Below are 1038804 nucleotides of genomic sequence, written 5' to 3' on the forward strand. Positions count from 1 at the left end.
ATGATTAAAAATTTCTCCAACAATAACACCCATATTCATTATCGTATTTTCCCTTCTTAAAGTAAGAATAACATATTAGTTGCAGTCAACACTTTTCTCTTTTCAAAATAGTTTACGTTTATCGAAATAACAATATTTATTTAAATAATTGTTTATTTCTACTAAACCATCAACAAATTATTTCAGTACCTATTATGTGTAATACAAACCTTTAGACTAGAACTGGAAATTAATATTAGATTGATATTAAATTAAAAAATAATTTATGATTAAAAAAATAGTAATAGACTAATAACAACATAATATTTAACAAATTTCATGAAGAAGATATTCTTAAAATTCAGCAAAACTTTTATTTTAAAATGAAACAAATACTTGTAAGTAGGCTACTGCAAACAACGGTAAATTTAATCCTTTTAAAAAATAATTAATCCATTTATACGTATAAAATTTGGTAAAGCGGTATCCTCAAACAAATGCAGTGAGAAGAAAATAAGTGTCGATAAAATCACATAAAATAAATGTATTCCTCAAGATCGTTTACCGAAGTTAAGCGATGCTTAATTGAATTTATTTTCATTTCTGAAGGGCTACTGTGTGAAACGATGAGAGGCCAAGACATTCCAGATACGTATAAAAGATGATACGAGTATTTTAGAAACTGAATAACAAAATTGACAAAAATCAGAAAATCTTGAAAACTATAAGTAAGAAGACGGAAGCTAAATCACCGGATCGTGCTAGAAAGAAAAAGAAATCCGCTAAAAACTTAACATTATTAATTTCTTTAGAAGTAATTTTTTTTCATAGTTAGTCATTCGACTGATCTGATTACATTTTCAATTCCTTTCTGTTTCATGCTCACCTTTTAATCTCAACATATTAATGCATCCTTCATCCTTGATTACCTTACCTAAATTATGTATTTTAATCTTTATCTTTCACTTGAGGTTTTATTTGTTCCTCTATTATAAAATTAACCGAAACAATACACGTCCTATCAATCTAGTTCGTTAGTTCATCTTCTTACAAGACTTTCCAAGAATCTTCCTGATTGGCTAATCATCTAAAAGCGTTTTCGTTTTGTATGTTACCAACCCGTCTAATTTTCAACACTTGGAAAAAATCACTTAATCCATCCTTTGCGGTTTTCTCGCCTATACAGCAAATTTGCTGTTGATATAGTAATTCAACCGAAAGTAAAAAAGAATTAGAAGAAACAATGAATGGGATAGATGAAGTCCTACGCAAAACCTACCGCATGAAAATAAACAAGATCAAAAGGACAGTAATGAAATGTAGTAGAAATAATGTAGATGGACCACTGAATGTAAAAATGGGAAGAGAAAAAATTATGGAGGTAGAAGAATTCTGTTATTTGGGAAGTAGAATTATTGAAGGTGAACGAAGCAGGAGCGATATAAAATGCCGAGTAGCACAAGCGAAACGAGCTTTCAGTTAGAAATACAATTTACCTACATCAAAAGTTAATTTAAACGTTAGGAAAACATTTTTGAAAGTATTTGTTTAGAGCGTAGCTTTATATGGAAGTGAAACTTGGACGATAGGAATACCTGAGAAGTAAAGATTAGAAGCTTTTGAAACGTGGTGCTGTAGGAGAATATTAAAAATCAGATGGCTTTGGTGTTGGAGGGACAGGTAGATGGAAAAAATTTTACAGGTAAGCAACGTTTGGAATATTTAAAACAAATTGTTAGCGACGTGCGATGTAGGGGGTACACTGAAATGAAACGACTGACACTAGATAGGGAATCTTGGAGAGCTGCATCAAACCAGTCAAATGATTGAAGACAAAACAAAATATAGCAAATTACTATTACTACTAGAATACTGTTGTTCTACCTTAAATTTCTCAACATTATCCTTTCTGTCACATTTAATTCCTTATCTCTTAGTCTTAAGTATTTTCAAAATTAATTTCTCTGCTAACAATAAACCCATGCGACTCGGTACGCCTTCTACTCATTTTTATTTCAGACAAAAATATAAAGTATTTTGAAAGAACTTAACAACTTTTATTTTATTTTATCGGATAGGTAAAGAATAATTTTCACGGCTACTAACGGCTTCAGCTATGACAGATTACTGCAAAAGAGGAAAATTAAAATGAACATTAAACTATTTAAGTACAAAAAAAAAATTGAATGATACAAATAAACGAAACTGAGTGAACGAAAAGAATAACTCTACTATCTGAGTAAAATTTTGAAAGAATGTATCAACGGAGACAGAAGCTAACAGCCCTTCAACTATTTGTAACCAGAGTTAAATGGCAAAAATGACCCGTATCTGAAAGTCATCGTACGTAATTCATAGAAATCTATTAATCCAATCTGAATTCAAACACCAAGCAAACCGATAACAACAAAAAAACAAAAAACATTAATTCAACCTTAAGTTAAATTGTAGGAATTCATAACCAAAATGAATTGTAATATAATCATCCATAATTAGTACAATAATGTGATTTTGAGTCTAGAAACGACAAAAAAAAAAAAGAATTTTGCCGTCACCACATTACGGTGGTGGGGGGTTGAAGAAGGGCAACATCTACAGAAAGTATCTCAGTTATCTAAGGGACATTATGCGAAAAAATGTACATATCTTTTGAGTAAAATTCTGAGATAAAGGACATATAAGTTCGTCGTATCTCTTTACATCCTTCACAGACTGAAACCAAAAATAAATGGTATCATCGTCCCGCATTTTAAAATCATCGTGCCCAAATTTATTCATATCGGTACTTCCAGTCTGGAGATATCAGGCAGAAAGTCAACATACATACATTCTTCCCGAATTTTTCATTGTAAAAATTGTTGTTTTCTGGTTAGAGGGGATCATGAAACGTCAAGATCCGATTAGCATGCTTTCCCTTACATATCATACTACGTAACTACACTTGGTACCACAGAAATAAAAAATTAATGAAATTTTCTGTCAGTTAAGCACATATTTGAAGTAAAATTCCGATGAAATAAATATTACAATTTAATAATCTAAACAACAAAACCATCTTTATAATTGTATTCTGTACGAGATCAGTGAATTTTCTGCAGAATTATTTTATTAAATAAATTCTATCTGAATTTAGATTTATTCATATATTTAATTAATTAAGTTTACATTAGAATTCAGCACTAAAATAATAATTTTAAAAATTTACTTTCTTTAAGAAAAAAATGTTCTAAATTACAAAAATGTTCATTATATATTTTGTGTGTTACAATCGCATTTCACGGAACGTTAACGTTTCACCTCAATAAGAGTATAAATAGAAATTTCTTCCTTTATTGATTTGGAAGTTCAGTATCAGAACAACGAAGTACCAAACTAAACAATATTAATTTCACGCATCACTTGTACTCCCCGGTTCATTATTTAATCACAAAACGTACAATAAAAAACTCCATGCATATACAAAATATACAGAGTATAAAAAGCACATATTAAAAATAATAATCAAAACTATTATTTCCGAGTGATTAATTCTTTGTTCAAAAAATCATACTCCCCTCTTAAATACAGTACTTAAAGGAAAACTCTTTTCTTCCACACTTCCAAGTTTCTGGAAGGCTGATAAAATGTAACGGTAGAGGTAGGGCTCTGAAGTCGGGACGCGACATGAAAGTAAAGTATGATAGGCTTGTGATTAATTAATGTAAGGCAAAGCGGCTTGTTGCGAAAGAGCAAGCCGACTCCCTTACTTCCAAACGATATAAAGCACCTCTGAAAGTCAGTCATCAGTCATTCTCGGTTGAACCGTTTGAGTAAAGCGAAATCAGAAATCGCGATTGTTGGAGAGTGTTAGTGAATTCAGTAGTGAAAGTGAACTACTAAAACGCTACATAATAACTATATGCTGTACAAACGTACTCATGACAATGAGTGGGTGAGTGCGCGCGCACGCATTTTAAGTAGAAAAGTCACTTTGTTAAACATTATAATGTACAAGATATGAATTTTCTCCAAATTTCAATATTATTTCAAAAGTAGACATAATTAATTTCGGGATTCTAGCGCAAACTGAAGAAAAAACAACCATTATCACATCGATTAACTCATTATGAATAGAATACTAGGGCTGCAGGCGCTAATTTGTACATAATAAATAAAGACCACGGCGTAAAACTAATTCCTGTTTAATATAATATTAATAGTAACGAATAACTCACACACACACATCCTCTACTAATCGATTTAGTCGAAAGTGGATAACAACGAATTTGCACTGTCTGTTTTTACATTCGTCGCGAATTTATTGCAAAACAACGACTATGAATTACATTCGAGTAATAAATAGCCATTTATTAAAATAATAAAGTAATTAATTTACGTACGTACTCAACAACTGAAAATCGCCTTGCGATTATTTTATTAAAAAAATAAAACACATGGACATTACTACAATGCTGTTCTTTTTTTTGAATAGGCCAGAAGCAGGAGTACCACTTACCCTTTTCCTGTCATTACAAATCAAACAAATAATGATTCATTGATTTTTTTGTGAACCTCATTTTTTATTATTTTCTCGTTTGTATTTGTGAACATAAAGATTTAACAAAACACCACTTTCCAATTTCAGTTCTATTCTGTTATGCAGTCATAAATAATAATTTGTCTAATTCCTGATTTGGACAAAGTGAGAGATTTTCTTCCAGACTCCCGATTCTCTACATGACTATTTCCCAACAAAGTTTAGTGGTACTATAACCGTCAAATAATACCTCACACTTAAAAATTGACCCAAACTGAGAAAGAACGTCTTCTGCCAATAATGCAAGCAGCAGTCAAAAGATATGGAAAAGAAAACAGTTCTTTCGGAAGAGAAAATTTATTTATATGTAACAAACTGAAGACATATTTTCATTATTCATTCTCAATAGGATTTTATTGTAAAGCAAAGAAATTAACTATTTTTCCTACAGAGATTTCGACAAACGAAATTCTGAGAATGCGGGTTCGGATGACACGAGCTCTAATATATATACGTGTGTGTTTGTGTGTGCTTGCGTAATTTAAAACATACGCTTTCAGTATGCAATTAAAAAAATAAATAATGAAGTTATGGCAAAGCGAAACTAATCATGATTTTATCCGAAATATATGACTTTAGTCTAATGTTTTTGTTTTGGCTTTGTTATTTTTTGTATAATTTAATTTTTGTTTTATTTATATGGTCGGTCAACTAAAGAATTAGAATTACACACAATACTGAAAACATTTATCAATATCCACTAAGAAAACGTTAACCGCATATATTTTATATGTTCACATAAACAATTTAAGTTAACATGCTAGTATTAATGGAATAGTGTACTGATGGACTGGTGATAAATAAAAATAAACATGAGCCAGAAATAAATCATCAAGGAATAAAAGTTCGGCTGACTTATGGACCGCCTACCACTATAATTAGTTGAGTTTGTATTTAAATACAGAAATAATTTCACAGGAATTATAGCGAGAATATATATATATATATATATATATATATATATATATATATATATATATATATAATCATTCTTAGAGTATTATAAACGTAATATAAAAGTAATATAAACGGCTCCATTACTAATTTAAAATTTAGAATAAATTAAGATTAACTGATCTGTAACATTATTTACACTGAATGACTGAAAAAAAAGTTAATTTAAAGGAGATATTTTACACTTTTAATAAGATAAATCCGTTCAGCCAGATCTTACGGTAATACATTTATTTAAGAATATTAAAATTCTGAACGAGGAATAAATAATTCTAACCATTTTTCAGGAAGTATTGTTAATCAATAAAATAAAGCGTTATACATTTTTTTAAAATAATTTACGTTTTTGTATGACGGTCAAGATTAAGAAATAATAAATTTCTTTAAACTATAAATCAAACTTAGCAACTAAGTCCATAACCGTTTTCAATTGCTGATATATCCATATTCTCTGGCTGATACTATCGCTTGTGGCGGATTTTTTTGGTTTATCTATTCACGTTTTAAATAAATAAATTTAATTATTTATATAATTCATAAACAGAAACACGCCACAAAGAGGTATCATATGAACAAACAGTTCAAATTTAACACATTTCTACTACGTTCAAACACACGTATATCTATACAAAACAACATCAAAGATATCAGCTGACGTCATTATGAGAACAACAGCACAGTCCACTGAATGTGGCCGAAACTGCGACAAAATAGTATTTTTTAGGTGTTATAATCTTCTTTTAAAGAAGTCAGTTTATACATTAAATCTACCAATAATTAAGAAACAATTACGAAATTGGAGAATACTAATATGTTTTTTCTCTAACTGTACTTAACAGTTTTTTTTTAAACAAAACTAACAGTAAAAACTAAACAAAAAGATTTTGTTGATATTTCACTGAAATAGATCAATAAATAACTGGGAATAAGTTCAGTTAATTTACACAACTATTAAGTTTATATATGAAAAAATTATCTGTCAACAAAAGTTTCTTAGCTTTCCCGTCGTTTGCATGTAGGTTAAAATTTAACCCTTCCCCAATGGAAAAAGTAGAAGATTAATACCCCTATAACTTTATTTATTTATTTTTAATTTTACTACTTAACAAAATCTGCTTTTTATAATCGACTAATTAAACAAGTAATATAAATTACCATTTTCATTAATTCATTTCAATGGTATTGTACAGAAACTTGTTTCATAAAAATAGTAAAAATAAAGAACTTCAATTAACAAAAATAAATAATCAAAATTATTTCTTTGTTTACTTTAAATTTCTGTAATAACATCTGAAACTATTTACCAGTAACGCCTCATTTAGAAAAATAAATGAAAACATAAAAATAATTACAATTTTAGAGGATGTAACATAACAGTTGATTTTGGTTTTTAAGGGTAGAAAGGTATATAAAGAATTAAACCTCTAAAAGGTATTAAATTAAAAAAAAATTAAAAACTTATTCCTAATCAAAAATTTAATAAAAATCTATAATTTTTTTTAGGATAGGGAAGTTAATGTAATTCAAAAATGTATCAACGTTAATATTTATGGTATTACACATTATACAATTATTTTATAGGCTAAACATCTGATAAAAAACTGACTTGGACACCACATGACTTCCTTGTCATAGTAGGCACCACATGCCTACTATTAAATTACACATACACATTTAAAAAAATGAAAAGTAAATAAAATTTTACTTCATTAATAACTTCTGATATTTTTTCATATATTTTTTTTTGGTTATTACTGAATTATTATTTATTGTAATAAATAATAATTGTATTGTTATAATTATAAATAAATCAATATATTTAAATTAAAAAAAAAAAATTAAAAAAGGAGATGAAGTCGGATTCGAAACTACGTGCCTTCCCTTTTTAAGAACCAAATATTTCATTAATTAAATTTTCATTTGGCTATAACTCTCGAACCAATGAAAATAAGTACCACTTATAACACATCATTGAAAATCTCTCAATGTGGGTTTATTACTACAGTTAAGAAAAAGTTCAAAATCCAAAACATTTGGGTTTTTTTGCTTTTTTGGAACCTTTTGGTCCAGTCGATTACAACTAAAAGGAAAGGTGTACAACTAGATGTTACAACAGTCCTAATTTCAACATCCTACGACTAATAGTTTTTGGGTTATGCGTAATACATACGTACAGACGTCACGCCGAAACCAGTCAAAATGGATTCAGGGATGGTAAAAATGGATATTTCCGTAGAAACCTGAAAACCGAAATTTTTCGCGATCACAATACTTCCTTTTTATTTCGTACAGGGAAGTAACAAAATTGTCTTGAAAGTCAGAATATGACACTCCCTCAATATGTACCTATAGCGTTTTAACGAGTCGATTAAAAAAAAAAAAAAATATGATTAAGAATTTTCCGGAAAACTGAGATAGTTATAAAACTCTGGCTATAGAATGCTTCGTCCTCGACAGGCTACTAAAGTGGAAAATTAAATTACATACTTTAATACGTAAAGAATTATGTAACAAATCATTCCACTAGTAACATTTCAAGATACGGGAACTATGGTAATTTGCAACCAAAATTAAATTTACCATTTATTTTAATGGCCATTTATAATTAACGATTTAACCAAAATTAAAAGACAAGAATGACCCGTATTCAAATTCATCGTACAAAATTCCATAGAAATCCGTTACTTCAGTCTGAACATATCATATAAAGTAAAATGATAACTGACAAAAGCATACATAATTAGACTTATTATGAATGAAATTTTCTGTACAATAACCGATGTAAATTACTCATCTACCAGAATCATCTATAATTAGTACAAAAATATGATTTTTAGTACAAAACGAGAAAAAAAAAACGTTTATGAACTCACCACTTTATAGGGATTTTTGAATAAGGCCAAATAACAACAGAATGCAATTTAGCTATCTAGGGGCATTAAACTATGAAAAAATTTATCTCCACTTCGTAAAATTTTGGATTTTGGGATACAGGACCAATATCAAAAAAAAAATCCCTCTCAAAAAAAAAAAAAAAACGAAAACAGGCCGATATACAAACGTACATAGAAACAACTTCCGTTCTTTTTCAACGCTATTTTTTTTTTTTTTTTTTTTTTTTTTTTGGAGAGGATTAGGAAATGTCATACAGTGTAACCATTAGCTGAGGAAGTAAAAGCATAACTGTTCGTAAAAACTATTGTTCGTAAATAATGTAATTAAAAAATTTTAAATTATGAATGGAATTCAATAACAAGTTAATGAGACGATGACATCAGATTGTGTAAGAAGTAACATTTTTTTAACTCGATGTTATAAAATAACTACAAGGCGCGTAATATCGTATTAATATAACTGCCACGAATTTCACTGTTGCTATTCACTAATAATATATTACATAGGTATAGACGTCACAGTAGAGACTGTGCGATGTGAAATGTGTTGAATAAAGGAAGCAGATAAGGACGGTGCAAGTTCTGATACGAATTATTATTGTTGCATTCTCATTGTTATGTTCCAGCAAAACGGATATAGTGGTAATCATGACATTCACCTTCTCTTCAGAAACGTAGAATTTACAAACGGTTTCTAACTAAATTATAGAAATTGAACTTGAAAACTATCGATATCAGTCTATTCAACTCCACTGCCAATTTTATAATTAGTTGCTCTATTTCTATACAACAAAGAACATATTTCGACATTTGATAGCTGGTTCAGAATCTAAAGCTGAGGCTTTGTTAAATGTGGATATTTTAAAGCAAACATAACAAATTGTAGAAGAAAAAAGCCAAGGCCACGTGGATAGGATTTTCCCAAAGGTCAAACAGGTAGTTTTATTCAAGACATAAAAAACTTCTCCTTTACAACTACAAGTTTTATATTATACTTTTATAGGTTAAAAAATAAAATTATGGAAGTTTTTTTTTAAGTTTTTTAATGGATGACAATTTTTCTGAGGGAAACTTTTGTTTTAGAAGAGTGATCTGTTTAGAGAAATATCTCAATGAATTTATTTTAAATTCAGCTTATTATTTGGACTTAACGAGATCATCTAAATTTAAGGAAAATATTAGGTTATTAAATATAAATAATAAATGACTAGTTAAATTAAGCGATTCAAAAGTGATCAGGTTATTTTCGGTCTACCTTAACCGTAGCAACTTGGACTCAGGTTTTATAAATTTGTATGATTTGTTTTTATTGAAAAATTCAGATATTGATGTAAAGGGAGACAAAAATGTGGGAATCGGAAGGGAGCAGGGAATTTCGGATAAATTTGGATTAGTCATTATTAATAATCAATCGATTATAAACTATAAGGTCAAAAGAGTCACGGAAAAATGATCTTCGGTACTTGAACTCTTGTGAAGATTTGGATTACATTATTGTCAATGATAGGACTCCTAAGGAATGTAGAATTCCATCACACCTACAAACGTAGCTCGTCTGTAAATGCCACTGTAACAAAAACTTTTAGTTGTCTGGCATATATATTTATAATTTCAAGGTTTCCGAAATCATTCTCTGGCCACATGCGAGTTGAATTAACATTTCATATGGAAAAAGTAAATAGAGTTTGAATGCTTGCCGTTGTTGCCTAAGTTATTTTGGAATACCGATAAAGAAGTTTTGTATAAAGATAAGTTTGCTAATGTGGTTCGGAATATAAATACGGATGATAATATACAGAGATGATAAATTATAAAAGGAATTGTATATATGAATCGACACGTAGCCGCTCGCAGGCCAAGGTCAAATAAATATATCCTTTAAACACCTTTGGTTTGATTGGCGTGGAATTTAAGAGATAAAGTGTTATCGTTTCTTAATCTGTACAGACGTAACAATTCGTATTACGTCAGAAAAATATATTTAAAAGAAAACAAATCAATATATGCAATTATTTGAGATTAAGCGCAAAAATTATAAATTGAAAATACAGAGGGCGGCGTATTGCAGTGCACATATGCTGACGGCTGCGCTATTAACTATCCTGAACAACTCACATAATGTGCTGCATACTATGTAACTATAAGAAGCTATACGAGATGTTTTCGTAAAGGAATGACTATTTAACTGTTCCACCCGTCCAACAGGTCTATCTCTCTCGCAAGCAAACTGCACAACTATACGTCGCCCGCTATACTTGATATTGTGGCCAACGCGCGTGATACTAAAACGTTTTTGGCAAGCATTAAACAAATTTAAGAATAAAAGTAACAGGTAATTCAATTCATGCTAGGGAATGGATTGATTTTTAATTTTCTACTATTTTCTTTAATTTTCCCACTACTTGCACCTCCAATCCAGTATGTTGTGCCGTTTAAAGAGAATGATTCGATGGGTACAGATTTTCTGGTAGAGAAATTAAAGAAGACATAAAATAATAAGGCCCCTGATGTAGATCGCATCTCGTATGAATTTTACAAGAATGCCCCGATATTGTTGTGGAAAAAGATATTGACTTTTTAATAATGTATACAGACTAAGCAAAGTTCCAGAAATTTTTAAATTTTGCATTGTTTTCACTTCATAAGAACGGGGGAGGACAATTTAGAACAAAATTACAGAGGTATATCCTTTATGGATACAACTGTTAAGTTTTTATAGGTTTGTTGTTAAAAAGGATTAATAAGTGGGTTCAAGAAAACAGTATTTCAAATGAGTTCCAAATGGAACTCAAATGTTTTCCGGAAGGAAAACTACCAGTGACAATATTAATATTAAATAAAAGCTCAAAAAAGAAAGTAACGTTTTTTGTAGATTTTTCCGCCGCATTCGATTCAATCGATAGGAAGGCTTTTTTTATTAATTACCGTGTTTAGGTTCGTCAACTAATCAATATTTTACAAAGTTTAAATGAGGGACAACTAGTGTTTGAAACTTTATTTTGATTACGTACTTAAAATGAAAGAGAATAGGTTATCAAAATTTATTATTACAAATAATAAAAAAGCTGATGTAGACACCACATAACTTCCTTTTACGCCTATTAAATTACATATACACATTTTTTTTTAAATGAAAAGAACATGAAATGTTATTTCATTAATAACTTCTGATATTTTTTCATAATTTTTTTTTTGTTATTGTTATTATTGAATTATTATTTATCGTAATTTTTTTACAATCAGAGGTTAATAATTATTAATAATTCAATATATTTAAGTTAAAAAAAAGTTTAAAAAGGGAGATGAAATCTTATTCGAATCGATGTGCCTTCTCTTTATAAAATTCACGCATTTCATTATTTAAAATTTCATTTGGCTATAACTATGGAACCAATGAAAATAAGTACCACTTACGGTATCGTTGAAAAGCTCTCAATGAAGGCATATTAGTCCACTTAAGGAAAAGTCCAAAATCCAAAAATATTTGGATTTTGGGCTTTTTTGGACGTTTTGGTTGTCGATTGCAATCAAAGGGAGGTGCACAACTAAATGATACAACAGTCCTAAATCCAGAATTTCAACGTCCTACAGCTAATCGTTCTTGAGTTATGCGAGATATATACGCGTGTACAGACGTCACGCCGAAACTAGTCAAAATAGATTCAGGAATGGTCAAAATGGATATTTCCGTTGAAATCTGAAAACCAAAATTTTTGCGATCACAGTACTTCCTTTACTTCGTACAAGGAAGTAACAATCAATATAATTCTGGTTTAAAGAATGGCCGGTGTCAGCTTTCAAGTTTGATATCATGTAAATTTATCTATTACATTAAATAACGTAGACAATTGGAGAAGCGAGATGGAGAGATTGTTGCGAAGAATGAGAGATAACCGCAGAGGAGATCTAATTTTGAAAGCTGGGGCTTCATGTAACATATTCATTATAAATTGCTAAATTTGAATCTGGGGGGAAATAGTTATCCTACGCAGATAAATAAATTCTAATCGATTAAAAGAATTATGAAAGCAAGATTTGGGCTAATCAATTTTAACTGTAAGCCATGGGTCAGGAATATAAATGTGCGCTGTTCCTTATGTAATTCAGAAGAGCAAGAGGATTTTGTTGCTCGATGCCCTGTCCTCACCGAGTGGAGGAGTAGCTGGCTAGAGTCAATCGAGCTGTCACGTGACTTATTTATAGACTTTTTGAACGGAAAGGACTGGGATAAGCTGGCAGTCTACTGCAGAGATGCGTGGGATTATAGATGGGAACTAGTACGAGAGTTCAATTACTAACTGCTTAGGACTTCCAACTGAAAATGATTATAATGTTATGTACGGTAGCGTAGCAATATTTCACCTTTTTAGTTTCAATTATCGATATCGATATTTCACATTACTTTCTGCTGGAGTTCCAGTTGTTTTAAGTTAGGTGGATGAAGTTAAATTTATTGAAAGTATTATCTTTGAATGATTAAAAAAAGGTAAATAGATTAATTAATTTTTTACGAACTCAGTTCCAAGTAAAATTATGTTAATGAATACATGTTAAATAAATTTACCTTTACAACACAATACGCTACTTTTTGAAATTTATTCTAATTTAGTTTGTTTCGTTTTTTAAATTGCACTGTCTTATTTATAATAAATTTGATCTTTTTGTATTAAAGGGAATTTTTCTCCTTACAAAGATAATTATAGCATGATAGTATTAGCAGTAACAATGGTATTAAATTTGTATTTAGTAATATTTTACCTCACTGTTATCCTATTCTACTAAGATTTTTAAGTATGATTCTTGTTTTCATTGATAGTATTATTTTATCTAATCTTAATACTCTAACTTTCCAGATGATGATTTTTAAATTAAGCTGTAGAATGTGGTTATCGTATGTAGTGAGTTATAAAATGTAATTATTTTTTTATAAATAATGTACTTTAAAACAAAATATTAAAAACAAATCAATATTATTATTATTGTATTATTAAATGAATGAAAATTAAAACTGAAAAAATCAGCTATAACGATACACATGAAGTTTCGTTTTTATGAAATTTTAAATTAAAAATAAACCATATCAACAATATAAACAAATAACATATTATTCATCTGGTAGAATTAATTTTTAAAAAATCAGTAATTCCTGAGGAATATGAAAAATATGAAAGCGATGTAGAAAAAGTAATTTTTCGATTAACAATTATAACGTCAATGATCCAGTTATTTCAACAAACTACGCAGCAGCTACAAAAAACGCAATCACCGGGGTGTGTCAGTCGAATTATTATACAACTGAAATATTAAAACATCAATAAATGTTCAACTAAGTATGATAAAATTGATACCACAGCCAACAAATCCGAACAGAATATATAGCCACGATAAATGACAATGAAAGCAGTAAACAAACAAAATATTACTAACAACAGAACGGCTCTCGATGGAACTAACAACAAATTTACAAAACGATCCTCGGTCATCTGATCACGAAATTTATTCAGTTCGTCTGTATTCCAGTTTTTTCGTCAAATTTAATACGCTGTAAATTTAATATGATTTTCAAAATACGATATCAAACGTAACACAGTATTTCAACGGTATCGCATGATCTCCAAAACTAGACTAAATATTAAATTTAACATAAAAAAAATACTGAAAACGGTTGAAAGTAGTTATGAATGAATTAGAAATCCAAAGAAAAGTTTACGTAATGCGAGGCCGATTTTTAATTACAAAGATTAAAAATATGGAAAATATGGGTCAAGGTGACAAAATAAGACGATAATCTTGGTAATTAATTAACTTACAATCAAGTAAAAAACACCTTACAGTTTGATCTTCAGGTACGAAAAGAAGCTTTCCCGAAAAAAAACAAATGAATCGGTATTTCACATAACTGTTTAATTAAAACATCTCAGGATGGTTGGCATCAGTCTGTAAGAGACAATTCCTCATTTACAAGTCATATATATCATCCTCATCTCGTTGGGCCGTGAGGAGTTGCTTATTATTCACTAGTTGAAAAAATAAATTGTAACGTGCACATTAGGAAAAAAAATTAATAAAATTAGATCCCGATAAAATAAATACAAACATTTAATCGGATTTGTCTGTTTACGAGACCGGAATCCTTTAGTTAATAATTACGATTTAACTAATAATTTTGTGCGACTGTATCTTTCTTCAAAAATAAATTATCTACCTCGTTTCTCACAACTTTTACGGAAGGTAGCGCTCGTGAAATTCTACTTCAAAAAGGGATGTTTATGAAAAATATTGAACCGAATCAATAAATAAACATAAATGATACCTACAAATATATTACCCAAATAACGTGATATACCTCGCACTTTTTCAACCAGATATTCAAAAGTGCTACCTTTACTTAATTTATTCATTATTTACTATTTAAAGACACCATCATCCAGTAGATGTAATGGGCAGTGCTGTTTAAATATACAGTACAATCTGTAAAATTAACATTCAGGGAACAGTTGTCCGTTACCTGCAAAGGAACCCGGGATCAAAATTCTGAAAAACACTAAAATTTTAATATCCTAAACCACTATTCTAAAATGATCGATCACCTGCAAATAAATTACAAAAAGATGTTCTATCAGAAGGAGACAACTGCAGTCATAAATTTAAAAAAATATTAACATATGAAAAGTACTTAAAAATTCCTTTAATTATTATATCATAATGAAATATCAGATTTGAAATGTTTAAACTGAAACGTTTCATAAAACATCTTACAAAAATCAGACAGTGTTTTTACGGAAAGGGATTTCCTTTACCAAGAGTAGTGAAATTTCTATTTAAAATTAAAAAAAAAAAAAACTTCTGTTTTGTCTTCACAAATTTCTGTTTCATTTATTTTTATAAAAAAGAGGTGGGATTTGCAACTACATATGTTAAATGCATATTGATATACCTCTTCAATCGGAGAAATAATAAATAAATTCTGAATGCTAAATTAGTTTGGTAGTTCAAGAGTGGTAGGACTAACTGGCAAAGATAAAAATCAATGTTTTTAAGGGGGACGGAGGATTAGTTATATATCGCAAGAGAAATAAATATAAGTAACAAAGTCCCGTACTGTAAGAAAACTATGAAAATAACTAATCTCTCAACAAAAAAAAAAAAACCAATACTCGAAGGAGATAACAGCCTCATTTTCTCCAGTTCTGTAGGAAATGAATCAAGAAAAAATATATCCTTTGCATTTTATAGATAAAGTTTCTTTTTTTTCTTAAGTTCACTACATACCGGATTACAGTACGTGACTAAATTACACATAGTACAGAAAATGTTTAAACAGATACTTACAGTATCTAAATTCAGATTTTTCATAAAATATAACCAGAACTTTAGTAATATAAAAAGTAACATTAGCCTGTTGTTTCATAATTCGTCAACAAGTACAATTTAATCCAAGAATTCAATGAAAATAATCAGGAATTTGATGTTTGGAAAATAAAAAGAATTACCGCAAGATTGGTTCCTAACTAGATTTCTATTGACTTTTGAAGCGTGAACTAGAGTGATTTAAGATTGAATAAATATCAAACGCAGAAATCGTAACTACGAAAGCAAAAAAAAAGAAGAAAAAACAGTAGTAATGCTTTTTTCTCGCTCATTTGTATAAATAATTTATTGTATTACTACAATATTCAAATAAATATTCTTAAGATTTAAAATACAAATAGCCAACAAAACTATATGAGAATTGCTAAAAATTTACACACACAACCAGATTTTAGTTTTCAAGTTATGTAGTCTTTATTCCTTTTCTACAGGTTAAATTAATATTTTTTTTATTTTCTGAGGAAAATAACTGTAATATATATTATATACGAATATATCTTACTATTAATACTTATCAGCTTAAAATAGAATGAAGATAGGTCATAAGAAAAATACAAAAAAAAGTTTAAGTCAATTGGCTTCAATAATTAAATCAATTTTTGTCTAGCTTATAAATAAATACCTTTAAAAATATTACGAGCTCCAAATGACCATTTAATCAATAAACTATAATTAATTATTTTTTTAAAAATATTTTATGACAATAAAAACATATGTTAAGCAAACTAAAATAGAAATAATTAAAGTTTGTCAACTTGGTTCATTGTTTTACATTATGTAGTAAGTAACTCTGTAAATAGAAAACCTTGTTTAGACGAAAGTGAATTAATAAAGTGAAAAATTGAATTGACGATTGTAATTAATTATATGGAAGACCAAAACTGATCTCACTATCAGTCAGCAACGTCTTAAGCACTTTTTTCGGATATTTTTTTCTTTATGTAATAACGTACGCGAGGAGAAAGGAGAAAACGATGGCAAATAAATTGAGCGAAAACTTTATAATGTTAAGCATTTAATATTGTATGATAAAATGAGAACGTTCTACAATAGAAGAACAGTCTGTCTCAAGGTAATCGTGTTAAAAAGAGTGAAATATATTTAAGCGTATTTGTTGAGAAAGGGCTGGAAATAAATGAGTAGGTAAAAGAGGAATGGAGGGAAGACAATGTGTTCGAACTGCGGCAGTGGTGGGCTGGCAACGGAAATTTTCCTTCTACTTACATTCTCGATATGCCTCTGAAAGATAGCAGCCACTATCGTTCGACCTAATAAATAGAGATCTTAAAACAACATTTCATAAAAAAACTGAAGAAATCTTTTGGCGATAACTGCATCATCATCCAACGTACAAATAGACAGAAGTGAAAGAAAACCAAGTGAAAACGCCAACTCGCTTCGCTCGGTCAATTAATTGCAATTAAAAAAAAAAAATTACTCTTTCAGAATAATTCGATTTGAATTTGAATGTTGATAAATTCTTAATAGAAAGTATTATTATAGGAAGCATGCTTGTATTTTTCAAGTTGTAAAATATCAACAACGTTCTCCGAACGATAAAATCTACTTCGTGCTTTCTATGACTTTAAAACATGTCTCCAAAGGAGGGTTGCTGATAAGTGCAATGTAAAATGATGTCAGCTTACAAGTAGTTTGCTTGTGAGTGCGAGTGGGTGCAAAAATAAAGTATATTGTATACTGCGTGGAGAATGAACGACGATTTACTTGCCTCGACAACGGTGGTACACCGTTTGTTAGTATCGATTTAACGATTATTCGACTTTAATTTTTCTTTTTATTCCTCAGATAATATGATTTATTCAATATCCTAATTATTTCACATTCACTTTCATAACCGGCTAAATATTATGATTATACTATGTTTGTTTGTGCGTATATATTTTACAAGCATACATATCGATTGTATTATGTTTAATAATTATAATTTTTTTATTTTCCATTTGTTTTTTATCCCCACTTATTTATTAACTATTCTGTTAATTTTTTCTACGTACGTTTTTGCTGAATAAGTAATAGAATAAACGGGAAGTAGAAGGTTTACTTACTAGATGAAGACCGATTTTGTTTCAGGAAAATATGGAACATGAGAATCGTTTTAGCGCTCAGATAACTTTTGGAAGGCAGAATGACGAGTGAAGCTACTTATATGAGATTTTTCGGTATGGAAAAAAAAGCATTTCGTTGTCAAGGATAAAATGTAATGTGAAAAATAACATGAAAGGCACGATTCCTAAATATAGAGAAAGAAAAAAGACTGGTATGTCTGGCAGAAAGTCTATATATAATAATATATTATCAGATAGACTTTAATAAGAGTAAATAATCATTATTGCGAATATGACCGAACTGAAAAGTTAATTTTGTAAACTACAATCTCCGCCAGCGAATTTGTTTCAAACCGAAAGCTGCTGCGGACGGTGGATTTCATGAACGTCATCTACAGTACAACGGAACAAATACAAAATTCTGTTGCGAAAATGATATGTAGAATGTATACTAGCTCTTAGACTCTTCCCTTTACTTTTTAATTTTTATATCGGAAAAATGTTGGAACTAAAATAAAGTATTAAAATTCGCTGATGATATCATATCCCTCGTACGCAGAAATGAATCTCTATGCTTACATCGCAAGGAAGAAATTGAATTCGAAAAAATGAGTAAAACAAAGGAAACTGAATGGGACAGGAACAACCCATTAAATATTAAGACAAACTTAATAAATAAAAAGTATCTTGTTATTTAGAGAATAAAATTAAAAAAGGATGGACGAGATACAAATGACAAAAAAACGGAGACTGGCACAAGCTAGGATTGTTTTATGCGGGATAAAATCTGCTGGTATCAAAGCACAGATGATATGAAAGGAAGAGAGTGACAAATAGAGGTTAGGTTACTGGAATGCGTTGTTTCAGGAAATTAAAATTAGGTCGGTCGATAGAGAACGAAATAAAGTGTTTTTAAGAAGAATAGCAATATCTGAAACAACAGCAAGTTCGGTATATCACATTTTCATGCTAAGGATCCGAGGTTAGTAAATTTTGTTTAGAAAAAAGTTTAAAACGTAATAATAAGGAATATTAAAATACATGAAACAGATAATATTCGGGAGGTAGCAATTAGGAGGTAAGATGAGACTGAATTCGAACTGAACAGAAATCAGAGTAAAAGTGCATTAGACTAGCTAACTTCTGATGAATAAAAAAATACATTTAAAATAACTCTTTTAATTAGAAAATCTATTAAATTCTAAGACTATTATACTTCAAGAATTTTTATCATATTTCTATCAAGGTAGACGTAAAACATACGGTATTTAAATTATTCTTGGTGCGCCCTTAAAGTTTATAAAAACGCATAATTATTGACAAGTAACTAACCAATCATACCATTCAGTTGCTTTTATCTCAGTAGAATAATTTATTTATTTATTTGCAATCGGTTATGTGTTCGCACGTGAGCATCATACGATATACTGAATAAAAGAAAAGTATTAATAGGAAACAGAAAACAATAATTATGTACGATTTTTATTTATTATAGCAATCTTTTTTATTTCAACTCACGCTGAAGAGCGCATCGTCCTGCAACGTTTCAATTATAACAATAAAACAATTCCCGCTGAGCATTAACAAGACACCGAGCACAAGTACGTTGCTATAGAAACCGGGTCAGATCTGATGTAGTGGAGAGCGAGCAGAATACCGCCTGTGTGTCCATTCTACAAAATACAGTATATGATGGTGTCATTATTTAAGTGGCTGTATGTTCATTTTATGTCGAGTAATAAAACGACAATCAATATGTGAAAGTTATCCCGCTACCTCTACAGAAAGAAATGAAAGGGTTGAAAAGCTTAATTCGATGAAAAGAATTTTCTTCATACACACATAACACATCCACTATAATGAACGATGTCGATCACAAATAAAACAGCTTTCATTCGCCATTCCGACACACTTCACACAATCACACGGCTCAACGCTTCTTTTTGGTAAATTGGTAATACGACCACGAAAAAAATATACGTCCATTACTTATAAAAAATAAAACCATGACGACTCAAAAACATAGATTTAAAAAAAATTCAAAAAGTAAAGTAAAATAACATAAAAAATAAACACAAACAATAACAATAAACACAATACACTATACACAATAATACTGATACTACACCCGATTAAATATAATACGCTAATATAAGAGTATATTTACTGTTAACTTGAAAATTTAAATAAAAAACGATAAATGATTATGCTAATTGGAAAATAGATAACACTTAAATAATTATTGTTACAAATAAAGATAAATTTTAACTAATCGATAACTTAACACGCTATTTGACGCCTGAAGAAACAACTCAGAAACAGATTTTCCTAACATATTTATTTGAAAAGATAATTCTGCAATGACTTTTAAAAACAAATCTTTTTATTAAGTAGAGTACAATCTGACAGCGTATAGATAACAAATAAAGGGTAAAAATCACTTTTCATACAAGTACAGCTACACTACATTCTATTCACCGTATGAAGCGTTTTCAGAAATTAGGAGAACTTCATTCTAGAACCTAAGAAATTTTTTAGCACGATTAAATTCCTGAGAAAGTCGAAGTATTTAGACTGAAATACTGGGTTATAATTACTGACGTCAGGTTTATATTTTAATAATTTTTAATATCAGCCATGATGTTTTTTGACGTAAAGAAATGCATTACCTGTATATACACACAGTACCATCAATAAATATGAAATAAATATATTTGTAAAGAAAAATCTTCAATATACTATTAATTGAAAGATGAAGAATATCGAGACCGATATTTCTGGATATATTTAAGACGATACACACAGAGATAGTAATAGAAAACGAAATATCTTATTAAATTTCGATAAATATAAATTGAGATTAGTTTTTCAAGAGATACTAATGAAGATACAAATCTTTATAAAACGAAAGGCTTTGATGATTATTTAACACGTGTGTAACGTTTAGAACGTCTTATCTGTCATTTTTACAAGGTTTAGATCAATTTTTTCAGTGAAAGTTGATCGTCAAAATTCTTAAATAACTGACAAATTTAACTGCTATCAATCAATGCATATCAGAAACGAGCGGGAATCTCATGGTGAACGTTTTAGTGCTCATATCTTATAGAATGATAAAATACTAAAGGCTAATTAAAAATCATAAAAACTTGCTAAAAAATGGTTGTCTACAAAAGAACTTCATTACTAAAAACGAGAAAAAAGTTTAAAAAGTTAATTTCGAAAACTAACGTAAAATTACATTTTAGAAGTACATTGAGAAAAGCACGATGTTATATAATTGCAATAAGACAGTCTAAAACAAATGTTCGGCTTAAAGACAGAGAAAAACGTAAAGAGATAAGTCTTCGAATGTCACCTCTACAAAAGATGATGAGAAATAGTGGTGAACGGAAAGAACAGATCGCGTCAGCAGTGTGGAGGTAGGTAAGACCACGTGTTCATAGTAAAAAAATCATACAATATTACGCAGAACACAAACAAAATTCAGTATCGATAAAATAAACCAGAAAAAAAATTTAATATTTTAATTGTACAAATTATAAGAATAGAAAACAAGTTTTTTTTTTACAATGATAATTTTTATTTCAAATAACTTCGGAAAAATAAAAGAAGCCAGAAACATTTTACAGAAAAATATAAAAAAGAATACTAGGAAAGACGTATGAATATTTTACAGTGTAAAACACCGGTAAACAATGGAAACATGTGACATTGTAGCGATTAAAAGAAATTAAAAATATTCTTTGATGAGGAAAAAAAGGCTGAAATGAGAAAAAAATAAAAAAAGGAAAAGAAATTAAAAAAAAAAAATCAAGAAAGGATATCATTTGCATAAAGTGCTTATACAATTTAAAGTAGAACATAGCTGAATATTGTAAGAGAATCTGAAAATTAAAGCACGATACAAGTTCTACGGTTTTAATTAATTCATCCAACCAAGATAAGACTTTACATTCAAAAATTATTATTATTATTATCATCGTCATTGCTAAGTTTCAAAACAAGTATTAGAGAAATAACATGAAGGATAATTTTACATTTACGAATGAGACCAAAACTAAAACATATATTTACAAAATCTGCACTTCTACATACAATTCGTTTATGCTTTTAAATGAAATATATTTCATTAGTGCAGTATTATAATCACGACCATAACAGTTCGGTATAAAATTTCTTTGTAGTAAAAGTAATATTACCGAAATTTTATCTCGAAGCCACAAACGTGAATACAAATTGAAAAACTTCAATTCTAGGTATAAAGCAACCGCTTTAAAGATCCAAATATATAAACTTTAAAGATGTATTAATATTATTTTCAATGTTACGAGAAATTACAGCATCAAACATATACGTATACTTCAAGTACGATGATTAATCATATTGTTCGATACACGATTAACAAACTTATTTACTTAAGCTTTCGGCAACAAACAGTTACTTAGTTATAAATGAAGATTTTTCATTAGGTTTTTATGAATTAACAATGTGAATAAGTCGGGGCTAAAGCGGAAATGATGCCAAGGATAACTTAAGTTTAAATAAATAAAAACCAATCTGAATTTAAAAATGATAGTAAATTATCATAATGTAATATTTTAGCAGTGTTTATATATTACTTTCTTGTCTAGATAGTACTGTAGCAGAGCTATAGGTCCAGAAGGAAAAGTATTGTAATCCGTCCAATTTGGACAGATGCGGTTTTCATCGGATCTTAACGTTTTGACACCTAAGGAAACCAAAAAACAAAAATACCGGATGGAAATTTTCTGAATGTTAATGTCCGTATGTGTGTTCGGTATTGGCCTCTAAATCACCTTAGAACTACTAGATCGATTTTGACCGAAATTGTTCAGATTATTTCTATATATGGGGCATTGATGCCATTAAATTTTCGACTTAAAAGGTGAAGGTGGTGAAGCTGTAGAGCAAGGTCACCATCAGTATTTCGAGGTTTTGCCTAATTAAGATCATAATTTTCTTAGTCACATTTGTTAACAATTAAAAAATAAACAATATATGAAAAAAAACTTTTTCAAAATTGCACCTCAAAAAATGTTCTTAACTACTGTTATGTTGTGACGTCACAAGTAGGCGGCAGAAATAAAAATATGAATGAATTTAGAGTGTAAAAAAGCAACTCGATCGCCCGGTCGACTCGGTACCTTTTGCGTTACGCCACGTGGCTACACCAGTCTGCCGACGGTACAAGCAAAATTTGTTCTAATTAAGGTGTGAAATTACATTAGTATTATTAAGTTACTTCCTACCGTCGCCGCTAGCACTGCCACAAACACGCGAAATAAATTCTGTATGCAAACGAGCTTTAGCTAGAATCAATAAATTAAATAAACGAAAAAATATTATTTTAAATGAAATGATAAATATTTTTAATTAAGTCGTGTGAGTAGGAGTGCAAAAGCAGAAACCATTGTGTTGTCTGATGCAATCGAACCTCTATATTACGAAAACCTGGAACTTAAAAAATGTTTACTGCACCGTGGCATTTTAATAACAACTACGTATAAGTTTACCTCTATATAACGAAATGGTGACATACAACACATTAACATGATACAGTTTGTAGTAACATGCAGTAATTTTCGCGAAATTTAAAAAAAAAATAATGACATTAAATTTATTATTTTAGACACCTTTGTGAGTTTAAGGTAGTTATTATCTAAATTGTACCTGTATACGAGCACAAAGTATTCTTGATAACAGTCAAGAATGACAGGTTATTTTTATTGAACTCATTAAGCGAAAATTACCAAGTTTCTGTTATAAACCATAACAATGAAATTCTAACAAAAGATTTAAACACGTGTTCTGCAGTTACCGCCTATACATTACAGTAGCGGAGTTTTCCGAAATCCATTATCTAATGCAGGGCACTAAAATTACTATGCAAACTTTTATTCATTTATCTAATCGCGATATTTATCTACAGTATGTAGACATTAAAATAGAATTCTTAGAAAACATTTAACACATACTCCCTCTATATTTCAGTGCATACATTTAGTACAGCAATAATTTTTCCTGGGATTAATTTAATTGGTCTCTGTTTTTGGCTTACATTACTCGCGTAAAACAGTACTGTACTGTACCGTTTCTTTAGTGTGCCGTATACAACATCGAAACAGAAGTGCCTTAGTGTTTCGGAAAATATTAGCGTTATACACGAAGTTGACAAACGTGTTAAAAAGAAATATATCGCGCAAACATCTGGAATCCCACCAAGTTTATTTTCAATAATTTTAAAAAACAAGGACGTGATACTACAAGAACTACACCAGCGAAAAGAAAATCTAGTGAGAAAAAAATTAAAAGACAACTCATATGATGATACTGACGAAGCCAATTTAAAATGGATGACAGTAATTTGCGAAAAAAGCTTTCGTTATCCGGGACATTAATCAAAGAAAAAGCCCTGGAATTTGGACTCCCATTAGGACACAAAGATTTCCAGACCAGCAATGGGTAATGAGTAATGGATAATTAGAGAAGTTTAAAAAAAAACATTGTTATTCATAAAGTGAAATGTGGAAAAAGTGCAAATGCCAGCGTAAGTGACTGTGAAACTTGGAAACAGACTGTGCTGAAACCGATTTTAGAAGAATATTTGCGAAAAGACCTTTTCTACGCGAACGAGACGGGTCTATTTTTCAAATGTTTACTCAACAAAACGTTAACTTTTTAAAACGATCCGTGCTTTGGTGGTAAACAAAGTAAACTAAAAATTACGGTGTTAGTGACTTAATATGTTGGTAATCGGCAAAAGTAAAACTCCGAGTTCTTTTCCAGGAGTTACATCTCTAGAGATAGACTACACATTTAACAAAAAAGGCGTTAATGACTACCTACAGTATTACAGACTGGGTAAAAAAGTTGGACAAACAAATTACCAGACAAGAATGAAAAATTGAACGTTTTATTGATAATTGTACGACATATCCTCATGACGTAATTGTAATTAGTTCTGTATTAAATAACGTAAAAGTCGTATTTTTCTAAGCAAACATAACGTCAATTATACAACCGATTGATCACGAGGAAATTAAAAATCTTAAATCGCACTGCCGAAAATGAATCCTGAAAAAAATTGTAACTATTTTAGAGAACGAGACTGTTCCTGTTAATATTGTTGACCTCCGGGAGTGCATTTCTGAATTATCAAAAGTATGAATTAATGATGTTAGCGATCAAACAATATTTTTCTTCTTTTTTTTTTTGTAAAGCTGGTTTCAGTACAAACACGAAAGAATACAATGAATAAGATTATGACACTAGTAGAGTTAAACGTCACTGAAATTTCCTCCAAACAACTGGAAATGTCAGTAACGAAGTTACACTGAAAGATTTCATCCCTGCTCATGAACAGATTACAGTTTTTGATTTTCCGGACGATGACAACATTCTTCATAGAGTTAGTAAGTCCTCTGATCCAGTAGAAGAAAAAGAAGATGACGAAAATTATGAAGACCAGCAGGAGGAGTGAAAATCTAGCGAAGAAGAGGTTTTACAGTCATTTAAAACAATAAGGCTTGGGTTACAGTTCAATGATGAAGTATCTGACAGTATTCTTGAGTATTTAAATAAATATGAAACCTTTTTTGAACGTAGCACTTTATTCAAACACAGAAAAAAACAGAAAATTACTCACTTTTTCAAGTAATGAATTAATACTATTAAAAAATCCCTTTCAGCACGCCGGAAAGCGGAAGTAGATTTCACCGGTGCTAAGTAGGGAATAAAAAACATTTCCACCTTAGAGTTAAGAAAAACTTCAAATTTACTCAATACAACAATGGTTGCTTGTGAAAAAAGTTTTCACATGTTCAGCATACGACAAGCCTCATCTTCTTACAATTCCACCAACATTTTGGTCGTCCCTTGTCGTAAGGGTTGGTCATACCAAAAGTTGTTTCAGACCAAAGTTTTAGATAATGTTTAGAGGACTAACGAACACTTTCAACTGATTCGATAGTGTGCCTATTAAGGGAGGTATGTTTTTTTTTTCTTCGAAACCCCATTTTTCCACCCCCTGAGCCAATGGTTGGTGATATCAAAAAACTTTTACTTAATGAGAAAGTTACAGCGATAATTTGTTTTTTCTAAATTGACCCCATTTCCACCCCCACGGTTTTGCCCATTAACGAACTCGACCGAGAATTTGGGTCATTATATTTTATGTATGAATTTGAAAGTGATTGGCGCAAAATTACGGCAGTTATCGTGTCCACAAGAAATTGAAATATATATATATATAAACTTTTGAACTGATGGTGGTTTCGGGGTCTGGGGGGCATGAAACGCGAAGATATGTTGAAATTGTCGGAAGTCCAATCATGGTACCCATTACAATAGGTAGCTTTCTTAAGAAATTTACCTATTACATACTGTAAAGATTACCTATCAATATCTATCAAAAACTAATGAACGCATTCGGATTAGTGGTTTTTTAATCAATTTAAAAAAAAAGATAGTATATCCATTTTTGTGTTATCGTTGTGAAAAATATTATTTGCTAGAAATGAAAATACATAGTGTTAACCTACAATTCAGTACAACAAACTTTTAAGTATAGCCTACATCAATTCTAAGTACGAGGTAACGTATAATATATTACAATACAGTACGTATAATGTATTAGATTAATACATAACGCATGACATAAAAAAATACATTTTTTTTTTTCTATAGCGCTGTAACAAAAATAACTGTACTTAATTTATTTCAACATAAAATGGGATAAAATATAACGGAAAGAGATTTTAACTGAATGAGATTCAGGGGTTTAACGTTTTTTGATCATAATAGATAAATACTAAACAAAAAATCAACTTCTTAAGGGATTCGTTTGGTGATCTAAAATAAATGAATCACTCTAAACCCTTTAAACTGAACAATTTGTGTAATACGCTTTAATAATGCCAACTAAATCATTAACTCCTGCAGTTGAAATGTTTAACGTAATCTTTGACAATCAAAAATATTTTATGATATTAACAGTTCCTGTATCTACGCGATCAAATAACGTCGTGAAATCTTAAACGTCTACAGAATTATTTTTACAGAAATAGAAAAAAAAGAACAAAAAAAGAATTATACAAACTTTTCAAAGGGACCAAATAATTTACTTTTCCATAACTGAATAATTAAAAATCAAATCTATTTAATACTCCAACAGATTAGAAGTATGCATTTGGGCGCTGTTTAACTGAAGTTAAATCTCTGTACCGAAGAAGTTAAAAATATTTCTTTCCAATGAAACAGCAGATTTTGCATGATTTTAAAACATTGGCTGTCCAACAAAGAAGCCATTTTTGAGTAAATAATTTCAAGCTAACTGAAGATTTTTATAGACTGCGTATAAAAACAGGGATTCTTCTTTTTTTTTTTTTTTTTTTTGTTAAAAATCATCTTTGTAATAATGTTGAATGTTACCATTTCTTTGCGAATAAATTAACCTCAAATCATGTGCAATTCGATGCCCTAATGTAAAATTGATGTTGATGGAAATTTATAGATCTCCTTTTGAAACATTTCTACGTGCCATCGTAGAACTAAAAGGAGTAGAAGACTCATTTTAAGATTCAATGTCATAGTCAGTGACAATTTTAATGCTAACTTTCTAACGAAGTACTCTTGCGATGAATGAACTAATTACCCAGTTTTAATCAGTAGGTCTAAATATGTCTGTCTCCCAGCCAACTAGAATTACAAGGACCACGGCCACATGTATAGACAATATTTTTTTATATTTACCCAAAGATAATTTTCGATCCTTTTGTGCAGAATAGGTCTTTCAGATCACAATTGTGAATTTCAATAGCTCCTTATTTAAAAGATCCGACGAGACAACGGTTACTATTATTATTTTAAAAGACTAATCGATAAAGATTCAATTATAAATTTGAGAACCTTGTTGTCAGAAACAAATTACGAAAGTAATAACAAAATTAAATTTGATAAAAAATTTAACAGTTTTCTTAATGTGTTTTAAAAGGCTTTCTTTCAAGCTTATCCTTTATTAAAATCTAAATTGTTTAAAGATAAAGAAAAAACACATGTATTACTAAACGAACTGTAAAATCTAGCACTACACTAAGAAATCTCCTTGAATGTCTAAATATAAGTTATCCATAATTATTCCAAAAACAATTATTTGAAAAATTACAAACGAATATACCCAAAAGTTATTCGTACTGCAAAAATATTATGTAATAATTGATTAACTAATTCAGCAATTAATCTAAAACTTTGTGGGCAGTCATCAAAGAGAAAGAGGATTAGGAAATAAAACAGACTAGAGAACGTCACCAAAAATTCACTGGACTTAACTTCCGTCATAACTCATCTCCTTATTACATAGTGCAAGAATTTAAAATCTCTTTTCCAGTATTTCAAACGATAATATTATTGGCAATTATCAAACGAAGCTTTAACGGTTTCGTTGATGAATTAGTATTTTTATTTCCTACTGATACACTGGAAGTTAAAACTTGTATTTTAAGTACAAAGCGTAAATAAATATTCACCGGGAATTGAAGACATTCCTGATAGTATTTTAAAATAATTTAAAAACAGTACTGTTACCCCTTTTCTCAATTTAATTAATATATTTTTTAACAATGAAGTAATTCCAGCAGCCTAAACACTTCCGTTGTTATTCTCCTCCATAAGAAAAAGATATTTTCATCTTTTGACACGAAAATACAGATGTAAAATTTAGGTCTTCACTTAATGATGTAGAACGCGGAGTACCTCAAACTGTTCTCGGTTCCTTGCTTTTTCTATTATTTATAAATGACCATCTTCAAACTTTTGAGCCATTCGTTGCAACCATTCCCAGACGACTCAACTGTATCTATATTTGAAGTTACTACTTAAAAACAACTGAAAATTGTACGATGTCAGTTCAAAAAATTATTTACAGGGTGGATTGTAACAGTCTAATTTTATATATAGAAAAAACAGTTGTGTTTTATTATGCTTCACAATTAGACGTAATATTGCTGATAGAATTCCCATTAACGACAGGATAATATTTCTGTTGCCCATAAAGCAAAATTTCTAGGTGTTTTATTAGATGACAAGATCTCTTAAGGTGCTCACATTGATTTCATTTGAACTAAAATCAAACCGTACTGTTTTGTGTCGAAGAACCTTAATATAACAGAATGCTTGTAATCATTACAAAATTTATATACGCTTACGTATTTTTCCAGTCTAAATAAAATGTCATCTTCCTGGCCTACCTCAAAAAAAGTCGAACGAGGTTTTAAGGTAATATTATTTGGCTCTTACTAGTATTAATCGTGTACAATATTTACACTTTTCGTGTACCTCAACACACTTCGGCTTACGAGAAGGTTTTTTAATTAATTTAGGTTTTGTTGCCATTTTTAATAAATTAACGAACCTTTTGAAAAGTCTTCGCACTAATTTATTTAAAATACAATAAAAGGTTTTCTTTTACGGAATCAATATTTCTTTGTTAATAAACATTTAAATAATGTAATTTTTTAACAATAGAACAAACGTTGTATAGTATTGGGTATGTATGACGAATAATGTTATTAGATAAACAGCAGGTAATTAAAAAGACATTTCACGATAGAAACACTAAGTCGCAACTGATCTAAGAAGTGAAATCTTAAACTGATCAATTTTGTTTACTTACCACACTAACATTCTGGTTCAATAGCATCCAATTAAAATTTAAAACTTAATAAGACAAGATTTATTTTTTAACCGTCTGGAAATTTATTTTAGTTACGAGTCCTGTTTAATGTTTTCACTTAAATTACAACCGAATAATCTAGTTTGTGTACTTAATTTATCTTTACGTACTTTTACTGTCTGATTTTTCAACGAGTAAACGCTCTTAAAATATAATTACCGGTAAAAATACTGAAAATGGCAAAACAAACGGAAAAAAATATTATAATAGCCTAAAAATCGGTAGGAGTGAGACGGAAGTATCGTGTAACACACATACTATATATACGTACAGAATTAGCGTGCTACAGGCGACCATTTATTGAGTGTCAAAACAAAATAAAAAAGATTGCTTTTAGTCAGTTTGCAAATAATGGATACCATAACAAATTTATCGCCATATCGTGATACAGTTCCATCAATTTATGGAGTTAGTAAGTTTCGAGACAAACTTTTCGCTATAAGGAATAGTAAATCATTCTAGTGATACAATATATGTACACGCACACTCGAATAAAAAAAAAAATTGGTTGTGTAATTTACAAAAATAAAGATTTAATTCGTATAATGTATGGGCCGAGATAATTAAATTACATCTCTTAGTCTTATTGAAAAATAAAGGAAAAAATGAAACGGAATTAATATTTCAAGTAATTAATTCTTTCTAGGAGTATTATATTCAATCAGAAGAACCGCTTTATTAAAAATTAATAATTTAATCTATTTCTTATAATTTACTGCAATTATTTTTTTTTTTTTAATACTACTGTTCAGATAAATCGATAGGAGAATGGAAAATCTCTATTTGCTTGAAATATTGCACGTGACATGAATACAGGGCGGAATGCCAAGTGCCCTGAGCTAAAGGGGCGAGGGCAGAAACTGCGGTGACAATACTTACTTGGAAGCATAGTACGCGAGTACAACCACCACTATTAAACTCGCTTCAATTTCTGCGCTTTGATGATTACGACAACGCAATCAAATGTTAACACCACATCGTCATTATTTGATCGACGCAATAAACGGATATAATAAAAAAATATTCCGACTTTCAACTACATTTAATTTTCCATTTTTATCAGGTGAAATTATATTAAAAAATAAATAAAATAATAGTCATTTACATTAATTAAAATAATTCTACATTATTAATCTACCGCAATAAAAAAGTTGCGTAACACAGCCAACATTGTTTAAAAATCAGATCCACATGGTCATGCTGAAAGAATGCATTAGGGATACGGAAGAAATAGATTACATTTTCTCACAATTGACACAGACATGGCAGAAATACTAGATATGTTAGACAATTTTAAAATAAAACAAGTAATTCCTAAAGTATTGCTCTTTTAGACTTACGACAAACAACTTTCATTAAACAAAAACATATTATATTACGTTCATAAAAGTTAATTTTACTAAAAAACAGCGACTAAAAAATCGTTTATCGACTACCATCCGATCGGCAATTTCAATTTGCTAACGCATTAATAATAAAAAGGATTGCGTTGTTAAATTATATACAAGCGTCAATTTAAATTTACACAAAGTAAAAAATACTTAAATATGTTAACAAAATTTCTCCCACCAGAGTTTACTGTTCACTGGCTGAAAATACTGATGGTTCATCTTCATAAAATTGATATTCTCAAATCGTGATAAAGCTACAGTATTAACGTAATCACAGCCTTTGTCATTTTAATACAAATGACAAAGACTGTGCCATCAGTCCACTGTTACTTTACAGTATCATCAGTCAAAAAAATTTACCACAAACACAATGTCATGCGCACGTACACATTTATCATTTCATAATTACTTTACAAACGATAACAAAATAATTAAATATATGGATTTGTAAAAAAATTAGGTTTGTAATAAATACAGTAAAGAAAAAACAGCGAGAAATAAAAAATTCTTCCGGTTAAAAAATGTTAAATATTTTGTTACAGAGCTGATACGAAACGGGAAGAACAATAGTGTAAGAGCTACTACGACATATTGCATGTAAGAGGACTAATGTGGAGAAGAGAAGCACCAAGAAATAAACACACACTCGCTGAAGTTCATACCGGTTGACTTATGTATAGTGCAGAGTGTCGGATAAAAATACAACAGGAGGAAAATAAACTGGAAGCTATAAAAATGTAATTTCTTAGAAGCATAATAGAAGAGATGAAGCAAAATCCGTTCTAACGGAAAACGAATAGCAAGACTAAGATGGTTTCAACATTTTAATAGAGTAAGGGAGGAAATAATGGTTGAAAATGTTGAATTGTGGGGAGGGAGAAAATGGGAAAGACTGCAGAAAAGAAGGTTAAATAAAGTAAAGAATAATATTAGATGTAGATGTAGAAAGGATTATTGAAGAGGATTAGTGGCGGAAGGATAAAATAAGATAGCGGTCTGTGGCCATCGCTTGACCGATGGTCGCTTTATTAATATAAAGCGAAAAACAAAGATGAAGATAAAGAATAGATTTGTTTACTAGGTACAGAACTGAACACGAAGAAAATCAAGCCAAAAATACGTAGAAAAATCCTCTTTTTTTTAATACGTACTATTAAAAAAAGAGGGGCGAAGAATCACGTACGTTATCCCGCGAAAAGATGAACAAAGTACTGCACTACAGCGAACTGTAGAAAATCTTTAATTTTTACGACACTTCTTTTAGAAAAATCTACACGACATAAAAGGAAACAAAATTTTCAGATACGGCATACAACAAATAAAAATAAAAAGTAGCGGACTGTAAACTGGCCCCCATAAAAAAAATAAAAAAATTAATCAAGATGACAGTATAAACCCCATCAGTCGGAAATAAAAACTAAATATAACGAATAAAATAAAAAGCAATAAATATGTACACAGCAATTAATTACGATAAATTTCCAGTAAAAAAATAAATATAGTTTCATTTTTATTATTATTATATTTATTGAAGAATACACTCGGCAACAACGTATAAAAATAATTTATCTAACCGATAAAATAAATAAATACAATATTGGAAGAAAATATGTAAGAAATAGATCGATTACAGTATACGAATACGGACTACGTACCTGCGGCTACGAAGGTAAATTAAAATAAAACGAAAAGTGCAAACGAAGCAAAAAGGAAATAGAAATACAGATGCCCTCCGGAGTAAAAGTTCAAATAGAAAATAACTTTTGCAGTAGAAACAAAATAACTCGGAGATGAGACAAATTTAAAAGATATCAGAATTTTATGTAATAAATATATATATATTGAAAGTGAAAGTTATTGAAGTTAGAAAAAATGGTTTGTCAGAAAATAATCGTTGAAAAAAATAACAAAAATTGGAACTTTAAAAGAAGAGAGAGTATAAAAGGAAATAAAAATAAAATGGATTTTAAAATTTCAATGTAAAACAAAAACTGAACCGTTTTATATACTTCAATATAAATAGATAAAATTACATTTAAATTAATAAATAATCATCATTACGTAACAGAAATGTAAGAGTACCACATACTACTCGTCTATGAACGAATGCACAATGAAATCGACGAAGTTAAAAATCTAAATAGATAAAAAATTTTAAGCTTTATGTAGAGTGAACTTAAAAAAATAAATATATATTTTTTGTTTTATATAAAAATACAACAAGATAGATTTATTTAGTTTAAATTTTTTTCAAACTGATCTTTAAGTATGATATTTCGGAGGTCTCCGTTTGATATCCGGCTATCTCGTATCGGAACCGGTTAGCAACTGAGTTTCTTGTTTCGTATAATAAGTGTATTCGTTGCAGTTTTTCCGTTTGCACAAAAATGAAAACTACTATTAGGGAGGCTGAAAAACTTGTTTATATACATGGTAATTATGGTGCATAACCAAAATAATAAGCACCAATAACTGGTGTGACGGATCAGTCTTCTTATTCTGGATTTGGAACGACCTAAGTAACATTTCTTTTATTAATCCACTTACAAATTATATTAATAATATAGGGTTCTTAGTAGAAACAGTCGAATCTTTAAACGCTACATACGTTAGTGAATAAACAGAATTAATTTTTGAAGTTCAATCTGAGCCGGAGTTTCATAAATTAGCATATGTTAAGTGAACAGAAGAATAGGAACAACTGGCAAAGGGATCACTGCTAAAGAAGATTTTATTTTTAGTAAAGAAAGATTTATTAAAATTAATAAATTTTTTAACTTGCTTATTTGTTTCAGATAAAATAAATCTTATTTTGTTATAGAAGTATATATAAATAACTTTATTACGCAGTAAACTGCAATATAATTTTGCTTGGACCAACTGCTTTCCTCATCTATTAACGGATAGAAATGTAAATATGATTATGACTGAAAAAAAAAGTAAAAATGTAGATAAGATTTCCATGCATCTTCAAGTAAATTGCGGAAAGAATTTCAAGATATCGTCTACAAAAAAAAAGAGACAAAAACTTTTATTACAAGGCTCCAGAAACACTTCGTTTTCGAGTTATTGGTTGTTAAAGATTTCGCCCTGATTTCTCTTCCGAGCATAAAATAAAACCATACGGAAAGTCTTGGAACTTAAATTACCCGGTAAATTTCACGTTTTGTACGGAGATTTTAAGTCTAGTTATTTTTAGGGAACAATTTTAAAGTGATTGGCGCAAAATTAGGGCAATTATGGTGTCCATAAAAAAGTGAAATTTTCACTTATTTATATATTTCACTTTTTATATATAATATATACTATATATATATATATATATATATATATATATATTCACTCTAGTCAATACACAAATGTAAGTATAGACTTTTGAGCTGACGGTGGTTTTGGGGTCTGGGGGGGTGGAAAACGCGAAGATATGTCAAATTTTTCGGAAGTCAGATCATGATACCCATTACAATAGGTAGCTTTTTTATGAAATCTACCTAAAAAATTAAAATTTAAATAAAATCGTAGCATTATTGATACTATTTTCGTTATTTTATGAAATAAAGGATTTAGTGATCTAATCATAGGTATATATAATAATGGCTTAAAAAAGGAAAGAATAGCTTAAAATATACAAACAAATTAAATCGGAGAATAATATATTAGCTACGTATATAATAAATTAGAATTTACACTTCTTTTATCATAAAAGAATTTATTTTATTCGGAACTGTAAACATAAAGAAACGGATAACAAATGAAATTATGCATACTGCTTAAATTGTGAAAACGAGTTAAAAAATGATATTTACAGAATAAAATTTGCACAAACCAAGTGTTCCACTCAAATGTTATTTCATTTAAACTTCAAAAAATATCATCATGAAAAAAAATCATTTAAAACCTTAAATAATGATACGATCGTATAAAATATACTTTAAGTTTATTTTATACGATTCAATTTATTTTTCTAAAAGAGGTATTTTATAATACAGAGAAAATTTAACACATCAAATTTCCATAAAGATGACGTAGATTGAAAGATGAAAAAAACGTGAGAAATTCAGGTACTTTGTGTTGTACAAAAAAATGGATAAAATATACCGGTTAATATTGAGAAATACCTTTTATTTCCATTACGATTGAATAATCATTTTATAGAAAGGAAATGACAGGTTTGTACATGTTTTATAGAATATTAGGTAACTCTTACTTACGTTATTATTTTTAACGAAGAAACTGTCCTAATTAAGTTATATCATAAGCCTACTTTGAATAAATTAAACTTTTTTACATAGATATCGCATAAAAATGTAATGTTGAAAACCAAGAACGATTAAATTTTCCTTTAAATATGTTTAGAACGTCTATATTATAACGAAAAAAGTATCATACAAGCACATATAAAGTTTTCATTTAAATAAACTCAGTGAAAATAATCAGTGATCAGTTAAACGGTTAAATATTTTTACCGGTTAAATACCGTACAACACTAATTAACCGCATCTTCATTCACAAGAACCGTAAATTATGGTACAATAACGCAATCTGATTACTGATAAGAAACGTGATAAAGCGAAAATTTTTGTAGCAAGAGATAAATATTAAAAAACATGACTGCCAAAAAAACATTTCTGACAAACATTGCTCTTTAATTAAAGAGTTATAATAATTGAAGAGCGTTCGGTGACAATTTTATATATAGCATAATGTTTTTTTCAATTATTTAAAATTAATTGTAACATATACATATTCATATAGTCTACAACACTCCCGGTAACGTAAGGATTCCAACCTGGGGTCACATATCTAAATCGGTACAGCCGTTGAGCTGCTAAGGTGGAACAAACATACATTAAATCATATATAGTAAAATATATGAAAAACTCCTTTTTGGACAGTCGTGTAAAAATAAATAATAAATAATTTTTTTTCCTGAACAGATTAATTCTTATGTTTTTAGTGTAACGGCACAATACTCGTACTTCGGTTTACGAGAAAAAACCTTTCATAGTATCGTAGCCATATTTAAAAAAATTACCAAACCAATTTATTTAAAATATTATATATATATATTGTTTCATACAAAAACAATATTACTTTGCCGATGAATTTTTAAATGATATTAGTGATTTAAAAACACTGATTTTTCTCAATCTCTTTCAACATACAGAAATATGTGTTGAAAAATTCTCATAAACGCCTTCTGAATTGTGAAATATTTTGTAATTATACTTTTAGTATCTTCAAATATTTACGAGTATTTAAATAAAATTATTGTGAATTAATTCCCATTAACATCACTAATGGGAATTCTATTCAGAAATTCATCAGCAATATTACATCTACCTGAGAAACACAATGAAACCGATTTATCCTTTTTTAAAGTTAGATGGTTACACAACCCCCATCCAGTGAATAATTTTTTTAACTGATACCGTACAATTTTTAATTCCTTCTAAACAATTATCTACTAATATAGATATTATACACAATATAGTATCATAAGGATATTATACTAATATAGTGCAAAAATACACAATATAGTATCATAAGGATATTATACTAATATAGTGCAAATAAGGTTACAGTGAATGGCTCAAGAATTTGTGGATGGTTATTAACAAACAATAAGAAAGCAAAGGACTTGCGGTACACTTGTGGAAAATACTTCTTTCGGTTCTCCACGTTCTACATGTTAATTAAGACAAAAATTAACATTTGTATTTTTATCAAAAGATGAAATTTCAATTACTAGTCGTTAAAGTATGACTTCAACCGATTTTAAGCAGCTCCTCTGATACAATAACTACACGTTTTTCATCTCGGTTAAAATTGTGGAATTAAATCTAACGCTTTACAGAGATCGTAAAAATTTGAATATGGCTGTGTCAGCAGGCAAACTTTTCTGAAAAACGTGCTGAAAGTCGATTTTTCGAATACTTTAAGAAATACAGACAATATTGAAATTGGCTTGTATTTTTTTAAAATTATACGCCGAACCTTTCTTAAAGAAAATAATAACAGAAGCTTTAAGGATGTATAATACTCCGTTATTAAAAGATTTATTAATCAAGTTTGTAAGAAGGATACAAAAATACCAGCAAGAATATCATCAATACCCGCTGAATATTTACTTTTTATATTTAAAAAAAAAGTTTTATTTTCCTGGGTATCAACGAGAAATAAAAACACTGAATCATCAACAATACCTCTCAAGGTGAATGGATTTGTTTGAAATGGATCAATGTTATTGTTTGAAATACAGGAAAAAAATTATTAAACTCTTCTCCTTCTAGAATAGGAGATGAAGTAATGGAAGCTGAATCCTAATGTTGTACGCTTACTTTTAATAAACAACTAAAAATCATTTAAGCAAATAATCTGATATAATCTGATGTGATAATTCTATCACACTTATTTAGTAAAATCGAAACTGTAATCGTATTGTTGCACTTAAAATTGTTATTTCAGCGATTTTAGCCTGAAAAAATAGTTGACGGAATGTTTTTCCAGGAAACTGTCCATTCGGTGCTTAATGCCGTCAACCACCTCGACCGTTAGTATTGCAGGGAGACATAATCTTCTACTCTACCACTTTTACGAAAACCGCGAAACACAAAAAAAAAAAAGTTTTCTATCACTAAGTAATCATTAACTTCAGAAAATGTTCGAAAATAAAATCTCGTTGTAAAATGAAAAAAAAAATATCTTAACCTCTCTACAAAAAAAATTTCAGGAAACAAATACGAGTGGCTGTAATAAAAAAAATTCAGTGTTACCAACGGCATGCAAATTGTTAAAAAAATAATAATAAATAAACTAAATTAAAAATTAAATTGTATAAAATATATTTTTAAAATATCATTGAGTAATCTTCAAAAAGTAAGTAATCCTACTTTAGTAATCATTAAGTAATCTTTTTCAAAATTACAAAATATTTGCTAAAATATTCTTGAAAAAGGTAACATATTGTGATTCGTAACTTATTTCTATTTTTTGATGAAAATTTTATTTTTTTGTATCTTTATACGAAAATAAATGTAGAACATCATGCCGATTTTCTATTTAAATCACAGATTACATTACTCCGACTAAAACAGTATAATTATAATAACTTCAGATAAATATACGAAAAGAAAAAAAGGTAAAATTTAATTTTCTTTTACCAACTAGCAATAAAAAATGAACTTATGAAACCTATTGATTTTATTTTTAAACGTAATTTGTTCTATCGTCTTAGAAAGCGTTACTTGAAAAATTAACTGGTAAAATCACTAGTCTTAATATTAATTTATAACAGACAAAATAATTTTGCAATACAGAGATCGCTTAGTTTTAACATATAAATAAAAATAATGTATGAAATTAAACAGTAAAATTAATAATATAAAACAAAAATTAATAATATTAAAAAAAAATAAAAATAATAATATTATTTGTAAAATTAATAGTATTAAACAGTTTCAAGAACATTAAACTTCAAGAGTAAAAATTATTTTTTATTTCAATCTAATAAAAGAAACAGCGAAAAAACAGAATCTAACAATGTAAAAAAAGAAAAAAAATTAATCAGTATTATTAGCTATAAATGGTGTAAAAAGTTGTACGGCTGCATTGACGTACTCTGAAAATACACAGTGCCTGGTAGGGGGAATGATAAAAAGTTATTACAGAAAAAAACACGAGCAAAAGTAGACTTACACAGTCCACTGCCCGATGCCCGAGTATCGAGCAAACGTTCAACGGGTAAAACATTCTATGTTCAGCTTTTACAGTTATTTTCATACCGCTATTAAATTTTAAAGATATCAACAAAAATATTTTAAATCAATCACATATTACTAACGGTCAAAACACAATTACAAATACTATATTAATTATTACGTAAAAATGATAAAGTTATTTTTTGTTGTAATTCATTATTTTTTATTCCCACAATATTTTTTATTTATTTACTTGTTCTGACACGGAATGTCACTGAACCTTTTTTATTTCACAGTAACCCTACGTTTTCTAATTGCTTTATCGACCCTAGAGATGGATTGCCTTGTTTTTTTTTTGTAATTTATTGTTTCCCCGCCCCCAGAGCCAGATCCGCGACTAAGCATAAACTCAATTCCGAGGGGTGCCATCACCTCAAACTACCTCAGAAGGACGCAAGGCTCCGCCCAGGTAGCCGAAACTCGGTCTTTTAGCTTGCCACGCCTCAAGTGAAGAGTTCTCAAAAGGAAACTCCACACCGGGACTCCGATCTTGATGCCTTGCTTCTAGTGGAAAACCCCCAGAAGGACTCCCCACTGGGATTACGGTCTTATTTCCCCCCCAATGGCATCTCAAGGGGACTCCCCACCCGATCATCGTAGGTGGAAGACCGAAGCTGAATTACAAGTCCTGTTCTTCTGCGAATATTGTTCAGGTTCCCAAAACAAATTTCAATATAACAAATCACAAAGACAAACAAAATAGAAAATACATAACTGAGTTATTCTATTAAGTGCGCATGATCATGAATAGGTCATTCAGTTGGAGGGAATTTTTTTATCATATCGTCAAGATTACTCTTGATTTACTTGGAACTTGGCTTACTCCCCTTCATAGATTATCCACTGTTTAAGTTTTCTTTTTTCATATCGTTTTCTGATTCAGCTACGAATCTTTAACTAATATACTTTCTTACCGATTTACCCTTTGGCTTCTCGTATTTCCATTAGTTAATCGCATTCGATAAGATCGAACACTTTTTTGTTATCTATAACAGTTTTCTCTACTTCTTTTTTGTCAGGTTGATCACATCAGTCGTCCTCTTCCTTTCCTAAATCAGTATCCTTTTGCAATCAAACAGTTAGCCTGTATTTTATACGGGACATAATCAAAATGTAATTCTTAATAACGATTGCCCTATTCTAAAGTTCATTTGTGCACAAGAATATGTAATTAGATAATTATCTACAATTACTTATTAAAAAAAATACCGATGAATAAATATTGCGGAACATTATGTGTTTTTGTTGAAATTTCCTTTATCCGTTAATCAATTTATCTAATAGGCTACTGTCCTACCACCATCAGAAACAGTTTCCCCCGGACCGGACCGGTCTTCAGGAAGCCCCACCCCGTGCCATAGCCCTTTTTTATGTTTGTGTGATCTAACGTCACAGTACAGGTCAGATCACACGCTTCGTCATGTACAGTAAAAAAGGGAATAGAACTGATATCACTTTTTCCTTAGAAGTAGTAAACAGTCAAACTATTTCGTGCCGCAAATACGACGCCTGTTTAAAGAAGAAGTTTTTTGAAGTTTAATTTTAATTTATTTGCCAAAAGGATGAAACCAAAGATTAAATAAATAATCTGCCACTTCGTCGATCTCCGTTAAGAGGTAGAGCATCTTGGTTTTTTATCCGGAAGTCTCGGGTTCGAATCCAAGTAGATTCGTAGCATTTTTTATACTCTACTAAATCTTTATTTAATATTTCCACGATACTAGTCTTGAACGTAAGGTTCGAATTATCATCAATACAAAACTAATTTTTTTATGAACAAAATAAGGATTAAATATTTAACATTAAGAAATAACTTTATTATATATGATAAAAGGGGTGAGAGAAAGAGAGAGGGAGAAAAAACACTTATTAGTTTATTATTACTATATTATATTTTCTACTATTCCTTTAATAACCACAATTTTGTTTTACTCCTACTAGCAAAAATAGATGTTAATAACCTTCCTTTCTCTCTCGTTTAACACATTTAATATTAAAGCTATTAAATCAAAGCGTTTTTTTTTTGTAAAAACTAAAATATTGTAATTATAAAAAAACCGAAAATTACAACTGAAGATGTTGGTTGCCACGAAAGCTCTATTGTAAAGGTTATGAAAAAATAAGGTAAGCGTCATCTTATTTACTTTTTAATCTCTGTTTTTAGGTGGATAAAATTGGATTGTATATACAATATATATTAGTACAGAGGGATATGAGTCTTGAAAAAATTTACTTTAGAAAAAAAAAAATATATATATATATATAGATTACAGGTTGTATCTGTAATAGGGGAAAACTCGTTGCAACAACTTAACACCTGAATACATCAATTTCAAGATTTTTATAAAACTAATTACACAGAAAATTCCGACAACATTTTTATCTAATAATACTATGAATATACATATTAAAATAATCATATGAATTTTTTTTTTTTCAAAGATTCGATTCAGTTTTTATTTCAGTAAGGCAATTTTGTAACTGATAAAATGTAACAGAATAAAAAATACTAAATCAAAGAGATTTTAGATCAGTTTCTTTTTCATCAAAAAACAAAGTTAGGTTCAATACTAAGAGACAAACTCTAGTTTATTAAACAAATAAAACCCATAAAATTACATTTCAAACTCCGTAACGTTAGAAACCACTTTCTTTAGCTTTTCATTATTTTATGGTTTCGTATGGTTTTATGGTTTACTATCGTGTTAAAAAAACAACTATAATATAATTAAAAGCAACACATATCCTAATTGCTGTAACATTTTGAAACGCAAACTGAAACTTATGTAATATCCCTAATTTTATAAAAATATAAAACGTTTTCAATTATAAAGTATTTTAAAATTTAGTTTTGCGTCTGGTGGTGATGATTTTTTTTTTAATTACGCAGATAAATTGGAATTTATTTTTGAGGAGAAATTGGAAAGTTTTCGAAGAGAGGGAACAAATTTTTGTCTGCTGATTTAGTATTTCTAACGTGCGTACAATTTTATATTTATGAAAAAATCAACATATGAAAACAATTTAATTTGAGAGCGAAGAAAAAATAATAGAATAGAATAAAGGATGTTTAACATACATTGAAGATACTGTTCTTTTGGAAGAAATCATAAAGATAGAAGAAATACTGAAGTAGACTAGGAAAGAGATTTAATTGAAATTAAGGATGATACAAACGAAACAGAAATGGAAATCAGGGAATAACAGAGTAGTAAAATATAGTACAATACACATCTCAGTATTTTTTTAAGGTAGTAAAATTACTTAAGAGCAGTCTGGGATAATCATGAGAGATTTATTAAAACCCTACCTTTATTAAATAAGAATTAAAGAATACTTTATAAAATAAATAGATATGAATATATATCTGTACCTATAAAGCAACTTGTCCTTTTTTTGTAGCGTGTGAAAATGCCAAGCCTGACCGGGATTCGAATTCAGGACTTCCGGATGAAAGGCCGAGACGCTACCACTCGTGCCACGGAGGCCGGCAACTTGTCCTTACTGATTTATCAGCGCCCAACAAAAACTACTGAAGATAGATTGATGAAAATTTGTATGTATGTTCTTCTTACGCTGTAAATGCACACTAAGAAAGGATTTTTTGAAATCCCGAGTTTAAAGGGTTAAAATGGAGTAACAGTGAAATTAACTATTTTTTTAATTTCTCTGTAATAAATGAAGACACAAACTTGATTTTTGGTGTGTGTAATCTTAAAAACAAATTTCTAGATCTTTTTAAACTCCGTTTTTAAAGGGTTAAAATAAAAAGACTTTGAAGTTATTTGAAACCCAGATTTTTTTTTTTTTTAATTTCACGGTAAAAAGTGATAATATCAACTTGATTTTTGGTGTGTGTAATTTTCTCTCTCTCTCTCTCTATATATATATATATATATATATATATATATATATATATATCTAATTTTTACAAAACCATTACGTAATTTTCACACACACATACATATAAATATATATATTTTTTTTTTTTCACAAATTACATGGATTAGTGATAAGAGAAGCAAAAAATAAAAAGAGAGGTTTTGAAATGCGGTGTTGTGACATGATGAAAATTATATAGGTCCATAAAGAAACGAAGCGGTCGTCATAAGTTGAAAAGGAAAGGAGAAAAATTTATGGAATAATCTAGTAAACTATAGAAACTAGATGATTGGACAAGTATTAAAATACCAAGGTTTCAATAATTTAATCATAAAACGATACGAATGAATAAATGGCAAAAACTGTAGAGGAAGCTGAACATTTATATATTAAACAGATAACGAAGGACATAGAACACAATAATAATTATAAGATTAAAAGGTTAGCACAGAACAGAATGGAATAAGGAAAGAGTAAGTAGCGCAAATCATTCAAATAAACGAAAACTAAAAAAAAATTCCATGTGTTCCACCAAACTTAACTTTTTTAAAACCCGGCCTGTTAATCTGCCGGTCTATGTTAACCTACTTCCTTTTTCATTTATAAAATATTTCCTTCTCTATTACTGACCACTTCGATATTTCAAGCGATAAAAAAATAAATAATACATCCTATTTATGAAAAATATCTGTGACTACCGTTGAAGGCAGTAACACGTGAGTACGCCTTTGTATAATAAGTGTGCGCCTACAGGAAAACCAGCCGACATTAAAGCACACGGGTAAAACCATGTGAACAGCCGGCCACTAACACAAATGTTTGGAAAGAGTTTTAGAATGCCATGAACTTAATCACAGATTTAAAAGGCGATGTTCTAAGTACTTTGCCACTCACAAACGTAAAAACAGACATTCCAAACTCAACATACTTGGAAAAGGCGTTCGTGTGTGGACGAAAAATTCATATTTACATTTTCCAAGTACGCACGCTAAGAATTTCGCTCGATTTAAAATTAAAATACCAAATGTTTGCCCTGCAGTATTTTTATTAGCACTTTCTTTTTTAAACTTCATGCAGTAGATTCGAATACGTAATAAGAATAAAGTGAAGTGATACCACGAGCTTATTAAGCAGTAAAAAGAAAACAGCATTTGCTGTGGCATTTTTAAAGTCGTATGATTAACATCAAAAACGTGTAAATCAAAAGAAACGGTTGAATAAACGAGAAGTTAACACATTAACGTATTAAAAGAATTATGAGAAGATGATCTTGAAGATTTTAAAAATACTTGAAAATGAAAAGTGAAGTTTTTGATGATTTATTATTATTTAGTATAACCGTTTAAAAAAAAATCAATGTCAACTATCATTTTACATATTGACTGTTCTAGTTTCTTAAAATCCTTTCGAATACTTTTGTCTGAATTTTTTCACAATTCACAAATCATTTTTATCTCCTATACTTATAAATTAACTGTAATAAAAATTATGAATTATAAATATATAGTACATATAAGCACTGTTATAAATTACTACTTTATCCAATTTATGAATAATTATAATATGGTACTGGTATATTATATAACAATGATAATATAATTAAATATTCAAATGCTGATTTGATATTACTGTACATTCAATTACTATCATTTGACATTATCGTTGATTATGTCTTTAATAAAGACATATGCCTGTCACCTACAAACAGATATTCCTAAACACAAACAAAGACCTTATATTACTACTAAATATAAAACTATACTGTTATTTCGATTTTTAAATGATCATCTGCACTAGATACTAAAAAATTAGTATACATAAATAGAAAAAACTAAAAAGTGATACTATAGAAACAAGAAAATTAATAATAATAAATCAACAAATAAAAAACATAATTACGAAAGATTACAAAACTAGTATTTACAGCAGCGATAAAATAAAAATAATAATGTTGGCCAAAGTGAGAATTGGCATGTTAATTCGATCGGAATTGCCAAAAAAAAGACAACACATACTTTCTTGGTTAACACTTCCTTTTTTATATTTTTATTCTAAAAACAGTCGTATAAAAGTATTTTAGTAAAAGCGTTTCCTAATTTTTTTTCTTTTAACCAAATTGACACCTAGATTTATGTTTAACGGTTTATTTTATTTTTGTAAATATTAAGTTTTCAAGGATATCTTGTTTTATAATTTAATATACTTCGATTAAATGAACATTTTAAAAGACGACTTTAAAAATTCGAAAACGTAAATTTCAATAAAACTAAATAAAGTTTACAAAAGTAAAAATAATTTTTTTTTTATATTTATATCCGTTAAAAAAATTACGTAAGATAATGTCTTAACACTCAATTTTATTTCAAAAATATTTGCGATAATATTTAACTTTATTGTAATCGAGTGCCGAGATAATAAACTATCTTGAAGAGTTCTTTAATATAAGCGTTATAAAAGCGAGCTAGTTGACTTTTGAATGGAAAGGGCAAGGGGGGCATCAATGTTCCATTATACTCGACACGGGTAGTAGTACCTAAAGATCGATACCGCCCGAATTCTGGCCAACCGATATGAGAATGGGTGTAGGAGGTGGGAAGCATTATCTTCACAGTAGTACTACTATTCAGTAAAGGCTGTCGATGTTCAACAACTTACATACGGTGACGAAAAGTAAAAGGATTGTCACGGTGAGCGATAGCAGTCTTCTTTTTACATGTACTTCTTTGTAATCTGTGTATTATGAACTCGGGTAGTATTTCTCAAATCATTAACAGTTGTGTTTAACTTGATAAATATGATCAGAGATCGCATGAAGATATAAGTTAATAACACTACTTTTACGCCATACGATAAATTAAAAATTGCGTACCAGTGAATAATTAATGCGATACTTAAAAAATATTTTTATTTTTAAAAGTTAAAGAAATTCCACAAATCACTAAAGTTAACAGAAGACCTCGCTCAAAAAAGGCGAGGTTAAATTAAATGAAGGAACGGTCCTTCATTTAATAAATTAAGTTTTACAACGGAATTGATTTAATAAAGAGAAAATAAAAATAAAGTACAAAACGGGATTCCTAAATGAGTATGAAAGGTTTAACCCGTGCAAAAATGATCTTAATACATTATCAATAACCTAAGCGTTGTTTCTAAGTTAGTGATGACGACATTGACCTAACGATTGTCGGGGAGGAACGTTGAACAGTGCCCATACTGCCCACGAAGGGTATATTATATAGCACAGGCAAGGATTGAAGGGACGAATACACATTCGGCCTCGCAGCTGCAGTGGCGACGTACCCTTCAACAATTATTCTCTTTCCATAATAAAAATGGTAAGGTAGCCATTTAGAAACGATTTTTTTTAAAAAACGCTGCACAAACTTCGTTTCGCATAATAGTAACCTTACCGTAAAACCTTTTAAAAATTAGAAAACTCGTTTAGGTTTAACTGCACCACAAATACACAAACCAAAGACAAAATGACCAAAGTCGAGTTAAAAAGAACCATGTTTCACATGTGGGTTAGTACTACAAGACCGTCTCAAAACTAATACTAGACGAAGCAAGTAGTGTTTTAATATAGATTAAAGAGTTTACTTTCCTGTTTTATGACAAGCGCAAAAACTAGTAATCAGTAAATCAATTAGCATTAAAAAAAAATTACTTTAAGTAAAACTAGTTTTGTAAGCAGGAAACTCTAGCACCGGTTCTATTACCGTACAATTAAATACGGTACTAAAAAAATTCGTACGATTTGGATTTCAATTCTCGTCTATCAATATTATTCATTTATTCCATACTTTTAGAAAATTAATGTAATAAAAATAAAAATAAAATGACTTGACAAACGTTATGTAACTTTCAGAATGAATAATCCGATTTATTAACGTTAAATTACATACGAAACATTCCGCTGATAAATTAAATTTATATTTAAAAAATAAAATTCGTAAAATTATTTGTAAAGAATAAATATGAGCAAGATAAAATTTCAAAACGTTTTCACATAGTCAATTTTTTCCATTGAAAAATTCAATAAATTATGGAAACTGCATATAAGATTCGCTTATATTTTATTAAACGCACTACAAATTTTTCAAACTTAAAACGTATTCTGATCCTTAAAACTATTCTATCGATTCAAAAGTTCACGATAACAAATATAACTTTCCTCTCTTTCTATTTTTGACCCGGTTGATATTTACAAATAATTCAAAACTTCGGCAAATGACGAGAACTTCTTCGACTATATCATAATCAGAATTTTTTTTAAATGTTCTCTTTCTTACCGAATTTTCTTAGAAAAGTACAGTATTACTTTCGGCCGCGTGGTAAGAGTAAGAATACGTTTTCTTTACATTTTGAGGTATGAGGAGTTCGAAAATACCATTCACTTAAATTGAGTTTCCTTATATATTTATAAGCCTATGTATAAAACCTAATGCCTCAAAATGTCCAAAACTACAAGATAAATTTCATCGAATTAAGATATGCTGTATCCGAAGTTGTGCATGCGAAAATTTGATGAGTATTAATCGAGTCGTTCTTGAGTTATGTTCATCTTAAGGCCGCAAATATTTGAGTGGGGTAGTGAGAAGCGTGATTCGTTATGATGTTGCGCAAGTTGGTACACTGAAGTATCTTTATCTGTGGTACCTATTGTTAGCAACACTTTTCGGCGTAGTCGGGTAGCGTTACCCACTTTGAGGGTTATGATGACTGGGAATGTGTTTTTTATGAAAGAGTTATGTTGACTGTGTAGAGAAGTATTTTTCATACGCGCTTATGCAGTGAATCACAGTGGTGTGCGAGTTGAAACTTGATGTTTGTTTGTAGGGTCTACTGGTTAATCGAAAGTATATAGTGCGTTGTACTCTGAAAATCAGTGGGCTTCTGACTGCAAAATAACGAGGCGTCGGAATTAATAACTTATTACTGATTTTCTTGTTACAGTACATTAAAATTATTTTTTTAAATTTATTTATATATGTTTATAATTTTACTTTATTTTAATCTGCTTATTGACTGTTAACTTATTTCTGTTTACTTATTTTTCAATTCGGTTTCTTTGAAAAATTTAGATTACAGTGACCAAAAGATTCTGATTACTTCTTCAAAAGAAACCGAATTATATAAACAGAAAGTCTTATTGCGCAGAACTGTGCAAATATTTTTCTTCTTATTTTTTATTATTATCATTAACCGTAATAATCGCCGTCAAAAAAATAGATGCCGATTAGTTACACCTACTGTTAATGTTATTCAGTGTGCAAACAAGATCAATAAAATATTTCAACAAACTAAAAAAGCACACCGACACACAAAGTAAAATACAAATTAAACTGCAATAATCGCATCAATAATACATCGGACAGACCGGACGAATATTTATCCTGACACGTTACACAATAAAATCAGCTATCTTATAAAAACAATTAGTCGTACGTGGATCAAACGTGAAAATTTATAGGTATCTTAGATAAAGGAAGATATCAACACATCTGAGCGATATGAAATCTCCGAACCGCTAGATTTTAGAACACAATAAATTACAGGAAGAAACTCAACAAAATCATTCGACTACACATTAGACGGTTTTTTAACCTTTTTACGACGCCATTAAGAGTATCGTCGGATTCTCCGCTAAAAGACTAGCAAAAATAAATTTGAAATAAAAAGTTAATTGTAAGCGTTACTCGATTACTCCTAGTGTTCCAGGAACACAGATTTTTTAGCTACATGTCATTCAACTAAGGACTTAAAAATTTTTATTTTTCAGTTTTTAAAATCATAAAAAAGTTTTTTGTATAATGATTTCAGTTATTAATCATTATTACGAGTAAAGGCTATATAAAAGTGGCGCAAAAGATAGCCTTTTTTGCTTCATGTGGATAGACAGCTAGATATAGCCGACTGGGTAGTTATATTTTAATGCTAAGCCTTAAAAGTACCAGCTAGATAGTACCGATTCCTAGGTACTATCTTCTAACCAACGTTTTGCAATCGCTCGTCAACAACCGCAAGTCCTAGCGTGAGGTATAAAAAGTTTAATGAAAATTCACTAAAAGAAAAACCGAATGAAGTTACACCTATAGAACCCGACATAGAAAAATGATGCAGGAATTTCAAGAATTCCGAAATTTATATAGTATGTAGTATCAATTATTAGACTGCTGATGGAAGCCAAACCAAATAAGAATGGAAGACAGCTTTCGGAAAAGTCTCACTATAAAATCTAATCGATTAAAAAAAATACAGTTTCAAAGTACGTTGTTGTGAAACTTGAATCGACGGTATTTTTTAAACATTATTTTCATATTATTTATTCAAATTATACAACAAGTCTATGAGAACAAGGTACGACAAACAGATCGACACTCAGCCCAAATAATGTAAATGTCCGATGTATTATTGATGCGATTATTGCAGTTTAATTTGTATTTTACTTTGTGTGTCGGTGTGCTTTTTTAGTTTGTTGACATATTTTATTGATCTTGTTTGCACACTGAATAACATTAACAGTAGGTGTTACTATACGACAAACAGATCGACACAGCCCAAATAATCTATGAAATTAATTGTAAGGACGAAACAATAACAAAAAGTACAAGGAGGATATATATTTAAATTTCACAACCGATAATCGAAAAGAAAACGGTTTAACGGACTACCATTAAATAAATTCAACCAACACACAGTATTCGAATAGCCCTTTGTATTTGACTGTAGACAAAACCAGCCAACATAACCGAGATATCCTTAAATAAAGCAGTCTAGGACGGTAAGGGAATTAACATTCACGATTCTAAACGGCGGATTTAAATCGCCACTATTTCAACTCTATACAATGTTTGTTCTTCAAACAAATACAGAAAAAACTAAATACCAAGAAATAAAACCGAAAGTATTCTGTTTATCATTTTAATAGCTCTTCGATTTCCGCTTTATTCTCAAGTGTTGTGTATACAAATAAAATATAACTAAACTATTTGCTAAACAAGATTATTTCTTCGATGAGTTTGTAAATTAAAATACTGTAAATACTAATGAAAATAAAGCTAAAAGAAAAACTATCAAACCAACGACAGGCAATAAGTGAATTCTGAAAGTGAAATTAAATCACTCTCATAAAACGTTTCGTTTCTTCAAATGAAAATATAAGTAAACGTAAACCTGAATTTACCTTCGTATCATATGAATTCGGTCGACCTACTTATTCGGAGTACTACTAAAGAAGAGAAGGCATTAAACTAGGTCAGTGTAAATTCCTTCCGGAATAAAAGGTAACATTATTGTAACTTATTAAAATAATAATAACAATAAAAATAAATACGTAAAAAAACGTACCTATGTAAAAGGATTGGCGCTATCTTTGAATTTATATCATAATAAATAAAACTTGCACAATATTCTACTAAGAGAAGATTTCTCGAGATGAAACGTCAATTGTTATTATCCCTATTATTAAATGACGATAAAATTTTATTTTATTGTTCTGCATAATTTAATATAGATAATAAAAATAGCTAAAAATAATAGAACTTTCACAACTTTGTTTTTTATATACAAGTATATTTATTGGCGTAATAATTATTCGTTATATAACATTGTTTTTATAATATAATGTAGCTAAACGTTACTGAAAACTTTACATAAATTTTACCGTACGTTTACAGTTCTTTAGAGAAAAAAGAACACTACAGTAAAATACAAAATGAATTATTATAATGCTTTAGAAAAAATGTTATGTTCCAAACGTGATATAGTAACACTGTTAGCCCCCCAACTATACGCCTATATTAAAGAGATATTATAATACGGTTATTATCCCTGAAGCAGGTTCCCATTCAGTGGCGGCTTGTAGCTAAACTTAGTCGAGGTGCTGCTCCAGAAAATTTTTTCTGGGCCTTTTCAAGGCCATAATTAATGTTTTCTGTAAAATAAACGTACCGACCAAAAAAATGAATCAATTAGAATAGCCAGAAGCAAGATAATAATCTAATTCTACATTCTATTACATTCAAGAATACGGTACACGGTTTTTAATCGCATTGTGCTTTAAAACCGCATTCGGTTTAACCGAATAAATAATAAAATATCGATACAGATAATATTTTTTTAGTATTATTAGATAATAACTTAATAAAATGTCCGCTTAAAAACATTACAGTCCAATGGTAATTAATATAAATTTCTATGAACATTTTTACTAATTACCTTCTCTTTCGCCCTTCCAGCGTGTTTTTGGTCAGATTTGGCAATCAAAGAGCTCTTGCTTTCCGTCATCTTTTGATTCCTTCCACCGACCAAAATAGAAAAGGGAACGAACAAAGAACGTTCCATTCACACGCGGAGTAAAAAAAAAACTACCTTTCACCGGCACGCCAGAGTCGGCACTGCGGGAGCGACAGTGTTCTCTCTCCAGCTTAGTCTTGCGTGCAGTTTCCTATGTGCGTATACGCCCAACACCAGGCCGCTGAAACTGTGAAGCGCACAGTTCCATACAAGGATTTCTCTATCTTTCTCATAAACTGGGGGATGGCTACTGACATTAAGCTTAAGGATTATACATTATTCAAGTATAAAGAAAAGATTAAAGAAAAAAGGACTCATTATATTAAATATTAACGATAATATCAAGTGGAAATAGGGGGTGCTGCAGTTCCACAGTGCCTATACGCCAGCCGCCACTGACCCAATTCTCTTTTATATTGTCTAAAATGTTTACTCTTTCTTTTTATCCTTTACACCTTAGGCACAAAAGTCAATGATCGTTAATTAACTAGTGTTTATTCAAATTTAGTAAATGGAATAGATTTTACTGTTATTATTATTATTATTATTAAAAAAGGAGACCTTATTTCATAATAAAATAAACGTTTATTAATACAAGTATTTTTTCTATACTATTTATACAATATAATAAATCTAAAATACAAATGCCGTAAAACGAGGTAGTATAGTTCCAAAGAAATTTTCACTTAGGAATGAATTCTACAATTTTCTTGTAATTTCAATATTATTTTGACAATTTATTGCACTGATATGTAATCTTCATAATGAACCGGTCTTCTCCGGGATAATTCTTCACACGCAAGTAAACTCTTAATAATAGGAAACAAATAATAAATATAATAGCTGATCTTACGTGCAGCAATTCTTGCGGCCACAAATAAATAAAAACTTACTTGCAATGCCAATCCCCTTAAAAATACTAACAGAAATAACGCTATGCCTCGTGACCGTCGTAAGTGAAGGCACTATTACTAATAATATTTTCAAGTTTGAATACAATTTGTTAAGATTTTAACCTGTTTAACAGTAAAGTCAATAAGTTTATTGCGATCGTTCTTTTTAATATATTCAAGAATATTAGAAGTATCGGACAGAATGAAGAAGATTAATAAAAATTTAGAAATCGATAATTATTTTATTAAATTATAGTTTTAAAATACATGTTCCCTATTTATAAATTTGAGAAAACACCCAAAAAAAGGTTTGCGTAATCAATAAATCAAAATTTTCCATTAAGTGGTTCATAAGATATATAAAAATAAAGTTTTAATTTCTTACCACATAGGGCTTTTTAGTCATGCAATTATAAAAACTGTTTTATCTCGGATCACCTGAAGGTCTTCATTTTGAACGTACGTAAAAATCTTTCTTCCAACAGAAGCGGAGAATGCTAAGCATGATATTTAAAATTCATCTGACTACTTCATTAATTATATCATATATAGGTCAAATTAAAAGAAAATATAAATAACGCTTACAATAATACGCGATCATCATTTATTATTGTAATCACCGCTGTAGTCTCTAAATAAATTATACTACAATAACAACCTTTTAACATAAATAAATGTATTATCCATTACCGTAACATTAAAATTATAGTAAATAAATACGGGAATAATAGTTGGTTAAATAAAATACTAAAGGGAATAAATTAATAACATGTTTTAATAAAAGCCACATTATAATATTATACGGTTTGTAACGGAAATATATTAATAATAATACAAAAAAGTCTCCCTTGTTGTTTATTTACAAAATATTACCAAAAAATGAAACAACAAAGAAAGAGAATAAACTTAAAATTATGGCTAAATAATTATTAAAAAATTGAAATTTTTTAATTGAATAATTAAAAGTAAAGTGACGAAAGATTTTCCCTTAATATATAACCTCCAATTTGTAGACGGTTTTAACAAAATAATTATTTTGTTTACAGTACTATTCAATAAATAAATATTTTATTCTGATCAGTACATAAATTATGCATTATACATTTCACGTCAGGAATGGCTAATTAAACTGCTTAAGGAGGAGAAGAACTGCGTCAGCGTTTGGCTACCTGGATCAAGAGAAATGATCCGATCAAGAGAAAATTTTGTTCGAGCAGCATCACAAAATGCACAATTAATTAATTATAAGATAAAAAATAGATGTGATTTTAGTTCATATTATTTAAAACAAATATACATGAAGTAAAGTAATAATAAGGTAAATTTATGTATATTTTTATATAAAAATCGACTATAAAAGAATTCACAATTCAAAAGGAGTTAATGAAAACTATTTGAGGAAATAATTATGCACAAATTGAACGTAGTTTAAGTTTATTCGTAATGTACATTATCTTTCTCACTCACTCACTCTCTCTCTCTCTCTCTGTATATATATATATATTACAATGTTGTAATTAAACAAGCATTGATTAAATTAATAGAAGACAATCAAAATAAATTTCAAAGAAGTTTTTTAACGAAAGAAAAAAAATAATTCATAGTTCTTTTCATTTGATCTTTCTTAAGTAAAAATAGATTACGGTAAAATAAGTAATTCCAAATTTATTTGTACCCTGCTGAGTCACCTAAAGGAAGGTTATACGTTTAGCTCTTTATATATGTACTTTTGTATCCCCTGTTAACTCTGTAGAATGATGCACCGATTTTTATACAGAAGGTTTTAAACAATTTATCAGTTACACCAGTTAAAACTACTTATACGCGTCAATTCTAAGAAAACAAAGAGACAGACTGTAGACGTATCTTTTCTATGCTAAAAAACTAAACTTTTTTTCACTTCAAAAAAGTGATGTGTTAATTGAAACTTCTTCAAAACAAGAATGTATAGAATAAATATCATGTGCGGTTTCCGAATAATATTATGCGTGAAAAATGTTAATAAAAGTTTAAAATATATGCCATTTATTTTAAATATATATAAAAATGTTAATAACTAGAAACAACAAACAAAAATCAGAAACCATGACAAAAGAGTTACAGGTAACCGATAAGAAGTTGAAGTTACCCCCAAAAACGAAATAATTTATTTAAAAAAATAACAAATCATCCCGTGATAAGCAGAAAAGAGTACGGAAGACATGAATGAGGCAAGGATGTTGACAGAGATGATAAGTAAAAAGCAAATAATTAATGTATCCTTTATGATGAGAAGCAATAAATAAGGGTATGTACATTTCCTATACTCAAAAAAGGATTAATGTTTAATAAAAATATAAGAATGAAAATTAAATTTGTGAATAGATAATTAAATTGAATCGAAGGAATTCTTTAGAGAATGCTAAAACTGATAGTGAAAAAATAAACAACATTAAATAAATAATTATGAATTGAATATAAAATATATAATATAAAAAGTTTTTGAATTAGATAAACTCTCTCTACTACGCATACATAAATTAAAAAAAAAAACTTATTAATACTTATCAAGCTCCAAAGGTCACTTTCAGGTTAAAAATTCTTAATGTTTCCTTCCATAATAATTCATTAAAAGATTGTAATGCGAATTTCATAATAAAGTCTAACAGTATTTGTTGAAATATTAGTTGAAGATGGTCTGCATACATCAGGTACAAACGCGAAGAGAATCTTCGTGGAAAAAGTAACGCCAATTTAAATATCAGATAAAAAAACGGCCATTAAAATCGAACGCGATAGTTTAGGAGGAAATAGTTTAGAGGAAAGAATTTGGTACATGTGTAAAGATATTTATTCTTACAATCGTTGGTATTTATATTCGATTTGCATTTTCGATCTGTATTTATATTCGATGTTACGATTTTCGTTGCGGTCGATCCGCAGAACACTGCATTCGTTGCAAATCCTTGCAGTCGGATCTGAAAAATCTACTACAAGGCTCATCTTGCTTTGCTTTTTACATACAAGAATGAATACTACCTTGAAGAACTGCAGAACACAAGTCCAAAAAATAATACATTCCGAACCCTCAGATAAAAGATGCTGTTCGATAACTGAAATAAGTAAACGAACACATCCGATCTACTCGTTATGATATCAAGAAAAATCACGCTCGTTAAAATTTTAAGTTGAAATATCTTAAAACATATTATATAATATTTTTACGTTAATAATTTGTTCCAAATTACAAATGGACTTAAAACTGACTTCAGTTTGCAACTTAAAACGGATTAATAATAATAAATGATTCTTGGAGACACGAAAACGGTACTCGAAACCGAGTTATCAATGTTATTACAAAATATCGCAGTAAATATCGTGTATGTTATTACACCCTTCGTAGGAAAATTGTGTAAACTCCAGACAAAGAATTTCTGAATTAACGCTGAATAAGATTTAGAAAATTTAAAAACCCGTGCGTATATATTTTTGATAAGTTAAATCGAGATTATATCCATTTTCAATACAAAGAGAAATTCAAAAATTAGCACGAATATCTGACAAAAACAAAGTTGTAAGACTTTTCTGGAATTGGTTACTTATTTTTATTCAGTAGAAAAATAATCATAAATGGAAAAGTTACCTAAAAGTTAAAAAACTTTAAACCAAAATAAGTTTAAAAAATCCAAAAAATTATATTTTTTTAACTTTTATCGGCACCTTCACCCCTAATATTGCCCCTAAAGTATTTTTTGTGGGTAAGTTGCACTTCTGCTACGTCTAGAAATACATAAAAAATCGGTTAAAAAAAATATGCAATAAATAAAACGACACCCTTTTGCCGTTTCTGGGGAAGGGGAGAAAATTTTGAGGCAAATTTAAAAAAAAAAACATATTGTAATATAAGCATGTACTGAACTTAAGTAAGATTACATATGCAAAAGTATGAGAAAATTGACCCCAGAAAACTGTCTACCCCACTCCCTGGAGATGTTGACGCCAAAATGTTACTAACAAATCGCCCCATACACGCAAGTCTCTTCCAAATTTCATAAGCTTCAAGCACACTAACATACGTACTTACATTCGTACGTATGAGCATAACCCACCACTTTTTTATCTCCTGGGTCATAAAACGTCGGAGAAATGAAAAAACCCGTACCCCATTTTTTGATAGATTACCATACATAAAGATCTTTTTTTACATAAAAAAACCTTATATGTTTATATAAACTACAAGTAACAAATATTTACTAATATATTTTAAAGGGCATTTTCCAAAAGGTAAATCAAGCATGAATCAATGGCTTTACTGTCAGCCATTTTAAAGCAGAGTATTTATAAAAAATCATTACACACACGTCGCACAGCCTGCCGATAGAAAACTTTATCCAAAATCCCATAAAAATATGAAAATGCCTATGATCGTCACAAACAAAATATATCAAAATATTGAGTTAAAAAAGGACCTCGCTCGGTTAGTAATACATTTACAAATATTTAAATGTTGATATGAATATTAATATCTACAAAGAAAGGCATTGTGTGATAAGCTCTCCCAGAACAAATTAGGACAAAATACTCTTCATAGGCGATTGAAAATCATTTTAATTAACCTTTATTTGTTACCTATCTTGTCGAGGTTTAAAAAAAATAACGTTTTTATCTAATTTGTTTTGTTACATGATCTCCACAATTTTTTTTTTTTTTGATTTTGTGAAATATTCGATGTAATTTTTCAAATCGTTACTTACACGCAACATGCAAAATACAATTTTTTTTCCTGTAAATAGTTCGAGTGACATTCTGCTGTAACGAACATAGATAGATCGGACAACGTGGTTATCCATCAGTAAGATTCCGCCGGTCGATAGCTATGTAAACTAAACAAAATACCTTAAGGTAACATTTATTACTGCTATTTTTGCATAAAGTTTTACATCTACAAAACATATCACAAAAACTTCAGTTTTGCAAATGTACAGTTAAAAGAGACTGTAAATACAAACTGTAGTTTGAATAGATTATAATAAATGTTAAGCAATTATAATAAATATTATTTTTTGATTTTAATTAATTATTTACTTAAAATTAAAAAAAAAAAACAGCATTTCTTATGAATATAAAAACCTCACATAAATTATAGGCGTAGGTTATTGCAAAATATTATAGTGTAGATTATTCATCGGAAATGCAAAAATAAAACGAGGGAATAAACAAATATAAAAGTTACAAAATACAGATGATTTATTTGCAATAACAAAAATTATTTTATTACGATATCTATTTTAAAGCAACAACTGGCTCTTTTTATTGACGAATTATTTTATTTTAAACAATTCGGTAATAAAAAAATCTGTAAACTTTACATTTAAAGCATTTCTTAAAAGTCTGTTTACAAAAAGAAAATATAACAGTAACAGATATTTTTCAGGCAGAAGACAAAAATTTTATTTTACGTTTAAAATTTATCTTTAAGTACAGGTTTAACAAACAAAATCTAGAATACCGTACCGATATAAATGTAATTATAATTTTAGAAAACGATTATTTTAGATGTACAAAAGTGTATTTTCATCAATCTAACCCTGAGAAAATGAACAAGCAAATGATTTAATAGAAAGTTTGAAACTTATTATAGTTTCAGAAGAAAATATTTAAGAATCAATCTAAAAGTAAAAATCTTTGTATAATTAATAAACAGGCCATCTTGATGGAAAAGCAGTATTTTTCTACTAAACTGAAGGGTCCAGGGTTCTATTCTTGTCTAGAGTCAAGAAAACTAACCCCAATGTCACCGATTACATCAATAGTGATGCGATTTAAAAATAAGATACATAAAAAAATAATCAACTAAAATTTACATGAAAATGATTATTCAAATTCAGTTATTATTTTTTAGATTATTTATTTAAATGGGGGGGGGGGGATTTGAAAAAATCTTCAAATTGTCTAAGCAAAATGTTTTACGATTTAAATATCTAAAGTCATCTGAAAAACTTTACAACGGAGTTGCAATAGGAATTATAATAAAAGAAAAAATAGTCATTGAACTATTCGATTACTGAAGAGCAACTCTTAGAACTTGCGAAAAAATTTAATACGGATCGAATTGAGAAACTCCCTCCTTTAATGAAGTATGTTACAAAAAAGAAAAAGCACTCTACCCCTGTATTTTTTTATTTATCAGTACCAGAAGCGAAACATCCGCGTATCAATTTCATTAAAAAAGTTTAGGAGAATTCAAGATTATTCGCAGTAATGTATCATTTCATACATTTCATAATCGTCAAGTTTTATGTTAATCGGTGTTTAAAGAAAACGTAATTTAATGCACATATATTAGTTTTATTGTCTTTGTTTTAATAATAGATGAAAATGAAGTTCTGAAAATGAAAAAATAAGCTCTGAAAATGAAGGTAATATATCTTTCATTAATGCAAAATATATATTTAATTCAAAACAATGAGAAATAAGAACTTTGATTAAATGAAAAACGCAGTAAAATAATATTATTTCATCATAAAATTGTATTTTTATTGCCGAAATAAAACCAAGTTATAAACATTAAAGGAATTCGTCACCGAGAATGGGAAAAAAAATAAAATTCAATTCAAATAATTTTCATTCAAACAGGTTAAGAAGAAAAAGAGTTAAGTATGAGAACACGGTTTATTATTTAAAAATAACTCTAAATTCAGTTCAAGATTCCATTCGTCAAGCCAAATGCGTCAAAAGTCTTGTCAAAAAAATCATTAAAACGAAACGCATCGACACACGAAGCGAACTCGAAAAACATTTCCCATTACTATATTTTTAACGCAAACATCAGGAAAGAAAATGTCAGATACACAAAATAAAATAAAAAAATAATTAAAGAAACACATCTCTGAGCAAGATATTAATAAAATATTACAAGCAAACAAAATCTAAAATAAATAATCTTTTCATTTTTTATCTATACTTTTACATTTACGGGAGAAATATTTTTCAGAAAAAAAAATCATTTTTTTTTCGTACAAAAGAAGTGTAAAAAGTCAAAGCGATCAGTGTAGGATGATTTCCATTTGCTACTACGTATTCGAATTTTTTTCGGTATGCGAGTCTAAATTCAATTCAAAAGTCATCTCTGATTTTTAGGTAGGTATGGATTTTCAAAATAAAATGACCATCTTAATTAATGCCTTATAAACTATATAAACTATCCAAAACGATATTTTTTAATCCTCATTAACTTCAATAAAGGTAATGTTATATAAAAACTTATTCAGTTACTTACGTTAAGATACAGTAAATGAAACAGATGTTTTAAAAGATAAAGTTGAACACCGCACAGTTTTTAATTCAGTATGTAAAATTTTAATTGTGTTCCGTTACACACGTTAAGTTTCGGTTCCAGTAGCGATAATATCGGGAGATTCAAAATGCATTACTGATGTGATCGATTGTTTTTACAAAATTAATATTGATTACTGTTATTCAACAGCTAGTCTGATAAAAAGAACCCTTGTACTCAAATATCAGAAAGTTTAATCAATAATAATCAGTATGTTATCGGCACAGCTTAACAAATTTTATTTACCTAATTTAATTTAATTTATTTATCATAAAGTATATACAAAAATGAAAAAAGTTAATTAATAAATAATACTAACTACTATGTAGGCCGTCGCTGAAATAAAAAATCGATTTAAAAAAATACGCTTAATATTGCATTTTAGGGTAAATTTAAAAAAAAGTACGAGTATATTTTAAGGATTTAATTTTGTGGAAAAAAATTGAGCGAGAAACTCAATGATAAAACCTAAAAAATAATCGTGACTTTTTTACACTGTTGTAACTTTGAAACTGTCAATTAGTCGAAAAATAATTCAAAACATTTCTTTTGTGCGTTTAAAAAAAAAAAAAAACAAAAACAGGTTGTGTTATCTAAGATATCTACTAATGGATATATTATGAATAAAAAGTTTACTTAATTACAAAAAAATTTCAAAAATTGACTCATTTTTTTGTATTTTCCTTCGTCAACCTACCATCTCTCGGAACGAAAATGCATAGGGTATTCTTTAAATTGCACAATATGGTGAAAAAAGTTAGCCTTGTAGAACAAACTGCAATCAATAAGACAGGAGATACGAAGGAAAATCAGGAAAAAAGAGTACTGAATCGCTATTAATAGAAAACCGATGAAAAAAAAGTATCTTACGAGGTAAAAAATGAATATTTATAAAAAAAAGTACTATAATTTTCGCGACAGAAAAAAGAAGAAATTTTGCTACATTTTCAAAGTGTCTTAGAAAATCGTATAGCAAGTAAAGTGGGAAAAAAATAAATCACGTCGTTTTCAGGTTTTATTACTATGTTCCCCGATGAATTTATACATAAAATGAACAACATACAATATTCTTCTGCTTCTTCTTCTTCTTATGTCACTTTTGAATTCTTAGGCAAATCATCTTAAATGTCAATTCCAAAATATGAACTTATAATTGACCGCTAAGTTGCTTCAGACCCTAAAATAAATTATTTAAACAACATCTCTTTAATTACCTACCATATTACAATAACTTTTGTTGCAAACAAAACGTAAAATAAATAGAAACACGTCTTTTAATCGCATGATTATTGATGTATTCATCAAGCAAGAGTATGAGGTGCATTAAATGTTGTAACCTTACAAAGGTAAATTATGTGATATAGGCTAACCTAACGATCTATTTTAAAGGAAAGGATTCACCGTCACTTTCATTGAACTCAAACCCCTTTCGCACCGTGAAGTAGATTGTGAACAGATTTCTGTCTCTCTCACACTCTCCTTCCTTTCAGTTTCTCTAAATTAACTACGTTATGGGATGAGTTCATGTTAGACCGTCATAATTGATTATTTTACCGTGCTCTTTCTCACTTATTATGACACTGATTTGAGTAAACACTTAAAATACCGATTCGGTATCGTCAAAATAAGTCAAGAAATGTGTTTCATGATACGCGGTGACGTACTGATTGACGTACAAAGTTATCTTTTTTTTTTCTTCAGACACGAATTAAAATATAACCTTATATTGCGGCACAAAGGAAATAAAATATGCATCTAAAATTACGCTTACAAAAATGTAACTTTAAACTGAAATAATTACTATCGATTCATTCGACGGTTCATACGCAAAATATAATCCGCAAAAAATCGATTATAGTTAACTATCAAGTATAAATAAAAAGTGAAAAAATAATACCTAAATTTTGAAATTCCTCGAAACAAGAAAACACTCTGATTAGTTTCAGGTATTATTTAATCTCCGAGTAAAATTTTTAATTATGAATCAAATTCAAACGGGGTCCTACACTGAAAAATAGCATCTGTAGGATTAAATTATTCTTAAATCATTTTACTAAACAACTGAACACAACACCGGTTGTTACTCGACGTAAATGAGGTTAAATTTAAGTACAAGATACAGAGTAATCAATTTTATTCGATTTTCACAGAAGAGGAATTAAATTGATTGGAAATATAAAATACAATTCCATTTAAGATTGGCAAGATTTGTCCATTATTGTTTACTTATGATCAATTAAACAACTTGATGTACAAAGAAGCAAAAATAAAATAATCCCTTTCGGCACGCGGGAAGGGGGAGGTAGATTTCACCGGTGCTAAGTAGGGGATAAAAAAAATGTCCACCTTAAAGTTAAGAAAAACTTCCAAATTTACTCAACACAATGGTTGCATGTGAAAAAGGTTTCACAAAGAGCCCCAATCTTCTTACAATTCCAGCAACATTTTGGTCACCCTTGTCGTAAGGGTTGGTCATACCAAAAATTGTTTAAGACAAAAGTTTTAGGTAATGTTTAGAGGACTAACGACCACTTTAAAGCTATTCGATACTGTGTCTATTAAGAGAAGTATGTTTTTTGTCTTCGTAATCCCATTTTTTCAATCCCCTGGACCAATGGTTGGTGATATCAAAAAGCTTTACTTAGATATGTTTTAGGCCCTCATTCAAAGAATAGTAGGAACGAATTCGATATTTTACCTAGGTAGCTGGGTTTGAACTGAAAGTTAAAACCCAGCTTCCACAGTGACAGAGGCTCACAGTTAGCAGTTCACTAATTCAATTCATTAAAGTTTGTGTTTCAACCGGCAAATCTCCACTATTTTGTTTTATAAATATATATAGAGCCTATGACACTCCCGGAAACGTAAGGATTCCAACGTGGGGTCATACATCTAAATCGGTTCAGCCGTTGAGATACCACGGTAGAACAAACATACTTACATACACCCTAAAAACATTACACTCCTTTTTGGACAGTCGTGTAAAAACAAACAATAAAGATATTCTATTGAATCTACAGTCAATTGTATCTACAAGTATACTCCCGAAAAAGTGTAGTAAGAAATGTGATAAGGAGTATTTTTCTACGGGTTTTCCTGAAAAGGAAGAGCAGAAGTTAAACGCTTGTATTTAGTAAAGTAGGTCCATAAATCGAGCACTAATCGAGCACCATAATTCAATGTTATTTGTATCGATTTTATACTTCGGTCACGATCCGTTATTATTTGAATTATCACAACGTAAGATATGATGATATAACAGAGATAGAAGCGGCATATAATGTCACTTTTTGAACAAGGGACCCGGCATTTAAGTGTCCGACTAAACAAGATTGCACCAGATATTCCAGAGACTTTCATATTTAATGTCTCTTAACTTTTATGAGCTTCAACTCGGTTTTAATTCTCAACAATACTCCTACATATATTTTAAATCCATCGCTTAATGTCGTGATAGGCTACGAGTTGATGAACCGGTTACTTGTCCCTCTTGCAAGCTTTAAGATTTTGTAATATCAGATAACGGTTCATAAACTTATCGTGCAGAAGCATCAAATAAAAAATTCTATTACTATCAGTCGTATATAAGGAAAGTTTACTATATAGGAATCTTTGCTACCGATACAGACTGTCTAGTTGTAGTTAAAATAATGAAAAAAAGAAAATTATTTACAGAATATCAAAGAAAAGATACAAAAATTATCGAAATTAGAAAGTGATATTACAAACTAACGCACAAGATTTTATATTTTAAACACAAACGAATCGGTGATGTTATAGAGAATTGAATAAAGCTACGGATGAAAACGCTGTGTTCGGAAGTTGATACGCTGATTTAGATAGTTTAAGAATTAACAGTTTAACCGAATTTTAGACAGTTTAAGAAAAAAAAAAAAAAAAAAAAAAAAATCACATATTCTGTTTCAATAAACATTTTTGAAAATTACTAATATAATCAATCAAGGAAAAATCGTTCACGTCATAAAAAAAATGGAGTGGCACACTACTAAATATAAATAAACCTTATTGGTCCACAAAACTAAATCCGTTAGTAAGAGTTCCTTATATGTTGGAAAGGTAAATACATATATAAGGTACATATATATATATAAATTTTACAATTCTACTCGGTTAGTAGAGACTGGATTCTCACCAACTGTTAATTTATTAGTTGCACAGCACTACAAAAGGGAGAGTAATGGATTAGGAAAAATGTTATTCATGTATGTGCCCGTGGTTTCTATTATTGATTTCGTATCAACTACAATTCAGAAAGAAAAGCTTGGATTAAATATAAATAACTCAGCGTTTATTCATATTCTAATAATAAATAAATAAAATTTACATACTTTTTATCTCCGTCGTCCCATCATCCCCAACACATTTTATTTTTTTACAGGCCGTCTTGGTGGCTCGTTGAATAAGTCTAAAGATATCGTCTAATTTATTCAGGTTTTCCCAGTTGGAGATTCTACATCGACTCAATATTAATCATCTGGCATTACATTATAGCTCGTCATATTTCTCATAGTTTTTTTAATAAAAGTAATTCTAAGGTGAAAATGAAAATACAATAATTTTATTAAAATAATAAACTATTTTATTTTATTTTTAGAAAATACACTATTTCCAAAAGTTTATTATAATTAAAATAGAGAAATTAACAATTTACAGAATAATATTATTAACAACGTTATGGTGCAAAAATTAATAATTATTATTTTGCCAAAATCTGAAACGCAAATAATCAAATATAGAAAAAATTTACTATGACATAACAGTCCTTACTGGCAACTACAAGAATAAAAAATTATTCTTTCTCAGATCTGATGCCAGGTCTATGTCGTAACTACAGCCTTAAGAGCGTTCGACATCTACATATACCTAGAAATATAAACACTCTCGCAAAAAAATAATAAAGATTTACTTTCTCTCATTACGATAAATTTATTTAAAAATCAACACGTAAAAAATTATTTTTAAATTATGTAAACCGTACAGAAATTAATTTACTCCCATTATAATAAACGAGGCGTTTAATTTTTCATTAGAAGCTATAATATCTTCATAGTAGTTCGTTAATATCACCGATAAAGCACTACACACAAGAATTCTTTATTCTCAATTACGAGAATTTCAAATATTATATATAAAAAATAACAGTCGGTACATCAAAAGCAATACAATAATAATGAAACCACCAAAACATAAAATATCTATCTTAGGTTATTAAATTTTTACCTTCCAAATATTACCTTAATATTTTTCGCTGTATACATCATCATTTTACAATTATCAAAAACTAATACGTGACATTTTATTTATGTTATTATATTTTATTACAATTGTAATTTTATGTAACAGTTGTAACAAAAAACTATTCTATATCTAACAAGTAGAATAGATAGACGAATATATTTATTAAAGTAATTCCAACTGCGTTATCGTTACTTTAATAAAGCATTACTCTCATAATTAATTTACTCGTTCATTAGTTTATGTCTATATTTTCAAATGTAACATTTTTCTAGATGCCCTAATCCATAATTGTTATTAATTTCTTAGATTATTATGTACGTTAATGGTAATATGTTTTTAAAGTTACGCCACTTCTGATACTTAAAAGTTAGATTTTTAAATTAGCGAGTAATGAATCGCTGTTAAAACACTGGCGATAATTTATTTTTAAATTTATTAATTTCAGGCGATTTAATAAATGTATAAAACTTAGTTGACTGGATAAAATTACTGTGAATTCACAATAGAATATGAACTTCAAAAATTACTTTTAAAAATACTCGCAAAAATTCTTTAAAGCATTTCATAAAAATCTTTCTGAAATATATTTGATTGCGAAGAACAGGTAAACAGAAGGGTGTCGTACTAAAACCTTAAATTATATTCATAATGAAACAAAAATTTAATGGGTAAAGACAGATCTAAATATCAGCCATTATATTATTAGAAATAAAAAAATAAGCAGTGTAAAATAAATTACAGATCTTTACCGCAGACATACAATCATAAAAGGATTTTTATGTATGATTTAAACAATTATTTATCACTAAACACAGACGCGAAACGATTAAAACCTTTTTTTTCTGTGGATGCTTAACTGATTAAACATGATTTATACGAGCCGAAGATGTATTTTCATCTGACGCTTATCTAACGTACGGAACCCTTTGCCTCTGAACATAAAACTGTGACTTGCCAGAAATCATAACATTTTTCAAATTTTTTCCACCAATCTTCTTTGGTCCAGTTAGCATGTGCTTTGGTCCACAAGAGATTTTTTGCACAATCCTCAATTTAAGTCCAATAATAACAATAATTAGATAAGTTTACTTTTTCTCACTAATAACCGATTCTGTGTAAGAGTATTTTTTCTTTAATGGCCACACTTGCCTTTCCTTTGAAGTAAAAAGCAACCAGTTCCTTTTACCTGTTTTAAAAAACATTAACTGTCCCTAGTCCATTTTTTTTTCAGAAAGAAAATCATTCTTTGAACGCTTTATTGTTGTTATATCCATAATTATATACTCAAGACCCATAAAAAAAATATGATTTTGTAATAAAAATTGAAATAAACTTTTACAAAACATTATTTATAAGAACATGAAAACTGCTAAATAAAAGAAGAACAAAAAAACCTTACTTTACACAGACAACTTAAAGAGTGAGTGTGGTTACTCACTCTTTAAGTTACGCTATTATTATCGTACGGTCTCGTAGGATGCGCTGTGTGTGGTGGCCGGGGTAATCCCTATAGATCTAACGGTGAGAAAACATGTAGAAAAAGCGAGCGGAAAGGACGAGCAAGAGATTAGAAATGAAGTCATGAACAGCTGGCAAAATAGGTGGATGGAGGCGGGAGTAGCGAGATGGACGAGGGGACTCATCCCGGACATTAAGACCTGGATTGAGAGAAAACACGGTGAGGTGGACTTTTTTGTCACTCAGTTCCTCACAGGACATGGTAATTTTAACCACTACCTGCACAAAGTAGGAAGACGCGTAGATTCGACGTGTATGTACTGTGAGGGACTCGATGACGTCGAACGGTGTGTTCGAAGAAGGTGTTTCTTTGCGTGTAATAAATGGGCCACCCATAGAGCAATAGCAAATATTCAAGGGAAGAGTCCCCTCGACATAGTAAAAGAAATTTTGGAAAATGAAAATAAATGGAAGGATATCTCCGATTTTATTAGAAAGGTATTAACAGAAAAGAACGAGGATGAGCGACTTCTGGGTTTTTAGCGTTAGGGAAGGATGGACAGGCTCAACGGGGAGAGTCGGCATGCCGAGGTGTGCCAATCTCGATGAACCGTTGGGGACTCCAAAGGGCTGGATAGTTGTAGGGGATACAAAAGACCCGGCACCACACCACGACGATCAAGGTAGGGTGTGGTGTCAGAAAAAGGGCAACACGATAGTCTCAAATATCTGAACCGGTAAGCCGACCTGCCATGCCGACCGGGGAGGCTTATTAGAGTCTATAGACACTCCCCTGGGCGGCGCAATACCAAAAAGTCGGACCGGCCCAGGGGAGTAGAGGAGAAAAAAAATGAAAAAAAAGTTACGCTATGCCGCGCGCGCAAGTCGATACCTCAGAAAGAGTAAATATCAATAAAAGGGGCAACGTTATATATAAATACACTTTTCATCCCTAAAATAATGAAAAGTAGACATACACATAAACATCTATATAGCGTAAAAATGTGTTATTTCAACGAAAATAAATATATATATATATATATTTTTTTTTGTGAGAGTATGCGCGCTTGCGTATGTTTTACAACAATGTGTGTGTTCACTTTACTACAATTTCAATATAAAAAGAAAGTAACAAAAATAAAATAAAACAACTGTTATCTTTGCCACTCAAAACGTCTTTCTCCTTATTCGACCGCATGACGGAAATCCTGGTCGACGAAACCGAAACAATGTTCTTTTACCGAAATTCATTATGGGTCATGTCTAAGTGACATTTTTATCTACTTTATAAGATAAGAAATATAATTTACTATTCCTTTATATATTGCTTTTGTTTATCACAAAACATTAATTTGCATCTGTTACAAACTTCGATTCAGCTGGTACAACTTTCAGATACTCGACATTATAATAAATTACAAATAAATACTTCACTGTAACTTCTATTTACAACAATTTAATATCTAACTATACAAAGTAACACGTTTAAAATACAATAAAAACAAGTCTGCACCCGAAACAGTCTTCTCACTGTATCATTCAGTTTATTGGAAAAACAGAATGTTCCCATTTTATTTAATGCAAATTAAATTGTTATTTGACAGTTTTTTTTTTAAGTACGAAACAATTTTCAAAACAGGAACATTTACATTAAAATCCGGTTATACGGATTAAACCGGTGTACCTATTCGGATTAATGATACATATAAAATTACGTGTCATTTGATATAAAATACACAAATAATTTATACTACAATAACGGATAAACGTGCTTATTCTTAATGCTGTTTTGTAAGTAAATATTGGAACACTAATTATTTATTTTTGTCATTATTAATCTAATAATGAGTAAAAATTAATAAAGTGGAAAAACGACCGGTGTAATGAAATCGAAAACTAATATAGCCGATAAAAATCGGTACACAGAGACAAATTTATTTATAGAGTGAACACGTGATTATTTAAAAAAAAAGCTTGTCTATTAGTTTTTCTACTCTACAAAGAATGTTCAATAAAGTGTGGGAATCCTTAAATAACTTCTCGACACCTAAACAATGAAAAAAGAAAATTAGAAAATGTTCCATCCAAGAAACGTTTTTCGATGTGAAGTACGGCAGGAAAACTTGAAAATTTTGTATAAGAAGTAGAATTGTGACACATCATTTTAAAGGGTATTGAAAAACAAAACTTTTTATGTAAAAAACCATCGCAATATAATAACTCAACGAAAATGGAGGATTTTAATTTTTTTCAGCTAGTTTTAAAAAGGTTCGTACAATATACCACAAACATTGGTCTCATATTATAAAATACACGTTTTGAGGTAGGAGAATTTGCTAAGTTTCATTTTTTTTATGTTTCACTATTGAATAGTTATTTTAAGACCTTCAGACTAATTTTTGAATATAGCTGTGAAAATATTAAATGCTCGCTACTTCGGTTTGCCGTAACCCTACGTTTTTTTGTCAAAAGTTCTGTTTTTCGATACGCTTTAAAATGTGTTATCCTTCCAATTAAAAATGTTCAAGTTGCCATCCATGAAGACCTGGGGATTTCGTAGTCTCATATCGAAAAAAAAGATCGTTTCGTGGTAGGAAAGATGGTTTTATTTTATTTTTCTATGTTTAACGATCGATAAATTATTTAAGGATAAAACGATAAAACTGAAGGACAATAGCACGAAACGAGTCAAATACAAAGTACTAATATATATATATATATATATATATATATACACACACCGTTATTGTTAAAAAGATTCTTGAGCTTCAAAAGGTGACAGAAATTTATCGGTTAATGAGACACAGGTGCAAAAGGAGTTTGACACAGCCTTTTAATTTTGTAACATAACAAACTCCCTGCAACAAATACAACCATGCAGTAAGTAAATTTCTTTTTTAATTTTGCGATTATTTTATAACGCATACAAAAATTAGAACGAATATCAATGTAGTGCAAATTTTTTCATCCTTTCTATGTTTGCAAGTAATATTTGAAAGTATAGTATATACTACATACAGCTTACAAATGTATGAATGAAAAATGCTGTACATTAGAGTAAACTATAATGCAAAAAACAAACGGTAATATTATATAAGGAAAGTGTAATGGAAGTTATGGCATCAATGTAAAAAAACTAACTATTACATGTAAAACCACTTATAAAAATAAAATTTTTTTCAAAAGAAAACTGTAAGTGGTTTTGATAAAAAAAATTATATATTATAGTCGACAAATTTTCAATTAAAACCATAATGTTTCAGTCTCGGAAAAAAGTAGTAAACACGAGGAAAAAAAAGATTTTTATTTTTTTAAACTCTGAATGAAACACACGAGTAGAAGCTAGAATAATTTTCATACCGTAGTTTCTTACAAAACATCAACCCTACTATAGTTATACTGTTAATGCAGCGCCCTCTGGCGATGAGGAATAATAATTAATGTTTCTTAAAGCTAAAGTCGACGTACTTAAACACATTTTCTACACATCAAAGATACTCTGGAATAAATTAAATAAAAAAAGAGATACGAATGCTACGTTCCTTTTTAGTCATATTTAAATATCTATTAACATTATTTGTATGCCTCGACCAAAGCCGAATAACTGGGTAAACCGATCAAATAATATTGACATTTTTTATTTTAAATGCTACATTTTTTTGTGTATAATACTACAAACGATTTTCTAGACGCTTAAACAAGCGTTTAATTTACCTTGTTATTCTATTTATTTAAAAAATTATTAAAAATGTTTAAAAAAAAATCGTTAGAATAATATTTATGATTGCAAATATATATATATTTTCGAACATTATATACTACTGTATTAGTTAATTATTAATAAATAATACTTAATTCACCAGATACAGTTGAATAAAAAGTAAGAACACTCACCTATATGTCTGTAACGCTTTCAGAGTTTTAACTCCATCATCAGCAGGCCGAATTTTATAAAATACACATAAATTACAAATAAAAAATATAGTTAAAAATATAGTTTTTTTTTTATAAAACATGAGTTAAAATATTTAATATGTATACACTACTATCATATTTAGTCTAGTGTACTATTTCAAAATGAAATTTTAATATTTTAAAAATTTCTTTGTTTATTCATTTTATCTGCTACCAATTTGTTCAAAATTAAATTCTCTACAAGTTTTGTTTAAATGTTTTATGCATTTATTACCCATTAACAAAGTTGTATGTCAAACATAAAAACAGGGTTTTTACCTCAATTTATTCATTTTTACCGACGATTTCTTAAAACCTACTGCTGATACGGTTCTGGGACTATTTTATTCGATTTTTCAGACCAAAAACCATAACAAATCATTAAATCTGCGCCTTAATTAACGTTATAAAAAGTTCAGTACGACCTCATTTGACTGGGAAAGCTGAAAAACGAGCGAAATTTTTCACTAGCCATAACGCGCAAACGAAGCATTTTAGGATATATGTTCGTACGTTCTTTTTCCATTATTCTCAGGAGTATAATAGGTTGTAAAAGTCCCGAGAAAACTTCGTGATACACTGTGTATGTGTGAATATATGTATAAATATATATACATAACACAGTATATACATACATACTGTTATATATGTACATAGTATATATAATATACTTTACGTATATTTTATTAATCATGGCCAATTGGTATTAACAAATAAATCTATATATATATATATATATATATATATATATATATATATAAAAATGTTAAGTTCGTTTGTGTACGCTTCAAAAACTCAAAATGTTCAGCACCGATTGAGCTCAAATTTTAGTACGATATATAACCCGCATCAAAGATTGTTTTCATCTATTTTTAATAAATCTATCTATCTATTTTTAATTTGGAAATGTAAACAAAGGAAAACCAATCAGATCAATGCAAGATGGCCGCTGTGAAACACAACGACCAATCACAAAGAGCCCGTATGGCCGTTGCCAATGTAAACAAAATCACTACTGATTAAGTAACAAATTTCTTTGAATTATATTTAACAGCTAAAACATCTGTATTTTATTAAAAAAAAAAACAAAAAAACACCAAAACAAAAAGAAAAGCCACCAAGGATGAATTACAGTAAATAAATTAAAACACCCAACTTTCTTATAGCCCAGATAGACTTAAGACTATGCAAACGAAAAAAGCCGAAATAACCAAATACACAGAAAATAATATCCCTACATAATGACCAAAAAATCCTTTGTTAGGTTAAATATTCACTTTTGTCAGAATTTACAGAAGGCATTTACAACGAAGCATTGATAAATATTGAAGACAAGTCCTTAGCTAATGCAAATAAGTTCTTAGTCAATTGGGAATGCCAGCACCCACCCGAGCTGCGATTGCTTTATTTGATGTGGATTTACGCCGTGAACAGAGTTACAACATTGGTGATCTTCAGTCATATGTTCAATCAAACATTCTCAAATTAACGCGTGAACAGAAAGGCATTTATGATCGCATAATGCAAATGATAAATGACGGAGTTGGGGGGACCTTCTTCTTGGATGCGCCAGGAGGAACTGGGAAAACATTCCTCATTAGATTGATTCTAGCAACGGTTCGATCGAAAAAAGGGATAGCCTTAGCTCTTTCTTCGTATGGAATAGCTGCGACATTGTTACCAGGTGGAAGGACTGCGCATTCAGCTCTGAAGTTGCCATTAAACATGCAAATCATCGAGACTCCCACGTGCAATATTTCCAAAGCATCCTGTATGTGAAAAGTATTACAAAAATGTAAACTCATTGTTTGGGATGAATGCACGATGGCACATAAAAAATCGCTTAAAGCTCTTGATCGATCGTTACGAGATTTGCGTGGAAACGTTCCAACTATTCGGGAATGCTTTGATATTGCTCGCAGGAGATTTTAGGCAAACATTGCTTGCAATTTCTCGATCGACACCAGCAGACGAAATAAATGCTTGCCTGAAATATTCAACACTGTGGCGACACGTACATTGCAGTTGACTACGAATATGCGTGTCCAGTTGCAGAATGATCCATCAGCTGAGGCATTCTCACGACAGTTACTGGACATTGGAAACTGACAGCTGCCAGTCGATGAGACGTCTAGACGAATATCATTTCCTGATAATTTTTATAATTTAGTAACATCGAAAGAACTGATTGAAAAAGTATTTCCTGATATTCAAATTAATCATAGAAATCACGATTAGCTCAGTGAACGAGCTATCCTTGCCGCAAAGAATAAAGATGTCTATCAACTTAATAATGCTATTCAGTGAGGAAATTACATATAAGTCGATAGACACCGTTGTGGAAGCAGATGAAGTAGTTAATTATCCAACGGAATTTTTAAACTCACCTGATCTGCCAGGGATGCCACCACATATATTAAAATTGAAAAAAGGTGTGCCAATTATCCTGTTGCGGAATATTAATTAGCCAAAACTCTGCAACGGCACGCGACTTGCAGTTAAGAAATTGATAAATAACGTAGTGGAAGCAACGATTTTAACGGGGCTTTTCAAAGGTGAAGATGTCCTCATTCCTCGAATACCCATGATCCCGACAGATACACCATTTCAATTTAAAAAATTGCAATTCCCAATTCAATTGGCATTTGCAATCACAATCTATAAAGCTCAAGGTCAATCTTTAGAATTGTGTGGTTTAGATTTAGATGCGGATTGCTTCTCACATGGACAACTGTATGTGCGTGTTCCCGAGTCGGCAAACCAGATAGCCTTTATATCTACGCAGACAGTGGAAAAACAAAAAAATATTGTATATCCACAAGTATTGCAAAATTAAATTTCTATGAAACGTATGCTTTGTTTTGTTTCTCATTTCTCATCCATGCAACCACAATGTGCTACAGCGAAGCGTGGCGGGTACAGCTAGTTATTTACATAATAGTTTCCACTTAAGAACAATCTTTAATAGTAATATTCGAGCGCTTTCGAATTATTAATCCATCTTCAGGAACAATAAAGTGTTATACAGTATAATTATTTACCTCACATATCATTAATTATACTAAACTGAATTTTATATATTTATATTTGAATAAATATATAATATAAATATTTAAATAAAATCATCATTGTTCCTGAGGATGGATTAATAATCCGAAAGCGCTCGAACATTACTATTAAAAATTGTTAAGTGGAAACTACTATACAAATAATCTATATATATGTATAAAAAGAAAAAACCCAAGTCAATCATAAAAAGGTTTTCAGAGTACTATAATAATTCCAAAAATGCAATATTAAATTTTCTAATGTTAGATATAAGTAATAATAATAATAACGAAAATGATATATTACAGAAACAATAAATTAATAAATATAAAAATAGATATAGGTTTATTATTAATTTATTAACTAATTGAATTTTATAGCAAATTTACTAAATCGGTGGACCTGACATAACGACTGAATACTTTGATAGATACTCGTACTATTCTTTATCTTACCATGGTGGATACAGTAAGTTTTTAAATATTATAATTATATGTAAATACTAACGATTTTAAAATTTTAACAGCAAATCTTTTCAAAAAATAATTATATTTTTAACTACATATTTTGTGCAATTTTATAACAATTGGTCTGCAGATGGTGGAGTTAAAGCTTTGAAAGCGCTACAGAGAGATAAATCCTTTCAGTGAACTACATCTGGTGGATTTAAATATTTATTTGTTAATGATATATACATATTTGTTAAAAATAAAATATATCGATAACAGTTCAGTTCATCACTATTTATAAGTAATTTTAGTAAGTAATAAAAAATATTAAATAAAAATTGCAATAATTTTAAAAATAACCAATAGTTAGCAGGAGACTTAAATAAATCGTATACAGGTAAATAGTTAAATAAATACCACATTAACTTCAAATTAACCATAATGTATTAAATAATATTTACGGAACCAATAAATTTAAAAACTTGACTAATAATTATTCATATCCAATGTTTGGCAAACATAAAAATTATAGCCTGTCATTACGTCCTTGTAAATATAAATTTTAGTTATCTGATAAAAACATGTTAAACGTCTTTTTATAATATAAATTATTATTTCAAAAACCTCCTTTTAGGTAAGGCGGAATATTTAAAAATAAAAGCGTAATTTATAAAAAAAAAATAACGCTTTGTTATAACTGAAGTACAGTTTTTACACATTAACAAATATGAAAAAAAACTTGTTAATTTTCATATTTGATCATATCTCATATTTAAAAAATGACAATATGACATGGAATATCTAAGATCGCGCGCGCACGCTATCACACACACACACACACACACACACACACATATATATATATATATATATATATATATATATATATATATATATATAAAATAATTAAGGATAAAATATATCGATGTAATAGTTCAGTTATCATTGCTAACAAGTAATTTTAGTAATCGTTGTAATTTTACTAAGAAAAAAAATAATAAATAAAAATTACAGTAATTTAAAAATAAGTAACCATTTTAAAAACCGTAAATCGTATTATTTGAAAATATATATATATATATATTATGCTACAGAGTACGTGATATTTACAATAATAATACAAAAAAAAAATCCTTAATTATTAGCGATAACACTTTCATTAAGAAAAAAATTCATTCAAATAACCACATAATCGACAATCATTACAGGAATGAGTAAAGTAGTATTATAGAATCTTCACGAAAAAAAAATTGTATTGACCAGTTACATCTTTACAAATCTCTTTTAATCTCTATACAAAAAACTGAGTTTCATATCATACTAAAGCCTTGCTCTTATATTTAAAAATTTCAATTTATATTTTAGTTTTATTTTTAAATTTCAATTTATTTAATGAAAAGTTACAATAATAACCACGTATTAAATAAATAAATTTCTCCGTTTTTTACCTGCTTTCGAGGTAATATAATTTCAACGTAGCAAAACTTCATTATACTAAGCGGCATATAACTTAGCAGGTGACTACGTGTTAATGTGACAGAAAAAAAAATCATGGAAACAATTAAATTAGATAATTAAAATCATCAATATTTTTCCCATAAATGTATAAAACAATACTTGCTTTCATTCCTCTAGCATGAAAAAAAAAAAGTTTTTCGGGATATTTTCAGAAAAGTAAAATCTAGACAACTATAACAAAATAAACGATGTGTATAAAAATTTTATTATTATCGTACTCGGTCGAGTACGATTCGGTTAACTATTTCTAAATCTTCTATGTTTTGTTTTGCAAATGAAGTGCATTGCGGGATTTGACAAGCTTTTTTCGTTAAATCTGATATCGTCAGTGTAACACTGATTCGACTACAATCTGAAATCGAAATAAAATGATGGACGTAGATTGATAAAATGACTGGAGCTATGTTATAAAAATGTGCGCGTGGTACGAGAACTCTGTCGTTCAAGTACACATATTTTCAAATGAAAGTACGTCCTCTTGCAAGTAGTAAAACACGATTTTTTTTTCTTACTGCACAAGCTTATAAAAAAAAATACTAGCTTCCCGTGGCAGCTTCGTCCGCGTTTCCCGTCAATCTTTCTATTTTATGTTTTTTTACTGAAATGACCGGAGGCAGGTGCAACCAGTCACACATACAGTAACGGTGGAAGTGGGTATGTTGGTTGAGCCACAGCGCCGTATACCTTTGCACCCCTTAAAAAAATCGGAATTAAAAAAATCCCCGAAAATAGTTTTTAAATATTTATGTGAAGAGTATTCTCAACCCCAAATCTACTGAATATCTCGTTTACTATAGTCGGAATTGGGAAAATTTACAATCATTGTTCAAATTTTTTTCCTTTCTTCATCTTCTTTCAAGGTCGAATTTTAAAGATTGTAGAAATTGGTTTATTCACATGAAGATTCCAAACCAAAAATCAGATTGATTTCTTCATTGGTTACCGAGAAACTAAAAAAATAACAGGGTTTCAACCAAAACATTAAAAAATCAATGTTAACCCTTGAAACTCAATTTCAAAAAATCTAAAAATTGGTTATTAGATATTCATAATCATTCATCTCAAATTCATAATCAAACTGAAAGATACTCACAGTTCACAATTCATTAAATCAATTAATTAAAGTTTGTGCTTTAACCGACAAGTCTCCACTACTAGGTATTATGCGCACATTACATTACATTACATTGCGCTTAATGTAAAGAAGAAGAGGGGGGATAAACGACAAAACTACCCGATCTATTGCTACTAAATTTTTGTCCATGTTTCTTGCCATAACTGAGAACGTTTATGGATGACATGAAGATTATACTCACCAAAAATCAAACAGATTTCTTCATTTGTTATCGAGAAATTAAAAAAAAACAGGGTTTCAAAAAAAATTCAAAAATCAGTTTTAACCCTTGAAACTCAAAAAATCTAGAAATTGATTTTAGATGTTCATAATCAATAATTTCAAACCCAGCTCACACAAAGCTCACAGTTAATTAAATTCAATTCATTTTGTGCTTCAACCGGCAAATCTACTCTACTACATCTACGATGTAGTAGTGTCATCTCGAAAATGTATTTTCCGAGATGAAATATATTCAAAGACCTTCTCAATTATGTCAAAAAAATGGGTAAAAATTCAGTTACGAAAAATCGGGTATTTTTTTGTTTATCCGGAACAAAGAAAAACCCTCTTCCTCGTTATATAACAGTATAGATGTAACAATCCGATAAAATATTTTTTTAAATTAATAAATTTAAATTCAATACGTATAACAATGTAAATATATACGTAAATCTTTATCACTTAATAATGAATTTAAAAAATTGTAAACAGATTTATAAACAAATTAATAACAAATAGCTGCTACACAATGCACAGCAAGCAGACTACTTGAATGAGGGAGTTGAGATTTGCACCCGCTATAATAGAAGTACAAATACGATCCCTGACAAAGAATAATAACAAAGAGGAAAACAGACATCGCGATCTCCTAGTTAGCTCAGTCCACTGAATGACCGACAGATAAAGCAAGAATATCGGATTCGATTCTCGGTTTGGGTCGGGGTATTTTATGATCATTCACAATTCGTAACATACGCGTGCACAAATATCCTAATACAGATCAAAATTATGATTAATTATTATTAATGAAGTACTGCCCTATCGATAGAAACAAATTAAATTTATGGAATAAATAAACCAATAAAACTTTTATATTAGAAAGATTATAAAATAAATAACAATGCTATTATATATTATTAGAATATCTTATTATTTTTTTATAAGTTTGTAAAAATATTTAAATGTAAAATACTAGTACAAAACGTTTTTACGAATTATTGTTAAGTTTTTTTTTTACTATATTTTTTAAACAAATTATTTTAATTTCCGTTAAAAAGAATACGTCTGTCATTTTTAATTTAGTGGTTTTAAAAAGTAAATTATCTTTTAAAAGCGATGTTTGTAGTAATAAATAATGGTACACAATATGAAATGACACTTTCTTCAATAAAGTAAAGTAAGTAAAAAATAAGTCTGTTTTCTTTTTTAGGCTTACGTCCAAATTTATTCTGTGATCGTTTTTAACATTTACATGACAAGTTTTATACATCCCGTACCTTTAAGACAGTCCTTCACCGTTATAAACTTGCCTTTCACGCTTGTCTTCTCAAAACATTCAACCGCTCTTCAGGACCATTTTTGGCATCCATCCGATATGCTACTTTTATGCTTATTATTTTAGAATAGCAAAAAAAAAATAAAAAACTTTTAGTTTTTTCAGCTAAGTAAGTGGCTTTCCGAGAATGAAAGAATATAAATAATTCAAGATCTCAAAATCTACAGTAGTTGTGATTTTGTTACGACATTAGGAATTTTTATAACAAGAAATTCAAAAGTATTTTTCACAATTTGTATTAAATAAATTATTAACAAATTAAAGTATTTCACTAAAATATGATTTGTGATCCGCTTACAAAACCTGATAACATATCGTTCGGTTAATAAAAATAAAATAAAGTAAAACGAAAATTTTATAAAATATAGAGGTACTATACATTTTTAAATTATGACTTAAAATCTATTTTCAGATCTTACAAGTAACAGATCTATCTAAAAATGAATGATAGAATGTCAAGCTATAAATCTATTTCTTGTTTAAATTACTATCTAGTGATTTACAAAAAGAACATAAAAGTCAAAACTTATAATTACAAATCTTACAAGAATTACATGCTAAAAATAGAAAGGTGTTGTGAAATTAAATTACGTTTACAAAATGTTAAAAATTTCTCTCCAAATTACTTATAGAAACAAAAGAAAATCATTCGACGCAACAAACTCATATTTCATTAAAAGTACGTCTAAATTATCTTCAGAAAAAAGGCTGTGCAAGTCTATAAAACAGAGATTAAAACAAAAGACAGGTAACAGTAGCGATGAGAAAATTAAAATGTCCTCCTTGAAGGTGTTTGAATACTTCAATAATAAAAAGAAAAGAGAGATAACCTTTTTCTACAAAATTTCTACCACAAACCTTTCTCTTATCCTACTTGTCATAAAATCTCTATATTTTAGTCTATCAACCTCCTAATTTTCATTGTTCTACCTTTATTACAGACTTCAAAAGCATCGTCTTTTCATTGTCTTTCTATTGTCCGTACATTCGCTCTTTTAAACACAACACTCCATATATACTTTTAAGAATTACTTAATGTCTCATAATGTAAAACAACGAAGCTTTATATGTAGAAACCTACAATTGAAATCAAACATAATTCCTCTTGAAAATGATGAAAACCATATATAACATTAAATAATGTATTTCTGAGAAGGCAACATTTTTTTTATAGATTAAATGCAACTTTTACACGCAATAGAGTTTAAGCAAAAACAAGAAAAAAAAGCAAATCTGACAAATCTCACGTTAAACTGAAATATAACGATCAACACAAAATTAAGTCATATATATATATATATATATATATATATATATATATATATATATATATATATATTTAATTAGTTTCTGATGTACGTAAAAGATATTACGCGTTTTAAATAATATGTACGTTCTTGTTTATAATATCTCGTGTGTGATTCCGAAATTTGGAATTATAAAACAATATATTTTTTTAATAAATAAAATAGACAAGATAATTAAAAAAAAAAACAAATTTAAAATAAATTTCCCCTTCTAATAAAAACATTTCGACTAATTTAAAATAAATATTAATGTAATTTTTATAAATAAATTTATATAACTTATTTCATAATCTATAAATGATACGTTAAAATCCTTTACAAGTAACTGTTCTGTATATAACTCTCCTCAAAGGTTCAAACTTCTATGTAATGCAAACGAAGTTTAAAATCCACCATGAAAGTAAGTAGAAAGTAAATCGTTAAATGGTGAATCCGTGATCAAAGCCCAGAGCATCAAATACTAAAAAAAAGAAAAGGAATTACAATTTTAGTCGAGTATCTTGTCTAAATAGATCACAACTGGAAGTCAAAACTAAAAGCATAGTAAGCGATATGTGATGTCAGAGGTCTTCATGAGGTTTTAGGTTACAAAAGGGTCAATACAAAAAACGATAAACGTTTCAAGTAATGCAGGCATTAAATGACGCCGATCGAATTGAATTGAATCGTACGATTTTTCGCAGCCGAGTTATGAATTTTATAAACGTTAATGATGGTGTTATTCACAATACGCAAATGAACGAATCACACTTTCACTTACGTGGTGTGCAGTTAAACAAAACTTCCGTTACGTGTGACGAAAAATCCTAGTAAAATGCATCGAAAACCACTATACGTACTAAAATATCGTATAGTAAAAGATATCATCTGGAACAATCGGTCCATATTTCTTTCAGAAATTGATGGGATACTAATATTGTTACGTTACGGGGATATATCCGAAAGATTCAATAATTTTTCTCTTCTCAAATGCAAGAGAGACCTAAAATAAATTTAGAGACGTGGTTTCAAACGTGTATAGAGCGACCGGTCCACAGGTAGGCGACCGATGAATCCAGTTAAAACGATTGTTTCCGGACGACATTATTTCTAGCTCCGCGAAATCACCGGATTTTACAGCATGCAATTTTTCTAGAGAGAGTTCATAAAGAGTAATGTATTCAATGGAAAAAAACATTTAAAGAAAAACAAATTCTTCAAATACCGCAATTCTTCTAAATATGTTAAATCGGATGACAGGTAACAAAAACGTTCGACTTGAAGAATCGAAATGGATTACACTTTCAGTATGTAGTGTTCAGATTATTAATGTTCAAAAATTCTTTTATAAATTTTTAAATAAAAAACAAACTTACTGGATTTTTATTTGTTGACTAACAATACGAAACGTAATAGCATTTTAAAATACATGAAAATTGTTAACGACCTAAATTAATGAACATAACCTCCTGAATGAGTAATACTTTCTATGTTGTGATTGTTCGTTTACACATTGTTTCTGTCAAATTCTTAATGTATAAATTTAGTATTGTTCAGATGTGTTATGTGAAATAATTTTATGTAGTTAATATCAGTGCATGACTGTCTTGTTTCTACAGGTGATCTGAAAAATTTGATACTATTTTTTCGTTCGTTTAAAAGTGTGGCTATATATATATATAGTGTGTGCGCGCGCGAAATTAATATTTATCCAAAGTACGAGTTTATTAATGATTAATGATGAATTTTTGTAGAATAATACTCCAAATTTACAAGTTTGTATTAATAATTTATGTCACCAGTCCACTTAACTTTTTATGAGCTCAACAAAAGCAGTTGTGTCAGTTTTGAAGTTTCCTACCTTTGGAGATACTATTACTTGAGATAAATAAACGATAGAACGTCAACACAAAAAAATTACAAAAATTTGGCTTTAATTCAAATCTCATATTTCAAATAACTGTGTAAATAAGCTCTTGAAATCAGGAGTTGCTCAGTTTTACGCGTCTAAATCGTAACTGAAGCAGACAGTCTTTACTATAATAGCGTGAAAAAAGGAATAATAATAGCGGGGTGACCAAAGGAGTTTAAGGAAAGGAAAGAACTGTGATCCATGTTTTGCTTTATCAATGAGACGCCATGTTGCCACTGAGCTCCAGCCCAAACTATTCCTCCAGTAATTTCTGTCTTGTAATCAGACAACGAGTAGCGACAATTGTCTCTACCGAGTGTGTAAAGCACGAGTTACATGTACTCTTGAAAACTCTTCTCGCGTTAAAAATACTTTAGTGAAAAAGGCTATGGTCCGAGTGTAAATAGATGGTTAACCGCTGATCACAAATTGGAACCCTGAGAGATAGCAGTAAATACAATAAGAATTCCAAACGTAAGAACAGATTACGTAATAGATACTCTCTCAAAAAAAAAAAAAAAATATATATATATAAATATTTACGATGAAAAATGTGAGTTTTAGAATGTCAAAAATTAACGTTACAATGAAATGAAAATATGGCTTCAGAACGTTTGTTCAAAATGCTTTAGCGTAGAAGTTTATACAAAAATTAACTGAATTCTCTTTTGGATTCTGTTATCATTTTTACTAATTTTTTTTTCAAAACCTTTTTTTTGAAACTACCTTCGGTTGCTATATTATCTCTAAAATATTTCATTATATCCTAGAACATATTAAGAATTCAATAACTGCGTATGATTAATTTGATTTTATAATAATCAAATCAAATTAAATATCGTTTATACGTCAGCCGTTAACAATCAATGACAATGAAAAGCCTATATCATGCAGTTGCTTTCTCGTTAACCACCGTGCTATTCGTATAACTTTAGTCTACAATAGAATGTTATTCTCCCTGTACTCAAGTACTTTATTGTTTGCTGACGAGTTTGCAGTTTAATTACTCGGATCAGAATTACGATTAATCGAGCGTTATCTTATTTTATTCCCCAATCAAATGTCGTTAATATAGATCTGTGTGATTTAATTTATATAACAAGAGGTTTTCTTCAACAAAAAAAAACTTAAGAAAACTAAACAAAAATACCCTTTTTCTAGCTATTTTTAAACCTGCCGAAACAATTTCCAAATGTAGCTTATTAACTAATCATTTCTCAATCTTCTCATCCATTTGGGGATTTTTGAAATGTAAAAAAATTACTAAATGGAAATATTTATAAGCAATAGAAAGAGTTAGTATATTAATTCTTTTTATTTTTTTGCTAGTTCTAGAAGTTATCGTTGTAATAATTTGTTATCGCACCAAATTAGTAATACATTATACATTACAATATAGTATTCAGTATCATATTATTCATTAAATCGTATTATTTGTGCAGTTTTGCTTTTTATATAAATTTTTCTTACCAACACATCACATTATTTTTAAAGTGCAATACTCACGTTCGTCTGATGTATTTTATCTATCTACTTTCATTCGCACTTTCCATTCCAATCTTCTCTAATTTGAATTCGACGCAATTATTCTGACACCCAATTATTTCACATCATATAACGTCAAATGTTCCTTTAATTGCGTTGTCGGATCTACATACATCGCGTATGATGGGAGTAGTAGGCAAAATTACTATATCCGAGACAACAGATGCATCAAGATGATTATTTCTGCTCCACCAAAATATCCAATAACACAGCCGGAATAAACCTCTAATAGCAGCGATACCATAACCTAATACGAAGCTCTATTACGAACATGATAATTATTAGAAATAACATTTAACAAGAGAAACCAATTAATTGAATTAAATTTGGTGTACAAAATATACTCTCTTCCTGCCTCTGTTTACTAACACTAAGTAAAACTGATTGCTGTAACTACGAAAAAAGTTAATTAAATTTTAGTCTTTTCAATTAAAATTATCATTAATAACAATTATTATTACATAAACACAGGTTGCGCTTAAATAATATTTATCTACTACATGAAACTATTATAACAATTACGGATGAAAACGGACATTTGATATCAGATCAGAAGAAAAGAAACGGGGAGAAAATCCTTGAGAAGATTAAATACTGGCTTAAATTGAGAGTCAATTAGGAAAAAGAGTAAAAGTAACAAGCGATATTTTTACGAGAAATACATTACGCATACTTTTTCAATACATGTAATAATATTTGTTGAAATAAATCATTTGCAAATAACGGAAAAATATACTAACTAGGATGCAGGATGTCAGGATGGTTGAGCGTACACTCCGATCGCGAAGGTCGTTAGTCAATAAACCGTCTAATCCGAATTAAACCAGAGTTACTAATTATTATATTTATATACATTACAATGAATTATGAATCAATAAACAGAAATTCCTCGCTTAAAAATTTGAAAATTAAGATTATATTGGTCTATCGTTTACTATTAATGAATTATTTAAAATTAATAAAGTATAAAAAACCTAACCGAAATATTTTTTTATTTAATAAATTATAGAGGCTTCATTAAATAGTTAATTCAAAAGTCCGAAGAAAAAATGAATTTTATGATATGATACAAAAACTATAATAAAATAAGAATCAGGTTAAAAAAAGATCTTTACGAGAAAATGTTAACATAAATGTATACCGAATCGTATTAAAATTTTATTTTATCTCGATGAAAAACACAAGTGTTTTTATGATACAATAAATTGTCTCATAACAAGTCATAAGCTTAAAGCTTTAAAATACGTTTATGAGAGTTTATTTCGCATGCATTAAGGAAATGTACTTGAAAGGTGAAAATTATTTCATAAAAAAAAAATTGAATTAATAAATAAAAAGTAATACTGACATTAATAACTCACTAAAATCACTGGAAATTGTAATTTTTAACCAATATCTATCAATTAATAAAAAATAATAATTATACTTATTAAATAATGAAACAAATCATAAAAACATAATTAATAAGAAAAAATAAAACAAAAAATCTGTTGCATAATTCATAAATATATATGTTCATAACAAAAAAAAAAATGAATATCCAACATTTAAATTCACACGCATACATTAATTATAACGTGAATGATGTAAAGCACATGCCAACTCATCATAAATAATAAACTTTTTTTCTGTCAATTAATTAATTTTATAAAATATATAGCGTAAAACCATTTGTTGGTTAAGTATTTCAATTAATTGAAAAAACTGCACACCTACTCAAAGCAATCTTTCTAGATAAAGAAAAGTCGTAACTTAAAAAAATAATAAATAATTAATTGTAAATCACACTGACCTGAATCGAAAATTAATTCTATCTTTGAAATTAAAAAAAAAATCGTAAAAGCTATTTCGAAGATGTAAGATATAAAAAAAGAGAATTTTCTAAAATAAAAAATATTCTTATATCAATTATCTCATAAAGACATTTAAGAAGTGGAAGGGGAAATAACTGAATCATAATAATGATAATTGTTTTCTGAAAACAAGGGAAAATTTTTGACATAACCATATTAAACAAAACTTTATAAAATCTTTTATGCATATATTTTACTGCATGATTTAGTATTTATACTAAACTAAACATCTGTGTCTATTATACTTGTGACTTTACATTTCTATCAATAGGTTTTGCAATATAGTTAATAAATCAAACAGATCTAAAATCAAACAAACAGCGATTAACCGATTTGAAATTTATTCAAAAATTGTTTCATCATATCAGCCGATATCTATACACTGCAGGATGAAGGCCTTTTCAGTACGTTTCCAATTAATACGGTTTGTGTGATCTGCCAATTCGGTCCAATATACTTTATAATATCATCAATCCAACAAGCCTTCGGTCTTTTTCGTGGGCGTTTAACATCTAACGGTATCCATTCAAGTGCTAATTTAATCCATCGGCCATCATTATTCTTGATACACGGCCTGCCCACCGTCATTTTAGTTTTTTAACATTCATGATGACATCATGTACTTCGTTTGTTCCCTAATCCATTTACAAATTTTTCTATCCGATCTGGTGACTCTAAGGATACATCGTTTCATGTTTCTTTGTGCTACCTGCAGCTTCTGTAATAATTGAAGGCCTATTCAAGTTTCGCTACCATAGGTAAGGATTGACATGCTGCATTGATAGAAAAGTTTCTTTTTAAGACACAAGGGGAATTTGTTCTTCAAAACGATGTTAAATCTCCCGAATGCCTGCTACTCAAGCTTAACTCGTCGTTCAACGTCTGTGATTGCATCACCATCAGCAACAACGGTTGACATCCGTTGGCCAAGATATATGTAATGATCTACCCGAGTGGGTTCCCGCAGAGACAAAAATCTTTCTTTCCTCAGCAAACTTGTTGAACATGATTTGGTTCTTTTTAAGGAAAGGAATTTTATTGGACTAAAAATACAAATTTTTGTGTTTCATAAAAAATGTAACAGTTTTTGAGAAATAGGTTTAGAAAATTAATTTCTTAGGGATTGTGTTATTATTTTATAAAAATATACAAGGTAATGTAAAACGAATATTTTTTACTATACGAATTCGTAATTTTTTGTTTCCTTTCACTTGCTAACATTTACGAAGGTACGAGTGAAAAAATCTGGGCACAACTTTATGCCTATTTAAGGAAAAACAGAAATGCCACAAAGATCCAGCTGAAAAAGTAATAATAACCGAATTTCAATTAGAAATTAGAATTACTTATAGTAAAAACATTATTTTAATTACTCGACATCTTAAATCTTTTCGAACTTAGAAAAAACAAACAAATTCCATGATTCACATTTTACGAGACAATTTAGAAGAGGCCTGTCAAAGAATCAAATGGGATGGGCAAACACAGTAAGTTAGTAGACAGAATTTCTAATTTTCTGCTGCTAACCATATCTGCTGTTAACAGACAGGTTAAAGGCAGAAATTGACATTACTTCTTATGATAGCTTTTGAATGTCTGTCTTATTAATGTTTAGGAAAATATCCAAATCCAAATCCAAATGAGAAAATAAACATGTGTACTTAGAATCTAAATTTTACAATACATATACGAGTATTTACAAGCTACCGTGTTCAAAGGCATTAAATCTTAGCAAATAGTATATTAATATCATTTAAAAATAATCTTTAAAAAACATATTCCCCGAATTTTATTAATTCAATAATTAATTTTTAGAGGCATTGTAGTAAAACTTACTACAGTATGTTTATAAAAGAGGTTTTTAAAATCCTATTTAGTAATTAAAGTTTATTAATAACGTAATAATAAAATAATAATAAAAAGAGATTTTTTGTCGTCGGCCAAAATTCTTGGGACAAGCTTCGCGCACACTTTTCTCATGTGCAAATCCTTGGTCACAATCTCGTGGACGATATTTTTATGAATATTTAACATATCAGCCATTAAACGAACACTCATTTGACGGTCTGTTTGCAAATGTTCTTTCAAACGAGTCACATTTTCGTCGTTTGAGGAGGGTGATGGCGTCCAGCGCGGGCTTCGTCGTCGACCACTTCATGGCCTTCCAAAAACGCCTAGTGTCATCTGTAGACTTGCCTTCTTGATAAACACTCATCCCCGAAACCCTGTTGAACCACTGGAAAAGTTTCCGCTGGTGACTTGCCGAATTTCACACAAAACTTTATATATTTGTTCCAGTGAGCGCTCCATCGCGACTTGTACAAGACGAGGTACAACAGAGGTTTACGAAAACGCCCGTCCTTCACCTCCAAGAGCTCGAAGACAAGCTGAGCAACCACTCGTTCGATGGTCGACACACCACTATCGATCCCAGAGGATGATTGAGTGTACTGCAACGTACAGTCGCTTCACAATAAAATGTATGACTTAACTTTCCGGACAGACCTTGTATTTTAAATAACGTAGACTTCAAAACAATCCTTCTTTCGATTTTTTGCTATCTCAACAAACTATCAGACTTAGCTTCGCACTTACTTACCGACGAAAAACATAGTGACGACATCAGAAGAGATGCTTACAATCGATTAAAGTCATATCTCAGTAACCGTAAAGAACAGCTGAAATTTCATCTTTCAGAATACACAAGGGAGATGTAGGTCTTCACTTCATAATGTAGAACGTGGAATGCAATATTAAGGATTGTAACCAACAGAATATGTCGGCTTAGGTTTCCGAAAATGGCTTCCATTGCCATTTTCAATAAATAACCCAACCATATAAAAGATTTCCCAACAATTCATGTAAAATGAAATTACTTTTAGAGAAACAATATTACCACGTTTATGAATTTTTAAATCCTAATTAAAATATTATTTTAAAACCCTGAATTTTTTACCTCCATTCAACATGTACATAAATATGTGCTTATAACTATTTAAACATAATACTTTCTGAATCATGATTTATTTTGCAAGTATTTCGCATTTTCAGTATCTTCACGTACTTGTTTTGATATTATTTCATGCGTTTATGTAAATAATTAATATGGATTTTAAACACCTTGTACATTTTATTTTATAGTAACTGTACATTTTGTTATTCTGCTTTGATCAAGATTTACCACTGTTTCCCATGATCTATCCACAAAAATGTTGCAGCCGATCCTTTATTGAACCGTGGGAATAGCATACCTACAACCTTTTGACGTCATCTATATATAACGAATTTTTATCAACCGAACAGAATTAAAAATTTATTTATTTATTATTTGATAAGAATGAAGATTTCTTGAGGAAAAAACTCATTGTATACAATGAGCTTTTTTATAATGATCTTTATTATTTAATCAAATATTTCTATCACACTGTTTTCATAATCGAAGACCAAATATTAAATTCCCATTCTGAAACATTATAATCAGTTGTATTTTAAAACATAAAATAACAATATTCAACGTCTAATTTAATAATACCTGAATTTTTACTAAGAAATAAGAAAAAACTCGTTTTATTAAAAGTAAAAAATCATTTTGTTTTGTTTAAAATGACCTATCATTTGTGATACGAAAAATTTCATTAATTCTTTAACGAACTTAATTCGAAAGACCGTAATTCTTTAGCAATTGGTAAAAAAAAATATATATAATAGAAGGTTTATCTGAATAAGCTATAAATAAATCAATTGACTAACGACGTGTCCAAATAAATTAATTATATTCTCCTCCCCCGGAAAAAAAAGAAAAAAGTAAACATTAAATAAATTTTAAGTAACTTCGTGCCAGTGTGATTATAACATTGGAATATATTATACGAGAAAAAAGTAACGAAAAAAGTGTGAGAAAACTGTTAAAAAATGGTCGTACATTTTTAAGAACTTCAACTTAAAACAATAATTAGCATAACAAATGAGGTTAAATACCGGAAAAGTGTTTCATTTTAGTTAATCACCTCGTTGAAAATAATGGATCTACATTTCAAACTTATACAAATATTATATATAATTCTTATATATCCCACAACAATTTTTATATTAAGAATATATAAATAAGTTTTAACATCATTTTCATACATAATTTTCATTCATACAAATTTTTAATTTACTCTCCCATTAATCTTAGCAACTCAATAACTCATTAATAGCAATAACCTTTCATTAAATGTTACACCTTACGTACACTTACAAATCATCATTTTTACTATAAATTTTTTTTAATGTTTAGAAATTTATCACCACCATTAAGAATTACATACATAAATAACCCATAAATTTGCAAGTCTTGGAAGGTAATTTTAGAATTCACTACTATTCCTAATTTTATTTGAAAACAAAATTTCTTCTAAGGGGATCAGAGACCTAATGAATATTATAACAACCTACTGTCTACAACAGTGGTTTCTAATGTTGACGCTTATAAACACCATGGGGGAGGGCGCAAAAGAAAAATGACTTCACTATATCAGCAATACAACTATTTTAAAATCAAATGCGTTGAAACTAAATTGATCGATTGCATTTGGCAAATAATTAAATACATTATTGCATGTTACATGTAATACAAAAAATTACATGTTGACGGTGATGAAATAATGCCGCTAAAATGAGCAAATATTTTATCAACATCAATCGGAAAAGTTTTTGTAATCGCTGATCAGTAAGAAAGAGTAATTTCAGGACATACAATATTTTTATTTCATATTTCAGGTCTAATAGTAATAATAATAATAATAATAATTAATTCAATAACAGTAATCATTTTTATATTCAAAATCTTTCGGAATATAGATAATATTGCTACCGATTCGCTGGTTAATTTTAATCAGAGCAGTTCTATTTTTATAAAGAAATCATCTGTTACAGACGACTGTTGTTAATGCATATATATTGTTAATTTAATACTGTGCTACGAATGAATACGCAATGTTCCAATTTTTTCAGGTAAAGTACCAAGTAATTTAGGAGGCATTTATGCTACATTTTATCTTTAAAAATCTTTTCATATTATTATTATTATTATTATTATTAACCGAGCACTGTAAGAAATATTATGAGAAACATTTCGCCTTTTAATTACTACTGAGATCTGACAACGCTGTTTCCCAAATATAGTTGCACAACTCAGTAAAATGAAACGGCGTACGATCAGACTTATAACATAAGTACAGACAGGTCTTGAAGAAGCAATTAAGTAATAAGCGCAATACGAGTTTTCAAATAAAACTGCTGACCATTCATGCATATTTTTTCATTTAAAATGAAAAATAAATATCGACATCCATAAATAATGAACGTAAAGGATAAATGAATTTATACTGAACAAGACAGAACCAACAAAATAACATTTCATTTAAACATTATATAGAATACACAAAATTTTTAAGAAATAATAATATAAAAAGCAAATCTTGGCACAGTTCATGGCAACGGAGTCAGCTGGTGTGGTATGTGTATATATGGAACTGTACCGTGCAACAAGTGTCCGTATAAGCAACAAGGTGAGGTGAGGACAGGCCACACCAGCTGTATCTGTTACTACTACTACTACTATTATTATTATTATTGTAATGGTAAAACGCCATTACGAACCTGTTTCTGCTTCTGCAATATCATACAGCCTATCGAACAAGAATTATATTAACCGCCTTGGAAAATAAATGTAGTCTAACGGTATTTAAATTTTTACAGCTCATCGTAACTTTTTAACCTTTCACTTTTAATTTATTAAAACGAAGTAAAAGTGAAATTTCAAACAGAATAATACCATAATAATTACCTGAATTTATAAAATATTACATTAATTTATTATTATTCTACATTATAAAACAACGGCTTTGTGTAAACAAAAAGCTGCAATTTTTTATGTACAACTTGTAAGGTTTTAATGATAAACTACTAATAGTAAAAAAGTTGTTCAACTGGTTATTGGATTGCAAAATATTTCATATGTAGGTAAAATTGTAAATAAGTCTACAACTCCCCCAGTTATGAAATTTTTACAGTTTTCATCATAATTAGTCTATTTAATAATAGAATTTGCTAATAATATTAGCAAATTTAACAGATGGATTAAAGTTATGTAAATAACAGCAAAACTACATTACACTACAGAACGCTATACACATTTATCAATGTAGAGAATAAATGTGTACAGTAGAGTAACAAAAGAGTTTTAAATATGAAAATTATGGTACATCGACGCGTCTCGCGAAATAAAGAAAATAATGCCAGATAAGTTCTACTTATGAAAATAAGGAAAAAATGTTCATAAAAAAAAAACGTCGGAGAAAGCTTTGGTTTCCAATTACGGCTAGGAAAAGTTTTATATGATGAAACGGTTATTTACTACCGGTTTCAGATTTCATAATTCATTTATAAGAGGAGGTTTTCCTTGTATATCGTCCCGTTTTGGGACGTACAGGGTCATCTACATCTCTATATCTTTGTCTCGGTCATTTAAGTTGCGGACGATGTTCTGCATACTATCTTTTCTTTCTTCAGATAAAGAAATATAGATTTTATGAGATAGAAGTTTAACAAAACCTATATAAGAGCCTTGCATTAAAGTCGAGGTTCAGATTTTAACAAGACATTTCTGTAAGTAGTTTTTGAACATATCTTGTTTTTTGATTCAAAAATTATGGGTCAAAATTTACGGTAATGTATGCACTTGGATCTGAAAAAACTTTAAATAATAGGTTCTAAAACTTAATTTCCAATACTTTTCGAAAAATCTGCTGTTAAGCCCAGAAATACGAATAAAAACTACTTTTTTTTTGTTTGATATAAATTTAATTTTATTAAACCCGCCGAGTAAGTCTAGTGATAAACTCGTAGTCGTAAATCAGCTGATTTCGAAGTCGAAGTTTTCAGGTTTAAATCCTAACAAAGGTATTTGCTTTTATTCGGATTTGAATATTAAATCGTCGATACCAGTATTATTTGGTGGTTAGGTTCAATTAACCAACCATACGTCTCAAGAATAGTAGACCTGAGTTTCTTCAAGACTACAACCGGTACATTTACATTACACTAATAAGTCGCTAATGACTAATTGTTGATGCGATTAAAAAAAAAACGATTAATTTGGCAATAAAGTTTGTAACATAATTTTTAAAGAGATTAATTCAAAGAAGACTGATGTTAAATAAAATCAACTGAAAATAAATAAAAGCTTCACCAATTAACACTTTTATTTATAATCATATTAAAAATAATCATAAAAAATAAAAGAAAAAACTACGTTAAATAATGGAAAATATAAATCAAAATTAGAATAAATTGTTCTGATTAAATAAATATGTAAAAAAAATTACAAATGTTAACAATATTCGTTACTCAAATATTATAACAGATGGATTAAGTTAAACGAATATTATAGTACTATGCAAAGTAAAATAACTGAAAATTAGTATTACATCGTGTTTTCTAGTAATCAACACATCTCTTAATAAAATTCAAGTACGTTGATGACATAAATGAATGTTAATGTTGCTCTAATCAAGTTTTATTTTTTTTAATAGATCATTACTATCTCATTACATCTTTACAACTAAATCGTGTAAAAAAATTAATAACTGTTTTCATTATGAACAAAATACAATTTAATCTTTTTAATGAAGTGCGATCGGTCTTATTGATGCAACAAAAAGCTACCACCATGAATATGTCGCTTTCAAGTCATAGTAAATTCTAAAATCAATTGTTTTAACTGTCACCTTCAAGGTCTTTTCAACAGTAAGTTTTTATGTGACAATAATCATATAATTCTGAAACATTTCTGTTACTTTTTACGGAACACAAAATTTTATAAATATAATTAATCATCATTCATTTATTAATAATTACACTTAACTGCTTATAACTTATTTAACGATTTGTTATCTATCAGTATATTTTACAGCTTAAGAATAAACGGCAAGTTCTTTAAAATCAAAACATCCCCCCACCAACACATACTTCGGTTATAAACACTTAAATAAGTCTGTTGCCTTTTATTTTTCAGAATAACTTCTCTACCTGTCTTCATTTATAGGTATTTATTTACTTTTCAAAAAAAAAGTTTTTTTATTTTTTAAATAAATCCGCTTTTGATAACATTGTTAAATAAATAAATACAGAAATATTGTCGCATTTAAATCAGATATCCTAAAAAGATTTAAGAAACAATTTTATTTGGGAAATTTAAAGATATATCATCTGTTTTTAATTTAAGTTGAAAATATATTTACCTAAGGTAAAATAAAAATTAATTACGTATGAAAAAGAGTCTATAATAAAAAGTATAATGAAATATGAAGCTCGCTAAGCCGAACCTAAGGAGTCCTAACAGCTAAGGCACTTGGGAGGTGGTAAATATTTTGTTCTAACCAGACCCTTTAAATTCAATGGAGTAATAACGTCTAAACACGCGATTAAGATCTGCACATAAATTTTTAAACTGTATATATAGAACTACCAATCGTACATTTTAAAAATTTAATTCAATATTCTTATGAGTAGTTTTTTTAATGTCTTTTGAAATCTGAATGTAATTCGGGTGATTGTAATATGTATTTGAAATGACGACGAACACTATTACGGACGTAGAATTAAAAATGAGAAAATGTAATATATACTGAAATTTAGCAACTATTTTGTAATTATCAAAATAATATGAAACTGAAAGTGCTACATTTAACTGCACTTACGACGTAATTTAATTTTGATACCCGTTGTAGCAGTAGGTGGAGTTTATTTAAAAATGACAGCGAAATTGTTTAGATGAAGCCCCAACGTAAAGCACGGATTTCCTGAAGTAACGTATACGAGAGGACTTGAATTTTTAACTGCCACTAATATTAACCTACGAAATAAAAACAGTAATCTCATAAAATTAAAATTACAGTTAACTTATTGAATGGATGCGGTTTTTTTACTTAAAAGTATTCTTGTTTAAAAATTTTAAACATCGTCTATATTATAAAATTATCCAAAAAGAGCTTTTTTAACTTTTTAAAGTAAACTATTTACAATGACACGAAGAAAATAGTTCGAAGATAACATAGTAACTATAGTATTTTTTTTAACTATATTTCGTACTTGAAAATTTATGAATACAGCATTCGGCAACTTACGTGTCACATTAGGTAAAGAATTTCCGTACATATGAAAAGATGACTTTATGAACAGTATTTCAATAGTTGATTTTCTGCGGTTTTACGACAAACCGTAAGGCTAATACCCCTACAAATAATATCAATAAAAAGCAGAATATTTACAAAAGAAACATCTTACCACGAAAAACAATAAATAAATAAATGTCAACGGCTCATATTAACTCTACTCCTAATGCACACCATTATTGAAAAGTTAAAACTAAATTCCGTTCTTTCATTACTAAAAAACAGTTACATCATCCTGGATTCGACAAAAAGTTTTAACTATATGGATGAATAATGCTGTAACTGACAATAACTTCTTTAAAGATGAGTGACTTTAAAACGGTACTGTGTTTCCAGTATGCAAATTTTATGCCGATTTAAAAATAGAGTAAATAATTCAATTTAATTAATTTTATTTTTGGGACTTAATGAAATCTATTTAAAATAATTATTAAGAAAAAAATCGGTTCAAGGAACGTAACATGAACGACGCGGTCCACGCTGATTTTCATTCATTCTGTGCTTTTCTGTAACCACATCGTATTTTTATCTCCTCAATTATATCTTTCTTCGTTTAATCCGATCCTTACTTCTCCCTTTACATTAACTTTGTACATGTCCTTAGCCCACAGTTAACAGAATCTAGATCTGCATGTCCATCTTTTGATTCTGCTACAAATTTCTCTTCTTTAATATTCGTCTTAGACTTGTTCATTTCGAAGTTTATTGACCCGTTTATTAATTTTGAACACTCTCCTCTAACACCACGTTTTAAAGGTTTCTATTATTTTCTTCCCTGTTTTTACCTGTTTTTTCCACGTTTTACTACTGTAAAGCACTACACTCTACACAAATCGTTTCAAGAATGTCATTCTAATTGTTAGATCGGTATCCGGTAACCAGAAACATTTTTCTTGGAGTTTAGCCCTCTTCACTTCGCCAATTTTCTTTTGTTGTCTCCGTTACTTCGTCCATCCGTTGTAATTTTATTAACTAGGTTTAAGATGATTTGCAGCTCATTATATAGTATGTTCTTAGACAGGGTGTTCGCAAATACGTTTTATTTATTTTATAACTGAACTTCTCTTTCAACAATAAACCCGTGTCGTTCGTTACCGTTGATAATCCGATATCATTATTTTATCCCATAGAACAGTTACTTTACTCTTAAATTATTTCTTTAACGTCTTTATAGAATTCTATGTACTTGAAAAGTAACATGGAAAAGACTATACTCCTGCCTCATTTCTTTTAATTCCACTTTTCTTCATCCTTCGTTCTTATAAACCTTACTTGTTTTCCGATATTATGGTCCGATTTATCGTAAAATTTTTATCATATTATCTGATTGTACTTTATTAAATCTTTCGGTTCCACTCGCCGAGTTTAAAATAGAAAATAATTACGTCATTAAAATCCAAAAAATTAACATCTTAATATTATCGTACGAGTAACACTTTCTAGATAAAACAACTAAGTTTATCTTTAAATGACCAGTAAAGCGACTGATAAAATTTTATTAGAGATTAATATTAGCCAAATTAATCAGTAAAATATTGGCTGAAATTATCATATTAATAATGTAAAATCTACCGACCGCAGCAGTAAAGGTGCACCACAATATACAGCAGTATAACCTAACGGTTACTACATAAATAGGAGAGGAAACGTGTAATGACATCGACTATTGCAGAGATGATAGTTATGACGATGACGTTAGCAAGTGATACGGTATATAGTTCCTACAGGGTGATAATAGTTGCATTATTAAACTTCCTCTCCTATCGGTCACTACTGTGCAACGCACGAGGTACCGATATAGCAGTAATTAGCCTTTCTCCAGTAACGTTGTAGAATCTACTAATAAAATTAAATTTGCAATACGAAACTTGCACGTTTCGATTAACAATACATATACGATTCTGGAATCTTAAAGCGATTTTAACGATTCAAAAAAAAATTAGATTAATACTGTCAAAACGTTACTCTACTACCAGAGGAACTCTTTCATAAAATAAAAAATTATCGAAATCATTTAACGAAAAGCAACAAAGATATACAGCAGCTGAAATTTTTACACGGTTTTGGCTTTTTTCGTAGAACAAAATACAAACGAAATGGAACTGATATTAAAAGCATTTCTCTGAACGCTCCTGAAATAAATACTCTCTTTTAAACAAAACGTCGAACGAAACGAGATGAAAAGTAAATATACATGGGGCAAGGGAAACGATACTTCCCCGTTTGACCGTTCTGTAACTTCCCTGTTCACGTGGTTTGTGAACTATCCTCAGAATAATATTCTGTTTATTTATAATGAGATTTCGTTATAATAACGAATGTTTTTTTCGATTAACTATCATAACTAATGGCAACAAAACAAATGAAAAATAAAGAAGCTGCATTGCCGCTGACCGAACAAAGCGACAATGGCGCGAAAGTCTTATGTTAGTTAAGCCTTGGACAGAGTTTATAAATGTTTTATTACTTTGTACGATTGGCAACGGAAACTGTTTCATATTGCTTATGAACTAATCAAACTTAATACGCACCTTCCACTTATACGCATCTTAAACTTAGTACGTTAATTAGGATAGCATTAAATAAAGGAAAATACAGATATATAAGAAAATTATGAAATTACTAAATGATTAGAAGGTACTCGTTAAAAATAAATATAAAATTAAAGTTTTGTTTCCAAAATTTATATAGTAAAAAACATGAAACTTTTCTGACTTTCTAACTATAGAATTTAAAATAATAAACGTGATAATATTTTATATGAATAAACAAAGATTATTGTTATTAAGATATTACAAAATAAATAGTAGAAATGATAAGGTTTTAAAACACTTAATCTACTTATTTAGAAAACAATATATAAACTGTTCGTTCCACGAAAGAGATTATGGATATTTTAAGTTTATTAATAACGTACTTAACCCAAAACACATTTAACAGCGCTTCTATGCAAGTTTATGATCTTTCAAAAAAAGCGAAAAGCGAAATATTATAATTACCCTATACATTCTTGTTAATAATTTCATTATTTCTGAGTATTTATTATAAAACGTATTTCTACATTATATAACGAACACGTCGATTTATTTAACTTATGTACAAAGCACGTTAAAATAGAAGCATGCAAATGTAGTAAATACGTTAGACAATGAAGTACCACTTAAATTTAATAGCGTGCTTTGTAAAAGCAGCAGCCTAAGCATTCTGAAGGGGGCTTCAGTTGAGCGTGTACCATGAAGCCCGACTGCCTCCTGCCTGCACCGTGTGCAGTGCTTAGCTCAGGATTAGCACAGTAGGTGGGCAACATAGTCTGGTGGCTGGCAAATATCTTAACGCCATTATAAGGCACTTGACTAGATATACGACGATATATTGTAAGAAGAATTACACTCTTAGTAGTCTTTTTCTTTACTGGAACATTAAAATAGCTAAAACAATTTTTTTAATACATATTTAGTCTCTTAAACTGATAAAATTCTATAAGTATGAAAAAAGTTACAAACAAATATAGTGAAAAGTCTTCACATTAACCGGTGCAATAAACAACGCTTCATTATAAGAATACGAACACATGAACCGCACGAAAAGAGAAAGGAGTGAATGAACGAATGTATTTACTCAGACGTGAAGGTAGGAGCACTATCAACATCTCTCTGCCTTTAACATCACCATTAAAATAAACAATCGATTTTTAAAAATAAAAATAGATAAAAAAATGAATGAAAATAATTAAAAATAAGATTTTTACAGCTGCCTATATTAAAAAAAAATTTAGTATAAAAAATGTTTACAAATTATTTTTTATGTTAAGTAATTTAATAATGATTTAAGATTATGGTCATAAATGATTTTTCCCTAAAAATTACAATTTATATTACTGTGATAGTTTACTTAAAAACTAAAAAAAAAGAGATAAAGTAATTTTGTTGACTAATTTCACTATCAGAGAAGTTAAAAAGTTAACCTAGGGTGACTAGCGTAAGAAGTCATGGGTAAAGCATGAAGAGAGAAGCCCCCTTTCAAAAGGAGAGGGGGATGAAAAACCTGAAAATGCCGAATTTCGATAATTCTTTTATCGTAAATCTTAAAACAAACCAAATTTAAGGTAAATAGCAGCAGTGGGGCTAGTGGGCTATTACCGCCAAACAAACGTTTTTTCAAATAATATTAAAGTATAACAGCAATGGTCTCTCACCGCTTCATCTGCGCTCAAGAAATAGTAATGAGGGAATGGCTCAAAAAATGCCCCCAAAAGTAAAAATACGCCAAAAAATCAAAACAAATTGTCTTGGATTCGCCAACGACTTGGCACTGGTAGCAAACGACATCGACGAAGCTAAATCAAAAATATTAGAACTTCAAAATATCGCAAATAAAATTGGCCGCAAAATATCATTCAAAAAGACAAAAATTATGCTCCAAAAACCAACACGATTAAAAGAACTAAACATAAACGGTAATAAAATCAAAATAGTAACCCAATTTAATACCTCCGAAAAATAATAACAAACTACCTAAACGAAAAAACCTGGATCCAAATAATAAAAAAATTAGCTAAAGCTCAAAAATTAACCCGGTATAATTACAGTAAAAAATGCCTATCAATAAACGAAAAAATAAGACACTACAACATATTTATAAAACCAGAAGCCAATTATTCAGCAGAAACACTCTTCCACCAGAACGAACAATCAAAGACAGACAGACTCCAGAAAATCGAAAGAAGAATTGAAAGAACCTCCACCAATAAAAAGTACCAGAAAGATGGGCCGTGGTGGATTGTGCCCAACAAAATCGTGTACAAAGAGTTAGAACCCATCATCGATACCATGAGTAACAGGAGACTAGGATTCTTTGGACATATCAGGAGGATGCAAGATTCAAGACTTCTGAAACACCTAGTACACTACAATCTCTACTCGAAAAATACAAACACAGGATGTAGATGGATCAGAGAAATAAGAGAGGGTCTGAAGGAAATTGGCCTTAGACTGAAGGAAATTGGCCTCAGAGGACACCACAGATAAGAAAATTAAACAAGAAGATCAAGAAAAAACTCTTGCTTCACACTCACAAAAAAAAAACTCACATTACGAACATTTTCAACAATAGAAAGGACACAAAAATCGGAAGATACGAAAAAGTAAAAAGTACTGGGAGGACTGCAAGGCTCAAACACTCCATTGAAAAAACTTTGATAAAGGACTGACCAAAGTAATCCTATGTGGTCATGCAAAATAATAATAAAAAAAAAAACGAGAAACATTATTTGTCAACATATTGCTTCAGGAACAGTAATAATATCCGACAAACGGCAGAAATACAATATTACCATTTATTTGATGGTAAAGCTCTCTAAAAATTTCATTAACCACGATTACGGGGTACACATCCGAACTATCGAGTGGTTGTAAGGGACCGAAAAAACAATAGAAGATTGTGGAACGGCGACCGCGATGTTAGACAAATAAATAGAATATCCATGTGAACTTCTCTAGCGCTTTCTGTCTTTAAGTAGGTAAATTACTTCATTACAATTTAAAATAGAAAAATGACTTGAAGCGTCGTAATCTTCTTTGAATATATCTGAGGTAGCAAAAAAAAAAATTGGTTACTTTCGAAATAAACAAAAGTTTAAAAAATATAATCTGAATAAAAATTTACCTCTTTTTTAAGTTTATTATTTTTTTTTTTTTTATAAAAACGATTCTTCTTTAGATCGAAAATGAAAATAAAGTAAATAAACTTAAATTTCTAAACCACTACTATTGAGCACAAACAAAAAAAAAAAACAAAATTAAATTTTTTTATAACAGTTCATTCCTGATAAAACTTGTTCATAAAAAAAAAAATCTATATTTAATATATTAAATAAGCTATAAAACAATGATACATAATTCAACAAAATGCACTGATATAAAATATTCCAAGGAAACAACATTACAAGCAATAAAATGTTAGTGATGATTAAAGAAAAGGTGCCAATAAAATTAACATAGGCTAGCAAAAAGACATTAAACCATTGATAAAGGGTAGAAATTATTAACATAAAACATAAATAAATGTAGTTTATAAAATAGGAGACGGATGAAAGAAATTTGTTTAAATATCATAAAGCATACGTAAAATGTAACGTTCGCTCTTGTGTAAATCACGATTAATAAGGAATATCTACACGCCTCGCATTATATTTTTAAAGAGTAATTGAAAGGGAAAGTAAACCTGAAACTGTAGACTAGTTAAAGACCAGTCTTGTCTGTTATAGACGACGCACATTTCTTTTGCTTGGAAACAAGACTGTCCTTTAACCATACGTATAATAAGAGCAAGTACTAGTTAAACCTGTTTTAACTGTTAACGTCAGTCAAATAAACGACTACCTCTTTTTTCCTTAAAAACAAGAAAACAGCCTTAGAAAACGAGCAAATAAATCACGGTAGACGGTAAATAACGTTAAAAACATAAAATCGAACTAAACATTTTAAGTACATACAGCAATCTTTAACTTCTTCATTAATTTATAATAGACTTCAAAAATACCAGATAAAATAATGGTAAAATACTGTACAGATGATTAGAAATGAAATATAAACTTTAGAAGACTTATAAAAAATTAAACTGGTGTACAATAAATGATATGATTTTACAGTGAATTTTTTATGTTTCTATTGGGATATCTGATATCCTGCAATGTCACCGATTGATATGTCACGTTACCAGTCTAGCAAGATAGCCGCTACTGCAGTAAAGAAAGCTTTTGTATGCTCGAATGAGCCAAAACAAACTCTGTTACTGTCGTACAACGACGATTCAGCAAAGATACGGTAAATCACCTACGTCAAGAAAATCAATCTATAACTGGAATAAACAGTTTCAAAACACAGAGTGTCAGTGTAAAAAGAAATGAGCTGGAAGACCTCCTGTTTCAGAAGAACAAATTGATAGTGTTCGTGATGTGTATCAACGTAGCCCAGGCAAATCGACTAGATCAGCAAGTTTAAGATTGCAAATTCCTGAATCGACATTGTAGAAAATTCTGCGGAAACGTTTGAAAATGACGCCTTATAAATTACAATTAGTACAAAGTTTAAATATCGACGGTAAACTTTTCTGTGTGGAATTGCAAGAATGTGTTGAAAATGACGATGGTTTTCTGATCGCCTAATTTTCGGTGGAGAATGTATGTCTCACATTAGTGGAAAAGTTAATACAAATAATGTTAAGAATACGAGGTACAGAAAACCCAAGAGAAAGTTTACAATATATACGCGATTCCCCTAAAGTGAACGTGTTTTTCGCTGTATCTCGTGAAAGGGTGTATGGGCTATTCTTTTTTCAAGAAGACAGTAATTGGAGTAAATTATCTGACATGTTAAGTCAATGGCTAATGCCTCAACTCGAGGAAGATAGTGACAATTTTGTTTCTATAAAGATGGAGCTCCACCTCACTAGCACTTAAAGGTCAGAAATTATCTGGATGAACGCCCCCACGCGATGGATTGGCTGTGCAAGTGAGGAAAACATGATGTTAAAGCGTTGCCACCACTAGTCCAGACTTAACGCCTTGCGACTGCATTTTATGGGGTTACGTAAAAGACAAAGTTTTTGTATAGCCCCTTCCTGTTGATATCTCTGACTGAAAACAACGCATCACAAATACTGTTGCTACCGTTTCCCGGCATATGGTTGCACGTGTTTGGGACGAATTCAACTATAGTGTTGGTATCTGTCATGTTAAAAACGGTGCACACACTCGAAATATATAAATAAAAACTTAAGGAATTCTTCTATTAACCATGTAGGTAATCATCTCAACTCTTTAAAAATACACTTTTAATAAGCTATCGAAAGTGTATAATTCATTTGTAATCACCTGTATTACAAAATATTATATAAATATATATATATATATATATATATAAAATACAACAATGGCTGATGACTGTGACAATATTAACCGCTAAGCGAGCCGATTTTTTAATTGTCCATTAATTATTATTTTATACGTACACAGCGCGCGGGTGAACTTTAGATGTTATAATCAGAAAGACTGAAGATTACACAGGACACCATCTCAGATTTACTTATCAGCAGAGACGCGATGAACGTTTGCCATCATACGGCTAGGATGTCAGCATACCTAGCCAAGCGAACTGCAGTAATGATCGACCGAGCCCTTTCATTCCCATGCATTCCTTACCTGGGTCCGGTAACCCTTCTCACAGAACGACATCTGTTTAGGTGTGTCAGTGGGCAGTATTACAAAAGACGATTGTTAAACGTACCTGTTAACTTCACTAAAAGGATTCTTTTAACCCCTTTCTGGATTCCTGCCATTATTATATTCTCTACCACTTTCTTTTTAACTGGTAGAAATCCAGTCCGTTATACCGGTCTTGTTACAATATTTACGTATGTTAATATGTACCGATGTTGCTTAAAAATCAAAAACAGGGCCGATCTAAATTATTCACCTTTTTATTGATTTTTGAGGTCGGTTTTAGGCGTAAATTTATGTGTGCAATTCCTCTATCGAGCGGACAGGAAAGCTTAAACAAAGAGCGTACTATCATTTAGTTGTATCATTCGTGTAATAATATTTCGAGCGAATGGCTAAACCCGTTTTACGTAGAGGTAGCCAGTTGCAGTTTCGAACGGTTCTCAGAGGTGAAGTTTCGAAAAAAATAATAAGTTTCATTTTCGCATTTTTTAAATTAAATAAGTAAATTGTTCTCGTGAATATCAGATATTTTATACGAAATTTTACTGGTCAATGATTTCTATACGAAGGCGAGTGAATGTGCACTGTATCCACGGTATTCGTGAACACGCAGTTCAGAATAGACTACATGCAGTAGTCTATACGTAAAATTACGTTTGTAAATAACTGCTAAAATTCTTTTTAGTTTCATGTTATCTTTGTGTTTGATCGAACTAAGCTACAGGACTTTTGCCCTACAACTTTATTTCAATCTTTGCCCGTTATCATGATTTATGTCTGTTTTACTGTTTGCACTGGATTAAGCAAGAACAAAGTAACATGTTTCAACGAAATTGAAGAATTAAATTTTTATTTTAACGAGTCGTAGAAATTTATACGATTAAAATCTAAATTATGTGTGCTTTTTCTTCGCTTGAACAAATAAGATAGTAGGAAAAAATTAAACTCGGTTCCCTTGTGATAAAAATCTTTAATTTCCGCGCTGTAAGACCAGCTGCAGCACAACGACGATAATTTGCAGATTTAATATGGACTCAGGCCGATTTAGTTGTGACGCAATTGTTATTTGAACCCGGAAGATCAAAATAAGTATACCGATAATATGTATATGGAAACAGGATTAAATATACTCATGTCGTGTCTCGCGGTAGCATCTCAAAACAAATAACCGGCGACAACATTAACCGCTAAATTTGTTAATCGCCCATTAGCGAAAGGATGACTAATGAAAACATAAAAAATCAAAAAACCATGGACATTATAAATGAAGTTTTTAAATGCTTTGAAGAACACAAATTCTTCTTTAATGCTTTTAATAAAAGCATTATTAAAAGCATTAGAACGTTTATTTAAAAGACTTTCTTTACAAAAAATTTAAAGAATTTCATAAATGAAACAATAATCAAAAATTGTTTAATAGTTAAGCTCAAAATAAAAAAATTTCTTTAATGAAATATAAGAATTCATAACATTAAAAGTTTTCAATATCATATTACAACAAACTTAGAGTCGTATTTCTTGTCTAAATTTCATAGCTCATGTTGTAGAAACACAATTATTTTACTGCATAACTATTGTTTATACCTCGGTTGACAAATGAAATAAACCCCCGTTTAATACTAAAACTATCGATAAAGTACGTAAAAAAAAAAATATATATCAGTATAACTACCTAAAAAAAAAAATCATGCATGAACGACTTACTCAATTTTTAATAAGATTCCTTTAGCAATAATAAACACGGCTCACCTGCAACAAACAAAAGTATAAATGAGTTTAAAATTTTGTTTTCAGACCGCGCGCGCGCGCGCACACACACACACACAGCCAGAGAGAGAGAAGCAGAAATATATATATTATTTACAGCACAAATAAATTTGTACATATTTTATTAATTAATTACAAATCGATAGCGCAAAAGTGGTTTTTATATTAACTCTACTTCATTTTTGGAAACAAGGAAGCCTAACTTAAAAACATAAATTGATAAATCATAGACATTAACTTACTAACAAGATTAAAACAAATTATACATAGATTATTAAACCAACTATGACTTAACACGTTTATTAAAACTCTTAGGTGTGTTGTAATAAGTTTTGACTCTAATATGTCATCCCTAAACAAGGAAAATATTCATCCAATATGTTGACCCTACAATTGGATCCTAACCACGTCTACCAGCAGCTGTATAAAGAGGAATGATTGTGAAAAGCAGTCTTCTTTTCTCCTTGTTTAATAAATAATAAATTTACTTATTTTAAACAGTAAAGAAACTTAATTCACACAAAAACTGAGACAAAAACCACTTAATTGATACGTAAACTTAAGTAACATTAAATAAAATCTCATTCTTAAATTTCTATTATAATTATAATAATATAATTGTAAAAATAAAAAACAAACTTTATACAAATATACCACTTATTATAATATATATTTTCTAACGTATGAATCGAATATGAATATTCTGAACAGTAATTTTTGGAAGTTATGTGGTACCAACTTTCGGCAATACCACCTATTACAGTTTAAAAAAAATTAATAATTACATGAAAAAAAGGATATTACTTTTACTTTTCTTGGATTTTAAAAGAAACAAATAAAAAATTTTAAAGCTGGTATTTTCGATGACTATGTCCATTTAAACGTGTGAATCGAATTTATTACAATATCTTAATTTGTCTTACAAAAACACAAAATGGCCGACAAACAGAAAAATAAGCGTTTCGGGACGTATGTCTGTCGGAAAGTTTTTCATTTTGATATGAGGATCCTATTCCCGACTTTTACACCGAACGTTTTACAGGAACTGTGTTATAACGGCAGTTATTATTTATGTTTTATTCATATATATCATAAACTGTAAAATTCCTCTAGGGCGGTCATTCTGCCGCATTAGAGATTTCGCTACATTCAGTGGTCTGCCTAGAACTGTCATACTAGTCACAGTTGCAGCAGTTGATGCCCGTAAAACTTTTAAAAAACCAAACATACCGGAAAACACATTACGAGGATTCGTTTATTTCGTTTCTCGGATAATATTACCATTAGATCATGAAAACGTTATTACGAATTGCTAAGGCCACGACTTAAATTCAAAATGACGGTGTTTTTAAGGCAATGAATTAAACAAAGATGAAAAAGTTTACGAAGTATACCACAAAGTAAATACCGTATTTATTCGAGTACCCCCCGTACTTTTTTTCTTGAAATTGGAGAGAAACAAAAAGGCCCCGGTACTTACTTGAAACATAGCCTTTAGCCAGGATAATTTATGTAGAGTAAACGTTTTCTTAGAAGTACCTAAATTCGATCACATAAATATAGTTAGTTACATTAGGCTTTCGTTTATCAATACCGCATGCCGCTTATACAGAATACATCCTTAATTATTAACATCCTGTTCATATTATCGACAGGAACGAAGTTACGGTATTTTTATAAAACTGATTCATTCTGTATAGGCTGTATCCGGTTCTAATGACACTACAGTTACCCATCGTCGTCTTGTCTATTCGCCATAGTCACTGTACTGTTTGTATATGTGGACGGTTATGTGCATTTTATCTGTTTAGTTTATCTTGTAAAGTTTAATACGGTGATTTATTTTAGTTATGGCATTAAAATGAGTACAAAAGGACAGCGTCTACGATCTTTTACAGTAAATGAAAAACTGCGCATTATAGAAGAGGCTGAAAAACTTGGAAATCGGGCGACAGGAAGAAAATTTGAAGAAGATGAAAGCTGCAATCGAGACTGGCGTAAAGAAACAACTTCTGGTGAAAGGCACTAATAATAAAAGGGCTTTTCGTGGCTTAAAACCAAAATACACAGACATAAAAAAAAATTGTATGACTTTGTTATGGAAAAAAGGAAATGCGGCTATTCTGTCACAACAGAAATGTGCCAATCATATGCTTGTGAAATCGCTAAATCATTGAATAAAGTTGATTTTAAAGCAAGCCGTGGATGGACAACACGATTTTTTGCACGAAATGATTTGTCAATAAGACGAAAGACGACCACTTCCCGACGACTTCCAGACGCTTATGAACAAAAAATATTACATTTTCACAAATACATAATAAATTTCAGAAAAGATAAAGTTTATTTGCCTTCTCAAATAGGAAACGCTGATCAAACCCCCGTATATTTTGAAATGCCATTTGACAAAACCGTAAACAAAAAAGGTAAAAGAGAGTAAAAAAGAGTGTTACGATTCGCATTGGTGGTAATGAAAAACAAAGGTGTAGTGTTATGCTTTGCATTACTTCTGACAGATCAAAATTACCTCCGTACATTGTTTTTAAAAGAAAAACTCTTCCTATCGTACAGGTAAGTGGAGTTATTATCAGAGCACAGGAATCAGGTTGGATGGACGAAACCTTAATTTTACATCGGATCAGGTGTTTATGGCAAAAGCGATCAGGAGATTTACATAATAAAAAATTTCCGGTATAATGGATAGTTATCCATTAACTAATAATGGATAGTTTTCGGGGACATACGACTGATAAAGTGAAAGACATTTTAAAAAAGGGTATGACGACGGACCAAGTAATAATTCCAGGCGGATTGACATCTATATTGCAACCACTAAATGTCTGGTTTAATAAACCGTTCAAATCTGCATTAAAACAACTGTACAGTAAATGGATGGCTGATAAAAATTTCTTTCTCACGCGTACAGGAAGAATCAAACGCCCAGATTTTAACCAGATTTGCGTTTGGATAAAAGATGCTTGGGAAGGTATTTCCACGGAATTAGTAAGGAAAAGTTTAAAAAAATGCGAAATATCTAATGAAATTGATGGTAGTGAAGACGATCACCTTTGGCGACGTGGAGACTGCCGGTAACTCTTTTACAGTCATTGACAATGACAGTGATTAATTAAAAATAAAATCCCATATTAAAAGGTGTACTGAATCCTTTTCAACATGATACTTTCTTTTCGTTTTACTGGCCTACTGATTCTGAACTAAACTAGTATTTACGGTAATTAATTATTCATGTAATATTAATATTGTAATTTAAATGAACGAATTAAATGTCTTACTTTCTGAATATTTTCGTATTTACGTGTTTTTTTATCATTCTGTTGCAGTTTAAAATACCGGTATATACTCGATTTTGATTTTTATTTTCGGACCGGAAAATCGAGGTGCGGGGCTTATTCGCTGGTTTACTCGAATAAATACGGTAACTATCAAGACGAAGTTTATGAAATTTTATCGAAGACTTCACCAAAGCAATAGCTGTCAGGTAAACCAACGTTTAATGAAAAAGAAATACGCTCCTAACTCGGAGGACAAGACATAACGTAATTTGCAATAAGAGTTACACATTTTAAAATAAAACGCAGTAAAATTTAAAAACCTTTGAACGTCTTTACTACAAATACATTTTAATGAAATTTTTAATAACGAATAATCATTGTGCTTCAATAGGTAAACATATTCAAAAAGAATTCTCAGTAGATTTGACCAATTTCGATACGAAATAGTGATTATAAAGATAAACCTGCTAGTTAGTGTACATAAGAGCAATCACAAATATAAGAATATATCGCGCTTCTAAGAAATACTGATGGATGAATACATATTTGTAAAAAATTTTAAACCTTTTTGAACGATTTATATAAAACAGTTTAAAAAAGATCTATTGAATACAGTTCGTTGAGAGAACGAAAAAGAACGATACTTCGTCGAGATATTTAGGTAAAATTTATTGATGAGATCAGTACATATTGCCCAAATATTGGCATAGAAAAAAAATAATTCGCAAATGTAGTGCTTCTATGCAGATCGATATCATCATCGCTTTCTCTCGTATACTGTTTTGTTACGTAAGTTATGCAATATTAGATTATATGTTAGTCTATATAATTTTATTTTTATTTGGTTTTCACTGTTAACTGGCATCTAAAAAATTTATTTCTGTTTTTATCAAGTTTATCACAGCATCAACGCTACGGAAAGCAATGTATCGTGGATATAAAAAAATTTGAAAAACAACAGATAGAAAAAATTAATTGACTATAAATTGTATTATTTTGAAGACTGTGACAAAACTTCTGTTTAGAAGAAAATTCAAAATTTATGAATAAACTTAGTTTTAGATACTAAACTAACTGAAACCGAGCGATAAAACTCTCAAATCTTTTGCAAATATGAATCCTTGCAATCCTTGCAAAAAAATTATTCAAATCATTCTAAAAAACGACAGATAAATCGTTCTAAACAGTGCCTGTACCGAATAAATTGATGGAGTAATTCGCCTGTTAAGATTTATCTTTCCATCAGTATGTTATGAACAATTTATCGCGCAGTTTTATTTTTATCAATAATTTGGTACGATTAATTGATCCAAACAAATTTCTCTGTGTAAGCATCTAAAATACTTAAAGAAAAATCGGTCAGATCGTTTATCGAGATTTATCTTTCCTTTTGTTAAAAAATATAAAGATTTACAATAATTTGGTACGATTTATCTTTTCAATTGTAACCGTGTGTAACGAGCTTATATCAGGAATTAGAGCTCCTTCTTGTTTTTGAACTTAGGAATAATTTGTGGATCGGTGGCAGAAAACAACTTCAACACCATGAACAAAAAAATCGGATAAAAAAGAAAACAGTACGTTTTAACGACTAACAATTCTATTGAGATTCATCATTTAAACGAAATAAATGACACGACTAAAGAATGATGGTAAAAGGAAATATTATGAACAATAATAAGATTTAAATGCTAACATAAAAATGATGTAATTCCTAATGATGAAATTTATTTTCTGGAATACCGTCAGATTACACATAACAAAGAATAGAACAGACTTACGAACCTAGATGGATAACGTGTGACGAGAATATACACGAGTACATCGATAACATCCTCAAAACTAGCTTTAATACTAGGGTTGGATATCAAGCAGTTAATTTCTGAAACGGAGTCAGCCGAAGGAAAGAATCACTGATCGTGCGATTAGCCGCTCTATATTTATAATAAAGGGGAATAAACACAAGATACACTATCGTTGTTACGTGACGCGGTGACATAACTTGTAAACGGGGGCGTCAGAGCGGGCATGCACCTTCACTGAAGGCCGCTGTCTCACCTTGGCCCGACGAACGCTCTAGGTAGCACGGTGTACATAAGCATCCCAAGGGCCAGAAGATCAAGGAAACAAATTAATTACTTTCTTATCCGTCAGCACTGACGAACGCGAAATAACCCGTATGATCTCACCGAAAACGTGAAATAACATTCACCTAATCACCTAGTAATAGTTTCTTGACAGATTACACGCACAAACCGAAATTATTACGATACTAAATTTCAAATCAATATCAAAATTATTACATAATCGTTTTCCCACACACATTTTTTCTCATCATCTGTCCTGAGGCAAGTCCTTTGCACCATATCCTTTTCCATCTATCTCTAGCATAGTTTAATTTTTGGGTTCTTCATGCAAAAAAAAAAGAAAATCTCCCTTTCATTTTGGTTTCCAATTTTCTATTAGATCATATGTAATTTTTATTCTTCATATTTTCAATGTTTTAATCAACCCTTCTCCTTTACTTATATGTACCGGACAAGATATCCCTTAGCTATTCTGAATTGTTCCGATTAAGCTTCTATTTTTAATTATTCATCATATTCCATTCTTCGGGTCCATCCTTCATGGTCAAAATGTTTCTTTAAATGCCTTTAGCTTTGCCATTTTCTTTCCTAGCGATAATTTTTTAAATCCATAACGAAGTACACTCCAATCGTGACACTTTACAAGATACTTCACAAATCTAACACAATATTATTACATAATAACTATTCCTTTCTGTTAAACGCTACTTTGGGGATTACTATTTTTTTTGTTTTTTCGTTTTTACTTTTGCAATCTTTTGCTAATAAAGTACCTAAATACTGATTAAGAACTTTCTACTTGACTAGTTTTCCTTCGTTTGTGTAGGCCGTTCATCGACTTGTTTTCAAATTACTTCAATTTCTTAAATTAATCTTAATAAATATTTTCGTATCGTGTAATATACTTCTAATTTTGAAAAAATCTGCAGAATATTCTCTGATTTATTTCCTAAGAACATAATTTAATCGGTGAACACAGTTCAATTTATTTTTTCCTTCAATGTTAATCCCTCCAGCGTCTTGAAGAAAAGTTTTGGTCGTATATTCCACAATTATAATTAACACTGTCCATTAGTAGCGGATTCCTGTCTTCTTTTCTTCCTAGATAAAATCCCTCAATTTACGTGTAATTAATTTTCATCCGTGTTGTGGATTAAGCAGAGTTATTAATAATAATTAATTAATCTTCTATCCTTCAAAGCTATTCTTTGTTTTTTTTAATATTTTCATCCGTTTATTTATTTGAAACTGTCGAATAATTTTTTCCATATTTATAAAACATACACCTAATTATTCATAAAAACTATTTTCATTTATCGTTTTAATTTTTTCCCTACATTTGGCGCTTTTTTCTTACCAATGAGTTAGAATGTACACGAATCTCTCTATTTTTAATTTTTTTTAACGATAGTTTTTATCATAATTTCCACATATATATTCTAATGAAACAAAAATCTGTGCGAAAGCATTAAACGTAGAAGAAATTATAAAAAAAACCAGTAGACGGAAAAACTTATTTATCAATAATTATATTTTTCTGCAAGACAATTTGTAAACATAAACTTATTTCTTTACCTATTTCTATACATCATTCCTAACAATTTTTATCAGTTGATTCGCATTAAGGCATGGGAGTGACTGGTAAGAAAAATCCTATTTTTAACAAAAAAACTTTGTTCTAGGCCGAAATTATAACAATTTTTTTTTTTAATAAAAGACTTGATGTTCAACTATATTACGTAGACATTAAATATTATTTAATAGTTAGTGATGACAAGTTATCATCACTGACTATTAGTGACTAAGTTTTTACTTATGTAAAAATTAGCAGCGAATTCTAGCTCATTTAATAATCTACGATGGTGTTAATAATAGAGTAATTCTGTATCAGTTGAATATATCAGTAGCTATCACATTACAAATGATTTTTTGATTTAGTCATTTCTGCAGAACGCACGTAAAAAATGCAGTTTGGTTATTGAAATAAGAAAATTACGAGTATTACATACTGCAAATACAGATACATACGGAAACTGTGATTGCTGTTCGTTACAAATGAATAGTGACACGTTCAACAGTGTTAAAACTCTAGAACACTTCAATAATTACCACAACTTTAGCCATTTTAACATATAATTAGTTATTTTATATCTATATGAAAACAGTCCAGCTGATAAGACCGTGCTTATCGTCTATTTTATGAAATGAATTTCTTTACGTTTACTAAATTTATGATATAACCGTGCCTTTATGTAAGCTATACAGAGATAACACGCGCTGGTGTAATTATAGCGGTTGATTGCATAAAATGAAGAATTCGGTTGTTAGGAAGGCCTTTATTCATAACACATTCAGGTGCAACACCCTAGGGCGCGTTGTTAAATTCGGCTGCAGTCATTCTCTTTTCCCTTATATTAACGGAATAGGCGATGCGAATAATGATAACGATAGAACAAGGTTGTTTTTTATTATAGATTTTATCTGTGATATATTCTGTTTTTAATAAAAAAAAAAGAAATTGGAAATGAAGGTTGATAGTAATCAACAGAAAATTAAGTATGTTTAATAATGTAAGTAATTTCAGATTGACCACAAAGAAATAACAGACGTTCATTTTCAGTAAGAATCTAAGTAATAAAACGCTAGCGCATTCTGAAGTGATAAGTCAATCAAGTCGGTAGCACAGCTATGCTTTTACTCTCTCAACGTCGCTTAATTTAATTACCCGGTCAGACCCGGTCGAGAAAATTATACAGAAACTTGAAACTTAATTTTATACCTGACAATATTTACTTAATTTTTGGTATATTTTCTGATAATTTGCACGACTCGAGGCTGAATAATTTAGATTTTAGTAATAATGTACCAGATATTAAATCTATACGTTAAATAAATGATTAGCCTATTTTAACAACCGTTTGCTTTTACACAAGGACTTTTCTTCATTTTCTTGCTTTCAGAAACTTCATGAATTAGTATCAGTGAATTTAACACCTTATTCATATTTAATAACACCAATCCACTTTAACCGATTTCACAAAAGTATATATATATATATAATATATATTGTGTGTCGGTGTGCGCGCGCGCACACACACATATATATTTCTCAAGGACAGTTGTAGAACGACGTAAAAACGAAATGACATTTTTAAAGTAAATTTTCTCAATAAAACATGAAATAAATAATGCTACTTTCCGAAAAGTTACATATCTATAGGTGCCAATAACACATAGAAATTATAGAATTACTAACAAATTAAAGCATCAAACATTTTAATAATAATTAGACCGTGTTCATATTTCTACTACAAATACTAGCGATCAACAGAAAATTAGAAGTTCTAATAAGTTTTTTGTTGATTATACATTTCTATTTTGCCGGCTAGTAATACTGTGTAGCCATAAAGTATGCTATAACAGCATAACAAGAAAAATTTAGGATTGAAAGATTCCAGAAGGATGTATGCACAAGTATGTTGTATTATGTTGACCTAGTATTTCTTAATGCGACTGGGTGGACCGATTTATATGAAATCTGACAAGATAATTTCTGCATATGGGGCACTGGCAATGGGACGTTTAATTTTGGTCGAAATCGTTCAAGGGAGCTCAAAATTTACTCAGAGGGTAGGTAATTTTTTTTATACAAAATTAATGCTCCTTTGCTAACTAAGACAGTTTCAGAGAGGTTCCGTATTACTAAACCCCTCAAAAGAAGTAGGGGTAAAATTTTTTGTTGTTTCTGGATTCAAAGTCAATTTCTCGTACCAATAAAATGATTCATGTTAGTATGCCATATAATTAGTATGATATCTTCAGAATGGATTAACCGAATTTGATAAAAAACTTCCTATGATGATTTCTGAATGCGGTTCACAGATTACATTTAATTCTGGTTACAAACGGTGACTGGGAGATACGATCATCATTTTATACCCGTTTTCAGGAATTTTAATTATGTAGAGTATAAATAAATTCAAAGAAATCGATAACCGTTCAAATATATTCTTAAGTGCCACGGCAGACAATTCAATCAGTGTATTTGCATAACTTACTATCGTCTTCGTACGGCCTCTTTCAACCACGACCACCTATCATAATTTACAACCCTCAACTATCAAATTAACCGATTCGCGGAAGCACGAACCTGCGCCTCCATCTAACACCGAAGGTTTCACACGAAGTCTTCCTAAATCTTAATTCTAATTAGACTATACACTCAGATCATTACTTAATTCAGTCTTTAAACACCAAAAATACTATTCTCATACCAATAATCAAACGTTGAAATTGTAGCAACAACTACAATTGTTTCCTACAATTTACTCAAACTCCTCTTGATTTACTTGAAAATCATTTCACCTAAGAGATATAATGTAACATTCAACACTACGTTAAGCCACGGCCGTAGCCATAGGAAACATTATCCTAAAAAATAAGCTAAAAAGATTAATAAACACAAATCACAAGTAACCGTTAAAAATGGGATCAATTATTTTTCTTTTTTTAAGAAAAAACAATCACAGTAAATAAAACGAAGGACAAGTACTTAGACGATACTAAGTAATCAGTAATTAATAAAACCGGACTGTTTTTTTATTTAATAAATTAAAATCAATTGATTTTAAAATTCTTGAAATGTTAAAAAACAAAATCAAGCAAATCATGAGGTCCAATTTTATAAACCACAGTAAAAATAACATTTTTCTAAATGCGGATCCGATCGCGCTGAAAACATTGAAATATTAGTTATTAATACGTTGAAATATTAGAGCTAAAAACGGGAAAAACTCACATTATTGTGACTAAAATTTACAAAAATTGTTTTAATAAATGAATAAAACTGAGCAAAATATAAGTTGCTCAGATTATCATCAAATTAAATATAAAATTCTACAAGATGCAATTATGCAATATAATACAAGGATGAAAAGTATGAAACAATATTACATAAACTTTCACCCTCTAGTTATACAAACGTGAAGCAAATTAAACTTGTTTAACTGAATTATTTATAGTTAGTTGAAAACAAAAAAAATAGATATTGGAAAATACTTCTCTTCTTAACAGAAAATTTTGACCTTAAAAATGAAATTATAGCATTCAGAAAATCAGTGTCCACTGAATTTAAAATCATAACAAGTATCAATAATTTTGTAGGTATTTCATACGGCCAACACATCAGGACGGCGGTAATACGGAAAGGTCTTTGGGACATTTAGTTCGTTGTTCGTTGAAAAAAATATTTTAAATTGCGATAAAATTATTTCAATAAAACTATCTACGTTATAATGTAAAAAAACGACAAAAACCAAACGCTAAAGAAAGTATTTTCAGAGAAGAAAAATCATTTTACGAATGGAACTTCCTTAACAAATTTATAAAAATACTATCTTCAAAAACTACGAAAGAAAATGGAAGGTACAAGATAACAGATTACTACTGATGACACAGTACGATTAAAAAGATCGCGGACAATAAAAAAAAAGTCAGAGGGGTAGAATCATTCAATGCGCGAGTGATTACACAGATAAACATAATCTTTGTTTCTTAACATGCGATACATGATATTAATCTGTTTTTTTTTTATGCTGAAAACGAATAAAAACTCAGAATCTTTCTGTCACCCACCATTTTTGAAAAAGTTTTAAATTTTAATTAAAGGATTTTTTTCGTTTTTCAACGTATAGTTAGCATTTTAAGCTCCTATATCGTATTTTGTTAGCTCATTTTTTATTAACTTTGTTAACATAATTTGTAAGCTATAAATAAACCATACTAGACAAACAATTAAATCATATCGTAGTCACATATTATAACATCATATCTAATACTGAGGAGTGAGCCTTCATGAATAAGATTAATCATATCTGTGCAGGTCAAAACATGTAGCTGAAAACACAGCTGTGTTGTTTGTATTAAGCACTGGATTTAGGAATGAATTTTGTTCACTCTTATTGCTTAAGTTGCTTATTGTCTTAAGTTTGTTTAAGAGGGCCGTGTCATAATGCCTCGAAATTGTGTAAATGATGTGGATGTCTTTTGTCATGTATGTGGTGAGTTTACAATAAAATTAAATAAAAAAAAAACATTACACCTTTAATTAAAAAAAGTATATCATTTGTACCTCCAGAGTAAAATTGGTGATCAGGATAAGACGTGGGCTCCTCATATAGGATGCAATAATTTTTTCTGTATATTTAAGAGGATGATTGAAAGGTACATGGAAGCCTTTGCCATTTGTGTACCCATGGCTTGGCGTGAACCAAAGGATCATGTAACCGATTGTTACTTTTGCTTAACAAGTGTGACTGGAATTTCTATAAAATCTAAACATACTGTAAACTATCCTTCATTGCAATCTGCAATCAGGTTTGTATCTAACAGTAAAATTATTCCAGTTCCTGAGCCACCTGTGAATGTATGTTTTGAAAGCAGCGATGAAGAATCAGGCAGTACTGAAGAAGACAACAATGATTTTGATTTTGAATTATCTTGTACTAATAAGCCACATCTTATACCACAAGGTAAATTAAATGATTTTGTTAGGGATTTACATTTATCAAAAACTCAAGGTGAACTGTTAGGATCAAGACTGCAATGTTGGAATTTACTTCAAAAAAATACAAAAATTTCGGGCTTTCGAAGCCGATAAAAAAAATTTTCTCAGTACTTTATTGATGAAAATAATTTGTTTTAGTGCACAAATATTGACGTGCTTAAATTGCATTTAGGATAAATTCATAAACCTGAGGACTGGCGCCTTTTCCAATATTTTCCAATAGCTTATGGTATTAATTTGAAGAGACATACGATGTGATGAAAGACGTGCTTCAAAAACTAAATTATAATAAACATAACTGGAATATATTTGGTGATTTGAAAGTTATAGCTCTATTTTGTTAAGCATGCAGTTAGGCTATACTAAGTACATGTGTTTTCTTTGTGAATGGGACAGTCGAGCTAGGGATAAACATTATGTAACCAAGAGTGGAAGAAACGAGACAACTTAACTGCAAATGGGAAAAATATTATTCACGAACCCTTAGTTGAACCCAAAAAATATTTTTACCCCTAATGAAAATTTTGTAAAAGCAAAGGACAGTTCCGGGTTTTTGTATATCAGGCAGTAAATGTAAGTGAAGGAAAAATTAAAGAAGGAATATTTGTTGGTTCTCAAATAAGAGTTGGTCAAAGATGATGTATTTAACTCGATGTTAAATAATGTAGAAAGTGCAGCTTGGGCTTTATTTAAAGACGTTCGCAAAAATTCTCTCGGTAAACAAAAATCCGACGATTACCACGAAATTTTTAATCAAATTCTTACTTCATACAGAGCTATGGGATGTAATTCTTTGGAATTACATTTCCTCCACTTACATCTGGATTTTTTTTGGACTATCATGGAGACGTAAGTGACAAACAAGGTGAACGTTTCCACCAATATATTTCGGTGATGGAAAGCCGCTATAAAGCGAAATGGAATAATAATATGATAGCCGATTACTGTTGGACATTAATTCGGGATGTGCCTAAGACTATTTATAAAAGAAAAGCATCAGAGAAATCATTCTAACACATAGGCCATGCAAAATTATAAATTTTACAGATTTTACTATATTTTCACTTAATTGTTTTTGAAGCGTAATTTATTTAAAACTAAGGGTGATCGAAAAATTGTATTTACAGATTTGTAGTGTACGCAAAAAAGCAATTCAAGAAATGGTATCGCGTTTAGAGAAACATTACAAAAATGTTTTTTGTCTATCATTGTTACTAGCAGTTGGCGTCGGATAGACAACAGTCGGCTCAACCGAGTAAATTCCGTTTACATATTTGGCACTAAGTAACAAATTCAGAGGTTAATATAGAATGAGAATGCAAGCTGACTGCTCATTTAATGAAAAACTGTATTAAATTTACATAATGAAATTATATAAAAAATTTTAAAAAAGTAACAGAATTTTTACAATAAATTTACAGAAATACATAGCTAAACTATTTAAAAATTGCAATACATAACCAACTTAACGTATAATCAATAGAATAATAGAAAAAATGGTATCGGAAAAACTCTGAATTCGAGGAAATAAAATAAAAAAAGGGGGAAATGGAGTGAATTGCTTTAAAGCAACTCTGACAATTTGTTCTAACTAAAGAAAGACCAGTAAGTAAAAGAATCCGCCAACTAGTACAACTCTTTTGTTGGATAAGGAAGAATAAAGAAAAAACACCTCATTCATTTAAACTTAAAAACTAAGTTACAAACAGTAAAGTAGACACAAAATTCGATAAATATATGAGACCCACACTGATCTTAAAATATCTAACTACACTTAGTTAGATATTTTGACAAAAATTATTTTAAATATTTTATATATATATATTTATTTACATGGAATTGTACAGTACGCAAAAGCTATTTTTTATGGCTTAAAAAAATATAATTAAGCTATTCTAATTAAGTTAAATAACTAAACCTAATCAATTAAGAGGAAATTTCACGACTACAGAAAACAATACACGCAAAACGCAATTACACAGTTTATTCATATTTGATTTTTTCCAATTATCTAAATAATGTGAAAAAATAAAACGTACAATAAACAATGCATTACAACAAACCACGAGGAATTTTCCTAAATCTTAATTCAAACATTAATATATTATGAAAACCATTCAGCAGATTTAAATATTATAATTTTTCATCACCTAAAAAGTTAAATAAGCGGTAAAAAACACGCTATAAAATCTCAAAATTAGATTAGGAACAAAACATTTTTTTAACAAAAGTAAATAAAGCAAGTAGGTAAAAATTAAAAACAAGGTTATTAAATAGAAAAATTAAGAACCATATTTTCACAAGATAAACATGTTATTTCTATTCTAGAAATTAATTAAACAAATAAAAAGGTATACCATAAGTTCTGATGTTTAAAAAAATCTGATATGGACATCACATGATTTCCTTGTACGCCAATAAAATTATATATACACATTTTTAAAAGTACATAAAATTTAATTTCATTAATAACTTCTGATAATTTTCATTTTCTTTATTGTTATTACTGAATTATTTTTGTAAACATTTTTTTTTACTATCAGAGATTAAAAATTATTAATTAATTAATATATTTAAATAAAACAAAAGATTTTAAAAAATAAATGAGATGAACTCGGATTCGAATCGATGTGCCTTCAAAGATCCAAATATTTCACTAATTAAAGTTTTATTTGGTTATAATTCTGAAATCAATGAGAATAAGTACCGCTTACGACAATAAATCGTTGAAAAGCTCTCAATGAGGGCTTATTAATAGAGTTAAAAAAAAGTCCAAAATCCAATTTTTCGGGATTTTTTGGACACTTTTGGTCCAGCCGATTGCAATCAAAAGGGGAGGTGCACAATTAGATGTTACAATAGTCCTAAATTCATAATGTCAACAACTTACGGCCAATCGTTTTTGAGTTATGCGAGATACTTACGTACGTACGTTGTACACGTCACGTCGAAACTAGTCAAAATAGATTCAGGGACGGTCAAAATGGATGTCTGGGTTGAAATATGAGAACTGAAATTTTTCGCAATCACAATACTTCCTTTACTTCGTACAAGGAAGTAAAAACACTTCGGAAACTGGTAATCGTTCATCGAAATTTTTTGGTAATTAAAATGGTCATAGTATGTACGTCAATAAAGATATTATTAATGTAAATATAACAATCATCACAGAAAGAAATCCACTTACTACATAAAATCAAAAATAACAAATAATGTAACATTCTACGGCAAAGTATTTCACATGCACCATGTTATATAATACACGTAGTATCGTTCAGATTTAATACGCTTTTTTATGACTTTGACTCTCTTTTTCAAGGATTCTTGGCATGGTTTTTTTCAGATAACACCATTTCAAACCTGTCAAAAGATGATAATACCTTGAATATAAGTTAAACCACTGTGTTCTAAAAAAACATCATCACTATACTGTACTCTCATACGTTTTTGAAAGCTGTTTATCATTTAAAAAGTATATTTTATTTCTACAATTTTTTCTACATCAAAAACATTTCTGGTTTAATTTTTATTATAATAATTTTATTCCTTTTTTTGTTTTAAATAAGTTCAATTGTTAGATTTATTTTCATTTTATTTTAGTTAAGATAAGCTTTCCTGAGATATAAATTCTCTAGAAATTTTATTACGAAATCTTATTTATTTATTTATTGATAAGTAATAAAGTTTAATCTACGTTAAAAAAAAAAAAACGTTTAATTTCTTTTTTAGGTCAACAAACAGACAAAAACCATCAATTTTGTCTAATAATCTGTGTTTAAAGAATTTTAATTTTCTCCTAGTCGATAACTACAAAATGAAGTGCTTTAGGAATAATGTTTCCTCATTATTTTAGTTAGTATAAAATATCCTAGAATTACAGCTGTTTCTTCTTGAGTTATTCTCTGTAAATTAACGTGGTTAAACGAATTTCAGAATATTTTTATAATAATAGGGTACTTACAGGCAAAAATATTTTTATACAGCTAGGTAAAATGTACAAAACTTACTTTATGAAGAATATATAAAAAAATAAAAATAAAAATTTGAAATTATACAAACTTAGAAAAGTAACGTTAAAAATGAGGAATAGGATTAAGATACTGCTTATATAAACATCCATTAATTGCTGTATTCGTCCGTCTTCTGCTCGAAAAAGTAACGATAAATAAAATTTCCAAATGAAAGAATCGCAAGCTTTTTTTTAAATCGGAAAGCATTTAAAAAATACTCCTCTGATTCCAATGAGGTACATCCGTCGAACCGGTTTCAATAATACAATTTTACAATAACGGTAATAATTTTATTAAAGATGTAAAAAATTCAAAAAAATTAAGTACAGTTTAGGAGAATTAAAATCGTTTATTTCCTCTTTATTAAAAGAAAAGAGCTATATTAAGATATAAGAATTTAGCAGGTTCATTTTTAATTCAAGCAGAAGACACTAGCGCGAAATAGACTGAAGGTTAAAACGAACGCACCGAGTTGCGAGATCTCCGCGTCACACTTTCTCCGTCTTCGTCTGGCGCTCTTCGTTGTTACTACTCGCTCCCGCTCCAATTTCCTTTTACGACTCACGTAAGCTCCACATTTCACTTTCTACTGGAACAGTCCGAACTTCAAATCTACTGTTCGTAGTATTACTATTAGTACAACTAGAGGCACGACCTTCCTTTACTCCGTTCTTATCGAATCAAACTGCGCTTCCCTTTCTCGACTAGACTCCCTTCAACAACCCCACGCGAACGCCACTAAATTCCTTTCCCATTATCAGGGAAATTAACATTGTTCTTTAAGATGTGTTGAAACGGCATATGTCGGAAATCGATTTGGCTTTTAGCCCAAAACATCAACCGCACATTGACACGTGCACACAAACATACATACATATATACATACACAAAAGCGAGCTACAGTCTTGAAATCGAGCCGTAAAACAGACACATTAAGAAAGTTAAAATCAAATTAGTACGGTACATTAAAACGTACCGGCGATTGCAAAAAGAAACGATGTGTGTTTTATAGTCTATACTGTATAGTATGCACTACGCTTATACATTTTGATCTAATACATTCTATGTAATCTTAAGTAATTCAAAAAGATAAAAGGTAACGTGTAAAGTTAAGTAATCTATTAGCCATAATTCTTCTTATTAATAACTTTTACGTAAAATTAGCTCATTACCATTACACATTTATATTGCATTATATAACGTACAGCATTACATACCTCGTATATCAGCAAATTTCATTCATTCAGAATATAATTATTTATAAAATTAATTATTTTCCCCAATCACTGATTTTGTTTTAACCCAACGTTTAATAATTTCTGCTTCATTAAAACTTTTTTTGTTTATTTAATTACAGGTAATATATTAACTTTTTCAGCTATTGACTATGAAATATTCTGGAATTATAATTTGTCGGTCGATAATGAAGTATAGGTTGAAACATCAGTTGATAATGAAGCATAACGTTTATGGGTACCAGAATTTGAATAAATAATTTTTTTTAAAATTGTTAATTCGAATAATTTAAATTAAATGTATTACTTTCATTAACCAATCAATAAGTTATATTTTAACTTTTTAATTAAAAGGTTAATCTTAGTTGTTTTTTCTTGTATGTATCTTCTCGAAAATATAAAATTTAAATATATTGTTATTTATTTATATAATCTGCGTTTTACAATTATTATCTCTATTGAGCTCAGTCAAATTAGATATTTTTTTTGTACTTAAAGGCTTCGAAAGTGTGATTGTAAATCTTAATGAAAACTCTTTTTTTTCATTTCTGTTTGTCTTTATTTTGCAGAATTTTTACGCAATTTTTCTTTTTGAATTCTAATTTATATAGATCTGATTACTTAAAAATGGGAACTGATTATTTCTTTGTTATAAACATTATAATTAAATTCTTTTGCAATTATTTCACCGAATTTGTTATTTAAAGTTTAAAGCAATGTTATTATTAGAAATAAAAGGCATTGTAATTACATATTTATTACAATAAATAATTTGATAATAATAATGTAATATACTAATGTTACATTACAATTTCTTTATCTACCAACAAATTGTCATACAAGCAGAATAGATAATTTAATATCAGTAATTAAGATCGTTACCTTCCCTCACATTAATTATAATACTTTTAATTAATGTTTTTTTTATTAAAAGAAATTTCTTAAAGCGTGTTTTCTGCGAACGTACTGATCTGGTCAAAATCGGATCGGTTTTGTAAGCCAGAAGTAAAAATGTAACTGTACTTGAAACTGTTCGGGAAGACCAAAGAAATTTGTAAAAAATTCGATCAAAACATTGTCAGGAAACAAAATTAATAGATGAAAAAGAAATGAGAATAATTTATTTATACTTAATAAATCATTAATTATATTTATTTATTTATAGTACCGATTACTGTATATGAAACATTAACGATTCAAATATATGAAGATAAAATAAATTTATTAAAAAAAATCTGTGTAGAAAAATGAAAATAATTTTGAAGTCATCCGTCTTAAAATAATTGAATACGTATTTACGTTCACGTTAACGAGGACGCAGGAAATTAAATTATGTACAATAATATTATTATTCAAAAGCTATTGCTTTTGTTAAAGGAAACCTTTAATTTCATTAATATAAAACTAAAAATTCGGAAGAAGTTTAAGATCGTAGCCCGAAATGTTATGTTTTGTTTCGCAAAAATATTATTTCTATCTGATACGGGAATACTGGATTTAACATGTTTTAGAATAAATCACAATTATTATTATTATTTTTTATTTTAATATCGATCAAGGCGATTCTTATTTAAAGGTATCAGAGACGATGACGTAATACCCGATTTTTGTATCTTGGAAACCTGTTCTCCATTTGTTCAAGAAAACGATTTCTTTCACTTGAACATACATCTCCTTATTTTTAAGGACAAGCCAGATTTAATAAGTACATAAATAAAAACCGGCGTTAAGAATATGCTAAATAAGAAATATTACATTAATAATTAATATTTCTGTTCAACAATCCGCATAATATTATTTAAAAACACGAAGAATAAATATATTTAATAATACAAAACGTTTTATACAATATGATAAAATATGAAACTATGAGAAGACTACAATTTTTTTAGTAGAAGAATATTTACGTAAACGCTAAAAGTAGATTAACAGCTTATGTATGTTAATTATTAAGAAAGAGTCATCGAGGAAGTATATTAACATATTATAGTAGAATTCCTGACGGATTGGACTGAAAATTATTATAATTAGCCTATTGGAAAAATTTTAGAATGTGAATCCCCAATAACTTTCCTTACAAAAATAAAAAATCTGCTGCTTATGAGAAAACATAGACACACCAACACTGTCTACGATACAAGCAAAGAGAAAATCACTGCTTCGGTAGTAATCTGTATAGAACTTACAGGCAATAAAATAGGAGCCGATGTTTATCACGTATAAAAAATCTGAGTAAGTATTAATTTTCAATATAGATAGGACGACGCATATTAAATTAATCTTTTGATGCAGCCCTTTCAAGAGGGATTCGAATATTATTAGTTACTTCTTTAAACTAAGATTCGCAGGAAATATTTTCATTTTGCGAAAAACAACCCCAGAAATCAGACCTTGAATTTACAACATATCGCTCTGCCGATTAAAACTTAATTCAGAAATTATTTAATGCTCAATCTTTATGACTACATTTTTATTTTTAACCTCCGGGACCACCATTAGGTATTACTTCAGAAGTTAAGATGAATGACAATTTTTGTAGCGTGTGAAAATGTCATGTCTGACCGGAATTCGAACCCGGGACGTCCGGATGAAAGGCCGAGACGCTACCACTCGCGCCACGGAGGCCTCGTATGACTACATACGAGCAGTATAAATTACGATATAAAGCAATAATAATGACACATTATTAACACATATTATCAGCAAATAATAACATGTTTAATTAAATACGAGTAATTTTCATAACTACTGAAAGATCGACCGAGTAAACACCGAAATATTTAAATTTACTATTAATAAAAAAATAAATAAATAACACAAAAATGGTGCTGGAATTGACCTTCAGGAAAGGTCAGTTCTTACGAACGGGAATAGGATGCGGTACGATAGGACCGTCTACCATCTACATTACATAACAACTTATAAGGAACCCTTTTCATAGCCTTTTTTACTCTACATTATTTTTGACCCAATTCCAACACGGTACTCCGACGCAAAGCGCCTACTGTGCCAAGCAACCCGGTGTAATTTTTGTGTAACCGATTCCGGCGGAACTTGATCGTGTTAAAGAACCTGTGTTTGGGAACTTGGGATTAAATCTCAATTGTAACCTCACAATTTAAAGTTCAAACGGTAACTCTGACGTCTCGTTAATTTTCTCTTTTATAAATCAGATGAGCTAATAAATGCTTCATCTATTATAAAATAGATGAATATTTATTAATCTATTTTAAATAGATGAATAAATCTATTTAAAATAGATTTTAAATAGATCCAACCACATTTGGGGGAGCCCAACCACATTAGCAAGCCTAGGGTTGTGCCGATCACCCACCTGATTCATTCAGATAAATAATAATTTGTGCCAAGCAGGACGAGTTAAAGAAAAGTATGTACGAAAATTTTAATGAGAACTGAACAATGGAATTGAGGAAATGGAGATCGGGGAAATTAGTAGAATTGAGAAAATAGGCAAGGAGTAGAGAGAAGTGGAAGGACTGGCCAAATGGTACGACACTGAAAAAAAAAATGGATAAGATAAAAAAATTAATGTTATCAAAATCCACTTGAAGTGTTCAACATAGCATAATTGTTATTATAAAGAATCGGAATTAGTTTTGGTATTATGCAAAGCGCCATAACTTGTCGGGTGATTATTCTGTCGTCAAAAAAGAATTTTAGTAACATTTCAGGTAAACAGTTTCTACTCAATAACGCTATAATGTCGTGAAAAAATGTGAACACTTCAATAACAATTGCAGCTACATAACGGGTTGCAACCAGTCAGTATTTGAACGAGACAATAATAAATAAATTGTTCCATACGCGTCTTGGTAGTTCATAAAATACAGTGATTAAACCAACATACATGGCATTTATAGATTTAGAAAAGGCATTTGATAACGTAGACTGGAATAAAATATTCAAAATTAAAAAAAATTAGGGTTCAAGTATAGAGATAGGCCAACAATTGCTAATACTTACAGGAACAAAACTACAACAGTAATAATCGAAGAACATAAGAAAAAAGCCGTAATAAAAAAAAACAGTCTGATAAGGATATTTCCTACTCCCATTACTTTTTAATCTTTACGTAGAACTAGCAGTTAATGATGTTAAAGAACAATTTAGATTCGCAGTAACAGTAGAAGGTAAAAATATAAAGATGTTACGATTTGCTGATAAAGTAGTAATTCTTGCCAATAGTAAGACTTAGAAGAAACAGTGAATGGCATGGATGAAGTCCTACGCAAGAACTACCGCATGAAAATAAACAAGAACAAAACGAATGTAATGAAGTGCAGTAAAATAATGTAGATGGACCACTGAATATAAAAATAGGAAGAGAAAAAATTATGGAGGTAGAAAAATTCTGTTATTTGGAAAGTAGAATTACTAAAGATGATGAAGCAGGAGCGACATAAAATGCCGAATACCATAAGCGAAACGAGCTTTCAGTAAGAAATATAATTTATGATCTATGATCTATGATCTAACATCAAAAATTAATTTAAACTCAGGAAAACAATTTTGAAAGTACATTTTTGGAGTGTTTATATGGAAGTGAAACTTGGACGATCGGAGTAGCTGAATAGTGGTGCTATAGGAGAATGTTAAAAATCAGATGGGTGGATAAAGTAACAAATGAAGAGGTGTTGCAGCAAACTGATAAAGAACGAAGCATTTCTATAAATGTAGTTAAAAGAAGAGACAGACTTATAGGCCACATCTTAAGGCATCCTGGAATAGTCGTTTTGAGATTGGAGGGAAAGGTAGAAGGGAAAAATTGTGCAGGCAGGCAACGTTTGGAATACGTAAAGCAAATTGTTAGGGATATAGGGTGTAAGATATAAGGGGTATACAGACACGAAACGACCGGCACTAGATAGGGAATCTTGGAGAGCTGTATCAAACCAGAAAAATGATGAAGACAAAAACAAAAAAAAAGAGTAATATCAAATTTATGCCTATCGCGCGATTACATAATTTTGGAGTTTTGTACAGTTTACGCACAATTAATGTTTCTAAGATTAATCTAAACTATGTTTTGATTAAAAATATAGTTTAAGTTTTTTTACAATCTTTTTTTGACAACACGTAAATAATCCGTCAAGTATACGGCATCTAGTGTAGTTAATCAACCAAAGCAAAGCAAACAATTCTTTAATTAATGTCGGAAAATAAAACGTTCCTTTTTTCATAATTAAAATAAGAGTCAACATTCATCTTAAGACCATGATTTTGAGAGCGTGATGAACCCACGAAAAGAATTAAATAGTTAACAACAATAAGTGTACACATAAGATTCTTTCGGTATGATTATAAATACATTTAAAGAAATATATATTAAAATATAAGAGAGGTAATATTTCCTAATGAATAAAAGATAAAATATTTTTAAAAAATATAGAAAAAAATTTATTATTGTACAAAATATTATATGTATTTCTGCACAGATATTATTACAAATAGAAAAATTTAAAAGAATAACTTATTTTAATTTTAGAATTGTATATAAGTTTGCTGCAGCCAATTAGTTGATAACAAGAGATTTTTTTTATAACACAGGGCTTTTCATAATGTTCTTAGTAGTTACAAAAATTCAGTACAAAAAAAGTATTTCACTTACCTAAATGAAAGTTGTACGAGGTGATGCAGGGACTCAAACAGTTTTGTTAAAATCTATAAATGTTCAATATGTGCTCCTCTTGTGACACGGCACATATCAACACGAAGTCTAGCTCTTGCCAAACTCGTACTAACATGTCATTTTCGATTGCATTGATTATGCGATCCTTTAGATCAGCGATATTGTGCGGAATTGGTGGGATAAACACCTTATCTTTCACGCAACCCCAGAGAAAGAAATCACATGGCGTGAGGTCTGGTGATCTTGGTGGCCACAGCATAATGTGTTGGTCTTCTTCAGACGCACGTCCTATCCAGCGCCGAGGTAATGTTGGGTTAAGGTACTGTCAAACCTCGTTATGAAAACGGGCAGGACAACCATCATGCTAGAAAATGATGTCGTTGAGTAGCTGAGGCATAAGCCATGATTGTAACATATCCAGGTATATCATGCCGGTTACTGTCGTTTCCATAAAAAAAGAACGGCCTCACGAGAGATTGCACAAAAAACGTTTACTTTCGGAGAATCCCGAATGTGTTCCACAAAGCGTGTGGGTTTTCAGTTCCCCAAACTCGCACGTTATGATGGTTTACTTTGCCGCTAATATGGAAAGTAGCTTCATCGCTGAAAATTATCTTAATTAGAAAATCTTCATCTAACAACATCTTTTCCTGTAACTGTAAACAAAAATCGAGCCTACGTGTTTTATCTCCATCAGAAAGACCCTGGATTAATTGCAGATGGTACGGTTTGCATAATAAACGTTTACGGAGAACTCTCCACACTGTTGTTTTCGGAATTCCTAATTCTCTGCCTGCAGCCGCAGTCGATTTTGACGGGCTGCGAATCAAACTTGCACGCACACGTTCGACATTGACTTCTGAGTTTGATGGACCAGTTTATTTTCGCTTGCACAAGCAACCGGTTTCACTGAATTGTTTATACCATGCGCGAATTGAACTGTCACTTGGTGTCTCCTTATGAAATTTCAACCGAAAAAACGCACGTTGCAAAGAAATTAGTGACTTTGACAAGTGAAATTCTAACATACAAAACGACTTCTCGCTTCCCATGGCAGCCATTTTCTATACTGTCGACGCCTAGCGAGCAAATGGTTTACTAACTGCCTAGTATACGTAAAAAACACTATTTGAAGTACTCTTTCGTACAGTACTTATTTTATTTTTATGAGTGAAATAGTTTTTTGTCAATGAATTTTCGAAACTCCGAAGAACATTATGAAACGTCCTGTATATCTTTAAAAAGTGAATAATACTCGTTTCTCGCTGTAACCGATCAAGAAGCAATTTAATCAATTCTGAGTTTTGATCGGTGAACTTGTATATTTTATATTTTAAATTATCAATATCTACTAACAACTTATTATTTTGTTTAATTTGTAATTAGTTTTGCATTTTGTGATGCTGCTCTGATCAAGGTTTTATTACGTTTTTCCTTGATCCATCCAGGCAAATACTCGAGCTGTTCCTTTTTTTATCCGTGTAGTAGCATAATTACCCATTCCTGCGCGATGTATACAATGTACTATTATGTAGTGATCAAAATAAAATATTTATTTTTTAAACATTAACTTGTAAACATTTTTGAATGTTATTAATCTTTTTTAATGGATTTTTTTAAGCATTAAGATGTAAATAATGCGTTGTATAATAAAAATCATTGGATTTACATAACTAGAGAACGAACAAATAAATTATCGTGAAGTAATTTCCAAATTTAAAATAAAAATTTTCGTAATTTTCACAGTTTCTGATTCTGCTTAGGAATGCAAACAAACCTCGGCGAAAATCGACGACCGTATGGAGTAATAGGATTTTACGGAAAATTCTGGATTCTGTATTTAACAACGAACTTACATGCTCAGATCTGCGCTCTTACAGGCGCTCTGTAAAAAGTCAAGGGAAGTGGAATTAAGCGATAAACAAAAATTTTACAAAATTAAACAAACCGATCAAACAAATACTCAATTATATAAATTAATTTATTATGATTTTTGTTATAGAGTACCTATCTTACCGCTACTTAACAATGGTTCATTCATTCATAATATATATTTACTACTTTTAAAAGGTACTGTATATAAGAACTACAAAGTAATTTCTTATTAGCTAATTAAAAATAATATTTCAAGTAAAGAATTACCAACTAAAATAACAGTTTTATAATTCGAATCAAAAAACAATTAACAGCTTAAACTTTAGTGAAAAGATTACCGCAAAACATAAGTTACAATATACTATGTTCGATTACATACGTGGCAAACCTTAAATTATCAGACTTACGCGACATTCACCATTCCTATAAATGAACGTTTCCTTTAAATACAGAAACCGTAATGTATGTTTTATACTATTAATAAGAGTATATTAATTAATTACACAGATAATTTCTTAAATTTAACACGCGGCTAAATGTTATATATCGTATATCAAGACTTATATTTTACGTCAGTACAAACATATTACGAAATAGCCTACCACAAGTCATTACTTGCTTGCGCAGTGAAAGTTAATTAAACTGCAATAAGTAGTACGAACAGGACGTGAATGCAACAATGAACTTTAAAGTAGGAAAGTAGGAACACTGATCTTTTTATTTATAGATCGTTCGCTATTTATCTGGTAGGTAATATTTCAGCTATTATTTCCTTAATGTAACATGATGTAGAAATTTCTATATCATCCGTCCACCGTACACGCAGTAAAGGTATATACTAAAGTCTTAAAAAATTTTTAATTTTTAAATTATCAATGACACATTTTATGTAAGAAAGATGAACAATAAACCGCGATCAAAAATGTTGTACTACAGATGAATCATAAATAGAAGCTAATTCCTGGAGAAATAAAAATTAAATTAAAGAAAAGAAAAAATTATAGGTTTTTTACGATCAATTTAAGACAAACTGGAACAATTAAGGGTTGCAAATCGGGTCCCCAAAAATTAAATGATAACACAAGAAACTGATTTAACTAGAATACATACTAGGGCCTACATCATACTCGCTCAACGATACACGAAATATTACGGTAAAGATAAATAAAAAACATAATTCTTATATAACTGTTCAAGATTGACACACTTCTTCTTCTTTTTTCCTGTTTAGCCTCCGGTAACTACCGTTTAGATAATTCTTCAGAGGATGAATGAGGATGATATGTATGAGTGTAAATGAAGTGTTAGTCTTGTACATTCTCAGTTCGACCATTCCTGAGATGTGTGGTTAATTGAAACCCAACCACCAAAGAACACCGGTATCCACGATCTAGCATTCAAATCCATGTAAAAATATCTGGCTTTACTAGGACAAGATTGACACACTAAAAAAAATTAAATTTAGGAAATTCTGCTATCTCGCAAAAATCGATTTTTTATATCAGACTACTACTACTTTACGGTATGTAGACCACTTTTGAAAGCAGTTTAAAAAAAAGATTAAATGGCCACTGTTTTAATTAGGTTTTCGTAGCCCGAAGTTTTTTACATCAAAATATCTAGTAGTGGTTATATCTATCTAGTACTGGTCTGATATAAAAAATCGATCTTTTCGAGATAGGAGAATTTCCTAAATTTAATTTTTTTTAGTGTCAATCTTAAACATTAATATTAGGAATTATATTTTTTATTTATCTTTACCATAATCTTTCGTGTATCGTTGATGTATGATCCTAAGCACATCTACCATGCTGTATTAAAGCGTGAAAAAAATTGAAGTTTATCAAGTAATTTTACTCAGAATTACCAAGTTTTGTTTTTTTAATTCTCTTTCAAATAATAATGTGTCACAGCCATACCTCACCACTCTAATTTATGAGTTTCCTCCCTTCTCGGATAGTTGGAATAAGGTATTAAAATAAATAAAATAGATCGTTTCGAGCTAACTGGATCTACTAACTTTCATTATTTTTTGGTAAGCTATTTTTACATTTAAGGGTTACCATATTTTAAATACTTTAACACTGTATAAAATTTAATAATACAATATTCGAATAGACTCCGGTTGAGCGAACAGTAACTTTATAAAACCGACTGACAGTAACGACATATTGTGCGGATTCAAAACTAGTGAAATTTCCAACTTATTCTATAATTTACACAGTAAATAATTGGATGGATGATGCGTGTAATATCTTCCCTCAGGTTTCCTACTGCACGAAATACAGGACTACGAATTAGAAATGAAAAAAATTAGTTTTTTTAACTGAATGCTTTATAAAAATAATAAAATCAATAAAAATATAAATAGAGCATGAATAACCGGTATTTCCATAATCCGATTAAAATAATAACCTAACTATTGCGATTAAAATAATACGCGATTCTTTAATTAGAAATGACGATAAGACACGAATCACACGAAAAAAAACCTACTTGTTAAATACATAAACCGGAAAATTTACGTTTAAGAATAAAACGAAATAAATTACTAATAAATATTTATTTTCTTAAGGTTCTTAAGATTACATTCTTTAAAAACAATAAAAAGTACGTACGTGGTAATATAAAATAAAATGTACTGAAAGTAACAACTCGCTCAATAATAAATTTATCAACAGTGTATAACTATACACTAAAGCAATAAATTACTTTAAAAAACCCGCCGCATTTCCTCCTACACATCCTCCTTATTTTATTATTTCCTTTTTATTCCAGTTTTATATAAAAATCGTTGCATTGTAAGAAAACAGTTCTATAATTCTCCACTAATAGAATTAGATACAAGAAAAACATACCGATCAATATATATTATTATTTTTGAAAAAAATAAAAAAGTAAATTTTAACAGTAACATTTAACTTAATAATTTAATTTAAAAAAAACAAATGCAAAATTAAAAGAATCTGATAAACAGAGAAAAAAGGAAGAAAACTATACGAATGAAATAAAATAGAATCCAGTTTACCATTTTAAGAACCCAAATGGGTCAACATAAATAAATAAATTAAAACAAATTAATAAAAATCGTATTTTCAGAATTTTAAATTGCAACAAAAAAGAATGAAAAACATAAAGAAGAAAACAATACACTTATTACAACTATTTATTCTACGTTTCTTTACTTCTAAAATAGCTTCTAAACTGATGTAGACCACCCTCAATGAATGATTTTATACATAAACATACAGACGAAATACAAATAGCCACCAACCAAGAGTAATATTAAATCTTCTTCATATCTACACACTAATTATGGACGGTAAAAAAAAATACAAAGGGAAAAAATAATCAATATAATTATTAAAAAATAGATTAATTATTATTTATGAAAATACAACATTACAATGGCGTTAGGCTACATTATAAGAAGAAAAAAAATGATATATTTAAAAAAAAAGTGCAACCTACATCAAAATGCGCTAAAAAGTAAGAGAATGTTTGGATCGGCGCCTGCTTCTACAAAACTAATTTCTAGATGTAATATAAATTTGTTCTGTAATACTGTTTACGTACACTTCATAAAAACCAACAGCGATATTGGGGTATATAAATCCTGGAGGGGTGTATATAAAAGTACAGAAAAAAATAATACTGATATTACATCAGCAGAATTCATATTTATCCGCTTTGATTGCTTTTCCGTTTGCGATTATTACGTATTTTTATATACGCCATCTATAAGTACAACCTAAGAATGATCATGTATTTCGGTGCCGATGCAAAAAAGTGTCTAAGGAATTAAGTATTTGGACGAAATTATATCCTACTTTTTACCGCCATTTTGATATCTTTTTTAAAAATAATTATTTCATAAGATTCTACGTCTGATTAATAACGGTAAGTTATTCAGCGGAGTTAATGAGCTTTTTGGTGATATAATGCAGTCTAAAGGACAATGGTGTTTTGTTCGATCTCCTTGGTGTGAAGAAGAAACAAATTTGTGCCATCAGTTTTCATTTTGTGAGCTAATAATAAACACGAGACAAAGAAATCACGTGATGTTCATTGGTTTATTAAATAACTTGCGTGTTGACGAAGTTACAATTAGCCAATCGGAAATGTTTTGCGAAAGAACAGAAGAATTTTCAGATGTAAATGCTGTAACCATATTCCCAACTGTTAAATTAGTTGATAAATATAATCGCAGTACGATTGATATGATATCAAAAACAGAGTTTATGTTATTAACGCTACTGATGAATCACGAGAAGCTGCAAAACATATGGGAAAACTCCCCCCGGGAATGTTATTCCGGTGGTCTGTACCATAATGTACATTTGACAGACGGTTCAAGAGTATGTTAAGGCGTAATATATGGATTTCTGATGGTTTAGTTAATGGTGCTACGGAAATTGTAAAGAAATTCAAATGATCTGCCCTACGAAGGAACCAACTGGAAAGGGATAACTTACCAAAAGCTGTATTAATAAAATTCGATGACAAAACAGTAGGTACATAAGTGAAAGATGAAGGTAATTGGTACATACCAATTACAGGACTAAGTACGACGTTTCTATCTACCAAAGGATATGAAGATACACAAAGACGTATGTTACCTTTAATTATAAGTCGGGCTGTAACAGCGCACAAATTGCAAGGTACAACATTAAATAGGGCTATAGTAGATGTGGGGAAAAAAGTATTTGCAAAAGGACAAGTTTATGTTCCTCTAAGTCAGGTCAGAAGTTTAGATGGTTCAGCTTAGTCGTCCGATCTTGCAAAAGAACGTGCAATGTAATGCACATATAGAACAATACAATTCACACTGACCCTACTGATGCTGTATATTATATGTAATTTTTATATTGGTTCTGAAAGGCTTAAGACGAAATATCTCGATTTCTGATGATTTTATTAACGGTGATATTTATCTAGTGCAGAAACTCACATTACCAGCCCTACAAAATCATCTAACATGACGCATACAAATAGAATATCAGGATTCCCACTATCCCTACACACCAGCCGGACGGCGAAAAAAAATTTTTTTGTCAAATTTTCAGACCGACTTTTTATCCAAAAATAGTTTTCAACATCTGGTACCACCGCGAAAAGTAGGCTTGTCGATTGCAACAAAATTCATTTTAATCGGATTGATAGGAAAACTTTTATGCGCAAAAAAACAGGAAAATATAAGGGTCGAGTACATAACCTCCTTTTTTGAAGTCGGTTAAAAAAAAAACTGGCAACAGTGTCGTTAAACTTACCCGACAAATGTATTTTACTATTAATAAAAACATGTTTCAACTACTATTTCATACATTTTCATCAATATTTTAAGCTAATATTTAAATATTTTCAAAATCAGCTTAAAATGTTCTGCACATGTCACATGTTTTTACTACAGAATAGCATTTTAACAATAAATAGTCCGCGGATATCGAGAAAAGAAAGGAGTACGGATATAACCTTTAATATACATACGCGTATATATAAAAGAATTATTACATTAATTAACGGTAATAATAGAAATGTCTTACCTGATAATAAAATATTCCAAAATTCATTTCATGTCTCTACAGCTATTAAAAAAAATTATTACGCGATTAATAAAAATATTAATACCATTTGCTTTAGCATTTACTCAAGTTACAATGTAATTTGATTCAGAACAACGCACTAACTGAACGCTTTATATCTGTTGAAACAGGTCCGTAAACGCAGCAGACGGTGCGCAACATAGTATTAAATCTGTCGCTTGCATTAGTTCTCTTTTATCGGTAAAATAAACCGAAATACGCTACATAGGAAAAATTTTTCTTCGATAAATAAATGTTCGTTTAAATATGTTATTAGTTTAAACATCTTTTTAAATTCACAAATATATAAAATAATTATTATTATATGTAAAATTATTTAAAATATTTAAAGGGAAAATATAATGTTAATTACATTAAGCATAAATAAAATAATAAAAGGTTAGAAAGATTTATAATCTCCTATTAAACAGTTAAACGGTTAGGTGGGTGGACCAATTCCAATGATAAGGGTTGAAAAAGTTTCGTCGTAATAATATTTCAATTATAGAAACATTATTATTATTATTTTGTAAATAGGTTAAAAAAATAAAAGAATAACAAAATTACATTTTTATAGGCAGTGGTCGTTTATGATTTTTTCTCAAAGCATTTTCCCCTCCAAGATAGAAAACCCCCTTTAATATAGTCTTCCTTAGTGTTATTTTTTTACACCAATCCAATCCACCCGAAAAAGAAATTAAAATATATCATTCTACATACATAAATGAATGCATAAAATTACATAAGCCTGATTTTAATATATTTAGACTCAAGAACCTAAAAAAGCGAGATAAAAAACCCTGCAGATAAAATTTTTTACAATTAAAAGTACACCTCCGAATGAAGAAATGGAAATTTCTTTCTAGAGGCAGAGATGACTAAATGTAGGAAAAGGCATGCTCGGTTGATTCTTAGGAGAAGAAAATTAAAAAAAATTTGATATTTATTAATCGAGGGACGCGAGGTTAAAATACTTCGAGAACTGGAAGTTCTGTCACTTCGTCAGTGTTTGTAATGACCCAGTTATAAACAAACGCTTTTCAGATTTTTATAAAATTTTGTAGTATCATTCCTTGCTATAAAATTTTTAATAAAACTTTCCATTTCAGAATGGCGGCTGTTAACTCTTTTAGAAAGAGAGTGAAGGAGAAACGTAATGGTGGAGAAATTTCCTACCGCCAAATCATCCCTTCCAAAGAAGAACGTGCAGTGCAATTTTCCCTCCACTTCGGCGCGATTTATTCTAATGTACGCACAAATTTCCAGTTTCTCAGCAGTTACGCGTTAGATACTTTACTACTATTTCATGATGTATTCCACGTTTTAAGACTAACTTTGTCTGTGAAGTTGTTCTACCACTGTAAAGCATCGTCCTTTCGCAGTGCCCTATTTATATTTCGTTGGTTAATCTTTAATATTTCAATGGTTTTCGATAAAGATTTATCATTTTCCTTTCTGATACCTTATTCACAAAAAAAAAAAAAATACCAGTAAAAACAAAAAGCAACGGAATATAGTGGAAGTACTTCCTCCACAGTCATCGATCAACGATATCGGGTGTTCCTGGAAATAATACTTACGATATTGCTAATATAGAAAAATAATTTACTGTATATTGTAGACGTTTTAATGGAAAAAATCTTACAATCATTTACAATCAAAGACCATTTTGTAATTTTCTTTAATTTTCACTATCTTAATGTAGTTTCGTTGTAGAACTTACTCACTGCTAAAACGAAAAAGAACTAGCGAAGTCTACTACTTCACCTTACTACTCGTATCAGTTAAATATTTTACATGAATTTTTTTTTTTAAAGATTCTACTTAAAAATTGTATGTATGGTAATATTTAAAGAGGCATAATTAATAAAGCTAAAAATCTGAAAAGATCAAATAAATTTTATCTGTTTCAGAACAATAAAATAATACGCCACTATATAAATATAACTCTAGAACGGAATAAGAAAAGTAATTGACATAATACACTTAAAATAGGAGATAAAGCCAGTGTGAAAGTAATGTTTGTTATATGTGAATAGAACTGCACACAGTTAATTTCAGTAGGTAGTAGGACAGCATCAATTCTTCTCAACAAGGGGAAAGTGGATTTAAGGTATTATAGCATAAACATCAACGAGAAACCAAATAGTTAGTCATCTTACAGAAATAACAACTTTTATAAAAGAAACTATAAACGCGATGTTTAAAAAAAAAATTAAAATCTGAATACAAAAAATGTAGACTTTAATAACTTATAAAAAAAGAAATAAAAAAATAGATAACACTCGACCGCAATATAAGTAATTACCTGTTTCAACTCCAATACTGCTGGGTCAAAGAGTTCTGATCTTCTATTTTTTCTTACTAGTAATCAGAAAATAGACCCCTTTAGATCATCTATACTCGCACAATATTTACTTTTTTTAAAAAAAAGGATAAAGAAAATTTATATCATGAAAATCTATAAGTAATTAAATTTCTAATTTTTTGTTATTTTATGTTTCACAAAAAAAAGAATAACAAAATTAATTAAACAATCTTACATGTAACATTACTCGGATCTAAAATTGTATTACAATGGCATTTTGTCAAAACACAGCACAAAAGGTCAAAATTGGTAATCGAAAAACATACGAAGAAACTGAAGAAACAAGAGGGTTACAGTTCCCAAAATATTATAATTACTGAAAAACAAAAATAACAAAAATGTATATAATACATTGATAAAATAAAAAAATAAAATAAATAATACTCATCGCTAACTAAAACTTTAGAAGGAATTGCATTTTAATAAATAACACCGATTAGGCTGCAACGAAAATATTGTTTACAATCTCTATATATGCTGCTAAGGTTAATAAACTTATTAATAATGAACATTTTTAACTTAGGTATTAATTTTAACTTTGATAATAACAGATGTATAAATAAACTACAACAATAAGGAAAAAATTAATAATAATAAGCAGAAAAAGAAGAAGAAGAAAGAAGTCTTATTTATTTTAAGATATAAATGCATACACAAGAACAAGTTAGCGACTTAACAATAATAACTATGATAATTAACACAAGTAAATGATACCCTTTTTGTGGGATGACCGAACTATTTGCAGGCAGATGAAACATACTGTTTCGAACTGAAACGTCTTGATCAATTTTTAAGGTCGGCATCATATTAAATATTCATTACTTCTAAATATACAATTATAATAAATATTTTATATTTTGGACCTGCTTCAATAAGTTAGAAAAAAATGTTCAAACTTAAATAAAAGTTCTGACGTTTCCCTGAAAAAAAAATGTATTTACTCCGAAAAACTAACAATATTCACTTCTCTAACTAACAGCATAAGTCTTCGACGTACGAGGAAATATGTTATGAATAATAATAGAAATTAATGTCTATTTCCAATGAAATATGTGATGATCAAAAAATCTTCTGACCAATTTATTGACAATTAAATTAAAATAATTTCTTTCGAGAAACCTTATAACGCGATCCAGTGGTTTTAAAATAATACTACTAATTAAAATATCAGAACATATGCATAATAATTTAAGTATACTGAAAAATCTAATGTGACACTACATGACTTCCTTATACTCCTATTAAATTACATACACATTTTTTTTTTTTTTTTAAATAAAAAGTACATAAAATTTAATCTCAATAACTTCTGATATTTTTTCATTTTTTTATACTGTTGTTATTGAGTTATTATTTATTGTGAACATTTTTTTTTTAAATCAGAGATTAATAATTAATTAATTAATATATTAAAATAAAAAAATAAAAATTTTAAATTAATGAGATGAAATCGGATTCGAATCGGTATGCCTTCGAAGATCCAAATATTTCACTAATTAAAGTTTTATTTGGTTATAACTCTGGAATCAATGAAAATAAATACCACTTATGATAAATCGTTGAAAGTTCTTAATGAGGGCTTATTAATGAAGTTAAGAAAAAGTCCAAAATTCAATTTTTTTGGATTTTGGGCTTTTTTGGAAACTTTTGGTCCAGCCGATTGTAATCAAAAGGGGCGTGCACGACTAGATGTTACAACAGTCTTAAATCCAAAATTTCAACAACCTACGGCTTTTTTAGTTATACGAGGTACATACGTACGTACGTTGCGCGTCACGCCGAAACTAGTCAAAATTGATTTAGGGACATTCAAAATTGATGTTTGTGTTGAAATCTGAGAACCGAAATTTTTCGCGAACACAATCCTTCCTTTACTTCGTACAAGGAAGTAAAAATATTTAAGAATTAACAATACTGCCGAGCATACGCGCAGCATTGTTCTTTTAAATATAAGTGCGATTCTTTAATTCTATAAAACACTAATGTTAGAGGCTGACAACTTACCATAAATTAAAGGTATTATGAAACGATTACAGTATCAAACGTTATGTACGTTTATTACATGATTTAAATATTTTTAACATAAATGCCGCAGGATTCAACTGTAGGCGGAGGTAAAAGGTGGAATAAGCGATCCAACTTCTTAGATTAAAGATAATACGAGTATATAAAATTCACGGATCTTCTTTTAGATATTAAGGTCGTTCGCATAAGAAAACTGGGCATCTACAGAAGGGAGGAGAGTCTAACTATGTGAGCATCTGCACGCGAGCAAGTCTGGAATCGCCTTTAATACGGTGTCGAAATCCGAGTTCCCGATATCAGGGGTAATAATAATTCTATTATCGCGAAATATTAATACTGCTATTAGTAATGATATGAATCCAAATGCGATGATTAGGCTTAACACGGAGTGAAATATTGATAAATTAGTAAAATTCCCCTCGTTACAAAATAATGGTAAAAGTTTCGTTAATTAGTACAATTACCTATATATTCTTATAAGGTAGTATTGATTTTTTTATACGTAAATAGTTACTTCAGTTCGAATTACTACAGCGTTTCAATTACTTACATCGATATGTTACCTCTATCCGTATCGCTTAACTATTTAACTATATAATCAGCGGCATTACACAGTGTATAATTAGGATAATTGTTCTTACAAATCGCCTTTATCTTCGACCGACCAAGGAACCGGATGAAAATAACTTCAAGAACCTTAGAATACTCTTCGCAGTCAAAAGCTTATCGTTAAAATCATCGGATTATCTCGAAAACACAATCGAAAAGACACTATATCGAGAACCGTTCTCCGAAAGGACAGTACGTGTCTGTCGTTACTTTATTATACTGGTAAGCTACCTAGATTTTAAACATTATTTTTTTTTAATTGCATTTACTACAAACCCTTACAAAATAAATTGTTCTCGACTACATTGAACAGATTAAGAATGACATAAAACATATTATAACAAATTAAATAAGTTAAACTCATTATTTTAGTTCGTTATAATTTTATACAAATTCTTCCGGTTAATTTTAAGTTCTACGTACTAATTTACCCAACAAGTATTGAGATTTTATATTAATATCCGGTCTTTTTGGGGGTGTCTAATTTATTTCCCAAAATGTATTGTCACAAACATAAAAATATTTTACACGACATGAATAACAAACAATCGGGGTAAACTTTTATCGAAGGAGACCGGCCGTTCTTCGATAAGGTATCTTTTAACTTCTCGACCATCATTAAGTATTAATCTTACTTTGACTGTTTAATTACATATTTTACATTAAATGTTCTTCATTTTCCGCAGCCACGTTATCCGTTATATAAGTTACTTCTTTTTCTTCGTCGACTACTCCCGATCTAAACCGATGAATGAATTGGCAGTTTACATTCGTCTTACAAGAATTTGGAATGATACCCGTTTTATATGTTAAGACAAACGTTACGGTTAGCCGGATCATTTAATCTGTTCAAACGGTAACAAGAGCTATAAGAAATTACATCTTTTCTACTTTTCTGGCATCATAGCTCTAGAGAGATATGCTGCAATAAGGAAATCAGTCAAAAAATAGTAAACGGCTTTTTTCAGCATTACTCGACGTTCATGATCCATGGACCCCAAAAAAGGGGGGGTACTGTTCGTACGTACGTATGTAGGCTTGTTTGAAGCTTAACTTTTCACCGGAAAACTGATGATCGTGACTCGTGTATGGAGATTATTGTTGGTAAAAGTAGGATTGATAAATTTGTGCTACCTTTGCCAAAATCGGAACTGTGTAGACATTTTTATTAATCTGTGGCTTCAAAGGTGTACAATTTGTTACCTAATAGTATAAAGGAATCAAGAACTTTAGAGAATACAATGCTCTGTTATTTGTATGGTTACTAAAAATCGATGAAATTGAAAAGTTATTATTTATCCTAATTACAAGAGATTGTTAAAAGATATTACTATTTTTGGATTACAACTAGCTGCAGAGTCGGACCGCAGACACGTCCTCCGCAGCTAGGCGCTGTTGAGGGGCGTCTCGGAATGAGATTATTAGGTATCCAAATTTGATTACCTCTAAGCGTTTTGGTAATAAAGTTTTACAATTAACAAAAAATCAGGACTTAAATACCTTCGCAAATTACAAGATGGCGGCCATGTTTATTTTTCAATCCGTTATATCTCCATAAATATTAGTTTTATTAAAATTTATGTTATTTACTAAAACATTAAACGTTTTGTTTTAAACGAAATGACAGTTTATTTTGGAAAATAGGTTAACGAATAGTCGAGTTATGGCGGAAAATTTATGTAATTATGTGTTTGTTTATGTCCTTCACTTTACGTTCAATTCGATGAAACTGTAATTGTTTTTATTTATTGTTAATTCTAGTATTGCAAATTAGTATCAAATTAAGTAATTTTCTCATAATATCAGACCTAATAATTATGACACAAAATTACAACATCAATTTTCTCCCATAACTCGACTTAACAGATTTAAAAACATAAAATGTCACTTTGTTCAAAATAAAAGGCTTATTATTTTAGTAAGTAACATAAATATTGATAAAACTAATATTTATGGATATAACGGATTGAAAAATAAACATCGCCACCATTTTTTAATTTTCGAAGGTATTTAAGTCCTGATTTTTTGCTAATTTTAAAACTTTACTACAAACACGCTTACCAAATATTAATGTGATTGGTCTATCCGAACTTGAGATATAAATTATTGTATAAAAATAACAAAATGTCGGACAGGGGGAAAATGAAGGAGAAATTGCCATTTTTCTTAAGGATTTTTTTTTTTAAGTTTTACAAGCAGAATCCGAAAAAGTATAGCCAGCCCACAATTTTAGAAACACTCTGCATTTAAAAAAAAAAAAAAGTTAAAAAAAAAGGGAAATGAAGTCGAATTCGAACAGATGTGCTTTCCTCCTTGTAAGATCCAAATACTTCATTAATTAAAATTTTATTTGCCTATAACTCTGGAACCAACGAAAATAAATACCATTTATGATATATAGTTGAAACGCTCTCAATAAGGGGTTATTACTGCAGTTAAGAAAAAGTAAAATCCAAATTTTTTTGATCTAGATGTTATAACAGTCCTAAATCCAAAATGTCAACATCCTACGGCTAAGCGTTTTTGAATTACGCAAAATACATACGTACGTACAGATGTCTCAGAAAAACTAGTTAAAATGGATTCAGGGACGGTAAAAATGGATATTTCCGTTGAAATCTAAAAACCGAAATTTTTCGCGGTCACAAAACTTCCTCTACGTCGTACAGGGAAGAAGAAGTAAATTAATATATATTTCGCATAAATATCGATATACAATAATATAACCAGTATACACCTGACCTCTTAGAGACATGTACTAACGAATCGTGATTTTCCGCTAGTGATCGGTACATTCCGGAGCTAAGATAAGGGGAAAGGACACACACACATACAAATACCCTTTAGTAGGGTAGGATATGTATAAATCGTTATTGTTCTTTTACATGCTGGCGGTGTATTTCAACATTTCTGTTTCACTTTATAAAACGTTATGGTATTGGTAACCCTCGACACGGATTCGTATACATAGGGTACCCTAAATTTTCAAACAAATTTCAAGTTTACACTGCATAAATTGTTTTATTGAATTTTCTTTTTTTATTATTATTATTTTTATTAAAAATAAAATTCTAATTGTGTTATTGTTTGTGAAAATAATAAATAAATAAAATAAATTTTATGGTCAATATCTACTGGGGATGGGGAAGATATCTTTTTTGTGTCATTTTTTTAAATTTTGAGAGAGAATAACTCCACCTTCAGACGTTAATTAAGCTCAGTATACTCGTATGTCTGCATGCGTAACTTATCACTTTAAACAAAATTTTTCCACATAATTCCTCCTTCCCCAAAAATCGAAAAAGCTATCTTTTTAAATATAGCATATTTTTTAACCATATTTTTTGTTTTCCTAGGCATAGTAGTAGTGCAAGTGATCCACCCCCCCCACCCGCCGGGAAAAAATATAGAAACTTTCAAGGCAATATTGGAAGCGAGGAAAATTTAAAAAATCGAATTTTTAAAAACTTTTTTTGGTTTAAGTTTTTATTTTAATATTATTAAAAGTTATAATAAACTTTCAATAATAATATTACAATAAAATTTCATCTTAATTCACCCTCACCCACAAAAAATAAATCTAAGGTAACTTTTATTGGTTGTACATTTTTGAATGGTTTTTTTTCAGTTTCTTCCATTTAACTTAGTAAACGTAGAAAAATCGAAAGATTTTCCTGGATGGTGATCTTGGAGTTGGGAGAGCTGAAAATAATAAATATCGATTTTTTGATTTTTTAAAACTTTTTTGGTTTATTTAAACATATAATTATAATTTTACGATAAAACTTCATCATAAAATACCCCACCCCAAAAAAGAAATCTTACATAACTTTTTTCATGTATCGTTATTTTTCCACTATAAATAACCAATCTCAAAAAATGCTACATATCTGCTGTCGGCTTTTTTTTAATCTATCATTTGACCGGTTTGATGTCATTCTTAATTGCTTTACCTGTAACCGTAACATAATTTATGCATCCTAGATCTCGCTATTCGTTTTACATATTTCAATTATTTTCTTTACAGTTTTTACAAGCAGACATATTCTAATTACAAAATCAACTTAATCTTATTTTAATACAATCAATCTAGTAAATCTCTTAACAAGATTCTACTACAAATTTATTTTCTTAGTTATTCGTCTTAATACCTCTTTATTTCGTATCTAATCGGCCCATCTAATTTTCAACATAATCCAGTACGTAAGAGCAAATTTCAGAAATCTTTATGCTTACTTTTCTGTTTTTCTATTGTCCAGGTTTCGTTACCGTAAAGAGCTACTCGAATAATTTTAAGAAAATTATTCTAATTCTTAGATTTATACTAAATACTAGTATAACTTTTTCTGCATATAATTTGTCCTTGCTCGTGCCAGTACGCATTGTTCTTAATTTCTCAAATTTTAGTTTTTGCAGAAAAGAACTGTGATTAACCCGTCAATTGTAAATTTTCTTTAAATTACTCAATTAACAAGTTAAGCAAGGGGACAGACACGTCCTTGTGTGATTCTTTCCTGAATCAGAGCTTGTCTTTCGTCATCTTCTACTACTATAACAGCTACGCGATTTCTTCTACAGATTGTACGAAAATATATTTTTTCATACAACTCTCCTTAATATTAATAAACGCCTACAATGACGTACATATTAGAAATAAAGAATTCTTCAATAGTATTATGTTCTTAAGTCGTTTAATCTTTCCGTACTGTTTTATTTTCCTGTAGGTTGCTTGTCGACAATTTCAATCGTTAAAATTGCAACTCCCCGAAATATTGATACCCACTGCTTTTGAGTCAGATCTTCTGTTCGTAGAATTTTTATTTCTCCTATTGTAATATGTAATATACCAATAAATTTCAGTTACTGGTAGTAATGTGTAAAGTCATCTCTCAGAGTTCTATCGAGAAAGGTTTTTTTTATTCATTTCCACAAAATTTTTCTCAATTCTAGTTATTAAGTTTGATAGAATATATTTTTATTATGTCTTAAAAATTATACTTACACGTTTGGAAAAACGATTTTATATTTCTTTTTACCGATTAATTTGATCGCCCGAGATTAATAAAAGTGTGTTTTCGGTTATATAGATATTAAATTGTAAAGTACGTTAGATTACTGTAGTAAATTTAATTTAATTCACGATTAAAAATACGTTACTAAGTAAATATGATTCTAAACGGATCCGGAAGTGTTTCAACAATAGTCGGTAAAAACAAATTTATCCTACAACTTGAAAGGGTAAAAGAGCATAAAAAAAGTAGGATAAAGAAATTCTAAAACTTTCTCTTGTAATTTTATGAAATATTTCACAACCGTTTTAACGATACATAATAATGTCATTAATTTAATTGCTTCTACAACTATGGCAACTACACTCGTACAATGAAAATATTTAAAAATATTTTGTAGAATTATTAACGGGGTATATTAAAGTAATTATAACAATAATAAATACAAAAAAATATGAACGTAAATATCATAGTAAGAAAAAATATTTGCATCGGAAACCATAATCTTGTACATTCTAACAAGATTAAATGTAAAAATGATTTTTTGTTAATAACAACAGATCAAAATTATATTTTCATTTAAAAAAATGTATTATTAAATGTAGAACTCCTTAAAAATTAATTGTAACCGGATGAATACAAGAAGCGATTTCAAGAGAGTATAAGCCTTGTAACCAACCAAACCAGCAACGATCAGCAGTAGTAGTAGTAATACATTACGTCATAAGAACTCCAATGTCGTGTATCGTGCTCTGCTGGCCTGAATACAACTTTAAACTGAACTGCCTCCGTTCACCATCGAAAGTGGTACTTATATTTAGTATAATTCGATGCCGCAACAAACATAAATTGTTGTATAAAATACACACGATAGAATTTTATTATTTACATTCAAAACTACAATATTAATTATTTACATTTATATCTAATAGTAAAAATAAAACATCAGCTCATTAAAAATTATTAATTTCAATGTAAGTATTTTACGGAGAATATTTCTAAAGTAAAGGCCGCTGGGAAATTTCTCTCCTTAAGGTTGACGAACCTGTGTCGTTCATGGCCACACTAGTAATTACACACTGCATTGTTGTTTGTAAGTTGTCGCGTTGTAGTATCTTTAATTACGTGTGAGTTATTATATTATAAAATGAATAGGAAAATCGATGTTACCGCCGACTGTGAAATACGTGGAGTCATACGTTTTTAAACCATTAAAACGTTAAGCGGCTGAAATCCATAGGCAGTCGGTTGCTGTGCCTGGTGATAATGTAGTGAATGAATGAAACGTCCGAAAATGGCTTGAAAGGTCTAAAAATAAAAGAATTAATGTGCATGATAAAGAAAGTTCGGGAGGCCCTCGATAAACATCTTGTTGAAAGGCGTCGAAGATGAAATCAGAAAAGATCGTCGCTCAACGATTTCCGATCTGGCCCTTTTTTTTCCTAATGTTTCAAGAACTGTTATGGGTCGCATTGTTCATAACCATTTAGGCTTCAGAAAGGTTTGTGCATGTTGGGTGCCGCACGTCTTAACGGAACGTCACAAAAAAATCCGAATGGGATCTGCTTTGGAATTTTTGATGCGCTACACAGAAAAAGGTGATGAGTTCCTTAATTCAATTGTTACCGACGATGAAACGTGGATATCGTATTACACGCCAGAGAAAAAACGGCAGTCAAGTGAATGACGTCATCCTCAATCACCAAGCAGACCAACAAAGGTCCAGCCACGGCCATTTGGACGCAAACTGATGGCCAAAGTCTTTTGGGATCGGTTTGGCATACTGATCGGCGATGTGGTCCGTTGACCGACGGCGTCGTCCTGCTGCATGGTAATGCACGTCCACATGATGCGGGTCCGACACAGGATTTACTGAGAACATTTGGATGGGAAATTTACGATCACCCACCATATAGTCCGGACTTAGCTCCTGCTGATTACCATTTGTTTGGGAAATTGAAAGAATTTTTGAGTGGTAAGCAATTTGCGGATGACGATGAACTTAAAAATGCTGTTATTCAGTGGCTAAATGGACTGGCAGCAAAAGAATGCGACGATACGTCTTAATTCTTGTGGCGATTATATAGAGAAGTAGTATAAGGTGTGTAGTTTAAGGGAAATAAAAAATATTTATAAAGTTTGCACAATAAATTTTTTATAATGAAACGATCTTTACTTTAGATATAACCTCTAGTATATACACTAATCAATAAATTGAGGACGTATTTTCACTCAGTTTTTTAACTGGGATCTACCAGTATCACGTGGCGCTGAAATTTAAAACAGGGGCATCAACCACCCACTATCTTTCATATATCTTCAGAGATCACCGGCAACATTTGAGCGGTTGTTTATTTCAATATAACCCATATAGCCTCTTACTTAAATATTTTATACATGTCGTATCGATAAATGAAAAAATATGTATGTAGATGCATAAAAGTAAAAAGCAAATATTAAAATAATTAGAAATATGAAATAAAATTAAAATTATATTTCATATTAAAGTACGCAATTAGCGAAAGAATAAAATTAAATGTGAATGCGGTTTTTTAGACGACCAGAGTAACCCTGAAGGCCACCTGTATTCGTGAAAATTTAATTTATGAGACGAGTCCCGTTAATTGCTATATTATAATGTATTTAATCTATTTAAATTATTAATTCTTTTGTGAATTTAGTATACTGATTTACCACGTTTTGAATGTTGAAGTTACAATTTCTGTTGAGATTATATTTAATTATAAGTACTTCGCCTTAACAAACCACAAACCACAAAACCAAAAAAAAGAAAAAAACAGAAACAATAATAAATTTTATTATTTACGTTCAAAACTAAAATATTAGTTATTCACATTTATATCTAATAGTAAAAACAAAATATCTTTGCCATTAAAAATTATTAATTTAAACGTTTATATTTTATATACACTAATCACTAAATTAAGGAATTAATTAATTGGCTCAATTACTTAACTGTTTTTTGGTTATATTTTTTTTATACGCTTGTTCAAGGCAGGTTTTGGTAATGTAAAAGACCTTATTAAATAATTAAATATTAAAGAAAACAATGATAAATTATGAAATATCAGTAACAAAAAAAAAGAAACAACCTGGAAAACAATATTTATACTATCTCTTTTGAGGTTTGGCCTTATAAACACTAACAGAAGTAAACAAATTAATATGAGTTAGATACAGACGCGCGTGCACACACACAAATAACCATATCAGGAGAAGTAGAATATATAATATGCAAAAAAAATATCAGTAAACTATCAGATATGGAAGGTAGAAGTATCCCGTTTGAAGCCTAAATCAATGATGGCGGTCTCAAGAATTGAGCTAAATTGCCGACTCAATCTAACGAGTACAGAAAGCAACATCGTAACCGACGTTGCTTTTTCTCATTTACTCGATGTTGATCTTTCCCTGTATGTTTACAGGGAAATTTTTTCGAAGGAAAATATTTACATTTTAAAATACGAGCAAAAATTCCCTAGAAGTGTTCTCTGAATCGTTTTCTACATTACGACACAAACACAGAAAAATTCAGGTTGGCTCTTGCAAAGGAGTCGTATGAAAATGTAATTCTTTAACCGTATGGACTTCCGTATTTTCCAAACAGAAATTTTTTATGAACACCAAGAATAACAGACAAAACTAAGAAAATAATATTACCATTATTTGCTCGAAGTTTTGTTTGAGAAAAAATGTTAACACATTTAAAACACCATCCCGTGTCAACCACAGCGACAATTAATTCCCTGCTTTTGAAGAACTATCAACACACTAATCGATATATCCGACTTAAAGACGGCAAAAAATTCCTCACTACGCTCGAAAAACTCAACACTATATTTCTATCAACAAATAGATAATTTATCAACAGTTGAAAAACGCAATGAAATAAAAATATGAAAAGTTACGGATTTTTACCCCTTCACCGGAACACGGGGAAATTCTGAAAAAATGCATCGTGCCCTTTTTTTAAAAACAAAAGGTCCGTTGAAACTGATGTCTTAAAAGATCATTGTAATTCCATTAATTTTCACATAATTTTTAAAACGTTACTCCGAAAAGTCGGTCGCAGTAGATGATTATTCGACTGAGAAATTATACTGATTCCGACAACATGTAATTCACCAAAAAATATGTTACATAACAACCGTTTCAATGTTATAAGTTAGAAAAATACGTAACCCCCCTTACTTACTCGATGTTAAATATAAATTACTCTATCTCAAAAATATAAATGCTTTTAGACGGTTTCCTTAAAAATGTAATCGCAGCCAAATAGTTTATAGAATTAACTGATAATGATTTATTAAATTTTAAAGAGCTGTCGGTAAGGTACTTAACAATTACTTAAAGCATTATTAAGACATTGAAGTAAAACCTTTCTTTTTTTCAAATCGTTTAGAATGTTATTAGAATGGTATTTTCAATAAAAGTATTATCATTAAAATCGACTTGTCTCCCCGCTACCGATAATGTGCAGCCGGACACATTATCTTTGCATCGGCTTAAAACGATTTTATCAAATCATTCGAATGTTCTATCTAAACTCGACTGAAAAGGAAATTACTCATCTTTCAACCCCGCATTAGAGACACGAAGTACTGAATAACCATTTGAAAGGACTGAACCGTTGAAAAATTTTCATTCTTAATCTTTCAAACATTTAATAATTTCTCAACTCTGGTTTTGGTCATCTTAAGAAAATCCGGTATGATTTCATCTTATATCTGACCTGTTTCATTCTCAACAAATTCCTAATGAGAATTAAAAATTTAAAGAAACTACGAGAGGTTCGTTTAAACCGTACCGTAAGTGGTTTTGCAGCGGAGAAAATTGTTTAGGTAAGACACAACATCTAACCAAAAACATTCAACGAAAAACTATGAAAACAATACACATTTTTTAAAGGTTACCGACTAAAGTTTGTTATAATTTCATTAACGGTTTTTTAATCGAGTTTTTGCACCTTTCTTGTAGTAAAAAAGCACAAAACATGGAAAGTGACCTTCTGTATGAAAAGTGTTTAACGATACTTTCTTCGTTTAATTATGTTCCAGTATTTTATAAATTACTAAATTTTAAGCTAAGTTTTAAACTTAAATCATCATCAAAGGAAAAATACAAAATGGATTTAGACATAAAGATGCGATGACGATCATGTAACAATTCTAATTAATGTTCTTACGCATGAATAAATATTACTGTAACTAATAGAAAAGAACACTCGGATTAAACATGGAATTGAGCAGAACAGGTTTATTCTGTAGTAATATAAGTACGACATTTTTTAATATCAAAAATGAGAAAAAAAAATTACCGAACTTACTGGAAGGGAAATCAATTAACTTCTGAAAAGTTGGAACGTACATGATTAATAGAAACGAATAAAGTGTATCTGCGATTAACAATTTACGTTAACAAGATGTAAGGCGATTAATTGTTATAAACAACTTTAAGGGAACACTGACGTAAAGAAAATTTATGATGGACAAAAGAAAAAGTCAATTATTGTAACAATTAATCATACGACTAATCAATAATAAATTGACTCTCTCTCTTAAATATTTATTACTTTAGATGATTTGAAATCGGTTTGAGGTGATTTTCTTTTAACGGAATATTTTGTTTTTGTATTCAATCACTTGTGTTATATAGTCATCAAATATATCGTAATTCAGATACCTTAAGACAAAATCTAAAATTTAAGTGTTGTTCATAAAAAAAATTATTCGCCGAAATTGTGCTAGTCAGAGGTTAAATCAAGACGATTGTCTTAGAGAAAAATGTTTACTAGCCTTGGCGTTTAAAATTGTGGGTAATTTTAATAGAAATAAATTTAAACGGTTATCGAAATAAATTAAAAATTATTAAGCTCAAAATCAAATAATTACATTTTTTTATATAAAATTTGAACTTCGATGGCCATTTCAACTATTAAAGAATCATAAACATTAGATATATGGAAAAAATAAATAAATTAAAAATGAATTAATAGTAATGAAAACATTAATTGACTATAAACAACATTCTTGAAACACTACAAAATGAAGATTTTTAAAATAAAGAAAAGTATAAAAAGTGGAAGAAATCGTTATCGTTTTAGGCAACAACAAAGAACCTAAATTTTGTAAATGCAATCGAGCACTGCTGTTCATACGACAAAGCGCCGGTTAATAATTTTCTTATAATAATGTCGTATCGACTGCACTGGAATGAAACGACGAATACGATACTCGCATCTTTATTAATAAATTTATTCCATCCAAGCTGAAACTGCTCGCATATCACCCAATAAAACACGAGTGGTTCTAAACGTATGACCACTTGAAGTTAACGACTGCTGAGGTATGGGTAATAAAGTTTTACAATTTTTTACTTCCTTGTAAAGGAAGTATTGTATCGCGAAAAATTTCGGTTTTCAGTTTACTACGGAAATATCCATTTTGACCATCCCTGAATCCATTTTGACCATCCCTGAATCCATTTTGACTAGTTTCGGGGAGAAGTCCCCGAAACTCCCCGAATCCAGTTTGACTAATTTCGGGGAGTACGTATGTAACTCGCATAACTCAAAAATGATTAGCCGTAGAATGTTGAAATTTTCGATTTAGGACTGCTGTAACATCTGGTTGTAGACGTCACCTTTTGATTGCAATCGATTTGACCAAAAATGTCCAAAATCCAAAAAAAAAAAAATAGATTTTAGCGTTTCTTTAACTGCAGTAATAAGCCCTCATTGAGAGCTTTCCAACGATATAACATAAGTGGTATTTAATTTCATTGGTTCCAGAGTTACAGTCAAATATAATTTTAATTAATGAAATATATGGATGTTACAAGGGGAAGGCACATCGGTTCGAATCCAACTTCATTTCCTTTTTTTTAATTTAAATATTAAAAAAAAAAATATGAAAAAAAATCAGAAGTTATTAGTGAAATAAAACTTGTACTTTATGTACTTTTCATTTAAAAAAATGTGTATATGTAATTCAATAAGCGTACAAAGAAGTCATGCGGTGTTCACAACAGATTTTTTTTTTCTTATAGGAAGTTAGTAAATAAAATATAGAATAATTTTAACAATGTTAAGACGTCTTAAAATGGTACAAGTAGGTTACTGAATGTGAGCGAAATGTGAAAAGAAATTAAAAAAATTCCACACTTCATTTTCCATCGATTCATTTTTTTCACAACTTTGGTCTTGATATTTCAAAAGTAGAGGTTAACGCGTAATACCAAAAACGGAAGTAAATCAGTAAAATAAGTTGCACCATTGTTTTTCTCGTAAATTTTAAATAGACATCTTATACTACACGACTATTTTACTACTTAAAAATTTAGTCGGATTCAAAACAGAAAATTCAAACTTCATAAAACAGCATTTTTGTTACTGCACATTTTATCTAGATCGGTTCTATTGTCCAGTCGCATTTTAAAGTTACCTAAAACTCTGAAATACACGTAAAGTCCAAGAATATTTACCTTAAAATATTCGTGTTAAAATAAACTAGTCCTATTCATGATATTCATTCACATATTTTGATGAACTATATATTATTTCGAGAAATTCTTTCGTGGAACGAAAAATGAACCACCAATAAGGTTTCGAAAGACTAAAATGGAAAGATATATAAATAATTATAAAAAAATAAATAAAATATTAACACAAGTTTGTAAGATAAATAAAATCAAAGAAGGAAAACTTGGATAAAAAAATAATCCTGTGTTTTCATTTCTGATGATCACAAAAAAATAGCAAAAAAAAAGTGAATAAAGCCAAATAAAAAATAATATTTGAAAATATTGAAAAATGCAAGAAATAAGGATACATGAGTAACTAAATGTATAATAATGCAGTGCTGTCGCAAACGGCAATATCATGAAAAAGGTGCTTACAGTAAACCCATTAGATTTTACAAGTTAATTGAAAATCGTAGATATTCAGTACACGTAGAATACGTTTAACAGTAGCAGTAAGTTATTTCCTGTTGTCGATTCTAATACCGCTAACATAAATTCAGTAACACTGTATGTAGAAGAGTAAATTTAACTTACAGAAAACATTTTACAATAATGTAAAAATCTAAATCTCTTCGGTTTCTTGTAAATAATCATTTGAAAAAAGAAAACACACACAAATACAATACACATTATAATACGATAAAACGAAACGTAGATTCACATATATACAAAAGTAAATACGAATAATTTTCAACCGCCTTTTTATCTATTTATTACTACTGCAATTTTTACGAGGTGATTAACAGCCAACCGATTACAGACCCGTATAGAATGCATCATCTGATGTAATTTATTAACAAGCGAAATGAAGCGACCGCTGACTTCCATCGTGGGGTAAGTTTTATGTTTTGTATGATAGTGAATTTTTTATAATTAACATTTTTCGTATTTTCATACGTAAAATTTCATACATTTTTCGTATTTTCCTGCATAATGAAGTCGGTTAAACTTTTTAACTCTTGACTATTTCATTATAAAATTTTAGCGGTTGAATTTTCACTGGATATACTATGAATGAAAATGAATTATGAATGCTTTACCAACCTAACCTAAATGAACTAGTTCTATATGACACGAACCGCTACGATTCTAAAAACGATCGATTTAATTTCGAATAAAAAATTATTAAGTCTCTCTATTAAAATAATCACATTTTGGGAGAAATTTTTATTTCTTGTAATCAATTTCATAACGATTTACTCGCGTATAATATACGTTGGTATTTTTTTAATAAAATTTCATAAATAATCCAAGTTACTTTAAGTTATACGGATAATTTATAGTTATTAGTTTTACACAAGTTCTCTATAAAAATTAATAACAAAATAGACATTATCTGAAAGTTTTATTTTCAAAAGCATTTGTGCGATTATAATATTTTGATATCACCGGCACGAATAAATATTTAAAATTAAAACCGTTGATAGCGTATAAAAGATTATTTTTTATAATAACTTCGATTCATTCCACATCAAGAAAGGTAAATCCTATAAAATAAACTGAAATTTTAAATTACTTTTATTTCATAACCTCTTGTTTTTATATGTATAATCCTCGGTCGTCTCATGATTTTGAGATGCGATCCTTTTCCAGGGCTTTTGTATATCGCTGTTAGTTAAACAACGGCTAGTTAGTCAGTTTCAATTTTGTATAAATTACAAGATTTACTTATTTTATCGAATTTAAAAATTATATAAAATTTACAGGAAAAAAATTTCCTCCGAACTGAAATCTTAAGAAAAGAGATAATTATCATCTTAGCGAAAACTTATTTCTTTTCATTAATCCTGCAATCCATCTTCCACCTTCTTTAAAGTCTATTAAATAAATATATAACAATTAACAATTATAACAATGGAAAAACAATTATTTCGTGTATTTGAATGTTCTTTAAAAGTACATTTTTCTAATTTTGAGTATTTCTCTTACATTTCTATACTAGTAAAGAAGCCCATTTATCAACACTATTGACGGTAAAAAAAGCACCCTTTTGTTTTGGCCCGTAACGAACACTTTCCTCAATTACTACGTTCCGTCAGCACGGATTACTAATTTCTTACGCGATCTGTACTACATAAAATATTACGCCGCTAAAATTATTGCATTTAGATTAACTTGAATTCAGATTTACTTAATTACTAACTGAGTATTCGGCTCCGCCCGAATTTATTATATCTATCCCAAATATTGAAGCGAATTCATAAAATTTTCTCTTTAACCAGGCTAAGTTATCAGAAAAACCTCATTTAGGACGACAAATTTAATAAGGGAAGTATTTTATCTGAATGTATTTTATGCTGATAAATAAATCGATCGGTCCATAGTGTTTAAATTTTAAAACACCAACTTCCTAATTTTATACAGAATCAACAATTTAGGTCGAACGACAGACCCATCTTACGTTACGTGCTTCATCGAATTTTTTCGGATGGTTCATACATTATGCTCTCTAACAGACAGAGACAGACACACTTTTATTCTTATTAATAATCCTTGACACAGCCACTGGTAAGGGTAGTAATAGTATGTCTTTAGCTTTAAAAATTTCATACCCCTACATAATTTTTTTTACAATGGAGTAAGACAACCGAGTAAGAAGCAGGCATACATATTTATAAACGGGAAGAAACCCAACCGATGTAGTTTTTTTTACTAGCAAGATATTTTATCCAAACCGTTTAAACTTAAAAGTTTAAAACATTAGAGTAGTGTTTCTTCTATAATCGGTCAAAAACTTAGGGTTCATGGATATTATGATTAAGAACGGTGTTCATTTGAAAATAATTATTTATTTAAATTTCTTAAAAATTTAATATTTTAAAATATATTTTTTTCAAAAATGGTGCCTTTGATTTTGAAATTAAATACGTTTATTTTTGTATAGAATTGTACATTTTTCTAAGTATTTGTCGGCAATTATCACTACGTTATTACAAAACGAAAAATAATTTTTTACACATTTTAATTCCCTTTAAACTAACGGTCACTATTTTAGAAATATTTTTCAGCAAAATTAATGTTATTGAGTTTTTATAACAAAAAATTCTATATATGAATTGATCAAGATGAAAGTAAATATGATTGTAATAAAAAAATTCATGATTTCTAAAATATAGACACAAAATATTCCGTTTTTTTTTTATAGCAATACAAACTAAGATTACCATGCTGAAATACAGTATATAATTTTAATATTTCATGTTTTAAGAAAAAAATATCGTGTTAAATTACATTAAATAAAAATAAAAATATATTTAACCGTATTTACTAAATATTATATATTCTTCAGATACTAATAAAAAGCATTAATGAATACGAAATACCATTTAACTGATAATAATTTTTTTTTTGCAAATCGGACTAGACCGACTACTGAAATAAGAAAATATTTTTAGAAAAGAAAACAATTTTTTACAAATTTTTCCTAACATGTATATTTTTTTTTTCCTATTTAGCTTCCGGGAATTACCGTCAAGTATTACTTCAGAGAATATGTGTGAGTGTTAAGTGAAGTGTAGTCTTGTACAGTCTCAGGTCGACCAATTATGAGACGTCTGGTTAATTGAACCCAACCACCAAAAAACACCGGTATCCACGATCTAGTATTCAAACCCGTATAAAAGTAACTGCCTTTATTAGGATTTGAACGTTGGAACTGTGGACTTCAAAATCAGCTGATTTGCGAAGACGCGTTCACCACTAGACCAACCCGGTGGGTTGGTCTAGTGTATATTTAATATATTTTAACGTATATTTAAATAAATCTAACCTGCTACGATAATTTTGAGAATATTTAAAAATCTCACACCAAATGAATGTTTTAACTGAACTCAGTAAAGATCTTTTTTCAAAGTAACAAACACAATTTATACATTATTATCATTCAAAAATCCGGACTAAGAAAAAATACCGAACTACGAACCATCAACAAAAAATTTACATAATTTTTTAGAATACTGGAAAACAAATGAACAAAAAAAGGGAAAAAATCAAATTTTTCAAATTCCGCAAAAAGCTAAAGCAAAAAATAATTGGGGATTGTAAAAGGACTCTGAAAATGAAACAATTAAAACCGAGATGCGTGTAAAAATCTAAAATTCAGAAAAATAAACAAACTAAAAACAAACAACTAGAAGAAAGGCTCCCGCCAAAAAACGAAGCAACTGAAAAATTTATTGTAGAGTAGAGGAATGTGAGAAACATTAAAGCTGAACAAACTGCTGTTAGCAGGTAGACTAACTTATCTTAATCCCCACTGCTTCATTGTCCTTCCTCATTCCAACTCATCGGGTACACGCACACATAAATACTACACTACATGATTAAACACTTCATGGGATCGTAGAGTAAAAAGAAAAATAAGTTAAATTAATAAAAATAAATTTTTGGTGAACCCATTGCTAAGTTTAACAGAAATTTCGCTCAGTTTGTATTATGTATATTTCATAAAGCTCGACTGATAACCACTTTTTAATTAAAAATAAATACGCTAAAAAAGTATTTAAATCAAATATAAAGCAATTAATTATTAATTAAAGAGTTATACTACAAAGACCGATAGAAAATGAATAAACAATATTTAAGCATACATGATCAGGCAAGAGATACTGTTGAGCTTCGATTCGTTGTATAAATAAGGTAACCACGTAACTGCATCGATAGAGCGAGGATCAGACAGGAATCTGAAAATATTCTACATTCTAGAATAACTACAAAACGTAACGTAAAAAAATGTTACTCATATAGTGTCTTTACAGAGAAATAGTTTAGGATTAATCATGTAAACGGACGAACAAATTCTCTCCTTTTTGAGTAAAATTAAAGGGCTATACGCTAACAAATGTTTCTCCTGTAATATTTACACAAGAAAACGCCGACGTCAGTTTTAAATTAAAAAGACCTTTCTATTAAGGATCGCTTTAGTGCAAAAAATTCCTTGTAATTGCAGTTAAAGCATACTGAAAGATGGCAGAAGTTTGATTTATTTATCAACCTAACACGTTTAAATGAGGTCTTATCTTAAAAATAATATAATTAATTATATTCTATTAAACTTTTTTTTCACACAGCACAAACAGATAAACATTTTTTAACCAATACTAAATATGTTAAAAAATTTAACAATTAATTAAAAATTATCAATTAACTCGTCAAATTATCCAGTAATTAAAAATTAAAATGTAGAAAATAAATAATATTTTACGAGATTAGCAATCAGGCCTGATAAGAAGTCGAAGTTCAAAGATGGGAGGTAATGAAAGTACAGTTTCTAGAATGTATAAATTAAATTCATTTTAAACTCTTCTTAACAGGAGCATACAATGTTAAAATAAATTCCTGGTAATTAGTAAATTTTCCTCGCATCTTAAAGTACTGTTATTATAAAGTTTTAATATTTAATATTCTTCGGAAGAAATTTTGAAAGACTATACACGTAAATAATATTAATATAAATAAAAATATTAATATTAAATATTACTTGTACATTCATTGTAAATATTTTATGTGTATTTGATTTGATTAACACTTTTTTTTATCTAAAAGATATAACATACATAAATAATAACATTTTGTTATTGTGGACACTATCCAACATTTGTTAACTTTACTGTATAGTTAATGCAAGTTTAAAAAGCAGCCGAAGTAGGCATATAACCTGTGACTGTTTTTTTAATTGCTTTACAATTAACCTGCCAAAGAATATAAACCTGACAAAAATAAATGACCTGACCTGACAATGAACTGACAAAATAAATCAAGTGCGAACATTTTCTGATTCCGGTTAACAAATAAACACTAACAAATAAGTCCGATACAGAACGCTGTACATACAGAATATTCCCGTTACTTTATGAGCGAATCTTTCCAAATTTATTTAACTCAGAATTAAAGAAGTGAATAAAAACTAAAGAAGAGAGGTTTGAAATAATGAAATTCGGCTTAGTAATTTGACAAAGCAAACATCTTTTAATTCTCATTAGAACATTACTATATATGAAACAACAATAACAATAATTAAAACTACATTGTATATATTATAAATTTCCTTCGTAACATAAACATTATATTTTAATGTTCCATAATAAAAATATAAAAGTAAAATGATGGATTAAGGTTCTTTAATAATAAATAAAATCAAATAAATCATTGGATGGACCACAAAACAATCATTCATTTTCATACATTACTATTATGTAGGTCAAAGGATACATCTTAATAAATCTATACAAAAGATTATTATCGATTTATTTCTAGATTTACTTTCTATGGAACCAACTGTCCTTTTCTTATTCAATATTCATACGACCTCATTCCGGATTATTGCATTAAAATAGCAACGATTACAAACAATTTAACAAATTAAAATATTTTACGGGTAAGCTGTGAAATGGACGATTATAAATATATTTTTTTTTTCAGGAACATTAGTCAAATAGATCTGTGAATATTAAATTACGATAAAGCGTAAGACTGGAGAACAAAATGTGTTTACGATTCAAAGCATTCAATAAAAATGCCGATAGTTTTCGGCTGCATGACTGTTGTTTCGATACGGATTTAATATCAATGGAACGGTATCGGGCTGCCAGCTCATACCAATAAAATCTGTATGCACAATTCAGAAGAAATTGGCTCAGTGTTGAACAGGATGCCTACAGGAAAACTACGAAATTTCGTGATTGAAAATACTAATACGATACACTAATGAGTGATAACATTTCCACTTATGTAGACAGATAAATAGAAAAGCCTTTCCGTATTAGACGAAAAACCCCAACGAAATACATCAAGAATCACTGCACAGAACTAATCACCGTACGGTGGGCAACGGCATCTTTGGGATATCATCCATAGTGTTCGTATGAAGACGATGATGGAAATACCGCTAATGTCACTTCACAGCGAAAGAATTTTATCTCCTCAAATCAACTCGGTTACAAGGATTTAACAAGTCAGGGCGACCGATCACAGCTAGACGATCGATGAATGGAGTTACACGACCGTTTAAAGACACGGCAACATTCCTTAGACTCAACTCAAGACTCATTCTCAAGACTCATTAGAGATCCCTCTAATTAAAAGTATGCGATTTTTTTTTCTTTTGGAACTGTGTGAAGTAACAAGTATTCTGTGATCCACCTCCAAGAATGTTGAAGTACTCCAGGAAACATTCGTCACGAAGTTACGGCAAATTCCAGCAGATATATCACGTCGTGTGTTGGGAAATATAAAATCTCTACTCATACAAATGAGTTAATCAAAGAACCAGCCACCTTCAGGATGAATATTCCGAAAATTCTGGTTATTACATAAGCTGCACCTTAAATGCTATTAAATAAATTGCAATTTGTAGTAAAATTTATTTTTAAATATAAAAATAAAATATACAATTTTTTAAATCGCCTGTTTTATTGGCTCACTGCTATCTATCAGATTCACACAAATGCAAACAGCTATGGGATCTGCTGAATGTAATCCTTTAATGTTATGCTATAATATTGTACATAAACAGTGCAGAACTAAAACAACCCGTCTTATGAAGAAACGTCTGCTGCTATCAAACACAGATTCAGTAAGTAGTGCTAATCTTTTAACATTAACTAACGATAAAATAAGATAGATGAGAATTTTTAAGAGATGGATCGGCAAACGTTCACAGAGACCTTAGTTTCATATAGTTACACATTTATAGTTACAATATACAAGTCTGGTTTTCGAATCTAGACGCTCGGTGTTTGGGAAGGGAAATTTTTTTAAATCGGTGGCTATAATTAGTTAAGAGACAAAAATTTCAGGAATGAGGTTTAAAGACTGAATTGCATGGCTCACAAGTGTCAAAACATTATTAGCACATAATTAATCCATGTCATCACCCCATCACCCCATCACCCATGATCACGGTGATTATAACAGAAAAATCATAAATTCAGAATTTAACCGGTTATTTTATTACTTTTTTTTATAGTAATTAATTAAACTTGGGCCGTATGATTTGCTAGTGTCGTATAAATAAAATAAGAGGAAATTTAGTCAGAGATTACAATTGTTTAAAATACCATTAAAATATGTTTGTGAGGGACACCGGTTCAGTTTTCCGGCAAAGTGTTGTTTACACTCGAAAAACCAGGAGTTTTAGGCGAAACGTTAAGTTAAACCCAGTTTTTGTTGGATTATTTTTTTATAAAATTAAAATTTATTTAAGTATGTAATAGTTAATTAGTACTATTTATCACTCCTTCTGTTCTAAATTTCTAATATAAGTTGTTCAGAATGACGTATGAGCTGTGGATGTCGATAATTATTCGTACTATAAGAGATTAATGGACCAATTACCACAACCAGGACCTTTTTTAATAATACAACAAATAAACTCTACTAAAAGGCAAATAAAAACTTTACTGAAAGGTACAGACTGTATAAGATAAAGCAGATTAATAACGGAAGACGCAGAAAATATAAATTAGAAATATGAGCGCAGAAAATAAAGGATGCAAAATAAAGCGATGCATCGAGAATCAAACCTATTGAAAGGTTGTAATTTTGATCTAAAACCACATTTGGTCTACCACAAATAAAGTTTCTAAAACATTTTACACATTTTTCTCTGTTTTTCATTTTCATTAACGTAAAGGAAGATAATACAAAATTAATATTTATAGTAGTTTTCTAATACGCCAACTTCATCCACAGCTCAATTTCTTTACCGACATACTTATATTGTTTTAAATAAAAAACAAAAATGAAATTTTGTTGAAATTCGTTCAGCAGTCATTCAGGTATTATGGTTAGACAAACAATCTGGCACTAAAACAAATATACGCGCGCGCACATACAACACACTTCTAATTAATCGTTATATCGAGCTGTATTTTATATACATAAACATTTATTTTCAGATTTATCTACAAATTTTCAAAACCATTTGTAATCTGATAACATGTTTCTTATCCAATAAAATTATCGAATTAGCTAGATATTATTAACTCGATGAAAATAATTAAAATGCTACGTTTAAAATTAAAAAGTAAGTTACTAAAGGAAATGCATAATTTTTTTCTACATAATGATAACAATCTTATAAAATACAGAATAAATACTCTGTTGATATCATAATAGAGGCAGAGAAGAAAACGCTTATAAATCTGTTATAAAATTTTATATACTCTAAAAGAAACATTACACAAAACGTTACTTAGAAAACCTTGTTAAAAAAAGAAATTTTAGAGTTTGTTGAAAATAAAAAAGAACCTTTTGTTTTAAAACTAAGTTTAAAAATAACCGATTAAAAGTTTCATTCTACATTCCTTCTTTCAATCAAAACTTTTTTTAAGCAAACAATAGAGGCCCGTTTATCCTTATTTAATTAAATAAAAGCATAAAAAAAGAGTAGACCAACCAATTCAAGCCGATACGATGCAATTCGGTTTTAAGGCGCGTCTTTACTCGTACTATCTTTACCACATACACTACATTCGTATATACTTACTGAATCCATTTTGAACGAATTTCTAACATTCTTTCACTCAATAAAATTTTATTAAGTTTTATAGCCTGACTTATGAAATGTAATTCAATTTGGAGCGGCTATTTTTAAATTTGCCTTGTAACTAAAAAATAAAATAATAAATTTTTTCTTTTAAATATTCCTAGAATATGTGTCATCGTTTTCGCGCATCGCTTTCTTCCTAGAAACAATCCACACCTGATAATTTAAAAAAAATATAAATGAATCGAATTATAAAAGCGTATCAGATTAGTATTTATAAATACTATAGCATATAAATCTTTTCGCCAACAACAAATGCAACGAAGTTTGTAAAAAATACTGATACCTTTAATTAACAGAAAAAAAATTAATAATTTATTATTGCAAAAATAGAAAAAATTACAACTACCTTAAAACAATAGGTAATTATCAGAGTTAAAAGCTACATAATTTTATTTTGAAGTCCTTAAACAATAATTTTTCAATTTATACCGCCCTGTAATATTGCTTTTCTTATTTTCCCTCTACAAGTAGCGAATTCAGCAATATATTTTACAATATATATTTTAGCAATATATTTTCCTGTAAAATATACAAAAATATACAAAGCCAAAGTAAAAATCCGAAATAAAAATTTGGAATATAAATTATTATATCAAAGTAAAGAATAAGTGGCAAATAGTTGCATAACTATTTATCCAAGCTATTTTATTCCAGGCTAAACCTGGAAAGCGACACTACGTGGCACATTAAGTTATGAAACTACACAAATAAAGAATTGCGTAAAAAAAATCATTCTACTCGGTGAGTAAATTTTTGAGATACGAGATCCATGATGATCGTATCTCCCGACTCCCTTCACAAATTTTAATCAAAATGCATGACATAGTTTGAGAAAAACGTGTTAATCCAGTCTGAAGAATCAAGTAAAACATTAACTAAAAAAAAACAATAGTTCTATTTTCCAACCCTGAATAGAATTTTCCAAATATATATTCAAAATAACAAATAACAAGATAATGTAATGCAATCACCTAATCAGTCCACAAACGACGTAAAACAAGAAGGGTTTGTTGCTTCCATCCCTTTTTGGGAGGCTGAATAAGACAGAACACAATCAGAAAGTATCTCAGATACCTAAGAGGATTTAGATTATATCATATATGAAATAAAAAAACAAGCCTACATACATTTATCCTTCCCGAAACTTTCAACTGCAAAGAAGAAGAAGATCTGCAAAAACGCCGACACGTAAACTTTTACGCGATTTTCCTTACACAGCGCAACTTATGATATAGCTATACAGTATAACAACGTAGGCGGGAACGTAATAGTTTGTTAGCTGCAAAAATTTCATACACATTTTTTTTTGCGAAGTTTGAAGAACTACAACAACAAGAAGAATATGTATTTGTTATTCTGACGCTAGAATTTCATGTTTTCGTGAGTATGAACTTAAAGAAATAATGTACATACATTCACATACACAGGTTTATATATATATTTTTTCGAATTACTGGAAATGAACCCTACAAACTCATTAAAGAAAACAGAAGGGCGAGTAGAATAATTTTTCAATCTTGCAATCTTATCTAAATTATATTATCAATTAATTTAATTAAACAATTATCGATTAGTAAATTAATTAAAATCTTAAGCATCTACAACTTAATGAAACAGGATTAATTATTTCAGTTCCTATGTTACTTAATATTAAAACAGGTTAAAGAGAAAATTTTTTTTGAGATATAATTTAAAAATCACATTTATGTAGAAAAAGCGCTTCTGCATAAAATAATTTAAATATTATTTTAAAAGTTAAAAAATAACTAACTTACGTATTATGAGCATGGACGAAGAGAGAAGAACATAGCATATATACACTACTCACCTGGAAAAATAAAAAAAAAGATGTAAGATTTTTCTAGTGCAAAACATACAATGAATTAAATACACAAACCAACACATGTACTCGGATTTCTAGTTTGACAGTTTCGCAATCATATAATTAAATCTACAGTACACTACACAGAAAACCTATTTGATCACTCTTATCTTTAATTTAATTTTTTTTTATATATATTTTTTATATTTGAAACGTTCCGCAATGGTAATGAAAGGTGATAAACAGGAAATAAAGGAAAAACAAAAGTATCTACTAAAAGTTAGACTACGAAAATGTTAAAAATATGGATTAATAACATTAAATCGAGTTCAAAATGAAATTTCAAGACGAATTCTGGAAAGAAAGCTTTTAATAAACTTTTGCCTGAACGAACTATAACGAAAATAAATATATATTACGGCAATATAGGATAGCTGAGTTCGTTAATAATAAAAAAAGGTTTAAAAACTGTACAGTAAATTTCAAAATTAAACAAAAATATGTTTAAATCAAAGAACAAATTTTATAAGTTTTTTTTTTTTTTGGTACATTAATTCTGCGGTGAATTTCATCCATTTTTGGGCACCGCTCACATGTTTTCTTAAAATAAAGCACTAAAAATGTAACGTCGTAACCACCTAATTCACAATTTTACTATTAACCTACATATTTCATACAATTTATGAATAACGCATCGAAATTCAATTTCTATGTTCCTGAATAACTGAAACCAAAATTCAACCAACAATTTTCAAGTTCGACAAAAGTGATTTGTTATAACCTTTTTTAGACCAACCCGTTTAACTCGTTATCGCAATCAGCTAATATCGAAGTCGAAAGTTCTACCTCAATAAAGGTAGTTGCTTTTATTCAGATTTGAATACTAGATTTTGGATACCGGTCTTCACTATGGTGGTAGGGTCTCAAATAAACAAATGTATCGGGTACGGTTGACTTGAGTCTGCACAAGACTACATGTCACTCACACGTCACAAGAGACGCGGCTGCCAACGAATCCAGATAGCTGCATGGGATAACTGGAGACTTCCGGAATATTCATAATATATATACACTACTATTTTTATAGCACATTTTAGCACAACAATTTTTTTTAGCTAAACAGACCACTAATATTCGTAATAAATCACTAGTTTAAGAATCCAGATTTCTGGCTCACCGATAATTTCAAAGTACTAATCGATTTTAAATAAAAACAAAAATGATGTATTAATTTTCAAATATTGTTTATTTTCACATCACTTCAGTAAATTGCATGAAATCTCTGATGTCACACCACCCTAACCTATGTTGTTTTTTTTTTTTTTTTACTTGCCTCCCGAAACCAGAACCCCCCCCCCAGGTTAAGAATGAACACAGTTCTGGTAGGTGCCTTTGCCTCTAGCCGCCAGATGAGGGAAATGCCAAGCCCGGCTATTCCGTTCCCGGCCTCCGTCTCCCAGCAACTTGGACTCGGTCCTTTGTGCTTCCCCTCTAACGGGGATACCCCCGAACAGACGGCCCGGCCAGGACTCAAGGGCTCGAGAGTCCCCGCATTTCATCAGCACTGGACAAATTCCAGTTGCACCGTTTGCCCCTGCTTGCACTGGCGAACGGTGGCAGCTCCATATGGAGCTATCCCACACCCCCCTCGCTTCTCGATATTTCATTTGAAGTATTCCCGACACAGAAACTGTCACAGTGTCAAAGTCCACCGGACTGCGTAACATCGTTCCAATGATGGTCCCTACCTCGAGATACCCAGTTACGGTAGCATATTTGCGGCGTTCCTCGTCTCACCACGGGCACTGGAATATCACGCGCTCCGGCTTGTCTAAGTCCCGACAGAAGGAGTCTTCAGCTCTTCTTCGTCCATACAGGTATGAACGAAAGACCCCATGGCCGGTCAGGAATTGCGTCAACCCTAACCTACGTTAATAACAGGTTTCACCACAAAAAACATAGAATCATATTCTTCAGGATATTAACACAAATTCGCTTAATTTAAAAATACAAAACGATTAAAAAACTTTTACAAAATTTACCAAGATCTAAAACCAGGTAGTTGTTTCGATATTTAAACAGTAATTATCAATAGATGTGAGAAATCATTATTTAAAAAAAATAAACTACAATAACATAAGACAAGAACATGGATGTTGGCGAAAGCAAAGTTAACGATAAAAGAAAACAGAAAAGAACCAATGAATGCTTGCATAAACTTAGTTAAAACTAAACAACTAAAATCGTACAACTATTTACTTACAATGTTAAAAAAATATTATAAAAGTGCAAACAAAATAAAAACCAGAACAGCCACGGATAATAAACAACACTAATTATGTGCTAAAACGGAGTTAGAATCGGGGAAGCGTCTTGTAAAATATTGTATTCTGAGTGTACGTCTGCATAGATGTGAAATATGAACACTAAGAAAAGAAATGCTTGAAGCGTTAGAAATGCTGACATGGGGAAGGTAGTAGAAAATTAGATGGGTAATGTAAGATTATATAAAATGACCAGAATTGAAACTTAATCGGAAAGATCTAGAATAAGAAAACTATCGGTCGGGATAGTTAATGACAAGAGTTAATTAAAATAGAGTTAGGAGTATCGGCCAAAGGTATAAAGAAGTTTCTTAGTCCGAAAAGACTTAATTATACACGATATAAAAATAGGAGCTATTAGGAAATGAGAGGTTTAGCTGAGAATGGAGAATGGAGCCAGAAGTAGTAAAAGGACCTGCCTAAGGTTAGATAAACATAAAATAAGGTAAAAAAATAATAATAATAATAAACAACTAAACAAACAATACATATAAAAGACCTAAATAAAAACTCTTTATATCGTTTTTGAACAATCTCAACCAAAAGCGGAGATGAGCTTCAAACAGTTTAAATATAAACTGCACATAACTGCAGAGTGTCAGGTTCGTATAATTAATTAATTGATACTATAATATCTTGGCAAGTAGGAGAAAAATCTCGGAAAATAGCGCAGAAAAACGTTACGACATGTTGTTATTGATATAAATAGAATGAAAGGTGGATACCATACATCATAAAATTACCTGACAGCAGCAAAAGGAGTAATAAGAAAACAGAATATTTAAAATGCAAACAAATTAAAATTTCTTTAAAAAGTAAAATGTTTATGTCAAATTGAGACATTAGAGCATCCAAAAATTATCAGTTCGTTACCTAAGTAAGCGATTAACCACAATTGATAAAATGAAAAATGTTTTATTAATTACCGGTATTAAAAAAGATACGATGTCAGCTTTGTGTTTCAAGAAAGTATTACAGTAAGAACGTTTCATTCACAGGCTAATAAATGACACAATTTTAGTCTATATATTCTAAAAAAAAAAAAAAAATGGGTCAAGAAAAGTACCTTACTAGTACTATTTCAATAAAAAAAGAGAAAATCATGCGCTATGAATACAGAATATATTATGTGTTTTACTCGTACAACAAACTTCCGGAATTACTCATAAAAATAGAAAATAACATCATAAAAATAGTCCGCCCTCAGCGTGTTTCGAACGATTAATTCCCTAAGAAATTGCAGGTAAAACTACTGCAGTCACTTAACTGCAAAGAAATGTAAGCAGTGAAATATCATGACCAAAAATGCAGACACGGGATTGCAAATCAGTATAATGACTTTTAAACTAGGAACTTTGTTTTAGTTTGAATTTCTTAGCTATGCATCTTTTAGTCAAAAACATCACATTCATTTTTATATACAATTTGTTTCACACACACACACGCGCGCGCGCGCGCGCGCGATTTCTACTTGGATAAAAATTAATAAAAATATATTAAGCAATTAGGCTTCTATGTTCCTTTTAAATATTTTCTTTTCTGAGCGAATAAATAATGATAGAAATGTCATTTCTTCATCAATTTAAAAAATAGAAAATATTAGGAATTCCTAATATTCAGATCACATAAATAGTTATTACTACTTATAATCGTTTAAAGCGATTCTTATTTGAAGTTAAAATATATGGCGTGTCTCCGATTTGTTTATTTACAAAAGTTAGATCACATTTATTACCGTACTAGAGGTAATAGTTCAAGGATTAATTATTCGACCTTATCATTCAGGGGTTAAAGCTAGTAAGTTGGTTTCAAAAAATCCATATTTAGCATTTTACATTTGCTTAATGTACAACATCTCAAAAGCATTTTCACAAATTTTGAGATAAATCTATACATAATCAAGCATCTCCCTAGTCATTAATCCCCTCCTACGTACATAACCTGCCGTTACTCGACCCTGCAAGAGTAACGCCGTTACCCGACGTGTGAGCGCCGCGCTCACTCTGACGCAATACTAATAAAAATAATTGATTACTGGGAATTTCCCGCAAGCCAGAAATGCAATACTTGCTTATCGCATTTCAAACACATGTATAGGCAGATAGACGGCGTTCCAAGAATCTTTAAAACGTTTTCAAGTTCTTTTGCCAGGTTCAGCTAGGCCTGGAAAAGTGGATGAACTAAAAATCTTAGCGAAGTATTATGATAATAAATTTTTTGAATCTGTCATACAAGCGGAGTATCTTACTTGGTGCGAGGAGATAAAATCATTAAATTTAAAATGGGATCTAGAATTAATTAAGTATTGGATCCTGCAATAAAGAATATTAGCCGAATATCCATTATCTCTTGCAAATTTTAGCGACTCTTCCGATAACATGTACTAATGAACGCTCGTTCTCCACAATGAAGAGAGTCTAAACGATTTCGTGTAACAAGTTGGGGGATGGAAGATTAAGTTCGTTAGTTTCTTTGTCAGTGCACAGAGATATTACTGTTAATCCTGATGAATTTTTTTAGATATTATGGCGAGAAAGAAAAATCGACGACAAGCTTTATAAAATAATTCATAATTTTTATTGGAATGTAAATGTGCGAGTGTGAAATATAAATGTGGAATGTGAAAAAATTATATACTAACATTACGATTCTTATTTGCGTAGTAAATGATGTATTAAATCTAAGCATATGTTTTGTACTTTTCAAATGTAATGAAGTATAAAAAACCGTTTCAATATAAAATGATTTTCATTATTATTTTTTTATCATCATCATCACACCTTTAGCCCCTCTCCGAAAATCTTATCCACGTGTCTGTATCATATTTGTAAAAATCAAATTTTAGGAATAAAAAACGATCCCTTAATTTTTTAAGTTTTTTTTATTGTTTGTTAGTGTTTTATTATTTTTTTTAAATTCGCTTAAAGATTTCTTTTGCCACAAGTCTTGCAAAATCGGCGTAGACTTGAAAAGGATAAATGTATTAAAATACCAGATTATTATTGATCGGTGAGTGTAATTTCCTTATGACAATCAACGAACGAGTTTTGTAGCAAGGTTAAATTAAACAAGGAGGGAAAGTAAATGTAATGTACACTTTATTATATTATGATATTTTTAACGTGGAAAAATCCATCGACTGGCGGTTACAAACACACCGACCTTTTTTTAAAACACATTCGGGCATGTTCAGTAAGGATAATATTTCCTTGTAATAAGATTTAGTTACAATGAAGAATTAGAAGGAGTGATTGATTGATTCAATTGTTGAATCGATCAACAATTTCCTCAATTTCCTTGAGGGAATAATGGAATGCTGCTACAGTCAAATCAAAGCGATGTCTGAACGATTGAATAATTTTTGTCTCCTCAAACAACGGAGAAATTCAAAATCATAGGAAAAAGTGGTTTCAACAAGCTGGGTAATCGATCACAAAGCTACGCGATCGACGAGTGCAATTAAAAAATCAACTTTATCTCTAAACGATATGCCTTTAGCCCGCCGATATAGGCTGAAGTGTGCATGCAATGTAAAATCGCGTTTTACAGCATGCGATTATTTTTTGTGGAACTATTTGCTTGTTGATTATTTAATTGTGGAAGAGTAAAGTTTCAATTATCCAACCCGTCGAAGAGGTTGACGAACACAAAGAAAAATTTGCCAGAAGGTTACCCCAATTCTTGAGGTAAAACTCATCTGTAAAAATGTGTGCATATATGTGGTGGCCGTCTTCAGAGGATTTGAACACTACTTGTCCAAGAACTCGTTTCAATATGCAGCAGCTAAATGTTATAAAGTAAATTAAAATTCAGGGCAAAAATTACTATTTAAATGAAAAAAAAAATATCATGAAAAATTTTAATATCAGCTGTTTTATTGGATTACCATTACACTATATTATATAAGTATAAAAATCGTTACTTTAATATAAAATCAATTAACAATTTTTTTTTTATAAGTGTTCGGAGCCTATCATCATGTGAAAAAATCATGTACATGAACTTCACAATTCATGTACATGATTTTTTCTATGTCATCCGAAACTTTTAATTGGATACTTTATGACGATACCGGACTGAATTGAGTTTATGTACAGTGGCACAATTAGTTTAGTCATAAAAAGTCTTAAACCTTAAAACCGTACAATTAAATTCAGCTGAACGACTACGGTAAAATATCACATGTTCAATAAGATTACGATATTGGTTTCTAGTTCCTGTATTTTAAAAACAGTATTAAAAAGCCATATAATCTTTCCCTAAGTACGAAGCCATAGTGAACAACAACAGAAAAATTACATTGTTTTTTAAGCCAGCATCGTACACATTTTTATTATAATCCAATCCTCGACTGGTTTCACGGCTGAATTGATTTAATACATAAATCGAATCTTCATTTTAAAAATAAGGTATCATTTTGTTTAAAATTAAAGGCTACGACAGAGATGTGGTAGGAGAACATAAGTGCACAAACAAAAATAGAATGAAATTAATAGAATATTGCAAAAACCAAGGAATGATTTATAAATCTACATACTTGTAACGAAAAACCTGTAAACTCAAAACCTGGAAACACCCTAACTGGAAAAAAAAGAGAATGACAACTAGACCACGTTTACATGGACAAGGGCTTCCATAAACAGATACAGAACGTCAGAGTGCTAAAAGGCGAAGACACAGGATCAGATCACTACGTGGTCAAAATAAAAATGATTTTTTCCCCACAAAAGAACGTACCAAAAACAACCAAGAACAAAAAGGAACACAATTCAGACAAACTAATAAATAACCAAAAACCACCAGGAAGCAACCAAAAATATTAACGAAAAAGAACTAAATAAACTCACAACAAAAACTAACAGATTCAGCAAAACACACTGCTCCAATCCAACCAAGAGCCAAGCACCAATGGTGGAATAAAGATTGTGACATCGTAGTAGAGAAAAGGCACCAAAGTTGGATGAAACACCAATGTGACCAAAGAGGAGTCTAACTTGCATCTAACAAAACAAAGAAACGAAACCCACAAAATAATAAGATACGCCAAAAGACAATTCCAAAAAGACCTACTAAAACAAATCGAAACTGAAAGCGATAAAAATAACAAAAGGGAATACTATAGAATATTTAAAAAACAAATACGAAAATATGAACCACCAAATCTAATCCTAAAAGATGAAGATGGTAAACCCTCACACAATAATAAAAAAAACGCAGAAATATTATCTAAATCGTTCAAAAATACTACTAAATTGTGAAGAACCCATAGAACTCTTCCAAATTGACACAAACGCTTATCAAATCAAACCAAGACCAAATAAACTCACCTACACTAAAAGAACTAATCCAAGCATTAAAAGAAATGAAAATGAAATGATTAGAAAGCAAGCGGGGAAGACCAGACAGTGGTAGAACTTTGGAAATACTCCACCAAGGAGAGAAAACAGTCACTTCTAGAAAATTTCCAAAAAATCTGGAAAGAAGAAAAATTACTTAAACACTGGATTACTATAGTCATACACCCACTACACAAGAAAGGGAACAAAACCAACCCCGAAAACTACAGAGGAATTTCACTATTAAGCTGTACACATAAAATACTCTCAAGAAAAATACTGAATAAAATAAAAGATCAACTCGAAAATGAACCGGGAGAATATCAGGGGGGTTTAGACTGTGGAGAAACTGTCCTTAGCAAATAATCAATCTCAAATTAATAATGGATGTACACAAAATAAAATTCAGAAGAGAAATATCAGAACCATTCCTAATCAAAACAGGTTTAAGACAAGGAGATGGACTATGCCACTGCTCTTAAACTGCGCCCTACAATATGTAATGAGGGAATGGTAAAAAAGACCCACTACACGTAACAATTGAAGCAAGGAAACATGTAAACCATATCAAAATAAACTGTCTAGGATTTGCAGATGACCAAGAGTTTCTAGCCAATAACTTCGCAGAAGCTAGAATCCAAGTAACTTCATTGGAAGAACTAACAGGAAAGATAGGCCTAAGAATGTCATATGAAAAGACTAGAATAATGGCTATATATCCTCTGGTATTGAACCACGTAATCATAAACGGACATAAAGTCGAGCTACTTGAACGGTTTAAATATTTAGGAGAAAATATCAAAAATGACCTTAAAGAAAAAATAAGCTTGAAAGAAAGATCTCAAAAGCTCAATTATGCACAAAATACCACCAAAACAACATATATTAAAAGATACATCTCAATAAATACCAAACTCAGACATTACAAAACTGTAATTAGATCTATAATATCATATGGAAGCAAAACACTCTTCAAACTAAAATCCAAGATTTCCTACTCAGCAGAGATGCAAAGAATAGAAAGAATTTTAAGAATATGCATGAATAAAAATCGACTTACTAATGGAGGAGAATGGAGACTCATATCAAACCAAGAGGTACATAAAGACGTAGAACCAGCTCTAAACTTCTTTAGAAAGAAAAGAATCTCCTACTTTGAGCACATAATAAGAACAGAACCGAACAGGCTCGTCAGGAAACTGGTCGAGAAATACTGGAAAATGTCCAAAACACCGACCTGAATAACCGAAATTAAACAACATATCCAAGAACTAGAAATCACAAAAGAAGATTTACGAAACAAAACTGACAACATAAAAATACTAAAAGAAGTAAACTCCAGATTTAAAATTAAATAAAAGAAAACAACAATAAGGGTTTGTTCAGAACAACTCAAAAATGCAAGATCTAACAGAATGAAGAAGTATTGGGAAGCAGTCAAGAAAAAAAAGAAAAAGAAAAGACGAACCGAACCAGAGTCGACTAAGTGTTCCACTGTGACCTCAAAAAAAAAACCTAATAACATTTTAGCTAATAAAACTATTTTCGAAAGCTACCGATTATCAAAATATAGAAGATTAAAAAAAGTACGTGGCTGCCATTTTTAAATTTGTTTTCAAATTTAACTTTTTATTTATTAAAGAAAATTGGTGAAAAACCGAGAACTAAATATTATAATTAATTCTTAATCCGATCTTAAGAAACAAATGTTTATCTAAAAAAAACTTGACGTTACAGACGAAGAATAACGAAAAGCAAATCGCCATTTCTCATAGACATTTTTTGTTCATTTTTATATCCAGGATCTAAAAATGAATAGCGAGATACATATTTTTGCTACACCTGTATATAATGTAGCCTTCATCAATGATTCCTAAGCGGAATATAAATTGCGCAAATCTCCAAATTCTAGGAGAATATGCAGTGTGTCGGACCAGGTCGGACGGAGTAGGTTTCCTAATGAACAAGAAGATAGGGAAGAGAGTAGAGTATTTCAAAAAGCACAGCGATAAAATCTCTGTAATCAGGATAAAATTAAAACTTAAGCCCACAACGATTGTTAAGGTCGATTTGCCTACAATAGTGATGAGGTAGACTGTTTATACGAAGAAACTGACGAAGCAATTAAACACATAAAAGAGGATGAAAGTTGAATAATAGTTGGAGATTGGAATCCAAGCATCGGAAAAGGAAGGAAGGAAATATTGTACGTGAATAAAGGCTGGGCAAAAGAAATGACAAAGGAAACCGACTTACTGAGTTTTGCATGAAGTATAATTTAGTAATTTTCAACACCCAGTTTAAAAATCATAATAGGAGAATTTATGCATGGAAAAAGCCGGGATATACTGCAAGTAATCAGATAGATTTAATCTTGGTTAAACAAAGATTTAGAAATCAACTCGTCGACTGCAAAGCTTACCCTGGAGCAGACACTGTTAGCGACCATAATTTAATAATAATGAAATGTAGATTGGGGTTTAAAATCCTGAAGAAAAATTGTCAGATGAATTGGTGGAATTTAAGAAGCTTGAGGAAGAGTTGGTAAAGATCTTTGAGGAGGACATCGTAATAGGTCTGAGTAAAAAATATAAGCTAGATAATGTAGAAGAAGAATGGCAAAATGGTAAAGAGGAAATTCTTAAATCAGCAGAAGCGAACTTAGGCGAAACAAAGAGAACTGGTAGATAACCTTGGATTTCAGAGGATATATTGCAGCTGATGGATAAAGTAGAAAATATAAGAATGCTAGTGATGAAGAAAGTTGAAGAAGGAACTATCGACAATTAAAAAATACTACAAACAAGAAGTGCAAATTACCGAAAGAAGAGAGGATTAAATAAAAGTGTTCAGAAGTAGAAAGGGAAATGAACGTTGGTAAAATAGACGGATCATACAGGAAAGTTAAGGAAAATTTTGGGGTACATAAATTAAAATCGTATAATGTGTTAACAAAGATGATTTATAGTACGAAGGGAAAAGTCGATAGGTGGGTGGAATATATTGAAGAGTTATACGAAGGAAATGAATTAGAAAATGGTGTTATAGAGAAAGAAGAGGAAGTCGAAGAGGATGAAAGAGGAGAAACAATACTGAGATCTGAATTTAAGAGAGCATTAAACGATTTGAATGGCAGAAAGGCTCCTGGAATAGACGGAATACATGCAGAATTACTGTACGTGCAAATAAGGAAGCGATTGATAGATTATACAAACTGGTGTGCAATATTTACGAAAAAGGGGAAGTTCCGTCAGATTTCAAAAAGTGTTATAGTCATGATACCAAACAAACCAGTAGCAGATAAATGTGAAGAATACAGAACAATTAACTTAACTAGTCATGCATAAAAAATCTTAACTAGAATTCTGTACAGAAGAATTGAGAGGAGAGTGGAAGAAGTGTTAGGAGAAGACCAATTTGGTTTCAGGAAAGGTATAGGGACAAGGGAAGCAATTTTAGCGTTGATTAATAGTAGAAGGAAGATTAAGGTACAACAAACAACATACTTAGTATTTATAAACCTGGAAAAGGCGTTCGTTAACATAGACTGGAATAAAATGTTCAGCATTTTAAAAAAATTCGGGTTCAAATACAGAGATACAAGAATAATTGCTAACATTTACAGGAACCAAACAGCAACAATAATAATTGAAGAACATAAGAAAGAAGCCGTAATAAAAAAGGGAGTCCGACAAAGATGTTCCCTATCACCGATACTTTTTAATCTTAACAGAACTAGTAGTTAATGATGTTAAAGAACAATTTAGATCCGGAGTAACAGTATAAGGTGAAAAGATGAAGAAGCTACGATTTGCAGATGATATAATAATTCCAACTGAGAGTAAAAAAGATTTAGAAGAAACAATGAACGATATGGATGAAGTCCTACGCAAGAACTACCGCATGGAAATAAACAATAACAAAACGAAAGTAATGAAATGTAGTAGAAATAACGAAGATGGATCACTGAATGTAAAAATAGGAAGAGACGAGATTATGGAGGTAGAAGAATTTTTTATTTGGAAGTATAATTACTAAAGATGGACGAAGCAGGAGCGATATAAAATTCCGAATAACACAGGAAAAACGAGCCTTCAGTCAGAAATATAATTTGTTTACATCAAAAATTAATTTAAACGCCAGGAAAAGATTTTGGAAAGTATATGTTTGGAGCGTAGCTTTATGTGGAAGTGAAACTTGGACGATCGGAGTACCTAAGAAAAGATTAGAAGCTTTTGAAATGTGGTGCTTCAGGAGAACGTTAAAAATCAAGGGGGTGGATAAAGTGACATGTGAAGAGGTGTTGCGGCAAATTATTGAAGAAAGAAGCATTTGGAAAAATATAGTTAAAAGAAGAGACAGACTTATACGCCACATATTAAGATTACATTACGATTATAATTAAGATTATATTACGCCACAATCCTAGAATAGTCGCTTTAATATTGGAGGGAAAGGTAGAAGGAAATAACTGTGCAGGCAGGCAACGTTTGGAATATGTAACACAAATTGTTAGGGATATAGGATGTAGGGGGTATAATGAAATGAAACGACTAGCATTAGATAGGGAAACTTGGAGAGCTGCACCAAACCAGTCAAATGACAAAAAAAAAATTTAATACTTTAAATAGATCTTTATTTCCGAAACCCGTTGCATCTCGTTTCCCAAAGGGTATTTCCTAATAATTTATCTAATTATGGGAAGAACAGTCGAAAAAACACTGTGATTATAAACGTAAAGAACTATCTTATTTTCAAACACTACTGAAATCTCAAACATATTTTACGATGTAAATTTGTGATTTATATAAATAAGTTTATATATATAAAATATTGATTTACCAATAACACGCTGAATGCGGAAAATTAATTTCCTCACCGCGAGGTCATTCTTCGCATCAATAATTTTATACTAAGGTATACTGAGAATCATTAACTTTTACTATTTACATGCCATTTTAATATTTCTACATTGATTATGTAGCGTATAATTATGTATTTTATGTTAAAATGTAAATGTTATAAGAAAGATTCATTACTACTTTTATTTGGATCTAATAAAATAATTCTGTACTGTCTATTTTTGATATAATATGTGTTGGTAAGGCAGTATTTTAAATGCATTTTTTAATCATTTTAATAATATTTCAATATAATATTTTAAGGTGTTCTTTTAAAAATTAATTTTTAATCGATGAATTATTACAGATTTTATCATTTTGTTCACAAAATTTTTAGGCAATCATCGCTTTAACTTAAAAAAATAAATACTTGCAATTTTCCAATACTTTATAGTTGACTGCATATTTTGTTTTAGAACACGAGTTTACAAGTTGTTAGATAAAAAAATAAATATGCATTGTCTTACGACTTTGTAAGTAGTTATATAAATAAAACATTACATTAGCTATTCAATGATAATAAAAAGAAAACTAAGTATATTAAATAAATATAAAATTAATGTTTTCTATAACAATAAGAAATATTTTCCGCATTTTAAAGATCAAGGAATTGCATGTGTAATAAAATAAGATCAATTACTTTTATTTAATAATATATAAAATAAATAAAGGCTCAATTAGTATTTTATCACTTTTTTTCTTTTAGTAGAGAGGAGATGCAATTTATTAAATTAAGTTAAAGGGGGTAAAAATTTGATAATTTTTGCTCTAGACGATCCTTCATCCTAAAGATTGTATTTACAGGATTGTATTTACAAGATTGATTACAATCATAAAGATTGTAATCCTAAAGAAATTAGTAAAAAGAAAACATCAGAAACGTGTAGTTTTGTCAAGTTTATTTAACTTTACAAGCAATACTATTTAACAATTTAAAGTAACTTAATCTCTCCAAAAATATTTTCTGCAATTTGTTTTAGAATACTTAAACCTTTTTTTTCCTGTTTAGCCTCCGGGAATCACCGTCAAGTATTACTTCAGAGGATGAATGAGGATAATATGAGTGTAATTGAAGTGTAGAGTGTAAATGAAGTGTAGAGTGTAAATGTAGTGTACAGTCTCAGGTCGACCATTTCTGAGATATGTGGTTAATTGAAACCCAACCACCAAAGTACACCGGTATCCACGATCTAGCATTCAAATCCGTATAAAGGTCTTATAAAGGTCCGTATAAAGGCCTTTACTAGAACTTGAACGTTAGAACTCTCGACTTTGAAATCAGCTGATTTGCGAAGACGCATTCACAGACCAATCCGGTGGATTACAATATTTTTTTCTGGCCATTCTTAAACACCCTCACGGCAACCGGTCCTCGCAATTAAACAAAACTCAATCACCTCGGAGTGTCGTGGCAGCAGTCTGCCCTCTGGTCTAACTTCGTCTGGAGGCTGTCCCATCGGGGTTCCCCTAGTTTCATTGAAGCATGCTGACTTCCTCTTCCGGATAGCCGGCACACCCCTCCACCAGGAAGCTACCCTCTTCCAGTCCCTACTCTATCAGCTCCAGCCATGTATTTCCCATGCCCTTCGCTAGACGCGACCCTCTCACACCTCAACGATCCTCCATGCCATCATCGGAGAATCCTGACACCCCCCTCACGCTTGAATGTGAGCGAATCAAAACACCCAATTCTACAGGCTACCTCCCTGGCCCTATACGTCGCCACGCTTCCGGTTAGAAAAACCTAGCAAATATTACGTTTACTGGTAATTTTTTTATCGAGTTAAATTTTTCAATAAATTAACAAGGTTTTAATTAACGCTTATCAGCGTTTCAGTATTAAATCAGAACACAACAAAGAAAATTTGCTCTACGGAAAAAGGTCAAACGACTAGAAAATTTTTATAATTTTTAGTTAACTTGAATAATTTCTCTTGAAACTTTATCGGCTGTTGTTCATTAAAATTTTACGTCAAATCTATTATGTGTTTTAAAATACAACGATTTTCAAAACTTAGTTATTAAATTGTGAATACCTTTTTTGCGCAAACAGAAAAAGATGATAATTAATATTCACCTTTTATCATCAGATAAAAAACAATTTACAGTACCAGTGCTCTGCTATTAAAACAAGCATCAAACGTACAGATTCAATTTACTACACAATTATCGGTTCCGTTATACCTTGTACATCGTCCTTTAGTTCGGTGCATCGAGGTGAATTAAGTTACTTGCTGGTATTAAAGTATTCAATAGGCACCCGGTCGATCACTAATACCTTCCGATGTTATCCTGTTTAATAAAGGACCAAAAGATTTCCTGAATTCAACTATTCATTATTTCCTTTCGTCCAGTGATCCTTTATTTTTAATGTTTTCATTAAATTAATTGTATACCGTAAAAAACGGTTATAAAAGAATTTACGAATATAATAACACAAAGTAAATGTTTATATTTATTAATTTCAGGTCTACCGATATATTTTTTTATCATAAGTAAAACATTAATAAAAGTTATTTCTGTTTCAGTTAGATACAAATGTATATAATAAAAAGTTTTAATTTAATTTCAAATTTAATGTAGGTCGTAAGAGCGGATTTTTTTTTCCATTTCATTAGATTTTTCTTCTGCGATAGTAAACATTTATACATTGAAAAAATACGGCTTGATAACTCTTTTATATAATAACTTTCTTTTTTCCATTACAATGCATAAACTAGGTTTTCAGTAATATTCGCCGAGAAAATTAAGTTTTTACTTTCACAATTTCGAATAATGTTTCAACTTTTTGAATATTTTTGAGCACATGTATTACGGGCCTTCTTTTAATGATTAGAATATCTATTTAAATTGATTTTAAATAAATTAAAACCGAGATTAAAAAAAACTTCAAATTTAAAAAAAAAATTGGGATATGCCCCATCAGGGGAGGGGTATTAAGTTATATTGGTGACTTTATTGTTTAAAAAAATACGTTTTGAGCATTAAAAATTTGAAACTGTGAAATTTTTTTTCATGTTATGGTCTTCCATAATGAAGGGGAAGCATTCGAGGATCGGGTAAAATTAATTATTAAGAAAATAATTCCTAAGTAGTGATAATACATTTTTTTTTTAATTTCTAAATTGTAAAAAAATACAGCCGTATCTAAATAAAAGTAGTAATTTTCTAAGAAGAGGATGGACATTTTTTAAGAAATACATAAGTATAAGAGCTATCAAGAAATTAAGATTTTTACATTTTAAATGCAAAGTTTTATTTACAGTATTTATGATGTACCACTAAATTCTATGCTTCATGCTTATAAACGAGTGTTAAGATTTTAAGATCGAAGACAAAATATATTGTTCAAAATTAGAAGCCATAAAAAAAAAACTGAAGTTTAGATAAGCATTATTTCTATTAGTATAATAGGTAAACATTTTGACTGTCTGTGATTTAACCAGAGAACATATCAGTACAGCATATTATTGGCTTTTACTTAAACGTATTATGTCATTCAATTAGAAACTCTTGCAACCTGAAGTCATTCTCCTTCGCTCGCGCGCTCTCTCTTACACCTACTGTTTCTACATATTTATGATAACAGGACAGAATATAAGAAAGTAAATTAAACGAGCGCAGTGCAGACAAATTGAGAGGCCTATTCTCTTATCCTATTTGTTTGATATTACCAGATTAGGCCGTTCTTTAAGACGTTATTCATTTTTAAATTAATGCTTAATTAAACAGGTTACACGCGCTTGAGGTAAAGATACAGAGGAGCCAGAGATTTGTTACGTGTATGAATATGAAATTACTATTAATGAAATCGGACTCGTGTTCGGATTCAGTCTAACGTTTTCATTGTAACAATTATTTTGCAGCTTTGTAGTTCTTGTCTTCACGTTAGCGATTAGTGTTATCACAAGGGTTGAAGTGTAATTAGAAATATTAATTTCTTTATTATGTACAAAACTTAATTAAAATTGATGTGACGTACATAACGATGTATGGGTTATATTTATATGTGAATAACAATTATAATTAAATTCTGCAGTATACGATTTCCAAAAACCCCGATGTCTGTGGAAATAGAACAAATATTGATAATTATACTAACTGCAACGTACCTAGTGCTGTTACAATAGCTTTTTTTCTTCGGATAAAACTTCGACAAACAATTACAATCGACATTATAAGATTTCAATGTAGAGCACAATTTATTAAATTCAGTACGAAGTAAGTCTCTATTGATCATAGAATTACTACTTATTAAAGAAAACAGCTTTATTTCAATTAGACATAAAATCTTAATATGTTATTATTTTAATAAAGTAAGCACCTTATGTCGTTTTATTAAAAATCTATCGATAAGATTTATTTACCGAAAATAATATTTCTCTAGGGGAATACGTGACTTGAGGTACTAGATAGGATTTTATCAATAGGTTACGGTAACGATACCAATGTTGTCGAACCCTAAACATCCCTATATGAAGCGATTATAGTAATAGTAGAAGAATTAGTAGTAGTAATAGTATCAGCAGCTGTGTTGTAATCTGTCAACAATATAATTAACTATAATACGAGGCAGTAGACTAACTTTGTCTAGTGCAGTGCAGTAGCGTGATACCGTGACGTGTTTGCTGTCATAGTAACAAGACTTGTACGACCCTTCCGGTGTTCAAAGGCTGGAGTTAACAGCTAAATAAATTAATAATCTACACGTTAATAGACGATTTATAAGTTTTATCATTTATATTAATCTTCATTCGATAGACGGCTTCAAAATAATACTTCGAATTTATAAACTAAAATACGTTTCTAGTTAAAAATTTCAAATAATTTACTACGAAAACTTTTTACCTTTGTGCAGGTAAAATAAAAACACAAACCTTTAGGTTTAAATTCAAAACGTTTCCTTTTCCGGTTATGGAAGCTGAAATATTTTTTCAAATTGCTAACATAGATGTAAATTAATACCACGCTGCATTTCAGTGTACGCTAATTAGGAGGAAAATTTTGGAGCTCGAAATAGTTTAATATACTGATGTTTTTCAACCCAATTTTTTCATTTTTGTTCACTACCAAAAAGACTGGGGATATAGTTATGGTGAAATTATTTTCAGAGGAAGTTCTTCTAGCATCTCATGTGTTCAACATATTTCAAAGATAATACAGTATAGACTATTTCAAAGATAATATAAACCAACACATAAATGTACTTACTTCGTAGAAAAATAACCTGTTGTATACACTGCCTTTAATACAAAAAAATGCTAAAAAAAAAACAAAACAAAAGCAAGTATGAATCGGAAAAAGTAATAATTGTAATTATTAAAGAGATGATATGAGACCGCTGCACTACTCAGCTGATTGAAATAGATCCTATATTCTAGAAAGTCACAAAAATAATCCCTCAGATATTAAATAAAAATCAAATTACTCAGAAGATATTGGATATCACAATTATAAAGCATTATAACAAAACAGACATTACGTCTTTCATCTGCCTGCGGCTCGAGTGAAGGGATCGGTCGAGTTACGCGGTTTTATAAAAATCTTTCGAAAGACATTTTTTAACCTACCGTTAATTCAACTAAAAGAAAACGTCAATCACAAATATATTTAAATACAACACTTTTACGATTTGTATAATTTACTAATACGAATGTATACATGTGCAGCAAGTAGATATCTAAAAATATTCTACATTTTGTCTACAAACTAAGATTAGAATATGAGGGAGAACTTTATTTACATTTAATAAAAACATAAAAATATTCCCTTGCCAAGATTCACAACTTGAAAAAAAAAAGATTTTTTTTAAGTATACAGTTCAAAAATTAAACTATCATTGTTAATCATGGTATTACAAAGTTACTAAAATTCATTAAATAATTTTCTTCACGGTGATAGAAAATCATACATATTAATCATTGAAAAAAATTGATAATTCAAGTATAAATAATGTTTGACTTCCTTTATTATATAAAGATATGACGGTAAAAAGTAGTTGCTTTTTACTTTCACCACCCCACCAAGGAGGAGAAAAGGTAAACCGTAAAATATATCGTGTCGCAAAGCTAGAATGGGTCATCTCTGAAAATAAATGTAATTAGATAATGTTTATGTAGAAGAAGCGAGAGAACAATTTCGATCGAACAAAAACGTCGGGTGAATCCGAATGCGTTCGATTTTCGCCCATATCAAGGCTCTGATTGCGTCGAACGTATCGGAAGGGCAAGATCTTGACTACTCAAGCGAAGTAAAATTATAAATAACGAAAAAAATCTACCTGCATTTAAGTTCACCAGCATCTATTGACTATAATTTCGACTTAATCAAAACGTTAAAAACTGAATGATCCTAAGGAAGTAAAGAGGCAGCGATTATGCCTTAAAAAAATATCTTGACTCTGATGATGACATATCCCTATCATCACCAGCAAAAGGGAGAAGACAACGTAGTATTTTTTTTTTCTAAACCTCTGGGATCACCGTTATTACTTCGGAAGATGAAATGAATAACAAGTAGCGTGTGAAAATATCATGCCTGACCGGGATTCGAACCCGGGACCTCCGGATGAAAGGCCGAGACGCTACCACTTGCGCCACGAAGGCCGGCTTAACATTAGGTTAGGCCGCCCTTAACCGGCTTAGGTAACATTAGGTAGTTTTGTTTATCACACGTTAGCCGAAGCAAAATGGTACTGTCAAGGTTGCATAGATGCAGAAACAAAGAAACACTTCATATTCGGATGATGTATTGAAGAATTTAACGTAATTTATAGTTATTTTTTAAATTTATTGAATATTTTTATTTTGAGTATAAGAAATGATGTTAAATCTCAATTTACAAAGTCATAGGATTACGTCTTTATTTATTGGTCAGATTTCAGATATATATATATTTTTTTTTAATTTTTCACGATTACACAGATTATGTTGTAAATAATAATGATTTTTCATTTTATGTGTACTTTATTGTAAAATGTCTCTTTTCATTAAAAAATATTTTATCTATAAGAGTATCTTCCTATCTATCTATCTACAAAATTTCAACTTTTTAGTCATCGGATTCGCCTACCATCGGCGCAGGCGTAGGAGTGTATGTTAACGGTTGAAATAACCCGTCAACGGTGAGCGACTCAGAGGAAGAATAAATTTCACGCTATCATTGGATACAAGTCACCCATTGAGCGAATAAAATAATGGTCGTACATATCTAAATATTTTAATTTCAGAAATAGTTTAATTATTGGAGAAGACAGGAAAAATGCAATCTTTCACCCTTTTTAATTATACCCAAAAACGTTTTTGAGTATTGCTTTTTTCAGCTGTTTAGCAAAAATTGATCGTACTGAACTTATTAACTCCTTTAAAAAATTGCCACTATATTTCTCCTTCTACGCCTCTTTATCGGATGAAACACTAACTATTTACCGTTAAAAATGCTAAAGGTAAAAGAGTTCCGTTTTCATGTAACAAATAAACCAAAAAATCCTCCTTAGACGAATGTTAGTAAAGATAATAATAGTTTTGTTAATATTTAAAATAAAATAAATGTTACTTGGCAAGGGAAAGGTGCAAAAAGCAATTCCTACAAAAACAAAACGTCCTACTCCATTATACGTTTCAGACACAAATTACCTAACCGTAGTTTTGCTACAATGTTCTAATGTAAACCGATTTCATTGTTAAGATTTGAATTTGAATTTAAAAAAATTAAAATTATAATGTTTCATAAGTGTAGTGCTCTCTACAAACAATACGGTAATTCATCAATACAGTGAATAGCAACGCATATACAATTAATTAAATATTATTAAAATGACAGAATTAAATTTAATGGAATAAGTTTTGAGGTTCGTAACAGAAATTGACTGTATAATAGTGATCATTATTCACATACAAAGGAACACTGATCGGAGATTTTGTAACACAGTTGCATCGTAGGACTAAAAAAAAAAAAAACCAACCCGAGTGGTCTAGTGGTGAACTCGTCGTCGCAAATCAGCTGATTTCAAAGTCGAGAGTTCTATGGTTCAAATCCTAGTTAAAGGCAGTTACTTTTATACGGATTTGAATACTAAATCGTGAATACCGGCGTTCTTTGGTGGTCTAGTTTCAATTAACCATACATCTCAAGAATGGATTACCTGAGACTGTACAAGACTACATTTCATTTACATTAATACATATCATCCTTATTCATCCTTTTAAGTAATTCCTTACAGTGATTCCGGAGGCTAAATAGAAAAATAAAGTAAAAAACACAACTGGGATGGATAGTACCATACATAATATATAATACACAAAACAGGCAGGCGAATTAAAATAATAAAATCCAGAACCGGCGGCCCGACCTGCCGTGCCGGACCTACTGCCGGCAGGCGGGGAGGCCCGTTAGAGTCGCAAGGACACGCCTCTGGACCGAGTCACGCTTGACTGCAGATCCGGTCCTGGGGTATAGGGAAAAAAATACAAAAAACAAAAATAAATATAATACAAAATCAGGGAATTGATATCTATACAACATATTAATTATGAACAAATTTTAACATGAAAATCTCTAGAATTAAAAATCAATGAAATTGTGTAGACTAAATTTTTTAGAACCTAGAATTAGCGCATCAGATAACGCAAGCTCTGGATGCCACCCAAAACCATACTAAAAAAGAATAAAATTATTACTATTATTATTATTATTATTAAAACATTTAATTAGGTAAGTTATTCACACATCCACGCATTAATTTCCCTCCACGAGAGCTTGTGCAAAAAAGGTTTAATTTTTCTCTAAAAACGGTCAATGTAAATTGCGTATGAGCAAAATGTAATCACATTTATTTAAGTGTAAAATATCACTTTTACATAGCATTGTATTGTTGAATATACGAGTACCATACAATTATCCTACAACATATTTCTTTAAATTTAATTACTTAAGCGCAACTGAGAGTTTTTAAATGCAACTAAAAAGACTATTCCATAACAAATAAATATTTTCCCGGTTGATATTTAACGGAATATAAATTTTATTGTTTCGTCTTACAAATAACGAAAAGAAAATCATTACCTACCCTATATTGCTAAATTGAAAAGATAATCCTGTATCATCCACGAATTTTGAAAACGTTTTTAAACAGCGGTGAAAATATTTTAATTTTACCAGTGTTAAAATTAGGATTACTGTTACCAGTTACCAGTTAGAATTACTGTTTATATTAACAGTAATAAGAGTACTGAGATTTGTGTTGCAATAATAAATACAAACAAATTAATTCTGAAATATATTAGACAATTAAGTAATGCAAATAAAAAAAAAATTTTTAAAAAACAAGAATAAATAAAGGGTTGTGGATATAACAAAAATTTTGTTTCAATTCAGAACAACAATAATTTAATAATTTTTTTTTTTTTTATTCTGACAAGGAGTACTTTTTATCTTTAAATTAAAGTTATATTACACTTAATTTTATTATGTAATAAATATTACTGATTTTTACTCTCTGTACAGTATTCATATAGAAACGAAAAAGAATGAAACGTTATCGTACAGAAATTACAGATTACAATGAGATTTTTAGCTGCAGAAGTTATTCAAAAGTTACTTTATTCTCCAGGCAGAAATAAATTCTAACGTTGGTTCTACCGAACAAACACATGTTCCTATGTCTGTACTGTTTTATTACGAGTTAACATAAAATTATTAAGATAATTTATAATTAAAGAAATTATTAATATATTTTTTTTTAATTTCTAAAATAAGAGTCTACAAGAGTTCTTTTTAATCCGGTGTATATATAATAAAATAAAGATTTTGTTTTTCGGACGAACGTAATAAAAATCTGACGATTTTTAAAGTTTTCATTCTGTTCAAAATCTTTTGGGCAATCATTCGTTAACAAGTTTTAAATTTAAAATTTCAAACACGTTAATCATTTTACAGTAAATAACTAAACAAGTTAAAAGAATTAAAAATTTTCACGTTTTACATATTTTGTAAAAAATATGGATTAACAATATTAACAAACAAATATTTATTAACAAATAAATAATTTATAACTTTATCTTAACAAATGAAACATGATATTCTAGTCAACCAAAGTATGTTAACATTATTCTTTTTAAATTAATACATAATTCTATGTTAATAATTGGTTAGCTTTTATTTAACCCATAACAATCTGTTATCTCAGATGTACATATATATACATCTTTACTTACCTGAAGTATAAGATTGTCAATCAATGCCGATCAAATCAATGCAAATTAGTAAATTATTGCAATCAATATGTAATAAGGAGTTACATTTTTTATTCCACATTTCCTTCCGACTTTCCAATATAAAAATGTTACCTCTAATTGCAGGTTGTATATGTTAAGGGCGACATACAATATATATGGACTAATACATCTACGGAATGTTATAATATAAATATTTTTAAGCATTTTTATTAAAATATAAAATTAAGTAAATAAAGTTTAAAAATAAAATCGAATTAAGTTAATAGTTTTTATCAGGAGATGCAAATGGAAATTTCTATCTAGATATGCTTTCTTAGATGAAAAGGAATCGTTTAATAAAAATTTATTCAAATTAATGAATCTTGTGCTTAAAGTTATAAAAAAGGATATATTGCGAAACTTTTATGGAAGGCTTTCTTTCCGGATATTTATCTTATTAATTGAAGGAATAACATCAAAACATCAAGAAAAAAGTACGAATTTAAGGTCTACATAACGAGATAATTTAGTAAGAAATATTTGTACTCTTAGTTTTTTTAGCACGTTATAACTGGGGTTGAAAATGAAAAATTCAGCGGAGGTCTGCTGCTAATAACATAGTTTTTTTGTTTTTAACGATTGAAAACAAAAGTGATAAACTACATGGAAAAGCTTGAAAAAAGAATTCCCATTTATGAACTACGATCTTTAAAACTTCTATTAGGTAAGAAATAACTGTCTCATTGTATTTTCGAACGTCCATCTAGTAATTTAGTGATAAATAACGGAATAACGAGCGAGTGCAAAATTCTGCCAAGCTTTTAGAACAGCTTTTAATCAAACGGTTTTGAACTCTAGCTGCCAAAGCCGAAAGTAAAAATACATCTGCAATAGACCTCGTACTACGCTCACTCGTTCTGCTGGCAAATCTTTTTTTCCAACTGTTTTCTCTCTGTTTATTTCCGCTAGTCGATTCAACAGCTAAACAATATAGTACTTCGCTAAATATTTAACGATACCATACATCAACAAAAATCTTACTGAAATGCAAAAATTCTAAAACCTACAAAGTCATTAATTTGATACTTTTAACGTTAATCTTAATTGCGATTAAGTAATTTTAATTCTAAATAGAATTAAGAAATAAAAATATATTATTAATTTTGTTTCATAATTATTTTATAATTTTATTTAATGCAGTAGGAACATGAATATCCAACAAAATTAGATGCAATATATAATTTAACACAACAATACAAAACACCCGTTACATATTTTTATCTTACATAATAATATAAAACTAAAGAACAAAACCAAGCTCAAATATAAAATGTTTGAAACGTTAGAAAATAAAAACATAAATCCTTACAGTATACTATACGCTGCTTTACTATACAGAGAACGTATGGCCAAAATTGAAATAAACTAAGACGATGTTGAAATATAACTAATCTAATTTGAACTTAAGTAACAATATGGAACATTTAGAAAGCAAAGACACGAATAATCTGTAAGAAAAAATCACAGGAAAGGAAACCTGCGTGCAATTATAGCAGACTACGGCCGAAGAGGGAAAGGGCTTCTTCCCTCTTCGGTCTTAGTTCCATCTACGGCCGACCGGTTTTTTCACCGCTAGAAGTGGATAGGACAGTCGTAACCTTCTAGACAGCCTAAGAATAAAACTATATCGACACAGGGCAACGAACGTTCAGAAATAGACGACGAACAAATTAAGTTTAATATATCGAAACGAGAACGGGTAACCTGTCAGGAGGGGCTTAAATTATTAAACTGTTAAGACAATAAACGAAAATGATCAGTAATTTAAAAAAAAGTTGCGAGTTATTTTATTAAAGTAGAAATATTTTAATTAATAATAATAAATAAATATTTATTAGGGAACAATTAGTAATGCCAATTACTTTTAACGTCAGCAAATATAATTGAAAAAAGTAACTGTTAGAGTTACGTAATATTTAAACAAAATTTTATCCTGTATATTCATGAAATATAGCAATGAATTTCAGATTTTGTCCAATATATATATAATCACGTATAAAATAAATAATCCAAATTAAAATAAAATATAAACAATTAATATAGTACTCAAAGAAAAACATACGTCGTAACGTTTACAGAACTTGGTAAAACAAAGTTGAATTATTGAAATAGTGTAAATGAATTCACTTCTTATGAGCCCTCCCCAAAAAAATACAAAAAAAGAATACAACTTAAAAAAAACAAGACAAAGGCCTATATAAACACGTTCACCATCCTTTTCAATCGACAACCATGTGATCTACCTTGTGAAACCCCTAATAATCCTCACCAAACACGAAATGCAAAGATCGATAACGATCCGATTCGGGTAAGGTGAACAAGAGAAAAGATTATTACATCAAAACAATTTACTAATCGTTAAAAAAATGTTATTGTTAATCTGAATCAAACTACATTTTTTTTATCGGTAAGGGGTTTTCAAAAGTTATAACACAATAATTAATATCCTGAAAACGCCAGAGGGCATCAACATCGAATGTCACGCCCGCTCCTTTTCTTTCACTATTAGGTCAATAAAACCGTTCTCAAAATTACACCTTAAATACATTGAAAAAAAAAGTTCACAACAAAGAGTAAATGTGATATCAAGAGAGATATCATAATGGGAGAAGATACGGAATGGACTTAAAAATCGTCATTCAAGAGAGATCGACTTTTAGTCGAACGTGTACTGTTGCACGACGAATGTAATACAGAAATAGTACAATTTTAACTTATTACCCAAGGATATAGTTGGCTGTAGTGGAAAACATCAATTTATTTCACCGCACACAACGTTACGCCAGGGTAAATATTAAGAATATAGTCTACCTAAGCAATTAGATATAATAAACTTGCTTCTATACTATAATTATCTAAAATTTGGTTGTTCAGTTGATCATCTCCAAGTTTACCATACAGCTTAAACTTAACTAAAAATATATAACAAGCAGTAAAACTAAAAATCCTTGTTTATAATCGTATAAGTGCGAGCGAGAATATTCAAAAGAATCTGATTAACAAACTTAAGTTCACTCGACCAATTAATCCCGATACAGAAACTATATTCTATCTAAAAAGATGACAAAACAACAGCATTTAATTCTGCTTTATTAGTGATGTGTAGTCGATCAAAACAAAAAATTTTGTGAATTTATCATAAAAAACGATTCTATATGTTAGCTGGCTATGAAATAAAATATCATCTTTTAACTCTGAACATTATAACAAGGGAAATTCCGAACTCATAGAATTTTTTTTCTATAACAATCCTAGTAACGCTGATGGCTTTCATCTTTTGTTACTAAATCAGTACAATAGTATTATCCTCGTTCATTTACGCGCGTTAATTGTGACTGACTCAAAATTACATATTAACTCAAAATACCAAAGAATAAAAACTGTTACTGATATTAATCGATTTTTAAATCGTTTTAATATTTCCTAGTCAAAAGTGTTTGCTTTTTTAAACAACTAAGGTGTATGATTTAGGAAAAACAAAATTTCATTTCCACCCCATTCTAACATAAACATTTCAACAAAAAAAAATCTTAAATCTCGAACTAAAATGGTTTTTTGTTTTGTTTTAACGTCACAAAAATGAAGCCCAAAGTAAAAAAAGTTTTTTTAAAAATAATTACACCATAAAAAAAAATAAATAAATAGTGCAAATTAGCTTAATGCATTCCTTCTGTGTAGGACTTAAGTATTACAGAAAACAGTTCTAAAATAAAAACAAATAATAATAATAATAACAGTACATAATAATAATAATAATAATTTTATTAAGTTATCATTTTTAATTGCAACATTATGTAATTAAACGAGTAAAACTCCGCCATAGCGTAATTGCAGCATCACAGTACTTCATCCGTAAGGTACTGGGTTCGAATCTTGGTGAGGAGAGTACCCCACAATATTTTCATTCCACTATTCACACGCACAAGCTTACAGTTTATTCGGGGTGAACTATTACATAAAATACTACTCTCTAGAAACGTTATTTTGATTCAAATACTTTTTTAAGTTTACGGTTTTAGATTCGGAAGAATAAAACATTTTAATCATAATACAGAAAAAGTGCAACAATTTTTTTTTTTTGCGGAAATATTAAAACAAGAACGATTAAATTAACAGTATGTATATACGACACGTCAATTCACATAATTTATAGTGTAAACTACAGACTTTTTCTTGAATAAAATCTTTGTTTTATATATGTAGATCTGAGGTTCCACGGTATAAACACGCACAAGAAAAAAAAGTCACGCTAAGAATGATTACGTAACATTGCATGACGATAATTTTCTTAAATAATTAACATTAAAAAAAATTAGAGCTCTTAAAATAACTAGTTTAGTTGTCTGTTAAATAAAGAATAAATTAAATAAAAACAGGAAATTTACGCACAATTCATAAAGTAATTCATATTACAAAGCAATTTATATATGAAAATAAAATACACATACAATACATACAAAAATTAAGGCAACTAAATTAAATTTCAGTTTAAAGTTACTATACCGTAACTTTACAATTATCGAGAACGTTACAGTTATGTAAAAAAATAATGGTAATAAGAACAATTAAATAAATATAAAATAAACAAATATAAAAAACAATATGAAATTATGGAATGCCGAAATATATATATATATATTTTTTTATTCCTACTCCCCCTGGGCCGGACTAGTTGGATCTCCTTCCAACTCGCCCACGCCCCGCAACAAATAGCCAACCGTAGTATCCAACGTGATCCACCCCAAGTGAGACCCTTCCTTCAACTCCGTCCAATTAGAGCAGCAGTAAAATGTACACTCGAGAGTAATGCAAAAATAGGGATACTGCGAAAGTAGTACCGTTGGCTATGTACCCTTGGAAATGGAAATCAAAAAAAGAAAACTAGAGTATTTGATGAAATCTATATAAGAGTACAAATGCTGTTGAAGAAAGAACGGGTGATTGCAGATTCGAAAGCCAGGCTTACAAAGTACTCTAAACAGAATCCATGGAAAAATTTGGGGAATATAAAATAACTGCATTTACTGTTAACAATAATGGACAGTATCCATATGTAGGAGTACTCTACAAAACGAAAGATGAAAAGATGTTTGTAATTTAAGAGGATATTCAAAAACTATATTTATAAACATACACACCCAATTAGATCTGTTAAAAAAGAATGACTTTATTTTAACTACGTGTGTCGGCCTAGAAATTGTACACCTAGCAACCGTAGAACAAGTTGAAGAGTTTAAACCAACAAAATAACTGCATTTAGTGGCACTCATTTTCTAAAAATCGAGTTTAAAGTTTTATAAAGAGAATCAACTAGGAAAGGAGTTGACAACGTACACGCAAGAGGACATGGAAAATGTAAATAGCATTTCTATGCAGGAAATAAAAGCCAAAGTTAACCTCCCAGAATGCTCTCGGCTAGAACTGGAAGAAGGAATGAAATTATTAAGAGGATAAAAGAAGTAGTTTATAAAATAAAAATTAGAATTATTAGAATTCGAGAACTTGGACTTCTTGTATTTATCAAATTACAGGCTGAAAATGAAATAAATTATTTAGATAAAGAATTAAAATATCAGCTAAAAATTAAGTTGGATACTATAAAAATTACTCCGAATAAAAATAGATCAATAAATCAAAGATCAAAATCAAATAGATCCGAATCAAAGATCAATAAATATTTTGTACGAGAATGTTTGTTTTCATAATCACTACCCACCTAACATGTAAAAATAATCGGCTGTATTCGATTATCTCCGTCTATCTTCAGGATAGTGATCTTGATATGTAGTTGAAACTAGGTAGCTGAAAGCATCACAAACTTGCTTTCTTCTGTCTGTTCTTTCTATGTCGGGGAGCAGCTGTAGGCGATCGGTTTAAGGCGTCAGTCAACCGCCTGATCGACCAAATGTTACCGGTTCGAAACCTAGTCGGACCAGTTTTATTTTTCGCTGTAAATATTTATTTAATTCTACCGCGCGAAACGTGAGACGTCATAGCAGCCGACAACGACAGCTGTACACTGGTGCTACCAACCTTTGAAATAAATAAATAATTACTATTTACATCCAACAAAAATAACTGCGTTGTCTACCTTGTAGAATTTCAACTCTCCCGGTCCAACACGACAATGGCAAAGGTAAATTCCCACAGGGAAAAAGGTAAACTCCAACATAGTGGACTGTGACACTAGCGCTCCTGGCGGTAGCCAAAGGTACTGTTGACGCAGAACCCCTATTTCAGCACTATTTCATTATCCTCGGCCGCAGTAGATACAATTTGGGAACGCACGCCTCCCAAACCTGTGATACGTCCCAAATTCTCTGTGGCCATAAAGAAGGTGGGAGACGTAGTAACCGACGTCCACATGACTCCTCCCGAGCCACGATTCCAGACAAGCAATGCAATTAGTCGCAGAGTCCAAACGCCACTATATGACGCATCCCAGTTCTCTTGCCACTCCTGGAGGAAAAGGGATACAGAATCAGCCTTCTGCATCCCCACATATATCCTCTTTTAACTGTGGAGCCGGATCGAAGGGATACCCGCCAACATCCCCGCCGCCTCACCGGGCACAGTCCTATAATCAATCGCAATCCTACATGGACCCAAGTAATATATATTACCGGGCTCCATATTAACGCAATCGTAAAGAACAACATAACAGAGAAAAAATAATCGTTACTTAATGCATTTACGTCTTTAACTACCGTATAATAGCTGAATCAATGCGAGGAAAATCCACACTGTCAACTATAGAGCAGTAACTTTGCCACATTTTCTTTTTTTACAGAAAAATAATAAAGGCAAGTACCTTCCCTAATCTTATAATGTTTCAAAATAGTGAAACGTATATATCTTTTTAATATATTTAAATAGAAAGGGTCAGAATGGTATATGATTGAGTAGTACAAAAATTACACGACAAAATAAAACGAAGTTCAAACTTATATCTGTCGACCTATCGGCTGGTTTTATGTAACAAATCACGAAGCTAATATGTGCGCTTCGATCCCGCTTTTATATCATTTTTTTTGGTCATTGATATTTATGTCTAATCCTTCGGTGATCGAAAATGCAATCTTTTTTAAATATAATATTTATTCTTTTAGGCTTGTTATAAGGTATCTTTCATCTACAATTTCAATAATTTAAGTAAATATATCTATACTCTCTTATTATCAATTCTGTTTTTCTTGTTTTTAATTTTTAATTTTTTTTCCTTTGGTATTTTATAATTTACTAAAAATTCGAACAGCATTGTAGTTTCTCTGTAGTACGGTTTGCGAGTTATTTGTTGTAAGATTTAAGAAAGACTTTTTCGACGTTTCACTAGAAAAAAATAAAATGCAAATGGGTAAAAGAAAATCCTATGAAAGAAACACTAAACACAATGACTTTAAAATAATAAGATATGGACACAAAAAAAATTAATCACTAATGATTAAGAAGAATATATAGCAGGTGAGTTAGGATAGAAAAGTCATCGAAACATGGAAAGGAATGAAAGTAAATCAAGTCTAAGAAAAGGTGAATAGTGAGAAAGATACTTCATAAATGGAAATAGTGTTTCTAACGTAATATTACAAACATTAAAAAAAAATACCAATAATTTGAAAAAAGGATTATTTCACCGACTTTTTAAAACTTTGCATTAACATACTAATCTGAAACATCAAAATAAACGAAAAATTATACGACATGAATCTTCATTGTTAATTTTAAATAGTTTACGGTGTAATTTTAATCATTTTTCCTTGTCGTTTTATTATCATATTATACAAATAATTCATGTGAATTAATCGTAAAGCATGGCATCATTATATCATTAAATATTTATTACTTGCATGTATATTCCCGTCTAAACTGCAATGAAAATAATAAAAATAAAATCAAAATAACAAATAATAATTCTATTATTATTTTCATTATAAATTTATTATATATATATATATATATATATATTTTTTTAAGAAGATAAAATTTGGGTCACTTGAAAACGTCAGAAAATGGTTTCAAGATACAAAAATTCGCAGTCAGATTTTTGGATGGTAAAAAACTTTGTTTTCTTCAAAAAAAATATACAGTATTAAACGATAGTTTTAAAAGAACACGATAATACTGTTATTGACTTCTAATATTTATAAAATCAAAATTTTCTATGTAATTGTTTAAAGTATGTAAAATATTTAGCAATTAATGCCTTCAAAGATATTTTATTCTGTAATGATTTTTATTTATTTATCTCCACATAATTGCATAATTTTTATTTAAAATTTCTACAATCTAATTCTCTATTAATTTCATATTTTACAACAGTGCTCTGACCGATCTTTATTCCTGGAAAACAAAAGTTAATGAAAACCAATGATAACAAGATATGTTTTTTTTTTAATATTAAGAAAAGATGTCCAGAATGGTCGTTTATATTTTAAATAATAAAACAATGAATAAAATAACACCCGTTCACAAGTATCGTGTGTATAATACTAAAAGAAGAAATATTAAAATGTATAACTATATGCAATTAAATTAAAAATCGTAAAAAAAAACTTTTAAAAAATGTTAATACATTCAATTTAATTTACGACCCATTATACGTACATTTAATTTACAACCGTATTATACGTTAATAAATAAACAGAACATATTTTCTGTACAATATAAGAATGCAAATTAAATCAGTAGTGCATATCACATGCAATGATTTTCTATTTGGTAAATGCACAAGCAGACGAGTACAGAGTTTGTGTGTTCGTTATATGTAGATACAAGCTACGTATAAAACTTTCAGAGTAATGTATTCATGGAAAACTCATTTAGGAAAATCCATTTTTCCTCTGATATAGTGACTATATTCATGTAATATCATCTTATGTAGTAGATGGTACACTTACCGCACTTTTTCTAATACGTTTTCATAACGATAAAAATAAAAAAAATAACGAAAACGCGCATGTACACAAACACATACACGCTAATGTTTCCACGTTTAAGAAAAGACCCTCAACTAAATTAATATCATTAAAAATAAAGACTTAAAATGGTGAAAGAAATAGACTCCGCCCAACATTTTTTGTTTAAAACCAATGAATAAATAAGTTCTTTAAGTTAGCTAATAAATAATTTTTGAATAAATGTGAATACATGAAGAATTACCCGCTGACCACAACGTTAGTAGTGGTTATAAAAATACTAATTGGCTTCGTTCACATCGTGTTAAAACTAGCCTCATATTCTATTAAATAAACAAATATTTTACTTGATCCACAGATAAAAAGACTCCTCGATTTTTTTGGGATAGATCGATGGAAACTGTGGTAAAATCTTGATCTGACCAGCGTCAAGAAATATACGATTAAATTTAGAGCTCATATTAGCGATAAAACAATAAATGAATGAAATAATCTAAAGGAAACACCTGAAGATATTTTATAAACAAATTAAGTATGAAAAAGGGCGTTAATAAAAATTAAATGAGTACATGCTGTTTGTAAGCGTAAACTAAGTTGAACAAAATTCCACACGAATAATGCTATTTGTAATAAATTCAACCGCGTTTCACCTAAGAACATCTAGAATATGGAAAATTATTATTATTACTTCAAGTTTTCGGTTAATATCTGAGAGTTTTGTTTTAAAATACACTGAACGCCATCACTTTAACATGAACATAGTATTTATTTTACGCTGCAATGATCAAATAATAAGACGAAAAATCGTCTCCTTAAAAAATGATTAAACAAATCTTCACTTAAATTACATCTATATTGAAAAAGTTTATAATGGGATACCAGAGGAACTGATCAACAAAATAAAACAAACCGAAATCGGTGTAAAAATTTAAAAACTTTTACTTTTATTAAGGACTGTAAAAAATGATTAATGTATACTTTAGCGATCACAAAGAAATAAAAAAAATAGACCGCTAAAATCAAAATACGTGCAGTCATTGACAACACTTTTCAGAGGACTGTATATCGATACTCAAATTACTAAAGAATTAAGTTTATTATAAAGTACAACTGGGCCGTCTAATGATTTAAATTTCAGGTAGAACAAATTCTTTGAACAAGAATACAGACATATGTCTCGAGACGAAATCTACTAATCCATTTTTAATTAAATAACTTTTCCAATTCACTCACGTAACTTTTAATTAATTTTCAAATAGTATAACTTTAAATCTAAACGCAATGATTCACACTGCAACATGTAACTGACATATCATTTAAACATGTAAGCTGAAAATAAAAAAAAAAGCATTCAATTGGTTGAACCTATAAACACGAAATTAAATTGATTAGACAGAATTAATAAAATGAAAGGTAAAGAGAAAATGATGCGCCCATTAAAAAATCCGATTATTTTAATGAAACGAGAATGATTACAATATATATATATATATATATATATATATATATATTGTAATCATAGGAATGATTACAATATATATATATATATATATATATATATATATATATTGTAATCATTCTCGTAAATATAATATATTCTATATATTCATTCTCATAAATATATATATATATTTTTTTTTCCTTTTCATAATAATAAAATATTACATTAACGATAATAAATTGACTCCTGATGAACCAATATACTTAAAAGTTAAAGAAACAAACATCTCTCAAAACTAAATTCTACACTGTCTGAACTCGAAGAAGCGCATCTGTAAGAACATATGTAAACTGGGATACCGGTCTAAAATCTAGAGACAAAACAGAAGGGGCTAACTGACGATCAACTTTGTTTCTAGAGTTCAATCCTGCACGTTTACGATCAGCACCGACTCACACTCTCGCCACTTATTTTATTTTTTTTTGTCTCTTTTTCTGCTTTATAATCGTCATCTACTTATATCTTCGAGCGTTACGCAATCTTATTATGCCCTGCTTTTCTTTATTCAGTCCATCTTACGTTTCAATTCTTTTCATTGTACTAGAAATATTTCATTAATTTCTATTAAAAAATAATAATAATAATGATAAAATGACGGTAATGGCTCTTTAGAGCTCACTTAAAGAGGTAATATCAAAGTAACTTCATTTAATAAGTCTTTGTTCATATGTCATAATATTCCCTTTCAAGGTTATATTTCTTATAATTATACGTTTAGTAATAAAATATTATATTTAAAAAGAAATTTTTTTATTTATAAAATTAATAAATAATTTTTACATCACTGTTTTATAAGATAATAGAAAAGATTCTACAAAACAAATTTTAATAAGAAAATTAATAGAGGTTATAAATTGTTACATGTAATCAATTTTAATCAATAAATTATAATAGATCTTGACGCATTAAATTGAATTTAAAGAGCAAATATATATTTTTTTTAATTAAAAAAAGTTAATAATTAAATCTGTTTTTAAAGACTAGTGAAATCGACTAAAAATCATTACAAAAAGATTAGTAATTAATTAATTGTAGACTAAAAAACTATTTAGTATTTTTTAAAAATAACATGTATTTCTAAAAAAAAAAAAAATTAGCGAATAAATTTCTCGGAAATTCCTTGGTTACCCAAATCCAGTGTGGTAATAAACATTATGCAAAGAACGCTGAATAAAAAAAATTCTAAGAACGGCGATAAAAATTAAGGACCTTTACAAATAACAACGAATGTAAAAAGATGGAATGAAAAAAATGAAATGTAAGTGTATTAAGACGGAGTTTAAAAAAAACAACAAATTATTTTATTATAATTTATATTATGTACAATGGATTTATTTAAATAATCGATTGGCTTATAAATCTCGGAAAATTAAAGGAAAAGTTATGAATACTTCAATTTTTAAATTAAATAAAAAACATTACATATTCCAATTTGATGATAGATTATTCATTTCTATATCCCCTATTACGATTAAATCATGAAGAGGGTACAACAGCGGTAGAGTTGCTATTCTTTCATGTAGCCTCTAAAAAAAAAAATAAGTCCACACCTTACCACTACACAGGTTGAGGATTCAATTTTCGATTTACATGACGTAAGCTAAACTAACCGGTTCCTCCGGGTAATAAAACTCATTTTTATTACCAGGGAGGGATCGAGCAGTCACATAAAATATATTCGCAAAAAACATACAAATAGCACAATTAAGACGAAAGCAAATAAAACAGTTTGGAAATAAAATTATTTGCTTTATTCTCGTCTTCAGAAATCTCCTGCAGCGAGCAAATCACAAAAAACCTCTCCTCACAAAATGCGAGAAGTAAAACCTAGTTAAAAATTTCACAAATATTTTTCGGAAAGTCGTTTATAATTCTGTTTGTTTTATTTAAAACCTTTTTCTTCCTTTAATTTATCTCTACAAGATTTTTGTACATAATAATAGAGTAAAAAGACCAACAGGGAGAAAGATTTATTATTCTCTGCAGATGATTATATATTTTTTTTAAATGCATATTGATCGATAAATCAAAAAATGGTAATTTTTATTTAAGAGAAATAATATAAACGTATATAAAACGATATAAAAAAGGTAGTATATAATTAAAAATTCTAAGGCAATATTAAATAATAAATAAGAACAACAAATAAATAGTAGGGAAAAATTCCCTAATTAAAAAAAATAAATTTTATGACATAATCTAATTTGATAATGAGTATCCGAATACGTATTTAAATAACAGTTTAATAATTCCGTTACGTAACATAATTTTAATATCAGAACCATCGTATAAACTAGTTTTTCAAAAACTAAGCATTTATTTATTACTTACATTTTATTAATAAAGGAGTAAACGTAAGATTTCTCAACATTAAATTTTAAAAAATTAGTAAGAATTAAAAAATTAAATTTTAGAAAAAGTTTTTAATATTAAAAAATGTTCGTTTTTGCTACCATGTTATAAGAAATAATTAAAAATATTATACAAACACACAAAGAGACGATTACAGAAAATAAACGTATAGAGAAATTGATTTGGTTTAGACGAGTTCAGAAAAATAATGAGTATCATTAATTCGTAATAAAATTGTTTACAGAAAACATATTAATTAAGTACATAATACAAATCGAAAAAACGTTCAGTAATTATTATCATGAAATAAACGGTAACAAACATTTAGAATAAAACATTATAAACAAAACGAAAAAGCAGTACAAGGAAAATTAAAATAATATCAATGAAAATAAATAAACGAAAAATAATATCAATGAATAGAAATATACTTATTTACATTTTTTTTTTATTTTGTCAAACAAATGTAATTATATCGTTTGTTTTTTCCTTTGCAAGGAAAAATATCAGTAAATCATTGTACATACATAATTTATATTAATAAACAACATAATTTATGAATTAAAAAAAAACAAGTTTTAACAAAAATACAATAATTAAAAAGTACCGATGACGAGAAATTGATAAAAAATTTTTTATAATTATTAAAATATAGAAATATAAGTCAAGTAGCATATCGATAAATTAACAGTTATCCACATGCAACAATCTATGATGTATATCAGCAATATTTGTTTTATAAAGCCGATTCATAAGTTTTATTAGGTAAGAAGTTTTTATATTTACAAAACTAAAACTTATATTACATAATTAAAAAAGATTTAAGCAATTTAAGTACATATTTCGTGAGAAACCGTTTTTATTACAACTAATATTTTAATGAAAAAAAAAAAACAAATTACTAGAAAATCAATATGTAATAGCAGAAATTATATTGAAAAATAATCTATATTTTTAAAAGATTTTTTTTTAAAAATAATACTTTAATAATCAAAACAGAAATTCATAAATTTAAACAATCACAAAAAAGTTTTTTCAGTTATTCTTAATCCTGAACAATCGTTTACTTTTTGTAAATTTTCCCATATATTATTTTCGAAACATTGTCGTAATAAAATCTTTTAAAAAATAATAAAACTAAATTGCCTAATCCACTTTAAAAAAAAAAAACCATAAATTCAAAAGTAACTGAATTATTACAGTGTCTCCCAATTTTTTACCCCGTTTTTAACTGATGAAATCTAGGATTAAACTTTTTCCAAAAGCAATCACAAAATTGAAGTAAAATTATTAGCATTAACAAAAATTATATTAATATTCTGAATTATATAAAAAATTGACTACAGATTAAGCTCTATATTTAAATCTTTTATTACAAATTACGTTCCTTTACTTATACACAAGATATACAATTTTTATATTAACAAAAACTTGCATCATTGGTGACAAAAAAGAGAAAAGAAAAACACAAAATTACAGCGATATCAAGGCAATAATAATTCACATATTTAAGGACGTATCATTAAAAAAAACAACACAATACTTCTTTATCTCAGTTTGTTAATTGTCGAATTTCAGATTATTCCTTATTGAATGCTACAAAATACCACTGAAAGCAGGGTAATTCAAACTGTAAGAAATATTAAAAGGAATTATTAAATTTCTATATTTATTTATTCAAGCTCGAAACAATACGCGGAATTTATTTTTTATTATAATTATTTTTTGACTTCGACTAGTACCTGTCTAGGTCTCGGATGCGGTGCAGCAGCGACGAAAGTTCGTAAAGTCGCCAAGGGTGGCGGTGGCGGAGGAGCCAGTACAGGATGCAAATGCAAAGGATGAGGCGGTGCCAAAGGCAGGGCGACCATCTTGTGGAGGGTCACCCCCCAAGGCAACAGCCACGGGGCTCCGGGATGTTGCATCAGTCACACGAACCCATCAGATAGATAACAACAGACTGAACACTGACACTACCAACAGGTCTTCTCATGCACGTGTTCCCCCCTCCACGCCACGGCGCAGGTCACGTGAGAACCCCCACCGAATCGACTCACTATCTACTACCCTCCGAAGTACCGGCTTGATACCCTACCGTCGGTGATACACTGATAACCGCGCTCGATTGATATAAGGAAATATAACACCGGATCACCGTAAAAAAAGACGATAACGCGCGAACATCACCCGGATCGATTTCGGAATACACGACGGTGACGCTCACAGAGTAGAACGAATGAGGGCGGCTTCACTCAACACCGGCCGCACCAGAAGCTCGCTATCAACTGCCAGACGCGCCGCCGCGTCTGCCCCACCGCCGACCGAAAGCAGTAAGCCCTCTCCAACTTTCCCCCTTCCATTTCTCTCCTAACCTATTTCCACAACCTTTCCCCTTACAGAGACCTACCGTACAAAAATACCGACATCAATCCCGGTTCGACGACGGGTACCGAGTGACAGGACACGTTACACGCGGTAATGGAGGGGCCGGGGGATAAAATTCTAATGTACCGAACATGATACATGCGGTACTCACTAGGACTTTCCTCCGATCATTTGGATACGAACGGCCCAACAGGTGACTCGGTTTGATTTATATGCTGGCGCGAATACGCTCATCGTTTTATATCTTTATTTCTAAAAAATATTTTTGGATATTACTAGTCTAGAATATTATTCACCTACACGATACCGGTCAGGTACACATTAATAAAGTACTGTAAGTACGATTTACGAGTCTTATTTTTTACCGTGTTAGATTAGCGTATGCGTACACATCCCGACAGGTCAAAAAACAATTCAGTAGATCGCAAAAACACTCTATACGGAATTTCCGGGTGTTACTCACATGCTCAATATACATCTAAACATGTATCTAAAATATCTTAGTCCACGCTGTTGATAACCCGCGCTCAAATCCACGATTTATAATTTACAGTAGTGTTTAATATATTTCTATTTTGAACATTATTCGTATTCTTCCATAATAAAATTGCTGCCGAAAAAAATATTTTTTTCGGCGGTTGGAGTATTTTATAATGCTATTTTCTTTCACGATCTTTAGTCACTGAAAATCTGATTTTAACTTTAATATTTGTAAAGTACACATCAAAAACCTTCAAATAAATATGAATACAAAAATCCTGACGTGAAACACTGCACATAAATCAGTGTTTTATTACAGAAAAGAGTAAATTAATTTTTTGCTTTATCCAGTTTGTTACATTCTTTATTAAGGCACATGTAAAGCACCACAGTTAAGAGAGGCGCATCCTGAATGTAGCCGCTTTCTTTGAAATCAATAATAACCACTTTATTGATAGTCTTTGTAGCGATCAGAATAAATGTAATGTCATTTTTAGATCCGATAACAACCGTAAATCGGAACAACTACCGTGCCGGTGAGCGAACGTATACTCGGATTACCATAAGTCCATAGAATACCACTTTATTCTCACTTTACTTAGATAGTTTGTCATTAGGTGCTTGATATTTTTGAGAACGACTGTCATTTTTAGTGGCTTGTGACTCAGTCGTATGTAAAAAAAAAATTTACAGATAATAATTGAAATGTACGGTCATCGAATAAAACTTCCTACATCGAGTAGCGACTACTTAAAATATAAAAATATTAACAGCTAGGTAAAAATTTCAAAAATGTGTTGTTGATAATTCTAAAACTAAGTCTTAAACAAAATTGAAGTATATAAGATGAAAACAAATTGCAGCCGCCAAACCCAAATAATATATGAAATCAGTTTGAAAACTTTATGAAAAGTTGCAAATAAAAATGAGGAATTATGTTTATGAAGTTTAATAAATTCATAAACATAATTAATTAATATTTAAGGAAAAAAACTTAAATTATTACTGTGACGTTACCGTAGATCTTATGAAATATTTCGACAAAATTAAAAGGAAAATCTATAAATTCTTTTTAAAAAGTTTGAACCGGAAAATTCATTTAATCCTGGTAAAGATCAAATAGAAACCGTAAAAAAGACAGAACGACAACCTTATATAAAAACAGAATGATACACGGACACGATCGATTTAACAATTTATTTTATATGTCAAGGACATGATGATAAAAAATAAAAATAACAACAGTAATAACTTAAAGATGAAAAAACGAAAAAGTTAATTTAAAAATTACAACCGACTTTTTTAACACGTAAAAATAATCTTAAAAATAGTTGATTTGAAAATAAACATTAACAATTACGTAACTAAACTACAAACAGAATGAAGAATAAAAAAAGGGAAGAAACACAGCAGTGAGGTAATCTTATAAAGTAACATCGGTGGATCAAGTTTGAAAGGTCAACTAATTAATTCGGTAAGAGAAGTTACGAAGAGTGAAACCTGTTAGGAATATCGAGTAAATTACATAACCAAGAGACGTATAATTTACAGTGTAGTCTTTTACTATTAAAATAAATATTAATGATTATAATGACATTACAAATGTAAACATTGCATGAAAACAAGAAAACGGTTTACTACTTTTTGAAATTACTTGTATAAATATAAAAATTATTTACGCGCTACCTCTTCGATAAGTATGAAGTAGTTAATCACAACTATTTGATTTGAATCCTCAACTCTACGACATTGGAACAATTTTGATTTTATATAATGATCAACAAATTTTAAAACCGGATTCAGTCATGGAAACCCAGTTTCGGATAAAATAAAAAAATACGTAATAATATCAAATAACTCACCGATGTATGACATCATAGTCAGATGTAACAAATTTAAAAGAAACTTTTACTCTTCCCTCGAGATGGTTAGTTCTTGAAAGGCACCGGTTACTTGAGGGTTATTTGTACGTTTATTTATTTATTTTGGAAAAGTCTACTTTCGTTTCAGTATAATCTTTGGAAAGCGTTTCACGTAAGTCCGCCGATAAGTCTATATACAGACGGGTGACTGAAATAAAATAAACATTCTAAGTATCGACAGTAGATTTCAGGACAGTTTGCTGATCTAGAAGCGTTCGAAATACAGCAGTTTACTCGAGTTATCCGAATGGATTTATTATATTTTCCTAAATTATTTTTTATTAATAATCGAGTAAATTAGTTTAATAAACTAATAATTATTAACACAAGCCAACGAAACGAGATACAACATTGTGACTCCAACCCCGGTTGCCGATTAAAAATTATAGGCAAAAAAAACTCAGTCGAAGTACCGGTAGGTGGAAATCCGCAAATTTTTCGAAGGTTATCTGTATATATAACTGAATTAGTATTTGTGTTCATGTCTTTATGCGACCAAAAATTAAAATAATAATTGGTATTAAATTATGAAAGAGAAAGTTTCAGTAAAAAAAAAAAAAAAAATGACTATGATTTCATAATAATATAATACATATAATGGAATTAAGAATCAATGAATAAGTAATGAGAAGATGTAAAGCAATGTCGCAACTTCAAATTGAAAATATGACAAAGGCCTTTTAAGGGCATTTTAAACAACATGCAAATGAGGAATAAAAACCTTCAAAAAAATTGTTTTAAATCAAATTATAAAAACACTGATAAAAAGAACCATTTTATTAAAAATATTAATAACAAGGTTCAATAAAAATGTGCTCAAACATTTTATTGTTAGCGAGTTACAAAAACTAGTCGTAAGAATTCACTGATATAAATTTCGTTATTTAAATAAATGTAGAATATTAAAAGCACCATAGTAAAAAGCATAATCTACATAAAATTAAAAATACCAACTAAAAAAACTGTTCTAAACAAAACTAAAAAAGAATTAATACTTTTACGATTTTTAAATGAGTCAGAAGTTTATATTTGAACGTTTTTAACTTTGGGACGATTTCAAAAAGGCAAAATTTAATGACACATTTGAAAAATATATATTTTTACTACATTTTTTAAGGAATGTTTGAAGTCCTGTTATTTTTATTTTTAATGAGTGTTTTATACTCTAGTTTTATTTTAATATCAAACAACAAAAGGTACTTGCTATACGGGTAGCAATTTTCGGATAAAAAAAAAATGGCGCAACCAAATATTAAACTTATTTTTCCTACAAGATTACGTATATAGTATACATACAGAACCAAATTTTTTTAAATGGGAGATCATTATTTGTTTAAATTACGCTGAACTTATTATTATTTTTTTGTGTACAGAACCCATGAATAATAAACTAAAAATAATTAGAATAATTACTCTAAAAATAAATCTTTATTTATTTATTTTTAATATGATCCTACTTTTAAATGATAATTTAATACATAATGTTGAAATTTCAATTTAACTTTTAAACACCATTTAATTTATTCTTCAAAATGAATAAAAATGAGAATTTGTCTCAAAAAAGCGTGCAACAAACCAGTAAAACAACAGTATAATGAATTTAGTTTAGCGCAATCCATCCGAGAAAATGCACCGCTCTTTACTTTTAATATAAAAACGAAGTAAAAATAACTTTTAATAAAAAAAATTAGAAAATGTGATAAAATGATATATTTACCTTAAAAATAACGTTTTAAGAAAATACGTTACAGCTACATAAAACGTTTATTAAGTAACAGAAAATAGTTTTTATTACCTCAAAGTATTTCTTCAATATCCGATTATCTACTCTCTGTTGAACTATTGTCATCGTTTCCTAAATTTATCACTAAATCTTCAATATTTTCACAAAACTATCTGCTCGCTTTCCGTGTTTTTTTTCTCTTCTTTAATTACATGTTGAATTTAATTTTTCCAAGCATTTGCATCTACTCTGTTAACACATTCTAACAATAGATATTTTACATCATTTAACTTATTTTGCATTATTACTCCAAATGTAGCCTGACTTGTGCCCGTATCAGGTTAGAAGTGCAATGGAATGAAAGAAGAAGCAACACGACAAAATTATTTAATTTTTCTATTTAATCTATTTGATAATCAACATATTTTTGTTTAACTGATTTTTACTAATTTTAAAAGTTCTACTTTTAACATGTCTTCGGTGTTCGCAATTTTAATCATTCGGCAATTTCCGATTTTCGGGTCGAAGTGTTTGGAATTTTTTTAGTTTTCAGGCAATGGTACGACGCATTATCCATTATTACGGATGACGGATCCTTCAGCAACAATTTCAACATTTTTTTTAAACCACTGCATAAAGTGTCACCATTCATTTCATCGCGATACTCTTGGAAAGATCTGGAATACACATAAACCACCGTTCAAAAATCCATTTTCATTTCTTATGTACGTCACTATTAATCGTTTACCTTTTCCCGCCGGTTGATGTTAACAAACCTTTCACAAAAGCGTCTTTTGCGCTCTTTATTTCTTTATCCACTCGTACAAATGACCTTTTTTCTAATAGCGGTTTTAGTAAAACTGTCCAACATTTAAATCGTTTTCATACGCTTTCGAGTCTTTTTAGGGCTAACATGTTTACCATAAATTTTGTTTATTATTTTTTATTTTAAAAATTACTCTGTATTATTTAAAAATTGTTCTTTCGTTAAAGACTATTGTACTACTTGCTTTCCAAGCAATGTTTCTGACTGCAGTTTCAGGGTTAATACATTACTGATTTTTTTTCGGAGCTACTTAAGGGTTTTGCCTATTTATGTTTCATGACAGAATCACTCATCGTTAAAACCCCATTAAAGACAGGGGGGGGAAAAATTAATGAAAATAACACTGAATAAAACTGTTATAAAAAAGAAGTAAAAAACTGTATCATACCGTACAGAATAACACGATAACATAGATTGAAATATTTTCTTTCACTCAACTGAATAATTTTGTGAAACTCTAAAAATAATGTTATCATTATTAAAGATCAACAAAATTTTTAATTGCTTATCATCGGCATGTCAAGGCGCCAGACAAGTGGTAGTTTACTACACACTATACGCATAAAGTAATAATTGCACTTGCACGTGGGAGTGACAAAATGATTCAGCATAAAATACTGAGATATTACTTAAAACATGCTGAATTCATATTTATATCTGATGCACTGTTTCATGAGACAAACTATAATTTTATTACTTGTGTTAGCAATTGTACACAAAACACTGTATCAGCACATTGTGTAATATTAATTTATACAGACCAATATACACATATCATCATCATCATCATCGTACTAGTTAACAAAGCGAAGTGCATATTCGAAGAGTTTACGAACTACTACTGTGTACAGTCACGTTCCAGTGGTACTGGTAGTAATTGTGACTTCTGCCATGAGATTAGATTGCTAATTTAAACACTATTGTCTGTTTGAAACTCGTATCATGATAGAGTTACATAATATTATTTATTAGGCTTTACGTTAATTTCATATTAATGAATTAATTGAGGTAATTTTAATTTCAATGTTTAATAATAAAACCTCAGTTTTTCTTCTAGTTAATTACGGCTATTTTGCACAAATACAGTAATAAATTTTATCTTTTGCTCTGTTTGTAATAAGAGAAATTGTTTTCTTAGTCAATGTAAAACCACGATGAAAACATATCATATTAAAAAAGTATATAAAATTAAGTAAATTATAAATTTCTTACATCAATTGATTGGTGTAAGTAATGATATTATGACGAACAGACGCATGAGTCATACAATTATGGATTAAAAATTTTAAATGGGCGTGTAGTTATAAGCACTACGTAATTTTTAGACGTCTTATGACTAAAAGAATCAAACATTTGTTCTTTGGACTGGAAATTGCAACAGTTGTTGCTTAAAAGTAGTCGTTTTTAATGTAAGATTCCAAGAGTAAAATACAATTTTATCATGGAGATGTACAATGAAACTTTTTTGAAGTATATTGAAATGCAAGTTATCTCAGAAGTACCGACCAATTGTACTTTAGTCATAGATAACGCACCTTATCATAGTAAACAAAAAAACTTCCGTCATCCAATTCATTGAAAAAAGATATTCAAGAATGGCTCCAAAAAAATAAAACTAACTACGACCCAGAACTAACAAAAAAGAACTTTTAGAAATTGTCAAACTGCACTGTCCAGAACTACAATATGAATTAAGGCGAAATCATTACTAACAAAGGAATTACAGTGCTTAAATTACCACCTTACCACCCAGATTTTAACCCAATTGAATTTATTTGGAATCTAGTCAAAAAAAATTCGAGACCACAATATATCCCACATGTCATTAACAGAACTGAAACCGTTACATTACATGCAATTTCGTCAATCACTGTAGAAGATTGGAAATGATCAGTGTCCAAAGTTCAGAAGATAATGGATTCTTACTGGAAAACGGATACACTAAGGGAAGATGACACTGAAGTAATAAATTATAAATATAGGAATGGACGACGATGAGACTTCAGGTAGTAAAGACGAATTCGAAATTAATTCCGGTGGAAGTGAAACTGAGTCAAGTTCAGAGATCGAGGGTAGTTGGCCTATCAGATAAGATAGATCTACAGAAACTACAGACTGGTTAAGGGCTGTATTACGTAGTACTGATCATTTAATTATTTAGTAAATTAACATAAAAATATTATTTTATTCCGCGGCTATATACAACTTGTTGCGATTCCGTAGGCCTATGCGACCAAATTACTATCATCTTTGAATATAGTGCTGTGAACTATGATGTCGTTTTAGTGAAAACGTTTACTTTATTATATTAATGTAATTAACTGCAGGTTAAATTTATTTCAATTACGAATACAATAATGTAAATTAATATTTATAATTGTGTTATTACCGTAATCAGAAAGAAATTACAGGTTCCAAAAAATATAGTAACCTATTTTAAACGGACAACATTTCTTGTTTAGAACGGATTGACAAGCACGTCACTTTGTTCATTAGGACTAAGCCCAGATCGTACTATTGTGTTATTTCTCCATCTCTGTCTTAGTCAAACAATAGTGCTGCTCTCCTCCACGAATATGAACTTCGCTTTGTCGTATAGTAAGTTAATATCATTTTTTAACTTTGGCAATGAACTATGATTAATAATAATAAGTATTATTATAGATATGACATAATATTTAATATAACATCGACCTTCTAAGGATAAAAAGAATATCAACTCAATTTCTCTTTTCTTCCATATTTCCTTCATCACTTACTACAGTTTTCTCTCTTTCTCTTCAAAAGCAACATCGATGTTTGTAGCCTTTCTCTTCTACCGCAAGAACCTTTGTATCATGTACTATTTCTCCAATTTCTTTTTACCCAGGCGGTCTTTTTTTTATATTTCCATTATCTTCAGTTCTTTTATCTATTGAATATATATATATATGAATAGTTCATATATATATATATATATAACTTTTGCGAGGCTAAAGTTTATTTAAACTACCTACTTATAAATATATAATATTTATTTATGGAATATTAATTTAATTTATTTTAGGAATTATATAAGAGATTGCACATATTTAACATTTTTTTCGTCAAATTTAGAGTACGAAATTTAACGTTTACTTTTAAGTTGTTCTAATATATGCAAATTTGATTGTAAAACGGTAGACAATTAAAACACTAATTTTGAAAATGATAACACTGATTCGAATTATATTATTTACTTCGGATTACATTTTCAATTAACAACTTTATGAAGTTAGATGTACACTACTAATTTTAAGTGCACGTTTAAAGAGCAAAACAATTATGTATCAAAATATATATTCAATTGTTAAAGTATTTAAAAAAGTGTTTCAAAACATTACAAAGCATGAACCATTTGACTACCTATAATGAGTTTTTTTTATAAGGACGATTGTGCATAAATTAATCCCAAAAGAAACTTATTATTAATTTTGTTGGTATGAACATGAGATCTCTTCTGTAAAGTTTAAATTTGTTCAAAATGTTTTAAAAATGCTAGTATTAAACGGACGTAAATTGTAAGTTGACTGATGTAGATCAAAAAAAGATTTTTTTTTTGCTTGATATGATTTCGCCACAAAGCTTGAAAACTTGTGTGTGGGAATTAAAAATGGAATTCTGTAGCGTATGAAAAATATCATGCCCGTCCCGGATTCGAACCCGGGACACCTCCAGATGAAAGTTCGAGATGTTACTACTCCGACAAGGAGATCGATAAATATTACTATAACTTAATAGTAACTTATAACTTACAGTAAGTTTTTAATATATTGTAATTTCCTTTCCTATAATACATTAAATCAGTCTGCGCAAAACTGCTCTTATTAATGGTTTTAGAGCCAAACATTTTTTAAAAGTACATTTACAAGCCCGTTAGATGGTATTTTTTAATTGTTAAAATTTTTAGAGGTTTAGAATACATGTTTAAGTCTCCGAATTAAATGTTTAAGTTATGTGCATATTCCATCTTAAGTATGGATCAATTATAACTCCTAAACTCGAGTTGCATTTTATAATTTTGGACTAATTAAAGTAAATTATTCATTGATACCTGACAAATGTCTTGTATGCGAGTCAGTGTTAAAAAATCCAGCAAAATTTAGAAAGATTGCGAGGGTTTTTACCTTACAATTAAAATAGGTAGATATAATAGTAATTAAATGTGTTATCATTTTTGAATACTTTTGATCACCTGAAAATCGTATCTGTTCATATGAATTATACTATTTATTTATTTGTTTAACTGATCGAGATTTATCTTTTTCATAATGTGAAGAGATTTCTGGGTCACACCGGATTTACATAATGGCACAATATTGGCTATTCTATAAAATTATATTTTGAAAATATCCTTCTACAAAGCATTTATTTATTAACATTAAATTGTTTATTAATAATTAACATTTATTTATTTATAGGCAATAAATTTTAATAGAAGTTTATATGGAGTAGTAAAAAATAACTGCCGGCATTCAAAACGAACTCAACTTCCAATATATTATAATGATTATATAGAATTATAATGAGCTCGTTGTTCCTTTCACTTCGAATTCATATATTATCGGCGTAACTGTTGTTATTTCTTTAATTAAAGAATTATTTATATTTATATAAATATACATAATATTTACATAAATATGCCAAATAATAAACAAAAGAAACAAGATAAATATGTTATTATTCTTAGAATAATATCAGTAAATTAATATAGTATATAAAGGAAATAATATAAACAAAAATTACATTAGCATAAAAATAATACAGAAAACTCACAAAAATTAAGACGAAAAAACCATTTAAATTATTGTATTAAAGCATACTGTAAAAAAAAGTTAAAAATAAACGTATATAAAAAAACAATATACATTTGCTTTACTTCTTGCCTCCAGAAAATAATTTACAGCGAGCGGATGGATAACAAAAAATCCTCTCCCCGTAAGCCGTGAGAAGTGCAACAATGTGAAATTTCAAAAATGTTTTTCTGAATGTTATTTACAATTCTATTTATTTATTTCAATTTTTATCCCTTCAAGATCTTCAAAAAAGTAGCATAACATTTTTTCAATAAAGTTTTTAAAAACTCACAATCTGGTGATAGGAGGGTGAAACCGTCTTTCCTAAACAAAATGAAAAAAAAACTTTCCAGGAGTTATTTCAGTCCCCAAAAATGTTTTATTAAAATCCATGCGCAGCCGGGTAAATTAAAAAAAAAAAAAAAACATATCAAAGAAGGAAACCGCTTAACTGTTTTCCCATTTAAAAAATTTTTTTTTAAGACCGTCTTGAGTTAGTTGATGAAAATATGTTGGTTTTTTGTCAAGAGAGAGTAACACAGATAAATATATCGAGAGAAGGTGTAGAAGATATTGTAAAGCTTGCAAAATGATTTCATCCGATTGAATTAAATTCACACTGCCAAGTTTGTTAATACTGGTCATGGCGTTCATGCCTAATTCCGTAGTTTCTGTGAAACTGTACTCGTTCAGTTTCTATGAAACTCAAACAAATAGCAGTAAGAATCAAACGCATTTTTTGTAATTTACAGAACAAACGTCTTGCGTACAGAGTGTTAATAAGGTATAGGAACCCTTACATGACTTTTCAGGTGGAACTTGAAAAGTCATCTAAGCATTTAAGTCATGCAGGTAATCATGGAAAAATTATATTATATTAAAGAATTTCTCAACTGCAACCAAAATGGAGCTATTTAATATTTTTGATAGGTAATTTCAAAAGTGACTTGCTGTATACCTCAAGTATATCTGTATACCTCACGGAAAACAGATTGTTTTAAGGTAAGAATATTTGTTAAATTAACAACAATATTTTCGTACATACAACCAGTATATACGAAAATCATGGTACAGTAAAATTTTCTATTACATAGTGAATTCTTGGCAACAGTTAACAAGATTTCAATAAATAAAAAATAAAATTCAGCCTTTTTTTTTAAATTTCACTCGGCGAATCATACAGCTATCTCTCACAGAACTTGATTTAGTCAGCGACTCAAAATAAAACTGTATCAAAAATCTAAAAAAAAACACATCTTTGTTTTAAACGATATTGCTCGTGCAATATTGGAGATATCTAGATGTAATACATAATTAAAAACTATTCTAAAAGTTCAATAAATACTGTTGTCTAAATAATCATTCAGATAGTTCCAGCGGTGCTTGCGTTTAAATCGAACGTGATGGAAACATCACACATGGAAACATATATGAACGCACTGATTTTTGTACAAAGATAAACTCGCTTAAAAACATGAACTGGAACAAAAATAAAATAAGAGCATACTTTGTATGTAAAAAAAAAAATGTTCAAAATGCAGGAAAACAATCAACAGAATACCCTTGTTATTTTATCATTCAATAGGAAACAAATTACTGTCAAGCCACCAAGTTGGTCTAGTGGTAAACTCGTCGTTGAAAATCAGGTGATTTCCAAGTCGAATTTCTCAGGTTCAAATCTTAATAAAGGTTGAATACTAGATTGTGGATACCAATGTTCTTTGGTGGTTGGGTCTCAATTAACCACAGGTCTCAGAAGTAGTCGACCTAGGTTTGTTCAAGACTACAAATTTACCGGTACAGTTACACTATACTGATAACTCTAATGACTAATTATTAATGCGACTATAAATAAAAATATTTAAAAAAAATTATTGTCCTTACTCTTGTGAACAGCAATACATAATAGTTAATTTATATAAAATCTGTACATCAAATTTTGTTTAAAATTAAACCCTAAAAAAAAACCTTTTTTTAATTTTAGCCAATGAAACATATTTATATAAAATTAATGATTACCGGGAAGTAAAACATTAAAAAATTATGTGGTATTCAAAAATTTGAAATTTGTAAACATGTTTACATCGTAATTTTTTATTTATTAGAGGAAGTTGATGTAAACCATGTACAAAATATTATAACGGTTCCTCATTCCGCTCTAGAGCTATACAATTTTCTGTAAAAAACACATAATGGTGGTCAGTAGGAAAAATTATGGGGAAGTCGCCATTTTTCATGCAACATTTTTTATTTCTTTTAAAACGTAGAATCCGAAAATGAATTCCCAGATAGAGTTTTGTTGTTGCACTATGCATAATTTAGCAATAAAAAAATTGGTAAAACTTAAAATAAGAAAAAAGTTAACAACTAAACGTGTTACAAAAAAAAAACAAATTTGCTTTTCTGTAATTAATATATAATCATTTTGAAATCACAGCCATTAACATTTCTTTTATGACCCTACAAATATATACAATTATATGTGCATATACGAATACAATTTTTACAAAGAACAGTGGTACTTTTTTAAACATTTACCTCACGTCGACCGATAACTATACAGAATAACTGAAATAACCTAATACATATGAAACATTACGACGTTAATTTGTAGTGAAAATTAGAAAGTAATTATGATCGCTAATTTCAATTAATTGCAACATTAATAACATCAATACAGTAAGTAGCATTAAGGCGAATTTATTTTTATAGATAATCAAAGCAACGATGACCTAATGAGATAAAAACAAACACGTTCGACTACAACAGTAAAACAAAATTCAAAAACGAATTAGAAAACAAAACGAACTAAGAATTATAATATAAAACGTACTTGGATAGTATAAAATGGTGGTACATTTTAATTAGCTTACAAAAAACAGAAAATATATTGCAATAAATTACATCATCTTCCAACAAAAAAATAGTAAATAATTATTCTGTAATAATATAAATAAAACAAATAAGAGCATTATGTTATACAAAATTTGTATTCTTGACATAATTAAAGTTTTTTCAAAGAATGGACAATGTTAAATGGACAAAATACAAAATTGAGCTATCAGAATATTAGCGCCAAAAAATAAGATCTTATAGACGAGACATTTGGTAATAAAAATTCTAACTTACATTTAATAAATAAGCTATTAAACAATTACATAAAAATTGTTTTCGTCTAAACTTAAAAAATATACTTCGGCGTAAGAAAAAAGGCTCTGAAAATGATTCCAAAGCCACTTTTATTAATAAATATACCGATCCATTTCACAGATTTCCGTATAAATTTACTAGAAATAAAACTGAAGTTTCTTTTATAGACCAAAATTAATTTATCAACGGATTTTTAAATACAAAAAAATATTTTTAAATCGTTTAACATGTACAAATAATATACAAAAACGTAATAATACGTTTTTAGACGTAACGTCTAAAGTTATGTCTACACAAAAAAATTTAAAAAAATGATCACCAATGCTTTCTAAATTATTATTTTCTCTTCTAATTAATTTACCAGTATTTATACAAAAAGTAGAAAACACAACAAAAAAATAGCAAAAAAAAAAAATAATAATAATAAAAGAAGCAATATACATAAATTTTTATCAATATATTTATAAAATGCACAGTAAATACGTAAATAAATAATTAAATACACAGTAATACATAATTAAAAATATGTGTAATCATAAAAATATATCATGGTTAAGATGACATGTAGTTTACTTTCAAAAAATAAAAACATAAAATAACAAAAATAATAATAATAATAAATTTAAAAAAATAATAAAAATTACTAATGTACAGAATGTCATAACAAATCTTCTTTCATGGTACTATTTTAAAAGTGTCTATTTTTAACTCTAAGCTACTTTGTCCCGGGCGTCTTTTGTTGAGCTGCTAAGCAATTTTGACCTCACATGTTGTTACAAATAGTTTAACTTTTTTCTTTCATATTTATATTTAAAAAATAAAAAAATTCATATAACATTAAAAACTATATAAAATTATTACATATTAATAAACAAATTAAACCAAAAATAAAAATGTTATCATATTAAAACTGTAGGCAGTAAAATTTACTAGTAAAACGATTTGTTTATGAAAAATACATCATAAAGAATTCAAATAATTTTAGATCGGTAACCTAATTATTAAATCAATGATAAAAACTACTTATAATTATTTAGTATGACATCGCATCATTTAAAAATATATACAATATACTCAATTTCAGGAAATAATCATTGAAGCATTAATAGCATAATTATAAAGCTCACGGGCAATAATAAAAAAATATATATATATATATATATTCAAATTTTATTTATAACTTAATGATATGCATTAAGGCATTCAATTGTTATGCATTAATAATGATCAGTTTTCAGTAGTATTAGTTGGAAAAGGTTTGTAGTTAATGTTACTAAAACCAAAAATACGATTTATAATACTAATGTATTTTTAATATTTATAAAACCAAAACACGTAATGAATACCAATGAATAGCAGTTATAAGTGCTGTTTTTTTTTGTACTGATCGGCCGTTTTTAATGTGGTACCCTGGGATGAGGGAGGTTTTTCCTGTTATAGACAATTTAGTAAATGATATCTTTTGTATAAAGACGGGAATCTTGCTGCTGAACCTGAAAATTACTGGCTAAGTGTTCAAAATATAAACTTTCATCTAAATGCTGTAGTTGAACGATACGGTTTTATTAAACATACACGTAAATGAAAGAGTACGCGGCAAGTAAATCAGCAGTACGACTGTTGATTTTAGTAACACTATCTTTCATGAATATAAGTTTTAGATAATCACTGTTCGTATTCTTCTTATATATTAACGTACGAGGGTAAATCAATCATTATCCGCAATTTAGTTATATTTTTGTTTATGTTGGTAGTACTGTCGTGTTGCGAAGACGACCCATGCGTGGTTTAATTGTCGTTATGTCTGTGCAGGTTTGATGCTGCTAGGTTAGTTCAATTATCGCTGCCCTGCCGTTAATCATGGCTGCTCCGCTTTCTGTTTGCACCAAAGAAGAGCAACGTTCAGTGATTTTTTTTTTGTGGTCGGAACGTGTATCAGGGGCCAAAACTCATCGAAGACTTTCGGTACAGTACGGGAACAGTGTGTTGCCGCAACGGAGTGTCTACGAATGAATTCAAAAATAGTCGCACAAGTGTTACGGACGACGAAGGAGCCGGACGACCATTTACCGCCACAAATGAGGAAAACATTGAGCGTGCACGTGACATGGTTTTCTTAGAGAGACGAGTAACTATTGATGAAGTGGCACATCGTCTGCAAATTAGTCGCGGCTCTGCCTACGAAATCATCCACAACAGACTTGGTTTTCATAAAGTCTGTGCAAGATGGGTCCGAAAACAACTCACACAGCTCCATAAACAAACGCGCTTGGACATCCGCCCGAAACATTTGGACCGCTACGGTAACGAACGGGACATCTTCTTAGACAGAATCATCACTGGTGACGAAACGTGGATCCATCATTATCAGCCGGAGAGTAAACGGCAGAGTATGGAATGGAACATCCAAATTCGCCCTGCAAAAAAAAGTTCAAAACCCAACCGCCCGCAGGGAAACTGATGCTTACGGTTTTTTGGGACTCACAAAGCCCAGTACTGGAACATTATGAGGAAAGGGGCACGACAATAAACAGTCCGCGTTACAGTGAGATACTTACTGCCAAGTTGAAGCCTGCAATTCGAAGCAAACGCCGAGGACTGCTTTCGAAAGGTGTTGTGTTGTTGCACGACAATGCCCGTCCACATACTGCTGCCCACACTGCTGAAACACTCCAGAAACTCAACTCTGAAGTACTGGCTCATCTTTCGTATAGTTCTGATCTTGCCCCTTCTGACTACCACTTGTTTGGTCCACTCAAAGAGGCATTACGGGGCCGTCGATTTACCTCGGACGAAACAGTGAAAGAAGCGGTGGATTCCTGGCTCGCAGCTCAACCGAAAACCGTCTTTTATGAGGGCATTAGGAAACTTATGCAACGATGGACCAAGTGCGTTGAAATGCAAGGGAACTATGTTGAAAATTATGAACATATAAATTTCCTATTTGTATTGCAATACAATTTATAACTACATTGCGGATAATAATTGACTTAACCTCGTACAAACACAATCAGCGAACTAACTCATCTAACTCGTAGACGCACTTTATCAGAACTACATATTGACAACTAACCCACTTACTGAACGATGGGACGACCCCGCTAGAGCTATGCAATCCAGATTTACCTCTCAACCAACAATAATTCTTACAAAATTGATTCGCGCGTGGCTACTTACTTTTTATATTTTAAACCGGCTTAATTTTATGAAAGCATAACAATCCAATCAATGTATTTATTAGTTATTTTCAATCAATAAACATTGGCATCATTGCTAAACTCCGCCCACATCTGAGTTTAGCGTAATTGCTTGTTAAAACTGGCAATCTAACAGAACAGTACATAATTTAAATGATTTTTTACTTCATACAAGAACAACACCTTTTGGCGCATTACTTTTTTTTAATACGTCACAGAACACATTCAAAAACTTTTAAATAATTCGCAGGTTAAATTTCTATCATTTATTGAAAATTATACTGAAAATTATTATTATTATTAATTATATATAATTCAATAACAATAATTATATTATTAAATAATTATTGAAAATTATAATGAAGGTAGTATGAATCTCTCTCGATTAATGGTAATGAATGGTAATTACAAATTAATGATACGATTGATTAATTTCAATATATTCTGAATTATGTGAAACTGTAAAATATTAAAATAAATTTCAGTCCTAGTCCTTAATTCGTAAGAGTGGCGATTTTTTTTCTTGATGAATTAATTCATAAAATTAACAGAACCTTTGAACTTAGTTCGCGGGAATATGGTAATGGAATTATGTAGCGTATAAAAAATGCCATGAATTACAAAATTTGTAACAATGAATTACGTTTTTGAAAACTTAGCCGTTTTACTTATTGATTACTGAATAAACCTTATTAACGACGACTATCATTCAGATAACACAATACTTTGATAAAAAAAAGAAGATTTTTTACTATATTTCAAATTAATTTTTACTTTTCTAACAAATGAATCGGATTCTAGCTTCAGCTTCGGAGTAGAATTTACAGCTTAAAACTTACCACTTACCCCCTCCCACCGTCACAATCTTCCTTTCGGTCAAGGATGAGTTTCTGATAAAGCCACTCACTACCTTGGTCCGTTTCTTTAGCGTTAAGATGTACACACTTAAGAAAAACACACTAAGTAAATACACAGTTACTGTTGAACCTACTATCTCACAGAAATCACAATAAAACTAATACCGTATTAAATAAAAGAGACGCGAATTAAGTAAAATACAGATATTATTTTTTTAATATAGATAGATATATTGCTTTATTTCATATTCTATTTAAAAGTACTGGAAAATCAACGAAATGTTTTTAAAGTCCGAGATTCGGTGGGAAAAAACCTGATATTCACCTCGGTAGAGAGGGGACAGCGCAGCGATTGTATATATTAGCAATTGCTAGTATATACTATCCGCTTACGAATGAAGGAATCGAGTTACTCCCGATGAAAGGAGTTCCCCCATCACAAGTCCAACGGCTTCGGTCAAATGAGGGTGAGGGATTCAAGGCAATCTTTGCTGAAAGTGAGGAACTGCCCAAAAGCGGAGGAACCTTTTCAGGAAGTCAACGGTATTAAAATACAGTTGGCAACAGAAAACTACTATATTTATAGTGGTTGAGAATGCCTTTGAATATTAAACTTTTATGCTGGTTTCTTCTATTAAATATTCAAGATTTAAAATAGCTTCTCATTCGGATCTCCGGGAGAAGCAACAAAAAAAGTTAAAGGATCGATTGCGTACAGGAACTTGGAATGTCAAGACTTGTTACAGAGTAGAAAGTTAGAGAATCTCAACAAGCAAAACGAAGATAAATGGAACTAAACACCAAAGAGAATATAATGATATGGACAAGTGACGGAAGAATAGAAGTGTGGAAGTGTTTTATGGTCGATGAAAGTGAGGGAGAGGGACTGGATTAAGATGCAGATATGGAGAAAGATGAAGAAAATAAGATGGGCCGGTTAAGTGAGGAATGAGGAAGTAATGATTGGGATTAAAGAAGGAAGAGCACTTATGCGGAAAGTAGACAAGAGAAAAGGAAACTGGTTATGACATGTGATTAGAAGTAGTGAAATCTCGACAATTGTGTAAGAAGGGTAAGTAGAATGAAAAAGGAAGCGAGGAAGAAGGATAATGAAGCTAATAAAAAAGGTGACAATTGAAAACTACAAATAAACGAAGGAGAAAGCTTGGACAGAAGTGGCGGGAGACGCAGTAAAAGCTGGCGATAGGTCATAAGGGACCTGTCACCAGGCAGAACATCCGTGATGATGATGAAAATTTACCAGTCCAGTATGAGCCTCATAAGTTACACAGAAAACGATTACAGAAAAACTGAAAAACCGATTCCCCTTCGGATGTATGTTAGTATTCTAGATATATAGATTCTATTCTGGATTTTATTTTGGTTAGACTAGAATTTTTATCCATGATGTCGTTTTAATTCTATTTCCTAAGATTTTCATTAACACGACTTCCCCGCCACCAGTTTTTCAATAAGAAATTACAGTGACAATGGGTCGAATCAATAACAAACTGAGAATAATACATTTTAATAAATCTTTATTATAATTAAAAAATGATACAATTATAAAACAGGTTCACATTCATTACAATATAATAGTTAAATTCTGAAGTATAATTTAATATTTAAAAACTCCATTCACATTTTACATGACGGTAAGGATAGATGATAATGAAACTTATTCGGTTGGAAAATTAACAAATATAAAGTATTAGAGCTCATAAATCAATGAATCTAAATTCACCTCCTATTTCCTCCTTTATATCTCATCTCTCCGTGCTTTGGTATATAAGTAAGCACGTAGAACGGTTAGAATCGAACAATAACAAAAATTAACAATCGATTTCAGCCAGAGTTTATCACGTACAAAACATAATAAGTTTCTGTTTTAGTATTTGCTGTAGCAGAATCTACAGTATCGTGTAATAATACCATACACGTGTTCTACAACCAAGTACATAGCAAACAATGTAATTTATATTTATTATCACTATTAATTTATCTTGATTATTAAATACGTTTTCACATATAACACTTTTAATGGATTTATAAAAAATATCACATAAATATAACAACACTACATTATACATATAATAAAATTTGAAATAATAATACAATTTTTCCTTTAATAATGAAACATTTCTCATATCGTTTAAAATGCTATACAACATAAAAACTACAAGTTAATGGATTTGTTCTTCGGTTCGGCATACATCCGATACTTATTTAAAAAAATAAAAGCATGGTGTAAATAATCTCTTTTTTGAGTCATCAGTCAGCCGAGTGATTTGATGCTTTTCTCTTCTCCTTGGTTGATGCTGATTATTTTAACCTCTCCATAATTACTACATTCTCACTAATCTGTTTTATGTATATCAATTTTTAACTTCCTCTACGGTTTTTACCTTCTACATAAATCAAATTATTCTATAAGCAAATAAATTATAACCGTGTATACTTAAACAAATATGTCCAAATCCTGCTACTTCGTCTCTTTTAATGATTCTTAACAAAAATTTCTCCCTTCACCTACTCCTTTTAAGATGTTTTTGTTACGTATCTGATAAACCAACCTAATTTTTTATATTCTCGTGTATCCCCCTTTACAAGTCTTCTACTATCTTCCATTCTTCTTTCTCTATTGTTCACGTTTTGTCACCGTAGAACGCTATATTCCAGTCAAATGAAATAAAATAAAGAATGAGAAAAATTATTTTCTTAGAAAATATAGCTGTATCATTCCACCCGTTTCAGTTAAACAAAATTAAAAGATTAAAATACGTTAGATTCAAGTTTGCTGTTAAGGCCGTATTCACACCACCGATTGGTTGGCTCCCTTAACAACACCTTTCTTTTTCCTGTTTAGTCTCCGGTAACTACCGTTTAGATAATTCTTCAGAGGATGAATGAGGATGATATGTATGAGTGTAAATGAAGTGTAGTCTTGTACATTCTCAGTTCGACCATTCCTGAGATGTGTGGTTAATTGAAACTCAACCACCAAAGAACACCGGTATCCACGATCTAGTATTGAAATCCATGTAAAAATAACTGCCTTTACTAGGACTTGAACGCTGTAACTCTCGACTTCCAAATCAGCTGATTTGGGAAGACGCGTTAACCACTAGACCAACCCGGTGGGTTCCTAAACAACACCTAAACGGGCTGCTGTCCCATTTCAGAAACAATTCCTTTATCTGGCCTCTACAAATACCAACCCGTTATCATAATACCTACTGTATCGATATCTGCTTCTGGGATAAATTTAATGGAACTTCTTAAATCAATTAAATGGAACTAACTTAATTATTCTTCCTGGTGTTCGTCTGCTCTTTTAATTCATCTGGTCTCTTTTTCCGTTTGCCTCGATCAAGATCGTAATTATCAAAAAATTATAAAATTGTTATTTTATCATTTACCTGAGCGCAATACTTTTCTTCTTTTCAGGTCGCCTTGTGTTTTTTATTTTTTAGTTTAGTTATCGATAACGTAGATCTGCATATTTTAAACTGCCATGAGTAAAAGAATTTCGATTGCTCCGAAAATCTAATTTTTTTATGCAAGAATTTAATGACAGCAGAATCATTAAGAACTGTACCACTGCGGATAAAAAAATATCAATTCTACCAGCAACAGATCATCTTACCATTCATACCATTTTAAAAAATCAGAACCAATAGATTCAAATCAAATTTAAATACTATGCACACATTAAAGAAATTATTTTTTTATACTACGTCCATATCAATCCACAGATTCATCAGAAAAACAATATTTTTATCGCTAATACAAAACAACGTTTAAGTAAAAAAAAATAATTATTCAATTAAGAAGTTAACCAGTTCCTTGCGTTATAAATAACAAATTACGGGATGAAGAATTCCATTAACGGTGTAATAAATATATAAATAAAATTATTATGCTTTCAATAAATACTGCATAATAATTAATTATGATTACTTAGGTGATAATCTTAAGAAGTATTATTAAATTAAATGAATTATGTAATAGCGTTTAATTATAGCCCAAGACAATAAAATCCTCTTTGTAATGGCACCGCAACCATGTAAAAAGAATTAAATAGCAGCACATCAATAATTAATTAATTTATAAAATATTGTTGAAAAGACACAAAGGGAATTCACTAAGAACATAAAAAACTTTCAGGACATATTCTCCTGATGAAAATAAAGAAGAAAATTCATATAAACACAGATTCGGAAATGCTTCGTCAGCAATTGTCGGCTGGTAAAATATTTCCCACTGATTGCTGCACTTTACGTAAAATTAAACCAGACCGTTTAAATTAAGGAGTAAATTTAATGATTTTATATGAAACTGGACCGGAAAATTGAAGTGAATAGGTCCTAGAATTATTTTTTTTAGTCATTTTCGAGAAACCTAGGGTAAAAGACAAAAAAATTCGGTCGAAAAACAGACTCACTATTTTGTGTTTGGCATAAAATAACTTTGTTAAATGTGTAATAAGCACATAAATCTTTTAAACAAAACTTGTAGTCTGGCAAATTTGACTTGATATTGAACGAAAAATAATTTCCAGTATTAAAAAACAAAACAATTATTTTAGAATAAAAAATCGAAATTAAAAAAAAAATCAAATAAAACAATTTATGAGACGTCTTTAAGCAGCCAATTAGAAATTAATTTTATCTAAATTGAAATATTTTATTTCATAAAATTCAAGATTCAAGATTTCATACAATAAAACTACAAAGTTTAACTCTTAGTTCTGGGTTCTAAGAATTATAGTCTGGTTAATCTTTCCGAAGGCGTAGAAATCAGAGCGAAATGTTTCGCCACCGACGCTCACAAACATAACGTTTCGGAATGTCTGTTTATATGAACTTTCTTCTTTATTTTCGCTAACAGAACATCTGAAGGTTTGTTATATTCTTCGTGAATCTCTTTGTACAAATGATTTCACCTGTTACAGAAAAAATAACGAATTTTTACAAACATTGAGTGTGGAATCGTAAAATTTAATGATTAATCATCATGTCAGATCTCTGTGTAGTCCCTCTCCACGTCAATAAATATGAGCCATGTAGAGCGATAATTAAAATAACGTACAATAATAATAGTAATAATAACGTAAAATAAAATAACGATAATAAAAATTGTAAGTGTTAACTTATCTTTGCGTTTGTAATCATGAGAGTACAATAGTTGCTAAAACGATTTATTAGGTACTTAATCTTACAAAAAACAATATCCCCATCAATTAAACCAAACAACAGAACTGTTTTCGTGTAACACAATACTTCGGCTATCGAAAAAAGGCCTTATTATGTACCGCGCTGTTATTTTTTGATAAATAACCGAACCATTTAAAAAGTTCTTCCTACCAATTTATTTAAAATAAAATAAATTATTTTACAGAACAAGATTATTTTTTATGAAAGTTTACCGTTATTAGATTTTTTAAATCTTGAATTTTCTAACATTCAATTCAACATGTTCATATAGGTGAATCACGAAGTTTACCCAGGACTTTCAAAACCTATTCTACTCGTGAAAATAATGGAAAACGTTCATATAAACATGTCCTAAAATGCTTCGTTTGCGAGTTACGGCTAGTGAAAGATTTCGCTCGGATTAAACTACCCCGGTGAAACAAGGTCTTACTGAAATTTTTAGAGCATTAATTAAGGGCAGAATTTATTTAGAAACATACATTACAACATTTGACAGAAAAGTACTTATTAAATGTAAACAATAACCAATCTCTTTTTTGGTGGTATGAAAAATTTGTATAGGCAAAATTTATGTTAAAAAATTAAAAAGCTGACGATTACACAACTGTAAAATAAAAATTACTAAGATAATAATTTTTTTATTACTGACAGTAATACAATAATTATTATTTCAAAGTCGGCAACAAAAGAACAACAGCTGATCAACAATGCACAACACTGTCTTAGTGTTTAAATCATTCTGTAAGATACATTAGTTATATCAGTTATTGTGGACTGTACTGTGGTTGGCGAAGGTTTTCTGTGAATTTTAGTTTGAATGTGATCAGTTTGCCATTGAAGTAATGCCGTACTTATTTACAATAGAGGAATCCGTTGATATGGTATTCATTTTGGATGTGTGTAACGATAAGGCTACAGCTGCTGCAGAATATGAAACTGCGTTTTTCGAATCGTAGGATTTTAGACCCCAAAACAATTAGGGCGACTTTTCGCAATCTCCGGGAAACAAGTTCACTACCTAGCGATTGTACCAGCTACGAACGATCTGTCCAACACGACGCTGTTATTGATGAAATTATTATCGATGTAGTTCAACGTAGTCCAGGCGTCAGTACATGAAGTCTTTCTATGCAGATCGGAGTTTCAATGGTTTTGAGGGAACTTAAAACAAAACAAATTTTATCCTTACTTTAAAATAGCCAGTTTAATATCTGCACCAAGGAGACGGTCAGCTTCGCTTGGAGTTCTGCAACTAATAGAATAAAAATTGACAATTCTACGCAAATTTAGGCAAATTTCACTCGAGATGGCGTTAACAACTTATACGTGGGCAGAAGTAAATCTTCATGAAACGGTGGAAGACAATATTCAACAGCGATTTAGGGTCAATATATGTTGTGGCCTTCTTCATAATCAGTTGTTTGGACCGTTCATATAACTGGCCGCTTAAATACAGAGGTTTACTCGCAGTTTCCTCAAAAAGAACTAAGGCAGCTGCTTGAAAATGTCCCTCTATCGCTGAGACGCAACGTATACATCCAGCACAATGGTACACCTCTCCGCTTCTCTTCTACAGTTTCCACTCACTTCAATAATTTCCCTGAAAAATGAATCGGCCTTGGAGGTCCACATTCTTCGCCACCAAGATCGTCTGATTTAACACCTTTAGATTTTTGCGTCTGGGGATGGATGAAAAATATTGTATAAAATACAAAAATACATTCTCGTGACGAAATAACTGCCCGCATTATGGATGCGACTGAGCAACTTAAGGAGAGACTTGAAGAACTAAAAATAGCAATAAAAGCAGTATAGAAGCGTGCCAAAAAATGTGTTAAAAATGGCGGCTCATTTTTGAACATTTATTATAAAATGGTGCGTATAATGTACTTTGGTCTAGTGCAGTTTCTAAACAAAAGTACAGTTTCTAAACAAAATTCGAATTTTTATAACCTCTTTGTTTTATTTAACTTTTCTTACTTCATTTAGTTCAGAATTAAATTCTCCACAAGTTTTGTTGAAGTTTTATGTGTTTATTGCCCATTTAACAACTGTATTGTAGGTCAAACAAAAAAAACCGAGTTTTTTACCGCATCTTATTGGTTTTCGCCATAAATTTCTCAAAAATTATTGCAGATAAGGTATGGAACCAGTTTTATTCAATTTTTCAGATAGAAAAGTATAAGAAATCACTAATTCTGCCTCTTAACGTACTGAAAAAAATTTCAGTAGAGCAGAGAAGCTGAAATTCGAGTAAAATTTTTCACTAGCCGTAAGTTCGTAAACGAAGCATTTTGGACATATATTTATATTAACTTTTACCATTACTTTCACGAGTAGAATAGGTTATGTAAATCCCGGGAGAACTTCGTGATACATTCTGTATAAATGTGCTCATGTTTTCTCATTAACGCCTTCTGAATTGTGAATTAATTTTTTTATATTTTCTATCTTCATGGTATTTAGCTTAATATTATTTCTTAGTTCACTTCTTATATTACGGCAACTTTAATCGCATCTATTTTTTTTTTTATTTTAATAATTTATGATAATTAATTATGTATTTTGTGATGTTTCTTTCGGTTTCCCTTAATCCATGCTGGGGCAGTTCAGTTTCTTTATCCGTGGAATAACATATCCGTCCGTTTCTGACGTGATATATATATAACTACTAATATGAACTGATCAGGAAAAAATTGTTTATTTATTAATACAGAATCCTGTCTTTTCATTGTTATTTTAATGTAAACGACCGTTTACTTTACAGTTCTGCACCAACATCAATTTTGCTTTCTTACTTCATACTGTTTTAGAGTTTTTTTAAATATTTAATTATATATTTTTTCTTTTTTTTAAATATAACAATTCTCAGCACTGTAAACGGGTGAAAAGCCACTTGCAAGACTTCAATGAAACTATAAAGTTTTAGTTTCAAGTCCAAAGTTGAGGTTTCTAGCTATTAAATTAAACCGCAGTACATTTAAAGAGTCCATCCTCGAATCTCAATCTATTTGTCATTCGATGAATTCTATGGTCCTTAAAACAAAATCTGAAGATTACAGCTAAAAAATTAACAAATTTGTTGAAAAATACAGTTTTAAAATATATATTTACTTTTAATAGGGTTTGCCTTTTGTTTTTAAGTGTAATGATTTAATCAGAAGAGTTTTTATAATAATTTCTGACAATTTTGATCCACTGTTTTCAATAAAAATGTAATTCAACGTAAGTAAATGTAGGCAAACGTTAATGTGATACTGATACTCATTTATGTAATCATAAATGAAAATCCGTTAAGTATAAAACAAACCGGCAATGAATTGTATAACTTAGTCGACAACGCCGATCAAGTTATACAATTCAGTTTAAAAAAAAAAATGTTTCAATTCAATGAATTACATTTATAAATATTTTAAAATATACATTTAAATCTAATTTGGTTGTATATAAACTTTTTAATTTTTGAATCGAAGATGATCAACAAAATAAAGCAATAACAAACATTTTTAATGGTAATATATACAATACAATTTTGAAAAATATGTTTTCGACTTTTTGAAAATTTGGGCTCATGCATGAGGAGGATTTTTTTAATGATTAAAAACTGATTTTAAATAAATTAAAACCGAAAATTAAAGAAAAAAATTAATGACTATTGTTTAACAAAATGCGTTTTGAACATTAAAAATTTGAAATTGCAAAAAATATTCTTTTTTTAATCTTTGGGGGTTTTCGTTTATAGAAAATTACTCAGATAAAATTAATTTTTAATAAAATAATCGGCAAGTGCTGATAATAAATTTTAAAAAAAGAACTTTTCAAATTTGTTTAATAAAATTCAAAGATATAACCATAATTCTAAATAAAGTTATTATTTTTGGCTATTTTTTTTTTTTTTTTTTTTTTTTTTCAGGAAATACTAACGAGTAAGAGCTATTTTACATTTTAAATTGAACGAGTAACTCGCTATATAATTTAAATTGAAAATAAAATATAAAAATTTATTTTTAAAAAATAAAAAAAATATTTTTTTTTTGTTTCCATAGACCACTGGAGTGGGATGGGTACCCAAATGTTTTATAGTGGTTTGAAGGCCTCTTGATGTAGACAATGTAGATGCTACAAAATTCCCAATAACTCTTTTTCTGAAGCAAGATTTAGGTAAACAAAATAAATAAATAAAAATATAAAGTCATTTTTTGGGAAGGATGAATATTTAATAAAAATGTTTGGTAATTTGTGATCTTGATAAAAAAAAACTTCCAACTTTTGGAAGAAAGATTTTTCCTAGTGTCCAATAAAGACCTGAATTTTTATTTCAGCCAAAACACCTCCCATCCTTTTTTGAAATTTTTTGCAAAGTAAATCTTTACAATACATTCTTTCTCCTTTGCCGAAGCTTAGGTTAGTAGCTTGGTAATTGTCTACCAAGTTTGAAGAAAATCGATCGACGGAGTCCAGAGTTATAAGACCAAATACAGGCCAACACGCATACGTATGTACATACATACAAACGTCCGTGTGATAAATATACATTTTTTGGACTTGGAGTATCTTGGAGTTTTGGGATCGCAAATTTTGGGGCATTGAAATAAAAATAATTTCCGCAATTATTTAAAATTTATTTATTTTTTTGTTAAAATGTACATTTTTTAATTTCTCTAAGCAGAAAACTTAAAAAAAGGCCATTTTTTTAAGCGATTTATATACTTTCCTATTAATGCATATAATGGGAATATATAATAATGCACCATAGATGCATTAATAAATGAAGCTGGGAGAGTAAAAATTACTCAATTCTATTAAAGTTGTTTTACTTTACGCCTTAAGACACAAAACTTAAAACGACTAATTTTTTTAAACTTTTTTTACCGATCTATATACTTTCCCGTTATAGCTACAGCTGCCATTTCAGCATATATCGCTAAAGCCTGAAAAGAAAAACGAAAAATTTGGAAGTATTTTTTTTGAAAGAAGAAATCAGGATTTTTTCTTTTAACAAAAATTTGTCTGGGCCATTCTCTAAACATAATACTACTTATTGAATTATTATTTAATAAAATTAAAACTAAAACAAACTGTTAGGACAGTAATCGATATACAATTACTTAAGTAAAGTATGAAACAAAAAAATTCTAAATCTAAATCCTTATTATTCAATTCATATCAAACAACACTTGACTTTATTAGATCTTCACCCAGAAAAATTGTCCTCGCTAAGAAATGTCAGTTTCACCGTTATTTTTGTGCTCATATTTTAAGTAAAATAGCGTTACCGTAAAATAAATGATGAAATTATAGAAGAACTAGGGAGAAAATGGATTAAGGGTGAAGGATGTCAAAAAAAGAGTTGGGATATCAGTGTTTATTTAGGTTGACTATCAAAGTGCACAACTTTTATTAGAGTCGCTACAAGCACATAAACCCTAAATATTACCGGCCGAAGAGTAGTAATATGAGTTTCGTATAACCTATAACGTTTTTTTGATACGTTTTAATACTTCAGTGTTCGTGGTTACGAGTTATTTACTGTTGTGAGGTGGTCAGCAAAGTTACTATATATTTGTTTTATATAACAATTTTGATACATGTTTTACACATTTTTATTTACTATTTAAACGTGTAATACAAACACTTGACCTTTATACTAATCTCTCAACTCATAACCTACATTTGCCCTTCCACCTAACTTTCATAACTTTATTACACGCACCATAAAATCCGCCAAAGATCATGCGGCGAAGGTATGCAACAACCGAATAAAAACGGCTATCTTCACTCAAAATTCAGTCAATTCGGTATAACCAATTTCTACTTAATAACTGACTTTATTAAACGTGATTATTGAAATGGAAACCGTTTAAATTAATTCATAATACTGTACAATACAAAAAAAAAAAATATTCTTCATATTTAATGAAATTATTTAATAACGGTAAGGGAGGGGGATATATCTAACTGAAGCACTAGATTAATCAGATTAATATACGGTCTACATAGTAATAAAGAAAACTGAACAGATTATATACGTGCACATGCTACTAAAAGAAAGGAATATTTTGAAAAAGTGAAAGAAATAGAGAAATCTGATAAGTCAGGTGGTTTACAGGATCGGTAGGAGTATTCATAGAACAAACATTTCGAGATGTACAATGATCGATCCGTACGATATAAGGGATATCTCCCTAACCTATCTGATACAACTTTACTGAATCGGAGTTAGTAAGCACCAGTATCCCTTGTTTGTGCAGTAAGTGTATCTGTACCTTGTAAAAAAACACTATATCGCTAGGCAAGAATTAATGTTCGTTATCATTACAATATACATTAGTATCGAGAAGCCGTTAATATTAAAAAAATATTACTTATCCATCCAAATACCCTTTGTTAATTTCCTGAAAACGATAATTGGTGGACTCGGTTACACAAGTAAGATTTCATTACTGCAATAATTATCAGCAGAATCCGATACCACATTGATGTTTATGTGGAATAAATACTTTAAGAAAAAAACTTTATTTTTTTGGATGGTCGGATCCCACAATCCAAATCTTTAATGATAAGAAATTAAACTCAAAAAATACGCAATCATTGTTTACAAACAGCATGATAAAAGATGTTATATATACTTTAAGAGAGGTAACTATACCTTTTCTGAATGCGAATGTCAGGGTCAATGAAATCCCTGACGTAAATATACCTTTTCTGAATGCGAATGTACTATAAGGGTCAATGAAATCCCTTCCTTAAATAATTTAAATTAATCTTTACACAAACGCTGTCAAATATTCGAAGCTATTAAAGAAAAAAAAGTTCCAAGTATCCTCAGTCGCTGACTAAAATTGACCACGTTAATTAAGCCTCTAAATAAAAAAATTCTCATAATTATTCAGCATCTATTAGTAAGTACAAATTGTCTAAACTATAATTTTATGCCATTAATTCAAACCCTAACTGTGCAAGAGAAAGAGAGGAAGAAGTTAAGAGGCAGGGCTGTGCTTCATTTGTTTGACAGGAAAACATAAGTGAGTAATGCACCTCAAGTTCTTGTAAACAAAAACAAAATACCTTGCTACAAGACTTACAGTGAAGAGACTACTGAAGGAAGTCAGAAGAACTCGGTGTCCATTTAAGCACAAACAAATTAGTCATGCTGGGCTAACAGCAGTGGTCTCAGTAGTACTCCCACGATTTTCCTCATTTATTAAGAGTTATTTTGGATCCTGACACGCAATCAAACACACAAATGGTTCAAAAAGTGGGTTTAATGATTCGACGTACCGATTTTGAACTGAATTGTATTGGTAAATCCAGCATGTAGACATGCGTTCAGTATACAGTTAAATATAGAATCAGCTAATTTTCAAAACACTTGAACTATATTGGTCTGATTCAAACAATTACCCAGCAGATTCCTGCAGTTACATTGTGAAAGGATTCGGTGCAACGAACGGCCCAGAATCTTCAGTTAGCCGATCAAGAATTCTATAAATCCTGGAGATCTCTACTCATTGGGGGTGAGTACTTTTCCGACCTATTATGAGAAGAAAGGATTAATCTGATACTTTTGTAGTCTTTCAGAATTCTGCCTTTGGACTGGCAGAACAGTCCCGGAGGCTAAACAGAAAAAAAGGAAGAGAGAAGGAATAAGTGTTTTATAACAACTGTCTGCAATGAGACGGCGTTAGAAAACAGAAGAGAAGTTTATAATTATTGTGGTTGCTGATCTTTGGACAAGGTATTTATCTTTATCTAAGATTTATCAGAAATTGTAAGATTATTAAATAAAAAAGAAGCACTGGGAGATTAACAATGAGCGAATTAAATAAAGAGTAATCTAAGTGTTGGTCAAAAAACCACAAAGAGAAAATTTTGAAAGGGAACTAAATAACTGCAGAAAGGGTTGCCGGTTCAAAACTAAAGCAGTTTGAAAAATTTACACCCAGTTTTAGACAATAAAAAGATAATTAGACTGGTGGATGACTGGGTAACTCAAAGGTGAGGTACATGCAAAACATCCAATGCTATTTATTACCTCCAAAACATCAACTATCCGATCTAATCATTTAATAGGAACATATTGGGCAATTACAAGCAGAACCATAGCAATTACTGTCATCATTAAACACAAACCTGTGTCCATTAAATGCAAAAAAAAAAAAATCCATCAACTTGATTACTTGTTTCAAAATTAAACCCAAACCATCTGGTCAAATAACGACAGACTTACCACTGAAACGATCTCAATTAACACGACCTTTTCTCAACTACGGTGTACGTTTTTGTGGCCCAGTAGTCATACGTCCAAGCTGTAGAAGAGGATTTATTTCAGACAAGGCATACATCTTAATCATGTTGCATGTTGGGAAGGTGCTTGTGTGTTGAACCTCTGTTTGTTGTTGCTGTATCATATGGTGAACTTCTACAATTGTGTTCAATTTAGTTTTATATATTTCGTTTCATTTTTTATAATGTTATGGATTTATTATTTTATGTGTTTCAGTATAAATAAAGTAACGTTTGTACATTATTCCATTTTTATTAACCATAATACAGCCCGCTAAAATTCACATCATCCACAGAACACAAAAGCACGACGACAGAAATCGACTTAAATGTTGAAATAATTATTTTAAAAAGGTTACTAATTATGACACACAACATAATAATTTGTGTCGTTAACGTATTATGAGACATAATATGAATAACTACTCATATTAAAGAATAATATAATTAGGGGTAAAAATAAAGTGTTAAAATTTAATGAATAATGTAAAGTTTAACGTAAAAAAAAAATATCCAGTAGAAAGAAATGAGGAAGTATTGGATCAAGAAAAAAGAGGTATTAAAAAATATTTTTACTTTCTTTTTTTGAAGCAATCACTTACTTCAATTAAGTTAATTAAGTCGAAACTTTAGTTGTTCGTTATAGTGCGGGGTTTAGGGCAAATTTAATATTAGGAAATTGTTTCATACAATGAAAAATAAATCATATACGTTTCTAAAAATATATGTACCTTATACGTATCTATTACTAATAACAACACCTTACAGCAAATTTACCAAAAGAAGATAAAGAAATGGCATTACCTTTATAAATAATGTTTAGCCTTGAAAGACCTCCAAATTTCAATAAATATTTTGGAATCTAATCAGAAGGGAGTAATTTTTAGTATATGTAATAATGACGTAGTGTCTTGAGTAACACCAAGAAAGGCCACGGGTTGGTATGAAGTGCTACCACTCAATAGATTTTCATCTGTGTGTTAGAAAGCTCACCATAACGATATAATGGGTTCTCAGAAAGATGCCTCAGTAGTTAAATTGGAAACCTAACTACATTTTGGTAAACGATTTTAAACATTATATAACCGACCAGATCTAAAATAATTCAAATTCATCCGACGAAAAAAAAATGTAATACTAGTTAGGAGATCAAATTAAAAGTAAAAATACTTTTAATATGGACCTGAAGGGCTTCCCTAATGTATAACTAAACAGTTGCTAAACATGCGTTAATAAAAACGCACATTCTCTATCACGACTAACAGAATATACTTTTCATAAATTGAGAATTTATTAGTTTTACCACTTCGTAACAAAACTCCGTCGAGATCACTGATGTGAAAGTGAAAGGAGCATACGTTGTAAATAATGATGTAAAAAGGTAAGATATTATATGGATATTCTTAAAAGCTGTAGGATTAAATATTTAATAGCATTTTAGAATATAGTCACGTTTACTTGATACATTTATTTATTTGAATTTTTTTACGAGGAAATTTTTGACGATTACAATATTATTTACACTTTTACTGAACTTCACACAGAATAATTAATGGTATGAATCTACAGTGTATTACTCTTACTTTACCATGTCAGTATGTAACGAGGGGCTGGCAAGAAAGAAAAACTCAGTAACTTACAGAAATCATGAATCACAGCACGAACATCTCCCCGAATAGTAACTTGACGTTCAGCAATGCGCAACGTTTCACATTTATAACACGGAATAATCGTAAAAATATTACCGAATAACACTTCACGGTTCACACCGGTTCATCATCATATAACATGCCGTACTCTGCAGTACCCTGTCACATCAATATTATCATGATGTGATCGCTGAACTTCGTGTTCTAACTACAACTGATTTGACTCGAGTAATAACTGACAAATACTTAGACTATAAAATAAAACTTACAAAAGGCAATTTTTCACAATGGGGGAAAAATACGACAAGACCATTAAAGTTACAATGTATTTAAAAATAAAATACTGATATCACATCATTTTTAACGATGCAGAAGTGTAAAAAAAATATGTTTTTAGAATTTACTTTTTCACTTCTTCTACTTATAGAGAAAAAACAATCGAAGGTCTTTAACTGTTGTTATTTTAATAAACTGGTAAATCAAACAACACGAACACTTAAGCGTCGAAAACAATCACAATAAAGAATCACATAACATTACGTTACCTTTCAATTTATGCTAACAAAACTTTGTTTACACTTATTGTTAATTCAGTTTATTAATTAAAACTACAGGAATTGTATTAACATTTGTAATTAAATGATTATTTTAAGTGGATGTGTTTTTAAATAAACGCAAAAGACAAAATCGGTATCGCCTATATAAAAGAGAAAAGTAAGATTAATAAATTCAATATAATTACATAAAGAAAACTACTAAATAACCAGAACTAAAAAAAAAAAAATCATATTAAATTTCAGATATAGAAGAAATTTAAAAAGAGAGAAGTTCGTCACGGACAAGCAACTAAATTTGGAGAGTGCATGCAGCTCGACTGCATAGGAAAACTAGCCGAAGTTTCCGGTTTACTTAGTGGCTATAATACAAAAAACACAGTAAAGGGGTAATAACGTCGAAACGTTAACGTTCAGCCGTTTGAAGTTTGGAGCCGTGTAGGAAAAGGCAATCCTTATCGGCCAGATTAGGGAGAAAGGCTGCAATTTCAAACTCGGAAAGCTCTTTGCGCTGTCCACCTTACCTAGTGTTTCAGGATTTTACAGATAGCTGGCCTTTGAAGTCCTGATCCGGGTACTGCTGTAACGAGTGAACTCAGGAAGTGTCAGATCGCTGTGATCGGTTGTCCATTGGCGGAATGTCTCCTTTTTACCCCATGAATCGGCTGAATTAAGGTGATCGTACCAAGCTTGGGTTTGGCCGCGCCCGAAGCCATTGACAAACCCCAAATCGGAACCGTTCCCATCAAAAATCCGTTTCTTTCGCCTTCAAGTCCATCTGATACGGAAGGGTCGACTTGCGCATCTAGTGGGTTGATGTACTGGAATTCGATCACCACTTAGAAATGCTGGTGGATGAATCTAACTAAATCTTTTTCGGCGACACAAGGCAAAACGCAAGTAGTATAACAAGTGGATAGCCTGCAGTCTACTCAAGTTACAACTGACACTACATACGTCGGATTTGGTAAAGCCGAAGAACACGAGTGATCTTCAAACTCAGACTGGTAATTAAGAAAATAATAAATTATTAAGCACGAGGACCCGACCACCTTCCCTATCTTCTTCACCAGCATTATTGTCTACGAACCTGTGCGCATAATACCTGAAAGGTAACAAAATCGTTCTTTAATTCATATACTAATGAATCTCTTGGAAGCTGCTACTACTAAAAAGTTTCCATAGCGAAACTTAAAAATTCCAAAACGCTATAGTATACGAAACTTAAATACAAATTTGAAGAAAAAAAACGTATATATTATGGCCGTAAATGCAACGGACTGTAGATAAAATGGCACAAGAAATAAGTCACACTCGGAATTTCATTTCCGTGGTCAAGAAAAAGGTTATGGCTAGCCTATGGTAAATGAAAAAGAGAGGTTTCACGTTGTCTAATTAACTGAGCTTAATATACCTGAATATATTGCGGTATATCGAGTTGAATATACTGTATGAATGATGGTGAGGAATGATTTATAAATGTGATAAATCCGTTGAGAATCAGATAGAACAGACGGATTCCCTCCGTTTCTTTAGAACAGGATATAGCTTTAAAATTAAAAACCAGAGTGATTAAAATTTTTTTTATCAAAAAAGTAGACTAGTTTATACAAAGAAAAAAAACCCAGCATACCTATTTATACAAATATGCTATTAAAACTAAATTTCATCATGTTACAGCATTAAACCTTTTGTAAAAACCTTAAAAGGTAATTTAATTTAAAATAATTATTTTTCTTTCTTATTTCAATAACACTGAGAAAAACTACATATACTAAGAGTATAGAGATGATTTTTCTGAATAGTTTTCCGTTAGATCTCAAGCATAGCTTAAAATATACAAGTAGATATGAAAAGTTATTAAAACCAATACAAAAATACACTTACCAAGAAATAAAGTTTACTGATGTGGGAACTGATGCGGGGAGATATATAGATAGATAGGGGAGAGAGAGAGAGAGAGCGAGAGAGATAATATTATACTACAAATAAAACGTGTGTGAAAAGGTTACACCAATCTATAATTCCGTAACAGCTAACATAGCAAACATCAGTTCACTGAGCAGTAAATGCATCAAAGAAATTTGCCAAACGATCTAAAGGCGTTCACTTGATAATAAAACCGTCAGAAAAAGGCATTTAATCTCTCAGCGACGAATTATGAACGCAAATGAACTTTGAAATCCTTTAAATAAGGGAAAACATTATCGGAACTGTACATTAATACTAAACAAAAAAATATCTAATCAACAAAGGAACGAACTGCTTTTTAAAGAGTAATTTCCAAAACTCAGACATAATTCCAGCTCAGCTCTTGCAAAATTAATTAAGATTTTTCCGATAAAATTAGTTATAAATTTACACGCAATGTTAATGAGCATGAATTAAAGAATTACTACTAATTCATTCATTTGTTATTATATAAATACATTGTAACGGAATTCTGACTCACACAAAGAGCCACAAAAGGATTTATTTTATTAATTTTATTAGTTCCTTGTACGAAGTAAAGAAGTATTGTGATCGCAAAAAATATCGGTTTTCAGACTTCAAAATATCCATTTCCAGATGGAAATATCCTTTTTGAGCATCCCTGAATCCATTTTGACTAATTTCGGCGTGACGTTTGTACATACGTATCTCGCATAACTCAAAAACGATTAGCCGTAGGATGTTAAAATTTTGGATTTAGGACTGTTACCCAAAACTTTTAGGACTGTAACATTTAGTTGCCCATCTCCCCTTTTGATTGCAATCAATTGGCCCAAAAGTGTCCAAAGAAACGCCAAAAATGTGAATTTTGAACTTTTTCTTAAATGCAGTAACAAGTCCTCATTGAGACCTTTACAACAATATATCCTAAGTGGTACTTATTTTCATTGGTTCCAGAGTTACAACCATATAAAACCTTTATTAATGAAATATTTGAATTTTACAAGGGGAAAGCACATCGGTTAGAATCCGACTTCAGCTCCTTTTTATTCTTCAACTCTTTTTCTTTAATTTAGATACATTGATTTATTAATAATTATTAACCTCTGATTTTAAAAAAAATTGTATAATAAATAATAATTCAATAACGATAAAAAAAAGAAACTATGAAAAAATATCAGAAGTTATTACTGAAATAAAATTTTATACTTGTCATCATAAAAAAATGTGTATATGTAATTTAATAGGCGTAAAAGGCAGTCATATGGTGTCTACATCAGATTTTTTTTTTAACTTCTTTTATTTTAATTTAAATATGATCATATCTTTCATAAATTAAAAATAATCTTATTTTTCTGTTTACTAGTACACAAAAAAAACATATTATATTATTTTTTGGTATGATTCTAAGAAAGGTGATTCATTTCCTGAGTTATAATACTTTTCTTGTCCGCGTATATTTTTATGATAAATAAAATCACGATAGCAAAATCACCATAACAAACTATAATTATGTACGTCACACAACTATAATGTTAGTTAATTTATCATTTAGCGTTTGTATGCTAATACAATACTTGTTGAGATAAGTCTACATTTTTATAAAATTTATAAATATACCATAACATATCTTTTTATGGCAAAATATTTAATTATTTATTAAGCATAGTAAACAGCATAGTAAGAAAATATTTAAAAGTAATCCATGATACCATCCAGTAAGATAAAATAATAAGTTGTATTTACAGGATAGCAATTTGCTTCTGCGCGTGAAAACTAAACCAGGTACCGCATAAGAATAGCACAGGAAAATTTTGAAAGTGTAGTGGCAGCCCTGAGGAGCTGTTAGAAAGGTGGGAGTGGCATCCTTCTGTGCACAACTACCTGCCATTTAGTAATCATGGACCAATGGGTCGGTACGAAGCAGGCATTTGCCGTGAAGGCATTTTACAAGAACGGTGACAGTGTGACTGCTGTTCAACGGGAATTCCGACGTCATTACAATTTAGAACGTTGTGGTCGCGTTTCATGTTGCCACGCCATCATGACATGGGTTGAGAATTTCGAGGAGACGGGTTCAGCTCTAAAAAAGAAACCAGCAGGAGGTGATCGAACTCCAGAAAACATTGAAGCAGTTCGGGTGTCAATTGGAAGAAGCCCACGACGATCGGCAAGGAAACGCAGTAGCATTGAACCTAAACCGAACAACCGTCCTCCGAATACTCCGGTGATTTAAGTTTCACCCTTAAGAAATTCAAGTTGTACAAGAACTGAAACCATCAGACTACGTGGTTCCATGAATTCCCAAGGAAGTGTTTCAAAGTGCCATCAAAATCTCACCATTCGCTTTCAGGAATGCATACGTTCGAATGGCCATCATCTTATGGACATTGTTTTTAGAAATTGAAATTTTTGGCGTTAGGAAACTTAATGGCATGCAATTTACTTTTTGTTTTCCACAATAAAACTTTAAAAACCTTTTTTTTTATTTTTGTGACAGTTACTTCAAAATAGTACGTTTCCTTGTGCCACACTGAACTAGCCGTCGTAGTCCAAGCTTCAAGAATCTTTGTGGAAGCTAGTACTATATATATATATACTGAACAATCTATTCCAATAAACACAATTTTCCAGAGCGAGAATTTAATCTGTGCACTTACCGATATACTGCACTACTCGTATTTGAAGTCCATTGTTAACTTAATCCCCCATATGCGAATAGCATTTAAATAACGTAAATTCATAATTATTAATATAGTTGGTAACTGTTAATAATTAATTAACTGTTCGATAATGAACTACCTTCGCGATATCTTTAAATAATACAACTATAACGTTCTTCGAATTTTATTTTTAACATACAGTACTTTATAACTGAACAATATAATACAAGGTATTCTAGAGATATTTGTATCTGTTCAAACCGTCTTAAAGATCCTCATTGCTAACAACATAATTATTAGTTTTAATATTCTTTTATTTTTTACTTCCTTGTACGAAGTAAAGAAAGTATAACGAAAAATTTCGGTTTTCAGATTTCAACGGAAATATCCATTTTGACCATCTCTGAATCCATTTTCACTAGTTTCGGCGTGACGTCTGTACGTACGTACGTATACATCTCGCATAATAACTCAAAAACGATTAGCCGTACGATGTTGAAATTTTGTATTTAGGACTGTTGTAACACCTAGCTGTGCATCTCCCCTTTCGATAGCAATCGACTGAACCAAAAGTGTCCAAAAAAGCCCAATCCAAAAAAAAAATTGATTTTGGACTTTCTCTTAAATGCAGTAATAAGCCCTCATTGAGATCTTTTCATTGGTACCTGAGTTATAGCCAAATAAAGTTTTAATTAATGAAATATAATAGGGCACATCGGTTCAAATCCGACTTCAACTCCTCTTTTTTAACTGTTTTTTTTTTTTTTTTTTTTTTTTAAATATATTGATTTATTAATAATTATTATTCTCTGATTGTAAAAAAAGTTTTACGATAAATAATACTTTAATAACAGCAAGAAATATGAAAAAATATCAGATATTATTAATGAAATAAAATTTTATGTACTTTTCATTTAAAAAAAATGTGTATATGTAATTTAATAGACGTACAAAGAAGCCATGTGCTGCCCACATCAGATTTTTTTTAAAGTTAGGATTAAAAGTATTTTAATTTATTTCAAAGAGGCTTTTAAAATATTTTTTTAGTATTTAAATTCTGCTGTTAAATTAATGAAACGTTTTTACAGACTTTTCGAAGAAAAGTACGGTATTACTTTGGTCGCGCGGTAGGATTGGAGGATGAAATTGAATCTTCTTTACTTTTTCAGGTATGAGGAGTACAAAAATATCATGCACTTAAAATATAATTTCCTTATATATTTTATATATATATGTAAGCCTATGTATAAAATCTGTGACATTGTGGAATTAAGAGGGTAAAAAAGAATTTTCTTTACGTTTTAGGACATGAGGATTACGAAAATACCATTCATAAGTAAACTTTTGTGGCTCAAAAATCTCCAAAACTAAAAGATCAATTTCATTGAAACTTAAATATGCTGTGGTAGTATATCTGAAATTAAGCATGTGAAAATTTGATGAGTTCCATATAAAGTCGACAATAGATAACATAATATGTTGACTGTGTAGTGGTGTATTTTTTATATGAGCTTATGCAGAAGTCACAAAGGTCAGCGAGTTGAAACTTCTTGCTTGTGTATAGGATGCATCTGTTAACCGAACATGTTAGTGCGTTGTACTCTGAAAATCAGAACGTTTCTGATTGCGAAATAGTGAGGGCGTCGGAAACAAAGTCTTCTTACACGGTGTTATTTTTAACAAACGTTCATATAAAAAAATGCTAACTTTTTCTGTTCTTTATAGGACAGCTTTTAGTTGCCTAAAATAATACATTTAAAAATAGATTACTTTATTTATTTCTTAGCGCTTAATCTGGTTATATGTCAAGGTAATATAAATTTAAAAAACTAATTACCATATATCACACGGTTTACAAACAGTAAAATAAAAATCTTAATAATCCTAAAAGTAAACGATATACGACAGAAATTAATTAAAAATAATAAAGTGCTAGCTGTCGATTATAATAAAAGAGAAAAATAATAAAAACGCAAATAATTTTCCTATACAAATACACGACTAAATTATTTAATCTTTAGAATTAATTGATTATGTAATAATAACCATTGTCACATAATCTCTAATAAAATATTCAGTATTAATAATGAGTGAATGAATATATATATATATATACAAACGCAAAACATTCATGCAGAGAAATTCTCCGCGCACAGGAGAGTCATTAACAAAACTAATTTTAAATATTTTACAAACATGAATATGTACCGACATAATTGTCAAATTACCATAACATAAATTAATAAAAAAGCTACCAATGTTTAAAAAGAAACTAAAGAATTCTCGTGGCTCTAACATAATGAAAGCGTTAAAACAGGAAAATCAAAACCGTAATACCAAAATGACAATCACTCTAGAATTACAAACAAACGTATGAAAGCTATTTAGAAATTAAGCAATCGTCTTTAAAAATAAGAAAAACTTTCAAGTAGAGAGAGGAAATACGTAATTAAACGGTTAACATAAATATTACAACTAACACTAGGTCTTTAAGATAAGATCAAGTATTACAAATAAACATAATAATCCAGAGTAATACAAACATTAAAAAACAATGAAGTTTGTTTCCCCTAACAAACTATGGTTATTTGATATATTACGTGCATAGAATTAAATTTATTTAAAGATTACAGACGTCGTTAAGAAGTAGTCGATTTAATACTACGGTAGATCCATTTGTATGAGAAGTAAGTTTCGATCGGTAGAAACAATAAAAACCGATTGAAGAGATTTTATTTAACACTTTCATAGACGAATCACCGCTTTGTTTTATCTAATTAACGGGTCTGAACACCCCGAGATACAAATATAAATTAAACAGATTTTTATAGTCCCCACGAGATTTCTTTATTTTCTACAACGGAGGAGTTTTATTCCATACAGGCGGGTTATAAAGTCTACAAAGAAGTTAGAAAAAAAGAGATAAAGAATTTTAGAAAGAAATGGCATCGGGATTTTCTTCGGGAATTGTCATAAAAATATGCCAAAAAGGAAAAGAATGTAGAGAGAAAGACCGTATCTTTTGTACCTCTCTTCCCATGAGATTAGGAGTACAGAGATACTGTACAGTAGCTTCTATTTTCAGCAGAAATTATTCGTGAGGCGGTACTACGTCTTACAAACTTTCTTATTATGACATATTTGTTTATATAAATAAAGCGATCTTTAAATTGACAATTACCGTAAATTAAAACTACATTAAAAGGAAATTCGAAGAGAATTCAGGCAACTTAATTAACAGTTAAAAGTCTATTAAATAATTCTCTTACAGAATAGATTTCACAATAATTACCTTAATTTCTCCAGTTATAAATAAAATATCACGCATGGTATCGATACAATCATCAAAATGCACCACCAGATACGGTCAAATAATTCAGACCGTATACTAACTTTAAACAACTGTTATTGCAATAGGGCGTAAAAATAATACCGACGTAAACTAAAACATCAGTTTTAGTGTACGTCCTGAAATCAAAAATGTTTAGTGTTCCTGAAATCAAAAATTTTTAGTTTGTGGAATTAAATAATTTATTTAACAGAAACCGTTAGAAGGATTCGATTGCAGAAAAAACAATACACTTTACTAAAGTTTATTAAAAATTCATTATTTCGAAAGATATATTGCAAAAAGAAGACGTTTTACATTATGTTAATTAATTAGATATTTCATGTAAGTGTAGGATTTACTACCAACCTCATTGTTTTCCATACTGATTTAAATATTATTTATTTAAATATTTTACTATTTATTACTACTTTAATATCTACATATTTAAATATTTTATTCAATTATAGTTTGTGTGAGTTATAAGCTTTTCAATGATTCATCAAAAGCGAAAGTTCAAACCGATTTAATACATTTTATTTTTAATAGCGCTTTCTTTAATTTTCTTTATCTAATTAATTTTAAAATTAATTACAATAAATACAAATTTCCTAAATAAATAAAAAAAATAATGGCTTTTAGAATATCCCAAGATAGAAAGCAACACAAATATACTACGTGACAAAAAAAAAGTGGTATAATCTGTGAATTTTTTAAAGGAATAAGGGACAAAGCAAATGAATTATTACTAATAATGATAAAGTCAACCGCGCCTGAGAGAAGTTTATAAGGTGCGAGCGGAAAAGATTCCACACTTCAGGTTCAATTATTCAAGTTAAGCTTTAAACGTACCGAAAATCTTGGAAAAATCGCATCGAATTGTTAGCTGGAATGGTTTAAAAGAGGATATAATTTCGAATGGAACTTAACTTGTGATGAAGACGCTGACATCGACGCAATGACAGTATTGTCAATAAATCGGTTAATTTTTTTACATTACCGCCATCAAATGCGGTGACAAATTTTCTCATTAATTTAATAATCTATTTTTTTGAATCGAAAAATTTATTTTATGTTTTAATCTCATTACAATTTTTTTAAATGAATAAATTTAATTTAATAAGAGTTTTTTACCAATAAACTGATTACAGTGTAGAAATTTTAATTTACATTTTTAACAATTCCATCTACACGAATCGGTGTTATTAAAAGTGGTAACTTGAAATTTACTAATAAGGACATTTTTTCATATTTTCATTTGAACGGTTTTAGTACATTTTTCTCTGTCACATTACAGTAAAACTAGATATAAATTATTATCCAATGAAATATAAAATAACTATAAAACATTTTCCAATAATAAATCGATTTCGAGGTCGAACAGAGTTTAACTCATTTTTTTAATTCCGTTAACATTATTTGAACGATGGTAAAATAACGGATAATATTTTAAATACGTTGCTTTTAATTAATAATCATAATTAGCCGCTGTACAATGCCTCCAGGTATTTACTAAGGTAGAGATGAATGTGATGCGCCTGAAGTGAAAGTAGCACTACTCAAAGTTGAGAGTAATGTTATTCACAATACAGCCTGTAGTGAACGGAATGAAAATGTCGTACATTGTTGGATTAACTACATTTCGGTGGGCTGGGGGAGTGACAATACATTCGGCTCGAAGAATGCAAGGGGGAAACCCCCTCCGTTCATCACGTTCCCAAGTAAACATTGCTGACTATGGAGATATTATTTTCGGGAATGACTGATGTCTAATTTCACGTGGTCTACAACGCTTACACGTATTAAAAAAAAATCCATTTCGGCACGCCGGAAGGAAGAGGTAGATTTCACCGGTACTAAGTAGGGGAAAAAAAATTTTCACCTTAAAGTTAAGAAAAACTTCAAATTTACTCAATACGACCATGGTTGCATGTGAAAAAAAGTTTCACATTTTTAGCATATAAGTCTCATCTTCTTACAATTCCAGCAAATTTTTGGTCAACTCTTACGGCCCTTGCCGTAAGAGTTGGTTATATCAAAAATTGCCGTACCTTTTATTATGTTTTTTGTTGCAAAATATAAATACAGAACTTTTTTATACCCACAAAGTAATGTGTAAAACTATGGCAATAAATATAATTCTTTAATTGTAGCTCATTACTTGATAACAGTACAACAGAAGTATAAAAAGAAAAAAGTACATAATAATCATTTTTAGCCCCCCCCCCAAAAAAAAGTGATATTTAAAATAGAAAAAAATATAAACATTTTGATCCATATTAACAAGTGTGAGAAAAACCATACATGTAAGGAAAAAACAATGAAAATCAAAAATTTTACAGACGAAACATAAGGCAAAGACGAATAACAAATAAAGTTATGACTAGCGTTTCCGTTTCGGTTCTGCCAATTCCAACTAATCCCGTATTACTTTTTGATATCTTGGATGATTTAATTCTAAACTATGTTAACGTCAAGATCTAATCGGAATAATTCTCTTTTTAACATTTTTATTTAGTATTTTCTTTCTTTAATATACTCGCTCTGGAAAGTTTATACAAAAAATAAATAAAAAAAAGAAAATTCGTAAAAATTTGCTTAACATTTTTTACTAAACAATTTTTTTACAGGAGTGAAAATCCTTTTATGATTTACATCCTGAAACTGCTTTCTCTAAAAAAAATTAAGGAGAAGAAAATCTAAGGGAATAAATATAGAAAATTTGATTCGAAACAGCACAAAAAAAATAGTTGAACTAAGGTTACTCTCCAATCTTAAAAATGTTTTGTACCACAAACTTTAAAAACAAGAATTAATAAATTCAAAACTTGAAAGATTTTGAAGCAAATAACTTTCAAAATTTTATTTATTAATCGGAGGAGGATTTAGAATATTTTTGCTGGTTGGCGGGCAAGTCTGGATTTGTCTATACCTAATAAAAATTAATTTCTTCGCAATCCAAGCTGTTATTAATCAATCTACAAAAAAAAAAAAAATGGAAAAATAAAGAATAAATTAAATAAAAATACTTCCATATTTAGATAAGTAAAATTGAATAAGTTTTCAATCGCGGGGGGGATTAGTTTATCATATTTTTAATATAATTAATATCAGTTCTGATAATGAGATTCGACCTCTCAATCCAGTAAAAAAAAGTGTTAAAAGGATTTAGTAAACTACATAGAGAAGTTAATATTAATTCGAAAGAATTTAAAACGACAGAGGGTTTCACATTAATAATTTATATGCCGTTAAATGAACAACGAAATTTCAAACTAAGAAATTCATAGAGTTATTAAAATACATTAGTATATGAAAAACTTCTTTATTTAAAATTGTTTCAAAATAACATAAAGGTAATTTTTTTTAATTGCATATTTTTATTCAACAAAATTACTTTTGAAAACGAAGAAAATAATTTAAGAATTTTTTTTTAGTTTATTTACGTAGTCTGACGTCGAGTATAAATAAGCTAATGGATATTTTAGTTTCTGTTAGGTTAATCACTATGGAAAATCAAAACAAAGTTACGCATTATTCGTTCATTAAAGTAACCGTATTTTGAACAAAACTAATAATTAATCATCATTAACCTAATCAGCTGACACCTTATATTAGTTACTTTCATCAGCGTTAGACTGACAAAACAAGTAACGATTTCATTGCAACAATTAACCTTCTATCCCATTAGAACAATTTCGCCCCATTCGGTAGCCAAATTATCTGTTACTGCTGAAGATTAATTATTTTACTTTAACAATGTTTAAAAATATTAACTATATTAGGTAATATTGATTTATTAGAACATTTAATAAGATAAGAGAACATTTTAAAAATTCTTACCCGTTGACTTTAAAAAACTTAGACGAGAAATACTAATTATACATCAAACACGTAAAATAAGCATTGAAACAAAACTTTCAGGTTTATCACTTTTGTCGGTTAGTTTCCAAAGGAAAAGAAAAATTTCAAATTAGAAAATTAAAGAAAAATGCATAAAAATTATAATAATACTGCTTTTTCAGTGGTCATTAAATTTTTATAATATCTCATTTTCATGCCAACACAAATAATAAAGGACGCTAATACAAGATCGGAGAAATGGCCGGTCAATATCCATTACAGGTAGGCTGGAATCATGAATACTACCACAAAATGATTAAATTAAACAAATTTTCGGTCGATGATATTTTATATTAGTAATTTTTTATTGAATCAATCATAGCATATGAGTTCGATTGAAAAACGATTAACTACTATACTAAGCGCCATGTAAATTGACGGATGACTTTGCCGTATTACTATAATATAAATTAATCTAATAACGGCATTAAAATCATCATTCTTTTTTGCATAAAATGTATCGGTCAGTTACAGGCACCGATACAATACAACATAGACAAACCGTATTCTTAAGTAACAAAGATTTACATATTTATTTGCGTTATTTTAATTATTGATATTTTTTTAATTTTAATTTACTGATTAGATAAAATTATTGTTATAGATAATTAAATTATTGAAAAGCTTATACAGTAAGAAAAAAAAATCGTTTTCATTACTTGCTGCAGGTTCAATTGAAACTAACTATACTTAACTGAGAGAATAATCGCTCTTTTTTAATTTATTAATAACTGTACGTGTTTAAAGGTGATCGACAAAGACGCCACTATGATCTCCTCTTATAGGCCTTTAACGCTCCTGCCAGTTATTGGAAAGTTTTCTGAAATGGTTTTATATCTTCGTATTACAATGAATTCTAGCAAGTTGTTGATGGGTGATCAGTATGGTTTTCGTCCAGGCAGGGGCACGAAAGATGCTATTCTTAAGGTTATGAGAATTGTTTTATCTAGTGAATCCGAGTATGTCTTAGACATCTTTCTGAACATATCAGGGGCTTTTAATAATTTTTGGTCGCCCTTTGCCCTACTTCAGCTACAGAAGCGTGATTGTACGCAGAATGGGCTGAATGTTATATAGTTATTTCAGCAATCGAGACGTTGTTCTTCGAGACGGCGTCTCAGATATAGGAAAAACTCTATCTAAAGGTTGTCCGCAGAGTAGTGTTTTAGGAGCCCTGCTGGCTGAATGTTATATAGTTATTTCAGCAATCGAGACGTTGTTCTTCGAGACGGCGTCTCAGATATAGGAAAAACTCTATCTAAAGGTTGTCCGCAGGGTAGTGTTTTAGGAGCCCTGCTCTAGGTTGCTAAATTCGATTCTTTGATGCGATTGAGGTTACTCAGTGGATGCCGCGTAAGCACGTACGCGGATGATGGGCTTTTGCTGGTTAAAGGAGATTCGAGGAAGAGAACTAATTCAGGGCAGTTCAGGGTTGCAAGATATTCCAGATGTGGAGTTTGTAACAAGATGACGTTTAGCCCAGAAATAAAAACGATGATGTTGCTCAAGGGCAGACTAGCTGTTACATAACGACCTACAATGGCAGGTCATCGAATTAGGTATCCTGTCAATGAGAATTTTCGGTTCAAGGAGCATTTTTAATATTGTGCAAAAAAGGCTTTGTTAAAAGACTTTAAAGACTTTAAAAGAACATTAAAGACTTTCTTTAATGTTCGGAGAGCAGTTACCTCGATTAGGGGCTAAATTTCAGAACCATGCGTGTTCTATGTAAGGGTGAATCCGAAGCTATAATGCTGTATGTTGCACCTGTCAGGGCTCATCGAATGAGGTACAAAAGTGGGAATATTTTGTTGAGTCCAACATCTCCTACTATTATCTGCGATTAGTGCCTTTAGGACTGTGTCTCGATAGGTGGTCCTTGTTTTTTCTGGTAGTAAGCCGATGAATATCCTTACGAATGAGCGCCAATTAGGCGTTATGATACCAAGAAGATAGGACAACTTTCCTCTGGGCGCATAAAAGAAATAGACGACCAAGGACTTCATTTATGGCAAGTCAGGTGGACTGAATCGTCCGGTGGCCGTACACACATGGAATTTTTGCTGATATGAGAAGTAAGTAAGTTGTTAGGTTAGATTTACCACAATCGGAATATTACAACACAATTTTCAACACAGGATGGCCAGATTTGATTTGATTAATGCAGGCTTGTGTTCGGAGAGGAGGACCATTGATGATGCGCGCCATGTATGTGTCTGCTCCAGGTACAAAACTGAACGTACCAAAGAAGCTTGAGAGGTGCAATTTTGGTTTTGATCTGTAAATTAATTGGAAAACCGAAAGAGAATGTAATATAGTTGCCGGCCTATTTAGATTCTTAGTCCTGCGGATGGTTTTAAGAGATCTGATGATGTTATATATGTACAAACGGAATAACAATTCGCGTGTTTAGGGGCCCGCCTGGGTGCTTACTTCGCCAAGACAGGTGTTTTGGCATCGATCCCCGGTTAGCTACGATATTCGCTGTTAAAATGAGAATGGATGTATGGAGAAATCTGTGATGGAGCTGCGGTGTTGGGAAGGGGTGCAGGCATTGACCTCGCTCCCGAAAGCGGACCAGAGTAGTGATAAGGTATATTTTCATTAATGGCTTATTAAATTTCTGGATTTGTTTCTTGATTTTTAAGTAAATCAAGAGTACTTTACTCCATTAATTATCCTATACCATTCATCCGATTGCGATGAAACTTTTGTGAGTTGTGCGCACGCCCGCGAAAGTTTCTGAATTTGTTTGGATACGCTAGGTCGAGATATTTCGAAAAATTTTATTTATTGAATGATTTGGATCATATTCAGAATATAAATTAGTCTCGTGAAAAGAAATGTTTTTGCAAAAAATGGACCCGCTAGATGGCGCCGGTGTCGAGATATTTACGAAACAAACAAATATACTTACAGATTTTTTTTCATCTATATATATAAAACGCAGTGTTTATATGTGTGTCCACTGTAGATTAAATAACTACTGGGCCTATTTACGCGCGGGAAAATGGGAAAAAGGGGAAGAGAGAAAGAGGAAATAGTAAAGGTGGTCATGGAAATGGGGATAAAGAAATAAGGAACAGGGAAATATGAAAATAGTGAAATTGGGTAAAAGTAAAAGATTAAATTTTGTGAAATCCCGTAATGTTAGGTTTTTAATGTTTTATCAAACTTTCAATTATATTAATTTAGTCTATACACATACTCAAATCCAGCAATAGCGAAGCATTACCGGGTCAGCTAGTTATTCATAAAAAGTTACTTTACTTGGTAATAAGTTATCATCTACAATAAATTCATAAATCGCTGGCACCGTTAATCCAGAAATTTCTGAAACAAAACCTTCACAACCCACAGTGTTCTCAACCCAATGGAGTCAAGTCTTCGTGGAAAAGATATTCATTCCAAGACACCACATAAAAAACGTCGATTTTACCGGAAAGGGTCTCCAAACGTTATTGAAATTTTCTTTGTCGTAAATTGATTTTTTTTTTAAATTAAAGCTACCCCTTACTTTTTCAAATAGTATATCTACTAGTATATTGAATCCAACTCATTAAAATAATAAATAAATTAAGTAATAAATAATTTAATTCTTATTAGACGGAATATTAACGCTTCTGAGTATTACTTTCTGTTTTTCAAGTTTTCTTTCCGTTAATATTCCACTTATTTAGATACGTGCAATGTTTTATTTTATTTATTATTTTTTTTTACTCTGAAAGTTTAAATTAATTCTTTATTTGTTTCAAAACAATACCAGTGTACGTTCAACTATGAATATCCAGTCTTTGAAAGATACGAAGTACATTGTGAAAAATTTGGCAAAGATTGCTGCTGTAAAAATTATTACTATCCTATTATTACTAATAGGAGAAAAAAAACGCTTGAGTTTTAATGTAAAAAAAAAAAAGAAAGTTGGCTCTGTCCGTGATGATTTGTGGTCTGTGGACGAATGTAGCCGAACCAAATAACATTATTGAAGACATGAAAAAGTGGTATTAAAAAGGTTGTTCTTACTTGAGCTTGTAACATGACAGGCATCTTGGTTACGCCTTTTTTCATTAATTTCGTTTTTATGTAGATCAATTGTATCTTTATTGCGTACACGTCGTCACATCATCCTATCGTTGTTATCTTAAAAACATATTTAATATTATTACTCGTTTTCCTTCTGCCGTTATTGAAACTACATTTTTTTTTGTTACCCACAAAATTTTCTTTTCTTTGTCGAACTATAAAAATAAATCGTACGTTTTATTTGAAATATTATTTGATTAAAGATAATTTATTATTAAACCAGCGTATAATCAAATGAGTAATGATGTGTTTAATTTTGAAAGAGTTACTGATGTGAACTTTTATAAGTAAAGTATCAACTCTGAAAATGGTTTTATGCATGGATCTACCGATGCTGCTATTAATTGTTGTAAATGGTTACGCAACGCCGATTTGGTGTACTAAATGAAGAGTTATAAAGTAGACGACGGCATCCTTTCTCTCTTAGATGTATACTTTGCCCGTAATGATTAAGGGGGCAAACACTACAGTTTTTTGCCATCACTCACTCGATTAGTTACATGTTACTTCGATCCTTTCTATTATGTCCAAGTATTCGAAAAAAAAGAATTGTTTTCACTTTAACCAGTATTTTTACTTCCTTGTACGAAGTAAAGGTAGTGTTTTGATCGCGAAAAATTTCTGTTTTCGGATTTCAACGGAAATATTCATTTTGACCATCCCTAAATCCATTTTAACTGGTTTCGGCATGACGTCTGTACGTACGTACGTATATATCTCACGTAACTCAAAAATGATTAGCCGTAGGATGTTAAAATTTTGGATTTAGAACTCTTGTAACAACCAGTTGTGCACCTCCTCTTTTGATTGCAATCGACTGGACCAAAAGTGTCCAAAAAAAGCCCATAATCCAAAAAATTTGGATTTTGTCCTTTTTCTTAACTGCAGTAATAAGCTGTCATTGAGAGCTTTTCGACAATATATCGTGCGTGGTACTTATTTTCATTGGTTCCAGAGTTATAGCCAAATAAAATTGTAATTAATGAAATATTTGGATCTAACAAGGTGAAGGCACATCGGTTCGAATTCGACTTCATCTCCTTTTTTTAATTTAAATATATTGATTTATTAATAATTATTAACTTGTGATTGTAAAAAAAAATTTACAATAAATAATTCAATCAATCATAACAATAAAAAAAAATAATCTATGAAAAAATATCAGAAGTTATTACTAAAGTAAAATTTTATGTACTTTTCATTTAAAAAAAATGTGTTTATGTAATTTAATAAGCGTACAAGGAAGTCATGTGCTGTATACATCAGATTTTTTTTTTTATTTTCACCCCTTTTTACTTACGACCATAAGCATCAATTTCTATGATTTTTTCTTTATTTTTTAGAGGAAGTTCCTCTGGTGGTCCGTTGGGTAACATTTTCCAAGTATTTTAAAAAAAATTACATTTTACACTTACACCATTTCTCAGACATTCTTCAATTTTCCGTCATCATTCCTTACTACTGAATGGATTATTGTAGCTAATGATATACAACTGGATATCATTCTGATATTCTAACTAATTTCTCGGAAAATTCAAGAGACTTATTTGGTAATCTTAGAAAAAGGATTATGCGTATTTCCACTTCCAAAAACCCTTAACTCATGCTTGCTGGAAGGCCCGATATTTGTGATTATTCCTTTACTTATTACTGCCATAATGCAAGATTTTTACTTAGTGAGCTTTTCAGCGAAATTTTTATTAAGAGAGTAATGGTGTTTATTCCTTCAAGTAAAAACATTATTCGTATTTGTGTAAAATTAAATAAATAAGACCGATTTAAATTAAAAAAACGCGCCAAAAAATAAAAATACGTTTTGTAATTTTATTATATTCATTTTACATTTTCATCTTTACAATTTTGAATTGAATTTGGCGCAAATGAAAGGTGATTTGTTAATAGTCAAGTCTAATTTGGTGCCGTATTTTTAACTTCAAAAAGTCGAAATTTAACAAAGAATTAAAGAAATTTTTAGAGTTAATTTTTGAAATTTAGCTTTTCAAAATGTTATTTTCTGTACAATCGTTTTTTTATTAAATTTAGAAATCTGGTTCCATGGTATACGAATAACTAACGTAACTACTATTTTTGGAACAATTAGAGTAAACCTCATTCCAAATTTTATTGACCGTTTTAATTTTCAAATTCGTTTATAAAAACTAAAGTATCTTGGTTCTTGCGTTCGTTTAGATTTCTTATGTCGAAACATGTATCGCTATAATTCAAAGAAATTTATTCTTTTTAAAAATTCCTCCTAATCTTGAATCTATTTTTACCCTAACATATTTATTTCTTGTATTATTCCGTAATTGCCTATTTACATTGTAGATCGATGAAGAACATTCTCTAATTAAGAACATTGATAAACTTCTAGTATAATATTATGTTTTACTATTTTAATATATTTATTTATCTTACCGTTTCTTTCTGTTGCCTTTATTCAATTTTTTAAACATTTATTTACATAGCGACGTGAAGCTGAAGCCCTGAAACAGTTACTGATGGATGATAATGAATTTAGTAGCGTGTGAAGTATACCATCTCTGAATCGAAGCCGGAACCTCCAACTGAAAGGCAGAGACGCAACCACTCCACCATTTGGATCAGCCTATACTCGTTACGAGTGTAAAAAATGAAGTTAATGCAAGAATTAGTTGTTACTTTTTAAAAATTTATTAAATTAAGGTTGCTACAGGTAATTAACCCCGATTACAGTCACATATCACTAAGATAAACATTTTCAGTTCGTAAAAATCATCAAGCTTTTCCGGACCTTGAACCAAGAAATTCCCGGATGAAAACCACTGTACCATGAGGTTGATACTATGGCGGAGTCAGCAAATGAAATTTATGGAAAGAAAAAATATTTTGGTTTTTAATTTATCAAAATAGACTTATGGTTCTTAAACTAAGAACCCGGTGATTTCATTGTTTATCATTATTTTAAGATGTTAAAAATTTTTTAATCGCCTTTATCATCCCTTGGTATTTATTCGTAGTTTTTTGTAGGATGTTGATGTAGCTTAATAGCTTAATATTATTCTAATATTCAAAACATTGCCCCCCAAAAAATTTAGAAAATTTAATTGGAAAACTTGGAGTAAAAATTATCCTATTGATAAAAACGTAAATCTTTATATATATATATATATATATATATATATATATATATATATATATATATATATATTATACAAGATAATAAATTAACATGTTTTTCACGAATATATATTTAAGTTTTACTTTTATACTTCGTATCTATCCTAATTACGAGTTTTTACATACACGTATAATAACACACGAAATAACTTATTTGACCTCTACATGTTAGATAACTAACTCAATTGTAAATACTTACAAGCAAATAAGATTCTATTAACTTTATCGTAAAGAGTTATACATCAATCTCGACTAAAATCTTGTCTCGCTGTTACGTTACACCAAAAATACTAACTATCAATAATAGAGTTCAGAAACTTTATAAATTGGAAAATTCCACATAAATGAAAACATACACTACTCTAGAATATGATTTTTCACACTTTGTAAGCAATTATCGGTAAGAAGAATCGTGTAAAGGGTTGAAATCCAATAAGTTGAAATCCAATAATAATAATAAATAAATCCAATAATAATCTTTAAATTCGGAACTAGTGTACGTAGTGCACACGGTTGCTAAATTATTAATGCATTGTAAAAAAAAAATCAGAGTAACATATCACAGAGGCAACCGACAAAATGATATCATTCATCTTATCTCGTTACTTGATAGTCAATGAGTTTAAACCTATATACCCCGCTTTATAATATCAAAAAATATACAAGAGGTTATCTCCAAAGTAAAGACCGTTTTGTTTTTAAAAAAATTTATTCTGGAAACTTTATAAATATTTTTTATTTCTCTTAAACTACATACCTTATACACTACTTCTCTAGATAATCCCCACAAAAATTAAATAAATCATTTATCGTAGCGATACATCAGCTTCAACATACCCTCGTATTCTTTTGCCGCTAGTCCATTTAGCCACTGATTAACAGCATTTTTAAGTTTATTGTCATCCGCGAATCGCTTACCCGTACAAAATTCTTTCAACTTCCCAAACAAATGGTAATCTGCAGGAGCTAAGTTCGTACTGTATGCTGGGTGATCGTAAATTTCCCATCCAAATGTTCTCAGTAAATCACGTGTCGGACCCAAAACAAGTAGACGTGCATTATCGTGCAGTAGTATGACGCCATCGGTTAATCCCCCACGTCGCCGATTTTAAATAACGCGCCGTAACTTACGTAGCGTTTCGCAGTAGGCTTCTGCATTTATAGTCGCTCCACGTGGCATGAAATCAATCAGCAGTATGCCAAACCGATCCCAAAAGACTTTGGCCATCAGTTTGCGTCCAAATGGCTGTGGCTTGACCTTTGTCGGTCTGGTTGGTGATTAAGGATGACGCCATTCACTTGACTGCCAATTTCTCTCTGGCGCGTAATACGAAATCCACGTTTCATCGCCGGTAAATTAAGGAACTCATCTCCTATTTCTCCGTAGCGCATCAAAAATTCCAAAGCAGATGCCGTTCGGATATTTCTGCGACATTCCGTTAAGATGTACGGCACCCAAGTCCACAAATCTTTCTGAAGGCTAAATGGTCATGAACAATGCCACCGATAACAGCCCTTGAAACATCAGAAAAAAGAAAGGCCAATCGGAAATCGTTGAGCGACGATCTTTTTTGATTTCATCATCGACGCGTTTCAACAAGTCCTCTGATTATCGAGGAGCTTCCCGAACGTACTTCATTATACACATTAATTCTCTTATTTGTAATCCCCTCACATCATTTTCGGACGCTTCATTCATTCATTACATTATCACAGTACACAGCAACCGACTGTCCCTGACATTTCAGCCGGCTTAACGTTTTGATATTTTTAAAAAACGTATGACTCCATGTATCTCACAGTCGGCGGCAACATCGATTTTCCTGTTCATTTTATAACGTAATAACTCACACGTAATCAAAGATACTACAACGCGACAACTTACAGACAACAATGCAGCGTATAATTACTAGCGTGGGGCCATGAACGACACAGGTTTGCCAATCTTAAGAAGAAAAATTTCCCAGCGGTCTTTACCTTAAGTATATCACTCGTATATGGTGATCTTATTTCACTCCATTTTTCTCTTTAATTTATGCATGCCATTTCATGAAATTTGAACGATAGGGATAACAGAAAGGAAAATACTATGGACGGTGAAAATTAGATAGGTCTATACAATTTGAAACGAAGAGATCTTAATTGGTTGGAAGATTTATTACAAATAGAAACGGCCGTTTCTCGTAAGCCGAAGTACTGTGTTGAATTATACGAAAAGTGTTCCATGTCTGATTCAGGAGAGATGAATATTGTTGTTTTCTAAGAGATCATCCTTTTTAGGAAAGATTCATTCACTTCAAATATTCAACATACATTCATAAATAAAAACACAAGTTAACGTATTTAATTTTCTAAATGTAGGTCTACTCCATACTTATGGATACCAAATAATTATCTGACAGCCCATGGTTTTACCTTAAAAAGTCGTTTTAACTTTTGAGGGGGCCCCAAGAGATGACATAAAAATATATGTAGTTATAACAAATACTCAGACAACCGTAGATTTTATTAAGGCGCTTCATGACAAAAATATTACAGCTTTAGTTTGTTACAAAGGAAATTAGATTGATCATCCTATATGTACTTATCATCAAATAAAATCCCCATAAAGTTGTCTTTGCGATGTACACAAAATCCTATCGTTATCATTAATTGGAATTCTTGGCACGCAATCAGCAGTTACGTCATCTGAAAAGCACAATGCAACGGTTTTATTCATATTTAAAGTTAGATAGTTACAATCCAACCCGTGAACCATTTTTTTTTTTGGAACTGCCATCGTAAAATTTTTAATTTCTTTTAAATAATTATCTTCAGGTATGGGCGCAAGATTTTGAGGCAAATTATAAACAATAATAAAAGTAACAGACCAAGAACACCACCTCTCTGAGGTACTCCGCATTCTACATCTTTAAGTGATGACTTAAAATTTACATGTGAATTTTTTCAAAACACAATATTTCAATTACTTTTTTACGGTCGGAAAGGTATACCGTTAACCAATTATAAGCAGCTTCTCAGATATTATAGCTACTATGTTTTATCATCAGTAAAAAATGATGAACTAAATCGAATACTTTACTGAAATCGCAAAAAAATTGAAAATGACATTTTTTTATTATCTATGAAATTAAAAAATATTTACAAAAATTGGGAAATGGGTTTTAGTAAATACAAATTAAAATAACATAAAACAGAAAGGGGGAACTTGAGAATATCATCAACCGACTGACTGATGTCCCCCATAAAAAAATGGCAAATATGGAATTTCATTTCATTTATAAATTTTTTTTTTTTCAAAAATATGAAGATAAACTAAAGAAAACTACCCTTCTTTAACCACTCTTATTGACATTATCCAGTTTTACAAACTAATTATCACTTACACTACTGCGGAATGATGAAAATATCCTGAAAATATTTTAACAAGTCGATAAATAAAAATATGTCCAATAAATTATTTTCAATTATTTTCGCCAAAATTGGGCATTTTCAGATGAATAGATTTCTAGTTATTAGCCACTTTCTAAGTGCTAGTCATTTCGTAATAAATTATAACTGAAAACATCTTTTTAAATAAATCACTAATCGTCCGCTTCAAGAAGGAAATGTAGCGGTTACACTGCAATTATCCTTATATAAATAACCTAAAATAACACGCTCGACTGCTAATCTAAATCAACCGTTAATTATTATCCTGCCGGTAGCTGTTCATCGCCCCCATAGATGTGAAACATTTAATTGTATTCTTTACTAAATATCAATTCATATTTGACGCAATGATTTTTTATGTTTTTTTTTTTTTTAGTAATTTTTCCTGAGTAATATGCAGTACTCAGGAAGTAGCCGATAACCGAAAACTAAGGATTAAAAAACATCAAAATTAAGCGAGCACAATGAAAAAAGTCGATATAAGAACTTTCCGTCCTGGATTTTTTCGACAACTTTAACAAAATTACTGATACTATATTAATTCTGTGATCAGATGGCAGAACTTAATATCACATTATTTTTTCGAAATCTAGTTGACTGTATTTCTATGTTCCCTTTACAGACAAGGTAGCAAATTCTTAAATGTCTACCAACTGTGGTTAGCGAGAAATAAGCTTAGATCGTTCCTCTGATGTTTATTTTTACTTCCTTGTACGAAGTAAAGGAAGTATTGTCGTCGCGAAAATTTTTGATTTTCAGATTTCAACGTAGATATCCATTTTGACTAGTTTCGGCGTGACGTCTGTACGTTCGCATGTATCTCGCATAACTCAAAAACGATTAGCCGTTGAAATTTTGGATTTAGAGCTGGTGTAACATTTAGTTGTGCACCTTTCCTTTTGATTGCAATCGATTGGACCAAAAGTGTCCAGAAAAGCCCAAAATCCAAAAATAATTAGGTTTTAGACTATATTTTTCTTATTTTGAAAGGTAGTATCACTTTAAAAGTCTTAAATATATTTTTATCACCTCCTACTTTCCTTGCATTCCTGACAATATAGAGGTGACATGATATGTTTACATGTGCAGTTTTGACATCTGATATAATTACTATAACTGTTTCTTCCAAAGTGGGTTAAGCAAATAATCAAAATATCTAGAGCTTTGCCATCTTTTTATCTTACACTGTTGTATTACAGAAAATTTCAGACATTTATACTATGTCGATTATCTTATTTTGTCATTTTATAAAATATAATTTTAGCACTTTATTTTTAAGGTGGCAGAATATTTTGTCAGCATATCTTGTTTTTTCATTTGCATAAAATAATAAAATAGTAATTAAGAGTATACTGAAAGTTACACAATATTGTGTAATCGGTATAATATTATTATTATTTTATATAGAGATGGTATAAACATTTTGTGTTACATTAAACAGCGCGTTTTTACGTTTTGTAGGCGTCACGCTAACTCGTCATTACACTCGGCATTTATTATGCTGTGTGATTGAAAATAAACAAGTATATTTTGTTTTTAATAACTCATTACAGAACGTGAAATTAACGTCCAGTAACGAGTCAATATGGAGAAAAAACCTTTTTATCGTTACAAAATTATATTCTTATAGTAATAAAATAAAGAAAATCGTCTGAAAAAGTAATTTTATAACTCTTTTTTTTTCTGTTTAGCCTCCGGAACCACAGTAAGGTTTTCAGAGAATGAATGAGGATGATATGTATGAATGTAAATGAAGTAGGGTCTTGTACAGTCTCAGGTCGACCATTCCTGAGATGTGTGATTAATTGAAACCCAACCACCAAGGAATACCGGTATCCACGATCAATTCAAGTCCCTAGTAATTTAAGTCCATAAATCTAGTAGTAAGTCCCAATAGTATTAAAGTCCTAGTATAAAAGTCCCATAAAAAGGTATTCTTCCTTTACTAGGATTTGAACCTTAGAACTTTCTACTTTGAAATCGGCTGATTTAAGATGACAAGTTCACCACTAGATTAACCCTTTAGGGGTTATTAATATTATAACACTAAAGGTATTTACAATCAAAGACAGTAAACACTATTGCAAACTAAATAAACCCGTAAAATGTTAATAGCTGCAATGTGGATTTTTTAGGTTTTACAAATAATTTGTCATTGAAATAAAATATGTGCTTATTACAAATTTAATATGTGTTGTGACATTATTTTAACAAAATAATGTCACATGCAAAAATATATTTAATATAAATTATACTAACCACAGTATTATTTCCACATCTGTAGAAAAAATTAGATTTAAGTTAAACAAAATGTTAAAAATAAATAATAAGTGGCTTACATTTACCTATTATTATTATTATTATTATTATTAAAATATTATAACACAAGCATTTTTAAATATAAACATTTACCGGCGTGTATTTTAGTATTAGAATTATATTATACATAAAAATCCTCAATAGTCATAATGTTATTCTAAAATATTACAAAATTAATGATTCTAAACAAAACTTTTTATTAATATGCACATTTATTTTATTCAATACATATAGCAATTAAATAAACCTGTACCAAATATATATTTTTTTTTTACCTCCGGGATCATCGTTTGGGATTGCTTCAGAGGATGAGATGAATGATTTGTAGCGTGTGTGAAAATGTCATTCCTGACCGGGATTCGAACTGGGGACCTCCGGATGAAAGGCCGAGACACTACCACTCGCTCACGGAGGCCGGCTACCCAGTATTACTTAATTAGCAGTTTCGTTGCTATTTTTATTTGTACTTATTTTTTTTAAACTATTCTTTCTTATTTTTTTATTATTAAATATTTTATAATAAAAATTTCTTTTTCAGATGATTTTGTGTATTTTATTACTATAAGAATATCACTTTGTAACTAAAAAAATGGATTTTTTTCTTCATACTGAAGTTTGCTGTATAAAGAAAATGTTGAAAAGTAAACATTTTCCAGAAAACAAAACAAAATATGTCGGAAAATCAACATTATCTTTTTTGACGTAATTTTTTATTCAATGAGCGTTTATTCGTTTACCCATTTTTTTCTGACAAATAAGTTAACTTTCATATTCCTACTGTACTAACTTGGAGTGATAGGAATCGTCAAAATTTATAAAACTTCCATACTCTTCTCCTGCAAAATTGCCAAAAACGCATATATCAGTTTCTGCCCTCTGATCACATAATTATTCGTTAGGTTTTAAAATAAGACGTACTACAGACCGCTACGCACAACAGGCATTCCAGTTAACATCGGTATAATTTTAACAATACAATAGTAACAGTAATTGGGAAGAGAAAGATGAATGTAAATTAGAATTATTATTATCATGATACATCAAATGAATGGGCTGTCAATTAGGACTAGTAAAATACTGTCGAGCCCAAAACAACAAATGACTTTTTGTAACAAAAAAAAATCCCCTTTCATGATGGGATAACGGTACAAGGTAAGTTAAACCTGCTTTATTACCTCGTATAATACTTACTACCTTACGTTAAGACCGGGAAGTTATACCGTTACTCCGCCTAAAACTTTCCTGATCGTATGAGGCAAAGTTAAAATTATTAAACAGATAATTATTATTACCCATCAAGGCCAGAATAAGCTGTCTTAATCCATGCTCTTCCTCATCCTTTCAGCAGTTGTTAACCGCCTCGAGGATACTCTCTTGCATCGGTTAAATATCCATCATAAACATGCAGCAAAATATCAACTAAGACAAACTCTCGCCTGGTTTTCCATTTACGGTTCGAGTCGTTTTCTTAACGAGTAAATCGTTCTTACATTGTTCTGTACGAGCTTAACGACCCCTTCTTCCTCTGAATTTCGAGTCTTATTACGAAGAGAGGAACTCTCAATCAAAATTTAAAAACAAATATTTTGTGTGTAAATCGTTTTTAGATTTTATTTGCTGAAATTTAATTCTTAATCGCTGAAATCTTTTAGTAAAAGATCTCCCTTTTTTAAAAGGGTAAGAATAAAAAAAAATTGACCGCGAAAACGGATAAAGGAACCCGCGTTTGAAAATGTTAAAGTTTGCGTGAAAGTTATACAGCAATCAACTCGCTTTAATTTTCATGACCTCAAATTTTCTCCTAAAATGCATCCTACGTTTAACTAAAGAAAAAAAAAATAGAATACATATGTACTAAAACAGGAGTAGGTTTCATTTTTATCATGTCATTATTTAATTTATTTTGTAAAATACACCTAGAGAGTAAATTTTGTTAACTTAATTTTCATCAGTATGAGACTGGCTGCTTGCCGGTAAATATTTTAAGTGAAGAAACAGCAGGCGTATGAAGATTTCAATCGCTATAATAAACCAATATGTCTTATTAGAATAAATCTATTCTCTGAGTTTCCTTAAAACGGATTGTGACAGTCGAGCTTATCCCGTGCAAATAAAATTGACGGTCGGCTAATATAATTGGTATTATCAATACCTCCTCTTTGAATTATCTAATGGTAAAAACATGAAGATTAATTCTAGGAGTTCTTATCGTTTATACTAGTTAGCTATTATTTTATTATTAAAGTTACATCTCGTAATACGTTAAATTATAAAACTTTAGAGAATGGATGCGGGCTACTAGATCCTAGTCAAATAGAAATCCTCAACCTCCCACCGATGTAACGACTAAAATCTATCTTGTAGTTAGTAAAATACGATAACTTTAACCGACCGGCTGATATTTGCCGACTACATTCGGATCCCTTTCATTTTAACAGCAAGGCAATCACGGCAGTCTTCCGGCTTTACTCGAGCATTCCGAGTACAGTCAACCGAGCAGATTCCTAAAATTATATCATTCCAGAACATTTCTCAATCCTATTTCTTAGCCTCAGATATAGTAGTGAAAATCACTTTATCCGTAAAAGTACATATACACACTTTATACATATGACGATAATTATGTCGTTCTAGTGTAAAGAATCGTCTGAATATTTAAAAATATTTTTTATATACAATTAAATTAAATGACGTTTAACTGAAAGCTAATTTACGACCAACTCCTTCTAAAACAGAGCTGAAAAGTACATTCAACCTAATACAAAAACATGGTAATAAATAAATTGGAAAGCAAACCGTTTACAAAAATGGTACTTAAAATCTAAAAACTGTTGGTAAATGGCGATCTAGTATCTTTGTAGAAAAATATAATAAAAACATTATATTTCTAATAAGCTATGAAGTAACAGTTAAGTTACGGATGGTATTTTTAAAACATCTAATGATTTCTTTTTAACATTTCAAAATAAAATTCGACAATAAAAGAACAACTAGTACGGAAACATGAGACTGTTTTAAGCAGAGTAGAATACGTCGGAACGGTGCAGCGATTACGTTTCAGAAAGAATGCCAGCAGCGGATCAGACAGACACTAATGGTTGTGACAATGACGGCAATCATCCCTGACACTTTGAAAAGCTCTGCAGCGTCTTAACCGCCCCTTTTGTCTTTGCACAATAAAAGAACGCCAAGAAATCACCGACTATACGACATTTTTACAGTACATGCTCGTTTAATGTAAGCCGGCTTAAGAACAAAGTCATGAATCCTTCGATTAAAGGAAAAGATTACTTATAATTATACACAGCTCGTTCAAAGAGTTTGCCAGATTTATCCGCCGTTAAATATAATAAATTCCCAACAATTTTGACGATGTGCTTTATGAAATGCTGCTTATTAATAATTGGAAATGCTGGTATATAAATTTTAAACTAAAATTATAGGCCAACTCGATACGCCTAAACGAATTCATTTTAGTTTTTGCCTTAGATAAATGACTCTGGTGATATATAGTCTTAAATAGAGGCAGAATGATAAAACATTTAGAAGAAAAAGAAAGAATTACACAGCATTTAATGCCAATAAAAATGTAAAAAAAACGCAAAAGCTGGATTTATTTATAATTTTAGTAATGTTACTTCAAACTATTCTCGTTTTTAAATGTAACAAACGGTTCACACAAAACGTATTTATTCGATTAAAACGGAAGTAAAGTGAAGTGCCTTTAAGTATAAAAAAAACCTAACAAAAAGTGATAAAATTAGTCACTACGGTACAACCAAATTACATCGGAATGCCACTGAAACTTTTATATAGTGAAATAAATTTCTGTAATGACAAATCGGTAACCATTAATTTATTATAGCGATCATTTTTTATCACCAATGAATTGCGGTAATAAATTATGAAAAAAATTGTACTGCCTCTTTATTCTTATGTAAGAAAGATAAAACCAACCTTAAAATAAAGTAAATCATCAGGGACAATATACAAACAATATAACACACAACTCGTACGCGCACACTACTTATAACACGCGCGTACAATATAACACAAACCTTTTACACTGACGACAGTTCAAATACAACACTGAAATATTACAAACAATACGATAATCCATAAATTCTTCCATAAATCCATAAAGTACTTTAAAATGAGATCAAAAGAAACACTGAAAACAATAAATTAAAACACGTAAACAAGTAAAAATGGAAATCATTACGATTAAAAGACAAACTGAACTGTTTTCGGTAAGAGGAAGCAATAAGTAGTTTATTTAAAATCTTTTGAAAAAATTAGGCTACGGATTACAGCCACCTAATTGACAATTTTTTTAAGCTTTCACTTTCTAGATGAAAAACCCATGTTATTAAAAAAAAAGTTAGAGACTGAATTTGTTTTAAATTCGAAAAACAATTCAAAAACGGTTTATAAAAAGTTTTAATAAAAATCTAAAATTAGATAGCCTTTTCGATTCTTAAACAATGAACAAAACCAAACTCATAATATACAAAAGAAAACGATAAAATAATAATAATAATTACAACTAAACAAACATATTTACGAAAATACAAAATTACTATTTCAACATATTTGTTAAAATAACTGAATATTTTATGGTAGAAATTAACTACGGGACAAGCAGAAAGGTCTTTATAAAAAATGGTACGTAGGTCGCGATACAAAAACGGTGGTCCCGGAAGTTGAAAAAAATTTAAAAAAAGTTTTCATAACACATCAAGGGTGAAGACGCAAATTTAAAATATTCTCCTTTTTGGATGTCTTCTCAAGGTAAATAAATTTAAGTCGATTGAACATTTTATAACAAGTAAAAAAAAGAAAATTTTAGTGCATTTCATATAATTAATTTTTAAAGGAAAAATGAAAGGATTTGATACATCTGCCTCGACTATTGACATAGGTTTTTGTTTAATATTACAAAAAGACGTTACATAAATTATGCTAAATAAAATGAAAGCTACGAATTCATGCTAAAAGAAACTTTTTTCAACATTTTGTAATTTACGTATATTATGACGTTAAAAAACAACTATTATATCCATAAAAGAACTCTAATCGAAACAGATCACAAAAATGTCGACTTCATACAATAAACAACAAAAGTAGTATGGGGAATTATAAAGTTAAATTTGTTTTCCCACATTAATTATAGATGTGTTATAATATAACAATTGCATTTCCCATTAATTCTAACAACAAAATAAAACATAATTGGATTAACTAGATTTAATAGCGTGAAAGAACTTTACAACATGGATATTTTATGTCCTGTGCTAATAAACATACGGAATAAAAATTTAAATATAAGTGTACGACAAATAATTTTTCATTATCGAACGGTATTAAGATTTACTACAAAGAAGAAACTTCACAGTTACGATTTTGATTTCACTGGAGTACAATCTTTATCGAGTGCAGTAATTTTTCATCGAGAATTTTCAAAGGACTAACAATAAGGTTTAAAAGGAAAAGAGTAGTACGGATCGAATACAAAAGCTGACTTACTGCGTTCATTTTCACCTCAAATAACTTTATACCGATATAGCGAACTACATCGAATCCTCCGGCACACAAATATACTTTATATTTTTAAATTACACGACGACCGGGAATCGATTGTAGTTTACAGAACATGAAAATATATAAAATAATTTCTAAATTACATAATTTCTTCCTAAATTAAAAAATAAACCGACATATAATACACCTAAAAATATTTTTAAATTAAAGAAAAAACGTACCGTTTAAGCCTTTTACGAATAAATATTTTAAATCTGCTTACTTAAATTTCTCGATATCTATCACAAAACGTATCCAAAAACAATTTTTAAAGAATTCACTAATAAAATTAAGAAAATAATAAAACGTAACTAACTTAAAACAAAGCAGTCGCAATAAAGTAAAGAAACCGCCTTAGTTAATTAGCCTGCTAGCAATTACTGTTACGAACAAATATAATCTTGCCATTAACCTCTTAAATTTATTATAAAGTACAACTATCACTCGTAGAAATCAACTATTACAATTACACTACGCTAAACGCGTGCGCGCAAAGTCCGTCATAAACACTGATACACTTATTAGTGTATATAGTTTATATAGATAAAACTGATATTTAAATTGTTGGAAAAGAAAGCCCAAATGTGCAGTTATTGCCAACTTCATCAGGCTAGTGAGATGGGCCGATGGAATATAAACCATGTCGGGTAACATATTTTTTTTTTTTTTAATAATTAATCAATTACTAAAACAATTTAGATCTACCAGAAGAATGTCATTCGTGTGCAAGAAATCAATTCACTGGTGCCCTAGATACTAAGTTAAAATAAACAGTTTAGGCTGTCGGATCACACGGCCCTATTGTTAGGTATATTCTAAACGCTTGGAAATTGCACCTTTAAAAATCAGCAACCGCGCAACAATTGTATGACAATGACCGCCTACATTGTTGTAGAAGTTTTTTGAGCAAAGAAATGAACCTGAAATCTCTAAAAAAAATCTTTTCACAGTGATGAAGGTAATTAATTTTTTAACAGGATTTAAACAAAGAAAATCATCGATTTTGAGCTGTTAATAATCCACGACCGATCTATCAAATACGCGGGTAAATTTTCTATTCACCAAAATAATGGCATGGCAGGTGAGCTCAGTATACCAAATCGCAGGCCAGTACTTCTTTTAAAACGATAATCGTCCAACATACACTGTTACAGCGAACGTTTCAATGTTGAGAAATTTAAGAAAACTGAAGAAATTGAGAACTTTGTACAGCTGCTTCCAACAAAATAGAACTTAGTGCTTAACTGCTAAACGGAGCACGGTCATTTTACCTCCATAAAACTAGGTCGTCTTATTTCCCGTTTTGGGGATATTCCCTGTCGGTTTGCTCCGCAGGTTTGTAATACAATGATGTTTTTCTATAAGGATGCCTAAGGTCGAATTTTTTCCCCACACCTTACATCCCAGATGATTGCAGAAGAGAATCGGTCAAGAATTTATCATTCCTGATGTCCTTTACAGAGTTATGGACTATTTTGTTAACCATTGGTACGTCGATCGAGAGACGACATTTGTTGCAGAAAACGTTCTTATCATAAGTAAAAAAAAAATTATTTTTATCAACTCTATGTAGAAAGGGAGTAGAAAATTTATTTTTAATTCAAAGGACTTTGAAATATTTATTTTACGAATATATATTCTACATTCTTATAAATACATATATTTTATTATAAATTAATAAATAATTTATTTCATATCGAAATGAAACTGATATGAAAACATTTCGTTTAACGTTCAAAATCACGTGTCACGTAAAGGAGGAGGGGTGACGATCTTCACACAAAATACACAAATTCAACAGGTGACTGTTGAATGCCGGCCAAATATTACACTAAGGACCGCCATAATCAGTTTATCCACTAACAGATTGTTTACCGTGTACATATACTTAACTTTCATGAACGTTATTAATGGCACGAATTTATCAAAAATTTCTTACATACCACGCAAAAAATATTTTAATTTTTTTTTCATTCTAGTCTTTAAAAAGAAATTACGCCGTATGTACATATATTGATGGTTTATGTAATCATACGCTTATACTTCAGATATTAAAAAAAATCTAGATCAATGACCTAGACCGTGCAATGAATCATCTTTATACGTATGTTTCAGATTATTCTTGGTTTTTTCTTTCGTAACTATACAATATGCATTAAATACAGGCAATGTAAGCGTATCGTTTTGTAGAAGATACTGATGCATATGGAATATAATTCAGATCTTCCTACTGCTTTTGGATGGAAAGCAGATTAGCTGGTTATAGTTTTCTAATACTTTTAGGAAGAAAGCCATTTTGTCGACTTATACGACTTCTTAATCCACCTACAGGAAATTAAAAGTTCATGTCTGACCCAATGCAGGAAACTGCATTTAGCAGCAGCATTTTATTAAATTATTTTACCGCATTCGTTTGTTATTCACATTTATTACAATCACATGATCTCTACTTAATTAGGAATTTGTTTTATAATACATAAATCTAGTCTGAATGAATTTTTAAAAGGTTTTTAATAAAACAAATATCGCCTTACATTATGCTTTTTGGGACATACACAATGGTCAACTATCAATATTGACCCTTATAATCGTCAATAAAATAATAAATGGCACGTTAAAAATCGTGGTATAGGCCTTTAATGTCAAAGGAGCAAGGCAGGAAGAACCTTCTCCGTAAATGGCAGGATAGGTAGAACCATGCAGTAACGGGTCGTTAGACTTACCGATGATACAGTCCTCAGAAGGCACGGGGAGATTGATCACTGGTTGCCCCAGTAGCTCATTGGACACGGGTCGTTCGGTGTGTGCTTCCATGACATGGGTAGACGCCCAACGCCGGTCTGCAAGTATTGCGAGGCAGATGATGACCCTTAAAGGAAGATGCTGGTAGCGAACAACAGTAGAAGATCTGCTCTAAGCATTTCAGCAATGTTCTCATTGGAAAAGTTAGAAAGGAATGAACCACTGAGAATAAGCTCTTGAGCCATAAGGGTGAGAGTTGAGGAGGGACATCCTGTACGGAGAGGTGGTCGGTAGCCATTTGGATACTCGGGCCGCTCTGCTGATGAACCATTCCGGACTCCCTCTAGATTCTTGAAGGCCGTGGTGAATACAACGTGCTCCGAGTAATGCCGGTAAGGCGGGTATCGAGGCATAGGAATGAGGTGTTTTAGTGAGTCACCGCAGTAGGCGGGAAATCCCACACGCACAGCGGTGCGGGCTGCTAGGTGTCTGGTTGCAGATTTTAACGGAGAAAAAAAAAAGCAAAACAAAAGGCCTTTCCTGTAAGTCAGTCGTCAACTTTAAGCTTTATGACACCCCATTCTACGAAGATGTTCGAAAATCATGAATGGAAACAAAGGAAATAAATGAACTAATTCTTCGTACTTACAGATTCACACAAACTTTTGAAACAAAAAAAAATATTGAAATTTAAGGTAATTATCTATTCACAAGTTAGAAGGAAACTTTTAAATAAAATATCTCTATAAAAAAATGTAGAAATACATTTATAAAGTAACGTTTTGTTATTCTTTTAAAGGCGATATACTTAATTTTTTAGTAAAAATATTTTAGCGATTGAACAACCAAATGAATATTATGGCCTAAAAACGAAAATGGAGAATAAAAATTCATAAAACGATTAATTTTCGCAACAGAAAATAAATTCTAAATTTAATCTATATTTCAAAGTCATCTTTTAAATAATTTCAGATAAAAAATTATTGCATACGTAAATTAAAAATTCAGATGATCGTCAAACAGCATTTAAAAATTTGAATAAAATATACCTTATGATTGGTTAAAAAAGAAAGAATACGATTGGGTGGAATTTCGTGCCTGATAATGATAAGAATATTCTCACCTTATGATTGGTTAAAAAAGAAAGAATACGATTGGTTGGAATTTCGTGCCTGATAATGATAAGAATTACTCTCACCTTATGATTGGTAAAAAAAGAAAGAATACGATTGGTTGAAATTTTACGCCCGATAATGATAAGAATTATTCTCACCTTATGACTGGTTAAAAAAGAACGAATACGATTGGGTGGAATTTCGTGCCTGATAATGATAAGAATTAATCTCACCTTATGATTGGTTAAAAAAGAAAGAATACGATTGGGTGGAATTTTACGTCCGTTAATGATAAGAATTATTCTCACCTTATGATTGGTTAAAAAAGAACGAATACGATTGGTTGGAATTTCGTGCCTGATAATGATAAGAATTATTCTCACCTTATGATTGGTTAAAAAAGAACTAATACAATTGGGTGGAATTTCGTGCCTGATAATGATAAGAATTACTCTCACCTTATGATTTGTTAAAAAAGAACGAATACGATTGGTTGGAATTTCGTGCCTGATAATGATAAGAATTACTCTCACCTTATGATTGGTTAAAAAAGAACGAATACGATTGGTTGGAACTTCGTGCCTGATAATGATAAGAATTACTCTCGCCTTATGATTGGTAAAAAAAGAACGAATACGATTGGTTGAAATTTTACGCCCGATAATGATAAGAATTATTCTCACCTTATGATTGGTTAAAAAAGAACGAATACGATTGTTGGAATTTCGTGCCTGATAATGATAAGAATTACTCTCACCTTATGATTGGTTAAAAAAGAAAGAATACGATTGGGTGGAATTTCGTGCCTGATAATGATAAGAATTATTCTCACCTTATGATTGGTTAAAAAAGAACTAATACAATTGGGTGGAATTTCGTGCCTGATAATGATAAGAATTACTCTCACCTTATGATTTGTTAAAAAAGAACGAATACAATTGGTTGGAATTTCGTGCCTGATAATGATAAGAATTAATCTCACCTTATGATTGGGTAAAAAAGAAAGAATACGATTGGGTGGAATTTTACGTCCGTTAATGATAAGAATTATTCTCACCTTATGATTGGTTAAAAAAGAAAGAATACGATTGGGTGGAATTTCGTGCCTGATAATGATAAGAATTATTCTCACCTTATGATTGGTTAAAAAAGAACTAATACAATTGGGTGGAATTTCGTGCCTGATAATGATAAGAATTACTCTCACCTTATGATTTGTTAAAAAAGAACGAATACGATTGGTTAGAATTTCGTGCCTGATAATGATAAGAATTACTCTCACCTTATGATTGGTAAAAAAAGAACGAATACGATTGGTTGAAATTTTACGCCCGATAATGATAAGAATTATTCTCACCTTATGATTGGTTAAAAAAGAACGAATACGATTGGTTGGAATTTCGTGCCTGATAATGATAAGAATTACTCTCACCTTATGATTGGTTAAAAAAGAAAGAATACGATTGGGTGGAATTTCGTGCCTGATAATGATAAGAATTATTCTCACCTTATGAATGGTTAAAAAAGAACTAATACAATTGGGTGGAATTTCGTGTCTGATAATGATAAGAATTACTCTCACCTTATGATTTGTTAAAAAAGAACGAATACAATTGGTTGGAATTTCGTGCCTGATAATGATAAGAATTAATCTCACCTTATGATTGGTTAAAAAAGAAAGAATACGATTGGGTGGAATTTTACGTCCGTTAATGATAAGAATCCACCATTACCTTGTTCTCTCATTGAACACAAAAAGCCATGGATTCATCAATAATACTACATTTCTTCCACGACTGTACACACAAATAAGTGTTTACAGTAAGGTTTTAACAGTCGTTATATTAAAGGACGTAATGATAAAGAAATAACATGATATTTAAAGTTTGTTATACAGACTGTAAATTATAAATACGATTTGTCCCATCTTTCAGTTAAAGATGTATGTTGATACTCATCAATTTATCAAAACTCGATTTATGAGGGAAGAGGAATAAAGTTAAAAATCCTTATAGGTGTATTTTTTACACGAATAAAATAACACCATTTCGAGAACACTTATGCAAGAAATTATATTATTTGACTTTTTTGACCTCTAGCCACACGCTTCATTTCATTAAAGTATAAACGACGTATTTCAAACATCAAGACTAGTACGCTTGCGAATATTATTATTGGATTAATAATATTAATCTGAATAATATTAGCGGAACTTGGATGGTTGAAGAACACTGAACCATAATCTTTACCGTACAATTCATAGAAATACAGTGACAATTATTCAACTTCATCGATAACAATGTATTTAATTTACATTTATGTAACAGCAACGTGAATTTAAAATAAAAATAAAAATATTTTTAACAATTTAGAAATATGACCTACGCTGACGGCTGAAATGAGATCAATTTACAGATGGAATATTCTACGGGCGAAAAAGCTTTTGAGGAAACGTTTGACTACACCGCAATGCGGAACGTTTAGATTGGCGAAATTCCATTTGGAAGACCACAGTGCGAGCGAGCGTTGTGCGATAGCACACAATAACCGTGTCTGGTGTTCGCTGTTTAAATTCTAGAAGTTGAATACTTTTGACATCGCACAGTGGCTGCCACGTTATTTCCTACCCTCAAAGAAGAAATGACAGCTTCTTTTTATAAAAAAATGTATCGTTAGAAAACTCATTTTTTTTAAAAAGTGCTCGGAAAATAAAGTATCATATCTCTCTCTCTCCACACACACACACACACACGCACGCACACACATACACACAAAACCACGTTACTCAAAACGAAATAAAATAAAAAAACCTTACTTTTCTTCAATACAAAAAAAAACGTTTTGTTGTATAATAAAAAATGAGTGAATAATAGTTACACACTCAATATAACAATGAAAACAATACTTTTTTTCGAATCCTGTATTTTAAGTTTAACCGGAATAAAATGCTATTTGGAAACCATTTAACAAATGTTTCATATTAGTATTTAACAAAGCGTTTCAGCAAGGATAAGAAAACCAATCGATACTATTGTTTTTGAAGTTCAAACAAGTAATTTTTTTTATAATAGGAACCGAATTACGAGATATAATAGAAACTGGAGGCCCAGGTAAAACCACGAAATAAACGAATTTAATGTCGGCATGTTTACATGCAACAATGAATATTTGCAACTATTTATCGTAAAACAAATGAATGATTTATTAATTTAACCAGCAACAGCAATAATATCAAATTTGTGGGTATCTTATATCGCTATTCTTAAATAACTTTAAATTTACGTCAAGTATCATACCGTGAATCATTTTAAAAATTTAGTAGATCCCTATCAAGTACACACACACAATTTGTGGAATTCGTATGGTATTCATGTGCAGACGAAGAAATACAGACAAGGATCTTTTTCAAAAGATGACACAATATTGTACTGGCATCCAAAAAACGAATTGCTCTTCTGCTTTATATTGCGCTAATATAAATTAAATAAGGATTAGACTCATTTTTTTCAAAAACTTGGGATATTCATAATAATGAAAGCAATTCATCCAAATTCGATATGCGAGTCATTTCCTAATACATTTACTACTAGAACTAAAGTGGTAATGAAAATGTAACTGCGCGGCGTTCTAGTAAAGGCGCTCAGAAACCGATTTATAGAAAACCATATATGTTTTCTATAAATATATTTATTAATTTATATATATATATATATATATATATATATATATATATATATAAATTTGAGCGCGCGTGTGGGTACTATGCTCAAATTTTTGTATTAAGGAAGAGTTTTAATAAAAAGTCAACAGAAAAATCTTCATTTTTTTATTTCTTGAGCGGAACGAAAATGATAGAAAGAAATATCAAACAGGAAAATTACCCGATTTAGAGTAAATTAAAAAGGTATGAGAATTTACATTAATCTTATTAATGAATTTTTAGACTGACATCGAATAACTCGTCTTTTGAATAAGCGAAGAGCGTGATGAAATCTACGGCCAGAACTACGATTGGTCAACTTGATCTACGATCGCATCATTTATAATCAAATGAAAGGGGATGATAGACTGATAAAGGTTTACACCGATGTCGATAAAGAAATACAAACATGTTATGAAAAATATCCGAATCCATAGTCGGGTTCATCTACCAGGACGGATATTCTGTTCGCTGTAACGAATGCAAGCTTGAACTGGGATCGTGGAAGAAGGCGACAAACCGTTGAAGAAATACTGATAAGATTCACCGACTGTTATAACTTCACAGTTTTCGAAAAACTCACCGTACTATAAATACGAGTATTAAATAAAAACGTCAAAGAAGAAAAGATGACTATTTGTCTACATGTTTTCCACTGCTCACAATCTACGGAGAATGAGAAAACATTTTCCGTTTGGATTTTTTTATTACGGTCGATGAAAAAGTGAAATTTTCGTCGGTAACCAACTATTCGTAGACTATAGTGTCCATAAGCCAAAGTGACGATGTTCTCCGGTATATATCTCTTGGCTTTGAGAATTGATTTTCTCTGTCACATCGAATAAATAGAATAATGTGTGCTACGTTTGTGTTGCTACAGATGAAATTTATCTTCTTATTCAGCAGACAAGACATATTGGTTTGACGAAGATTCTTGCTTAATGAATACGCTTGATAACCCTTTAGCAACACGCTTGTTGGTGTTATTGTGGTGCAAAATGAAATACAGTTTGACCGAAGAATTCACGAATCGGTCACCATTTTATCGTTTGTGCCTAGTTTCTTCTTGTAAGTGATACTATAGCACGGATGAGAAGATGGGTATTCACATGTGTCGAACAAGTGAGGATCATTCACCTTTTTAAAATTAAATTTTACAGTTTCTACTACGAACTCGAGTGGAAGATTTTATATACAGAAGAATTTGGTTTTTAACAGTTTTTAATTCCTGACAATCAAAATATTAAAAAAGTCTTATTTATTAAATAAATAATATTTAGAAGTTATCAAACTTACACTAGCCCTCGATTAAATGAATTTAATAAAGTTAAACAAATTCTATGCTAAAGAGATAAAGCTAGATTTTAATTTTAAGAAAATGTTAAGTAATCCACGGTAGTCGTTTAACAGTACGTACATAGTTACTTAACGATGTACAGACGTACATGGTAGATCTAGCTTTAATACAATCTGCTTACATAGGAGATCATTAATGAAACTTTTTGTGTAAGTAGTCTGGTTACAGAGTCGAAAACTAATTTTGAAAACCGCTTAACAACCTAACTTATCTTTACTCCTAAACTTATTACTGTTCCACGATTTAAAAATATTACAAAAATATGCACTTATTTCAAAAGTAATACAAATTTCATTGTCTACACTAATTATATATAAAATGTAACCGAAAAAATATACCACTACTTAAATAGGAAGCTGTAAAAACATCAATTTCCTTTGAATGTAACACACCGATACTTTTTTTTTGCTATTATCAGTCATTTGATTGGATTGATGTTATTCTGCAATTCTTTCTGTTCCTTGCTAATCTTATAAAACCTTAATATAATTACTACGTCCTATTATCTATTTCAGTTATCTATTTTATAAATTTCACTTTGTCCTCTATAGTTTTTACTATAGATTTCTAAATTAATTGAATCTGGATGTCTGACTCCTCGTATGACATAACGACCCAGTTCCTTTTTGCACAAGATTCTGACACGTTTTTTTCTCTTTCAGAAAACGTTATAAAGTAAATGTTTGTCGGTCGACCCTCCTGTTATCAGGTTAGACATCAAGGCAATTCGTAATAGAGGTATATGTGGAAGAAAAAACTGATTTATGAAGCAGAAAGATAAGGAAAAATAAAAAGATTAGGAAAGAATATAAAGATGCAGAATAGCATCAAACCAGTCAAATGAGACATTGAAAAATCCAAAACATTCTAAAATAAAGTAAAAACTGTGTATTTATAAGTACACAATAATGTTCCAGAATTTATGTATCGATTATGAATGATTTTAGGTATTTTATATTATAACAAACGATTAAAATTGATTCATATTAACTACTTAACTTTAATTAAAGCGTGGAAGGTACAAACGAGTAAACAACCATTTTTTCTAATTTCATTTTCCCATTTTAAATGGTACTAAATACGATCCCCAATGTAGTATCTAACTGGCTATGGTTCTTCTGCTTACAGTAGTTTTCAATTTTTATATGGTGGAATGTCCATATTATTTGCTCTAAAAAAGGAGATAAGTGTCTCTATTTCATTCTAAGTTGTGTCATATTATCGTCTCGTTTATTAGTTGACTGTTTTAGTGTGATTATTTTGTCTTTTACTTTTTCAGTTACTAATATTTAACGGTTTTTTTTTTGTTATATTACTCCATATTGTCTTTTTAATATTAACCATAGTTTTATGTAATATGGAGAAAGAACGTGGTAGACAGCGTGAGAAAAATAATTCTTTAAGAAATGCAGGGAGATTTTATCAATAAAGCAACAAAAACCCGAAAACATGTAAAACACCCCCGAGTGATGAAGTAGGTCTCTTATTTTAGAATAAACCTAATACAAAATATTTATTAAAATGTACAAAATCTAATATTTCCATTAGAATAAAAAAATGGTGAAATGGTCTTTTAGTTTAGTTTATCGTGTTTTTAGAGTTCTACGCAGCTTCGGATAACTTCTGAGTACTTCAAAAAATAATATACGATATCTGTATATTGATAACGGTTTTATTTTATTGAAAATAACATACAAGTGTAAATCCAGTTGTGGAGAAACTGAAAATAATCACAAGTAAAACCTATTCCTTCCAGAGATATTATCAGTTAGATAAACAAATCAAGTGGGCAAATTTTATGGGACTTATATCTATAGGAAACATTCAAAGTTGCAGTCGTGGAAATTTGTAGACCAAGTATACGTCACTGCACACCAGTGGTATACCGACCGTACCTGATAGGAAAGGTAACAAAAAAGATGTCTACATTTATATTCATTTTTACAGCAAGTAAAAAACAAACAGAGGTTCTGGTATGCAAATTAAAACTTGGTGAAGCAACAATAAAAAATAATAGAAAATGCAGTAAGAAACCAAAGTACTCTGAAGCAGACCGAGAGAATAATAGTCATGCAAAATTGTTTCTTAGGAGCCATTATGCAAATGCACGAGCCATTATGCACGTAATAAATCGGAGAAAGAATTTTTAAGTTCTAATCTAAATGCGAGCCGTTTATGTTTATGTTGGGCATATAATATCCAGAAAATCAGGTTAGCAAAAAATACTATAAAAAATAATTTGCATATTCTTTCCAAATTCATCTTTCCGTCCTCCCAGAAAATAAACTTGTAAAACCGGTGATAAATTAAATTATACGATAAAATGTGGAGGAACTAAAAGTAATGCCGATAAAATAAAACTGCAGTTTCATCATCGTAAAGCTGGAGTTGCTGTAAATGCAATGAAGAGAGATGCTTTAGCCTCTCAAAAGCCTGGTTCCGAATTATGCCGCATATCAATGGATTTGCAACGCATTCTGAGATGTTTTACAAAAGAAAGCTCAGTCGCTACAATTCTGTGTTCAGATAAGTGAAAAACGTAATTTAAAATTAAATGTCACGGGATGGTGTCATGTTTCTTACTTCTCCTAACGGAAGAATCACCGAAAAAAAGGAATTCAACAATATGGAGCTAACTGTTGCCTCCGAAACAGGAATCGTGTAATAACATTTGTTTACATGTCTTTAGTCGTAGTAGTGCTGTTTAAACTAATTAAATATACATTTTTATTCATTGGGCATAATTACATGAAATTTGACCGCGATTTCACCATTATCAAGAAACGTAAACGGTTAATATCAGCGTACAATTAAGTTAATAAAATGTAACAGAACTGATTCGAACAAACTGTCCCATTAAAGTAATCGAAATTGAAAAAAATTATTATTCTGACATTTAGAGTGTTGAAAATACCTTAATTAATACAAATAAACTTAAAATTACTAAAGGTTCATGACTTCGAATAGACCGTGACTTTCTTGAAATAGTGCTAATAAAAAAATACATTTAATCCTGTCGAAGAATGGAATATTGTTAAAATAAATAAAGAAAGGAAAGTCTGTACAAGATATTCGTAGTGCAAAAATAACTGAACTTAGCAAACCTCTTAATATTACTGCTGGAAGAAACGCGACCTTAACGCTATGATTCACTATTTACCTCCAGAATGATAATCTTTTCTGAAAATGTTACTTCTGGAGCAGATAATCAAAAATAAACAAAAATAAAGGTTTTCTTACTGAGTGTTTTTACTTCTTATTTTTTTATAAATTGTAAATGAAGGTTCTACAATAATATTATATGTTTTATCGGATCCGTCGTGTGAAAGTGGAACTCACGAAATTCTGGCTTCAAAAAGTAATTTCAAGTCCAATTTTTTCTATACAGCAGAGAGTAACTCTGCTGTAGTCGTCGAAACTTTACATCTAGCAGTTTCTTTATGATCTGTCGAACATCTGAAACGGCAGTTATAGGTAGTTTCATAAGAAAACTACCTATTGCAATGGGTACCATGATTCGACTTCCGGAAAATTTCGACATATCTTCTCGTTTCTCATTCCCCAGACCCCAAAATCACAGTCAGTTCAAAAGTTTATATATATATATATATTTCATTTTCTTGTGGACAAGATAACTGTCGTCATTTTGCACAATCACATTCAAATTCATACATAAAATATATAGATCCAAAATGTCGATCGATTAATGGGCAAAATTGGACCATAGGAGTGGAAATGAGCGGGGCTTTTTCGAAAAAACAACATATCGCTATAACTAAAGTAAAACATCCAATTCGTTTAAAGTTCCTACTATTCTTTGGATAAGGGCCTAAACTTATCTAAGTAAAGTTTTTTGATATTACCAACCAATGGGCCAGGGGATGGAAAAAAAGGGTTTCGAAGACAAAAAAAAAATCATACCTACCTTAATAGCCACAGTATCGAATAGGTTTATAGTGGTCGTTGGTCCTCTAAACATTACCTAAAATTTTTGTTTGAAACAATTTTTGATATGACCAACCCTTACGGCAAGGGATGACCAAAATATTTCTGGGATTATAGTTTATTGAAGTTTGAAGTAAATAAAAAAGATTGATTGAAGATAAAAAAAATTTTATCCCCTACTTAGCACTGGTGAAATCTACCTCCGTCTTCCAGCGTGCCGAAAGGGATTTTTCTATTTTCTTATCGCTCCACGACGTGCACGGATCTTTTCACTTAATTTTCAGGGTAGAGTAGCTATTTAAGAAGAAAAAAATAAAGCTGTTAAAAGATTTTCTGACTAACATCGTTTTTTTGCAGAAACTGAAGATGAGTTTGAATAAATACAGGATGATAAGGATTTATTGACAGCAGGGAACTTATATCCGAAAATAAGTAAAGTAAAACAAAGGAAATGAAATGTGGTGTACAAAAGGAGGTTATGTAATTAAGAAAAGGCAAATTAATATATCCGAAATGGGAGAGTTTTATTATTTAGGTAGCAAAATAACAAAGAATGAAATGTAGACAACAAATGCAGATTAGAGCAAGCAATGAGATTTTTCACGCCGAAAATAAATCTGCTGGTATCAAATAGATAAAATAATTAGAACTAAATTTGTGATGATATTTCTATGGCGCGAAGAACTTTATGGTAGTGAAATATACATAATAAAAAAAAAAAACACAGAAAGGAAAATAACAGGGCCTTTGAAAGTAATGTATTAAATGAGGGTATTGAAAATTACGTGTATATATAAAACGTGAAATTATAACTTAGATGAATAAGAGAAATGAGACGTTAAAGGCAACATGTGAAGAGACTAACTAGGTAGGGGGGCAATGTTTCAAGGCATTTTATTTTAGTAATTTTAATACAAAGGGATACGTGTTTAAGGTAAAACCTGTACAGGAAGTCAAAGATTGGAACTGCCAGTTTCATACAAAAAATAATCGATGATGTACGTTGTAGCAAAAACGTTGAGGTTATACTTTCATTTTTATGGTTGGTGGTTCATTATAACAACCTCTATTTTCAATTTTGTTTAAGTCGACGTATAATTTAATGTTCTGTACATATATAATTCTTTGTTTATATTACTTTAATTTTTAGTTCTGTTTTACCCTATAAACAGATAACTTTATTCTATTTCTTTAGGGTGCAATCGTAACTCAAAAATATTTTATAAGGATTTTCAAATTAAGAAATAAAATTTAAAAACTCCATAATTAAATAAGAATCATTAGAGATAATTTTTTAATATGCAAAATATAACCAAACCTGCAATTACGTAAGAAGTTAAAAACAATACGAGAATGTAAAAAAAGAATTTTTGATAGCTGCAATCAGTCTCAGACGTTGAAATTACCAAAAAGAATAGAAAATGAAACAAATTAGTAATTTATTTTATTATAACAAAAATAGTTTAATTTATTCATTACAAAATTTTTATTAAAAAAAGAAAGAAATAGTTAAAAAACATTCAACTTATCCAAAATAAAATTAAACTTTTTTTTAACAAAATGTTAAAATTTTGGTTTCCAAAGATATATTTCACATTTAGGTTTAAGAAGGGGAAATATGTAAAACCCGTTGTATTTAGCAAGGCTCAAAACTACGATAACTTACTTCGATGTAGACGGGCGGGAGGGATAAGACATGTTTAGCGAGGGAAGACTGTGGCTTTTCTAAATAAGGGGCACAAGAGTAGCGGGTAGAAACTGTGCGAGCCACCCCTCCGATGCGGTCGACAACTGTAAGGTATATCGTGCACTAAGGAAAGTCTGCTTTACATCAGATAACTTCAACTTAGTGATTAATATAAACTCTTGGAAAGAAAGAGTTTTCTCCCATAAAGTTTTCTTTCTTTATTTTTTCTTTCAATAACCAAACACATACACACACACACACACCCACAGAAACAGACTAAAAAAAAAGCAAATGATACTTAAACAGAGGAAAACAATTAAATAGGTTCCTGGCAAAGGTTTAACAATTTTTAATCTAAAAAAATATGTCTGTAATAAATAAAAACTTATTTTATTATTATGTTTTTATTACACTTTAAAAGTTATCAAATCTTTTTTTATTATTATTAAATGAAAATTCTGTATATATACTGAAATTAAAACTTTGGAAACCTACCAATAATGCAAATTTATGTATGTTAGAAATTCATATTTCATTCATCGTAAATTTCACAGGATTACTGTAAATCACGTTAAATTTTATTCCAAAATCAAATTACTTACTTTAAAATTCCACGAAACACGAAACGCAGTAAAAATTATAGTTTTATTGTCTTTTAAATTCAAGAGTGAACCCCCAAAAACATTTTTCCTTTCTCTTATTCCATTCTGTCCGTTACAATGTTGGGAATATGTTTATTAATATGTCTCTAATCGTTTATCTCCTGTGCGAGAAATTAGTCAATGAAACCGGTGTTACGTACATTGACTGTCTCGAGCGGAATTCACAAGTAACTAACCAGATTTGGAACAATCTAACGTGATGTACAGTAATTATGTGAATTTTGAAGGTTTTTTGTTGTTAAGATTAGGTTATATAGAAAAATGCTAAGGAGTGTGCATACTTCAGGAGATAATACAGGTAAAGAACTGTCTTTTCAATCGTTTTATCTGCAAACTGTTTGAGCGGTTCATACCTCAGTCCCAAAATTCAAACCCTAAACTAGTTATCTACGAAAAGTCTAGTAGGACTTTCCCGAACGAACATTATTATTATTATTACTGTTCTATAAATTATTAATTCATTTCTGACAATGTTATTATGTATAATTTTTACTTAATTCAGATTATTACACACTATATTTAATTTAGACCATTATAATAAAATTAGTTAAATAATGTCAATAATGTAATTATTGTATTAAGGTTAAAAAGTCTGTAAGGGATTATTTTTTATGTTTTAAAGTACTCTCAGTTCACGTGACCATTATTTGGTGGCCAATCACCAACAGTACTCGCATATTATGTTAATCATCACTTATAGTCCTAGATGACGTTGGTTCCTTTTCAGTATCTGTTACAATTAAAAGGTTTTAAACCTAAATTAAAAATTTTTTTTTTTTAAATCTGCAGGTGGCGCAAATGGTTTTAATAAACGTAGGACCCCAATAGGGGTCCTACATTAGTTAATATATATAATTTATTTATTTCGTGTTTTGGCGGTTTTACGGCATAATTTTTTCAATTATTAAAAAGTTAGTTCTTCCGCAATTTCGGTGCCTAAAACTTGATTTACAAAATTGATATTTATATATCTTATGCAATTTAGTAAGCCTTTAATTAGTGCGTTTGAGCCAACCAGATACTTACACTGTTATTGCGTAACGATTACAAAATTTTAATTCTTACGGCCATTTTTAAGACGGCTGATCGCGGCCATTCGTGTATTTTTGTAATCCTCTAACGACGCTTAATTCGAATCTGAAATTATAATTAAAATCCGAGGCAAAAAGTGTTCCCACGCATATTGAATTCCATAACGAACTGTTCGTTCGTTGAAAATTATTCTCAATAATTTTCATGTTTAAGCCGATAACAATATCTTTATGATATTGTTATAAAATGTATAAGGTACAAACAGAATTATGCATCGGTTATTCTCATACACCACAAATACTAAATTATTAGTAGAAGACTTATATATAAAAAGAAGATTTATATTTTGGTATTCGATATTTTCTTCGAATTCATATTTAATAGATACATTTTTTTACTTTTAGTGGATAAACCTACAATAAAACAGTATGAAAAAACCCTTGGCTGTTTTGCGCAAGAAGACCGATTTTTCGTCAATTTAATTTAGTTTTAATATTTTATTATTTTTTGAGTATTGCTGAATTTAGACACCGGAGATAAAAACATTAACAATCCATCTTGCAGCATCATAACGAATAATGCTTCTAATTTACTCCGCTCAAATTTATTCGACCTTAAATTTAACGTAACTAAAGAACTACACAACCAATCTACATTGAACTTTCACATGCACAACTTAGGATACACCAGTAGAGCACATCTAATTTTCAATGAAGGTGACCAATCATTTTGAAGATTTTCGAGTATCAAAATTTCATACATATGCCTATAAAGATAAGGAAAAGCCAATTTAAGTGAATGGTATTTTCGCACTCCTCGTTTCTCAAAAGTAAAGAAAATTCATTTTCATTCCCCCCACACCCACCATGCAACCGACCGGAGTAATACAGAACTTTTCTTTGAAAAATCGGTGAAAACCTTTCAAAAGTTACACAGCAGATAAGATACAAGATTATTTTTTTTTTTATAAAGAAAAAAAAGGGAATGTAGATAAACTACGTAAAAAGACTGCTAACGAGTTTGAAGCAATGCTCTAGAACATAGGGTTAAGTATTATTTTTACCCTACGATTACCAAATAATTTTCTTGATCTTTTTTGTTTTAAAATACTTACATGGAATCATACAAATAGTTATTTAAGAGGGTAATTCGATAAGTTAAATAACTGACTCGTAGACAGCAACAATTAAGAACATTCATTTTACAGCTATGGTCAAATCCAAAACATTAGTTTAGCAAATTAGTTTGTGTCTGATGATTGGCTAAGAAAAATATTTTGTGGTTTTATTAAAACTTCCATTCAAATAAGAAACAAGCTATACCGCAGTTTGTGGTGAGTGTGCATCGTCATTTAAAATCGCACACACACGTGCTGCCGAATTGAAAAGTGATAAAATGCTACAGTGGACGCCCGAATGCGATGAAAATTGAAAAAAATCTGATCTGGACACCACATCGACTTCCTTGTACGCCTATTAAATTACATATACATAAAATTTTATTTCATTAATAACTTCTGATAATTTTTCACATTTTTTTTATTGTTTTCAATGAATTATTATTCATTGTAAAACTTTTTTTTACAATCAGAGGTTAATAATTATTAATAAATCAATATATTTAAATTAAAAAAAGGGAGATGAAGTCTGATTCGAACCGATGTGCAAATATTTTATTAATTAAAATTTCATTTGGCTATAAATCAGAAACCAATCAAAATAAGTACCACTTTTGATATATCGTTGAAAAGGACTCAATGAGGGCTTATTACTGTAGTTAAGAAAGAGTCCAAAATCCAAAAAAATGTGGATTTTTGGCTTTTTTTGGGGGAGTTTTAGTTCCGTCGAGCAATTAAACGGGGAGGTGCACAACTAAATATACAACAGTCGTAAATCCAAAATTTCAACATCCTACGGCTAATCGTTTTTGAGTTATGCGAGATATATACGTACGTACGTACAGACGTCCCGCCGAAACTAGTGAAAATGGATTCAGGGATGGTAAAAATGGATACTTCCGTTGAAATCTGAAAACCGAAAATTTTCGTGATCTACTTCCTTTACTTTGTATAAGGAAGTAAAAATTATAAAAAAAACTTGGTAAAATTGTTCTGGCAGACGTAGATTGAGTCAGGGAAACAGATGAGACGATAAGCATCTTACAATCGTTTTCGTGTAGGGTGTTCTAAATTCTACACAACAATAACCTTTTTTCCGCTCTTAACTGCTGCCTTACTGTAAAAAATACTATGATTAGTTAATGGTGCAAAAATAAACAAACAAAAAATCGTAACGTTTATCTGGCGGTATCGTTCGAATAAAATTATTTTCTTGATTTCATATAAATATTAAAAAAAAAGTTCAGTAGTTAAAATGGAATTTATAATAAAAAAGTTAAAAAAAAAAAAGAAAAAATACATTAATTGAAGGAAAGAGAATAAGAGTAAATTAGTCATAGAAAAAAAAGAGTTTTGTCACGCACCTCAATAGTGACAGATCAACAAATTACCCGTGAAGTTGAAAAGTTTCAGATATAAGCTATTTTACTCGTAAGCCAGTTTGCATAAACGACAATAAAATCAAGTAATACCAAGTTTCATCAACTTTATAACACTACAAAAGCAACGACAGATATCCTATTCTTGAACCGTACAATTCCGTTCCGATGTGCGGTGTCAGACACAAATACACAAAAAGCTACAACTAATTCATCGGCGCTTCAACCGCTCGCTTTTGCCTTACATTTATCACAAGGGCTGCAGAGGTCTCGGATTAAATATGTATGCCATATTGTTTTCTACCCTCCCCATTAACATTACCGAGCTTCCCTCAACCGACCTTCCTCCTCCCGTGACCGACACCGGTACGATGAATCTGCTCTCAGCTTTAGCGTTTCAAATCCGGCTGAATTTATCGCCGCAAACGTCCACCCATTATACTGACAAACTCATTGGACCGACTATTTTTCCCGCTACTATACTCACAATACACATATTCACCCACCTACACTACTACCTACATAGGTATGTGTTGCCTTACACACACACACACACACAACACGACAAAAGCAGTACATAGGTGGAGGTAGATATTATATAGGTTTCATTATAATCTCTAATATATGATTTATTTCATAAATATTAATTTACTAAAACGTACGAATAACATGAAAAATACCATTATTATTTAAACGAGATTATATGTATATTTAAACTGGAAACACAAGAGCGCGCGCACAACACACACACACACACACACACACACACACACACACACACACACACACAAATAAAATAAATATTGGAATCTGAATCAGTTCTAATAATTTTGATTTAAAAAAATTTTTGAAACTAAACTATTGCAAATTTGTTAAGTGAAAGATGTTTATTAATTAACGTAACATTTTTTTTTTTTATTATGGTATCTAAGCAGATAACATAATAGATAGGCTGCCATTGCAATGCCATTTTAATACTATTAAATATGAAATGTTTAATTCCCGGAACAGCCGCGTAGCATCTTCGTGTCATGGTTCGTTTTAAAACTGGTAAATAATTTTCTTTATATAATTTAATTATATTTAGTCATTTATCCGTAATTTCTTTATACTAATTAGTATAAAAATCTCAAACAATATGAACCGTGTGATAGTCAGCTGTTGTGAAAACAATAAAAACCTCCGTGTCAACGTCGACTTAAAAATGAGCGATCGAAATTATTTAACAAGCGAGTTAATATCAAATTTTGTATTAAAACAAGTAAAACTGCAACCGAAACACGTCACGGCTGATGAATGCAGCATGCTATATGGATGCTCTGAAAAGATATTTCAATGGGATAGTGATTTAAACATCGTAGAGATGCGAACGACGGCCTCGACTTTAAGAAGGAAAAAATAACCAATGTAAATGTGTATAAATTGCGAGATTCGATTTGATTTAACAAACGATGAATTCTGTTAAAGGCTCAATCGTCTGTCAAATCTTAATGTTAATGAAAGAATTACGAGACTGTTCGGAAGAAAAGACCTGAATTTTATCTTGACAAGTAAATCGCCTACCACGAGGATGCATCAGAACACGGATCATTCATGATAAGAAAATTCTCGCCAAAAAATCAATTATTTAATTCAGGTCATCCGCATATTGGCTTCTTTGATTTGTGATTGTCCTGAAATTAAAATCTGCGCTAATTAAAATATCATAAGGCAAAGTAACTCAAAGAGAATTCCGGAAAAGAGTTCCATCCTGTTTCCAAAAATTGTAAGATCATTAAATCGATGTATATATGCACAAGGAGAATAAATACTTCCAAGACGACAGCATTCCGGGAATTACATTGACACACCATTAAAAAAAAAACAACTGACATTGCAACGAAACTAAATAATAGCACAAATAACGAGTAAATGATTACAATTTTCTATATTTATATATAAAAACGAATATTATTTTTAAATAAATGATAAATTACATAATTGTATATATTTTTTACGGAATGGATCGAGCGATCGACTGATTGAAATGCTGCAAGTCATCTATACACACCAATCGAGTACAATTATGAAGCTAGAGTAGGTTTCTCTGTCATAATATTAACGGTTTCTGATTTCAAACATTAACGTGATGATCTGTGACAGGTAAGCTACCGTTATTTCAGATTAAATAACTCATCCAAGAATTCGCTTTTACTTTCATTCTGAGTCGCACAAACAATAATGATGAAATACAAGAAAAAAAGGAAATAAAAACTGATGGACAGATTTCCAAATATATTTTGTAAAATGTTTATTTGAATTTAAAAAAGAAAATTACCATATTTATTAGAATAATAATATAATAATCTGTATAGGATAGTGTAGCGGTGTTGAATAGAAAAAATTCTGATGTGGATACCACATGATCTTCTTGTACGCCTATTAAATTACATCTACACATTTTTTTTTAAATGAAAAGTACATAAAATTTTATTTCACAAATAACTTCTGATTTCTTTTCATTATTTTTACAATAGAGGTTAATAATTATTAACAATATATTTAAATAAAAAAAAAAAGGTAAAAAAAGGAAATAAAGTTGGATTTGAACCGATGTGCCTTCCCCTTGTAAAAACCAAACATTTCATTAATGAAAATTTTATTTGGTTATAACTCTAGTACCAATGAAAATATGAACCACTTATAAAATATGGTTGAAATGTTATCAAATGGTGGCTTATAACTGCAGTTAAAAGGAAGTCCAAAATCGAATTATCTTTTTGGATTTTGGGCTTTTTTGGACACTATTGGTTCAGTCGATCGCAATGAAAAAGGGGAGGTGCACAACTAGTTGTTATAACTGTCTTAAATACAAAATTTCAACACTCTACGGCTAATCGTTTTTTGAGTTATGCACGTACAGACATCACGCCGAAAATGGCAAAAATGGATTCAGGGATGGTCAAAATGGATATTTCCGGTGAAATCTGAAAACCGAAATTTTTCGCGATTACAATGCTTCCTTTTTTCGTACAAGAAAGTAAAAATAGTTACCAAATCGAAACATCTCACTTAATAGGATTTCCCGATTAGAGTATATTTCTAGGAAGAAACAATATGTAATAAATGTTACATACATCTCTTGATATAAACATTTGTAACAATCAATTTTTGCTACTCAGACGCAAATTCTAATTAATATTTACACAACTATAAGTATTATGAGATACAACTATTAAGAAAAATTATTGTATTATACAATATTATAAAATAACTTAACTATTAAGATAAATTACTGTCTGGTCAGCTTTTATAAATTAATCACTACATGAATAAAGTCTGTTTCAGAATCACGGATTCAATAAAAGTCAATATTATTTATTAACTAAATATCCACACTCGTCTCTACGCCCCCCCCCCCTCATCGGTCATACGTAAACACGCACTGATATTGATTTCTTTATGTAAATGTTTACGTCATATTTACTACATTATACCGTACGACTTAACTCTAGAACGGAAAAATTGAGACGATTGACACATAAATAAATAAAATCTCTGAACAAAAACTCATTTTGGTTTAGTGGAATTTAAATCAATAATCCATCATAAAGAAATTTTAATTCTATCAATCTCAATCTTTCTATTTATTTAGTTTTTATATTAGCGATCTATAAATAACATCCAAACAAATTTCATCTTAACAATTATTTACAAAAGTAAGGTTTTTTAATACTTATATTAAAAAAAAATATATAATACTTATATACTAAGTAGTTAACCCTACCGACCTCCGTGGCACGAGTGGTAGCGTCTCGGCCTTTCATCCGGAGGCTCGGGTTCGAATCAGTGAGGGTCACTACGATATTATATCGCCTCGGTAGTGTGTCAGAAAGTCTGGGGAACAGTTGACCAAGAAGAGGATTGAGAGATTAACTGTTGGCATGTCACGATGCGTATGAAGGCGATTTCTGCTCGAGATTAAAGATACCTGTAATAAAGCCCTCTGTTGTGGTGAAGAAAAGAACTGCAGAAGGAGGGGATAAAGGACAGCCTCCTGCGGAACCGTCGTTCGTTCGTGCTTGCGCGGATGGACGGCAGTAATGATGCACGGGGACTCCGGATCCCACGAGTTCGTAAGCAACCTGCGGGCTTGAGTAATGCTTAATTGCGGATCCGGCCAACGGTGAAGGGGGTGGGGAGTTGGTAAGGTGGTTAGGTGTAGTTGCTAGGGCGCAGGTATACATATGCATATTATTAACATCTTGCGGAAGCTGTAGCAAGTCCCACACGTTGTCCGTAACTGGGATTCCCCCCTCATCATTAACAAAAAAAAAAATATATATATACATTACAACATTCAGGATCGAGTTTAATTATAGAATTTATATTTAAAATGATTAGCAGTATTCTGGCTTACGTGGTAAACACATCAGGAATACAATTAGTTTGATGTAAACAGTAAAATGTGCAAGTGATGTTAAGTATTAAGACGGGCTTTCAGTACAATAGGCGAATTGTATTTCTTGAAGAGCTTTTTTTGTAGTTTTAATTTTTATTAAGACTATCATGATTACGTACAAGAAATTTAATCGATCAGATTCACTCTTTCTTAAATCTTCGAAGAAATGATTTTTTATTGAACGCTACTTAATTTTTCAGAATTTTTTACAAATTCACATACACTGGAAAACGTAAATTATATACATGCAAATTCATAATAATTTATTTATGTAGCCTAAAATTTATATTGACTACGCGTAAAAAATATTTATAATAAAAAATTAAAATACCAATATCACTGTTTCCATATCACGCAGATTTGATTTAAAATAACGCTATGCCGAACTTCATTCCTGAATAACGAACGGGATCAATATTTTAATGGCGGGTTAGAAATTTAAATATGTATTACAATTTTTTTTAAATCTTTTTACGAGTATTTTATTAATTCACCATATAAGCTCGTAGCTTTGCTTGGGAGTACGAAATGGACATTTTGTAACGTATAAAAAATGCCATGCCTCAACGGAATTCAAACCCGGGACCTCCGGATTAAAGGCCGAGATGCTACCACCCGTCACGGAGATCGGGCTTACTTACATATTTATATATAAAAAAGAACACGTACTGACTGACTGACTGACTGACTGATTCATCAACGCCCAGCAAAAACTAGTGAAGATAAATTGGTGAAAATTTGTATAAGTTTTTCTTTCAGCGTAAGTGCAAACTACGAAAAGAATTTTTGAAATTCCTAGTTTAAAGGGTTAAAATGGAGTATCAATGAAACTTATTATTTTTTTAATTTCACGGTAAGAAATGAAGATATCAACTTGATTTCTGGTTTGTGTAATTTTTATGTAAATTTTTAAAAACCAATTTTTAAATTTTTCGAACATTCGATTTTGAAAGGGGTGAAAAAAGGTAAAAATCTATATTTCGCTAAATTTGAGTTAGAGATTTTCGTAATTCATTTTTAAGGAGAAAGGGCTTAGTTCCTTTACCGTTTTACCGATATAGTTTTACATTTTACGAGTATTAATATTTTTTTTCGAAAAATAAGAAAACGTTTTATTTTTTTCTGCGTAAGAATGGGATCGATTAAAAGTCTGTACTTTCATGACTACAAGACAAGAGCATATTTTCGACAAGTCAGTACCTACAAGGGGCTACACCTAAACAATCCAAAATATACATATATGAAATAAAAGACCAAGAAATTACCAAAATCAAAAAGTATACTTTATTCCATACCATATGCTCAGGATTACACGACAACATCCCATTAACTGCATGGTCAATGTCTTTTTATTCGGTTTAGGATACCTGATAGAAGAAAAAATAATTTCTGCCTGCTACAAAGAAAAAAAAATGAAAACCTCCATAGTAAGCACAATCGTTAATTAACGCAATACAAATACAATTAACACAGAAAGCAACAAACAGTACACTATTCGACTTCTTGCGGCTGAAGAAAATAAATTTTCAATTAATTCAGATCCACTCGTAAGTAGTTATACTAATTAATTGGAAGTTAACAAAAGCACATTCAAAAAAATGACACAGGTAAGATGGGACGATTTCATCGAAATAAGTAAACAGAAGTTAAGGTCACCGCTAAGAAATGTTAGCAAAAACAGTACTACAGTACTTATGGTAATTAATAAATTAAAAGCTGATTACTCGACTGTACATAAGAAATGTAAATATAATATTTTTGGTAAATCAGAAATTTACTAAAACGAAAAAATAAATTAAATTTAGAGAAAAATAAATAAATAATCATATAAAATGACACAATTGTTTTAATAAATTTAAACCTCCCGGGTTCGAATGCCGGTCAGAAATGGAATCTTTTCATATGCTACCAATTTTCACCGGTCTAATGACCATAGCTGACCATAGCAGTCTTTCATAACAAATAAATGAATAAATAAATATATACATACATATATATATATGTGTGTGTGTGTGTGTGTGTCTATAAAAATTAAAAAATTATATTAAGATAATTAATGTTTGAATTTTATGTACATATATATATATATATATATATATATATATATATATATGTACATAAAATTCAACTTTCTCAACTCAACTCAATCTCAATTCAACTCAACTCTCTCTCTCTCTCTCTCTCTCTCTCTCTCCTCGATCGTTTTTCACTACTATTGATTTACCTATTCCGTTGGCATAAATTCATAACAGTAATTTATCAGGAATAGTACCGATAAGACGTTCAACGTAAAAAAAAAATATTTTCTGCTACGTGACTGCAATTCAACGGATTCTACTGTTTATTATAGAATTGACAATATATTTTAGCAAGGGTAATATTAACAATTTTAGGTCTATTGAACAGACCCACCGGGTTGGAATAGTGATGAACGCGTCTTCCCGAATCAGCTGATTTGGAAGTCGAGAATTCCAGCGTTCAAGTACTAATTCCTAGTAAAGGGAGTTACTTTTATACGGATTTGAATACTAGATGGTGGATATCAGTATTCTTTGGTGGTTGGGTTTCAATTAATCACACATCTCAGGAACGGTCGACCTGAAACTGTACAAGACCACACTTCATTTATATTCATATACATCATCCTCTGAAGTAATACGTTACGGTGGTTCCGGAGGCTAAACAGAGAAAGAAAAGTCTATTGAGTACTCACAAAGAAGCGTAGGCTGTGCTTCGTACGGCAAGCATATGTAATCTCTCGTTTGATCAAAATGTAATCTCTCTAATTTTTATCTTATCTCTTACCATCGAAAATACAGTTAGTTTCACACACACACACACACACACACACACACACACACACACACACACACACGCACACACACACACACACACACACACACACACATTCACATTCACATTCACATTCACACACTGAATACTGCAGAGTGTAGTTCTGAACCAAATACCAAACCTAGATTTGTTAGCATTACTTTCAGAAATACTATACGCAAAATAGCAATAATTATAAAATTAATAGCATTTTAATATAAAATAAAATGTAACCGTAACTCATAAATTACATGTAATTACTTGTTAATACGATAATCTTTTTCTGTATTGATAGTCGTAATCTAGTTTGTAGGGAGTAATTCATCTTGGCTTAGTGTCATGACTTGAATTTATTTGTTTCTACTGACGACTCAAGTGGATTACAGTCTATTCAAAAATAATGATTTATTGTTATCCGGAGTGAAAAAAAAGAATAATTTATGCGAGGCTCGAAACAGTAGCACGGTGTCGTGATAACAAGTCTGCTTTAAAACAGGTATTAACAGGCTGTTAGTATTAATTATATGGTAGTACGATGCAGCGTTGTCGTATCCCGATAATTAAAAAAAAAGGCCTAACATTGATCAACCGTATGTGTAAGCCTTAACAAACGGCACTACAATAACTACTATAAAGACACGGTTGCCGAACTTAATTTACTGCCTTGTTCAGTTCCACAATAACCCCTCCGCGATACTGCTTCAGGCAGTAAAGGAATAACGCATCGCATCGCGTATAAGAAACATGTAACTGCTGCCGTTAGGTTTAATAATGCACGTGTGCTTGCATACGTGCGTATTTTATTTATTTTATTTTATTTTTTTTTTTCAAGAAACGCAACAACATTCTAAAATATACAACTAAGAAACGATTTATCATGTCATTTGTTACGTACACGGATACGTATCGGGTAATAGGCAACGTAATACCTTTTTTCTAAGTTATGCAAATACGTTTGTAGTTTAAGTATCAAGGTAAGATAAGGTAAAATATTTTATTTTATGATTAAAAAATTGCCGTAAATAACAAAAATGTGTGAAGACAAACAAAACCTTTCTGATTTTTAACTTTTCTGTGACGATTAAAATTCTAAGACGATTAAAATCATGCAGGTTTTATTTGTAGATACAATAAAATTTCTACACGGAGAAATAATTCTTGACACGGTCATTTATATTCTATTCTATTTAAGAAGCTTTTTGATTTCCGGTAGCCACAACCATCTGAATTGGGGATTGTGGTATAAAATTCAAAGTGTGATAAATCGTTATTCATTTTTTCCAGAACGATTATTGACTTTCCGAGCAAGTTGAACAATCGGATACCTAAACCACGTAAGCCCTTTATTTAAGTTCTAAAAACGATCCATTATTTGGGGAAATGTGTTTAACAATTTTTTGACTGAAAATATCTCTAAAAAAACGTAGATCTTTAACTTTTTCAAGTAAAAAACGAAATTTTGTCATTTTTATGGGCTTTGAAAATGCGACATTAAGTTATCCGTAACGACATGAAAACCATACTTGACTTACAAGTAAATGTAATATTCAAAGACAAGATCAATAATTAATAAATTCAATTAATACCTTTATATCATTATTAAATCGTTCCTTAATAGTCATAACAGTTTGCTATCATTTACTCAAATTTTTGGACCGCATTGACATATAACCAGACAAACTAAATTACGTACACACACATAATTCTATAATTCATACGCTTATGCAGGTACTAACTGTGCAGTATACCGAGGTGGTTGATACATCTTTATACAAACTGGTTGACAATGAATAAATAAATTCGATATCATCGAATAATGTACGCAAAGTAAGTATAGAAATGTTCATTTGTACTAGTAATAACAGATTAATCGGGATAAAGGGAATGAAAAATTCCCTTCTGCGGTAAGTGATTCAAATATTAGTAAACCAAAACCGATAAATTTTAACAGATCACAAAACGGATTCATTTTACCGTACCAAGGATTACATTAAAGTTTTTCCACTACCGATTCAGAGCTGTTCAGCCATCTTGAATTGTTTAGACAAATAAGAGAAGACTTTCAACCCGTGTTAAAAATAAATGCATTATTAATCGGAAAAAAACAGTTTGACCGATCAAATGAAAATAAAAAAAAAGAAAATGTTTAAATTTAGACAAACAATATTTTACCTGAAACTTTAGATGTTGTCTACAGTAGACACACACACACACACACACACACACACACACACACACACACACACACACACACACATTTGGATTTTTTCTTAACTGTAGTAATAAGCCCTCATTGAGAGCTTTTAAACGATATATCATAATTGGTATTTTTTTCATTGGTTCCAGATTTACAGCCAAATGAAATTTTAATTAATGAAATATTTGGATTTTATATGAGGAAGGCTCATCGATTCGAATCAGACTTCATCTCACTTTTTTTTTACCTTTTTTTATTTAAATATATTGATTTATTAATAATTATTAACCTCTGATTGTAAAAAAAGCTTTACAATAAATAATAATTCAATAATAACAATAACAAAAAAAAAGAAAAAATGTCAGAAGTTATTAATGAAATAAAATTTTGTGTACTTTTCATTTAAAAAAAAAGAAGTGTATATGTAATTTATGGACGTACAAGTTATTCATGTGGGGTACACATCATAACTTTAAAAAAAACACTATTAAATAGATGTAAGACTTACATTTATTTAATCAGTAATAAAGAGAATTTTATATCCTAATATTTCACGTAAGACTGTTGAATTATTAACTGTATAAATATTTGATGTTAATAAAAACTAATATTTTTAGCAATGTGTTAGTGTCCACTTTACTAAAGAATTGGAGGATCGTATCTCAAGTCATGTGGTGACCACATCAGATTTTTTTTAGAAAGTTTCAATTTTTTTCGTGTATTTATTGTATTGCAATTTGGATTATTGATATCATAAAGAATAAATTAAATATACAAAAGTGAAAATGTATGTTCTGATGTTCATACACAATATTCAACGAAAAGAAATTTTAATTAAAATTATTTATGTGATATAAAACCACAGAACGATTATTTTATTACTCACATACTTTTTTTTTAAGTACCTGGAAGTAATAATTTAATTTGCTCTATTAAAATATTAAAAAAATTCAAAGAAAGACTTAACGATTTAATATGTAAAAAAAATAGACAAATATAAATAGATTGTTAAAAAATACCTAAGATTACATCACATCTCCAGTAAAAGTAACATCTCGTAATGAAATAAATAGATCCAGTTCAGCAATCATAACATTAACCTAAGCCAAACTAAAATTAATTGATTCTTGTAAGGATAGAAACGATAACAAAAACTATCTTCCTAACAATTTTAATAGAAAACCGCATAACGATGCGTAACTATAAATATTAGACCATAAAATTATTTAAATCTTTCAGAACACAGCTTTTGTAGTAAAAACATTTTCTAAATGCCACTTCGGTGGCAAAGGAATACGTTTTATGTTAGCAAGTTAACTTACACTAACTTATTTTTTTTTAACACGCCACCGCTCACTATAGTATACAAATAAACAGTATTTTAATTTGTAAAATCGATTAAACTTTAGAGATTACTGGACAACAAATACTACTCTATCTAAAAATATGTACACGATAAGAAAAAATAACTTGAAGGAAGATAAAATTGTATGAAAAGTTAAATTTTTCCACATTAAAACACATTAATTATTATTAATTGTATTCTGAAACGTACAATACGTATAAATAATACTAATATAGGTGTTTTACCTCCCGATATATTTCAAATTCAATAACTCGCTTCTTACAGTGAGTATAAAACGTCGACGGTGGGTTTACTTTATTTTCCGATTGTCTTTTTTTTTTTTTTAATTAATATTTATTTTACTACTTTTTAACCTAACATCCTTTATTCCCGGGTGAAAAACTAGAAAAAAATTCTGGGCTCTCCATGGATTACTCAATGAAGGTTCCGGATCACAAAGCAATTTTTTTCTCAATTTACTTATTTTAAGATAATTGATTTTCCGGTAATCACAGTTAGATTTACTTCATATAATCTGAATTTCGCAAAAAATCGCCAATAAAAAAAATTTCTCAAAACAACCGATAACAAAAATAGAAAAAACTACATTTTTTCGCACTCAAAGTCGACAATGAAATGCGACATAAATCTACATATAATATTTTATTACAAATTATAGTAAACGTCCTGAGTTTGTCGTCAGAGTTGAAATCTCTGAAATGTAATCAATTTTTGGGGTTGATTTTTTTTGTAGTAATTAGGTATGCGGTTAACATTCTGGGCAAAGTTGTTTTCGGCCACGAGGATATATTTTAATGTCGAGAAAAAAGTTATTACGTTTGGCTTTATTTAGATCAAAGTTGTAAGTAGGCGCGAGCATGTTAACTGTTGGTGGTGTTTTGAATAGTTGCGTTAGTTTTTTGTTGGGAGTGTTTTATGAGCAAACGCTTAAATGAATTCGGGCAAAGTTGGTCCGAGCCTGGAAGGGACGAGGGCAGCCGAGAGACGTCTTACAAAGACGTCAAAGGCTAATACAATGTAACATGTGAAACACTTTACCTGCCCTAAGTCGCCTTATTTTACGTCCGATATTTCAACAAATTTTATCTCAATAAGGAAAAAGCAATTATATTAATAACTAACTGTTTTGATATATTTTTATCTCTGCACTTATTTTTACTTTTAAGATGTGAATAATAATTCAACAAATTATTAAAAACCACCCACTTAATTTAAATGAAAAAAATAAAAATAACCCCTTAATAGATTAGAAAAAACAATTTACGATGGCATAAATGAATAAACATAACTGGACTAATTTTACTACAAGAGGACTAACCTGTATAAAGGAACACTTTCAAAGAGACTACGTATAATTGAACGTACAGTCATAAAACTCAATTTTCACAAAGTACACTCCGAGTTCGTAAATAAATAAATTATACCGACAGATTGCAATATTAAATTTCATATTACAAAAATATAAAATGTAAGTTGATGTGAACAATATAAATTTTATTTAGAGCGAACACGCAAGTCAATTTAAAGCGTGAGAGAATAACTTGATAGTCTTGATATCGTCACAAAGCAATTTTTTTTTTCAATTTACTTATTTTAAGATAATTGATTTTCCGGTAATCACAGTTAGATTTACTTCATATAATCTGAATTTCGCAAAAAAATAGCCAATAAAAAAAATTTCTCAAAACAACCGATAACAAAAATCTCCGCAATGTAACGCATTATACTCTCCGCTTTTCAGTGGCTTCGAGGGCATGCCTTCTAAATCTCAATCGTGCGTCACATCAAATCCCGAAATATTTAATGGCAGGTATCGACAATATTTACCTTTCTTTAATCTCGACCGCCAAAATCGATCTTCTTTTTGCAGAAGAAATCATTACGATTTCACTCTTCCAACACCATCCAGGCCTCATACCTCCATCTAGGAGCTCACTGAGGAATAGTAGATATCTTCTCAGATATCTCCCTCCGAATATCTGCCTCCACAACCAACGCAATGGCGTCGGCGTAACCAAAGACCGTCACCTTAGAAGGAGGGGAAACGTGGAATACCCTATTATACGTTATGTTCCAGAGAGTCGGCCCGAGAACCGACCGCTGGGGAACTCCTCTACTCACTTCCTGTTCCAGCACACCACCCTGAAGCTCACATATCATCCTCACTTCTTTTAAATAAGCACAAATGATCCTCACAAGATATTGAGGGACAACAAGAGTCCTCAGTGCAAACACGATCGCAGTGTGTGTAACGCAATTAAATGCGTTTCTTACATCCAAAGTCACAAGCGTAACATCTTGCCCCTGCATTGTCTCTGGCGACCTGCTATAATCCTTTCTGACATTCCAAGCACCGAAAAACTACGCAGATCTGCCGCTTCTAAAACCGACTGTCGGTCACGGATTCCGCCAGCTTCTTCGACCGCGCAGATCAGCCGCTGCAGTATCAACCTTTCCAAAATCTTGGCAGTCGTGTCAATCATTGACAATGGACGAAAAGAGGCAGGGAGGACCAGCCCCTGCCCGGTTTCGGGATTAGTACTAAGCGTTGATGTTTTTCTAAATTTAAAAATATACAAATAAGAGCCATTCTTTTGGCTTTATCACAAAAGGACATTGTAAAACACTATTTCTACAACTTACGATACTTTCATTACATTCTTGTAGTAGTAATATTTGTTACGAATTTTGTGCGTTTATGGATGGATATAAATACTTCTAAATGAGAACGGTTGCAATGCTAACAGAAATAACTGTTCGGAAGAGTAGCGTAGCGGCAAGTATTTCGCTCACTGCCGATACGCAGTACTCCCGCAAACATCGAGGTGTACTTCTTTACTATGAAATTATTTTCTCTACTTCAAAAACAACTGGGTAAATGCGCCTGTCACGCGTATAACATCAAATTTCACATAGATGAGTGTTTTTCTGTGGACTAATTTAATTGTTCCGGTTTAGATAAATATTTATCAAAATTGTTTTACCTAATAAACTGACAGTTTATCAGTTATTTATTTATATTTTGCATATAAGAGATTGCGTTAAAGATGTTGTGGTTAAAAGATGATTTATATTGATGTATTTGTGTGCTTGAATAGTTTAATTAATAATAATTCATAAAAATAAAATGTGTTGTCAAAAAACGTAAAAATGAGACCAATAAAAATGTTATATTATTTTAATAGTAAAATTGCCACTAAAAATTAAAGAAATGAAGAGATGATTTCGCAAAAATGCGTTTGTTGCCTCTTTTGTTTAGGATTAACTAGACAGAAAATTACTTTTTAAAGTGTGCACCATATTTTTGGCAGGAAGAGAGATCATTGAACAATAAAAATTCTTCTTTCTTAAAATAACTTCAAATCTTCGAATTTTTTTAGGAAAAACGTATTTAGTTTTCAGTGGCATAAGTAAGCTATGAAAAAATTCGGTCACCGCACACTCTCCCCTTTATACTCCCGTTAACATCTTAATGATAGTAGTACTCGACCATTAATGATTCTACATACGTAAAAATAAAATTAAAATCCGATAACCGTTTGTTATATGTCCACCGAATTCTGGCATCTGATTATTTGGGTAGTCGGCAGTTACAGAATATTTCATGGTTTGTAAATTAAGAATTTTCTATAAATGTAAAGGCTTTTTCACAACGCTGTCAACTTTCAGAGGCTAGTTAAAATCTTACATATGTCAAAAATACTCAAGTCTCTTCGACCACCAGACGAAATAATAACGCTACAGTATAAAAAAAAGATAAAAATTTTGTGATATTCATATTTCTTTAAAACAATTACTCTCCCTTTGGTGGCCTTGTAAGACTTAATCGTGTTTGGAATACCGACCGCCGCTTAAAAAAAAAAGTAAAATAGGAAATATCGTCACATTTGAACCGTTCTTTTACAAATCGTGTTCTACAGGCATAGAGAGATAATTTTTTTATATATACAAAACTGGATGTCTAAAAATACGGAAACTTTTTCCACCTCAAGATCTTTTGGAACTAATAAGCGACTCATTTCTCAATGGAGTACCGGTAGTGATACGTCAGTAGGACCCGTATGAAAACTTATTTATTATATAATCGAATAATATATCCTATCTATCTTTATTGGAAACCCTATTGCTTTACAAATTATTTTTGTCAATATTTCGTGTCTGTAAATTTCATATTGTTGAAGTACGATGACAGATCTTGGTTGTTATTAATTAACTAGTTTCGGTATGTTTAATGTTTTGGATATTATAGATAACATCTTCGTTGGATCGTTGGATTACGTATTAAATTTTTCATACAAAATTTGCCGAATAATTTTCTTGAATTTCTCCCTGAAGAATTTGTAAATATTAAAATCATATCAGGTTATATATTATTACGCTATTATAACCCGACAATTAGCGATGATGGCGATAAAAAATTAAAAAGATATTTTCAAATTGTACATTTTTTTTTTTTTTTAATGGTTTTAATGGATTTTGAAAATCCTTATGCCGGGACCGGCAGATAAATCGGCTCTACAAACATTAAAAATTAGTAAATAAATTCGATTCGTTTGGTGAAAAGTAAGGATTAAACGTACAGAAAAAAGTTGATTCATACGGGCCGATTTTCATACATTTTTGGATGGTAGAAGGGTTTTAAGAATGACACCCAAATTATGTATTTTGTGAAATTTCTTCCTTTATATATCGTTTGATTTTTGTGATTGCTAAACCTTTTTAGGAGAAATCCCCCGTGGAAGAGCGAGGATCGCCCGCGTCTTCCTCTAACACCGAAGGTTTCACACAAAAAACTTTCCTATGTCTAACTTCAATTAGAGTAGAATGTATTCGGTACAATGCAATACTATATTTTAATATTATTTATAAATACATATGTATGCATAAAATAGTTAAAATGTACAAAAGATAATAAAGCCAAACCTAATGAACTAAAATTACAGAAAAAATTATATATATATATATATATTTTTTTAAATTTATTATTTTCTAGAGATGAAAAATGGCAGTGACTCATTGAGAATAAAATACAGGATCATTCGAATTTCTGTTTGATGACCACGATAAGAATAATTTAAAAAAAATATGATTTAGCTCATCCCTAAATACTTTCAATTTTAATTCCCCATCATAGCGTTATTATGAAACTAAAACACCTTTTTAAGACTTAACTATAATAATGCATAACCGATAACACCAATAATCGATTAAGGATTAAGAAAAATATTGATTAATAACACCAACTGTAGTAATGTCGTAATAGGATGATCCGAGTGATATGATCGAACGATCATATTACTGAACTTATAATAAAAACAACGAAAAATATCCGCACAGTTGGTAATCTCTTAAATCTGTTTCAACTAATTGAAGTGCTAAAAACTAAAAATCAATTAAATAAAAGTAAAAGAAAAAAAAACAAATTGATTTTATTAAAGATAATAAGGCAACGGTGTTGATTTGGCCATTTTGAATTTAATGAAATTGCATTCGGTCAGTATTTAATTAAAATCGAACTGACGGGCCAGGATCTTTGATCGGGTTGAAACGTTATGTGGTAGCGAGTCAATACTCAAAGGGGTCCGAGCGGAATTAATTGTTATTAAACCCACTTAAGTGGAAGTAGACGACTTTTGATCACATCGACGCTAATCGTTATTCATATAATTTCATTAAAACGCAAAATGTTACAAATTATAATTGTTTTTTTTTACGGAATAACGCAAATAATATACGTACAAAATATAAGACCAGGGTAAAAATTTTATACCCCATTTTACGAAAAAATTATGTTAGAACGAAAAGAACTTTCATAAATAGTAAAACGTACTGATAACTGGTAATTGCAAAAACTGTCTGGAAACATACAGAAAAATGAAATATACAATTGTAAATGTACATACAACAGCAAAAAAAAAAAAAACTGTACACAAATAAAACTATAATCAAATTTATTTTTGGTACTAACAACATAACTGAGGATTTTATAAAATTAGACATTCACGTCACGGTTTGCCGGCGTTAATATATATGAATTGTAAAGACAAACACTAATTAAAAAATCGTACATTTCATGATAATTTAGTTATCGGTTAAAAAATGAACACAAAGGCGAACACAGACAAACAAAGGCGTCAAAATATAATCCAAAAAGAAACAATAACCGTTCTTATCAAACCACATAAGATAATTATTATAACATTACATAGTATAATAATAAAGCGATACACGAGAAAGGATCATTTTATATAAATTTTCTACCAAGCTTTTATTTTCAATTATATACACATCACTCGAAAGAGTTTCTAAATCATATTAACTGAATAAACACATTCTTTTTTCATGTAATTTAAACGCGTACTTAAATATCTTTCACTACTTTATTAAACTATTATTTAATTTCTTTTATTATTTGTATGTGTAAATTTGAAATACAGTTTCTTTTATTTTCTGACCATTCTTATAATTTATTCTATTAATTCTATGTTTTTCTTATACCAAGATTTTTCTTGATTCTACAAGACAAAAGCACTTCTTAACAAGATATTAAGAAAATATGATTACATAGCCTACTAATCTAAAACAAAATATCACTACGTGGTATTTTTTTCAAATTATTTCAGCAACTATCTATAAACATGGAGATTGCTGAAAAAGAATTTTACCGCAAAATTTTACGATAATACCTTGTTTTCCTTTGTAAAAAGACGAGTTGTCTGATTATTCTGTATATGTGTTTAAGAAAAAATCAATACAGAATCCAGAGCATCAACACATTAAAAGTAATGAAACAATCTATACATCAACAAGGAAGACTTATTTTGAAGTAATTTCAATCTTTAATTTCAATTTCTACTAACAATAAACGAATTTTCTATCATATTGAACAAAGAAATGCAGCGTAAAAGTGTGAAAAATAGAATAGTCGTGTTTAGCTAAAAATATAATATACACCTACCTGTAATCACAATAGACGACATAATATTAAGTGATTTTAAATTAGGTTCTCTATGTTACATGCAGTATCATTTTCTGCTAAATTCATTACACGGTATAAATCGAATACCAAGGACGTAGACGTGAACGTGACCAGAAGAAGAGGAATAAAAGAGAAACACAGACTAGCTTAAGTACTAGTACACATATACATTAGCATTTATATACATGCTTTGTGCGTATGCGCGCGCTCACCACTGTTACGTGTTTGTATGTGCGGATGATAAAGAGAAGTTGAATAAGTTTAGAAATTGCATGAACACTGTTAAATTAGGCGTGAACCTCTTCCATAAGAAGCAGTAATAATACGTACTACTTTAAAAAGGAAAAAAAGGGTTAAAAAATCCGCCTATAATTAAATCTAAATACCTGCAAAGCATATACACGTACATATACCAAGGTCTTGTCGTTAATCCACGAAATCGATTTATTTTAAAATAAAATAAATTCAAGATACGATTTAGTAATGTTACAAAAACAACTACAGCTTATACGGCTCAATAATACTGGATTCTGACATCGATACGAATACAACTATAAGGATCTATAACAGAAGAGGCGAAACGGATAGAACGGGCTAATAACTATAAATGAGATGTCAATAGATAAAGGTAAAGTAAAAAGTGCGTGTTTTATAGATACGGAAAAAGCATCCTACTGGATCAAATGTGATAAAATGTTACCGAGTCGAAAAGAAGATCGGAAACATAGAAAATTAATGGAAGAGTTGTGCCCGGATGAAAACAGTTATGAAAATAGGGGATGCATGACCCGAACTGTTCGATGTAGAAAGAACTTTAAGGTAAGCAACCTGCTTAACCTCGACCTCATCAAGTATGTAAGTTGAAGAGATGTATATTTAAAGATGCTCTAGAAACGGTTGAAGGGATTAAGAGCTGGTGAACGGAGAATACATTCTACAGCGTTCGCATATTACATGGTGTTTTTAGAAAATGAAGTTCAGGATAATCGACTGGTCATTTAGAAATTAGAAGACGTTTTGACAGAATACGGGATGAAAATGGGTATTAATAAATAAAAATAATGAAGGTAGGAGATAGACAGAAAATTTTAAACTGAATGTTAACGAATAAGTAACCACATAAAAGAAAGAAACAATTGAAGACTCTTGTGAAGTGTTAAGTTTGAAGCGTACTTCAAAAAGTTGATATGGATTTGAAACATGAAAAGTAAGAAAGAGGGGCGTAAATAGGAAATATAAATGTTTGAGGCATTTGAAATATGAACAAGCAGATAAGAAAAGGGAAAGACAGAGAGATAATAAACTAATAAGAGTGAACGAGAATATAAGTTTAATCAAAACTCAGAACAGAAAAGCTAACCGGTTACGATGTACCGAGAGAGAAGGATTAATTACCTGCTGGAAGGATTAGTAGAAGGCACAATGAAGAAAGGCCTTACGTAAGATTTAGAAGATCTAAAAGGACATACGAATTATTAAGAATTCAAAAGTTCGGCTAAAAATTGAAAGGAACGGAGACGGACATATCGAAACATCTGCCTCAGGTTAGTCGAAGAGCCTTTTTTGACGCTAACGTAATAGAGTACGTGGTAGTGAAAGTTAAAGTGTGGAAAATTCCACGCTGTACCTCACTATACTTCAAATCCGGGACTTCCAGATGTAATACGAAGCCACTGCCACTTCCCTACAGATGTTGGGGAAAAATATATTAATAATTTCTAAATGAGATCGTACTGGAATTTTTAGGACGTTAATTAGGGGTAGAATTAATTACAGTGATTTATGATTTTTTTACCTGAAAAATCGAATAAAATATGTCCCAGAACCGTCCCTGCAGTAGGTTTTGAGAAATTTGAGTAGCAATGAGTATACATGGGTGAAAGTAAATCCTCATGAAACGGTGGAAGGAAATTTTCAACACCGATTTAGCGTCACTGTATGGTACGGCCTTATGTTCTACTAGTGCTGAAATGCAAAGTATACGTCCAGCACATGGCGAGCTCCCCACTTATCTTGTACAGTTTTCATTCACTAAAATTAACATTTCCCTGAAAAATGGCGGTCGTGGAGGTCTATATTCAGGACCACCAACATCGCCTGATCTAATACCTTTAGATTTTTGTGTTTGGGAATGGATGAAAAATATTGTATACAAAACAAAAATACATTTTCGTCAGGAATTAATTGTCCGCATTATGGATGCGGCTGAGCAACAAAAGCAGCACAGAAGCGTACCAAGAAATGTGTTGAAAATGGGGGTGAGTTTTGAACATTTATTATAAACTCGTACGTATAATGCACTTTGGTCTTGCGTACTGTTTATTTCTGTACTGGTCTGTCTTTCTTTTGTAGTGGTCTACCGAGCGAAATCTTTCACTTGTAACTCGAACGAAGCATTTTATGACATATGAACTTTTTCCATTTTTTTCAGAGTATGAAAGTTCAGGGAGAATTTCGTGAGACATCATGTGTGTGTGTGTATGTGTGTGTGTGCCCGCGCACGCGCGCGTAAACAATATAATACAATTAAACACCGAATCGAGTTACACGTCTACAAGAACTTACCGGTTAGAAGAGGTGAGACAAAGTTTCAAGGTCAAAAGGATAGGTATTCAATAAAAATTACGTAAATATTTGGGGTCATCAACATAGTATCAAGCGCACAATAGAGTACATAAAACTTATTAATATATTTACCCGTAAAAAATATATTACAAAAAAATATTTAAAAAATACATCAGACCAATACTTCAAATATACAGATGGAAAATAGACCGAATTGCCTTGAAGAGATCATTTATTATCATTTATTATTGGAACAGATTTTAAAATAAAAACATTAAAATTAATACAAAATAAGAGAAAAATCGTAATTAATAAAAGGAAACCAAATATCATAACTGCAATGTTAAACGAGTATCAAAAATCGTGCTTACTTATATACTACATTCAGTTACCTTATACAGTTCAAGTAAATAGACCGCGAACGAGTGTTCAGATGCCGATTCACCAGCATCTCCTGAAAATCCTGATTCACATAAGATCACTACGCGAAGTTATTATTCAGTAACGATGCGCTATTATATTTTACAAAAATTACACATATATTTTAAATTTAAATAAAGTAAAACATGTAAAATGTTCAATAAATATTTCTTGCCCTGTTCGGCACATCTGATAACCCACGAGTATTTTATTCGTTAAAATTGTTTATTGTAAGGTAGTTTCCTTGAGTTTTTTAAGTGTCATGCAATTCAAGGCGGATGTCTTACCCCATGGGAGTCAGAATGTCCAAAAACAGTAAAAGTTCACTAATACTTTGGATTATATTTCTATGATAATAAACAAATAATAAATTTAATTAGTTTTCGTTATACGATTGCGAAAAATCAATAGTGCTGTAAGAATTAAGAGATATAACGAGAGGCTCGATTTTGTTTTCTATTATTTACATAAGCCAATAATATGGTTCAACAGTATCCATTGCACGTTTATACAGTTTTTCTATTCCTGCAGTATCGTTGGCTTTCAAGCATAAATTTTTAACATCAGAGTTTTTAAAAGTAGAGTTTTCCGGCGGTACTTAACTTTTGATTTGTTCCTAAATTAACTGAATTAGGCTGTTCATATTGATACGGAGGTAACAGAAACACAGTTTTAACACTCTTTCTTTTTTCCTGTTTAGCCTCCGGGAATTACCGTTCAGGTATTACTTCAGAGGATGAATGAGGATAATATGTATGAGTGTAGTCTTGTACTGTCTCAGTTCGACCATTCCTGAGATGTGTGGTTAATTGAAACCCAACCGCCAAAGAAGAGCGGTATCCACTATCTAGTATTCAAATCCGTACAAAAGCCTTTACTAGGACTTGAACGCTGGAACTATCGACTTCCAAATCAACTGATTTGCGTTCACCACTAGACCAAACCGACGGGTTACGGTTTTACCACTGGAGTTTGCTAACTCATCAATTTTAATAAGCGAAACCCTTTGGAACCTAAGTTCATCCTCATAAAAAATCACTTCTTTTGAAATAAGCCACATTTTGATATCATTCTTTTTCCAAGACACGACTGGAATCTTTTCCTTTTTACATGAATGATAAGGGGCGTTGTCTAATACAATAACCGAATTACCTTCCAGAAGAGGTAATACATCGCTAAACCATTTCTCGAAAGAAGTGCCGTTTACCTCGTTATAATAGTCTCCTGTAGATTTAGATTAAAGAATCCAGAGACCACGACTGACAAACCCGGTATTACTGCAGATATGGTAATTATGAGACGCTTCCTGTACCCGATATAGCGGTATTACCGGTTGTTAAGCCACACAGAAAGCTTCTTTTGACGTATTCACAGCTGTATCTTATCAAACAAAACTTTTCGTGTAGCCTCCGCTGATCCAAGTTTCATCCGAATAATATATTCTACGGTCTTCTTGCCTCATTTTCATTATTTCAATGAGGTAATGTCTAAGCCAATAATGGTATCATTCCTGTCAACTAAACCACTTTCCTGGCCCCGTTTATCGAATTAAAATTCATACTTTTTAACAATTTATAAAATTTTGTTCTTAGGAAATCTGGAAGATCGTTATCGTCATTTACACCTCGTAACATTTTGTCTATTGTAGGTAGTTCTTCAAAAGTCTGAAGAAAAGTTAAAAAAAAAATTTTTGAGTACTTTCTAAACTAACTCGATTTTACAGCAAACTGGACGATATGAAACAAGGGAAAAATTTCTGAAGAGTATGCCTAAAATCAGAGCACAAGCTAATCTTTTTCATTGCTTTCACCAATTTGAGCTAACGGTTTTCCAATTACAATATTTTACAAATAATAGAAACGACGACACTGCCAAAAACGTACAAAGTATCCAATAATTAAAATGTAAAATTTTAGGAAATACCTCAAACAAAAACGTTTATGAGAGCAAATAACCTAACCACCTCGTTTTCCGTTTTTTTTTTAATTATTTTTTTTTTTTTAATAAAAATTCATACTTTGAGAATTATTTAAATATTTCAAACAAATATGGTACACAAGTTAAAGCACATATTATTTAGAAAAAATAATTTTCAAAGTGGTGGAAATTTAAATACTTTAATCCCCAAGATCTAAGTGAAATGATTTTTAAAATTTTGGTTAATTATTAATACTTCAAAGTTTGGCATCTAACTTACTAGACGAAATATAATGGTTGAAAAAATACCATTTTCGTTAGTCATTAACAATTACATTTGATCGGACTCTGTAGACTTTCTTATTCGGCTTATCCAAGCGGACATACCGGATTTATTACTTTTTTAAAAACTATCTACAGTTCCTCAGGGAAATACCTCTTTCATGAAAATATAGTCGATAACTAAAAGAATGACGATTCAAAAATGTCAAAACTGTGATGGGGACATTGAGAAAATATATTTATTAAAAATATTTTGTAATTAGTAATATTTTTAAAACTTTATTTGTGTGGTTCACATGTATGTATGTAGTTTGAGTTAGGCTAAAAAGCAGTTAAAAAAAGATACTTTTATTAGAAGAATAATCTTTGTAACGAAATAAATTATAAATGTTCCGTAGGTAATTGGGAAGTAAAATAAAATCACTGTAAATTTGTTATCTTTGTTATGAAAAAATAATACTAAGCTTCAAAATCTTAAGAAATATTACAGTCGGCTCACAATAATAATGCACTAAAAAAAATTTATTTGTAATTCTTTGAATTTATCTCTGGGTACTCGATTTGAAAATCAGAGAAATACACAAGGGACATAAAAATAATGTTGGTTCCATAAAAATTAGAATTCAAGCAAAATAATTTTAAAAATATATGAACAATCGCACTTTTTTAAAAAAACTAATATTTTTCATTAATTTTGTTTTTTTTTCTTTAAGTTTAATATTTAGATATAAGTATTAATTCGTATTCCGGAATTTTATTGTAAATATAAAAAACAACCGTTCTTTTTCTAGTAATCTCCCAATTTTCAAATAATCATTATATAATTTTTTCGGGTAGGTACTTTCTAAGATAAATTACATTTCGGCAGTAACATTTCAATCTTATCTGAACACGAAATTAGTTAGATTTTAAGAAATTTATTAGCAAACTACACAAAAGTCTTGAACAGTTATGAAAAAGTCACTAATTTACTTAAGAAATGGACACCATTTAAATTCAATAATAAAAATGAACCGTCTTTATTGGACTATTACAGATCATAACAACCTGCTACTATTGAAAAAAACTGTGTAGTATGGAAAGAAATTACATCGCAGTCGATTAGACTAAACGGCACTTGCACCCCCTTTAAAATACGCAATATTTCAAAACCACAGTTCAGTTTTTTTTTTAAACAACTTTCTTTAACTTGATATGCTTAGTCGGTACATTTTTTAATTATCTGTTAAATAATAACCACACATAACTTAAAATTTTGTAATTAACCATGCTAAGCCGATTTAATGTTTTATAAAATAACATAAATTATAACCATATATATGTATATATAGTATCCCTATCTGGGCTTCGCCGGTGCAGTATGGTTACTTTTGTTTCCCGTCATGGTCATCGTCATGTTTAGGCGGTCAGGGCTCATCCTTCCCGCCTAGCCACGGGGCTCGGCCCCCTGTGTTCATTAAACTCATGCTTGTGAGAATAATAATGATGAATAAAAATTAAAGCCTGTTCAGTTTACAAAACCTATCAGTGTATTGTAATTTCTTCTAATTTCAAATATATTTATTATTATATATATATATATATATATAATTTATAATTTCAAACATATAAAAATTATTTTTCCCCCCTAAAATTTTACAATTCAAAAAACCCGAACACGGGTTTTAGATTTATTTTAAGGGTATTTGCAAGCCCAAATCGAAATAATATCTATATAGTTTAGTATAGTTACATATATAGTTTAGTGTCGGAAATGAGAAACATTTTCAATCGTTTTTTTTTTCTTACCTTTCTTTACTCCTTCCAAGGTCGAATTTCGAGAAATCTAGAATTGGTTTTTAAATATTCACATGAAAATCTCACTCCCACCAAAGAATCAAGTTGATATCATTATTTCTTACCGAGAAATTCGAAAAAAGTAAAGTGAGTTTCAAAAAAATTCAAAATCCATTTTTAGCCCTTTAAACTCGGAATTCCAAAAAAATGTAGAAATAGGTTTTTAGACATTCACTTGAAGATTAGACACATCAAAAATCAAGTTTAAATCTTCACTTGTTACCGAGATATTAGAAAAATGTAAATTTCATTGTTATTTTATTTTAACCCTTTACATTCAGATTTTCAAAAAATACCTTCTTAGTATGCACTTACACCGCAAGAATGTGCGTACAAATTTTCATCAATTTATCTTCAGTATTTTTTTCTGGTTGTTAATTACGGATCGGTCACAACATGTTTTTTATGTATATGTGTATATATTATATATATATACATATATACACATACATATTTTATCTTTCAAAAAATAAAATAATGTGTTTCTATCAGCCTAACAATATTAGCCGATTATAAAAACATATCGACGACTAAACGAAAGAGAGCATTTAAAAAGCTATGCAATTCAATTAACTAAAATAAAACGGACAGTTTTTTGTACGTACTTTCCAACTCTTCGGACACAAAAAAAAACCCGCACAGTGTTCTCATTTCCCTTCGAAACAAGTGTTAAGAAATAAAAGTAAAAAATTAAAAATAAACCCTTTATAGGTTACTTCATAAACGTGGAAATACTGTTTTAGTTAATACCGCAATTAATAATAATTATGACACTATTATTTTCCTATAGTGATCATTTTTGTAACCGGATGAAGTTTTAAGCGGAAAAAATTAAAAATATAAAACATACATAAGTACAGAATATTAAAACGTAACACCAATTCGTTAAATCGTGTGCTACGACAATACTCCAGTCGGTTGGTCTTACAAGCGTGCTTTTTTTCTTTTATTCTCCCTTCTACACCATCGTCGACAAATTCATACACGCCTACCTTTTCCCTTTCCAATCGCAACTACTTCAGATCTAAGATTGATCCAATTTTTATAAATCTTGTGCATCCGAATTCTTGGCTGTATTTTGCCATCAAACATATTGCCACTTCGACCAGTAGAAATAAATACCTTTCAGGGAATATTAATCGACATAATATTTGCTAGCAAATTAATCTTGTCTGTAACAGAATTACACACACACATCTGTATTATTTTAATTTCAGAATGAAAATAGAATTTTTTTATAGCAGAGGTTATTTCTAAAGTAAAGACGGTTTCTTGTAAAAAAAAAGATTATTCTGAAAACTTGATAAATATGTTTTATTTCTCTTAAACTACATACCTTATACTAGTTCTCTATATAATCGCCACATGAATTAAGTCATTTATCGTAGCGATACACCAGCTTCGATATACCTTCGTCGTATTGTTCTGCCACCAGTCCATTTAGCCACTGATTAACAGCATTTTTAAGTTCGTCACCCGCGAATCCCTTACCACTCAAAAATTCTTTCAATTTCCCCGTATCTTAAATCGTGATGAATGCGAACACTTATTATACATACATTCATTTGAACTAATTTACATTTATAAATTCTCTTACCTTATATTGTATACGGGGTTCATGTTGTGTAAATAAAAAAAAGTAAAAATTAACATACATTCCGCGTTCTACAGAACATAGATAAACCGGAAACCTCACTCTGTTAATAAAATAACAATATATCATGACTAATACGTGACTACGTTCGAGACTGGGTACTCGGGCAACAAAAAAAAAACTTTTACCACAAAGATAATATTAATGTGAAAAAAAAAAATATATATATACACAAATAAAAACAAGTGACAAACAGCCGTACCTTCAAATTACATGTTTTATATAAGAACGTACCATCGTTTTAGCTATTTTGTAACATAATACATCAAGTAAGTATTGAATGACGAATAACAATTACAAGAATGCGTAAAAAATTAAGTAGCTTCAACTATCATTTGCTGAAAAACGTCTCTCTTTTTAACAATGAAAAAGCAAGGCGATGTCCGCTTTTATAAAGTAATAAATAATGAAAAGATGCTGCTAAGTGTTTTACTGTGTATATGCGTGTTAATACACATTCGCAAGGCAGAAAGAGGAATGAGAAAGTGACAAAGGGCATTCTATTCAAGAATGCTCATTAACTGAAATCGCTACATGGAATCTCCTTTTTGAGTTCTTTAAAAAAAATATATATAAATATAATTTTTTTAATGAAACAATACAAATTCCTTAATGCTAAAGAACATTAATTTGTAAAAAAAATTATTACACTAGCTTAATAAAAATTAATTGTAAACTATCTGCAGAAAAACAAATAATAGAATAATGGCTCAATAACAATATTACACATTTAACCTACGTTCCACACATTTTGCAATATATATATATATATATATATATAAAAATAAAATTATTCATCAAGGCAGAAGGATTTTGGACAGTTCATTGGGTTTTGAACACATTAATTTAGTTTGATACTGGTTTAACCTTGCATTTGGTGTTAATTTATCTTAAGTACACGGCAATAGTAATAAAATTAATTTACGAAAAAATAAAAATAAATCATTTATTTACATAAAAAATATGCTTTTAAAAATTCAACAGCGGTGTAAATTTATATGCAAAATCCTCTTCCCTAACTTAAAGACGCCATGCTAATACAAAAACCGTAACAAGGCTAGTACACCTCATATACGAAATAAATAAAACTAGGAACTAAGATAAAAAACAATACGCACATTATCATATATAAATAAAGATACAGGGAAAATACCTTACACGTTTAAAAAACTTTCTTTTTTTTTCCTCTTTAGCCTCTTTAGGCTAAACAGGATTTAGATAATACTTCAGAGGATGAATGAGGATGATATGTATGAGTGTAAATGAAGTGTAGTCTTGTACATTATCAGTTCGACCAATCCTGAGATGTGTGGTTAATTGAAACCCAACCACCAAAGAACACCAGTATCCACGATCTAGCATTCAAATCCATGTAAAAATAACTGGCTTTACTAGGACTTGAACGCTGGAACTCTCGGCTTCCAAATCAGCTGATTTGGGAAGACGCGTTCACTACTAGACCAACCCGATGGGTACGTTTAAAAAACTGGATAAGGTATCCAGTTGTAGTCTTCTGTACAACAAACACAAGAAAACAGAAAATCATTACGTACAGAAAAAATTGCATTGCATAAACTGCACTGCTCCAACAGCTTAATGTCTACATCGGTCATACGGAAGATTTCAATAAAATGCTAAAAGAGTCTTAAATTCATTAATGCATACCCTAAGCCTATATTTTATAATTCATAAATTATCCTGAGGCTGTCCGAAAACAGACCGTTTGGTTGAGCCGTTCTTTTCAGTTCGTGCATTTTGACGCCGGTCTGCCTTTACCTATTCATCATGAAAACTAAATATACAATTTATCGTCGCAGTACGCACAGTTACTTATGACTTCTATAAATTTAATACAATAATTTTTGACTCCATTAAATCTAACGTGAGAGGTCCGATTGAATTTAATTTTTCAGTAATTTACAGAACCATAGGCTTCGTCTTAGGCACGGATAAATTAAAATTTAGTACGTCAAACCGACCCTCCATGACAATCAAAGCTTCCGCGTTAAGTTCTCTATATTGTGTGCGTTAATTATTACAAGCCAATCCGGTTCAGTTGAGACAGTGACGCTTTCTAAAAACGAGCTTTATGAAGTCATTGCACACTTCCTTCAGAAAAAAAGTCTGCTACTTAATCCTGTAGACGTCCTCTAATAACGGACGTCTGCATAATTAAAAGTTATGCGCGGTTTTAAACCGGCGAGAAAGGAAAAGTCCTAAAAGATAACTTATTTATAACAAATCGCATTCGCTAGGTTTAAAGCTTCCAGCCCTTCTGGTCCTAGAACTCAGAGGTTGTTAAAATTTTACTTAAATTTCCTGAAGATGATCGTGGAAATAACTGTAGATTACCGGGATGGTATGACTATTAAAACGCCGCATTATAGGGCTACCCACAATAATTACATTCGAATGGACGGCTACGTCAGAATTAGAAATAATATTAAAAAAATGTTTCAAAATTTTTAAAAAACTTGCTTTATACATTTTAGTCATACTTTAATCAAACTATTATCACACATTGCTTGAGTTTAATTAGTAGGTCAATTTGGATTTAAAAAGATATATTCAAATTTCTAATATAATGTATTTATAAAATATCAAACAAATTTTCAATCAAACATTTACTACAAAAAGTAACGAATAGTGAAGTTTTTATTTCATTTACTTAATGTTGTCAAATTCGAAACCACAAAAAAAATCCCGTACCAAGTTTTTGTCATGTTTTTATGTCAAACGGCTATCGGATTTGTTATCTGCGACCCCAAAAACCCGCATAGCTGTTTTGCAATTTTTTACGCCCGTACCCTTAACTTACCCCCCGTACCGAGAGATGTACCGAGAGACCGTACCAAGACCGTACTGAGAGACCTTAGCAACTGTGCAAAATTTCATCAGTAGGCAAAGTCAGGAAGTATGTTAAATTAAGGATGCAAGATTTGAGGACAAACATGAAAAAAACCATTGTGAATTAAAGAAAAGCAAGAAAAAAGAGGGAGCTCTAACAACGATCCGTGAGAAATACCTGAAAGATTTCAAATACTGCAATTCAGTTACACTGTTATGCCGTTTTACAGTCCAATGCTGCACCTTCAAGTAGGACGAAAACCATTTTACTAAAGATCAAGAAACTCTACAACAAAATTCAAAGTTATGAAATAAAATGTAAGAAGGCAAACGATACAGTTTTGAGCGTAATTGTTTATATTTTAACAGATGGATAATGTAAGATGGTACAAAAACTTCCAATTTCACTTAAAATGGACAACAATAAACATTTTTTAAGTTAAAAAAAAAACACATTAAGCATGTATTTTAAAATTATTTCCTTCAAAAAAGTTAAGTCCACTATTACAGTTTTAAGTCCAGTGTAAATTGAAATGTTTTGTGCAAAACAAAGTCAAAGATTAGTTATTATCCGTAGTTTTAAAAAAAACTTAAAAAATTTTAATATTAATCCAACTTTCATTGAATTAATAAATAATAACAGGAAACTATAAAAAATATACGGCCTAGAAATGTATATGCATTTAAAAAATATGTACATTTAAAAATCTAATAAAAAAAAAATTATAAAATTCTGATTAAATAGTGACATAAATTAAATCGTTACAACATTAATTACGATTATGGGTCGAACATAAGAAATTTCATTGTTTAAAAAAATGGCAAAGGAAAACTAGTGAAAAGGCCACAAGAAGAAAAGATGGTAAGCAGACAGAAGAAGAGGGAAAATCATTGCATACCTGTATACATATGTGCAAGAAAAACAAACAAATTCTTCCTTATCTGCGAACACCCAGCATCGCAGATATAAGGTATCATACAAACAGACCGACTTTACACAAATATAAACGGCTAAAATACGAGGGTAAACATTGCTATTTTAAAGAATTTCCTATGAATATATAAATTCTTATTACATTAACAATGAATATTAATGTAACTATAGAAACAGGATTACTTATTGCGTAGTATAGCGTCGTACAAAAGAAAAATACTACAAAATATGCATACGTAATAAATAAATATATTCTAACTGTATTTTGGCTCCCGTTGAGAGCCCCAAAGAATTTTAATTTTATTTATTTATTTATTTTTTTAATTACTTCTCTAATATTATTATATCTTTCATCTTCAAATTAATATAATTTTTCCATTTACTAATACTAGCACACAAATGAAACGTCTGATATGATAATTTTATTGTTTAATTAAACAGATCAATAAATAAACATCTGCTCTTATTAAGTTATTTTTTTACTTTTAAATTAGATAACTGGAATGATAGTTTATTCTCGTTCAGTTATATAACGAGTATACAAATTTATATTTGTATACTCAGAGATGATACGTAAGTGCATCACCCTTCATAACTGAAAATTGTCATTTATTTTAAACCAGAAATGCATCTTAAAAAAAGGATTTATAGAACCTTTATAATTTTAAAAATAATCTAAGCGTATAACCCCGAACATAAACCAATTTATCCCACCAAATTAACCTACGCATTCATGCAGGCCTAATTAATAAATTTTACTAATTAAAAAACTTAAGCAGCAGGTAGTAGTTATAATCTAAAATACTACAAAATATACTTTATTCATACTTTATGCTTAAGCTTAGCATAAAATTTCATGTTTAATTTTTAATTTTTATTTATTATAATTTTTTTGTATTAAGTTATCATGGAATTTAATTTTTAAACCCAGGGGATGCCTTTTAATATTTCTTTATGGAACACCTCCATTAAACTTAAAACGCGCTAAGCAAAGGGACTTGTTATACAGAATTATCATAAAAGAATGGTGCGGTTTCAGTAATTCATAGGAAGATTGTAGGGAAATTTCTAGATGTTATATTGGTATCCCTGAAAGCCTCCAACCCAAAAGTTTGTTTATCAGCAGTTGTAACCACAACGTCAGTTCTTGTATTGTTGCGGTGAGTTTAGTGAGTTACTAAGTTCTCGGATAAGACAAAGCAAAGTGTGTTTTATTGATGGCTGAATTAAAATCCGTAATTTTAGTTCAATGTGCGTTTCGACGTGAATTCGGAAGAGATCCGCCACACAAAAATAACATAACTTTGTGAACACGTTGGTTCAAACAATTCGAAGAAACTGGATCAGTAAAGAAACAAATATCAACCGGCAGACCAAGTGTACCAGACGAAACGGTTGAACTAATTAGACAATCGGCAATCGGCAAGTCCTGGGAAGTCCATCCACCGTCGAAGCGTCGAATTGGTGTTCCAAAATCAACAGTTCACAAAGTTTTACATAAAAAAATGAAATTACACGCTTATAAAATCCAGATACTGCAGGAATTGAAACCCGATGATGGTGTAAAACGTTACAATTTCGCTGTTGAAATGTTGGACAGAATAAGTGAAAACGAATCATTTTTAGATGATATAATTTTACAGACGAAGCTAAATTACATGTGAATGGATGTGTTAACAGACACAATTCACGAATATGGAGCTCTGAAAACCCACACGCAATTATTGAGAAACAACCTGATTCGCCTAAAGTTAATGTTTGGTGTGGTGTGATGAAAAATCATGTAATAGGGCCTTTCTTCTTTGCTGAAAAAACAATTAATGGAGTTGTGTATCTTGACATGTTAACCGATTATTGCTTTCCTCAGCTGGTTGAACTCGAAAACATTCATCGACTTCATTTCCAACAAGATGGTGCTCACCCGCACTTCAATGCATTGGTCACGGACGCTTTGAACGAAAAATTTGGAGATCGATGGATAGGCCGGCAAGGACCCGTACTTTAGCCTCCAAGGAGTCCAGACCTGACACCTTGCGATTTTTTCTTGTGGGGATACATCAAAAGCGTTGTTTATACACAAAAAATTCGCGACCTAAACCACTTAAAAAACAGGATTAATGAAGCAATAACAACCATTAACGAAGAAATGTTAACTAATGTTTGGAGAGAAGTTGAGTATCGTTTGGACATTTGTCGAGCGACTAAGGGCGCACATATTGAAATTTATTAATTATGTAAAAAAATTTTGAGACGACAAATTTGAAAAATAAAAAACATAAACTGTAAGTAATTCTGTTTTAATTTAAACCATGTTCAAAACCGCACCATTCTTTTATCATAACCCTGTATTTTCTATTATTTTTCTCACTTTTTATTTATTATGTATATTTTTTAACTCGATTTATTAAATTAAATTTTAATCGTTCTTCGCACATAAGACTCAACTACCTTCTGTATTTTCATATTTTTTATTCATTATCACAAAAAAATCATCTTTAGTTATCCGTGTTAAGGCAGTACACTCGTACGCCGCACTAATTAATCTTAAAAGAAGTAAAATCAAAGACATCGCTGTTTTTTCCCTAATAATTATTATTAATCCTGACACGATTTTAATTTTAATTAATAAAGAAATTTAATGTACAAATATGGGGAATACAATTATTAGGAAATATTCACGTTTAAATTTGTTTCAGAAGATTCGACGTTGTAAATGTATCATTAAATTATTTGCTTTGAGAACATTTATATCACGTCAGGAATCCGAATATATATAAACCCGACGGTTTCCTGGAACAAACACTCTCACAACTCTCCGAGTCTCTCTCAGACTTTCACTTCACTCTCGAATCAAAACAGCCATGGTCAACAGGGACGGAAGCAGCAAGGATATCAGACGCCATTCAAGGGTCATCCACCTGCACGTCATCGTTGCTGACGGATTTTTCCCGGCGGCTATCAGACGATTACGACTCCAGCCGATAAGACTTCGGCTGATACAATAATTCTATTTATTTTATTATTATCTAAAAGTTCATTTCACAAACATAATTTCATCGCTACTACTACCACAACTCTGGGAGCAGGGCTAACGTCTTAATTTTTTTATTCATCTATCTTTTCTTAAAATATCAAACTTCAGGATTTTTAAAATATTTTTTTTTTCTCAATATTAAGATTGTAATTTAATTTCTTTTTCTTTTCAAAACATAATTTCTTCCATTTACGATTTATTATTATTTATTTTTTTTAATTCAATACACTTGTAATATTTAATATTTCACATCATCAGAATAACAATTTCTTTTTTGGATTAAAATTTGTTTATCTCCAATCCTATCATATTACGTGTGAAATTATATTAATGTGTGAAATTTAATCTTAATAATTTCAAAGAAATCATTATTAAATGAAACATATTACTGTAAAAGTATAAAAATGATATCAATTTTTCGTGAAAAATCACAAAACACAATTTTTTTTAGGTTTGACGCACAATAACTTTGTTAAATTGTCATTAAACAAATAAAATGACAACAAAATTTATAGAAAATTTACGTAAGTCAACCTAAAGTGATGAAATTTTTAAAATTTGACTTGTTAAAAAAGTTATAGAAAAATATTATAGAAATATATAAATAAATATAAATATATATTTTAATAAATATAATAGAAATATATGGTCCGTCCGTTGACGTTACGTGTCTTAATTAAACTACCTCATCAGATCCGGTTTGTAAATTTTATTTTATGTATACCTAACTTCTCGGCAGAAATGAGGAGCCTGTCATGTTGAAAAAATTACTTCTCTTCTCATTAGCGGTGAAACGTCTTCTAAAAGAGGTAAAAATTAGTTTCTAAGAAATTACACATTTCCAGTAAGGCGATCTTCAAAAGTATATGGCGCAATATCACATTGGCTCGTCAATAATACCACACCAAAAATTAACATAAAACTTTTCTTGAAACTACTTTTTAGTAAGTCATGTGGATTTTAGAAAGTCTACTGATGATTATTTCTTGAACTATTAATTCGGTTACTTGAAAAAATTGTTTCATATTAAAATATAGCTTCCTTTATGACAGTTGTATTGAAGCTGTGATAGAAATTTAGATGCAGCGGAAAGTTTCCAGGTAGTAAATTTTAAACCGCCTGCTAGTGGTACGGGTAGACTTTCTTTACAAAATATTCGCCATTCTGTATTGAGATAAACCGATGGGATTTGAAATTCGTCTAGTACTGTGCCCCAGGCTACATTGAATTTGCCGAATTACATTCTGCTCTTCATCGACATGACGTTATGATCTTCATTAGAATATGAACATCATGGAAAAGGAGCGGTTAGTGCGTAAACGCTGAAATGTTAAAGAAAAGGTTTTCGGATTTGGAATCCTTCCATTAGGGAATCTTTCTTGATATTCACGATGTACAGCTGTTGTATTTCCGTTACAATACTCGTGAACAAAAATTATGTCTGCGTATTATTAATTTGATAAGTGAAAAGCATTAGAAATTAATTCTCAGCGCTATTATTTTCTCAAATTTTGAAATCATTCAAAAGAATTCAAATTCAAAACAGGAATTCGGATTGTTGATCAGCTGTTTTATGATTCCTAGCTTAAAAAATAAAAAATGTTAATTTTTTTTCAAAAACATTCTAAATTATGAAATAATATATTTCATATATCGTTTTTTAATATTTTAACGTAACGCAGTGAAATTAAAATAACCCTATTAAACTACAGCGTTATTTAATTTAAACTAAAGATTATAAAATTTCAACTAAAGATTTCTTTTTAATTTTCTGCCATGTTTTGATTTTTTCTTTCGGAAATTCAAATTTCCTAATATGACGTAAATAAATTATCTGAAAATATTGTAGCACAATTTTATTGTAAATTTAATGAAGTTACTATAAGTCAAACCTAAAGAAGTGTGTTACGCGAAACCAACTTTTTTTTTTGTCAACAAGGTGGTATAAATCATTTTCTCAAAATTACTTGATGCAATTGTGAACCTATTTTGTTTTATTTTTCAGGTCAAAATCCATATGATATTCTCAAAGTTAACTCTTAGTTTAAGTTCGCAGAATTTTAGTATGGCTTCATTTTACCCTTGGAGCAGAAAACAAACAATGTACATACATATATATATATATATATATATATATATATATATATATAATAAATAAAACTTCATAAAGCAGAAATATCTGTCGTGATTATATCCACAATACAAAACAAAATTTTCCATTACGAAATATCATGGTTTCTGGCCCAAATTTCTTATCAGTCGCTGATTTTATGTAAATATTTGTTTATTCCTTACGTTCTTCGAAATGGTTGTTACATCACACATACTCAATTACTTATTAATTATAATGTACGTTCAAGTTAAGGTTTTATAATTTCATCTACAATATATATCGGTATGAAACGATAATTTACGCAGAAGGTCGGAGTGCTTAGTTAATTTGACTTCATGGATTTTCTTGGGAAATCTAGATTTCCTAGGTAATAAACGTTTATTACTTAATGGTTAAACAGTTTATTACTTGATGTAATAAACGAGAAACCTATAATCAGATTTAAGGATGGTTTAAGTAGTCAATTAAAACTTTAAGCAAATTTTTTAAGCTAACTTATAAAATAAGAACAAAAGAAATATTTAATTTATATAAATTTAAGTTATATCCTTTGTTAACGCATGACTTATTTTAACATTTGACAATCAACTGTTATGAAGATAACAATTTTAATTTTTATCTTTGTTTTAATTCTTATTTATAAAAATTTATATGCACAACTATAAAATTCATAATTCATAAGTCGATACTCATCAATACACTTTAACTATCATCACACTAATTTCTTAAAATACCGAGGTTGGCCTACATTCAATACATTACAATTCAGTACGTAAATGTTATTTAAAAAACGGGTGATTTTATTAATCACTGTTACAGATCTTACTAACAGATGTGCACATGCACATCTTTCGACGTTACAGGTCTTCTATACAAAATATTTCCAAATATCTTCAAATTAAACTCCTAGTTTGCAAACAGCGGACCTACACTTTATACGTGTCTAAATATCGACAACTCGTACGTCGATAAAAATTAAAATTATTATGTTCATAACAATTGATTGTCAAATATTAAAATAAGTCATGCGCTAAAAGAAAACGCCTTGTTAGTAAATTGAATCAGTTAGCCGATCTAATAATTATTAATTATTGTATAATTTGCTTGAATAAAATACCGTTATCAAATCTGATTTGTTCATTTACAATTGCTGGTTAGTGGATATTCTATTTTTTATATAAACTCTACGTTCTTCGATGAATTATAACGGTAAAAGTGTAATCTGTTTATTGAAGATCGGTAACTTATTTATTAGTACTTTTGGATTTGAATACCGCATTAAATGAAAGATTAACGAAGTTTGTGTATCATGATACAAAATTATTACTTTATTCAATAACGGTTTTCTTGAACTACTAATTCACGATTTCCATGCTGATATATTTAAAATAATAATTCCACGAAAAGATAATAAAAATAAACAATTGTAAACATCAATGTATGAAAATAATTTTAAATGCATTTTAACCTATCCAAATTCTACTTGAAATGAAAAAAATCTCAAAAAGTACCCAAAAAATAAAAACTGTTAAACAATAGAAAGATTTAATTCTAATCAGCATCAATTTATATGATGATGGAAAAATAATTGTTGCGAAGCGAAAATCATTTAGAAAAATAATTACAAATTCTGAGTTTACAGAAAAATTTTGAAACTTACGATAAGCCCCCACAAAAATGTACAAAATTCCCACCATAAACGACAGCATTATTACAAACTGAACGTTTTTATAACGTAAATGCATCCATATTTTTTTTTCAAAAACAGTAGTGGGAATCGAGTGACTAATAGCATCAAAAAAGAATTTAATTTTTTTGAAATTCTCATTTATCCATCACTACTTTGTAACTTTCTGGATAAGATCAATAGTTTAAAAGCAAAACCCAAAAGCAGGTTTGATTTTTATGTGTTTCGGCAAATTTAGTTTTTTCCGTAACATTAGGGTATGTCGGTAACAATAAACTTCTACGCAATTTATTTACGATAGAATGTTGGATGAGATGACTGACGTGCGTATACGATTATGTGATTCTACAAAAATGCAACAGTTTTACGGCTGTTTGACGATTTATTTAAGCGCCAATACAATGTATGTTTCGGAATAATGCGATGCGTCAGCCAGTGTAATTAAAGACAAAGCGCAGAATACTGAAGAAACTGGTTCAGCGTTGATCACGAAGCCTTCTGGTACAAAGGAATACAACTGAAACACGAACACCGTAACAGCTCAGCGATGCTACGAGCCTCAAACGATTTGCCCGTCGTCATTTAGTTTTACTCTGCTATTCGAACATCAGTAAGCTAACTATTCTTCATAATCATACAGATGCGCCCGTACAAAATTCAAGTTTAGCAAGAATTGCTGACGCCATCCGAATGAAACGTACGATTTTTTACAGCCGACTTCTGAATCTATTAAAAGTTAACGAAGATGAGGTGGATATTAGTATCCACTTTGATACCACTATCCTCCGGATATCTAGAATATCCTTCGATCAACATTTGGAAGGATAATGATGATAATACTGTTATTTCACATCACAGCGGTTCGAACGATTAAAGAATTTTGTCTTTTGAAATAGAAATCTGAAATCGACTAAGATATGCGGTTTCAACATGACGGGGATTGTTGAATGTTTTAGGTACACGAGATAAAAGGTACTTAATAAAACTGCCACTACTAATAATAACAGTAAAAGGTTTTTCGTAATGTACGGCTAAAATATTATTAAATTTTCAAAATCGTCTTTCTTTCTGACTCGCTTATAACTACGTGAGGGGAGCTACACTAAAAAATAGAACATTGTTTTATATAGTTTAATTATATTGGAAAGTGAAATCCTACAAGATTTATGAATAACATATAATTTACATATTAAAATATTCTAGATATGATTTAACATACATACACGCGCGCGCGCGCTAAACTTGAAGGGCATCATACAAATAGACGAAATATTAGCGGCAGGGTTAAATTTATACTTCCGTCTGCTTGATCAATAAATGAAAATCAGATTTATGAAGTAAACTAATCTGATCTTACACGTTAAGTTTTGGGACATAAGCGGTAAGTCATCAATTTTAAGTAGTACTGTAAAACGTAGTTAAAAAATAATAATAAACTTTTGTTTAATAATAATCTAAAATCACTTTGCACTAATTTCAGTGAAACGAACAAATTACTGACTAGTCTTATTTCAAATCCGACTGCATAGCGTCACAGACTATTTTCTGTTTCACTTCGATATAAGAATAAGAAAACATTAAATGGAAATGGAAGAAATGAATTTTTTTACACCTCTTGGTATTAAGCTTCATGCGCCATGCGAATAATACGATGCTTCCAACATTAAATTTATACGGGTGTGACAGAGAAAAATTAACTATCAAAAGGAACTAAATTATGTCATTCGTATTTCACAATAAATAAAATTGAATTAAAAAATTAAACTATTAAAAAAACTAATTATTATTCTAGAATCTGTACCTGCAGCTTAAGAAAATAAGTAAAAATTAATTATTTTTGAAACTCGTACAATCAAAAATGTTGTTCACTTGAATAAGGATCGATTACTATTCTCAGGACACAAAAATACGGGTCTTTTCTGTTAAATATGCCACACCGCGCTTTCACCCCAATTTAACGATTATAAATTGTTTTATAGAATCGCGAGTTTCGAAGATACTTTTATTTGTTACATTTTACATGTAAAATAAATTAATAAAATAGAAAGAAACAAGAATTCATCAAAATAAATAAATGAAAACGTACAACTTTTACTCATTTTAATAACGTAAGGCTATCCGAACGCTGATTTGTTTGTCGGCGCGGGAAAACCTAACCTAACCATAACCCGGATAAAAGGTTCATTCGGTTGGAGGTCAGAATTACAATATCCTACATAATTTGTTCGAGTATGTCGTTCTCACAGTAACATGTCAGCCTCAAAAACTAAGACACGTACGAGTCTAATAGCTGTCACGTAGTACTGCATTCCTTTCGAATTTTCCCTTTGTTCGAGGTCCACAAAAACTTGATAGTTTGAGTCCGGTCACCCGTCATCGAAACGATGAAATGCTGTGCACGCACGAACGGTCCGATGAAGTAAATTCATATCCCAATATCTTCTATTCCAGCAGATTCTCTTCACAAATCCGAAACGATAGCGGTGCGAGGTTCTATATGTTCACGATTCGCGTTCGAGGGCGTATTACTATGTGTTCCGGGACCGCACACAGAAAACAGTCCTTATACTCCCGGAAAATACCAACGAATATCCACTGTTGTGGATAGATCAGGCCGACCTCTGAAGCAGCATTTGTAATCTTGCTTCACAGTTTTTTTTTTTTGTTGGCGCTTCCAATTCCCTGATTTATTGACAGTGAGTCGGCTCGTATTTCACATAAACAATATTTCCGAAAGGTGGTACTTCTGGAATTCATTCTAAATTCGTCTACCCAAAATTTAACCGATGTGTATTCTATCGACCGGGAATACAAGAATTCGATAAAAGTCGACTACCCTTCAGCCACGTCCCCTTTCACACACCAACTTCGAAATTACAATGCCTGCTACGGAATCTCGTTTATCCATCTACCGTGCAACTCAGAAAGAGACACCTGCATTTGGTGCCCGTTCTCACATAACTGAATCTTATACAAAATTACTTCCTTCCTTACAAAATCGACCGGTTTCTTTTCAGTATCAATAGCACAAACTAAGCCTACGATCAAGACCCCACAGCATGATTCGAGTACATAACTGATGATGGACATGCCAGAAATCGTTATCTTATCGATAAACAAATACCGATGAGAAAGCGAATAGCAATATAACACAATAAACAAGAGCCGGCGTCATTTCATCTGTAACGGTACTCACTAAATAATAAAAATAACAGAGGCCGAATACACTTTATATTTTATCAAATTACTTATTTATTGAATTAATGAATATTTTTCAAAGCCTGAAAAATTAAAAAAAATTGAAATTAGGGAAAAACAAGGTGCCAGGAAGTTAAATAAAGACACCGAAAATTCTTTTAATGTTTTTATTATATTTGTTGCTGCGACTTAATTTTTTACTTAATAAACTGTCTTTTTATCACGAAAATATAGTAACTTTGTAAACGCTGCAATAGTAAAATACTGTACGTAATCACACACCGAAACGCTACATGAACCAGCCAGGGTATACGCGCCCGATGTATTGTAATTATATGGAAAACAGAAATACCTTCAAAAAATTATTGTCAATGTATAAACATTTTGAAGAAATTCTATTTATTATATTCCTCGTGAATAAGCCATTGTAAGAAAGGGATGAAGCACGTACACTAAGAAAGGAGGCAAATAACGGAGTTGTTTTAAGTGTAGTCGTGGAGGATGATATACATACTAGTCTTTTCTTTAATCGTCATGAAATTCCGAGCTTTGCAAAAATCCCTAAGCCTAAAATTTTGACCGTTCACCAAATTTTCCTTTATACCTAAATATATATCTGTTACAGCAACTACATATCTATTGACGGTAGTATTACAGTATTAGATGTAATAAAATTTACCAAAAATGCTAATATTTAAAATAAGATAATAAAACATTGTTCGATTAATAAATATTAATCGAACAATGAACGAATGATGACTTGATGTATCAAAAAGTACTATTTAAATATGCAATGATTTTATAGAAATAGAGGAACAATTTAATAGTATGAAGTACTAAAGAAAAACATAGTACTAAATAAAACCACAGAAAAACAGTACAGATTTAACGCTATCATACGAAACAAACAACATATGTAAGAAATATATTCACTAACTTCAAGGATGATAAATGCCGACAAAAACAGTACAATTTGTAATTCTTTTCGTTAAGATATTTCATAATATTAAAAGAATTGGTTTTAATATAATGATTTTGTTTTTTGAATATTTGGGCTGTACGACAAAAAAATAGATGTAGAGAAGAGATAAAATGAGGATAGATAAATAAGGATGAGAAAAAAGAGAGAACAAGAACACCTGGCTCACACATTTCACTTGTACGAATAGTGGTGAAACTAGTGGGCGAAATATCAAATATTTATATACAACAAACTAACAGAATTCGTATCATCAAAAATAACTTCTCACCGTTCTGCGCATTTTATTAAACAAATGATTTACCCTTTGACTTTTTTATTGTTAGTATATAAAGAAGAAAACCCACTACAAATGTTTGGTAATGAAATACTGAAAGCTTTTATCTGCAGGACAACGAATCATGTAAGAAAAGTCGTAACACAGAAGTATATCATATGTAATTCGTTGCAAATCACTAAGATAATTTTGTTTTACAACAATACCTTTGAAACGTTTCCAAAAATCTAAAACTATATTAGATACAGATGTCTACCATAGTTAATACCAAACATGAAGCCTCCTCTTCTAGAAAATCAAGATGAAATAACACATTTATATTAAATTAGAAGTGGATAAATTATTATTAAAACGCCTTACATTAAGGTATCGGTGATAATAAATAAATGTCAAAAAGAAAAATTTTAATCGAACGTAACATTTACTCCAAAAAATCAATTCATTAAAAAGTATTCAGAATACACACAAATAAAAAATCTTATACCTATGAAAATAAAAGATAAATTAATACTGCAAAATCAAGAAAGAATACGTACAATAGACAACGAATATTATTAATACATCAATTGAAAAATAAGAAAACGTAAAAAAAAAATTTGTTTGAAATCTAAAACTAGATGACCGTTTAAACTATTAAATAATCAACATTAGAGGAAAGAGTATAAACAATCATAATAATAATAATAATAATAATTTAATCAAGAAATAAACAATATGTACGAAATACTATAATGAGAGTATTCCTAACAGTGCTTACAGAATAAACGTAAAAAAATACTAACATTTTTCGATTAATATCTAATATCAGAAATTAATAAGCCGACACAGTAGAGTATAATTAAAACACCCATAAAAATTCGTGATTTATCATAGTTAAAACAAAAATCTATAAAGATAATTTTTAAAAAGCAGTTTTTTAATATCACAACTTTAACGTTATCGTTGTTACTTCTGCGAAACATCAACTTCTAGGATGCCAGTCATCAATAACCACCCCAAAAAGAACATCTTAAAGTGGTGTCTAGTTTCAAATATTTACGGGAAAGAATAAAATATAAAAGTACAGACAAAGCAGCAACAGAAGAGGGAACAAACAAATTGGATAAATTACCTTTACTGATCGATAAAAACGAACCTCTACAATAAAAAGAACTCTAAAAAAAACCAAACGCAGACATTACGCCACAGTGGTGAGACCAATGATATTACACGAAAGTAAAAGGTTACCTTACTGATCTGGAACCTTTAAAGAAAATAGAGAGAACACAGAGGACAATCTAGGCTCCAAGAAATCAACAGAAGGGTATAAACTGAAATCCAGTCGAGAACTGTATGAAGAAGTAGAGGATATCGAAAAAGCGATCTAAAGAAAGAGAGATTCCTGGGCCGTAAGTACACAATGGACTAACAGACTAAACAAGTATTTCTTAAACTGAGAACAAGAGCAACTATGCGTACCTACAACAAATGAAGAAAACGTTACAGAACCTAGAGATCCAAGAACAGGAAATGAAAAATAGAAAGCTATTCAAACATAAAAATACACGAAGTTGAATTTGAAACGGTGAGGAAGGAAAAGAATTACACCAAAGTGAAACGGTAGGAAGACAGAAAGACCAAACGCGCGGAAAGAACGAAAGTATATTGGGAGAAAATATAGAGAAACCAGAAAAAGTAATATTTGCGTGGTCTATAGTTGCCAAATCGCAACAAAAAAAAAACAACACTGAACATGTGTTTCATCAAATGTATATTGATTAAGAAACTAGTATAAGAATAAACCAGAGTACAGAGAGATGAAAATAGAAACGAACCAACCCAATCAAATGGCCGATAAAAAGAAAAACCCGACATTAACATAAATAATTGAATAAAACCAATATTTTCATATCGTTCAGAGATACTGAAAAGTCATTATTTAAATATTATAAGCCAGTGAACAAAGGATTCTAGCCTAGAGTAAATTATGAATTTTATTATTTTTCTAATTTTTATACACACCGTTATTAAAATACAATTTTACACAATATTAATAAAATGTATCGCCAAAATAATTAACAATAACAAAACAAACGTTTTAGCAGGATTTTCTTCATCCTAAAAATCTTATGAAAAAACTTATAATGCATTATGAATAACAAGGTATTACGTAACAATGAACTTATATAATAAATGAAATAATTACTATAATAAAGACTTCCTGATATTGGTATTAATACAGAATATAAATCCACCAATAAAATGTACATTAAATATCCAAATAATGTATAGAATGAGTATTATCACAAATTAATAATAAAATAAGACACATATTTGTCGTGACAAATCAAAATTAACCCTGAAATCAGAACAGTCATAAAAAATAATTCAAGCACAGGCGAATCCAACTAAAATGATTTTTCATGATAAAAGTACATTTACAGTTATAATTTTTTTATGAATATATATATATATAAAAACATAAAAAATTTTCTTATACAAAATAAAATGTATAAATATGGAAATGTGAAACCGTACATTTCACTCAATTTTATTGTTGTAATTCGCTTGTAAAATTATAAACGAAGGAACTATAAGCTAATATTATTCAAACATTTTTTAACGTCCTTAAAAAATTTTTGTAGCGTAAAAAAATTAGCATATATGTTTTATTAGATTTTCTATTCTATTAAATCCAGATTAGATTAAATGTGTTAATTTGATAATAGAATATTATAATTTAAAAAGTAAGAAAACATTTAATCTATTTATTTCAATAACATTGCAAAATCCTCTGTAATGATGGTGTTTTCACACCAGAGTAAGAGACATATAATTTGCAGAACGACTTGTGTTAGGGTTTAATAAAAAATAAATTCTCTCAGCTTATTTCACATCAGCTCCAACACTTTACCTGCAAGGATGCTCCTTCTAAGCTAAGTAAAAGGATGCTCCTTCTAAGCTAAGTAACTCAGAAGAAGGTTAGATAACAATTCCAGCGGGATACTGATTCGGTGAACAGATTTGTATTGCGGGACTGGGGATTATATCCGTACATAAAAGCACTGTGCTCGAATGAGTCAGAATGTAGGACTGTTTAAAGGAGTAGGGGGAATAGAAGAAACAAGCTGACCTGAAATTCAGGGTGCTCTTAAATGTTAGCAAAGAGACCGTATAAGGAGGTGACAGCCCCTCCATTTTGATAGAATACTGTGGGCTGATCCCCTACAAACCTGAGTTCTAAAAAGATTAAAAAATTCGCTACTTTACGTTGGAGAAGGACAGGGAACTCTGTACTTAAGGGACAGATAGCGGACTAAAAATGTGGATGCAGAACACAAAAATTTCTACGTGAAATGTGAGTACTTTGGGAAAGCCAGGAGCTATGATTACTTTTAAGAAAGGAAATACAGAGATATACTATACAGGAAATCAATTGGAAGGAATCAGGAATGTTGGCTTCAGGAGATTTTATAGTGATGTAGTAAGTATGACTGTGGGAAATATTGTACTGAAGCTTTAGTGTATAGAAACCTAAAAGAAAGCATAATAAATTCTGACCCAATAAGTAACAGAATTTATTCCCTAAGAGTTAGAATGAATTTACTTAAGTCAACTTTGCTTGTTAGTGTTTTGTGTGTGTGTGTGTGTGTGTGTGTGTGTGTGTACGCGCGCGTCCGCGAAGAAAGAAAAAAGTATTAGATAGTTTTACAATAAAATGAATGAAATATAAGATAACTACCAGAAATATGATATGAAGGTGATTTTGAGAGGGTAGCGAATTGAATATAGAGGTAACGAAAAGATTGAGAATATGAAGTGTATGAATAACAGAAAAGAGGCATACTGAGTCATTCAGAGAGGTGACCTTACTCTACAGCCACACCCCCTTCACCTAAGTTGAAAATGTAATGACATCAATGCCCCATATACGTCAAAGTCAAAGTCAAGATTTGGTAACAACCGCTTATGCCCAACTTCGACCGATTACTATACTTTTTCCCTTCCAAAGCTATAGCTCTGCTATAGCGCTAGACGGGAAAGTAAAATTGATGAAATTCTGGTTCATATGGCTAAGAATTTTTCGTGACATTAATTCAAAAGATACAATTTTTTTTTTGGTATGAAAAACCAAATAAAAAATACAATTTTCATAATATCCAATTTCGAGATATAACATTCCCGAATTCAGTTTATTTTTGTTTTTTAATTTAATAGAACTTATCTCTGTAATTCCTAAAGCATCATAGTTAATTTTAAGATTTTAGATAAAACCAACCTGTCCAGCATTCTGTAATAAATACAGAAAAGTGATGATCCTTAAAAAACAATAAAATAATTAGATTAGGGGATTTCAGTCCGAAAAATTACGTATATTTTTTTTATTCTTGAAGCTCAATTTATACGAGTTGATATCATTTAATATTTAAAGAAACATATATTTCTGTCTAAAGGATAAACGGATCAGCTTGATGGCCATTCAACAGCGAACATATCCCAAATACCTGCCTGCTCTTTATTAAAGGGAATACTTGAAACCTGAATTTCATAAAATCTAAAGAAGAATGAAAAAAGGAAAGTAAAAGAAATGAAAGGACAATTAAATGAAAAACCAAGGGCGACGTTGATAATTTAAAAATGAATACCACTATATCACAATACTAGTGGAATGCAATAACGTATAATGAAAAAAAATCTTTATAAAAAAATTTCAATTACCTTAAAAAAAGTTTACTATTATTATACACAATTTAACAAAAATATTAAATTGAAATAATCAAGGAATGAATAAATGAATGTTCTATTATTTAAAGTGTTTACTACGTTACTCGTATTACTTAGAAAAAAATTAATAAACAAGAAAATCTTCTGTCACTGTATTAATTACAGGCCCAAAAACGTACAGCTTCTTGAATAACTGATCGATTTTGAGCCATCCCGAAAGCACTTCAACCTATTTTATAAAACAAATTTACGTGTGCAGATGTTATCGTTTGTACACGATACGAAAACAGACTACGCAACCCGATTTCAAGGAAATTCACAATAGAAAATAATATTTGCCAAAATCTTACAAAATTCATAAGATTATTTATTATACTTATTCTGTAATATAAAGACAAAAATATATATTTAAAACTAAGATAATTAAAACAAAATACAGTAATAAGTAATAAAACATACGAGACTCCTTCAACAACAAAAAATATCTGTCAGTCCAAACAAATCAATTAACTAGTAAGCTTTAATTACGATATAATTATTAAACGACACTCAATCTTTTAAAAAAATAATACTTCTTGTACAATAGTTAAGTGAAAATCTTACTCGCAAAGATAATGTAAGAAACTAGTATTTTTAAGCAACAATTATAAAATTAAATTTTAATATTTTATAAACGTTCGTCATGTACATAAAAATAACAATATACGAGGTCTGTTCAGAAAATGACCAAATTTTTTTTTAATCTTTATTATTAATTTTACAGATTATTGATCCTTATCCCCTTCCTTATTCACACACTTTTCCAAGCGATGTTTCCACTTCGCGAAGCAGTCCTGGATAGATTCATTTGAAATGGCCTTTAAGGTCCGTGACAAATTTGGTTTAATCTCATCAATAGTCTCAAAACGGCGTCCTTTCATTACCGATTTTAATTTTGGAAATACGAAAAAATTGCAAGGAGCCAGGTTTAGCGAGTAGGAAGGCTGAAGGAAGGCAGTCATCTGATTTTAGGCACAAAATTGACGAATTGACAAAGCTAAGTATACGGGGCATTATCGTGGTATAAGAACCACGAGTTATCTCGCAACTTTAAAATCCTGAAAACCATTCGTAACATTGCTTACGACCCAGATCATCATCTCCGTAAGCTTGTTTCAGAAGTTGAAACGTTTCTGTAAAAGTTTTCCCCAGTTTCACGCAAAATCTTACGTTGTATCGTTGCTCCCGGAAATCGCACATTACAAAAATCGCTACTAACACTTAAAAAAGTTGCACTCCAAAAACAATAACACAAAAACTAAACAAGATATCAACAATCCAAGAACATATGGTTACAGAGGAGGTTATGCGGAACAAAATGCTGTCAACCGCACGTCACTAAATATCTTTGCTGGCGCGTAATTAAAAATGTTCGGTTACTTTCTGAACAGACCTCGTAGAATAACATTGATAAGCATCGATTGGATTGTATTATTTCATCCGTGAAATATTAGTCTAGGAATATGGAAATTTAAATAATCATATGTCTCCGAGACCAATCACGAATTTATGCATTATCATCTGATGCAAATCTAATGTCGATTCGTTTTCATCATTTTTAATTTCCCTTCTTTAAGAAAATTATTTAAGAAATAAATTCAACAAGATAAGTACTTTGGTAATAGAAAAATGTATTTACTTAAAATATTTAACTCTGACGATAAAGACTCTGAAAATCGGTCGACAAACAACAGAACTTTGCAGAAAATGTATGTCAATTTTCAGCCGGAATTCACCTCCACCAATAATAAACAATTTAATTTAAACAAGCTTAAGATTTTTTTTTTTGTATCGTTGATGTTAAATAATGTCCAAACACACTAACCTGCAAATTATTTACATTAAAAAATAGCGGCCTTTTTATTCACTTAAAAATAATTAAATACATCAAATCACTAACTGTTATTAATACACAGTTTTCCGTAATTTTACAAGATGTTAACAATGACAGAGTGAAGATTGATTATCATTATAGGAGAACAAGATGAATTTAATAAATACAACACAAATACAAAACAGCTGATCAATTTAAACATGAACATAATTTAAGAAAATCTGACGTGGACACTACATGACTTCCTTGTACGCCTACTAAATTACATAATCGTATATGCATTTTTTAAAAATAAAAAGTACATAAAATTTTATTTCATTAATAATTTCTGATATTTTTTCATTTTTTATTTTATATTTTAATTATTGAATTATTATTTATCGTAAAACGTTTTACAATCAGAGATTAATAATTAATAAATCAATAAATTTAAATTAAAAAAAAAAAAAGGAGATGAAGTCTGATTTGAACTAATGTCCCTTCCCGTTATAAGATCTAAATATTTCATTAATTAAAATTTTATTTGACTATACCTCGAGATCTAATGAAAATAAGTACCACTTATGATTTATCGTTGAAAAGCTCTCAATGAGGGATTATTACTGCAGTTAAGAAAAAGTCCAAAATCCAACTTGTTTTGGATATTGGATTTTTTGGACATTTTTGGTCCAGTCGATTTGCAATCAAAAGGGAAAGTGCACAACTAGATGTTTCAACAGTCCTAAATCCAAAATGTCAACATTCTACGGCTAATCGTTTTTGAGTTATGCGAGATAAAAACGTACGTACAGACGTCATGCCGAAACTAGTCAAAATGGATTCAGGGATAGTCAAAATTGATATTTCCGTTGAAATCTGAAAACCGAAAATTTTCGCGATTACAATTCTTGCTTTACTTCGTACAAGGAAGTATAAATGGTATTTTTGGCAATGTAGGGGAAGTTATGTATCTTACTATTAACACCCTTTACAGGTAAAGTTTTAAAATAAAAATAGTCACAAAACTACAATCGAAGTATTTATTAATAAGTCATTCGCGCTCTATTATTTTAAACTGTTTGGATAAGAGCAGTGGAAGGAATGTGAGAAATCGGCAAATAATTCTACATCTCTTTGCGAATACTACTACTAAATAAACATATCGTATAAACTTAAAATAGCTACAAGTTAATACAGTTGAAGATTTTTTAATAAAAATAATAATAGGTAAATAAATGATAAATAGCAATTACTACGTAACAAGGTCATACCTTAGTTTCTCAATATCAAAAAAATTTAAGCCGCGACGATTTGGTCGGACCTGACCTTGAGTTTAAATTATTTACCGACGTAAATCTAGCATGTAATTGCATATTTCCAGTTAAACTTCATTAAATTCCTTACGGTTCAAACGGCTACAATAAAAAAAATATTAATAAAATAAAATTAAAAAAATATATATCCTTCTTAGTAACCTTCAAAAGCGATTATTTTCAAAAACATTTTTTTTAAATAACTGTGACTTGATTTGTTTTTAATTAGAAGAGCTTGTCACCATAATCTTTCAATGTTTTTAGATGAACGGATATACAGATACATTTTATATAGATTTACCTGGATTTCTTTTTACATTTAGATTTATTTAATTTCAATTTAGCGTAAGGACAAGCAGTTCAAATAAAATCATCGTCACTTGGCACTTAATTTAGTAGACTAATCATAAAGTTCATCGGTAAAAATGTTATAGAATTTCGTACTATTTTACTTTAAATCCAAATCGAGTAATATTTTTTTCAACCGTTTTATTTATTTTCACTTGTAGAAAACGTGTCCTGCAATTCTTTCCGTTCCTTCGTGAGTCACCTGTATGTATTTTACAAACTATGTAATACGGAGGTTCAGCTGTACCTTCAATCCTAAACAAACAGAAAAAAAACAGTAACGAAAAGCATTTCATTCCGTAAAAAGGCCAATAGCCTCTGATGTTTCTATTCGTAATTTTGTGGAATTCAATATCTAGACTAAAATAAAAGAATACTGACAAGAGTTGGAAAAGATTCAGGCATAGCAGGAAAAAATAACTCAATAAAAAATAACTAATACTGGCTTATAACTAAGCCAGTAAAAAATTGAGAAAAATGTTATTTTTCCAAAGTAAAATTTGAAATTCGTGATCTAAGTGACCTTATATCCCCGCTTTTTTTTAATAAAATCAAAATTAAATGGCATCAATGATTCGCATTCAGAAGTTACCGTGCCATATTTCATATGAATCGGTCCAGCCAGTTTGAAGCTTCCAAGCAAAACTGTAACTAACGAAACAAAGTAAAGAAAAAACATTAGGCTTTTTATTTCCCATCCCAGAATTCAATTTCGCAAATAGATAACCGAAGTGATATAGTAATGTAATGGAATCAACTTAGCACAAGAATGTGAATTTGAGTCCAGAAAATATAAGAATAAGAAACGAGTTTTTTGCCCTGACCCCTTTATTGAGGTTTAAATATTATTAAAAACAGCATCAGAAAGTATACGAAAAATGAAAATCGGATTCCTAAGGTCCGTATCTCGCGGACCTTACGCCATTTAGTTATACGAATAAAAGTGTAATGTAATATTGTTAATAACTGGCTTCAATGTTCAAATACAGAAATCATCGCGCTAATTTCGCCCGAATTGGTTCATCCTGTCTAGAAGTAACAAGTAAAAACAGGCCAATACGTATCCTTCCTTAATTTTTCCACTCTAAAATTGTGTTTTTTAGTTTGACATATAAAATCTGACCCGTCAGCATACTTTCCTCCTATTGTATATCTGTGTAGTATAACGCCGGAAAAGAAAAGTTATAAGCTTCTTTTATATTAATGTTAACATTTATAAAGACACAAAAGAATATTATTAGACATTTTCTTCGAATTTAATTTTATGCACATCTAACTATAAGGTTAAAGCCGCCATTGTTCTACCTTTGGAAAAAAAATTAATTTTAAAACGCAAGGGATAAATTTTTAATTCACCATTTCAGAGTCGATTTAATGTAAATCCAATGAACTACTATTAATTTGGCGTGATACGAAACCATCATTTAACTTATAAATCATCTAACTTATAAGTTTTGATTCAAGAAAAGTTAACTTTTTTGCACACGTTATCATTAAAATAGAAAACCCTCTTTGTAGAAATTCTAAGGATGTAAGCGAAGATGTCATACATAAAATGCTGTTTCATCGACAAAAGAATGCAACTGAAGTGTCTTACTTAGCTTTAAAACCCAATATTTTTTTTTACAAGATTACAATTATTATAACTGCAATATAATAATCATTAACAAATTAATTATTTTGTTGAGAAAATATCTTCTAAAATAATACTGATAATTTGAAGCTATTTGAAATTAATTTTAAAAGTCAGCATAAGAAATAGTAAAATTTGAAAATTAATTTCTGTTATTCTACTTTTTTCTCTCAATTTACCTGCATTACACGTAATTCGAATTGAATTTTCCAAAACGTAAAAATCAAAAGTCGCAAAATATCCTCACTGATTGTAATTCCTATTATTTGATTAATTTTTGAAAAATACAAATAAACCATGTTGATCAAATGTGAATATTTTCTTGATGGCAGCCATTAAATTCTGTTGTAAATTGTTATGTATAGTAACAAAACTTTCTTCTGAAAAAAGATGGGGAAAAAAACGGGTGGGGCTGAGCCGAGGCGCACGGCCGTTGGTTTAACGTGAAAAGTTACAGACCTTGGATGAAGTTCCTCCGAGCTACAGACCGACCAACTTATCTGTAGTTAAATGGGAGAACCACCATCGTATTTTTTGAACGAAACTGAAAGTCTCCGATGGAAAATTACAGTTCTTTCATTTCTCAATTACATATAAATTGGTCGGTCTGTATGTCAGCGAGCCACTTTTAGTGTATTGGATTGAAATAAAAACGAGACATTGACTGCGTACAAAATTTAATTTTAACATAAAAAAACACTAAATGGTACATGATAGTTATTTCGACTAATATTCGACAACAATTTTGTTCAACATTGGTCTGTGTTATGAGAAGTAAGAGATATAAAGCATAATAAGCAACGGCAGAGGTGCTCGCGCCGTCGGTGTCGTTCACTAAGCCCGCCGTGCCAGCTTTGCGACGCTCCCAAAAGTCTCGCTCGATCGGCACCAGATATTGAGGTACATGTGTGTGCGCTATAACCTCCCCTTCACTCCCATATGCGTAATGTATATTTCCGACTGGCTTTCACGCAGGCTGAGACTGCGTGAAAGCCAATCATATGCCGATGAATTTTTGAATATATTGAATTTTTATACTTTTTTACAGTTTTACTTTAATTTTTTACCCATAAATATTGTTCAAAATACATTTATTATTACTTAAATCGATCTATCTCGACAAACTCTAAATACAAACGAATCACCACGCTATCACGTCTAAGCCGTGAGCTATACTGAATGGAAATGAGAGAGAGCGCCAGTTTTGGTCGATTTGCGCTGTCTCTTCTCCCTGCCATCCCGCTTGACAGTGACGCAAACTCAAAATCGTATCGGAGCTGACAATGTAATTTATAAAATGACACCGCATTTACGTTTCTGATAATAATAGTTAGGGAGTTATTAAGGGAAGACGATATAGACCTTTTCGTTACGCTACAATTTTCTGTTCTGTTATCCGTATGTTTCCGATGTGATTATCACGTCAAAAATTAAAAATTAAATTAATCATTTTCGTAACGCGTGAAAAGTTAAGCCAATCCGTTTAAGTTAACGCATTAATTTTTAAAAAACCATAAACAATTAATTTTAAAATAATTAAAAAATTCTTCCAGTTCTTTAGAAAGTAATTATAGATAACTTTTCTCGGTAGAGTTATCGATACCGGTGTATTATTTTTGGAACGGAAATGTATCGACAAAAAGTATACACAAATCACAGAAAATAAATTCTATTAAAACTGATATAAGCTTATTTCGCAATATTAACAGTAGAACCTTACTTTGATAAGTGTATATACAGAAAATTATTGTATTAAGTGAGACGAAAAGGGGCAGAAATTAAAATTAAGGAAGGCCGATCGCTCGACATTCGTTTAAACGGTGACCGCTAACTTACGGTACAGATATGGCAGATACACTGCACTGTGTAGGGACCTAAAAGATCGAGGCGAATAGCTTTTCTGTGTCTTAAGATGTAGTCCGTTCTGCATATTGATAATGCTAATTAGTTCCATTTTAAACTGTTGAAAATTGATTATAGAATGAATTGGATGTAATGTCCCTCTGCATCGGCATTCGACTAAAGTGAAAAGCTGAACAATTCCCCTTCGCTATTCTTTTTTTCTTGTTTTGTTTCACGCACAAGAAACGTACGATATTTAATATTTTACAATATTCCATAAAAAAAAGATAGAGATAGAGAAAGAGAAAGCGGGAAATAAAACCATTATTTCCTTTTTTTGTCTTCAGTCATTTGACTGGTTTGATGCAGCTCTCCAAGATTCCCTATCTAGTGCTAGTCGTTTCATTTCAGTATACCCTCTACATCCTACATCCCTAACAATTTGTTTTACATATTCCAAACGTGGCCTGCCTACACAATTTTTTCCTTCTACCTGTCCTTCCAATATTAAAGCGACTATTCCAGGATGCCTTAGTATGTGGCCTATAAGTCTGTCTCTTCTTTTAACTATATTTTTCCAAACGCTTCTTTATTCATCTATTTGCCGCAATACTTCTTCATTTGGATTCCATCCTTGGCTCTTGTAGTGAAAGGTTGTGTCTTATTGTGCTCTGTGATTGTGAGTTGTAACCAGTCCTGCCAGGTGTTCAACAGTTCTTCTACCTGCGTCGCCAGACAATGTGAGAGGGGTCTGCTAGGACATCAGCCGGGCGGCCAGCTACCTGGATTACAGGCCAGTCACATTAAGAAAAGGATAATCCTTTTCTTAATTTTACTTTTATCTATTCAATATTTCTAATAATGTAAAGTGAACTCTTGTAGTCATTGTGAATACATTAAGTAAATAGCCTATTATTATAGGACTATTGTGCTACTTTTAAAATAATTTTATTTTTTAATTGATTTTCTTGTCAGTGATTTTATTTTACAGCAAGTGTAAATTAAGTTTAATTTTAATTTTAAAATTTTTCTTCCTTATTTTCCTCAGTGGAAGGAAAAATAAGGCCTCCTCCACCCCGTTCTCCCACCACGGAACTGTCCGTCGGTGGAGAGGAAAGCGGGTCTGGCGCTAGGAAGCGCCAGAAACGCCGGGACTCCGCGCCTCCTATGGAGGCGGAGCCCGTAGCGGGCTGCAGCAGCCGCCAACTCGCAGGCTGATGATGGGGCCCCATCACAGCCTGCTACCATCAGGCGGGAGAAAATCCCGCCGATAATGCTGGACTGCCCGAAAGAGTGGCCAGCATTGGCGAGGGACATAAAGTCGAGGATTGGGGGGCGCCTGGTGGCTAAAAGCACCGGGCTCTCGATAAGGCTGCAGCTGGGCAGCGAGGCGGATTACCGGGCGGTGCAGAGTTTTCTGCACTCGAAGGGAATCGCCTTTCACTCCTTTCAGCTCCCGAAGGACAGGGAGCTGAAGGTGGTTATACGGGGGATCCCCTATGGGGCTGCCCCGGAGGAAGTAAGGGAGGAACTGACCTCCCTTGGCTATGAGGTGGTTTCGGTTAAGAAGCTCCTCACAAGGGACGGTCGGGAAACCCCGACCTGCCTAGTGGCCCTTAAGAGGACCCCTTTGGCTCGGGCCATTTATGACCTTGGCAGTATTTTTTACTGCAAGGTCGCAGTGACTGCATTTGTGTCACGAGGAAGGCCACCCCAGTGCCATAGATGCCAGAAATTTGGACACTCGTCCAATTACTGCCAGAGGGCCCAGCAATGCGTAAAGTGTGGTGGAAACCACGACACTTCTGCCTGCGTCAAGCCGCGTGAGGAACCAGCCTCATGCGTCAACTGTAAGGGGCCACATCCGGCCAATTACAGGGGCTGCCCCTATTATAAGGAGCAGACAAACAAAGTCAAGGGACTTAAAAAGCCCGCGACTTTGGACGGCCGCAGCTGGGCCCGTGTTGCCGGTGCGGGAAAAACAGTCCCCAAACCGGAGGTGCCGGCACCCGTGGCCAAAGCGGTCGTGAAAAAAGGGGAGGTACCCTCCCCAACACCCGCCAAGCCAAAACCGGCGGCAACCACCAAGAAGGTGGTGAAACAAAAGGCGGCGACAAAGCCGGCCCCGGCGAAGAAGGCCAAGCCTTCCTCGACGGGAAAGGCAAAGCCTGCTCCGGCTGGGAAGGCCAAGCAGGCTGTTAAAAACACCGCGGCCCCTGTGGCCCCGCGCCCCGCCAAAAGGCACCCCCAGCGGCAATCCGAAACCGGCTACCCCGTTGGAGACCACTGGCATGGACTTCCTGTCGCAGATGACAGTGAAGGATATCCTGCCAGATATCATGATGGTTTTGCCACGCCTGCTCCAGGCAAAATCTCTCAAGGACTGTATTCAGTCCTTAATAGAGTGCCTCATGGCTGTACTGTCCAGGTATGGTTAGGCCCACCCTCAGACTCTTGCAGTGGAACGCCAACTCAGTAGTAGGCCGGACGGAGGAACTATGCCGTCTGGCCGAGGATCTACTGATAGACGTGATACTGTTGTCTGAGACGTGCTTGAACCCAAACAAGCAACTGACCCTTCGGAACTATTTTACATATAGGACGGATAGGCCAGTTCGACCCGGATCTCGCACCTCTGGTGGAACTGCGGTTTTAGTCCACAGACGCCACATGCATACGCGCGTTGTTCTTCATACAAACGTGTGTGCATGTGGAGCATCTGGGCACGGTGTATCGGCTGGTTTCGGCTTATAGCAAGCCGAACGACGCGGTAACCGGCGCAGATCTGGATGCCGTGCTGGAAAATTGGGATGGGCCCGTGATACTCATGGGCGACCTCAATGCCAAACACGTGTCATGGAACAGCATTCTGACAAATCCGAATGGCAGATTGCTGTACGAAAGGGCGAGAGCCCGCCGCTTGGTCGTCGTAGGCCCTGAGGTGCCCACGTTCGTGCATCGCTCAGGCAGATCTAGGCCTGACGTGCTGGATATCACAGTCATGAAGGGGGGTACTCTCCCATTCATGATTGAAACGATAGAAGACCTCAGCTCGGACCATTCCCCTGTCCTGTTGGAACTAGGTCAGGCAGGGGGTGGCCGAGATCCCCCGCCTATATCCCGAAGGTCAGTCAACTGGAAAAGGTTCTACGAGACCCTCCAGCGGGAGTACAGGCTGGTAAATCCTGAGCTCCTGAACACCCCGGAGGAAATCGACGACACTGTCGGGCGCGTCACGTCGTCAATGACCGAGGCCCTGGCAGGCAGCTCATCGGCCAAAACTCGAGCAGTTGTTCGAAACGACCTCCCTCCTCATATCTCCGAAGCCATAACGGAGAAACGACGACTGAGGAGGAGATATCGAATCACCCTGTCCCCCGCTGATAAGCGGGCCTTTTATAATCAAACGGACAGGGTAAAACAACTGCTGACAAGCCATCGAGAGGATTCGTGGAACGAATACCTCGCCTCGGTCTCTGACGACATCTCCTCGGTGTTCAGGTTGAACAGGAGACTGCGAGAAGGGAAGAAGCCTCGCCATCCGGTTGTGGGGCAGCGAGGTTTTCTTGCATACTCGGAGGCGGAGAGGGCCGAGGTATTCGCCGATACCTTGGAGGAGCAGTTCACTCCAAACCCCCCTCCCTCCCCGAACGACGAGCACACAACCGAGGTGGAATCCTTTCTTGTAGATTATTTCTCACAGGTGGAGGACGCCCCTCTAGAGATTGACCAAGTCACTGAAGCGGAAGTTTCCGCAGCCATTAAGGCCACAAGCCCCGACAAGGCCCCGGGTGTCGACGGGATCAGCGCCCGTGCATTCCGGAACATACCGGCCTCCGTGATTACAGCAATTTCGGTGATATTCACGTCCATTTTGTACGTTGGATATTTCCCGAATTTTTGGAAAACGGCCAAAGTCGTATGTTTACCCAAACCGGGGAAAAGTTTACTTTTCCCACGGAATTATAGGCCAATCTCCCTGTTACCGGTATTGTCTAAGTTGTTCGAGAGGATTTTTCTCGAAAAACTGAGGCGATACATGGAGGGAGAAGTGCGGCCCGAGCAATTTGGGTTCAGGGAGGGTCACTCAACCACCCTCCAACTGGTAAAAAATAATAGACGACCTTGTCGGAGGCCTGAACAGGAAACGGGTGACTGCAGCCGTTTTTCTGGATGTGGCCAAGGCCTTTGACAAAGTTTGGCATAGCGGGCTGCTTTATAAGCTAGCGCGATCGGCGATCCCCTACCGCTATGTCAGACTGATGCGGTCATATCTGCTAGACCGACATTTTGTCGTGCGCGTAGGGGAAACGATTTCCTCCACCAGAGAAATAGCCGCTGGGGTTCCCCAAGGAGCAGTACTTTCCCCGTTCTTGTACACTTTGTACGTGAACGATATGCCGCTGTCGGAAGGGGTCAAAACGGCCCTTTATGCAGACGACACGGCATATTTCTACGAATCCGCAAATGTGGATTACGCGGTCCGGAGGCTCCAAAGGCAGCTGGACTTAGTGGAACCGTGGCTCGACATGTGGAGAATCAGGGTCAACGGTGAAAAATCGGTGGCCGTGATGTTCACATGCAAGACACGAAAACCGACCAGAGAGCTGGATATCTCAGGGGAGAAAATCCCTTTTGAGAAAACAGTTAAGTACCTGGGGGTGGTGTTGGACAGGCGGCTTACCTTCGGCGAACATGTAAATTATGCGACCCGGAGGGCTAAGGCCGCCAGAGCCTCGCTATACCCAGTGCTGAACAGTGCCAGCCCGTACCCACTGGCAACTAAGCTCCTCATTTTTCGGCTGTACGTACTGCCGATTCTAACATATGCTTACCCGGCATGGGGGGCAGTGTTGAGCTCCTCGCTTCAAAAGAAGATCGAGGCCGTCCAAAACATCGCGTTGCGGACGATCTTTGGAGCTCCGTGGTTCGTCAGGAACGCCACTCTCCGATCTGATGCGAGATTTCAATCCGTGTCCGAGGTGGGGGTGGCGCAGGCGCGCAGACTGTTCGGGAGAGCGGCTGTGTCCGAACACAGTCATCTTCGGGACATCTGCCGAGAGGACCCAACTCCGACAGTTGTAAGGAAGCGGCCTCACGCCGTACTGAACGAACCACCGTGATGGTGCGGTGCGGTAGCCGAAAATCGACAAACCAGGCTTAGGGGCCTCCATATCGCATGAGCCATAAACGGAATAGTGCGTCAGACGCGTTTCCGGGGTCGCGAGTGAAAAGTTTTCGCGAGTTATATAGTTTGAAGACGTCAAACACGGTAAGTCGCGCATAAAACAAAAACGCGGTCTAAATTTAAAAAAAAAAAAACTTACAGTAAGACAAAATATCCCAGCAATTGCGACTCCTCCGGAAAAGGGGACGCATTGCTCCCTCCTTATAGCTAGTGCCCCGTTGTGGCGTATTCCTGCTAGCCTATTAAAGAGTTAGCACCGAAAGGACTTCAGTGGACGGTCTGAAGGGGAATTACGTCGGGAGGACAGGCTTTATAAGCCTAGCCTTCCGCGGTCGGCCCATGAAATGGGTTCGATAACGCTGGTTTAACAACGGATTGGAATGCAATTAAATCCGTCTTAAATTCACTAAAATAATAATAGACAAAACTTGAAAAATTAGATCCGAGATTAAAAAATAACCCTTTTAAAAACAAGCCCGATTAGAATGATCCAGCAGCAAGGGATTCTGTCCAGGTTCTGCGATAAAGTAGGGAGTAATAGACTCCTGCCAACTTTGCATTCCATTCTTCATTTGTCACTTTATCCACCCATCTGATTTTTAACATTCTCCTATAGCACCACATTTCAAAAGTTTCTAATCTTTTCTTCTCAGATACTCCGATTGTCCAAGTTTCACATCCATATAAAGCGACACTCCAAACATCCACTTACAAAAATCTTTTCCTGACATTTAAATTAATTCCTAGTATGGTATTATTGTGTTAACATTTTACGTTCGTTTATTTTTTTAACAATGTGCAAAGCACACACTTATGAGATTTATCAGTTATTTCACTAAAATTAAATGCATTATATTATGACAGTCGGTAAATGAATCTTACAAGTGGAAATTTATTCATTATCAAAAACTATAATACAACAAAGAGATATTATTTTTATCTTGTTATCCTTTGCAAATACAAATTTCTTAACAAATATCAGTTTTAATACAACGAAGATTTCATATTTTCAGACAAATTTATTTAAGAAACAATTACTACAGGAATCATTTTTTAATCGTGAAACCATTTTCAAATTTACGCTATCTTCACACGGTCCATAAACTTCACTTCACTAAGTACACAATTAAACAACGCGCAGAAACTGTAAAAAATTAAAATGAGCTGATAACGAATTTTTGAGAAAAAAAATTAGCGATGAGGCACATATTCTTCTTACTGTCTTTGTCAGTAAACAAATTTGTCGAATTTGGGGATCGAAAAATCCAAAAAAGACTGAAGAACTTCCTATGCATCTTTGACGGCTTACGGTTTGGTGCGGATCTTGGGCTGGGGGACTGACTGGACCTCACTTCTTCGAAAATGAAAATGGAGATGCCGTTATCGTCAATGAAGTTCGATGTCGTGAAATGATTTCAAATATTTTATAAACTAAAATTAATGATATGTATCTCGAAGACATGTGGTTTCAACAAGATGGTGCAACATGCCGTACTGCTAATGAAACCGTGTAGTTATTGAAAGAAAAACTTATTGGTCGAGTTATCTTGCAGCAACGTGATGTGACTTGACACCGTTGGACTTTTTCCTTCGGGTTATCTTAAGGATAAAGTGTATATCGATAAATCACAAAAAATTGAGGACCTCATGAAGAAATTTGACACAAAATTACCGACACTTCCCAGCAATCATGCCAACATGTTTTGAAAAATGTTGTCAAAAGCGCGAACATATGTAGCCAAGGCCAAGGCGCTCATTTGCCAGATGTTTTGTATCACAAATAACCTCCATGTCACTACTATAAACCACAGCAGTGACATGGAGTTTAGCGACATAAACTATAATAAAGAAAAAATATTATAAAGTTATCAAACAAAAAAGGTGTTTTGTTAAAAAATTAAAATGACAGCTTACACACACCTTTAGTACATTTAAAAACCCATAAAATTTCTTTCAAAATCGCATCCGTTTTTACTCTGTACAGTATATTTCAAGCCTTGAATAGTCAATCAATTCAGGTATTCTTTGTTGTAGCGGAGTGCGCTAATATCAATAACCTTCTACTAGAGGTGTTATTGAAATGGTACCTACTACTCACTGGATTAAATAAATCATAGCTCCACCGTGGAAAAAATATTCCAGTGCGCATGCGTTGGCTGGAGAAGAAGCTTACTCCTTTGCGTTATTCAAGAAACCATCAAAACCGACGAGCGGAGCTATCTTATAATAAAGATTTATTCGCGAACAAGTTTTTCGTCACTTAAACTACAGAAAGCGTTTGTTTTTTTTTTTAGATACGTCCCTATCGATGAGAATTCCTTTTATTTAAAAACTCGGTCAAAATACGATACCTTTAGTTGAGTAGTTTTCAGAAACGGAAGGATCACAAGTGGGTTACCCCTGATATAGGCTGAACTAGAACCTTGGTTCTTGCTACCGGATCGTTCTTATCAAATGGCGATTACACATTTTTCCTGACGCAAATTCATAAAAGGGTTAGATTGCGTTCCGATCCTTCTACAACATCCTTCTATACGGATTGAGGAGGTTGGCGTGCACTGGAAGCGTTGCTTGTTTTCGTCACTCTTTCGGAGCAATTTTCTTTCGATTGATTCTCTGAAAGCCTTTTGGTGCTAGGACCGAGTGTATTTTAGCATGATCGCGCCTGATGCAGTCTCTTATTCTATAAGTTTATACGTTGTCTGTAAGGCGAGAGATTTCGTTAAGGCAGACAGCTGCAAATCGGTCCGTTAAGTCTTAGTCAGGTCGGTTAGCAAAAATAGAAACCTACTCGACGTGAAGTTATTTGTACGGTCTTCAAAATATCATCGGTGCAGGTGAATTGGAATTTTGTAACTCCGTGTAAGTTTGTCGGTAGCTCTTCAATAGTAACTATTTGGGTAAACAAATTAGAAATATTCCTTAAATTAATTCTTTCATAAAATTCAGTTTGTTCTAATAAATATGCGAATAACGAAACATCACATCTTAAAACTGTAATGTTTATTTTTTATTTTTTTACCCGATCTATGACTTTGTCTATTTAATCATTACCATTTACTTTTATAACATCTTGGAAAAAAATATTACAGACTTGTTTTACTATTTCTCTAAATATCTTGTATAAGTATTTACAAAAAACACATTTACAAAAAATATTTAAAAAAAGTAATTTCTTAAAAACAAACGAGCTAAAGTGGTGTAGAATCTAATGAATCAAGACTAAATCTCATCGTCACAATATCAAATATAATGACGAGCAACGTATAAATGGGAAGCTGTCGTCTCAGTAGCCTTTCTACAATTATCGGTCGGAATGCACTGCGCGGATGCTGCACTACCACTTTCATTGGCGTGTCATTGCCGCTTTTTGTAAGCGTAACGTAATTAAAAATTAACAAAAATGAAATCAACCGTTTATCAAACGTATCTATAACATTAATTTAATTGTTTAACAAACTTAATAGCGAGCAGTAATAAAAATATTTATGACACCATGGGGAAAGTTAAGAATTATTTTTAAACATTACAGTATATAAAGAGAGAAAAATCTAACTGCATTAGATTTTAGTACATTCTATTTACTTCAATGATTGAATAAAAGTTAACTTTAAATTCTTTAAAACACTATACTGAAAATGTTACGTACTGAAAATACTTTATTAATGTGGAGCACAGTTAGTTTTGGTGTTGTTAAAATTACAGGATTGGTAATTATTCAGTGCCACGGCCAACACTTTTGAATCTTCGCATGATCAGGCCCCAACTAGAATGAATATGGAACAAAATAATAATTAAAAAAAACACAGTAAAATAAAAAAAGGGTTTCACTAAAAGAAAAAAAAAAGAATAAGAAATAAATAACGAAAGAACTCTACGACTCAGAAAAGAAATTTACGAATAAGTATTAATTTAATAACTTTCACTTAAAAATACAATTCAAGCAGAAAAACCGACCGACTCTTTAACTAAATGTGAACACACGTATAAGTAGTACCATAAACGTAACAATCATCACCGTCACAGATAAATGTTCATGTAAATTTATTATTTTACTGTTATAATGGGTTTCAGATACATAATCCAAAAGGAATATTATAAACATTGTTTTGTTCCGCTAACAATTGGGTACGTTCTGAAGAAATACTTTTATTTCTATTGTATTTGTTTATGATGAAGCTTCGGACGGATGCTTCAAAAACGCGAGCTGCGCTTTTACCAATATGGCATTCAAAAAAAATATTGCAACTGTTTCACTGTTAGAAAACGGTCGTTTCGAGCCGCTACAATATAATGATGTTTATGGAGCTATTTAAAGCGTAAGGTACTTTAGCCGGTTATTCCTCCTCCAAAAAACGCTGAAAAACAACTCGTCACGAAGTTAAAGCGATTTCTGTGGATATGTTATATCGAGTGATGGAAAACATTAAATTCAACTAAAGTGTATGTACCGAGGCGATGGCCATTTCAGAATATATTGTTCAGAACTTGGATTATTTTAAGGTACCGTTAAACGCTATTAATTAATCGGCAATTTATAATAATAAATGTATAAATAAAAAGAGTGTTATAATTTTAAATCGGACGTTTAGTAGGTTTTACTGTTATTGATATGTTTTTTTTTTTTAATCGTCAAAAGTAGACAAATCAAGTAAGGAATAAGCTCGATTATTTTATAAGCGATGTGCTGCTATACATTATTCAAGGAATACAGGAAAAAATACGTCATTTTTAGATGATTTTTATTACATTAACGCATCAACTGTTAAAAGACGTACACTATCAGAATACATATATGCTTTGGATAAATGAGACCAAAACTGCCACTGTGGTAATGAAGGGAATAATGTTTTTCTGCTTTTGGGGCAACTTTGGTGACAATTCCCTCTACACAGACTTTCTTGTTTTTTTGTACGCGGTACCCCTAGATCTCGGTAACCTACTGAAATGCGTTATCGATAATCAAAAGTAGACTACCGTTTTTAATATAAGAATTTTTACTGAAGGCAGTACAACAAACACGCGTGTATGTCGACCGTCCTCTTTAAACTGGAATTACACACATCGAGTTTAAGCAGCATACACCAGTACCGGTATGCTTCTCGTAATGTTTTGTAGTTTTCTTTTACACGAACAAAAGAATAATATATTTTAAACAAAATCACTATTTTTGGATAAAAGTATCGTTATCAACCGCTGTAGTATTTTATTTTTAGAAAAAATGTTTTATACTATTTAATACTTAAACAGTATTTACTAGAAGGATTCGGCAACAGAACAAAAAATAACGCGTTCTCTTAAGAGTATTTAGAACGTAATATTTTAATTGAAATTTGTATAAGCGCAAAAACCTTAAAATATTACATTAGGCTGTAAATATAAACGAGTTCTTAAGGCTTTCTTTTCAAGTAGTCGACTACTTTACGTAATAAGCACAACCCGCGATTAGTTTTTGAACGACCCCGCGATGAGAAATAATTGAATCTATTTCTCACAGAACATATATTGCAGAAATGCCAAAGGTAGACAGACAGAGTAAAGGTTGTAAAATGGGATGTAAATCTTATATTGTTGTAAAAATTTTCGCACAAATATTCTTGATTTTTTTGTCACATCCGGGTTTTAATTTAACATCACGTCAGTTTTCGTTTTCTAAATGTTTTCTCAGCACGGCAAAGAAACTTTTAACTACGCTCGTCCTGTATTTAATTTTATGATATTTTTTGCACTTTACACTAAAAATGTTTAAAAAACAATTTTTCCACGGTCTCCTGCGTTCCGTACATATAATTTAATTATATTTATTTGTATAATTTACATTAAGCCATCCATAAACAAAGATAAAATATGTTTTTTAAATGAAAAATCTAACAGTCAATCTTTCGATGAAACGAGTACACATTTTTTAACAAACCATTTTGAATTGTATCGTCTTTGCGCTTAGCTTTTTTTCCTTTTCTTTTATTCGGGTGAAATGCAGTTCGACGTGAAAAATCAGCCGTTCTGGAAAGCCCTCCTATGTAGCTATGGAGATTCTTTTATATGTTACTATAGGATATGTTTATGTGAAATCAAAAACTAATTTCTTTCGATTAGTTTTATAGCCTGAAATTATTCATAAATAATTTTAAAACATAAAAAACTAGAGCAATTTCATACTTTGCAAAAAAAAAACTAAATGCTTACAAAGCTTAATTTTCTTTAAGCTAATAGTAATTCGATTTCAAATTTAAGTTACTTTATTTAATTCTAAAAATAATTCGTAAAATTAAATGTTATAAGTGTCGGATGTAACAAATTCCCCCGTCATGCTGAACCGTACGTATTTCAATCTGATATTTCCACAGATTCCAAGATTGCACAAGAGTGTTCCTTCAGTAAACCTAAACCTGTTCAAAATTCGTCTTTTCAATTTTGGAAAAGACGAACGTGAGGAAAACTTATTCCTTTAAAGAATAAAATATTCTTTAAGCAAAATATTAAATTTTGAGCTGATCGATATAAATGTGTTACTTTCTTTCAATTAAGACTGATGAAAGTGTATCCGTGCGCAACTTTACATTAGTCTTGTTCATCCTGTAAGCCGATATAAAAAAAACAAAAATGGAAACGTATGAGTTCTTATTACAAAGGTATACACGAAAACCTCAGGAAGAAGCTGAACAGCTTTTTATCTTGTTTTCTTGAATATAAGATAAAAAGGAGAAACTAAATTTAAGACTTAAATACTTTCAACACAGTTTTTGATTTCAAATCGTTGCAGTTTTCTAAATGTCAATGCAAGGGGTGTCAAAAAAAGCAATTTTCTGGAAAAAATGACTATAATAATGCATACATATATGCAAAAAAATAACGTGGCGTCGATGAGAAAATAATATAAAAGTAAAATAACACTGTCCTTCTTTTAGAAAATTACCCAACAACATACTGTTCAGATATGAAACGGCGTAGGTATGCAACTCGTTTCACACTACAATACACGGGTTACATATTTAACTCCTTCTCAAAAAATAAATATTCTTTAGAATTAATTAAGCTTAACTAGGATTTACAGGAAAGAGGTTTTAATATTTATAATGTAATTTTCATAAATTAAATATTCTGATAAATAATGATTAATAGCTTTAATTTTAAATAACTTGCACACTTAGTTTTTTTCATTATTATTCTCTAATATTAATTTTAAAAACCATTATGTTCAATCACGTTAAAATATATATATATATATATATATATATATATATATATATATTCATAAATAAAAATATTTATTCCATCGTCGTTCCGCTTTTTTGAGAAAATTACCAAACTATAGTCTGACTCTTGAAAACTGAGAGATAATTATATTCTAAGATCCAGTACATCAAATTTACAAATCCGGTATACAAATTTTAAAACGATATATTATTTTCCCATTCATAAAATAAAAATATTTAGGTGGTGGTTATAAAGATAGTAGATTCTTCGGTAATTTATCAAGGAATTGTAGATAAGAAAGAGACATCTATGTTCACACACACACACACACACACACACACACACACACACACACACACACACACACACACACACACACACACACACACACACACACACACACACACACACACACACACACACACACACACACACACACACACACACATATATATATATATATATATATATATATATATATATATATATATATAGAAACACTTCCTTCCATAATTTTTCAGTTAAGGAAAAATGAAATTAATCAAATTCCACTACCTTAAAAGGTATTTTCTTTAGGTATATTACCGCTGCTTGGAGTATACTGTAAATCTGCTTTTGAAACAATCTGTAAAAAATATTAAATGGCTGGTAATTATGCTCTGGATTGTCGTAGACCTAATTTTTACGTTAAAATCTTTGTTTTTTATTAAATTAAAATAATGTATCACAATCCGACCCATTCCATTTAAAATTTTTGAGTTGTCCTCCACGAGGCCTCTCTGTGAGCTTCATGATGGTGCTCATCAGCTGGGGTAGTCGAAGATTAGGTTCAACAATAAGGAATGAGTTTACGTAGATATTTCAGAGAGATAACAATAAACCTAAAACGACCTATAGCTTTAAAATAAAAACATTTTTTGTTTTCAAAACTGAGTTCGCTGTTCAATAAGTCATAAAAAAAGATAACTATACCAATAAAAATTTCTGCGGGAATCAATACCGAGCGATTATTAGAATGTAATATTTCAAAACTGTTTTTGTTAAATTTAAATGCAATATTCTTCGGAATGAAATACTTCGGAATGAAATCCACCTATAAGAAGTGAGAAGCGCGTAGCGGCTAGGTTCACACAGACATTACAAAGGTACAGACGCAGTTTGGCAACCGTCAAACAAATCCACAATCGGCTGAGATGTATTATGACCAACTAACACAACGGTAAGGACTTAATTGTTCGTACATACTATATCGGATATAATTTCGAACACTAAAGACAAAACGCTTTCTTCCTATGCCATCCCATTTATTGTAATTATTAGGAACGCTTAATGTTTTTAAGTTCGCCTACAGAAAGATAATATTCGATGGGCGAGACATTAAAGTAGTCGGTCATCTCTTACTTTAATTTACTACAGCTACATACTTACCTGCTGCTGTTGAAATCAAATACTTACTTCTAGTAGGTGAAGTTAAAAATTCCAAAAATTGACCTGGAAACAGGGGTACCGAAGAGTCAAAAGCGTAAAAATTATAATATAACTGGTTCGACACGGTCTTGAAATGCCAGCCTCGTGCTAACCCTCTGGACGCCATTTCGACCATTTTACTCATTCCCATTTAAAATATATATATATATATATATATGTATTAAAATATTAAGGCCAACTAAATAGAACGTGGAAGTTAAATAATATTATGCAGTTTTTGATGTAGCGTTTCACTTTGGCTGACTTTTCCTTTTTATTAAATAAACTCAAAATGGAAGTGAACTTATTTCTTCAATAATTTAACATCCAATGAAAAAAATAAACGTCAATGTATTCGTCAACTGAATTTATAATAAATAGATCGTTGATAAGATTTTTAAATGCTTGTAACTTTTGAATCCGTGCATCGATTTTCAAAATTAACGTTTGAATTTTGATCCTCTTTCTTACAAGATTGTATACTTACTACATACAATTTTTTTTTTTACATTTGAGAGAGAAAGAATTATAATTTCTTAACTGATTGCGTGTGGACCTAAGTAGTTTATTTAAATATCTTATCTCCATACACAGCTAAGATTACCTTATGATTTTATTTTAATTTTTAGTATTTTTTAACTTCACTACCAAAGTAAATCCGGAGCCACTTTTAACAATTAATGGTTAATATTACGTTTACACCTTGTGTGCTTTATTATTTTGAGTTATTTTGACCTTTTAATAATAACTACCGGGCGATGATAACGCCCAGGCGTTTTTCGCCCACAAAAAAAAAAAAGACTTTTAACAATCAAATTTTTAATGGTTTATTGAAATTTACGGTAGATTAACAGTAAGAGTAGGAAAGAAAAGCCAAAGAATTGACTGTGGAGAGAATAAGACAAAGGAGTTGCTTTACACAATCATATAAGGAGGTATGTAAGTCAAGAGCAACCTGGACCTTAAACCAAAGAATTTGTACATAATAGCCTGTTTTTTGCTTTATATATATATATCAAGCAAAAAAAATATATATTTACATATATATTGACTGGATGGACCGAATCGGATAAAATTTGAAACGATAATTACGGTAGTTGGAGCATAAACAGTTCAAATTATTAGGGATAACTTCAATTTTAGCCGAAACCGGAAAAGGCGGCAGGGAGATACGCATCTTATGGAACTCTACCTCAAAATTTTACTGAAAGGGTAAGTAAATTCTGAGTTACGGGACCCATAAGGTTCGTAACTCCCTGCCCTCTTGAATAAAATTAAATGACATCAATACCATATCCAGAAATCATCGTAGGACAATTTATCCAAATCGGTCCTCCGGTCTAAATATATCAAGCCAAAATCGGGTCAACATACGTATATCATCGTGGAAGTTTCAAATTCTAAAGTTGTGTTCTTTGTGTCGTTGGGAGGAATAATGAAATATGAAGAGTCCGAAATCCCGATGTGGAAAATTTGCCCCGATCAGCACACTTTTCCTTATACAGTAAGTAAACTGTACAGCTACAAAATAATTATGCAGCCGGGAAAGTAAAAATAAAGTTGTGGAAAGATTACTTACGATCAATCAATATGAAAAGGATATAACATAATAATTGTTTTGGTTTTATGGTGCGTTACAGTTTTTTAGCTTTTTTTTTTTTTTAATAAAAATATCTAAATGTGTGTGTGTGTGTGTGTGTGTGTGTGTGTGTATGTATGTATGTATATATATATATATATATATATATATATATATATATATATATACACGTGTAATATTAATTAAATATCTTGCTTTTATCTGCGTTTTCTTGAATCCCTTTCTTAATAAAATAACTCACTGGTACACTGAACTTAATTTAATAATAAAATAATTTTTTTATATTAAAGAACTAGTAACGTTCCTTAGCGTTATGTAATGTAATGTTCAATTTAAGTATACAATATATAGTTGGATAAACGTAATATATAATTACTAGACATATGCTTTTAAATGAACCTGGAAAAACTAAGAAACAATGGAGGAAAATTATTAGGGCGCAGTATTTTTAGTAATAATATAATATTAAATACGATTACACGTAGATGAGTTTTATGAAACTAATTTAATCTATTTAATAAATATTTTACAAACCTTCCTGTTTATCTTAATCATTCACTGCGGATTCTTTGTAATTTACTTTTTAACTCATTTTTTAAAAACAGATCTCTATTTGTCCCTGTTATTTCTATTAGGAGATAAGACTAATAGAGGTAATGATTTATACTTCAAAAATGTATGAAGTTAATTGTAATTATGAAAATTGTTAATACGGTGGACTAGGCAGAACAAATTTTATCGATTACATTAGGCCAGTGATAGTAGAAAATTTACCTAGGAATGTAGAGATTATAATACAAATACATTTGCGTCAACTATGATTATATTTTTTAATTTGAAGTCTGTATTGCGGACACAAAAATATTTTAAATTGTTGATGAAAACAGAATAATAACGAATACACAACTTTATTTGTGTACGCTTATTATGTTCCTGTTGATTTTTTATAAGTAAAGTGGTAATGAGGATCGATTGGGAAGCGGAATTCGGACAGCACTAAAACTGGCAAATGCTGTATCTTGTATTTAAGTCAAGTCCCGTGAATTTCTTCTTTCAAAAAATTCAAAATGTACCAAGATTTTTTTAATGTACTTTTGGTTGCGGTAGAGAACATTAATATATCTGTTCAGTATTTTAAAAGGAAATTTTGAGACCGGACATTCGTCTTAATTCTGAAGAGAGTAAAATTTACAGATAAGAATAACAACATAAAGCATTATTATATCGGTTGAGGTATTATTTCTCATATTGTATGAGCGCGTCACACGGCTATAATAAAATTGATAAATATACAACATTAAATAAAAAAAGTATTGTTTTTAAAACGTATATTACGCAGTTGAATCAATCGATTAGTAACAATAATTATAATTCTAATATTTATAACACAGCAAGAATCTATAAAATAGAATGCTTACAGAAAAATTGTAGAAATACCTTATACAGTTAAAGTTCCTTTTAAGGAATATTTACAAGCACATTATAATAAACGAAAATCTTATTTCGCTGATCACAATAAGGTAAATAAGCACCTATTTTCAAGTGCAGAAAACATGTCAATTATAGAAATTAACGGTAAAAAATTTAAAACAATTGCGGTTAAAAAAAATACTTAAATTTAAGAAAAATCGGTTAAAAATAGCTTAGTTATGGCAGAAAACTGGTGTAATTATTTGTTTTCATGTCCTCCACTTTATGTTCAATTCGATGAAATATTAATTGTTTTTATTTATTGTTAATTCTAGTATTGTAAACCAGTATCAAATTAAGTAATAATTTTCTAACAACAATAGACCAAATAATTATGACAAAATTACGTCAATTTTCTCCCATAACTCAACTATTTGTTAACCGATTTAAAAAAATAAAAGTTTTTGTTCCAAATAAAATGCTTAATATTTTATTACATAACAAATTTTGATAAAACTAATATTTATGGAGATATAACGGATTGAAAAATAAACATGGATTCTATCTTGTAATTTGCGAAGGTATTTATGTCCTGATTTTTAGCTAATTTTAAAACTTTATTACCAAGACGCTTATCGAATATTAATGGGATTCGTCTATCCGAACTTGAGATACAAACTTTTATATAAAAATAACAAAACTGCGGACAGGAGGAGAACAAAGGAGAAATTGCCATTTTTCTCAGGGATATTTATCGTTTAGTTTTACAAGTAGAATCCGAAAAAAGTATAGCCAGCCCACAATTTTAGAAACACCTGTACATACACACACACACACACACAATAAACAGTTCAACTAACAGTGGTTTCGAGGTCTGGGGTTATGAAACGCGAAAATAGGTCGAAATTTTCCGGAAGTCGAATCATGGTACCCATTACAATAGGTAAGCTTTCTTATGAAGTCTACCTAAAATACGCATAACAATAAACAATGAATAAGATGAAATAGCTTAGGTGAATAACAAACTTAATTTAAGCTATTCAAATAATGTCTTAATTTATATATTTTTTTAAACACACACACACACACACACACACACACAGAGCTACTCATACTTTGAATAACACTATACAATTTAAAAATCATAGACTAAAAAAATTATAATAAAAAGTACATTAAAAAATCAGTACAATTCTTCAAATTAGGATTTTTGAGTCAAATTAGCATTATTTATTTAGTGTATATTAATTCGTTTAATTTTTTTGTGTAAGTTTGTTTATCAGATTAAGTGGGAGCGACACTTACCTCAATATTGCTGCTAAAAACCTCATTCGTACCTATACTTTTAATTTTAAACAAATCATCAAACAAATGTATTTTTGTAATTTTTGCAATAAAATTCCCCCAAAAATTACCTCTTGAATCACTGTATATTTTTAAGAAAACTTAAATACTAAAACTTATTGTGGAATGTAAGTAATTTTCTATGTCGATATGTTTCTCAATTAAACATTTATGTAGACAATAGTATAAGTAATTGGGTCCATTTTACGCAGTCACATATTTAACAACAACATCCAACATTTAACAATACGGTTCAAATAATCTTTGATTTTATCATACAGTAGCAATCTTGCAAAAAAATATTATTAAGGAAAACAACAATTCAGTGTGCTTTACCGCATAAACCGATAACTTCAAAAATTACCTTATAAAATGTACAGTAACATACCGTTGGTAGAATAAATTGAAAAATCATACGTGGACTAACAGCCAATATACATAATGAACATACATTACAAACAGCCACATGCAATTAGAACAAAAAACACCAGAGTATTCAGCGCAAATACATTTTCTGCTACAAACATTTAATGAAATAAGGACATAAATATAAGACAAGTAGACGAAAAATAAATTCTGATATTATCATTTATTAATAGTTAAACAAACATTATATAATCGTTTACATAAAAGTAATGCGTTCTGATATCAAATAATAAAACAACAATTATTCGAAATTATGTTTCATTTTCTTGTACATTTAGAGCCGGACGAAAAAGATACTTATTAATTACGTCGTAAGCCCACTCGGGTTGATCGACAAATGTCATGTGACCGGCGTTACGTATAACAGCTACATTTAAATTTTTAAATGTTTTGACGTAAGCGGTAGTAGTAAGACTGTCTTTATCTTTAAGGATCACTTTCTTACTTTTTTTAAAATCTTCCGCTCCGCTCCAATTTAAATGAGCGATAAAATTTTTTGTCAACGGAGATCCCACGATTAGATCTAATTGACCGTTAAAAATTAAGATATTATAATGTTCCACTAATTCTTCGATCCACGGTTTAACAGATTTGGAGAAATCATTAAATAAATGCCGAAAAGCGTCTATACCATCACTTACCGTTATGTTTCCGGTATGTATCATGCACGCTATCGTGGAATTTTTCAGATAAGCTTCGTATGCACGCTCTATTACAGTAAACTCCCGCATTTTCATATAATTAAACTTGTTGATATTACCCGTAAATTTGTATATTTCATCATGTACAACGGAAAGAATGAAATCGCTTGCATTTCTCCACTGCTCGTTTTGAATTAGTTCGATCGCTTCATTTTCCATTTCACTAAAAGAAACCTTTTCTTTCTCATCTAAAAATCCTAACTGATATAAATATTTACTATACACCATCATGTTAACGGGATCCAAAAACCCGCTCCCGATTCCTAAACCTTTCAAATTCAGTTTTACTTTCGAAGTCGGATTATTTTCATGTATACTGTAAGCCAATGCCGGTATATATTTACCGGCAAACGATTCACCGCACAAAAACAAATCATTTTTCTGTAGGTCAGGAAATAGTTGAAAAAACTGGATTACGGCCGAATATAAATCTTTCCTGGCATCGTTTTGATCTTTTGAATAACATTCGTCTTTATTATCTGTGAAACTGAATCCGGTACCGACAGGATTGTCGATATACAGTAGAGAATTCGTATTGGTCCAAGAAAAATTTCGAAATCCTAGTTCTAATCTATCGTTCACGTATATCGGACCGTTCTGTTCAAAAAGACCGAACAATGAGGAATGACCCGGTCCGCCTTGCAACCATAATACGACAGGAGCGGTAGTAAAATTTATTCTCGCCGGAATAAACCAAAAAAATAAATTCGAATTACATGTTTTATTGACCGTAAGAAATCCAGTATAACTTTGTAATTTGCATGTACCTGGTAGCTTACCAACTTTCGAAAGATTCCGAGCGTGCTCTATGTCACCCGATTCAATATACGGTGTAAGTATAAGAGGCTGTTCATCGCACGTATCTGAACATTTTACGAAAATGTTTTCATTGCCACACAAAGAAAAAATTAAGTAATGAGTTAAACAGATACAGAATACTAAACGCACTGACTTAAACATAGTTTACAGTCGATTGTGAAAAACTTACATTAGTTATAGCACTCGACTTGTAAATAAAATCGTACAAATAAATTCGCACTCACGATGTCAACTCTGCACCGTTCACAATGCGTGTAAATCAAATCTGGGAATTAATTAGTTTTTAATACATCGAACGACGAATTATATCACTACAAATTTAACATGATAACCTAAAGAAGAAACTATGTTAATTTCAAGGCCTTTCTATTCTGATAACAGAAGTCATACATTGTATGTTATGTACTCTTTGGTGTTTGTGAACAAAGTTCAAGAATTTAATCACTCAAATATTTGGAAACTCTATTCCCATAAATCAATTTTAATGATAAACATTAACGTGTAAGTGATATAAAAAACATCATATTAAAATATAAACAACAATATAACCCTCTATCGAAACTAATATACGGTATTACTACATAAAATATGACCTTTTTTTAGAACAAGAGGTTAAATATTTTGATGAAAGTTTTTTAGTAACTTACTTCACAACTATTTTTGAAGTATTTGCGATCATCAGAAAGGATTTTTTTTCTTTACAAATGCTTATTCTTTTAAATATTTTTCACCCCTAACCGTCCAGGTTAAATTATTGTTATGTTAATTACGAGACCTTGTTCGGTGTGTACTACATGCTGGTAAATAAAATAAATAAACTTTACTCTTTGTATTTGGTAGACAATTATCGATGCAACAAAAACCGAATAAGTACACTCAAGAGAAAAATATACAAAAGCACATCAAAAAAACAAGCTATTAACAGTCCGTTCTCACGGATATATAATTTTTTGATAACCAAATCGTAACACTTGCAACAAATCGTTGCTGAACTGCAGCAGCAATTTTCTGCTTTCAAAAAATACTCATCCACAACTGCAAAGCCAGAAGTGTAGCGGTCAGTGTGCAATCTTCAGTATAATTAAAAATAAATATCCCACGATTCTTAAAATAGCCGCGACTGTCACAAAAGAAATCCCTCCCTTCTACTCCTTTGTATCTGAAATAGTTGAAAAGATAACAAAGAAGTATGTAATAAAATAAAATGATATGTGAAGTATGATAATGTGTGCGATTATGGTTTCATAAATTTTATTCACGCCCCTAAATAATGAACAGAACGTTAAAAAGGAAGCTGTTTATAAACGATTGGATTTTTTCTTGAATACCACAGCCAATTTTTTCGCTTAAATCATAGCAATTATTATCCACGAAATATTGGACAGGAGTGTCCATTGTTATTCTATTAACGAATATGTTAGATATTAGAATAAATGCAAGCTTGAAATTTTCATAAAAAGTATTATACTCAGTGAAATAATCAAAAAGTCTGATGTGGACAACAAATGACTTCCTTGTACGCTTATTTAATCACATTTATACGTTTTGTTTTTGTTTTTTTTTTTAATGAAAAGTACATAAAATTTTATTTCATTAAAAACTTCTGATACTTTTCAAATTTTTTTGTTGTTATTGAATTAATACTCATCGTAATACTTTTTTTACAATGAGAGATTAATAATTATTAATAAATCAATATATTTAAATTTAAAAAAAAGTTTAAAAGTCAGATTCGAACCGATGTGCCTTCCCCAATACTTCATTACTTAAACTTTTATTCGGCTATAACTCTGGAACCAATGAAACTAAGTACCACATGATATATCGTTGAAAAGCTCTCAATGAGGGCTTATTACTGCGGTTAAGAAAAAAATCCAAATCCAAATTATTTTGGATTTTTGGCTTTTTCGGACACTTTTGGTTCAGTCGATTGCAATCAAAAGGGGAGATGCACAACTAGATATTAAAACAGTCCTAAATCCAAAATTTCAACATCCTACATACAGCTAATCGTTTTTCAGTTATGCGAGATACATACGTACGTACAGACGTCACGCCGAAACTAGCCAGAATGGATTCAGGGATGATCAAAATGGATATTTCGGTTGAAATCTGGAAACCGAAATTTTTCGCGATCACAATACTTCCTTTACTTCGAACAAGGACGTAATAACGATGCAGTTAATACATTTCAACAAAAGTTTCAAGCTTATATGGTGAATTAGCCGACTGAAGAAAATAAGAGAAAACTTATTAAAACTGCCTATTTACTCGAAACCAATCTACAGTAATAACAAAGTATCGATATACAAAAAAGTAACCTACTACACGATAAATAGAACACTGAACAACTAACATTATAATGTTGTAACAAATAAAGAAATAAATTTAATAAAATACATTGCAACCGAAAATGTCTTTACTATAAATAAATTATCTTAAAAAATGTCAATTTAAAATAAAAATCAATAAAAAACAACATTAAATGAAACAAAAAATGTCTATATAACTTTTTAATATAACGCCAAAACGTAACCAAATAGAGGATTGCTTCTAAAACTTATATTAAACAATTAATTAAATCCGTCGATAAATAATAACAATTATAATCGATTAATAATAACAATAAATATAATTCTAACATTTATATTATATCAAGAATCTATAACAGAATGCTGACAGAAAAATTGTAGAAATACTCTACATAATAGTGATCAATAAAAATTTCCAAAAAAGTTCCAAAATCATTTTAAGGAACATTTACAAGCGTACTAATATAATAAACGAAAATGAATTACGTTAATCACATTAAGCACATATTCACAAGTCTAGAAAACATGCCAATATACAAATTAATATTAACATATATAATCAATTACATTCGTAAAAATACACGTAATAAAAGAATAACGAATACGATGAATAGTTTAAGTAGCAGCAAATCTAACTTAAAAGGAAGCTATTCAACAACTCTCAATTTCAATAAAAAAAATATATATTTCTTTTTTTATAGTAATCTACTTTATAATTTTAAGTCTCAATAAATAAATTATAACTCATTTTTTATTTTATGAGTACATATTTTAAATAAACCTAAACAATTTCAAAGAATTACTATTAAAAGTTTATAGTTTTAATTACTATTAAAAGTTTAAAATAACTACTTTTAAAAAACGGAAAAACCTTACAATTCTTCAAACTGGATTTCTGAGTCGGTGCCAAATTAAAGATTAGAAAATACATGTTAATTGTTTATTTTCAGATTAGTGCCGTCTTGAAAAAAAATATATTTAAAAAATTAAACATCAATATTTGTTAAGTATATTTTTTGAATTCGATTTCTAATTTTTTTTTTGTATGCCAAGTTTATTCAGATTAAGCAGTTTATTCAGTTTTATCAGATTAAGTACGAGAGAGTCTTACTCCAAAATTAATGCTAAAAACTTCATTTAAACTTTTATTTATCATTTTAAAACGATTTTTGTAATGAGATTACATAAAAAATGTGCGTTTTGAATAAATTCATATTTGTAACAAATTTAAATAATAAAATATATCATACAAGTTGTTTCTTGCACATCTATCTTTCTGAATTACCATTTTACGAATAGAATATTAGAAGTAAAGGAATCTGTTTTACGCACTTATTTAATTTTGACATTCGACAACATTTGATTATATGGTTTGTACAGTAATGTTGCTGAAATGTCGGCTGAGAACTATAATTCATTTCTTGGAACGATAACTGTGACAGCGCATGAACCTAAAATTACACAAATTACATTATAAACTGTAAGATAAAATACCGTTGGTTGAACCGGTTAAAAAATCACAATCGAAGAAACCTTACAAACACCCAAACACAGTAAAAAAAAAAAAAACAGCCTGAATATTCGGAGCAAATGAAGTTATTGTTTTCAGGAAATAAATATAAGAAAATAAATAGGAGAAAAATTATTGCGAAATTATCATAATTTAATAGTTAATAGAAGTTAATTTAATAGTTAATAGAATAAACATTATGAGATCGTTTACATAAAAGTAATATAATCGTTCTGATATGAAATAACAAAAAAACTTATTCGAAATTAAATTTCGTTTTCTTGTACGTTAAGAACCGGACGAAAAAGATAATTATTAATTACGTCGTAAGTCCACTCAGGTTGATCGACAAATGCCATGTGACCGGCGTTACGTATAACAGCTACATTTAAATTTTTGAATGTTTTGACGTAAGCGGTAGTAGTAAGATTGTCTTTAGCTTTAAGAATCACTTTTTTACTTTTTTTAAAATCTTCCGCTCCGCTCCAATTTAAATGAGCGATAAAATTTTTTTCCAACGGAGATCCCACTATTACATCGAATTGTCCGTTGTAAAATAATATTTGATAATGTTCCACTAATTTTTCGATCCACGGTTTAACAGATTTGGATAAATCATCAAATATATGCTCCATAATGTCTTGACCATCACTTAGCGTTATGTTTCCGGTATGAATCATGCACGCTATCGTAGCATTTCTCAGATAAGGTTCGTATGCACGCTCGTTTATATTAAAATCCCGCATTTTCATATAATTAAAGTTGGAGATATCACCTGTCAAACTATATAGTTGTGCATTTATACCCGACACAATCAACTCGCTTGCATTTTTCCAGTGCTCGTTTTTAATTAATTTGATCACTTCATTTTCCATTTCACTCAAAGCAATCATTTCGTTCTCATCTAAAAATCCTAACTGATATAAATATTTACTATACACCATCATGTTAACGGGATCACAAAACCCGCTTCCGATACCTAAACCTTTCAAATTCAGTTTTATTTCCGAATTCGGATTATTTTCATGAATACTGTAAGCCAATGCCGGTATATATTTACCGGCGTACGATTCACCGCACAAAAACAAATCATTTTTCTGTAGGTCAGGAAACAGTTGAAAAAACTGTATTAAGGCGGAATATAAATTTTTTCTAATATCGTTTTGATCTTTTGAATAACATTCGTCTTTATCGTCGGTGAAACTGAATCCGGTACCGACAGGATTGTCGATATACAGTAGAGAATTCGTATTGGTCCAAGAAAAATTTCGAAATCCTAGTTCTAATTTATCGTTTACGTATATCGGACCGTTCTGTTCAAAAAGACCAAACAATGACGATGCGCCTGGTCCGCCTTGCAACCATAATACAACAGGGGCGGTAGTAAAATTTGATTTCGACGGAATAAACCAAAAAAATAAATTCGAATTACATGTTTTATTGACCGTTAGAAACCCAGTATAACTTTGTAATTTACATGTACCTGGAAGCTTATGAACTTTTGAAAGATTCCGAGCGCGCTCTATGTCACCCGATTCAATATACGCTGTAAGTATAAGAGGCGGTTCATCGCACGTATCCGAACATTTTACGAAAACGTTTTCATTTCCACACAAAGAGAAGATTAAATACGGCATTAAACAGATACAGAATACTAAACGTACTGACTTCAACATCGTTCACAATCGATTATGAAAAACGTACACTAATTACACGCACTGTATTCGAGTAAATACTTTACAACTGAATACGCACTAACAATGCCACTACTTCTTACTGTTCACAATATTTGTAAGGAAAAGGTTTACAATTAAGTAGTTTAAAAACATAATTAGAAAACTTCCTATTAAATTTAACACGATAACATAATGAATTAACTATCATGAGTTCACGGCCCTTCCATTCTGATAACACGAATTGACAGACTGTATGTTATCTACTCTTTGTATATGTGAGCAAAATGTGAAGAATTAAACGAGTCGCATATTTTATAAACGGTTTAAAAACTCTTTACGTACTGTTTTTAATAAATTTACGAGTAAGTGAATTTAAAAACTATAATTTCAAATATTTCACTTTACCTTACTCACGTCACACCTTTGTCAAAACGAAAAAAAGAATATCCGTTTTATTACGTGGATTACGAAAATACCACACATGAATAAAATTTTGTGGCTCGAAAATTTCCTAAACTACCTATATCAATTTCATTGAAATTTAGATTTGTTGTAGTAGTATATCTGAAGTTGTGCATGTGAGAAATTGATGAAGACTGGTCGAGTCGTTTTTCAGTTTCACTCAATTTGAGGTTATGTTGATGTTGTTTTGTTACATTTTTAATAAGCGCGTATGCAGCGACTCACAATGATGAGTTAAAAAAAAAATTATACAAAGTAAAATAAGAAAAAGTCGGTTTTCACGATTAAGAATTTTTTATAATTAATTACTTCACGTATTTATCTTAGTATTATTCCATGTATTTACATTTTCAATAACTACATTTTTTTTTGTATCTTATAACCGACTGTGTATTTGTTGATGCTTCTATTAAGGTTCTATCACGGCTTTCAGGTTCTTTCACGGCTTTCCTGGCTCCATCCAGGGAAGTACTGGACCTTTTCCTTTTTTATCCCCCTGAATAGCTAGTTCCTGACGTTTTTTTATATAATGTATTATGTATGCAATGATCAAAGTAAAATATTCATTTTTTATTTTTTTTTACACGGATATTTCCATTTCTAGTGTTAGGCAACAAAAACTGTAAGCCGTACTCCTTTCTGTTATCGACAGTAGTATGAGCGGCTGCAAATGATCTATCGAATTCTTTCGATCTAAGTTTAAGTTCATAAAGACATAAGGCTACGAAATTGAGCATAAAAAAATGAATACGGAATGTAAATAGTAAATATAAGTAGTTAATATAAATAGTAGGCGTTTCTATGATAACGTACTGCAATTCTGTTCTAAGTTCAGTGCAATTCAGTATATTCTTATCAAAAATTATAATCTCGATCTAGAAAGTTATAATCTTCTTACTTTTTTCTTAATACCATGAGGAATAAAGTGGATGCTGTTATTCTCGTAGAAAATTCCTTCTATCGTCGCTGATAGAAATACGATTGAGAGAGATGAGCCAACAGTTTTACTAGGATACAAACTCATAGACGTAACGGTATACCAATTCGATCAATCTTATAGATTGTACAAAAAGAATTTTACTCAGAAACATTTGTCGGTAAGGATTCAATTCTGAATGCGCAGTACATAAATACACAACTCCAATTAACGGCCATTTAACTGTGGTTTTTATTTCCATATTTTTAAATATATTCCAGACGTTATCGTAAACAATTAACGTCGTTAGTCACAAAGTAATGTGCAGAAATTTTAATTTTTTAAATCGAGATAGATACATTCGGTCTCAACTTATTTTATAAAAATTCGCCCTGTCAAGCATGATCTCACGATCATGTTTTCGAAATTCAGTAATATGATTCGCTTCAAAGAAGTCGATGTTGTGTGCGAGCTCTTCATTAATTCTTTCACGCACATTTGACGAGTACAAACAAATACGAAAATTACGGAACTGTTACATGTAATAATAGTAATTTCAGTTCAATACAGCATTCTTTTCTCTGAACCATTTAACATAATTATTGTTCTTTTTTATTTCATTTTGAATAATTTTCTTTTTAAATCAGTTTTTACATCTTTAAAAACCATTCAGAAATTATCAGTTAAGTAGACCTTTATCCTTCACTGATAGTTGTAATATATTACAAATCGCATCAGACTTATTTTCAAAAGGGGGAAAATACATTTAATTTGTTAAGATATCGGTGCCCTGGACTGAAATTTTCATCCGTCTCTGGAAATTTCAGTGGGTTCCCTTAAGACCTTCATTCCCGTAGAAGTTGATAGCTGCGTAATAAATCGTAAAGGTGTATTCAGACTACTGAACCTAACTCATACATTAAAAATAGAAAACGAGTGGTGGCTCTAAATTTTAATGGTTTAATGACTGATTATGTTTTAAGGAACTGAATTCGTATTACACATTTTCCGGTCTGAGCTATCTTTTTTAAACAAGAACGATCCATCAACTTTCTCTGAAAATTTTAGATTCGCGAGTAAAACCTCATGAATCTAGAATTAAGATGTTTTTTGTCGAAACCAGAGTATCGATAAGAGTAGCTTAAAGTCCACAATTCTCTTATTAAAGGTAAATTTGTGTGATCAATTTTGTGAGAAATACCTACCAAGCAACAATAAAAAAATGTCTTATCTCATTAAGAACAAAAGAACGGCTAAATCCTGAGTATCTTTTTCCAATTTCCTTTGAGTCGTTTCGATCGATAGATCCTTTCGTCGATAAACTATGTGAAATGCATTTATAAGAATAATTAAACGAGGTTAAAAATGGACTAGATTGTTTACGAGCATGTTTTATAGAATTACGTTAACTATTAAATTAGAACTGTCGATAAAGTCGTTAATAGTTGAAAAATATTTTGAAGATTTATTGTACTAATTTTTAAAATTACATTATATCCTCTCACTTATTAAACGATACGATTAACACTTCATCCAAACAAATCAAGAAAAATTTCTACGGATAAAAAAAAGAAAGGGCGTTTGCATTAAATTCAATCTGTTAAAGCAGTAGAAAATTCATTACACTATTTCTGAAAAAGGGTGACAGAACAAATGCAACAAACTGTCAGGTCATGATTAACTGAATTCATTCATGTTCAACACGAACTACTCCTAATACTTTTTTACCGCATTATGTAAAAATGTTCAGTAGCAGCCACGTAAAAGACTGCTCTGCAGATCGAAACGGAAAAAACTAGGACGGTGGTTCAGGGTTAATTGTAACGTAACTGCAGTCGTTTATTTATGTTATACAAGCTCATGAGTAAAACTAATTTTGTACATTTTATTATACAAAAAATGACGTTAAAGGTAAAGAAAGTAAACAAACAAAAGACAAATTAAAAACGGAGGAAAACAAGAGATATGAAAGAAATAGTAATAAATACAGACATGGATAGCACAGGTAGTAAAATAACATTTTCATTTTTTTTTACATCTTCGTTGAATTATTAACAACTTTTTCATGATGACATAAAAACGGTTTGTGCGAGCAGATCATAAAATATATCATAATTATAAAAGTATATTATTATTACAAATATTTTAATAATTATAAGAAATTGATCTGTCTGATAACTCCGAGGTCACGTATTGATAACAAGTTCACAGAATCTAACAAAATGTAAATGAAATAATAATAAATAATTAAAGAACACATATCGAACACGTTTTATAAACGTTGTTTTTACCTATATAAAGAACGATACTAAATTGTACTAGAAAATTGTAAACCGCCCTGTAAAGATTTAAGAAATAGATAATCAACTTGTAAACTCCAGTAAAGAAGTATCGACCAGCCGTCCCACTTTCACGGACTTTATATTAAAAATTACTCTTAAACCGTATAAAAAAATAATATATATGTTACATTTTGAATAACAGCAGTCGGTACTTTTCTTTCATCCGAATGCATAGTGCAAGAAAGACTCCTCGATAGATTCTGTATCTAATTCAGAAATTGATCCTAAATTTTGCATTTCCTCCCACCAAGTGTCGATTAAATGAAACGTAAATAAAACGATGTTAATATCGGCACACATAGATATTAAACGTGACAATAGGGAGTACATGAATTTCATACGCTTAAGAAATTTTATTATTACTTTATGACACATTAGAAAACGTTTGCCGACTACGCTAAGCAATTTTGTTACAATCTAAAACAAAAATGTTCCACAACGTCGATTACAACAGTGCGGTTCACATATCACATTACTGAGCCAATTAGTGATATTTAGAAACGCCCGATAAAACAAAATTTAATAAAAAAAATAGTATTAGATGACGTGAACCAACAATATTAATTACCATCGAAGTGCAAGAGATAATAAAAATTATAATTTCACAATAGATACGAAAAAACAGATATAAGAAATATTGAAGTCCGGAGGGAAATAAAAGTAATTCGATCTATGGAATAACAACTTCATGCCACTACATTATGTTAAACACGAAACACTCCTAGTAAATTAAAAAATCCATTATTTACCTCAACAAAACATCACAGAAATAATAGAATAAAGTTACTAACAAAAAGGTATGACACATTAAATATATGCCGGCAGGGCACTTATAAATCATCATTGTATTGCACTATATAATTTCCCTTTAACCCCCCTCCAAAATAAAGAAGATAATATCATTTTGATATTACAACCTTTTTCTCTGGATCACTGAGCACATATCGGTTTAATTCTACCAAGAAGGATATTGCTTATTAATTGTTTATTTATTTTCTATGCCTAGAATCGGATAGAGTTGCATCGGGTGCCAGGATTCTAGTGCATAAAATGAAATTACAGAGAGAATCCATGTGCAAAGAGAGCGCCTCTTCCGTTCATAGGCTCCGTATCTGAAATAAAAGTACAGACTGTAGTCCTCAAGTTGGCTTATAACAAGCACACTAATAATTAGCATAAATAAGCCAGAAAAAAATCTGGTGGAGGCGAATTTATAAACACAGTAGATCCCTCTCAAACTCTTTGATCCGGTTGCCTAAAGGTATCATGAAGGTCGTATTCTCCATTATTGAACATGAACCGTTCCAGAAATTCCTGTTAACTAAGGATTTACTCTTGACGACTTTACACATAGAGTTTGTCATTAGTTTCCAGACAATGCAAAACACATCCTTCTTGAATATGAGACCCTTTGAGCTTGTAACTTTTTCAACTTCCTTTAAGTTTATTAACTCATAAAAAAAAAATTAAAAAGTAATATAAGAATGTCCAGTTACAACATGAACAAAGATTTTAATAAATGTTACCTATTTATCTGTATTCTACTCGAAATTATTTTGCTTTTTCGTTAAACTGGAAAAAAAATCCCAGCGCATAGTTTTCGTTTATATTTTCAAGAACAATATTTTTTATCAGTAAAACTAAAATATTTATGATATATACAAAATAATTTACAATAGAGAAGTTAATAAATTAATTAACTAAAAATAATAACTTTAAAGAATTAACAGTACCTGCAATATAACTGCGCTAGCATCATTTGAACCGCACACTTGTTCCGTGAAAAAAAACCACATACCTGAAAAAAAAGAAAAAATGTTTTAGTTCACGGTATTAATTCACACAATGTATCAGGCATACTTCTGAAAACAAATTTCTAATTTCAGACTAATCAACGTCTATTTCCACAGCTACAACACTTTACAGTTGCGTATATTATATTCTTGGAAACACGCACAGAATAAATAACACTGATAAAGATAATTTTTGTTTCCTAACATGCGATGCGTGATTTTAATCTGTCTTTTGATGCTGAAAACGAATATGAACTCTAGAATATTTCTATCAGCCACTATTTTTGAAAAATTTTTTAATTTTATTTAAAGGATTTTTTCCATTTTTCAACGTACAGTTAGCATTTTAAGCTCCTATATTGTATTTTGTTAGCTCATTTTTTATTAACTTTGTTAACATAATTTGTAAGCTATAAACAAACAACAATAGACAAAGAATTAAATCATATCACAGTCACATACGACATCATATCTAATACTGAAGAGTGAGCCTCCATGGACAAAATTAATCACATCTGTGTAGGTCAAAACCTATAGCTGAAAACACAGCTCTGTTGTTTGTATTAAGCAATGGCTTTAGGAATGAATTAATTTTGTTCAGTCTTAAGTTTTTTTAACAGTGCAGTGTAATAATGCCTCAAAATTTTGTAAATGATGTGGATGCGTTTTGTTATGTATGTAGAGAGTTTACCGTAAAATCAAAGAAATAACATTACATCTTTAATTAAAAAAGCCTATCACTTGTACTTTCACTGTAAAACTGGTGATCAGGATAAGACGTGGGCTCCTCATGTAGTATGCACTAACTGTATATTTAAGAGGATGGTTGAAAGGTACACGGGAGGCTTTGCCGTTTGGTGTATCTATGGTTTGGCGTGAACCAAAGGATCGTGTAACCGATTATTACTTTTGTGTGTCTGGAATTTTAAAAAATTCTAAACATACTGTAAAATATCCTTCATTCCAATCTGCAATCAGGCCTGTACCTCAAGTGAAATTATTCCAGTCCTTGAGCCACCTGTGAATGTATGTTTCGAAAGCAGCGATGAAGAATCAGGCAGTACTGAAGAAGACAACAATGATTTTGATTTTGAATTATCTTCCAATAAGCCAAATCTTACATCAGGTGAATTAACTGACTTGATTAGGGATTTAAATTTATCAAAAAATCAAGCTGAACTGTTAGAATCAAGATTGAAAGGCTGGAATTTACTTTTAAAAAAAATATAAACATTCGGGCTTTCGAAGCCGACTAAAAGAACTTTCCCAGTACGTTATTGATGAAAATAATTTGGTTTATTGCATAAATATTGATGAGCTTAGGACAAGTTCATAAACCTGAGGACTGGGGCCTTTTCATAGATTCGTTGAAGTATAGTTTAAAAATGGTTCTACTACACAATAGTAACAAATAACCTTCGATATAGTATCGAAGGTATCGCTTATGGTATTAATTTGAAAGAGACATACGATGTGATGAAAGAAGTCCTTGAAAAAATAAATTATAAAAAACATAACCGGAACATATGTGGTGATTTGAAAGTTATACCTATTTTGTTAGGCATGCAGATAGGTTATAAGTAAATGTGTTTTCTTTGCGAATGGAACAGCTGAGCTGGGGGTAATTATATTATCAAAGAGTGGAAGAAACGAGACAACTTAACTGCAAATGGGAAAAACATTATTCACGAGCCCTTAGTTGAATCAAAAAAAAATATTTTTACTCCGTCACAACATCAAGCTAAAGACTAAAACAATTTTGTAAAAGCAATGAAGAAGGATAGTCCCGGATTTTTGTACATCAGGGAGAAATTTCCAAATATAAGTAAGGGAAAAATTAAAGGAATATTTGTTGGTCCTTAAATAAGAGAGTTGGTCAAAGATGACGTATTTATCTCAACGTTGAATAATGTAGAAAGTGTAGCTTAGGCTTTATTTAAAAACGTTTGCAAATTTTTTCTCGACAAACGAAAATCCGACAATTACCATGATATTGTTAATCAACTTCTTACTTCATACAGAGCTATGGGATGTAATATGTCTGAAAATACATTTCCTTCACTTACATCTGGATTTTATCCGAACTACCATGGAGACGTAACACAGTAAACGTTTCCACCAAGATATTTCGGTGGTGGAAAGCCGCTATAAAGGGAAATGGAATAGTAACATGCTAGCCGATTACTGTTTGATATTAATTCGGGATCTGCCTGAGGATATTTATAAAAGAAATGCATCAGCGAACTCATTCTAACACAGGTATGACCATGCAAAATTATACATTTTAAAGATTTTTAACTATATTTTCCCTTAATTTTTTGAAGCGTAATTTATTTAAAACTAAGGGTGATAGAAACATTGTATTTACAGATCTGTAATGTACGCAAAAAAGGCAATTCAAGAAATGGTATCACACTTAGAGAAACATTAAAAAAAATTTTTTTTTGTCTAACAGTGTAATAAAGGCCCAAAAATGGTCTGAGGAACACCAGAATTTAAATCTTATTGGTTGCTGTTTATTCCGTTAATTTTAACATACTTCTTCTATTCAGCAAATAAACCTGAAATTGTTCAAGCTATTCAATTAAAATTTTATGGTCTACAGTATCGAAGGCTTTAGCCAGATCAAAAAGTATAGCAGGCATAGATCAAATCTACTTTTGTCTACAATTTGGTAAATGATGTCAGATAAGTCAGCCATTGCATCTTTACTCCCAATATCCTTTCTAGAATCACATTGCCGATTAGAAAGAATATTACATTTATTGAGAAAATTCAAAATTCTATTACGTCATAGTTTTTCATATATCTTGGCAAAATTAACCGTCAAGATTAACAGATCTATAATTTCAGGATTAGTTTTATCAACAGGTTTAAAAAATTGGTATAACCTCAGCCATTTTCAATTTTTTGGAATAAACCAGTATAGTAGCTTAAATTGTATAAATACGTTAAAGTATCAATAAATTTAATATTATTGCTTAATACTTTTATCACAGAAGTATGTATCCCATCGACCCCACCTGATTTATTTTTCAATTTATTATTTTCTTTATTTCATCATTTTTTACAGGTCTAAGATACATAGACATAGCAATATCTTTACTTTTACTCATATATTTCTATCAAGTTTTTAACAATCATGACATGTTGTTAACAATCGCAATGTTTATTGCAATCATACTACTTACATTACTAAAAAAGTAGTTGAAATAATCAGCTAAATTTTTATCAGTCTCCATCAGCTCAATACTTATAAGATATTTTAATATCAATTTGTATATTTTTAGATTTTAAAATTTTTTTCTAATTTCTGATTTACATAATTGCATTTTTTTTTAATTTTTCAGTACCTTAGTAACTTTATTTCATTCAGATTTATTTTTTTCAATAGATTTTTCAGTATTTAAGTATGGATTTGGTATTTGGTTTTCCGAGAAATATCATTTTTATTTTTCTATATTTTTATGTAATCATATTTAGTAAATATTGTATAACCAATGGTTTTTTAAAACCTTTAATATGTAATTTTTTAACTTTCCTATTGTTCACTATTAATTCATGTACTAATTCAATTAATAATTACATCGCTTCATTTACAATAACTAAAAAAATACATATTTCCTAGCTAACATTTTAGTTAATAATTTTGTAAGTCAATATACGCGAAAAAGTCATTAAAAGATTCAGATATTATTCATTATTAATATTCAAAAATAAAGGATAATGATCATCTGATCATTAAAATCAAATTTCGGTTAGTGGGGTCTTAGATTTTTAATTACAAGAGCTTTTAATAAAAGCGTTGTCTACGCACGATTCATTAAAATTTCTTTCCATTTTTTAAAATTAAAATTACGGTTAAATTCATAAAAGTTAACACACTTTCAAAATCATTATTGTTTACATAAATATTGAAATCACCTAATATACGATTCTTTATATGTTTATTATCAATCAAATAGTTATATATATCCGTAATAAAGATTTCCGGTTTATAATCACGCCTTCTGTACAAAGCACTTACGGTTAATATAACTTTATTTTTTAAAGGTATAGGTTAAGTAAGTATATCAGTTAATCCTGAATTATCATTGGTTACTTTATGTTCAATGCTGCAATCAATAAAAATCACAACCCTATCTGCTTTCTTTAATTTGTTTCTGTTCATAAGTAATTTATAATCATTGATATCAATAGAATTACATTTATCGCTTAATCAAGCTTCAGTACAAATAATAATCTTTGGCTTTAAGGTAAGTTGATCTAAAACTTCTTCATTGGCAGCATACTCTTTGGTTGAAATCAATTCATCTTTTCTTCAATGCTTATATACAGTCTTCTAGATTGTTGAACATAGACTACGTTAAATCGGGCAAAATGGATAATTAGTTTTTTGTAACCTTCTATGCACAGACCGATTATAAATCTCGCAATTGACTTTATTATCAGCTGGTGATCAATTATCTGTTCTGAATTGCGGTTAGATATTTTAATAATTAATCGCAATCTCGCAAAACTTAAATCGATTCACTTTTAAATATTAAAACAAACGCGTAGAAAAAGAAAGTTACAAAATTAAATAGTACACGGTAAAGCACAGCGTAACCAAAACTGTAACGGACCCTTTGAACTGTGGGTCCTCACAGCCACAGCTGCAGAGGCACAAAATATATCTCTTTTCGTGTTCTTTCATAAAAACCTTTGTAAACATTTAATTTCGTACAGCTTTTCACTATTTCCTTATTCGTTTAAGCAAAACACTGTATGAACCATTTTGCTACATGTCTCGGAACAAATACGTCTGTTCCAAAGGGAAATCTATTTGCTCTTGAGATAAGCGGTCACAACGTAGACTTGGGCAAAAATTATATCATAAAGCTGGAATAATTTTTTTATTAATAACTGGAAAGCGGTTTTTTTTATTACAATACTGACGAATAAATATGAAAGAAACGAGATCCAAAGAGAGTCATGAATCAGATTTTTAAGAGTTCTCACTAACAACATACATGGCTTTCATCATTAATTTTATATTGTGTATAACAAAACTTTTTTGTGAAAACTTCATTTTTTTGTTGATTCTGTGGAGTAGTCACTATCAAGCAATAAAGTATAATTTCTATAGAAACTTTTTTTAGAATTAAGGACTATAATTTCGTCAGGATCGACTACTACAGTAATTAATAACAATACTATTTATCAGGAGTAAATATGGGCAGCTATTTTTAATAGTTTTCAATAATCTTGTTCATCTTCACTAACATAGGTAAGTGACGACGTTAAATGAATCAACAGCGAGAGTAACTAATCTCCTCAAAAATAATAAAACATCAAAATACCATCTAGAGCTTTGAAATTAAACTACTGTCGTCGCTTCTAAAAACATGAAAAAAAGTCGATAATGTGCTTGTTTCGCTGGATTTTTTTCTCTTATAACTCAGAACAAAACAAATTCAATTTTCCATGGTTATTATGTTTTACATAAATGGGCGTCAGTTCAGTTATGGTTGTTTTAGCATGACATAGTTTTCGTTAAAATTTTTGTTTATAAATGTCTTTAAATATGTTCAAATGTTTAAAATATTTCAATGTCAAAACCCTAAACTTTTGTATTTAAAATGTCTGAGGTAGCCTCATAGAGTCCCCTAGTTGCTTGTGATGTAGTCTCATCTCATACCTCAAAACAGATCATTTTATTAACACACACACGCACACATACACGCACACACACACACACACACACACACACACGCTCTCGCTCTCTCTCTCTCCGTACATAATTGCAAAAAAATTAAAATTTCATTTCACTTATTTTCTAAGGTTTTTACTTATTCATCTTCAAAAATGCTGTAAACCAATAAATTGGTGTTTTTAGTTTCATTACGTCTGGCCCAGCTGACGAGTTACATCTAGCTGATGTTACATTTTAAATTTAAAAAAAATCCCTTTAGGCACGCCGAAAGACGGAGGTAGATTTTACCGGTGCTAAGTAGAGAATAAAAAAGATTTCCATCTTAAAGTTAAGAAAAACTTCAAATTTACTCAATATGACAATGGTTGCATGTGAATAAAAGTTTCACATCAGCATACGACAAGCACCATCTTCTTACAATTCCGATTCCAATGAAACCACATCGTATGTGGTTTCATCATGATGGTTGTCCTGTACAATATTCAATTATCACTAGAGTAATTTTAGACCGCGAATACAATGATCGTTGGATTGGTCGATCTGGTCCAGTTCATTGGCCTGCTCGTTCCCCCGACATTACTCCAGTAGACTTTTTTTAATGGGGTTATTTTAAAGTAAAGGCTTACCTAGAAGTACCAACTACCCATGAAAACATGAAAGCCTATAACAAACGTCTGTAGAGATATCAGGAGAGAAATTCTATTATTCTATTCTATTAAACTATGGCTAGTTCTTGAATCGTATAAAAAATGCATATAAGTAGAAAGCCACCACATCGAATATTTGTTGCTGTAATTTATTTAGAATAAGTTTTTGTAATTATTTTAAATAAAGACCATTAAAAAAAAATTAAGTATCAGTATTTCATTAAATAAAATATTTTCGTAGAGTCGACATAACTTAACTGACCAAAGCGTGCAGCAACAGATGTAGGCTATGTACCAAACCGTTATATACAAACTATTTAATTTAAAGCATTAAAACGTAAATAGATTTTATTTAGATTAATCCTTTAATTGACTGTTTTTTATTTCAAATTTAATTTTCTTTTATTTAAAATTTAACATCAGCTGGATGTAACTAGTCAGCTGCGCCAAACCTAATGAAAACTAAAAACACCATTTTATAGGCTTACAGCATTTTTGAAGATGAATAAAATGAATAAAATTTGGTGCACATTTATAAAAAATTCACAAAAAAAAAATACTTTTGAAAATTCAAAAATGGCAGTCATTTAAATATGTTTATCATTAACAGCTCCGTAAATACTAGTTTTATCCTATTTTTTTTATTTTGTTTGGAAAAATGTAATTCTTTGTGAAAAAAGACACCTCATTTACACAAATCGGTTGATTAACATCTGAAGTTGTTAAAATGTATCACAAAAATTTGCAGTCTGACAATTTTGTGCCTCTCTTATCACTTTCTCTTCTAATTGAATCAAAAATAATTATAATAACTAGTGGCCACATACTGTTCCGCAGCGTTATTATTACAAAGCAATGTTATATATTTTTTAAAAAATCTGTTAAAAACCTAGTAGACCCGTGCTGCTCTACAACGTTACTATTATTAAGTATTTTATGTTACATATTTCTAAAAATCTGCTAAAAACCTATTCCATTTATAACTTGACTCACCCCTCACTCCCATTTTTTTTCTTTGCTCTCCTACCACTGTAAAATGCACGCTCAAAAACTATTTCCAGTTCATCCAGACGTTCTACTGGACGAGTAGGCTGATTTTTTTATTCTGTTTGGAATGGCCCACAGATACGTCATCAAGCATCGACGGACCTTCAAAATGAGTAAGAACCTCGGAAACTTCTTCATTTAAGTAATAAATGAGGATTTTTTTAAGAATTCTCAGAGGAGAATCAAGTTTGGGGTCCGATGACCCTTGATGATATATGTGTAGGCCATTCCGAGCAGGATAAAAAACATATCGGCCCGATCCGTCCAGTAAAACGCCCACACGGACAGAAAATATGTAATCAGCCCAATTTTTTTAATATATAAAATAAATTCATTGTAATAAAACAGACACAAAATTGTCAGACTATATATCCGTCAGACAACTTCAAAAATTGTAAAAGCAGAAATATTTTATCATATTTTTTTTATTTGTAACCTATACAAATAATGTAAAATTTGTACAAATAATGTGTATGCCAATTGCATTAATTTTCAAATTTCTTATTCGTTGACGTAATCAATATCCTAAAATAAAATTAATCAGGAGACCAAAATACAAATAATTACAATGAAGTATTATAGACATATACATTACAAAAAAGAATATCTATTATACTTTATAACAGCTACGATACAGTATATCCATGTAGTTTTTGGAAGGGCAAACATTGGTAAAAAAAAGTAGGAAATAAAATTATTGAACAGATCTCCGTGGCAGAGTGGTAGCGTTTCGGCCTCTCATCCGGAGTTCCCGGGTTTGAATTCCGGTCAGGCATGGCTACGAATTTCCATCGGGCTAATGACCATAGATAGCATTTGATACGTAAACCTAAAAAAAGAAGAAAATTAATTGAAATCAAAATAAGGGAAAATAATATTTAGCGAGATGTATATCACAGAAAAACACATCCAAACAGAAATAACCTTTGCTAGGAGTTTTCGAATACTTTTTTAGTGAAGGTCCAAAGCTGAGAGAGAGCGGACGCTTAGTATATCCCTGCAAACCAACGTAAAACGTAGCATTTTCATGACGTCCTGCATTAAGTATAATTCATCTCCATTCCGCGTATTGAATCCAAGAAACTAAGAATCTGCATTGAATTTTAATATATATTAGTTACAATTTAAAAAAAAGTTAAAATTTGTAAAGATGAAAGGCAAAATTTAAAGTTTTAAATTTTAAATATATTAGTTATAACAATTTTAAACAAAAAATAGCTGTAAATATTAATACCTTGTGTTCTGAGGTAAGGGTTACGCGACTCTATATACTTCAGATTGTTTATCACCATCAATATTTTCTTTTGAATATCGAAACTTTTATAAACTCTCTACTAAATTTTCAAAAATAATATTGCACAGGTAATTAGGAAGTATATTGTTATGAATGTTTATATACGTACAATTTTGCACACTCCCAGAAATACAAAGTATTCTTCGCGAGCAAATATTGTTCGTGAAGAGAAATTTTATTTTTATTAACGGAATTACAATATATAACAATTTTAACAAATCACGTGATATAGAAGTTCGATTGTATCTTTAATAGAAAACTACCGGAACGACTTTACAGTTTAAACGTTAAAAAAAAAATAATAACTTTAACCCACGTTGATACAGCACAAGACTAGTGAGATATTATTTAATTATTCATGTAATTAAATTCAAATATTTAATATCATTCCGGCTAACTCCGTGACAAGAGTGATAGCGTTTTTGCCTTTCGTCCGGAAGTCCCGGGTTCGAATCCGGTCAGGTATGGCATTTTTCATACGCTGCAAAATTCCATTTCCATATTCCACGCACAAGCTTCAACAAGCTTATGTGGCGAAATCAAGCAAAAAAAAAAAAAAACAAGAAATAATCACAATTAAACTAAATCTGCAAGAAAAATGTTTGAAACTACAACAGAAGTCTTCACTGAAACACCGATCATTATATGACAATAAAATTTATCATCATTATGACAATAATCGTTAACTTAAAAGAATTTTAATACAGATTTTATAAAAAAAAGAGCAGTAAAAACATTAATTTAAAATGAGAATTTATAAATAACAGCAGATAATCAAAATCGATTAATGCATATTGATTACGATTATAAAAATTAAAATGGTTATTTATTTGATTTTTTCGTCACTGCGACTGAAAATCTAAGCATGTCAAAAAAGGAATACATGCAATTTTTTTTCGGATTCCAAAACATTATTTAAAAGAAGTAAGGAAAATTAATAGAAGAAGCGAAGCAAAGTTCCTGCAGCAAACAGGTTCTAAGCATTTTACGTTTGTGTGTGTGTGTGTGTGTGTGTTTTGTTTTATAATTTTTCTTTTAGTAATTATCGAAATGCAATACGGATTTCAACAGAGATTTTAAAAAGTGAGGATTCTTTTCCATATCTTGAAAGAGTAAGTTCATTGAAAAACTAACCGAGCATAATTGACCACGGTGTGGCAAATGGTGATCGTGTTCAATTTCAAGGGTATCAGTTTCTTCTCGTCCGTATTATTAAAAAAATGTGTTTTATCACAGTGAAGGATAGAATTCATCACGTGTAAAATTTTGTTTGAAAAAAGCTACGTAGAAGACAAATAAATAAAATTATTTTATGTGTAAACAATTCTCCCATAAATATTAGTCTTGTTAATTTCACTACTGACTCTTAACACACAGGATATAAACATATATATGCTGTCGTAAAAACTATCTTCTGTTTTAACGATTAGGAAAATCAATACCGTAATGTTTTTTTTCCCGGTAAGGCATATTAAAGGTCGGCCTTCGTGGCGCGAGTGGTAGCGTCTCGGCCTTTCATCTGGAGTTCCCGGGTTCGAATCCCGGTCAGGCACGGCATTTTTCACACACGCTAAAAATCATTCATCTCACCCTCTGAAGCAATATCTAACTATTAAAGAGAAACAACGAACAAAGTACGATACGCTTTAATTAATACTTTCAAAATGAATTACAAAAAAAAAAAAAATTTTAAATAAAAGCAATGCTTTTTCCATAGTAGAACTTTAAACAGAGTTTGTTGTTAAAAATAGAAAGAACCATAACCGGAGTAAAAGATAAAAAAAATATAACACATTAATAACAGGAATCACCGTAAAGGAAACAAACGTAACACGTGCAACCTTTTTAAACATACACGCAAGAACTTCAAGAGGTGCAAGCGAAGTTATATTTGCATGTGAAGGCGCCATGCATTAGTGGATTATCGCGACTAGATATAAATACCAGACCGGAACTCAAGAGTAATAGGACGGCCACTCGCTCCGATGTTTAATAAGTCGGTACATGAAAACTTCGACTACACAGCCGACTGTGTAAATCAAACCTAACGGGTGATCAAAAACCAAATACTACGATAAATACCCATTTAGATGAACATCATTTTCCATTTTATCAGTTAAAAAGAGGACGTTGCATTAATTTTGACAAGTAGGAGAAATCCGACAAATCATATAATTTCTATCGATCGAATTTTTATAAAATGACTAACGCATGTTACTTAACGACTAGTGCGATAATTAACTAAAATGAGATAATCTTTTATAACATAAATAAAAACATCTGTTTACTCAAAAATAAATCGATGTAGCTAACAAATTATTTTGTCTGTAATATCGAATTATCTTATAAATTAAAAAGCACTTGCCCATCAACACGACTCGCTTTTAGGCAGAAAAATAATTAGGAGATAAAATTTTGTGAACCATAATGTATTAATAAATGTAGAGGTCATTACTTGAAATTGATAGCGATAGGAAATCTATATTTACTATAGAAGTCTAAAATATAACAAGATAAATGAAAAATTTAACCTTTCCAAACTAAAGTACACATCGATTCACCACAGTCCATCGTACGATTAAAAAAAAACCTAAAATGGTAAGAATAAACAAGTTAATTATAAAGAATAATAATAATAATCTTTATTCCAAAAAAATACAGATAAATGAAAATAAGATAATTAACAGTTAAAAATTATTAATACATAAGCTTGACTCGACTAGTCTGCTTTCAAAATACTTCTGTCTCTTTCTTTCTGTTTTTCCTTTTACGTGTTTTGCTACACTGTACGCAAATAATTTGAAAAATATCTTTTTAATTTTTAGATTCTTTATTTGAGATATGAAGATTTATGTTTTGCATAAACTATAAAGATCTTGCTAGTAACGATCTAAACTTCCGTATTTACATTATTTCTTTCTGAATCCGAGTTTAACTTTCTTCATCTTAATATTCTAATCATTGGATTCGATTCCAGGTAAAGATGTTGACTCTTTTTTTCTACATTTCAGCCAAATTTCTGAGGACCAGAACGGCCTTTCTTCTATCGTGAACTATGTGAAACTGAATTTTTCACGATCGAATACATTTCCATCTTACAATCTGTTCACTTGATAAATAAACTACGCAAATATAAAAAAAAATCACCTAAGTTACTTTATAAATAAAAAAAAAAAACGGTTATTAAAATGAGCTTTCATTTCTACAAAATGGAAAGGTAGTTTTATGATAAAAATTGACATGACAGTTCAAGAATATAGAAATGCACATCCTAGAAAGGCTAACGGGTAAAATCAATTTCTTTAATGTACAACCAAACATTCTAAAAAGTGTAAAAAAAAAACTGACAACACAGTCGTAGGTCTTTCCCGTGCGATTTTTTCTAATGCACGGCTTACGTACACACAACTTAATTTAAAATATCTATCGTTTTATTTAAATATAATTTTTTTGTTTGTTATTTAATTCAATAATTCTAACTGAAGTGCGCGCAAATACCGTATTTCATTCGCGTGAGTGTGGCGGTACTAGCGGAAACTTTACTTCTTTACACGTAAAATATTAATTATTTATATTTATTTAATTCTACCGCTCACCTGTGAATACTACTGCACAACATAACTGACGACTACAGCAGCTGTACGTCAGTGCTAAACTAGCGCTCCTTGTAGTGAGAGGAGGTACTATTGACATATCCATTTAGCCATTAGTTTACTTAGAGCATTTTAAGATAGGGGAGCGATTTTCTAAAACTTTTTTTGCAAATATTATTTTTTAATTGATAACAAATCTGCCTAAGAAAATAATACCCTTATTAGACGAAATCTCTAGATAGGGTAATCTTGCTTTACACCCTCACCCCCTTGACCTTTTAAGTTGAAAATTTAATAGCATTCAATGCTCCATATATAAAAAAAATCTGACAAAGTTTGGTAAAAATCGGTGCAGTAGTTCTGGAGTTATAAGGTGATTTAGAAGGCGATACCGAACATACACATATACATACGAATATCCGGAAAATTTCAATCCGGTTTTTGGTTTTTTGGGTTCCTTAGGTGTCAAAGCGGTGCAAATATGCCCAAATTGAACCGATTACAATACTTTCCCTTCTAAAGCTATAGCCTGCTATAGCGCTAGACGGGAAAGTAAAAATTCAGAAACAAAAAATAAACAACCTAGAAACCACTGGAAAAATAATGGCTGTTGAGCGTATGAAAGTGCAGAAAACGTTTTAACTACATTGTATAAATAAAGATATTATCACGCTAAAAAAATGTAATTTTCTTTATGAGCTCTTCAATAAAGTTAAACATTTTACAGGGGTAAACAAATAAATGCATATTTAAACTAATGCAGTTGAAGAAACTAAATAAATTAAACATCGGAGTTACGAAGTCGGAAAAGTACAATGAATTTGTTCCTCAAACGATGTTATATCGTTAAAACTGTTCTATTCGCAGAATTAAATCTACTTCTATCAATGATACCACAATAAACTTAAAGAGTTTTCTCGAGGGAAAAACTAACACGAATCGATTAGATCTCAGACTAGTGAAGTAGAAGACTTGAACTATCGTGGGACTAATTAAAACTAGGTTAAACTTTTTTTCTGCCGTACAATATTTAAACGATGTAATCAATTCGGATAAATCAAAGTACTTAAGTCAAATGAAAAATGCATTTCTTTTGATTGTTTTACAGTAACGCAGTAATTGTATAAACGGTTACACTGAAACAAGAGATTAAAACATAGATATTTACGATGATACTCGAATATGTCGTTTAAAAATAGATTCTTTTTTCTATAACGATCCGGTTATGATGAAGTATTGGATGGGAGAATGACGTACGTTTGCGATTGAAAAAAATTCTACAAAAATTGCCATAATTTTATTACCAAGTGGTGACCCAATTTCGATACCCATCAGAATAATATAATGCCGTTAAGTCTATCTGTGCAAATACTGTAATATACAAAAACTGCTAAAAAAAGAAAAATCAGTGTAACTAAACTGCAGCATTTGAAATTTTTCACGAAAGAATAAATGTTAAAAGACGCCAACTATTAAAATTACCAACTCTTAGACACGAAATAAATAAAAAGAAGAATCATACATCATCACAATCTATGTTTGAAATTCAGAAACTACTGCAAAAGAAAGACAGTATAAAAGCGAATGCATATACGAACATCAGACTTAACACTACGCAATTGCAAACAGACATTCCTAACGTTTTATTTCAAACACAAACGTACAAATACAACATGAAAAAATTCATATAAAAAGATGGGTTTAATTTATAGCAGTCTAGGCGAAAAACCTGCCAAACACCCAATCGGAAGTACAGGTTTAAAAGGTTGCGCAGAATCTCTTCATTTAAATTCAAACATTCACTCGCCATCAAACGCATCAACACATCTTATACAATTATTTTAAAGATAACATTTTTGTTTTAAGAAAGAGACGTTGTTTAATAAATTAATCGATTCACAATAACCTCTAATATTTAAAACTGTAACAGTGATGTAATATTAAACATTTCTTTATACACGAGATCGATTTCGGTTTAATAGTATAAAAAAATTTCAATAATCTTATTTCGGATATATTCAATTTAACTGTTAAAAGTCATATACGAATTACATATAAAAGCTTGTAATCACATAAGAAAACGTAACTTTGTCGCTTCTTATAATATAATTAGCGTATTAACCGAGTTTTGCTTAATTAATAATATAAAATAATAAAATTTATATTTAAAATAAAAAATAGTAAATCACAAAACCTTAATTTTCAAGATTCTAAGACACTTAAGAGATTATAGATCTAGTTAGGCGCTCGTCTTTCAAACGTAGTATCAAAAGTATCACCAACTTCTTAACCACGTACGTGGAAGATCATCCTCCTTGTGGCGATTCCGGTCGCCACACCGTTCCCTCCATTAATAACCCTGATAGGCTTTATCGGAGGTCGTCTTATTGATCCTTTGGCACTAATTACAGTTTACAGTCAACAGGTAGGTCTTTGTCAAGATGCCACTGACGCAAATGTCTGAGGCATTTCCATTGGCGATTTATTCACAATATTTGCCTTGGTTTAGGCTTCTTCGGACATCTTCACTTTTCTGTTCAACTTCGTAAACCTCACAACTATTAACCGCTCTGCGGAAGCGCGAACCGCGCGGCTTACTCTAGTTAACCGAAGAATACTGATTTAATCTTTCTTAATTGCTTGTTTTGTTTAATAATATTTATGCGGTAAAAGATTGAGGCCTTTGATTTTTTTCGTCTAAATTAGGTCTCAAGAATCAATTGAAATTGTTATCGAAGTCAACGACTTCACCCCTCACATCGCAGATCCATCACAAAGTTTGCTAACACTAAATTAAAAAAAAACTTACATTCGGTCTGGTCTGCCCTTGGAAGCGAAGTTAATCCCCTCACCCTTCCATACACAGCTCCAGCGCAGAGTAAAATGTAAAAAGAGTAATTTCATCTATCCCATCAGGGCTCCATGCCAAAACGCCCAAGTGGATCCCTACCTACTCAGGCTGCTAGTCTAATAGACCATCGAATCTCCTCTGCACGGCTAGAAACTTAAGAAAGCCGGAATCATGCGAGCCTTCCAAATAACTAGCAGATCAAAAAATGAATTAATTCTCTACTTTTTAATAAGTTTCCTATCTTATTACGTTCAGCTTCGTATCTCGGACAAATATTCAAGGTCACGGTCCAGTGTCATCGACTCTCAGTTCAGGTAATCCCGATTCAACCAAACCAAACAAGCTAATTTGTTTTTAAATGCACTCAAAAATTGAGTGCACTAACGACTGGAGGAAACCCATCTAGCAATTCGCAAGCCTATAACATCTGGGAAAATACTATGCGACCGTCAGTAAATTCATTCGACTTTGTCGGCTAAGTTTCAAAACCTTGGTCTTCAATTTCTTTCCCGCATCCAGGAGCACGTTGACCTTCTTTTTGGCCACATAACGCGAATTGTGCTCAGAGGCAAGGATATTTATATGTTTCAACAGGAGATAACAAAGACTCCCTCTCGTGAAACAGTTCTGCAACCACCGATGAGTGACAACAAAAAAAGACGTTGCGCTCGTAACAAAATCTCCCTATAACCTAAATATTGCATACGATGAGCCCAGACGGGTGTAACGTATAGCATCACAAACATCTTTGTAGAGACCGTACCTAGTTCTAAAATTCTACTACTATTCGGGATGTATGACCCTATGAATACCGAAAAAAGCACGACACGCCTTCGCAAAACATACTAAATAGCTCCTTGAACTGAAGATTCTCATTAAGGAGTATACTTCTGAATTGATAAAATAAAAATTAGTCAACACTTTAAACGATTAAAAATAACATAAAAGTTAGTTAATAATATCTTTAAAGTAAAATAAGAAACAATGAAATCAACTTCAAACATGCACTAAAACGTACTTCTTAAGAACGTAAACGTAAAAAGTATTTCTAAAAAAGCATTTCTTAACTCGGCTCACCAAAATAAAAACTTACAAATAACAAAAACTAACTACGTTTACTTTCGTGCCGACTTCTGTCGGCTCAAAAAAAGTTGAAATTTAAATAAGAATTGAATACCTTAAGTTTTTTGCATTTTTTTACGGATGAGTTTTTGTGCGAAGTTTAACTACTTTTTCTGATTTTTTAATTAAGAATATGGGTAGAACAACAAAAAACTCATCCGTATTAAAAAGAAGCTGTTCGCAAGAAATGTAAAGGATGAAAAACTTTTACCTAGATAAAAATACTAAAAAGAACACAGAGAAACCATACTACGCAACAACTGCTGAGCGCTAGTTAAGGCAGCAAAGAGATTCGGGGATATTCACTGATTTTTAATTCCAACTTTACAACTAATTTCCTTAAATTTTCTAGTGAAATAGTTAATATCAGGATGAAAACAGACTCTATATTATTACAAAAACTGAAAACTAAGTAAATATAACGACAAAGAGATAAAACATATCTTCTAATTATCCGAATGACGGTATAATTTTTTATTTAAAAAATCTTCCACTGATGCTATTTATTTTCATTAACGAATTATTCTAACCGATCTTAAAATTTTAAAGCAGTTTTCTTAATTTATTCGCAAGTTTCATCTAAAACGCACACTACTTTTAAAAATATGAGCGAGGGTACGGAATGTGCACACTATTCGCTGTAGTAGGTAGAAATTTAACGGCATCACCAGAAAAACTTCTACAAAAAAAAGAATAATCATCGAAATAGGTCAAATTTAATGAGGAATAAAAATTATAGTAAACACTTATAGGAGAGGGAGTTAAATTGAGAACTACTTTCTTTTATTTAAAATAGACTATGTACTGAAAAACAACATTAAATGGTATATTGGAGAAAATGGAGAACGGCTAAAAAAATAATGCGTTATAAATTATAATCCGAACGTAATACATTTAAAAATGACAAAAAAAAAGAATAATATTGAACATGTATCGATAGCAAAATACTTAGGATAGCACTGTAAATATGATATTGCGGAAGTTTAAATGGTCGTCGTAATTTATAAAATGTATATACGAGGGGGAAAGAGATTACAAATTATATAATGCGATGAAACAAAATTATATTCAGTTTATTTTCTAGCATCGAATCCATCCACGATCGTTCGATGGCTACTCGTAAAATAAATATACTCGCAACGAAAAATCTATCGAAATTTCTGCAACTATATTTCTAATTATACGAAGCTGAATGCTGAAAATACAGTTTTATTAAAGATTACTATTTAACCTAAATCGATATTAAAGCGCAAAAAAATCTAAATTTACAGATCAGATGTTAACTATAACATTGATCTTCCCACAGGAACGTTTACGGACGTTACAACTACTACGGCATTAAACAACTACTGTATGGTTGTCTAAACGTTTCCAATAAATAATGACACCATTTTACCGTGTTAAGAAAACATTAAAAAGTACATCGTAAAAGTTCCTTCTACTAAAATAACTAAAGCAAATCTAATGAGAAATAGAAAATTAATGTGTAATACATTTTCTTCAAAACTGATCTTATAATAAACAACGTTTGAATTTATTATTAATAGGAATGTAATACATCCAAAAACGATTTCCAATAATTCCTTATTTTACACTTCATACTAACTTTGGTTTTGTTAATTATAAAGGGCATTATACGGCATTGTAGTTCTTTTCACCGAAAAAAAAATCACAATTAACTGTGTACATAAAACAGACTACAGTTTAATTTATATTAATTTTCTTTTTTTCCATTAGTTAATTTCAAGCACGCGAAAAAGTCTGATAAATAAAAGAGGACATATTTAATAGGCTTCTTTTCTGGATATTGTAGAACTCAGAAAAAACGTAAAAATCATGTTTCCACAGGTTTTTCTTTAAATGTCAATGACGGATTTCTTGCCGTTTAAACGAGTTCTTAATACATCACAAAAAAAAGTTAATTCGATGTATATTTTTCTCTTAATATCTTTCTTTTTATGGGGGTTACAGAATTAAAACGATTCAAATTCAGGAAGACTTCTTTGTTAACATGCCTATAAACTATCGTCAGAAAATTACGAATATAACCAGGCCTAACTCCAAAGTGGAATAAAAAAAGTCCTTTAAGAAATTAAAAAAAAAAAAAAAAATGATATACCTCATTAGACAAATTATAAGGGTAATCGGATGTGAATTCATATCCCGAGAAAGTCTGTTCAACAAACCTCTCTCAAAACAGCTATCGAAGTATAAATACAATACACAAGTTATCAAACGAATAATAAATAAAACCACGCCATGTACTCGTGTAGTAATTTAGATAAAAGAGAGGAATCACATAATTATGCGGAATTTGGGTTTTCAGTACCTCAGCCGTCGTTGGTAAAAACGTTTTTTTTATCGTTTACAACAGTAGTTTATTTTCAGCCAACCTATCTATTAAAAGCCAATGTAAAAGTCTTCAAAATTCTAAAAATATGAACATATAATATACTAATCTGTTCTGACTGTTTTCATCTAATTAGAATGTTGTTCAACAAACTTATTTTCGGTAATCTGTTTTTTTTTTTTAAGTAATAACGACTTAAATCATAAATTGCCGTTTTACTCCTTACATTACACAATACAGTGTTTAAATGTCGGTTTTTTACTTCCTTGTATGAAGTAAAGGAAGTATTGTGATGGCGAAAAATTTCGGTTTTCAGATTTCAATGGGAATATCCATTTTGACCATCCCTGAATTCATTCCGACTAGTTTCGGCGTGACGTGTGTACGTACGTACGTTATGTATGTCGCATAACTCAAAAACGATTAGCCGTAGGATATTGAAATTTTGGATTTAGGACTGCTGTAACATCTAGTTGTGCACCTCCACTTTTGATTGCAATCAACTGGATCAAAAGTGTCCAAAAAAGCCCAAAACCCAAAAAATTTGGAATTTGGACTTTTTTTAACTGCAGTAATAAAAAGCCCTCACTGAGAGCTTTTCAACAATAGAGATGAGGATTAGAGACGAATAAAATTTTAATTAATGAAATATTTGTTTTTTAAAAAGGGAAGGCACATCGGTTCGAATCCTACTTCAACTCCTTTTTTTAATTTATATTGATTTATTAATAATTATTAACCTCTGATTGTAAAAAAAATTACATTAATAATAATTCAAAAATAACAATATCAGAAATTATTAATGAAATAAAATTTTATATACTTTTCATTTAAAAAAAAAAAAATTGTATGTGTAATTTAATAGGCGTACAAGGAAGTCATGTGGTGTCCACATCAATTTTTTTTTAAATTTTAAACTAGATACGGCGTACGTGTTAATTTCGTTAAATAGTTCATCACTCGTCTTTTTACAACATATTCAGTAACGTGACTAATGTTCGCTTATATTGAATGTTTACGTACTCTATTCGTAGTACAAAACATTTTCCTGGGTACAAGGTGAATTGGCGCAATTCATTTCTCTACATTAACTGATCACAGAACTAGTTTATCGAGTTTCCTTTATCAAACTTTGTGAATGTATAACGAAGGATTTTCCTAGTACCGATTGGAGTAGTAAATAATTAGAGAAATGGCATCACGAATCACTAAAATTTACTGATTCAGTATGCAGTATTTTGACACAGGGCTCCTACCCCCATTCGCATCTCGATTTCCGTTTGTCCTATGGAAAATTCTATTTTTTCTCGCAGTATTGCCAACCTACGTTTTTTGTTAATAATTATATTATAATTTTATGAATACTTCATAGATTGGAAGGACTGGACCAGCCATTGTACTTATATGTGCCATGTTAAGAAGTCAAAGGTTGAAGCAAGTATTCATTTAAATAATATTTAATGTGTAAAAAAGTAACTTGTTTGGATCGGTCTCAAACGTCTTCGCTTTGTACTCTAAATACCTCGAAGGGGGTAGTTGTGTGCAGAACTTTATTGAACTTCACGGGGGAGGAAATCGTCGAGGAACTGAATGAACAGGGAAATGTAGTGTGTTGATGATTGAACACAACACAACGGAGAAGTTGTACACCCCCTTGCATGTTTTGAAGTTCAACAAACCGCAGTGTCCAGAAAAATAAAGGACCAGCTTTCACAGATTGAAGTCTTTCCGTTCTCCCCGACTCCATTGCAGTGCTTCAGATATGATATTTGGACATACGGCGGCACTTTGTACAAGAGAGATCTGTGTTTGTAGCGAGCCACTGCATCCTGATGACCCCTGCAGAGATCCAGCTGTCTGTGTAAACTATCATGGATATCATTCTGCACGATCGAGAAACTGTCCAATGTACAAGGAAGCAGTAGCAATCCAAGAGGTTAAGACTATTCAAAAGGTGAGCTACTTCGAGTCGAGAAAAGTTGTCTAGAGTAGATCGCCGAAGGTAATGTCCTGTATAAAGGTTGCTGCGACTCTTGCAAATTCTTTCAAACCGAAAGATGTAATTAAACAGCTAGCAACAGCTTTGGCTAGTATGGTTGATCGTACTGTTAAGAGGAAATTGGTAATCGTCCAACCAGAGAAGACAGCCTAAAACCAGTAAAGAAAACAGCAGATATCATTAAACAAAAACGTTCTTCTCCACCGAGGAATGAGCTATCGACCAGTTCCAAGGTGAACTGGTTTCACTTTCCACGGAAAGTGAAACCAGTTCACCTTGGAAAAGATACAAAATGCAGAGGAAGCCTGAAGTCTAACTACAGGTTGAAAAAATCCCCACTAAAGGAACCGCGAAGGAAGAAATAATGATATTACAAAAAGACAGTATTTATTACACAATCAAACAATGGAGGCTTTAAGTGAGAGGGCTAGCACTTTAACTGCCCCAAACATTTTAGCGGGGAGTGCATCAAGCGTAGACTGATGCAATGCTCACCGCACCACCTGAGTCGATATCAACCTATACCGGCAGCAGAACATTCTCTATGAATTATTGCGGAAATGGATCGGAAGATTTCATCTCAGAAGCCTCAGACACCCTGGAATCAGAAGTGGAGGCTGTCAGGACGATGGGTAAAAGAAGCAAAAATGTATGACCTAAGGATAATCCTAGGCGAGGCGATAGATAATGTGCATGTTTTATAAGTTTTGAGGAATTTAATTGTGTTTTTTTTTTTATAATTACAGGACTTTAAAGCCGTTTTGATAGATTTGACATTTAAACAAATAAAATTTGGCAAATTTTATTTGACAAATAAAATGTGTTTTTAAGTGGGCAGGGCACACATGTTTGTCATCTTGTGTTCTGGGGTTTTGATGTTCTATGACAAATATTTATGGATGATCTGCTGACAAGATTAGTCTTCTGACTAGTTCGCTAGTTATTTTTCCAGGGAAGGAAAACATTTTTTTTTTCTTTGTTTGGGAAAAGGACTAATGACCACAGCAGTCTGTGTCCGTAACCCTGAAGAAAAAAATAATAAATAAATAGAATTAGTTCAGAAGTCATGTTGGATCTTAAACCAATACTAGAAAGGAATAAAATAATTAATTTTACCACAGATTTAGGAAGAATTTTACAGTAAACCGTACAAAAATTGCTAATGGAATACGGTAAAAATCATTATTCTACTCGCTTTGTAAAAGAAAGAGTCGATTTTTGAGCGTTAAATCGTACACTGAAAACAAAAATTTGGCGCAAATTTACAGAAGGCACGTACAGGTAAAGTGCCAGATATACTAAGCCGGTTAATTGATGAGTATACTAACACTGTACACCGCGTAATCAGTATAAAGCCTAGAAGAGTAATGAAAATCCTGTCTTGTGCAGGACTTGGCCTATATGGAAAACCCACTAAGAAAACTTTAAGTCTGAGATAACGTGCGAATAAGCAAATTTACCAAGTTCATCTCTAAAGGATATTTACCTAACTAGAAATATACACAATGCATTAAGTCTATGATACAAGTTCTATCACACAGCACTTGAAAGATAGAAACTGTAAAGTGATGAAAGGAAAAATTTACGAAGAGCTGAACAAAACAAAGTATAGCAACGTCTACCTCATTGGGAAAATTCTACTCGTATTAGTTCAGAAAATACATTTATTTTAGCATTACCATTCACACTCATACGCAAGACCTTCAGTAAGTACTTGAAGCATATAAGGACTGGTTACTTTGCAATCATGATCTGACAAGTCTTTTAATTAAAAATTTAAAAAAGCTCGGGATCAGAATAGAAGCGAAAGAAACATTGCGCCATTATCGATAATATATGATTTTAAACAGAGAGTTTACAAAATTGTAACTCTCTCTAAAGTATAGACAAATACCATTAATTAATATTGAAGTTACCATGAAAAGTGTAGCTTCGTATCTGTTACGATTCTTTCATCACTCTGCAGGATAAGGAGTTTACATCTCATGTTCCAGAATGTCGTTCGTTTGATTTATGCGGTAATAACATTCACGTATGAATTCTGTAGATATGTGTGTGAATTCTTTAGATTATGTCGAAATACAGATCCGAGTACGAAAGAATGGTTTCACTCATGTGGGAAGAACCAAAAAAAACTGTCAAGTTATTGACGCTTCCCTGATGCAAAGGCCTCGACGAGCACCTCATCCATCTCCCAATGCATTAGTCAAAATGAACAGAATCAATCTCAAATAAGTCTATTTTATTCACACACACACACACACACACACACACACACACACACACACACACACACACACCCACCCACACACACACACACACACACACACACACACACACACACACACACACACACACACACACACACACACACACACACACACACACACACACACACACACACACACACACACACACACATTTATATTCTAATAACAAAGAACGCAAAGATCAAGCTGATGCAACAGTATGGAAAATCTACCGTTATACACGAACTCCTACATAACTTCAGCACACGCGCCTCGACCACCCATGTACCTCCTGATGCAACAGCCGTAAGGATCAGAATAATCATCAAGTATTATTCACACATACAAAACATATCAGAAATATAATTCATAAAAATATTATTCATAGCACTCTTATTTTTCCAGCAACACGTACAAACAAGTGCTAACATACGCGTGACATGTTTATTTTTTAAAAAATATCTATACTGTTATACAGAGGAATAGGGTTTTTGTTTGTTCGGAATAAACAAAAAAATTTCCGATCAATCGCAACCAAAAGTTTTACCCATGTTTCTTGGCATAACTGAGAAGATTTTTAGATATATTTCACCTCGAAAAAAATTCCTATATATATATGTGGTAGTGGAGATTTGCCGATTGAAGTACAAACTTTAATGAACTGAATTAATGAATTGTGAACTGTGAGTTTCTATCACTGTGTGAGCTGGGCTTGAAATGAATAATTCGAATCAATCGAATGAATAATATTAAAAGAATAATAGAATTAAATTTACGTTAAATAAAATAATATAATTTTTTTTAAATTCTGTTTAACAATAATGGGCTGCCCGTGAGGACTGCATGTGAGGCTAGAGTGGTGAGGTCTGCGTGCACCTCGTGGAAGGCTAGACACATCATCACCATCAACTGGTAGCAAACGACGTGACCCTGGGACGCTGTTTCGGTTGGTGCAATGGGCCGCTCTTGTAATATCACTGCAAAAAATTGCCCGATTTTCAAAATTCAAACGGGATATTTGTTAGCGGATTGAAGGCTAACTTTTGCATGCATCAGATACTCTCGCAATCTAACAGATCACTGTTATTCGGAAATGTTATGTAAAAATGAGAAATTATTTATTAAAACATGTAAATAATAAATACCACGTTACGGTGCTGCAATTCTCGTTCGAAAATCTTAATTCTCATTCTCCTTTCTTACAGCGAACAGCTCTTAAGATATTTTTAAGGAGAAATATTTTCAGTAGAAGACTTATTGAAACTGAAATCGTGTGTTATTCTTAATCAACACCAAGCAAAAACTACTGAAGATAAATTGATGAAAATTTGTATACATGTTCTTCTTACGGTGTAACTGAACACTAAGAAAGGTTTATTGAAATTCCCAGTTTAGAGAGGTAAAATGGAGTAACAATTAAATTTACCGTTTTTTTAATGTTTCGATAACAAATGGAGATATCAGTTTGATTTTTTTAGTGTATGTATCTTGTTGTATTCATATGAACATCTGAAAACCAATTTTTAGCTATTTTAAAATTCCGGATTTTAGAATTTTTTTGAAATCCTGCTATTTTTAGATTTCTCGTTAACAAATGAAGAAATCAACTTGATTTTTGGTGGGTAAAAATCTTCATGTGAAGATTACCATTTTCTAGATTTTTGAAATTCGACCTTGAAAGGGAGGGTGAAGAAAGGTACAAAAAAATTTAACAATCATTGTAAATTTTTCCAATCCCGAATATACTAAACTAGATATTCAGTAGATTTGGGCTTGAGAATACTCTTCAGATAAATTTTTAAAAACTATTTTCCAGTTTTTTAAATTCAGATTTTTTTAAGGGGTGCGAAGGTATATTTGGCTCAACCAACACAGCCACTGCCATCGATACTGTATATGCGACTGGTTGCCTCCGGCTACTTAACTAAAAATATTTTTTAAAAATTCACTCTTAACGGGAAACGCAAGTAACCATTATAACGCGGGCGAACCTGCAACGGGTAGCTAGTATATTTATATATTTCATATTTTTTATTTAATATTATTTGAATTTTTATCTTATTTTTAAATCTAATTTAAATCTGTTTAAATTCTTTTAAAAACATTTTACTTATTTTTTTTGTACTATTTATTTAATTACTATTTCGGTTACAATAAGTTTTCTTGCATAACAGATTGATTTACGCATAACAAATTCAAACGTACGGAAGAAGCAGGCTCCAGGCGTACTAACCCACCAGTCTCCCTACTTATCAGGCGACCAGGTTTTTGACCGATGCAGACCAGTTACTTTATTACACATTAAATATTTAAATAAATACTTGCTTCAAGCTGTAACTTCACAATATAGCGGCTTCAAGCAAACGAATACACAGCTTGTCTAGTTCTTCTAACCTTTGAAGTATTCATGAAATTAAAATATACAATTATTAACCAAAATGTATACTGGCAACATATGCAACACATTTGTGCGAAGAAAAGGGAATTTTCCTCAGGATAAGGGAAATACAAGATGGCGGTGGAGGCGAGACTTGTCACATAATAAAAATACTGGAATCTATTGGTTCGAGACGGTGTACTATTATTACTGTGCTACTGATGTGAAAATAAAATTAATAATAACTGTTATGCGACAAGCTTTAGTCTTCCTAAAATATATCTTTTCTTTTTCTGTTTAGCCTCCGGAATCACCGCAAGGTATTAACTTCAAAGGATGATATCTATGAATGTAAATGAAGTCTAGTCTTGTACAGTCTCACGTCGAACATTCCTGAGATGTGCGATTAGTTAATCACACCACTAAAGAACACCAGTATCTACGATCTAGTAATCAAATCCGTATAAAAGTAATTACCTTTACCAGGATTTGAAGCTTAGAACTCTCGACTTTGAAATCAGCTGATTTGCGATGATGAAAGACCACTAGACTAACTCGGTGGGTTTCCTATAATATATCGACAACGTATAAAGCTCACAATATCATAAATCCAAACCAAAGATTTTCTTACAATGATATTATTTACTTTAATAGGCGAGAAGTCACTTCTTTTCCTAGTCATTCTCCTCAATCACTTTTAATGCGGTTAACTGCAAGAACACTTGTTTTTTTTCTAACTAATCCAAATAAAATTAACTTCGTAATTTTACATGCATAGAAACACAATTTAAGTTTTATTCTGATTAATGCAAGCAATTCAATTTATATAGATTTTTTTTTTTTTAATGACTAAAACCGCGATCCGTCGTTTAGTTATATTATTTATTTTAGTAATATACAATCTTTAGTTTTTGAAGAACAGTAATAGCCTCTTCTCAGATGCAAGAAAATACAGACGAATATATTAAACCAGACAATATATTTTTATTTAAAAACTATTTTCGTTGGCAGAAATGTAAACGTAACATCTATATAATCGAATTTCAAATAAATCGGTGTACTTATAAATAAACAAAGGAATATCAGTTAGATTAAGCAAAAAAATCGTTGTTCATAAAATATAAAACAGTCTGCTTGGGGCTTAAACACACGAAAAAAAAATTCAAAAAGTACTTTACACGCATACAATTTTAATACGTATTTTATCTACATAGCTTGGATAAAAGATCAGAAAAATCGTTAAAATATTATTTAGGAACTGTGTAGCCTCTTTAGCCATCTCTGGTATAGAGAGAATCCTGTCAAGAAACTGGGCGCTCTTCTTCCACAATATATATTTTATTATCTAACTGTCAACAATCGATGACTAACTTCGGATGTTTTGCCAATTCTACCGTTCTACCTTTTTTACGATACTAATATATTAATCCTTAAAACCAGGATAAATTAAAAAAAAAAAGAATTAATTACGCTTTAATAATTAAAATCGTCCAAAAAATTAAAACACCCCTATTTAACTTTCATCACTCCTTTCTTTTAATTTTAAAGGAATAAGAATTGAAATAGAAAAAACTTTTGGATAGTCGACTGGCAACACAGAATAAATAAAGAACAGTTAAATCTAATAACAATAAACAGATAATTAATTATACAGTTATATCAACTGTTCATGCTTAACAATTAAATCGTTTCGAACAATCTACTTGAAAATTAAAAATCTAACACTTTCATGGTGGCAACGTTTGAAGGGAAACGACAGAGGAATTAATTATTTTTATTTCTAACTTACTACAGATTAACGTCACTGGAAAAAAGCAAATAAAATTAAATATGAATTCGTAATTAAACGATTTTCGCTTAATTTTCTTGGCCGTTAATAGTCGCACAATAATATATATGATGCACCAATGTACGAAGATATAAGTAATTTATTATCTCATTTGAATAAAAACATAATAAATTGAACTGAAAAAATAATCCAAATAACCTTACTTACTTTTTCATATAAAAAACTAGAATTACAATTAAATAGAGATTACTTCGAATTATTCGCATATTAAAATATTCAACATGCATTATGTCGCGAAAAATGACAAAGAGAAAAAATGTTGATGAGATTAATAAAATACCCATAGTATATGGATTTTTATAAAGGAGGCAGTTGTTTTTTTATATAGATACGAAAATTTATTTCTAAAGTGATGATTTACGAATAAACAATACAATTAAGCAGTTTTCAGATCACTTACACCTGTAGTCGACATGACAATTCGATTGAACATATAACCGAGTGAAATATAGATTATCGTAATAAAAAATGAAGTAAACGATTTTTATAATTAATCAACTTTCTTATTATTACTTTTTTTTTTAATTTAATTGCCATCTAAAAAGGTAGATTTTATCCGGTAGTCGGCAAAATCCCACGAGAGATCACGACACATTAAAAACAATAAAAAAATAAATTTTTTGTTTTGATAGGTACATAAAAGTACATCCCACTGATCGTGTTAATAATGAATAGATTACGAAGTAGGTGCCCTACAATCTATCTGGACGGATCAAGAGAAACCGAGGTAAAACCTTGATCAGAGCAGCTTCATAAAAATACACATACAATTAATTGTAAATTTAAAAAAAAAAGATTGAGAACCGTATCAATTATTTTAAGTATAAAACCATTATATAGGGTTAAGGTAAATATATCAAGATACTAAATATTTTAAAAAATAACTAAAAGATAAAACACAATTAAGAAATTTAATTTATTTAAGAAATTTAATTTATGCAGACATTGAACAGGGTGGACAAAAATTAAGGATATTATTGAATTAATGTTATTTAAATGTTCTCCAACACAATAAAATATGGTTTAGAAACATATATATACATACGGATTTAACAGTTTGGCTTATATATACCTAAAATAAAAAAAGAATAAAACTAGAAACATTATCTGAAAATAAAAAAGAAATAAATACAAAGAGTACATTAAAATGTGTATCTAACTTTTTCAGAAAATAAAAAGATGAGGACAAAATTAGTATGTAAAAATGTAAATACGCAATAGTATGTAAAGGTATAAAGAAATCAGTATGAGGACTTGTAAAGAGAAGTCTACTTCTCTCATCAATTATTAATCCTTCGGGGAATTCCCATTTTTATTAAATGCCACTGAATAAATAAATAAAAAATATGAAATTAAATTTAAAAAATCATAGTATAGTTTACACCAAGTATTAGGAGTGTGCAGAGTAACATATACAAGCCTACATAGATGAAATGTGCACTCTCAATAAGCAGACTTTTTTTGTATCAGCAATTCTGATGATTTGATGGGATCTGGATCATCAAAAATCTAGATTATTGATAAGTTACCTTTAATGTTACAGTTGCAAAATTCTAACATTTATTCAATTTTTTTTTTTAGACTTAACAAAATTTAACATAAAACTCGATCTGCTTATTACACAACTGCCAAGAAAAAGAGTGTAATGTATTTAGGGTGAATGTAATGTACGTTTGTTCTACTATATCAGCTCGGTTTAGATGTATGACCCTGCACTGGAATACTTACATCATTACTGGGAATGTCATAGGCTGTATATATATTAATGTTTAAATAAATTTAAAAAAATTTGAAACAAAATTATACTGTATATTAAATTGTCACCTGCATGCTCTTTAATTATCCTGTATTAAAGGGTAATGATTTTTTTTGGCAGTGGTGTTTTTATTTTTAAATAATTATCTCTTGTTTTCATTTGATATTCTTCAGGACCAAATATATAAGGGGCACATTAATGATACGTAAATAAGCAATTTTCAGAAAAATTCATCATCAGTCTTAAGATAACTGTTATGGAATGCCATGGAAATACAACAGTGAGAAATGAGACCACTTTTTTCTAAAACTGTTAGAAATTTTATATTATTCCTCAGACCGACCCTGACTACTGAAATCTACATTAATATTTATTATATAATTTATACCTTATAATACACGCATAACAACCCTCATAAATATTTTAAACTAATTTTCTAAAATCATTACAAAAAGAAATATGCCATACATTACATAACATAGAGTACGTTAATTAAAAAAAGAAGTTTTTTGAGAATTGTCAAAAAGAATGAATCTTGAAAATACTAAAAATCAAAAATTAAACTACCTTTTCATACTGTTAGGAAATTATTTTAAGAAAATTTCATAAGTCAAATGAAAACAATTTACCACTCTACATTTGTACTGTGCCCAATGAGTATTAGTAAAGTACTAATACTAGTAATCAAACAAAATGTTCTGTTTGATTATTATAATAAAATTATTAATCATCAATTCTGACAATTGTGTTTTTATTTTACATCTTGCCCAGTATAACCATTTACATTACGTTTTGTCTATAAAGTTCATAATATCTAACACGTTTCTATTACTGTAGGTGGTACGGTATGAATAAAACTAATGAAAAAAGATAACACAGTAATTATTTTGTTTGCTTCTTATCAAGTTCTACATAATAACCCATAAGATAAAAATTTATATCTAAATATAAACGTGCTTATATTTTGATAAAGAATATAACTTATTTCGATGCGATAAATATTTCATTATTTACAAATAGTAGCAGACTGTATGGTGGAAGAAGGGATGATATTTAGTCAGAAGACAAGGTAGGTCTGTATTCCATGGCAGGCGACGTCACTCTTTAATCCACCAGGTTAGTCTAGTGGTGAACTTGTCATTGCAAATCAGCTGATTTTGAAGTCGAGAGTTGTAAGGTTCAAATCCTAGTAAAGGCAGCAACTTTTATACGTTTTTGAACACTAGAACACGGATACCGGTGTTTCTTTGGTGGTTGGGTTTCAATTAACCCCACATATAAGGAGTGGTCATCCTGAGACTGTACAAGACTAAACTTTATTTAAATTCATACATATCATCCTCATTCATCTTCTGAAGTAATACCTTTGGTGGTTCTGGAAGCTAAAAAGGGAAAAGGGGGCAACTTGCGACATCACTCACTGTGGCGTCTTAAATCGGTTTCCAGCCAAAAAAGCATTACTAAAAAAAAAAAAATAAATTGGCATTGATAATAGTCATAAGGATATGAATTTTTTTTAAATCAGCTACACTGGTTACATTTTTGATATCCCACTAGCATTAAATGTATTAAAAAAGGCTTTGGTAATACTAAATGTGATTCCACTCCAACTTCTTTAAACGTCTTGGAAAGTGTTGTGGCAGTACTAACCTAACACAATGATGTTCTGCTACTTCTGTTGTTATATCAGGCAAACTTGCTGACCGATTTAGGTTTCATACGTTTATGAGAGCTCTGTCTTGTCTCATTTGTTTTTCTTGACCGACCAGATCGAGGAAGATCTGGTATTTTTTAACAACTTGCTGCTATACACATGTTTTTGATATTTTTAATTGTTCTGCAATGTCTCTGTATGTTTTATTTGCTTTCCAGAGACCGATCATTTGCCATTTAATTTCTACACTAACACTTTTCTTTCCCATTGTTAATGAAATAACTTATCACTACACTAAACTCAAAGAAAATGATGCTATTTCATTACAGTTTTGGTGAGAATCAGCTGATAATAGTGCCACCAAATTAACATTTTTAATAACAATTGGTATGCCTGACACTTTAAAAATGATTGGTGTGTTTTTTAAAAAATATCCTGCTTGAGAAATTTGTCAACTAAAATTGAGAAAAAACTAAAAATCACTTAAGCCCTTACAACTCAAAAAATAATTTTTTAGACTTTTTTTAATTACTCATTAAAAACTACATAAAAACAGCTGTAAAACGATATTGCACTTATTAAGTTAAATATTTTTCAAGAAATAATTGTCTATTCATATAAAAACAGTCTAATTTTGACTTATTTATAAAACAGAAATTACCCCATAGAATTTGAATTATCTAAGTTAGAAGCTTTCAGGAATCACCAAAAGGTGTATTTTTTATACATATTTTACATATGTAAAATATGTATAAAAACATACTCTTTCTTACATATGTGTAAAATTTGTATATGGTCCACAAGTTAAAACAAAAAATTAAAAAATAGATTTCCTAGGGTGTCCTTAAACTTATGAAAGGTACTGTAATAAACTGAACGCTTTTTTCACTGTCATAAAAAAAGTGAATAAGAAATGTTGCTAAGATATATTAAATTGATAGTTTAAAATTCAATATAAACGTTTTTTTAAAAATGATAACGTTCATAGTCCTGATAACTGCTATTTTTTTGATCAGTAGCTTATTTATAAAACTAAATTCAAGAAACAAAATAAATAAGACGAGAAATGCGTGCAACCAAGAAAATTAACAAAAAAGTAAAAATGTTTATAAGCAGTACAAAATTATTTAAGCAATTTTAAAATGGAGATGAAAAATTCTTAGTAATGTATTCTTAATGCAAGAAAAACATAGAACCCTTCAAGTTAACATCTTTCAATAATTATACTTGAAATAAAAATTCATATTATACAAGGTACTGCCATTCATGTCACAAGAATGAAAAATCATTTTAATTTTTAAAAGTAAATAAACTAATAATTTTTTTCACAAATATTCTGTCACTTTATTTTAAATTAATATTATTTTTTAATGAATTAGTCCATATAAAAAAAATAAATAAAGTATATTTAATCGATGGATCCTATAATAAAAATAGTAAATGCTTACACATTATATCCAAGGTTTATGAAAAAAAGTAACAGATATTTAAAAGAATTGTTAATTAATAAAAGTTACGCATAATAAATATTTTTATGAATCAATCTTCAGCACTGATGAAGTTTTACATTATAACTGATGACAATACTACTAACTAAGTCTAAAGGAATTAAGATTCTTGAAATCATATTAGTGTTGTAACACATCATTCATTTGATTTTAATGTAGTGATGCAGAGAAGTGTTTATCATAGGAAGTTTACTTGAGATGAATGATTATTCAGCTTATTCTACAGACAGATTTTATACAAGTCTCCAGCACAGTACAATGGCATAAAAAGCTAATGGGTCAATCAAGGATCATTGCAGCAGTCTTTGATTCTTACAATCATTCTATTTATTATTCATAACGGTTTTCTAAAGCACATAAAAATATACCTTACACAGATAAATTAATATTTTTTTATTAAACTGCATTGTTTAATAAGATTTAATTAATCACCATTAATTATTTTTAAAATTAGTTTACCAAACAGTAGAATAGATAGGTTTATTAAATTTTATGTTCTAAATTTTAAGCTTAAATCTTGTAATTTTCAAAGCATTATCAAAGTAAACAAATCCAATCCATTACATTATCGGGTAGCATGTTAAGTCTATTAAAGAGTGTAAAATACTCTCCTTTTCTGGATTTAAATAAACAGCTCACAAATAAATTACCTGTTCCTATTGCAGTCTTTCTTTTGTAATCACACACAATTCATGGACAACAACAATGAATTTTTCCTATTAATTCAGCTTTGCTTAAAAGCTAGCATAAGACAAGTGTATTCCTAAGATTGAAAACTAAAATTTAAAGTTCATATATTGTTCTGATAAAGTAAACACAGTATCTCTTTCTCTTTTTCTGTTTAGCTTATGGAACCACCAAAGGTATCACCAAAGGATGAATGAGGATATGCATGAATGTAAATGAATGTCAATGTAAATGAACAGTCCAGGTCAACCATTACTGAGATGTGTGATTAATTGAAACCCAACCATCAAAGAACACCAGTATTCACGATCTAGTATTCAAATCTGTATAAAAGCCTTTACTAGGATTTGAACCTTAGAACTCTCAATTTTGAAATCAGCTGATTTGCGGTGATGAGTTCACCACTAGACCAAGCCGGTATGGGATAATTATCATCAATGCTTGTTAGAATTGGTTAACTGACTGAATTGCACATAAAATTTACAAGTATCCTATCTTTAAGAATAAAATAGTGTATAAGAATTTTTACTCTCTAAGATGAACTATAAAGCTATAGTATCTTCTAACTCTCTACAACCAAAATTGTATTATTTACCAAAATTAAATTAAATCTTACAACATATAACCACCACTATAGATAAAGATAACACTCAGGTTACGTATACAAGGCTTGTCTATAATAACAGTAAACATGTAGAATTTGTTCCACCCATTTATATATATATATATATATATATATATATATATATATATATACTTTTTTTTTATGGGGTGAAAAATCTTTTCACGTTATCATCACCGCAAAACAAAAATACATAATACAAAAATCTAATAAAACAACAAAAATTAAAACAAAATAAAAACATACACTAGAAATTTAAAAACAAAATTAAAATATGAAATACAAAAGCAAAATAAAAACCATCAACTAAAACATTAAACACAAAACATACAACTACTATTACAGCTAACATAATAAAAATGTAATAATAACCTATCTTATAACTATCACAGATAAAAACTTTTCTACTCTAACAGATAACAACTTTACACATATATAAAACTAAAATAGAAATAAAATAAATTTAACAAACTCTGAGAGGAGTGTAAAAGGCTCCTCGGATAACAGAAAAAATTTTTTTTTAATGAAATCCATAATAGTAAAAAATAAAATAAAAATAAAACACTGCTAAAAAGTATGTAAAATATCAACACAAAGAAAAAAAAGCACACGGCCAAAACTTCTTTGTTATTGCCCAGGATTCAATGAATGTTCCTACAATCAGTAGGATAAAGATAATGTTTTGGAATTTGTACGGTAAAGATAAAAGAAAAGAAAAAGGTTCATAAACATTAAATAGCTGCAAATTAAAATATGTAAAAATTCAAATAATCAGAAAAATAACAAGTCAATGTTAAAGTAAAAAACCAAAAAAGTTGAATAAATAATATACACAAAGCTATTATTTTGAATTTCCACTAAATGAGGAACTTCAGACAAGAGGCAACTCAGCAGCCTGAGTCAAAATAGGCAGTAAGATATGAGAAATTTAGAAATAGGCTTCTCAACTTAAATAAGCTTTTCTGTTTATACCTGTTGTCCTGATACAAATCTTATGGTCGTATATCTCAAAACTTACTCAATGTGCAGCTACATTTTTTCACATTATTTAGCCCACCGAACTGGTCTAGTGGTTGGTTAACTTGTCATAGCAAAATCAGTTGTTCAACAGCTGATTTTCAAGTCGAAGGTTCTGAGGTTATATTCTAGTAAGAGTTAGTTGCTTTTACGCGGATTTCAATATTAGATAGTGGATACTGACATACTTTGGTATTTGGGATTCAATTAACCACACATATAAGGAATAGTTGGCCTGAGTCAACAAGATTACACCTCATTTACATGTCATATATATCATCATCTCACTGGGCCATAGAAAGAGTACTGTTCATTAGTTGACCACATTGCAACATACACGTTAGGAAATTACACAATTAAATGCTACATAGGTAGCTAAGATTCTTGATAATACTGACACTTGATTCTGATGGTGTTTGGTCTTATTCAAATTATTATAAAGAGTATTGTCAAAAGACATTCTTTTCTTTTTTGTTGTTTCTGAACTCAAAGTCACATCTTTCTGTAGTCAAATTCTTGTGCTAATTAGGTGAGTCCTTTACATAAATTTGTCACTTTGTTATGAATTTGGATGATTTCATACAGAAGGGTAATAAAATTAATTTCTTTTAAATCTTTTTTTGTCGGTTATCATTTTGCACGAAATCTTCAGAAGGGAATAAACTGAATTTTATGAAATTTTGTTTGATGATTTCTGAATTAAGGTCATTTCATGCAGATTATAACTGGTTAAAGGGACAAGAGATACGGTCACCATAGAACCCATATTCCAAAATTTTATTTTAAGAGTAAAATTACTTTTTTTGGCTAATTTTTTACATTTTATTTTTCTCGTAAGAAGTAATCTGTTGAGAACAAAGTCTTCTATAACCGGAACTACTTTCCCGGCTTTGCAAATAAAGTTATAATTAAATATTATAAATAAAATAAAATAATAGATGTTATTATAATAATGCTGGCTTTTTTATAATTTAAGATAACATTCTAATAAACAAATCCGATATTAACTGATGATCTCAATTAAATATAATTACTGTTTCAAAGCAAACAATTTTTATCTTACTATTAATTATAATGTTTATTTTTTATGGAACTAATCGATGATATAAGCATTAAATTTTTAAAAAGCCTTGCATTATATATATTACTATGATGTTTATTTGACAGTATTTCCTGTCTTTTTTTGGTGAGGTTTTGTTAAATCAATAATATTATATTACATATTTTAATTTAGTTTGTTGTGATTTTAATTGTAATTATTCGTTTATGAGGTTTCGTTGTGTTTTATGTGATATAATTAGCAATTTAAAATTATTGGTATCAGGAAACAATGCAGAATATGAAACAATACAACATAAAACTGAAGATTTAAATAAACTTAATAAAAATAGAAATTCCTCACATTTTTATTACTTAATATTAATTTAAGTATTTTACAAGCTACAATAAAATAAAAACTAATTTTTATAAAATCCAAGGAACAACTGTGTGAAAAGAAATCTGTATTAGCAAGGTAGCAATACTTTAGAACAGTGCGAAATGAATGTGTGACAAGTATCCTCTAAAGAAATCAGTTATAATGGTGGCAGGAGATTTAGAAATACATGCCTCTACTTACCAGGGATCGACGAATCCTAAGGGATAAAGTACGAAGTATGTGAGGAATACATAACACATCCAGTAAACACACTTATTTCAGCTATATTTCACATCATTACAGAAAACCAATCCACATACATGTTTCTGTACATCTCACAGGTATTGTCACTACAATTAAATACTGCTGTTTTCTCTTCTTATAACTAAACTCTCTGATATCAGTAAAAGATATTGTTTAAGGAATAAATAAACAATAATTAATTTTTTTCAACTTTCTTCAACCTCTGCTAAAATAATAGGGGCATTTAAAATATTGGTATTTATTTAGAAAGATGATGCGCATTTAAAAGTCAATAACTTTGGCATATGTTGCTTTCACTACAGTGATTGTAAATATACAAAAAAAGTCACTTTATTGTAGGTTTGGACTTATAAATATTTTAAAATCAAAAATCAAAAAATTACATATTCCGTAGCAGCTAAAGTAATGTTTTGAAATTGGACTCTTGTGTCTGATCATAAAACGTGAATATACCCCTTTTCTTAATCAAAACTTGAATAAAAAGAAATGTAAAAACTTGAATAAAAAGAAATGTAATTTGCACAAATGCTCAAATAGTTAATGGGAGTTTACTCAAGCATTCAATAACATCCTTATTGGTAATTATTTATTTTTACACAGCATGACTGTATTTGGAAACTATAAGCATATAGACAATAGAGCAATATTGTTTCTTGATATGATTCTAAGAAAGGTGACTCAATTCCTTAATTATAATAATTGGCTTGTTCGTGTAAAGTTTTCCCTGTTTGCTTTTACAAATTCGTACAACTGTGGTTTCAGCATTGAGGAAGAATGAGGAACAGAGTTCTTCTGCAACCACCTTGTCATATCTATTTTACTTGAATTGGAAATTGGTGATTTTCTCTAAAATGGCACTGTGATAGGGTGTGTTGTCCGAAATTACCACAAAATTATTGGTAAAATTTGGAATTAATATCTCTTCTAATAATATTAAACACTGAATCACTACACCATTTGTCGTGCGAAAAGGTAATATAGAGATGTAACAAAAAGTTCTCCCAGGACTTTCACAACCTATTCTACTTGTAAAAATAATGGAAAAAATTCATAAAAACTTGTTCTGAAATACTTAGTTTGCAAGCTATGGCTAAAGAAAACATTTGCTTGGATTAAGCTATTCTGGTTAAAGGACATCGTACTGAAATTTTTAGGGTGTTAATTAAGGCGCAGAATTAGTGTTTCTTATGGTTTTTGACCTGAATAATCTAATAAAATAGGTCCCAGAACTGTATCTGCAGAAGCTTTTGATAAAACCTATGGAGACATCCAATAAATTTGGGTAAAAAACCTTTTTCTTTGTTTAACACAAAATAACTTTGTTAAATGGGTAATATGCATATAACACTTTCCAACAAAACTTGTAGAGAATTTAATTCAGAATAAAATTGTGTTTTTCCCTCTGGCAATGGGAAAAAGACTGCAGTTTTTAAGTGATGTTCCTGCAATTTAGACTACCAGGTCTAAGTGGAGGACGGTCGCTGATTATATAAAGATTGTACTAAAACAGAAGAATGAAGATGAAAGAAGTATGGGTTTCTAGTATGTTAGGTTGGGTGGACAGCCTCAGCGGTGAGAGCCAGCATGCTTAGGTGCGCTGGTTTCAATGATCCGCTGAGGACCCCTTGGGGTGTGCTGTAGGGACAAGAGAGTATTATAAAAGATCCGGGGGTCACATCACGATTTGCAGGTATGTTGTGGTTCCATAGAGGACATAATAGAAAATAAAAAATCTCAAAAGAGCCACCGGTAGGCCTGACCTGACATGCCGGTATATAGCCGGTAGGCGGGGAGGGCCTATTAGAGAAACGGACACTCCCCTGGGTGGCGTAATACCATCAAGTCGGTCCGGCCCAGGGAAGTAGAGAAAAAAAAAAAAGAAAAAAAAAGACTACTAGGTAATATATTTAAAAACAGCAGGGGATACAAAAATAAATTTATTGAAGATAATAAAGTCATTTATATTAGATCATCATGAAATGTTGAAATGATACTTCCCCTTACAAAATCTGTGGGTGATTTAAAAGACAATTAAGTTACTTGCCTTTTCCTAATTTCTTGATTTTTCATCCTCTAATATATATTTTATTAAATATTTTATTTTTAAAACCTGTATCATACAAGATTTATTTAAATTTAAATAGTCATATTATTTATAATTTGATAAAGTTCTTAAAATGATAAATGTCTTTTTGATAGAATGATAACAATTGGTAAAAAAAAGACATCTTGTTTAACTTTTATGTTTGTTGGTAAAAAGTAGATATTAATTATGCCCAAATGCAACATTTGTCTCAAGTACAAAGCAGTCTTTAGAGGTACATATTCATGTTGACGTTACAGACCATTTAGTCAACTTTATTTTCATCAGGATTCCTTTTAAAAATTTGAGTGAATAAAGAAAACATCATTATTCTAGTCCAAACAAGCTAAAAACTGATTAATTTGTTGTGAAGATAAATATTTAAATATCATTATTAAAGCACATTAACCTGATGAGTTTCAATATTTTTGTGATAAACTTTGCTTCTAGAAATTTGTGCGTCATATATAAAATTTTAAAAAAATTAAAAAATAGAGTAAGATTATACCTTTAACATAGCAAAATTTAAATAAACATCTAGAAAATCTAATATCAAAATTAGTTTTAATCACATACAAAATCGGTTCACAATCTAACCAATGTTTAGTTCACTAATGATGAAATGAATTTTACTATCTGAGTGTCGAAAGATTGGCAAGTAATAAGGCAGACTTCAAAAACCCAAAGCAGATTATGAAACCAGTAAATGCACACAGACGAAACAGAAAAGAATGAAATTAGAAGGTTTATTAAATTTAAATTGGTGAAATTAATTTGTATCCTAGACCAAACTGCTAATGGAAGGAAAACAAAAATAAAGACGTTAATCAACTTAAAGAAGTTTTTTTATTTAAAATCTGATAAAAATATTGCTGTTTCGATTTAAAAAAAAAAGAAAATATAATATTAAGATTTAAAAATAATACAGATGAGATCACATTAACATTAATGAGAAAACTTTTTCTGGTTTGATTTTAGAAACTAATCAAGTTTCTCATTGGATAAATAAAAAAAATATTGGCTGATTTCTGATTCAGTCATATCTAAACTAAACTGTTTCCCAAAAATACATAAACCAGGAAAAGCAAAATGTGTTTAAAATACATCCTCCACCTTATTACTTAACAAAAAGGATATAAAAATTAATTTAATAAATTACAATGGCCACTATCTTCTCCATTTAAAATAACATTGATGTAATTAATTATTAAATAATGAGGTTTTCAAAATTGTAAAAATATTTATCTATGAAAATTTTGAAGGATTGGTTGATTGCTCAATACTTCACATCTCTTATTATCTGAGGAGTATTCCATTATAATCAACAAATTTTCAAAAATTTTATTGCATCACTATTTTTTATTTTGATGATATTTGGTATGTGACCCACCTTGCAATGGCCTAAAAGTATTTTTTTATATTTAAAATTTTTTTTTTCTTGAGTAATAAACTATTTTCTAACTTGCCAACAGGTAAAAATAGCCATTTTCGTCACTTTTTCCATGAGCACATCATACAGAGGGTTAAAAAGGAATTTTTGGAAAGAGTAAAGATGATATATATATCATCTTAGTGTATTCAACATTCATTTTGTTACAAAACAAATCTTGTAATGTTTATAAGTTATGTATACAAATTGTTGTTTTTTCAAATTTTGGGCCCAAAATAAATAATGAAGGGCTTAAGGTAACAAACCTGTTTTTTAACTTTTAACTCTTAGATACTAGTAGTACTTACAAAAAGAATTGATCTGTTAATGAGTGTCCTTCATTAAAAAAAATGGCCACCAAATCGTAAGATTTTGACAATGTCTCAATTTTGGGGTCCAAAAACCACATACGAGACAGGTGGCAAAAATCTGACATTTTTAAAGCAGTGAGTACTTCTTATGTACTTTAAAACCATATAAAATTTATTTTGTTACCAAAGGACTTGACGAATGATGAAGCCATCAAAATCGCTAAAAACACTGTTCCTTCTAATCTTGAACAATGCATCCAAAAAATTCACAGCATGTATTTTTTTCAGATAATAATGTAGACCTACTATATAAAATATTTTGATATTTCTACAATGAGATAGCTAATATTCTAGATAGTTTGTTACTTAAAGTATAACTCATACACACAAACTTATGTTTAAACACGGAAGTGAATAGACATGCATGGACATGAATGTTTGTGTAATCCTGAATGTAAACACTGTAGAAGGCTCAATTACCGTTTTGATTTCAATGTGACATGTTGCATTGTTGCTAGTGTTAATACTGTGGTTAGGTAATGTACACTTGTCTATAAAGTAATTTTATTAGTAGTGAACTTCTCTTTTATGCGATATCTTTTATTTTTAATTTTATTAATTAGAGAAATTTTTATTTTAGCTGCAGAGAAACTGGGATAAGACAAAGTGAAGTGCAATTGGTAGTTTTATAATTTATTCTAACTATTGTTATTGTAAGAACCCTTGAATTTTATAAAAACGGATTATGGAGTATTCAATTGGCATTCATACTGAAACGGTTATGTCAGAAATTGACTTACAACAATCTTCAGTATTGCATGATATTTTAGAGTTTATTTTAGAGCAAATAACATTGATATCTTTAAGAAGTGGATGTACTGAAACAAAAAATATCTGCACTTTTCATAGAACCGAATATTTAGATAAATATTTTCATATTAATTGGAAAAATTTCTCTGACCCATTTAGCTGTCACATTAAACCAGCTAAGAAATCTCTCAAGAAATATCTTTGACACTTTCAACAAACAATCCAAATTTAATTCAACTATTGGAAGAGGGCACAATATTATACCAAAGATGAATGAGGACTTTTATCAGTTCTACTCAATAAAAAAAAAAAATGGCAGAAGCACTAAGATATTATTAGTTTGTAATCAAAAAGAGCAAAATTTATTCATCACTTCCATTAGCAGGAGTAAAATAAGGAATGAATTTATTCAAAAAAATGAATTTTGAATACACTAAAATGAAGTTCCATCTTTACTCTCTCCAGAAAGACATTTTTTACCCTCTGCACGATGTAAAATAAGTATGCTACAGCTCATGGAAAAACTGACAAAAATGGCTGTTAGTGAGTTACAAATTAGTCTATAACTCAAGAAAAATTTTTTTTAAATGTAAAAAAATATTTTTTGGCCGCAAAATGGTGGGTAGTTATCATATACCAAATATCAAAACCAAAAATAGTGATGCACTGATTATTTGTTGAATTAAAATGGAATTCCCTCTGATGATAATCAATGTATTGCGAGAAAAAACAAAGAGAAAATTATAAGCAGGAAATACTCTATGTTTCCAGTATAAAATGTGTGAAATTTATAACAAATCAAACTGTTTTTGTTTATCTCGTACAATTTTCATATTCTTTTACACTTAAATGGCAAGATTTTTTCAGTTATTAGAGATACATCATATTTATTTCTTTGAAATAACCATTACCTACCCAGATACAGTTTTCTTCAAAATAAAATCAGTTAATATGCATGATACTACACAAACATGTAACAAACGTTAAACTCTTTTCAATTAGGATTTTGTGATTTCTATTGATAACTTTCACAGAGATCTCTGTTTTTTCAGAACGGATTCTTTTTTTATAATATATTGATTAATAAAAATCATAACTAAAATTTTTAAACTGTAGTTGTTTTTACTATTTCAGTCACTGAAATAAAATTAATTATTCTGATGCTATATTAAAAATTAGGAAACTATTATTTTGATAACACATTTAAACAATTTTTAAAATTGCAGCAATTTTTTTATAGCTTTGTATTTTATTATTTACAGTAATTAAATTTGTTGTTTTCATAGTTAAGGACTCCATTAATCATATTATAGTAGGTTACTTTTAGTGATATTGTATTGATTTCTTAATTATGAGTAATATTTATTTTCAATAAATTTTCAATTTTATTTTACTTTTATATTGTTTTATGCTGATATCTAAAATGTGAAATACATTATTGTTGTCTGTTTTCAAAATGTGTTAAGTAGTAATAATTTTATCAAACCTATTTAATTTTTTTATTTATGTAATATTCATGTAGTAAATTGATTTTTTTACTGTAAATTACTTTTCTAGGCATTTAAAATTCAATTCTGATGCTTTCACAAACATATTTACAAACAAATAAATGCAATAAACAAAAATCTAATTTTTCTGATCCCATTAGGAAAGAAAATAAACACATATTTATATAAAACATGCAAGTGCGTGCTAATACACACATCAATACATATATATATATATATATATATATATATATATATATATATATATGTTACTTTTCAAATAACCCCACAAAAAATTTTTGCAAAATTATACAACCTTGGTGGTCTGTTGATCTCCAAAATGAGATTTCACTATGTGGAAATAATTCACAATCTGCAATAATTAGTTAGTTAGTTTCACAAGTTGTGTGACAGGTCACTCTGTCCTATCTTCCAATTTTGACAAAAAATGCTTGACCATCACAAGATAATCAACGGCATTCATAATAACACTAACACCAGCATCGAAGAAGTAGAACCCAATCCCACCCCCAGCCCAAATTGTGCACCAGACTGTCACTTTTAGTGTATGCATGGAATGTGTGTGAACTATCCTCTGGTTTTCACTGCCATAAAATCACAATTTTGTTTATTCAAAAAGCCATTAAGGTGGAAATGAGCCTTGTCACTTAAGATAATTCTCTGTTGAAATTTATCACCCACTTCCTTATGTTCCAACACCCAATTGACAAAGTCTCTTCATTGTTGATGATCTCTAGGAAGCAGATCTTACATCATTGAATTTTGTACACAAGTAGAAGAAAATATTTTGCCAAAATTCATTGTACTGTAGCTCATGAAATATTTCATTGTTATGCTAGATGGTGTATTGATGTTTTAGAATTAACTGTTACACTCTCAATCACTGCAGTGGTGTTTTGTGTAAACTGACCAGAACACTGATGCAGACGTGGAATATCATCTTCAAGGGAATTTCTACATTCAAATTTTTTAATCAACTCTTCAACAGTTAACCAAGATGGAGCATTGTATCTACCGAAATGAGTATGTGATTTCCTCACAGTTTCTGCCAAACACTTCTCATTTTTGTTATGAGTTTTTACCACAAATAAATGTTGCTGTAACATGGCATTTCTAATAACCTCTCTCTTATTAAGACAGATCAAATATGGCAGCTTAGAATTTGGTGAGTTCAAAAATGGTGTGTATTTTAAAACACTAATTTTTACTGAGACAACTTTTACATATAAAGTATATTATAAAATAACTAGTTCTGAAGAAGCTGAAATCTCTGCAAAGGTACACAACAGTGATCACTGAAAATGCAATATGTGAAAAAAAATTAATTCTCTGTAATAATTTTTGTTTTGTCAATAATTTAATGCATGTATTAAAACTTGGGTAAATATATATGATACACGATTTAGATCCCAAACATTACTTTATCCGTAAGCTTGCTTAAAATACAGTATAAATGTGTAGAATTAACTTAGCTAACAATCTCTATGAGATTGTTACAAATGCATCATAACAATCATACAATCTCATAATATACTCTAGCACTTAAATGTTCAACAACCACTTAAGAGAATACAAACAGATGACAATCAAGAAAAACACTGTTCACAAGTGTAATAAAAAAATACATATTTTTGTATTCTTGAAACACAAGATCACTGTAAAACTGTGGAAACAAAAGTGAACTAATTTTTCAGAAATTAGATTAATACAGCAAGTACAATGAGAAATTCTAACAATGATTACAAAGGTTACAAGGTAGACTGTAAAATAATATATAAACTTAGTTCATGGATGAAGAAGACAAAAAAATTATCTGCATAGTGGCAGCCCTGTTACTGATTTATAAAAATAGTAACAAAACTCGTGGCAGTTATTCTTATCCTGCGATTTAATTATTGAGATAAAACAAATAACATAAGGTGAAAAATTACCTTGCTTTGTGAAGACTCTCCTTCAGATTCTGAACCGCTTTCTTCAACATCAGAATATGATGTTTTCAATACAAACATAGAATCTTCTCTAGATGCAAAACACTGAACACTCACACATCGTACATTATTCTCCATGAGAGTACAGTCAAAAAAGTCACGAATTTTTTTTTGCCTTAATTTTTTGGTACTTACATTTGTTACTTTACAAGTTTCTTCAAGTTCAAGGGTAGAATTTAAAACACTTTCACTTTTTCTTAACATTTCATTTTCCTCACTCATTCTGTTGTTAAAGTTATATATCGGTTTACTAACAAATAACTTCAGAAGTAAAAATGTTAAATTACAGGATAATTCCTTTTTATAAAAGTAATTTAACCATACATTAAAATTAATGTAACGACTATTAAAACAGAGATTTCTTTTAAAATTTCTTGAAGACCACTTGAAGAATGTCAAATCCTGAAAAAAAAAAGACATTAATTGCAATGTACTCTTAAAAAATGTCTTTTGTACTCCCTCCACACCTCCCTTTATAGCTGCCCACAACCCTCCACTGAAAATTAATTTCTGGGAAGCTGGAACGACCTAAGCAGGGAGAAAGTGCAATAAAACAGTGAAAATTTTAATATGTTTTGCAAAATAAAATATAAAAATGAAAGACTTTCACTCAGCAGCCATGCAAATTAGAACATTAACAAAATATATATACAAATAAGGCCCTACTCAATAATCAAAACACAATCTACAATATTATAAAATTATGTTGTGGACTTATGGTTTTACTTACTACTGAAATACTTATCAATAACATCTTCAGATTTAGAATCTGAAAGACAAAGATTAATTTTATGAAAGCATCTTTTACCTTACTAACAAATATAACATCCAGAAACAACCACTGATCACTCGGGGAATCAAAACATCAGAAACTACAGATTTATAAACAGAAGAAGCATGAGCAAAATCACTATAAATCAAATAAATAAAAAAAGATGTTTTTGAACAGTTGCTGACTACAAGTGTACTGTTGATTGCAATTACAAGTGTACTCCCTACTGTAATTCTATTTTCAGCCACAGTATTATGTAATAACCTAACCATTACCTTAATAACAACATAAAATAGCAAAAAGCTTCAAAATGACTTCTACAGTTATGTCAAGGATAACAAAAAATAAAAAACATAATAAAGATAAGGATTTCATTTTAAGTAAATTATAATATAATTTTATACCACTTGCATTTGGAAAAATTTTTTAAATACACAAACAACTCCATAATTAATTGAAACATACTACTATTTACTTTACAATTTTTATGTTTCTGAGTAATATATGAAAGACAAACAGAAAATGACTATAAAAAAAATTACTTAATATTACAAGCTAGAATTATAAAGCTGGTTGTTACATCTATAAGATCTTTAAAACAACTAGCAGATATATGAATGTATGGTTTGGACTATGTAATGTTTTAGATGTAGACAATCTATACAGCCCACAATAAAAAAAAATCTGTAATAAAAATAATAAAATTATGTTCAGTCTCTAAATAAATTTCAAAAATCAAAATTTTCTCTAGACAACACTTTTCAAACTTTTTGTCCATTTGTATTAATTATATGGGTACTTTTCAGGAAAATGCCTGTAGTTAGTTAATTGTTAGATGATGCCACAGAAAGGAGAAAATAAATAAATAAAAATTATAATCTAACTTTATATAATAAATAAATATATATATATAGGATCTCATGGTTATACAACCGTCACTATTAATATATAAACCTTCGCTCGCTAGTCAAGGTTAGCGAGTGTAAGTTAAATTTCGTTAGATTATAATATTTATAATTTCTTTATATATTTATAGTGGTAGTCGTATAACCCATGATACCCTATATATATAAAAATACATAATATAAATTTATATAATAGATAAATCTAAAAGTATAAATATAATCTAACCAAACTTAACCTATGCTCGCTAGTCGGGGTTAGCGAGCGAAGCGAGCATAGGTTAGATTATATTTATTTATTATATAATGTTAGATTATAATTTTAATTTATTTTCTCCTTTCAGTGGTGTCATCAAATAACTAACTAAACAGTGACTAACTGATTAACTAAACTACAGATCGCCTTTCTTCTGCAGGTATCTTCTTGAAAAGTACCATTGACTAAAAGCACGTTTCTACTAATCTAAATTCAAAAGTAGGATTTATCAGCCTGCAACCAATGTAAATTTTTTTTTAAATGTTTCAATTCCTCGTCAAACTTGGTATTTTTCATAGCCTATTTTTTTTTAAAAAAACCAGTTAATTACCAGAGTGAATAAACAAAACTTGTGAATATTTATGTCACTTGCATGAATTTAATCAATATAACCAAATTTACTTAAAACAACAACTGAATCGCACTCAGAATTATTGTGCTGTTGTTCCTACCATTCTGGGATGTCAACTACAGCATCCCATTCAAATAAATCTCCTCCACCATCTCCTCATATACTGGAGGATATGGTTGAAGAACCACCCGACCCTAGGGCATCGGAGTTCTTTAAAATAAAAAATTCAAAAAAGAAAAACCGAATCACGTACAACTAATTTTTATATAGTTTCCGAAATTTATTTTTTTACTTGCTTTTTACACTTATGAACATTATTCAGTGGAATGTTAGAGGTATTCGGTCCCGCATTGAAGATATTAGAGTACTGGCGCACACACATGATCCACTAATCATGTGTTTCCAGGAAACTCACCTCCTACAACATGACCGAATTACATTTAGAGGATACTTCTGCGAGAGATACGACTGCCTAGTAGACAGTAGGGAGAGTGGTGGAGTAGCGATTTTCATGAAGAATGGGGTGTCAGCTACAAGAATTCAACTAACCACTGTCATTCCTGCTATTGCAGTAAAGGTCACTATTCCCTTCAAATTGCATATCTGCAATCTGTATCTCTCACCGAACACTGTGTTCAGTGCTTTAGATGTCTCAAATCTCCTTACACAAATACCATCTCCATCGTTAATAGTAGGAGACTTCAATGCCCATCATATTTCCTGGGGCTCAACCTTCTGCTCCACTCGAGGAAATATGATAAACAGATTGAGACAAGATTTTGACCTTTGCCTACTGAATAATGGATCACACACATTTATGTCCTTATCAACTGGTGCTGTATCTAACCTTGATCTTTCCATATGCTCACCGAATGTACTCCCTCATTTTAATTGGTCGATTTGTGATGACTATCACGGCAGTGATCATAGACCAATTATTATTAGTTTCGGTGTAGACTGCGAAATTAAAAGAATGCCACGGAGATGGATTGTTGAAAAGGCAGATTGGAACGGATACTGTAAAGCATTCCAATCTCAGTATGACGATGGAGCGAACATCCTCGACCAATATTCTTCTTTTACGTCCATGATACTTAAGAATGCCAACAGATATATCCCACAAACATCGGGTAATCCTAGACGTCCTTTCGTTCCATGGTGGAACGATGAATGCAAAATTGCTATTAGGAATCGACGGCAGGCACTACGTAAATTTAATCGTAGGCCCACAACAGAACATCTAAATTTATACCGCAGGGCTAGAGCGGTGTGCCGTCGAGTATTCTTGGACGCTAAGAGGAATTCATGGACGAAATACGTGAGCACTATTTCACGCACTACTTCCACGTCTACTGTATGGAAGAAAATTCGTGCAATCTTCGGATCACCGAAACAATCTATTCTTGGTCTTATTGATGAAGGAGAACTCCTTTCATCATCCTCGGAAGTGGCAAATAGTCTAGCAAAATCTTTCCGCTCGGTGTCTCTCACCTCATCATATAATAACGATTTTCAACGGTACAAGATACAAATGGAGGTGTTGTCGTTAAACATTGGTGATTCGGTTGGTGAATTAAACACTCCATTCGTATTTAAAGAATTGTTACATGCACTTAAAAATTCACGGGACACTTCCCCTGGACCGGACAACATTCGCCTTTCCATGCTTTCACACCTTCCTAATTCGGCACTACAACAACTTTTGAATATTTTTAACGGTATATTCTCCGAACAAGTCTTCCCACCTGGCTGGTCAGAAGCATTTATTATACCAGTACTAAAACCTGGTAAAGACCAAACGAACCCCTCAAGCTATCGCCCTATTTCATTAACAAGCGTGTTGTGTAAAATAATGGAGAGAATGGTAAACCGCAGACTTACATGGTACTTGGAGAAACATGGCTTTCTATCTCCAGAACAGTGTGGTTTTCGACAAGGACGATCTTCCATTGACCATTTAGTGTCACTAGAAACAGCCATACAAAACGCTTTCCTCAATCGGCAACACCTCGTCGCTATCTTCTTTGATATAAAAAAGGCGTATGATACAGCCTGGCGACGTGGTATTCTTAACACTCTCCAAAAATGGGGAATCAAGGGCAATATGCTTGCTTTTATCCGGGGATTCATAAATCACCGAACGGCTCGTGTTCGTGTAGATGATTCGCTCTCAGATAGTGTCATCTTGGAGAATGGAGTGCCCCAAGGTAGTGTATTAAGTGCCACCTTATTTTCTGTAGCCATAAATGATATTACCAAATGTGTTCAGGCTCCTGTCTCATGCTCTCTATTCGCTGACGACTTTGCTATCTACATTGCAAGCCGTTCGGCACCTACAGCAGAGAGACTACTGCAGAACACTATATATCACCTTGAAGCTTGGTCCAGGATTACTGGTTTCACATTTTCATCCGAAAAAACAAAATGTGTAGTTTTTTCTCGGCTACGAACCCCTTCTATTCCGCAAATTTTTCTGAACGGTGAGACTATTACTATCTCTAATTACGTTAAGTTTTTAGGTTTAATTTTTGATAGTCGTCTTACTTGGGTCAAACATTTAAAAGAATTGAAAACAAAATGTTCCAAAATTTTAGATATGATGCGAGTCCTTACTAACACCAAGTGGGGAGCCGATAGATCATGTATGATACATTTTTACTATTCCTTTGTTCGCTCCCGTTTAGATTACGGTTGTGTGGCCTACTCATCAGCTCGTCAAACCGTGCTTAAAATGCTGGATAGTGTACATCATGCTTTCCTTCGGCTTGCTACAGGCGCGTTTAGATCAAGTCCTGTCGCAAGCTTACTTGTAGACTGTGGTGAACCATCACTTTGGGATAGACGAGACCAGCTCTTATTATCTTATTTTGCTCGTCTCAGAGGACAGCCAAATCACCCGGTTCTTGAGTCAGTCCTTAAAAATCCTAATCTAGGAAAGTATGAGGATCATCCACGTCGTACTGCACCTGTAGGTATCCGTACCTGGCGTCTGCTGCAGCATATAAATGTTGACACACCGTCATTCTTTCCTATGTACCCTTGCTCATATCCTCCATGGGGAATAAACCTCATAAATTTTAATTTTGACCTGACTACATGTAATAAACAATCAACACCATCTATCGTCTTTCAGCAGATGTTTCAGTGTGTTCTCTCCAAGGCGAAACCAGACGCGGTTGTATACACTGATGGATCGAAACAAAACGATACGGTTGGGTGTGCTTTTGTTGTCAATGAGAGAACTTATATGTTTGGTCTCCCCAGTATTACGAGTGTGTTTACCGCTGAACTATATGCTATAAATAAGGCTCTAAACATCATTAACCCTAAATATAGAAAAATTCTTATTTGCAGTGACTCGTGTAGTGCTCTCCAAGCCTTAAAGAACTTTTATTCCAAACATCCTATCATCATTGAAATTTACAACGCAATCGCTGAGTTGAATAATCGCAACACAGAATTAAGTTTTTGCTGGGTCCCTAGCCACGTAGGGATTCCAGGTAATGAACATGCAGATTCCGCTGCCAAAGAAGCATGTAACCAGCCTCCTTTCACCACCCGAGTTGCTACTTCTGATTTCATTAACTATGTAAAACAATTATTAAGAACAAGGTGGCAAGGTGATTGGACAGCTACTGTTGATAATAAACTCCGTCAGATTAAAGATTCTGTATTACCATGGAACTCCTCATACAGAAAACCCCGGCGTGAGGAAGTAGTACTCTGTCGATTGCGGATAGGACACACGAGAGTCACACACGAGTACCTGTTTACAAGAGGACAACCACCTCTATGCGCAAGATGCAACTGCCGCGTGACTGTGCGCCACATACTCGTGGACTGCATATGTTATGCGGCATTGCGTCGTAAATTTAAAATTCCTAGTAACATCCGTGGTATCTTGCGTGACGATAAGGAGGTTTTAAACCGCATGTTCATATTTTTACGTAGTATAGGGTTAATGCAAAAAATTTAATAAGTATGTATTCTTTAGTAATTGTATGTATTGTCCTATGTATTGTTTTGTTATCCGAGTAGGGAGCCTTTTACACTCCCTATCGGATTTTTTTGTTTTTTTTTGTATGTTTTTTAAATTCATCTGTGATATTGGTTATAAGATTTTTGTGATATTAGTTTTAAGTTTTATCTCCTTTTTTAGTTTTAAGTTTTATTTATTTTTAATGATAGTTTTTAACATAGTTTTAAGTTTTATTTATTTTTAATGTGATAGTTTTTAACATAGCTTTAAGTTTTATTTATTTTTAATGTGATAGTTTTTAACAGAGTTTTAAGTTACATATTAGTGTTTTTGTTATCCGAGAATGGGCCTTTTACACCCATTCCGGATTTTGTTTCTGTGATAGTAGTTTTAAGTTTTAATTTTATCTAAAAAACTAAAATTATTTTTATTTATTTATTTATGTATTTATTTATATTTTTATTTATTTTCCGGGCGATGATAACGTTCAACCGTTTTTCGCCCTTAAAAAAAAAAAAAAAAAAAAAAAAAATTAAGAAATGCTATAAACAGGAAGTGCAAACTGGCGAAAGAAGAGTGGATTAAAGAAAAGTGTTCAGAAGTGGAAATAGAAATGAACATTGGTAAAATAGAGCATACAGGAAAGTTAAGGAAAATTTTGGGGTACATAAATTAAAATCTAATAATGTGTTAAACAAAGATGGTACACCAATATATAATACGAAAGGTAAAGTCGATAATGGGTGGAATATATTGAAGAGTTATACGGAGGAAATGAATTAGAAAATGGTGTAATAGAGGAAGAAGAGGAAGTTGAGGAGGATGAAATGGGAGAAACAATACTGAGATCTGAATTTAAGAGAGCATTAAAAGATTTAAATGGCAGAAAGGCTCCTGGAATAGACGGAATACCTGTAGAATTACTGCGCAGTGCAGGTGAGGAAGCTATTGATAGATTATACAAACTGGTGTGTAATATTTATGAAAAAGGGGAATTTTCGTCAGACTTCAAAAAAAGTGTTATAGTCATGATACCAAAGAAAGCAGGGGCAGAAAAATGTGAAGAATACAGAACAATTAGTTTAACTAGTCATGCATCAAAAATCTTAACTAGAATTCTATACAGAAGAATTGAGAGGAAAGTGGAAGAAGTGTTAGGAAAAGACCAATTTGGTTTCAGGAAAAGTATAGGGACAAGGGAAGCAATTTTAGGCCTCAGATTAATAGTAGAAGGAAGATTAAAGAAAAACAAACCAACATACTTGGCGTTTATAGACCTAGAAAAGGCATTCAATAACGTAGACTGGAATAAAATGTTCAGCATTTTAAAAAAATTAGGGTTCAAATACAGAGATAGAAGAACAATTGCTAACATGTACAGGAACCAAACAGCAACAGTAACAATTGAAGAACATAAGAAAGAAGCCGTAATAAGAAAGGGAGTTAGACAAGGATGTTCCCTATCTCCGTTACTTTTTAATCTTTACATGGAACTAGCAGTTAATGATGTTAAAGAACAATTTAGATTTGGAGTAACAGTACAAGGTGAAAAGATAAAGATGCTACGATTTGCTGATTATATAGTAATACTAGCCGAGAGTAAAAAGGATTTAGAAGTACAATGAACGGCATAGATGAAGTCCTACGCAAGAACTATCGCATGCAAATAAACAAGAACAAAACAAAAGTAATGAAATGTAGTAGAAATAACAAAGATGGACCACTGAATGTGAAAATAGGAGGAGAAAATATTATGGAGGTAGAAGAATTTTGTTATTTGGGAAGTAGAATTACTAAAGATGGACGAAGCAAGAGCGATATAAAATGCCGAATAGCACAAGCGTAACGAGCCTTCAGTAAGAAATATTATTTGTTTACATCAAAAATTAATTTAAATGTCAGGAAAAGATTTTGAAAGTATATGTTTGGTGTGTCGCTTTATATGGAGGTGAAACTTGGACAATCGGAGTATCTGAGAAGAAAAGATAAGAAGCTTTTGAAATGTGGTGCTATAGGAGATCATTAAAAATCAGATGGGTGGATAAAGTGACAAATGAAATGACAAATGAAAATTGCGGTAAATAGATGAAGAAAGAAGCATTTGGAAAAATATAGTTAAAAGAAGAGACAGACTTATAGGCCACATACTAAGGCATCCTGGAATAGTCGCTTTAATATTGGAAGGACAGGTAGAAGGAAAAAATTGTGTAGGCAGGCCACGTTTGGAATATGTAAAACAAATTGTTAGGGATGTAAGATGTAAAGGGTATACTGAAATGAAACGACTAGCACTAGATAGGGAATCTTGGAGAGCTGCATCAAACCAGTCAAATGACTGAAGACAACAAAAAAAATTAAAAGAACTACATATACTGTGACCTTTAACATAAAAAACAAAACAAACTATTATACATAAATGAACTCTGGTCTACCTTTTAATGTCAATGAACACTTATAAGCCCTTTATAATGGTAAGAATCAACAATTACCAATCATCTCATAGGCAGGAATTTCCACACCAATAACACACTTAATATTCTAATAAATATAAACAGAGATCATACCTTAACAAATACAAACACTGTTTATTATATAAAAACACAAAACAATAAACACTAAATGAATAAACACGTTTCAAATCCATTATGCTTTTCAACCCTATTCTAAATATCTATCTTCCTAACTGAAATAAACTACTGGCAATAACATGAGGTAGTGTCAGTGTGAAAACAGCTTTGGTCAATTAGTAAAACAATTAAACATGAAAACTATCAATTTTTACACGCAATGATGGTAAAGCATTAGTAATACAGAATACTTGTAACTGGTGATGAATCCATGGCTTTGTAGGATTTTTAAACTAACTGGCAACCCTACATTACACTTGCTGTCTTGGTTTGTTCATAGATAATTTTTGTTAATAAACATTAATTGCAACACATTAGACAACAAGATTAATAACATGTAAATTAATCTTAAGTGTGAACTTTATATATGAAATTTTGAATTTAGATGCAGCATTAACATAAAAAATATATCAGATTGTTTTAACTACTAAAACCCATAATTTTAGAATTGTAACTAACTTTATTCAGTTATAAAGTTCAAAATACAAAAGTAGTATTTCTTTTGAAGGACAAATGTGTCCATGATCTTCACTGGTAAATTATTAAAAAGAGTTATACAAATCTAAAGTTGAGATAACTTCAAAAACTTGTTTAGCAGATTCTGTTGAATAATTTTTTAACAATATTCATCACAATACTATCAAATTTATAACCACACAGTGCAAAAATATCAATTTTCTAATCAGTTTTTGATATAGCATCAACTTATTTCTTAAAGGTTGGAGCAAACTAAATTTTGAGTTTTCAGAAGGCAAGAAGAATAACAGAACAACATACATTACACTACAGATGGGTATATTTCATTAATAGATTCCAAACATAATCTATTTCCATTTGAAAAAAGTCAAACGAACATTTCTTTGAATCAGACAATCGTTAACTATGCTAACGTGCAGAATAGGCCTAGGATCGAATTTTTTTACCGAAGAAAAAGGTGAAATTATTAATTTTAACACAAATTGAGGCCATTAATTTGGACTTGTAACTTTTAAGCCCAAACTCAATCCAGAAAGCAACTAGCCGACTGGACAAATAATGACTGAAAATTATTAGGCATAACTTAAGTAACTGTGCACAGCAATCACAGACCTGAAGGGAGAGATGTCTATATTTTAATAACGTTATTTAATGCAGTAAGGGGAAAAGCAAATTCATAGGGACAAAATAATGCCGCTTCTCTCCCGTCATGTTAACTGCTTCGTAAAATACTTGAAATCCATTAGTACTTACAGATACAAACGTACACTTCACAATACTAAATGAACGCATTAAAGACCACAAGATACACAAATTATAATAACAACCGGCATGGAGGTTAAACGCGTATGTTTAATAACTGAAGCACAGCAACATAAACTATTGTAACTGACAATATCGATATTTAAAATGTTCGATATTAAAAGCATTCGTTTTAAGGTATATATATTTTACGTTATTGTGCTGCATAAAGAGTGATTCTGTGCTTTTTTAGTTACAAAATCTAATTATTTGTGTCATATTGTGGAATATAGAACAATTTTACGTAACCACGATGTGGCTTTACAATATGTATATCAACTATCGTTCATGTCGATTACGTTGAAGTTATACATCGATTAAAGTTATCGGATGCTCCTATTTAAAAGTTAAGAGGTTATGATTTTCGATTTGCACATGGTTTTACATTCTAATCAGAGGTTATGTAATTATATCGGAACTCGTACATTTAAACAACAAGAGCTTGAAGAATTGTGTTATTTATTACAACATATTCTTCTTAGTGATATACGACGTTTTTCTTTTGTTTTTAATCGATTTTTTATCATGAATGAAACTTTAGGCTCTGAAAATAAATATTTGTGTCACTTAATCAAGTTATCCGAACTAAGTAGAACATTCACTACAAGTTTTCAAAAAGTAATTGAAAATCATTTAATGTAAGTATATTTTTTAAGATGAAAAGCTAGTCTATAATTTTGGGTACTATACAAGAACATTGTATTTACATTTATATTGAAATAGTTATTTTTAGAGAAAGGTACATCTGATTTGATTAATTTGCCTTAATCTGTTTTGCTGATCATAGCTTTAGTTTATAATTAAATAGATTGGGCTTAGTATTTTATTAGTAATTTGTATTTGTAGATACAGCAATAGCTGTATCTACAATCAAGTTCAACTTTTTTCATACTTTAAATACCATAATAGATATGCTTAGGTTTGGAAAAACACAAGATCTAAATGTGGTAAACTAGGTTTGGACAGCAGGTGACCCATGCAAGGTCAAAGTTTGTGCTGTGTTATCAGTAACTAGTCAATTAGCTATCAGTTTTGTGAGTTATTGAGAGCTGTTAAGATGGTAATACTTATATGGAGAGAGGTTTGGGTTATGGTTAGACTTTTGGAAAGAAGTTAGGGATAAATTACAAAGATATGGCAATATGTAACACCATCTTGTAGGACACTTGACTGAATTTATATTTAAACGGAAATATATTTACTACAGAGAGAGAGAGACTATATCTCAATTTCAATGCTATTAGTCATGTTATGATGGGGAATCACCTTTCAAAGATCACTGTCAGTCATCTTCAATGCTGAATTTGACTGACTAGGATGACTGTTAAGGTTAGTTTATGGTTTATTCCTCCCTCCACAAAACCAATTCCAACTTTACCCATAACTTCTCTCCACAGAATGGATTAGCATCTTAGCTGGTCACCATAACAAACAAAACTTATTACTAATTGACTAGAGTACTGATGATGCAGCACTTTTTTTAACTTTGCATGGGTCCTCCCCTGTTCAAATCTACTTTCTGATATTTAGATCTTGTGTTTTCTTGATCCTAAGCATACCTAATATGGTATATGAAAAAAATGTTAATTGATCCATTATTGCTCAGTATTACCATTTTATCTATTTACTTAATATATTCTTATTATTTACTTAATATATAACACTCATTTTTTATTATTTGTATGAAAGATAATCAGCAGTTTTTAGCTTATTTGGTAGTACTACATTCTAAAGCTATTAGTGGCTGTACCCTTGGTTCATAAAGTGTAGGTGTATTTAATATATGTATGTTACATCCTATGTTCAACGGGTCAGATTTTTTGTTGGAACACAACCTCCATTGAAAATGAAACAAAACTTTACAATTTAACTCATAAGTTTGGGACTTGATCTATTGACCTACAACACAGTAAGGGTAGCTTTTCTTTTTTTGTATGCTGCAAAAGAACCTGAAGTGATAAGGTAAGAATTACTTTACAAAGAAATTGTCATACAGACATTTCCTGGTTTAGACAATGACAATAGAAAACATAATTTATTAATAACTAGTGGTATATATATTTTATAAAAAAGTTATACTTTTTTAAATAACATTCATAAAAATACATAAGAAATGTTTTAATTATTTCTTGGAACTTGATCAACTAATTTAGAAATATAAAATTTCCTTCTTCCTTTTTTTTCTAATAAAATAATAATGACAGCGATGATGTTTACAAAATTATTTTCATAATATTTTCAGTTGCTGTTTTAGCCATCTTCCACTGATGACAGCAGCACGAGTCATTACCGGTGTTACTTAGTAAGAGGATTAACATAATTTTGTTACGTAAATAATGTTATGTTATGTTTGTCTCTTTAATAATTCTTTGAAAATTTAGTTTAGATTGCTGCCTGGTGTATAGTTTCAATTTGCATTTTTTCATTTTGTTAAAGTATTGCTTATTTTAATAACTTATTTTTTATTAAGTTGAATTTTTAAAATTTTTATGTAAGATGTTTGTGGGTTAATTTCACACTATATTGTGTAATTTTATTGTTTTTTATTTATAATTTTGAAATATTCTTTTTTAATTTTATTAATTCTGTGATTTTGGCTTCTTCTAGGAATGAATATTTAGTAAGGACAGGTAAGAAATTAACTGATTTAGAAATACTGAATAAAACTACAATATTAAAGTCTTGCCGTTGGTGTTTAATTACATGGCAGAGTGATATGTTCAAGGTTATTATTGAACCACAGAAAAATAGAGGAAAATCTTTGTGTTCGTGGCTTAATAAGAAATCAAATGGGCTTAATAAATATCAAAGGAAGTTTGTCAAAAGATGCAAAAAAAACCAAAATGAGAATTACTTGGTAAGTTTTTTCTTCGGTGATGTGTGCTTATAAATAAGTATTAGGCTAATAGTATCAGACCAACTACTACAGGAAATTAATTCCATTTTGTTTTGCTGGTCAATGAGGGCTATCTATAAAGTAACATAACATTTATTTATATAAATACAAAGAAGATACTATTACAATTGCTGTATGTTTATTTTCTACAACCTAAAACTACAATTTTACCCATATTTCTAATATAGTTTCAAATCAAAATGAGGCACATTCATAGTTTCACTGTAATTATACAAAATTTTTGTAAAATACTAAATCCTACCTCTGTACTGTCATCCCTCCTTTTAGCTTCCCTCCATACTGAGTTCTAACTTGTACATCACCTTCAAAGTGATAGAATGGAACCCACCTCTTCATGTTTATGAAGATTGTAATTACTAGGTGTTAAATTTAGGTTTCAAGGAGAATCATCTAGCCCTCTCACTTGAATTACTACAACAAAGTACGCTCAGCAGTACGTGGGCATTATGCAAACTCAGAGCTCAAACCACTGCAATGTTTGTATTGAACCTTCATCATCTTGGTGACATAATGAAATCAACTGATAAGATTCTTTAGTAATCCTAAAGATAGCTCCAAGCTTTCCCTAGCAGAAGACGTTTCCTACAGCTTTTTTTTTGTTTGTGAATATGGTCCTTTTGCATTGATTGATTTTTTGCCTCACTGTTTACATATGATCCAGGTGACCTTTAATAATTTTACCTAAAAAACATCCTGTAATGTTATAATGTTCAAGAGAGGTTAATGCCACCTCCATCTGTAGTTTTTGTGTTTGAATGAAGTTTAGGAATCTGGGCACAAAACCTATGGTAGTCCTGACCACTTTATGAAGAAATGAATGAGAGATCTAAAGAAACAAATCAAAAACCTCTGAAATGATGAATCATTATTTATCTTCAACTGTATTTCCAGTCATTTTAATCAATCACTCATTCATAACATGCCCCACTTCTCTCTTCCTAACATGGAGTACATCGATCTGCCCATTTAAAAAATACCACACCATTGCTTCACACCACCCTCATTCATTAGTTTATACAAATTTTTCAGCATTGGCAATGGATCTTGACTGTTTTACAGTTTCTGGTGAACAGGGATTTTTAGGTAGTTATTAAATACAGTATCAAGTATGCGTACCAGCACATACTCATACCCACTACACTGCTTCGGTAACATGGTGTTGTGTTATATTACTCCTTGTTTAAAATGTAAGTTTTACTTTCTAGATAGTCCTGACATACATAAAAATTTTTATTTTGATTTAATCATGTTTACCCAGAAGTTATTTATTTCGTCTCACTTTTCAATGAATAGTAACACCTGATAAATTAATATAATTTTAGTACAGAATATTTTTACTTTTCAGACATAACTATGAATTCATAAGAGATGCACTTAACATCTTGGGATCACAAAAATGGAACCTTCCTGAAAGTAAATCGTTAGAATTTAAAAAAAATAGTTTTGGGAAATTTATTTTTTTTTTGGGTTCTCTATTAAGTGTCCTTATGTGTGTATTATATGTATTCATATGCATATAAAAACAAATTTTGTCAATTTTCTTTTTATAAATTGAAAAATAAAGTGAAAACTTGAAAATCATTAATATATTTTATATATATTACTCATTAACATATATATTATATATATTTTTTATAAAAAAAAAAATTATTTTTGTTGTAAAATTTTACCAGAAGCTGCTTACAATTTGAAAATTATAATTTTCTCTAAAAATAACTTATTATAACAGTGTTGTTTTTAAAAATTAAATTTTGATATTAAGAATAATGAAAAAAATATATAATGAAAACATTATTTTCAATAATTTTGTAAATATCATGCAAGTGTTGAGTATATAAAAGAATAAATCATTATAAAATATATTGTTTTACATCAAATTAACTTTAATGTAATGAAAACCTATGTGTATTTCTTATTATATTAAATGTTCAGTTTTAATAAATTATTTTATAATACAGTTAATGAATTAATGTATATTATGGTTTTGTTTAATTTTAAATTCTAGGTTGTACAGTGCAATGTTTGTCATAAAAAGACAAAGTTACCATTGCATAAACCAGAAAGAATAAATAATATTGATGAAATAGTTGCTGACAAAATCAAAAGGAAAAAGAAGAAGAAGAAAAAGGACTTATATGCTGGTTTAAATCCTAAAATTATGGTGAAGACAATGATTAATGATAAATCTATGAACGTAAATAATGTTAAATTGACAGAAACTGATTACCTGAGTGAAAATAAAACTGTGCCAATAGTTCCTGATATCAATACTGATAGTATTAATAAAACCAGAAAAACAGAAAAAAGGAATAATATTAATGAAGTAGTTACAAGAAAGAAGAAAAATAAAAAGAACTTATATGCTGATTTAAATCCTAAAATTATGGTAAAGACACTGATTAATGATAAAACTCAAGAAGCAAATAATGTTAAATTGACAGATCAAAACATGAGAGAAAATAAAACTGTACCAAGAGCTTTAGAAATCTGCACAGACAGTATTACAAAAAAACATAAAGTTAATTCTGAGAGAAATAATTATTTAACAATTGTGAAAAGTGATAAAAGTAGTCGTAAAAATAAATTAAAAATTAAGAGATTACTGAATGAAAATAAGAATAATAATTTTAAACAAAAACCTAAAAAGAGGTCTCTTTTAGCCTCATTTCTTGAGTCATTATAGTTTGTATAATGTAAAATGTTTATCCATTTTATTGTACTGTGTTGTATTAAATTAATTTAACCATTCAATGTAGTTATAATTAATTTTTCCATCAGAAATTTTTCCAACGAAACTAGGTTGCGTAAAACATATATTAACAATTAAATAAATTTAAAGTGAGGAAACCCATAAATAATTTTAAAAATGGAAGAGATTTAATGAATTCTCCTTACCTCAAAATATCAAATATTTTTTTTGTATGATATCATTGTACATTAAGCACTCAGGAATCTCTGGTGTGAGCGGTAACTAAAAAACTTTAAATAGAAGAGTTAAGATTGTGACATATTTTTAAAGGGCATTAAAAAACAAAAGATTTTACGTAAACAGTATCAGGTAACAATAATCATAACAGAAATGGTGGTTATTTAATGTTTTCATGCCTGGTTTCAGAAGTGGTCTGCAATGTATCTTAACTGGTAAAACAGTTGTAATACAGTAATCCCCCTACGGAGTTGGGATGTCCTAAAAGAACACATTAAAATAAAATTTATGATATTTATTATCAGCAACATTAGTCATTTAGTTCTTTAATAGTATACGATCTATTCAGCATAATATGAAATTTGATAAATTAAAAATTAAAGTTTTGTAATGACACACCAAACCAGATGTACTTTAACATTTTTTCAGCATCCTGTGGCTATCTTTGTGATTGGTTCTACATTTCCACTGATTTCAGCTGATTTTACTGCTGACAGTTATTATTTTAATTAGATGTATTAACAATGTGGTTAAAAGCATATGTGATTTGAATAGCATCTATTCATTTAGTATTTTGCTATTGTTTTTTTTGTTTTGATTTTTCTGGGTGAAATATGCTTTCATATTATCATTGCCTGAGCATGATATATTTGTCATAGATAAATAGATGTTTAATTGACAAATAAAAATTAAAACTTAGCGTAAAAATATTTTAAAACAAAAAGCTTGTATATTAAAAGTGAAATAAAAACCACAATGGATACAACATTAAAAATGTAACTTGAAAAGAGTAAAAAATTACAATCTGGCATATGCCAAACGGTATACACAGTCGACAAGGACCACATAAATAATTACATTCTTGAATCAAGATGCACAGTCTTTATAAATTGCAAGACAGTCAATAACGTCATTTCATTGTTCCCAAACATATTTCACATGTCAGCCACTAGTTTAAACATGCGATGCAATGCCACATAAGATATAATCCACAAGGATATGGTACACTGTTAGTTGGCAGTCACACTGAGCGCAGGGGGTGCATCTGTTTGTGTCATCAGATATCCATGAGTGAGGCTAGTGTACCCTATTCGCAAATGACAAATAATAACTTCCTTTCAACAGTTATTGCTATATGAGGAGCTCCACGGTGACACAGTCTTCTTAATTGGATGAAGTTTGAAGTCTATTGTTACTAGAGCATCCCATTCACTTTGCCACTCACCTTCTTCAGGAAACCGACAAATCTCACAACAGGATGTTTGGAGTGCACGTCATTAATCGCCTGTAAGGCACTCGTGGAATCCGAGTAAACAAGTGCATGTCGAAATGTTGGGCTAATTATACTCAAGGTGTTATTAATAGCAAACAATTCCACAATGAAAATGCTGGGGAGGCAAACAAGTATTGTTTTCTGTCAACCACAAAATCACACACAACAGAATTAACATTTTTAGAACCATCTGTATAAACTGTAGCATCAGGATTCAAGCTATTTTTAATAATATAAAACTTATGCAAAAAAACAAGATTTGTGTCCTTTTTATTATACTGGCAAAGATCAAGGCAGTAATTAATGAGAGAAGGCCACCAAGGGGGTTAATAACATGGAGGAACAGTAAGGATCGGAGGTAATTGTATATTTGTAGCTGAGAAAATGCGCTGAGCTCTGATGCCCAGTGAAGAAGTAGATCTAGACTGTTCCTGGTAACAATTAACATGCTGGTTGGATGATTTTGTTGCACTTTAATGCAAGCCATATAAGAGCATATCATTTGCTTCTGTCTATTACAAAGAGATGGCTCACTACTGTTCACTAGCAGACTTACCATGGGGCTAAAACGAAAAGCACCTGTGGCAAGACAGATGAATGAATAGTGGACTGCATCGAGCATCTTTAGAGCAGTGGCCCATGCCAATAATAGACACGCAGCTGTAGTCTAATTGGGAACAGACTAGAGCTCAGTAGAAGAGCAACATGCGCACACGATTTGCTCTCTAATAGGTATTAGATAGAACTCTCAACGTGTCTTAACATTTTTTTGCTATTGTGTATTGCTGTATGTTTATATATGAGGTGTGGCTATTAAATATTGAGACTAATGCTTTAAAATATTTTGTTTTAAATTTATACATATTTAACTATTATCCCTTCAATATACACCCCTCCTCTATCCCTACAACACTCCATATGAATTTTCCATTGTTAGAAACAGTGCTGGAAGTCTTCTTGTGTGAGCTCTTTCATGACACGTGCGCTTTTTCTTTCACAGCTTCAAGGTCTGAAATCTTGTTCATTTTAATGCAGATTTGACCTTGGGGAACAGATAAAAGTCACATGGTGCCAGGTCAGATGAATAAGAGTGATGATCTAACACTGGGATATTATGCTTTGATAGAAACATCTTGACATACAATGCAGTGTGAGCTGGTATATTGTTGTCCTGATGAAGAACCCATTACTTCTTCCACAATTTGGTCGTTTTTTCTTATTTTTTCATGGAGTTGAGCAAGGACCTCAAGGTAGTGATGTTGATTAATAGTTTGACCTTCAGGAACCATTTATTCAATATTTTTATCCGTTTTTCACATGAAAGGACAACCCGGGCGAACATCATCTTCAATGTCTTCTTGGTCATCTTAGAAACACTTAAACCATTCAGAAACCCGGGTATGTTATAAACAATCATTGCCATATACCTTTTTTTAATAAAAGATAAGTTTCAGTAGCACTTTTCCAATTTTCGTATGAAATTTAACAATTCTTTGCTAAAATAAAAAACTTATCATTTTTTCGGCAAAACAAAAAAAAAGAAGATGTTATCCAAATGAAGGCCATGGCCAGACTAATAATATATCTACAGAAACTGGAGTGGCAACAATTGAAAGAGAAGGCTTCACGCTACATGTTGTCGGTTGTATGAATTTGGCGCATGTGCCGTTCTTCTGTAGCAGCATTAGTCTTCTTATTTAATAGCCACACCTTGTATTTCATAACATCCAATATGTTAAGATGTAGTCCTTTTTTGTGTATGTTAGAATATAAAGTTATTGTCAGTGTTGACAGATTTGTGGTTTGTGTCTACAAGGTATTACCAAATACTGATTTTATGGTGCTATATACTGCTTTTATATGTTTATCTTCGTCTAAAGCTGTGCCCAATTTTTTTAATGCTTATCAGTGTTAAATTGAAACAGTTAAATTTGTATCTTCTAAGGGTATTTTTTGTTCAGTGAATGTTCGTGTGTAACAATTCATTTGCAGTACTGAGGGTTACATCATATTAAAATTGTTTAGATTTGTGGTTCATCTTCTGTGAGTCTTTGTTTATGCTATTAATATTATGTATTTTTTGTTTTGTTTATCTTTAATTTTATCTATTTTGAGTAGGAATGAATCACAAAGTGTGCTCTTGTATCCCTTTGAAAACACTAGACATTTTTATAGTCCGAGTTATCTTATATGTGGTTTTCAAATGGTACAGATGTAGCGAGTAACCTATGGATCATTTTTCTTAGAGCAATTCCTTTAGGCGAGGTCAGGTGGTTTGAGGTATTGTGAATAAGAGTGTCTGTCACTGTACTTGTTAATTTGGCTGTTACTTGTCAATGTTTCAACCTTACTATTACTATTTTTGCATGAAGGAAATATATGTACATGAAAAAAATCTATTTTATAATTCGTATTTCTTGCTTGTGTACAGGAAGTATTAACTTATGCAAGTAATTGACCTTTTATCCAAGTAATTCACTTTTGATTGACATATGAAAGCAATTTAGGTGTTCAAGCAATTTTTACACTATGAGTTGGTATTAAACAGGAAATTTTAATTCTACATAATCTTTTGTTATGTTTTATAGTGTACATTATAAGATAGAAAAAATACAAAAAAAATGTAGCAAAAGAGTAAAGAAAATGTCTAAAAGGTTGACACAATTTGTTTTAGAGCTTGTTAATTTTTAAATGTGTTCATGTACAATATACTTCATAAATACCTTTTATGGAAAATTTACATCTCTTTAAAGGAAAAAGTAGCTAATTTTTAGTCCATTTTTTAGGTAAGTAACCTTTTAAACAACACACATGAAGTGTGAATGTGTGTGAGTGTGAATAAAGATAAAGGAAGAAGATTATACATGTTTAAAAACTGGTTTAGAAAACTGTCATTATTTATCCAGCAATTCTGACTATTCTTATCCATATTTAAAAAATTATTTTTCTGCACTGTGAATCACCTCAAAATACAATTCCATAATTCAGATATGAATAAACACTAAGAATAGCTATAAATGGGCTTATTTTATAGAATCAAAATAACATATTACACATCCTTTAATTTTTTTATCAAACCCTAAATTAGAGATTTGCAAAAGAGACTTTCATGTTACCTATTCCTCAAAAAGCTTTATTAGCTTATTAAATTTAATAATGGCTAATTGTTTCAAAAATTACTTGATGGATTTAGTTTCCTTTTATGTTGTGTTCTAAATCAAGACCAAAATACCAGATAATTCAGAAAGGACTTCACATATTTAGAAGCATATAGAAATTTATACAGATAAACTTACAGATTCAATTGAGGTCTCATTTCATAATAAAACACACAAGTTTTGACTCATGTAGTTCTCTAGTTAGTACCCAATTTTGCTTCCAGCGCTGTCACCAGCGTTGTTAAAAATGGATACATTTACTAATGCGGAATGTGCTCACTGTGTGTTTTGGTTTCCCAATTTGCAGTCGCCAACTGCAGCTCAACACAATTTTCGTAGAGAGCATGGTGGGAGCCTCCTAGTAGGCATACAATTTATTCTTGGCACTAAACCTTTGTTGAGACAGATTGTTCTGTTAAACATACAAAATCACCAAGATACTAACGCCTCCCCCTGAAGCTGTTGTGAAATAACTCAGAGAAAGCTTTGCACATAGTCCAAAGAAATCAACTCAATGTGCTTTTCATGAGACTGGCATTCCACAAATGATTGTTTGGAGTGTATTATGTAAATGATTACACTTGAAGCCATACAGACTAACCAGGTTCAACAAATTACAGTTGATGAAAAAGTTGCTCAGATACAGTATTGTGTAGAAATGATGGATAGAATTGCAGAGAGAACAATACATTTTTAGTGGCGAGTCAATGTTTGATGGGGCAAGGTGAACACACGTAACTGCTGAATATGGAGTAGCAAAAACCCTCATGAAACTTTGCAGCTTTTAGCCCTAAGGTCAATGTGTTTTGTGTCCTAAACAAACAGACTGTACAGCTCGTTCTTATTCTGGAAGGCAACCGTAAGTGGTATCGTTTATCTGGACATGCATCAAAATTTTCCAATTCCTCAGTTAGATGATGATCAAGATGGATGCCATTACTATCAGGAAGACAGGGCCTCACTACTGCCTAGAAGTTCGAGATTTTCTTGATACTCAATTCCCAGGTCGTTGAATTGGTCATGAAGGTCTAATTGCAGATGACATATGGCTAAGTACACTGGCATATCTTTCAGATGCATTTTCAAAACTAAATGAATTAAATCTCTCTATAAGGTAATTCTCATGAGCGATGAGAAAATAAAGAGGGTTTGAGAGGAAACCTGGTTTGTAGGTCAGTTGTATAAAACGGGAATTTTTCTCCAATTCTAATCTTTTTTAGTTGAAAGTGAACTCATTATTAAAAAAGAGTTGCGCAGTGACACGTTTAGATCTCGAAACTCTGAGGTCAGAATTTGAAACTTATTTTCCGTGCAGATGTATGTATAAATATGATCTAATACATATTTTAAAAATAAATTTAGAGATAATTTGATATTTTTATTTGGTATTTTACAAATCTTTACTGTTTTGTTGCGTACAGTTTTTTATTGTTTTGATTTTTATTATTTCCATGAAATTATACCGTAGTTAACAATAATGTAATAAATTCCATACGTAATAATAATTAAATTTCGAACAGTAAGAATTTTATTAAATCTAGATAATAAAAAAACGGTATATTTTATGTTAAATTTCACATTCCCAACTGAAATGTTGATCAATGATAATACCTTAATAGTTTGTGTTACATTTTCTTTGAACAAATTCATTGCCTATAACAACATTAAAATCAATAGGTATGCAATCATAATGATAACCAAAAATTAAAAAGACAATCTTACATTTACAACTAACTTATTAGAATATAACCGTACTTTTAAATCAGAAAATTGCTTTTCCAATTTATTATAAACTTCAAACCAAGAATTTCCATAACATATTGTAACTGTGTCATTAACATAAGAAAAAAATTTACTATCAGGATTTTGTCGTTCAAATATATTACTAACATAAATAATAAAGGCCCAAGATTGATACTCTGAGGAACACCACAATTCAAATCTTTCAAGTTGTTTTTTATTACATTAATTTTAACATATTATTCTATGAATATTAAAGTAAAACAGCAGTAGAATTATCGCATTTTCTGTAGAATGATTTAATCTTAAACGCACGTCCTTCGTCTATCCAGCGCCTCTCCATTAGAAATGTTTAAGAAAGAATATATTAATGGATGTACCCAAACATTACCGGAAAAATCGATGTTTATAATCAACAGCCCATTTCAATAACTTATTGCATTAATAAAAAAATTAACTCGATTTATTGACCGATTATTTGAGTATTTATACTCAGAACATTCGCATTGCAGATTACTGCTGTATAAAGTAAGGAACGATGAATTATATTTTGAATTTACTTTTGTTTGTAATGATTTAATATCCACATTGTAGTATATAATGATATTAAAAGAGCAAATATTGTTCGTGGAGAGAAATTTGATTTTTATTAACAGAATTTTAATATAAACCAGTTTTTACAAATCATGTGATATGGAAGTTCGATTGCATTTTTAATCGAAAACTACCGGAACGACTCTACAGTTTAAACAATATAAAAAACATAACTTTAACCCAAGCACAAAACCATAAAGATATTTAATTATACATATAATTAAACCAGATATTTAATACCGTTCCTCTTGATTCCGTGACAAGAGTGGCAGCGTCTTTGCCTTTCATCCAGAGGTCCCAGGTTCGAATCCGGTCAGGCATAGCATTTTTAATAGCTACAAAATTCCATTTCCATATCCCGTGCACAAGCTTCAAGCTTATGTGGCGATATCAAGAAAAAAAGTAATAATCACAATTAAACTAAATCTGCAACAAAAAAATTTTAAACTAACAGTCTTCATTAAAACACCGTTCATTACATGACAAAAAAATTTATCATCATTATGACAATAATCATTAACATTAAATAATTTCAATACAGATCTTTATAAAAATAAAACAGCGAAAGCATTAATCTAAAATAAGAATTTATGAATAACAGCAAATAATCGAAATCGATTCTTGCATATTGAGTACGATTATAAAATTTAAAATGGTTATTTGTTTGTTTTTTTTTTGTCACTGACTCGGAAAATCTGACCATGTCAAAGAAGGAATACTTGAAATTGTTTTCGTATTCCAAAAACGTTATTATTTAAAAGGAATGGAATGGAATGCAAAGTTGGCGGGAGTTTTGCAAATTCTCCCTACAGATCGCAGAACCTGGACAGTGTCCCTTGCTGCTGGATGATTCTATCGGGCGTGTTTTTAAAGGTTTATTTTTTAATGACGGGTCTAATTTTTCAATTTTTGTGTTATTTTATATTTTTAATTTTAAGGACGGATTTAATTGCATTCCAATCCGTTGTTAAACCAGCGTTATCAAACCCATTTTATGGGCCGACCGCGGAAGTCTAGGCTTTTGAAACCTGTCCTCCCGACGTATTTCCCCTTCAGACCGTCCACTGATATCCTTTCGGTGCTAACGCTTCATAAGCTAGCAGGAATACGCCACAAAAGAGCACTAACTGTATGGAGGGAGCAATGCGCCCCCTTTCTCCGGAGGGAGTCGCAATTGCTGATTGATTTAAGTTAATTGTAAGTGTTGATAGTTAGGAGAAGCTCTTCATCCACTTCTTTGATGGCTGCCCTTCACGGTGCATCTCCGCTGGGCTCTCTTCCGGACTCCTGTCCGTGACGTCGGGTCGAGTAGAGGGTCTTCTTTCTTCTTCGTCTTACAGATGATCTCTTCTTTCTTCTTTGGCCTGCACTTTCAGAGAATTGGCAGTAATCGGAATTACATGCCGTTAACCTTGGTATTCCCGTATTTAAAAGAAGTTTAGTAAAATTGATAGAAGAAGCGAAGCGAAGTTCATGCAACAAACAGAGTTTCTTAGCATTTTATGTTTGTGTATCTGTGTGTTTTGTTTTATAATTTTTCCTATAGTAATTATTGAAATGCAATACGGATTTCAACAGAGATTTTAAAAGGTGTGTTTTCCATATCTTAAAAGAGTAAGTTCATTGAAAAAACTGACCGAGCATAACTGACCACGGTGTTGGCAAATGGTGATATTATTAAATTTCAAGGGTATCAGTTTCTTTTCATCCGTATTCGAATAAAAATGCTTTTTATCATAGTAAAGGATAGAATTCATCACGTGTAAAATTTTGTTTGAAAAAAGCTACGTAGAAGACAAATAAATAAAATTAAGAGTCTTGTTACTTTCACGTATTGACTCCTAGGATATAAACATATATATTTTGTTGTAACAATTATCTTCTGCTTTAACTATTCGGAAAATCAATACCGTAATATTTTTTACTTCCTTGTACGATGTAAAGGAAGTAAAAAATCTCGGGAAAAATTTCGGTTTTCAGATTGCAACAGAAATATCCATTTTGACTAGTCTTATTATTATTATAAATCAGTATATTTAAATTTAAAAGAAAGGAGATGAAGTCGAATTCGTACCGATGTGCCCTCCCCTTGTAAAACCCAAATATTTCATTAATTAAATTTTATTTGGCTATAACTCTGGAACCGATGAAAATAAGTACACTTATGATTATCGCTGAAAAACTCTCTCAATCAGGGCTTATTACTGCAGTTAAGAAAACGTCCAAAATCCAAATTTTTTGTATTTTGTGCTTTTTTTGGACACTTTCGGTCCAGTATATTGCAATAAAAAGGAGAGGTGTACAACTAGATGTTACAGCAGTCCCTAATCCAAAATTTCGACATCCTACGACTAACCGTTTTTGAGTTATGCGGGATACACACTACATGCGTATAGACGTCTCACCGAAACTAGTCAAAGTGGATTCGGGGATGGTCAAAATGGATATTTCCATTGAAATCTGAAAACCTAAATTTTTCGCGATCACAATACTTCCTTTACTTCCTACAAGGAAGTAAAAATTCTCAAAAAATGGTCATGTAAAAAGCATGTTGTAAGGGAACTCTTATAAAATCTATTCAAGCAGAAATAAAACTTAAAATAATGATTTTGATCGAAAACTGAAAAATTGTCTTCATAAAAAAAATTAATGTTACTTATTATTTATATTAAATCAATTTCCCAAGTATTGTAACAAAAAATGTTAATATCAAATTAGAAGCTTATAATTTATATATATTAATACTTATTACGGTTCATAGCTTAATAATTATTCGACTATAGATGCATATTAATATTTAATTTAGTGTTCGCTTCGCTCAGATACGGGAGAGACGACTAAGTGCTCCTGTCTCGGACCTTAACTGTGTTTTAGAAAGGAGAAAAATGTGTTCGTTTTTTACAATTTTCGGAAAACGTAAACTGATGTCGTTCTGATATTCAAAGTATGTCCGCGGCAAAATTCAATGAAATTAAATGAAAAATTTTGGTAAAACAAATAATATAACCTGCATTCCAGACAGTATTAGGTCAAAGTGGCAATCGTTTTTTATGTCGTTTCTCCATAATTCTCTTCCTATTTTAATCAAGATGAAATAATAAAATAATTCATATAAACGGATACCATAGAACCTTATGCTTATAGCAGTTTCTAACCATCGTTTCTATGCCCTCATTTTTATATTTAAATCGAGTTCATCATACTTACACGATTTCGTGTATGTATTACCTGTAGCAAGTCGATAAATGCCAGTAAATTCCGGACGCTGTCGCGCTCAAACGGATTTCGATATTCCCCGAAGCCGGACCCACCGCTTGACCCGATCAGTGTTCGGTTGATTTCACCGCGCTTACCCTTTATGCAAATTCGTCGTCTAAGCTACGAAGGTAATTGTGGTAAACACAAAAAAGAACCTCATCCACAAATCTAATTATCTGAGCGGTTTCGTACGCAAGTCGGTAATCAAGGCGTGGCTGCGCTACTTAGTAAACCAGCCGCTGTACAAGCACTACAGCATACAGATAGACTGGAGTCCGTTCGATAACGACGAGGATGACAATATCGGGCTCGAGTATCAAATTGAGTCTATTGATCCTGACTCTTTCGTGAATCAGAGATCCTGCTTGCCAGACAACATACGATGCTATGGAATGAGGAGCAATGTTTGGACAGTGTCCCGGGGCAGAACTGGTTTCCGATTAACATAATCTACGATAATTACGGTGAGGAACTATCCTTCCCTCAAATATACTACGGTGTGGCCCGCCAGTTCAACCTCGACGTACCAGTCACTTAATACATGATGTTAACCAGCGAGATTCAACGTACCGATCGGCGTGGTGCAACTCCAGACCATGTGGAGCGCTCTTGTGCTGCGGGTTGCACTAAAACTTCAGCCGAACCTCTGTCACGAGTTGTGCTGGGAAGACTGCGTTCGGATCCGTACAAGGAGAGCGCGGCAATGCGGGGAAAACCAAGCCCGAAGGGGGGTTTCCCGCGAAGTCTGGGAAGACGCAAAACAGCGGTGCGGTGATTTGTCCTGAACGGGAGATTGCTGGAGGGAAGCCTGCTGTGCGGTAGGTGAACTCTGGGTCCGACCGGTGAATGGTGAAGCTCTTGGCGAGCTCCACAGGTCTATTAAACGGCTGAAGGAGAAGGTGAAAAAGCCTGTTCCCTTCGCCGCAGCACCTCCTTCGTCCACCGCTGCCAGCCCAGCCTAAATTTGCATCATTCCCGGGCGGCCATCAGTGAAGACATTAGGTTCCTTGAGGAGTGCAACCTCGAGGTTCTCTTTGTCCAGGAGCCGTACGCGGTCACGCTTCCACGGGCGGGTGGATGTTATTCATTCTCGTGGGGGACGGCCGCTCTCGCGCGATTGTGGTTGGCTCAGATTTGTTGGGTGTCTTCTGGATGTCCCATTGGTCCAATGAGCAATTCACTGTCATGCGAATCACAAGGGGTACTCTCAATGTCGTACTAGTGATGGGATACTTCCAGCTTGGATGGAGTATTGATGACTTGCTGGCGAAGCTGGATAGGATTCTGGACGGTCTCCCGGGCACCAGAGTGCTGGCTGCTCTGAATGCTAATGTCAAGTCTCCCGACTGGGGTTCACCATTCACTGACCCCAGAGGTGCTGGTCTCAAACCAGTTGAAGCCAGCAACCTCTACTTGATTAATGATGCAGAACAACCGCTGACTTTCTCTTTCAAACTGAGAGAAAGTTACATCGACGTCACTTTGGTGATGGACGACTTGCTGCGAAGTACAAATAATTGGACTATCTGGCCCGAGGCCAGTGTGAGCGATCATAGGCTTATAGAGATTTCATTATGTGTAGGTGTTGTACTGGGTTGGCATGAAGATTGGTCACAATTGTTTGGAAACATTCTCTGGATGACAGCTGTTTATCATATTGGTGATCTTATAAATTTATATAATTGCTACTATTGGGCAGCAAACCATCCTGTGATAGTGAAGATAATGTAAAAATCATCAAAAAGTGATCATGTGATGGGAAATGACAGCCACTAGTGTTGTCTGTTCATATTTTCTTAATGACAGATGAATGATTGCCAGTCAGTCTACCTTAAGATGGTGGAAGACATTTGATCCATTGATTCTGGTTAGGAAATCATCAATGAACCTGTTTTCATGCAGTATCTCACTTTACACTTACCATGTACATACTTGATTAGATAAAAAATTTTCAGGATGATGACTTGAAAAAAGAGGACCTCATAAATAGCTTAAAAGAAGTTTAAATTTATTGTCCTGTAACTTTTTCCTGTCTTGCTGGGCAAAGGAGAGGTGAACTATTTAAAACATTGCACCTTGGAAGCACAGCGTTAGAGCATTATTCCAGATGTCACAAAACTGATGAGCATAGATGTGCTGAAGGCTCTATCCTTGGTTATTTGAAAAAGCTGATGGATGCATAGATGCCTACACTTAATCTGAAGTTAAGCATATTCCCATTTATAAAAGTATAAATAAAAGTTGTTTGTTATCTTTCATTGTTATTCATTTTCATTGAAAATGTACAAGTTATATAGTTAAGGCTTACTTTTCACTCAACCTGTATAATGGAGGTCATTACAGGAATGGAAGTACCTGATACCAGTTATACTGATATATTATTCACACTAGCTTATGAATTATTCATAAATACAGTATTTAAATACATCAATTGTGCAGTCTTCAGACATTTACTCTTGAATACGACACTTAAACCAGAGCTTGTTACAACCATTTAAATTTTCAATTTATACATAAATAAATTGTGGTCGTTGTTTTTATTCTAAAGGAGTTCATAAAATAAAACATGATGGTAATATAAAAAGTTTTTCTTTTATTGAATTGTAGTACTTTAATGTAGTCATTATAAATCTCATTTAACAAAACATGATAGTGGTATACAATAAAGAATAAATTAAAAATAACTTTTTATTACTTGTAATAAAAAGAACCACAATATTGAATAACAAGTAATGCCTTAACAGGAAGGAAAACTCCATCAAAGAACAGTCTGTTATATTCACTCTTATTATGGAAAAAAATAGTCTTAATCCAGCGGTATTTCTTCTTTCACAATCTGGAAATATCAACAAAATAGAAAAGATAATAAACATATTTTATTATTACTTAAATTAATATTAAATTATTAAGTTTCTAAGAAAAAACAAAATTTATACATAAGCTATCAGCCTGAAGAATGGTTTAAACTTAGCTGATATTACATCGGCCAAATGCACAAACTAGAGCTGAGGCTTATGGGGAATTAGATTTGCCATTAAACAGTTGAAACCACTCCTTGTCCTCTCACAGAATAATGATCAATGTAAACCTAGACAGTAGTGTATAAGGCAAATGTATGTAGCTTAAACATTTCTAGAGATTATTATCAGTCTGTGAGAAAATGAACACTATAATTTATTTGTACTTTATGACGGTTAATACGGGCTACAATGTTAGGATGAATTATCATCTTTTAGTTGAAATAAAAGAAGAGGATAAGAGGAAAATATTTTTAATGCTGTAATTTATTTTGTTAAAAATGTGTTGTTATATAGTCAACTTTTCCACTAATTAAATTTCTTGGACCATACAACAAATCACCTAGAATTCACGGATGATAATAGTAATAATCCTGCTGCAGTTGTAAGTGCATTATGTACTAAAAAATGCCATAGAAACCACTTTCAGACAACGGACACTGATAAATTTCAAACCTGAAATACACATAATATAATACATTAGTATCTTGAAGGAGATGGTTAAATAATATATAACACATTATTTACAAAGAAATTCTACTTCATTTACTCAAATGATAACCCTCAGAGTATGCATAAGTAATAATATGATTGTCATTTTTTTTTGTTAATATTCAAGTAAAGAATGTAATGAGAAAACTGACAATGGTTTAGTCTCTCTTCCAATTTGATAAATTTGGGTGTAATCCTCTAATTAACATGTAGTGATATTTAATATTATAGAATAGATTGTTGTTATATAAATTACCAATAAACTTTTTTATTCTTGTATAGCAGCTGAAAGTGTGAAAAAAATGTTATGATATGAATCACAAATGAAGAAACTTCTGAAAAAATGTCATACAAACAATTGATGGAAAAAAATTTGAATTTAGTACCATATTAAACATTGTTTATTTTTTATATATTCTTGAAGTTTGTAGGAATTGTGGGAAATTATTCATAAAAAAACTCTGTTTTTATCTCTTTCCAGCTGTAGGAAATTCAGCATTCCTTTAATTCATTATAAAATGTTATAAAAAGTTTTAGTGTTCTAACAATAGATTTTACCTGTTACAAAAATTTGTCTGATTGTCAGTTTCAATACGGCAGCTATTTTTAAAAAAAAATGCGATAGCATGACTACTTTGGCCAATGATAGAGAAAAAATATTTTTTACACTGATTTGTATAATTTTTTCAGCACTGAGTTTAGTATGTACATAATTTCAATTAACCACATTCTGGAAAAATGATTGCAAAGAAAGAATATCCAAATATCCATTAAAACTCCTAGTAATCTTGACTTTATGTTTGAAAAGAATGCAATATCTTCACCTGGCGAAACCACCTTATAGAAGAATAAGTGAGCATGTAATAACTTTATATGCTCAGATTGCATTTCATACTTTTAAGTAAAAGAGAGAGTCCAGGAAATTGCAGTAAAATAAAATTATTATTGTATAGAGTATCCATACAATGTGTGTTTACACAAGCAAGCACTATCAAAAACCTAGAATTAATAATAAATATTTTTCTTTGAATTAACATTAATGACATTTCAGCTCAGGGTATAATGCACATACATTTTTGTGATTTCTTAAGAACAATTAGTATTACATGGTATATTGTACTTCTGAGTGGCATGTCATAATAACACAAGCACAGAAATTCAGCTGGATAGTCAGTGCAAAGTAAAGACCAAGCAAATATTATTGCTCGTAACATGAAGAAAAATTTACTTAAAAAAATTATTTTTTAAACTAGTCTTTAAATACTAAAAATTATTCTTTAATCTGAAGTTGTAATTCAATTCAATTGTCCAATTTCTTTACACTAGAACATTTGTTATTTTTATTAAAGAATTATTTCATCATTTTATTAAATTTATATTTTACTAAATAAATTTTAAATAATTTATCTCTTTTTTTATTGATATAAGTATATTTTACATTAACAGTAGTATCTCTTACACAGCATTCAGGATATAGGCAACATTATTTATGTGACAAACAATCTAATTTAAGGTAATAACTATTTCAAGTTAATAATTAAAAACATACTTTAAATATTTTACTTGTTTTTAAAAACCATGAATGAAAGAACATTTAAAATTATTTTCAGTTAATAAAATTAAAAATATTTTTTTCCTGTAAAATACTGTTTTTAGTACATAGAAAATTTAGCCATTAAATGATTATATATCTTCCTTTCTTTCTTTTTCTGTTTAGCCTTCACAACCACCATAAGGTATTACTTCAAAGGATGAATGAGGATGGTATGTATGAATGTAAATGAAGTGTAATCTTCTTCAGGTCGACCAAGTGATTATGTATGTACCAAAATGGGTCATTTTAACTATTTATTTTGTCTATTTTTGAATTAGAAGAATTAATTCAAAGCTTAATTAGAATGCTATAAAATAGGAAAGTTAACTAACTGGCTGGGATATAATTATCATGAAGGGCTTGATTTAAACAATATTGGAAGGATTAAAAGTAGGTGTAAAAAAAGAGCCAGAAAAAAATAAAGCTTATAGACAATTTTAGAGGAAATGAAGTCTAACAAGACCTTAAAAGTTTGATTGGGAACAGAGGGATAGCAGAGATGGAGTTGTGGAAGGGCATGGTTCATGGCAGACAATCATATGATGATTTTTTTGAAGGAGTTCTCTATAGATTTCAATTAGTATTAAGTAAAAATTATGCTTAAGTATTTAAGCATAATTTTAACACAAGTATATGTTATATACTTGTGTTATTTACTGTTAAAAACATGAAAAAACATTTACATGAAAAAAAACTATGACAAGCATCTTCAAATGGGTGATGTTACACCGGAAATTAACATATACATCAATCACTATTCAACTAGTGAAGAAGCTTTATGTTTATATGATTCTAGTCATTTGCAAAGTAAAAATTGAAAAATATTTTACAGCATGGGTATTGTAAAAATAAAAATACTTTACAGAAGATGGGATAACAACATTTGACAACAATGCTACTTACAAGAAAAATTATGAAAACAGTTAGGAAAAAAATATCATTCAAAATGACAAGGAAATTCAGGAAAATGTCGGAAGAAACAAAACAAAACAAATTGTCTGAGAAATTTACTTAAAGAAGAAGGAAGGTAGTATATGCAAAGGTTATGAAACCACCTTAAACCTGCCAAATGAAATGTTAAGAAAAAATGACTGATAGTGACAGAAAAAAGATTTATAAATTATTGCGATAATGAGAAAGATTATGAGATAAAACAACAGTTCATTTGATCATGTACACAAACAAAATCTAAAGTAAGGAACAGAAATTAGGATAATGAGAATATTTAATTATGCGATTTTAGCATTTAAGATGATGAAGTCACTAAGTATAAAACAGTTTCTAAATACCCTCAGTATACTTAGTACAGCAATTACTAAATTTAAGATAGAAGCAGGTGTAAAAGCAGGACCAACAAGGAAGGAAAACATTGAATATCAAAAACCTAGAAGTAATAAAGTTATTCAGCATAAGGTTTCAGTAACTGCACATGAAAGTTATTACTCACAGAAAAAGAATGTAGAGAATATTTTTACTTTCTTGTACAATGTAATTGCGAAAAATTTTGGTTTTCAGATTTCAATGGAAATATCCATTTTGACCATCCCTGAACTCATTTTAACCAATTTCGGTGTGATGTCTGTATTTACAAACAATTGGCTGTAGAATGTTGAAATATTTTATTTAGGGCTATTGTAACATCTAGTTGAGCACCTTCCCTTTTGATTACAATTAACTGGGGCAAAAATTCAAAATATTTGGATTTTGGCCTTCTGTAGTAATAAGCCCTTGTTGAGAGCTTTTCAACGATACATCATAAGTGGTACTTACTTTCACTGGTTCCAGAGTTATAGCCAAATGAAATATTTGGATCTTATAAGAGGAAGGCACATTTGGTTCGATCAACTTCATATGCATATATTTTTTAACTTTTTTTTTTTAATTTAAATATATTAATTTATTAATAATTATTAACCTCAGATTGTAAAAAAAATTAACAATAAGTAATAATTCAATAAAAATACAAAAAAGAAGGAAAAAATCATAAGTTACTTATTGAAATAAAATTTTATGTACTTTTCCTCCCTCTGCGAATCACGAGACCTTGCCAATGTTGAGAGGACTTGAGTGCTCAGTGATACAGAGTAGCTGGACAGAAGGTGCAACCATGTCGGAGAGGTATTTGTTGAGAGCCAGACTAAGGAATGACTCCTGAAAGATGGAAGCAGCTCTTTCAGTAGTTGTTAAGGCATAGGTCAGGAGGATTTAAATGGCCATATCAACATCACTCAAGTCTTCTCAGTACTGTGCAGCTGAAAGCAATGGAAAACTACAGCTGTTTTTTCCAAGAAAATGTAACTCTCTGCATTTTCATATAACAAAGATGGAGCCACCTTCCTTGGTAAAATATTCCGGAGGTAAACTAGTCCCCCATTCGAATCTTCGGGCGGAGACTGCTAAGGAAGGGGTTACCAGAAAATTAAAATGTAACATTCTACAAGTCAGATTGTGGAATGTTAGAAGTCTAAAAAAGGTTAGTAGGTTAGAAAATTTTAAGAGAGAAATTGGTAGGTAAAACGTAGATGTAGTAGGAATTAGCAAGGTTTGGTGGGAAAAGGAAAATGACTTTTGGGCATGTAGGAGTAGGTTTCATAATGAACAAGAAGATAAGGAAGAGAGTAGAATATTTTAAAATGCATATTGACAGAATCATTGTAATAAGGAAAAAATCAAAACCTAAGCCGACAACAATTGTTAAAGTCTATATGTCTACATGTGCCCATGATGATCATGAGGTGGAGTGTGTATACAAAGAAATTGACGAAGCAATTAAATGTTAAAGAACGATTTAGATCCAGAGTAACAGTACAAGGTGAAAGGATAAAGATGCTACGATTTGTTGATGAGACAGTAATTCTAGCTGAGAGTAAAAAGGATTTAGAAGAAACAATGAATGGCATTGATGAAGTCCTACACAAGAATTACCGCACGAAAATAAACAAGAACAAAATTAGAAGAGAATAAACAAGAAGAGAAAAGATTATGGAGGTAGAAGAATTTTGCTACTTAGGAAGTAGAATTAAAAGATGGATGAAGCAGGAGTGATATAAAATGCTTAATAGCACAGGTGAAACAAGCTTTCACTCAGAAATATAATTTGTTTACATCAAAAATTAATTTAAACGTCAGGAAAACATTTTGAAATTATATGTTTGGAGCATAGCTTTATATGGAAGTGAAACTTGGGAAATTGGAGTGCCTAAGAAGAAAAGATTAGAAGCTTTTGAAATGTGGTGCTGTAAGAGAATGTTAAAAATCAGATGGGTGGATAAAGTAACAAATGAAGATGTGTTGCAGAAAATTGATGAAGAATGAAGAAAGAAGTATTTGGAAAAATATAGTTAAAAGAAGAGACAGACTTATAGGCTAACATATTAAGGCATCCTGGAATACTTGCTTTAATATTGAAGGGACAGGCAGAAGGGAAAAATTGTAGGCAACATTTGGAATATGTAAAACAAATTGTTAGGGATGTAGGATGTAGGGGGAAATGACATGATCTAAATGAAATGACAGGCACTAAATAGGGAATCTTGGAGAGCTGCATCAAACCAGTCAAATGACTGAAGACAAAAAAAATATAAAAATGCACTTTTCATTTTAATTCAAAAATTTTTACAATCAGAGGTTTATAATTATTAATAAATCAATATATTTAAATTAAAAAAAAAAAAAATATATATATATATGAAGTCGGATTAGAATCTATGTATGCATGGTTACGGATCCGATACTTTCTCACTTATACCATATATCTACTTGAGCGAAGTGAAAAACAAAATTAATATATAAAGTAATATAAAATGCTAAAGAATTTTTTAGGGCCATTTTTCTTGAGTATAACTGAATATTGCGTGATAGTATCTTGTGATGTCACATTTAAAAGTGTACTATTCATACACATAATCTGGTTCAGATTGGTGTCTCGAAGCCAGTGCTTTCCCATATTAGCTACAGTAATATGGATCTTAGGTGTCTTATACTGATTTAACTTTTCATACAAAAAGGTCACTATAGTTATTTTATTTTTAGAATTAGAAATAATTTGCTTACAAAAAACAATTTTTTTTAAACATTAAGTTTAAAAGACTAGGTGATTGCTGTCTTATATTAGTATATTAGAATAATTTTGTTTCCAAAACCTATCTTGTTTTATCTTTTACACATTCTCAAAAAAAGATTAGCTGTAGAATATTGAAATTTTGTATTTAGGACTGCTTCTAGGACTGCATCTAGTTGTGCACCTCCCTTTTTGATTGCAATCAATTGAGCAATTGATATTTCAAATTATTGAATGTTATGTTGGTAATAACCATTTATATTATATCTGATTATTTAATATTAATTGAAAATTATAATTTAGAATTATATTATTTTTGGATTTTCTTAGCAAAATCTTCTAAAAAATTGTATATTTATTGACAACAAATCATTTTATTTAATTATTTGACAAAACAATAAAATGCAATGTTATGTTGGAACTAACTGTACATTTCTGAATTGTATTCAGTTTAAAATGATTGTAGAAAATTATTTTATTAATTACCATTCACATTAGAATTCAAATAATACTTATTTTTAATCATTTGTATTTACTAGAAAAATTCTTTTCATTTATAATAAGAATGATTTTTAAATTATTAATTTCAAAATAGTTGCTCTATTCTTCAAATTTATATTTCTATTTAATAAAAATGTAAGTATCTTTCAAATGACATCTCTTTCTTTTTGTTATGGGGAAATGATTCTGGTCATAGAAAATGTATAGTATATAACTCAACTTGTAATACATATTATGCACTTGTGAAAATACGTAACTTTTTCACTTGTGCATAATTTACTTCTTACAACTTTTGTTACATACTATACTATTCTAGATCAGCATTATTCGTATCTTTGTGAGTTGCTGATTAACAAAAGTTTCAGATTTCTGGCGTGTCATATAAATAAAAGTTAATAATTAAACTATTCCATTTAGTGAACTCCTGTACACTGGTTAAATAAAGTACATCAAAAAATTTGAGTATGTAATTTAATAGGCATACAAGGAAGTCATGTAGTGTCCACATCAGATTTTTTTAGTACAGACATGACTTTTGAGAAAATGAATTCCTTATATTTGGGAATTTTGAAAGAAAATAAGGATAAGATAGCATTATAGCAAAATAATAGTTTTAGAATGACCTTTTAAATGAAAAATATAATTTCATTTAAATCAACAGTTTCTGGCTTTGGTAATACATGTGATTTTTATTGAAAAATTTAAAAGTGAATCTAACCTACTAAAAAGAAGCACCTCCAAAAAAATATGATTTACAGTGCAGATTCTAAACACAATAAAACAAAGCGTTGATCTAAAAGCATGTCTAAAAGCGGTCTAGTTCACAATGTACTGATAGTTGATCTCTAAAAAACATTTGGCAAGGAAAATTTTTTATGAGAGATTATTTCAATTTATGATGGTTTAAATAGGTTAGTTTAATGCATGATATGGGTAAAATTGAAATGAAAATATAATATGGTCAGATAAGTAGGATGGCAAAATAAAAACAAGGTAGTTGCTAAATACTTCTTACTGTACCTCATAATTATCTAGTAACAAATATTAAAATTTTTACTAAAAGATTGCACATATGACCAATAATATGCAAGTACTATAGAGAAGAAAATACAACAGATTATTTTTTCTTTGCAATATTATCACCAATTTTATTTGCCTAGGTTTGAAAAAGTATGTAATACGGAATGCTTGATGTTACAGACTTTAAATCTTAATCAACATGCCTTTTTTATCACCTTTTATATTCCAGAAAGTTAATGCGAATAAACAGTCCCTTTCCCTGTTCCAAAGAGTTTATATAATCTTATTTAAGTATAGAAATTTAATGATGATCATTTTACAACTTTTTCAGCCACAAAAAATGCATTCAGTCCTACAGCGAGACATTGAAAAAAATTTTTTAATTAACAGGATCAACAATAAAATTTTAATTTTAACTGAGTTATTATTTTTATAAAATTAAACAAATAAAATAAAATAATTGTTTTCTAAATTATAAACTTTTGACAAAAAAACTTTAATTTGCAATGTCAGATATTTTGCTATTAATCTTTTTACTTTTAAATGATATTGATTTATCAATGTAATTAAAAATGATTAAAAAATAAAAATTTAATTAATTAATTAAAAGTGATAAAAGTGAATAAAAATTTTTAATTAATAATAAAAATACAAATTTAAGATTAAAATAATCCTATTTGTTTTACATAATATTTTTCTCATTTTATGACATTTATTTCAGTAGTACTTGATCAACATCAAAATGCATATAACATTGTAAAAAAAATAAATAAATAGAAATTGATGTTATATTCAGACATATAAACATCATATTCACTTTCTCATTTGAAAATAATATTTTCAACCTTAATTAATATCAGTGTGTTAGTAAGCATCTAAATGACCAATTATCAGCTAAAACATCTGAAATTATAAAATGTGGGATGGCAAAATTACAAAAATATCAGGTTTAGAAACTTTAAATCACTTTCTAAAAAATACAATGGTGTATGAGTGAGTGAGAGAGAGAGAGAGAGAGAGAGAGAGAGTGTGTGTGTGTGTGTGTGTGTGTGTGTGTGTGCATACCTTCATGGCAGAATTATGTATATAAAATGTTACAAGATACAATTAAAAATTTTATAATTACAAAATACTACTACTACAGGCTACCATAGACTATAGATTATGTTATGCAGACATTTAATAACAATATTAATAATTTATTTATTTGGAAATCAATTGATTTTCAAAAATGATACATTACACTAAATAAAATATTACGATTAATATAAGAATATTATTAATATAAGGATATTAGAATATTAGGATTAATATTTTATCAACTTTAGTAATGATAATAGTGTGTTATTAATTGTACTACAAAACATGTCTAAAAGCTGTTGCACATTACACTGCACTATTTTTGTGACATTTAATTAGATTTATTTACAGATTCATTTAAGTGAGACCTGAAAAAAAATAAAATAAAGTAATTATTATGCAAGAATGATTGTGCATTTAAATAATTAGTGTCATCAGTTGGTACTTAATTATTGAATAACATATTACATGTTGCCATATATTTGGTGTTAAAGTACATTTAAACACGCAACTTCATTATACATAAGTATCTGAAGCATAATGTGAGGCGAGGCAAGCCTCTGGTGAGTTGCAAATAATAACATATTAAGATCAAGCAATAATAAAAAGACAAATGGTTTTTAAATATCATTACACATTAATAATATAACATTTTAAAATTCAAACATAAAAGTAAACAAACTAATGAATTATTTAAACCATAAAGTTTAAGGATCATTTTAGAGAAAATACTGCTGACGGTTGTAAAGGAGTTTTTATCACAAATTATGTTTCATAAGAAAATTTGATTTTCAACATCACTAAACTTGTTTAAGGATTTCAAGGTATTTTTCAGTTTATTGAAATTTACCTTTCATTTAGGCTATGATAAAGTTTAAAGTCTTTGATTTTTAACAGATAAACATATTTGTTTATAGTTAATTCATTTTTTAATGAAATCTGAACTTTAAACAAGTAAATAAAAACTTAACAAATGAAAGTATGAAAGATTTCTTATTATGATGAAACATTCAGGACATAAATTTTCTTTACTAAATTACATGTTTTTGGAGGAAAAAATCAGTAATCAATATTATTTGGTGTAATTTGTCATAAACGAAGAATATCTATTTACATTGTCTTTTCCATGTTACTCTATGGTTAGCTTGAAAGAATTTTATAATTTTTTAATGGGTTTTTATTCTTGACAGTCTGGATGCTTTGTATGATATATGTTCAGCATAAATTTAATAGTAATCACAGTTAATATTTTTTTCCTATATAATGTAAAGAATTGTTTATTTATTTCATGTATGATGTATTTTTTACACAATCGATACATTTGGATGAAGTTACTGAGAGAAACCAAAGATGTTGAATAAACAGAAATACAAAGAGAAAAAACTATAAGAAAATATTCCCTGACATGGTCTATATTTATTATTATTACTATTAAATGGTCTATAAGTACATATTATTATTACATAATAATAAGAATAAAAGATTATTTATTTATTAGAATAAGAAATTAAATTTGATTAAATACAGATCCTAAGGAACTGAACAATTAAGAAGTCTCTTTGTATAGTGGGTAAAATATAAGTAAAGGTATTTCACTTGATAGTGAAAAAAAAAACTGTGAATTAATAAACTTCATTCACAAAAAATAAAATCCAACACTACAAGTGCATACCATTTTTACTTTCCTGGTAAAATATAGTTCTAAAGCTATGCTGCTAGAAGGAAAGTATGGTAATCAGTCAAGAAATGGGATATGGGTTTTTTGTATTTCTCAACATTTCTTCAGCCAGGAACCCCAATAAACAAAAAAAGAGGGAGTAATGTTCATATGTATGTGAGATACTGTGTTTGAAGCTTAATAACTTTTGACTGGATAAACTGATTTGATGAATATCATATTGTGCGTATGGGGCAATTTGTTGTTGGTAAAAGTTTGGGGTCAATATCTCCAGGGGGTGGGGTAGACAGTTTCTTTGGGGTCAATTTTCTTAAAATTTAATAATGATGATGGCTGTTCAATAATACAAGCTGACAACAAAGTTGATATACTTTCATGGCACTGGTTATTTATTTTTCCCAATTTAATTAAAATTTTTTTATTAGGATTGTTCAAAGTAAATATGGATTATTTTTTTAGCAACATTTACCTTTAATTAAAAAAACAGAAATAATTTTTGATAATTTTTTAAACTATTTTATTATTTAAGTTATATATTTATATTCATTTCTACTAATTTCTCTATACTTATTTAACAATGATTATTGTTTAACATTCAAATGCAAATTTAATTTAAAATTTTTATAAAATATTATGTACATCTTATTTGTCAGTTAACTTTAATAAATATTTAGGAAACTCATTTTTTTCTACATATAAAGAGTGATGAATTAAATTGAAAACAGCTAAAAAGACTATTTAGTGTTAGTAATATTTATTAATTTGGGGAGAAACAATCCTGAAAGTCTGATATTACAAAGTACATAAGAGAAATAATAAATAAAAAGAAAAAAGATACTTATAGTACAAGAGATTTGAATTCAGAACTATAAAAAAGGAATGAGATAACTGAAAATAATGTCAAGTGTATATCAAGAATCAAACTGGTGTCCCTTTGTACAACAGCAACATATTTACACATTTTATCTACAGAAGCTAACCATACAAAAAATTTGTGACCTCATCATTTGACCCTGATCTTAAAGAAATAAATTTTTAATTATTTAATGTTATAAAAAACAACTTTCAAATTACTTGAACATTATTACAAGATCTGTTCAAGAAATATTGTTTGAATTGCTCGGGTCCAGTTGGTTCCAGTCAAATCCGCTTGGCGTCACCATGTTCGTACAGATCAGCTGATTACAATCCAGTTATTTGATTGCAAATATTATTATTGGTTGCTTAGCTATGCGGTTGTTTGTGAAGTGTGTTTTTTCGTTTGGCAGATTTCAGAATGAGTGACTTGAACGAGCAAAGAATTGCTGTGAAATTTTGAGTTAAACTTGGAAAATCTGCAAGTGAAACTTTTGATATGCTCAAGATGGCTTACGGCGACGTTGCTATAAAGCGTGCGACATGTTTTAAGTGGCATGGATGTTTAAAGATGGTCGTCAGTTGATTGAAGATGATGAGCGTCCTGGACATCCTTCCATGCCAACTGACGACTCACACGTAGACAAAATCAACACCCTGGTTCAGGCAAATCGACGTCTGACCATCAGAGAGCTTGTTGAAGAGTGTGAGATATCAGTTGGATCATGTTATGAGATTTTGACTGAAAAATTGAAGCTGCACCACTGGTTTTTTCATCACGACAACGCTCCAGCCCATTCAACCCTCAGAACTCGTGAGTTTTTGGCCAAACAGTCGATCACTGTTCTCACTCCACCCACCCTACTCACCTGACCTCCCTCCTTGTGACTTCTTGTTGTTCCTCAAACTCAAAAGACCTTTGAAAGGAAGAAGATTTGAGACGATTCCCAAGACTGAGGCAACAGCGACGAAGGAACTGAAGAACATCACAAAACAAGCATTCCAGGACTGTTTCCAAAAGTGGAAACACCATTGGGGTAAGTGTGTGCGTCGGGGAGGAGTGTACTTTGAAGGGGACCCAGATAAGTAACTTCTAAATAAAGTACATTTTGTTTTATGACGTTAGTCTACGTATTTTTTTAAGAGAACTCGTATTATGAAAGACTGTTTGGAGCAATGGGCTCTATAGAAAAAGATGACAAATTTTCTCAAAAAGGCTCTTTGGAAGAAAAATTTCCATATAATTTGAAAGCAAGTATTCTTTTAATCATTAATTTTTAAAAACATTACATGTCATTATCTTCTGAGATGCTGTTTGACAAAATAAATTTACATATAATACTGAAAAAATAATTCATAATTTATACATATAATGAAAAAAAATTATACTGGAAGTTGAAAATCATGGCTCCAATTTTAAGTATACAAATTATTCATTTTAAAATAAAACATGCTCATATTTGTCTATAACATTACTGAGGTTGGTGTTCAAATGCAGTTGGTTCAATGACTGAATTTTTTTGATAATTCTTAAACTTCTTACACTTCAGAGTAGACATATGTTAAATTCTTCTAAAATTTCATCTCATAAAATATTTTTTAGTTATGTCATTATTAAATTTTACTTCATAATGGAAACTTTTCTGAAACCTATCTCAAGTATTCTGTGCTCCTAAGATACTTCAATTTCAAAAAATGTCACAGTAATTAATTATATAAACAGAATTATAATATATTTATACATAACCAAGGAACAAAGTTACATTAAAAATTATTAATAGCAGCTTATTTTATATGGAAAAAAAAAACATGAAGAAACTGCAATGAAGTACAATTAGTTTAGAAACAAAACCTTATCCTAATCTTGTGTTATTTATTGAACTCCAGCTTTCAAAGTTCAAAGATAAAATAGCTATTTAAAATAATTACATAGGGACTAGGACCAATTCTATAGGGAACTGACTTCTAGATTAATTTTCTTGGGTTTAAAGCTTGTCAAGGGTCTGGTTTTTTTATCATCTATTATTTTATCCAGGTTACACTCTTCAAATTAAAATATAACTTTATTAATTTATGCACATCGGTTAAAAAAAGACAGATGTCCAATTAAGTTTTTTTACAAGACATAAGATTGGAGTGAATGAAGAATTACTTAAGAGTCCAATAACTTAGAGTCCAGAATCTTCCAGATGAAAGGCAGAGATAATGCCACTTGGTACATTTATGGTTATATTAGTTACATTTATATGGTTTAGAAACTGGGACTCAAATCATCGCAGAACAACAAACTAATTAAAACCAGCATAATAGATTTGTTATTATAATAAAAAAATAATTTAAATGAAGATCACGTGTAATTGTAAATGTAACTTAAAAAGATCATGTGTAATTTGAGATCATGTAAATTGTAAATGTGTAAGGATGCTATATCTGGTAAATTAGTGCTGGTATGTCATGTAGATGGTAAAATTTAAATAAAAAGGATTATCATTCTGTACAAGAAGTAAAGAATGCAGTTAAATTAAATTGTTTAGTTTGTTTTACTGAAAGTTTGGGTGCAACTTTGTATTGAATAAACCATAATCAAAATATAGTAATAAGATAAATAAATTGATATTATCAGACCACAATATTCATCAATGTAACAATAAGTACAACATACTTTTCTAACTTCAAGGTAGACTGATTGACATGGACGTTAAATCCGTAAGATAAACTATAAAGAAATGAACAATCAGACTTAATTAGTGTAAAGACTTTAAGAAAGCATAAAATAGCCTACAGGATATTTAAACATTTCTAAAGGTGAGTAGTGGCATGTCACTAAAGAAAATCTGCAACTACTGTTTAAAATTAGCTGTTAGGAAGCATATATACATATGGACATAGTAGTTTTAAAGATAATTGAGGTAATAAAAATTGATATTGATATCTTAGATTCATAAGCAAAGAAGGTAATTAAAGAAGAGAAAAAAGTAAGAAATTATAATATGAAAAATAAAATCAAATTAGGAATTTTAAATAAGATGATTATTAAGTCACTTTGGTTTTCTGTAAGGCATTTTTTATGTTAAGAGAATAAGTCAACCTAATTATTAATTTTACATCTGAAACACATATAAAAAGTAATAAGATATTAATGTAAGTTATCTACAACTTTATTTGTAAATCTAATTTCAGTTCTTCCTGGTTATGTTGGAGACAAATTATGTCCCTAATTTTTGTGGAAATTTTTCTCATTAAAAAATTTTTGCAAAGTTCCATGACTAAAATGAAGAATTATCAACTTCTGGTTGGTTAGCACAAATTAAATATTTTATCAATGAAAAGACCCGATTGGAGAATCACACCTAACTCGTGATGCACATTGAGTGAATATCAGCAATAACAAATTGGTATGACAAATAACAAATTAACAAAGAAATAGTAAAAGATATGATGCAAGAAAATAATGACAGGTATAAATGAATTACCATCAGTCAGGTTATCTGAAGTGTATGAACAATCCCCAAATTAGATACTTTTTTTGTCTTCAGTCACTTGACTGGTTTGATGCAGCTCTCCAAGATTCCCTATCTAGTGCTAGTCGTTTCATTTCAGTATACCCTTTACATCTTACATCCCTAACAATTTGTTTTACATATTCCAAACGTGGCCTGCCTACACAATTTTTTCCTTCTACCTGTCCTTCCAATATTAAAGTGACTATTCCAGGATGCCTTAATATGTGGCCTATAAGTCTGTCTCTTCTTTTAACTATATTTTTCCAAATGCTTCTTCCTTCATTCTTCATCAATTTGCTGCAGCACCTCTTCATTTGTCAATTTATCTACCCATCTACTTTTTAACATTCTCCTACAGCACCACATTTCAAAACCTTCTAATCTTTTCTTCTCCAGTACTCCGATCATCCAAGTTTCAATTCTATGTACAGCTACACTCCAAACATATACTTTCAAAAATGCTTTCCTGATGTTTAAATTAATTTTTGATGTAAGCAAATTATATTTCTGACTGAAAGCTCATTTCGCCTCTACTTTTATATCACTACTGCTTCGTCCATCTTTAGTAATTCCCCAAATAACAAAATCCTTCTACCTCCATAGTCTTTTCTCGTCCTATTTTTATATACAGTGGTCCATTCTTCTTTATTTCTACTACATATCATTACTTTCATTTTGTTATTGTTTATTTTCATGTGGTAATTCTTGTGTAGGATTTCATCCATGCCATTCACCATTTCTTCTAAATCTTTTTTATTCTCAGCTAGAATTTTTATATCATCAGCAAATCATAGCATCTTTATATTTTCTTTATATTGTTCTACTATTTCTATACTTGAACCCTAAATTTTCTAATATGCTGAACAATTTATTCCAGTCTATGTTATCAAATGCCTTTTGTAAGTCTATAAATACCATGTATGCTGGTTTGTTTTACTTTAATCTTCCTCCTACTATTAATGTGAGTGTTAAAATTTCTTCCCTTGTCCCTTTACTCTTCCTGAAACCAAATTGGTCTTATCCTAACACTTCTTCCACTCTCCTCTCAATTCTTCTGTACAGAATTCTAGTAAAAATTTTTGATGTATGAATAGTTAAGCTAATTGTTCTGTATTCTTCACATTTATCTGCTCCTGCTTTCTTTGGTATCATGACAATAACAATCTTTTTGAAGTCTGATGGATCTTCCCCTTTTTTGTAAATATTACACACCAATTTGTATAATCTATGTATTGCTCCCTCATCTGAACTATGTAGTAATTATGGAGGTATCCTGTCTATCCCAGGAGCCATTCTCCCATTCAAATCCTTTAATGCTTTATTAAATTCAGATCTCAATATTGTATCTCCCTTTTCATCCTCTGATTTTCTCTATAACACCAGTTTCTAATTAATTTCCTCTGTGTAACTCTTCAATATATTCTACCCACCTTTCAACCTTTTCTTTCATATTATAAATTGGTGTACTATCTTTATTTAACGTATTATTAGATTTTATCTTATGTACCACAAGATTCTTCTTAACTTTCTTGTATGCTCAGTCTATTTTACCAATGATCATTTCTCTTTTCACTTTCGAACACTATTCTTTAATCCACTCTTCTTTCACTAATTTGCACTTTCTGTTTATAGTATTTCTTAGTTGTCAATAGGTCCTTTTACCTTCTTCATCATTAGCATTCTTATACTTTCTACGATCATCCATCAGCTGCAATATATCCTCTGATAGGTTTGTCCTGCAAGGTTTTCTACCAGTTTTTGTTGTTCCACCTAAGTTCACTTATGTTGATTTAAGAATTTCATTTTTAACACTGTCCCATTCTTCTTCTATATATCCTTCTACCTTATCTTCTTTACTCAGACCTCTTGCGATATCCTCAAAAATCTTGTTTATATCCTCTTCCTCAAGCTTCTCTAAATTTCACCGATTCAACTGGCACCTTTTCTTCAGGTTTTCAAACCCAATCTATATTTCATAATCACTAAATTATGGTCACTATCGATGTCTGCTCCTGGATATGTTTTGGAATCGACAAATTAATTTCAAAATTTTGCTTAATCATGATATAATCTATCTGATACCTTGCAGTATCACCCGACTTTTTCCATGTGTGTATTCTTCTTTTATTATTTTTTAAACTGGGTGTTGGCAGTTACTAAGTTATACTTCATGCAAAACTTGATAAGTTGGGGTCCCCTCTTTAATTTTTTTTGCTCAGCTTGTACTCACAATATTTCCTTCCTTGCCTTTTCCGATGCTTGCATTCCAATCTCCAACTATTATTAAATTTTCATCCCCTTTTATGTGTTTAATTGTCTCGTCAATTTCTTCATATACACACTCTACCTCATCATCATCACGGACACTTGTAGGCATATAGATAACAATTGTTGTCAGCTTTATCCTGATTACAATGATTCTATTGCAATGCTTTTTGAAATACTCTACTCTCTTCCTTATCTTCTAGTTCATTATGAAACCTACTCCTGCATGCCCTTTATTTGACACTGAGTTAATTTTTCTACAATCTCTTGACCAAAAGTCATTTTCCTTTTCCCACCAAACCTTGCTAATTCCTACTACATCTACGTTTTACCTACCAATTTCCCTCTTTAAATTTTCTAACCTACTAACCTTTTTTAAACTTCTAACATTCCACAATCTGACTTGTAGAATGTTACGTTTTAATTTTCTGGTAACCCCTTCCTCAGCAGTCTCCGCCTGGAGATTCGAATGGGTAACTAGTTTACCTCCGGAATATTTTACCAAGGAAGGTGGCTCCATCTTTGTTATATGAAAATGCAGAGAGTTACATTTTCTTGGAAAAAACAGCTGTAGTTTTCCATTGCTTTCAGCTGCACAGTACTGAGAAGACTGAGTGATGTTGATATGGCCATTTAAGTCTTCCTAGCCTATGCCCTTAGTAGCTACTGAAGGAGCTGTTGCCCTCTTTTCAGGAATCATTCCTTAGTCTGGCTCTCAACAGATACCACTCCGATATGGTTGCACCTTCTGTCCAGCTACTCTATATCACTGAGCACTCAAGGCCCCTCACCATCGGCAAGGTCTCATGATTCATAGAAAGGTAATGACATACTATTCTCATTTTTGTCAATTTCATTATTTTTTTTATTCTGATTTAGTTTCAAACAAATTTTAGGCCAAATAATTAATTAAAACCATTCATAATTTCATTTAACTCATTCTTGGCTTTTGCCCAAAGAACAGTGTCAGCAAATTTTAACATCCTTATTTCTTCTCCTGGATAATTATTTCACTCTCAAATTATCTTTCAATTCCTGTTCTACTTCCTCTATATACAATTTGAAAAACAACTGGCATATACTACATCCTTTTCTTACTTCTTTTGAATCGCATACTAACTTTCTTCATCTTCAACTATTATAACTGTGATCTCGTTCTTATGTAGATCATAATTTTTTTTTTCTTTGATGATATCGCCACTTAGTTTTTGCATGGGATAAGAAAATGGAATTTTGTAGCATATGAAAAATGCCGTCAGACTGGGATTTGAACCCGGGATCTCTGGATGAAAGGCTGAGATGCTACCACTTGTGCCATGGAGACTGGCATTTTTTCAACATCTAAATCAAATTTTTCTTAAACTTTTTTACTGTTCCAATTATCAAACCTCTTTTTCAGATGAGAAAATGCCATGCAGTCAACTTTATTCCTCCTAATTTTTACCTCTAAAAAGCAATTTTGGTTTTTTATCTCTTTATTTTTAACCAATTTTTCAGTAAAAAATTGCTCATGTTGTACATTAATTCAAATTTTAATTTTACATCATTCTCTTTTAGTCTGCCTACATTCCATCTCTTTATTCTTAATTTTTCAACTGCTCTTCATCATTATTAAATTGAAGTCAGAATTAACATCTGCTTCTGGGTATGTTTTGCAGTCCGTAACTTGGTTATGAAATCTCTGCCTAAGCAATATATGATACATCTGATATCTTACCATATGTTCTAGTCCATTCATGTGTTTATTTTATTTTTATGATTTTTAAAATGGTGTTTACAATCAGTAACTAATACTTCAGCAAAATTCTAAAATCCTATATCTCATCAGTCTACTATTATGGCATTAGAGTTTTATATTACTACCAAATTATCATTTCCTTTTACATATTTGATACCTTTATGTATCTTTTCTACCTCTTTGTTTTTTACTAAGGAGGATGGACTGTAAATTTACACGAGTATTGTATACTAATCTATCCTGACTACAATAATAGTAATAACATATGTTTGGTCTGAAATTTTTATTCATTTTCATTTCTAAATATATTTTTCCACTTTTGATTTTGTATTAATTATCCTGTAACTACGAGACCAAAAATCTTGTTCAACTCTCCATTTTACTCCCTTAATAGTAATATCTTACTTCAACCCATACATTTGTTGTTTTACATTGCCAATCCTACCACTTTTATTTAAACTTCAAACATTCCTCCCTACCATCATGTTGTAGAATTTATATTTATATTTTATATTTTCTGGACACCTCTTAAGTAATCCCCACAAAGAGATCTGACTGAGGAATTATTTTATCTTGTGAATAGTTCTCCCATGAAGAATCCATATACTGTTTTAAAAGAAAAGAATGAAGAAACACATACACTGTAATTTTCCACTGATGGAAAATTACTGTGGTCACACAGTACTCAAAGTCTGAAATAGGTAAACTTCAAATTGTCCTCAAGCAGTATATGTTAGTTGACATTCTACAATTATTAATTGGTTGTTGTCACCTTTCAAGAATCACTTCTTTGTCTGGCCTCTCTGCAGATACCCATACATTATGGCAGCATTTTTTTTAAATTGTCATTGTTTTCTAAGAACCTTTTGTCTCACGGAACAAGTTTTATATAATATTCATAAAATTCTACCACTTAGGAGTTCAGCAGTGTATTTCAACTTCTCATTCTCAAACCACTTCTAGATGTGAAGGAAGATGATATGGAAAGGCAGTTTGGTAAGGGGGATTGAAAATGTTCACATATGAAGTACAGTTTTGAAGAGTGTATATCATAGCGGTCTGGATGCTGTTTAAATGTAGGTGGTGTTTAAATGAGAACATTTCCTAAGATCATGAACTGAAATCAATTGTTCTAAATAATATCTCACAATTCTAAAAGTATTTCACAACATAATAACCTGTGATTGTTGTTTACAATATATAAATTCATTGAAAATATATCTCTTTGTTCCCAGTATCTGAACAATTTGCATTTGGTTTAATTTCTTACCTTCAATAAAATTAATGAATTTAAAAAAAATTAGATGATCTTACTGATATTAATGTAAGAAATCAATGTTTCATCATCATTCATGGTATGGGAAAAAAATTTCCCTTCTTCTTGCTGCATTCTAATAAAGCATATATGGTTGTCATCTTTTGATTTTTTGTGCACATCAGACAATATATTAAACCCACCTTGCACACAGTTTATGACTTTTTAGTAAAATTATGTTCCTCATGCTCTATGGAACATTAGGAAATTCCAGCAAAAATGTTAATTGAAAAGCATCTTTTTTCTGAAACTTTTGCAATCAGTTGTTCAACAGTCAGTCATCCAAACACTAATCTTCTACTCTTCTCTTCAACAAGAAGCTTTCAGCGGTTTTTGTTAATCTCAAGTCACCACTCATTCAGATTTCCTACTCTGATTACAGAGTAATACTGACTACTGACTGTTGGTGATTACAAAATCATTATCATTATCCCAGATGTAACATTTCATTGAAGTACTATGACATTTTATTCCCTACTCTACGTTTACAAAAAACATGACATAAATAGATCTTTAGCATTCTAATATACTCGTATAGTTTAATTCAGAAAATTATATGATAAACAAAACAAAAATAAAATTTCCTTATTTATATCATGAAATTAGCCCAAACAATTTTGAAAGAATTTGTAAGCTTTTAACAATTACCACTGATTCCTTTGTAGATACAATCGAATAAAAATGAGCAAATTACTTGATAAGAGGGACAAAAAGGAGATAAAAGGCAATGCAATGGGGTTAGTGAATTTCGGCTCAACAAGTGATGTATAGAATAATGAATAATTGATAAGAGTAAGAAAAAAAGAGTTTCAGTGTAATGACAGCGCATGCATTTTGATTAATACATAAGTTTTACACTCAAGAATGCATTTAAAAATCTTTTATCTAGTCTTAAATTATTAGTAAGCATTCTTCAGTCAGAAAAAATTTTTAGTTTACAAAATTCTTTGGATTAGGATTTTTGACACTACTAAGACTTTTTTTGTACTATAATTATCCTGACAAAATTGTAATGGCTTATATATCAAAAGACTTTTAATATTCTTAAAATCCATTTATTTACTGAATTTTATATGGTAAAGAAAATAATTATAACTAATTAATCTAACCATTTGTCTCTTTTAATTATTGATCAATCCCTACAGTATTAGACAAGCAGACATACCTTGGCACAGAGCTTGAGGTATTCCTCATCCGTATGATTGCTTGCTCTGACTGGAAGAGGCTTGCCTCGCCTGCGAAGCTCCTGTTGAGCCTCAGTCAGATCAAGAATCTCAACTGGATCCAATTTGTGTTCACCAATCAACTTCACCAAAAACTCTATGTAATGAGTCCTATGCAAACAAACCATCAGTTTCTAATATAATTCTATGACTATAAGTAAAATAACGTTAAAAATAATTAAAACTAATGACTCCACTCATTTCTTCTGTAATTTTGTCTCTGTAAGGAATTTTTCATAAAAATATAAGAAAATATTTCATTCTTTCTAATATGTATGGTCTCAAAAAAACTTTTTTTTTGTGTACACAATAGAACCTTCATAGGTATGAATATTCATTTATAATTAAGAATGTATCATATAAATAAAGTGTGAAAGAAAATTTAAGGGTATGATTTTGGAAATGAAGATAGCAAAACAGGTAAATGGAATTAAACTTCAATAAGAAGAACCAGTAAAAAATGAACTTTAACATTGATTGATCATGCAATATTTGTAGATTTTCAATATCTAGTGCAGCTTATTTGTTTCAGGGCCTGCACATAACTCCATCCCTAGTTGTGCAGTAATTAGATTTCAGTGGATCAGACGCTGATTTGTGTAGTTAAAAACCAATGAAAAATAGAATAATGATGGTGACAGTACTGAGAAGCCATGGGCTTATTATAACCAGAACAGTTTATCATAAACTTGTTAATTTAAGGTACCTTACTCCTGCAAGTAAAGGTAGCATTTTAACCATCTGCAATATTCTGACAAAGATCAATTTAAAAAAAAAAAGATGGATTTCATGAAACGACTTTATAAACAAAGTAAAGAAATAATGGTACACACACTAATTAGAAAATTGATAATATTACGTTTATGACTTCAATATTAATATGTAAATTAAAAAATAAACTATATATTCCTATTTGTGCTTATTTACTCATAAAATTTCAAATGATTTTATGTATCTTTTAATATCAGAGAAAGGTATTTCTCTATTTTCTATGTATTTTAGCTTGAGTACATATTTATCAATACTGATTATCTTTGTGTTTTTTTATCCACGATTGAAATAATTAGGGTAAAACTGTTAAAAGAATAAATAACAAAGATATTCTTTAATCTAAATAATCCCTTTAGAGAGACAGTTTAACAGAGATGAGTGAAAACCATTATTCAATCAAATACCTCAGCTAATTGATTCTGATAATGAAGAAGAGGAGTTCCATAAGGGTTAGGTGGAAGAGGTTTTCCTGCACGTCTGACCACTGTTTCGAGGTCATCTGCAGTTAAAAATCCAATCGTTTCAATATTGTTCCTTCGTATTTCTCGACATAAGTACTCAATGTAGTGTCGTCTGTAATTTTTAAAAATTACACAAAAGCAAACATACCTTAATCATTTTCTACAGATTTTATTACTCTTGTCAAGAACAGATGAAAAGTAAATACATATAGAATTAAAAGACTGGTAACTTTAAACATCTTTTATTAACTACCTTTGTAAAAATCTAACTACTTAGTAAATGTCATAACTACATTATAAGAAATGATTTTTTCATTAATTTATTAAACAATTAAATAATTTTGTTATTAAAAACATTCATTTTATAAACATACAAAATTAATCAATTAAATATTAGAGCTAAATTATTTCTGCTTTCCACAAACACATCAGTATGTGTTTTAACTAAGTATTATTTTAAAACTAGACAAAAAATACACAAATTCATTATTCTAATTTGTTTAAATTTATCATAAGCTAACAAAATACCATTGCTTAAACTAATTATTTTAACATTATCCTCTGAAAAAGGCTGTGGTATCAAATATATGTAAAAAGGAACTTTTTGTAAGAATAAACTGTCAGGGATCTGGGAATGGAAAAAGACATATTGATCATTCAGTCATGTAAATGCCAGTTTGGTACACACATAAAAGTTCAATCAAAGTTTTCTGAGAATGATTTTTATTATCCATGATTCAAAGTGCTTGTAGAAATGGCATGATATTATCTGCTGTGGATAGTAACTCTTATTATATGAGTAGTATTAGAAAAGTTTCCTCTCTTAATGAAACTGTTTCTTAAAAATACTGTATTATAAAATATATTTTACAATGAAAAAGTTTTTCAGAATTAAGAAATTAAACCTACATAAATCAGGATTTCCAGCAATAATTAAATAAACAGTTTAATTACCTATATATTATTTCTATTAGTTTTAACTTCAATATTTAATTAAGTTTATTATCTAACAACTCTTTAACAATAATTGAAAAATAATCAAATTTACTAATTTTTTAAACTTAAAAATCTAGATTACTATGAACTCAAAGTTACGCATAATTTATCAGCCGCAAAATATTTGAAGGATTTTTATGGCTGATTATAATCTATTTTGTAATTAACTGTACTTTTAAAATCTCTTTAGCTTTTAAAAAATAAACTAAAATAAATTGTACTCACAGCTTCAGAGCTTAGAATGCTAATTTTATGTGTGGAAAGGTTACCATTGAAAAAAGGAGACAGGGTTAATTAATAATATTTCTGGGTTTTTTAGTTTGCAAATTTAAGGTCAAAGACCAAAAGCCTTCTTATAATTTACATAATAGCAGCAGTATAAGTTTCTTAAGCATTATAGTGTGTGATAAGTTTCAGAAACAGTGAACCTCCCTTTTTAAGTATCTACAGGAATTTTCAATGATAACAACCGAAGTATAATTTTTCTGAATGAACACTGCTTATCTGAGAATAAAAAAGTCTAGGTTTTTAAAATTATGCTGTGGCTAGTGCTAAGGAAAATATTTAAGTGGAGGTTGGGGCATTTAAAGAAGAAAAAAACGATTGAAATTAATATGGTATAAATATATTTTTGTTATGATGAATTTGTATGTAATTAAAAAAGTTTTGCTTTTGATAAATCTTAAATTAATTGTTATACTCTATAGATCTTCAGGTAAATTTAGTTTTTTCTTCCTTTAAAAGAATTTGTAGTCTTTTTACAACAAGAAATTAAATTTTCTATCTGCATTGATGTTAATACACATTTTAGCAAAAGTGGTGAAAATGAAGAAACAGCATTTTAGAGATGTACAACCTGTATTATTTTATTGTTTAAAATTGACAGCGTTTAAAACATCAAACCAAACCAAATTAAATGAAATTAATATTTTCAAAACTCATGCCATAATGTTTTCTTCAAATAGACAGATAGTTTACATGAGGTTGGTTGTTTAATGTGTTATGGATTGATAGTGACTGTCATTGTTGGTTTTCTGTACATTTTGAGGGGTTAGTTGGTTTTGACTGTGAGATCAATAGAATTCATTTGTTTATTGAATTCATATTCAGTCAAAGAATTTATTTATATTTTTTATTTGATGAAATTATTCACCACAGAAGCTTAGAAGCTTGTATGTGGGAGTATGGAAATTGACTTTTGTAGTGTATGAAAAATGCCATACCTGACCAGAATTCGAACCTGGGCCCCCAGATGAAAGGCCAAAATGCTACCACTCTGCCACAGAGATCAGCTAAATGTAATGTATCTTGCTAATGTATGTTAGCAGTTGTTCATATCACCTTTTGTTTTGGTATAGTAACATGGTGTCACCAGCAAACTATGCCAGTATATTATTTGTTAGCATGTTGTACATATTATAGAAATATTTCTTGTAAGATATTGAAAATAGAGGGCCCAAAAAGGCGATCATGTTATGAGTAATATTTTTTTGGGATTAATTTTGTTTTCTAATAATTTTTTTTTATGTTTCTTTATTTCTAAGATGTGCTATTTTAGTAATTTTTTGTGTAAGAGTTCGATTTTAGAAATGGAGTATGTTTCTGTAACTGAGATGTTATTGCTTAGGCTTAGGATGTTTATTGCTTAGGCATGAAACACAGTTTCATGCATGCAGGGCCATCTATCGGCTATTTATGAAGCCACTGCAGTTGTTATGATTCAGTAGCTGTTTACCTGTTGGTGAATGCAGATTGTAATGTCCGCGACAATCACTTCTCCAGCCAGTTGTGAAGTACGTGCTGTGATTTGATTTTTGTGTACAAAAGGATCTTCAACTGCTAAAATTCATCGGGTATTGTGCCTAGTGTGTGGAGGACCTACAGTAATGAGTGAAGGAAAGGTTAGACAATGGTATAAAGACTTTAAAAATGGCTACACAAATGTGCATGATGAAGAGCGGAGTAGCAGGCACAGTATTAAGACTGAAAAAAATCATTGAACAAGTGAATCAAAAACTGTGATGTAATTGGCGATTGATGATTGTGCTCTGGCTGATGAATTTCCGCATGTTAGATGCACCTCTATCTACATGACTGTCACAGAAAAGCTTGGATATCACAAATTGTGTGCAAGGTGGGTACCAAAAATGCTCACCAACCAACACAAAGGGCAAAGAATGTGCAGTGGATGAACGTTTTTGGACTGCTATTAACAAGATGGAGATGATTTGTTTTCCCCCATTGCTATGGGTGACAAAACGTGGATATTCAACACCAACACAGAATCGAAACGACAGTCAGTGCAGTGGCACCATTCAAGTTCACCAAAACCAAAAAAGTTTAAGCAATCTCCGTACTTGATTTGAAAAATGTTGGCTACTGTTTTTTTGGGACAAAAAGGGCGTCATTTTGGTTGATTTCATGGAACGTGGATTAACAATTACAGCTGATGTATACTGTGAAACACTCACCAAACTGAGATGTACAATCTAAAATCAATGATGAAGGAAACTCTCGTCCAGTGTAATCCTCCTTCACAACTATATGCGTCCTCACACTGCTGCTTTAATTAAGAAGATTCAAGGTTTTTATTGGGAACTTTCTGATACCCTCCATATAGTCCCAACATTATACCTAGTGACTACTTCCTCTTCTTGCATTTGAAAAAGTGGCTTGGTGGACAACGGTTTGAAAATGACAAGGAATTCAAGACTGCCATTGTCAACTGGTTCAATTTCCAGGTGGCGAACTTCTATGCAGAATGGTTAAAGAAACTGGTGCAGCATTACAAAATGTGCTTAGAACTGAATGGCAATTATGTGGAAAAGTGAAGTAGATATGTAGTAAGCTAAAACTCAAGTAAAAACCTTTTCTCACGAGTTAATTTTTTTTAATGACCAAACGCCCTTACTTTATGAATATGCCTTGTAGAAATGTTGGGCTGTTGTGTTTTCTGTCTTGTATACCATTTCAAACTCTATCTGGCTTGCTCTTCAAAATGCTTCTTCCATGTTTTCAAATAGGAATAATTTAAGTTAAAACAAACAAATGTTTAAGAAATATCCAAGTATCCTCCCATAATGCTATTTTTATACTGGGATGGAATGCCAATACTTTAATCAATTAATTAAAAACTGACTAAAAAAACAATGATGAATGAAAATGCAAAACAGGGTTTAAGATTACCGTTTTTAAATTTTCTGATAGAAGATTAGAGGTACGTTAGTATAATGATGAACTTGAGTAAATGATTTTGATAATATTATCACATATTTTTTTTTAAATGAACTTGTCTCCCTCATATAGAAACAATAATCTATAATTTAAAAAAAATTATAATGTGTTAAAGGTAGAAAAAGATGTCTACACGAACCAATTTAACTGTATTGCAAACAAATCGAAAGGGAAATATGATATAATTAATAATTAAAAACCCACTTATTTTAAAAAACCGAACAGTTAAACAACCCAACTATAATTAAAAAACCCAACAATTCTTTTATATATACGTTCAAGCACTTTCAGAATAAAATTCCATCAGGAACTTAAAAAATGTATGTTATAATTATAACTAAAATTTCTTTATGTAATGTAATATAATATAACAGTGGTCGTCAAATGTTTAAAATTATTTCAACTTATCATCTTGTCATGAATGTCTCCACTGTTATGGTAAAATGTAATGAAAGTGGTATGGTCAACTCACTCTATAGTTATTATTTAGTACTTACTTATACAATATATATTATCAAATCTTGTTTGTTTGCTTATTAATTTATGATTGTTAAAATATATATGGTACTTTTCTAAATTATTGGTACTGTGTATATTTTTTGAAAAATTGAGTAGTCAATAAAATTTTCTGGGTTTAATAACAACCATAAAATTTTTATGGTTGTTATTTATAATATGTTTGGCAAAATTAGATTTTTCTATTTGATCTTTGTTTATACAATTCATTTGTTCTTGTATTGTAACAGAGAATGGACCGACTGGCCTTGCCAATGTATTTTAATTCGGAGTCTGCGCATTCTAAACTAAACAAGATTATGGGCCCTGCCCATAATAAAATTAATTTTATTACTGTTTTTTATTTTTTTAGATGGATGTATATTATTTATATTATTTATATGTTTTATTATTTGTTACATATGCAGTTTTTATACCAAATAATTTAAATATTTTGTTGAAATTGCTATAATTTATATTATTTCGATTTTAGTTTATTATTTCATTATTTTTATTAGTTAATTTTATGTTATCCTTTATGTAAATTTTGTATTTTATTCTATTAGGTAATTTATTTATTAAATTTTTATTATATCCGTTATTTACGACGATGTATTTGATATTATTTATTTCATTTTTTAATTTCATATCATCATATTTTAAGGCTCTATATATCAAGGTGTTAAAAGCAGCCATTTTTTGGTTATAAGGATGAAAAAAATTTGTAAAGCATTATTGTATTTTACTTGGTAGGCTTCCTTAAAATGTCAGTATTTAATTTGTTATTTTTATAATTTTTATATCTAAAAAATCTATACTATTATTATTTAATGAATTTATTTAATTTAATATTTTATTTAGGATTGTTAGTTATAAATAATTAAAATTTCATCAACGTATCTTGAATACAGTAAAATTTGATATTTTTTAATAATGTTGTGTAAATTATTGTTTTCTAAGTCATTTATAAATATATTGGCCAATATTGCTGGAAGTGGAGAACCCATGGTGAGACCTTTTTGTTTTATATAATACTTATTATTAAATTCGAAATAATTACATTTGATGCATAAATTTAATAAGTTTATGTTTCATGTATTATATTATCTATTTTTAAATCTGTTGATGCATTTTTAATTATATGTATGGTTTTTTCAGTATTGATGTTAGTATACATATCCTCTATGTCCAAAGTTAATAGTTTTGTTATATTGTTTATATCTATTTTATTAATTATATCTATTAATTCATACCCATTCTTTAAAATATATTTTATCGAATTTAAAATGTTCTTCAAGATTTTTTTACTTAATAAATAAGTGGGGGAATTAATGTAGTTTATTAAATAAGGTTTCATTGGCATATCTATTTTATGTATTTTAGATAAAGCTCTTAAAGTAGGGGCTTTTGCATTGGTTAATTTAAAATTTTGTTTGATATAATCATCCTTTAAAATGTGTTTACTATTTTTAATGTTGTGAATGATATCTTTTTTAAATTTACATGTAGGTTCTTTGATTTCTTTAAATTTATTGGTTTTTTCAATCATTACATCGTTATCAATAACCAGTGTGTTCATTTTATCGGATTTGGCTATAAAGGCATTATTTTCTTTTAATTTCTTATTTATTTTATTATATATGTGATAATTATATATATCTGATAAAATTATTGGGAATATGCTACCCTACCAGAAATGAAAGCAACATGCAGTACAATATGACAGTATGCCAAATAGAAAGTAAACTAAATGAATTTTATACAAATTCATCATTAACATTACATATTCTTCTGTAAACTTGGAGTCCATCTAGGCATATTAACATTTAAAAAATACAAGATGTCTATGATAAGTTTCTGCAAAATAAATATACAATTTTTCAGGGAAAATAGTTTTTATTTCTCAATGTTCCTTTAAGGTCTATACACTTAGTTCAACAATGCTCAAGTTTCGATCCCATACTTACAGTATGATTTAACAAAGTCTTCAAAATAGCCAGGTGTTTGGCAATAACTTCATTTTATATAAATCTATTTACAGCAAACCACTTATTCATATTTAGAAACTAATAATATTCTATGTGCTAAGTGAGGTGAGTAGGAGGGATGCAGAAGTATTTTGTGATAAAATTTGATCAATTTATCTGTTATCGAAAAGTGAGTTGTGCAAGGTTCTTGTAAGTTGTGTAAGAACTTTCTTTTTCACCAAGACTATGCAGAAAAAGAACCTTTTTTTTCATTAAATGCCATTTTTTCTTTATTTCCTTATTTAGACAATCCAACAAAGATGTATAGTACTGCCCAGTTATCGTTTTACCCTGTCCCAGAAAGAAGACTAAGCCACCAAAAGACAGTCATTTTCATCTTTCCTGCAGATGAAATATTTTTCGCCTTCCTTGGAGTTCCCTGACTGCAACACTAACTTGACTGTTGCTTGGTTTCAGCTCGGTAATGATATATTCAGGTTTTACCAAATATTACGAAACGGTACAAAAATGTCTTTTGATTATGTTGAAACAGCATCAAACTATGTGTAGAATGTTTACCATTCAAGCTTTTGATTGATTGTGAGCAAATGCAGTACCCATCTTGTGGACAATTTTCGCATTGTAAATATTCATGTAAAATACGATTCACTTATTCACTGGAGATACCTTTGTCTTAGTAATCTTAGACATTTCAACCTTCTACCTTTATCACCATGTATTTTTTCAAATTCTCTGCAGTTGTAATCTCAATAGATCGTCTGAAACTTCCAACATTTCTTGGGCTCATATAAACACTCTGAAGATAATCAAACCATTTGTAATCTGTTCTAATTGATTCTGTTGTAGGTGCTTCATCAGTGTTTGATCATCACATGAAATTCTGCCTTTTGTTCACTTTTCATAAATCACAATACTTGATCGACTCTACTGCCAAGAACATAATTATGAATGTATTTGCCTGTAACTTAAGGTGTTAAAAATAAATAAACTTGGAGGTCTTAAAAATTTTAAGAAAACTAGTTTCAGTTTCAGTAAGTCTGATGGAGGCACTAAAGTACTGGAAATTAATATAACAGATGTAAATTAAAATGAAAACTGGAATACATTCAGTTTTGGTATCATATGCTTTTAATTTTGGCGATGATGTAACTGTTATTAGCAAAACAAGCAAAAAATACATCTTGATGAGCTTCAGCTCAGAAAAAAGGAAGAAATGGAAATTGACGAAAGAGAAGAAGGTGATGATGATTATGACATATTTCTATACCTGACAGTGAAAGCATTGAAAGTAATATTTTTACCAGTATTTAAGCTCAAGGAGATGTTGATGGATAAATTGCATTACAGGCTTAAGAAATCATACAAGTATGAATTGTTGAGTCTACCTTGGATTTAGAGTTAGTAAGAAGATTTCACTGTAAAAATATAACAGAGATAATTTTGTAATTAAAGAATGCAATTCCTTTTAATTTAGTTCCCATTATCAAATAAATTATTAAGTAGAAATGAACTATTGACCAATGTTTGCAAAGAGTATTCTAACTTTTAATTAAGACTACAATTGTATGTTACTGAGAGCATGCCAATAAAGCAAGAATACGTAAACAAACAAAATGTAAATCATTGAAATAAAGTAAATTTGAAAATAAACAAAAACTGTTGCAAGGTGTTTGAAATACAGGCTGGTAACTGAAAGAATCAAGAAGGAGGTTGGAATGACAGACCTCAATGAGCAAAAGTAGATATAAAAAAATTAAGATGATGGGGGCTGGCTGTATACTGATAATGAGTAATGATAAAAAGGAAAACAATTTCTGAATAAGGTGGTAAGCAGAAGAGTTAGTGACAAGCCAGAGTTCTTATGAAGAACATGTAGTTGTGGAGATTCAGAGAAGTGGAATTGGATATAATAAGGAAACTGGCTGTGAAAGAAGATGGATAGAGGAAATAAACTAGTGACTCCATGCTCCGATGGGCATTATTGGAAGAAAATAGAAGGAAATTCTTTGTAATTATGGATTACTTAAGATACTGAATTCTTAATGGAATAATTTAATAATACCCAGTTTGAATAACTTAAATCATGTAGAATGATAAATCTGTACTCACTATATTATTCATCATTCATTAATAAAATGGTATTATAATTTCCAATAAAAAGAGGATAAGTCTACAATCTTGTAAGTGTTGTTTTTAAAACCAAATAATAAAGCAATTATATATGATAAAAAAACAAGTCAAGATAAGTGATGAAAAATTAAATGGCTTAGTGTTCTTGTTGTAACTCTAGTGGCTATAGATAAATTGCAAGTAAATTACAACTTCCTATCTTTTTCATAAAAATTACTTCTTTTACATAAAAAAATTAATTTTGCAGAATTCCATGGGGATAGTGCAAAAATGAGAGAATTCAAAACTGTTACTGAGAGGAAAATATAAAACAGAATAAATTATATAATTCTGGTTTTTAATGTCAATTAAAGACTAACTTACAGAATTAGTTTTAATACAATTGTTTAGGTACAGTGGACCAATACTGGCAATAAACTAGTACGTCAAATGACTGATGAAGCAATAGAGGAAAAAATTGAAGAAAGTAGGCATGGAATCGCTGATAATGAAGTTAAATAAGATATTGAAACAACTTCTTTAGTCTAAGGAATGCTTTATAGAACAGAAACAGTTAAATGGTTTGAAGAACACATTAGAAAAATGTCAACCTTAATTAGTGTTACAACTTAATTCATTCAAAACTCCTACTTTACAAAGCAAACTGACAACAAAAATATAGTTTCTACTTGCACAACTAAAGTTTAAAAACAAGGAAACTGATAAATTTTTTTAACAAATTAATTAAAATATCTTATGTTAACTAGATTATGTGTAAAATGTTATATACAAGATTAAGATATAATAGATTATTATAACTGAATTGTAAAATATTATTTATATATTTCAAGTTATTTGCACTATTTGTCATAATAAAAAAAAGACAATATTCCTTACAAAATGATGAAAAGTAATTTATATGTTTATAATGCAAGTCTCATCATGTCTCCCATTACGCAAGGTGCAACTAAGGAACATTATACACAAAATCACTCAGACTTACAAAGTGAATCTGGGTTCTTTTCTACTATGGGTGATCCAATCTTAATTCTGAAAAAAATAATTCCTACAAAATCTATTGCAAATTTTCATTGCTTTTATTTTTACAATTCCATTTCAATTTTATAGCACCAGTTTAAAATTTCAAAACTATGATTTCTATAACAGTTATTGAACATCTTTTAGGTATTATCATTTGCTTTATTAATCATAAACTGCTCCTGAAATCTGTTTTGAGATAATCTGCTTAAATTTTGTATAAAACACTACAATTGCATGATAAAAGGGGTTCTAAGTAATAAAAACAGTATTACAGTTTCATATATATATATATATATATATATATATATAGTAGAAAACATGAATAAATAATTAAGTACTTATTCAGATAACATAGTTCTACATTGTCATACAAATCAAATCAGGAAAGGTAGGTAAGCTCAAAATCTGTAAAAAAAAGAACTAGTTCTAGCATTTTTCTGGAAGGACCAAGGGAAATTGTGAAGAAATCTTGATCAGAGCTACATTTCAAAGTACAAAATCAATGAATATAAAACAGAAGAGGCCAAAATTCATTTTAAAATACAAATGTAATAAATAATTAAATGAAATAATATGATGGGTAGTTGAAGAGTAATGATTGCAACTCACAATTAATTTGCAGGTAGAAAGAAATATTTGAATGAAACAAAAAAGTCATGAAACTATTATTGGCTACAACAGCTTGTCTTTATTTTTCAATGTAGTCATCATTTACAGCTATGCATTTCTCCTAATAATGTACCAGTTTTACATCCTGTCAATGAAGAATTCTGATTATCTTTTCTTGATTTACAACCTCATCCATCCTTCACATCACATACACAGTGAAGTATGTGTCTCTTAATATCCATATCTAAATTCAGTAAGAAGTGAAAATCTTAGAATGTCAAATGTTATGAGATTGGAGAGTTTAGAATAAGTTTAAACTTCGCAGTAGCAGGCAATGTGTGGCTAAGATTATTATGTTGGAGGGTTATTGGCTAAGTAAATTTTCAAACATGACACACCTATATTTACAAGAGTTTTAACATCTCTGGGTACCACAGAATTCACAGTCGTCCTAGCTTCTCATCAGTCACAGGAACTGGTCAACCACTTCATTTTGAAGATGTAGTGAACTTACAATGTCAAGTGGTCAACTACTTTCATCTAAGCTAAGGAGCTTTACCAGCTCCTTATGCGCAAGATTATTCACCTACCTAATTAAAATATCAATTTTATCACCATAAACAGCTTGTAAAAACTATCAATATCTTTAAAAGTTCAAATTTTCACATGTTAAAAATTCAGTCATGGCTGGTTGTTTCAAATGTAGTGAATAGCAGGCACATCTACTCATAGCAACAACTTCACTGTACACAAAACAAGTGCACAATATCTATCAAAACTTGACATGTTTGTAATGAGGGAATGTAGCAATGAAACAGCAGTATAAGCCACTATTCAATGTTTTCTCCTGTTAAATGTGCATTATCTATCGGCTACCCCTAGCGGTGATGTAATTAAGTGTAAAAAATAAATAAAATAAAAATTCAAAGATGTTAATTGCTAAATATTAAGAACTGGTTAAACAAGTACATAAAATATTAAAGTTTACATAATTAGTAACTGTTGAAAAAGTCATCATACAATAATATCATCTCTATAAAAGTAAATCTTTTAATTAAACTTTAAATAAATTGGTTTGAAAATATTTTACATTATTAGGTAATTTATGAAGGTGAGTATTGTTATTTTTTAAGATTAAGTAACTTTTTTCAGCAAATGTTGTATGTTCATAAATATAAATCCATGGATGTCAATTTTTTAATTTGCTAAAAATTGATTTGTACGGTTCATATTTACTGGCACCAAATTTATATCTGATAACTGATTTTTGTGCACTACAAACTCATACTGAAGTTTTGAAGCAGTGCAATGGTATTTTAGATGGTAGGTTAAGAAAATATAATAAATATTTAATCATGTTTCCAAGTTTAGTGATTAATTCATCAGAGTGAAATAATATGGTTTCAGTATTATTGTATAAAGTTAATTCAGGCATTCCCTAAAAATTTATCATCCAACAAAATGTTCAAAACTTTTACACTATTGCTAAGAGTAATAATACCATCTTCAATAGCAATATTATTCATCCATTAGCAAAGTTAGATCTACATGAGAAGAACATTGTAATTTTTTTATACAAATTCATAATAAAATAGTTATTTTTTTAACCAATAGTTATTTTCAATTTATCACTCTCCATTGAATCACAAGTACACATTTTTTTTTTATTATGCAAAACAAAACATGATTATTTTCTTTTGAAAGAAGAACTATCCTTATTTACCAACCATAAAAATTAAATGGCATTATTATAAATATATACCTGCAGAGCTCAGCAAAAATTACTGGATGTGAGCAGATTGCATCTTGTATGCCCTCTGGTGTCTCTTTTTGTAACTGCATTGAACAACGAGCTCCCTCTTTGGCAGGAGATTCTTTATTATACTCCACATTATTGTCCTAAAATTTAAAGAATACATTAGTATAAAAGTAAAATAAATAATATTTATTATAAGCAGCATTAGTCATTTAGTAATGTGAAACGTGATAATTAGAAATTAGTTTTGTAATGACAAACTGAACCAAATTGTATAAGACATTTTTGAAAAAATGTACTTAACATTTTTCAATAGAGTTTTGGCTTATTGTCTGGTACTAATTGTTTCACACTGATTTTACTACTGACAGTTTTTATTTTAATTTATGAGACAGACATGCTAACAATGAGGTTAAAAGAATGTGTGATTTGAATTGCACCTGTTCATTTAGTATTTTGTTATTGTGTACTTCTGTATGTTTATACATTTTATAATTTCCAAGTATAAGGGTTATTTTTTTTCAAGGTCTGATCGGTAGCGAAATAAAAACCAGTGCAAAAATTGGATGAACCTTTGCGCATATGTGTTGCGCAGCGTCTCTAGTATGGCCTTCAGTCCCACCGCGTCACTTCGTTTAGTTCTGAACACGCAGCTAGCATGTAAACATATCTACAACAATAGCATCTCCCGCTAAGTGTGAAGTGCATGCAGTAATTCGATTTCTTCAGGCTGAGGGGTGTAATGCAGCTGAAATTCATCAACGAATAAGTAATGTGTACGGTGAAACTTCAATGAGTGACAGCAAAGTGCGACAATGGTGCAGGAACTTTAAAGCAGGATGTACAGATGTTCATGATGCAGGTGGTCAGGGAAGGAAGTGAGAGTCAACCAATGATCTCATTGAGCGAGTGGATGAGGCAATTCGAGAAAATCGTCGGTTCACAATTTCTGTATTGAGTGATTCGTTTCCTGAAATTTCAAGGTCAGCTCTCTACACCATTGTGAGCGAGAGACTTCAGTACCGCAAACTGTGTGCAAGATGGGTTCCCAAGATGCTGTCTGACCATCACAAAACAATGAGAATGGACGCCTCCCTAACGTTTCTCCAGCGCTAACACAACGAAGGAGAAGATTTTTTGAACAAAATTGTCACAGGGGACGAGACATGGGTCCATTTTGAAACTGAAGAAACAAAAGAACAATCAAAACAGTAGATGCATTCTCATTCTCCCAGTACCAAAGAAGTTCAAGTGAACCTTTTCCAACAGAAAGTGTATGGCACTGTGTTCTGGGACCGGAATTGAGTTCTCTGGGTGGAATTCATGGAACATGGTACGACCATCACTGCAGCCTCATACTGCGTGACTCTTCAACGTCTACGAAGGGCAATTCATATTAAGCGGAGAGGAATGTTGTCATCAGGCATTGTCTTTCTCCATGACAATGCTCGGCCGCACACTGCAGCTGTAACAAAGAAGCTCCTGCAGCATTTTCGTTGGGAAGTAACCATACAGTCTAGACTTGGCTCCATCGATTTTCACCTCTTTGCTCTAATGAAACGCTGGCTAGGAGAACAACATTTTGGCACACACATCGAGCTGCAGACCAGCGTAGAAACATGACTGAAAACACAGGCAGCTCCGTTCTATGACGAGAGTATTGGAAAATTGGTACCACGCTACGACAAATGTTTAAATTGGAGTGGCAACTATGTAGAGAAATAGCGTAACTATGTAAGTACTTGTTACAAATAAAAAATTTTTTATTTTCACTGTGGTTTTAATTTTGTGACCGATCGGACCTTGAAAAAAAAATAACCCTCGTATGTTAAGATGTAGCCCTTTTTGGATGCTAAAATATAAAGTTATAGTCAATGTTAATAGAGATGTGTCTAGGACGTAATTACCAAATTCTTATTTTATGTTGGTATGCATGGGTTTTATATGTTTATTCTGTCTTTGTTTAAAGCTGTGCCCCATTTGTTAATGTTGATCAGTGTGAAATCGAAACAGTTGAATATTCCGAGGGCATTGTTTGTTCAGTGAATATTTTGTGTGTAACAATTCATTTTTTTTTATTTGTAAAACATTGTACTGAAATTGGACTACATTGTATTCAAATTATTTAGATTTGATGGTCATCTTCTTTGAGTCTTCGTTTATGATATTAATGTACTATATATATTTTTTCTTTATTTTTGTTTTTATTTATTTTGAGTAGGAGTGAATCAAGAAGTGTGCTGTTATATCCATTTGTAAACACCAGATATTTAAAACTATTTTGTAGGAAATAAATCCTAATTTATAGGAAGTTTTAATTCTACATAATCTTATGTTACATTTTATAGTGTACATCATAAGATAGAAAGAATATACAAAAAAAGTAGTGAAACAGTAAAGAAAATTTATAAAAGACTGACACAACTTGTTTTAGAGCTTGTTAATTTTTTAATTTATTCTTGTATAATATGCTTCATAAAATACTTTCAGGGAAACTTTACATCTCTTTAAAGGAAAAATGTACCAACTTTTAGTCCTTTTTTGAGATAACTTTTTAAACATATTCAATCCATAATCTGAACATTAAAAAAAAAGTTATGGCCTCTATAATTTTTTTTGTCTTCAGTCACTTGACTAGTTTGATGCAGCTCTCCAAGATTTCTTATCTAGTGCCAGTTGCTTCATTTCGGTATACCCCCAACAGCCTACATCCCTAACAATCTGTTTTACATATTCCAAATGTTGCCTACCTGCACAATTTTTCTCATCTACATGTCCCTCAAATATTAAAGTGACTATTCCAGGATGCCTTAATATGTGGCCTATAAGTTTGTCTCTTCTTTTAACTATATTTTTCCAAATGCTTCTTTCTTCATTCTTCATCAATTTGCTGCAGCACCTCTTCATTTGTCAATTTATCTACCCATCTACTTTTTAACATTCTCCTATAGCACCACATTTCAAACGCTTTTAATCTTTTCTTCTCAGGTACTCCAATCGTCCAAGTTTCACTTCCATATAAAGCTACACTCCAAGCATACATATAAAAATTTTTTCTTGACATTTATTAGTTTTTGATGTAAGCAAATTATATTTTTGATTGAAAGCTCATTTTGCCTGTGCTATTTAGCATTTTATATCGTTCCTGCTTCATCATCTTTAGTAATTCTACTATCCAAATAACAGAATTCTTCTACCTCCATAATTTTTTCTCTTCCTATTTTTATTTTCAGTGGTCCATCTACATTATTTCTACTACATTTCATTACTTTTGTTTTGTTATTGTTTATTTTCATGCGGTAGTTCTTGCGTAGGATTTCATCCATGCCATTCTCTGTTTCTTCTAAGTCTTTTTTACTATTGGCAAGAATTACTACATCAGCAAATTGTAACATCTTTATATTTTCACCTTGTACTTTTACTGTGAATCTAAATTGTTCTTTAACATCATTAACTGCTAGTTCTATGTAAAGATAAAAAAGTAAATGGTGTTAGGGAACATCTTTGTCAGACTCCCTTTTTTATTACTGCTTCTTTCATATGTTCTTCGATTATTACTGTTGGAGTTTGGTTCCCGTAAATGTTAGCAATTGTTCTTCAATCTCTAAACTTGAACTCTATATTTTTTAAAATGCTGAACATTTTATTCCAGTCTACATTATCAAATGCCTTTTCTAAGTTTATAAATGCCAAGTATGTTGGTTTGTTTTTCTTTAATCTTCCTTCTACTATTAATCTGAGCACTAAAATTGCTTCTCTTGTCCTTATACTTTTTCCTGAAACCAAATTGGTCTTATCCTAATTCCTAATACTTCTTCCACTCTCCTCTCAATTCTTCTGTACAAAATTCTTGTTAAGATTTATGATGCACGAGTTGTTAAGCTAATTGTTCCGTAATCTTCATGTTTATCTGCTTCTGCTTTCTTTGGTATCATGACAATAACACTCTTTTTAAAGTCTGATGGAACTTCCCTTTTTTCATAAATATTACAAACCAGTTTGTATAATCTATTTATCGCTTTTTCACCTGCACTGTGCACTAATTCTGTAGGTATCCTGTCTATCCCAGGAGCCTTTCTGCCATTAAAATCTCTTAATGCTCTTAAATTCAGATCTCAGTATTGTATCTCCCCTTTCATCCTCTTCAACCTCCTATTCATCCTCTATAATACCAGTTTCTAATTCATTTCCTCCGTGTAACTCTTCAGTATATTCCACACACCTATTGACCTTTTCTTTAATATTATAAATCAGTGTACCATATTTGTTTAACACAATGTTAGATTTTAATTTATGTACCACAAAATTCTCCTTAACTTTCCAGTATGCTCCGTCTATTTTACCAATGATCGTTTCTCTTTCCAGTTCTGAACACGTTTCTTTAATCCACTCTTCTTTTGCTAATTTGCACTTCTTATTCTACTTTGTTCTGCCTAAGTTCGCTCCTGCTGATTTAAGAATTTCCTTTTAACATTCTCTTGCGATGTCCTCAAAAATCTTCTTTACCTCCTCTTCCTCAAGCTTCTCTAAATTCCACTTATTCATCTGACACCTTTTCTCCAGGTTTTTAAACCCCAATCTACATTTCATTATCACTAAATTATGGTGACTATCAACGTCTGCTCCAAGATTAGCTTTGCAGTCGACAAGTTCATTTCTAAATCTTTGTTTAACCATGATATAATCTATCTGATACCTTGCACTATCACCTGGCTTTTTCCATGCATATGTTCTTTTATTATGATTTTTAAACTGGGTATTGGCAATTACTAAATTATACTTCGTCCAAAACTCAATGAGTCGGTCCACTCTTTCATTCCTTTTGCCCAGCTATATTCATCCACAATATTTCCTTCCTTGCCTTTTCCAATGCTTGCATTCCAGTCTCCAACTATTATTAAATTTTCATCCCCTTTTATGTGTTAAATTGTTTCATCAATTTCTTTGTATACAACTCTACCTCATCATCATCATCATGGGCACTTGTAGGCATAAAGATGTAACAATCGTTGTTTGCTTAGGTGTTGGTGTTATCCTTATTACAATGATTCTATCGCTATGCATTTTGAAATACTCTATTCTCTTCCCTATCTTCTTGTTTATTACAAAACCTACTCCTGCCTGTTCTATATTTGAAGCTGAGTTATTCTAAAATCATCTGACCAAAAGTAATTTTCTTCTTCCCACCGAACCTTGTTCCCACTGAACCCCTAATTTCTACTATATCTACATTTAACCTATCCATTTTGCTCTTTAAGTTTTCTAACCTACCAACCTTTTTTAGACTAATATTTCACTCTCAGTCTCGTAGAATGATATTTTTTAATTTTTCTGGTGACTCATTCCTTAGTAGTCTCCACCCAGAGATCTGAATGGGGGACTAGTTTACCTCTGAAATATTTTACCAAGGAAGGTGCCTCCATCTTTGTTACATGAAAATGCAGAGAGCTACATTTTCTTGGAAAAAAAAACAGCTGTAGTTTTCCATTGCTTTTAGTTGTTATTTATTTACATATTTACTTCAGAAGTTATTAATGAAATAAAATTTTATGCACTTTTTATTTTACAAATATGTGTATGTTTAATTTAATAGACGTACAAGAAATTCATGTGGTATCAACATCAGTGTATCTCATGTTATATTTTCTTCATCAAATATATTTAAAATAACAATGTTTTCTTCTTTTTTTTAATTTCTTAATTTTCTAAAAAAATTCAAAAAAGCAAAAAAAATGACATACATTAGCACTATTTTTAACTAGTCTCACCTAATCTGAATTTTTTGGGTAAAATTTCATTCAAAATCAGCAAATTTTTTATCAAAATTTATGTTAATATAAATTGAGCATCACATATGTTATGTTAAAGTTACAAACTACAAAAAGTCCATGATTAACATTAACTTAAAAACAAAGAATTTCCTGTTCTGTTTTATATATACTCTTCTCATTGTAATGACAGAGCAATGGATCTATGAAGTACTGTAAGAACCTTCTGAAACATTCAGTATAATTAGTCTTAAATACATTTTATAATTTTATTTTGCTGTATAGTTAAAATAAAAGTATACAGCAAAAAAATAATAAAGAATAATGGTAATGGTATAATTATTTAAAAAAAAAAAAAAAATGGAACCGACATCAAGACCATGTAATGTGATGCACATATATAGAATTATAAGATTCCCACTGTCCGTGCTATATATCCCACCCATGCTATGTATTATGTATACTGTATATTGGGTCTGAAAGGTTTAAAACAAGTTATCTCAATCTTTGATGATTTTACTTATGGTACTACATATCTTGTGCAGAAACTCACATTACATGCCCTACAGAAGACCACATAACATCATCTAATGTGATGCATACATATAGAATATCATGATTACAACTGTCCCTACCTACTCGCCATGTGGTGGAAAGATATTTTTTTGTCAATTTTCAGACAGATTTCACTGATAGCTAAAAAAAAATTTTTTGTGTTTCTCTAAGTGTGATACCATTTCTTTTCTTGAATTGATTTTTTGCATACATTGCAGATCTGTTAATGCAATTTTTTTATCACCCTTAGTTTTAAATAAATTACGCTTCAAAAAAAAATTAAGGGAAAATATAGTTAAAATCTGTAAAATTTATAATTTTGTTTGGCCATATCTGTGTTAGAATGATTTCGCTGATGCTTTTCTTTTGTAAATAGCCTCAGGCACATTACGAATTAATGTCCAACAGTAATCGCCTAAAATGTTAGTATTTCATTTTCCTTTACAGTGGCTTTCCATCACTGAAATGTCTTGGTGGAAATATTCACCGTGTTCATCACTTATATCTCGAAGGTTATCCGGGAAAAATCCAGATGTGAGTGGAGGAAATGTATTTTCAAAGACATATTACATCCCATAGCTCTGTATGAAGTAAGAAGTTGATTAACAATATTGCAGTAATTGCTGGATTTTTGTTTGCCGAGAAACTTTTTGCAAACGTCTTAAGATGAAGTCCAAGCTGCACTTTCTACATTATTTAACATTGAGTTAAATACATCATCTTTGACCAACTCTCTTATTTGAGGACCAACAAATATTCCTTCTTTAATTTTTCCTTCACTTACATTTGGAAATTTCTGCCTGATGTACAAAAATCCGGGACTATACTTCTTCATTGCTTTTACAAAATTTTTCATTAGTTCTAGCTTGATATGGAGAGGGCGTAAAAATAATTTTTTTTGGGTTTAACTAAGGGCTCATGAATAACATTTTTCCTATTTGGAGTTAAGTTGTTTCGTTTTTTCCACTCTTTGGTAACATAATGATGTTTATCCCTAGCTTGGCTGTCCCATTCGCAAAGAAAAAACATATAATTAGTATAGCTTAACTGCATGCCTAACAAAACAGGTATAACTTTCAAATCATCACATATGTTCCAGCTATGTTTTTTATTATTTTTTTTTTTTTTTTAAGAATGTATTTCATCACATCGTACATCTCTTCAAATTAATACCATAAGTGATTGATATCGAAGGATATTTGTTACCTTTGTGTACTAGAACCACTTTTTAACTATTCTTGGATGAATCTATGAAATTGTACCAGTCCTCAGGTTTATGAACTTTTCCTAAGTGTAACAAAAGCTCATCAATATTTATGCAATAAACCAAATTAATTTCTTCAATAAACTACTGAGAAGCTCTTTTTGTCAACTTCGAAAGCCCAAAATTTTTGTATTTTTTTTGAAGTGAAGTCCAACCTTCCAGTCTTGATCATAACATTCAGCTTGATTTTTTTATAAATTTAAATCCCTAACCAAATCATTTAATTCACCTTGTGATGTAAGACATGGCTTATTGGAAGATAAATTTGTTAAATCACAGTTTGGACATTGGCAGTTTTATAAAAATCAGTTGCTACCTAATTTAACACATATACAGTAGTTATAATTCAAGATATCAAAATTAGTTTTCTGAATTTATTCTGCAAAGTTAATTTAAAATAAACTGTCAAATAATGCAATACAAACAGATACAAGTATTTATATTCAAAAAGTTACTTACATCAAGAAGTTTTTGTAACAATTCTGGCTCTTTATCTCTAAGATAAAAGAGACAATTTCGAGGATGATGAGCATGAAGACCCAACTTAGCACAGAATTCTGAAATTTGACACTTTGCACCCATTGAAAATGGTTTAGCACAACCAGAGCAGAATTCATATTTGCAATGAGGACACGTCATATGCATACATCCACCTCTAGACAATGAGTATCTGTTGACAAACAACAGCTAATAAACAACTTAAATAATGTAGTTAAAGGTGACATTAAGTACTGATCATTACATGTAATATTGCAAAACAAAGAAAAAAATTGTTTCTACTTTGATCAGCACTTTTAGAAATTAAGAAGCCTAGCAGAAAATTATGTCAAAACAATGTATCCAAATTACCACTATGGGGTAGGGTTTATCTAGTAGTCTATTTTCATTCAAAACACCAACATGGGCATCCCCATTTTATATAAAATGGAGTCTGATTCCATTTTTAATGAGATCAGATCTTCTTTTTCCTGTTTTAGCCTTTGGTAACTACCATTCAGATAATATTTCAGAAGATAAATAAGGATGATATATATGAGTGTTAATGAAGTGTAGTCTTGTACTGTCTCAGTTCGACCATTCCTGAGATGAGTGTTTAATTGAAACCCAATCATCAAGAACACCAGTATCCATGATCTAGTATTCAAATCGACTTTACTAGGACTTGAACGCTGGAACTCTTGACTTCCAAATCAGCTGATCTGGGAAGACGCGTTCACCACTAGACCAACCCAGTGGATTAATGAGATCAGATTTGAAGATAGCTATAATTTCAATTAATTGAAGTAAAAAATATTACTAATTTGATAAACTTTACCTTATTACCACGTGCCTTTGGTGATTAGATTGTGGGTAGTTCTTATATTGCATTTCACATGAGAAAGAGATTCTACCTACGGATTTTCCTTCTGAGTCATGTTGTCATTATTGTTGGTATGAATGCCATCATACCAACAATAAACTATAGCTGTCGGCCTGACAACAACAACAAGGAAAGATGGCTATAGCATAGTCTTTTGGAGTTGTGGCATAGATTGGGAAGTCCTAATAATATTAATGTGAATATTGATAGCAGCAGTAATGTTGATCCTAATTTTCTTAAAACATCAAACTCTGATTCCTCCCAGAAAACATAAAGATTTCCCATGTAAATATTCATTGCCTAAGAAATAAAACTGAAGTTGAAATATTTTTTCCAATAAGTCACCAAATTTTGCATATTGTTCAGAACATTAACTGACCAACACAGTCCTAGCACTTCTGAGCCAGATAATATTTTAAGCTTGCTGAAGCTTTTTATAAAACTTCTCATAAAAAAGAAGAGTATCAATTTGTATGAACTATTTTTTAACAATGAAACTATTTCTTAAAATTACATCTTTCACAGAAGAAATTAATTTTGAATGAAATTCAATGCCCTAGTATAAAATTAATATTGATCATAGTTTACAGATCTCCTGAATCTGTAAAAACTTCTTACATAAGCTAGCGGAAACTTTTTAAAATTTTAATATTCTATGATATAGTATGTGACAAATTCAATGTTAATTTTCTAGAAATTTTAATTTTGTGATAAATCAACTATTAACTAAGTTTTAATTAGCAGGACTAAATATTTAGATCTCCCAACTAGAATTACAATTATCTGCCAGCTGCATTGGCAACATTTTTTACAAACTTTTCTATTGATGATTCTCAAGCCATTTGTGTGGAACACAACAATCAAACTGCAAGAGCATCAATTATTAATGAAAATATTAAATGAGACAATGACTGCTTTTATTATTATAAAAGGCTGATCAATAAAGATTTAGTTAAAAATTTGTGAACCATATTGTCAGAAACAAATTGAGAAAAGAGTAACATAAATAGCTTGTCTTATTGCTTTTATTTTATTAATAAATGATGCTAGTCTGTTCTGTTTACTGATTAATCTGTAGTCTGTTTCTGATTAATAAATTGTGATCTAAAGATTGTAATCTGGATGAAATGATTGAAAATTATTTTTGTGTAAGTATTTAAAATGGCAAATAGTACTATAATATAAATATGTGCTCATGTAATAACATAATCTGAATTATGTTTTTTTTTTTTTTTTTAGTATCTTCATTTGTTTACCTTAATATTATTTCATGTGTTTGTGTTTTAAATAATATGCTTAAATCAAACCTTTTATAAATAATTTATTTTATAAATAAACATTATTTTATATATAAACAAATGAAATACAACCTTACCAATAATTCGTCTACAGTCTCTTTTCTAGTAATTTCGGTCATTCGACCATCCTCAGGAAAAGTTATTGTTCAATTTATATCATTAAAATTAATAACAACTGCGACCTTCTTATATAACAGTCATGACTAACTTTATACTATGATGACCAGTTATTGTGATTTTAAATTGACTTTTTACATAATTTAATTTTAATGATATAAATAGAAGAATAACTTTTCCTGAGGATGGTCGAATGAACGAAATTACTAGAAAAGAGATTGTAGACGAATTGTTGGTAAGATTGTATTTCTTTATTTATATATAATATTACATACCAACTGTGCCTTGTTTAAAAACTTAAATCAACATTTATTTATATTATAATTAATGGTAAATTTTGTGATGGTACTCTGATCAAGGTTTAATCACAGTCCCTTGATCTATTCAGACAAATGTTAGAGCAGTTCCTTTTTTATGCTTGGTGTAGCATATCTACATAATCCTGACATGATCAGTATAATGCAATTATGTATCAATCAAAATAAAATATTTATTTATTTAGTGATAAATGTAAAACAACAATGATGATAATAATAGTAATTTTTTTTGTTAGATGACTTTCATGATACCCCTTTCAGCCATTCCAACCACCAGAAAGATACCTTATAAATACCTAACATGGAAGCTGTATGATCTACTCAAAGTATGTGAAGAAATGTACAGAATAATGTAATACCTTAATATGTGTATTTTACCTATTTGGAGTCGCAAAAAAGCAGGATCATCTATAATAAAAAAAAATTGATAATTCTTATAATTTTCTATAATATAATTAATTTTATTGAAGAAAGTAATGTTCTTCAAAAGGTCACCAATGTACACTAGGTAAATATTGTAAAGGTCATACTAACCTACACAAACATTCAACTAAAAAATCAAATTAAAGATTATGAATAAAAACTGACTTAATTTCCTTTGGCTTATTTTGAAAAATGGCAATTAAATTATTATAATGTTTGAGTCTATCAATACATCAGTGAATTCAAAGTGAATTAAGAAGTAAGTCAATGACAGGTATTTATCACTAATAATACACCCAAGTATTCGTGCTAATAAGAGAGAACGGTAATTTCTTACTAATGACAGCTGTCTTGGTGGCCCTGTCAAAGAAATAAAAAAGACATTTAGTAGTCTGCTCATCAAAACAATAAATGATGGCCAAACACAGAAACTTTCGGTGTTAAAGGAGAATGGTGAGTTACCCCTGTTTGTTCAGTCACACCCTTAATTTATCAAAAGGGGTTGTTCAATCTCTTAATTGTACTAAAAAGAAATAGTTGAAGAACTGTCAAGTCAAAGTGTGATTGATTAAGGCTGAGCATAAGAAGAAATGTGATGTTCTGCTTTTGCTTTTCATGTGCTTAAATTAAGAAGACCTTCCAATGTTTGCTGACATACATTGTTAAGACATAAGAGCAACCTAGGCGATGTTTTAAATGTCAATGATTTGGATACACCGCAGTCAGATATATCAGATAACAAATCTGTACATATGATGAGGTAAGTCATGAACACGAACCATGCAGAGATCCTCCTGTTTACATCAACAGTAAAGGGTAACAAAACTGCCATTCTAGAAACTGTCCAGTTTACGAAATGGAAATTGGGATTCAGGAGGTGAAAACAGTATTTCAAAACTGGAGCTATCCTGACGCAAGAAAAATAATCTGTAGCTGAACATCTTGATCTATTATGAATGCAGAAGCAATCACTACTCCTTTCTTACTAAGACTAAAGAGGTAAACTACTTTCAAACCTTGTGCCAAGCCTGACAATTATGACTGAGAGAATCAAAGACAACAAAATGAAGGCTCTCCTCAAAAGGAAGCTTTAAGACCAATGAAGTTACAGCTACCATTAAATATTTTGCATAAAAATAATAAAAACTGATCTGATCAGACTAAAAACCTAAATAAGACTGAGGTACATGCACAGGCACATAATTCACCAGATGAACCTTTAAGATGATACAGAACTCCTAAAGAGCCTTCAAAGCCAATCATCTTCTCAGATGGTCTCACCTCCCAAACCACAGAGAACATCCAAAAAAATACAAGAGGTAACTGTTTTTCCTCTTTCTGAGGTGTGTGTTGGGACAATCTGTACATGGATATAGCTCCATAAGCGCCAATCCATATCTACCTTTGTCTGACACTCCCATAATATTTAACTTGGGAGGCTGGAAGTTACATCGGTGACAACATTAAAATAGACAATAATGTAGTACACCAAATATGAAAAATAAGAAAAACAGGGGTGGCCAAAATGCAAACTTGGACAAAAGACAAGTTGATTATCAGTGGATGTTTATCAAACATTCTTCAGCTCCAATGATTGGTACATGATGTGGACCCTATTTATATATGTCTGCAAGAAACAATTTTCACATGATGTAAAATTTAAATTTACAAAGGTAATTTTAAATTTACAAGGTAAGATCAATCACCAAATATAAGAAGTAGAAGTTGTATAGCAATATTATCTTCCACTAGAGCTACTTCCAAAGCAATTAAAATACATGCAGAACTGTAAGTGGTTGCAATTGGAAACATTCAGTATAGATTACTATCAGCAGCATATTGCTTGCTAAGCTTCGATTGGAAGGAGGATAACATAATGTGATTAATTGTCCAGCTTTTGCATCAGTACTACTAATGGTGACCATAATGCACACAATTCTATTTGGGGGTCGGATTGAACAGATCTCAGGGGAAGAGTTGGAAAAGTTCCTTTTAAATTCTTACTTAGTTATATTAAATAATAGCTCAGGAATTTATTTTAATGCCAGAGACAGATCAATATTCTATATAAATTTAACATTTAAAAGTGCACTGACTGCACTGAACTAATCTTTCAAAAGTTTGCTGGATCTTTACAGAAGTGACCATTTTCCATTGTGAATTTCAGCTGATGCTCTCATGAAAGTAAATCTGGTCCCTAAAATATGGCTGTTAGATAAAGCAGATTAGACAACCTTCACTGCTGACACACAATTCCCTGAAACTATTGAGTTATTGAAAACAATGTTGACACAATAATTGATGTTATGTTTGTCTTGGCATCAAAATATATTCCTAGACCATCCAGGAAACTCAGGAAACCACCTGTTCCATGGTGAAATAATGAAATTAGATTAGCTATAAACAAGGAAGAAAAAAGTCCAGTATGATAAAAGTCTGATTATTTATAAAAAATACAGGACATATGCAAAAAGATTCCAAAAGACTCAAAAAAAAAAAATCCTCACAACAATACATGTTATCAATTAGTAAAAATATGACTGTAGCAGACATTTGGAAGAAAGTGAAGGCCATTGTGGGTGTACAAATTTTACCCCCATATCTTTCCTTCAATTTGAAGACAATCTAATAGATTCACCCAATGAGATTGCTCAATTATTATCCAATCAATTTGAAGAAATCAGTCAAACATCACAATCACATGATAACAATCATCACAGTTAATTGTGATGATTGTTACAAGAATTGAAAAACAGAACTTGAGGGTCATTTCAATTTTAGAACAGAAATGAATTTTTTGTCCAATGTACTTTCTCATAAAATAGACAAACTTGAGAAAGCTCTGAAAAAAACACGCAATACTGCACCAGTTCTACATGAAAGACATTATGTCATGGTTAGGCAACTAAACATCGCTGCAAAACCTAGATTACTAGAATTGTACAATCAGACCTGGTGGGTCAGACCTTATCCCCAAACAGAGCAAAAAAGTATATATGTTCCAATTCCAAAAAAGGATAAAGATCCTTTATCCCAATTATTGGGATGAAGATCCCAAACAGTTAACATCCTATTTCTTTGACATATGATAATGGTAAAATCTTTGAGAAAATTAATTGACTTGTTTCGGTTTCAGAAAGAAAACGTCTTTTTTTTTATCCTTGCATTCAGCAGACTTCGAAAATACAATTTGACTACTGATGAAATGATCAATTTAGAAAATATCATATATTATAATTTCAAAACAAAGAAACACTATGTTGTAATCTTCTAGATCTGCAAAAGGCTTTTGATATGTCTTGGCATAATGAAATAATGCTTCAACTATGTGAATGGGACATTTGTGCTAATTTACTAGTATTGCTTAGCAAATACATGAATGACTGTACTTTCAAATACAGGTTTAAATTCAGTTAAAAATTTCTATTTACCCTTCAAATGTTAAGCCTTCTAACAATAAGATTTGCAAATAAAAATGACAAATAAACATAGCCTGTGCTCCAATTAATGAAGATAATAAAAGAAACTCAAAGAAAATAGAAGAATTTTGGGAACTATTAGAAGAAGAAATCTATAAAATACCAAAAGATGATATAAAAATTTTACTAGAAGATTTTCATGCACAAATTGGGAAAGAAAAAGTATACCAGAAACATATAGGAAACTTCCCAGTTCATAAAAAATCTATCAAAAACACAATAAGAATAACCGAGTTACATAAAGCACTCACCTGAAATTAATCTCCACTTGTTTAAAAGCTTACAGAAGACAAAAGAACATGGTGACACCCTAATATGAATTAGGAGAATTCCACATCAACCATGTAACCACTTTCTTAAAAAATCAAAGAGATCCAAAATGTCAAAGTCAAAAAGGAAGCAAGCATCAAAACTGATCACTACCTCATAACAACCAAGATGAAACTCATCCCACAAAAAAAAGTTAACAAGAGGTCAACTAAAAGAATTAGATTTGACATTACAAATTTAAGAAATAATCTAGAAGGTAATACAAAATTCAAAAGAAAAACTAACTAACAATAAAACCAAAAATTGGGAGAAAATTAAAGTTAACCTAACAAAAGCAATCAAAGATATCTGCCCTCTAAAATGAAACAGAAAATACAGATGGTGAAATGACATATCTGAAGCTATAAATATCAGATGAAAACGTGGAGAAAATGGTAATCCTGAAAGGCATATGAAAACTATGTAAGATTTAGACCAATTCCTAAACAAAACATCTAATATCAGAACAACAAAGAAAATATGAGAAGGATCAACTTAACAAATCTAAGAGGACTTAATGAAAAACACAAGGGATTTCTACAAAACATTCAAGGAAACTTACCAAAACCATTCAACCTTTGCTTCAAGGATGAAAATGCATAATTAGGTCATAAGAATGCAGACAATTGCAGAATTTTAGCAAGGTACTTCAAAATTCAATTAAATTTTTTAATACCAAAGAAAAATTGCAGTTCCAAAATCCAGCATCAGAAACTGAAAATTCCCAACCACCTAACGAAATAGAAATAGATAAAATCATCCAGAAATTAAAGAACCACGAAAACAAACAAGAGAAGAAATGAAGAACATTCGGAAAGAGATATGGAAAACTGAAAAAATCCCTCAAGATTGGAAAAATGCACTAATACATCCACTAACAAAAAAAGGAGATAAAATAGATATAAATAACTATAGAAATAGGGATTTCTCTCTTACCTGTGGCAACAAAATCCTCTCAAAAGCACTTTGAATAGAGTTAAACCAATCACAGACAAACAACTCGGAAAAGGAAGACAATTCAGAAAGGAAGATCATATGCAAAACAAATCTGGAACCTTAAAACAATAGTAAAGGAAAGAATGACAAGGCACAAAAATTATGTAAAAGTCTGTAGATTTTGAAAAGGCATACAAACCAATTCATAAAACTTCCTTATTTAACATCCTACAAGAATTTAGTGTGGATCCTAAAACAATTAATTAAAAAGACCTTTCAAACACAAGATCCAAAGTAAAATTCACAGGATATCTTTTAAAATTAAAAGGAGTAAGGCAAAGGGATGGTTTATTACCAGTTGTGTTCTAGAGAAAATGGGAAAAATGAGATTAAATAATTGAAACACGCCACCAAATAGAATTTGGTCCAAAATTGAAAGGAATTGTAATTATAAATCACAGAGAAAGTAGGATAAAAATTTCCTGCAATAAGGCAGAATTCATGACCAACTCAAAGATTTCCCCAAGTCGCTAAATGTGAAAAATGGAAAAATCAACAAAGTCAATAAATTTAAATATCTGGGAGAAATAACCCAAATCAATAGTTTAAATAAAGAAATCAATCAAACAAAAATGCCAAAAATGGAATTGGCCTACCAATTAAAAAAAAAGATATTTACAAGAAGAATACCTCAGTAAAGACCAAAATCAGGATGAACCTTCATTTTGAAACCAGATGAAATAAATGCAATAAAAAAAAAAAAACAAAGGAAAATCTTGAGAAAAATCCTAGGACCAATAAAAATATATTAAAAAAGAATATAAATTCAGAAATAATAATGATCTTTAAATGTACAATATAAATGAGAAAATGTCAGATTTCATCAGAGAAAGAAGGATTTCCAGTTCTTCAGGCCCCCTTATGAGAATGAATTACAACAGGCTCTAAAAAGAATTTTCAGACACATTTAGAGAAAACCTCAATGGTTAAAAACTACCTAAAAAATGAACATATTTAAAGAAATAGTGCACTATAGAATAATATTCACAAAACTGGTACAAGATTTGTCAAACTGGTACAAAGGTCTTCCAAGAGAAGGAGAAAAAAGAAACAAACAATGTCTAGTCAGAAGAGTGAAGATAAAAACAAAGTGAAAGAATGAAGAACAATTGGAATATCAGGAAAGAAAATGTCCAAAAGAAAAAGAAATGAGTGCAAAATTTTGCAGTACATGATATTTCTTAGTTAAAAAAAGAAGATAATAATAGTAATGTAAGATAGGGAAAATATAAGGTAAAATTTGTAAATTAAGATAAAGAAAGTATGGATGACACTGATTAAATATGCTACTGGCTAATGCTTTTAGCAGTCAATGCTACCAACAAAGAAATATAGCCTAGACATTATATACAGGTAAATTTTCTACACTGAGATGAAAGAGGTTTGGATGTTTATTAAAAAAAATTAGCTAAGTTTTGACACATATCTTCATAATGCATGCATCCATTTAATAAATGAACCTCCCTTTCCATTTTTAAGAATTCCTCTTCTTTCAAGCTTAAAAACAACAGAATTTCAACACAACTATCTGAAATTTTGAAAAATAACTTTCAGTTTAAATTGTAAAATTGTGTAAATAAAAAAAAAAACCTAAAGTATATATTGGTTATCATACATTTTTCATAAAAAGTACACTTCATAAAACTGTATCCAAGAGACATTACTTCACCGAGTGACATAATTTGGAATTTCTTTTTGTTTATTCATTGACAATTCAACATCATTTGTTTGGAAACAAACATTTAACATGTTTTGTTTTCTGGTTACATGCTTTAATGAAGATAGTAAATAGATTTATAAGTACGTATAAATATGATAAAAACTTTTGACACGTCAGTAAAAAAAATTATCTTGAAGTATAGGTAATCGAACAAAATAAACACATAAAAATAACACACAGTAAAAACGGTTAAGTTTTAAAGTAGAACAATTATTTTAAAAAATACTGAAATTGTATTCACCTTGCTTTGCATTGTGGACAAGTAATACCATTTTCAGCCAAGTGTTTAGCCAGCTGATTATCTGGATCATTCATTTCTAACCATGCAGCATAATCAGCACAAGTAACACCTTCATGCTGTTTCTCCCACTATAAAAATAAAAAAGATGGTAAATCAGTCCATTCTACACAGTAGGCAGTATGTTTAAATTTATGATAGCTTTAGAAACTAAGGAAATAGTGTATAAAAGTATTTTCATGCACTCTAAATACATGTCAGAATAACAAATTTTCATTAGTGCTGTATTTTTAAAAAACTGGGTAGTTATCTATCAATTTATACAATAAGCTTTTCAATCCATGAATGAATCATCAGTTATAAAATATTACATCAGTTAATGAGTTACCATATTTATATATAACATCTGGTGTTTTCATGGTCAAATGAATTATATAGTATTTATAGGTAGTTTATGGTAGTTACTAGCTATTAAAAATGTTGTGTTAATTGAAGTAGTTAATATTGTTCAAAATTACTATTGTTACATTCACTCAAAAATACCTACTCATTTACTCATAGATATTTTTCTGAATTTTCAAATTTTTAATATTTCTAGATTTTTCTCAATATTTGTATGCACATACTAAGTAATACGGTTATCAGTAAAATTTGAAAAATTATTTTTTTAAATTTTTTATGTTCTTAAATATTCCAAAAATATCGTGTTTAAAAAACCTATTAATTTTATCAACATACATTTGTTTACAATTAGCACAATTAATTTGATAAATGCCACTACTAATAAATTTATAGTAAATATTATGCAACGCCAATATTGATAGTTATAATAGAATTGTGTGTGTTGTGTGCAACATATATATATATACAGTTATGCAATTCATTGATGGCTTTTTTAATTACTTTAACAATTAAATTTATTTTTAACTGTAGAACAAAATTTTTCTGTTAACGTAATTTAAAAAGCCGTCAATGAATTGCATAACTTTCCCAGCTATGCCAGTCAAATTGTAGCTACAGGAGCATTTACTACTATAGCCGAGGAAGGGGATGTAAATGTTCAGCTAATTTAAAAAAAAAAAATATTGAAGAATAAGGTTATCAAAAAATTAAGATTATTAATTTTAAATGCAATGGATAACTTGCGAGATGGATTTAAATTTAAAATACATTTTTTTAAATTAAAAAAATGTTTTTTGCTACTACAAATTATTGGAGTAAGATGAGCAAAAACCTTTATACTGGTTAAAAGGCCAATTACTGTAGAAAATACAGATGTAAAAAACTCCCATCAACTCCTTTTCTGAAGAAAAATATAATAAAAAAAATAAATAAATATACATAAAGTAATCTTTTAGGGAGGGGTAAATATAAATAAAAGTTTTTAGTAATTTGTGATCTTGATGAAAAAACCTTCAACTATTGTAAGAAATATTTTTTTAAGTAGTAAAGTGGCTCAGAAAAGATTTGAATTTTTATTTTGGCCAAAACATCCTTTTTTCCAAGTTTTGCATAAATTAAACACATTCTCTCCCCCTGAAGGTAGTACCTGTCTATCAAGTTTGAATAAAATTGGCCAACAGGATTATAAAACCAAATATACATACATTTTTTTTCGTAATGGCCAATATACATACATTTTTTTTTTCTTGTTTAGCCTTTGGCAATCACAGTCAGGTATTACTTCAGAGGATGAATGAGGATGATATGTATGAGTGTAAGTGAAATGTAGTTCTGTACAATCTCAGGTCAACCATTTTTGAGATGTGTGGTTAATAGAAACACAACCACCAAACAACACCGGTAATAACCACGATCTAGTATTCAAATCAGTATAAAAGTAACTGCCTTTATTAGGATTTGAATGTTGGAACTCTTGACTTCGAAATCAGCTGATCTGTGAAGATGCATTCACCACTAGACCAACTCTGTGGGTTCGACATACATACCTACCTATATACATATGCACAAACAACAAACAGTCGTTTAAAAAAATAAATAAATATAAAATAAATATTAAATAGTAAAAATAAATATTTTGGACTTGGAAGCATTGGAATAAAAAACTTTTTTCCGCAGATTATTTACAATTTATTTAAATCTATCTTTTTGTTAAAATTTTTTTTAAATGTCTCCTTAAGGAACAAAATTCTACGTACTTTTCCATTATAGCTATAGCCGCATATAAGTAAAAACTTTTCAGTTTTGATTAAGTTGTTTTACATTATTTAGAACTGAAAATTTGAGAATATTGTATTTAGTCTAATGACAAATAGAATGATAAAAACAGTATAAAAAAACAACTGAAGAGCAGTAAAATAATTCAAACAAGTCTGATTGCTTGTAATTTGGATATACTAATTGGAAGTAACCTCATTCCTTATTATGCAAGGTAGACCCTTAACCACATGCTTTTTTTTTATTGACAGTGAAAATATAAACTGTAGACATTTCAGAAAGCAGTATGAGCTAAGAAAATATAAAAAACAAATTCTCTTTGAAAAATTTCATGATTAAGGAATTTAAAGAAGTAATTTTCTCCGTCAGCAAGCTCTTTATTTTGCATTAGCTAAAGACAAATTTTTAATTTCCCAGATGGTTGCCAGAATTCAATAATGACAGAATATTTAAATAATAAGACATTAAAAGGCAAAACCATTCACAGAAATACTAAGTATTCAATGGAGATTTCTATGAAAATTAATAGTGAAATAGTTTCCTATCGTGCCTTCTTCTCTGAGCAAAATGTTACATATATCTGCCAATCGAACACTATGAAAAACAAGCAAGATTCCTCCCTACAATTGGTACTTTTATTTTATTCACCACAGGTCTAACTCTATAGTGAAAAAAATTACCTGTAAAGAAAACAATTGTAACTGGTATCTCAGATACTTTGTATACATCACAACAGTAAGGGCTGTCAAAAAAAGTAATAAAAAGATTAAAAGCTTTTTCTGTCATTAAACAAATAAATATGTTCACTGCTTTCATTCAGCAGGGAAAGGGAACAAGTATAATTTACTAGTACTACACTTGAGATGGGAGAATGCAAAAAATGCTTTCTAAATTTTTATAAAAATAAGTCATGTAAAAGAATTTAATTCACAGTAATATTAATAGTTTATTTTTCTTTATACAATTATAGTTTTGATTTACAATCTAAGAAATAATTATGTATTTCTGAGTTTATCAGAAATAGATTTTAAAAAATAATCAATGTAAAATAAAATAGGGAACGAGAGCCTCTCTTTATATTCTATAGTCCACATATGTAAGAGCATGTAGCTGCTGGTGTAATTTTCTTTTCTTATTTTTTTTATTAATAAAAATTAATAATGGATCAATATGAAGCTTCTTAAAACAAAATATCTAAAATGGGGGCATGTTATAACAAGAAAAGTTAAATAGAAAAATAATCTTTTCCTTAAATTAATTTTTCAGGCTGCCTGCAGATGCTTAAATATAAAATATAAATACAACCATTTTATCAAAATGATATGAACGATCTACGAGAAATCAAATTTTGGAAATAGTATTTTTACAAAATGAAGAACTTTTTATTTAAAGAAAAAAATAATTAAATAATTGACTAGCTAAATATGTGGGAATTGTATTTCTAGCACTTGTTTTCATAACTATTTCGTATCGGTGATCACCATTAATGAAGATTAATAATAACAATGAAAAAAAAGTTTAACATTTTTCAAAGATCTCAAAACATTAACTTTTACTGCTTTCAATAACTCTGACAAGATTAAAACTAATTTTAAAATATTTAATTTGGTTAAAAAAAGTTTATTATTGTCGTACTGGTTAATAAAAGTAAGTTTTAAATAATTTTTTGAAAATTGTTTATACAAGCTAAGTAGTGTGATTGCATCATGTTTTTTCTTTGCCTTTGATTGTTTTACTCCATTAAATAGGCATAATATGCAGTTACTTTTAGTTTCTGGTCATATTGAAAGTGATTATACTTACACAAAAATTTACCAAGTTTCATAAAAATGATATAATTTCCTACTTACACATACCAGTTCAACATTTTTATTTTTTGTATTATGTACATATAATTCTATGGGAATTATATATACAGTTATATATATCTAATACGTTTTAACATTTAAAAATATGAATTTCCTTTTAACATCCATCGATATTACAAATTTTACAATTTAACTTTTGAGTTGGAGTTGGATGAATCGACTAATATAACTGGCTAATAAATGGAAACATACCTATTTATTAGAAATGGTGTGTATAAAGCATTGTTTCCCACAGACAGGAACCATTAATTTGTTGTTTGGGGGCACTGTCACAGCCATTATTATGACTGATGCATGTAAAACATCTGAGGTAGAAATATCTCTAATCAAGAGTTGCTTTCTTGAGGATAAATAGTGTTTGCTCTATTTTTATTTATTTATTCTCTTATAACATGAAAATACTTGTACATTGAGCAAGCTTAACATAATGTCCATATAAACTAAGTTTGTGCATAGACATAAAAGATGAATAAAACTAAATTTTATAAACAGAAATTTTATAAGCATTAAAGATAAGGCTAGAATAATATAATGACTAAAATACAATTGAAAAATGATTGACTTTAAAAAAAAACCAAGGTACATGCAACAATACTGTCATTTATATGATTAATGCTGTTTATACATTGTAATACTATTATACGAGGTGTGTCTATTTGAAATCAGTATCAAATATATTATAGATTCAGTTAATATTCCTGTATCAAACAAAAAACAAAATTTTGTTGCGTAATATATAATAATAAAACAGCACATCAATATCTAAAATTATCAAAAAAACACTATCAAACTATAATAAAAAAAAATTATACAAAATAATAATATATTTATATATATTATGTATTTAATTTCTCTGCTTGGAGCGGTCATGAACTGTTTAATGTAAAATTTCATTCATGTGCATAATAGTTTTATTTTGTAGTCTAAAGTCTAATGGGGCTTATAGTGTTTATTGATAATGCTCAATTGTATAATTTTGACTAATGTGTCATTTATTCATCAGTCTAATGTGACTTGTATTTTTGATATTCAAAAAATGTCTAATATGACAAAATTTAACAACTCAAGAAGAATATGTTTTAGTTCATTTCATCATCTCAACCAGCATTTCAAAATACAGTCCATACTCGCTCTACAACTTAACAGAATCAATAGGTCTATCAATATTTGTTATTAATGATAATTAAAATAACTGAGGTTAGTTAGATCTTAGAATTTTGAAAATCAAAATGATCAAGTAAAAAATATTATTATTAGCTACACTCAGTATAATTAATCAAGAGGGCTATCCAGAAAGTAATCTACTTTTGCTGTTATTTATGAACGTGTGGGGAGTAACAACACCATTCATTTTGATCATGGCTAGCCTGATTCAGTATGCATTGTGCTGGACTAAGTGAAGAAATGTGACGTGTCTTGTTGATTTTTTACAAGCACATGTGTGCTGTTATAGAAAATCCCGCCAGCTGTGAAGCGAGATTAGTTATTACAGCATTTCTCACACTATGATCCATGGACCACAAGTGGTCTTTGAGGTCTGCCCTTGTGGTCCTTCAAAAAAGACAGAAGAAAAATAAAATTCAAATGAATTTGTAAATGAATCACACTACACCTGAAAACCTCAGAGACTGGAAATTACACATGGCAAACATCTTTAACTTTTTCTGCCAATACTGACATTTTATGAATTTTATTTTTCTACCTGCCTACTGACTACCTACTCTACTCTCAGTAACAAAAGAGGGATTTAAAGCACTATGATCATGGTGCTTTTCACCATCCTTTTCCTGTACTTGCCGTGCCTATAACCCGGCCAGGGACCACCTGGATCCATAACAGTGGACCAAAGAACTGAATCTTCTTTTCATGTACTTATGATTTTCTTAATAGTTTTACAGTACCCAGTCTAAGTAAGCTATCTGAACACTGAAATGGTTACGAATGTCACATACCAATAATAGAACATGCCAAATTGCACTTTTATTGTTGTCAATTGAGCACATTTCTGCCTTAAATTTTTTTAATTTCTGTTTTTCCAGATGATGGCATGAGAAATTCTAGACTCTGCCTGTTTTAAAATCCGTGTGAATCAGATCCAGAAGTTCAAATTACAATACTTTTCTAATTCTATCTTTTGTAATCAGTCCAAGTAACTTATAACAAATTCTGCGCACTGTTGATTTGATGCTTGTCTGTTAGCAGTTAGTTATTTGAGATCTTTCTTATGTGGTATACAGTAGTAGGGTCTATTATACATAATGGAAAACTGGCTTCGATCCAGATCTTTGAAAAGGAAGAAACATGATGATATACTTCATTTATGCAATGGTAATAGTTCAGAAGCTGTGTGTGAAGATATTAATATCAGTGATTCTAGTGCCATTAAGGAAATATCTATTGTAGGTGTTTAAAGAAAAAAAAATTATAAAAATGACAAGAGTATTTAGAACTTGCATTTAATTGATATGGCAGCATAATGAAACAAAACATTGTTTTGGTTTGAAGTGGGTTACAGACTACTTTCAAATGAGTGCATGAAACCCGCAAAATTAAAACGGCACTTATACATGAAACATGCATGTGTAAAAGTAAACCTGTCAAATTTTTTCAACAGGAAATGAATAAAGAAATGACAGTTGTTTGTAATATAGGTTCGGCAACTAAAAAGTCCTTAGAAACTTCCTATATTACAAGTCTTCATATTGTAAGGGCGGCTCACCTTATTCTATAAGTGAGATCTTAATACTTAAAGTGGCAAAAGATATAGTTAAAACAATGTTTAGTGAAAGATTATCCAAGGACATTGATTTAATATCACTCTCAAACAATATAGTTATACATCAAATCAATGACATGGTTAACAATGTAGAATCTAAACTTATCAGTACAAGAAAAGAAAGTCTATTTTATTCACTTCAGATAGATGAGATAACAGATGTTTCAAATGATGCACACATGATTTGTTATGTGAGATGCAAGTTTAACAATGCTATTCATGACGATATGTTATTTTTAATGACTTTACTAAATTGTATTACTGGAGAACAAATTTTTAAAGTTCTTAATGAATACATGCAACAGTATGAAATTGATTGGAAAAAAGGGTAGGTATTTGTTCAGATGGGGCTTGTGTGCTATAGTGGCGTTGTAGCTAACATCAGAGAGTGGCTCCTGATTTTAGCAAGACCCATTGCTTCATTCACAGGGAGGCCTTGGCGGCAAAAGGTATATCATCTAAATTTAAAAGTGTAAGACCAACTTTATTAAGGCAAGACCTCTGAATAACAGAATATTTTCATTACTTTGCAATGACATGTGTAGCGAGCACAAACAGCTTTTTCTTCATTCTGCACATCACTGAATTTCACGGGATAAGGTACTCGCAAGGCTCTTTGAATTAAGACAGGAAGTACTGTTATTTGTACACAAAATTTATGAAAATTTTATGTCATTTTTTGCTGATGACATTTGCCTAAGTACACTGGCAAATTTTTCAGATGTACTTTCATATTTTCATTGCACAGAACAGTGATCATGAAAAAATAAAGTGGTTTGAGAGGAAACCTGGTTAGTGGATCAGTTGTGTAAAACAGAGGGATTTTTCCCTTTTTCCAATCCTAGTTTTTTTTAGTTGAATATGATCTTGTTATTAAAAAAGAGTTGTACAGTGACATATGTTTACATCTCGAAACTCTGTGGTCAGAATTTGAAACTTATTTTCCAAGTAAATATGGCGAATTTTCACATGTTCATGATCCTTTTTATTGTGATAATGAAAATAACAAACTTTTATTGAATGAAAGAGAACAGTTAATTGAACTCTCTAATGAAACCAGACTTAAATTGAAATACCAGCAGAAGGTATGGTTAATTTTTGGACCTCATCACCAATGAAAGGATAATATAGTGAACTGAACAATGGTGTTTTACCAGTTTACAATTCAGTTTCATTCTACCATCTGTGTGAGAAAGGGTTTCCATTACTAACTCAAATAAAAACAAAGTTCTGAAATCGAATTGATATATGTGATGATCTCCGACTTAAGCTTACCAGCATACAATCAGGTATAAAACTATATTGCAAGAATCAGTAAGCTTATCAATCTAATTAATGTGAGTACCAACATTTATTATTTATTGAGTTAATAGGTTAAAGATTATCCAAACTGTATTAGGTTTGAATTATTAAAAAACGAATATGAATTATCTTCTATTAACTTAATTACTTTATACTTGTCGGAGAATAAAGTACAGTGGAGTATCTTCCGACAAAACGATGAGAATATTCTTTAGAATATCGGTATTTTTAGTAGTTTTAAGAAATGTACTATTACTTGTAATATTTTGTAAAATAAGGTTTAAATTGTTTTATTGCGGTAGACTTAGGCCTAGGTAGGCACATGGTTGTCAACGTAGTCGGGATCCCAGGACGATAGGGGTATCATAAAATTAATAAGGAAAAGGAAATATGCAGTAGGTATATTATTTGAGAATATGGAGAAAGGGTAGTCTTGCTTTGGAACCCAGATCGAACAGACGTCCTGGTGATCGCGAATTCGTTATTTCCCTGAGCCTCGGTCTATCGCAAGTTGTTTTAGTATTGTTTGAGTTCTAAATTAAATTAATCTTATATTATGATTCGTGTACTGCTGAGTTATTGATGGGTGATAGTTATCATTTGTAATTGTTTCATTGTACGAGTTGTCTACTCATTTTTATTGGTTGAGCTTTATTATAGTCTTATATATTCTCCACTTGTAATAATAAAAGTGAGTGAAACACAAAACGTTGAATCCCTGACAAATCTCCTCGCCTCTCCGATATACTAATATAAAATAAATTGAATTAAGTGAATTTTAATTAATTAATTTTGTTTTAAAATATAGCAAGTATAATAGTATTAAAATATGCTGAAAAAATCTGATGAGGACACCACATGACTTCCTTGTACACCTATAAGTTACATACACACATTTAAAAAAAATAAAAAGTACCTAAAATTTTATTTCATTAATAACTTCTGATATTTTTTCATTGTTATTATTAAATTATTATTTATTGTAGAACTTTTTTTACAATCAGAGATTAACAATTATTAATAAAGTAATATATTTAAATTAAAAAAAAAAGAAAAAAAAGTTAAATGAAAAAAGGAGATGATGTCTGATTCGACCCGATGTGCCTTTATTTGGCTATAACTCTGGAATCAATGAAAATAAGTACCACTTATGATATATTGTTGAAAAGCTCTCAATGATGGTTTATTACTGCAGTTAAAGTCCAAAATCCAATTTTTTTTGGATTTCAGGCTTTTTTGGACACTTTTGGTTCAGTCAATTGCAATCAAAAGGGGAGGTGCACAACTAGGTGTTACAACAGTCCTAAATTCAAAATTTCAACATCCTACAGTTAATTGCTTTTGAGTTATATGAGATACATATGTAGATACAGACATCATGCTGACATCTGAAATCCAACATATTTCATGATCACAATACTTCCTTTACTTCATACAAGGATGTAAAAATGATAGATTTGCTTTTTAAGGGAACAAGAATAAGGCGGTTTGCAGAACTGTTCTGACTTATAAGTGGTTTCCACTTCAAAAATGTTTGAGAAACAATGATTAAGATTTCTTTTGGCAGAAAACTACAAATCCACTGAGATTTATTAAGAACTTTTTTTTTTTTTTTGTCTTCAGTCATTTGACTGGTTTGATGCAGCTCTCCAAGATTCCCTATCTAGTGCTAGTCGTTTCATTTCAGTATACCCTCTACATCCTACATCCCCAACAATTTGTTTTACATACTCCAAACGTGGCCTGCCTACACAATTTTTCCCTTCTACCTGTCCTTCCAATATTAAAGCGACTATTCCAGGATGCCTTAGTATGTGGCCTATAAGTCTGTCTCTTCTTTTAGCTATATTTTTCCAAATGCTACTTTCTTCACCTATTTGCCGCAATACCTCTTCATTTGTCACTTTATCCACCCATCTGATTTTTAACATTCTCCTATAGCACCACATTTCAAAAGCTTCTAATCTTTTTTTCTCAGATACTCCGATTGTCCAAGTTTCACTTCCATATAAAGCGACACTCCAAACATACACTTTCAAAAATCTTTTCCTGACATTTAAATTCATTTTTGATGTAAACAAATTATATTTCTTACTGAAGGCTCGTTTAGCTTGTGCTATTCGGCATTTTATATCGCTCCTGCTTCGTCCATCTTTAGTAATTTTACTTCCCAAATAACAAAATTCTTCTACCTCCATAATCTTTTCTCCTCCTATTTTCACATTCAGTGGTCCATCTTTGTTATTTCTACTACATTTCATTACTTTTACTTTGTTCTTGTTTATTTTCATGAGATAGTTTTTGCGTAGGACTTCATCTATACCATTCATTGTTTCTTCTAAATCCTTTTTACTCTCGGCTAGAATTACTATATCATCAGCAAATCGTAGCATCTTTATCTTTTCACCTTGTACTGTTACTCCGAATCTAAATTGTTCTTTAACATCATTAACTGCTAGTTCCATGTAAAGATTAAAAAGTAACGGCGATAGGGAACATCCTTGTCGGACTCCCTTTCTTATTAGGGCTTCTTTCTTATGTTCTTCAATTGTTATTGTTGCTGTTTGGTTCCTGTACATGTTAGCAATTGTTCTTCTATCTCTGTATTTGAACCCTAATTTTTTTAAAATGCTGAACATTTTATTCCAGTCTACGTTATCGAAAGCCTTTTCTAGGTCTATAAACGCCAAGTATGTTGGTTTGTTTTTCTTTAATCTTCCTTCTACTATTAATCTGAGGCCTAAAATTGCTTCCCTTGTCCCTATACTTTTCCTGAAACCAAATTGGTCTTCTCCTAACACTTCTTCCACTCTCCTCTCAATTCTTCTGTATAAAATTCTAGTTAAGATTTTTGATGCATGACTAGTTAAACTAATTGTTCTGTATTCTTCACATTTATCTGCCCCTGCTTTCTTTGGTATCATAACTATAACACTTTTTTTGAAGTCTGATGGAAATTCCCCATTTTCATAAATATTACACACCAGTTTGTATAATCTATCAATCGCTTCCTCACCTGCACTGCGCAGTAATTCTACAGGTATTCCGTCTATTCCAGGAGCTTTTCTGCCATTTAAATCTTTTAATGCTCTCTTAAATTCAGATCTCAGTATTGTTTCTCCCATTTCATCCTCCTCAACTTCCTCTTCTTCCTCTATAACACCATTTTCTAATTCATTTCCTCCGTATAACTCTTCAATATATTCCACCCATCTATCGACTTTACCTTTCGTATTATATATTGGTGTACCATCTTTGTTTAACACATTATTAGATTTTAATTTATGTACCCCAAAATTTTCCTTAACTTTCCTGTATGCTCCGTCTATTTTACCAATGTTCATTTCTCTTTCCACTTCTGAACACTTTTCTTTAATCCACTCTTCTTTCGCCAGTTTGCACTTCCTGTTTATAGCATTTCTTAATTGCCGATAGTTCCTTTTACTTTCTTCATCACTAGCATTCTTATATTTTCTACGTTCATCCATCAGCTGCAATATATCGTCTGAAACCCAAGGTTTTCTACCAGTTCTCTTTATTCTGCCTAAGTTTTCTTCTGCTGATTTAAGAATTTCCTTTTTAACATTCTCCCATTCTTCTTCTACATTTTCTACCTTATCTTTTTTACTCAGACCTCTTGCGATGTCCTCCTCAAAAATCTTCTTTACCTCCTCTTCCTCAAGCTTCTCTAAATTCCACCGATTCATCTGACATCTTTTCTTCAGGTTTTTAAACCCCAATCTACATTTCATTATCACCAAATTATGGTCGCTATCAATGTCTGCTCCAGGGTAAGTTTTGCAGTCAACGAGTTGATTTCTAAATCTTTGCTTAACCATGATATAATCTATCTGATACCTTGCAGTATCGCCTGGCTTTTTCCAAGTGTATATTCTTCTATTATGATTTTTAAATTGGGTGTTGGCAATTACTAAATTATACTTCGTGCAAAACTCTATAAGTCGGTCCCCTCTTTCATTCCTTTTGCCCAGCCCGTATTCACCCACTATATTTCCTTCCTTGCCTTCTCCAATGCTTGCATTCCAATCTCCAACTATTATTAAATTTTCATCTCCTTTTACGTGTTTAATTGCTTCATCAATCTCTTCGTATACACACTCTACCTCATCATCATCATGGGCGCTTGTAGGCATATAGACGTTAACAATCGTTGTCGGTTTAGGTTTTGATTTTATCCTTATTACAATGATTCTATCGCTATGCGTTTTGAAATACTCCACTCTCCTCCCTATCTTCTTGTTCATCACGAAACCTACTCCTGCCTGCCCATTATTTGACGCTGAGTTAATTACTCTAAAATCACCTGACCAAAAGTCGCCTTCCTCTTCCCACCGAACCTCACTAATTCCTACTATATCCACATTTGTCCTACCCATTTCCTTTTTTAAATTTTCTAGCCTACCAACCTTTTTTAAGCTTCTAACATTCCACGCTCCGACTCGTATAATGTTATTTTTTAATTTTCTGGTGACCCCTTCCTTAGTAGTCCCCACCCGGAGATCCGAACGGGGGACTAGTTTACCTCCGGAATATTTTACCAAGGAAGGCGCCTCCATCTTTCTATATGAAAATGCAGAGCCCCATTTTCTTGGAAAAAAAGCAGCTGTAGTTTTCCATTGCTTTCAGCTGCGCAGTACTCAGAGGACTGAGTGATGTTGATACGGCCGTTTAAGTCGTCCTGATTCACGCCCCTAACAACTACTGAAAGAGCTGCTGCCCTCTTTCAGGAATCATTCCTTAGTCTGGCTCTCAACAGATACCTCTCCGATATGGTTGCACCTTCGGTCCAGCTACTCTGTATCCCTGAGCACTCAAGCCCCCTCACCAACGGCAAGGTTTCATGATTCATAGAGGAGGAGATTAAGAACTATATGATGTTTATGGCAATGTGGACTACTGTTCTGTCAGATGAACTGGTAACGAAAGTTGATGAAAAAATTTACACTAATAACTGCTTTACAATTACAGAACTTTCATTTCAGTTTCCAGAAATTTCATACAGTTTTTTTACATGAAGTTGTGATGAAGAAGGTGGGCTACCATAAGTTTGTGATGGGTGGGTTCTGAAACTTCTTTCAAAAGAATAGTTTGCTGGGACAGACAAGGGGTAATTTTTGTTGAATTCAAGAAAAGTGTGCTACAATAAATACAAAAGTGTATTGCGAGATCCTAAAAAGCTACAGAGAGCACTCCAAAACAAGCAATGCAGCATGTTGACTTCTGAGATTTTCCTTATCCATAACAATACACATCAGCACACAGATCACTGTATTTAAAAACTTTTGAGAAAGTTTGGATGGCTAATTTTCAATCATTTAATGTACAGCCCAGATCTGGTACCTAGCCATTTGTTCACAGCATGAATAACTGGCTAGCAACTAAGCACTTTGATGACAGCTAAGCTTTGCTGATAACTAGGCATTTTAATGACGGCTCAGAAAGGTATCATTGAGTGGCTAAAAAAAACAGGCAGCAGAACATTTTGTTGAAGGGATACAAAAACTCATCCACACATATGACAAATTTATTTGACAACTATATACAAAAGTAGTTATAAAAGATGCATTTTCAAATTGTATATAACAAATTTTTCCCAACAGCTGATATTTTTTATACTAAAACATAGGTTACTTTCTGGATAGTCCTCATATATTAAACAAGACTTTCTCAAATATTTTTGAAAATGATGGTAACATGGCAAAAGGTCAATAATTTTCTTCAGAGATCCTGTACCTTTTTCCAATAAAAATTTAATAGTGGGATATTTGGAAATTCCAATAATTTTTTTATTTATTTACATACAATTACAGGCTGTCACTGAATTGAAACAACTGGAATGTTTTTTTTTTTGGATGATACACGAAATCATATAAAAAAATAAAAATAAAAATAAAGTCTTACTGAGATTTGAACTCTTTTTCCTAATTGGAGTAGGTGATTCATTGATAATGGATTCGAATATTTCAGTTCAAATATTGCAGTATCATCTGAGAATAATGAATTCTTATGTTTTAAACCACAAATTATTTTACATAGTTTTCAGTTATTTTCAGAACAAGAAACATTTAAATACCAGGTGTGTAAATATGAAACGGGAATTTGCCCATAGATGGCCCTAGCTGTCAATGTAGTTACCATCAAACCCTGGCGGCATTTTCTTTCTTTAACAGCTGATAAAGATTTTCAACTCTCAATACAATTTTTATACAACATCATAGTTTTAATTAGTGTTGAACATGTCGAGTTTTGTACCTATAAACTACAATTTGCGAAAAGCATTGATCTTCTGTTACCATTCAAAGAAAACTGCTGCAGAATCGCATTGAATGCTTGTCGAAGCTTATGGTGAGCATGCTCATTTTGAATTACAGTGCTCTGAATGGTTTAAAAAAAAAATAAATTCAAAAGTGGTGATTTTAATGTGAGAAACAAAGAACGTGGAAGACCACCGAAAATGTTTGAAGACAGCGAATTGCAAGCATTGATGGATGAGGATGATGCTCAAACATAACAACAACTTGCAAATCAATTAAATATAACACGAGAAGCCGTCTCTATATGTTTGAAAGCCATGGGAAAGATCCAGAAGATGGGAAAATGGGTTTCACATGAACTAAATGAAAAACAGCAAGAAAACTGAAAAACCACTTCCGAAGTGCTGCTCGCCAGGTACAAAGGAAAGTCATTTCTCCATCTAATTGTAAAAGGTAATGAAAAGTGGATATATTTCAAGAATCCTAAGCATAAAAGATCATGGCTTACTCCAGGCGAACCACTGACATTGATTTCAAGGCCAAATCACTATGGAAAGAACACAATGCTCTGTGTTTGGTGGATCAGAAGAGTGTGATCTATCATGAGCTGTTAAAACCTGGCGAAACCATTAATACTGAATGCTACAGACAACAAATGAACGATTTGAATCAAGCATTGTGTGAAAAATACCAGAATATCAAAAAAAGGGAAGACAAAGTGATTCTGCTTCATGACAATGCACCATCACATATAGCAAAACCGGTCAAGAAAACGATTTAAGCGTTCAGTTGGGAAATACTTTTGCATGCGGCTTACTCACCAGACTTGGCTCTGTCCAACTACTATTTATTTGCATTGATGGGACACGCACTTGCTGAGCAGTATTTTACTTCTTATAAAAATATACAAAAATTGCTTGATAACTGGTTTGCTTCGGAAGAACAACATTTTTTTGGTATGACATTCATAAATTTTCAGAAGGATGGGAAAATGTATAGCTAGCGATGGACAATATTTTGAATAAAATATTTTTTATCATTTTCATACAATAAACATGAATTTTCTATACACAAATTCAGGTTTCACATTTACACACCTGGTAAATATCTTTTTCATTTAATACAAAATAGAAAAGGATATAGAAGAATGAATAATAATATCAGGTTTTTATTAATTTCTATATAATATTAATTATAATGTTAGACAACTTGTTCAAGAATTATTGCATTATCATAGACAGTAACTTCATTGACTGTGTCTGAAATTCAACACGAGTTAATTATTGTTGTTTCATTCAATCTGCTCAGAACCACAGGCTTACTTCATACTTTCAAGATTGTTTGAGGGTCTGAAATTAATATACATGATACTTTACACACAGAATTCCAAAAAAAGTACTGAATCACCATATTATCATCAAATTATTATTAAATTCGTCAGAAAAGCATATTTTTCTTCTTTTACCCATTAATATATACTTTATTTGTGAGAATTGGATAATCATCATTTAAAATTGAAATCAAAGCTTGAATTTATAATCATTCTTTTAATGTCTATTAATAGCTTCTAACAAAGTTCTGAAATGTACTGAAAACAGCTGGCAGTGGAAGAAAGTTTTTTTATTAAATGGTTGGCATCAGTGTTAACAACTTTATCAGCATACAAATATAAGTCAATTGATCATTATACTTACTGGACGTCTGCAGCTGGCACAAGTTACAGACCGACAGTCTGGACACACTAACCTCTTCTGTCGAGGATTTGCAATGAAGCCTGATGAACACTAGAAAGTATAAAGAAACATTTATAAATTAATAATATTGTTTAGTTTTAAAGTAAAAGTTAAATTTCATTCTACTTTAATAATTTGTAAAATAATACATAATACAATTATTTGTATTAATGAGTAATAAGTATTCAGAGAATTCAGTCATTAACTTGTTTAATGGTTAATTCAATATTATTTAAAATGAGTAGTCATAACATATTAGCAGACTGTTATGAGCGTTTAAAATGGACTCTAGGACTTTAATTCTATCAGCATGTGTAAAACTATTCCTATGTAGATTTGAGTCGGAGGATTATGATTTAACTAATTTATGTTGATAGTAATTATTTATTTTTTTTATCTGCATCATTAATGCTAAGTTTTTTGTTTGTATTATTGACATTATCTTATTCAAAATTTTTGTGTTACTAAAAGTTTAATGCTTAACTTTATGATACTTCTGATCTCTGCATAATATTATAAGATATTTTTTATTTGGAGAGCAGATCTGTAATACATTTAGAGTAAATGCAAATTAATTCACAGAGAATTTTTTGTTTATTTCTATGTTGTGACTACACTGTTTGACCACACCCATTCTTTAAGTTGTCTGTGTAATGTGAGATTACTGTTCTTTCATTGTTTAGCAATTTTCATGATATAAAAAATGTTTTCTGAAAGTTTCAGTTTTTATTGAAAAATCATATTTTCTTTTTTTTTGTTCTGTGTCTTAAAATATATAATAATGGACGTAACTCCAAGAAAGCATTTGAAAATTGTTTCTCTTTCTGGGCTTACACACAACATATGACATGACAAACAACTTCTGAGTGTGGTGTTGGATTAGAAACAATGAATGAATGCTATTTTACAACAATTTAAAGAAGATGGTTCCTTTTCATCTTGAAAGAAAGGTGAATGTGGCTGTAAAAGAAAATAAACTCCAACACAGGATCGGTTATTAGTGAGAAAAAGTAAACTTGATCCAAAATTATCAGCTGTGGGCTTAGATCGAGAATTGGTAGCCAGTGGAACAGATTTACATAAGATAACATGTACACGCAGACTTTTGCTGCTGGAAGGGAAAGCTCATCGGCCAATTAAAAAATGGCTCTTAACACCAGCAATGTGAAAAAAAGCTCTTGTGTAACATGCTAACTGGAACAAAGAAGACTGAAAAAATGTTACGTTTTTTGGCAAATCACATTTTTATGTTTAGGAGAAAAAGGTTGCATATGTTAGAAAAGCATCAGATGAAAATACATCAGTGGCTCATATCCAACAATCAGTTAATATTCCCAAAAAACACTGAAAACGTTGAGGCTGTTTCACACTTGAAGACAAGACTTGAAGTTCATTACTTACAGTAAATTTTTTTAACACATCTATCAAAGTGATAGATATATGAAGAAGGAAAGGGTTGACACAACTTCAAAACAAATTCCCTTAAGGCAATTGAGTGTTCCAACAAGACTTGGCACCATATCATACTGCCAAAAAGGTGGAAAAAAATTTTCAAAGAATTAAACATTAAAGTGCTCCTGCGGCCAGGCAACTCCTAGACTTAAACACAATTGAAGATCTTTGGGCAATAGTCAAAAAATGACTTTCAAAATGAATTCTAAATAAAAATTGACTTAAAACAAATAATAATAATAATAATAATAATAATAAATAATAATAATATTATTATTAAAACAATAATATTGCTGTGGTTTCATGAGGAAGAAATTAAAGAAATTTGTATAGTACAATTGTTGAATTGATGCTAAGTCGTGTATGTTAAGAAGTTAACAATAAAGGAAGACAGTAATTACTAGATATTCACAAATTGTCAAGTATGATTTTTCCTAAATAAAGTTACTTTTTATTAAATAACATTTGTGTTCGGATTAATTTGCATGTTACTGTATGTACTATGTAATTTAAATTTGTATATCAAATTTTGTAAACAAATGAAAAGTGAATAATAACATAAATGTGTGCAGCCAAACAAAGATCTTTGTTACACACACTTTGTTTTAAGAAAACAGGTTATGTAACACACAGGTTGATTGTTATGACTATTAATTATGTATATTGTTTATGAGTATTTTATTATAATACTTTTTTTTAATTAAAATTCTTTAAAAAAAAACCTTAGGTCATATTTTCCAGCTTGTGACTAAAATATAAATTTGTTGATATTCTAACTTTAAATATTTCAACATACAAAAAAAGTGCCCAAACACTTTAAATACTGAAGCAATAAAAATGTTTACTATGCAAAAAGAACATCAGTATCATCTGACCAAATAATTAGTGTCTTACATTCATTAGGCTGGAAATTGTCACATACAAGTTTCAACATACTGAATGCTATTTCTTTCTGTGGACCCCTTTTCCAGTAGTTTCATTCCATAATAAAAATTTTACTTTTACTGATTTCATTTATAGAAAAGTTATAATAAGATATCAATCTTCGGTATACATAGAGGAATGGGTGAGAGTTGGACAAAATAGCATTTGTTACACCAACTCAAAGCATAATGTAATTAGGATTGGCTTTAGCTATTTCTTCTTCCCCTTTTAATGCTTTATAAATGCACCTAGTTTTGAAATACTATTTACTTTGATATTCAATATTCTTCATTTTCTGTAACATTCAACCTATTAAACAGTAAATCAAAATGTTTACAGATGTCACATCTGAAACATCAGTTTTTAATTGTAATAAAATGTTTTCCTCATTTCAACATTCACCATATGAATTGTTTCTCTACAAACAATCAAGATATTTCAGACAAAGATGATTGATTTTTCTCTTTAGTAATGACAGCTGCTGAGAAAATTAATTATTAATATGATTAAGAACTAGATTTTCAATGCCAATATTGATTTCAAGGCCAGTTGAGATAATTAACATATTCATCTTGAGAAGCAGAAATGGCATTCTTCATCTGCTTTTATAATGCCTCAATTCAGCTGCAAGAGATTTGAAATATTTCATATATTTTACAAATATCTTCATTTTCAATTTATTTTAATTTATTTGTTAAAGTTGAATCTGTGATCCCCTTTCTTCTTTGAACAGACTCTTTTAAATTCAAACATTTGGATAAAAATAGAGCCTACTCATCATATGATAAAATTTAATTTTACACAATTTTATTAGTTATCATAACTTTAATTCTTACAGACAGTTTTTTTTACAACTACACTTAAATTATTTTATGAAGGTTTTCTGTACTCTATACAGGAAATCTATATAGGAACTCTGCTCTATATAGGAACTCTATATAGGAAATTGCTCTGGATTAAACCCATCATGGTTGCTTCCAGAATGAACCATGCCAATAATGAAAAATACGACCTTCCTCAAATTGAAGGTTTTCTTACCTCTTTTATTTATATACTCCTTGCCAGCATTTGCCAATTGTTTTTGTTTTATGTCTTTTAACTCACTAAGATCTATTTTTTATTCATTTTGACTTGTTCATACAATTTGCGTTGACCAAAAAAATGATTAATCACTGACCGCCATAGATAAATAGAGATAAACATCTAACTCATTTAAAAATTAAATACTTATAATTTGTCAACAGTAAAGTTTATTAGGAAAACTACTGAAATTATATAAAACTAACATAACTGTAAAGAATTAAACATGATGAATGAAAAGCAGACAGACTTCTTCATCCAATGCTGACAGCACTCACCATACTGCAGAACACAATGAAATGTACACAGATCTTTGTTCTGCAATTTATAACTGTATTTTTTTTTTTTTTAAATCAAATCTTGCTATATCTTATATAACTGAATTAACTAATAAATAGAGAAAAATAAATCCCTATTCCATCAAAATATCAACCTTGATGATTTAATATAAATTATATATGTTTGGCTATATTTTTCAAAGGTAGAAAATGCTTTTAGAGAAGATTTCCATTATCTTTCGAAAGTAAAAAAAAATTAACATTTATTAATTCTTCTTTCACTTTAAAAGATTTCATTGCAGCTTCAGCAAGATGGGAAACTAATCCTCTTATAGCTGGCAGTTAGTACTATATATCTGGAACATCTCAAGACTAGCATCTTCATAACAGAAGACTGAATGTCAATGGCTGGCCACATTAAATTAGGGCTCTTTCCTCTAGTGAAGGATGTTACTGAGGTCAGTAACATTAGTTACTGACAGTAACTTAGCTGTCAGTTCAATTTATATTAACAACATAAAAAAAGTATAAAAATTTCTTAATCTAATTCTAAAGGACAGCTTGAAAATATTGTGATGAGCAGGTGGTGGTGACAGATGATGAGGAACTGCCAGATCCTTGGAAATCCATCCTAAGACTAGTGAATGACAAAATGGAAAATCGATAGCTTATGGCTTCAAAAAAAGAAATATGATATATAAGAAAAACAAAAAGAAACCTGTAGGCAATCTTCTTTTAATCTACAGTTAATGATGATGGTTCCTTCACTAATTATTTATGAAAGAATAATCAATTTAGGTAGTAAAAGAAAGTTAGAAACTTCAAAATTACAACATAAGAAATAGAACAAGAAATCTTATGAAAATCCATAACACAACATTATTTGAATGTAAGGCCTGTGTTTTGCAGGGCCAAAATTCATGGAGATTATCATAACATTATTGTAGTCATGGCAGAAAAGGGATTGTCTTTTATAAAAAGGCAAATGCTGTTTTTAGTGAAAAATGTTTTTACTTCATTGAAGAATTGCTTTCCCACTCCAGTTATACAAGGTAAGTTACATATTTGTAGGTTTAGGATTAGACTTGCTTTTAACTTTTGATTCTCCTATATTTAGTACCAAGTCAACAGAGGATGGAAAACATATGCCTTAACTTCTTTTAAAGCTGGTACTCCCAGTGGAAGACGACCATGCAGCTGAATAATATATTAAATTTATGCTGCCTTTATTCATTTAATAGATTATCTTTATCAAACTTAGTGAATCTGTAAATTTAATTTGTTCAGTTTTACTCATGTGGATATTTATGAACAAAGTTTAAAATTTGGATGTTGTGATATACGAGGTGTGACAATATAGTAATGAGACTGATTTTTCTTTGCAAGATGTGGCAACCCTGCAGCTTGCGTAGGCACACAATCTTTGACCTTGGTCTATAAGCTACTTCTAGTCCAAGTAGCACATTGATGCAACTGCTCAGTCGTGAGTTGTGCTGTAATAAGTGAACACATGTTTGTGTCTCGTCACAGAAATGAAACCGCAAAATATTGCGCAATGGTATGCCATTTCTTTTTGCGTTAAATTGGGTGAAAACGCGACGACAACTTATGGTAAGCTTCAGAAGGCTTTTGGAGAGGAGGTTATGTCAAGAGCTCAAGTTTTTCGGTGGCATAAAATTTTTAGTGAAGGCAGAACGAATGTTGAAGATGAAGACCGCAGTGGACGACCATCAACCTCACAGACAGATGTCAACTTGACCAGGGTGCGTGAAATAGTACGATCTGATCGAAGATTATCCGTGATAATGATTGCAGAAGAACTCAACATCAATCGAGAAACGGTTCGTCTAATATTAACTGAAGATCTTGGTATGAGAAAGATTTGTGCAAAAATGGTCCCCAAAAATCTCACACAACAACAGCAAGAAACATGGAAAAATGTGGCAGCCGATCTGCTAGAGCAAATGGAATTCAATCCAGATTTGTTGAGCAGTGTTATCACTGGTGATGAAGGTTGGTTTTTTCAATACGATCCAGAGACAAAACACCAAAGTTCGCAATGGTGCTCAAAGGGATCACCCAGACCAAAAAAAGCTCGCATGTCAAAGTCAAAAGTGAAATGCATGCTTGTGTGCTTCTTTGATTCCAAGGGAATTGTTCATAAAGAGTGGGTGCCTCCTGGACAAACAGTTAACCAATATTTCTTCAAAGAAATTTTAGAAAGACTTCGTAAACGAGTTCTTCGTGTCCGTGCCAACAGTGCTAATAATTGGATTCTGCATCACGATAATGCGCCATCGCATACTGTTCTGTCAGTACAGCAATTTTTAACCTCAAAACAAATTTCAGTACTACCACAGCCACCTTATTCACCAGATATCGCTCCATGCGACTTTTTTCTATTTCCAAGAGTCAAAATGGCGGTCAAGGGACACCATTTTGAAACAACACAAGATGTCCAAAAAGCTGACGAGGGTCTTGGACGATATTACAGAAGATGAGTTCCAGAAATGTTACCATCAATGGCAGAAGCGCTGGAATAAGTGTGTGCAATCAGAGGGGAACTACTTTGAAGGAGACAACACTAAACATGACTAAAACGGTAAGCAACATTTTTTTTCACATCAGTCTCATTACTTTATTCCATTACTCATTACTTTACTTCATACTTTTATTTGTCGCACCTCGTATGTATGCTCTGTTTTATTAAGAGATTTGGAAAAGTTGATGCTACTGTGTATAGTGCCTGTATATGCTCTTTGTACTTGTATATGAATCTGTGTCCAGTCTGACTGATGTAATGTTACAATCGCTGTAGTTTAATTTTTATACTTTTAGATTGATGTATTTTATTAGTTTCCTGCTTGATCTTATGTTCAAGACACAAGGTCACATGGCAAGTTTCAAATATTTCTGAAAAGGAAGTAATTTTATTTTTGATGATATTTCAAATCATTTTTTTTAAAGATAAAACTACAATAAAATGTACAATTTTCACAATAAATACAGTAACATTTTACATCAGAAAATCTACCAAAAATTATGAATTCAACCCATAATCATAATGTAAATGAATACAGGTACTTTTTAAGGAGACCTCAAACTAATCATAAAGATACCTTATAAAAAATAATTCATAATGAAGTACGGATATTGTTTAATCATTTAGCAATTTTATTCCCTAATAAGTTGGCATCTAAAATATCAAGCCACCATACAGAAATATGTCCAACTTATCCCAGTCCTTATAATTTATATAAGAACAAAAAAGTCTTATAAGAATTCACCAAAGCCCAAACATAGCTGATGGTATCTTTTTAACAAATGACACCCTGTAATAAAATGAAAAATATTATGCTCTTCCTTATTACATAGAGAACAGTTTATATTATTATATCTGATTCATAGGTTGCAGTTTAGACTGATTAGCACAAACATCTCTTTCATAATCCATGTAATATCAGAAAATTTATCTAATGTATGAAATTGTTTTTATCTTCTAAACCATTTAGGTCTATAACATTTTACAATCTGAATGGTGCTTCAACCTGCACTATAAATTTTCTTTAAATCAATCTCTCATTACTTCCAACAATCTATCTGTCTCATCTTACCAGTTTAAAGTATTGTGGATTCACTGCATATCTGAATGCCAAGGCATACAATTCTCTATATCAAAAGAAATTATATTTTCATTGTATCAAATGTCATAATCGCACCAGTTTGATAATCTTTAGCACTTCAGAAATATAATTAAAATGTAATTTCAAAATGTATTCATGCAATGAGGCCTCATTATTTAGTTTGTTAAGAAGTATATAATTTGGATGTTATTTGGGAGTGAATAATTTCTTAATGAAAAAAATAATTAATCTTAATTTCTTAATGTTTTTTTTTTTAAATTGTATTATTTAAAAACCAAAACCTGTATGTTATATAAAAAATATATGCTCTAGCACAGATCTTAAATATGTATTTAGCTGACAAATTAATATTTTTATTTTTTATTATGTAATTCCAACCTATATTCAATCATGATCATGGGATTTAACAGTTTCTCTGGTAAGTGCCAGTCTACATTCAAAATAACAGTAAAACTTACCTCTGATATTTATTATTACTAACATGATCATCACTTTTCCATAATATGTCACTTTTCATTTTTTTCTTATCTTACCCCATTTTGATTTTCATTATTTTTTATTTATACAAATTGACTATAATTCCATAGCCCATACTACTTCTGCAAGTTATTATTAATCCTATACTGAAGCTTTGGAGGAATGGTCAGCCTATAAAATTATGTTAATGCATGTACAAATCCCTTATCCTTTTCTCTCCAGACCATCAAGGAAAAACACAAATATTGAACTGAGCACGCAGCCTTGTTTAAGACCCACTGCAGTATTACATTTTTTAGATGGATTATCTTTACACCATTTTCAATGACGCTTTTAATTTGCTCTGAAGGTCTAGATTCAAAAAATCATTTCCGTAAATGGTGCAGCATACTAAACTGGCTCAGTAAATAAAGAGTGACTGAATAACAAAAATAATTATAACTCAATATTCAGACTCAATTAAGTTACTGTTAGGTTTACTTTAATTTTTTAATTTATTAATGTTCCAGAAGCTTTTCATATCATATGTAGCATTAAGAGAATTTCAAAATTGACAAATCGTTGTCTTTAAAAAATATGTACATCTACTCAAGTCAGTAAATATATGGCCTAAAAACTAATATATAATTTATCTTAAACTATTAAGTATGTCATGTCTAATAAATAAACATGTAGTTACTGACTAATAGAAATATTGTGCTGAAGTAACAAATATAGTCTTAAGAAAAGATAAATATTAGTTTAAAAATTAATAAAAGGGTAGTCTAAAGTAAGTAGATGTGTAGTTTCATAGAGACATATCAGAACAGAAAATCTGTTCCTCGTATGTCTGAATTTTCCTTAAAAAACCTATTTTCCTTGCAAAGGAAAATACTACCTCACTACCACCAACAGAGACCTACTTTATTACTTTGTAGTATTTTTACTTTCGAGGCTATAGTGATATATACTGCTATAGCAGATATAGACATAACTGAAAAGTATATACATCAGTAAAAAATCTTAAAAAATTGTTTTTTTTTTTTGTTTTAGTTTTGTGCCTTAAACAAACATTAAAAAAAATTATGTTTAACAAAAAAAAATTTAAATAGATTGTTAGTAATCTAAAAGTGTTTTATTTCAATGTATTCTCAAGACCAAAAAATCTATTTTTTTTTCAAATGGATGTTTATGTGTATGTACATATTTATGTTGGGCTGTATTTGGCCTTATAACTCTGGACCCCGTTGACTGATTTTCTTCAAACTTGGTAGACAAGTACTACCTTCATGGTGAAAAAATGTAATGCATTTTTGCAAAAATTGGAAAAAGAAGGGGGGGATTGTTTTGGTTGAAATAAAATGAGTTAATGGCAGTTTTTTGCATCTGTATTTTCTAACTCAATAGGCCTTCAACAGTATAAACATTTTTCGCCTATCGCACTCCAATGGTCTGTGATAAAAAAAATATTTGTTTAATTTTTTTTTTTAATTTTTAATTGCTTTTAACTTTAAATCCATCTAGCATGTTTCTATTGCATTTAAAATTTAAAAATGTTAATCTTTTGTAAGCTCTTACTCTTTAGTATTTCTTGAAAAAAAAAATTAGCCAAAAATTTTCACTTCCTTTCTACAAAATGATAACTTGCTTATTCAGAGTTATGGATGTCTTTGTATTTTTTTAATGTTAAAATTTATTTTTTAATTTATTATCACCACTTAAAGATTATCTTCTTAAAAATTAATTTTACCTGAATATGTTTCCTTTTGAGTCAGGGAATCCCCCAAAATGAGAAATTCTTTTTTATAATTTCAAATTTTTAATCTTCAAAATGTATTTTGTTAAATGATATAGTTACTAAAATAATTTAATACCCCTCCCCTAATGGAGGAGCTCCCAAATTTAAAATAAAATTTAAAAAAATCTTTTTTTAAATTTTCAGAAAGTTTTTTTTAAAAATCGCATAACTTGACCGGTAACTGAGAAAGTTATGCAATTCATTGCTTGCCAGATTTTTTTTTATAGCTGTGCACTCCCAACATTATGGTAAAGATAGAAATGGCTCTGATTGTCACTTGTAGACTGATCACAGCCATGACAAATGATGTAGACAACTGTTCTTGTCCATTACAAAATGTTGTAGTCTGTTGGGCATAGGTGAATATATTATGATTTTACAGATAAATTAAACTTTACATGATGAGGAAAATTTTCAAGTAAAATATTGAAAAGAAATGTCACATAAATGTTTACTAAAAAAAACTCTCCCTTTCTGATATAATGCACATTACAGTAAGCCATAGTGGTAAATGGGTTAAATGAGTAATGCAATTGGAATAAATTAAAATTCTAATAGTATAATAGGTTTTAATAGTTAAAATTAATAGTTTTTAATTATTAGTTACATCATTTTTAACTTATAATAGTTTTTAAATAGGTTGAGAACAGAAATATTCTGAAAGCATAAAAATATTTTTAGATATGAATTATGTAAATTAAGTGAAGTAGTTAATGAATCAAATAATACATTTACTCAACACTTCAATTACCAAAACAATAATGTTAAAAAATTATTTTAAAATAATTACGATATGTTACCTTAGCACACCATTTAAAGTTAGGATCTTGCATCAATGTACGATCCCTTAATTTTCTTTGGAATAATTCATGAACATTTGGTTGAAGAAAACCTTTCAACTGAATATCAAGGTTGCTGAAATAATTAAGAGCTCGATCAGCATCAAGAGTTGTTAGATCAGGCTGTTTACAGAATGGACAAACACAGTCATTAATGCTCCGTTCAGTTATCTGAAGTGTGAAATAATGGAGCGCACAGTCATGGCAACAAAAATGTTCACACTCCAACATCGAGACCATCTGAAAAAAAATTATTTTCACATTTATAAAATTAATATTCATAATTTCAATTGATTACAGAGAATATTTAAGAACTATTTGGAAAAACCAATCGATTAGTCATTTGGCAAATAATAAATTACATATTTAGTTAATTTTTAAATTATGATTTCTTTACTTACTTGTTTCATAGGACATTTTTCTGCACAAAGTTGACATTCCTGTTGTAGAAGAGCTAATGCAGCCGGTAAATTGCTGCATTCCTTTGCTGTAGTAATACTTAATTCCTTATCAAATTCTAGTTCAATCAACTGAACCGCTAGTTCTGCCTGATCATATGTCTCAACTAATCCTTCAGCTAAATATCTTCGAGCTTGTCTCTGATAATAAAAACGTGTATAAAATAAGAAACTACATAAAGTAACTAAATATATTTATAAAAATAATACATTTGTCAAAAAAAAATAAAAAAAAAACAAAATGAAAGGGAAAAATTCAAAAGAAACCAATTTTTTTTTTAATTATAGAAAATTAGGCTTAATTAAGACCTAATAAATCATTTTTAATGCCATAATTATAAAATTCTATCTTCATTTATGATGTGATAAAGTTCAGATTTAATAATGAAAATTCTTTTGTTTAAATACAAACAAAAATTGGAAAAAAACCTTATTTGTTACTCTTAACATACTGCAGCACATTTAGATGCTGCTCTTAATTATATCATTTTTCATATTTTTAGTTGCTTATATCAATACTTAAAATTAAAATTATTCAAAAAATCTTTTGTTTATTAAAGGATCGGTTAACAAACTGACATTCGTATATGATAAGTCAAATTGCCTTTGTAATTCTGTTTGTAAAGCAAAAAATTGAAATACTGACACATACATTAATCAACTAAATAAAAAACTAAAACATGTCAGTAAGGTATATCGAAAGCCTGTGCAAGATGGCAAACTACCCTGATCTACCCTGACTATCCTTGCTATCAACCATCCCTTCTACTTATCCTTGAACCCCGTCATCAGTGATGAAAATTCTTTCATGTTATCAGTTCTAGAGATGATCTGACCATGTTATATGCTATAAGCTGAAGATGCCAGACCTAAAGTGCCAGTACATTTTTAGTATCAAATAGGGGAAGCTGCCTATGGACTAACTTGAAGACTGTTTCCTGTTTGATAGCTGCACAATACACTAGTAGCTGATGTACATATTGATTAAACCTGGGCCTACTAGTAAAACTTTTTTTTATTATTTCATGGATTTTACATGAAATAAAAATCTTACTTATAACAACAATTATGGTGTCTGTATGTTGAAAACAACAATTAAGTTTAATCCTAATTGTATACATCTAATAAAACTGCTTTTACTGCACTCTTTAAAAGTATGAGTAGGATGAGTAAGTACAAGTAAAATTTACTTGTACTTTCTATTTACATAAACGGAATTTTATATTGTTTTACTATCCATAGCAATTATCAATTTATCATAGAATTATTCAAAAATAACTTTGAGATGAATAAACCAAATCTTAAATTGCACCAAAATTATAGAATTTAGCAACAAATAGATCCTAATTATTGAAAAATCAGGGTCATCTATATTACTATTTTCACATGATGCAATCTAAAGGAAGTATAAAATCCAGTTTTTACAATGTTTTGGAGTTGCAGATACATAATGAATATAAAAAGACAAAATATTCTCTTTTAATAAAAAAAAAATTATTTTAATCGCTTAGAATATAAAATAGATTTATTTCTCTGCCAGAACAAAAGTACAATTCAAGATTCATTAAATTGGTTTAGCTGAAAAGAGAAATAAATAAATATAAGCAATTAATAATTGTTTTAATGTACTTTGTTGTTTTGCACCATAACTTATGTACTTTGTTATACAATCATTGAATTTATTTTTCCGTATGACAAATTGCAGACAAATTAGTCATGATATAGATTTTTTAAATTTTTATGAAAATAATTGAGAATATGGCTAATTGGTTGATGTTATTTCATAGACATTCAGACATTTTTTACAGCTTTGTTAATTTGGGGCCCATAGGTAACTGGACCCCTGATCACAAATAGTATACATGCAACTTGTTACATTTTTGGATTCTCAAGGGAAGATTTATTGTTAATTAAACTCAACAACAAAATGGTGGCTAGAAGACAGTATTAAACTATTAAAATTAAGGTATAACACATTAAAATATAACTGGACCTTAAGTGTCTACTTCCTGTACAGGAAGAATAGAATAGTAGGCTAATCTTCTACTCATACCCAATATACTGTGTATTTTGCCAGATATTTACAAAACTGCTTATGAGCCACTTTGAAAATCACTGAACTATAGTTCCAAACATCTTAATAGGAATAATTATTAAGTTCTTCAGGTGAGTTTCCAGTATCAATTGAATTCTTATTGTTAATGTGTATTTGTATATACGGTATATATATAATGTATATATGTTTACTATACTGTTTCTGACAAATTCAAAGAGTCTGTAAATTTCATATTGTGCACATGAACTGAAGTGTTCATTTTTATGTGCCACACGTAAAATTAACATTTAAGGTTAATGTGTTCTACCTATAAGGTGATTGGTATAAGTTGATTTTGTTGTGTGCAGAGCATATTTGTATTCCTTGAGTCTGTAAGTGAATATCAGTCCAATCCATCTAATGTCTTATTTAGTTCATTCATGGTCAGTAATGATATTTAAAAATATAAACTTTTTCAACAAGTTGAATCAACTTTTGGTTACCCATCTTCAGTGATTGGCACAGCTGTTCCCACATTGGTATCAGCTGATGTGGTTGTTTTTTTAATTATTTCATTTTCTCAAGTTGAAAACTACATGTAACCGTAAAATTTATCCATTAATTTAAGCTCCATGAATTTCAGTATGACTAAAATTAGGATGAGGTTTTATGTAAGGTGTAACTCAAAAACGAGATATTTATGGAAATATGTGTAAGAACTTTTTACTTTATTTTTTTCTTGTAGAACATGTTCTGAAATTCTTTCCTTGTATTCATGAAACATGAAGACTAAAACTGGAATTAAATAAAATTACTACACCAACAAGTATACATATAATCACATACACAGATGCAGTAACCTTCAGAATACTCAAGGGAAATTTTATACCACCCAAAACACATTTTTTTTTCATTCTTATATTCAGTGGTCACGGTTACAAGTTAAATATATCAGACAGCCAGTTTTGTTTCATAAAAGTAAGTGAGGCATGTATCCATCCCTCTATTAGCAACTGGAATTGTATTTATAGCTTAATAATTAATACATTTTGAATGCTAATTTCCTCTAATAATTTTTTTTAATCTTTTATAATTAAAAGGGAAAATTTGTAGGTAATATTTGTATCATATATATTAAATAGACACATTCTTATTTTGAACTGAACACAATCTGAGAGTGTTAATATTTATTGGAATATCTATACACACACAGATATATATATATATATATATATACATATATATATATATATATATATATATATATATATATATATATATATATATATATATATATATATATATATATATATGTATAAAATATCTACATTTAATTTGTAGATTAAATGTATATCCATTCTACTACATATCACTACTCACCTCACGATCAACCTCTTGTACTGATTTTTTAGTCTGTAATTCATTATATTCCTCTGGATCTGTAATCTTATCTTCATTTTCTTCATTGTTATTCTTATGGTCTAATGGGTCTGCTTTTTCCTCTTCTTCTTCTTCTTCTTCTTCTTCTTCTTCTTCTTCTTCTTCCTCCTCCTCCTCCTCAACTTCTTCCTCTAGTTCTACCATCTCCTTCTCTTCCTTTTCTACCTCCTCACTTTCTTCCTCTTCATCATCATTCTCCTCCTCTTCTTCAAATTCTCCAATTTGTTTGTCAGGTACTGCAGATATCATATGCTTACTATTATAATTTTTTTTTTCATTATCTTCTTTATTAGAATTTTCAACATAATTGTCCACTATATCCTTATCCAACACTTTCTTGTCATCTGACTGAGTTTTAATATTCTTATTAAGAACACTAATATCACCACTTTCTACTTCTTCTTCAGCCTCAAAAAATTCACTATCAGCATTAATTTCAGATTCTGATGAAATACTAAGTCTTTTAAACTGTTCTTTTTTTTTTTGTAAAATTACTGTTTCATCGCTTGAAGGCGATGAAATATCCACTAACATTTTTTTTGATTCATCTGGCAGATTATTATTCCCAACAATATTTTCAAATAAACTGAACACAATTCTATCAAGCACCTGATCATTTGAAAGACTAGCTTTAAGAAGTTCCAATATTTCTGTACGACTTTCTGCCATTGATAAACTACGAGATGATTTTTCTGAATTAGTGCTATCACTTCTTACAGAATTCTCTGTTTGACTACCTGAAAATGAAATGGATTCAACTGAGTTTGGATTACTTATACTTTCATTAATTAGTACTTGGAGTTCTGAATCTTCTTTTTTATGCTCATTATTTTCAGTTTCAATCTGAGAAATTTCTTTTTCAGCTACATTATTCATATGTTTTTCATCATTTATTTCCTTCCTGACAACTATATTTCCAACATTAATGGGCAAAATTTTACTTTTCTCATTTTCATTTTCTAGAGATTCACCTCCTGTCTTAGAATCATCTTCTAAAGAATTTATCGTCTTAACAAATATTTCCTCAAAATATGTGCCTTTATCTGTAATGGAAGTTGGTTTAACATCAGGAGATGTACTAGCAGCTGAATCTACATTTTCAACATCAAAAAACTCATCATTACTGTTACTATGTTCAAGATGTTTATCTGACTTAATCTGAACATTTTTAGTTTGGTCTGTAAGTAATTCACTGAATACAGATGGTCTCTCAGTAGAACTATTCATATGATGACTAAAATTATCAGAGTTGTTAACATTTTGTATTCTAACAGAAGAATTATTTCTATTGCTTGGAAAATTATGTTCATCAAAAGTGATTTCATCTTGTTTAAAACTATCCATAAGACTTTCTAAAGATGATGACGATTTAATATTTTTTTTGGAAATTTTATTAAGCATGTTTTTGTCAATAGTAACTAATAATTTAGAGGATGTTATAATATCTGGATTATCATGTAAATCTAATGTAGATGATACCTTACCACTGTTTTGAATAGAATTACTTTTCTCTACATCAGAAAAACATAAGCTTTCACATGAAGTACTACTTAACTGTGGGGAATGTGGTTTTATTGCAGACAAATTTGAATTACTTTTATTATTCACATTTTCAAATGATTTTTCATATTTTTCCACTGAATCACCTCTGTCACTTAAACATATGCTCTCGTTTGAACTAATTAACTCTTTTAAATTTTTTGGACTCGACCTAGGATCAGGAATACCACTATCTAATATGTTGGTACCTACTGATGTTTTATTTACAATTATTGTAGGCACCTCTAAATCAACGTTTTTGCTTACTAAAAGTAAATTTTCATGACTGAAATGATCCAAATTTTTTGCATCTTTTACAACATATCTACTTTTTTCACTCTTCCCATCACTTTTCTTAGTATTAGAATTAATTACACTATTGTTAACTACACTGCCTAACAAATTATCAACTGAATTGAAATCTATATCCTTATTTTCTAAATATTTAGTAACTTGATGTATATTTCCATCTAAAATTAATCTTTCTATAATATTTTTATCTACAGAATTACTTTTTTTATCACCATAAGCTTGTGATTTAACTACAGAAGTTTTATTTTGAAAACTACTAAAAGGTTTAATATGATGCTCATCATCAGAATTAGAATTTTGTAAATTTGTTTCAGAGTACCATTTTCTTTGCTGTTTCACTAAATCTATTAATTCTGCATTTGTAGGTCTGTATGAAGAGCTTTGTAAAAGCATACTACCAATAAAACTATCACCACTTTTGGAACCCTTTTCCAGTTTTTGTTCAAGTACACTCAATTCAATACTTTTAGAATTGTTTTTTTGCACTTCACCATCACGAGTATCTAACCACGATTTTGAATTTGACTGTCTAGTATCCTCATTATAATTAATCACATCACTCACCTCATCTGTAGTGTTAAAGTCTTCATGAGCATCAACAAACTCCGAGTCATCTGTAAGGAAAATTAAAGTTTTTTACAATGAACAATATTTTTACATTGGTGATACCTATTCAGAGTATAAAAAATGCTCATAAAGGTAGAATTCACAGAGTGTGTGTAAGTCAAAGGATGATAAAGAGAAAGTAAAGGAGGTGATAAAAGAAAGAATATGAGAAGATTGTGGAGAAAATGACATAGTCATGAAGGATCTAATAATAAAAATTTGGGATGGTGAAAATTATAATGAAAGTGAAAATTTGTTATTGGAGAATTTAAAAAGATAAAATGATTTTTAGAAGAAGCTAAAATGAAACTTTTATATGTTAAGAAGAGAGAAAATAAAAGTACAAAAATAATGAATTTTGATACCAGTATAAAGATTGATGGTAAAAGCTTTTCAAGACTTACAAATAAGAACCACAAATATATAAACTTAGAATGGAGACATTATAAATTCAACTCTCAAAGTGGTGAATACATCAATTCTAAAATTCCAAGTAATTTTGCATAATATATAGCCTTTTTCCTAAACTTCTGACATTTTAATGATATTTACCCTAATCAGGCCTATTGTATACCAAATTAAACAGAAAATCTCAAAGAATATTGCTAAGTTAATACTTTTAATCATTAATGTAAAGTAATAATTTAATAAAATAAAAAATGAGGAATATAATCTGCAAGAGGAAAATCTGTTTCTTTACTGCACACATTTCTCAAACAAGTGAATAATTACACTTATTCTGAGATATAGATATAATTGAACATTTCATTCTAAGAAAAACTGTTTTTGTTTCATTATTTTACACGCATTAGAAATGAAAATATAAAAAAAAAGATTAATGTAAGTACATTCAAAGAGTAAATAATTTTTAATAATATTTATAACTTTCTTTAAATTTAGAGTTCATAAAATCTAAGAAGTATTTTACTTTTTGAAAAGGATCATAAGTTGGATCAGTACTTCGTGTATTTGCTTTAGAATTAATATGCATGAAACAGCTAATCAATTCCCACCTCATCAGGGACATTGCTTTACTAAAGTATATATTGAGATGGACAAGTATTGCAGTAGGATTTGTGGTTTTTCCTCACAGTCAGTCCCATGTTTATACACAAACTAATAAAAGCGTTCATTGTTGCTGTGTTTACATCAACCCACTTGTGTAACCTGCTGAATTTATGCCTTTGAAGTCGCTCTTGTTTTTCAGCAGCTACATTCCTGGCAAACTCATTAGTTTCATGAACTAATCGCAGCTAAAGGTTTTCAGGGAAAAACAAACAGAAATATTCTATTGGCTGAGCATTCCTAGGAGGAGGATTAGTAGGGCCTACATTTCCAACAGAAAAAACATTGCTAGGATCTAAAGTCTCTTCATCTGAATGTATCTCAGTCCATATGTACTAATACTAATTACTGAAGGCCCTGCTGAGAGTTATTTGGAGGCCCTGGTTGAGAGTTATTTGAAAATCCAGATAGGGAAGCGGTATCTTCTGGATCTGAGCCAGAAGAATTACTGTCAGACTCTGATACATAGTCAGGGTCTTCAATATCAATGTCAGATTCATTTTCACTATTTTAAGTATAATCCTCTACTTCACTATCATGTAACCCTTTACCTGCCATGTTTTTATAATATAAACAGTGTTGTTATACAACTAAACAAGGCAAAAAAAATTATTAACACTAAAAACGATAAAGCACAACTAAAGTAGATGAAGATCAGATAATACAATATTACAGGTTATGAATGACCGCTGCAGAGTTTATGTATGTTTTGTTCAAAACATAGGTTTTGTTTATAAAACTTGGATCACATAATATAGTTTTACGAGACTTTTCTATCAAAAATTCTTACCTATAACTAGCAATAAACAAGACATTTTAAACATAAACACAAGAACAAACAATAAACACAGCACGGCAATGTAAACAATGATAGCTAATACACAAATGCTACCTCGATTTTCATTGCTGTAGAAAATAGCCAAAGCCCTTCCAGTGAATATAAAGTATACTATGAGAAAGAAGGGAATTTTGTATTTAAAATGATAATACAGTTAAGAAGATTGGCTAACCTGCTAATTCAAAACATGAGTGAGATCTGTCAGCAAAATCGACAGTTGCAATTTATGGGGCCATATACCTGTTGATTTAATTGACACTTACCGCTTCAAGGGTTAAAAACATTGGATCATATTGATTTATTATTTGTTGGAGATTTTATCATAAAGCGAATAAATCTTAAAAGCGACACACTCTTATGTGAAAGTGACACATTCTATCATAAAGCAACTCATTCTTATGTGTGTGGAAAATGTTTAGGACATGGACATAAGGCATTAGAAGGTAATAAGAACATAGAAGAATGTATTACGAGTAAAAGAGCTAACAATAATTTGAAACTAAAATTAGAATATAATCATACTGTATGGAATAAGAACTATCCAGTTATTTGAGCAAAATAGATGAAATTCAAAAGAACATACAGTACCAATGGCAATTAAAGTCAGTGAAAAATAACAAAATTATTTATTTAAATGTGCAAGGATTATTAAATAATTTAGAAAGTGTAGAAGTATTCGTAGAAGAAAGTCAAACAATGATAATATTAAGTGAAACACATCTAACAGTTGACGTAAATGATAAAGAAATAAATATTGATGGTTATAAGATTTGTTGCACTGGTTCATTGTTGTCTCATACTGGTGGAGTGGTTACGTACATTAGGAATGGCATGTTATAAAATTAACAGTTGGATTAATGAGCTCAGTAATTAGATGTTGTGTGAAATAAAGAATATGAATGTGAATAAAGAATATATCTTGGATCACTGGTGTAGTGTATCATTTGGCTAGTGTTCATGACACGATATTTTTTCATGAACTTAGTAATTGGTATGACTAAGAAATTGGCATGACTATTGGTATCCCTTATAAAAGGGACTAATAAGTACGAAGAAATAATATCAGTCGTTCATATAAATAGTAAAAGTGTAATTGAAAAAGTTATTGAAATTTGTGTGAAAAAACAATTTGATAAATATGTAAAAATAGCAACATACTTGCTGATGAACAATCAGGTTATAGGGAAAATCTTTCATGTGAGGTCGCATTGACTTTTTTCTGAATCAATGGAAGCGCTCTTTAGATAAGAACAAAGTCATCATAGCTATACTTTAGACTTTAAAAGAGCTTTTGAAACAACAATAGAAGGTGACGCATATGCAGTAGAAGGTAACGCATATTGTTGGTTTAAATTGTATTTAAATAATTATAGAAGGGAAAGATAATGTGATCTCTAGTGAGAAAGCTGTTAATTTAGGGGTACCACAAGGAACTGTGTTAGGAGCTCTGCTATTTACAATATACATAAATGACATTGAATTTCACAAAGTAATATAAAACTGTTTACTGACGATACTTTGGTGTATATGGAAGGTGAGGACATAGGTAGTGCTGTAGAGATTTGTATAGTTCTCCAAGCTATAGATTTGACTTACAAGGTAGTCAATTTTATCAAATTTTGAGCTTTAAACTCTCATTTATTTTTGAAACTGGATTCTGAAATGACAGAGACCATATTACTGCTAAACAAAGAGATGAGATGGCTTTCTAAAGGAAAAATGCTAAGTAGGTTTTTTGAGTTACATTCAGAGGTTTCTAATGGAAATAGAATTCCTATTGGATTTTGAACAGCATTTTCGACTGACAGATGAGCTGAAGATCACAACTGCCTACTTGTCAAATATTTTCAATTGTATCAATGCATTAAATTTACGATTACAAGTTGAAGCAACAAACTGATTTTCAGTTGATGACAAAATAAAGGCATTTATAAAAAAAAAGTCAAGTAATTAATAATAGTGTTTCAAATGAAAACCTATTGTCTTTTTTAAATTTGGATAATTTTGTGACAGTTCACAAAATTGAAATTAAAAACAATTTCATTTCAATATTATAAAATGCCATTGCTTAATGCTTACTATAACTTTTGAAGAATATTTTAAATAGAATATTCTGAATTAAATGGATATGAAACCCTTTCATATGGGTATTACTGCTGAAACTCTAATAACAAAATAGAACCTTTGATAGAACTATCTTGCGATTAGAGGTTTCAAGATGCAATTTACTCAATTAGAATTATGTGAATTTTGATTAAAGGTTAAACCTTTATGAAATTGGATTTTCTGCTATAATAAAATGTAAACTTTGTAATAAATTGAACCTTGACTCAAATTTTTGTTTAATATTATATTCAACTGAACCAGATACCTCTTAACTTGTTTCAAGTGTGCAATCCTTCTCACTCAATTCAAGAATACTTTAATCAATAATGTAAGTAAATGAATAATGTAACATCTCATTATAAAATACGTAAATGTTTTTGTAAAAAGTAACACAGGTCAACAAAAGAAAAAAAAAAAAATTTGTAACTGAGATAAAAGTCGGTGAATTTTTTTAATATATCTGTAGTTTCCCCACTCATCCCTGATCTGGATATGCAGTTAAGCATGAAGTCAGCTCTGGGGGAAGCCTTTGCATCAAACTACCTCGGATGGATGCAAGGCCCCGCCCAGGCAGCCAGGACCCTGTATTTTTGCATGCTATGCCACAAATGAGGAATTCCCTTTCAGGAACTCCCCACCATGACTTCATTCTTGACATTTCGCCTCTAGTGGGAAACCCCCCAAAGGTATCCCCCACCGGGACTATGGTCTTACATTCCCCCCAATGGCATAAGAGTAGGTGACTTAGAATGTATTTTTTATGCTGAATCTTAAAATGAAATCAGTTTTTCTTCATCACCCTCAGATTATTAGTTACGACTCTTTAAAACATTGAGAAACTTCTTAAATAATAGAATACAATAATAATAATAATTACAATTAAAATTCCTACCTTTATTTTGTAGACATTTATATTTATCTTAATTTCTTTTTTCTTATTTTAGTTTTGTGTTCAGTGAAGTCTTCTTTTTTTATTATCCAGCAGTAGTCATTCATCAGAGATTCATACCATCTGTAATATATCTTAATGGAACCTTTCTCCTTGTTTGTCACTGATGTCACCAAGTTTAGAGGGAAAAAGTCCAAATGAGAAAATAAAAAAATGAATTTTCAGTAACATTCTGCAGCCTAAATTTTTATAGTTCACTAAGAGTTCATTTATGATCATGGTTTTCAGGGGTTTTTTCCAAGAAAACCAGCAATGACATCTTTGAATCACTTCCATGCTGTTAATTCTTTAGGATTCAGTTTGCTGTCAAATATATTTTCATGAATTTATTTTCTTATTTGTGGCCCAATGAATATTCCCTCCTTTAATTTGACTTCACTTAATAAAAAATCCTCACCTAATTATTTAAAGCCGTCTCAATCTTTATCTAATGCTTTCACAAAATTCTTCATCAGGCCTAGTTTTAGTTGTAGTGTTGGTATAATAATACGATCTGCTTCGACAAGGGAGAATATTGACAACATTTTCCTTTCCTGGGGTAAATTGATTTCTTTTTGGCCAGTCTTTAACTGCATAGTGTTTATCTGTAGACTATCCCACAAACATGAATATCCATCTGTTAAAGGATTTAACAGTCTTGGACTGACAAACACAGGAAACATATATATTTTGTAAAGTCACTATGAAGACTGAGAAGAAGCTCTATTGCTTTCAGGTCAGCGATGATTCACCATGAGTGTTCATCATACTTAATAGTTTTTAGAATTTTGACATAATTTCATACGTATCTTTCATTCCTACAGCATGTGCTAGTGACATAGAAGAAAAATTATTCGAGTTATGCAACAACACCGCCTTTAAGCTTCTGTTTGATAAGTCTATAAATAAATGCCAATCATGAATAACATATTCAATGTTCAGTTCAGACATTAGCCCCCCCCCCCAACATCATGGCAGGAACAAATTAAACCATCTCTTCTAAAGTATTTCAGTAAATTTTCATTTCGATTTCTATGTACTGAAATTTTAGTATCCTTGTTTAATAAATTCCATTCTTTAAGACATGAACCAAGAAGTTCTGCATGTTGTTTCGACAAATACAAGTCACGAATTAGATCACTCAGTTCTGCATGTGTGATGAGGTGAGGTTCAATATTTGATTCTTCTGGAATGTAATTAATATCTATTGAAGTTGAGGATTTATCAGTTGAGCCATCTGGGGAATCATACATTTGGGTATGCAGTACTGCTTTTATTGTTTGAAGTGAAACCAGTAACATTTGCTAAACAAAAATAGCAGTCATTATAATGGTTAGTAGGCTCTCACCAAATCATAGGTACGCCAAAATGAAAATGCTCTTTTTTTCCTTTTAACTACAGGGTTAGTTTAACATAGTCAAAATAATCTTTGTAAGCAGTTTTCAGCAGATTCAATACTGATTTTTTTTAATTATTGTAGTGAATTCTTCGCAAACATAACAACAAATATTCTGAGAATTTTTACAAGCCTGAATTTTATTTATTGTAAAATTCAAAATGTTTTAATGAATGAAAGTAAACTGAAATATTACAGAAATATTTACTTAATCATAAAAATAATTTAGTTTTAATTTATAAATACTTAATTACTTAAAATATTGCATAAAATTGTTTCATCGTAAAGTGTAAAACACAAGTGAAACACATACACGCTTGCATGCACACACACAATTTAACAAATCTAGATGTTCAATTAGATAACACCAAAAGTTGTTATGTCATCAAAATGTTTCACTAAATTTATGGCAACACCTATGAAACAATCTTTATAAGATTGTGTATGATAAAACCACTACCACACAGCAAGTCATACCAAGAGCTGAATTCATACTGAAGAAAAGTTCATCACGTTGAATTACTCATTCCTTGACTCACTGACACATCTATACATGTTTGGCTTGACATGAAATGACATCATTCGACTGTTATGTATCAAATATAGGTCTACAGCATGTATCACAATATACACATCTCATAAATCAGATGTGAATAAGAAAATTTATAGATGTACTAACTTATTAATATGGTTTGTTCCACGAATGATGGAACAAGTAAATTTATGGGGTTGTAAGTTGAGAACGTTACATGATGGATTGTTTCAGAAAACATATTCAGATTCAGCATATAAAAAATACTACATAGAACAACTACTCCTTTTTAGTTCCAAATTTTATGTTGACTAGTGTAATTAAAAAATTTGTAATATATAAAAAAATTTGCATTACATCATATTTTAAAACAATAAATATAGATTTTTAAAAGAGATTGTAATTCTTTATTTTTTTTCCATTCTGAGATTGACTCTCTTGCTATCCTACTGATATATTAAATATTTAATAGTTAAGTGGTGTGCTATTGATCTGTAAGATACAAATCTGTATCTCTCAAGTATTCACATGAGTGGTAAGTGAAAAAAAAGTTTAAGAACCACTGGGCTAAAACATTTGTATAGTAGAGGTAGCCTAATAAATAGATCTAGTTTGTGAATCAATAACCAAACTGCAACATAAAAGTATTAGCTAATATCCATTATTCTACTAAAAACAAAGTCTAATTTCTGAAAACTACTTTAACATAATGAAATAGACAAAATTTCAAGAATACTAAAAATTACAAAAAAAAAAACAACTAATTTGATGATTACCATGGCCTTGGAGCTGAGCAAGGTTCCCGCTATCATTATCAGTGCCCTGTGGTGGCCCCCATATTCTCATTAGAAATGGCTTTAACTGATTCTTGTTCAGTTCCATAAATGCTGCTTCCAAATCTCCATGATTTGCAGTCAATACTGTTACTATATCTTCACGTGAAAAGTTACCACGTGACAGAAGTTCAGCATACTATTACAAAAAATAAATTAACATCAAACTTTATATCATTAATTGGAATAAAACATAAAAGGATTATGTAAATATTGTTCTGATAGTATTGAAAAATCAAAGACAAAAAAAAAATTGTATATATTGGTATAAAAGCATATGTTTTCCACTACAGATTCTTCTTTTCATAATGACGACCCAATTTTTATAAATGCTGCTTAAATGATCCTCAGTAATTGTGCTCGTACATTAATTTCAAATGAGCATTTGCAGAAGTCCATTTGGTCATTTTAACAAGATATGTAAAATATTTTGTTATGTGTAAATGTTGTATTTTATTGTAAAGTTTATTCTCTCTCATCATGCACTGAAATGTGAAGAAAGCGGCAACAGAATTAAAGTATGCTGACAGAGTTTCCCTTTTTCAAAAAAGCAGTTAGGATTATTTATTTAAATTATAGAACAATGAGTCATGCATGAAAATTTTTAAAAGTAAAAGGTTAGGAGCATCGTATATTCACAAAAGATACAGTTAATAATCAGACATCCATCTTTTAATAAGCACAGCAATGAGATTCATTGCTTTAATGGCACAACACAGATTGGTTTAATGTAGAATTATTTATTTTTTTATTTACAACCTCAGATATGCAATCAAGTATATTTTAATGAGGAAGATAAGATAAATGGATCATTTGAATCTACAAAAGTAGAAAATAAAAGGATGAATAATAAGATTAACATATTAAACTAAATTTCTCTAGAGTAACAGCAAATAAAATAAAACACTTAAAACAGTTTTAATTAATGTTTTTACAGAAAAAATGTTACCCTGTCAATGAAATTTTAAATAATAGTAATTAAAAAATTTTAAAACATTTGAATTTTCTTAATCCCATTTAATATGTACATAAGTGTGCGGTAAAATAATTTGCATTAGCAGCTTATGAATTGTTATTATTTTGTAGATATTTTTTGTATTTAATATTTCATGTAACTGATTAACATGAACTTAAATCATATTTTTATTTTATACTTTACAATTTATATTTTACATTCCTTACATGAGCCATACAATGTACAGGGTGTCCCGTATAAAACGCATCCCATCAATCACTCATCCATGAAATTTCAAAAGTCAAGCTTACTACCCTACTCGTTACTGAAATGGACTCGTACAACATCTGAACATCGCGGCGACGCGGTAGAACACTACCGATAGTAACAACAATGCAATCATAACGCTCAGTGTATTGCTAGAGACAAGATGGTGTTTTCGCTAGATGAACATGTTTTCATTGTTGAGTCGTACTTCAGTACGAAATCAGTGGTTGCAGTGCAAGATTTGTTTCGCCATAAGTACAAAGATAAACCAGCTCCTAACAAAACATCAGTATTAAGGTTAGTTGCAAAATTTAGAGAGACTGATTGTGTTAATAACAAGGAACACAAAAGATCTGTGTCAGTGTTGAATACAGATACAGTCACTGAAATCAAAGACCGATTACTCGCCTAGCAAATAAATCGATCAGACGTTTGTCTGCTGAAATTAATTTGTCTAAATCAACTGTTTATCGGGCGACAAAACAATTACAATTACGACCTTATCGCATTCAAACGGTTCATCAACTTCTTGAGCCCGATAAAGAAAAACGACTACAATATTGTCAATGGTTTCATCGATTTCTACGTGAGGGAATTAATTTACGTTTATAACGAAAAACAATTACACCCGCAGAAGTTGGGCGTGTGGTGCATGATGTCGCTGAAGAAAATAATCGGTCCTATTTTTTTCGAGTACACCATTAATGCAGAACGATATCAGGATATTTTATTTCAGTTCATTGCACTCTTGGAAGAGGAAGACAGACACTGCTGGCTACAACATGACGGTGCGACATCGCACTACGCAGGTTCAACTTCTGATTTCGTTGAGGAATCCTTTGGTAATCGTGTTATCGGTCGAGGCTTGTGGCCACCAAGATCTCCAGATTTGACTACGGCGGATTTTTTTCTACGGGGTTACCTCAAAGAAAAAGCCTACAGCAACAAACCACGAACACTTGAACAATTGAAAGTCAGTATTGAACAAGCTGTGTTAAATATCCAGCAACAAACTTTGAAAAAAGTTGCAAGAAACGCTGTAAAAAGAATTGAAGCTTGTATTCAAGAAGATGGCGGCCACTTCCAACATTTACTCTAAATGTAAGGTAATGGATGGTAATAATAAAAATTAAATTTACATTTACACATGCCTTTTTATTATTTCAATACCTACCAATATAAGGTTGGGTTGCGTTTTATACGGGACATCCTGTATTATTGGTAACAGTCAGAATAAAAGATTTATTTATTTAAACCGTACTGATGGAAATACCAGCATTATCATAGCTAACCATGACTCAAAATGAACAATATACTTAAATTTACTTCAACCCTAAACAACTCAAGTGTAAGTAGCTTGAATTTATAAAATTTGAAGTTAAAAAATGAATATATTGTACACAAGTCATGATACCAAAGAAAACAGGGGCAGATAAATGCGAAGATACAGAACAATTAGTTTAACTAGTCATGCATCAAAAATCTTAACTAGAATTCTATACAGAAGAATTGAGAGGAGAGTGGAAGAAGTGTTAGGAGAAGACCAATTTGGTTTCAGGAAAAGTATAGGGACAAGGGAAGCAATTTTAGGCCTCAGATTAATAGTAGAAGGAAGATTAAAGAAAAACAAACCAACATACTTGGCGTTTATAGACCTAGAAAAGGCATTCAATAACGTAGACTGGAATAAAATGTTCAGCATTTAAAAAAAATTACGGTTCAAATACAGAGATAGAAGAACAATTGCTAACATGTACAGGAACCAAACAGCAACAGTAACAATTGAAGAACACAAGAAAGAAGCTGTAATAAGAAAGGGAGTCCGACAAGGATGTTCCCTATCTCCGTTACTTTTTAATCTTTACATGGAACTAGCAGTTAATGATGTTAAAGAACAATTTAGATTCGGAGTAACAGTACAAGGTGAAAAGATAAAGATGCTACGATTTGCTGATGATATAGTAATTCTAGCCGAGAGTAAAAAGGATTTAGAACAAACAATGAACGGCATAAATGAAGTCCTACACAAGAACTATCGCATAAAAATAAACAAGAACAAAACAAAAGTAATGAAATGTAGTAGAAATAACAAAGATGGACCACTGAATGTGAAAATAGGAGGAGAAAAGATTATAGAGGTAGAAGAATTTTGTTATTTGGGAAGTAGAATTACTAAAGATGGACGAAGCAGGAGCGATATAAAATGCCGAATAGCACAAGCTAAACGAGCCTTCAGTAAGAAATATAATTTGTTTACATAAAAAATGAATTTAAATGTCAGGAAAAGATTTTTGAAAGTGTATGTTTGGAGTGTCGCTTTATATGGTAGTGAAACTTGGACAATCGGAGTATCTGAGAAGAAAAGATTAGAAGCTTTTGAAATGTGGTGCTATAGGAGAATGTTAAAAATCAGATGGGTGGATAAAGTGACAAATGAAGAGGTATTGCGGCAAATAGATGAAGAAAGAAGCATTTGGAAAAATATAATTAAAAGAAGAGACAGACTTATAGGCCACATACTAAGGCATCCTGAAATAGTCACTTTAATATTGGAAGGACAGGTAGAAGGAAAAAATTGTGTAGGCAGGCCACGTTTGGAATATGTAAAACAAATTGTTAGGGATGTAGGATGTAGAGGGTATACTGAAATGAAACGACTAGCACTAGATAGGTAATCTTGGAGAGCTGCATCAAACCAGTCAAATGACTGAAGACAAAAAAAAAAAAGTACACAAGAATTAAAGAATTATCATATCATATCTTGATAACACTGAAATATTGATAAAAATAACATAGGAAAAGAAAAAAATTATGCATATCAATGATTAATAGTTACAGACAAGAAATTCCCTTAGTATAATAAATAACTCTGAAGCAGGAAGATCTTATTTAACCTACGTTGAAATCTTTAACTATCTGTTTCTTCCTTAAACAAAGTTGGTGAGTGATTATTAATTTTGGTGTCAGCTAATTGTACTTCAGTTTCTGGCAAAGCAAGACAGTTTTGTAAGGAATACAGTTTAAAATGGGAACATGTATTTTGATTACATCAAGCTTTATAGCATTTATAATTAACACAGGTTACATTTGATATAAACCATTGCATAAATGCAAGTAGAAGATACAAGGGTCAATAAATTCTTAGAAAATCCAAGAGATGAGGCTCATAGTATCGAAAATGGTTTGCTTTTAGTAAGTCTCATTTGTTGCTAGAAAGCAGTTAAAGTTTTAATTGAATCAATCATATGGTTTCATTTTCATAGTCAATTGAAGTAACAAGCAATTGTTTTAGAAAAATGGAAAAAAGTGAGTTTCAAGTGATGATTAAACACTTATATTTAAAAATAGTGAAAGAGATCAAAGCTGAGTTGGATGAAATTCATGGCACATCTGCTCCTGTGTTTGCAACTGTTTACAATTGGGTAAATGAGTTTAAATGTGGCTGTACATCCATGAAAGATGAACATCGTTTGGGACATCCAGTGGAAGTGACCACCCCTGAAATGACTGACAAAATTCACAATATGGTTTTGAGTGATCGACAAATCAAAGTGTGTGAAATTGTTGAGGCCACAGGCATATTGCAAGGTATAGTGTTTTCAATTTTGCATGAAAAATTGGGTGTGAAAAAAATTTCAGCAAGATGGGTGCTGCGTTTGCTCTCAGTGGAGAATAAATGCAATTGTGTGGTCAACTCTGAGGTTGTTTTGGCGCTTTTTCATCACAATCCTGACAAGTTTCTGTGTTGATACATAACTGTGGACGAAATGTGGATACACTACTACACTCCAGAGATAAGAAACAGTCAAAACAATGGGTTTTTAAAGGCGAACAGGCTCCAAAGAAGGTGAAGACAGTGAAATCAGCCTGCAAAGCGATGGCCATGGTTTTTTGGGATGTAGATAGTATCATCTACACTGATTATTTGGAAAACAATAACTGGAGAGTGTTATGCATTGTTATTGCACCAATTGAGTGAAGAAATCAAGAAAAAATCCTCGTTTGAAAAAGAAAAAATCCTCTTCTATCAAGGCAATGCACGGGTGCACACCTTTGCAGTTTCAGTGGCCTAAATTTTTTTTTTTTGTCTTCAGTCAATTGACTGGTTTGATGCAGCTCTCCGAGATTCCCTATCTAGTGCTAGTCATTTCATTTCAGTATACCCTCTACATCCTACATCCCTAACAATTTTTTTTACATATTCCAAACGTGGCCTGACTACACAATTTTTTCCTTAATTCCTACTACATCCACATTTATCCTATCCATTTCCCTTTTTAAATTTTCTAGCCTACCAACCTTTTTTAAACTTCTAACATTCCACGCTCCGACTCGTAGAATGTTATTTTTAATTTTCTGGTGACCCCTTCCTTAGTAGTCCCCACCCGGAGATCCGAACGGGGGACTAGTTTACCTCCGGAATATTTTACCAAGGAAGGCGCCTCCATCTTTCTATATGAAAATGCAGAGCCCCATTTTCTTGGAAAAAAAGCAGCTGTAGTTTTCCATTGCTTTCAGCTGCGCAGTACTCAGAGGACTGAGTGATGTTGATATGGCCGTTTAAGTCATTCTGACTCACGCCCCTAACAACTACTGAAAGAGCTGCTGCCCTCTTTCAGGAATCATTCCTTAGTCTGGCTCTCAACAGATACCTCTCCGATATGGTTGCACCTTCTGTCCAGCTACTCTGTATCCCTGAGCACTCAAACCCCCTCACCAACGGCAAGGTCTCATGATTCATAGAGGAGGCCTAAATTATGGAATTAAAATTTGAATTATTACAACATCCACCGTGATGTTGTCATCACGGTGGCCCTCAGTGATTTTTTTATTTCCAAACTTGAAAAAATGAGCCCGTCGAATGAGGGTCATCACCTAACAGATGCTTATTTTGAGGATCTTCTGAAATTCTTCTTTTTGGACAGCTTAAAAAAGTTGGAGAAACGTTTAGAAAAATGTACAGAGTTAAAAGGAGATTATGTTGAAAAATAAAAAAATCTACACAAAATAATTTGTTTTTCTATCTTTTTCTAAGGACTTATTGAACAACCCTCATAGTACAAGTATTTCAAAATACTAAAGAGCATTTGACACCTATACCAACTCCTCCCATTATAGTTAAACATTTTTTTTGTAGTATGGATATTTTTACCTTCTCTACAGAATCTCCCTCCCAATGAATAACATAAAAAGAAAGCAAGGAATGAATAGTAGTAGAATAATATAAATGAATTTGAGAGAAATGAATCTTACATCAGCTCTATTAGTAAATAACATTCAGAATCTCAAATCATTTCTCATCCTTGTTAATCGATTAATTAACAATCCATTAACAAGTTACTGTTACTTGTAATATTTTTTTTTGAATTACATAAAATTAATTTATCGACTGAAAACCACACTTTTATTCAATTGAACAGATTAAAAATATCAGAGCAAAAACTTTGAATATATTTGATTTGATATCGGTAACATAAAATGTTGGATGTAGGAATTAAGGAGGATTATCATTCATAAAGATTATGAAAAATAAAGGCTCTAACATTGAGCTCTTAGCTTGTAATGTTTTCTGAATTGGAGGAGTCAATACTGAATATTCATTATGTGCATATATATGAACACTTTGCTTATTGATCCCTTAGGTAAGACTTAACAAATTTAGAAAAGTTCTCTAACATCATAGTGATCCAAATTAGAAATTAATATAGAATTAATATAGAATGATCAAGATCAAAAATTTTAGTCAAATTTAAAAAAATTGCAGTGGTCTTTAATTTAGCTCCTAGGCAATTTAAAATGCTATTTGCAAATTGTCATGTATTGAGGCAACTGGAATTTTCACTGAATCAATGTCTTCACTGAATTTTAAAAAATTCTTGAAATTGAAGGACAAATTGATGAAGGCTGATAATTTTATAAATGTGTTTTTGACTTTTTTTAAAACAAATTATTTACAAAAATTTTAAACAATTAGAAAAAATTTCTTTCTGAAAGCTGTTATTAATAACAAATGCTAAACTAACAGATATACACATATTGTAGAATTCTTTAAAACTTATCATTTCTTCCAAACGCATCTAACAAAGTTTATTTTTACAATACATGACCATAGGAAAGATCTGTTCCCTAGAAACTTATTTCAAATAAATACTTTCATTGGCTGAAGGAATAAACAAAGAGGATATCCATCAAATCCAACAAAGTTGGGAATCAGACTTGGGAAAGAGATGTAATAAACAATAGAAGAAATATTAAAAAGAGAAATTAATAAAATAATTGGCAGCACTTTTGCCAGAAATAAGCTTATTAATAATAACTAGAATTTCTATTGGATTATTGTTTTATTTAGAAGATGGATGCTCTTCCTTCTCACCGTGGTTCATGCAGTTTGACTTTATCATCAATAGAAGAGATCTTATTTTTGAAATTCTATTTCTTAACAGCAACTAAAATTTACTAAAAGGTATTTCAGTGCTTTTGAAAATAAGCTAAAATTTACAATTTTGGGTCTTTTCAAGGTCAACCAGTTGCATGAAATTGTAAGACCTGGTGTAAAACAGTTCTCATGTTTATGTAGTTTATATCTATCTTCTTTGAGTAAGGTTATATCATTTAGAATATTACGGAAGGTGTTCAAAAGAGTATGTCTCACTTGGGTAATTCAGTTTATCCAAACACAATACTCTACAAAGAAGCAAATTCAAATCTATTTCATGTTTTGTAAAATTTTCTAATTTCATGCTTTATATTATTTGATTAAAAGAAACAAGTAAATAGTTACAATGCAAATACATTGTGAGTGTTTTATGATCAGAGAGACCTGTATTGTAAAAGGGAACCTACAAAGGAGTTGGCAAATTTGAAAGAATATAATTTGAGTCTTGCAGAATTTCTTTATTCATTTTTTCTCGGGCAAACTACAAAATGTTATCAGCATCCGGACATAATGTAACTGTAATAAACAATACCAAACTTAAAAATTAAATAACAGCTTTTTTTTTTGTCTTCAGTCATTTGACTGGTTTGATGCAGCTCTCTAAGATTCCCTATATGTGCCAATCATTTCATTTTGGTAAACCCCCTTCATCCTACATCCCTGAATTTGTTTTACATATTCCAAACATTGCCTATCTGCACAATTTTTCCCATCTATCTGTTCTTCCAGTATCAAAGTGACTATTCCAGGATGCCTTAATATGTGGCCTATAAGTCTGTCTCTTCTTTTAACTATATTTTTCCAAATGGTTCTTTCTTCATCAATTTGCCACTACAACTCTTTATTTGTCATTTTATCAACCCATCTGATTTTTAACATTCTCCTACAACATCGCATTTCAAAAGCTTCTAATCTTTTCTTCTCAGGTACTCTGATCGTCGAAGTTTCACTTCCACATAAAGATACGCTCCAAAACATATAATTTCAAAAATGTTTTCCTGATGTTTAAATTAATTTTTGATGCAAGCAAATTATATTTCTGACTGAAAGCTCATTTTGCTAGTGCTGTTCAGCATTTTATATCGCTCCTGCTTCATCCATCGTTAGTAATTCTATTTCCCAAATAACAAAATTCTTCTACCTCCATAATTTTTTCTCTTCTTATTTTTATATTCAGTGGTCCATCTACATTATTTCTACTACATTTCACTGCTTTCGTTTTGTTCGTTTTTATTTTCATACGGCAGTTTTTGCATGGGACTTCATCCATGCCTTTCTTCTAATCTTTTTTACTCTTAGAACTACTATATCACCAGCAAATCATAGCATCTTTATCTTTTCACCTTGCACTGTTACTCCAGATATAAATTGTTCTCTTTAACTGCTAGTTAAGAACTGTTAGTTCTTTAACATCATTAACTGCTAGTTCTACATAAAGATTAAAAAAGTAACAGGGATAGGGAACATTCTTGTTGGATTCCCTTTTTTATTACGGCTTCTTTCTTATGTTCTTTGATTATCCCTGTTGCAGTTTGATTCTTGTAAATGTTAGCAATTGTTCTTCTATCTCTATACTTGAAAACTAAATTTTTTAAAATGCTGAACATTTTATTCCAGTCCATGTTACCGAATGCCTTTTCTAAGTCTATAAATGGTATGTATAACAGTAAACATATATGATTAACAATTAAAAATGCACAATGTCACAATAAAAGATATTTCTCATACACTACAGCATAGGTGTAAATGCCTATGCCATATACTAAGGCAAAATAAAATCTCAATGAAATAAAAATAGCAAAAATCTAAATTAAAACAAAAAATTTACCATTTAGCATATGCCATATGTCAAATATACAAACACATAAAATTAACCTTAAAAATGTACAATATGCTGGTAAAATAGTAATCTTTTGAACACATTATAAAACACTACAAAACAAATTACAATAATTATTAAATATTCAAATACAGAAGCATGGCCTTAAAAATAACAAGACACTTACATTGTCATATTGTTTCCTAAAATATTTTGGATATTAGCCCCTAATTTAAATTTCTGATGTAATGCAGCATAACAGTCTACAAGGATGTGGTGTAGCTTTAGTTGGGAGTTGCAGCGAACACAAACAGGTCTGGGAGGAGGAATAATTAGAAGGACCATTTGTTACCAGAAACATATTGAATGATTAACACAGTAAATTCAGAGTCTCCCCGACATTAAAGTTTAATGTGTAAATAGGTCATCAGTGTAGATGAGAAACTTTCTTTCTCTGCGATTAATACCTATTTTTTAACCCAATTTATCCATCTGTTTACAATAACATCATGTGGAATGTAAGATGCACATGATGAACCCTTGAGATGCATTGACCAAAATAAGAATACTGTAGATCACTCAATGTCGTCAACTTTCTGGTCAGATGAAACACTACCCTGCAAAATGGGTATACCTCAATTAAATAAAGTGTACAATGAGGAATGAGCATGTTAGCACAAATTTCAATAACCTCAACGCAATCTGAGTTAAAACACCCTTGAACAGATGCTTCCAAAATTATAGTTCTGCTCCAAATCCCAAAAATCACTTGATCAGGTAATTCAGCAATACTATAGAATCTCAAACAAACCAACAAATTTAACAAATAGTTAAATTCAAATTAACAGATTGTAACTTGATAGAACTAACATTTTCATAGGTCTTACTACTAAAGAGTAGACAGTATCAACCCATTCATCTCCAACTGTACAGTGTAACCAACTTCTCACATACTACTAAAACAGTGATAAAAAATTAATCTCAAAAAGTTCTAAAATCCCATTTCTCTGATACTTATGCCATTAATACGTTTATTAAATAACGTACATGGTACAATATAACTTATATAATATGATATGGTATAATATAAATTATAATATGAATACTAATTTAAATTTAGGTTTCTGAATAAATTTCATAGTTTGAATTAGTTATAAGAGTATAACATTGATATCTATCTACAAGGATAACAGTATGCATATAGGTTTCTGTCTATGACATCTCAAATGTAATTTTGTTAAATTGTGTGATTTATAGTAGAGTAGTTCTAATTAGTGTTTGTAATGATAAGATATTAAATAATTTAACGTATTAGGGACCTGTTTTTACTATTTAATATAGCTAAGTTTTATTATTATTGTTTGTTGTGGATGTTCATTGCTAAAAGTTTACTATAAAAACTATGAATTATATATTAATATACAAATTTTAACTCTACATTGTTTTTGTTTCTTGTGTTTTTATCTGCATTACATGATAATTTCTGATATTTTTCCTACAATTCATAAATTAAAGAAAATCTAAATCATCATACTGAAGCAAAAGAAAAATTTTAATATTACAATTAAATTTTGGTGAATCTATATCTTTTAAACATGTAAGTAACAATATTCTAGTTCTACATTTTTCATGTTTAGCCAAATAGTACCTTGCACTTTAAATTTTGATTAGAGCTGAACATTTTAGTGCTAAAATTTTAATTATTATTTTTGTTTCTGCAGCATCTAAAAACAAAGTTAATATTACAAAAAAACAAAGTTTCCAAATCATTTCAGTGAAAAGAGAGAGATTACAAAACTCGAAATATGCCCTGCAGGAAAGTACATTAAGCACAGGAGACTCAAAAAAATATAAGCTAATCTGTATGCTCAGTTTCTCCCAATCTGTTTGTCATTTATTTGGTCATGTTTATTCCAGAAGATAAACATTCAAATAAATAATGAAGAATACCACTAGTAATCAGTAGTGTACAACTACATGAGATTAATTAAAAAATCATAATTCCAATAAACAAATCATCTTATACTATTTGAGAATACCTTTTTCTGTCGCTGTTCAATGCACTCTGTGACTGCAGCCCAAACATTTCCATTATGTTTTCTCAGTGCATCTCTAGCTTCAGAATCAGAAATGGTTCCCACTGTATTCTCTTTTCGTTCATGGCCATAATTTGTTGCAAGTGTTACTACTGTATCGATCATATTGCGCCAGTTGTCAATCAACCAAGATACTGGATTGCCTTCACCACATTGATTTAAAGCAACACCCAAATCATCTGCTGTAAAATTATGTTCTTCTGCATCCTATAAAAATGATTTAAATTACCAGTGATAGAATAAAAATTTAATAGTATTACTGTAAAGAATGATACAAACAAATGTAATTATCAAGAGACATTTACCTATTGGATAAAATAACCTGCATAATACACAGTATAAAAAATGAATATTTTTATGCCTTTTATTTATAAAATTACAATGATAAATTGCATTCCTTACATCCTGACCCCAGTAGGGAAAGACTTGTGAAAATCCCGGTTGCCATACTACCCCCTCTATTCACAGCGCTGATGGGCTTTACTGGAGGTTATCTTTTAGACCTTCAAATCTGATTATATATCACATCAATCTGACCTCTATAGGGCTGCCACGATGCAAATCCCTCAGCAGATATTTCCATCAGTGGGATTACTCAAATTTACTTTGTCTTCGTATTAAACGTCTTCCAGTTTCACTCATCTACTATAATTTGTATCTCTCTCAACTAATCAATAAACTGTTTCACGGTAGTGCGATCCCCGCACCTGTCTCTTATACTGAAGGATATAAAATTTGCCATTTCCCATAACTAAATTTCAAACTAGACTATATTATTTTACCTGAAACATCTAATTTGGTTCTCTATTTCTCCCCATGCACCTGTAGATAAGTTGGCCTATCTTTTTGGTATAATAATATAACTGGTGCTCAGTGGCAAGTATATCAATAGGCTTACAGATGCAATAACTGTAATGACAGCTGCGATAACAAGGTCTGTCTTGCGAGAGACAGTTCTATACCCAACAATCACTGACAGTAATAGGAGATACTGGGGTTTAAAAATATATTCCTATAACATTTATACATATTTGGTGAGCCCAGACAGGTGCAGCATACAACATTACAGCTTCACAAACACCTTTTTAAAGCATACACATAGTTCTAAAATTTAATTCTCAATCAAAATGGACTACTTTATGAACAAAAGATAGCATCACACGCCTTCTTGGCGACATATTAAAAGTGCTCCTTGAATAAAAGATTCTCAACAAGGATAACAGCTAGATACTTCTGAAACAGGACATATCTAATTCGATGACCTGCTATTGGTACATGAGCTCAATGTGTAGTAGCTAGTCGACCCTTGAGCAACAACATGCAGTTTCCTCTGGGCTGACCACCACCTTACTTATTCTGTTAACTCCACAACTGTAATATCAAATAAAACTGGGCTGCTCTGAACTTGATCTGACTCCACGAATTTCCTTCCTTTAACCAGCAGAAGCCCATCTTCCACAAGCGATGACACAATACCCACTGAGTAATCTCAACTATATCAAAGAGTATAATTTAACAACCCAGAGTAAAGAACCTTGTAGACAACCTTTGGATAGTGTTTTTCCTACCAATGAGCCGCAGTCTTAAAGAATGATGTCTCAATTGCTAATGAACAATCAACTAACTGAATAATACATTAAACTCATTTTCTGTGCAATCATGCTTCTGAAGCTGAAATGGGGAATAGGACCATCACAAATTATTAAAAACCCCAGATATATCCAAAAAGTCACCTAAAACATATTGAGATTCATTAGAAGAAACAATGTATGTTAGTTTAAAAATAGCATCCTCTGTGCTTCTGCCTGGGTGAAAACCATATTGATCATCTATCCACAATTTCCTTGAATTCAACCTATCATTAATACAAAGATACAGAACATTTTCAAAGATCTTTCCTATTATTAGTGGAAGCATCAGAGGTCTGTAAAAAGAGCTCATGGTGAGGTCCTTTCCATCTTTAAATAGAAGTTTAAGTTTACCTTTTTTCCAACAAACAGGGAAATAACTAGCAAACATCATTCTATTAAAGATCCTGGCCTTTAATAGTTAAACACAAATTGTGACAGAATGGACAAGGAGCTCCACAATGACTCCATCAAAACCTGGGGCTTTATTACCAGAATTAAAAACCTAACAAACAAGAATAAAGAAATCAACTGTCGTACCTCAGCCTCTGTAATCTCTAAAGATAAAATAATCAGAGTAGAAGTTAGCAACTTTTTTTTGAACTTGCATTTTATACGAGGTTTCATTGGTTTTGACATCAACTGACAGATCATTTAATAGAATATTAAAAATTTCAGCTTTATTAGAAACAACACCTTCCTGGGTCGAAAGAGTTGACAAATGTCTTTCTTATGATTATGTCCTACGTCTACGTACACTATACCCCATGAGACTTTTTCCCTACTCCCTAACAAAGTAACGCCAAGAATCGTTATTAGATGTTCTCACTTTATGCAGCTATTAGTTTTTAACATTTGAATCTCTCAGGGAGTTGTATCTTTGAAATCAAAGGTGTGAATTAATGATAAAATGGCAGAGCCATATTAGGTAAGTTGATTCCTATTGACAAGTAAAGTTAAACAGTGCTAGGTGCAGCTTTACTATATTGTGGATACAGGTGTTCTTTGGTTGTTAGGTTTCAATTAACCACACATCTCAGGAATGGTTGACCTGAGACTGTACAAAAGACTACAGTTCATTTACATTCATACATATCATCCTCTGAAGAGGTGGTTCCAGAAAGGCTAAACAGAAAAAGAAAGAAGTGCAACTTTAGTGCATTTCATAGATATACAAATGCACAGGTGCTTTAAAAATAGACAACTGAATTACCTGGAAATAGTCTAAGCTTATGTTGTATAAGTTAAAGTTCCATTTACCAACAATTTTCAAACTATATATCCGAGCACTTTTGGAGTTGTCACTCATCATCAGGGATTTCCCATAAGATGCTAATTCAAATTTAAATGTATAATCATATTTAAATTAAAAATTGTTATGTTTATAATAGTTGTAAACATCTTATGGACATGACGTTATAGTCTTACTGACGTAAAAATTAATTTTATTTCTTGACGACCGACTGTTATAAGCGTAACAATTTTTAATTTAAATATGATTATACATTTGAATTAGAATTAACATCTTATGGTAAATCCCTGATGAAGGAGTAATGGCTCCGAAAGTATTCAGATATTTATTTATAAAATTGTTAGTAAATAAAACTTTAATTTATATAACTGTATTAATACTAACAGTGCCAAATGCTTAGTAAATTAAATCTAAGCTTATATTGTCTACAGTCTCAAGTTGCAGAACGTTTTAAATAGGTATTAGAGAGTTAAAAGACAACTTTTACAAATTATACATACCCTAAGAAGTTTCACCATCTCAAGTCCTTGTTTTACTTGTTTTTGAACAAGTGTATTGAAATATTCAGGAGGTTGGGAACCAGCACGACGACCAATTTGCTGAAAACATTAAAAGATGAAATTAATTTTAAAAATTGAAAAGCCAAGGATGTAGTTTCTACATTCCATCATTACTAAATTAATTGCATTTCATAGGATTATTGTACAATAAAAACTGAAAATCACACCTCATTCATTTAAGGTAAGAGGAAGAAGGATAAAAAAGGTAATTAAAAAAATTTTGGGGATAAAAATTCAAAAAAATATACATGTACACCATTTCTAGTTTTTTTTTTTATGATAAGAGATTAAAAAGAGATTTAATTTGACATTAAATTTCATGTCAACATAGTTATCAAACCCACTAATATAATTAAATATATATGCTACATGTTAATCCCACGTATGATCTACAATTAATAAAAAAAGTTTTAAAAAAATTATTTTATTCACACACACTTATTCAAATCATTTTTTCAAACAAATTAATTGGCAATTAGTATGCAAGTGATAAAATGTGTTGATTGTTAATCTACTACTTTTCATATTTTTTTCTTACCACTTTAGAAGATAAATTAATGAAACATGTCTTATAATTTTTAATACAATTTTTTACTGTATAAATTCAAATTTTTATCAAACAATGAGAATAAAATTAAGTAAACTAATGGAAACTGGTTAACACTTACATAAACATTATGGAGAGTGCAAAACTTTACTGGAATGATATAGTTTTTATGCAAAATCAAAAAATAAAAAAAAAGTTTTACAAAAAAATTAATCTCTTACTGAGCTTGCTTGCTCTTGTTTAATGGCTGCCAGAATAAACAGAACATTATAATACCAGTAAATAAACTGGTGATGGTTCAATGATATTTGTAATATATAAAGTGCTCTGTACACAATACATCATAAAATCTTAATACGTAACTTAACCAATATTATTAAAATGTTAACTACTTTAACAATAATACTGTGGGTTTATTTTGAAGAATGTTTTAATAACAAAATTATTATTATTGTAAAGGTTTTATAATTTAAAAGTAAAGTTTTAGTCATCCACCCTGGAATCATTAGTTGCAGGTTCAGAAGGACGTCGACTCATCTGAGATTGGCTTCGACTTCCATTCTCTCTTTTAATTTCTCTTATGTCTTTGATCTCTCCCCAAACAGAACTTCCATTATCTTTTTTGATGCTAATATCTCTAATGTCACTCCAAGGTAGGCTTTCTGCACCTGGACTCTGACTTCGAGGAGGTGTTAATGGTAAACTCTGAAAAAAAAAACAATGATTCACTCTTCTCATAATTATATTAAGAATAAAAATAATTGTATTTAGCAGTGAACTTACCTGACTATCACTAGTTAGAGATTGTCTACTAAGAGATCTTTGAGGAGGTGACCAAAATTCATGATCAGCTAAAGACGTTGCACGTCTTAATTTTGGTCGTATAACTTCATAAGTCTATACAGAAAAAACATACAAATCAACTAATAGCAAAAACAATTATAAACAACAGTTATATACAGATTAAACTGATGATTAAACCTAATAACAAACTAATTAAGGTAATCAATATAAAGTCAAAATATACAAGTTGGTTTCAAAGTGGAATTTGCTGTATAAGTTGTATCGATTCAGTGATAATGAGGAGTCTTGTAGTGCCAGAAGTCTAGGCTTTGACAATCAGCCAAATGATATTGAGCAGTTTGCTCAAGAACCTGCATTCTAAGCTTTTCTGACAACTGAAGTGAAAATTTGCATTACACTAGGAAAATCAGCTTCTAAAGCATGACACTAAAGTTATGATGAGCTGACCCAGAATTTGGGAGGCATTTCAGACTAAAGGATGACAGAAACGTTTTGGCAAACAACAAGAAAAGAATTAGACAATTTGTTTATAAATAGTGGTTTAGTTATTCACCATCTAGAAAATTGTTGACATCACCTGGGCATTATTCTTCATATTGTTAAATATTTTTGACATTCTCATTGTTGTGTTTGTTTTATTTGTTCTCATTGCCTTCTAGCATAGTTGTGAAGGAGTCTTATCACAAGTGCTACTAAAATCTCTAGATACAGCCTTTGTTGGCACATGCATCACCATAAAGGGTAATTTCAAGAGTTTGATAATAATTTTCCCAGTTCTAGTAAACTTCTATATAGGCTTTGTTCTAACTCTAATCTTCAGTCGATGGTGAAATCATACCCATCATGTATGATTCCTTCAGGTAGTGATGTGTATGGCTCAGTGCAGTTGAGTGGTTTAACTTACACAGGCCAAAGCCACAGACTGTCATTTATGCGAGACTAATTTGTGTACAGGTGCTAAGCACAAAGTACAGTTCAGTTTCTTTTAAACCAATAAATGTCTTTTTTCCAGATTCTTTAACTTAAAGCAATAATTAACAGATGAATGGAAAGGGATTTTTTAATTCAATCACAGCACAAAGTGCTTTACTTCCGTGATCTTTTAATCAAACTCAGTAAGAAAAACAATGTTTGTTCTTAAAATATTCCATGAAAAATTAACGTCATTTATTTATCTACGCATATGAACTTTGTCAAAACATAACAACAAATTGAAAAAAAAACCCATCATAATATATGCATTGTTCCTTGAGAGGGGATATGGGAGCTGTTAAGCTGGGATGAAAGCTGTGCCAGACTTTACCATAGAAAGCTGTTGGAGGAAGCCAGCTTCATAAAAGAGAAAAAGCCAGGCAGGACCTGATGATATCATTTTACAATATTCAATACTTAATAAATATATTCTACTACATTCAAACATCAGTCAGTGAAAGAAAAATAAAAAAAATTATTCTTTTTCCAAAAAATTAGAATGAAATATTTAACAAAACTTACTTGTGTTGATATTGTCTGTGGAGGAGGTGATGTCCCAGTTGAAGCTACAGTTTTGGTTTTGATATCAGGGACACTTGGAGCCCTTCCTTAAAAGAAAATAATATAAACATGAAAATTCAAAAAAAATTTCAGAAATTAATAAAGTAAAAATCTTGAATTATATATGCCTTTTTTACATAATGAAACATTTTATGAAATTCATATAAATCTCATAAATCATACTGCTTTCATAATAATTCATTATATAAAATTTTATGTATTGAATTTTTTTACAATATTTTCATAATTAAGTTGAAAATTTTGACATTATCAATCATTTCTACCTTTATTGCAAAGAATACTTTTTCAGATTTATTACTAAAATTTTTACTAATTAACATTTTGTTTATTTAATAATTTTGCTTTAAAATTTATGTTAAATTTTTCATAAAAATGAGAAAAAAACTATAATTATCAGTGACAAAAGTTAAGTTCAAATCATATTATGGTATTAACAAAGAATAAATTAAGCACAGAAATGTTATACATAGACTTGTAAGATTCCATTTTTTTTTTTTTTTTTGAAGAAATGAGAAAAAGAATTAAGTTATGTAGAAAAGTATTTGTTTAATTACCATAATAATAATTCACATGCCAATATTAAAGGTTATTGAAATATTTTTTGTTTATTTATACATCAGCAATAACAAGCTGAACTTGACAATAGTTACTGGAGAATGATACTGAATTTTTCTGAAGTGTAAAAAATGTCATATCTGATCAGGACTTGAACCTGAAACCTCCAGCTAAAAGAGTAAAGTTTTCTATATGATAGTTTTGAAGAATATGAAAGTAGTCATTATTAAAATATAAATAATGAACGTAAAAAATTGAAGTATGGTAAGAATACAATTCATCCTTCACCTGAAGAAATTAAAAACAATCATGCTAATAAATTTCAATCATTTTGAAAATTATAACCATTAACCGAAAAGTTCAAGAGACCATTAATTAATGACTGAATTATTCATCTTTGTATATTTTCTAAATACAAATACAGAGAAGCATTCTACAATATTTTATAATGGTTACTTCAGTTAATTGAGGGCAGGTAAAGTAAACTTGGTTACTGGCCATACACTGATTTTCTTTTTTTCCCCCCATAATTATACACACTTGGTTCATTCTGTGGAAAAAACTAGAGCATTAATACGTAATGTTCCTTAAAAATTTATAAACTTGGGCCAAAATTTAGCCCAAAAATTTATCATTAATGAGATCCAAATATTACACAACATCTAGAAATTTATTGAAAAGATTATTTTATATTTTATTACAGAAAAAAAGAGAAATGATAAAAGAATAGAAAAACCACCCTTGTCGTAATGAAACAAAAAGGCTAGCTAAAAAAAAGACATCTTACACAGGCTAGTCTGCAGAATCACTTGATGGGAAGGATGGACTTGAGAAAACTCACAGCAGCATGTAGGAATGTAGGTGAGGAAGTCCTTCCAGTCCTACAAACTGTTAGGAGCAGAGGTGAGGTTGAGGCAACAGTTGATTAGTTCTTGAAGCTGATGCAATAGGCCTTCAAAGAGGCAATGCCATGAAAAAGGGAGAGAAGTGGCAAACTCCCAAGTCTACTGGTGGATAGATCACAATGGAGGCCAGTATAAAGAATGTCTTAAGCTTAAGAAAAAGGTGCAATGCACGCATAGCAGACTGGAAACTGCGGACAGCTCTGCAGCATATAAGACTTAAAAAAAAACATTGGTGAGTGCCAGCCAAGATAGTAAGGTGTGTAGCTGGAGGCTATGTGCCAGGAAATCAATCAGGAACCTGGAGAAAGTTGATGAGCTGGAAGCCTGATTTATGAAACACGAACTTGATGATGGAACTCATCCTTTTGGGAAAGTTAGTGAATGCTTTGTTCCTCATGCTTCTTGGGAGGAGATATGAAGGCTTTAAGGCTGGGATGAAAGATGTGCCAAACTTTACCATAGAAAGCCAGCTTCATAAAAAAAAGCCAGGGAGGACCTGATGGTGTCCTGAGCTAGTTGCGACTGTGCTTCCTGGTTTTGCTGCTTATATCTAGGGTGGAAGGTAAGACTGTAGTCTGTTTTATGTTGATGTTGAATGGAGTACGGATGGGGAGTGCTTATCCCCCTTCTGGTAGTGGTGGGCTTGCCCTGCTGAAGCTTTGCGCCATTCTATTCTACCAGAGTCAATATTTTTGATCCTCACAGGGAATGTCCCTTGAGTAAGAGTGTCTACACCCTTACTGCTATGTGCGTACCCTGGGATGTCAGTATAGCGGGGTTAGGCAGTACTTGACCCTCAGCCCAGTTTAAATCTGTGGGAGGTAACTGAATGGGGGAACTAAGACAGTATCACTGATCTGGGGTATACCCAATTGCCTCTCCTGTACCTTTTGACATCTTGACCGACAGTAATTTATTTAAGGAAATATTTTTTCCACAATTTCTGGATCAGAGGATTCACATAAAACCCTTGTCCTGGAGAGCTTTTGGATTCACAGGCAAAAAAATGGAAGAATGTTTTGTTCAGTGGTACTGAAAAATGAGTCAAACTAAGTTTTGGCCAAAGGGTGGTGAAGTGATGCCAACAAATTTGGTAATAAATTGGGAAGAATTGGGAAGGGATTTTACTAAGATCAGTCCTTTTGTGATTGTTCGGGGAATCAAGCTGCAGGAGAACTTGTAAAGGAGACAAGAAAGACTCTACGGGAGTGTTTGTTGAAACTATCAGTAACCTACGAATGTCACGGGCACTCAAAGGAAAGAAGATGGTGGAGTCACAGATATTGAAGTAGCACCACTTGGTATGCTAAATACCTCAAAGAGAATAGTTGTGTGCAGGGATTTGCTGAACTGCACAGAAGAGGAAACTGTCGAGGAACTTCATGAAAAACAGTTGTGTGTTGATGATTGATGGAGACACACGATGCAATGGAGAAACTGTATCATCTGCTTCGCATGTCCTGATCTTTAACAAATTTAAGTGTCCTGAAAAAATGCTGGCTTTCATAGGCTAGATGTTTATCCATCATTCTGACTCCATTGCGGTGATTTGGAGTTAGAAATTCTGACATACAGCAACGCGATGCACCAGCAGATTTGTGCTTGCGGAGATCCATTAAAACTGGATGACCAGTGCAGAGATCTACTGATTAGCTTCAATTGCCATGGACAAGACTCTATCACTCTGTCAGAACTCAAAACTGTCTGATTTATAAGGTATATATAAAATCAGAAGGTAAAGACTATTCAAAAGTTCAGCTACTTCGAAGCTATAAAAATCGTGCTCAACAGATCGCCAAGATTTACGTCTTATGCACAGGTTGCTGCTGCATTTTTTACTCCACCCACCAACTTACAAGAAGGTGAATTGGAAAAATATTGAATTTTTAAAAAATAAGAGATTCTGAATAGGTTTCAAAAATGCAGGCAGGATTTTGTGTAGATTCATGAAAAAGACTTTGCTTATACTGTTTCTCAAAAACAAAATTTTACCTCATTCAAAATGATTACTATGCTTTCAAAGATCAAAAGAAGAGATAACCTTTTTAGATGACAATCAGTAATTATAATAATACATTATTCACAGCATGACACAACTAACTGTAAATGTTAAGTTACTAATATGACATATGTAATGTAAATGTACTTTTATTCATCATCTCCAACTTATGGCTTCACATTATTTTTTAAAATTACTTTTTTTATGCATTTGTATTAATACTTTTAACATAATAATCTTTTTACTTTACAAATACGCTGAATTTCTATATGTACTTGATAATTCTAATGATTTTATTTGAAACAAAAATCAATAATGAAATTTCACAGTCCATAAATCAAATGTATTTTTTCTAGTCTGAAATAGTATTTCATATCTGGGCTCCTTTTTCCTGAACATGTGTATCACTGAAAGTTACTCAGAAAATACTAAAAGTAGTTGAATATAATAATAATTATTATTAAACATATACAGTTATATAAAACATATATAGCAATAGAAAGACATAACTATTTTCATACATACATAGTACAGTATGTATATAAACCTTTCTGCAGTAATTACAAGGCCTTGCATAATTAGAGCTCTCTAAGTTCTTTTTTATGATGAGAATTGAAATTATTTATACAGTAAGAGTGTAAATTTATTCGAATACAGGGAATTTTTTGTTTATTTCTATGTTGGCTACACTGCTTGACAACACCCAAGTTGTCTGAGTAATGCAGATTATTGTTTTTTGGTTAATTAACAATTTTCATGTTATAAATAGTGTTTTGTGAAAGTTTATTTGATTTTTTATTACAAATTCATATTTTTTGTTCTGTCTCTTGAATGTATAATAATGGACATAATTCCAAGAAAACATTGAAAACTGTTTCCTTTCTGAGCATACCAGTATTATAACAAATAGCTTCCGAGTGTAGGGTTGGAGTAGGGACAGAGAATGCTATTTTAGAACAATTTAAAGAAACTAGGTTTTTTTCACCTCAAAGGAAAGTCAAATGTGGCTGTAAAAGAAAAACTACTCCAATACAGGATTGGTAAAAAGAAATTTAATCGAAAATTATCTGCGTACGCTTAAATAAAAAATTGCAGCCAGTGAACAGATTTACACATGTTACCTGACAGACGCCAACTTTTTGGAGCTGTACGGAAAGTTTGTCTGTCGTCCAGCTAAAAACAACTTTTAACACCAGCAATGTGCAAAAAAAGATCTTATGGCCAAAACAAATTCTAACTGGACTAAAGAACACTGGAAAAATGTTATGTTTCCCAATATCACATTTTTATTTTCAGGAGCAAAGAAAGGGTTGTTTATGTTAGAAAAGCTCAGATGAAAATACATCTCTGCCTCATGTACAACCAGTTAAAAATCCCCAGAAAAAAAATTGGTGTTGTTTCACATTTGAAAGTCCTTGTTCATTCATTCCAATAGATAGTATGTAGAAAAGTGATGGTTATATCAAGATTCTAAGGAAAGGATTGTGACACAACTTCAAAACTAATTCCCACAAGACAATAGAGTGTTCCAAAATGATTGGTGCCACGCCATACTGCCAAATATGTGGAAAGACTTTTCTGAGAATAAAACATTAAAGCTACTTTATATACATTATATATATAAAGTTAGCAAAAACAATTCTTTTGTTATTGTATTTGTCCACATCCCTTCCTCTGTACTAATATCTCAAAGGGTATAAAACTGTTTATATCACAAAGTATAAAAACCATTTACCACCAAGAGTACAGATTTTAATAATGTTTCTTACCTTATGTTTTTTATTTTTTAATAGCGCTTTTAAGCACTATTAAAATTTTTAATATTTTAACTTTATATTTTTAATAATATTTTGACTACATATTTTTATATGTTATAATTTTAATGTTTGAATTTAATGTGCGATTTGAAAAAAAAGAAAAGTTTAACTGATGATGAGGGAAAACCTGGGAAGCGCTATTAAAAAATAAAAAGCATAAGGTAAGAATCATTATTAAATTCTGTACTATTGGTGGTTAATGGTTTTTATACTTTTGTCTTTGATATATATATATATATATATATAGTTGCATTACATAGGCAAAATGATGAAAAATAAATAAGAATGTGGGTTTTAAAACAGATGGAAAAATTACATAAGGCCAAAGTGAAAATGAAGGTGAACACCATTATACATAAAACAAAAATCAAACTATTAACAAAGAGGTGGGTAGTGCAGTTTAAGCTGTTCAACTAGTGCAAAAAGGTTTTTGGGAACATTTTCACCTCTTACCATTCAGCCCAAATTGTATGCTAAGTGACTATTATTCATTAAGAAATCTAAAAAAAAATTGCTATTGCAGCAATTTGAAAACAACTGAAGAAAAACAATAATTACTAATTCAAGGATGGTTATGCTCAATCTAAGACTAGAATAAGGAAACTGATATCATAGTATGAAAAATATATGTAGAGTAAACTCAAAGATGTTACATAAAAATCAAAGAAATTGATAATCTCTTCTTGATATACTAAATGCGTTTCATCTATAATTCAAAATACTGAAATAAAAAGAAAGATTGAAAGTTATCCAACATTACCTTGTAATCTACTCCAATGTACCTTATTAATCTACATTTAATTATCTACCACAATGAGAGGCAGTCCTATGGCTGGATCATCCTCTGCCTCTATTCTTCCTTTTTCTTATCCTTCATCCCTTCTTCTTCGGATGTATACCATAAGAATTGTCTCGGTCATCATCATATTGTCTTCATGCTGGTAATAGGTGTCTAATACCCAATAAGGTTTCTTTATGGATGTACCAGACACCATTTCTTAACTCAGGGTTGCACAAAAGGCCAAACTACCAGTTGAAGTGCTTGTCAGGCACGTGCCTTGTCTCTTAAAGTTTAACCTTGCATTAAATGAAAAAAATCACTTCTTAAACTCAAAACTAATATAAATTTTAAGGGGACCTATACCACCAATAAGCAGATTCATAAATTAAAACAGAAGTTATCTATCCAAGAGCCTGTTTTAATGTAGAAAAAGAAGTATATATAGCACTATAAATAATGTTAAGCATGTTTTTAATAGATTGGCTCATGCAAAGAAAAAAAAAAATAATTAATATAAAACAAAACTCATCATTTAGTATCAATACATACAGATAATAATAAATAATTTTATCCACAAAAGAATTACAGAATAAAGATTCATCTTGTTAGAAAATTAAAAATATAAATTATATAATTTTTTACAGAAAAAATCTAATAAATTAAAATGTTATTTTTGTTTATCAAATAAAGAAAAAAAACAGCAGTCAATTTATTTACTGAAATATTATATATTAAAATAAAATAATATATTTTAAATATAACACATGTTATAATAACAAATATTATATTACTTATTAACTGAAGTAACCAATACAGCAAAATTCACTTAGTGATGTATCACTCATCAAAGTTTAGAAATGTCAATTGATGTGTAGGATGGGATGGATATTGGATCAATGACTGGCTTCTTGTTACCTACAATGTCTGTCTTGGCACATGGTACACTTCAGGCACCCCAGGTAAAATTACTGAGCAAGTGTGTGGGTACAGTTTCTAAACTTTGATGAGTAATACTTTATTTTTTTTTAATAATAATGCTTAATTACTAAACTTAAATTTTAGTGGAACAAAATGCATTCTAATGAAAACTGCAAACATGTAATAAAATTTAATTAGTAATTAACAAACCATTTATTTAACCATTTCAAACAAAAAATGTTTTTATCTACACATTTAACAACACATAGAAAAGATTTTTTTATAATTTTTAATTGAAATAAAGCATTATTTTGCACGTTTATTGCTAAATAAAATATACTGACAATAAAACAAAATGGTGTACATATACATATATATATATATATATATCAAGAGTATTTTGCAAACTTGGCACTTTATAAGATAATATTAAATTTTATGTTCATATGATTAACATTATTCACAAGAAATTAAAGCAAACAAAACCTTTTCCAAACAAATAAATCCACAATATAATAATCTTTACGCACTAGTTAAAGAATTTTTTGTGTAGTTAACTTTGTTTAATGTTGAAGATCCTTCAAAATAACAATAAATTGATGTTTGTGCAGCACCATCATTCTGATTCAATGATTTTATATTTTATACAAAAAAGATATCTTATTACAATTTGGATATAAGACAGTTTTTCTGCTATCAGCCAAAAATAACTTAAATTTTAACAGAGCTACCTGAAAAGTAAATATATTAACTCCTTTTAGTCATTTAAATTAGTTAAAAACGCCACCTTTTAACCTGCTGCATAACTAAATGTGTATTTATAAACAGAACATGTTCTACGAAGAAATTATCAAACATTTTTCTCATTCAAATCAAGTTATGAATTTCTTTTTCATTAAATATTATTTACTTAAGATCCAATATTTCTGTCTTAACCATGGCTGTTATGTCATATTTACTTTTCAAAAGTTTTCTGATGGTGTGTGATAGATTCAACTTTTTTATTATTATTTGTATGTTTATTGCGATTATTATTATTATCATTTATATCATAAAATAATCAGAATGCTTACAAATTATATGAACAATAATTATTTTTAGTGATTTTGCTTACTAAATGCAGTTTTCATTAAATGCACTTTGTACATTTTATTAATAATATTAAATCAGATTATAACAACCAAATAACAATAATAAATAAAATTTTTTGGCACCTATTCTATTTATCACTTCATAATCATATTTATACTTCAAGTATTAGCTTTTCTGTAGTCTCATAATAAAATATAGTCATGTTTCTTTTGTAATTACCTATTTAGAGAAAAAGATCTACCAAATGAAACTATCGAACAAACTGATATTCAAGAATATAATTTAGTGCCAATCCAAAATGATATTGTTCTGCGGCGGCGCCTACCTTTTAATCTTTTTTCCTTCTCCTCTTCTGGTGTTGGTGCTGCACTAACATTCAATTGTTTGGCTAGTTTTTTTGTGAGTTCTGCATCATCATAATCCTTTTTCTTCTTAGTTTCTTGTACCTGACTAGTATTTTTCTTTACATTTTCTATGTACTTAGGATTTGATGTAGTTTTACAGCAGACAGAACAAACCCTTGATCCAGCTTTATTGACAAAGGTACAATGCTCACATTCCCATTGTGATGTTGGTAGAGGTCCTAATGATTTCTCTGCATCATTTGAACTTAAATGACTATCAGATTCTTCTTCCTTATTGACTTTACCATTCTTAATATTTCCTTTCTCATTAAAATCCATTTCTTTCTTTCTAGCTCTAGAAACTTCAAGAGAGGGCGATGCACCATCTGACATCTCATCTCCAGAATCTTCACTGGATGGGGATCTTACATTTTTTCTTACAGGAGATATATTTCTTACAGGGCTTCGCTTCTTTCTAGTGGCCTCAGAAGCCCTTCTTACTCCCCTACTTGAAAGAGTATCATCCAATATATTACTGCTTCTTCTTCCTCCTCGTTGTGATGTCATCTCATCATCATATCTTCTACCTCCCCTATTTGACACAGTCTCATCGTCAAAACGTCTTCCTCCACGATTTGATGTCACTTCGTCATCTAATCGCCTTCCACTCCTAATCGAAATCATCTCATCTTCATCACGACGATGTCCTCCTCTTATAGACATAGCATCTTCTTCTTGATTTTTTTTCACTCTACGATTAATCATTTCTTCAACAGATATTTTTCTCCCAGAGCTTCTTCTTGAAAGTGCTGGTGAAACATTTCTTTGTGGAGGAGATGTTCTACGTCTTGATCGTCTTCCCCCACGATGTGAAACAACATCTTCATCTGAGTCAAATTCACTTATTTGTCCTCTACGAGAATGTGTAGGAGATGGATTTCTTCTGCGAAAGAAAGTTTCCTCTTCATCTCCAGAAATGTCACTGGCTAAATCGCGTCTGCTTCTATGACTTGGAGCTCTAAGACTATTTCTCCTGAGATTTTCATCAATAGAATTATCTCTGCGATATTGAGGAAGAACTGCATGTGAACCATGCCATGTCCCGCTAGGTAAACCATTCCATGGTCCAAAACCTCCTTGAGCCATGTGTGCCTGGTTCCAATCCCAAACCATACCATGATGATGACAACTTGGACAGTTTAGCTGTGCCATAGATTGGGCCTGTTTAAAAGAATAAAACAAACAAAATTAAAAAAAAAAAAAAAACTGTAAAATACATTAAATAAATAGTAGTCATTATTACACCAATTAAATTTCCTTAAATTACTTTTGCAACTTCAGTTTACACTTGGATAAATTTAAGCACGTAATTAAATGTACATTTAAGTATCAAGTAAAACAGATACAAAATAGAAAAAAATTTCTGTAACATTCTGTAAAATATTCTGCATGCCTCTTCAAAATATAAATAATAATTTCTGTGGGCAGTTCTTTGGGAGAAATAGTACATTTCAAAGCAACATCTTAGATTAAGTTAAATGGAAATATTTTACTACATAATTCAAAACCCCCTTAAAGGGTTTCTGTTGATTAAAGGTGACTCTGTAAAGGGTCACCTTTACTCCTAAAGGGTCTTTACTCTGTAAAGGGTCAGTTACTCCTAACCTATAAAGGGTCACCTTTGATTAATATCATAACTGACATCAAATTACATCTCAAATAATATTCAGATGTGTTTCCATTTTAAGAGCAGGATTTTTAATGTTACAACTAATTTTTAATGAATGATCAGTTTTCTAATTTTACTTATAATTATGATAATAAAATCAATAACTGTCAATTTGTATATGCATATTTCTGAAACCAAATAGAAATAAAAGCTTTATTAGTAGTGATAATGTGGCAATTGATAAAAACGTGAAACAAATATATTCAAAATTTTTCGACATCAAGGATTCAAGTGAATGATTACTTAAATATAAATTTAGTCATGAAGGTAAAGTCTAAATGTTGTGTAGTACTCCATCATTTAAGCCATCTGTGACCAACCTTTTTCAAAAAGTTGCCACTTTTTGAATACTGAATCTACCTTTCCTTTATCTTTAAGCTTATGACTTAGATCTTACATGATACTTTTCTTAACAGACTTATTTTTTAAATATTAACTTAAATATCAAATCAAACAGCAACAAAAATTAAAAAAAAAATAAACAAAAACCTTTCTGTTCAAAATAACTGTTATTCAGATGGTTATGGATACGCAGATAACATATTTCATAAAAGATATTTTTTAATTTAATTAGGTATTGTACAAATTTATGAAGCTAATGCACTATTAATAAAAAAATATATATAGATATGTTGATTTAACTATAATGAGTCAAAATATCTAATTTTACAATTAATTATTGACAGCTGAATATTAACACTGTTACTGTATTACAAATATAAATATAAATTGTAAAAAATTAATTCAAACATACACAATTATTATAGATGTACATTACAACAAAACTAATAAGAATTAGTCAGAAATAATAATATTCCAAAAAAATTAATTTTTCTACAAAATATTTTTCAGGGGACAGACTAATACAACAGAAAGGAAAGTATCTCTAATGAGGTTTTTGAATTTGCAAGGTTATTCCAATTTCATCTACATCTGGATTGATTTTTGAAGAAGACAACAATAACAATCTTTTTAAATGAGAATCAGTTAGCTTTGATCGGAATTTATTTTTTATCATATTCATAATTGTGAATAACTGTTCACACCTACAACAAAATTTCAGAGCAAACTCGTACAAATTTGGGAAATCTGTAGTTGAAAGAAGTTTCCAAAACTCAACATAATTTTCACTACTGGGATTGAAATTACTTCTTTAAATTTATTTTTACGAAAATTATGGTGCTGAAGATCAATTATTTCTGTTTAAATTTCAGAAGGGTAACAGGACAAGTCTTCAATAGGGTTTGTGAAAAGTTCAACATTTTTATTGTCCTTCTGGAAATCATTAATCTTATTTCAAACGAGACTTGTAATTTAGAAATTAAGTTTTCATACCTAACATAATTAGGAAGGTTGGCAAGTTTGATAATAGCTAGCGCTATAATTTGTTTGAAATGTATGTTTTTTTTTTATTAAAATCGTTTAAAAAGAGAGAAAGTTTAACTGTAAAAGAAGATAGTTCTTCAACAACATCAAAATTTTCATTAATACAACACACAAAAATACTTAACTGAACAGTGTCAGTATTATCAGTGCTGTCATCAACAGCTAAAGAAAAATATTTACACAAGTCTAATGTAGACAAATTTTCATACTAACATTCACAGCCAGGTCATCTATGCAACGCATCACCACATTTTGCAAAAGTGCAATTTGTTCTACCATTTTTTTCATTTTTGCGTCAGAAGCATAATTAGCAAAGATCTGCAAACTAGTTTTGGTAATTTCTTCCCCATCAGAGTAAGGTTTCTTTTTTCGCGCTAGAAGTAAAGAAATTTTCTTAAGAAGCTTTGACCCAATGACGTTAATTCTTTTTTTTGTTTTTGAAAAACCATCTGTTGGCTTAAGGATTGTTTTTTGTAACGAATTCATCCTCAAAGAAGAAACGAGAGAATACATTTCATTAAAATTGTAATTACTTTTGCTTGAAATGTCGCTCCAAGTTACATTTTTTGGGCACTGTTACACTAGCACCATAAATCAAACAAACTGGTTTTGATTTATTTTGATTAGTAAACAAAAAGAGTTCCTCCCACGCATTATTGAATTCACAAAGAGCAATATCATTTTTATATTTTCGTTTTCAAGTGCTCTCAGTTAAAGAGTATTTTATTTTTCTCTTACTTTAAAGAGAAAAATTTAAATGACACATGAAAATAGAAGTAAAATTCACATAAATCTGATCTGAGATTGACTTTGTATGACTATGGTGCAGGTTACTCCAGACAACGGCGAGTAGTCAAAGCTATCGGGCACCTGTACTATTGGTGCCATCTACCAGACATACCTGGTGCCACTGCAATCAGTGCAAATATAACAATTCAAAAGAAATAAAAATTATAGATACCAACAACTCATAAATGTTGTTACAGTCGGTCGCAACTAAAGAATCGTTTTTATTAAATGTATATTGAATACTTGTATATTCTATTGAAAACAAAGTAATTATTATAGAGTAGATGTAAAATATTAATTAATAGCTGTTTCAGTTATGTTTTCAAACTATGGTACATATTTTTGTCCAAAATTGACATTCCAAAATGTTTTTATTTCTATATTCTCTACATGCCACTCACTGTGGTCCTGCGTGCCATGTGTGCTGTGGGTTTACCACTAGAAGGTCTAAGCTATCAGAAGTTAACACCCTTACTTTACCTACTACTAACCAAACATTAATGCTATTTCACATCATTTTATTAAAAATAATACATCAATCTAATGAAGAAATTTTTACAAAGTTTTTTCATAAAAAGTAAAGAGGAACATTTTAAATTGTTAGTCCTCAACATAAATTATGTTTGTAAACAAAAGAATCTTTTATATCTATCTGTCATGCTTCTCAATATACATTCTCCACTATGATTTTGTCCTATAACTATTTATTTATTTGCATATTCATATTTACAACTATAAGCTGATACCCAGTTGGTTATCCTGCTTTTTTATCTATATCCTAATGTGGGCTGCTAAATGGCAGGTCCCTTACACCACAACTTCCAATTTTTCCTGTTACAAATCTTCTATTTGGTCTTCTTATACCTTCAGTTCTTGATTTCAGCTAACAGCTTTAATTTCTTCCTTTCTTTTCTCTCCTCTCTTTGAAGAGCTGTTGTTAACAATCTTTTCCCTAATATATCTAATCCAATTTCCTTTCCTCCTCTGAAGTGTAAGAGTACTCTATCAACAGCAAACTCAGCAAGTACTTTCTCTTTTAACACTCAGTCCACCAATTATAATAAACTGACTTCCATATTTACACCTCAAAAGCTTCAACCTCATCCTTCATTCTCTCTTCCCTGTAATAGATTACGATCCGTATTATAATTTTGGTTTTATGTTTTGCAACCATATTTAATGAAACCCTACATATGTATCACTGTTAATGAAAAAATTGATAATATCCAGTTAAAAGAATAAAAAGAAAAGGAGCCGCTAACTCATTTCCTTTTATTGTTCATCCTCATAGTTTATTTTCTTTACATCTATCTTCATACCATTTTTTTCCATTCATTGTTCTAATACTGTTATTAATATTTGAAGAGCAGTATTATTGGTTCAGCAAGGTTGATGTAGACCTTTTTCTTCAAGTATACCTAACATTGCCAACTTCTTTTTCTGGTCAACTAAACACATGTCATAATTCAAGATCTGTCTCAATTGCTTTTATTTAAACTACTAAAAAATGAATAAGGATAAAGCAATCAGCAATAATTTTCAGCGAATATATTTCCTATTGTTTCTTTTCTTTCTAACTGGTGGTATTATTAAAAATAAGTTATAATATAATTTACATTAATATATTATACAATTACATTAACAAAAATAAGAAATATTTATTTTCAATGTAATTGTCACATTCCTTTCCAGTTTTGAGTAGTTTATCTGTGAATTTCATACAGTTAGGAATTAGGTCTGTTATTTCAAAGAATTGTTGAATAACAAATTATGGGATTAATATTTAATTTTGTACATCAATTGACCCTTAAGCTACTAAATAAATACATTTCCTTTGTGTACTGCTACAACACAACTTAAAAGATTTAAATACTTACAATGCAATAAGAAATTAAAATAAGTAATAATAAGTTTATTGTTCAAGTTTTATATTTCAATTTTGCTTAACTAAAAGGGAAAAATTATACTTCATTTTGACATTTTGTAACAAAATTTATTATTATTTTTGAAAATTAAACTCTTCATATAACAGCTTTTGTTACTTCTGCCTGTTTAGATTCAAATTATTTCTTGGAAACCAATTTACATTTCTTTTCTGATTTTGCACAGTCAAGAAGCTGCTTGATTCTTTTATCTTTCTTAAGATAATCTAAAAATTCAATATGTGACATACACTAAAATTTTGACATTAATTGTTGCTGTTTACAGTCTATTTCTCTAATGACTCCATACATGTTTCATCCTGCTGAAAATCCTTTTTACTTCAGGGAATAGCTCTTTTAGAGTGAGGGCTGTAATCCGTAACTGTGTGTTTATCTTTGATTTCATGCATTTTATCCAGTAGCAGCAAAGAGTGATAGGAGAATGAAGAAGCTATGGGTAGTCATCACACTTGTGGGCTTGTGCCCAATACTTTTTGGACAGAAGAAATACAGTGAGCATTTTTGTTCATATACTGTTTTGTCAGGGAACCTCTGACCATGACTGAATTTAGAGAGGTAGGCAAAAGGCCTGGCTGGAGGAGGGGAATGGATCTTTTTCCTTCGACCTCCTCAAATATTGATTCAGACAATGATGGTTCGGAAATAGATATAGGGGTGACCACCCGGGAAGGTGTAGAAGAGTTTTCAGAAGCCAGGGACAGACCTGGCAGCTCAGCCCCATTGGCCCATGATGTTTTGGCAGAACTAGATTGCTTGTTTTCCTATTTAACAAACTCCAAGAGTACCAGTACAGCTTCTAAGGGGAGATTATTGCCTAGTCTGGAATTCTTCTGAGCAGCTTTCACATCTCTCATGGAGGGTTTTGAAAATTTAACCTCAAGATCTAAAGAAAAAACTTTAGTTCAGATACTGGCCCTGGTCCTGCTGCAACCATATAGGTATGCTGAGGTGATCAGAGCCAGACTTGAAACCAGCCAGTCCTCAAAGAAACCTGAGAATGCATTTGTTAAGAGGGTGGAGTGCTTGACTGTGTCCAGCAGTCAGCTGAAGAAGGACCTTCAAGTTGCCCTTTGGAGTGACCGGAAAGGTCTTAAAATCCGAAATATTAAAGATACAAATAAGGGGGTAATTGTAGTAACAGACGATAAAGAGAACAATCAGGCAATTAGAGATTCCACTGCGGTTAAGCAATTGAATGTAGAGGTAGACCCAAAGAGAATGTGTAGGCCCCGCATTATAGTCTATGGCATAGACCGCATCCTTACCGATGAGGATGTCTTGTCTCTCATTAGGAAGCAGAACACTGATTTGGATGAAGCCACCTTCTGGCGGGACTGTAGTCTGATCATTAAAACAGGCAGGAATGATACCCAGAAATATCACAGATTTTGAGATGGGTTCTGGTCTCTTTAAAACATTTATGTCCGCAAGCAGACTGTTTCTTGATTTTGGGTCCTGCCAAGTAAAAGATTACATGGATGTCCAAAGATGTTTTAAGTGCTGCAGATACAGTCACAGGGCCAAATTTTGTAAGTTTGCCTTGTATGTGCGCATTGTGGTGAGGAAGGCGCCACAAGCGTAATGCTTGTTCACATAGGTCTGAAGCTCCGGCCTGTGCTAACTGTAAAAGATTGCATAGGAATCATCACCCAGTTGTTAGTAAGGAATATGGCTGCTGCATAAGACCCGTTGAGCTGTACTTTAATTCCTTAGAAGGTTAGGTTCGGTCCCCAAACCCAGGATGCTTATGTAGTCCATGTTGAGTTAGGTGAGGTTGTAGAGAGACGGAGCCTCGATGTTGTCCTTCTGCAGCACCCATATGTAATTAGGAGGATCTGCTAGGCTTTCATAGCTGGAAAACGTTTTATGTAGGGCATACCTATATGTCTGCTATTCTGTGCAGGAAGTCGCTTGATAGTGTCTTTATATGTGAGGTTTCTGATGCGCATCATGTTGTGGTTAGGCTTGCCGTTCATGAAAAGAACCTTATAGTTGTTAAATTCATATTTCCAATACAGGGAAGAACATGTAGCAAGGTGGGATAGGATCTTTTGAATTGTGGGTAATGGTCCAATCCTTACTGGTGCTGATGTTAATGTGAAGTCACTTTTCTGGCACAGTGGAATCCCTGACCATGGCGGTGACTTAATTGAAAGTTTCATTCTTCAGCATAATTTTGAGGTTTTTAATGTTGCAGACCAGTTGGTTACTTATGTCAGTATGGTTGACGGATGAAGGACCTTCTTAGGTATAGATTACCATTGGTAGGAACATCCCTGACAGGATCCTTAACTGGTCTGAGGTCGACAACTGCTCTAGTGACCATTGGTCGATACTTTTTGAGATAGCGAATGAGCTGCGCGATGCCCATGAGGGACACTTTCCTGTTCACTAGGGGCACTTCTTGCATAGGAAGGTGGATGGCTATAATACTCCTCTTTGTTGGAGTCTGGACGAGGAGGTTTTTTCGCAAGACCTTGATGGCCTGCCATTAGATTTCCTGGTAAAAAATTCACTTCTGTGGTGGTGGTGGCGGCTGAAGCTGCCATTCCTAGAGGCACTGGCTGGGAACGTATAACTGGTTGGTGGTCTCGGAATGTGACAGCAATGAAGTAGTCTGTGAATCAACTCAAAAAGGCTGCGCAATGAGAGGGTGACCCCCATCAGCGTGTGGCCCTGACTGCAGATTTCCGCAGAAGGAGGGCTAGGTAATTTTCATAGCATTAGGTCCTCCAAGCGTAATTCCTGGCGTCCCTTCATTCAGGAACAAGGAAATAGAGATCCTTGGGGTGTTGTGTATAGGGTTCTTGAGCATAAGCGCAGGAAAGATGTCCTCTTGTCAGCCTTATCGATCCACGAAGGTGAGGTAATTGACAAGGACTGTGTCCTTGATATTTTATTGAATTTTTTATTCCTGGATGACACAATGTTGGGTGAGATTTCATACCTCCGGCTTGTCAAATTAGTAGTCACAGCTTTTGAGATCGACTTACAATCTTCGGAGATCACTGAGGTGGAGGTGAGTCAGGTGATCTGCAGTACGGCATGGCACAAGGCCCCTGGATATGATTGTATCACGTAGAGCTCCCCCTCCAAGCACTTCCAGTACTTCTTGGTTCTCTAACTAGATTTTACAATAGGCTGCTCTTTACTGGTCATTTTCCAACGTGTCGGAAGCGTGGAGGCTTGTAATTGTTGTTTAAAGGTGGCGACAAAGATCCTACTGTCAGTTATTACCATCCACTAATGCTCTTCCCTGTGATTGATGCGGGTTTTGAGAAGGTCCTATATTTGCATATTAATGTTAGACTGATCACTTTTCATTTGCTAATGGACAATCAGTATAGTTTCTGACTGGGCAAGAGCAATGATGATCCCATACTAAAGGTGATGGATATAGTTCATGCAAATATGTATTAGATATTTTTCTGGACATATCTGGGGCATTTAATAACTTATGATGGCCCTCTGCCCTATTTCAGATGCAGAAGCGTAAATGTACATGAAATGAATTAGAAGTGCTTTCAAGTTACCTCAGCCATCAGACTGTTTCCCTGTGTGATGGCGACTCAGAGGTTCTTAAGATCCTAACTAAAGAATGCCCTCAGGGCAGTGATTTGAGTACTCTTCTTTGGATTATGGAATTCGATTCCATGTTGCGTTTGAGGTTGCCGTGTGGTTGTTCTGTTATCGCTTATGCTGACGATGCACTGCTGCTGATTGAAGAGGATTCCCATAATGAAATAGAGTTCTGAGTTGCTCATGCTTGTAAGACATTTTGGCTGTGAACTCTCCAACATAAAATGATTTTCAGCCCAGAGGAAACTACAATGATGTTGCTTAAGGGATGATTGGCTGCTTCCCGATGAATCTGGGTACGAATGGCTGGTCTCTCCATTCAGTACGTTATAACTCAAAAGTACCTGGGTGTTATCCTTGATGAGAATTTTCAGTTCAAGGAACATCTACAGTATGTAGCAAAAAAGACCGCTAATGCTTTTTATGGAATCTGTAGTCATTCATCCCGATTGGGGGTTAAATTACCGTACCATGTGTATCCTTTACAGAGGTGACAGCGAGGCTATTATGCCTTATGCTGCACCTGTCTGGGCTCACCACTTGGCTTTTAGGTATTATGCGGATATTTTGCTGTGGGCCGAGCAACTCCTCTTGCTGGTTGTTATAGGCGGTTATAACAGCCTCACGGGAGGCAGTTTGTGTTATAGCCAGAGTTCAACCATTAGATACCTTGCCTAATGAGTATAAGGAACTCTACATTTCAAAGGTAAATAACCTATAGATGTCAGAATGAAAGCAGGAGATTGAAGAGTGGGGCCCTGCGTCTTGGCAGATCAGGTGGGACAAATTTCCCACAGGTCACTACACACATGGTATATTTTGCCTTGTAGTGTCTGATTTAGATGCGATTAGATGGGTTTCCCCCAATTGGTATATCACACAGTTTCTCTCTGGGCATGGTGCCTTTTGGGGGAGTTTGGCTAGGTTTTGTTTGGTGGATTCGAGTCAATGCTCGGATTGTGGGACTAATACAATGGACCACGTGCTCCCTCCCCCCCCCTCATATGTCTGCCCCCGATTTGAGGTCAAACATTCATGAGCTGTTGAGGGTACTTGAGAGAATATATTCCTTTCTGGATCTACGTATTAACTAGATGATCCATGAGGAATGGTATGTAGTGGCTGGTTTTCTTTGTACCCTTGCAGTGTGTAAGTCTGCAGAGGGAGTTTAATCGAGGTACTTGATCATGGTAGGATCCAAGTGGCTAGGGTTCTGGTCTAGGCATTGGATTGGTGGAGGTAAGCGCATTGGCATCATACCACGTTTATATTGGTATCGTTTGTGATTTAATTTGGGGTTACCACTCGCAGGGGTGGCCGCACTGCCAGGATATGGTAGTAGCTATGGTCACGTCTGATTCCACGATATGTCAAAACCAGTTCCACCAAGGTCGTGTTCAAATCAGATGAGTGATTTTCCTGTTTGAAAATTTTTGAAATAAGAGGATTGTGTCTTACTTCTAGCCAGTTCAATATGTTTCTCTAACTCAGCTTGTTTTCTTACAGCTTTAACACCATCGAATTTTAATCAAAATATATTACAAAGCATACACAAACTGTTGTCTCTTCTTACATGACCACTATCATTCTTGAAATTCTGTTTGACTTAACCATTCATCTTTAAATTTGCAAAAACATCTAGGTGGTTTAGTAATATTATCTGTCTCTTGTAATCACCTATCCCTCTCTAGAACTATTCACTTCACACATCGTCAAACCATAAAATCATAATATCAAATTAAAAGCAAAGTAGAACGTTACAACTGAATCTATGCCCTGGTGTCTAGAATGCTAAACCAAATTGCAATATTAAAAAACGCTAAATCAGTACTTTCTAGATATTGTAAGTAGTTGAACTACCTGTACTTGTACTTTATTGTAGAATTCACTACAATAAATCAACAAAAACCAGTATTGAATCTGCTGAAAACTGCTTACAAAGATTATTTTGACTGTCCCTTGGGAGACAAAGATAAATCCTGGGCTCCAAATGTAGCATGCAGCAAGTGCTACATTAAACTAACCATGTAGTTAAGAGGAAAAAAAGAGCATTTGCATTTTGGCATACCTATGGTTTGGTAAGAGCATACTAACTATTAGACTTCATGGTGTTAATTTGCAGATTCTGATTGCTCCAACTTCTTGGAAAGAGATTTCTGATTCCCCAGAAGGCTCAACTGATGAATCCTCAACTTCAATAAATATTAATTATATTCCAGAAGAAACAGAAGAAGAAACTGAACCTCACCTCATCACACAAGCAGAACTGAGTGATCTAATTCGTGACTTGTATTTGTCGAAACAACATGCAGAACTCCTTTGTTCATGTCTTAAAGAATGGAATTTATTAAACAAGGATACTAAAATTTCAGTACATAGGAATCAAATGAAAATAACTTTACTGAAATACTTTAGAAGAGATGGTTTAATTTGTTCCTGCCACGATGTTGGAGGACTAATATCTGAACTGGACATTGAATATGTTATTCATGATTGGCGTTTATTTATAGACTCATCAAAAAGAAGCTTAAAGGCGGTGTTCTTGCATAATTTGAATAAGTTTTCTTCTATGCCCCTAGCACATGCTGTAGGAATGAAAGAAACATATGAAAGTATGTCAAAAATTTTAAAAGCTATTAAGAATGTTGAACACTCATAGCGAATCATTGCTGAACTGAGAGCGATAAGGCTTCTTCTTGATCTTTTTTTCTGTTTAGCCTCCAGAACCATTGTAAGGTATTACTTCAGAAGATGATATGAATGAATGTAAATGAAATGTAGTCTTGTACAATTTCAGGTCGACCATTCCTGAGATGTATGGTTAACCGAACCCCAACTATCAAAGAACACCGGTATCCACGATCTAGTATTCAAATCCATATAAAAGTAACTGCCTTTACTAGGATTTTAACCTTAAAACTCTTGACTTCAAAATCAGCTGATTTGCAATGATGAGCTCACCAATAGAGTGAACTCGTCTCCAGAGTAGCTTTACAAAATATACGCTTTTCTTGTGTTTGTGGGATAGTTGGGCTACAGTTAAACACTATGCAGTTAAAGACTGGTGGAAAAGAAATCAGTTTGCCCCATGAAAAGAAAATGTCAATATTCCTCTTGTAGAAGCAGATCGTATAATTTTATCATCTCTACACATAAAACTAGACCTAATCAAGAATTTTGTAAAAGCATTAAAGATGAAGACGGCTTTAAATATTTTGCTGAGGTTTTTTCACAATTAAATACATTTTTACATTCTGATTTGGACTTTTTCCCTTTAAACTTGAGAACCACCAGCGATGAACAAGGAAAAAGGTTCCACCAAGATATATTGCAGATGGAACAACATTATCAAGGCAGATGGTATGAATCTATGATGAATGACTACTGCTGGATGATATAAAAAAAAAAAAACTTCACTAAACACAAAAGGAAAATAAAAAAAAAAAAGAAATTTAAATAAATGTAAATGTCTACAAAATAAAGGCAGGAATTTTAATTGTAATTATTATTATTATTACTTTTGTATTCTATTATTTAAGAAGTTTCTCAATATTTTAAAGGCTCTTAACTAAAATCTGAGGGTGATGAAGAAAAACTGATTTCATTTTATGTTTCAGCATAAAAAATACATTCTAATTCACCTACTTTTATTTCAGTTTCAAGTTACTGTTATTTTTTTTGCACCTGTGTTAGACAATGAAGAAAATAGAAGTATGGATTTTCAAAAGTTTTTAGGGAACTAATCAGGGAAAATGATGAGCTATTAAAAACAGATGATGTGGATAACCGGGTGGACAATTAGTAAATGAGATTATGACTAAGATTATTGAAGTTCTCATAAATTCAAATCATCTCATTGAGAAAGAAAAGTATGAAAGAGTTTGTGAAGGTAAGCAGAAGTTAAAACTAAAGTAAAGCAGAAGATCAAAAAAGTAGCTGATGTGCAGCGTGTTGTACGGTACAGCAGCTTAATCGAATATATTATCATATCCAAAAACGTAAAAAAAGAGAGACTTTGTAGCAAAACAAAAAAAATTCACACATTATTTTAGGCAAATATAAATGTAAATTTACGGAAATCAATAGGAATAATTTATTATTATAATATTTATTTTCATTATTATTTTAGTAATTATTTACTTTAATGATGTCTACTATGAGACTGCACCTCAAAGGCTAATAACAATAATAAAATAAAGAATGGGAACAAACAGAATGAAAAAAAATAATATAAAGAAAACAAAAGTTAATTACAGAAATGATGTAACTGTTTTGTAAATGCAAAGGTCTCAAAAACAGACATAACTGTAAGTAAAATATATTCCACCATAATTATTAATTGGCTAACATAAAAAGTAAAATTTTATTTGATATATATTAAATCTAATAATTGTTGTGCAATCTTAAACAGTTGTCATTATAATAATTCACAGAAATCTATTTATTTTAATATTTTTTATTATGACAATCACTCTCTGACTTAGCAACATCTATCAGTATCAAGTCAATTACCAAGAATCTAATGCATACATTCATCATGTCTTCAACATAGAGATTAAATAATGTTGGTGACAGACAATAAGCCTTATTTAAATATTTACTTTTTTCAAAGTTTCATTGAGATAAGAATCTTTATAGTTATTAAAATTCTGTTTTAAAATCTACTTTCATTGTGAGAAACTCTTTAAATGACAAAAAAAAATTTGTTATTAGAAATTAAAAGTTCATGAAATAATACTGCAGCTGGAGAACCAGGTGGTATTTGCTGATGACATTCTTTCCATCTATTCTTTGACAACTAAGCAGCAACATTCTTGGTGATATGTTCATAATCTATTTATGTTTTATTCGCCTTCTGCATTTTTATATTGTTGAACATTGTTAAAGATAATGTTACTTCTATTGGTGAAGATAAAAGTAATATTATCCACTCTGGCAACCGTGCTTGATCATAGCTATCCTCTCTTTTTTATGATGAAAAATGAGTGAAAAATCATAAAATGACTGAACAAGAATGGTAATCATTTTTTTGATATGGCTTAGACAATATACAATTGCAAGATACCACTGGTTTAAAAATGGTCACATTGATGATAAATTTTCAGTCAAATTTCAACCAATTCAATGCATTAAAATGATACATTTGAGGCAATCCTTGAGGTCTGTGCTTGTTCCTCAAGGTTAGAAACTAATTATAAACTTCTATATCAAAGTTGCTAGCCTCCAAAACTGCAGTTGTCCCTTAACCCTGGTATTCAACCTATTACTTCTTCCTGTTGCTTATGATAATGAAGTTCAAGAGAAAATATTTGAAACAACTGAAAAAATCCAAATGTACACATGCTGTATGAATATTGTTTCTATTAAGGTTCTTTTTGTTTATTGTCTAAATATTATTTTTACTGAGGAACAGAAAACTAACAGAAAGATAATTGAAAAAAATATCTACTTCCCAGCATAGACTGAATGAACATACGCTGCATGGTAAACATCCTGGCTAAATATTGTTTATATATTTTTTTAATAATTCACTTACTATTGTATTACATGCATACGTACTAAAATTATATTTGCTTTGTTACAACTTTCAGAATGTCGGTTAGATTAGTACTAATATATTTTTATCTAAAGAAAAACTAGCAGACAGTTGAAAAATATAGACCTGGAAACTTGAATATTTAATAGTGTACATCAACAAAATTAATAAAGTTTAAACAACTCTATTAATATAACTTTAAGAATATTAAACATATTCTTTATTTGGCATGTTTCTCTATTTTTCACAGTTTATAAATTTGATGTTTTTATTTGACTTGAACATTTATTTTAAAAGCAATGTTAAAAAAATACTGATAACAAAGGCACTTTTTGAAGGCTGGCTCATGAGCCTTTTTCCATTAATAAGTTTATACAAGGGCTATTTATAAATTAATCTCAAAGTAACAAAAAAAAGTAATACATTGAAAAAAAAATTATATTAAAAAAAAGTTAAATACATAGTTATATTAGATCTTGACATAGACTCGACCCAAATTCAAGTACTTGTGGTATTGTGATGTTAGTCCATCTTCAAAGAATGGTGCCACCAAATTACTCATCCATTTATTGACTATGAATGAGTTCATCATCGCTTATGAAATGTTGAGTAGCCAGTTAGTTCTTCAATTTTTATTAACAGATGCTAATCGGAGCTGCAAGGGGAGATACAAGACTTAAACTTGTTTAGTACATCCTCAGTTCTAGCAGCGGTTTGAGACTGTTAGTTTGAGATCCACTTCTCATTTCCAGTAACAATTATGTCAAGAAACTCGCTTTCTTTATTCTGGTTTTGCTGAATAAATGTCAATGCAGCTTCCAATTTTCTTCTACAAGCATCTACCTTGTTTCGGTACCTATTATGCATACTATTATGCATAACTATTATGCGTACTATTATGCATACTATTATGTGGTATACTATTATGCATAGTATTAGTGAAAACCCAATTTTTCTATAATAATTCTGTAAAGAGTGCACCTTGAAATTTGAAGACTCTTTCTAAGTTCAGTAATTGAGAAATGGTATTCATCACAAGTCAAATTTTTTCAACAAGTATATCACTTACAATAGAATGTCACCCTTTTCCTTCCACAATGTGCACACCCGTTTGGCATAACTTGAATTTCCCGCCCATTCTCTCACAGAATTATCACTCATTATATTATTATGGTAAATTAAGCACAGCCAACAGTGGATCTAAGTTATAGATATTCCTTCTACTTGAAAAATGAATGATACTATTTACCTCACAACTGATAGGACCACGACAATCTCCTCCATACGTCATCACACATTACTTAAGCGGTATAGAATGGAATGGCAACTGACTGTATGTGTGATGATATTTAAGATTAGTTGATGTCTACTAGCATATTCTATTTTACTATGTAAACTGTTCTATTTGTAATGCCCAATTGGAGGTTAATTTATAAATACCCTACGTACTTTAGCCCTCAAAATAATCTTAGTTTAAAAGTTTTGTTGCTTTTAAATATTGTTCATAACCTTTTTTCTATCATAAGTAACATGCAAAAATGTTAAAACTGTGTTTTTGTTTCCTGAGAGAACTTTAATTTTACAACTGTTAAGGTCAACTATCTAAAAATTACTTTTGAAGAAGCAGAATAAAATGGAATGAATGATAGTCCAGTTTTAGTAGCTGAGTTCTGGAAGAAATTCATCATAAAAATGCAGTAGAAAAAATACTGCTTGTTGACTAAGTGGCAACAAGCAGTATGAAAACTGCATGGAAAGAACTTCTGTCTTCTAGTACAGATGATTCTGTTGAATTTAATCAGTGATTAGTTCCATTTATTGATGACTGCCACTACTGGTCATGAATTAGGTTTTAATAAAATAGAATCTTAGAATGTGCAGAAATAATTGAACACAACATGAGGGGTTGAGCAATAGTGAAAGATCTTACTTTTCTTCTTTTTTTTTTTTGTTTGCTTAACCTCTGGGTCTGCAGTCAAGCAATTCTTTTCGCAGAGGATGAGATGAGTGTTTTGTAGTATGTGTGTGTGTGTGTGTGTGTGAAAAATGCCATGCCTGACTGGGATTCAAACCCAGGACCTCTGGGTGAAAGGCCGAGACGCTACCACTCATGCCACGGAGGCCAGTAATAGTGATCTTACTAACATCAATCAGCAGCAAGCCTATGAATTCAGTAATAACTGACACATTAAAATAAAAAGCTAAGGTAAAAATAAAAACTTGTGGTCTTCAATCCAGATCTTAAAAATATATAGTCAATTGAGTGACTGATAATGCATTGAAGTATTATGAAGAAAATAAACGAATCGAAATTTCTTGAGCTAATTTTCTGTTAAAAAATTAGATTAATCTTGATTATGCAATATTCAAAATATTTAATGTTTTATTTTTCCTTTTAATTTTCATAAGAACTTAACACAGACACATGTAAAATCAATAAAGTATACATAGTAAGTAATAAATTAAAATTATCTAGCTATTTTTCAAAATTTAATTTTTGCACACACGCGCACACTTATTTAAAGGAATAGATATTTAAATGCTATTGGCAAAGATAACTTCATGTACCTAATAATTTGACAGAAGGGTGAAATTTTGTGAGAAATTTGTTATTGATTATGAATCAGGTCCTCATTTCTCTTGCTCAGTGATAGTCTGATGAAGCATGCTTTACGTTGAATTACAGACAAATAGTCATAATTATTGTGTTTATTGGTCTGATGAAAATCATAATTATTAAGAAACTTAATGTATCAAAAGTTCCTGTGTGGTGTCGAGTCACAAAAAAGGATTGTTGAGAGTTTGTTTCTCTGATGAAAGTGTAATGGGAGACATATATTTTGAGATATTACAAGGTGTTATTCCCGAAATATAAAACATCCCTGTTTTGAAATTAGCTATCCCAACTGCCACCAAGATGGTGCACCTCCTCACTGTGCTCTACAAATTAAAGACTAACTCAATCTAACTTTCCTGACTGATGATACACCAAGAATGAATTTAATGGCTTCTACTTTCATGTTATTTTACGCCTTGGAATATTTTGTTCCAGGCAATCGTCACATACATGATGTCTTCTTCGAATTCAAATGATCTAATATGCCTCAAATTGTTGGTTTAAAACTCAGTTGAGTTAATAAGTTAGGGCCAACTTTATTGAAAAAAAAAAGAAATTTAATGGTTAAATATCACTAAGAATGCATAAGGGCAAGAAGATGATACTTTGAACCTTTTTCTGATATGTATTACACAGTTAACAATAAAAAATACTTTTTTTGTTTAACTTTTTAATACCTACTGTAATCCATCTAAATATATATGAACTATTAATGGAGTTTTAGATTGGATTAACATCATTCATCTAACACAGCATTTTACAGCTATTAATTTAACCACACTATATGAGGAATTACTGTAAAAGTAGTAAATTAGATTAATTTAATAAAAAAGATTAAAAAAAAGAGTTCAGTATTTTAAAAGAGATTAACTGACATGCATGAGAGGAGAAAAATTAGGTGCATTTAGAGCTGTAAGACTGCCAGACCTCTGCCGACTCTGACTGTCTAACTCCCAATCAAGATATCCACTATCTCTGCTAGGTGGCTGTAAACAAATAGAAATAATTAGTTATAAAATAAAATACCTCTGAAAAATACTTTTGTCAGATTAAAAGAAACCTTATTACAAAATATAAAAAATAAGACGTTTAATTTTATGTATGAAACCAGGGTATACCACGACCACAAAATACTGCAGGATTCTTGATAGCCGATTTAAAAGTGACAATAATTAAAATGATATCAAAAAATAGTGATTTAAAATATAGTACAGCTCCAACAAAGATAATAATCTCAGTTACTGAATGTAAAATAAACAATCATAGTTATAGAATATTCATAGGTAACTATTCTACTGATAAAACTACACCCTACATTAATAACTTAATTATAGACTCATTCAGTTTTTATTATCCATTTGAATAGTAACTGAATATATGGATGTTTTTCAGAAGTAACTCCATAAGTATTTAAAGATAACTTGAAAAATCCTATCAACAGACACTTAATGTATTCTAGTTGTTAGTTCAGATTACTTATTCAATTTGCATGATTCACAATGGAACAATAATAATTAACCATAATATTATTTACATTTAATTGTTTACGTAGTTAATATTATTTATTTGATTATAATACAAAGGAATAAAATTAATTAATTAATTAATAAATGTCAATTTAAATATGATAAATAAATTTGCAACATTACAAGAAACAAAAAAATTATAATATCAACACATGTATAAATATCTCAAAAAACATAGCTATAAAATTGGTTTCTTAACTATCAATAAAAAATAGAATAATTAATAAGAAGTCTAATTTTAATATTTAGAATAAAGACTTATTAAGAATATTTAGAATAAATCAAAATGTGAAAAGCAAGACTGTAAAAAAATTCTACATAAGAAAGACAAACATAGGTATAAAAAATTGTTTCAAGAACATTTATTTAAAAAATATAAGCACAACAAACATAACTTAATTATATAATCTCTTCAAAATAACACACATTTTCAAGTACAGAAAATCCTAGAAAGTGCTAGAATTGTACAGTAAGTGCTTGAAAGTACAGAAAGTGCTAGAATTAATGGAGAAGTAAAATTTGAACACTGTGACTGAATAAATGATGACAATGATAAATGGCAGGCAATTTAATTCAACTAATTTAAATTATTCAACTTTTATTTAAAAATATAAATTCAAATTATTATGTCACAAATAATATTTTATTACTTTCTAACAGATTGTAATATCAACAGCAGAGGCAGATTTAACAGCAGGGACAACAGGCCCTGACTTCTGGGGGCCCACAAAACTCCAACTTTATACATTTTTCTAATGAAATAATAATTACATACAAGTTTTCAAACAATAGTAAAACCTGATAGTATGTTAATAAAACCTGATAGTAGTAAATAAAATTGTATTTACTACTTTGTACTTAAAAAAGTTTCTCCTGCAGACTTTCGATATACGCCGTAGTTTTTTTCTATTCTGTGAGTTTAATTAAATATTCACGTAAGTTTCAATTACGTTAAAATAATTTTTTTTTGTCTTCAGTCATTTGACTGGTTTGATGCAGCTCTCCAAGATTCCCTATCTAGTGCTAGTCGTTTCATTTCAGTATACCCTCTACATCCTACATCCCTAACAATTTGTTTTACATATTCCAAACGTGGCCTGCCTACACAATTTTTTCCTTCTACCTGTCCTTCCAATATTAAAGCGACTATTCCAGGATGCCTTAATATGTGGCCTATAAGTTTGTCTCTTCTTTTAGCTATATTTTTCAAAATGCTTCTTTCTTCATCTATTTTCCGCAACACCTCTTCATTTATCACTTTATCCACTCATCTGATTTTTAACATTCTCCTATAGCACCACATTTCAAAAGCTTCTAATCTTTTCTTCTCAGGTTCTCCAATCGTCCAAGTTTCACTTCCATATATATGGAAGTAGCGACAATCCAAACATATGCTTTCAAAAATCTTTTCCTGACATTTAAATTAATTGTTAATAATGTTTAAAATAACATTTGCATCAACATTCCCTGACCTTAAGATAAAATTAATTACTGTTGTTACATCAGTTCATAGATCTTTGCACTTTATAAACAATTTTGATTTTAATTAATTATTAATTTATTGCGCCTCAATTATTAAATAATTTTCTTTTCCCATTTGTTGCTACGAAAATGAAATGACATTAATCACGGGCTGAATAAATTAATATTAAAAAAGATGTGAGCAATTTCCCAACAAACAGAAAGGATCACTGGACACGTATATAACTTGCTATCACAATTTGAGCAACAATGAAGATGAAGAACAAGGTATCTGTATCTGTCAAAGAAAGAGTGACTTGAAGTTAAAAATCAAAGTATAGAAAAAACAACGACGAACAACATGAAGACTTGATCAATAATCAACCCAAAGAAACACCAGTGTCACCAGTAGAAAAAAATACAGAAGAAAATTTTCTAGAAATTACTGAAACGCAAACGGAAAATATTCCATTCGAAGTTACACTGAAAGATATTCCTTTAAATCGTTGGCTTTAAATGATCAAACGGTTGAATTTCTAATTTCAAATAATCAAAAAAATATAGGCAATATAACTAACTATATTTAAATCTTTATAAACATGGTGATTGCAGTTACTTCAGAGGCTTGTGTAAAGACCATTTTTACAGAAAAATATCCAACAGTGAAAAAGAAGAAAGGACTTTGCTCATTTTTTCTGAAACTACCAAATTAATTTAGTGTTACCCATGCAAAATGCTTTCGGCCTCAAAGTCTAAGTTGATTACAGGGTTCCAAAATTGGAAACATATTGGAATAATTTTGTCCGAGCATGAAACATCAAAGGAACACGTCGCTTCAATGTCTACATTATATAAGCATTTACCACGTTAAATTTCATCGATATTCAAAATCTGCAAATTACATAATAAAAAGAAAAATATTGGAGAGAGGTTCTGTGAAGAATTGTATTCACAATAAAATTTTTCATGATTCTGGGCATTGTGTTTCATAATGAGAATGCATCATCTTTATTTGACTGAATACAATGATTTTGAGAGAATACAATGATTTTTTCAAGTTATACTTACAAAAGTATGGAAATTAAGGTAGTAAATGTGTAAATTAATTATCACATCAGACATGTGATGAACTTTTGCAAATAATTGCTGATTCCCTTATGGCACCAACTATGGAGGAAATAAAATACGCAAAATATTATAATATAATTTTAGATGCAACACCTGACATGCATGAGGATCAACTTGCTTTTGTAGTATGCTACTTGGCAAATAAAAAATAAAGATTTTTAAAGTTCTTCCATGATGCAGAGTATCTGGAAGAGACAGTTTTATCTACCTAAGAAAATTTGCCAATAGATATAAAATATTGCTGTGGACAATTGTTCAACAATGCAGCAAATATGTTGGGCAAGTACAATGGTTTTCAAAGAAGAATAAGACAGCATACTTTATCAGCAACATTTATTACGTGCTTTATTCACTTAATTCCGTTGGTAATGTTGCTGCAGAGAGTTGTAGAATGCTTCCAGACATTTTTTATTCGTGCAAAATTTGTTTTTTTTCTGTATCAACATTTTGATAACACGTGTTATGCAACAGATTGGGTAAAGGTTCTTATACATTAAAGAAATTGTCAGATACAAGGTGGTCTGCCAGGGGTAATGTAATTTTAGTATTAAAATTTAACTATAAAAATATAAAAGAGCCATTAAATGAGATATGCAATTCCAAAAATTAAAAAAAATTCTATTATTGAAGCAAATCATTATTTAAAAACATAAATGATTATGAAACTTCTGCAATGACAGTTCTATGGAATAAAATTTTGCAAAGAATCAAACATCTACTATGCACCTAGTAAATCTTTACAATCTATTGACTGCATAGTTGTTTAAGGTGCATTATTATTACAACGTCTAGAAATTTTTATAAATGAAAACATCAAGCATAATTTCAACAAAATCAAAGCAGAAGTTAAAGAGCTAACAGATAAAACATTTGAAGATGATTGCAAGGCAAGTGAACATGTTTGTAAAAGCCAAAGATTTTTTTTTACGCATTACGTGATCATTTAATACCAGAACTGAACAGATGCAGAAAAATCTATGAAAATGTTATGTAATTTATATGTAAGTAATTTTCAAGTTTTTTTTTTTATTTACAATCTGAGCAGAAGAAATGAAAAAAATGTGTCAATAACTTAACAGAAATAAAGATGTAAATGTAAAACAAGACATTGATTCAAATAGTTTTATAAATGAGTTGAAACAATTTTTAAACTTTTTAGATGAAGAAAACAAGCAGTTGACTAATAATATGAACAAAAAAGTATTAGATATAGAACCAGCTTTTCCAAATGGGGAAATTATTTTGAAAATTTTGTTAATCATGCCAATTTCAAACACATCAGGGAACACTATTTGCTTGTATGAAAAGAGTAAAAATTACTAAAAAATTCAATGTCAAAGGAAAGATTAAATATAACATGGCTATTTTATATACAGAGAGCGATTTACTTAAAATCGCTCTCTTTACTTAAATTTGTGAAGAGATAACTGGTAAGTTTGCAAAACTAAACACTGGAATAAAATTTATTTAAATATTTTCATATTTTAATTTCAAGTAAAATTTTATACATTTACATTAAATTAAAATTTTGTTGGAATAAAATATAAATAGTACATAATATGTTTTATTTATTTAAAAATATGGTCATTATGTATTTTTATTCGCTTGATTCTCTCTTTTTTTAAGAGGTCACATTTTTTCTTATGTGTCTGGGGGCCAAAGCCAGTCTTAATTCACCTCTGAGCAGCAGAATAGTTAATTTTATATCAATAACTGACATGGTAAACATGCATCTCTATAGTTTTAATATTTCAAGTTATGTTTCTCATTAAATGTTATAAAACAATTTCTCATAAAACAAATATTTATGCGTAAATTCTAAACAAGAATAATTAAAAAACAGAATGTAAAAAAGATAAATTAAATCTAATTAGAAATTATATTCTGCTTCTAGGATGCAGTTTTCTAGACTTGTTTATTGATGTTTGATAGTAGTATTTCATGCTAACTATTAGTCTTTTTTTATCTTTCTATGTTTCTTTGGAGCTTCTTGAAAAGCTTCAAAGAAAAAAATAGCTTTAATTTACATATAAACACAAATGCATCATAAGTTTTAGTCTGCCAAAAGTTTGCTTAAGTAACTACTGTCACAAACTTGGTTTACTTTATCCAAATACATTAAGACAGTGAGACAATGGACATCTTGGAAGTAACAGACTATAAATTCTGAGGCTATGAAGTAGAATAGAATGGTTGGTTGGATTCCATGGAGTTAGCACTGTCACCAGTATGATGTTAACATTAAGTACCACGTATACTTTATGACAGTAAAACTGTATCATCACCGGCAAATACTTTAAGGATAGAATGAGAGTGAGTGTTTGGACCTGAAAATAGGATCTCATTAGCTAAAGGAAGTAAATCTCTTAACAAAAACTCTGATCCTGCAAGTTGGGGGTTTCGAGGGGCAAAAACCCAGCACTTAAAATGCTATGAAACCTTTAGCAAAACCTTGGAAAGAATGTTATAATGGAAAACAGATCAGAATATCTGAAAGAGCATAAATTTTGGAACGTGAAATAAGAACTATGATGATATTTGGAGATTTGAATTAAATAGCTGAGACAAAGAGAGAGGTTATTCATTAGGATAAGGAAAAGTCAACAACATAGCAAATAATGGTTGAGTGAGAAGGGAGATTTGGTAGATTGGGAAAGGTGAGGCGAGGGAACAGTTTACAACTGAATAGTGAGGAGAGCTATCATGGAGGCCTCTGTTAAAGCATTATTACAGTATTGTACAGACCATAAATAGGAGAAGGATCCACAACTCACTATATCTACTGAACATGTTTGAAAACATAAATGTAGCAAAAATATTGTTTAAATATTAGAAATAACATTCTGAGATCAATCATTAAATAAAAGCTAAAATAAAATTCCCTGTACGACATTTAGTTATTGTTTGTCATACTGTAAACCTCATAATTCATGTTTATTTTAGGAATTTTTTAAAAGTATACATTTCAAATTGAAAGCAAGAAATATTTACTTACTGACTGAAAATGCTTCTCAATTAGCCACCTTTTTTTAAATGATTGTGATAATAGGACAAAATTGTAAAAAGTAACCTAACCTGGGAATCAAGTCAGATAGATGGGAATTAGGCAAGAGATTTGAAGAATTTGTCTTCTTCATTGAAGCTTGGGTAATATAATGCTACAATAATAAATACCTCTAATAAATAATAAGTAGATTGGTTTCACCAATGTTGCACTAATAAGTGCAACTAAGCAACTTTGTTATAATTTTATTAGTCCATTCACCAGTCGACATGTTTTGTTGATACTTATTAGCATCAGAGTAATGAAAAGTAATTTGTTACTTTTTTAAAGAGTTTATTTTAATGTGTGAATGATCAGATAAGTTATTACTGTCCAAATACCACATAAAGGAAGTGCCACAGCACAATTCAACCAAACCAATTAATTATGCAGAAATGTTAGAAAAAAAACTATTAATGTTTTATAAATCTTTCTAAAGTAAGGGTATATAAAAGCAACTGCATTTATAAAAGTATATTTATAAAAGCAAGGGTTGTGAAGAGACCTTCACAAAAAAAAAATATCAAGATCTTACATAATATAAAATACATCTCAGAACGAATTTAATTAAGACAAGTTCAAAAATTAAAAAATATGACTGCCAAAAAAAAAAAACTAAAAAATAAATGGGATGTCGGGCCAGTGTAATCATAAAAAAAGTGTAATGTAGAAGTGTGGAGGCCCTAAATTTCAGACCACTGCCATTAAATCCATGAAGGTTTTATGGCAATGTGACTTGGTGTAAATATTTAACTTGGTTAAAATGCCCACATACTGTAAAACTTCTTCTTGCCTTCATAGGGTATATCTCAGAAATTACTTATTGAACTTTTCTTCTGTGTTATTTGTATATAGTATAATTTTACAAAAAATTAATATATAAATTATATATATATATATATATATATATATATATATATATATATATATATACTTATTTATGTAAGTTATGACACTCCCAATAACATAAGCATTCCAACACAGGGTCATACATCTAAATCGGTTCAGCCATTGAACTGCCATGGAACAAACATATATACATACATTAATTAAAACATACATATAGTGCACGCTAAATATATTACACTTCTTTTTGGGCAGTTGTGTAAAATTATGAGTGATACAGTAAACAAAACAAATGTAAAGCAAGGCAAAATCTCCAGTTGAGGGATGGGCTGGCTGTCCAGAAGAGGAAGTCGGCAAGTCCTGATGACACTAGGGAGACCCTGGTGGGATGCCTCTACAGGGAGCTAGACAGGGAGAGCAGGCTGCTGCTACGACACCCTGAGGTGACCGAGTGATGCTTAATTGCCGGACTGGTTGCCTTAAGGATGTTTAAATCAGAAATAAAAAAAAAGTGAAAGTTTAAATCTTTACCTGTGTATGAGATAGATTTCTGTGTTAAATTTCTTCAGATATTGTTACTGAGTTTTATTATTTTGCTGAATGTGGGGTACTGGCATTTGAATTGGGTTTTAAGATCTTTGTTGTTCATAATATATGATCAAAGTGTGTAATCTAAATTGTTTTTGATCATTTAGAATGTTATTTTTATGTATTGGTAAATTTTAAGTCACTCAAGTATATTAGTTATTATCCTTTATAATTTCGAAGTAAGATTTTCAAGTTGTTGACTGTGTATGTACAGGTTCTATAAAGTCATTGTTTAAGTAAATTCAGTGGTGGAGTTAGGTACTTTTAACTGTTCCTTGAATTAGTGTGAAGATCTGAGTCCTGTTTGTAGAACTTATTACAGTTTAAACAGTCAGCTTACATCAGGTAAGGTATTCGAGTGTTTACTTGAGTTTTTGTGTGATAATTTTTTTTGTTTCATTGGTGTTTTTGTACGCAATGTGAGGTTGATTTTTTTGAAATCACCACTAGAAACAAAACATAGATGCACAAGCAACAACAACATAAAAGTTTTGCACACAAACAAGGATATAAACTTGACTAACTTGAAATAAAAAATTCTGAATGAACACAATATTTACATTTCTCACTCACTCTTGAACACATTTTAATGACAAAATTCTTTCAAAACCCAATTCAAATGCTAACATCAGATCAAAGTTCACCACCCACAAGACTAGTGCTTCCCAGAAGAAGAAGAAGAATTTTATACAAAGTGAAAGATAGCTGAAACATAATTTTTATCACTTTTACTTAAAATAAATTGTACTAAGGTTGATTTTTAAAACACACTTTCAAGTTTTAAAACTCTGAGGCCATGTTATTTTAAAGTTTTGTCATATTTAGAAGTCAACAATTTGTCTTTTCTAGACATTGGAAATTGTCTTCTCTAGAAATGATAAAAACTATGTCTCAGAGACATAGTAAAAATTTCTTCAGACTGCCTCTGGGAGCTAGACTGTCTTGTGATGCTAGTGTTTGAATTGGGTTTTGAAAGAATTTTGTCATATTGAGAATATTGTTAAGAATAAGGGTTTAAAAAATGAGTGAGAATCTAACGAGAAAGAAAAACAGGAATTTCTAAATTCTGAACAACAGTTAAATAAAATGTACCTGATCTTGTATATCCATAAATTTCTGTTGTCTCATATGACTATCTCTAGGAAACACTGAAAAAGAAAATATAAAATGTAAATTATTTCAAGACTGAAACATACAGACATTAATAAAAGTCAACAATTACATACAACAAAACTACTGAATAAATGAATGATAATAAATAGCTTACTCGGTGGCGGGGCAGGAAGTGGACGATTGCCCATCATCCTTTTCAAGCTTCCCATTAGACTTCCATCCTTTTTGTTTACCTGAAATCACATCTTTATATTACTTTTAAACAAAAAATAGAAAAACTACCCTAATTTCAATTACTTTTTAATTATAGAGTTGAAGTTATTTGATAAGTTCACTTATTGATCTGTAATAGTAATTGCTTAATTTCCTTTACTGTAATAATTATATGAATAACATAATTTTTCAAAATATGAAAAATAAAACTATTTAAAAACCATTTTGGGAGAAGTTTACTATTTATGTGTAGCATAAAATTAAAATTTCACTGGTTTGATGTTATTTTCCATTCCTTTATATTCTGTATTAATCATCTCAACTAAATATGTTCACTACATCCTATATCCACAAAATTTATTTAATAGATTCCAATCTGTCTAATTATGCAATTTTTATCCTCTACACATTCTGTTGTGAAATTAACTGAACCTGGATGTCTTAAATGCACGATACATCATCTTACTTCATCTCTACAAGGTTGTATTATAAATGTCTGTCCTCTTCTATTCATCTTATTACTTCATTTTGAATCATAACAACCCACTTACTTTTCACCATGTTCATGTGACATCACATTTCAAAAGCTTTTATCTTTGTTCTGATATTCATATTGTCCAAATTTCACTGCCACAAAGTAACACATTTACACAGATACTTACAAGAATTTCTATTGATCTATGTTTGATACCAGCAGATTCTCTTTTTTTAACATAAAGCATTCTTTGCTTGTGCAAGTCTGCTTTTAATGTCTGCATTATTTTGTCTATTTTTGTGATTTTACTACCTAAATAACAAAAAATATAACAACTACAGAGTTTTATAAAATTATATATTCAAATATCATAAATATTAAATGTATACAAACACGTACAACTTGTGTATATTCATTTATGTTTTCATATGTATAATTTTGAAACAAATTTATAAATTGTTTCTTAATGTACTCGTATCTATTTTAGGCATACTTTGGAAAATTAACAATCTTTTTTACTTTCCTATAATAATGGGAAATGGTATTACAATGATGAAAACATTGGATAGTCTTCTTAAGCATTAAACGACCTTAACTAAAAGAACCCTTCAGTATTCTGGTCTTTGAATCCATTTCAATGAATTTAAGAATATGCATCAATACATTTTTCTGATTTTGGATCCATAATAGCTCAAGAATCATAAAATCATTAAAGGAAAATCTGAAATCCAACTTCTACTAAAGGTGAAAAACTAACTTATTTTATTCTGCACAAAACTGTTTAAAAATAAATTTTCAGTACAAGAAAATTAAATTCTAATTCCAACATGGTTTAGGTGTATTCCAGGGATACTTTATCCCATCCAGTTTGGGACCAATACGTTGTTATAGTTCCTATATCACTTTAAATTCTTAAAACATATCATAAAGATTACTAAAGGTTTATGTGGACTCACAGCTTATAAATTATAAATACAGCTTTATCAACTTATAAATTAGAAAAAAAATTCAGCATTTTAAACAATAATTTTTATCTTTAATTATTCAACTAAGTTTCATTAAAAATAAAAGAAAAATATGTAGGATTACAATTCTGACTAAAGTATAACTTCTTCAATTACTCTTAAAATTACTAAAAATAAGATGGTGGATGGTTTTAACTCTTAGTTATCTAGACATATTGCAACAAATACATCAAGTAACATTAAAATGTTACATCATTCTATAGTGAACTGAAAGTGTTGGTGCCTTTCATTTAGAAGATTCTAGTTTTGTGGTTGATAGTAATATTGATGACAATCAAATTAACATTTCAAGCTATGTACATTAAATTAATCGAAAATTATAAATTTAATGGTTGAAAAATTAAACAATAGTTAGCCATAGGTTAGATGAAAACCATAGCTTTTCAAGTTACAGACATAAGTTTCTTATCTGCTCATTATTTCACTAAAAACTGAGCTTGGATAAGAAAAGTTCAATTTTTTTCAAGAGAAAACTTGTTTCAGTGCATTAACACTTAATATCAAAGACTTACAAAGTAAAACAGTTAATGTTATTTAATAAAATCCAACCTTAACATTTGAAACAAATTTAATGTCATGATGGTGGATTAAAATTAAAAATTTACATGATAAAGAAAAATACTGAGCTATAAAAAACTATTTTTTTGTACTACTTATTATGTGTCAAGGAGAATATATTCCATGAACTTTACTGTCAACAAACAGTAATTCCTTTGGTTTTAAAACCAAAGGTACATTACACTGGTTTCAAAATACTACTGATATCACTTACATTCATCAGTCTAGTATTTATTTTTAACATGAATAAAAAATGTTAATTAGTCATAATTCATGGCCAGACTCAGAAGCATTAGTGGTATTTTCTTACTGTGCATTATAAATTTTCAATTAAAACAGACATTTTTACTTCCTTGTATGAAATAAAATAAGTATTGTAATTGCAAAACCAGTTGGTTTTCAGATTTCAACGGAAATTTCCATTTTGACCAGTTTCAGCGTGATGTCTGTACATACATACATATGCATCTCATATAACTCAAAAACTATTAGCTGTAGAATGTTGAAATTTTGGATTTAGGCTGTTGTAAAATGTAGTTGTGCACCTCCCCTTTTGATTGCATTCGATTGAGCCAAAAATGTGTATACAGTCAGACCTCTAAATAAAGCGGGTTTCAATTTTGAAATATTTGGATTTTTTCTTAACTGCATTAATAAGCCCTTGTTGAGAGCTTTTCAATGATATATCACAAATGGTACTTATTTTCATTGGATTCAGAGTTATAGCCAAACAAAATTTTAATAAATGAAAAATTTGGATCTTACAAATTGGGGGAATTGAATCAGTTCAATTCCAACTTCATATAGATATAATTTTTAAACTTTTTTTTAATTTAAGTATATTGATTGATTTATTAATAATTATTAACCATATATAATAAATCAATAATAACAATACAAAAAAAAAAAAAAAATCAGCTAGAGAAATAAAACTTTATGTACTTTTCATTTAATTCAAAATTTTATACAATCAACAATTATTAATCAATTAATAATTTATTAATAAATCAATATATTTAAATTAAAAAAAACACAAGTTAAAAAATATATATGTTTATGAAGTCAGATTAGAACTGATGTATGCATGGTTATGTATCTGACAAGTTCTCACTTGACCACATATCTACTTGAGCGACGTGAAACAAAATTAATATATATAATGCTAAGGAAATTTTTTGGGCCATTTTTCTTGATTATAATTGAATATTGCGTTAGTATTTTGTGATGAAAACACATAAACAGTCTACTATTCACACACAATATGGTTCAAATTGTTGTTCTGAAGCCTGTGCCTTCCCTTTGTTGGCTACAGTAATATGGATCTTAGGTGCCTTATACGAATTTAACTTTTTATAGAAAAAAGTCACAATAGGTATTTTCTTTCAGAGTTAGAAATAATTTGCTTATGAAAAACAATTTTTTTTTAAACATTACAAATAATCTTAGTATATTAGAATAATTTTATTTCCAAAGCATATCTTGTTTAACCTTTTACATATTCTCAAAAAAAATTAGCCGTAGAATATTGAAATTTTGTATTTAGGACTGTTGTATCATAGGCATACAGAGAAGTCATGTGGTGTTCACATCAGTTTTTTTATGTTCTACTGGTAAAAATGTGTTAAAACACAAATGACTGATGTTCTACCTTGTTAATATTACAAAAAAACTTCTCCCTAAATGTTTTTTATTCTACAAAAACAAGAAATATAGTCAATAAAATTAAACACACAAATTATTCATAATCTTAGAGTAATTAAAGTGTACTTACCTTTAAATGGTTATATAAATATAACCACGATTTCTATTAGTGAAAAATATTAAAGTTTGTAACAGTTGGTGTAATTAAATAAAAAACCTTCTTGGTATGTTTCATTAATATAAAACATTGTTATGACACGATCAAATGAAAAGAAATATAAGGAAATTTTATTTCTCAATTTCTATCTTGCTTTCTTTTTCTCTCATTCTCTTTTATTTCATTTTCTCACAGATACTTTTCTTACATACATTCAAAGGCATTTATGGATAAATAAACGCATAAAAATCAAAATCGATTTGATGTAGTCTAATTGTAAACTAATACAAAAAAATGTTGCATATATGTGTGGGGGGCAAAATAGAGTAGATCCAGCCAAAATTCGTTTGATATAGATTTTAAAAATTTCAATCTTTCAGTAACATTCCATTAAATAAAGTAATAGTTACAAGCATATGCAAGTAAAGCACAACACGTATATCCTAATACATTTTAGAGAAATGAAAGTATATAAATAAAAAATTACACCATTCTCCTTTATACTGTAATTTTATTAAAATTTTTTAAAGCAATATGATCAAAGATTTTTAGATTTGCGTAAAAATACATACTAAGCACATATTAAACCAGCAAATAATGTTAATAAGAATCTTTATCATAAATGTTAAACTAAATAAATTGATGATAAAACATAAACAACTTAACCACCAAAAACGGTGAACAAAAAACCTGACAAACTAAAACAAATAGTCGACTTTCGCGGTATCCCGCATCATCAGTCAGTACATAATTCTACAACTACGTCAACAAATAACAAAAAATAAACAAGAATTTAAAAAATATAAACCCTAACAACCACAAAATTTACTACACAACTTCACAGCTTTACTGTAATAAAGGAAGATTTAAAACGTCACAAACTACGTTCGTAAACACTGGTGCCAACGGCTTCAGTTGTGACATTGTGGGTTTAAATTTATATTTTTTTTTTTTTTTGTTAACTTAATTGAAGAATTATGTACTGACTAATGATGATGTGGAAGACCGCGAAAGTCGACTATTGGTATTTTTTTTCAGGTTTTTTCTTACTGTGTTTAGTGGTTAAGTTGTTGTTTGCACAGTGGTGATCAGTATGTTGAATTATTTGAATTTTCAGAAAGTTTTATTTATATATATAATAACCATATAAGTTAAACTTAACATTAATTTCCAATAACCAGTTATCACGGTACCCTGCATCTTCAATAACTGTCAATTTTTTCCGAAATTATGTTTTCTGTTGTGAAATTTTGAATGATATTATAAGCATTCTTAATTTTACTATCCAGTACTGGAATAATTTATTCTAATTAAAAAAAAAAATTACATAAAAGTAAAGAATACGTTGTAATATAATAAATATAGAATTTAATACCAACTGAAGATGCATAATACTGCGAAAAATTGATATTGGAAATTTATATGGTAAGTCTAATTTATCTAATTACTATGTTTAGGTGGTTTATATTTCATATTATATAAATATATATTATATATTCTTAATAATGCATTAAAATACAAGAAAAACATTTAAGGGTTATTAAGACTTATTTAACAAAAAAAACTAACCTTGAAAGAGAGATGTGATTTTCAGTTTTAAAAATAAATAATTGTTACAGAATTTTAATTAGTTTCAAATTCATTAGTTAATATGCTAAGTTAAATGTACTATAACAGTCTCAGTAATCATACTTTCCATGACCTCAATTCCTTAAAAAACCTTACATTATGACAACAAAGAAAAACACAAAAAATTAAACCATCTTTTAAAAATTTTTTTGTTTGAATTATACAATACTTTTTCAATTCTTAAAAAATGTGGACATTTATTAATCAGTACCCCTTTTACTCCTGTTAATCCCAAGATTACTTTAAGTTTTTCAACTAATTTTCCTGAATTCCTGAACAAGAATAATTTAAATAAACAGTGACATCAGTTATACATCATTACAATATAGCAAACAAGTACTAAGGAATGATCGCTAATAAAAAAAGAACAAGAATATCTTCAAGCTGTCAAAGTAAACAAAATGATTTTGTTGAAAAATTTACCATTTAAATTATGTGAAAAAGCTTACAATGCGGCCACCAGAGCAATTTCATCTACATAATGAAGATAGAACCATCATAATTAGTCCATTTACCAAAGATTAACATTTTAACAAAATGTAAATAAAAGGTGAATTTAGAACCTCATCATTTTTTAAAAACATTGTTAAAATCTACACATTATCAGCAGATTATGCTTTGTAATGATTTATCTCAAAAAAAGGGAAAAATGTGAATGTAATCCCAGTTATAATCACTTTTTTCTAATTAAACTAATAAAATATTATAAAAAACCAGCCTCTTAAAACTAGTGATACAATTTCATCTATGATGCTGACTTCAAAGTGGCTGTATGGATATTGTTATACATCGTAAGCGAAAAGAAGTCTATTTCTTAGGAAAAAATTATTAGATATTACTTCACTTCAGCTGATGTCTGCGATGGATGATAGTCTTTGATTTTCACCTAAGAGATACCAAGTTTGAATGTCGGTCAGGCTTAGCATTTTTCAACCTTTACACATTTCAAACATCATAGTCTCAAATGCAAGCCTTCAGAATCCACGGGGATAGCCAATCATTTAAAATTAAAAACTTTTAAAATGATAATATGTCTGAATTTAATAAGTACAATGTTCTTAAAAACTTATGCCATAGTGTTTTCAGTCACCTTTACAGCCATCTTCAGTGATGTCACTTTTTAGTTTTAATAAGTTTTTGAAGTTGTACAGTAATCAGTAAAAATTAAATTAAAATTATTGTAAAAAATTTTACATATGTAAAAATTTGATGTCAAGGCATAAAATCAAATTAAAATTAAAATCAAATAAAAATAATTTTAAGTATATAAATTATGCATGTTGCCCATTTAACTGAACTTTCGAGTGAGTATAGTAAAGTCAGTTAAATGGACAACATGCATAATTGCTTTACTTAAAATTATTTTTATTTGATTTTAATTTTGATTTGATCTTATGTCTTGATGGCATATTTTTACATATGTAAAAACTTTTACAATTTAATTTTTAATACTAATTTTAATTAATTTTTCATATTTTTAAATTTTGTTTTAATTTTAATTTAACCGAATAAAAGTTTGAAATAAAAAGATTAAAGGTTTTAAATTTTAAATAAAATAAATAAATGCATGATATTTTTTTATATTTTATGGAGTTTGTAATGTAATTTTTTGATGAATATATAATACAACTGATGATGCGAGTAAATCGCAAAAACGCTCCTGCATATATAGTGGAATAAGGTAAGTCATCCCACTTTATTTACTCTGTACTTTGGTTGGTCTAATAAAATAAATAAAATATATATATATATACATGACAGTCTCTATACATAAACTTTAATAAAATACAAAAAAAAAATACTACTTTCATGGCATATTACAATTATAGATTTTTAATCCAAGATTTCAACAATATAAGTCTTTTAGTAATATAAAAAAAAGAAGATCTATTTAAGATCCAAAAGGTGAGGTTTGGATTGCTGAGACTGGACTGTACAGTAAGTCAATTTAATCTAAAGAAAAATGATATCAGTATGTTAATCTATTATAAATAGTATGAAAAGTTAATAGTAAACAAGGCAATTATGAAGACAGTAACTTCCTGGAGACATATTATTGTATGTTAATTAAAAATTAAAGTACATTACATTAAATCTAAGATTTAAAATACTATTATTACTGCTACTTTAAATTAGAAAATTATTGTAAACATAAACATTACAATATATATAATATCTGTATTCATCAATTGATAACTATCCTTCACAATCAATGGAAGCACATATGACCATAATACTTTACATTAAGTAATACACATGTTTTATCCACACATGATCTAATCCATATTGCCTTACTTTATTTGCAAGCAGATAAAACAGAATTCATACCTCATATTTTAAAATTTAAAATATGTATACCATTGAACTCAAAAATATTAGACTTATGTGAATTATTTAATACATAATTCTTATTTTTAGGATTTACAGATAAAATGTTACATATAGTTTATGTAAAAATACATTGAGGTACTCAGTTAAAAAATTGTAACAATATTATTTAAAAATAAAAAGGAAGTTAATTAATAAAAGAATTACTACTTTTATTTAAATCAGAGAATTACTGAGTAATTTTTAGGAAACATGTTATGAGACAGTAGTAACAAAAATTTGGTGTACAGGTAAATCAACCTTCTGTCACGCTTCTCTAAGCTGTCAAGCTAAAGAGAAAAATTATTTGGCAACAACTATTATTCAGTGTATAGTTGAAAATATAGTCTAAAATTAGATTACAGGATTTTGTACAAAAAGAGAATATACTAGATAAGAAACTAATAGTGAATGCAAATAAACAGCTATGCTAAATACTCATTGAAATAAATTGAAAATTAAGATTATATTCCAAAAATCATTAACAAAAGATTTTACTTAATGTCTAAATTTACATGGCCATTTAAATTGTTAATCTATCAATGGACTGTTAAATCATACTATTTATTAAAAGAATATGTAAAAAGGTGAACAGAATAAAAAATAAAAACAAATAAAAAACGTTACTAACAAACAAAGGTACTTAATTTTTTATTCTTATTCTAAAATCTTATTCTAAAACAAAAAAAAACGTTTTTTTTTTGTATTTCATAAGTACTGTTTATTTGTTAATTATTTCTTTGTTTTTATTTTTATCTTGTTTATTTTTTACACATTTTTTTATATGTACCTTTCCATAGTGCCTATTGATGATAAATAGTTAAATAGTTGAAATGACCATTTAGGTTTTTCATGCATAATATTTTTTCCAATTAATATTGAGAAGTGTTTTAGAAATATTTTATTATCTTTTCCTAACTGTTTCTACCTGAAAAATTTAGAAACCAGAAGTAAAACAATTCAAGAAGACTTTCTCAATAAAAGTAAATGCAGTAAGTTACTGCATTTTTTCTCCAGTAAATGCAGTGAAAAAACTTTCATTTAAAAGATTTTTACATTGAATTTACAAGATTTTTAAAATAATTATATTAGCTGCATAATCACCAAGTTACCATTCTTTAAGCACATTATCATCTAAATGTAAAACTTGAGTATTCACTTTGCTATGTGTGCATGTATGTGGGGGTTGAGCATGTGTGGTGTGTTATAACAAATAAAACTAGTTTTAAAATATTTAATAATTGATTTTTCTGGAATGGAGCTATTCCAAAGGTACCTGTTCCATGGGCCCTGGAGTAGACAAGCGACTACTTCGCTGTTTGCGTCTAGGGGGTGGCACAGGGGCAGCTGAATTTTCCCCTTTAGGGGGTAGCGGGGGACGAACACTTCCTTTTGAGACTTCCAAAGGCTGCAGAACAATCAATTTAGTAAATCAGTACAGTAATAAAAGATTGCCAATAATAATTAACATAATATTTTTTGTGTAGTTTTTATAAAAAAAAATTATTCAGTTAAAAATAATGAAATTTCTTAAATAACTTAAAAAATTCACTTTAAAATTTTCCATTATTTATAATTGTATATTCTAAATAGTTAATAATTTATTAAAGATGTTTGTAACATACATTCTTGTGAGTAATTGTACTCACAATGGATTATTGAATTCACTGAAATTATATGTCATTGCTGTAGTAAAATTTAAATCAAAATTAGTTACTATATACAGAGAGCTAATAAAGTATAAAAAAACTACAAATAACTTTTCAACTGTTAAAAATACTCCTACTTCGAAACAATATGTTTTTTGGTAAGAGACCAACACATCCCCAAGCCTCCATGGGAGGGAACAACTACAGATTTAATAGTGGAAAAGGGTAGGGTTGTAACACATCAATTTAAAGGACATAAAACAACAAAGATTTTTAACATAAAAATTTGAGCAGTGACAGCCTTAACTAAAATGACAACCATTTAATGTTTTTCACAGCTAGTTTCAAAAGTGATCTACAGCAGTGTTTTTCAACCTTTTTTTTATGGTGGACTGGTAAAATTATAGAAACATACAAAGGCTGGCAGACCCTCAGCTTAGATTTTTTGACATGTAAAAATAAAGAATACTTCTAATCATATTTTTATTTTATTAATAATTAAGTTTACATACACATAATATTAATTAATATCTTTTCTGTCTATAAACAACAAAACAACATCTAAATGAAAATCAGGAAATAAATAACAAAAAATAAATGTAGGTTGTTTTATTTAAAAATAGGTACTATCAACAAATCATATTACAAACTATTTGTAAATAATGAAAGTTAGTGAGAAATTTGTTGTTGCTCATTTTGCACAATTGTTTTAATGTCAGGTTGTAAATTACTTATGCTTAATAGAAGAGATGAATCTATTGATAAACGATTTCTTGTTTTGGTTTTAATAAGTGTTATAGCTGAGAATCCAGCTTCACACAAATATATGGTTGCAAAGGGAAGTAGCATTTTCATGGCTTTGTTATGTAAATTTGGATGTTTAATTTTTATTGCAGTTCAGAATTTAACTAAATTCAAAGTCAAAAATTTGTTTTTTAAAGTTATGTCAGAACACAGTTTCAAGAAACATTTTTGGTCTTCATTATTGAAATTTATATTATTGCAATTATTCTCAATAAAAGGATTAGTTATCCATAAATTCATCTCCTGCAAATCTATGTAGGCAAATATTTTTCAAATCCATCATATAATGACTGTAAATGTCATATATGATATACCACCAAAGCCATACTCTTTAGTGTGGCGTTGTTTTGATATCTTCCGTTACTACACCATGCGTCACCATCATGCTTCACGGGATTGTTTATTGTTGACAATTGTGCAAAGAATACAATGTATTCAATAAATTAAAGATTCACCAGTGTTTGCCAATGTATGAACATTATTAAATAAGTATAATATATTACTGTTATATGAATTTTTTTGTTAATTTTTTTCTCATTTTTTAAAGTTTAATTTTTTTTTGTGGACAATTTGTTCAGGGATATTAGCATTATCTTGCGGGCCAACACCAGTCCTACCGACCAATGGTTGAGAAACACTGGTCTGTAATACCTCTTAAATAACTGCTTAACAGCCAAATATTAAAGAAAAAACAAAAATAATCAAATGCTCCTACCTCAAAACAATCAGTTTTTCAGTATGAGACCACCCACTTTGGGTATTTTGTAGGCCACTTTTAAAACTACTGTGAAAAGTATTAGATGGCCACCATTTTTGTTAGTTGTAATTCAAAGTATTTTACATCAAAACTTTTGATTTTCAATGTCCTTTAAAATTATTTTTCACAACCCTACCATTCCTACTTTAATTCTTTTACTTACCTCATGGAAGCATAGAGGGTGGATGGTCTCATACAGGAAAAGATCACTTCAAGCTATAACCATTTGCAAAATTTAATTTTTTTTAATCTTAATGTATTTATACAAAAAGTTATTTAAGGATTTTCATATTTTATTAAAATATAAACATTATTCTATACTTAAAAATGTATTAGAATTTAATTATAGATAACAGTGTAATATTAAATTTGTAAGAAAATTAATATAGAAAGCTTTTTGAAAGCACTCATAATTGCAAGGGATAAAATTATTTTTTTTTTTACATTATTTTCATTTACGTCCTGACTACATTTATTTCTGAAAGAAAAAATTGAACCAAAAAGGTTCAATTTAACAATTTCTATAAAATTTCTCTGTATACAAAATATCAAAAAGCTTTATTAATGGATTTTAAAAAAATTTGTGCTGTGAATTGCTGCAATAAAGTAATAATAACTACAGCAAGTGGTCAACATTTTTAATTATTTCTTTTTATTTAATTGTCATATACTGGATGAGCAACTTAAAACTGAACCGCTAAAAACATAGTCGTGACATGTAACATTTTATGAATGAAATGAAAATGTAAGTTAAATTAAATTCTGTACTTACATTAGCAAAACTATAAAATTTATTATTTTTAAGAAATATGTTCAAAGTGAACACCATCTGCAGTGATGCACTTTTTTACTCAATCAAATCAGATTTCAAATCGCATGAGATGAAACATTGTTGTCAATGCTGTTAATTTCTTGTTGAATGTTTACCTTCAGTTCATAAGTAATGTGGGAATTTGATTCATAAACTGTATCTTCCACATAGCTACAAAGGAAAAATTGTAACTAGATAAATCTGGAGAATAGGGAGGCCACCATCGTCTGCTGACAGTTTTTTCTTTTGTAAAAGCTACATGAATACTTGGTACTGAATGCGTGTACATTTAAAGTGTGACACATTGTTCTGTATTGTTGGAAGAAGCTGTATTCTTTTTTAAGATCTGTTAACTGAATATAGAATTCTTTGAAAATTATATGGAACACTTCTGTATTGAGTGTTCGGTCAAAAGTGGGACCAATATCAAATCCTGTTTGTGCTGTGCTGTTTAAAATTACACCATATACTGATTTTCTCATTGTGAAGTGGATGCTTAAACATCTAGTGAGGATTTTCAGTCATCCAATACCTGGTGTTGCATAAATTAATATGCCGAGAAAAATGAAACCAATTCTTGTTTGAAATGAAATAAAGGATTGAATCTATCTGTCCACTGAAAAAGTTATTGAGAAATTAGTCACAGTATTTAAGACATTTTGGTTTCACTTAAGTTGTTGCACAGCGATGCATGATATAGTTTTAAATTTAAATCATTAAACATCTTATGGCAAGTTGTTATTTTACATATTTTTATTGTGGTAACTTATGTATAAGTTAGACTCAGTTTGGACAGTAGAAATTAGACTAGTTCGGATTAGTAAAAATTATTTTTTGAATATCGGCCTCTGGAGTCCTAACGAAGGTAGCTTATTTCATTCTGCATTTGAAATCGAACCCATTGAATGCTATTTTTTAGCTGATTGTGCTACTCTTTTTGGGTTACTGGCATTTGTAAAATTTTCTGCAAATATTTGACGTGTTATTTGAAAGTTTCCAGAACTCACATAAACTTCTATTATAACAACCCTTTCCTCATTTGAATTAGGCATTTTAGAAAAATACAACTGTAAAGAACAAGCAGTGATAGTAGTAGTGTTAAAGATGGCATTCAAAAGTGGGGTCAATATTGCCCCAATTCGAGCTGGCTCAGTTCAGTTTTAAGTTTCACACTCTCTAGAAAGAATATATTTTTTCTACTGTAATGTCCTCCTCTATGAATCATGAGACCTTGCCGTTGGTGAGGGGGCTTGAGTGCTCAGGGATACAGAGTAGCTGGACCGAAGGTGCAACCATATCGGAGAGGTATCTGTTGAGAGCCAGACTAAGGAATGATTCCTGAAAGAGGGCAGCAGCTCTTTCAGTAGTTGTTAGGGGCGTGAGTCAGGACGACTTAAACGGCCGTATCAACATCACTCAGTCCTCTGAGTACTGCGCAGCTGAAAGCAATGGAAAACTACAGCTGCTTTTTTTCCAAGAAAATGTGGCTCTCTGCATTTTCACATAGCAATAATGGAGGCGCCTTCCTTGGTAAAATATTCCGGAGGTAAAATAGTCCCCCGTTCGGATCTCCGGGTGGGGACTACTAAGGAAGGGGTCACCAGAAAATTAAAAAATAACATTCTACGAGTCGGAGCGTGGAATGTTAGAAGCTTGAAAAAGGTTGGTAGGCTAGAAAATTTAAAAAGGGAAATGGGTAGGACAAATGTGGATATAGTAGGAATTAGTGAGGTTCGGTGGGAAGAAGAAGGCGACTTTTGGTCAGGTGATTTTAGAGTAATTAACTCAGCGTCAAATAATGGGCAGGCAGGAGTAGGTTTCGTGATGAACAAGAAGATAGGGAGGAGAGTGGAGTATTTCAAAACGCATAGTGATAGAATCATTGTAATAAGGATAAAATCAAAACCTAAACCGACAACGATTGTTAACGTCTATATGCCTACAAGCACCCATGATGATGATGAGGTAGAGTGTGTATACGAAGAGATTGATGAAGCAATTAAACACGTAAAAGGAGATGAAAATTTAATAATAGTTGGAGATTGGAATGCAAGCATTGGAAAAGGCAAGGAAGGAAATATAGTGGGTGAATACGGGCTGGGCAAAAGGAATGAAAGAGGGGACCGACTTATAGAATTTTGCACGAAGTATAATTTAGTAATTGCCAACACCCAATTTAAAAATCATAATAGAAGAATATACACTTGGAAAAAGCCAGGCGATACTGGAAGGTATCAGATAGATTATATCATGGTTAAGCAAAGATTTAGAAATCAACTCGTTGACTGCAAAACTTACCCTGGAGCAGACATTGATAGCGACCATAATTTGGTGATAATGAAATGTAGATTGGGGTTTAAAAACCTGAAGAAAAGGTGTCCGATGAATCGGTGGAATTTAGAGAAGCTTGAGGAAGAGGAGGTAAAGAAGATTTTTGAGGAGGACATCGCAAGAGGTCTGAGTAAAAAAGATAAGGTAGAAAATGTAGAAGAAGAATGGGAAAATGTTAAAAAGGAAATTCTTAAATCAGCAGAAGCAAACTTAGGCGGAATAAAGAGAACCGGTAGAAAACCTTGGGTTTCAGAGGATATATTGCAGCTGATGGATGAACGTAGAAAATATAAGAATGCTAGTGATGAAGAAAGTAAAAGGAACTATCGGAAATTAAGAAATGCTATAAACAGGAAGTGCAAACTGGTGAAAGAAGAGTGGATTAAAGAAAAGTGTTCAGAAGTGGAAAGAGAAATGAACATTGGTAAAATAGATGGAGCATACAGGAAAGTTAAGGAAAATTTTGGGGTACATAAATTAAAATCTAATAATGTGTTAAACAAAGATGGTACACCAATATATAATACGAAAGGTAAAGTCGATAGATGGGTGGAATATATTGAAGAGTTATATGGAGGAAATGAATTAGAAAATGGTGTTATAGAGGAAGAAGAGGAAGTTGAAGAGGATGAAATGGGAGAAGCAATACTGAGATCTGAATTTAAGAGAGCATTAAAAGATTTAAATGGCAGAAAGGCTCCTGGAATAGACGGAATACCTGTAGAATTACTGCGCAGTGCAGGTGAGGAAGCGATTGATAGATTATACAAACTGGTGTGTAATATTTATGAAAATGGGGAATTTCCATCAGACTTCAAAAAAAGTGTTATAGTTATGATACCAAAGAAAGCAGGGGCAGATAAATGTGAAGAATACAGAACAATTAGTTTAATTAGTCATGCATCAAAAATCTTAACTAGAATTTTATACAGAAGAATTGAGAGGAGAGTGGAAGAAGTGTTAGGAGAAGACCAATTTGGTTTCAGGAAAAGTATAGGGACAAGGGAAGCAATTTTAGGCCTCAGATTAATAGTAGAAGGAAGATTAAAGAAAAACAAACCAACATACTTGGCGTTTATAGACCTAGAAAAGGCTTTTGATAACGTAGACTGGAATAAAATGTTCAGTATTTTAAAAAAATTAGGGTTCAAATACAGAGATAGAAGAACAATTGCTAACATGTACAGGAACCAAACAGCAACAATAACAATTGAAGAACATAAGAAAGAAGCCCTAATAAGAAAGGGAGTCCGACAAGGATGTTCCCTATCTCCGTTACTTTTTAATCTTTACATGGAACTAGCAGTTAATGATGTTAAAGAACAATTTAGATTCGGAGTAACAGTACAAGGTGAAAAGATAAAGATGCTACGATTTGCTGATGATATAGTAATTCTAGCCGAGAGTAAAAAGGATTTAGAAGAAACAATGAACGGCATAGATGAAGTCCTACGCAAGAACTATCGCATGAAAATAAACAAGAACAAAACAAAAGTAATGAAATGTAGTAGAAATAACAAAGATGGACCGCTGAATGTGAAAATAGGAGGAGAAAAGATTATGGAGGTAGAAGAATTTTGTTATTTGGGAAGTAAAATTACTAAAGATGGACGAAGCAGGAGCGATATAAAATGCCGAATAGCACAAGCTAAACGAGCCTTCAGTAAGAAATATAATTTGTTTACATCAAAAATTAATTTAAATGTCAGGAAAAGATTTTTGAAAGTGTATGTTTGGAGTGTCGCTTTATATGGAAGTGAAACTTGGACAATCGGAGTATCTGAGAAGAAAAGATTAGAAGCTTTTGAAATGTGGTGCTATAGGAGAATGTTAAAAATCAGATGGGTGGATAAAGTGACAAATGAAGAGGTATTGCGGCAAATAGATGAAGAAAGAAGCATTTGGAAAAATATAGTTAAAAGAAGAGACAGACTTATAGGCCACATACTAAGGCATCCTGGAATAGTCACTTTAATATTGGAAGGACAGGTAGAAGGAAAAAATTGTGTAGGCAGGCCACATTTGGAGTATGTAAAACAAATTGTTGGGGATGTAGGATGTAGAGGGTATACTGAAATGAAACGACTAGCACTAGATAGGGAATCTTGGAGAGCTGCATCAAACCAGTCAAATGACTGAAGACAAAAAAAAAAAAAAACTGTAATGTATTTCACAATAAAATCATCTTTTAAATGTGATAACAGGTTTCCCATTAAAGCCCATCAGGGCTAGGAATGGGAGGGGTGATGTCGTGACCGGAAGCATCACAAGGCGTGTGTTTTCCACTACGGAGTTGGGATGTGATGACAGGTTGCTCGTAAATATATGTACAATGAAATTAATATTATTGTTGTTAAACAGTAATATATATATATATATATTTCTGTTCAGTAACATACCTTGAGTTTATCCAATTAATTATGTTCTGTTAAATGAATATGTTAATATGTTCTAGCTATATTAATAATATAGATAGAATATTAATGGTAAAGTATAGTGTCATATCAAAAATGGGGTGTCGGGTTTTTTTTCAAATCTTTATGTTGTAGGGTCCAACTAGTTCATCTAGACAAAAAAAGATATGTATGTATGCTTGTGCTCACACTACTTCTGGCCTTATATCTCAGGGTTGACTGCACAAATTTTCTTCAAATTTGGCTCAAATATTTCTATATGTGGGGCATTGATCATATTAATTTTTTCTCCAAATTCATTTAGGGAGTGGGGAATATCATGAAAAAACCAGTTTTGATTTTCTTCAAAGTTATTTTAGAAAAAACTTTATTAAAGTGAGTTTGTTACCTACAACACAATATAATCCAAAAAAAACTTTTTACCAAGAAATCAACCTCCACCTCTTAAAATTGAGATATGTTTTTTGTTCTTTTTCTCTACCTCCCTTTGATTTTAATACCTTTCAACATTTTTTGAAAGTTTTTACTTTCAAGAATTATCAAGAAATGTCTACAATTTTTTTTTTTATGTTATAGATCATGAACCTGAAATGCAGAAACATTTTTTTTTTAATTTTCTTTTTCTTATTTTAGATTTTATTGAAGGGAGTAGATTTAGAGAAAACTTTACTTAAGCAAATTTGTTAAGCTTAACCTGTATATGAATATTTTTAGAAAAACCTTTCTTAAAATTTATTTCCCTCTAAAAAATATTCATTATTTTGGCTCTCTTTTAATTTTTATTATTAATAGCCAGGAAGTAAGTATTTGTTATAATGACATGCAGTACTTTTTATTAATTAGTTCTGTGGTGATATAAACTGAAAAATATTTTATTTTGATTTTTTTTTTTTATTACTATGATAAGGTTTGTTTGATATATACAATAAGGTTCATTACGCTTAATATTTTAGTAGAGGAAAAATGTTTAGTAAAAACAATGTTTATATAAATAAATAAATGGATTATATATATAAAACAGTAATGTTAATTAGTTTAGTTATTTAGGGATGGAACTCTTGTGTTGTAGAGAGATCTATCAAATCACTTGTATGGAATAAGAGTAAAATGGATTTTTTACACATCAGAAATCTAATTACAAAAAAAAGGACTTGTGAGTGAAACTTCTTTAGAGAAAAATTGATCTATGTGGAAAAAATTGCTTTAATTAAATGTAATTTTTGTTTTTAGTGCCACCAATTGCTGTAGTTATTTACGCCTAGTAAATGGCAGCAGCAAGTAGAAAAATACCTAGCATTGTTCAACCTAGGTGATCTATCATAACTGGAAAAATAAGCATGGGTTTGGTATTCTAGCTTTACTTTATTCACTTCAAAGTTCAGAATATTCTACTCTGAGGTATTACATGTGTTACTGAACCATCAAGTTATTAGTGATGCAGTTGTCATAGCTGGTACTCAAATAAGTAAATATTAATTTAATAAAAAATTAATTTAAAAACAGAATTTCTAAATAATTGAAAATATATTTCCATACGTTGTTTCAGATTCAGTCTTTTGGAATCATATTTCCAAATGATTGGAGTGATTGAAAAGTGGCTATTTAAAATTTATTTTTTTTATAAAACATTAACACAAATTTTATGATGCTGATCTACAATTGCCTTCTTAAATGAATTAAGGTGCCATTCTGTCTTGAAATGTATATATGATCTTTATTAAGATAACCAATTATTTTTTTAAATTATTTTTGTCACATAGTAGTTTTCATAAACCAAACTGTGCAAATGTTACTGGGTTTAAAAATTCACCTAAAGGTTAATAGATTAAGATTCTAATTAATGACATCAGTTCATGACTCAGAAATATAACAATAATTTATTTCTCAAATTGTTTTAAATAGTACCTTAGAAATAAACTACAAATTTAAACTACTTATACGTTACATGTAAAAAAAATACTTAGTATGAGAGATTAGATGTTCCCTACAGAATAGTCTATGTTGGGGAATACTGTCAAAATTAAAAATAGAAAACCTATAAATTAAAATAATTAATTAATTTGTGCTGTCAGCATACTTTAGACCACTCAATACAATCCTGTTTTCTTATTTTACTGTAATCTCCTTCGAACATCGCATTCTATTAATTGAACACCAATTTCTCTATATTATCTACTTCAAATAAGAAGGAGAATAATTAGACACTAAATTTAGTTTTGTTCCTACATTTCTTGATTTCTTTGGGAAGTAAGTTATACTATACATTTTTAATACTAAAAAGTTATAGAAATATTTATATAATTTAAGTCTTGTTTTAGGCAGTAGAAAGATTTTTTTCTGCATGATTTTCTTATATCTTCTATGCTGTTAACTTTATTATTTATACTTCTGTTAAAGAAGATCCTTAAAATTTTATGAACGTATGAAACATAGAGGCAAACGTTTCTTAGGGAAAAGATTTTCCAGTCTATTTATATTTGAAATTAATCTAATTGTATGTTTCTGAGTAATAAATACTGGTTTTATATTTGCACAATATGCTCCTCCTCAACATAGCAGGCCATACATTAATCTTGACTCGATTAGTGAATGATATAGTATTTTTAATACATTTGGAGGACAAAAATTCTTTAAAAAATGAAATTTGTAAGTACACCTAATTCTTTTTATAATTTTTTAAAATGCTCAATCCATGTGATATTTACATGTAGAATCATTCCTAAATATTTTATCATGTTAATTTGTGGTTAGTTGGACATAAGCAAGGTCTTTTTAACATACAATTTAAATTATGATATTTAATATTTTATAAATAGTTTGGTGAACCTTTTAACTGAAAAATTGAATAATTAGTTTTTGCTACATTTAATGTTATTTCATTCTTTGTTAACCACAGTCTAAGATTCTAATTAGGGCTTCTTTGATGTTCTTTTTTATTATTTCTATATTCTTTTCTTCATAATTAGGTGCTGTATCATCAGCAAACATTGTTATTCTACCCTTGAAAATTCTATTACATAAATCATTTATGTAAATAACGAACAATATAAATGTAGTGTCAAGTATGGAACTCTGTGGTATTCCATGTTTTACAACCCCTTGAGCATTTACTTTGTTGTACATTCTCACTTCTTCAGAATCATGTACATTCTTACCTTCTAAATCCCAAAATTACCTTCCAAGTAAGATAAAAATCAATTATTACAAAGTCTTCTAACTCTAACTTTCCATTAATTTATTTAACAGTATTTCATGATCAACTAGATCATCAACTTTCCTTTAATCCAGAAACAATTCAGCTCTTTGATATTTTTTTATTTATACTATTTATTATACTTGATATAAAATTCAATAATGCAAGTACAATACTCCTACCTGTTCAAAAATCATACTGATTTGTTTTATCAAGGAAATCAAGCAATCTAGTTTTGACTATTTTTTCTAATATTTTTGACAGTACTGGTAGCAATGATATTGATCTATAATTACTAATGTTCTTTTTATCCCCTCCTTTGAAAATTAGTACAACTGATGTTTTCAGAATTTGTGGAAATTTTTTGACAAGCTCATACTGAATAGATGCACCAATACCGTAATAATACAATCGCTTATGCCTTTCATTATTTTTGTTTCTATATTATCCATTCATGCAGATTTCCTGTCTTTCATTCTTTTTTACATTCAATACTTTTTTATTTGTGGGTCTCATAAACATTGAGTTCTTGGCTCTAAATCATTATTTAAGTATTTACTAAATTTATTATCTATGTTTTCATTATTAAACTTCAGGTCCGTTTTTATTTGCTATTTCCAAAAAAATAAATATTAATTTTTTTATTATTAAACCTTTATCTGTTATATTATTCCCATTATCCAGTTTATGCAATTTATTTCTCCATCAGTACTTTTATTGGCCCCTAATATAATGTTTACATTCGACCATAGTTCAGCATTATTTCTACTACTAATAATCAATTCCTTATAAATTGCATCATTCTTTGATTTTAAATCTCCATTAATCTGAATTTAAAAAACTTGTAATAATTATTAAGTTTTATATTGTTTGTTTGGATTTTCACTTTATTATTCAGCATATCTCTTTTCCTAGTAATATGAAATAAATCCATGCTCACTCATGGTTTTATAGGGAAGTGTTTTCACTTATCACTAATGGATATTTTTAGCAGATGCATGTTTTCTATCAAAACATTATTCAGTTAATATTATTATTTTTGACACTTTATCTTTTAATTTAATTTCTTCTAGAAATAAAATTTTCTCTCACATTTCTTATGTTTTGCAGTATTGTACTAAATTTGTATCCTAACATTATATTCACTACATCAAATTATACATTGTTTTTACTTCAGTTCTTAATCTAATTTACATAAATCAGTCTGTTCAAGTGTGATAACTGAACAACCTTCAAATTTTCTGATTAAAACTTTACCATTCCTTATCCATAAGTATTCATAACATTTTTCTTTCTCCATTCTCTTCACTAATGCCAGAATCCAACTTTTCTGTGATAAGGTTTCATTTATGTAAATCGGTATGTCGGTATGTCTGAAGAGAAGAAATGTGATGTTTTGAAAAATTTCACTTTATTCTTCTTTTTTCAACAATTCATCCTTGTCTATATTCCTTGTAAATTTTATTACTATGCCTGGAGGAATTTTATCTTTTTGTTCTGGTAAATGATGACACCAGTCAATTAGCTGTTCAGTCATGGGATGTTATAATGCATCTGCAAATATTTTCATATTATCAATAACATTCTAATTCTTTCCAATTATGAATTTCAATGCAGTTTGCTCTGGTATATTGCTGCAAATCTGAAGCAGCTTTATGCAAAGCTTCAGTTTCCTTTTTAAGCAATGATATTTCAACTGTTTGCGCTTCAATTTTCTCCATACATATACCCATCTGTTTTTTTTGTACTTTAAATTTATTTAATACAACTTCTATATCAGCATGACGTTGTTCTATTGAGTTTCCTAACTGCTGTTCCAACTCGCTATTTTCATCTATCATTTCATTCAACATTTTAAATATATTAGCTAAGGATATTTCTTCACTAAGTGGAGTTTTCTCCGAAGTTAGACTGTTTTTCTTTCTCTTGCACATTCCACAGATCTCCATTTCTTTTAATTCTCATTTATAAGTTTTGGTTCTTCTACTTTCAGATTTACACAAGCACTACGGAATTTTGTATTACAATAGGAACATGATACTTCCACATTATCTCTGTTTCTTAACCATTTATTGCATTTCTTACATGATATACAGTTTTCAAGTTACACTTAACAAAATTATTATTTATATTAAAAGGAGAGAAAATTTATTTATTTAGTAATAGTAACAATGAAGTAAAAAATTACTATAATTGTGATAAAGCTTTTTATTATTTAAAATGACACCACATTTGACAAACTTGCTTGAGTCAATGCTTATTTAAAATATGTTACATTGAGGGAATAACCTTTATTATAAAAGTGGTATGAAAATAAAATGGAACTGAATTTGATTACAAAACTAACTTTATGTATGAATAGATTTTTTACGCTTATCTTCATAAAAAAATACCTGTTATCTAAAATTAAGACAATTTTTTTAGTTTTTGTATTACTTTAATAAATATATTTTCAATGAAATTTTGTTGTCTAAATTTTGTATTGAAATAGGTAGAAAAATTAAAAATGTGAGTTGCCTTGTGATTTGGTGGGAAATTTGCTGAAATAAAAAAAAATGTTTAAAAGGTATACTAAACATTTTTAGTGCCCTGCAATTTGAATACAATTGTAATTTTTAGTATAAATTTTAAATAAAACAAATCCTTGCATTATTGTTGCTGACAAAATAATGTAATACAAAGTATTTCAACAACAAATATAAAAAAATAAGTTAGTGTGTAAGGTAATATTTAAATTAGATTATTAACTTATTCTTCTACTAGAATATAATTTAATTTCATAAATATTTTTTAAATTGTATTCAATACATAATCTATAATTAAAAATATAAAATGTGATAGTATACCTTCCGAACATGATTCTGACGTTTTGGATGTCGGTGATACATATCATCACAGGAAAGGCAGAAATTTTGTTGAGCACACTTTTCACAACGAACACTAGGGGCTGATGCTCCACAGAGGTCACATCTACGGCCATCTCCTTTGCTCTTACCTAAGAAAATATAACAAGACATCTCTTATTTCACGGATATAACAAATTTAGAGAATAATCTGGAAATCTCAAAGATAAATTAAAATAACTAAGAAATAAACTTTTCAAAAAATATTATGTTATAAACCCATTAAATTATTATTTGAATTATATTAAGATGGTTATCATTATAAAATATCTTCTCAACAATTTTAAATGGAAAGGGTGTAGTTGTAAAACATCATTTAAGAGGCATTGAAAAACAGAAACTTTGATGTAAAAAAATTCAGGCCATGACAATCTTAACCAAAAATGGCGGCCAATGACATTTTTCACAGCTATTCTCAAAGTGGCTTACAGTACACCCCAAATTAAAAACTTGAACTGAAAAACAGATAGTTTTTCAGGGGTATAAGCAAAATTTTATTTTTTTACTCTTTCACTTTTGAGCAATTATTTAAGAAGCTTATAACAAATGTGTAACATAGTAGCAAAATGTGGTAGTTTCACAATACAAAAGAGGGTATACTGAACATAATCTACAATATATTTATTGGAAAACATACTACAGTACTTAAATTAATATTCATCTTCAACTTAATCCTTGAGGTACTATGAATTTGGGCGTCTAAGTTATACCAGGGTGGAAATAGAATGTACCCACTTTATTTTTTTGTTATTATATGAGTATAATACTCATATTTGCTACTAAAATAATAATTTCTGTGATCAAAATCAACACTTTATTTTCTTTCTTTTTAGCTGTAAATAATAAAAACAAATAAATTATTATAGGAAATGTTTTTTGTAAAATGTAAAAAATTTAGTCACTTTTTTGTTTTAGTGAACCATATATGAGCTAGTTAAACACTATGTTTGGTAATTTTGAGCAATTACTTGATTAACTTCAATTTTGCTCATACTTTAATTTACCATGGTAGAAATGCTTAGGATCAGGAAAACACAAGTTTTAAATGTCAGAAACAGGTAGCCCATGCATGGTCAAAGTCTGTGCTGCATTATCAGTAGGTTAGTCAGTTAGCAATCAGTTTTGTGAGTTATGGCAACCTATTCAGATGTTAATCCGTTCTGTGGAGAGAAGTTAGAGTTAAGATTAGGGATATACTGTATTACCAAGGTAGACAATATTTAACACCATTGTAGGGCACTTGGCCAAATTTATGTTTAAACAGAAATATAGTCACAATAGAGACAGACCACATCATATGTTCCATACTATTAGTCATGGTGTGTGACAGATAATCACCAAACGAAGAGAGTGCCATCAGTCACTGTCAACGACTCACTCTGAGTTAGACTTCGACTACTATTAAGGCTAGCTTATTCCTTTCTCTACAAAACTCTAACCTTAACGTATTTCCACAGGACAGATTAGCATCTGAACAGGTCGCCATAACTAACACAAAACTGATTGCTAAATAGAGTATCAATAACACAGTGTGATCTTTGATCTTGCACCTGTGTCTAAACCTGCTTTCTGACATTTAGATCCTGTGTTTTCCTGATCCTAAGCTTATTTACTATGGTATATTAAATTATGTACAAAATTGAAGTTGATCACGTAAATACTCAGAATTACCCATTTTTGATAATGTTCTTTGAAAATTCTTTTTGTACAATCAATACACGCCAGTCTATGTGTTCTTTTTAGCAGAGCAAATGTAACCTCATTTTTTCCTTCCAAAATACCTTGAACCTCCTGAAAATTATTTACTGATGGTCAAATATCAATATATTCAAGGGAAATTTTCACATGGTTTAGAAATCATACATTTTTAGTTCTGCATTTCAAATGTTCATGAAATATTAGTTCTCCTACAGCAAGCAAGAATAATCTTTTGTGGTTTATTTTATTTGAATTCAAATCAGGAAAAGAATGTTCCCAACAACTAAATGAACTAGATTGTAGAAAAGTTTTAATGGCCATGATCTTGTTCTTCAACAGAAACTTCTCTCATAACTTTCTCTAAGCTGTGCACACACCATTCTTTGTAGCATTATAATTAGTGATAATTTGTGGTTTAAAATTACATTCTTCACCTGCTCATCTATCTGAATGATGTTAGGCTGATAAGAAAACAACAGTTCAGTTTTTTCAGAACATAAGATTTTAAAATAAAATTGTCATGAAGTGCGAAAACTGAAGAAAATTCTTTTCTTTGAAGTGTTTTACCAACTCAGACGGTACAATTTTTTATTTTTTTGTAATTGTCCCAAGAATGTCAGTCATATTTTTCTCAACAGGAATTCAGCTTACTCACAGCTGTAAAAAAAAATAATCATTTGTTATTTCTTGATCTGGACCATGAAGTGGTGGAACCAAATCTATGACTACACATGCACTTTAATTTTTCTCACACATTCAATCAAGCTGTTTTGCAGTATACATTTGCATATTGTAAATATCAATTTTTTTGCATTAGCTGGAATCCATATCTTTGTCATTTTCCTTGACTTTTTTATATACTGCTGAAATGGGTATTGTCTTCTAAATACTAATAATTGTTCATCAACAGTTAATTGTGGTCCAAGGATGAAAGCCAAGTTAATGCTTTGTACAATTTTGAAACGGTGCCATCTTATCGGTTTTTGTCATTTATCTCATGTAGAGTTATCATAAAGAATACGATTCTTAAAATTTGAATAATCGATTCCTTGACATAATTGCAGGAAATACAGGTTTGAAATATTCTTTATTACTTGTCCACAGTTCTTTTACAGACTTATTTTTTCAACTGGAGGACACCAGCAATAATGCCAAGTCTCATGAATGGTAATTGCTCCTTATTATCTAAGTTTATACGTTTGCCTGGTAATACTAAATTACATTCATTTGAATGATAACAAATTTTATCTGTAAAAAACAATTTTATTGAATCTAATAACCTTTTTATGTCTGCAACTGTAAAATGTAAGATTGGAATACTTTTATTATATTGTGTTGAAGTTGCCGCTTTATGGTTTAAATTTCCTTTTTTCCATTTAAGCCCAGTTTTTAAGATATAAACATCATTCTTGGATTCATGGATTACTTCATCAGTAGAGGATGTACTGGTATCACTATTGTACAAGTCACTTTCAGAAACGTTATCTGCTTCAGATTTTTCTTAGGCTGAGAATTATCTTTACTGTCTCCATCACAATCAGAATCACTATTTTCTAATAAATAATTCTGATTATCAGTTTATCTCACTTTTTTCGTAGTGGACATTAATAATCTAATGTATTACTTTCTGTATATGTACAACTAAACATAACACCAACAAATCCTAACAGTAATTCATTATGAAGAAAACAACTCAAATGACAGGAATCTCAATGCCAGCTGAGAGCACATTGCAACTCAAAATTACTGAAATTTAAATACTTGTAGGGTGTTGTAAGGTATTAATATTTCAATATAATATATAACCTTTATTTAAAAAAATAGATTAATTTTTTTTTAGTTTATTTTTCTAATGTATATGTTATAATCTGATCAACTAATGAACAATAAGCAATTCCCTCATCTCCAAATGAGAAGAGGATAATATGTAAGATATGTAAATGAGGTTAGTCTTGTGCAGATTCAGGAATACCATTCCTGAGATGTGTGGTTAATTGAACCCCACACCCAAAGTACTGGTATCCACTGTCTAGTATTCAAATCCATATAAAAACAACTACCTTTTACTAGGATTTGAACCTCAGAACCTTTGACTTTGAAAAAGAGCTGTTAAACAACTTATTTGTGATGATGAATTAACCACTAGACCAGCCCGCTGGGCAAAATTAAATAAAAGGAATAATATTAATAAAAATACACTTTCGTTTCACTGTGTACCAAACTTATAGTTTTTGTCCCCATATAAAAGAAATTTAAACATCAATTATTTTTTACTTTTCAAGTGCCAGTATAAATAAATAAATTAAAAATAAAGCATACACACCTAATTAAGTAATTTCTACCATTGTTTTATTATATGAAAAGAGTTCCACATTAGGTCGATTTTGTAAAATTAAAAAAATTCTATATATATGATAAAAAATAAGTATTAGTAAAAATTTAAGGGTTAAACAGTACCATTTTCTGCTTAAAATATAACAATAAAAAATATTTTATTATAAACATAAAACATGAAATTGTGAATTATTAGCTGGCAAATCTACATCAAAAACTGAGAATCAATCATTTTCCATAATCACCATAATCATTATTAAATAAAATTCAGACATGAATAATTATAAAGTTGGTAGAGAAAGTTGGTAAAGAAGAAATAGTAACAACAGATTAATAACACTAATATAAAAAATAAAACCCTTTTAATGTTTCTTTCCTGTTTTTAATATAATATCTTTCTCTCTGTGTTAAAAGTGTCATACCTTTCCCTATAAAAGTTAATATAAATAATGTTACATTAAAACTTCTTAGCAGATGTTGTTGTTTTGTAAGGATCCTTAGGTACATTTTAAATTAATGACCAACAGTAATCATCCATGATATAAACAACACAAATTAAATAAAAATGACCAGAAGAAACAAATCCATGAACACTATAAAAAAATAGAACCAACCAAACCTAAATTAGTTATAGCACAAAGACTGAGTACAAAGAATTAAATGAATTTCCAAATGTATTTATTACTTCAATTGGTGCGGTGATGAGGATGTTGCTTTCCAATCCATTCAGCTATGGTGACTGTCCTGATCCACACATGGCCCACCAAACTTCCATCCACACAACCGATGATGGAATTGTCCAAGAAATGGTATTGACATAATTCATATCTGTGATATATCACAAATATGAATTGTGAAAAATGTAAAATTTGTAAAAGATAATAGCAAAAATGTAAAATCAGAAAAAATTAAATAACACATTTGTTATTTATATATATATATATTATGTAAACTAATAAAGAAGTACTTATAGTTATATAAAATGTAATACCAGCAATAGGAGCATTAATGTAGGCTTGATTAGGGAATTCAATCACTTCATAGTCTGGTTCCGGATGAGTCGGCTCATCGGGTGGTGGTGGAGGTGGTGGAGGAAGTACACTACCCCTTGCTTGCTGAAACAGCAAAAGAAAATCATAAAAAACAAAATTTAGAACATAAGAAATAAAAATTAATAATAAAAATAAAAACAGGATACATTTTTACCTTTACATCGGCAAATGTGTAAGAAAACTTAAATATAAGTAACAATGATTGGTGCAATATCCAATGAAAAATGAAGATAACATTCTATAGACTTTAGTATTTTAAAAAATCCTCTGTAAATATTTCCAGTTTATAGTTTTCTGTTAATCTTTATGTAGCATTTAGTCAACGGTTCTCCCTGTGTTTGGCATCATGCCTTATCTGGCCTTCTTGTTTATTTACTATTAATGGTTATACTTAACTTTTCATTTTATTTATCTGTTTCCTGTTTTAAATAAATTGAGGTTCTTGAAGAGGACATCCATTTGATTGTTAATCTGTTCATTTATAATTTTATTTTTACAGTTTTTATTTTTTTATTGTTACTTATTAATTTGAAATTTCTAGATTTTTCTAAAGTGTTCATTCTTCTTTCTTTAACACATTTGTGAATTAATTTCATTGATTCTTCTATTTTCATTGTGATAATAAAAACAGGACATACCCCAACTCCTGCAATTTCTTTCAAACCGAAAGATGTAATTTCTGAACTAGGACCAGTTTTAGCCCATTATGGTTGAGTGTATTATTAACGAGAAATTAGAGAACGACTAACCAGAGAAGACAGCCCAAAACTGCTAAAGAAGACAGCAGATATGACAAACAAAATAGTTCTTTTCCATTGAGAAATAAGGTGGAGGAAAGTGAAGCCAAAATAGTCAAACTGGTCAGATTGAAAAAATTCCCATTCAGGCTATCGTGAAGGAAGAAATAACGATGCTAAAAAAAGAGAATATTGGTTAAGCAAAAATGGAGTCCTTGAAAGATGGAACCCTCTAAAAAAGAGAGTGAGCACTTTAGCCACCCAAACATTTTAGTGGGGAGTCTGATGCAATGCTCACCGCACCACCTAGGTCAACACCATCTGATGCTGGCAGCAAAACATCCTCCAAGATTTATTGTGAGGTCTCAGACACCCTAGAATCAGAGGTGGAGGCCGCCAGAAGAATGGAGAAAAGAAGAAAAAAAGGATGGCCTAAGAGTAAACCTAGGTGATGATCATGTACATCTAGTCAATTTTATAAGTTTTTTTTGATGAATTTATTGTAAGGATGACTTTTTTATTAATTGCAGGACTTTAAAGCCGTTTTGACAGATTTGATAAGATTTCTTTAGAAATGGAATGTATGTTTTTAAGTAAGATGCACTATACACTACACACCCTTGTCATCTTGTGCTCTTCTGGGGTTTTATGTACTATGTCAAGTTTATTTCTGGAAGATCTGTCTGACGAGATTAGTCTTCCAACTAGGTCACTAGTTATTTTATCGGGAAGGAAAATAATTTTTTTTTTTCGTTTGGGAAAAGGGCTAACGACCTAGCAGTTGATATCCTGAAGAAAAAAAACAATGATGGCCTGGATAAAAATCTAACCCCAAATCCACACAGTTACATCTACCTAAACATCTGAGCAGGCAACAACATAATGTTTCAGTATTTTCACTTATGTCGGCTGACAGTACTTCCCATATTGAGCTGTCTGAGTAGATCGCAGTTTTGCTGCTTGCAACAGAATGGGAGGCATTACTGTGATCTGTTTTTTGGCGACTTTAAGTATAGTGTGGATGGGGAGTGCTTATCCCATCTCAGTAGTGGAAACTGGGTTGGGGCTAGGCTGATGTAAACTTGCTCTATCTAAGTCCTGTGCCATTCAATGTGAGTCAGTCACTTTGGTCCTTGGCAGGAAGTGTCCCATGGTAAGGGTATCGAAGCCCCTACTGTTACGTGCAAGCCCAGTATAGTGGGTCAAGCAGCATCTGACTTCCCAGTCCGGATTAAATCTGTGAGAGGTGACTGACTGAGGGAACCCAGGCAGTACTAGTGATTCGATTTCTCCGCCTGCACCTTGTGTTATATTGACTAGCGTATCTTTATGTATGGATGTTTTAACTTACACACATTCTCTGGCTTGAGGGTCCACACAAAAACTCTTGTCCTGGATTTCTGCCAGAATACCCTACAAAGTCAAACTAACAAAGACTATCTAAATGTCGTATCTACTACTATTAAATATGGGCAAGCCCACAAACATGACAACTGCCTGCAGCGATCTACGAATGCCGGAGGCCTATTAATCCCCTTATTACTCAGCACCTCTTGGCCACTATTGGATTGATCTCGTAAATACCTGTTCCAGCAAGCAATCACAAGATGACAGATTTTGGCCTGAACCCAAAGGGTGTAGCAGGACTAGGGTTTAGACTAGAGTTAACTGGGCCAAATATTTGCTTATAACCGGTACTAACAACCAGCAGTCGTTGCCACTACTTCGCCACGTACCCTTCAGACCAGAACAGATAAGTTTTGAAGGGCCCTCACCCTTCAAAGCTGGTACAGAAACAGCCAGATGTCATAAAGCAAAAGAGTTCCTTTCAACTTAGGAATGAGCCTCTGATTAGTTATAAGGTGAAGGAAAATGAAGCCAAAATACAAGAAGCCTGATTCTAACGTACCGCAGGTCAAAATTCAGATAGAGAAAATCCCAATTCAAGGAGTCCAGAAAGATGATGACATAATGAGTGTAGATAAAGAGACTGTTAACCGAATAGCTATTGAGCCTCTGAAAGCACAGAGATCTCCGTGGGGCGTGCATCTGGTCTAAACTTGGATGCCATACTCCCCACTGCACTTGAACCGCTATCGGATGCTACTGACCACAAAACATCCTCCATGGTATTAGAAGTGGATGAAGATTCCATCTTTAAGGCCTCAGACTCTTTAGAGTGGAGGCTGTCAAAAGGATGGAGCGAAATAATAAAAAAAGATTGGTCTAAGGGTAAACCTAGATGATAATTGTTATGAAGTAGGTTATTTAAACTACTGATGAATTTATTTTAAGGCTGTTTTTAGTTGCAGAATTTTTACAACCGTTTTGGCATTTTTTTTAAAAACTGTGTTGCATGTTTTTAAGTGGCAAGGGTCCTATACACCCTTGTCATGTTGTGTTTTATGTCATTTTAATATTCTATGACAAATCTGTTTTTAGGATGCTCTGTCTGACAAGACTGTTTTTTTGACTTGGTCACTGAGGGAAGAAAATTAAACAGTTTCTTCATGAATTATAAATTTAAAAAATATGATATATTCTATTTTAAACTATTAGTGAACTTAAGAGAATGTATACAAATAATTTTTTTGAGCAAACGAAACAAGATACCTAAGAAAAAATGTACACATTTATAAAAAAAAAATAGGCAAAGCCTACCTAACACATGAGCTGGAGTTAGCAAATTACAGTAATACATACAGTAATTATTCTCAACCTCATGCCTGATTGCAAATTACATACATAAACACCCTTATATCAGATTCATGCATACTTATCATATAATCACACTGCTAGCACAACATCAAGTACAATCTCATTATGCTACTATTACATACAGAAATTCAATGTCTTCAGAATTAATCCCTAAGTTTGTTTTTAAAATATTGAATGGATGATTTATCATTCTTCACTCCAACTGAAAGTGTATTAAAAATGTTATACAGACTATTGGGAAACTAACAATTAAAAATGTTTATATAAACACAATTTATTCGTCTAAGAACATAGAAAATAAGACAATTCAATAATAATAATTGATAATAGTTGTAATAACAACAATAATAATATCTATAACAATAAATAAATATAATACTATATTAATTATAACTGAATAAATAAATTATATACAAAATAGTATTTCAAGTAAGGACAGTATTTATTTAAAGGTAGTTATAAAATTCAGAATACAGTCCAATTGACTAAAGACATTATAATAACTGCTAATATTAACACCTTAACAACTAGTATTGTGTTAACAACCAGATAAGATTAGACCAGTCTAAGGTTCATACAATTCCATTCACTGCAAATATCTTTCCTGTTTACAATAGAACTGCCCTAACAATTTACAAATGGACTTAATATTGTTACTTTCATAATTTTCTAACAATAACTCACCGAACAAATTCTGGATTTACCCACTGACTACACTGGAATGATTGTGACGTCAGTGTACTTGTTCTACATGCTGACTTATAATCGCGTCGAGCATACTTTGCAGCACCTGCTTATACTCACTTCCTACTGACTGGGACAGTCAGTAAGTCACTGAGCAGGACAGTGGGATACTGGCCTGCTCAGTGTTTATATACCCTATTGAAGCGGGAGAATTCTCATCGTCCCTTACATTTTTCCATTAATTCCTATTACGGTCTGATAACCCTTCTCGTTGAACAACAGCTGTTAGAGGAGTGCCATTGACAGTTTTACAAAGAACGATTGTTAAACAGACATGTTAGCCTGAAAAAAGAATCCCTTCTAGTATCCTTCTGGATTCCCTCATAAATATTTTCTTATTCTTTCTTCTTAATTGGAATGAATACATTATACTGGTCTTGTTAGAATATATTAGCTCAGAAATATATTTTCTTTTCAGAGGGAGAAATCTGGCTTAGGTGTATGTAACAGTGCATATAACTGTCTTCTGTTATATTAAAATGCTTCCGATTCCAGTTGACCTTTGTAAAAAATGTTAGATTATGAACACAAAAATTCCTTAAATCGCTATTCTTCTTTTTTCCAAAAAAAAAATAAAATAAAAAAGAGTGAATGACATTTGATCTCTCTCAATTGAATTAGTCTTTTATAAATCTTTTAATAGAAGATGAAGGTTATTTATTTGACTGATAAGCACTGCTTTATTTATTACTATTATTAATACCATATATCAACTTGAGGTGAATTACTAAAAATAGATTAATCTTAGAACAGAGTAGTGACACACAGACTTTGAATAAATAAATAATCTTAAGATTTTATGTACTGTTATAATATTTATGCACTTTTTCAAAATAAATTTTTAATTACCATTAGTCGAACATACAAGTGCTGCTTATTTCACCACATGAATGATTTTCTTAATTACAATTAACTTCATGAATTTATTTAAGTTATGTCAACATTTTAAGACTGTGAAAGAGAGTAAAATTATACAACATTTAGAAATATTTGAGCTTAGTATATTACAGTAAAACCAAAATGAGATTTTAAAGGTCATCTCACATCTTTCTATGTAGTCATTTCTTGGTAAAAACGCTATAAGATAGAGCTTTATCATAAGCTCGTCACCTAAAGTGGTGATTCGACTAGAAGAATTATAGAAAACCATTAATAAAATCTGAGAATACAATCAGACTGAAGATGTAGCTGTGTCAAACAAAAAATAATTCTAAAATAGAATTCTTGTTTTTAACATTACTAACTTTAACTACTTGTCTACAGTCTCATATAAGATTTAAGCCGTTTCAAAGATAATTCCTGGAATCCAACTAAGAAGCTTTTGAGTTTATTTAGTAGCAAGTTGTGCTGATGAGTTGAATGCCTTGTTGTTGTCCAAATAATAGACCCAACATTTTATTACTCAGTCGTATTAAACTATGATAAATAAATTTTAGAACAAAGTTTTGTAATGCTGATTCAGTGTGCTATTGCTCCTAAAATCAAACCCCTTCCTTATAATATCACTTAAGAAGATTCAAGAAAATTGATAAAGAATACTAATCAAGAGTTACTTAAAAGATGTTATCAGTTAATGGAAAACAGTGATATTTTTCACCACACAGTAAAAATACATTACTTAAACTTTTATTAAATTTTAACTTTAACTTCTATAAAATTTTAGGCAATAGTACTCCACTATTTTTATCCAACATAAAGTAGAATTTGCAATTTTGGTGCCGTTATAGAAGCAATAAGAAAAATAAATCTGTTATTAAAATATGGTTTAAAAAGTACATTGTATATATGTAATTCAATTATTGAAGAGATCTTGAGTGACTGAGGAGGATCAACAGGAATGTTTGCAAATTATTATAACTAGATTGAATACATCAAATCTAAAAAGTGTTTTTTTTATTATTTCATGATTTTTAGAACTACTGCCCTTAATGATTTCATATCCATTGTTTTGTTGGATTTTTCAGGTTCATCTTAAATGTAGAAGAGCATTAATTTAATTTTGCTACTTTAATCCAATTAAGACATTTCCATTAAATTTCTCTTGTCTTTTATTTTTGGTATTAGGGTTTCTTTTATGAAGTTTGTATAACCTTATTCAGAAAATCATATGAAGATCATTGTCCATCTAACATTTCACATTTTTACTTTATTCAGTAATGATCTGTCCAAAAACCCATTATTTCAAACAACAGAAATATTGATCCATTCAAACGAAATTGTTCATCTTGAATGGTTTTGTTGAAGATACAATCTTATTTTCTGTTAATATCCAAGAAGTTAAAACTTGTGCTGTAAATATAAACAGAAAACAATCAGTAAGTTTGATGAAATCCCTGCCACTATTTTAAAAGTGGTCATAGATAAATTTTGTTCTGATTACAAATTTAATTAACAAAGCTTTCTACAGTTTAGTATATCCCAACTGACTTAGGATTTTGTTATCATTTCTCTCATAAGAAACATTCTGCACTTGATTAAAAAAATTGTAGGTCAATTTTACTGTTCATATTTCTAAAAAGTATTTGAAAAAATATGAAAAATAAGATTTAAGGATTTCCTGAAAAAATATAACTTAGCAACAAAAATCATTTAACATGATCTTAGGGAAAAATTGCCTTACTTACTCAGACATTACCCAGCTTTTAGAAAATATTTAAAATGACAGAAAACAAATAAGATTCCCTTATGATTTAAAAAAAATTAAATCCACATTTCTTACAGATGAAAAAAATAAGTAACTGTAATATAAAAGGAGCTGCTTAAAAATGTTTAGAGTTATATCTAACCAACCCCAGAGAGGTGAATTATTATGTTATCTTATGATAAGATTACATTATAAAATGTGTGTTGGCAGCCTTTAGAACAAATAAAACAGAACAAATCATTACACATAAAACGCAGAACAAAACAAACCCTGGAATATGCAAAGCTGAACTGTTCCAAATGACAATGTTTTATATCACTAAGTTCTAAATCAGTTTTAAACAAAGAATATAATGAACATATCTTAAAGGTGGATTTACGCATGTAGTACTGTGCGTGTACTGTCCGCTACCGTTTCGTAACAGTCTTCGACCGTCTCAATTTACACATATCGTACTGTGCTCGTACCGAACTACGATTACTGTTGTTGAAACACTTTGCGCATATTCCTACTCTCTTGATTTTCTTTTAGCACATTAGTACTCTCGATCGTAGACGGAAACGTAGTGTCATGGATCGAGACGAAGAGGACGTAATTATTGCTTGCTGCTTATATGAGCAGCAGGCAATATAAGCCTGCTGCTTATTCACAGTATTTTAATCACAAAGGTTCATTTTCAATAGTGTTATTGGATATAGTTGATGCGAGTTACAATTTTGGATCTAGGAGGGTACGGGAAATCTAGTGATGGTGGTATTCTGAGAACCTCGAATCTAGTTCAGTATCTGGAACAAAGGACGCTGCATATACCTCCACCAAAACTACTGCTAGGAACTTCAGATCCATTGCCGTTTGTACTAGTGGGATACGAAGGTTTCCCTCTTAAGAAATATTTACTGCAGTCCTACCCAAAAATCTTCTTCGCAGAGTAATGAAAATCAAAGAATATTTAATAATCGTCTTTCAAGAGCCTGGCGTACCTAAGAAGTGCTTTTGGTCAACTGGTGCAAAGATTCCGAGTATTCTACGGGCGTTTTCATATGAACCCTGAAAACGCGGAAAAAGTTACACTCGCTGCTTGTGCTCTGAATAATTTCCTTCACGAATACAATTTTGAATTTTCGTTTGACGATTCCGAATCTGACCTACTTCCATTCCAAATGTCGGAGGCCGTGGTATCACAGAAGCAATGGAAGTTCGTAGAAAATTTAGTGATTATTTAGAAGGACCAGAAAATGTTCCATGGCAAATTAATGCGACAAGAAAAGGCCCTAGTGCATAAAGATTAACGAAAATGTTACAAATCTGTCATGAAAAATGATTAATTGTCGGACTGTTGTCTGTTATGACCTTGATGAATCCTCTTCGAAGCAGTCGAAGAGCGTACGGTCTGGGCACGGTATGCATACAGTCCTACATGTGTGAATTGAAAACAGCCTATCTAAAGGATTTCATATGGGTTAGACCATTTTTCATCTGAAACAGTCACGAGACGGTAGCGGTACAGTTCGTGCACAGTACTACATGTGAAAATCCAGCTTAAAAGTCCTACACAGCAACATAGTCAACATTTGCTAACTCAGACACAAACCACAAATCCATAAATATTAACAACAATTTTGATATATCATACATTCACAAAAAAGAACAATACATTATCACAAAATAAAGATACAACAATGATTCATTAAATTTGAATCCAACACATTCTTTAACCACATTTGAAACACATATCTACAAAAAAAAAACGATCAGCAATAACATATTAAGACTGGCAGCAGTCACTAAGGTGATCAAAAGAGTGACTGATAATGTTATGAAATAAGTTATTAAAAATGTATTTAATTTAATTTGTTGCTATAAAAGTTTACAGTTTTAAATAGTGGTTAAATATCAGTTAATGATAATAATAACTAGTATATAAAATTATATTATCTGTATTGAACAAGAAATGTTTTAGGCTTATATAAATTTTTAAGAAAAAAAAAAACATTTGTAATTTTGTATAACAAAATTCGTGTATCGTACCATAATATAATCAATCTTGTTATACCCATTACATTAATAGACAAATTACATTAAGGAAATAAACAATGGTTTAATTTAGTTATTACCAGTAGGCAATCATACGAGAAATCACTGATAAGCACTAAAGTCAAATCAAAATCAGTTTCATGAACTATTAAACAATTAATTCTATATGCAGGTAGTTATGTTAAATCATTCATATCAAAACAGTACACCAGAATCATTGCCCTTTAAAATATGAAAGTACTTAAAATGTAGGTCATCCATACATAAGAATACTATTTTAATTTGTAATGTTGCCAAGTTTTTATAACAAGGTAGTCTATTTTTATATAGAGTATAAAATACAGCTAATTTAAGAAAATATGCATTATTTTGCAACATTAAGAAATGGAAGTAACTGAAACTAAATCAGTGTTGATTAATTTTTGTTAATTTTTTCAATCGATTTTATCATGGGCTCATTTTTTTATCATATTTCCTTAATAAAAGACTATGCTATAAAAAATACCAATATTTTTTCTTTGTTCTATGATGATTTAATTTTTAAAATTCAGAATTTACATAATACGTATAAAAAAGTGGTTCATTACCTACCAAGAAATTGCATTAGCAGCAGAATGGTTCATTTTATTTCAGTGATTGTTTATAACAAAGATTTATCTCTATAATTTAAAAAATTTAATTAACTTTTCATTAAAAAAAAAATTTATTTTGAAAAAATATATATTTCTGTAGAGTGCTCAGCACAGTTCGTTAATAGGAAAAACGATAAATAAAGTTGAAAATTAATTTTAACAAAATACTTATTTTTCTGCTGCTAGGATGCAATTTGTTAAACTATATAAATGAAATTATGGTGTTCACATTCAGTAGATTGTATATCTGAAGTTTATATGTTAAATATTTATATTTATTTTGTATTTGGTTTCATATATGATTAAAATAAGGAAAATGTCATAGAAGACAAAGATAACCAAAATATCTTTGTAAGCTTCAGTAGAAAAGCTTTTGAATTTCTACTGTAACAAATCATTGCCTTAAGAAATAAAAATACATTTTATTTTAGTTTTTAGAAGAAAAAGACTTACAGAAATGTTATGTCAGTTATATGAGTTCTGACACAAGGTAAAAATATTTTTCACAAATGACAGAATTAAGAAATCTTCTCAGGTAGTAACTGGTGAATGATATTTTTTAATAACTGTTAAGTTCTTGAAACTAGAAAATTTGTCTAGTGTATTTTTAGAGTGATATATTTGTTAGAATACTATCTCTTTTATTTTTATATACTATCTCTGTATATTTTGACAATATACAGATCTATAAAAATATGTGAAGTGAATAAGCAGTTTGTGTCATGGATCACTATGAAACTGACTGTGATGTGATGAGGTAGTGATATTGGTAACACCACTTGGTAATGAAATGTAGTGAGGTAGGATAATAACAGTGATTTGATGGGGGCAAAGACAAAATTCACTGAATTTAACTTCAACAATTACACAATTATTTTATTTAGGAAGAAGATGCTAATTCTTGAATATTAGTTATTTGGAACTACGATCATGCATCTACTGAGGATTGGAGTAATTTATGTTGATTGGTTTAGAGAAGATATGTTAACTCTCATAGAAGATAAAATTTAAGATATCTGATTGGAAGTTTTAATGGGTGTTTGTGTTGTAATTTGAGTTGTGTATTTCCTTTAACTTCCCATTTATATTACAATTTTTTTTATAAGTATTATAAATATAGGTTTTTTTTTATATAAAAAAATGACAGCTTATTCTGGGAGATTTTAATATTCAAAAATTAAAGGGGCTCAATTCAATTAACTGAATGTGCTATCAATGAATTAAGCAGTTTTTTGGTTTAGGATCTTGAATCTTCAACATAGAGTTCTTGAACTTATTATTACTAACAGAAAGAAGGGTTTGGGGGAAAAGAGATTACAAAGAGAAGGTCTGAAAATTATATAAATTTAGCTGTAAATTATTTGTATAATTACTTTCATAATGTCTTAGGTAGATGTTGTCTGAGAGAAGAAAGCATTTAGCTCAAAATATCTTCTTTTCTTGTTTAATAAAGCTTTAATTGGTAACCTGAAAAAGAAATGTCATAGAAACAAAAAACCTGGTTCATTGATTTATTATAAAAAATTTAAAGAACTTAAATATTTCAAGAGCCTTAGCAGTGAAATAATTATTAAAACTAAATTTCATCTTTCTCTTCAATATTAGTATAAAAAATTTTCCTAAAAGTTTTGGTGTTTTATGAAAAGTTAAAGGAAATGGATGATTTGATAGAATTAGATTGTAACTAATTTAGATAATTTCACTGATGTTTTGTACAATGTTGTTAGAGGTATTTAGATTGATGTAATTTATTTCATTTCAACATAGAGAAAACATTTGATAAGATGTTTTTTTGGGAGTTAAATGGATTATTGTGATTTACTGATGGTTTGGTAAAATTCTGTTCATTATATTAACCAGCTAGGTAGTTGTATTTTTGTTATAATAATTTTCATACACATGAATTTATCATTCAGCAGGCATACCTCTGTTCAGATATATGGTGCTCTGTTTGATGCAATGCTTGATGATGTGGAAAAATGTATCTTTTATTCACTAACTCTGATGTATGCAGATGATCAAAATTTTTAATAAATTAATAATTATAATGGTTGTGCAGCAGTGCACTCAGATCTTGACTTTCTTATGTCCTCATTTCTTAATTTTGGAAATTTACTTGAAATGGTATAAAAAAATTCTTCATCGTTTATTTTTTGTAAATACATAATTTACTTATTTTTTATATTTAAACTTATGAAATACATCATGGTATTTATTACCTTTAATTGAATCTTTGAATCTTTTTATACAGAGAACATTTTTTCTATCTTATCTCTGAGTGTTCAGAGATGAAGTTACTGATGATTGTGATCTAGTTAGGCTGAATTGTCTAAAGGTTACAATTAGATCAGTTGAAGTGTTTAGATCTCCTTTTGTGCACAAATTGGCTTATAAAAACAACCTATAAATATTTTGCTTTACTTGTATAATTAATTACCTTAAGAGAGAACCCTCTCTCAACCATCATTGATCAGTACTTTTATTGTATCTTAATCAATTTTTTTATGGGTTTCCTGTTTTAAGACATGTTAAATGCATTTAAAACAGTGAATACCCTTGAGTACTTATCACATTTTGCCTAATATTCTTAATGATTTGACAGCCCTAACATCAATTCATCTCAACATTTTTTATGTATACATATATTATATATATTTATTTAATATGTGCATTTTCATTATTATTCCTGTATTCTTTTTATTAAGTCTATTTGATATAATATTTTATAACTGAATTACTGTTATTACTAGTTTTTCTTTCTTAATCTTTATCTATATCTTTGTAAAAGATAAAATACTGTACTGCTCCAAGTTTTCAGCTTTATTTATTTGTGTAGCACAAAAAACCTAAGATTAAGTAGTTCAGGAAATCTTTATCTGTGATTTATGATAGATAAGCACCTCAAACTTAATACATTTAATAAAGAGTTGTATACATTTGTAAAGAGTTAATAAGGGGTTGCTCTTTATAACTGCAAACCTTTGCATGACTGTTTTAATAGATTGTTTCATTTGTGAGTTTAAGGGATTGTTGAAATATTCATTATGTATTCAGTTTTATTACGTAGGAGATTACTATCACATCAAAAGCAAGAAGTATAAATGACTTTTATGAAATTGCTGGTATCATTGATGTTTTCACATCTTGATAACATCATACACATTGTGTTAAATGGGCTCATACGTATATTAAATGTTCTTCTGCTGGGTTTAAGTGCATAAGTAATTTTTATAAATGTTATTTGTTTCCTTACTGTCACAGATACAGGTATATATGATGCTATGGTAATTGAATCTGTTTGTAAATAAAAAAAATTTGAAACTGATATTATAAATCATACAGAGAACCAAAGTTTTACAATTTTTTTCTTTTCATACTAGTCCCTGTAGCATCTGATTATGATCCACATATGGTAGGAAATGACAGGATGTAGGAGAGAGTGAAAACGCTAAAAAAAAAATAAATAACTATTAGGTGGTTGTTTTACTATTGTAATGTTACTTGACAAGAAGTGAAATGATTTTTGTTTTCAAGAAAACAATTTTAATCTACAGAGTAAATCATTGTGAGAAATGCAAGTTTAACTTAGGGAAGTATTAGTTACAGGATGCACAGTAATATTACATGTAAGATTCACCTACGTAAACCCTGGAATAGCTTGAATGCCAAGTCTACATAGTTTTTTTGGATTAAAGCCAAATTTCTTGATATTTTTAGTAGATATGGATTCAATCACAAGTATTGATGTTTTGAAAAAATTTGGGATTTAGAAAAAAATATCAACTAATATAATATATTAATATTTATTTTGTGGTAAACTGGGGTATTTTAAGTTATTACTATAACAGCTCAAATTAAAAACAATTTTATTAAAAAAAGAATTATTTTTATATTGAATGAAAGCCATAAATTACTTTTATTTGAAAAAAAAAATTAAAAAACCCAGATCATTCTCTAAATACACGGAATGGGGTGCTACCACAAGATTTTTTAATATTATTTGACAACTCTTACATCAATAAACTGTTTACTGCACCATAGCTTCCTTGTAAGAATTCAACTTTCTTACATTAATAGCAGCAATTGCTCAGTACTTTCCAAAAGGTCAAAATAATCATAGTTTCATATGTGAAAAGAGGGTGTCATTTTTAATTTGGTTTAAAAAAAATATTACTTTCATTTCGCTATAATTGCTCAAAATTATTTTTGATAAATAAACAATAATTTTATTAAGGTGGTGTAGATGTTCACCATTTTAAGTAGCTTAACATCTTTAGTAGCTTATTCTGTCTCCTGTGGGTGTGAGTGTGTTTATATTTAGATGTATTTTGTATTTAGATATGTAGCCACTCAGTGTTATTTTTTATTGAAAATAATACAAGATGGTAAAATAATTTATAACTTATAATTAATATATGTTTTTTCCTTCTGTCAACTAAACATTGACATTGTTCACTGAATCACTTTGAACATTTTTATTGCCAATAATGTTATGACTTATAACCAAGACAAACATGCCTGTGAATTTGTTATAATTAACAATTGTTATCAATTTGTTATAATTTTGCTTCAGGGATTATTTTGTGTTGTACCTATACAATTTCATTGAAATATAATTTTTGTTTTTACTGATTTTCTATCAAAATCCAAGCTATTTTGCTAAATCTTTAGAGATATTTTTACCTTATCATATATTATTTTTTTCCTTTTATGAGTATGTAAAACTGTTGTATTGACAAGAGCTTCTGGAATATACTACCTTTATTGAATATATTTAAATGACAAAAGAAGCAATAACCTATTACAATAGTTTACATTTAATAATTATTAGAAAAAATAAAAATGTTCACTTTCAACAACTAGTATTATTATTAAAACAAGTAATCTATGTTCTCAGGATTGTGGCCTGAGAAAACAAAATGGCTTAGAGAATCATTCAGAATGGCTTTTATTGAACCATATTACTGCTCAGAAAAACATGACTATATGCTATATAAAATGTATGATAGTACAGTGGTTCCCAAATTTTTTCAATTCTTGGCAGCATTACTGAATCCAGATTTTTGTCAAATTCTAACAAGTACACTTTGCATTATAATTTTTTACAATGGTTAAAAAAAATAAATAAAATGCATATTAAATCACTAAAGATTATAATTGAACAAATTCAACTAATTTTAATAATTAGTGGGATGGATGGCTTGTTGATCTCTGTACATTTTCTCAAATTGTGGAATTAAAGTGCACACAGCCACCTTCATTTCCTTCTCCATATTGATTTTCGCGTGATACTTCCTTAGATTTATTCACAAAAACTGCCAAATACAAAGTTTCACACAAATAAGTTGCAAATGAAATTAAAATTCTTTGACTTTTACCACTACTAGTGGATAGTCATCTTTTACTGTTACCAAAATTGAGTTAATTTCTTGCTGCTAAATTTTGTTTTCAATGTATTTTCACAAGAGAATTCAATGAGAATCACTTCTTCAGCAGTAAATTCAAATGGAGTGGCATTAAACGGAATTTGAATCCAAGAAAATTTATTAAAACATTTTGAAAATATTTCTTAAAGTAGGGGATAAGTCTTCTTTAAAAATGGATTTCATTCCTTGAAAGAAATCAACTCCATTGGAGTCAAAAACTGTTGCAACATTCCTTGCCTCTGTTCTCATTCATTTTTCTTTTCCTTAGCTTTAGTTTTTTATAAAAGCTGAAGTTTTTCCAGTCAACTTTAAAAGATGCATTTTGCTTCACTATAGGGAGATTCAGAGCATTCAGCTTTTCAAAAATTCACATAAATATACTAGTTTTAACAAAAAATTTTCATTCACAAAATTTTTAGTATACTTATATTTCTCTTCATTAAGAAAAATATAAATTTTAGACCTGATTCAATGTAGGACTCCAGGAATCAGTTAATGTGATTGCTTTCCTGTGAATAATACAATGGATCCTCATTGCTTCAGGGGGTCTGCTTAAAAAAAAGCCTGCAATCATCCACAACAGCTGGGCATAAATGAGCACGATCAGTAGGGACTCCAGTGGATTTAGTTCACTCCAAACAGTTTTTGGAAATAAAATTATCAAGGGTCTTGGACAAGTCTTGTTGAGCCTTTGCACTAGCAGATACTTTTACAGAAGCAAAGGCCATTGGCTATCTATTTGCTATACATAACAAATCAAGAGATCCATTATCTCTGGCCTCATCCAGCTGCAAGTCAAATCTTTCCCCTTCTAATTTTTCAATTAATTGATCATTAAAATCCTCTCCTTTGAGCTGCATTCTGTAACTGATTGTATTATTGGGCAAAGGCATTTTTTAAAGTAGCTTTCCAAGCTCACTCATTGATTATAATGTTCATCATATCTACAGAACTGGTAGTTGTGAGCTGTTCTACAATTGTATAGGCTTCTTACGTATTGTAATTCTAAGTACTAACTTGTAAGATGCTAGCAAAGCATTGCTTGGTATTGATTGATGTCTTATTATAAAAACTACTCTTTTGCCAAACTACTCAGATGCACTGTTGCCAAAACTTTCATACACAGAACACATTGTGGCTTCTCTTTGCCATTGACGTCTATCGATGTAAAACCAGAATCCTAATAGCTACCATCATATTTCTGATTTTTATGCTTCTTCACACTTTTGCCACTGGTTGAAGATGTGTACTTTCCATTTCCACTCTCATTACATTTATCGCTGTTTAGTAAAAACAAGTCCATTTTTAAAAATGAATGAAAGAAAAAATATTTCAACAACTACATTTTACTTGACCACAACAATATTCAACTGATACAATTTCTGAAAACTACTTTTAGCTCTAAAACTGTGTGTAACCAATATTTATTTATAATCAGATTACCACATATTTTTAATCCAAGTACCAGAAAATTTGAGAAACTACAAAAACAATTGAGAGATTAATGTTGAATCATCATTAATGCTGCAACCATTTACCAAGGCTTCTGCAAACAGTAACTAAGTAGTTTGCACCAGCTCTGCTGGCATTTAATTGAAGTTGTAAGTAATATTAGGAAAACTGTGTAATATTTGTGATGCCCCAGTTAGGAAGTCCCAGGTACCGAAACATACAATTTGGAAACCACTAAGATAGTATATAACATGATATGTGTAATTGATTTTGCAATTGAATCTGTTTCATACACTTTCAACAACACTTTTTCTGGATTAGAAGAGATGGATTTGGTGCTACTTTGCAGTTTGTTATTAATTAGATTTCTGATTAGATTACCAGATGTTAAAATTGCTAATTTCTAAAAAAAGGTGATAATGGAAACATTAAAAAAAAAATTGTTACAGAATAATCTCATGCATGAACAAAGAAACAGTCATAAACACCAGATTACTTAATACCTAATTCAAACAACAAAAGCCATCCAAAAGCATCACCTTATTCAATCCTCCAACTGGCGATATCTGAAGAAGCTTAGCACAGAAAACAGGCTATCTCAAATACAGGTAAAGGTTTTATAACTTCTACCTTAAATTAGAGTTACTGTAGCTGATTTTAAGATGTTTCCTACCAATAAACATTAGATTCATTATAAATGAATTGGATGAAATTCTCTGCTTTGAGAAAAAAATTAGAGATTAAATTCAAGAACTAATTATTTTGTCTATGGTGCTGTTTGTGTAACATTAAAACGCACACTGATAAATGATTTAATTCTTTAAAGGTTATTGTAAAAAATAAAACAAGAAAAACATTCATTCTTGAAATTAATCTTTTATATATATATATATATATATATATAATAAAAGATATACTGTGTATATTAATCAATATATATTAATAATGTTGTGCGATAGTGGAATTGTTGTAACAGATAAGATTGTATTGAAAAAATTAATTAATTAAATAATTAAACTGAATTAATATTTTTTTTACTTACAATCCACTGTGGCATGGATCGAGCTGCCCTAAGTCGAGCTGAGGGGGAAATTGCTTGGGTTGGCCGCCACCTCTCACTATTCATATTCTGCAAGAAAAATGTGACATCATGTACACAAAATCCTTAAAAACTTACAACAGTCATGACAAAAATAAATGGATCTATTAAGCACATTACTCTGTATAGATTATCAACAGTATATACTTTTAACTAACTGTATATACTTTTCCTTGGTAAGTCCTTAATTATTCTTCCATTGCAGTTTGAGTATTACTCTCTATTTCATTTAAGCAAATATATTTAATTATTCCAATTCCTAGCACAGCTTAAAATCTTTCAACATAAAAATATATTTTTACTGAATAATTATTTTTAATTTTATTTTTTGATGTATGTAGAAATTACAAATGCATGCACAGATTACAATCTAGAAGCAGATGTAATTATTTACATAAAAATGAATTTTCTAGTTACCTACTTACTGCTTTATTATATATATATATATATATATATATATATATATATATATATATATATATATATAGTTTTCTCTATGTTTAACACTTAAAAGAAAATTTTCAAAAATTCCTGAACATAAAATTCCTTTATTTTATAATTTTATTTGATGCTCTGAGAAAGTTTTTTTCTTTTTTGTATTATTATATTTTTTATTATTATTATTTTTTTTGTTTCAATTTATTGGCTACTATGATCATTATCCAGTTGCTTGGATATTACTTTAAATATAATTTTTCTCACACACAAATACACAAGATGCACACTCCTTCATTTCATATACACTTAACATTCACTCATGATGAACGTACTTGATAGGATGGTTCAGAGAGTTCTGGGTGCATTAACAGCAGGGTGACCCCCAGGGACCTTGAACTACCTCCCCACCCAGGTTGTCTCATCCCTATCCACCTGGCAGCCATTAACATTGACAACCTTCTTCTGCCATCTTAGTCTGAAGAACGCTCATGGCTTATATCGCATTCCAGCAGGTTTCACTTTCTAAGTTTGCTCATAAGGTTGGCAGCACAAAGTCCTGTGATATCAATACATCATTGTCTCCCTTCAGCCCACCTGGTGCAGTAAAAAAAGGTGTCATCCAAACCACAGTAATCAGACCCTGCATCTTCTCTTCTTTTTCTTTTCACTAGGGAAGCATTGAAGTCTCCGTGGTCAGTCAGAAACTGGGTAAGCCAGAAGTTGAACTCCCAATGTCCCTGACAAATCCACCTTTTCACACTCAGTATGTGTCCAACGACAGTAACGGCATTATGCCATCTCTCCATTAATAAGAACCAGGCCTGCTCCTTTGTTTTGCCTTTCCACCTCTCCACAGACTCTCTTATTTGGAGGTCCAAAGGTGGAGTTCCAACAATCACAAAAACCGTCTCGCTTGAAACGCTTCTGTAGGCGGAGGTGATCCATAGCCCCGTCCTCCTCTGTTGTGCAGTAAACACCTTCTTGTATCTCTTGAAATCAAGAGCATTGTGCCAGACAGGACTCGCATAACGAGCAATGACCCACAATTGACCAACAACTTCCTTTTGGAAGCACAAGGGCCTCCTATATTCTTCATAAGTCTGGAGAGTGCCGTAGCTGCCTTTTCCTCTTTCTCTGCCGTCTTGAGAACATGAACTGTGAATTTCATTCTCCTGTCTAGCAATTCACCCAGATATTTGACTGCTGCCACCGGGCAAATGGCGGACTCTCTTGGACAGTAATTTGGGATAGTCTTCCCTAACGGCTGAGATGAGAACCTTTGTTTTGCCTACGGCCAGCTTCAACTCCTTGACCTGTAGCCACGTTCATGCGATATCGACAGCTTGGATGGCCTTGGTCATATGGCCACCAGGCAATTTGTCTATAACAACCAAGACCTCGTCATCAACGAAACCGAGTGGTTCAACGTCCTCCAGTCACTTCAATCTGAAGAGACACCATCAAAGGCTACGTTCCATCGGAGGTATCTCAGCAGTGAGCTTTGTGGCACACACCTGGCCATGGTAAACTCCAGAAGTCCTTCTTCCACTGATGCAGTGTTTTCCTCTTTTCAGAAAGATAGGCCCGCACCAATCTCCTTAAGTATACGCAATATTCCTTCCATCCAGTTGCTCCAGGATCGCTGACCATTTTACATTGTTGAAGGCGTTCCTGACATCCAGGAATACGACCATACGAAACTTCCTGGTACGTCTGGTGCTACGGACCGTTTCCTCAATCAGCATGGAGACCCTATTCATCGCATCATCTTTCCTCAATCAGCATGGAGATCCTATTCATCGCATCATCTATGGGTCTTCCCTTCCTGAAGCCATATTGGTGTTCTGACAGCCCTCCTCGAAAATCAATTTCCTCCTGTAATTTCCCCACTAGTATTTTTTCAAATAATCTGCCTAGGGGTTAAGTATGCAGAAGCCTGTATCCCGTGGCATCGTCGTTCTCGCGTTCAGGATTCTTAAGCCATACGAGCCTCACGGTCTTCCATTCCTGGGGTACCCACTCACTTTATAGAGCATGGTTTTGAGTACACCAAGCACCCAAGCACCCCAAGCGGCGCGACGTCGATTGCCACCGTGACGACCTCGGCGGGGATCCCATCCGGTACCGGACTCGTTCCTCACCTCAGTCTGTCATGCTAAAAGCAACACATAAATGTTGAAGAGCAGGATCTCTTCCGATGCAATCTCCTCTTTGCGTAAGGGCTCGCCGCCGGTGAACAAGGCTTGGATGACCGTCAGTAGTCGGCAGCGACTCATTACAGATGGTGCGCGATTTTACACCCGATGCCCCACCGATCTTTGTCTATCTGGGGATACAAATTTGCCCATCTGACTCTATCAACATCTATCCGCTTCTTGAGGGGATTCTTCAGGCTTAAATAGCGGCTTCTGGCAAGATCAGCGTTAGTACTTCTCCGCCTCCTCTGACTCATCCGTCTGGCTCGTTGACATTCCCGTTTGATATTGAAAATTACGGAAGACTCCACTAATCCACTTGTTTCCTGTACGGAAAAACTAGGAACAGCGCCCTCGACCCCAAGACATGCTTCCAACGTAACTTCGGCCAGGCCGTCCGCCAGAAGGGTTCCTTCTGTCAAGATGTCCGTTGATTTTGACACATACTCGTATGTTGTACATTAATATCTTATATATCGTAGGATCGTAGGGTGATTGGCGATAGGGTGGAATTTGGCAAGGTTTTCTGCTGCTGGAACCGTCTTCGGAATCAGAAATATTAGTTTTTCTGGGAAAAATGTATAATTAGATCTGCATCCCTTAGAATCTCAAGTAAGCTGATTTGTTGTTTGCAGCTGTATGTAGAATGAACAGATGGTCTTGTTCGCGCCGTAAATTACTCAATTTATACCGGCGTATCCTATTCGATAATACTATCAGCTGCTGTTTCAGAATATCTATGATCTCAAAAGCCGAGTTTTTCTTATGAGTTTGGATTATGGACTCTGGCACTGATCGGTCTTTCCGGTTGGGGCTAGCTTACCTCAAAAATATGGAGAGACAGCTAATATCGTTCCTCAGGCTGTCAACCCCCCTGCTTGGCCGAGATTCCCAGACTGGAAACGTTGGATTGCTCCGCCCGGCAGTCACGTTGACAAGCTGTCCATTCATCACTACCACAGCGAGGGCACCAATATTCACCAAGTTGTGAAGGTCTTAAATTGTGTTTATCTGTCTTATTCTATTTAATAGCAGCTAATTGATATCCTTTATGATCTTCTTTATGACTCTCCTTAATAATAATAATAATAATAATAAATGACGATCTCCGTGACGGAGTAGTAGCGCCTCGGTGTTTCATCTGGAGGTTCCAGGTTCAAATTAAGCCTGTTGTAACCATGTAAATAAATAAATAATTATTATTATTATTGCCCGGTTATATGGAGTTACGACAGGGTATACACTATCGACTTAGACTGAAGCTGTTCAAAATAAATTCTTCATATTCTTGCCTATAGAGTTTATATTGCCCCTGTTCCTTATATGGAACTGTACCATGAATTAAGATTAGAATCTTTACATGGACGCTGCAAAAAACCCACTCTACTCTTCTTATACAAGTCTTTGCACTCGTAGAAGTTTTTGTTTCCTTTAATGGGTTGGAAGTATCTTTTGGGAATCCCCAAAACTTCAAGCAGTCCTATAGATAATTCAATGATAGCTTATGTAGCAAGATGCGTTATGAATTCGAATGAGGTTGCAGAATGCATTGCCTTTTTTGTTACTAACATAAAAAAAATTAAATACTATTACGGTAATGTTATTGTCAGCGGTGCAAATTTGGATAATTTATGTCTTTGTTGTACGCATTATGTGTTATGTCATGTTTCTACTCGAACATTTTTCATGTTTCTTCGTTATATCTTTTACGTTTTATGTTAGATGTTTCACGTTTATCTATTATAACTACACATATACTACGCTTTGTGAACATTGGCTTTGTGCTGCATACAAATGTTTACGACTGTTCTGCTTGCACTGGTTTCTCCCGTTATATGTTCTAACTTGTTAGTTTTGGGAAAAATTATAAGAGGAAACGCCAGGGTGTAGAGAAGAGTGGGAGTCCTGAAAAACAACAGCTGAACATTATCGCTTATTGGCCTCTGGTCCCGTGCTTCCACAGTGTGTCATTGTGTAGATGATTTTATTTTCTTTCTATTTCATGTGCAAATACTGTAGCCACTTAACTTCTCTGCATGAAAGTGCCTTCTAGTTTTGAAAACTATATCTTCATAGATGTCTAGACCGCTTTTGCGGGAGACGTAGTTTGCCAGTCGAAGCTGGAGAACGTGTCTGGGCTAGATTTTCTCGGTATGGTATATTCTCAGGTACGCCCAAAAGGACCTACGGTTCATAAGGTTGGCCTGTCTTCGCTCTCTTTCTCAGTGGTGGTTTACTACCTTGCTTCCAGTTTTTCCATCTAGTAGGTTTTTTAACACCTTTTCCGGTCGAGGAAGGTCGGGGAGATAAACCAATGCTTTCGATCCTCTGGCAGGTCTGGGAAGTGATCACCTTTTCTACTCCTCTTGGCCATGGGTTAAGGTTTTTATTTTTATTTATTTAAATAAATACTCTTGCATGATTTTTATTTTTAATGGACAACCACTTGATGTATGAGTTTTTAATTTAGACTATTTTAGGTCTAGTGTTTGTTGATGTGATGGCTTTCACAAAAGATTTGATTTGCTTTGCATGTGATAAAGGTTTGCTGAGAAGTAAAAACGTCTGCCCTGTAAAGGTCCATGCAGTACGACCTTTTATATATCTTGTAAAGTTGAGTTGACTGAATTTGATTTTTATATGGAGGGTGGTATATCTAAATATCTCTGAATTGACTTCTAAGTTATCTAAGGGTAATAATACTCCAGTGGGTTGTCAAGTTGATAGGGGTCCTTTGACTAACAGAGTAACTCCACCTGTTTTCTAAAATATGCATTCTGATTTTTTTCAAAGTATCTCAGGTAAGTCTTGTCCCGCACCGGGAAAACTCATACAAAGGATTTGAATGTTGATTCTTGGTCAGAAAAATTTATCAATAAATTGTACGAATTAGCGACTGATATGAAAAATGTCATATCTCTACTTGTTACGTTTCACTTGTGCCATCGGGAGCTGCTACCTAGCGAGGGCTAGGGCTCTCTGGCAAGCTATAGTCATACGATGTCCTACCTCATAATACCGCAAGGAGTGGTCATTATGATGTGTAGCGACCTGTATTCATTCAGCGCCAGAATCTGACCCAGAGCGGTCGTGTTTTACATTCATTCCGGATGGACACGCATACAAATGTTCGGATGAACGCTTATTCTCTTTGTATACTTATATCTTATTAAGTGCAATTATATGTGTTATGTTATATGTTAGATGTTCAATTATATGTTATCGAAATGTCAAGACGACAAGAAATTAAATAACAATTCAGTAAGCAATAAGGCGTTGTTTCAATTCATCACCTGTGCATCCACCGTTCATACTCGCTCTAAAATCTACCACAAAGGTTTTATGGTCCTCCACATCGCAACGGATCTAACACTACTTATTGACAAGGTCTCTCTAGTTTGACTACTAACAGACTATCAACTGACCAGCTAATTAATGCTTTAGGAACAAAAAATAATGATGACAATTTTGCAAGCTACAGTCAAATGACTTATAGGAAGTTACAAAAAAAAACTTTTAAAAGTAAGGTAAAGGCTAAAAAAATAACAAGTTTGTTGCTGACCCACTTGACTGAGTATACAGCGGGGTCTCGGCATTTCATGTCTGGAGATCCTGAGTTTGAATCCTGTACAGGCATGACACCTTTCATATGTCACCAATTTCCACTGGGTTAATGATCTCATTTTGGTTTTGAAACCTTTTTTCTGCCTCCTGGGAAGGATCCGCATTCAAGAAACTAATACTCAATCCCAGGGGGTGTCCCTTCGACTGTAACGGGCCTCCCCGCCTACCGGCTGTAAGTCCGGCATGACAGGTTGGCCCGCCGGTTCCGGATCTTTTTTCTTTCAACCTATGCCTCAAACCCCCGGTGATGGAACTGAGCCTAGCTATGCTGTTACCAGGAACAATCATCAGGCGCCGGGACTATCTTTTGGGTTTTTTCATATTTCTTTTTTGTGGTATTTATCTTCCGCCGTTGTAATAGCTCCTCTTATCTAGCCCTTGGTAGGGGGAGCCCGGCCCGGCTATGCCGTTCCGCGACCCCTACCTCGGACCAGAGCGATTGTCGCTTCCTATTCCAGATTGTAGGTACATATATAGTTGGTCGTCGTGTCTTTCCCTTCGAATCGACGCTCCTCACGTTCTCAGTCAGGTATTCCCTAACGCCTCTGCGGATCAGAGCCTATAATCCTCCCCCTTTGTCGCAATGAAATGGATAACTAATGAGACCTTCAACTTGTTTCCACTGTTGGGGGTGAACTACCCCAAATAGGCGACTATATTCTCTGGCGTCAGTGTTAGGAGACGTCGATTCCTTCGCACATCCGACCACTTAGGATATCCAAAAAACGTGTGTTCCGGAGAATCCCATTCCCCTCAATATATACATTTACCAACCGGGCGTCTATTAAAGCGGTGGAGATACCGGCCAAATTCTCTGGGTCCTGATAGCATTTGGGTCACGTGGTAGTTAGTCTCCCCATGTCTACGCTTGAACCATATGTTCAAATCTGGTATTAATGCGTGTGTTCACATATCTTTCGTAGTAACAGACCAGCTTTTTTGCCGTTCCTGACGTAGGAGTTGACTGGCTGTGTTCTTGGCTATCCCTTCGTACACTCGCTTCCTGAAGAGTGCCTGGAGGTATATTGGCGTCATACCAGCGATTACATTTGCCGCCTCCATGGAGATGGTTCGATACCCTGAGATCACCTTCAAGGCCGCTTGGCGTTATGGTGCCACCAGCTTCTTCACGTTCCGTTTTATATTCAACACCGCAAACCACTGCACTGCATATAGCACTGCATATAGTATAATGTCCCTGGCTGCTGAAATTAGTAGTTGACGCTTGGATGGGCATGGGCCTCGTGTATTCTCCATCAGTAGATCCAAATTGTGTGTGATCCGTTCTGCCTTATCGCAGACCTCTCGCAGGTGTTTTCCGAGTAGCCCTGATTTCTCGAACCACACACCTAAGTATTTTGCACGACGATTCTCTCTTTTACACACCATCGACATCAATCGTGATGGTTCGTAACCTCCTTCACCCGGCTATCACTACCACCCTCATCTTGGTCGGGGCCAGCGCCAAGCCTTTCCCTTGTAGCAAACCATTCATTCGCCGTATAATCGAGGTAGCGAGGGTTTCTACCTCCTCTTCTGAGCTGCCCGCCACCATAACGGTCTCGTCGTCAGTAAACGCTAGCACAGGTACCTCCGGCGGGAAGGCAAGTCATAACACGCCATTGAAGACGATATCCTATAGTAGAGGGCTCAAAACCGAACCTTGAGGCACACCGGTCTTCATGAAGCAGGCCACCTCTCCCTCTTCCGAGTGGGGCAATAGTTCTCTATCCCTTAAAAAGCTGTGAAGAAGGGTCCCTCACTAATTCCACGACGGCGTAGTTCATCCCCCACCCCAGGGGATGTTTTCAAATGCATGTATGATGTCCATTAGTATCAGAAGAGATATGGTTCTCCTGGTGCTGGAACATCTGTCTCCTGTCCACTTTACCACCATGCAGAGAGCGTCCATAGTTGAACGTCCCCTGACAAACCCGATTTGTGCCGGGGAGAGACCACCCGCCGCAATCAATTTAGTCCACAGCCTATCAAATACCATTCTCTTGACCAGTTTATTAAGCGTCGGGAGGAGGCAGATAGGTCGGTATGATGGTTTCCGGCCTGGTGCCTGTAGCTTTGGGATAAGTAGTAAAGTGCCTATCTTCCACACCACCGGCATCTGGCATACCCTCAACGAGATAGTCCAACAAAAGTCGTGGATGGGCTGCTCCGAGTCGCTTTATCAACGTTCCAGGGACCCCATCTGGTCCCGGGCTCTTTTTGCCGTTAAACCGTCGCAGGGCTGGCCTTAGTTCTTCCATCGTGGAACGTGGGAGTCGAGTTCCACAGAGCTGATAGCCGGCTCTTCCGTATTGTCATCACCCTCAAAACGTGAGTCGACAGCCGATTGCACCTGTGCCTGGGAAAGGAGAGGAAGGGGCGTACCACAGCGCTTCATCAGGATGCGGTACGTCCTCCCCCATGGATCCTCATTCAAATCTTCGACGAATCTCCTCCAGGCAGCCTTTTTCGCACTCTTAATTGTACCGCACAACAGTTTTGCGAGGCGGTATTTGTTCTCTATAGATTCCTCTCTATCGGGGTGGTTACGTCTGGGCCTCTGCATCCTCCATCTGGCAGCCCTGGCCGCGATACAGAGGTTACTAATCTCATCTGATCACCAGTACGCCTTCTGTGGCTAATGATGATGCGGCCGCAGCCTATCACTCTCTTCCATTAAGGCCGTGAATAAGTCCTCCCGGGGATCTCCAGCCGGCCCCTCCATCCTGTGTGCCACCGAATCCAAGAAGGACGCAGTCTGCCGTTCCGTCGTGTTCCTCCGATGACGTGGCGTTGTACGTCGGCCCCTCAAAGATATAGTGAAGCATATGGCAGAATGGTCACTTATAAATTCCAATTCTAACACATCCCAGGAATGATCTTGATGTAATAGTTGTTCAGAAACCGCCGTCATATCCAATATGGAGCCAGTTACACGTCCTACAAAGGTGCGGGTCCTGGGGGAGTTTAAGACGGTAAGCCCGCGAGAGCTCATCAGTGTAGCCAGAAGATATCCCCTTCGAGTTGAGCGAGTGCCCCCTTAGTTCCAGGCTCTTTCCATTGAAATCTCCCATCAAGATAGTTGGTCTGTCTGCCGCCCGTAGAACTAGGTTCAGGTCTTCTAAAAAATCATAGAATCCCTCGTCAGAGCTGTTATGGGAGATGCAGCACGAGATTAGCACGCAAGATTGTAGCGTTACCGCCACTGTGCTCTTTCTTGATCTTACCGACGTCAGCGCGTAACGATTGGAGAAACTCCTGACTGCTATATACCCTTCCCCGTCAGTAACCCATCCGGCCGCCTCTATCACTTTCCTGTTGGGCTCGAACAAAAGAAGAAAGTCGACATCACATCGCAGGGCTTCTCGCCGTATCAAGTCAGTCGTGCGAGGCCCGTCTTCTTCCACCATTAAGTTTAAGGCATTTCATGGTGGGATCGAGGAGCAGTTCCGGCCTCCGGTCCGGTTTCCATCAGTTTTGCATATTAGGCTCTCGTCTTCTCCAAACACCTGTTGGCTCGGTGGCCATCCGCACAGCAATTGAAGCACAGGTGTCGTCGATCCGGATCCACACAATGGTCTGCTACGTGTCCCACGTTCCAACATCGGCAACATCTCGCAGTCCGGTCCTGCCTCGCCACCCGACAGGAGTGCCAACCGACCATCATTCTCTCATGCTCAGCCAGCTTACCTGCCCTTCCTGGTGGTAGAAAAACCGTAGCTCGTTGCGTCTCCCCAAGCGACGGGCGCTGAGACACCAGGACGTCGTCCTCTAGCGACGTGTGAAGTGCTATTTCTATCTCAGAAGAGGTGACGTCCATATCTAGGTCCCTTACGACACACTGTACCAACTTCCCTGCGTACGGTCGTTCACTGATACTGGCATCCCTCAGGTCCTTTCCTCGTTTCTTTTTCTCAGATCCCTGATGTTACTGGTATATCTGTCGCTGGGTACTCTCTTCTTTGTTGTTCGGGGTGGCGGTTTTTTTTAGGTAGACCGCCAACCACCACAGAGTTTGTGTTTATTTGTTCGTGATCAATGTGCAACCCACGATAACCGGCGAAATATGCTCCAAAGCGGCAGAGTTCTAGCGTACCGCTGTGGAGGCTGTATACAACCGGGGGTTCCCAGGTACCCGGAGGGCATCGTTCACGGCTCACTGCGCAGAGTCATTCATCTCTTGGCACGATGGCTGACACCGTAGGTTTCGTCCGTAAGGTGTAAAATGTTACGGCCGCACTAATTGTGTAATATATCGTAGAGTTGAAGAAAAATGTTATGTTAATGTGATTCGTAGTGTCGGTGTCTGTATGCGTGTCGTGTTGTTTTATTGGTGAAGTTAAGTCTAGATGTAGAGTTCTTGACCAGGTCTGTATGGTGAGGGATATTCATGTCTGGTCTAGAAAGTGACCTGCAGCCTGATGTAAGGTTGAAGAGGGCTGCAGGGCTCAGAACCATGAGGACGCCACTGCCCAAGGCCTTCAAAGTTGAGACCCTCCTGCAGGGTGTTGATACTTGCTCTTTCATAAAAAAATTGACCAAATTGTCAATGCTTAAAAGTTTTCTGAAGAGGTTTCCTGCACAATTCTATTTTTTTCATAATGAAATAAAATAATTATATAGAAAAATATTTTATAGTTGAAATTAAAGCAACACAACAAAAACATTAAGTAACAGCATCTTTGTAGTCCACTGTAAACGTCTTTATAATTGTTTTGTTATTAGTATTCTTTTTTGCTTCAAAAGAATGAAATACACTTATTCTACTCAAGTAAATGCAGAGCTACAAAATTATTTCACTAAAGTCATGTAGATAGATCTGTCATCATTTAAAGATGTACAAAGTGCAGCTCAACATTTCTTTGAAATGGAATATTAGAAGAAAGAAAATGCTTTGGCAGATGAAAATATGGAATTATAAAAAAACAGATGTTGCATTAAGTATGCAAATCCATTAAGTAATATTACTGACAGTATGCTATTCAAAAAGGAATCTGAAAAATCACATCATGTGATATTACATAAGCAGCAAGATTGTGAGAGGAAAAACGTACCTGAAATATGTACAGATGGCTCACTCACAAAATCCAAAATGCATGTTAGTACAGGAGGTAATCCCTGAAACAGTTAGTAAAAGATTAAAATTTTCTGATGAGTCTACTGTTACCAAACAACCCATCAAGTTGAAATCAGACAATTCACATGCCTCATCATAATCATTTGCTTGTGTAAAGCTTTATGTTTGATGCACTATCTGGATTGTTGTCATAAATTAATTTATTATTGAAAAGAATGCGTTCTGATAGATAAATTAAATTTTTTTTAGTTATTTGCAGTAGCAGAACAGAAACAAAATTTAATAGTAAATTAGTTCTAATTAATTTTTAATTTTTTTCTCTTACAATATAAAAATCATTTGAATGTTTTTGCCTTTATCATATTAAATGATTATTGCACTTAAATTAAATCTTGAAAGTTTTTTTTTAATATTGGATAAATTTATCAATACTTTAAAGTATTTTTAAAGTTTTAATTGCGCTTTACAATGAAATTTCAAGTTATTTAGTTTAGATTTGCCTATTTATCCTTCTGAAAACACTAAAATAAAATAATTTAATATTTTTATAAGATTATTAAGATTAATAAAATCTGAAGGTATGTTTACAAATGTTAGATTTTAAAGGGCTGTTATTTTAGTTAAAAATCAATGTTTTTTATATTTGTCTCATAAAGGAAATTGAAATGATATATAAGTCTGGTCTAGTTAAATGTATTTAAACAATATAAATTATCTCCATTCCTCTAAGAGGACGTGTGCCCCCTATATTAGTACGGTACTACAGAACACAAGTCTGTATGTAGAAATGCCAAAACAGTAACAGCTGTAGGCAATGTGACATGATCACCAGGTAAAAATAAATAATAAATATCTCATGCTACCATCCTAAGGAAAGTGAAAGTGAATTGCATTCGCCTCCTTGCCTTCTTTACAGAACCAAACATTCTTCACAGCATGCCAAGCTCACTAAAATTCAGTGATATTCACCTGAATAAGTGCCAATTTCATTTTGTTCACCATAGGGACTGGCTGTACAGTGAATATAATTTGTTTAAAAGAAACCAATTTAGACTAGTGTTCCTTGTACCTCAGGCGCTTTACGTGCATCACAGTTATAAGGAATTCTGGGACAGACAGTGTAAAGCAACAAATTAATGTCCTCCATTCTGTTGTGGAAATGCTTTATACATGTACATGTAGTACTTCACTAAAATGCATTGTATGTATATACACACACACACACGCGCGCACACACACACACACACACACACACACACACACCCACACACACACACACACACATATATATATATATACACATATACACACACACAGACCGACACACACACACACACAAACACACACTATACATATATATATATATATATATATATAAATATAAAATTTGAAATTCATTCATCATTCCCTCTGAAGTATTCTTAATTGAACCAGAAATTACCCTTACAGAAGAGACACCTAAGAATCTAAGAAAGTTAGATATAGATAAAAAAAAGAAGCTTGAAACGATGTTCCTAATTTTTAAATACATACTTTCCGAAATGTTTTAAACTGTTACTTGTAATAGTTATTTTATTTAAACTCATTCTTTTTATTGAGTATGTCTAGTTTACTATTATTAAGTAACACATTGTACTTCTTTTTTCTTTCTGTTTACTTCTTTTAATTATGAATTTGAAATATTTCTTTCATTTTTTAAATAAATGTGTGACTTATTGATTTACCATTAAGCAGCTTCATTTAATAAAAATCACATTAATTGCATGTGATGTAATTTGTCTGCATAATAAATACTTATTAATTTTGAAATATGCAAAGGTTATCTCAGTATTACCTTTTACTTAAAAAATTAATATGAAAGTGAAATAGTTGATTAGGTCAATTAGGTCATTCTGAGTTCAGTAGCTTGTAAAATTTCCAGCTAGATTTTAAACTGGAGCAGAAAAGAATGTAAATCACAAGTATAATCTGTCGCTTTGTTGGCATCGTCATGAACAGTCCAAATTCCAGGTTCTATTTTTGAATTGGTCAGACGATGTAGTATGGCACTTTGTGTAGAAGCTAGTACATAGTTTGATATTCCAGTGACTCTTAAGACTTTTTTTTCTTTATAGAAGCTTTCTTTGTATGTTCCTTCTTCATTCTAGTCTTACTTAACCCAAAAATTTTTTATTTGTAAGTTTACTTTAGATTATACTGTTTATTAGAATTAAATTAATTTCTATTTAAAGTTCATTTATTGGAATCATAACAGAAATGTGCTCAATTATAAGAATTTTGTGCAGCAAAAGTAACAGTTATTATTTAAATATTGCAAATGAAAATTATAATTTAATAAAATTACTTGTAGATTATTGTGATGAAGTAAGGTTTCATTGTTATAAAATAAGGTACAAATCACATTTGAAAGACCTGGAAAAATGCCTTCAAAAGATTTTTCCATAACTATAACATTTCTTCCTCAGTTATACTGCAGATGATACCACCATTAATATTGCTCAACCTAACATGCTTAGAATACTTGCTTAATATTTGATCAAATGGTACTTTAGATATGTTCTCTTTGTTCATTGATAGTGTGATGATTTTCCACTTAAATTTAGTGCTTGTAAAATTCATATTGTTCAATTTGTGTTTAAATTCAAGGCTTTCATATGATATGTGTAAAATTTCCATGTTCCAGTTTCAATGATATGATCTGCAAAGATTGGTTCTTACATTGTGTTTGATGCTTGTAAGCGTTCTTCATATTTGTGAATACATATATATTTTACTGTCTATAACTAGTCCATAACATGTGCTAGATATTTTATTGTATTGATTTCTTCAATATAGTTGTCAATTGACATGGATGTGTGGAAATAAATCACACATCAAAAACTACAGGTTTGTATTATGTGGGGTAGTTAGATGTTTACAGATAACTTTGTCACTTTTGGGTGGATTTGTTTCTGTTTTGTAAATGATGAAGTTGAGGAAATTGAGTGGTCTGTCACCTTCATGTTCGGCAGTGAACTATAATCTGGGGATAGTTTATCTAATAAATGTACATTATTTCCTTGTGTTGCTTTTGTACAGTAGTTTGATTTATGAACATATTAGTGTCATTATGTTAGCTGCATATTTTTAATTTTATATTATACGTGTAACTTCAAACAGCCAACAAATACAGCAACCTAAGATTATTTAAATCAAATTCCAGTTATTAAATTAAATACTAATGTAAATGTATGTTATATATTGATTCATATATACGTGTTACCCACAACAGCAGAATCAATTTTGTATACATATAACATGTGAATGTGAGTTTTATACAGAGCAAATAAAAACTAAGTTCACCCTTGAACAATATAAAATTTATAAACATGCTAATTTGACAAAAACATATTGTGATAAAATAAATATGTGTGTGTGTGTGTGTGTGTGTTTTTATTATTTATGTGTTTTAAATGTATTATTTGATAACATACAAAAGAGTTTCCCAACCCTTTTAACTCTGTTAAGAGAGCATCATTAACAATAACATAATCTCTAACTCCATTTAAGAAGACTCTGTCACTTACCTGGAAAATTTTGAAGTCCTTGGGAAGAATAATTCCATTAATTTGAAAACAAATTATTAATCATTTTTAAACAATTTTTAAATTAGGACATATCCCTGCATAACATTATTGTACAGCTGCATTCTTTAATGTGACCAGATTCTACATTAACATTCAAATTCTATTTTAAAAAAATGCATATTATTGGAGTATTCTATACTTCTGAAAAACAGAATTTCAGTAGGTTTAATGAGTTGTCACATAGCATTTGTAAAATGGTAATGAATTAAGTTCTCTTTCAATAGAACTGAACACCAAGTACAACATTTATGGCAAGCTTAGAGTTTATTACTCTTCATCACCTGCTTGTGTCTGTGTGTCTTCAACTCCGTCTACTGTTTGTCAGTGATAAGACTTGTAAACTGCACTTAGCAGTTGCCGTTTATGCAAATATGACTGATTACAATAGCATTTAGTATAATCATAAATCTAGTTAATTATAACTATATTAATAAAAAAGTAGTTCTGGTAAGAGGTCTGTGGGCTATATTATAAGAAAATCATAATTAAAGAGTATTTAGCGTGTGCTAGCAAACTGTGATATTTAGCAATATTTTTAGCTTTGTTTGTGTTTGAAGATAACTGAATGTTACTGCTGTCATTATCAAACTGCATTGTTTCTTCTAAAGTTACATATGCTTGTATTTTAATAATGATAAATTAATAAGTATATTAATTAACAATAAAGATAACAAAGTTTCTGTAATAAAATGTTTTACTATAATCTACCTGTACTAAATTGTATCAGCATATTAATTTTTACTTATTAACAATGTAAATTAATTAACTGCTAATAAAATAATTAATTGAAATTAGTGTTTTCAAGAAACTTTTTACATTTATGATTATAACTAAAAAATAAAAATACTTCAGATAAAATGTATCAAAAAGAGAAAGAATTTTCAGGTCTTTTTTACAGTATTACTTCTTTGAAAAATTTTAGTGTAGGTCTTTAGTGTTCATTTATACAAGGGTCATTGAGAAAGTTCTCAGTTGAAGCAATTACAATATTTTTCGGAAGTCTTGTTTGGTAGATTTTATAAGAAAACTACCTATTGTAATGGGTACCATGATTCGACTTCTGGGAAATTTCGACATATCTTCGCGTTTTACATCCCCCAAACCCCAAAACCACTGTCAGTTCAGAAGTTTATATATACATATATATTTATATATTTCACTTTCTTGTGGATACGATAAGTGCCATAATTTTGCGTCAGTCACTTTCAAATTGGTACATACAATATAATGACCAAAAATCTCAGTCGAGTTTGTTAATGGCCAAAATCAGACCGTAGGGGGCATTTTCGTAAAAACAAAATATCGCTATAACTTTCTTATTAAGTAAAGATATTGAATTTGTTTAAAGTTCCTACTATTCTTTGGATAAGGGCCTAAAACTTATTTAAGTAAAGTTTTTTAATATCACCAACCATTGGCCCATGGGGTGGAAAAAATTGTGTTTTGAAGATAAAAAATTCATACCTCCCTTAATAGGTATAGTATCAAATCAGTTTAAAGTGGTCGTTAGTCCTCTAAACATTACCAAAAGTTTTGTCTGAAACAAATTTTGATATGTCCAACCCTTATGGCAAGGGATGACCAAAATATTGCTGCAATTGTAAGAAGATGGGGCTTGCCTTATGCTAAACATGTGAAACTCTTTTCATATTCAACCATTGTCGTATTGAGTCAATTTGAAATTTTTCTTAACTTTAATCTTTTTTATCCCCTACTTAGCACTGGTGAAATAAATCTACCTCCGCCTTCGGGCGTACCGAAAGGGATTTTTTTTTGTTGACAGTCTTCTTGCAATTTAATTCACTTAGATCAACTTTTTAATATTCACAGTAATGTATTATCTCCATTCTGTAAAATAAGCGGTTGTCTTAGCTCTGAACTCTTCACTTTAATTGAATCTTCAAACAGTGAGCCACTTCTCATTGGGAAGAGGAAGTAATTGCTGAAAGCTAAATCTGGCACATGTGAAAACACTTATAAGCAAAAGTCTCTGACTTTGTGCATGTTGATGTTTGTGCAGGTGCATTATCGTGGTGAAAGAGCACTTTCTTTTTGACCAGATGTGGATATTTAGCCTGAAGAGCACTCTTCAATCGGTCCAGCAGTGAAGCTTACACTCCTCACCTTTATCTACTGTTATAAATCGTCGAAGAAACTAGCGGAATCGAGTTTAAAAAATTCTAAAAACCTTGAAAACTGTTGAGTTGAATGCGATTGTGTTTTTGGTCTACTGTTGACAAATGCAGTACCCACTGAGTGGAAAGCTTTTCATATCTGAAACATTCATGTAAAATGTAGTGGACAAGCCTATCGAGATTTCTGAAATGTTAGCAATCTCGCATAATTTCAGACGGTAATCATTTAATACGATGCTGTGGAGGTTTTTGTGACAAAAATTCGTAGGGGTTTCGGACACGACCGTTCATCATCTTGAATGGATTTATCTTGAATGTTTAAATTCAGCAGCCAACGTTTTTACCGTGAAATACGAAGGGGAAGAATCCTTTAAATAGGAATCCTTTTGTATGTCCGTCAGAGTTAAACCTTTTAATACAAAGTACTTCGAACAGTTCGAATTTCAATTTTATCCATTTTTTAGAAAATATCAAAACTTGTTTACTTTACTCGATCGCCCCACACACTAAGCAACTAAACGCACGGGTCTGAAACTCAGCAGCACGTCATCTAAAGGATCATACTTGACATAGATTATAATCATTTGGTCATACTTGCGCCATCTCTGTGTCAGGTCAGGCTGAAAAATTTCCGATTGGACCTTTTTTTTGTTTAGCCTACGGTCCCACTATAATGTATTACTTCAGAGAATGAATGAGGATATGTATCAACGTAAAGTAAAGTAATGTAATGTAATGTAAAGTAAATAAATGTATGAATGAAGTGTAGTCTTGTACAGTCTCAGGTCGACCATTTCTGAGATGTGTGGTTAATTGAAACCTAATCCCCAAAGAACACCGGTATCCGCGATTTAATATTCAAATCCGTATAAAAGTAACTGCCTTTTCTAGGACTTGACGTTGGAACTGTCGACTTAGAAATCAGCTGATTTGCGAAGACGCGTTCAACACTAGACCAACCGGGTGGGCTTACATCACCATCCTTTACTTTTTTCCTGGTTAGCCTCCGGGAATTACCGTTCAGATATTACTTCATAGGATGAATGAGGATAGTATAGTTAATTTTTTTGAATTCGGTCACGGACTAAAAAAGTTATTAGAGTTTTTTCAGCTTTATTAGTGACCTGTGGATATTGTGTATTTTACCTTCTAAAACTGAAGATTTATAACAGGTGAATGCGTTTTTACGTTTCTAGTGCATCATAGTTTTATTGGACGTTACTTTAAGTACGATGAAGTGAGTTAAAACTACTTTTTTAATAAGTTATATAGTGAATTTGAGGTTAGAATTATTCAATTCTTAGCGAAATTTTTCTAAGTTAATGCACAGGCTCATACAGGCGTGTTTATTGTAGTAAACAAGGACTTGTAGTAAACAAGGATTCTCTCGTATTACCGTCGTACGAGTAGAGATTTTTTCTAAGTCCTCAGAGCTGTTTTATTAGGGGATTGCATTTCTACTAATATCTCGAGAACTACCCACTCGATTTCCTTCCTACCTGGACATAAATTCGTCCCAAAACCTTCCCTAACCCCCTACCCCCACGACCCCCCAAATTTTTGACCCCATTTTCGGTCACATACATTTTTCTTACCCCCTCAACCCCCCCCCCCCCAATTTTTTTTGCGGCCCCTCCCCCGAGTAGGTATTCATAGAACTTGGGACGGCCCCCTGAGTACTATATCATGCGAAGACGTGGTTCACTTCCTATGGATGGGACATCCGCCCAAAGTAGCAGCAGCATGACAAAATCGGCGACGGTCAAGAAAACCGATCTAAAAGGGAAGAAGAGGCTCCGTTAAGGATCTTCCGAGGAGGAAGAAGAGGCACCCGATACAGTAAGCAGTCTAGCATACCAATTGGGTCTGATACTGATATCGTTGAAAGAGCATTTAGGCCCAGGTTTGAATAAGTACATTGCGAGCCATGAACAAGATCTAAGGCGAGTATACGAGGGACTGAATGCGCTTTCCGAGCTGTCCTCTCCAGACACAAAGACTTCCCAAGCTACCCAAATGGACCCTATTGCGGGTGACGATTACATAGAGTATATTTTGACCAGCGATTTGAGTGATGAAGAACTCATTGAGCTCCTCCCTAAAAGGTGGCCTAACTCACTTAGGGGCAAGCTAAAGTTGGTTACTGACCTTCCACCTGAAGTCAAAGACACTTGTACTCTTAGAGATTTAAGTAGAGTAGGTGAGCAGGATATGGGTAACAAACTTGCAGCTGGTGACATCATAAAAGACGAAATAACTCTAATATGAGACCAAACCATTGAAGAAAAGAAGAAGAAATTTAAGATACATTATGACTCGGGAGCCCCGGAAAAGGAAGCCCTTTCTTGTTTATTGAAGGCGTTCAAAAAGATAGCTATACAGTAACCAAATGCAGAGTACATACTGCCTTCGGGCAGTATGGGAAATTTTGCCAAGAAGATCATATCCTATATCTTCAGAGCAAGGGAAACACCTGTATATGTGTTAACTTTCCAAGGGGATGGTGGGACCAGGCACATCGGTAATAATCAAATCCCGATAAAGAAGGCTACTCCACCGGTGGAGCAAAGCCGAACAGTGATTGTTAAGGCAGAAGGAAAAACGTACGCGGAGCTCCTCCGGTCCATGAAGGATGCTGTCACCAGCGAGGAGGCAAATAACGTCATCTCATTGCGAAAGGGCCGTAACGAGGAGCTCCATGTTAGGATACAGGGTGCAGAGAAAGCGGAACAATTGACATCTATCCTGAGGGACAAGGCTGCCGACCTTCACGTTGATATAAAAAGCAGAGCTGGAAGGAGAACTGTTGTGCACATCCGAGATGTCGAGCATGACACAACAGAGCAAGAGGTTATGGCCGCCATTATAAATCGCGTGGGTTCTAGCGAGAAAGTCAAGATAACATCCATGAGGAAAGGTTTTGGCGAGACACAAAATATTACGTTTGCATGCCGCTCTGTAGGAGCGGCATGCAAACTGGTCGAGGAAAGAATAAGAATCGGATGGATTAGTTACCGGGCGTACATCCGGGAAGATGAAGACAGGTGCTACCGTTGTTTGGGCACGGTCCATAGAAGGCACGAATGTAAGGGCCCAGATAGGCTCGATTTGTGCTTCAACTGCGGTAGCAGAGGTCACAAGATAGCGGATTGCCTTGAACCTAAGCAATGCCTCGATTGTAAGAGCGGTGAACACAGGACTGGAGCATGGCAATGTAAGAAAAAATTGCATGATTAGGACCATGTTAGCGAATGCCAATAGGAGTATTCTCGCTCACGACTTAATTAGTCGTGTTGTTGCAGACAAGAACGTAGACCTCCTTGTGGTCACCGAACCCAATAAATATGAAGCTGCCAAACTTGGATGGACTGTTGATATGTCGGGAGATGTTGCCATTATGGACGTAAGTCATAGTATACAATGGAGTTTCAAGTTTAGAGGTAGTGGCGTGGTGTCTGTTGAGACCGAAACAACTCTATTCGTGGGTGTGTACATTTCGCCCAACATTGCGATCGCGGACTTTACTAACTTCTTCGACCAATTCAACCAAGAGGATCGTAATGTTGGGTGATTTTAACAGCAAAATGGTGGCGGCTGGCAGTCGACACACCAACAGGAGGGGACAGATCCTCGCCGATCTCTGCCGGCTGCATCTGCATTAATGACGACACGCCCACGTACGTAGCGAGAGGTCATCGGTCGGTGCTTGACCTCACCATCCTGGACTGTAGGTGGAGGAGGAATCAGTACCAGTGGATGGTTCTCTCAGAAGATATAGCGAGCGACCACCGCGCCTCTATCTTGGATCTGAAAGACGTAGATTTCAGGCGAGAAGTGCACTCCCCCCCCTCCACCGAGATTCTCATCAGTACAAATAGAGCAAATCGTCAACAGGACTGCAAGTAGACTGTCTGATAGACATCAACAATCACCTGAGGCTTTATCTAATATAATAAAGCAGGAAATGGGCAGAATGGCAGCTAACAATACAAGGAGGCGCTCCGTATATTGGTGGACTGCTGAAATTGAAGCAATGAAACAAGAGCTCCAGTCCCTTAGGAGAAGGAAACAACGTATTCTTAGAAATAACAGAGAAGGGTACCAGGAAATAGCCAATAGATACCTCGAGGCAAGAAGAACGCTCAATAAGGCTATTAAGAGACGTAAAAAGGATTGCTGGATCAGGCTCTGCGAAGAGCTTGACAGCAATCCCTGCAGCCAGGTATATCGTATTGTGACCAAAAAGTTCGGGAGACGTATGCCTATTCTCAATAAGACCAGTGTTGCAAGGGAGGTAGCCAGGTTGTTCCCCCATACAGTGCCTGATATCGTGAGATCCACTCCTTGCGACAATAGAAGATTCACCATGGAAGAGCTACAACTTGCGGCGAGGAGTTTGGCAACCAAAAAGAGCCCTGGCCCGGACAAGATTCCCGCGGCAGTGATCAAGGGGCTGGTTCAGAAGGCTCCCTGGGAGATGCTCGAGATTGCCAGCCACGGCATGGAGAACGGAGACTTCCGCGACTGCTGCAAGGAGGCCAGAATGGTATTCCTACCTAAAGGCATCTCTTCGGAGGAAGATATAACCTATAGACCCCTGAGCCTCCTTAACATGATGGGGAAGCTAGTAGAAAAGATGCTGGCTGGCCGCATCATCAAAGAACTAGAAGAGGGAGCCGGAATCAGTCCTAACCAGTACGGGTTTATGCGGGGGCGATCCACCGTGCAGGCTATCTGCCGAATTTCGGGATGGGCCGACGAGGTGAAGAGAGGCACTTGGCGAACCAGGAGAATTCAACTGATGCTGTCACTAGACATAAAAAACGCATTTGGCGCTATCGGATGGGGTCACATTAATGACGCAATTGCGGCTAGGGGCCTCAGCCCGTACCTGCGTAGGCAAATTGAAAGTTACTTGTCCAACAGAGGATGTCTGGTAGAAGCACAGGAAGAAACAGTACATTTTCAAATGCACGGTGGAGTTCCGCAGGACTCTGTTCTGGGGCCGTTGTTGTGGCTAGTGATTATAGATGAACTCCTTCAGAAGGAGTTTCCTGTCGGCGTCCAGGTCCTGGCTTATGCAGATGACCTTGCAGTCCTCGTAGAGGGAAGGACGGTCTTGGAGGTGCGGGAGAGGGTGTATGCGGCCATCGAGACTATACAGGAGTGGTTGAGGTCCAGGGGTCTGCAACTGTCTACGAAAAAATGCCGGTGTATTGCCTTTACGGGTAGAAGAGTGCTAGAACCGTTCAATATTTCCATCAACGGTCATGCTATAGAAGAAGCGAATAACATCAAGTACTTAGAAGTTATCCTCCAGAAAAACGGTAGATACACCGAGCACATAGTCAATGTATGCAACAAGGCAGAAAGGATGATAAAAAGTCTAAACATCATTATGTCATCTCAGAATGCCCCTCGGGCCTCAAAGCGCCGTTTACTGGCGACCACCGTCGTGTCTTCGCTTATGTATGCCATTCCGGCCTGGTGGCGCTCTATCGCCATCAGGCGCAACAAGGAGAGACTGGCGAAGACGCACAGGTGTGTGCTCCTAGGTGTTGTGTTCGCATACAGGACAGTGTCCTATGCCGCCCTGTGCGTGTTATCAGGTACACCTCCTATTGACCTAATCGCAAAAAAGAGGGTGGAGAGGGCACAAGGCAAGCCAGAACAAGAGGTCAGAGATGCTGTTTATAATATCTGGCAGGAAAGATGGTCGCAGGAAGCTGTGGGTCGATGGACGAGAACCCTCATCCCCAACATCAAGCCATGGTTGTCGAGAAGATTTGGTGAGGTTGATCATCACCTATCGCAGTTTTTTACAGGACATGGTTCCTTCAATAACTACCTGCACAAAGTAGGCAAGAGAGAAGAGCCAATTTGCAACTACTGCAACGAGATAGATGATGCTGAGCACACCTTTTTTGAGTGCAATAGGTGGGACACACTTAGACATAGTAAGGCACTCACAGGTATAACTCCAGAGACAACAATAGAATAGATGCTAAGAAGCGAGTCAAACTGGAATAATTTTGCTAGTTTTGTTAGACAAGTCGTTCTACAGAAATACTCCGATGAGAGAAGACAAGGTGTTGGCTAGAATAGGACTGGGTGGACAGCCTTGCTGGTGAGGTCCAGCATGCTGCGGTGTGTTGGCACTGATGAGCCACCAAGGACTCCACGGGTAACAGTCAGGTAACAGCACACTGAATACTGAAGGGACCCGGCGCCGTGTCGCAGCGAACTGGGTCTGGTGTGGTGTCCAAAAGGGCAATATTAATAAAGAACTCTCAAAAAGAGCTAACCAGTAGGCCGACCTGCCATGCCGGTATATAGCCGGTAGGTGGGGAGGCCTATTTGAGTTTAAAGACACTCCCCTGGGCGGCGTAATACCAACAAGTCGGTCCGGCTCAGGGGAGCTGAGAGAAAAAAAAAAAAGGATGAATGAGGATGATATGTATATGTAAATGAAGAGCAGTCTTGTGCAGTCTCAGTTTGACCATTCCTGAGATGTATGATTAATTGAAATCCAACCACCAAAGAACACCGGTATTCACGATCTAGTACTCAATCCCGTATAAAAGTAACTGTCTTTAATAGACATCAAACATTCTACTTTTTAATTAGTTCATTCAGCAAAAGTACCACGTGCAAAGAAAGCTATTTCTTTCTTAAGTCCTATGATTTGATATTTAGTTGTTCTACATATACATGATTATATTTGTATATAACAATATTAATATTGTATTTTGTTAATATTATTAACAATATCTTCTTATTGTTTTGCAACTTTTAAAACCTCCTTATAAATTGAAATAATATTTTGTAACATAACAGGATTTATTTTCAGAATTTTGTTTCAGAGTTTACAGTTTAGGTTTGACATTTTTATCTGGTAAAAATTTATTTTAAATAAATACTGCATGCTTTCTTTGGTAGATAATTTCATGAAAAAAACTTAAATTATTCTGGTGAGTTACTATATCATCTGGTTAAGCTAGTCCAGGTTATTGATTACAATTTAATAAATTAAACTCAAATAACAACACACATTCCCCCCGATGCATGAGTAACTGACTGCAAAATGCTCATAAACTAATAATATTTTCTTTTCTTATTTTAAATTGAACAGAATAAATTTGAAGTTCAATAATTAATAAACACAATTATTATATGAATTGATCAAAATTATATTTGAATTATGTGTAATATTCAGATAAGAAAAATAATTTATATTATGTAAAACATTTTTTATTATATTACATTGGTCTTGATTAATTAAATCATTTTGTTTATGCTTACAATCTTTGTCATGAAATTAATATTGTTATCAAGTTGTTTGTAAGTCATTTTAAACTGAATTTGAATTGAGCAGTGAATTCATTAAAAGGAATCAGTGCTATTATTATGTTTTAATCTGTTATAAGTAACAAAACAATCAGAGATGTTTTATAAATTACAGTACAAATTTTTATTTTATAAAATAAGTACATAACTTTAAACAATTAGTCACCTCTTCACAAAAATAACAACACAAAATAAATAAAAACTTCAAATAATAGTTTCAATGATCTCATGCTCTGAATTAATCTTAACAAATCTGATTCGGTAAACACAACTTTCAACCTAAAATAAGGAAGGAAGTAAGAGAATAAAAAATTATGGAGACTTTGTTTTGATTCTAGAATAAATTATAGGTAAATATTTGTGGAAAAACTGTTAACTGTAAACTAAGGAAACTCAAAGCAGTGTATAATTTATGCAATTTTAGAATTGGGTTGATCTAATCACTCAATCCCTTTAGCCTTAGGTACTGATAAAAAAAACTTTTCTGAATAAATAATTTTTTAGTCTGCAAAAATTTTCAAATTTCTGTACAGTACCTATAATCTATTGAAATTACAAGGTTATCATTTAAAATAATGATAAACTTTCATTTCTAAAACTGGCAAGGATATTTATCTAAGAATAAAAAGAATGAAATACACCAAGCTGTATGCTAATTTTTTTTTTTTTAGCAAAAGTTTTTCCATCCCTTCAGTAGCATGTTAAAAAATATGAGGCAATGAAGACACGTCACAAAAACATCTTTTTGTTGGCTATTACATTTTTTTTTATTAACCTTATGAAACACTACAGGAGCATCCCAACCCCGTAGATGAAGACAGCCGCCTTGACGAATCCGGTCACCACACCACACTCCCGTCCCGTTCCTAGCCCTGATGGGCTTTAACGGGAGTCGTCTTTCGTCTTGTAACTTTTTACATCTGATAGTAATAAGCCAGGCCTCGTTGGGATGCCACCGATGTAAATACTTCGGCAGACATTTACATCAGAGATTTATAACACACCTACACATTTATAACACCACATAGTTGCCCTTTGAAAAAGCTAACCGAGCTCACGGAAGCACGAACCCCGCGCCTACACCCCAAAAGCAACCGGTATCCGCCTTTCGGCATTACTTCCATTGCTCCCGTGTGTCGTGGCAGCAGATTGCCCACCCTGTCTCAACTCCATTAGAGCCACCCATCGGGGTCTCCCGTGGATCATCAGAAAATTCCGACTCCCTCTTCTGGGTGACCGAAATGCCCCTCATCAGGGTTACATTACTTTTATATTATATTGTACTAAATATTAAATATTTCGATTTTATATATCGATTCTAATTACATATCAGGAAGCTAGAAGACTGGCTTTCTACATGTATTATAAAAGGTTCACACTAAGAATTTGACTTGTTTCAATTCCTACCGTTTTGTGAAATTCTATAATTATATCAACATATATAAACCAACATGAGAGTAAAAAATTAATTTAGGTAAAAATATTCGGTCTAAAACAAGGAAGATAAATAAATGACAAAGCAGTTTTTTTTTTATCCGAAAGTTTGAATTTCCACAGTCGAACAATTTGCTCATAGAGTTTGATATAAAGTAGCACTAATTCAATTTTGGAAGTTAATTCACAGATACCAAAGAAAAGAATATTATTTAAAAAAAGTAGCTTCATTAATTTATTCCTTTAAAATGTTTTGATTATTATTCTGTTAATAATTGGAAATTATATAAAAAATAAGTGATTTAAATCAATTGATTTTAAATAATTAACTACAATTTTAATTTTAAGTGTCTAAATTTTTCCATAGTATCAGGAGGATAGGCTTAATTGGAAATTTAATGAGTAATGGAAATTCATATTTATTGCTATTAAAAATTATCTGATTTTCTAGTTATTATAATTTATATTTTCATAAGCTATAATTACTTTTTACTTCAAAATAATTAGGCAGATGTTTGATTTTTGAAAAAAAAAATATATATATATATATATATATTTAAAGACTGCATCCACCCTTTGTTAAGGCACTATTTAAATCTTCTCGTATTTAATTACCCGCGACAAAACACTAGACAAACAGTAAAAAAAAATATATATATTTTTTTTTTGTTGAGATAACCGACTGCATAATGCTTATAAACCAATAATATTTTAACCATTCCATTCAGTAGAAAATAAGAATATACATATTGTTAAATATAAAAATATAAATATAGTTATTTTAGAATGTTGTTTCTGATCAAGGATGATATTATTAGTCATGAATTCAAGTGTAAGTAAAATTTTAATTTTGTTACTGAACGCTATATGCTGCTTCCGCAATGTGTAGACTAATTGTATGAAACAGTACAGTTAACACTTGCCAAAAAGATAACAATATTCAATTACGATATAAATAAAACTTGGTATGGAATTTAATACCATTCATGCACAAACAAATATGGCTTAGCAGTTTATTTTTTGTAAGAGTATTTATCTACTTTATTATTATTATTTTATAATACGTTGAGCTGTGTAAGCTACTGTTAATAAAGCTTACTTTATTACTGTTAATTTTTTTTTACTTCATTGGTTTAATTATATATAAATTAATTAAACTGGCTGGCTTTAGTAAATGATAAAGAATAAACAACTCTTCGAAGCATCGATATAAAAAATTACGATGTTTAAAAATAAACTGATGCCAGAGTATCGGAGTTCTTTTTCTGAATTATTATTTGTACAATTTTAATTTATAATGCAAGCTGTTACAACTTTTACATGTTACTAATAACAACTTAATTTGGTAATTTTCGTTTAACCGATCATAAAAACACGAATCGGCGTAAGTTTACAGCAAAGGCAAAAATTCTAAATTCATTTAGAAACAATTCATTTTCATAAACTTATTTCCATTTGATGGATACATTTTTTAACAGAATATATTCTCTTCTACGTCGATCGAACCCAGTTTTATTAACTTACCACACGAACACTGTTGTATAGTTATAGTTCCAGTAACCAGTATTATATTATTACATTTTATATGACAGACGTTAAAAAAAATTGCAAGTTAGTATCGATTTAACTTACAAGTAAAAATTATTTACTGAAAATAAAGAAAATATTTTATTCTTTTAGAAAATCTATCTTACTTGCATGTTGGCATTCCGGTTAACCAGACAGACGGTAGGTTAGACCCGATGGCCAATCCTCCAGTCGACGACTAACTAAAATTTGTTCTAAAATTAGATAGCTCTGAATTGACAAAACGCCAGAAGTAAAGCCGGGATGTTTTTAAACACGTCGTCATCAGTCTATTGCCAGTTCAAAGACTTCCTTGAGACTTATAATGACGTCATTTTGCACTATGTTGCTTTTAGTTTTAAAAAACTTACCCGAAGAAATTTTTATAAAATTATAACAGCGTGCCTTATTTTTTAAGTTTGCTACGACTTTGGTCAGAGTATAAAAAGTACGTGTAGATTAACCTTGTTAAGTTAGTGAATAACTTATTTCTATACAATATCCAAATGTTGCGTAAAATTGTATATATTTTCCAATGATTTCTCTATTCTAAGACTGGCAAAACCTCCAGAAACCTAGTTAGTTTTTCTTTCTCATTTTTAAGTGACATCAATTGTTGCATTCAATAAATACAATAAATGCTAGCTGCAAGAAAGAAACAGCACCGACTAAAGGAGTTAGAAGTTCAATTTCCATAGATTACTCAAATTAAATAATTTAACTTATAAGTTGTAATAGGTAAACTGGGTATATTAGAGCTATAATGTTTTTCAATTTAATTTTCTACTTTGAAAAAGGAGATGTTAAGTTTCTACTACCTTCTTATAGCTTAAAAGTAGAAATAACCTTCCTCTCTGTGAAATTTAGTTATTCATCTGTCATCCCATTCAGTGTGATAATGCTAATAGTTACACTTCAATTACTTTCTTTCTCTGCTTTATACTATTTTTTCTTATCCCTGGTGACTATTATGGTACTTATTTCCCTACCGCCTTGGTGCTCAATTTACTTAGTCTCCAAATGCAAGGAACTGCATGTTACCTCCAAGAAATACCCTAGTTTTGAGGTTAATTCACTGATAACTTACATACTTAGATTGTTGTGATAATATACTATTTAAATTTAAAGGTATTTTACATCTATTATGTAGATCTGCCACGTGCAGCAGCTATTCATGTTAGTGGTACCTTCATTACCTCTAATAAGACTTTGAGAGCTTGTTTAGAAGTAACCCTTAATTTGCTCTATCATGGTACCTTATCACTTGGTGATTGGTATAGCTAAACTACATTTCAATAGATTTGCTGCTGCCCATCTTTGTTGGTTTATTAAAGTTTTACTCATTTGCAACTAAATATTCTAATGATAATATTTGTACTTGTGGCTTGAAGACAAGCTCTTTGCAAGCAGAAAATCCAAACAATTTCAATTTCCAAACAATTTTAGGTATCCAAAAATTGAGTTGAGTCTTCCACCGATGTTTACTTTATCAAAAACTATGTTAACTTATGTGTACTTTAATTTAACTTAATTGTATGTTTACTTTACTGATGTTAATTCAAACTTTATCAGAAAAACATTCTATATAAATCAATATATAGTGAGATTAGGATATTATAACATCTTAGATTCTCTATTTTAAAGTATAAAATAGGTTACACAAAGGTAGTATATTGTATGCTCATATTAAATTAGACCAAAAAGTATAATAATTTTAAACCCTCTGAACTAGGATTTTTTGACCTCTACTAAAAATTATATTAGCTAAACTATAGAAGAATCAACCATAAAAAAACTTAATGGTCTATTTTCCATTCTATTCATTTTCTGCATGAATGAAGTTTATTTAAAACTATTTTTATTTCTATTCCATTTTATTACTAACTTGACCCTTGCCTCTGGTGTTTAATGTGTGCTAACTGTTAAAATAATTCTATTAAAATCATTTTTTTTTTTGGTATTGTTTCAAAAATTATATTAAAGAGTAAAATTGTTACTGGAGGATATTTTTGGTGATATGTTGCTTTATATACCAAAAGTAGAGTTGTTTCAACATTTTTAGAGATTGATCCTTAAATGGGTTTTTATTCATTAATGTTAAAATGACATGGTAAATATCACTAAAATTGATAGAAAAATTTCTGGTTAGCATTATTCTAATCTTAAAAAAGTAACCCTTTAAATAAAAAATCTGTTTTTTAATTATATGAATAGTTTTTACGTTCATTTATTATATTTTTGTTACTTTTATTTAGAAAATAAAAAAAGAATGGCTTTTATCATGTTTGAATAATATTTATCCAATATTTACTACATTATAATTGATATTAACATATTTAAGAGGGAAAGAAAAATATATAAAATAATTTTGTTTTTGTTTGGTTAAATCACACAATTTACATTGAGCTTTTTTATTTTTCTGTTTAACTTAATAAATATTAGAATGGATAAATCTTTTGTTTTAATGAGTATATTAACACATTGTGTGAATCACATCAGGAATGAGTAGATATGCTACTAGATATAATAAGATACTGCCTCAGTTTTTCCCTGGATAGGTCAAGGGAATCTATAGTAAAACATTGATCAGATCAACTTTCAGAATGCACAATTATATAACATAAAATAGATGCGATTAAAATCCATATAAATAATTAAAATATGAATAATCATGGTAAACACATGAAGAGTTAATAAATATAAAAAATAATTCAGAATTTAGAAGGCATTAATGAAAATTATTTGAGCACATTTGTAAATAAACACTGAACAAGATGCTGCAAATTCAGGATTAAAAAAAATCAATTAGATTATTTAAAAATTCATTGATTATTAATTAGATGTTGATTGATATTATTTAAAAAGTCATCATTAATCGTAAAGTTTCTTTTAAATTATCATGATATAATTAATATTATATCGTCGACTTAAAAAAGAATGATATATTCAGTGTAAAAAAAGAGAGACAAAATCAATTAATGAAAGAAAAAATAAATGAATCACAAATAACTTTGAGAAAAACATTAAAAATAATATTCATTTTATGCTCATATCCATTACATTACACGACCAAAAAAACTATCAATTCCTATCTCAATCTGCATATTAATGATTCAGATTTTTTATTGTTAAAAGCTGGCTGTTTGAATTCCGATTGAGCTATTCAGCTTAACAGAAGCATCTTGAGAAAATGTTCTTGGACCTGGAGTGAAGAAGGTATGAATATTCTTATTTACCCCCTTGGTGATTTCATTATGTTATAAAATTACATACAGATATATTTAATATTTTTTTAATTAGGCATGCAAACACACAAACAGACATCCAAAATCAGCTTCAGGTTTTTACAATACTCATATAAGGTAAATAATGTTTTTAAAAATGACATTTATTGATTACATCATAAATAGGAAAACATAATTATATTATACGTCTACATAATTCAAAGGTTTTCTCATTTTCTTCCAGCATCATTGAGTACTTTAGGAAGTCCAAGAAGTGAGTTGATAATTTCCGAATTGCGTTTATGTTGATTTTCATTTCTCAGAGTTATTTCATACAACCAATTGAATAGTTCACGTGCAGGAAGCTGAAAAAATTCCTTTTTTTAAAAAATAATCACAGTAATATTTCAAATATTTGCTATATAGATTATTCATTTCTTTATTAATATTGAACGGCAGGCCAGTACTGCACATGATCATGTACACTACATAGTGAATGTAGTTGCGTGTACCCAAGTACAGCACAGCACTAGTTCAGTACTAACAGGGAAACTGCAACTACTCTACTTTTTTTTATAATAATGAGATAAATTTTGTAGGATAAGAAAAATGTCAAGTCTGTTTGGAATATGAACCCAAACTTCCTGCATGAAGACATAGACGAGCCATTTCACCTCCATACATCAGTAGTAATCAACAGATGACTACTTAAAAGTTTTATTTAAAATTTTAATTGTTGAATAACTGGGCACATTATTACTTCTGAAGGAAAAAAGAGCAACAAAATTCCCATTTTTCTATTGTAACATGGAAACCATTTTCATGATTAGCTAGGAAAGAAATAAAAGATAAAAAAACAAATTTTCAACTATGGTAAACAGTCACCCAAAAACACAAGGAGTAGTAAAGAGCCTCATAAAACAGAAGAACAAATTAATCAATATGCATACAAAAATTCAATACTATCTATAAAAAAAGTGTAGCAAAACATCAATTACAAAAAAAAATTTTTTTAAATAAATAACAAATAATGTACGTAAATGTATGTACACAACCAGCAATTGAGGTAGGAAGTAGAGTATTTTTTCCACCAAAAAAGAACAACCAAAAAAATTATTATAATTAAGATAGAAGCGTATAAAATTTTAGAAAATAATTTGGAAATTTGGTTAATTTCACATTTTCACCCAAAATATGATTAATTCTATGTACGAGTTAAGTTTTTGATGCACTGCCGCATAACTTACTCAGTCAAGGAGAATGTGATTAACCATTAAATAGCAGTCATCCAAGGGATATATTAGTTTCTCACCAGATGATGATGGTGTGCCTCAAATGCAGATAAAAAAGAGATTATGTTTTCGTGATATCTATCTTGCATTGATGATTTCTGTGGCAATACAGTTTCTCTAATGTGCGAAAGTTTATTCTTGACTACAGCCAGCCACTCATACTGTCACACTACTCTCACTGGTATCTCATGAAGCATGAATTATCAATAAAGATTACACACTCCATGAAAGTTAACTGAATTTAAGGATGCTTGACAGTTACATCGACTGATTAGCTGAGCATGGCAGTATCTACCAGTGACATGATTTAAGGATTGAATAATGCAAAAGGTTTAGTAGTTAAAATGTGTAGAGGTTTGGTTAAGACAGAGAAAATATATATAAGCTTCATGATCAAGAATAAAAGCATCCCAACAGAAAAACCATGTTTAAATTTATAAGTCCAAATTTTATAATATCAGCATATCTGAATATAACAAAGTGGTGCTGCATCATCACAACATAATCAGTGTATTATATTTAGCAGTTTTCTTCAGAGTATGTTCTTGGTGGATGCTATTATTCACTTTATGGTGAAGGTTCTAGCATTGATGAACCACAAGGAAAAAGGGTTAAATTAAGATTATATAAAACATGTAATTAGACCATTAAAATAATCAATCTATTCTGCATAAATTGTATAAAACTCATCTGCATGTTATCATTTTTTTTATTTTTTCTTGGTATATAGAAGAAATGTTGCAGTTTTTGAGCTGATTTTAGGAAAATTCAAGTTTAAATTACTGTGTAATGATAACTGGCTGATATAAATAATTGTCAGTACACAGTTTGTCTAATCTTCTTCTACAATCCTACTGTTCTGAATTGGTTGAATGATTTTTTAAACCACTTAGGCCAATGTGTGATGAGGTAATGCAATTTAGGATTTCATCGGAGTCATTGTTTGATTTGTGTTTCCTATATCTGTAATTCAGGGAATAAAAAATTATTCGTTTGCATGCTAGTTATGTTATTTTATATCTATATTCTTTTCAATGGTTATCTTAAATAACATTGAAATAAATCTTTTATTGTTCATGGTTGTAGTAATATATTTTCATCACATAAGAAAATACCCTAAACAATAATTTATATCTATTTATTCTGCTATCCTTTGTATGATTAGAATGTACATAAGAAATCTCACTAATTTTTTTTATGGCTGATTCAAGAGTAATGATAGTTAAAATAAAAAAATTGTTGACTTTTAATAAAATTGGATTTTTTATAAATTTCCAAGTAATTTTTTAATCGTGTACTTACTTCACTTCACAATTTAATGAACAAAAAAGGATTCAATGCTATTTTTCTACATGGGCAATGCATTTTAAATATAATTAAGAAAAATGTATGTTAGTAAATGATAAAAAAGGCTTGATTTTTAATTTCTCCACAAATGTTTCTCTTTCCATGGACGAATGACATACTTGACCTTCTTAATGAAAAAAAAAAAAAACATATTTTCAATCTGGAATTGAACATTCTCAACATAGTAACTACACTATTGTTCTCAGTGTGACAGAACTTTGTTTTAGAGTAGAACATCGAGAATAGAAGATACTGCACCAAACACATATTTTCACGCAGGACAAGTTAACCACATGATCAAATTTAATCACATTCAGCAAGTGTTCAATAATTTAATTTCTAGTTTGTGTGGATTTAAATACTACAGTAATTTATTTAGTTTATCAAAGTTTTAAATAGAATTGTAGAAAAGCCTTATTTTTCTTCCTTCAGAAGGGTTTGTTTCTTATTTACATATATTACATTGTATGTATCTTTTAAACTGATAAATTAATAGCTTTATACTGTTAACATTGATAAATTACATTACCTTAAATTAGTACAGATTTTAACATTAACCCTAGAGATAATTTAAATACTAAACTGTTTACCATAGAAAGGAATATATTAACTGTTTCTTTATATTGTCTGTTACAGTCTTTTTTTATGATGTGTTATGTGTGCAAAGCATCTGAGGCATAAGTGGTTCTTACCAGAGTTGTTTTCTCTGCTAATAATGATATTCATTACATATGTAAACAAAGTAAAATCCCAGTTGCAGGGTTAAATATCAACTGCATTTCAGTGATGTGCTACATACAGTAATATATTTGACCTAGTGAAAAAGAAAACCAATTCATTAATTACTCTTCTTAGTAAGCCTGGCATGAGATAGATGTTTGTTATTCTTGGCAATGGGTATGCCATTTGCAGGGGTCAGGTCACTTACAATTATTTTGGTTGTGGTATTAACATAACTAACACATTTTTAAGCAACTGAAATATCTGAAGAATTTGTCAAAATTAAAATAAAAATAAAAAATAAATAAAAAATTAACTACCATATTAAATATTTTTCAGTAAAAATAATTACAGATAATTTTTATAATGAAGTAATAACTAAATTTCAATAATATTTTTACTTACAGGTGAATCAGCAAGTACTCTATCATCTGGGTAGTGTGCTGACAAAGAACACTGTAAGCAAAGGGCGACGCTTAAGATCAATACTCCAAAAATCATTGTAGTTCTCATAGCTAAAAAAAAAAAGATTTTAGTCAGATGTCTTTCAGAGTGTTTTAACTAGGCTTACCATACGTCAGGATTAGCCCGGACGGACTGTCTGGGGTTGCAAAAATGTCCAGGATTTGAGAATAAGAGGACTGGCGAGGATTTTTTTTTATTTTAGACCTATAAGTTCGACATCGCGTTTTTAAACATTCTCTTACGGCCGTGCGTCTCTCGCCGACCTTGGAGCAAACGCTGACGTCGATTTATACAGAGGCGTGGCTACCGGTTTCGCTACAACTTTTTACTTAGTCATTTGGTAGCACAATAGGGGTAATGTGTTTATGTTGTTTTCGTGTGAGAAGTAACTCGTCTACACGTTTTTGTTCATTTTATCGCAATTCGTTTTTTTGTTTCATCGTTTAGCAATAGACGAAAGAAAATGTGTGATTAATGTTAATCTGTAAAAGAAATACAAATTTTTGAAATTGTGTAATGACAGTAACAATGAACGTGTGTGTTGCAAACTATGTACTGGAGAATTTTCTGTTGCACTCAAAGAAAAGGGTGAAATTGAAGACCTCGTGAAAAAAGCTAAACGTAGGAGTGCTACTAATTCTACTGCTTCAGTAAACATAAGAGATTTTTTGAAAGTCAAAGATTTGAATAACAGTAACAGTGATCTGGAGTGTGCTGCTAAAGAAGCTACATTTCCATACCACACCACTAGACACGAACTTAGTTTCAAAACATCGACTGAACATATAAACTGGCTTAAAAGTTATGTGACCCAAAATTTTCATCTGGTAGAACCAAAACCGAGGCAATTATTGTTAACGTTACTTCGCCATTTATATTTGATAATGTGTTGCGTTCTTTGGTAAAACATTAATTATGTATCAGTAATGATGGATAGCTCAAACAGAAGTGAAGTAAAACTTGTTTCGATTGTTGTAAGATATTTCAGTTTGGAGGAGGGAATTAAAGTTAAACTTTTAAATTTCGATGAAGTGTCAGGTGAAACTGATCAAATTTTGACTCTGTATCTTTTGTAGTGGGTGAAAAAATACAAATTTGAAGAAAAGTTGGTTTGCTATACTGCTGATAACACTAACAGTAATTTTGGTGGTGTGATGGTTAAGGGGAATGAAAATGTGTTAAAAGTTCAAAGTGATTTAGATAGACCTATCTTAGGAATTGGTTGTTCAGCCCACATTGTACACAATTCAGTACAAACAGCATGTGATTCTATACTACTGGACGTAGAAGTTATTATAAAAAAATTATAAATATTTCCACATATATGCAGTAAGAGTAACGAGTTCTGTGAATTTTTGGAAACAGATTACGAAAAGTATTATCTCATAGCAGCACAAGGTTCCTTAGTTTGTTACCTGCAATAGAAGGAATTCTTTCCATTTTTGATGGCCTAAAATCATACTTATCTTGTGACAAATGCCCAAAATTATTATTTGATTTTTTTTTAAATCTAGAAATTGAACTGTTTTTGAAATTTTTATATGGTACTCTACAGTTATTTAATAATGTAGTACTGAAATGGGAAGCTAATTCTATCACAGCAACAGAAGCATTTCAGACATATTCTAATGATTAATTTATCAACTTCAGGAAAGAAAAACCTACAAGTTTATACTACCTTCTGCCAAAGAATTGCTATGCATTGTAAAAGAAAATAATGATGTCAGGAACAAAAATTCAGAAGCGTAGACAATTTTTATAATTCTATTATCCAATACTTAAGAGTTGTAGAAAACCAGTTTTGATAAAGTTAGTAAGTTTCAGTGGATGAATTTACAAATTGAAATTGTCTGGTCTGATTTAGAAGAGAGTGCACAAGTTGTTAATGAAATTATAAAAGATTCCATAAATATTGATGAATGAACATTGTTGAACCAGGTAATTCAAAACCAAAGGGTAGGTTGTGGTTCAAGTTCTGAAAAAGTCATCAGATACTATTGAAGAGAAGTGAAAAGCAGTTTTTAAGGTGTTTCAAAAGACTGATATTTCATGTTGCAATATTTCTAAAATGGTTGAGTTTGCGATGTCTTTTCTTCGGATATCTGCTCCAGTTGAGAGTTTTTTCAATTACAGGGAACATTTGGTTTGCAGAAAGGGGTAGACTTTTAGTATCTACTGCTAAGCAACTGCTAAATGTTTTTAATTCAGAACTTTGTTGTGAATTTTATGATGTAATTAAAACAAACCATTTCTGAAAAAGTCATGTCTAGTGAAAAATACAACTGAATAAATAAAGTTTAATGTTTCAGTAAACTGTTAAGACTTAAGTAATTTCAAAAATATGTCTTGGGTTGGACCCAAAAACATATGGTAAGACTAGTTTTAATGTAAATGTATATTTTTAATTATTGCAATTAAATGTAATATGTTGAAGTTGCAGTAGAAGTTTAAAGACTGAAAACAAAAATAACATTTAGTTTTCTACCTTCTTCATAAATATGATTTCATGTAACTATTTTAAACAGTTTACTAAAATTAAATATGATTGAATTCTGAAACATACGTTGAAATATTATGTAATAAAACTAAATTATTGAAAATTTGTTCTCAATATTATGACCAAACATCGTTTTAACTCTTATAAAATCATTTGAATATGAGATGAAGTAGATGCTTACAAGATGAGCCCAAAAAACTATTTCTAATAATCATTGAAGCTAAATTGTAATATCAGGGTTCTGTATTCTTTTCAAAATATAAAGATTAAAAAACACCAATTGTTGCAAAATATTTTAAAAAAACTGAATTTTTGCACAAAAAATGTAATCACATGTATTACTGTTTAAAAAAAAAAAATGATGTAGTTTTTAAAAATATATAAATAACCAGGTACCATTTATTTACTTCTTTTTTAACATTATCTTTTATTTATAGTTTATTTTATTGACTTTCAGAGATGTAACTCTCTAAAGACACCTAATAATAAAAAATATTAACAAATCAATATAAAATAAATAATTGTTTCATTTTTATGAGAAAATTAATTATTAATAAAAAAATGTTTTTTAATACACTTTTATTTAATAATATAAAGAATGAACTTAAGTAAAAAGTAGAATTGTAAATAATTATTATACTTAAAAAAATATAAATAATACGAATAAAATGTACACTAAAAGGAAGAAATTCAGTTTTTCTTCATTTATTCATATTTATTTGAAGTAGGTTATAAAACACTGATAAATTATAATGTAAAGAATCCTACACAGATATAAAACATGTATTGACTATGTTAATTTGCAACTCTAATTATAACTTCAGTTTCATTTACAATTTATATTACAAATAATAAAAGTATGGGGCGCCCTGGTAACAAAATCTAATAACTAAGTTTGAGTAATGTTTTGAGGATGCCCCACACTTTTTTATTATTTACGGCATAGAATTATAAATGTAATTGAAGTTATAATTTGAGTTAACTTAGTTGATACATGTTTTACATCTATGTGAATTTTTTGTTATAATTTATCAATATTGTATAAACCCACTTCAAATAAATATGAAAAAATAGGTAACAAACACTCAATAGTTCATATTCTGTTTCTGTTAAAGAAGAAAAAGATTATTTTCTTCTTTTAGTACATATTTTGTTTGTATCATTTATATTTTTGTTAAGTATAATAATTATTTGTAATTCTATTTTTTTCCTTATAAGTTCATTCTTTATATTATTAAATAAAAGCATATTTAAAATTATTTTATTTTATACGTTTTAGTTAAGAGTTAAATGTAAAATGAAAATAACTTTGTTTAAAAATTACTTTTTAACAAAATTATTTATTTTGTAGTTATTTTTTATAGAACTTGAGTACAATGTTCTCATGAAAAAATTCTACACATTTTAAATTATTTCTCTAAAATTAAACAATTCACTACTACAAAATCAATAATATGAACTTCAAATTATACCTCTAATAAACACTTTCCTTTTCATATTTTAAACTATTCATTTACATTCTACAACATTAGACAGGTATTATTTATTTTTTAGCACTAATGTTATTAAGTTTGATTACATGATGAAGTTTTAATATTTTGAACTTTGTAACAAGTTATATTCTGTTATACGAGAGTATTCACATGATTTTTTTATGTTAACTGACATTATTCACTTTTGAACAAAATCAAACAGAAGTATACTGTAATTATAAAAATGCTTCAATAGTTGTCTTTCAGTGCATATAAGTACATAGAAATATCATTTTTCTTATTTACTGTGCATACTCTGGACTGTTACATTGTCAGTAGAAGACTAATCAGTATAGTCAGTAAAAGGTTGAGGTTGCTGTGAATTCACTATGGGTTGATTCATTATGGAGGCACAATACAAAATGAATAACAATACCCAAATAATAAAAATACTAATTTAGGTACTGTCAGTTGGTATATGTGAAATATCAGCAAACTAGATAGAAATAAACTAAAAATTATGATTTAATATAATTAAAAGTAAATGCTAAGTGGTAGTGAAATACATTTGATTTTTGGAAAAGAATATATGTCATCCCTTATTTTTTCACAAACCTCAGCAGTTTTAAAGCACGACTTTTATGTTATGACTACATTTGTCCCTAGGTGTTTTGTTTTTAATAACAATGAAGAAAGATGGTCTAATGTCCTTTTCAGAAACACCAAATAAACCCAGAAAAACATTTTTTATAAATACTTGGCTTTTTAAATTTACATTTATAGAATACAGTAAATTACTGACCTCGATTTCGGATTTTCATTTTGTGGTCGCTTCTGTTTTATGAATGAAATTTCTAAGAAACCTTGCAAGTAAATTGTCCATCTTTTTTTGAAATAAACTAAAGTGTGTCAAAAAATATACTCTACTTTTCATTTTGCAATAAGGTTTCCATATACTGCTGGGAAAATATACAATTTTCTCTTAATTCATCGCCAGAAATATGTTTTGTTATCTGTGACAATTTGTATATGGAGTTACTTGTAATTGTGCATATTTTATTCTTTAAATATATATTTTGTTCATTTCTCACACCTTTCTTTCCTTTTAAACAGGGCTGTTGTTGACTTCCATGTCATAGATTATAACAAAGAAAGTTAAATATTCACTTCTTATGTTATGAATATTTTTATTGAATGTTTTGGACGTACTAAACTGAACATTGAGTAATATTAATAAAGAGTTGACATTAATTAAAGATTGATTAGCTGATACAATGATAACTTAATGGAGAATAGAAAGGGCATGAATCACATGCCTGATACCTTTTCAGAAACAAATAATTTAGCAAATTTTATATAAAAAATAATTTTTCCATGAAATTTTTTTGCACCACATTGCATTGTCATCAAGAACAACTGTACATGCAACATTTGAGTTTGGTGGCACGTCAGTAAGTAGGTTTAAAATCACAAGATTTTGAACATAGAAACAGACATGCACAGAAGCAAGTTAAATAAAAGCGTATAATAAAAATAGAAAGTATTTTTTTTTTTTATGCAAACCAAGACTGTTAATTCAGATGTGCTGAAACTGCAATTAAACTTCTTTTATTTTCATTAGAGGTTCAGTAGCACAGGTTCACACAATAAAAACATTTCATACAGTTAGGAATAAAATTAGTTATTGTATCTGTGACTAGCCTCTACTTAATAAAAGAATAAATTAAAAAAACACTAGGCTTTCTGACAGACTGAATTATTAGCATTTAAACAATAAGAAATTAAAAAAAAATGTAGAAAGATTAATGAAAAATGCTTAAGAAAAATTTTTTTTATGTTTCTCTGAATAAATTTAAAAAAAAATTTCAAAAGTTTTCTGAATAAAAAAAATACTTATTAGTACAAATAGTCACAAAAATTTTCTTTAGTTATTGTTTTGCTTTCTCTATTCATGCTAGTGGTAATGGTAATACTGTTTTTGTATATAATCTTAGTTCTAAGTTTTCTGTTTATTCAATTTAAGATCAGTTGGAATCATTTTACTTTTAATAGTCTTATCATAAGTGTTTAAATAGGACATGGAAAAAAAAATTAAAGTCCTAATTGCTATATATCAATTAAAAAGGTAGCAAAAGAATACCGTTGTAATGCCTCCTGCATTATGGTATATAATACAAAAGAAAAAATGTGTTTTTTTAAATAAACGTTCATACAGTGTAGCTCCAGAAATTATGACTGATTTATCAGAAGATGCATATTTATTTATTAAAATATCATGAAAGAATAGCACAATGATTAAATAAAGATAATAATAATAGTAATTCATTAATTATACGGTATTAAAATAATGTAATGACCATTTAATTTGTTTAATTTACATAACTGCAATTACATTTCAATTAACAAACGAGTTAAATGAATAATTATCAAACAAGAATGGAGAATTATTTCAAATATAATGACTCATTTACAATAGATTAGTTATGAATAAGAATAATTAATTTTAAAATAACTGAAACTACGATCTAGTTTAAGCAGTAGATACCTGGTTGGTTAGTAGGTAGAAGTTGTAGCTAGAACAGTTGCACGAGAATGCTCTTCAGCAGTTCAGTTTATCTTTTATATTATAATGCTTCTATAATGCTGTCTGGAAGTGGGGATCTGTCACACACAGAAAGTTTCAATGACGCCATCAGGGAGTTTTTTCTCAATATTTTTTATGTAACAAAATAAGCCAATCTAGTCTATAATTGCCATTATGACAGTAAAGCATAAATAATTAAAATAATATACATAACCTACACCTTCATCTAAATTAGAAATTAACAAAATTATAGTCCTGTTTTGCTACTATAAAATAATTCAGTCTTTTGCATGAGTAATATTTTTAGCCCAGACAAAAACTAAAATAGTAAATAAAGACTTGACATTACTCAAATAAAAAGATATACTTAAAAAAATTAAAAATCAGAATTTGAGACTTCTTGATTTGTTTTGCAGCTGTATAAACTATTCAGATACCTATTTTATTTTTTATTGTCTTTTTTTATTGAGTATGAACTGAAATTATTTTATATTTTTAAGCAATAATGAATGATTTGAATAGCTTATTATGGTAATAATGTATTATACCTATTTTACACAAAGCTTTATACAGGTGAGGGAAACCTATTGTAATCTTTACACAACCCTGAATCTATTCTAGATAGAGATGTAAAGTGTAGAATATATTTTATGGGTCACTCACTCAACTTTTTTACAATAGTGATAGAATTGATCCCTTGAGAAGTCAAATCAAAAATGTTAAAAAGAAGTATGCACTTCTTTACATTATTTTTCTTGACTTGATAAGACTTTTAAGATAAGATATAGCAAAATGGGTGTTGCTTTTAATATGTAAGACTTTTAAGTCATTACATAGGTGCCACAATATAAAGTGGTGGAAGAAATATTTGAAATTCATTCAATTTCAAAAGAATTAAAATTTCAATTTAAATATTTATTCATTTGGAGAAATTGATAATACATGTTAAATTTCTTCAGATTGGATACAAAAAAAAAGCTACCGGATTGGTCTAGTGGTGAACGCATCTTCCCAAATCAGCTGATTTGGAAGTCAAGAGTTCCAGTGTTCAAGTCTTGGTAAAGTCAATTGTTTTTACACGGATTTGAATACTAGATCATGGATACTGGTGTTCTTTGGTGGTTGGGTTTCAATTAACCCCACATCTTAGAAATGGTTGAACTGAGACTGTACAAGACTACACTTCATTTACACTCATACGTATCATCCTCATTCATCCTTGAAGTATTATCTGAACATTAATTATTGGAGGTTAAACAGAAAAAAGAAAGAAAGATACAAAAAAAAAAAAAAAAAAATTAATTGCAAGGCTTTTCGTCTGTTACAGAGGGACATAAATATTATGCAAAATAGGTTAAACCTATTAACCAGTGAAATCATTTTGCTTGTTATTAGATCTACATCATATATTAAACTAAACGTAAGTTTAAACATTATGGCAAAAATACAGTTAAGGATTTAAAAATGAAACAATAATTCAAACTATTTTCAGAATATGATTGAATTTACAATTAAAGCAATGAATACTATCTTATAATTCTATTAGTAGTTTTTCAAAAGCATTTGTTATGAGTGATACTGGTATCAGCATCTTGCGAAAGGAAAACAGGTAACATCTTAAAAACAGAAAGCGTCAAGGAGTAACAAAAATCAGCGAGATCTAAATCCACAATCACGATAAATGGTTACATTTAATTCAAAGATTTATTGAAGATTGTTACTGCTGAACTCAAACATTAGCAGAAAAAATTATGTAACGCAAAGTTCAGTGTTTTTATCATTGAAAAATAACAAATTTAAACCGTTAAAAGTACATTTAGTCAAAAAATTTGAGGATATTTTGACCGTAAAGTTGAGTTTTGATTATGGGTTGGCAAAATTCTTCAGTGATTTAATTCCAGATTCATAGTGTTACTTTCTGGTTCAGTTAAAAATTCTGTATGACTATTGACAGTGCTTATCATGAATTCTTTAATCGCCATTCAATGTTTATCGTAATATTTTGATGAATGTGAGCTAGCTGTACAGAACTCATTCAAAGACATTGTTGGTGGTTTGTTACATCAGAAAAGATGAAAACTATGTTTTTTTTTTTTTGTTAATAAGCTGTTAGAAGACTGTAAACATTTAAGATGTAAGGATATCATTAAAAATTCATTTCCTACACTCCCAACTAGATTTTTCCCTGAAAATTTGGGTTCCGTCAGCAATCAGCAAGGAGAGTGTTTCTATCATGATATTCTTACTATGGAGCATTGGTACCAAGAAAGATGGGATTGTGGAATAATGGATGACTATTGTTAGTTTTTGTTTAGAGCAACTGATCAAATATATAAGCGAAATGTCAACATATTTTTTTTAGAAACAGTTATTATAAAATTCGACTAATCTATTCCAATATATCTGTCTTTAAATGAATAAAAATTTACTTGATTAAACAAATTTTAAATGAATATATATAAATAATTTTAAAAAAAATACTGATTTCATTGTGATTATACATTTATTGGTAAATAAATTGTATGGCTAAATCATATGCATCTACAAAACGTGATGTATTACACAAATTCTGATAACAGTTTTGAATTCAGCATCCCAAAATTATTTAAAATCACCATGTTTAATTCCAGATACATGAAAAAGAATCTTTTTGCTGACTATTGTTTTTATTGAGTATATGGAAATTCTGCTGTCCAGTACTGGATAGCATATTGGAATTAATGTGGTAAATATAACACATCTAATTATTGTGTTTTAGCGGTTTATGTTTCATATAATATTAAATATCTCTTTCTCTCTCTCTGTATGTGAATGTTTTTGTATGTGTATGTGCACGCGCATGTGTTTATATATATATGTTCATAAAGAATTACAAATACTTCCGTATTATAAACCTACCACTTTGTTTAAAGTACGTACTGCAAATGATTCAGCCCAAAAATTACTTTTTCAGTTACCTTAGTAGAACAATGAAAACACTGTTTGCACAGTCCTGTAGTTACTAACAGTTACACGTTCATCTTACTGCAGCAAGGCAGTAATTAATTAAATATGAGTAATTTAACTTCAGCATTGAGAATAGTTTAAAAAAGCAAGAATTAACTCAAAGAGAAAATTTTATAAAGTTGTATGGGTTTTTAATATTCTAGGTTCATTTGTTCTGAATGTTGACATAGTAAATAAAGTGTAACCTTGTTAACCATGCTTTGTCTGTGAAAAACATATCTCAAATGACATTGTTTTTCTTCTTGAATAAAATTTTTAAATTACTGACAGTAATCTTATACAATTGTTTTAACTAGTTAGCAGGCGTTTGTTTACAGATAACTACATTTAATATGAATAGAATTTCAGCATTTTTCGCATAGCAGTAATGACTAATCTAAAAAATTATTTTTTGTTTGGCTTAATTTTTGCAGAGGCTTATGACATTTTACTCAAATCTGTATAACTGCTACTTGAATCTTATGCACTACTTTTTTTTTGTTGTTAAAAACTGACTTATCAGTCATACTTTCCTCATCACTATTGACTTATCTTCTTTTTAAAATTTTTCAGAAATTATTTGTCAACAGTGAACATAAGAATCTTCTCAGAACAATTTTTCACTATGAATAAACATTCTTTAACAGTTAAATGCAATATGATCATACAAGTGCACAAGAGGTGTAATCCTTACCATTGACCACTCTTCACCACCAAATTACAAACCTCACAAGTTCAGGTAAGATCCTGTTTCCTTACCATTTTATTACTGAAGTCTTGCACATTATAGACCATTGTAAATAGAAACAGGGCATCGAGTAGGGACAGATGAAATAACACTCCACCTTTAAGTTGTTCACTATTTATACCAACAAACAAACACATGAAACTACTTTCAGTTAAATATGAACTGTATTTAAGTAAGCAGTTTTTTTTTTTCATAATAAAGTTGTGTCTAATCCGATATACAAATTTTAAAATAACTTTAAATAATTCATTTAACTAAAAAGAAGAAACTAAAAATTTAGCAAAATAATTTTAGTATAACTTAGCTATAAGTGATATAGTTAAAAAATGGCGTACAAAGATCTTTGAATCACAATGTATTGACTCTTTATTATTACATATATTTTTTTTTAATACAAATTAATTATTTTACAAATAAATTTTGTAAAGCTGGGTTCAATAGACAGAAAGGTGGAAGAATGTGGAATAAGTGGTTTGAACATATGAAATGAAGAGCATTATTAAAAACAGGTTCAGAAGTCTGAAGTTGTGGGGAAAGGAAAGAGAGCAAAATCTAAAACAAAATGAAGAGATAAGGTAACAAGGACATTAGTGAGAGGGGTTGCTGAAATGTAAACCTCAGAATGAAGAGGAATGGTGAAGAAGGATTAAAAATGAAAACTGACCTTTTATGAAATGGGATAAGGAAAGATAAAGAAGTAGAGGAAGAAGTAATGAGAGATATTCTCTTTTGAAATTAACATTATCAATGATTTTTAAATAAGCAACACTTTTTTACTTTTTTATCTCTGTAAGAAATTTTAAAAGGGTCATATGTATTTGTTAACAATTATATGTTTGCTGAAAAGTATAGCAATTATTCCCCATGGTAGAAGTTGTTCAGTCCATTCTATTCTATGGTAACCTAAAGTTTTAATATTAGCAATAACTAATTAAATATGACGTGAACAAAATAAAGGTAATTATGTTTTGATATTTGAGTACATATTGAATATATCAGTATAGTTGCAGTTAATGAATTACCAGCAAGTTAGTGTCAGAATGATAACTTATCATCTGAATAGTTCTGAGCTTTTTCCTTTAAAAATCCTGCAAAGGAGTTTTAAAGGAAAAAAAGTTTGAGTTTTTTCCTTTAAAAACTCCTTTTTCGAAATTCATCAACACAATCATTCAAAAAAAAAATTTACAATTGGATGTTTAACTCTTGCAATAATTAAAGCCAAAGTACTTTAAGGGTTAAATTATTCATTTAATATTAAATAAATAAAAAAAAAATAATAATTGAAAGTTATTACTATAGTTGATTATAATTACAATTTGTACAAAAAAAAAAAACACATAAAAAATCATTTGTACATAAATTGCTTAATACTGAAAAGGATTATGACAGCTGTCAGGAATGGTATAGCTTATAAAATCTTTGTACTATTTGGAGTATTAAATTTTATGCTTCCTTGGGTTATTAAATCTTGTTTACTTATTTACTATGATTAGAATCAATTGATCTGGATTAGACAAGTCTCAATACTAACTTACTGATCAGTGGGTGGTTTCGTTGTGCATCTGTTTGTGGATGACAGAAAATCAATTGCAACTCTTTATTTATTAACAGTAAGAATATTATTTTGTTATTTAATAAAAAAAAAAAATTATTAAAATAAAAAAAAAATTTATTATATATTTTGGAAAAACAGGCATTTTTTTAAAAACCTGATGCATGTATAAATACATTTTTAATTTTTTAGGAAATAATTCTGTTATACAACTTAATGAAAACATTTTATTCTTTTTTTTGTGAATTCTTTAGCAGAGATCTTTTTTCACTTTCAAATACATAATCATATTAGAAAAATCATATTATGTCATTTATATCGTATAATAAAATTTAATAATTATTATTATATATAAATTGGAAAAAAGAAATTGCTCCAAAAACTGTTTACTAAAAAATACTTAATAACATTTTTTATTAAAATCGAAACTAGGTGATTGTTTTGATTCTAAAATTCGTAATACATATTCTACAAAAGATGTATACTGTTCACTTGAAGTTTGTCATCATCAGGAGGCATCTTGTAAAGCAGAAAAGCTATAAAGAACTCTAAGTAAGGAACTTTTCTTTGATATTTGAGTGCATTAAAATAGTCTATTAGCATGTTTGAAATTTCTGCAATTATTCCAAATCGGGGCTAACTTCATTCTTCTAAATGAAAATTCCAAACGTTTTTTTTAACATTTTCAAATTCATCTCATAATTCTAAAACATTTTCCCCTAAAAGCAAGTGTTAAATTTACATTTGATCTCCAGATCTTACTGAATGCAGAAGTAGGTTGGGCTTTACAGACAAGACAGCTGTTTTTAGGTTATTTCAACAGCAAGGATTGATTGTGAAATGTACGTCAATGTACATAAGAGTTCATTCAATATTTTATTATTGAGGAATCCTTGTTGATCCAGCGTCATTTTTTTAAGTTGATTTAAGATATAGTTCATATGTGTGGTGTTGATTGTAGAAAAAGTTTATTTTCAATTTTATCTTAAAAAGTGTCTGTAAAAAAGTTTTTTGTGAAAGATTTTTCCTGAATTTGGATTTCTTTCTTAAAATATATTTTTTCATAAAAAATTAAAAATATTAACTGATCAATAAACAGAAATTTATTTTTATAAAGGTTTAGACACATTATAATAATAATGGTACTATCTTTTTTTGTTGATTCATTTGACTCATTAAATGATTTCATATATTGTCATTATTTTTATCAAAGTAGATTTTAAGATAGTACTCGTATATTAATCTGATAAATATTAAAAATTGGGAATTAGAAAAGTTTATAAATTGATGTTTGTTTGCTCATTGTGGTGGGTGATTGTATTATTCAAAATATACAATATTAAGATTATTTTGTTTTTGCATTAAATTGAGAAACCTGTTATTTTATTTTGTAATGTATAATGTTGAGATACTCATCAAATATATTCTTAGGTGAACTTATTTCATTGCATTGATAAAATTGTATTTTTTTAAGTATGCCTTTTTTTATAAAGTGCACTCCAATTTCAGCTGATAATTTATAGTAAGTAATCCATTAAGGGTGTAATTCAATGGTCCCCAGACTTTTTCTATTCTTGGTGCTCTTGCTAAATCCAGATTTTCACTAGACTCACTATGTCAAATTCTAACAAGTACACTGTGAAATAGCCAATAATTTTTTATAAGGGTTTGGTAAAAATAAATAAAACAGATTTTAGATCACAAAAAATGTAATTGAACAAATTCAACTAATTTTAGTAATTAGTGGGGTGGATAAGCCTGTTGATCACCACTCATCTTCTCAAATCATCAAATTAAACTGCACACAGCCACCCTCACTTCCTTCTCTGCATTGATTTTTGTGTGATACTTCAATTTTATCATAGCAACTGCCAGATAAAGATGTCACAAATAACATAACAATCAATCAACATAACAGTTGCAAATAACAAAGAAGCCAAGAACATAAGAAGTTGCAAATGAAACCAAAGTTCTCTGACTTTTACTAGTTACTAGTGGATAGTCATCTTTTTTTACTGATATCCAAAATTGAGTTACTTCCATGCTACTAAATTTTGTTTTCAATGCATTGTCACAAGAGAACTCAAACAGAATCTCTTCTGCAGCAGTAAATTCAGATGGAATGGCATTAAATGGATCTTGAATCCAAGAAAGTTTATCCGTATCATTTTGAAAATACTTCTCAAAGTAGGTGATAAGTGTTCTTTAAAAATGGATTTCATTCCTTGAAAGAAATCAACTCCAATGGGGATCAAAAATTGTTGTAACATTCCTTGCTTCTATTCCTATTCATTTTTCTTTTCCTTAGCTTTAGTTTTCTTATAAAAGCTAAAGTTTTCTCTATAAAATTTAAAAAATCCATGTTGTTTTCTGTGCTTCCTGAGAGATTCAGAGCATTCAGCTTCTCAAAAATGTCACCTAAATATTTAAGTTTTACCAAAAATCTTCATTTACAAAATTTTTAGTTTACTTGTATTTCTCCTTTTTAAGAAAAATATAAAACCTGTACCTGATTCAGGTAGGACTTCGATATTATAAAAGAACATAACAAAATAACAGACACGATTTATACATATGATAACAAATTATAATGGTAGCATTCCATAAAAGATTAAAACAATTGAAAAAGAAAAATTAAAATTTAGTAGATGATGTCTTTTTTTTTTGTCTTCAGTCATTTGACTGGTTTGATGCAGCTCTCCAAGATTCCCTATCTAATGCTAGTCGTTTCATTTCAGTATACCCTCTACATCCTACATCCCTAACAATTTGTTTTACATATTCCAAACGTTGGAATATGGACTTTTGGTCAAGTGATTTTAGAATAATTAATTCAGCATCAAATAAAGGGCAGGTAGGAGTAGGTTTCATAATGAACAAGAAGATAAGGAAGAGAGTAGAGTATTTCAAAAAGTTTAGAGATAGAATCATTGTAATAAGGATAAAATCAAAACCTAAACCAACAACGATTGTTAACATCTATATGCCTACAAGTGCCCATGATGATGAGGTATAGTGTATATACGAAGAGGTTGACAAAGCAATTAAACACATAAAAGGAATGAAAATTTAATAGTTGGATATTGGAATGCAAGCATTGGAAAAAGCAAGGAAGGAAATATTGTGGGTGAATAAGGACTGGGCAAGAGGAAACAGACTTATTACAAATCACTAATATTGACAATCTTGTTAGGACGAGTTTTGCCCAAAGTATAATTTAGTAATTGTCAATACCCAGTTTAAAAATCATAATAGAATATATACATGGAAAAAGCCAGGTGATACTGCAAGGTATCAGATAGATTACATCAAGGTTAAACAAAAATTTAGAAATCATCTCGCTGACTGTAAAGCATTTCCAGGAACAGCCATTAATAGTGACCATAATTTAGTGATAATGAAATGTAGTTTGGGGTTTAAAAACCGGAAGAGAAGGTGTCAAATGAATTGGTGGAATTTAGAAAAGCTTGAGGAAGAGGAGGTAAAGAAGATTTTTGAGGAGGGCATTGCAAGAGGTCTGAGTAAAAACGATAAGGTACAAAATATAGAAGAATGGGAAAATTTAAAAAGGAAATTCTTAAATCAGCAGAAGCAAACTTAGGGGGAACAAAGAGAACTGGTAGAAAACTTGAGTATTCTGATACCCAACTTTTCTACCAGTTCTCTTAGTCCAGTTGCAATATGTCCTCTGGGATATATTGCAACTGATGGATGAACATAGAAAGTATAAGAATACTAGTGATGAAGAAGGTAACAGGAACTATCAACAATTAAGAAATACTATAAATAGGACGTGCAAATTAGTGAAAGAAGAGTGGGTTAAAGAAAAGTGTTCAGAAGTAAAAAGAATAAAGATCAGTGGTGAAATATACAGAAAAGTTAAGAAAAATTTTGTGGTACATAAGTTAAAATCTAGTAATATATTAAATAAAGATTGGACATCAATTTATAATATGAAAGAAAAAGTCGATAGGTGGGTGGAATATATTGAAGAGTTATATGAAGGAAATGAATTAGAAACTGGTGTTATAGAGGAAGAAGAAGAATTCAAAGAGGTTGAAAAGTGAGATTCAATACTGAGATCTGAATTTAATAGAGCATTAAAAAATTTGAATGGCAGAAAGGCTCCTGGGATAGACAGAATACCTGTAGAATTACAGAATTACTTAATTAGAAGAATTGAAAGAAAAGTGGAAGAAGTGTTAGGAGAAGACCACTTTGGTTTCAAGAAAAGTATAGAGACAAGGGGAGAAATTTTAGCGTGCAGATTAATAGAGAAGGAGGATTAAAGAAAAGCAAACCAACATTTGTAGACTCAGAAAAGTCATTCAATAATGTAGACTGGAATAAAATGTTCAGCATTTAACAAAATTTATGGTTTAAGTATAGAGATAGAAGAACAATTGCTAACATTTACAGGAACCAAACTGCAACAGTAATAATCAAAGAGCATAAGAAAGAAGCCGTTAATACAAAAGGGAGTCCGACAAGGATTTTCTTTATTCCTGTTACTTATTAATCTTTACATAGAACTAGCAGTTAATGATGTTAAAGAACAATTTAAATTTGGAATAACTGCGCAATGTGAAAGGATAAAGATGCTATGATTTGCTGATGATATAGTAATTCTAGCTTGGAGTAAGAAAGATTTAGAAGAAACAGTGAATGGCATGGATGAAGTCCTAGCAAGAACTACCGCACGGAAATAAACAAGAACAAAACGAAAGTAGTGAAATGTAGTAAAGGTAATGTAGATGGACAACAGAATATAAAAATAGGAGGAGAAAAGATTATGGAGGTAGAAGAATTTTGTTATTCAGGAAGTACAACTATTAAAGATGAATGAAGCAGGAGCAATATAAAATGCCAAATTGCCAATTAGCAAGTATATGTTTGAAGCATAGTTTTATATGAAAGTGAAACTTGGACAATTGGAGTACCTGAGAAGAAAAGATTAAAAACTTTTGAAATGTGGTGCTTAAGGAGAATGTTAAAAATCAGAATGGGTGGATAAAGTGACAAATGAAGAGGTTTTGCGGCAAATGGGTGAAGAAAGAAGCATTTGAAAAAATATAGTTAAAAGAAGAGACAGACTTATAGGCCATATCTTAAGGCATCCTGGAACAGTTGCTGTCATATGGAGGGACAGTTAGAAGGGAATAAATATGCAGGCAGGCAACATTTGGAATATGTAAAACAAATTGTTAGTGATGTAGGATAAAGGGGGTATACCAAAATGAAACGACTGGCACTATATAGGGAATCTTGGAGAGCTGCATCAAACCAGTCAAATGACTGAAGACAAAAAAAATACCAATTTTATGAAATAAATTATGACATATTTCAAAATAAAATGATTTATTAAATTTTTTCAGGAGCAATAATTGTACATTACCTTTAATTAAAAACATGTATAACATATAAATTAAGAAAGTATAAAACTATCATATATTCACATTATATACACAAAATAACAAGTACAATAAAATAAAAAATAAATAATGTAAATAAAACAAGCAATTTACTTATTTAAAATCACATTATTAATCACAATCTAATGTATATATATATATAATATGTGTGTGTATATATATGTTATATTAAAATAAATTAATCCAAATTATTATTATTAATTTTTTTATGTTAAAAACTACTACAACTATACTTTAATATATTCAGCAATATATATATATTATGAATGTGCTGTAACAATGTTTTGATTTATTTAATGTTAAACATACTATGAGGTGACTGATAATTAATGGGAGGTAGATCTGTATTTATGAGACAAAATCTTATAAATGTTGTCTGATCAGGTGCAGTTAGACTAATTGGAATGAGATGAACAGGAAATGGTGGTGTATATCTAATAGAAGAGTTATGTCCATTCCCCAAAAAATATTGAAGTCTTTGTTTTACTTGCACTCGTATATCTTCATTGTCTAAATAATCCTTGGATGTACAACCTGTTAAAACAAAATTAAGAATTAGTTTATTTGCAATAATAAGCACATACATAAATCTTCATACAATATACAAACTGTTGTGAGGGTGAAGATCATACAATGTTTATAGCATAATATAGTTCAATATACAATAAGAGTTTCATATCCACATAAGAGTTTGAGGAAGCTAATATAATGTTAAGATTTCCAAAATTAAACAAAATATAAAAGTTAAGATTATCAAAATTTTATAGCACATACACTACTGTCGTGCGTTATCTGTACTCTATATTTAAATCAGGTACCATAAATCATTAAATCAGATACCATACTTTCCTTCTTGCAACACAGCTCTAGAGCTACAATGCCAGAAAAGTAATAAATTATATTTTAACCATAAAATAAACACTGGTAGTGGAATTAAATGAATACACATCTGAATAAATTATCATGTATAGGTTACTCCTTTTTATAAGACACACATGATTCATTTACTTTATTCTCAACATTATAACTGAAAAATAATAAAAAAATCAAACAACCTAAACGTATGCATTAATAAGTATAGTAATATAATTCATATCTTACATGTTTTAGAAAATAAGAAAACAAAAGAAATATTCTGTACATATATATTACACTAAAATAAGTAAGCCAGTTAATAAACAAATCAAAATCATTTTTTCTGTATCATACACACATACAAACAATTTTCACACACACACACACACACAAAACATCTATAACATGGCATGGTTCAAAAGGGCTGATTGGTAACAAAATAACAATTGAAAAAATGAAAAATTTATTAATGGTCTCCAATTCTTACATATTTACTTTATTTTTTACATTACCACCATTTTGTTCCAAACACTCTTGATATCATGAAACAAACTTCAAACCCACTACATAAAATTACACTGCCTGGGATGGTAGCCATTTTTGCATCAAGATTTTCAACTTTTCACTTTCCTTGAATCATTGAGATGCAAGCCAGTTTTTGAGGTGAAGGAAGAGATGGTATCCAATGGGCCAAGATCAAAACTATAAGGAGATGAATAAAAATCTCCCACCTGAATTTTTCAATTGTTTCTGTTGTACATGCACCTATGTGTGGACATGCGTTATCATAAAAAAGAACAATTCCTGATCTCAGCATTCCCTGTCGTAAGTTTTAAATGGCATGATGTAGTTTAGAAAGTGTTTTACAATAGACTTGTTGTGATGTGATGGATGTTCCAGGTTCCATGAAATCAATCAAAAGCACATCTTTTTGATCCCAGAATACAGTTGCCATGACTTTCCTTTGAGACTGAGCTTGTTAGAATTTTTTTTGGTTTAGGTGACTTGGAATGATGCCAATTCGTGGATTGTTGTTTAATCGCAGCATTGATGTATGAAATCTATGTTTTGACACCAGTGATATGGGGAAAAAATTCATTTCCCTCATGGTTAAAGTGGTGGAGAAAAACATGTAAAGATGTTATTCTGTGATATTTGTGCACACCTGTCAACATTTTCGGCATCCACGATGCACACATTTTATAATAGGTTAGTGTCAGTGATGATTCTCAACAATGTTGTCTTTGAGACTTCTTGAAATTTTAGAGAAAGATTGCTAATCGTAATGTGATGATTTTCTGATACCTTTGCATTTACATGATCAATGAAATTATCAGTCTGGACACTAAGCCAGCCACTTCTTTGTTTGTCATGAACATTTGAATGGCCTTCCTTAAATTCATGACACCATTGCCTTATTTTTCTTTACTCACTGCAGAAGGCAGTGACATTCCACACAAATGATGGTTAATTTCAGTAGCATTTGCTGATTGAACTTCACAACTGACAGGATTTATTACCAAACTCATTTTAACACGCTGCTTTACAAAGGCAAATAACAATGAAGTGACAGCAACATGGCCAACAGACCACTTAAAGCTAGTGTGCATGTATCAACCAATTCATGTCACCAATTGCTATTTACAACTCATCAGTCCTTAGTTTTGAACCGCGCTTTGTGTAGTTCATATATATATATGAACTTGCTACGTATTATTTTTCTGAATAAAATTTCCTCCATACTCCCATTTCATTCTAACAAATGCAATAAATCACTTCCATTCCCTGCCATTCAATAATTCAATAACCTGCTGGACTTCCAACATGTAGCTCCTACTTTAGCCACTCATCTCACAGAATACTGGGCACTTCCTATAAAATACATAATGTCTTCTTTCCTTAAATTACATAGTATGCATAAGAGTTGCATACCCTTCCTACTAACACTAAAATCTAAATACCACAAAGCACCCCACAATTTAATTGACATTTCACTTTTATTTTAATTACCATTTAAATAATTCTTATCTCCCAAACAGATATGCTCTCCTGGCACATTAACAGACAGATATATCTCCAAATTTCCCTTTCATGGAGTCTAATAGTAAGTTGTTCATTCCACAGTAGTGATCCATTCACACCTACACTTTTCACTCAAAGATATTCCTTATATCAATCTAATCTATTTTCAATTATCTTAATGGCTAAAATACATGGCAAATAGTTACTGGCTAATTCTAATATCTTAGTATATATGTATAATGCAATTTAAATATATTATAAAAAACAAAAGCTTCTTAGCAGTTTCCAAATATATTACATAATTCAAGATGCCTAAGGCAACAAAAATATTTTCTTAATGAAAAATTTCTGCAAAGCCTCTAATTTGTCATACAAGTTATAACCCCGCAGCTGCACATCATAACTAACTAGCCATTGTTTCTGCATTAAATACCTCACACTTAGTCTTAACCAAAATTTTATTTTTGATCACAACATTATTCCACACACTATTCAAGCCGAATTCAGTGACTGACACTGTTTCATTTATATGCATACTAAAAGACAAAAGTGGAGTGAATATAATGCCCAAATACTTGCATTTATTAACTACCTGAATTTTTTCACAACCAAAACAATTTCTTCCTTGCCATTAATCAACCAGCCCTTCTAATTTTTTTGTTTTATCCTTGTTCCCCCATTTTTTTGCAGTAATTTCTAAAATTGTTTACCAATTTCTGCAATGCTTTCAGAGTTGTCACAAGAACCACGATCATTCGCATAAAATACCTTCTGATATTCAAATCATCAATCCATACATACCTTCCTCTAAACAATCAATTATATCATTAGAAATAAGGTGAGGAGTAAAGATGACAATAGAGAACCTAGTTTCAGCTTAAAGAAACCTTTTGTTAAGCTATGAGCATACCATACAAACTCCTGAGTATGTTAATATATTTCATGAAGTATGTTTACAAATTTAAAGGATAAACCTATCTCACAGAATTTTTTAATTAAATAATTTCAGTCAACTGCATCAAAGGTCACCTTAAAATCTACAAATAAACAATACACGGTTTTATATACTCCTTTTCCACTTTTAATTTTATGATACACGAATTAAAAATGTTACTGACCGTAGAGTACCCTCTCCTAAATCCATCCTGACACTTACTAATTATGTTACTTTTATTCACCCATTCCTGTAACCTACCCAATAACATACTAAAATATATTTTGTCTTAATACTCATATTTAGAACTACTTTTTTGATAGTATTTAACTTTCAAGAAACTCCTTACATATTTCCTTTAACCTACTAGTTTTCAAAGTATGCATCTTGGCACACAGGGGAATTACAACTTCCTCATAGGAATGTAATATTATTTCCATTTTCAATTCAATGTCAAAGGATCATAGGATACAACATCTAGTGGAGCTGGTGCACACCACTTAGTTACTGCTTGCAGAAACCTCTGAAAATGGTTATTAAATGATGTGAAACTAGTCCCTTGATTGTTTTAGTAGTTTCTCAAATTTTCTGGTACTTTGTGTTTGTATATAAATAAATGCTGGTTTTGCATGGTTTTAGTAGAGAATTAGTTTTTGGAGATATGACTAATCCATTTGAATTTACTGGTGCAGAAGAAGAGAATGTGATTGAGCTGTTATATGACAATATGTTGAAAACAAAATTTAGCAGCATGGAATTAACTCAATTTTGGATGTCAGTAAAAGATAAATATCCACTCCTAAGCGATAAAGCTTAGAAAATTTATTTCTATTTAAGATTTCTTATTTGTTTGAAGTTGAGGTTTTCAGTGGTTGCTGTGATAAAATCTAAGTATAATGCAAAATAAAATTGGAAAAAGAAACAGCAGCGATTAATTCTATGATTTGAGAAAACGTGTACGTGTACGTGTACGTGTACGTGTGTGTGTGTGTGTGTGTATGTGTGTGTATGTGTGTGTGTGTGTGTATGTGTGTATGTGTATGTGTATGTGTATGTGTATGTGTATGTGTATGTGTATGTGTATGTGTATGTGTATGTGCATGTGTATGTGTATGTGTATGTGTATGTGTATGTGTATGTGTGTGTGTATGTGTGTATGTGTGTGTGTGTGTGTGTGCGTGTACGTGTACGTGTGTGTATGTGTATGTGTATGTGTGTGTGTGTGTGTGTGTGTGTTTGTGTGTGTGTTTGTGTGTGTGTGTGTGTGTGTGTTTGTGTGTGTGTGTGTGTGTGTGTGTATGTGTGTGTGTGTATGTGTGTGTGTGTGTGTGTGTGTGTGTGTGTGTGTGTGTGTGTGTGTATTTGTCAACTTTTTACCATAAAAATGAAGGTACCAGTATTTTTAACTAATCATAACATAAACTTTAAGCAATAGAAGCATTTTTTTAGTTTGTTATTGGAAAAACAATAAAAGACTGAATGAAAACTTTGTTATAAAAATGAATAGTTAAAATTTAGAGCAGTATGCTGAAATAAAAATGTTTTATTGAAATTAGCAAAAGTGCAATTAAAATAGTGGAACTATTGAAAATGGCATATTGAAAGGACACTAGAAAAAAGACAAGTATCTTTGACTAAGAGATTCAAAGAAGATATGAAGAATAAATGACAATCCTGAGATATGGGTGACCTAAATATAAAATGAACATAAATGTAAAGAGAATGTGAGATCAGGCATGGTCTGAGAAATGATTAAAAAAGACCTATATGTAGCCCCAAAAAGTGGATCATCCATCATAACAATTGTGAATTTGATGGCTTCCAAATTAAATACTGCATTAAAAGGGTAAAAGTTACTAAGATTGCTGATTTAGTTAGCACTATAATTGATAAAGAAGCTCAATAATATTATGGTAAAAATTTCAGCTCCACTTACCCATTTCCACATAGGGAACACTATCTAAACAAATGGGTAAATGGATTCTTGAACAATGCTTCAAAATTGATATTGGTCACTGACATATAGTGCCAAATGTATGGTCTTTTAAAATACATTCCTCATTTATTTAAACATATAAAAACAGATTCCTGGGTTCGAATCCTGGTCAGTCATGGCAGTTTTTCATACACTACAAATTTTATTAGGGTTAGTGACCATAGCAGTTTATGACCATTATCTCAACATTTAAAACAAATAAAAATATAGGTTTTCAGTATAAGTATACACAGAAAATTCAATTTAGTTATTTAGTTTTGTAGAATAAAAACATTACACAATTTGCTTAAAAATGAAGTACATACCCACAAATTTATTTGCATGATCTCCATAAACTAATGCTGTAATGCTGTGCCCTGTCTGTAGTATAAGCAGTAACTCAAACAGGAATTCAAGTTTTACTAAGACTTCTTTACCTGAAATTTAACAACTTTCATGTTAACATTAACACACAATTTAATAAACAGCTTAACTAATTCTCTCCCTCTATTTTACTTTACTGTACAATCTCCTTTCTTAGATTTCTTTTTTTTTGTAACACCTTTTTTATTGTGTCACTCATCTTCTCTTTCTGAAAAGTATAACTACTATACACTATATGTTTGTATTCTTTTATTTTTTTTTTAAGTATCAGATGATATACACTCATTGCAATTTTAACCTTTTGGCTTATATATGTTGGCTTTTAATATATGTTACTGATAAAACTATCAGCTAAAAAAGGTTTTCTGGTAAATATAATAAATAAAAGTACGCTTGAAAGCTATAAAATCAACATTAATAATAAAAAGATCAGAGTCAAATTAAAAAAAAATAATCCACATTATCAATACAATGATGAAGCTGAGTCTGAATACCATAATTAATCTTCAGTTACAAAAAGGAAAAAATACACGAATTAAATGTTAAGTCAGAAGAACAGTAACTCCAAATATTGAAAAATGTTGTTATCTAGGCAGTAAAATACACAAGATGAAAAATGCAATAAATACATAACATTTTAGTGACAGAAGGAGAGCCTGTACACAAAAAAAAAGTATCAGATACAAATGTATAAAAATAAAAAATGAAGCAATCTTTTTCTACATAAACATTAAATTGAGAGCCAAAACGTTTTTTGGCAAAAATTGTTGTTACTACATTTACAGCATTAGCTATTACTTATATGCTAATTTAAATATTCATGAATTTATGGCGAAACTTTGAAAATGAATAAAAGCACACAGATATACTTTAATTCAAGTTAATTTTGACAAATTAACCTTAACAGAATATTTGTAAAAATAGGTAACAGTAATGAATACCATTACCAATAAAAGAAGTTAGTCATAGCCACCAGCTGCTTTTACCATGTGAATACCAGTAAAAATTAGTTGATTGTTCTAAATTAAATTTATTAAATAATATTTAAAACATGCAAGAGTTATCAAGAAAACAAAGAGCATTTAGCTTTAATGAATTTGAAGTGTGATAATTAAAAATATTTATCTTTACAACAAAACTTTTATTAATTTTCTATACAATCATCATTTATACTTAATACTTGATCACATCACTTTACTAGTTTTTCTATTCCATCATTATAAAAAAATCACAATTGTTTCATCAACTACTCAGTAACTTTTCTTTGACGTTGTCACTTTCAACATGGCTGCTGCTGAAAAATTATTTAGTTTAAGAGATATGTGGAAATTAACAAGTCAGGGGGTTAGTAGATATTTGAATACTTCTGAGTGAATTAACTTCAATACGATTAAGGTGGCACCACAAGTAATTCCAGTAAATGCGTAATATTATCAGTGAGCTACTGTAAAACTAAAAGTGAAAGAAACAATCTACTAAATTTCATTCATAAACTGTTAGGGTAGTTTTCTTTGTGAACGGTATTTGCACTGAACTTTCTTTATATACTTGTCTTCATCTAGCATACTATTGTTTGTTAATACAAGACTAGCAGTTAAAAAGGGTTAAGACTAGCAGTTTATTTTTTTTATGGGTCGGATTCTGGTTTTCTATTCATCTACCAGGAATAAATCCTGACGATTATTTTACACTCTGTCTTGTGTGTAATCTCTGATTATTATTACTATTCACATTTATGACTATTTGATGTGTAATATGATGATTGTTTACTGTTTTGATTATGTTATGTTTATGACATGTATTAATTGTTTAATTTGTTTGTTATTGACATGTAATATTAATATTGTTTACTATTATTATTACTATTATTGTTATTATTATTATTATCATTATCACCACTGTCATTAATATTGATTAATCTTGTTGTAATTATGAACATGTTAAACCAATAAACTGTAATTATATAAACATTCTAAATTGTCAATCTCTCAATATCCTGATTGAGCCGCGAACATGTGACACTGATGTCAGAAGTGGGGTATTGAGTGTTATAAGGTTTTAACAGTAGTTTATAATTGCTTATGGTTTCTTTTAGTTTAAAGTTTATATGGTTTAAATTTTATTGTTTTTTTTTTTTTGTTGGTACTAATGGCTTATTATTTAATTATATTTTGTATTTTCATATTTGATGTATTGTTAAATTGTTAATAGCAGTAGTAGCTAGCATTGTTATGTTATTGACAAAGTTTGTCTATCATCTTGGTTTTGTGCTTATAATACTAATTTATTAATGCTAAGATGAATGTAACTGAGGAGGTCATTATGGCCTTGTTAACTCAGATAAGGGAAGATATGAATAAGAATAATGAAAATGCTAGTAAACTAAATGACAATATTAATAAAATGAATGAAAATATGAATAGTATAATGGGAAAGATTATGATAGAAAATATGAAAAAGCAGTTTAGCAACACAAACGAAAATATGAATAAACTAACAGAGGAAATGTGTAATTATATGTCTAATATTCAACATAAATACAGTAGTTTTAGTACAGAATTTAGAAAAGATTAAGGAAGTGCTAAGTCTAATATAGTTGTAATTAAGACAGACTTTAATAAGTTAGAGAATAGGGTAGATAAAGTTGAAGAATTAGTTAATAATAACTTAGAGACTAATGTAAATAACAGTGTAAATTTTAGCCATAAGGACATCGCATGGATAATGGAAGTAGCTCACAGCACCAAGGAATCTTGTGTTAACAGTTCACAAGACCAAGGACCAGGTGCATCGGTGAGATGTCCTGCTGTGAGGAAGCCACCCAAGTTCGATAGTAGTATATCTTGGCTTGTCTTCAAGTGGCAGTTTGAAGCGGCATTAATAGGGAATGGTTGGACGGCATTGGAGAAGAATGCGTTCCTGATCACCATACTTCAGGGCCAGGCAGCAGAAGTTCATTAGGGTATACCATCCACGGCTGGCTATGACAAAGTCATCGCGGTATTTACAGGGTCACTTCGAACAGCACAACTTGGTGGCTAGCTACAGGTGGCAGCTATGGTAACTAGTCCAGAAGGCTAACATTCGTCTCCATTATCAAACAGCCAGGTCAACAGGCATTAGTTGGGCTGCCACCTGAATACATCCACGAGGAGGCAGCACACACTTCCATCGATGGGATGCTGAGATCAAGAAGCACCTTCTTCTGGGGTCGGTCCTTCTTGTTCTGAGGTTAGTCAATGACACCCTTACTCAGGTTCTGCGACTAGATGCAGCTGGTGTGCTGTCTCGTCCTACCACTCATCTTCAAAGAATGGGAGTCGACTGCGATGAAGAGTCAGTGGACAGCTTTGAGACTTCCATGATAGTGCCAGTTACCAGAATGGCTACAATGAGAGACCGAAGATTGCCTGCTGTAACATCAAACAGCAAGGGTCATCCAGTGTGCTGGAATTGTGGCAAACCAGGCCACCAAAAAGTATACTGCAAGAAGAAGTCTACTGTTTCTGTTCAACTTCGAACTTTCCTTAGCAGGAAGAGCCAATCGGGAAGGTGTAAGCCTTCAGTTTGGGCAGCTCCTGGATGTTCAGAAGGGAAGGCACCAAAAAGGAAGAAACCAACAGCTCACTGCTTAGAACACTGTCAAGAAGATAAAGTCCAAGCAGGTGCAAGGCACGACCTCCAGTCAAAAAGGAGACCTGGTCATGAAGACAAGGGGAAGATTTCCAAATTCCAAAAAAAAAGAAAAACTAAAAGTGAAAGAAACAATCTACTAAATTTCATTCATAAACTGTTAGGGGAGTTTTATTTGTCAACAGCAAAGGTATTTGCACTGAACTTTATACACTTGTCTTTATCTAGCATACTATTGTGTGCTAATACAAGACTAGTGGTTTCCTTTGTTAATGGGTCAATAATTCTGGTTTTCTTTACATCTACCTGGAATATATCCTCACGATTATTTTAAACTGTCATGTGTAATCTCCGATTATTATTACTACAGACATTTACGACTATTTTATTACTACTGAAAGATCCATTACCGTAAACTAGTCCATCTAAAGTGATGTTTCCTTTAGAATGGCAAGTTCACTGCTGTGTGCGTGACAGCGGTATTTGGTAGGAGTAATGTCTCTCTGTCTCTTGATATTAGTTGTATTCTCTTTATATTAGTTATCTGAGAATTTCTATAATAATACTATCGATTTCACATTCTCATACACACATACAACCTCTGTTTGTTTATGTTTTTTACACTGTATAAAAAATAGCTTATCACCTTATTAAGCACATGGTTTGGAAAATAGGAAAACACAGGTAGGAAGTGATGACAATTAAAAAACAAGTTTGTTTAATTATCAGGTGGTATATTATCGAACTCTTAAAAGCAAATCTAAATATAGTAATAAGTTAAATATGATTTTGGGGATAGGTCCCCAAATACTGTGACAAATTCATGACAGTTGCAAAAAAACCCAAAATATATAATTTATAATTCACTAGTAGTAATAATTAAAAAAATACTTACAGTTTCAAAAAATAATTTATAGTACAGTATTTAATCAACACATTAAGGACTGGAAAAACATATTTGAATACACATGACAGTGCCCAACAGGCACTTTTGTCATCCCATAGGCCCTTAGATGCCTGTTCCCCCCACTAAATAAAATAGAAGTATTGTGATGCAGGAAGCATTGCTTTTTTTAGAGTTCAATCTTACAAAAAAAAATGTTTGTAGTGGTCAAGAATTTCAGGGTTCCTGATCCCAAAAGGCCCAGGACTTCTAGCCTCCAGCTCCCTAAATTAAAATCTTATGAATAGCGAAATCTTCTTTTTAAAATGTATTCACCTTCAGAAAAAATAAACATGTTTCATGTTTTCTATCCTTCTCAATTAAAATACTCTGATATTTGAACTGTTATTTTTCAACATGATCCATCTTTAGTAAATATTAAAGAAAGAAATGTTATTCAAGAGTTCCACCTGCTTGTCTGTGAAAGGCCTCTAGCCTCTGGCCCTTTCAATTAACAGCAATCTAAATATTATGATATTTGAGTTAATCTTTTCAAAATATGGTTTATCTTAGAAATAAAACAAAACAATATGTCTACAGGACTCTCCATCTCCCTGTAATCAAAATTTAATGCATTTTTTCCTCTAAGTGTCCTGTTTCTTACACCAGTTAAAAACTTTATGGTACAGCAATTTGAGTCCTGTACTCAAATTGATCCTCATGTACTCTGGGTTTCTAAGCATCTTTATTAAAAAAAAATTTTAATTTATAGAATTCAAAGTTTTTTTTTACACTAAACCCCTCATTATGTCAAAGATAAAGGACTACCAATACCTTAATAATTAAAATTTGAATATATTATTTCCAGCCTAAAGGTAAATAAAAATAAACATTTTTCTAACCATTATATATTGCATTACGCTATTATTTTATGTACTAAGCTTTAGTTGTAAGAAACACTTAGCATGCAATATTTTTATTGTAATGTAATATGTGGATAAATAAAGGTTTTATATAAATAAAGCATATATGCATGCACACACACTTAATACACAAAAACATAAATACACCAAAATAGATAAATTATAACATTAATAAACTTAGCAATACCTTTTTTGTAACAACCAGGACAAATTGGTTTTAAATCTTCATTGAACTTTAATGCAGAATGTATGAAAAAATTTTCACAGGATTCTTTACAAAATCCACTAATGATATCTAAAGAATTATCTAAAAAATGAAAAAAAAATAAATTATCAGATTTTCTTAAAATAAAAAAAGAAAAAAAGAAGAAAACTAAAAGTAGTAAGAACAATACTTATACATGATAATATCAAACATTTTGATATAAAATAGTTTGATAATTATATAAAATTTCTGAATTTGGTGTATATAGTATGTGATGGGAAAGATTTTTACACATTTCTGACTTATAAAATTAATAAGACTACAAAAAATATAAGTATTCTCCTAAACTGGTATTGATAAGTATTCTTCAGTTTTGTGATGTAGCATTTTGGTAACTTGCAATACTTTGATGTCAAAATCGCAACTACTTTGTTAGTTAGGTATGTCATTATATATCTCTGTCATTTAATTGAATTATTCTTATTTTCATTTTTTAAAATTAAAATTTCAATTTTCACACTATAACAGTGTTTTAGATTTTTTCAACTCTTTTACAAATTGTATAATTGTTAACTAAACTGCAATTCCTCATTCAGAAAAATCTTGAGTCTCTAATTATACCAGTTTTTTAATATATTTTTGCATAATGGTGGAAGAGATACAAAGTGGTGCAGATAAATAAAAAAGTTAAGTAATTAGAAAAAATGAAGTAAAGTTACTAACCTTTACTTGATGTTGAAAATATGTCCTACAAGAGAAGAAATTTCAATATACATTACTTTTTAAAAATGACTTCACTTAAGTACTGTACATTTTATACACAATTCAGTAAGTCAATTAAAAATTTTGAATTTTGAAAAGAAAATTTTGCATAGTGCGGTGTAATGTGTTATCTGGGATGTTGTCATTTCCTCTTGAATCTGTGTTTTGAGCCAGGTTTCTTGGTCTAGTCTGGTACACAATGCTCTTCAGATGTGTTTATAAAAAGAAGTCACAGACTGAAAGGTCTGGAGACTGGGGAGGCCAAGCAGTGTCAGTAGTCTTTGAAATTGTGTGATCCCCTAAATAATCATCTCACTGATTCCATAGACTGTCAGACAATGGGTGAGGTGGCTCCGTCCTATTGAAATCAGGTTTGCCAAAGGCCAAGATTTGGAAGGGAATGGAGTCTAGGAGCAAAAAAATGTCACTAGCATGTCGACATTACATTGAGATGTTACAATGACAGCAGAGCCCCCTTCATCTATAAACAAGTAAAGGCCTATCACCCCACGACAAGCAACTACACTCCATACCGCAAGTTCAGCACTGTGTAATGGATGCTGTTTTTTTCAAAGCCGAACCAATCTTTTCAAAGTTGCAAACCCAAATTTTGATTGCGTGTGAAGAAGGAACTAGACCGCGGGGCAGGATCTCGTAGAATCACCAAAACTCTCTTTGTGCAGCTGTCACAGTCACATGTTGGTAAAACACCCTTATTACAGCGGCATGCTCTACACCATTCCATAGCTTCATGACAGCTAAATGTCCATTACTGCTCTACAGTTTAACGTCTTTCTCCCAGTTATGGTATACCTACAGGATAGCCAACATCAAATTCAAAATTTTCAGTTTCTCTGCGCCATCCTGTACTTCAATTAACCAGTGTTTAAGAAGATGGTACAAATACACACAATCTGAAACTGTGATCCAATAGGTTCACAGTTGATTACAAGTGAGTTATATAAAAAATAAATAAGCTTTTTCATTTTTGTCTTTTATTTTTAATAACACACTACAAACCAGTCTTAAAGATATGTTGTTTCATAACTGAACAATAAAGACAGAGGAGATAAGTACATCACACTTTTTCCACATTTTCTATAAATGTTAAAAAAATTTCTTATTTGCAATTTTAACAAGAAGAATAGAGATTATATAATGTTCTAAAGAGATAAAATCTGGTGGATATATCCAATCAACTGTGAATCTGGGAATAACTTAATAGAGTATTTAAAACTTTTAGTAAGGATGTTAAATGTAAATACATGTACAGGTTATATTTATTGTTTTTTTAAACTATTTATACCATAAAAAATGTGAGGTAAAAATCAGAAACTAATAAATTAATAGTTCTACCTGTAACACTTGGTCTCAGGTCCCAGATTACAGCTGTAAAAGACATCTCTGATTTCACAATTACAGCAGACATCTGTGTCTTAGGTACACATTTACTTTTACTCTCAGCTTTGACAAACTCTGTAAAAAACCAGAAACAATTAACACTTTTTAAAAATGACCAATATTTAATTTTTAAAAATTCAACTGCTATATATATTATTATACCAATTCCTCCTGAATTTGTCTAAAATAAAATAAAGTCCTTCTCCCAAAAGCCATACAGTACTGCCTGCAGCTTTGATAAAATCCAATCATGGATGTCATTTATAATTTTATTTCATCAATTTTAATCTGGGGAAGACCATCTTAGAGAGAGGAATGATGGAGAGTACAGAGGGTGGGGAATAACTACCATGTTGTTTTCTGTCAAAAACTGCTTTTTGTTTTAGTTATGAGAAAGTATAATAATCAATTTCAGTTTTTTATAGTTCTGATCTGTACCATCACGATCCTCTTGAATAAAAAAAAGCACAAGAAGCTCTTCTGACCTTGCTGTTTGGGTGATCATCAAAGAATGAATTGTCCTGTGTTTAACCTAAAAAAAGTGATAAAAACTTTTGATGCAAAAGTATTAATTATTTTGATAAAAAAATTGATGAAAATGTGTAGTTAGAATTTATTAACAATAACAGACTGGTGTTAACACAGTTAGGGATCTGGATATGATTGTAAAACAACAGCCATGAGTCACACTTACTTCTTTCCTTACCCTTAGTCCCATTATTGTTTCTCCAGGTGAAGATCTGACCCTTCTAGAGTCTCTATTCTGAGAATTATTTCCTAAGTATTATTCATAATATCTTATCTGATGGTAGGAACTCTCTGTGGTGTGACTCAGAAGTCAGTTTCCTTTCAGTTTGTTGTACAATAACCAAACATCAGTGTCAAATTTTGCAAATAAATTAAAATTTTTGTTGCAATAAAATAACAGAGCTCAAAAATTGTATAAAAAATAAAAGTAACTAGATTTGCATTTTGATTCCTAAACAATCATCATTGACAGATATATTGAAGAAAGAAAAAAATAAATATAAAAATAAACAAAACAATTAATGAAGTAGTGTAATGAATTATATTTATGATTTTCAATTTTTATTTTATTTTATAAATACGGTAATTTTTTTTTTATTGCTTTATTAAAAGTTCTTGATTAACTCTCTTTGCTATTTAATTAAAATGATTTAGCTAGTTGATTTAGCTAAATGTGATCCAAAAAAATTACAATGAAATTGTAAACCGTACGGAAAGGGTTGCAGATAACAAAATGAAACTGATATCAAAAAAAGTGATAAACTACATTTCTATTATCAAAATCTGTTACTAATTTAGAATTTTGTTTAAAAAAAAATCATGTTAAATATATAAACATGATAATAGATAAACAATAATAGATAATAAAAAATGTTTAAGCGTTCAATGTAATAAGGAAAAAATAGAAAAATTTGAACAAACTCTTATAATTAGCAGGGGTAGTATAAAGTCATTACCACAATTTTGGTTAAATTTGACAATTTTAAATTTTCTGTCACAAATGTACCATTTATTAACGTTTATACTGCAGGTTGACTTATTAGTGAACAACATTAGTGATTCAACATCTTTTCTTCAATTACATATTTGATTTGAAAGTAATTTTCATCTTATATTTCACTATGACTTGTATTGTTTTTATTTTAAGTATTCTACATTATTTCAAGTTTTTAACTTTTCAATGTGATAGAAATTAGGTTTTTTCATTGAATGTATGATTTTTTTTTTAGCAACATTTGTATTGGTATTTTATTTACCTAGTCTTACATTGTTATTAACTTCCATGTTTTTTATATATATAAAAATACAATTTAGCATAGTTTCTTTGACTTCTGAATGGGTTATGATAAAAAAATGTGATATGTAATGCATATCACATTTACAGAAATAGTACAATTCTAATGATTATTCATTGTTTAATAAATGAAATCGGGCTGGTAAGAGTTTTGTAACACATTTTTCTATTTTTTGCTATTATATGGAACGCTTAAACATTTTTTATGTTATGTGCGAGACTTACCGTACGGTTTACAATTTCATTGTAATTTTTTTGGATATCACTGCATTTTGTTAGATTATTCTTTTATTTTATTTTAAGAATTACTGACTGTTATCTTATGGATTTATTATTAAAATTTATTGCCTTTCTAGAAGAAACAAATATACATTTTTTGAATTTCTCTGCCATTTTTTTATTATAGTTATATCATTCACTTCATAATATATTTTTCCTTTTTTAATAAAACTACTAACAACCTTCACAAATTGAAGACCATGATAAAGTAATATTGCACTTATTACTTTGTAAATGTAATCCTCGATTTTTATTGTATCTGTGGACACACTTTTTATATTATTACTAGCTGACCCAGCAATGCTTTGCCATTGCTATATTTGAGTATATATTTAGATTAAATGAACACAAATGAAAGTTTGTTAAAACATTAAAAGACTGAACATTACAGAACTTCACAAAATTTAACCTTTTCTCATCTTGCCTTTTCCCCTTCTTCTCTTTTTCCATTTTTCGCAAAAATATTTGTTTTCATTAATATATATTCTGAATATGAGCCAAATCGGTCCATAAATACAAATTTCTGAAATATCTTGACCCCAGTACCACCCAGTAGGTCCAAAATAATTCAGAAATCTTCACTGGTGTATGCACAACAACTCACCAAAGTTTCATCACAATCGGATGTGGTATAGGAATAAATATGAACAAACAAACATTCATTTTCATATATATATACTTCCAGACCCGACAATGCTTCACTATTGCTAGATTTGAGTATATACAGATTAAATTAACATAATTGAAAATTTGATAAAATATTACAAAAGTAAACATTACAGAATTCACAAAATTTAACTTTTCACTTTATTATATTATAAATTGAAATTAACCTTTCACTTAATTTATATTATTATTATAAATCCAAAATAAATTGGATTTTGGACTTTTTCTTAACTGCAGTAATAAGCCTTCATTGAGAGCTTTTCAATGATACATCAGAAGTGGCACATATTTTCATTGGTTCCAGTTATAGCCAAATGAAATTTTAATTATTGAAATATTTGAATTTTAGAAAGGGAAGGAAGGTACATCGATTCAAATCAGATTTCCTTTTTTAACTTTTTTTTTTTTTTAATTTAAATATTTATTATTAATAAATCAATAAATTTATTAATAATAATAATAATTATTATTAACCTCTGATTGTAAAAAATCGTTTATGATAATACGTATATAATACTTCAATAATAAAAATAAAAAAAATAAATATGATCAAATATAATAAGTTATTAGCGAAATAAAAATTTTATGTACTTTTCATTTAAAAAAAATGTGTATGTGTAACTTAATAGGCGTACAATGAAGTCATGTGGTGTCCAGAACAGATTTTTATATATATAAAAGATTAAATGAACTTTTTTTTATTTCTCCATCAATTAGTTCAAATAGCTCTAATTGTTCAAACTCAGTTTCATTGCATGTTATAAAAAATTTATTTAAGAAGGACTTTAAAATTGAAAGGTATTTTGGTCAGTTCACACAGCTCCTTTCAGATGCACCTGGCTCCTATCAGTACAATGCTCTGGGTGCTCACACAGCGTCTGGATGGTAAACTTGGCTCCAAACACACTATATAAGCCAGCTCCGCACTTCATTCATTCTGTCTTCTTCCAATAGCCTTCACGGATTCAACGAAACATTACATAAACGGTTCAATCATATTGCACATAAACTTACTAAAAATAATACTAATTGTAAAACAAAAACTTTACCAATCGACCTATGTAACAAATATTTGTTACATTTGCAACACTTTCCTACTGTTCGTGTTTTACTAGCAGCTATAATCTCTTGTAAACTAATACTTTTATATGTTTTTAATGAAGTGGTGGAAAGTAAAAAATTGTTTCAACTTCAGTACTTTCATTTGCATAAGGGCATTTACTATTAAAACAAGCTGCAGTATATTTTCTTTTAAATTTTATTATTTCAAGTACATTAACAACTTTTTATATGCTACCAAGGACGATCAAGTACTGCTACCTAGCAGCGCGATTTGTTAACCTACCTTTTTGAGGAAAAGAGACATATTTGAGTCCCATGGTACATCAAGTGGAAGAAAAAAAAATTGTCTATCAAAATTCAAGGTATTTTTTGCAAATATTCTTTATTAAAAATCTAACTGAACTGAAATATAATGTTTTCATGCTTATTTTTTAATTCTTTTTCACATTTCAATTTCACTTTTAGGTTAGGTCATGTTCAGAACTGTAAACATACTTCATTGACTTTACCACGCCATCCGTTCAGTTCTACGCTAGATGAACGCTAGTGTTTTCGCTAGATGAACGTGTTTTCATTGTTGAGTCGTACTTCAGTACGAAATCAGTGGTTGCAGTGCAAGATTTGTTTCGCCATAAGTACCCATATAAACCAGCTCCTAACAAAACATCAGTATTAAGGTTAGTCGCAAAATTTAGAGAGACCGGTTATGTTAATAACAAGGAACACAAAAGATCTGCGTCAGTGTTGAATACAGATACAGTCACTGAAATCAAAGACCGATTACTCGCCTCGCCAAATAAATCGATCAGACGTTTGTCTGCTGAAATTAATTTGTCTAAATCAACTGTTCATGGGCGACCAAACAATTACAATTACGACCTTATCGCATTCAAACGGTTCATCAACTTCTTGAGCCCGACAAAGAAAAACGGCTACAATATTGTCAATGGTTCCGTCGATTTCTGCGTGAGGGAATTAATGTTATGGATTCGTTATTTTACACAGATGAAGCATGGTTTCATTTGGATGTCTACGTAAACAGCCAAAACAGAATTTGGAGTGCTGAAAATACCCACGTTTATCACGAAAAACAATTACACCCGCAGAAGTTGGGGATATCACGGAAGAAAATAATCGGTCCTATTTTTTTTCGAGTACACCATTAATGCAGAACGATATCAGGATATTTTATTTCAGTTCATTACACTCTTGGAAGAGGTATACAGACACTGCTAGCTACAACATGACTGTGCGACATCGCACTACGCAGGGTCAACTTCTGATTTCGTTGATAAATTCTTTGGTAATCGTGTTATCGGTCGAGGCTTGTGGCCACCAACATCTCCAGATTTGACTGCGGCGGATTTTTTTCAATGGGGTTACCTCAAAGAAAAAACCTACAGCAACAAACCACGAACACTTGAACAATTGAAAGTCAATATTGAACAAGCTGTATTAAATATCCAGCCACAAATATTGAAAAAAGTTGCAAGAAACGCTGTAAAAAGAATTGAAGCTTGTATTCAAGAAGATGGCGGCCACTTCCAAAATTTACTCTAAATGTAAGGTAATGGATGGTAATAATAAAATTTACATTTACACATGCCTTTTTATTTCAATACCTACCAATATAAGGTTGGGTTGCGTTTTATATGGGACACTCTGTATTAAATCATAAAAATGTAGTAATAAAATAACAAAAATTGAAAAACTACTAACACAGCTAAGTAAAAGACTTAGTGAATATGGACCAAGATACCTGAAAAGGCAAAGGAATATCAGATTATTACATTGTCCAATAACTCAATGGAGAAGAGATGTAGAAATATACTATCAGACTTAGTTCTGATCATGGTGGTGAAACCTGGCTCACTTAAATGTAGTTACATGTACAAATTCTACAAGGTGCTGTAGAATCCCTGTTATGAATAAACTAGTATTCAGATGATATAAACTTCACTGAATTAACTATATTTCTACATTCCTTGAATATTTACACAAAATATAAACAGTCTATTAAATACAGCTAAAGTTCTATGTAGACATTTATTAAAATGATTGTTTATTTATGTAGCCTATTTATGGGCATTTTAAGGGTGATTATTATTACCAAGGCACAGACACTATAATAATGTATATATGTTTATGAATTAGATAACTCTAGCCATTATATTTAAATTTTCCATAACAGTTCTGATTTTTCATGATGGAATGGGCTAGAAATTCCTTTCAAACTTTACAAATAAAGCTTTGTTGACTTTTTTCATGAACCCCTGTTTTTCTTGTTTATATTCTGGAAGACTTTATAAAACACTGCATCGCTACTTTAGTTCTTTTTCCAGTACAAAACAGTAACTCTGTTCTGTTCCAAATTCTTAAATAATTTTTCTAGGTACTACATTATTCATATGTTTTAATAGTTTTGTCATTTCTTCTCTGTAATTACAATTTATCTCAACTTTTTAATGTGCGGTACTTTTTCAATGAAAATTTAAAGATGACAATTTTTTTTCTGTCTTCAGTCGTTTGATGCAGCTCTCCAAGATTCCCTATCTAGTGCTAGTCGTTTCATTTCAGTATACTCTCTACATCCTACATCCCTAACAATTTGTTTTACATATTCCAAACGTGGCCTGCCTACACAATTTTTCCCTTCTACCTGTCCTTCCAATATTAAAGCGACTATTCCAGGATGCCTTAGTGTGTGGCCTATAAGTCTGTCTCTTCTTTTAACTATATTTTTCCAAATGCTTCTTTCTTCATCTATTTGCCGCAATACCTCTTCATTTGTCACTTTATCCACCCATCTGATTTTTAACATTCTCCTATAGCACCACATTTCAAACGCTTCTAACCTTTTCTTCTCAGATACTCCGATTGCCCAAGTTTCACTTCCATATAAAGCGACACTCCAAACATACACTTTCAAAAATCTTTTCCTGACATTTAAATTAATTTTTGATGTAAACAAATTATATTTCTTACTGAAGGCTCGTTTAGCTTGTGCTATTCGGCATTTTATATTGCTCCTGCTTCGCCCATCTTTAGTAATTCTACTTCCCAAATAACAAAATTCTTCTATCTCCATAATAAAGCAGGTTCAAATAACAGGGAGTTTTATTTATAATTTAATCTATGGTAAAAAATTGCCTATTTTTAGCTTCACAACACATGATTCACTTCATGATATGACATACAAATAAAATCATAATGAAACAACAATACATCATTATAATTTACATGAAAGTGATGTATAAATGTACTGTTCTTTAAAAATCTTACATCATAAAAAACATTAACATCTGCCTTAAACATTTAAATATATGATACTAACCTGATATACTTTGCGACTGTGATTCCATCTGAGAATCTGTTTGCACTTTGTGTTTATTCTTATTCTCAAGATAAATATTCTCCTCTTCATCAGCTTCATTATTTCTAACTTCTTCTTTTCCTTGTTGTAATTTTTCTTCAACTGCTGCTACTTGCTCTTCTTGTTCATATACTTCATCGACTTTGTCCATCTCTTTATCACTATCAATGCAATCAACATTTGACTCAGATAAACTGACAGGATTATCTGTTTGTACTGTTTGTAGCCAATCTTCCTGAAAATTTTGAGTTGATTCTTAAATAAGTAATAATGAGAGTGTAGTTTTGAATGATGAAACTGGAGATATAAAAACAACCCCACATTACTGAAAAGTTAGTACCTACCACCCATTGTATTGGAGAAATCACAAATTCAGAAAAATTAATATCAATCTAAATAAGTAAAAAAACACAAATAAAGTCGTCCCAAGCCTTAACATTACTGAAAATTATACAAGTACAACAGTAGAAAAAAACAAAACATAAACGTATTTTAAATTAATAAACAAAGCTTTAAAACATTTTCCTGACTCTGCACTAAAATGTTACTGTTGAGTATTTATGTTTTCCTGAATAAAAAATACAATTAGAAATATATCTTCACCTGAAACAGCAGTGTGTCACTGACGAGAAATAAAAACATACTTGATGTTTTGACATGTATATAACTTTACAGATTTTAACTTGGCTTGGTTTGGGTGAACGAATTTATACAATTTTAAAGTTGATTTTCATAGATAATAAAGTTATGTTAAATTTATGTTAATCATTTTGAAAAATAAATACAGATTACCTAATTATATACAGGTTATAATTAAAAAAAGTTAATATTTCAAAGTAACTCTTTCTATAAAGACTAATCTTAAGGTAATATAAATAAATTTCTCTTATATGTAAATAACATTTTTATTATTAATAATGTTATTATGATTTCAGATAGTAGTAAAAGTACAGCAAACTGTAATTTAATATAAATTTAATGAAAATTGATGGAAGTGAGAATGAAAATGACAGAAATAATTATTTACAGTCATAATCAATAATTTGTTTAAAAAATAATAGCTGAAAAACACTAAGCAATCTGTAAAAAATTCCTGAAATTCTGTTCATTTGTTCAAATGAGTATCACAAAACCAACCACTGATTTTTTTTATAATATGGCTATTCTTAATAAAATATCTTAGAAGAAAGGTTACAGTAGAGATCCCAAAGTTTAATTCCTATTACATTTGATTTAATGCCTAAATTGATTTTTATAAAAATGAATATGCTTATGTATGACTAAAGTCATTCCACACAATATCTAGTAGTGAAATGTATACAAAGCAAGTGCACATTAAGAAAGTATTTAGAATGATAATTAATTATTTACATGAATAATAGAAAGTATCTTAATTTGTCAATGCTTAATGCCTAAAAATACATTTAGAAATATGTTTCGAGCTCTAAAAAAACTTTCTAGAATTCACCTAGTTTCTAAAGTGATAATATCTTCATATAATTTAGGAAAGATTCAGGGGAAATTTGGAATAAACACACCCACACACATGCTTGATTATTCATGATCTTCCACATAGCAGACCTTATTTATAACCCAGAAGCAAACCCTCAGTCAAAATTATATTTCATATGAAAATTATTTCAAACTTAATTTAAAAAAAATTCTTCTTATCCACTTGAAATTCTTTAAAAAAAATTCAACTGCAATAAGTAAATCACAGAAACCAATATCTGTAAGGGAGGAGAAGGAACTCAATTTGATATTACAAACTTTCAGTCACAACACGTGCAATCCTGTTTTCTTTCATTTTCACTGCTTTTAATTTTTTTTCTAAAATATACCTTGAAAGTGTAAATTAAAAAGAAAAATTTATCAAAAGGGTAACGGGTGTAATTTTTACTTTTGTTTTGCAAAGTGCATCTTAAACAAGTAAATGCTAATAATATATTTTTTGTCAAGACAGGATGGCCCACTGGTAAATATTTAAATTGAAGAGATATTTGCTCTAAGCAAATATACCTTTATTGAAATTATTACTGCACAGGCAATGAGTCTTTATAAATAAAAATGGGTGCTGTCTGGGCACTTTGCATTACAACCGACCTATAAGTGTTTCTAGAATATACAGTTATCAAAGACAGAATGAGGAATTTATGTGGTACACTAGAAAGTAAAGGGAAATAATCTTACATATGATACTGTAGTTACTAGCCTAAGAAATTACAGAAATTCAAATAAACTTTGTCAGGAGGACAGTCAGCACTTCCTAATTTTTTGGAGGTTATAAAGGTAAAATACTCAGAAATGGTAAATAAAGAAGCCAATGGTAATTCTGACGCAACTGTGACATACTGGTAAAGTTAGAATGAAGTACAAAATCATTACTGAGGGTTGCTCTCCACTGAAGTTGTTCTGTTTCAAAACAATGCTTGTACACATGCCACTGTTCAGTCAGAACTGGCTCAATAACCTTCTGAAGAGAGATCTCTGTTCATCTCTTCACCAGATAACTTAGAAACTTAATAAAAACCCACTCATTCATAAGTAAAACCATAAACCAATAAACTAAATGTACACAAACAGAACAATATGGATCAACTTACTATTCTACTTATGCTTTTATTATCTGAAGATGAATAATTGTTCCTATTTTTAACATTAAAACAGTATGGTTGATGGCGGCACAGTTTTCTATAATTTCTGAATGGAAATTGGACTGTTTTAATCGATTCTGTTGGAGAAGGAGGAGAGTTATTGGCACTGTTGTCTGAAATATTAATTTTTTCTACAGTATTATGATGTGACAAAATCCTATTTTTCCATGAAGATTTAATGGTATTTATTGTAGGTAAACTATTCTTGAATGTTTCATTTTTTGGTGATAATTCTGTCAACGACAATGATTTTCTCTGAAATTCAATGGGAGAATATACTAAGCGATCTTTTTCACCATAATAATCAGAATTATAATTATCTTTTATTAATTTTTCACTTAATTCATTTGCCAAAACTTTGGAGTGTTTTACGTAAGAATTAATATCGATTTTATCTGAAAATCCTGATTTCATAGAATCACTATCTTCATCAATCAGAAGGTCTGTATTTGAAAGCTCACTTTTATTATCAGAGATATGTACAGGAGAATGACATTCATTTGAGGATAAATACATTTCTGATGGAGAAACAACAGGAGATGTTTTTCTTTTTTCATCAGATATCTCATTTTTATACAGTTTTATATTTTTTTTTAGTCTAGGTCTACCACGTTTTCTCTTAGTAAATGTAGCATTACTAATGGTTATATTATCATTTGTTTGACAATTGATTTTTTCAGAAGGTAAATTCAAATTCTTTACAGTATTAATCAGGGAATTATTTACTATAGATTTATCACTGCTTTCATGGCTTTTTGAAATGATATTGCCATCCATGATTAGAGCTTCATCACAATCCATACTATCTTCTAACAGGGACGTTATTTTCTTTGATTGTATTTCTAAATCTATTTTTTCATTTGATACAAAGTTTTCTTCACTTTCTGACAAATTATTATGATCAATACTATCATAATCTTCATGAATCTGTTTTTTATGTTGTCCTTTATGACAAAACATCACCTTACTATTACAATTACTAACAAAATTATCATCATTACTATAAATACTGGTATTACTGCTGCTAACTAAATTATCATAAATTTTATTCATGCATGATGCTTTCTGTATAGTTTTTTCTACTTTTTCATTATTAAAACTGACAGTTTTATTTTGATTATTGTTAGTACTAAATGTCACAACATTTTCTGAAGGATTTTTTATCTTTTTATAATTATTTTGACAATAGTTTTGAATAAAATCATTACTATCATCAGAGTCTGAACTATTAAATGAATCTTTCATTGTTAATCTGCTTTTTCTTTTTATTAGAGGGTTTTCATTTGGGTTATTCTGGGGAGATAGTTTGATAATATTTATTTCATCGTACAGCCTTTTACTATGTTCTTTTAAATGTAGATTATCTTGTATCTGTTCTCCTGACAATGTTACAAGACGATGTGTATCAAAATCAAATGACTTACTTTCTTCTTCATTACTCTTTTTGTCTTTTTCTTTAGTATCGCAAGTACTATCATATAATTTGCTGATCTTAACAACTGGAAGTAAATTAGTGCTTTTTAAATCAGATGATATTTTAACATTTTCTTTTAACAAAATAGTTTCAAAACTGCTGCCATTTTTTTTCAAAACAATCTGAAATTAACATGAAAAGATTAATAAAATAAAATTCAAGAGAGTTAAATATTTTTTTTGAATTTTAGGCAAATTTCTTTTGGTCAATTTTTTACTTTAAATTTTATTATCACTGGGCATTGTTATTAGTACTTCACCAATTTGCAAGCTATTTTCTGATAACACACTACAAATATCTCAAAATTCTTAATTATTTTTCTGAAATGTTCATTGTTCTAAGAGCATTGTTTTAAAGAGCTAACCAGGCAAATCAACAGAAATTTAATTTTTCAGTAGCAAATAGCAAGTTTTTGTGAAAGCTATTTTTGACACAATATATATACTTAATATATATTACACATATTGTGTAAAAAATGGTCACAAAAAATATAAATATATTTGACACTGACTAGTTTCATCCTAGCTCTTACGGTATTTTCCTTTAGATTACTTTTGCAGAAACTGAATCTTTAGTCTACTTACTACTTATTGATTTGGTGAAGTACTAAAATAACTGGTTTGTTTGGTTTGTGTTCTGGATAGTATGCAAGTATCCGTTGTATTAATATAAGAAGGATGTACTGACTGAATAATTATTTTTTAAAATGCCATCCCTAAATGTGTACAATTCTTTTTATTAGATTATTTTTTACAATATTGCTTTCTGAATGTCATGTTTTAATTGTCTTTAACATGAATTATTAATTTTAATTGACTGATTTTTAGTTTAACGTTCACTCTAGAATACATGTATTACTACATTTGATTTATAGCTAAGAATAATATATTTTATATTGCTGTTAAATGTTGTTTAATTCTAATATTAATAGGCTTTATTGTTCTGTCATAATATTTTTTATTTCATTTGTTACAGTTAATTTCATATAAACCATTCAGTTCATGCTAATTTTGTTTTGTTTATTTTTTAATAGGTTATAACTTAGTTTGTAAGTCAATATTATATTAAATATATACAGAGTTTCCCACAAAGAAACTGGAAAACTTTCAGGACATATTCTACAGGTGTAAATAATGAAAAATGTTCATATAAATATAGGTCTGTAAATGCTTTGTTTTCAAGTTATGGTTACTGAAAGATTTTGCCTGGATTTCAGCTCTTATAATAAAAAGAAGCCCAGCTGTGATTTTTGAGACCCAAATTAAGGTGTACAGTTGGTGGTTTCTTATGTAATTTGAGCTGAGAAATAAGATAAAATAGGTCCCAGGACTGTAATACCAGTAAGTTTTAAGATATCTGACATACAACACAAAATTCAATGTCGAAAATCAAGTTTTTTCTAAGTTTGTAGTATAATAGCTTTGTTATGACTAAAAGCTCTAATGACTATAAATGTGGAAAATTTAGTGACAAAACTTGTAGAGAATTTAATTATGAGAAAATTAATATAAATACAGCCAATAAGAAGTAAATAAAAACATTTGAAAATTGGTTTTTTATTGAAGCAAACACATGAAAAATAGACAGAAAACTGTATTATTGTCTTCACTCAATAAATGATTATTTTTAGAATTGAAGCCTTTGTTTCTTTTAAACGTGGCTTCAACAATAAATAGAGGTGAATTTACCTTAGCAGCACTGTCTAGAGGCCAATGACACAAGTTTAACCGCTGGGGTTAATTTGTGGGCCAAAAATGTTGAACATTCTGCAGGTGGAAAGGACAAAGATTTTCTTTCCATAGGATGTGCCACACTTTGTTTTTTGACAAGCCAGTGCAACATGAAATTCACCTTGTACTAGTGCTTGGGCTATGCCAAATCCCATAATGATTTATTTGGCATTCAACAAAAAACAAACATGTTGGAAATTACTCTTTTGTTTATAAATACTGATAAACTGAAGAAAAAAGCTTTTGTATTTGGAATCCACCTTCCAGGAAATCTCTCTTAACATTCACGTCGAGCAGCTTCAGAATTTCCGTTACAAAATCCATAAACAAAAATTACAACAGTATATTCCTTGTTAGAAAATTGAAACGGCATTTTTATCTTACAATACGATAACACTACACTTCCTTTATCTGTATGATAATTGATGACAACAGATTCAAACAGATTTTTAATTTATCCCACAATTTTCATGGTCCAACAGTTGCTAGTATTGCCAACCTATTCAATAAAACCTTTTAAGATATTCCTAAATTAACATACATTTCAATTTAGTTTTTTAATTAATTATTTTATTTTAGCTTTATAAATTATTGAATTTACACAGCTAAAGTATTTCTTTTAAAATTATTTTCAGTAATTGGTGTTTTTGTTTTTAAAAAGAATGTTTATTAGGTACACACAGAATAATACAATTTTCTGTCTACTTTTAGTCTGTTTTGCTTCAATAAAAAAACCGACTTTTAAAAGTTTTTATTTACTTTTTATTGGCTGCATTTACATTAATTTTCTCATAATTTATTATACTACAAACCTAAACAAAATTTATTTTTCAACACTGAATTTTGTGTTTTACATTGGATATCTTAAAAAAACGATTGGAATTACAGTTCTGGGACTTGTTTTAACTTATTTCCCATCTCAAATTACACAAGAAACCACCAACTTTACTCCTTGATTTGGGTCCCGAAAATTACAGCAAGCTTCTTTCTATTAGAAGAGCTGAAATCTGGGAAAAATCTTTTGCTTGCTGTAACTCGAAAATGAGTCTATAAGAACTTTTTTCATTATTTTCACTAGTAGAACATGTCCTGAAAGTTTCTCCATTTCTTCGTGGGACACTCTGTATATATTTTTTTAAATGTTTATTTTATAGTGATATAATAACATGAAGAATTTATACATTGTTTATTATTTTATTTATAAATAACTTAGGATGACAAGAATGCTGTGTGGTTTGTACAGTATAATTACAACTCGATTATTAAATTTCCTTTTGGTGGAAAAATTATGGTTTTTGGATTTTGCTTTTGTGTTAAATATAAGTATAAAGTATGCTGATTAATGTCGTAAGATCTAAAATATCTTTTTATTGTAGAAATTGGTAAAAAAAGGGTATTTTTATCGTAATTGGGAATTCAGATATAAAACTGAACTAAAGCAAATAAAGTTAATTGTGGTTTGAACTCTTTAGAGATAAAAATTTATAAAATTGTTTTTCCTAATGAAATTTGCTATTTCTGGATAATTATCTGTGCCCCTATCTCTGTAAATAGAATGAAGCGTTCACTATTCATTAAGTTATTTATGAATAAATTTTACATCATATATATATATAAAAGGCAATCGTACGTGTGTCTACTACAGACTAAAAAAACTACTGGCCGATTTATGCGCAGTTTTTTGCAAAATGGTCCTCGTTGTCTGGAGAAGGTTTAAAGCCATTGAAATCCTCGATCTGACCAGAAGAAAGAAAGTTAGGGGTATTTTGAACCAACTACTGTGATTAGAGTGGAATTTGAATTAAATCCAATAGGTAATACTGTTGTTTTGAAAATTGGGTTTATTTACATTTTCAGGCTTTTATAAAGTGAAAGGTTAAATTTTGTGAAGTTCCGTAATGTTTTGTAAGTTTCTTAATGTTCAGTATTAATTGTGATGATTTTGCAGCCATATCTCTTTCTGTTAAAAAGTTATTTTCCACAGACTACTATGTTTAGAGAGTGGTTTGAATTAAATCCAATAGGTAGTGCTGTTGTTTTGACAACTGGATTAATTTACATTCTGAATTTTATAAAGTGAAAGGTTACATTTTGTGAAGTTCTGTAATCTTCAGTATTTTAATATTTTATCAAACTTTCAATTGTGTTTATTTAATCTATAAATATTCTCAAATCTAGCAATAGTGAAGCATTGTCGGGTCAGCAAGTAATCTATAAAATACAAGTAGATCAAGAAGATAAAATAATTTAAAAGTAAAGAAAGATAAATTTTAAATGACAAATATTAATGAATGTAAAAATAAACTGATAAATATTCAGTAAATGTCTAATATAAAGGTTATAAAAATGGGAAAATAAAAATGCAATTGTGAGCAAATTAAAAATATAAAGTTTAAGGATAATCCCTTCATTTATGTTGTTCATAGTGCTCTTTATCCTTTGATTAATCAGGAGCTTTCTTATTTTACCTGCTATCACAACTATCTTGGCAATTTTATTCCTGTCTATCCTTCCACATTTAGTGTGTAAAAAAAGAAAAAAATATAGTGGATAAATAAATTAGACTGGTATCAACACATGATTACTGATTCAAAAAAGTTGATAATTTTTATATGAGAGAGAAATCTTCTAGACATGCGTGCAAGATCTCTTAGCTCACTGAACTGTTGGGCAGGTAGTAAAAAGGGGTGCAGAGGATTAAAAAGTATGGAACAGGAAATGGAGAAGGTTTTTGAAAAACTGAAAAATAGTCTTGCTAGGCAAGACTGAAGCTAAATTAGATAGTTGGGTAAAGATAAGATGTCAAGGCACTGACAAATTCAACTGACTGCTTTGATAGCAGAAATAAATAAATAAAAGTAAGTAGATAACTAAGAGTGAAGTAATACAGCACTAAAAAGATAAATTGTGATCTTGAGGGTAGGAGTCATTACAGCAATATCATATTTACAGGATTTTACCACTCTATAAATGAAAATCCTGAAGAAGTAGTTTCTGTATAAGCCAATCAGGTGCCCAAGAAGAATTATGGGTAAATCGTCTGCATATATTGGGAGAAAGGAAGGATAACAGACAAGTAATCATTCACAATCCAGATGATGAAGGTATTCAGTTTACATTTAAAAATTTACATAAACTCAAAGGTACAAATTATATCATTAAAATAGATTTTTATTTAAAAACAAGAAAAAAGCAGTCTATTTTATTTACCATTGGAAATAAAATATTATGCACACAACCAAAAGGAAATCTATTTGTTATTTCATGATCAACATATACATAATATTAAGTTTAATTGGATGAAGAACTGGGATTATGTTTACGAAAGCAAGATGGCTCAGAAAAACTGAGCAAATATTGAGAAATGTGTTGACAGTATAAAGGATAAAATATAAGGGATTAGACAGGACGATTTAAATGTAAATATAAACAGAAAAGGTGATAATTTAAACTGACCTGATGCTGTCAGCCAGTATGATGAGGAAAGGAAATTGAAGAAGTTACCGATTTAAAAGGTAGATCAATGTATTTCTTAATGTTCTTGAAAGGCTGTGCCATTTTTACAATATTAGAAATGTGGATGAGAATGGGATGGAGGAAAGTTTTAATTAATTTTTTGGCAATTATTTCTTGTTTGAGATTTCTGAAGAAAAGACAACTGATATGATAGGGCTAAATGTTATCAGTTATTAGGTGATAAATGTAAATTTCAAAATTTAGTAAAATTTAGCACTGGTCGAGATGAAAGGTATGTTATTTAGTACAAAAAAGGAAGCAATCTTTCTGCCTTATATCAGTTTATCTTGATGGGAGTTCAGATTCAAATGGGAGGCTGACTCCAATCCATTGTAGATACTTTTGGATAACAAGCAGATAAATAAAAATTTGATGGTGGGTAATTGGAATACACTTGTTGAAGTGAAATAATATATATTAGACAAGAAAGGTGTTATTGTGTTAGTAATCTTAATAGTAAGCAGAATTTGAAAGATAATATATTAAATGAAGAAAAATAATCTAGTTATAGGAAACATTCAAACTACCTACTTTAAATGGTAGAGTTAGAGGAAATCAGGAAGGGCAATTTATATCTGTTAATGATAGGGGAGTATGTGTTATTGATCTTTATTGTATGGGGCAGAAATTGCTGAGTTTGTGAAAAAATTTAGTATTAAGAAAAAAACCAAATTCTGCTGATATGACTTTGAAGTTAATTTTTAGGTGTCTGGGAAGAAGGAAGGGTGTATTAGCTGCTGCTTTTACTTAAGTTAAGCTGGGGGACAAAAGATGAATTGGAATATGGTCTAAATTTAGCTAATAACTGTGATAATGAAGAATCTCTCCACTGTTAATGAGGCATTATGCACTTTGCCACTGTTGGCAAGAATAAAATAATCTCATAAGGTTAAAGTTTAAGCATCAGGTTGTATAGAGAATGTGAGGTTAGGAAATGGATATTTGAATTATTAAAACTGTTCAAAAATAGTAATAATCAGGAAGTTAAAAGTGATTACTGTGATACTAAGAGGGAATACATATAGAGAAAGTTATGTAGACATAAGAAGTTAACAAATTTAATGAAGTTAAAAACAAACTAAAAAAAGGGATTAAAGAGTTTCCAGGAAATAACACATTATTTTAATAAAAGACACCATGTGGCTGCAGGAGATACTGAAGTGATTGAATGGTGGTCATCTATTTTAAGCAGCTGTATACTGAAAGATATCGTAGGTCAATGCACTATGCATGTTTTATCACTCTTGTAATAAAACAAGAGTTACATATAATACTAATCTAACATAGGTAGGTTGGTATTAAACAGAAAACCATTATTATTGTTGGTTAATATTGTCAATACTAGACAAATTTTTAAGTGAGCCCAATCATATAGGAGCAATTGTTAAAATTAAAAAAAAAATTAACAAATAAGATGAGGGAACAGAATTAATAAGGGAATTAGTAAGGGAACAGAATTCCTGGGAGTTATATAAGCAAATACCTTTGCAGTATAGGAAGTTGCTAAAACAATTTTTTTTAAATATTTTAGAGAGAGAATTCTTTATTTAACATTTATTTTGCCATTCTTTTGGAGAGATTGACAAAATGGGCGCCAGACAAGGAAATTATAAAGGAAAATTAAACAAGTTTTAGGGGAAAATATTCAGCAATATATTGTTGCAAAATATTCAGATAGCTTTTTTGTTTAAGATAGTATACAACTTTTATCAAAGGAAGGAAACATATACTTTTTTTTTTATTATAGATTTTTGATAGTAAATTGGATAGGGATGCACTTTCCAGATTGCATAGATTAGAAATTTCAAATACATTTATAATTACACTTAAAGGGTTATTGGCACACGTGTGTCAATTGGGACATGAGTTCTGCCAGACTGATGGTGTGGCATGAACCATAAGAGCATTTGTGGGACTGTTATTTCGTACTACACAGACAAAAGGAAAAAATAGTAAATCCAAGCACTCAGTGTAGTATTCAAACTTACTATCTGCTGTAAAACCAGTACCTCATGGTGAGGACTTACCAATACCACATCCTCCAACACATCTATAATCTAGTCAAGAAATTTTTAAACATGTCAAGTTTTAGTCAAGAAGTTTTATATGTTTTTGGACTTTTGGGCTGTGTTCAGAGAAGTTTGGAGATGAATATACCAAAGCTGGGATCTGCGAGGGGAACTAACTCCAGGGCACAGGAAAATGTGTCACTTTTTTTGGTTTTTCACTTATGTTTTGATAAGTATTGGTCCTAGCATTTTCGCTAGGACCAATACTTTAGATTGTTAATAATATTTTTTGTACAATTTCTCAAAACTGACCTTTCCTTTTGGAATGCTGCTGATGTCATTTCGCACCCTATGAAAGCACGCAGGTATAGGATGTGCCAGAGGCCAAGTTGTTAGAACTCCTTTGATGAATATATGCTTGTGTTTGTTTTCTCTTGAGTCTCTATTCAATTGATTTGTAATTTAGCTGACGATACTGCATTGAGTTGGGATTTGTTGTGGTACTTGGAGAGGAAATGCTCTTGCTTGATGGTTATTTCAGTATCTTCATTGAAGTTTAGGTCAACTGACTCCATGACTATACTGTCGCCTCTGTTCAGCTGATTAAGTGGTTTTGGCAGAGGAGTAGCCATCAAACACAACTTTTTCCTTGATGATATAAGATGTGATATAAGATGATCTTCCTTGTCTGAAGATGTTGATGATATAAGCTTTACAAATGGCTGAAATTGTAGAACCTCCTGGCCAAATAATTCTAGGAATATTTCATTAATGACAACATCAAAATCTTGATGGTTGAGTCTGTGGTGGGGTTTAAATATAAAGTTCTGCCTTCCTGGCTTTCTTCATTCCTGCTTCATGAAAGACAGCTAATGGAAACGGAGCCAACTCGTACTGTAAATACTGTTTCAGGTCTTTGTCAGTTTGTTTGCTAATAGAGATCCTTTGAAAAATTAACAAAGTATTAATACTGGTTCATCTTATATTTTGACAGGTGCTATCACATTGGAGAGAGGGAGCATGTGATCTTTATGTATGAACTTGACTTCTGAAAACAGAGTACCCACGATGTTCTCTATTGCTGCCTTGCCCACTGCAACAGCTTTGTATTATGTGATAATATCATCCCCACAACTCCAGCTGCTATTAAAATGATGTCTTCAGTTACATGGAATGGTCCATGCCATGAGTCCAAACCATTGTGAATGTCACTTTTCATCCTCTACAACTTGGTTCTGAGCACATTTTCTCTAAATATAACAGTTTAGAAGGTACAAGACATATGTCCAAAAACAAGATCTGAAAATTATTTTTGAAAAATGATTTTTAACGACCTACAATTCAAAAACTAGGAATAAGAAAAAAATAATTAAGAACTACTTAGAGCCAAATTTTGTCAACTTTAATTTTGTATATAATGACATTTTTGCTGCAACCAATCATTATTGAAATACAAGTGAGATCAAAAATAGGGACACATTTTGCTATGCTCTGGAGTTAGCCACTCTTGCAGACATGAGGACTTTTGTGATATATTCAGCTAAAAATACCTCTGAACACAGCCCAAAAGTCAGAAAAAGTATGCACAAAACTCTGTCTACAAGCCATTTTTGAAAATCTATTGACTGGACTACTAAATTTAAAAAATGAATTGGAATATGAGGTAGCCGCTGAAGTTTGACATGAGGAGCAAAATGATCCTAACTTTGAAGCAGAATTTTTTTCTGTGAACTTCATCTGATAATTTAAGGTGAATTACATAATCTTGTTCAAGATTTGAACTTGTCAAAGAAACAAGCTGAGCTTTTGGAATCTATGCTGGAAACTTCTCTATATTGACACTTATGTTCATTTCTTTCATAACTGTCAGGAACAGTTTCAAGATTTATATTCTGAAGAAAATAGTTTAGTGTAATGTAACAATATTTGTGCTATAAAGAACACACTTTATCATGCACTCCACAGAATGCAGACTGTTCAATGGTTCTTTGAAAACTACTTTAAAGAATGTTCTTTTGCACAACGGCAACAAATTTCCTTCTACACTGGCTACACTAGCCTATGCAAATAACATAAAACAAACATATGGCAATAAGAAAATACTGTTAGAAAAAATTCAGTACAAGTATCATTGGATTAAATGCTGCGATTTAAAAGTTATTTCATTATTAATGGGTTTGCACCTCGGTTACTCTAAATTTTGATGTTTTTTGTGCGAATAGGACAGGAGGGACAATATAAATCATTATATCAGAAAGGAATGGTCAAAGTTTGAATCATTTACATCTGGACAGAAAACTGTTGTACATCCTCCATTAGTTAACTCAGAAATGATTTTTCTATTTCAACTCTATATAAAATTAGGGGTTTTCAAAGACTTTGTTAAGGCGATGAATAAAAATGGTGCTGGTTTTTGTTATTTGAAAGTGAAATTTCTCGTTTCAGAGATGCTAAAAATCAAGTAAGGAATTTCAGTTCCTCACATAACAACTTTGATTAGAGAGGGGCAATTTAAGGAACTGTTAAGTCAAGTCAAAAAATGAGGTTATTTAAAAGGAGGTCATTTCAAAGTAATATATAAAGCGTTTTAGAAAATCATAAATCCTCCAATTATTGTGATATTTTGGGTAAGTTATTACAGTCATATAATCATAATGAAGTGTAATATGTCCCTAAAAAATTGTTTCTTGAATTCACACCTGGATTTATTTTCGGACAATCTTGGCATTGTCATTAACGAGCACAGGGAATGCTTCTACCTACAAATCTCAGTCACAGAAAACAGACATCAGTGATAGTGGAGAGCAAGAATGTTCACAAATTATTGTTAGATTCTAAAATGGGATCTTCCAGATGCCAAACACAAAAGGAAAACAAGTATCACATTTCTGGTAAGTTGAATAGTGTCCTGCATGCATGGAATTCTTATATTTTTTAAAGTTTGCCTACATATAAAAAAAAAATGATGGGTGATAGAGAATCAATTTACATATTTGAATTCAAGGTAAAAAGTTCTATAAAGATTATATATTTTTCCTTGTACCAAAAAAAAGTTTAATTTTTTTCCACAAATAATCTAAAACTATATTGTGAATGTTGGAAACTTACTCCTAATAAGACGAAATCTAAGATTATAATATTTAGAAAGGGGGTTTACTTAGTATAGAATGAGAATTGGTATTACAATGAAATAAAATTGAATAGATAAATAAATAATTTAAAATTGAATAGAAACTGTGAATAGCTACAGGCATCTGGATAAAATGTTTACATCAATATTGATTTTATGAGAGAGCATTTTAGGAACTGAGTAGTAGCAGCAAAGTATGGGGTGAATAGTGTTTGAGATAAATTAATTATTGAAGATGTGGCGAGGTATTTAGAGCAGTAAACAGTTGTGTCCTATGTGGCCCAAGTCTTGGGATTTAGGCAAAGTGATGGATTGGAAGGGTTTCTAAGATTTTTTTATCAAATGGTGTTATAAAGAACACTCCAAATTATGTACTATACAAAGAAAGCGATGTAGATGTTATGTGGATGTACCCACTGAAAGTGCATTTTGACTCTATCATAAAATTCTCCAATTAGAAGAATATAGGTTTCCTATATGCTTGCATGTTATTTTGTTTGTAGGAGTTCAGATGTTATAAGAAATGAGTAAATCAGAGTAATATCTATGGAGTGGAAGGAATAATAAACTGAGAGAAAGTAGGAATCTGTAAAGACTACTTGATAGCCTAATAAATAAAATAACAAAGATCTTAATAAGTGCATGGATAGAAAGGGAAGGAAGAGAGCAATTTTACAACTTATACCTTGAGTTCAGAGGGAGTGGTTACATGATTATAAAAATAGAATAGGCAATATAGATGTTATCTGTAAAGTAAGAGGGTCATTATACTTTCTCCATCAATCTATCTTGTAGGAAAGATGGAAGGTACTCACTAAATAAGGATCATGTAAATGAAGATGTGTACCACCTTTTAAAGAGATATTCTGTCTTGAAGGAACTACATAACATGTGGATTAAGAAGAAATGCTTTAAGGAACAAAAATTGATTACTATTTGAATGGGAAAGATTGGGGTAATCTGAATGGTTATTGTAGAGGCATTTATTCAAAGGCAAAGTTCAAAAAAGCATTGGTAGGTGAGTATAATATTTATTTTTTGTTTGGTTTTTCTTTTTTTTTAGTTGTTAGTTCAAAATTTTGATCTATTTAACTTAAACCGAGGGTGAGGGAAAGTTAAATGGCTTGTTAACCTGGCCAACTGTTTACGACCAAGTTTGGTGAACTATTTTTATTCTGTGTTTAAAGAAATATTGTATTTTCTACTTTATTTTTCATTGTGCACTTGTAATTGTGAATCAAATAAATTCACATCGTTATTATTATTTAAAAAATGTATATAATTTTAGTTATAATTTATAAATAATAGCTACTTATTTAGTTATCGATAAGCAATAGAAAAACACTGATTCACTCTGCCAGAGAATAACAGTAATTCAAAAGATGTCCTAAAAGGTAGGATGTAACTAATTACTGATAAACAAAACTATTACATAAGTATTACTTTAATAAAATCTGAGAGTTGTACAAACACTATATTTATATATATTCTTTAAGTCTTTTAATCTCAATTTTTCTATAAAATAATTGTTTAACATAAAAAGTTTTTTTTTTAATTTTTGTCTTATCTTGGTAAAATTCTAGCATACAAATATTTTATCCAAATATTGTTTTTTCTTCATGGGTTTTTTAAGAATAATATATTCTATTATCTTTTTATTATTATTATTATTATTTCTGTTGTAAATATACAATAATATTTGTAGTTACCAAACGAGCTTTTTTTCTATATATGACTCTACAATTAAATTTGATATCACTTCAGAGATATTGAAATTATCTTTTCACTCTTTAAAAATGTAAAAAAAATAATGGAAATTTTTTACCAATAATAAAAACCTTCTATTATTGTTAGCCATATATTATATATATATATATATATATATATATATATATATATATATATATATATATATATTCTCTTCCATAGAGAAACTTGCAGCATTAAGCTTTTGGTGAATATATAATAAGATCCTGTGAAAATCGATTCTTGGAATTAATATAAGTTTAACTTATCTATTTACTGTGTTTTGGTGGTTTAAATTTCATTTGATATTAAATAAATATATATATGTACATACACATACAAATATATCCTAGTTTCAGTCTGATTTCAACTCTATGAAACAAGGGTACATCACAGCACTCATATATTTTCCCCATCAGGGTGCCTCAGGTGTTGGCTGAACTTCTGAACTTAAGGGACTGATTCAGGACATCAAAATAAAATACAAAAATTCTTGTGGAGAAATCCCCATCTCACTTCATTTTCCCTCTGTTAGCCATTTTATGTTTTTTAAATAATAATTTATATCTTAAGAATAGATATGAGATATTTTAATTAAATTTATTATACATGTACCCAACAACATTTACAAAATAAACAAGCTTGAAAATTTTACTTTTGGAAATTCCATAATGGTGTTCATTTAAATTTTTTAATCATTAAAGGTCTGTAAATATTGTTTTATAGAATAATTTTCTATTAGATAAATTGTTAAGCTTTTTATTACAAAATAATTATATCTCATTTGAAATTGGTTGATAAACAACTGCAATATGACTGAAACTTTTAAATGAAACACAAAGATTGTCTACAAAAACAGGCACATAAAATTGTCAGATTGAACAATTTCCAGTGGTACCTGATTTTACGTTCGTTAATTTTTTTCTAATATCATTAAACAAATTTTATATTAACTTATGAAATTTAATTAAAATGCTTCTTTATAAGAGAATTTTTATTTGAAGTAACATTGCTACATTCGCTTCCAGCTAGTGAAATATCATCAGACCCTCTAGGAATAATCTCTAGAAACTAATTTCCAAAATTGTTTCCTATTAGTATTTCACAATTTATTTGATCATTTTTAAGTAAACATAATAATAAGATCATCAATAGTTATAAACCTATTTGAGATAAAGATCAGTCAATGGCAAAGTTAGGAAAGTTATGCAATCATTTGCCGGCTTTTATTAGCTGTACAACAGAACACATATGATTTTTAAAAATATATTACTGTGAGCATTTACCTCATACAAAAAATTACAACCCACTACTGAAATATTGGATGGCCTTTTGTATACTCATACCGCTGAATATTAAATCATTTTAAATAAATATGAAGTAATGATCATAAAAGAAAGGAACTGTTAAAATGCTGATAAGCTTAATCTTGTAAATGGGGTAAGCTTCTTCCTGACATGTTGGATGCACAGAGTTTATTTTAATATGAAATGAAAATGTACAGCTGAAAATCTCCTGCATTTCTATCTTGGCATATCAAAGCATGAAAATATGGTTGCTTTGGTAAAGAAGACAACAGGAAACTACTTCATTCCTTACATTCCTTAGTAAATTTGACATTGTATGCTTGTTAATTTAAGTTTGGGTATGGTAATTTCAGGATTACTCCTGAAATTACCATCTCAGATGCAAGTGAGATCTCACTTGCATCTCACATTACTTATAACCTTTTAGATTGGGCCACTTACAACCATGTTAGTTACTAGACCTAATATATACACAATGCATTACAACATTTTAATATTACTATAATTTTTTCCCAAAGGAATAAAGATAGTAATATTTGATAAAATAAAATATATAGGTTTACCTTATTTTGACACAAAGAGTCATTATTTTTCTTAAACGACACACGTTTCTTGGACCCAGATGGTTCATTTTGAATAAGTTCATTTGAAACATTTTTACTTGGTTCTTCACTTTCATTTCTATTTATGTTACTTTTATTAAGTGATGTATTTATTGCATTGTGTCTAGAATTACTTCTTAATACTTCATCATTGACTTTATTTAAAATAACACTGCAATTTTTTACTTTTTTCAGTTTTGAGGATTCATAAAAATCACAAGTACTTTCTGATGAACTACCTAATGAATCAAGATTTGGATTATCTTGATAAAATAGTTTTTTCCTTTTCAGAGCTTGTTTAGTAAAAGGAAATTTTTTAATATCTTCAATAACTTCACTATCAATATCCAGTACACCACATCCTAAGTCCTTGGGAAGGTCAGCTAACCCTTCAATAACTTCTCTTGCTTTAGATTTATAATTTTTTTCTAATTCAAAACTTTCTTCATTATCAATTCTGCTTTCATCATCATCATCATCTTCTTCAACAATATTCAGGCTGAAAAAACCAGAAATAAGAAATTTTATATATATGTAAAACAGATGTTTAAAAACATTAATAGAGTTTTTCAAACCTTTAATATATTTATACTAAATTATCTTGATAAAATAATACTTACATTCAAAAATTTGTTTAATTTTATTACATTTATAATTTTATCTTTTTTTTTAAACTGTCAATGAATCATTATAAAGATTACTTTTTTAAATAAAACAAATTTGCAGAATTACGTAAAAAATAATTTCTCTGCTAAGGGATTAATACCTAGCATAACAGAATAGTTAAATCATACATATTTTTATACAAAGAATATAAATGTAAAATTTACAATCGCTAAACTTGGTCATACAAATGAAATATAATTTTTATAATATATTTTTGTATCTTTTTTGAGTTTTGTTTTTAATCCATATCTTACTTAAAATATAATTTTGTACCATTAAATACATTGACAATTAATAAATAAATATTTACAGGCTCTGAAAAGTATTGTTCGTGCATTTGATAAATAACCTTGAAAAGGGCTGTTGAGTCTGGTTGCTGGTCTCTGGTGATGGGCTCAGCTCAATGGGTGTAGTTGGAAAGTTGCGGCTCATCCATTGGAATTGAACTGAGATTTCCCTCAGTGGCAGTTGGATTCCCACTACAGTGTGGCAGTGATGGCCCCCTAGACTCACAATGTTGGGTCAGCGTCTCGTTGTCTTCTGTCAGTGCAGCCAAAATGGTTCTCCCTGAGCAGTGCTCATCCAGTTCTGTCTTCCCCACTCTTCCTCTTGGCGCTAGCTTTATGTCAGGCCAAGGTCTGCTGCACCAGTAGGGATGTTGGCATTTCCAAGAAATTCCACGTTGAGCCACTCAAAGACTTCTTCCTTCTTCTTCTTCTGGCTTCACTCTTAAAGTTTACTTTTAAAACTTATATTTAAGAATAATAAAAAATCTGACCTTTAATAATACAGGTTAATAAAAAAATTAATGTCTTTTCTGTTACATCCATTCAAAAAGAAGTCAATAATCCCTTAGCATTCAATAATAGTATTTTTTGTGCTGATTTCAAATCTGCAAATCAAAATTTAAGTGAGGGTAGAGGTTTTTAGTAACAACCTGATTTAAAGAAAACCTGATTTTTTAAGGAGTTATATAGCCTACATCATATTATCATGACTCTTCTCAGTCCCCAGCAGTACTCACAGGCATATTCAAGTTCAATCTTTCCTGGTATCATGGTTCCATCATTGATATATCTTGGTAAAAGCATTCACCGTGCTTATCACTTACATCGACAAGGTTAGGAGGAAAAAAGTTCAAATGTGAATGGAACAGGGGTACTTTTACAGACATGTTGCAACCTAATTTTTTTATGATTTTCCAGAAGTTCATTCACAAATTCTACATAGTTATCAGTCTTCTGATTGCCCAGGAATGATTTTAAAATATTCTGAAAGGATATTCGTGCTGCTTTCTCAGATTCATTCAAACTCTTGCTTAAGATCTGAATCCTTCATTAGCTTACATGTCTGTGGTTTACAAATATTCCTTCTTTGACTTTTGTCTAACTGATCCTAGGAAACTTGGTCTAAGGAATAAGAATTTTGGCCATTGTGATTCATTACTTTGACAAAATGTTTTATAAAATCAAACTTTATGTGCTCTGGAAGAAAGTACACATTCTTCGGATTCACAAGAGCTTGACAAACAACATTTTTCTGCTCAGTTATGAGTAATTCTTTGTTCAGTTAGTCTTTTTTAATGCAGTGGTTGTTTTATACTACCTCATGTTCATAAGAAAAACAGAACTTAATAAAACCAAGCAGCAGGGCTTGTGGAAAATCTTTAGTTTCCATAAATGTGTAAAATAATACTTTTTATACTGTATCATTATTATAAGCAAAAATTCCTGTCATACATTTTCATTTGTGCCGCATAAGCAAGAAGAATTAATGATTTGTCATTTCCAAGGTGAACTAAGATGGCTTTCAAATTCATTTTAGAGGAATTTATAAACAACCTCTATTCCATAAGATAGCGTTACTGTCCAATAAAGAAATTACATCATTACATCACACTAAATTATCTTGTTAGGAGAGCAGGTACTGAAATTCTTGTTACCTAACATGGAAAAAACACATTTTAGTACCACTTTTGAGGAGGTTCCAGTGTTTTAACCTTAAAGTCAGTAACTATGACATCATTTCAGACAAATTCAGATCATGAAACAGATCATTAAGTTCTGGTTGAGTAATTTTGTGATTCAGTGCACTGGAAATGTGAGTCATCTTCTTCTTCTTCTTCATTATTTTCTAAATCCCCATAGCCTTCTTCATTCTTAAAATTTTGTTCTAAAACTCAATGTTTCTGACAGTACTGGAAGAGGTAACTCATCATTATGTGGTATAGGTCTTATGGGTAAAGGAAGACTAGGATAAGCAACAGATTTCTTGAATTTACTTGTAATACTTTTTGTGATACAAAAATAATTAGTTAAGTGGTCCGTACACTCTCCCATACCATAGGAATAGCAAAAGGTATATGTCATAGCATCACAATTAGCCAGCTGTGAAGTAAAGTTACATAAGAATTACAGCAGATATGAGAGGCCTAAGACTTGTCCTAGTCCATTTAATATCCAAAGAGAATTTATACAGTTTTTTTAACTGAAGGAGTATATTTCTTCTTTGAGACTTAAAAGTTAATTTACCATGCACACACTGTGAAAATTGTAAGGATGATTTATACTACTACTAAGCATTTTCATATAAATTATTTACAATACACAAAAACAATATATATGAAGTACAAGAAATCAATATTGACTGTAACAGAAAAAGTAGAAATAAAACAAAAGACCTAACTAACTCACAATGGTATTCCCATGAAAGTCAAAATCAAACAGATTTTCTGGTCTGTTATTCCACCACAAAAATAGCGAGTGATTAAAACAACTATACCAATTATCATGTCACTGACTATTAATTAAATCATGTTTCTATGATAAATTTATTTTTCTAAGAATGAATAAGTTGTATTAGTTAGTATTGATGTCATTCAATAATATAATACCATACTAGTCACACTGGCCACTCCTCAAAATTATTCCACTCTCATTTCATTTATAAATATGGTTCATTTATAAATATCTTTGGACATTCATATTTCATTAATTAATATAAACATTGACTCACAACAAATATTTAGTTTTAATAAGGAATAATTATAATAATTTTAAAAAATTACATTTTTTACACGTGATAATTATAAACAAATGAAGCCCTTAAAACAAATTTTGACATCGTATTTGGATTAATTAAAAAAATGCATATAAATAAGCCACATCTGTTTAAAGAAACTTTTGTAGACAGTGCAATTATTATATTAATGCAGTAATAATACTTAATTTTAAAAGATAACTTTTTACTGTTGCGTGTATAATAATAACAGAAATCCTCATTTATTTTTAATATATCAACATGATCATCACAAAACATAAAATCCCCCAAATGATGATTGATTGTACTGATAAAACTTTTAGTCTAAAATATGTTTAACAGCTTTCTCTTTATTTCAAATTCATAATAATTCTTACTGATTTCTTTTGAAATTAAAAAAAATCTCAGTATCTTTAGAAAATTCCAAGTACATGATGCCATTAAATGTACATGATGCAAAGTACATGTAATTAATTTTAAAAGAGAAAAATTCACCTTAAAAACAGTGCACAAATTTGCACAATATGTTATAGTAAAAAGCAGCAAAACATTTTTTGCTCATACAGCTATACACAAGATCTCTAGTTCAAATTTATATCATAATTTATACTTAAAGATTTAGTTTCATTTGCTACAGATATATCACAATAAGCAAGGATTTTCTTAAGAGGCTCAATACAGTATCAGAATGTCTTATATATAGAAGTTAATATCTGATTTGTTTAAACAAATTAAATTATGAAAACAGAAAGAAAATGAAAAATTAACAATTAGATGGTACAATTGATAAAAAAAACCATCAAATAAGTAAATAAATAAAGTCTATGTACATAAAATTATTTAAATATTTGCTGTTAAAAAAAATAAAAGAAATTCTAACCTGTTATGTTGGCTATATTTTTTGCATTTTCTAAACCTAGATATGGATACATAAATTTGATTAAACTCATCAGCCTATGATTGAATGCAAAAAAAAGAAATAAATAAGTACAAAATGTCTTCAATTTTTGCATACATCTGTATTTAGGTGATGATTAGCAACAAATATATGCTTCAATTACAAAAAATAAAAAAATAGAATTGTAGATATAATTTTACTGAAAATGTCTAATGATGTAAATAATAACACTGATAAACAGTTTTGGGACGTGAAAGGTATATTATATTTTTAATATAATTTTTTTTTGCTATCAAAAATGCTATCAGAATTCTTCTATCATGTAGAGTACAATAACATTTTTTATAACCTGATTCTGAATATGAGGTAATATTTTATTGATAATATAACAATATATAGATAATATACAAGTAAAACAATATTTTAAATGATTTCAAACAGAGGGTGGAGTGGGCAAATTTGTCATTACAAAGGCAGTAGCAGTGAACGCAGGATGACTAATAAGGGTGATTCACTAATAAGTTATGACATTTCACCAGATAGTCTGCTACATGGGGACTGAGATGAATATTAAAAAAAATATGGCAGTTGGAGATATAGGCCAGAATATTGTTACAAATAAATGAAAAATAAAATTAGTTGGAGAGTTTAAATGTCTGGGTTCTAACTCAGATGGATGGGCACATATTGATATTTTTGAAAAAGTTGGTAAAGATAGAATGATCAACCTTTTAAACCCTATTTTGTGGAATATTTGGATACCAAGTAATACAAAGAAGGTGACCTTCAGCTCTTTTATTGAAATTGTTCCATGTACGGGTACAAAGTATAGACACACCCTTCAAAACTTAAAAATAGAATGATCACTATGGAGATGAGTTTTGGGAGAAGTTGTCAACTGACTTACAATGAATAAAAAGTGATGATATCAGATAAATTGAGACAAAAATCACTTTTGGTGGATAAAGTTGAAGAAAGACAAGAGATGTGGTTTGGTCATCTGAGATGTATGGGCGACAGTAGGATATCTCAGAAAATTTGGTCCTGGATTCCTGCTATAAGGAGAAAAAAGATTCAGTACCAAGGAGAAACATGGACTGCAAGATGAAGACTCTTATAATAATGGCATTGAAGTATAATGAGTTGAAGTAAATGGCTTTCAGCTGTCTTTCAAACAGCTAGAGAATATGGATTTTTTTAAATATAACTTTTATTAAATGTGATAAAAATTTCTTTTAATTAAAGTTTTACTGACATTCATGTAATTTTAAAAAGATATGCAGTGTATTTTATAAAGAACTAATGATGGAGATTCCTTCCAAAACATGTCATTCAATGAAAATGTAGAATTAATCAATGGTAAGGGTACGTTTTCTTAAATGGATTCACTGATTTGAATTATATATATATATATATATATATATATATATATATGTGTGTGTGTGTGCGCGAGCGCGCGTGCGTGCATGCATGTGTGTAAACAAAATATAATAATGCTATACCACTAAATGGAAAAAATGTAATTCTGCTCTACAAAATAAAATTCATAAATTTATCATCAGCTGTATTACATTTTTATCTTAAAATATCAACTATTACACTATCATCACTAATAAAGTAATTCTTTGTTATTTTCTGGCATTGCAATATCTGAAAATTTCACGAGTATGTAAACTATTATAGTGACTAAACATGTAGCAAAAAAGGCAATAAGTTTAAAGCTTAAAATGGAACCTATATGTAGATTTTAGTCACAAAAAAATAAATTTTCAATTTAGTGTTGTTTCTAACATGTTATTTTGTATCCCACACTACTTACTGTTCACATTAAAAATGCAAATTCACATAAAATAGCATGAACACATTCAAACATTTCTTCTCCTCTCCCCTAGATCGGATCCACGATTAAGCATAACACAGCCCAAGGGAGTGTTCATGTACTCAACAGGACTTTGCGCCTACCGACTATATCCAGCATGACAAGTTGGCCCGCTGGATCTTTTCTGCATGCCGGCCTCTAACTTCCAGAGTAGGGTAACCAGGCTCGGCTATGTCGTTCCTGGGCCACCCCAGAAGCCAGGACTTGGTCTTTATGTTAGTGCTTCTAACGGGGACACCCCGGAAGGGGCAGCCCCGCCAGAACTCAGTCTTTTCAGTGCAAGGGTTGTAGAGTCCCTGTGCTTCATCATCACCACCAACCCGCGCAAGCACAGACAAACAGTGGCTCTGCAGAAGGCTGTCCATCACCCCCTGGCTCCCAACTACTTCCTCGTGACAACTCACAGAGATCCTCGAACAACACATCCTTGGACTCACCTGCGAGCAGCACACTGATCTGTCCAATGATTCACTTTCCAACAAATAGCGCATACCCACGGGTTCCCACAACAGGCCCACTGATGACCAGGTTGTTCACAGTTGTAATACAACACCAAGCGATCAATCCTGCGACAAACCGAGGACATATGGCCCTGGCCCCAATAGCAATAACACCTATCATCAGGATTCCTCACAGAAACCTGACAATTCACCCAGCTGACCCTAACCTGGTGTTCAATCAGCTTTCTTGCAACACCATACGTAGTCACAATAGTGGCGTTCTGTGTCGCCCCATAAGCCAGATGAACCAAAGACACTCGAAAACCAGCTGCCTCACCAACCACCCGACGTTTGGCCTCAGTAATCTCCACCTCAGTTGTGGTACAATCAATATCCCACAGGTGAACCACCAAACTGTGACCACTCCTTGTCTTCATGTCGACATGTAAGTCCTTAGCCTTGTCCTGAAGAACTGCCTTATCAGCGCCGTCAACTTGAATATGCAAATCTCCAGCAGGCCCCTGTTTCACCGATAGCACATTACCCACTTCCTCCGTTGCTACTGTTTCTTTAACAGTCTTGAGCAACTTGGCGTAAGATCACCCAACCGTCTTAACCACAACAGTACTGCTGGGATGGAATGTCGTGAAGCTTGCACCACTTTTCCATGTTTAACACCAAAGACCTGGAGGAACACTACCTGAATTGGGGATCCCATTTGTCCAAAAACAAACAACACCATATGTTCCAGGCAGAAGTCAACCCAGCCTCCCGATTGGAAAAACAGCGAATGTGGAGTCTCACTGCATATCTGTCGCAGAGACGTCAAAATCACCTCCAAAGTGGTGCGAACATTTATCGGTCACAAAACTGCTGATCAATAAATGGATCAGAGACCCTCCCAAAAATGCAGGAGGTATCTTCCAACACATCCACGGGCTGAAGCCCAGGCCACTATGACAAATGGTCTGAGGATGAGCCTCCAATAAGTCTACAAAACGACAAGTAAGAACCTTCACACCTGAAGGATCTTCTACACGGACAAGTTTCCTCATGATTCCATTTGGCCAGGGCCTAGTTACTACCTCAATCAGTTCCTCATCAGCGAAATTCCACTTCAACACACGGCGCTGATCATCATGTTCCACCATCGTACAGACGATGGTGGAACATCCACACAGGTGGATGCCACCTGCAACACCACCTCTGTAAATGTACCCGCATTCACCGCATCAGGCACAGTATCTTCCCAAACATCTCTATATCTCTTAATTAAAGACACTGTGTTCTGCAAATTGATCGAATGATGCTAAAGCTCTGGTTCTGCATTAGGATGCTGACAAACAAGATGCCTCACTGCCCTGACTTAGCAAATAAGTTTGTCTATGACACTCCAGAAGAGTTTCCGATGAGTAAAGGGTACCTTGTCCAGCGCTAATCCATCTGGACCAGCCTCCCCTTCGCCAATCCGAACAGACATCCCTTCCACAGCACCCATAGCAGGTGATTCAGAATCCCTGGATCCAGCCCGCAGCTTCTTCGAGTCTTCCCCCTCCTTGGGAGAGACACTCAACTGTCTCTTCACAGAAAACTCCTCCTGTGATCTGTCCTAACAATCATTTCAAAACCCATCCATAAGTCCCAAGACAGGGACGCAAAGTCCTCCTCCAAAGCATCCATCCAACCTTCAACTTCCGAGGAATCCTGCGGTTGCCCATCAACAGCTGGCTCCACCTGAGGCTGAGCAGTGCGAGCTCCTCCTGCTTCACCAGTTGACACAGATTTACTTTTGCATGAAGATCCACTCTTGGACTTCCCCCGAGTAGATTTCCCACCCCCGTCAGGGCCGAGTACAATCACTGCCAAAACAACTTCGCCCAGAACCAGACATCTCAAAATAAAATAAACAAACAGAAGTCCATAAAGCAAACAATAAACGCAGTTACTGTGAAAAAGGTTCCTAAAATCACAGAAAAACATAAAAATATAGTAATAATCAGTAATACAGAACAAACTGTGTCCAAAGCACACCAGAAAAATCAGAGAATTTGCCAAATCGAAAAATTTTCTAAGGCCAAACATAAACAAACAGCAAACAACTGATGTAAACAAATCCTTTCCACTAATTTTCAAAGGAAATCAAGTGAAAAGTACCAAAATACGGTAAGAATAATTATAAAAGTAATAAAATAGCCGAAAATACTGTCCACAGCCACACAAATGCACTTCTTTGGTGTAAATTGCTAAAAACCGTAGTTAGCCAACGGTTGCTAGGCACGAATTTTGGGCTAAAGAAATCGTTAAAAACGAGTCCAAAGCCTCTAAAATGATACAAAACATGTCGGAATATGACCGAACGGCCGTAATATTACTCACAGGCACCAATTTTGCTAAAAACAGTTCAATACTAAAAAATAAACGCCTGAGCTCACCCATTGCTAAGGCAATAGCCTAAGCTCCCAAGGCTAAACAACATGGAAAACGTAAAAACATAAACAGAATAACAAGGAGAAAAGGCTAAATAGCACAGAAAACAAAAAAATAAAACGAATAACCCCAAAAAAAAAACACAAGCAAACGAACATAAAACAATAAAACGCAACTAACAAAACAGAAAATAGTAAAAACTGAAAGCGAGTTGTTGCAGATACATTTAGATTCCATGAGACATCAGCTGACACATACATTCAAACACTTGCAAAAATAACTTTAAACCAATCAAATTCTTTCTTTGTTTAGTTTTTATTATTCCAAACCATTTACATTAAAAAAAAATAATAATAAATTAAATATATGACTTTTCAAAAAAATTTACTTGAAATAGCTAGTACTTTTATTGTAATTATATTTTTTATGCTTTTTTATAAATGATACAAGTGCAATAAGGGCTGGAATCCTGAAATTCCTGTCCACAGAGTGATAAATGAATTAACTGTTGTTTAACAGATGTCAGCTGTGCAATCTTCAATAAATCAACTTAATTCTCAATCGATTAATGGATAAATCTTGTTCATTTCCTTTTATATAAAAAAACACTTTTTAAAGTTACTTTAAAAGCAGCTATAATGAACATATCTCTGTTACGTTGACTAAATCAAGAGATTATTCATGAGTATAACAGTGATGTGTTTGGTGAAAGAAATGTAATGTGCATATAAAGATTAGAAAACTTTTTTTAAATTTTTTATGCAATGACAAACAAGCAAAACCAGAGATAAAAAAAATTCTGGAAACATCAAGTAGTTATGTATATAACATTAAAACATAAAATTATGAAATGATACATATTTACTTACAAAGTAGGCTTTTTTTGTGTTTTGCACATATGATTTGGCAAAATTTCAATCTTTGATGTTTTATAACTTGCATCAACAGCAAATATTAATGCTTCACCATTTTTAGTTTCATTTCTTAGTATCTGGATGTTATTTATTGATACCACAGAATCTGACTGCAAATAATTTAAAAATAAAAATTAGAGTATAACAATATTTAAAAGAATTGTTTGGTTGGCCTCCTCTCATCCCTTCTAGTCATCCCCATCCTTCATGAAGATACTTAATCTACATAGGGAAGCAGAAAAAACCTAGTTAATGTAGAAAAGATAGGTAGCAAGAGCTACCTATCTTTTAGGCTGCATGAACCTACCAGGATACCCGTTCTGAAAAAAATGTTAAATACTACTATATAAAGTAAGTTTATTACCAAGGTGGTTTTCGGCCTTGGTTGTCCAGATCAAATTATTACTTTGAAATTACTTATAGATATTTATAATAGAAAGCAAAAACAGATGATTATTTCTTTAATTGATTTCAAAAAAGCGTACGATTGCATACATAGGCCTTCGATGTTAAAAATTCTGAGAAATTTCGGATTGGATCCTAAATTGGTAAATATGATCGGTTTAACATTGACAAATACAAAATCTAAAGTGAAGTTTCATGGCAAATTTTCCGAACCTTTTTACATAAAATCCGGACTGAGACAAGGCGATGGACTTTCGCCTTTATTATTTAATTGTGCACTAGAATTTCTGATGCGCAAATGGTTTAAAATTAATCCAAAAAATATTCACATAGGATACAAAAGAGATAACTTAAATTTAAATTGCCTAGGATTTGCCGACGACTTAGCTTTATTAGCTAATAGTATGCAGAAGCCAGAATACAAATAATATGCATAGAAGAACTTGCGGATAAAATTGGACTTAAAACTTCTTATGAAACGAATAAAATGATGGCTATAGATCCTTTAGTTATTAATTCTGTGAATATTAATGGAAACAAAGTAGAACTTGTAGAAAAATTTAAATATCTTGGAGAGATCATTACTTGTAATTGTAACGAAAAACAAAATTGGACTGAAAGACTTAAAAAATTATTTAAAGTACTACAAGTAACCAAAAATACAATAAAAAATCGCTCTCGATTAACAGTAAAATTAAACATTACAAAACTGTGGTTAAACCAGTAATTACTTACGCGAGCGAGACTTTATTTAGATTAAATCAGAAAAATAGGACTGACCCTTTGCTTAAAGTTGAACGCAGGATTCTTAGAAACTACATAAACAAAAAATATAAACACGAAAATCAGTACAGATTATTGCCTAATAAATTTCTGTACGAAAACTTGGAATCCGTAATTGATACTATGAAAAAGAAGCGAATTTCTTTCTGTGCACACTTGTTAAGATTACTGCAGGATAGGATTACTAAGAGAATTATCGATCAATTTTGGTCTTTAAAAAATCCGCCATTATGGATCTAAGACAGGGCTTCTTAAACTTTTTTATATAGCGACTCCCTTCAAGCTTAGGAAATTTTAAACGACCCCCTCCTCCATATAATGAAATATATATTAACCGTAGATGTAGATGTAATATCGCACTATTTTACAATGTAAATAAAATAAGGATTAAAGAATACGTACCCATTCATTTCACATATATATAATTGGAAACGTTGACGGGATATCGGTCGTAATAAAACACAATAAATAGAATGACATAAAACTATATATATATATTTATTCAATAGAAAAAATAAACTTTTGTAACAATTTTTTTATAAGAAAACATAAAACTATATCTATATATTCAATAGAAAAAATAAACTTTTGTAACAATTTTTTTAATAAAAACATATTATTAACATCAAACAATATTAATGTGACGGATGTGATTGTTTATTTTTACACAAATAATTAAATCTAGGCTCAATTTGAGTTAGTGCAGATCGTAATAAATTTTCAACGTTTATTAAAGTTGAACGGTATTTTGATTTTATGTAAGTTAATGTGGAAAAGGCTGATTCACATAAATATGTTGTACAAAATGGCAGTAATTTGTTCATTGCCATTTCCGATAGTAGGGGATATTCTGATTTGATTTCTATCCAAAATTCATGCACAGGCACTTGAGAAAATCTAAGTCGCATGGTAGTATCACTTGTTAATTCGGCAAATTCTTCTTGTGCTTTTAAGTTTAAAAAATTAATTTCTTCCATTTCAATTGAAAATGGATTGCAAATCCATTGTTGTGTATCGATATCATTGGGAAAATACCTATGCATGTAAACTTCCATATCCTTCAAATGATTAACTATAATTTTTGTTATAGGAGTATCTTTTTTTGAAATATTGTTACTAATTATATACTCGTCAGTAAATGGAAACATTTCGAGCGATCCACTTTCCACTCTGTTCTTCCATATAAGAATTTTTTTAACAAAGGCCTCAAGTTTATTTTTTAACATAAACATATTAACGCAGACTCCCTGCATTGATAAATTCATATCACTGATTTTATCAAAAATATCTGCCAAATAGCATAGCTTGAGAAGCCATAAATTATCTTGAAAATAATCGGCCAAATTAGAATTTTGCTCTGTTAGAAATATAAGAACTTCATCTTTTAAAGTTAATAGTCGTTTCAAACTTCGACCTTTTGATAGCCACCTAACTTCAGCATGTAACAATAAACTTGTATAATCCGAATCCATATCAATGCACAAATTTTTAAACAATCGACTATAAGTGCTCGACTTTTAATAAAGTTAATGATTTTGACTGCATCAAAAAACACAGTGTTTAATTCTGGTGCAATTTTTTTAACAACAAGTGCCTCTCGGTGAATTATACAATGTGTAAATGTAATATGATCATTTCCAGCTTTAACAAATGCTGTAAAACCAAGATCTTGTCCGGTCATTGCTGCAGCACCGTCCGTGCACACACCAACACAATTTTTCCAATTTAATCCTTCTTTTTCAAAAAACTCATTTACTTTTTTATATATATCTTTTCCACGAGTATGACCTTCCAGAGGACGACAAAACAGTATATCTTCATGAATGCTTCCCTCATAAATATATCTTACAAAAAGTAACAACTGTGCCATTTTTGAAATGTCTGTCGACTCGTCCAGTTGTATTGCAAACTTTGAGCTGTCTTTAAGCCTCATAAGAAGCTGTTGAAATTGATCATTGCTAATGTCTGAAATTCTTTTGGACACAGTGTCATTTGATAATGGAATTTTACTAATTTCAGCAGCATACTGTTTTCCATGAACAATTTCAGACATTCTTATAGCTGCAGGTAGTAAAAGTTGCTCTCCAATAGTAAAAGGCTTTTTCGTTTTTGCTATCAAATACGAAACTTCATACGATGCCAATAGATATTTATCATTCAAAGTAACATACTTCTCCAAAGTGTTCTTTTCTTTATTTGATGTTTGCAAAAGACGCTCAAAATATTCTATTGGCTTTTTTGATAACGTTGCATGTTTAGTATACAAATGTCGTTGCAGTTTTGACGGTTTCATGCTTTCTGCAGCCAAAACTTCTTTGCAAATTAAGCACACTGGTTGTTCTTCATTGTTGTGAGAAGAGCATGTGAAGCCATACTGCAAATATGATTCGTCATATTTTCTTTTTTTTGTTTTGCTAGAAGTCGGATTTGAAGCACTGCAACTTGGTTGTGACGGCGTGGCAGACTTATTAGTTGGAATTTTAATTAGCCATTTATCCATGATGGTTAAATAATAATAAATAATTAAACAAAATGTAGTTGAACTTTAACGTAATAATTAAAAACACCAACTGAAAATTACACAGTAAATACACACATGTCACTACGAAGACAAAGCTGAGTCCAAACTGAAGTACAAACAGAAAAATAACTACACTCGAATCTTTACCAGTGCAATGACAACAAATTACGATCAGATCAACCCCGACGCATGGCGTGTTCAAAGTGTGCAGCGCACAAAGGCACCGTATCACAAAGACGCCGAAAAAGAAGCTTTCATTTAATTTTTTTTATTATTCTTTTATAAAAATAATATGCCGATTCGCCTAGCCTAGCTTGATTATGCTTCCGTATTGTATGTGTAAGCTGTAAGGCGACGCGGCGTCTGGGTACTTATAATCACTAAGTTATCTTGCAAACACTGACGCCGGCGGCCAGACATCAATGTCGAACGTTCAGTTGAAAATCGAGGAGCGCGTTGTATTTATTATTTTAAATGCTACTTCCATATTTTCATTTATAGGCCCTACATAACAGTTTTGCATTGCCACTTTTTTCAAAAAACAGTTATAATAAAACTACAATAGTATTTTGTATGATTTTTATTTGTATTTATATTTGTACGTAGTGTGTATACTAATTTTAAAATTTTATTTATAATGATTGAAAAGTATCAGATCTTTGCGACCCGCTTTCAGTAGTCTCGCGACCCCCCTGGGGGTCGCGACCCACAGTTTAAGAAGCCCTGATCTAAGAAATTAAAGAAGACATGCAAGAATTAAATTTGACTTACAAAGATATACATAATAAATTGGAAAAATTAAAATTTGTTATTAAAGGTCCGAATACCAACTTTAGAGTAAGAACTTTTGATTATACAAAAAGGGTTTATTCAGAAGAGGATCGTAAAGCAAGATCATTAAGAATGACTAAATATTGGGAGAAAGAAAAAGCTAAGAACTTAAGGCCAAAAGATCGGCAAAAAGGACTTGAATTATTCTGACTAAAGTGGTCCTTTGCGGCCTTAGTAAAAAAAAAAAAAGAAGAAAAGTATACTGTACAACATACAATGTATGAACTCACAACTCAGTAGCACATGAATGTGTACTTGGTCAGAAAATTAACATCTAATACTAAAAATACCTCAAATTAGACTTCTATGTCAAGTGGAATAAATAATACTAGTAGGGCATACTCATAATCTATTACCATATAATTATAAACACATTATTCTCAACAGAAGCATTAAGGTGATTGTTTATTATAGTAAATTAAAAAAAACATAAAATGAAAATATCTCCAATTATCTGTTTAAAATAATTACGCTTCTTTTTAAAAATATCCACTCTGTTCCATTACTAAACCTAAGGGCATTGGCAGTAATGTTAAACGCTAAAAATATTTAAAAATAACTTACATCTAGTATTCATGTAAGGGCTTATGAACTAGAGATTTTAACATCGATGTGTTCATGTGTTGCCTTATATAAAAACATTACATTTTTGTATTTTTCTTCTTATCTCAAAGGACACAATGCCCAAAATATTACATTCTGCTACACAGAATTTTTGATGTACAATCAACCCTCTTTGTTGAAAATTCCAAAGGAACTTCATCTGCTAGTACCAAATTACGGAACAATACTCCAATATTAATCTGACCAATATTTGGTTGAGGTAATGAATAGTGCTATTTAGCAGAAAGTGCCTATTTATCCATAAAATCAATTCTTTGTGCATTTACATGAGAATATTTATGTATATTCTTTGTGCGACACACATGTGAAAAAAAAGCTTGGCACTGAAGCTAAATCCTAAATCACAAATTGATTCTACTTGTATTTTTCAGCATCTATTGTACATTAATATTTAATTAGTAGCTTTGTCTTCCCAGCGTAGGTTATAACTACATTTTTATCATGATTTAAAGGCTTATTATTATAATCAACCACTCATGAATCCTACCAATATCATCTGAAAAAATATCTACAAGAAATAATTTTTCCATACATTTTGACATCACCTGTAAATCTAAAATATTACATATTTAATTTTGTACTAAATCTGATGAGTTATTTTGCATCAGCTCTGGGGGTTAAACATAATTTAGCAGTAACTGAAACATATTTTAATGAAATCAGTTTAACAGTTGAATATTTAAAAAAAAAAAAAAAATTATAGGGCTAACAGGAACTATAATGTAGTTGATAAAACTAATGGATGAGGTCCCTTTACAGTTACAAACAGAAGAGTACAATATTTCAGAAGGATGGATTTGGAAATATCTTTGGAATGTACTTGGATTTTGACATGATTGAAGGATGGTAACTTGTTAATTCGGAACCATTATTTCAGCTCAGAGCTCATCTAAAAATGCTGAAAAGATATTTTAATCAATTAAGCAGTATATTAAATATGAGGTGATATAGGATTATAATGTTAGGAGATTTCAAACCTGTAGATATTGACTGGAATGATCACTCCTTAGAGCCTAACATTCAGTATTATGTGCAGAAGACAAGTAATTTTTGAGTTTCTAGATAGCAAATGCTTGGATAAGTGTAATTTTTATCTACTGAGAAATCATACCTTAATATTTGACCTTGTATATCTAATTTTGATGTAAGAATGGACATGGAAATTGATCATCTGGTTTTCCCAGAAGCCCCTCATGACGCCTTTACAGTGCATCAGTGACGGTCATAACAACTAGCCCCAGTAAACAGGTTTATAACTATCGACAGATAGTTGTAAAAACTATCAGTATAATGCTGTAAAAAAGGCAGATGGAGCGGTGTGTATATTTTCTCAAATATTTATAAAGCTGCTGATACCTTTTCTAATAATATATCAACAAGTGTATGTATATATATATATATATATATACACATATATTTCTAAAGAGGAATAGGTCAGATACTTTCCTGAGAGCTCATAAAATGCTTTAAATATAAAAAAGTAAAACATGTAAATTTTAAGAGAACTAGGTGATTACATATTTGCTTGCTGTATATGATTTGTTTGCCTTATTAGGAAGAATAGTCAAAGATCTACTGAAGAGAGATGCTATGGTGAGAACCAGAAGGATTAAAGATGAGATTAAGATAAAACCTGCAAATTTATTTAAGTATGTCAATGTTTTTTTAAGAATGCTGTAGATATTACCCATGTAAAATGCGTGAAAGAATATTGGGTTGATTTTGTGGGTACATAGGCACTTTCTGCAGAATAGTACTATTCATTACCGCAACCAAATATTGGTCAGATTAATACAGGACTATTGTTCTGTAATCTGGTACTAGCGAAGAGGTTTCTTCGAATTTACAACAAAGAGAGCTGTTAGTCCATCAAAACTTTTGTGTAGTAGAATGTAATATTTTGGGCATTGTATCCTTTAAAATAAGAAGAAAAATACAAAATGTAGGCAACATTGAAATTTTGTTTGCATTTATATACGCAACATTTTTCTAATATATTTAATTTCATATCATCTTCATTATTGTGCACTCACATAATAAATTAATACACAATTTGCAACATTTCAGTATTTTTACTTCCTTGCATGAATAAAGTAAGTATTGCGATCTCTAAAAATGTCGGTTTTCAGATTTCAATGGAAATATCTATTTTGACCATCCTTGAATCCATTTTGACTAGTTTCAGTGTGATGTACATGTATCAATGTAACAATGCAATCACATACATATGTATATTAGAACTATTATAACATATTACATGTCACAAAAAAAAATTTCGTTTGAAATGGGGATCATATAATGAAGTCAAACTGGACTATCAATAATAAAAATACTCTAGATGAATGTTGGCTGAATGGAGAGGAGTTATCAACAGGGTAGTGGAACTAGGCCGGCGTAGAAAATTCATAGCTAAAAAGATGATGATTAGATACTCCATACATGATAAAGGCATTATTTGAGTTAAACAGTCTAAATTTAGAAGAATATTTGTTACCATGTACAAAAGTATCTTAGATACAAAACCAGGGCAGGAGACTGCTGAGAAACAACTGTTATAAGTAATAATTATCTTGAACCTAATTTCACAAAAACATCAGCAGTAAAAACTAATAAAATACCAAAGATTTTTCATCAGTTTAACATTTGACATCCTACTGCCATTATAGTCTAATATTTTGCTAAAAGTCACACCATTTTGACTTATTAACTAATTTATTCAATTAGCTTAATGATTTAGGAAAATTTGAAGCTTATAATAGCCATAATGCGTTGAATTCGATTCTTTCATTTTACAGTCACCATAATGATTTAAGGATGAAATGACCAAATGGTAATAATTATATAATTTTACTGATCTTAGTGGAAGTAGTGTAATGAGTATGGAAAACTTACAATTTCAAGGATAATTTTGGACAGGGTATAATTATAATCAGCAAATCAGAGGTTTTTTTTTCCAAAAAGTAATTTATCTCAAGGGTATAATATTAAGATTTCAAGAACAGAAATTAGAAAAAAAAAACTGGCTCATCATACCTTAAAATTTGAGCTATCAAACATGGGATCAATATTTTTAATGATTATGTCAACCTCATTCAATCCAAACACATATTTTTCTCTTGAACTAAGAACCTCAGACCAAAGTTTACAATCTTTAGGTACATGATAACTGTAGTGCTGTAATGCAGTACCATCCTTAACAGTTAATACAATTATATTAAAATCAAAGAACATTCGAAAGTGAACAATCTGAAACAACAAAAACATCAAAATTACAAAAATGTAACAGGAATTAATAATAACTTTATTCTTTTATTTGTTTGCATAAATTGTATAATATTGAGTCCTACTAAGACACACTTTATCAGCAGGTTCCTGTATTAACATAAATTGCATACAAGTTAGTCACACAATATAGCATAAAAAATATACTTATATCCTTACCTAATACTTAAAATATTATCAGATACTTAAAAAAAAAGGTGGCGTAAAAAAGTAAACCAAAAAATTAAATAAATTTCAGTAAAGAATAAGAATAATTTAAAAAAAGATATTGATAAATGCATATATATAAAATAGGTTATACTTACAGGTTTCAGATTATATTTTATAACATATAAAATATTCTTCTTCATAATTTAAAAAATATTTGAAGGCAAATCATTAAAAATGGTTGGAATTTGAGTTTTTTAATTCTTTTTACCATATAAATTAGAATAATTCAGTAATATGTGCATTCTCTTATGTCGCAAATAGAGGGTTAAATTGAATTTTACCAAGTAATCATTATTTAAAAAGAAAAATAATTTATAAGGTGAGAGATAATGGAAACCTACAAGGGAAAATGCTTATAATATCTATCTACTTTACGTTGAGGCCTGAAGTAAACAAAACAGATGCAGAGCAGCGAGACACTATGAAACGGGGGTACAGAAAATTCCACGACAGCTACTGCACCTCTGATTTAGTTTCTATTTTAATAATAATACAGAAATAGGTGCCTACTGCTTTGTATATCCTTAAAAATTTAATGATTATGAAATTAAGATAAGGTTATAAACTGTTAAATATGCTAAAGTTATCTTCGATGGTAATTTTGTTTTACTGTTACAGCAGTAACTGTCATACACAGTTAGTAGCTATACAAAATAATAGTGGTTTAATGAAATGATAAACATAAATAGGTTTGTAAATAATTTGTTGTGCTTTAAAAACAAACCCTGAAATACTATTTACATGCATAAAATAAATTAAAAAATATTTAATGATTTATTACCATTTTTTGTTTTTTTTCACATTTTCTTATGGTGAATCAATCAATAAATAATCATATCCATTCAATACCTCATCTTCATCTTCACTAACATTAAATTCAAAGGAGTCATGTTTGAAATTAATCCACCTCAATATTAACAAACTAATCCACCTTCCGTTACCTCAGCAATACAGTTTTCAAGTAAAACCTTTACATCCACTAATTTATAAATTTTGTTATTCCAAGCTACAAATCCTTTTATCTGACTCTACACTAGTACTATTAGATTCAGATTGCAGTGGTATGGTGGAAGCCATAATACTGTATATGTCCATTTGCTTCAGCCATATCATCGATTACAGATTTGTTAAATTGTTGCTTGTCTTTTTAACTTTTTCTAGGATTTCAACCTTTAAAAATGTAGAATCAAATAGAATTTGTTTTTCTCTTAGACACAATACTATATCCGCTTTTAGCCATGATTCGGATTTTTTTAATCATCATTCAAGAATTTTTCTAATTTTACACTATGGTATGGTGCGTTGTTCATAACAATAATACTATTCGGTGGAATTAATTTCATAATTGTATTAAATCAGTTATTAAAAATAATTACCATTCGTATCTTTGTGGTAATCACCCTTTTTGTTAGATTTGAAAACTAATAATGCACCATTAACAAATTTGCCTTCATTCCCTATGACCTACAATCATCCATATTTCTTTGTTACTTGTCAATTTTATACCGGTACTTAAACCAGACAGAAAAGCCTGTTTAGATATCTTAACAAAGTGCCATACCAAACTGTATTGACTGAATGACCTTCATTCACCCAAGTTTAATTCAGAAAAAATTTTTTCCCATTTTTCTAAACTCCTTAAATTATTTTAAATATTTCCTTTATTAAATCTTTATGTCATCTCTATCAATGATAAAAATATTTCTACTTTTTCCTGCAAATTTGAAACCCATCAATAAAAGAAATTTATGTAAACTGGCCCGGTTATAATTTCTGGTACATACAGATCACTTCTGATAGCTGAAAGTACCTTATTGAGTGCGGACAATTCATTTTTAAAAAAGAAACCATGAACCTTGGATCTGAAAGTTTTTTTATTGGTCTAAAGTGGGTTTAGAACGTTTTATTTTTTGGTATATGAACTACCCCATATTTCTTCTTTTCAACTCGTGATCTCTCAATACTTGAAATGGATACATTTGTGAATTCAGATATAGTGCTTCTACTAGTTGATTTCTAAAGTAGAACTACTGTATTTTTCTATTTCCTAATATTTTATTTTTTCTATGTTTAACTATATAACAAGAAGGACTCTCAGCCATAGTCATTAAATTTCATGACACTTAAAAATACTTATAAACAATAAATTAATTTCTAGCGCTATAATAAAGCAAATAAGTCAATTTTCAGTATGACACTATTTAAACCAAATTAACGACAAAAACAACCTCAATCAAAGTATCATGAGCAGTTAACAATGCCACTGGTAAAATAACAACAAAGTTTTACAAGACCAAGTAATTGTTTTTTAAAATAGTGTCAGAAATTTAATTTAATGGTGTCTTAAAACTATAAATAACTATGAAGTATTGCTATTTTTTATATAACATTGTACACATATACTGAATTGCAATTCAAATACTTGCACTAACACACAGAACATTTGTTTACTCTAGGCCTCAAGTAGCAAACAATATAAATATTATAAAATTAGGAAACTGAAATTAGTATGAATTTTTCAATAATAATAGTACACTATTTACATTGCTGTTGACCTAACATATTTATGATTACATAACAACTAATAATGTGATAATCTGAGATTAATAACAGGCGCAAGTATTGATGTTAAGTAATGTTCTTATCATGTGGTAGCTATTTTTAAAAGTGATGTGTCATTTTTGTCCACCCAGTGGATTTCAAGTGATTGAAGGTTGTCATATGTATGTGTGTTGTGTATTTATTTGCATACACCACCACATGCACATTGTTTACTTCAGGCCTCAATATAAACTAGACAGAAAATAGAGATTTAAATTTGGGTCATTAGACAAAGTGTCTGAAACCATTTCAATTAAGTGCTTTTTTTGAAGTTTAGTTATAATTTTTAAATACAAGGAAGATAGCTGCTAAACCCTGTATTTTACCACCAAAGCCATCAAGCTCCGTTAGGGATTTATACATTGTTTTACATGGGAAGACATTCTTCAGATTATAAATCTATTCAGACAAGCTCTAATTTTACAAGAGAGGTTTTTTTGTGTGACAATCCCATTCCAATCTATAGTTAACTATCACATCCAGTATGTAATCTTGTAAGTTACTATCAGTCTGTTACATGTATACGGTACATTATTGTTGATACTGAGTCTGAAGAACAATTGGAGCTGTGTGTAATTAATAATAACAAAGAATCAGGGTTCATATGACCAGTTTTGAAATATAAGAGCATTTTTGTTTAAAAGAATTGGTTATTATGAGGCATTAAAAATTAGTTAAAAATCAACTTGCCACACACATTCTGCCACACAGAATTCTTTGTGTGCAACTGATAGTATAGTATCATCAACATATGTGAGGGATAACCCTAAAGACTGCTGGGAAATTTTTCTCCTTAAGGTTGGTGAACATGTGTCGTTCATGGCCACACTAGTAATGTATACACTGCATTGTTATGTGTAAATTCTTGTGTTGTAGTATTTTTGATTATGTGTGAGTTATTATGTTATAAAATGAATAGGAAAATTAATGTTGCCACTGACTGAGAAATATGTGATCATATGTTTTTTAAACCATCAAAATGTTAAGTTGACTGAAATTCATAGGCAGTTAGTTGTTGTATATAGTGATAATGTAATGATATCCTTTTGGAATTGGTTTGGCATACTGCTGATTGATTTCATGCCACATGGAATGCCTATAAATGCAGAAGCCTACTGCAAAACTCTACATAAGTTACAGTGCAGCATTCAAAATCAGTGACATGGGCGGCTGACCGATGGTGTTGTCCTGCTACGCAATAATGGACATTCACATGTTGTGAGTCTGATGACATGTGATTTACTGAGAACATTTGGATGGGAAATTTATGATCAACCACTATATAGTCTGACTTAGTTCCTTCTAATTACCATTTGTTTGGGAAATTGAGTGGTAAGCAATTTACGGGTGACGATGAACTTAAAAATGCTGTTGTTAATCAGTGGCTAAATGTACTGATGGCAGAATATGATGAGGGTATATTAAAGCTGATGTATCGCTATGATAAATGTCTTAATTCATGTGGCGATTATAAAGAGAAGTAGTATAAGGTATGTAGTTTAAAAGAAATAAAAAATATTTATGAAGTTTTCAGAATAAATTTTTTTACAATGAAATGGTCTTTACTTTAGATAACCTCTCGTATAAAAGCCAAACTATGGGATAGACTTTAAAATTTTGTTAACAGAAATAAGATATAAAATCGAGCCTAGCTGACTCCTTGTAGCACATCAAAATTACAATTCATTGGATGGATAAGCTACTTCCTATCCTAACAACAAATTTTCTATCATTTAACTAACTACAAATCCAGTCAAGAAGACCTACAATTTCTGTATTTTCTGAGGGAATCAAGCTTTATTAAAGTCTATAAAAGCTCCAAGATATGTGACATTAGCATTTAATTCACTATTTATGAAATACACGAATTCATCCATTAAATCTCTAACACTGTTTCCTCTCTGAAAACCAAACTGTTTTTTTACATATTTTTTTCTAGTTCGTAATTATTTAAATAATTTACAATGTATTTTTCAATTACTGAGAAATTATCAATAGGCCCATAAATGGCGACTAAGTTAAGATCATCTTGTTTAAAAACAAGCCTTATTATGGAAACCTTCATTATACCAGGAAAAAATCTGATTTTTTGTTAAAATTCGTTAAATCAGCAATTGACAAACTGAATGTTTTATTTAGTAATTACAGGTCTCTAACTCCATCCTTATTAAAACCTGGAGGTCTGGATGAATTCAGTTAAGTAATCTTCTTCATAATAGAATACCTCTTGTTGTTAACCTCTACATCCCAATAGTTATTAAAGGGATATGAAAATTTATATTAATTTCATTTCAGCACAACGCTGCTTAACTTTAGCACTACACTTTAGAACTGTATTTTTGATTCAAAGGTAAAAAATTTAGCATATCTACTACCAACATCTTTCTAAGTTCTGACATTACTCATGTATTTTATAATGCTATCGTCTAGATTATTCTTCGATTTCCCACTTAAAAGTTTATGAACTGCCACAATTTTTGGGCAGAGGTGGGACTGTCACATGGTTTAAGTTTTGAGTGATTATGCAAGAATTCTGAAATAAAAAAACAAATTTTTATAAAATTCGTTAATATCTCCTTTATATGAGATATCAATCCGACCATAATTAAGTAATTCACTTGCTATAAATTTTTTACAAAATCTTATCATCTGCACAGTAATCACTGAAAACCTTTGTTAATAATAGACTTACCATATAATGATCAGATATTTTATAATTAATGAGAATACTTTTCAATTAAAAATGAATGTTACAATTTTTAATAAATATATATCTATAGTTGATTACACCAAAATGCAATCTCTAGTTTCTTGTGTAGTACAAAAAATACATTTTATGAATCCATTTACAGTAAGTTTTCATAATCAACATAAATATTTTTTTAAATATTATCACTGGTGTCATCACCCATGAAAATGACAACTGTTATCAGAAAAACTACTCAAAAGTAATTCCAATTTATTTATAAATAATTTTCAGTTAAGATCTGTCTGTGTATTAATAAAATGTTGAAAAATTGCTATCTACAGTAAGGGTTCCCAAAAGATTCACAAGAATTTATTTCTTTGGTGTAAATTGAAATTAAGTTTTTTAAAATATAATTAGACCCTTACCCAATTTGTTATCCCTTCATTTATAATATTTTTAATATTACACATTTTTAATATTTGTAAAATAAACCTATCATGCTTACTTTTCTAGATATTTCAGCTAAAATCATAACATCAAGGTCAGTTTTATTTAATAATAATCCCAACTCAGCCCAATTTTTTTAAGAGAGTTAATGTTAAGATAAACAAGAGATAAGAGATTAGTATATTTACTGTCAACATATATAACGTTTTCCTAGTGAATTAGATCATTACATATTTTGAAATTAACTTCTTTAAAAATTATTAATTATAATTTTATATGTATGAATTACATATTATGAATTACAATTCACTCAAGACATTAAAGTTATGTATATGCAAAAATATTTCATTTGGACGATCAATTTTTTTACAAAACAATATTCTATTAGAAAACAATGCAAATTTCTATGATTTTTCTTTAGCTTTCAATCTTATTTCGTTAAAAACTCATAGAAAAAATGGTGTCATGTCTCCAGTAAGATATAATGTTAAGGTTTCCATTTACATAGGTTCCATCTTCAAAAATGAGATTGTCTTTCAATGAGGAGTTGATTTTCCTGAAGTTCCTTGCAGAATTAAGCCATTCATTTCTTTTAATCTTCGAATGAGACTGAACCAAAACATTGGAGGTCTCTTTTCATCATTTGAAGGAAAATGATGAGCAACATTAATAATATCCAGTTTGTAATCTAGTCCAATAGATTTTGCCATAAGACCTAGTGCTTGATTAATATTTTCATTATCAACAGGTTGTAAACCTTGAATTCCAACTTCACTTGTTGACACATTTTGTTAAGTTATTTATCTGATCAGATAAAAGAGATATTTTTTAATCATACTTAGAGATTTCATCATACTTTAATGACAGAGATTTAAAACTTTTTTCAAAATTAACTATACTGTCCTTCATATTAACAAGTCTGTCTATTAAACTTGACTAAAATTTGCTTAAGATTTATTTACATCAGTATTTAGTAAGACAGTACCATATTATCTGTGGGTTAACACTTTTTACATTTCCATTGTTGTTTTTTATTTTGTTTTTTTTTTGGGTGAAAAACATTTTCGTATTATCATTGTTCAGAAAAAAAATGAAATATAAAAATAAAATATAAAATCTAATAAGACAACAACAAAATTAAAACAAAATAAAAATTCAAACTAAATACTAAAAACAAAGACAAAATAAAAAACTTAAACTAAAATGTTAAATATAAAAATATACAACTACCATAAAAAAAAGAAAATTTTAAGAACACTATTAAAAAGTATATAAAATTTAATACTTCAGAGAAATAAAAATACCCGATCCAAAACTTCTTTATTATTGCCCAGGATTTGAAGAAAATTCTTGGGCAATTTAAATTTACGGCGGAAGGCCACAATGTATGTAATCCACAAGGATGTGACGCACAGTCAAGCGGCACTTTCATTGTATGCACATATCGGTGCATTTTCTGCTGACATCAGGTACCTGTGAGTAGCTCTCATATGTCCTATCCGCAATCGGCAAAGGACCACTTCCTCTCTGAAAAATTTCCTCGATACTGTGAGGAACACAGTATCTTTGATATAGCAAAGTTTGTTGTCTACTACGGCAATCCAGTTTCTTGCCACTTTGTGCGAAGTGCCTGTTTGACATGGTTAATAAAGTCGGATGTAGTAACATATGAAGGATGGCTGACTACATGCGTCTTCAGTAGCGGAATCTGCACGTTCATTACCTGGAATCCCCAGGTGTCTATGATCCAGCTGAAATTCACTTGTGTGTTGCAATGGTTCAACTTGGTGATTCCATTATAGATTTTGATGATGATAGGATGTTGGAATAAAAATTTTCTAAGGCTTGAAGAGCACTACATGAGCACTACATTGTTAGAAATTGAGAGGTCACATTTAGAACATAACTCATTTTGAGGTTAGACTACAACCGAACTGGAATAAAACACAAAAACATTCTCAATAGATAGACATGTCCAGTATAATAATACTAAAAAAAATTATTTAATTACAATAAAGGTATAAAAGGGTGTACTATTTAGGATTGGACTTTTTAACTTTTCTCCAAAACAACAACTTTAACAAATTCAAGACTGAATTTAGATATATAAAGATGAGATTGAAATGAATCCCTGGAGAGACTGTACCACCTGCTAGTCAGGAATGATCTCAAACTCAGGACACCACTTATTCAAGCACCCTGGAGAGGTCGCTGATATCATTAAGGAGCTATTTTCCTGTAAGAAAAGGTAATTTGCTTGAGCTGGAGGTAATTGAAGGACCTGTGGCATTGCTTGGTATGGAGGAACTTGTGGCAGTGGAGCATATGTCCGTGGATAAGGTACCAAGCCGTTATCTTGCTGCCTAAGGTGGTGGCCCAGCCATATCTCAAGACTTTTCTGAGTGTATTTAATACATGTTTACAAAAGGGTGTGTTTCCTAAGAGGTGGAGATAGCAGCGCCTTATCCTGATTCCCAAGCCGGGCAGGGACTTGGCATTTCCAGCCTCATACAGGCCATTATCAACTATAGATGCCATTGGTAAGCTATTGGAGAGGTTACTCCAACAGAGGTTGCTTCCACCAAAGGTGGGAGGGCTGCATGACATGCAATTTGGTTTCTGCAGATCTAGGTCTGCGCTGGATGCCGTAATGAAAGTGCGTTCCCTAGCAGAAGGGATAAAGGCAAGCCGATGGGGGAACTGCAGGGGTAGAATGTGCATCCTGGTGGCACTTGATGAGAGGAATGTACTTAATTGCATTCCAAAGAACATAGCATGTTTTCTTTGAGTGCCCCCGCTTCGCTATGGAGAAGGAAAATTCTTGCACTCCTGGGTATGATGGTTCTATTCCCACCTAAGGGACTTATGGACTTCATGCTGGTGAAAGAAGAGCATTGGCTTGCTGTGGCCAGGTATTTCAGAGCAATCATGGCGGAAAAAGCAAGGCAAGCAGACAGACACCTGAGAGCTGCAGAGGACAGAGCCGTGAGCAAGTCTCTAGGGGGCCTCCCAACCATGTAGGGGGTCGCCTAGATGCAGTGAACCGACAGTCACTCTGATACCTGGAGCAGGAAGGTAAGCTTTACTTTCTGGAGCTAATTAGAAAAAAAGTCTTGAAGTACTCCTGGGTACGAAGGTTATGTTCCCGCCTGAGGGTCTTATGGATTCCAAGCTAACCAAAGAAGAGAACTGGCTTGCTGGGGTTAGGTATTCAAGAGTAGTTATGGAGACGCTCCAGACAGAGGAAGCAAGACACCTGAGAGCTCTGAAGTGAAGGACAGGTCTGCAGGTGAGTGTCCAGGGGTTCTTCCAAACCTGTGGGGGTTGCCTAGATGTGACAAGCCTGTGGTCACTCAGATGTCAGGTGCAGGACAGTAAATTCCCCCTTTCTGAAGTAATGCCTTACAGCAGTTTCCAGAAAGGGGAAAGACTATTAGAGAAGGAGGTTTAGTCAGTAGGGTGCGAGGACACATATGCACTCAATAACATCTTGTGGAACCTGTTAGCAAGCCCGACACTTTGTATGTAAATGGTATTCGATCCTCTATTAAAAAAAAATTATAAGACCTAATTCTGATCTCCAGGTTCACAGTAAAAAAATGATAATAAAGCTAACCTAAGATATAAGAATGAGGTAATATCAGTGAAAATAAATGAAACTGTTACTACTAAAAACTGTAACCTGGTTTATGTTGCAAATGGCCAGTCTCAGTAAGTCAGCCAAATTATGAACAGATAAAGATGAAAGAAGATGATTGCTGTGATTTAACCAGCAACCACACTTGCAAGATATGATAATAACAGATAAATTCAATGTCATATTGTGTGGTTGTTTTAATGTTAACATTCAAAACAATTCTAGTCTTGTTAAAAATTAACGATTAGCTCGGTTTGAATTAGTAGGTGTAAATATTTCGATCTCACATTCAACTAGAGTTATAAGGATCTCAGCCGCTTGGATAGACAATATTTTTATAAATTTACCCAAAGATAATTTTAGAAAGATAATTTTATTACCTGCTCAACTGTAGAAGCTGGTAAGTTGAGCAGGAACCCTGATAAGTTGATTATTTGAGAAAGTACTCGTCATCTACTGACTCAATTTAGAAAATCAGAACTGTAATAGAATCAAGATTATAAGAGTCCACAGAATACCATAAGCACTGAATTCTGGAACTATAAAACAGTAACTTTAGTACTAATAGTGGTAGGGTATATAGATACAGAATGACTTGCGACATTAACAAGACTGCCTCTTCAGTAACAATCAGAAAGTACATTACAAATGGGTACAAGTATCAAATTCGATGCAATTCTGAGCAATTGCTAATAATAAAGAGGATTTCTTGAATTAAAGGAGGCAATCTGGAAGGCTACTTCATGTCACCAGGTAGAGCACAATGGATCTGTGAGAAGAGGGAAAGAGATCACATTCTGATCATATAGACCAAGAAGTGGTGTGAACTCAGAATTGGAGAGCTCCTGGTTGTATGTTAATTTCTATGGTTAAAATACAATATATGTCCTGAAGAATATTTATTTAATAATCTCCTGTTTTTTACATTGCCTTTGTTACAAATAATGGTAAAGTAATTTAGTGAATGACAAATGTATAATGATAAATAATTAGAAAATTTTATGTAATAATGTATTATTAATAAGTAGATGAATACGTTAACTGAAGTAAGAGTATGTTACATTAAAATGTAAAACACTGTTGGGGTGCTATTTATAAGTAAGTTCTAAAAAATAATACCTAAATGAACTGGCTATAAAGTTATTTATAACATACAAGGTTTTAACTTTAATCTCTAAAAACTTTTGATAATAAGTCAGTGTTAGTCTATTAATTATGAACAGTACTACTATTATTATGTTCACTCCTTTATTCAATGAACAAATATAAAAAAAAAATTCTTATATAATACTGCTACTTCGTGTAATCACTAATGTATTAGTTATTGTGTGTACAGAAATAAAATAGAAAATTTAAGCGTATAATATTAGAATTCACCATACTGTATTCAACACAATAATTTAAGACATAACAATTTAACATTACTTATAACTCACTGTCACTGTTTTATATAACTGTGTTTTTATAAATAATTATATTTATTTAACTACGTTTATAAATTTATTTAACTATGTTGTTTTTGTTTATTATTATTATTTGTTTATTTAACTATGTAATTATACTATTTATTTAACTATGTTTATACATATGTAACTTTTATATAAAACTGTGTGTCACCTGTTTTTTATAACTTGCTGGTTTTTTTTCTTTGGTTTTATATACACCCCTCCGGAGGCGGACCTGCGATTAAGCATAAATCAGCTCCAGGAGGTGTTATCACCAACACCCCAACCAACTTAACTCAACCTAACTAGCCCCACCAGGGGCTTGTGACATAGAGTCCTTGTGTCTCATCATCATTGCCCATCCTGGTAAGCCCAGACGAATGACAACTTCACAGGAGACTGTCCATCACCCCCTCACTACCTAATTGTCTCTGCCTTTGTGCTGTAGTATTGTTGTTGTATATTTTGACACAGCCCTGAATTTGTCAATTCAGATAGCATGTTCGGTACAATAGTTGTCTACATCGACAGGTCCAGTTATTTGTTTGCAGATGACTCTTTCAACCATCCACCGTCGACAACTAACCACAACATGTTCAAAGGAGTCAGTCATAGTCTCTGCAACATAGGCAGTCGAAATTGAGAACCCTCCTCCTCTCAAAAAGATATGACCGGAAGATTCTGTGTCCCGTTAAAAACTGGGTTAGCCAGAAACTGAGTTGGCCAAATTCGCAGTCATCTATGTTGCAACCTGTTGCATGGTAGGTCCAACGTGGACCTACGTCCACGTGGATCAATCATGAACGTAGGTTCATGATTGATCCCACCTCCTCTGCCACCCTCATATGTCCACTCGAGTAGTTACTTTGTCTCCTCCCCTAACAATGTTACACCACATCATCAACAACTGGCATAGAGGAGGAACTCCAGCAACTACTAGGGCAGCCTCTGTTGAGACTGAGGAGTAGGCAGTAGTGATCTTGAGAGCTATTCTCCTTTGGACCCCTTCTAGGATGCACCTGTTTGAGTCCGCAGTTTCTCAGAGTGTGATTCCATAGAGGAGTACTGAGTTTATGATATGAGCATATCCTCCTACGATGAGATGATCTTGAACCAGAAAAGTTACTGAGCAGTCTGTGCAATGCCTTTACCAGTCATTCGGCTTTGGCTGCAGCTTCCTTGGTGTCAACTGAGAATGTTCTTCGTTTGTCCAGCCACACTCCTAGATATTTGATGGAGTCTATGCAAATTATGGGACAGCCATCAAGTCTGATTGAAACGGGGGCCAGCGGCTTCCTGCCGACCATGGTGATGAACTTTTCTTTTTATGAGATAGGTGGAAACCTTTCCCCTGTATCCAGCTCTGGACCCTCCAAATTGCTATGTTGGCTGTAGTTGCCACATTTTCCCCAACCCCGCCCACACTACCAGGGCGAGGTCATTCGTGAAGGTAACTGGGAAAACACCCTCAGGGTAATTCAGTCGAAGAATACTGTCATATACTATGTTCCACAATGTAGGCCCCAATACCGAACCTTATGACACCCCACATGTGACTTGGAAACAAATGGATGAATCTGTAGAATAATAGATTAGAAATCTGTCTTGAAGGTATCACTGCACCAATTTCTGCAGGTTGTTGTCAATCTCTTGATCTTTGGGAGCCCCAAAAATGGCATCCCAGCACGAGTTGAAGGCATTTTGCACGTCCAAGAAAACGACAACAGAAACCTTCCTCGTGTGCCAGGTACCGCATGCTGCCTTGTTAACCATGCAAACCAATTTACCAACCACTTCAGGGGCTGACCTTCCACGTCTAAAGCCGTATTGCTTAAATGACAGCCCACCTCTGTCCTGGATGTTTTGACGAAGTCTGTTATCTAGGATCTTCTCGAACAACTTGCACAGGCCGCTGGTAAGTTAAATGGGTCAGTAGGTGGTTGGTAAAGTGCCCTGTCCCAACTTCTTCAACAAGACTAGTCGGGATTCCTTCCATTCAACAGGAATATAGTCATTTGCTACCACGTCGTTTAGAACCCGCAAGATCTCAATGAGGGCCCTGTCCACTAGTATTTTAACTATTCCATAGGGTTCTCATCCGGTCCTGGACTAGTTTGGGATCTCAAGCTCCATCCAGCCGAAAGCAGTTCTGTAAGTTCAATACGAGTGACCTCCTCTATAACTATTTTCTCACAAGGTGGAATTATACGCTGCAGAAAAAAGGCCATGAAAGAGGGGTTACTACCTGGTAACTTAAAAGTAATTAATTCAACTGGTATAAATGGTTTTTTATTCAGACTTAAACTTGAGAATCTATGAAACAGTAATGTTTAATATGGATAGTTTATTTATTTGTTTATCAACTACACATTAATATCCAATAAAAGCTGCTTACAGAGATGAATTTTGATTAAGTGTGAAATATGTCAAACCTGAATGGGATTGGAACATAGAACCTTCTCAATGAAAGGCAGAGATCAATTTTCATGGACACAAACATAAACCAGAAAAAAATTTGCAACATATTTGACGTAGATGTTTGTTCTCACCATTATAACTAGCTACCGGCTACCTGAAATTAATTTAAAGTAAGTTTTACCTTTATGAAAAAAAAAACAAATGAAACAAATAATTAAAAAAAGAAGTAACTAATCGAGGAAGGATTCATGACATTCATGTTGATAAAAATAGCTAATTATTTTAAATAAGTGCCAATTTTTCTGTGAAATATAAAATTATTTAAACAGATTTTTGAACCAATTCTTAAATAATTAAAAATTAATTCAATAACAATTAAATATAAGAAACTTTACAATCATATTAACCAAAGTATTCTTTTAATAAAGATATAAAAAACTTACTTCACACTTTAACGAGAAGTAATTTTCATCAGAAATACTTTCCAAGTTGTTTTGTTTAGTAACAGAAGGAAGATTAGGAAAAAAACCTCCCATCATTACTAGGAGATTCCAGTTTTTCCCGATCAAGAATTTTCTCAAATTAATAACAAAACTCATATCATATTCTGGAAAGAAAAACTGAGTTAATACCAATAAAAAACAAAAAATATTCTTAAATTAAAATAAAAATACAAAATAATGAAAAAAATAAAATTAACTTTTTTGAAACAGTATTTCATTTAAAGTATATCACATCAAAAACTTATACAGATATAGTGAATGAAACAATCAGTTTTGAAAAAAATATCTTTTGAAGTTTTATTCTAAATCACCAATGAAGTATTCTTTCAATAAATCTCACAGCAATTTCTGAAAAAGTATATTACAGTTTTCTCACAGTAAATTTCCTTTACTAGATGTCTGTAAAGTAAAGACTTAAATCACTAACTTGACCACTTACGCTGGGTTAACAGTAAAAAAAAAATACAAGAAAATTATACAAAGAAATGATGTGAAGGTTTAAAGGAAAAGATAAAAAACTAAAAATACTAACCATTACAGTCATATGGTGCTTTGCGTAATGTTATAGGTTTTTCCGGTTCAAAATCTGAATTAATAGGAGGGAAAGAAACAACTGAACCTGCACTAAAGACTCGCCCATCAAATACACCATTGTATGATTCAATCTGTAACAAAATGAATATCATAATTATCTGGCTGGTTGGGTTTGAATTAAACACCATTGTTTATAAATTCTTATGACAATTGTTTTGTGAGATAGAGGTACCAGGTTCACACATAAGCATGTGTAAATATTTTTAACTTATTCCTAAAGGGACATGTTGATAATATATGCATGTAATAGTTGGAATTCCACTATAAACAGCACTATCTCAGGAGTAGAAAAATACTAACTCGAGAACCTCATTCTGGACAAAACCAAACATTAGAATATAACTGGGTTTCCAATAAACAGCAAAACTATCAAACCCATACAAAAGTAAGTAATACTTATGATTATTTATCTGTTTAAGATAATTTTTAAAATTACGATAATATTCATAAAACAATTTACTAAAATAGGATAGAATAAGAAAGAGAATCTTAAAAAATCAAATTGTAAAGCAATCCCTAACAAAGAATGGATGGTTTCATTGAATTTGATAAAGATCAATCTCATTTTATGTCTTTACTAAAATGGTGGTAAATGTTCAGTAAAATTCATTATAGGCTTGTTTAATTTCTTGTTTTATTCAAAGTTTTTGCATACGAAATGTAAAGATTTAACATCTATATTTATAAACTGATATTTAATTATGACAAAAAATTAAATTACCATTGAAGACTATATCCCTATATACCATCAGTTCCAAAACTCACTGCTTTACCAAAATTACATAAAATAAATAGTACTATAAGACCTTTAATATATCTTAAAACAGCAATAGAATAAAAATGAATCTTGCCCATAAGCATAATGCAAAAAATTGTTATGAAGTAATAAGCAAATTAAATTCTATTAAAGTTAATTGTAACACACAAGAGATATATTAAAAAAAACACAACTGCCAAAATAAACATTGCTGACAAACAGTCCTCTTTAATATAGGATAATTACAAATCTATACTCTTATAAAGAGAATGGGGTTTTTTTTTTGTTTGGGATAAACAAAAAATTACTCAATCTATCGCTACTACATTTTTACCCATGCTTCTTGGTATATCTGAGAAGGTCTCTGGATATATTTCAATTCTAAAAAAAAAAAATATATATATACATATACATATATATATACATATAGTAGTGGAGATTTACCGGATGAAACACAAACTTTAATGGATGGAATTACTGAATTGTGAACTGTGAGTGTCCATTACTGTGTTAGCTGGGTTTGAATTGACTGATTATGAACATCTAGAAATCAATTTCTAGATTTTTGAGTTTCATTCATAGTTTCAAGAGTTAAAATTTATTTTTGAATTTTTTTAAACCCTGTTATTTTTTTAATTTCCCTGTAATAAATGAAGAAATCAAACTGATTTTTGGTGAGTGTAATCTTCATGTCAATAAACCAATTTCTAGATTTTTGAAATTCGACCTTGAAATGGGGTGAAGAAAGGTAAAAATATTTTTGAGCAATGATTGTAAATTTTTCAAATCCTGACTATAGTAAATGAGATATTCAGTAAATTTGGGCTAGCAAATACTCTTCAGATAAATATTTAAAAACCATTTTCGGTTTTTTTAAATTCTGATTGTGAAGGTATATGTTGCTGTGGCCAACCAACACAGCCATTGCCATCGTTTCTATATATGTGTGACTGGCCATACCTGCCTCCAGTTACTTAACTAAAAAAACAAAATAAAAAGACTGACCGCTATGAGAAACGCAAGTAACTATATAGTGTGGGTGAAGCTGCAACAGGGAGCTCAAAGAGCGTGCAGGTGACAATTTTGTACATAGTATTTGTATATAGTATCATTTTTTTAATTTATTTAAAATATATATATATATATATATATATATTTATACAGCCTATGACACTTCCAATAATGTAAGGATTCCAACATGGGTCATACATCTAAATTGGTTCAGCCATTGAGCTGCTATGGTGGAACAAACATTCATACATACACCCTAAATAAATTACTCTTCTTTTTGGGCAAAAAAAATATTTCAATAGAACTATACAACAAATTTTAAATTAATTGTTTACTTAGTTAAAAACATTAGTGAAAACATAGATTTCTACTTTTATTAAAGAATAAATTTTAACGTGAATATGTGTATTGACACTACTAGATGGGAAATGAACAGTTTAGCTTAAACCATGTTAATAAGTGAACTGGATAGGCTGGAAAGGATGGTCAATCTTATTTAAATGAACATTTATGGATGAGTTCTTGCTGTACTGTATAAACATCATTTACTTTAGCAGTTATGAAAACAACAAATGTCTTTCAGTTAGAGTTATCTTTTGGTAATTTTATTGTTACTGAATTAACATCAGAACCGGAGGGAGATGACATTTTAGTCATACATAACCTACTTATAAATAATGAGCATTCGATCATTTTAAATAAACTTAACAATTACAATAAAAATTAAAATTCATACACGAAGTAGAAAATAACAAAAAAAAAACATTTTTTAGATACTGAAATCAAAATAAACATATAATAATAGACAATACACAAAATAAACAATATAACAGAAACTTAAGTTTATAAAAAAATCACAACAAATAAAACATTTAAATTCTAACTAACTATCGTCACAAAAAATTAATACATATTAAAACATAATATTTAGAGCAATTCATTACACAAAAACAATAAAGATAAACTCAAAAGAAATTTATGAAATAAAACAAATAGCAACATTTAATGGTTTTGATGATGAAATTATACAAAATTAATAAAAAGCAGAATAAAAAATACCAAGGCAATTAAAATACAACAGCAAAAAAATAACACAAACATTAATAATAGTTTATACCTAAAATACAATTACACAAATAAAATAATAGAAAAAAATATTAATGTATATGATAAAAATAAATTTAAAGAAGCATATAACCCAAATAAACATATTATAAAATATTTAAAAAAATAATAATAAAATAATAGAGAGGAATTAAGAGTAATATACAAAATTAAGTGCAACAAATGTAATAACAATTTGTAATAACAAATTTTTTTTAAATTTACAGAACATTACATGACATACAAAAATAAAAAAAGAGGTATATCTAATGTAGCTGACCATTGTTATAAAGCAGCAAACATAGTATTACTGATTGAAAAAATAATTTAAAGATTTTGGAAGTTTCTAATAATGATAAAAAAATGAATACACTTGAGAAATTTTATTACATATAAATATAAACAAAAATATAAAATGATGTATCACCAGATTACATTCGAAGATAATTTAATTAAAAACATAATAAAATTACAATAACAGTTGGCAATAATGACAATACAACAATGGAAAATACTACATTTTAAAGATTTAATCATTTTAGTACTGGTCAGCAAAATTTAAATATATGCTCACACCACAATTCAAAATTTCAAAACAGAAAACAATTTCAAATAAAATGACAAATTATTAATTTATTTTAATATATTTGTAGAATTTAGTAACTGAAGATGTGGGATACCATGCAAAATTGATTATTGGAAATTAATATGATAAGTTTAACTTATCTAATTACTGTGTTCTAATGGTTTATATTTCATATTATGAGGGATGTTCACATCAATCTTGGACTTTTGTTAGTTGACTATAAATAGAGATTCCTGTGCATTCTGTTGGTCCTTATGTCTAAACATAAGGTACAAGTGTCAGCTATTACTGCACGGTGCGCTGGCGTGAAGCAACATTAAACAATAACAACAGTCAGTTGTAAAGAACATGACGTCCAATATGAATGAATATGTGGAACAGTGTGTTGTAATAAAATTTCTCATGAATGAAAGCGCAAAACCCAGTAACATTTATTTGTGATTCCTTGCACAGTGTGGTGACGAGACTCATAGTCGCAGTAAAACATTTTAAAGAAGGCTGTATATCAGTGACAATCCCAGTCAAGGAGGTTTCGAGCCACTGAAGTTAGGGCCTCAGTTTTCTTGGATAAAGATGGCATCATTCACATTGATTTTCTACACCGTGGAGTCAATATCAACAGTGAGTACTACTGCAAAGTTCTTCACAATTGTGTGCACAGTGGTCTCAAGAAAAAACAGCTTGGTGCAATCACTAAAGGCGTTCTGTTTCTGCAGGACAATGCACGACCTCATTCAGCCCACAGCACAATATGCGTCCTACAAGATCTTGGCTGGGAGTTAACCTCCTTGCCACACACTGTACAGTTCAGACCATGCTCCTAGTTATTTTCACCGGGCCCTTGAAATTTTTCTTGGGAGGCCAGCATTTCATCAGCAATGATGAGGTGAAGCAGTCAGCCCTATCTTGGTTTCAACGTAATGACAAATCTTTCTACATTGTGGGTATCCAGACACTAATGAAACACTGGGATAAATGTATAAATGTAGCAGGGGATTACATCGAGAAATAAAAGTACTTTGTGTGTTCTACATTAATTAAAAATTAATAGTCCCAGATTCACCTGAACGCCCCTCATAATATTAAATACATAAATAAATATATATATTTATAATTTATCTGATGAACAACATGTCAAAAAAAGATGATAATGCTTTAAAACTGTAAAAAAAGTTACTTTCAAATTTTCTGGAGCTAAAACTATTCATCTATTTCATTGTAGTTTCCATTAAATTTGTCGTTAATGATGCTTGACTTAAAATATCTTTAGCAATAAAATAATAACCTATTATAATCAAGCATATATTCAAAGTAAGTTAAGTTAGTTCATTCAATCAGTTTTTTTTTGTTAAATTTACTATGTTTGTAAATTTTTGTAATATTTAAGTGCAATGAGATCTTGATTTTTATGCAGAATGTGTAAATAACTTGTATGTTGTTTACACATTCTGCACACACATATTTAGACATTAGTATTTATATATGTGTGTCTGGTTTCCAAAGGCAACTTACAAAATTTTTTCTGTAATTGTGTGTAGTGTCTCTACATAATCTTTGTACCATGTTGGTGAATGAGCTAATATACACAATAAATATTTTTTCAAACGTATACACTCAATACTGTACAACCAATACCACTCAATATACCACTCAATACTGTATGTACAACCCTGTATGAAAACAAAAACGAAACTGAATCTTATTAAAAGTTTAGAATATAAATAATTTTTGGCAAAGAATGAAAAGTAATAGTAATATTATTATTTATAAAGTAATACATTAATGCACTTTATATCCAAACAATATAATTTTCTTCACTCTAATAAAGTTAATGTTCTTGAAATTGTACAAAAAAACATGAATGTGAAAAAAAATTATTAGAACCTCACTTTTACATGTCTAAGACGAAGGATCCATTTTTGTTCCACTTTAGGTTTTTTATCTTCATAATAAACATAGACAGTAAATGGTTTGAACTTGATGCAACTATCATCAATTACTCTAGTAATCAAACATTTCTTTCTTCCTGCATTCTAGAAAAAATGTGAAAATAAAAAACCAAATGAAAAATTGAAAGATCAAATAGTATTATAACATAAAAATTAATAACAGAACTCATTAATCAAAACAGATGTATTATAGAACTCACAACCTCAAAATGTAAACATATTCCACTTAAATAAATTTCAAGATAAATTTTAATATATATTTTATTCATAATCAAAATTTTAAATAAGTATTAATAAATGTAATACATATATTAATAAATATCTGTAATATGTATTAATGAAACAGTAACTGAACATGATTCAATTGATTTGATCCATAATTGGATACATGACTTATTATGATAATTGTTATTATTATTTCTATTGTGGTTATTATTATTATTGATATAAGTAAATTATAATAGTCAAAATTGAAAATAGTCCAAAAAGTTCAAAGGAATTTCTCAATTGGAGAAATCTGTCTATTACTTTTTATTTTTTAATAATAATAACAATCAATAAAGTAGAATGAACATTATTGTATTGTTGAATGACTTAATATATTTGACACACACACACACACACACACACAGCTCTCACACACATATGCGCGCACGCAAGGGCAGTCCAAAAAGTAGAGACATCAGTTCGAATAAAACTTTATTCTGAAACTAAATTTATAGGTTCCCTTTAAAAACAGTCTCTTTTAACACACTACTTCTAGCTCGATCCACTCTTCAAACATGAAATCCAGACCATCTTCTGAAAGCACTTTTCATTTCACCTCTATGGCTTTTACAACCTCTAATTTGTTTCAAATTTTTGCCCTTTCAAGTTCTTTTTCACCTCTGGGAACAGCTAGAAGTTGCATGGAGCTAGTTTTGGGCTGAATGAATGGTGAGGAACCGTTTTAATTTTTTTCTATTCAAAGTTTGTAGATGACCTGAGTGACATGGGTATGCGCATAATCGTGATGCAACAGAAGCTCTTCTATATCAGAGTGTTTTTTTCTGAATTGAGTCAGCATTATCTTCAGCACATTTTTGTGTCAGAGAGCATTTATAGTTGTCCCTGTAAGTACCTGATGTTAGTAAATGAATCAGTCATGATAAAAAAAAAAACACGATCATCATGATTTAACCCGTGCTGTGATCAGCTTTCACTTTTTTCAGAGTTGATGAAGACGTTGAATTCCATTGGAAGCTTTGTTGTTTCATTTCAGGGTCATAATGGAACATCCAAGATTCATCAATGGTTACTACATCATATAAAAAGTGTATTCCTTCCTTCTTGTGACGAGCCAAAAATTCTTTGCAGATGAATATGTGATTCCCTATTTGGTCAGGTGTTAAGAGCAATGGCACAACCCAATGGCACGCAACATATTTCATATGCATTTGTTTGCTCAGAATGTTAACGTGCACTGCTTTTGAAGATGTGTAACAGTTCCTCCAATTGCCGCACAGCAAGTGATGATGATGTTCTCAAATGATAATGATCACTGTGTTCACTATAATGTCAAAACAAAAAGAAAATTAAAACAAGTGTTTTTTTTTTATTTTTGCAAAATTTATTTAGAAAATGACAGCTGTTTCAGTAAAGAGTACCTTCCTCTGATGTTATGTCAAAATAAAAAAGCTTAAAAATATGCTACAAAGAAAAAGATAAATATGCAAAACCAAAAGGGATAAAATACACAGAGTAACAATAGGGAATGCATGCTTCTATAATTAATATATAAATTTAAGAATAAATACTATTGGACAATTCAGAAAAAGAGGGTGGTACTCACAATATGATTCGTAGCCCATCTCACATTTATTAGTTTAAGAATGGTGAACTATTTAAGTCCAACTAATTATTTAAAATTAAATTAGAAATAATTTAAATTTATTAATTTAACTCTGAAAGGTTCAATTTGAGGGGAAACCTTTACTCTCAAAATGAAATACTTGAAATTACCATTAAAAACATGATTTTCATCAGTTAAATGACAGGCATAATTAGAAACCATTGACTTCATATATTTTCTGTATACATGATTGTAATTTTAATAGTTTTAATTTAAAAAAAAAAAAATTATGTTTTATATGTAATTTTATATAAATATATTATATACAACTGATGATGCAGGATCATGCAAAAGTGCTTTTGGAATAAAAAAATAAAAAATAAAAATAAAAATAAGGTTGTGAATTTCATTTACTTTGTAATTCTATACTTCGTAATTCAAGTTGGTTTTTGATTATAAAAATACAATATATATATATATATATATATATATATAATACAATACAACATATGTATATATATTATTTTACTGAAATTAATCTTTTTAAGAGTCATACTATCCCTATGCACTATTAAATAATATTTAATTTCTATTAAATACACCACCTACTCTTATAAAAACTGCAACAGATAGCAGCACTCATATGAGGCAAATGAAGCAAGCCCTAACCGGCTAGTTATTAATGTAAAATCAAGACTAGTATTATTTAAGGATAAAACAAGTACAGCAAGCTATAAAACAATAACAATAATGTCCACTTTGACACATTGTATACAAATCTGCAGCAGTGATAACAGTGCATGGTAGCATGTTGCAAGCGTCCTTGCAGTGTTAGATGGGAACATGATATCCATAAAGGTAAAAATTAAAATTTAGATAATTGTTAAAAAATTTAAGAGTATCATAATATGATTTAGAGAAACTGTATTTAAAAAAATGTATAATTATCAACATGCAATTAAAACTCAAACTGAAAGTTCTATTTCATTTTCACCTTACCTCTTTTTGTGTAACATCAAGCACAATGACAAACATATTGACCTTCTTATTTAAATGTTTATCATTTAAATCTTTTACTTTCACATAATCATGTTTGTTGAATTCACTCTCTTTATTATTTTTGCCCAAGTTATCAGATTTTATAAAAGAATTATTAGAAGTTTCTTCAAAATTCAAACTGTTTTTTACAATATAATTATGCTGTTTGGTATTTAGTTTAAGAGGTGAATGGTTTGTTTTTTGTATCATTCTCTTAGGGCTGTTCTGCTTTGTGTGTTCTTGTAAGATATTTATCTTTCCGTCGAGTCTGTTAAACAGTAATTTATTATTTATTGTATTTCCCTTATTTTCAATGCTCTCTGATTCACTGACTTCACATTCCGATTTTTTATCACTTACTGGTGTTGAACATCGGAAACAGTCTAATAATTTATTGGGCATTGAGGAACTAATCTGAAATTTAAATATCATTGTTTTTATTTAACAAAAATGATTAATTTATATAACATATAAAATTCTATTATTAATAATGAGAAAAAAAGAAATAATGAAAATTACAATCTATCAATGACCCCTCTCTGTTTCATATGTGTGATTCTGATGTATTAAAATGTACTATCATGTAGCAATTAATTGGTTCAATTACGAACAATAATTACATCTTCTTGCTATAGATAGCAAGTGTTGGATGATGCTCCAGTCTGCACCCACCAACTATGTTCAGTTATTTCTTTCTATTCATCCCCTTCTTTAACCATTTCACAACTCCCGTCACCTAAAGGTCATTTTCCAATCACCTATCCAGATGATCTGGGCCTCCTTTTTTCTATCCAAAACGTTTCTGACTATTCTACTTGCATTGCAGGTAGACAATAACCAGTCTATTTTCCATTTGTTAATTCAGTTCAAACAGTTTGTTTTTAAAGCTGTTTCTTTTAATGGCTTCGACGGCACGTAATTCATAACCTTGTGGTGGCCCTGAAAATGACAGTTCTTTGCGTTAGCTCTGAGAAGAGATATTGGGTCCAAAAGCTGGTCTCCGGTGAAGTTGGGGAGTTGCACCTCATCCATTGAAGTCAGATCGGGCTTTCCTTCAGCTGTAGTTGGGTTCACACTACAGCATGGCAGTGGTGGCCCCCAGAGCCCCGCAGCGTCAGTCATCCTTCACTGGCACAGCCAAGGCAGTTCTCCCTGAGCAATCCCATGCTGGGCCAGCTCCTGCTTCTGAGTCTGCCAGCCAGGGCGATTGAAGTCTGGCAAGCTGGAGCTGGAGCAGGAAGGTAGCGTCTGAATCCAGCGGCTCCCTTGGCAAGCCGGCCAGGCCTGCTGCTCTGGCGAGGAAGCTGGCATCTGCCAGGAGGTCCCACGTTTAACCAACCAGGGAACTTCTTTTGACTACTTCTTCTTCTTCTTCTTCTTCTTGGTCTTCTTCAGGTGGTAGTCAACGATGAATTGAAAATTCACTCTCTTTTGAATTCGATGAATTCAAAATCCAGGCTCTTTTATTGAAGCCTGAGTGGTGGGGCCGCAGCGCCACTACGGTGGGAGAACTGCGCAGTCATCTGTGCAGTGGTAGTGATGTTTGTATCAGCGCATCCGTATACTGTGCGCATTGAGTTGCTCTATAGTATTAGTCTGCCGATATTAAATTAAGCAAATATGTGGTAACAATATATTTACACATATTTACAATACCCAATAAAACTGTACAAAGATAAAGAACAAAAATATAAAGTTTGTGTTTCCTAGTATTTGTAATGTATCACACATTTCCTCTGAATCTTTCTCACTGATCTATAATATTTGATTTTAACAAGCTTAGACCAAGACATCTATGAATTTGTTTAGAGCTATGCTGCTGTAAATTAGTCCTTAATCACTTTATTTGCAAATAAATAATAAATAAATCTTGGATCAGTACGTAATAATACATTATGAAGATCATGTCAAGAATGGGTGATGTACTATTCCAGAGATGAAAAAAAACTGCCTCAGCATTTAAATTGAAAACCATGATAGAGTAATATCACAAAATAAAGAAGTATAAAATAAAAACAGATGTTGTTAAGTCCATATTACTTATATACACACACTAAGTAACATTAAAGTAAATACATGGGTATTAAATATATAAAATATCTGCAAAATAAATAAAAATAAATTCTGAAAGCTTTAATGAAAACTCTTTGGGGGCATACTTATATACAAGCTGAATGGAGATGAAAAAAATTTAAGGTTTTTTTAATTAATATTATTTCAATATTAATTGGCAAAGTAACACTGTTTCATTAAAAAAAATAATAATAATAATAGTTTTAATTATACTTTAAATAGCTTGATGGGGAGATATTATTATTTTAATAATTATATTATTATTATTATTACAAGTGGTCTAGTAAATCTTATTAAAAATGGAAACGGAAGCATAACAATGCTTGTTGTAAACAAGTTTTTTTTTTAGCCTCCGGGACCACCATTAGGTATTGCTTCAGAGGATGAGATGAAATGGCAATTTTGTAGCATGTGAAAATTCCATGGCTGACTAGGATTTGAACCTGGGACCTCTGGATGAAAAGCTGAGACACTTTTACTCGCACCATGAAGGTCAGCTTCTTGTTGTAAGCTGAGGTAAGTTAAGTAATATAAAACCAGGTCTGTTGTCTAGAAGGAGGCCAGACTTGTCCTGCTCCATAAAGGTGGAAGAGACGAGGCGGATCTGGCTGGTTACCATCCTCTTTGCATGTTGAGTTGTGTTGGCAAGTTATTTGAAAGACTTTTGGTAGCATGCCTTGCAGAAGAAGTGGTGCGGAGTGGAGGCCTCAGTCGGAATTAGTTCGGCTTTAGGAAAGGAGTCTCCACTGCTAGTGCAATCGCACGGTTAATGGAGCTGGTGGAACGTGGTGCATGTAAAAGATTCCGGCAATGGTGATGTTGGATGTGTAAAATGCATTCAATTCACTGCCATTTTCGTGTGTAATGGTGGCCCTTGAGAGGAGAGGAGTGAGGCCGTACTTGTTAAGAGTGGTGCAAGATTATTTCACCAACAGGATGTTGGTAGCTGGAGAAGGTGCTGGTAGAGTGACTGTACCAGTCACGTGTGGAGTACCGCACGGGTCAGTGATCAGCCCCCTATTATGGAATGTAATGTATAGTGAGTTGCTAAATTTGGAGTATCTGGAGAGGGTGTCAGTCACCGGCTTTGCTGATGATCTGTCATTAGTGGTGGCCGCTAAGACGAAGGAGGAGGTTGTTGAGAAAGGTGATGTGGCAATTGGACTTGTCAATGGATGGTTGGCCGCAAGGGGTCTCTCTTTGGCTACAGAGAAAACCAAGGTCGTAGTTATGGCTAGTAGATGGAAGTTTGGTTTACAGTGAGAGGGGTGCTTATCAAGCCGGTTAGTCAAGCCAAGTATTCAGGTGTTTTACTTGACAGATGGCACTCTTTTAGGCCGTACCTAGAGGAGGTGCTTGTCAAGGACGAGCGAACAGTGGCTGCAGTCCTTCTGCTTACGAATTGGGTGGGTTGGCCGCGTACATCTAAAAGGAGAGTGCTTGTTTCGCTGGCATGGTCTGTGGTGTTATATGCTGTTCCCGTATGGTTTAGAGTTTTGAGGCAGAGTATGGCGGTGCAAAATTTGAATCATCTGCAGCATAGACTAGCTATAGGTGTGGCTAGTGCTTATTGGATTGTGGCTAGAGAGGCGATTTTGGTGGTGGCGTCTGTTCCTCCGATACAGTTGTTGGCAGAGCAGGTCATGGAGAGAGCCGCAGGGAATGCCAAGGGTCCTGCCCGCAAGGATTTGCTGAACAAGTGGCAGCAGAGGTGGGATAGTGTCAGGTCGGACAGCTGGACTAAAAGGTTGATCCCTCAGGTGGAGTTGTGGGTCGGTAGGAAATATGGTGAGCTGAGCTTTGAGCTCACACAGTTTCTTACCAGCCATGGCAGTTATAATGAGTATCTGCACTGGATGCGTAGGCATGCTTCTGACCAGTGCATTTATTGTAAAAAGGTAGATTCTGTGGAGCATAAAATATTTAGGTGTGTGAGGTGGAATTATGCTATGTTGGAGGTGGAACGGCTCATTGGATGATTGATGCCGGATAATTGCGTGGGCGTTATGTTATTTAGCCCTCGGAATTGAGACGTAATAAGGACAATGTTGAGCAGAATAATGTGTCGTAAATTCACGGAGAAGGAGGATGATAGTGATTTGGGGTAGATTAGTGATGATCAGGCAGCCCCAATCAGGAGGGGTGGTGATGCTCTGGCGTCCCACTTCAATGAGTGAATGAATGAACAGGGACTCCTGTGGTCCATAAGATGGATGGAAAAGACTGATGTCCTGGGTGAGTGGGCCTAGGGAGCCTGCCACTTAGAGGCAAGGCAATGAATTGATGACCCAGTTCCGGCTGACCGGGCGGTACCCCAAAACGACATAGCTGGCCCAGCAAGATCACCCGGGAGGTTTGAGGCTATAGCACCCCTAGGACTGAGTAATGCTACCGGAGCAGGGTGCCGGTCCTAGGGGTAAGGGTGAAAAAAAAAGATCTGTTGTCTAGTGATGAGTTAGTTTTCGGTCAAGGAAGACGCTAGTCGTTTGTACTCCGGCGATTGGCCTGCGTTTTACGGTGTTAGCTGTTTGTTTTTTAGGGTGTTTTTTCGAGAAAAAAAAAAGGTACCATATAGGTGGAAAATTTGTGTAGTGATTTTTTGGTATTTTGTTTTATAGTAAAAATTATGAAGCTTGAATAAAAATAATATTTGGATTTTAAAACCTACCTTTAATAGCAAAGCAATTATTTTGTTATCAATAAGTGATTAATAATAATTTTATTTATAAACAATTATTATTGCTAGTGGACAAATAACATTGTTATCTACTGATAACATTGTTTTTAATTTCTGGTAGTAAACAATATTTACTCATATTGTTATCTTATCTGGTAAGATAAAAATTTTATTTTTATTTGCAAAAGACTGATTAATTTAATTTACTGGTGTGTTATAAGCTCAAGCGATAACTGAGCAAGTAGTTTGTGCATAAAAGCTACTTATAATATAATATTTGAGGTAACAATAGAATTCTTTTCTATTGATAATTATTTCTTTTTTTTATATTTGTTTTGTTAATTATTATATTTTATTTTTTATTATTTTTTATATTATTCCTGTTGCTCTCGTGCAATGGATAAGAAAAAACCTTCGAGAGGAATGGAGTCGAAGGAGCCTGGGACTTTGCGTCCCTGTTTAAAGGAATCTGTTGAACCAAAGGAACAGCGAATCCATTCTCAACCCAGAGGGGTTAAACCTGATTCAAAATCTTTAAAGAGAATAAGATCTCTCTGTCTTCTGAAGAACAGGGATCACCAGAAATACTAGTCGATCTGACAAGTAAATTGAAGTTATGTTTATTGCATTTAAAACAGAATTTGGGTGCTGTGTTGCCTGGGCACATAATAAAACAAGAGATGGAGCCTAGCTAAGCTCTATGCAGGATTTAAGGGACTTACTGAAATGTTGCTGCCTTTATTAGTTATAACTCAGGCGACACAGACAAACGAAACTGGAAATCGAGATTTGATGGATACATTACAAACTCAGATGACTGATGAAAAACAGCTGAGGGTAGCGTTTAGGAGATGGCCTGCTGTGGCCACTAAGAATGTAATGGAGATTAATGAATTACCAGCAGATGAGAAAGATGTTGCTTATTATGTTGATCTTGCTGGTAAACAGGGACGAATGAGAGCATCCTCACGACATACGGAAGTCGAGCCCGGTAATATTGTGAGGGAGGAATCAACAATTATGGGTAAAGATGGATCTACTTTTAGGAAAGTAGATTTATGGCTTTCTACGCATCTATGGAGGGAGAAGAGAAGACATTAGCTGATATACTGGTGTAAATAAGAAAAATCTGTATGGAGTTGCCGTCTCCAGTATTTGTGTTGCCTGGTGGCAGAACGGGACCACTGATCAAGAATTTGTTGGCATATATCCACAGAGACAGAGAGGAACCAGTTCGTGTTCTCATTTCACAGACGAGAGCTAGAAGTACTGATGAAAGGCAACCAGGAGTTTTAAAGTCCATTCCTGCAGTTCAAGAAAGCGGTACAGTTACAGTACAGGCAATAGGAAAACATTATGCAGATCTCCTTAAAACTGTTAAGAGGAAAGTATCATAAGATGAAGTAGGCGAGGTTTTGTACCTAAGAAAAAGGGCACAAAACGAACTTTGCATTCACGTAAGAGGTGCCCAAAAAGCAGATTTGAAACTTGCATTACAAAATAAAAATGCAGAACAAGTTGATTTAAAAATGAAAAATACAAGGTGTATATTTGTACCCATCAACGATATAGGCATTGATACAACAGAGGATGAAGTTAAAGAAGCAGTTGCAAAAATAATAGGAGAATTCTTTTTGAACTGCTTTTAGGGAGACAATGCATGCTATGATTATTACCACACAGTGTGCAGCACAATGACCAACAGATGCAAGAGTGAAGATCGGATGGGTCCACTGCCGGGCAGTCATCCGTGAGCCAGAGTTTAAATGCTTTCGATGCTGGGCAGTGGGCCATTTCTCTGCAAACTACAGGGGAACGGACAGAAGGCAACATTGCTTCAACATAAGAGAGCCAATGTAATCAGCCAATGAGATGTGCGATTTGTGGTAAGGAGGGCCACAGAACTGATAAATGTGTGTCCTCAACATGAAATTTTTGCAAATAAATGCAGTTCATAACAGACGTGCTACTAACCTGCTGTGGGAAACGACCATAAAAAAGGGCGTTGATGTTATAGTAATGACTAAACCTTACACTTCACCTCAACAGTAGGGTCGCAATGGCTAGTTGATAACAGTTTGGTGGCGGCTATCGGATTTCCAGTTTCAGGAGTTCCTATATTGAGTAGTGGTCTGGCAAAGGTTTTGTTTGGGCTGATCTGGGCGCGGACTGGTGGTATTTCATGCTATCACTCTCCTAATACTGATATAGAGACTTTTGTTTCTTTTTTTCAACAACCTAGAAGATACGTTTTTTCATCACAGAGGAACAGACATGCTAACTGTCGGGGACTCTGCATTAAAGTCCCCAACTTTTCTGGAGAAATTAGCAGCATAAGGGGTGGGGGGCAATGTTTGAGTGAAAGTATTAATGCCCTACTATTGACCTGCATTAACGGGAATGGAGCAACGTTTGAAAGAGGAGAATCTAGATCGGCCATAGTCTTGACCTTTGTCAAAGCAGAGCATGCAAAGAGAAGCATAAACTGGAGAATATTAGGTGCTGAGACACTCTCTGATCATCTCAACATGTTTTTGAAATGTTGATTAATATGTGCAGTTTATGCTAAACTGTAATGATGACAACACGATCCGGATGTATGGGTTTTGCTCAAAATATATTATCCAAGCTGCTTGATATAAACACGCTGACTGAATTGAGTGAAACAGTAATAGACGAATGTGAAATGTCTGGGGTATCAGTACAGAAACCAACAAGAGCTCACGTTTATTGGTGGAATAATGATTTGCAACAACAACGTGCAAAGGGTTTGGTCATTAACGAGAATGTACCAGCAGGCAAATAAAAGAACAAATCTGAATAAAAGGATTCAAGCTAAAAATGAATATAACAGGGTCAGGGAAGAATACAAGTGGGCCATTAAGAAGGCCAAAGATAGATCCTGAAAAAATTTACGCAAAAATATTGATGATGACCCTTGGGAAAAGAGTTACAAAATTGCATCAGGACGGTTGGGGAAAAGACTCCCAGTGTTTATAGCAGATCAGATTCAGGAACATCTGGAAGAACCCTTTCCAGTCTGGGAGAATCCTAGGTGAGAGGAAATCATAGCAGAAATAATTGAGCTATTTTATCCCAGTGATGTGTTTGAAGCCGGGAAGAAAATTAGGCCATATAAAAGCCCTGGGCCTGACATGATTCCCGTCGAGATAGTGAAAATTATGTTACATATTGCTCCTGAGAGTTACGAATTACATACTAACGAATAAACTGATACCGAAAACTTGGAAAGAAGTTAAGTTAGTATTAATCCAGAAACCTGGTAATGTAGGTGAGATTAAGTCATATAGACCTATCAGTCTTACAAATAACTTCTACAAGTTATTTAAATGCATGCCTGAAGCCAGAATTTGTGTCAATATTGAGGATTTGGGAGGCTTTGATTACAAGCAATACAGTTTTAAACCAGGACATTTTGCGTGTGATGCAGTAACAGAGTTCTGGATAGTAGAAGAGGCTCCTTCTGGCACATGGAGGACCAGAAAAATTCCTGCAGTAATTAATTCTATTAGATGTTAAAAATGACTTCGGCTCCTGCAATGGGAGTCGATTTTTGAGGCACTTAGAGAACGAGGTGTAGCTGACTATTTACGTAGGATAATACAAACATATCTACGGATAGATATTTAGTCTGTTGTCAAAGTGGTGTTGAAATAAAACACTGAGTTACATGTGGGGTGTCCCAGGACTCTGCTCTGGGCCCCCTTTTATGGGTGTTAGTTTATGATGGAATATTGAAACTAGATTATCCTGAGGTGTTATGCCCATCACCTTTGCAGATGATCTTGCGTTGGTGGTGAGAACAAAAACAGAGGAAGATGTGGCTGCAGCTATAAATGCTGTTATTAAAATGATTGATAATTGGAAGATGGATAAAGGGCTACAACTTTCCGGCGAAAAAACCAGAATGATACTAATGACGGGCAGACAACACATAAGACCAGTGGATACATGAGCAAGAGGACATCCAGTCAAATTGGTATTGGAAACTAAGTATTTCAGTATATGTATAAGCAGAAGATGAACCTTTACATATTATGTAATGGAAACCTGTAAAAAGGCCGATAAACTTGTTTAAAGCCTAAGTATTTTGCTGTCAAACGTAACAAGTGTGGTCATCTAAACATCGACTTTATGAACATGTCATAAAGAGAGATTGGTACATGGGTTGGGAGGGAAATTGGGGAGCTTAATTTTTGGCTTACCCAGTTCCTGACTGGCCATGGAGTATTTAAAACATACTTGCTCAGCAAAAGGAGAGTTGAGAAAGATGTTTGTCATTGTGAAGATTTAACACGTCATCTTTGTATGTACCAGATGGGAGCTGAAAAGCAACAATGTGAAAGGATGGTGGGTTCTACAGATTCTGAGAATATAATCCAACTCACGATTGAAGGAAGGCGGAATTATGATATGATAGCAGCCTGTATAACAAAAACACTAAAAACGAAGCATATAGTGGCAAGGTGGTAATGAATAGCTCTCTTGCGAAGCTGCTATTCGTCCTTGCTTGCATGGATGAGCAGTGAAAATGAGGCACAGGGGACTCCAGACCCCTTTTGGCCATACTAAGATTGTAGAAGACCAAAGAAGACGGTGATATATGAATTCAGCCTACCAAATAGACCAAAATGTGAGACGTGAAATGAGATGATCAAGACAGAATTATAAAGGACTAAACAACTAACTGAGAAGACTGTGTAAAAAGACCTGAAGGTAAAGCTAAAGAAAAAAACTGAACCAGCAGGGGTTGTCAGAAATGGCAATCCCTGTTAGCGTGGACAGATATAAAACAAAAGATCCAAACTGGCAGCCTGACCTGTCATGCTGGATGTACTGCCGGTAGGCAGGAAGGGCCATTTGAGTTGGACACTCCCCCACATTGAGCTAAGCTTAATTGTTGATTCAATGCAAGGGAGCAAATGTTAAAAAAAGGTCTGTTGTCTTGCACACCGGGCTGATCTACTGGTTAAATAGTCATCGCAAATCAGCTGATTTCAAAGTCGAGAGTTCTAAGGTTCAAATCCTAGTAAAGGTAGTTACTTTTATATGGAATTGAATACTAGATTGTGGATATCAGTGTTCTTTGGTGGTTGGGTTTCAATTAACCACACTTCTCAGGAATGGTCGATCTGAGATTGTACAAGACTACACTTCATTTACATTCATACAATCATCCTCTGAAGTAATACTATACAGTGGTTCCGGAGGCTAAACAGAAAAAGAAAAAAGGTCAATTGTCTAGATTGATACATATGAAAATTATTTTTTAAGAATAAGTGCCTATTCTTTTTACTCAAAATTGCTGAACATTGATAAATATAAATGCATGGATAAGTTAATTGGTTTAATTTTCTAAACATTGGTCGAATATAGGACAATTTATGGGCACCAAACAATAATCTGATAGCCCATTTTTGTGGAAACTCTTCTAACTTTCTGATGAAAACCCAACAGATTATACTATAATTCAGATGGGAATATGCACAAGGTAATAAATATTCAATAATGATTTTATGGGCACTCTGCAGCGCAGTGTAATGGGCCAGATCGCAGTGGGAACTACTTTAATGGCAGCGGCCTAATGCGTGGCATGATGACGCTGCAATCAAGGGAATTTTTATTTATTCATTTATTTATTTATTATTTTTTTTATTACTTTGTTTGAAGTTGGGTGAGGTGCACTCATGTATGTGTGATGGAATGTTATAATTTAAAAAAAATAGAATCAAAGCATGGTGACGTGCAGGGTCAGTCAGGGAGGTAGTCTTTTTGCCTAGGGTGTTCGGGTCTGACCACATTCAAAAGTAGAGGGGTCGGGACTCCCCTATGATGGCATAAAGAACCCTCAAGGTATGAGTGGGTTGTGAAGTGAAGGATGTGTGAAACGTACATCTGGAACCGTTAGATTAGGGATAGGATGGGTAGCTCCTTAGCAGAAGGGCATAGCAGCTATCCGGAAGAGGAATATCGGTGTGTCCTAGTGAAGCTGGGGAAACCCCGGTGGGATAGCTCCAGAAGGCGGGTAGCTAGGGGGACAGAGACTGCTGCCATGACACTCCGAGGTGGCTGTGTTTTGCTTAACGGCGAGGACTGGTTGCCTTGGGGGTGTTTAAAAAAAAGTAAAACAGTTTGATTTAATTTTGTTGCATATGAAACCAATTTGATCATCCCAAGAGAATTTGTCATCTAATAAAACACCAGAAATTTTGTAATATTATGAGAAAAAGAAATAATACTATTCCAATGGTAATACCTTTGGTAATACCAAAAGAAATTCTATCCATATGATTAAAAATATTACACCTACCTAAGAAGAACAATGAAACAATTTTATTCACATTTACAGTTAAATGGTTACAATCCACTCAGCGAATAACTTTTGATATATTAATGTAGAATTTCCAAGTCCTTTTAGATAATTATTTTCAGTTTGGAAACAGTTGTGTTATCTGCAAGGAGGGTAACAATGAACTGTTGAAGATTTTGAAGAACCATTAATAAAAAATAAGAAAAGCAAGAGACCAAGTGCACTTCATTTTCTACATCTTTAAGCATAGGCCTTCATTTTTTCTAAGCTATTTAAAATATTTTTGAAAAACTGGGAAATTACTGTCAATAGACATTTTTTTGTTCTAAACTTGCTGAAAGTTAGTCCATGTGTTATGGTTTTCAAGAAATAAAAAAATTCATTTTTCATAATTTTTAAAAATATGGATAATAATGAAATTGCATCATGACATGCCTTTCTGAATGAACTGACTGATACATAGAAACAATAAAATTTCTTACTAAATGAAAAATTAAAATTTTTTTTTAATGAGAGTAAATATTTAAAACGTAAATTAAAAAAAATTAACCAATTAGTTCTAATTATTTCATTTTTAATGAAAATGTAAATTATGATAATTAAATTATTAGTAACTTAAAATGTTAAAGCTTCAAGGAAGTTAAGTCCCTCAGATCCTAATCCTCCAAAATAATGACTGTGGTGAAATTTTAAAGTTCTGGTAAATGATGGTTGGCAATGACGTTGATCATAATTATAGTCATGATTATAATTCTATGGTTACAATTGTAATTGTAGTTATTAAAATCTAATCTGTACTAAATTTTATATAAAATAATTCTTATTCTTCATAAATACTGATTAATAACAAAAACCTAAGCTAGATAACCATGCAACTACATGCAATAAAAGTTCAATAATCTGGCAAGGTCAGTCAGAATTTTGGAAATGCTAGTTTTAAAGCTTTGGAATCCAATAATCTGTACCATATAATAAAGTTAAGATGAGAAAAATAGTCATGGCTAATTATTCACAATATACTTAATTTTAATATATTTTGGCCTTCATAACAATTTTACCACTGTTGTCAATTGTAGATAAATATTCAATAGAACAAATTGAGGAGATTATACAAGTACATACTGCTTCAAGTGCTTTTAAATAGTGTTTCAATGTTCACTACTTTCTAAATTCAGCTCTTTTTTTAAAATAGTCATTAAGAAGAAAGATAAAAATTTGTTACAACTGTTTCTGAATGTTTTCAGCAAATTTTACAAACTTAAAGTATCAACAGCCTGACGCCAACTGATGTTAGTTTTAGTACTTTTCCCCTTCACATTCCCTGCTTCTTTTGTTACCTACAGGTCTAACATGCTTTAAATGAAAACTCAGTACACTCTTCTATGGTAAGATCATTCTGTCAACTTAAATTCAGTCAATAATTTTATTTTTGAGAGTCTGATTAGTGATTCTTTCGAGGGAATAGAATGTTTTGAATTTAGATGTTTAGAGTAGTTGACTAAGATCTATCTACATACAAGGACTGTAAATAAAGTAATGAGACTGGTTCAGAAAAACATTCTATTTACAATCCAATTATACATGGACTCTTATCACCTTCAAAATAGTTCCCTTGGGAAGCCATTCAATGCTTCAAATGGTTTTCCCACTTTTCATAGCAATGTTGGAACTCAGAAACCAGAATATCCTTCAGATGGTTGGTTACATTTTTTAAAAATGTTTTCTACTGTTCCATTTTGGAACAGTTAAAACATTTTAAAAGAAAATATTCTTTTAAAATAAAACATTTAAAAAAAAACACCTTTGAGGTGTTTTTTTAAAGTTGGTAACAGGAAAAAGTCGCAGGGACTCAAGTCAGGTGAATAAGGTGGTTGAGGAACTACAGGAATGTTTTTCTTTGCCAAAAACTCATTAATTGAGAGTGCAGTGTGATAAGGTGCAGTTTCATGATGCAGCATTCAGTTTTCTTTGATGACACGGGCAACTCTTTTCCACAGTCTTTCAGGAATTTTTCGGTAAACATATTGATCTACAGTCTGTCCTGTAGGCAAAAACTCCTTATAGACAATGCCATTATTATTGAAGAAACAAATTACCATGGTTTTGGTTTTTTATTCGCTAATTTTGCTTTTTTGGGACGTGGTAAGTTTGAAGTGTGCCACTTCTTGTTCTGACATTTTGTTTCTGGGTCCTACTCAAATATCCAAGATTCATTACCAGTAATAACATTTTTAGAGTATCAGGATCAGTTAAAATTCACCTTAGAAGATTGTAGCACACTTTCACCCTGTTGTTTTTCTGTTCAACAGTGAGGTTTTTTGGGACCAATTTTGCATAAACCTTTTTCATGTCTAATTCATCTGTCAAAATTTGATGGACTGTGGTAAGGTTCAAATTCCATTGTTCTGCAATCATTCTGACAGATAATTACTGGTCGTACCATATCAAGTCTCTGATTCCCTCAACATTGTCGTCACTTTTTGATGTTAACGGTCTTCCAGAGCATGGATCATCTGCAACTGATTTCCAGCCATCTGAAAATGCTTTAAACCACCTAAAAACTTGGGCTCGTATCAGACAGTCATCTCCATACTCCCTTTTCAATGTTGAAAAGGTTTCAATAGTATTCTCACCAGGTTTAACACAAAGCTTGATTGCACAGTATTGCTCGTAATTAGTATTACTCATCTTCGTAATGCACAACAAAAACTTGTTTCATGAAAAGTTTGTTTACATCTCACATGTCAACAATAGACTAAAAATATTAATACCTAATATAAATCAGCTGTTCATTGAACCATATATTTACTAGTAACTTTACAGTGTTGCCTCTTTGGCTGGCAAAAAAAAAAAACTAGTCTTATTACTTTATTACAGACCTCATATTTATCGTCTAAACAACTTTCTTTCATAACATTTGGCCAAAATCACCAAGCTTTCAGTAAGGTAGTCTTACATTCATTTAAGAAATACAAACGGCAAAACTAGTAAGTACTTCTGAATGCCACTGCGTAAAGGTGACAAAGGTGAATGCCAATGAATAAAACTCATACAATTGGGTTGTGATGAAGGTTACTAGTGCTAAATTGTTGGATGTCTGGCTATCAAACTTTTAGTTACAGCCTAATCAGTTCATACATGAATATTATCAATAATAGAGAGTAATGTAAACCTATTGCATATAAAATATAAATAATGTAATAATTTACTTTTTTCATTTATACATAACAAAGACTGAAAAAAGGTTTACAGATTATTGATAGAACATAAAAGAAACTTCCCCCATATTTTCATAAAATGTTTTGGTATTTAAATTAGATGATTAATCTAATGATTAGATAATTAATCCACAACATAATTTTGGAATTGTACAAGGGACTATAGTGTGAAGATTTTAAATCATATGAAAAATGTCAAAATTGACCAGGATTCAAACGCAGGACCTTCTGGAAGAAATCTGGCTGTATAATTTACAGTTTGTTTTTTAATGCTATAAATAAGTTAAAAAGTGAGACTGTGAAACAGCAAGTAAAATAGTTCTTGTCTTAAACTCAATGAAAATTTTACCCATTTTATGATTATTTATCATTATCAAATGCTATGACATGCTCCATTAGAATCATATTGTTACAAATATAACTAAAAGTAAAGCAATAAATTTATATTTTTATATAATTTAAGTATCAGACTACACTTCATTTACATTCATACATATCATCCTCATTTATCCTCTGAAGTAAAACCTTATGGTTGTTCTGGAGGTTAAACAGAAAAAAAGTATCATACATGGGGCTAAATTCAGATTCATATCCATGGATTATCAATAATAACAATCACCCTATTTTGTAAGAATATCTCAACTATCTTACATATCCATGAAATTCAGTTTTGTTTACAAATTAATAAAAAGAAAGAGGAAAATATAATGATGTTGAAAGTTACTTACAACCTGTTGGTTTTGTTAATACTTAAACAAGTACAAGATACCATTTATCAAGGCCATATACTCCCATAAGTCAGTTATATTTAACAATACTAGGAATAGCTGTCCTTTAAAGTGGCAGTACGATAGCACATGCTGATGATATTTTGTAGTTAATGATCAGAAAGGTCAATGATACTCCTTATAAAACAATGAATTGAGATAAGAATGGCGTCTGGGTATTCCAGAGTGAATTCCTTTTAACAGTAATATTCTCAATTACATCTGTTGTAGCAAATTATAAAGGATTTTATTTATCAGTTTTGATAAATAAAATGAATAAGAAATAACATAATTATTTGTCTTTATACCAAGCAAATTAAAAAGCCTTTTATGCAATCTTTGCCAAAAATGTAATTAAAAAAAATTGTTTGCAGTTTTTGCAACTGATTCCCAAAACAAGATATTTTGAGAATAACTAAAATTCCACATATTTTTTTATCCAATCTTGTACAGTAAAATAATAAGCATACTATAACCAACAATTGTTGCTGTTTCCTAAATTAAAATAAAAAATCCATTAAATTATTTTTTTTGTTAAACTCTGATTTACATTTGACGTTAAGTAATGCTGGTTAGCTAATTTTTAATTAATACTTTAAACATTTAAAAAAAAAATTAATACTAGTTAAACAAATTACTTAAAAAAGTGCCACAGTAAAGCTGTTATTACTTCAGTAGTAATGAAAAACAATAAATAAATAGATCTCTTAATTATCCACACAGGCTTCTGTACAAAACATTGTCCAACACGTAAAGATATAAATTATTTAAAGTAATTATTTTAAAATGTAAATTAATTGGAGTTATCCATCATTATAAAAAAAAATCTTGTTTAAAATCTTCTTTTTATCTTTAATAAAATATAAATGAATAAAAAGGGTCAAACAGTAGTAATAAATTAATTCATACGCTGTAATAAACCAAACTGTAGTATAAATTCCTAAACTTAATGAGTAAGAAAGGTGTATTAAAAACATAGGCCAATTACTTTATTCATTTATGCGTTAAGTGTAAGAAGGATATACTCTGATGTAGTGGGTGACAAATGAAAAGTTGCAGTCATCATAGTGGACTATTCACCCTTTTGGCTAGGACTGTGCTGTGGTTGAAAACTGCTAATACCATTAAAAAAGCCCATCATGAGCAATCTATGTCTCTTACAGATAGCAACTGTAACCATATCTTATTTATTAATCAAATTATTTGATGGTTGGCATAGCTGTAAACAATAAGATGAAAACTCTTAACTTCTCTTTTAGCACATTATATTTGCAAGCAAAGCTTTCTTCTTTCTTTCTTTGTTTAAATGGCATCACTTAAGAAAATATGTAGTCAGTATTTTTTACAAACACTGGAACTTTTTTGTAATAAACCAGTAACTTTGACACTGTCTAGATCTTTCGGTTCTTAAACCATTGTAAGGAGAATACAATATTATAAAGTTACACAGTCAAATGAATAAACAGACCTGTGCTTGTCAACAATGACTGTGAGTCAGCAATGACTGTGCGCTTGTCAACAGTTAACAATTAAAATAAACATATTCATTTCAATGTTTTGACTTTATTTTATAATAGTTTATTCTCCTGACAATGGTTTAAGAACGAAAGATCCAGAGAGTGTCTATTTTAACTGCTGGTAAGGTGGATTTATCACTTTTTAACCAATAATTCATTACTCAATCTTTCTGTTTTTGCTGTGGATACTGGTCAATGAATTTATAAATGGTGATGCTAAATATAACTTTTATGTGGTCCTTGCTAGTGGGCATTGAATTCTTCACTGTCATTAACATAAGTGTAATATTAAATAAATTCAAGTCTTTGCGATTTATCACTTAGGAAAGTGCTAAAAATTCAAAAGTGTAAAAAAAGCATATTGAAGAAGATGCAAGCCCATAACTTTGATTAATAATTAAACTTATTTAAATTGAATTGCTGTCATTCAGAGCAACTGGCCATTTGGAGGAATATCATGCAATGAATTATTAGATTAGTATTATGTAAACCTTGTAATTTAGCTATTTTTAATGTCACTGGTAGTTAATTACATATCTTCTACTTGCTTACCTGCTCTTTAACTAAATCTACTTTTTGCTCCATAATGTGATTAGATATATGATATTCTACAATTTTTTTTTGCACTGATAAAACTAGAAACACCATTAAACAAAACATGATCTATTGAAGTGGATGACATTGTTGTCATTCTAGTTGTATCAGTATTATAATCAGTAATAATTAAACTATTTATAATATTTTTTTACCCTGTTGTAGTTGGTTCCCTGACTATGGCTATCATTTTTATAATCTCCTGCATCCATTATAAGGACAAGTCAAAAATTGTCTACACTTTTATTATAACACACCCTCAAGGTTGTCTTACTGCCTTCTATGCATTTGTGCTGCTTAGAGTTGATACGATTGCAGTGGTGTGTGTGTGTGAATCATGATATTTGTCTTCTGGCTATTACAGTGTAAACTTTCCTGCACCAATAGCAGATTGCAGCACTAAGGAGGAACAATCAGCAATAATCCAATTTCTCTGGTCATGGGGTGTGAAAGGTACTGAAATTGGATCATAGGCTTTTATTACAGTATGGGGGATGAACAGTGCCTTATCAAATAAAAATGTTTTTGCATGGATTGAGAAGTTTAAAAGTGGCCAGATGAGTGTGATACAAGAAGAGGGAGCAAGATGCACTTCAACCTCCACCAAGGGCAAGATTCAGCAAACTCGAGAGATGGTTTTGGCAAATAGGTGAATTATCATTGATGAGACAGTTTCTTTGAACATCAGTGATGGTTCTGCCCATTAAATCATCAATGATGAGCTTGGTTTTCATAAAGTCTGTGATTATTGGGTACTAAGACAGTGTTGTTATTGTTGTATGACAATGCCTGCCTACACCATTCAAACCAACAGCAAATTGAATTTTGAGATACTGGAACATTCTCCCTAAAGCCCAGATCTTGCTCATTCCGACTTTCATTTGTTTGGGTTATTCAAGGATACATTGTGAGACCGTCAATTTTCCACAGACTTAGATGGACAGGAAGCTGTGCAAAGGTGGCTTTGCAACCAATTGAAATTCTTCTTCTTGGAAGGAATACAAAGCTTGTGAACCACTGGATCATGTGCATCGACAAGGAAGGTGACTATGTAGAAAAATTAAGTACACTGAACCACTACTATGTATAAATAAATTGTAGAACTAAAAGTGTAGATAATTTTTTACTTGCCCTTGTAGTTTGTTAAATGTGACTGCTATTATTTGAAATTATCCTAAATTTTGCACAAGCTACTTTTAAAAAAAAAATATTCTAAGTCTATTGGAATCAACCAGTCATAAAGGATGAATTTTAAACCATATTTGGAAACCAGTGCTTTTTTTATTATCTTATATGTAAGAGACTTTCTTTAGTTTCATACCTTAGAACAAAATAAAACTGAAGATGAAGTGCTGTCAAATAATACTGCTGAAAGAGAATTCACATCTGGATGCTGAATTAGATCAGTATTTTCTGTAATTACAGGATTAATCAGAACAACCCGGTCACCGATGTGAATGTCAGCAGTCTCAATTTCATTGGCAATATCACCAAGAAACTTAACCTTAAAAACCTTCCCAAATTCAATACTGTCCACGCTGACAAAAACTGAAAAAAATTTTAATATAATACTATAAAGAAATAACTTTAAAATTTACAATGAATAATAAAAGGCATTTAAATAGTCTAGTTTGTTAGCACTTAGATAAGTGGTAAACTCGTCATCGCAAATCAACTGATTTTCAAGTCAAGAGTTCTAAGGTAATCCTAATAAAGGTTTGGTTAGGCTTTAATTAACTCAGGAATGGTTGACCTGAGTCTGTTTAAAACTATATGTTTACTGGTATATACACACAGATCTTGATGAGTCACTAATGACTTTAATCGTTGATACAACTATTAATTTAAAAAAATTACATATATATATATATATATATATACATACAAGCATTTAGATAATAATAATAATAATAGCACAATAGGACTGAGATAAAGAAAGTAAATAATGATAGCAAATTGTTCCATCATTAGGAGACAGATTAAAATTGTTCAGTAATCACTATTTTGATTAGTTCTATATGAAATCAAACATTAGTTTGATTTCAACTGCCCAAGGTAATTGCCAGGAAGGAAAAAAGAGAAATAATGTAGCATTTATTTACTAAATATTCCAATCTTAAAAGAAATAAGAAAATTATTTATAAAAATAATAAGGATGATCATTAAGAATGCAAACTAAAATTTTCAAATATCGTGTGTACATTTCCACATATTATATTATGCTTATGTAGAATATTAAGAATTTCTTATGCCTTTTATTAAAAAATGAGATACTTTAAAAGTATTCTAAAAACTAAAAAAAATAATAATAGTCCTATAATTCTCTTTAAATTTTGTTTTTTTTGAAGTCTGTGTTTTTGAGTTAAAGAAAAATTGAATAAAGTTAAAGTTAATAAGTTTTTAGAGAATTAAAAAAAAAAAATTAATTTTAGTGCACTTCTAGTAAATTATAAAAAAATGTATTTTATATTTATAGTTTTACTAAATAAATTTATGAAAAAGAAAAAATCTCCATGTATTAAAAAAAATCAATTTGCAAGAAACAAAAAAAACGAGAAAACTGCATGTTGATAAAAAATAAGGTAAGGAATACAGATAAACAATAGACAGAGATACAGAATTCATTTTTTCTTGAGTAAATTAGCTTGAAGGAGGTTGAAAGCAAAATCTTTAAACAACTCTAGACCTAGAATTTATGGTTTCACTAACATCACACAATTTCCCAAATTATTGCTTTCCCTCTTTTTTTTTTTATTGTTAATAAATCTTTTAAAAAGGGAGAATTTCTGTATCATTTCAAAATTGCTAGAATAAAACCAATTTACAAATCAAGTGATCTGTTAGACCTGATAATTACAGACTAATTAGTTTGTTAAACAACTTTACGAAGTTAGCAAAAAAATTAATCAAATTGAGAACAGTTAATTCTTGGATAAGTTCAATATCTGTTAGGCAAGCAGATACAGATTTCAGAGCAGCAAATTTATAAAGGCTTTAGTTAAATTTGCAAAAAATAACACAAGTCAACAAAATTATGAAATTTGAAAGTTTGTAATCTGGTAACTGATTTTTATGTTATTTTGTGTGCTGATATCAAATATGACCACCGTTTTTTTTCTATCACATAAGAATTTTTCACAGTACTAAAAAAAGAAAATGGAAAATGGGCATATTGTATATGTATTCCTCGTTGAAAACCTTTATTTATAAAGAAATAGGAATTAAAGAAAGGATTTTTTTACATTTTCTTACCTCCACGAAGACATGTACTGTCTTTTTCATTTCTTTTCAATGCTTCTCAGGCTACATTTTCTGATGTAGTCAGCTTGCGGATTGTCTCTGTGAATGCACTAACAGTAGTCTGCTATCATGTTCACATTCCACCTTCCCTGATATCTGCATTCCATTTCCTTAATATCTTAGTGAAATCTTTTACCCTGTTCTTCACTTACAGCACCAAGATTCTCGGGGGGAAGTAATCAATATGAGAATGCAAAAAATGCACCTTCAAGCTAATTGAAATTTGATTACCATGTTTTCCAATGTACACTTAAAATTTAGGTCCTTATTGTTTCCAAGAAATTTCTTTACAACTTCTTTAAAAGTTTTCCATGCTTCTTTTTCAATGTCCTCCATTTTGGTTTAAAAGACTTCATCTTTAAAAAGTTTACGAATATCTAGACCAGTGAAAACGCCTTCTTTCTCATTGGCTTCTGACAGTTGTGGAAACTTATGGCATATGTATTTAAAACACTCTTATTCTTTAGATAGAGTCTTTATAAATTGTTTCATCAAACCCAGTTTGATGTCAAGTGGAGGTAGGAGGACTTTCTGTGGATCAAGCAAACTTTTCCATACTATATTTTTGCTCAGAAAAAAATGTGACCATTCTTTCCTGGTTCAATGTTCTTTCTTATCTCAGCTGTCCCATTCACATAAGAAGTATAGAAATCTGCTGCCCAAGAAGTATAGAAATTACTTTTAGGTCAATACATATTATCCATTCATAATCACAATATTTCAGTTTGATGAGAACTGATTCTAAATTCTCGTAGCATTCTTTAATATGCACAGAGTGTCCTACTGACACTGAAGCTTATTTGTTGCCATTGTGAAGAATAACAGCTTTGAGGCTTTTTTCGGACGAGTCAATAAACTGCCTCCATTCATACACATCATACATTATGTTCAATTCTTCCATTGCACCAGGAACATTGTTACAATAAATTAATCTTCCATCTTCAGAAAAGTATGGGGTAAAAAAAAGTTTTTGTCTGTTTCTTACCATGAGAAAGAACTGCCTGAGGCCAGTAATCTTTTTTCTTTTACTCTAGATCCTAAATGTTCTGCTGAAATTTTAAGAAGACTGAAAATATGATATTATTACTGACTGTTCATTATTTTTTCATTAAAAATTAAGTATTTTTCGCTGTTTGCTTCTAATTTTTTGTTTGTTTTCGTGTTTTCTTTTATTTCTGAAATGTTATACTTTAAATTAAAAATTTTGTGAATTTTTAAGGAAAGCAGCTGTGAATGCAATTACATTTGGGGGGAGGGTTTTCTCTTTTTTCTGGCATTCTAATAATTATAATTTATAGTTATTGCAAGATTTATTTTCTAAATATATAATATACAATTTTTAATTCTTATTGTAACTTAATTTAATTTTCTTGTAACATATGTATTTCTACAATAAGTTTCAATCCAATAATAACTTAAATAATAAAAATTTAAATTTAAAGAAACCAAATTTTGTTATGTAAAGCAATTTCAAATTACTAAAATAAATAAGTCTATCAACTAAATACATTTAGTTTCAATGAAGAATATGAATTAAAAAAATAATGAAAACAACAAACATAAATTCAAAGAAAAATACGTAAGCCTAATTACAATATTCTACCAGAACAAGATTTAGATTATGAAAATAAAATGGGGAAAAAACATAAAGAAAATATTATTACACACAGCAAATGATTTTGGAATTTTTAATGTTTACTTAATATAATTTTATTTTCTGTGACAACACACTGAAATTTTCCACATCTGTGGAATCATCAGCTTTTGTCTATACTAAATTAAACCTATTACCATTTACCAAATAACTTTATTTTCACTCTCCCCACTATATCTAATTCGAGTATTTAACAATTTCAAAATGGAAAGTATCAAAAAAATTAACACAAAACATCGAAAAGAGGAACAATAATTTGAATAGAATTAATGCAACCTGGAACAATAATTAAAAATGATCAAATCTACAATTGCATTGTAGACATCACACGCGTTTATTATAATTTTCTTTATAGTAATATCAATTACTTACTAATACCAATTAGTTTGTTTTATTCCTGATTTAAATTTAATTTGCTTTTATTTTTTTAATTTATTTTAACTATGTTTTTCTTGTTTTAATACCTGATTTTCTTTGTTTATTATTAGATTGAGATGGGCTTGGATTCAACACGACATGGATGAAGTCCTACACAAGAACTACCACATGAAAATAAACAAGAACAAAACGAAAGTAATGTAATATAGTAGAAATAACAAAGATGGACCACTGAATGTAAAAATAGGAAGAGAAAAGATTATGGAGATAGAAGAATTGCTATTCGGGAAGTAGAATTACTAAAGATAAACGAAGCAAGAGTGATATAAAATGCTGAACAGCACAGGCAAAACGAGCCTTCAGTCAGAAATATAATTTGTTTACATAAAAAATTAATTTAAACATCAGGAAAAGATTTTTGAAGGTACATGTTTGAAGCATAGCTTTATATGGAAGTGAAACTTGGACAATCGGAGTACCTGAGAAGAAAAGACTAGAAGCTTTTGAAATGTGGTGCTATAGGAGAATGTTAAAATTCAGATGGGTGGATAAAGTGACAAATGAAGAGGTGTTGTGGCAAATTGATGAAGAAAGAAGCATTTAGAAAAATATAGTTAAAAGAAGAGACAGACTTATAGGCCACATATTAAGGCATCCTAGAATAGTCGCTTTATTATTGGAGGGACAAGTAGAAGGAAAAAATTGTGGAGGCAGGCAACGTTTAAAATATGTAAAACAATTTGTTAGGGATGTAGGATGTAGAAGGTATACCAAAATGAAATGACTAGCACTATATAGGGAATCTTGGAGAGCTGCATCAAACCAGTCAAATGACTGAAGACAAAAAAACTATTTTAATTACAGAATAATCATAACTTGAAAGCTATGAAAATTATGAACTCACTAACATCTTCAATGTCTTCAATTTTCTTCATTTAATACCTTGTACCGAAAAAGAAAATAAACTTTCGTTACACTCAACGACAGAGATATACAAGAAAAAAAAGGTACAAAAAATCGTGGAATATCATTTAAATTACAGGTAAGTTAATTTAAACAATTATTTAAAATAAACAAAAGTCTATTATACGTAGGCATCATAACAATAACAAGTGATATACAATGAAAAATCATATATTTCTTACCTTCTTTAATGAGTAGTGTTGATGCTGGGGCAGTTTTCTTACAAATTGCTCTTCGAATATCTGGGAGCCTAGGAGTAAGCCTTATTATTTTACCCTGGAAAAAAATATTTTTAAGTTATTCGACAAACCATAATTTTAATACAATGTTAAACCAATTTTTGATACTGAAATAATATTCATGCATAATACATGATGTTATGTAAAAAATAAAAATACAAAGTTAAGTTTTCGCTGATAATTATAAATTTTATACTTTTTAATCATAAAAAATGCAAAAATAGAATTGTAGTTCATTATTTTAAGAAGATAAAACTATAACAGTGTAACAGCAGGAAATAAAATGTAAAACGGCTAAACAGGAAAAAATGCTTACATAACAAGTATCAACAGCTCTGAATCATGAAATGAAATGAGGCACATGAAAGGAAACAGAAGTAACAAGTGATTCAACAAATATTGTAATAACATCATTCAGATGATGTAACAATATTCAAGCTAGAAATCAGAGCAGTATGTGATTTATTAAAAATAAATGGGATATACCAGTACTAAGTTTATATATACATTTAGCACTACTACTGTTACTACTGACAAGTGAGTCAAAAAAAATCAATAGAAGAACCAGTGATATATATATATATATATATATATATATATATATATTACCATATACATTTACCAATTTCTTCTTTTTTTTACTTAATATTCATTATAATAAAAAATTCAAAAAAATCACAGTTCTAAAAGTAATATATTGTAAGCCTATTCAGATTTAAAATTTAAAAGTATAAAAGTTAAAAAACATTTTTACAGAGAAAAAAATTATTTTTTATACTGCATTAAAAACAATCTGAAACTTACCCTTAAATATTTCTTAATATTTTTTCATTAAACATATACCATGATTTTTGTTAGTTTTATTACTACCATTAACAAATCATAAGTATTAACAACCATATCATAATTTTAGTGATCACACTAATAAAATTTTTATTTTATTAGTCAGGATATTACTTTCAGATATTGATTAAATGTGGTTGATTTAATTATGTCAAAATAACTTCTGAAAGAATAAAAGAATTAATCTTTAGAATGAAAGAGGATGGCAGCAAATCTATATAATTTTTGACAGTAGGATTCTAGAATAATCTAAAAAAATTAAATTTAAAGTTTTCCTTTTTCTGACGTAGCTATTACTTCAAGAAATAATCATAAAGATACAGAGCTAAAGAGAAGCTTCATGAACTCAGAATAATGTTTTCAGTGTTTTCAGATATAAAGAATTTGATCCTGATTCATGAATATCAGAATTGTTTTTAATGTGAAAATCAATATTCAAAACATTTTTATTAATTTAATTAAAACCATTCAATATTTTTTGACTCTCTACTTTCATAAGTAATTTAAAAATTTCTCTTAAATTTTTCTGAACACTAAATTTAAACAACCTTTAAATTTATTTTTATTATTTCTCACAACTTCAATTTAAACTATTTTGAAAAGTAACATTTTTTATGAAATCCTAAAAGTGTTTATTTTCAAATCTTTTTCAAGTCAATGAGTTACAAGCAATTTTCATATTTCATTATGGAAACAATGATGAACACCAGCTGCCACTGTTTTTCAAATCATTATATACATACAAACAGGTTTACTGGAGTAACTGAAATGAATTGATACTAATAATTGATTTACGAAAATCATTAGTCATTCTGAAGTTAAAGAAGCCAACTACAAAATATGTCACTTTCCTCCTGGCAGGTGTATACTCTGTTAAGATAAAGATATCATAATGTAGATAAAATAAAACCAAGTTATAAAAAGTAAATTACTGTTTGGAGATAAAACTTGCTTTTATGAAATTTGAGAAAAAATTAAGCGCTTTATTAATTAAATAAAAATTTAATTTATTTCATAGGATCACATTCAGGTTTATCTTCAGTAGTCAATTAAATGTTTAAATAAACTTTCATCACAACTGATACTTCCCAATTATTTTCCAATTTTGATTAAAAAAATAATAAATAAATAAATACCGATATGGTAAAATAGAAATTTTACTAGGTTCAGTAAAACCTGTTAACTGTTCAGAAAGCACAACTGTTGTAGAGAGATGCACAGCACAACAGCTTGAGCAAAAATAAATTACGGAGCTAGTTAATAATGTTTTTTAAATTTTGTAAAAATAAAATGTTTGAATGGGCTTGCCAATTTTGGTGTAAGAATTCATTCAAACTAATTTTGCATTCTATCCAAACTTATTTTAAGTGATGCTATTATTATTACGCTAGTTAACCTACAATTTCTTTAAAATTTTTTGTTGTGATAAAAACAAATTAAGTGATTAAATGATCATTAAAAAGTGACTAATTATAAGATAAATAAGATCTCAATAATTATATTCTAATTCAAGATAATCCCTTACTGCAGAGTCGTAATCTCTCCATCCAGCAGATATCAACAGTTTTTTCAGAAAATTCTATTATTTAATACTTGTGAGTACTTCTCTTGAAGAAAAAATACTTATAACTTTTTTTGTTCATGATTTATTTTAAACACACTTTCAAGATTATTGTATATAATATAAAGTACTTACCAACATATTATTTGTTTCCCTGAAGTGCTTTTGGCTATTCTATCATCTTCAGGAGGGGTAATAATTTATGATTGAAATATATAAAAGTATAAAACTCACATATTTAAATTATATACATAACAACTGATCGTCATTTTATAAAACTTAAAAGTTTTAAGTCAAAGTAACTATGTAATTGTTAATAGTACTACAATTGTTATCAATTTGATACCACACTTTCAAGAGCCAAAATCTGAAAACAATTTTTTTTACTATGTTATTTTTACTTGAGTCTTTGCCCACTTTAAGAAATTTTTGTTATTCATTTACTCACAGTAAAAACTTGTTTTCAAATCACACACATTTATAATAAATGTTTAAAAATTTATGGGAATTTTCACTGCTTAAATACATTATAAGACGTATTAGTATGTCAATTTATATTCATTCACCTTGCAACATAATTGAGGATTTATATTACAGATTATACTGTAGGATTATAGAAATGAGGTTTTAAAATTTGGCGAATTTAAAAAAAAGCAGGTCAATTATTGTATATGAAAAATAAATAAATAGAATTCTGACAGAACTAGGGAAAATAAAAATATCAATGATGATGTAACTTTAGAATAGTATTATATACCTATTCCAGTAAAGTTCAAAAATAGCTGAATTATAAAATAAAAATCAATATAATACAGCATGCAGGTCTATTTCTACACAGAATTCCACTAGCTACAATTTACAGTGATTACCTTTTCTTTAAAAATAATACTAATAACACATGAGAAGTGTATTTTTATTATTTGCACATTATTTCAACTGTATAATGCAAAACAACTCCAATGAAAGTCAATTCTCTATTTATTTCCCCTATAATAAACATTTAAAGAACAAAAATGAATTTTTACTCCATTGAAGTTATCAATAGTCAACTCAAATAAAAGATAAACCTAAATTTAAAAAAATTGCACTAAAAACCCAACCATTTCTTAATTTTCTTTAAAATAAACTTTTTTTAATTTTTAGAAGTCAGGACCAAATTAACAAATTCCAAAACCTTACTAACCCTTATTCTAGAGCCTACTTTGAAATGTCTTTTAAAATTGAAAAAGGTTTTTTTATATTCTTTTAAACTGCAGTTATCAATTGGTGTATTTTTAAAAAAATATTTTATTTTACATTTAAATTTTAATAGGGATAAATAATATTACCCAAATGAAAAAAACTCCTCGAGAAAATGGAAAGTATCATGAAGAAAGTATTAAAAGTAATAAGACTGCAAATAACCATGGTCTGTCTTACTCTCTCTGAAATAAAGTAACATTTTTACTTCAAATTATACAACCAATTTTATTAAAATTTTTGCACAAAAATTGTTTAATTATGACATCAAGCTTTATGTCGTTATGCTATAATAAAGTAATATGAAGCAATGATGACTGCAAGAAAAAACTACTAATTATCTATGTAGGTAATGCATTTTTCATTAAAAAATATTCTCAGTTTAAATCATATGGACAAAGTTATAAAAGAGCCACCAGGTGAACAAGTTCAACAAAATAAAAAGGGAATCATCAAAACAGCTCCTTTTGGTAAAAAATAAAGCTTGAAGATCATAAAAAAAAATCGCACACAAGTTGAACCGAGAACATTCTTTAGGTGAAATACGAGGCATATTCATAAAGTAAGGGCCGTCGGCTTATATTTAAATATTAGCGGGTCTGAACACAGTTTCACGCATCCAGGGCTATCTATCGGCTATTTATGAAGCCACTGCAGTTGTTTTGATCAAATAATCGTTTGCCTGTCGGTGAATGCAGATCGCAATGTCTGCGACAATAGTTTCCCTCGCCTGTTGTGAAGTGCGCGCTGTGATTCGATTTTTGAGTGCAAAAGGATCTTCAGCTGCTGAAATTCATTGGAGTTGAGCCTAGTGTATAGACCTACAGTAATAGTGAAGGAAAGGTTACACAATGGTATTGAGACTTTAAAAATGGCTACACAAATTTGAAAGACGAAGAGCGGAGTGGCAGGCCCAGTATTCATACCGACGAAATCGTTGAACAAGTGAACCAAAAACTGCGATGTGATCGGGTATTGATGATTAGTACTCTGACTAATGAATTTCCGCATGTTGGATACACTTCTATCTATACGATTACCACAGAAAAGATCGGATATCACAAATTGTCTGCAAGGTGTGCATACCAAAAATGCTCACCGATCAACACAAAGAGCAAAGAATGTGTAGTGGACGAGCGTTTTTGGACCGCTATCGACAAGATGGAGATGATTTGTTTTCCACATTGTAAGGGTGACAATTCGTGGATATCCCCCTACACCAACGCAGAATCGAAACAACAGTCACTGCAGTGGTGCCATTCAAGTTCCCCAAAACCGAAAAAGTTTAAGCAATCTTACTTGAATCGAAAAATGTTGATTACCGTTTATTGGGGTCGAAAAGGGGGGCAACATTTTGGTTGATTTCATGGAACGCGGATCAACAATTATGGCTGATGTGTACTGTGAATGGCTCACGAAACTGAGATGTCCGATTCAAAATCAACGACGCCGTAAACGTCCGGCGTTATCCTCCTTCACAACAACGCGCGTCCTCACACAGCTGCCTAAACCAAGAATATTCAAGATTTTCGTTGGGAACTTATTTATCACCTTTCATATAGTCCTGACCTTGCACCAACCGAATACTTCCTCTTCTTGCATTTGAAAAAGTATCTTGGTGGAAAACGGTTTGAAAGTTTTAGGAACTCAACACTGCCGTTGTCAACCGGTTCAATTCCCATGGGGCGAACTTCTATGCAGAGGGGTTAAAGAAACTGGTGCAGCATTACGAAAAGTACTGAGAACTGAATGGCGATTATGTGGGAAAGTAAGGAGATATGTAGTAAACTAATACTGTAAGTAAAAACCTTTTCTCACAAGTTAATTTTTTTTAATCACCAAACGGTCTTTACTGAAATTACAAAATACTAAAAAAAATATTGTAAGATGAGAATTCCCTTGATGTTTATAATGCAATTATGTTAGAGCAGTTATAAGAATAAGTATCATGTTTTAATATTTTATTTATTGTTACCGATTTTTTGTTAAGTTCCCATTTAAAAACAATAAAAGTTCCCATTTTGATATATTGACAAATCAATATTAATAAATTTTAAATAAAATGAATTCTTGCAGCAGAATATCCTAGTAATTCAAAATGTTTGCTAGATGCTGTTAATTTTTCTCCTATTTTACTTACTATTAAAACATCTTGATATACAACAGCTCCTTACAAGCTTGATATACATCATGATAAATGAATGGTGGGGTTTCAGTATACAAAGATGTGAGGAACATTTTGAGAAATTATGTTGCAAGCAGTCCAACCAAGAATTTTCAACCAAGTATTTCAATCATTGTATTAGTGTTTGAGTAGATGACTGAAATAGATGCTATGTTTAGCAACAAAAATATTATTACCAAAAGTTTAATTAAAATTTTTGTCCATCATGAATAATCACATGATTATATGACTGATATATGATCTTCATATAAAATTTGAGAGAAATATAACTCCATTATTTAATATAATCCACTATATTATTCTCTTAATTCAGCAAATGTCAAAAGAAATAAACTACTAATCAATAGTTTTGTTGATTTAAAGCTGTTAATACCATTCTCTTGCTTTCTTTTTTTCTATATAAGTAGAATTAGAATTTTTTTTAATTTTATACAGTCACAGATTGATGTTCAGTGTAAACATTTCTCAGATACGACATTCCTAAATTAAAATTTCATCTTTTCAATTTGTGTAGTGGATATTTTTTGTAGCGTTTGTATAGCATGAGATTTTGCAAAATGCCTAGAAACTGAAATTCCCCAGACAGCATTTGCTACATTTGTGGTAAGGTAATATTTAAATTTCAGAAATGTAGTTTTACTACTTTCATCCAAAAATGTTATGAGTTCTACTTTGGCTGCAAAGTTGGTGAGCAAGACAAACACTGGATTCCTCACATTTGTTGTGCTACTTGTGTCAAGACTCCTTACAAGCTGGTAAAAGGGTTTTCAGCACATGAACTTTGATGTACCAATGATTTGATGGGAACCAAAAGATCATGCCACCAATTGTTACTTTTGTCAGACTAGTATTGCGAGCATTAGTTAAAAATCAAAGCACACTATTTCATACCCTAATTTACCATTTACCATGAGGCTTGTGGCTCACAGTGAAGAACTGCCTGTGCCTACAGCACCAGAAAATATCATAATTATGTGATGATCAACAACACAAAGATTTGGCAGAGGATAATGATGATGTAAGGGTTGATCCAAACTATGAAGCTGGTGAATCACATTTACTAACACATTGGCCTTGTAGAAGTTCTGACTTTATCAAAAAAGGAGGTGGAACTTTTAGGCTTACGATTAAAAGGTTGGAACCTCCTCCACCATGAAATGGAAACAAAAGTATGTGTTTTTAGAAATAGGAATAATGATTTCAAGAATCTCTTTGTATTTGAAGATGAGCTTGTTTTTTGTAATAAAATTTTGTCTACAATGGAATCATTTAGTCATGAGTATAAAACACAGGAGTGACATTTGTTTACTGATTTATCTAAAGCTAGTCTGAAAGCCACATTGGGAATGAGTTTCCATCAGTGCCACTAGCTATGGATCTGAAAGAAACTTAGATGAACATGAAACTTCTATTAGATAAAATAAAGTATGAAGAATTTCAGTGAAATATATGCAGTGACTTGAAAGTAATTGCTCTGCTGCTAGGTCTTCAACTTAGTTTCACCAAATACTGTTGTTTTCTTTGTGAGTGGGACAGCAGAAATTGTAAAAAATCATTACATACAGAAAGAGTGGCCAAACCAAACAGCATTAATTTCAGGAAAGAATAATGTTGCTAATGTACCACTTGTTGATTCAAAAAAGTTTATTTACCTCCACTCCATACAAAGCTGGGGCTTATGAAAAACTTTGTGAAAGCAAAAGATCGAAGTGGGTTTGGATTCAGTTACTTAGAGATATGTTTTTGAAAATACATTTCCTCCACTCATATCTGAATTTTTTCCTGGAGAACCTCAGAGACGTAAGTGACAAATACAGTGAACGTTTCCACCATGAATGATGGAAAGCCACTAAAAAGGGAAATGGAATACCAACATGCTAGCCAATTACTGTTGGACATTAATTCAGGATGTGCCTCAGGCTATTTATAAAAGAAAAGCATCAGCAAAATCATTGTAACACAGCTATGGCAATGCAAAATTATAAATTTCACAGATTTTAATTATATTTTTTCTCAATTTTTTTAAAGCGTAATTTATTTAAAACCGAGGATGATAGAAAAATTGTATTTACAGATTTGTAGTGTACGCAAAAAAGCAATTCAAGGAATGGTATATTAATCAGTGCTATAGGAATAGTTACAGGGAAAATCACTGTAGAGAGGAGAATGGAACAAGAATTACAGAAGAAGAAAAATTTACACTAGACTAAAGAAAAGCTGATTTCAGTTACTCCTCTATCAGCTGCCAAGCATAACAGTGGATCCCAATATTATCCCAAAGTAAGAAGAGGGGCATGAAAAAAAATAAAGAGGGGAGAAAAAATAAAGGGTAAAACAAAAAGGAGGAAAGCAGATGTATTTAAATATTATTAGTAAAATTATAACACTCTGGTTTATCCTACACAACTATTGGCTGAAATACAAAAGAAATAATCAAAACCAAGCTTTATATATAAGCTAGCAGCTCAGTTATATTTGTTGTAAATACAGAGAGAAATATATTTGTTAATTAGGAGAGTTTGAGGGTGGTGAGGGAGAGGGATATATATATATATATATATATATAGAGAGAGAGAGAGAGAGAGAGGGAGGGAGAAAGCCATGTTCAAATGTAGATTTGAAGTCTAAAGCAATCATTACAGAATTAGCACTAGATATTTCCTGGACATTACATATTACTGAAGGTATTATTACGTCTATACAGCTGTGAAATATTTCTAAGAAAAAAATCATATTAAAATAGCGTGGCTGAATGGAATCAGCACATGATGATAATGTTTTTCATGACAGAGAATGATCTGTATTTATGTCCTCTGGAACAGAGACATGAAGATGAACTTATTCAAATACAAAGAAGTTACCAGAATTAATAACCGAAAGAACTGGATACAACAGTATTGCAAAATGTCAGACTGTCTGTAAAGATCAATAACCAAACAATCAGAAGGTATCAAAATGGTGACCCCATTTCCACTTTCTAGAACCTTTTTTAATCGAAAATTCATGTTATTAATATATCATACACAAAAATTTCCATGAAAATATTCGAGGGGAACCTATTTATTAATAACAATTTTTAAAACAATAAACAAAATTATGTTTTTTCGATTCCAAACTACTTTTTTCATATAATTTTGGTAATTTAAAGGCAAAGTACTTTTTACATTTTTGTGAAAAATGCATTGTTTTGCTAATTTAAACATTTAAAAATTACAAAAAAATGACATTATTGCCCTTTAAAATTTACATGCAAAATTTTGAAATTCTGCAAGTGGCATTTGAAAACTCAGAACTTCAATTTTGAAAAACTAAATTTGTCTTACCAAATTACGTAACAATATTTCTGAGTAAAATGACTGAATATGTCCATTTGCTGTATTTGCACTTACCTGGACAAAAGAGCTATAGGATTTACAACCAAAAGGTATATTATACTGTTCTACATAGTATAGAATCTTTTTTACTTGAAAGTTTATTATCAATAAATCGTAAAGGAAAGTTTTCATGAACATATGCAAAAAAACCTATTTGTTTATAACAATCTAAAAACAATAAACAAAGCATTGATTTTTTATTCCAAACCACAGTCTTTGTAAAATTTGAATAATTTAAAGATGAAATTATAACACGACCTCACACTGATACTAACTGTCAGCAGAGAATGAAGTGCTGGGTCAAAATTTACACTCTTAGAGTGATCATAAATCCTGTCATAGAAAAAAATATGTCCAGAGGCATAATTGTTACACAGCATTATTAATTATGTAAGGTTCATTTTCTATAATTTTAATACCCAACTCTAACGTCATGATTCATACGGTAACAACAAAACAACACCCTAGGCTTTCATAAGGTTTCAGAGTTCTATTTGTACTAATTTGCCACCTTACTCAAAAACTCCTTAGTTGGGTAAAGATAAATGCAGTTTTTTACAGTTACAGTTATGAGCTTTCAAATGGCACTTGCAGAATCTCAAAATGTTATCTCCATAAATATTTGAAATGTTTATATAGATTTTATGTCTATATATATAAATGTTTATATATATTTTTTCATTGTTTATGGCAAAACAATGAATTTTTCGCAAAAAATGTCAAAAATACTTGTGTCTTTAAATTATCCAAATTATGTAAAAAAAGTGGTTTTAATTGAAAAAATAGTTTCGAAAAAATAGACTAGTGGTTAAAAAGGGTTAAAACTAGCGTTTCTTTTGTTAAATTCTAGTTTTCTATATTTCTACCTGGAATAAATTCTCAATGATTATTTATTTTGAACTCTGTCTTCTGTGTATCTGTATTGATTGTTAACTATTTGATGTGAAATATTTTGATTGTTATTCTTTGTTGATTATGTTATGCATTATGCACTCTTTTTATATCATAATTATTGTTTTTATGTCATGTATTATATTAGGAATTAATTGTTTGGATTGTTATTAATGACATGTAACATTATTATTGTTTACTGCTGTTATCCTGATTATTATTTTGGTTGTAATTACTATATTAATATTTGTGTTCATTAATTGTTTTATTATTGTCATTTATTATTACTACCATTATTCTATTTATTACCATTGTTATTATTATTAATTTGTCTGGTTGTAATTAAGAACATTTTAAACCAATAAACTGTAATTATATAAACATTATAAATTGTCAACCTCTCAATATCTTGGTCAAACTGTGAACCACATGCGACAATATTAATAACAAACGAGTAAAAATGATTCAAAAAGCGGGTCTGAGTTCATCATTTTGACCCATTACCAGCCTGACTAAATGGGCTAACAATTGGTGTTGATATCATATGCCTGATTTGAAGCAAAGGTTTCTACTACATTAGACCTCAAGCTAGAATAATGGAAGATGAAAGTACAAAAAATCAAACTGCCTTTATCAAAATTTCATGGATAGTATCAGTTTAAATTGCATTTGGCTTTTTGAAAACAAAAATTTATCTATTATCTTATGCAATTAATGATGCAAAGTGTAAAGTTTATATTGGAGCAAAGTTTATCTAAATGACACAACACAACAACACAGCATATTAATATATAGTTGGAATTTTCAATCATATCTAGTTCACCTGAATAAGGTAATGGAAAGATTAAAAAATATAAAAACTGATTACAATTAATGAAATATCATTCTGTAATATGAAGGTCAGAATATCTCAACAATGTATAGTCCTGAAATATCCTGATAGTCAGAGACTTAATTAAAGAACTTGAAGCTTTTATCATCTAGGACAGAGGTTCCCAAACTTATTTTTCTCATAGACCACTTTCAAAATTTTGCTGGTTCCGGTGGACCCCCTGCAGCTACATTTCTACCATATTTCCAGTCGACGGAAAATGTGAAGATTAGATCTAACTATGAAAATTTGCATTACGGCTGAGTTCCACGAACTACCAGCTTCCAAAAAAAAAGTGAGAATTGATTGGTTAATTTTTGATTGACTGTGCAGTGAGTGGATGTCAAAAAAGTAAAGTTGGCCAATCAAAAAAAAATGCTTCCATCCAACTTTACATTTTTGACATCTACTCACAGCACAAGAAAGCAATCAATTCTCACTTATTTTATTTAGAAAACTTCCCATTCAGAGTGGTAAAAAGCAAAAGAAATATAGTATATTTTTTTGTGTTGCATTTATTCAAATATGTAATCATTACACTATTAATTATTATTGTAATCATATTGCATTGTAATATAATAAAATTGTCGTAATATAATTAAAACATTATCTGCCTAGATTGATACGCAAAGTCAAGCCAACATTTTAGTTCTTCACTATCGAAACCAGATGAATTTCCGTGGACCCCCGCTTACGAATTGTGAACACCCATTTTTTTGTCACGTTAACGTAGACCCCTGTTGAGTCTCCCGTGGACCTCTGGGGGTCCACCTGGACTACTTTGGGAATCAATGATCTAGGAGCTCTGTAGAGTCAGGTACTTAATCTTGTAACCAATGAATTGTTTAGCTGATGAGTACCACAGCATCTGTAAGACAGTAGATGCCAGTACTCTTTTACAAAGCAGAAATAGACCACAGCTTTCAGGAAAATCAACAGGACTGAATCAAATGGTAATCACTGAACAACAGCCATTTAGTATTTATGAAATCAAGAATTGAAAAGATGCTAAAGGTTCACCTTGTAGACAAGGAATGTTAAAAGTGGAACTAACATTTGCTCTTATCACTCTAACTCCTAAGACATTGAGTTAACCAAATTACTGGGTGAATTTTCCATGTGATAGCTTTGTCAAACTGGAGGGTAGAATATTCCAATGTCAACAAATTAACACCATAACATTTAAAGTTGTGCAGTACAAGTTAAATAAACCAATATCAACAGAGTTCAAGATGAAGCATCAAAATGTTAATTTGTAACATGTAAAGAGCAAATATGTCAAAGGAGCAGTAAAATTCATTCCTAACCAGTTTGTCATGCAGGAATAATATAACTGGCAGCAAACTACAAGGAAACAAAGCCATATCTGAGTGATTGAGTTCTTTCAAAGTAAACTACGGCATGAAGTCTCCTTTCGAAGATATCTCTGCCAACCAAGATCAAGGTGGACAGCTTAATTTATTGTCACATATATGTGGGAAAGTTCAGAAGATGATATAAATATAGGAGAGCTCATGATGAGCCGTCAGGCTACAATATTTGACTTGGCCAAAATACATAGAAATGGTCGAAATCAGCTGTATATGATAAGATTGGATGGTAGTTACTAGTAATGTTGTTAGTAACACTTTTCCTCTACTTAGACAGTAAGACAATAATCAGTCTAAGATAATAAGATTGATTAATTAATATGATAACACAATAACAGTTTATTACAATAAGTAATATTTTATATTTTATTTTTTAAACATCATTTTTTTACATATAATATTAACTGACACAATAGATTTTTTTTTTTACCAATCACATTATTTATCTCAATTAAACTAAGGAAATTACCAGCTGCTTTAAGGCAAATAGCATGAATAGATGATACACACTACAGTAATTCAAATACTTGAATATGGACAGACGGCCCTAAGAAATTGTAAAACATAAGATAACATTTTTATCCCTTTGAATAGTTCACATGTTAGCCCCTACATTAAAATTGCAACAAAGTGCCGCATAACAGATACAATCCACAAGGATGTGGTACATGGTTACTTGGCAGTAGTAGCGTACACAGATGTGTGCATCTGATCAAGGTGAGTGACCCTAGTGTGCCCTATTCGCAAAAGAGTAATAACCTCCTCTCAACGGTTATTTCTGCATGAGAAGCTCCACAGTGCTCTTGATTGGATGAAGTTTATTGCTAATATTAGCATCCCACTCACCTTAGAACATGTCAAAATTTGAGGCTAATTTATTAATGGCATACCTCTGCAACGAAAATACTGGTGATGCTGGAAAGGCCAAACATGTATGTTCTGTTGCCAACCACAAAAGCACAACCAATAGAATTATCGTTTCTAGAGCTGTCCATACAAACTATACCATCAAGATTCATGCTATATATAATATTATAAAATTCGTTTTGTAAGATAGCTAGATTTGTGTTCTTTTTATGATACTGACAAAGATCAAAGCAGTAATTAACAAGATAATGCTGCCAAGAGGGATAATAACATGAAGCTGCAGTAAGGACTGGAAGTAATTGTATATTTAGAGCAGAGAAAAGGTGGTGAGCTCTGATGCTAGTGAAGAGGTAAATCTCGGCTGTTCCAGGCATTGAATCAGATGTTGGTTAGAGAGCATTACATCAAATGTTGGATGATTTCGTTGTGCTTAAATATGAGCTACATAAGTGCAAATTGTTTGATTTCATCTATTTCAAAGAGATGGCTCACCACTTTCCACAATTACAATTACCACAGAGTTTGAACAAAATGCATCTGCAGTAAGATGGATGAATGAATGATGGATTGCATCTAGAATTCTAAGAACGGTGGACTGAACAGACGAATAAGCCACACAGCTGTAATCCAAGCGGGAACGGACTAGAGCTCAGTAGAAGCTCAACATGCATACTCAACCAGCCCCCAACGAGTATTAGATAAAACTCTCAGCACGTCTAACATTTTTAAACATTTTACCTTCAGCTCCTTTAAATGTGATACTCAATTAGTTGTTGATCAACCACATTCCTAAAAATCTAACCAGTGTGCATGCTCCAACTGGTTACCATGTAAAAAAGTTGAGGGTCAGTAACTTCCCTTAAGCGTGAAAAACAGATGCATGTTTAGCAATGTAGGGTGATGCGTTGTGAGGTCATCAAAACTCTTTACTACACTACTGATACAATAGAGATGAGATGATTTAATGATCACATTGTAATGAATGGAAATGCAATAGTTGCAATTAATTTTATATTCCATGTTAAATGTTAATGAAGGTATGTTGTTAAGTTTTTATTTTGTTACTGTTTACTTTTTTTAACAAGTCTTCTTTTTGAAATAGTTATGTTATGAATAACTTTCTATGCCATTTTGGCATGAATCACTGCTTTTGACAAAATGTAGTTCATGTATTAGCAATAAAGAAACTTATTTATTAGAAGGCCAAAACAATCACCAAACACAATCAATATTAATACTAATAGAATAGTTTGTAGTATCTACTCAAGCCTATTTTTTGTTCAATACATTACCTCATCAAAGCAAAGTCCATACATAACTGTTGTCAATATATACAGAATAAAGGGTTAAATATAAAGAAAAGGGACAGCAAAATGAATGAAAAAAGTGGGGCATGCAGTGAGGGAAAAGAAACTTCATTTCCTTCTTAGTATGCACCTTACTACTCTCTCTTCCATTTCCAAAATTTTTAATACAATATATCTTCCAATAAGGGTTCATAGATTAGTTGGCTAAAAGTTCAACACAAGTAAACTCAACATGTGTTGGATCATAACTGGTTTTTTATTCAGAAGGCTCATCTTTACCGATGGGAATTTAAGTTATCAGTATTACCATGCAGACAAAAGATCAGAAATGAAATCATCAGAGAATTAACCAGCAAACTGCTCAGCATTATATAACAGCTAAGTGAAAAGTAGTAGCCTGACCAAGATCTGCATAACCCAACTCAGTGAAGAAGAAACAATTACAATAACTGTGAATGTAAGAAAACATGCTTTAATCATACAGAAATCACAGTAGAAGACAAACAACCTTAACTAGATTCTATTTTTCTCACCAGTACTAGATGGACCCTGTTAGAACTTTTCAGGGAATTTTCACCCTTGATGGAAGCAGCATTTTAATGATTAATTTCTCATTGTTTCAATTTAAAGTATGGTACAACAGATCCCTTTTCTAAAAATAAAACTTAACTAAATTACAATTTTGGAACAGGCTAATCTAAGGGATTACTGTGCTATAAACCATTCAAACAGATCATACTGTAAGTTATGTTGTGTTGTAAATAATGGAAATGGAGGGAAGACAAAAACAGGCAGGGGCGGAAAAGGATATGTAAGAGGCAGTCCCTCTTCTATTTGAAAGAAATGGGGAAAAAATAAAAAGGAAAATTTATGAAGAAAGATTTCACAACAGAAAAAGTTTAGGACATGAGAATAAGAAAGGAATCCCAACCTACATAAATAATGGAGAATATCTAGAAAAAAATCAGTAAAATTCAACTTAACTCTCTTTATCCCCCATTTTTACAGAAAAAAAATTGTGAAGAGAGAAACCATAACTAATTCTAGTGAAGGTACAAATATATATTATAAAAACCATAAATATGTACAAGTTTATACCCCCATTCGTAAGACTAATCAGTCATGGTTTTGAATATATATATTATGGTATAATGTTGGTTAAAAGAAGAAAGGAGAGGAAAAACCAGAATTAAAGAGAAAGAAGAAAGGAGAGGAAAACCCAGAATTAAAGAGAAAGAAGAAGGATTGTAAAAAGAAAAAGAAGAGTAAAACAACAAAAATAATAATAACAATACTTACCAAAACAACAAATGGTTTCGACTGCGATGTTAAATGAGCATAATTTAAGGTGACAATTTGTCCATAATTCTGATTTTTTACATAATTGTAGAATCCCATTAATGAAGAGAATGAATTCATAATCCATTTAACATATATTTTTTTCTCTGTATTATGTTTAGCTTTAGATGCCATTTTATAAAATTCAGTATTTTACAGATGTAAATAAAAAACAGTTTTAAATATGCAATTCATTAACTTTTGCAAGCTATTCAGCAGATTATAAAATGCAACATTCACTCAAACTGTGAAAAAGTGACTCATCAAAATTGATCCACACATGAAGAATTTTATCTAAATTAATTTACCTTTATTTAGTTAAAGAAAATTAACAGTAAAAATGTTTGAAATAACTTTCTTCCTGAAACAAAATAATATAAAAAAATTAATGAACTACATTTTTTTAGACACAACAGAGAATTTATCTTCTAAAATGTTTTCACTACAATTGTTTTTTTTAAGAAAATGATATATGTTATATATAAATATTTTTAACAGCAATGATATAACAAAATTATAATCTATATGTACACAAATACCCAGAATTTATACACCAGGACAAATCTAAGGAACTATTGAATCAATCAGAAAAATCTTTTTAACTGTTTAAAAGCTTATTTCTTTCCAAGTGTCATGAATAATTACTTCATCCAACCTGTGCCACCTTATTAGCTCTCCTTTGGAATTTCTTCACAATTTATTAATATAAATAAATAAATTAGTGTGATTATGAAAAAAACCACTTATCACATGAACATGAAACTTGAGGAAACATGAGGTCTGATTTTTAGGATCCTGCAGCAGATCATCAGTAGATTTCATAATGGTCAAAATCTTCTAACCCCCAGGAAACCACCTCTAACAGTAACACAGAAACAAATTTAAATACTGCTTTTAACTACTAATTTACAAATATTTATTTATTAATTATAATTAATAATTTATTTATTAATATACAAATATTTTAACTACTTTTTTTAAACAAGTTTAGCTCTGGGGGAAGAGGTTCCCAATCTCTTGTTCTTTGATGTTGTATTAATGAGGCCTTAATGTTGTCCAAATGGTTCAGAGTTCCTTGCTTCCCAGATCCATTATTTCCCTTAGTTCCCATTAATTAAAAAAAAAAGCAGCGAAGAAATATTTAGACATCTATTCAAGAAAACATTGTCCTGGTCAAGGGATAAAAAAAATTAATAGTATCATTAAGTCTGGCTGCTTTTACCAGACACCCTAAACTTCCTTGACCAACTTAAATTTACAAAGATTAAAATATTGTGATATTCAAATAATTCTATTACAAAATGCATTCTATCTTCAGGAACAAGGATGAAAATTATGTCAAAGAAACTGGTCTTCTTGCTCCAACCTCTATACCCCCTTAATACACAAAAATTAAATAAGAAGATATCCAAAATATTCTTAAGTAAAACAGTTTCTATCGTTACAGAAAGCAAGAAACTTGTTGTGGAGTGCTTTAAATAAATACACACATTGACGACCAGATGTTTGTTTCTTAAATGCAATTTTAATAACTCAAACAAAAACAACTCTCATACTGTATTCTTTTCCAATGTTGCTTTTTTTTACACCACTGTTACTATTGATGGTCGTTCACTATTGATCGATGCAAACCAATCTCGATTGTATTACAACACCCTTCCTCAATTGAAATGTTTACAACAAAAATAATACATTCAAATATAACAATATTACATTAGATATATATCATAACATGACATGTCAAGAACAAAACACAATGAACTTTAAAAACATCAACAAAAATAAAAAGAAACATCATTTCTTACTTCTCATTTAACATTAACTTTTTCAATCTTTCAAATGACACATAACAGAGAACTTAGTGCGTATGTAAGCCACTTGAATATTCAATGGTACATAAGATACTTTTATTATACCTTGCTTAATTTTCTCTTGAATAAAATTATAGTTAAAGTCAATGTGCTTTTTTAACTCTTTTGGCTACTAGCAAGATTTACTAATTCGAATAGCAAACAAAATTGTCCTCAAATAAAAGTACATCTAAATCACTTGCATTTCTGTTACATATAATAAAAGTATTTTGAAACCAACAAGCCTCACAGACACATTGACTGGGAGTACATAATCTGCCTCAATGGAAGGCAGACAATACAAAAATGTTTCTTTGAACACCAAGACACAGTACAATTAAAAGTTTTATTATAATGTCCACTGCTGACATCCCAGTCAGAATCTAAAAAACCTATGATAATATCAGCAGTAGAATTTTTACTATATCTCAGAATTTTCTGGTTTATCTAAAATGATTATAATAAAAATTATCATCCATTGGAGTAGGGACAGTTTTACAATCTAACATATTGAAACATTTTAGTACATTTTCTAGATAATTATTGTGATTCAAAAATATTGTACCATATTTTTAAATGTTATTCCACAGTAATACCTAAATAATATGAAATTTGACCCAAATTGTTCTTTTTACACTTACACATCATTTCATTCTTAAAAACATTAATTTTTTGCTATTTGAGCCTGTGATAATTAAATCATCAACATAAATAACTACATAGATTTTTAAATTTTGAATAATCCTGAGATACAAACCCCATAATCATTATTTGATTTCACAAAATTCTAAGATACATGAATTCATGAAATTTATCATACCAGCATTTGGGAGAATTTTTTATATCATTAATTGCACACTTTATCATTTGGTAAACTACAATCTCCAGATAAATGCATAAATACATTTTCGATCAGTTCGCCATGCAAAAAGGCGCAACAGACATCCATTTGCATAACAGGCCAATCAAAATTTACACTAACAGCTAATATTAATCTAACTATACCTAATTTGGCAACAGAAGAATAAACATCATATATTGATCCTTTCTGCATGAACCCTCTGGCAACTAACCTTGATGTAAATTGAATTATTTTGCTTTGATAATTCTATAAATCCATTTGCTGTCAATAATGTCACATTTCTGGCTTATCAATAACATCCCATGTATTATTTTCAGCTAATGACTAACTCAACCTCCATAGTATTCTGCCATTGCTTAGCAAAAACTGACTGTTTAGCTTCTTTTTATGATGTTTGTTCTTCAATGTCAGTCATACTAACAATCTCATAATCATTATATTTAACTGGAGGCTGCAGTTAATCCCTAGGGTGAAACTGTCTTCTATTCGTAGGACTATGTATGTTCATGGTCAGGGCACTTCTTTCTAAACTTCCATCTGTAATTACAACCTTAATTATGCTTTCAATGTGTTCAACTTCAGATATAGATTCTTCTTTCTTCATGTTGACATTACAATCAAAAAAGGAGCAAAAATAACAGCTCTTTCTAACATTACTTCTTTTGTACTTTCACCATAACCTACAAAGATTCCCTTTCTTCTTTTAAGATCAAGTTTCTTTCTCTCCCCTTTTGGTATATGCACCCACACTTTTGTATCAAACAGTGGTTTTATTTTTTTTTAATCAAAATTTTACTTGTTATTCCATAATTCATAAGGTATTTTACCTTTAACTGTACTTGTCCCAGTTTTATTAATCAGATATGCAGCTGTATTTGCTACTTCAGCCCAACATGACTTGCTGAGATGTTTTATTGCCATCATTCTTCTAACTGCCTCAATAATCACATACATTTCTCGTTCTGATGACCATTCTGTTTGGCATTATAAGAAACAGTAGTCAGACGTTCTATTCCTTGCTGGGTCAAAAGTTTTCTCACACTACAATTAACAAACTCCTTTGCATTACCTGTTCTTAAGATTTTGATTTTCTGACCCATTTCATTTTCACAGTTTCACAAAATATCAAGCTTATCATAAACATCATGCTTATGTTTTAAAAAATACACCTGTTTATAATGTGAATAGTCATCGTTCAATAAAAACACGTAACAAGAACCACTACCTATTGAGTTAACGTCCATAGGACCACAGATATCAGGATGGATTATGGTTTCCAACTTCAGTTGACTGTGAATTACTTCATTTGAATGAGTCACGATGTTGTTTTTCCAGCATGCAGGCTTTACAGAACAAGGTTTCATTTTTATCATCACATATAATAATACCATTTTGGTTAAAAACAAAATTTTAAAAGTGTTTTAATGTGCCAAACTTTTTTGCCACCAGATTAAATATTTTATATTTGAGTTCAGTATGGCCATCATTAGTCATACAACAATCATCTTGGTCTACAAAATTCTAGTTATCCAAGCTAAACATCATGCGAAGAATTTGATTTGAGTTTAGCCAATGCACAAACTTGATTTGTTTTCTTGTAGATTAATTGTGCTTCATACGCATCCGACTTCAAATAAAAACAATCATCCAAAGCCTTATCTTGTGAGAAATGATTTATCCTTAAATCAGATATATATAGCATATTTTTCATCTTCATACTTATGAATTTTAAAACTGTCTTTTATTCATAAGACTATGTATGTTCATGGTCAGGGCACTTCTTTCTAAACTTCCATCTGTAGTTACAACCTTCTTTCTAAACTTCCATCTGTAGTTGCAACCTTAATTATGATTTCAATGTGTTCAACTTCAGATATAGCATTTTATTTTTGTATATATTCATTGGTAATGTCAAAAAGATCTTTAGCTATAAAAACTACTCTCATCTGGAATTTACAAACATTCCAGTTATTTTCATTTAACTTCACAAATTGCTGTTATTCCATATTGTTATCCAAGTGGTCACAACTAAACAAAATTTCCACTACCTCCATATATCCATTCGCGGTTATATGTCTGTTCGCAGTCATAACCTGTTACAGAGTTCTTTAAATAAATATACACATTAACAACCAGCAATTTACTTCTTAAATGAAATTTTAATAACTGAAACAAGAACTCATAACTATAACAAGGATTCTCATATATTTCATTGCTGTTATCTTTCTTTTATCTTCACATTACTGTTACTATCAATATTGCTTACCATCGATCGATATAAACCAACATCTCAAATGTATCACAACAAAACTAAATAATATTAAATAGCTTCAAACCTATTTTTCACTAGATTCTTTAGCTTTCCAAGTTTCCCTTAATTAATGAAAAGTGAAATAAATTGGGCAATCAAACTGTTCTTTTTCAAAATGCATCCTACTTTAGAGGATAAGAAAGAAATTGAATATACACAAGACGATCATGCCTCCTTAATACACAATAATTCTTTTTAAAAAATGACATTTTAGCCTCAGGGAAAAAGAAAAAGTTTGAAAATGTTCAGGGCTCCTTGTTCAGACTCATTATCCTCCTCCTGAGCACCCTAAATGAATGAAAATGAAATACTGCCTATTTAAACCATACATTTTAAAACCCATTTACCAACAGGATCTAGGAAGTTAAATGGTTTTAAGTGGTTTGAACGTCTTGGCTCTAGCAGATTTGATTTCCATTGGCTCGTCTTATAAAAAATTAAATACTGCAAATTCAAATCATTCTTTTTTTAAATCCTGCTCTATATTCACGGAGGAGCAAAAAAAAATACTAACTGTTAATAGTTATGAGACCTCCTTGCCCTTCAACAGTTAAGTCATATAAAGGAAGCTGAAATATTGGAATATTCCAACCATTCCTTTGCAAAACATGTTCTATGTTAAGGTACAAGTTAAAACTTTAATGATATCAAAGAAGTCCATATGGCTCCCAAGCTCTCTATCTCCCTAGCTCTTCTCAATTATCAAAAATTAAAACATTGCAAAATGTCAAATGTAAAAAAAAATGTAGTGATTTAGTTAAGATTTTCTGTAGTCATCTGTTTAAACTGCTGTCCAATTTCTCTTATTACAACCTTGGTTTATCCCTTCCATATATGCCTTCTGATTGAACCTCCAAAGCCTTTTGTTATCTACCTTCTCTCATTCTCATGGCATGAACATTCTATCCAAATGCTATCCTCTCTGCTGTCTCCATCAGAGGTCTTTGATGCAGCGGAGGAGGTCACAAATGAAACACATTTCTTATTTGAACTCTTCATGTTTTTCCCATTGCTCTTCTAACATATTTCATTCTAGCTGCAAAAAAAAATGGCTCTTGCATTTATCCAGTACAAGGAAGCTGTCAACCCATAAAGCAATGTCTGGCACAAAAATGTTATTAAACATTAACTTTATTTCTGTAATGACCTTTTGTTTGTACCTACATTACTAAACTGACTATAAATTTAAAAATGTAACTTTTAAAAAGTGCATAATTCTGGGGGAGTAATATGAAGCATCTAATATCAGAGTTTGCACAACCAGGAATCTTATATGCTCTGGTTTTGCTAAATTAACAAATATTACAATATCTGAATCTTACTTTTTCAAATTCACTCTACTGAGAATGCAACTTAATGTAAGAAGGATGCTTTTCAAAAAATAACTTATGATGTGATACTCGAATTTCTCTTTCAAACTGTGTTCACTTTTAAATTAAAAAGAAAACTTTGTAAAAAACAAAGAATAGGCAAAAAAATCGACAAAATATCCAATAAGAATTAGGCAGGAATATACATGTTTAAAAATAAAAAATAAAAATTTAATGTAAACAAAATACACTGAAAGAAAAATTTGTAACAGAGGAATTCAATATTCAAACATCATCATTCAAATAATAATAATATTAACAACTGAACAAAAAGACAATACATATTTCAAACAGATAATAAAAAAAAATTGAAAATATTATCATTCACACAAAATTAAACAAAATAGAAAATATTATCATTCAAACATGTAATCAAACAAAATTTCATTATTCACATCATAGCAAAAATCAATAAATATTAGTCGATTACTTTAATCATTTCACTGGAAAAAATTCACCAATATGCTTTAAAATTATTTCAGACTGGTCTTCTTTTTTATACCTTTGATGGCATAAAAAATCGAACAAATAAGAACCCAGAAGCTGCCGATGCGTGACACATTCTCTTCTATTACGGTGCTTTGCATAAGCCCCATATACTTTCGATCTTTTGGGTATGCGCTCCTGTCGTGGGGTCAACAAAATTTTCAGTATGATATTGACAATCATAACCCTCCAGTTTAGAAATGATATCATATAATTTCCACACATCTGAAATAATTGTAGTTCCTTTTTCTATACAATATTTTATACTGGCAATCAACGACTTGCGGGTACGATTTGGAAGTGGGTACATGAAACATTCGCAGCTTTCCCGACAAATCCCACTAAAAACCCACTGTGTTGGCGGCATCCTTCCTCTACGATATATTCGTCGTGAAAAACATGACTGATGTAACGATCTCCACTGTCATACCAAGACCCCGGATTTTTTAAGAGATGATCAGCGCAAATTTCTCGTAAATTCAGTTGCAGTTTGTTATCGCTTCGGTTTTCACAATTTTCCGAAGAATAAAATCACCTTTCCATATGTTAAATTAGTGTTATCAAGCCACATATTTTTCTTCATTGGTATTTCACTGCGACAATTTCGTCTATTCCAGATCCATCGATCATTTTTACTATGGAATTTTAAATTCATTTGGTGCTTTTTTTTACATACTCTAGTGTAATGTAGAATTTTTTTATTCTGCGGAAATACAATGGCCATTTTCTTTATTATTAATTTTCCGAACGAGAGATAGTAACGTATACAATTCCAAGATTAAATAGTAACAGAAATAAAGGAAATTAATATTCGGAAAATCCATAACTAATAGTGTTTATCATTTCACGTATATTTATTAACAACATACAATTCTTAAGCCACATTGGTCTGCTTATTGATTATTATCTTGTGCTCAACAATTGATATCATGAATTAGTAATCACTTAATTCTACGACGGCAATAATAAAATGAATTTTGCGATATTAATTTCATATATATTCTAATAACTTTTCTACATATTATTTTCGTTTGATTAGGTGGGAATATGCATGTTTCAAAACAAAAATAAAAATTGGTAGTTCTTCGTTATTCACCCACGAAACGTTTACAATTTTTTCACCTGGAGATAACTGAAAGTAGCAAGAAATATTGACATTAATAATAACCAGGTTGGAGAAATAACCCAATAACCAGATATTACCATTCTTACCAAAATTCTTCAATAAATATAAATTGTTACCATTCTTAGAATGATATATATTTATTTATTTTATAAATATATTCTAACCAAACTTAACCTACGCTCGCTAACCTTACTAATTAACAATAATGTTTTGAATATTTAAATAATAAATGCAGTAATTATTGCAATTGTTTATTATTTAAGTAATCAAAACATTACTGTTAAATAATCGAGGTTAGCGACCGTAGGTTAAGTTTAGTCGATTATAATTTATATCCGTAATTACAAGCAATAATGCTTATATTTTTAATATGCAAAATATGTTAATAATGAGAATGTTTAAAATGACGGGTATAAAAGAGCATGTTAGTGGGTTATTTCTCCAACCGGTTATTGTTAATATAAATATTTACTGATATTTTGAAACATGCATATTCCCACCTAATTCTTATTGGATATTAAAAATAAATCGATTTTTGCTGCATTGGTTAAAAAATTAAGTGTTTTTTTTTTTTTTTTGGAGGGGGGAATTCCGAAAATGATCAAAGCATTTTTAAAGGGCAGGGCATATAAAAAAAATGTAGAAATTTGAGCCCTCACCTAATCAGGAAAAATTTTGATAAAAAATAATAAATAAAAATCTGACAACATAATATTGGTATAAAATAATTACTGAAATCTACAGCATGGCCGAAGCTTCTTTCCATATAAAGAACTACATAAAATGTTTGTCATTTATTTAATATATTTTACCCATAAAACTTACTTTAAATTAAACCTTTATGTGCTCTTCCTTTGTCTGCACAGTTTTATCAGTTGTCAAGTACATTTAGACATTCTCATCCATATTGAAGGATCTGAGATCGTTTAGCTCATCAACAACCCTTAATTACAAATGGGAGATTTTTCTTTGATTATGCCCCAAAGGGCAAAGGACAAGTTGTCACAACTTGTTAAGTCTGGACTTCCAAATGGATACTGAATTTTGGAGTTCCTAATGGTTCTCCAATCAAAATGTTCATTTGAAAAGTCCCTTTCCAACTGAATATGAGCTAGAGCTCCATCTTTCTGTGAAATGGCAGCTAATTTCACAACAATTGATTGAAGCAGAGGAAAAAAATAATTTTCAAGTGGATTAAGGTATTAAATGAAGTGGTGAGGTGGTATTTTCTGAAGTGGTGAGGTGGTATTTTCTGAAGTGGTGACTTCAGAAAAGTACAATCCTATCAGATACATTTCCTCAGGCAAAGCTTCAACACTGAACAAATCTTTCTTTGGTTTTCATAGTTTTCATTTGTAAATGTACATTAATACAATCATAGTAATAAGCCTTTCTTCAACTGAATTCTCTCTTGTATCAGGCACTTAACACTGATATGGACCAAAATTTTCAATGACTTGTGAAAATAATATAATCTTCTAACAAATCTGGCACTTTGTTGAGTAAATGAAAGCAGCTAATTAACTTTTATAACCAACTAACAACATACAGTGTTACCAACCTGTATTAATGTTATGTTAAGGGAGTTTGAGGCCACTCTGTACAAATAGATTTGTGTACATATTTTACACATTATCTACTGATGTCTTCTTATTGAAGAATTACATCTAATGTGACCAAGCTAATTCATTTTCATACCAATTAATTCAATTTTTATCAGTTAATTAATTATTTCTCTGGTATCAATAAAACACATGGAAGTCTCTCTAATCCACAACAGAAATATGATCTATTTTTAAGGTTAAAGTATTTATGGAAGGATAATCCCCATCAAATCATTTTTTTAACATAAAATTTAACTAGTCATGATGCATTTAAAGATATTAAAAACCAAAATGTGTAATAACATTTGTATAAGCGTTTTTTTCTTAAATGGGTAAAGAAAGGTATACGCTGAATATTTGCAGCTACTCATAAACCTCTTTGATAATAGTAGGGCAATTAATGGACAATTATAAACCACATTATTTGTAAACATTAAGAATAGTAAATAGAATGTCTAATTCTTTATGAAAAAAATGTATGTTAACAACAAATACTTAACATATTTAATTACTTTTTTACAGAAAGCCCAGATAATTATTGCTATTGGCGTTCCAGACGGTTTAAAAAAATAAAAAGATACTAACAAACAGAAAAATGTTTACTTACTGCCATTAAAAGAAACGATAATATAACCTTTCTATCCGGTACAGCTAACAGTTCTAATACTGTTGAATCACTTGTATACGTTAAAACTACCTTACTGAAATACACATGTACTGTAAAAATAGAATTTTTTTAAATCTTAAAATTAATTTCTTAAAAACACAGAATAACCTTATTCCCAAATGAAAAATCAACAAAGTTAAATACGAACAGCGACTTCACTGTGTCGATAATTCATAAATCGTTTGACCGACCACATATGACATGAAATCGATGAGTCGAATTGGCTTAGATTTGTGGATATTCATGAGGTAGACTAACCTTTGCGTATTGTTAATTTATGTAGTTCTAAAACAAATCATATGAATTGATTAATTATATATAGGATTATAAGGCCTGGATGGCCTAATGGTTTTTACCCGAGGTAAGTGCTTTGTAATTTATTATTTATTTATTAGGCTCGGTTTTTTTTCTTACGAAGCGTAACGTTTGAAGCACTTAGTAATATTGGCATTTTGAATAATTTATCTTAATTCTCAAGCAGCTCTTTTTCCTGTATAATATTTTCCTTGCCAAACTTAAATATTTTACAAACCTTTTGGTTTTTGTTTTTCTTTGTTGTTTTTGTACTTATTCTTTGCAATACCCAGGATGTTTTCTACCCCTCTATTGTAAAAGAAAACATCCAATTCTTGATTTTATGTATTTTATTTCAGTTAAACATAAGGTACGTTTGGGATTTTGCTATTTGATTTCTGTTACACCTTTATTGAAGATTTACAATTAGTAAATATTTATGATTCTTTCTTGTGGGCCATTAGAAATTTTAAGAATACAGGACAGTTATTTAAAATAATCCAAACCACATTATATCAGGATAAACACATAGAAATAGTAAACAATTAAAAATAACACATATATCTTTTTGCAGTACATATATTTACTTACCCCCTAAAATGACTTTCTGAAACATAAAATTTTATCATTTTTTTCCAATTTTACTTTGTAAAAAAAAGTTTTAATTTTTTTTTAAATACTCATGTGATGAAGTAACAATATCTATGAAATTAACTGTTCATGAGCATGTGTAAAAAATAAATCTGAAAAGCTCTAAGGTGAACTTTTGTCAAAATATTAGTTTTGATTTATTTGTGTATACCTATTCCCACTTTTTGTCTTAATGTGCGAAACAAGCTGGTAGATATTTATTAAACCATCTTCTGGATTATAGACTCAGCTCCCATCAATAAATGGTAATTTTGATCAATTATTTATCAACTTCAATTTTGTTCATACTTAGTACGTGCTTAGAATCAATGGAACACAAGATCTAAATGTTGGACAGCAGCTAACCATCCAAGGTCCATGTCACATTATCAATATTCTAGTCAATTAGCCTTCACTTTTGTGAGGTTTTGAGACCTCCGTTAAGATGCTAATCCATTCTGTAGAGAAAAATTAGAGATAAATAATCAAGGTATGGCATTACTTAACATGTCATTGGACACTTGCCTGAATTTATATTTAAACAGAAATATATTTACTGCAGAGAAACTATACCACATTTTCCGTGCTCTTATTCATGTGAACGACAGATAACCACTTTACAAAGAGCACTGTCGGTCATCTTCAACGACTTGCTATGAGTCAGACTCTACGATTATTAAGGTTAGTTTATGGTTATTCTCCTCTATCCACAAAATTTTAAACTTTAACTGTAACCTTAATTCTTACCTCTCTCCACAGAGGTCACCATAACTTGCAAAATTGATTGCTAATTGACTAGAGTGTACTTGATAACAGGTGTGGACTTTGACCTTCATGTGTCACCTTTTTTCCAATATTTAGATCATGCATTTTCCTAATCCTAAGCATATCTATTATGTTACATTAAAGTATAAAAAAGATTTAAGTTGATCAATTAATTGCTCAGAATTACCCAACAAATCTTATATTTATCATCACTATTATTTCTTTTCCACTTCAATCATTGTTAATTATAGCAGAGGTATCTCTTTTAATTATTTTATTTTGATTTTATGCTCTCCTTAATTAGGCAGTTTGATTACCTTAATGTTCTGTTTCTTTAATTTACATTTTTTTTTTTTGTTTTCTATTGGTCAAACATCGAAGAATTTTTTATACATTCCCTAACCTTATCTTGAAATGTTAAATTTTCATATGTTATCCAGCTATCAGAAGTTCATTGCAAAATAGTAATAAAAATCTAAAACCAAGTAGTAATTAAAAATAGCTGTTTAAAGTTTTTTTTTGGTGGAATGAGAGAGCAGGAAAATCTTCGTGCAAAATAGCTGTAAATTACTGTAGGTAAGTCAATAATCACTTAATCTAATGAGTTAAATTTTATACAGTTAATGAATTTTATATAAATATGGATATAATTTTGTTTAAATTTTCAATATTAGGTAAATTATTAATAAAAGGTAAAATTAAAAAAAAGAAGATTATTACACATGTAAAGATGTGAAAAGAGCTAAATTGTTCATTTCTTATACTTTTATTTGTAAGTTGAAAAACAAATTTTGAACTAGTGCCACATAATGAATAAATAAATTCAAATTTTATATTTTTATATTGCTGTCAGTAATATAAAAAGTATTTTTGTATTGCTGTCAGCCCACAAGTGTGTTAGCCCTTATTTTAGTATAAACATAAATTTCTTTAGAATCTTAAAAATCTGAATGTCAGGTGTTACAAGCCGTTTTTCATTTAAAATAATTTCTTTCCTTATGCTCCTGATGCTGATAAATAATCTCAACATCCATGTATCTTTCCGACTGGACATCTTTATATATAGTATTATGTAACTTATATACAGTATTCTATATACGATACTTTATATTCAAACCAGCACCATACTTTTATGTAAGTAAATGTATATGTAATTAAAATATTCTAAATTTTTTGGCCAATGTTCTCAGAAAGCATGATTATACAATCTACTGATGTAGCTATAATTAGTTTTCTTTAAGATATATTACACAATTATTTTTTATTCTTGTTTCTTTATTTTCTGATACTACCATTCCTTCCTTGTGAGGTTTGGTCATTGTAATACATGGGCCAGAATTGATAAAACTAAGATATCCTATGTCTGAAATTATCAACAGCTGGTACAGTATACTTCTGCAGAAAACTGTTCGTAGAAGTATTGGCCCTTCATAATTGTTAGAACTAAAGGTGAAAATTTCCTTTGAGTTGTCTAGTTTTGAAATCAGATTAGCTCTTCAATTTGCAAATTTTGCAACTAAATAATTACAATAAAAATTGATTTTTTTCTTAAATGTTCAGATTATTTACAACTTCTCATGACTAAAACTGAAAAGTTTCATTAAATGTACCATTTTTAAATTTACGATATTATATTATTTTAAATTAAGTTTTACTTGAACATTCTTTATTTTGTAATTATGAGTTACAGTTCCCTTTTGTTTAGTGTTTTATGAATAATCCTACAGATTCTTTTCTTTACAAGATCAGTTAAAAAAGAATTTGATCTTATTTATTTTTGTTTTAAAAAGTAGGCATTAGCACAGTACTGCAGACATTTGTATATTTATCTTAAACGTTTTGTCATACAGTGAAACTTCCCACTTCCCAATAACAGACTCCTCTCAATATTGGGCCACCTTTAGATTTCCCAGGAGTTTTATGTGATGTTAATGGATAAAATACATCTCAGTTATGTACCTTCTAAATAGCAGACGCAGACAATGAATTTACCTACATAAACTGTACAGTCAATTCTGAAAAACAGACAGCACGAATAAAAATTGCATTTTCTTTATTTTATTTTATACTCAGTGTGACTAATTTGTTTATTTGTTGTGAATTGTATCACTTCCCACCTAGATGTTGATGTTATGATTTCAATAAATTCATCATCCATCATGTTTCGTCATCAGTAGCTGTGTAAGTGCATACTTGGATACTTTGATTGAACATGTTTAATATTTTTGTTACAGAATAGTACTGTATTTTTTCTTGTAGTATGTTTTATATATATGTACATTTAGTGTACATTCAATTTTGTGTATTTTATAAAAATCATTACAATCATCGTTAAGAACATAAAATACCTCAAAATCATAAATTCTTGACATTAAGAGAAAATGTAGCAGTTATAAATGTCTACGAAAAAGGAAAACCCAGTATGTGTGATATGACAAAAGAGTTTTTATGTCAGGAAAACTCAGGAAGTGATATCTTAAAAAGCAAACTTGATATCGTAAAGTCATGGACTGAAAGTGATAATAGGTTAAGCAAACTTACATTTCCTAAAACGCCAGGCCTAGTGGTTGACAATTTGACTTATGAGTGGTTTTGCAGGGCTCATACTAATAACCTTCTCGTCTCCGAAACCTTGATACATGAGAAAGCCCTAAAAATTGCTAAAGAACTTGATTATAAAGAGTTTAAAGCATCAGAGGATTGGTTAGGTATTCTGAATTAGACATAACATTTCATATAAAAATGTTTTGGTGAAGCTGGTGCTGAAGATGAGAATTTGGTGTCTGGTGAAAAGAAAAGTTAAATGAAATATGCGTGAGTTATAATGAAAGAAAGAAACATTTTTAATCATGATGAGATTGGTCATTTTTTTGGGCTTTGCCCATGTGTTAGAAAGAGGAAAAATGTACAAGGAGAAGATATAAAAAAAAAGACTGACTGTTGTGTTGGTTCTCAATTTGTCAAGTGAAGCTGCAAAGCCAAGTTGTTTTAATGGTGTGAATGTAAATTATTAGAAATTGAATGGTATTCAAATAAAAACCTCTTTATGTCTGAGGGACATAATGATGGACTGATTGTTAAGTTTTGATCATAGAATGGGAAGGCAAAATTGGAAAGTCATACTATACTTGGACCCTAACTTTATCTTAGGAGATGTAAAATTGATATTTCTTTCCCAAATGCTACTGCAGTATATCAACAGCTTGATCAGGGTGTCATTCAGAACTTCAAAATTCAGTACAGAAAAAAGATGTTACAGTAGTTACTGTCAATAATGAAAGTTACGGATGCTGATGAGCTTTTTTTAAAGCATACTAATGCTTTAAAAGAAGCTTTTATTATTTTTATTTCATTTTATTATAGTACAGTAATTTTATTCTCTTTATTGATTGATTACAGTATTTATTTATTTTTATTCAACTATGAACAGAGGACAGTTTTATTTTCAGAAAAACAATAAAATAAAACTTGAATTTTAAATCGTTTTAATTAGCAACTAATTTTTTTTTTTAATTTTAATTTTTAATCTACATGAAATAAATACAGAATACTCTTATTCTATTCAAAGTGTTTTTCTTATGTACAGTAGTTGAACGTAATACTGTATTCACATTTTTCTGAATAGCAGATGCCTCTAAATAATGGATAAGTTTTTGTTCCCATATGATGGATATTGGGAGTTTTTACTGTATTATCATATAACTGATGACTAATGTATGCGTTGAACAGTGTTACTTTATGTTTACTACTTTTACGTTTTACCTGTATGTACACTCTTAGAACACTCAAACTGAAATAATATGTAAGCTAAGCCTCAGCGACATCACTTAAATAACAAATGTAGTAATACAACAAATGGATGATTTAATAATTTGAAAATAGCCAAACTTTGTAAAGCGATCAACATGACTCCATTTAGAGTTGAAGTGAAGGTGATTAATTTTTTTAATACCTTGTGGTTGGATATCAAAAATATATTTCAGAAGGTAAATGGTAATCTTTAATATTAAAATACTGTTTTGTTATCTTTAGAATGCTGTTTTTTCCTCCAAAATTAGATCTGGAAATTCCATAATTTTAAACTTCTCATATCTAGTCCAAAATTTTGTAATAAAAAAAGAATCATCCAGTTCCCAGAGATAACTGAGCAGTTTACTCTCCATATATAGTTACTATAATTGTATTTTTCCCCTAGGTAAAGTTAGTACTTAAAGGATCATGATTTGAAAGGTAAGAAGACATTATGAAAGACACAGTGATACGAACACTATTCTGAAATGTGACTTCCAGAAATGTTATGAATGAACTAAGATAAAATTTAAAAATGAATACATGAGATAATTTTGTTTTAATACATTGAGATTGAATAAAATTTTTTTAATGGTCTGGTTTTAGTGGTGTGGGAGTTTGAAGTTTGTTTCAAGATTTTAAAAATGATATGGAAAAGAATTGAAAAAAGTTTAGCGAATACAGAAAAACAACACTGATAGACAAAAAAAATTTTTTTAATGTTTTCTCTAAAGTGTGATACCATTTTTTGAATTGTTTTTTTGTGTACATTACAGATTTGTAAATACAATTTTTCTATCATGCTTAGTTTTAAATAAATTATGCTTCAAAAAAAATTAAGGGAAAATATAGTTAAAATATGTAAAATTTATAATTTTGCATGGCTATATCGGTACTAGAATGATTTCGCTGATGCTTTTATTTTATAAATAGCCTCCGGCACATCCTGAATTAATGTCCAACAGTAATCGGCTAGCATGTTAGTATTCCATTTTCCTTTTAGCAGCTTTCCATCACCGAAATATCTTGGTGGAACACGTTCACAGTGTTCATCACTTACATCTCCGAGATTGTCTGGGAAAAAATCCAGATGTGAGTGAAGGAAATGTATTTTCAAAGACATATTACATCTCATAGCTCTGTATGAAGTAAGAAATTGATTAACAATATCATGGTAATTGTTGTATTTTTGTTTGCCAAGAAAACTTTTGCAAACATCTTTAAATGAAGCTCAAGCTACACTTTCTACATTATTTAACATTGAGTTAAATACATCATCATTGACCAACTCTCTTATTTGAGAACGAACAAATATTCCTTCTTTAATTTTTCCCACTTACATTCGGAAATTTCTGCCTGATATATAAAAATTGGGGACTATACTTCTTCATTGCTTTTACAAAATTTTTCATTAGTCCTAGCTTGATATGGAGAAGGGGTAAAAAGATTTTTTTTGGATTCAACTAAGGGCTCTTGAATGATATTTTTCTCATTTGGAGTTAAGTTGTCTCGTTTCTTCCACCCTTTGGTCACATAAAGTTTATCCCCAGCTCAGCTGTCTCATTCACAAAGAAAACACTTGCACTTAGTATAGCCTAACAGCATGCCTAACAAAATAGCTGTAACTTTCAAATCACCACATATGTTCCAGCTTTGTTTTTATAATTTATTTTTTCAAGAACGTCTTTCATCACATCGTATGTCTCTTTCAAATTAATACCATTAGCGATTGGTATCAAAGGATATTTGTTACCATTGTGTAGTAGAACCAGTTTTAAACCATACTTGGATGAATCTATAAAAAGGCGCCAGTCCTCAGGTTTATGAACTTGTCCTAAGTGCAACATAAGCTCTTCAATAATAGTGCAATAAACCAAATTATTTTCATCAATAAAGTACTGAGAAATTTCTTTTTGTATTTTTTTAAGTGAATTCCAACCTTGCAGTCTTAATCCTAACAGTGATGCACTTTTTTAACTAAAAGTGTGATGTTTTTCTCTTTGATTTTACTGTAAATTCACCACATACATAACAAAAGGCATCCACATCATTTACACAATTTCGAGGCATTATGACACCACTATTAACAAACTTAAGACAGCAATAAGACTGAACAAAATTCATTCCTAAATCCAGTGCTTAATACAAACAATACAGCTGTGTTTTCAGCTTGATGTTTTGACCTGCACGGACATGATTAATCTTGTCCATGAAGGTTCACCTTCAGTATTAGATATGATGTCGTAATATGTGACTATGATATGATTTAATTCTTTGTCTAGTATTCTTTGATTATAGCTTACAAATTTTGTTAACAAAGTTAAACCATATAAAAAATACATTACAGGAGCTTAAAATGCTAACTATATGTTGAAAAATTAAAAAATCCTTTAATTTAAGTTTAAACATTTTTCAAAAAGTGGATGATAGAAAGATTCTGAGTTCATATTCATTTTCAGCAGCAAAAAACAGATTAAAATCATGTATTTCATGTTAGGAAACAAAAATTATGTTTATCAGTGCAATCATACTTCCTATATTTAACATTTTTTTGTCTTCAGTCATTTGACTGATTTGACGCAGCTCCAAGATTCCCTATCTAGTGCTAGTCATTTCATTTCGGTATACCTCTTACATCCTATATCGCTAACAATTTGTTTTACACATCCTTTCTATCTGTCCCTCTAATATTAAAGCAACTATTCCAGGATGCCCTAATATGTGGCCTATAAGTCTATTTCTTCTTTTAACTATATTTTTCCAAATGCTTCTTTTTTCATCTATTTGCCACAATACCTCTTCATTTGTCACTTTATCCATCCACTAAATTTTTAACTTTCTCCTATAGCACCACATTTCAAAAGCTTCTAATCCTTTCTTCTCAGGTACTCCAATTGTCCAAGTTTCACTTCCATTTAAAGCTATGCTCCAAACATATACTTTCAAAAATCTTTTCATGACGTTTAAATTAATTTTTTATGTAAACACTTTACATTTCTGACTGAAGGCTTGTTTCGCCTGGCTAGTTGGCATTTTATATCACTCCTGCTTCATCCATCTTTAGTAATTCTACTTCCCAAATCACAAAATTCTTCTACCGTCCTAAAATCTTTTCTCTTCCTATTTTTACATTCAGTGGTGCATCTTAGTTATTTCTACTACAGTTCATTACTTTCATATTGTTCTTGTTTATTTTCATGTGGTAGTTCTTGCATAGAACTTCATCCATGCCATTCATTGTTCCTTCTAAAGCCTTTTTACTCTCAGCTAGAATTACTATCATCAGCAAATCGTAGCATATTTATCTTTTCACCTTGTACTGTTACATCAGATCTAAATTGTTCTTTAACATCATTAACTGCTACTTCTATGTAAAGATTAAAAAGTAACTGGGATAGGGAACATCCTTGTTGGATTACCTTTCTTATTACGGCTTCTTTTTTATGTTCTTCAATTATTACTGGTGCTGTTTGGTTCCTGTAAATGTTAGCAATCGTTCTTCTATCTCTGTATTTGAACCCTAATTTTTTTAAAATGCTGAACATTTTATTCCAATCTACATTATGGAATGCCTTTTCTAGGTCTGTAAATGCCAAGTATGTTGGTTTGTTTTTCTTTAATCTTCCTTCTACTATTAACCTGAGCCCTAAAATTTCTTCCCTTGTCCCTATAGTTTTCCTGAGTCCAAATTGGTCTTCTCCTAACACTTCTTCCAGTCTCCTCTCAATTCTTCTGCACAGAATTCTAGTTAAGATTTTTGATGCATGGCTAGTTAAGGTAATTGTTCTGTATTCTTCACATTTATCTGCTCCTGCTTTCTTTGGTATCATGAGTATAACACTTTTTGAAGTCTGCCAGAACTTTCCCTTTTTCATAAATATTACACACCAGTTTGTATAATCTATCAATCACTTCCTCACCTGCACTGCACAGTAATTCTACAGGTATTTTATCTATTCCAGGAGCCTTTCTGCCATGCAAATCTTTGAATACTCTCTTAAATTCAGATCTCAGTATTGTTTCTCCCCTCTCATCCTCTTCAACTTCCTCTTCTTCCTCTATAACACCATTTTCTAAATCCTTTCCTACATATAACTCTACAATATATTCCACCCACCTATCGACTTTGCCTTTCGTACTATAACCATCTTTGTTTAACACATTATTAGATTTTAATTTATGTACTCCAAAATTTTCCTTAACTTTCCTGTATGCTCCATCTATTTTACCAATGTTTATTTCTCTTGGACACTTTTCTTTAAACACTCTTCTTTCGCTAGTTTGCATTTCCTATTTATAAATTTCTTAATTGTCGATACTTCGTTTTACTTTCATCACTAGCATTCTTATATTTTCTACTTTCATCTATCTATCAGCTGCAATATATCATCTGAAATCCAAGGTTTTCTACCAGTTCTCTTTGTTCCACCTAAGTTTGCTTCTGCTGATTTAATAATTTCCTTTTTAACATTCTCCCATTCTTCTTCTACATTTTCTACCTTATCTTTTTTACTTAGGACCTTGCGATTCCTCCTCATAAATCTTTTTTACCTCCTTTTCCTCAAGCTTCTCTAAATTCCATCGATTCATCTGACACCTTTTCTTCAGGTTTTTAACCCCAATCTACATTTCATTATCACTAAATTATGGTCACTGTCAATGTCTGCTCCAGGGTAAGTTTTGCAGTCAACGAGTTGATTTCTAAATCTTTGCTTAACCATGATATAATCTATCTGATACCTTGCAGTATCACCTGGCTTTTTCCATATGTATATTCTTCTGTTATGATTTTTAAACTGGGTGTTGGCAATTACTATATTATACGTTGTGCAAAATTCTTTAAGTCGGTCCCCTCTCTTATTTCTTTTGTCCAGCCCATATTCACCCACAATATTTCCTTCCTTGCTTTTTCCAATGCTTGCATTCCTATCTCCAACTATTATTAAATTTTCATCCCCTTTTATGTGTTTAATTGCTTCATCAATCTCTTTGTATACACACTGGACCTCATCATCATCATCACCATCATGGGCATTTGTAGGCATATAGACATATTAACAATCGTTTTTATCTTAGGTTTTGATTTTATCCTTATTACAGTGATTCTATCGCTATGCATTTTGAAATACTCTACTCTTTTCCCTATCTTCTTGTACATTACAAAACCTACTCCTGCCTGCCCATTATTTGAAGCTGAGTTAATTATTCTAAAATCACCTGACCAAAAATCGTTTTCCTCTTTCCATTGAACCTCGATAATTCCTACTACATGTACATTTATCCTACCCATTTCCCTCTTTAAATTTTCTAACCTACCAGTCTTTTTTAGGCTTCTAACATTCCATGCTTCGACTTATAGAATGTTATTTTTTTATTTTCTGGTGATTCCTTCCTTAGTAGTCCCCACCCGGAGATCTGAATGGGGGACTAGTTTATCTCCAGAATATTTTACCAAGGAAGGTGCCTCCATCATTATTATATGAAAATACATTTTCTTGGAAAAAAAGCAGCTGTAGTTTTCCATTGTTTTCAGCTGTGCAGTACTCAGAGAATTGAGTGATGTGGATATGGCTGTTTAACTCGTCCTGACCTACGCCCTTAACAACTGCTGAAAGATTTGCTGCCCTCTTTCAGGAGTCATTCCTTAGTCTGGCTCTCAACAGTTACCTTTCCAATATGGTTGCACCTTTGGTCCAACTAATCTGTATCACTAAGCACTCAAGCCCCCTCGCCATCGGCAAGGTCTCATGATTCATAGAGGGAGACGTCAATTATAAGACATTAAAAAGTGTTACGCTCTCCCTTAATTCTGTTCAAAAGAAGGAATATATCTTTGATTGATATATTTATTTTTCCTGGTAATTTTTAGTCTGTCCATTCTTTATAAGAAGTGTGCGTTAAGTCAGTGGTCAATCTGAGTTTGAAGTTTTAATAATTCAGATGTTTTTAAGGTAAATTTACTCTTTTAATTAGATTGCTCAAAATGAGAACAGTTGTTTGTTTTTAATCTTATTAAAAAAAAAAGCTTTTAAAAAGATTTGTTTCAGTGTTTTGTAAGTATCGTTTGTCACTTAATACTTATTAGTTCTTTTTTAATTTAGTTTTTCTTTTGCATATTTTTGTCCTCAAGTACAATTTTCAAAATGCTTTTAAGTATAATCTTGTTTCCCAATTTATTTAGTGTAGCACTTTATCTGTGTTTATGAAGTATGATAAACTGAAATCTGTAATTATAATTCTTAACTGCAGTTGATAAACTTGTAGGATAATCAGAAAGTAAGACAATAGTACTGTTAGTGGCAGCACTTACCGTTGCTAAAGGAGTTGAGAATACTTTCTTACTATTTGAATCTCCTTGTACTTGTATTTCTAGTCTCAGAAGCTATTATCTTATTCTTTCTTAATCTTGCTCATACTTCTTTCCAGTAGTTTATAATTGAAAGCTGGTCTACATATGTCTTGACTGTTGATCGCAATGATATTTTCAGTTCTTGTTAGCTAATCTTAGTAATTCTTTTTTACAGTAGAATGTAGCTTTCATTATTATGCTTATTGATTCTGATGCTGTTTAATTTCATTGGATTGCATAAATCTGATTTTACCACCTTCATGTTCTTTGAAAATTTCTTGCTGTAGGGTATAAATCTTATGTACAGTATTTATGTTGGCATAAATGTAATTCAAAAACCAGTATATAACATTTCTGATTATATTTTGTAATTGACATTTTATTCTGTATCATTAATGTTCTTTATCGGCATATTGTATAAAATACATCAGAAATATTGTATTAAATTATTTGATTTTTTGTTTTGGTTACAATTTTTAATTTGTATATTTATTATATTAAAAATTTTATAATATGCATGTTAAAACATAGTAAACAAGAAATGAAGTGCTGTTTAAGTCATAACGTAGGGATGCTCATCAAGCAGCCATATATATTATACTGATTTTTATGACATGTGCAATACTATGAATTATATTATAAGGTTCAGCACTAAGTTCCTTAAATTTAATGCTATCAGCATTTTGATATGATAAATTAGTCTAATAGTGGTATGTAATTAACCAGTGGCTCCTCCCAGTTCATGGCACACCATAATGTAGTTTCTTTGCCTCACAATACTCTAGTCCCACTGTTTCCTAGATTGCGAGAAATCCATTGGGTGATAATACATATGTCTACAATTTCTTTGTATTGGTGTCGGTGTTATAAAAAAATTCATTTTTGATGTAATTCTGATTTCTGAAAAAAATTGATCATAGAGACCCAAAACAGTGACTAAGGAACAACATAATTTTTCACAGACAAAAGCTGGTGGATACTGAACTCACTCTGTGCCTGGACATTGTCATATTAAAGTAGCTGGTTGACATGATACTTTAAGGTTGTGATGTATTTTCTTATCTTCATGAGGTTGCAAATGTGTACCATTACACCCATTATCAGCCTAACACCATACTACATTTTTTAAATACTAAAAAGTGTGTTTTTTAAACGTTAATTAGGCGAATTATGACAATACTCACTTGAATAATAAATTTAAAACTATTTCATAAGACCCAAATTAAATATATTTCAGAGGGCAAAGTTTGTAATACAAAAACTTTTAAATCTAAACTTCTAAAAGATATGTTATTAATAATACATTTGAAAAATAAGTTTAGCATGATGGTGTATTTTATTCAAGTAATGAATTCCTTACAGTATTGAGTAGTATTATCCTTAATAAAGTGTAATATGATTATGTGTACATGCATGATTTTATGTCAGTTTTATATATGTATTTAACATTAAAACATAAATAAATAATCATATTTTCAGGATTAATTAGCCATGGTGTTTTTAGATAAAATATTTACCCTTAAAGAGATATTCTGTTTTTATAATTTTTTTTTTATTGCAATTCTAAAATATATCAATGATTTGTATGAAGTGTATGTATTTAGATTATGAATGGACTTTGCAGGTTTTATATAATATAATGCAGATGTCTGGCATTTTTTTTTATTGCAAATTTTGGTAACTTAGTTTTATTTTTGCTAGTGGGCTGTGGATGGACAAAATGTCAAAAGTGACTAAACGCAAGATAACAGTTGATAGTAGCAATAGCAGTTCTACTAACGGTAATTCAAGTAATTCCAGTTGTAATAATAGTAATAATAATAACAATAATAATAGTAATACTAATAATAATAAAGATTCACAAAAGCGTCAGAGTGTATTTGAACGATTAGGAACTAAAACTTCTACGCCAATTGCTGTCAACACATCTTCACAATCAGGTTCTTCAGGAGAAACATTTTGTCGTCATTGGGCTCAAAATGGAAGTTGTGCTTATGGGAAATCGTGCAAGTAAGTATTAATTATATTTTTGTTTATTTGTTTTATTATAATTAGTTAATTTTGAAAATGATCTGTTTATTCTGACTTGAGTATTTTAGAACTTAAATTTTTGCCTGAAAAGTTTTATTTTCTCTAATGTGAAGTATAAATGATAAAAATTAATGTGATTATACAAAATTAATTTCTAGATTTCAGAAGACAATAATATTTTTTCTTTTGAAAAATGTTATTCTGGTTTTGTTTTAAACCTCAGCGACTCCTGTAATCTAAACCGTAAAGTTAATTTCATTCAATTTTGAGTGCATGTTATTAAGAAGACAATATTAAGGAGATTCAATTCATTGTCCTGAATTAAATTTTACTAAGCCCAAAATCTCAGTTCTTGAAGGAAAGTAAAAAAAAATGTATACATTTTTAATGACTGTTTTTTTATTAAAATATTTTTAAAAAACTATGTTAATAAATTGTCCATCTCAGAAGCAGAATTTTTGTATAAAATTATTTTTTTAAAATTATTTCTTTTGTTCTTTTCCATTTATAGTACTTTCTTTTCTCATACCACTAAGGATGGTCCCCAGCAGTTATGCATTGCACATCCTTAATGGTTGCCTGGCCTTTTACCTCCCAGAACTCCACAGGATCTGGCGATGCTGTGCTCTATGGGGGTCGCTCACCCAGTAGGCCAGGACTTGGTCTTTTCTTTGTTCTGTGCTTCACACCAGTTCCACTCCAAGAAGGGGATCTATCTGGGTCTGCAGTCTTTTCATATTTCCCCTGAACTCAAGGGGTCCCTCCCTGGTCACTCATCAAGAGTGGTCTACCTCAGCGAACTCCCTAGCTTCTCTCTCCTTCATTTGTATTATTCTGGTTACTATAGAGGCTACATATCCCATTCATATTTTCCTTTCATCATGTACTGCAGCATGTTTTCCGGATGCAATTGACTTATCCCAAATGAGTGCCTAATCTTATTACATCTGTATATCGAGTGCTCTACCAAGTCAATTTCATTACATTATCGGCAGTCTGGAGTCATCTGCCTACCAAAATGATGGAGATAGGCCCCAAACTCACAGTGTTCAGTTAACAGTTGTGCGTGGTGGAAGCCCACTTCTCTGTACATCCTGTTTATCCATATGCTGACTTGGGCAATTATCCTTCTGGTCCAGCCTTCAGTGTCTGATGTTTCCCACTATGCCTGCCATTCTTCAAGCATCTGACCTTTAGTTAAGAGCATTTTTTTGTCAGAGCATCAGATCCCTAAGCCTGACAAGGGATATTCCCATTATGACTTCTACTGTGTTTTTTGATACCGTCTTATATGCAGACACAATTCGTATCGCAGCTCTTCTCTGCAGGGCAGGTACCTTATTTAGGGGGCTGCAATGAGGCCGTAGGCACTCTGCTCCCATGTCCAATGGTGACCCAAGAGGTAAGTTTGCTATAGTGTTCAATTGCCTGTGAGGTGTTTGTTTATGTGATTGATGTGATGTGTGGAGTGTGCAGTATGAGGTATATACATACCTCATACTGCACACTCCACCATTGTATTTTGGAGTGATGATTGGATGTTGTGGTGTGATTTTAGTCTGATGTGAGGTACCTTGTGGGTGTGTGTGATCGGTTTCTGTTGACTGTGATGTCTGAATGTGTGTGAGGGTCTCAAAACTGTATCTAGTAGTTTCTGAGAAAATTATCGTAAAACACAAGAAATCGGTGTTGCAAATCACAATTCTTTAGATGTAATATACAATAACTTTGTTAAATTGTCATTAAACAAATAACATTTTAGAACAAAATTGTAGAGAATTTAATTTTGAGAAAATCTAAGATAATATCAACTAAACAATACTGTGTAAACCATGAATGAGAACACTGAACAGTTATTGTAAATAGTAAGTTTTTAATTAATTTTTGTTTATTTATAATAATTGATATTTTTCCATATTGGAATAATCCTTGGTTAGATTTAAAATTATAATACAGTGTCTTTGCTTGCCATGTTTCAGTCTGTTATGTTTTTATTAAAAATTAAATTTCATAAACCTCTCTTCTTACTCCCAGTATAATAAAAGAGCAGAAACTGGTACTCAGAACATAAAATTTGAACAAACTTTTATCACAAACAGTGCGCACAGACCTTTCCTTGTGACTGGTTACATTGTGGTTATTTTTTTCATATTGAATCAAAAATGCTTCAGTATTGTAACCTAACTTTAATACTTTTCATAATTGTATGTTTATTCTTCTTAAGTAATCTTTGTTGTTTTATTTCAGATTTGCCAACACACACATTTTGATTAGCCCATCTAAAAGAGCTTCAAAGAAAGAATCAGATTCTAAGGTATTTCATTATAACATTTGTAGTCATTTTTCACAAATGTATTATTAGAGTAAGCCATTGAGAAATTTTCCTAGCTTTAAGTTTAAGCTGAAATTGAAGTGTGTGTAATTTACAAATTAATCTTTATATCATGGTTATTGTAAGTTTGACAACTATATCGTCATTGCTTATAATATTATTTGTAGTTCTATAAAGTACTAACACAGTTATTATTAATGAAATGATGAGCTTTGTCATTTTAAACTGTTTATAAAAAAAAAATTATAATAAATATAACACTGTTTTTCTAAATATATTGTTTTTTATTTGTTACTACTTTATTCAAAATAAAATATTTACTTTACTTATCCAGTATTTACTGACCGTTTGGGTGTTTGACTAATGCAATGATTCTTAATTTCTGGGAGATGGGTTGGCCGCATGCTTCAATTGATCCCATCTATTTTGTAATCCCTTTACTAATCTCTTATGCTTTTTTTTTATTCTGCACTTTCCATTCCTTTTGTTACTTCCATGTACATTTAACCTCTTTATATTTGAGCCTTGTTTTACTTCCATGCACTAGATCTCATTTCTGTTAACTATTTTAATAATCTTTTATTGAATAATTTTACCAATTTTCTTTCAAAATACTTTATTATTAAATATTCTATAATTCTTCTCTTGTTCCTTGTTAATATTCCATGCCACTCACCCATATTAAACTACAGGGAGTGTAACAGTGGGTATAATCTTATTTTAGATTCCCTCTTTACAGACTTTGTCTTAATATTCTGTGCATAGATAACATTCACTGCTTTGCATTATTTTATCCTTTATTTCCTTATTTAATTATTTGTAACAATTAAAGCAGGCTAATGATACTCACTTATCATTTTCTTCTTTTATTTTAATGATTGTAAGAAATAGATGTCGTAGCATATGAAAAATTATTATCAAGCCTGACTCAAAATAATTATCGTTTTGCATGATCATTACTTTAAGTGCTTTGTCTCATAAGTATTTTTACCCAATACACCTCACACAAGCACTCTTTTTTCCTATTACTTCTTAAGGCTTTTTATATTTTCAGTAATAAGCACAGTATCATGCTGTAAGTAAAAACAGACATTCAGTTAAAAATAAAAGATTTATTTAATTGCATTGATGTCAAAAATGAGTTAAGGTAATAAATAATTTACAATCATTTATTGTTTTATGAAGTAATAGCAAGAGAGTAGTTTATATACTTTAATTAAGAAATTTGTAATAGATTAAGTAGATTATTTTGATAAAATATAATGATAGATGACAGATCATCCTTCAGTAGTAGATGTAAAGAACCATATAATAAAAGTATAAGGTAAAGGCAAGGTAAAAACAAACAGTATTGATAATGACAGAAATATGTTATAAATCAAATCTAACACCAGCTGAGCTAGGACCTAACCACTGTAATAACTGCCCAGCTAGTAATTGCTGCAAAAGGAAAAATTGCTATTACAAACAGCAATTGTCTTTGTCAACCTTTGTAGCAGAATGGTAATGTCTCTGCCTTTAATCCAGAAAATCTTGGTTTAGAATAGCAGTCAGGCTTGGGAATTTTTTCATATGCTGCAAAATTTCATTCACATTCTCACACCCAAGCTTCAAACTTTAATCATTAAAAAAAAAATGTTTTACATGTACACAAAAGATTTTTCTTTTGGTTGCACTAATCGCATTGTTTCAGGCGATCCTGTCTGTTTTCTGAAGAGGGTGGTTCTTGATTGTTAAGAGTAAATGGAATGCTACCATCAACAGTAATCTTTGTATCGTTAAGAACATTGTGTCACTCTGAATCTCTTCAAACAGGAATAACCGCTGAGAGGAGGTTATTATTTGTCATTTGCAAATAGGGCACACTAAACTTCCTCATAGACATTTCATGACTCAGACCAATGTAAATGTTTGTGTTTGCTGTGACTGCCAACTAACAGTACACCACATTCTTGTGAACAGTGTCTGTTAATCAGGATTGTGTTGGAAAATTTAAATTAGGGGCTAACATCCAAAATATTTTAGTGAACAATATGACAATGTTGTCGAATGTCTGGTTACTTCTACAGGCCGTGCATCTGTATTGAAGTATTTGATTATTGCTATAGTGTGTTTGATCTATTTATGCCATTTGACATATGTCAGATGGTAATTTTGTTGTTTTAAGTTAGATTTTAATATTATATTTCATTGTGGTTTTATTTTGCCTTTAGCACGTGGCATAGACACTACATTTATGCTGTTGTATGAGGAATATTTTCCATTATGTTTTTGCCTGCATTAATTGTTGATTTCATTTGTTTTATAATGCTGTTATGTTATTTAATTTTTAAGTCTGGTTTTGGTGTTAGCTTAAATTGTTTACTATAGTAATAAGTATATTTGGTCTTCATCTGAAATTTAGCTAAATCAGACCAGTTCTTAAACTCTGTGAGGAATGTGTGACATCATGTATTTCACACTAGAGAAGAACACAACACTCTATTTATACTATCCATTTTAAAAACATTTAGACTTCTATATATCATTATTATTACTATTATCACATGTCTTGGGCCCGGCCAGGACTACATGAGACAATTTCACTTAGTGTGACTTTATTTTTCTTTCATTATCTTCTTCTTACTTGGTTGTCTAGCGGAGTTTCATTTTTGACTATGCTCCTGCTTTCTTTCTTTTGTCTACTTTGTAGCAGTCTTCTTTTTCTCTTTCTCCTAGTTTACCTCCCACTTGTATATTTTATGTTTGTAGATGTTTTGTCATTTATATAGTTTGGTGTGATTCCAGCTTTTTATAGGTTTCTTTGGATTTCTGTGTTCCATAGAATGTTCTTGATTGATTCTGTGTATTCTAGGATTCTTCTGGTTTGGCATGTTGGTGGAAGTCTCTTTCTGTCTGTAAAATTTCAGTTTTCTCTTCCTCATGTCCTTTATTATATTAGAAAGTTCTCTGGTTTATTTTTTGAATTTAGTCTGAAACCTTCCTCTGTCACTTTCGGACCAAGGATTTTCCTTATTATTTTCCATTCTTGTTTTTAGAGGTTCTCCAGATCTCCTATCTTGTTCATACCAGTGTTTCACAAGCATATAAGAATTTGGGTTTAATCACTGTATTATAGTGTCTGATCTTTATTTGTTTGGACATGCATTTTTTGTTATAAATGTTTCCAGTTGTTCAGAATGCTCTCTTTAGTTTCTATAGTCTGTACTCGTGAGCTTCTTTCTCTGTTCCTGTTGCCTGCATGATTTCTCCTAAGTATTTAAACTTGTGCACTGTATTTATTTGTCTATATTTCATAGACATCTTTAACAGGGTTTGTTTTCTGTTTGATATAAATTCTGTTTTCTCAAAGGAAATTTGGAGTCCTACATTTTCTGCTATTTCTTTCAGTACTTTGATCTGTTTTGTGGCCGTTATAAAGTTATCTGTAAGTATTGCAAGATCGTCTGCAAATGCTAAGCAGGCAGTGTTTAATTGTCTTTCTGCACGCCCCATCTTCACTGGTCTCCACAGGTTTTGTTTTATAAGTTCTTTTTCCCATTCTTGTTTAAGTTTATCCATGATTATGTTAAACAGTAACAGGGATAATCTGTCCCCTTGACGGATGTCAGTTTTTATCAGAAAAGGTCTGGAAATTTCTCCCAAGAATTTCACTTTGGACTTTGTGTTTGTTAATGACTTTTTTATAAGGTGTGTGGTTTTCCTGTCAAACCCTCATTCTAAGGTATTTAATCAGGATTTCCGGTCTATTGAATCATATGCTTTTTTAAAATCAACAAAAATGCAAATGGTATCTCTGTTCCTTTTAGTTTGTTGGGTTAATATGATTTTTAGATTGAAGATTTGCTCAACACAGGATCTGTTAGGGCAAAAACCTGCTTGGTATACACCTATTTTGTGTTCCAATTGATTTTGTTCTTTCCAAGAGACTCATGGAGAGGATTTTATAGGTAACTTGCAGCAGAGAAATTCCTCTGCAATTGTTCACTTCAGTTTGTTTTTCCCTTTTTGTGCAACAAGTAGATCAAAGCACATGTCTATTCTTCTGGTAATTCCTCTGTTTCCCAGATGTTCCCAAGAATTTGAGTTAATTCTGACAGTGTGTTCAGTCCAATTTATTTTAACAGTTCTCCAATAATAACGTCTTCTCCAGATGTCCTGTTGTTTTTCAGTTTGTTGATTTGTCTTGATTTCCTCCTCTATGGTAGGTGGTGAGGAATCATTTTCTTTTCTGAGGAATTTTTGCTGGAAATTTTTCAGTTTCTTTAGGGCAATTTAATAATTCTTCAAAGTACCTTGCCAGTTCTTCAGAGTTTTCTTTGTTGTTGAGTGCTAGTCCTCTTTCCCCTCTTTCTTACGGAAACATAGATTTTGTGGTTATCCTGTTAATCTTGTTCAGAATTGCCTGTAAAAATCAAAATAGTAGCAAAAAGTGACATTTACATGGCAGTTGTAAATGTCAGAGACTTTTACAGGACATTCTTAACAATAATAATATGATATACATCATTATATTATTTCTGCCTAAAAGTAGTTGTGTCCTGTCTTAATGCATTTCATTCATTTCTTAGTTTTTTAAATTACTGTGTAGCAAGAATAAAACATTCTCTAAAGTTTAGGTAGTAGTTTAAATTTGTAGACTGTTTATTACTCTCGATACATGCAAACTTAATCCCTTTTCCTGGAGTATTTAAACGTTGGTCAGAGTAAGTCTGTAAATGGTTTTTATTTTCTCTCTGGATCATCTTAAATGTAAATACGGAAGCACTATACATATATATATATATATATATATATATTTTGCCAAAGTAACTGGACTATAAGTAAATTATTTTGAGACTCATACTTCAACTAAAAAGAAATAATATTAATTAACACACTAATACTCTTAAATTTAGATATTCATTTAAAATGAATTATGTAATGAAATAAAGTAATAATGAAAAGAGAATCAACACTAATAGTACATTCTTCAAGTAATAAATACTGCTGTTCTGCTGATTACATGTTCTAAGGATTGAGATATGCTAGACCATTTCCAATTGTATGAAGTAATATACATATATTCCCTCCCCACACTTCATTGGATGGCAAGGTACAAGAACTACTTAGATATACATAAATACATATATGCTGGGAAAAAGGTCACAGCATATATGCTGTGACCTTTTTCCTGGTCATTTTTCAAATATTGAAAATATTATATTTTATGATTCTGTTACATGAACTGAATTTCTTGTTTTTATTTTTTATAATTAAATACTTGTAATTGCTGTAAATCTTTTATGATAAATTATTGCTTAAATGTTGTTTGATCAGCTTTTAAAATCTGAAGATTGGTTTCTATTTTTAAAATACCAATAGAAGACAAAATCAGAGTGATGTGGCATACACTCACATTTGATTATACTTATTCCTTAATTTGATTATAATATACCTTTAATATCATATGCTTAATTTCAATTTTTATAAAAAAAATATTCGTTTTAAAATTAGATTACTTCAAGAAGTGGAGAAGAATCAAAGCGACTTCATTCAACTGTTGTTAAACGTTCTAGCCCAGAGGTGAATTGGGATAGTTGGGATCAAACTGATCTTGAGTACGAGGACGAAAAAAGTCTTGAAAAGCGACGACAATTATTGCAGAGGGAGTTAGAACTTCAAATGAAACAAGAAGAGAAAGAACGTTCTTCTGGCCATCGTTCTTCACGTTCCAAACATACTGTGAATAAGGGAAAAAAGGTTTGTTGCATTTACATTTGAACTTATATGTATGTGTTAATGTGGTGTAAATTTATGTGACATAAATATTAGAAAAGTTTTTTTTCTCTGAAAATTAACTAATTAATGTTAAGTTTATAGTTAAATTACTTTTGTTCATGAATCTTATACAAGCTGTCAGAAATGTTGTGTGAGACTCATATTTCAACTAAAAAAGTATAAAATAGTTAGGAAAATTTATTTGGAACAAAAGAAAAAACCAGAAGTCGTTTCCCACCATAGATGGGTCCCAGCTAGCACCCCTGGTATCATGTTTCCATTGTCCTGATGAATAATCTCTCTCCTTGTTTGTCACTTACTGCACCCAAATTTTTCAGAAAAAATCCAAATGATTGTGCAAAAATTGAGAGAAAGCATTTTTAAGGACATGCAACACCCCAGCAATTCATAGTTTTAAGAGTCCATCTATGAGTTTTTTTTTTTAGTTCTCATCTTTCTTATTACCCAGAAATTTCTTCCTTACAAAGCAGTTTCAAGCTGCCAATTCTTTATCATTTTATTTTTCTTTAGAAAGGGGATCACTTAAAAGTTTCCTTATTTGAAGTCAAGTATACCTTCTTTTAGTTTTCCATCAGTTAATGAGAAAGTATTTTTTTTAAGTTCTTGAAACCATACCTTCTTTGTCCATAGCTTTAACAAAGTTTTTCATTAGTTTAAGCTTAATATGGAGAGGCAGGAGAAGCACATTTTTTGGATAATGAGGGGAGCATACTTTATATTTGAAGTGCCTTGTTCAGAAGAATTTCTATGAGGCCAATCTCTTAATGAAATGTTCTTGTGTTGCCCACTGTCCTATAGGCTTAAAAAACAATAATACTTTGTAAAAACCCTTTGAAGCCATAGCAGTACATCTTATCAGTTTTAAATCTCCATAAACATCCCATTAATACTGTTCTTATTTAACTTCATTTAGTATGGTGGACAAGTTATCATAGTTTTCTTTCATTGTCACTGAATAGATGGAATAAAGATGAATAAAGGAATAGATGGTTTTTTGTTTCCATTATAAATCAAGGCTGCTTTTAGGCTGTAGTTAGATGAATCTATGAAAATACGCCACTCAGAAGGTATATATTCCATATTAAGTTTATTCATTAAACCATCAGTATCATAATAGATGCATAGTGATCCTTCCATTATATTCAGTTTTTGGTGATGCATTTGTGTTTTTTAATCTAACAGGTTCCACTGTTGAAGTCTGGAACCAAGAAGTTCAGCTTTCATTTTGATAAACCCACATCATGTACCAAATCATTTAATTTGTTTTCAGTCATTAAATGAGATTCACTAGTGGTAGGGTCACTACTAGGGGTCTCAGAGAGTGTGAGTCAGATCATGATTAAGAATAAGGATCATCAGGAAACATAACGTTATCCAAGTTTAAAGGTGCAATCGGCATCAGTATTTCCTAGCTGTAAGGAATGGGCCTTAGTGCTGAAGGCAAATTTGGATACTCAGTTTTGGCCTTTTGCTTTTTTGAATACCTATCTGTTTTAGTAATGCAGAAGTAAGCAATAATTTACATGGTCAGAAGGTTCTCTCCATACCATAGGAACAGCAAACGCCATAGAATCTTTCTTCCCGTGTATCCACCGTGCTAGATTTACATTACAACTCACAGCAAAACTGAGGAGCCCAACATTTATCTTGATCTTCAGTTTCGTAATTGAAATATAAAAAGTAGGTTTTTCAACTTCCTGATATTTAGATTTAGTTTCTGACTATAAAATAAATCTAAAGTAATCTAAACCAGAAAAAATAGGTAAATAATCTAAAGTAAAACAAAATTTATCCATTGGATTTTTGAAAAATTGATGATTAGAACTTGCCATTCTATATAAAATATAACAAAATCATAAAAGACATTGGGTGTACACAAGACAGAATCAAACTAAACTTTAAAGATCATAACAGTCTTTAAATGCTCTTTGAATGCAGAGGGAATACCCAATAAAGCTAGGTGTAAACAATTCCACGTAATTCAAAACAGTGTAGCTGGTAGAAAGATTAACTGGTACTCAGAAACAGGAAGTGGTGTAGGACATTTCTATGAATAGATATTTTAATAACTAATAAAGTGAAACATAAAGAGAGCATTTTCATTAATGTTAATTAATCATGTCAGCCAGTATAATCAGCATGTATGGTCACTTCCCTAGTGTATGCCCATTTAATTAACTAATATTATAAATTGATGTATCCAACTGTCTCACATTTTGCAACAGTTAAAGATCAAAGATCTTACTTACTGAAAACAATTTCTCAGAAATTCTCTAAACAAATTTGTTTACATCTAACTGTTTCAGAAATCGAACTATTTCCTTTTTGATAGTATTGATATATGAGTTAATGAAAATGGACTTGATCTTCAGTAGATTTATTATATTCCATGATGTGGTATTTTCTCTTATAGTTTGTAAACACATTAAAAAATATATAGTGGATTAAGTAAAGTGGTAGTAAAGGGAGTACAGTTCTTGCAGTCAAAAAAAAAGAAACTAAGGAAATTAAGTAAAATTATTTAAAAATAATTTTTAACAGTATAGTAAAAAGTATAAATCTATTATTTGTAACTCTGTATAAGCTCAGAGGATGAATATTTGTACATAAATTGTGGCAGAGAATAAGGTTTTAAGGGCACTGTAAGGAGATTGTATAAAATGAAACACAAGTACCTCTCATTCCTTCAGATTTAATGTATGACATTACTATTAATGAGTATGTTATGAGATGCATCTCAAACAACTTCTCTCTTACAAATGTCAACCTTATCTTCACATGTCGTAGCATGGGTGGCTGCATGGTGTAGTACTCTCTTTTCACAGATGAGGCTATGGCGACCGAGGGATCACCGGTGTAAGTGATCGCATTTCTAACAAATGCCAACAGCCTCTCAGGAGGTGGATGAATAAGTAGAAGGCAGATCACTATTGTCCTGGGAGTGAGAAATTACCCTCAAAGACTGTGAAACCATATGGTCTACTATATTAGGATGCAGAAGGCAACAGGAAACCACTGCATTAAAGTTCCAGGGGGAATATATTAGTAGTTCATGACATGGTATGGACCTTATTGTAAAAGTATCCAAAGGTATCCTTCTTAATCGGATCTCCTGGAAGGGGGTACAGTAGGGTTTCATACATATGAGGAAGTTCTAGGGAATAATGAATAGACAAAGAAAATTTATACAGGAAAGATAAAACCCATTAAGGATCGGAACATGGAATGTTGTAACACTACTACAAAGTGGAAAACTTGAGAATGCAAATAATGAGTTGCTCAGAAATAAGTTAGACATATTAAGTGAATTGGAAAGGAAATAGAGGGATACAAGTTGATATTTCCAGTTTTTACTTTTCAGAGGCAGAGAGGTGTGATAGTAAACGAGTAGGTATACTGATAAATAAGAAATTGGTAGGAAAAGTATTAAAGACTGAGTATGTTGATGAAAGGGTAATAACGAGGGTAAAGGGAGAAAATGAAGATATTGTAATAATTCAAATGTACATGCCAACCTCTCAGCACACAGAGGAAGTAGAACAGTGTTATGAAAGGATAGAAGAGTTAATTGGGAGAGAAAAGAAGGGGGCGTGTGCAATGATACTAGTTGGTTGAGTGCTGTGGTTGAAGAGGGAAGGGAAAACAAAGCAGTGGAAAAATATGATCTAGGAATTAGAAATGAAAGAGGAGAAAGACTGGTTAGATTCTGTGTGGAGAAGGAATTAGTACTGGGAAACACCCTGTTTGAAAATCATAAAAAAGTTATACATGGATAGCATGAATGAACAGAGAAGAGTATCAAATTGATTGTAACATGATACAACAAAGATTTAGAAATTACATAAATAATGCTAAGGCTTATTCAAGTGCAGATATAAATTCAGATCACTATCTAGTTGTGGCAGAAGTAAACATTAGGCTCAAGAAAATTGGGAGTGGTAGGAGTAGAGATTACTATGATTTGGATAAGCTAAGGGAACAGGAAATAGAAAAAAGTGATTCTGGAAAAAATGAGAATGGGTGATAAGTAATGTAGATGATTAAGGGATGAAAATTTTGAGTTTAAAGGAAACAGCAAAAGAAATGGTAGGGTTTAAAAACAGGTACAGAATACAAAAAGAGTGGGTTATAAGTGAAACATTAGTCAAGGTGAATGAAAGGAGACATTGGTAAAATGTACAAACAGAAGAAGGTAGAAGGAAATATAGAAAGTTGAGTAATAAACTAAGAAGGGATCTGAGAAGCTAAGGAAAAGTGGCTCAAGAAAAAATGTACAGCAATAGAAAGTTTGGAAAAAGAAGGGAGATTTGAGCTAATGTATAAAGATGCACCAGAAATAGTTTTTAATGAGAAAAGGGGGTAGGAAAATGTACCAGATAGAGGCAAAGGATGGGAAAGCTTTCTGAGAAGGAGGAAATAAAAAGGTGATGGAAGAATACATTGCAGATTTATATGCATTAAGAAAAAGCCAAGAGAAGTAAATATGGAAGTGGAAGAAAAGTTCATGAAAGAAAAGTGGGACAACGTTCTTGAAGATCAAAAAAGATATGGTATACATAAAGTAAAATAAAAGAGGCAGTTAAAATGATGAGAAAAGGAAGAACTGAGGGATATGATGAAATACCAATTGGTTTAAAGCATTAGGAGAGACAGAAGTATAGTTATTAATAGATCTATGCAATTGAATACTTGAAGAAGGAAAGTGGCTAGAGGAATTCTGGGAGGAACTGTACTAAGAAAAGAAAAGAAATATAAACAGGTGTGAAGAACATAGAACAATTAGCCTAATATCATATGCAGCTAAATTACTATTAAGTGTTCTAAATAAGCAGATATACAATAAATTGGATACCATTATTGGAGAAGAACAGTATAGATTTAGAAGAGGTGTTGGAACAAGGTACGCTATTGGGCTGCTAATGGGTGAGAGATACATGGAAAGTAGCTGGAGAGTGTATGTTGGATTTGTCGACCTAGAAAACATGTTTGACAGAGTTGCTATTTTTTTAAAAGAAGAGAGGCGCCTAATAAAAGAATTGTCTGAGTGGGAAAAGAAGAATAGAATGTATACATTTTTCTGATGACATGGCGGTACTGGCAGAGAACCCAAGTAAGCTAAATGAAATGCTTGATGACTTAAATAAAGCTTGCAAAAGTCAGGGTATGAAGATCAACAAAAAGAAGACAAAATGTATGATATTAAGTGGAAAAGAGGAGAAGATTGAAATTAAGATATGAAGTTTTAGAGTTGTGAAGAAATTTCAGTACTTGGAAGCTTTACAACTGATGACCTGACTTCCACAGTAGAAATTAAAACAATAATATAAAGTAACAGGCATTTAATAAAAAGGGAAGACTGTTTGTGGAAAGTTAAACGTAGTATTAATGAAGAGATAAACGAAATGTTTTATTTGGAGTGTGATGTTCTATGGAGCTGAAACATGGATGATGAGAAAGGCAAACAGAAAAAGGCTTTTGAGATGTGGGTGTGGCGCAGAAAGATAAATGTCAGATTGCAAGACCACGTAACAATTGAAGAAGCATTAAGGAGGATCAGAGTGAATAGGAAAATGGTTAATGTGATTGAATGTAGGAGAAGGAACTGGCTAGAACATTGTATGAGAAGAATGTGTTTTTTATTAGTGAATGTGATAGAAGGCTTGGTGAATGGAAGGAAAGGAAGAGGAAGTAAGAGATTTCAAATGATGAATGGAATTATGGAAAAGATAAAATATGCTGAAACAAAGAGGTGGTTAGCAAAGGATAGAACAAGTGAAAAGCAGCAGCTGTGACAGGATGTGGCCTAATGGCAGAACACTATTAATGAATGAATGAATAAATTAATGAACTATTGATCTTATTATATTAATCCTAAAGAAATTATCCAACATTTTAATTAGTATTAAAGAGAAATTTCTAAAAATATTATTATTAATTTGTTAACTCTCTTCTAGGCCTTCGGAAAGTATATTTTAATAAGTATTTTTTTAAGTAAAATATTATGATATAAGTGAAATTATTATAGCTTGAAATGATACTTCAACATCTATAATACTGTATTTTAAATATAAGGAGTAAATATTGTTTGGGTATGTAGGAGTAATATTCCTGGTACTTTAATAAAAGAAGTTTTAGATGCTATTATTATGTCCCTTACAAATTTAATTAATGAAATCATTTAACAAAAGAATTTTCTCTAGCTTCCTTAAAACTTTCGTTATTCTTTTCCTTAAGGAAGGTTTGGCATTTAATTTACAAAATTATTGGCCAATTTCATTTATGTCAATTTTTCTAAAGTATTTGAAAAAATTGAACTTTCAGCATGGTCTTTTAAAAAATATTATCTATGACAAAGTCATTTTCTAGTTTTTTTAAATATTTAATTTCCCTTGATAAAAGATTCCTTTTTTTTTAGTATTTGATGTAGTTTCACATCTTTTACTAATGAAAAACTTAGCAACTGCGGTATCAGAGGAGGTACTTATGGTTGGTAGGATCTGTCGGAGATAGATCCCGAGTAATTATCCGGCCATCTTTGTATTTAGGCTCTGAGGCTGGTAGGTTATGTATTACATTTGTTGTTAAGCTGTGAGACTGCAATAATTTAAACAATTATAATTATTCGATGTATATTATTGTTTATTAGAAAAAATACATGTTATCACCATCAGTTGGACTAATTGATCCAGTTGGTGTGTATATATAGTGGGTAGCTGGCCGTCATCTCTCATAACCAGTTATTGTTACATATGTCAAACAATTATGTTTTTCTGTACATCCTGTTACAAAACGTATAATCTTAACTGACATCGAATAATATTGAACAACTATTATGTATAGAAAATAAAAAGGCAGAGCGAAGTGGTAAATGAGTTTCATTTCACAATGATCATCCACTATCTGGTGGAGTGTCGCTGGCCTTCGATCCCGACCAGTTCGATGTGAGTTCAGCATTAGAGATGTACAACCAGTTGGTGCCACAATCCATCAGAGTGTCCAGCGATGAGGAAAACACCCAATTACTAGACTAGCAACTGATTATAGACTCATAACCCGTGCTGGAATGTATCAGTCCAAGCAATGAAGAAGAGAACAACAGCCAGACAGTGTCGGGCCTTGCCAAGATCAAGCCGTTGCAGAAGACAATGATTGACTTCAAGCAGAAGATGGACAATATAGTGCTTCAGACGAAGCCAACAATGCCGAAATGATCGTCAGTGACAAAGAAGTTTCCCACCAGTACCAGAAAGCGTTTGGCTACAGTATCGAAGATCGTCGAAGACGTCATGAAGAAGCAGAAAACCAGCATCGAGAACATTCTATTGTCAATATTACACATTTTAACATTCCTGCCAGTTGATCAGACTTTTTTGAGCTCTTTGAGACTTTAAATAGAAGTAAGTCAGTAGGCATAAATATAAACTATTATGTGGTGTTTATGAAGCTGGTGAGGTACCTGTAGAGTTTATAAAAGTAATCATTTCTATACTAAAGAAAGTGGTAAAAGAGTTGATAGATGTGAGAACCACAGCACTGTCAGTGTCACATCTCATGCTTTGAAAATACTCTCTGGATAGTTTACATGCACTTACATCACAATTTATGATGGAGTATGTTGGAGAAGTGTGTAGGAGAATACAATTAAGTTTGTGAAGAAAAGGTAAAAATATTGAGATTTGTTGATGACATTCTTATAGCAGATATGAAAAACTAAATTCTAAATCACAGAAGTTATTGCTTGGAGAAAAACTCAGTTTAGAAAAATAAGTGTAAAATAAAGTTTATGAAATGTGAACTATTAAACATTAAGTTAGGGGTTGGTTCAAAACATATTAAAGTTCTGCAAACGATACTAATGTATCGCTTGCAGAATGATACATCCAGCCTTCTTAAGCTGACCTCCACAGCCTGTTCAGTTCCTCTTGAAAACTAAGATAAAATAAGGTTGAATTTTTTTGAATATGAAATTGTATTAAATTCACTAAATATAGAGTAATCAAACACAAATACAAATTAAATCGACCAGTATACAAATTAATCTGGCTGGTGATTAAAGACACTGTTGGGCAAACTGAACAAATTTTTACTATCAAAGAATGTAAACAAATATTACACACAACAGATTCAACCTTAGATAGCAGACCATAGCAGAAACAGGAGTTATCAGTTATAAAAATTTTATCACCTACAGCTTGTAATTTTTTTTCTATTAAGCTTTTTTATAGTGATCACTACTTCATCAGATATCTCAAACTTTTTATGTTAAAACATTAAAGTAGTAAAGAAGGATGTTAGGTCAATAAATAAATGGTTTCAATGACCATTTATTTATTGACCTAACATCCTTGTTGAAGGATGAAACATGCTTGTTTTCCATGTTAATATTTTAGCATAAAAAGTTTGAAATATCTGATATGGTGATCATTATGAAAGCACTTATATAGAGAAAAAAATTACAAGAAGTAAGTGTTAGAATTTTTATTATTGATAGTTTAGATTCATAAAAAGGAATTACGTATAAAAATATTAATAGCAACACACAAATTTTATACATAGTATAAAATCCATGATGTCAACTTGATTAAACAATATGAAATTTACAAACGCACAAAATTTTTCAAAACTGATATATTAAATGATCAGATACTCTTTAAGCACAACTTAAGAGAACTTTTTAGTCATAAGGGAGATGATATTAATAAAAATAATACAGCCGATAATGAAGACACATAATAGATGTAAAAGATTAGGCTGAAAAGGGTAATTTTTAAAACCTCAATTCCAAATGTGTCTAAATATTTTCTTAAGCGACATTAATTAATACTGGTGATTCAAGGAAATGGGAAATTTTGAAATCTGTGTTCATAGCCCTAGTCAAGTGTTGGCCCTTAATTTATAGAAGCAACTAGCTAGCCGGCTGCCTTTTGCCTTACAGTTATCATTAGGAGTGATGCATAATATGCTTTTTTCATCCAAGCTTTTTGTAAAAATAATGACAGTGTGGAGACTACACATAAAGAATTTTTCCACCAATTGAATCTAGAACGCCATGATTGTGTACTATCAACACATGCAAGTAACACATGGTTATGTAATTTTGAAGAAAAAGGTTCAACAATAAAAAGAAACTTCCAAGTGGTGTTTGTATGCCAGATATAATATCAAGTCTGTTGCTGCTTTTATAAGAATTTTTTTTATCGATGGCTCACCAATTGCTTGGTAACCATATAATTTCGAGAAACAGTGATATTTCATGGCCTTCCAGGTCTCCGGATTTTTTTATGTGCTATTTCTTCTTGTGGGGTCACCTTAAAAGCAAAGTCTCTACTAGTTGACCTGCTACAGAAGAACTAAAAGCTAAGATCTGAACAGCAGTAGTTGAAATTACTACTGAAATGTTGTGTTGAACCATGCAGAGTTTCACTATGAGACTGCAGGATTGATTATCACATCTTGCAAGCAGGAGGATCACATTTTTCAAGTAGCTGCAGCTACTTGCAAGATGTGATCTTCAAAAAATAAATTTTGTGTATATATTCATAAACGGCATGTTTTTTTCTATTGAAATGTTAATAAAATTTTTTCAAAAGAACAATATTTAATTATCAGAATTTTCCGTTTTTCTTAACTGCACCTTATATTTGCATGTTATTTATGTGTAATCTAAAACATCCTGATAATTTTTGATGGGAAAATTCTGTAGTTTATACATTTTAAATTGAAAATGATTATAAATATTTTGAAAAATGAAGATTTTCATTATTATTGTGAAAAATTTCTGGCTTGATTAGGGTGCTAGTAGTTCATCATCAACTTCAGTAAGCTCAACTAGTTCTACAGAATCTAGTTCAAGTAGTGATGAATCCAGTTCAGGTACAAGCTCAACAAGTGGTGTTGGTACTGATTCTAAACGCAGAAAAATAAAAGCGAAAAAGTTAAAACGTGGTTCAACTTCATCAACATCTGATGTGGAGCGAATTTCAAGAAAAAAATCAAGGTAGTCTTTTTTATTAAATAAATTAAAAAATAAGTTAGCTTTTATAACAGCAGTCGTATATTATCTGTTTATACAACAAGCAGGATTTAATTTCAATAAATAAACTACAAGACATATTCATAAAGTAAGGGCCGTTTGGTCATTAAAAATATTAACTTGTGAGAAAGGTTATTACTTACAGTTTGAGTTTACTACATATCTACTTCACATTTTCACATAATTGGCATTCAGTTCTAAGCACTTCTTGTAACACTGCACCAGTTTCTTTAACCCCTCTGAATAGAAGTTCGCCACCTGGGAATTGAACCAGTTGACAACAGCAGTCTTGAGTTCCTCGTTTTCAAACCACTGTCCACCAAGCCACTTTTTCAAATGAAAGAAGAGGATGTAGTCACTAGGTGCAAGGTCGGGACTATATGGAGGTTGGTTAAAAAGTTCCCAATGAAAATCTTGAATCTTCTTTGTTAAGGCAGCGATGTGAGGATGCGCGTTGTCATGAAGGAAGATTATGCCAGACGACAGTTTCCTGTGTCGCTGATTTTGGATCGCACTGTCAGTTTGGTGAGTATTTCGCAGTACATGTAAACTGTAATTTTTGATCCTTGTTCCATGAAATTGACCAAAATGACAATACCCTTTTCATCCCAAAAAATGGTAGCTAACATTTTTCGACTCTGGTATGGAGATTGCTTAAACTTTTTCAGTTTTGGGGAACTTGAATGGCGCCACTGCATTGACTGTTATTTCGATTCAGTGTTGGTGTAGGATATCCATGTCTTGTCGCCTGTAACAATGTGGGAAAACAAATCATTTCATATCTTGTCAATAGTGATCCAAAAATGTTCGTCCACTGTACATTCTTTACTCTTTTTGTTGGTTGGTGAGCACTTTCGGTACGCACCTTGCACACAATTTGTGATATCCGAGCTTTTCTGTGGGAATCATGTAGATAGAGGTGCATGCAGGATGCAGAAATTCATCAGCCAGAGTACTAATCGTCAATAGCTGATCACATCGCAGTTTTTGGTTCACTTGTTCAACGATTTCGTCAGTCTGAATACTGGGCCTGCTACTCCGCTCTTCATCTTGCACATTTGTACAGCCATTTTTAAAGTCTCAACACCATTGTCTAACCTTTCCTTCACTCATTACTTTAGGTTCATACACTAGGCACAACTCCCAATAAATTTCAGCAGCTGAAGATCCTTTTGCACAAAAAATTCAAATTACAGCGCTCATTTTAAAACTGGCAGGAGAAACGATTGTCGCAGATATTGTGATCTGCTTTCACTGGCAGGCAAATGACTACTGAATCAAAACAACAACTGCAGTGGTTTTGTAAATAGCTGATAGATGGCCCTGCATGCATGTAACTGTATTCAGACCCGTTAATATTTAAATATAAGCCAATGACCCTTACTTTATTAATATGCCTTGTATTTACCTTCAAGAAATTAGGTTGTGTGAATTTCATTTGAATATGATTTTAAAATTATATTTTTAAAAAGCAGCTTCATTACAATTGGGTGTTTTGTAATTGGTAAGGCATGTATTCAGAATAACAAATTTGAGATTAAAATGTTAGAGTTAATGCTTTTTGATTACATTTCGTTTATAACTATCCCATCTCTCCCTTGCTGTTATGTTTTCGTAATTTTTAATGACTGCATGTTTACAGTTAGGCTAAGGAATAAAGGTAGAACAAATATGTTTTCAATTTTATTGAATTTTCAGTTTTATTTGATTTTGTTTGAATGGTTGTGAATATTTTGACTCAAAATATTAACTTATGTGGGTATTCTTTATGATTTACTATTCACCACACAATTGTCTTGTCAAAATTAAATCAGCTTGAATAATTTCGTCTGTTTACTAAAGCTTGTTTTTTAAATTTTATTTTACTATAACCTCAGACATCCTATTTTATCATATATTTATGTTTTGTGGGGATTACAAGATCCAGTTTTACCCATAATCATTTCAGCTCTTGTACTTGTATATAGCCACTGGACAGAAACAGATTCCCTGAGTTGTTCCACAGGCAACCCTCCTGCCAGATACTGAGCACAGTCTCTCCAGGTTCTGGCAGTCAGCATGAAGAACTGTGTAGGATTCTGTACCCACAGAACAGGTATTAGGAAAGAAGGGATCAAAGATGAGGAAAAGGGATGGAAGGTGAAAAGAAATGACATGGTGTTTACAACTATAGTTGGGTAAAATAAAATTACAAACAAGGGATTTAGTAGAGCAGGAACTACCCCCAAAATGATATGGTACTGATCAGCATCGTTTAAATTACTAATTTCCACATTATTTTATGTTTTCAAGGCTGCTGAATATTTTCAAAATTTTCTATTAGCCAAAATGAGAAAAATATTTTTTCATGATTTTTTGTGTTTAACTACCTGTATCTCAGCCGGATATTAATATTTCTTAATGAAATTTTTAATGGTTTGATTTTCAAACGATTCTTCAAAAAACAAGACCAGAGTGAAATTTCCAAAACATTTTCCAGCCTAGTTATGATTTTTTGAAAATTTTAGGTGCATTTTCACAAAGCACATTCAGTTACAAAAGTTGAGCGACGAAGATTTGAATTTTCACTTTTAACCCACACACTGTTAAAATGTAAGCCATTATAAAGTTTTTCTCAAAGTTTCAGCTCTTAATATGCCATAGAAAAAAGGTTATGGAAATTTAAAGTACACTGTACATAGCATGTGTGTGAACTGCCTCTTGCACCAGCTGTTTGCTTGCGCGTGTAATAAGTAGGCACTACTTATTACAAAAAATATATAATATTGAATACTTTATTTTCAATAATCTCAATAATTTTTAATAATCTTTTATCTTCATTTAGCCTTGTGACACATTATGCTATCAAATTTGTGACCTACTTTGCCACAATTGGCACATTTCATCACCTCAACACACTGCCCCTTATGATGTTCCACCTCACCACAGTTGAAACATAGTTTTGATCAGGACCCTTACTATTCGCTGCAGGGTCCCTCACCATCCAGCACCTGAAGCAGCACTTTTCTGATCTCATAGCCACCTGGCAGGCAACTCAACCTATTTGCACTCATCCTTTTTTAAGTATGGGGGCTGCATTTCATGCAATTACCACCACCCTGGTGCTACCAAAAGCTGACATTGTGATTGTTTAACAGTTTCATCATTTCCAGTTTCCTTAGAGCTTCCTCGATGTCATTTTGAGTTGGTAGCTCATCCAGATCCTTTATCACTTCTCAGGCCTTCTTCCCAGCATTACATTTACTCCTTGTAACTGCTGCTGATTGGTGCTTGTTAGGGTCTCCACTGCATTATCTCTGGCCTTAATTTTTATCTGGAGGTCCATGCCCTGGCCTTTCCATGCCAAGAGGACCTTAACAACACATCCCACCTCAGTCTTGAAATGCTGGAGGAGGTTGGCATAAGACCTCCGAACAAACCACTTCTGCCTTCTGCCCAACCACTGTGACTGAGGGCTCATCTGGCAGTTGCTTGATTAGGTTTGCCCTTTTGATAGTGTTCTGTCCATCTAATTCAGGGTAGACCTCAAAATCTCTTGAAGCTCTCCATCTGTAATATTCAGATTGCCTTGGAAGACTGAACCCAAGTTTATTAGTTTTAAATCTAACATTTAGTTCTAACATTTAGTAGTCAGTAGAAGGACCTCCTGCTTTATGATCCCTAGCCATTGTGGGCCCACATTTCTTCTCCGCCGGCCTAGACACTTACGAGCCTGATGGGGCTTTCCTCTACTCCTAGATGTTTATCCTCAAGTGTGTTGGGATTAAATGTCTCCTAATATGGGAAAAACATAATCTCGATTACTTTGAAGTTGGTTCACCAAAAGTGGTTTGGGATAATTTAATGGTGATAAGATTTCCCCGCTTGAACTAATCTCAAACCAACAATTCTGTTACAATCCCACCAGATCTGGCTGATAAGACTAGCTTCAAAACTACTAACCCTAAAATCCTCACCAAGAAACATGTTAAAAAAGTTAAAATATCTTAACACAATCTCTACACTATTACACAAACCACATGCACATTAATGTAGTTCATTCACCCTCACAAAATAATCTCAAATATGTGACATAAAAATAAAAAATCACACTAAATTACCAAAATAATAGGAGGGAAAAGACATGTGTGAACTTCGTTTAACCTTCACTCGTACCAGTCAGTGAAAATTGTTTATGAAAAAGTATGTCACTTGTTTGGAATTAAATATATTTCTTCTCTATCCTTTTTTTTATTTACATTGTCTTCTGTATGTACTTCATACGTGTGACAAATGAGTTAGCACCTTATCTATTTATTAAAGTAGTTATAAGTTTTAATTTATTGATAACCTTTATATTATAAATTAGATTAATTTCATCAAAAGTTATTCTTATTACTGAATGTTTTGACTTTTCATTTATTCAAGGGATAGCAAAAAGGATAGAAGTCCTTCTTTATTGAAAAAATCCAGTTCAAGGATTACTGGGGATTCATTGAAGAAGGGTTGTACTCCACCCCCTCCAAAGACTTCTAGGAAATCATCTGCAAGTTTATCAAATCGAAATCGAAAAAAGTCTTCTTCACCGTCTGTACAGCGATCAAGCAGTACTCACAGGAGACATGCTCCAAGTACTCCTCCACCTCCTGCTGTTGGTCTTTCTTCTAAAAATAAATCTTCATCTAAACTCATATCAGGTAGTAGTTCTTATATTTTCTGTTTTTGCTAATTAATTTTTTTATTTGAAAAATAAAACTACAAATGAAATCCTGTTAAAACGCATCAAGGAGAATTCAAGCATCATCTATCCACCCTAAATTTGCTTCAAGTGATTTTCATTTATTTCCTAAATTAAGCAGATTTTTATGCAGTAGTCATTTTGGAAGTGTTGATAAGAGTCAACAAATTTGTTGCTAGTGACTTGACAAAATTGGGTGGTAGATTAATAATGTTAGTATAGAAAAACATATGCCAGAATATAATAAATGTTTAAATTAAATTAAATGACTGCTGAAATATAGAAAATTTTGTTTAACTATCAAATATATTTTTAAAAATTACTTTATTTCAAATTTTGTTGCATGTTCTCATAATATACCCGGTAGAATCAAGTTCTCAATCTTTCAATTTTCTCTTTCAAACTCTCTCAGTTCAGATCTCATGATGATGATGATATTCTCCACATTTATCTCAATGTTTTCACTTATACTGCTTTAAGAAACTCACATTTTCTTTACTTTAATTTTGGTTAGTTCCTTCTGATATGTTGTCATGCTACTTGAAATACAGCTAATTTTCTGCATAAAATATAATTTGAAGGTTGAAACTCAACTTGAAGATAATATTTTGTTTTTGCTATCCGGCAGTTTTTGATAATTACAAAGAAATTTAACATTTTCAGCCTAATAATTTTGCATTGAATGTAATCTTTGCATTGGTACTAATTAAATTAACTGTTTTTGTCTATTAACAAGCTATTTTTATATATATTTTTTTTTTAAAAAACGGATTTTAAAAATAATATATTTTTCAGTTTGGAGAATGAACATTTTTGCCTGATTTTGTTTGTTTTTTATGTCTTTTTCATCAGTGAAGTGTACTTTGTATTGAAGATATGAACATTATCATCAGGTAATAATAATAAAAGTTGTTTCATTTTAGAAAGTTGTCTCTTTTACAGTATGTTAATATACATTGCTAATAATTATTTTATGATTTGTTAAGGATAACAATACAAAAAAGTGATATTAAAAATAATGGTATGTTTGTTGTGATAATATAACAGAAATGTTTATCAATAAAAGCCCAGAATTATCTTATATATTGTGTTTATAATGTCAATAACTGTTTAGTATTTTTTATAAAGTGTATTATTAAGCCTAATGTACTGTGAATTAATCTTTCTCAGCTTCAGTTAATGAACAGTTTTTCCTTCTTTATTTGTCTATAAAATTTTATGGTTTTTTTTTTTTACCTAGATTTTTTCAATTTTAGATTAAGCAAGAAGTTATTTTTTGTTTGTTAACTTTTTTTTAATATGATTTAAAATTTATTTTGTTAGTGCTGTATGATTTATCATTGTTATCAGAATATATTATAATTCTTTTTTTTTTTTTTTTTAGATTGCAGTTTCTCCTTTGCCTAAGTATTCATTCTCTCTGTGAGGTTTTATTTTCATTATATAATATTTTCCATGAGTTCTACTCAATATTTTTATTTTTATCCATTCAACTGAATACATCTGTTTAAGCTTTTTCTGCCCTTACAAGTGGAGGCAGCCAGCTAACAATAGAGTTTACTGATGCCTTTTTGCAGGGTGGTAGAAGAGGAACCCCTACTTTAAATGCAAAATGGCAGCTTCCTCTACTTGGTTCCATTTCTGAGTAAACTCCATCTAAAGATTAAGTGGTTCAAATAGCTTATTTGTATATCTTAAGTCAGAGCAGCATCAGCAGCTTAATGCATTCCAGACCGCCTACACTTGTTAGTAATACTTAGTCATTAATGATCTCAATTTCTTTCAGGTATATGTTGCTAATAAAAACTGCCCACCCCACAAATGTAAAAAAATTGTATAATTCTTTAATGGCTATTTTAAAACATCCTTTAATTTATCATGTGGATTGCTGTATTTATTATTCAATTTATAGAAATAGCTGGTTTATTATTCTCTTATTACCCGTTTTACTTGTCGCATTTTATCTCCTATATATTAATTCAGATTGATGCATCTGTACTGAATATTAGTGAACAGTGTTAAATTTATTGTCACCATTATTTTTATTTTTACGATATCATCTCTTGTATTAGAAAAAAAAAGTTTTGATCTTTTTTTTAGTCTACATGGATTAGTTTTGATTTGTTAGGTTACATCAGTTTTTTAATGCTTTCTTTTTCTATTCAACTGTTTTTTTCTCACTAGGATCATCTCGACACAGAGATCAATCACCAAGATCTAGTAGTAGAAGATCAGTATCACCCTTGGAACGAAAGGACAAACATAACAGAAGTATTTCTCCGAGGCCATCAACAAGAGACAGAGAGAGGGAGAGGGAACGTGGACGTTCTCGTACTCCTAAAGCAAAACCTCGAGATCGTACTCCTCCACCTCCTGTACGAAGAGCAGATTCTTCTCGTTCTAGGAGAAAAGATTCTCCTGATTTAAAAAGTCGTGATAAAAGATCTTCTCGTAAAATTTCACCTAAAAGAGATACTAGACTTACTGAACCAAGGTATCATTACAAAAATTTTTAGTACAGAGTATGGTAAATCTTTGCTGTAATTACTTTAAGGAGTATATGGAAATTAAATTATAGTCATTTGTAAACTTAATTGTGGTCTAGATAACTAATTATTAGCAGCTCATAACTTGCTCAGTAGCTTAGTACGACTTATTGTATAAACTCTTTGTATTTGTCAATGAGCTTACTACAAAATCTGTAATATGTCTGCAAGTCCCATCAGTTATAAATTCTTCATTGTGGTACTTTATGTATAAAAGGATTAAGAATGTGGGGCTACAAAAAGTAAAAAGTAATAAAAAGTAAAAAGTAAAGTAACTCATATTACTGTTACCCACTTAGGTGGGTGTTTGGTATCTTGATTAGTTATCCATTTGATCTGTCATATGATGAAGCAGAGCACAGAGGTGCTCTGGTGCTGCCTTAGAAATGGTTGTTGTGATACTGGATAAGACCAACTGCCAAACGGCAAGTGACTAAAATTTCTTGGGAAATCTTGTAGTTTAAAAAAATGTTTATATATTCAAATATTTGAAAGTTTAGTTGGGATTTCAATTCAGGTTGTGTAAGATGTTTATAAAGAGATATTTGGTAGCTTACTTGTCTTAGACAACCTTGTGTAATATATAAACAAAAGAAGAAATTTAATACTTTATAGTAAGGGGATTGAATAATGATGTTTCTCAAACTTTTTATATGTTATGAAATAAATAAAAAATAATTTCATTAGTGGTTTTGCACCAAAACTCATAATCAGTGCCAAGAAAGTGCACATAGTTCTGAACGTCTCAAATAGAAATTTTTTTAAATAATGATATTTTGAAATTATTAAGTAAAAAATACTTCATAAAATTGTTAACATTCTTATCAGTTGAAAATAAGTTTCTCAAGAATTCTGCCAATATTGTCATGAACTGATACACCAATTGTATTGATGTATTGGAGATCTTAAAATTACTTTACTATTATAAATTTTGGTACTGTATGGTTGTTATTTAAAGCAAGTTTCTCTACTTTTTGATGTTGTAGAAGTGATGACCGGAAGAAAGATGATGATAGAACAAGAGGTATCAAAGATGATCGTCGCACAGATAGGAAGGTTCCATCTGATCGCTCCTCTGCTAATGATAGAGATAAAAGTATTGAGAATGATTTTTTCTTTCTTTCTTATGCATTTTGCATGATAAACTTCCTAACTGTTTTTACTTTGACTTCTTTGTTAGTTTTATTAAAAATCTTGATCCACTAAATAAGAATAAATACAAGAATTAACATGTTTAAGAATTGGTTTGTTTTTTTTTCATAAAAATATTTTACATTTTAATTTAGTGTGTTTTTTATATCTGGATTAAAAAAAGCATTCAGTTTTATATTCCTTTTTGTTCAAATACAACATAGAATTTTTATTATAGTTATTAAAATAAGTGTTGAATTCTCTTAAATCTGTAATTTCTAAGTAAAAGACACTTCATAAAATTGTTAACATTCTTATGATCAGTTGAAAATAAGATTCACGACACAAAAATAGTGATTATATATATTTTATTACTTTCTAAAGTAAAGTTAATGGAATGGTGTGTAAAATAAATTTATATTTTACTGCTCTTTTTTTGTAATAAAGCATTACCTATCATGTTTCTTAAGAATTCTGCCAATATTGTCAACTGATACACCAGTTGTATTGATGTGTATTAGTGGTCTTAAAATTATTTTAATCGTATAAATTTTGTTTGCTCATTTTTAAAATATCCTTGCATAAAAATAAAAAAATACTTAACTTCGGTAAGACAAAGAATGAGGATCTATATTAAACAAAAATTACTTTACTAAAACCAGATGAAAATTTTGATTGTTAAACAACCATCTTTAATAAATAATGAGAAATATTATTTAAAAAACTAAATAAATAAAAAAGACATTTAAAAAGCAATACTTGTGAATTGTCTTAAAGTATTTCTCTAACTTCATTTATAGAATAAAAAAAATTTAAATAGAAACAACTGTTGTCATTTTATACAATCCCAATTATAAAGGTTTAAAAATATGTAAATCACTGAAACCAACTCAGGTTGGTTTAGTATGTAATTAATTCAGTTTTAACTCTGACTGGGCAGTCTGAGTTGGGAAATTCAGTGGTTTAGATGTTTTTAAGTTTTTGGTTGGGATTGCCTAACACATCAACTGTTTGCAATATTTTACTTTCTTCTATTGCCACTGTTAGAAATAAGTTTTAAAGTATTTTGTGAGTATTGTTTTATTTTTTGTTTTAACATTTTATTATTTTTCAATTATTTTACTTTGGGGGTTGTAAGTGTTATTATCATTTATAACTTTCTTTTCAATTTTATTTTACTATAAATCAGTCAAAGCTCAACTTTTTAAATAATATATAATCCTTTTTTATTGACAGTTTAGTTTTATATGTATATAACTACAATAGGGATAAGTGGATTAAATTTAATACATTTTACATAATGTAAAATGTATTAAATGTAATCCTCTTTTCTTATATATATAAAAATATAAAATATTAGATGTTTAAAATGTAATCCTCTTATCCCTATTGTAGTTACCAGGATTCTACAGACTAATTTTAAACACTGATTTATATCAGTTCAACTTTTGCACTATTAGCAGTACTTATTTCATTAATTACTTAATACTATTACTTCAGTTTTTTTGGTTTTTTTTTATTAATTAACTTAAGTTCAGTTTATGGAAAATCAATTGAAGCTTCGGCTAAAAGGAAATAGTCAATAAACCACGTTTCACCACTAGTGACTAACTAGTATTTGCTACACCCTTTTTTTTTGTTATTTAAATAAAGCTACCTCAACTATTCCAGGGATTGTTATTTTAATCACTCTTTCAGTAATTTTTGTTACTAAGTATTGTATCAGTAAGGTGCATTAATTGCTTAATTTATTAGTGTGATTTTAATTTCCTATCCAATTAGTAACACTTTCCACAAATGTCTTTTACTTTATCATGCTGTTTCTCTTATTTACTTATTTATTTATTTTGTATTCTAATATTATATTTTTTTTTTTGCTTTTATTTTTTATGTTTTGTTATAAATTATTTTAATTTGAATTACAAAAGAAGGGATTTGATAGTCCCTTAGAATTCTTTTAAACCAAACATTGTTTTAATAATGTAAATGTTAATATTATTTATGCCATCCTTCTACATTATTTCACTAATGCTTTTTTTTAGGAAAAAAAAATAGAAAATAAATGGGATGAAAGCCTCAGGACAAATGAAAAATGGCATAAATTTAGTTTTTTACTTCTCTTTTAGGCATCAATGAGGCTATAGCATGAACAAGGGTGCCAGTCAATCAGGGTGTGGGAATTTAATTTTTTCATATATTTTAGAAAACGTGCATTTCATCAAAACAAAATTCAAAAAAAATCTTTTTTAAATTTAGTCTTTTTTTGCTTAACAAAATTTTTTTTTTTACTAACAAAAATTAACTAAGGTACAACATATTTTACATGATGTTATTATTTAAATAAACACTTATATTATTTTGAAGCAAATGTTTAATCTTCATCTATTCTAAAATGAGTTTTTAAAATCCAAAAATGGGCTGTTGGATCTCCTACCTATAAGTATGAATCAGGTAGATTTATATTTCAAAAATTAAATATGTTAACTTATCCTTGTGTCTATAATTGTGAATGTGCAATTTTTGCTAAAAAGAATGATCTCTTACTCTTAAAAATTAACAATATCCACCTTACCAAACCAGACAACAGAACTGTTTTTATATAATTCAACAATATCCACCTTACCAAACCAGACAACAGAACTGTTTTTATATAATTCAACACAATACTTAGGGTTATGATACTTTTGGTCCTTATTGTGGTAGGGAAATAAAAATGCAATGGAACTTGCATTTTTATTAAATTTCTGAAGCTCTTGAAAAAGCCAATTTACTTCAAATGAATGAAGTTAAACGATTTTTTTATGGGAACAATATTATTTTTCTTGATTAATTTTTAAATAATATTAATTAAAAAAAAAAAAGTATGATTTATCTCCATCCTCATTCAGTGTCTGTATAAATATGCACTCAAAATCAGTAGCACCTTCTAAATTGTGAATTATTTTGTGGTAATTGTTTTATATTTAATGCATTTACATTAACATTATTTCATGTGTTTATATTTAATTAATTCATATAACCATTAAACACATCTGTTTTTTATTTTATAGTTGGTTTTTATGTTTATAATTTATCTTAATTAACGTGATCTATATTCTTACTTCCTTATACAAAGTGAAGGAAGTATTATGATCGCAAAAAATTTCAGTTTTCAGATCTCAATGCAAATATTCATTTTAATCATCCCTGAATCCATTTTGATTAGTTTCAGCATGACGCCTATATGTATGTATGTATGTCATATAAATCAAAAAAGATTAGCCGTAGGATGTTGAAATTTTGGATTTAGGACTGTTGTAACATCTAGTTATGTACCTCCCCTTTTGATTCCAATCGACTGAACCAAATGTGTCCAAAAAAGTCCAAAATGGAAAAAATTTGGATTTTGGACTTCTTAACTGCAGTAATAAGCCCTCATTGAGAGCTTTTCAATGATATATCATAGGTGGTACTTATTGCCATTGTTCCAGAGTTATAGCTAAATAAAATTTTAATAAAAGAAATATTTGGAGCTTACAAGGGAAGGTACATCAGTTTGAATCAGATTTCATCTCCTTTTTTTTAACTTTTTTTTTTTTAATTTAAATATTGATTTATTAATAATTAATAACCTCTTATTGTAAACATATTACAATAAATAATAATTCCATAATAAAAAAAAATTATGAAAATATCAGAAGTTATGAATGAAATAAAATTTTATGTACTTTTCATTTAAAAAAAAAAGTGAGTATGTAATTTAATAGGTGTAAGGAAGCCATGTGGTGTCCACATCAGATTTGTATATTCCAATCAGAGAAAAATATATATATCAATTTTTTTTTTGCAGTTAGGCCTACTATGGACTGCACATTTAATCTGTTCTCTTTTTTTCTTTTCACCCAATATTCTTTCATTCTTTCTGTATGTTTCATCTTTCTCTCTTCTGATCACTTCACTTTAGAGTGATTCTTTTCCTTGCTCGCTTGAGTTTTTCAAACTCATTGTATTTTTTTGTCTGAACAGCTTTCTATCTTTCATTTCCTGTTCTTGGATCCCTAGGTTCTGTAATCCTTTCTTCATTTTTTTGTAGGTATCCACGGTTGCTCTTTTGTTTCCAGAGTTTATTGAATATTTTTTAATTTAATCTGTTCATTCTGTTCACATAGGCAAGGAAACTGTTTCCTTATCGCTTTTTCGACATACTCTACATCTTCATACTCAATATATAACTGAAGGATTTCAGTGTGTATTCTTCTATTGTTTTCATGGGATCTAGGATTGTTTTTAGTGTTCTTCTCTCTGTTTTCTTTAATGGTTCCAGGTCAGTAAGGTATAATGTTTCAGTTTTGTTTAATAGGTAGTATTAAACAGAATTGAAATGTTAAACTAATGTTAAAACCAGTGGGTTTCACCAATGTGACTTAATGTCTGGGTTTGGCCCTTTTTATTAGATTCTTTTTATTGTAGATATCTTTGGTCAGGAAACATAACTTATCCGATTTGTTTCTTCTTTTCTCTAGTGTCACTTTATCCATACTGTTGTATTTAATAGTTTTTCCTACATATTTGAAACATTACTCTAAGATAAGACACCACTCTTAAGATTTCTGTATTCTGTGCAAAAAATTTGTTTATTTCAAAATTACTAATAATTTTATATTTTTATTTATTTGAAAAAAAATATTATTCTGTTGGCAATATTTTGATAAAAAATAAATTTTTAAAAGTCTGTATTATTTTGTAAAAAAAAAAATATTAATCATCGACACTAATCATTAGAAGCAATGAAAACTGCAAATTCCTTACTTTTTTAATTAATTAACCATTAATTAATGGTTTTTTTTTTTTAAGTTTGATTTTGAGAATTTCTAGCTAATTTATATAACTTGGCCAATTTATATAATTTTGCTTACTTGTAATGTTATCTTCTTATTTACAAGGAATTTTTAAGAATTCTGATTTCAAGCAAATCATTAAAATATACCATTTAAGTGATCTTATAATATCTTGTTTCATTTTTGTTGCTCAATAACAAAAAATTTTAAATAAATGAACATTTTATAATTTTTAAAAGACCTTGATATTTTTTGATAAAATGCTTACTTCCCAAGATGTTTGCAAAAAAAGTTTCCAGTCTCCTCTTTTAAAACTCTTGATGGCTTTGTAATCATGTTTATTTCCCATTGACTGTGAATCATTATAAATAAAATACCTTTGCTGATTTTTATGATCTACTTTTTTACTTATTAAAAAATTGACTATTTTTGCTAGAGTATTTTGTTATTTTATTTTTTTTTTCAATTACTAGGAGGATTTCATGTAGGATTAAAACGTATGATAATTATCTATTTTTCATTAATAACCAATTACATTGTTTGCCCAACAAAATTATAATTAAAAAATAATTAAAAGACAAATCTTGTTGGAAAGTTTATATAAAGATCGGTTGACATAGTTGTGTGAAGATCATGATGAATATGAATGATTTAGATTTGTATTTAACTTCTTTTCGGCAACAGGCATTAGTGATGAGTAATAGTAATGGTTTTATAGATTATCAACTATAATTTGTAAATAAAAAGAAATTAATTTTAGTATCGGTAGATTTATGTACTTAATAACATATTTATTAATGTAAAACTATATATCTTTGTGTGTGTGTGTGTGTGTGCATGCATGCGCGTGCGCATGTGTAAAATATGAATTACATATATTACACTGGATAAGCAACTTAAAATAGAACTGAACCAGCTCAAACTGCAGTTGTTTAAGTAACATTTATTGGTTGTGTTTGTTACTACTCTCATTTGTTGTCAGTTGTAAACTATTCATGCTTCAGTGCAGTATAGTTTCATTCTTTGCAGTTGTGTTTTTTAAAATGCTTTATTCAATTGAGGAAAAGATTGCTGTAGTAAAATTAGGAGCATTCTGGTTCTTTCAAGAAACTCATAGGATATTTGCAGAAAAATTTCTTAGTCAGAGTAACCCAGCAAAGTCAGGCATATAAGATTTGATTAAAAAAATTGCAAACAGGGTTGGTTTCAAACCCAAAATTAAATAGGTTACTTTCCTTTAGAACTTTCAAAGGCCATAGCTGATACTCAAAGAAGAATTTCTACCAGTCAGAAAATCTGTATAAGTAAGTTATCTTAACAAAGTAGTGTAAAGTACAGATCTTGCCATAAGGTTCTTCATGATTTAAATTTTAAACCGTTATGCAAAAATTTAAAGAACAAACAAACAAAAATGTTTAAATTATTGTGATTGGATTTTCAAAAACATTGTTAGTTGATAGGTAGATTTAATGCCGATTTCATGCCAGACAAAGCATGGTTTGCTTTAGCTGGGCATATTACTCTGCACAATACCAGGTATTAGATGATTGAAAATCCTCTCCAGATATTTGAGAATCCTTTTCGTGATGAAAAAACTCCGTGTATGGTATGCTGTTTCCATATGGAAACAATGGAACCATATATTTTGACCAGACTATCGATTCAGAATCATACAATTTTCGAAGAATTCTATGCTCAGTTACCCGATTGTGAAAAAGAGTACAGTTTCTTCCAACAAGATGGAGCAACATATCGCACATCAAATAATTCACTAGCACTTGTTCATGGGGCTTTTTCAGAAAAAGAAATTGTCAGCAGAGGATAGTATCCAGGAAACATATTTTATAAAAATATGTTAAATATGTAAACTTTTACTAATGTAAATACAGAATTTAATTTCATTTGTGTTTTCATTTTATAATTTCATTTGTAAAATGTTACATGTCACAACTGGATTTATTCTGGAGCAGTTCAGTTTTAAGTTGTGTGTTATATACAAACACACATACACACACCAAGAATTTCTGCTGTGTGTATATATATATATATATATATATTCACATATGAGGTGGTTTGATAAAAAAAATATGCAAAATTTTTAAATCTGTCAGACTATGTAAGTCAATTTTTTTTTCTTGTGTTGGTACACTGCTCCCTAACATATGTTTGTCATATGTAGCCATATTGGATGATTAGTTTTGTTGATTGTTGAAAAGATTACACATGTTTTGGTATTGTCAGCGATTTTTACTTGTAGAAAAAATGGAATAAAGAATTTGCATTAAACTTTGCCTTAAGAATGGAATAAAGTGCAACACTGCATTGAAAATGTTGAATGTTGCTTTTGGGGATTCTTCTATGAATAAGACAAGTGTTTACAAATGGTATAAACTTTTCCAAGAGGGCCATGAAGATATTGAAGATGATGAGTGCTCTGGATGTCCCAGCTCATCAACAATCAATGACAGTGTCAAAAAAGTGAAGAAAATGATTACAGACAATCGCCAAATCACTATCAGATAGTCAGTGAGGATTACTACTTGGAATTTCTATGCCATTTGCATGAAACAATCTGAAGAAAACACCCAGATTTGTGGCAAAACAATTCATGGCAATTGCACCACGATAATGCATCTGCTCACACTTCACTGTTTTTTCATGAATTTTTGGCCAAAACAACACTGTTATAATGCCTCAGCTTTTGTATTTGCTGGACATGGCTCCCTGTGATTTCTTCTTATTATCCAAGCTTAAAAGAACCATGAAAGAACCATGTTTTGCCAACATTGAAAAGATAAAAACAAAATCACTGAAGGAGATTAAATACCAAACCAGAAATTGCGTTCCAGAGGTGCTTCAAAGATTGGAAAAAGCCCTGGCACAAATGTATAATATTTGTAAAGGAGTACTTTGAAGGTGACAAAAATCAATATTGATAAATAAATAAAGATTTTTTGTAGAAAACTAAAATTCCAAATTTTTGTATCAAACCTTATATATATGCAGCAGCATGCATATAAATATTATCATATATTTAAATTTTTTCTTGTAAAATAATGTGCTTTTAAGCATGTAAATTATCATACTGTATTTATTTTTAATATATTGTAGTACTGTACACACTTATAGTATTATTATTTTAAATATATTTCACATTTATATTTTATTTTTGTAAATGAGAGTTAATTTTGTGATGTTAATCACATTGATAAATTTTGATACCTTTTTCATTTCTGTAAAAAACTGCTTTATTTCATTGTATCACAGAAATAGTGTATAATAATAAAGCAGTTTTATATTTTAGTTATGATAATTGTTTTCTGTTAATATTATTAAAAAAAAAAAAATTAGACATTTAATTGCATGTTGTTTGTATTGTAGGTAGTGTTTCGTATATTAACTACTGAAAATATTGTACTGCTCTTGGGTATCGGTCAACTACTTTACCTTTTGAGGAGAAATAGAATTTCAACCCCTTCTTGGGAGGTGGCCGGCCCAGGGATTGTAAGTAAAATATTTTAAATAGTAACACCCTTTGTGTGATAACTTGTTTTAAAGGTCTTTTTAAGACAAGAAAAATGATATAATTAAAGAGTTGGTACAATGTCAGTACCCAAAATGGCAGCAAGATAAAATTGGATTTTGAAAAAAAATTAAATTGATAATTTAAAAAACTGTTATCACAAATAAATTTATAAAAATATGATTAAATGGATATTATCAAAAATATTTATTATGCATAACATTTGGTTATTTACTTACATTTGATTTTAATAAATGCTCAATGTCCTCCTTCTCCTGTTTGACTGTGCAAGTTGATTGTAAAAGGATGATATTGCATTATTCAATGATCCCCTAGTGAAATTTTGTGCTGATTCTCGAATTACATTTTTTAAATCATTGATATCTTGTGCCTTATTTTGATAAACAATACTTTTTATTTTTAATTGGTGCCATAGAAAGTAAGCCATTGATAACAAGTCTGGTATCTTACAGGCCATTCTATTTGACCCCTTGGACCATTCCATGTTCCGGAAAAAGATACATTTAAAATTTCACGTACCTGAAGACTGAAATGAGGTGAGGCATTTTTCTTTTTGAAATCAAATGTTTTGGAAGTTGGGGCCAATAACATTTTGAATACTTGGAATGATATGATCAAGAAGCAAAGCCTCATATTTCACTTCATTCAAATTTCCATCAATAAATATAGGCCCTGTCAATCTTCCATCAACAATACTTGCCCATACATTTACTATGACTGTATACTCTGTATGTACCGCACAATCCCACTTGAATTAATATCAGTTCAGTATCAACAGTTTTGGTGTCATTGCAATTTAATAAAAATGTGGCCTCATCACTGAAAACTAAGTTATTTAATAAATTAGGATCTAAACAAATATTGTTCATCATAACTTTGCAGAACTCATCTCTTTGATATTAGTTATCTTCATTAAGTTCTTGCACCAGACTAATTTTGAAGGGTTTGAAATTTTTACTTTTTAATGTTCTATCACTAAATTTTGGCTGTTGTGTTCTTGTGCTGCTGTTTGAGTCAAAGAATGAGGATTCTCAATAAATTCTTGCATATATGATAAATTAACGATTTATTATTTGTTGCAGATTTAGGCCTTCCTGATTTTCCCCTATTATTAATGCTTCTTGTTTCTTTAAATCATTTGATGGTTTTTGACATTGTATCTTTTGAAACAGAATTGTAATAATTATTAAATGTTGCATTGAACAATTCACAGACTTCATTTTTCAACCTAACTGTATCACCAAAGCCCCTCATCATTAAAACTGTGACCCTCTCCTGTTCATTAAAGAGACATGTTGATACCAATGTTAACAGATAGCACTGGAAAAATTAATTCAGTAACAAACAGTTACATAAAAAGGTAACAAAAATATAAATAACAAAAGTGGTTTAAAATGTGGTAAATGTAGAGAAAATCAATTAGCCAACCAGTCACATTAAATTCTAAAAACAATAACAGCATAGTAATGAAACACTCTAAATGGAATATTACACAACAATGAGTAAGCTTCATTTTTATAACAATGGTAAGTGACCATCAATGATTAGCTGATCAGCATGATTAGGTGACAATATTTTTATTTATTTACTTATTAAATTTGAACAAAAACAATTTTTTGTTAAAAAATAATTTTTAAAAAAAATTTCAATTAACTTTTTAAATAGATTTTAATTTTTTTTTTTAATTTTATTATTTGAATTTACTAAATTTAGTAATTTTCAAAATCCAAATTTTATCCCACCATTATTTTGGATATAGATATTGCATCAACTTTTTATTTATACCATTTATCTAGTCTTAAATAGACCTCTAAAATGATGTAACAAAGGGTGTTACCATTTAAAATATTTGAGTTCAACGCCTGAGCCACCCCCAAAGAAGGGGTTGAAATTCTACTTCTCATCAAAAAGTGAAGTAGTTGACCGATATCTTATCATGAAAGTTACAGTAATATCTGGAATGGTTTTTAAAGTTAAGGGGTTTCCATACTTTTGATTCGCTCTGTATATTCATCAATTATGTAGTCCTGCAGTAAGTTTTTTTTTTTGTTCAAATTGGCATCTATTACTATGCAGAAGGCCAACAGTGGTCTATTCAAATTTGTGGTTTTACACACATCACTTTGTATGAATTCAATTTAATAAAGTATTTTCATTAAAATCTCAAGCTGTTTTTATCATTACTTTGAATTTTTTATGTGATTGTTTATTTTTATACATAGAATATATTACAAATAAGTCTCTCTACTAGTGAAATTGTTTTTTTGTTTTTTGTTTAGGAGATCATTCTGAAGATTCTGCTCGTGCGAGAGAGAAAGCTAGAGAAGCAGCTCGAGAAAAAGAAAGGTTTGAAGCGTTAGAACGCTGTAGAGAGCGACAGAGAGAACGCGAACAATTGGCTAAAGAAAAAGAAAAGGCCAGAGAACGAAGTCGTGAAGAAAGAGAAAAAGATGTCGGTAAAAGCAGGGATTATGAAAGAGATATTCCTTCACTGCTCACAATGACTACACACAATCCAACTGAAAGAAAAGCTGATCGAGATCGTGATAGGGGAACAAAAGATAGGAAAGATAGAGATAAAGACCGTGTTGATAAAGATAGAGATAGACCTTATGATCGTGGTTTGGATAAAAGTATTGATAAAAGTAGGGGACCTGATAGAAGTCAAGATCGAGAAAGAGTAAATGAAAAAAACGAAAGAGATAGAGGAAGTGATAAAGATAGAAGAGGTGTTGATAGAGATCATGTGGTCGATAGAGTAAGGAGTGATAAACCATCCGAAAGGGACAGAAGTTATGATAGAGAAAGAATTGTTGATAGAGATAGATTATATGATCGTGGACCAGAACGTGACAGAATATCAGATCGTAATTATGATAGAGATAAAGAACGAGGTAAAGTTCCTGACCGTACCAGAGAAAGAGAAAGAGAATTTGAAAGAGAACGTACACACGATAAAGATAGAGATCGTGCTTTTGATCGTGGAAATGAACGTGAAAGGAGTTATGAAAGGACTGTTGAAAGAGATCGAACATCATTGGAAAAAGACAGAGGTATCGTAAGAGATCGAGGTTTGGAAAGAATACTTGAGAGAGAAAGGAATAAAAGTTTAGAAAGAGGAAGAGGTTCTGATAGTGAGAGAAGTTTGGATAGAGGGAGAGAAAGGGATAGGTATGAACGAGAAAGAGATACTCGTTATGAACCCCGTAGACCTGTACCATCTGACGACAAAGGATATGATAGCCCATATGAGGGTTCTATTCGTAGAGGTTAGTCATGAAATATATTAGACTTAATTAAAATTTATCCTTCCTTGTGTTTTTAGTTTACAAATGTAATTCTGTAGTTAAGAATACTGCACTTATTTCTATTTATACTCCATCCCTTTGTTAATTGGTATGGTGAGATTGTTTGTGTTTTTAAAATATTCATTACCCTGCTAGAAGAATGACTGTAGAATGAATTTATGTAATTTCAAAGTGGAAATAGTGAATTCAATTACCACGTGAATCATATAGGTAAGTAAATGATTTATTGAATCATTTATAAGAACAAGTGAATTTTCTGATGAAAAATCTGACTGTAATAGCTTCAGCACTTTATTAGTTTTGTTATTACTTTTGCCAAAAAAATTTTTTATTAAATAAGTTTACTTTTGCAAATTCTAAATTATTTCCTTGTATAATGTATGGTGCTGATCGTAATTGTGGGTAACTTATCATTTTCAATATTCATCATATTAAAATATGACAAAAATGATCTGCATCTCTTCATTGATCTAAAATAAATTAACATCCTTTTTTTAATTTTATCAAGTTGGCAAGATGAATCAAGTTATTCATAAAGTGAGAATTATTTTTTTCTTCGTTGGCACTAGTATGAGACATAATTCAAAAGTAAGGATCGAACGGTAGCAAAATTAGAACAGTTAAAAAATGAAATATTTATTATTGGTTTCAAATTATATATATATATATATACTTTATTTTTCTACATAATCACCATTTTGTTCCAAACACATCTGATATCGTGAAAAGAGCTTCTTCAAACTCAGTGTAAAATTCCAATGCCTGGTATTGTAGCCACTTTCGCTTTGAGATTTTCTACTCTTCACCGTTCCTCGAATTGAAGTATAATGAATAAAAAAATGTTTATTTCTGAAATAAAAATTACATTCTTCAGAAAAATACAAATCATATAGAATATATATAGAATAATTACATTATAAAATAAATAAAAAATAAATGAGATCTTATAACTAATAGAATTTCTTTATTGATATGACCTAAAATCATATTCTGAATTGTGTTTGTGGAGGGTATCAATCTAAATTAATCATAATCTTTTCCTTTTCAACTTCAGTATGAAGAATGAAAACCTTAAAAATTAACAAAATTGGAAATTTGACTGCGCAGTGGGGAAGTACACTGTGTTAAGCAAAAAATCAAATTTAAATTTTGAAAATTGATCTACAGTTCAGGAGTTAGGAGCATTTAAAAATTTTAATAGAAACAAAAGACCTTTTGACTTTTTAAATTATCTCTGTATTTTTAATATATGATTGAAATAAAATTAAAATAGAAGTAAAATTAATGAAAATGGGTAAAGAGGGTTCACATGTTCTGCTCTTGAAGTGTTAATATTTATTATTTAATTCAGTAACATTTTTTAATGCAGTAAATTTTCTATAAAAATATTTATATTATTGGTATCAAATCAGTATCAGAATAAAATGTTTAATAAACGTTATAGGCATATTCTCTCTTGTTTTCTACATTTTTTATTGTAGAGTATTGCCTTTAATTACCAATAACTTAATTTTTTGCTCAATTAGTTAATTTTATAATTATTTCTTTCCTTTTTTTAATGAGATTTAATTTAATTTTGGATGAAAATAATTTGATCTTTTTATTTTATTAATCTCCAATTCTGTGTTTGCTGAATAGAAAGGAGTCGATATCCACCAGAAGGTAGTGAAAGAGTACATTATAGTCCTGCTAGAGATGATCCTCGTAGTATTCGAATGCAGCCAACTTTCCCTGATGATCGCAGGTAAAAATGTTTGCTTTTTTTCTTAATGCAATTCCATTGCTTTAATAGTAGTTTGGTCAGATTTATATTGTTTATTAGTGATGATCTTCATTTTATTGCTTGCTCATATTAATATATTTCAACTAAGTTATTTAATACAGCGATTAATATATAGGATGTGTAAAAACTGTTTTTTTCCTTGATTCTCTAAAGAAAATCTTGTGTACATAAAATTAACCTTCAAAATTAAATTTATTTATTCACTAGTAGTCTCGGCAATGCTTCACTATTGCTAGATTTGAGTATATATATAGATTAAATGAACACAATTGAAAGTTTGATAAAACATTAACAAAATGAACTTTACGGAAGTTCACAAAATTTAACGTTTTCCTATTCCCTTTTCCCATTCCCCCTTTCCTCTTTGTCCCTTTCCTTCCCCATTTCTCTTTCCTTGTTTTCCTTCCCTCTTTCCCAATTTCTTTTTTCTCCTTTCCATTTCCTTTTCCCTGTTTCCCTCTTTTTTTCTTTTTTCACTTTCCCCTTTTTCCTTTTTTTCTTTTTTCATTTTCCCCTTTTTCCTTTTTACCTTCTATCTTTTACCTTTTCTGATTTTTCCGTGTTACCCTTTTCCAATTTTTCCCTTTCTCCATTTTTCCCTGCATGTAAATCAGTCCAGTAGTTTTTTGGTCTATAGAGGACACACATATCGGAACATTGAAATGGAATTGTAAAATATTTAGTATAGTATGTGTTGCTTTTACATCCAACAGATAGCACTGTTTTTAAAAAAAAAAAAACCTGTTTTTACTTGTCACAGGTGTGACATCTTAGTTATATAAAAAAATGCGCATATTCAGATGCAACGTTGTGTCAAAATTTCAAAGCAATCTGTGAAGAACTTTCAGAGATTTAAGTTTTGAACAAACAAACATTTATATTTTTATTTATATAGATTTCTTTTATAACCATAATTAGTTAGTGTTAAAATACTAGTACACAGATTAGAACTATTTAATGTACTGATTGATACTGATTTAATGATCTGAAGTATTGATGTTTTAATGTATTTAAAGCTACTGAGAAGTATTTTTTATGACATCTCTTTTTTTGCACAAATAAGTTCACATTATATTATTAGCTCTACTGAAATTCAAAATTTAATTTTCTTGTAGAGTTTCTCTCCACAATATCAGATCTCATCATTCCACATTCTGTATCATAGGACTAACTATAATTATTTTAATTCAATAGAATATATTCAAAGAACATCTGATAATATCTATCAGATTCCTTTCATATCTCTTTAGCTCTGTTCAGGATCTTCTATATAAGTAAATTTTCTTCCAAATACTTCATCTTATTGCCTATCATATAAATAATTTTCTATTAGAATTATTTATGTGATTTTTAATTAGAATTTAAAAATGTTTTATATATTAATTATGTATTTTTTTTAAATTTGTATTTTTGTATCATAAACCTTGTAAAGAACTTCAATGAATAAAAAAAATGTTCATTGCAAATTTTAAGTTCTGAAGGAAGTTGACTTAAATTTTGTTTTTATTTTTAATATTAAAAGACTAATAATGAAAATAAGAGTTATGAACTAATTAATAATTTTACTTTTATAAAAATTTAGCTTTGTAAATTTTCTGTTTTGAGATAAATGCAAGATTTTTTCTTATCCCCCTGTTTTCAGTTTTTGTAACTTGACTGAATAATAATATAAAATACTAATATCTGATAAATTTTTCAAACGCACTCATTTATTTGTGAATATGCATGTGTGTGCTTGCGATATTTACATATAATAAATATTCAGATTTCATGAGCATCCATCCTGCATATGCCACTCCTGTTTTCATTCTCACAAAATTTACATAATAATAATTTATTTACTGGCTTGTTGCTTATTTGCTTATGTATGTTGGTTTATTGTATTTCTTAAAATGGAAACTCTCCACCAATATTAATCGTTCAGTTGTTTGAAATATGTGTTTGCTTTATTTCAGGCGACGTGAGGGACAAAATGTTAGGAATTGGGAGTATGAAGATGGTTCTAAGGGAAGAGATTGGGATTTTCCTGACAGTAGAAGAGAGTGGGATTCTCGTAATCGGTAAGCATCTTTTAAAGCATTTCTATTTTTCTAGCTAAAAAGGTTTGTTCAACTTTTACTTCAGCATATAATCTGGGCAGTTTTCTTCATTTCAGATTTGACATAATGTGAGAATAACGGAACATGATTATGAGAATTTTTTTATGCTAAAATTTTTACTAAAAAAGTTTTTTATGCTAAAATATTTACATTTGTGTAACTAGAATTTTTTACTGATCAGAAATTATATCATTATTTTGCAAATTACAATTGTAATAAATTTTATTGTTTCATACTTTAACTTGAAGGAAAGATGTCAGTATAAAGATTTTCTCAGTCAGTTTCTTAACTTCTGTTACCCGAGTCTGAATGAAATCCCATATACAAGTAATGTGAGAACATCAACCCAGATACAGGTTGATAGTATGTTATTTATCACATTTTTGTCAGGCAAATTCTTTTATTTATTCCATATTTCAAGAATAGTGACATTTGTTACAAAAAAGTAATGCTAATCTGTTATTTAATCTTATTGCTGCAAATGAATATAAACCACTCACAATAGGCAGCATGCTTCTGAATCCAAATGATGTAAATCTTAGGCTTCTCAAACTCATTTTGGCTGAAGTTTCCACTTCAGAGGTTTAGTGGCTCTGTGAAAGGTTAAGTAAAATGTCCCAAGCTTTTGAGACAGCTTGGAGAAAGACTTATTTGAAGAACACACCAGACTATTCTCAGATACCTTGCAATCTTAATTGTTAACTTATCTGGCTGGTGTCTTCTTTCTTTACTATTGATTTGCCACAAAAACATTGAAAATCAAACGGTTGATTTCCTGGAATACTAACATTAAGGAAATTTTCTTAAATAATTCAACATGCTTGTAAGATTTTAACATGAAATAAGCTTACAACAACACTTTTCCGATCATGTGTGGTAATTGTAGCTGACTAATTTACATTTCTAACTCCATTGTCTTAGGTAGGCTAATGATGCCAATGGTCCTACCTAACCACTGTCCCTCTTATTATTTTCTTATTTTATTTATACATAAAACCTTTTTTTTACCATTGAAGATTACAGATATTCACTTAATTATCTTTGTTTTTTTTTATGTTGATTTATGTGAAATGGTTTTTATTCAGTAAAAGTAATAATAAAAGTTAGCAAATGGATTCTTCAGCAAATGAGCCTTTGTAATAAATAAGTTGGTAATTATTTTCCAGACAAATAGCCAAGAAACTGCTATAGCCAAATAATAATTACCCTGAAGCTACATTCTTGAAAAAAAGAAAAGATTTGTGTTTAAAAACTCACAAATTTTTTTAACAAAAAAGTAGATAGTAACCTGAAAAAATAGAAACCTTCATTTCAAAATAAATACAAGTAAAATTTTTATTATGAAAATGCAGAATGAGTCAAATCACACTTGTTTTCCCTCATCTAGGTTTAATTTTTATTTTGTTTGCTTTTATTCATATTATGTTTATTACTTGTATTTGTTGTAAAACTAATATAACCTAAAAGAAGTCTTGAGGAGCACTTACTTAATATTCATATTTAGTGTTTTATTTTTGAGGTTCATTTTTTAGTATGTTAATATAAATTTTCTGTAAAAATTGTTTGAAATTCTGTACTATATGTACATAAAAATTTATGTAAATTACGAAATGCATATTTAATATTTATGAAAATAGTTAAAATTTTACGTGAAGCAAATGTGTTTAGCAAAAATATAACCAATGAATTTTCTGTAAGAATTTACATTAAATGTAAGGAATGTAATACATTTTTATTTATTGAATGTAAATAAATATTTATGATAATAAAAAAATAAATAAAAGCTTAATTTTGTGAGGTAAAATAAAAAAGACAAAATTCAAAATATACAGAAAATTAAAAATTAAAAAATCAAAACTCAGAGGCAATATAAGTAAAGAAAATTGTAATAAAAAAAGAAAGTCTTGATGTAATTTACAAAAATTATGAAAAATCAAAACTTAGATAATCAATGAGAGAATGATTAGTTAATTGTAGAGTCCCTCTGAGAGGGACTCTTTACAATTAACATTAGAACACTTATGCTTATTAACATTATAACACTCAGAAAATTGTTGATTATTTATTAACAGATAAATTAAAATCTATTTAAAAATATACAAGTTACTGATGTATTCATAGATTCAATGTACTTATAATTTATTTGTTTTGGAACGGGTTTGTGGTAAATTAACTTAAAAAAATTTAATTAAAAAAAAATATTTTTTAAAATACGTAAAATAAATATTATCATTACCTTAAAACTGAAATAGAGTAATAATAATTATATGTTATCTCTTTCGGATTGATCAGTGAAATGCGTTGTGGTATTTATCAAGTTGAAAACTATTCTTGATGTGGTCGATTGAGATTAATGTGTGGAGTCTTTTATTTGAATTTAATTGATTTCAATCAAATTCCATTTAGTTGAAAATGATACTGAACAGGTGTTAAAAACAGGACAGCCGTTATTAACATCAATATCTAATTGTTGTTGCTATGTGAAGGCTGCTGGATGAGCTGGTCTCAATAGTAGCATATCAATAATGCTTATAGTTTGAAATTTTAATATATAGAAGATACTTAAATATTCAGTGCAATTAGGCTTTATAAAAATATAATAATCAAAAAACGTTAACACTGTCTTTTAAGAATATATAGTTAAATGTACACACTTACTTGGTTCTGATTTCACTTAAATAATAACATACAGTCCATAACATTTAAATTAATTTGCATTTAACATGTGAGCACCTGATGTCTTGAACTACGCATCAGTAATTTATGCAAGCATGTATGATCAAGCAACTTCGATAACACTACATTCTACAAACTAATTACTATACCTTTGAGACTAACTTACCAGATTAAGTTTCCATAAGTCTATCCTGTGTATGTATTAACAGCCTTAATTTTATCAAAATACAATAAACTAATCACTGTATTTTTATTTGTTTTTCTTAACTGATAAAATTTTGTTCCATTTTAATTTGAAGCTGCCACATCTCAGATTAGCTATACTAGTTCTTTAAATTATTCAAGTAAAACATTATATAAAATTGGCATTGTATAACAAGATTTTTCTAAACATTAACATTTTCAAAATATCTTTCCTTCTATATCATGCTACTATAATAATATAGTGATATATTATAAATTGGTTATAATTTCTTTTATACATTTATTTTTGAGCAATGATACAGTATAAATACTCCATTGACCATTTTCCTGGCCATTATATCTTTAATTGATATTTTAAATGGCTTTTACAGGTGAACAATTTTATTTTTACATACAAATGTGTTTAAGAAACATTTATTACAAGTAACTTTTTTAACAAGTAATTTTTTTTCTGTTAGTTTGAAGTTTACTGTAAGTTAAATTATTATGATTGATTAATTTCTATACCTTCTGAATCACCACAAATATAAATAAATTATCTTGTCTCTCAGTATCTAATGTTAGTACATTAAAACATACATTTATTATTAATATAATCATTTACTTGTTTTCAGAACAAAATTAAAATAAACTTGAAAACATTTAATGCTAGTTAAATAACTAGCATTTAAATAAACCATAACTAAATTTATGGTTTATTTAAATTCTTATCTTTTAGAGGATTGCCATTTATTTTCTTATAGGGTGTATGAGCTGCTGACTAGAGACAAAAAAAAATCTAAAACTGTGATGGAGAATTTTATATTAAGTAACAAAAGTTATTATTTCAAGTTTGATGAAGTGAGCTGAACGTCTGTATATTTATTAGTCAGTGGTGCAAAACATCTGCTATTTGTTTTCATATGTTTTCTTTTCCCATGTTATACCTACTGTCATCTACTTTATCCCTATTATCCCCTGTGTAGTTCATGCTACTTGTTTACTTATCACAAACATGTTTAGACAACAATAACTTAAATAACAAGACGTACTTGTCAGGTATATGAACTATTTTATTCAAAATTGTTGAATTTTTTATACTTTAACTGCTGATATTTGATCTCTCAATGGTACTTCCTTCTGATATCTATATGTATGTATTTTATTTTATTTATTATCATCTACTTTTCTCAGTTCCTGGTTTTGTTTCTAGTTTGTAGATGCTTGACGACATAGTAAACTTTGTAAAAGGAGTTGAAAATTCCATATGTTGATGATTTCACCCTATATTATTATTTAAATGGGTAGAGAAAAATTGCTATTAGTGAATGAATTAAATATAGTTTTGTTTAGATGTTGTTCTTAAATAAGACAAATTAAATTTATTATTATTAATTATTTTAAAAATATTTTTATATAATGTTTTTACAGTGATTAAGAGTACTTTTGCAGTACTCTATGTATTCTCATAATAAATAAATCTTGGTAAATAAGTACCGATTTTTCTTACCTTTTTGTTATTTCATCATTAATAGTATGTGCTAATTTAATTAGCTAAAGACTGTATCTGCCACTATTTATTTTACCTGAAGTTTACCACCATCAGTCCACTGCCAATAAATAAGGCATTTTCTGTAAATATTGAATCCATAATAACTGCATATTATAGTGCAAAATATATTGCACTGGTAATTAATTATTGTCATTGAATATTAAAAGTAACGAGTGTTGTTTTTTATATTAAGTTAGTAAGACTTACCGTCATTATTGTGGGAAAATTGAAAAATTATGCTTTGTTCTTATAAAGTGATTACTCTTCTGTTAGGTAAGATATTGACTGTTACTTTTTACTATTGTAGCTATACATGTTTCTGATACATTAGAACTTTCTTATCATGACATCAATTCTTCTTATTTAACTTCTTAAACAATGCATAATACCTTGCAGTACATAATTCGTACTTGATCAAAGCTCACTGATGATAATTCAACAGAATTACACTACTATTATTACCAAATCAGCGACAATAATTTAATTGTCAACATCAGCATTTATTGAATTTCTTATTAAGCTAATACTCTTCTTCTTTTGGTTGTTTAATGACCTTCTACCTCCCATTCTCCTTGCTTAAGTAGTCTTACATCATTTTCATGGCAATAATAATGGAGCAGCCTGTTGACGACAGGCCAACGACGTGCATTTATGATTAAACTGATCTACAGAAACTACAGTTGCACAACAGTTTCATTATCACTTCAATATTCATTGAAATTATGCAGTCCTGTCAGTCCATGACATAAGGTCTAGATACAGAATTCTTAAGAAATTGGTTTAGTGTTAGAACAGCTAGCCTCTTGGTAAAAAGAGGAATTTATATGAACACCTGATGACACAGACACTGTAAGAGGTGCAATGTTATGAACCCCCAAATGGTTTGCATCTGACTTTGCATATACATCCATATAAAGTTAAAGAAGTGTAAACATTTAAATGATGCAATCAAGATCATACACGTTCCCCCCCCCCCTAATTTTGAGTCTTATAAATGTTAGCAAAAATGTTATTCACACTATATTAATGAGTGATGATCGCTCACATTTATTCATATTTTCACTTATATAGATGTGTGAATAATCAAAACCTTCAGCATTGGGCAACAAACACTCCTAATGAAACATATTATAAATCTTAAGGTGGTATTAACACACTACGGTGTGCAATAACATCCTGTGGAATAATCTGTTTGTATCACTTTGAGAACAATTATGAGAATACTGTCTTATTATGAGAGTACTATATCTGAATAACTGGAGAATTTTTGTCTCCTCAAATAGTAGAGAAACCTGAAATCAATCTGGACATCTGGTTTCAACAAGTTAGGACAACCATTACATAGCTAGGCAATCAAATAATGAAATGGATTGTTCCCAGATTACATTACCTCTAGATGTGGTGGTATTCCTTGGTCCATAAGATCACCAGATCTTACAATCTGAAACTTGTTTTTGTGGAGCTATTTGAAAAGAAATTTTTCTTTCAGTTCATTTCAAGAACTGAAAGAAAAAATCTGTTACCAAGAAGTTACTGAGATTTCCTTTGGGTGTGTTTTGTTTTGTGAATAGAAAACATAAAAACTCGATTTCAGAATGTGTGAATTGAAATGGTAGCTATGTTCAGGATATAGTGTTAAAGATTTTAGTTTGCAGTAAGGTACAGATGCTGTTAAATAAGGTGCCAATTTGCAGCAAAATGTTTTTTTAAATAAATGAAAAAATAATTTTTTTAAAATACCTGTTTTATTAGCTCACCAATTATTTTTCTACAAGGCTCTGAGATTGTTTGCTCAAATTGAATTAAAATTTGGATTTTTTTTGTGTACTATGTAGCTTTAATTGAATATATATTTTGCTATTAAATGATTATTGTTTTTTTATTATTTTTGCAAATGTTAGATTTATCTTAAATTACTTTTCAATGTTAACATTTTGATACCTAGTCACTATTTGTTGTTATGTTCACTACCTGTACACTGTTTTGACACTAACAAGGGATATAACTGCTTGTGATTCCCAACTACATAAATCCAGACCAGCTATTCCAGCGACTTCCAGATTGTTATGATATGACTACACTCGTATAAGTGTATAGGGATATTGTTTTATATTTATTATTCACTAAAGGATCTAATTTTGGATGAAATCCTAACTTATGTCTTGATAAGGTTTTATTTAATTTTGGTTTCAAATAACTTCCATTTTACATTATGAAACTGTGAACCGTAAGTTACTTTACTGTAACTGAACTCAGATGTTGTTATTTAACCACTTCTCTATATTTTTTTCTCAATATTATATTTTTTTTTGTATGAAAAAATACCCAAAAAACATATACACTTAGCTTCCATATTACATGTCTAACCTGAAATCATGAAATTTGATTAATGCAAAAAGTTGCTAATCAGCAGTAAATTTCATATTTTTTCATATTCATTTATTTTTTATTTACTTTGAACTTTTATGATAATTATAACATTTAAGAGATTGAAGATCATGGCTATTCACTCTATTTTCTGACTTCTGTTTATTATCTCATTTAAACAGATTCTTTATTTGTTTCTTATACAGCTGTTTTACATTGCAGTTATGGCTTCATTTAAAATATGATATATATTTTTTACATCTTGTCTAATAATTAAATTGCATGAGTTCTTTTTTGCAAGTTTGAAAAATCACAGAAGAATTTATTAATATGCACATTAACCTTTTACTTTACTGCTGATTTTTTTTTTCTTTAAAAGAATGAAAACAATAAATTTTAACATTTACATTATATATCCCAAATTTAATTAAAATTGTCAATATATTGTATTCATTAAAATATGTTCTTAAAGATATCCTTTACATTTATTTATGTATTTTGTAAAATTATCAGTAAGAAGGTAATATATTTATATTGTCTCAATATTACTTTGTTTGCCTAATGTTCAGAATGAATCCATACATACATGCCTACAAAATATAAACTTATGTGATATAAGATTTTTAATAGTATTAGACAACCAGTTAATAACTAATTTGTGTTAAAATGTGTATCAGTATGAAAAATATGATAAATTATTCATTAGTAAAAAGTGTTGCATATATTTTGTATTTTTAGTTTTTATATTTATATTATTTATTAGTTAAGTTTTTAAACTGGTGTTTAAAGTCATGGAGTTGAAGAATGGGAGGGAAACATTGATTGCATTGAGGCGAACAAGAAGTGGGGAAGATATGCCCCTTGTCCAAGCCATGGTGATTGGTCGGGTGTTGGTGATGTAAATGTCGCTGGCAGTGGTGGGGTTGACTGGCAAGATGAGGAGGAGAATTGGTTACATACATCGAGAGTTCCTCCCCCTCGTCACAGTCCAGCAAACACCATCATCTGTAATGTTGATGAATACAGCCATGAGACTGGGTATGGCAATGGTATTTTGAAGGCTTTGAAATAATATTTAATAGTTAATGAATTATGTCATTTTTTAAGCTTTTAAATTAATCAGTCACTCGTCTTTCAGGAGTTTTTCCCCGCCATTCTTTATTTTGCATCTCATATATTTTATTTTTATAATGCCGAATTGTATTATATTTTTTTAACTGTTTCATACGCTGTGTAATAACATAACAAGCTTACAGTTTTTCAGTTTATGTTCATATAATTTCTTTATTTTTATCATATTCTAATGTTAATTCTAGTACTAATTCTATTTTATATCATTACCCTTGCATTCTTCAATCTATTACATCTTTTTAAGTCTCAAATCCTTCCTTCCTGATAATAAGTGGAAAAACTATAAAAATTCACTCTGGTACAATATGACAGCATGAATTTAGTGGTATGTGAAACTGCATTTGGTGAAAACATTTGTATGGTAACATTTATGTTAAAAATATTCATTTGACATTTATTTTAACAGATAAATCGGTATAACAGCTATGTTTGTTCTGCAATACTTTCTTCACATGTTGTGATACAATTCATATCAGAGTTTTACAATTTCAGCTGACTTAATTACACAAATCCTATGAGCAAGCACTTTTCTAATATGTGTTTGATCTGTATGTTATGCGTGTCATTAGGAAATATAAAACTTAGTAACTGTTTCTTCTTGTTTTAAATTATGTCTATATTCTTTGTAAAACTTGCCCAGTTTGATTGTTTCATTAACCACCTTTATTTCTATGCTACTTTATACAAAGTTTCTTTAAAAACTAAGTTTAAAAATTTTACAAAGAAGTTAAACTAATAAAATTAGTCTAGTCTATCTCAGAAATATCTTCTAGTAGTTCAGTGTTTATTCTGTTTAAATTTAGTTGTGCAAGTGATAATTTCCAGAAATTCTTTCTACTAGACTCATTCCTCTTTTTGAATGTGTTTACAGTTTGTTTCAAAACTTATCCACTGATATAATTTATTCATGGTGATTGATTTGTATAACAGTATTTATATTTGTGCGTGTTATCATAATGCATTGTTAACATAAATTTTTAGATACTGTTTTTTCATACCTGTTTTTATTTACAGTATTTTAAAACATGATTTAAAACATTTTAGAGGCACAATATTATTTTATTTTTAAAAAAAGTGTTATATAATGTTTTATGTTTGTTTATTAATTGTATATCCCTTTAAAATTGTTTTCCATAAATACCTGAAATCTGTTAAATAAAAAAAATAAGTCCTTAAATCGAATTCTTTTTAGGAACATTTTTTTTGTGACTGCTTTTTCTCTCTAGATTACATGACTGTTATTTGTTTTTACATTTCAGACTGTAACTAATAAATATAAAAAAACAGTCTGTATAAAAATTTTTATTCAATGGCTGCAGCTAAACAAAAATCAATTTTCAATTTTATCTGTTTTTAAATGTTACTATTTAATTCTAGACTATACCAATGTATATTTTTTCATTGTTTGGAATCAATTGTTTGTTATTGGTGTAAACAAAATCTAATTCATTAAAAAATAATTTACATAATTCAGATTTTACATTTTGAATTATGAATTAAAATTCATATAGGAATAATTACATCTGTATTAATTGTTTAGAGATCTCTTGTTTAGCAATTCTTCTCATTATTATTGGTAACAATAACAGACGTGGAATATCCAAAAATAGATATGTCAGTTTGAGTTGGAGATCAATTACTCTGAAACAGATCATCAGGGATTTATGCTAGAAACATTAGTTTTTAGCCCATTCAATTTTATACTTTGTGATTGCCTTCATTTCTTTTTGTTTTCTGGAACTTTTTATGTGTATTTAAAAAAAGGTCAGTTTTAGAGAAAAGATTCAGAACTTTGTTTGGCTGATTTAAGTGGTGAACCATGCGGTGGAATTCCTTCAAATTTTAAAAAGTTAATTTTTTATTGTTTTTTGTAAATACATCTTCCAAATTTCAAATCTTAACTTTTATACTTTTTAGATTTTTTTATTTCCTGGAGTTGTAAATGCTAGAGAAATGTAACACAGCTGAAATTAAAATTCATTATGAGTTAAATGTAATAAATAAAATATTCAAATAAACTTAAAATGAGCAAGTTTAATTTTTTTTATTAGTTAAAGATGGCTGTAGAAATGGATTAATTTATTTATCACTGCTTGTATAACCAATAAACTCCCATACAGTTCAGATTTTACCATTAATATACATTGCCTATTTAAAAAGAAAATAGTCAAAACATGAATGAATGATTTCATTCTTTTTGTCAGCCTTTTGGGAGATATTTTAGGTTTTTTTTATATAGTATATTAAAATAATATCATATAAATATAACACTGGTAGACAAAAAAAATGTTTTAATGTTTCTCTAAGTGTGATACTATTTCTTGAATTGCTTTTTTGTCTACATTACAGATCTCTGAATACAATTTTTGTACCACCCTTACTTTTTAATAAATTACGCATCAAAAAAAAATTAAGGAAAAATATAGTTAAAATCTGTAAAATTTATAATTTTGCATGGCCATACTTGTGTTAGAATGATTTTGCTAGTGCTTTTCTTTTATAAATAGCCTCTGGCACATCCCAAATTAATGTCCAACAGTAATTGGCTAGCATGTTAGTATTCCATTTCCTTTTATAGCAGATTTCCGTCACCCAAATGTCTTTGTGGAAACATTTACAGTGTTCATCACAGTAAAATGACTCTGAGGAAATGTCTCTGAGGTTGTCTAGGAAAAATCTAGATGTGAGGGGAGGAAATGACATATTACATCAAAGACATATTACATCCCATAGCTTTGTATGAAGTAAGAAGTTTATTAACAATATTGTGGTAATTGTCGGATTTTTGTTTGCTGAGAAAACGTTTGCAAACGTCTTTAAATGAAGCCCAAGCTGCACTTTCTACATTATTTACATTGAGTTAAATACATCATTATTGACCAACTCTCTTATTTGAGGACCAACAAGTATTCCTTCTTTAATTTTTCCTTCACTTACATTCGGAAATTTCTGCCTGATGTACAAAAATCTGGGACTATCCTTCTTCATTGCTTTTACAAAATTTTTCATTAATCCTAGCTTGGTATGGGGAGAGGGTAAAAATATTTTTCTGGGTTCAAGTCATGAATAATATTTTTTTCCCATTTGGGAAAAAAATTTTGTCTTGTTTCTTCACTCTTTGGTAACATAATGTTTATCCCGAGCTTGGCTGCCCCATTCACAAAGAAAACACATGTACTTAGTGCCTAACAAAATAGCTATAACTTTCAAATCACCACATATGTTCCAGCTGTGTTTTTTATAATAAAGTACTGAGAAAGGTTCTTTTTGTATATTTTTTTTTTTTGAAGTGAATTCCAACCTTGCAGTCTTGATCCTAACAGTTCAGCTTGATTTTTTAATAAATTTAAATCCCTAACCAAGTCATTTAATTCACCTTGCGATATAAGATGTGGCTTATTGGAAGACAATTCAAAATCAAAATCATTGTTGTCTTCTTCAGTACTGCCTTTTTCTTCATTGCTGGTTTCAAAACATACTCCTATATTCACAACTGGCTCAGGAACTGGAATAATTTCACTGTGAGGTATAGGCTGATTGCAGATTGCAATGAAGGATATTTTACTGTATGTTTAGATCTTTTAGAAATTCCAGTTATACTTGTTAACAAAAGTAACTATCGGTTACATGATCCTTTGGTTCAGCGATACCATAGGTATACCAAATGGCAAAGCCATCTGTGTACCTTTCAACCATACTCTTAAACATACAGAGAAATTAGTGCATACTATATGAGGAGCCCACATCATATCCTGATCACCAATTTTACTCTGAAAGTACAAATGATATACTTTTTTAATTAAAGGTGTGATGTTTTTTCTATTTGATTTTATGGTAAACTCACCACTTACATAACAAAAGGCATCCACATCATTTACACATTCAAGGCACTGCCAGATGTCAGTTTTATGACACTGCACTGCTAAGAAACTTAAGACAGCAATACGATTGAACAAAATTAATTCATTCCTAAATCCAGTGCTTAATGCAAACAACACAGCTGTGTTTTCAGCTGCATGTTTTGACCTGCACAGACATTATTAATCTTGTCTGTGAAGGCTCATTCTTCAATATTAGATATGATGTCATAATCTGTGACTATGATATGATTTAATTCTTTGTCTAGTATTGTTTTTTTATAGCTTACAAATTATGTTAACAAAGTTAAGAAAAATTGAGCTAACAAAATACAATGTAGGTGCTTAATATGCTAACTATATGTTAGCATATATTATTTTATTGGATATTTGTTACTGGAAAAGTCCATATTACTGTTATAAAATCTAAGAAGTATGGATTTTTAGATTATAAAATTATGGAAATCTTTATATTTGCTTATTTGTGTGTGGTTTCTTTATATATTTCTCAATTTTGCTATAATAATCTCTGTGATCTAAGTTCTGATATTTCTGGTTTTTTTAAAATGCAAGACTAATAAATAATACAAATTGAAAACTATCTTTACATTATGTTTGATTATGCAATCTTACATTATTACTAAAAGTGCAGTTGCAGTCTTTATAGTGATTAGACCAATCAAGTTAGTAGTTTTTTGGTTAAATGCCATTGAGAGACTTTTATTAAATGTCTACTATATCACAATGAACCTGCATGATGAAAAAGAAGATATTTACCTGAAATTCTGTATTAAAAAGTTTAAAATAATGCTAAACTTATTCTTAATGCTCTATATTAAGTAAATAATTTATACATATTTTGTATATTACCATTTTCTAAAATACTTTCTTAATGGTATATTTTTCAGTACTGGTTTTAATTAAAATTGTTAATTAACAAATTTATTATGGCCGTAGTTTATTTTAGCAATATATGTTAAAACAGAGAAAAAAGAATTGAGGGTTGGAATCTAGGAGGCATATTCAGAAATTAACTATCATTCCAGAACCGTTATAGTACTTCATTTGTGCTGAGCTCCTTCATAATTATATTAGTTTGCTATATAAATCAATAAGGAAGAAGTTGTTTTTGTTTATGTTGTATTATGTACATTTTGAAACTCTGAAAACAATTGAAATAGCCACCGACTGAAATACAGTTTTTGTTTGTTTTTTAAATTTGATTAATATGTAATGGGCAAATTAGTTAAGTTTATGGTGAATGTCAAATAGTGAGAAAAATAATTAGCCAGTTTAATGAAGGTTGAGAAAACATGAAACATGATGAAGCGTGGAGTGGATGGCCAACTGTTATTAATAAAAATTTGGTGCACTATAATGAAAAATTTTGTGAGAACATATATTTTAGAATTTTGCCGCTTTCTTTTCAAATTAATAAAAACTTACGATTATTGTAATTGATACACTCTTATGTTTCTAATGATATTAAAAACATATCATTTTTTTTAATGATATTAATTGTAACATCCATTTTAGAATGAAAGTATTGAAAGAATACTGCTTACTTTTGTTGACTAATTTGTACGATAGTATATAGTTTGTAAAAGGTTATTGTGTAATATAATTTTTATTTTTATGATAATTATTTATCAGCTTATGAATGTATGATTTTTTTTATTAGACATAATTTATTAAGGAGTGATGTGAATGATGACTCGATTTGTAATTATAAAATGTTAAAAATGAAAATACTAGTTTTTAAATATAAACATTTTGTATAATGAAGCCAATTAGCATTGAATTGGGAAGGATAATTTAAGTGAATTTAATTTTAATTTTGAATTATAATGAAAATCAGGAGAACATAGATTTATTTTTGTGTTACAATAAAATCATTAAAGAAGAATTTTAGGAATATGGTCCATAAAAATCTGATAATTTTACTTAACTCTGGTTTATACCTGATTCAAAGAATTTCAATACTGGAAAATAAAAATGTTTGTTTTATGTATTGATGTAAAGAGTATTTATTTAATTCTATTATGGGGATATCTGTCTGAATTAAACCCTGATCAAATATAAAAACAAATAGTTACGTATTTTGAAAATTTAAATTTTATGAAATCTTATCAAACTAGCTTTAGTAATAACCTATTAACATTTGCTTATATTTTTATGTTACAAAAAATTATATGTAAACACTTATTTACAGAAATCATAAATAAATGATATAATTAATTTGCCACTAGTTATTGCATCTGAGCTTTTGAAAGTAAACCCCTTATACAAGTTTAAAGTTATAATTTCAGACTTCTTGAGAGTAATTTCATCTAGTTAAGGATAATTTAAGTTTATAGATTTCTTTTAAGTTGTGGCTTATTAACAAATGGTTCACAGCATTAATCAGCAATTGTTCTGTGAATTCCTATATTATTTATTATTTGTAGCAGAGAGAGCATTTATTAATAAGAATTATTATATCATTTTATTTATAAGATCATAAATAGGGTTTGTGTGAGTAAGTAAGAGAAAGTAAATGTAGGAAAGATGTATAATTTTTCATTTTCCTGAAAGACTTTGTATTATGTTATTTCTCCAAATTGTTTTTATCTTAATAAAAATCTGAATAAGTTGAAGAAATTCTGGTACTGTATTATATTTATTATTAACTCTTTGAAATTACTGCATGACAACACTTGCATAGTTTTCTAATAATAAATGCAAAGATGGAAATTGAGATTGTTATACTCATCAGCTAATTGTGTGGTGGTATTTTATGAATAATTCAAAAAAGAATAGAAACATTTCAATAGTAAATGTATGTGTGTGTGTTTATTTTAGTTTTTCTCTATTGGTTTATCCTTTCATACATGTTATTAATCTATAAGAACTTTCAGATTACTGTGTTAAATGTCTTCTTATTTTTCATTATCTAATCAATATTTTTATATTTTGTTTGTTACAACAGTGTGAGACGCCCTGGACATGGTAATGAAAATATCGAAGGAGGTGTACAGACGCCTGAAAAAAAGGACTCTGTAGAACCTGGTTAGTCTGTTTATAGAATTTCTATATTACATTAAAAGATATTAATACTTACTAATACAAAAAAATTAATTAGTACAAATTAAATATTTACAGAGGGTTTATCTTTAATTTACATTCTTGGAAAGTTTTGATTTTGAAAAGCTCTTGAATGAGTCCAATAAAGGAACATAAGAAACACTTTAAAAAATTCAATTATAATGGTCAGGGCATTAATATTACTTAATAAAAAACAAATTATTTATAATTATGTATTATTGTGTTTTAAGTTCACACCTGCCTTTTGATCTATTTATTTTGAAAGGGTTTGTGGTAACTAATTAAAAAGAAAACATTTAATTTATTATACAAATATATTTTTAAATATTTATTTAAAAAAAGATTAATCAGATGACTTTTTTGATTGACTGGCTGGGTGTGATGTTAATGATGTAACTGTGTACTTGAAGTTTTTACTAGGATGCTGGTGGAGCTCAACATTAAAGATCACTTTAGTGTGTAATATCTTTTCTGTAGTGATGTGATTATTGCCGTTGAAGATTATTATTGAATGACTGTACCATTATAAATATGAATGACTAAATGTTACTATATGTGGTTTTATAGTAGTTGCATGTCAACTATGAATTTGATAAGAAATTTGGTTTCATGGCTGTTAAATTTACACCGAAGTAATGCTTAATTTAGAAAAAGTAATACTGTTTTTCTTGGATGTATAATAATTCACTTTAACTATTTATTTTGTTTGTTTTTCTCCTAAATAATACTTATATCACTATCACAAACTGAACTTGCTTAATTTGTGAGCGCTCCAGCTGATGCTGTACCAGCTGTACGTACATGCCAGTTGAGCCTCTCTGGTCTTAATAAAGACTGGGTTGCATGTGTCCATCCTAAAATTTATCTTTGTATTTTAGTTACTTTCAATTAACTAACCTTTATTTCATTTTTAATTAATTCCAACATCAAAGTTTAAGGGTAGTCATTGTACAAATTATTTAAATAAAATGATTATATACAACTGTTAATCTATAACAATACAAAAATTTTTAATATCCTAACCTCTTGAAAATGTCTATACATGACACATGACCATAATGCTTTTAAAATTGTAGTTTTCTTAACAATACAAAATTGTTGTCTTTTCTATTACTTCATCCATTTTATTTTTGAATAATAATAAAAAAAATATACTTAAAAAATTTTAACTTTTTCAGGTCCTTATAGTAATATTAATGTTTCTTTTTATTATTATAACAATAAATGGTGTTTTCAAACTATGATTTACTTATTTCTGAAAAATACTGCATTGGAGATACTATTGATATTTGATAAAGTTATTAAATGATTTATAATTGTTGGTTTTTGTAATGCCTTTCTCTTTATGTTTTCTTTTCAGATAAATGTGTTTTAAGAAAGATTTACATATGGATAGATGTAAAAATATATATATTCTTTTCAAATTCTGTTAAAAATTAAGGGTAGATATTTCCTATAATTAGTAATTTTCTACATATTTCTTAATTACTTAAAATTAGTAAATTTAAAAATAAATTATCATTGTCCTTAGCACATGAGATTGACATATTTTGAAATAAATGATTTATTTGCTCTCTAGATTTTGTCAAATCATATTTCAAGAAATGTTGATAACTTCCCAGTAACTGGATCGCATTTCATTGCACAATTTTACTATTGTTTCATTTATATAGCTTTTCAATATTAGATATAGAGGAAATTGAAATTGCTTTTTTGCTTTTTAAAAAATTCCTTAAAATAGTAGTAGCCATAAAAATTACTACTAAAAGATAAAAATTATAATTAATTTTTCATAATTTTGAAAGCTACTGTCATTATTTAATTTCACTAATGATTTACTGCTGTGGTAGCCAGAACAAACTGAATTGACAGGGTATCTCATTGAACAGAATGTTCCTTGGAAATTTCTTCCAGAATATAAATTTGCCCAAATAAAACTACAAATGGTGTCTTACCATTTCATTATGTTTATAATTTCTCCACTTTGGTGTGTCCCACATCTGCTGTATGTGTTGCATTTGAAGACTGGTTTGTGGATTGATGAAGTTGGAAGTCAAGATGATTAATAAACAAAGCTGTTTCTAAATTTAGTCTCTGGTAACCTTACCAGCAACTGTTAATTATTGTCAAATCAGGTTCATTTTGTTGTTTTATTCATTCTAGAAGTGTAGCCAACGGATTGGTCAGGAATATTAGCTAGAAATATTTCATTTTTATGTTTTTACAGAGATATTCATCACTGAATAGAAAACTCAGCGATATTCATCGCTGAGTAATACTGGCAGAGTATTCTACCAGTGTTATTTTTCTGGTGTGTAAACTTATTTTTTTAAATTTCAACAATGACCTTGCCATCTCCAGTTTAACTTAAGAGCAGCTATTCATTCATTGCAAATGTGTATATCCCTTGCCTTTATGTTTTCCAGTCTGTGGGCATGTTTTTAATATATTAACTTGCTGGTCACAGAAATTAATACTAGTCAGTCAGTGATCAGCTTCCTTGAAGATAGTTGTGAAAAATAGACTTTATTTTCATAACGAGTGCAAACTCTGAACCTTCACATTAACCTAAACCTTCATTTTATACCAACAAAGGTATAGATTCAGTGCATGGTCAGTGCTGTATTGCAGTTTGCAAACATGTTATATTCTTGTAGAAATTCCATAGTTGCTTCTTATTTAGAAATATCCACAGGTTCATTGTCATTACAAAAGACCATAATTCACAACAGTATGAACAATAAAAGAATGGTACAACTAAAAAAAATGAAGAAACAGTGATTCAGTAGCTATTATCAGTAGGATTGCTACTGAGTCTGATAACATTAGCCATAAAGAAATGAATTGTCATCCTGTAAATATTACAATTCTGCCTGTGAACTTCAGCCACAGAATTGTTTTTGCCATTAAAATAGGATTTGGATGGTAAACACACATTTGGTGGGATTACAGATTGTAGCATTCATCATAAATTAATAATATAAACTAACAACAAAATAACTATTGTTGCTAACAGCTGATTATTAATTGAAATAGCTGGGCTATGCAAAAGCCATCTGTTTACATCACATATATAGGTGGCAAATTCAAAACAGACCTTACTTTAAAAACATGCCTTATATTTGGTTAGGTAATAACTGCATTCATTACTTACAATTTTTTAGTTAATGGCTAAGTTTAAAAGTTTCATTTTTTTAAGGAAAAGATGCTATTAAAGTCTCGCATGTTAGAAAAAATCTCTTAAAATTACAGTTAATTTTAATTACAATACACAACATTCTGTGACACATACAGTACTTCTTATTGAATTAGTTTCAGTGGAGATCACAATGAAACGACCCAGGGAAGAGAATGAAGTAATTGTTAATGAAAATAAAAAGCCACGTCTTGATGAACCAGTTGCTGTGCTTGAAGAAGCACTGAGTGATATTAGTGATGATCCTGATGAAATTCTTAATAGAGATGATACGGTTAGTAAAGTTGTCTTTGTTTACGTTTTTCTTATTTTTTTAAGATCTAATTTATATATAACTAATTATTTTTCTTTTTTAATGATTAAGTTACTGCAGAAGTCCTGAAATAAGTCTTGAATATGAAAATATTATAAATGTAATTTATAAGAGTTGAGAAATGCCAAGCATGACTGCAATTCTGCAATCTTGCAGAAACCTTTCTGATGAAAGGGAGAGATATTATTATTCCTCTATTAATGATGTCGGCCCAGTTGGTAATAAATTATTTTATTTAAAATAAAATTTCTATTATTATAGGATCTGTTATTCATTTTTATCTTTTAATGGCTGATTCAAACAAACAAATTTTACTCTTAAAGATAGCGCAATTAAAAACTGATGTGCATAAAACCATGTTTCATCTGTAGTCTCAAAATTTCAATTTTAGATACTTTTCACTCATGGAATAAAGGGTGCTGAGTCAGGATTCATCAATCATTCTATGCATTGTGATATAAATTATTAACAAAATTTTTATTGTTATTTTTTAATTTGGTAACTTTCCCAGATTAATATTTGGATTTTTTTTAAAATTATTTTTTGTAATCTTCATGAAGAAATAAGTATATCATGTCTTTACTTGGGGGATTATTGATTGATTATTTATTTCTTTTCATATATTTAATAAATAACATGTGGTTTTTTTTTAAGTTTTATTAAAGATGAAATTTGATCTTGGTTTTTAGATTTGCTTATCTGTATTCTTAATCTTTACCTGGTTTTTCAATAAGTAAACATTGAAAAAAAAAATATTTATATATATATATATATATATAAATAAACTCAAATTATATTAAAATTTTAAGAAACAACAAACCAGTAAAAAAAAAAAGTATTAATAAAAGATTATCATTAGGTCACATCAAGAGTTGTAACTCAGGAGCTAGTCCAACCACAGGTGATCCCTTGACAATCAATCATGAAAGGCCTTTTAAGACTCCACCGGCTAAACCAAGCAACACCAGAGTTCAGAGAAGGCAGCATTTGGATATGGTGGGCTGCTGCGTAGAAGGTAACCTGCGATTGGAAGTATTGAAATGCCCGAACACTACACACATGAAAAATACAAAGTCCAAAATCAAACCAAAGCAAATCACCTACATTTTCACATACACAATGTAAACTTGCTCATGCAGACTGGTAAACTCAAAATAATTACGGGCCTAATGGACCAACACAAGATTTTCATCATGGGACTGCAGGAAATAAGAAACCCTGACCAGGACACCATAGAACCTCAAGGATGTAAGTTCTACAAAGGTATACCTGGAAAGAGTGATGTAAAATGTCCCACAGTTTGGAACAGGCTTTTTACAGCTTCAAAATAATAAACTGCATACAAGAATTTAAGTCACAATCTCCAAGGATCTCAACACTGACCCTAAAAACATCTAATAAAATCTGCACTGTAATAAATGCCCATGCACCCACTAATAACAAAAACAACTCTCCAAAAGACTGTAAAGAAACAGAAAGGTTCTGGGATCTTTTCGACTTGACTATAAATTACATCCCCGAAAAACCATTTTAACAATTAATTGGAGACTTCATTGCTCAACTAGGCAGAGAAAGAAGATGCTGTGAAATCTTCGGAAAATGTCCCACTCAAAAAAAAACAAACAAAAATAGACAGAGACTCGTTGATCTCTGCAGAAATCACTACAACCTAATGTTCAGATTCACATATTTCAGTAGGAAACCTCAAAACCTGGAAACACTCTCAACTACACTAAAGGTGAATGACAATCAGACCATGTTTTCATGGTCAAACGCCAATACAAGGAGATCTACAACATAAAAGTCCTCCAAGGAGTAGACACAGGTTCATGTCATTATGTAGTCAGAATTTAAAAAAATTTGTAAAATTTTATTCATACAAAATTTAGTAAAAGAAAGAAAAGAAACCATCAAAATAAACACTATAAAGACACACTGAAGTCAATAGAAGAAGAATTCAATAAAACAGTCGAGAGAATACTACAAAACCTTCAAAAATTGGTTCCAAAAATATGTACCCCCAACTGTACTTATAAAGAATGAAAACGGAAGGCCATAACAATAAAGACAGTGTGAAAATCGTAGTTAAATATTTTAACAAACCCCTAAATTGCAAAGAACTGACAGAACTCCTAAACTTCAACCCTAACACTCCAATAACAACAGTAGCAGAAAACATCAACCTTCCCATAATAAAAGAAGTCTATCAAGCACTGGATGAGAAGAAGAATTACAAATCAGCGGGAGAAGATCACAATTTTTCTAGAGATCTGGAACCTTGCAGGAAGATCAGCAAAAAATGCCCTGAACAATTTGTCAACATCTGGAACAAAGAAGAACTAACTGGACACTGGACGACAGCCCTCATCCATCTGCTACACAAAAGATCTGACATGGACACCGCATGACTTCCTTGTATACCTATTAAATTACATATACACATTTTTTGCTGCATTTCATTTAAACTTATTTCATTTGAAAGTGAGATATAAACATCCAATTCTCTAATAAAGTGGACAGTTACACAATTGCGAAAATATTATTTTTTATTAACATGAAATATTTATACAATTATTAATTCAACAATCTTACCTGAAATATTAGGATAGAGTATATCCCTTTATTACTCTTTATATAAATGTAAGTCTTATCTGCCTAATACTGTGAGTGTTTTCTTGGGCATCTTTCAATAATGAATTGGATTTATTGAAAGATAATTCCTAAAAATATCATGATAATACGCCAGCTCATATGTTATTGCTTACGGGATTTTTGGTAAGACGTAACCGTTTGGTAAAACGTAAGATGTAACAATATACAATATTACAGTTGTAATTCACTAAATATGGCCAATTATGCTTATTTCTTACTGGAATAAGAAAAAAGTCATGAAGTTGAAGGTTTGCAATTATTGAAAATGTTAAACAAAACTCACAAACGAGTCTTTCTTATTGGAAAGAATATCCCAGAAATATTAGACTGTTAAAACATCAACATAAGTGTGTTTTATCTGGGGTTTCTGTGTGGCATCATCCCCATTAGTCAAATACTTAGGGATGCGGCTGGAGAGGTCAGGTCGTTACACCAAATACCTTAGTGAATTTACGGCTAAGGCAGAAAGAAAGGACGGTCACTTCCCGGAGCAGACTGATGGGAACTAGGGAAGGGCCATGAATGGCGAAAAGAAAGCTCCTGATGATAGCTGAGACATCAGTGGTATTATATGCCATCCTGGTCTGATGTGAGGCCTTGGACATTAAACACAATGAAGGTTGACTAGCCTCCCTACAGAGGCGCACTGCCAGTAATTCAAAGTTGAGTTTCTGGAGCGTTTCAACAGTGTGGGCAGTATGTGGACGGGCATTGTCGTGCAACAACACAACACCTTTTGACAGCAGTCCTCGGTGTTTGCTTCGAATTGCAGGCTTCAGCTTGGCAGTAAGCATCTCACTGTAACGTGCATTGTTTATTGTCATGCCCCTTTCCTCAAAATATTCCAGTACTGGGCCTTGTGAACCCCAAAAACCGTAAGCATCAGTTTTCTGTGGACAGTTGGGTCTTGAACCTTTTTTTGCAGGGCGAATTTGGATGTTTCCATTCCATATTCTGCCGTTTACTCTCCAGCTCGTAGTGATGGATTCATGTTTCATCACCAGTGATGATTCTATTTAAGAAGATGTCCCGTTCATTACCATAGCAATCCAAATGTTTTTGGCAGATGTCCAAGCGCGGTTGTTTATGCAACTGTGCGAGTTGTTTTGGAACCCATCTTGCACAGACTTTATGAAACCCAAGTATGTTGTGAATGATTTCGTATGCAGAACCGTGACTAATTTGCAGATGATGTGTCACTTCATCAATAGTTACTCATCTGTCTAAGAAAACCATGTCACGTGCACGCTCAATGTTTTCCTCATTTGTGGTGGTAAATGGTCGTCCGGCTCCTTCGTCGTGCGTAACACTTGTGTGACAATTTTTGAATTTTTCAATCCATTCGTAGACACTCCATTGCGGCAACACACTGTTCCCATACTGTACCAAAAGTCTTTGATGAATTCCGACCCCTGATACATCTTCTGACCACAAAAAACAGATCACTGAACGTTTTTCTTCTTTGGTTCAAACAGAAAGCGGAGCAGCCATGTTTAACGACAGGGCAGCGATAATGGAACTAACCTAGCAGCATCAAACCTGCACAGACGTAACAACAATTAAACCACGCATGCATCATCTACACAACACGGCAGTACTACCAACATAAATAAAAATATTACTAAATTGCGGATAATAATTGACTTACCCTCGTAATTTTCATCATCCTTGCTCTTAGATTCTCCCATAAATTTTTATTCCGTTCCGGTACAACATGGAACACTCTTCTGAACAAACAATAGTTTTTGGAGGTGCCATAGTCTATACTACAAAAAACTGATTATTAAACAGACCTGTTAGTTTGAGAAAAGTATCTCTTCTGGATTCTTCTTTTCATTATTACTTTTTCATTCTTTCTTCTTAATTGAAAGAAATCTGTTACCCTGGGCCATTATACTTGGTTCTGTTACAATATATATTCAATTTATTTATAACATATTTTACATTTTTTTAATTAATTGAATTTATTATTTCTTTGAATTATTAAGTTTGCATCAGTTTTTTTTTTTTTTGTATAACAGTCAGTAAAGGTCATTAACATTGCACTTAATAATTTTATTATTGATTTGAATATTGTAAACTAGTATTCATAAAGTAAGTTATTCAGTTAATATTGTAATATAGTATTGCAAGTTGTTAATATTTATAGCACATTTATCATAATTTAATACTGGAATTTATAATCTATTATTTATTTTCAGTTAAATACATTTTGCAATGTACAGAATTTTATAACACTTCAAAATTATTACTTTAATCTACAATACTTAAATGATTTATTTATTTGGTAACATAGATTATTAATTGCTGAGTAAATATTTTTATGATGGGTTATAACCATCACGCTCATAGATTGGTGATACATTCTCTACACACACTTTTAACAATAATTTACTCAAAAAAAAGATAACTTTTTCAAATCTGTGTGCATTTTCCTTATGTATAAGTTATATCCACTATGTAAGGTGAATTGTCTAATTATTTTTTTATAAATGGATTGTTTTTTCATTACATAAGAAGAGATGTTTCAATATTTTGTAGGAAGTGTTACCTTTGGAAGCAGAGACTGTTGAAGAAGAAGAACCAAAATCTGCTCCTTTGATACCTATTTCTACACCAAGAACACAACCTCCTTCTACTACAGTGATACAGCCTTTACCTGTGCCTGATACACTGGATCAGAGGTACATTATACAATCAATAATCACTCCTTAGAGTTAGTTTTTTTAATGGATAATTTATTCTTGGCCACAAGATAAGTTATCTACTCTCTTCAACATTCCAAAACACAATCTTTTTTTTATCTTCATGCTAATTAATGTTCAGATATAAGGCAAGCCTGAGTAAAATTAATGGGGAGATTTAGTCAGAATGAGATGTTAAATTTTTACAGAAAAAGACACTGCTTACACTCTGGATTTTAGTCCGTTTTAATCTTTTTTTATTGTGTTAATATTTCATTTGTAGGATACTAGTTTATGGCTATTTTTCTTTTAAGATAACATCTGCCATTTCATAGGAGTTTTTTTTTTAGCAGACTGACTGATGAACGTGTAGCAGAAGAAGAAGGAGTGGATAATTTAGATTTTGAAGAAATATCTGATGAAGAACTTGAAGAAGAAGCACGAGCAAATAAAGGTATAGTGTTTTAAAATAAATTACTTAATTATTATAAAAGATATGTTTAAAAAAACCAAACTTTTGTAACAGCACACACAATCAGTGTATGGATTGTGTTTGACAAATGATAATGACCAGCAGCAAGCTTCATAAATGCAACACTGTTTGCCGCTTCATATTACCATTTTAGTCATTGATCTACTATAGCTGGAGTAGACATATTTAATGTTGTTGATTTCAAACAGAGTGAAAATTAGAGATCTTGAAGAATGGTTTTTAGTGTAAATATGAAGAGAGGTTCTCTCAATCTGGAAAAATGCATTATTATAATTTAATTCATTTGTTGGTAAGCAGGTATTTGTATATTAACTATAGTAATACATTATTAACCAAGCATATTTTATGATATGTTCCTGGTACTTCCATTTAAGGTCCTATCAATTTATATAGTTTGTAGCTTTTTAATTTTATTGCAGTCACAAACCTGACCAGGAGGAGAGTATTCTTCATAAAATTTTAATTATAAATCAGCAGTTCAGATATATTCATTGCAAAAAGATATGAAATGTTCATATTACAGATTATACTACAACTTATAGAAATGTACAAGGTCTGTAAATAAAGCAGTGAGACTATTTTTTTTGGCAGCCGAAGTGGCAACATTGTAAAGTTAATAGTAAACATATGGTTATATGAACAGCTGATTTATATTAGGTATTAATATTTTTAGTCTGCATGTGAGACATGTAGCCAAGTGAGATGTAAATAAACTTTCAGCGAAACAAGTTTTTGTTGTGCATTACAAAAATGAGTGATACTAATTATGAGCAATGTTGTGCCATCAAGTTTTGTGTTAAACTCGGTAAGAATGCTACTGAAACTTTTTCAAAAATTGAAAAGGGCATATGGAGATGATACTCTGTCATGAGACCAAGTTTTTAGATAGTTTAAAACATTTTCAAATGGCCGAGAATCAGTTGCGGATGATCCATGCTCTGGAAGACCGTTGACATCAAAAAGTGACGACAATGTTGAGCGAATTGGAGACTTGATATTGGTATGATCGGCGATTAACTGTCAGAATGATTGCAGAACAATTGATTTTGAACCATACCACAGTCCATCAAATTTTGATAAATGAATTGGGCATGAAAAAAGTTTGTGCAAAATTGGTCCCAAAAAACCTCACTGTTGAACAGAAAAACAACAGGACAGAAGTTTGCTGTGATTTTCTAGGGCGGATTGAAACTGATCCAGATTTTCTAAAAAATGTTATTACTGGTGATGAATCTTGGATATTTGAGTACGACCCAGAAACAAAATGCCAGAACAAGGAGTGGGACACTTCAAACTCACTGTGTCCCAAAAAAGCAAAAATGAGCCAATCAAAAATCAAAACCATGCTAATTTGTTTCTTTGGTATTAATGTAATTGTCCATAAGGAGTTTTTGCGTACAGGAGTGATTGTAAATCAATATGTTTACTTAGAAATTCTTGAAATACTGCGGAAAAGAGTTGCCCATATGAGACCAGCCACCAAAGACAACTGGATGAGCTTCATGACAATGCACCTTGTCACACTGCACTCTCAATTAATGAGTTTTTAGCAAAAAAAAATCCCTATAGTTCTTCAACCACCTTATTCACCTGACTTAGTCCCTGCGACTTTTTCCTAATCCCTTCTTTAAAAAAACACCTCAAGGATACCATTTTAGAACAGTAGAAAACATAAAAGAGAAATTTAACTGACCATCTGAAGGATATTCTGGTTTCTGAGTTTCAACACTGCTATGAAGAGTGGGAAAACCATTTGAAGTGTTTTGTAGCTTCTCAAGGGAACTATTTCAAAGGTGACAAGAGTCCATGTATAATTGGACTGTAAATAAAAAGTTTTTCTGAAGCAGTCTCAATACTTGACTTACAAACCTGGTATATATCATAGAAAATGTATTTAGTTTTATCTAATCTTTTAAGAAGTTTTTAACATCTCTCTGTTTACCATAAACAGTATACATTTTAAAAACTAGATTTTTCTTTTTTACGAAGAAAATGGAGATAGTTATGTGTAAATTTTAATTTCTAGGTCTTGGGGATGCTCTTGGTGTTGACTGGGCTAGTTTAGTAGCAGAAACTCGACCAAAACGGATGCAAGGAAATTGCAATGGAGAACCTGGAGCTGCTCGTAGACGTTGGGAACCAACTCGTATCCTTCAGCGTATTGGCATTTCATTAAAATATGCTGGAACAAAGATGTATAATCAAATTCAGGAGAAAGCCAGTTTGTATTCTATGATTTGAATTTTATTAGTTTTATATGCACAAAGTTCACACTTTTACAACTTCATGCTTTAGAAGATTTTATATTCAATTTGTTACATCTTTTTTTCATATAATATTTATAATGTCATTTCAAGCTATATTATACTCTCCATTAAAATGTTTAATTGTTTTTGAATGCTTTTAACTGTTAGTGAATCTTTAATTCATTTATATGCATCTTTTCAAGAGATGATGAATTTAATTAATTAATCATACATTTAGCATAATTTTTATATTCATCCAGCTTAGATCCAAAAATTTTAAATTCAGATGTTTTCTGAAGTTAAGTATTTTCCCCAATATTATAAAAATAATTAAAGTCAAACCATTATCTTGAAAAGAGCAGTTTAGATGTTTGGAAAAATTTTAAACCAATTAGTTTACTAACAGGGTTTTCAAAGTTTTTTAATCAATTAATGTAAATAGATCAATAAAGTTGCTGAAACAGAATGATATTTTGACATCAGAACTCTAATGTGAAAATATCGTTCTGTGGTATTATAATAGAATATCATTTTTTTAATACTAGATTTAATGTAACAATTATAAAAAATAATTGTCATAAGTTACAAGTATTTTTTTGAAGAATATCAACAAACGTCATTAATTGAGAAATAATTAGAAACAGATAATTGCTCTCATTTTAATGAATATTATATTTATTAAATAAAATTTAATTTACCTCAAAATAATTAGGATTGTAATCTTTTAAGAAACCACTTTTTTAACCACTAGTAATTTTATTGTTAGTCTCCCTGCACAAGTACATATTTTATCAATATATGTTTAAGGTAAATGTATTGTAACATAGTATAATTCATTGTTTGTGCTGTCTGTATTTGTAAAATTTATAGTTAAAATTTGTAAACAAAAGATTTACCTAAGAAGTAAACAGATTTGATTTTTGAGACATTTTATGATTCAATTTTGTTCAGTTTCTTGTAAACATTTATATTTTAATGAAAATATATAAATTTTTACAAGAAACAACCAAATTGAATCATAAAATGTCTTAAAAAACTTACTTCAGAATGTTTTCAGTCATTTTTTGACCGTCCTTGAAGATAACTGAAAAGTAAGTTTTTGTAGACTTTTTACTATACAATTTTGTTTTGTTTTACTGATGCAAAAGTATATATTCTTAAATTAATGTTACCACCAACTGTTATGGACAAAAACAAAGCAAAAATTAAATGTGATGGAATAAATTTAAAAAATGATTTGTCTTTCTGTAACTTCTGAAAAAAGGCTTTTCTTAAAGCAATCATTGAGATAAACTGAAAGCACCTTACTTGGAGAGTGCACAAGTGTTTATAGAAATGATTCAGTAGAGATTGGAAACCTTTTAATTGTGAATTTAATACTAAACCATATTAATAAAATTATACTATTTTATGCTCTTTAAGAAGTCTGTCACAAATCATTTGATTTCTAAAATAGAAGTTAGTTTTGGTACTTTATTTTTTTGAAGATGCAATGAGAAAAACTGTGCTACAACCCACTTCTGGAAGCAGTTTAAAGCACCAGAATCTTTATCTGCTATACCATCAACTATTTTTTAATGACTGCTTTCAAGGTTAAAAAAACAATTAACAATGAAAGTGTTAGATATTATTGAGTTTATATAAAATTTAAAAAAATTTTGTCAAGTAATTTACCTAGTTCTTAGAATTCTGACTGTACCAGCCTCTCCTCCTATCATTGATTTTTTTTTAGATTTTTTTTCTCTTTACTTAGATTTTTTTTTTATCTATTAATTTTAACTGGCAAATAATCAAGAATCTTTGTTTATAGTTGAAAATGAAAATATAAAAAATGGTGAAGGAGAGGAAGAAGGAGAGGTTCAAGAAATTAAACCTGGTTTGCAACTACAACATCCTGTGGCAGGTGTACATGTTACTCTTCGTTTAAAACATGCTCAACGTCGAACATTATTTTCTGGTACTGACACATTTAAAAGAGCATTATCTGCACGCAGAGATATAGCCATTAGGTAAGTGTATTATAATTTAACTTTGCTCTTCATTTAACACATTAGTTACCAGCTGAATTTTTCATAACATTTCTAGTCAACGTTAGACAACCAGCAACCTAATACTGTCATTAATTTTCTATTTATACTGTGAAAAATTTACTTGCTGCTTAATCCTTAGGAAATAATTATTACTTAGATTTTGCAGCTTATGTTTTATATTGCTTTTATTATTAACTGTTGAACCTATTGACCTGTATTGTAAATATTTTTGAAAAGTTGTATCTTTTATACCTGATGTTACATCCATATAAAGACAATTGTTAGAGTTTTTAGATATACAAGGTTTTATCAAAAAATACCTAGAATTTTAGTTTTTCTCAAAGACGTTTTTCATCAATTTTGATTTTGTCACCTTCAAAGTACTCCCCTTCAGATAACTGTTTTTCCATTCTTTGAAGCACCTCTGGAATGCAGTTTTTGGTATGGCATTTAGCTGTGTCAGCGATTCTGTCTTTATCTCTTTAATGTTGTCAAAACATGGTTCTTTTCAGCTTGAGGTAAAGGAAAACTCACAAGGGAACATATCCACTGAATACGGAGGCTGATGCATCATAACGGTGTTGTTTTTGGCCAAACATTTCTGAACAAGTAGTGAAGTGTGAGCAGGTGCAATTGCCATGAATTGTTTTGTCATAAATCGTTTCTTCAGATTGATTTAAGCTAATGGCATAGAACTTCCAGATAGTACTCCTTATTGACCATATGACCTGGTGGCAAGAACTCATGATACAGTAAGCTGTTGAAATCTGAGAACACAATGATCAGATTCGTCTCATTCAATCGAACTTAATGAGCTTATTTCAGTCTTGGCTCTTCAGGAAGCTTCCATTGTGATGATTGGGCCGTAGTTTTGACACATGTTTCATGCTCAAAACATCTGAAAAAATTGTTTTGCATGAGCCGAATGATATGCCAACATATCAGCACTCTCTGTAATAGAGTTTTACCAATTGTTTATAATCAGTTTCTTCACTTTTTCAACGGTTTCATTGGTTATTGATGTGCTGCGATGCCCAGGGTACTTGTCACCTTCAACATCTTCACAGCCCTCTTGGAAACATTTGTACCACTTGTAAACGCTTTTTTATTGATAGAAGAATCGCCAAAAGCAACATTCAACATTTCCAATGCGATGCTCCACTTTATTCCATTCTTAAAGCAAAATTTAATGCAAATTTTTTGTTCCATTTTTCCACAAGTTAAAAATCATTGATAACACCAAAACAATTGTAACCTTTTTAATAGCCAACAATAAATTAAGCATCCATATGGCTACCAATGAAAATATATGTTAGGGTCAAGAGTACCAACACAACAAAAGAAAATTGTAACAATTGGACTTGTAAAACCTGGAAATTTAAAAATTCCACATATTTTTAATATCTCAAAGAAACTGGAACTACTGAAAATTGTGTGGTAGCCGTGGACAGTTAAAACCCTGTTTATGTCACCTAATTATTATGGATCATTGATGTGATGTGCATTATATTTTTGTTATCAGAATTTCAAAAACATTGACAGTGCAGAGGTAACACTGTGACTTAATTTAGGATGTCACAGTCATGTTCTGTCAGCACATGCAATTAACATATGCATACAGAATTTTGAGAAAACAAGATCGATTCATTAAAACAAAGTTACAGGCACTTTGTGAATCAATCATACACCAGACAATATAAAGATGATGTAGTGACTTGTCATAAGAAGTTTACATTGTTCAATTCATCATCAAACATCCAAAGATTATTTTTATAGGATTTATATTATTATATAAGTTGTTGACCATTATGAACTCTAATCCAATGATCATCTAACATAATAATTATGTGAACAAATGCTTTTAAAGTTAAACAAGGACATTGAGTTATTTAATTACCCTTGTTTACATCTGAATGGATTTATCAGTAAAAAAAAACTTTTCTATTGGTCACAGCTACATCAGCATTCATTATACAGCAACAAGATTGCTATACGAGGTGCTACCCAAAAGTTTGGGAAATTTGAATTTCGCACCCGAACCATTGCTGGTACGACCTGCTGCCGCTAGATGTGGCTAACAGTACTCTTTGTGAATCAGTGTTCCAACAACTGTGACGGTGAGAGGTTGCATTGTTGACTTTCATGCGGTTGTGTAATGTTGTGTTTTACTGCTTCGGCGAAGTTCTAAATAGCAGATTTTAAAGAGCAAAGAACCTGCATCAAATTTTGCTTCATGCTTAAAAAAACTGGTGCAGAAATCCATCGCATGCTTTTGGAAGCATTTGGTGACAATGCTATGAGTAAAAGTAAAACATTTTTGTGGTACAAATGATTCAAAGATGGACGAACGACAGTCGATTACGATGAGCATTCAGGAAGAACATCAACAAGTGCAACATCGGGAAAGTGCGAGAGGCTATTGTTGCAGATCGTAGACAAACAATCCATGATGTTTGTGCAATCGTACAAATGTCATATGGGTCCGTGCAACGCATCTTGTCGGACAATTTGAACATGAGATACATTGCTGAAAAATTTGTACCGAGACTGTTGAACAGCGACCAGAAACAAAATCGCGTAGCTGCCTGAAGTGAATTGAAAAATTCAGCAAGAGATGACCTTAACTTTATCTCCAACATCATAACCGGTGATGAGACATGAGTGTACGGGTATGACCCTGAAACTAAGCAGCAGACGTCGCAGTGGAAGTTGCCAAGTTCACCACGGCCAAAAAAACCACGCCAAGTTCGCAGCAACATGAAGTCCATGATGATTGTTTTTTTCGACATCAAAGGCATTATCCATAAGGAATTTGTTCCTCTTGGTTAAACTGTCAATGGGGTGTTCTATTGTGAATTTTTGAAGCGATTATGTGAAAGCATTAGGCGCAAATGTTCAGATCGGTGGGGTAACAACAGCTGGGTTCTGCACCATAACAACACCCCCACTAACACATTGCTAGCCAGAATTTCTTGGCTTCGAAAAAGACGGTAGTGATTCCCCACTCACCCTATACCCCTGACCTTGCCCCATGCGACTTTTTTCTCTTTCCGAAAATAAAATTTCAATTGAAAGGCCGTTGTTTTAACACAATTGAAGAGATTCAGGAAGAAACGTAGAACATGCTTCGAACACTTACACCTGCAGACTTCCAGGGATGCATGGAATCATGGGAAAAACACTGGGATCACTGTATCAATGCCCAAGGGAATTACTTTGAAGGAGTCAGTGGAAATTATAAGTTATGGTAAGCTATTTTATTTTTATGGTAAAATTCCCTGAACGTTTGGGTAGCACCTCGTATGACATGTACACCCATATATTTTTGACAATGAGGATGTCTTTTTGACTACTGTTATATTAGCTGATATGTCACCATGCTGGAAACTTTTGTAATGCAAATATTACAGATATTTCCATAAATGAAAAGTAATGGCTGATTTTAACATTCAAACATGATTATTAATGTTATGGCAACTGTACACCATTCAATCTTATGGACGCCTTAAAAGCAAGATTTACTGCAGTTGACCACATTATCTACAGATAGCTACACAAAATCAGTATCAATACATGAAATATGTCATATCATTCTAAGTGTCACTAAGGAATTGTAAGAATTTTGACACAAAGATGAAGCTCACCTATAACATGTTTTTTTCAGAAATAAATTCGAGGTACATATTAGAGGTAATAAATTCGAGGTACGAGCTACATATTAGATACCATACAGTTTCATAAATAAATCTATCTTCGTAAAATTATTTTGATGCTAGTTGCTGTGCACCATGCTTTTCTTTGCCTCGCTATAGGTGCCTTTAGATCAAGCCCTGTCGCTAGCATACTTGTTGATTGCAGTGAGCCATCACTCTGAGATAGACGGGACCAGCTGCTAGCATCTTACTCTGCCCATCTTAAAGGACAACCAAATCATTCTGTTTTTAAAGCAGTCCTAGCAAACCCTCATTTACAATAGTAAGAAGACCATCCACATAATACAGCACCAATGGATGTTTGTACCCAGTGCTTACTCTACCTTTTAAATTTTGACACACCTACTTTCCTGACATATCTCTGTTTATATCCTATGTGGAGGCTCAACCCCATAAATTTTAGTTATCATCTCATCATAGATAATAATAAATCAACAATTCCTATCGTCTTTCACCAAATGTTTTACCAACTTCTATCCAAAACAAACCCAGATGCAGCAATATACAAAGATTGGTCAAAAAGAATGATACCATTGGATGTGCTTTTTTTGCAAATAATAGAACCTTTATTAAGAAATATTAATATCTGGCTGAGATGCAGCGAGTTAAACACAAAAAAACCATGAAAAAATATTTTTCAATGTTCTCCAATTCCAGATCAAAATAAAACTTCATATTCAGATTCAGCACACTCAAAAACATAAATAAGGAAATTAGCGATAGAACGATGCTGATCAGTTTCTCATATTTATAAGCAACCTTTTAGGAGTGTCGTGCTCATCTATTATGATTTCAAGTCATTTATGTAGAAAATAAACGGTAGTTGGCATGAAATGAATCAATGGATCATATTTAACTACTTTGAACTAGAAATTGATTTTTTTTTACCATCCTATAGATTTCAAATTTATTTATATATACTTCTATCTGTAATGTAAGTTTGTAGAAATCATTTGCTCTATTACATAATGGTCACTAATAATACTCTTAAGATGTTTTACTAATATTATTGGCATTGTTGATTTTATACTGTAATGAACCATTTCTTAATTCAGTTATCTCTGTTTTAAAAAACTATCAACATGTTAAATTGTTCTTTAGTGGAGTGGTGTCAATTTTTTTGTTTGTAAATAGACAATTTGAAGTTTATGTGAAATTTTTGCATTTCCTTTATATCATCCCTTAATTTAATAACATTGAAGAGAGGAATGAGTTTGTAGGAGAATAAGTATCTTGCTTTATCTCTTTCACTGGATATGTAGTATGAACTACTTCTTTAATTATAAAGAACATTTTTGGTAATATCATTAGCATAGTAAACTTATCCTATTGAACAATTAGTCTCGTCTTTAAACATTATGATATTTTTAATATCACCTATTTTGAATGTCTCTGATATTTAATTTCATACATCTTCTATTTTCTTACCTGTTCTTTAACTAAATCTACTTTTTTCTCTATAAAGTGATTAGATGTATGATATTCTACAATTTTTTTTACACTGTTAAAACTAGAATCATCACTAAACAAAGCATGATCTACTGAAATGGATGACATTATTATAATTATGTCAGTATTATAATCAGTAATAACTTAACTATCTATAATATTTTTTAGCCTTTGTAGTTGGTTTCCTGAATGTGGCTATCATTTTTATAATCTCCTCCATCTATTAAGAGGACAAGAAAATATTATCTACACTTTCTCCATAACAGCTTCAAGGTTGTCATACTGCTTTCTGCGCATGTGTGCTTAGAGGTGGTACAACTGCGGTTACGTGTGCAAAATTTGGTCCTAATCACATCATTTGCCCTCCAGGTATTATAATATAAATATGTCCAGTCCACTAGTAGTTCGCACCAAGGAGGAACCACAAGCAGTGATCCAATTTCTCTGGTCATAGGATGCGAAAGGGGCTGAAATTCATTGTAGACTTTTTATCACACTATGGGGACAGTGCCTTATCATGTAAAAGTGTTTTTTGTGGATCAAGAAGTTTAAAGTGGCCAGACAAGTGTGACGCATGAAGAGGAAGCAGGATGCCTGTCAACCTCCACCACAGATGACAAGATTCAACAAGCATGAGAGATGGTTCAGGCGAAAAGGTGAGTTACTATTGATGAGGTAGTGCCTTCTTTGAACATCAGTCATGGTTTTGTCCATCAAATCATCCATAACGAGCTCTGCTTCTCTTAAGTCTATTGTCAAAGAAAGTATTGTTGCATGCAACACCTATCTGCTCATAGCTCGCTACACCATTCAAACCATCAATAAGTTTAATTTTGAAGTACTGGAATGCCCTCTGAGGTCATCAGTTTTCCACAGACTTAGACATGCAGGAAGTGGTGCAAAAGTGGGTTTGCAACCCACTGAAAACCTTCTTGGAAGGAATGTGCAAGCTTTTGGACTGCTGGACCAAGTTCATTGACAAAGGAAGTGACTATGTAGAAAAATGATGTACATGTTGAACCCCTTCCTTTGTGTTGATTAATTTATAGAATGAAAAGTGTAGATTTTTTTACTTATCCCGTACTTAGTTGACATTTAAAAAATTAATGAGTATGAAATTTTAATTGGAATTAGTAAGTGCTTTGTGGGACAATTGTATACATTTACACATAAAAAAAAACAACTTCTCAGGCAGCAGAACACATGTGGCAAACAAGGAGCCTGAAAATATTTAAATTGTTTCAAATTCTTAATAATTTACTGTTAATTGTAAGGATTTATTTCTTTATTTACCCATGACCAACTTAGAGGTTTTCTCCACTTCTATAACCTTCATCTCAACCTTTAAAAAAAAAAATTTTTAATATGGTTTACCATTTCACCATTTAGTGTCTTTCTTTTAAACTAAGTATACCTCTAAAAAAAGCAATATGTTTATTTTATTTTTATTTTTTTTTTTTAGGAGACAGTTATGTAATTTACCTGTGAGAAGTCTGGAAATCCAGCAGGCTGCTGGAATGTGCCAATGGGTTGTGTAAATAACCCATTTAATTTCATTGTTTTTATTTTTATATGAAGTGTAGTTTCATAAAGTACAGTAATGTGTTTTTTTTCTTAACTATTGTAATTAATTATAATTATTATAATATTATTGTAATTTAATTCATAATTATATGTATTTAATATAATTAGTTTAGTAAATTTAATTGTTTAGTTTTTCAGTTTTTCTTTTTGATTTTATTCATATTCTTATGTTTTTCTCATTCTCATTTTTGTGAGTCGAGTCAGAATTTTATGTTTTAATTTTGACTTGAGTGTTTTAATTCTAGTTTTCAGAAGAATATGTGTCCAACAATTAAAAATAATGGGAGCATTTAAAAAATGGATGGAGGAATCTTACACCACTTAAAATTAAAGTTATTACTCTCTTTAAATAATTCAAATTTTATATGTAGTCTTATTTGTTGTAATCATTCTACATTTCATTGATTTGAAAGAGTATGACATGGAGTTAAAATTTAATTTGTTCAAGAATATTATACAGGATATAAATTAAAGTAGCACTTTATCTGATAATCAGACTTTCATCAACTAAAACAACAAAAAAACACTTTAACAATAACACTTATACACTTCAATACTTATACAATAACTTTTTTTTTTATTTTGTTTGAGATCTACCTCACCAGATCTCTTAATAATCTATTTTTCAGTCAGCTGAATTCAAAATTCTGGTTCAGGTTGATGTAGACAAACATCGTCTAATGTCATTAATATTCATAGCTCACCAGGCTTTGCTAGTGATTAACTTGTCGCAAATCCTTTGTTTAACAGCAGATTTTTGAAGCCGAAAGTTCTGAGGTTCAAATCCTAGTAAAAGTTGGTTGCTTTTATGTGGATTTGAATACTAGACAATGGAGATACTGGTGTATTTTGGTGGTTGGGGTTCAATTAACTACACATCTCAGAAATGGTTGGCCTGAGTCTGTACAAGACTACACTTCATTTGCATATCATCCTCATCTCATTAGGCTATAAAGGGGTTGCTTATTGTTCACTAGTTGAACAGATTGCTATGTACAGATTAGGAAAATAAAATTAATATTCTTGTTACTTCCAAAGAACCTCAGGCAGTTATTGCGTATTAAAAATTATTTGTTAGTAATAAAATTTTAGTAATGTCCAATAACAATATTTAAATGTAATAAAAAAAAATAAACTAAAACTATTACACATTTACGTGTCAAAAATTTTGTAGTTTGTTAATATTAAAAATTATTTATTATTATTGTAGATGTACATTAAAAATTATTCAGTGGATACTAAAGAAAATAATCATATTATTAGAAAGATTATTTAATTTATGATTAGATGAGGAGGATCATGAAAAGAAATTAAGATACCTCTGTATCAACTAAGCTTTGTTAATGGATGCAAAATTGAATAAATTACAGACGTAAAAATTGAAATTTTTAATGTACCAAATTTAAAACTATTTAAAATAAAGAATATAAATAATTTTTATTATTGTGCTACATACAAAATAACATGTTCATTAGAAAAAAAATAGATTACAAAATTGCATTTACTAGAAATAATAAATTTAAAAAGTTGTTAAATCAAATTACTTTAAATGAAAATAGTGGAGATAAATTCTACAGTTCAATTATATTTACATATAATAAAATGGATAGACCTCCAAATTTCTCAACGTCTGATTTGTGGTCAAAAGGCGAGGGGCCCATCTGGCACATGGTTTACAAAACTGTAGGTCATTTGTGATCACTTGACAGCTCCCATAACTTATTCCGACCTGTTCTGCAGTTTCGGATACTCTCATCTGTCAATCATTTTCAAGAATGTCTTGAACCGCACTAATGTTTTCGTCTGAAATGCTGGTCTGAGCATGGCAATCGTATTCCTGATTTTCCACTCTTTCTTGTCCTTCCTTGAACTCTTTATGCCAAGCAAACACATGAGTCCTTGACAGAGTTTGGTCCCCAAACTGTGCAGTCAATCTCCGGAGAATTTTCATTGCTTGAACATCTTCATGAGCAAGAAATTTTATAATTATGTGTTTCACAGTAGCGGAGTGTACCTATTGCTTCGGTATCATGAGCGTTACTGACGAATTGGTTGAGAGTGTGGAATGGTCGCAGCTCTTCCCACTCCTTATGACCCCACCCAAACATTCTAGAAGTGCGGACCAAGTCCTACCAACTATAGACGCTCAGGAACAAAAATCTTGTTTATATTTGATTTATTCTCATAATTACATAGATGAAACATAAATCTTAAAAACACACCATAAACAGTATTTTAGCTCATGGAGAAAATAAATACTAATCTTTCTAATGCAGTTAAATATATAATGCATGTTATTCATTTTTTGTTAATACCAGTTTTTCTTTCAAAACTAAAATATTTTAAAACAAGGATTTAGAAAGTGAAGGATTTAAATGAAAGTTTCTTAATTAAAAAAATATTCTTGCACAAGAAAACTGACTTTTTGTTATTTTATTTTGTTAATCTTTGCCCCATTCAAACACTTACCCAGATATCATGACCCTCAGAGTAGGTAATGTTATCTGAATACACTGAAAAATGTGGCTTACAATAGATACCACTGTTAAAGGAACATGAACATTCAAAGTTGTAGCATCATAACAAATCACACTTCTAAGTTGCCTCACTCAAATCTTTTCAATCTTAAATTGAGCGCAACTCAAGAATGACTCAACCAATCTTCTTCAAATTTTCACATGCACAATTTCAGATATACTACTACAGCATATCTAAATTTAAATGAAAGTGATATAGTAGTTTTGAAGATCTCTGAGCCACAAAATTTATCATAGGCCTATTAATATATAAGGAAACCACAATTTAAGTGAATGGTGTTTTTTTACTCATATTACAAAACATAAAGAAGATTAACTTTCACCCCCCTTCACTCCCACCATGTGACTAAAAGAACTTTTCTGTCTGTAAAAAAGATTAACCAGCAGAAGAAAAAATCTTCTGAATTAAATTGTTCAGTTTGTGGTATGTTATTTTTATTCTCTTTAAATAATTAAACTTCTAGTTATTAGTAATAATGTATTGTTAGCTTGCATTTATAAAAGTATTTATATTTATAAAAGTTTGTCCATTGTTTTACAGTCCATCGTGATTGATGAGTTTAATAAAATAATAATAATTATTATTATATATACTAGTTTTTTTCTTTAAACAGTAAGATTCTTTACTAAAGATGCTTTTGTAGCCCTTCATGAGCAGTATACTTACCTGTGGAAGACCAGTCTTTTTCATTGCCTGTATTTTGTAAGCTTCAGATCCGTTGTCTTATACTAAATTATAAACTTTTTAAAAAACATCAAATTTAATAACATACAAAAAATTTTAATTTATAATTTTATAAAAATTAATTTTTTTAGAAAACAAAAAATGTACTTACTATAGTTGGGATTTGCAAAATAATGTACTAGGACTATGCTGCATATGTTGTTCTCACAAATTTTATAAAAAAAATTACAAAAACTCATTACATGAAAGAATATTAGTAACAGCAATGAATGATACATATTACTTATAAAAATAAAGAAAATAATAGTAAACACATTTGACTCAAAAGTTCCATAACTTGTCTACTGAGGTTCGTTCGTAGAATCGCTATTGCATAACTACTTGTACACATAAAAAATTAACAAAATATCTTACTAATACATATGATACTAAAGAATTGGCCAATCCAAGATTAGTTTTAATTATAATTTTACACATAGTTTTGCCAGTTTAGCATGTTACAATTTTAATAATAATATGTTTTTAAAGTTATTGTCTTTAAAAAATTAATAGAGTAAGAAATCTTCTAGTAGATCCAAGAATGTTTTTTTTATGGAGTAGCCTTTTATTTAAAATTCTCATACTTGTGTTCCTTATAATTCATGGTTTGTAAAATTTCATGATCAGTTTTTTTTTTATATATACTCACTACACACAATTTGGCAAGATGAAATCATGCATATAACTGATGCTTTCTTATGGTGTCACAGGTCTAACCCCACCACTATTTCTCCAAATTGTCCAAGTCTGTGTGAGTATGTGTATTCACACAAATGTAACTCTCTTGGTATAGAAAATGTTAGTACATTTTTCCAGCGTGATATCATGTTTCTTAAAATTCTATTTTAAGAAAGAATTTAATATGAAATGAATCATGCTGCTGTTTAACTTTTATGTTTTAACAAATATATCATCCATCGACATATAAAATTCCGTATAACAAAATAGTTTAATATAAAATAAAATACAAATGAATTCACAAATTTACATAACCCAATTTAATTTAATTTTAAATTTAGGTCAGAATTTATAATGGTTACAATTTGAATATAAGTGCACGAACCTTGTGGTTCAAAAAGTGGCTTCCAATGTAATAGATATTCATATGTGTTATGTAATGTTACCCCATTATCATTATCACTTAAAATTAGTTGACCCTATTATTGTAACCTTTGGTTTTTAGTATCAATCTTAAATGATATTTTTTCATAAGGTGCTGCAATATATAGTGTTATTTTGTTGTAGTTTTGTAATTGAGATATTCAGTCTAAAATTAATTTGCTTGGGAAGAACTAAGTATGTCTAGATTGGTAATTAAAATTATAACATCCTAGATACAATTAGCTTTTATAACAGAGCAAGACAATTTTTAAATAAGTTGTTAAAAAAGTAATGTATTATTTTATAGTACCTAAATCATAGAAAATGTATTAAATGATTTGAGAACAATGATTTACTTACTGAAAATTAGAAATGTATTCAGTGAAGCTCTAAAAGCTGGAATGTCATTCATCAACCACTAGTGGATTGCTGAAAGAGTGCAATGAAGTTAATCAGATTGCATTGGAATAGTCATTGGTTACAAATAAAAACAAATTATAAACCCATATCATTTTAGGGTTTAGGCGAGTAACATAATGGTAAATATTTCAGAATTTGTGTTACAAGGAAATAATTTATTTTATCAAGATTTCAGTCATATCATTGATCTCAAAGAGATTATTTTCTGCTTGACATCACCTTGTGTTTCAAAACAAATACAATATAAAAACTTTTGTGGAGCTTGGTATTGACTCGAAAATTTCCATTATCTGAAGACTTCACTTTGAGGTTGCTGAGTCTAGGATAAATATGGAACAAGAAAGCCACCAATATTCTTGAGATGCCTTGTGACGCATCTCAAGTCATTTTTCAGGACATGGAGAGGTATACTGGTATTTTGAAATGCTTATCATATTCTTATCGTAAAAGATTGTGCTTTGTTCAGGAAGTATTAGTGAAGACATATGTGTAAAGAGCTATTGAATTTGTACATAGTAGCTGCAGTCATGTGATATTGATGGTTTTATTTACAGATCCCTTGAGTAAAAGTTGACAATTATGTAAGTCATGACTTTGTAACTTAGCTTTTTATATCAAAGATTGTATTAAACATTGTGACAAATTTTATTGCTACATTATAAAATCCATTGTTAAGATCTTTATGCTGTATTAATTTTACTATTATTGCATTAATAGTAATAACAAATCAAAACTGATGATGTGTAAGAATTGGTAAACCAATCAAGGGTGAGTTCTGTTTTATTATCTATTTGGTGATTTAATTATTAATATAATATTACTAATAAAGTAAAAGTGGATATTAAGTCTAAATTCTTTTAAATTTTTACAAATTATTAGAACTTTTGCTATTATAATTGTTTACCTTTTGCCCAGGTCTGAGCATACAGCCATTCAATTTACAGTTTTTCTATTTGTTTTTAATTATTTTTCTCTAGATCTTCTTTATTCTGGCTTTCTCTGTCCATTTTATTGTTTTCATTCTCTATGTAGTGTTTTTGTCAAAAAAATTTTGCCAACTGACATCTTTTTCAAATCTTATATCCATATATATCGCATATCCAAATATGAATCCTTTTTGTTATTAAAATGCTGCTGCTTTATCATCATCACAATCATTGTTTTAATCTTTCGACATCAAATTTTAATATGTTTAAAATTATGGTTGTATAAAATTAATAAATAACTGGAAAGCTTCTGCATAAACTCCAGCCTTCCATCCTTTCTTGCATTATTTGCAGAATCATCGGTGAGCATGTGTAGCGACAGAGGTGTGGGGTACCGCTCTCTTATAGTTTCGAGCATAAAATTCTTTAGCCCTGTCCTTGAGCAGCTTTGTTTGTGTATCGGCTGCAGGAGCTGCAAATAGGCTTCTACTGATTTCGCAGGGATCCTTGGTAGAATCATAATTAAATTTTCTCTAGTACCAATGGCAAGTCGTTTATCTTCTATAAGCGAGTCTATTTTATTCATGAATGTGACCTGGGTTTTACGTCTTGTGGTGGCAGGTTTATAGTTCTTCCAGTAACATACGTCTTGTGGTGGCAGGTTTATAGTTCTTCCAGTAACATTATCCAAATGCTGTAGTTTCTCGCTCATTTTAAGTGCTACAATCTCATTTCTTATTTTGATGTTCTATACGCATTTGCAACTGTATAGCTGTAATTGGAGCTGATTTTGGGGCTTCTGTAATAACTCTGAGGGCCTTATTTTATACTTTTTCAATTTTTTGGATAGTGGACTCCAATGCTGTAATGAGTAGTTCACTTCCGCACTCGAGAATAGGTCTTACATAACTTTTATATGCCATAAACTATATGTCTTTGTTTGCTCCCCACTTCATACCAGTGACTCTCTTAACCAGTCCAAGACGCTTTTCACCTTTTTCTACCAGATGGACTGTATGCTTTGCCCAACTAAATCTGTTGTCTAGAACTACCCGAAGGTACATAGCTGAATCTGTTCATTTTAGTTTCTCTTGAGCATAGATCAGAGTTATAAATGTTAGATGTACCATGGTTGACAGTGAGAAGAGCTGAAATTCAGTTTTCAAGGCATTGACACACATCTCGTTCCCCTCAGCCCATTACTGGAGCTTCTTAGTGCTTTATTCAGATAAGCTTTTAATGCCCCTATATCACTGCTTGTAACCCAGATCACAAGGTCATCAGCATGCAGAAGCACTTTAATTCCTAGTACGGACTCAAGAATCTGTATAAGATCATCTGTCATTAAACAGAATAGAGTAGGGGCTGAAGACCGAACCTTGCGAAAGACCTTGTTTTAGCTGCCTGTATTTGGATGTTCCTTGTCTATAGCAGATATGAGCAAGTCTTTGGCCTAAGTAAGATGAAATGTATTGAAAAAATTTGCCCTGCACACCTTTTTTTAACAGCTTTTTGAGATGTCTCTTCCTCCAAACCCTATCAAAGGCAGTTTTGAAGTCCACAAAAACAGTAAGCAAACTTTGTTTGCAATGATATCTATGATACCTAGATGCAGCCACCAGTGGACGTTGTACATAGATACGTTAAGGAGACGTCTGAAACGGCCAAAAACACTCCTTCGACCAGTCAAAGGTGAAGGAAGTTGTGACAAGCATTGCAGAAGTCATCCGAATCTGGTGTGATGTAAGTGCAAGCCGAGAAAGAGAAGACCGTGGGTAGAGAGACTGTTAAACAGAAAGCTATGGAGCTTCCGAAAGCAAAGAGAATTCCAAAACAGAAGGCGAGGATTTCAACGGGCGAGAAATCCAGTATCCAGTGATCCAGAAATCCAGCGAGTATCCAGTCTAGACATGTATGCAAGCAATACTCTGCTTCACAAGAACCGGAATAATCTGATACAGCCCATAGGGCATCTTCTCCACTACCATCGGTGGTTTCACAGGTGCAAGAAGTTCCATCTCTGAGGACTCAGATCTTCAGAAGTGTAGGCCGTCAAGAAGATGGAGTAAAGAAGTAAAAAAGGATGGCCTAAGGGAAAACCTAGGCAATAAACGTATGTGATATGTTTAACACAAAGGTGACTGATTTTTATGCTTGTTTGTACGTTTTGTATTTTTTTAATTATTAAAAAATTTATTTTAAAGGATGAGTTTTAAAAAATGTCAGTTGCAAAAAAAAAATAAAAATCTGATGGATCGCAAATATTATCGTTCTGTTTCCTTAACGTATGCTATTGAAAAAATCATCAGAAAAAATGATAAATAAATAGACTCGTTTGGATTTTAAAAAGAGATGGTCTTTTGTCCTTACATCAAGCAGGATTTTGATAGTACCATTCATCTATTGACCAAATGATCAGTGTAGAATATATTGAATAAAACTGTTACATCACTGGAAACACTGTGTCGCAGTCCTATTAGATCTGCAGAAGGCATTTGGTATGACCTGGCGTCATGGATAATCCTTCAACAAAATGAATGTAGTATTTGCGGCAATCTACCGGTATTACTTCGCAACTATATGAATGACCGTAGTTTTCAAGCATGCGTTTATAAGTACTCGTCAGAAAAAGGTTTGGAAAATGGAGTACCACATGGATCGCTGTTGAGCGGTCCCTTTTTCATGATCACCATCAATAAACTGATATAATTAATAATGGTTTCAAATTTTCATCAGAGAAAACGTGGAGTGTAATTTTCTAGAAAAAAAATTCCTCATCGTAGTTTTGTTTTGACCGTCGATGACCATCCAATTCAATAGAAAAATAATTTACGGTTTTTAGCTATACTGTTAGATAAATCCCTTACTTGTAGACTACATATACAGGATTTGAGTGTTAGATCTAAGAAAGCCCTAGACATTATTAAATATTTATCAAACTTAAATTGGGCTAAGACATTACTGCGGTTATACAAAACATTAGTTCAATCGAAGCTCGATTATGGGTGTATTGTATATTCATTCGCTAGAAAATCGTAACTAAGAAAGTTAAACGAAATTAAATATGGCACAGGCTCTTTCCGTACAAGCCTGGTGTCTTGAATAATGTCTGAAGCGCACATAATACCATTACTTTACAGAAGAGAGACCATACTATTAAATATGCAGCAAATATATGGGCTTTCCTACTTATATAAATTCTTTAATAACAACCCTTTGGCATTATATGAACATTGCACTATCTATTCCAGATCAGACTGAATATGATATCGTGAATTAACAATGAAACACTGAATTGGTTTACCAAATGCATGAGCAATTTCAAAAGAGATGGTTTTTACCAACACAAGATTAGATCTCTCTTATAGAAAAATAAAGAGAAACAAACAGTGATCATCCAACAGGAATTTTCTTCAATTATCAGTATGAAAAATATATAAAAATTTGTACTGATGGTTCTAAAACTGAAGATTGTGTTAGGTGCTGTATTTACATAAATGCAGAACCCCGTTCATGGAAACTGCTAGATGTAGCCACTATTTACATGGCAAAGCTCATTGCTATACAGCAAGCTCTTTGTTAAATTTCTGAGTAGAGAAAGTGATTATGTTTTCTGACTTTTTAAGCACACTAACTGCTATTTGGAACAAGAACATTGAGAATGTCTTTATCACAAGTATCCTGTCCATTCTGTATGTATTAAATTGATGGGGACACCAATGGGTATTTGTATGGATTCCAGGGTTTGCTGGTGTCTCAGGAAATGAAAGCACAGACGAAGCTGCCAGAATAGCAACAATTAGTGAGAATATGGATATAAAACCTATTTGCATGGCAGATTCAAAATTGTCTGACTAACACTATCAGAAACACATGGAATAATGAATGGAGAAAACTAAATACAAAATTAAATTTAATGAAAATTACTATATATAAATGGAAGAGTGATGTGAAACTGTCTTCCCGAGAACAACTGGTTGACCAAACTGGTCATACACGAATAACAAATTCATATTTGTCAACCGGTGAAGAAAGACCAATGTGCAGTGTATGTGATAAAATGCCTACTGTTAAACATGTACTTGAAGAGTATACAATGTAAGAAAACCTCAGAAAGAGGTACAAATTAAGAAATAATATTGTTGCTGATTTCGAAAATTCCCAAGAAGAAAAAAATACCTGCTTACCTAAATGCTAGCGGACTACTAATGAGTTTATTGTAAACCTTCAACTAAGTCAGTATGAGTTGTGTAACTGAAAATCCTCTTTGTGAAGTCACTTTCACCTGAACATGTACTTCTCAGATTTACATAATATTATCAAGACTTTTTGTTTATTTTATATTACTGTGCATTTAATGTTTTAGTTTTATTTTTTTGTGTTTTTATGTAAATATATCAGGGCCTTCTACAATCTGTAAGTGTTATATGTGTGTGTTTTGTTTAAATGTTTCATTTTTATGTTTTGATTCAAATGTAAGGGCCTGTACACCCTAACCTCTGATGATCCTGCTGGTGATTTAATTCTTTTTTAAACAATGTTATGAGAGCTGATGACCTTAGAAGTGGATTGCCCATAAAACGCAAAAAAGAAAAAAATGAATAAAAAATAATTATGACAAGATGAATTTTTATTCATTTATTTTTTTATGGCCTCCAGACCTCTTCTTACAGCCACCCCAACTTCCATGAAGAAAACTTAACTAACAGGGAAGCTGAGTTATGTACTGTAATGTGAAGAAAGTGTATAGAACAGTAATAGAAACCTTGGTGCGTGCACTAGTCCAATCAGGGAACCTATAAAATTGGGGATTGTCAGAACACTGAACAGAATATAAATATGATACTAAACTACAAAATAACTTTGCAATGTGGCAAACCAAAAATATTCAAACACTTACATGGAAATTACTAACAATGCAAACAACATAATGAGATCCCAATAAAAAAACTTATTCAAATATATTCATTATATGACTGGGTTTACAATGAAATATATCTACCAGCTGACCATACTCATTTAGCCTGATAATATATGTTTGTGAAGGAGTCAACCTGCTGTCTTTAAACCATTTAAACAGGTAGTGCCTACTAGAACAAATAAAGAGACTTGTAAGCTTAGATTTCTCAAATTACATTCAATAATGATATTAACAGTTTTATGTGCAAAGACAAGTTCTTGCATAAAGCACCTGGCCTTGAGCAACTGCATCAACCAAAAACTGCACCCATCCTTCTAGTTTTTGAAGGAAGAGCTATAACGAAAATGCAGCATGTAGAGTATTCGATTCTGTACTGATTCTATATTACTATAGATCTAGCCCATATCACACTTCCAGTTGATAGTACAATATTCAAGAATAGGACTAACCATAGTCTTATATAAGTACAAGATGGTATTTGCAAACTGAAAATGCCAAATAACCCAAAGAAGCAAACCAAGATTTTGTCTGGGCTCTGAGACAATCCTACTTGCATGCTCATTGAAAATTTATCTGAATTGAGGTAAACCCCAAGATCAGATATAGCTTCACCACGTTGTTTAAAGTGCTGCCTAATCCTGTTGATATATTTTGTCACTAGGGTTTCCCTAGAGTAGATTACAAGACTATTTTGGCAAAACTATGTAACATTCTATTATTAACTGACCATTTATGAATTACATCAATGTCAGATTGTAAAACCTCATGATCAGACTAGCTGTTACCTCTATCCATGATTTTAAGATTGTTAGCATTTTCCCATTGTATAAGTTTTAGAAAAAATATCCAGTCCAATATCATACATAAACAGAATAAATAACAAAGGGTCAAGGTTGGAACACTGAGGTACCTGGATACAGCCTTAAACTCATTTCAGACTCTCTAAACATTCATCACACAGAAGAATCAATCTGTAATATAACTCTACAACGATATAAGTATTGAAGCACCAACACTCACATGGCCAAGCTTCAATAGAAGTAAATTGTGAAGCATGGTATTAAATGCCTTAACAAAAGTCAAAATAAACAACATCAGCTTGTTTACAGGATACTTCTGGAGCAGTAAACAACAGCATGTCACTAAGATTAATCGTCATAGATTTACTTACACAGAAACCATGCTAATTTGGACAGATTATCTTCTCTAGCAATGTATTAAGGTAATAATAATAATAATTATAATTTTTTTATTTTACATTATAACAACCATAGACCTTAGTATAGTATGTACAGTAAACCGCCTAAATATAATACATACAGCAAATTAGATTATATACTGAAGTTCACTGTTACATCATTATCATCATATAGATCTTGGCATGTCTACTGCCAGATCTCAAGTCTTATCGCTGTAACAAAATTCTTCTCAGACTCGAAGAAGTGAAGTGCCTCAGTATATTGATATCGCATACTTGTAAACATCTACTTGTAGACACACAGAGTCCCTTCTTCATGTAAAACACACATGTGTCAGTGCAGAAGATATGTAGGTACTCTTAGAATAATATTCATATTAACACCAAAATTTCCATTGATAATTTTTTTTTAATGAAAATAAGGTCAATTGAGTTCAATGACCTTAAGATCCAACAAACTGACATTTTCTCTCTGGTCATTGTCAATATCATTAAAGTTAAATTTTAAGGTCATCTGTCTAAGAAAATTTTGTTGCACACCTTCAGCTGCACCATTAGTGTAACCTCTATCACAGTTCCAGATTACACAACCATATTCTAGATGAAATCTTATTAACAAACGATACAAGGTAAATCACATCTCAGGATAGGTAAACAGTCTGCAAATCCACTTCACGATACCAAGATTCTAGTCTTGTCTAGGGGGTATGCCAAATACGACTTCAAATCAAGAACTCACCAAGATCAGACAAAAGCTCTCGTCTGGAAATTTACGCACCACAAATTGCATATCTAAATATGGATGGATCAGTTTTCCTGGTGTAAGATACAATCATTTAAGAGGAATAAAATTAGTACATGCCCAAGTTGTTGCCTCATCAATCCTTTGTTGGAGGTTAACATGAGCTGCAGAGCTCTTAATTCGGTGGTATAACTTTATATCACCTGCATATATCTGAAGATCACAGTTGATTGAGGAAGTGACATCATTTATAAAAATCAAGAAGAGCAGTGATCCAAAGTTCGACCCTTGTGGCATACCCAACAAAGCATGGTATGCTTCTGACAGTACACCTTCGTACCTGACTTTAAAAGAACAATTTTTTAAATAGGATCCAAGCTATCTAACCAGTCCAATGTGTACAGTTAGTCTTACATTTGCTCAAGAGAGTGTGGTGAGGTATCTTATCAAATGCTATGCTAAAGTCTAGGTATACAGTATCAACTTGCCCCTGGGATTCAACTGCAGGAACAGTTTCATTTAAAAATGAGGCAAGATTTGTAACCATCGAATACCCTTGAAATAATCCGTGCTGTCAGTGAGATACTAGATGCTGTACCAAATTGAATAGATGGACATAAATTACTTTTTCAAAGATCTTCGGCAATACACCAATGACAGAAATTGGTTGATGATTGGCCTTTCTTCAGGACTGCAATAACAATGGCACATTCTATAAGTCAGGAAAAACTCCGAAATGTAAGCTCCAATTGCCAATTGAAGATTGAGGGTCAGATTGGAAATAAATGTCAATTGTACCTTTAATCAGTCTTACAGAAATACATCAATACCAGGGGAAGTTTGAGGTTTAGGACTGGCAATCGCTTTCCTAACTTCAACTTTTGTAATTCAAGGAAGCCCCATAAGACGTTCTTCAGTCAAGAGTTTAGAATCAAGTTACTGATAGATACTTTAGAAATATTAACCAAATTCATTAGCCAACCGCCCAGGATCAGTAATTACTTCACCATTAATTGAGACCCCAGGGGTGTGAGACGAATCACCTCTAAGGCAACCCACATACTTCCATTACTGGAAGGGTTCTGATAAAGTTCGGTCTCCATAATACAAGCATAGTCCTTTCGACACTGCAATATTAAAATCTTAGTCTTCTTCCTAAGCCAGGAAAAATCTTTTCATGATTCTCCTGTTTATTGGTTTTTGTAAATTTTCTGTCAGTGCTCCTTTTCTTTTTGATGCAGGCAATACAAGCCGAAGAAAACCAAACTCTCTTCCGTTAACATTCTATTGCAAAAGTATATTGGTGCAGTTAGTACCCCGCAGATGTTCATAGAGACCAAGGTAATAGCCAGTGTGAAAATTAAAAGAATGATAACTGTTCGACTTCAAAACCATTTTCTACAAGGAATCGATAGTTTGATGACTAGATGGAAACGATCAATAGAGACAAGCAGAATACAGTCTTTGACATTCAATGCAACATTATCCAAGTTAGTCATACACAGATCAAGTACATTAAAAAAGGACGACAAATACAATTGGTCCAAATTCATAGTCGATAATTTAAATATGACCTTTGTTCTTAGCTAAATAGTCTCTACCAGAATAGAAGGTAGCTGATCTCCAGTCGTATCCACTGGAATTGTCATCAATCATAAGCAGTAAAGTTGAGATTATTAATAACAAATTTAAAATAATTTTCTCTCTGTCGAAGACATCCATGGAGAGAAAAAAGAAGATTTTTTCATGTGGGATTACAATTTCAACCCAGACACACTCTGGTATTGTTTCAAGATCTAATCATGACAACTAACAGTATTTCTGTCAATAGCAATAGAAGCACCATCACTTCAAGTCAAATCAACTTCCTCAACTGATGATCCGCTTGATGGATAGTGTACCTATCAGGAAAAATAATATAAAAATAATTATTGGAGAAACAGAGCTAGCAACTGCAGTGATGGCTGCAAAAATATTGTCAGCCTTTTTACATAATCCACAGACATTTTGGTGATCCATATCCAATTAACTTCATTTACATTGAATTTGCCCTCCTTTGACTCTTTAGGGCTTTTTATAAGGTTGTTCTCAAGCTTCCCATAAAAAGGTATAATGAAAATTCCCATGAGCGAAACATCCGTGGCATTACTGTCACTATATTTTATGATAAGACTTAATCTTAAAATACTTTTTCACAATTAATTTCAGTATATCCACGACTTAAAGGTTTAGAAATTCTCTATATTAGTGAATAAAAATGATATAATATTCACTGATTATGAAGAAAATGAAATTTTTCAAATAATATTCTGCAGGACAAAAGTATAAGAGAATTTCTGGAAATGTTTTTGCCTTGATGAGATAAGATGATGTGGCCATTTTACGTACAACTACAGTTTGATGCTGAGTGTACTGTTTAATTAAACAATTTACAATTAAGAAAGAGTGGAGAAACAGCGACAAAACATCAGAATTTAATACAGATTCAATCGTAGAAAGACTGTCTCCTAAAAGACTAATTATTCCTGTATTCATTAAGACAGCAGTAATAAAAAAAAGGAGATTGTTGCCTTGATTGTGCTAGACTATGCAGTACTATGTTATGGTGAGAGACTTGATGCCCAAATAGCAATTTCAGTAACTTAAAGAAAGGCTGATGCTAGACGCAAGATCTTAGTTTTTAATTTTTTTGGGGGGGTTTTATTGTCTATGGTGGTTGGTAATGTTGTTAATTTAAAAATATACTCACTTTTGCAATGTTATGAAATATAATCATACAAAACACATGATAATACATCAAATTAACAGACAATTCAAATCCAACACAGTTTTGTCCCATTCTAAATGTAATTGCCTAAGTAATAAAACCACCTGTACTAACATCAACTGATTTGAGTGTTAGAACTGCAGTAGCAGTCACTGAGGTTGGTTACAAATATGAAGGCTGAATAAGTTTTTAAAAAATGTTTTAATGTAAAATTTTCTTAGTCTATTGTTATAAAAGTTTATTTTTAAATTGAAATTTTAATTTTGTATTCAGTTATTGGTGTCACACTTAACTGGTGGTTATAAACATTTTTAATGAAATAGCTTGCTTCCTTTAAAAATTATATGAATACACTATATAAATGATCACTCAAAACAATAAGTATTCTGTAATATATTATAAATTCCATGCCACTTATGACAAGATTACTTTGATAGCTTGTGTGTCCATTAAAATAACATAGCATGTTACTGAATGTGACATGAAAATTCAATGGAGGTTAATGATAACATAATTCAATAAATTAGAATAATTTAAGATCATTAATTAATTAAATAATGATAATTAAATTAATTTAATTTATTTTAAGATGACTTACTGTTTTAAAAATGTTCATCTTTTCTGTATTTATGAAATTATGAGTAAAGATAACAATAAAAACTGTTATTTCTTGAATATTGAGTTCACTGAAGGATTGTTTTCACATTACACAGTATTACCTATAATTTCAAAGATTGAAGAAAGTAATAACTGAAGACATTTGTTCCTACAACAGTTTTACATTACTGTATCGTTTGTATTTTGTGAATAAATGATTTTGATTATAATTTCATTATTTTATGTACTAATATTTTTGCAGTTAATTAATTGAATATAAAACATTTGCATTGATTATCTTGACAATCGCCAGTCGAGGAAAATGTGAATTCTTAAAAATCATTCTGAGAGTGGCATTCAAATTTTTGCGCTAATTAGATGCAACCGGACACTAACGTTCATCTGTTGGATGAGATTTTAAAATGGTTCTTTAAATCCTCATATTAGAATTACGTAATTATGAAAAATATTTTAATTGAATTTATTTATCACGTTGTTCATTATTTGCCCTCTGTTAATGACAAACGTTTTATTTAATGTCATGTTTATTTACTAACGTAGTGTTTCATCCTTGTCGGCCATTGTATCGTGTGTTGTCAGAAAAAGGAAAATACATTTAAGAATTTTATTCTAAATGCGTTATATTTGATTTCTTTCAGTAGTTTACGTAATTATTATTAGCAGCTAATAGTTCATCCAGTTACTTAAGTAAATTTGTGAGTATTTATTGATTTAACGTAATTTATTGACAGTTGGCCTTAGCCTATTGAATTTGACATCAGACGTCTATTCTGAGTACTGTACGGAATAATTACTAAAAAGAGAGCAAAAATCATGAGATCTTTTTGTCTTTTTAGCTATTGACTTTTTTGTTTGTTATTGATAGGTTTAAGCAATGATTGCTCAGATTTTCTTTGGTTTTCATTGTAACTGCCCTTTGTGGTTTCCTTTGTATGTATCGGTATTTTAAATGGGTGGTGTGCAGGTGTTTTATTAACTCATTAAATTTGTTAATTATTGAGAAACATTTTAGAGCTTTATTAAAAAATTAATTACGATTTTGTGGGTTTCTCTTTGAATGTGGGCTGTACTTGTATTTTGTTTTCCCATTACCTCACAATCGGTGAAGGGGTGGACCGACCTAATCATGTTTGTAGGAGTTTCTCATTAAAGATTAGTGGTAAATTGTCTAAAATTGTATTCATGTTATGGTTTTACAAATACGTATGAACCAGTTCAATATTTATACCCCTTAGAGGTACTTGTATTTATATTGAACATTGTGTTTATACTTAGCACTGGATTACGTAGGCGTATTGTTTAATTTTATTTTATAGAGCTATAAAATAAATAAGTAAATGCATAAGTATTACGCATTTTTTTATGAAAACGAATTATTTTATTTTTTAAAAATCGAAAAGATATTAATTTACTGCAGTTATTAGTTTTAAATAGAATGAAGTATTGATCAAAACAAGTTTCTTACAAAAGAATACATATATATTAATCTTTTCCAGGTTAGGAAAGGTTTATAAATTTTAGTGTTATGTTATTGAGAGTACATGTTATAATTTTATGATTACAATGATTGTAATATTTTTTTAATGTATGGGGGTTCAAGAAATCCTTGTTTTGCTGTTTTTAGTTTTTATGAATTGCCAAAATTTAGCTCTGTTTGGAATTTTATTTTTGTATTGCCAAGTGTTCTGAAATGTAAATGAATGAATCCATTTAGTTAGTTTAGTTTAGTTAGAAATGATTCATAATTTCAATGTGCATGGAAATTTTGGAAATATCAGCAATAATCAAATGTTATGTTAGAATTTGTGTTAGTGAGTTGAATTAAGTTAAAATTTAGGTAATGTTGTTATGTAATTGTATATTAAATGTAAAATATATAGTAAAATGCTGAGGTTAGGTAAATTATACAATACATAAAAATTATTTATAGTTTAATTTTCATTTACTATTGTTCTTTTTTTCATGTTTTGTGCTTTTATAGAGAGTTCTGCTTAATCAGAATGTATACAGTTATATATGTTAGATTAAAAACATCTTAAAAAATTAAGATAGGGAGATCATTAATTAATACAGGGAGATATGTTTACTATCTTAGTCTATGATATAAAATGAGTTATTCTGCTGGCATTACAGTCTATTGCAGATAATTGAACTGCTTTTATTGGTATTATAATTTGAATTTACTTTTAAATCTAAATTGTATTACAGCCAAATATTATAATGACAGTAAAATAACTCAGATGGTATATCTCTGTATTTTAATCTTTTAAGGTAAGGTTTGAAATATACATAAAATTTATCTTTTATTGAAGCTGAGGTTTCTGTGAAAGTGCTAATTCTGAGAAAAAGAGATTTCATGAAAATTATTTTTTATAAAGAATTACATGTTTTACCTGGATCCAAATTGATAGATGATTATTTATTAACTATTCATTAAACATTTTTATTATTAGATTTTAAATAAGTAAATACTGAGTTAAAATTGTAGTTCATACACTTATCAAATTAATAATTATTTTATTCGGATTTTTAGTAAAAATTTTGACAGAAATGGTTAGGTGTGCTACTAGCACTTTTGTGTATTAATAGAAGGCATTGTGCAGACTTTATTTTCTTTCTAATGTAATGCTTGGATTTTGGTTGAATTGAATTGTGTTTTGATGAAAAGTTACAAGGTTGTGTTCATGAAAGTTGACTTAACGTTTTTTTAAAGTCATGTTTATTAATTACATATTATTAAAGTTGATGAAAGAAAGATTTTTCCATCTTTTTAAACAAATTTAATCACATCCACACACCCTAAATAGTTTAATAGATTAGGATTATGAAGTAATTTGAATAACTATATAGCTTGTTAAATAACATAAGAAAGCTTATTTATTTTAATACTTTTTCTTGTGTGACCAACAAAATTAAAACTACTATAATCTTTCATCAATCTTTTATGAATTAAGAATTCTTAAAAATCTGCAACGTGTATTGCTATTAGTATGTGAATTGTGTGCAACAGTGAACTGGTAAGTAATTGTGAAAACAAACAAGTATTCTTGTTTAAAACCTCTTATCTCTTAAACCTCTAATATCAATATCTATGTTGACTTTTATATATTTTGAACCTTCAGTAGAAGTCATACACATGTGTTTGACAATCATTGACGTGCATCGTATGTGTTGAGTAGTATCATTCTGTTAACCCATTTTTCAGGTTTATCAACTCACCTAATGACTTAATCATTATGGTGCAATATACAGTTTGTGTTATTAGAAATGTGAATTAAACTATGATGTTAAAAAATTAAACATGCTGTAAATAATGTAGCTGTACCTAACGCATCATGGAATTTCAATATAAAACAAAAGTGTTTGTTGAAGTTGTTACCAGAAGTTTGCAGTGATGTGAATAAAGTATAAAATCTAGGTGATGAAAGAAATTAAAAATAAATTTCTTGTAAGTGATTCAGAAAAACAGATAGGAAATACTGTGGAATATTAATTGCATGAATAAGTGGATTGCTGGAACTGGTGATGATATTAATGAAGATATATGATGTTTAAGTCAAATTGTTAAAAAAGATGAATGAGAATGTGAAATAATTAAAAAAGAAACTAGTACAATATGCAGAGATGTAAAATAATTGTGGCATGTGTTGCTTTATTTGCATCGTAAGCAGTTTAATTGAGTACACTATAGTGCCTTAAAACTTGAAAAATTATGTGACTATTTGGTAGAGTCAAGTATTTTAGCGGGAAAACAAACAAAGATTTGTAGATATTTTATAAAGTTTACAATTTTTTTTTGAACATGGACCATGTGGTTTCCAAATTTGAAAATTTTACTTGGAGGGTAGGTAAATTTTTTCAAATAATTTAATGCCTCTCAGATAACCAAGGTACTTTTTGATGGTGTTTGATCTTAGTCTCAAGATGAAGTTTGGGTAAAAACCTTTTTTTTATTGTTTTGAACTTGTCACATTCTTGTGATAAGTTCACATTGTAACATTCTTGTGAATATATATAATCCCTGATTATATAATCAGAAATGCCATTCAGAGATTGGGAATGTAATAAGTCAATTTTTTTTTATAATTTTGCTTGATATCTTTAGTTTGGACTAACTGATGTTTATGAATTTTTGTATAATGATTTCTGAATTTTATCATTGATACAATACCTTTTAATTCTGGTTACAAATGGTCAAGGGTATGGAGAGGTATGGTTACAGTGTGTCTCCCCTATCTTGAAACATTACCCAAAGAGTACAATCATTTTTCTACGTAATTCTTTACTTGTATACTTACATGCTTTAATTATGTTATATTTAATTTTCTTTCTAAGTGGAGATGTTGAGAGTGATAGGATGGTTTTTAAAAAATTAGATACGTATTTTGAAAATATATTATGACTTACTTTAACAGTATTTCTCTGTGACAAAGAACTATTCTAGTCCCATCAGATTTGTTGTTAAAAAGTTAGAGAGTTTATTATAATTATAGATAAGTATTACGGCTATAATATTAAAAAAAATCTTTGAAAGTTTATTAGAATAGTTGTTAAATTTATTACATAAAATTACTAAAAAGGAAATTTTTAACCCTTAAAGAATTATATAAAAATACATATTTTGAAATTTAATTACAAATTTCTATTGATAACTGTTCAATTTGAGATTGAGCTAAAGCGGACTAAAGGATAAGAAATATTTCAGAATATAATATTCTCTAAAAATATTTAAAAATTAGCTGGAACTAACAAGATTTACTTGTAACTTGTGCTTATCCTTTAAACATAGACAGCGATTTTCATAACGAAAACAGAATTAAACCATTCTCATAAAATGGTGGTTATTTAACAGACAAATCTTAATTCATCAGTAACACTGACCATTTTACTGTAATAGTTAAAAAATTGGTAGTGTTCAGTTGAACCCAAATAGCTAATATATATGTAATAAAAGTTAGATTTGGATTGTATCACCAGTTCTACATCTTTACCAATAAAGAAATTATTAAAGCGTTAAATTAAGTCCTTATCTGATGTAGAGCTTAGCTTTGTTGGCTCAAGTTATCCTTCATCCCCACCAAAGACATCATATCTTTCTGCCACCCAATTAAAAAAAAGAAACTTGCTTGTTTTCAATGCGATGCAGTAATGCGTTATAATAAACATGTGATTATCCTCAGATATCAAAATTCGGTTTCATCAAGATAAATATCGCTTAGCTATTTTTCAAATAGCATGATTTAATCATGTCTTAAGTCTTACATAAGTTTGGCATGCTTTTTCTGAGGTACTTTTAATAAAATCTAAATTGAACTCTTTCTACAATGTCAGCGTATCTCATGCTCCAGATCTTTGAAGGAAATTATAAAACAGTAGTAGACACAATAGCACTAAAAAAAATTATTAACCAGGCCTCGCCCCATGATTTTGAAAACATACAGATTAAAGAGGTAATAGCAGCTGGACTTATAGTTTTAAAATTCCTTGCAGAAAAAGAGAACTAAACTTCTAAGTAACAGAATTAGCCACTTAAGTTTTATAATTATCTTAAAATTTGGCAAATTTTATAATCTGCCCTTGCTATGAATCTGCATTACATAATATTCGCTACCAATGATGCATGTTAACAATATGATTTAAAATTAAATTGTATGTTATTCCAAGAATATCTCAAAGTAGCCAGATCTCTGCATATACCAACATCCTGGCTTTCATGTATTCTGATGACATTGATTCCTATAAAATCATCGTTCCTATAAAATATCCACAGTATCCAAAATAATCAATATTGAACAATGAAGGAATTAATTTCTCATCTGAAAGATAACCTGGATCATTTTAATACTATCAAATTAGTTTTAGTTGCAATCTTATTTAATGGAATCTCTTGGTATACAAAAAAAATTCTAGTTTGATGTATTGAACTCTTTTTGAGAAATATCCATGAAATATAAAAAGTAGCTTAAAAATGTAACTTTTTACATTTCAAAAAAATAATAAAATTGTAGAAAAAATATTCCCTTAAATCTTTTGAAGCATTTTTCAGATTCTACATTAAATATTTACAATATCAGTTTTTAACGGAATATTTTTCCAAAGTTATGGTAAGAGGCCTTTATGAAAGCCTGCCTGGTAAAGACAGATCTATTGCTTCTTCTGCCTTATATCGTGCACATGTATTTTTACAATCTGAAGGAGAGCATGATTATTATTTGCAGATTGGTATGGTACATTTTGAGAAGAATTCTATTATACCAGAACAATCCACATTTTGACAAAGTAGTTCTTTCACTAATCATCTGTTTGCCATTTAAACAAAATATACATAACGTTTTTATGTGTCAATGGTTTATTGCTATTTACTTTGATCTGAGAAGACTCAGTGCCATGTCATGTTGAGATATGGGTCAATCCATTTGAAGTGACCCAAGGGGGTTGCTTGACCAATTCAAAAAACAAAAATTGAAACTTACCCACTTATTTCCTACATGTTTCAGGACCTTAAAACTATTTTTTTAAATTGTTTATTTAAGCAGTTTACTTGTGGTAATCATTTTTGTTAGTTTGCACACCAATTTTTGTGATGTAAGAGTTTACGGAAAAAATCATTACCAAAAAACTATTTTTCCTGGAAGGATGAAACAAAAAGCAATTTATTCATATTTTTTTCAGGGTAAAAGATTAGTCCATTGGTTTATTTACCTATTTCTCTTCATTCTATGAGAAAATTTCCAATAAAGTTGAACATGAAAAATATGAAATTTCACTTTTGGTAATTTATTTCAAGAGGCAGGTATGGCATACACACACAGTTTGAATTATTTTTTTATGTGCAGGTATATGTTAGTAGTTTTACCTTAAATAATATTGTTGATGATATACTTACTTCTAAATTTTTATGAATTTTTTTAAACTCATTTTTTTTTTAAATTCAATTTTTTGCTTCAAATATAACTCTTATGGGGTTGATGATAAACATCTCAAATGTGCACAACTTACAATGTTTTTGAAAATGTTTATGGCAAATAAAAAAGTATCTTGTGTATTGTACTAATAAAAAAATTATAACCTCCAAAAATCATGAAAAACCTGTTAAAAGCGATACCATTTTGACTTGCTAAATAAGTACTCCAAGGGAGTTTCTTGTAATTATAGTATTGGGAAAAAATAAAGGAATTAGAGAAAATAATAAATCATCTCGAGAAACTGTCAGTTGTGATGTATGGCTGTGAATGTTCTGAACTGACTAAGTAGAATGAAAGACTGCAAGTGCTATGTAAGGATTATGGACTGGTAAGGTATGACAGGAAGAAATTTGACAACTTATTTGTCCACCCTGCAGTAATCTATGTTATAAGTGATCAAAATAAGATCTGCAGAACTGTAGGAGCAGAAAAAGAGTGAAACATTACAAGTGGATGAAATATAACCTGAAATGGAAAGAAAGAAAAAGGAAGACAGCTTTCAGGTGAAAGGTGAAAAATTGCTTGAGGTTGAGGATATATATATATATATAATAAAACGAATACAGTAGTACGAATGCAGTAATTCATGTAAATAAAAAGAATTGAGAACTGTCAAATTTAGTTATTTAAAATTTTATTAAATATACTTGCTGTTTATTTTATCCAGCCATAATTTTTAAATGTTTGTTAATTTACTGTACCAGGTGCCTGAAAAAGAACTTTATGGTTTTAAATTAAATCTACCTTATTACCCTTAAAATTACAAATGTACGTATTTTATACATGAAAACACATAAGTCTTTTTTTTTTTACCTCTTAATGTAACTCATATTGAGGACTGTTTAGAGCCCTGCAGATGTAAAATTGATAATCTGCATTTATACTCTGGCAAGCATGTCTACTGGAATCGCTTCCCTATCACTGTTGATATTCTTTGGCCCAGTGAATGTAGTGAGAAGATATTCTTTGGTCAAGTGAATAAATTTTTTTTGTAATCAGTGTCTTTAATGTAGACCCAAAAGAAGAAATTCATTGGTGTCAAATCGGTACTTCTTAGTGGCCAAGTGATGGAAAAAACTTCTCTGCCTATCCAGCTTTCTGGGAACTTGTCATTGAGCACAGTCTTTACAATTTCTTAATGATGTGGAAGGTGAAAAAAAAGAAGAAGATGGAGAACATGATGTTCTCCATCTTGTTGGAAAATTAGTTCCTTCATATTTTCAGTCTGTGGAAAAACATATCTAACATTTCTAAGTACACTATGCCTGTAATAATCTGCTCATAGAAAAAAAAATGGCCCAAATATTTGACTATATATGATCCTATACCAGACATCACTTTCATACAATTGCAAATGAATTCGACTGATTCATGTGGATTTTCTAAGCATCGTACTCAACAATTACAGCTACTCATGATTCTATGAACATGAAATGTTGCTTCATTAGAAAGTAAAAAAATGTGCTGCATGTATTTTCAATCAGCAAAAATGAAGTCTTAACGTAGTTGTTATGAATTAATTTCTTTGTGGCTTATTATTAGGTTTAATTTCATAGAGTAGCTGAAGTTTATAAGCACTAAATTTGAATCACTTGTGAATAACATCATGGACAGTAATTTTATGAATGTTTAATTTATGACTAATACTACAAACTGATTGCTTTGAACTTCATTTGACTTATTTTAGGCCTTCTTAGTGAGTGTCCTTTCTTTTAGTGAGGATTCCAAAAACTGTTCCCACCACTTAATGCTTTAGTCACTTATATAATTTATACGATAGACTTGCACATAATTTCTTGTCTAAAAGCTGCTGATTTTGTTTCTGCGAACCAGTACATGTATTGTGTTTGCTCTTGTGGTGATAACATGGTAATGAAGCCCAGGCTCATAACACCAAGATCTGTGCGACAGTCATAATGCAGCTGCTACCCGAGAATGTGTAAACTAAAACTAAAAAATTGCTATTTTTAAAAATAAAAACTATTCTGGCTATGGAGCTGAATAGTTTAAATAATAATAAAATATACATAAATAATTTGTATCCTTCTCATCCATACAACAAAAATTTTTTTATAAATGATTTACATAATTAAACAAAATTTAAAAAATCATATTGTGCTGGGTAATCTAAATAGCAACATAATGAAAATTAATGAATTTTAAAAATAATTTTTTTTAATTGGGTAATAAACCGTGTTTTAACAAATTTATTAGATTGGGTTTTAATGTTTCATCTATAGTTAATGCATTCATAAAGTCTAGCTTTGAAGTATAACTTATGAAATTAAAGTATAATTTAACTGATCACCATCCACTTTTTTAGATTTTTCAAATAATGTAGTACAAAACAGTTCATTTTTGCAATCTTCTGAAAGTAAATCTATTATAAGAAGCTTGCTAAACTCTGTAGTGAAATACCATTTAATCATATCTGTACATTGTGTGATCCAAATCTTGCGACAAATTTTTAAACTCAATTGATGAAATTGTAATGAAGTCGACATCTCAGTAAAAAACAAAAGTATGCCTAGGAAGTCTTGGATAAGCAAAAGTCTTATTCAGTCAACAAAAACAGAGAAAAAATGTGCAAAAAAGAAAAATAACCCTAATAATAAAAAATTGAAAGATGAATTAAAATAACTTATATAGTTAGATTTAATTATGAAAAACTTAAATTAAAAAATTTTGCTAATCATACTAGAAAGATATGGAAATTTTTGACAATAAAATTGGGAAAGGTAAAAAAAATGGAGCTGAAATAAATTTTATAGTTAATGAAAAAACCATATGGTACTTATGATTAATAATAATAAAATAGGTAATGATTTTAATGATTATTTTGTAAGTGTCTATGAGGAAATTGTGAGCAAAATTAAAGAATTCATCAATCAGTTTAAGTGAAAGTCAAAAAGCTAACAAATAGTATATTTTTAAAACTCAGTATCTGCTAATAAGATTAAACACTATTTTACAGTTAAAAAGATGGTGGAATAGATTGTATACATTCAAGTGTATTGGAGTTGATTTTGCTGTATATTGTTGACCACTAGTGTATATAAATAATCTTATTTTTGGAAGTGGTAGATGTCCAACTCCCTTTAAATTAGCTGAAGTAACTCCTGGTTTTAAATCTGGAAATCATAAACTAGCAGTTAATTATAGACCAGTCTCCTTGGTCTAATTTCACTAAAATTGTTGAAAAACTGTTGCGGAGCAGAATTGTTAAATTGTTGAATAAATAGAGTATATTTTTTAATTTGCAGTTTGGCTTCAGTAGAGGTGTAGGAGTTAAAAGATGAAATTGCAAAAAATAGTACAATATGTTATTGAAAATTTAGATGGGAAAAATCTGTTGCTGGTGTTTTATTGATCTTGCTAAGGCATTTGTCACTATCAGTCATTCATTTTTACTTAAAAAAACTTCATAAAATTGGAATAATTGGAGTTACTGTATAATTAATTAAGGATTATTTCAAAAATAGACAACATGTAGTAAAATAAAAATTACTAAAATAACAAACATTGTAGTACCATAGGGTTCTGTGTTAGAACCATTGTTATTTATTATTTATATAAATGACATTTTTAGTGTATATAAGTTGATGATTCCATAATTATTTCATGTGCAGAATGCACAGTAGTACTTTCATGAAAGCAGCAGTAGTATGTTCATGTAATAACTGGAATAATGTGAAGTATGTTACATCTCTTAAATGTTATACAAATTTGGTTTGATTCAAAAATATCTATCTTTAAATGTAGTTTGCATAACATTTTCCAATCACCATGATCTTTTACTTATAGATTTTGAATTATAGTTAAATAATGAAACTTAAAAGCGTCGAAAATACAATATATTAAGAAGCATTTGTGGATCAACATCTGAGTTGGGATTTTCAATTAGCAAGTATTATAAAGGACATAATACGTAACTCTTATTAAACAGGTTAAAAAAAATTAATACAGATAGTTTGTTTATGGACTTGTTTTTTTTCGTGATGAATTCATTATAGAAACTCGAAGCTTTTGCATAGGAAAATGAAATGTAATTTTTGTAGCGTATGAAAAATGCCATCCCTAACCCGGATTCGAAGCCGGGACATCCGGATGAAAGACCGAGATGCTACCACTGACGCTACAGATGTCGGCGTGAGTGTACAAACTTTACTATGACATTGTGATACACAGAGTAATTGCGTAGGAAGTTGCAGTCACTTTTAAAAAAATTATGTAATGATCATATCAATGTTATCAAAATGAAAACTGGTATGAATACTGCCAATAGGATTTTTCCTTTGAATCGTAAACAAAAATATACACTTGGATCTTTATATCTTCATTATAGTTGTTTGTCAAACTTATATCTACAAAATGTTTCTGTTAAAAGATTTAATTCTTTACAGTTGTCTACTGAAAAAGCAAGAAAAAATCATTGTACATGTTTGTTATATAAACTTTCCAATATTTATAACATTTTGATAATTTTTATAAAATTATGAAATTTTTGATATTTTTAACATTTTGAAATACATACACAAAGTTGAATTTTTAGCAATTTTATAATCAGGAAATTGATTATAATCAAGTGAGCCACGATAATAAAAAAACAAGGTGGCCGCCGTATCACTTAAAGCCTATTTTTTGCAATAATTCTGTTTATTGTCATCGGATCTTTACGACTAAGGTGTCATTTTGTCACAAAAGAATGCTTCATAATTTTTGTATTACGACACAATTTTATAAATCTAATGATTACTAAGATATTTAAGATATCTTAAATATTTTTTTTCTATTAAAAAATGTTAGTTTAAATTAAACTACAACATTTTATTGCGTTATCGCCAACCGTTTTCGAAAAATAATTTTTTTCTTAAAAAATACAAAATGGTGGACAGACAGAAAAATACGCGTTTTCAGATGTTTTCACTGGACAATTTTTCTTCAGTATGTTCAGTAGAATCATTTCCTAGAGTTTGGCCTCACCTTTTAAGGTCACCTTGAATAGATTATGTTTTAGTTTGTAAATTAAACTAGTTTGTAAATGTTACTAGACTTGTTTGAGATGTTTTTAAATTTGTTATGTGTCAGCGTGGGTGTAGATATCCATGTGCATCTCTGCAGGATAAATATGTAACTTTTTATATATGTTTCACATGATTTAATAGATAAGTAAATAATTCTTGAAACCCGGGCGTTCTTTAAATACCTGGTATTATCATTAAATATTCCTTTTTACTTCCTTATATGAAGTAAAGAAGTTTTGTGATCGTGAAAAATTTTGGTTTTCAGATTTCAACGGAAATATCCATTTTGACCATCACTGTATCCATTTTGACTAGTTTCGGCATGACGTCTGTACATACATATGTATCTCGCATAACTCAAAAATGGTTAGCCGTAGGATGTTGAAATTTTAGATTCAGGACTGTTGTAACATCTAGTTGTGCATCTCCTATTTTGATTGCAATCAACTGAACCAAGTGCCTAAAAAACCCAAAATCCAAAAAAAATTGGATTTTGGACTGTTTCTTAACTGCAGTAAGCCTTCACTGAGAGGTTTTCAACAATATATCATAAGTAGTACTTATTTTCATTGGTTCCAGAGTTAATAGCCAAATAAAATTTTAATTAATGAAATGTTTAGATCTTAGAAGGGGAAGGTACATCAACTCAAATCACACTTCATCTCCCTTTTTTTTAAATTTAAATATATTGATTTGTTATTAAATTATTAACTTGTGATTCTGAAAAATTTTTTATGATAAATAATAATTCATTCAATAACAATAAAAAAAATGAAAAAATATCAAAAGTTGTTAATGAGATAAAATTTTACATATTTTCATTTTAACAAAATGTTTATATGTAATTTAATAGGTTTACAAGGAAGTCATGTAGTGCCCACATCATTTTTTTTATTTGGGATATGATCTTTTCATGTAATATTTAACTCTTTTCTTTTTTTTCATCATTCTTTTTATATTCGTTATTTTATTTGCTTTGTTATGGATATTGTGTGAAACAGATTAATTTTTGTTAATCATTACATTTAATTTCTTATCTTGTATGAATACAAATTTTTTCCATTTTTCATCATGCTGAATTCTCATTAAACTGGTCCCAGTATCAATGTGGAATTTTTAGTATTGTCTTATTAAAAATTGGTTTTTATAATTAGGCACATACCTATAGAGCTTGAATAAGTAACTAATCTCAGTATATTTATGTTTTCATTTTTTAATTAGATATTTTAATGTTTGATGTTTGATTTATCTACTAGTGTTTTGTTGATCATGGCATGGTAGGGTGGTTGTAGATTGGAATTTTTGGTGATGTGGGTATTGATTTATTATTGATTGTGATTATTGGTATGATATATTAGAAATTAAAAACAATAATTATTAGAAAATTATAATAATAATTTAAAATTAAGAATCAAAACTCTTGAAATATGTATAATTAAAAATATTAATCATAATAAAATAAATGAACAAATGGTATTTGAAAATGATGATTAATTAAAAAACATAGTGTATCACATTAATGCAAATTTATGTAATTTGCAAATTCATTCCTTTTTTTGTCATGTGAGGTAATGCAGACAAATTCATTTCCGTATAATGTTATTAATCGCTATGTGTATCACTTATTAATACAAGTGAACAAGGAAATCAGTTTCTTGCTCATCATAAATATATAATTTTTTTTTTTTTTCTTTTATAAGGTCATTTCAATATTCTGGTTCATTGTTTATTTTTGTTGACTTTATTATTTATAGAAAAAGGAAATAAGAATATCATCCAATTCTTTCTTACTCTAATCTATATTCTGTATCTGATTTTTTGTTTGGGGTGAATTGTTGGATTGAAGATTGATGAAAATCCAGATTGTGAAGGGATGGTTGGGGAGGGAATACTAAAATATATAAAATTTGAACACAAAATTACCAATTTAGAAGGCATTAATAGACATTATCTGCAGAAATTGAATGAATCTGCTTAAAGTTTTTGTTTAATTTTTAAAAATTTGTGCACAGTTGGTTCTGTAAAAGATTATTTTTATTTTAAATAAATTTGTGAGTACAGTAATGTGTTGGAAATTTATTAATTTAATAATAAAAACATAAGTATATTTTTTTGTACGAATCCTTGCTCATTTCAAGATAAAAGTACAATGATTGAAATCTATAAAAAATTATTTTTCTGAAATTATGCTCAAAATTGTACTACTAATTTATGCCAAAACTACTATCACATTAATGTGATAGTAGTTTTGGCAAAGGTAGCTATTGTTATTTTTAGAAGTAAATGATGTTTTTTTAATGTGAATTTTTAATTTCTAAATATTGGTAGAGGATTGAGGATATTTATAATTACCAAACAACAATCTGATTAGAAATTTTTATAATAATCTTAAGAAGTTGTTTTAACATGTTGAAGAAGCTCTAAGAGATAATATGTTTTTATATTGCATTGTATTTCAGTGCGCTTTATATATAAAAAAAAAAAACACCTTAAAAATGAGTATTATTTATAACTTGTAAACAAAAGAATGTTTACTATTTAAATTAATAAATAATATATGGTAATAAATCCTAAAAGTGATATATATATAAATATATATATATATAATTTTCAGTGTACTTAAATATACTGTTAAATTTTTTCTTCCTTTCTTTTATGTTAAGTGCTTTTGGAGAGATCTCTGCTCCAGAATGTCTAAAGATTTAAATACATGATTTAAAATTTTTTATTAATAACTGAGGTGGTGGATATACTTTCTATATTTTTTACTTACATAACTACATTTTAATCATACATTTGTATTTTCACATTTATGACAAAACAGGGATCTCTGGATCTCTGCAAAAGTACTAGTAGAGATATCTTATCTTATTTTTTTTGATTGTGTGTGTTATGAGACATTGGATATATGATTTAATTTAGTGCACACACTAGGCTTGGTGGTATTTTGAATTGTGATTGGGCTGAAATTGACAAACATTTTATCTGTTTGACTTTTTAAGACTTTTTTAAGTTGCTGATCATTTTTACGCTGTAATTTATATGTACATATATATATATATATATATATATATATTATATGTACATATATATATATATATATATATATATATATATATATATGTACACTATAACAAATAAGGGCCTGGCAGGAAAATGGCATTAATTACTCATATTTTTCATACAGTAATAACATATTTGTTTGTTTGCTCATTATATTTCAAAAACATAAAAAATTACATATGGTCAGAATTTATGGAATGGTCTTTGAAGTTTAGCTGACTGCAAGCTTCTTTGGCAATGAAGTCAGCTCATTCATTATACCTGTTTGGGTCAACGTTGGTGTATTTGCAAATTTCATCATATTGTACATTAGGAATTCCCTTTTTATTAGAAAGAGTATAAAAACTGGGCAATTGTGTATAAAATTAATATGTATAATTACCCAGTTCAGTTCCTCTTTCTCCTCTGTTTTTTAAAATATACAGTATTCCAGGACGTATTAGCCGAACTTCAGGAACTGATTCAAGACACCAAAATGAGCAAAAAATTTTATATTGATATAAGTCCTATTTTGCTTTGTTTTCCTTCTGGAAACCTTTTTGTCATTTTAAACAAAAAAACTATTTCTCAGGAACAGATAAACCTTTAATTAAATTTGGCAGGTTAAGACTAGTGTCTTAATCTGCAATGATGATGATTTTTATTAATTTATTATTAATAATTTTTATTACATTTAGTGGAGGAAATAAAAAGAGGCAAAATATTATCAGCTTGCATTACAGTGCCCAAGTGTACTGTGGGTTAATTGTCTGCAATAATTTGATTGTTTGTCAATGGAATTTTACAAATTAGGTGTCATTTTGTTCTAAATAAAATGATTAATAAATAAGGTCAAAGTAAAAATTTGATTACACAAATAATTACAAAGATATTGAAGATTAAAACAATTAAGGTGGCTGTTATTTTGACGTTTTTGAAGGCGATTTCAAAATTTTTTATTTTGTAGAACAAGACAGTAATCTTAGATTTGCCAAATTTAATTAAAGTAGGTTTATCCATTCCTGAGAAATAATTTTTTTGTTGCAAATGACAAAATGGCATTCAGAAGGAAAACAAAGCAAAATAGGACTGATATTTATATAAACTTTTTTGCTCATTTCGGTGTCCTGAGTTACTGAAGTTTAGCTAATATGCCCTGGAAAAATAATTTAAAAATTGTTTAGAATTTGTAAAAGTGAAAATGAAGGATGATGATGCCCTACCTCTTAGGCCAAATTGTTGAACTGTGGATTGTGAAAATTTATTTGTTGTCTGAATTTTTATAAATGAATTCAGATATATTTTTTTTAAATCAAATTTATTAGTATAAATAAAAATTATGGCATTTCCATTTCAATTTGCTTAAACTTAGTCATTTTTTTAATCTTATTTACTGAGACCAAACAAAAGCTGACAGTCCATTTTTGTATCCTGAAAACTTGTCCTGTCCTTTTTAAATAGTGTGTTATCTTTTGATTAAGACACTTTAAAATGAAGAATAGTTTTATTTAGCATGGCCTGTTGGTATATGTAATAAAACAATATGTAAATTATAATTCAGTTTACCAACCAATGTAATTATGTTCTAGCACTTTTGGAAGTTATTTTTCCATCTTCAGGAACATCTGAGAAACACTTTTATGTAATTATTCACTTCACATATTAGTTTGATGTATATTAAAATAAAAATAAAATAAATTTCTATAAATACAATTGATTGTCATGTTATAAACTAAGTCATACGTTTGTACATCTAGTTGATAAAAGTGTCTCAGTTGTTATGTTAATTAATTACATTGCTTGGTAAGCAGAATAATAATTTATGTATTTTTACTTTAAAATGAAACAGTATAGTTTAATTTCATTGCAAGTATTGTCAGTTTGTTTATCCCAAGAAAATTTATAATCTAATCTAACAAGATGTCTGAAGATTTTATTCATTGGGGAACATAAGTACTGCTAATAATTAATTACTGAGCTTAGTAAACCTTGACTGCCTTTGTCTTCTTGAATTAATGACAGGGAAGCCATTTTCATCAGGGGTTTCTTGTTCTAATTTGTAATCAGAACCAGCAGATATGGTTACTATCAAATCAGACAAATAAATCGTCCTGACAAGAGATTTTAGTTCCTCTCACTGGCCACACTTCTCAATTCCCTCAAGCAATCTTCAGAGACTTCTGTTAAAAAGAGACTATGTTTTCACATCTCTCTTGAAAAAATTAATTCTTTTCTCCCAGGCTCGCTGCATAAGTTTCCAGTTGTGGTCATGTGAGCAAAGTCTCTTTTTTCCCCTAGTGTTGAGAAGCTAAGTTCAGAACACCTTGCCCCCAGGTCAGAAACCTTCAAGTTTGGTTATCTTATAATATACTGGACAAGAATAAAGTAGAAAATTAATTATACTTAAGAATAAATGGTTAAAATAAAGCACTTTCAACTGAAATAAAAAGTCCTGAAGCAGTGAGACACTAAAATAACTGAAAAATGCAATTTTAACAATTATTTTAAAGTAAATGATAATGGAAGAGAAAAAATAAAATCAGGTGAAAAACTTTAAAGAAGAGTAAATTTGAAGTTAAAATTTTGACCCATTACAGGTTCAATATGTATGATCAAAACACAGGAAAAGTACAAATGAACTAACTCTGTGAAAACTGTTCTTCAGGTAAACATTGCATTGCCATGTGGAGTCCCAAATCTTATAAATAAAATTATAATGTTAATTGTGTCTTATAACTATTCATTGTTATTATTATTATTTTTTTTTTGTACAGCAGAATTATTTACTCTAGTAAGGTTTTTTTAGATAATACTGTGATATGTTTGAAATTGTAATATTGATAGCTTCTTTAGGAAATAGTTATTTTTGTAAAACGGTATTGTTTTATAAGCTTGAACTCAAGTTATATTTGCGCATATACACACTTCACTCTCTATGTGTAGACGGTGTATAATTATAATGCGCGAACATATATCACTTGCAAGAGTGTATTGCTAGATTAAAATTAGTATATAAAAGAAATAATAAATTGTTAGGAAATTAAAATTATTCTATGCAATATTGTAGTAAAATTACTAAAACTTACAGATGTGTATAGCATATAAAAGCAGATGCCAGTAATTTCATCATGATAATTTCAAGACCTTCCACTGGGAGGCTATATTGATCCATTTACTGTTTCTGTTAATTTTAGTTTCTTTTTCAACCATCCAAACTTATAAAATATAATTTTTTTGTTTCTAGTGTTTGTTGTTATCCATTTTTTGGTCAAGAAATTGCACCTTGGTCATTCATTATTTCTGAGTTAGAGACTTCATAGAAGGAAATTAGAAATGCAGACAGAAATTTTACTCATCATTTTAAATAATAATGAAAGTTCATTAAGCTCATGACAGTGCAAATGCCAATATGGTGAAAAGAATGTAGGGAGTTGCAAAATCAATGTTCAGATATAATTACCTATTTTAAGTTTTTGGTTTGCTGCTTTTGTGAAGTTAGGTAGTGAAAAAAAACTATAAATGGGCTAAAATCCATTTCACTGTTACGCATGATAATGCTACTTGCTAACTGTTATAAGCATGATATTGTTACTTATAATAAACCTCCATAGTGATTTTAATTATGATTCTTAGGTTACATTAAACTGGCTTAAGAAGGTTAAGCTCAGTTAGTGGTTTTTTCTGTAAAATTCGTAAAAGCATCCATATTTATTAAAGCTCCACTAGTCCATATTAAACTTGTATTGAGCAGTATGCTCCATAGAAATATTTTCTTGTTTAAAAACCTATGTCAGATGATAGCAGATTTCTTTTCTGTGTAGAATTATTGGTTTCACCAAGCTGGGAGAACTTCCCTTACTTTGTGTGTTTTTCATTTTTCTATCTAAATAACAACAGAATTTTGTTAAGTATTGTTTTCTATATTTAAGTATATTTTGTTCTCTACTTTAATTTTTAAAACCCATTAGTCTGTTTCGTGTTTTATTTCATACTTAATGATATTTGTTTTATTCTTGGTTAATTTCAAATTAAAACCCTCCTGTATTGAAAAATCAGTACCATTTACTTCTTCCCATTTCTTGTTTAGTCACGATAATACCATGTGCGAATTTTAACAGTTTTACTTTTTATCTGTAGCAAATGCTTTTTCGAGATCCACAACAGATTCCATCTACATTATTTTTCTGGAATTTGGCTTGAAAGTTTTTCATATTTACTTACATTGTTATGGAAAAGACATACAGTTAACAGATTTAATACCAGTTAGGGAAATTAATCTTCAACTTAACTGATTATCCTATGGAAGAACTGTAAATTACTTTTTAACTAATATATGAGAAAAATATGATAAGATCAATTAATTATAATTGTAGTGTATTTTGCATTATCTTTAGTGTTTATATTTCTTGTTTACATGAGCTGTTCAAAATTATTTGCTTATTATTTAATTTGATTATATACGTATTGTGTTGACTGTTTATATTGTTAAATCATTATAAGAAGTTTATTATGATGAACCTTAATTAGTATTAAAAATATAATAATTAAATGATGTTATTTCACTTTGCTCAGTTAGCTGATTAAATTAATTCATTGCCTATTGTTAAATAGATGCTTGCTTCATGGAAAAATTATTTCGTAAATGTTTGATTTATTTAGTAAATGTATCAATTACATCAAGAAAGTATGTAAGATTTCTATAATACATTTTTAATAATAAAAATTTGTTTTTCAACTACCTGCTGAATCCTTGCTGAAACATAGATCTATATAGTATATAATTAATTCTATAGCACAATGTTTTTTTGGGAATTATGATAAAATTGAAGAAAAATTAGTAAAACCAAATTTATTAAATAATTTACTTAATAAATTAGTTAAAATTAAGAAATAAGAAAGTAGAAATCATGTTAAAATATTTTTTCAACCTTAAAAGAAAAATAATGGTAGTTTCTTAACAAGTTGTAAAAACAATTTTTAGTTGAAATCATATGGACTGGTCATTAATAATAAATCATTATAATAAAAAATAAATAATAATGCCCTCCTATTATTCATTTGTATAGTGTTTCCTGTAAATTATTTGGAAATAAACAACAAATGCTTTCAGGACTTAATTTTACTTGTGTTATGTATTATGGGGACTGATTGTGGATTCCTATTCAAATTCCTGAAATCTGAATTCATAGTGTTTAACTCTTTTGAGTTAAAAATGTATCATTATTTCCATTAAATACTAGTTGAGGTATAGTTAATTATTAAGCACAACTAAAAATGATGTGAGAGTTTTGTTAATAAAAATTTGATGTGAACACCGCATGACTTTCTTGTACCACTATTAAATTACATATACGCCCTTTAAAAAAATGAAAAGTACATAAAATTTTATTTCATTAATAACTTACTGAATTCTAATTTATCGTAAAAAGTTTTTTACAATAAGAGTCATTAATAAATCAAACTTGAACTTAATTATACAGTTAACATTATTACAATTGGTATACATTAACTGTAAATAATTAACTTTTAACATCATTTTGTGTATATGTTAATGATGAATTAAATAGGGCGATGAAGTGCATCAAACGAGCACTACAATAGAACTCTACTTGACGAGAGAAGAAGACCAAGGAAAGAGTAAAAAGATTAAGAGAGGATGATTGATATAGAGAGAGAAAATTTGAAAACTAGAGAACGTGTACACAAATTAAGATCAGAAGAATTATGTCAAACCAAAGATTGATTAAATGATTGGCAACAAAAACAAATAAATGAAATTATGATCAACTCCGACTTAGGGAGAATATTGTCTGACAATATCAGAGGAGTAACTAAGTAAAAGATAAGAATTTTTTGCAATTTATTAAAGATCGAGTATGTATGCCTCAGTGTGTATGTTGTTCTTGTGAGGGTCTATTTTAAGACGTGAGCCCACGTCTTATCTTGATCACCAATTTTACATTTAAAGTACAAATGATATGCCTTTTAATTAAAGGTGTAATGCTTTTTCTACTTTATTTTATGGTAAACTCACCACGTACATAACAAAAGGCATCCACATCATTTACACAATTTTAAGATATTATGATACCGCACTGTTAACAAACTTAAGATAGCAATAAGACTGAACAAAATTAATTCATTCCTTAACCCAGTACTTAATACAAACAACACAGCTGTGTTTTCAGCTACATGTTTTGACATGTAGCAAAAACATGCTTAATCCTGTCCATAAAGGCTCACTCTTCAGTATTAGATGTCATAATATGTGACTATGTATGATATAATTCTTTACCTAGTATTGTTTATTTATAGCTTAGAAAGTACATTAACAAAGTTAAAAAAAAAAAAAGAGCTAACAAAATACAATACAGGAGCTTAAAATGCTAACTACATTGAAAAATGAAAAAAATACTTTAATTAAAATTAAAAAATGTTTAAAAATGGTGGGTGGTAGAAAGGTTCATATTCTTTTTCAGCATAAAAAAAACAGATTAAAATCATGTAACGCATGTTAGGAATCAAAAATTTTGTTTATCAGTGTTATTTATTGTAAACATTTTTTTACAATCATGGGTTAATTATTATTAATAAATCAATATATTTAATTTAAAAAAAAAAAAAAGTTAAAAAAATTTAATAAAAAAAAGTTAAAAAAAGGAGATGAAGGCTGATTTGAACCGATGCCTTCCTCTTATAGATATAAATATTTCATTAATTAAAATTTCATTTGGCTATAACTCTGGAACCAATGAAAATAAGTACTGCTTATAATGTATTGTTGAAAAGATCTCAATGAGGGCTTATTACTACTTAAGAAAAAGTCAAAAATCTAAATTTTTTGGATATTGGCCTTTTTTTGGACACTTTTTGTTCAGTTGATTGCAATCAAAAGGGAAGGTGCACAACTAGATGTTACAACAGCACTAAATCTAAAATTTCAACATACTATGGCTAATCGTTTTTGAATTTTGCGAGATACATATGTACATACATACATATGTATGTATGTACAGACATTACACTGAAATTAGTCAAAATGGATTTCAAGGATGGTCAAAATGGATATTTCTGTTGAAATCTTAAAACTGAAATTTTTCGTGGTCACAATACTTACTTTACTTTATACAAGGTAGTAAAAATGTATTCCTTAATTAAACCTTTTTATTAAGAAATTATTTTATGATTGTGAAATTACATTTTTTCTTGTATTCTATTTTATCTAAGTAATATATATGAAGAGCTCGGGGCAAGAATATGATAAGCCGTTATTGAGTTCTGTGCAAAATGCTACTTTGTTTCTCTATATAACTGTTTATTATGTTAGTTTGTGTACATTCCAACAATGTATCAAATCATATTATTGCTCCAAAGCATTTTGATTGTTTTTGATAAAGAACATAATAAGTTGCTTCCAAAGATAGTGGAGAATAGGAACAACCAGTTGTATACTAGAGAAAATTATTTTCTTTAAATACTTTGGCTAACAATAATTGTGATGATTCCTCTTCAGATATTGATAATATTGTTGAAGATAAAGGCTATCAATCTTCAAACCATGATTCATCATTTACAGAACAGGTGAGTTGAATAAAGAATAATTTGTGGCTAGTCATACTATTGTTGTAAACTTCCAACAATTATTAGCAACAAAATTTTTTTTTTTTTTTTTTTTTTTTTTGTCTTCAGTCATTTGACTGGTTTGATGCAGCTCTCCAAGATTCCCTATCTAGTGCTAGTCGTTTCATTTCAGTATACCCTCTACATCCTACATCCCTAACAATTTGTTTTACATATTCCAAACGTGGCCTGCCTACACAATTTTTCCCTTCTACCTGTCCTTCCAAAATTAAAGCGACTATTCCAGGATGCCTTAGTATGTGGCCTATAAGTCTGTCTCTTCTTTTAACTATATTTTTCCAAATGCTTCTTTCTTCATCTATTTGCCGCAATACCTCCTCATTTGTCACTTTATCCACCCATCTGATTTTTAACATTCTCCTATAGCACCACATTTCAAAAGCTTCTATCCTTTTCTTCTCAGATACTCCGATTGTCCAAGTTTCACTTCCATATAAAGCGACACTCCAAACATACACTTTCAAAAATCATTTCCTGACATTTAAATTAATTTTTGATGTAAACAACTTATATTTCTTACTGAAGGCTCGTTTAGCTTGTGCTATTCGGCATTTTATATCGCTCCTGCTTCGTCCATCTTTAGTAATTCTACTTCCCAAATAACAAAATTCTTCTACCTCCATAATCTTTTCTCCTCCTATTTTCACATTCATTGGTCCATCTTTGTTATTTCTAATACATTTCATTACTTTTGTTTTGTATTTGTTTATTTTCATGCGATAGTTCTTGCGTAGGACTTCATCTATGCCATTCATTGTTTCTTCTAAATCCTTTTTACTCTCGGCTAGAATTACTATATCATCAGCAAATCGTAGCATCTTTATCTTTTCACCTTGTACTGTTACTCCGAATCTAAATTGTTCTTTAACATCATTAACTGCTAGTTCCATGTAAAGATTAAAAAGTAACGGAGATAGAGAACATCCTTGTCGGACTCCCTTTCTTATTATGGCTTCTTTCTTATGTTCTTCAATTGCTACTGTTGCTGTTTGGTTCCTGTACATGTTAGCAATTGTTCTTCTATCTCTGTATTTGAACCCTAATTTTTTTAAAATGCTGAACATTTTATTCCAGTCTACGTTATCGAATGCCTTTTCTAGGTCTATAAACGCCAAGTATGTTGGTTTGTTTTTCTTTAATCTTCCTTCTACTATTAATCTGAGGCCTAAAATTGCTTCCCTTGTCCCTATACTTTTCCTGAAACCAAATTGGTCTTCTCCTAACACTTCCTCCACTCTCCTCTCAATTCTTCTGTATAGAATTCTAGTTAAGATTTTTGATGCATGACTAGTTAAACTAATTGTTCTGTATTCTTCACACTTATCTGCCCCTGATTTCTTTGGTATCATTACTATAACACTTTTTTTGAAGTCTGACGGAAATTCCCCTTTTTCATAAATATTACACACCAGTTTGTATAATCTATCAATCGCCTCCTCCCCTGCACTGCGCAGTAATTCTACAGGTATTCCGTCTATTCCAGGAGCCTTTCTGCCATTTAAATCTTTTAATGCTCTCTTAAATTCAGATCTCAGTATTGTTTCTCCCATTTCATCCTCCTCAACTTCCTCTTCTTCCTCTATAAAACCATTGTCTAATTCATTTCCTCCATATAACTCTTCAATATATTCCACCCATCTATCGACTTTACCTTTCGTATTATATATAGGTGTACCATCTTTGTTTAACACATTATTAGATTTTAATTTATGTACCCCAAAATTTTCCTTAACTTTCCTGTATGCTCTGTCTATTTTACCAATGTTCATTTCTCTTTCCACTTCTGAACACTTTTCTTTAATCCACTCTTCTTTCGCCAGTTTGCACTTCCTGTTTATAGCATTTCTTAATTGCCGATAGTTCCTTTTACTTTCTTCATCACTAGCATTCTTATATTTTCTACGTTCATCCATCAGCTGCAATATATCGTCTGAAACCCAAGGTTTTCTACCAGTTCTCTTTATTCCGCCTAAGTTCGCTTCTGCTGATTTAAGAATTTCCTTTTTAACATTCTCCCATTCTTCTTCTACATTTACTATCTTATCTTTTTTACTCAGACCTCTAGCGATGTCCTCCTCAAAAATCTTCTTTACCTCCTCTTCCTCAAGCTTCTCTAAATTCCACCGATTCATCTGACACCTTTTCTTCAGGTTTTTAAACCCCAATCTACATTTCATTATCACCAAATTATGGTCGCTATCAATGTCTGCTCCAGGGTAAGTTTTGCAGTCCACGAGTTGATTTCTAAATCTTTGCTTAACCATGATATAATCTATCTGATACCTTGCAGTATCGCCTGGCTTTTTCCAAGTGTATATTCTTCTATTATGATTTTTAAATTGGGTGTTGGCAATTACTAAATTATACTTCGTGCAAAACTCTATAAGTCGGTCCCCTCTTTCATTCCTTTTGCCCAGCCCGTATTCACCCACTATATTTCCTTCCTTGCTTTTTCCAATGCTTGCATTCCAATCTCCAACTATTATTAAATTTTCATCTCCTTTTACGTGTTTAATTGCTTCATCAATCTCTTCGTATACACATTCTACCTCATCATCATCATGGGCGCTTGTAGGCATATAGACGTTAACAATCGTTGTCGGTTTAGGTTTTGAATTTATCCTTATTACAATGACTCTATCGCTATGCGTCTTGAAATACTCCACTCTCCTCCCTATTTTCTTGTTCATCACGAAACCTACTCCTGCCTGCCCATTATTTGACGCTGAGTTAATTACTCTAAAGTCACCCGAACAAAAGTCTCCTTCCTCTTCCCACCGAACCTCACTAATTCCTACTATATCCACGTTTACCCTATCCATTTCCCTTTTTAAATTCTCTAGCCTACCAACCTTTTTTAAGCTTCTAACATTCCACGCTCCGACTCGTAGAATGTTATTTTTTACTTTTCTGGTGACCCCTTCCTTAGTAGTCCCCACCCGGAGATCCGAACGGGGGACTATTTTACCTCCGGAATATTTTACCAAGGAAGGCGCCTCCATTATTGCTTTTGAAAATGCAGAGCCACATTTTCTTGGAAAAAAAAAACAGCTGTAGTTTTCCATTGCTTTCAGCTGCGCAGTACTCAGAGGACTGAGTGATGTTGATACGGCCGTTTAAGTCGTCCTGACTCACGCCCCTAACAACTACTGAAAGAGCTGCTGCCCTCTTTCAGGAATCATTCCTTAGTCTGGCTCTCAACAGATACCTCTCCGATATGGTTGCACCTTCGGTCCAGCTACTCTGTATCCCTGAGCACTCAAGCCCCCTCACCAACGGCAAGGTCTCATGATCCATAGAGGAGGGCAACAAAATTATTAACATTAAATTCATTTCTTTCAATAAAATACTTTCATTTGAGTAACTTAGTGCAATTTTCTCATTACTGAAAGTTAATTCAGTATTACAATTTAAATTTTCATTTAATGAACTGTAATTGTACATTTTATAACCTCATATGCATTAAGTGTGGCATGTCATACTCCTGTCACTTTATTGTACTCATATTTGTATGGATAAATGCTACTTCCAACTTAGTAAGGAAATTAATTTCAGGAACTGAATATTAATAATAACATTTATTTTTGATGTGGTGGTGCATTTTTGAGTTCAAAATGCCACAAAGAGAATAAAGTTTATTTTTTCTACTCATTGTCTTATTGTTGTATCAACTAAGGTTTGGTAATCTAGATTAGGGACTATTTCATTTTTATATTATTTTAATAGGAAATGTTCTTGCTTTCAGGAAGTTTTGGAAAATAATGGAGAAATGAACCGCACATCAAGACTTCCAGAAGTAACTCCAGTAAAGAAGCCTGAGCAGCAATGGAGAAAAAGGAGTTCTTCACATTTGAAGAATACTAGAAAGCAATGAAGGAATGAATGAAGGGAGTATTTTAATGCTTCTTCACAGAAAAATATGAGTTTTTGATCCTGTATGGACTGCAGGGAAAAATGCAGATTTAAAATTGTGTAAAGAAGAAAAAAATTTCAGTGAGTTCTGGGCTCTTGGTTCTTTCAATTTTCAAAATGCATACTTATTTGGCTGCATTAAAATGCAGCCTAAAAAAAGATCATATCGTAAAAAACAAAAAGAAGTTTCTTCAAGGAATTTTTCTGCGTCATGTGTAGTTAAAGTATATGGTGAGGAAGTTAACATTTGCAAAACTGAATTTCTCAGTATATATGGCCTTCAATATTCGAGAGGCAGATTAAATGCCATTGTTTCTTACATCGCAAAGGGAGCAACTACTCCTAAATCAGACAACAAAGGCAAGCACAACAATAGGCCTTATAAAATAAGTGATAGCAGACTGTATTTGTTTGGGACCACATGAACAGCATACCTAAATACCAGCGTCACTATAGTTGATCAGTTAATGATTGAAAACATTATTTTGGTTATGATTGTCAATATTACGTTTCTATGAAGAATATTCTTTATCGTGGTGCGCAGAAAACAATATTGATCACTCAGTTAGCCAGGATGCATACAGAAGAATTTTCTGCATGGAATTTAATATAGGGTTTTCAATGCCAAAGTCTGAAACCTCTAAAATATGTGATGAATGCACCATTAAAATACAAGCATTGGACTTGGAGGATGAAGATGATGGCAGAGCGATAGAAAATAAGCTAAAATATCATCAGGCGCAGGCCAAGGCAATTCAGGATCTTATTAAAACTGAATCCAAAAAGAAAGACCCAACGACACTGGTCATTAGCTTTAATCTTCAGCAAGTTCTACTAGTTCCAAAATTAATATGTGGGCCAGCTTTTTAGTATAGAAAAATATGGTTCTATAACTTTGGGGTGCATGATTGTACAAACAGCAAAGGACACGTGTTTTTATGGGGAGAAGAAACTGGATGTAGGGGTAGTGATGAAATGTGCAGTGCTCTAATCAAGTTCATAGCCACTAAACCAGAAATAGAAAATCTTGTAGTTTTCTCTGATAACTGCCCAGGACAGAATAAAAACTGGGCTGTAATGGCTCTTTGGATCCAGTATTAGAGAGAAAATCCTTACTGAGGTAACACATTACTTTTTAATACCAGGACATACACACTTGCCATCTGATTGAGATTTAGCATTAATAGAAAAATGCCAGAAGAAAATTGAAGAGATCTATGCTCCTAGCATGTGATGGGTGTAGTAAGAAAATCTAATGAGAAAAACCCATTTGATGTCAAAATGATGACACAAAATGATATTTTAAATGTAATTTCTTACAAAATGTGGGGAACCGGTTGATTTTGCATCAGCTGTAGCATTTCGATTTACTACCAAGAACTCATCAAGTTTCTTTATTAAACATAACAGTAAACAGAGAAGGCTTCAATGAAGTGCAGTCTATTAGAGTTGGCTGACCTGCAGATATAACACTTGACTCACTTAATCTGAAGTACCAGGCTCCACTATAAATAAGTGAAAAGAAATTTCACAATGTGAAATCTATCTCTCCTACCATACATTCCAGTGATTTACTACAATTATTTTAATACACTTGTACTGAACAAAGATTTGGATATTGACAATGAAACTGAATTAATTTAGTAAAAATATCTTGTGAATTTTAATAATTTTGTATTTTTTAATTTTCATGGTTTTAAATTGTAGAAAATAAAATTAAGTTGTTGAATTTTTGAAAAAGAACAGTTTATTTTTTATTTTTATATCACCTTGCATTCCCTCCAAATAAATCAGGATGTCTTTTTGAGCAAAAATGTGTGACTTTTAGATTAAAAAACCTTTTTATTCAAATAACAATGAAATTAAAATGCAAATAAAATGACTCATTTTAAATATAACTCATTTACTTATAATATTATGAAATATGAACTATATAAAACATCAAATAACAATTTTAGAATTTTTCAAAAGTTAGAAACCACCCTACTGAAAAATCACATCATGTGGCTTATCATATTCTTGCCCTGAGCCCGTCATATTAAGATATCTGTCATTTAAACCTTGTGTAAAGTTAATTTGGTTATTCCTACTCTGCACTACTTTTAGTGATTCTATTTAAAAGTGAATTGAAATGGATTTTTTTTTGTACCCTAGTTAGAAACTTGTACGCTGAACTATTTTTTAAAAACTATTGTAAGGTTCATATTTAACAGAAGCAGAGTATTGAGATGTATTTTGCAGTTTGAATTTTTCTGATCTGTTAAATTTATTTCTATTGAGTGGTAAGCACCTTCACTTGGTTAGATTTCAGTTTTATTGTTGTAATTGTCTGATGGATTATATAATGGTTAGCAAAGTTTTCAAAACTAGGTTATGACCTGCAAATTATAACCAGTTACAGACATTGATTCTGATCAAATTTTGGTAACTCTTCTTTTCTTTTAAGAGATGAAAGGAAAAGAAATCAGAACAAGGAAGTAGGATTCAAACATGCTAAAAGAGAGTGATGGAAACTTAAAATTTTAACAAATCATAGGTGCAGTATAGTTTTCTGCATGGAAGTTTAGTAAAAAATGAACAGCTAATGATAAAAAGAAAATATTTAAGGTGAGAGGGGAGACATTAAATAGAAAAGAAACAGCAGGTAAAAATCATGGGTTATGAAATATATATTATAATTAGTAGATGAATTTATAAGGTAAAGAATGTTGAATGATGATGAAATAGAAAATTGCCAGCTGTAAAAAATTAAATAATTAGAAGGTCCAAAGTAGTAAAGAAGAGACAGTTGAAGGTAAGATTTAAGATGATACAGAAAAGTATGATAAGTGGAATGGTAGATGTACCATATTGAAAATAAGAAAAAGCTTTGGGAGAGATTAGACCAAAATAAATTAATCTTGGTGATTTAAATGGGAAACTTGTATTGGAGAAAGAATAAAAACTAATAGCTGATAAATATATTGAAGGATCGTATAAAGAAGAAAGGTTACCTGATAAAATGCTGGAGGAAGAAAAAGGATTAATGATTTCAAAGGAGACTGTACTTGATTTGCTAATTTGTTACTTGAGCGCTGAAAGTTTTAAAGGAGAATAAAGCAGTTCCAAAATTGATGATATACGATTTAAGTTGTTATACTGCCCGTAAGAAGTAGAACTGAATAAGTTTTGCAGATTTATAAGCAGAATTTTTAAGATAAACTTGGGTGTAAAGAAAAAAGTTAATTGTTACCCTAATGGAAATAATAGGAACAGATAAATGTATAAAAGAAGCAGTACTATAATGGCAGAATATATTGTAAAGTTTTGTAGATATCTAAAGAGAGAATGTATAAAAGAAGCAGTACAATAATGGCAGAATATATTTTAGAGTTTTGTAGATATCTAAAGAGAAAATAAAGATTTTAATATAAACAGGTTACATTAAAACTAATATTATATACCTATCAGTCGCTTATTAAATACAAAATTTAAAGTAGTTCAGTTAAAAACTTAAGAAAAAGATTACTGCTACTGTTAAATGTTATTTTCAAGAAATTCCTCTGCTGAATATAAACTGTTTCTCAGCAGGAAGCTCTTAAACTCTAAGCCCGAACCTTTTATAACTGTTTCTTAACCTAGTCACTTGCCACATTAAGCAAAGGTGGAAAGTTATTACATAATTTAACACTGGCTAAATATACTCCTGTTTTTGTTAAATTAAGAAATTGTTGAAAAGTATTGACTTTAAAAATATGATAATGTAATAACTTTTTATTTTAAATTTTCCAGTATAATTAATATACAAATCTAAATAAAATACAGAAGACATTTGACATTGCAGAATCCCTTAAGAGCATTCAATAGCTGTTTGCATTAACAAATATTTCCATTATCGTTATATCCCTTAGCCAATAATATCTCCTCTCATCTTTATTTATGGTCGTCTAATGTACTCAAGATAAATATTTAGTTAACATTGTATTTGAAATTATAAATCTGTTTCAGAAGTGCAAAATGTCATCAGGTCCATACAGTTACAGTTACATATTCAAATACATAATCATAGGTGATATGGGTGTTGGCAAATCCTGCTTGTTGCATCAGTTCACAGATAAAAAATGTAAGTACTTTTAAGAAGAATTATTTTTATATGTTAATCCATTTCTACTTTAAAGCTCTTCGTCATTGTTCACCAAATCAGTACTTTTGTCATTGTTGTGTGCTGTCTTTTAATGTTAGCAAAATTAGTACATCCTTTTTTTCTGTCTTCAGTTATTTGACTAGTTTGATACAGCTCTCCAAGATGCCTTATCTAGTGCCAGTTGTATCATTTCGGTATCGTCCTATATCCTACATCCCTAACAATCTGTTTTACATATCCCAAATATTGTCTGCCTGCAAAATTTTTCCCATCTACCTATCCCTCCAATATCAAAGTATTCAATATCAAACTATTCCTTTTGTTTTGTTATTGTTTATTTTCATGTTGTAGTTCTTGCATAGAACTTCATCCATGCCATTATTGTTCCAATATTGTTTCTTTTAAATCTATTTTATTCTCAATTAGAATAACTATATTATCAGTAAATTGTAGCACCTTTATCTTTTCACCTTCCACTGTTATTCTGGATCTAAACTGTTCTTTAACATCATTAACTGCTAGTTCTATGTAAAGATTAAAAATTAACAGGGTTAATTTTTAGTCAGACAAGGATCAGACAGGGAGTCAGACAAGGGTCTGACTCCCTTTTTTATTAGTGCTTCTTTCTTATGCTCTTTGATTATTACTGTTGCAGTTTTGTTCCTGTAATTGTTAGCAATTGTTCTTCTATCTCTACTTGAACCCTAAATTTAAAAAAATGTTGAACATTTTATTCCAATCTATGTTATCAATTCCCTTTTCTAAGTCTATAAGTGACATGTATGTTGGTTTGTTTTTATTTAATCTTCCTTCTACTATTAATCTGAACACCAAAATCACTTCCCTTTTCCTTATACTTTTCCTGGAACCAAATTGGTCTTCTAACACTTCTTCCACTCTCCTCTCAATTCTTTACAGAATTCTAGTTAAAATTTTTGATGCATGAGTAGTTAAATTAATTGTTCTGTATTCTTCACATTTATCTGCTCCTGCTTTGGTATCATGACAGTAACACTCTTTTTGAAGTCTGACGGAACTTCCGCTTTTTTGTATATATTACACACCTTTTGTATAATTTATCTGCTTCACCTGTATTGCACATTAATTCTGCAGGTGTTCTGTTTATCCCAGGAGCCTTTCTCCCATTCAAATCCTTTAATGCTCTATTAAATTCAGATCTCAGTATTGTATCTCCCTTTTCATCCTCTTCGACTTCCTCTGCTTCCTCTATAACACCAGTTTCTAATTCATTTCTTCTGCGTAACTCCTCAATATATTATTCCACCCCCTATCAACCTTTTCTTTCCTATTATAAATCATTGTACCATCTTTATTTAATACATTATTCAATTTTAGGTTATGTACCATAAAATTCTCCTTAACTTTCGTATATGCTCTGTCTATTGTAAGATGTAGGCTATAGGCCTGTCCCTTCTTTTAGCTATATTTTTCCAAATGCTTCTTTCTTCATCAATTTGTTATAACACCTCTTCATTTGTCACTTTATCCACCCATCTGGTTTTTAAAATTCTCCTATAGCCCCCCTTTCAAAAGCTTCTAATCTTTTCTTCTTAGGTACTTTGGATAGGTCCTTTTTCTTCCTCACCATGAGCATTCTTATACTTTATATGCTCATCCATCGGCTGCAATATATCCTCTGATATCCAAGATTTTCTACCAGTTCTCTTTGTTCCGCGTAAGTTCGCTTCTGCTGATTTAAGAATTTCCTTTTTAACATTCTCCCATTCATCTTCTGTATTTTCAACCTTATCTTTTTTACTTGGACCTCTTGCGATAGCCTCCTCAAAAATCTTCTTTACCTCCTCTTCCTCAATCTTCTCTAATATTCCACTGGTTCATCTGACATCTTTTCGTCAGGTTTTTAAATCCCAATCAACATTTCATTATCACTAAATTATGGTTGTAAATGTCTTCTGGATGTGCTTTGCAGTCGAGTTGATTTCTAATTCTTTACTCAGCTATGATATAATCTCTGATATCTTGCAGTATTGCCTGGCTTTTTCCACATGTATTCTTTTAACTGTGTGTTGTCAATTACTAAATTATACTTCATGCAAAACTTAATAAGTCAGTCCTCATTTCAATTCTTTTGCCCAGCCTGTATTCACCCACAATATTTCCTTCCTTGCCTTTTCTGCTGCTCGTATTCCAATCTCCAACTGTTATTAAATTTTCATCCTCTTTATGTGTTTCATTGTTTTCTCAGTTTTTTTGAATACACACTCTACCTCATCATTATCAGGGGCACTTAGGCATATATATCATTATCATAGGCATATAGGCATTAAAAATTGTCGGCTTAGGTTTTGATTTTTTCCTGATTACAATGATACTATTGCTATGCTTTTTGAAATATTCTACTCTCTTCCCTATCTTCTTGTTTATTACAAACCTACTCCTGCCTGCCCTTTATTTGACCCTGAGTTAATTATTCTAAATTCAACTGACTAAGTCGTTTTCCTCTTCTCACCGAACCTCGCTAATTCTTACTACATATACATTTAACTTACCCATCTCCCTTTGTAAATTTTCCAACCTACCGACCTTTTTTTAGACTTCTAACATTCCATGCTCCAACTTGTAGAATGTTATTCTTTAATTTTCTGGTGACCCCTTAGAAGTCCCCACCCAGAGATCCAAACAGGGGACTAGTTTACCTCCGGAATATTTTACAAGGAAGGTGACTCCATCTTTGTTACATGAAAATATAGAGAGTTACATTTTCTTGGAAAAAAAACAGCTCTAGTTTTCCATTCACTGCTTTCAGCTGCACAGTACTCAGAAGATTGAATGTTGTATCATGGTCATTCCATGTCAAATCAACAAGCCTCACAACTTGACCATCATAAATTTCAACAAAATTCACAGGATTGATCGTACCTATAAAGTGATGAAAAAAAACTTTTTTACAGATTTTTCAGTCACTAAGTTTTTTGAGTAGGACCCCAGAAAAAGTAAAAAAATTGCGAAAAGCAAGGTTAACTTTCTCAGCTCCTATAACAGCTGGTGAGCTCAATTTGATATCTTTTTAAAGCTCTTAGAGTGGGCTTTCATATGATATATCACTTGCCAAGATTTTGTAACGTTAGTAGTTCAAGATAACCAAAATATTCATTTGACCTTGAATATATCCAAAAGTGTATTTTTTTAAATTTGAGAAAAAATTTTTTTCTTCCAGATGTGTTGTACACGTGGTAAACATTTCATAATGGGATTGCAGTGTGATCATGGTGAAATAAAATAATGAAATTTATTACTCGCCACTTAACTGCAATTCGTGTAGCTTCCAGATATTTACACAGTGTACACTTCTTTTTACAACTTCTGGTTAGCGTTGTCCACTTGTTGCTTTGAGAGGTTATAAACTTTTCCTGTTGGATTTACCTTGGGATCTACTTTTGAAATAACATCACTCCTATGTACATTAAGAACATCCTCAAAGTCTGGGTAGTAGAAGGAAGGTGAGGGTCCATGTGGATGTAAGAACTTCATCTTCACTGTTTGATTTTCCTCATTCCTCATTTCACCCCAACCACCAGTGTCCATCGTATCTGTAGATCAAGAACTCAACCATTTCTGTGAATTCACGATCATCCTCAATATCGGGTGTGCTTGCTACTTTTGAGTTGTTAGAAAATGAAAACACCCTCACTTGCACCTGATTCTTGTTCAGTGGAATAAAAGAGTGGAATTTCTGAGTACCTGGTATAGTTCTTGCTGTTATTGTCCTACTCTTCAAAGCCTCTTTGCCTTTATGCTGTTCAGTTGTACTGTAATGGAAATGTATCGACTCAATGTGTCCATTTGCCCAGGTACATACATACAACTGCATAGGTACGGCATACAACTGCCATGGGATCATGATCTGGTCATTGTAGATACTTTAAAGACTTGCTCTAGCTGCAATGAATAGTTCTCAGCGAAATTGCAGATTACAAGATATTCACCTTCTTTCAGAGATTGCTTCAGACGGTTGAGGTAACTGGACTGTTGACTAATTGTCATTTCTAACAAATGACTGTTAAAGAAGTTTTGGAAGTTTTTCAAAAAGTATACTGATGAATTCTGTCGTAGGTTTGACTAATGTCTTGAGGTATGTTCGTTTTCCAACTTGTATCTACTGTTTGTAGGTGATGTTTTCAATGCAGTTGAGCTTGAAAGCTTCCTCAATCCCCTTCCCGTAACTTCTTCAAACCCAGGCCAATTTTTTTTGATTTCCAAAGTAGCAAGCTTCAGTTGGATTAGCACACACTACATATGTCATAATATCTTTATAGGACTTAATTGATCTATCATCTTCTATCAGTTATATCATTCTACAATGCATAACCATGTTTTGCATTTTTGTGTGTTGTACAAATACAAACACTGTGGGTTCCACTTGCACTTGCAAGAACACAATACTTAGGCCTTAGTTCACTGAACTTTGAAAGTCCTATTTGCAGCAACCTATGTTTAAATAATGCAAAAGCTTCACGGAGACTACACAGAATTAATTTTTTCTGAACATTGTCATTTTCCATTTATCATAAGAGAAATAAAATATTTTTTTCCGGTTATCATTCAACTTATTTCCTCACTCTCTTACAGATCAGTTACTTTTACTGCTAAAAAAAAAAATCTAAAGTTCTACTAGGCTTAGGATCAGGACATGACATGACACTTTTTTCTTTAACCAGGCTTCTATATTTCCTTGCAGTATAGCCTGTTCCTCTAAATTCATCTTGAATGTCTTCAAGTCCAGCTTTTAGGGAGTGTTGTCAATATTTGCACCCTGATGCTCTTGTTATCTGTAATATTAAATTTTTCCTTCAGTTGGTTGATAATCTCACAGTCAGATGAGAGAGGAATAGCATCTTGTTCAGAATTGAATCCATGTTCAGTATTTTGCTTTCTTACACTACTGCTGCTTTCTTAGCTTTTCCTGAGGGTATTTTCTCTAACATAGTCATTTTTTCTGAATAGGTGATTCATTTAAAACAATCAAACTTTTGTTCAGAGCATTTACAGCTTCATGTTTTTCTGGGAACACAAAGGATCTAATTTTTTTAAATTTTTATCAGACGTAGATTCTTCAGTAATATTTCTAGCAGATGCTTCTAACTGTTTACGGCAAGTATCACAAATTTTGTCGCTTTGTTTAAGAAAAGTAAATGTTTGCACCAAGTTCTTGCTTACACTTCTCAGGTTTTTCTTACAGGAATTATGACTTAACTCAAATGGATTGCAACAGTACATTTTACTTGAAGCTGTAGAAGTTCATGGTTCCATGCTCGTCATTGCATTCTGGTCCAAGGCTGTGATGAATTAGTCATAAAACTCCAAACCTGTAGAGAAAGGCAAGCTCAGCTAACGAAGAGTGACTGAAAAATCCCCAAAAAATGATTTTTTGCATCACTATAGATATGATTAATCCTCTTGGGGAGTACACCACTGAACCTTTTGTTCCGAGAGATGATCCAGACTGAATATTAGTTTACTTATCTCAACAGGATGAAACATGTACATTCTTTTGCTGGTGCTAGGAGTGCCATGCTACTCTTCTGCCTCATCAAATGACCCAGTCTGCAAGACTGGAAGGGAAGGGTTTTCATTTATTGAATCTCAATTAGCAATTGCCACACAGAGGGAACAATTTTACCAAATGTACAACATATTAGGAAGCAAAAAATATATTTAAAAAAAAATAATACACTTTTGGATATATTCAAGGACAAAAAATAATGTTTTTTCTGACCTTGAACTGTTAATGTCACAAAACCTTGCCAAGTGATATATCATATGAAAACCCATTACAAGAGCTTTAAAGTGACATCAAAATGAGCTCTCTATCTCTTACAGCAGCTGAGAAATTTATTTATTTATAATTACCCAAACCTTGCTTTTTACAATTTTTTTTACAGGGTCCTTCACAAAAAACTGAGCGACTGAAAAATGTGAAAAAAAAATTTGCATCACATTATGGGTAGAGCCAAACCTTTAAATATTATTTGAGTTACTGGACATGAATTTGAGAAGTGCATTTTATTTTCATTGACTTTGTATGGAATGACCATGACGTTGATATAGCGTTTAAGTCTTCATGACCTTTGCCCTTAACAGCTTCTGAAAGAGCTGCTGCCCTCTTTCAGGAATCATTCCTTAGTCTAGCTCTCAACAGATACCAGTCCGATATGGTTGCATGTTCGGTCCAGCTACTCTGTATCACTGAGCATACAGTGTTCAGTGATAGAGAGGTTACTGAGACAGTGAGGGGCTTATTGTCAAGCCTCCTCACCATCGGCAAGGTCTCATGAGACCTTGCCAGGTGGAGGGGATATTACATCTACATTTCCAATTATCGTATCAGTTTTATATATATGCCAGTATTGGTTTTTATAGTTTTCTTGCCTCACTTTATATCTTTTTTTTTTAAATTAAAATATTTTATTTTAATGAATGTGAATTCCATTCAAATTATGATATTAAATTAAAAATTTGAATTACATAGTAATAAATTATTATTACATTATTACTGTTTTTTATTAATAATATACAATTTCAAATGTTTTTTTTTTGTAGTCACCAGTCAGTTGACTGATTCTTAGCTTATTATTTCTCATTTCTTTCACTTGAATTTTTTAACGTATATTACATCTATAACCTAGGTGTATATACTACATCCTGTATCGTTGGTTGTCAACTTTATTTATTACTTTCCTACTGCAATAAATACTCTTTTTTCTGCTATTTAGTTTCCAACTCATTTTGTTTCACTGCATTTCAAAAGTCTCAGAGGCTTCTATTCTTTACCTTTCTGCTTTTCCTCTTGTCATGTTTTGCTAATACAAGTTATAACTGCAGATATAAACATTTTAAAGAAAATCTTCCTAATTCTTAAATGTGCGATAGATTCTAGCAGATTTCTTTCTTGATCTCTTTAATTTATTCATTTTTTGTAATTTTACTCTCAAACAATCCATTGTGGAATTTGAATCGTTTTTTTTTTACATTATGAGGTCTGGAATGAATGGTTTGACGAAAATTATATTTTATTTTTTTAATTTAATTTGAATTTCATTTTTAAGTTAAAAAGCTTAGATTTTGAAGAGGGATGATAAGACCCTGTTTACATTTTCAGTTCTATTGAGTAAAATTTAGTACAAACATTATGTTATTGTCATCTCCTTAAGAGATTAGATTTTAATTCAGTACATAGTGTTATTAGCATGTATGTCATACAAAGATGAACTGAAACTTAACTAAATACTAAAAGTGTTTTTTATTTTGAATTTTACTTAAAAAAATATTTTAGCAGTTAGAAATGATTAACTATGAACAAAATTGACATGATAATCAAAGTTTTAACTCACAGAATTTCAATCTTTTGTGTTAAATATGTATTTTATTTGTTTTTTGTATTTTGATATACAATCATGTTATTCTTTGTCTGATTACAAGATGTTAATATTGTGGAATTAAGTTCATAATTAAGAATGATTTATGGTTGATATTGAGATTAAAGTGTGATTTAATAATAATTTTAAATGAATTTTTGAAATTGTACTGTTAGCAATTTTTAAAGTTATATTTTAGTCTATAGGTTTTTTAATAAATTAATTCAATAAAAAAATATTTATGTAATTTATTTTATTTCTAGTCATGGCAGATTGTCCTCACACAATTGGTGTTGAGTTTGGAACACGGATAATTGAAGTCTCAGGGCAAAAGATTAAATTGCAGATTTGGGATACAGCTGGTCAGGAGAGGTTTCGTGCTGTAACTAGGTAAGAATATGAAAAGTGTTATATCCTTCATTTAATACTTGTTTATTTTTTAATTAATTCTGCTTTGTCGTATTTGTGCTAATCCTGTTTCTTTACTCACAGTTTGTGCTTATAAAATGATTTGTAGGGACCAATCTTTGCTTTTCTTTTGGTTGAAAAACTTTTAATTTAAAATATTTTATATATTGTGGAAAAGATTTTACTTTTCTTGGGGCAGACAACAAAAAACGTTTATTTCATCTAAGTAAATTCTGCAGCACATTTTGACAGAACCAAATTTAATTTTGGAGAAATAGACAAAAAATAGCTGTAAATCCTAAATTATACAATACATTTTACTTTTAGCTGCATGAAAAGGTAAAAAAATGTTCAAAAGAGATATCATCAAAATGAAACATTAAAAACTGAGGTGGATGTAAAAAATTTTTTACATGGAAAATTTAATGAAGAAAAATGAAAAATAATATTTAAAAAGTGTAATTCTGTGTATTATGATTATTATTTGATAATAAAAAATTAACAACAAAGAAAACGTAGAATATCTACATAAAACTTTTATTTGTGTTCATGCAGAAGTTTTTCAAAATATGAATTCAAGAATAAAACAGTGCTGTGCAAAGTAAAATTTTATGTAAACATTTTTATGTTTTATTCATCACATCATAGTTTCTTGTTAAACAAACTACCAACCCATTTTTAAAATAATTATTTATTCATTGACATAATATTTAGGTCTTCTTTTTATGTAATTTTCAAATATGTAAGTTTTTGTATAACATTTCTAAGTTGATTAAAAATATTACCTTACTATCACCATCATCATCACTCAGAGAAGAGGTGGCAAATATAATATGGTAAATATTATTCCCATAAAGAAAAACTTATTTGACCAATTTGATACAAAATAGATTAACTTTTACTTTTCAGAAGTAAGTAATTTGGTCAGAATTTAAAAAAAAATGTTGTTTCAAATGTTAGATCCTTTTTGACTAGCATTTTATATTATATTTTCTGAATAAGTAAATCTTAAATATCTCAGTTAACTGAACAGTAGGTTTGCTATACCATTTGAAAATTCAAGAAATATTACTCCAAATTTGGAGTGATTTCCTTTTTCTTTTTTTTTTCTAAGTAGGTCCTTTGTTAAATTTAATTAAAAAAAGTTATTAAAGTATTGCATGACTTGCCCGGCTGTGGAGGGCAAGTAGATACCAGTATTCTTTGGTGGTTGGGTTTCAATTAAACTCACATCTCAGGAATGGTCGAACTGAGACTGTACAAGACTACACTTCATTTACATTTATACATATCATCCTCTGAAGTATTATCTGAACGGTAATTACCGGAGGCTAAACAGGAAAAAGAAAGGCTATGGAGGTCAAGGTCATACAATACCTTGCATAGTCTTTACATTGCAATTTAAACATTCAGGGTCTGATTTTTATTAAATTAAGATAATATTGTTTAAAAGAGAATTGTTTAAAAATAATGAAAAAATAAAAGAACTTTTATGAAAGTAATTAAAAAAAAAATTGCTTCTCATTTTGTGTCTAGAATATAATTAGCTGCCAAAGCTACTTTTATCTTAATAACCATTTAAGTGATGAAGAAAAATGAAAGTTTGTTAATAATAAAAATTAAAAAGTTAGTGTCAAAAACAGAATATATTTTAGAGGTGGGGAATGAATACCTCCTTCAGTAAAGGCTAAAATAAGAAAAAGAACATTTTAAAAAATATTTAGCATTTTAGGTTAGGGGTCCATAATTAAAAAAAAAATGTTCTTTTCTTGATAGTTCTATATACAAATTATAAACTTTCCAAAAATTTTTGAAAAATATATTAATTGAAGGGAGACTGAGTAAATGAAAGAAAAAACAACATATATTTCAATTTTAAGATTCGGAGGTTGATTTTTTTAAAATTATTATTTATATGGATTGCTTTAATAAAGTTTTCTCTATAATGCCTATGAAGACAATTGAAGTAGGTTTTTTCTTGATATCCTTCCAACCCCATAATGAATTTAAAAAAAAATAATATGATCAATGCCCCACTTATGGAAATATTTGTACCAAATTTGAGGAAAATTGGTGTGGTCAATTCTGAGATATAAGGCCAAAAGCAGAGTGATACTTAGAACATATATACATATATATATATATTTTTTTTTTAGATGAACAGGTTCAACCCTAAAATATAAACATTTGAAAAAATACTTGATATCCCATTGACATGTGACACTAGGACTACAGATAGTCTCTTGCGCATGTGTAGCACTATCACACTTGATGTCATTCCCTGACAACTCGTCGCCAGGTGAAAATTGACTCACCGCTTGTATTGTCAAACAGTTATAATGTATTATAACTTGTGTATATTTTTGTTGAAGTTATGGTTTTATTTGATTCTGATTTACAAGTCGACCCTTTTTAATTAGATAAGAGGAAAATAACTATTATTTATTATAGGCTCAGGCCTAACAGAATTGGACAAAACACTTTATCATTATCCTACATGTATATTGTTATTTTGTTTAATTATTATTATTACATATTATTTATATTATATGAAGTTGATTATTTACAAAAATGATGATGAATGACTATTCTTGAAATTATCCATTGTAAAATTAATAAAGTGCACATCTCATGTCCTAGTTACGAGTAGGGCTATACTTCATCTGTTATGTAGTAAATAATTTTTTTTTTCACTGTTTGCTATGATTATGTTTTCATTATCACTAATCACAGTTTCTTTCATCAAGAGTTCAACAGCATAATTGAAATGTTAAAAATATATAAATGAAAGCTAATTTTTGTTAAAAGTATATGACGTTAAGAGTAATCACTGAAAAGGTTAGATATTTGTTAGGAAATTAGTAGTCTTTTGAAGTTAAGTAACAGTTTTCTGAAGTTTTCTTTTCTGTGATTTGCCATCAGTTATGTTTTACCATCATTTATGTTACTATTACGTTTCTTAATGGAAAACAAAAAAACATTAAAATTCTAAAGTTTTTCATCTTCTGGGACATAACATCTTTTGATTCTTCAAGTAGAGATTTGATAAAATTTTCTTTGTGCCAAGTCTGTTCTTAGAAAAACGTTCCACAATTTTGAAAGATTTTGTAAAAATTTCATAGATGGTTTGTATAACTGCCCCTCTGACAATTACTTGATTGTATCTTTTTACAATTAAGAAGTAACTGTACCCAATTCTGGATATTTATTTTTAAAGTTGTTTACGATGAATCCGCCAACTCTTTGTAACCATTCCTGTATGATTTTGGTAATATCCTTATACTCCTCATTAACCTTCACGATATCATCAATTAAATCATAAAATATATTTGCGGTGATCGTGATTTCTTTATTTGAGTTGCCATTCTTATAGTGCAGGGATGTAATAGAATGGAAAGTATTTTTGGTTACTGTAATTTCTTTGGTGTCTGTTTTATTTTCTATGTTTGTTGCTGAAACCCTGTCATTTCTTCCAATAATGTAATTTCCTAACCTGTATTTAAATTCTAGTGATGAAGGATGATCATGTAGTCCTCCGCTGTATTTCATGATGCTAAAAAAAACCATCCAGGATGTTCCTGATTTAGCCTTTTCATAATTATGTAGCTAATTTTGTATTTAGCTTGTGTATATTCAAATAGCATTCTTAATGAATTGATACTCATAAGTATTCCTTTTTGAAAGATTAAGAGACTCTTTTTTGTCTGGTTCCCGTCTTCACCTTTGACTTCAAATCAAGGAGAATTTTTTTTTTGATTTCTAATTCTAATTCGTATGCAGTTATTCTTTTCCTGGAATCAATTCCTGGTAGTTATGAATTGAAAATATCATACCAGCCATTCACCAATTTCATGAAAGATGTCAACTCTTCCCAGTTTTCAGTTTGCCGAACACCTAAGGTTCCTACTTTATTTCAGGCACACAAGTTGGTGTGAGAGAACAGCTGGGTTACTAATTTCACTTTTTGCCTTTGTATACCTGTTACAGTCAAGTGGTGATCAGTGACTTTATGCGCAATATTTTTAGATGAATACCCAGTTTTCTCCATCAGTTCAGTGAGAATAATCTTTGTTAACATTTTTCCATTGACTAACAATCCAGAATCCAAAAAGTGGTTTTGTAAAAGTTTAATGAGATGTGGAGCATCACCAAATACATAAATTTTCCTATCAATAACAGGATTTGAAAAATAATTGTTGCTCATATACAACCCCCAGTTTATTCCACAAACATTGGTTTCCACCTCCTAAGTCAGAAGTCATGGCTATGATGTTTAATCCAGTAGTTTCTGAGATATTTATGTTAAAAATTATGTGTTTCATAAGTTTGCATTCATAATCATAAAAAACAGGCCGCTTCCAATTTTTTAATAGCCACGAATTTCAATCACTTGAACATATTTAGTGGGTACTAAACACTAAAAGTGTTTAGTTTGATCACATTCAATGCTCTTTCTCGTTTATTGAATTGCCTGGACTGATTATTTTTCACGTATTTATCTTGCTGCCTCAGTGAATAATTTTCTGATTTTAATTTTGACATTTCCTCCTGTAAATGTTTGCTATCTAACTAGATATTTTTCAGTTCTATAAGCAGTTTGAGTTTTTTATCTTCTGTAGATGTACTTAGTACAATGCTTTCGGCTCTCTGAGAACCCGTCATGGTGAGATTTTCCTTTTCAGCTTTCACTATTGATTTTTTGATGATGAAGCAATGTTTTTAATTGTTCATAATTTAAAATTTCACTTTGTTAGTCTCGCTCATAGTGATAGGTCTAAAGTGTTTGCTACAAATGTTGCAGAACGATATTAAAATTGTCTTATCTGCTGCATTCGTTTACCCATATTTTTCTTTGTGTACTATCTTTTGGGAATGAGTGAAACATAACCTTCTTATCAAGTTTATAAAGATTATTTTTGAGTTTTTTATTATTGTTATTGCACCCAAAAACAGCACACATCATCATTTTGCATTCATAAAATTATCCATCTTCATTCAAACTCAGAAGGCACACACATACTGTACAGTTTACACACAGTTTTTAGATACATACATCACAGATTTTATACATATACACACAATAAACTCCCTAAAATGAGAATAAAAAGTAAATCATGCACAGAAGAACATGGATCACAATGTCAATTCATGCTAAATTACTAGCTTATAAACTGCAGGTATTCTACATAGTAATTGATGTTGCGGGTTAGCAGTTGTCAGTAAGTGACGTCATGTGCACAGAGGACAGTTTTCAATTGTGGGAGTATATTTTCCATATGCCGTTGACATGATCACCATATCATATAATTAAACCTATAATATAATTATAGAAGCTATATTCACCAGAAAAGTAAAATTAGATGGGGAATACGCTTTTGTTAATGTTTGTTAAAATGTAGAATATATTTCAATTGTGGTAAAGATAACTTCTCATTCAAGTTGAAATATGATTTTCTGTAATTGCATGATGAGCCAAAAAAATGAAATTAAAAACTAGTTAGATTTATATAATAAACATTTGTTGAATAAAAGGGGTTGTATGTATCAGTTTGTTTTGTTTTGCAGTTTTTTTTGACAAAAAATTGTGAAGAATATAATAAAAAATTTAATTTATACGTGTAGTTTCAATAACCATTCAATTATAAGTTCTAATTGTAACACTACCAGATTTTTGTAATATGAAACAAGGTCTGGGGGATAATGAGATCAGTTGCTTTGAGTTTTATATACCTGAAAAATTATGGATTTTTGTAAATTTGTAATTTATGTGTTTTGAAAATAAAGTTCTAATATCTCAGATTTTTAGTTTTTTGTTCATGGAAGGGGCTGAGTAACTTAAGGTGCATAAATGAATAAGGGGGCTGCTCCAAAGCTTTTTTTATAACTGTAGAACTTGACACACTGAAGGAGAACAGATAGAATACCTCAATATGTTAATATTTTTAATTAAAGGGGACTAGTGGCAAGGGTCTTAATTTCAAACAGTTTAATTCAAATCATTACTTGTCCATTTGATTGATTTATGGTTAGTTAATTGAGAACACTTGGGGGTTCTAGAAAGCTGAAGGACAAGCATTACTAAACCTTTTGGCATCAATTTTTTTCTATTTATTCTTAAATAGACAGTGTTTTAAAAAACAAGACCACTTTGAATTTGGGAATATTTGATTTTTTGTTAGTTGTGGGATACATTGTCTAGGCAGCCAAAATGTTATGTTTAAATTATTGGTATTATTATAGTTCTCTTAATTGAGTAATTAGAGAGTCTGGAAAACGTGAGGGCTTGATTTCTGCAGTCCCATTAAGTCTTTTCCTAACCTGAAGGTAGAACATGCTTTGAAAAGTAACATGTTTTGCTATGCATTTCAGTTTAATAATGTAGGCCCTGCTAATTAGTAGAAGTATATAGGATAACTGGAAGTCTAAGAAGACTTAAGCTCTTTGACACATAAGTTTCATGTTGATTTTCAAAAGTAAAACATTTAAAAAAAATTTATTTTGAAATTTGTCAATTTTTGTCAATAAGGGGGGTCTAGGGATTGGGAAACATGGAGGCGGGCCTAAACAATTTAAGATTAACACCATTAAGATTAATTTTTCATATATAGAATGTGTTATAAAAAGAATTATTTGTGTGTTGCAGTATTTCATTTTTGTATATTAAGAGAAGGCTAGAGAGTCTGGGGTCAAGGATTTCTCAACTTGAATAACACATTAAGTTTCTTGCTTGTTCCTGAGGATATAATATTAATAAAAAATATTTTTTATCTGAAGTTTCAATAACCATTACATTTTAATTGCTAATTTTGAGGGTATCAGTTTTTTTGTAATATGAAATAAGAATTTGACTATTGTGACATTATTTAAAAATGTCACAATATTCAAATTTTATATATTATGGGGTTATAAGAACTAAAGATGCTGGAGGCAGGAGGATCAAAACTGAAGCTTCACTCTTCTCTCTTAGAATGCATTTTTGAATGAAAAAACAGATTATCATGGTATTTTAATTCTTTTTAATAGAAGAAGGCCAGGGCCTTGAGTTAAAAATGGATTCAGACTGTGATACTGGAGTTTTTTTTTAAAAAACTACACTTTTTTTAAATTGAGAAGGCTAAGGATCCTACAAGGCAAGGTGTCCTGAATCTCTGCAACATAAAGTTTCTTCTTGTCCATACAGCCAAAAGTTGTTTTGAAAAGAATAGTTCAAATTTTGAAGTATTTTGATTTTTTCATCCTAATTATTGTGAAGGGGTTTCAGGGATTTTGAACCATTACAAAATTTGGCTGGCAGTAACTTGCTTCAGGACAGATCTAAATGTTTTGTGTATGTGTGACAAAATTGTTTCCCATAGTCATAGTTTATTATTTATTTATATATTAATAATCATGCTCTATGAAGAAATTTTTTAAGAGAGGGAATTAGAGGAGAATAGATGATTTGTTGTATATCTTGTGACACTTGGGAAGAAATAAATTTTTAAACAAAGAAGGAACTTTGGAGATCAGTTCTGTAGCTCCTGAGGTTAGCCTGGACATATAAACAACCTGTGACCTGTGGACTGTAGACCTATAAATTAGAAGGAGAATCTGGTTTCATCTGGCTCATTGATTATCATCATCTGTTCGTTGGTGATAAATAACATTTTCTAAAAAGAAGTTTGTAGGACTATGTTTCTATGACCCAAAGTTAATTATGTTTTTTTTTGTTGGTTAGTTTACTCAACTCTCATTTTTTACTTATGAAAACCCTTCCTGACTTATATTCTTGAATTGATCCTTCAGATTTGTGAAAATTCATTTTAAACTTCAGAAATTGTGAATCAATATTTGTTTTATGTGATTTGTTTGCTTATTAAACTACTCACAATTGGATGGTGTTGAACAGTAAGGAACCAACCCTGAAAATTGAATTGTAGGGTAAGAAGCTTAATGCATAGTAGTACCATTTTACATATTCAGTAATAAGGAACCAACCCATAAATAACAGTGCACTTTTTATTTTGAAAATGTTGTTGAACATGTTAAGGTCTTTTTCTTTTCAACAAAAATGAACACAAAGTTTTTGTAATCTTAATGTCTGTTCATTCAGCAGAACAGAACTATGATGGTTAGTTCTGCAGCTATAACTACATAATCATTCAGAAGAAAAAAACAAACTTTGTTTATCCCATTTGGTTGATTGTTGTTAGCTATTCTTAATATGATTTACTTGGTTTACATTGGGTACTTTTTAGTATTATGAACAGGTTTGATAAATGTTTCTTATGAAGAGATAGCAAAGTTAATTTAATTTTTAATAATGTCATGAGATCAGTATGTAATGGAACTTGCAAAGGAGATTATCCTAAGGTAAGGACAACCATATTATTATTTTTTAATGTGTATTGATTTAGGCCTATGGTTAGTAGGGAAGTACTATACTATATTTACATCACTGTAAATGTTTTAAACAATACAAACTTTACACTGAAAATGTCAAAGAAAAAAGTCATAGAATTATTTTATGGGGAAACACCATTCAGCCAACATTCTTAAGAAAATGAAAAATTTTTTGTGGTGACTAAAAATCACATTCAAAAGTTGGAGTAGTAACATTCTGAAGAGACTTAAATTGGTTTAAAAATGGAAAATGAAGTGGCAGTGGCAATTATCCAAGTAAGTGAACTAAGTGACCCACACACAACCTTACCTTACATACAAAATATGTAATATTTTTTTTTAAATTTATTCCTCAAAATTAGTACTATATGACTTTCTTTAAGAATTTTGCTTTTTATGTATTATCACCATATTCATAGTTACACATTTTAGTATAATAAAGATTACCTATGTAACTACTGTTGTGTACAATTAAATAAATAAAAAATAAATCTCAAGTTTTATTAAAAAAAAAATTTGTAAAGTGTATTTATTTCCAACAACATACATTAAATATAAAGTATTAAAATAAATAAAATATAATTTACAAAATTCGATATAATAGAAACATACATTTTTATAACTAATACAGTTTTGTTAAATTCACTTGAACTAAAAAAAAAAATCATCATAAACATCATCTGCTGCCAAGGATTAGGTTCTAAACCTGTTCCTGTTGTTCTAAACCATCATAACCTTGGTTTCCAATCTTTCACCTTCCTTTTGGAATGTAATCTAATGGATGTTTAGGTAACCTATCTTCCATTCTCTGGACATGAACCAGCCAGTTGATCTCTGTGCTGTTTAATTGTTTCACTTAGAGTCATCACCTGGAGTTTGTCCGTAATTCTGTCATTCATGTGTTTTTCCACCCTAGTCACTCCCTTCACTTCCCTTAAAAATCTCATTTCAGCTGTCTGGACATGTTTTTCTTTTTTGACATTGTTTAGACTTCACTTTCATAAAGAACAGTAGGTAATGCTATTGCTTTATAAAACTTCATGATTGTGTCAATCCAAGCTTTATTTTTTCAAGTTGTTTATAACTTTTTCACAAGCTTATTGAAATCTACAAATCTTATTTTATATATACCTTTACCTTTTAAATAAGAAATTTCACAAACTAAATAAGTAAAACAGGTGACATCACCTGTTCCAAAATCTGACTGTTTTGTACTATTTTAGATTGAACAGGTTTGTCATAAAAAAAGCCATGATTTTGATTTTTGGTGGAAACTTTACAGTTGTATTTTTCCAGCTATCTTAGTAAATTTATAGACAAGCAACTGGATCATATTCTGATTCACCTAATGTATTCAAATCATCAGCAAACAAAAGGGAATTTATAAATCGATTATTACTAATTTGCACACCCAAAGGTGCGAGATATCTTTTCCATTCTACAGTTAAAGAGTTATATACAAATTAAAAGGTATCGGCAACAAAAAAAAGAATATTTATTTATTTATTTATTTATTGCCAACAACAAAATACCTTAAAATATAAAATACAGAATTTGATACAATACAAGCATTATAAATTTTTAAAAGAAGTACAGTTTTGTTGATTTTATTAAAAAAAAAAATTACTTAATTACACTGGTCAACATAATTTTACGTATTTTTAAAGTATTAAAATACATAAAATGTAATTTACAAAATTCGATATAATAGAAACATACATTTTTATAACTAATACAGTTTTGTTAAATTCACTTGAACTAAAAAAAATAATCATCATAAACATCATCTGCTGCCAAGGATTAGGTTAAAAAGGGGAATGTTAAAATGCTGTCATTAGTTCATGAGCATAACAAAATTATAGTAGTTAATTGCAGTTTTAATATTAGATGCCTTGAATACTTTGTATTAGATTGCCTTTTTAGTATTAAATACCTTGACAAAAAAAAAAAAAATCAAGAGGTAAATTAGTTAAAAGTATTTTATAAAATAAACCATTTGTAATCCAACTATTTGAAAAAAATATTTTTAATCCATTACATTAATTCTTTATTGATTTTATATTTGATATCTCTTGATCTTCAAAAAAATTATTTGAAGCTGCATGTTTCATCAGTCTTGTAATAATATAAATAAACTGTCTCTGTATAATGATCAAATTTGAATGATACTCCTAATGTTTTTCTTTGTATCATTTCTTAATAGTAAATATCATAATTCATTCATAATTTAAAACATCCTATGATACTTTGAATATGTTTCATTAGGCTTTTAATGTATAACTAACTGTCTTACAGTCATAACATCAACTTCCAAAAACATTTTTTCGTTTAAACAAATTCTATGTTTATTTAATATGTTTTTGAGCATCATTTTTTACTTTATAAGTAAAGTGCTCAGGTGAAAATCAAAAGTTCCACCCTAATCTGATAAACCATATTGTAATATTGAGTGTAAAAGTGCACAATATATTAATTTTATTTCATTTACTCAAATTTTAAATATTGATTTTAGTTTATAGAATAAGTAAGAGATAAATGTTAGTAAAGTGTGGGTCTTCATCTTAAATTTTCACCTATAACCATGCCAAGATATCTCTGTTATTAACTTTTTTAATCACTGGGTATTTACTTGTAGAGGCACTGATACAATCCATGTGCAAATTTCAAATCTGATTTGTTCTTGGTTATTTTCTTACAGAAGGAGAAAAAGCTACAATTTTTTCTATTTAGTCTTGAATGTTTAAGATAGCCATTTCTTAACCATCAGCAATCACTTTTTGGTAGTAACAAGCCAGTTCCCAGCTGACATTTTCAAAATTTAAAATTCTATTTGTAAAGTAGATAATATTACATTTTTCGATTTTCTGTGTAAGCATATTAAAAAAAAAAAAAAAGAAAAAAAAAATTAGAAAAGGAAAGAAAAAGTTTATGGGGAATGGTATCAAAAGCTTTTTTCAAGTCTAAAAAGATCACCAATCCTTTGTGATATTTAAATTATCAAAACTTTTTCTAGAAAATAAAAGCAAAGCTTCTGTGCTTTTATTGATTTGAAAATCAAACTGATTTGGCTCTTTAAGTTGATGTTCTTTAATATATTCACATACTCTAATTTTAATCGGTTTTCCAATATTTTAGAAAGATTGCTAATCAAACTAATTGACCTATAATTTTCAGGGTTTTTTTGGCTCACCCTTTTTGAATAATAAAACTAACCTATTAAAAAAATTATTATTCTACTAGCATTCGTATGTCTATTGTAAAAAATTTAAATAGAAATATTAAATATGATAAAAAAAATTACTAAAATAAATTACTCTAAATTGAGTAATTTCCTGTTACAAGAGAGCTGGTTTGACGTGTTTGTTGTTGATTACAGAGATAACTCTGTTGAAAGATTAGTAAAGTGTTCATAGTTAAATTGGCAAGATATAAGTAAGCAACAGAAACATTGTGTATCTTACAAAAAAAAAGAGCCCTAAAATCTTGCATTAAACTGGTATCATAAAGTGGTAGGTTTAGCTATTGCTTTTTGAAATGACTAGGGAAAAATGAGCAGTTTCAAAACATTTGTGTATGATAAAAAGAGTATGGTGAAGAAATAATTTTAGCTACATAATTTAATTGTGCCATTGCTTATTCCATTAGGCCCTGACTCAAATAAGTTTTTGATGTAAAGATTACATTTTCAACTTCATTCTTTGTCTCTGGGTTGAGAAAAAACAAAGGGCTCATTTTGAAATTCAGTTTAGTGTATTTTGATACTAGGTTATTTCAAGGTAGTGAAGAAATCATTAGCACATGGAGTTTACCCACATTGACAAAGATTTGATGAGTTTGTTAAAACTAACCTGAATTTGTTTTGTTATCTATACAATTTTTTGTATATTCCCAAAGTTTATTAGTATTATTTTTTTTTGTGTGACTAGTTTGGTTTGATAATAGCTTCTTTTGATTACTTCTATTAGTTAATTAAGTACATTTTTTAATTTGTATACTTTTTTGAAGTTATTGAATGTCTCTTTTAGTAATTTTCTACTCATTTTATCCCTAACATTAATTGACTCTACCAGTTGCAATCCAAGATTTTAGAGCTCTTTTTTATGAGATATATCGTCATTATGAGATACGTTTCTATTGCTTGCTTTATATATTTAGTACTTTGTCTATGAACACTACGACAAATTTTTCAATCAGGTTTTTTGTCACTGTAGTCAACAAACATGTCAAACTAATTCTTTTGTACAAGGGAATCACTCAGTTTAGAGTAATTGATTTTATACCTAATTCAGTTAGCTCAATAGTTAATTCTGTTCAAGTGAACAGACTGCACGTATGAGGGTTCAGGTGGCCGATTCACAAACATCTCCTCTAAATCCAGATGCAAATAAAAGAAACTATCTGACTTTAATATAAAGTAATCACGTGCTATTATATTTTATAAAAAAAAAAAAAAATTATATGTATAAATATGAATTTATATATATATAAAATGTATAAAAAATATAAAATATTTATGAGTATAAATAAATATTTCTTACCTTTTCTGCCACATCTGATAACATATGAATACAGTACATCCCTGTTTAACCAGACTAAATGGGACTGGGCATTGTCCAGTAGAACGAAAGTCTGGATAATCCGAAAATGTATAATACGTATACTACAGCTTAATGAAATCATTACAGTATTAATGTACGATGTTGAAACTTAAAATCAGCTTAGTACACCTTAACAAATAACTTACATAGCAATTGAAATACAAATTCAAATTTAAGCTACATCAGCATTTATTTACTTTTAAGAAAATCCTTCATAGTTTTTTGCTTTAATGATGATGCTCAGTATTTTTTCTGCTTGAGCTTGTAAACACTTTAGGGTAAGCAGTAGATGGGTAGACTTTTCATTTTAATTTCAAAATACGAAATAGCTTTTTAAGCATATATAGCTTCTCTGTGAGACATCACTTGCGTTTCTTCCTAGAGGTATTCGTCAACTGAACTGTCTTCTGTGTTTTCGATATCGGGATGTGAATTTGAAGAACATGCTAACATGATATCATCATCTTTGGTTATCTATATCTTCTTTGTAGCCCATCCATTCAGCTACATCTTCATCTTCTAAATGATGAATAAGTTGTTTTAAGGAACTGTTGTTTAATCAGCAGTCGTCTCAGTGTTAGATTCAGATTTCATTTCTTGCCAGATTTTGTTCCAACACTTTTTCAAAGTAGAAGCATTAATTTCGTTCCGTGCTGAAGCACGCTCGTAAATTACTGTTTGAATATTATTTATTCAAGTTAATCTAAAACATTTACTTCACCTTACTCATTATTTCTTTCAATAAGTTTTATAAGTAATTTTTTCCGATAATGTCGTTTGAAGACTTCTATTATTTCTTGGTCTAAAGGTATTTTATAATTTTTGCTAGCAGTGTGATCCCCTGATAAACTCTCCCCTGATACACTGAGTTGTATTCCGTGGCAAGCCTTCCACCTATCTAACCAACCTGAACTTGCTGTGAATGGTGGATCACCACCTAATTTGTCATTTAAAATTAAAGACTTAGATTGTAAAATGGCACTTGATGTAGGAACCCTGTGCTCCCTCCCTCTCTTGGGTAAACCACATAAATAAAGCTTCGTCTAGCTATTTTTTGCTGTTCAGATAGTCGCCCTGTTGCCTAAACTATTTTTAGCCGCCATTTTTGAACAGAAATCTTCATCTCTTTTCTATGTTTTTTCCAGTTCTAAACAGTTTGGTTTCCTACATCTAATTCATCACATTTTTTTTAAAAATTCCCTTTAGCGCAGTTTTTATTCCATGGAAATCACTACCATATTTCATTTAGTTGCCATTCACTAAATGTTGCAGAATACAAAATTTCAATCACAATTATTACTGTAGCAAACTACACCTTACGATTACAATGTTCAATGAATACTGGTACTGCAATGCTTTTCAAAATAAAAGTTTACTAAAGTAGTGTACGACAGAGTGTATAGGCCTATACATTCGGTCATTAACATTACGTCACTGTCATTATAACTACTGTACAAAAATATTACACGATAACTCTATTCTCAAAAAAGTAAACGTTTACGGTACGGTGATTTATCTGAAACCAAATACGTATGTACTTTTAATAAGTACAGTGAAATCTCCTTATTTGCGGGAGTTAGAGACCGTAAAAATCCTGCGAATACAGAACGGAACTGATCTCATTAATGGTTAAGTTCTGTGTAAAATGAAGAAAACTTATGTGTACCTCCTCAGGGTGATGTTATTGATGAAATACATATGGCAGAATTAATTCTAAGCACCAGTTTAGTACAGTACACAGGTACACTACACAAAAAATATTTAACAAAATACAGTATAACTCCTAATTTACTCGTAAGCACTTACCGAACTGTTTGATTTAAAAAATCACTATAGTTCGTATAGTGTGTACTGTATTAGAAAACTGTATTTCATGTTCAGATCGTACTTTGTAATCTCCTTAAAGTCAAGAAAACAGTGCTAAGTATGCCAAAACTAAAATTACTGTAAAGGAAATTCTCAAAATTAACCTACAGTATTTTGGATTGCTTTTACAAAAATTTGTAATTTTTCCTTGTCTTTAAATCCGTGTGAAGGTCTGTGTATTCTTGCATGGATCTTCAAATTTACACTTAAAGCTTTTATTCAAAGATGGATCAGCATCTACAAAAAACTGATAAGTTCACGGGCTAGTTTAATACTTTCAGTAAGTATTTTTGACATTAAACTGTTTTCTAGGGATTATATTATACCTTTTCACGTTCATACTCTACCTGCGCCATTAAATCTTTTAATATTTCTATTTTTAATGTCGCTACATTACAAATGCGTACATGTATACAAATACGGAAAATTTTAGGCGTGAATATAGAAAAGACATCGCAAAATATTGCACCGCAAATTATGAAATCATGAGTAAGGAGATTTCACTGTATACAGTCCATAAAAACTGTGATAAAAAGTAACTGCCAATAAAATGGATACATTATACAGTAGGCCTACCACTATATTTATTTAATATAGTTTAAAAATTTTAATTTACTATGTACTGCTGTTTTACAATACATATTTTATTTAAAAAAAATTGAAAATGCCTTTCCCAATATCGGTCTGGATAATCTGGAAGCCCTGTTAGATGGGGTTGTACTGTATTTTATTCATTAAGATTGTTTATTTTCACGTAGTTTCCTTGAGTTTTTTAAGAGTTATGAAATTCTCAATTGTCCATTAACAGTAAATTTGTTCCCTAATATTGTAGATTAAATTTCTATTATATTAAATACAGTTCATTTTTTGTTACCTGTTTGCGAGAAATCCATAGTGCTGTCAGAATGAAGAGATACAATGAGAGGCTCAATTTTGTTTTCTATTATATTATTCAATTCCCAATAATTTGGTTCAACAGTATCCATTACATATTTTTATACAGTTTTTCCATTCCTGCTGGCCCGTTTTATCAATGGCTTTTAAGCATAAATTTTTAACATTATATATTTTAAAAGTAGGATTTTCTGACACTACGTAACATTTGATTTGTCTCCAAATTAACTAAGTTGGGTTGAGTTTGCAATGATAGGTAGGTAATTGAAGCATGGTTTTACCACAGGATTTTGCTAACTCATCAATTTAATATGCATTAAAATTACTTTTGTGTGTGAAATCTTTTGCAATAATTGGTCCTTAAGTTCATCCTCTTCAAAAATCACTCGAACTAACCCACATTTTGATATTATTATTTTTTCAAGATGCGGCTGGAATTTTTCCTTTTTACATGAATGACAACATGTTGGCGTTGTTCTCGCTTCGTAAACTAATATGCCCTTGACCAAATCCAATAATTCTGTTTTGAATTTTTCATTAATAATTGTAGTTTTTCATTAATAATTGTATTTGATGTAATAAATTTGGTAATAGGTTTATCAAACCTTATCTCTTTGTTGTCATTAAAGATAGGTCTGTGTAATTTTATAAAAAGTTACAAGTAACTTAAAATTTAAAAAAAATTTTCTACAAATTAGTCAAGTGATTATTTATCAGTAAAAAATATTTTTATGAAGTTGAACATTAAAGCTGTAGCAAATAATACAATATTCAGTGCATTCAAATTTTTCATGGTTAGTCTGTGAGCAGTATTTTCATTTAAAATTACATTTTCTTTTATACCTACTATATAATCATTGTTTATAGTAAAACCATTATTGTTTCACTAAGTTGTATATCTCTTCTATTATACCAATTAAGTCTTCTGCATCTTCATTTTAACTAATTACCAATGTCAACAGCATTGGAACATCAATCCCAATGATAAATTATTTTCACACCTTGATTCAATAATTGTTAATTGATGTGTTGATTCATTAATCAATGTTCACTGTTATTCTACTGTTCTCTTTGATCAAGTACGTTTTTCCTTTGTCACTCATAAAATATACACCAAATTGCCATTAAATTTTCAGAATTTATTGGTAAAGGAATGATTTAGAAGTAGTATCCTGTCTCAAACTTCTCAGTTGCTCTTTATCTAGGTAGGTGAGTACTTCTCTGAGTATCTAGGTGCATTCATTTCTCCATTGTCTTATTCCGCTTTTTGCCTCTCTTCTTTGCTCTAATATTCATATTATGCGTCATCCTCAATCACCAACCAGACCAACAAAGGTCAAGCCACAGCCATTTGGACGCAAACTTTTGGGATTGGTTTGACATAATACTGCTGATTGTTTTCATGTCACATGGAATGACTGTAAGAGCAGAACTCTCCTGCGAAACTCTACGTAACTTACAGCGAGCCATTCAAAATCAGTGACATGGGTGGCTGACCGACAGCATCGTCCTGTTGCATGATAATGCACGTCTACATGTTGCAGGTTTGACACATGATTTGCTGAGAACATTTGGATAGGAAATTTATGATCACCTACCATATAACCCGGACTTAGCTCCTTCTGATTACCATTTGTTAGGGAAATTGAAAGAATTTTTGAGTGGTAAGTAATTCTCGGGTGATGATTAACATAAAAATGCTGTTAATCAGTGGCTAAATGGACTGGTGGCAGAAGAATACAAAGGGGATATATTGAAGCTGGTGTACCGCTATGATAAATGTTTTAATTCATGTAGCGATTATACAAAGAAGTAATGTAAGGTATGTAGTTTAAGAGAAATAAGAAATATTTATAAAGTTTTCAGAATACATATTTTTACAATGAAATAGTTTTTACTTTAGAGATTACCTCTCGTAAGTAAATTCCAAAAATGAAAAACTAATTGACTTCACTTGAGAAATTTGGTAAAAAAGAAATCTATGAAGATTTGTTCAAAGACTGAATCAAACTCAAATTCTGAAAATTCAATCTAATTCTGAATCTGACTTAATAAAATTGATATGGCTCTTTAGAAAAAAGGTAAAAAAAACAAACGTTATCATCTCAAGGAATTAATTTGGCCCAAGAAACTAGAAACAGTAAGAAAAACAAAAAAATTATACTTTAAGAAATTGATATCGATCAACATACCAAAGTTAAGCAGGAAAAGGAAAGTTCATTAAAGTTTCAGAGACTTCTATTAACAACCTGGAGGAACGTAAAATATATTTGTGCTCTTTTATTGAAGGAAATTAAGTCTATGCATGCATTTGATACCCAGAGAAAAACATTTTTTAAAATTTTTATCAGTCAATTACTGGCAGTCAATCGGTTGATGATGACTGATGACATTTAGTTATTGTGACATCATAAATTTTGATATGGATATGAAACATAGAAGTGACTATGTTTACCAGAAAGTTGACCATATTCAGATTGTTTTAATACCTTGCGATATTTATTTGGTTTAGATATGATTCAAGTAGTTCATTACCTTTTACAGTTAATATGGTGTATATTAGTTCATGCTTTAAACTTGCCATATATATATATATATATATTGCAAACATATTGATGATTTTTTAATACTTTTATGTTATTTTTAAAGTATATTCAATTTGGTAAAATCTGTGTTTTTAATTAAAACACAATTTAGTGTTGTATTTAAATTAAATTAAATTATTTCTACCACTGAACTTTAGTTAAATAAGTTTTTGTACGTTTTATTTAACTTAGGTATTTCAGTGTATTTTATTAATTAGTATTTTAAATTTTTTTTTGAATATTAATGACAATAAAATTTAATAGTGATATTTATTTTTATAGTACAAGTTTGCATTCACATTTCCAATTAAGTCCAGCTTAGTTTGTAATATTTTGATTGACATTACAACTGGTGTGGTTTTTTATGTGATTTGATTAAAGTTTTTCATAGTGACATTTTTGTTTTTATGGAAAACCAATATATCTGTTAAATTTATATTTAAAAGTGTGATATATTGATTTAATTTCAATAAGTAATGGTTCAATTTAATATTGTGTATTGAATTTCTGTAAAGATAGAAATAGTTTTTAAAAAGGGTTTAGAGTTGTTTTATTGGTCCATTGTTGCTTATATATATATATTTTATAAAGTAACTTATTATAACTGTTTCAGAAAAAAGAACCAAACATCTGCTTCATTTCTGATCTAGTATTACATTAACCATAAAATAGCTGATATGAATCAGCCCTCAAAAAAAAAGTAAAATTATGAAAGGAAAATATTTGAAATTTACGTTAAAAAAAGAGAGAAAAATAAACCAATTACTGAAGTAAAATTCAGTGCCTCTGTGGAGCTTACAATTTTCAGTATCACTTATACTTTAAAACAAGAAAAAGTACTAATGTTTCTCAGTTCCTTTATGCATACTTTAAACCACGATAACTGAAAAATATTAGTTCCTTTCTGCTGAACGCCATTCAGTTGAATATTTCCCTTCCCTGCTTGATGTGCATTTCCATGTACCTCTGCAAATTTGTTTATGGCACCACTATCCCGCATTGCTGTCATTCATTGCATTGTTTGCTTAAGCTCGATACAGTTTATAATGGATCTCAGTTTGTAAAAAATAAATCTTCCTGTGCATCTCGCTTGCCAAGATAATGACAGGATTCCTGTTTCACTGATCACTGCAATTAACAGAATAGCTCTGTAATGAGGTTATATATTCTGGTTTACTTCCAACGATTTTACAGTTTGAGTTCAATTTAGTAAATAGCCTTTGTAGCAAATCTTATTTTAGAGTGGGATATGTGTTACTTTTGTATATAGTATAACTATGTAGAGTGTATATATATATAAGTGTCTATAATAAAACCTATGTAAAGTTTATTAAAATTTTTAGTTGAGAAACGGTACTTATTGGAGACTTTTGAATAATTGAAGTACTGCTTGAACAGGTTTTGTTTAAATAAAATACCTGTGTTTTTTGTGATTCTAAGTGATAAATTTCCTTAGAAAAACTACATCTTTCAAAAGTGGCAAGTATTTTAATCTGTAAAATATATTTCTTAAAATTTTAAATTAAATTTTTGATGTCAGTATTATGAAAGAGTCGCACAAATTTTAATTATAGTGTGCTTGTTTGTAAAAATATTAGTATGCTTTTTTAATTCACCTTTAAAATTTTTTAAAGATAGTTTACTGTATTTGAATTCCATGAATGGTAACACAGTAAATAAAAAACAAAAAATGTTTGAGAGTGCTACTATCACTAGAGGCTTTTAATGAAAATGAAGTTAAGATGTCACTCTGATAAAATGGATGATGTGTAGAAATAAAAATGGCTCGATAATTATGTATTTATTAAATTTGTTTATGAGATCTGATTTTCTGTATATGAAAAATGTTTATTAAGGAAAAACGTTTACAAAACTTTGTGCGAGGATAGATGTAAAAGTTATTGAAGTAAAGTATGTAATGTCTTATTCACTACCTGTAATTGATAGAATTTTGAAATGCAAGGAATAAATTCAGAAATCAAACAAATTCTATTTGCAATGATGTGGCGGCTAATTAATGGATCTCTTATTTTCATTTTATTGAACTTCCCATTGAAAGTGAATAGGAATACAGTCCACAGCACGATACATTCAAAATTAAATTTTAGATTCAGATTTTGAGATGGAAGAACTAAAAAGGGTATTAAAAAAACAAAGATTTATAAGACATCAGGAGAAGATAATGTTCCTTATGAATTTTATAAATGTGTCCCTGACTGTTTATAAATTAAAATTTTGAAGTTATGTAATAAAATTTTATTAACTGGTACCTGATAGTTTTAAAAAAGCTATTTTGTAATAGGAGATGTGAATTTAATAACTACTACAGAAATATTTCATCACAGATACATTGGCAAAACTTTTTTTCAGAATTATTATTACAGTTGATAATAGTTATTGGTTATAGAAAATGGAGTGTTAAATGAATTTCAAGCTTGTTCCATAGCAAACAATTTTTTTCTCATCATTTACTTTAAATTACAGCAGAGAAAAGGGGAAAGCTAAATGTGTTTTTTAGCTATGTGCTTTAATTGTGTTGTAAATTAAATTTTTAGAAGAATTTACTATGATTACAGGAGTCTGACAAGACGATTTGCTAAATCTCTTGCTTTTCTCTTTATTTTTAAATAAAATGCATGAGGAAGTACGAGGAGGCTGTTTGATAAAGGGGAAATTAAAAAGGGCCACACTTTATACAAGTAATGTTGGTTATGGTCAGATTTTATTTTAGGTCTGTATTACATACTAAATAATCTAGAAAAATACTATACTGTTTGCTTAAGTGTAAATTTGTGTAATCAAAGTTAATGGATACTTAGAAGTTAAGGGAAAATGGATAGATCTATAGAGGAGAGGAAGTGAGCTGCTATAAATGGTTATAAATATTAAGGTGCATATTTAACACCTTCCTTGAATTTTGAAAATCCTTGGAACATAAACTTTTCAGAAATAAAATAGTTTTAAGTGTAAGTTGGAGTAGGATGTTGCTGAGTAAATCAGTGCATCTCATTCTTTAACTTGTTATGTAGCACAAGTTGGATGATTTAAGCAGTATGAATTGGTAGAGGTTATAACATATTTTGTGAAGTGATTGCTTTCATTTCCTATGAGTATGCCTGACCATTGTTTACAATGTGACAAGGGAGATGCCTTTATTTAAAGCTGTAATGTGATTATGTAACCTAACACTTAAGGATGGGTGATTAATGATTGATTAAATTTTTTCCTGAAGTAATTGAAAAGAAAAATATGTTTTTGGTTAAGGAATTGGTAGATATAGAAAAAAGCAGGAGGGACAAAAAAATAATTTATGTTTAAGAATTTTAGTAACTGAAAGAGTGAATTAGAAAGATTTTGAAGTCGTGTGTCATTTCTAACTAAGAGAAAGATATTGAATAAAAGAATTCTTCTTTTATTGATAAAATAGTTAATTAGCAAAAAATGGATAGTGAAAGAAAGAGGAGGCTGATAAATTTGAGCTTCAAACCATGGGTATGTGATAGAAATTGACATGCTCACCATGTAATCTGTGCGAAAATGAAGATTTCTTCATTTTGTTACTTTTCCAGTTCTTGTTGAATATAGATGAAACTGGTTCAAGCAGAATGAAATGTTGAAACAGCTGTTTTTCAAGTGTGTTAATGATGGACTGGGTAAGTTTGGCATTATATTATGTACACACATGCACGCATAGATGGGAGAAATTGTTGAAAAGTAGATTGGAATAAGTAATTATTGATAGTATCTGATATTATTTTAATATATTACTTTTAGTGAAATTTAAATGTTAACTTTCTGTAAAAATTAATTTATTTTCTGCGCAAGTTAAAAAAAAAACTAAAATCTACTAACCCATCGAATTGGTCTAGAGGTAAAATTGTCATTGCAAATCACCTGTTTAATACCTGATTTTTAAAGTTGAAGGTTCTGAGGTTCAAATCTTAAATCCTAGTAAAGGTAAGTTACTTTTATGTGGATTTGGATACTAGGCAGTAGATACTGACGCACTTTTGTTGATTGATCTTTAATTAACCACACATTTCAGGAATGGTCAGCCTGAGTCTATTCAAGACTCATTTACATGTCATACATATCATTCTCATGGGGTTGCTTATTATTCAGTGGTTGAACAGATTGTAATATATATATTAGGAATAGAAAAATATTTAGGTATGAATTTGAATTAAAATAGCATATAATAGTGAGAAGTCCTGTTGTATTAAACGTATGCATTACATCTATTTATCAATGAAAAATATCCTTAGGTATATTTTTGTCGGAAAATTAAATTTAATATTAAATGATTGCTAAGTGAGTTATCTATATTTGTGTGTATAAATTGTTCGCATATCGTTACTGATTTTGGCTTGGATAAATAAAAGAAATCAGTGTTATTTTTGTTAAAATTAAAGATACATTTATTTTACTTAAGGTAGGATAACTCATAATTTTGGTTGTAACACAGATGTAATTATTTTATCATTAACTGACACAGATTGAATGAAACAATTTTTTTTATGTAATTGGGATAATCTAGACTATTAATACAATAATGGTGGTGTTAAGAAGTATTTATTTAGTCATTACAGTAGCATTTGAAGATAATGATTTTCCTAATCTGCGTGACCTTTAATTATAGGATTATTTTATTTCATTTTACAGTTGATGACTGATTGATTATCCATGATAATGAATGGGTGGCTCAAAATTCACAGAAAATATGAACATTAGGAGAACATAAACATAAAATAACAAACCCCCTCCCAAACTCAAACCCCCCGCCCTACTCAAACAAACACCCCATACTAAAACACCCCTAATGTTCTAATATGAATAAGTGTTCCATTAATGTAGATTTGAAAATTAGAAAATTGTACACTTAAAATAGAAATATTTGTTATCAAAGTTTTAATATGTCTGTGAAATAATAAAATATGACAATTTGAATTATGAATGTAAAATTAATTTTTAAATACATTCATTGGATATATTTTATACATTTTTTGAAATAGTCAGCCACTTTGCTTTTATTTTTTTACTTTTAATGCATTTGCAATTGCAGCCTTCACAAAATCAGTTAGTCTGTTAAAAGCACATTAACTTGTTTTTCCAGGTATTCCACATAATCATTGACATCGCTTTTCATTTTTTTATCACGTTTGTTATTTTCATTTTCTCTCATGAACATTGGACATTGAACATGTTTTATGTACAGTACAATATAACAACAGATTATCTGCAATGTGATTAATCTAATTGGTGATGGTTGGGAATTGACTGAATTTTGTTTATTAATTTATTTCATTTATTGTTGTTTTCTTTAATTATTTTTTTTTATTTTTGTTTTTTTACTTCCTTTTACAAAGTAAAGGAGAAATTTTGGATTTAGGACTGTTGTAACATCTAGGTGTGCACCTCCCCTTTTGATTGCAATTGACTTGACCAATAATTTAATAAAAGCCCAAAATCAAAAAAAATGGATTTTGGACTTTTTCTTAACTGCTGTTATAAGTTCTCATCGAGAGCTTTTCAATGATATATCATAAGTGGTACTTATTTTCATTGGTCCCAGAGTTATAGCCAAATAAAATTTTAATTAACAAAATATTTGGATCTTACAAGGGGAAGGCACATACATCATTTCGAATTTAACTTCATTTCCTTCCTTATTTTTTTTTACTTTTTTTTAATTTAAAAATATTGATTTGTTAATAATAAATTAAAAAGATTTTTACAATAAATAATAATAATAAAAAAATAAAAATTTATTAGTGATAGAATTAAAAAATTTTTTTGTAAATTTTTAATTTTAAAGAAATGTGTGTATGCAATTTAATAGTAGGCGTACAAGGAAGTCATGTGATGTCCACATCAGATTTTTTGCAGTTCAATTTCAGCGGATGTTTTGTAAAACAAACTGTAAAATTGGTGGTACAAATGTAATCCTTTTTTTTTATGTATATATTTAGAGAAATAAAGCATTATTATTTTATTATTATTAATATTACTTTCTGAAATTTCACAAACCATTACAGCATTACTATACAAACTTTGAATGATTTAAAACAAATTTTTTTCACTGCCATCATTGATTAATTTATCTGATGAACTGATTGAGCTTTTGATTATATTAGTGTTTTTATTAATAAATCTTTTAAAAGTGTGTTTTTTTATATAATGGTCTGATTTTGTTTTATTGTACAGGTCATATTATCGTGGTGCTGCGGGTGCATTAATGGTTTACGATATTACCCGGAGGTCTACGTATAACCACCTTAGCAGTTGGTTGACAGATACTCGTAACTTAACTAACCCTAGCACTGTAAGTATACTGTAAATGTAATCATTTTTAAAGTGATTATGTTTGTAGCAGCCTTATTTGATTGTTATTGGTACAAAAGGAGAGTTTTTCCCTTATCCTTAAAGACCTAATACCCATTACAGATTGTAAGATTGTGAGTGGGGATCATACATTATTTTAACTGTTTAGTGCCCAATTCAAACAGCCTTCATCATTTGTGATCGCCTCTAAGTCAGAAAGCCCAGTGCCAGTGCTGTTTTGCTGATGTTGATTTTTCTTGGTTTCTATGATGTAAAATGATAGCTTGCTAGTTATTGATGAACCCGTAGAGTTACTACAAAATTTGTTTATTTGGTTTTATTTTTGAGATTTATTTTCTCTACTAAAGTATATTAATCACCATTTTTATATGTGCAAAATCTAATGTTAAATATTATAAACAGTATAAAATCTTTTCACGTTATGATTATAATGTTTAAAGGCCTGGTGAAAAAATTCTTGCAATTGAAACAGTCTAGTAATTAAGATATTTTACTTACTGCTATAGAGACTTACACCGAAAAAAAAACCAAAAAAACAAATTATCTAAAGTGTACTGGCAACAGCATATTAGCTTCCACCATCCCATAACTTAAGTGATACAGAGGAAGCAGTTAAATCAGCTTTGGCTTGCTAAAGATTTGAACTAAACTTGACACTCATCAGTGATTGCTCAGTAATGTTACTCTCTTAAATTGTATTAAATATAACAAAAATTATCCCTTTGTAACACCGGTCAGCAGAATTTTTGGAGCTGGAAAGTGAGCTCCAAAAAATTTATGTATTATTTTTCATGCCAAATCGAAGTACAGGGGGGGTGTCCCATATAAAACGCAACCCAACCTTATATTGGTAAGTATTGAAGTAATAAAAAGGCATGGGTAAATGTAAATGTAATTTTTATTATTACCATCCATTACCTTACATTTAGAGTAAATGTTGGAAGTGGTCACCATCTTCTTGAATACAAGCTTCAATTCTTTTTACAGCGTTTTTTGCAACTTTTTTCAAAGTTTGTGGCTGGATATTTAATACAGCTTGTTCAATATTGACTTTCGATTGTTCAAGTGTTCGTGGTTTGTTGCTGTAGGCTTTTTCTTTGAGGTAACCCCGTAGAAAAAAATCCGCCGCAGTCAAATCTGGAGATGTTGGTCCACAAGCCTCGACCGATAACACGATTACCAAAGAATTCCTCAACAAAATCAGAAGTTGAACCTGCGTAGTGCGATGACGCACCGTCATGTTGTAGCCAGCGGTGTCTGTCTTCCTCTTCCAAGAGTGTAATGAACTGAAATAAAATATCCTGATATCGTTCTGCATTAATGGTGTACTCGAAAAAAAATAGGACCGATGATTTTCTTCCACGACATCGCGCACCACACGCCCAACTTCTGCGGGTATAATTGTTTTTCGTGATAAACATGGGGATTTTCAGCACTCCAAATTCTACTGTTTTGGCTGTTTACATAACCATCTAAATGAAACCATGCTTCATCTGTGAAAAATAACGAATCCATAACATTAATTCCCTCACGCAGAAATCGATGGAACCGTTGACAATATTGTAGTCGTTTTTCTTTGTCGGGCTCAAGAAGTTGATGAACCGTTTGAATGCGATAAGGTCGTAATTGTAATTGTTTGGTCGCTCGATGAACAGTTGATTTAGACAAATTAATTTCAGCAGACAAACATCTGATCGATTTATTTGGCTAGGCAAGTAATCGGTCTTTGATTTCAGTGACTGTATCTGTATTCAACACTGATGCAGATCTTTTGTGTTCCTTGTTATTAACAGAACCAGTCTCTCTAAATTTTGCAACTAACCTTAATACTGATGTTTTGTTAGGAGCTGATTTATCTGGGTACTTATGGCGAAACAAATCTTGCACTGCAATCACTGATTTCGTACTGAAGTACGACTCAACAATGAAAACACGTTCATCTAGCGAAAACACCATCTTGTCTCTAGCAATATACTGAACGTTATGATTGCATTGTTGTTACTATTGGTAGTGTTCTACTGCATTGCCGCGATGTTCAGATGTTGGACGAGTCCATTTCAGTAGGGGAGTAAGCTTGACTTTTGAAATTTCATGGATGAGTGATCGATGGGTTGCGTTTTATATGGGACACTCTGTATATATTCCAGAATACCCAATCACATTATGTTTGCAAGCTACCACTGTCTAAAATCGGTGTGTTGTGTTATATCATTATGATTTTAGGTGTGCACATACATACCTGTATCGTTTTAGTAATTATGTTTATTCATGATTTTCTATATGACTAATTTTACTGGTCTAACTACATGCTGTTGTAAAAATATATTTGCATTATGAACTGAAACACTCTGTATTTTTCTAAACAAGAAGTATAACTCTTAGTTTCACAGTTCGAGTGAAATTTATTAGTCTTACTAAAATTTTATTGCAAAGAAATAGAAACCAAAATTTAATGAAATACTTTCTATGGTTGGATTAATTTGTTTCTGCTGTGATGTTACCTGGGTATGCTGTTGATTATTGATGATTGACATTTATTTATACATCTAATGCATAATTCAAGTAAGCTTTCCTCAATACTAGTAGTTCATCCTGTAAGAATGAAGGAATCAGAGAAAGTATTTCACGTACTTACTTTGAAAGCTGTTGAGGGTTGATGAACACTTAAGGCAAATCTATATTAACCTGAAAATGATTGAACCTCTTCTCTAACTACAGGGTAGCTTTATAAAATATTGTTTCTTGAGTATGTAGCACAGTTGTGCTATCCATTAACATAAAGTCTGGGCAAAAAAAATATTTCACTCCACATTAGCAAAATGGTTGGAATGCTCCACATATTGAGCCTCATCAAGTTTTACCATTGTTTCATTTAAAACTAGGACTAATGAGGAATTTTATGAAAGCATTAGATAAAGACTGGGAATGCTATTTAACTCAGGTTTTTTTTCACAATTATATGACACTAAATTGAATAGGAATATTCATTGGGTCTGAAATCAGAAAAGTAGTGTATGACCATATCTTTAGTATCTTTACTTGGGCAAAGTGGGACATGTAAATTGATATCAATAGTCTTTGTAGATGAGCATTGTCTTCAGTAGATTCTTGACCATTCATAACATTGTGTGCCATTGAGAGAGTCTTCCTTGTAAGCCTCTTGAATCATTTTGTCTTATGGTAAAATTTAGCCAAATTCAACTTAGAATTTAACTGCAACCCTTTGTTCAAGTAAATCACTCATTGTTAAAATCATTGAAGCCATCAAACAACATTTAATCAAACAAAATCACTCAAAATTTAATCTTTGTTGACATACATGGTTTACTTAGTAAGTCATACATTTTTAGTTAACTATGTGCATTTTTGTTTATTGTAAGAATAATTTGGATTTCATGTTTGGGTTTATTACTTTCAGTACTGATCAGTTCCTTAACTGCTTTAAAAAAATTATCCATTATTTAACTTATATTTAAGGTGTCTTGATTTAGTAGATCTTATACATGATATGTTTCTTTAGTCAAGTGAAGTACTGCTTTTTATAAACTCTGTTGAAGCAGTTGTGGGCTTATGTATTCTGAATCCATGTTGGAAAAGATTTAGTAGTTTATTTTGTCAAAACAAGTCCATCCTTTGTAATCTAACCTGATTTATTTATTCCTATGAAAAATCACAAAATGTTTTCACCATTGGACAATCGATATTGAAATAGTAATTAAATATTTGGTAAAATCTCTGCCATTTATTAATAATTCCAACTAATTCAAAAATATCATATCAGTTTATCTTGTGAGTAATGTATAATTTATCAAAGCTGTTAGATAGATTTCATAAGAAAGCTACCTACTGTAATGGGTACCATGATTCGACTTCCGGAAAATTTCACCATATTTTTGCATTTCACATCCCCCAGACCCCAAAACCACCTTCAGTTCAAAAGTTTTTATATACATTTATATATATATATATTTCACTTTCTTGTGGACATGATAACTGCTGTAATCTTGCGCTAATCACTTTCAAATTGATACATAAAATATAACAACCCAAAATCTCAGTCAAGTTTGTTAATGGGCAATATCTGACCATGGGGGGGACTTTTTCAAAAAACAAAATATTGCTATAACTTTCTTATTAAATGAAGTATTGAATTCGTTTATTCCTACTATTCTTTGGGTAAGGGCCTAAAACTTATCAAGTAATGTTTTTTTATATCACCAACCATTGGCCCAGGGGGTAGAAAAAATGGGGTTTCAAAGACAAAAAAAAAATCATACCTTCCTTAATAAGCGCAGTATCGAATTGGTTTGAAGTAGTCATTTTTCCTCTAAACATTACCTAAAAGTTTTTTATATGACCAACCCTTACGACAAGGGATGACAAAAATGTTGTTGGAATTGTAAGATGGATGGGGCTCGTTGTATGCTAAACATGTAAAAATTTTTTTCACATGCAACCATTGTATTGAATAAATTTGAAGTTTTTCTTAGCTTTAAGGTGGAAATCTTTTTTATCCCCTACTTAGCATTGGTAAAATCTACCTCTGGCTTCTGGCATGTCGAAAGGGATTTTTTATTTAATTTGAGTGTGTGTTTGTAGAATTTAAATTTGCACTAAGCAGGTAAGTCATCACATTATACATCTAAACTTATACACAGTTTTTTATTATTATTTTGTACTTCTGTATTAACAGTAGAAGAAACTATAATAGTTTTAAGTCATTGACCATCATTAACATGTTATTAAAAAAAATATAATTTTTCTTTAGAAACAAATTTTTTAGCTCTATTTTTACAAACTGTCATTTCCATTTGAACGTAGTACACCAATATCATTTCTATTACAACTGCAGCAAGAATGTGTTCTACGGTAGTTCCATGATAAACATTAAACTCTAACTTTAATGTCTTAACTGTTTAATTGGACTACCCTGTTACCACCAGTTAATAAGCTATCACCAGTTACCACACACTTTATTTTGTAAAATTAGTCTTTTTTTATTTGGGGTACTTGCAAGGCTGATATTACATTGCTGATAATGATTTTATAATTCATTTCTAACGTTCTTTTGATGTGAAATTTTTTCACATCAAAAGATTTTGACTTGTTTAGTAACAGATAATTTAACAGTAATAACTAAATTCTTTTTTTTAGATTACTTAAAAGTGACCTAAAACAATAACAATTTCTTTTTAACCATAATGTATCATCTTCATTAGAACTGTTAGAATGAGCTTTGATATTTATTTTTAATAGATTGATTAAAGATTTTAACTGTTCATTTTTAAACTTTAGTAGTTTAATATTGTTTTTCAGTAAATTTAGGATGTGGCATGTATTTATTTGATCCTTTACATTTTCACTTAAGTTTATGAAATTAGTCAAGTAGATTTCTCTTTAGCCATTACTTACATACATATACCTATAGTTGATTCATGAAATTGCATTATAATTTAGTAGAATATTTCCTAAGCAGATCCTTGGTTTTGATGTAAAACTTTCATCTACAAAAATTATTCACTTTTTAGAACAAACACAAACCTGAACATCTGGAAATTATATAGACTGCCAAATTTCATAGATGTTCATTTATTTCTGCTATTTTGACTCTTAGTTAAAAAACCTAACTGAAAATATTAACTTATTCAAGATAAGAACATTAAATGATAATATATAATTAGAACGAGTTAATAATAATGTATGGCTTATTAATAATAAAAACAGGTTTATAGTTTCATGAAAGTAAACACGTGCTTTTTATAAATTTTCGTTTATAGATTTAATAATTTCCTGCACAATGGCACTTAAGTATTGGCCAATCTGTCATTCTGACTAACAGAGTTAGAGGTAGGCTGTGAGTAATTGGAAATAGTAAGCCTTGATGCCTTTCTGCTTCCCCAGATAAACTTAACACCTTATACTCATATGTTCAGTTGCCTCAAATAAATTCTGGTTTGTGTTTGACACCTTTACATTCTGGGGTTACTGCCTTACATTTCTTAAAAAGTGATTTTTTTTTTAAATTTTACCAGACAGTTTGCAATACAGGATAAATATCTATTAATAAATTGTGTTTGATTATTATGAACAAAATTTATAACATTATCCACCTTTAAGAATTTAAAAAGTAAACATATACACAATGGACTGTCAAAATGTAAGATTCTCAATTTAATCTATAACAAGTTGTAGATTCTCAATGACCTAAGTTGAAGGCAGTGTCGTGCCCTCTTAGGATGATATGATGACTGTCCTTGCATTAGAAGTAGCATTATTCAGCTTATAATAAATTTGAAATCATGTTGTGAGTGAAGGTCACATGACCTCGATCTTTCTAAAGATGAGGAAGTCATGTTCTTCCCCGCTCCACCAGTCATATTCTGCAGTAGCACAGAGAATGTATGGGGCCAGTATATCACCACATCCAACAATAACTACACATCAGAAATCTAATTAGCCCATACACAAATATAGAATTTTCAGTTGACAACTCAAAAAATTTGAAATCAAATTTCATTATGAAGAGGGACTTTTCACCATCTATGACAACTGTGAGATATTGGGTTAAAAAATTGAAATGTGGCCGTATATATGTTTTTGGTGAGTAGCGCCCAGGTCGCCCAGCAGATGTGGTTACTGAGGAAATCGTTGAAAAGGCCTTGAGTGATTCTTGCTGATCACTGAATGAAAGTGTGTAAAGTAGCAGAGGCCATAGGTGTGTCTTACAGAATAGCAGTAAGCATTTTACATGATAAGTTAAGAATGGGAAAGCTGCCGGCTTGATGAGTGCTGTGATTGCTCACTTTGGACAACATTTGGATATGGCTGTCAACCTTGAAGCAGTGTTTGGACCTCTAAGCGAAATCCTGTGGATTTCACTTAGTCTAATTATCACTGTTGATGAAACCTGGATCCATTACTATATGCCAGAGACCAAATGACAGTCAAAACAATGGGGTTTCCAGGCGAATGTGCTTCAAAGAAAGCCAAGACAGTCCCATCTGCTGGAAAAGTCATGGCTATGATTTTTTAGGATGCAAAGGAAATAATCCCCATAGACTTACTGGAAAAAGGAAGCACAATCATGGGGCAGTACTACTGTGAATTGGTGGACTAATTCAACAAGAAACTGAAACAGACACGGCCATACTTGCCAAAGAAAAAAGTCCTGTTTCATCATGACAATGCACCACTAGCTCACTCATTCAGAATTGTCACTGCCAAATTCCATGAATTGTACTACGAATTGCTGCCGTATCCACTGTACTCTCCTGACCTGGCTCCCTGCTACTTTTTTCTGTTACTCAACATGAAAACGGTACTCTTGGGAAAAAAAAATTCACCTCAAAGAAAGAGGTCATTGTTGAGACAGATGCAATATTTTGAAGAGTTTGACAAATTGTATCTTTTAGAGTGTTTAAAAAATGGCAGGCACATTGAGAGAAGTGTATCCTCCTATCCTCCTAAAGATTGTGTTAAAAAAAAAAAATTCTGAAAAACTTGCATTTTCATTCCTAATACACTGGTTCTTATTGATCCGCTCTTGTACAGTTTGTTGTTCCATTTAAGAATTTTACAATAGAGGAGAGTATCCGATGTGCAGTAAAATTAGAAACTTTTGAAAAAAAATATACTGGAAGTGCATTTTCCTCTTGGAATTTTGTTAAAAAATTAGGGTTCTGCTTTCATAATGTAATGACGGCAGAAAATTTTTGTTTGAGAGGTCTGACATTGTTCTTGCTCAGGTAAACGTTTTAAAGAAAATGCACAAAATTAGACAAAATAATTCTTAACAATAATTTACCTAGATGAAACGTGGGTAAACCAGAACCATTTCAGGAAATATATCTGGCAGAATTCAACAAGCAGTGGTGGCCTTAAGTTTATGGTTGGAAAAGGATCCCGTTTAATTATATGCCGCTCTGGTTGCTATGAAGTTAGTTTTATACAAAAATTGTGCTTTGTTTTTCAGTCAAAGCATATGGGGGACTTCTACCAAGAAATTAATGGTGATGTATTCTGAGAATGGTCTGTAAATTTGTTACGATCTTTGGAAGAATACTGTGTTATTGTGATGGGTAACACTAGCTATCTTTCTTCACAAAGAGAAAGTGCCAGTGACCAACACAAAAAAGGCAGAAATTGTTTCATTGTTAGAAGATAAGAAAATACTGCAATCCTTCACTCACAATTCCTGAATTACTGTCTGTTGTTAATGAATACAAAGAAAACTACAGCTTTGACTACATTGCAACAGAAATGAACCATGAAGTTGTTAGGCTACTCCCACATCACTGCCAGCATAATAACTTAACTGCGGTAATTTGGGTGCATAATAAAGGTGAGATGGCAGCCAAAAACCAGTAGATTTCAACTAAATTAGTAAAAACATTATTGGAAGATGCCAGAAATCACGTAACAATAGATGACTGTTGAAAATGCATTAGACATGCAGAAAACCTTCAGTAGAAGAGTTTCATAATGATTGCGGGACGACCACTGACAACGCATTGTAATGAACTTTGAAGATGACGGTGACAGAAATATGATAGATTTGTCAGGTGATAAATACCTATAATTTATTTCAGGGGGTATTGACTTCCAGATTATAATTTATTTAGATTTTCTGTAAAGTTTTTACAAATTTTTCAGTTTTTAAAGATCATATTTAAATTTAGCCCTAACATTTCCAAATTTTTGAACCTGTGGGAAAATTAGAGAAATATTTTACGTAGAATAAAAAGTTTCAGATGTGAGGTAGTAAATTCTTATGTCCACCAGAGTAATGCAATAAATATTTTACTGTAAGATGAGTTGATGAAACATTGATCTGTAAAGAGATACGGAACAGTTCAGTATTGTATTATTATCTTGGTGTAGAGGAATGAGGAGAAACCTTAGGCAATGGAAGGGGAAAAACCATATGACCTTTGCTTGCAAGGTGATTTCAAAACTGTAATAGTGTTATACTGATAGTTGTCAACATTGAAACAAACAAAGAAAGGTTAGAAGGATATTTGTAATGTTTTAATTTTATTCATTACAATAACAGTGTAAAATATGAGTTAATTTTTTTATTATTAAAATTATATTTATCATAAATCATTTTTTATTATTAAAAAGTACAAAACCTGATGAGTTTGCAAATTCATTGTTATAAGAAAGTTAACTAAAAAAAGTATTAATAAAAACATATAAATGATAATTATATAAATGAATCAGGTTATTCTGTTAATAAAAAGTGCAATAAATGTTTTGATTAGGTGATATTCCTTATTGGTAATAAACGTGATTTGGAGGACCAGAGAGATGTCTCATATAATGAAGCTAAAGATTTTGCTGAAGAAAATGGTTTGATGTTTGTAGAAGCCAGTGCCAAAACGTAAGTGTTTTGTGTCTAAACTTTCTGTTGTAAATTTGTACAGTATTCTAATTTCTAATTTGCATTGTTATTATTAGTAACAGTTTGCAGAATTTTGTTTTCAAATCTGAAAAGGAAATTTTTTGATGTTATGCCTTTCCTAAAAAAGAGCTGTATTAATGAGTTAAAAAAATACATTGCTGTTATGAGAAAGTTGGACTTAGAGAATCTCTTATAATTAGAATTTTTTATTAGAATAAACACCTGTTTCATTGAATCCATTGCAAAGATGTTTTAATCATCCATTCTGTATCATATATTTATATCTGTATTATAAAACATTCAAATATTTCTGTTTTTATATATTGTAATTACATACCAGAAAATTGTATAACTGTAAATTTTAAACATAGATTGAAAAATATAGGAATTTTCAAATTTATATTTTGAAAATATTTAAATAAACTGCATCAGACTTAATTTGGTTTTAATCATATTTTTTTGGAAGAGCTTTTGGTGGCAGTCCTAGTCTACTGTTTTTCTTTTATGCATTGCATTACATTTTATTTGAAGTTACTCAATCTTTTTTACTTTGAGAAAAAAATATTTTTTGTGGTTTATTCTACCTCAGAGTAGGTATCTCTTTTTTCAATATGAAATTTTTTTAAAATAAAGAGAATAATTTATTTTTGCTCCTCAGAAAATTATGAGTTTCATCTTTTATGTGCAATTGACTTACTTGAGGTCATTATTTTTAAAATGAACTATACATTTTCAATAATGAACTTTTTATTTACGTTCATGTAAAGAGGTATTCTTATCACCAAAAATCTGTTCAAATTAAACTTTTTAACCTGTAAAATGTAATGGAAATTTTTAAAAAATGACAAAAGTTATAGAAATAGTTTAATTTTATAGAAATTAAAACATTATATATTATTTAAAGTAGTATTTAATTTATTTTCATTGCCCAATGTTTAAAGAAGTTTTCTGTATTAGTTTTGACCTATTCATAAAATTCTGACTTACTGCATCCATTTTTTTCGCATAAAATATTCTGTTGTTTTGTCACATGATATCTCGGTTTTTACATATATTTTTTATTTTTAGAGATTTGGAAAACACCAGAATACACAACTACATCACCATTTTTTTTAAAACACATCCAGAAATTGTGCATATAATGATTGTGTAAAAAAAAGGAATTGAGAAAAAACAGACTACAACTCAGTGTAAACTATGAATCTCTGGAATTGGAATGTGTATTACTATAATTCTAGCACTATTTTTACCTTAAGTTTTCCATACTAATTCCCTTAAATTCTTGCATGAAAATGCTTTTAATATCAGAATATAAATATCAGTGAAACTGTAACAATCCAGTCCCTACAGTAAAATTTCAGCCTAAATCTCACAAAATTCCAAACAGGCTGAAATTTTACACAGAGGTTGTATTATTTGTGAAATTATTAAAAAAGAAGTTAGCACAATTTTGGGGATGTGTTATGAAAAAAGATGATTAAGTTGCACATTTCTGGTTTAAATGTTATATCTAAAAAAAAAAAATTACACCAATTTTTGTAATGTGAATATAAAATTCTTCAAGAACACATATAAAAAACTGAATGTTCATTTAATAATTAAAATTCAAAGGCAAAGATTTTTTCCCTTTGAATTTTACAAAAAAAAACTTTTCATAAAGCCATCCTAGTAAAAATAAAAAATTTGAATAAAATAAACTTAAAAGAATATATAATGGAAAACATTCTCAATTAATTTTTTATATCAAAATTCAAAAAATAATTAGTAACAAATTAGTTTTGGCAGTTCTTTTTAATTTGACTTCATGAAATTAAAACTTACTGAAAAGTTTGATGAATATTACCTTTTAATTCGCTTTTTAAGCTTATTTTTAATAAGTCCATTTGTTTTCAATAAGAATATAGTAAAGTTTTGTCATTAATTATCAACCTTGCTTGTTGTGATTTCTCCAACCAGTTTTCTAGCTACTGCTTTGTCTTGGGTGTGTGTGTGTGTATAGATTAGCAGATGCAATCACTGCTATTGGCTTGTCTGTTGTAGGTGCAGACATGGTGTAATGTAAGTGTAAATCTACTGGTAAACATGTAGTCTTGAACAGACTCAGGTTGACCATTCCTGAGACATAGTTAATTGAAACCCAACCATCAAACAACACCAGTATCCATAGTCTAACATTCAAATCCATATAAAAGCCTAATACCTTTAAGATAACATAAAAGCCAATTATACCTTTACAATGACTCAAATGTAGAATTCTCGACTTCAAAAATTAGCTGATCTTACGATGACAAGTTTAACCACTTGGCAACCCAGTGAGTTTATTGACCTTGGCTGTATCAATTCTATTTGAATAATTATTTTTCTTACTGTTTCTATTATTATTTCTTATACTCCAAAACTAATATATGAAATTACAGTATCTTTATGGATTGTAGAGAATTCCCACATCTGAGTTTAATTTATTAAGATGGCATTATATTAACTTCACAAACTTCTACAAAAAATGACTCAAAAAGTTATGAGAACTGCCTAAAGAAGTGAAGGGGTAATCTGGTCACTGTATTAAAAACTTAATTATTTACTGATTAGGAATGCATCTTGAAATAGAAACATCAATAAGTCATAATTGTGATCAGCTTTAAATTTGGTGCTGTCATGGCTGATGTTACCAACCTCTGTATTCAGTAGGCTCCAAGCAGGAGGCTAATATTGAGTACAATAAGATACTTAATATCCAACCTAATAAGGTTAGGATCATCAAACACTTGGATAGATGATACTCTAATTCAAGGTACATATATAGACAATACCTTGTCTGCTATAGACAAGTTACATATATATTCCACCTGAACCTTATCAACAGTTTGTTCCTTGATAAAAAAACTCATCCTAACATCATATTATCATAATCATATTATGATAATGCAAAAGTCATAATCATATTATGACTTTTGCATTGAAATTGCTAAATCAATGGTTTTATCGATATAATTTTAAAATCCCTTTACCATCTCCTCCATCCCATCATGTAAACTAATAACTTTTGAAAAAAAAGAAGACAAACAAGCCTCCACAAAAAAAGCTACCTGTACAGAAAAAAAAAATTTAGAGAGAAAAAATACGTCCAATTTTTAGGACCATTACAAAGACAAACCCCCAGTTTTCTTACAACCATACTTTAATGTATTTAATAAGACTAAATAATAAAATATCTTTCAATTGTTAAGATAATTACAAACAAACCTCCTGTTTGCTGACAACCATATTTTAATATATCTTGTTAATATGCTTGTAGTCCTTGAGGGTATGATACCCTCAAGGACTACAAGCTTCTCTGTAATTAAAATTTATTGACCTCTGTAATTAATGTGCTCTCTAAGATCCTCCCTAAGATCAGGGAACTTAAACCCATTGTTGAGGCCTTGGCTCAAGGCTATGAAAGATTGGCTAGTAAGCCTGAGGTGAGAGAGGTTGTGATGGAGATAGTTTCTGCCCCTCCTGTGGTTCCACAAGGTAAACGCTATGCAGAGGTTCTGAAAGGGATGTGGGAGGCTAGTCTATCCCATAAGCAGCCAGAGGTTGTGTTCATCAACTTAAAGGAGAGGGCAGCTATTAAAACAACTAAGGAGATGAAGGATGAGTTTTAGGCCGTCCTTCGACATAAGAGGCAAAACCTGAGAATTCATAATGTTAGAGAGATGAAGAAGGGTTTAGTCGTCATTGCCGATGACAAAGAAACTGCAGGTTATCTGAGTTCTTGAAAGTCAGAAAGTCTGACATGAAAGTTGAACCTAAAGGTAAAAAACATCCTAAACTGATTTTTTATGACATAGATTGTCATATGTCATATGTCGAAGGCTGTCTGAGGAAGAATTAATTAATGGCTCTCATTAGGGAGCAAAATACTCAGGTGGATGAGACTACAATCAAGTCTGAATGTCGATTATTATTTAAATTGAGTAGGCATGAGGCGGAGCGCTATCATGGGATATTTGAGGTTAGTCCTAAACTTTTCAGCAGCTTCGATGCAGAGGGCAGATTGTTTGTAAACTTCTCTTCTTTGCGCTGTTGTTAAGTGCTGCAGGTTTGGTCACAGGGCTAACTTCTGTGAAGATCCTGCAGTTTCCACTCATTGTGGTAATGAAGGATACATGTGAGAGGAGTGTCCAAAGAAGTTGGAGAGTCCGACTTGTATTAATTGCAAATGTCTTCGAAGGATCATAAGCACTCTGTGAACAGTAATGATTGTGGATGTTATCATAGAGCTCTCAATATGTACTATAATTATATTTCATTAAATGATTAGATTTGATCAGTTGAATACTCAGGGTGCTTACATTGCTCAGGTTGAGTTTAGAGAAATTGCATTACTTTGATGTTGTTTTGTTGCAGGATCCATATATTGTGTTCTATGATAGGCCAAGTTTTTCTCGTTGGAAGAGGTTCTGAAAGCATGTCTGCTGTTTTGTGAGAAGGGAACTTGGTTGTGTCTTTATTCTACAGCTTTCGGATAATCATCATATTGTTGTCCATGTGAATATTCAGAACTTGCATCTTTATGTCGCTAGTTCATATTTCCATTATAGAGTTCCTGCTGATCGTCATCTTGAGGTCTGGGATAAAATCCTATGATTCTCTGTCACTAGTCCACTCCTTATAGGTGCGGATGTGAATGCTAAGTCACTGTTGTGGCATAGCGGTTTCACCGATGTTGGTGGTGAATTAATAGAGGGCTTTTTGGCCCAGCATATTCTACAGGTATATAATGTACCTGGTGAGTTGCCCACTTATGTAGGTGTGGTAGATGGGTGTCAATTGTTTGATGGAACGAACATTGATGTTACCGTTGGTAGGTTTATCCCTGCCAATATTTGTAATTAAAAGGTAGTTGATGATTGCTCGAGTGATCATTGATTGATTGTCTATGATTGCTGGTGGCTTGAGAGAGCGCTACCGATGTAACGTTCCAGTTCAGCAGGGTTGTTTCCTGCACAGGCATGTGGACTGGAAGAAATTTGTTGATTTACTTTCAACCAGGCTCTGAGTTTTGGATCAGAGTCTGGATGTCTTGGATTTGGAAGATCTGGCAGTTGGTTTTTCGGCAGCTTTTCTTGATGCTGCTGAGTGTTCAATTCCCTGAAGTTCCAGTCGAGAGAGGATTGCATCATAGTGGAATAGGTAGCTGTCCGGCATGAAGAGGGCGGTTTGTCATTTGCAGAAAACTTCTCAACATGAGGGTGATCTGGAACGACAGGCCGTCCTTGTTGCTGAATTCAGGGCCCTGAGGTACCATTACTTTCAAAAAAGTCTGGACTACAAAAAGGGACTCCTGGCATTCCTTTGTTCGTGAGCAGGGGAGCAGGGATCTCTGAGGTGTAGTATATAGGGTCTTGGGACACAAACAACAAAAGGACATTCTTCTGTCTGCTCTCTCGACCAGGTTTGGTGTAATTTCGGCTGAGATTTTACACAAATTACTAGACTATTTACTGCCTGATAATAGTGAAGTTGGAGAGATCGTATACCATCTGCGGGTGCGGCGAGAGGTTGTGCAGTTCTGCGAGGGTGCAGTGTCCTTGGAGATCACTGATGCTGAGTTGCGTCAAGCTATCTGTAGTTTAGGTAGGGGTAGGGCCCCAGGCTTTGATGGAATAACGACAGAGCTTCTTGTTTGCTCGGTTGGAGTGAGTGTGAGAGTTGTCACATGTATATTTAATAAATTGTTGTTTGGAAGGTACTTCCCTGTGTGTTAGAAGAAGGGGGTTGTGAAATTGTTGGTTAAAGGTGGCGACAAGGATCCTGCTGTTTGTTCGTCATATAGGCCTCTGACATTACTTCCGGTTATTGGCAAGGTCTTTGAAAAGGTTCTGCATCTGTATATAAATGAGAGATAACCTCACAAAGATTGTTGATGGAGAATCAGTACAGGTTTCATCCCAGAACGGGTACGGAGGATGCCATACTCTGTGTGATGAATGTGGTAATAGCCACTGGAACGGAATATGTCCTGGATGTTTCCAGAGCATTTAATAATCTATGGTGGCCTTCGCTATTTACCAACTCCAAAAAAGAGAATGTACTGTAAGTGATTTGCAAGTTATGCAAAGTTACTTCAGTCATCGGGATGTGCTGCTCCGTGAGGGCGACGATGAGGTTGGCAAGATGCCGCCTAAGGGATGTCCCCAGGTCATTATGTTGGGTCCATTATTGTGGGTTATGGAGTTTGATTCTCTCCTGCAGCTGAGGTTGCCCAGTGAGTTGCATCGTGGCTTATGCTGACAATGGGCTCTGCCGGTCGAAGGAAACTTGAGGAGGGAGGTTGAACTTTGAGCCACTCAGGCTTGCAGGATGCTTGAGTTGTGGGATCATCAACACAAGATGACGTTTTGCCTAGGAAAGATGATGCTCCTCAAAGGCTGTTTGACAGTGAATAAGTGTGTCCGTGTTTCAATGGCAGAGCAGCGTATAAAGTATGTTCAGGTTCAAAAGTACCTTGGGGTGTTTCTTGATGAGAAACTGCAATTTAAGAAGCACCTTCAATATGTCACAGAGAGGGCCTGCATGCCTTCTTCGATATTCAACGTGTGGTCAATCCTGATTGGGGTCTTAACTTTAAGACCATGAGCATCCTGTATAAAGGGGTGTGCGAGGAGGCTATTATGTTATAAGCAGCGCCTGTTTGGGCAGATAGGCTAAAACGTAAAAGTTATCGGGAAATATTATTAAGGGCTCAACACCTAATATTGTTAACTGTAACGAGTGGTTACCATACTATTTCATGGGAGGTAGTCTCAGTGATTGCAGGCGTGAAACTGATAGACTTGATTGTATCTGAGAAGTAGCAGCATTACGTAGCTAAGAAGTCCATTGAGTTGACTTCAGATAAAGTTCGAGAAATTGAACAACATGGCAATGCCTTGTGGCAGGCCAGACAGGATGAGACAGAGGGTGGGCGTTATATGCATGACCTCTCTCCAAATGTTGTTTGCTGGATGCCTCTTGGGTGCATCCTAATAAATATGTGACAAAATTTCTTTCTGGTCATGGTGCGTTTAGGAACAGACTGCAGAAATTTGGCCTGGTAGATTCTGGGATGTGCCCTCAGTGTGGACCATTGGATGACATCTACCATGTTCTCTATGAGTGCTTGAAATACAAGTTAATGCGTACAGAGACCATCTGTCGGCTTGATCTCATCGGGTCGGCTTTGGATCTCTGTGTAAACTCAGGAGCAAGCTGAATAGGCAATAGTAGAGAGTTTTGTAGTATACTTAGCAAAGGAAAAAGTTGCTGAGAGGGGATCTAGAACTCTGCTTGGATTTCTCTTTTATTCTATTTTGTTGATGTTTTGTTTTATAAATTATGTTTTTTCTGTTGTTTTTGTCCTTTGTTTTGTTTCAATTTTATTGTGTTGTTATTGTTCCGTGTAATATTTTTATGTTTCGTGTTGTATGTTGAACTCACTTTTACCTTCTACGGGTAGGTAGTTCAATTCCTTTTTTAATTTGGTACTTTCAGTTTAGCTTAAGACTCTATAAGGTGTGTTTTGTTTTGAGTTCATTAAGTGGTAGTACACTGATGGGAATGTCACTTGTGGTATTCCCATCAGTGGCATCTTGGCTGAGGTGGATTGAATATGTCAAAAGCCGAGGTTTCAAAGATGACCTCTGGTAAAGTCCATAAGGGCTTGTAACAAAGGAGGTGGTAGAAGGTATCTCCCCTATGGGGGTCAGGATGAAGGTTAATAATTAATTTCATAATAATGGTAAGCATTTTATGACATTCCTATTTTATTTCCAATCCTTTTAACGTTAACATATACAAAATTTCTTCCAAAAACTGAAAAAGCAGTTAGCTAAAACTACCCTTGCTGAGTAATTTCAGTCTGCTGAAAAAGTCCCAGAAATATGTCTTATAATTGCCTAGTAACCAATTCATTGTGCTTCCCAAATTCCAATTAACAATTTTCAGTTACTGGCTGTTCTTCAATTAATAGAAGTTCATGAGCTTAACAAAAAAAGTATACAGTAATTACAAGTAACTGTTACAGGGATGAAAATGATGTTCAAAAAAGTTAAAATAATTTCTATGTTTTGAGATTGAGAGGAAAAAGTACCATAACAATCACATAATGTTGACTTCATTTTAGTCTTGAAACAATGGACTAGATAATCATTTTCTTGTAAACTACTTCTCTTTGCAGACACATAATATTTAATGTTGTTTACATTTATTTACCAGTTCATTAGTAATATAATGATTGTTGTACATTATTACAAACATTTTCTTACTTGTTTTAAATGAACATTGAAAAGTACTGGAAATGGGTGAAGGTAATGAGAAAAGGTTTTATTAGAAAGTTGATAGGAGTAGATGCTTTGCAAATTTCATATGGTGGGTAAAGTTGGGTTGCATTAAAAAGTAGTCAAAAAGGTTGTTTTTCTTTGAAGATAATTTGCAGTAATAAAATGATAGGGTAAGAAAAAAGTGTTAGGAGAATTAATTAAAATTAATGGTACTGTAGATTTTTACTGCTGTTTAAGCGAGTGAAAAATCTAATTTTATAAGGTCACATATTAAATTGAAATATTTAAAAATATTTCAACACTTTTTGAAAAGTGTTTTTGTGGTCATTTTTTCTGTTAGTTTTATGTGCAATCAAGAAATAAAATAGTAAACACAAACCATTATTTTGATTATATTAGCAATGAATGTGAAATCGAATACAAAACCTAGACCAATATGGCAACTTAGCTTTCAGTTTGAACTAGCGTGTATTTTCCACAAAAAATGTTGGCTATTACTAAAGGGATGTAAAATACTTATTAAAAAAAAAAATTGTTATATTTTTTACCAAAATGAATTCACTCTAAAATCAGTAGAGGTTTTATTAAATTTGTACACTAATAAACTCTTTCCCCTCCCACTCACCTCAAATATACTCAGGCAGTATATTTACACAGAATCTTAGGAGTGAAGTTCAAAATATTTCTTTGAAAATTTTAGATGGGAAATTATGATACAGCTTGTCTTGTGACTCACTCCAGTAACAGCAACGCCTTAACCCTTTTGATACCAGAGCGAGTAAAAAATTTATCCAAAAAATATCAGCGATTTTTGTGATTGGACTACTGAGAAATACCAGATCCGTTTTTGGCAGTTTGTCACTATTTTACATTTTTTCTCTTAAAAACCATTATTTTTGGCAAACCGTAATGATTTTTTTTTTTAAATTGTACTTAAATAGATATTCTATTAGGTAATTTATTAACATAAAAGAAAAGAAAAAATCAAATAAAAATATAAAAAATTACTCACCAAATATGTTTCCAAAAACATTTTATTTCACTAAAAACTATAACTAAAACTGTATACAATCACAAAATTTGAAAGAAATCTGTAGAAAATAAAGTCATGTTTATTGAAAAACATATGGTTTTTGAGTTTTTAGTTCTTCGAATATGTTTTATCTATATTAGCATTACAGTCTGCATTTACTTGTATAACATTACATGAAAGATGCTTTTTTCAAAACTATAAGATAACAAAAAATTGAATACCGTAAAGCAATTCTTAGCCTAAATTATTTTACTTATAAACCTACATAAAAATTTAGCGAATATGATGTGGCAAACATAATGGATGTACACCTTTATTACATTTTATACATTGAAAAGTTGATCTTTTTCTTTTTTCTACAGTTATGCTGCTAGCTGCACTGCTAACGTGTTGATCAATTTGAAGTGTTCCAAAAAAACATAAGCTGGTTGCTTCGACAATTAAAAAAAATTTTCTTACCCACTTGTTTCCTACATGTTTCAGGACCTTAAAACTATTTTTATTTTTTTATTTTTTTTTTATTTAAGAAGTTTACTTGTGGCGGCCATTTTTGTTACATGCGCACACCTATTTTTGTGAGTGTAAGGATTTACAGAAAAAATCATAACTAAAGAATTATTGGTCCTGGAAGGATGAAACATAAAAGCAATTTAATCATATTTTCCCAATGTAAAAGATTGGTCTAGTAGTTTATTTACCTATCTCTCTTCTTTCTATGAGATAATTACCAATAAAGTTGAACATGAAAAACGGTGAAATTTCATATTTGGTAATTTTTTCAAGAGGCAAAGATGATGGCATACACAGTTTGAATTATTTTTTTTATATGTAGGTATATGTTAGTAGTTTTACCATAAATAAAATTAATGTTGATATACGCACCCCTAAATTTTTATGAATTTTTGAAAACTAGTTTTTTTTTTTCCACACAGGGAACCCATAAAGAATTATAGAGTTAACTACATATACGTATATCTCACACCTGAAGATTTAGGGCCACCTATGTTTGTGAGTAACCTATTGAGAGCCCAGGTGATCTTCTCAACCTTCTTTGCCAACATGTGCAGAAAATGAGTGCCTATGGTCAATCCAGAAGCCCAGGTATTTAACTTCATTCTCCTGAACTATGGAGTGCCCCTTCACCTTGAAATGCATAGGCTCCAGCCGCCTCCTTCCAGCCAAAACTACTGCTTTAGTTTTGCAGGGAGATAAACTCAAATCCTGCTTAGTCAACCACTCCTCAGCAATGACTATTGAACGATTCGCTTTTGAAATAACATCTGTTTCACTCCTAGCAATTACTATGGGAGCTAAATCGTTGGCATAAGCAACAGTTGAGACCCCTTAACTTTACAGAGTTGTTCTTACTGTTTATCACCTGATACAGTAAATAAGATAAATAATTTTTCAAATACTTTTGACCCTTTTTTTAGAGAAATACTTAAGGAATAGTGTCTTAGAAATGTAACCAATGTTTTAATATCATTGAAATTTTTAGAATAACTCAGGACGCCACTATCTGAAGATTTTGAGTGAAATTAATACCAGAAATATTTAATTAAATTTTTTTTTCAGAGGAGAAAAAGTAGAAGAAGCATTTTTGGAAACCGCAAGAAAGATTTACCAGAGTATCCAGGATGGAAAGTAAGTACAAAGTAAAACTACAGAGTATTATATTTGTATATTCAATCTTGTATCACAACTCCTTAAGAACTCAAAATCCAGAAATCTGGTTGAACAAGATTGGATTGATAGCTGTGTAAATAATAATAATAATATATGATGTTATAAAAATTTATTAAAACCAGTCTTCACTTTTGACTGAGAAGCGTTTAATAGAATTTTACATTTGAGTTGATATTAGTAATATGTCTGAGAGGAGTTATAAAATTTCCTACTCATGGGAAATTATCTATTACATTATCCAGTTGTGCTAACACATCATAAGTTAAACTGCTCTTGTAACTAATGTTAGTATTGTTCGGGTAATAGAAGTTAAGTTGCCTTAAATAGAAAATCTTTTTGCCATTGGGTTGACGCTTTGTACCTTCTTGGGGAAAAAACTCTTGAAAAAGATGTGCTTTCATATTTAAAATCAGATCTTTAAGAACAAATATATATGACCAGACAATATGACTTTTTAATTGGCTGTGTGGTATATTTTTCTGATTTAGGTTGGATTTAAATGCTGCTGAATCAGGTGTACAGCATAAGCCTTCGCAGAAACCTCGAGGTACTATTGTTAATGATCAGCAAGCTAGCAAAGATTCTTGCTCATGCTAGGTAAGGTTTGTTTCCATTTAAATAGTAACTTTGTTTATGAACTTTTTTTTGTTTTATAATTATATTGGTATGTTTATTATAGTTTATATATATATATTTTTTTTTTTTTCTAAATTGTTTTATTCAAAATATTCTATCTATAAGTGTATTAGCTTCCAAAAGTTCTATGAAATTGGTAAGTACTGCTCTCCATGGAGCCTTGGTGGTAAGAAAAAAGGGCCTATGAGATTATTACCAAGAAGGCCACACCACACATTAAACAAAAAAGTGCATTGGAAATGACTTGTAGCAGCTTCATAGGGATTTTCTTTTTCCCTAGTGGGATAGTTTTGATAAGTTACAATGTCATTTCTTGTAAAACAAGATTCATCAGTTATAAGAATATTACTTAGGAAATTGGGATCATGTTCACATTTTCTAATTAGCCATCGACAAAATTTCAACTGCTTATCAAAGTCAGGTGGTAATTAGTTGTATGAATGTTGTAGATGGAATGGGTATGATTATTGCTCCTGTAATGTTTGCTACCCAATTGATTGGAAAACATGAAAGTGATGTGACAACCTTCTGGTGCTTGAGGTGGGAGATACTTGTATCACATTCAATATTACTTCTTCACTATTGGCATTCCTCACAAAACATTTGCAATCAGCATTGAATCATTTGGGTTTAAGCATACCTGTTTTAAAACTTACCTCAAATGTTTCAATCTGGTACAATCTGGTACCTTTTGATCTGTATAATTTTCCCGGTATTCATGCACAGTAGCTAGTCCATTTTTATTTACTTTACCATAAATTTTATTTATACATCCATCTTCAAATGAAAACAAATTTGTCATATCACTTATTGTGAATGACTGACCAAACAATAACTGCACAAACTCTGCTCAAATGAATATGTAAATGCTAGACACTAAACTTAATTGTTGATCAGCTGTTATTGCCAACCTATGAAAAAAATAATTTTTATTATGTTTTTAAATTTGTTTTTATAATTTTTAGCATTAGTATGTAAATTGTTCTGTTTAAAATCATATCACTTTCCCAGTCCAGTCTATGTGTTCTGTTAGTAATTAAAGTTGAACTTCTCAAATTTGTGTTTAATTTTAATAGACATTATTTACATCAATTTTCTCAGAATTAAATTCTCTATAAAGTTAACCAGAAATGTTTATTGTTTAATGGTAAATTAACAAAGTTATTTTACTCTAGACCTAAAAAAGTGTATTTTCCAACAAAGCTTTTTTGTGTTTTATCCCGTTTTTATTAAAACTTAAGTGAGATAGAGGTCTGGGACCACTTTTGTTCAGTTTCTTAGATCAGAGACCGTAAGGAAGCACTAACTTTATCCATTGAGTTATACCCCAAGAATTTTAATATAGTTCAGTTTCACAGAGGTAGCAGAAAGCACGGCTAAATGTTTTGCAAGCTGAAACATGCTTATGAACCATTTTCTGACCTATGTTTATATGAATTTTTTTTTTAATTTTTGGCTATAGAGAATCATTTCTCGTGAGATTGCTGTGCAATTTGAAATCACCTGGGTATAGTCCTAATTTATGATCTGAAATTAGGATTTTTTGTAAGAGGCAGTAGTTTTTTTTCTATCATATTTAGTCTGAATGATAACATTATTATTCAGTTGATACCAAATTCTGATTATTAACATCATTTGTGTTAAAAAATGCTGTGATAACTTCATGCGTGGCTGTAAGTATTATGACAGAAATAATTTACACATTTAAAAACAAAATTTATTATTATACGATCATTTTTTTTGTTCCTTTCAGTTCACTGAAAATTTGTGTGGAATTGAATTATTATAACCTAAAAATATTTTATTAAATAATGAAGTTGTAGAAATAAAAATATAATTTTTAAATTATTTGTAATGTTTACTAAGTTGCTATCATAAGTGTGCTGATAAAATCTGTAGTTGCTTCTGTTAATGATTGACTATAAATGCATACTTTAAAACAATACTATAGAATTAAATATACTATTCCATTGTCTATCAAACTATTTTTTATGCTAACCCTTTTATTGAAGATTTTTACTCAGTTTAAAGGTGCTATTGTCATTGAGTTCTTACAGCAACGTTGCATGTTCTCTTGTAGCTTAACAGATTGCATGCATTTGTTGCTTAAATTAATTGTTTTATTTTAAAAAATTACCTCTTGTGATTTATCTTTCAAAGAGGTATAACAAGATTTTCTTTACATAGAATAGAATAGGATATACCTAAAAGATATTTGTTTTTTCTTTTGTAACTCTGGATAGAAAACAGTGTTGTTGGCCAGAGTTGTTACCCTACTAAACTATAATATGGAAGCAAGGCTGCCCTGCTGACTACTAGAAGATGCCAGAATGACATCACAGATGGAATCATATGGCAACTGACCTGACTCCCATGACACTTGTTCAAGAAAGAGGAAATAAAGAATAGGGAAGGAAGGTGATGATCAACCCATACAGGGACTCCTTCTAATTTTGAAAACAGCCATGTTGATATGTGACTATATTCTGCATTGGAAAGTAATCTTGGATGTTGCACTAGAATCTTTTATCATGATAGTATGACTGACCCTTGGACTACCTTTGAAATTTTTCTTCATCCTTTTTTTGTGGATTGTTAGCTAATTTTTTTATTGTTAAAGGTACTAAAATAAATTTGATATTACTCATTCAAGTTTAGAAAGATCAGCTGATGCGCAGGGTGGAGATTGATTGCTGGACCAGGGTCTGGCTTCTCGCACTATTCATGATGCATTATAGCAGTGCTAACACTACTTCAGACACCCGAAGTGTGGATCTATGTTTGTGCTTTCTAAATCTTGACGAGTAATAATAGTTATTTACAGTGTTTAATAACTAACTTATAGTAACACAAGAAACACTGTAACTATCTTTTTTTTATAAGAATTTGCTTGTACAATGTAAAGAAATTGATGCTCAGTACATTTATTGATAAAAAAGTATAAGCAGCTAGGATTGTGGGGTAACCTACTGGGTTGGTCTAATGGTTAAACTCATCACAAATCAGCTGATTTCAAAGTTGAGAGTTCTAAGGTTCAAATCCTAGTAAAGGCAGTTACTTTTTGGATTTGAATAGTAGATTATGGATAATGGTTTCCATTGATGTTTTTCCCTGCTTCCCGGAGCTGGATACACATTAAAACATCATATAGCTCCAGGAAGTGCCTTCGCCTCTAACCACGAGGGTAGGCAGCCAGGCTCAGCTATGTCATTCCCAGCCACCCCATCTCCGCAACTGGGTCTTCGTCTTTTGTGCCTGCCTGTAAGAGGAGTAACTCCGAGGGGATCCCTGCCGGTTCTTGGTCTTAATAGCTCAGGGGCTTGAGAGTCCCTGACCTTCATCACCGCCGCCCACCCGTGTAACACGTTCCCACAGGCAGATGATGACTCCAGCTGACGCTGTCCCCCGCCCCCTCGCTTACCCCTTTTTCTTTTAGTATCCCCGACATGAACGTCGCCCTCATGTGAAAATTCCCCTCAGTTGCCAGCACGGTCACTACTATTCACTCTATGTCGATCGCCCCTGTGTTCATGACACACCCTCATTGCTGCACCTCCCACCTTGGGCACTGGAATACCATGTCCTCCGGTGTGTCAGGTTCCCCACAATAAGGGCAGTTGTGATTCTCCACCCTCCTGTGACTGTACAGGCAACTCCTAAACTCCCATGCCCTGTCAAGAACTGTGTTAGACTTACCAAACCTCCTCCCAACCCAGACCTTAATCCAGGGAATCAGCCGATGTATCCACCTGTCCTTGGTGGACACATCCCATCTGTGTTGCCAATCACGCATTAAAACAGCCTGTGCTTCCTCTCTTGATTCATCATTATATCTTAGAGCACATTGTGTGGCTAGTTGCTGCAGAGGTGGAATTCCTGCTACAACCATTACTACCTTCGTTGATACAAGCATACACCAAGATAGTCTTGAGAGCAATGCGCCTCTGCACCCCTCGAGTATTCGTCTGTTGTGCTCAAATTATAAGTCTCTGTCCCACACAGGAACCCCATACAATAACCGAGTTGGATGCTTGGGGTCCTCCAACATTAGCGAGTAGTCTAGTAAGTTTCTTCACCAACAGTCCAGCGTTATCACCTCTCTCATGAACGTGGGGCGTGAATTTCCTACTACAGTCCAACCACACACCCAAATATTTGGCAGTGTCCCATGGTTGGACTGCCTCACCCTCTATGCATATTGTTATGGGTTCTAGCACTCATCCCTCCGTCATATTGATATATTTTGTATTTTCCTGCAATAACCGCAGACCTCTGTCTCGCATCCATTCTCCAACAGTATTGCAGTATTAGCCATAGCAACTGCTTCCTCTGTCTTAGCTACCATGACGAGAGCGAGGTCTGCATAAGCAATTGGAGTCACGCCGTCCGGATAATACAGCTTCAGAACCCCATCATACACAATGTTCCACAGCAGGGGATCCAGGACTGACCCCTGGGTACCCCGCATGTGGAACAAATCCACAGCTCAGAACCTCCAAGTCTATAGATGAGGTTCCTTTCATCTAAGTAGCTTTGGACCACTCTTCTCGTGTACCCATCTATGCCCCACTCCCCCAACCTCTGGAAAATTGACTCCCAGCTGAGGGAGTTAAAGGCATTTCTTACATCCAATAGGATCACTACTGGTATCTTCGTGGTCCTCCAGGTGCTGGCTGCTGCTTTATCTACTATCCGTACTAAGTATTATGTCAACATTCTCTCTCTGTGCGACTTCATAACAGAGGTCCATAGCCCACCGGCTCTTGTTTGCATTAAATTGCAGATATCTCATTTTGTCGTGCGACTACCTGCCCATGGCCCTCCACACCGCAAAATGCACAGGCTGCTGGGTCCTCACACTGTGCCCTCTTACCTCCTGTTTTCCTGCAGTTAAAGCAAAGGTTTCTACGATCGGTACCCTGACAATTTGATGCCACGTGGCCTATCCCACAACATCTGTAGCACCTATCAGCTGTCTCTCGCTCATAAGCACAACAGTGCACCCATCCGATGCATATTCGACTCTCAATAAGTCTAACTGCTGCGCTGTGACTAGTAACAACTGTGGTGTTTCCTTGTTTCTTCAAAGGCAGGACGTACTGATGTCACTCTAAATTCCTCCTCCCCACCAACCACCTGAGCTACTGCGTGTTGGATTTCCTGTTCAGGTGTTCCCCTCTCTTTGTCTTCAATGTGTACTATGGTTCTTCGGCTCCCTCTTGTCCTGAAATCAACATAGAGATTGACAGCTTCTTTGCACAGTGTATTTTTTAACTCTTTTGCCTTCTGTGATCCTTTAACTCTGATACAAAGTTCCTCTCTCGCTCTTCTGAGCGAGAGATGTTTACCCGCCTCCTCCTGTGTTACGGTCTCATTCATTTGTCTTAGCAGATCAGCATAAGTCTTATCAGTTGCTTTCACTACCAAAGTTCTACTTTCCTCGACCACCGGAGTAGATCTCTCAACTGCCAGTGATTTAGCTCTTTGAATTCTCTGTTTCGAAGGGGCGGTAAAGATTCTAATCGAGTTCTCCCGTCCTCTGCCTGTTTATGCCACCATCTTCTCTTATCATATGGCTAATTCTACCTTCCGGTATGATAAACATCAGTTTCTGCAAATCAATCGCTCTAATCCCCAGTAGTATCGCAGTCAGTGTCTTCTGCTCTCTGTCCGCCAATGCGTAGTGCACTGTATAATGCATCTTGCTCACAGCGGACGCACTTCTACCCATAATTGTACCATCCCTGTAACATCTCTGGACTTAATTTCATGTTTTTACAGTTATTCCGTTACGACACCAGTCTGCAGTACTGATTGTCCCTCAGTTTGTCGCCCCAATAGTTTATACAACTGCGCCACATCACCTTCTGCTTCCGCCCCATTCTTAATATACTTCAGGTTCTTTAACGTTTCTGCTGGCCAATGTCTTGGTCACCAGTCGCACGAGCTCCTTGTCATTAATGTCTTCATCCATGATTTTGGTGATGTCTCTGCCCCAGATTTCATCAGTCTGAGTCGCCTGTGTTATGCTAACTAAAGGAGGCGACACTTCCTTAAGCGCCTGCAGTTCTTTAAATATTCTGGTAAGCTCCTTTTTGTGGTCGATTATATGCTTCTGTAATCCAGCACCTAAGTGTTGCTTCAGTTCGTTGGTGGTTGGGTTTCAATTACCACACATCTCAGAAATGGTTGACCTGGGACTGTACAAGACTACACTTCATTTACATTCATATTTATCATCCTCTAAGATTACAGTGGTTCTTGAGGCTAAAACAGAAAAAATAAAAAAGAGCTAGGATTGTGGTAAATTGGTTTATCAGAATTTGGAATTTTTTTTATTCTATTTTATTTATTTTTACTCTATTTTTGCACTATAATGTTATCTTACTTTATTTTTGTACTGAAATGCCTTTTTCAAAGTATGTAGTTTAAAAATAAAATAATACAACTTACGTTTAAAATTATTATTGGTGTTCCTAGTAATCTGGGGGCACAAAATATTTACACCATCGTCATTTCTTAGTTCTAAAACAGTTTTATAATGTGTCCATGAATTCCTATAACAGTACTATTTAAGGATCTTGAAAGGAAAAAACAAAGTTAACTTTAAAAACAGTTCAATATAATCACTAACATCATATTAAGCAGGTGTTATGAAGTAGGACATTTAAATTTAATTTTAACACCTAACAAAATTATTTTTACCACAAGTTATGTGTAATTGAGTACTCCATCAAGTTGTTTTCACGTTTTTAATACAGCACTTAGCTGTTTCAGTTATAAAACAATGAAAGATCATGGAGCGTCTTTCTCATTAACACTGACAGATTTATTAACCATTTTATTAAGCAGACAAGTAAATAATGATTGTTAAATAAATACAATAAAATTATTAAATTTTGTTTCCATGATCATTCCATACCTCTAAGTTAGCAATTAAATTGTACACTGTATTAACATATTAATAAATAGAAGGTAATAATGTCTTATGATAGAATCAATTATTTTAAAACGCTTCAAATATTTGGGATTGTTTGAACAAAAAATTACTTTTCAACTTTTCCTTTCTTTGGTAAAGGATGAATGCTATTTCTGCCTTAAACTTAGTGTATAGATTAAAACTAAAAAATATTAAACCTTTAAGTGAATTTAGCAAATTTTATTTTTAAATTTGATTGTTGTAGTTGTTTATTTATTTTACTCTTTGATTTTTAATAACTTTATTAAAAAATTTATTTGTTAATAATGAAGCTCCATCTTTAAACTTCAGATTTTAGTCATGTATTTACAATACTTAAATGTATTGTAATTAACTGAGTTAATGTTTTTCAATGTTGGAGTTATCTTATCTTAGTATGTTTATTTTGTACAGGTCATTTGACTACGATGATTGGTGCTGCTACCTATGATGTGGATTCAGAAAAAAATTGTTATATTTAGTGATTTGTGATACACACACACACACACACACACACACACACACACACACACACACACATACACACACACACAATATATATATATATACACAGATGTAAAAAATTTAATTCAGTATAAGTGCAGAGTGTTGATATTAAAACATGGATAAAGTGAATGTGTATATATATATATATATATATAAAATATCAATTGATTGATATATATATATATATATATATATATCTTGGTCAGTCTGACAAACCCATCATATATAAATAAATTACTGAATTTGTAAAAGCCCTGCTTTTATATCCATGCACATTCTTTCCCTTCTTGTGTTACATTTTCATGTTATTTTAATTATTTTCGTTCATATCACCAATAAAATGTCCTGGCTGTTATCCTTTAAATATGATATGTATATGTTAATATTAACAACAGTTATACATTAAACATTTAATTAATTAATTTAAATTTACAAAAAAAAAAAAATCATGTATCGAAGTGCTTAGATCCCCTTCACATGATATTTGCACTAAATTGTATGTAATATATTTAGAATGAGTTGATGGGCAAGAATTTAGTTTTTATGGAATATTATATATTTTATTAATTTTAAATTGTTGAAACTGTATTGATTATATTATATGATTAAAGGTTAGAGGTAAGTTCCTTCTTGGTTTTATGATTATTATATTGTATTATAATTAAAATGAAATATATACATATATCATTAATTCTTTGATCTGTTTCTACTGCTATATCTTATTAAAAAAATATATTTATTGTTACAACTAATGTACTTTAAGCAGTAATATTTTTGAGTACGTACGATACATGCATTTTTGTGAGAATGAATATTCATAGGTACACGCATAGACATATTTTTGTGCGTGTGTTGGTAGACATATTGTTAATTTAGAAAGCAGGTCTGTTGAAAATGGGTGATTGTTTATATAAAAATTTCCTGTAGTATGTTAGACAAGATTAATAATAACAAGTATAAATAAATGTATTATATATATATATATTTATATATTATTATTTAATATATTTATCACGTAATTGTTTTAATTAGTAATTAGCTGCTTATTTCATGCCCTTTATGTAACATTCATATATTTTGCATTTATTATTATAAATATTTTATAAAAATATGTAATATTTTTAAAATGGTTATTTGTTTGTAGAAATCCAGTGCTTTATTAATGTTAATTATTGTTGTTGTAAATGTATTTTTATTTGCAAAAAAAAACTATTTTTTAATATTTAAAAAAACATATACTTTTTTTTAAGGTAGTCAGTTTAGAAAAAAATACTTGTGTAAAAAGGGATAGTATTTGACATTCATATTTCTAAAATTAGAAAAAGTAATTAAAATTCATATTTATATTACGATTCAATAAATTATAAGATTACTTTTAGGTATAAAAGTATCTAAGAGAATCTATGACTTTTATTTGTTTTTAAACAATGTAGGCTGTAATATATACTGAAGAAAACATCAATAGACAATATTTTAAAATTATCATTTACTATAATTATATTGAAGTGCAATATGACTTTAACTATTTTACAGTTGAAATTCATTATAAGTGCAAATAATAATTTAATGAATATATAAATTTATATTAACGAAAATGAGCTACATTATGTATGCTAGTGATCGTTTTTACGATAACATTTTAGAATCATAATTAAATTTTTTAATTTTTCAACATACTTTTAGATCAGATTTTACCTGTATAATCATTTCAGAAAATATAATTTATATTACCTTAAATTATATTTTATGCTGTTAATTATTATTTTTTTATGTTATATGTTTACAAATAAAGGAATAACCATTATAAAGTTTGTGTATTTCCTTATGGTGGAGCTGTATAATTAAATCATTCTCGCATTCTAAAACTACACAAGTCATTTGATTAATGTTTTTGAGTTTACATGTCATTAATTATTATCAGTTATAATATCTTAGTACGTAATTCCCTTTTTGGCATTTTTCTATCCAGCAAAAACACAGGTATTGAAATTTGATTCCTGCATCAAGTTTGTTGCCAGCATTTAATACTTATTATCACTTTTAGTGGCTAAAAAAGATATAATATGTTCAGCTTATTTTGTCTAAACACGTAATCTAAATAGAGCAAAAAAAAGAAAAAAGATTACAGTAATGTTTTTTCTTTGGATAAGGAAGCAAACATTGTCAGGATGAATAAGATTGTAAAATCCTATGGCCTAACAAAGGACGTGTACAATAAGAAACGGATCTCAAGGATGGTCAAGATGAAGCATACAATGGTAATCCAACCTGGAATTTTATATGCGGCAGAATGTGTAGCTCTGACCCAAGGAGAAGTAGGATGAACTGGAACTTGCTGAAAGACTAAGGAAAATCCTAAAGCCCAGAAAAACTAATGATGTTTGGAAATTCAGGAAGAATGAAAAACTTTACCAGGAGTTAGAATCTGAGAAGCAATATGTAAGCAAAGACTGGCATTCTATGGACATCTGGCAAGAATGGATTCAAATAGGCTTATGAAGAGAATTTTTGACAAGTGTAATGGTGACAAAACAATGTTAAATGGTTTAAACCTGTTAAAGAGGAACTAAGGATATTAAACATAAATGTGATGGATTTTAAAGGCAGTAGGGTGCTTAAGAAAAGATACTAGAATTCAAAGGGAATCCAGAAGGAGAAAAATGTGCTAACTTACAGTGTCAAAAGAAAGGAGGAAGCACCACAGTGAAAGAATGAAGTTGTATTGGAAAACTAAAAACTAGCCAGAAGTTAACTTGAAGTTAAAGTGACCGGTGTAAAAAAAAGAAGTTTTTTCTTATTTTGTTTAAACTATACTAAGAGCAGAAATGTGTCATATGCATTCATGATAATTTGCTTTACTATTGCACATTCTCTAGTATACCCATTTAAATATCAACAGAAACATAAAGGTTGAACAATCTTCTAGATCCAAATTAACAGTGAAGTGAATCTTTTTACAAAGTTTACTGCAATATAATTATGATAGTGTAGAATCAACACGTAATGTTTGAGGTTACCATAAAATTCATTTATTTTCATAATTAATTGTTTATTCTGATGGTACATATAAAATATGTTCATAAAGAGTCACAAACCCAAAAAAGACGTTGAGCTTGCACTTGTAAGTTTGTTGTTACTGGGTTCCTGGCAAAATATATTTTTTTCTGAGATTACTAGGCAAAGTTAAAAAGCATAGATCACATGATTTATCCCTTCATCTGTGTTGGTAGTTAATAGAGCAGTTCAACAAACATCTTGTTTCATTAGCCCTGCACATATTTATTGCAGAACATTATTTAATTTTTATTCTGAATACCAGCATGTTTTTACTGCCAATTTTCCTATTCAGTACCAAATTAATTGATTATTTTTTATTAAGTGTCATTCATAAACTACTGGTGATCTGTCAGTGTTACATGACTGTTCGCAAATTGTTCATCAATTACTTTTATGTTCTCCAGGATAGTCACTCAAGAATTTTCCTCAATAGGCTGGACTTCTGTAAGGTTGTTCAGAAGGCTGTAGAAACTCAAGTTATGCCCATACCAAATTAGCGAAGTTGGGGAACCTGACTTTAACAAAAAACTCGAGTATTTTAGGTAGTTTAAATGTTTAATTTGAGGTGGTATGTGCATTTTGGACTTATTTTTTTTTCGGTTGAAACATGGTTTCATTTTTGATACATTAAAGCCAAAACAGTAGAATATGGAGTTCTAAGAATCCTCACGTTTATCATTGAGACCACTGTACTCCAAAAAATCCAAAAAAAGGAGGTTTTTTGAAGTATAATCGTTTGGTGCATTGTTTTACAATGAAGAGCAGTCAGACCAATTTTTTAACAGAAAAATTAGTTGCAGAACCTTATTCAGAAATTATTACAAATAAGCAAAACTATTGATTATAGAAAGATTGTGATACATGTCACACTACCAATTCAACTATGGTCTCTAGATCACCACTAGATTTTTATTTTTGGGTATCTTACAAGAGGTGCTGTTTTCAAAACAACCTACACACTTTGGATGAATTAAAAGAATATTGAAAATATCTCTTAACATCAGTGCAGCAACTCTTAAAGTTACACGGAACGTAAAGAAATAAGTTGATGCCTGCAACAAACATGATACAGGAATGAAATTTCAATGCCTACCTCGAGCAAGGTTGACTTGTTAAATATTTATTGTGATTTGTAGTAAAAAAATAAAAATTGAAATGTAGTCTGCTTAATTGCCTGTACCGTATATTAAATTCAAGTCATTTTAAATAAATGTAGTTTGAAGTACACTTGGAATGTATGACTTACGAACAGTCTGTGATACACTGTAATAGATCATTTATAAATGGTTAGAATGCTACTCCAGATAAAAAAGGAACTACTTCAGCATTTGCCTAGGTGGTGGATCAAGCAAAACTGGTAAAACCAATCTAAGCAATATCACAAAGTACACAGTTATAAATAGAAAAAAGATGTGATTTGTTATATATATAAAATCACATTAAGTCTATATTAATTATTTAAATTTTAAGCACTTGTATTGTTAAGATAACTACTTGAAGATACTAAATATAAAAAATAAATACATAATAATTCACATTAATTAAAATTATTTAATTAGAAGGCATTAAACTTTTTTTTGAACGTAAAAAAACATCTGAGAATGTAATTTTATAAACATTGAACAGGATGAATTTAATGATCTAATAATATTGTTTCCGTAAAAAGAAAAATTTTAATTACATTTAAAATAGATGTATGGAAAGACTTTTTAAATCGTTCGGTAATTTATTAAAAATATCAACATTTTCAAATAAGCTGAAAGATTGTACTGACTTAAAACGAAAACAGTTCATTGTCAGATATGTTACAAGGTGGAAATTGTTAATCTTGAAGAATAAATGATTATTCAGTTTAACAAAGATTACTCATTTATATAAATATAAACACAAGAATAATTTAATATTTTTAATTGTCTAAATATCTGTCTTCATAATTCATATTTATGGTTGCCAAACAGCCATTTCACACCCATTTTTGTATCTTGAAAATCTTTCTGACTTTTGAGGGAGCTACAAAAGATGATACTATTAAAAGATGATTTTATTGCATAAAAAATTAGTTTGATCATCCCAGAAGAATTTTCTGTCTAATAAAACACCCAGAGATTTTATGGGCAACATTTGTTTTGTCAATAATGGGAATTGTGTCCATCTGATCATCATTGTTATTCTACCTGAGAAGCACAACCCAATGCTTTTATTCATATTTAAAGTTAGATGATTACAATCCATTTAGTGAATAATTTTTTGAACTGCTTAAGCCTTAAAATAATTATTCTAAGATATAAATGCAATTGTGTCACCAGAAGAGAGTAGTAATGAATGGTTCAAGATTTTGAAACGGATCAGTATAATATACATATATGTTAATAAGATCATTCATTGTTAAAGTTGGAACAATTTTAAAAAAAAATCATTTCTCAGAAACTACTAGAGATAATGAAATGAATATTTTTTTTTTTAAATTCACCAACTCAAAAAAACGTTTTTACATACTTAGAATCTTTCAATATGAGCTCTGTTGGTTGCTCTGCAAAGATCTAGCCAATAATCAACTTCTGCCCAGGTTCGCTGGATCATCACAGGCATAACTGTGGCAATAGCAGCAGATCTGTTGTCTTAAATGTACAGCCTTGATTTTTTTCACTGTAGACAATGTTTTTAATGTATCTCCCTAGAAAAAAGTCTAGGGGGTGAAAAAATCTGGGCTTCTCAGCGGCCAAAGCACAGGTTCGGCTCAACAATCCAAAAATTAGGGAATCAATCTTTTATTGAGAGCGCATTGAATACCTAGGCTAAAGTGGGGGGACACACCATCTTTTTGAAACATTACAACAATGTTACTTATTCAATTTGATTTTTTTTAGGACTTCTTACACAACTTTGGCAAATATGCTTAACTGCTTTGTCACTTCTTTTGGGCCGTTCAAGGGACTTTTTTGCATCCACGTTACCAGATTCTTTAAACTGCTCATTCCACCGGCTAATGCTGTTTCCAGCATTAAAGGTAAAAATACCTTTTTATCTATTTGACATCATTTTCTGTTTTTTTTATTAGAAACTTATATTCAGAATGGGCTGACATTTTTAATGAAATTAAAGCATATCTTTTTAAACTAATATTGTCTATGAATTAAATAAATATAGAAATTTATGAATATAAAGTTTCCATATTTATTTAACATAAATTGCAACCAGATTGATTAAAAATTGTTTCTAGACTTTTGTTTATAGGAACAGTTGTACTGATATTAACCACATTACTGAAATGTTGAAAGACTTTTTTTTTATACTTCTTGCATGTAGTAGATGTCAATACTTCTTTCTAACAAGTTACCAAATTTTGTATGTCAGAATACTAGCTGACCAGTTCAGAACTCATTCTGGGCTTGTTAATTAAAAGCTTGCTGAAGCTCTTTATAAAACGTCTCATAAAAATGGGAAATGGGAATTTTTGTTAAGCACTACCTTTTTAATAAAGGAAAGTTAGTTTTTCCTAGTATATTTACAGAAGAAATTAATTTCAAATGCTGTACAATTCATTGCCCTATATATAGGGCATTTTCTGTATTGATAGAAAAATTTATATATCTCCTGATTCTTTTCAAACCTTTCTCATTGACTGTTGGAAAATCTTAAAAAAAGGATTTCTAATAAATTTTGTGTCATAAGATGTGGCGATTTAATGTTAATTTCTGGATAATAGTAATCTTGTGGCAAATGAATTTAGCAGATCTAAATATTTCAGTCCTCCAGTCAATTGAATTACAAAGGTTTTGGCCACCTGTATAAATAATATCTTTACAAATTTACTAAAAGCTAATTTTTGATAATTTATGCTAATTACAGTCTTTCAGATCATAACCGTCAAAATGCTGTAATATCATTTATTAATGAAAACATATAACAAGAAAATTATTACTTTTATTCTTTTAGAAGGGTGATTAATGAAGATTCAGTTAGAAAACTTGAGAACTTTGTTGACTGAAACAAATTGGGAAAGTAGTAACAAAATTAGCTTTGATGAACATTTTCTTATTGATGTTTCAGAAGGTCTTCTTTCTAGCTTGCCCTTTAATAAAAAAAGAACTAGTTTAAACATAAAAAGAAAATTGCATGAATTACTGCTAAATGAATTGTAAAATCTAGCTCTTCGCTAAGAAATCTCCATGAAATGTTTAAATATAGTTTATCTGTTAACTATTATAATTATTTCAAAAATTATAAATGAGTTTACTCTTAAAGTTGTTCATACTGCTAAAAGATGATTATGATAATCTGTTATCTAACTCAAATAATAAATCTAAAACCAACCATGTGGGCAGTTATCTTAAGTGAAAAAGCGGATTTTAAATAAAACTGGTCAGGTTACTTCACCAAAAATAAAAAAAGAATTCAACTTTTGTTATCCCATTCCTCTATTCAGGTAGCAGAGGAATTTAATTATTTCTTTTCCAATATTTTATACAATAATATTGATTCATTTCGAAGAGAGCCATTTATTACATTGAATAGTAATGTTGATAAAACAGTATTTTTATTTCCTATTTATTCCCAGAAAGTTAAAACTTGTTTTTTTTTTTATAAATATAAGTAGTAAATATTCCATTTTAAAGTACAAAAAAGGCTGTCTGATAATTATTTGGCACCCACAAGTTGTTTCACATAGACCTACTATGTTTAGAAAATTATGTTAACTTACCCTTTTGTTTGTAGTCATGAATTTGCAATCTTTGATAAAGTGAATGATCAGTTATTCTTAAAAAATTATAATAACCATCTTTACCAAACCAGACAACAGATCTTGTATAACTCAAGTTGTTAACTTATCAAGTTTTTGTATAACTCAACATAATGGCTTATGAGAAAGAGCCTTGTATGCTACTATTGCCATTTTTAATAGTCTAGCGAATCATTTGAAACTTCCCACCAATTTATTTAAAATAGAATTAGAGATTTTCTTTTATGAAAACAATATTATTCAGTTGATAAGTTTAAAAAAAAAAAACACTAAATCTGTATCCCACTTTAAGGATACGTGCAATATGTGCTCAAAATAATTTTCAAAAGAGGCATTGAATGTGAATTGCTTTGTATTATTTTTTTATATTTACTGTATTTATCTTAACATTATTTCTTATATGTGTGTTTAAATTATTAATATATTCTTTAAACACACTTATTTTTTGTCTTATAATTTTTTTTATATTGATCTGATCATATAATATATTTTTATATACCCATCAGAATAGAGATTTATTTATATATCATATCTGAGAACCGTTAGTCCTTAAAGGCTGAATTTTGGTGTACATTCTTGCTAAGAATGCTTTCACATAGTGCATTAAGGGACTTTAAGGGCATATCTATCTTCCTCTCTAAGGAAGATTAATGTTTAAAGATCAACAACAGCCTTTTTTGGGTAAAGCATTGAAACTTGCATACAGATTTGGTAGAAATCTCTTAGTAGTTCCTGACGAAAAGTCAACCAAAAGCATAACCATAGGAAAGTGATGCCTGGTTTAAAACAATTTTTTTTAGAAAATTGCACAAAATATTTTTTAATGTTTTTATAAGAGTACTTCTTTTTTTTAAAGTATAAGCCAGGAAGTAATATTAAGGCAAAATTAAATTCAAAATAATAATATTGTAAAGCATAGATATTGTGCTAATGGACTTAATAAATAATTTAAAGTTGCCAATTGAGTAAAAAAAATTTCTTGATGATTTTATTCTAAGAACATTTTCATATTATAAAATAGTACTCTCATGTCTGTATCAGAACTTATTACTATAATTATAAAATACTTACGTGTGAAATATTAAATGTCATTTATGCATACGTTTGATTTAACTAATAATGCCCATCAAAATTATGGAAAAACATTCCAGGTATAAAATAATGATTTGTGATTATTTTTTTTATATCTTTCTTTTTACATCGCTTTTATTTATACCTTTTAGTTATGATTTGGTCAACTGGATAATTATTTAAATTTATATAAATAATTAGTGATGATACAAAAAGAACAGCCATGCTATTTTGTCACTGCCCTGAATGATTGCTGCAGTTTTATCTATAATATTGCATACAAATCTGAAATTAGAAGCATGAGCTGTACAATCAGCTTCTGCCCCTGTACAGTATTATTTGTTTTAAGTTGCAGTAGATAGCACACAACCTTATTGATGCCTTACAAATTAAACTTAGTCATACATCAGATGTAATATCTATGGAAATATACTAGTCTCAACATCAGTATTAATAAACCTTTGTAAAAAATTTCTACCTTATAAATATGTCATCTTTTTCTCCAGCGGCTATATTACTTGTTACACAGAGCAGAGAACATGCACATCTAAGCTGGAGTAGTTAATCCTATAGGTGGCATAAAATTAATGCTATTTTTCAGTTAATGTTCCATCCATATTACCCCACCAAATGAACAGTAGGCACTTCACTATAAGTAATTCTAAGGTGATTTTAAACTTATCAGTACATAATGAGACTTGGCCAGCACAGGTAAAGTGTTTTTGGCTAAATTATAGATTGAGGAAATTAAATTGCCTGATAATGATGAATGCAACAAGTGAAATTGAGTGTGCCATGAAGCGCTCATTTGTTTCAGGTTAACAACTTTTTTTTATTCCATTAGATTTTAGAAAATATTCTTGACTGTAAAAATTATATTTTTGTAAATATGTTATTAATGTATCAATAAAAAAAAATTATCAGTTTTATGGTAAACTTTTTTCCAGACAATTATAGTTTGACAAGTGTTCTTTTACTGTTTTATGAGATGTTTATTGTGTTAAAACATTAGTGTTAACTGGCTTGATGATCTTCTTATTACTTTCTGTTACGTGACAATCTGTGAGCTTCAACTACATTGTATATTTGATAAACTCATATGTTTCATATATTTTAATTTTTTTGTGTTTGTACTATTTTTACCATCTATATCTTCACCTACAACCAGTTGCACCAACTCTAGAGTGCTTTATTATATTGTGACTGATAATTTCTTTTCTCAGTATTTTGGCACATGTTATCCAGTTTATCATAAAGTTGCTTTGTTTTGTACAGTTATCAACCTACATAATTTAATCTTTTTTTTTAATTTTTCTGTAATACCGCGCTCAAGAAACCTCTACTTGAGAAAATATTAAAGAATTTGTGTCAGTTAACTATCAACAGATCTCATTTCTACTTCTCATTCTCATTTCTCTTGTTGTACAAGTTTTGATGTCTTATTTATTCTATCATTTATAATTGCCTCACAAAACGGCAACTTCCATATACTGTATTCTCCTCTCTTAATATTTAATTCATATTATACTTTTTGTTGCATTTCATTACTTTATTATCTAATATTAAGATTTTAAAAATGTTGGAATCTTAGGTTTTTATCTTTATTTTGTATAACAATTTAAGCTCTTTACTTACTGTGACTCAGATTTCCTATACAAAAACGACAAAGGTAAAACAACGTGGTTATGGTATATTCCAGTGTTAAAGCTTTATTTGAATGACAGATTTATTTAAAAAAAAAAAAGACTGAAATATACAACTGATATCACCCCTTCATTGAATTATTGCTAGCAGTTAGATTAACCACACTACAAAAGTCTAGTTAGTAAGGTGATATATATATGTACATATATATTTTTTTATTATAACCATTTTATTTCTGAATCCAACGTTCAGTAATTTCCAAATTGTTATTACAAAAATTGAATATTAATTTAAAATATCAAAGGAAAGTTTAATAAAATATTATTTCATAACATATATTAATTTTCAATTATATTATAAGATATAGTGTAGTAACCAGTCTTAAAATATGAATGCAGCTAATATAAAAACACTGAATTCACAGCAAAAAATAGCCATAAATGTTATGTAACTGAAAGATCATCATCATAATATTCATGGCAACTTTTGGTATACTGCAGCAGGATAGCTCTTCCACTGAAAGAAGTACAGATATATAAAGTAACATCATAAGTTCCTTGACTAGGTGTAAAAAAAATTCTAGGTTGTATATTAAAAATATGCTACATTAAAAGTCGTCGCCATCTCCTTTCAAACAGTTTCTTCTGGTATTTGTATGTGTAGATATATACATTCAATATACCATGATATCAATATCATTTTCATGCTTCAAAAACACATCAAACAACTTTTACTGATGCCCATCCAGTTAAGACAGGAGCTAGGTTATGAGATTATAAAGGTATGGGGTGACTACTATATTGTTTCTGTCAAAAATTGCATCATACGTGGGTAAACAGACAAAATTTTTTTCACATTTCCGATCGTTTTTTTGCTACAGACACTCAACTGTCAGAACAGCACAAAAAAAATTCAGAATTCTCTATGATTGTAGAAGAAAAAAATTATTAGTGAATAATGTTTAATTTTGAATTAAACATTAAAAATTAAACAAAAAACAGAAATTCAAGAGCAACAGTTGTAGAATAATTGCCGCCGTGGTACAGTACCTTTGTTAGGTTGAATTATTTATGTAGTTGATAAGGTGTTGGTTCAGTTATTTAAATAAAAAGCCTTGAATTAAATGAAATTTAATGTTTCTCATTAATAGTGAATTTTAAATAACATGAATGAAACCTAAGTCTATACATACTTCGCCAAAAATCATATGATGATTCTTTTATAATATTAAAATGAAATATTACAAAAATAATGTGAAAATGATAATAATGCTATAATTGTAATTAATGTATTATAATGATTTTTTTTAACAATGAAATGATGTTACCACTAATATATTACTAATAACATGATTAGAAATTACAAATAAGTTATATACATAAATATAATGTGAAATACAAATATGTAAATTAAATTATGAATGTTACAATATTTATGAGTATGTTGACAATAATATCATAAGAATATAAATCAAATGAAATTACAATAGACTGAAAATGATAAAACAATAAAAAATATTTTTTAAATCAACCACTTGATATTGTTAAGAGGTGTAATTTATGCAGGTCTAGACCTCTGCCCGTCATGACGAATCATAATTGGATGAGATTGAAAGAATTTGTTTGCAGTAGTGGTAGTACATCATTAAGACTGATGTAGCTCTCTGTTCTTCGTTTGAATGTTTTGATTGTGGACTTTTATATTGATAAGGATTATGTTTATTATTACTATCAATATTATTAGCGTTTGTATTTTTAATATTATTTTGATAATCAGGATTCTGTTGTCCTAGTAAATAAGCTAACACATTTAAATTTAATATGTTAAGATTTGTTTTTGGTACACATGATTTTCTTTGTTGTGAATTGAAGGTTTTTGGTGGTATCCGTAGGTCCTTTGTAAAGTCAAATGGTTGTTTGTTAGGGGTTATAAAAGAGTCTTCCCTTTTCAGATGCCTTATATGTTAATACTTCAATTAGGAATATTCTCTTGAGATAATTTACACGATCTATTTTGATAAATACTATCACCTCATTGTGACAGATAGTTATGATCATCATTGATATTTGAATGATCTAGCTTATTCTTTGAATATTGTTTATTGTTATTGTAAGATTGTTTGATCGATACTCTAGGTTGTGGTTTCTCAGTAACAAAATCCTTTTCAGTGTTTGACCTTTGTTGTCTCATCAGGATTCGTTGATGCCCAGAATAGCATGAATCATCTTCCTTTAACTTTCCTTCGATTATTTTTTTCTTCATTACATTGCCAACACATGATATATATGATTAAACTCTACCAATTTTTTTGTGACTGATACTTAGATAAACAATCAGTATTAATTTCAGACTTATTACTTTCTAATTTAGAATCATTAATTTTGTCCATGTGGATAAATGTATTCTGTGTTTCTTAGCACAAATCTTACATCAATTTTTTGAATAATATTGATTGATGGAATGGCCTTTTCACAGACAATTAGAACAACAATTATTATCTCTCAAAAAGGCTTTACAATCATCAATGGATAAATTTTTAATTTCTTTACGCTGGTGTAAATAATGATTTGAGTTACAGAACAAACATTGATTAAAGTAAATTTTGGATAAAAACTGACATTATTTCTTTTATACTGTTTATTATAATTTAAAGTAAAACATTTAAAAGATTTGGTAGGATTGTTATAACACTGTCCTTTGGTTTCGCTTTCTGTATTCAGTTGCGTGTTTGAAGTGACTACGTTAATATTTTCGAGAAGTTGTCTCGTGTTGAGAAATTCTATAAATCTTTAAATGTGGAAACCTTTGATGTGACAATTTCTCATTCCATAGTCTTAAAGTGTTATAATCCAATCTAGATTTTAGAAATTTGATTACAATAAATTCATATGTGTTGACAGGAAAGTTGCATTGATTCGAGCAAATGTCATTAATAAGTTTTGATAAAAATCTACCGATACTCTTTTTATAGAATCTGACCTTAAAGTGCAATCAGCATTATGAGATGCAATTAAATATTTGTTGCCAAATCGTGATTTTTAACAGTTCTGGAGCTATGATATAATTTTCATTTGTTTTATGCAGCTTCTTAATGATCACTAAGGCTTCATCCTTAAGAGATGAATGTAAATAATGTAATTTATGGATGTTAGATAAATCATCTCTATTATGTACTAAATCAATAAATATATTAAAATAATGCTGCCACTCTAACTTATTACCTCTGAATACAGGTATATGAATGGGTTGTAATTGAGTTTGTTTAAATGATGTGTTTGTACTAACTTCTTAATTGGATGATTTTTTATTATTATTAAATGTTGCAATTTGCATTCTATAGTACACAAGTTTTTTTCAACTTGTTTATGATCAAATGATAAAACAATATTAACAAAATCTAATTCAAGTTTTGATAGAATGGTGTGTCATATTTGCCTTGTAAATCAAGAAGATTCCTTAATTAATTTGCAAGTCATGACTATCACCTTGTGAAGGATCAAATTTGTCAGTAAATGTGGCAATTCTAGTTATAGAGGCATTTAATTAATTGATTAATTGTTCCTTTTCCATAATAGTAATTTAAATTAATGTAAATTAAATGTGAAATCAATTAAATGATATAATAATAATGATGAGAGATAGGGAATACGAAACATGGCAATGTTCAGAACCAGAGAGGCAGCCTGTATGTCAAAGATGATTTGGGTTGCTCACATGCAAGAGTGGGTGGGTTGGAGTTCCCTGATGATGACATGGGGGATCCTCAAGATGTGTGCAGGAGGCGTGGATCGCGAAGAGTATGCATAAGGCTTGTTTGGAGTGTGTAGGTGAGGGCCGGGGAGGGCACATCAGCTGTCTGGAAGAGGAGGTCAGCATGTCTCTGTGAGGCTCGGGGGACCCCTGTTGGGACAACTCTCTGGTAGGGGTAAGATAGGGAGGGCAGAGACTGCTGCCAATGACCCAATATCCTTTAGGCCAATCTGCTTGTTCAATTATGTCAGGAAGCTTTTCCAGAGGATGCTGGTTAACAATCTCTACCAAGAGCTGGAGGCAACTGGCAGTCTTAGTGACCTCCAGGTTGACTTCTGTAAGGGCAGGTCAACTGTTGATGCCAAATCTAGAGTCAAGACCAATGTCTGGGATACCAGATAAGACTCAAGATAAACGTGTTTGATTCTGGCAGTGATCCTGTTTGATGTGATAAATACATTCAACATTGTACCGAGAAGCACGGTATTCCAAACACCAAAGTCATGGCATCAGCCCATACCTGAAGAAGATAATCCAGTGTTACCTCTCCAAAACATTAGCGACTGGCAGTTCTGCCAAGGGAGAGGAGGGATGTGTTGCTGTATTACACAGGATTCAGTTTTAGGCTGTGGAATATTGCTATGAAGTGAATTCCTGTCCATCTTTCTTCCCATTGGGGCAGCCGTAACCATGTTTGCTGATGTCTTGGCACTTGTGGTGACAGCGAGGTTGCAATGCAGTGATGGACACTGGGGACTAGGCAATAACCATTAGTTTTGCGCTTGCAGGAGATTGTGCTTTAGCTTTCACCAGAGAAGATCTAATGGTCATAATGTTGGGTAGGCTGATTCCGATTTCATTTATGGTTGGTACCACATTGCTCTTGAAAGTACTATATGGAGTAGTTTGGTCCTTTGGGCTGGATTGAGGGAGAGTCCATGCAAATCTTAGCTGGGTCCACAGGGTGGTATGCTGAAGGTACAGGAACATCTCAGGTGATGCCGCCAGGGGCTGGATTTGCACTCCTGGAGCTCTTCATTTGGAAGATAGAGTGGATGTACAGGGGAGTGGGTAAAATGGATGTAGAAGCATCATTTGTCTGCAGGTGACAGGATAGATGGTATCAGTCGATGAAAAGCAGGTAGACTTACAGATTGATCCCAGACCTCCAGAGATGACTGAGATGAAGATAAGGGGAACTACGGTATGAATTGACCCAGTTCCTTATCAGTCATGGGTGTTTCAAGGCATACTTGTGCATGCAGGGAGGAGATAATGCAAATCACATGGTGTTCATTTGTGACCAGTTACTGCAGCATCGGAAAGCATGCATGAGAATTTGGCATGCTTATCAAATGAGAATTTGGCATGCTTAAAAAAAAAAAAAAAAAAAAAAAGCATTGGGACTATGATGCTACAGACCAAATGTGTAATTTTGGCACAAGAGGTTATGATGTTGGTTAAGATCACCTGAACCAAGTTGGCGGAAGATGCTCAGGGTGAATAACTACCTCTGAGTCTCTCTTGGGTGTAGGTTAAAAAAAACCGTAGGATCCCAATAAATTTGGGAAAAGAGAAATTGGGACACCAGTGGAGGTGTAGACGGAGACGACACATGGGTGAACTGTGATACTGTAAGATGGGCCCAGCATCCCATGTTGTAGAGGGGGAGGAGTTTTAATGGGTATGTCTGCAAAGGAGACATAGCCACATTACTATAGGGAATGAGACCACATGATCCCTATAAAAGGTTTCCCCTCCACCGATGAAAAAAAAATATCTATGGGCCTTCTTGAGGTACAAGTTAACCTACTTTGCCTTGTATCACATGAATCGTTGCACTTTTATTATTATTAACTAAAAAAGGTATACTAAAACCACATGCTAAACATTGTTTTATTATTTAAATGTAATAAAATTACTTCATAGTTTACTGGCATTTAATTTTGTATTGTTCAGAATTAACCCCTTGAAGTAAAAGTAGGTTCACAATATTATATTTCTCTCCATACCACAAAAATTACAACACCCCCAAATATTTTATTAATTTTACTAAAACTCATGACAATTTCTTAATGGTATACTAATATTCAGTGTCTTTTCTCTTTAGGTAATGCTTATTTGAAATAATTATGGCAGGATTTTCTTCTTCAAGAAAATTATTCACTGAAACAATTTTATTTAAAAGGGTTTATATACTCTGGTAAATTATTTTTGTATTTGTTAGATTTAAAATTAATGATGCTATTCTTAAATTACAATTTCAGCTATAATTCCACAATCTAGTTTACTACAAGAGGATTACAATTATTATATCTTCACTTTACACTGTTCACTCTTGCTTACCTAGTTTTGATTTAATTGTGGTTTAGTTTTTATTTAAACATTCTGAAAAATTATCATTTTTTAATGTTTTGTTGTCTTGAGATTATGAATCATTAAATTTTAGTCTACCTGCATGTACCTATCGTTGCAAGCTGCAACATTTACATTTACATTTACATTTACGAATAATCATGGTCGTATAACATTTGACAGTTCTTAAGTTATAGCTGGGTAATTTAATAGTTTATGTTTCCTATTACATGTGTTAATCGGGCGGTTCTGAATGGAAAAAGCCAGACCTTCAGTATCAGAAAGTAAATTGCCGTGTTGTAACCATGCAAAGGAATCCAACAATTTTCTGGTAAAATGTGCTTGATATTCCCAATGAATCTAACGTTCCTTGCAGAGAATGCAGAACTTTACCCATTGCTTCACTGACTATGGGTTCTTGAGCGAGTATTCCAGTTCAGCTAGTCGTCCAAAACGAATACAATGAATTTCCTCCCACTGAGTTCTGTCGCGCGCTATCCATCCATTCTTTCATCATCTGTAGGGATGCCTTGTAGTTCTAGGGTTGATTAGGCTGTGTTGTTTGATGATAGAGGAATGCAATTACTATCATTTTCTACTCATTCGCTATGAAGCAGGGAGGCATTTATTTTTTAAGAAATATTTTTCGAAGGAAATGGAAGCGTTGGAATACTACTCTTCGGGTGTTGCACGCGAAAAGAGTGAAAATTATTTGTATTAGTCTGTTTAGCTCCTCTAGTTCATTGTTTTCCACTTGACCATCTCGAAACAGTAATTCACCAATGGGACAGAAAATGTGGTAACAGCTCGGACTTAATTCCGGTTTCATAATTGGTGTAACTTGTTGATTGAGGCCAGATGTTAAGACTTCTTCTGGTGTCATGTGACTTATACCTACATCTTTGGCAAAATCCAGATATTGGTAGGTCCTGCTATTTTGCACAGCCATCATGAATGGTGGCACATCAAATCCATCTACTTGTACCCATTTCCCTTTCTTTGTGACATTAATCCTGCATTTATAGAGTCCAAATCCCTGCATGTGTAATTGCTGAATCTCGCAGTGATTTTGACAGGATGTTTGAAGCTAATATTAGAGATCAATATAAGGTGTTGAGAGATCAGTTTTATGTCATCCATATTCATGAGTGACTAGAATTATAGTGGCATAGAGAGAAGCCTCTGTTAGCTATCTTAGAAAGGGGATTCAATGCCATACAAAACCAGATGGTGCTCAGGGATTCTCTACGAAATATGCCTTTTTTTATACATATTTTCCCACCTACTCCTCTGGAACGGATCTACAATCAAGTTTGACTCGAACCAGAGGAGTGTCCTTTACTCTAGCTCACCTCCATTAGAATTGTGCTTTAGAAAGGCCACCATGTTCTTCAATCGCATTTTTCAGACGCAATTCCAGCAATCTCTCTAGGAGTTAGCAGATGTTATTGATCATGCATATAGGTCTATATGCTACTTGTAAGTCATCAGTCCCCGGTTTCTTGATAAGGGCCAGCCTAGACTCTTTCCATTGCATTGGAATACAACCATCTCTCAGGATCTTATTCATGATATTAAGAAGCTCTGCAGGCATCCTAATATTCTGATTATCTCGGCTGGAATGCCATCTGGCCCGAGTCCCTTATCTAGCTTCAGTCTTTTTGCCGCCATTAATAGCTCACTAGCGTCGACAAGTTCAAAGTTGTTATCCACAATCTCCTCCCGAATAGGATCCGCTTGCTGAGGAAATAATTCCTTTAAAACACGATGGACCTTATCGCCTGTTAAGGCAGGTAATCTCTTCCCTAACTGGTTGGTAACAATTTTAAAACCCTTGCCCCATGGATCAGCATCTATATCTTGACACAGTCGCTTCCAGCAACTGGCTTTAGCCCTTTTAATTGATGCATTTCTTGCTTCCACGTATACCTCACGCGCAGCATCCCTTAATCTCGATCTTTGGTAGGCTCTTCTTGCTTTCCATGCTGCCTTCCGTAGTTGTTCCAAATCAGGCGACCACCAGTAAGCATGTTGCTGCCTCCGGGGATAAACTAAGACCCCCGCTTATCCGCATTCATCTTGAACTTGCTCCACAAAGTCTTTGGGGGACATATCGCCAGCAAGTCTTAGGATTATTCTGTCCCTAGACCGTAAGCATCCTTTTTTGGAGACGATCAGCCTTCCCGGCGTTACACGAATTTCCCTGGATCGGGACTCAAATGCTATAAATAGATGGTCCGATAGACTCTCTTTATTAATAATCCTCCAATCAAAGAAGTCGTTAATATCAGTACTCGTTGTAAAAGCTAAATCTATTGCCGAACACGACATTCGTCTACGGAACGTCATATCTTCACCGTTTATACACGTCAGCCCTAGTGTATTAACATACTCACTCAGGTGACGTTCTCTTAGACTGTTTACAGTTCCCGCAAATTCGGGACTTTTGGTGTTAAAGTCTCCAGCGATTAAGACTTTACGATCTCTGTGCCTCATAACTTCTCCTGCAAGATTTTCTAGGAATACTACAAAATTATCTATTCCCGCATTTGGAGAATTGTAGCAAGAAAATACCACGATTTCACCGAGGTCGGCCCATATAAAACCGTCACTGCTAATTATAGGGATCCCAGACACCGGAAAATCAATAGCTGCCGTCGTTGTCGTATCCACTAGCCATCCTGTTCCAGAAGTAAGATCAAGAGGAGGTTCCGACACAAAAATGACTTCTGAGTGCTCCGTCAAAGCGGTGTCCGACGATAAAGCCTACGACTGTCGGCTCCTATTGCAATTGATTTGTAGAAATCTTATTTTGCAATAGTACACCGACCGGTCCTGTGGCCCTCCTTACCACATAGCATGCACGTTGTCAGGTCTTTACATTGTGCTCTGTGATGACCCGCTTTTCCACACCCGAAGCACAGTTGCGTACGGTTCACACCCTTGCAGGTCGCAGAGACGTGGCCGAAAGACCAACATCTGAAGGATCTTTCTTCCGGTTCTCTTATGTACGCTCGACAATGAACCCAGCCGATGCGAACCCGTCTTTCCGTTAATTTTTTTGCGGCCCGGAAGTTCGTGATTACGGTGACGTTTTTAGTTTCACCGTAAGCTTGTCTTATTGACGATAATTTAAAGTCTTCGTCCTCACCGAGTACTCGCGATAACGCAGTGGTTATTTCTTCTTCTGTTTTATCCATGGCTATGTCCTTAACATGTACCACCGTCCGCCTGCTTTCACGTGACCTGAGATCAATTTTAAGATCCGCCGCCTTGATTTTCAATAACGTTTTCAGCTCGGCAGCTTTCGTTGAACCTTGGACCCGAATATGTAAATCATCATTTACACCTTTCTTTAGTGACAAAATATCACCCACTTCTTCTTGTGACATTAAAGACTTGACAGTCCGTAATAAATCCGCGTAGGATCTTCCCTGCGCTTTAACAATAACAGTACCGCTATCAGTTAGCGTGGGTGTAGTTCTTGAGACCTATTTTACTTCTTGACGCAGTCCTTCTTCTGGTCGGACATAAATCTTAATGTTTTCCTCCTGTTGACGAAGCAAGTACAATCTAATCTTGCGTAAGCTTGTCCCGAATTTGCCTCCAGGTAGAACGAAGGTCGGCACTGTAGAACTACTTAAACTCTTTTAAAGGTAACTAATATCGTCTTGAGTAATGGCTCCTCATGGTCCGATGAGTCATAAAATATTGTATATCGCGTAAATTGAATCGTAGAAGCATCACTACACATTATAGTAGAGATATCTTGCTTTATTTCACCTGGTTTCGCTTGGTACCTCCTAGATTCTTGAACGCTTTTATTTTTCACAATGTCATGAAAATGACACGTGTCACCCTCCTGTGGATATTCCTCTAGTTGTACAAGACGCTGCAATAAATCAATAGGCCATTTCCTATGTAGGAGGCGTATCAGATCATCGTCCGATGTTATATCCGCCATTATGTCCACTACTTGACTTTGGTGTGACAATTCAGTCTGAGTCGGAATCTCATTACATTGCTTCGGATGTGAGAGCTCATAAAGAGCCCTCACCGAGGTTCCTAAGTCTTTAGCTAATTCAAAAATCTTAAAAGCGCATTCTTTAATTTCTTTCTTAGTATTAGTGCTTTCATGCACTAATTTCACTAAATTTCCAACTTCTTTCATCAACTGATCAAAGTCTGTGCCCTCGGTAGAATCACTATCTGTGCTAGCTTCAATCTCCTCTAGTTTGAGGCTTATCACCAAGGGCCTCCCTTCTCTTGTCTCTTTGTGGAAGCGGGACCGTCCGTACACTAGATGTAGGCTGCGGAGTCACGCTCTACGCTCTCCAATTGGCTCACAGACTGTTCCTGCTGCGATACTTCCATCCTAACAGGGGAATGAGCCAGTGTTTTTTTAGGTTTAAAACCTTTGTCAGCCATCTCACAATTCAGTAAAAGCAGATAAAATTATAAAAAATTAAAAATCTAACTCTTAACTCAATCCCAGTTAACTTGATACCCCACTCACTATAATCGGAGGGGGTCCAATACGGGGGTCAGGGGGTCACTTACTAGAAGCAAGACTAATAAAACTAACTCTCTATGCTTCGTAAGTTTTTTAGGGTATGGAAAGTATTAGGGTGATGCTCCATTGTTTATGACCTGATTGAGGAATACCTTCATAGCAGGGTTTATTTTGTACAAAACCTTGAGCCATGAATGTGGAACTGAGTCAAAGGCCTTTTTATAGTTTTTGCATGCTGTGTATAAATCGCCTTTCAAATGATGACACTATCTATTGTTATTAGCTGTTCCTTACATCTCCTACTGCTTTGATTACAACCCTTTTGTTCCTCCGCCTCAATCTGAAGCTGTGGGATCATAGGCATTTTCTTTGCATATTGAAAAATCTCTGCGTAAAATAGTGCAAGTTTGGCATGAACAGCTTGGAAGTAGTTGTATCAAGAATACTTTATCAATCATGCCCCAGTTTTTGGTTCAGGTGACAGCTCTTGCTTGAAACACTTTCAAGTGTTATTAGATGGTCATACATCATGAGAATTCTGTATACCCATGTTTCTCCCCACAAATCTATTCTTTCAGAGCTTTATGTTATCCTGAGTCTAACCAAGTCTGTTGTCAACAATCTGTGATATCTTGTTTATCTGGGACTGGTTTTTTTTTTTAATGGAGTAGTTGACAAGGTAAAGTTTGCAACCGTTTATAAAACTACACTGATTGGTATTAAACAGGTGTTTAATAACTCCTAAGATTACTCAAACATTTTATTCTACATGATATCACTATCTATCGTTGTCTCATAAGTCCAGGTTTTTTATGCTAGTAGACTTTTCTTGGTTCTGTTATTTTTGGACTACTCCCTCCAATCTGGTACGGGATCAAGAGCTAGTTTCTTAATTTTTAAAAAGTTGTAAGGTAAGCAATATCTTTGTGTAACTTTTTGACCTTCCTAATCAGCTGGAGATTATATTGTAATAACAAAATTTCATATATCGCTGTTTTGTTTGGTTATAAGTCTGTTCATGAATGTTTAGAAATTGATAATTTCGAACATTGATTGTAGGGTGCCTCATGTGTCAAACAGAAAATTTAATTTATTTCATTTTTTACAGCACATCGATTAACTCCTTTGGCAAGATGCTTTAAACTTTTAACAAACTTTCTAATGAAGTTGGACCCTTTTTGTGATAGTATTGTTGTCTTCAAGAAGACAGTAGAATCTTTGATTGCTGATTCTGATTTATGATTATTTAATTATAATCAAGGAACTAAAATGAATTGTAGAATTATTGTTTTGGGTGGTTTTTGGCTATGATTTATTTAGATCAGTATAAATATGTGAAGAATTATAAGAATATATTAAGGAATTTATATTCGATTTATTATTTTAGAACAATATACCAAGGTATTATTATTCTGTTATATTGTCTCAGAATCTATAAGGTAAATAATAATAAAATTGCCCTGAGGTAGATAATCCCCACGTCCGGAACACAACGTCTATGTTCCTCGTCCAGGGCTGCAACAGCTTTACTTACGTACATTACATATATCTGGCTAACGGGGTTCCGAGTAAATTCATCGGTTATGCTTTTTTACGTTTGACCTGTTTCCAACTTCAGGTCACTAAATGGACTGGATTTTTCGGCTACCTGCAGGAAATAGAATAATAAACGATTTTGGAAATGGACTCATAACACTTTTAGAGCTGGCGATGTGGCGGCCAGGGTCAATTTTATTGCAGGTGTAACGGAGACTCTTCCGTTGTCCGCATGCCCCCTGCGATGGGAAGCATGTAGCAATGGTGCCCATATATGTCGGTGCATGGGAGTTCTGAAAGCTTCGGTGAGTAGGAGCCTGGAGTGAGTGCAGAGATTGCGCATCCGCTCTCTGCCAGGACATATGCCGGTTCCACCGGAGTATCGGATCGGACCTCCAAGGTTAGTAGCCCCGGAGTGGGGGTGTACCCCGGCGGCTAGTCTTGCTACAGAAGGGATAAATGTTCATGAATATTGAACAAACTAACGTGGCAGAGGGTGCACGTAAACACCCTCGTTTAGAAAAACCTCAAATTCCCAACAAGCGAAGAGGAAAAAGAGCAAGAAGTCAGATAAAATCAAGAAAGATGCTGACAAAATCAGTAGGGAACTGAGAAAGTCGTTGTTTGGAAACATTGCTCCCAAACCAAGATTTTAATTATTACAAAGGAGAATGGAAACTTTCAAAAAGTTAGCCCATTTTTAATCGCAAGAGAAATAACAAATTGTGCTGGTGGTCCTGTTAAGGAAATTTGTAAAACTTTTAATGGATCACATGTCGAAACCATCAACGACATGCAAAGCCAGAAAGTTCAGGCGTTGAAGAAGATCGGTGAATTTGCGGTTTCTGTCCAACCGCATAGGACACTTAACTCATCCAGAGGAGTTGTTGTTTGTCGCGATCTTCTTAAGTGTACAGAAGAAGAAATTGTACAAGAAATGTCGAGTCAGGGAGTGACTCAGTGTCGCAGACTAACCATGCGAAGAAATGGTGAAGTTGTTCCTTCGGCCTCGCATGTTTTAACATTTAATAGGCCGAACCTTCCTGAAAAGGTACGAGCTGGCATCCATCGGCTTGATGTACGGGCATTCATTCCGCAGCCGATGAGATGTTTTAAGTGTCAACGATTCGGACACACAGCAGCTAGATGTGAAGCGCAGGAAATATGTATATGTGGAGAGAAAACACACGAGGGTGACCCATGTAAAGACCCTCCAATCTGCGTTAACGTAAAGGGCATCACAACTGTCGTTCAAGGAACTGCCTTACATATAAATTAGAAACAGCCATTCAGGAAGTTAAAACGCTTCAGAAGGTCAGTTATCCTGAAGCGAAGAAAATTGTTAATCAGCGTACACCACGACCATCGACTTCTTATGCAGTAGCAGCAGCTGCCCCTTCCACATCTAAAGTTAATGTGGAGCAGTTGCTTAACACGATGGCACCAAGTCTTGCGACAATGATTGAAAGAATCATTGATTCAAAGATTGAGTCGACTCATCAGAGAAATTGAGTCGGCTCATCCCCGTACTGACGCCGTTGACATGAGAGACGCACCAGCGCCGTTTAAAAAACCAGCCAAATCTGCGATCGTAAAGCCACCAACTAGCGTAAAAATTAAAAATCTTGACTTATCTGACAAAGAGAAACAGGTCACTCCGTCGACTAGTCACAAGCCTAAAGAAATTGTGACAAGAAAATCCGAGTCTACCGAAATGGAGGTGCAAGTTACTATCGAGAAAGCACCAAAGATGATATAAAAACTGTAACAATGGAGCCTCCAAAAGCTCAAAGAACAGCTTCAGTGAGAGCATCTATTTCAGCTGGACCCAGCACTGCAGTAGAGATAACATCCAGCTCATCAGCCGCGGAAAGTGCATCGCTTGCTAGTTTAGATTCAATAGCAACGATGCTAATTGCACCAACGAAGTTTTTGTCTCCTGACGTCAGCCGCAGAACGTCACTGGCATCGGAAAGAGAGGAAGACGATGCCATGTCTGAGGCCTCAGATACGCTGTCATCAGAGGTTGAGGCCGTTAGAAGAATGGAGAAACGGTGCAAGAAAGGATGGCTGAAAGGAAAGCCTAGAAAGTAATGTTTTTGAATTCGAAGTTATGGAAAATGTAATTTTTGGCCTTTTTGATTTATGAGAATGTGAATCACTGAACGTTTTTTTTTTTTGAAGTGGGATGGGGCTAATGACCAAAGTAGTCGATGCCCCTAAAAACCTCAAAAAAAAAAATTATTATTTATTATCACCCTTTCTGTGTCATTTATACTATGAATCGGTAATATTTATATCAAGTTATAGCAAAATTAAAATTTGTATCTACCAAACTTATTATACAGCTCTGCTAAATAACTAGGAGGATGAAGTTAACGGTGATACAATTTCAAGATCTTTTACAATCGAATATTCCTGACTTAAAAATTTAATCCTCCTGAAATCTATGATGCGAAAGTAACTTAAGTGATTTTATTTTTCACAGTAATCACTGTAAATAAAATAAAATTTTTGGTTTG

At 30.7% G+C, this 1038804-nt stretch overlaps 7 protein-coding genes and 2 pseudogenes across 15 annotated transcripts; 3 read left to right on the forward strand and 6 right to left on the reverse strand.

Annotated features, from left to right (window-relative positions):
• Window positions 1–354333: 354333 nt before the first annotated feature.
• Window positions 354334–355980, reverse strand: LOC142319338 (putative serine carboxypeptidase CPVL pseudogene; annotated as a pseudogene).
• Window positions 355981–359640: 3660 nt separating this feature from the next.
• On the reverse strand, window positions 359641–361420 carry LOC142319339 (putative serine carboxypeptidase CPVL pseudogene; annotated as a pseudogene).
• A 48269-nt stretch (window positions 361421–409689) lies between these two features.
• On the reverse strand, window positions 409690–421082 carry LOC142319986 (uncharacterized). Its single transcript, XM_075357665.1, has 3 exons — window positions 420966–421082; window positions 410791–411249; window positions 409690–409986 (listed from the first exon to the last, which is right to left on the reverse strand). The coding sequence occupies exons 1-3, from the start codon at window positions 421002–421004 to the stop codon at window positions 409690–409692; spliced, it is 795 nt and encodes a 264-aa protein (XP_075213780.1). The 5' UTR covers window positions 421005–421082.
• A 264-nt stretch (window positions 421083–421346) lies between these two features.
• LOC142319340 (uncharacterized) lies at window positions 421347–426681 on the forward strand. The gene is made up of 3 exons (XM_075356531.1): window positions 421347–421651; window positions 423621–423870; window positions 425936–426681. Exons 1-3 carry the CDS (start codon window positions 421371–421373, stop codon window positions 426611–426613), a joined length of 1209 nt encoding a protein of 402 aa, XP_075212646.1. The 5' UTR covers window positions 421347–421370; the 3' UTR covers window positions 426614–426681.
• A 12771-nt stretch (window positions 426682–439452) lies between these two features.
• Window positions 439453–659974, reverse strand: LUBEL (Linear Ubiquitin E3 ligase). Of its 5 annotated transcripts, none has more exons than XM_075356534.1 (25): window positions 659896–659974; window positions 643637–643700; window positions 632269–632355; window positions 614779–614902; window positions 609699–609847; window positions 596170–596301; window positions 586983–587061; window positions 586808–586863; window positions 577999–578109; window positions 559526–560765; window positions 551074–551159; window positions 549559–549672; window positions 549271–549480; window positions 548169–548267; window positions 544732–544995; window positions 533159–533354; window positions 523001–525525; window positions 519529–519726; window positions 519089–519367; window positions 508618–508707; window positions 492528–492655; window positions 482727–482937; window positions 474687–474823; window positions 461163–461331; window positions 439453–439715 (listed from the first exon to the last, which is right to left on the reverse strand). In XM_075356534.1, the coding sequence occupies exons 3-25, from the start codon at window positions 632350–632352 to the stop codon at window positions 439686–439688; spliced, it is 6711 nt and encodes a 2236-aa protein (XP_075212649.1). In that variant the 5' UTR covers window positions 632353–632355; window positions 643637–643700; window positions 659896–659974; the 3' UTR covers window positions 439453–439685. The 5 variants fall into 5 exon arrangements, with proteins under 5 accessions (XP_075212649.1, XP_075212650.1, XP_075212647.1 ...); XM_075356535.1 differs by lacking the exon at window positions 643637–643700 and adding an exon at window positions 625722–625815 and having other exon boundaries at window positions 659896–659912; XM_075356532.1 differs by lacking the exon at window positions 643637–643700 and having other exon boundaries at window positions 659896–659972.
• A 3165-nt stretch (window positions 659975–663139) lies between these two features.
• On the reverse strand, window positions 663140–673401 carry Pdf (Pigment-dispersing factor). Of its 2 annotated transcripts, XM_075356538.1 has the most exons (3): window positions 673330–673401; window positions 666756–666865; window positions 663140–663356 (listed from the first exon to the last, which is right to left on the reverse strand). In XM_075356538.1, the coding sequence occupies exons 2-3, from the start codon at window positions 666861–666863 to the stop codon at window positions 663222–663224; spliced, it is 243 nt and encodes an 80-aa protein (XP_075212653.1). In that variant the 5' UTR covers window positions 666864–666865; window positions 673330–673401; the 3' UTR covers window positions 663140–663221. The 2 variants fall into 2 exon arrangements, with proteins under 2 accessions (XP_075212653.1, XP_075212654.1); XM_075356539.1 differs by lacking the exon at window positions 673330–673401 and having other exon boundaries at window positions 666756–667070.
• Window positions 673402–684032: 10631 nt separating this feature from the next.
• Window positions 684033–814961, reverse strand: LOC142319343 (uncharacterized). Of its 2 annotated transcripts, XM_075356540.1 has the most exons (17): window positions 814735–814961; window positions 804480–804879; window positions 788616–788709; window positions 783460–783686; window positions 764923–765375; window positions 762033–762176; window positions 756624–756756; window positions 756032–756195; window positions 741893–742105; window positions 733651–733805; window positions 723394–723931; window positions 707868–709514; window positions 705226–705499; window positions 698018–698137; window positions 695882–696001; window positions 690198–690308; window positions 684033–684619 (listed from the first exon to the last, which is right to left on the reverse strand). In XM_075356540.1, exons 2-17 carry the CDS (start codon window positions 804651–804653, stop codon window positions 684375–684377), a joined length of 4812 nt encoding a protein of 1603 aa, XP_075212655.1. In that variant the 5' UTR covers window positions 804654–804879; window positions 814735–814961; the 3' UTR covers window positions 684033–684374. The 2 variants fall into 2 exon arrangements, with proteins under 2 accessions (XP_075212655.1, XP_075212656.1); XM_075356541.1 differs by lacking the exon at window positions 707868–709514 and having other exon boundaries at window positions 684206–684619; window positions 814735–814957.
• A 47-nt stretch (window positions 814962–815008) lies between these two features.
• Window positions 815009–906090, forward strand: LOC142319344 (uncharacterized). Of its 3 annotated transcripts, none has more exons than XM_075356542.1 (19): window positions 815009–815155; window positions 828323–828631; window positions 830900–830966; window positions 836481–836726; window positions 846557–846762; window positions 851206–851474; window positions 853700–854009; window positions 855048–855157; window positions 865833–866822; window positions 868500–868605; window positions 870600–870704; window positions 878311–878559; window positions 885478–885557; window positions 888906–889063; window positions 894296–894438; window positions 894789–894892; window positions 896958–897152; window positions 898988–899186; window positions 905832–906090. In XM_075356542.1, exons 2-19 carry the CDS (start codon window positions 828333–828335, stop codon window positions 905905–905907), a joined length of 3912 nt encoding a protein of 1303 aa, XP_075212657.1. In that variant the 5' UTR covers window positions 815009–815155; window positions 828323–828332; the 3' UTR covers window positions 905908–906090. The 3 variants fall into 3 exon arrangements, with proteins under 3 accessions (XP_075212657.1, XP_075212658.1, XP_075212659.1); XM_075356543.1 differs by having other exon boundaries at window positions 894792–894892; XM_075356544.1 differs by lacking the exon at window positions 878311–878559.
• Window positions 906091–922433: 16343 nt separating this feature from the next.
• On the forward strand, window positions 922434–1013646 carry Rab14 (RAS oncogene family member Rab14). The gene is made up of 8 exons (XM_075356545.1): window positions 922434–922602; window positions 952479–952593; window positions 960275–960401; window positions 984949–985066; window positions 994350–994468; window positions 1005404–1005472; window positions 1006003–1006111; window positions 1013523–1013646. Exons 2-7 carry the CDS (start codon window positions 952488–952490, stop codon window positions 1006109–1006111), a joined length of 648 nt encoding a protein of 215 aa, XP_075212660.1. The 5' UTR covers window positions 922434–922602; window positions 952479–952487; the 3' UTR covers window positions 1013523–1013646.
• Window positions 1013647–1038804: the final 25158 nt, after the last annotated feature.

The sequence above is a fragment of the Lycorma delicatula genome, chromosome 2, assembly GCF_047948215.1.
Source record: "Lycorma delicatula isolate Av1 chromosome 2, ASM4794821v1, whole genome shotgun sequence".
NCBI lineage: Eukaryota > Metazoa > Arthropoda > Insecta > Hemiptera > Fulgoridae > Lycorma > Lycorma delicatula.

Coding starts and splice junctions, on each gene's coding strand:
- LOC142319986 (XM_075357665.1), bottom strand. CDS start 421,004: ATGCGTTCATTTAGTATTGTGAAGTGTACGTTTGTATCT. Junction 411,250..420,965: donor TGAAGTGTACGTTTGTATCT/GTAAGTACTAAT, acceptor TTTTTTTTTCAG/GATTTGACATTCTTCAAGTG. Junction 409,987..410,790: donor GAGAGTCTTCACAAAGCAAG/GTAATTTTTCAC, acceptor TGTCTTAATAAG/AGAGAGGTTATTAGAAATGC.
- LOC142319340 (XM_075356531.1), top strand. CDS start 421,371: ATGATTTTCGATTTGCACATGGTTTTACATTCTAATCAGAGGTTATGT. Junction 421,652..423,620: donor GTAATTGAAAATCATTTAAT/GTAAGTATATTT, acceptor GGCTTCTTCTAG/GAATGAATATTTAGTAAGGA. Junction 423,871..425,935: donor ACCAAAATGAGAATTACTTG/GTAAGTTTTTTC, acceptor TTTAAATTCTAG/GTTGTACAGTGCAATGTTTG.
- LUBEL (XM_075356532.1), bottom strand. Junction 551,160..559,525: donor GAAGGAAAAAAGATTAAAAG/GTAGGCGCCGCC, acceptor TTTTCTTTTAAG/GAAGGGCTCCAAGTGTCCCT. Junction 549,481..549,558: donor CTCTAACTAGTGATAGTCAG/GTAAGTTCACTG, acceptor TTTTTTTTTCAG/AGTTTACCATTAACACCTCC.
- Pdf (XM_075356538.1), bottom strand. CDS start 666,863: ATGAGAACTACAATGATTTTTGGAGTATTGATCTTAAGCGTCGCCCTT. Junction 663,357..666,755: donor GAGTACTTGCTGATTCACCT/GTAAGTAAAAAT, acceptor GAATTTTTTCAG/CTTCCTGCACGTGAACTATT.
- LOC142319343 (XM_075356540.1), bottom strand. CDS start 804,653: ATGGCATCTAAAGCTAAACATAATACAGAGAAAAAAATATATGTTAAA. Junction 765,376..783,459: donor CAGTTTTATTTTGTTCTAAG/GTATGAAACTAA, acceptor TTTAAATTTCAG/ATTAGTTCCTCAATGCCCAA. Junction 684,620..690,197: donor TCATGCAAATAAATTTGTGG/GTATGTACTTCA, acceptor TTGTTTTAACAG/GTTGTACATCCAAGGATTAT.
- LOC142319344 (XM_075356542.1), top strand. CDS start 828,333: ATGGACAAAATGTCAAAAGTGACTAAACGCAAGATAACAGTTGATAGT. Junction 828,632..830,899: donor GCTTATGGGAAATCGTGCAA/GTAAGTATTAAT, acceptor GTTTTATTTCAG/ATTTGCCAACACACACATTT. Junction 878,560..885,477: donor GAATACAGCCATGAGACTGG/GTATGGCAATGG, acceptor TTGTTACAACAG/TGTGAGACGCCCTGGACATG.
- Rab14 (XM_075356545.1), top strand. CDS start 952,488: ATGTCATCAGGTCCATACAGTTACAGTTACATATTCAAATACATAATC. Junction 952,594..960,274: donor TCAGTTCACAGATAAAAAAT/GTAAGTACTTTT, acceptor TTTTATTTCTAG/TCATGGCAGATTGTCCTCAC. Junction 994,469..1,005,403: donor GTAGAAGCCAGTGCCAAAAC/GTAAGTGTTTTG, acceptor TTTTTTTTTCAG/AGGAGAAAAAGTAGAAGAAG.